A 1,153,433-nucleotide genomic window follows, 5' to 3' on the forward strand; every position below is an offset into this window, starting at 1 on the left:
CTTGTACTTTAAAGTGAGAAATGTCTTCAAACACTGGTTCCCATAAGAGCCTTATGACTCCACACCGTTTTCCAAATCATGTTCCTGCATTTGGGGAACTACTGTCCAAGGGATGCTTGGCAAATGAGGGAAAGATGGAAATTACCTTGACCTACCTTTAGCCTCTCCCCTTTAGAGCAGCTGGACAGAGAGGCCTGAGCACATGGAGAGCAATTGTGCAGAACCCGGGTATAACCCAGGGCATGGACTGAATTTAATTGCTAGCAAGGGATGGTGACTTAGGTGACTGAAGAATGTGAGACTGGATATAGCAAGAATCAGAATAAACAAATAAAATTTGCAGTGATCCAATGAGCTACGGAGGTTTGGTGTTAAGGAAGGAGAGAAAGGGTCTTAGCTGCACTTCAGAGAGATTGAGCCTGAGATATCCAAAAGACAGTCCTTGAAAGTGCACGTGAGCCTGGGGTTAAACTCTAAAAGCTGGAGCAGAGATTTTCTCAAATACGACCTCCAGGCTGTGTTTGAATTTGTACCATCTGTGGGGGAGAGAGCACAGCCTGGTTAGTTAGAAACCTCCTTTTTCACTGTTACTAAATTTATGAAATTGTGTGCTAATTAGTGTATGATTTATAAATTTACATAACTACATGCTACATAAGACAACACAGAATATTGAATGAGGTGATTTAAACCAGCAGAAGCAAGGAAGTCTGCTCTGACTGGGTGGCTTTCCTCTGGAAAATGCCTCTCCCGATCTAGAGCTGCTCTCTGCATCATTTGAAGGCTTGTCTGCTCACAGCAACAATAAGTGTTTTAAAATATTGTGGCTTCATGTAGCTGAGAGACAACTACCATGAGCATCTCTGGCGTGGCTATGTAGCAGAGCTTCATGGTGATCCCTGACAAGGGTGTTTGAAAGCAGAATTCATCTCAAAAAGAGCAAGAAACCCAACTTGGCCTGGGCAATGTTGATGCTTGAAGACTCCCACGTTTGTTAACAGGTGGAAGAGCATCCCAATTGCAGGAAAAGGATGGGTTGGGGGGGAACTGAATTTGTTTCCCAGCTCTGGGGAAGCCGCTTTGCTTCCCTCCACAGCATGCTGTGGATTCTGTGCTGAACTGTGTTTAGTGCCACATCTCAGAGGGGCTGTGACTTATATTAGTGCCCACAGCAGAAGGCGCTGGAGGTATCCACCACCAATTTGTGAATGGTAATCTGTAAGAGCAGAAGCATATGGGCCAGACATTCCTACTGAACAGAAGCTGAAGCTCTCAGACTTCATGTATTTTGAGGCTTGAAGGAGTCATTTCAGGCATTGGGGAGCTAAACTGGATACACTCAGATGTCACTGAGAGGTGAAGTCCTGACATACATGAGGTGAGAGATGCCCAGGTGGTCCTAGGAGACAAACTAATCCATGGGCTGCAGTGGGAGCCTAGTTTCCTTAATTCAAGAGTCATTCTGAGTATGCAAAACAAAATAATTTTCACTCAGAACATTGAATAACCAGTCTGAGTTCATTCATTCTGGTCTCCTGTCTACAGACAAGAGGAAAGTGAAAAGCTGAAGAAAGTTATTTTTCTTGGTTGCTTACTGGCAACTACGGTAAAACCTTGAAGCATGAGTTTGATTAAAGCACTTGCCCAAACACAAGGTGTTGAGCATTGCGAGCATTAAGAACAGTGTGGGAACTCCTCTCTTCTGCTAGGCCTGATAATGAAGGAAAGGACAAGATGGATTCACAGACACAAAATCTAGTTCATTCTTGAATTAGAGTTGGCTGTGAGGAAGTTGCAGTGAAATTTTAAAAGTGTCTTGTCAAAATCTTTCAGCATGCAATTATTCTTGCTGCTACAAAACTGCCTTATTTTGAGGCTGAGGTTATCTACCTTGAATTTCCAGCCACTGGACTTTGTTGTGCCTCTGGAAACAGGATTACAAAATTGCCATATTGCCAGACTGTGAGTACTCCAAAGGCAGTGATAAACTCCTGGTCCAGCCTTCTCTTTGTTGAGATGGCATCCTTTATGCCTTGTGTCCTAATGTCTTTTCTAGCCCCTGGATGATTTGGAGGGCCTGTTTCTGAACTTTCTCTAGCATTTATGCATCTTGAAGGGTTTACAGTAGAGCAGGATACCCAGTTCCAGTGCTGCTGATGTGAAATGGTGACAGTGTGGCCTCATTTCTGCACAGCGTTTCCTTTCTGCCACTTTCAGAAGCCTTTTTTATTTTGAGGGGCTGGGTACCTGATCTGGTTGCACTTCAGATCATGGTTCTGTTTCTTGAAGCAGAAATTCTGTAAGAAGTGAAACCAGGAGACCCTGCTGAATTTAGAAGAGTTGATGAGGAAAGAATAATGGTAGGAATACCAAGCACGAAAGAAAAGGATTGTGTGACTCAATTTGGGATGGAGCATGAACTTGTGGGTGCAGTACCTGTGAACTCAAACACCTTGAAAACAATCTGCCAGACACATTCTTGATGGGATGGGGGAGACCCAGACAACACAAACTCTCAGAAGGGGAAGAGTGAACAAAGCACAAGGCGGTGATAGCAACAAAAACAGACGAGAAGACTTGAGCTGCAGGTGAGGAGGCAATGACATCTCTGAATTGCAGAGGAAACGGCTCCTTGTCAGTGGAGCTGGTGCCCCTCTATTTGCACTCATGCCTTTAGCACAGGAATCTCATTACCAGAGAGTTTACTGGCAGATTGGAGAGATCTCAGTGAGGAGTAATAAAAATGATCAGGGACTGCTATAATTGACATAATGAGGAAACAAGATGAGAAGTCAGATATTTATAGCATGGGTGAGAGAGACAATTAAAAGGTGGGGTGGGAGATGGACTGGATGACCTGAAAGCCTTGTCTGCTTCTAATAACTCTGTGTCGTCTGCTGAACAGAGGACTTGAATTTACCGAGGCTGTCAATCTGACTCTTAACAGCCCTAACTTCCCGTGTTGAAATGCTCAGGTGGGTGTACTCTGGCTGTATTGACACTGTCAGAATGTCACCAGTACTGTACTTTGTTTAAAAAAGTAGTCATCACCCATGTTGTGGAAAAAAATTGACATGCTGACAGTAAAAGGAAAAAAATTAGGCTTTCATAAAGTAAAAAGCCATAGAAGACCTTGCTGAGTGAAGGGCTGCCTGGGAAGGGCTGCCTCATTGTTCAGCTGATGATGCCGAGCTCTTCCTGCTGCAGGGTGGCCTGTGGAGAAGGAAGGTCCATGGGGAGGGAGAAAATGTGAGAATTTTTCTCTGTGAGCTGGCACCCAGCTGTGCACACAGCTGAGCAAACCCACTACTCCCCAGGACACACAGATGTGCTCTTGCTGTTGTCTCCAACAGCTGCTGAGCTCCACAGACAGCTCTTAGGGCAAGTTCTGGGCCAGGCAAAAACCTGCCAGTCCCACTTATGGCTATGGCCACATGTGGGGTTTCACTTCCCTTCCTACCTCATGCACGCGTATTCCTGTACGGGGGCCAGGGTGAGAGTCCAGGCAGTTTTTTAGAGCCCCAGGCTGGCTTTAGACTTGGGAGACTGCAGCAGGATTGGAGGCAGCCAAGCTGGAGACATCTCAGCTCCTGGGTTGCAATCAAATTAAAACACTGCTATGGAAAGCAACGGGGCTGTGTGCGTTGGAGGCACTTTGGGGAAATATCAGAGCGGTGCTTGTTGAGTCTGGTGGTGGAGTAGCCGCTCTGTTTTAATGATACCTGTGTGCAAAGGCCACAGCTGCTGTCATCTGTTTCACATTAGTCTGACTTTCACAGAGCAGACATAGCCTAGGGTGGTGGAAAGGAGAGAAGGGTGACCAAAAAAAAGGAAGAAAAAAAAGCCATTCATTTTTCACCACTTTTTCCATCCTTCTGAGCTGCGATACCAGTCTCTGGCTGAGCAACAGTAATCTTATCCAGCGTACTGTTGATTTAAGCCTCTTGGATTTATATAACTTTGGAAATGGTAAACTATATTAATTTGCTGTGTTTTCAAGGGAAAGTTATTTATTGAGAGACATTTTTAACTCAAGTGCCAGGAGCCTTAAATCATTATAATAAATTCATGCTATTCAGGGTTTCTTACATTGTAATAAATTTGTTTTAAACATGAATGAGGAGATCCATGATTTCTTTAATATACTGTTATGTATTTCCTTTCAAAATGACACAGCTCACTATATCAAGTGGGAGAATAATAGTGAGAGATTTACAGCACTTAAGAATAACACAGCCTGGGAATGTGACATGTGAACCAACATGGGGCAGGGGGGCTGGAAGGTGCAGGGAACCCACCACTGCTCCTTGTGGCCCTGCTGAGGGTTAAACAGCAGCAACGGGTCAAGATCAGTGACTGAAACCCGCAGCTTCTTGGGAGGCTCCCTGCAGGGTGGGAATCACAGCATGGCCTTGTATTTGCTTCCCATTTTAATGTGCAATGTGCCATCAAAGCACCTGAAAGGTGACAAGGACCGTCTGACCTGGAAGGGTGATTGCCCAGGAGCTGCCGGACTGGGATGTGACCTGAGCCAGAGGTTTGCTTGCTCTGTATTCCCAGGGACCCATCCCCTCTGGCTGTGCTGGCATGTGGGGAGCAGACCCCTCAGCGGTGGCCAGTGGCCCTGGAGTGCAGCAAGGAAGCGCCGGGTAAGCACTCAGATAAATTTCAGTCTCTGTTCTTAATCCCTGACCCTCCACTAAACCCCCGCTGACCCTTTTGCTCACTCTTACACACATGGACAGCTGTGAGCACAGGACAATAAAACTTGCAGCTGGCTTTACATCAAGTCCTCCCAGCTTCACAGGGAGGAGGAGCTGGCACAGACACAGCCTCGGTGGCGTCAGCATCCGAGGGCTGAGACAAACCCACTTTGGCAGTGCAGTTCTGGCTTTTTTGGGGAGCAGAGCCCCTGTGCCCCACATAACATCTGCTGAACTTGTGTCCCAGCTTCATCTCATCATGGAGTGCTGCAGGGACGAGGTCTCATGTTTGTGATGACCTTGGGATCGGGGTTGATTGGGGCAAAGCATCACAGTGCCCAAAACTACAAAGGCCAGTTGGTTTTCTAGTATCTAATGAGAGCAATTACCCCCCAAGATACCTAAAAACCTTCCAGCTCCTCAAGGCACAGGCTTGCTGTAGGGAAGTGAGGAGTTGACCTGTCATGATGTGAAAATCTGCCCCTCTGGATGCCTGTGCTGGGAGGGAAGAGCATTTCCCTGGCTATGAAGGGTTAAAGGGTCTTTGGTGGGTGTGGCTGTAGCAGAGGTTATTAAATGCTTCTAGTTCCCGGGGGTGGCCCTGCTGCTGATCCTCACCTGGCTGCAGGTGAGATGTAGGACACTGCGGACTTCAGCTGCCTGGGGAGGGCTGATGGTGCACTGAGGATGTCTGTGGGCTGCTGGCATCACGGAGTTGGACGTCTCGGGAAAGGGGAGGAGGGGAAGGGAGAGGGCCTCTTGTGCTCAGAGAAGTGATGGCAGGACCTCATCTGTCAGTGCAGAAAAATGTCTGGCCAATAAACTTGCCAAACGTCCCTAATAAAGGGCTGGATGTGTTATCATGTAGAATGGTTTTATAGGGGACAGCCATAAAACGTGCACATTGCCCTTTAAAATGCCAGGACAAGGATTGATTCCAGCAGGGCGGAGGGAGAGGAGGAGGGGAAATGAGGCTAATTGGAAAAGGGGGATAAATCCAGGGGCTCATTTCTCTGCTGTGGGTCCCCAGGGCAAGGAGCAGTAACAAAGTGGGATTCACTGCCTTATGGGCTGTGCGAGAGCCTGGGCTTCTCGGCTGTGTCCCTTCCACCCCAGTGCTCTGGTGTCCTTTCTGGCATCTGTTCTGCTGCAGGACTCTTGCTCCTCCTGATACCCAGCCCAGGGAAAGCTGTGGAGATACCTCCATCAGCCTCCTCCTCATCTGTGCTTCTCCTTTTAATCCCAGGAGTCCAACACCCGTTGCTTTCTCCTGCCAGTTCCAGTAGCTGTGTCCTGCCTGCCCAGTGGTCCCTTCACCAGCTTGCCTCTCCATCTCCTTCCTGGTGATTTCAACTCCCCTGTGTGTGTGAGTGCACCACTGCTGAGAGGTGAAACACAGAGGCTGGGGCAGCAGTTTTGGGTCCCCTGTTCCATAGACAGGGCACAGCCTGTCCTGGGGATGCAGGTGTGTGTGTGTGCTTTGAGCTCTGCTTGAATAAACAGGAGAGAGGAAGCTGGAGGGAGGCCCAGGGTGTGTTTAGTAGAGATCAATAAATATATTGTACTCCAGCTCACTTTTAATGCTGCAGAAAACAGGCAGTGATTTCACTTAATAAATGTAGACAATGTTGCAGAGCTACAAGAGCATTTATCCTGTGAGACAGAATTTCTGCACCACAGGGCTGCACATGACCAGTGCCTGGTGTTATCCACAGCTGAGGCTCATCAGCTGCCATGGGCACAGGGGCCAGCTTCTGCTTTTTCATTTTTTTCTTTCAACTTCCCTGGACAGAGACACTGGGCAGCCAAACCTCCATGAGATCTGGTGGAGGGAGAAATGAAAAAACCCCAGTCTCCTCCTCAGAGTCACTGAAAACCTTATAGACTTGACCACTGGGTGGAAGGTGGGCAGGTACTGGAAAGATGGAAAAAGAAAGAGATGGGAAAAGCCAGATTTTTTGTTGGCAAGGACTGCTTCAAAAAAGTTCATCAGTATGGATTTGTTGGTGTGTGCCAGATCTCACTTGTCTGCCCACTCTGTGCATGTGGTACTGCTGGATTTCAAATTTGCAGAGTCCCTGGCAATCCCCATTGGAGCTGGAGGAGACCCCCCTGGGAGGGAGGAAGGGAGGTGCTGCAGGCAGGGCTCCTGCATCCCCTGGCTCTGAAAATACTCTTTGGCTACCCATGGTGATTGACAGAGGTTTTGAATAACCCAAACTGAATGGTGCTCAGGTCCAGGTCTTTCATCCCTGTTCCACAGTTGTGAAGTTCAGAACAATGTCCAGGCCCCTAAGCTCTGGATTTGCTTCTTTGCTCCCTCTTGGCTCAGGCCCATCTCTACTGCACTCACCACAGTGAAATTTTCATTGAACACAGTTTTAGTTCTGGATTTGTAATTAAATTTAAGGGCTGGTAAATTTTGCTATGAACATTTTTCTGGCTCCCTTCCTAAGCATTTAGTCTGTTCAAATAGTACTTAGTGTTTTGCAGATGCTGTTGGATGTTACACTGCCAACCACAAGTATGAAAAAAATGCATGATTTGGAAAAATACTAATGCATTTGAGGTCTTGTTTTTGCTTTTATTATTACACTTCAAAGCTTTTTTTCAATGTTTTTTCAGTTATAAACTTATGTGGCACATGGGAATATCGTCCTAGCACTTGACTCCAAGAGCTGTGACCTTTCCACTTCATCAAACTTATGATCAAACCATGGGCATGGCAGCACTGCCCATAATTGCTTTCTGAATGAAAACATTTCCTCCAATCTCCAGTAATAATGAAAATGAAATCTTCAGGTGGGGTTTAGTAGTTCACCCTGAAAGAGTTCCATCTCATTCTAAACATTAAGCCACATAGTGATTTCTGGGCACCTCTCTGCTTTGAGACCTGTGGGAGAATTAACTCAAATTCATTTTTAAAAGGGATTAATTAAACTGAATCAGGACCCTGTTTCAACACTCGGAATTAAGATAAGTTGAAGTAAGACCCCTTCAATTAACCAAAAGAGATGAGAGACCTCTTTGACATTAAATGAACGTGCCTATGGAGCTGCTGGTGTGGTGTGACCAGTCCTTTTTTCATATACTTTATTCACACGGAATGACCTAGTGTAGACAAAAACTGGGAATATCCACCTTCCCGGGTGTTCTGTGAGGGGACCGAAGGTGTGTAAGATGCAGGTTGCTCTATAAAAAGAGACAATCAGTCTTGGTCTGTTCAGAGTCCAGTGACGCCGTGGAGCTTTCTTAGCAACAGACATACTCCTTAAAAAAAATCAAAATTTCAAGTCTTTCATCAATGATGGGAAATCTCAATAGAGAAGGTAAACAGGAGATAAGAGGTCCAAAAACTTTTGTTGTCTGACCGAGTTTTGTACCATATTGCTTTGACTGGGGTCTCTTCTTTGTTAATTTATGGGGAGGGGTTAAAGTTTAATCAGCTTTTGTGTACATTGGGAAAAATTTTACTTTTGAGTAAAGACTCAGACTCCTTTAGCTAATTAGACACCAAGGTGATGTGTGTACTGTGTACACTTCTGATAGTTTCTTTTTCTTATCTCTGCCATCAGTTACTTGGCTGTGAAGTCTGATGTCTGAAACTCTGCCAAGATTTCTGAATGGAGTCCTTCATGTGGGATTTCTCCACCTTTTAGTTCCCATTTCAGGGTATAAGAAGTTTTCTGTTTACTTTTATCTTTTTCTTTCCCTGCCTTCTGTTTTCTTCCAGCTGGGGATCTGACACGATTTACTCTCAGTATTTGGAGACACTCTCTAGGTATCCGTGGGCACTTCTTTTCAAGAGGAGAACTGGCCAACTCACTTTTCCGCAGCAGAGGGGTTCAGAGTGTAGTGAGAGTAGAGGAAGCTCATGAAATTGTTCCTTCAAGCTTTGTGCCAGTGTGTATTCATATGGGATTTTCTGCATATCCAAATAAAGCTGTTAAATTCTCGAGTGGGGTGTCTGGAGCATCCCATGGCTCGGAGCTCAAGATCCACCCATAGCATGAATGTTCCAGTGGGCCTCAGTGTAAAGTCCAGCAGGGGAAGGACAGATTCCCACACTGCCACGCCAAAACCCACTTGCATGTCTCCTGATCAACAACCCAACAGGCAGTGTAAGACACCAGACTTGCAGAAGAACTACCTAAGTACGTCCTAGAAAATGCCAGGAAGAGGTGTGGGCCAGCCTTTGTGGTCCTTTGGAGAGCTAGGGCAGCCAAGGTGAGACATGCCGAGGCCACTGTGGACCCATGTGGATGGTGGGGTCTGGCAGGGTCTCTGAAATCCCTGAGTGGTGTGTGCTGCACTGGCAAGTTCCTTGAGGGGCTGGGGGTGCTAAGGACAGTGTGATGTGCTGGTCATCCAGAGTGATTTGCTAGAGGTCATTTAGCAGGTGCTGGGGGAGCTTAAACAAACCCCACAGGTCGCTGCCTGCTCTCACACAGGCCTGAGGATCACACAGCCTCTCCTGGGTCAGTGCTGTTGGACTGGTGCAGTGTTCTCCCACCATAACACTGAACCTGGAGCTGAAGGACACGTGAGGATATCCTGTGGGTGAGATGAGGTGCAGGAGGAAATCTCCCAGAACAGCCTGAGAATTGGTGTTTTTGCTGGTCCCGAGCAGGGAGGCAGGGGACCTTCCTATCCCTTCACTAAAGGAACAGCGCAGAGTTTTCTGAGCTGGAAAATTAAACTCTTTACATCAGAGAAATCCAAAACCAGGAATTAATTTTGGAAGAAGAGCTCCCTATTTTACAAATTCCAGCTGCATCTGAGCAGGTTCAGTGTGGCTTTGCTAAATGCTTCTCTGAGCCCTGACAATCTTTGGAAAGGAACATGGTCCTCCCCGCCAGCTCCCCAAGAAGGTGAGCATCAGCATGGGATGTGATTTCTACAACTTCTGCACAAAGCAGCTTAGCAATGGGCTCACTGGCTGGTGCAAAAGCTGCTGGTGCTCCACTTCATTGCTCTTTCCTGAATGTCAGCCACAGCTCTGCAGAGAATTGTTTGCAAAAAAAGGCAAATGAGTCCAAAGGGAACATGGTAAATGTAGCCTTGCATTAAACTGGGGATTTTTAGGGTGAATGTACTCCTCTCCTTCTAATATTAGCACTGTCCTGGGTAGGGTGTGCTCTGGGCCAAATACTTCAGGGGCAAACTTACACTTTTCCTGCTTCCCATTGCCTACCCCTGGATGGGGTACAAGAGGCTGTACCAAGATAAAGCATGAAACCCGATGCATGAATCCAATGTTCTCACAAATAAAACCGGAGCCAAAGTCTGTGTTTTTATTTTTAAAAGCTGATATTTTCCTTCCTTGCAGAAGCAGTTGATTGACCAAAGGCTGCTCACTTGGAGTTTGCTTTGACATGAGGTTAGAAAAAGAGAAAGCCTGGACAGGGTAAGGAGTTGGGAAGCAAGAAGAAATTTTCTGAGGTTTGCAGAATGAGAATTGCTAAAGATTTAAGGGGACTTGCAGTCAAGGGCCTTAGCTGAAAATGTTTCATTTTGACACAGAGCACACAGACTCATTATGGCCTGCTTCCCAATTCTGGTTGTCGCAGAAAATTCCTCAGAGGAAAGAGCCATTCCCAGGAGTATCAGGATGCTGGAGTAGGCAGAGATATGCTCACTGAACAAGGATGGTGAAGCTGGCTGTGTGACCAGAGAGCAGAGACATAGGTGTCTGATTTCGGTTACAAGATAATTCAGGTTGGCAGGGACCTCAGGAGGTCTCTGGTGCATCCTCCTAAAGGCAGGGCCAGCTCTGAGATTGGACCAGATTGCTGAGGGCTTTTTTCTGATGGTTCTTGTAAACCTCTAGGAATGGGCATGCCATAGGCTCTGGGATGGATAAGCTGTCTGGGCAGCTTTGACAGTGCTTGACTGTCTTCATGGGGAAGAATCTTTTTCTTATATCCATCCCAGACCTCTCTTTGAGCATAGCTCAGAGCAGTCCCTTAATTCTGGCACCACTTGCAAAGTCTCATCCTTTCTCCAAGCTGTTGTTGAAGAAGTTGTTCCAGACTGATCCCAGAGCAGACCACTCCCGTACTCCTTTTGCCTCTACTTTAGAGATCTGCTGGAGAAACGGATCTTTTCCCTCCCTCTGTGTCACGTGCCATCGGCTGTGGGGGCACCCCAGATGTTCATCACATGGGCTTGGCTCATCCAGCCAAAGCTATAAAGATCCCTTTTTTGAAGTAGTTAACATCCATAAGAGCCAGCTAAAGGTGATGGCTATTTTCACCAAGTATTTGCCTCTCCTCCCCCACCCTCATTCCCTCTGCTCTCCCACCAGCAAATAAAGGGAGAAGAAACCACCACTGGAGTCCAGCTGGGGAAAGCTAGACTGAGCCATTACTAGGTGAGGCAGTCTTTATTGGGATCAGAGGGTTATGGAAAACAGAGTGCAGAAATGCTAAGAGGAAATAACAATTGCTCCCTTTTAATTTTTTTTTCCTCCCTCTCCTGTCACTGGTTTTTCCTCCTAGGTGTTGGGGTCTTTCCAGAGGCAATCGTTACTGTTAATGATTTTAGCTTGTTGGCTATTATCACATTTGTGCCTGGGGACTGCAGCTGGCTATCTGGGCTCTGGCAGGCCTTGACAGCAATCAGCTCCTTCCAGCTTCACACTAATTTTCTCGGGGGAGCTCAGAAGAAAATACTTTTTCGTTCATTTTCCCCTCTCTTTCTGCGTGTCCCTCCTTTCCTGCCTCCCATCTCTGGGAGCTCTGCCCCAGGACAGGGGCACACAGGGGAGTCTGGTGGAGAAATGTGCAGTGAGGTGCGGGGCATTTGGATGTATCCAGGGGGGAAACATCTCCAGGGAGGAAGCACCCCAGGTTTTGCTCCCCAGGCTGTGTTTGGGCCCAGGTTTGCATGGCTGCTGATCCCCTAGCTGTTACAGAGACAAGGGGGGATCACTGTGGTTATTTCATGAAAAGTGTACGCGGATCTTTTTCAGTGGCTCAGCCTGAGTACAGAGCTTTTACAGCCTTGAGTTTAATATTCTCTTTTTTCCCTCCATCATCATTTTATATTATTCAAAGCAAATCAGACAGCCTTTGAAGAACGGCTCAAAGCCTTTTTTCTTACTTTCTTTTCTTCTTCTTCCTTTTTTTTTTTTAAAGGTGGGAAAGAGTGGGAGCCACCTGGTACATTTCCTTTCTCAATTCAGTGATTTTATTCATTGGGGAAGAGATCGCTTTGCATCTTGTTCTTTAAAGGAGTGTAGAAGGCAGGTAAGATCTGTATTTCTAAAAGCCCCAAAAGAGAGTGCTTTTCTGTAAGGGTGACCAGCGCCTTCCTAGCTCTGAAAGCAGCCTGGCTGGTGAAAATGTGACTACTCATGTGGGGACGTGCTCTGGTCTGGAACCACTGTTACACTTGGAGCTGCTTAGCAAAATCATTGCTCTGAGGCATTCCACTGACTGTCCAGACTAATCTGGCAGGCTGAGAATCTCCAAAGACCACCGAAGCAGGTGAAGTGACCATCAGGAAATGTGTTGCCCAGGTGTAAGTTACCTTTTGGAGGGTTTTTGGTGGTGGGCGCTCTGCTGGCAAGGGGACCTTTTCCGAGGGCAAGTGTTTTTCCCACTGGAGAAGGGGAAACAGAGATCTGAGGCTGCAGCTTGTCAGGGGTCAAGGCAGGTGTCTGCTTTCACAGTTGTCCTGGGATCCACCAGGTGCCTGGTAAAACCCTCCCCACCACAGTGTGTATGTGGCAGCTTTTGGCCCTGCTGAAACTTGGGCTCGTAAAGGCTGAGAGAGGGTCTGCAAAGGGATTTTACCCAATACCCCACTGAGACCGCTGAGACACTGGTGCTCAGTGGGTATTTCCTCAAAAGAACCATTTCCACCTCAGTCAGAGTTAAAACATGCTCTGAAATGTGGCATTTTAATGTGTTTAGAAACACCATGGTGTCACATCATCCCCCACCCCTTACAGGTGGTAAGGACACTGTGTGGCATTGCCAGAGAATGTCCTGCATGCTTTTGTTTAGTTGCCACCCTCCCTTTCCTTCAGTTTCGTGTAGCAGAAAAATCCTTGACAAAGAGCCATGTTCCCTACCAACTCTCTACTTCATGTCTTCTTGCTCCCACTCAAAAGGTCCCTGCTTGGGGCTGTCCCAGGGCACATGGTGGTTCCACATGGTGGTGGGGGGAAAGCAGAGATCACTAGAATACTGGAAACGTGGAGATGTGGAGCTTCCTCTGGATCTTCCCTGTGCTGCTCAGGACCTTCCAGACCTGCCCAGCTTTGCTTCTCTCACCACTCTGAGAGGTGCATAAAACAAGTCATCAACCCCAAAGGTAATGGCCTCTCTGGGCATGCTGCCAGTCTTTTAATGTCTTCGCTAATCATCTAGAAGTGGGAATAAACAACATGTTAATGAAATGTGTGGGTGAAGCTAAACTGGGAGGAGCTAGAGGGGCTGGTTTGGACAGTGGAAGTAAAACAAAAAGATTTGGGGAGGCTGGAAAGACAAGCAGGGAACTATAGCTTGATGTTTGGCTTGGGAATAATGTGAATACAAGTGGGCAGGGAAGCAGAGATAAAAGGCCACGTGAGGACATTAGGCACCTGGGGGTGCAGAGCAAATGCAGCTTCTATCTGTCACACAGCTCTGCTGCACACTCCTGCAAATGGGGATGCAGCAGTCTGTGTCCATAGAGGGATGGGCACAGGAGCACACCTCTGGAGCAGTGTGTGATGCCTTTGGCCAGGAAGGTGCAGGGAAGACAGGCAGCAAGGTGGAGAGAGAGCGAAATCATAAGGAATGCCTGAAACACTACAAAAAAGTCTGTGCCCCACATGAGTGGCCTTTGATGGAAGGCCTTTGAGTAAAAAACACTATCAAACCTGTCTGAAATAGCAGCACATCAGGGAGAGGGAGGTCCGTGAACAGAAAGGAGGCTTTTTACTCAAATTCACTATGTCAGTTCCCAATGGCAGGATCTGCTGACTATGGGTTAGAAGAAGAGTCACTTCACTTCAGGCAGAGAGGGCCTAAAGGGTTTGGTTTCCTTAGCCCAGCTAACTGGGGGCCAAGAGAGGACCCAGTGATTCCCCAAAGATTCCCCTGTGGTCAGAGTGGAGGAAAATGCTTTGTGGAAGTGCTGGAACAGGAACAAACTGGTATAAACGTGCCTTGTGTGAGGAATCTAGAGGCAGTTTTCCAGGCTTTTGTGATGATGGCTGGCAACAGCCTGATCTGGACAAAAGAAGGAGCAAAAAAGGAGCAAAGAAGGAGCATGTTCTGAGGATGTCCCTGTACCAGCAGTGGAAATTGTTACAGTGCTGACAGGGGCTGAGTGGGTTCAACAGTGGGTCCCTGCAAGTCCTGTGTGGACAGGGGAGTCTAGGTGTCCAAAGAGGAGATGGCCAACAGCCCAAGGGGCCACTGTGGAGGCACTGGAAATAAGATCAGAGATCGGTCAAAATTGTCTGAATTAGAATTTTCAAGTGACATTTCTGTTGACATTTTTGCCAGATATTGGAAGATTTTGTATGTGCCAAATCCCTTTCACACTTCCTTCCCTTCAGCTTTCCCTGGAAAGAAAAAAAAAAATCATATTAAAGAGAAAATGGATGAATATTTAATGAAAATATGCAGCCAGTTCTCTGCTCTGTTCACTACAGAATAGCTGTTGCAAGGAACCAAAGCCCCTTTGCCCTGGTCTCAGCTTCCTCCTGGCTTCATAGATTGCTTTGGACTCATTTCATACCTGGTCTGGGTTACTAAAAAGATTTTCTGTGTTCCTGAGTTGGATGTAAACTTTTCCCACATATCTGAGAAGTTCCTTAGAAGAATTTTATGAGGGATGCACACAAGAACCTCAAGAGTCTGAGTCGTGGAGGTGAGTTCTCCTGTAAGGAGTTAAATGTCTGTGCCAGAGCAGGTAAGATGACAGGCTGAAATTAGTCAGTAAGTTTGTTGTCTCCTCTTTCAGTAGGAAAACAGAAGGAATTTGTGATATAAGGGGCCTGAAAGGAGATTGATCTAAAATTCAGTCCCAGATGTGGACTCATTGATTCCAAACCAAGGGATTTTAAGGGGAGGAAGGATGGCAAAGGCTCATTTCAAGAAAATGGTCCATATAAAGGTATCAGAAGCATGCCCATGAAAGAAGGACCTCCATATGTGAGGAATTTAAAGGCAAAGCAGAGTGGAAGATTTACCAGGAAAGGCAAGACGGCCGCCTCTCTCATCTCTGCTCCTGGCTCAGGTCTTTCCATGTCCACCCAACTCCGATGCTTTTGCAGCTCTCTCAGGGAGGGAAAATAAAACAAGTCATCAACCCCGGAGATCACAGCCTCCTGGGCAGGCTGCCAGTTGTTTAATATTGCTGCTAATGATCTACAAGCAGAAGTAAACAGCATGTTAATGAAATAAGTGAAGGAGGCTGAGCTGGGGGAAGCTGCAAGGGCTGGTTTAGAGAAGAAATTAAACACAAAGGTTTGGGGAGGGCAGAAACTCACCAGGGAGAATCAGGAGAGAATTGGTTTAGGGGTGGTTCAAGGGGATATAACAGTGGGAAAGGTGAAGAAAAGAAGGATAGAACAGCGCTAGGAATTTTCTTATAGCAAGTGGCTGGCAAAGGCCCCTCAGTAGGTATGAGGAGACAGCTCTGGATAAGAGAGGTCAGGAGCTGAGATTGCCCATCAGAAGTGCAGCCCAGCTTGTTGTCTCCTCTCCACCATGGCGACTGCCCATGGATTTACCTCTCATGGGAGAGACCCTGACCTGGAGCAGAGTATAGCATTGCTCTTGCCCAAAGCTCCTTTCCATAATAACCAACCAAGAGGAAATGTACTTGCCCAGCATGGTTGCCTGGAATTGAACCAGGGAGTCTTGAACATAGCTCAGTGAGCCAGAAGTGAGGATTGTAAATTTTACATTAACATAGCAGATCTGGAACTCACTGGATTTATGGATCCTGCTTGTCTTGAGTACAGGTAGTGGGAGATAGAAGCTCTCACCAGTGCCACTACCCAGAGACAGCAGTGGGATGAGTTTGTTAGCATCCAGTCCTTGTATGGCCTGCAGGGAGGGGGAAGTCACTTTGAATAAGTGGTCCCCCCAAACGTTTCTTTTCTGCTGCTTTTTTTACCCCTCCCTCCCCCTCATTTGAAATTCATTGGCTCTAATTGCAGAGGTAGTCAAACTTTGGCTGCTTCTGAACTGCAGGTCTTCGAGGGGACCTGCATGCTAGACAGCGAGATGAATGATTTATTATTATATTATTATTTATTCATTTAAATTCATGAATGCTTATCCAAATCCAAAATTGCCCAATTTCATCCAGATCTGAATTTATAGATTTTCAGGCCAGATGGGACCGCTCTGATCAGCAGCCTGACCTCCGGCATTGTGCAGGCCAGGGAACGCCACCCAGCAATTCCCACGGTGAGGGGAAGCTGCACCACTATGTAAATCAGCATTATCAAGCTCAGTGGCTTCTCTGAAATGGTCTCTAGTGGAATCTGTGAAACTGCCAGGTGGTTTGCAGCTCTGCTTCCCAGGATGTGGCTGTGCATCCCAGAAAAGGCAGTTTCTGCTCTGCTCCTCTGTCTGGGAGACAGCTGTGGAGAGGGATACCAGCAGCAGGTAAGGGCCAGGGGGTCAGGCACACTTCCCTACAGCCGTGGGATGGAGAAAAAGTGCACAAAACAAATAAAAGTCCCTGTAGTGCTAATGTGAAAAAAAGTTGCTTTGGCTACAGAGGCTTCCAGGAGCCCAAGGGAAGTGAACACCCCAAGCCAAGCATGGTGTTTTCTGGCTCAGGGGAAGTCTGCATGGACATCTGAGCACAGAGAGCTGTGGCCTTTACTGTTCCCATTGCTTCTCTCTTCAGGTATATCCTTCTCAATTTCCTGACTTTTTTCACTGCCAGTGTTGAAGTCCCTGAACAGTAATACACCACTGAAACCTCAAAAGCCAGGTGGCATTTTCTGTGGATTGCCAAGAGTTTGGGGTTTGGAATGTGTTTGGGAAAGAAATTGGAAAGTCTCACAGGAAACAAGTGAGTCATTAAAGGCAGATAAACTTGATAGGAGGCAAGCTCAGAATGAGATCCAGCCTACATCAAAGAGTGGGATAAGTACCCCATCTCCCAGAAGTTCATTAAAATGTGTGTGTCCATACCCCAAGGAAGTGCTAGAAATCCAGCAGCAAAAACAAGATAAAGGAAACCCCAGAGAGATTATCTTATTTGGTTTCCAAAGACTTTGTGGTTTTGCTGTAAACCAGTTACTTGGAAGAATTTCTCCCCTCTCCAGACACTGAAACGTTGATTCCATTCTCTTCTTTGCAAAAGGGTCTGGGAAGACACCATGTCTGCTCACCTCTAGTGCCACAGATCCTGCAACCCTGGATAGCAAGTTCAGGCTGTGGAGTGGGTAGGCAGGCTGAGCAGAGAGACCTGTTTTGCCTTCAGGCAATGGTCCAATCCTGCCAGAATCCTGGCTTATTGGAGTTTTAATGAGAGGAAATCCCAAGCTGGAGAGCTGGATTTGCACACCTAAGTCGTCTTCTGTAAGACCATATTTATCTTCCCAAGTCCATTAGATCTTCCTGAGCCACCCAACTTGTGTTCTTATAAAGCACAAACTGGAAAGAGGTTTGTGCTATGCAGGTTTTTAGGTGGTTCTTATGTCTCCTTCTTGGCTGAGATTTGTTACCTGCTGCATGGCAATAATGATTCTGGTGGTTTGCTCTCTCTGGTCTCATGGAGATCAGAGCTGGCTTGGTGGGCTCAGCAAGAAAGGTGCACCAGCCTTGCAAAATGAATAATTGTTTTGAATATTTTAGCACACATGAAACACAAGTCAGATAGAAAGAAGAGACCCTAGTGGTTTGTGCTGCAGTTGTATCTCATGTGGCCCTTCAAAGGAGCTCCAAAGACTTCATACACTCTAACTTTCAGAAATTCAAAGATCACCTTATCCAGGATCAAAAGACAGAACTATTTCAGTGGTCCACAGCAGCAATTAAAGATTAGAAGCATTGTGGCTTTCTTTTGCAATTCAGACTGGTGAAATTGAAAGGAGGAGGGTGCAATCATTGCCTGGATGTTGTCCAGGTCTCTGAGGCTGCATCTATACCTGTAAATTAACTGTAGCTAGGTCTGCTCTCTTGTGCAGAGGCCAGCTGGCACAGGATATCCTGCATCTGTACTATTGAATTCTCTCACCCTCCAAAAAAGGGGGATTGCATCCAAATTGACTACTGAGAATGGGCACTAGTCTGTGCTAATTCCCAGGCTGTGTCTAGGCATCATTTGGGAGCATCCTAGCTGGATTGTGCCAAAAACATGCCAGGTAGTGTTTTAACAACTTACAATACAGAAGATCAAGTTCTAATGTCCAGGGACATCTTCACAATTGTCCGTTCAGGTGGTAAAGATGTAGTATAGGAGTTTATTTTAATGCTTTACCTAGAATATCTTTGGGTTCTGTGAGTTTTGCTGCTTGGTGTCCTGTCCTCATGTCCCCTCTGAAGGTCAGTGCACTGCTGGGATCTTCTTTGCCCACAGGTTTCCTCTGATCTCCTGGTTGTGGTGCCACACATGCTTTTGCCATGCTGTGGGTAAAATAGAGGCAAAGGGGACTCAGGAGAGAATCTGGCATTGCAAAGTACTTCAGAACAGCATCGAGGCCACAGCAGTTATCAGACATTGGTCTTTCAGATTTTCAGTGTCTTTCCAGACCTCTTTATAGAGAGACCTGGGGAGTGCTGAAAGTAGTCCTGGGGCACAGAGGCTTTGTGAAGGAAATTAAATAGAAACTGTGACTGCTGTGGACAAAGTTCATACTATAAAGCCATCCACTCCACAGATTTTGTGACTGCACTCTTATGTGCTATCTCAGAAGTCTCCCTACCAGGAGTGTTTCCCATCTTGTAGGAGAAGCTGGCATTTGGTGCAGGATCTGGACTGCAGTGTGCTGTAAGCTGATGGCATCTCTCTGGCCCAAACCTGGGGTTAAACGAGGGAAGGGTCACAAGTTTGGCTGTGAAAGCTGTGACGGTGGCTGTCAAAGGCTTTTTGGGAAGGAGTGGGGGTGAGCCGACCCCTCTCACCCTCGCTGACACCCTGCACCCTGCTAATGGCAGCCAGGATGACTTTCTGCTAATGCAAATGTTCACAGCTGTATGCTGGATGTTGCTGAGTGGATAATGGCTGATGAGTTTGCCTGTAGACAGTCACTCCACTACCAGTGTGTAATTAATTGCTATGTAAAGTGCTCGGAGATGCGGTGCTGCTGAAACGCCGGGTGTATAAATGCCATCCCCACACAAAAGGGAACAACATGCAAATTCTCTCAATATATTTTTAAATACGAGCATTTTTCAGCTGTTTGCTCTTTTGTAAAATTTATTAGGCCCCCTCCTGGGAACGGGGAGGCAGCAAGGGCAGTGCGCATGGATGAGCTGGCTTCCAGGGGCTCCGACTGCTCATGCTGCTCAGCCCCAGACTCCGGGGGGTCATCTGTTTTTCTTCTCCTATTCCCTTAACCTCTGCTTAATTTTTGTTTCCTCTTTTGCTTGCTTGCTTGCATGGTGAGCTGCTGCCTGCCTGCCTGCCTGCCTGCCTCCCTGCCTGGGGAGGACAGCAGAGAAGGAGAATGCTTTTTGTGCAAAGGGCAGAAGCTTGTAAAGGCTCCAGCCTCTGTTTCCTTGTGAATCAGAGAGGTTTTTGTCCTGCTTCCTAAGAAAATGTGTTGTCCCAACTGGATGCAACCTGGACAGGGGTGGTTTCAGGCCATCGGGAGCTGCAAAGGCAGTGTGGTGTGATGGCAGCAAAGGACAAAACCCCACCTGGCTGTTGCAGAGATCTAGCACGAGTTCCAAGAAAGGAGTTGGAATGATAGAATGTCTTCCCTGGAAATATGTCACACAACGAGGCTGACAAGTCTCAGCAAGGTGGCCTGAATGGAAGGCTGCGAAATCTTGAGTGCTACTGATCACATGAAGAAGGCAAAATGACTCACTGCTTCCCATGGGGCAGAGAGGAGAGAACATCCAGTGAAAATATCACATAAAAGTTTAAAACAAAAAAGGGGAAGTTGTTTTTCTTGGGGCATACAATCCTGTTAGGGAATTCATTGTGACAGTGAACAACTAACAAGCAAACAACTTAAAAAGAAGTAGAGTAATTGAGGTCCACTGCTGACTGGAGGACCCAGTAGTTTGGTTGCTATTGCTGCTCCTAAACATCCAGCTGCCAGAAGTGTGGAGAATTTGTAGGGGTGTGAATGTGTTGCAGTTCTTGCAGTCATTTCCTAGCTCTCTGTTGCTGTTAAATGGAGAGAAATAGGATATAAAGACTATATGGACCGGAAATCTGTTTCTTTTATGTGCTGATATTTGATAGATTGAGCAATGGGTGGTTGACAGATCTTGGACAGAAATTATGAGCAGGAAATCTGTTTAATGAGCACCTTCCTATGGCATTCCTGAGAAGGCAGTCATAACTTAGATGCAAATTAATGTTTCCATCAATGGTCTGGAAATACATAAAAACAACGCTGCTGGCTAAATTGTACAGATAACCTAAAGTTTGGAGGAGTGATTAATATGGCTTGAGGATGTGTGAAAGGACATCATCAGTCCAGGCATGTAGGACATACATTTTCACAGCATCCAACTGGGAGAGAGAATAGGAAGCAGGAGGACAGATGGAAGTATGGACTGGTGAACATCAGCATCACAGAGCAGCTGAGGTTGGAAGGCACGTCTGGGGATCATCTACTCCAACCCCTTCTGCTCAGAGTAGGGGCAGCCAGAGCAGGTTGCTCAGGACCACATCCAGTTGTGTTTTGAATATGTCCAAAGATGGAGACTCTACAACCTCTCTAGAAATTTGTTGCAGTGTTTTAGCATGATCACAGTTAAAAGAGCTTTTTCTTGCATTTAAATGGAATTTCTGTATTTCCGTTTGTGCTTCTTGACCTTTCCCTGGCACCACTGAGAAGACTCTGGATCTATCTTCTTTACTTGCACCCACCAGATATTTATACTTACTGATAAGATCCTCTTAAGATCCCCTTCTCTTCAACACACTGGCCAGTGCAGCTCTCAGTCTTTCCTCGCACATCAGATGCCCCAATTCATTCATTGTTTTTGTGGCTCTTTGTGGGACTTGCTCCAATACATTGTTCACTGTCTGGTACTGGGGGCCCAGAGCTGGACACAGCACTCCAGGCCTGTCTCACCTGTGCTGGGTAGAGGAGAAGGATCCTCCATCTGCTGGCAGTGATCAGCCTAATGCAGCCCTGTTGGCCTTGTTTGTGACAGGGGCACATTGATGGCTCGTAGCAGCTTGGTGTTCAGCAGGACCCCCAGGTCCTTCTCTGCCAAGCTGATTTCCAGCTGTCCAGTCCCAGTCTGCAGAGTGCCTCTGGAAGGCAATGACTCTGAAGGAGATTAAGAGGTCCTAAAGGGAGGTCCTTCATCTGGACCTGTATTTTCAGTAGGGTGGTGGGACCAGCTGATATCAGCTTGAAGGGGACTGGTGAAAGGACGGGACTAGTTTTACCTTTGGAAGGGGTCGGACAACAGAAGCCCATCTCCAGTCTGGGGACATGTGCTCTGTTAATGAAAACAAGAAATTGGAGAGGATGCAGAAACCCACACAAATCTGGGCTGGAGAAAATGCTTCCAAGAGAGCAATTTGTTCAGCTCATCAGCAAGCTTGAGTGGCAGCCTGCTGTGTGTGTGCACCTGCTGCAGAGGACTCTTAAACCTCAGAGAGAAAGAAAGGCACAAGACAGAGCGGTGCCCACAAGCCAAACACAAATACATGTGAGCAGGGATCCAGGCACTTGTTGTGTTGGTCATTATCTCTAGGAGCAAATTGCCAAAGGTCTTGGAAGACATTTCACCTGCGGAGGCCTTTGAAGCAAGGCTGTGTAGCTGAAGTTGAACCCAGTCTATCAGGTGGCTCACTGGGGTGCTGTGAAGCCTGAGATAGAGGGCTGTCCTCCCCTTGCTGTGGTCTTTGGCTCTGACTTGAATGTCCCCTGAGGGGGTCATGAGCACAACACGTGATGTATGGCCTTTGCCTACTCTCCACATATCTTCCAGGCCATGTTTAGCCCCTCTTGATGCATTTTACCCTGCACAGGCTGGGATTTCAGGTGGTTTAGGGGGAGGAATAGCAGGTGAGTTTGGTACAGAGGGTGGATTTTACGTGGGGATTTAAGAGATGCCATCACTCACAGAACAGCAAGAACCCTACAGAAGGCTTCTAGAGCACCCAAGGGGGCAGCTGGCTGTAGTCCTTCAGTCTCAGAGGACAGGAGAGACCAGTAGCAAGAGGCTGTCATTATCTTAGGCATTGATTGGGCTACTGAACTTGAAAGGAAGAAGCTGTGGCATCTTCACATGGCATAAGTGTCACTATATTGCGATCCTGGTGGGTTTCTCAATTCTGTCATGCCTCTTTTCTTGGGTTTTCCTTGGGATCTCTGTTGCTGCTGACAATAGCAGTGTCTATGGCTAGTAGTGGGTGTCCTGTGTGTGGAAGACCATTTACTCAATGATAAGCAGACCCAAAATTTTCAGCCAAGTGCCTCTTTAAGCCAACAAGGGCCACTGCCCATAGGTACTGCTGTAGCTTCCTGCAAACAAAGCAGAAATAGAGTTGCAGGACTATGATGGGGAGAAATCTATAGGCACAAATATATTTCACTTTTTCTGTGCTTTTACTCATCACCCACAACAGCTTCTATTTCTTACCCTGTGTTTAAAAAAACCCAAAACAAACCCCTGAAAGTCAATATTTATTTTTCAGTCTCCCTCTCCCCTGCTGTTCGTCTCTGAATTTAATGCTTTTGAAAGGTGAATGATTGACGATTTACTGAAAATGAAGTTAAAATATAAATAATTCCACGATTTCACTGCTGTATTAAGCAGGCATATGAGAAAAGCCCAGAAGACCAAGGTTGGCTTTTATTATTAACAAGGAAAGAAATTAAATTTAAATAAATGTAATATTTATTAAAATTTCCTTTCACGCTGTTACCTGAGGTTCATAAAACTTTTGAGCTGTGTCAGCTTTGCACTCCCCAGTACATTGAACTCCAGGGAAAACTATAAGCAAATTCTTAAGATCAATGCAAACTACTTCTCCATTACTCAAAAAAGGGAATTTTAACTATTTTTGAAGGCCCCAGGACTCCACTAATCTAGATATAAAGACTTTTTTCACCTTCAAACTTCACACTTCCAACTACCCTTTCACCTTCTCCCATCCCTACCCCAACACACACAGCCCTTTATGCACTGAGGAGAGTGACTACATATCCTTTAACTCAGTTTCTATCTTTCCCATGGCCAGTTACCAAATGAAATTTTCCAAAAGGTGGAGAAAACCTCTCTGAAGCTGCCCCTGTCCCCAGCCTGCCCCCATGGCATTGCCACTGCTGAGGAGAAGAGATGTAAGGCTCTGCTAGGTGGGGATTACCAGCTGATCCAGGTTTGGATTTTAAAGATCCTGTGGGATTTGCCTTGGTGTTTTTAATGAAAGCAGACCTGTATGAGGTAGTCTTGCCTGGAACACAGCTGCAGACCAGTCTGGGCCTTGAAAACTTTCCTACCTATGCCATGCAGATACACTCATGCTTCTAGAACTTGATAGAACATGGCTGAGCTCTTCCTTAAAATGGAAGAAATCAGGGAGTAGTTTTAACAGCTTTGAGGGTGTGGGGCTAGAGGCTTAGACCTAGTCTTGGGTCCAAATTTTCCTTCACATCAGCTGTGTAGATACCTATTCCTAGAGTATCTGTCACCTGAGGGGACCTGGGGGCTACATGGGGAGCAAACCCCACGTTGCAGCACCTTCAGCACTGCCCTGTCATGTGGACAGGCTGGCTGAGCTGTGCCCAGGCAACTGGTCTGAAAGGACTTGACAATTAATTGCCTGAGCCCAGGCTGCCTGCAGCACGGTGTGGTGGCCACAGGACCAAGCCTTCAGCATCTCTCTGGTGACACCAGCAGAGCAAAGCACTTGTTTGTCTGGGCTGAACATCCTGAATGCAGCCTCTGAATATAATGCAGCATCCACCTCTGGTTTGGCTTGGGAGGTAGGAGAAATTCAGAGATGAGGTAGCCGTCAAAATTTAGCTTAGGCACAGTGGAGTCTGCAGGAGTATCAAATACAAATGCTCTGTCTCAGAGAAATTCACCTATGAGTAAGAGATCTCAGTCCCTGTGTTAGTATGTCAATACTGCCCAGACTTTGAAAAAGATTTTGTGCACAGAGGCAAGTTTTGGTCCTGGTGAAGTTACTGGATGTGGAGAGAAATAGTAGTTTAGAGTTTGCAGGAGTGGATTCAGAAGAAAAAAAACTACTACTGAGCTGTAGGAGAATGTGCTTTGATGTTGATAAACATGCCTTGTGAAGGCGCTAAAAAAAAGAAAAAGCAAGAGAAAGAAGGATGTTGAAAAGGATGATAAAGCAAGAAAAAGATCCATGGGATTTGGAAGCATTTGAAGAAACCTTTTTATAAAGCTGTGCTAGGCACGTCCTGTCAAATCTCTCCTGCTGTGAGGAATTTTCATGTTACTTTGCAGATAAACTTGTTGAGAGCATGCTGTCTGCCTCCATGGTGACAGAACGGCATCTCGAAGTGAACGGCCCTGCATCATCATTTCTCCTTCAGTTCCAGGCAGCATCTGTCACTGCAGAGCTGGGCTGGGAGCTGTGAATTAGACCCATGTCCTCCCTGGGCTGCAGAAGCTAAGCAAACCTGCACTTGCTCCATTTAACCTGACTTTGTCAGGGTTTCCTTTGGGCTTGGTTGGGCAAAGCATCACTTGTTCATGAGGGACTTGTTCCTTAGGTCTCTGTTCCAAAAACCAGCTCCTGATAATCTTTTTAAATGCTGTTTTCTGTCTCAGGTTTTGGAGGGAGGAAGGGAGAAAGAGGTGAAGCTGACACAGGATATAAGAGAACCCAGGACTGGAGTCGATCAGGCAGCATGCATGAACTATCAGGCAGAGGGAGGACGGGATGTGTGTCACCAAGGTCTGGCTTCTTAAAGGTGGAAGCGTTAATGGGATTGTACTTCATGTGCCATTCAGCTGATTGGTGCCCCTCTAATGCTAACTTTTAACTCCTTTGAAGAAGGTTTAGGTAGAGGAGAAAGAAATCTCGAAGTTCTTAAGCTCCTGCATGTTTTGTGAAGAAAGGTATGGAGGAAGGGTGTCCTCTGAACTGCCCCTGATGTTCATGAGTATTATCCCTTCATAGGCCCTGGTAGGCCCAGGATTCTCATAACACAAAGAGAGACAAACACACACACACACACACACACACACACACACACAAAGGGACTTGGCCCTGAGTCAAGGGAAATCAATCTTGATGCTTCAGCTCACAGAAACTTTGGGTGGCTCAATTGAAAATGAGGAGGAGAAAAAGGAGTAGCAGAAAATGAAAGCAAGAAGAAAGAAATATACAACAGCAGAAACTGATCCAAGTGAGTAGAATATTTTGGATATCAGAATAGGTAAGGTGTTTTTCATTGCAAGGGACTGGCAGCTCTGGGCTTTTCCTGTGTGTTCTCAGCTCACACCTTTTCCCTTGAGACCAGCAATCATGCCAGTTCTCCATGGTCTGGCATTGCAGGGGATAAGGATGCTTGTCTTTACCACAGATCTGTGTAAGTCAGCTGGACAAGTGTCTTTGAGGAGGAGGCAGTTCATACCCTATCTGCCTCTTTCCTGCTCCATCCTTACCTACGTCACTGTCACTGCACTACCTTGAGAGGTCTGAGGCTCTTTCTCAGATAAATGTTTTCTTAAGGTCTGGTAGAAGAGACTGTGTTGGACATCTCTGAGTTCCTGCATGGAGCCAGGCAGGGCATATTTGGCTGGGAGGCAGCTGTTTTCACACATGCTCTGCCCTAGGGCTGTTCTCTTGTGGTGACTGTTGTATCTGTGTGATCTCGTTATTGCACCTTCACCCCACTACTTGTTACACTCAGCTCTTCCCGAAATGAGACCCCAGCTCTGTAAGCCAAGGATTGCTTTGGTTTAGTCAGTGATTGAAAGGCAAGTAACAGCTGACAGCCACAACTGAAATGTATCCCCTGAAAATATTTCTCATCAGAAAAATGGCTTTTTTCCATTAAATGGAATCGTTATATAAATCAGTACCAGTTCTGCAGAATTTTTCTACTTTTTTCTTTAACAAAAAGTTTTTCAGCATTTTGGTTTTCTTTCCCCTTTTGGTAATTTGAAAATTCTCTATGTTGTTCAGTTTAAAACAGGGAAAGTCCTACAGAAATGTCTTCTGGACAGAACTTCTTCACTTTTTTATTACTTTGGGTTGTAGAACAGTGAGTAGGTCACAGCTGCTCCCAGTGTAACACTGGCCACTCAAAAACGAACTCACCTTCGCTTAGCCAGTCATATGCTCCAAGTAAATGAATGAGGTCAGTAGTTTAATAGAGCTCTGTGTGATTTTGAGGGGATTGTTTTTGAGTTTGTGGGCTCAAATTGTCCTTTGGACTGCAAGACATTTGAGTTTTGCATTTCTTCTGAGTTTAAACCAGTACCCTGGAAAGGAGAAAGGCAAAGCGGGAACGGAAGGGATATGGCAGAGGATGGGAAGAGAGGGGACAAGAAGGAGAAGGTGAGCATGTGTAGGAACTCCAATGACAGTTTCATGATCCCTCCAGCTTGACTTTTAAGGGATCAAGTCTTCCAATTCTTACAGGATGGTCCCTGAGGCCATGTTAAGTCACCCTTGCAATTATTGTCTTTAAACAGAAAATTTGGAGCGCTTTAAGAGCGTATTCCCTCATATTAAGAGACAGTACAGATATGAAGCAGTGTGCTCCAGTGAGCTGGAGTTAACTCCCCATTTTTCCACCTCTGTGACTCTGGTACCAATCTCTGGTAATTTTGCTTTAGCAGCTCGGCTGTGGCGCGTTAACTTCTGCTCTGTGAGGTGAGAATACGGGTATTGCTGCGGACCACAGCTCTCCTGCAGCTGTGCTGAGCTGGGAGGGGCTGCAGCTCTCCCCACATGTCAGACAGAAGTGTTTCAGGCTAAGCCTTTATGATAAATTAGGGAATGTGGTCAGCCAGAAACAGCCGGAGCGCTCTTTTATTAATCTGCGGGTGGATAACAATAAAAATGATGAAAGATCTAATCAGCTGCATTATTACCTGGAGGTTGGTGGGGCCAGGAGAGAAAAGGGGTGTGTGGGTGATGTTGGTGCTGGGGAGAGTTCAAAGACAGGGAGAGGCAAGAGCATTGTCTTCAAGGACTGTCAGACAGTAAAATGGAGGGGTGAAAAACCTTGCTAGAGATGATCCCTTCAAAATTTTAGCCTTCAGCACCCCTTTCTCATTTGCCATTTTACGGCTTTTTAAATCTGGGATACATTTAGCAGACAAGTTGCCCTTTAGTGCCTGATGCTCCCTGTCTTGGTTGCACCTTCCACCAGTTCCCTTGGGCAAGGCCATGCAAGGACACCAAAAAGACATTCCCTTCCTCTCTGGCAGAAGGTGGGGAGATGCCCCTTTTCTGTACTGCATTTGTCTGGTGTGCCTTTAAATTTTTCTTCAATACTTAGGGGACTTTGGTGATAGAAATTAGAGAGGTGGGCAACTCAGTTCCCTTTGTCATTCATTATTAGCTGGAGGGGTGTTGTACACAGTGAGTGGGATGCTTATGGTGGTGGATAAAGCCTTTTGTGTATTCTCTGTGTCCCTTTTCAAATTCGGTACTTTTCTCTTTCTTTTGGTGTAGTCAGGTAAACACAATACAGGAGAGTCCTGTCTAAGTACCTGGATATGGAAGAACTGGAAGGCTCCAACTCTCCATTAAAGCTTTGATTTGGCAGCATCACAAAGTCTTGCAGTCAACACATCTGTATGCAAATGCATTATGGACAGATAAAGAGACTCTGTTCTTCTCTCTCTGTCATATTTTGCGTATTATTTGCTTACAATTCATGTCTCTCTCATAGTCTCTGTGGTAAAAGCATATTGAGGAAAGTCATCTCCTTTCCCAGCAATTTTCTCAGCTTCTCTTGATCATTAACATGCTGGAAACCACTTGAAAGAAACACTGCAATTTTTTAAGGGATTTTATTCATTTATTCATCAAGGTTAAGGACCCTGAAAAACTGCTGTCTACATCTTTTAGCACTTACTTCTTTCAAATCTCATATACATTATAGTCCTCAATCTGGAGTTCTCTTTCGCTGTGAGGTTTTCTCTGCCCGTATCTTCTGTTGCAGTCTGAATATACAATAAACCCCTTTAAAATTAGTTATACTGCTACAGTTGTCAGGAGAACTCACGTAATCTGATGAATTTAGTAAGAATTCCAGGCTGTGAAACAGACACAATGAAATTCTCTCCTTCAGCCTTCTTGCCTCATTATTAAACCTTCAGTTTATAGTGTGCAGACAGTCGTGCACTATAATTGAGGTTGAATTGCCATTCTCATTATAAATCCCCTTTTCTCGCGTGCTCATAACTTCAACCAACACATGAGCTGAAACTATGCTCTCACTTTCAGCCCACACTAGAATATTTAACTCCATGATCTATGGGCTTTAGCTCTGCTGCCATGGTCTGCTGCCCCATATATTTCACCATAACAGGAGCTTCTCTTGAGGTTAAAATACAGAAGTTGAGCATTAGCAGGTGTGCCTGGCTTAGGCACCAGACTTGCATCTGTATTTTAGGTGGCTGGTGCCCTGGAGGGGGCAGTGGCGTTTGCTAGCCAGACATCAGAGAGGGTTTTTTTCAAGACCCTATCTGACAGTTTCAGTAGAAGTTGTTTCTCTGAAGCCTTGAAATGGAGCTGTTCTGCCCCACTGGCTGGACAGGAATTTAGGTGTTTCCTTCATTCACTGCCTAGAACTTAGGTACGGGTGAGATCCAGCAAAACTATCCCCCTGCTTCCTTCTTCTGTGAGGGTGAGGTCTATAAGCCTGGTCTGAACCTCAGCAGGGGATCCAAAACTGTTGGCTGGATCCACTTGAACTCTCAGCAACTCTGGTAAGTCCCCAGTGCCAGGAGCAAAGACCTCCTTTCCTCTCTGTACACTTACGTGTTCTGACTCCCCTCTGCTTTTCTGCCAACTCTGGCATGTGGAGGGTAGCACTTGGATGCAGTTTCACACACCTTGGTATCAAATCCTCTGGGAAAGGCTCAGGTCAGGTGGACAGTTCAATGTTGCATCTCGGTCTGCAGCCAAGAAGAGCAGAAAGGAGCAGCCTCATGGCTGCAGCACTCAAGGAGGAAGCGAAGGTTTGGGGTTTGGACCTTGGTTCTGGTCTTTGTCACAGATTTTGTGCATGCAATCTGATGATGTAGTCAGTTCTGATGACTACAGCTCTGCTGACCCACAGTGATGATCTCAAGCTCAGATGGTGGTATTGGCAGCTAGATGGGATAATTTCCACTATAACAATGCTTGAAGTGATGCCTGCAATGAAATAAAACAGAGTATCTACAGACAGACCATGCTGCAGTGTCCTGGGCATATGCCCACTCCATGTCTTATCCACTCTCCACAGCCAGAGGAAGAGTTCCCCTGCCCAGCTTCAACACAGTGACTTCTCTCAGGGTGCTTCATGGAGAAGACCCAAGAGCTGAGCTTTGATAGAAACTCTTACTCAGAGTTATTGGAGTGAAATGTGAAGGATAAAGAAACACTAGTATTTGTCAAAAAACCTGAGCCAAAAGGATTTATGCCAAGGCTTGGTTGTATGGTTGCTGGTTTTTTTTTTGTTTTGTTTTGTTTTCTTTTTTGGTAGTTCTTGGTGTTGTTGTTGTTGGTTTTTTCCCTCTTATATTTATAATGGGGAGGAGGAGGTGGAGGAAAGACTTTTGCTTGAAAAGGAATTTGTTGGGTTGGGAAGTATGAGGTAGATAAACAAATGACATCTTGCAGCCAGGGAAACCATGGACCAAGACCAGTCCTGTCTGAAGACAGCTGGTGTAGGGGAGTGTTTTTGATGCCTGCTGTCACAGAGGCTGTGGCTGTTCACTAAATCCCTTCCTCTGCCCTCCCTGCCATGGTCCAACACCTGCTCAGAGAGCAGACACGAGCAGTGAGGGAAGGTGCTGCCATTTATCCCCACAGTTTATTACCAACCTTTCATTCCTGCCTGTCTCTGGGAGTCTAGCATCTCATCAATTTTCCTTGGTCAGGGCTCCAGACTCCCCTCCATCCCCCCCAATGTGTGAGGGTGCCTGTGGCAAGGGCTGAGGATGCAGGAGCACGTGGCAGGACCTGAGGACACCATGGCAGTATTTGTAGAGCTCATCTGCCAGTGCCTGAATCCCTGTTCTCCTCCAGGCGAACAGCTCAGCTTTCTCACACCTCTCCCCCACTTTCTTTGCTCTCCAAGCGCTACTTGTGGGAGTTGAAAGTGAAGTGACAGAGCCCGAGGGAAAGGGGAAAATACAGTCTGTGTCTCTGAAAATGTAAAAGGGACCCTTCTGTGTGTTTTGTTCCTCTCCTGATACTCATCCCTGTCCCCAGCTGAACCACTGTGACCAACTGCACTGAGAATTTTGCTCCAAAATTGCAGTGGAGATGAGAAAACAGCTAAGGGTAGGGGGGAAGGAAAGTGACTCCTATGCTGTTGGTACAGGGGATTTTCTTTGATGTAAACTTTATTTTGGGTGACAAGGCTTAACATTTTCCTTCATGCTGTTTCCTGCATTTCAGGTCCCCTCACTCTCTGGAAGCTGGTGGTGTTCCCTTGTGCACTACGTGCGTGTTTTGTCAGACATCCTGGCATTTAGGCAAAGCACTTTCTAGCACTTTTTCCCTCCCTCACGGTGGCAGGAGGGGCTGGGCAGGAGCTCTCCAGGCTGCCCTGTATCACGGGGCTTAACAGCTCCTTTCAAATCCTTTCCCTAAGAAGTACTTCTGGCAATCACTGTCCACATAGGCCCGGGCTGGACAGAGTTTTAAGAAGTAGGTTGTGTGGAATAAGGTACCTCTGAGCTTTGCTGACAGTTATCCCTAGGAACCATATGAAGGTTTTCTGCAGCCACCAGAGTTCTTCTGAATTTTTAATGAATTCAAAAATCATGCCTCAAACTGGGTCTGTTCCAGAGACAACGTGTAACAAAGAATCACCTCCAGTGAACGCCCAGCCCAGAAAATGAATATAGGGTGTTTTGGGTAAATCCAAGTTTCTCTCTGTTCAAACACTGCTGCTAAGAAAATTCTGCTGCTCTCCAGTTTTGACCATCTTATGATGGCTTACATGCAAGACAACTAAGGACACCTTCTAGGCTGAGTGGCTGGCTGGATTTGTGTATAAATTTACAGGTGTGGGGATATAAGAAATATATGAAGATATGTGTCAACATAAAAGACTAAAATTCCTGTGGAATTTGGCTCACCCATCTCCACCCCATTGTTACATTCCTCTGATTGAGCCTTCCTCTAATGAACTAACCATCCTCTGTAGAACTGTGGTAGCGAACAGGAGGGCAAAATATTGTGTGCATTGTCTGTCAGGCACCATCACTGGGTTGACCCAAATAGTTGGAATGCATTGGTTTTGTTTCTGTTGTTGCTCCTCAGTGTTGTTTTTAAGCTTTGTGTGCAACATCATTTTGTCTGTGTTCCTGCAGTGAAGGGTTTTAGGCACACAGAGAGAGTGTGACAAGTCATATTATGACCACTGGAGAAGGACAAATCTTTCCTGGTGAAATATTTTTCACAGAGGTCCATCTTGAGTCCTTCTCTATCCTTCAACTCCTTTGTAATCACTAGTAAGAAAAGATATTTAATTTTGAGCTTGCTGGACTTAAAGGACTTCATTATTGGTTGTACAGGTCAAGGTCCATGTGAAGTGCTGCAATACCTGACAAGACTCAGTTTGTGTAAGCCATTCTTCCATCCTCCCATCCTCTGCCATTTGTTCTTTTCCTTCACCAAGGGCCATTTCCCATGAAATACTGGAATATCTTGCTAGCTAGCAACTTTTCTGTCAAGTTTTGCTGTTTTTGATTGAGCAGTTTTCTTCATTAAAGGTTCATATGTTTTCAATATTTTGGCCCCATCTGGGCTGAAAAATGTAGATTTTGCAGGCTGGAATTTTTTTTTTTTCCAGTGTGGTCTGCTATGGAGATGTGTGGGAGAGTTGGCTCCTTCCTTCTTTCCTGGCAAAGTTCAAGTTGGTCAAATGCTACCATCAACGTTCTAACTTTATCTTTACTCCTTCAAATCCCCACCATCCTCCTGGACTTGACTTTACAAGTCCTTTCATGTCACTTCAGACTGTCGTAGGAGGAAGTGAAAATTACGGACCACAGGCAGGGTTCCAAAAAGTGCTCTCTCTCTCTCAGAAAGGGGCTGGCATCTTTCCACGGGCCTTCATTGTCTTTTATAGCCATACTACAGTATTTAACAGCATAATTTAGTAAGTGTCGGTACTCTGTCGTGGAGTGTGGAGAAACTGTCTTATTCAACCCCTGGCAACGTGTGCCGATTCAAATAATGCACCATGAGGTTTTCTGGAAATGGAACTGGAGTCAGAAATGTCCTTTTTGGCCATCAGCATAAATACTGTTGTCATGCTGATCAGCGAGAAGAATTCAAAACCTTTTGCCCTTAAAAGGTGACTCTCTCTCATGTTTTAATTAATACCCCACCAATATATGAAATAATTAAAGAAAATCAAAGTCCTTGCCATGGATTAAAAGTATATCCTAAAAGTATCTGAAGACCTACTGCAACACAAAATCTTAGTGAAACTGTTTCTCACCCTTTTGACTACCGTGTCTTTTCATTCCTTGTCTGCTTTTAATGCTTGGGGGAAGATAGGTCTGGCTGGGATCCTAGATTGCCATCTGATTTAGGGACGGGAAAACAATGACTCTTCTGGGCTGTCACAGAGACCATTTCATGTTTACCTCAGCTGTGCAGCTGCCATCTGTGTCTTACTTTGATTATCAGGGAGGTCAGCTGTCATGGAGTAGGAGGAGGCAACAGTTGCATAAGAAGCTGGTCAGATATCATCTCCTGAAGAGATTTTAATACATTCTCCAGACCAGAAATCTGCAACAGCCCATCATAATTTCTATCTGCCTTACCAGAGCCTTACCAGACTCTGTACTCAGATAAAAAAAAAACCCAAACAACCCAAACATCAAATCCATGTAAAATCATTCATCACACTTTTGGTCACAATGTCAGGCCCTTCCTGCAGAACTGGTGCAGTTTGGTTTATAGTGTATTGATTTCTGACTTGTAGCCAGGTTTAAGCTGAAGTTTGCTCTGCTTGTCAGCCAAGGAGCAGTGGAAGTTCCCTTAGCTTAGAGCTGAGCTGTACTTGGGATTGTGCCTGGAAAGTGTAAGTAGCTCGCAGATGGTACAGGTGGACTTGGCCTGGCGAGGACAGCCAGTGATGGGTTATCCATGGTACCTCTGGGAACCACCTATTCTCCACTGGGTGGAACTGGAGCTGCTGTGTGGGGGCAGAGTAGTTCCTCATAAGGTGCATGGAAGTCCTGGTCCCTCTGCATACCCCAATATTTCTTTGGGTGCTTGTTTTTGTGCTCACCACTCACCCTACCCACACTGGTTTTCCTGGAAGAGAAACCCAGTCCAGAAAGGAGATGCAACAAACCCTGGTTCATCTGTCAGGCTGGAAAATGGTGAGGAGAGGGGCTGCATTGGGTGCCTGTCCCACAGCATAGGTATGACTGTGGTCATACAAATTTACCTGTGTAGCCTTTAATAGCTTTAGCTTTATTTTGTGAGAATAACAAGGGACATACTCAGAAGGCCCAACCTAATTTCAGGAGGAGTCTGGATGAGAAAACCACAGAGGTCCTTCCCATCAGCACTGCCATGATTTGGGGTCTATACCTGCTCTTCTGGGGAGGTTCAGAGGGTTGGTGTCTATCATGGTAACATATGCATCTGTGCACACCTACAGCAACCACAGGACCACAGAATCATGTAACATCCCATGTTGGAAGGGACCTAGAAAGCTCATGTGGTCCAAATTTTCATGGGAAAGGGATCTTAGATGAGGTTACCTAGAACTCAGTGCAATACAAGGGCATCTTGAAAACCTCCAATGATGGGCACTCTACCACATCCCTGGGGAGGTTGTTCCAGTGGTTGATAGTTTTCACTGTAAAAAATGTCTTTCTTATGTTGAGAAGAAACTTTTCCCAGTGCAACGTGTACTTGTTCTGCTTTATCTTCTCCTGAGGTTCCTTGTGAAGAGTGTCTGTCCTCTTTGTAGCCACTTTAAATTAATAGTGTAATTCCTCTCTAGCCTTCATCTGAAATTGTCAAAGCAGGCAGGGTTGTATTGTAACAAGAATGAGCTAGATGGGCAATGGCCTCTGCATTTTTAGAAGTGTCCTTTGTAAATCTCAAAACCAGTATGAGGCAAAGGCATATGTCATTTCACAAATGGGTAAAGTGAATTGATGCAACCCAGAAACGGTGTTGAGCAGCACTGCCACAGGCTAAGCACTGGTCCATAACCTCCTCTCAAGATGGCATGTGGCTTGGTAACTGTCCAGCTTCACCATCTGCAGAGACTGAAACTCAATTGCTGTTAACGAGAATGAAATTATGGCGATATTAGCATAATTAAAATGAGAAGAATCCTAGTTCAGGGATGATTGATACCCATGGAAAGCTTTGGATGAAGGCAGAAAAGGCAGGTCCAAGGCTGTTGGCTCAGATGTTATTTACCTGCATGATTTCTCCAGGTACAAGGGGAAATGTCCTCAAAAAAAAAAAAAAAAAAAGGCAAAGAAAAAAAGCTTAATGTTGCTAGTGACTGGTATTAAATAAATGATGCATGTAGGCAGAGCAATAGATGAGAATAGTGGAAAACACATTGTGAAAGGAACCAGAAGAATTGCTGTCATAAATCTCCCCAAACTATTCCAGTCTGAGAGAGGCTTGAAACTAAGCAGGTTAGTAGGAGCATAAGGAAGGGGGCTTTAGTAGAAACCCACGGCCCTGTAGGTTCATTGACACAAGTTTTGCTAATGTGTCCACCCACTTGGAAGAGAAGGGATGGATGGCCAGGGAAAGGAAAGGGTTGTGGAAGTGTGACATTGCCACTTGGGTTGTCTCTTGGGTTTTATTTTTTATTTGAGGCAGGTTAAAGGAGCTCCAGGTGTTCTCTCTAGAAAGAAAGAGATTAGAAGGCAACATTAATCAAGTTTACAACATATTCAAACAAGTAGATAAAGAGGAAAGAAAAAAATACCCTGAAATGCTTTTGTAATGAATGCATATTTTAGCTGAAGAATTCACAGGGGTCGACATGTATATATGCAAAACTAGGGTTAGAAGACAAAGTGGGATTATTTTCAAAGCTCATAAATAATTTAACTGTTGGAAGAAAAATGCAGAGGTTTCTGTTGATCTTATTGCCAAAGAAATGACTTTAGGTCTGATAAGGCAAGGGGCTAAAGGTGTTTTCACACAGAAGAATGACAGATCATAGCTGTTCGTCTATTACAGCTTGTCACACCAATCGTGGATTTTATTGGGTAAAAGATGGGCATGTTGGGACAGGATATTCTGACTCCTTTGACACACTAATATTGCAGTTTCTTGTTGACTTTTGTAAGGTGTTCACTGAAAACAGTTGTAAATGTTCCTATTAACTTATTTTGCTGCAGAAAGAGGCCATTGCTGAATGCTTCTGACAACCCTACTTGGAAAGACATGGGAGGAGCTTTACAAAGGACCAGCCACAGGAAAAATTTGTGGAGCAGTGGTCCCTCTTCATTTGTATTTCCAGTTACCATGAAAATTGTGCCACTTCACAGTGACCAAGGCAGGTCATATAAGACCCTTGTGATCTGCTTAGCACGTGCAGTGCTGCATGCCACCCTCACACCCACTCAGTCTCCATACCAGCCACACTGTACAGTTTAGTCATGAAGTGAAACAGCTGAAGATCTCAAAGTCTCTGTTCCATATAATTTCTGTTCTTGCCATGTGATGCTGACCAATACCTGTCCCCTGGCTTGAATTCCAGTTTTGTCCCTGTTCTATATTTATCTTTGCATTTACATTTCCAGAGAGTGGGAGAAGCTGGATTGATGCCCCATGAATCCTGCTTTCCTGTGAACCTGTGGTCTCTTGGCCTTAACACACCTCAAGCCTGTTGACTGGGAGTTGCTGCTGCTCAGCTCAGGGTGCACAGAAACACCAGCACTTCTCTCCTGCAGGCAGAGCCTGACCACATGTGCACTCTCTGAGGCTGTTTCAAATGGTGAGGCTAATCTGTTTCACTTCCCGCTTCACTTGGCTTCTCTCAGCCACTACCTCCCAGATGAGATTTACTGGTTTCCATCTGCACAGAAGCTGTTTCCTAATTTAGGCAGGTGGAATGCTTGGCCATGACCATCCACCCGTCACCTGTGGGACAGGCGAGGAGGCTCTGCGTGCTCAGGCCCTCGAGGACCAACCACTGGGAAGTGACATCTCATGCATTTCCTGAGTCTCCAGCTGAAAGTGCAAGAAAAAAGCACCATCTGGGCTCATGAGCAGTGATAGGGACCCCTCTGATCCAGGACCACCAAAGATTTCACATGACCTGGGAAGAGGCCACTCAGGCCAAGTTTGTCCTCTCACCCCAGCTGCAGAGCTCTGCCTGCTGTTATTCACCATTTCTGATTTGTGGGGGGGGAATGTTCCTTTAAATCTGATGCATGAAAACCTGTCCTAAAATTTAGCATTTGGTTGTATCCATCCCTCCATGGAAGGAAAAATTCCCCAGTCTCTGATTAAACTGGATTTGAACTGTAAGTATTTCAGGTAAATGTGTTGCTTTATGTGGATTCCTTACTTCTAGAAAAAATAAAACACCTTAAATGTCCAGTATTTCACTCAAACTCAGCTACCTCCCAGCACTGCAAAAGCTTGGTAATCAAGCAGAGAAAATATTTACTTAGTAAAGCTTTAAGGTCAAGCTTTTGGGCTGGAAACTGAAGGTGTAAACTAAGCCAGATACAGGACAGCTCCTGCTTAAACTACAGAGCTTAATCTGCAGAGCCACGTAGCTCTCTAGCTCTTTATCCAGTTTGGGCTTGGGTTGTTCTGTACAACCCAGAACAGAACAGGATTTTTGACTGAGTGGGATGCTTAGACTGGGCAGAGGAGCCTGATAACTGTTCCCACACATAGGGCCAGCCTGCTCTCCTCAGTCTTCTGTGTGTCTCAGTCTAAATCTTATGTTTCTTCTCTTATCCTATACTTGGCTGCTTGCTGCTTATCAGCTATCAGAGTTGTGAACAGGGACTCAGGACCTTCCTTGGTATTTGGGTTCTGGAGCACAATTAGAGGTGTTCTGGTTAGCTGTCCCTTGGGGGTAGGAGAGCTGGGTCTAGAGGGGAAAGTGTCTCATATCAGTCTCCTGGTTGCCAGTCCTCAAACCAAACCAGCCTGCACCCCAGAGCAAACTCTGCTGCACTTGTCTGAAATGTGGTGCAAAGTGCAGTTTGATGGTTATTGTGAGAAGTCTGTGTGGTCCTGCATGCTCTGGGGTTGCTACAGGAAGCAGCAGTAAGAAAACAGACCAAGTGGAAGGAGTTAAAACACGTATAAGTTGGGCTGACACTTTTCATCTGTGCTTGTGTGCCATTGTAACAGTGTCTGGGGGCTTCTATTGGCTTGGCTTAAAAAAGACATTGCTAATGTCTAACACTTGATGACAGATGGTTCACCAATGCTGCTAGGCCCATTGTCTCACTTAATAGCTCTTTGTTCTAGCTGAAAGAAGGTAATCTTTTCTTGTAGGAGGTGGTAGGAGGATCTGTGTACAATATGCCTTCCGACAACGACAACCGTTCCAGTTTGGGAGAGTGTTCTGTAGCTCGCTGAAGCGGAATCGTCTCTCTTACCCTCTGTAGGAGGGACTCACAAAGGAGGCATCACAGTCATGATGGCTGATTTGTGGGTGTTTTGCTATCTGGTAGGACTCACCAAATGGAATTAGGGAATTGCATTCTCTGTGCTGTGTATGGAAGAAAATAAAATATGTGATCCGATCTGCCTCAAAGGGTGAGGAGAAGTTTAGGGCCTCTCCCTCTCCGGGGGGGGAACATGCACCCATTTTTGGGATGTCATGCTGTGGTTCCCCACTGGGGAGAGTTAACCCACCCACTCACCAGCTGACTGCAAACCAGCATGTTTGTATCTCTTCTTTCTGAGCGCTGAAAGCAGTATCTGCAGCCCAGCAGCCCAGCAGCCCAGCAGCCCAGCAGCCCAGCAGCCCAGCAGCCCAGCAATGATTGCACCCCAAGAAAATGCCACAAGGAGCAGACTAAGGAGTACCAAGGTGAGAGCTGGTGTCCTGTATGATGTATATCATATTCAGGAGTGGTGTTAGGACCCTGGGTCTCCTAGGAGAGGTTATGGAGTCACTCACTCCCTGATTCCATTTCTCTTTCCACCTTTCTAAACAAGACAAGGCAGATCAACAAGAGGAGTTGTGAATACCTCCCTGGACTGACCTACCGTTTTATAATCAGGGCTATCTTCTGTGTCACAGGAGTCTCAGGGGGCAAACTTCATCTGGATGGGAAGGAATCTGAACCTGCTCTTCTTGTGTCTCATGTGGATGCACGGCACCCTGCAAGGCTGCTATTTACAGGTAGAGGGCATGTGCTTACCTGTACCTGTGCAAACAAACACTTTCCCCCATCTGTGCTTGCTTGAAGTGGTCCATGCCAAGTTCAGAACTCACCAGATTGAGACCCAGAATTCAGGATGACTGATGAGTGCCATGGTGAGAGGGTGTTTGCTTTCAGGGTATTTCTTCCTACCAGAATTTGTTGTGTGTTTACCAGCGCTGATGTTACACAGGTTCCTTAGTGGCTCTGTAGGGACGGTTTCAGGTTGTGCGGGCTTTCACAGAAGCTTTCACAATGGTGAAGACAAGTGTGCAAAGGCGTGAGGTTCTGAGCAACCTGATCCAGCTGGAGATATCCCTGCTCACTGCAAGGAGGGTTGGACTAGAGGACCTTTAAAGGTTCCTCTCAACTCAAACAATTCCATGGTTCTATGAGACACCAGAGTGACCTCACACCCTTAATAAATGAAACACAAGGGCTCTGATTTGGAACCTTCTGAGTGTTTTTGGGGATGTGTTTACTTTAAAGTGGGTGTTTACTGTAGTGAGAGAGAAGCTGTGGTATTGAAACCTGTTTTAAGAACTGATTTCCTCAACAAGTAATAGACAGCAGTGCTATTCCAAAAGACATTTTCAGACTCAACAGTTGGCTGCCTTGAGTTTGCAGCCTGTCCCCATTTCATTGTCTCTGGAGTTGCAGGACAAGTCAGGCCATTTCAAACCAGCTTTGCTAAGGAGCATTACTAAGGACGAGCATCAGCAGCTTTCTTCTCCAAGTGGTACAGAGCACAGTCTTCCAGAGTGTTGCACTGAAGCACCCGGTGATGAGTATCCCCACCTGCCAATCCCCATGTGATGTGTGAGGTATTCCTGGGACCACAAAGACCTTGCATGGTTCTAGGCCTATAGGACAGTCATTGCCCCCAGGTCATATTTGGGACAGGGAGAAATGTGCTATTGGAAACTGAAATATTGGAGGTGGAAAAGTCCTCACCTTGCTTTGCAAGGACATTTCCAAATGTTATTTTAATATTTGTTATACAGAGGGAAAACAGGCATAGCTCTGCAGCCTTGTTCAAAGTCCGTATCATCTTTTAATAAAAGAACATTTTCTAATGGACATCTGCCTGGAGTGGGGATGGGATGGAGGTGGGGAGAGGAATCATTTCACCCTGTTGCGTGCAAGGGGAGAGTGGCTCAGTAGCTATGTCAAGAAATGCTGATATGGAAAAGAGATTCCAGAAGGGAATTAATTGCTTTCTTAGGGGTATGAAAATGTGATTTTTGGTTGAGGTGTCTCCATGGGACTCCACAAACAATGACAGCAAACCGTACCCTGTTCTTGTACCAGATGTTGCCTTCAACTTTCAACTACTCATGGGGATGGGATTGCAATTTATTATAATCACGGTGGTACCAAGGAGAACATTGGTGAAAGATGAATATTTGACCTTTAAAAAACCCTTTAGTTTCATGTAATGTGATTTAGCAGCTACAGATTAGAGAGAGGAGCCAGCATCAAACATGCAATGGCTTTCGAACCTCTGTAATACAGTGTTCTGTGTGCTAATGCACACACACATGCAGCTACAGGCTTTCAGGTAGACCTGGGCTCTCTCTTAATTTTCATTGTTTCACATGGGATGTTTCCTTGGTTAATTGCCTGCCCCAGCAACACAGTCCCATGCTGAGCAGGCTTGTGCTGCAATTTGTTTTGCTTTGCAGCACCTGCAGTGGAAATGGATGAACTTCTTCTGGAGAGAAGCATGGAGTCTCTCTGATACCAGCACTTAAATCAGGGCTGACGTGTCTGTACACCTTGGAGAAGGGTGTTTTAACCAGCCATAAGTTCATGTCTACATTTGTGCTTCAGCCCATTCTGTTCTAGTCTGTGCCTCTACCACAACCAGAGAGCTGAGTATGGCAAGTATCCATCCCTTGGTTTAGCCAGCAGTGTGGTGACAGCAGTGCTTTTTTTCCCCAGCACACCAGTGTAAATGAACCTCCAGTGTAAACGGAGGCCCCTTGTGGGGCCTCTCTGTTCACTGGGGGCTGAACTCAGAGATTTGACCACTTTTTGAGCTCGCAGTGTAATGCATGGGGATGTAATGGGAGAAAGGTCAGGACCAGGCATAGTCTCTCTTTTGTCACTGGTTGTCCCTGCTTATCCTCACATCCAGATTCCCCAATCCAGTTACCCCAAAGGCGTTTCTGTAAAGTGAAACATTTTTAGGGGTATTGATCTAAGCCATAGAGTCATCTTTAACAGTGTTTTCTGCTCTCCCCTTGGGAGCTGGTTGCCCTCCAACACTGGATATTTTATTTGCTGTGTATTGCAGGGTACCTGAAACAAGACAAATCTTGTCTCACAATCATCAGTCAACAGCCCCCAGCTGTATCTCATTGGCCAGAAGTGTTCCCAGCTGGATGCCCCAGGGGTGCAGCCCATCCTGCTTGGATGAAATAGATGTGTTCTTGCAGATACATCAGGATGTGACTCACACCACAGAGACAGAGCATCTACCTCGAGGAGGATAGGGAAGAGCTCTGGGGAGATTGAAGGTCACAGGGGAGGGTGGGGAAGGTGGCCTGGGAAGTGGGGAGACAATCAGGCAGCACGTTTTAGTTCTCCCTTTGCTATTCCACTTTGGGAAATTGCGTCTTCCCTGTTTGTTGTGGTGTTTTCCTCCTTCAAGTAGTGATTTTCATCAGCCCTCCCCCACACTTAATTCTCAGCCTGGCCAAGGTAAGAGGTTGTGCTTTTTGTCTGTTCATCCCTGCAGCTCAGGATGGGATGCTGAATAACCTTTGGAATAGAAACCTCTTCTTGCTGGAGATCTAGTCCTCATTTTCCCTCTCAGAGATATCTGAGACAAGCTCCCACATTTTTAGCCTACTCTGTCCTCTGCAGAACATCTTTGCTGAAAAGCAGGGATGGGTTTGGTACGTGTGCCCTTCTGTATTTGCCTTTACATTTGGAAGAAAAGCAAATACTGACCATGTTCATTGATGAATACAATACTCATTGTATTCATCATCTTGTTTATATTTCATTTCTTTCTACTGCCCCGAACAGACTTAACTAACTCATAGTATTAATAATAGGAGTTTCTACTAATAGAGCTCCTTCCATCTGTGGAGTTCAAATTATGGACAAACACATTAGACTCATTTAGAGGTGGATTTAGCCTGTGCAACGTGTCCAAATGCAGATGTGGCTGCAAGAATCAGGGAGAAAATGCAAAGGCTCCTGATCTCAGCCCTAGCCTCAGCTCAGCTGATCTGGTACAGCCATTTCAGGGGAAAGAAAAATAACCATTCTAAAGACAAGATGTGAGGGATGCTCAGGAAGAAATTGAGCCTCATCTCTGGAGACTGCTGAATTTCACAGGGTTTTCCCAAAGCAGCAAAAGGAGCAATGTCCCGAGCTTTGGCCTCTATAGTTATCAGCATGAAAAAACCATGAGCGTGAAATCAAACAACAGGCTTCAAATGGGAGCTACAATGACACTAATTTGTATGTACCATTATTTGATCTTCTAACCTACTAGGTTTAAGGTAAACCACACTGGAATATCAAGCAGACATTAAATGAAACAGTGTCATTAATTCAATCCAATGAGATACGTTTTATATAACAAAGGGATTTGTTCTGATACTCAAACAATGTATATTAATGAAAGAGTCGAAATGGATTCATTTTGTTCTCAAAGCAAACACATTAAGGAAAGCCATCAAGAAGTAAAGAACACGGCTATTTTTTTTTTTTTTTTTAAACTGTGCTTTATTTAGGGCTAAGCTGGAAAGCGTCATTCAATAATTACAGAAGATTACAAGGAGTTTTAGGGAATTGAGAGTGAAAGAGCAGTTGTATGGAACTGCAGCTGCGTTACACATCTGTACTTCCTAGCTGTGGGCTCAGTTTGCTTCAGTCCTTACTCTGGCAAAATGCTCGTTATATCCCCATGAGAGTTTTGGAAGAGTAAGGACTGCACGGTCAGGCCCAGTATGTAATCAAAATTAACACTAGAAAAAAAAAAAAGGAAAAAAAAAGAAAAAGGAAAAAGAATAAAGAAAAAATGTTCGAGATCGAGATAAAAAATACTGAGAAAAACAAGCAAGAGCATAAACTGAAATACAACAGAAGTATAACCAAATAAATAATCAAAAACAATTATCACACTGCTCAATCGATGCAAACAAGTGTGAGAATGATGTAAATCAAGTTTTAAGACTGTGAAAATAAATTATAATAAATATGATATACTTTAAAATATATGTGTTCTTAAATAATTCATTGTTTTTTCTGAGTCAGATTTTTTAAAGCAATGTCTTATTTTTAACTGCTCTAAAGTCATTTACCAAAGATAAATATCGTGCTTTCATTAAATAGTTTTCCTTGTTTTTTCTCTATCATTACAATTAAAAGTCCTACAAAATATGCAAATTTATTTACAGAAAACAGAGCCAGCATCTTTTTTTTTTAAACATCCCCCTGTTTTTCAAAATTCCTTGTAAACAGTTTCAGAAATTCTTCAAAGAGATTGTTTCTTTAGTTTACTTTTTATGGTTTTTTTTTTTTAGGTTTTTAAAGTTTTTTTTAGTTTTTTTTTTTTTTTTTTTTTTCTTTTTTAAGATTAAGGTACTAGGCTAATCCCTTGCCCTGAAGGTTTCTAGAGCAAATGTGGAAGCTACTGAAGCATAGGATGATGGGATTTTTGCGGACAGCAGATCATGAAGACATGAAGCGTTTAGCTGTGTTTTGTTGTTCAAGTTAGAACTAACGTCTGATAAAAAGACAGCTGTTTTTTTCCCATTTGCATTGTCTACAGAATTGAGTCTTGTCTTGTTTATTTTTTAATAGCTGGAATGCTTGCAGTTAAAAAAGCTGCCAAAATAGCCATTTTTCTCCTTTTTCTCCTCGATAAATAACAGCATCCAACAGCAATTGGCAGAGAGTAGGAATTTATGCTCAATCTAAACTCTACAAAAATTACAGTTCTACAACATCTTTGTTTTTAGCATTAACGCTAACTTCTATGTAGTATTTTTTTTTTGCTTTTTTGTTTTTTTTTATTTTTATGTTGTCTAATTTTTTCTATTATATAGGTATTTTAAACTTTCTTTTTTTAAATTCTGTACAACTATTAGGATTTTAAATGGGGAGAGTTAGAAGCATTTACAAACCTTTTTGTTTTCCATTTAATATCAACCATCTTTCCTTTCTCTTTTCTATGCCTTTTTATGTACTTAATTATGTATTTATTTATTTACTTTTTTTTTGCTTTTCATAGATATCCATCTTACCTGCCTTTAACAACGCAATCTTTGCGTAGTATACAGAAAACCATATGAAAGCTTCATAGACTCTAATTAATGTATAACCAAAGAACCTCCCAAAGTATCAAAGAACTATTATCTTGCCGTTTTAAAAGCATTTAAGCATTTGTAATTTTTTTGTGGCTTTTTTTTTGTTTTTTTTGTGGCTTTTTTTTTGGTTTTTTTTTGTTTTTTTTAAGTTTTTTTTTTTTTTTTAGGTTTTACATATTTCATATAATCGCTCTCAAAAACTGTTTTAGGAACAGCTCAGAGAAAAGGAAAGAACTTCCATATTTTACATACAGCTACAAGTCTGCGGTAAAAAGTTTTGTCCTTTGGTCCCTATATAGCTAAGGAATGACAGATAAAGATGCTCAGTGGCTGTTACCATGGGTCTCGCATGGTAACTGCATCCTCGGTGGCAAACAGGCACTCCTTTGCCAGTATCCAGGTTTGCATCTCCTGTTTGAAGAAAAGCCGCTGTGGTGATATCAGTGTCTCTTCAGAAATCCCGGTTGATCTTCCTCCTGCTCTGATTTTACTTTATGTGTTTGTTTGTTTTCAAGCGCATGTCCTTCGAAGTCAGCAGATGTGATACTTTTCTTGAAGAAATGTTACAGTCTAAACAATCAAAGAGAGAATAGGTCTGAAGTCTTCAGCTTGACTGATATTTGCTGATATGTCAAAGGTGTAATCCAACAGTTCACTTTTTTTTTTAATATATATATACTTTTTTTTTTTCTAAATGTGGCCCATTCAGCTGCTGCCCTAAAAAATGAAGAAGATCATTGCAAATTAAATCAAAAAGGGGAGGGGGAAGTAGGGAAGGTGTGGGGGGAATATTAGAGACAGGGGGGAAAAAAAGACCTAAAAATGAAAATGAAATTAAAATCAAGCCTGTTCTTTTTGGCCCAATCCTGCTCCTGTTGAAAGTAATGGATGTTTTCTTCTCCCTTCAATTGGGACAGGATGGGGCTTCTGCTTTGGTGTTTTGCTTTTGAAGGCCTTGGCTCTGATTCTGCTCCCACTTAACATCAACAGAAGGATTCCCCTTGACTTCAGTGGGAACCGGATCAAACCCAAAGTAAGCAAGGTAGTCACGATCATGATAAAGAAAAACACAATTGTTCCTATTAGTAATAATAATAAATCAAAATAATATTAGGGCGTGTCTATGTAAATCTGTATCACTACGTATGTGAAGACAGCGGCATTTTAATTATTTTTAAGTGCCACTTTACAACGCCAGATCACAATCTTGCTTGGCAGGCTTTTGTAGGGTGAAAGGCATCAGAAAAGGGTAGATCTGTATTTTAATGGGGTGCCATCTCTGACAGTGTATGAGCTTTCTGTGGAGACGTAGCTGCCAATAACATCTACTCCTTTGTGAATGTCAGAAAGTAAGACTTTGAACAGGCAATTTATAGGAGGTTAAATAAAAAAGACTGTTAGAATAAACTTTTTTTTTGAAAAAAATTAAAAAAATAAAGCTAACATTTCTTAAATAAAAAAAAAAATTAAAAAAAATAATCATGATCCGACTAGGCTTGACATTTAAGTAGGATGCTTAATCATTAAGGATTAGCTCTTATCTCCTTCTAGCAAGCAGGTTCTTCTTATACACTCGGTGATTTATTACATCAAGAAACTTAGAAACTGCAAAAGGTCCACTCTGGTGGAAAAGTGTCATGCGGAATATCAATCCATGCTGGCAGGTTTTCACACTGTTGGTTCAACAAACAGCAAACCGTACACAGCAGTCTAAACAATTACAACACCAAAAATAATAATATAATAAAAAAATAAAAAACACTCGTCAAGGACCCTTTTTCAGTTGTAAACAAAAAGATGCATTTTGCTTTTTGATCTGGATGGGTTTTTTTCCCACTCAATCCCTCCCTCCCTCTAAGCAATTAATTTTTGCTGGAGTTGCTGTAATACGGCACCTTAGAATTAGGAATTCTTGAAAAGACATACAATGAGGCTTTTCTTGGGGTTGCTTTTTTTGATTACTATAGTTTGAAAACTACCATTACTATCATTAGTCTTTTTAGTTTTGATTTGGTTTTTCCGTTTTTTTTTTTTTGGTTTTTTTTTTTTTTTTTAATTTTTAGAAAGTGATTTGAAATATCCTAAGGGGAAAAAAAAAGGTGTCAATTGAAAAAGGCCCCAATTCTCCGGAAAAAAAAAAAAATCACAAGATTTTCAGTGCAAAAAATTAACCACACATTTTTCTCTCTATATTTTTTTCCAAATTATCTGTAGTTATAACAATCCCATTTTTTTTCTAAAGAATTAGGAATCCATCTTTTTTTTTTCCTTCTATGTGACATCTAAAGAAGCATAAAACGCTGACGAGAAATCAAACGACAAATAAAGAAACCACTGCAAGCACCAAAAACGAAACGAAAATGAGCACAGCAAAAAATTGTGGCAGCACAAAGTCAAAAAAGGCACATGTGATCATGACTGGCCAATCATCAACTGATACAACATCCAAGAAAAATGCTTCAATCACGGCACCTGCACGAAACTTGACGGCATGTCATGCAACCAATTCTTAGCTTGTTACATGACGCCATCATGTCACACTTTCAACTTCGAGTTGATTTGAACTTACGGCCTGGGGAACTGTATTCTCCACTTTCATGTCATTACGAGAACTTTTTTCCTAGCTCAGCGCGAGACTGTGGTGGATTTGACTGGCTCTTGGTTGGAATTTGATTGAATGACAAAAGAAGAAAAGATTTTTTATATATATATATTTATATATAGTGTGGAAAAGGGGAAAGGTGGGGAAAGAAGATATATATAAAAATAATAATTAAAAAAAAAGTTACAAACACAGCATCAATCAAAAAATTCTAATGAAAATACTTGCCATTAAACTATAGAAAACGAAACAAGAATGAGAGCAAAACAAACTAACTGAACAGAAAAAAAGAAAGGAAAAGAAGAAAAGAAAATAAGGAAGAATGAAAAAAAAAAAAAAGGATGGAGGAGGCCTAGCCAGAGACACACACATAAAACACACACTTAAATGTGGACACACGGTCAACAGCGAACAGGAACAGAGCGTGATGCAGTGGCTGTTGAGGAGAGCATGCACTGAATGGATGAGCGCAGACACAGATCGGTTTGCGGAGTCTGGAAAATAAACACATTCACTGCCAACCAGAATGCTTTCGTTAGCACCGGCCTTCCCCACACCACCCCCAGCCACCTGGGCTTCACTGGATGGCTGGTCAGAGTCCTCTGGGAGCCTCTCCATTGCCTTGGATGGACTCCGGAGCAGGTACCGCTCGGATTTGGTTTACATCGCAAGTTTAAAATTGTGGGGGAGTAATAGGCCAAGAGCTGCTGTGGCTACTGAGAATAAATAAATAAATAAATAAAAAACCAAACCAAAACAACAACAACAAAAAAGAAAAACAAAAAGGAAAGCAGCTACTGCTGGTTGCTGCATGTCCATTTAGCAGTTCACAGGACGGCGGGCTCTGAAACAGCAATGCTGGTATGGTGTGGGAAGCAGACTTGTAGGAGGACTCGGATGATACAATGGTCCCTAAATCAGCGTCATTAAAAGAAGGACATTTACTCCTTTGGAATTTAGCTCTGGCCTGAATTGAAAAGTTAATGGAAAACAAAAGGAATAAGAGAAAGAGAAGAGAAAAGGAGAGGAGAGGAGAAGAGGAAGAGGAAGAGGAAGAGGAGAGGAGAGAAGAGAAGAGAAGAGAAGAGAAGAGAAGAGAAGAGAAGAGAAGAGAAGAGAAGAGAAGAGAAGAGAAGAGAAGAGAAGAGAAGAGAAGAGAAGAGAAGAGAAGGAGATAAAGCAGAAATGAAAGAAAAAAAAAGAAAAAACAAAAGGAGAAAGGAAAGGAAAAAGCAAAGGACAAAGAAAAAGGAAAAGGAATAAAACCTGCCAGGGGCTGGTTGCTACAATCTGTAGAAACACCCTGTTCCTTTCCTATGAAGGAAAATGTCCCTTTACTGGGCCATGGAGTTTTGCCTCAGTACACCAAAAATCACTGCACAGAACAATACACTTGTCTCAGTCAGCAGCTATGCACTCCGTTCCTCAGGTATTGCCTTTCTGTCCCTTGGCAGGGCTCATATCTCTCCTCGCAGCCTATTTCTGAAAAGTCACTGCACACGGATGAAATTTCACCTCCTGTCGGGGTGTCACAAGAATATTGTTGGCAGTTCTTATCCTGAAGTCATGCACACTGGCTAGCGAAAATTCTTTCCCTAGCTTTTTGTTTGTTTGTCTGGGGTTTCTTTACTGTTTCTGTGAACTGAAACATGCTTTCTTGGCTACAGCAGCTATGCTCAGCTGACAAGAGATGATGCTGAACTAAACCCCTCATCTGAGCTCTGGCTTCAGCTACACACTTTTCCCAGTGTTGGCTGCTGTCTTGGTTGAAGCTGACTCCTTCTTGATGGCCTGGCCCCAAAGTCTTGCCCTTTGGTGATCTGAAAGTGTCAACCTGAGCTTCCTGGGGTTTGACATAGACAAACCTTGCATCTGCCTGGTACCCCCAAGGCAGATGCAAAATCTGTGTCTACAGTTATTTCACAAGCCCAGATGGGGAAAACTGTCCTTTTGAAGATGGCCCAGGATAGAATTGTTGTCATTTGTGTTCCTAGGTACCCAAGAGCAAATAGTGTCAGCTGTACAGCTTCCAGAAGAGGAAAAGATCTCTGGCATCCCTCTTACCCCTCTGGGCTTTCTGGCCATGTCATAACACAGGAAAAACAAGCAGCTGGGAAAGGAAGGAGAGCTGTCAGCACCATCACAGCAAGACCTGTCTCTTTCCTTACCTCAGCTGTGCCAGTAGGAAAAGGAAGGGTTAACAAGCCTTGATTCAATGGATGGATGAAGGCGGCAACAGGAATGGGAGAGATCTGGTGGAGCAAACAATATCCTGCTCTATTCCTGGGGAGTAGCAACAACACGTCTCCTCTCTGGGGTTGTAGTGTGGGATAGCACCCGCTGCAGGGTCAGGAGTGCAGCTTAGTGGGCAGTGGGTTTACACATGGATGCTAGATCCAGGCAACTGTGCTGAGGAGCTGCTGGGGAGAGGTCCTTTGCTGTAATTTTACTGAGGAAAAGATTTAATGTGCAGAGTGGGAAGGACCGGGCTGGTGTGTCAGTGACCACTGCTTTGGAGGTGGTACTACCATCCCTCTGCCTGTCCTCCACAGACACCCTCAGACAGTGCAGATGAAACACATGCGTGCACGCGCACACACACACACACACACACACACACACACAAACATTTATATGTACAGATGAAGGATTAGGACTTGCTGAGGCTAAAGAAACAGAAAAAAAAAGAAAAAAGCCACCTGAAAATATTCTTTCACACAAGAGTTACATGTGGTCATCCTGTCTGCATAACTTGGGTCTGTGTTTCAAGCACCAGATGAAAAGCGGGGGTCTGCAGCAGCTACCTTGTTAGTGGACAGGAGAAGATCCTTTGATAGTCTCAAGGGACATGTCCAAGATCTTGCTCCACTGAACAAACTATAGACAAATAAATCTGGTAAACGCCCAACTTCTTCTTGGAAGCACATAAGTCCCTAACAGCCTGGGACTGTTCTCCATGAACACTGGAGAGAGATAAGGGCATGAAGTCCTAATGATGGGATTCAAGACATCTTCATCTGAACAGATCACTCTAGGACAGTATTAGTAGAGACATACAGGGACTGTAGGTCCCAAATCACTCCTGCTTAGGAACTGTTTCAGATAAGACTGTGAGTCATGGCCAAAAGGACCCAGTATCTCTCTCGTGGTTATAATGAGGACCCTGACTGACTTGCTGTGAAGGGGGTAGTTACAGTGTAGGTCTATACCATCAGGGAAAATGAATCTCAGTTAAAGCCACGGTTAGACAAACATAAATCTAGTCATATCCTTGCAACCTGTGCTGTCAGCACCGTAGTCCTAATGCTACAAACACCTTTGTTGCAGTAAAGCTTTTAACAGCAGTTCCTGGCTGGACTGTGAGGATAAGCTCTGCACTGTGGGAGGCACTCACTGCCCACGAGTGTGGTACTGGGTGCTGAGGGAGCTGGCAGAGGCCCTCACTAAGCAACTCTGTTGCTTATCAGCAGTCCTGTTAACCAGAGAAGTGCCAGTTGATGTAGGTTAGCCAGTGTGATGCCCATCCACAAGAAGGGCTGGAAGGAGGATCTAGAGAGCTACACATCTGTCAGCCTGACCTCAGTGCTGGGGAAGCTCATGAAGCAGATCATCCTCAGTGCCATCCTGCAGCACATGCAGGACAACCAGGGGATCAGGTCCAGTCAGCATGAGTTCGTGAAAGACAGGTCCTGCTTGACCAACATGATCCCCTTCTGTGACAAGGTGATCTGTTTAGTTGATGAGTGAAATGCTGGGAATGTGTCTATGTGGACTTCAGTAAAGCCTTTGACAGCATTTCCCACAGCATTTTCCAGAAGAAACTGACTGCTTGTGGCTTGGATGGGTGCACTGTTGCCTGGGTAAAGATCTGGATGATGCTTGGGCCCAAAGAGTGTGAGTGAATGGAATGACATCCAGCTGGGGCTGGTCAGTAGTGGTGTTCACCTGGGCTCAGCACAGTAGGAGACTGAGGGGGAGACCTTATCACTCTCCCTCTGAAAGGAGGTTGCAGACAGGTGGGGGTCAGTCTCTTCCCCCAGGTAACCAGTGACAAAGCAAGAGAAAACAGCCTTGGGTTGCAATAGGGGTGGTTTAAATTGGATATTAGGAAAAACTTCTTCACTGAAAGGCTTGTTGGGCACTGGAATTGGCTGCCTTGTGGTGTCACCATTCCTGAAGATATTTAGAAAAGGTGTAGCTGTGCTGCTTAGAGCCACAGTTTAGTGGTGGACTTGTCAGTGCTGGGTTAATGATTGAATTCAATACTTTTAGAGTTTTTTTACAGCCTAGTCTATACTATGATTCCATGATACCCTTAAAGCAGGTAGGTGACCTGAGAGAGGTGTGCAAGTTGCTGCATAAGCCTAACAGTCCCTGACTATCTGGTGAGTGCCACAGCAGCAGTCACTGTATATCTCCTAAGCTGCAAAGGCAGCCAGAAGCAGGTACAAGCTTGCTCTGTGCCTTCACAGGACCACAAATTTGTCCCAACTCTGCCACCATCGTGGTGGGCTACCAGGTTGAGTTCTTCCCCTGCAGAAATCTACTGCCTCCAGTTCCACATCGTTTCTACCATGTCTCTCCCCTGAGTCCTTATTAGTTAAGTCTCCACTGATCATCTCTATCCCTCTTTTCTTGTCTTGGAGGTAAGAAACCTCCCCCTGAAGAAACTCAAAGGCTGTCACTTCTTACAGCAGCAAAGTGGCAGCATCCTGTGCTCACACGGAAGCCTCTGATCGTGGCATATACTGACTTCTTCACCTTTATACAATATATAATAATCTCCATTTACACACACATGTGTGCCTTTGTACCCAAAACTGCAGTCAGAATCCTGTCCTTCTGTCTGCTGGAGCCTGTGGCCATGCACACCTACTGGAAGGAACTGGACATGTTTTTGCTGCTGGTGATAGATCTTCACAGCTATTGCCTCTGAAGCTGATCAATATTATTAAAATTCCAGCCAATGTTTTTCTCCCCTGCCTTTTGTACTGTTTCTGTAGCAATTTCCCTCTCTGTTTTTGCCTCCAATGCTGGATGGCTCTGCTTTCCTTATGCCTCAGTCCTCCTCTTCACTGTACCCCAATACCAACCCACACAGATTCTCCCCCTCCGCCCCCCCCCCCAGCTCCTCCCCGGAGTGTCTGGCAGAGGTGGAAAAAGGAGGCAGGGCTCTCCAAAACAGAATCCGTCCCTTGACAACCACTGCTAAGGCTGTGTGGTGAGCCTAAGATTAGGAGCCCAAATGTGTTAGAGTGGGAAGGGCAGTGCAGTGAAGGGGACTTTGCAGCCATGCTAGGATTAAAAGAAGCCTGATCATTTATACCAGACATCAACACATTTACCTGGTCTCTTGGGGTGCTCTTTTCAGTGGGGGGCGGGGGGGGGAAGAATGTTTTTGTCAGATGCTTCAGTTCTAACATCTGAATGTTAAAAAGGAGGCAGATTGTATCTATGAGTCTTTATATACATGAAAATGCACAGCAACAGACCCACATGTATATGTACAGAGGTATTACATATACATACATATCAACAGAGACAATTGCACACACACAACAGAGAAGCCAGTGTGGTCCAACAGGGAGATGGAAGTCCCGCATTTTAAATGCTAATGTTTTCTCTGTTTTGGTTTTTTTTTTTTAATATGCTCGATGACCCTGCCTCATTTTTCCCATTTATAAATTTAAGGTGATGATAAAAATTAGGTCTTAAATTGCAATGCCCTTCTTTCAAATAATTGTATGACTTACTTGCTGTGCAGTGCTGTTACTAGGATTGCTCTCATTTAACTATGTTACATTAAGAGCTAGTTGAAAAATGACAATTATTTTCCGGAGGAAAATTGTCATTATTTTGGCTTTCTTTCATGTGAATATTTTAGTTAATAAACAAAACAAATCTGGGGTGGGGGAGGTGGCCAGAGAAATAGATTAATTTTGCCTTTTTTTAATCAGTCTGAAAACCAGTCCATTTTTAAGAGGAATTTAGTGTTTTGAAGGCCAACATTTTTAATCAAGACAGTTATGCTTTTTGTGCTGTTTGCATTTCTTTTTTAATCTACTGGAATGAAAATTTGCTGAGGAAACATCCAGTTTGGTCAAAATGTCACTTTTTGGTCATCCCCTCCTCCCCCAGCTTGTTTGATGAAAAATTGTGAAGCAGCAATAGCTGTGCCACCTCTGATTTATCTATTTTTCTAGAGCCATTAGTCTCAAGCAGCAGATGAAAATGCACCACAACAGAGCAGCTGCTCCTGGAGAAGCCAGCTTGGACAGCCAGAAAATGTCACTGGCTCCCTGAGCAGTGTTGCCTTTTCTCACTCTCCCCCGAGCAGTGGCAGAAGAGGTGGCCACAGGGTGGTGGGGGTCACAAGGGTGGTGGAGGAGTCCCAAAAAAGATGTGGAGGTGTGTGGTGGGAGGAAGGGCTGGGCTGGGCAGAGTGGGATTTAGGGTGGGCTGGTGCAGGAGGGAGCTCTGCCCACTGCCAGGGCTGCAGCTGGGAGCAACTAAGGGCTTGGTAAGGTCTGAGTGGTCACAGCCCTGTCCACCCTCCTCAGCAACACGCAGAATTTACGTGCTCATGCAGATGTAGCTATGGCTCTATTCCTCTCTCAGCTCTGTTTTGCCAACCAAGAGCTTTGCAGGCAAAGTTCAGTGCAATGAACTCAGGTCATTTTGAGAAGCAGTGATGCGAAAGGTCAAATGACTGTTATATGGCTACTTTTCCAGCAAAGGATGCCACCTCTTTCCCTCCCAATGGCCAAGCCAGTGGGTCCTGTGCCCTGAGGAGCATTTATCCTGCCTCATACCAAGTGCTCACCCCTACTTTCGCTGCAGGTGAATATTAGGTGAGAGAGGAAATTAAGCTTCCTTTCTGCATACAATGAAAGGTTCTTTATTACAAGGGGGCCTCAAGGAGTTTTCTATCTCCTGAGCATTGTACCAACAGTTTAATTAAAAAAATGTACATGGTTGAGAACGAAGTCTAATTGGGAAGCTGTAAGAAAGCCTCTGTGTCCAGTCTCCACCGTTTCTGCTTTTTCCCTTTATAGATTGAGTAGACCTTATCAAAATGATGATGAAACCAGTGCTACACTCTCCTGTTTTAGTTGCTGACCATTAGATAGGGATGCCTGCTACCCTTTTCCTTTCCTCAGCAGACCCCTAGGATTACCTCCTGATCGAGTCCAGCTCGTAGATCTCAGGAGGGTCAATTAGGTTGCCTGTGCCCTCCCAGTAGGTTGCCTGATATACCCCACCAGTGGCTGCAGTACCTGCCACAAGACATGAGAGCCCCCAGCTCCTGCCAGGCTGGGGGGGGTAATAATTTGGTCTGTAGTTGCTCACCAGGTACAGGAAGGGTGTGTTGGAGTGGTGCTTGTGGGGGTTGCAAAGGGAGGAGACCCCAGCTCTTCTCCCAGCCTGACATCCCTGTCAGAAACATGTTCTCCCTCTCAAAGCTGGTCCTGTGTGACTTCACTCTCCTTCTGCCAAGGCTGTTCAGCTCCATTCCTGGTCTCTGTACCCCTTTAAATCAGAATGCAGCCAGGAACACATACTCCCAGCTTGCAACACTCAATTACTCCTTCTGATATTTTATTTTTTTGCCTGCAGCTTCAAATTACCTTCAAGGTGCACAGTGCAATTAGCTAAAAATATTTCCTGCTTCATTTTAATTGCACTAAAACTCTGATGTACCTCCAGTGAGGTGCTGTAAGGTAGAAATTGGTGCCCCAAATATTTCAAATTGATTAAAGTCCAGGATGACTCAATAAGCTTACATAGTTCTATTAATTATTAAATACTAATAATTTTTTGTTTAAAACCCCACAAACAGTTTTGAAGCCAAATTCTGTATGAAGTTTCTAAAAGAAGATACTTTTACTAAGGAGATGGTTACTCTTTCTGAGTTGGAGAAAGATAAGACAAGAATTCCACCATATAGTTGGAGTGGTTTCCATCTGAAGAATTCACGTCCCCTGGCAAATTTTAGTATCTCAGAATTTGATTCTGAAAACACTTATGCATGTGACTTATGTCTGTGACTCATTTCACTGCTATAGCTGAGGTATTTATATGATTCTAATTTAGAATTGGATCACATTTTTGTTTAAAGCCTTTCTTGGTGGAAAATGCAGGTGATCAGTCAAACATTATCACTGCTTAAAAATAGTCAAAACTTTCTGTCTGAGAATTTAAAAAGAAATCCAAAACAAAACATTTTTTTTTCTGAAAGCACTGAAAACCAATGTGCTGATTCCGATGATGTCTGGTTCATAAGACTAATTCAATATACGTTGAAAAGAGTATTGAAAATAAATCCCAAATTCTATTTGCATCCAGTTGAGTCTGATCAGTCTCAGTTCTTTAGGTTTCTTTTAACCTCAGATAGCCTGTGCTTATGAAGCATGTCCCCTTGTGCCTGCAGCTGTGCTGGCTTGGGAGTGCTATCATTCCCTGATCCACAGAGCTGAACCAAGCAAATTCAGCAAGTTTCTCACCAGTCTCATACAAATGACAGGATCAAGTTAACCTAAGCCTTTTATGCTCCTCCCTCTGCCTACAAATTTGGATTAACCAAATTGAGGAATGGTAGTGGGCAAGAGGTGGGATTCAGTGCTTGGCTTACCCACTTCCATGGCTGTGAAGGAAGCCTGATAGCCATGGTGGAGTCCAGGGTAAATATCAGAAAAATGCTGCCCACCCTGCAACTCTCCCTCCCTCTTTCGTGCTCACCAGGGCAAGAAAAACCTCTGACCATCGCCAGAGCAGCTCGTGTCTGCAACTGATTCTTACACAATTTTGAGGGAAATTGAAGGCGTTCAGCCTCTTGCCAAAGGGCACAACGAGAAGGTGGATCTTGGAAAAAACCCAAACCCACCAGCCCCTTGCTGTTGGTGTGCAAGTCCATGCACTTTCTTCCTCTGAAACAGAACTCCAGGAAGGCAGGTATTGGCTCCTCCTTCCCCTTGGGAATACAGGAGATGGATTAAAGAGTAGGGGAAAAAAAGTTATTTCATCGTTAGCCTGCCCCGAACAAGAAGAGGTTCCTGACACCAACAAACTAATCAACGGTGAAAGCTCATGAGGTCAAGCTTTCCCTTCTCCTCCATTATTCTTTTGATTTTTTTCTAACTGGCTGGGACTCGATAGCTCTGGCAAGTCTATAAATATAAAATCCTTTCTTGTCTTCCCCTGGAGCACACCAAGGACCATTTGAATACCCATAGGGACAAGTTAAAACTAAACAAAACCAAAGCAACTTGCAAGGAACAAGTCGTCCAGCCAATCTTCAAATGCTGACCATTCTGTAAGTCAGTCCCAAGAAACTTGTCTCTTCTCAAAAGGAATTGGGAAAGGCAGCTCTCCCTCTTAAGAGCACTCCCTCTGGGTTCAGTGTTTTGTGTGGAGATTTATGGTCAGGAATGTTAATGCCTAATAACTGAGCTGGCTGAGCTGGAACAGGGTGAGAGCTAGGCCTGAAGGAGGCAGCCCCAGACCACCAGGGCTAAGCTCTGGCAGTGTGGGCTGCCTCCAGCACCTCAATGCCTGTGCCTGTGCCTCCTCACCTATGCTGCCTTGGACAGCCACCAGTGCACGGCTGTAAGAGTTTCCCTGACCCGACCACCAAGAAGAACTCAACCTTAGTATAATCTGAAAAGAGGGGAACATTTGCCTGTGGAAACACTGGCCCCTACCCTATAGAATGTAAAATGGTCCTGAAGTCAAATGAGAATTGTTTGTACACCATCTTGGTATGGAGGGGAAATGGTAGAGGAACAGGGAAGATTTATGGCTTGTACTGCATTGGAAATACCCAAAGTTCCTGTCCCAAAGCACTGCCCATGTTCTCTCCATTGCAGCACAGGGAACTTCACTCGGCAGTCTTCTCATGGCAGAGGAAAGGCTGCTCCTTGCATCTTTCCTGTCCTTGGGCTCTCTGCTGAGATCTGTGCTCCTTCAGAGCTCTGTCTGGTAGAAAAAGGAGGAAAGAAAAATGCCCCTTTCCCTACCAACAGCTGACATACAGGAATCATAGCTGCAGCATAAGCTTCTCTGATGGATTCTGCCTCAGCAAAATGAAATTAAGATTTCAGCAAACAAGCTCCAATTCCATGGTACCAGTAGAACAAATGACATCTGATAATTGCTAACTCCTTTTGCTTATTCTTTGCTCTGTTCACCCCATCAGTCTCTCCAGATTATATTTTCAGCTGAGTTTAATGAACGCCATTTATTAAACTAACACCAGGGTTCTGCTTTGGCCTCAGACAGATGTGCCTGCTAATATGAATCATTTTGTTCAATTGGATTATTCTGATGGAGAGCAGATCCCTGCCACTCCGAGGAGCACAAACAAATGGGGAACAGCTCGCCTCCAGTTGTGACCAGCCGCTTGCCTTCATTAGGAGGCAGCTCCAGGCTCCGCAGGCAACTTGGCAGGATGGTGTCCCTACTGCTCCCATCAGCCAGCATTTCTGCTCCTTTCCATTTACCTCGCATGTGCAGGGAGAGCTCAGAACTCAGTGTGGCCCTGAGCCTGGCTTGTCAGGGGGACATGAACATTGCTGCCACCTTCCCTGAGTTCACCAGAGGCGTGGGCAACAGGATTCACCTCTTCCTTTTTATGACGAACATTCCTTATCTGAACACATACCAGACTCCCCTAACTGTGTATCCTTCCCTTCCCAGTATGGAGTGTCTGACCTCCTTTACACTGGCACCTGAGAAAATGTAGACTACTTATTTGCTATTGATCCTTCTTTACTCTGATCTTCTCCAATTATTTGGGCAAAGGGACAGGGATGATATGGTTTTAAAGGCTTGTATTAATCAGAAAAAAAGGAGATAAAATCCATCTGAAATCTCCCAGACAGAGATTCCCTCAGTCTATCGTTTGGGATTTTAGTGTTGAAAATTTTGGGTCAATCTCTGTAATACATTGTGTTCAGGCACCAGACATCCATCTATCTGTCTATCTCAATACAAATCCTGCCTTCTGTGAACCATAAAACTCCTATCAGAGTGACATTACCACTTCTCACTTCGACAGAACACACTGAGCACACACAACTTGGGGAAAAAATTACAGAGGCAATTTGAAAGATTAGAAGAGAAAAAGCAGAAGATTTCTGCTCCCTGAGCACAAGTGGCCAAATCCCGTGGCAAGTGTTTAGTTGGCACAAATCATCATCACTCCCTTAAAGCCTACATTTTTTCCCCAGCTGAAGGACAGGCCCAGCACTTCTTCAGATACCTGTGAACCTCAGGACAACTCATTTATTCTAGAGCATTTCGGAAGAAAAAAATTATTTCCATTTTAATCCTAAGCAGCATCCTGGGGTTACTTCCAGGAATCCCTGGTGAGTCCCAGAAGTCAGACTCTCAGGAAGTGGGTCTGTGCTGAAAGAGGAAAGACCCCAGAGACAACCATGGTGCCAGTCTGTGTGCCTTTACTGATTACTCACAGCACATTAGCATGCTCCTCAACAAAGCCATCTAAGGACATAAATTCCTTCATTCAGGTTTAAGTGTAGGAATACCTCTCCAGGAGTGAGCTATTCTTTTACTCCTGATGAGGATCTGTACACCTTCATCTAAATTGCATTACACTGGTCTTCTTGGGTAATGGGAACAAGGCCAGTAGGAATTCCTGTTGGGATTTTGTGTAACAAGGTCTGTATGGTCTGTACTAAACAATGCCCTTGTAACCTAAGAGCAGAAGACAGAAACCCCCCAAATAAACCCCTGTCTGAAAGCACCAAGTCTCTTAAAACTGACATGGGAGAGCCCAATTTCCCACAGTTGGCATTGGGCTGCCTGCCTGGTTTCCTTTCCCAGTGTCCCATCTGCCATGATGGAGAAATATGTACCATGCAAGGAGAATGCACAGAGAAAAATAAAGAGCATGGAAAGCATTCATGTGTCATACATCACGGCAAATGGGATGCAACCTCTGCTCATGAGTGGAGATGCTTCAAGAGATTAGAGAAAAATAGAGAACCTTAGCCATCAAAGACACATTTTTAGCTGACTGTACAGCCCATGGGTTTAATGTCCCAGTTTTTTCCAAATCCTTAGAAATCAAGGTAGTGAAAACCTATTTTCTTTTGGAACAACCTGCTTTTAAGAGTCTACCATAACAACCATGGTCTACAGCACATCCAAATCAACCAAAAGATATCTTTGGCTTCAAGGACTGGACATCATAGAGCCAGAAATCTCAAAGGTAGGCATCTTGTCACTGTGAGGATTTTAGAGTGTTATTGCTCTGCATAGAACAGATGCTTCAGGCAGCCCAGCTGCTGGATCTGTTTTACACAGGAAAAAGGGATATCTGAAGAGCTGGGGAGGGAGGATGTATCTCTCAATAACGGCAAAAATCTGCTTTCTAAAGAGGATTACTTGAGTGTGGAACTGCAGCTTTCCATGGGTGCAAGAGATTTTCTTCTGTTTGCAAGTCATTATCATAAAAAGGCATTTTTAAAATGAGCATGGTGATATTTGGAGATAGGCATGATCATTCCCTAGTCTCTCTGCTCCAAGAAGATTTGAGCAGCCAGAATGGTGACATTGCATCTCCCTCTATAATTGCGAATAATTGAAACATCTCTGCTAGGAGAACATTTAGAGTTAAGTAAGTAATAGTGGGCCTGAATCCTTGGCTACCATAAATCAGTGTCACTTCACTGGCTTCAGAGCAGCTGGTGATTGGCGCTGCTCAAGAACTTATCCTGATCATGGTTGTGGTTAGTACTTTTCCAGACAGAGCACTGAGTTTTCATTTACTCTGCTTCTTGCTTGGGAAATGACTTGACTGCTGTTCTCCCTTCCCCTCCAGCTCAGCCTTCTACCCAATATTTCAAAAAGGTTGGATGAAGCTCAGCTAAGTGGAAAAATGAACCGTTTGAAATAAAAACTCTCCTTTTTTTCATAACTGCAGTCACAGGGCAGGATGAAAGACACCTAAGAAGCAGGGTTTGTACCGTAAACCTTCAATTCTCTGCTACAGCTGAATCAAACACTTCAGAGACCAGAGTTTTGATATTCACTTGTAGCTGGCCAAAGTTACCGTACCTATGAATTATTCAAATATGCAATTATTGCATTTGATATATCACTGGGTATAACTGTGGAAACAAGAAACAGTGTTCTAGTGCAGCTGATTGTATATGCCTTCCAAACCATAAGGACATCAATTTAAGGTGCTCACATTGATGGAGTACTCTGCAACCCCTTATTAAGATTCTTGCCAACTCCTGTAGCAGTTTTCCCCTGCAGAGTAAATTTCATGGAGTTTTTTAGCCTCCCTTTTCTTTATCTCTACAGCGTAAGTGCCAAACACTACCCCACAGAGCTTCAATTCATGGTTCTGCAGTAGCTCTCAAAGGTCAGTGACAAAAAGATCAGGTCATGTTCAGCTTACTGATCAGTGCTGCCCAAGTGACCCGAGTCCTGTGAATCACATGTTGGGGCTGACTTGTAACTCTGATTTCATTGGGAATTTCCAGTTTCCCTGGAAGAAGGTCTTCTTAGACCTAGAGGGCTGTGCCCTGCCTTTGGCCTACACTGTTCACATTGTCTTTACCTGGACAAAAAAGCATGTTCGTGGTGCTGATGTTTGTATTAACTGAACACACCAAAGACAGCTCTATCTGCCTTCAAATATGGGGCCATCTGAGAAGAATGTCTCTGAAGTTCTAGACCTTTCTTTGCTCTTTCCCTGAGTAGCATTTGCAAATTGATAGCATGCCCATTTCCTGTTTGCTCACTAGTGAGTACTGGTCTCTCTAGTGCTCCAGTATCAATGGATTTTGCTGAGTTGTAATTTATTTGAAGGTCCTGCAGAAAAATGACTATGCTTGTTTTCTAGGACTCATCCTGTATTTTCACAATCCTCTTTCATTGTGGGTCTTTGCCTTCTCTCATTCATTTTGTACATATTTTATTTAGCAGGGGATTCATTCTGTCAGTGTTTGCTGCTCTGCTTGAACAAAAAATTTGGCTATGGATGTCTCCTGTGTTTTTCCATCTCTTTGGCTCTCATTTCAAATCACGGCTGTTTCAAACACCTACTCTTTCATTTTCTTATATTTTCCAGTTTTTCGTCAAGTTGCAGTTCCCTCATGCACTGGCCCGGCAAATCTCTGCTGAACGAACCTTCTAAAAATGTTCCTTCAAAGGCCGCTCTTTTCAGGTTACTGCAGCTGCCCAGTAACTGATGCAATTGAAACTCACACTGAGCTCAGAGAGGCTCTAAAATCTGACTTACTCAGGTAATTTGTGTGACATTGTCCATATGAACTCCCACACTAATCTTGGTCAAGTGGCTGAATATGACATTACCACCCTCCAGTCAACCCTGCAGCTCTGGGGGTTTTGCTGTTGGAAGCCTTTGAAGAGGGCACAACCCTAACAAGCTCCTGGTCTTTTCACAGTAGGAACAACTCAGAAGGCTCTTTGCTGGCTGAGTCTTTGGCAAAAGTTCTCACAATTCTCCAGAAGTTTACTTCAGAGTGCCAGGGCCAAGAGCATCACAGCAGGATGAGAAGTGGGACGCTGCTTTAATATCTGTTATTTAATTCTGAAGTATTTATATTATCTAACATCTTTTTAAAAGTGGGGATATGGGTTTAGTGAAGAATTCCTGCTCCAAACTGAGGGGAAGTGTTGTGGTATTGCTTTGTGCTGCTCTATCACTCCCATGACAAATGGCGCGTATCCGTTAGTGACCTACATGGACTCATTTAGATGCAAACACAGCAATACTCCTGAAAAGCTGCCCTGCTTTGAGGAAGAACAAGTTCCAAATATTGCTGAATGGAATTCAGTCTCAGAGCAGTAATTACTGATTGTAATTTTGGAGTAAATGCAGTAATTAATTATTGTCGTTTTCCATCAGTGCATTATATTGAGTGCCAATCTTAGAATAAAATAATTAGCAAATGGGATTTTGCATGCTCTGGTATTGAAACTGTGGTTTGTAGAACAGACATGAGAATTTTGCCATAATAAAGTTATCAGTAATTTACATGGACAGACAGGTTAAAAATTATCAGACAGAAGAAAACGATTTCCTTGTCAGTCTTGCAAACGCCTTCAAGAGTCCTGTTTTAGCCTCCCCCAGTACAATTCACTTCCATTCTCTGAGTACAAGAACAACAGCACAAAGTTTGGGTTGCAAACACAGTGAGGGATGCTTAATTTAATCACGGGTGTCAGTGGAAATGAAAAACAAAAGTAATCCAAAGAACAGAAAAAAATACTGGCTGAGGTGATGTTTTTCCAGTACCTGAACAGACTTTCCAAAATTAAGCTGTGCTGATTTTTTTTCTCTCTTTATTCACTCATATTAAAGTTTGTGCTGGAGTACTGTTTTGATGCAATTATACTAGTGCAAATTTCCATAATGTAAGCAAGTCCTAAGCAATCTAAGTGATGACTAAAAGAGGGAAACAACAATAATCTGTGCAGGTGGAAGAGGAGCTGGTTAGCATGATTGTAGGAGGCACAACTACAAGAAATGGGATTTTATCTTGAAAAAGGATATTTGGGATGAATCTCAAGATGAACAGCCTAATAGAAAACAGTGAGATCAATGCAACTGCAGAATAGCCTCTCACTAGTGGTAATAGAGAGCTATCTGAGAGGCATAAGCAACAAAAATTTCAGTAAAAAATACACTTTCACTGGACTTTGCACTGAAGCCATCTGAAATGATGAGAGAAGCCAGAAATTTTCCACTCACATATTTTTGTTCATGGCTATTTGGCATTTTGTTTGTTTGTTTATATTTGGCTGATAGTATATGCTTACTTTAAAAGAAAGTTTGGGTTGCTTTTATTTTTTTCTCTTATTAGGGAAAAAAAAGAGAAAAATGCAAAGTTTTCCAGTCTGGTAAACTATACATTCCAATAAAAAAAAAAAAAAAAAAAAAAAAAAAAAAAAAAAAAGAAAAGAAAAAAAAAGGAAGAAAAAGGAAGAAAGACATTTATTCAGAGTAAAAATACCACCTATTCGAGACAGCTGCAAAAACATGCATTTCACACATTTTACAATAAACCACACATCAGTCTGTGCTTAAGAAGCAGTGAAGGAGGACCTGAAAATGTCTTTTTTTTTTTTTGTATTTGAGCTTTGGCCTATGTTATTTCCCCTGGTGTTTTGGAGAAGCAGGTTGCTTGGACAGCGCATTAATTTAATGTTTTGTCGCTACTCAGGAACACAGCTAAAAAAATCTAGTTGAACTTTTCTCCTTTTTTTTTTTTACTCTTCTGTTTCCCTTTTGCCTCACTCAATTTGTCTTGCTCTCACTAACTTTGTCTCACTCAGTTTCATGCCAGTCAGTGCTCTGGGTTAGTCTCACCCAAATGTCTCTGCATCTTTAGCCTTAAATAAAACTTCAGCAGCAGAGTGTCAGTCCGAGGTGGAAAACATCACTTTGCCAATGAGCAGTCACTGCAATGAAGCCACAGAAGGAGAATGGGCAGGATTTTCACGGCTCTTGTGTGCAGTGCCTTTTTTGATCTTTGGATGCTCCTGGGCTGCTCTGCATTCTGTCCTGAGCTCTGGAAGAGCTGTGTGCCGTGCAGTTTTTCAGGCAGTGTTGTCCTTACATGCCTGCCTGTCCCACGTGGGCCCAGGGCTCACGCACAGCCCCAGGCACTGCAGGCTGCACCTGCAACTTTGTCATAGCACAGGCCACTGAAGGACTCCTAGGAATGGCCACCTCAGGGAGCTGTGGATTTCAGGTTGGCTTTTTCTTAATTATTTTGTGCATTCACTATCTGAAAGACACATGGAGTGTCTCTGAGTCCTTGCTTCCTAGTCCTAAGGGGGGATTGGTAATAGAATATATTGATTTTGGCAAAGTTGCCTCAAATGATCCTCCTCTCTTTTGCTTTCTCCCAGCCCATCCTTCCTCCCCTTTTTTTTTTTTTTTTTTTTTACTACAACCACCTCTTTAATTATAAAGAAAAAAGAGAATGGGACAGCCATTTTGCCATCTAAATTCTTCAGGGCTTTCCTTGCTGGAGCTTTGGGCTTATCTGCCACATCACAGAGACCCTTTCAGTGTTCGACAGCAAGTTTAGAGCACTTGCAAAGAAAACAAAGGACTTCAAATCACTGTGGCCTAGACTGCTTGTGTCCCAAAAGGGAGAGTTATAAGTTAAAAAAAAAAAATCGTGCATCCAGAATTAAAATTTAGTGAAGCTCTTTCTTTCTCAGTTAGGAAAAAAGCACCTTGGTGGATTATATCAAACCATGTGCTGCTTTTTTTTTTTTGTTGTTGTTGTTGTTGGCAACTTCTTATTTTTTGAAAGCAATTCAATAGAAAAAAGCCCTTCCTTGGAAAAATCCCAATTAAAAAGTTTCTTGAGCATCCTCTTGAAGCACGAGTAATTGCCCTGATGTCAATATGGTTATGCACATGCTTCAAATTGGAATTGAAGACACTGAAGAGCTGCATCCAAAGTAAAGATAGATAAAACTCACAGCGGAGTTGTTGTGTTTTGATCAGTTAAAGGAAGCTGCAAATCAAGCCAGCAGTGGAGGTACAATAGTACTGTGCTGAGCCAAGAGCAGATGACCTGTCTCTGAGTCAGGCTTATTCCTGAGGGCTTAGCCCTGTGCTGGCCACTATTGCCCAGCCCTGGAGGGAAGCTGTCCTATGGCCACCGTGACTGAGAATCCTGCCTGCTTCTGTGGTGCTGGTATTGATGCTCCCAAGCACTGGGAGGCAGATGAGCTAAAGAAAGACCTGGGTTCAAGCCCTGCTGACATTCTGGGTATCCTTGCTGTCACCGAGTGTCCTCTACAGTCTACTGTAGCATGGTTTGCCCTGTGCTAACCCAAATCCTCCCCTGGGGAATGTTCCTGCAGTGTCCTCTGGGGCCACACACACTCAGGCAATTCCTTCTGTTAGGTGGAAAAAGACATGTATAAAACTTTTTTCCTGGAGAACTCCTTTCTGCTAAAAGTCAGGTACAGCTCCTTCAGTGGGCTCAACAAGGTGCGAGTATGCAAGTGAATAAGGACCTCTGAGATACATTTTGATAGGGTCTCTAAACAAGGCTCCTCTAAGCCAAGGGTGGAAGTGATCTGGTGGTAACAACTGAATGATTTTTCTGGACAGCAGAGCACTAAAGCCAAAGTAAAAGCCAGAAAGGCTAAAGGGCTTCCTACCTAGAGGCAACACTTCAAGAGTGTTCTGCTTACTACAGGCAAAGGAAAGGAAAAAATGCTCTAAGAGAAATGTGTGGGATTTTAGTACTATTTTACCTGCTGACTCCTTTTAATATAATTTACTGGGGGGGAAAAAATACCCAAACAACAAATCTTAGTCCTACTAGTGAGTAAACTTTTTGTAGGAAACAAGCTGAGACCTCAGAGCACTTCCTGATGAGCCACAATAATAAAAAACACTGCGGACTCATACTAGTGAATCTTTAACAACACAGATATCCACAGCCCTCCATCTTCTTACACCACCATGAGAAACAAGCATAACCTCAGTGAGCACAGCTATGCTAGGACATACAGCTTGGTGCCTAACTAGGGAGACCTTTGTGTTCCTTGATCCCTTTGCAGGTGTCATGGAAAACCCCCCTGACCAATGCAGCCCCTGCTTTAACACAATTGCATGCATGCACGCCCCGCCCTCCCCCGGCAAAGCCTGCAGAAAAAAGCCAGTGTGATGAAGCAAAAAGCATTTGGATATGGCAACATGTTTTGGTTTCAAGCTTCCAAGAGGCCTTTTCATAAGCAAGGAAAAGAAAAGAGGTTTTTGAAGGGGGAAAATGCTTTTACAGTTATCTCCATATAGTCACATATAAAGGAGATTCTACACTATGGAAGCTGTTTCTTGCATATGCACCTAATACATTTACTGAAAAGTTTCTTAATCTCCTTTATGTTGTCTTCAGTGCAGCACCTCTTTCAAAGACATTTTGATCCCATTCCTGAATTCTCACTGGAAAGGATACTGCTCTGAAGACTGGAAAAAATACATTTTTCAAAGATATTTGAGATGCCAGTGAAAAATTAAAACACTCTGTTTTTCTTTGGGAAAGTTGAAGATAGGGATTTCCTGCCTGTCTTAGATGAGTCAAAAGAGGCCTGAATAAAAATCACAGAATCTTAGACATTACAGCTAAAACGACATAGAAAGGTCACCTAACCGAACTCTTTATCACTAATTCAGGAGTACAAATTGCTTAGGGCCTCCCTAGGTGCTGAGTTTATTGGGGAATCTCTGGTGTGGAACAGTTTTAACAATAGGGAGACTTCCTGTCTCTGTAAACAAGCACACAGGGGTTTATATTTCTGTTTCTCAAAGATTACCTAGTGGAAGACCCAGCCAGTGGTGGAAAATATTTCCGTTTTTGGAAACATCTTCATTTTTGTTTTTGGTGATACATTGGGATTCCAATGAAACCAACTGCTGCTTTCTGATATTTTTGGTGTTGTCACATGTACTAGAAGTTCCCTTGGAACATCCAGCTAGCTTCTTTCCAGCAATACGTGGCACATGAGTCTAAAAACAAGACCCCAGGTCCTCACTCCAGCTAAGCTTCCTTGGCTTTGGTTGGGTTTTATCTACACACAGGAGTTTAAAACAACTGACCGAGAAGTGAACATGGATCCTTCTATTAATTTCTTGGGTTTGTGAAGAAATAAATCAGGGATTATTTAGTTGTCAGGGAGACATATTTACATTAAGTTATTATGCTGAGATGGAATTGGATACAGACTGTACCGCATGAAGAATGAAGAATGCTTTGAAACGTTTGCAACACAGAGCTATTGAGACAGACACTGTCCCAGTCCAGTCACCTGGGATTAAACTGCAGCCCAGTCCCACCTCTTAATTGCAGATTTTCTTCAAGCACCAGAAATGCTCTCTTTCACTGAGCAAGTGGAATCAGGACAGCTGCTGACTCTCCTCTAGTGACCAGAAACACTTTCTAGAGATGCAGGATGCCCCTGGGATGAGGAAGTTGTCTTATCCCTTGGTAAACATCCTTCCACCTCTTTTTCTAAAGAGACACACACAAACAGTTCCTGGTTTATGTGTGAATGTGTGTCTGAGCAGAGTGGCTCTAGCCGGAGTCAAAAAGGCAGAAGATAGAGAGTCACAGAGCTCAATCTCCTTGAGGGTCTAAAACACAGAGAGACGCTACGAGTGTAGCTGACACCCCCTTCCCCATGCAGTTACCTGTGCTAGTGCTGTGTATCCAGTGGTTCCCACAACCCTTCAGTAGGGACGATTAGCATCCTTTGGCCTCTTCAGCTGCACCTTCAGCCTCTTCATGCCAATCTGGAATCCATTCATGGCCTGGATAGCAGCTTGGGCACTGGCAGGATTGTCAAAACTCACAAAACCTGTCAAAACATGAGGCAAGGCAGGGGACTTAACGAGCTGAAGGGTGCCAAGGCATGTACATGCAACGACCACTGAGAATGAACATGGGGAAGGGGGTGAGGGCGCTGAGAGGGGGAAGTGAGCAGGTAGGAGGGTGGGCAGGTGGGCAGGAGAGTGAGGAGAGGATGGCTGCCAATGTGGGACAAAGGATAGGAGGGGTTGTTACAGATCAGTGTCCCAGGACACTGCCTGGGCTGAGTGCCAGTCTGAACACTAGACTATGTGGAGCACAGGGATCCAAATGTTGATACCACAAGATTTGGGTCACCTTTGAGCTGCAAGTCAGCAGATGTGGTGCACGGTCTCAAGGCATTCTCTCTTCCTCCATTTCCCTCCATAGTGACTGGGGTAAACCTCTAGGCCTTCCTTAACTTGCCAGCATAACCTTTTCTTTGCCTTCCAATACTGATGATGAGGGGAACACGATACACCTACTGCTACTTCCTTATTATGGCAATATAAGTAAAATGTGAATTTAATAAATTCTCCATTATCATATTAATTGGGATGAATAGTTTGATTGTTGGCCAGCCAGGCAATATAAAGAGCTTTAATCACTGGCAATTTCTGCAGACTCCATGTTGATTCTGCAGTTGAGAGATGAACACAAGTGCTTTCCTAACATGGTTTCCCTATGGAATTTCATACTTTGCCAGCAAATCTTCCAATCAACAATGGAGCACATCCAGCACTAGAAACAACTATAGTGACTCAATATTTTATTACAGGTCACCTAAGATGTTTTTTGTCTCAGTTTGTTCTCTAACTGTCTGATGAAATAAAATAGGTCAGAACCACACAGGATGCAATGCAACTAATGCATTCAGCTTCAGGAAGGGCTTTTGGCATGGATTTACTTTTTTTTAAAAAAGTATTTTAAAAACTTTTTTCTTATGTTAGATCCAAAAAAAGGCCTCATTTGCCCAGACTGTATGTGGCTGTAGCTGGAGCAACCATGGGTCTGAGGTACTAGTGAGGCAGGGGGCCATCACACTGTACAAGCATTGCCTCTGCTACTTTTGCCAGAAATGTCCCTGCATGCCAACAACATTTCTGAGCACAAACCTTGGGTGAGACTAGCCTGGACCAGCCTGCTCTCCAGAGAAAGCCATCTGTTTACCCACCCCTGCAAGGCTCTGGCAGCACAAATCAATCCTAGGAGCCTGGTGTTGCTCAACAGACAGGCTGAAATGGAGAGATGGTTTTTGTGAGCCCCTCAAAAAGTTAATGCTGAGTGCTTGCTGCCAGCTATACACCTGCTCCTGACAACAGCACCAGGCCTGGCTTACAGCCTTGGGCTGTGCTGTGGATGCATTCAGCAGCCCTTCCTCCCTGGTCTAGTTCCTCCTCAGAAGAAAGTCTCACAGGTGACACAGGGTGGCTTGCATCTGAAAAAGACACAGAGCCGTGCATGCAGAGGCACCTTCTCACTCCTGCATTAAACTGTGCTCCCTGACCTTGGCTAATAATGTAACTTCATGACAGGACATAAAACTTATGGTCTTAGTCTCTCAAAGTGATACAACAGGGTTTACTGAGTATACAGCACATGGGGTTTTAACAGGGAGGCCCATGGACTAAACAGGGAATCTTCTTTGTTCTCCCCTTTTGAAGCCAAGGCTCCGAGTAAACTGGCTGTCCATGCAGTTTTCCTGCCAACCACCTGGATGAGGAGGTACCAACACTGCAGCTCTGAAGATGAACAGACAAAAAGTACTCTAAGCCCCACAGCAATAATCAATTTCTATGGAGAAAACTGGAGAGCTATAGTGAGTAATGAGCTGTGGTTTTATTCAATAGCAATGGATCTGCTCTTGCCATCACTTTTTAGCCAGTAAGCACCTGGTGATGTTACCAGTTAACATCTGACTACTTGAATAATCTATCAACAAAGTCCTATGATTCCATCTCAGCAAAGGAATAAACTAAACACTTCCTGGTTTCACCCAAATGCATTCAGACTTAAAATACTTCTGGAAACTCCCTTGGGAATGCCTTGCTTGAGCTTTGACCTTAAATATGTTGTCTATATACTTCACATCTTTGAATATAGGATGTGGTGAAACCTATTTCTTTTTAAAAATCACATCTGGAGTGCTGATAGTCCCGGCCAACACACAGCAGTCACACCTAAAAAGTAGACTAAAGTTGTGCCAGGGAAGTTCAGAGAAACTGAAACCTAATAATCTGTACTGCTGGGTTTTTTTGACTTGTGTTTAACACCAAACAATTCTTGAGCAAAGTCTGAGTATTAGCACAGAAGACAGGCTGTATTCAGTGGTTAACTTGGATGGGCCATGATGTTCTGGAAAGTGAGAGGATTTGATAATTTGGGTGTAGGCCATTTTGTGCCAGTAGTCCCTAGTGCTAGGGAGAAGTGCCAGGTATGCTTTTCTAATATATGCACAGCGATCAAAACTGAGTTGGCTGCAGCTGGATGGTTGCTTAGCTCGTGTCTTTAGAGAACATACCTTGCCTGGGAACTTTGATTTCTACTCTTGCAACAGGTCGTGTTGGGATGTCCCTCCTGCTGACTAAATGTGCACACCTAGATTGCGCCTGCACATTCATCCATTTGTGAACAAGACACCTTAGGACCCTACAGTAATCAGTGGAGGTCCAGCCAATGCAGTCAACAGAGTGTAGGGCAGGATTTCTCTCTTTTATCAGGACACCCTTAGCTGTGCTCAAATCACAGGTCAGGCACCAGTGCTGGCTGCCAGTGAATGCAGGCACCCAACTTAAATCAAGGCACCTCTCTTGCAGGATCTACCTGGTTCCATAGTTAGGAGTGACATCTTAAGGTAAAATGTTAACTGTCTAGTGCCTGGGTGGGTCACACCCCAAAGAGATGTTAGTTGCTGAATCAAACCTCTCCAGAAATTCTGCCCACTATGACAGAAGACTGTTATTTCTCTACTTTTGCCAAGACTAGAACTTCGAGGGATAAGCCCTTGTGGTGGGGTGCTAATATAGTCGTACCTCTGCAAGAACCTTGCTGTGAGATAAGCTCACAAAGCTATACTAGTTTTTATAATCATTTTGCTTTTGAGATGAAATTCTAAGCCAGTTTCTTCATTCTGTGCAAAGCTGTAAATAATACAACATTTTAACAAATGGGACTAATAAGAGAGATCAGAAGAGCATTTGCTCACTATATTTCATTTAGACCAGATAATGAAGCTGGGAGTTGTACTCTGATTTTGGTATTAGTTGCCTACAGATTTGGACCAGTTTTTTTTCTCCTTAGTTGTTCTGATATTCACTGATGCAATATAAAAATCTTGACTGGCTGGATGCTGAGGGTAGAGGAACTGAGCATCGAAAGCTGTGGAAAGAGACAGGCAAATGCCAATAACTGTATTTTCTTTGTGAGAACATTCTAGGGACAGAGCATCTAATTACTCTAGATTCATTTCACTGTTTTAGTTTTCAGGGGCCTTGATATGCTCAGAATTTGCTGGTGCATTCAGTTCTCCTGCTCTCCTGAGTTATTTATGTGTAGGTGTGTTTCACATTGTTGAAGGTATTTGGATGAACTCCAAAGAGAAGAAAAGCTATGGCTTATCCTGAGATTTGAGACATTACAGTGGATAAAGGATAGGCAGTAGACAGGCACGTTGGGCTAACAACAGCATGTTCCTTTCTCTTCGCAGGTCAAATACCTACTGGCAGGTTTGACTTTTGTTGTTGTTGTTACATGTAGTATTGGCAGTTAACCATCTTTGTTTCTCCTCACCTCTGTCAGCAGGATTCATGTTCCTATGACAGATTTAAATATGTTTGACGAGGAACAGAATGTATGTACTGGGAAAATAGCTTAAATACTTGGCTCCTAAATGGCTTTAATATTTGAGCCCATGGGCTCAAAACATGATGGCAGTACTGCAGTTGCTATCTGTGTTTTGAACACCACCCCCACATTGTCATCTACACGCTTGAAGGACAAAAGAGAAAGGGAGAGGTTAAAAAGCTTGAAGCTCTTTCTGTTCATCAGGTAATTAATAATCAGAGAAATATATGTTCTGATCTGAAGACAGTTGGTAGGAGGACAGCATTTTGTGATAAATCTACTTTATGGGGGGGATATTGGTGGTTTTTTTCTTTTTTTCCTTTTTTTTCCCCCCCCAGGGATTATGTAAAAATGCTGTTCTAATAAATGATTTATCAAAAGCAACAGAGAATGGAGAAAGCTGCTAGGACAGCAGCCGAGGGCATCTAATCTTTCTGATTCTGCACAGCATCTTCCAGGAAAGGTACTGTTGTTGGAGTTCACTACTTCTTCTGGCCTGCTCTTTTCCCGCAGGACTGTATAAACTACTAGCAGACAGAAGCTGGGGTAGAATTTTGGAATTGCTTTATTTTCTCCCCCTTTCTTCCACAGAAAGTCCCTGTAGTGTGGTGTGTGGAGGGAGCTTTGTGCCTTTCTCATGACATGATCACCGTTGGCTTTATGTAACAGATACAACCTAAGGGCTGTTTTTCTGTTTTAATCAGCCAGGATGATAAAGAAGGGAATTCACAATCTATCTCAGAGTACATCTGAAGACTGTTTTGCAACTGTAAACTTTTTGTTTAGAGTGCGTGTTGTCTCTGCATGTCCATGAATTAGTTTGTGCACTAAGAGCAGTACTGAATGAGCACATTGTTATGTTTTCATGGATCGTTAATTGGTCTGAGTTTTCTGTTTCTCTTTGCATCCCGCAAGGAGAATTAGTGTTTAATGTGCAAAACAGCCTCTTGATAATCTGCTACCAGGTTGGAACAACATGTTGTCTCTCTTGGGCAGGAACTTTCCTCTGGATGGAGCCCAGTGCATGGTAATGATGCTGAACTTCCCTTAAATCAGGAGTCAAGACCACAAATGAGGTCCAGATGCAAGTTTTTCATCCAGACTCCTGAACTGGGGGCAGGTGATCCTACAGCAGGTCCACTCATGTAACTAGGTTGCCCTCAGGCAGAGGAAATGAAAAGAGGGACTTCAAAGAAACGAGTATTATACTTGTCTTAAAACTAAGAAGAGTATTTTTAGCTATATTCCAGACACTTGCTGCCATCTCAGAGATAGGCTTTGCAAGAGATTGCAACAGAAACAAGTAGAAATTGCTGCTTATTGGCTCTTTTTAGGCCACATATTTTTTTACTAGTTCTGGCTATCAGAGTATTTGTCTGACTGCCATAAGGGATCTTTCTTGGTGCTTCTTGTTCCTTCAGTTAAAAAAGTCACTAGCTAAGGAGAGCATCTCTGAACTTTTTCCTTTTGACATTCAACCCATACTGATTTTACTAGAGGGAAATGAGAATAACAGAAGACCAAGGATCTGTAGCTCAGCCTGTGGGAGAGAAAGAGAAGAAATGCCACGCACATGGCCTAGGCATTAGCAAAGGAGAAGTCCGTGCCTCTTGCTTCTGTTCTGTCCAAAGTGCTTCTACCCAGGCCATAACTAGGGAGCTTGACCAGACTAGAACCAGGGAATCATAGAATATCCTGAGCTGGAAAGGACCCACAAGGTTCATTGGGTTCAGCTCCTGGCCCTACACAGGATAGTCGCAAGAGTCACACCATGTGTCCGGGAATATTAAAATGGAGGGACCTGCGGAAAGCACTGGTAATTGGTTAGACCAGAGACCTTACTTTCCTGTCCTTCCTCCAAGAATCTGAGTCAATAATTAAGGAATTAGTTATTGATACAATTGGTTATTAATATAACTGTCCCCTTAGTGCATGGTTTCCTTGCTTTTGTTACTGACCAGTGAAAGGTGAGATCTAGAGAGGCATTCTTTGCTCTGAAGGCAGCAATAAGGTGCTCACATCAAAGCAGTCTTCCTGTGGGAAGGATGTAGTTCAGTGGCTGCTGTCCATCTCTCCCATCAGGACCTGGCCACGTACTTCTCAGACCTTCCCTGCTACTTCATTCTATTTAATTCCTACAACTGCTCAGTTTCTTTTTCTCCGTGTTTATTAGTCTTATCAGAGAATGGAGGTTTTCCTTTAATTGCTTTGCAAGGTCTTTACCTTGCTGTGTTCTTTACACAATGTACTAGCTGCTGCCTCGCAATTTTTTAGTGCTGTAAAGAATTTCAGGATACAATCTGTATGTAAGTAGCTCCATAATGTATATGTGCATTGGAAGGTATTGTACTGTAAGGTGATTTATGGGTACTGGAATACTCAATAAAGGAGTGTGTCTGCAGATCAAGGGCATAGCACTTCAGCTGTTTTCTGGTGTCTAATAGGGTTGGATGACTTTTTGGATTATTTAACCTTCCACTGCTGTTTAATCATGTCCAAGAGAGATCTGTCTACCCAGCTATCCATCCCATCCATCCATCCATTTATTTTTTTAATGTATGAACAGTCAGTAACTGACGACTGTGCTAAACAACTACTACTAAATATTTCCCATCTGTGGGATGAGATAATTGGAAACTCAGAATATTCAAATAATTGGCTCAGAAATTTGCAGAACCATTAATGTTCATTTTAGAAATTTATGGAATATTAGAAAACCTTCAAAATATTTCAGGAAAATAAAAAATCTATTATTAATTTTTAAGGGTGTAAACTAGGTGACCTGATAAACTTAGTTAAACTTTCATAAGTGTCAGAAAAATTATAAGAATTTTGATATGAGATAATATGACAAAGAATTTAAAGACACAGAATTAGTACCAATCATCCTGGTTTCATGGAACATAGGATCTATCAAATGAAACTGATTGCATGAAATTGCAAGTTTGATGAATAAAGTAAGTTATCATAAAATGTATTTAAACTTTGCTGGAGTATTTGAGACAGCACTTCTTTACAGAAAATGAAATCAGCTCAGAAATGACATCACCAAAAAACCTGTCAATTGTGACAAATAAAATTGCAGAGATTCTAGTAGGCTCCTTCAGCAGTGTGCTGAAAGCTCTGTGCTATTCACTTTCTCTAGCATTACCTGAAAGACATTTGAAGTAATTACTGGTAAAATTGGCCAATCATACAAAAATGGTGAAATAATGACAGAAGTAAGTGACCTGGGTCACTGCGTAGTCTGGACTCAGTTAAAGGGTGTTCATTTTAATCCAGTCAAATGCAAAATTAAGTATCTGCAGGAAAAAGCAAGTGGGTCACTCATAAAAAGAGGAAATCCTCGTTAGAAAACAGTGCTTGTTAAGAAGAAGATGGGTGTCATAATAACAGCCAAATATATGAGCTCTCAGGACTGTGTTGAAATTCTCAAAGTCCCAAGAGTTAGCACAGTTTTGGGATGAAGTTGAACTCTGCTGAACAGCCTCTAGAAGTAACAAGGTAATGTTACCTCTGAGTATGGCTCAGGACAGATTCTTACTGGAGTTTGCTCTAGATTGCTCTACAAAACAAGTAAGTTTTAATACTTATTCAGAAATAGAAGAGTAATTCTAGGTCTGAAAGAGTAATGAGAGTGACTACAGTTTACTGAAGTAAAGGTTAAACATACTTCTGGCTATAGCCTATAAATAATACCTACTAAAACATGTGGTCCCTTAGAATAGGGGGCAAAAAGAAGAACTTACTGATTTCTTCTATCTGGAAGCAGGCATTTGATGAATTTAAAATGGAAATAAGACACTAAGTCTGCATTTTTTTAAAGAGTGAAGGTAATTAACTATTTTGGAAACATCTTGTTTAGCAATAGGGGTGGAGAACCTATCACATGAAACCTTGATTAAGAGATTTTCTAAAAGGGATGCTATGACTCAAGCAGAAGGTTTTAACCTGTCACATGAGCTGAAGCATCTGGCATATGTTATTTCAGAGTTCAGGCCAAAGAATCAGAACAGTCTCTTCTGATACTGCATATCTGTCTGATCATTTTGCATTTCAGATATTTAGAAAATCAGTTCTTGCCTACTAATCTGGGATGGATTGAAGTAACAATCATGATAGAGGTGACAATTGATGTTAATGCCTTATAATAAATGGCCCCAAAGTGTGGGCTGCAGACCACTGAGAGGGCTGACTGGTACTCGTTCTTCATCTTGCTTCCAGCTGAGAGAAACCGAACAGATGGGAAGGGGAGATTAAATGAAGAGTGAAAGTAGATGGCATGATTAACTTTCTCTAAAGGTCAGAACACCCAGTGCAGAAGGTAGCTTGAAATACACAAGTATCTTCCTTATGTCACCTTCCTGTCTTCCTGTGCACGAAACTACCTCTCCACATTGCATCGGTATGAGCTGGAGCATGCAGAGAAGTTGGTCCCTGTTTTCTTGCATTGCCTGTTGGATGCTCATCAGATAGAGAGATTACAGTTAGAAGAAGCAATGTCTTCTCTGAAAGCAGAGGGCTATAGATGCTGAACCTGAATATGGTAATTGAGATCAAGAAGGACTTTTCCACCTAAGAGTCTTCTCTTTCACAGTCTGTATGGTGTTTGATTGTTTTTCATAGGAAAATTGTTGTCTTGACTCATGTTGAAAGCACAAGGGTAAGACTCAAGATTAGACTAGAATTTTGACAATTTCAAGTACTGCATGGTCAGATCTGATTTGGGTTTGAACTAAAAGAAGGGAAATTTAGATTAGATGTATGAAAGAAATTCTTTACTGTGAGAGGGATGAGACACTGGCACAGGTTGCGCAGAGAAGTTGTGGATGCCCCATCCCTGGAAGTGTTCAGGGCCAGGCTGGATGGGGCTGGGAGCAACCTGGTCTAGTGGTAGGTGAATGAGATGATCTTTAAGGTCCCGTCCAACCCAAACAATTCCATGATTCTGTGATCCAAGGTTTTGGCTCACATATACATCTGGGCACATGATCAGGACCAAATTTTTCTAAAAAGGTAGTAAAATATTTGATACAGAAAACCACAACAGATCTCTCATCATAAGAATGGAGTGAAGATTAAAACTTCTCTTTTTTCCTGTAAATGGAGATTTTCTAAAGGATGATCAATTTCTTGTCTGATGCTATGGACTACCCATTCTTAGGAGCTGAAGCCATCCAATGAATTGGTGGAAGAAGTGAAGGATTGAGGCTTCAACCATTTTTTGGAGAGCCCATGAATCACATACTGGACCAGTATACATACGTGTCTGATGTGGCCAAAAAGCACTGTGGTTCTTCTATAAGAAACATAATGTTCCAGTCCAGGTGATGATGGTGATCTTCCTCACAAGGAAAAAACAGCCAGTGATGAATCACCCACAGATGAGTAATAGTATTTGTTCTCTTTCTGAATGATGAGTAGGACTGAAGCTATTTCCTAACTGCTCTCAGGAATGGATGGAACTCTTCCTGACTTGTTTTCGGATCCTTCCTTGAAAACATCTGATGTCATCATGTGCCAGTATAAGGTTTATGGGGGAAAGCAGATAAGGTTTATGGTTGAAAAAAGCAGGTGAACTTTTGAGGATACATGTTCTTCTCCAATGTGAAACTGGAAATAAAGAATGAGTATAATGCACGGTTTACACAAGTTCTAAGTAGATGCTGATGCTCAGTTAAGGATGCACTGAGATTGTTACTGAATCAAAATGAATGCTATTTTTACATTTGTCTTGTTGAAGTTTCCAATATAAACCAGATGAAAATAATTATTGAAGCTCCCCCCCAGCCATGTCACAATCTATTTCTCATCTAAATCTAATTTCTTTACTCCCAGATTCTCTCTTGGACCCTGCTTCATTTGTGACTTTTTGATAAAGAAACCATGTAAGAATGAGGCAACTACTGAAACCACCAGGGATCCTTCTTGGTCTACAAGAAACAAGCATCATAAAAAGTGACCTTCTTCTTGGAAATATCTCATTGTGGGTAAGGAAATTCCTTCCTGGACTAGTCAAGAAAAAAATTCCAAAATCCAAAAACCAAAACACCCAAACAAACCATGAAATCCTGTCAGGAAGGTGCACTGTGAACTGTACTGGTCACTATTTTTTGGCACTCCTCTCATGTCCCAGGGAGCCTCTGAAATAGATCCATTCTTGGTGCAGCAAGGCACAGAATCTTCCCATCTTGCTCTTGCTGACCATTACTTAGATGGACAACTACGCACCCTTTCCCTTCCAGTTGCTGAACACCTGATATCTTATTGTGGGTAGTTTGGGACAACCCAACAGAGATAGAAAGGCCTGAAGCTTCTCTTGTGTGGAAGTTCCTGTTCAGAAGCCAGAAGTGGTGATGAACAGTTTTTGGCCATGACTTTTGAAGGAATATTTTACTTTCTATGGAGGCGACTGTGTGAAAAACAGCTAACCAAACAAAAAGTGAACTCAACAGGAAAACAAACCTCCTCACATTCAGTGAGTCATTGGGAAAGGAAAAGAGAAAATCTCTCAATATCTAGGCCAGGAGGTTGTGAACTGGCACTGGCCTATGATGGATAGAAAGGAGAGAAAGTAAAGAGTTGTACATGTGCATTTTAAGCTGGAAGATAGTAACATTTCCAGATCCAACCAGCTATTACATTTGTGGTACTTCCATTGTCATTGTAAGACCTCCATGTTTTCAACCACCCCTAAAGGACAAGGAAATGATTGTCTGGCTTCTTTTTTCAACAACATCAATGGGAATGAAACACCATCATATTATAGCAGAGACGCTGATAGATTCCTGTGGGTCTTCCAGCAGAACATTCACCATTAGTGGCCTTCAAAGGCCTGAATCTTGGAGATCTCAGTGAAGAACCATCTGCAGTTCATCAGAAGAGTGACATTCAGTCTGTGGGACCTGAATCATATCACAGATTGACTACCTCTTGATCTAGTACTGGCTCTTGGGTCTCTGCCCAATGACCCATCTGAGCTCTTGATCCACACTTGGACAGAAGATTAGAAAATAAGCTTGTGGTTTAATTACTGAAATAAGAGGAGTAGAATTATATACTGAAAACATGGTTTTGAAAATGCCTTTGAACAGAAAAATTAAAGACCTGGGAAATTCATGATGTTTACTGATAGTTTGGAGAGGGATCTTAATTTGAAGAGATGGGGCAAAAAGCCACCCCTAAAAAAAACCAAAACAAACCAGTAGCAAAAATTGTTCTTTCCTTAGAATTTTTAAAAAGCTAGCAACACAATTATCCTTCTGGAACTTCTTCAGCCATGTCAGAAGATGCACAAAGACCTGGTAAAGGGTTTACAATTTCTGAAAACCCTTCCAGAGAAGGATTTTGAAGGGTCAGTAGAGACCTATCTGTAGAATATTTAATTTCACCTTTAAATGGTCAGAACACAATCAGATTTTTAGGTCATGTTGTCCAAAACAGAGAAAATCTGTTTCCTGTCAGAGTTCACGGAGCATCTGGATGAGGCTCTTAATCATATGGATTAGTTTTAGATAGTCCTGGGAGGAGCAGGGAGTTGGACTCTGTGATCTTTATTGAGTCCTTTCCAACTTGAGATATGATTCATAGTGGTGCATGGTGGGAGAATGAGAGACAGGGGACATAAATTGAAACAACAGAGGTTCAGACTGAATACAAGGAAAAGCTCTTCCCCTTGAAGGCCAACAAGCATTGGAGCAGATTGCTAAAATCCAAACAATTGTTCGGCAATTTTCATTGCTTTCAATAACCTGCGTCTGCAAGTTTTTATATTCGTTATTGAATAAATGTATGTCTGGTACTTGTATAATGTACATACCTATGCAAATCTTATATTTTATATATATATAATGTAAATACTTATATATGTGTGATATGACAGATCAACACTAGGGAGAGCAGAGCTGATGCTGAATTGTTTTTGGGGATTTGGTATAGATGAAACCAGAAATGGTTAAGAATGATATACCTGTTTGTATGGGGATCTTCAAGTTGTTACCCTGATGACAGCTTTCGAATATGTCAATATATACTATTTGAGGGTGCTAATCTTATCTGGGGATATTTTGATTTAGGTTTACTTACTTGAAAAGGGAAGACATCATATACAACCATAAATTGAAACAATGATAATGTTGCAAAATGAAGCACTCAAGTTAGAAATGCAAGAAATTATGTTACCTATACAATTTTAATTCTGTATTGCTTTGTAGATGCATAAAGGCATTGCTTCTAACCACACATTTCTGTGTTTTTCTCTTTCATGGCATCCTTGTTTTAATTACTGTAGAGAATGAATAACATAACAGGGCAAGGAAAATGGCAATGTATCAGACTTGTTACTGCAAGTGTTGGAATTTAGACAGTAAATAAGGCAGAGAAAGGATGGTTTTGTAGTTGTACAACCAGATGTTGCCTTGGAAAACTGGAATTTGTCCCTATTTCTGCCATGACATCCCAGTTACACTAAGTACATAATGTATCACAGAATTTCTTTAGTAAGACCTCTAGGCTGTTTTTTAACAGTTAAATAAAATAGAGCAGGTTCTGAGTGCCAATGGTACACCATGGCTCGAATCTATGCCATTAAATTCCCTTATCTCTCAAAAGTGTGTGTCCCTGTCCCTTGTCATTGCTGAGTCATGCCCAAGCAAGGTCCAGCCATGGCTTAATTGTCATGGCCCAAATTGAGATAATGGCACACAAACATTAAAAATATATGTTAAATGGTGGCAGAGTGTTTTTTGAAGATGTGTAAGGCCTCTCTAGTTTTCAGTGAAGATGAAGCTTTACTGGGTGTTCCTCTTCCCTTGGTGCATGACCTGAGATTTCACTGGCAGAAAAGCTGCTGCCTGTACCTGCATCTGAAGCAGACAAAAACACAGCATGCCCTGCATTATGCTGAATTCTTAGAGAAAGCAGGCAAACAGACTGATCAGGCTTGTGGCAACTCAGATCAGGAATCCAAGACCAATAAAGTGTTTTGGATATCTTTCTCTGCCTCATCATCCCCTTGGTGAAATGAGGACACCTTGAGCACCATCAAAATGCTGTTACTTAGCTCTGTGAATGTCTCAAATGCTCTGCTGGGAAGGGCCTTAGGAAAACAGATGAGGAAATAAAAATAAATTTGTATTCATGGCAGAGCTTGAATATGGTGTGGAAGGAAGGCTTAGGGCCAAGCATGAAGATGTGAGGATCTATTGAACAGTTGCTCAGTAACTAACTAGCCAACAGACTTCAAGATGCTGAAGGGCAGACCTGTGCAGTGAATGAGACTGAATGGGTGGTACAGATACCAGAAAAAGAAGTTGAAGATAGATATATGGGTGGATGGATGGCTGGATGGACTGATAGAGACTCATCCATTGTACAACTTGAATTGTCCTTGCATCAGAGATCCTGGGAAAACAAATATAAATGCAGATGCCAAGGACAGACAAAATGCTGTAGTGGATCTGCTGTCTCACAAGAGTAGAAAGTGTTAAGTCTACACTCCCCAAATCCATCACTTTGAGTTCAGAAATGGGCCTGCCCATTGGAGGGGTCATTATTCTGATTTCTGAACAGAAGCTTCTGACTGGAATAAAAGTAGCACTAAAAGTCCTCCTCTGGTGTTAACTCTTAACACTGGTTATTTCTATTAGTCCGATAGTGACCACTTCCCCTTTAAACATCACTAAAGGAGTAGCAGTAATGAGTTCCTCCATCTAATTACCCCAGGAGTAAGAACATTTAAAATGATGGTGTAAGTGTGCATGTGAGTAGGTATGTACACACATACCCATAACAAAAATTCTGGGCAGACTTTATCACTTGTGGGGAGAGATGGATAGAATAGTGATAGACATATGGGCAGCCAGATAAATAGAAGACAGATTCTGCTAACATATTCTTGTCTAATAAATTGTTGAGCTACAAAAGAAAGCAGAAGTCCCTATGTACAATGTATAGATTTTCTTTAATGTGAGTTATTGGGAAAAGACAGAGCTGTCCCTTTAACTAGAGAGCTGCAAACAGCTGTTCCTTATGCATACATGCTTGCTTGGTCTGAAAGTTTTGGTAAGTCAGTGCATAACTGACAGTTAGATTTATCTCCCCAATAAGCAATCAACATTATAATAAAGGAAAAATGCTTTCAGTGCACCTTTGAGAGTGCATCAGAAATTAATCTAAACATCAAATTAATTATAGTTTGTAAATGAATAGTGGCTCACAGCCCTAATACTTCTCCCACTCCTCCTCCTCCCCCTAAAGCCTCCCCCAACCAGCTGCAATGGCTGGAGATGCTATACAGTGAGTTTGATGAACAGCTCCTTCTCTTTCTTACTCACACAACTCTTTCCTTATCAGCTGGAAGAGTTCCATCCTCACTCTGCAGACCTGAAATCTCAGAGCCTGGCTGCTTTGGAATATGACAGGGAGTAGCTAGCAAGTATTAAACTTCTATGCCTCCTTCCCCTTCTCTCTGAGAGCTCAAAGCACCCCTCTGAGGGTGTCCTACTCCCCTTGAATTAGTTTCCAGCTGAGCTGGACACACCTTATGGATCTCTCCGTGGCTCTGTGCCTGTGCCGGGTCCTTCAGAGTGGAGAGGACCACAACAAACCAGTGCTGATCTGAACTGAAACATACCAGGGGGTCAGGCATGCTTAATGTGTCTGGAAAATCAGTTTTGTTTTGTCTAAACTCAGGCACTCAAATGAGTGGCTTCTTCCATTGCTCTTTGATCTTTGATCTCTAGGCTGTAGCCATATGGAAATGACAAACCGATTTTCCAGGGCCCTGAAACAAAATGAATTGCCACTAGATCATGCAAAATAAAGGACAGGCCCCAAGTCCATGGGCTACAGGGAGAAAGGATCAGGTAGAGACTTTCTTTAGGAAATTTGAAATCAGGTTAATAGTAAAAAGAAAAAAAAAAATCAAACTTAATCATAGTACTGGTAACAGCAACAAAGAGAGATACATACCTCAAGTCCTTTCTAATAATGCATCTATCTGCTGAGAATTTCCTGTTTTCCTAAAGAAGAGTCAGAAGAGAAACCCCCAAACCTTTTGATCTGATAAATAACTCTCCTCAACCATGAATCCTAAAGTCCTTTGCAGAGGAGTCAGTGTACGGCACCAAGAAGGGGAACCCAAGCTGCACAGCTAGGTTGACCCATGATCACCCATATGGGCTATGAACATGCAACTGGAATTTCCTTCCCTTACAATGCCTTACTTCTGCACCTGCTCATTTCCCTGGATGAACCCGAGGAGAGTTGTTGCCTTTTTTTTTAAAATATTTTTTTATTAAATGAGAAACTGCCATATTTGGCAGGGCATATTGGAGGCACACTTTCAGCAGGTGCTGAACAATGTTTTCCTAATGTACCTCAGGGTCCCTTGTTCCACTCCTATGTCTTGTGGAGTGCTGCCAATGCACTTTAGACCTAATATGCAATGCCCCTGGTCCCAGTGCCCTGTACAGCTTTGCCAGTGTCCTATTCTCTTGGTGCATCTTTTCTCTTTCTATTTCAGCTTCCAGATTGAAACTCTGTAGATCATCACAACCTGCCTGCTGCCTTGCATCTCCCACTCCACCTTTTTTGCCACCACACTGCAGCATTTAACTGCCACAGCATGTTTTTAATAACAGGATACAAGGTCTACCCATTCCTCAGCCCTTCTCCCAAGCTTCACCCCCTCCTGTGTTCAGTTCTCATTCCTCACTGCTTTTCTCACTTTTAATCTCTCTCCTTTGTCTCCCCAATTTCTTTTCATAAGCTAGGAGGAGTTTAGTAGGGAATATAATTATTTAACAGCAAACTTAATTAACTATTATGACCCTCATCAAGTGATGCTATTTTCTCTATTTTGGCATCTTCAGAGAAGAATGGATGTTTTTCCAAATGAGGTGGCCCATTAGCAACTTTCAAATGCACTCCCTGCAGGAATCTGGAATGAAATTCAATGTTCACGTTGTACTAGGAGTCAAACAAGACTTTAGGACACATAAACCTATGGTCCTACCTAAGCAGCCCTTGCAGTTTGTAAGCTAGAATGCTCCTTGTTTTGTTTAATGTGGGTCATTTCAAAAAGGGGTGGGACACTTTGCGATGTGAAAGTGCATCTGGAATGTGCAGAAAAGGAGGAAAACATCTGGCACTCATGGGTTGCTCACACCTGGGGTGTCAGAGTGTGTCAAGCTGAGTGGAGGGAAACCACAGTGTCTCTCTGGGAATAAGACAGGTTGTTCACAGCCTTCTGGAGTCACTGTCCCATGGGGAGAAACTGAAGCTGCTAAACCAGTGGGTATGGAGAACAGGCACATGCCAAGGAGACACGTAGGGAACAAAGCAGGGACACGGAGCAGAACTGGCCTGACCGTGTCTGCTGCTCAATGGTGTGCAAAAAGTTGGCAGATCCAGGTGCTTATTGCTCTCAGAAAGAGGTGACCGGAGCAAACCAAGTGTTCCAGTAAAGCAGTTCCTTCAGCTTTAATTTATCTACATCTTATTTGACACTTTGGAATAACCATTTGACCTCTGCTTCTCCATCCGTGTTCTCATTTTTCTAATTTCTGACATGTCTTCCTAATTAATACTGCCCAAACATGTCTTGCTCTCTCTCCTCTGTTAAAATGTTTCTCTAGAATATGTCTGTCTCTGTATTTCACTAACTTAATGTCTTCAAATGCTTTCTTTAAATGTGTCTTATGAGTGAGTGTTCCTGGGCTGTGTTGTAGCGTCACCCTATGACTGAGGTAGAGTTAGCCATGTGTGGGCAGGGTGAAGAGCTGCCCTTCTCACATTGCCTACTTGCCTTAACAGCCTTAATAGTGTTATTTTACTGGAGCTCTCTTTTAGCCTTGTACACAAACTATTCACATTTAAACTGTCTACATAACTGAGAGGGAATTATCACCAGAACCATTGAGACCAGCACAAAGATGTAATCCATGTCCTGTGACATTTAGCACACCTACACACAGAACAACTTGCACACACATAGAGGGAAGGTGAGAGACCCAGTGTAAACCCTGCCTTGTGCAGACACAAGCTCTGGGTTCCTGCAGATGTTGACATTCAGGCTGTGGCACACTTTACCTCTGTGCAAGTCTTCCTAGACCAGCCCACTGTCTTCAAGGAGTGTCCATCTAAGTGTTATTTTTCCCTGAGTGAGACAGTGAATCCTGCTGCGGCCCTTCCATTTCTCTGGGAAGTGATGTGCATGGCCCAGTTGGAGAAACATGCTGGCTGCAAAAGGAGTGTGTGGGCAGAGGCTACAGGTGTGAGCTGGGCATTGAGTGAAGAACAAGTGAGAGAGGAGAGAAAAGGGCAGAACGGTGAAGAGCTGTGAAGGTGAAATCACTAAGTCTGAATATAAGAATGGGGATAAGACAGTGCCTGAGGAGAAACCCAAGGGGGTGCAGATACGGTCAGTGATGGAGGCTCAGGCCATGGGGATAGACAGGGTGTTGGTGAATGGGAAGGAGAAGGATGGTCTGCATTTGGCTATGTTACAGCTGTATCAGTACAGGGACAGGGGAGAAAAAAAAGCCACAGGTTTGAAAAATTATAAGAGAAAATGAAGGATTTGGGTCTAGCCTGGATGTGTGCAGCAGAAGGAAAGTCATAGGCAAAGAAGCCTCCCAGACTAAATTACTTTTTTCAGTGAGAAGTCAGGGTTGTTTCTCAGGCAGTCTTACACAGTAGAGCAGGCAGTCCTGCTAGGGAAAACAACAGACATACTCTAAGCACTTCACATTTTGTATCTGATATTGGTGTTTGCTGTAGCTGGCATTCCTTGCTGCCCCTTGCCAGCCAGGAGGCAGTGGCCTCTAAACTGGAAACGCCAAAGGCTTTCTGACCACAGCATGGTTTCTTTAGCATGTGCAGGTGCCAGTGGTTCTCTGCAGGCTCATGGACTCCAGAAACCAGGAGAAAGGCTTGTTTCTGCTCTCATTTTCTTCCTAATACTCCTGTACCTGCCCCAACACTATCCTGCCAGTAGTGGCCAAAGGAGATAAATTTGTGTTCAAAATGCAGGCAAGAATTCATAGTCAAACAGTAAGAATAAAACTATAGAATGGTTTGGATTGGAAGGCACCTTCAAGTTCATCAAGTTCCAACCACCCTTGCCCTGTGCAGGGGCGCCTTCCACTAGGCCAGGTTGCTCCCAGCTTCATCCAACCTGGCCTTGGACCTTCCAGGGATGGGGACATCCACAGCTTCTCTGGGCAACCTGTGCCAGATCCTCATCACCCTCACAGTCAAGAATTTTTTCTTGATAGCTAAGCTAATTCTCCCCTTTCACTTTAAAGCCTTGTCCTATCTGAATACGGTTTTCTAAAAAGTCCATCTCAGCTCTCTTGCAGCCACTTTAAATACTGAAAGGTGCTATCAGGTTTCCCTGGAGCCTTCTCCAGGCTGAACAACCCCAATTCTCTCAGCCCATCCTCATAGGAATGGTGATCCAGCTCCCGATCATCCTCGTGGCCCTCCACAATTCTATTTTGACATGCTGTTGTACTCGTTCAGTTTGTGCCAGCTACTTACAGGTTGTTCAATAGTGACACAAAGGTGACAAATAAAGTTTTTTCTGTTCCCGTGGAAAAAAACATGGTGACATTTTTCTCCATAGAATTTTTAAAGTTTGTCTAAAGCAGGACTTCCTGACAATTTCTCGACAACCTGGGGCTAAACTCTGTTACAGCAATTTATTTGGGATCTGCATAGCAGATATATTTTAAAAGGTCATATAATAGTGGAATATCTTTCTGGGGCCAGACAGAATTGTCCCCCCAGGCTAGCACTTGGAGAGCTCTAGCTGCACTAAAAAAAAGTGAAATAGAATGCAAATGCTATGTTCTTACATGTTGAGTTTAGGGAAATGTTTAAGGAGAAAGAAGGAATTTTCTAACTTTCAAAGTTAATAAAATCCCTTCTTTTCCTTTAGGAAAAGTAATTTTTTTTAAAATTTAAATTTATTTCCTGAACAAAAATGTCAGCTTCAGTAGACTTAGCAAAACAAATGAAAGGCCTCATTTCCTCTAATACCTTTTACATTTTTACATTGCTTTAAATCTGAAGGTCAGGAGGGTGGGGAGGGTTTGAAAAGCAGCGTAACCTACCTGTGACAGTTGGCTACCTGTGCTTCTGCTATTTCTATCCTTTTGGAGGTGGTGGACGTGGAAGCACAGTCAACATATTTGTCTGAGACCAGCTGTCACAGCAGGCACTCAGCTCTGGGAAACTAGGTGAAATCCAGAGAAAACTGGGACTTGACACCTGGGACCCCAAACTAACTGGATTTGGGTATTTGTGTCTCAGAAGCTAATATAAGGTGACTAAGATCCACCAGCAATCTCTAATTCTTTCTTTTACTTGTCTATGTGCCTGAGTCGACACTTCCAAAGGGCACCTTCCTATTTCAGCCTTCGATATCCCACAGTAAGTTTTGGAGTTCACTTCATCCATCAAGCTGATGTTTAGTTTCTACCAGTAACTCAGTGCTAAGAAAGATTTTTGCTAAGACCTCTCAATTCTTGCTTAACTCTCAGCCTCGATCTCACAGTACCTCAGAAGCAGCCCCAAAACCCTGTCCACAAATAGGGTATGTGTCATGTCCTCACGAGGCCATTGTAGCCATGAGCCTTTGAACTGAGTGGGGATAAGGCTCATAGATGTTCAGAAGACATTCTTCCTTGCTGGGCTTGTCTCTCACCTCATTTCTCCATTTACTTCTCAGTATGTGGAGAACCAGGCCCAGAATTCCTCTAAATATCAATGACAATTTCACTGCCAAACGTCCATTTCTAATTCATGGATCTCTTTGGAGCATTTGTTTCACTGTCACCTAGAACTCTGCTGGTCTGCTCAACTTGTTATGAGATTTTATATATCTATATAATTATGTAGATACATAATTTATATATAAAAAGAAGGTGGGCTCTGGATTCATTGGGGCTAATTCACAGCTTTGAGTTCTAATTTGAATTTGCCAACTGCCCCTGTGTGCCAGACTCTTTGTCCTTCATTCCTCTTGTGCTGGAAACTGTAACAACCCAGTGACTCCTGGTGACTGGGAGGGCTGTGTCCCTCTCATCAGGGGTCAGGGTTCCTTCAAACAAAGGGGAAAATAGCCTGTTCAGGCCCTCTGTGGATGGGCAGGAGAAACTGTGCATAGAGAACGGGCACAAAACTCTTGAAGAACTCTCTGACATGCACCATGGGCAGCAAGGGATGAGGTAAGAGATTTGGGAGGTGGGCTGTTCAGGAGGGGAAAGGGGAAGGCAGCATGGAAAGAAAGCATAGTGTGGAGATTGAGAGTGGTTTTAAAATCAAATGAAAACTCCAACGAGTCTTAACTCTGGAAGTTTGCCTGAGAGACAGAGTCCAGATTAGCTGCAAGTAACAGGAAAAGAAAAGCAATAGTTTGTTCTGTTGCACTTCCCAGGGAGGGTCTGCAAGAGGCACAGGACAGCAGATAATCAAAAATTACAGGTCCTGGTGGTGGGCACATGGCTGTGGGAGATCCCCTGTCCACCAGGTGTGATGGGATCAGATGTGGCAGGGTCCCCATGCTGCCACACTGCCAGAAGGGACCCTTAACAGCCCCAGCTTTGCAAATGGTGGTATCCCAGTGAGAGCCCATACATACATCACCCCATGGCTGTTGGCTGGCTGAGCCCTCCCGTTGTGGGTGCAGCTCAGGGTGTCCCTGCCTGGGGCTCACAGGCAGCTCAGGCTGTGCTCCTTCTCCGCCCCAGCTGGTGAGGCTGAACCAGCAGTGAGGCCAGAGCTATGTGATTTGGGTGAAGCTTTCAAACCCAGCCTCTTAGCATAGACTGTCAGCTGAGGCACAGGGCTACCTCAGCCTATCTGTATCTGCTGGGGTGCTGCCTCAGGTCCAGTGGGCTCAGAGCATGTCTGAATGGTATCCACCAAGCAGCCATCACCCCCAGAAGACCAGGCTCTCAGCAGATGCTCAGCCCTTATCTGCTGGCAGTCTAAAGCATCACAGATGCAGGAAAGCTGCCCTCACAACTCTGTCTTCCCTTCAACCCCAGGACCTGTTTCTCCTTTTCCTTAGGTACAGAAATGCCCCTTCTGCAACATGATCCCTCTGCTGATTTCATCATTTCACCTATGCCCAGCCCCCTCCATTTTGCTCCAGGTGCTTTAATCTTTTCTGCACCCTCCCCACCTCCCCTTATATGGGGCGATATTTTCTGACCCCGCCGGTGTCTGCAGCACCTTGCTGCTTGTGAGATGCCAAACCTTCACCTCTAAGGAGCGCACACAACTCTGAGCATGAGACAATCAGGAGAGAAAGAGGGAAGGGGAAAGTATTGACAGGAGTAAATTGAGAGAAATCATAAAGCTTAAGCAGAAAGAAAGCAGTTTGAAAGGTAAAGTATTCAGAGAAAGCCCTTTCCTGGATGAATCTAATTGTTTTGTTATCTTTACCCACCAAAGCATTTACTTTGGTTTGTCGCCCGATCCACAAACACTTTCGAGGAGATGACATTACCGAAAGGCAGGAACATCTGCATCAGCTCAGCATCCCCAAACTCCTGGGGCAGATGGTAGATAAACAGGTTACAGCCCTCTGGTCCTATCAAGAGAAAAAGAAGACCCATGAATGAAGAGAAATAGGATACAAGAAAGCACATGGTGGAGGTTTACTTTGGCATCTTCTCTCTCTGACTGGTGAGTGGTCACGTTAGGAAGCAGCCTGTAGATTCTCGGAGGAATGGACAAAGTAGAAGACCAGGAACTCAAAAAGTCACCTAGATGCTATGGTAACTTCAATAGCTTTCCCAGGACACCAGGACAAAATCTAGAGAGAGAGGAATGCACCAGCACATGTGGCCATGGAAAGCACAGAGTGGAGGAATAAGAACACAAAGAATGAAAGAATATGGTCCATAGATTTTCTTTGTTCCTCATAATCTTATATAATCTGTAGAATTTTGGGTGACCCACACTATCTCTTGCCTCTTCCCAGCATCTGCATGCACAAGTTCCGTTATCCTTCTTGAATCTGTGTGATGGCAATAACATCACACAGATGATGATAATAAGCAGAAAGGTACGCACAAACCCACAGGCTCATCTTTGTAGAATTCATTCCCCCAGCCTGACTCAGCCCAAAGACACCCCCAGATCTAGACAGTTAGGCCATGTCCTCCATTCTAGAGGGCTCTGCAGGAGAGATTTTAGGTGGATTTAAATCCAAATTATGAGACAAGAGGGATTGGCTTTTTTGCCTCAATTCTGTAACATATAATCTTACCGATTTCAGAGGGTGTTTTAGAAAACATCCAGAGAGGAGTCTTTAGCTGGAATGTGAAGTTAAAGTAGGGACCCTCAAAAAATATTCTGTTGAAATTGTATTTTGGGGCAGAAGGGGGCAAACCTGCCTCTGGTCAAATAGCCTAGAATGCAACTTTTCAATTTGACTTTTATTTTTATGTATGCTATCCTTGAGCAACAGTCAAAAAGGGGCAGGTGTGTCCAAGTGGTTTTGTTAAAAAAATTCAACATTTAAAACCTTTGCAGTGTTCTACAGCAGAAAACAGTATAGTTTGATGAGACAGGGATTGTTTTTTTCATTGTTTTATTTCTAAAGGTACTTCCAGCTGCTGCCCAGCTCTGCACTGACCTCGACAGGTAACTCCAGGTCTGCTTGACTCAGAGGAGTCGAGATGAAGGGGATACATTGTGTGCCCTTTGCCAAAAGGGTTAGAGGTGAGAGAGAAGGAGGGTTTCCTCCTTTCCCCTAGCCCATGTGTCTACAACCCTGTGACCTGACTCAGTCAGCTTTCCCCTTTTTACGTCTGGGGCACAGTGTGGGGAAGGAAAGGGTTTTTTAATACTCTAGTTTTCTTCATCAGGGCATAATTACAGTGTCATAACACAGCAAATTACAACTTTGCCTTTCCTGTTAGGGAGAGGAGTTCGCCTAGATGCTCCCACCTTTTATTACCCATTACTCATCCCCCCGGCTGGCAAGAGAAGTACGGCAAAGTCAGGATTCTGGCAGATGCCCATTTAAAGCTCATTAAAATTCCTGGGCCTCAGCATGATTGAAGTCACAGGCTCTCCACATTTCCTTTTGGATTAATGGAAAATGAAGCCCTAATGAATATTTGCTAAGCACAATTTTCCCCACTAATTTGCTAAAAGGACTGTCATGAAGGAACAGCTGATCCTTTGCATCTTGTGCATTTCCTAAAGGTCATGAGGATGGTAACAGGGTTTCTTCCAAATGGGGGGGATAGTAGTATGGTGGGATAATTAACTAATTAGGCACCCGGTCATCTGCTTAGCTAAATTACTTTTGAACCTCAGTGGCCCATAATCAGGCTCCCCTATTTCATGCCAAGCTTTTCCAGCTTCTCCCCACCTCCCGTCTGCCTCTTCTTTAATCTTCTCACTGAGCAACTATCCCTTTTCCAATCCTTGCTGCCATCCATTTCCACACAATATAGAGTTATTGGCATAATAAGCTAGATATGAAACAGTCTGAAAGTGTTAAACAAACACTAACCCCCTTAGGTGTCTGTTAAAATTGAGAAAATTCTGCCCAGGAGCAGACCACGGTCCAGAATAACAGGGAAAAATTTCATTCCTTCATCTGAACGTGCCCCAGAGCACTTCTGCTGTGGGATTTGAGATTCACATTATAATAAAATGGGTAAAATTTTGGCTTTGCTGCAGTTGGTAGCAAAATTCCCACTGACATCACCAGAGCCAGCAGTTTGCACTGTAAAACTGGCCAATTCTTTCAAAAATACCAGCTGCATTTCCTGGGGTCTTGGATGTGTTGTGCATGAGTAGGGATTCTGCCTGTGTGTGCTGAGAAACACCTACCAAGGCATAAGGCAGACCAGGAGGCACAGAACTTTAACTGCACCACCTTTAGGCTGGGCTCAAGGAGAGAACAACCCTTAGTTCACCCTGAAAACAACTTTTCCTCACACAACTAAGAGAGCAAGAGGAAGATACCAGGGAGGGTGTGAAAAAGCAGGGACCATTCTCAAAGACCAACTCAGGTCTAAAATGTGCCTGGGAAACCTGTGCAGTGGCTTCCCCTACTGACTCAGGCATTCAAGGCCAAACTCACTTTGTTCCCAACTACAGAGGAGTTTTTCCTAACTACCAATGCTGAAAACTCCACTTGCTTCTGAGAAAAAAAAAAAAAAATTGGGATAGTTTGATTTGTTTTGTCACCTTCACATATGCAATTTCTGCCATTAGAATTTAACAAGTGATTTTTTGTTAAATTCTTCTGTAAGTTACCTGTCACAGTCAGAGCCCTTGGTAAAGAACTCACAAAACATGATCTGTTTGCCTCAGCCCTCATAGCTTTTATTTATTTATTTATTTATTTATTTTTGCCTGATTCAAGTTACTTTGGGCACTCCATGGAAGGCTGTGTGTTTGTGTGTACGGCTGTCTTGTTGTATACTGATGTATATTTTTAAGAAACCAAAGACAAGATCATAAGGAAGAAATTCTTTACTATGGAAGTGATGAGACACTGGCACAGCTTGCCCAGAGAAGTTGTGGATGCCCCATCCCTGGCAGTGTTCAAGGCCAGGGGGGGTGGAGCTCTGAGAAAACTGGTCTAGTGGAAGGTGTCCCTGTCCATGGCAGGGAGCTGGAACTGGAGGGTCTTTAATGCCCCTTCCAACCCAAAATATTTTATGGTTCCATTTGTTGTTCATCTCAGAATGCTTTAAAGATCTTAGTTGGTTCTCAGTGCACAAATGCAATGAGTTCTAAGGGACTTGCTCAGGATACTGCAACAACAGAAAAACCACAGCTACTATGGAAAAACCTTATTGAAGACTCCAATTCTCTTTTTGGGGAAAAGGTTCTTGTTTTGGACAGTTTTTAATGGGTTATTGGGGATTATCATACTTGGCAGTTCAGGACCGAATACAGTAATAAAATTATTTACGACAGGCTTTATTTTTGTTTTCAAATGTAGTGCAGCTTGAAATCTAACCCCCATGACACACCATCAGAAAAAATGAAGTTTCATTTCAACACTGATGTCTGCCACGGCTCTTGGTTTTACGACATGTATACATATTATGACATATATGCATTTCTGTTCATTTATATACAAGAAGCACAGTTAGCCTTGATTTGGACAAAAAGGCAAGGAGAACTTTAAGGACTGCACAGTTTATGGATGTTCTGTAGATTACAGGCAAACTATGCTGGATAATGGAAAAACCTGTGACCGAGGGCACAGAACCACATGGTTGGTTCAGCTTGGTTGGACCTGAGCTACGCCATTAATAAGCCATTGCTCTGCCCGTGCTCCTCACACTTGAGCTCATTGCCAGTTTTTTAGCACAGGGACAGCTGCAGACTCAACCTCTCCCTGCGTGCCCATCAACGTAAGTGAACTCCATACACCTGTTCTGACATCAGCTGTCCATCATTGCACCCCACCACCAGGAGGCAATGTCATGAGGAAAGGCTATGATGAGGCTTGATTTCCAACAGTAATTAAAACTGGGCTGTCCCATGAAGTCAGGCTGCAGCACTATGGTCAGCTGCACACCTCACCTCTACAGCAAACACTCAGAGGTTGGAATTTCATTGCCTCTTCTGCATCTGCTTGCCCAGTGTGTTTGAGCACAGCACAGATAAGAGTTGCAAACTTGTACCACAAAGTTGTACTTCCGAGTTTCAGAAACTACATCAAGATGAGTGATACCATACAAACTTAAAATCGCCTCCAAGTTTTGTGTGGTTGACATAGCCTGAATCAAGATTTTTATCTCAAGCTTTGATAGTTTTGGATCTGTTCCACCCTATGTGCCCTGTCAGCTGCAGTAGTCTCAGCGCTCATGTGGAAGTGATGACTCATCTCTACAGGAATGTTGCAGCAGCAAAACTTCCCAGGCTTGTTATCCAGTGGGGATCTAGGAGTGGAGAGCTAAGATTGTTATTAACAATGTGATCACTGGTGTTATGGTGGTGCTAGGGCTGGTTCACTAATGAATCAGTGTTTGTGCACATCCTTGCAAGTCTAAAGTACTCTCCTCAGCACTGAGCATTGTTATTACTATTGTTAGACTTCCCTCTGGCTGTGCTTTCCTGTTAAATGTTAGAGACGCTTAAAGGTCTTGACCCTCTGCTAAAGGGGAGTGTTGTGCTTTAGAGAATTTCTCTCTAGCAAGAAGCAGAGAAAGCCACAGCCTCTCAACGGTGCAGGAAAATGAGGGACACTGGGAATGGCAACCTGCATTGGACTGGTGGTTCATTTCATGCTGCTGGTCCCCCATCCATGCTCATTCTCAATGCCTGCTGCTTACAGGAAGGAGCAGAGTTATAACTTGTCCACTGGGTGACACTCACTCCTAACCCACAGAGACAGACTACGCCCTGTGAACCCAGGGGTCTTCAGGCAGAGGGTCTTCAAAGTGTGCACCACAGCTTTCCCCTGCTTCTGGTGGTTCCTGGCACAGCGCTTTGCTGAGCAATGATCTGCTCGCCATTTTGTCCTGTGCTTAATCTAGCCCCAGTAAGTAACAAAAAGCAAAGTCCTTCAGCATGGGGGAAACATCTCTGTAATGATACGATAGGTCTGTGCATCTGTTCTCACAGCAGGCACATGTACTAGAGCTAATCAGGAGCTGGAAGTTGTGTTCCCCAGGAAATTCTGACATAGGAAAAAAATAATTCCAAATTAGATGGAAATGACAACATTTCTAATTTTCTTACAAAATGAGATTTCTCCCCCAAAGTAGTTTTGGATCATCAGAACGCTTTAGTTTGATAGTGTAATCTAGATTAATTTCATTCTGACTCTTACACAGTATTAAAATATTAAATGTAATTACATACATATAATAACACATATAATATAGAATATGTCTGAATTAGTGATCTAATAGAGGATAAAATTTAAAATGTAACTATTTAAAATGAGAGTTGCTACACTGGAGCACCTGACTTTAATGTCTCACTTAGGCAAGCAGTCCCCTCCTTCTTGTCCAAAGGGAGCAGTGGACTCCTTGGAGGACAGCTGGAATGGAACCACCCAAGTGGGTTTCCTGTGAGGATTCCACTGCTCCCCACTGACTGTAAAGGAAATATTACATGGCACAGTTTTCTCCCAAGGCATTTACATGCAAAAATGCTAGATTCACCTCTCCTTACTCTTCATGTCTTCTGTGAAGCCATCCAGTCCTGTGGAGTAGATTACCCAGGCAACTCTCATAGTCATTGCAAAGAAATAGGAACTTTTACTGTATGATTTTTCTCATCCTGATAGGGATTGTGCTCTACAAGGTCTGATTGCTGTTTCCAGATTATCAATGGAGGCTGAAAGGCTGCAAGGACTAGATCAGCTACTCTAAATAGCAAGGCCTTGTTCTCCAAATAGAAGGTGTCTGAAATGACATTACTGGCTTTTAATAGAGGGCCACTAGTGCTTTGTTTCCTGTAAAGCTCTTTATTCCAATACAATTGCATTTTTATCTGCATTCTTGTTGCTTGTCTCGAACAGAGGCCCCCACTGGACGTTAATGGCTATGTTGCTAGGCGGTCTTTCCATGTCCCATGCACACCAGCATGCTCTCCTCCCTGGAGACTGAAGAGATCTCATCAGCAATTCCCCACATGGATGTTCCTCCACAGTACCGTTGGTGACAGTGGCACCATGCCACGTGTAGAAATGCAGAAAAACCAGTGGACCAGGGATTCAAAGCAATTGGGTGTTTAATGGACACTCTCGGTGCATGAGGAGGGAAACCAATGAAGTGGGACGGCTTGCTGGGGTCACAAAGGAGGATATCACTTTTACTCACCTTCTCTCTGTTGCTGTGGGATCATGGGAGGTGGCTGTGGGAACGCTTGGCTAATCTGGCCATAAGCAGCAGGATAAGCAGCTACAGGGGAGAGAAAGGGAAAGAAGAAAGAAGGACAGATTTCAGTGTTGGGAAGCAAGGAGCTTTCTCTCCAAACCACCACACCAAGCTAGATGTGGGCTTTGCCCGTGTGTTTTGGGTCTGTGAAGGGCCATCTTGTGCAGCCTGAGGTGTGGCGTAAGAGACACGGTCATGCTTCAGGAGGTGCCGCAGGGCCCTGAGCGTCCTCCCTCCCTCCAGCTCTGTCAGCAGTGGCACCCAGGGCAGCCATGCAGTGTAAAAGGGTACTCTGCTGAGACCACTCCCAGCAGAGATATGCAACCATTCCAGCTGGTGAGACAAACACCTTCAGGCACGAGCTCAGTGCAGAGATGCCCATGCTGACAGCCATGCGCAGAGCATGCGCACACCTTTCCCCCACGTCATCTCTGGCACCCTGATTAACTCCCATGCTCATAAAAACAGCGCACACGTGTGTTTCCCACTTCATGTGCCCACAGGCTGCATAGACACAGTTGCACGTACACTCTCGGATATACATTTTCTTTCACGCCCATAGAGACTTCCTTTCTCTCACACAAACACAGGAGAAACAGTGAGCTGCAATTAAACAATTTTCTCCATCTCAGCTCCCCCACCAAGCAAACAAGGGGAGCCATTCACTACCACAGATGGTAGATGATGTGCCTTGCTGCTAAAAATACAGAGTATGGGTCGCCTGCAAGACCAGAGCGAAGAGGATAGGGGCCATGTGTGTGCTGAGGGGTTAATTAACAGCTCAAAGGGTTGAGTTGCTTCCCATCTATCAAACCTCACAAGCAATAAATGACAATAACTAAAACACCGGCAAATGAAGCCCTACATGGAGAATTAAATTAAGTTTCCAGATACAGTGCTGACACGAGATAATAGCCATTCCTCAGCGGGAACCCATGATTGCTCCAGTTACCACAGGAAATAATGACTTTGGGGTGGCAGCTTCCTCGCAACGTTGGCCATGGACACCTCGTGAGGGGAGGCTGAACACGGCAGGGTCGTGGTCTGCACCAGGTCACTTTGGCTGGTGTCAGTCCATCAACTGCAAAGAAGCTGCTCGGCATACAGGACACACAACTGGAGGCTGGCCCATGGGGAGCTGTGGTGAAATCTGCTGAGAAGCAGGGGAATGTCTGGATAGCTCTTAAGCAAGGCTCAGACTGACTAACTGGGGCAAGGCCAGCAGACACACCCTAAGAAAAAGGGTGTGGTGCAGGCATTCCATACCCTTCCAGGCACAGCAGCAGTGGGTCTGTGGGGTGTGGCTGCCCATCTTCCCTCTTTGCTGCAGCACTCAGGAGACCTGTTTTAGAAAGCGGCCTCCAAAGCAGTGGCCTGATTTTGCACTTGTGCACTGTGCTAAGGCAGACCAGACATGGTCATGCTGATGAAGCTTCACTGAGGTGCAGGTCAGTGGGAGCCTTTCCCTGGGAAATGGAGGAAGTTGTCTCCTCAGTGAGAGAAGACCCTGGGTATCTCGATGTTGTTGCAAATTGAATCTGGGAGTCTGTGGCCTCCAGCTTGTTCCTGTATCAGTAAAAACCTCCCTTCCCTCAGCCCCCTGAGGTGTGTTCAGAGGGTAATGGCTTTAGAGAAGAGAAAGGTTTATTGGGAGAAAGTGTTAATACTAACGACCTGCGTACTGCTGCACTCCAGCGTAGGCTTGCTGCAAGGGGTCTGCTGCAGTGGGGCTCTGTGCTGTGGAGACACAAGAGAGACAAGGAATTAAGGGGTTAAAACATAAGGCACTCTCCCCTTATATTTTATCATCAATATGTGTTATGAAACAGGCAGACCCAGGGACTGAGGGTTGAAGAGGAGCAGCTCACTCACCCTATGGACAGGAATGTGGAGAACCCCCCAGGATGGCTAAGAGGGGTCTGTCCCCCAGCCATCACCCTGTGAGACCTTGGAGCAGAGGACAAATAAACCTCTCTCCTCATTTCCCAAGCTTTAATTATGGATCTGCACTGATCATGCAGATTTTTGGCACTAATCAACCCCAAAGAACCCTCATCTTAATCCAGGACTAACACTGTGCTAGGTGCTGTGCAAACTCAGATCTCAGTGACAGCTACAGTCACATGAAACTTTCAATCAGAGCAGAAAACAACAGGGGCATAGCAGGAGGAAGGAGAAGAGAACAAAGCAATGGCTCCTGTCATCCCCACATCCCTTCAAGGGGCTGTGTTGCTGCCAGGCAGCCCCCAGTGAGAGAGAAGAAGCTGCATAGAGGGGAGGGGGACACCACTTCTCTGCTCCAGGGAGGATGCTGTGAATCTCTGCATAAGGTATGCAGTCTCTTGCTGGCTTCAAAGTGTATTTTCTCTCTTTACAAGTGTGCATTCCTCCCCACTAAAACTGTTTATTTTTGTGAAACTTTGAAGTCTTGCTCAAATACAACCAAAGCTAGTTAAGAATTTTTTTTTTTTCTCCTTTGGTTGATAGGGAGAAAAAAAAGAGAGAAACGTGTTGGATAAGCTCTTTCTTTATCTGCATCAATAAAAAATTTAAAGCAAAGCTTGGCTAAACCTCCAGTCCAAATGTCACCTTGGCCCTAATATTTCACTTCTTGCTATGAGTTTAATTTGTATTTATTGGTACTGCACAGTTCTACATTTATGCAGTCCCTCCAACCTATTCCTTGTAGGATGATCCCTTAGGGAACTGCCACTTTCCCACATCCATCCCACCTTTTTTCCTTCTTACCCGCACAGAGGTGTGGCTGGAGGCAAGGCTTGGAGGATGCAAAGGTGGGGGCCTCTTGGAAGGAAATCTGGTGCCATACACCTATCCAAGGAAAGACACTGACTGTATGGCAAAGTGTGGGGGAGGTTGTCATACGTGAGTATTACATACCCAAGGAACATGGATAAAGTGTTTTCTTACAAATAGAAATACCAGCTTGAAACTTAACTTTAAAGATCACCATTGGTCATGACGGAACCTTGCAAGGTCTTGCACTTTTCTCCCAAAATACAAGGAGGAATGGTGAAACGACCAAATTTGAGGTGGCAAACCCAATTAGCTGGCTAAGGCTTGGAAGCTCCTGTTCGTTATGGGTATTACTGGATCATGTGGACTTTGAGGCTGGGGTAGTCACAGGAAGAAATAAGTGGGATTGCAGTCTTAGGCTGGAATGGTTTCCTAGCTGACTTTTGGCAAGTCCCTCAATATGTGTATGTGTGAAATGGGAAAGCGCTGTCTTACTGTAAGGATTTTCATTTCTTACAAAAGGGTGTGAGGAGAATACATTAAAACCTGTGGGAGGTCAGTGGAAGGCAGAGTAGAGATTCTACACTACATTTTTTAAAGAGTAGCTTTTCCAGGAAAATAATGGAGGTAATGTTCAGAAAGTATAAAAAATGTTTTTACTTACTCCATTCTTCTTGAAGAAGAAACCAACTAAAGTCTATTCTTTTTAACCTCTGCTCAAAACTGTTTTCCTCGAAGAACAGAATATTGGTCGTATCGTTCCACAAGAAAATTGACTATCTATGGAAAGTTGAGTAATACATCAGTTCCCTCACCCCTTTAGGAGAATGGATCATAATAACTTAGACCCTTCAAGTCCTGTCAGGTAGAAGATATCTCCTGAGAAAGGTGAGGGAACCTGTGGTGAGTGAAGCAAATCTTTGTAACTATGGTTTTGCAGACTGCAGTGAAGCAGAGGATCTGCCATCTCTGACCCAAAGGCAATTGTCCTTCCTTCATTGCATAGTGGAAGCAGTTGTCTGCTGCTCAGGAAATGCAGTTACAGTATTTCATTCCTCCCCAGATGAGGCTGATTCGGGCATGCTTGTTCTCCCCCTGACCTTCTGATAATTAGCAGTGGCTGACACTTCACTGATACAGGAGAAGTCACTAGGCAGGACCTGTCTGACTGTGGTCCTTTCCTTTATTCCTTGCCTTATCTGGGCACATGTGGGAACTGCCCAACCTCCCCGCTACAGCTGAGTCTATCTCCTGGATACGACCACCTGTCTCACTGCAGAGCTGCTCTGCTTATCCCACCTCTGGATATCTCACCTGCCTTTGGAACCATATTTTGACCATCAGAACTAAGACATTCTGCTTAAGAAAATTACGCTGATAATCATGGCCCACCTTTAAATATTAGAACTGGGCAAATACTTTATTTGAAGTGTTTGGGATAACAGGCTGTGAAATGCAGCCTTTCTGCCTTCCACACTAAAGCTTTCAGAGTTCATTATTTTCCCAACTATTAATGACTTTCTACCAAGGGTAATATCTGAGTATTTCTCACGAGGCTGCCTTGTGACCCAGGTCATGCATGGGGTTTCCTCTTGGCTCATAGCGCATGTAAGCCAGTGGGAAGGCTCTGCCCTGGTTTCAGTCAGCTTTGCTCCAATCTGGAAATCACTTCCTCATGAGAAAAGAATACACAAAGTAGCTGTTCTAACACACAGGGCCCTAACATTGACCCAGCCATCCCTGGATGCTCTTGAAAAGCAGAGTTCAAAGCACCTCTGGGGAGGCAGCAACTCCTTACTTGGGGCTCTGTTTTACTTGTAGTCTCACACCCTGCCTTGGCCATTTGGGAAAAGCAAAAGTTGTGGTGAGTCACAAGCAGCAGGAATTTAACTTGGCACCTCTTAAAAGTGATGACCTCTGCTCACTGAAGAACTCGCCTTCCTTAGCTTGAAGACTGTGTTTACTCAGCAAATGAAGATGTGACTTCAGCACAGTAGATGTGTCCGTGCTGGCCAACACGGCCTATGAAGATGCAGGGACACAGACTTCATAGACACAGGGACACCCTGGCAGGAAGCCAAGGCATCTTGGGCAGCCATGAGCACATCTTCATGCTGCTGCTCACCCTGTAAATGAATCAGACCTAGTGAAGGGCATAACTGCCTGTGCTCCCAGACGTAGCATGGATGAAACCAACAGCTGGTATTGATCCAGAAATCTCAAGACACAGATTAGACATTTGAGGAAGTTGTGGCCATGCTGTGTTCTGTAAAGTGACAGTCCTCTTACATGTTAATGACCTATGAGGAGTTCATTATGGGCTCAGATACACAAGGAGCTCACAATTCAGAGTCAACCTACCACAGGGGTTAGGTTTGGCTGTAGCCCACCACGTGCTAAAATTCAAAGTGATTGGGAGATAGGAGTAATTTCTCTGTCTCAGCACCAGGAGAACATCAGGTAAGGTTGCTTTATGCCTCCATAAGATACACATAACTTCATAGGGTGGCCTTCACATAGATCATTAGTGAGAGAGTTACCCTGCCTCAGTCACCCTTTTTCCCCATCCAGCTTGCCAGTCTTCTTTGATACTGAAAATATTAGTTGAACACAAACATTCAGGGCTGGGAAAACACCTCAGCTCCTCTGGGTGCTGTTTGTGCCAGGGTGCAAGCCCACAGTGGCACACAAGGTAAATGGGTGTATAAGGGCTGGTAAGCGCTATTGATGAGAGACGTGGATATCACAGAGCACCTTAAAGCAGCTTTTGGACCAGAATCAGCATGTATCTAAGTTGTAACATCATCCAAAGACCTTGGATGTGCTGACTCTGTGCAATTGTGCCTAGGGAGAACATCTGAAACAGCTTTCCTTGTGACCAGACCCATGGAGGTGTCATGTCCAACATACAGACGTTTCTGAGATTAAAGGTGGTGTAATGTAAATGCTGAGAATCAGCTGGTGAAGGAAAAAAAAAAAAAACAGAGAGGGTCCTGAGAGGACAACCATCAATCATGTCAGCCCCACTGAAGTCCCTGTGGCCTTGCTGCTTTCCAGGAGCTGAGGATCTGGCCTGGCCAGGGCAAACTAAAGGTGTACTGTGAAAACAGATGCTAATAGTAACTTCATTTGGCAGCTCAGGGCAAGAGCCTTATCCCCAGACATCTCCTCTATATTAATTTGATCATTTCCATATCTCCACGGGAAAAATCTTGCTCAAATACAGTTGTCTCTTTGCAAGACAATCCTGGCCAAGATGCCACAAGGTGACCATGGCAGATAACCTTCCATAAACCTGGAGACATAAAACAAGCCAATGACCTACTATATGGCCATAAATATAAATTTAACGAAGGCAGCACTTATTCATTAGGCAGAAGTCAAGAAATGACTCCCAAGTCCTTCAAAGAAAGTAGATCCGTTAATGTCACTTTCCAAATCCTCTGCCTGATGCCAAAAAGCGAGGATGATTTCCCAAGTCAGCATGAAAAACCAGTGCTTTAAAATTAACACCAGGAAACTTTCTTACTCCTGATATATCTCTAGATTGAAATCCAACTTTTTAAAGGGGCTTTCAGTTAGTGTTGGGTCTGACATTTAGCTTCTGTCAGAGAATGAATGGATGGAGGTGGCAGAATGAAGCCTGTTGTTAAAAATAAATAAAATTGGTTTAAGTGATATTCTATAAAAAATCCTTCCTGAGGTGTCAGTAGCCCGGCTCCAGTGTCTGTCCAAGACAAGCAGTTATATGGGTGTCCCAAGTGAAAATGGTTGTAGGGGACAGAGAGCTGGAGTCTGCTGTGGTATTCAGGGGTGTAAATCAGGAGGATCTGCACTGAAGTGAGTGGGCTGGTGAGGAAAAAGGATGACAGTTACTGCCTGAGCCATCAAAAGGGGCCTTCCAATGCTCTCAGTGGACTATGGGACAGCCTCCCTGTCCCAGCTCAGGTAGGAGAAAGCCAAAGTGGTCTGTTCTCTGAAACCAGAGGAGTCCAGTGCTCCTGAAAGACAAAAGCAGAGCCTGGCACATTTTTCAGCCCCTAAGGTGCCTTGTGATTTCTCTTTGGTGGAAGTAGTCTTACTCCCATGTGATATTCTCTCCACTCCTTGCTTCTGATTATCTGTGCATTTTGTGACTAACATGCTCAATTCCATCTATTTCACTCTATTTTGCAGAGATGCTTCCTGTATAGGTTTGAAACAGCATATTATGAGCTCTGCCCCATCTATCCATTCCTCTCACTGTCCTGGAGGTATTCCACACCTCTCCCAGGAGCTGCAGCTTGGCCACTATCACCCTTGGGAAGGTGGGTGAGGGAGGAGGGCAATCAAAGAGAGGCAGTGCTGTTCAGTCAGTGTGGGGGGGTAATAACATAATGATAGGAAAAAAAAAATCTATGTGAAGGCCAAGATTAAAATAAATAAATAACTGAGTGGGAGGGCTCTATTCACCTTCTCCTTAAATCCAATTTAAATCACTCTCTACAGCCCTAATCTATATCCATAATTATATCATTTCGTACAACAAGCTTGCGAGAGGTCTTAAGAAATTTATGTAGATTAAAATTCATGGGTGCCATAGTACAGATTCCATATTATTAAGATTGATTAGGACAGCTGATGCTGTGATTAAAGAAGCCAGCGCTTACTGTTGTAATTAATTAGGTATTCAGACACAACAATAACTGCAATAACAGAAAGAATGTGCTGATCTGGCAGAAAACAGAGGCTGATCCTGTGTTTTATAGTCTCATTTTGCCATTTAGGGGTGGACACCACTCAGTTAAAGACATGCTGTCCCTCTGTCTCTTCCCCTACGCATCAAAAGAACAAGGAAATCCAGGGCTTTTATGTCCTCTGCTTCATCCTGTTAGTAGGAAAAAGCCCTCTTGGTAGCATCCCCAGCTACTGTAGGTGTTTGTTTGGGACAGCATATGGACCTACTATAACATTCATCTAGTTCAGTCATGGAAACCAGGATTATCTTTATTATTTTCTTTAAAGTCCCACCTCCAAGCCCCATGCCTAATCAGGTTGCTTCTGAGATGGATGCTGAGCAAAACCATGATAGGAGACATGTCTGGCAATGAAGAGCTTCCAGATAACACAGCAAGAAAGACACAGACAACTCAGAAATGCAGACAGGTGGACATGGCTAGTCAAGGTGACAACCATTCAACAGCAAAGTCAGGACCAGACTTCCCTCTCTTTGTTGTAGGCCATAATCACATATGTCAGGGTCAGGTTTTGAAAGTTTTTAAGGCACTCTAAATCCATATTTTGGGGGAGCTTAGTTTAAGTCATCTTTAAAAATAAAGCTCAAAGTCTTAACTCACATGGATGCTACTGAAAACATCAGCACAGAGCCTGATTTGTGTTTACACCTTCCTCCAGATCAGAGGAGAAAACCCTTTTGCTCTGGAAAGGCTCACACAACCGTCTTAAACAACCTCATTCATTACAGCTGCAGCATGGTCTCTGGAAGTACATGGCATCATTAAAGTGGCTTAGACTGCAACTGAAGATGGCAACTTGTTATCAAGTTTTTAATGAGTTCATTCCTCCACTTGTTTATTTTACCAGTAAAGCATAGTTTATGGCACATGGCAGATTGTTACAAATGGGTCAAATGAATGCTTCTGACATAATGATGTGTCTCAGGTGCTCACTGCTGCATTTTTGGGACTGCTGATACAAAATATGAACAGGAAAGCTCTCACTTGGAGATTTAGGGTGGGCAAACAGTACAGAGCCAGAGATTTCCTGCAGTGAGGAACTTAGCCTCAGGGCAGCTGAGCCAGGCACATTTCTAGGCTATAGTGTATGTCTGGACCAAATGCTGTGGAGTTTGGTTTTCATCCTGGACCTTCTACATGTGCAGGCAAGTCACTATTTTTCTGTTCTCCTGATTTACCTTCTCTCTAAACTCTTCTTGTCTGACACCCTTCAGGCCTGAAATATCAGGATAGACACTGGGGTGGGGGAAGCCAGTCTTTTCCTCTCCCTGCACTAGTGAAGAAGCCCTGCTCCTGCCCAGTGTCACTGGATGGTGCCTGCCATGATCAGGAATGACACTGGACTCATTGGTCTGGAGCAGCAGCCTGTCCATCAGCAGTGCTGCTAATTGACAAGCTGATGGACAAGGCTGTCCTGACTGCATGCTAGCAACTCCTCCACTGCAAAATTAACTTGGGTAATGATAATAATTACAGATGGAGTCTGAATGCTGTCTCTGCTGGCAGTGGGTGAAATTGGTACCTCCTTGTTGAGCCAAGGAAAATGAACTGATGGTCATAGTTCAGTTACAAAGACATGAGTTGCTACAAAACAGGAATTCCCCTGTGAAGTACACCTTTACTGCCTGTCTCAGTGGTGACTTGGAAAAATGTGGGCATGAAGGCTTGGCTGCCCATTTGTACTGACAGCTAGTCCTCACCAGAGAGGGCTGGACCCTGAAGAGGATATGAGGTGGAGGTTGCTGTCTTGCTAGCCCAGATGTACCCACTGTGTGCTAAAGGGAGTGGTGGTGGAGAAACTTGTGCTGGGTCTGCAGAGTGGAGAGATAGAGCCAGTCCTGGAAGGGGTGAGCAGTCAGAAACAGAACCACTGTGTGCCTGAAAATAGTAAATGAGGTGACACACTTTTAATGGATTACAAGGAACTGAGGGGAATTAGCTTTTGTTTCCTCAGCAATCTAAATCCAGACCAAATGCACTGAATTGGAATCCCAGAATATCCTGAGTAGGAAGGGATCCATATGGATCATCAAAATCCTGCTCAGGGGAACCCCAAGAGTCACACCATGTGCCTGAGAGCATTTTCCAAGTGCTTCCTGAACCTGTCATGCTTGGTGCATTGTCCTAGGGAGCCTGTTCCACTGCCCAACCACCCTCTGGGTGAAAAACTTTCTCCTGATATCAAACCCTCCCCTGACAAAACTTCAGGCCTTTCCATCAGGTCCTGTTACTGGTCACCAGAGGAGAGATCAGTGCCTGACCCTGTGCTTCCCCTTGTCAGGAAGCTGAAGAACTCGGCACCTGTGAAAGCATTCCCCATCTAAGGCTCCACAAAGCTGCCATACTACTGGCCCATCCCTGGCTCTGGACATCCTTTGGCCCAGGAGGAATAAGGGGGATGTAAGATGCTATGTGATGTATTTCCACTTCTTTCTGGGCACATCACTGGATGGAAGATTATGGAGCAGTCCTCACTTTTCTGGGAGCTCTGCTTTGTTCCTTCTTCCAGTTCTCTCATTTCACTGATAGGCTGACAGGCAAGCCCTTCTCTCTCTTGTTTGCTGCCCTTTAGTCTCATGATTTTCTCATGTCTCCATCCCCTTCTCTTACCAAAGAGGCTTTATCTTTGGAGTGAGAATTTTGTCTAGTCCCTCACAATGCAATTCAGCAGGGCAGGACCTGTTACCAGAGAGCAGAATTCTGATGATCTGAGACACAGCAGAAGCCAGTGCAGATGGTCTCTACTGTTACTGTACATCACACAGGGTTACAAGAGAGGCTCTGGGCTCTGGGTGGCTAAGAAGCTTTGGCAGAAGAGTGTAATCCCTGCTACTATGACAAATGTGGAAATGGCAAACGCTCTTGTGCTGCTGCAAAGTGACTCACAAGATCATGGCACAACAGCTCTTTGTCCCCACTATATATTGTGACACTTTGCCACGTTCAATAGCTCTGCAAACTGAAAGATTAAAGGGCAGGAATTAATACACAAAAAGGTCAAATCTCCAAAGGGGCTTAGACTAGTGGAAGGGGAAATACTTATTGCCTTGTTATTCACTCTGTGGCAAAAAGTGCACTGAGGCATTATGTACTGTCTGATCTTGGAGAAGGTGAGACCCTGGCTTGCAAAGGTTATGCCTGCAAGGAATGGTTTTCTAGTGCCACTGCATGGATCCATAGCCTGACCAGATTAACAGAGAAAGCTAATTCCTGCAGGGACAGGGGCTGTGATCAAAGCCCTGGTGAGTAGGGATGTTCAAAGTACTCTGGCCTTTGCCACAAATCCATGGATAGTTTGGTAATCGGACTGAAATGATACCATGTACATCCCTTTACCAATCTAAGGGAATCTTAAAAAAAGAGCACAGGGGAAGACAGAAGAAAAAAAGAGTGAAATTACAGACTAAATACAATTATTCAATATGGACCTGTTTTTATAAAGACTGTGGTATTCTGGAGTCCTTTGGATGCAGCATCAAAAATACTATGGCTGGTCAGAAGAGTGAACATGTAGACAAACTGCACAATTAATGGAATTTATTAGGGTCTGAATGATATGGATGCCATGCCTCTAGAGATGTTCATTGTCCTGTTTTGCTGTTTTCAGGCAACAAAGAACATTCTGCTACAGGCCGTAATGGTGTGAACCCACATTTGAAGATTTTTTGTGGAGTATGAAAGAGTATCTGAGAGCAATATTCAGGATTTAAACAATATGTGGCGAGTCATAATCATAGCAAGACTATGATTATGTACATAATACTGCCGCAGTCTTAGCCACTTTCAGAATGAGAGATACGCCATAAAAGAAAGTTGTTTGGAAGATGCTGCCTTTGGATGGGGACTGTCATGATCTTCCCTTCTCTATAGTGTTAGTGCAATTGCCTGCTCAGCTGTAATATTTTATTTCTACCCTTGCATTTAGAGACAGAGCCATGCAGAACCACAGGGCAGTAAGAGATGCAATAGAGGAGAGTGAGAAAAATCCCATAATGATGGAACAAGCTGCTCAGTGATGAAAATTTCTTTCTAACCCCAAGCAATTAGTGGCTGGCTTATATCATAAAGCATGAAGTTTTGTGTCCTATCTACATTTTTATCCAGTCTAATATGGCTGTGGATGTTCTCATTACCCATATAAATGTCTAATCCTTTTATTTTTTATGCTGCTAAGCTCCAGGACTGAGTAAAGCCTGTGGCAAGCAGGAGAGGTTTGGAGAGTGCATAAATGCTCATGAGAAGGAACATGATTAGATGGAGCAAATGCATGATGTAAGCTACGTGGACTTGCTTTCAGCGTTTCAGGGACAGATAGAAGCATAATGAGAGGTGAGTGTTTGACCTGCCACTGTTCCCTTTACACCTCTGCCATAACTTAAGGTGTCACTATGTTTTGGGGAAGCTGAGCAATGAGAAAGACAAATATATTGCTGAAGTTACCCCAAGATAAAGCCAAACTTTACACAGCTCAGACTGTTTGGATGTCAGCTTTACTGGCAGAAGGGAGTCTCTGCCCACAGCGAAGAGGGGCAAGGATGACTGTCAGCTTTCAGTGTGTCAGCCTGTTGGTGTTTGTGCAGGGACTTACTGTGAATTGCTGCCTGAGCAAGTCTCTCCGAAACTCAGAGGGAATCAGATTAAGGCCATTGACTTTTACAAAACCATGGATGAAATACCTAACTGAAAGGCTTCTTTGATTATGGGGATAGTTGGGGATAGTAACAAAAGCTCAAGCCATTAAGATTCACCTAGAAAGAACATCTTTTCTCTGGTACCCACAGTAATGGATCATCAAAATTAACTAAATAAACCAGAAAAGAGGAACAGACATGCATATAAATGGATGAATAAGCAGAGAGTTGATTGACTGGAAAACAGGTAGATACTGAAATAAATGGACAGAAGAACAGATGGCCATGTTTATGTAACCTTAAAGACAGAATGCTTTCTCAGTGCTGTGGTTGAGCTCACTGAGCATACTAAGGGCTCCCTGCAATCTTCTGATGCTTTCATAAGACTCCAAAAGCTCCCCAGCCCTTCAGCTGCTCAAACACTTATACACATGCCTAAGTTTGAGTGCAGTAAGTCACTTGATTTTCATTCTGCTTAGAGCTGAACTCAAACGACCTGTTTGCAAAGTGTTTGTTGGGAGGAGGATAATTATTTGTCAATACCTAGGAAAGATTCTGGTATTTCTATGTTATGTGATATTTTTCCATGTAGCTCAGAAAGTCTCCTATGATGATGAATCTTCTGAGTTTACAGGACTGGCTAAGATTGAAAGAATTATTTTTTCTCAGAGTTTTTTTGGGCTTTTTGGCTGGAGCATCTAACTCAGTATTTGATTTCCTAACAGACTAGATCAATCTATCAATTCCCCAGGGTAAAATATTCCTTTGCCAGCTGGTGATTAGGATCAATTAGTAACATTACTTAATTTTTTGTTGCTATGATATTACCATTAGTATGTATACAACAATGGTAAAAAATGTCTTTCTAGAGGAAGTGTATTGGAGGAGAGAGCTATCTCAAATCTCAAGGACACTGAAAAAATGTAGGTGCACATTAAGGAATGGTAAACTCCTGAGTTCTTGGTAATTACAGTTTTAGACTGTATGTATATTTGTAAATACAGGTACAGGGGCAGGTATGTATCCTTGAATCTTCCTCATTCACCTCTGACTGCCAGAGCTTGCAAAATCACTTCTTTAGTGCTGGCATCTTCAAGCTGGACACAGTGTGAATCCCAGCAGCAGTTCTCCTGCACCCACCAAAGGGTGACCCTGAGCCCATTCACAGGCTGTATTGATGGAGCTTCACTCTCCAGGCCTGCTAAGGCAGCAGGATTTGTGTGCTGTGAGCATTTTGGAGATCAACACCTGCTCCCTTCACACAGGAAGCCGTTTGGGTCAGCAGACATGTAGACCCTTTGGATCATCCTCCCAGAGCCATCTGGCTGCAGGAGAATTCCAGCAGGAGATACCAATGCTGCGTGCAAACAGGCTTAGCACAGCTCCTTCAAGGCTAACCAGAAGCAAGACCCTTGGGAGTACTGTGAGGGGATCTGCCAGCATGAACTGCTCAGGAGTCATGTCCATTTTCAGCTGAAGCAAAACATGCTGGTTGTCCTGACTGTATTCACCAGACATGCTATCCAGCAGATGAGCACTCAAATATTCAGTACACAGTTTTTCCACCTCCAACATGCCCTTGATGTTTATCATCCAGATTGAACCGTTTAACACTGTAGCTGCGTAAGACACAATACACCAATGCTATAATGAGCCCTGGTGGTGTGGGGTATAATCTTGCTGAACGTATGCCACAGGCTCCTGTTGGGCAAAGCCTGTGGGTGTGGACAGTATCCCTAGGACTGAGGGAGCAGGCTGTGGGCACAGGATTGGTCTGGCTTACCTGGATAAGGGTGAATGCCATTAGCAAAGACGGCTTCAGCAGCTGGCTGCCCATTAGCCTGCGGCGGGAGGCCAGTGAAACCATTCACCCCAATTGGAGATGGGATGCTAGGCACAGCTGGTGCAGTTATGCCAGGAGGCGTGCTTCCACCTGCAAATGGGGAGGACACAAGAGCAGAGCTGGTGAGTACTGCAAACAACAACTTCATGGAGAAAACTGCCAACACAACAGCTGTGACCACCACCCGCAAAAAAAACAAGACATGAGAAAACTCCCAAGCTGTTAAGCAAATAAAGGGACTGCTTGCCACTGCTCCTGTGTTCAGAAAGCACTCAAGAAAAGCTTGAAAAACCTCCAAAAACTGTCAGCCCCAGCTTTCTACAGCAGTTCCTACAAGATTCCCTTTGGATCTCTGTGGGTGTACTGATTTCCAGGACTGCTCTGTCTGCACTCTCTCATGAAGACACCTTTCATGTGCAAACTCATTCTGAACTTTCTCAGCACTAGGGATCCTTAAAAGACTTGTCAAGTTTATTTGTAGCTTAAAGGTAGCCAGTGATACATTTTTTTAATGTCACTGTTTGGCCCAAACTTGACTTCATACAGTTTTAACAGATATCTCCCAATGAATGGGGGCAAAATTTGGACTAGATTTGTTACTTTCATGGCATCATACTTCTTTCCTTCTTCCCAGATGCATCCTGTGGGGGACTGTAATCCTGCTAGTTCAGAAGAACAAATTAGTCTTTATGTTCTGAGTGGGATCTTGTCACCCATTGGCAGAGAATTCTTAAATTTCTGGGGAGAGAATTAAATCCCTCTGCTACCTCACTGTCTCCTCCTATGTATGTGTAAAATGACTGGACTGTCTGTTCTTCTTGCAACATGTTCAGGATGATTTCAGGAACCAAAAATGAGTTTTCAATGAGCCTGAAATCATATTTTTCTCTTGCTAGGTATGCATGGGAAGTTAAACTGTCTTATCTTCAACATTATCTTTCTGTGTCAGGGTATACTACTGATTGAAAGCACCAGTTTTGCAGTAACCTCTGTTTTAAACCAATTGAAGATACTTTCTTCACCACAGCAGCATTCCGTGATGGATTAGTCCAGTAACATTTTTAACAACTGCTTAAATCTGTGTTGGTGCTTTAAGAAAGCCACTATGGATACATGAGATGTTTTAATATGTTCAGATTTGAGTAGCCCAAAAAAAAAGGCACTGTTTGAGCTCATTTCTTATACCCTGGACAGACAAGCTGCTGCTTCCCCTTTTCTTATTTAAATCGTGTTGGCCTTTAAAAATGTCCTCTGTGGAGGTACAGGGAGCCAGCAGTGGCAACTGAAGTCCAAAGGCAATGCTCTTAGCATATGCCATCAGCTTGCAAATCACAAAGGCTACTTAAAATTTCAGTTGCTTTTCTGGATCTCTCCTTTATTTGCATAGAAAATGTAAATATTTTTTTTTTCTAAAATTACAGCAAGGGATTTGTGCTTGCTATTTTGTGCGTGTCTAAGGAAGTTTAGGCATATTTACTGGAATTCTTTAATTTTCTTCTTATAAAGAACCTCCCTGGAGAGGTCAGGTCTGTAGCTGGAGTAAAACTGGCATAATGCCACTGTGGAAAACAAATGGTGGTGGTGCATGCCAGTTGTGGATTTCATCCCTTGTTTGAGGTCTCTTGCTGTAGCTACACCAGGTGCAGATTTACAACATGGAGAGAGAAGGAGGGAGGGAGGGAGGGAGACGATGAAGAAGGAAGGAAGCCCAAATAAAATTTCATTTCCAGCCGCTCTCTGCAGGTAACAGGACAGCAGACCCACTGCCAGACCCACTTTTCACCCAGATTGTAGCAGTAAATGTAAAAGAAGAAAGGAGGAATGTAAAACCTGAACCAAGCTCTCAGAAATGTCAAATTAATTGCCTCACAGTTACAGACTGTTGTGTGAGATAAACCTGACTCTTGATGGAAGACTGTTAAAATGACAACAAACAGCATTAAAGTTTTCTTGGTCTGAATTACCCACAAGGAGTGCTTATTGCACTCCATTGACTGCATTTCAAATTAGATGTCTAAGTTTTGTATGGTTAAAGCCAGGTGAGATGGATACTCTCTCTCATCTGTTAGATTTGCCTGGATCCAAAACTCTGAGCTCCTAGTTCCCATGGGGAATGAATGAATTTATGGTCATATTCCCAAGAATCCACTCTCTTAGAGGTGAGATGCGCAGGAAACCAGCTGGATTAGGGGGCCTGAAGACGCCTGAAGCATGGAGGCACTGTGCTGAGCCAATAGCTCCAAAGCCTCTAGGACTTCTGGGTTACCAGAATCTTTTTTTCTGGCACAATTTTTCTTTTGCTTTGGAAAGATCAAAATGCTTCTTTTTTTTTTTTTTTTTTTTTTTTTCAACGTTCCAAACACTTTTTCTAGTGCCTGGATTTTTTTTTTTTCCTGAGAACTTTGAAATATTTCATTTTCCTTCCAAGGCAGAACAAAGATATACTTCAATGACTAGAAATCCTGCTATGAAGCAGAATGATCATTTTCCATTTGGCTTTCTGAATGCTAACAAAAGCCAGCAGGAGAATTAATGTTAGGCTTCAGATATCTCCTGGCTACTCAGAAATCGCTGCTAGTGTGGTAGGCTTGCTTGCTCAGACATTATGTGAAACATTTTCTATGCATCTTATCACATGCTTTGTGAGTGTTGTAGTAATACAAGGAGTAATTTCAAAGTCTAAACATTTCTCCTTAGGAATAATTGTCAATGGACATTTCCACAACCCACCACAGAGATTTTTCATGAAGGAAGCTACTCATTCAAGGTAAATCTGCAATAACACCAAAGTGAATAGGCTCTGTGATTGAAAATATGTCATTAGGAGAGTTCAAAATTGGCTGCCATGAAGACATCAAGGGATCATCTAAACCAGCATCTTATTTTCAGTAATGACCAGTCACGGGTGATCTGGAAAGAGTGTAAAAAACATGAGTTTCCTCTCCTGTATTCTGACAGTGAGAGTTTAACAGTCCCCTCATCCTGTCAAACACTGGAATAGGCTGCCCAGGGAAGTGGTGGAGTTGTCACCCCTGAAGGTATTTTAAAGGCACATGGACGTGGTGTTGAAGGATATGGTTTAGTGGTGGGCTTGGCAGTGCTTTTAATGGTTAGACTTGATGATCTTAAAGGTCTTTTACAACCTAAATTGTTTAATGATTTTATGACTCTGGAAGAGGAAAAGTTTACACCAAAAAAGAGCTGGGATACTTTTCATAGCTGGATATCATGGTAGGCACAGAATCTGGCTGTTGTACAGGTGTTTTCATGCCCATGACACAGAACCGATCATTTTCAAGAATATACTTATGTGTAAGAGCTTGTGCTCTTTTGTGGTGGGTCCATGGCAAAACACTGCCTGGATTCAGCTTTCCAGGCCCTGACAATATTTGAATTCCAGGCAGTCTTTGTTTGATGTTCTCTCTGCTCCCACCAACACAAAACAAATCTAGCTAATGCAAATATGATAATCTTGCCAGCAGCGGGTTTAAAGGGTGCACATATAATTAAGCCACTTTTTTATTTGGGTTTGCAGTAGCTCCATCGACTTTTTGTTTATACATTTATCATTGTGTAAACATATATTTTGAAATGTGCAGTATAAGGTTTTTGAGTCAAGTGCTTTTCCTTGGGTCTCCATAAAGTCTTGTGGAGTGAGATCTGACTTTCTTACTCTCCCTTCTCCCCCCAGTCCCTCGTGATATTCTATTACAAATGGTCCTTTCAAGATGTACCTTTGAGTCCTCTTCATCCCTACCAGACTCTAGTATATTGCAAAGCTTTCCAAATCCTCACTTCTTTAAAGGTTTGGCCCCAGTTTTCCTGCTTCCCTACTTCCCTGCTGTTAGGCCATATGTCAGTTCAGGACTACCAGAGCTGGTGATTCCTTGACCTGTTCCTGACCAAATGGTAATCTTGTGCTTCAAGGCCCAAGAAAAGACAGTCCTGTTTCTGTCTCAGCTTATTTCTCTGCCTGCTGAACCATATACTGCAGCTCCTAGAGTGGGCTTCTTACAGCCTAACCAGATCCTGACAGCCCTTCACTAGCTATCTGTCTCTGTTCCAGCAGCCAGAAACCCCCTCACCAACCACCCTCATTCCAGGTAGCACCAGATGTCTTCCTTGAGTACCTTCTGTCCTATTTCACAAGAGGGGGAAAGGCTTATGTGTCCCAAAGGCAAAATTTATCTTGTTAATGACACTGCATCTCACCAGAAACCATGTTTTGTTTATCTTTGGGCCAGCCTGGTTGTGACAGCACCAGCACTGACGCCTTGGACACATATATGCACCAATAAACCAGTGTAGGTCACCGTGGGATGTTCTGTGACGTTTGGAGGGTTCTCAGAGCTAAAGAGAAGTTGTGTATGGGATTAGATTGAGAAAGAAGTGTCACAGAATCACAGTATAGTTAAGGTTCTAAAAGACCTCTAAAATCATCGAGTCCAAACATTAACCCACCGCTGCCAAGTCCACCACTAAGCCATGTTCCTAAGTCCCACATCTACGTGCCTTTTAAATAATTCCAGGGATGGACACTCATTCACTGCCCTGGGCACTGTGTTACAATATTACACCCCTTTCAGGAAAGAAACTTTTTCTAATATCCAATCCAAACCTCCCCTGATGCCATTTGGGAGGGCAGACTGATCCTCACCTGGCTATGGAGAGCTAACTAGTCCTGCCAGGCGTCCTGTGGGATGTGGCCAAATTTCCCTGCCCCTTGCCCTCTCCAGCCCGCTGTCCCCTTACCTGAGGTTGGTGTCATGGGGGCGGCTGCCAGGCCGTTCATGTTCAGAGCCGCCATCTGCTGCATCTGGGCCGCAGCAAAGGCTGCCATGGGGTTCAGGTATCCACCCTGCGCCACCGACGCCATGATCGCCGCTTGCTGCTGCATCAGCTGGAACAAAGAGAGCAGGGAAAAAATATCACGCGGTCACTGGCAGGGCAGCCTGTGGCACCGGCACCAGGAGGGCACCCGGTGAGGGTGGGATGCATCCCAATGTTTTGGGGTGTCAGCACACCACGCCTGTGGTACCCCCCAGGCTTGGCCGTTCTTCTCACTACAGGCACTGGAGGCAAAGGGCATCTTTGCAACTTGGGGTGTTTATGGTCCCCACCCCATCACGTGTTCCCCAGTGTGGAGGTCTCCTGTGGCCTGGACTCAGCTCACCAGCTCCTTGGTACTTCTCTGGTCAGAAAGGCAGAGAAAAGGCTTTATACAGACAAAACACTATATACCTGAGCAGAGTGGTTTCATGGCTTACACTGCTTATATCAAAATTCTGGCAAAGCCTGGGCGTTACTGATGAGAGACCAGTGTGTGTAGGAAAAGGGGATTCCTTCTCCAGAGCAGGAAGTTTGACTAGTTCTCTAGGGACAGCCTGACTTTTTTCCATCTGTCAGTGACAAAAATTACTTTTTCTTGTGCTGCTAGGAGGCTTCTGCTGGGTACTGAGCAAAACCATGACCAAAACTTCTAACTAGATTATACCACCTATTTCCAACACTGCCAAACAGAGACCCCTGTAAGTGCTGTACAAGAGAAGGGAGCTCCCCTGCTTTAGTAAGATTAATATCGTCTAATGGGAAAACCCCTTCCCTGTAGTATTGAGCTGGGTTGACTTTCTCAATTAATTTTTTTCTAGAAAGTGGTCAAAATGCTGCTTCTTTCAGGGCACCTACAAAAGTCAGAAATAAGGAACCTAGGCTACATTTTCAGGCATTTGGGGCTAAAAAAATTTTGGAGCAGAAGGCTGGTAAATGGTTATGAATCCTGGAAATGCTTCTTTCATTAAAACTAGACTTTGTCATCATTATGTTACACTCAGAACCCAGCACACAGCGGGTGCAGTTCATGTACAGTATGGCTGCAGAGAGATTTTAAAATGGTCCTGGTGTGAAGGATAAGACAGTTTGGTTGAAGCTGCCTCTTGTGTCCTTCCCTGGAGCTGTACAAAGAGCCAGACAGGGTGGGTATGTTTGCCACTCATCAGTGACCAGTGATGGATGCTTAGAGAAAGTGTGGGGGAAAGAAGATGTGCAGAAAGTGAAACCTCACTCTGTACATTTCCCAGCCTCTGGTAAGCTGTGACTTGATGATAATAGTGGAGAAGAGAAATGTTTTCTGTGGTGATTTTTGAAGTGAGTCATGTCTGTGCTGTCTCCAGTATTGGAGTAACTCTGTTTTGCTTCTCTCTGTGATTTCACTCTCTCTCCCACCAGGAAATCACCCTCTGATGCTGTTCTTTAAGCACATGCTTCTCAGAATTAAACAGACCTCAGAAGTCATGGCAAGGAACAGACTGTTCCCTTCTGTTCGCTTTAATATTGAAATATCAGCTAAATTAGCTGTTCATACACATACACAATGAAACAAACCCTTGAAATCACTGTACCCATTCAAATGCTGAAACTTTCCCTGTCACCATCCATAAACAGTCCAAAGTAAAGGGTGCTCTGACAATGACTTGCTGAATAACCATGCACAAGTTATGTAAACTTGCCTTGATTTCTCCAGATATAAAATGTAAAACAGGATACCTGACTCCACACATCATCAGATCTACAGGTGAAATGTGTTGTACTGGATTTGAGTGTTATTGGTTTTTGAAGCCTAATGCAGATTGGTCGCAAAATGGTGGCTTTCCCTTTGATTGTTAATTACCCTTTTTTTATTATACCATGCATAAGGTACTTTTACAATTTAATTAGTGATATTTTGCTCTTTGCAATTACTGATGGAGTGATTAGACAATCTTTTCTATTATACACTATGTTGATTCTCCTTTAAGGAGTACATTTGAACCTAGGCATCATTTAAGTTTATTCTCCAGAGGAGGTACTGAGCAGGCGATATTAGGAAGTATGCCAAGGAAGTGAAGGAGGAAGGAGAATCCATCCATCTTTAACACTGTATTGACTCCAACACTAGCTGTGCTGACTCACATTTCATTTTCTGTTCTGGGTGTTTTTACCTGGATGATGCCTAAAGAATTTTTTTTTTTTATAATAGATTTTTCATATATTTGTAGCTTTGTAGATTTTTAATACATAGTTTTATAGTCTCTAGCACCTTCTTACCCTTTCTCAGACTTTTGAACAGTAACTATGTCACATTCTTGAAATCCTTTTTAGTCTTACTTTCAAGAAAATAATTTCTAACAAGGACACTGTTTTGCACGAGAACTTAAGAGACATAACAAGATGCAGGGCAAAGAAGCCCCTGGAGCAACCCCAAGGAGCTTACCCAAGGGTGGGTAGCTGGGGCAACTGGTCTCTTATTGGATGTACCTGCTAGATACACTAATTAATTAACCTCATAAAAATTGTAGAAATCCTGTATCACATATGTGCACAGCCATATTTGTGCACCTGAAAGCTCTCACTTAAGAATTGCTTGCCACTTTAACGTTGTTTGGAAAAGATTTTTTCTTTTGATTCTAGGCAACATAGGGACAGGTGAGGATGTAACTGGCTTGTTGCAGAAATGACGGCCAAGATATGTGACTACAGAATTTCTGGAGACCAAAGAAACACCTCTCTGAGATGTTTGGTGCAGTTTCAAGGGCTGGGGACAGTTCCAGTCTGGCCCTTGATGACTTTTCCCAGTGCTTCTCCAAAGATGACCAGACCTGCATGCATAAACCCACCTCAAAACAGAGAGTGATGTATGGCTGTTCATGTGGGTGCCATGGTCAGTCCTGCTGGCAGATATCAACCTGGTACTGGAGACAGACACCTTCCAGGGCAGGCTGGGGACTATATTTTTGGCATTTCCCATTGTCAGGTTCAGTGAAATAAATACAGATGGAATTTCATGAGAGCTGGTCACTTACTATGGCTGAAGTGATAACAGGCAGAGAAATCTAGGTCAAGATTCATGTTTCTGTACCCAAATGCTTCTGGGCAGACAAATTGCAGCTTTGTTTCTCCTTATTGTCTCTATGTGTAGTTTCAGGTGATTGGTTCAGCTGTACCTACCAATAATCAGAGGAAGTATTTCCCACTGCTTACCTGGCTCTCAGCAGATATTTTTGGATCTTAGTTCACATCCATTTAAAAGAGAGGTGTTTATCTTATTTTTTGTGTTTCTCCTGTGTTTCTGCTTCTCAGAAACAGGGCTCTATCCAAAAAGTTGCTGCATTATCAATGGTAGTGCAAATGATTGTACTGCTCCAAAGACAACCTCCGCTTTGCACTCAGCAGAGCTGGACAGCCAGTTGTGACATTAATTACAGCTTATGCAACTTCTCCTGTTTATGGATGTCTCTGAGCTGTTCAGAGTTAGCAGTGGCAGGTGTTCCTCCTGGTTTGGAAATCAGGCAACCTCAGTGTGTCACTTCCTGTGCCTTTGGAGGGATTATAAATTTGCACTGGAAGGTGCATGATTGCAGAATATGCCTTAGCTACATGCATGTTCCTTTTTGCAGTGTAATGTCATTCATGCCCTTCCGTTACAGGTCTTCAGAAAGAAGAAGGTGTTTTCGGTCTCCTTGTGAGAAGAACTAGATTATCCTGATCTACTGATCTGTGCTGAAGGTGCAGAGTCTGCATATTTCTGTGGAACAGTCATTTAAAACTGGCCATACTCCCATAGAGACTGAATTAGGACCTTGAGGAGCAAAGAGGTTAAAAAGTCAATGCAGTAAAAATAAGGTCCTAACCTGTGATTTGGGAAACTAGATCAGGTGCTTCTGCTGCAACAGGCAGAGAACAGTCATCCAATTTCTTTTATCTCAGTGCTCTGTGGATGTACTGTCCAAGATGTCCTAGAGACCTTGGGAACCCCTCTGGCATATTGAAATGAGCCCTTCACACCATGACCCAGAGGACACAGACCTCTCTGCAGCCTTCAGAGCTAGTCCATTAGGTAAAAGTGGGATTGCCCGGAGCTGGAAGGAATAGAGCATTCCACACCTGACCCCCAACTAATGGCTTTGCTTCCTTGGCTGGAGAGGTGACCTCAACCATGTCCCAGTAATGTCTGGAAATTTCAACCCTTGACAACCCTCCTGCCACAATTCTGAGGTCACAGATCCCATTCATGCCCTTCCCACTCTGGTTGAAGTCGCTCAGGGGCAAAGTTTAAGGGGGAAGAAGAGGGGACTTATACCCAGCCCAGTGGCTGATGGTCAGAGCTTGGCTGAGTGCAACAGCACCACGAGGGTGGGAGGACGGGATCTCAGTCACCTTGAAAGAAGCTGACAGCATCAGACCTACCTCCTTCCCTGCAGGGCAGCTCTAGGGAAATTTACAGAACAAGTCCTGTAAGGGTCACCAGTCTTCCTTCTAAAACTTCCAAGGCATTCCCAATGAAAGTCACCCCACTCCTTCCCCAGCTCCTCCTGAAGACAAATGTCCCATCCACTCTCCTTTCACTTTCAAAGAGACCCAGTGTATGGTCCCAGTTAATAAAGCTGTAGAAAGTGAGGCAGTGACCCCACCAGCGGCAAATCAATAGCAGCAGGGCCCCTGGGTATTGTGTACTTTAAAATATGCCATTTGAAATGCAGATTTTCCCTGCCTGGGCTGGGGCTACAGAGCACTAATCAGGAAGGCAGCAGCCTTATTATCTCAGACTGATCCAAGGGGACGGAGAGGAGCTTTTCCCTCCCTTAGCTGAAAGGACGTATTTCCTTTTGCTTCTCTTACTTCCTTGGCATGACCTTTGCCTCAGTATTTAAAGCTTTTTCCCATCCATTTTAAAGATTCATTCCTTCTTTCCTGCTATCTTTTCTGTCGCTCAAATATTTATCTTCTGAGGAGACCAGGAGATGCTACCAGACTGGTTCCTGCCCTTGGACAGCACCCCAAGAGACAAGAGCCTGCAGTCACCATCCCGATGCTTGAAACAGGTGGAGAGGCACTGGAAAAGCCATCCAAAGCATGGGAAGGGGTGGCAGTGTTGGCTGATCGATAGAGACACATGTAAGGATTTGTCTCACACATCTTTTTCCCACTTCAAGTTGCAATGGTACTCAAGGGCAGGAAATACTGTCCTTTTCTTACAGGAGGAACAATTGTATGGAGAGATGAAGGAACTTTCTCAGAGCAAAAAAAATCCTGCTAGAAATAGGACAAGCATGCACAACCTGCCTTCCCCACTCCCCAAAAGAAATGTGTGTGAAACTGAAGAAGGGGAAGAGGAGAAAGGGGGATTATTTCTGATGAGCTCTTTCTGAAATAGCGTGATCATTGCCCTTCAGCCTTACTCTGAAATGATGTGATGACCTTCTCCTTTTTTTCCAGTGTTATATTCTATCTTTGTCTCTGAACCACACAACGTTTTGTTTGACTTTTCATATTCGTCATTCAGTAATAATAATAATAATATTAATAATAATAATTATAATAATAAAAGTAATAACAGCATCCCACACTTCCCACTCCTAATGATCTATATAAAGACTTAGCTAATGAATCCTCATGGTATCCCTGTGATAGAAAGAGGTAAGTAAAGTAATCAATCAAGCAGTAATAGGACTCATATTTGGTAAAATGATGTAATTGACAAATTCATGTCTGCTATCCCTAACTGGCCATTGGGATTTAAAACTAAAAAATACTTTCCAAGACTTGAAACAAACACAAGATAATTGGTAGATCAGAATTGTCCTTCATACTTCTTATGTTTTCTTGGATATAGACATTTCTGCTTTGAAAATAAAATTGAAATATAATTTAGATTTTAAAAAAACCTAAACAAATATGCAGCAACTGGATTAATGTGTCTTAGTGCCTTTCCAAAATCTGACACAGAATAGCTTGGGCTCCTAACTTCCTGAGAACTGTGAACCCCCCCCCGCAAAAGACCTAAAATTTTTTTTATGTAGAGCCCAAATCTGAGTGTTCATTATTTCTGAATTACCAGGGAGCTGGTGGTCAGAAATAAGGTATTAGCCATGTTACAAAGTATTATGGCCTCAAAATAGCTTCCTCTTCTGGAACAGATCAGCACAAATAATTTGCATAACAGGCAGTATTTACCAAATATACTGTCCCATTTTGGTAATTTAAATGTAATAACTATTATATCTGGAAGGTAGCCTATAGTCAGTATTTTTTCCTGATTTGATAGAGCTCGCTGATTTTTTTTTTTAAGTATCTCTCCAAAATAATTTCACAGTACAAATTGAAGAAATATTGGAAAAGCGATTCTTCCTGTCAGCATTACCTCAGATCTTTTAGCAGAAATATCCTTTCATCTCCACTGGAGCTGGACAGGGAGGCAGAAGGGGGTGCCCAGGGGTTTGTGGTCAGCATGGTAGTCACTGCTGCCCTAACTTCCCAAGGAGACCACTTAAGATGATGTCTGAGAGCTCTGCTGTGCTGGACATTCCCAGATTTGTTGCAGTTATTGTCTGCAGTTCAGGAGCAGGAGCCATTTGTACTTTTTCAGAGTGAGGAGAGCTGGGATTTACTGAGAAAGGACTTGTTCCAGGCCAGAGAAGAAATGTTAGCATTGTCTGTGTTGTCTCTGTCCCAGCCTGTTTTTACACACCCACTCTATGCCTATCCCCTGCTGCAGGATGCAATCAGTCCCATAGCTGGAGTTTGGCCAGAAGACTGTGGCTAACATTCCCACCCCATTTTTTATGCAAACTTGATTTATGACTTTGATCTTATCTTAAATAATTTAAAAATTAAATAATTTATACTGTATCTGTCACTTTCCAAGGCTCCTTCCTTTGTTCTTGCTTTGCTCTTCTGCATTTTCCCATCTCCCTAAACCTTTTTTGATCTGCGTACATTTCCTTTCTGCATGGTGAGACATGGCTGACATGAGACAGGCACTAAACACTCCTTGCCCCTTTCTTCACAGAAAGAAGACCTGCAGGAACTGTAACTTATTTGGGCCAGGACTAAACTGCCACCATTGACAGACTGTTTTGATTTTCACTGCTTGTGATTTTGGGCTTGGCCACCCTAAGAATGTGTGCTGTGCTGCTCTGAGGTGGAGAGTGTGCCTGCAGGTTCTTCCTAGACTGGCAGCAAATCAAAGGTGGTGCCAGGTAACATCACTCTCCTTCTCTCCAGGCTGAGTCTGGATCTATACCTCAACCTGGCCTCAGACTGCAGAAACAGCTGTCAGTACCCAGCTGATGTAGATCCACAGTAACCTGACAACAAAAAGGGCTGGTGCCCTGTACGTGTGTGAAATAAAATAAATAAATGCTCCATAAAAGGGTAAGTTAAATGATTATGGGAAGATATTGCTGCAGAGAAAAAACCAAAACAATCAAAAACCCACCCTGAAGCAAATTAGAGTAGGGGCTCTGGGAGCTTTAGGAAACCATGAAATCTGACTTGCCTTGAGCTGCATACAAAAGAGGTGAGGTAGGTCTGATGTGACTTTCTGTGTCACTGAAAGAGCACACAGAGTTGGTGCCAAGCTTTGTCTGGTCTGCTTGAATGTGGCACTTGAGGAGGGGGTAGAAAACCACACAGAGTGGAGAGCTCCCTTTGCTTCCTCATTTTTTTACCTCTGTGTCTGAGGCCAGATGGCTGCTGAACCCCAGGACTGGTTGCCTGGCTGATATGAAACCGTCGCTGCTATCAAGGTTAAAGTTGTTTAAGTTGAGGCTGAGGGGGGTGGCAATGTGCAGCAGCAGGGAGAGCTGTGGCATGGCCATTTGCTGAGCTGTAAGGGAGGTAATTTGGAGAGGAGCTGGGGCCCAGATCTGTCCTGATGGCAACACTAAAGCTTATCTGTCAAATTTCGATGGACTCGCCTCCTCTCCTCAGTGGTTTTGCTGGGTTGGCAAATCCATGGCTGGCCACCACTCTATCAAACAGCCACACTGGAGATTTCTGCTGCACTGGCCACCTTGGTACATCGAGACATTTTTGGAAGCTAATCCAGCCACAGTGATGTGCAAGATACTTCTCTGGGGGAAATTCAGCAAGAAACTGCAGCGACAGGGTGTTGAGCAACCTTCCCCATGGGGACAGACCATTACAGACTATTGAAAAACCACTATCATGGGATTGCTTGGGAATTCTTACGCAGAGACATCAGTCAGGTTTGGACTGCTGGGGGGATAGCTGGGAGGACAGGCTACAAGTACGAATCAGAGAGCCTGATGTCTCATGCTTGTGCTATTACTATTAAGCACTGAGGCAGTTCTTACACTTATGTTACTGCCATACCACTCTGAGAAAGCTCATGGAGAGACAGTACAAGACAGAGCTGTGTCCCTGAGGGAGAAGAGAAAATAAATAAATAAATCTGATCATCAGGTTTATTTGTCCATGGGGAAACAAGATCAGGGGGTCAAACAATTCAACCAATGTCACAAGAGTTGCTGGTGGCAGTGGCATCACCCATCATGACAGTCTTGCCCCTGATATTTCACCTTCCCTCCTCTTGACTTGCCTTAGCTCTTCGACTTCAGGCTGAATAAAACTGCTCTCTCCCTTTCCCTCTCCCCTATCGATTCCTCCATCTCCTGCTGGCATTTGTGAGGTGCCAATCACCCTGATATCTGAGAGCTAGCAGTCCGAGGTGGATTAATCAGGACCGAGGGAACGTCACAGAGCCTTGACGCTCCCTTCCTTCTCTTTTATGTGCGACTGTGAGATGGAGCAGATAGGGACGCTGATTGAGAGACAGCATCTGAACACGCTCTGGGTGTACAGGCGCCACACAGAAATGTGATCCCATCATTTAGACAGCTCTGAAGTCCCTAGGGTAATTGGTGTCACCAGCTTGTCATATCCAATGGGTCAAGATCTAAAACTTATTCTTTCCCCCTTATTAGCATATTTATCAGAAAAATAGAAAAAGAGTATGGGTCCAATTCTGCTTTCACAGAAATCAACATGAAAAATATCCATTTGTTTCAAGTGGATGGAAGAAGACCAGAAATTGTTTTTACTCTTCCTTCTGCCCTAATTCCTCACCTATCCTCATAATGCACCTGTATTATCTGGTGAGAAACAGAGGAAACATTGGTGGTGTAAAGGTGCAGACTGCATCCTCTCATATCAGTGTAAACCTTATCTGGAAATTAGAACAGTTACTCTAGATTAAAAATAATGCAAGAAGAGTTGTTGGACCAGAACATCAGGACAGTGGTGTCTTTACCATCTCTCCAGCTGCCTGACCAATGTCTGTAGAGTAACAATGTCTGTAGAAGCTGCTTCTCCTGCCTGACAATCTCAGCAAATGTTTGTTCCAAGCTGTCTGTGGGTTGCCTCCTGTTAATTCCTCTGGTGCATGGGGGAAAGTGTGCTACATCCCCCTGAGAGGCTGCTGGCCACTGACCTGGGCTCATTTGGGATTTACTGTCTCTTTTCCTCTTCCTGTAGCCTTCCCTGGCCAGGGGGAATGTTGAACACAGGTGGGCTGAGGATGGAACAGCTCTTCTATAACATGAGGATGGAAGCAGAGGACAAAAGAAGAGACAAAGACTGACTTTGACTAGGAATAAAAATGAAGACAGCAAAATGGAAGTGAAAATAGAATTTTCCTGGAGGAGAGAGAATAAAAACTCCAGAATAGCACCAAGGAGTACAGCTGGAAGGAGAGGAGGAACTTCTGTGGAGCTCTACAGCACATCTTCACAACTCTGCATGGTTCACACAAGGAGTAGGCTGGGTTGTACCAAGTGTTCAGTGAGACACAGGACCATCAGAGAACAACAGAAATTTCCAGACCTTCAAATTAAAAAAAGAACATGGGGATGTGGTGGGAAATACATGGTGCCAACGTGAGAAAGAAAGTCAGGGAAGAAAGAAAACCTTGTGGTCAGTGCACTGGAAGGAGCATTCTCACACCAGAGGGTGATTCCTGAGCTGGCTCTGCATATCTAGGCAAAGTTTGGGTCTCCCATTCAGGAAGATACTTCTCTGGAACATGTATTCAATAGTACTTCTGTCCTGTGCACGAATCTATCCTGTGCAGAATACAAGAGGGCCACGTTTCACCATCAAATAGATGAAGCACCTATATACACTGTCACTGCCTGAAAATCTGCTCCAGAGAAGGCAGCCAAAGTCACTGGGCAGCATTGTGCCTGCCTGCTGCAGACATCACCTCTACCTTCCTCCGAAATATCTGGCAGAGAATCCAAGTTACCTGAGCCTGATCTTGTCTTCCAGATCCTTGTTAATTGTAGCCCAGGGAAAACAAGTAATGCTAGAGGCATCAGTTTCAGAGGATCATCAAGAGCCCAGGTCCCTGTACAGTCACATTTTCTCAGGGTCCAGGTTTGGTATGTGCACAGGATACCTGAAGTTAGCACAACAGGATTTTTTCCCAGTGTGCTTCAATCATACTGTCCGGGGCAGCAGGACTCTGTGTGGGCATATGTCTGTGTGTACATTTTATTGCTATCTACCATGCTTTGTGAACCTAAAAGCTTTTCTCTCAACAGCTGCTGTTTTATCCTGTAGTCACTCCAGAGGTATCCATGGCATTGCAAGGTGCAGCAGGGGAATGGTGACATGGGGCAGAGAACTGGGATAAACTGAGAAGGCTTGTTTTTTTCCAAATCCTCAAAGGGTAGTTATGCTTTTATTTGACAGCAATGGCTTAGGCCCCGTAGGAAGCGTTTTCATGGGTCTACACATGACCACAAGTTACTGCTACAGCACTTTTGAGACCTCTTAGAGATTCCCAGAGTCTACCCTGGATGTCATGGCTAATTTTTACTCCCATCATGTAACCAGTTTAACAGATAAGCCACCGCTTCCTCTTCTGCTGCGGTTTTTTGTCCACTCTCATGTGTTTTTGTGCATTTCTAGGTGATAGTCCCCCTCCCATGAACATGCAGAGAGACGGTGTCTATACTTACTGCCTGTGCATAGGCGCCGTAAGCTCCAAACTGGATGGCCATGGGGTTGAACATGCCCATTTGTCCTGCCATTTGTTGCATGCGCCTCATTGTACGCTCCTTGTCCGTGTCCGCAAATTTCACCACCAGGCTTGAAGAGGCTCCCTGCAGCACAAGAGACAAAAGGAGACACACAGGGAATGAGCCTGATGCACACCAGCTCATCAATCCATGCATCTAACACAGATTTAGTAGACCAGGATCCAGGTGCTTATTTTTTCCATGCAACCTGTCAGGTTGTTGATTTTGACCCTTGCATGAGGGTGAGAGCATCAGGAAATAAAGGACTGTGGAGGGTGAATGCCAGCAGCCTGGTTCCTAGTTTCCTCCAAAATTCAAGCTTCTAGGCTGTCATTTATGTTTTCTCGGCAAAAATTGTTGCCTTTTTCTCCTTGCTCTTTCAACCTTCAGGCCGAGGATGTTGTCCTCATCAGAGGACAAAGATCTGGGCACAGTCCAGCAAAATGTAGGAGGCTTTGCTGGAGGAATGTGGTAGGATTTGCGGACCAATTTGTTTTGGTGGAATGCGTGAGCTCTCTGCATTCCAGACCCCTGAACTGGATCACCTTTTCACAATGCTGTGTCTTGTAAACCCCCAAGTCCATTGAGAACTTCCTGCCCAGCCTTGGAGATGGGAATCAGTATGCTGGGCAGGGTGTATATGTCATCATGAAACAGCATGTCTTCAGCACTGCTAAATTAAGGCAGCAAAATAGTACTGCATGGACCTGAGCTTCCTCTCCATGAACAGTGGGAAATAGAGGCTACCACAAAAGAGCCGACACATTTCCAGGGAAGATTTACAATATGAGGATTATGTCTGCAGTCAACACCAGTGCAGAACTATGGATGATCATCAGAGCTGTCTCCAGAAATCTGTGAAAAATGTAGTGCTTTTGGGATTGAAAGAAATCCCTCTCCTTCCCAAAACCAGATGAAAGGCCAGTAGCTGCAATCCTTGTATTCTGATAGGAGGCAGAGATGGGAGGAAGTAGATCTACTTAATAAGGAAGGCACTGGTGTTTTTTGGTCTGTCTCCAAGGAAGTCCAAACTTCATGGATTGGTTGATTCGCCACAGGGTGGCCTCCCCAGGGGTAGAGGAGGTGTAGGGGAGGGACAGTCTGGCTGCAGCCCTGACAGCAGTGGACAGCTGCCTCAGGAACAGGGCTGCACCCAGCCTGGGGAGATGGGCAGGTGAGCTGTCAGGAGACTGACAAGGGGCAGCCGAAATCCTTGTGCTCCCATGGCTTCTGTTTTGATAAACTGGTATTCACTGGTGGGAGTACTGTCAGTGAGGAAATCACCAGCTCAGCCTCTGGCTGTGGCAGTACAGGAAGAACAGCTCCATGCCAGAGGAACTGGACTGTTGCAGGACCCTCATCTTCCTGTCAGAGGTGGAATTTCCTGGGATTGCACAAGGAGAATTTTATTAACCGGCTTACATACTCTCCTACATACGTAACCAGAAAAAATAGCCTTGGTGAAAGCAGAATTGCTCTGCTACAAATTGGAAAGAGTGCAGTAAACCACAGCTATAGATGTACATATATGTAAGTCTAAGCTATACATATTCAATAGCCTCTTCAGACCCTCAGTTATGAATAAAGACTTGAGGAATTAACCTGCTAAAAAAAGACCCCAACAATCTAACACCACACAATGAGCGATGTTCCCTTGGATTAGCAGTCTGTTCTAGGGAAAGAGATTTTCATCGGCAAAGAATCTTTCTTTTTGACCTGTTAGTCTCTCTCTAATAAATCTATAACCTGCTCACACAATGTGGTGAAGAGCAAGGGTTTGAGAGAAGTGCTTCAGGAAAACAAAGGGATGCAGAGATGAATGCTCCATTCAAAGATGGAGAGCAATCTTCAGCAGTTATTATAAAACCAAAACAGAAGGGGGAGTGGAGGAGAGGAGAGAAAAAAAACTGTAGCCAAAATTCCCCTGCATTTCTGTTGAAGGCTGGGTGGCTTTTAATTTTTCGTTAGATCACATGATGCAGATATTGATCCTTCCCCAAATCACACTCTTAATTGCAGCTCATCGACAAATGAATATTTTAATGCATACATTTCCTGCTAATTATCACCTGGACCAGTTCTTAATTAGATTTCAACACTCATTTAATTAACCCTGATCCAAGAGACTGTTTGGTAACTTGAATCTAATGATTTAAACCTATTTGCAGCTGTATTGGAGGGAGGCACTGGTCCACAGCAGATTAGGCTGTTCAGAGCTGCTGTTGTGATTTGCAGAGCAGGGGCTGCATCATGACGGACACAATGCAGGATGGAGGATTTTGAAACTGAGTAAGGTGGATACATATTCATCTCTGCAAAATGGGTTTTGAAGATGTGACCTGCTCTTGTTAGCACAACAGAGAAGTGTAAGTAAGTTGGTGTCTTCTTCCTTCTCCTTTTCTTTTGATCTCTATTTGCCCTGGAAGTCTCAGGGCCAGAGAATTGCCTCAGGCAGTTGCTGATGCCTCACACTGTTAAAAACCAAGCTATTGTTGTAGATGGCATCATGAAAACATGGGTAACTTCCACATGAAGTGCTTGCCCCTGGAGTGTTCTTGCCTTCTGATGTGAATCATAGTGACTGCACAGCAGCTGTTTGACCCAACGGGATCTCATATTGCCTCCTAAGAGATGTTTTTCTGGGTTGCCTGTTGCAGCAGGACTTCAGGCCTCTTTGAACATTGCTATCATATACACAGGGCAGAAAGGCCATGGGCAAATAGATGCAAGCTAGAACACACACTACAAAGAAAAAAGAGAAAAAGAAGAGATTTTTTTTAGGAGTGCCCTGCAATGAGATGTGCATGTAAGCGGTTAAAGATGTGTAGCCAGTAGAGATGCTGCACTGCTCTTGAATTTGAAGACTGACCTTGGGATTGATGCTTTCAGTATGTGGTTCCTCATGTGCAGCTCTTTCATGTGGCCCAAAGGAAATCAGGCAGTAAACTGTATCAGATCAGCCAGTGCAGGACTTGTAGCAGTGGAGCCAGATACTGCTTTTCATATACAGCAGGACAAGGCTACTTTCTACTCCAGTGACTTCTACTAATCCACTGGAAAACAACAGAAATGCTCCAGAATGGGCCAGATTTTCCACAGGGTAAAAATGCTGCAGCCCTTCACCTGGGCTATTTATTGCTTCCGTGAGGAGTTAAACTGTGGTGTAAATCAGCTGTTGTCTGCTGACAAAGGCAATAGGTCCTGTCTGCTCTGTCATTTACTAGTAATACATAATCTCCTTGCTCTCTCTGGTTGTTGGACTGGACCCCATATTTTGCCAAACCTCAAGAGAGTTACACTGGGTAAGTCAATAAAGTTTGAGATGTACTTCTGCATTTTACCGAGGAAAGGACCTGTTTATTTCTCTACCCTGCAGACCCACAGGCAGAAGAGACTATCATGAAAGTGAGTATTCCTTCTGGTGCCTCTGCAATAGGCTGCTTGGAGTCAGAATTTATCTCTTTTCCCATCAAATCAACCTCCTCTTTCAAGGTCCTTTGATATCTACTGATGAAAAGAATGATAAGGGCTAAGTATTATTATGCTTTCCCTATTCTCTCTTGGGCCAGCAAGTCTACTTAATATGACTATCTTGCTTCCCATCCCCCTCCCACACATGGTAATGAATTGCTCCCCTTAGTCAGCAGAGTCAGGTACTCTCTAGGCTGGCGGGGTGAGGGAAAAGATGGAGGAAAAATCACTCTGTGCCACACTCACTTTGTAATCCCTAATCAGAGTCCTCTGTGGGAAAAACTAATTTCCCAGTCTGTCTTGACGTGTGAAATAAAGTCATTCTTGAAAACAGTAGCTTGACAGGTCGCTTGTGAAATTTCATATTCAGCTAAAAATAAAATATCCATCCATTGATATTTCATTTAAAGGCAAAGGAAAACAAATCTATTGCCTGGTTGTTGGAACTGTTTCCCATTCGATATAGTCTTCGAAATGGAGTGTATACACAAATTAAGTAAAAGCCTTTCAGGAGCCCAAACATTACTGCCCAGCATCAGGGAAAGTTCACAGAATCACAGAATCAGCTAGGATGGAAAAGATCTTTGAGATCATTGAGTCCAACCTGTGACCAAACACCACCGTGTCAACCACACACATCCAGTCTTTTCTTAAACACTTTCAGGAACTGTGACTCCACCACCTCCCTGGACAGCCCATTCCAATGCCCAATCACCCTTTCTGTGAAGAAATTCCTCCTAATGTCGAACCTTAACCTCTCCTGGAGCACCTTGAGACTGTGTCCTCTTATCCTATTGCCTGGGAGTAGAAATTGACCCTCATGTGGCTACAGTGTCCTGTCAGGCTGTTGTAGAGAGTGATGTAGAGGTTTCCCCTCAGTCTCCTCCAGGCTAAACAACCCTAGCTCCCTCAGATATTCCTCACAGGACTTATGCTACCCTTCACCAGCTTCATTGGCCCTTTCTGGACACAATCCATCATCTCAATGTCCTTCCTAAACTGGGGGGCCCAGAACTGGACACAGTACTCAAGGTGTGGCCTAAGCAGTGCCAAGTACAGAGGAAGAATGAATTCCTTGGTTCTGCTGGCCACACTGTTCCTGGTACAGGCCAGGATGCCATTGGCCTTCTTGGCCACCTGGGCACACTGCTGGTTCATGTTCAGTCGGCTGTAGACCAGCACCCTCAGGTCCATTTCTGCCTGGCTGCTGTCCAGCCACTCTGTGCCCAGCCTGTAGCACTCCAGGGGGATATTGTGGCCAAAGTGCAGGACCCAGGATCCCATCTATTGTTGGATTCAGCCCATCAGCCTATCCAGGTCCCTCTACAGAGCACTCCTACCTTTCAACACTCCCCCACAACTTGGAGACACCTGCAAATTTGCTGATGGTGGACTCAGTCCCCTCATCCAGATCATCAATAAAACAGGACTGGACCAACACAGATCCCTGGGGAACACCACTAGGGACTGGCTGCCAACTGGATGTGGTACCATTTACCACCACGCTCTGGGCCTGGCCATCCAGACAGTTCTTAACCAATAAAAGAGAGTGCACCTGTCCAAGCCGTGGGTTGAAGCTTTTCCATGAGAAAGTTTTGGGAGATGGTGTTGAAGGCTTTGCTGAAGTCCAGGCAGACACATCCACAGCCTTCCCCACATCCACCAGATGGGTCATCTGGTCATAAAAGGAGATTAGGTTGGTCAGGAAGGACCTGCCCCTCCTAAATCCATGCTGGCTGGGCCTGATCTGCTGGCCATCCTGTAGGTGCCATGTGACCTCACTCAAGATGATCTGTTCCATAATCTTGCTGGGGACTGAGGTCAGGCTGAGAGGCCTGTGGTTTTCTAGACCCTTCTTTCAGCCCTTCTTGCGGATGCGTGTCACATTGCCACCTCCAGTCACCTGGGATCTCTCCAGTGAGCCAGGACTGATGATAAATGATGGAGAGTGTCTTCACGAGCTCACCCACCAGCTCCCTCCTCACTTTAGGGTGGATCCCATCTGGTCCCATAGACTTGTGAGCATCTAAGTGGCTCAGCAGGTCTCTAACTGCTTCTGTTTGGATTACAGGGGAGCTGTTCTGCTTCCTGCCCGTTTACTGTCTCAGGTGTCCAATTGCTTCTCCATAGAACATTATTCCTAGGAAAAGTTCTGTGAAGGTCTAGCCTTGCAGAATATATGCCTGAATTTCCTTTTCCTTTCAGCCGTATAAATCTGCTCTGATTCAGTAGGTTACTAGTCCCCACAGATGATTAGATACCTTTTTCCTTCAAAACTGATTAATCTGGGCCTAATTTTACAAAGTCATTAAATTGTGTTTCACCTTTAGCTTAGTGAATCTCCTGCTGGAGGCAAACATACATTTAAGTACTTTAACACAAGGGTCTCTCATATAGGTGGACTTTTACATCTTTGTTAGCTCAAATGGAGCCAGGTACAAGTTCTGGGCCAAAAATATTTTTAAAAAGTTTGTTGCATTAAAGTTCCAGTGACTAAAGCTCTGGAGTATAAGAGATCTGAATGTTCAGGTCCTATAAAATACCTTCCAAAATGTCAGCCATGAACATGAAGATGCTTAAATGAGTAGGTGCTGCTGGATGCTTCGTTTTTGGGCAATGGGTGTGTTCCTAAGTGTCACCACAGAAATGGGTTTGCTTGTGGTAGAAATTTTGCCTTAGCACTTCCTTTGTGGCTACAAAGCAGAGCTGGGAGGATGTTGACCTTCAGCAAGACAATCAGGGTAATATTTCCACACAAGGATCCTTGATGTTAAGGTCCAAAAGCCAAAGGAGGATTTCTTTGCTTTGGGCTCTGTTATCTCAGGGCATTTGGTATGATGTCCCTTAAGTCCGAAAACAAATTTGGATTTTTTTGGAAATGCCTATGCAGCTCTACTGAAAAGAGGGCTGCTGAATTAGACAGTGGGGTTTGACCCCAACCTGGGATTTTAGTCAAGGAAAAAAGAAACTACTGTCCAATTAAACTGTAGAGCAGTGGGAATTTCAGCTAGGCAGAAATGTAATTACCCAGGCTGGAAGGTGACCAAAAGACCAGGACTAACATCCCTCCCATCTTGTGAAATATGTTGTTTTTCTGCACTCAGGGCTTCAATTTCATGTCTCATCTGAAAGATGAGTAGGACAGCAGTCACTAGGAGCTATTTCCACTGTATAGTCCTGAGAGCTGGTTTAGACACACTTGAGAGTGACAGAGATGGAGAGGGGAAAGGAAGCATTCATCCAGGACTGTAGTGATGGACCCTTTGATAATACTGCTCCCTCAGTAGAGGAGATTCTTCATGCAATGTCTAAGCAGAGAGAGTTGCTGCAGGTACTTCCCTTCACAGGTCTCCAGAGCCGTTAATTTATTTGGAGTGGAAGCTTGATTTAGGTTTTATTTGCCCATACACTACTTACCAGGTATCTCTCAGAGCTAAAGTTATTGCTTTCCACAGGGCAACAGAATCATTGCGTCCTGGTGTCAGTGTACCCAGTTCTAATTAGGAAGAACTCAATATATAACCCAGGTGTTTGTAGGCCTCTCGAATCAAATCCAGATATCTGAAAAACCTAAACTTAAAAGCTGAGTTCTTCAAGCACTTCTGCATTTTTCAGCTCAGTCTATGAATGATAAAAGTCCTCACAAAATCATTCACTTTCCTTAATGCGTTATGAAACGGAAGGCGTGGCGGCCTGTTAATCCCCTGATTCTGTATGTTCCCCCTGTTCCCTCCCTAGCCTTGGCCACTGCCTCGGTTTCTCCCTATTTGCTCCTGTACCCCAACCCCGCCCAGGGACCGCCCCTGGGCCCCTGACAAACCACTCCGCACCCAGACCACGCTGTCTCTCTGCCTCCGAACATTTTGGGGACGAGGTGTGATTAAAGCCATCTCAAACCTTCATGGGAGACCATTCTCTACCTTCTTTGCCATCCACTGCGTTGTAACGCTGCTGGCTGCCAGAGCCAGATCACAGGGCTGTCCGAAATGGACTCTGGGATGTGATTAATGGCATGGCCCTAGGAAACCCTCGCTGAGCTCTCAGGCCGCAGCAGCCTGCTAGGCAGAGTCCAGCGGTTACAACAGGAAGGTATTGTTGTACCAACAGACTCGAAATTCTTTCCTGCTATTTAGGACTATGAAATAAATAAATAATTCTTCTTTTGTCTATTTGAAGAAAAACTTAAAATCCAGAATCCAAAAGAAAATGTTGTAAATTTCCCCTTTCCAATAAGAGTAGTTTGGAAGATTAGGTATGTTTAGCTCCATATTAACTAAATAATATACTTCCCCTGAATATATCCTTACACCAAAAAAAAAGCATAATTTTTAAAATAAATATTATTACTATTCAGGAAGTCCTTGGTAGCTGCAGCATAGAGCCCCATGAATGATCTTTCCATTCAGTTAAACACGCATGAAAATAAGAGAAGTGGAATTATTCCAGAGTCATAAAGTGAATTGACTATTGTCAAAGTGCAGTAGCATTTCAACCAGGAATGGAGCTCCTGATGCTTCAGGACTCTGCTCACAAGAGCTCCACACCTCTTTGGCAGGTCAGGATGAGGACATGAACAGCCCCCGATGACTGGGGAAAAAAAAGAGATGTTGAGGAAGGGCTGGGAAGCTGGGCAGATACATTTCAGCTGTTCATGTGACACAGAACATTTCCGTGGCACTGTGTTGCCAACAGCCTGCACATGACTGTGCATCCCAGATCCCTGTCATGCTGCAAGACTCCAGGCTATTGTGGTGTAAAGCATGTTGCTCAACTGAGATAGTAAAAGATTTGAATTTCTGCAGCATATTTAAACAGAAGATCCCCAAGCACTGTCCAGCCATGGCTTGGACCAGATGAGCTTTAAAGTTCGCTTCTAACCCAAACTTTTCTACGATTCCATAGTTAATTGAGAAAATATTCTGCTTTCAGGGAGGTATCACCCATGCTTTCATATAGAGAAACAAATGGTCAAGTGAAGATGTGAAATGGTGTAAATTCAGTGAAGCTCTCCTGGCTTTTGGTGAAACAAGAAGTTGGTTTATGTTGAAGGATCTGCCCTTGCTGCGTTCCACCCCACTAAGACTGAAACCTGTGACCTTCACAAACACTGTTCCTGTGAGCACCAACCAGACAGACATTTTGGGATGGCAAGTTCAGCATGTTCTTCTACATGATTTCACTTGCCAGTGGACATCTGAGGTGGAGACATTGGTGTCTGGTAGGATGCTTTACATTCATGAATTTGTGTGAGCTTCAATTGAGAGTCTTATTTGAAAGTCATTGTTTTGATCTAAATACATCTTTGTCTTCTAAAGATTCATTTTGAGCTTTGGAAAACCCATTTGGGTAACAACTCCTGCACCACCTAATGCTATGTTTTGGATAGGGATAGCAATCTATCAGTTCCTAAGATCTTTCTGTTTTCCTCACAAGAATGTGTGTTATCAATCCAGACCACACACCTGAGCAAGGCTGGGAAGGAGCGAATTAATGGGAAAAAATGAGAAGCATCCAGCGTGACTTAATGCTGATCCAGAGCCTACTTAACTATGTAGGAAGTTCCCATGGATATAAATGAAGCTTAGATCAAAAGATACATGAAGAGAAAAGGAGGAAGAGAGATATACCCCCAAATCAAGCAGAGAGGTAAAGACAATGCTGACATCTTTAATCCTTATTAGAGGAAGGTGGTGATGCCCAGCGGAGCTACCTCCAGTAGGCCAAGAGCTCCCTTGGCAGGCAGGGACTGTTTTATGTCTCCCAGGCTGGAGGCTTATCAATGTCTCTGCTATCCCAGAAATGTCATTGTTTATGAATTATTTTAGCCCCCACATGTCCTAATCTCACCCAGAGTAGACAGAGTGGAGCAAGAATTGCAGGGGCTGCTGTTATCACCAAGATCTGGGCAACTCTCAGCAGTTGCCTGATCCTGTTCCTGCTTTCCCATGGCCACCTCCACACCTGCTGATTTAATGTCCATCTCCCACTGGACCCATGAAGGGATGGGTGGGTGCCAATTAAATCTTTTTTTCTCGAATGAAGTAGTGTCACTCACAAGCAGTTATTGCTTGTGTCCCATTTGGAGGCGGTGAATGCTGTGGGTCAGAGGGAGCAGAGAAGCCCAGGGAAGATGTCCAGTGATGCCTGTCATGTCCCACAAGTCATGTCAATGTCCTGGGGGATGACTGTGTGGTTTTGGAGATGTAACCAGAGAAGTGAAGGCCATCTTTGGTGCCAGCATGATTCACACACCCTGTCAGGCTGCCTGGATTTCTACTCTGGGACCCAGAAACATGATAATGAGTTAATTTATGAAACTATGGGAGAGGCAGGTAATACAGTCTTACAATTTTATTTTTTATAGGAAGAATTAAGGGAAATGATGGCAACACTGGGAAGCTGCTGTCCCAAAGCTTGTAGAATCAACAGTGTTGATGGAGGTGATGGGATGGGGTCTGTGAGGTTTATTCCCCCTCCATCAGAGCCCACTGCCCAAAGGAAAGCAAAGATGGGCTATCAAGAGTCACTGGACTTCGGTGGTAGAAGTGGCTGCAAACTAACATGTAGGTATTACATATCCACTGCTTTTTTCATCCTTAAGGACAGCATACTTTATAGATGGTGTTTAAGTAGCATATTCAAAAAATCATTCATTACTGGAAAGAGGGCCAGGCCTGCTGCTGGTGAGTTATGAACAGGTTCCTAAGGTATTACTATTTTTTCATAGAAGGAATGGGTGTGCCATGCTTTGCCCTGAGTTAAACAAGCCAGCCTCTGTGTTACACAAAGGCATTGCAAGGAGTGTGTGTTCTTTAGGGAGTGCAAGATCAACAGAAAAGAGGGAAAAAAAGGGTCAGAGTCAACATCTCCAGTTTCATCCATCAACTTCTCTAACATCAATAGTGTAAAACCAGGCCTCAGCCTTCTGCATTAATCTGGACAGGAGGACTGGCTGTGATGGTACCTCACTCTGCCCTAGACTTTGTGACTTTGGGCAATTAACTTTCAGGCAAAATCAGGTATGAATCATGACGGACACTTAGATGCTGGAATGTCATCGACCTTCAGCCTGGATTACCTTTGAAAATCTCTTTATGTTTCTGTGGTCATGTAAAAGAAAAGTCTAATGCATTTTCCATTTCCTATTTTAGTTTCAAGAAGAGGGGGCTCAAGGGGAGACCTCGTGGCCCTCTACAACTGCCTGAAAGGAGGTTATAGAGGGGTGGGGACTGGTCTTTTCTACTATGCTTGCAGTGGAAGACCAGAGGAAATGGCCTTAAGCAGAGACAGGGGAGATTCAGATTAAATATTAGAAAACTATCACTGTTAGGGTAGTCAGGAATTGGAATAAGTTGCTCTGGTGGAGTCAGCATCCCTGGAGGTATTTAGGGGGCATCTGAGTCTGGCACTGGGTAATGTGGTTTAGGAGTTATAATGGTGGTGCTGGGTTGATAGTTGGACTTAAAGATCTCTTCCAACTTTGATGCTTCTATGATTCTGTGATTCTATTTACCCTGACAGCCTGAGGGGCTCAGTGACTCTCTACTGTCTCTCACATGGCTTTTATTAATTGAGGACTTGAGCCCATGCTGGAATCTCAATGAGAGTAAATTTTGTTGGTTAATTAATACTCTGAATCGTGGTCTGGTTAATTGTTATCTGTTTATACTATGGCTTTGTCTATGGTTCTCTTCAAAACTAGGATATTTTGAAGACATTTCTGGGAAGTGAGGTGGTGAACTGAAGGCTTCAGTTTTGATGTTCTTAATTCTGTATTTTCCAGATGTCAATAAATATTAAGATTTAGATTGTCAAGTGTTCACCGGTTATTACTTTTCTCCTGGAACCAGGAAAAGGAACTGCTGTCACTTGGCTAAGAACAGGCTAAACATATAGATTAATTATGTAAAAGACTAGTTTACTCCCAGACATTGTAGTATTGCTTCTTTTGCTTCTCTCATGTGTGTTGTGTATTATAGAGACATTCACATGATCTAATTGCAGCTATTTTGGGCACCAATTCTAAATCCTCAGCTACTCAAGACAGTCTCTCTCAGGTCCTAGTCCCTCTCCATCAACTGTAACAAAAGTGTAGGTGACCTTGAAGTTTTATACTTTGACTGACACTTTGAAGTAATTCATCCAGCCAGGTTAACCCCGGCCTGTAGTTAGTAAACTGCTGAGTGTAGGAACTGTCCTGTCAGAGGTTTTTATGGTGTTTAGCACACAGCAATTTCCTCTAGGAACAACAGTAATCACATTTCCAACAGTAGTAGTCTGAGAGCATGTCTACTAGAGTTTCTAGGAGGGTGAAAAGAACGTTCTAGTTGATGTGAGACCTGCAAACATGAAGCTGTGGCTCCACACACCCAGCTCACAGATTTGGATGTCTTCCTGAAGAATGTATCTTGCTGGAAATGGAATGCGCTGCAAGTTTTAAACAGCAGCCTAACTACCCCAACTTTGTGGAAATGACAAACCCTTCTGAGCACTAAAGGCTGCCATGAGCCTGAGGGGAGAAGGGGAGTGTGCAGCTGGATGTGTGTGCGTATTTGTGAAGAAGGGAGGAGCGATGAGGAAAGTTTCTCCTATGAAAGAAATGATCTAATTTGAAGCAAGTCCCTCATGGGAAGAGCTGTGACAGAGGCTGCTCTGTTCCTGTTAATTTTCACAGTGCAGCTGTCAGCGGGTCTGTAAATAGTACTCTGCGAAGCCAACACTTCCTATCCACACATCAACCATTCAATTAACAGAAGAACAGAAGAAGGAAATAAAGTGCACCACAGCCTTCTATCACGGCTTTGATGTTTTCCAGCAATTTATGAAAGTGTACACAAATCTAATTACAAGCCCCACTGCTTCCCATTTACATGGAGCTCCTCAAGTTCAGAGCTGTTTATATCAAAATAATTGTTAAAAATACCTCAGCTGATCTACGGCGTTGTGGCCCCCCACTCACCGGAGCCACCAGGCTGCTCCTCCCAGGGACTTCCTGCCAAGTCAGCGGTTTGGTGCAGCCTGCTCCTGCAAAATCAGTTTCCCCACCACTCTGTGAGCACAGCACCCGGACTGCAGCTTCATTGTGCCCACAAAGGCCCATTTTCCTCCTTTTCTCCACCTGCTCAGAGCTGCTTCTGCAGACTCTGTGCTGCTTTCCCCTCCACTCCTAATTCACCTAAATATTCCTCTGCTGTGTTGGTGGGGGGTGAGCACAGCTGCTCAGCCAGTTTCCACAGTGGGGCTGTGTCTGAAGGCAACTTCACAGAGCTTTGCAAAGTCGTAGCTGCACCACGGGAATGCACAGCAGTAACAGCAGCCATGATTAGTGTGAGCTTGGGGTGGTTTCCTTGGTGGGGTGCCAGACGGAAGATGAGAACCCCCATTTGCCATTAGTTTGAAAGAGGCCACTGCACAGGACGAAGACACTTGTAAGTCCTGGTTTAGTGCCAGGCATCTCTGCCCATGCCAGAGTGGTGGAACTAGATGATCTTTAGGGTCTCTTCCTACCCAAACCATTCTGTGATTCTATGATTCTAGGGGCAGTGATAATCTCATAATAACATCACTCTTACTTGATAAGCCAAATAGGTGACAAATTCCTTTATCTTAATAATGGCAAAAAAAATCTCTTACCCTATGAGGGGATAGATTCTACATTGTCTAAGGAAAGAAAGCAATTCTTTCACCTATGTTTGGCTGGGAATTTTTGTGCTATGGGTGGATTTCCAGGAAACATGATAGGCAGAGGCTCAAAATCAACCTCATTCAAGGTGTTATGCCATTCATGTTTTCTTGATTAATAAAAAGTGTAAAATACAAAACTAGAGAGCTAATCCATATGTCATCTAACAAAACTGAGCAATAATTGCATAATTTAATGTAGGTGGTTCCTGAACAGAGATTTGAAGTTGTTTTTGTCATTTGTATTGATAAGAGCTGCGCAGAAAAATATTGAAATGAAAGCCCCCAAGTTAACAAAGTTGTGCATTGCAACACTTCTGTTTCTACAAAGTTTGACTAAGATGAATCTTTCTCTGAAAGGCAGATGTCTGCTCAGTTCTTGTATCCAAGTCTCACATTTTCCCTTTTCACAAAACCAAGGATTCCATCTGAAAAATAGTTTTCATGGAAGATGTTCAGCCAGCTGTACATAGACTTGGGATGCTATTGCCTGGATGCAGAAGAAATACAGTGTTTTGCCCAAGCTGCTGCAGGCTTCAATAGTAAAAAGAAGACAGGATTTGGCCTGTGTGGTGGGGGAAACCACCTTACAGAAGTCTGGAGGTCCTAATGGCCTTAAACATCATTAATTAAAGAAAGATATAGAATTAACATAGTGCTGACAATTCGTGTGTTATGCAAGTTCACAGCACATCTAATGGAACAGGAGTCAGGGGACTGTGCTGCAGGATGGCTGGTTTCTGAATCCCAAATTGCTTTATCTGGGCAACAAACATCCAGGACATTTTTCAGATCTCCCTGTATTGCATGTAAAGTTAAGTATTCACTCTAAGCTGCACTGGTTTTAGCTTTAGTTTTTAAGCAGTACTGGTCCTTTTTTCACTCTAAGTTGCACTCTGGATGAAGAATCACTATTTTGGAGCTGGAGGACCATAATAAACTGATGCCTGAAATTAGCTAAAAAGCATACTTCTATTTGGGCTTGCTTATTAGTTTGACAGGTTTCAAAATCTATTTCTGTAAAATAAAATTTCTCCAGAGGTATCTATTTCCCTCTATTGATTATAATAGAAACTTAGATGACAAACTTAGATGACAACCTCTGACATAAGTTTCTTAACTTCTGGATGTCTCATATGAGGTTAGATGAGTCCCACCTTGGGTATTTAATCTAAGTCTGTTATTGAATTATCCAGTATAAAGGGACAGGCATGCCCAGAAGGTGATATTTCCCATCTCAGCACAGAAAAAAGGGAAGAATGCACAAATCTCTGGAAATGTGTTTCTCTCCTTTCTGCAGGAATCTTAGAAGATATTTAGAATAGATCACAAGCTTTCAGACTATTAAACATAAGTCAAACAAATCACACTCTTCCCTTCTTCTCACCCCTGTGCAGGAAATGTATACAGTAACAGTACCATTCTACCCCTTCCAGGAATGAATTCATAATCAAAGAAATTTTGAGTTGCCACAGTGGGTGAGATGGTGAAAAGGGTGCAACAATACTCTATTTCTTAACCCTGTGTAGTTTCTGGGTAGAATAATGGCTCCTGTGACTTAAGTGTGCATGATTCTGCCCCTCTACTCCACTCTCATGAGACCCCTCCTGCAGTCCTGCATCCAGTTTTGGGGCCCTAAACATAAGAAGGACAGGGACCTCTTGGATTGAATCCAGAGATCACAAAGATGCTCAGAGGACTGAAGCACCTCTCCTGTGAAGACAGGCTGAGAGAGTTGGTGTTCAGGCTGGAGAAGAGAAGGCTCCAGGGAGACCTTATAGCAACTTTGTGTAAAGGGCCTGAAGGGGGGCTTTTGACAAAGGTCTGTAGTGACAGCACAAGGGTGAATGGCTTCAGACTGAAAAAGGGCAGGCTTAGGTCAGCTATTAGGAAAAAATTTTTTACTGTGAGGGTGGTGAGGCAGTGGAACAGGTGGCCCAGAGAAGCTGCAGATGCTCCGTCCCTGGCATTGACCAAGGCATGGCTGGACAAGGCCTTGAGCAACCTGGTCCAGTTCAAAGTGTCTCTACTCATGCTAGTGGACATGTAGATGATCTTTAAGGTCCCTTTCAACCCAAACCATTCTATGATAGTTCTATGAATTGTGGAGAAGAGTTTGTTCTGTGCGGTTGGTTGGACAAGGCCATGTCTTAGATTTGTAGGATGTGTTCTGCAGAACGACTCTTCGACATTTGGCTGTTGCCCAGATACGAAGACACGGGGAGAAGGAGAAAACCAAGCTGAAGATGATGCCTATGAAGGAGCATGACTGGTAGGTAAGATGATAATATTGTCCACAGTGATTGAGAATGGAGGTGGAGGAGAGAAAAGACAGGTTTTGGGTAGAAAAGTTCAAGAGCTCTGTTTTATACATCTTGAGCTTGTTCTGACACCTAAACATCCACCAGAAGATGCTGGAAAGACAGACCAAGATTTTGGTTTGGACAGGAGTCAGTCCTGAAGCAGATAAGTTAGATCTGCAAGCTGTCACTACAGCAATAGCAGCTGAATTTGTGTTGGTGGATAAGGCTGTTAGGGACAAGGCTTGGATGAGGAAGGGAAGAGAATGATACAAGGAGACCTGTTTGCATCCCCATATGGATGGGAAACGGAGACAGGAGGGGATGGAGTAATCAAAGCTAAAAGTACAGGACATATAATTGTTATAAATATATTATGAATACAAGCAAAAGTACATAAAAATTACAATATCTTATAAAAGATGATATAGAGATCCAGTAAAACACTCTCATAAAGCTGATGATCTGGTAGAAAATATGATCTAAAAAGACGAAAAGGAAGCTCTCTTGACAGGTAGGTATAGAAGGAACTTTGTGCCTGCTCAAAATAGGGGATTTTGAGTAGCTTATTTCTAAAGGAAATGGATTGTGTAAAAATTGGAAAGCTTTAGGCTTGGTGGACCCTTAGGAGAAACAACTGCCTTGCACAGAGAAATGGGCTTGTAATGGCTGGTCAGGCACTTGTCCAAGGTAAGGTTAATTAAAAAAAAAAAAAGAAAGAAGAGAACTTTCATAAAAGAAAGTTTCCTATTGGAACTATTAGGCAACATATGTTGTGTGAACAGGAAGTCACAGTAGAGCAATAATCCTGACAGCTGTGGAGAAACAGGAGTCTGCCGCAGGAACGAACGGCTTGAGACCTGACGAGAATGGTGATGGATACCCTGTTGGTGGTACAAGAGGACAAACCAAGAGATGCTGAAATTGGCTGAACCACAGGAACAATGTAGAGTTGGCACTGCAACCGGACAAATGAGGCCAGTCCTAGTGGCGAGAGGAGTGGAAGGGGGCCGAAGGAAGATGGCAGCAATGCCCCCCTCCTTCCCAAGGACGATGGGCTGCACCTGCATCTCACCACGAGGTGGCTGCATTTCCCTGTGAACATCCAAGTAAGTCCTGAACGACGCCGCACACCCTGAAGTACCATGAAAACGAGAATGGGCACAGAGATCCGGGCAGGATTTGGCCTATCTCATTTGAAGAGCCTTAGAAATTTTGAGCCACTGTGGGAAAAACCTGTTGTGCTCCCTGCCTTACTGAGTGTTGGTCATTCTGCAGGTCCTCACGGGTCTGCAAAGATGTGGTAGCAGGGTTGCACCTCATGGGAGACACAAGGGGATGCCATGGAACTTAGCTCATACTGAAGAGGAGGAAATTAATTTAATCCTTGCTTTTCCTGTGAACTAAGAGTATGTACTGAGGTTCAGCCAATCCATGGAAACTTGTGAAGCTGTGGAAGCTTGATTCTGACTCTGGGATGGGCATCTACTATAGGTAAAATTGTGGTGCTTTTTCAGATGCCCATGTCTGGTTATTAAAGAATATTTCTTAATGAGTGTTTGAGTCAGATAAGGCAAGAGGACAAATGGTCCCACAAAACTGACCCATGAAATGGCCAAATTCTTGGGTGTTTTTTATATCCTAAGCTCAGGTGGTACTGCCAGGATGGAGACACAAGTTTTTTCCAGGTGGTTGTGAGATGAGTACGTTTTTGTTATCCACGGGGTTCTGAAAGTAGGAAGGGAAGGGGTTGGGGAAGAATGGTGATATTTTGGGTATACTAGATCTAGATAAAATCTTCAACTCTCCTTGGGTTTTTTCTGTTCTCTCATGTCTTCCTCTCACCTTTGTCACAGGAGTTTGCAGGATTTTTGGGATGAGCACTGACTTTTTATTAAACCTTTCTGTGGTACCACAATCCCTATTGAATTGAAATTCCTGATGTCAGCTTATAGACACTATCGTTTTGGGTCAAAGTTTGAAAGAAAGTCATTAGAAGTATCTCTTTAACCAGTCTCAGGAAAGACGTTCATAATACATCAGTATAGGATGTCAGCATCAAGCCCAACATCTGGTTTTATCAGAAGGAGCTTTTTAGGAAGAGACTCTTGAAAGTATTTAAGTACTTAAAAAAATGGAGACCCCATCTCTGAGGAGACTTTTTTTGGGTAGCGTCACGGGTAAACATATACCATTTTAAACTGATTTGTCTAAGATGCGGTTCCAAAAAAGGAGATCTTGATGGTTTGCTAGATTTAGAAACCGTTTTGCTTGTAAAGAATTTTCCATTTTCATCCCTGCAAAGATCTAGAGAAAATCTGTCGGGCCCACTTTAAACTTATTTGGATAAATTCATGAATTTACATTAGAGTCTCTTACTGAAAGGGAGATTTTACACTCTCAAATATTTTTAATTGAGCTTTCTTGTATCCTTTCCAAGTTGTCAGCATGCTTCTTAGCCTTCCATGATTTACACTGTGAATAATTAGTAATAAAAATAATACACTATTATAATAAACCAAAACAAGTTGTATCAGATCTTCTACTGACAGTGGAATGCCTTACATTCTTCTCTGTCTCATGATGGTGTACAAATATCTATCTGCATAGAAAATACAACCCCATTTCTGTTTTCTTGAACAATCAGTCTTGAAACCCCATATGAGTAGAAATTTTTGCCAGTGAAATGATCCCTCAGATGTTTCCTGGAAGATCCAGTAATTGGTCTGACACACTTTCAAAGGGCAGATATAGGGGACCACACTTATGCCTAGGTTGGTGGTTTTGCAGTAACAGTGAAAGGTGCCCATCACTGTGTGATTTATCTCTAGCTCCTGCTACCACTACATGAACATGCTTCCCTCTGCTGAATGCTGGCAAAAAGTTCCTTAACCTTTGCCTAGGGGCAGGGATTCTTTGAGGAGAGAAAATGAAGAAACTCTTAGACACAAGTTTCTACTTGATTTATCCCTCTGAAACTTGAAAGGTTGTGCTAATGGCGAGTCTGACCCAAAGTTTTTGGCATGTGTGAACCATACGTCTTTTTTTCAGGGCATCAAAACTGCTGGTGACAAAACACAGCACCCATTGGGGTTCTGTGCCTGTGAGGAATGACAGTGTCATCCCAGCCTTTTCACTGATGAGTTAAGCACACCCAAAGCTCTGGGCCTTCCTGGATGATGAGTTTCAGAGCACAGATAAATCATTTCTCCCCCTCAATCAGGCCACAGGGCAGCCAGAGCTGGCCCAATCCTCACTTGCCCATGTTACAGAGCTAGCTACTCACCGGCATTGTCTGGCTGCCATGCAAGGCATTGATGGCAGCTTGGGCCTCTGCATGTGAAGAGTATTTCACAAATGCACACCCTGGAAGAGGAAAAAGAAGAGCGTAAGAAAGTTTGCATGGATACCATGAAAGTCTATCTAGTTTAGTATCCTGTCCTCAGAACTGGCCAATAAATATGGTTTTGAAAAAAGTATAACAAAAAAACGTGTCCTGGTCCTTTCGAGAGTCCAGTCATCAGCAGACTGAGGACCTCTTAAGGCAAAGCTGCTTCCAGAATTCCCACACTGCTTGTAATAAGCACTGACAGACAAAAACTTAGCAAGTACATCTTGAATCTACCCATGTTTTGACCTCCACAGCTTTCCTTGGCAGAATCTTGCACAAATTTTACAATTTATTGGGTGGAACATCTGTTTCTTGTAATTGTATTAGACTTAATGCTGAGTGTTCCTCCCTCTGTGGTTATGAGAAACGGTATGGAAGCAAGTGTAAGTTGTTGGAAAGCTACGCATACTTGATAAAAGCAACCACACAACAATTGTACAGTAGACATTCAAGTTACTCCAAATCCACGAGGTACCTTTTCGTATCACTGCCTGGTAGAGCTCCATGACAGACTGCCCAGAGCTTGTCTTGGTTCCAAGCCACTTTGGTCTGGCAAAGCATGAGACACCTTCTGGTGAAGTAGCAGGGGTGGGAGAGGTACCCATGTGTTGATTATCATCTGCTACCACTAAAACTTGAATCTTAGTTTTTCATAGCTGCAAAGTCAGTGCTTGCGTAGGTGTTCTCTTCTGGACATTAGAGAAATGTGGGCAGTGTTACTCTGGCCTGTATTGCTGTGTGGGGAATCTCACACCGAACTCTTACGTAAGGTTTTAGGGCAGAAAGGTGCATTTATGGATATGTGCTGGAGTGCAAAACTGATCAACACTTCAAAGGGTTGCATGTACTTCTAGGGTGGGGGAAATTATTGCCAACACTCCCAGCTACAAGCAAACTGACTCAGAGAGAGGAAGGATAATTTCCATATGCTAAGGCGGTTTTTGGAACAGATTTGGAGAGATCTGAGAAGTTTTGGCTTCCATCCCCTTCTATTACTACCAAAGACTTTTGAGCTTTTAATCAATTTGCAAGGCCCTCTCAGTTTCCCTGAAGGAGTGCACGTCGCAGCTCTGGGGATGCCAGTCCTGACAGTGGGATGGCTCTTCTTCAGCCCCTTTACAGCATCTTTAGAAGGTCTTCACACCCTTCTGGATCCCTACAGTGAAGGGTGAAAAATGGAGCAATACAACTCGCAAACTAGAAGAACGAACCCCAAAGGTCCCTGCAAGCATCACTGCAGGCTGATAGAAGTGCGATTGAAGAAAGGCATGATACCCCCTTCTAAAAATAATATACATATAAAAAATATCTTACACTTAAGAGCTGTTCATTTTGCATCGCCCTCTCAGCACTCTGCTCAGGATGTATTTCAGGAAAGGCCCAATGGTTATTGCTAATAGTTGGATCTAATTTATAAGGAGCTGAGAGGAGACAATCACAAGAAAATGAGCTAGATAAACTTCGGCTGGAAACAACAGGGATCAATTATGACATAATCCCAGCCCAGCATTCCCGGGCTCCTGAGATACCACGTCTTCCTCTTCATTAATCAGCTATAATCCAGAATTAGGGTGTTTAATTATTTGCAGGGATTCTTTTGTACTTTCTGCCTCTAAAAAGAAGATGTTGATTAGCAAATATACAAAAGCTTTCCAGTTCCAGTCACCAATTTCATTTAGAGTAGGATTTTTGGCTGCAGCGTTGTTGTCATGTTAAAGGCTTCACTCTTTTCAGGTGAAATTCACCCCTGTGCTGAGGATCCTGATGGATCAGTGGAGCTGGATAAAGGTGGGAATGGAGGGAATAGCAGGCATTTATCTCGTTTAATGCCCAGGATGCTAATGGGATCCCTCCTGCTGCTTCTTATTAACTGCTTCCCGTAGGTTTTGAGGTAGCAGGACAAGTGAAAACTCAGCTTTTGCTGGTGTACATGGCAAGGCAATAGTAGAGATCCCAACATTTTGTCCTTTTTGTTTGTGCATTCAATGGGATGGCTTCTGCACACAACACCAAAAGTGCACATAATCTCCCTTCCCATTGTCTCCAGAACTGCCTCTAGGAGCTGATGAGCCGAGGACATGAGTCATGTCACTCTTCTCAGAACAATTTCAACAGGAGAAACTCTGGAGTGTGAAGGGATTTTGATACACACTGAGATATAAACTCTGCTGAGTAACAGGGTGATACGTGTGCTTAAGTTTTTCTTGTTCCTTTGCTTCCAGACTGGAGCTGGAAGGGCTGCCCTGACTGTTTTGTCAGCTTGGAGGAGATTGCAGAATGAGGCCCTAGGATTAAAATTGCAGAGCGTGGTAAGGGCCCTCTTGCAGAGGATGCTGTTGGAAATTTTTACTTTCTGAGTTATTGAGGCAGACTGCTGAATGGGAAAAAAATAAAAAAGGGAAAAAGAATAGCTGCACAGAGAGCAGCAGCAATGAAGACTCTGTGGGTCCTTCTGGATCCACTTCAGCTCCCTCACCTGAGAACTCCTACACTCCTGGTTGAGCACTGGTGAGCTTTACCTGGAGGGATGCAGAATCACTCCATCCTCTCCCAGGAAAGCCTGGTGCTGCATTCCCATTCAGGCCGAGACATTCCTCAGTCCCAGCTCTTCTGCCACTTGATTACGTGCTCCAGCCACTGTTCCTAGTGCTGTGACTCATGCAGGAGGTATTTTTGCAGACCCTGAAGGCCATGCTCCGTGGGTCAGAAGAGCAACCACGGCTTCAGAAAAGTCTCAGGCAGCTTTTTGGCTATGACTGGACTGTGATGGGATAAAACTGGGAAGCTGCAACCCAGCTTCTGAGAGCAGTGCTTGCACTGAGCTACTGGAAGGGTATAGAGGCTCACCACAGGGATACCTGGTGGGCTGGGTAGGATTTAAGTGTATGGGATCTGACTGCTATCTGGAATTTAGACAATCTGCTTAAATCTCAACTTACATAGAATTTAAGCCTTATGAGTTTTACCCAAAATAAGTAGCTCACAAGCAATGTGTGTCACATATGGGTTTCTAGCAGATGGAAACCATTACAGACTGGCAATAACTTTGTGGGAGTTGTGGCTTGCCTGACTGTCTCCTAAGATAAGGGCACTAGCCTTAAGTTTTCCATTGGATTGACTGCTCTGTGTGCGTGTGTGCATGCACGAAACCGTGTGTGTGTAAATTAGGAGCTTCACATTCTCAGTAAATAGCACCAGCAAATGGAAGCTGGTAATATTAACTCTGTCAAGGCTCAGTATTGATCCTGAACAACTCAGTGAAACGTCAGCCTGAGACTGCAGCCTGCTAGCGCTAATAATTAAACTGGTTAGCAATATGGAGCTGCCACTCAGACTCTGTCTCATAATGAAATCGTTTTAGAACGAAAAAAAAAAAGAGATAGAGCAAGTATGAAGACAGGTCTGTGGGTTGGATCTCCTCTGGAATTTGCTTCTTACAGAACTCAGACTTTATTGCCTTTATTATTACTCTATTTAACTCCTTTGTCATTAGATTTCATTCCAGGTGGAAGCAGACAGACTTTTTTTTTTTTGCTTTTCCCCAATTTGCTGATTTGTTCAGTGAATGATGTGCTTAACTGTCTGCTGTTATGATGATTGCAGCTCCTCTAGGACATCCTAGCCTACTGCTTCTCTGTGGGGCAGCCCCTGTCTTTGGGTGTTATGGAAATAAAGTAACTGCACAATTGAAGAAAGGTGCCCACAGCCTTTTTTCAGCCATTTATATCAGGAAGGCTGAGTTGTGCTGATGTGTATTGAACAGCTATGAGGCTGGTGTGAAGTATTTTTTTTGGCCACCAGTGATTTTATGGAATAGCAATATTTTTCTCCAGTGCATCACTGTGATTTAGATTTTTTGCCTCCCCGTTGCAAAAATGCGCTGGTTGATGTTGTCACTTGTCAAAATATCCAGTGAGATAAGAACTGTGTCAGCAGGACTGGCCTCTTCTCTGGTGTTGCACATGCCAACACAGTTTATGCTATATTATATGCAGATTAATATTTAAAGGACACATTATACTGCCAAGAGGAGAGGGTTTCCTATTCAGACTGAAGTTACTTTGTCTAGAGACTGATGGAGAAAAAATGACCTTCCTGCACAAGAGAGAAGCGTCATTCTCATGCCTGGGCTGTAGCAGAAGATCTTTTGTGCTATTCAGGTAACAAAAAGCGGCAGAAGGGGGAAAGACACCCAGTTTTGCAATGAAGCATTTGCGTGTTTCAAACAGTAAATGTGTAATGAGTATGATATTTAAACTGGCACCTGTACCCTTGCAGCTGTGATCACTGGCTGGTAGGACTCCATGCAGAAATCAGGTGAAGAAGGGAAAGACCTGGGGCTGGTGGGTGAGAGATAATCAGAGTTGATGATGGAGCCAGTGAGTCAAGATGTGAAGTACCAATCTTGGCTTTTTTCAAAGAAAGAATTGTCCTGTTCAGTGGGGCGAGGAGAGCACATCTTGAGTGAATGTAAAGGCCCTGTTCAGAGAGGAGGCTCTGCCCAAGCAGTAACAGGTGTCGGTGAGACATAGCCCATTGGAGACGTGTGTTTTAAAATGCAATCAGCTTTTTCCTCTCATGCGCAAGCAGAGAGTGACCAGCAGAGCAAAAATGTGACCCCTCCTAAAGTAAGAGATGCTGTTCTGGGGGCTATGTGATACTTTTGTCACACCAGAAAGTGATATACACACGAAGACTGGGGTCTAGCTCAACAGAAGCCATCCCTTACCTTTGCTGTTGCCATCGGGTCCCCGAAGGATTGTGCACTCCTCAATGTTGCCAAACGCCTCGAATAGCCTGCGCACATCGTCTTCCGATTGCTGCTTATTGAGCATGCCCACAAAGAGTTTTCTGTCTTCTGGAACAAAATAAAGAGATGCTTACCATATTTCAGGAGGGATGTGAAAGCCAAGACAGCTCAGTATCACATGCAAAACAAACGGTGACTTCACCGAGGTGACACATCTCAGAAGCTGTTAGTCTTTTCAGGTGGCTGGCTCAAAAACCTTAACAGCCTCTGACTTCCCATAAGTACTTGAAAATAATCCAGCAAATTTTTAAAAAACCCAAACCACCAAACAACAAACAAAAATGGTTTGGTTATATATAAAATCTTTGTCTGCCTCTTAAAATCTAGGCACCAAAGTCTTCCAAATCAGCTCCTTCTGAGCAGTTTTTGCAGTCAGTTTTCAGTAACTGAAATGACAACATTGCTCAGACTGCAATCCAGGAGGAATGTGTATAAATATAGCATGTAGGAACCAAGTCCAAATGAAAAATAACGTAAGTTAGTAGCCCTCGCAATACTAAATAAGTTGCAGGAAAAAAGTTTAATGTAAGCTTTTTAAAATCAGGATATAATGGAAGTCACAGCCTGTAAACTGGAGATTTGTCATTCATGCCCACTCAGAGACACATATCTACAAGTTTGGATGAGATTTTTAATATATTTATAAGGTTCATTTGAAATAAGCCCAAAGTTTTTGAAACGTGTTTTTTGAAACATAAAGTTAACTTATATGTTTGCTAATATCTAAGATAGCTCCGGCAGGTGGTATTTCATGCCAAAGCAGGATGTTTTTTGCTAGTAGATAATTGTATTTTGAACAAGGATGCTCAGTGGGACCCAGCACTGTGTACTCACAGCCCAGACAACCAAACATGTCCTGGGCTGCATCCAGAGCCCTGTGGGTACCAGGGGAGGGAGGGGATTCTACTCCTCTGCTCCACTCTGCTGAGACCCACCTGGAGCACTGCATCCAGCTCTGGGGTCCCAGCACAGGAAGGACATGGGCTTCTTGGAGTGAGAGCAGAGCAGGGGTTGGAACTAGATAATCTTCAGGGCCCCTTCCGACCCAAATGATTCTATGATTTATACATGGACTTATACCAAGTTTGGGGATCTTCATGAGACACCTTCAGAAAATATTGGTGAAAACAAACTAGTGATTGTCAGAAAGATCTCAGAGGGGGCTGAGTGATGCCTCTCCATCAGGTTTCTGTTCAGACACTACTACCATTACACCAAGAAAAAAAAGAAATTTACATAGTTTACATCGTGTATGTAAACAGGCCATTTACACATGATTCATAAATGTCTTATTTATGATTCATTAAACACTATGTAAATGTGTGAACCAAGAGGGTTTTTTCAGAGCACGTTACAGAGCAGATGTAACTAATTTGAATAAATATATGTAAATATCTAAATAATTTTATTTTTTATTTAATTTATTTTTTTAACGTACAGGTTAACCTAAAGCTGAACAAAACATGGGTTTGCAATAACCCTTTTCTGGCTGACTAATTGGGCAATTCATGTCACTTTTGTTCACCGAGAAATCGCTGGTGTAGGCAATCTGTTCTGCTTCAACCAGTGTTTGATCAAAATTCCCCCCTCCAAGATGCACCTGCACATTGGCAAATTACTTTACAGCCTTGGATGTGAATAATTTTTCATGGAGTGGCTATTGAATGAGGATATTAGGAGCTTTCAACCCTGCAGTCGAGCTATCCACGACAACAAAAAGTGTACGGCCCACAGAAAAGCAGGAGTTATGTTGCCTTCAGCTAGGCTGCTGAACTGGTAGGAAAAATAGGTTTAGGGAGATACAGATGCACTTCTGTTAAGTGAGAAGAACAGAAATAGCCTTTTGATAGACCTGTTAAAGCAAGAAATATTCCTGCTTTATGTTGGAATTGATTAAGCAGAGAGGTGTTTCGAGGTGTTTGCTGGCAACACAAAGTTCAGATTGTAGTGGTGCACAAAGCCCTACCTAACACTGTGTAGCTTGTAGGTTAGGTTGTCCCCACCTCACGAGAGGGTGATTTGGACATGTGAAAGGTTTGTTTCCCAATGGCCAAAGTGTCCTGCGAAAGAGACTCCAAGATGTGAGGTACAAGCCTTAAAGAGGCAGCTACTGGAGTTCACTGTGTGGTCTCTGGGGTATCTTTCAGTCTAGAGCGTGACAGAGCCTTAGGAAAAGAGTCCAGTCCAAAGTCCAGAGGTTTTCCAGATATTGGAAGAAAATGGGACCCACCTAGCAAATGGGACCAGCTGTCCTGCAAGATATTTTAGGAAGGGGGCAGATCAGCCAGAAAGAACTAGGAACATGGATGGCAAAAGGTTTTGCCTAGAAACTCTGTGTCTGGTAAATTATTCCAGCACAACAGAGGAGTGTTATATTCTACTTTATACAGCTTCCCCTGTTTCAAATAAGCTGCATCGGCCAAAGCACTTCTATAGCTGTGTAACTGTTTTCACCAGACTTTTTGCTAATATAAATGCATGACTAAAAAAAAAATATCACATCCCTCCTCTGTCAGCAAAACTCTCTAGTGTGGAACTGGCCTGAAACTGCCTTGTCTGGTCTAGTTTTCGCAAAGCTAAAAGCAGGTGTTTTAGGAACCACTCAAATTATTATTTTTACTTCCCCCCACCCTGCATCTTTGCAGTACACTGGGACTGTACTGGTGGGCATATGATGTGGTGCTTTGGTGAGCTGCCCACGAGATGGTCATCAGACCATCAGGGACAGGCTCTGTCAAAGGTGAGCATCACCTTCCCCAGGAGCTGCTGGTCCAGGGGAGATAGAACCCCATGGACAGCCACTGCTTGGACATTACCACCAACCCCATCTAAATCAGCATCCTGTCTCTCTCCTGAAAAACAGCACCCTGTGTAGTCAGGGGAATCATTTGTTATATCTGCCATCTCAGAACTCTACACAATCACACACTAGACTGATAAAAAATGAGTCGATTTAACAGGTATTTTTACTTTCAGTAGTTTCTATAACAAAGTGCTGCATTTGCCTCTCACATCGCAGCTCTTTCAGGGAACTCAACACTGTATTTTAACAACACCCCTCACAAATCTTGAGTAGAAAGAGAGAGGGAAGAGTCCAGCAGAAGGGACCATTCAATGTGTTCCAGGCCTTGGCTAAGGAGTTTATCCTCTGATGGTCTTTTATGAGCCTCTTCTGGGCATCATCATACACTGCTCTTCCACATCCTAGACTTGCCATGGACCAAGACAACTACTTCTGATTTGTAAATATATCTAAATAAGGCCAAGAGGTTGCAAGAATAAAATGAAGAGGGGATGCGCTGGTATCATCAAGGTGTCTCTTGAGCGTGTGTGCACACCACTGGTGCTGCTCACCAGATGTTTCCAGGGTCCTCTAGGGAGACTTGAGGACACTACATCCTACAAAGATCAGAGTTTTAGGCTGCAAACAAACCTGGAGCAGTCCTAGATGGTGCTGTCCCTAAACTCTGCCTGCCTGTAGGGTCCGTCTCTACCAACCACAGTCCACTCATATCACCATCCTGAGTCCCATGCTTCCTCCTCTTTCAGTGAGACATTGTTCCAACTCTATGTGTCTCAGGAACCACACCTGAATTTCAAAGCACTGGGCAGACTCAGTCCCCCATCTCCACCATCGTTCAGTGCTCACTGCCATTTCAGACTGTGGGATTATGCGGTGAAAAACCTTCAGACAAGGCTTCCTAAAAACCTTCCAGCTTTGGGTCCCAGGGCAAAGTGAATACACAGTCAAGGAGAGCAGAAATACCACTGTCCAGGGCAGAAGAGAAGGACAAAAAGAGGCCAGGCATGAGCCCACGATCTGGGACATCCCCAACATGAGCTGTGGCGTGACCTTGTGCTCCAGCCTAAACTGGCCTGTTCCCATGGAGAGGGAGTTGTACCTCGCAGTACCACACAGCCTTGCTCAATGGAGATGGGCAGCCAGGAGGAGCGTCCTCCATCTCCTCCCCGTGGGGAGAATGAGGACAGTCAGCTTATTCAGCCTGTCTAAGAACAGGTGTGATTCCATGTATCCTCCTTAAGGCCACACTTGGCCGTGCATCAAGTATTGGTTCACATCTGAGTGTCTTCCCGTTGCTTTTGTGAGGAACAACCTGTCCAAATTTCTGTCTATTACACTGTCCCAAGTGACAATTTCAGTTTCTATCTCACCTGAATACTGAATGTTAGTGAGGACACCCCACTAACCTTGCTGCAGGGACAGCCTTAAAACCAGCAGCACCATGAGCAGTGAAACTGCCTGAAGTGTTGCAACGGAACATAGCATCTATGTGAGCCTCTTCTCCTCACATTTTTGTCTTCCTTCATTATTGTACCCCCATTATCAGTCTTTTTCCACAAGCTGAGTCCGTCATGCCCGCTTTGCCATGGAAATATCCAACCAACAGGTGGATATCCAACCAATGGGTGGATATCTTTTTGTGTGGTGGCACACAGGAGCCAAGGAGTTTTTTGCTAGTGCACTCTGATAATATTGAAAATTAAGGTCCTCATAGGTCTATCCCATTTTGCCATAAAAAAATCACAATGACAGAAGGTAACACCCTGAGATCCTCACAGGAGGACAGGAAGGGAGAGAAGGACTACAGCACTGGCAAATCAGAGTTCCCAGAGGTGTCCCCTTGGTGACATTTCCAATATCCCCGTGGAACCAGGCTTCTCTCTTCCTGACCACTCTGCCAGTGATGGAGGCTTGTTCCTGTCAGCAAAAGCTGGCTGCAAGGCAGCGTGGTGAAGAAATGCAACTTGTCAGATAAATACACAGCATCTATAGACCTCCCTGCAGTGTTTATACACAGCCTCGGCACTTTCCCCAGTGCAAATAGGGGTTAAATTATTCCCTGTCCTATTTGTATTTAAATGTTATATTTCCATGATAAGTGTAAGGCAGAGGTGTCAGATGGGCCCGGGCGAAGGAGACGGCACACATGAAAGGTGAAATAATAGAGCGCTGCGAACCAAGTGCTGAGAGGAGATGGGAAGGGGGAACACTGGAGTGAGGGGGAGAAGGGGGAGGACGGGCACTAATTAAAGAGACAGAAGGGACAATGAGATGCAGGATGTTTGACCCTCTGTGGAGCAAGAGGACAAGAACAAGAATCACAGCAATTGTGGAGGGACTGGGGGAAAATTAGGGTCACTCGCAGGGAGACATGACACAAGACTGTGTTTATCTGGATAGCACTCGCTAATGTATGTGTGTGCGTGGGGGTACATTTAGATAAGAGTATATAAATACACTTGTGTTCTCCTATTCCTCATGCAAAACAAAGAGGTTGAATCCTTGTACTGGGAAAGCGCAAACCGGCTTTACCGTCTAGAACATGGCTTCCAAGGCCTTGGAAATAAAGAGGGACAGATTTACCATCTCTGTCTCCCAGGCTAATTTACGTAGCTAATAATTACTTGTCCCTGCTGCTCTTCCCCTCCTTCCCAAATGTGGCTTGCACACACAGAGCGGGAGCAGCTGCAATACCTTGGTCCTGGCATTGGGAAGGCCTTTAAGCTTATCTCCTTGGCACCACAACAAACAAGCAGCCTAGAGTTTTCCATGCAGGTGTGGGTAAGAACAGCCAGTGCATAGGACCAAGTGGCACATTTACCAGAGAGGATGCAAGAGGCAGAGCTGATCTTCCTTGCCCACCCTCTTGATTCATCCTTGGCAGAGAAGGAAGAGGAGATAGCACTGAGATGCTCACATACTCACATGGAATCACAGAAGGGTTTGGGTTGCAAGGGACCTTTAAAGGTCATTTGCTCCAAGCCCCTGGCAATGAGCAGGCACATCCTCAACTAGAGCAGGTTGCTCAGAGCCTTGTCCAACAGGATCTTGAAAGTTTCCAGGAATGAAGAATCTACCACCCCCCTGGGCAACCTATTTCAGTGTTTTCTTGGTAAAAAAAGTATTCCTTTTATCTGGTGTGAATCTGCTCTCTTTTGTTTGAAAAAACAGGAGCCCTTATCCTGTTGGTTATATTCAGAAGTCTGTCCCCACCTCTCTTATTAGTACCCTAAAGTATTGAAAGGCCCCAGTAAAGTCTGCCTGGAGTTTTCTCCAGGCTGAACAATCCCAATTCTCTCAGCCTGTCTTCATAGCAGAAGCGCTCCAGCCTCCTGATCATCTCTGTGGCCTCCTCTGGATACTCTACAACAGGTCCATACCCTTCGTATGGTGAGGGCCCCAGAGCTGGATGTAGCACTCCATGGGGAGCCTCACGAAAACAGAACAGAGGGGCAGAATCACCTCCCTCAAATTTCTTTTGATGCAGTCCAGGACAGGGCTGGTTTCTGGGCTGCAAGAGCCCATTGGTTCTCGTGTCCGGCCTTTCAACCACCAAAACTCCCAAGCCCAAGAAAGGGGATCAGGAATATGCCAAAGTCACAGTGGTGAAAAAGAGCTATAAACCTGGGTTTCTTTCAGACAGTCATGACCAAGGAATCCTCTACAGGTCAAAGACGAAAGGAGCTAGAGAGCAGAAGGGTGAGCTGCAGATGCCCTGAACATTATGAAAGTTTGGTTTGAGCTGTGAACTCAAATCTGCAAGGGCAAACCTGTTGCTGAGCCAGAGTGCTCCACCACTCCCCTTAACCTCTGCTAATCAGGTGATCAATAGGCTAAAAGCAGGGCATTTCCCAGGGCCTGGGCTTCACACTCCTATTGCCATTTTCACAGCAGTCCTACAGCTACGTGATGATGATTACCACCCTTTCCACAGGGGAAGTGATTATGAATTCTGTTGTAGCTAATTGTAAATTAGCTAATTATCTTCTCCATGGTACCTTGCTGGAAAATACATGAATCTTGTAAAATAGGGGTGTTTCAAAAATTAGGATGGGGGGAAAAAACCAACAGATTCAAAAGCCCAATCCTCTCTTGAAATGACAGAAACACACTGCTACCTAACTCCAAACAATAGCAAATAAACTCTCCTTCCACTTGCAGCAGCTCCTATTTGGCCCCTTCCCCTCCTCCTCTCCATATCAAACAACACCCTCAAGGGGCTAATTCTGCTGCAGGCTTTAAAATGTTTGCTGAGTTCACCTCTTCCTTGCAGCTGGGTGTTGTGGGGCATCCCTAATCACATCTTTACAGGACTGATTTCTTTGTACTTATCTCTCCCCCTCTGCTCTCCCTGGTTTGGTTTTACTTAACAGATCCTTTATATCCCGTATGTTAGCAGATATGATTGCACAGCTGCTGGTCTCCAACTGCTGGAGACGGAGGCTTTGAGACACCCGGGCTAGAGAGAATAACAGCTAATCTGAACAGCTGTGTGATGGGGACAAGCACAAATGAATATAAGCCCAGGTGTGGGAGCATAATTCTCCTGCACAGAGAAGGAAGCTTCATCCCACAGGTGCGTTACTCTCCACTGTTGCATGTCAAAAACTTAGTTTGAAGAATTTCTCTTACTTAATTGCTTGGCTGCACTCTGAGCCTTGACTTGGACATGGATCCTGTAAACAGAGTGAAAGAACAGCTGAACAAGAGACAGAGGGTCTGACTCTGTTTGCTGTCTCTGGCAACAGCCAGTTGTGGATGTCTAGGGAAGAGTAAAAGAACAGGGAATTCTGTTAATCCCCCCAAACATTCTCCTAGAATTAAGTGCTCTACAATTCAGGGAATTCTGGAGTCTGCAGTGTTTTTGTTGGGTTTTTTTTTTCATATGTAGTAGTTTCTGAAGTGTCTTTCTTTGATGTAATTGTTCAGTGGACTTTTGAACCCATGTGCTCTTGCAAACATCCAGCACATCCTGCAGCAAGACATTCTGCAGCTTAAGGACACACTGAGTTAGGAACCTCTTCCTTCTGCTTATTTTGAACATGCCACAAACTATTTTCAATAGATAGAACCTATATCTTGCCTTGGGAAAGAGTGAAAATCATTCCTGATCTAGTTATGGAAGAGTGGACCCATGAGGATGTTCAAGAGATCGTCTGAAGCTGTTTTCTGTACATTTCAGACTGTTTTTTGGGACTCCTGGGTCCCATCTCAAGCTGTGCTTTGGAAATTGTGGAAAACAAAACCACTTTTCTCCTAGAGTGATTTGCTATTCCTGATACCAAAGAGATGGATGACTGTGCAGTTACTGTTATTAAATACTTACGAGATATCTCTGCCAAGGACAGCGGCCTCAGTGGAAATATGGGCTACATAAATTACCCTGTGAAAAAGGCAGCCTCAGTTTCCCCACCAGCAAAAAGACTAATTGGTGTTTCCAACAAAACTGGGCATTGGTGAGGTTTGCCACACTCCAGGAGCACAAGCAAGTCTGGCAGTAGTAATGAAAGGTTCCTGGCAGGCTGGGGATCCAATCTGTGGCTGAACCCTACAATGGTTTCTATCAGATTTAAGTGGCTGGAGCTTTCCCAACTCCTTTTCATGCAAGACAGCAGGGGTAAGTCAAGGTAGGGTTTAGTCCTCAATAAAGGATTACTTTTGTAAATTACAATGACTGAATTTTGGAGTTATCTTGCAGGGAGAGATTTTCATGTCCTGCAGTGGCGTGACTCCTAAAGACAGTGTCATGGTGATCAAGGTGCATGTGTCCAAGAGAACACAGATGTTGGCTGCTGTTTGCCCTATGAGAAACTGGAAAGAAAATTAACTTGTTGCCAGATGTTGAACCCAATGTCTTAGATTGTGTTTTTTAATTAAACACAACTGGGTTTATTCTCTACTTTCAGTGTCCTAGTCTATATTACAGTTCTACCCTCCTGAGCAAAGACCTACTTTAGGGGGAAGAGATCCTTGATGTACATCAGTTGCTAAACCACGTGCAGAAATTGTCTGGGAAAGCAAGTGTATGAGCAAGATGGAAAAAAATGCAGAGCTATGATGAAAAATGGAAGGAGATGGAGAAGAGGGTTCAGAGCAGAAGGGTGGGTGCTGTTTGGGTTTGACTGGCCTGTGGTGCTGTGGGAACACCAGCTGTGTACCTGCACTGAAGTGAAACCCAGCCATAAACCGAGAGCCTCATCTGGGCAGTTCAGATGAAAACACACTCAGGCTTCCTCTGTGCACGTAGGGTAAGGACAAAACTTTGGCCACAGGCCAAGCAAACCCTGCCATGAAGACACAGCCTGAATGATTCTAACAGCAGACTCTTCTTGTACAGCTGTGAATATTATAACCCCAAGACAAATATCTGTAGTTCTGACTTGCTGAACAGCCCTATCACAACTGTCCATTGCCAAGAGATTCTATTCCCTGTGCAGATCTTAAATGACAGGTTTTATGGTGTTTGATATTGAGTCGGGAAAACAACTTGCAAAGATCCATTTTATTTGTAGCCCTGGCTTAGGAAAGCTGTTGGTGAGAGAAGTCTAAAACCCCATGCCAGGCAAAGCACAAAGCCTCTGCTTCTGAACTGTGCCTTGCAGCTCATAATTCTTCCAAGTTTAGTCTTTATCTGAAACACACAACTGGAATATTTTTGAGAATTGCTCCTGAGACAATATTTTTTAGGAAAAGACTTGGGAGTAAAAATCTGGTCTTTCTAAACTCAACCTATAGCCCAAACCCACACTTTCTTTTCACAATCCTGACACGGCAGAAAGAATATCTGAATTCAGATCAACCTACCAATCATGAAAAAAAGTAAAAATCAGACTTCTTTCTGTAGATATTAGCAGCCTGTTCTTAGAGTTCCCACTTCCCAGGAACAGCCCTGGAAATGTTCATGGAAGAAGGTACCTAAGGCGACCCAGCATGGAAGAGCAAATGTGTGCAGTGGTGCTATGACTAAGCTTTGCAGGAATTTGCATGACTCTTTAGGCTCCTTCCTCCTGTGAATTCACAAATATTATCCTGGCCCAGTTTGACAGATTTCCTGAGGAAGATGAAGGAGAAGACTGTCTTGTACTATCAAATGACACCTCAAATGAACACTGAATCATGCTTTTGCACTCACCTTTCAGAGGCAGCTCAGATTTGAATACAACTCCTGCTGCCTTTGGTTCTGGGGAATTTAACAGATGTTAATTCCTATGTGTAACATCCCATTTTCACTCTGTGGCCACACAAGGTTGAGGCTGAGCCTGAAGGGCCTTTTGGTTTTCACACTCATTCAGAGCAAAGCTTAGAAGCTTCTTGACGAATTCTGCAGGGTCAGTGGTGTCAAGACTAGTATGTCAGGAAAATAAGTTTCAGTTCCTAAACCCATCTCACTGGTGACCATTTGAGGCTTTGAAACCCTTTCCAGAAGCCTAGAAGGCCAAGACATTAACCTGTGGTAGTACTCCAGCCTTGAGCACTGAGAACTATTGAAACAGCATAGGCATGGGCAGGAAGGGGGGTGGGAAGGACATATTTTCTCTTGCAGGAGCTGGGACGACATTTCAGATCAAATTAAACTTCAGTTTTTAAAGACTTCAGTGGAGGTAATTGAAACACTTCCTCACAATTGCCTGAACCTAAGTGTTATCTCTCTTTTCCTCTGTATATCATCCCTTTTCCCCCAAGCCTGAGACAGCCCTGCACGGCCACAGCCTCCTTAATATTAAAGACGGTGATTAAATGGGATTCGCCAAAAGACAAAGGGCTGAAAACCTGCCAATTGTTAATCCCTCCTTTGCTGTGCTTAAAAATTCCATTTTCTTCATTTGAAGAAAGGAGGGGGGGAAGAAAAGAGAATTATACGCCTATGTCTAATTTAAATTCTGGTGTCGCAGGTCCTGTTCCCTTCTCCCTCTCTTGACGTCTGAATATATTCCTTTATTACCATTATTACAGCTTTCTGATTGCATTAAAATTCATCCACACGCTTCTCTCCACATTCCACTTTTCTTTTGCCAGTTTTTTTGCTAATTCCCTTTTTCTCTCCCCCCTTTTCTCCCCACTTTCAAATTATACAGAATGTCATTAAAGATCTCCACAAAATGCCTTAACTCCCTTCTCTATTGCTTTTATAAACTTGCTGGCTTTTTTTCCTCTCCATCCCCTCATCTACAAACAAAGAAAATGAAGAAAACGCAAAAGAAAACAATAATAATAAAGGAATCCAAGCAGCACGTCTCATAGGTCTCAATAACACCTTTCCTACTTTATACAGCTCTTAGCCTAATGTTCGCTTCAGTTATGAAGCTGTATTTCACCCAGAAGTTTTGTGCAGTATTTGTTTGATGCTGTACCTGGAATCCTTAGTTAAAATCAAAAGTGGAGTTTGCCAGGCTGTGTATATGAGCATGTAAAGAGATAGTCTTGCCTATAACTGTAAGCAGAAAAATAAGAAGATTGGGGGGAAAAAACTAATTTCACCCTGCTTTATGGAGCAAGAGGTGAAATCCTGTAAGGATCTGCTTATGGATGTGAGCAGTGGAGGTGGGCATGCAGTGCATATGGCCAGTTGAAGGTGAATGGTACAAGATCTGAACCCCAAAAGGATCCACCCAGTTAATCCTTCAGACATCCCACTGACTGCTAGCGCACCCTGATAGTGACTTTTTCCCCACAAGGCAGATAACCTAAAAGGATGGCATAACTTTTGTTAAACCAGCTGTTAAACCAGCTTCACTCTCTGTAGGTGGAAGTGCCATTTGGAGGATTTTACTGATAAAAATGAAGGTGAGAACTGGACTCTGCTTCTATATAGAACACACCTGTCTGATGGGCAGCTGAACAACAAGGAGGCACATGACGTGGTGCCAGCGTGATTAGGCTGGGGTGTCTGATCCTCCCAACCTGTCCTTGTTACTCTCCTAGTCCAGCTGGCAGGAAGAAGCTGCTATTGTGAAACTTTAATTCATTCTTGCCAGTTCTTCCCAGGGTGCCCAAGTAGGCTTTTTGTTATTGTTGGTAGGTATTTATTTGATTTTTTTGTTGTTGCTATTATTATTTTTTCTGCTGTCACCCTCAGTTACACTGATATAATGAAATGACTGAAACTGGATGAAAAATGGATTTTTTTTTAATGTAAAAAATACTGATGTCTCAAAAAATGTGCTTCCACTTTGAATTGGAGAGGCCAAAGTTCTTGTGAAATGGAAATTCTTCAGTTGTGAAATGTTACAGGGTATTGTCTCAGAGGAATAAAAAGCCTTTGTCTTAATAACCTCAAAACATAAAATGTATAAAGCAGAATGTCTGTGGTTTTCAGCCAGACAAAAGAAAGTATATTTTCACACACCATATGAATAAATAAAAGACATTTCTGTCATGAGATGTTGCTGAACGCAAAAGTCATAAATTAGCTCCAAGGCAAATGAGACAGATTAGTGGTGGTTATGTCCACTCAGTGCTATAAAACATGAATATCCAGATGCAAAATCTATCTTAGTCACTAAACCTCTGTCTGCTGGAAGCCAGAGGGTATTAGGGGGAGGATCACTCTTTATAAAAGCCCTGTTCCTACAGTTTCTAATGGGCACTGTTGGAACAGAGGATGCTGGACTAGACAAACCTTTGGTCTAACTCAAAACGGAAGCTAGCGGTTCAATACAATACAGACTTGAAACAAAATTAAATCAAAAAGATCCTGTTAAAATGATAGATTTGTACCTCCTGAAAAGAGAACTCAATGCATTAATTTAAAAAAAAAAGATGTCCCCTGGCAAAAATCTCATTGAAATGAACCTGTTCCAGGGGAATGCTTTTCCTGTTGTAAAACTATACGTTGGGCTAGACAACTTTTCCTTTGAAATGCTTTGGACAGCTCGACAAATGACCCAGGAAATGAATGGGTCTTCTTTAGGATGCCACCCAGCAGCAGGATCTGGCTTGACTTATGCCATACTCTTTTAGACTGTTACCCTAAGGTGCGTCTGAGGAGGAACATTATATTTCAGTGATGTTACGCCAGTGCTTGAAATAAACATCGGGGATTCAGGGTTAGAGCTGAAGCTTATTGGAGTTAACGAAAAAGAGTGCCACGGAGCCTTGCAGGCTTTGGATCAGACTCTTGATTTGCTGAAACACTGCTCAGATGTCCCTGCCACTGCTGGGTTCTGCAGATTCTCCCTCATGCAGAATGATGTATTACACCCATGCCAGGAGAGATCTGGTGAGGACAGAGCAGAAGGACAGCAAGAGCCTGGATGATGCCCATCACACCTTTTCTGTGCCAGGGTTTGGTAGTCTGTGTGTATTTCCCAGATTCAGCCTGCTTTCTCACTCCTTTCACCATTCTGTTGCAATAAGGAAAAGAAAACAAACCTCCTGTGAAATCTCCTGCACAGGCAAAACTCACCCTTCCTCTGACTAGGAGTCTTTCCTGCAGGTCTCACCCCAGGTTTTGAAACAGCACTGCAGAGCAGTGAGGGAATGCAGTAAAATTGGGATCAGACAGGGTGGCCTGAGATGCCAGGCAGGGCTTGCAGTAGAATTTATAATCAACACACTCATAGAGGAACTTTCCTTCAGTGACAATAATATTCAGCACACACTTGTCACTAAGCAAGGCCAGCTGGACCCGGAAAGAAGTTATCCATAGAGGTGGGATGTCCAGAACCCTTTCTGGAGTCCTCCAGTCACTTTGTCTCCCTGCATTTGGGCTGGTTTCAAACTCAGGGAGACCCATCCCAATGAGCACATTGAGCCAAAGATTTCTCCTCTTGGGGAAAGCAAGGCTCCTTTGATGTCACTTAGCATCTCCCTACAAACATTTTATTGAAGATTATTTCTTCCACCCACCTTCCCACCCCCCCAGCTCTCAACTCCGACTGGCTTTAAATGCCACTGTCATTTCCATCCGCTGACAGAGCTCTTTAACTGCTGTGCCGAATGGCATTCGCTAAAACCAACTAATAGAAGGAAATGAGGTTAACCTTTAAGAAAGGTGAGAACGAGCCGGGTGCTATGCCAGCAGTAAAAAATTAGTTCATAAACAGCCTCCCGCTGCAGAGGCAGTTTAGTGCAGGCACTGGTGCTGCTGGCAGTGCTGTGGACAGGCAGGTCTCAGGAGTGAGCTTGGTCAGGAAAAGGCACAGCACCTCTCCATTCACACTTTAGACAGCCCTTGCCTGGGGAGCCTGTGGGGACAGTCCCACAGCTCTGATCTTGGCTGCTGTGGTCTGAAATCACAGCAAACAGGTGTTGGTTGTAGTGGATGCCTATGACATACTAGTAGCTTGCACCTGCAAATCTTTTCTCCACCATCTTCTCTAGCACACAGGAAGGTGGGAGTGCTCAGGACCAAATCCTGCCTTGTCTGTCTCCTTACTGAGTTTCTCCTTTCCATCAGGCTTTTTAAATCCTTCTCAGCTCACCCCAACACTACCTAGTAACTCTAACTGACTGAATGAGGGCTCTGCTTTTGTAAAAGTAGCATAGCTGTGTGGTCTTGAACTACCTGAAGGACCATTATTGTCCTTATGTTTTGCTTCAGGATTAATGAGTTTGTTGCCTTGCTCATCAGGAGTTAGATAAAATCCTGGATTTAAACCACACCTTGATCTTACATGTGCCACTCCTGAGCTCATACCTGAGACCCTGTGCTGTGGAACTCATGAAGCAGAGCAAAAGGGAAGAGCTGGGGACAATACACCTGCAAGAGAAGGGGCATCTCTCTGTCTACACAGAGGACTCAGGTGTTCAAGCCCAGGTTGGATTGGGCTTTAAACAACTTCGTCTGGTTGAAGAGGTCCCTGCCTGTGGCAAGGGGGTTGAACTGGATGATGTTTTTCTTAACAGCAGGTGAGTCTTACCAGGATGGGCATCAGAAGTAGGAGATGCAGCACAGTGCCATGATGGGAACAAGACAAATATTTGTCAAGTAATTTTCTATTGACAGTGCTCTGCTTCATCTAATTTTAATTAGACTGGAGAGCCTGAAGGATGCATATACTACCAACTATATCAACAACAACTGGCAGTATAGGACTGAGTCCATATGAAGTTTGTCTCCTGTTTTCAGTCAATTTTCTCCACTCACTTTGTATAGATGCATCTCTGTTTTTCCACAGAAGTGCACTTCTGAAAGACAAGTTGGTCTTACCCCTGCACAGCGCTGCCCATACTATTGTCTTTCTCTTGCCATGGCATATTATCCATGTCAAAAGTGTTTGAAGCAGAAAATTATACACCTGGACCAAACAATTAGTAAGCATAAATCTAGAAAGCTTCCTGAAACAAGATCTTAAGTAGGTATAAATCAACATTACAGACATATACCACACAATGACAGGATTATTTGTCCCACCAACACAGCTAAGGCAAGATCAGCAAATATGAAAAACGGTTATCCCGTTCCTACTCAATGTCAGTAACAGAAGAAATTAATTGACTAATTCAGGGTAAAGTCCAAGTCTCAGAAAGGTGTTTCTAGCCACTACAGCTTTACTGTCCATATAGTCAAAAATGACCCTCTGCAGGTTCTCTCCACCTCAGATTCCATCATTGCTAATAACGCTTTTTGGCTAACAATGCTTTTTGGGGTCTGTGGAGAAAGCAGGGCAGTGCAAGCCAGATCTGAACCTGGCTCTGGTCCCTATTACTGCAACAGTACTGTAACTGTGCTAAGGGGAGTCATCTCTTCCCTTCATCAGTAGCCAGAACTCAGAGAAACAGAGAGAGGCAGAGAGCGAAGGTGCTGTTTTATAGCAAGCCTTTTCTGAGCTTGAGAGCTCACTGTGCTATTATTTTCCCTTTTTCCCTCATTTCAGGCCTTTTTTGTGTTTCATGTTTGGCCCTCGGCAGGCTGAGAGACGTGCTGACAAGTTGTAACTCTCACTCGGCTTGGTGAGGGCTTTGTTCTCTGTGTGCATGGCGCAGACTCGCTTCCTCTTTCGAAATGTGACAGCGAGCGATAACACTGACACAGAGAGCCAGTGCCTGGGCTCAGCACACTCCCCATGCTAAAGACCCTCTTCAGTGATCTGCAGCATCAGTCAGGAAGCAAAGATGGGCATTGCACAGGGAAAAATACAGTAGAGGGAAACTCCTCCTTTCTCCCCAAACCCCCTTAACCCCAGGCTAGTCAGAGGCTCACACACCTGATTGTTGAAAAGGGATTTGTAGGGGTCTGGTCTCTCCCTCTCCATACCAGAGATGCCCACAGAGCTGCCCCAGCGGGCTGAACCACTGTGCTGAAGCCATCCTGCTGCTGCCCGGCAGCCATCCCCACAGGCTGTGTTTTGGCTAAAATGTGTGCCCTGGTGAGAGGCCAACTCTTGCTACAAGGACAACAGGCAGAGCTACCGACAGCATCATAGTTTGCTTTGATGTGCATCCTCTTGTGACAAGAGCCTGTCTCTGACTTCTCGCTTTAATGTGTTTGGCATCGTGCTCAAATTAGAAAAGTTTTGGAGAAAAGTGCAGCCTCTCTCCAGGTGATTAAAGTACTCTTTAGTATATAGGCTATTTTCCCAGAAAAGATACTTCCATAAAGGCCCAAGTCTCTTAGAGCTCTCTCAGGCAAGGATGAGCACAACTTTTCAAACCTGGCACTTAGAGGCACGTGTTTCATTTAGACAGGTTTTTTAAAAAACTATTGCAGTTTTAAAAAGATGAATGCCAAGCTCGGATGAGTTTTCTGGAGTACTATCTCCACCAGCGCCACCTACTAAAAAATCATCTTTGTTCTCCAGGTTCCTTGTTTATATAGCAAGAGGTCCCACTAGATGGTTTTTCCCATCACCATGCTGGGAGATAACATGGTCTTCCTCAGCCATGCTAACCACTTTTCTAGGTCATTGCCTAGGTACTTTCTAGGTTGCTGTCTTATGAAATATAACCCCTCATTCTTTAAGCCTATTTTGTAGCCTTATTCCTCCCTGAGTCAACTTAGGTTTGGTTCTGCAGGAACACGCACATAATGTCTTAGCCAGCCGAAGCTCATTCAGAGTGACCTAAGTGACTTAGATGACTGTATCAGAGCTCTGTCCTAACAATTTTCCATTTTGTGTTATCCCCAGATTTTATCAGCCGGGATATTTAATTCCACATCATTCATGACAATGCTGACTAGCGTCAGAGCTGGCTACTGATCCGTGTAGAACCCTGCTACAAATACCCTCACTCTATCATTCTTTCTCTTTGACAACTGCATTTTGAGATTTGTCCATTACCCACTTCTTAATCCATTTAATGTCCACCCTCTTGAACACTGTGCTCAGCAAGAACTACAAGGAAGTTCCAATTCTAGAGAACCTTTGCAGCTCAAGATAACTTATACTGATACGGAAAACTCAATCAGTCAGTTTTGCCATGGGGAAGATAGGATCTCAAAGACACATAGCTCCTCTCTTTCCTTCCCTTGCCTCTGGCATTGTTCCTTCTCCCAGCATGAGCAGCAGGACTTCACCTCTGCTGCAGCACCATTCTCTAACAATAGTATTTAAGGAATACTGTATTTTCCTTTCTCCAGATATTGCTATAAAAGTTGGGCACAGACCTCAGTTATTTCTGTTCTTCCCTCTTGGTAATTGCAGCTTATTTTAAATGGCTGGTTCACGGTCAGGTTGTGTTTGCTATGTGGGTGTAGATGTTATCTTTGCAAATACAGTGACTGAACTATCCTAAGAAGGACCCTGTTCTTCTTCATTGTATTCTTGCCACTATTATGTCTGCAGGACCCTGGGATTAAATACCTGCTACAAGCTACTCCCATAGAGACTGTGAGAGCTGGAGAGACCATCAAATGAAGGAAACCAAAGTCATAATTCCTATGAGTGTTTCATGCAAAGGGAGACACAGGACAGTTTTTTCTTTTTCCCACCTCAACGTCTTTTTTCCTGGGAGCAAAAGCAATTGTATTGTATGCACTCAGAGACTTCCCTGCACAGTGAAGCAATGTAAAGGCAATAGGGTTCTTATCATTCAGCTTCCCTGAACACTTCTCTGAGCTGGAAACAAAGCCAGGTCCCAGCAGGGATGACATTTATTTAGCATATGTAATGTTAACCAAAAGATGTCAGGGAACATGCATTGAACCCTGCTTTGTCTCCTTCACCGTTTAACTATTGGCTTGCCCTGTCTCATTTTTGACCTGTTCCAGCCACGTTGTCCCAGACTGACGAAGATCTAGCCCTGGGTGGTTTGGTGGTCCTTGGTCTTACAGATAGCTACTGGGCCTGTCTTTTTTTTTCAGGTAGTAGCTCACACCTTGTTTAAGTGGAAGCTAGGACCCAGAGACGAGTAGCTTGAAGAATTTGATGCAGGCTTTCCTGAATTTTAACAAAAACACTGAAAGTTTGCCCATCAATAACCCGCTCATGAGTAAGAGACAACAGTTTGTCCCCAGCTCCCTAAGGATTCACCTTACATTCAAGAGACAGCCTTTTATCTCCCTGTTTTTGCTGTTAGATGTGAGAGTAGTTCTGGGCAAACCTCTTTTTTTTTCATTTTTTTTCATCTCTCTGTAGAGGGATTCCTTGTGGAATACAGGATACCCCAGCAGGGCTTGGGCATCCCAGGGCTGTTGCAGAAGTAACCCTGATGGGGCCTCAGGCTGAAAACAGGCTTGCAAGGCACCTGCTAGCTGGCAGCCTTGAACAGCCTTGGGAAAAGGTATACACTGGTCAGCTCCCTCACTGCTTAGAGGCTTTCTCATGGGAAAGGGGTGTGAACTTTGGGAAAAAGTGTAACTTGGTGTAACCGAATAATAAAACTGGAGCACGATGCTCAAATCGTATCGGTGTTCGTATCGTGACTCTGGCTGGATTCCCCTGCTCTCGGTACCCCCCCCCCCCCCCCCCCCCGCTACACCTCTCTACCTGCAATTCAGGAGAATTTTGGCCTTGGTTGTTTTGATACTCAATTCTGAAAGAACATGCTACCACAGCAATGATAGCAGAGACTTAACAAGGGTCTCACACAATCATTCAAACACTGCCCAAGTAATAGTAGGTGGTGGGGTTGGCCCTGATTCAGGCTTGGGGTGACTGAGACCCAGTGAAGTTAAATGACACACAACCTGGAATAGACTCTGGGAATTGTGAGCACTTCCCTTGCAGCACAACCCTGCAGAAAGCATGGTCCTTTTCTCTGGACTTTTCTACAGCATTTTTCAGAAGACTAGTCCATAATCCTGACTTCAGAGAGCTTTGCACAGGCTGCCTAAATTATATTAAAGCACAAGATTTGTAGTTCAGTTCACCCAGAAAAATCATATGTCTGTGTGTTTGCATATGGCTGCGTGCAGCGTGTGGGAGTGATTCTCTAAATAGGAGGCAAAGTGCCTATCACAGAGAATAGACCTTAAAAGGGTTTTCTGAGCTGCAAGTGAGAAACCAAAGCTGGGAAGAAAAAAATAAAGCAAAAAGACAACCTTACCGCTACCACCAGCAACTCAAATTAAAAAGCAATTGTGTGTATAAGGGAAAGGAAGATTTGAAAATACAGGGATAAATGACATTTGTTGTGAAAGCCTCCCCCACTCCTGTCCCCAAGTGATAAGGAAATGAGCTGGATGCCAAGGGAACTTCACGTTGGATTCGGGAGAAAGAAATATTTTCAGGTCAAGCTTCATTTGGTGTTAGCTTGAGTTCCTCCATCAACTGACATTGGGCAAAGGTGTTACTGTCATCACCTTCCAAACCTGTATGTCCCCAAAACTTGATGAAGATGTGGACAAATGCGCATGGACAGGTGGCTCTTTCAAGCCTTATCCTCCAGGAGACACTACCACCAAAATGCCACCCCACCCTCTGGTTCTTGTGCGGTCCAGGGGTGTGATGGCATGCCCATCCCAAGATCCTAGCACTTCCTTCCAAGAAGCAAACCTCAGGAGGGCTTGGAAAGGAGGAGAAACTGCTCTTCTCCAGGGGAACATGTGTGACCCAGGATCCTGGCAGGACCCTACACTGTCCAGGTTCACTTTATGGAGAAGCAGGGATCCAGGCAGTCAGTGCTGTCAACTTCTGGGCATCTGAGGAATCTGGCACTTGTCAGTCGATGCTGATACAAGTGAGAGGGACACAACCAAAAGGAGTGCCAGCAAGAGCGGTGGGTGCCTAGCACGGGCAGAGGGAAACCAGCTGAAGTGTTTGAAATGCCAGAGGGAGTGTGAGAGAGTATATTTGCCTTGTTTGTGGCGGAGTTGTGGTCACTGCCTCATCTCCACTCCCATCACCCTGTGAGTCCTCAGAAATCTCTGCATGGTGCCGGATCCAGCTCAGCACTGAGGTGTTGAAGGGCTGGCAGGATGGGGACTGCTGCTGATTTGCTTCCTCGCTGCTGTTTGGGCAAACAAAAAGGTAGGAAAGGGGGGATGATTGAAAGGAGTGGGGAGAGACAATGAAAGGGGGAAGAAAAGATAATAAGAAAGCCCCCACTGCCCTCTGCCATTGTGCTGTTCACTAGAAGACTTCCTACAGAATTACGCTGTCGTCTTGCAGGAAAGCATGTAATAACTGAAAATACAGTGTCAAAAGGAATTTTTCAGGCTTTGACAGCTCATAAATTACAGTTCGTTGACTTCTTCCTGTGTCTAGATTTAAATTAATAGGCAAGCAGATATATATTTCTTTTGCTCCTTTCTCCTGAGCAGTAGCAGTTGTGGAAGTGACGCGGTTTCTCATGTCTCTATCTCCCCTTTTCTTCCATTCCTTCCTTACAATCGGTCTCACCCTGATGCAGGCCAGACCCTGCTCTCAAACCCCAGGGTATGGCACAGCAGTCCTCCCAACACTGCCTCTCCCCAGGACACAAGTGGGAATGTGAAGGCAAAGAAATTCACGGTTCCCTATGGCAAATGGTCTCTTTTTAAAATCAAACCCTTTCAGAGGAGGTATTTGGTGGGAAATGGTCACAGGCAGTAAAGGTCAGAGATGCTTAAGTAAGTCAGCCATGGCTGTGGCATCCAAAGTGAAAGCAAGCAAAAAAAAATAGGCCTGCCTTCTAAATAAATCAAAGTGAGATGAGACAACCATTGATGAACAAATGTGCATTGCCCTTTCCATGGAAATGTAGGTGCTCATCTATAGTGAGAATAATGGTGACTGTGTGGATGGATGGATGGATGGATGGATGGACAGCTGAATGTAATAACAAACAGACTGGACAGGAGGTCATTGCTCCAGAAGCTACTCATGCTCTTAAAGGGATTACACTCTGGCTTCCTTGAATCTTTGGATGCAGTGTTAGCCTGCATAGTAAGCCTGCTGGTCTGAGCTGAGCAGCTCCAGTATTTTGCTTCTGGGAGAAATGATCCAGGAAGATGGAAGCCTGCACACCACTCATGGTGCCCTGGTGAACAGGAATGCTCAGAAGTGGAGTTGTTTGGTGGTACATCAAAGCACGGTGGGGAGCTGTTATGCTGCAGAGGGCCCCTTGTTCTTTTGTATGGTGACGCATTTATGAGATTGGGGCAGGACAGCCTGAGGTCTGTCTGTGATGTTGCTCTGCAGGTGCAAGGAGCTCAGCCTGCATCAGTGATGGCTGTGAAATTCCTAGGAGGGTGTGGATTTGCAACACGTAGGTAGTGAAATGCGTCAAGTGCTTTTGGGTCCTGCAGTTTGAAAAGGTCTCATGTTAAAAAGGGGTTATTAATAGTATTAATGATTCCTGCTACAAGCTGTAGTCTGTAGCCACCTAAGAAGCTGGGGTGAATACTGCGATGTGCTTGGCAGCTCTTGGGAAAGAGCAGCTCAGGACATGACTGTTTTTTGAGAGGGCGGCAATGACTCAGAGCTGGGAGCTGAACATTTTCCTCACTTGCCATAGTAACACAAAGAAAGGGAGTGAAAAGCGCAGAGCCAGAAGGAACATGGGTCCTGGCTGCCCTGACAGCAGTGTGTGAAGGGACACGTGTGACAATCACACATTTGAATCATCTGAAAGGTCTTGGAGCTCTCACCACTGGCTGCGTTTGCGCGGGTGCTGAGGGGTGGTCACGTCCCTGTGAGGAGGCAGCTCCTTGTGAAGTGCTGTGGGTTCAATCACCTCTCGGCTCAGCGTTCCCTGTGGGATGCCCTTTGCAGTGGGGCTTGGGGGGCTCAGAAGCTGGAAAGGGCACTGAGGGGCTCTGGGGCCTCTAGCTGAGCACAGGAATGGAACAGTAGGAGACCCAGCAGTCCCAGGTGTTTGCCCTGCAGGGAGTTCTCCTGTGCAATGGCACAGGGATGTTTCTTATTGACCAACTCCACCATGAAGGGACCACTCAGGGTGGTATTAGGAGAGACCTCCAGGTGCTCCCGGTATCAGCTCAAGTGCAATGACTGCAATGATGCAGGAGGGACAGAAACCCAATTTCAGCTCATGCAGGAGAGAAATAGCTATTTTGTGCCTAAGGTTTCTCATTCTGCAGTTACTTAAGGCCTGAGTTTGCCTCTTTGAGGGGGGCTGCTCTTTGAGTATGCTGGTATCTTGAATGGGGAAAGTTCTGGCACTAGGTGCTTATTAGGTGTGACTCAATTCAAAAAAAGCTGTTCTGAGGAAGTCACTTATTTGCATGCCTCATTCAGAGAGGTATGGAATACCCCAGCAATGGTGATCCTGCTTAGGGAGGTGTGGGGTGGGTGGGTGAGACAAGTGTTGCCATTTGCAGTTTAGGTGACAATTTGTGCAGCAATGGATAACTATCAGTCTCTCTCACAGTCTGACACATACCTGTATCAGCACTATTTCAACTGGAGTTATATAAAAAGAGTGTAAATTCATCCCAAATAGGAAAATGAATTCTTCAACAGATTTTCACAAACCCACTGAAGACCCTTCTTTTCCATGGCTCCCAGACCGTCACAGACCACAGCAGTGTAAAACTGGTTTCAGCCCATGGATACCACCACCAAAGAGATGACAGAGACAGCCAGCCTATGCCAGTTTGTCCTAATTTCAACTCCTGTTTCCCACCAGCTCCTGCTTCTAGTCCCTCACTAGGTCTATCTAATCTGTTCTGCCCCTGCGGCCTTCCCTGCCATACTCTGATGAATACTTGTTGCAATCCCCAGCTTTATGATTTGCAAAACAGCATTTTGCAGAGGATGCAAAGGCAGAAGTGACAGAGAAATAAGGCAACCTTTCAATCCATTTATCAAAGTCCTTGAATTTCCCATTTCAAGGAAACAATCAGAAATAGGGAGCATAAAAATTGAATATGAAATCCAGGGCATTTTAAATAAATGGAAAGGTTAACAACAAAGCCAGTTCTCCTTGATGATAATAAAATAAAATCAGTCCTGAGACCTGTTGATCATGCATGGATCTTGTTTATTAGGAAGAAGTAATTGAATGTACTGATAGAAGAAAAGCACAGAAATATAATGTTTATTAATTTCCTGTTTTTGCTGTACTAACTGGATGTTTGGTTTTGCTAAGTGAAAAAAAATGGGTCTAATATGCTGCAGTCAAGAGAGACCCATTTAAACACACTCAGTGGGTCAGTCTACATTAGGCCATGTGCTGTTGGGCTGCATTCCTCTGGAAAAGACTTCATTAGCCCCAAATTAACCACCTCAGCCTCACCTGGAGATGGGAACAGGTAATGTAACCACCAGGCAGGAACCTCACAACTAGGCTTGAAATCTAAGAAGTCATGGTCACTGATTTACTCCTGCCCATTTGACTGTCTCCTGGCTAAGGAGTTGTTTTTGTGATAGTTGTCTGGCATAATTATTTTCAGGCATAGAAATATTTAAAGAATGAAGCTCAGAGGTGTGATTTTTGAGCTGAGATCTCATCTATTTAGGTGTTTACAGTGCAAGTGTCACGATCACGTCTCATCTTCAAGTTCAATGAACCAGAGACCTTTGAGAGGTCATATTCTCTCATGTCTGTGAAATCTGTGAGGTTTGCTGTGTCTTAGTCTAGATAAAGTTTGATGCAATCTCTTTGAAGGAAAATGGTGCTGGACAATAAGACCATGGGTCCTATCTCCTGCTCATTAAATAAAGATAAAACGAGGAATAGATGGAGCAAGCCCAGACCTCTATGGGAGAGGGAACTGGTTAAATGCAAGGCAGACAATTAATTTCCCACTAGGGAATTTGTAAAGCAGCCTATGAAGAATGTGGTCTATTTCAGGAATAGTTGAGTAACAAACTTTCTTGGGCAGCAAGTCTCAGGTGCTTTTTATTATTGTTTTTCTGTAATTTTGATCACTCAGAGCCAAGTGTCACTGCTTTTTTCACTGTCTCAAGTGTCACCACTTTTTTCACTCTCTCCAACAATGACCTTCAGGGGCATCACATTGGTCTTTCTTTTCATTTGCATACCCTCCCCTAATTTCCCTTGATAACCTGCACTGTTAACATATTTTCCCTCCTTGCTGCCAGTGTTGGAGGTGGTGGTGTCTGTGCTCTGTTCCTTACGAGAGCGGATGATGATGCCTTCAGTGTCACAACTGACCATGTCACCTGTGACAGCCTCAGACAGGCAGCTGGAAGATTCAAAAGTGGAGGAGCCCATACTCCTGACTACCCTTTGGTTTCAGGTCCTCTGGGTCAGGCCTGCAGGAGACTGTGGGGTAGCTTACCCTGCCTGTCTCGTGACTAAGCAGAGAACTGCTATGCCCAGGATGCACAGTCTGACATCTCTCACCATCATGAAATGTACTAATTGGGATTTTTTGTGTACATTTTTTTATTTAATGGTACTCTAGGACACTGAACCTGCATTACGATCAGAGGCTGATGAGTTAAGGATATGGGGAATTAGGCTCAGCCGGGCTTCTCTGCCATGGGCTACAATAGCTTTTTATAGTCTGTACAGTATTTCCAGCAAAATGCTTTGAAATCACAGAGCACCTTCTGTGTGAGGGACAGTGAACTCTTTACCATCAAGGAGGCAATGTGGGAAAGAAAGCAGGAAGCTTTTAACCCCTGTCAGTCATCTGTCTGCTTCTCAAACCAAGGCCCAGAAAATCTCCCCCTCTAGCTGATGGAATGCCTTTGCCATGACATCGTCCTGACAGCTCCACTCTCCCGCCCCCTCCCCTGCCCCCACACTGAAACACCCGTTTTCATGTGCTTGAGAGTGTGTACTTGTGTGTGTGTGCATTTAAACGCAAGCAATTTGAGTAAAATCTGGCACCACCTACTCAGCACCCCTTGGATAATCAAATTAAAAAAACCCAAACCAACAACGACCCAAAAAATCTCCCCCTATTGAGGTCCTAACTTTAATGCCTAACCTAATTCCGACCCCCTACTTTCCCTGCCCTGCGTTGCAGAACAAGTTGTTTGCCTTGGCACGAAGTGCAAAGGAGTTTTCAGTGCTAGATTTTGTTCCACAAGGACTGGCTGTTTCTGGGACTTGGGAAGAGACAAAATATCTATCACACAGGATGAAAGCCAATGTCTAATTCAGGAAAACTGGCAAGGAACTGGTTTGGTGTAAGGCTATCTTAAAACTGCCTTCTGCTTCTACTAGAGCACCTGGTGCTTCTGAAAGCTTGATTGAAAACAGGCTACCAAATTCAATTTCTGTTTTCTTTATCCAGTGTTGCTCTAACTATTTCACATAATTGCACACATTTATTTCCCCTCTGAGATGCTTCTGCAACCTAACTAAGCACACATGATCTGAAAAGGGATCTGTCATCTGATTCTTTGGAGGTGATGACTCCAGGGTTCATGCCCAGCAAAGGCAATATCTGCATGCCAGGGAAATGTAAAGCCACAAACCTGTAGACGTCATTTGGCAGGAGATGCACAAAAGCAGAGAAGGTAGTAAGGTGTGATTAAAGCAGGAGAAGGAGTACTAGTAAGAAAGAGAGCAAGAAAGGGAAAAAGAAAAGAATGAATGTGATGGGGGAATGATTGCACCTCTCAGTCCTACATTTCTCTTTTGGTACAGTGACAAGAGAAATGAAGAATTGTGTGTCTGATGATGTTGACATACAGAGCCAGGTCAGAGAACAGCTGGCTCTTTCATCCTCCTTTTTTGTGTGCTGGTCCACTGACTCAGGGTAGGGCTCTGCAGGGCTGAAGGCAAGTCCTGGGCAACAGAAGGAACTCCTGGGTCTCCCTAAATCTAGTACTCAGTTGGCTGTGCAAAATAGGTGTCACCTTCTATTAAGAAAGTATTAGGAAGAAATTCTCTGCTGTGAGGATGTTGAGACACTGGCACAGGTGGCCCAGAGATCTTGTGGATGTCCCACCCTTGGCAGTGCCCAAGGCCAGGTTGGACGGGGCTTAGAGCAACCTGGTGTAGTGGAAGCTGTCCCTGCTCAGGGCAGTGGAGTGGCACTAGAGAATCTTTAAGGCCCATTCCAACCTAAAACATTCTATGATTCTAATAAACTAGAAAACCTCCCTTTTTTCAAGAAAGTAAAGAATGGGCAGGGTATTTTGAAATGTACTGATTTTCTGTGTTTTTCCTTAATTTCATAGACAGCCCCCTTGTTTCCTAGGATGCCTGCAGAGAGAACCCAGGGCTTTTCGGTGGGTTCTTGAAGGGCACTGAAGCAACACCTATGCAGCAGGGTCCAAGCACATGTTTTTATAACCCCACAGCCAGGCTGGAAAGTACGTGAATGCTGTGAATGGGAAGACCCTCCCATATTTATTGGAAATAGTTTCAGGTGAGCTGCTCATGTAACTGTTGTGCCACATCATCTCACCACAGGCACATGGGCAAAGGCTTCTGCCATCTTGTACAGGCACCGGAGGGCTTTGCGCACGCTGCAGCAACGTGGTTTCAATTGAACAGATCTGTCCGGTTGCTGCACCGGGTGAAGGCGATTTCCCCCCGTGATCTTGGAGGGTCAGAACCAATTAGCATAGTCCTTCCCACCTCCCCTGGGGGCAGGATTGGGTGTAATGTAGCCCACGACTGATCTTGCTGCGCAGTATCATCGGGGGTGACACAGCTGAGCCCCTGATGAGATGTTTGCTGACATGTGTCAGGAAGGATCACAGCATGCTTCCCTAGGTACCCAGGTGGATTGTGGGTATCACAAAGGAGGCAGGGAGCTTGTAAACATTTTCTAATATGGCATTTAAGACAAAAAAGAGTGAGCTGAGGCAGAGCAAAACAAATTAATGTAGAATGACAACTGCCTTAAGGAAGATCACATGTCCAGAGAAAATCAAAAGAAGTCTTCTCTCAAGACCCCAGTGTAAATCTATATATCTCTATCTATCTAAACATACATATGTAGGTCTGTGTGTGCATGTGTATATTAAGGCAGATGGTCAGCTGGTGCTAAATAGTAAAAGTCCACTGAATTAGGGAAAGTATGTGAAGATGCTTAAACAGTCATTACCTGTTTGCTTCCTTGGTTGAATTCTCTAACTTTTCTGTATATAGGTGAGCATGTGCAAATATCCTTTTCACTCTCTTATGGATCTGGGATACAAAATTTTTTCAAAGATTACTAGAATGGGCAAAAATTAGGAAGAAAACGCATGTGTATTTTGGATGTGGCAGCTATCTGGAGACATATATATAAGCATGGAGAGGTGGAAGAATTGAATTTTGTGATTCATGGGGCTTTGACTGCATGTCAGAGAGAGAAATTAAGGAAGAAATCTTCCACTGAATAGCTTCTTGGCTTTGAATTCCTAAAACTGAAAAATTGCTTTAAAATAAAGGAGGTGGAAATACCACAGTTTGAGAACCTTAGACACAATATGACTAACAGGCATGATGCTGGAACAGCTGAAATAGGCAGAGATAAGAACTGGTGAGTGCATGTGAGTTTCATGTTATCAAAACCTGCTGTTCTTTTAAGTTGATTTACAAACACTGGGATGCTTACAGACTACTCAGCACTGCAGAAGCCATCGTTGTTTAACTGTAAGACATGTGGCACTCTCAGCATATCTATCTACATCAAACAGTTCAGTATTCATCCTCTTAATGAAGCCATACTTCTGAGGTGAGATTTAAATTGCAGGTTAAAATATCCACATTTTTTACCTAAAGATAATCTGGCCTTTTCGGTTGCCAGATCCAGTGGAGGGATGGTTGTACAGCCAGGGGAACTCAGTGCACTGCTCCATTTACCCTGGAGTGGACGCCTACATTCGGTCAGCTGCACTGATTTTTGTTACCTAAGAAGGGTCAGGCAAGGTGCTCTGAGCCAGTGCCCACCTCTTTCCAATGAAGCAACTTCAAACAACTACTTTAGACTTAACCATTAATATTCAGATGGCTAAATTTAGGAGAGAACAGTCCTGAGCCTAGCACATAAAATAAACATACATAAACCTCAGTCCCTCACTGTGTCTCTATGTATCTTCTTTCTGGATCATGTGCATTGTAGCTTATCTGACTGATCACAAACAACCAACACAGCTGGAATGGCCAGTATCAAATAAATACAGGGATTTTCTTTGTGATGCGATCTACAGAGGTGTTAAAAAAAAAAAAAAAGAATCAAAATATGTTTCCTAATAATGACCTAAAATTACTGTTTGATGAACCCATAATCTGCTTGCACATGGTGCATGATAGAAGAACAAGTCAAAAGGAATGGGAAAAAACTGTTATTTTCAAAGTATCACACCATTAACACAATATATTACTGCTACCTGGAAAACAACTTCCTTAGACAACGAACAAAAGCACTATAAAATGTAGTGATATCTGGCAAGACACTGCAGCTCCTGAGGTTTCAAGGTATTTTAGAGAATTAATATTTTGCACATATGCAGCAGGTTTCACCTGAAGACCTCAAAGCACTTTGTAAATATATATGCATTAATTAATCTTCACAGCATCTCTATGAAATAAGCACTGTAAATATAATTATCTTGATTTTACAGATGGTTAACTTGAGACTCAGAGCACTAAAATAACTCCCCCAAGTTCACACCATGAATCAGCAGCACCATAGTGACTGGAATCCAGTGGTTCCACTGCCACTTTTCTATGCTAACCCAGATGACAAAAGTCCATTTGCTTAGGGTAGCAATAGGCTCCACACAGAGAAAAGAGCTGCTCTGAGACTTCACACTGTCTAGCTGGTAAAGCATTTCCCACCCTTTGAATCAGGGACATGATAAATGCACACAGTGTTATTTATTATTAATACGCTCATTAGCATCTGCATCATTACCACGGGAGGAATGTTATCGATGGTGTTGGTGAGCAAGTCAGATCCTGCCCTAGTATTGAACATGGCCAGTTCTGGCGGCTCTTTGCTGCTTAAAAGGACGATTTCCTTAATAAGCAGTTCCTAAGAAGGCACAGGCAGCAATCACGCTTCCTGCACATCTTTCGTCTTCATTTAGTGTGACATTCCTGTTGTATCTTGTAAATAAACTGTGGTTATCCCCACCGGGGAGAGGCACAGTTTGATGTAATGTCAGCCTGAGCTAAAACTGAGGAAGCTGAGCCTGCCATGAAGGGGAGGGTCTCTCAAGTGCCCACATCTGAAATCTTCAGCCTACTCTTACCTTGTTAAAAAGTCAACCTGCCAGCATGTAAATGGCAGTGAACAAAAAAGGGACGACATATGGCAAGCACAGGCAGTAGTCAGGGGTAACGCCTGTGCATGGAGGAGGCACTCAGGCTGTCAGAGCTGAGGGGCATCTGCAGGGGCACCTGGTAGTCTTCTTTCTCCTTAAAGTAATGAAGGTCTTTCACAGGGTGAGTCATGCATTTTGAAAGCATTTAAAGTGGAAATTATTTACTGTTTTCATCTAAACTAGATTCCTTAGTGTCATTCCACTCAATTTTGTTCTGTTTGGATTTGTTTTTTACATGGAGCCCGTCTCTGTGTGGTACCTTTTTTTATGGCAGTCTGCTTCAACAGTGTGTCTTGATTTTTATTTTTGGTGAAAGTGATCTATATTTATATATTATAACATTTTGTCCTACTGCCCTGGGATTTTGAAAGGTATTTTTACCCAGTAAGATCCCAGTTTGTCCTTTCAAAAATGTGCTGGGTCTGGGTGCCTGTCTGGGAATCCTGTAGGTTCATACTCTTTCAGAGTCTTCCCAGTATATTCATGTCAAATGGTATTAGACCTCACCAGTTTCGCCTAGTAATGGTAGCTCAGCCTCCATTAGAATGTTTTAATATTCTCTTTTCTGATGTGACAGAGAACAAGATAAAAAAAGCATCCCCCCCAAGCTATGGAGACAGTAATTTGATCTGGTGAGGGTCATCACAGGAGCATTTTAGGCTGATGTCAAAGGCCACAGACAGTTCCCACTTCAATCCAGGAAGGCATCTCCCCTGCAGCTTAGAGACAGCTGGCTGTCAGATGTTCCCCAAGGTCACTTGTGCAGGGGTCTGTGGTCACCCTTGTCCCCATACAGACACTTGACCCTACTTGGGTGAGTCAGTGGAGTAGAACCTCTCTGCCTACATTTCCTCCTGGGCATCTAAGCCTGACTGAGAAGACACTCAGCTTTACTGTGAAGGTTAGGATATGTCCTCCTTTCTTGCAAAATCTTGGCTGAGGAAATCAGCTATGTGGGCGGCAAGCCCAGAGGACACAGGATTGTGAGTGTCGTTCAAAGCCAAATCCTGCCTTGGGTCTGCATCATGCCGCACTCTTACTGTTTGCAGTCCCAGGCTCTCTGTTTTCCAAAGATGTCATGTTTTCTATTTTATTTTAGTAGAGGCTTAGTTTCAAATCCACTGCTCAGCTGTGCCTGCAGGGAGCTCCCAGCTGAGGCCAGCAGCAGGTGTGCGGAGACATCTGAAAGCAGGACATGTGCCTGAGCTTCCCCTCACACACGACACCTCTGGGGATGGACCTCGAGTACTGGGCATCACAAAGGATCCCTGAAGACAGCTCATACCAGTTATACTCACTTATCTTTATGAAAGTACATTGAGGTGAGAGGGTAAGACAGAAGAGAGAGAGAGAAAAGTGAGAGGAGCCTCCAAAGACAGAGAGCAATGTCCACAAACTGTCTGAAGCATCATGTGATTTGTTCCCCGACATTTTTTTCCCCAAGTTTGAAAGATACCCTGAGGTAGATTGCCATATCTGCATAGATTTATTTATAAAGGGGAGATTGTTCCACTGTGCATATCCCTATTAATTGCCACCTTGTTATAGGCACCTGGGGAGTCCATAAAGGAATCAAAGAATAAAAAAAAGTATAATGTAAAAAAATTTACAAACAACAAAAGCCATATTGCATTTCCTGTGAAGTCCTGAAATAAAGATTTCTCAGAAAGGAGGCTCAGAGCAAAGCTAACACTCAAACATAGCTCTTGGTGTAACAGACAACCCCAGACCTGCATCCTAATCTGATTACCATCTTTGTTTACGTGTGATCCTTCCAACTACCTTACATCATTCCATTTTATTGCAAATACTGATTGTGTAGAGAAGCCTGAAAACTGAACAAGGGAAGAGAAACAGGGCTGAAAACCCACCTCATCTCCCCAAAAAGCCGTGACGACTATGCACCTTTTCTTAAGAGCAGAAGGATTACCTCACTGTGAGCTGGAATGCTGTTTGGGTGACATAGGCACAGCCTGCCATCCCTAACTGGCATTTCTTGCCAGCTGTTAAAAACGAGTTGTTTCTGGACTGCTTGGCATATGGCAAAGGTGCTACAGGACCTTCTGAAAACCTGGTGCTCTTTGTCTCATGGCTCTCACTTATGACTGGAGATGGCTTTAACTCTGGAAGGTGGAACCAGTTCGCCTGTGCCTCCACCCAAACTGGCCTTGGAGGTATTTCCCTGCTGCAGGGCTGTACAACAGCGGCTGAACTCCTGCAGTTTGCAGCTCTCCTACAAAGCACCACAGGTTTGGGATTCTACCTTTAGTGATGACATCTGGTAAACTTCATCACCCTGTGCAGCCAGGGTTTTCTCTCTGAAACTGCCATGCTAGCTACATCTATCCTTTGGCTGACAGCATTTGGGGAAGTGAAAAGAGACTCCAGTGCTTTGTTTCATGATTGTACAAGTTGTCATTCTTGAGGTTCTTCGACTAACTTCTGCCTTCTCCAGGGACAAACGGTCCTGCTCAAACAATGAGAAATGCCACTGATGCAAAACCAGAGTCTAAACATCCATGTGAACTCAAAAACAGTAGGACAACTCATGGAAGAAAAATCCATTGAAAACTACTGATACAAAGAATGTACCCCTGACTCCGGAAATCCCTGAGCTGCCAATTGCAGGAAACCAGGAAAGAATATTGCTTTTGCAATTTTCCCTCTTCTTTATGACTGACTAGGCTAGGAGATGGGATATGTGTCAGAATAACTGTTGGTCTGGCTGACTATAGTTGTTCTATACTTTTTCCTGTTTTCCTTGGAAAAAGTGAATCCACACTGCTGGGATTCAAGCAAGACTGGTTCCCAGGATGGCACTACTGTTTATTGAGACAGGGGTGAGAATTGGAAGAAAAGAAGGTTTTCTTTTTTCTCCCAGCAGTTGCTTTAAATGTTTCCATGAAGAATAGTTGCAGATAAAATGCCCAGCATTCAGAATACACAAAAATCATAGAAATATGGGCTTCCAAAAAAAATCTGGGGGTTATTCATTTTCTTAAAATATAAACCCAAAAGTCAAAGCACTTTCCAGCTGGAAGTGGAAAACAAATAACTAGATTTAAAGGGATTCTTTTGTTGTGTAAGAACAAAGTGCTCTGTTTTACAAGTGGGTCTATTTGCAGCATGTGCCTATGAAAAGGAAAGGTTACTGCAGGTTTGAAAAAAAATTGTTGAACCATTACAGTGTCAACATGCTCATCTGGATTTGTAACAAAACGTACTTAAAAGACCATCAGACAGACAGAAATTTCTCTTTGTGAAGAGAGTCACTAAACTCTATGATTCTTTTAATAAACAGAAATTTCACTACAGCTAGGTAACAACTCCCTCCAAAAACAGATCTCTAGAAAAACCTTTCTTGCTTTAAAAGCCCTCAAAATATTCACTAAGCACCAGCTCTCAATGACTTTTTTTAGATACACAAGGATGCTGCCAGAACCAGGGAACTAAGCTATTCACTTCTCTACCCCCACACTCTGGTCTTGATTGATTACAGAAAGCTGAGAAGTAGCTATTGCAAAAAGAAAGGTGGTTTAACACAGGAAGGTGAGCTAAAAGATGAGCAGATAGAGCTCGGGGTGGTTGGACTGATGTTGGATCAGGGAACTGCACAGACAAAACCTGACTTTTGAAGTCAATAACTAGGTACAGCCTTAGCACTGTAGACAATTACTAAGATAAGATGCAGTTTTACCAATTGTACATCTGTATGTCAAGCAGAACAAATGGAATCCTTGACAGTCTCTTATAGGATACCAATCCAATTTAAAGTGCATGGTACAGGGATGAGGGCAATAGACACAGGTTAAGATAAATCTTTCTGTTTTGCTGTACTTTTCCAGATAATTTATTCAGTCGTTTTATTTATTTTTTCACAGTACGGAAATTTCTGTGCATGCTCCTTCCATAATAAATTTGGGCAAGCATTGCCATAAGAATGGGGATTGACAGATTTAGTCTGCCTTTTGTGATGATTTTTTTTTTCTACTCTAAGGAGTAACATGCAGTTCACTTGTAGTCCAAAGCTTTGCTGGTTTGGTATTAATTCATATTAATTTGGTATTAATTTACACTGAGGATATACTCCCTTGAAAGATGCAACTATAAGAGCAAAAGGTTAACATTGCTGCACAGGCTCACAGCACAGATAAGGTCCATGGCTGAAATGCATGGGAATATTAGAGACAATGAGTTTGTTTCAATACTTTTTAGTTTCAAACTTTGCTTTTCTGCTGACTTCAAGTGGAGAGAGCTGGGAAAAAAACCTGCTAGGCTTAGTATCAATAAAATCACTACAGATTTCATGTGGGAGAAAGTTGTTTCCTGGCTCTGAGTTTACTGTAGCACAAGATATGGTCTAAAAGCAATACCCTAACTGCTAGCCATCACTCCAAGGTCTTCATTAGACACAAACTTCGACAGTGCTGTCAAAACCTTAAATTAATCAGCTGGGATCATGACTCCACTGGTATAAAGCAACATACTATTTTTTGAAATCTGTAGCTCTGCAACAGTTACTGCCACTACAGAAAAGGCTGTGCATTACCGGTGTGTAAAAGCTGCTGTGCTCTACCCCAAAGGAACAGTATTTAGAGAGCAACAAGGTGTTATTTTGCATTTTTGCCTCCTATGACCATTATGTACATCTGAGAACTTGCTTTTTCACAGTGTCGTTTTCTACTTCTGTTTCACTAGTGCTTTAAAAAAACCTCTGTAACCTCTCTTCTCCCTGTTCTCTTCAGGAAAAAGTTAAAAGTCCAAAATACTTCAGTAGGAACACAACTGCCTTCCACTTGGATGAAAAACAAGTCCCATTTAGCTTTTTCCAGATGAAAGGACTTTTCTTTTGCAATTTCCACTTCCCCCTCAACAACCATTAAGTGTTACTGTCATGGAAAGCATAATAGATGCAAGGGGAAACTGGAACAATCAACTCAAAATCAGCCACCCTGCACCAGCTGTGGTCATTTGAGTGACACCAAAGTCTTCTTCTACCGTCTTTCTCAAGGAGCTGCGCTAAGCAGAGGTAAGGGGTAGACCCTTCTGATTGCAACCATCAGCTGTGGGTTGGAAGTGGTGTCCCAAGTGCCCAATGTTGAAACCTCACTTAAATGTTTAATTTCGTGTTTAATTTTTAAAATTTGATTTGATCATTATCATAAACATTAAACAATATTTCCTGTTTAAATATGAATAGGCTGCATTATTTGATTGAAATGAGTGTTCAGATGGCTAATGCGTTTTATTATGGCCATAGAATTTTACTGTTATTTCCCCTCCAGCTGCTGCTGTTCCAGGGAACTCAAAGGGATTCAGTTTTCAATAAGATGGGCTCTATCGGATGGCATGGTGTGGTGCACAAGCTTGCCAAGAAGAGTCTTTCCCAGCCTGGGGATACTCCTCCTGGTAGTTTTATAATGCTGATGAGTGCCTGTTATGGTTCAATGTCCATAGAGGGACCTCTGAAAGGCTCCTCACCACCTATTGCCCCCCTACCTCACATCTCTAATTTGCTTTTGGAATGCCAGCTCTCATCTTTGGTTATCCTGTGATAACATCCTCTATCAGCCAGTAATTGAATTTTGCAGACAAGTGTCTCACTGGTTTTTCCCATGCTGGCCCTTTATTCATGGTAGGAACTCCTTAAAGAGAGCTGCAATCCCATCTCAGTTCCCTGAAATTTCTCCAAAACTGGTCCGCCTGTGCTCATGTTTGACTTTGACAACACTGCAACCATGTGTGCGTTGAAAGCACTTCTCCTCTTCCTGTGAAACTTGCAGTTTTCTCAACTCTGTTTTCTGGTTTTGTTTTTTCATCTCCTTTACTAATCTTGCATTGTAAAATGTTTGGACTTGAGCGTGCCTCTAGATGGTCTTTGTAAAATGCAGAGTCCCTCCCCATGACAAGCATTTCTCAGAGCTATCTTAATTAGGGTGAGGTGGGAAACAAGAATTCCATTTAGCAGAAAATGTCAAGTTTTCATGCATAATTTTTGTTCTGCATCAATGACCTTTAAAATATGGTTGGACTGACATCATCACTCTTCCTCCTTGAACACCCATGAGCACAAACATCAGGATAACTCAGCAGCACAGGTGACCTGTGCCATCAGTGTGGATTACATACTGGAGCACTTGCTACTGCACAAAGCCCATCCTGGAACTCAAAAACCTCTCCAATAAAAGATTTACTGAATCCTCTACTTTTGTCTCCAGAGTAGGAACCGTGGAAAATTAGCATTTTTGCCTGAAAAATTACCTCAGTCAGGACTAATTATCATGTGGATAATAAGTATTTAGGAAAGTTGCTTTCTAGCACAATGTTTCAATATATCCAGGCCAAATGTTGCTGGCAAAGCACAGTGGGTAATAGAACTGGAAATTGGTAACAGTTCTCTTTGATTAAGAAAAGAAGCATTTACAACCTTGTTAAGATGAAGGTTTAGTCCAGTTAACCCTTCAGAACCATTATAATGAAGAAACAAGTCCTTACTACAAGATCATTATGAAACTCCACCAGAAGAGATGAATCCACTCCTTGTGTTAGGGTGCAAAATTCTAAACATTTACAGATAGGAAAGAACCAGTTATAGGTCTTCAAATCCAACATTTCTGTTGAGTGGAATTTCTCCAACTTGGAGAGGAATAGGTATTTAAGAGAGGTATTCTTCTCTGAGTTTTGCCATCTAAGAATTTACTTAAAGATGAGCCGGCCTCACTCTACAGAAAATATGGGTGGATAGAAATGAACTTCCATAAAGTGATTCATCCTCCCCAGTTTTAGAAGTGAATGAATGACAGTATTGGAAAGCATCTTTTCTTATTTATCGATTGCTGAATGTATCTCAAATGAACAGCTGAGAATAAACACCTAAACTTCCTAAGATGGAAGGTGCTGTAGATTAACATACTCCACTCCCAAAAGACTTGCCCCAAATATTACAGCAAGAATGAGACCAATAGGAATAAGCCCTTCTTATTTCCAGACCTGTGTTCTGCTGTCTGACAAATGGTGACCTCTGCACCAGCAATACTGAGAAAAATCTACAATCTATAACATTTCCAGCCAAGGATTTTGCAGTATCTTCTCCTCAACACAATCACCATTTCTGACTGCTTTGAGGCCTTATAAAATGTATGTATTTTGGTACATCTGAATTTGTTTCATTCAAAGACAGAAGCAAATTCAAAATGTGCAGAATGAGGGCAGTAGTGTCAGACAACACTGTGGAGATGACTTAGAGTAATCAGGGTTTGTGGGCCTCTGACAACATGGCACATCTCCCCTCTGAACATTCACAAATATATTTCCTATCCTCATTTTAAGTGATCTAAATAACAAGTTACATCTCTTCTCCTTGGGGCCCTCACCCACAGTCTGAGGAAATTCACAATGAGGACTTTTCTTCATTGAACTTTTTACACATTTTGTAAATATTGCTGGACCTGATGATCTTAAAGTTTTGTTCCAACCTAAATGATTCTACTATTCTACAAAATTCCCTTTTACTTGAATTTTGCACAAAAATAGGCTTCTCCTGCTTCCTTGGAGAGTTTAATTACAGACCTCTAAACGGTCTTTTGCAGAAATTCAAGCGCGCACACACATGTGTTTGCCAGCCATGGAAACTACACACATCCTTATGCAACAGAAGATACTTGCAGCACAAAGGACATATCCTGCTGAGTCTCTGAAGGTACCAGATAGAATTAGTAAATAGATATGATCTATCACACAAAGGCAGATACCTGAAAACCCAGAGCTGCGAGCCTCTAAAAGTTTAAAGTGGGTATCCACCCATGAAACTGTGTGCTACCTGAACAAGATGTGGTCCCTTCAACAGTTGTTACAGCACTGAGATGGATTCCTTACTGCAGCAGACTGAACCAGAGAAAATCACTGCAAGTCCTCTCCAGCAGCAAGACAGATTGTGTAGTGCACATAATTGTGGTGTTCCTGTCTTCTATACAGATATTTACAATATGCACTTACATGGTGCTCCACATGGACAAAACCAGGCCTTAATTGTATTTGATAATCAAATCTGCTTCTCCACTCAGGTATTGCACAGCTGGCAATTCAGAATGAATATAACAAATAGGTTCAATTTTTATATCTATATATGTATATTTTTAGTGCTTTCCTTGATTTTCCTCTAAACCCAATGCAAAATACAGCAGGTATAAATGATCCAGGAGGCATTCCCAGAGCCTTTTATATTAATAAAAAATACTGGAAATGGGATTATGTTAATGGAAATCAGTCCCACTTGTATTCTGAAAATATCTTGTGCTCCATCGTATGAGTAATATTTGAAAAAGAACTGCTTTCTCTCTCCCTCTTTCTCTCTCCCTCTTTCTCTCTCCCTCCTCCCTGCTTTCTCCCTGTGTCTATTACAAGGATTTTAATAGAAAGACATTCAAATTGTAACACTCAGCAGCCCATGAGAATCAATTTTTTTTTTTTTTGGTTGCTGGTTACCATATTATTTTGTATAATTGTTGATGTCTGTCATCTGTATTATCTCACCCAAAAAGCGATCTGTCTCTCTCTCTCTCTCTCACTTGCACACACCCACCCCAAAAAAATAAGAATAGCAATAATAATAAAAAAAATCTAAACCCCCTTCATGAGTCAGATACAACCTTGAGGGAAGAAAAACACAAAACAAAAGAGAAAATAATAATAATAATAATAATAATAATAATAATAATAATAGTAATAATAATAGAACAGCCTATCTAGCTAATTCATCTGCCCAGTAACTGCATGTGTGTGGTGGATCAGATAGGTTTGATAGCAGGTGATGGGAGTCGGGGCTTTGCACACACTCTGAAAGGATTTTGATGGTTGCAATTACTCTCCCACGGTTTGACGCAGCACACAATGAAAGACTACAATTAGACAACTATTATTCCTAACTGCTGATACCAATGATGTCCACACAAAGGCAGCTCACTTTGTCACTGCATTGTTCACACTGGAGGTACATTTGTGTATGTGAATTTGTGAAGGGTGCCCGTTGCTGTTTGTATTTGTAGCACCGTATAAATTATCTAGATTTATGCACACTGTCTCTGTAAATCTCTGTTTGAGCACACAGTCATGCAGATTGCTCCTCTGCCCCTATCTGCAGACTTGCACACACGGAGAGGCAGCAGTTCTGTGGTCTGCATTCAGAGCCCACAGGAGGACTTAAATCTACATTCCTGGGGTTTGGACGAAGCCCTGGATGGGCATGTGGGAGACAGGGATACAATTTTTGTTTTGAGCTTGTGCCTTTTCAGTCTCTCTGGTTCTTTGCACTACATCTCCCTTGCAGCACTCTGTGCTGAATGGTGGCTTCTGGATATGGTCTTCCTACCAAGAGGTTTACTTTACTGCCGAAAATTAAGACAGAAGATTTCTAAACTGATTTTAAAACAGAAACTATAACCTCTGCTCAGCAGACACAACCCAGTGCTCTTGGCAAATGTTTTAAACAGGGAGTGTGGGGACTTCTGCTCAAGTCAGAGCACACTGGCCATCATATGCCACTGGAGATTTTGGGATATAACTAAATGAGGGGAGTTATTCCAGAATCATCAGTTTCTAAGAACTAATATTAATAATGCTTAATAAGAGAAAGTTATTGTTAGCAAGAATATCCAAAGTCGATTAATCTAATTTGGGCTACAGTAGTCTGACTGAAAAAAAAGCAGCTAGACAGGGAATTAATTAAGAAAAGCGATTCTTTGCTAAATGTACACTATACCATAATCTGAATGAACGTATCAGTGTAGAGAGCCCTTTCAAGAGCCCTTTCGATTTATTTTATCCTCTGGTAAAGGGAATTCTAGTCAAATGTTGCCAAAAGGAGTTAAATCACCAGTGGGACAAGGCTCTGTGCTCTGTGTAGGAGTAGAGCTGCAGGATATGCCAGGGCCAGGTTTGGCCCTTGCTCTTGCCTTATCTGTGTGCACAGCAGTTCTCACTGTAGATACCAGCAAGATGATCACTGCATGAGTAATACATTGTTAGATTTATACTGACTAACTTAGGTCATGTGAAATCCCAAAGCAAAAGCAACTTAGCCACAATTTTACAATCAATCCTGTTTTTAATTGATTTACTGCTACACCATCAGGATGAAAACATCCATTGAGCCCTGCAACACACTCATATCTCCTGACAGTAAACATTTATTCATGGAGGTTCTTGGACTGCACTGAGGATTCCTCACAGGAAAGTCAGTCACAGTGTACTGCAAGTGTACCCATTAATGACCAAATCATAAGGCACAAAATAATAAAAAACAAGAGTAATAAACTTCTCCAGGGAATAGCATCATTGTTAACAAAGCAAGTAATCAATAGACCATTGTTTGAAAGTGATGCTTGTTGCATGACTGCTTAGATGGAGACTTGAATAACAGCAGCATCCTGAAAAATGCATCTTGAAAGTAGATGCTCTGTCAGAATCGTTTGGGAATCACAAAATCTAGGAAATTTAGGAGGTTTTTTGCTGATGGCAAAGATTTCCAAATCTACAGATTTTGTCTCCTCTGAAAGGCAGTACCCAACTTTTTTAGCCCTTAAAATCCAGGTTGTGATTTACCATCAGGAAACAGCAATTTGGGTACCAAAAGCAATGAAGCTTCAGGAAACTGAGATGTCAGGAAGGTGCTCAGATGATCCTCTTGTGCTGGTATCTGTGCTTCTATCAGTCTTGGCTGTGGTTAGGAGACTGACCAGGGAAAAAGCATGAAAATCAGTGAGCAGGGAGTCATGGACAGGGGTGCTGCAAGGAATTGCAGCATCTCATGTCACTCCCAGAGCTGAGGATCTTACAGCCAGGGGTTTCTCCTCTCATAGGAAGAGAAGGGACAAGGAGGCGAGCTGGGGTGAAATATCAGCACCCTGTCTCTCCCTTTGTCTGCTTGCCTTGCTAGTGTCCTTTCATCGGGGCTGTTCCACCCAGAGAGCAAGCTGTGGAGGTTTCCTAACATAAGCGCATTTGGCCTGAGTCAAGGCAGTTCCTTGTCGTTATTCTCTGGGGCTTTCCGTGGGGAAGCTGGAGTTGTTAACACCACGTCTGGCTTTCCCAGCTTTCGGAATGGTTGCATCAGGTAGCAGGTGACAGGGCTTGTCACTGTTTGTACCTGTCAAGTGGGGAGCAAGGGAGACCATGCATCAGAGTTCAGGACCAGGTAGATGTACTTTGCCTCCTGCCATCTCGTAAACTGTCCAGGCTTCCTTCATCTCCCCAGCGGGGTTTCCAGCCGCAGACATCCTTAGACCTGACAGAGTGGTGACAGCCCTGCTGCTGGGCCCGTGGATACACAGCAGAGTGGGAAGGGGATTTGCAGGGACTCTTTTGCAGAAGGACATAATGCAAACAGAGCTCTGGGGGTGCTTGCTTTGACAAAGCACGTGGCACCCCATAGGGTAGCACCCCACACTGGAGTCCTGCTTCCTACACTGGGCGTTTTCCAACAGCTCCCTGCTTTTACTGTGCTAGGAGCAGAGCTCTGTAAAATGCCTGTCTATCCAACTAAAAAGTAGAGCACCATGTTTTCAGTGCTGCTGCCTAAGTACATGTGAAATGCTTTCTGCGAGTGCCTGATCCATACGAAGGAAGCTTTCCAGCTAAAATTCCCAACACTGAAGTAATGAGCCTCTGCTGGGTGGAACTTCACTAGCAAAAACACTCATCCTAAGCGCACAGATCCTGGCTTGGATTCACATCTGGGAGCAATGTGTCAGCAAGGGCACCCATTCCTCAATCTGATTGTCCAGGACATGTGTTTTCCTGCCTTGGGGAAACCTTTTGGCTTTCCAAGACCTGAGCACAGAAGCTTTGCATAGAAAAAAAAGGAACTCCCACAGCTGGTTGTACCGTAGACCCAGAGCAGCTTATGGGCATCACAGCCTGTACCCCAGCATTACACATATTCTTTTAGAGATTATGTCCCAGAACTTAAGGCAGGTTAGTCTTAAATACAAGAGCAGCTCCACTGGCTTTGGTGAGACGGCACAGGATTTAAACTATGGATGTGTTTAAGCACCTGGCATATGAGCCTTTTTCTCTAGTGCACTTCTCTCTCCCCTGGGCTTAATTTCAGCCCCTTCCACTTTATAGTCTGTGGCCTCTGCTGTAAATTTAGACAGCCAGGGAACTAATTTTTACAAAATATTTTCTGCTTGAAATATTGCAAGTAAAGAGCAGATGAGAATATATATCAGTTAAATGCTTTTTTAAAGGCATATATGACACGACATGACACGACACTGGATTTTAAAATGAAGTACAGTAACAAGGAACCCCCAGCTGGAATTTCCTAAAATATGGCTTTCCTCCTCTGGAACCACTTTTAATTTTAAGTGCTGACTTTCCTGACCCAGAATAAAGTTACAGGCAATGTTTACTAGCTGGCATAGAAGGGAATTGCTCCCTTATTGCATTCCAAGCATTCAAGCCACTGAAAATCAATATAACGAAGTAGGAAAGAAAGAATAAGAGCATACCCCTCCTCTCCCCCCTCCACACACACCGACAGACACATCCGTAGAGCTGTCTCTCTCCTCCCCACTATGACAGGTAGTGGCCCTCTCTAACCTTAGAGGCTGGCAGTGAAGAAAGATGAAGTTTGTCACATTGTTCCTGAGCAGTAAGTTGTACAGCTAGGTCACCTCCAATTTTTAGCTAGTCAGTCAAGGCTACCTTTCCATGAGCAGTGCACAGCTGCCATTCCTCAACAAATAGTGAAATGATGAGTCCATGTCACAGGGGAGGACACCATCGAAACTCCTGGTATCCCCTTCAGTTTGGTAACATGATGGGAGATGACAGGGACATGAGGTGGGGCTGATGCGAGGCAGGAATCTCCAAAACAGGTCTCCTTGTGGAGGCAGCGAGGGGCTGACCTCTGGACATTTCAGAGACACAGGGAGCTGTGAAGGGGTGGAAGGTCACGTCTGAAAACTGCTACTTCAGGGCTGGAGGAAAGAGGCTGATCACCACTTGACACCAGAGCCTGAAGGCAGACAAGATGCTCGAGGAGCAGCAATGATCCAGAAGACATCTTCCTGACGTCTTGTTTTCTTAGTGCACTTCGGTGCCAAGGTGGGAGGAAGAGGAAAAAAAGATGGAAGGAGGAATGACTCACTTGTCGATTCTGCATCAATTGCTAAAGTTTCTGCAGAAAGGCTGCACTGCTCTGAAAAGAGGTTGGATCTTTGGTAACATGGATACTTTTGATTTCTCTGTGGTATGCAGACTTCTTTGCGGCAGAAACAAACCACCCTGTCTGCAGCTTTGCATTTTATCTAAATGCTGCTCTTTCAACACCAGGGCAGAGGTCCAGTGCAGTAGTGATACTCCCTCCTGTCTCCCCATGGCACAGTCTGACTGTGTGCTGTGCTCTTTAAGAGAGATTTTGTTTCAGGCTCGTGGGGGCCTGAAAGTGCTTTTGACCCTGGTGGCAGTCAGGACAGGTGTTTTGTGAGCCACAGGATTAGCAACACTCACCAAGTGCTGAAATTTGTCACCTGTGGGAAGATAATGTAAGAGGCTTTGCCATCTCAGGTGTTTTTGTGCCACATTTTCTTCCCCTGGTATTGAAGGTAAAGAAGAAGAAAAAGTCACAGCCCTGGTTTTCTGGCACTGTTAACTGAAGGCTGACCAAAGATGAAGCCTGTGCAAGTTCAGCAAACCCACCCTTATCCTGAGCATCTCCAATCTACTCTTAAAACACATCCCAGGTTGTATCTCTGAACGACACAGTCCCTGCCAGTCCTTAGAGGCCAGAGCCTTGCCTACAGCCTGACAACTTTATCACCTTCCTCCCTCCTGCTCACTTTCACTCGTCTTTTGGTGCATGGGGTATTCAGGGTGATGGCTAGTGCCAGTGTTAATGGGAATAACACTTGGAGGCTGCTGGAAGGAATCAAGGCCTCTGTCTTCCCAGGCCATCACTGCTTTGCAAACTCTGGCTCTCACCTTTAATGTGGAGTCAGCTTTCTTGGCACATGGAGGATTCACCCTGTGGGATATTTTGCTGACTTTTCTCTTCACCTTGACTCAGACATGCACAATAGAAATAGCAGCTGTGGACTCCTATGGTTTCAGACCCTGCCCTGTTTCAATTAGAGAGACATGTGGGTTTGCAGAGGAGGTTTTCAAAAAGGACGCGTGGGTTTCCTTTTGAGTCTTAACACAGAAAAAAAGAGTTGCACTGAGCTGCCTGTTTCTCCTGAGTCTCCCCAAGTACCAGCAGTCAGTGTCCTGCTACCCTCCTCATCTGATGGGGAGGAGCACAGAGTGTGCCCAAAGTGCACTACCACCTTGTCACACTGGCCATACTGACACAAGGCACACCTAGCCTCAGTTTTCGTCCCCTCATGACCAGAAAGACACTGAGTTGGAGGGGTGTATTCAGAGAAAGGAACAGAGTTTGTGAGGGGTCTAGAGCACCAGTCTGATGAGGAGCATCTAAAGGAAGCTGGAGGGGCTCAGTGTGGAGAAAAGGAGGCTCAGGGGGGACCTTCTCACTCTCTACAACTACCTGACAGGATGGTGCAACCCAGTGAGCATCAGCCTCTTATCCCAGATTACAAGTGACAGGGCAAGAGAAAATCAGGCTCAAGCTGCACCAGGAGAAGTTTAGACTGGGTATTGGAAAAATTCTTGACTGAAATGGTGGTCAGGCATTGAAACAGGCTGCCCAGGGCAGTGGTGGAATCACCATCTCTAGAAGTGTTCAAAAGGCGTGTGGATGTGGCATTTGGGGACATGGTTTAAAGGTGAACACAGTGGTGCTGGGTTAGTGGTCTAAGAGGTTTTTTCCAACCTTAATGATTCTGTGATTCTGTAAAGAGTTATATACTCACAAACTCCTGTTCTCAGGCAGAAGGACATGAGGATGACACCAAGGAGTGAAGGGCACTGTTGAGAGAAAGAGAGCTCGGGGAGGCAGAGTGCTTCTCAATTCCATGTCACCTTACCCTGGCAATCTGGGTAACACAGTGCAGGTAGGAGCATGGCTGTTGTGGTCCTAAGGTCAGCTCTGTGAGCAGTTTAGTCCTGGGGCTGGGGAGGAGGTGACCCCACAGCAGTGGAAGGCAGTCTCCCAAGGCTGCAGGAAAGTAGCATCTCCCAGTTACCCTTTCCCAGCCCAGGTACATCAGATCTCTTGGTGTGGAACTGGGCAGAAGCTGATTTGGCTCCCAGGCACCTCCTGCTGCTGTAGGAGGTGGGAAATAGGAGAGAGAGCAAAAGATGATGCCCGAACACCCCATGGTGGTCATGCTCACACCTGGAATATTCAGCTTTAGGGTATCCTTGCGTCCTGGACAGTCTCGCAGAAGCACCCAGCACAACCTGAGAAGCACTCTGTGACCTAAGGAATGAAACCACTTTGACAGCTTTTCAGAGGTGCTCTTGTTACTGAACAAGAGTCTTCTCCTGGCCCTGCTCCTCCATCTCCCTCTCTAGGCTGGAGGGAAACAGGATGGATCTTCTTCAACATTAAACACCATCCTAGCCCAGAAGAGAGAGGAAGAGAAAGAGATGCTAACTACAGAGTTGAGGAGGAAGGGTAAGCTCAAAAATAATTCGAAAAATAAAGAGAATTACTTTTACATTTAGCTATTCTCCTATTTCTTTTTGTCTTTGAAGAATTCATATGAAATTGTTCTAAAAAAAGTCAAGCTAACATCTTGCCTGAGACACTCACCTCTTTGCCCTGGGGAAAGGCTGTGTGCTCTGCAGCTTCCCACGAGGAACGTAACTGGCTACAAGGAGTAGTGCCTGCTAGAGACTTGTGACAATGATAGGGCTTAGAAACCCATCAGGATTTTTACAGCAATCTCAAGCTGTTTGAGGCCTTGCCCTCTGCTGTCATGTGCACACTTGAGATTTTTTTTCTTTCTTGTTCAATAAATCCCTGGTTTTCTAGACCTCAGGAGTGTACCAAAGTTTGAAAGTGACCCAAGTTCAAGCTAAAGGCTCAGCAGGAGACAAATAAAGGAACCTAAACTCTATTATTAAACAAGTAAAACCTCATGACATCTTTAGGTCTGACTTATATTTTCTGAGTCCTTGAAATTGCTAATAAACACCAAGAAAATGTCTGGAGCTTTGATCCTCTGATAATATTTGGGAATGTATTCAGAAATATACTTGTCAACATTTGAAGACTTTAGAAAACTCTCCACATTTTCAAGTTTGGGCAGTTTTTATACAGGAAGGGTTTTGCAAAGTCAGGCTGTATTTGGTTTGAGTAACAAGGTTTTGGTAGTGGGGGGCTGCAGGGCTACTTTCTGTGATAAGGTGCCAGAAGAGCCCTTGCCAGAGCCAATGTCAGCCAGCTCCAAGATGGACCTGCCAGTGGTCAACACTGGGCCCCTGTGGTAACACCTCTGGCATAAAGTGTTTAAGAGGAAAGGGGGGAAAACTGCTGCACAACAGTAGTTGGAGGAAAAGAGTGAGAATATGTGCGAGGAGCAGCCCTGCAGACACCCAGGGCAGTGCAGAAGGAGGGGCAGGAGCTGCTCCAGGCTCTGGAGCTCAGATTCCCCTGCAGCCCCTGGAGCAGCCCATGGCGAGGCAGCTGTGCCCCTGCAGCCCAGGGAGGGCACAGGGGAGCAGAGATCCACCTGCAGCCCCTGGAGGAGCCCAGGCTGGAGCAGGGGGAAGTCCAAAGGAGGCTGTGACTCCGTGGGAAGCCCATGCTGGAGCAGGATCCTGGCAGGACCGGGCTCCCACAGCGGAGCAGCCTGTTCCTGAAGGAATGACCCCATGGGAGACATCCATGGTGGGACAGTCTGTTCTTGAAGGACTGACCCTGGGGAGGGGATCCACACTGGAGCAGTTCATGGAGAACTGCCTCCTGTGCCTATGACCCCACAATGGAGCAGGGGAAGAGTGAGAGGAGTTCAATCCCCACAGTGGAAGAAGCAGCAGAGACAACATGCAATGCACTGACCACAGTTGGAAATAGGGAGCGAAGTTAAGCCGAGGATGAAAGGAGGGGTGGGGTGAAGTTGTTTTAAGATTTGACTTTCATTTATCACTACCTTCTTGTGATTTGATTGTTAATAAATTAAAATAAATTTCCCTGAGTTTAGTCTGTTTTGCCTGTGTTGGTAATTGATCAGTTATCTCCACCCATCCTTATTCAACCAGGAGCCTGTTGTCATATTTTTTCTCTCTCCTGCCCAGCTGAGGACTGGAATGGTAGAGTGGCTTTGTTAGCACCTGCTGTCTATCCAGGGTCAAACCATGACACAGACTTTTAGATGCATGCATTGTTTTTCATATCTCTAACATGGAGTTAGTAAGAATGAAAAACAGAGGGGTCTCAGGCAGAAAGGTAGCATTGAAGTAAGTTTCCCCCAAGGCAAAGGTCTCCTTATTGTTATTATTTCATCTGCTGACCAGTGATTAAAAAAGAAAATAATTCTACCACATAGCCTTCAACCCATTTTGCCTTACAATCCATTTTTTGAAATGGCCTAAATAAAATGCATAGTCATGGTCATGCATAACCTTGACCTACAGATATTCAAAATATAGCTCCTACTCAGAATTTGCTCCCTGAAGCGTAGGATAAATTTAACCAAACAGTCCTTCTGACTGAATCTCAGCAAAGACCAGCACCCATTTCACTAAAGATATCATAAGGACCATGTTGCAAAATAAGCATGGCCAAACACAAACTCTGAAAATCCATGAAATGACTTTCAGCCTGTAGAAGTATTTTGCACGTATTAATTACACTTTAAATCACCTGGCTTAAATAGGAACAGCAGAACTACTTCAAAACTAACTTTGAAGTTTTCCTGCTGTGAGCAGGAGGCTAGAATCCTGAATGTTCTCCAGACTTCTATTCCAACCAAAATTACACAATTTCGTGAAAACTGTACAAAGCTGCTGAAACCCGGAAAGCTGATTGATGAGACACTGGAATTTTACAACCATGGGCCATGTTATTGGCTGAGTGTCACAGTCCAGCCTTACTGCTGGCCATCCCCACCCTCCAAATGACACCCAGTGTCCCCAGGATGAGCCCAGGGATGCAAGCTTTGTCTCTGCTGAACAACTGCATCACTTTCAGAGGAAGTAAAGCATGAGATGTTTGAAGGTGTCTCTGTCTGAGCAGATTTGCATGACCAGGTCCATCGGCAATCACTGTCTCTGGCATGCCTGGGTAGTCAGATGCTCTTCAAAGACTTGTGGTGGGCAGTTTTAGTCATGCATCTTTTCATCTTTTATAGCCACACTCCTTATGTTGGGGCCATTAGCAATACCTCTAAACTCCCTTTCAATCATGTTTTACAGTGCCTGTTCAGAGCATTGAGGTACCTTTTATGGCTGAGATGACACTTTCATTATAAGCTGCTGTTTTCAGTGGTTTATAACTTTCCCCCAAAATTACCCTTGAGGGTTGAAGTTTTCTTATGCTTTCTTATTAACAGGCCAGCAGTGAATTTATTTAGAAAGTTGGAGGATAATCTCCACAGCTCTTTTGGAGCTATCAAAACTTCAGGGAGAAAAACCCAAACCAACCAAACCAACTCTTTTGATCATTAAAAAGAAAATGTAGGCATGCACTTTGAACATCCTGTAACACAAAAAAATGAGGTGACCACAGGGTCCAAGAGACACCACTTTATTATCATTAAATTTAGGCAAAAAAAATAAAGACAATGAGAAATTGTAAACCACTTAGACACAGTGCAAGCCTAATAGTAAGAGATGGAAAAATGTACTTATGGTTATTGGAGGTTGAAGGACTTTTTTTTTCTGGCTTCAGCATTTTGAGCTTCCTGAGCTTTGTGCAGTGGGCCCTTACTACAGCATCAATAAATGCCTTTTGAATTCATAAGCCGAACGGTCTTTTCCATACAACAAATACATGAGAAATGCAACTAAGGTATTTATCCACTGCTCTGAAGGTATTTGCTCACTTTTCGGTACATGTGTGTTCCAGATGGTCCTTGATAATGCTTATTGATGCCAATTATTTTCAGACTTTATTTTGGCTGAAGAGCAGGAGTCACATTCTGGGCATATGCTGCTTCCAATTATGTCTACTTTTCTTTTCAGGGAAAGAAAACAAGTATTGTCTTCTTTCCTTCTCAATGCTTAAATCTGTTATCTGGGATATATTTGCTTGTTTGTGTGACAGAGGCTTTCAGCTGAAGACCTGAACAACAACAGCATGAGGCTGCTGGAGGAGACGGACACCTGCTTTGATGTAAAAAGTGAAATAATCTTCACAACAAACAGGTATATATTAAGGCTGCTGCAAATCTACCTGGGCTTCTTTTAGGTATATATCAAGAGGAAAAGAAATATGAAGACAGATTTGGTTTAGACTATTCTCTGTGGATCTTCTCCAGTGTTGGCTCCAGCCAGTGAGTCCCTTTCCATTGGCTTAAATGGCTTTCCAATCAGGCTCTAGGGTCTTATTTTATGTTCAATGACCCAGTAGTTCATCATGAGGTTTCAGCAAATTCAAAGTTACTGGTGTTAGATATAAATGGTTCACTTTCCTCATAAATTTTACCAAAGCAGCTTCACATACAAGATCCACCAAATTAATGAGAGTTAAGCAACTCCTGCAAAACGGGTTGCAAAATCTTGCTTGAAATTTTTAAATTTGCATTAGCCTTCTGTTGCATTTTAACTTGGGCAGGTCTTAAACAGCATCTCCTTCAGACTTGCAAAAGCCTCTCTCTTATATGGCTAAATGACGAAATCACCACTGAGTCTAAAATTCTAATTCAGGGAACACTTAACTGTAGCCCTTTTGAGTAAAGAACTTAACTACTTTATTTTAATTTCCAAAACAAGGAAACCTGAACAAGCTCTCAAGGAAACACTCACTTAAACATTAGGTAGTGCTGAATGGTCTCAGCATGCCTGATCCAAACTGAATGAAGCAAAAACCCTTGCCCCCTCATCAGAGGTCACAAAGAAGATGATGTTTTCTCCTTAAAAGGTGAGTTACTTCATCCTGCAGTATGATATGCTGTATTTAGCACTGCATTTTAAGCTGCATTGAGCTCAAATGAATATAAATACCCAATAGTCATTCTCTTTATTAAACTGGAGATACACAAAGGACTAATAATCTGGTTGCCTTGTTGTTCAGTCTAATTATAGTAGGGAGTGTGAGGTATCCTATGTGACTCCTAACTTTGGATGAAAACAATTAATCTGCAGCCTTCCTTTTTTGGCTTTTATTATTATTATTATTATATCAGTTAATAAACTTCATATTCCACTGCCACAGTCTACTGAAGTGCACGCTGCAGACCAGAAGAGAAAGGGAAAATGAGATATTCTGCTTTTTCACATGATTTCTGCCTTGCTTTTTGGGTAAAATTTGTTTTGTATGTCAGGGCAGTGAGCTCAAAAGCTGGATCCTAGAGAAGGATATTAGAACAAAATGCTCAAAAATATTTTTGGTAATGGAGGCTGCTGTCAACATTTCTCAAGAATAGGCCAAGCACAAACCTTGACGAGGGGCCCTAGGGAATGATTTATAGTATGGACTGATACAGTAAATGCAATTTGTTTTAATTAAAGTGATGGCTTATTGCATAATTCACATTGTGCTGGCTGAAATGACCGCACCAGGTAGTTTCGGAGAATCACAAGCTGTTCTCATAAATTCCATTAACTGTAATGCAGCAAAATGTTGCAGGAAAAAGAGTTTCATCAAGAAACATAAATGCAATATTCCTACTTCTCACAAGTTTACACCAAAATTAATTCTGCAGAATGTCCTCAGGTTGTAGCACCTATATATTTTGAAGTATAATTTTTCATTTTCATTCCCTGATACACTTAACAAAGCTGTAAATATGGTCAGCATTCAAAACACCCAGCCAAAGCAGCAAAGGACAGCCTCGTGCAAAGGAGGCAAACATAACCCAGAGTTCATGCAGCTGATCATGGTCCCCAGAACAGCAGAGGTTGCTGTTTTAAAGAGTAATTTCTGTTTTATTTGGGAAAGGGTGTCCATCATGACCTAAGATGCCTGTGCTCTTGAGTGGACACACCAAGTCTATTCACTCCAGCTTTGGCTTTTGCACTCTCAGTTTTAGTAGCTCTCAAAAAACTCAATGTAATTGTCAGATCAAGAAGTGAGTAGTGAAATAATGAAATAGAAATACAATTGAGAAGAATTAAATTTGCCTGGGTTGGCCTAATATTGGTATTGTCTAACATTTTCAGAGACAATTTTGTAATTATCTTCTTTTAACGTCATTTTGTACTTCCAAGACGAATATCATTGAATTGTTAGGGTTGGAAAAGACCTGTAAGATCACGAAGTCCACCCATTAACCCAGCACAGCAAAGTCACCACAAAACCATGTTTCTAAGAACCATATCCACATTTCTTTTTAACATTTCCAGGGATGATGATTCCACCATGTCTTTCACAGCCTGTTCCAATGCCTGACCACCCTTTTTTCCCCCTAATATCCAATCTAAACCTCCCTTGGAGCAACTTGAGCCCATTTCCTCTCATCCTGTCCCTTGTTGCCTAGAAGAAGAGACCAACCCCCACCTGGCTACACCCTCCTTTCACGGTGTTCTCAATGTCCCCCTTGAGCCTCCTTTTCTCCAGACTAAACACCCCCAGAGTGCTCAGCTGCTCCTTATCAGACTTGTGTTTCAGACCCTTCACCAGCTTCATTGCCCTCCTTCGGATAAACTCCAGCTCCTAAGTATATTTAAATAAATATAGCAAGAAAGATAACATATATAAATATAAATGAATATACTGACCAGCATATATAAGGTATAACATAGAGACAGTATAGTATTACATATAGTATGACTAGAGCTGGAAAGAACATGGGGATCTAGAAAAAAAGGTGCCATTTAGTAGTTAAATATTTACTCTTTCAAATGAATTACATTGCACTTCAGTTACTCCAGTCCCAGAAAACCACAAAAAAAATCAAATACTTGAAATAAAAAAACCACCAACAACAAACATCTTAGCACATCAGTGAGTTAATTAAAGAGAGAAGGGAAGGAAGGAAAGAGAAAATATCTCAGATCAGCACTGGAATTCATGATTAGATATAACCACTTTAAGTATTTCCTCAGTGAAACAATGATAATTTAAGTAGATGTAAAAAGCTGATTCTTAATACTCTGTCATGGATTTAGCTTACTTAATACCTGCTACCTAAAGCGTATGTGTCTATTCTGTCTGGGCAACAGCTGTAGGATTCCAGAAATCTATTTATGGCCTGGGGATAGGGTTTACAAACAAACAGGGTGAGCCAACAAGGAAGTGAATTTAGATGGGACCTGCTTCCAGTCTACTACATGGGGTTTGTGGCAGAAAACCAGTGTGGTACACATTGTACTATCTGAATAACTCTTGGTGAAACAGACCCTGCTGAAACTAAAATTTCCACCTTGTCAGGGATCCAGTGGCACTGCCAGCCCAACACCCTCTGGCCGTGGTGCTCTGTGGGCACACTGGCAAATGTATTCTGCCAGGGGTCGATGCTTCAGGTTTTAACTTTTACATTTTTTAAATCTTGTACTGCGTATTGAGTAACTCTGAAGTTTTGTGTGGCCTGTTAGCTGCTGTTCTCTCATTCTGGTTAGATATAACCCTCTCTAGGTTTGCTCTTCAAGGACATCAGGCCCCAAAATATGTAAACTAAAGCCTAGAGAAGGGGGGGCAAACTTGGGGTAATGACATCATTAACTGAAGTTATAATTGGAGAATTAACCCTGACATGCAAATGAACCAAACTCATAAAAGTGTGAAGAACCCGTGACCCAGGGTCCATCTTGGGTGTAGGCTTTTGGCTGCCCAGGGTGTACCTTTGAAGGACCTTCAAATAAATACCTCCTTTTATTCTCTTATTCTTGTCTAATCTCTCTTTTAGGTGGCCACCTCAAGGCATCAGGGTAACTGGGCAACGGCGGAGCCAGCCTGGGACGCTCCGGCAGACTGACAGCACTGACAGATGGACGGCTTGACTTGGACACCCCTTTGTGTCTGTGGAAACAAAAGTGATAGGCTTGCAATTCTTGTGTTCAGCTTCAGTTTCCTCTTACAACTGGCTAATGGAATGACCCTCCTCGTGGTGTTGCTTCTTCCTTCCTTTGGTGCTTGCCTTGTCTATTTTGTTCTCTGTGTCTGGGCAGTGCTGCAATCTCAAGTTGAGAAGGGAGAAGAATCAGGTTCAGCTGCTGCCCAGCTACAGATGTATGTCAGTTTATCACAAGCTGGTGGCTGTGCTCTTTCCTTCCCGTCCCACTCGGCTGCCTCTGACATGGTGTTATCTGTTTGCCTCCTCATCTTTTTTGTGGAGCATCGTAAATATAACAGCAAGCCAAAGCTTAGCTTTGAGCAAAGTTCCTCACTGCATTATACATGAGTTTGGAAACAAGAGGAGTTTGTTCTGAATCCCACTTAGCCTCATGAACTTTCACAGGTGAATTTCAGACCTATTTGGCTGCCTAAGCTGAAGTTTGAATTATTGAAACAACAGGGGTCCGCGTTGGATCTTGTCTGCCAGGAAGGCTGAGGGAGACAGCATTTTATTTTCAGCCTTATTAGAACTTCTCTATAGAGAGGAAGTCGATCTTTTCAATTGCTCTTAATCTCCAGAGAAATCTCCCACTGATCCCTAAAATGCCGAACTTGCAATCTTGGAGCAGTTTTTAACCTGCAGTGCTGGAATGTTTCTAATGTTTCCAATACTGTTTAAATACATCTCCCTTTTCCCACTAGCCTGCTGTGGCTGGATGCTGCCAGAGCCTACCATGGCGGTAATTTGCACAAGGACAGTACTTGTTGTCCACAGACGTGTGGGACCACCTGTGACAAGCTACACTAAGTGCTAGACCCTGAGATCCCAGGTCCTGGGCTAGGGATGATGAAGTACCAGTCTTCAGCACAGTTCCAGGTCTCTGGCTGTCAGAAATAAGTGTCTCACCTAACTCTGGGAATGGGATTCAGCTCCAGGCTGTGCACATCTACTTTGGACAAATGTCTTTGTTTTTGTGCGGCTGTCTCTGGGTTTTGACAGACAGATTAGCCACGTCCTACATCAAGGTGTCATGTTTGTCTGCAAAATGCTGTCTGGGCAGGACCCCCGAGTCCAGGCAGGCAAAGGGGCAGAGGGACAAAGAAACCGCACTCCTGGGGGAGGCTGGGAACTGTGAGAAAACTTTCCGTGATGTGGATAGGATTTCTCTCCTGCCTGTGAGCCGAGGAGTGGAGCTGAGGCTCCACTGGGATGAGATGTTCCGCCTGAGGGGATGGAAGTGGGGGAGGAAAGTAAAGGGGGGAGAATTGTCAGCAGCTAGATCAAAATGAGGTTTGCCAAGACAAAAGACAGCATCCCATCCAGTAATCTGAAGGCATCGGCTGAGCCTTACCTGCTCCTTTAACGTGCCCTGTTTAAAGATGATGAGCATGAGATTAACATCCTTTGTTTTCAGATTTTAGCTGCCTCCCTTCCTTAGCCTGGAGTGATTCTTTATCTCAATTGCCAGCTTTGCATGTCATTCAGTTCAACTTAATCGCAAGGATCCACAAATCAAGTGATTTCAGGCTGGGGGCTCTGCCTTACAAAGCCTTTGCACGTCAGCAAATAGGATTTTCGTGCACTTCCTCCTGGACTTAACAAAGACACTTGCTCTCAGTTTGCAGAATTTACAGAGAGCAATTTGGACATTTCACAGTGCTGTTTGCATGAGGAGCCTTTTGAAGTCAGCGATCTCGGGTGGCCTATATGAGTGAATAGGCATTAGTACTGCATATACAATCGCATCGCGGTTGGAAAGCTCCTAATTTAATGACCAAGCAGTTAAACCAGATTCAGGCTCAAGATCTTCAGCTGATTTGAATAGGTGGAAATTTTTCACACTTAAAGGCTATGCGAAGAATTACACCAGCTGAAAATTACACCCTAATATTGGGTTATTAAAGTGAGTTATTGCGAAGAATTCACCACGATTGCTGCATATATAGCCTCACACCTTCATGGGAAATAGCCAGCACACCTCAGTGGACATGGTTTACCAGAATGTTCAAATGTGGGAGAAAATCTGTGTCTGAGAACATCGTGAAGTTGGACCCGACTGCCTCTCACTAATCATCCTACAGCAAGAGTAAGATATGCAAGATATGCAAATTAGTGAGATAAGCAAACCCGAGGACATATGGCACATGGCTGGCTGAGAATTTGTGTGGTTATTTTTGGTCCATTACTACATTCAATGGAGAGGAGAATTTTGTGTCAAAATTTAAATCATGTGTGATTTTGGAACAAGGAACACTTAAAAATCGTAACCAAAAATATTGCCCTTCTTGGAGCAAATATTTGATCCTGTATCAAAGCACAACTGTTGGCGACTTCTTGTTTCAAAGTAATATTTAATAAAATTTGACCTGAATTCCATAAGAGCACAAATTGGTTAAATAGCCACCACATTAACCACAAATGTATATTTTATGCAAAATTACGTTTTGAGTTGGTCTGAAATGAAAATAGTTTTTAAAAAATTTTAAAAAAGAGAAGACTTACTCTAGAGAACACTCTCTAATGTTCAGGGGATTCATATCATTTTAGCAGAAATAAGGAGATGTAAAAAAAAGCCACAAAGACTTTCAGGCTTTCTGATCCAGTATTATTATATATCCAGCAGAGATCAATGCCTCAAAGAAAAGTGTAAAATCCCTTGAAATGCCCCATTAAAAGATAGACATTTGATAACAATTAGTATATGGATATCTGAGGTTCCACCTCCTCTCCTTGGTAGGAAAGTCAGCCCATCCTTGTTAGGAAAGGTAGCTCCATCTCATGTGATGTTCCCCATCTGGGCACCTGGGATCACATGAATTTGTGCATAACTGCATTGGAGGAAAGTGAAGAAGCAGAGAAGGTGTCTCTATCCCCAAAAGCTGTAGGTTGCTTTTCTGTCTATGCAGTGGATGCCCTGTTCTCTCAGGATTAATCACTCTGGCCTCAAAACTCATCTCCTTCTGCAGGAGTTGTGGCAATACTCTGCCCCACCATCACCAAGTGTTTAGGGAAGGATGCAAGGTAAGATTTTGTAGCCAGTTGCTGTGGTTGTGTGAGGCTGAATGGATGTGCAGATAGGCATAATGGACCTTTCAAATTGGAATTTGGCTCTGGAAAATGCATAAACTATTGCAGCTTTCCCAGAAGTGCCATGTTATCTGTAACAGCCACATGCTTACGGTTATAGGCTGTGGGTTCTGCCAAGGAATTAGGCACTGAGCTGTTTCACTGGAGCTATGAAAACTGCTTTCTACCAAGTTGGAAGCTTCATTGTTTGTAATCATCTGAGATCAAAGACAGAGAAGTTGCATTTGTTGTTGCTTTGTCATGTCTTGCAGAGTAATGCCATTTGATTCAGACAGTCTGATTTGTCTGTCTCTGCTGACATGTTAATAGCGCATCAGACCCAGAGCTACACGCTGTAAAAGGAATGAAGGGACGATACAGGGAACTTCTGTCAGCATGAGAAAGGCCAGCATGTCTCAATATCACTATTCCAACTTCAGCACCTCTTTTACAAGTAGTGGATTGGGAATGGCAGAAGAGAAAAAACACTTGTTTATGTAGATCTGTGGGATCAAAATCTCTCTGCTCCATTCAGAGTTTTAAAAACCCAGCTGGTCCCAGATCCATAAGGAAGAACTTATTTGTTGTGAGAGCTATAAGGCTTTCAGGACTCCTTTCTCGAGGACCTAAACAAACATGAGGAAGGCAATCCCAGCCCAGGCTGACTAACCCTCCAAAACAGAAGCAGACATGGGGAAAGGTGGGAATAGAGATGCTTTGCCATGGCCTCATTTTTGAATGCACACCCCATGTTCCCAGGGAGAAGGATGTCAATCCTTTTTTTTCCCACTTTTTCCCTTGCTGAGTAATAATTTCCCTCCTAGTGCAATAAATGTGGATGCAATCACCTTTCATAACCAATCAAGGCTACAGGCTCAGTTTCATGGCTGCTGAAGTGAAAACAGTGGCATTGCTCTGCCTTGCCCTCCCCACAGAGACAGCTGAAGCCTCAGTGGTCCCATCACATCCTCAGGCTTGTCAGCATAAACCCACATCCCTCAGAGGTTTCTGCTCACTCTCTGGATGAAGTGAACTGAGAAAAACTCATGCTTTCCAGTTCAGAGTGGGTTTGACACACAGTCTGAGCATATTTGGGGTGAACTGTCCCAAAACCTCTGCTTTAAGGACGCAGGTACATTAATGGACATTACAGGAGAAGCTGCTGGCAGCTTTATCGAAGCTGTTGCCATAAGAGAAACATCCCACTCTCCGAGCCACAGAGGAGCCAGTCACGCCACTTGCTGTGTGTTTGCTTTTCAATATCAGCTTTCAGGAAAGACAGAATTAAACATTACACAAGATGCAAACATACACACGTTGTGTGCAAGGTTAGCTACACACACATACACGCACACAATCCACCTTGCCAAGGCTGGTAGCAAAGAGCATTTACTGGAGAGTGTGAACACTCCTAGTGAGAAGCCTGTTCTGTCTTTGAGAAAAGTTGCTTTGCTTTTACAGATAGGGACTATTCTTTTAAGCTTTTTTTTTTCTTTTTTTTGAGGTGCCAAACATGAAAATGAGACGAGATGTCAATCAGGGCCCAGGGGGCTGGGGAGGGGGAGAGAGCCTGAAAAATGCTTCCAATGCAGGCAGCTTGTTTAAACACAGAGGGTGTTGCAGCCAGCTGGATCTTTGAAGAAAAAGATGAATTTCTACCCATTTAAGCACGAATAAGGGGAGATGAAGGGGGGGGGGGGGGGATCCATGAAGGTGAAAAGACTTTTTTTTCCTTTTCCCTGGTTGTGATGGATGATTTCAGCCTAAAGTACTGAGCCTCCCAGTGAAGATAATATCTACAGTGATTTTGATAAATAAATGCTTAGACCTTGCATTTGCCACCTTGATGCTGGAAAGAAAGAAGTTTAAGCTTCATAGTGTTTGTTTTTCCATAGTACTCAGAAGGCTGGGACAATCCTCCTGCCACTCCTGCATTCGGAAGAGGAACTTAACTCTTGGGCATTATTTCCCACTGTTTGTTTGGTTTTTTTTAACTATGAAGGAAAAACTGGAACACTCACAGAGGCTGATCTGAGGATTACAACAGGCAAATTGAGGATGGCATAGATGAGAATGCCAAGAGCTTGGAAAAGGGAAGGAATGGCCACTCTGTCCTCCTGCAGACCTCAAGTGCTGGCTTCTCCCTTTCCCCATGTTTTTAGCATTATGCTCTGTCCTGGGTGGCATGCAGGCTGCCTGCATGGATGTGTTACCAACTACTTTTGGAGCAGGAATAAACTCCCAAACCTCAAAATGTTTTTTAGTGGAGACAGATGCACATATTCTTTACATGGATCAAGCTTGCAGGGTTTCTGAGGTGCAGGACTTCTTCACATTTGTGTTCACAAACTACATGGGTTGAGGCAGTCCCTTTCTTTTCTTTCCTTCAGGCTGTGGCTCCTTACTCAGAGGAGCTGTTTTACCACCTCTTGCAAAATGAGGTGCTTCTATGGCAGGGCATCAGGGGATACACAAAGAGGCATTATAGTTCTCTATGTTTTTGCAGGAAAATAAAGAAAAGTATTGAATAGCATTGCACATACAATTGGCAAAACACAATAGCCGAAGCTGGAGTACAGCTCATAAAAAATATGAAAAAAAGGAGTTTTTAAAGCTCTACCCAGGACTTCTATTTTACAACCCAGAAATGTTCTGGAGAAGGGTGCTGGGGAAGTGCTGTACAGTCATTGACCAACTCTGATTTCTACAGCAGCAATATTTCTCCCCCTGGAGCACTCCCTGTTCTGCCTTGGCCAGATTTAACACCGCTCTGCTGATGAGATGTAAACAGATCAGAAGTGTCAGGCTATGTCTTGGAGAAACTAGACTCTGGCACTTCTGTTGGGCCCTGAATTAGAAACAAACATTGCTGTGTTTCCAACCCAACCTTCCTTTCAAAAAAACCAAAACAAAACAAAAAAACCAAACCAAACCAAACCAAACCAACAAAAAACCCCCCAAAAAACCTGAAAAAAAGAGGCATTCCTTAGCTTTTGGCATACATCTACTTGTAACACTTGTCCCCTAACTCCAACTTCCAAAGCCCATGGAGAGAGAATCCCATGAGAAAGAGCACAGGAGGGCAAAGTCATATTCAAGTGGAGCATATACCCAGTCCTTTCATTCACAACCCCAGCATGGGGATTCCTGATGAGGACAGCCGTGTTCCTACAAAAGGCAGTTGTAATTTCTCCCCCTCATTCCTGCCCAGCAATGAGGAGTTTGAGCCTGCTCAGCATGAGTGTGGAGATACAGAGAACCTGATAAAAAAGACAGAGCTAAATGGAGAGCACAAACACATCTCAGAGCTACACTAATGAGAACATAACTAATATGTTGCATATTCCCAGCAGCACGAAGGAAACCTAAGGCAAGCGCAGGCATTCAGAAGTATTATTTCATTAGCTGTAAGCTAGTTTTATTCACGCAAGGGTCTACCTTTCTGTGTATTTAAGTTCCTCTACTGGTTTCTCATACCCTCCAAAACGCTCAAATTTTGAATCTGAGACTAAACGGCTTGGTTGTCTGGGCAAAGCTACATCAAAACCCGGGATCCAAGGTACAGTGGGAGGGGTGAGCTTTCTTTCAGTTAAGGTGTGGAGAGGCTCCTGAAATCCTGCACGACCCTTTTTATTCCCTCTAAAGTTTGCTCAGTTCAGTTAGTAACCACAGAGCTTCTGAGAGGCTCCAGATTCGCCCAAGCTCCAGGATGAAAGGAGGGCTATAAGAAGGGCTATAAACAAGAGATCTGTGGGGTTTTTTTCCTCTGCAGGAAACTGTGGCAGTGGTGGCAGCAGACAAGAATGCAGATGTCCATATCAGTTGCTCCCCAGTATATCACGGGAATGACAGGTCAGCACTTGGGTTTGCAGTGATTTGCATTTCTGAGATGAGGAGGGTGACAATTTGAGGTGACATGACAGCAGGAAGTGTTTGTAGCTGTATTGGCCCTTAAGAAACCAGGAGCAGGACAGACAAAGTGACATTTCTTATTTGGCTGATGGACAAGGCCTTTCGGGGGGATTTTTCCAGAAGAGGATGCCCATCCTAACATCTGAAAAAAATGTGGGGATGCTTTTCTATTGGACCTGTCACAGGGTTTCCTTTTCTGTGAGAGTGAGGATAACCAGAGGAAGACAAGAAACTGAATTTAATTTTGTTCTTCCACCCATGGTGTCACATCCTTGCCAGTTCACTGTGCAGATGTGGATAAAGTACAGCCTGCCCTTCTTTCCAATTTGGCGCAGGCCCTGAGTGTGACAGGAATGCACCAAAAAAGCAACTGTCCTGGGGACTTGCTAAAATGCACTGTGTAAGATTACCCTTTTGAGGCTTTTATTTTTTCATTCCTTTTCCACCCCAGTGAAGCTGATTTGCATGCTGGGGTCAACTAACTGTTTTTATCAGTGGTTTCTGCAGGAGCAATTAATTTGTGTTAAAAAAGGGGTTTTAGTGAGAGGTGAGTGAAAGCAGGAGGTAGAGGTGTGAGACATTGGAGACAGATAGGGAACAGGTGTCTTTTGGCACTGCTCTTGCCCATTCCCCCTTGCAGAGCCTATTGATGCCCGACAATGCTCTGCAAACAGCCAAGTGCTGCTCATCAGTCTTCCTGGGCTTTGCACTCTCTCCTCAAAGGACACTTGCCCTTAAACAAAAGGTCCTAAGCTGGCTGAGGGAGAGGGAAATACTGACACTGTTTCTCAGGCTGTGTGCAGGATGATCAAAAAACAAGACAAGCTTGCCATTTCAAGAACTTCTGCAAGAATATTTCTGCAATGTCTAATTGGAAGACGAGCTTTTGAGAGAGGAAAAAATTAATCAAAACTGTGAAAGTTTTCCTACCAACTCAAGCCAAGGTGGAAGATACTGTCCAAATTGAATTACATAAATCCCCCTCAGGCCTTTTGGCAGGTCTGCTAGGCAGGTGGCTTGTTGGCCAGGAGAAAAAAAGTGACACTTTACAGCCCTTACTATGCAGGCTGTAAAGGCTTCCCTGCCTTGTTTCTAGCATAGTGTTGAAGGGATTCCTTTTCTGCCCAGTGGAGCATCTCTATTGACTTACAGCAGCTGGACAGCAGACCCCTGGGCAGATATGTGGCTTTCCCTTGCTGGAGCAGCTGATATATTCCATCCCACAGGAAATTGCCTCTGAGTACCATATAAAGCAAAACTAGAGTGTACATAGGAGCATAGCTTGAAGTCTTAACTCAAGCAAAAGCTAATGGCAGAGAAGAAAGATTTATCTGAATATGAATAAAAAATCTGTGCTTTGGGGGTTGACGAGACACTTGGCATGTGCTATGGGGAATACTGGAGTGGAAAGGACTAGGCAAATATAGGATATCATAATCATTATTTGAAAAAATCTGTATCTAGAAACCCCAGCTCTGTCATTAACTAAGACATTGGCTCAGCTGAGTTTCACAGACTTTATCCCTGTCAGAGATTGGGAAGACATGGTCTTTCTTAAGCAGCACTCAGCACATTTATTTAGTTATTTTAAATGACACTAGAAATGAATCTAATTTACCAAGCTCCCAGATAATTCAAAACATCTATTACACAAAATAACATTAAAGACAGAGGGAAAGGAAGCCAGATTAAAGAGCCCAACTGAAGCAGGGTTTGCCTATTAATCTCCCTTAGGGAAAACAGGTCTGCACCTGAAGGACTACTCTGTTGGGCAGTGGGGTGCAATTAATTAGTGCAAAGCTCTGTCAGAGAGAAGTGTTTCTCTTTTGGGTCCACAGAAACCCATATCAGTGGGGAGGGGAGGAAAAAATCTTTTTGGGCATTTCATATTTAGGTGAGTGAGAAGTCTCACTTTGTGCTGAAAAGAAAGACTGTGAGGTGAACCACTGCCTGCATAGTGAAGCACTGGGCAATTTTGCAGCCTTCACGGTGGTTTCATGTGGGTTTTTCACTATGTGATTTTTGGAGAAAGAAAAACAGAAGTATATTGCCAAAGCTAGTCTCCTGTAGGATAGAGAGTGGCTGCAGCAGAGGTCATGTCTTGCAAGCTGGGCAGAAATATTGTTTGTAGGAGGGAACCATACACTAGTCTCACCATGCAAATCTGTATCAGACCTCTGCTCCAAGCTTTTACACCTCTCCAAAGTCGCTTGTCTCCCTCACCTTTACTCATAAATACATAGAAGTGTCCAGCTCCTGTCAGGGAATTGCAGATTCCCTCTGAAATAAATTTGTTGTCCAGGTATTACAGGTAAGCAGTCACAGACAAATCTGTCAATCTGACCAAATCCATCCTTTCTATGCACTTCCTGCACTGCCCATACACTATTTAAATTTCATTTCCCATGACACGCCCATGTGCTGCTGATGTGTAAAGCTGGAGCACCACTGTTGATTTCAGGATAGCTGGGCTGGATCTACACCAGCCCGACCAAACTCTGCAAGGAAGAATGTATCTTTCAGAGGCAGTTTTATAGTCTCTAAAAGAATATTTTCCATCACATTTCTAGTTAATTAGACAAATGTAACAGTTAAGGATACAAGGATCTCCCAGGTTCTCAGGCTGCCTCAGTGCAGGGAAGCTCAGGGTACGGGTAAACCGGTGGAAAATGGTGTAGAGCAGACACTCTCTTAGTGCTCATCAGATATGTTGGTGGAGGACACCAGTGTGCTGGGGCTGGGTGTTCTCAGCCTTCCCCACAACAGGGAAGGGAAATTTGGAGCCTGTTTGTTTCTGCTTTGGAGAATTAAATGGCACCTGTGCATACATGCACGTGTTTATGCTTGTTCTCTTTGCACACACACACACACACAAACAGCCCCAGTGTTTAGCTTGGCAGAGCCCAAAGGTGTGTCTTTGTTTCTTCATGTCTTTTTCTTCCACAATGGTGGCTTTTGCTGTGCATATCCAAGAGATATATTTTGGTGGTTTCCAGCTGGAATGAAACTTACAGTCCAAAAGAAATAAAGAGAGATGGGAAGAGTAAGTGAGAGAAATATGAAGAGTTGGGTGCCAGAGGCTGCCATCCAGAATTTTTTTTTGCTCTCCTTTTCTAAGAAAATCAGAGTGACGTAGTGCTGGGCATCAGATTCTCCTGGTATGGAAGGGATGGCTGTTTCGGAGAGACGTCTAGGAATGCCATGAACATCTACAACTTCCATCTCATTTTCAGGGAAAGGGATTGATTGAGAGTGAGCAGGACTTTCTTCCTCCTCCTTCCCCCTATGCTATCACAGACTGGGATTTTTGGACATAGTCAGTATTGGTCACAGTCAAACAGCATGGCCCTTTCCTGTAGCATTACATGTGTTTCCCAGCAGTTATGGCAATATTTGGGATTTGGGAAGTTTGGAATTAGCTCTGGCTCTGACACAAATTTCTGTGGCCTGGGGCACATCACTTTTTGCTTTTTGTTACCAGCTTTGCTTACTATTCCTTGGAAATCCACAGGATTTACTCTAGCCCTGAAGTGAAGCATGTGCGTACAGACTTGGCTAGGCCCAGGAAGATTTGCTCAATAGCCTGAGCCTTGAAGCTGAGCTGGAAGCACAATGAATAGAAGTAAGCTCCATTTGGGTATTTTCAGATGGAAGTTGTGCTGAAGCAGGTGCACAAAAGCACTTCCTTCACACCTCACCACACTTTTGTAACCCATCTTGGTATCACTAAAGAGGCCAAGATAGCAAAATTGTTTCCTAAAGACCAAAAAACCTTGGGCCCAATGGGTGGTGATCTTCACAGATACACAAAATCTATATGAAAGTTGCTTTTTACTGTAAAGTCAGGTAAGAGTGGTGTGCTTCATCACTCTTCCTTAGATATGCATCCAGTGAGAACTCCTAAACTGGAGAGGAAATGTTTCTCTGTCCGTACTTTCCTCTTCCCCAAATAGATGAAAGAAAGAACAGAAGAAAACTCCATTTTTGAAGAGGGCAAGCACAAAGGGGAACTGGGCTTGTGAATCAAATGATAGTGATAACAACCAAGCAGGGCTTGCAGCATTGATGTGGACAGCTACTAAGGGTTAAACTAGGGCTGTTGGTAGATTTGGACTCAGAGTGCCTTACAGACATCATTAACCACTGAAGAAGTCATTGCTTGGGAACCAAGAGGTAAAGGTGCTGCTTCACCATATTTCGTTCCAACTCCATAAACTTTGCTTTTTATAAGGTTTAAAAAAGATCTTGAACAGTCAGATTAACAGACAAATAAAACCTTCTGCATGACTTGATTTTTTAGGTCACCTTTTACAAATATTCAGTGGGCCGATTCATTTATACACATCTGTGTACATATGTGTAAACACATATACAAAGTGCACAATGATGTTTGTGCATCTTACGTATATATATTTTATATATGTACATGTGCAGACACAAAAACATGTCTGTCTATCTATCCATCTGAAACACTTCTATTACAAGCATAATTTTCTTCCTCACCCCTGATGTCAGTCCTTTTTTTAACCTCCTCTGAAAACACCTCCAGTGCCTCATTCTGGCACCTAATTGGCCTTATCATTAAGATTTTTTTTTTAACTAATGTCTAAGCTAAATGTTTCCTTTTTAGGATTCAAGTCATTGCTCCTTGTTATGCCTGTTTCAATAATGTCTACATAATATGGATTGATATGCTAGTCAGGGATGGTTTCAAAAGAAGCAAATAGCATCCATTAAGGAATGGCAATATAGGAATGACTCATATAAAATATCCAGGTATCTGTATATACGTTTCTCTCTGTGTGCAGATGGACACACAAACCATTTCAAGTACATGCACACAAATCAGACTGCTGCATTTCAAGGATTTACAACACTTAAAGACCCGTAACAGCATATTATCTCAGTCCCTGGATATCCTTAACCCACGTGCTTATTTCCTTGCAGAAGCCCAGTAAGTTGTGGCTGGCAGAAACACAGCTTGTCTGCTGCTAACTAGGACACTCATGCTCATTTTTCAACCTTGTGATCCCTGCGTTTAGATAGTAAAAGGTGAGATAAATCCCACCCAAACCCCGTAAAGCTATAGGTCTGAAACTAATCACTGTTTTAAGGATATATGTTTGTGAGATGTAGTGAAAGAGGCCTCCAGGCCCTGATTAAGATCTCTATTTGTTGCTCTAATGCAAAACAGTATTATTAATAGTGTTAGTAATAAGCAGTCCAGAATTCAAGTCCTGAGAACACAGGTTATCAAAGCCCGTGCAACTTTAATGATTGAATGTTTATAATGTGCATTTTGATCAGAAAATCATGATCTGTAAGGGAAGTGACTTCTTCTTCCTACTGCTACTACTACTATTACTACTACTACTACCATCACCTCTACTCCACTAGCCATGTGTTCTTCCCCTCACTTTCCTCCTTATTTGAACATTAAGTGTTGGGCTGGTAGTGGCACCAGACTTTCCTCGGACAGGATGTGATTATGTTAGGGCTGAGACTGAGCGAGGAGGGCTATTTGCAAATGGATCATGTAGGTACCGAGATCAAAGTTCACTTTCCACTGTAGATGGCTGGGGTGAAAAATGTGAAGGACAAAGCTAGGCTAATGCTGCTAAAAGGAATTTTTCTTATTGGTGCTCAGAAATGTTTTACGTATAATAATTAGACAGAAGTAGTGACTGTTTTAATGAACAATTTGCTGCACAGCGGTGCCCAAACTAGAACTCTTTGATCATCACAGTAGACTCTTCCCTCCTTCTGTTCCCAAAGCCCACTAGAATAACTTCCCTCACCTAAGTTTCAGCACAGTTTGTTGTTACTGGAAATTAGCTACTTTGTCCAATCCAATTTCAAATTAGGCAACATAATCAGAAGAGCCTCTGCCACTTCACTGGAAGGATCATAATTCCTCCATCAAAAGAGAATCTCATAGCTATCATGCTCTCTAAGGTTTTCTTTATTTTCAGCCTTCTCTTAATTGCAATTTATTTGATGCTCACAAGAGTGCCACATATTTGCCCCCTCACATTGATATAAAGTTGTCATGACTTTACTGCTTGAAGTGATAAATACCTTTCCTTGAAAACTTTTGCTATGCCTTTATCTGTCTTGTGTGTTCAGTTATGCTCCTTTTATTTTGGCCCTCAAGAGGACAATCTACACAGTCAATAATACCACAGCTGCACCTTTGTTCTGCATATGCCACATATTTACCACGGAGATGCTAAAATCTGGGGGCAGCTTTTTCAAAATCTTTTCACTGCTGTGTTGTTCACTGCTGATGTGTTTATGGAATGATAGAAGACAAACTGACCTCGAAGCCTGGACCAAATAAAAATGAAATAGAAATATGAGCAGTATCTTTTCCTTCTAATCTTAGGCTCTTACAGAAGTGGTTGCAAGGTGCTCCATCTCCTTCTTGCATCTGACATAAGAGGGATACAAACTGAACGTTCAGCAAATTTCATTTCTGAAGATTACCTCCTACAAATTGGAATATGAGATCTTAACTTTGCTGCTGTGAATTAATAAAAAAGCTCTGTAAGAGCAAATCATATGTGTTATAGTCCTCCAGTTAACACAGCTGTACCATGAAAAAAACCCCAACAAAGCAAAACCAAAAAAGGAAAAAAAAAACCAAGTGAGAAATGTCACAAAGGGTCGGAATTCCAGGGTGAACCCATCTCAGTTTGGGCCAGAGAGATACAAACATCGCCACGACAATGAGGACCTTTATGGGTGTCTGGAAAAGCACGCAGAGCTGAGATACTGAAAAACAGCGTTGCTTTCATAAGACTTTCTCACACCATTGGTCAGACATCTATTAAATATTGCATTTGAATCTTATTGTTTATATTGTGTGGTTTCTTTTGTTTCTTTGTGTCTGGATGGAGACTTAGTTATCTGATATTGGAAAAAGGGGAAAGAAAAAGAACCTGTTTCTACAGTAGATCATATCGACATATTGGGATTTCATCTTGCATAGCTGAATCATTTGTATCTGACAGGTACAACTACATTGAAGATGTTAGACTTCACAGATAAATTAATTCTAAGAAATGTTTATAAATCTAGAGAGCTGCACCCGTTGACTTCTGTTCCAAGCTGAGGCAGAGTAACCGCGTTTTCAGAAAATGGCTTTCCTGTTGCTGTGACAGAAGAGTTTTTGGTGGAAGTCATTAATTTTTTATTGCTTGAAAAAGACAGTGCCAGGGTGAAAAATTTCACAGTAATGTTCATGATGTTAATGAACATAAATCACAGGTTGATTTCACCAGCAGCAGTGGCTCTGGGAAGGCTTTCATTAGCTAAAGGGGTTCGTGGTGGTGTGGGTATCATTTGGTTCAGAGGACATAGAAACAAGAATCAACTTTCTCCCTTACTGGTGTGCTGAAAGGCAGATGCCTCTGGCTTTGGCCAAAGTGGATGTGTGAGTGAAGAGTGTTGGAGGTAACAGGGATGCCAAACTGGGAATGTCAGTAATGGGCAACTACCTAAAAAGTGCCTCACTGAGCCGTTCACTAATTGAAGGGATAAAGATTCCCCTGGGCTTAATGCTATGGTATACAGTAGGTAACAATGGAAGTGTAATCCTTGAAATCTTACCTTTGCTCACCAGTTTGGGGATCAAGTGTTAACCACTTCTTAAAAGAAATGATAGGTACAAGAAAAAGGAAGGAATGGGAGATAGAGACAGTAAACCATACTATACATATATCATATAAAATATATCATATATCATGTATCATATATCATATATTATATGTATATATAATATATATACTATATAATTTGTATATTTTAAAAAATAACATAAAATTATGCTTCTTCCTGGTAGGCTGGAGCTGCAGCAGGATGCTTCTGATGCTTTTATTTCCATCTGAGTTGTGTCTGCTTCATTAGTACATATATGCACACACACATAGCTCCTTTAGTCTAAAACCAGCCATTCCTTCATTGAGTCAATAATCACTTCTGTTCTACTTCTACAAAATTTTCATGGGCTGAAAACAGTCAAAGGAAAGTTTTTGTCTAATTAAAACCTGTGGCTGAGAGAATCAAGCTGAGTATGAAGAAAGAGAATGAAAGAATTGCTAAGTACTTTTTACGGTCTACTAGCTAAACTACACAGACCCTCCAGCATTCTGGCAAAACCAATGCACAAATCGGCTCTTTTCTTATTTAATTTGCTGGTGAATGTGGGGGTGCTACTGTGGTCACTGGCAGCTCTCCCAGAACTGAACTCTTTGAATAAGTTCTGTAGATGCAAAGAACTACATAAGCATGCTTGTATTTTTGAGCACAGTCATAAGTAACTGCAGAGGTAATGTGTACCTTTACCTGACAGACAAATGCTTGAGAAGTTTCCCTTTTTTCCTGTGGTAACTCTTTACATAACTGGATAGAGTTACATAAAGTAGAGGGATTGTTTCCCAGCGGGAGAAGCAGAACACTGTAATATTTTCCTATTCTTAATCCCGTGCTCTCCAGTCAGCACAGAAGATCTTACTCTCAGCCTATATTCTCCACAAAGAAAAACAGGTATCAGAACCCTGCTAGGAGGTTTTCATGAGGTAAAGAGTAGGTGAAGGAGGGATGAAAAGTGAAAAATAGGTAAAAAAAAAAAAATCTTACAAGTTGTTCAACTACCTTCTCAGAAAAGAGTGCAGAGAGTAGTATTCAGGAAATGTGGCTGCAAGTGCCTCAGGTGCCTCTCGAGTAGGTGGGCTTTACTGAGTGCCAAGTTCCCTCTCTGGCTAGACAGTCACCTACAGGATGCTTTTGGCTTCGACAGCATTTCTGCTGGGCAGACAGAAATCAGCAATGCTGAGAGGATGGTCCCACAGACTGGTAATGAAATGTCTTGCTAATGAGAGATGAGTTGGGCTGGGTACAAAGATCATTGCAAGGTGCTGCTGCATATGAGGACATCTGTCAAGTGCAGCTGACCTGCCAGAAATAAGCCATTTTAATTGGATGTGACTCAAACTTCCTCTGTCTCTACATGATATTTGTATGCTTTACAGAATAAATGCTTCTTGCTACCTTCGTTAGCATGTATCATTGAATATATAATGTCCTGTCACTTTTACTAGTATGTTCTATTGACTATATTGCTCCTGCAATGCTCATGTTGAGTTAATGTACCCGATTTATTTATACAATTCATTTTGCGTTATTTCCAGAGACATGCTGTGACCATACTGTGATGCAGATCCTGTGAGAGTGACTGTAATAAATAAACCCAGTGAACAATTATCTCCCAAACACAGCTTCACTGACACAAATCAGTGGAGTATAGTTCTTCACTTACATTTAAGAGCTGGTGGTCGCATATCAAATGTGGAGTGTAACCAACGGGGAGTACAAGCAATGCATTTGTGATCAGAAATGGAGGTGCAGGAGGAAAAAAACTGCCAAACAGCTTCACTAGTAATATTTTGGAAGGCGAAAAAAGTTTTGTGGTGTGGGTGCACTGGAAAAAGTAATCCTTTTGATTGTCTGTATTTTTTTCCAAGTTTTCTGATAGCTAGTTAGCTAGCTAAATAGATAGAGTGTTTTTTTTTTTTTTAATGAGTTTTTTGTCTTATGATGCTTGCACTTGGAATTAAAAAGCATTTTGTCCTTTGGCAAGGGAACAACATTCTTTTTTTCTTCTGTCTTCAAATCTTTTCTTTTTGACTGGATAGCATTTACTCCTCTGCACATTTTTATTTGACTCCTCTTGTAGAAAAACTGGTCTATATAACAGCTGAGAAGGCATCAATCTATTGTTGATGAAAAGTAGTAAGTTCTCTGGAAACTGGAAGAAAGTTCCAAGAGCAGGGTGCTGCAGAAACAAAGGGATCCCACAATCACTGACTTGCCCTCTCTGTATTATTAGGTAACTCTGGGAGTGTTTAAAACTAGATGCTTCAGACCTGGAACAATAATGAAATGGATCCCAGCTAACAGCAGGTTTTATAGCGTAGGTGTGAATATTTGAGACATTGTCCAAATGGTGTCCAGATGCCCTGACAGAAACTGAGATCTCATCAATACAGTCAGTACTATGCAGGATAAAATTCTTGTGACTGAATGATGGTGACTTACTTTGAGCTGAAATAAATCTTAATCAAACTCCACTGACCATGTTGCCTAACTCCCTGTTGACATCAGAGACAGCCAAGAGAGGTTTGCTCTGGTACAGATGTATACCCTGCAGATACACATACTCAGTCAAAGGAATCACTGCCTTGATTTTGAAGTAAACAAAACAGAAGAAGATGAAGCCCAGCACTGTGCAGGTGGTTATTATTACTATTGTTATTGTTATTATTATTATACAACAATAATAATAGTAATAAGTAATCAGCATATTGGAGAGTGCTCCTTTTTCCATGACTGAGCAGTTGGTTTATGTTATCTGCATTGATGTTTGCAGTTCCTCAAGGCTTCATGGTGACAACACGGCATCAATGAGAAGACAGCAGTTTTGATTGCAAGATTGCTCCAAAGCCCTGAAAAGCTAACAAATGTCTTATCCACTGTCATTCTTGTCACTTTGAGCTTTGAGCTCTGCAGTATTTAACTCGCACTATGCTGCTCTGCCTTTGAGGAAGATCTGCTGAGAGAATGACAATATCTGCACGTGGGCAGCATCTGCCACCCACGTGAGCCCCATGCTACTCTTTCAAAAGGAATGCATTTCCTCTCTCCAGGTGTGGCTCTGTTCATTAAGTCATGTCATATTAGAGAAAAACTAGAAAAGTAGGATTAAGTCCTGTGAGAGGTGCAGGACCATCGTAGTAGGAGGAGTTTCTTCCTGCTGACACTTCTTTGGGAGATGGGAGATAAACCCAGCCACTGAGAGCTATGGCTTCTCCCTCCACCCTCTGACTTCACACACCCAGTGGGTGGGTCATAGCCTGTCCATCAGCATCACAGTATTCAGGGCCATGGTGTTAAAGGCCGTGGAACACCCTCACGATCACCTTAGGTGGGTCCTGGCCTTATTCAGCCTGGAAAGAATGGATATTGAATATCAGCCAAAGGACTCCAAAGGTCTGTCCCTCAGGCTCCTGTTAGCAGCCATGGCATGGTTTGCTGATACTGGAGCTCCTGGCAGGAGCAAAAAGACTGCTTTGCCACGGCAGTCATGCACAGCCTGTCTCCTGAAAAACCAGTGCATGGCAGGGCAGAGGGAAGGTAGGATTTCAACCTTCTCTCCAAACTGCCTTGCTTTCCTGGGTTTATGTCAGGCCCTTACCGTTATTTGAACATAGTTTTTCTGGTTTAATTTGCATAATTGATGAGATGGAAAATTATCTCAATGATTGATGGATGTTCTGCATGCACCAGAGTTTGTCACAAAATATAACACATCTGTAGGATGAGCCTGCTGCTCCTGCCATGTTATTTCCCAACTGGGCTATAAAATTCTAACTTAACCCTGCAGGTTTTTAGGTTTCTTTTCTTTTTAATCTTTTACAATACAATGTGCAACATGGTAAACAAACACAAAGACACAGCATCAACCAAAGTTACCATCTTTCTTCATTGTACTCCAAGGAGGTGGAGTAATGAAAGGGAAAAAGCTGCATCACACTTGTGGAGTTGATCCAAGACTTTCCTACGTGAGGTGTTCTCACTCTTAGCAGACTTGGTCTATAGCTCTATCTATACATTTCCACTTGCTTTGGGGATGGTTTATCTCTTTCAGACATTTACATTGACAAAATTCTCTTTTAATTTGCAATGGGTCAACAGTGTGTATACCACAATTCATGTGATGAGTGGACTTTGTTTTCATAATTGCTTTAGATATTTTTGTAATCAAAAGATGATGCCAACTGCAGAAGTACTCTTTGGGAATTAGCAATGCTTCTTCCATAGAGAAGCCTGGCTTGATGCATTCCTGTCCAGCAAAGCATTGACACACATAGGTGACTTGAAGCCTGTCCTACGGCTGTGAGTGAGGTTACATACATGGTAAGTCCAGCATGTGTCACAGTTCCCTGCAGAGCAGAGAGCTGCATGGACACATGTAACTTCTTTGCTGAACAGTGAATTTGGAGAGATGAAGCCTCCCTTGTCCTGTCTGCAAAAGACACACAGGCACAGCACGTGTTTTTGTTGTGTTCTTGTTCATGGAATGATTTCGGAATGATGTGGTGGGTGGGGTGTGCCCTGTATTACCTATCTCGGCTATCAGGACAAGTATCTAATGAGCTCCTACCCACACTAAATGGTAAACCAGTCCCTCTGGGCAGTCTGAGATGCCAGTCTTGAGACTGGGCCTGACATCTCAGGAATCATTCCTTTAGGGAATCAGAAAGTGAGGCACCTTTTAGTCCTACAGGGGCTATGGTCAGGGAGGGTTTATAAGGAGGGAAAGAAGGAGGATGAGAAGAGAGTTTTGATCCTTAAACTGATCATGCACAAAGACTATTAACAAGATTTCCAGGGCACTTTCAAATTATTTCAGCAGACTAAAAGCATAGGTTAAGTCTAAGATTTTCACAGCACTTGAAAGACAATTTTGCAGTGTCAGATCAGTTTTTTAAACAGCTCTAGTTTTGGTATAAGTAGGACATAACTGCAGTGAGGCCAGTGAGGCTGGAAAGATGAACAACACTGGCAGTCCTCCAAGCACTTAAGAAAAGGTACCAGAATAAAGTATTTACCCCAAGAACTCATTACTGTGACAACTCATTGCACTGAATGAAAATTTGCTTCAATGGGAATTTGTTCTCCAAGCTACATATGGATTCCTCCAAACTGTGAATAGGTCTAATCTGCTTTTCTCAGTGATTTGATTTAATACACTTTAGTTCACATTAACAAGAGGATAAAAACATGTTTCCAGTATTAAGCTTGTATGTGGTACTGTGCATTTTTTCCATCATCCAGAATACTTCATTAATGTTCCCTGCAGAAAAAGGATAAATCAGACCAAGAAAGTGGGGGGGAACAAAAAAAAAAGAACTAGAGGAAGGCATTGGCAATATTGTGTCTATGTCCCTAGAAAATGACTCCAAACCTGAAACTACCCAGCTTCTAAGCACTGAGGCAGAAAAATCATATGGCAATGGCCACGGTTCTTTTCCAACAAGGAACTTTTCTACCAAGGAAAATGAAAGACATTCTCCCCGTCCCTGATCCATGCATGACGCTGCTCCAGTCTGAAGTGACAAAGGGTTGATTAGTTATGATCGGCTGCTACAGCTGAGGCAATACAAAACTCCAATCAATTCCCCAGCAATCAATTCGTTACACTGAACTCTCTTTCTCTCCATCTGCAGCTGCCTGACATCCATCAGGGCCCCCTTCTCCTGCCTGCAAGTTGTGGTGAGCATATGAAGATAGCTCAGTGGGCTGAAATGGAGATCAGTGGCTCGCAGTGCTATTGGGCAGGGGGGCGGGCGGCGCTAACCCTCTGGAGCTGAGCAGCTCAGCTGTGCACTTCAAGTTTCCACTGTGATATTATATTTGACATTCAATTTGAAACCCTAAACTCCTTTAATGCAATATCTCAGCACAATGATAGTAATAAGGCAGTACCACTTGCTTTTGATTTAACTACGAAAGGCAAAGTGGAGAGAGGGAGAAAACAGCCCCAATTATGTTAACCCCTTTGCTACTAACTCAGTAGGAGACTTGTTTTATAAGTACAAAATTCTGTATTAAAATAAAGAGGAGAAGAAAAAAGGCAGAGGACTGCTTTTTCAGCTAGCAGTTAAAACGCTTTATTTTGTTGTGTTTTGCTCCCTGAAAGTGCCAGAGGCTACAATTTGCTCTGAAAATTTCAACAAAACTGCATGTAGATGGGATTGCTATCTGGTAGACCTGTCACCTTGCATATATGGCAGGAGATAAACAGTACAAATCATAACTTTTTTAAGTGCATGGCCACAGTTTTCCCTCACCAAGGTCTCTCTGATTCTTCAGAATTCTTCTTGCATGGTATGGTCACCATGCCACACCAGTCAAGAAGATAGCAGTGGTTTAAAGTACTCTGAGTTCTTGTCCATCCGCAGGAATATGTGGAAAACAGTGCACCAGAGCTCAATATGTCTATTCTACAAAAGGGAAAATTGAGGTCCAGTTTTGATGGGAAATTTTGAAGGAAACTTTGTTCACTGTTCAAACTGAAATACTGACTCTAGGGGTTTTCAAGGCCCAGATATAGGGCTGTCAGTTCTGGAGAACTTTGGAACACCATTTCTAGCCCAAATTTACCTCTAATCCTAAGGCACAGTAGGACTGTCATCCAGATTTTTGTCAGCCTTCCAGGATGAGAAAATACAAAGTCTGGCTGTGTTTCACCAAATTTTGCTCAGCTCTTCTATGGATATTCACCATCCCTTAGACTCAATGGATCCGAACCATCATTAGTCAAAGCAGGGGTCTGTGTGGGAGAAAGGGGATACAGACCTAATGAATCAAAGCTAAAGGCAGCTAATAGTCATACTATGCATAGTTTCTAGGATAAGGATTATTTCTTCTGGTAACTTAATTTCCTTCTCTTCCAGTCTTTTCTCACCTGTCTTTCCCTTTGCTTCTAGACAGTGTACAGACTGCTCTGTACTGTGGAGGATGGTATGAAACTTCCTGTCTGCCTCTTCCCAGCTCGTCCTTAGACACCAAGTGAATGTCAGAGATCTAGTCTCAAACTATTTAAAAACATTTAGCCAGCTTTACACAGCAACTCTTTGGTCAAACTTTCTCTGCTTTAGGAAAGGACATGTCGCCCCTCTTGGCAAATCAATTATTCAGACGCTGTGATAGTCCGAGGCATCGTATCAGTAATAAAGTAGTGAATTATTAATCACGTCTTGTGCCATTTCGATTAGATTTGGGAAATTCAGGATTAAATTTCTGGCACCCTGTGTCTCGGATTGAGCTCAGCCCAGCTGGCCTGACAGGCATGAGCTGGCTTTGTACTTCAGAGGAGGCTGGTGGATAAAAATTACTTGAAAAGCCTCAGAACTTCAATTATTATTATTAGTATTTTGGAAAGAACTGGAATGACTGAAAATAGATTTCCAATCTGCAGGGCAGTTTTGGTTTCACACAAAACTTCTGCTGTAATAGTTCAGGCTTTTTTTTTTCCATTCCTCTGAGCTCATCTGCTTGCTGCAAGAAAGGCTAACTCGGCTTAAAAGATGAGGCAGTCTTGTGAGTCTGTGTGTCTCTGTACAGTATTTACACTTTCTACGTTTTATCTGGGCTCTGAGGACACTCTGAGAGATCGAAATCATATTAATTAGAAGAACAGGACCAGCATTCCTACTGCTCTGGCACTAGCTGTTGAGGGAGGGAGAGCCTTAATGCAGGAATGTGAGCCTTGGCAACCTGAGAAGTTGCTTGCAGCCTGCTTAAGGCTAGTGTAAAAAGAGTTTTGGCTTTATCTGCCCTGTGCCCAGCAGACAGCCATCCCCTGCAGTGCCCTGCCACATATATTCACCTGACTTCACTCAACTGGTATTGTTTAGCTCTTGCCTGTGCTTGGTGCCTGCTGTGGAGAGCCTGCTCTGAAGTGCTGGTGAGCGCTCCTTTCACTGGAGAAGTGCTTTTTGAAAATGTGTCTGCTACAGAAAGAGGAATGGGATAGGCACCTGGGAGAGTTGAGGCTGTTGGAAGCATATGGGGAGTGTCAGCTGCCCCACATGTGGCCAGGTGACCTGTGAACTGCTGGGGTGCAATGCCAGGGTGTCAAGGTTCAGGTGGTACATCTGAGCATGGCACAGGGCAATGATGTGTGTGGCAGCTTGGTACTGCAGGATGCTGAAGGGACACCAGACCTCAAACCACCTGGGAGAACTAAGAGGAGATGTTCTGGTGTGCCTTTAACCAGAGTGAAAAAAGTGCCATAGAGCATTTCCTCTCTGGTGGCTCTCATCCACGGGTGAAATTTAATCTTTCCTTGTTGCCTGTAGGCATTGCAGATTTGCAGAATTTAGTAATTTCTTCAGTAGTTAGGCTGAAAACTTAAGTAACTTTGCCCAGGCCTCAATGAAATCAAAGGGAAAACTCAGGTGACCTGACCCTACACTCACATCCTTGTCGATGTGAACTGATAGCACAGGTCTGAAATGAAGCCTGCCGGATTTCTCTCTGTGAAGTTGGCCTTTTGCTAGATATACAACTGAGGGAACAGCTTTTGCCACAAATGTAGTCCAATTCAAACCCTGAACAAGACTCAAAAGTGACCGAGTTGAAAACCCTTGACATGAAGGAAATAACATTTTACTCAGTGCAGTTTTAATTTCATCCCTCTGCCCTGGAGTCAGAGGTTTCTGAACAGAACAGGGACTGTGGAGTGCATGTGCATTGTGGGGAGGAAAGTGTGTGGGGAGATGCTTCAAGTAGCTAGTTTCTTGGTCTTAGAAGCCTCCATGACTTTCGGGGAAAGGAAAAGAAAAAAAAAAGGTTTTAAAAGAGTTTTTTTGAAAGAGGAGCTGAAAAAGACATCAAAACAGATCAAAGAAACTCATGGAAGTGGGAAAAAAAATGGAGAGAGGGAGAAAAAAAAAGAAGGAAAAGCTCCTGCAGTAACATTGGATGAAAATTAAGCTTCTCAGATCTGTTTAAAAGATATTCTGTTTGATCTTTTATATCTTCTGCTCTGATTATCCAGGTTCCTTTTGATGTTGCTGAGCCCTATAGAACTGATATGTAAAAATACACATACATATGTATTAATGCAGTGGGTACACATGCACATGCAGGGACCCCTCACACTGTCACTGCTGCCTATGAATGGGATGTGCAGAGCTAGCAGAGGTGATACCACAGAGGAGCAAGATCCAGTGCTCTGACCCTGTGATGTATGTCCCATGCCACAGTGCCCCTGGGGACAGAAAAACCTTCCTGGCTCCTCTCCTCGGCGGGAATCACTAGAAGAAACTGAGCTCTGAGGCACACGGATTAAAGGTAGGAAGCTGCAACTGCGTGGTGACACACCATGTCCTACTCCGTGCACCTCCCAAACCCTTGGAAAGTCGTGGGGTGATGGTTGTGATGATGTACAACCATGGAAAAATATCTCTCAGAGACCGTGCAAAAAGACACCCTCAGCCAACAGGGACACATCTACTCACTGGGATCTTGGAGCAGTTTGTGCCACCACACAGTTCCCAGCAGAGAAGCCCCACTTTGTTCCCTCCTGCCTCCTAACTGATCCCCTTGCCTTCCCACCAAGGCCAGCTCCAGACTCCTCAGCGCTTTAGGAAAAACTGACTTTTTTTCTGCTCTCCCCTTAACATAAGGGAGCATGGCCAGCCCTAGGATTGGTCACTGATGCTGTCAGGAGGATGGGGAGGGATTTTGCACAAAGCAGCGGAGACCCCCATCGTGCTAAGCCCACTGCTGTTGCTGGGGCAAGAGGAGGGAGGTGGATAGAAGCTGCATTAAAATCCCTTGTTGACCAGGCAATGAGCCTACTTTGCCTTAGTGCCACCACCTGCAATGGCTTCTCACACTTGTGTGACACAGAAAGGCAGCAGGACCCAATCCTGGTGGCTGCAATCAACTCTGCATGCCCCCGAGCCCCGGCTGTGCCATGCTGGCCTCTGCTCCCCACTGCTGTGGTGCCCACACGCTTCCAAACCTTTAATCTGCTTACCCTCAGGAAGCCCTGGGAGGCAGGCAAAGTGGTCTTAAGCTCATTTTACAGCGGGAAACATGAGTGATTTCCATACAAATACTGCTCAAGTTGGCAGCAGAGGCAAACACTGCATCCACCAAGGCTCTCTACCTGGGAAGGAGGGCAGCTCTCTGCCGCCCAAATCCATCTTCACATGTTTGGCTTTGCACTGCTAAGTGCCATCTCTGGCAATGAAAACTATCCTCCATGTCCCACTTCCACATGGACCAGCATTTCCCACACTGCCTTGTCCTCATCGCTCAGTTGTCCTCTGAGAGTGAGCACAAGGAAGCATTCCAGTTAAATTTGGGCCCAAAAGCATGCTTTTCTTCAATTGTAATATGCCAACATGCTTCTAATTGTTATGTTTGCAGAGGGGAGCAGGTAGCTTGGAGCAGCAGGCACAGTATTTTCAGTTTTCTGAGCTTAAGCTGGTACAGTTAGTTGTTTCAGCCCCTGGGCTCTGGCAATCTGATCCCTCCTTGCTAGATGCTGCTTTGTGTATTTATTCTCATTTCTCCTCTCTTTGCTCTCTCCCCCACCCTCATTCAGAGGTTTCCCAAGTAGATCTGTCTATTGCCACTCCCCTCTTTAAGCTCCCAATTTAAGGGAAAAAAAAATGAGGAAAATACACAGGAAAATTATTTTTTTACAGACAGCAGTAAAATGATCAAAGGCTTATTTGTAGCTAACAGTGGACGTACACCACTCATTGAACTAAGATGGAGTGGAAGCATTTTCTTCATATCCCTACAAATGTGTTCTTTTAAAAAAAAATCAATGAAGGCAGATTTTTAATTAAAGCAGATGCTGATCCTTCCTGCCCCTGATGCTGCTACATGTTTTGTTGTTGTTGTGGCTGTTGTTATCTTATCTGGGCCTTTATTTATTTATGTATTAGCCCCTGACAACAGGAGATTGCAGCTCTGATTTCTTCCCTGGAGTTGGGGGAACAAAAAAAGAGGTGGGCCTGTTGGAGGAAATGTTTTTGTCTCCAATCTCTTTGCTACCCAGGTGAGGGTCAAACATCTCCTTCCTTGGGCTTTCCCCTCCTCCAGCTCTGGTGCGGGATACAAAGGCTAAGCCTTGCTGTCTCCTTCTCTCCGTCCTTTTTACAGATGCAAATCCCCTCTGCTCAAGCTCAAGAGTGTCTCTGGGAATAAAATGCGCTCTGTGGTAATGCCTTCATTTGAAAGTGTTATGGAGATCTGGAACTGAACTGCTGAATGGCAAGCTTTCCTTTTTTATTTTTTTTAAATACCTTTTAAAATTTTTTCAGAAAACTCCACTGATTTAAGTCTCTGATAAAATGACCAGGAAAGCATTTCCTAATATACTCATCCTTCTTCCGCACCTAGCAGATCTGAATCTCCAATCTCCTTCCTCTGTCCTGTGCAGGGAGAGAAGTTGGACTCCATGATCCTTGTGGGTCCCTTCCAACTCAGGAGATTTCATGATTCTCTCTTCTTCAAACCCTCCCCTGGCTGTTCCCATTCCTCACAAGATTCAGGGGTTCCTAACAAGGCTTTCATAATGAATATCCAAGACAAATGTGTGCTCCCAGCCTGCCACAGCTGGGCCTAGTACTGGGTTCTGAGGGTCTGGGCAGGACTGAGCACATGGTCCATCTCCTTTCCGTCTCCCGTGCTCTGTCTGATGTCTGCAGGGGTCCCTGGACTTTTTCTCTTCAGAATCAGGTAAGTGCATCGAGGGAGGATTCCAGAAAACAACTGGAAGTGCCCAGGTATGTCAATCATCCTAAAATCTAAAGCAGAGAGATGGTGCCTTAGACAATCTAAATCAAGGTTAGGCTCATCCTCCATGTCAAGCTCTCCTTCTATGAACAACGATCAGGCCATGGTGGAGGGAGATGTCCTGGGCCTGGGCTGTCCTCTGCTGCAGGCCTTTCCTGCAGGCCACATTTCAGTCCCCACAGATGCCTTTTGTCCCTGGAACTCCCTGACTTAATGCGTGTGTTGTGCCCAGACATAACCCAGGGGGCTGTCTTGACTCTTCAGGTGCAAAGCTGACCTGCAACGGCCCAAGATTTGGATAGAGCATTTGTCTTTGTGTGTGTCAGTAGTACACCAGGTCAGTGCTACAGGGCCTGAGGAGGAATTTGTCCTTTCTGTCCAGTACCATGCATGTGGCCAGGTGCTGCCAGGAGGGAGGGCTTCAGATGCACCAGGACAGACCACTGCTGGAGGCACTGTACCTGACAGGATCGACCACTGGTCCCATCTGCTGTGGCAAACTGCATCTTCCTATGGGAAGGAAACTGATAGCTAAAACTGCCCAGGGAGTGACTTTTCCTTTCATTGATATCTATATAAATGAACATAGGATCCGTACAGGATCGTAGAATTATTTAGGTTGGAAAAGACCTCCCAGATCATCCAGCCTAGCTGTTAACCCAGCACCATGAAGCTGTGTCCCCCAAGGGCCACATCCACACCCCTTTTGAACACTTCCAAGGATAGTATTATACCACTGCCCTGGTTTTTCCAATGACTGATCACTCTTTCAACGAAGACATTTTTCCTAATATCCAATCTAAATATAATATCTATTATATCTGTTTGATGCTGACTTCCCAGACCCCGCAGACCCTTGACCTTCACTATCCTTAAAGGCTGCCCTAGGCAGCTGTTCCCCAGGTCTGTGGGTAGGTGCTGGCAGCCATACACATGGACTGAGATGTGTCTAAATACTGTTTACTTCACTGTCCAAAATGCATATCAACAAAATAATTTAAAAAATATATTTCCAGTTTACAAGAGTGTCTCTCCTGACCCAAAATGTTACAACTTTTCATTTTGTTATGTTTTGTTCCCTTTTCATTAAAAGCAAGCAGATCAATAAAGGAAATTGAGAAAAAGGAAAAGAAATAGCTTTGTTTAAAAAAACACCTCATCAGCAAATTTTTTCACATTTTCAATCAAGTAAACGGATTGTGGTATCTTATTATTTGATAGGAGCATGCATATATTTCTGTTCAGTGCTTAACTATTTTTTTCCCCAGTGAATAAAGTACTAGTCCAAAATCCTTCCTCACTTGCAATCTGGAATAGCATTTTCACTGTGTCTGAAAAGAAAACGAAATATTAACTTCAGTGATATGCAGACTAATTGCTTTTGAAAGGGTGGGATCCATTTGGAGAAATTTAAGTGTTTACTACAAGACTTGCCTCTATTTGAGATAATCATCCTTGTCTGTCTTTGGTAGTTAACAGGGATCTGCTCTGCAAAGTCGAGGGCACAACTCTGCTCATAATACGGTAATCTGCTTTCAGCCAAATCACACTTCCCTAAAAAAGCACTTTTCTCTCCATTTTCAGTATTGCAAGTCTTGACTGACTTGGGAGGATCCTTGGAAGGACCTGCATTTTAATTAGATGTCTTAGATGTGGGTAAATTTAGGGAACATTAAACCTGACCAACTAGTTTAAAAGTGAGTTTGTTCCTTAAAGCTGTTCAGGATGCTAACAGGATTATGCAGAACCTAACAGGGCCATGGTTTCCCTAAAGCTGGCTGTGCAACAGCACATGAAAGTAAATACTTCTAATTTCAGATTGAATGCCTATGGGCAGAGTCACCAAATGTGCACAATAGTGCACAATTTATTTGCAATTGCAGATACTCACTCTGTAGAGGAAACACTATTAGCTGCATCCCATCTCTGCTGAACTCATCTTCATTCCTTTAATATTATCAAGACTTGAAAATGCATAGAAAATTGACAAGTGAGATATAAACAGCTTCTCTTCTTCCTACCACCCGCACTTACATAAGAAAACACACTCAAAAGAGGTAAACTACATATATATATACATATGTATATGTATATGTATATGTATATATGTACATATACAAAAGATAAATTCCACTTAAAAATGCAATCTATAATCATGACCCAGCTTTTGTTTTCATCAGGTGGCAAATTAAGACTTTCATACCAATGGAGTATAAATTCTTTTAGTAAATTCTGCTGGTAAATACCTTTAAAAGTGTGAGCTGATAAGATACTACACCGGAAAATTAACTTATATCCACCTCAACAGAGCAGGAGTGAAAACTTTTGGAGTATCTTGGTTAGGGAAAGGGGTTTTTAGGCATTTCTCTGTACTTTTCACAGTGATCTGCAGTAGGACACTTCAATCACAGTGCCTTGGTATAGATGTGTCTTTCACTGCAGCCTCGTATAACTATCCATGTTTGGGTGTTATCATGGGAGTAGCTGCCTCACTATATCCATCTTTTCCCAATTGCATGGTATCGATTGATGGTGAAGCAAAGTTTTTGAGTGATAGCTCAACAATGAAGAAGTTTCAGACACCCTCTCTCTTTCCTCTGCTAGTGGAAGGGAAAATGCCTTATCCTCAGCATTAATTAAACTATGTGAAACCTGATCCTGGCTATGGAAGACCTGTGTGTAGATTCATACCCTCTGACAACATCTTAAATTCACTGACTGGCATTTACTTGGTAAATAAATAAGAGGATCAGACCAGCACTTCTTTAGAGAGGTCAAGCAAGATCTTTTGTCTGTCTGTGAAATGCATGGGCCAAATAATTTGCTCCTGAAATCACCAAAGCTGTCCTGAAACTTACTGATTTACGCCATGAAAGGATAAGCTTCCGTAACAAATTTGCAGGTAAGGGAAAGTCTGAGCCTAAGAGTGACAGAGACTGAGATAACCAGAGGAACCTTCTGCCTGGAAATGAGAAGCTCTGGTTTATGCCTTGCCTTGGAAAACAGAGTGATCCCTAAAACTCCTGGGTCTTTTTCTGCACGTTTTTCTTTATATGTTCTGCCTCCCTGTGTTTGAAATGCACTGATTAGTGTACAATGCTGCATGCCTAAATCTGCTTTCAAATCAGACGTGCAGATACTTTATCCTCAAATTTCCAGTTTTGGTCTGTGTCCATGGTTCTGCTCAAAGGTCTGTTTGTGCTGTGGGATTTTTGGAAGGGTGAGGATGGAATTCTCAGGACACCTAAAAGGAGGACTAACTATAACATTATTTAGGTTATCTCTGCAGTAAATTGGGTGAGAAAAGTGGGTTGAAGCAATAGCCTGTGATTATCAAAAATCTTTTTTTCTTTGTTGCCCTTACAGATAAAGCATTCCTGAGTTATTTCTTCCAGCACTCCCACCCCCATATATACATTCCTGCTTAATCAGTCGCTTCCAACAACTGCATTTCTCTCTCTTGAAAATCAAGGATTACTTTCAGCTCTCAGCATGATTGGGAAAAAAGTCTGGCAGAGATTAAAGAAAAGAGTTGCTTTTCTCTACCAGAATCTGTGTGGGATGACGATATTGGCAAAAGCTGTTGGCCAAAATATCACTTAAGAGAGTCAAAGCTCTTCCTAGGACGATCTTTTTCACATCCCACTTACAATAACAACAATAGCCTTGGTATCATTTTAAAAGAGAGAGCAGAGAAGGTGTGGGGGTGGGAAGGACAGGAATTACAGCCCTTATACTAATCAGCTAGAAAAGCTCTGTCTCCCACAATTCTTTCATTAGCTGGCGAGACAGGTGCCCTCTGACCTCCAGCATCACTTACTTCCTTGGTAACAACTACTGCTGGCAGATGATCCCTCTTGTAGACTTCATCCATATTCAAAGAGTTGTCACGGCCAACTGATGCTAAGAAGCTAATCAAGTAGAATTTTCTTTTCCTTTGCTGTCTCTTTTTATTCCCCCCTTTACTCCTTCTCTCATGCTAGAAAGATATTTCCCCACCATGCACTCAAATTCTTTTGAACACTGAGAAAGGACCAGATACATGGGGAAAGGGAGGAGAAATTCCTTTTCACACATGATGCCTCTGGTGATTTTTGCACTTTTACACAGGCAAGCATAGGACTGTTTTGCATTGCCATTAACAGCTTTTAAGTATTACCAAGTACAACCAGGGGCTTGACTGGGACAGCTGTCTCACCACACGCTGTTTCGGAGCAGGATGAAAATTCCCCATCAAAACTACTTCGATATAGGCAATTTAATTTCCAGTGCTGACTAGGTTTTGGAACAATGTGGCCTTATTAAAGGAGTTGATTTTACAACAGGTAGAAGATGTGTTAAAATTACATTTTCTACAGGCAAGGGTAACATTTTCACTGATGTTTTCATTTTGTTTCCCTTTTCCCCCACGGTAAGCCCATCAGCTACACTATGCTTCTTTCCTCTGTTCAGAAATAAACTTGCCAGCATGGTTCTAAAGAAGCTAGCAAGAGTTGGTATGAGGATATTTTATTTGCATTTGTTGCATTTTGTACAAAAATATTTTCTAACAGAAATGATCATCTCTTCTAACCACTGGCAAAGACCAACATGAAGGAATTTCAAACTTTGAGGATGAGAATGTTGAATCTGAAACAGCAACTACATATGAAAAACTGACTCTTATATCCTTGATGAGAAAAAAGAACCAGAAGAATAATGAAGATGCCATTTCTGCACTTTTCTGTTCTGAGATTTATAGATTTCTGATCATCTGAATAACATGAATTATCTAGGGGAAAGTCTGAGGCCATTGAGTTCAGATAGACAGCAACTCTTCATTCACAACTGTATGTCAATGGTTGTCAGTCAAACATGAGGGAAAGGGAATCAAAGTCAGGAATTTCTGCTCCAGAAAACATGGAGATTTATTTCAGCGTGAAAATCCAAAACACCTGGCAGATTTTATTTCCAGCTTTTGAAAATGATGTATCGTTAGATGAGAGAGAATTCCTAAAATGGTCCCCAATATTTCTGAAAAACATTTGTCAGCAACTGACCTTAAGAATCTCTAATAAAAAAAATCTATAAACAATGGCCCTGTTACAATGCCACTGATTTGTACAATTCAGAGGAAATGCTGACATCCTCCATTCAAGCACTAGTTTCAAGCCACTGAAAATGCTGTTTTCAATCCTGATGGCATCTGTTCCTCTTCCATGAGTTAATTCAAGAGGAATAAATGTGCAAAACAAAGGAAAGAAGGAAGTCAAAGGCACACTGGTCCGTCAAACATCGATCCCACAAATCTTCCTTATTTCCACCATCTGCTGCCAGGTTTTTTGTTGGAATGTGAAATGAATAATATGCTCCTCATGTTTTTCCTTCCATCATCCTGTGAGTACAGATTCTTCCTTAGGCATCCTTAGTGCCACTGCCATTCCTGTCGAGGGTGCAAACTGAAGCTGGCCAGTGGATTTACTCCCAGGAATCTGCGCTCTGCGGGATTGCTGCTGCAAATTTTTAGCAGCCTCTGTCTTCATGACACTATTTTTGGACCTCCTTCTCACTCTCTCTTGTCTAGTAATGTCTCATCTTGTGGAGACTGGAGAGCTAAGTTCATTAAAATGGAATTTGGTGGGTTATTGCACAAAATTACCTCTATTTACATCTGCTGCCTGTCACTTTCAATGCTCTATGTCTTCTATCACTTAATACTTCCACTACCCGTCCATGCCAACTTTCAGTGGGCAGCAGTTGTAAACTCAGGTTAGCATTGTTTGCTGCGTGCACTTCTTCCTACAGAAGCCCTTTACAGGGCTGTGAGAGCCCGTGTCTTGGCCAAGAATATTTGTTCAGGGGTGAGACAGTGCTACAGCTGTGCTGATATCCAGAAATGCCAAGAAAATCCGTAAGTTATTTTCCTAGGCTGAATTATATTTCCTGTACTGTTATTAACTCTTTGTCTACTGCAGAATGTCTTCGTTGAGATCAGCTGAGAAAAAAAGAGTTAAAATGAAAGTGAGCTTTTGTCTGGAGTGAACAGTGAACCTGACTCTTTCATATCTCAGTGGGGCTGTGCTGCAATATTTTAGCTAAAAGAGAGCTGCTGAATTTTTGCCTGTGGAAGACAGCTTAACTGTGAGTTCAATGAATGACTGAATAACAAAATTTGTGCCCAGGAGACATTCATGAGGTGGAGACTCATCTGAAACTCCAATGCCTTGAATTAAAAGGCCATACCTGGTACCTGGTCAGGCACAAGGCAGACTGTGCTGTCCAATGGTTGAATCACAGCCTACAGAGCAGTGTGTTGCTTGAGTCTAGTGTGCACTCCTGATTGTGCAGCACCACCCTAGGTACTAGAAAGTCTTGAACACCAACCCATTTTCTTGTCTAACACTCCACATCCATCACCTTCACCTCTGTTTACTTGTGTGAGCAATTCAGCAGAGGCATTGAAAGGTTGAAGAGCAGCAGAATGCGTTATTTCCACAGACCTCAGCAGGCACTGGCTAATGTCCACTTCTGCAGAAGCTCAAGCAGTTACATTTTTCTTCTTGCTTGCTGGTAGTGTGACACTCAAACACCTACATGACTACCAGAGCAAAGCCAGGAAATCTGCCCCCATGAAAATTAGGCACGTACTAGCACGGCACAGCTCAGATCTGGATCAGAAATGACGGCTTTAAAGTCTTCCTAGCTCACATTTTCTTCCTGCCCTTTTGTCAGTGAGTTAACACAGCATCAAAGTGTCTGCCACCCTGATCTCTGACCATGAGCCCATTAAAATTGCATTGGAAGTTAACAATAAGGATGGAAAACAAAGATCAAATGAATAATGCATAAACAAAGAACTTCAATTAGATATTGAAGAAAATAATATAAATATATTAGATAGCAAAATATCTTGAATTATAAATTAGATGGGGAATTTGTTTTTTTTCCCCCCAATGTGAGGAAAAAATGAAAGGTAATAAAGAGATACATAGTCTTTTATTGGTTGATGGGAATAAAATGTAGGGATATTTATACTTCTTTGCTGTTCAAGCTTAGTAATTTCATGTGTTTTTGCAAGATAACACTAGGGTCATGTGATTTCATCAACCAATCGAGCTGCCAGGCTCTTTGCTGACACTTGGTAATGAAGTGATATGGTAGGGTAGGACAAAGTCACCTTATCTTTTTATAAATGCATTGAGTGGCATTTGGGATGCCTTCCTACCTTTCTGGCTCATTTGCATCACACAAGAACCCTCTAAATGCTAAAGCTTCCTCTTGCAGGGAAAGTTTGACACTTCCAGCGGCATTCAAGGATATCTGTCTTGGAGTGGCATAAAAATAATGATGTGCAGCTGTGTGTGTGGGGACAGGGCTGTGTACGCGTGTGTGCAACAGCCGGCAGAGAGGCTCTGGAGCTGTCTCTGGCACCAAAGCAACGCGTGTCGTCCATCCAAGTTGACAGGCCTACCCAACCTGAAATCATCTGAGTGCAGTTTCTGAAATCGTTTGAAAGTGGAGTGTCAGGAAGATGTTTGCATGGCGGCTGACATCTCCTCCCGGCGTGGTTTAATGACATCCCTCCCTTGTCATAACTCTCCTCACGCTTCACAAATAATAACAGCGCTGGAAGAACTTGGCAAGACAGAGTTGGGAGCGGGAATGGGAATGTGCGGAAGGGGTGGGAGGCAGGAAAGTGCAAATCGCTGGAGACAAAACCACTTGAAAGGGCTTGAAGCAGCCTGAGCGTTTGTACCTGGGAGGGCTGTGGGCGTTTCTTGCCTTCCATCATTTTCCCATCTTGTTAAACAAAGGGTAGGGATTTATCCACCTTTGCCAATCAGCCCAATCTAGGCAGCAGGCAAGGATGAAATCTCTCTTGGTATGGAGGCCTGTCTATAAAGGTGCTGATTTTGTCTGTCTATTCAGTGCAATACGTTCTCCAGGTGCAAGCAGGGAGACGGGAGCAAATATACCGCTGCCTGGAGAGCTTCCTCCCACCCCAGCTGTGCTTCTAGCTTTGGTGGGACTGGCAGACAGATCAGAGACTGAAAGAAACCTGTGAGAGCTTAGGGAACCAAAGTGCTGGACCGAGTTTGAACTCCTGACTTTTAAAACTGGCTCAGCCACCTTCCTGCTGCCTCAGCTTGGGCACGTTGCCCACTCTTCTGTGCCTCAGTCACCTGCTTTGTGCTAGGGTTGAGGAATGAAGATTAATCCCAGAGCACACCAAACACAGCAAGATGACATGAAACATGTTACAACATTGTCAATAGGGGGTTAACATGGTTCTTTCAAAATGTCCCACGGGCACTTCATACCCTCAGTTAAATATGATTACAGCCAGGAAAAATGATCAAGAGCTAACCAACTATTTAGCTATCAGTCTATACTGATTTCCAAAGAAAGAAGCACATTTTCCAAGTGTTTACTTGTCAAAGAATGGGAAACCAGACTTCTAGCTCCATTTTTGGTTGGTGCAGTGTGTGTGTGTAAGATCCTGTCTCTGGATTTCTGGTGGGGAATGTACCCAGCAGAATAAGCCACGTCACCCATGAAGTCTGTGTGCTGCCAGGCAGAGGAAAGACTTGTTTCTGTCAGGCATGAAGACAGTGAGAGAGCTGAGGAGCTAGAGAACCAGGTACACTGCTTCCCGAGTCTCCAGATGGCTGTCTCAGCTGTCTTCTCAGCCGTACGATGGTGTTCAGGAACTGAAAGCCTGCACCTGCTGCTGAAAGAAACATGATTTTGTAGGTGCTCAGTGCCCGAGGATTCAATGTGCAATAAAAAGATAATTTATAGTAATCATAACAATCATGCGTGAAACCTTGAGGCCTCTAACAGTCTGCTGCGGGGCAGAACGACCACATCAGCTGTGGTGACAAGTTTGCGGTCTCAAGGACTCTGTAAATGACTGAGCTGAAGTCCAAGGACTATCTCAAGTAATAATATGGCAAAGGGATTGCAACGACCCTCCTTGCTTTAGCTAATACATCTGAGTAAGTGCTGATGTACTCCCAAATTTTGTCTTTTCCCTTCTCTCATGTTTAGTGATCTTTAGCATGAAAGTTAATAAGAACAGAAGGGTGGGATTTTTTCTTACTTTTGTCTAAAAGACGGATATGACTGTACTTCGTAGAAAACATAACAGCTTGTTGGGCCAAATACATCTGGCATCACACATTTGAGGAGGTGTCTGTTATCCTCTGTGTCCAGCTATGCAGGGGGCATCTGAGGCATGTCTACAGTTCCCCACCTCCCCTTGACCACCTCCACACACTAGGTATGTGCAGAAATCACCCAAACCCGTTTTTAAACATCTTTCCAGCTGATGTACAGTGAGCAGGCTCCTGCGAGGGTGGAAGGCACGTCCTGTGAGGGCAGGAGCCTGCATACCTTGCCTTTGGAAGCAAGGACTGACACATGCGCTCTGCCAGCCCTTTGGGAGTATATTTACGAATTAAATGAAAGGGATAGCAGATGCTTTCACATTGTTTCACAAGGAACTGAATGATAAAGTCAAGGAAGAGAGAAGGGAGAAAAGAGCTCTGTCAAAAGGAGTGTGTACCTCAATGGCCAATGTGAGCTTAAATGGTCCCACACCCATGGCACTGGAGTGGTCCCTGTGCACTGAGGAAGCTTTCCTTTGGATAAGTTGTTCAGCTAGCATCCTTTCCCATGCTTCTCTTGAATTCTATGGCAGAGTTAGGACCCTAACGTGTTTTACTCGTCCAGAGTACTTAGTCCTACCACTGTGCCACCATTCCCTAGCTCTGCACAGCAGACTCCTCCCTCCAAGGCCGTGTGTCAGCAGCTGTGTGGCACGCAGGGATTAGTGTTTGTCCCAACCTACACACTGCTCTGCCAGGTTTCAGACTTTGCAAGAAACACAATGAGCAGAGCTGCAGACCAAGGGATGGATCCTCTCTTCTCTTGGAGCAGGTGCCTGTGCTTGCTGCTGGTACAAATGCATCCCCTGAAAGTCCTGGGGGTGGATATGGCTCCTGGTTCCTTAGCTGTGCCATGATCATGGTTAAGGCTTGAGGACATGTTTGTGTAAGTGATGGACAACTTGGAGAAGGACACTGAAGCTTGATTTTGCTGAGGGTTTAGATGTAGACCCTAAAGGGGGTTTTTCCCTCATCCTAATTGGTTTTAAAGAGAAATCCAAACTCTTTGGATTTCAGAGAACCTCTGAAATTCATTTCACCTGGCAGCAAATACCTGAAAATTTGGAATGAAGCTAAATTCAACCATGCAAACTGTATCTATTACCAGTGGAAAGATCTAGACTCCTTGCCCCTGAGTGTGATTTCAACTGCAGATATTGAGGTATAGCATGAACTTCATATGAGAAATTTATTCAGGTTACTGGAGCAAATATACACAAACAAGAACAGCACTGTGAGTCAACCAGTAACAGCAGACACTGGAATTTTAGTTAAATCTTGAGGTGAGCTGCACAGGCACAGTGTACAAATTGTAAGTATTTCTGTTAAGTGCAGAATGAATTTAAGGCTGAAGTGGAGATGCCTGTGATTTTCTTACATGTCTTGGTTTCCCCAAGTATCTACATGACCTCAGCTAATGCTTTCTCTGCTGTTCACCTTACAATAGCAATGGGAAGAGTACAGTTTACCTATTATCTCCAGGGGGCATTTAAAGTAAATACCATACAATTCCCTGTATTTAACTAAGTCACTGAGAAGGGATAGCACATCTATCTTTAGCAATATCTTTAACAGAGAGGATACCTAATTGCATTAGAGATATTTAGGATGAAGTGCTTAGGTGCTTTAAGTAGGTGAGTATTATGTGAATTTTGGTGGGTTGTGTGCTCTATCTCTCTTCCTTGCTTGGTTTCTTTATTGAGTAAAATCCACATATCTAAAGGGGGATTGCAAACATGAGGATAGAGCAGCTCTGCATCAGAGGCACTGCACATGGGTGAGAAGGACAGCTCATGTGGAGGTGTGCTCTACGCCTCATTCCCCCATACCCAGAGCACACTGCAGTCAATATTTTGCATGACCACACAAAATCTCAGCTTTACCTAGACCTTCATTCTTACCAGAGAAAATTCTGCTGTTTTTTTAAACAACCCTGCTTGTCTGATGGAGGACTTTGGGAAGCACTAACCAATGATTCTTCCTTCTGCAGCTAGAACTGCAGCAGTCCAGGCATGCTAAGGCTTCTTGTGGGCTCATTTAATCTGCACCACATTCCAGGCAAGGGAGTGAACCTCCCCACTATTGCCCCTAAAGTGTGAATTATCAGATAGTTCTTTTCTCTCTTTTTTTTTTTTTTTTCAGTTTTCCTCACCCTCTGCCCTGCCACCTCTGAAATTTTGAAAACTTTTTTTCATTTATGAGGAAAATTAAATAAACAAATCAAAAAAAACCCCAGAACTCAAAGATTTCTTGTTAAAGTTCTGAACATATGCTACTTATGAAAAAAAAAATTAAGTGAAATTGGCTGATAAAGTAAGAATCCCACAAAGGGCTGTTCTTCCAATCATCCGGTATTTCTCCTGTAATTTCCTCAGAGATTGTGGAATGATTTTCCAGATGTCTCTGTTCCTTCCAGGTGGCGTGTTCAACATGATTTGGAACAAGGCCAATCTTAAGCTTCTTCCTATTCAGGGGAGATGATACTGTGCAAGGTACATACATGTACATACTTCCATGTTTTTGGAAACATAAATAGCATGTTTCTTTCAGTGTGCAAGTAAGGGACAACCCAGAGGAAGGGTGGCTTTCTTGTGAGGCTGACAAAACTGCTCTGTCTGAGAAAAGCACTTTTTCTGATCAGTAAGAAGAAAACCAAGGGCAGTTTTGGCTATGGGAACATTTTTAAGGGGTCAGTATGTGGTAGAGTTTCCTGCTGCTCTTTACGTGGGCTCACATATATCCTGCTTAGCCTCAAAGCTGCTTTGGTTCCCTCCCAAATGCTATGGGTCCTTGCTTGCCTGTTGAACATGGGCTGGTTGCAGAAATGGGCAGCCCTGGAATTAGGGCTGCAGGGAGTGGGGTTTCCTCTGGGGCAAATTAAACAGTGGGTTTGGGTCAGTACATTGGATAAGGCCAAAAACCTTCATCACCTGCAAAAGAACAGACAGCCTATGACAACCTGGATGATTCCTCAATGGCCAGGTCTGCTCTGCTTTTCAGCCCGTATTCTTCTCACCCTGCAAATTTAACTGCTACACTGTCAGTGAGAACCATCTTTATTTTTGGAACTGGCTCATGTCTCTGCTCTGCATTGTCAGAGAGGTTAAGCAGATCAGTACTATCAATGACTGATCCCTGCCACGGTTGGCTATGGCAGTGTAAATGCCATGGATAGATTAAAAAAGCTGTGATTTTTACATGACAAGGAGGATCCTTTCTGAGAGGACAGACAGAGCTGGATTTTGGCTGTGGCAGAGAGAGCTGGGCATTGCCCTTGAATACGGTTTTCATTTTGCCTTCTCCCAGCGTTGATGTCAGAATGAGCAGTAACGACCTATTAGGTTTTAAGATGAAAGAAGAATCTCTGTGATATATTTAAATATATCACAGAAGCCTCTGTGATATATTTAAATGCGTCCAGCACGTCAGCATGACAAGCTCAGCGTAAGTGAGGGACCTTGGGTCTACACTGCTTCAGCTCTGCAGTTTGCTGCTGCAAGCCCCTCAGCTCAGACTCTGTGTGCAGGTTTTTGCCATTTTCACTCATGTTTTTTCAATCAAAATCCAGCCTTTTAATGGAGAAGTTTATTTCCGGCAAAGTGCCTAAATGCTGTTAGAGAGACATTTCCCTTCCTCCAGAAAATAAATGTGATATTGAGAAAAACATCTTAATCTTATGCTGTCAAAAAAGACCCTGCTTTAATTGAAAATTTGTATCACTAGTAGAAGGCATAGTACACATCATCTGTCTGTGCTCACCTCAGCTCTTTATCCAGAAATGTCCTATAAGTCAGTTTTTCTGCTTCCATGTGTGAACACAGGTAATTTTCAAAGAAAATCAGGAAAATTAGGAACGAGGTAAGCTCTAGAAATTTCAATTTTTTTTTTTTCCTTTTCTGAATTGGGGTCAAGGTGGAGTGTTTTTTCCTAAACTTCTCTTCTAAGAACAAATCTGAGAAACAAGAAAGAACTGTTTCTTAGCTCAGGCTCATGAGTCTAATCTTCCTAACCATGTGAACACCACAATGCTTTGCTACGATATTAACATTTTACTTATTTTGCCCTTTCTATGATAACCCTTTCTTCTCTGCTTCCCTACAGCTTTGCCTGCATTTCACACATTTCTAGCACATTTCTAGCACATTTCTAGCACATTTCTAGTGCAGGAGTCTATGCTTCCTTCAACAACCGAAGCCAATTCAAACATTATATATATATATATATATATTTCAGTTGTTAAAAAAGAAATTGGCATAATTTCCTCTTAGTATCCTTTGCACTGGGAAAGATGTTGAAAGCAACGTTTTGCCTTGAATTGCTTTTATTTGGACAACTAAGCTTCCCAGTAGAGTGTGGGATCCATCTTCTCCAGCTAAGGATGTCTAAAATTTGGAAGTCTAACCTGGTCATCATAAGGTTCCTTTATTTTTATTTTGGATATATAAATGCCTCTTGAGGGCAATGCATCTGGCATTTCTTATGCATTTGTTTTTGGCTGCCATGAAATTACCTCTGGAGACAGCTGTTCTTCTGTATTTATTATAAGAAAAGCCTGGAATGACTAACCCAAATTAGATATCTGTCTTTTAGGACACCTAAGTCAAGGAAGATGAACCTTGCCCAAACTGAACTGGCAGAAAATGCCCTTGAGTCCTGTTACAGACATATGATCATATCTGTGTGTGTGATACCCCTGGTATCTGCTGGCTCCTGGACATCGTTCATGGGCCAATGGGACCATGTCTTTAATCTGAGCGCAGTGGGGGGAAAACCATAGGATGTCACTTGCAATGTATAACTCGCTTAGAAGTGCTGCTGAAGGGCCAGAAAGTTTGGAGACTGCTTTCTAGCAAGCCATCAAAGTGAGCACTGGAAACTGAACTATATTTGTCACTAAACACCTCTCTTTCATTTGCACCTCAGGTTTATTTCCCCAGAGCTTGCAACAGCCGGGTTCTAATTTTGGATATGTGACTATCTTTTACTGCGACGGTCACCAAGAACACGAGATTGACAATAAGTTTTTGGATGTGGGAATCAGCGACAAATTACTTTTTGAAAGTAATTTGAGCGACTCTGAGTAGCTGATAGATTCAGGGTGCAAACACTTTCACCTGAATCAAGACAACCTCCAAAACAAATACATCAACCTGGAAGAAAAGCACCTTCTTGTTCTGGAGGGATGATTGTGTCACTGAGCATAGCTGTACTCCTTACAGACAGAAATACATAAGAAGAAGGATAAGCAGGGAGACCTGATATGGTCCAGGGAGAAGAAGGGTGTAAAGGGAGGTGCTGAGAGTGCCTGAGGTACTCTAACCTGTTGAGATCTTAAAAGAAAGCTAAATGGGATTCCAGAAAGATGAGGGAAGACAGAAGAAAGCACAGTGAGTTTGGCATCTGTGATGTCAGCTGAGCCTGCTGTGAGTCTGGAAGCAAGACTCAGACTGGAGAACTTCAGCTGTGGCTGCGGTGCAGAGAGTCTCCCATGTTGTCAGCAGAGAAGGGACAGAAAGCAATGGCCAGTACTTCCACCCTGCCATTTACTCCTCAAGAACCCCCCAGGCCTTCTGTCCCAAGATAGGAATAAAATCTGCTATTTCCCTCCTCCGTCCACTGAAGGGAGGATCAGCATAGTGAAAACAGATTGCTAAATGAGAGGATTTCATGCTTTGAGGGCTGTGGGGCCATTTTCTCTCCCAAGAGCAGCCTGTGCTGCCCTGATCCTGCTCCCGGGGAGAGGGTTCATAGCAAGTCCTCCCAAATGGAGCAAAGGCAGAGTGGGCAGCGCAGAAGCTCTTTGGAAGGCGCTGCTGATCTCATGTACAGCTGCCCAGCAGGTGAGGGCTGTCTCTTGGCAGGACCTCAGTGGCTACATCTACATTACTCTGAAAGGGCACAATCTGGAGCAGCAGGAAACATGGCACACTCCATCTCCCGTGGACTGCCTGCCTGTGGAGAGTCTGTTTGGGCCTGCCTGGTAGCACATTGGCCCTCCAGGAGTCCCTGGGCATGTGAAGTCTTGTGCAGAGGGAGTGGAGTACACTTGACATACCTCGGGCCATTCTTGCAGGCTCATTATCTGCACAGAGGGTGATTTCCTGGTCTTGAGCTCTCAGGGCCACCCTGAACAGCCAGCGTAGATGTGTAACATCAAGTGTTATTCAGTCCCACCTGTTCACAAGCAGTTCTTTCTGTCTCTTGGACAAGAAAGCATTTTACATCTCTGTCCACCTGGGTCATTCCTTCCACCTTCCCTCCACCCAACTATGCAAAACAGCACACAACATCAGAGAAGGAAAAGCTGATTTACCATAACTGAGCATAGTGTGGGTACATTGCATAAAATATGCTGTTTGTGACAGAGGGAGCCATCCAGCCAATTTGATAGATCTGCTCCCAGGAGATTAAAATACCTCCTTCATCTCAGCAGAGAGTCTGTGTATGGAAAGAACCTGAATTAAAATCTACCTTTTGCTTCAGTGCCTTCAAAACACCGCTGCCTCTCATGGGCAAAGCCAGACATAATCCTGGATTCAGTTCCCTCCCAGCATTGTTCAGTTTGTTATCTCGCCTGGCTTGTTTGTTCCACTTACTTGTTGTGTACCCCTGACACAAGGATAATCAAAATCTCTGGAGGAGGGGAGCATCTTCCCTGTTGTAATAGTGGAGCTCTGCAGGCACCCTGATGCTCCCAGACAGTCACCAACCACTCTCAAGGGTTTGTGGTGGCCCCCTAACCACAGCACATGAACACATCCCCATCTTTAGCTATCAGGGTAGCTCACAGGGTACTCATTAGTACTCGTGAGAATACTCATCAGGGTAGTTTTCTTTTAAACAGATAGTGTTAGTTAAGTTAAATGAATCTCATCTTAATTGACTGGATCAAGGTGACCCAGATAGTCTGTGAGAAAATAAGACACAGTTTACACCAGCAACCTATGTCCTCCCCAGCCTCGTGTTTATGCCCCTAATGTGAAACAAAAATACATCGAGGGCTACCAAACAGAAAAACATCACCTTTGCCTCAGCGATCTTTTGAACTACAAATTGAGGGAGGTGGGATAAATGCTTTAAGGAGGAATCACACCCTGCTTGCCCTGATTTTACATTTTTTCTTAGACACGTAGTCTTGGCCATAGTCAAAGATAAAATGTCAGGCAAGACAGATGTGCTGCACTGGTCTGGCCATTCTTGTGTTCCTCTGTCTCCCTTGGATTAGTCACTTAGGGACAGCCTTTTAGTAGCAACATTGTTCCCAACTTTCTACCTCAAGGTCACTTTGGAAGTCTGTGAAAGGTCTGAGAATTAAATCAGAGTTTCTCAAGTGAAATTTCTACACTTTGGACTGTCCACTCCCTGATTCATGGCTGCTACAACTACTTTCAACTGCAGACTATCAAACTTTTTCAGGAGCTGTCTCTGATTACTTGATAGTGTTTTTGGAAAAAAAAAAGAAAAAAGGGGAACATGTCAAATAAATTCAAACAATAAATAAGCCAGCTGAAATCGAGGTCTGCTCATGGATATTCAGTAAGCTGCAAAAGAATCAAAATCTGTTGGATAAATTATTCATTGCAAATTATTTGTTCATCTTGACAGTCATAAAATTATACAATCCATTAAAAAATAAAATAAAAAAACGTCCAGTCACAGTATTTGACTCCAGTCCTGTGCTACAGAGAAAAACCCACTATGTTGGTATTTTGGATAAATGATGTGCCTGTGCCCCCACTGATGGGATCTGTGGGTGTCCAGCACCTCTTAATTCAGCCTGGGAGGTGGAGAGCCATACAGATAGCCACCGACTGCCTCTGGGAGGGGGGGTTTCGTTTGCTCTTAGAGGATCTGAGGAAATTCCTTCATATTTCCCTCCCTACTTTAGCAGAAAAGAGAAGGTGTGGAGATCACTCCTCTCACATAGCTCCAATCCAAAAGTCATAGAAATCCATCTCCCTTTGTGCCAATGGACTATGTTCAAAGTAGGCTGTGTTGCCACACCTGCTGCTTTGACCTCACTGTGTCCCTTTATGCTGTTGGGCATTCCTGTCACCTCACAGTGGTCCTGTTTTATGGGGGATCCTTGGATGTCTGTTCCAACAGACGAAAGGAAGAGCAGAATTGTGCTGCTAGACCTCCCCCTGTTTCCATCCTCCTCTCTCAAATACACACCTGGGACCTTTTCTCTGCACAAAACAATAAATCTGTCTCCACACAAGGGAGGGGCACTGAGCTATTCTGATAACTCATGGCTGGGCACTCTCTTTGTGCCCACTCTGCACTGCCAGGTGTAGAAGGATTGGACTCAGTTTGATAAGCACAGAGGCCATGTCAGCTGTCACTTGGCTGCAATTCATCCTACTTCTTATGGCCCAAATCACTGAAAATACCCTTTATTTTCAAAATAAGGAATACGCAGAGCCCTTATCAACATACACCAAGGTGTACCAGAGGAGTACAGGGTCCAGTGCAGCCAGTCCCACATGGCTCTTATAGCCCACACATGGACTGAAACAAGTGGAGATGCCTTTGGTTACTTCTGCACACACAAGCACACACAAACAGGAATGTGTATATATGTGTGTGTGTGTGCATGTGTACAAAGACCAGTGTGATCTGATTAGTATTAGAAACAGTTGCAGACCTCAGAGAGTAAAAAACCCTGGTTCAAAGGCAGAGAGAAAATAAGTTCTTCTATTCTGTTCTATCCAGCATCTTACACACCACCTTCATCACCATGGTATTTATTTTTCCCTCTGAATTTTTCTTCTTTTCAAGGTTTGATCTGAGGCCAGGTTTTCTAATGAGTTTAGTGAAGGGATCAAAGGATCTAACCATCTGCCTAAAGAAAACAATAGTATTTCCAATTGAATGATGGTATCTGGCAGGGAAGGCAGATTGCTGGGCTACTTAGCTACACCATAGAAGAGAGATGGGAAGCATAACAGAGAAGGAAACCTTATCTAACCAGATGCCAGAGAAATTTCAAAGCTTCCCAAAGCCTACCAATTACTTTATTTTGGCAGCAAAAAGGGAGGAGTGAGAGGAGAGGAGAGGAAAGGAGAGGAGGAGAAGAAAAAAGAAAAAAAGAGAAAAGAGAAAAGAGAAAAAAGAAAAAAGAAAAAAGGAAAAAGGAAAAAGGAAAAAGGAAAAAGGAAAGGAAAGGAAAAAGGAAAAAGGAAAAAGGAAAAGGGAAAAAAGAAAAAAGAAAAAAGGAAAAAGAAAAAAAGAAAAAAGAAGAAAAAAGAAAAGAAAAGAAAAAAAGAAAAGAAAAGAAAAGAAAAAAGAAAAGAAAAGAAAAGAAAAGAAAAGAAAAGAAAAGAAAAGAAAAGAAAAGAAAAAAGAAAAAAGAAAAGAAAAGAAAAAAGAAAAGAAAAGAAAAGAAAAGAGAAAAGAAAAAAGAAAAGAAAAGAAAAGACCACTGACATGTGAGAAAGAAGAAATAGATGTATTTATCCTCTCCTGGAATGAGCCCCAGCAGTGCAGGAGGATAGACAGGCACTAGTCAGGAACACCAAGATTATTGGGATGAACTTGTGTGTGTCCAAGGCAGATTCTCTCCTGCCCCATTTGTTTCAACTGTTGACAGATCCCCTTAAATGAACAGTGAGCTAACTGGTTTGCAGAGCCCTGTTGCAAGGGAGTGGATGCTTACAAAGCTCTGCTTTCCAATGGGCCCTTCTGGGGTGGGGGCTGTTGTTGGAACAATTTAGTGTTTGCTTGGACTTACCAATTGGATACTTAAAGGAAGAAGAAAAATTTCAGATTTGCAACTTAAGACGCTGGCAATGGTTTGGACTTCCAAAAGTCATAAGACACACTCTTCTAATAGTGATGCCACTTTAATAGGCCTGAGAATAAAAAGAAGAACTAAAAAATTACCAGTCTATTTTATTAGTCTTGGCATGTAAATGCATGTCCTCTAAACCATCAGTCCTAAGATAGGAAGAAGGATTTAAAATAGATTTAGACTGCTAAACAGATGGCCATTCCTTTGTCATGGACTGCTGTACAGCTGTGGTGGAGCTTTGCTGTTCACCTCAGCATTGATCCACAATTGGTGTGACCATGCCACAGACCAAGTCCAAAAAAAAAGCGCCCAGAAATCTCAGACAAATGTACAGCAGCCTCAGATTCTCTTCCTACACAGAAACAAATAAAATCTGTAGCAGAAAATGTGGATGTGTGGTGATTCTTCCTAAAGAGAGATGATGGTGTTTCTGCTGTCTCCTTTCTGGCTGCTCTTGAAAAGACCACCAGTCCCAGATTCATCCAAGCCCTTTCTCCATAAGACACTGAGATAGAGGAGGTTGTGTCCCAATCCAAGATATTAGAGATGCCACCTTTGCAACCGCTTCTTTTTAAAAGGAGAATATTCCATGTTAGCAGAGTATTTGTGTTTTTTAATGTTGGCATTGTCCTCTTCCTCCCAGGCAATTTACAGGTATAAAAGGGCATATGGACTAAGCAGGGATTGAGGGAAGGGGGACACTCCAAATCCACAGCCCTAGAGAACAAGCTAAGCAAAGAGGGACTTCTCAGAGGTTTAATGCAGCATCCTCTTCCTGACTAGCTACTTGGAATTCCAGCAGGGTGGGTTAATCCTTTGCCTTTGATGAATCTTTAATCTTGGCACCTTGTGGCTGAAGCCAGCACTAACTAGGAGATCCTGGTGATCAAAGTCATGCACTTAAATATTTCATTTATAAATAAAAAGTAATAAAATAAAAAATAAAGACTTGTCTTCATAATAGCAATAAAGCAACTCCAGAGGGGTTGTTAGCGCCAATTAATCACACTCTTGGGACTGAAGTGTAGCTCCACTGCTCCTTGTAACTCTAATTGCCCTACGGGTGCAATTATCCATACCCCCCTCTTCCTCTCCCTGTCCAGTCAGACCTTATGGCTTAATTCCAGTGTAGGCATTCTATTTTTTAACCTCTGTTGCTCTAATCCACCCTCCCCATGATCCAGGCTGGGAATGGAGAGTGATAAGAGTAATTCTTCTCCTCTTGTGCATGTTCACTCTGGCCAACTGCAATGCAGGTGTACTCACACCTGCTTCCCAGTGCACAGATCCTGGCTGCCTGTGGGGATCCTCATGGGCAGCCTTGTGCTGTAGAAGAAAATTCATGAGCATTATCTTTGTGGACAGGCTCTGCAGCTCATGTCCATGAAGGCACATAATTCTCACTTCCTACTCAGTACCTCAAACTTCCCACTGATGCTGGAACCTCTGCTCAGATCTTGGGGGCTGGACCCGAGCCATGAAATTTTGACCATGGAAAGGAGCCTCTCTCCATTGCTATTTGTACTACTTTGAACACTTGGAAAATGCTAGAACTAATCCTGTTAAAGATACTTACCTTTTTTTTTTTCATTATCTATTATTAAAGCATTTCCCAATTTGAGGCTTGGACCTGACCCACAACTCATCTAAATCTACGGATAAATGGAGGCACGTGCAGCACTGATGTGGGACTGGCAGGAACAGATGTATGGGGCAAGGGAAGAAAACGGGGCAAGGGGAACACATCTAATGACTTTTTGGGACTATTTCTATGTTCTGGGAAAAAAAGTTACACCACCTGACTGAGTCCCATTAAAAATGAATTTCCCTGGATCCATTTTAAGCATGCTGGCTGATAATTCTTTTCGATGTCCCCCAGCTGTTACACTGGGAGAAGCAGTGAATGACTATTCTCTGTTCATCTTCCCTGAGACACTCAGTTTTACATACATCTGTCATAATCTGGTTTTATCTGGAGAGACTAAAGGCGCCAGTTAGCTCCACAAAATGAAAATTAAGCATTTATTTAATCACTTTCTGTGGAACAGAAATATGGGAATAGGGGGGCCGTTATTTTAGCAGTTGGGGAGGTAGAAAAAGCCAAATCCTAGAAGACAAAGTCTGACACGTAAAGAAGAAAGAAGTTACCCCTTTTTAGAGTAATTAACTCTTAGAAGCCTTTACCAAGGACAATAGAAGATAACTTGTCACTATCTACTTTAAAATGGGATTGGGTATTTTTCTAAATTACACATTTTACTTTGACAATAGAGCTTGGACTTGAAATGGGAAAATATTTCAGAGAAGTCTGAAGGCCTGTTTCATGTAGCAGTCTAGCTTAGATTGTCACACCTTTTTCTACTGGGTTTAAAATGCATGAATTACTGAGGTCTGATACTGAGTCTCTAAAAAAAGGGTTGCTTTTGCTAAAAGGCTGAAGCATTTTAAAAGTTTGCTTGTAGATTCTTGTGATGTTCATCACCTGCCATAGTGTAAGACCAAAGCTTTGAATTCAGGTTTTACAGAAAAAATTAAAAATCAAGGACTGGATTCAGACGGTGCATGTTTTGTGACTGACCTGAAGTTGGTCACCCTGCTATGGCTAACCATGTGAACTGAGCAGTGAAAAAGAGCTGTCATACTGCAAGTCCAGAGCTCTCTAATTCCTTAAAGAAACCTGGTCTGTAACAATAAAGATTTCCTCATATTTTTGTTCTCTAATATATACTCAACTAGTAAAAAGGAGCACAGCTCCCTTTACTTCATCTGAGCTGTAGCAATTTTCCTCATCTGAGGATGTGTCTCATTTCACCACTCCATTCACTGACACTGATGGCATCACCTCTTGAGAGAATAAGAAGGCAAATTTAATGCCCATCACCGATTCATTCCTTGCTTTCACTGCTAAGGCAACTAAAAATTACTGCTGACCACACACACATACACAGAGAGATTCACAGAGAATTGCTGCAGTTCTGCAGTGAAAATGCTCTAACTTCCATAAGAATCAGAGATCAAACTCTTCCTATGTCTTGTACTTCCCTCCAGCATTTAAGGCCTGGAAAACTTGCTGCTTGTGTTGTAATCTTACCCAGCTACAGGGTATGTAACTGTGTTGCTTATTCCTCCCCTGTGGAATGTAGACCTCCATGTCTCACATCAGCCAGAGCCTTGTATGAGTTATACAGCTATTATGTTATAAGTAGGACTGATGTATTACAGAATGCTGCCATACATCCTATGAATGGCACTCAGGCTCCATTTTTTCTCTCCTTGTAGTGAATTCTGCACTTTTTTTTTGGAAATGGACACCTTCACAAGGATGCAAAGATCCAGCACCTGGGAGTGGCTCGGGCAGAATCCCGGATTGCAGGGTCAGGTGCTACTCACCTGAGCACCTCACCTCCCCGCAGTGGCAGGATTTGTGTTGACATGATGACCAGCTGCCAGCTGAGAATCTACTGTCTTGTGCAGCCAAGATCTTCCATTCCATTCCCTCACACATTAGTCCTCTGCCTGAACTGCTTTTACCAGAATAATATTTTCCCTTGTTCTGAATTTACTCTTACCTCAGCCCCTCACTACCATTCATTCTTTTCTGCCCATTGACAGATTTGCAGGCATCTGCCCTTTTTCTAACACTCTCCTGCACAGGAGCAAGACACAGCGTGATGTTCACATACACTGGCTTTTTTTTTACAGGGTGATTGTTATAAAAGAGACATTTTTCAGGATCAAAAATCTCTAATCTTCACTAGATATGCATATTTCTGGGCTGCAATCCCATTCTGCTCTCAATTCTTTGTAACAGGAAGAAACATAAAGCCCAGGATACCCGTAGGTGGGGATTTAAAATCTCTATCTGGATATGAATTAGGCTCTTCTCTTCTTTTAATAATCAAAATTGAAGTACAACACGAATCCTTTCCTTCCATGACAATTTCATCCTCTTGGAACTGTTCTCATATGAAGTTTGGGGTTTTCTTGAGTTTACAGCTAGATACCGGGATAGGAGTTGGAATGGAGTTTGCCAACGTGAAAAGTAGTTGAATGTGCTTTTTCTTCTTTCCCAAGTCTTGAAATGGGCACAAAGGCTTAGTCTTGGAATTTGTGTCTATCTATCAGCTAAACCAAAAGAAGGCATAGACCCAGGCACTGTGCTGGGGCCATGCAGATTGTTATGAGACAGGCATCCTTTCCAGGAGGTAATCTTGTTTCACTCACTCTGTTCTGGGTGGAAGAGATTTTCGACAACTGGATAAAAGCTGTGCTATATCTCTTGTCCTGTGGGCCAGAAAATGGACCTTGGCTGGTTTAACTTTCTAGAGTAGATATATGTTTTAAGATTGCATCATGTGGTAATGATAACAGGACAGCGAGACATGAAAGTTTAAAGATAACCATATCTTCCCTGCTAACAGCCCGCTGTGACTCCCCTGTATCTTGCAGTCCACTTTCCTATTTCTTTACTGTATCTTCTCCCCTTCCCAAAACCCGGTTAACATGCACTATATAGTTTCTTACTGGATGCCTGGAAATGGCTTTGGAAAAAGCTGGGTTCTTTGCTTAGAGGAACTGTGGGGTTTGGGTGTATTTGGCACTGCCTCTGCTCCAGCCCAACTAAACATCCAGCAGCACAAAGAGTGAGCAAATGAGGAGTTGTAAAACCATGATGCAGTCCCTACCTGTCACATCTGATCTAGAAAATGAAGTCAGATGGCCTTAAAAAAAAGAAAAAAATAAAATAAAATAGAATAACCTGTACTTCTGTGTTGGAACAGAAACATTAACAATCAGAGGAGAATATTGAAGAAGTGCAGCCAGCACATCCATCTCACGCACGTCAGACCAAATGGAAATCCATGTCTAATATATACAAGGAGCCTAAATACCTTGATGTCAGTAAGATAGACTCAGCCTGGTTACAGGGAGGTTGGTGAGGTGCAGCAATGGGGTCATAGAACTGGTGTGCAGAGTGTTACGAAGGCAGCTCTGACCAGGGGCTGGGATCTGAGCCTGTCTTAGTTGTGTGAGGCACAAGGGATTAGGGATTGCAGGTCTTGGAGATATACTGAATTTGCCTCTAAATAAATTAAGATTGTTGTTGTTGTTGTTGTTGGTTTGGTTTGGTTTTTTTTCCCCAGAACTCCAATGTATCTCTTATTGCTAATGAAATAAACCGTAATAACATGTGGGGAGGACTCACTAGAAGGAAAGGAAGGAGAGGGAAATTATATTGAAAAGTATTTGCTTTTATCTGTCTCAAATCTTTCCATTTGACTTCTTTATTGGCTTTATTGGCTTTATTGACATATTTGACCTTATTGACTGGTAGTTGGGATAAAGCAGCACTCGTACTCCACAGTGAGTGTTACAAATGTGGCCTGAATCAGGGATAGGCAAAGGAGCACTGGCCTGTTTATTTTCATCCACTTGCCCTGCATCCCGTAAAAATATCACAAAACCTGATTTTGGGAAGTTTCTATCACTTTGAAGACACATTTATAAGATTTTGGCAAAACTTCTCAGAAGTAAATTTGCTAAGTTCTGTCTCAGCTTTGACCCTGAGTTCTCCTGAATCTGGATAGAGTTTAATTTCTAGCTATAGATTTTATCTATGTTTTACTACAACAAAGCCCTCCTTTTAATAAAGGGAGGAAAAGAGAGATGTAACAGGGGACTTGATACTTTTGTGTTTGTCCCATTGGGTTCAGAAGCAGAAAATGAGAGATGGAATAAAGAGAAGGTAGAAAAGAGAGAGGAAATCACAGCCATCTTGTCACACTAGCCTATTTCTCCATCCTTTTAAGATTTATCTTTTTCTTCCTTTGTTGCTATGGCCCTGAAGATGAAGGCAGTGTCCTTTCTGGGTTGTACTCCCATGGCTCCTGCTTGTGGAGCATCTCTGAACCTCTTGCTGATTCAACCTCGTGAAGCTTCACAGCACCTTGTGAGAGGGCTCAATATCATTAAGGACGATTGTACCTCACGATACATTTCCTAATGCCCCATCTATGCCACAATTAATCTCCAGTTCCAATCCAGTATTTGGCCTTCCAAGGTACACATTTACTTTCCAAAGCATGTAGTAATGATTTTCTGTCCCTGGCTCTGACTTTCTGGTGGTGTAAATCTATACAGAGCCTGCTCTGGCTCATTTTACACCAGCCCATCATCTCAGACTCTCTCTCTGATATTTGTTGTCTGGTGGTGTTGCGGGTCATTAAGATAGATGCTTGTGGCTACCTCGGGACGGACGGATGTCAGTGTTGGGAAGATGTGTTTCCTCATATATGGTTTGCTGCACTCAGTGGGATATTTCAAGGTGGGAAGAACTATCTGAATACAAAGTGGAATTGAGTTCACAGACTGTCACAACTGTTGGGCTTGAAGGCACCCAGAAAGAGCTCATTTTTCTTGTGAGAAGACAGGATCAGCCATATATCTACATGGTTACAGACAAAAGTTTGTTTATCCTGCTCTTCTGGGTCTGTAGTACTGGAGCAGCTGTGTGAACAAAGGATTTCAGATTTCTTGGACTTTGCCATTTTACAGTGTGTTGTTGGCATGAGTATATTTTACCTTATCATAAATGTTATCTTTTTTAGCCATTTTTTTTACACTGGCACCTCAATCCTGTCATAAAGAGAGCATTATATACTTATTTTTGCATTACGTTTTGAAGCACCCAAGTCACTAGATCTGCCTCTCACCCCACCTCTCAGCTCTTGAGGGAATGAAAAAAATGAACATATAAGGCCAGACATGATCCAAAGTCCAAGAATGCCTCACGTGTCTGTTAGAAAGCATCTCAAGAATTTAAGCAATTTTTGTGCTTCACTAAAGCTTGATTCCTGATTTTGAGTGTGTAGGATCAGGAATTCTACAGTGGGAGCCAGCAAGGAAAATCATGGGCCAATTTACGTGCTTCATGCATGTGAGCACTGAGTGTTACCCTGCCCAAACTGGAAGTGGAAAAGCTGAACAAAGCATCAGTGACAAGAGATGAATGCAGCTGTCATTCAGGTTCATGGGCACAAACTGGGAAGAGGATACAAATGTTCTCCAGCTTTTGGCTAAGTTTGTGATTCGAACCCATCTGGAGTCACACCTTCACCCTCTGAAAGAGCATCCATAGCTCACATTGAGATGCTGGGGAGCTCTTTGCCTGTGTCTGAGGGGCTAATTGGGATGTTAATTGCCTAGCATGTCTGCATGAGAAAGGTGTATGGTAATAATAATGCAGCAAATGAGAACACTGGCTATTTGAATATCACTTCCTTTGTCAGCTTTATTTCACTTAAAATTGTGACATGGCTTGGGGAGGGAAAAAAATTATTGACCTTGCCATTTTTAGGCCTGAATTACTAGCAGTTTTTCTGCTGAAATTCATGTCCTTAACTTTCTTTGATATCTAAGAAATTCTTAGTTTAATCTCCATGGAAGACTGTTTCAGGAGGAATAAGAGCCAAGTATTTTTGGGGGGGAAGGAGGAGAACACAGAGCAAGCCATGATTTCGGAATTGTGTGTAAAGTAGCCTGGCATTGTTAAAAGAAAGTGGGAGGGGAAATGTAGTGAAAATGAGTGAAAGAACGGTATTGTAATCTGCTTTATTGCATCCCGAGATGCTTGACTTAGCCTCATTGTCATAGCAAGATGATGTGTACCCTACGAGTGTATAAAAATATATGAACTCCTGGGACAATATAGTTCAATCTGCTCTGCTATTACCCATCATGCTCATCTGAGCACACTACAGCTATTAGGTCTGTTTGTGAAACAGCTGAGCCCATGGATGGATCTCCTGCCACGGAGCTTGAATGCACAGTTGAGACAGGGTCTGAATGTACAATACATGGAAGGAGAAACAATGGAAAATAATGTACAATGGGGATGACTGCACAATGGGAGGTGCAAGAGGAATGAATCTGCTCCTACTGTGGGTATGTAATGGTAAAATAGACAGATTGCCATCTATAATTCATGGTGTTTGCTTCCCCCTTCCCCTTGTCAGATAGCCCTCAATCAGTTTGACTTGCAGAAGCTATCCTTCACAACTGAAAGTTGTTAAAATGCTGTCGTGTTTAACCCCAGAGGTAGCTGCATTTTAAACACAGGAACGGAGCTATGCATGTATAGAAAACCATCTCCTGTCCTCCTTCCTTTTCCAGAGGGACCAAAGAAGGGCTACCCCTGGATGAGGAACAACGATACCAAAGCCAAGATCCCTACTGAAATTATTTTAAAGGTTAAGAGTATATGCACCAGAATATATGCTGTATATGTTCTTGTATGAAACTTTACATTAATATTCTTAAAGGGGTGCCATCAAAATCCTGGTAGCAATTAATTTTTAAGGCCCCTGAAGATAAGTACTGTGCTATACCCACTACTAACACTGCTAACACTGATGCTTGGTTATCAGTGGCACCATGGAGTAATTGAGTCATGTTCTTCTAATTCCACATTGTGACAGTTTTTACAGATACACAAGTTTTTATAATAATACTATTTCTGAACAGAGTGAAAAATACTATGTTTCCACACATCTGCATCTTTGTATTTCTGTCTGTAAGTAAATTTCTTGCCTTCAGCTTAGAAGAATTATAAATGTTCAAAATGCATTTTTTTCACTATTCCTGCAATAGTACTCTTCACCAGGAGAGGAAAGAAGAGGGGAAAAAAAAGGGCAAATAAATAAAAGCTTGTCTTGTTATTTCCTTCTCTGGGTAATTGCATTTTCCATACCTCCCCCTTCAGAGGCATTTACAGTGAGTTCTGCCTTCCATTGCTTCTATTGATTTGTAGCTCTGCAGGGTGAAAGCCAGACCTTGGCAAAGCCAAAGGGAGTTTTGACTTCATTCTTTAAGAACAAATCCACCGGTGTGCTGAATCAATGCAAAGAGTCAGAGCACTGGCCTGTTAAACTGGATTTGTAACTGCTGCTCAGAGCTACAGCCATGCAAGGAGCCAAACTGTACTGCTGAATTTAGCATTTACTTTTTGGATGCCCTTTTAATGGCCGGGTAACATGTGTTAGAGGGGGGTGAAGGCCTGGGACATTCCTTTTCACTCACACAGTTTGTTTATGGGTTGGGAGTCACCTGCTTGGTTTAGTTCTGCGAGCGAGAACCTGTTTCAGAGCTGCCCAGAGGGGCTTTGGGATACCCTGCTGTGGGATACCCTGCTGTGGGATACCCTGCTGTGGGATACCCTGCTGTGGGCAGAGTTAAGGAGGTGAAGCAGTGCTGCCTAGTGAGGTGCAAAGCCATATAAATTGTCTCAAGCACAGCTGCCCAGCCTGGCATGTTTTGTATGACAGAAGATAGATTTAATCCCCCCAAAAATTCCTAACTCCCAGTACAGCCAGCAGAACCCCAGCAAACAAATCCATGACAGAGGAAGGAATGGAGCATCATCTTGGAGAACACATCAAGCTGAAGAGCTGAATAAGCTGTTGACCTTGGCCTGTTTGTTGGCTATATCATCAGATCAATTCTATACAATGGTTAATAGCATAGCCTAATTACTTCCTAATTTCTTCAAGAGTACCCCAAGCATAAGAATTCAATTAACTGCAACTATACAGAAAGTTTGAAGTCTGAGCTATTCTCTTATTGACATCATTTGGATGAAGAGAGTGTGAGCACAGATGATACATATCTTATAAAATCCAATTTTAATTAATTTTAACTTATAATCTAATGAACAGGTTTCTCTTCTAAATTCTCTGAAAATTTCTTTCCTCCTCCAAAAGTAAGAATGCTAAGTTTCAGAAGAATAAGCTGCTGTTTGCTTGCAAAACAATAAGACAGAATCCCTTCATTGTAATGCAGAAAATTAATTTTTAAATAACCAGACCAAGGCTATATTCCTGCTTTTATTAGACTTCCTTATGCTGTATGCCTTCTCACCAAATTAAAAATATAAAGTGGTTAGATGCTTCTAGAAAAATATATGAGATTATAGTATCTGGTAATGTTTTGCCAGATTTTCATTCTTTTCCTCTAAGTTTTACTCTGCTTGACAATGACTTGGTAATGCAGTTCAGAGTGCATAATCTCTAAAACACTTTGATGGCTGCTGAAATTCACAGCACTGTCCTAAGATACCAGGGAAGAGATTTCATCCAATGTGTCCACCGCAATTTACTTCTAGCGATCAAGATTCCTGGGTTTTCAGGAAATCTGTGATGGAGAGCAAAATGCACCGGTCACAGAAGCCCAGGTGGTGTAATCCGAGACCCAACACAGGTAACATCATCCCCTGGTGTCACTGCTTGGGGAAACTGCTCACTGAATGCTCACTGAAGGTGCTGACAAAGAGCACATGGGTGGCCCTGCCCTTGTGTGATCACTTGGATGAAAATCCCATTGAAGTCCTTCTCTCCTGGACACTGCACTGGGGTACACACACAGAGAGCTGAACTCAGGGGAGACAGTTTGTAAATAATGGTCACTTTGGTTAAGTCTGAGCCAGAGGTGCTACTTCACCCCCTGTTTGGGTAAATGTGCCAACACACTGAGGCTGCATACTGTAGGAACTGCTGCCATGAGGATCAAAAGTGTATTATTGCCTCCCTTTAGGCCTTGGGATGCTGAGAAACAGCGAGGTCCTCCTCCTCTTGCAGTTTCATATGTGCGCAGCAATTTGGGGAGGGTTCTGCTTTGGTTTGCACTGCAACAACCATGGTACCACACAGATTTTTATTAAGCCGTGGGAGCTAATGCCCACGGTACTGGCTTAAAAGCCTCTTGTACTCTTTCCCCACGTGCTTGTTTTGGCTGGTGTGGAGTTACCTTTCCTCACCATGGCTGTGTTTCGTATTTGTGCTGGAAATAACATTGACAATACAGGGATGTTTTAGTCACTGCTGTGTGAGCACTGCAGAGCATGGAGCCCCTTTCTGCTTCTCACCCCACGCCACTAGCAAGGATGGGGTGGGGTGAGGTTGCACAAGAAGTTGGGAGGAGACACAGCCAGAACTGCTGATCCCAAATGACCACAGGGATAATTCCTAAAAAGCTGGGGGAAGAAGCAGGAAGGGTGGCACATTTGGAATGATGGTGTTTGTCTCCCCAAGCCAATGTTCTGCATGAGGGAGCCTTCCTCTTGGGGAGATGATGGAACACCTGTCTACCCATAGGAGTGCTGGATGAATTCCTTGCTTTGCTTTATTTCTGTGTGCAGCTTTTGCTTTACTTTTTAAACTATCCAAACCCTTGAGTTTTCTCACTTTTACTTTTCTGATTCTCTCCTCCATCCCACTGGCAGGGAGTGAGTGAGCAGCTGTATGGGGATGAGTTGCTGGCTGGGCTTAAGCCACAACATCCCAGCAGGAGGTTGAACTACTTGGGTGTGCTGGAAAATGAAGCCAAAACAACTTTAATGCAAAGAGAATGCCCCAGGACTATAGGAAACATTACCATAGGTCATAAATAAAAATTTAAATCATAAATAAGAGTCTACGTAGAAGGCCTAACTGTAAGTTTCCCAGGCTGGGCATTAGCTGTTTATTTGCAGCAGCACGAATGACAGTGGAAGGTTGCAAAAAAATCCCACTGAACTGCTGAAGATGTCACCAGGTTTTAGGATGTCCTCTCAGTAGATCTCAGCACCTGGCTCAACTGAGCTTCATACTTGAAGGTTAACATCCAAATTTATCTATTTTCTCCTGTTTTGCTGAAGTTTGACCATAATACTGTCAACCATTTTTTTTTTTTTATTCTTGTAAAGAGTGACAAAAGAACATTTTTCCTGTCTGGAAAACTGTGAAATGTGTTTGCTTTTAAGTTTTGCTACAGAAAGAGAAACCCAGATGGCCTTTGAACCCTGACACAGAGGCAATTCTCACTGAAGATAGGTTGATTTCTTCACTAGATTGCAGAAAAAGGAGGAGGCGAGGGCAGAGACAAGCATATCAAGATGTGGTAATGAAAATGCCTACAGGAAATATGTTAGATCAGTAAATACCCTCTAATGGCATTTGCACTTATTTAACATCTCTTTTACACATCCAGTATGGCTTAGGGAAGCCTTAATACGAATGTGAATTGGGGTCACAGCAAGAGAAGTAGATACAAGGAAATGGGCACAAACCCACGACGATGTTCTCAAGTGGGATGCATTGGCACAGCTCCTAATGTGTGGTGGGTAAAGTTTTGGCCATGCAGTGTATTCCCACACACCGATGAAGACACACACAGATGCACGTACTTTTCCTTAAAAATAGCAAGCTTTCACTGGGCCCCACTTCCCATTAAAGAGGACTTACATCCTATGAAAATTCATAAACTCTGCAGGCGTTTCTACGGCGATTTGACGGAGTAATCTCCCGTCATCTCAGCTTCTTGGTGACAATGACAAGAGGAAGATGGATTTATCAAATACACAGTGACATGTTTATGACCCTGTTTTGCATAAGCAGGAACCTGAGCCAAAGGCTGTGCAGCTTGAGATAGCAAGAGGGTTTTTATAAATATTGTGACAAGCAGAAGTGATATTTGGAAGAACATGAAAAAAAAATCTTACAGGTTTTTTTTTTTTTTTTTGAGACAGACCGCATTGTGGTGGGGCGAGGGAAGAAAGCCTTTTCCCACACTTCTCCACAGTTCAATTTCTCGAGAGCATGAAGGCTTAGCTTTCCGTCTCACCTTGAAAAGTTTTTCTGTTAACCCTTCTTCTCCCCCTGTGCAGAACACCCTTTTAATAAAAGTGTTGTTAGGAAGGGGGTGGGGGGAAATTCTCTCCATCTTTCAGCCATAGGAAAGTAACATGGAGAAGCTACAGGAACACAGATGGCAACAAGAATTCCGTGTATGACATGCACGCGAACATGCCAGTCTCAGCTCCAGATGCACTGCTGCCTTCCCCAGCACGGCTCTCAGATGGGGAGCACCACTAGAGGGCCCACACACCAGCGGAAGGGTTTTTGCCCTGTTCTTGCCCACAAAAACCTTTCTGTTGTGGCATTACTGCAGTTCCTAACCAGTGGTCTAGGCAGCTCACAGGGTACCCCCTCAGGTTGCTTGAGTCTGTATAAAGTTTTTGTCTCTTGGAAGCAGCACTGGACCTACAGAGTTGTGAAAAGGCTTTAATGGCCATGTTAAACAGGGTCTTCTCCAGACACCAGGTCTTTGCCACCAAACTCACCCGTTCAGTGCCTTAGGCTGAGCACTGAGAGATGAGCATGGGATCGCCTCTCAAATCTAGGGATGGATGAACCCTTTTTCTGCATTGCCCCCTCAGCAGCTCTGCTGAGAAATAGACCTGTCAAGGGCTGTCGGAACAGCTTCAGCCTGAGGTGTGTCCACCAGAGGCCGTGGAGGTGCTCCCAGAGTGGGAGTCTGTGGAGTGCTGAGGTTTGCACAGCTGTGCCATGCCCAGGAGGATGAAAAGCGAAGGCAGGAGCAGGGAATGAGTGATGTTGCAGAGCCGAGGACTGAGCCCCACAGTTTTACATTCACAAGTCCCACTGCAGGGGATATCCTGAACACTGCCAGATACTCTTCTGGAGGCTGGCAGGGAGATAATAAAATGCTTGAGCTGTCTTTCAACTTCTCATAAAACCAGGAGGGCTGGTTGAAAGTGCAGTAAATGAATCACAAACAGCTAAAGAAGGGAAACATGAGTAAGAAATGTGCTTGGATGTGTTTTTCCTCTCTGGATTCCATCATTTTTGTGATAATTTATACACCAAATTAAAGGCTGAAGCTAAGAGAGCAACCATGTGGAAGAAAGGGTTGTGGGTACCCAGAGAGCTCATGTGCTAGACAAACTCAAACAAAACCTGCAATTCTTAATGTGAAGTACAGTCTTTGTTTTAAGTTTGTTTTCCTCCCTCCTCCTTACTCTACTTTTTTTCTTCCTTCAGATAAATATATTAATTAAATGACCCTTCCTTAGAATTACACAGAAAAGGGAGTTCAGGAACCTTTATTGAACCAACCTGTAAAACTAGAGCAAACTCAGCTTCTCTGTTGTTTCCCCTAAATGATTTTTCCATTGCATTTCACATCTTATCAGGGACTTGTTTGGGCTTGAAACTCTGAAGCTTTTTCTGTAGGTCAGTTCAATAAGGCACTCAAAGCTGCTTTTCTCTCCATTGATTGGGGTGTTTGGTATGGTTTTAATTTTCTTTTTTTTTTTAAGTAAAATAATAATCCATGGTTTTCGGTTCTTTTTTTTTCCCCTCCCTTTTTTGTCATTTATTCCTTTTACCCTTAAAGAAAAATAGACATTTCTTACTCTTGGTCCATAATAAAAATATCCCCTTTCTTACAATAAACCTGTCCTCTTTCTTTACCTGATATCCAGACTCTAGTTTCTTCACTAAAACTGCAATGTTATAAAATTTGACTGATAGTTTCGATTCAAGCCGTTATTTTAACCAGACATGAGATAGGAACAAAACAACAGCTTCACCAGCCATTCTACCCCAGGGTAAACTGTCCCCTCTGTTTTTATTACCTGCAGCCTGTTGCACAAAGCAGTTCGTTTGTCCCAACTTCTATTTTTGGTGCCATCATATCTAAGGAAGAGATGGACACAGGCTGAGATTCAGGGGAATGGGCAGCATGTGAAGATTTTTAGGAATTAAATAATAATCAGGGGACAGGCAGTACATGGGGAGATGAGGATGACTCCACAGATCCCTGGGATCTTCTCAGGTGCTGGGTAGTGGTGAGTGTTAAGACAAGAATGTACCCACAAGTGCGGAATCACCCGTCTCCTGCTCCCCTCCAGCCACCTGACTCCAGGAACAATAGTTCACCACAAGGTCAGAGATGGGCTCCCGACTCTCATCTCTCCTTGCTGCCATTTTTCTTCAAGAGCCCTTCTTAATTTCACCCCTGGTTAATCCTGTTCTCAGAGAAGAACCATGGTGTGGTTTCAGACAGACCCTGGCACATCCTCAGACAGCTTCTGGGCCTGCAGTGATGAGCAGGGATACCTGAAAACCTAAGGAACCTTTGTGACTTCCACAGGGATTGTCTGGGAGAATAAAATCCTAGAGCCCCTCAGATAACAGCACTACACACAACACAGCTCCTCCCCACAGCCTCTGTTCCAGCTTGAGGCAGCATCCCAAAATTGCAGGTGGCCAGATTTGAAATTTCTATAGGTCTTTAAGAAAGTCACCTTTCTTTTTCGGGCATTAGTAAAAAAATTCCTACTTCCAGTTGACTGATTATATATTTTATGTTTTATATTGTATTTCTTCTTCCTCCCCCCTCCAGCCTCTCTCCCTTCACAGCACAGAGTTTCATGTAAACTTTCTAAGATTTCTGTGGGGAGTGGTAGGCAATAGAACTCTGTTGTCTAATGGGACTTCCACCAGCATTTGGCATCCTTCCTGGCATTTCACCCTTCATATTATAATTTATAGTGTAATGTAATTTTTTTCATATCACGCTATAACATAAATTATTGCCAGTTTGTCCTTAACACTCAAGGAGACAGTCTAGGGCTTTTTGAACCAGGAAAAAGAATGAGAGAAAGAGGCAGAGGGAGAAAGAGAGATGGAAGGATGGAGAGGGTGGGAGAGAAGGGGGGAGAAGAACAAAGAAAGGGATGGGAGAGAGGGATGAGGAATGGAAGGAGGGAGAGAGGGAGGAAGGACATTTATTTTTTAGAAGCAAAACTCCCAAAGCTAAACCAGCTTTTCTAAAGGCAAACTTAGTAAATAAAATTAAAGAGGAAAACTTTTTGTCCCAATAACTTATTATAATGCTCTGCTTCAGCCTAGAATATGTCAATGAGTCCTCAGTGGATCAGACAGGAGAGAGTCTGAGGAGGAGAGCATCAGCCTGAAAAATACTATATTTTTAAGTTTCCTTATCTTTCTCACTAGTATGTCCCTTAAATTATTAAAAGTGAAAGACATTTTAATATCATTTGGAGGCTGTTTGTTCATTTCTGGCATCTCATTTCACCTGGAGAATAACATTACAGAAGACAGCTTTACTGTCTATTTACTTTATTATTGTAAGTTATTTCCATTACGTGCGCCGTTAGGAGCCCCACTTGGGTAGGTGCTGCACAGAAACGTCCCAAGGCCTGAGCAGCCCATTTAGCTAAGGAGACTGCAGGGATGTGCTCATGTCCCCTCCTCTCTGAGCTGGCACAACTCCACTGGCACAGCCATGCTCTGCATGCGGCAATGCTGGCAGAAGACTGCTTCTGCGTTCTTCATTTGCATCACTTGAAGAAATCATCACACTCCACTGACTAAAATGCCCTCCCTCTGCTCACATATCCCCTGCCTTCCTCTGGAAGCTCTGCCAGAGCAGGCAGAGAGAGCAGCAGAAGTGCCCTTGTGTGGTCAAGCCATTGGGGACACTCTGTGAGCAAGTCCCAAAGATTGCCACATTCTTCCATAATTAATGGATCTCAATAAAGAAAAAAAGAAAGAAGAATGGAAACAAAATGTTTTTAAACATACACATGATTGAGGCTTGAAACTATCAGGCTAGAAAGAACCGTTTGACTCCTGACTGTGGTTTCCTGTGTCTGACAGGCTGGTCTGTCTCCCTGCATGGCAAGGCACAAGCTGGTCTCAGCCTGGGCTGTCTCTGCCGTGCTGCAGGCAAATGTGCTGCTGTGTGCCAGGTGGGCATGCTTGTGAGCTGGGACAGCTGGAGATAAATGCTGCAGCCAGCTCCTGCTGACAGCAACCTGGGCTGTTATACCAGCATTTGGTGCTGGAGCACATCACACTTCATTTTCCTACACACCCAGTACAGGGGACATCATGAGAGAAGAGGAGTTTTGGAGGAAGCACAGAATTACAGAATGGTTTGGGTTGGAAGCGACCTTGAAGATCATCTCGTTACACCCCCTGCCAGGGGAGGGACACCTTCCACTAGACCAGGTTGCACAAAGCCCGGTCCAGCCTGGCCTTGAACATTTCCAGGGACGGGGCATCCACAGCTTCTATGGGCAACCTGTGCGCAATGCCTCACCATCCTCACAGTAAAGAATTTCTTCTTAATCTCTAATCTAAACCTGTTGTCTTTTAGTTTAAAGACATCACCTCTTGTCCTGTCAGTACATGCTCTTGTAAAAAGTCCCTCTCCTGTTTCTTTCTAGACCCTTCAGTTACCAGAAGGTGCTAGAAGGTCACCTTGGATCCTTCTCTTCTCCTCATTGAACAACCCCAACTGTCTCAGCCTCTCTCCATAGCAGAGGTGCCTCAGCACTCTGATCATCTTTGTGGCCATTCTCTGGACCTGTTTAAACAGGTCTTTCCTATGTTGAGGGTCCCAGAGCTGGATTCAGCACACTTCAAGTGGAGTCTCACAAGAGCAGAGAGGGAGAATCGTCTCTCCCTACCTATTCATCACACTGCTTTTGATGCAGCCCATAAGCCAGTGCTTGTTTCCCCTTTTTGGACAGCATTCATGAGGCATTAAGTGCTGGGAAAATAGCTGGGCTTTTGGATGCTGGAGCCCAGCTCTCCTCCTTCCTCTTGCTTTCCTCCCTTTGCTCCCCTTCCCTCCTGGTTTTCAGCAGTGGAAGCGGAGTAGAGGGGTTACAAAACCACCCAGAGCCTCCAGCTGCAATAATCACTCAGGCCTGTGTAGGATTTGTGCTCTGCAGTTGTAGAATTATGTCTATAAACAGCTCTGAGAAAGAAAATAAAAAGAAAAAATACTTTGCAACATCCTTATCCCTCTCCTTTCTCCATGCCCTGCATTCCACACCTCCCTGGCCCAGGACCTGTGAACACCCATCTTTGATGGAGTCTCAGTGATTTTAAGTCTTCTTTCCACCCTGTTCTCCTCTCACAGCCTTGCTCAGTTACTTGAGCACAGTATTTTAGGGCAGCACCTCACGTATGACTGCTCTTGGTATATGGTGTGTATTTGCCTTTTTGCCCACAGATTGTGCAGGATGCCTGTGGTTTAGTAAAGCCAAACACTTCATCACATGACAATCAGCCAGATGCAGAGTTTGACACCTTTCTTTCTAATGGGCTGCTCCAAGAGCCATACAACTTTTGCAGGGTCTGTTTTGTAAATATCCTTGCAAATATGAGCAGCTGTGTTAGAAAGGTACATCCAGTTTGCCTCCAAAGAGGAAGCAGTAGCAATGGGTGCAGAAGGGTCCTGTCACATCAGCCTCAAATTGCCTGGTGGAAGAACCCAAAATAGTGACAGCACTGCGGGAAGACTCTCTGCTTCCTGGAAGTCCCAGGAGTCTCTTACCAACTTATGCATAAAATCTGCCTCCCGCTTTTTCCAAATGTAATTTTCCCAGACACATCTGGTCATCAAGCTTTGCTTGTGGCAGATCCAAGCCCTTATCCTGTTTCACGACCAGGAGGGAATTCAGGTCCTGTTCTTGTTCTGCTTAATCTAAGGATTTATCTGGGTTTCACTTTCTGCCTGATTGTAAATGAAGTTTGTCCATCCTAATCTTCTCTGGAGGCAGATCATGAGGACCACATATGTTCAGATGGTTTCTGAGCCTGTAGAGACTCTCAGAGGAAGGATTGCAAGGTGGAGTTGCAGTCTTGAGAGGGTCTATAGTAATAGACACACCTGTATTAATTAATTACTCTGGTGAAACATCACACATGCCTCAACTGATGCTCGCTGAATGGACCCAAACTGCATTCTTTTACTTCTTTCATCTCCTCATTTCTTAGCAATACTTTTTCACTCTCCAAACCCAAGTTCATGTCCAGACTTGTTTCCTTTTTTTCCTTTGTCTTCATACCCTGAGCAGAATTTAACTTAATATGTTTACTTAGACATTTTTGTCAGCCAGCTGAGCAGAACCACTACACAATAGGAACATATGTCAGCCTCTCATGGACTTATCCCTGTGTTTTTGACATGATGAATTCAATCGATTGGTAAATGGATAAATAGTGAGAGAAATTGCTTTCTCTCATTACTCTGCATGGCTGTGTCATTACCCTTTAATATTACATCATTATTGACTGATGCAGCCTGTCAAGATATGGCCAGCAGGATGTAATGCAGTGGTAGGAGATGTGCAAAATATTACATCCAAAGTTTACCTGTGTATGTATGGGTGAGAGAGAGTGAAAGAGGGAGAGGAAGTGAGATGTGAAACCCCAGCAACCAAAATGGACAAGCCTGCTCCTCACTTTGTCTTGGACTCCAATCTGTGATGAACACTTTGGGGGAAAGTTGCCCCACACTTTATCAAAAGGACCAGATCTCATTTAAGCCATGCCAGCAAGACTGGATATCCCCTATCTCGTCCTGCCTCTGACATTCCTATTCCCTATTGTAAGAACTCCATGACTTTTCCCTTTAAATACTATTATGGCTTGATCTAACCAGTTAGATGTGATCCAAGAGATATAACCCAGAAAACCAAGATAGGTTCCTGTTCTTGCTGAACTTCCTAGCTCTGAGAAATTTAAAAAAGGAAGGAAGGAAGGAATTCGGAAGGAAGGAATTCGGAAGGAAGGAAGGAAAGAAGGAATTCGGAAGGAATTCGGAAGGAATTCGGAAGGAAGGAAGGAATTCAGAAGGAAGGAATTCGGAAGGAAGGAAGGAATTCGGAAGGAATTCGGAAGGAATTCGGAAGGAATTCGGAAGGAAGGAAGGAATTCAGAAGGAAGGAATTCGGAAGGAAGGAAGGAATTCGGAAGGAATTCGGAAGGAATTCGGAAGGAAGGAATTCGGAAGGAAGGAATTCGGAAGGAATTCGGAAGGAATTTGGAAGGAAGGAATTCGGAAGGAATTCGGAAGGAATTCGGAAGGAAGGAAGGAAGGAAGGAAGGGAGGGAGGGAGGGAGGGAGGGAGGAAAGAAGGAAGGAAGGAAGGATTTATTTTTCTCCTAAATTTTGGACACTGTATCAAACCTTTGCAATCTGCTGTCTTAATTTCTTTATTTCATTTGATATTTCCAAAACCAAATTTCTGCTAAATACATTAGTAAAAGGACAGAGAAATATATTAGAAAGACATTTTAGCTATCAGTTAAGAGAGAAAGAAACATATAAAAAAGAAATATTGTCAAAGATTTCACTCTCTGCCTTGCTGTTGTATTTCCCCTTTCTCTTGCTCTCTTAGCTCTCCTTTGGGAAACAAGACACGTCAAATTAAAGATGAATAAAAACTCATTAAGAAACAACAGGCCTAGATGAAATTGCTACTGAGATTACACTGATGGGGTGGTCTTCCCCTACCTTTACTTCTGTTCAAAGATTGCAAACCCTTTTCCTCCTCCAGGGCTCTTACCTCCATCCTGGTCCTGGCTAACTCCACTCCTGCATGAAACCCTGGGCTTGAAGGGTCCGTGTGGGGAGACAGTAGGAGAGAGAGGGAATTGCTTGTTATGCTTCCTTTTGTTTTTAATTAACCTCTGGTGTTTTCTTTGCCTAGAGACCAAATCCTCTCACCCCAATTTTTTACACATGCCTGCATTCAGACTGCAGAAAAGTGAGATCAAGAGAGAGAAAAATGGAAAAAGTTGGAGGGGAAAAGAAGCTACTCCGTCAAAAGGAGGAGCATTGTATAGAGAGGGAATTGCAATCTGTGTAAGATGTACAGGCCAATCTTTGCTTATTAATCCTGGTATAAAGCAAGCTCAAGAAGAGAAGACACATTCACAGATAGATAGGGAGCTACTAGGCTTCTGCAGCTCAGGATTCCTGCAGCAAACTCTCATTCCAGGGGCTTGCACAGGAACACCTGTGTTGGTCTTTAACACAGAGATGTGCAACACAACCCTCCCTCTGCAAGGCTTTTCTTGCTCTTTAGTCCACCAACCTCTTAAAGATGGTGATAGTTCAGTAAATAACAACCCTGAAATGCCTGAACTTGTCTGGATATCTGAATGTCTGAATCCAGCAGATCTAAGATTATGTCTGAAGCACATAGGGATACTTTTATCCCCCTTTGTGGATGGACCAATTAGCGGTCAAAGCAAGCTATGAAATATCAAGCATGCCAGTTTAACAGGAAGACAATCAACATGCCTAAATTCTGGTCTGATTGTGTTTAGAGAAGAAAAAGGAATATCTTAGATATGTATTGACACAGAAATAAAGGTGGGTGGCAGGACAGGGAGATTTTTGCTAAGCAGATTAACCCAGGCGAAACCAAAGGCTGGAGTAATAATTTACACTTAAACCTTTGTTCCACACAAATGTAGATTGAAGATATCTGCAGAAACTGAAGAGCAGATTTTGATAAAATCCTCATTCTGTGGACTTGTTTGACAACAACTCAGCATTGCGCTGTGGAGAGGCTGGTCACTTCAGCACCCTGAGTCTTTCCATGAGTATTAGTGTCCTCGCCTCATGTTTTTTGGTCTCTCTACTTTGCCAGCAGCGCTGTTACATAAGAGGACACACCAAATAACAGCTTTCCTGTGAAAAGCGTTATCTTTCCCAGGGAGAGACAGACCAGCAAAAAGCTTTCTGTCACTTTCAATAGGAACTTTGGGCTAAAGTCTCAGCTCGTGTAAATCAGTGTAGCTTCACTGAACTTCAAGTTGAAAAATCAGATTGAAACCACTTGACGATCATTGTGGAGAATCCACAGCAAATGGTGGTGCACTAGTCATGTATTAAAATAATAATGGTAATAATGACAGTAACATAAATGGAATTTGCTGGGGGGCCTCTGGAACACCACCAGCAAGCTGAAAACATGGACAGCGTAAAGAGTTGAGTATGAGTTTCCTATTTTGTAGACTAGAGTCGCAAGCTCTACACTTTGTGTATCTTCTCTTGGTATGTAATCATTCTGCTACTGTCTTGAAAATAGTGAAATTTGGAAGTAAGATGAGGGATATGATACAGTAAAAATAAAACTATTCCAAATATTGTGTAATTGAGTCCCTAACTCATTCACCATGTGTGCTAGGACAAATTCAAGTAGGGAGTCGCATATGTTCATTATCACTCATGCATATATAAATATATATATGTATATATATATATGTATAAAAAATACTTGATGCCCATAGAAAAAGTAATGAAATGGTTAGATTTTCACTTCCACAGACCCAGACTTCTTTCCCTTGCTCTAACAGAGAAATCCAGTCAGAGTTAATGATAGCAGGATCCTTACTGTGACAGAAAAACAGCCACCACAAAAAAAAGTTATTCATGCACAAGGCAATATTATACAGGTGGGCTGCGTGAAGCATGGAGATGCTTATGGAAGCCTTAGATCTTGTGAAATTTAGCACACTTCCCATTCTTATGATGCACTTATAAACTTTTCCTCCTATTCCACACTTAAGGACAGTTCCATGCCATCCCAATTTCTTTGCTCTTTGGGTACCAAACAAACCCTGAGGGCTGTGAGGGTTTTCAGAAAGCCTTGGGTCTGCTGCCCATGAAAGAAGGGCCAGAACCAGAGCAAAGGTTTGGCAGGAACCTGGAGAAGCTCCCTGCTCAACTGGCACAATGCAGAACCACCTTAAAGTGTGTTATTACTGACAGATACATTTCTCCCATTTTTAACTGGCCTCCAGCAACAGAGAGCCTCAGACTCCCCAGACCACCAGTTCTACCTATATAGCTTCTTTCCTCCTCATTAGAAAGGATTTCTCTTACTCAAAATCCTTCTCCATTCAATCCTCTGCCTCTTTCCAGTGGCAATAAGGAAGTGAATAGATCTTCAGACAGGTAACAGAAAACCTGTTATTTCATTAAAGATGTCTGTTGTAACACCCATTAAATGGCTGGTGCCACAAGATGCAGACATTGATACAGTGCAGTGAGTTATCCTGACAGGGACAAGGGGAAGGACATGTCCTTCCATTTTCTTTTTCCAAACGTTATCAGAGCCAGTCTTTGAAAATTCAATATTCATTCTAAGCTCCTGCTTAATAAACTTGGCAAACATGACATTTTTAAAACAAAACAAAACCATGCTGTTCACTTTCCCTTTTCATTCTTAATTGGCCCATCTAAAAGCAATCAAGTGAACATTTAGCTGTGGTAGAAAGAACTGCAGGACACCTCTCCTCCAAATGCCATTATTCAGGATGAGCAGGAGTGTGGATATATTTATGGAGAGTGGGAGGCACTCTGAAAATTCTCTCTCAACAGTGACAGAGGAGCAGGAGCATAGCCAGGGTTGGGACCAAGGGGAAAACAGACACACAGTGCCTGGTGTTGGCAACTAGCTGTCCAGGGGAAGTCACAGCCTGCTCTGCCTGTGGCTTAGGCTTCTTTGATGGTGTAAGGGGAAATTAGGCATTAAAGAACAAACTATACAAACAGCACACTGAACAGGGAGCTGCCTAAACTTGGCTAAAGAAAACACCATGGAGAAAGGGATCTCTTTCAGCGGGTCTCAGCACCCTTGCCTAGGGGATTGGCTTGCTGGGATTTAGATGTGTTACCCTCCTCTGGCACAACACATCCACCCAGAGGAGGGTCCTCTCTCAATCAGCTGCTCCGTGAAAGGAAAGGTGAATTCCAGGCTCTACAGCAAGAGAGAGTGAGGCACATGTAAAGCATGGCTGTCAGCCTGTCTCCCCCACAGCTGAAATGCAGACCTGCTGAAGCACTTAATCTGTTTCACCTGTTAATGGGTTTGGGGGTATGAAATCCTGTCTCAGCTGCTTGGGGTGTGTGATGAAAGACATCAGTTGTAGATCAAACTAACTTTGCACAGCAGGTAATACAATTTCTAGAAATACATACACAAGTGTGTCTAGGGCAGGAATCAGATTTCAACAGTGGAGCCATACAGAACGTATAATTATATTTTGCATTTTTAATAGACTTATTAGCATAATAATACATTAGTCTAATAGAATATTAATGTGATGCAGAAATATTAGCATATTATTGATCCTTATTCATTAATATATTAGACCCTTATTGTATTAGTGGCACAATCTACTAGAGAAAATGTTGCTTTGTGTCTGATATTGCAATCTCAGAAAAAATTGAGATTGACAAATAAAGAGCCTCTCTGTGTCACAGGCATGCATGAATCTAAGAGCTGAAATGCTTTTGCAGGCAGAAAGCCGTTGATATTTGAGTAGTTTTCCCACATCTTCTGAATTCAACCTAAAAACTTTTTAAGCTGTTTCCATGAAAAAGAAAAAAAAGCCCTCTAAATCCTAAACTCTTAAAAATCTCAGGGCAGGAAGAAATAAATTCCATTTTCTGGCTTTCAGATGGCCTCCTAAAATGTAGGGAAATGGGCTCAGATCACTGGTCTCCCACTGTTTTAGACTTTGGGGAAAGTCTGCTCTGGGGACCTGGTGGCTTTCCTGGTGACCAGACTCCATTTCAGAATCTCCTTGTGTCAGACTCTTCCAAAAAGATTATCTCTGCAGCTCATACCCTGATACCCCACAGAACTGATGAGCAACCTGACTACCTGTTTGTCTGACTTTCTTGCATTGGCCCCCTTCTCTAAGCCACCCACCAGGATGGAGAAGACTGTCCTGAAAAGCACTTAATTGAAAACAGTAGCATCCCATGAAAAGACCTGGCAAATCCTATCAAATTAAGGCCCCCAAAATTCCTCTGTATCTTTGTTAGGATGCTGTCAGGCTGACAGCAGCCCTGGAGTCCCATCACTTATTGCTCTCCCCATCCACCCCGCAACAGGAGGAAGGCCTTTTTGAGCACGTGTTGCTGTGCATGCCTTTGTACTGGGGAAACACTCCAAGGGCATCTTTAACGCAGGCCCCTCAGACAGCCAGAATGTCAAGCCAGGGCTGCTTTCCCTGATAGGGACTCGACTCCCCTATGAAAGGGGCTGAACACTGCGGTTGCCTGCTCGAGCTGCATATCAGGCTGCATGACCCCGGTGTCCTTATGGCAACTGAATAAACATTCTCTATAAGCTACAGAAAACAAATATCATCTAGCGACTTAATCCCACATCTCTCATTCACAGACAGACTGACAAACAGGACTAATTCCTCTTATTAATACTTTGGGTATAGGCAGCAGCACTGACCAAGATGACTCATAGGTTAGATTACGTGCTTTTAGCAGAAGAGGAAAATGTGTGAAACAGAAAAATGAGGAGTGTCAGGAGGGATGCAGAGTTTTGAAGTCTGTTGTTTCTTTTCTTCTTTTGAGGAAACGCAGTGCAGCTCTTTCTAGAAGCAGATATTCTCCAAGCTCCAGGTAACCCTCCCAACTAAGGACAGCAAAGAGAAGGTGAAAATCATAACGCTTACCCTCCAGAAAGCATTTGCTTCAACCTGGCATCTCTGTGGCACAGGCTTGTTTGAAATTCCTTCTAAGGAGCTCAGCAAAGTAGGAATTTTAAATTTAAAAATAATATACTAGATCCCCAATAAACAAAGCTCTTGAATTGAACCGACCCTAGTGCATTTTTTTCTGTCTTACATTAGACCCAAGAGGCTGTTTTCCTAGGCTTTTTTTTTTCCTTGATGCATTTAAACAGCAGCTTTCCTCTTCTCCTTGTGATCATGTTAAATGTTTAATTGCTCTTTGCATTTGCTGACGGCACAACATAAGCCCCTGCAGTAAAAGAGATTTGTGCTAAAACTCAAGTGCTTAAGAAATAAGGAAAGGGGTTATATTTTGGGTCAGTTCAATTATCTCTATTTTTTTGGAATTATATATTAATTTTAATATAAATTGCAGCACAGAAGTGCAATTAGCATTCAGACAATGTGAGAAAGTCTTGCCTGAAGTTAAGTGATGTGTAGAATCCATGCAGGGAATTCAGGGAGGTTAGGCAGTGCAGCTCACTGCCATAACACAGCTAAGCCAGGTCCTCAGATGGTGTAAATCAGCACAATCAGTGCCATCCTGATTTACACCACGTAATTATGTCCCCCCACTGCTATTTGAGATGGGCTCAAGATGACAGCACTGGGATCACTGCTGGAATAAAGACTTTTTCTAAGTTCCAAATTACATTAAAGCCACCCAGTTAGACTGAGATCAAACCTTTTATTAGCAGCTATCCACCACTCAGAACCAATGCCAGACACTCCCAAAACCCCCTGATTTAAGCAATAAGGAGAAAACCTTGCCTCCCACTTTCACATCTGTCCAAAGAATATGCTTTTACACCCTCTGTTTTAAGTTAAACCACTGCACTCTCTGCCTGGCCTAAAAGGAATGCTGAGCACGGGAGGGCCAAACTACTCTGGAGGGACACATCTCCTTCTAAATTAATGCTTTGGGCAGCAATAGGCAGATGCGTATCCTCCTACCATATCTGTCTCGTCACACCTAAATCTATTGTAACGCCTTAGCGGGGCTGACCTGAGAATTTTGCCAAGTTGGGACCTTTGTGTGGTGAACAACCCAAGCAGACCAACTTCCTGTGTTTTCAGTCTCAAAACTCCCAAGCAGTTGAAGTTGGAAGGTTTGTTCAGCGGTTTTGAAAAGAGTCCTTTCTGACAGAATCTGTCTAAGCTCAAAGAATTAATGAGCTTGTATTCTGCAACAGGCTGTGAAAGGAAACCATCCAGAGAGACCCTTGATAGGACCCTTAATGCTGCTTTGTTACTGTCCTTTGTTCAGCCCCCCAGCAGACTCCGGCTCTGCTGCCTGGTGGAGAGGGGGCCCAGCTGATCCTGAAATGCAATTAATGCATAACAGCTTCAACCAATCCGTCTAATTTAATGCCTGCATTTCTTCTGTGCTTGCTTTTCCCTTTATTTTTACCTCTCATCATGAAGAATAGCTACTCCTCTTAAAAAAAAAAAAAAGAAAAAGAAAGAATAAAGAAAAATAATGTGGTGGGGTTTTTATGCTTTGTTTCGTGAGGGGGTTTTATAGTTTTTTTTTCATTTGTTTGTTTTCCCTGGATTCACCCTGCCTGAATGCTGTTTTGGGTCTCTTTTTTTATTTAACAAAACAAGGTCAGCCCATCAGCAAAAAAGCTGAGAGTTTCACGGGGTCCAAGACTGCTTCCATCTACAGAATTACTTTTTAACACATTCTGAGTAAAAATTATCCCCTATGAGCCAAATGCAGATTGACAGCCAAACATAAAACAAACACATTTTGTTAATTCATTTACAGAGGTGCAAATTCCTAATCCAACACCACTTTGCTCTGACACCACAGCAGCGTTTTTGGGCTGTCTTGTTTTTTTTTTTTTTTTTTTTTTAGATTTTTGGGAGTGAGACTCTTGTTACTGTTAAGGGAGAAGACAGGATTCCTGTGAATCCCTGGGGCTGTGGGATTGCTCACCAACATCTCAAGTCTGTTTTGCTTGTTTATAGTTCAGAATGCAGCTTTTGTGTCAAAAACTGAAGCCTTTAACATTTTCAAAGCCTGTCTTCCTCTCAGTTGTGGTGCACATGCTGATGGAGCAAAACAAGGGCACCCAGAGTTCAGTAGCTCTTATAATTGGACCTAAACTGATTTCAGTCTAAGGACAATTCAAAGAGGAGGCTTCAGGTGCCATTCAGAAATGACAGGAGAGCCCAATGTAAGCCCTAATATTGCAGGAATAATGCAGCACTGATCAGTTGGAAATCACGGCTGGAAAGTTGCTGTTGGGATTGTCTTGCTTGCCTATAACCTATGGATCTAGATTATTTAGAGAGACAGGTAGTCAGACAGACAGATATGGGTAAGGAGATGAAATTCCTTCCTTGTCACTTGGTGATCCAATTTAACCTGATTTTCCTCTATTTAATTTTGTGTGCGTTTCTACAAAGGTGTCTGTAACCTCATTATCTAAGCATGGGAAATGTGAAATTAGACTAATAGGTAATAGAGATAAATAGTTATACCATTCAGCAGCTGTGTATTTTCCCTTACCTATCATTCTACTCATGCATGCATCTTTCAGTTTTCAGAGGTGTTGAAAAGGGAAACATTCAAGGCTTAATATTTGTCCGCATTTTTTTGAATTGGTCGATACAAACACTGATACACTCACAGCTCTGCAGCAATCTCAGTCCTCTCGAAAATGGTTCATTGAGCGCCTCTGAAACATCAGTGTGAAGGCATTAGATCACACAAGAGACACTCGAAAGCTGTGCCCAGTGTTGAAAATTCACCTTCCTTATTTGCTTATGCCTCGTACTGCATGTAGAAAAGCCACCACTCCATGACCTGACCATTAGAAAATATCTGATTCTCACTGCAGTTTTAAGATACGGGGCCATGGGGTGGGCTATTGTTTTTGAGCATAGACAGCAGCAAATACAGAGGAAATTTATATGGCATGGCCCTTTTCCAAACTAACAGGTGACTTGTTTGACATCAGGCAGGGTTACAGTGGTGGAGCTGAAAACTGTGCCACCTCCTAAGCAGAAGAACAAATTCCCACCTTCCACTTCATCTATCTGTAAAGGAAGAAAGGCTCACAGGGATCTGCTGCCCACCCACTGTCCTAAGGACTTGGGGGCTGAGTTAATCCCATCACACTAACAGAACATAACAATGCGTTGGGAGTACTTACCACATTCCTTGAAATTGAAGAAAGTTGCCATGGTTATTAGTAGCTCCTAATGATATTTGCATAGATTAACAGACTTTAATGCAATCATGAATGCTACAATCCCGGGGAAAATAATGAAGAAATCCATTATGAGGTAATAAAATAACTAAGTCAATACAGTAATAATTTGATCCCATATTAGTAATAATTTCATCTCCTGCTGCAAGGCAATTTTAATGCACATAGCATTTCTGGACAGTTTTATAAATATCACCTTTGTTTGAGATAATTAATTAGCAAAACCAAAAAATATATTGCTGGTATTTTATACGATAAATTAGTCATTAGGTTTAAACTGGCAGGCTGTAATAAAACTTATTAAGATAAATATGCTGGATTCTTAACACTTCAGAGAAGCTGTTCTCTGTCTTAAGGCTCTTCTGGTGCAAAGCTATCATCGCTGCTGGATGGTTTCTATGTATGTTAAAACCCAATAATGAAAATCATGTTTATAACCCCGACTTGCTTAGCAATAGGAGCCGAATGCATTAGCCCATATGTGCCCATGGACAAGGCTAAGGTGAGGGTGAGCTGCTGAGGGCCCTATTATCTCACTTTCCTCATCACTCAGAGCCCAGAGCCTCCTGCAAGACTAAAGCAAACTAACTTCACTTCACAGGAACCCAGGTCCAGGTCATTCTGCCAATAGAGAGGGAGGTTTGCAGTGAGAGGTAGGGGAGAGGGAGAATATTAATCATTAGGTGGGTGCTTACCAATTTTAGTGTTCCACTTCTGCTCTAATTTTGTGATTACTGAATAATTTTGTGCCTTCCAGAAGTGCCCGGAAATTACAACAGACCTCAGCAACATCTGTGACAAAGTGGCCACTAGGGCCAAAAGCTACTGCACTTGACAGTGACCCCTCTTCCAGCTCTCTGAAATATTGCCTCTGTGTGGCTGGAGCTCTGAGAAGGGCTTTTCTGTGTGTTTGGGGAGCTGTCCCAGACAGATGGCACAGGTTGGCTGAGACTGTCAAAACTGGATGGCGACCAGCTTCTTGCAAGGAGCACAGATCTTGCAGTCTAATGAGCTGATCTTGGCTCCCTGGAAGACTGTGCTGTGTGGCCAAAGCAAGGATTGCCATCCTGGGCTTGATGACTACACTCTCCAGGAACAGGGGTATTAAATCATTAGATTGCCTTTGCATAGGGCATCCTTTGGGCTTTGCCTAAGCTTCCCCTGAACCAGTTTACTGTCCCCTTCTCAAGGCATTACAAATTTCCCACTCTCGCCAAACTCGGCCGTTTTGCCACAGTTCTGCATCTAGCGAGGTTTCCAAATCCTTGTCACTTTGAATTTGGAATGGTAGTAAGTGACACAAATTGATGATACATCAAACTCTGGTCCTCGTTGTGGGCCAATTCTTAATGCAAAATAAAATGTCCCCAAAACTTCATTCTCATTTATAAAAAACAAGAGTTCAAAGTTTAGCTGGGAGTAGGCCATGAGTGCTGTTGGAAATTACTATTAAGCCAATATTGTAGTAAGTAAAGAGTCAAAAGACAGAGGAAGTGTCCAAAACCATTGCTCCTCCCATTCAGAAAACCACATCAGTTATAATACCATTAGGACAGAAAGACACATTATAGAGCTAAGAAACTCACTCTACTGTGGAAGCACTCCCTTTCCTAATACACCACGGGCATCACTCTTGAAATAAAATTATAGAATCAATACTTTGTCATACTTTTTACTTCTTTGGGGAGAACATATGTTTTTCCCCACCATGGAGTAAATGCCTTCATTTTGTGGATACTTTCTCATTGAAAAGTGCTTTATGTACAAGTTTGATTTAGGAATCCCATAAGCTCTGGAGTGCAAAACTCTTCCTCTGGAGGAAGAGTAAGTGGGGCAAAAATGATTGTAGCAAGCACCCTGCCCTCAGTTTTGTTTTTAAAGCATGCTTTGCTGGCCAGTGTCGGGGAAGGTTGTTGGACTACAAGGACCTTCGATGTGACACAGAATGGCTGCTATTATATAATCATATCACATCCTAGTGCCAATTGGCATGGTCCATGGAATTCAGCTGGTGGGCTGTATGACTTGCTTTTTAATGAGACCTTGTTAGACCTGAATTTCCAGTCCTGATATTGTGTATATTAATTGGAAAGCTATTTAAAAGTGCTGTGACATGAAGAGGACTGCAAGTCTAGGCAAGACCTTAGAGATTATTCAATTTGCTGTTATTTGTGGATGCATGTCAACCCCACTGCACTCTCTGTTCTATCATCTCTGATTTGGTGCCTTACAATACTCAACATTTGCTTTGACTGCTCCAAGAGGAAGGCAGATTTTTTGAGGACCAGATTTTTTGAGTGTAGGTTTCCTCAGAGTGGTCTGAGATTTCTAATTATCCTTTGGAGCTATTTCTTTGGCTGATCTCCATTGTGCCAGGCACACCTCACCCAAATTCTGCTCAGTGTCTGTGACCCACAGGTGTTCTAGTGCCTCCAAAATTATGTTTCAGTGATTCTGTTAGGTGGGTCCTCTTTTGGCTATTATACTTCTCTCCTGTGTGTGAAATGCAAGCACAGTATGAAAAATAGGACCATTTTTGTAATTATCACATGAAACCACTGCACTTGTGACTGATTTGTCCCTCATTAAGACCTTGTGGCTCCACAGGATGTGGTGAAAAAGCATCTAAAGACACCTGGGCCAGCCCTGTGGGGTTTACCCCATTTTGGTCAAGTTGGAAAAGTCCCTGCATAGTTGGTCATTTTGGGATTAGCTGGATAATGAGACGTTTGGGGAGCCTTGCAGCTCAGTTGTCTTTGGCACCAGGGATCCTCAGCTTCACAGACTTCCCAGTACCACTAAATCAAATGCCCTCAGGGGTGAGGGCAGTGAGGAAAAGGCCTTCAGCACCTCCTGTGGAAAAGTGACTTAAGCGACAGGCGTCTCACAACTGCCATTCCCACAATCGTTCCCCTTGTCAATACCATGACCTTTCTGAGGCGGAAGCTCCTTTTTATTACTCTGTGCACTGGGGTAAACCAGGCCACGTTGTGTTATCTACCCAATTTATCAACACTATTTACAGCAGGTCCATTCCACTGTCTGGCTTAACTCAGTGCCCAGAGACTCTGCATTGAGAGAGGAGGCTGCTGCTGAAGAGAAAGAAATGTCAATTCCAGCCTAGTCCCCTAAAGTGAAATAAAAGAACCAAAGTAAATAAGTAAAGGGAAGTAAATACAGTATCTCCAGGGTGATTTCATCTTTCTACTCCAATACAGGCAAGCATGAAACCAATAGAAACACCATCTTATCCTCTTAGTTATCACCACACACAGAATGTCATCTCTTGGTGGCCTAAAAAGAAAGACGTGTGCCACATCCATCTTTAATGAATACGACATATCTCTCACCTGCTTGTATTTCAGCAACCCCAAACTGCTGAAAAATGAGATGGGAGAGTATGTTCTTCTTGCTTGCCCTGAATCATGAGGATAGATTAAAATGGTTCTTGTTCTGCTTTGTTTTTCAGTGATTTCTCTGGGTAATTTTGTTTTCTTTTTGCTTTCTGGGCTCTAGGGTTCAGGTTTGACATCAGTTCTCCAGAACTTGTGATCAAGATGTAATCTTTTACTCTTTTTACATCAAAGAAAATCAGGCTGTTATGTGCACAAATACTTGTGAGAGCTGTGGGTAATTGGAAAGCACTGAGTATCGTGAGAGTCACTGTCAAGTCACAAGGGTGGCAGTGTGTTCTCCATCACACTCATATCATTTGAGCCTTGAGCCTGCCTTTCTAGCAGGTCCAAATTCTCTGATATGGCAAAAAGGTCATACCCTTACTCTGTGGCTTTGCTGCCTGGTCTGTAGGGATGCTCAAGCTGTGCCAAGAAGGGGATGCTGCTCTGATACTTCATCACATGTCTCAGCAGATAGCTCTTTACATCATGTCCCACTCCTGTATGATCTGTACTGCCCTCTTCCTTTCAACAAGGATCGTGCCATGCCCATCCTTACATCCTTCAAATGATTTATATATTTATTATAAGTTTATCTGTCTTACTCCTCCCCAGCCTGGATTGATATCAGTCCTTGATAGCTACACTAACTCAAGACTAAACAGGTAGTCATCAATATCTTGGATTTTGTCTTCTATTATTTAGGCCTGTATTGAACCATCCCATGGATGCTCCATGGGGACTGTGATGAGCAAAAGAATTTATTTGTTTCCCTACAGCTGAAATATGGCCCCCACAAACCCCACAGCTGTGATGTATCACAATGTCTGGACACACTCAGAAATCTAACTCAACCATGTCCTCGCAGATTTACAAATCAATCAGAGCAAAATCAGGGGACATGGTGGAGGCTGCTTTCTTAATTCATGTTTGAAATGTGGAATTAAGAAAATAGCAAGAACAAAACAGGAAAGAAAAGACCTGTGTATAATGAGCAATTGAAACAGAGTCCACTGAAACTAAGGGCTCTGTTCATGTTTCCCATTATAATTACACTTGCTTGCTGCCTCTCCCTGATGGCTGCCTACAAACCAGCCCTTGACAGCCCTCCCTCTGAAGCAGTCTCTACAGTTTATTGCCCTCCTGGAGCTGGGAGCTGTACCTGTCTATGTGAAACACCTAAAGAGAGGACTGGCTGAGGCCCTAAAGAAACATCAGCTTGCACATGCCTTCAAGTCAGAGCTTCCTGCTAGCCACTGTGGACTTTGGCCATGAAGGTAATACAGCAGATGACAGGAAAGGAGGTGACCGAAGAGATCAAGACCACAATACTTTGATGCTCGTAAGAATTTCACAAGGGATAAGGGATCCAGGTCAAGATAATGATTCATAAGGGTGAAAGCCCTTAACACTGCACTAGGTTTGCTCACAGCATGGCTGTTGATAACCTCAGGTTCCCCATGGCAGGAGCAACAAGGCCTGGACACACCCAAAGGCAAAGCAGAAAGAATTTAACAGGACTAGATTGTACCTATTCCAGAACAACCATCCCTCCTGTGATTCCTTTTGTAACTCCCTCCTTGTTTACACTGGCGAGCAGAATGCTGCCCATCACTGGGTGGGTTGTTCCAGGGTCGCTATCATTCAGCTTTTGCTCGGTGCCTCCTAAGAGGCTCATGGTCATTTAGGCACTGCCAATATTATGAGATACCTTTAACACTCCTATCTGATTGGCGGTGAAGTGTGACACCACTAGCACTGAACTTCTGCAGTGCCTGTTAAAGATAAGGGGGGGAAAGAAACTTGAATAATTTATGTAGTTAGTTTAATTTAAATAATTTATATGCTAAGCATTGCAAACAGAGCTGAAGTTGATAATGAGTCCAAGAAGCACATTTTGAACTCAGTTGCAGATTCTACTGCATTGTAATTCTTGCAGGATACAGGATTTCCTAGCACTATAAAGGCCTGGGAGTGTAAACAAGAGAGTTGCTTGAAAAAGAGTCTATATAGATTCCTTCCTTGCCAATTACCACCAGATCATCTTATGTTCTCTACAGTTTGTTCAGTTTGAACCTTCTAAAACTATCAAAAGATTCATGAGTTTTCCTGAGCTGCAGAGAGAAGCCTGGCTCCGGTGTTTGACAAATAACAGTTTGTAACTGGTGTAATCTGTAATCAGGAATCAATTAAAGAGATATCAACAGGAAAGGAAAGATAAGGGAAAACCAGGAGAAAATCAATGAACAACATAAGGGAATTGATCATTCAAAGGGTCTTTCTTGAACCACTGGGTCTTCTCAGAGGCATCCTTGCTGCACATTGCTCAGGTTTTGTCTTATCTTCCTCAGCTTCTTTGGTCCCTTTTACACGAGGAAACCCTTCTCTTTTGCAGTAAAAGGTAAAAAAAAATATATATCCAAGACCCCCACCTTCCAGGTTCACTGAGTGGCCACTGCCTTTTATACTTAGAATGCAAGAGAAATACATCTGAGAGGTTGCTTAGAGCTAAAGAAAATTGATGCTAAACTTTGTGAATTCTTGCATGAATTCACAGGGAATATCTCCAGGACCACTTTAGAAGATGTACATATTCTCCTCAGGGATGCAAGCATCAAAGAGATCACTAGCACACACCTCATGAAAAATAATTTCCCACAAACCCTTACACAGTTTAAGAAGCATCTTTGTCATAGCAGACCAGCTATTTGCTACTGGCTTCTTTTATCAAGATTTTTTTTTCTTCTTGAATTTCTAACGTCCTTAAAACCATACTTACTAGTTTCAAAGAAGCCACTACATCAGTGGTAATGAATCCATATTACCAACTCCAGCACCTGCTTTGAGTGCCAGAGTATTTTGCATTGATCCATGACTCCTCTCAGAGTTCTGCCGTTATGTGTACAAATCACAGGTTTTCAGTTAAAAAATAAATACCTTTCCAGACATGAATTGCTGTGAACAACAAAGGCTTGAAAATACGAACCAAGTCCTGAGCCCTGAAGACTTGAAAATTACAAGAGAAGTGATAAGAAGCCACAAATGTAACCACTAAGAAAAAAAAAATGTTTTTAAGCTGATCAGTGTTATGATTTTTTGGGGGTCTTATTCATCACTTTTGAACATTTGTACGTTGGCACAGCTGTGAAACCATGAAATGTTTTGGAGCTTTTTCCTGTAAAATGACAAGATTTTTGTCATTTCCTCTTGTTGATTGTACCATAGTTAGGGAATTCATATGCCCAGTGAAAACAACACTGATGGGGAAGCATAGAACTGGTTTCAGGGTCTTTTCAGGATCCCAAGGGTGTCAAAGACAAAAGTTAATATGAGGAAGTCTAGGGGACACCATCAGACTGCCGAGGAAGACAAAGGGAGTCCAGGATCTCTTTGAGCCCTACAGGTAGGTTTGGGAAAGATCATACAAGTTCAGAAGACATGGTTATGGTAACAGCTGCCTCCAGTGAAGGACCTAGCTGCATTCCTAAAAGTAGGAAAGGTTTGGGAAGCTGGGGTCACCATCTCTGGGAGCAGATTTTACTAACTACTAAAATGTGCATCTTCTTCTATCTCAGCCAATGCCAAAATGAGGACTGAGCATTCAGATAAGAGCTCCTGCACACCATACCTAAACTTTCTCTCTGAGCCCTCTACCCTTTGTTTGAAAAATCATATACTTCAGTATCTGAAGAAATATTCCATTGCTGTCTGCCACCGGCTTTTAGGATCCCACGTTTAACAGGAGCCAGAAACTTTTTGGTAAAGCCAGTGCTTTACTTTTCTAAATGAAGTGTGGGATAAATGACAAGGAAACCTGCTCTTTACTAGCCAAAAATAAAAGCAGCAGAGTGTAGCTAGCTCCTCTTTGTTCTGGCAGTTTATCTCATAAATCAAAAATACCTCCAACCCCTCCTGGTGCTGACCTAGACGAACTCCAGAGATCATTTCCAACCCCAACTATTCTGTAATAAACTGAACCTAGTTGAACTATCTTTAGAAAACAGGGGTGGAGAGGGGGGAGACAAGGAACTAGACAGCTCGGTATGTTTCACAGCACTTCAGCATATAAAAGTGCCTAGAAATTAAACTTATCTGTTCAGTTAATTTCTTGTCCAATTTGTCAGCAAGTGTTCTGAAGAAAAGGAATTTGGATTTACACCACTGCTCAGATTTCATTCTAGCCAAGGATGAGATAAACCATGGCAAAGAGCAGTAGACTTATCTACTTTAGCATTAAACATTTTGGGTTTTGGTGGATGTCTCTCCAGGTGAAATACTGTGACAACAGAATTTGCTGCACTGGACTTTATAGTGTTGGTCCTTGTCTTCTGCCAGGTAGTGCTTGCTGCCTTGGAAGATGGTGTTCTCCCCATTTCACCCTCATAATTCACGGGGTCAATTATGCAAAACTAAACAGAGAGAGTCGGAAAATTATTTCCTGACTCCATGCACCGTCAGTTGAAAGATTCCTTTATCTTTAGCTGGTGATGTCTTGATACCAGCAGAAAGATATTGCAAATGCTGGTAAATAAAGGCATTTAAAATCCATTATAGCAAGGTAAGTAGTAAGTTTTCTTTCCATCAAGATCTCTTTGTGTTGTTCAAAACACAAGCAGGGATGAGCCTTTCTCCCAGTGGTGGGTGGTAACAGCCAGAGCTCCTCTGACCTCTTTGCATCTGACAGCCCTTTCCCTCCGCCCTTTAGGGAGGGAAAGGCTGAAGGTCACCTCTGCCTTTCTTGCTTCCTTCCCTGATCCTCTCTGAGAAGAAAAGGCCTGAAATTCATAATGGTGATATCAACTACAGGGTCTGCTGTGCACTTTTAAATTAACAAAACATCCAAGATTGTCTCTCCTCCTCTCTCTGCTTCTTGGCTTCTCTCTTCCTCATTCAAAGCTAAGCTGACCAAGCATTTCCTCTGCCTGATTCCCACCTAGGACTGAGCATCCCTGCTCTGCCCTCCACACAACAGGCTCATCTTTCTCCATTCCTCACTGATGATGGGACCTCAGCAGAGCAGTGTGAGAAGAAGATGGAGAAAAAACTGATCTCATGCGTCTGTCTCTCTCAAAACACCCAGTACACCTCTCAGTGTCTTTCACAAATCTGCATTTCCACACATCTGTGTTCCTAAAAATGTTTTCCATCTCACCCAGCTTTTTGCCATTTCCTTTTCCATTTCCTCAAAACCCCTTAATAGTCTTTTTTTTTATTCTCCTTCTCCAAGGGACTAGAGGAATGAGGTAGAGTTCACTAAATGAAATATTTCACCATCTTTCTTCCTTCTCACAAAACTTCCTATCACCACTAGCACCACCATCACCACCATCACCACCAACCTGGATGTATGGTGGTGTAAACCTGGCCGACCCAAGAAGGAGAAAGTAGAAGAGGAGAATGCACAGCTAAAAGTCACCATGGCAGGTTTTCTAACCACTTCCACTTATTGGAAATAGCAAATGAAAAAGAAATAGGGAAGGAATTAAAAGAAGCATGGACAACATTTCTCTACAAAGAAATGAGAGAGCTGCTGTAATTCATTTGCAACTACTGCTCTTTTGCTAGAATCAGGAGCCTCACAGACATGACATAACTCTTTCCCTTCTCCTGAACTAATGCATTCAGGACACGTAATTGTGCATGATGTACATCTACAGCTCTGAAGCCTCTCACTTTGTAAAGAATATTCATAATTCCTTTTTTTTTTGTTGGTTTTGTTTTGTTTTGTTTTGTTTTTGTTTTTGTTTTTGAGAAAATCCTACTTAAAAAAGCAACCTGAATTGCTCAAGTCACTGAGTTTCCTCAAGCCTGAGGACTGCATTCATTACTATTACTGCATTTAATTAGTAATAATCATAAATTATGCAACAGAAAATAAGTCGTGATCCCTGCCATAAATGTCTCAAAATCCAGTAGACTAGTAGATTCTTAATGAAGAACACTGGTCAAACTCACTGACATCACAAACATCACATCAAATAAACCATTTGTGTGTGCTGGTGGGGGGAGAGGAGAGGGATGTGTTTTTGTTTTGGATTCTTTTGTAGTTTCTTTCCTTCCCCTTCAAAATTAATGCACAGAACATTAATTCTACCTTTCAAGAATGTGTTTTAGGTCAAATGTCCCCTTTTCTCTGCTAAACCCACGTATCATTTTCTCCTTTAAATGGGGATAATTATCTGTTGTTTGAAAAAAGGTAATTGAAGGACTTCTGATGAAAGTGGGATCTTCCCACAATTCAAATAATAGTGCTGAAAGCCATTTCTTGTGAGAGCAATAGTTTAGCTGTCTTACATCCCCATCCTTCACAGGGCTGGGCTCCCCTGCCATGCTACAAATCCCACGGTGCCCCCCATCCACAGCATTTGCCTGAGGCTCCACGACAGCTCAGGTCTGGCCGCTTGGAAATTGAATTTCAATTTGAGGAAAGTCTAAATGTTTTTCTTCAATCAAAGATGTCAGACTAAAAAAGTTTCAGTGTTTCCAGAACTCCTGGTGCCAAGATGGGTTTTGATATTCTGCCTCTTCATTCCAGTCCAGAACAAAACCAAATGTTGACAAAACTGTAATTGCTTAAGTCAGCTTTCCTATTTGGGTTCATTTTGTTAGAGAAAGGCAGAAGGCTGTGAGGATATTTCCACTTTTGCTTAGTTCACTCAGAAGTTTTAAAATAAGGTGGAATCTGTTGCCCTCTTAAAGGAATATTAGTGTTTGGTTTAACTATTTTAAGTAAGGCCGTGGTTAAACGTTATGCAGGTACATGGCACCAGCTAAAGGATCACAAAAGCTTCAGGCACATGAAATAAAGTGCTGATCTTAGATACTGTTACTTCAAATGTCTTTGATGTTTTTGATGCTTTAACTGTGTTTCAAAACGTTTCAGACTCAACCTAGGGTTCAGAAAGATTCTGGGATTAATGCCCAGTTGCAGAAAATCTATTTTCTATTCTTCTACATAAAACTAATGTTAAAACTTGAAGACTGTAGCAGAGCTAGCTGTTTCACTGATGTAATTTGACTGTGTGCTCACACCTCATCTGGACATATTAACACCACAGTGTTTAATGCACAGCTCCTATATTAGAGATTTTCATGCCATACATATTTAATTGTCCTCTTTCAGTTGACCTGATGTAACTCATCAAATAGGTGTCCTTAGATCTGCCACCCATGCAGGCAGAAGAAGCCACAAGGAGCCTAAAAGGTGGATGGCAACTCATAAGCTTTGATAGCTGGATAACTTCAGACCATGTGCCCACACTTCCATCCAGTGTGATTACACTAGTACAAGGCTGCTGCAGGTTCTTTCCTGATTTTAGAGCCACAGACAAAAGTAACTGAAATATCAGATACCTGTGAGATGGCACCAGTAATATTTAGTCACCTCCAAGTTAAATATAGATTTTCTTAACTGCTAACCCTGCCCAATTAAATTGTGATCTGAGCACTAAAGAACCTGTCTCAGTTTTTGACATAAATGTGAAGAAATAAACATGCCATACTTTATAGCCTGCAAATGGCTGCACAGGGAGAGCCTGTGGATCCAGGCAGCATGTCCTATCTCTGACAAAGGCCAGCAGTAGATGTGTGGAAACACTCCATAAAAGCAGGTGCTGATGCTACCTGGGGATGTCTTCCTAGCCTTGAAACTTAATTAATAAATTTATTGACAAGGTGCATGATGCCGGGTACCATCATCACACACTTTTTCTTACAGGGAGACTGACAAAGTGAAACTATCACCCTTCCACCAGGGATGGACTTTGCAACACTCCCTCGGTGACTGACAGTCCGTCATTGGGCTTTCACATTGCAGCAAGGGAAGGAAAGGCATTTCAAAACATGTTTGTGAGACAACAGAAATCAGCAAAGGATACTCAAGGGCAAACACAGCACCTGAAACTACTTGTAATTCACATTTTGTTCCTGAGGAGGTAGAGCATGTTGGCAGTGTCCCTTTAACTGTATTGACACCGCAGAGCCAGCAGCAACAGACTCTCCCTGCCAGTAACCAAGTCAGCAGTGACTCAAAGACACACTGGATTAGGGAAAAGGCAAGCATGTTGCTCCCAGAGCCTGCACTGAAATAGCTCACTCTTTAATAATATTGCTCTTCAGTACCCTGTTTCTCAGAGTACTTTGTAACTGGACTTCCTCTGCTCCCAAAATACCCCTCACAAAATATAACCCATTTCCAGTGAAAACAGAAGATCAAATACCTGTCCTGAATTCACCTGAGATGCAGCAGCAGGAGGTGTGCACCTCCAGGATAACATGGGCTTGGATGACAGACATCCCTTTCTTTTAAATGCTTAAGAATAGCTCCATGTAAAATTGAAATATTTCTGCCAAACATTTTCATCCCTCAGTTGATCCTGACATATGACAGCTGCTAACTCAACAAGTAACATGGACAATAGCACAAATAATGTTTTTTAAAACCAATCTAGGAACTGAACAGCTGAAGCAAGGCCTCGTTGTATTGATGATTATGCTGAGAGAGAGTGAAAAGCTGCCTGAACTGTACAGAGTTCAGCTGACCTGTGGTCTCAATCAAAACTCCTCAGAGAATCTTTTAAATACCTAAAGTTGATGAGGTTAAAGTGCACTTAGAGATACACTTCTGACTCGTTTGGAGGAACTAGCTTGTGTTCCCAGTTTGTAACAAAAAGCAGGGCAGGGAGAATAAATCTTCGCATTTACTCTAGTGATTTTGGAAGATGCTCTTGCAGAACAGAAGTGACCTTTGCAGAGCTGCACAAAGTGACTGCCTGATAGTTCTATTTTCGCACCTTAAGGGAGGCTGTTCTTGAGTCTGTGTGGCATGCATCCTCTGCTCTCTGCAGACCACCACTGAAATCACCTGAACCCATGCACAGAGAAGACAATGCCACCTCCAGTCATCTGTTCAGCACAGAGGGCAACAAAAGAAGACAATCTTCTGTCCTCAGCACAGGGATAGCTGTGGTCTGAACTCTAGCAAAGACGTCTCCAGGATGAGCATTAAAGATGGAGGGTTTGGCTATGTGTTAGCACCCAGGAGATTTTAGGGCAATTTACCTGTCTGTGCAGACAATTTCTTCTTAGAAATGCCAAGGACTGTATCACTTCACTACTGCTAAAAATATCTGTTAAAGGAAAGGATGGAGACTGATGGAGAAATGAAAAATGGTTATGAGCCATGTTCTGGCCATTTATTGACCATTAACACCAGTCTAAAAGAAGTCATGCTCTATTTGGGTGACATTTACCCTCTTTCCTTCAACAGTCAGAACCCAAATGCATCACAGCCCAACAAAGCTAAATGTACTTATGGGCAACAGTGACAGTCAGCCTGAACCAGTCATGGGCACTTTGGGTGCTGAACAGCCAAGCAAAGCTTGCAGGAACAGTAGCCCACCTTACTGAGACCAAAATAGCTGCCTTAATGAAGGCAGGAGTGTTGTTTGAGAGCATCTTCAGCAAGGCACACCTATCAGGATGGGCAAACAGCCAGGGTGACATGGCCCTCAGTGGAGAAGGGGACCTTCACAGTCCAATCTAGACAACTGAGGTGGCAAGGAAAGATATTAACCCCAAATTAAATTGTTGTGGTCACCACAAGTGCCAAACTTCTTTCCACTCTCTCTTAAAGTACAGGGTCACTTGTGAGCACTGTACTGCTTTCAGTGGGAAAATCAGTTTTCTGACTGCATGCGAGAAAAAAAAATCTGAAACCAACCAACCGGAAAAAACCCCCAGGGAGGCAGTAGGGGAAGAAAGGGGTGAAGGGGTCCAAGCGTGATGGTAAAATGTATATCTGTCTCCCTATACAGAAAAACACCCTACCCTATCTTCTGAACCAAAATCCTGATGTTGGAAGGCTTGCAGGCTCAGAGGAAAATAACTGTAATTTGTGTGAAGAAGGCATTTGCAGCAATTCATTATAATTCCTTGCTTGCTGTCACCTGTCTCTAAAGTCACTGGCAATGCAGTACTTGTGTGAAGTTATTGAGGCCAAACTCTCTTTAGATTCATGGCAAGTGCCGAATGACAAGGCGAGAGCCTAGGCAGTGATAAAGTGAAGTGACATGCCATACCCCCTTCCTCTCCCCCACCCCATCACCACCATGCCAAGGATGAAAACACTGCAGATTTTGCAAATGAGAGCCACCTCTCCTCTCCCTGCCCTGGGCTGAGTTCTGCCTGACACGCACACATCTCCTTGAAGCATGCATCCAGAGGAGGGAGCAGGAGGGAGTGGAGAAAGGCAAAGGAAAATGTGCTTTTCCTCACTTTCCTTCCACAAAGATCACACAGGTTTCTCTCAGAGGTTCCCAGACAGATGGCATATATGTGAGATAGGCAAGCTGTGCAGAGAGGAGAGATCCAGGTGGGAACTTTTCAGCTATATGAGATAAAGGCACCTCTTAAAAAAAAAAATTATACATCTATATATATAAATTGATTGCCAACTTCTCTATATCTAGGTTTATCCCTCTATCTGTGTTTCACTGCCCATTTTAGTAACCCCCAGACTACACAGGGAATAGACGAATTTCTTACAGTTGTACGGACTTCCAGCAAATAAAATGTGTAAGGAAAAGGTGATCACTCTGGAGATCAAGGCTCCTTTCAAACTGCTTTTCTTTGTCCCCTCCTGTTTTTTTTCTTGCATCCTTGGCCTCTATGGTTTTTCCTTCCTCTGCCTGTCCCTTCTTTTCCTAAGCTAGGCAGAAAAATCAGCTTAAAGGATGATACCGCTCAGCTTTCAGTAGGATAACACAGCCAGCCCACGGGGAAGAGAAAACCTCAAACCCAACCAGAATGATGAAAACAAGCAGGTTATTAAAGGTCCTCCTAAAGCAACAGCTAAACCCGTGTTTGCAGATACTCACAGGCTGTTGCTCAGCAGTGAGGATCTCTGGTTCAAATCCGAATGCTTGCCAACAGCAGAGTTGTAGTGGGAAAATATCCTCTCCTCTCTCCTAGTCCCTTACTCTGGAAAAGCCATATGCTATTTTAGCAGCATAGGGAGGCTCTGAGCACAGTCTGTCAGAAGCGAAAGAGGAATCACCTTGCCCAAAAGAGTTCTAAAAGTTAAATTAACCTGCCTATGTTAGGATTTAAAACTGCAGCAAAACCTATATTGCCAAAACTTTAAACAGATGAGCAAAGCCATCAAGAGGCATCTGATGGGACTGGATGTATAACTACAGTTCACCACGTACTGAGTCACGGTCATCCTTAAGATGTCCTTCACACTGTTGTTCTGATGACCCATCTCACCTTCCCTGAGGCTGGGGAGAACATGTAGACCTTTTGAAGTATGTTTGAAAATTCAACCATTCAAAATCTTGGGAAAGCAGGCTTGCAAAAGCCTTCCATAATCAGTGCCTGCAGCCAGGGAAAGGTCTATCAGCAGCTGCCCCTCACTGTTCTCCTAGCAGGAAACACCAATGCTGTTGGCTCTTCTGATCTTAGCAGGGAGAGAGGTTTTGTCCCTCAAACACCTGAGGTTTCACATGAAGTCACCTGCTTGGACCAGATAAGTATGCGAGGCATGGATGTTCCATGACAAGAAAGAAGAGGGGCCCTGACTCCCCAGGGAATCAGGGAACTCTTACTCCACTGAATTCAACCGGAGCTGGGTCTTGAAATGTACTGGGGAACCTAGAAGTGAGTTAACTCTGAACCAAGATTTAAGGCTAGGGCACAACATAAATGTGCCCACTTGTTTAAATTAAAATTGCCCATAACCCTTTTATTTCCTTGCATCTGATTCTTCCCTGGCAGATGACAAGAAATTGCCGGTCGTTTGCGGTTTTTCTTGCAGTGAAAAGCTACAATCAATCACGCTTTCTTCTGACCCTGCAGTTATAGGGAAACAGAATGAATTTGAGCTATATTTTCAGACTCCACAGGTTGCTCTGACTCTGTATTTGGTGCTGCATCCTCCCTCTCTGCTTCCATGTTATAAAAGATCAGGACTCTCTTTTATAAAATAGTTCTGGCATTTCCATTATCACACATGCCTGAGAACAGAGATGCGATTGCACTGAATAGTGTGAAAAAAAGAAAGGAGAAGGAAAAAAAAGAAGAAAAATCAAAGCACAGCTGAGTTGATTATTTAAAGAGCTGGGTGAAATTTGCCATCCTTTTAAAGCATCCTGAGCTCTGGAATATCACTGTGTCACTTAATGTTTGCAGTTAAGTATTTACAGATCTGTTTCCATGGCAACCAATTCTTCAAAGTTACTTTTACAATTCTGTTTTCCAAAATGTGTTTCTTTGGTTGATTGCACAGGGATATTTGGAAAGCAGCCAGGTCTAATTCATGATTTTTTTCCCATTAAGGAGAGGTCCTTTCTAATCATGTTTAGTTAGTTCTTCGATGGCTTTATCTTGATTCGAAAATGTATTTTGTTTTTTTGTTAGCAGGTGGGAGAGGGAAAGGGGAAAAGCACGAACAAGCATCGTGGGACCTTAGCAGAAAAAGAAAAAAATAGTGTTGGAAATTAGGAATGTGAAATAACCTTGTCTGAGTTGATTTTATTTATCCTTTCCTTGTTTAGGAGAGTAGGCCTTTAACCACAACAAAATAAATAAATAAATGTCCCACTGACAGCTTGAATGCATTTTGAGGCCACAGGAGAAGATGACTCACTTATTAATTAGTCAGGGAGATGGCAGCATGGGGCAGGATGATGAACACTAGAAACAGTGCAGAGACTGAGACAGGTGGATTCTGTACGTGCGAGGATTGGCTGCCCCCAGCTGTACCCAATACCTGAATAGGGCAGGTGAAGGTTGGTCCCATCAGTAATGAGACACATCGAGAAACAGTAGCAGGGAAACAGTCACGAACTCTGCTTCAGCTTCCTTTGCAGCTGTGGGCAAGGTAATTTGAAATGTGTCTTTGTGGAGATGTGAAGACTATCTTGAGTCCATGGACATGGGCTCTTCCCATCATGGCAGCAGCATCTCCCCATCCCTCTGTCTGGGCCCCCAGTCCTTCCCAAGTACACAAAAGGGAGTACAAGAGCTCAATCTAGAAAGCAAAATCTGGAGTGGGATAGATGGGGAAGGGATGTATATATTTCTTGTCTTAACATATTGTCCCTACCTGAAGTCAGAGACAAATTTAAACTTGTCAGGATGAATGATAAAAGAGAATGCTTAGCAGTGGTTAAGGAAAGGTGCAAACTTTGGGCACATGTTGGGGGAAAAATCAGCCCAGATGTGCTTGTAAACCCCACCACAAGTAAAAAGTCCTGCAATGCTCAGCAAGCCACCTCCTAGGAAACGTGCAATGTCAGGTTGGACTAGGCTCTGAACAACCAGATCTAGCTGAAGATGTCCCTGGTCATTGCAGGGGTGTTGGACTAGATGATTTTAAAGGTCCCTTTCCACCCAAATTATTCTGTGATTCCATGATTATATGATTCTATGTCCCTGCTGATGGAGAAAGGAAAAGTATTAAGTTCTTTGGCTGGACTTACTGGTTGAGGTAGCTGGAGGTGATCCTTCAATATCATTAATAACCACTCTGGTGCTACAGCAGGTGAGGAGGAAAATCTCAAGGGAAAGGTTAGGACCAGAAGACAGAGTATTACAGAGTAATCAGAGTATCACAGAGCATTACCCAGAGCAGATTGGTGCGGTATCTGGCATTGATAAAGTTGATTAAATATGGACAAGTAATTAGAATAAGATGAAGAGGGATGGGGACGGAGATAATCTGATCCATATTTTCCTGTACTTTGTGTGAGACAACATCAGATGGTCAAATCAAGGAATGAGGAGTCAGGACTCTCGGGCTCCCTTCCTCTCTCTGCTACTAATTAAGCATCTGAACACTCAGGCACTCTGTGCCTCCAATCACCTAAACTTTCAGAATTGTTGTCAGATTCAGTTAATTACTGTCTGCAAAGAGCTTAGAAACATACAGGAGAGATGTTAGACAGGTATCCTGGTTTTAATGTTAAAGTTCAAAATATTATAATTGGAGAACTGAACAGGGGTGTGTGTCTGAAACTGAAGCAACAGAACTGAAGGAAAGCTTAAAAAGTGAAAGAAAGCAAAGGAAGAAAAATCCGGAAGAATAAAGAAAATAAAATGAAGACTTCTAGGTAGGTGACAGGCCAGGTGAATTTTGGCTGACTGAGATAATAAGCCACTCTTTTTAAACTTTTTCACTTTTTCCTCTTGCTGCATAAATGCTCCATTAACTCTCAGGAAGATGATTGACCATTTGCCCTTTCTAGACAGAGCTGAAATAGTGGAAACATCATAGCAAAACATACGACCCAGCTTTTGGCACACCCTGTGGCTCCAGACCTTTAATGCATAACAGTCTTGGAATCTGAAGGGAGATGACAAAGAGACACTGCCTTGCTACGATGTTTATTAAGCGGACAATAGCAATGAAGAGGACCAGCAGAAGTTTCAGGAGGATGTTCCTTGAGGAGGATAGAGGAACTTGATTTCTCCTGATTTATTTACCCTTCAGTGCATTGAGTGAAAAGAAATCTTCATAGTGCATGACTTTGAGAACAAGGAAGAAACAAGAAGTGGGTACAGTCACTTCAGTGAAAACACAGAAAGGAGGGAGGAGGAAGGAGAAGAGGAAAGGAAAGTCAAAATTAAATGTAATAATAATGGAGTTTGGTAGTTACCCACTATATTTTTAATTTTAGCTGGCTGGTAGGTGTTCGCAGCCTCATAAAAGGGTACCCAAATCATGAAAACAAGCGGTGATAATAACAGGCCTTACATCTCCTCTTTCTTTCCCATGTCATTTGTTGGCTGGTCCAGTGAGTAAATGCTGGTGTATGAAAAGGGAAAGACCTGACCAGCTCTCAGTAACCGGCTCTTGAGCCTCCAAGCTCAAGACCACCGTTGGAGAAGGAACAGAAAAGCGTATCAATGATCAAAGATATGGATTTTCTGCTGCTGGAAACTGTCCCTTCCCTCCTAAAAGCAGCAGAGGCATGTCTTCATGTCTAAATAAAACAGGTCCAGGGATGATTCTCTAGCGCTATGGCCAGCTGATGTATTCCGACCACACCCACAGTAAACAGACCTGTTAATTTGTGTGGGTTCTGCTCAGAGTCACAGGAAAGAAACCCCACATAACAGAGCAGTGTTTGCAAAGCCTGGAAATGAGTGGATGTGCTAAAGCCCTGAGGTGTGGCAGGAGGATGTATCAGCACCCATAAGCATGCAGAGCCTGTGGAAACACAGTGGAGGGCAGATCAGGATGGAAGGAAACAAACCTGCCAGAAATTAATTCACATGGCTTTTGGGAATGGTCCTTGGAATGACGTGTGCCTTCATGTAGGGACCCGTGGTCAGCTTGGACACAAGCCAAAGCTGTCAAGAGATGTGCTAATGGTTCATCAGTGTGGGAAACTGTAGGGCAGGGTGGATGCCAGCATCCTGTTCTATTCACAGGTAGAGATGTAGGCATTGTTGACCAGATGACAGCAACCTGTTAGCCTTCAGATGGTCCTTGCTTTACACACCGTGGAGAAACTCAAAGACAACAGATACCAGTGTGTAGGTTTTCTGGGGCTCTCTTTAAAACTGTACGCTATTATTTCATTAGGATACAAGTATGTATTTTTTTCTCCTTGTTTATATGGGAAATATGTCAGAGAGGAGTCAAGACAAACTAGGCTTTCTCTCATAAGCTATGCTTTATAACACATTCATTATTTTTATGAAGACATCTTGGAAAGAAACTTTTCTAAGCCAGCGACTCTTTAAGACTTTCATATACAGTGTAATAAGTCTTTGTCCAGTCCTTCTGGAATGAAACAAGTTGACTTCACTAATAGTCTATTGAGTTCTCACATCTCTATTATAAATAATTTTAGTTGCAGACATTTAATTAATGTTGTAAATATACTATTTATGATGTGCTTTGGGAAATGACTAGTTCTCTCATTATACATCATGTTCTGTTTTATTGTTTTACTTTGCCTTGCTGCAGTGGCCAGGTGCCTCACAGTTTCCACAGCAATCACAGCCCTTGCTGTGGGGGCTCTGCCTTCATATTCACTCGGTCACTGGAGAGATGGGAGTTTACTGTCTTCCTGGGGTCTTTAGGCACCTAATTTAAATGCAAATGGAGTGAATAGATGAGGTTCATCTAAGGATTAAGTGCCTAAGCGTTAGATGCCTACCCTGAGCTTGTCACTTAGCCTCCCTATGCAGTGAAAGGAGAGCAGCAAAAACCTGGATATCCACCTAGAACACCTAGAACCCACCCAGCTTGGTTGGGTACACATTCATTGCCTGCCAATTTTTCTTTACTGGTCCTAAAAGAAAACCAGCTCAGACCTCTTCTCCTGACTTTTAAATGCTTAAAAATAAAAGGAATAGGAATCCTAGTCCTATACAATGAATAGATACAAAGAGGCCTCTATATTTCACAGGATTTTCTTCACATAGCTACAGCTAAACAGCATGAACACTCCCTTCTGTGTTCAGGCTTTAATACACCCCTTTAGCTCATCTCAGAAATGTGCTGTCAGGCTTGGATTTCCAAAGAGAAGCCAGAGGACTGAAAAACTTTGTTGGGATGAAAGTGCCAATCCGGAGCAGTGAAAAGCCAGGACTGAGTTTTCAGGATAATGCCATTCCTGGGGTGGTAGGATTGCATCCAGCAGAGAGGAGTTTGTAACAAATAAGTTTGTTGGCTACATTGACTAAGTCCTCACCATGTTTTATGAAGCAATTTCAATCAGAGGATCTGAAACTTCTTACAAAACTCACTCTAGTAGAGCTGAAAACTCATGTGATGTTTGGCATTGTCATGACTCAGAGGTTTCTTTTTTTGATTGAGTACACTAAGGCACATTAGGTTATGAGGCAACAAGGAGCACACAATGAGCCAATAGAGCACCTGACAAAATATAAAGCTGCATAGATGATCATGCAGTTAAAGCACCCACCTGAGATTTACATACACACACACTGTAAACCAGAATATTTAATTTTATCTAATTAAATTGCTAATTCCTCGCTGTACAAATTGTGGTGGTGTTCCTTGTGCTTGGGAAAGCTGCCCTGGTGTGTTGGTGGAGCCTGTAAGGCTCAACACGTGCGACGTGCACACACGTACTCACACACACACACTCACAAGATAGAGTCTTCTGCCACTTTTTATCTGGCAACATATTAATCTTGCGTTTCGCATTCTCTAAAAGCTTCACCATTATAACATAATTACTGCTGAAATTGACCTTTAAAATATATTCCAAATTTCAAATGTCTCTAAACCCCTCAGTGAGCACCATTTTTCAATTTCACATATTGTTTTCTTTTTTAGGAGAAGTGGGACAAAAGATGGGAAAGAGCATTAGAAAATGAATGTCAGCATGTGACATATGCACGTAGTGATAAAGCAAAATCTTGCAAAAATTTACCTGGGCATTCTAATATCCAATCTTCAAGCAGTTACAATTTCCCTTAAGCTAAATTAAAATGTAATAAGACTAACTAAAATGTTGCATTTGTGTCTCACCCTTCCCTAAAGTAATTCAATCAATCAGTTTAGCTTCACTAATATTCAAATGTTATCTGAAACAGGCAATATTAAAGTTCAAGCACTCCTCAGCCTCTAAATACATTTAAACTACCTTTATTAGCACATGCACTTTCCTAAATTAGTATTACTACCTAAAATTGGTTGTGTTTCTAACTACCCTTAAAGGAAAACATAACCTTGCCTGAAAATGAGATGCTGAACTGTGTGTGGAGGCAGATTTCTGTAACACAACATCTAAGACTGAAAATGTGCATATAATAATGCACTGATGAACTTATGTGCTCACATTACTGTGCAAATAAGAAAATATAAAAGCACATGGTGCAACTTCCACCCAGCAGCATTTGCATCCAGCTTTGTTCTTTCGGTCTCCTTGCCCCAGGAAAGGGAGGGGACCTGGACGAGAGGGGAGAAAATCCCCATCTCCCATGGGGTGGGTATCCAGGGGAAGGACTGCTGAGGAAAGGCATTGTCCCTTTGGCCAAAGGAAATCTGACATAGGTTTATTAACATGCTTGTCAGTTGTGGGGTAACCTGAGGAAAACCTGTCTGGAAAAGATGGCTCGTGAACCTCTCACCCTGTCTTCTCCCACGCAGACAAGTGTATGGTCTTCACACAGGACCCCTTATGCAGATACGGCTCTGCTCACCCTTGGAAGTGTACACTCAAAGAATGCTTCACAATCTGAAGCTAACAAAGGCCACTTAGACTGGGGTGGGAGGGAGGGATAAAAAGCAAGAGGCAATTGTACCCTCTGAGGGCCCCGGTCTGTGAAGAGCTTGCTGCTCTTCAGAGGTGGTTTCGAGCACACACCAGGGCCAAGTATCTGAAGACAAGTGTAGCTCTGGCTTTACACTCAGCTCTCAGGACCCTTGTGGGGTCTCTGCTCTGTCCTATTGACAGAACTTTCTGCAATTCTGAGCAAACCCTGGGCCTGAGTCACACCTGGCAGAGGAGACAAGGTACCACCTACACGCTCTGCAAACATTCATAGAATCGGAGAATGCTTTGGGTACTGATGTCTTTCCTAAGGCATCAGTAGGAACGGATCATAAAAATCATCTTGTTTCAACCTATCTGCCATGGTCAGGGACACCTTCCACTATCCCGTGTTGCTTCAAGCCCCATCCAACCCATCCTTGAGCACTTCCAAGGATGAAGCAGCCACAGCTTCTCTGGACAACCTGTTCAAGTGCCTCATCACTGTCAAGTTTTGTGCACACCTTTTCCTACCTGACCAAGAAGGTGCTGACATGCCAAAGGGATGCAACTTCAGGGGACCAGCTCCAACCTTGGGAGCCATGTGGGCAATGACAGGCGGAGAGTCACACACGGGTCATGCAGCTCCATGACAGACATGAAAGAGGACAGCCTCACTGAAAAACACTGGGTTTGTGTCCATTTACCCCAGCTGAGGATCCAGTCCATTATTTCCAATTAGGTTTGATGGAGGATTAATCCAATCTCAAGTGTCAGTGTTCTGCCCCCTGACAGCTGCTTACGGTGTGATGCGCGTGCTATAACCTGCTGGCCCACCTTACCTCTCGCTTTATGAAAAAAATGCCATGCAGAGTCAACCTTGGTAGAAATGAAGGCAAATGAAAATCATTGGAAATCTCATTAGTGACCATCCAACAGCTTAGGTGAAAGGTAGAAAGTTTTTGCTTTCCCTTGCACACACCTGGTTAGGTTGTGCGGTTTTGTTTGCATGTCCCACACTCACACAGACGCACCCCTCCTCTTTCATCCCTTCTACGGGGTGGTGAGATAATGCAAATAGATTGCTCTGCCTACTTTGCACAAAGGTTTACATATTGTTCTGTTGATAACGTTTTTGGGATGCCTAATAGATGTAAGGGGGAAATATCTGTCTGTAGCACTTCTAAAGTTTGTGTGTTATCTAACTAGCTCATACTGCTTTAGAGGCTTTAAGCCCTCCATAAGAAGTCCTTTTGCCTGTGAATCTTTTATGTTACACCTAGGTGTCCTCATTATAAGGGCTCTACTATTTGACAAGCAATGCTTGTCTCTACAGTCGGTGATGAACACAGCATGACAGCCAATGTGTGCCTCTGTCCAAAGCACTGAATCACAATAAAATGGTAAATTACTGTCTGTCATAGCTAGAAACTGCAGTGAGTAATATTCAATTCCCTATTCTACATAAGATGAGGTGGTGGCGGGGGAAGGGTGCACTCATTTGGTGGTGGTGGGAAAAGCTTTTTTTTTTTGAATCTTTGCAGTTGAAGATATACCTGGACACTGAGAAAGAAAGCTAAAGCGGGGTTGTAGCAGGAGGAAAAGGCTGAATTACTGGCAAATGGAGTTATCATTAAAATATTTTTGGACAGCATAGAATTTGTTATTGTTTAGAGATCATCAGGACAGAGATATTTGCAAATGGGATTCACTCTTCTCACTCTCTGGCAGACATACGGAATTCAGTTTCGATTAAAATGCAATAATAATTGTGAGTTGGACTGTGTGTCACTGCTCCTCTGAAAGGCCCCCATTAGAGGAGCCTCTATTTTAAAACAAGCCATTCATCATCGGAGTATAATTTCCAGTAAATATATTGTTTGTTCAACTGTATTGCTAGAGATAATGTTTAAAATTCTCTCCTCATATCTCATTATGAAATAATTGATAGCAACATGGCCATTTCTTTTCATTCGTGAGGCTTTTTTTGTTGTTGTTTTTCTCCCCCTCTTCCTTTAAGGCAAACTCTTGAAACAATCAATATCAGTAGTTTCAAAAGTGTGATACAATAAATAAATCTCTCAGACAATGACAGAGAACATCCTTATTATAATAAATTTACCATAAATAAAACTGTGTGTGAAATTCTTAAGAGCCATTTTACATGAATGCCTTCAAATTTTGTGCAAGGAGAGAGAGGAAAAGGAGGGGGAGAGGACAAAGATGTGTATTCAACAAATTGCTTCATTCTCAAAATATCTTACATTTGGCTGGCTGTATGGTGCATGAAAAGAAAACTCCTTCCCCCCTGCAGAAACACACTGCAGTGTTTGGAGTTGTTTAATTAATACTGGCATTGGTTGCCATATATGAACTTTTTTTAAATAAGACACATTGCTACAGCAGAGTTTGTAACTTAATTGCTGTCCCACAAAACACAATTGGAATCTTTATTTTGAAACATTGTAATAGACTAAAATCAATAATGACCTTCTGCTTTTGCCACCGAGGCCCAGTTTTTAAGTGACCCAGCAATAACATACCAAACAGGTTTAAATACCAGCACAAGTCTGAAATGTAGTTTATATCCTGCTTGGTACATACAAAATTTCCTATTTTGCAATCTTTTTTTCTCATTTCATACGCCACAATCTGGAATTTCATGTGAAGTTGAATTTTCAGAGAAAATTTCTCCACTCCCTCTCCTTCCCATTCCCTCTGGCTCTCAGTAAAACTGGGGCTTCACCAAGAATCTGGCACCCAGCTTTCTCAAGCCTAAAACCCGTGCTTTAATTTAAGTAGGTATGTAAGAGATGTAAGAGAGGAGGAATTGACTGTATTGTAAATCTTACAGAGATGTTTTCCTCAAATTTGAACACAGTGCTTCAGATGTCTGCACAAAACACCAGAATAAGGAAGGGCAGATTTTTGTGCAGGACTTGTGATCTGTTAGGATTTCATATTGGCACTGGGATAGCACAGTATAGAGGCGGTAATACAGGCAGAACCTAAGAAAATGAGCTCCTCTGAATTTTGGATTGCTTAGATTGAAATACTTTGCTGAAAATCTTATGCTTTCCTTCTGGCTTTTGCTGGTGTAATCTGAACTTCAGAACTATATCTTTTATGGGGAAAAGAAGAAATAATACCTGGTAGGTGGTATATGTTTTGTTATTAATAGTAATACTTGGCACTCAGATGTCACTTTTCATCTCCAAAGCACTTTACATAATTAACTAATTCATCTTCACCATCCCTGCATGAGATGGAGCTTTTCACTGAGGCAGCACAGCAGCTCATGTGTTCAGGACTGACTCTGCTCACAGGGACCAATTTTGGGTGAAAAACAGCTGACTTGTCCTAAGGACAGGGTTGTCTTAGGAGCTTGTGCATGGATAAGTACAAGTTTGAGACCATCTAAGGAACCTGATGGTGCACAAGTCCATGGAACCTGATGAGGTGCATCCGTGGGTCCTGAGAGAACCAGCAGGCAAAGTAGCTAAGACACCATGCATCATTTTTGAGAAGTTGTGGCAGCCTGGTAAAATTCCCAGTGACTGGAATAAGAAGGTAAAAAAAGGAAGGCTGATCTCTTTGTCCAGAAAGATCATGGAGCAGATACTCCTGGAAACTATGCTAAGGCACATGGAAAATAATGAGGTGATAGGTGACAGCCACCATGGGTTCACTAAAGGTAAATTGTGCCTGACGTATTTCATGGCCTTCTACAGCTGGATGAGAACCCTGGTGGATAAGGGAAGAGTGACTGACATAATCTACCTGGATTTGTGCAAAGCATTTGACAATGACCCACAGAACCTCATTGTCTAGACTTCAGAGCCATGGGTTTGACAGATGGACCACTAAGTGAATTAGGAATTGGCTGTATGGTTGCCCTAAACGACTTGAGTCTTTTCGGTGCCCAGTTGAAAAGCAGTGTTGGGTAGCATTCCTCAGGGGTGGGTTTTGGGACCACCACTGTTTGGCTAAAGGAGCATTTTACATGAAAATATTGGCATGTGGAATCCCAAGAGACACCCCAAAGCTCTGCCTACCAGTGTAGAGAGGGATACTGTGCAGAGTCTGCCCTAGTGACTCCCCTCTCCAGGACTGTGCCTGTGTCCTGATGACTCCCTGGCCCTCTGGGTACTTGGGGATGCGTTGCCAGTCTCATCAGTTTATCCACATCTGTAGGACCTACACAACCATTCAGAGTCATTCTCTGCTGTCAGTGGGATCTGTTGGAAACAGGGTGCTGCTTGATTCAGGTCTGTTTTCAGAACCCACACGTGAGGAAGACTCCTGTGAAATCTGCCTTTCCTTGTGTTTGGGTTAACACCAGCCTTTTTAGGCAAATCACAGTGACAAAGGGCAACCTGTGGAGTTCTCTGGAGGCTCCATGTATTTGCTGACATGATTATATTCTCTTCTATATTTTTCTTTTTCTTATATGATAACTTTTGCATTAGGACTTAATCCAAAGCACCTTGAAGTCTGCTTTTCTGCCCTTTTTGCAATGGGCATATCTATGGGCCAAATATCTCCATCCTCTCTGCAGATAGTTTGGGAGAATTGGTTTAATCCTGCCAAGAGCTCAGACATGCAATGATGACTTCAGTGGCACACTACCTGAACCGTAGTGCAGGTCCTGACTCTGCACTACGGCTCATAACAGCCATCTCCCAGTGCTAAACTCTGGGGAACAAAGAGAGCAAAGCAGTAGAAGCTAGTTCTAGGGGACAGCAGAGGGCAGAGATTCCATGCAGGTACCCTGCTGGATTCTCCTTCGTCCCCACCGACAAAGAAGACTCACAGACAAATGACTTTTGCCACAGGCTCCACAGAGTGGCACCAAAAATTAGGCTGCATGGTCTCCCCATGGGTTTAGTGCTTTGCTGACTGTGGGAAGTGATGAGTTTTTTCCTGGTGCGTGGCCATCCGCATGTGCATGGGAGGACCTCTCCGCCAGAAGGCGATTTTTCAGAACTTGCAATGAAAGTCAAACCCTGCAATTATAAGGAGTGGCTGTACTTAAAAGAGAGATGTAGAACACCCAAGCACGCGCTTGGATTTATCATATTGAAGGAACATAGTCCTTCTATGCAGTTGCACTTTTTGATAAACGGCCTACATTAGAGTACCTCAAAGGTGCTCTGCATCATTAATTACCAGGGTATATGCTGAAGAGGAAGTTAATAAAACTCATCTCTTGCATGGAAGTGAGAAATCTTACTACCTGATGATTCCTGATGGAAGAAGATGTTTCTGAAACCACATGTCCAGCCTTGTACAGGTAATAATAACAAAACACTCAAGGGAGTCTTTTGTATCTGAGGATGTCATTTTTCTTTTTGATTTATAGGATATTAATGGCTTTTCTCCTTTTCTTCCCTTTTTTTTTGAGCCAAGCTCTATGGTAAAAATCAACTGATGACTCTCAGATTCAGAGAGTAAAAGAGAAAAGAAAAGAAAACAGAACAGAATAAAATGGGACAAATAAGAGTCCCTCTGGGAGGAATGCCAGCCACTAGTTTTGCTATTATTATACTGGAGAATCTTACAAAACTCTAGCCATTAATAACGGGCTCTGCCAGATATTGATAATTTATTCAAATTGTAGGTCTGGATTTGAGGGAGCAGATGTTCCTCATGCAGACACTTTCAGAAAATGAATTCCAAAGAAACAAAATAACATTCGGTGCTATCAGTAGAGAGGAAAGGCAGTATTTTAGTGTGCAGTCAACATCTGGACTGCCTTCTATTTTTATTGCCTCTCTCGCCCCTGTTCTTTCCTACCCATCTACCCTTACCGCTGGATGATTCTGTTGCTCTTCTTCTTTGATGTCAAATAAATAAATAAATACTATGCTTAGCCTCCTGCCTGCGTTAGAATAGATCATAATAGATTTCACTAGGAGTAATGGGACCTGACCAACTTCAAATCACTTTGAGCAGGAGCAAAACCTCCAAACAAGCCACCTATTAGGAAGAGTAAAAAATAATTTTGATTGAGAACAATTTTTTTTCCTGGTCATTTCAGTGTTTATGATGATGCTCTACCCAATAGGCAGCTTGGTTTTACCCTCCAGCAAATTCACAGATGTTCCCACTTTCTTTCTCTCTCTCACTCTGCCTTGCTAGGTTGGAGGAAGGCTGAGTATTCATAACCCCAAAATCTCACTGTCACAGATGGTCCAAATTGGAGCAAGCTGTTCTATCACCTTCTCCAGTTGTTGGCTGCTCCATTTGAAACCACCCTCGACATGATGCAACAGAGTGTGCTGTGTGTCCAAAAACTGTTAAACATATTTCCTTGGGCACAGTGACAACTGTTGATGAACACTAAACTGCAATGCTTGCTACCAGTAGACCTGTTCTCTCCAAAAGAGAAGCTAATCTCTAGATCCAAATCCAGAGGTCGTAGTGAGATCATGTTGGCCAGATCTTATCCCTGGGAGATCACTTTGCTTTCTGCAGATCTGTGTGGTTCTGCACTGTTTGGAAACATAAGTACGTCCAAGACTGCCAGGGGAGCTAGGACGGTGGTCTAATTTTCAGCTCTTTGCAAATGACTGTACAGAATTACACTCCCAACCAGTCCCATTTTACAATTCCCATCCATTTCCAGTTAATCTCATGCAATAACTTGTCTTCCAACTGGTCACACGTTGCCATCTGTCTCTGCTCCTGACTGATCCCAAGTTGCCATCTGCCCCTGGCTGGCCTTTTTTTAGCTCTACCCCATTTGGAGAGGTACATAAATGATGATGCTGAAGGATGTCAGTCCTTCAGGCTGCCCAGTCCAACCCCCTGATGGACTCCTGGCTTTCACAGCCTGCAGACACCAAGGCACAGCCCTCCCCATCACACAGGCAGCCTCCCTCTTTGCAGTAACTGCTACACAGAAGTGTTTGCCAACAAAAAGAACAAAAGAAGGCTTAGTACAGGGATCTACACAACAGGATGTGGGAAGTACCGGGGAAGGGAAGGAACAGTCACAAGCAATTTAGTTGCAAAGGATGAGCAGATGTGGTTGTGGGTCACTGCACATGGCAAATAACCCCAAAACTAGTTAAGAGTCCCTCTGCTTTCTCCCCAGTTTCTGTGCCCATTGTCTGCAGTGACAGGCATCCACGGAAGGCTCTTGCATGGTAGGAGCCTAAAAGTGATCATATCTAATTTCCCTTCAAAGCTTGAGTTACGGCTTTTGAGACCTTTCCATGAAGAACTCGCACTGCTTCTGAGGCTGTCACTCTTGGAAGTATTTTCCTTTTGTGAGAGAAACAGAGCGTAGCTGTTGCAACATTCCTCTGGGGTAAATTGTCTCCTTTTTGTCTTCCCTGTGTTTAGGTGACAGCAAAAACCTCCAAGTTTCACTCTGATGGTGACAGCACTTCACAGTTCAATAGTAGAAGGGGAATGGAGTCATCAGTTCATTTCCCATCCTTTGCAATGCTGCCTTGGCCTCTAATGCTGCACTTCCCATGCATGACGTATGGGAACGAGTGGAAGAATCAGAGCCTAAAAAGTGTCTCCTAATTTTTCCTATGCCCAGTTACCAGCTGCTTCTAACTTTGCAAACTTTATTGACTACTGCTGTGTCTGGTGCTAAGTATCTTCAGACTTCATTCCAAGTAATAGGAAAAAAAAAACCGAGGGGCAATCAGCTAGTTCCATGATGAATGAAGCCCATGTCACTCAGAGAAAATGAATATTTCTTTGCAATAATGACCAGATGGTAGCAAGACTCAGATCCAAATTAAAACATGCATGATAAATGCCAAGAAAACACAGAAAGACAAAAACCCAACCTGGAGTGAAATCTCTCTATAAATCTTTCCCCCTTACAACACAGGCACTTCTAATGGGAATTAAATTATTAAGAGATGTTGCAAGGAGAATACAAATGTGAGACTCTTCCTCCTTCTTGGAACTTTTTGAAAGAGTATTTCAGCACAGCCAGCTGGCTTTTCTTCTCCGTATGAGACAGCACTGGGCTGAATAGGATCTTTTCATGTAGAAGCACAGGCAAAATACTAATCCAGAAAATAAATTATACATTGGAGTTGGCATAGAAATAGCATATATTTTGTCTTCTCTAGAGTTGACCTATGGAACTCCTTGCTGCAAGAAATTATTGCAGCTGAAGGTCTTTGAGGACTTAGAAAGGGGGTACTATTCATAACTAGATGATCTTTAAGGTCCGTTCCAACCCAAACAATTTTATGATTCTCTGATTCTCTGATTCTCTGATTTTCAGATAGTAATAGCTTTCAAAATTATACTAAATAGAGGAAAATGTGGGGAGTGGTTTTACAATATCTTATTTCCAGGTGGGCAGTAAAAGTAAATTACTGGTGTTAGAAAGAAATGCTGTTATGAAAAATGTAGAGTCTGCAATTTTTTCTGGTATTTTTTCATGAGGTGTGTGATATTTGAAAGTGCTATGATCATGACAAAGGACAACAAGTAGTGCTGGACCTGAACTAATATGGCATTTGCAGAGATATTTGAAGGAAGTCTGTGTTTTGGCATCCTCCTGAATGTCTTCTAGGTGAGCCAAACCAAGCCCTTCCTTGTTCAAAAAAGCAATACCCTCAGAAACTTTATTTTTTAACCTCCTGTTTCTGATCCTACATGATCCCTTCTATGCCCCCTTCCTTCTATTTGCAGATCTCATGGTGACACAAAATAGATGGTCTCTCATGGGGATGTCTGGCCTCTTCCTGTCGGCATTGACTTTTCCCAGCATTAAGTTAATGAGAAATATTAAATTACAGAGGCACACACACACTTTGGAAAGAAACATGGTGTTTGATCCCGCCAAACTGCCAAGCTCTACTTAAAACCGATAACAAATGTTCTTCCCCAGCAAGATGTGATTAGCTTTTATACCTGTGCAGATTGTACAAACACACAGGAGGGAGCTTTTAAATATCATTGATTTGCCTATTTGAAATTATTAATTTCAAATTCGGCTGGAACAACCTTTGCTAAATTACACTGTGCCAGTGGGAGTTAGAGGACCCACAAGTCTAAACTTAACTTTAGAATGGGAGGAGGGAGGGCTAAAGAAGAAGGAAAAAAAAAAGCCTGAAACAACTAAAAGTCCATTTAAACTCAGTAGGTTTCCAGTTAATTACATTTTCACACCTATCTCAGTAGTTACAGATGTATTTATAATGTATGGCTGCCTCTGTGGTTACTGAACACTGCATTCTCCACGGACTCTAAGAGCCAGGATTTCTTTTCTACATCTAAAAGACCTTCCATTTTAGTTGCAGTCACATCCAAATACCGTCTGGGTTCAATTGTAATGGCTCAAAATAATTTTCCTCACTTCCCATTTCCCCCCTTTTCCTCCCTCTCCTCTTCTCATATAAAAGGAGCAGCTGGATATCCTGTGGGGCGACATCACTGGTGTCTGGAGAAGGACACAACCATTGTTTGACTGTGCAGTGGGATAGATGGACTCAACTACTCACCACAACAGTCCCTCCCCATCCTCAAACGTACCTGAGCTCTTTTGGATAGGGATACACTAATTCATCCTCTCCACAGCTCCTTCCAGGATGAGGATGCACCCCTTTCCTCCCTACAGAATTTCTCTTCTTAAACCTCGCCCGAGGTACAACCATGGGTTCTGCTCTCCAGGTTGTAGATCCCACAAAAGGGGCCACAGCTGAGATTCAGCCCTTCATCTCCAAGCCACAGCTTGTGTCCCACAGCTCTGTAGAGTAACACAGGTTCCTCCAGAAGTCAGTTACCCTGTCTTTTTTTCAAGGAGATGAACTACCACCTGGAATAACTTTTCCTCTCTGCTGACTTTTAAAGGAGCCATGGGCGACTATCTCAGTCCCAAATAAACTTCCACAATTCACAAATTCTGGCAGAACTTAAGAGACTTGTCAGGGCTATTTGATGAGGCTGTTGGTGAGGGAAGAACTCAGTGTTAGCACACTTCAGTTTTACTGAGCCAACGCTGTTCCTGCAAAGTGTTCCTACACCTTTGGAGTGAAGGAACAAGGAGTGGAGATAGAGATGCATATTGTCTCCACTCCATTTTCTCTTCCTGTGGAATGATCAACTTTTTGTGAGCCTGACCCCTTGGGCCAGAAGTCCCCAATTCTTCTGTGGAGCTCTGGAGGAGAGGCCCATTATGGCGTTCCTCAGCCTGTATTAATTTCACTTCTCCAAATATCCTGCATATTCACCTGGAGCTATATGAAGAACAACTTCCCACTGGACTAAGAGACACTGAATGACAGTGTCAGATCGGAAACAGCCCAAAAGTTTCTCAGGGGCTTTGCAGAAGCAGGTCTCACAAAAAAATGCATCCATCATAGACTGCAGATATCTTTTAGTTGTAGAACTAGGGACACTTTCTCATCTTGCCTTCTCTACTGTACGCCCCAGGAGCAGACATTGAGACAGACTTCAAAAATAAAACCAACGGAACAAAAGTGATCGTGTACCTAAATTTGTCCCCCTAAGAAGAAAATGTTGGAAGAGGCTCTTTGGAGAGAAACTGGTCATATTGCTTAATGTGTGACTGGAAGGCTCTCTAGCATGCTGGTGCTGAGGATGGGATGAAAAACTATTTGGAACAGAACCACACTCAGGAGATTATTCACAGCTGCAGGATAAACAGTGAAAATTTACTAAAGTATATAGACCACCCAAGTATGCAGTAAATGAGCTTCACAGTAATGGAATTGCCATATCCCCCTGAATTGTACATCCGTAAGGCTACCCTGCTGTTTCAAAAGCAAATTCAGACTGGATGTAGGTGCCCAGGTGATTAGAATACAAGCCATGGTGAGAAGATAAACCATCTAACTTGATAAGGATAGCGTAGACTGCTCTGACACAGCAAAACCAGTGTGAGCATTCAAGGAGACAAATGGGTTGTAGAGCATGGCAACAGCTAAGGTTTGCAGAAACACTCACCTGAAGTGATATCATACTATCTGGAAAACCAGCCTGTGATTGCTGTAAAAGGCAGCTGTTCATCTGGTGTCAGTCTGCACAGATCCATTGATGTCAGCTTATTTTCTCAGTACTGTAATGTGCTGTTTCTTTGCTAGAATAACACAATATAATTTCAGACTTTTTAAAACTTCAGTGGAGTTACTCGACTTCTACCAAGTGAGGGTTAGGCTGACAGCCTTATGCTGCACATTCAGGAGAAGGCAGTGTTAAGATGACAGAAGCCACCTTAACCTCCTTCCCTGACATCTGAATGTTTGACTGCAGAGCCACAACATTACTGCAGTGAGGTATTCTCCCAAAACACATTGGCCCCTCCCAACTATTTCCATTTACAGTCCTCTCCCTGCATATCTTGAAGAGCCTTGTTGACACAACTGAATGCAGCCTTCCTGCCCAACTATCACAGCTGATCAGCAGGTGGCAAAACTGATGCAGTAAGATGTTGGCTGGTTCACAGACATCACACAGGTTAACCTCTTTTTCTTACCAATTTTTCACTTTCTCCCTGATTACACTTTTATCAGCAGCAGTCAGCATGAAGCCAGAGCCAGCAGCTTGTTTTTTGTAAGCTGAGGGAGGTCAAAGCACCATGGTCATCGCATTGTCCAAGGAGGCAGTTTGGGCTCAGGTGTTTTTCCCTTGTCGTCCCTATTGTTTTGTTACTGATGTGGACTGGCACACTGCCAGCCCTGACCAGCTAGCACTCACAGTTAATACCTGGGCATGGTTTGGGGTATACCACGGGCCAGGAACCATTCCCAGTAGAAAAAATGGATGATGCCATCTAGCTTTAGGGAGAAGAATATTTCTAGAAGTGTGGGCATGAGTTATGCTGGTTCACCTGCCTGCAGAGGAAGTCTGTGGCTAGAGCAGGGGTAGCTGCTCAGCCATCCCTCTCCTGGCATCAATGTCATTGTAGTGGCTTCACCTTTTTTTTAGCCAGAGCTGTTTAAGTGAAGTACCTCTGATGCCATGATGATTTTTTGCTGTTTCTTTTATACCCCTTTTATAACTTTTTGTAACTTCTGCATCCTTAGTGGTTTTTTTGCCTACATTCTTGGACTTGTTTGTTTAGCTAGGAGACTAAACATTTTAGAAGCTTCGTAGTTAGGGATCAAAATGCCCCAGACCCCAAGGTCCTCTCCAGAGCACATTCTGTAAACTAAGATAGAACCATCCAGGGGAAGGCTCCTTGGGGAAGGGGGCTCATTTGAGCCTCTCACTGGGAATCTTTGATAGATATGCTAATTAGTAAGACCTATTATGTTATACCAGATCTTCTGTGGGGTGTGCATTGGGGTGTGCATTTCAGTGCATTCAACCTGGACGTGGTGCACCAAAGGATCCTTAAAATAAATACCAAGGTAAAATCCCTTTTTCCCTTCTAACCGTGTTAGTTTCTTGATTTTAAGACCAGGAAAAGGCATCACCTCTACTAAGACATAGCGAAAAAGTCCTACACAGAGGGATTTGCAACGGGAAGGTGCCTCTTGATGCTGAGAACATCCTGCTTCTGAGATGCTGCTCAACCAAGGGGGTGGATTTTGGTGTCCCTGCTGCCAGCTCTCAGCTCCTAGATGGTGAGGCCAGGAGTGGCTGAGCAGGACGGGCTCCCCCTTGGGGGACAGGGCTTAGCTACTGTCCTTGGCTTTGAGTGCTTACTCATCAGAGGAGGGGAATGTGAGGTGGGCAAAGACAGCAAGGAGGGAAAGCAAAAATAAACCCTACCAAACCAAACAAAAATGTTTTCAGTTCCAGTCAGGAAAAGAAAGATTGAAAATGACATCAAGTCAGCACTCATTGATTCTCTTTTGTTATAACCATTATATAGAGCCTTCCAATCCCTTATATTCTCCTGACTGGCAAAAGCTGTCTGAGCATCTTAACCCAGAGTCTCTGGGCCACCCTCTCCATCTTCTCTTTTAAAATTATTATTATTACTCTTATAATTTTTTTCTCATTGTTTTTAAATCACTCTCTATATAACAGTTGTTTTTCACATTAAATAACATCAGATGAGAGCTCACCATAGTCAGAAGAATGAAACTGTCATCTCTAATTTGCCTGGTAGAAGCCGCGTTGACAAGAAGTTGTCTGTGGTTATTTAGAAATAAAATAATGCTCTGAGGAGAAGTGCAGAAACTTAATAGGACTTTAAAAACAACAGGAGCCATGGGGACTGCAGATGGTTCCTAGGCCTAAGGACTAAATAAACAATGATTTTATAGGCAAGAATGTAGCCTAGGGGAGATGGCCTCTAAAGAGATGTTCACACATATTGTGTCCAACATCATTAGACTGCCCGGTGGGAGCAAACGTTCGGCAGTTAAAGACATTTTGAAAAGGAAAAATCAGCCTCAAAAGATGCTTTAAATGAACAGGAGGTGGAAGAGCAAGCCGTCTAAAGAACTTCGTGCAGCTAAATGACTCACCAAACATCTGTCTCAGGGACCAATAATTTGAAACTGATTGACTTACTGGGTATAAAATATATAGATAAATGTAGAGGAAAAAAGAAAAGTAAAAAACATCCAAAGGGGAAGGTGGGATTTGCTGTGGGAAAACAAGAGATGGAGGTTGGTGATGAAGGGGGGATTGGGAGGGGGAGATGAGAGATTCATAAATAAATAGCAGTAAAGGCAGCAGGGATGAGATCTTTCAAAGGTCCAGAACACAGCTCGTATTCTCTCTCTTTCTGAGGTTTCATTTAAGCCTGGCACGTCTGAGTGCAAAGAATAAAAAAAAAAAAAAAAAAAAAAGACAACCTGATATTCACTGATTGAAAAAGCAAACACAGGGACCAGCTTTGAAAGGGATCCAGTGCTGTGATTTTGAAAATAAGGGCCTTGAAACAGCAAGTGCAATCTTCTACCCAGGGCTGCTAAACCCTTTCTGTCAAACCATTTACATTCATAAGGCCTTCAATCATGTAGTGGTTTTATTTTTTTCCCCTTTCCCCACTTCCCGCCTCCCACCCCACCTCCTCTCTCCCTCTCTTTTCTGCAGAACATTCATTTCAGACTCACTCTTTTGTTACACCTGTTTGCAAGTGGGTATTTTGCAGTTAACTTCAGCTGGCCTCTTCATATTTATGGCTTTCAAGAAAGGCAGAAGGTGGGGTGAGGGAGAGAGCCAAGAAAGGCTTTTTGTAAAGAATGTGGTAAATTTTGCATCTAGCATTTTTTGGCTGGAGGGTTTGCTGCAAAGAAAGGAATGTTGATGTTGCAGCTGCTGCTGGAGAGACCTTTTTCTGCTATGGATTGAGAAGAACAGCGAAATCCCTATTGTGTTAAAGCCAAATCCTTATTTTTTGTATCTTGACAGCTGTATATACAAATCTGTTAGATTCTACACATTTTCTTGTATTAATTACCTGGGAATAAGATTACTTTTCTAAAATAACAAATTCTATTGTAATGGGAAAGAGCACATTTTTTTTTATTTGGCAGCAATGTCAAAATACAACATTTTGACAATTTTCTGAGATTTTTCTCTGGATTTTTTTTTCCCCCAGATGAAAGACACTGTTTTCAATGATCTGGCATTTCCTAGCAAACTTAGTAACAACAGAAGCCAACTCAAGCCAAGCAAAATTCAATTTAATGGAAAATTACCAATCCTCTTGCTGGACAAGGTCTGCTTTTGTTATCCAATTTTACTTTTCAGCCTTCCCTTGGAGTTGGCAGTTTAATTGATGTGAACCAGGCTGACCTGTTTTTTTTGCTCATCTGAGGGTACTTGGATCATATTCTGTGTCCCTTGAAGCAGTAGAAAAATAGCACCAGTGCTCTTGAAACTAACAGGATGCTCATCACCTTGGGTTTGTAAGACGAACACCAGATAAAGAGAATCAATAATCTATCTCAGAGCAGCAAAAACATCGGAGCAAGCCCTTCCACACAGCCCTCAAAGGCTCACAGTGAGTCACCATCAGCAAATGCGGATCTTGTTTATGCCTCTCACGCTATCAGGATAACACGCTAGAAATAACACTGCTATTTAGATCTTGCGTAGCATTTGTAGGAGGGAAACAAGCCTCTCAAAGCTCTTGGCAAAGGTGGTTGAAGCATCACTATTCCCATTTTGCAGACTGGGCAAAAGTGTGACCCTCAAAAAGGGTCTGTGAGCCAAGCTGGAGACTCCCATGAGCAGCTCAGCGCCCCACCACCCCTACACCCCCTTGTCACCGCAGCCATCGATGAGGATGCCAGCTTTGGCTGAGGACACTTAGGGTGGACAGCCACTGCAAACCCTCACCTCACTCATTTCCACAAATACTCCATTCGCAGGAGTCAGCTTTAGCCATGCCAAGACAGAAAGGGCGATTCCTAACACCAAAGGTCCAAAACACCTCTAGAGAGGAAGCAAGTGGTTGCTCCTGATTGAAATGGGTGTTGAGGAGCAAGCTCGGCTCTGCCCTTACTGCTCAGCCTCCATCTCTGCATGTGACTTTCATCCTCTCACCTATACCAGTGTTCTCAAATGTGGGTCCCTGAAATTACATGTCTGAATCCTTACTCAGACATCAAAATAGTTGGCCATCAGCTCAAAGTTGCCAAGCAACCATTGCTCATGTTGGAGCTGACTGGACGTGCAAAGATGCAGAGGTACCATCTCCAAACATGAAGTGATACCACCTCTGGCAAGCAGGTCATCCCTCTGTTCCCTAAATACTGAAGAAATTTACTGCCTTTAAGCACCTGAGGATGAACTTTCTGACCTTAAATTCTTTGTGCCTTGGTCCTCCCTACTATGAAATAGTGTTGCACCTCACTGAGCATGGGCAGCTCAACTGCAGAGAGTCTGCAAAATGACCCAGACTGGTCGCGTGAAAGAAACCACAGCAGGAAAGAGGCAAAACAGGACAACAAAGCAGGCAAGAGCAAGTGAAAACCTTGATGCACAACAATGCAACACTGGGCAGTGCAGGGCATAAGCAGCTTCTTTTCTTTCTGTGGCTGTGATATATAATTAAATCCTTGTATTAAGAGCTAATACCTCACAGACAAAACCCTGATAACTTCATATGCTGATGCAGAGTCCTATAATAGGTGTTTGGAAAGCCATGTATAGGGGCTAGGGTGGGGAGGTGGGGGCTCACAAGCAGCTATGAAATTCAAAGAGATTCCAAAAAACATCTAGTGTGGGGGTGACCAGTCTGGGATCTAGCTAAAAAGTTTATTTGCATCTGGGCAGGCAGACTGACCAAAATGCAGTGTGCTAAGACAGTTGGTGTCTGAGGGACAGAGCATGGCCCCCAGCCTGCTTTTAGGGATGTATGAGGGTGTGTAAACAAGCATGCATTGGTCTGCCACCCTAAATACCTGTTTTAGGATTAAAGTGGTCATGGTTTAGACTTCAGTGACACGAGGTCCTCCATGTTGGTTGGCCTCAGTGATTGAGAGAGATCCCAGCAACATTAACAGCCACCAGAAAGTCAAGAATCTGGGCATTTTTCATCTAGTACGATCTCCTGAATGAAACAAAACTGAATATTTTACCCATCAGCTTCTGTGTGCAACTGGTTTGCCTCTCTTTAGGAGAACATTCAATGGCAAAGTTTGTTCGTGGTTTCTTCTGTTGTCTCCAGGGCTTCCATAGATATCAATCAAGAGGATCTCACTAAAACAGCTATGAGGCCATCTCCTGTCTTTGTAAGTAGGGTTAGGAGAGGGAAAATGCTCCATGGTTCAGATCAAGAAGAACCTCAGGTGAACAGGGGGCAATGATGAGCAGCAGGGATTTAGAGTCTGCTCCACGTCTGCTGGGTGAAGCTCAGTCCTGTGTGGATGAGGAGAGTGGCGTCTGGTATGAAGAAGCAGCACGGGATACAGTACATAGCGTGGTGCACTGTGGTCAGTAGCAAGTAAGAAGACAAATGAGTGTGGCAAGAAATGAAATGGGATGAGGGACATGATTAGGGATATTATTATGGCCCAAAGAAGAATCAAAACACTTGAATTTGGTCCATCCCAGATTGCCTGGCCATTTCAGTGAGATTCTTGTTTCCTTGCTCATCCAGGACTTTTTCCTAAACTCATAAATTCCTTCATTGTTATTACAATTTTCTGTCTGCCTTTGCCATGTCGAACCAAAACTGAGCTTAAGAAGTACAGGAATCTCAAATAAATGAATATACCCCTATTTTAAAAGCACCAGATGTAAAGAAAAACTGAGGTTGGTGGCAGAAATTTGGGTACATTCTTACTGTTGGCAGACTCCAAGGCAAGAACGTTCAGTTGCTTTTTGTCTGTAGCTCCAGCTCTCTGGCCTGAACCCACTCTTCCCCTCCCCTCTCTTCTGGAAAATAAATTAAGAGAGATTCTGACGAGCAGGAACAGGAGGAAGCTGTGACATGTAAAATGGCAGTCTCTGCCAGGCTGTGCTTGCACAAACAACCCCCCCAGTGCTTGTGAAGGGGACAAAAGTGGGAAGAGAGAAAGCAGGAGCTATAAGCAGCCTGGCTATTTTCAGGTTCTGTTCCAGACGAAACTGGTACTAAATTATTTACCAACCAATTGTGTGAAAGACTCAAATCCAGTGGCATCCACATGCGGCACTCATAACCTACTAACTGCATTAACGCAGCTGAGGATTAAGGGAGATTTGAATCAAAGTAATGGGAAAGAAATCATGTGCTGAAGTATTTAGATGTAGTCACTTTTCATGCTGCCTTGATGCCTAGGGACTCATCTTTCCCCTTCCCTGGCAAGTGGCTGCAGCCAGCTACTAACCATCGGTGCTGACAGCTTCCAGCTCAGCCAAGCTTCCATTTTGGAGATCGAATTTGCAGAGATGCAGCTGGGTCCAGGAGGAAAAAAAGAAAAATAAAACCAAAAAACGCACACCACCAACAAAACCAAGAAAACAGACGAACAGAAAGGAAACTAAAATAAACCCCCAGTGCTTTGGGGACTTTTTGAATTAGTAGCAGGAAGCTGGCAATGGGAAGGGGAAGTCTGTTAAGGGTCTCCCAACTTTTCCCAGATGATTCTGCTAACCAGCTGACATCTTTTACTGGATTACTGCCTGATGGGATGGGGAAACGAATATGAATAGTAATAAGGCAGAGAGCTGGAGCCGTTAATCTGTGAATGAACAGCCAACTGCTGCGGTTCACCCTTCCCCTTGACTGAGGGAGGAGGAGGAGGAGGAGGAGGGAGGGGATATTAGAATTTGGGAAAGAATAGGGGAATCAGTGACTACCTTTAAGATTCCCTCCTGCAGTTTACCAGTAGTAGAGAGCTGCTACACCAAAGCAGGACTATAAAGGTGCAAATTTAATAGTGATATCTCCAGTAGTGATAGGCAATACCAGTGCTGCATGGTGAAGGAGAGAAATGAGCTTGGGATCTCCCTTATCTTTTCTTTCTGCTCCAGAGTTCAGCCATGCTGAGGAAGAGCTATGTGAGTGAAACAGTGAGAAAAATAGGATGGAACAAATGCAGCACACAGAAGTCACAGAGGTAAGGGTTAGGGTTCAGGCCAATGCTGAGTTACCTGGTAAATATCCCCAGCACACCTTTTTTTTTATTGTTCATGGGGACAAGTCCAGACTTTGTAATCAGGCAACATCTCAACGCAGAGGATACTCAAATGGGTGTCAGAGAGCCCCTGGCTTTCAGAGTGAGTTTCATCTCATGGATCACCACTCAGACACTGCATGCAGCGGTGTTTGGTGACAGTGGTCGTGAGGAGGAGGCTTGTTCCTGCAGAGTCAGTAAACCAAGGACACAATCTGCCCCGGCACAGATAAACCCTGGAAGTCATAAGCTCAGCTCACATCTGGGCCTTGTGTTAGCACGAGAGGGGAGTTTTGGCAAAGACATTGAGGTGACATCTCCTCTGGGAAAGTTACACTGGGATCTTTTTAAGCTCTTATTGAGCAGCAGCCAGCAGAGACAGGTAGGACAAGTGAGCTCTGGTCAACACTTTATCTGAAGGACACCAGTGCTGAGGATGCAGACCTGCACTATGGGGCAGTCAGGGGTTCAGGGATGGGAGCAGACACCTCTCACTGAGCCATCTTTACTGCAGCCTTTGTAAAGCTGAGCCTGAAATCTTTATTCACTCCCAATACTCTATGTAACGTGGAGTTTTTACATGTCAATCATTGTGACAGTTTCAAAGGGCAGTGTTTACTCTTGCTAGTAAAAAGTGTCAGGATCAGACCTTAATGATGGAAGAGGAAGGAGTCAAGAGTTTCATGCTGGGATTGAAAGCTCTGAACATAACAACTGGTCTGGACTTCCCACATACCCAATAGTAAATGAAATCCAATGAGACTTTTTATTAATTTTAGCCTTCAAATATTTCTTTTCCTCTCTCTTGTGACAACTCTACCAGACAGATCAATATGTGTCTCTTGTACTTTGCATAGTTCAGGAAGCTGAGGCATGGGCAGGAAGAAGAGGGGCGCGACTTGCTCTGGAGAGCCTGGATTCAGACTGGTATTTTAACCCTGGCACAGGAAGTTGCCAGGACTGACTGAAGTCCCAGGAGCTGGTCAGTCTCAGCTGCAAACAGGGCTGCCTGAGGGGTGAGAGAGATGCACTGTAGGTATAGGGTGTAGGGAGAGCCATACCTGCACCTTTACCTCAATATATGCAGCACCAGCTACAACAACACATCTTCCAAACTGCCCAACAACCCTCAGCAAATCTTGTTTGAAAACTACAGACTGTTCCTGTCTGTGTGCATGACTAGTGCTATGGACTTGCACGTACAGACAAGGGCTCATCAATATCTTTAAATGGTGATGGTTCTCGAATGCTTCACCTAATTTCAATGAATTTGCAAACACCATTTCATTTTACTTGAGCCTGTCCCTCAAGGGCTTACGTTGTGCAGTTTCTCTGAAAATGTGTATTGCTTTAGATCTGTGCTTTGGAGCTGGTTAACCACCTACTTAGCCTGTCACTTGGGAAATCTGGGTAGTTTCTTTAAAATAGTCTTAAATCTTATCAAAACATGAGTCCTAAATAAAATTCCTTCTGCTAACTACCAGTCATGGAGTCATTATTGGAAAGGGCAGCTGGTGGAGGATAGCAAAACTGAGCTCAATGTTCCTATTTGGAGTGGACAGCTTTGGACTTCGTAATAAGAAAAGTCACTGAGTGTTTAAATTGTGTTTTCCTACATCTCAGCATTCAGCCTAATCAGAGTTTGACTTTCCTGTAGAGTGAAACAGTTGATTCAAAACCAAACTGACCTTCTTTGGTTAATAATAATAATAATAATAATAATAATACTAGTAATAAATAGTAATAATAATAATAATAATAACAACAATGAAAAAAAGCAGTGTTCATGGGCATCTCTTAAAAAAAAGGAAACATTTAAATTCATGCTGGTGCCATTGCATTCCTTTAAGCCAAAACCTTGTGAAAACAGAGTTGAAACAAAAAATCCCAGAACTTTTAAGCAGAATAGACTCCTCATATATTTTAACTTTTAATCATCCTATCAAGCTGATTAAATAAACAAAGAAAGTGGTGATTTATTTGGCTGAGGGAGGAAGGTGACAGGGAAACTTTAATCACATTCAAGGATTGCATGTGATGAAAAACCAAAAATCAGGTAGAGAAGGAGGTACAGCTCTAAGTCAGTCCTTCCTTTGGACTACCTTGTTTCTATCTGACCTGTAGTGCCTTACTGTGAACAGATCCCAAATCTGCAAATGAAACACGGTTTAACTCACAGCGGAATTGAACTGTCTGCCTCTTCTCATTATTTGGGGTACTGGAGAGTGTGCAGAGGAGAGCAACAGAGCTGGGGAAGGGGAGGTTCAGTTGGACATCAGGAAGAATTTTTTTCACATAAAAGATTGTCACGCGTGCTTTCCCAGGAAAGCCCAGGAAAGTTCTGGAGTCACCATACCTGGAGGTATTTAAAAGATGTGTAAGTGTGGTGCTCAGGGACATGGTGTAGTGGTGGAATTGGCAGTGCTGGGTTAACAGTTGGACTCAATGATTTTAATTTTTTCTGACCTAAACCAGTTCTGTGATTCACTGAATCTATTCCAGCACAATACCTGAAATCCTGGATATAAAGCCAGCAAAAAAACGTTCAGATCTGAGTTCTCATTTCAATGTTTTTGTTATTTTTGGTCCAAGTAACCATCTTCAACTCTGGTACAACTTGGAACAAGATCCAGGAAAAACCTTTACTCTTCATATTATCAAATCTCCATCTGCTGTCAGATATCACTCTTTAATTTTGTTTTTACCCCTTGCACTTGAGAGTTACAGTTTGAGAAACAAAAGCCATAGAAAACACAGATGAATCATGCAGGCAGGTTAGGGTGAACAGCTCTTGTATTAGTCACAAAAGCCTGAAAAACGAGATGAATTATGTGCATGCCAGTCGTTGGGAGAAGATTCATGAGACGGCTGGGCCTTGAGCTTGGTTAAAATCTCACCCTTTTAAATCACCCTGGAGAGGTTTTCTGGAGCTGGAGATAACTCACTAGAGAGTGACTGAGAGCATTGGGGTCTAGGCAGGCTCTGACATGGTCAGCAATATGACCTTGGAAAAGTCATTTCCACCTCTGTGCCTTTGTTTCTCCTCTCATCTTCTCTAACCTGGCAGAATCTGCAGATCAAGAACTAGTGCACCTTATCAGGTTGAATTGCTTGGGACCTGCAAACCGCTTGCAGAAAGCACCTGGAATTGCCACCAGAAGGCAAATGGTGGTGCTGACCTCACACATGCACAAAAAGGCAGAGAAACCACAGTACCAAGGCATGATCCCCAATGCAAAAATCTTTCAGAGTGACAATGTAGTGAGGGAATTGCACTGGTCTTGCGAATTAAACTGGGGTTTAATTAATCATCCCAACACAAACTGAAGAGAGGGAGGAAAAGGGGAGCTAAGCCCTTACCTGCCATACAGAAATGGAGGCTGGCCCAAAAGCTGCAGAAATTTTACAAAACTTTCAAAGACCAACAAATACACAAGCCAGAGGCTGCATGTAACCAGCAGGCAAGATGCAAAGAGCTTATTTAATGTTAAGTATAAACAAATACAAAAAATGAAATTAAAAAGAGAAAAGATCTGAGATCAATACTCTCTCAAATACCTATCTTATCAAGCCTGGCAAGTTGATTGCAGTCCAGCCAAAATGACCTGCTGTGAATGATTCCCAATCATCTTCTCCTTCATTTTTATTTTTTCATTCCCAAACTCAGATAATCTTTTATTGATATGATACATGCTTGTAAGAACAATGCTGCAGAGACAGTGGGCTTGCATCATTTCACATGCAATGTCATGTTCAGGACTTTTGCATCCTGCCCACCAAAAGTACAGTGACACAGGCAGGATTTTCAAAGGACTCTAACCCCAAACCAAACAGATTTAAATAAGAGTTGTAAAGTCCAGGAAGGCAATTAAATTCACACTGCAAGGGCTGTTTGGAAACAGGTAGGAAAGGTGTTTTTGTGCTCAGTGCTGTTAATTTACATCAGGGGATGATCTGACTCTTCGTTTATTACTTCCAATTTAACAAAGGTGAGGCTCAGAGAAACTAAATTCAGTAGGAAAAAAACCCTATAGCCACCTTGTTGTCACTGAAGAGAATTAGTGAGCATAATTAACCAGTGAGGATAATTAACTATTGAGACTAGGGACTGGGAAACCTCTCCCTTGCTATGAGACTTTTCAAGGCAATTAGATGCCTCTAGCTGAGCCATACGCTATGGGACAGATGCAAGAGTCACTATCTGAAATTCAGCACTGTGTGTGAGGCCAGGCAGAAGTGTCAAAGGCTACTCTGGCCTTCAAACCTCCAAGGAAGAAGTGCAAAAGTTGGAAGTGTTGTTGCTACTTGTGTCAGCCCTTTGCTTTATACTCCCAGTACAAGAGACCAGAGCTTATCCATACAATTGCAGCTCCATCTCTTTTCTGACTAAGGAGTTGCAGCTTCTACATAGATCTGGATTTTCTGAGTTTTCCATCCAAATTTTCGCCCTTGAAATAGAAGACAAAACAAATAATTCCTCCCTGCCTCAGGGACTCCTTTGACTCTCCATCTCAAAGGAATTGGGGAAGGAATGTCAAAGAAACCTATTTAAATGGCATTATTTGGACACAGTAACCAATATGATTCAAAGTAAATGAATACATGAATGCTTTGCATGTGTTCAACAACTCATGGGCCATTATACCTCTAATTGTGTGAGTTTGATATGCTGGATGTTATGAGGCAACATCATGGAAAACTTATGGAGCTGAACAAGGCAGAACCTGAGGTCTGAAATACTTCAGATCTAGAGGATGTTTTGATTTGATTCAAAATCATGCATAGCAGTCATGGTCATGGAAAGCCTTGGTCATCCCTTGGTCACTTGGATGAAGGACGTTTAGGCAGAGATGGCTTTTATGTCCTTGGAGCAGCAGCCTACATTCATTAGTGTTAATATCTTCCTCAGCTGCCCTTTGTGATAAAGAAGTTCTTCCTCATATTGTCATCTTCATCAAATTCACCATTGTTCAAAATCTTCACCATCTTGTCAGCCCCTTATGCAATCTCTTTTTACCCCTCCAACTATCACCACTTATTCACCTTTAACTTCACTCATTTAGCAAGACATTACTTGCCAAATGGAAAGTGTTGGCTCGTACACACGATTTGCCATCCCTAAAGGGTGCATCTTGGGCCTGCAGCTCTAACATTTCATTCATAATTTGCCCAAAGCATGCTGAGATGAGACAAAGGACGAAAGAGTTGTCCTTCCTGAGAGAGCTACTGGACTAAGGGCACCAGACTTCTCTTTTCAGTCCTCTCCTCTTTCTAAATCCTCCTATCCTCTTTCACTTAGGATGAAAGAAGGAAGTGAGAAAGTCCACAAAAGCATCACAGAAGCTTGGAAAATAAAAGAAGCTCTAAGAAGAACCTGATAAAGATGATGAGGTTATTCTAGGAACAAGCCTTACCCGAAAAGAGGCCTGAATTTAACCAAGACACAGAGGGATGAGCTCCAAAAAAGATACCAAGTGGCATCAGTGCATGTTTTTGTAAGAAAGGCAAATGCAGAGTGGAAAGAGCAGCGCAGCACCCCCCTTCCCCATTCGCCATGCCCCCTGGACCAAAAGCAGCAAGTAGCAACCAAAAAGATGCCATCCAAGCAGCCCCAGCAGAAGAAGCTACTAAAGCAACTGCTGCGTGAGAACCCAGCCAGCATCGATCTCCAAAGACAACAACCAGTTGCATCACCATTTTTAATGCAATTATTTTGCAATATTTTTCCATTTTTATACTGTATAAAAATGAAGTCCTTCCCTTTTCAATTTAAATTGAAAAAGGGTGAGATGTAGCAGCCTGTTAACCCCCTGATTCTGGGATACCATGTTCCCCCTCTTCCCTGCCCCAGCCTTGGCCACTCCCTCTGTTTCTCTCTATTGGCTCCTGTGCCCCAACCCCGCCCAGGGACCGCCCTTGGGCCTCTGACAAAACTACGCTGCACCCAAATCTTAAGGTCTCCCTCTCTGCTTCCGAGGGCGCTGGGACAAGGTGTGAGTAAAGCCATCTTACCAACCTCATGGGAGACCCTTCTCTACCTTCTTTGCCGTCCACTGCATTGTAATGCTGCTGGCTGTGGGAGCCAGATCTCGAGGCTGTCCGAAATGGACTCCGGGATGCGACTGATCGCACGGCCCAGGGAAACCCCCGCTGTGCTCACAGGGAGCTGCAGCCTGGTAGGCAGAGTTAAGCGGTTAACAGGCTACCACAGCAGAGAGCTTGGGATCACACCTGATTCTATTGTAGAGAGTTATAAACATCCCTGTCACCGAATAGAGTTAAGATGGTATTACAGTTTACACTATCACTGTTGCCCAGTGGATTGGATAAGCTACCCAAGAGCAGGTCAACTTCAAACGAATGTGGCAGGGCCCAGGACCACCACCCAGCTCTCAAATGCGTGCAGAAAGGGTAGGACACAGGACCAGTCTTTGAATCAGTGCAGACTAAGATTGTATCACCCTGCAGTTGTCATCCTTCCAAATATAGAAGGGAATTCACTGACAAGCTCAACTTCTTATCTCTGCTGCTGACCTTTACTGAGTTACACAATTGGTTTCCTGAACTGAAGAGGACTCAGATTCACAGTTTACTATGCACCAGCTGTCTCCACTTTTATGGTTTGCACTTTTACTTTATTATCTTTAATTTTCTTCTTCCAACTCTTGAGTGGGTATTAGAAAGTCAATACAAAACCTATTCCGGCCTTTTATTCTAAAATAACAGCACTAAGCTTGTTTATTTACACTGAGACAAGATGATATTTGTGACAGCCTTGTCAATAGTTCAATGGCATGACGCTAACTTTTTTCTTTAAACTCAAATGCACTTTATTTATGTGTGCTTGTCTGTCTCTCCAGATTAACTCCTGTTTTCTACAATCAATATCAATATTCTCCAAAGAGCTGAATAACTTCTCAGACAACATCTGGTGAGCAAGGCATTTGGCCTTTGAACGCTCACCCTAGAGTAGGGATGTGCTGATTCCCATGAATGAAGGGTCAGCTACCCCGCATTTGCAGTTTTCAACTTAGTTGAACAGGACCCTTTGGCAGCTCTTACCAGCCATCAGAGACTCTTCTCTTTTGGTGCTACACCTTAAGTCTAAGTCCTATATGCCTTTCTGTGCCTCAGTTTCCCACTTGTAAAAATGGATGGGTGCAAAACAACGCATTGGCTGTTTATAGCTATTAGATGATAACACCATCCATATTTTCAAATGTTAACAGTTTGATTTTCAGTGGACCTGCACAGACACATTTCCCACAAAATCAATGGAAAATGTCTTCTAGCAGTGGCAAAACCCCAAAGCATTAATAGTGTATGCAATAGTTTCCCTACAAAACTTAGTGTTGGGGCTAAAGCCAGCAGCAGGGTTGCTCATCTGAGCTATGCAAGGCCCTCAAGCCTGAGGAATGGGTGACTGAATAGAGAATGCCCGGCTAACTCTGGTCTTCCTGGCTGATATAAAGAAAATCCCCAGCATATTTTGTCTTCAGAGCCCCAGGCAGCTGTGATGAATACTGGGACACTTTCTTTTGCTTTCTTTGTGCTTTCATAGGTGCAGGTTATCCATGCCTTGCAAATCCCAGAGAAACTCTTGGTTTTTGGTTCAAACCTGGCAACTAGGTAGTCACCAGCCATGGCTCTGCATTTTATTTGAGCACCTTGTAAATAAAATTAGAGTATTGCTTAAATCCAGTCCATTTTCATTCCACATGAAGTTTGGGGGGAAAACAAACCCCTTAAGATAACATTCACGCTTAATCATCTAACATTTGGGACATATAACCCCCATGTCCAGTTCAAACATAAGCTATACCTTCCTAATCTCACTTGTTCCTGTGCACTTTTTCATGTTGTACCCATCACGCACAAGGATTTTTGTCCCATCTGCTAGTCCAAGGCATCATTTTGTCTGAAGTTTGTCTTAGACCAGGGACCTGCTTTCAAAACTTATTGGGTTTCTGTCCTGCAGGAAGAGTTTCCCATCCTTGTTATACCCTGCTCCAGAAGCAGCTGCCTTCTGGTGCCAGCTCCAAACAGCTTTTTGCCAGCTTCTGTATGGACACTGTGGAGAGAAGGTGTGCAACAAGGGCAGAGGTAGGTTGTGAATTATTTTCGAACTCTGATTAGTGGTAAAGTGGTGCCTGGGAATAAGCACTAACTGTGGAACTCAGATGTGACTGAATGATTATTTCTCATCTCCTGTTGACTCTAAAAGTCAATAAAGCTCCTGTACTGCCCTTCTTTGAGAGTCCTCTTTACAGCAGTGTGATTAAAATTCCCTAGTTCAGGTCCAGCCTATTTGGATGGTGCCATGTGCCTCTTCCCCATGGATTTCTTCAACCTGGCTGCCGGCCAATCAAGGCTTCAGCAATCTGATCAGCTGCATGATTTAGTGAACCCTGCTTTCGTGGGGAAGGGCACATTCCTTTATAAAAACTGGTGAGCTATCACATTTCACAGAATGACCTCTACTTTCATAAGATGATGGGAGAAAATTGGTTTTGGAAATCGAGGAAGATTGCATCTTGTGGAACAGAATCCAGAGAGTGACACAGAGACCACCTTTCCATTCCAGTCCATTTAATTTTCAGGTTTTGGTTTTGATGGGGAGCTAAATATAGTTTGGGTCACTAGACCAGAAGCACAAATAATTAACAATGAAAGAAACCCCTCTCCAACTCCACTTTTTTACTCTGTGAAACTCTCAGAGCAGATGTACTATGCTCAAAGGTGAATACAGAAAAGAGCTTGTCCTCCATGCTCCTGCAAGAGCAATCTTTGAGGGGAGAAGTGTACTTCTATTAACAATATCCTGCAATGTTGTCCTGTGGCTATTGGTCTTCCCAAAGGGCAGATTTGAAGTGGCAGAATGCAATGATCCAGGCATTAAGACTTGGACACAGAGATTATGTCTGTGGTCCAAAGTTTGGGACCCATGTAATTTTCAGGGTGTTATCCTTAATTCTTGGGGGAAACGGCAAAAAATAGTTAATTATTAGAACAAGTAGAGATTAACTTTGAGAGTTGTTTAGAGAACTTAAGAAAGATTCTCTTTCATGAGGTCATAAACTTGATGCTCTAGGCTAAATAGAGTCTGACAGGCGTGTTTGTTCAGGATATATTTATTACTGAGCTATCCGGGGACATCCACAATTACTGTCAGAAGTCGTCTGATGATTAAAGAGCAGAATGAGCAAAACGGAAGATTAAAGGCACAGAACAAGGAGCAGTGATGTCTGTCTTCACTGAGAGTACCCAACTGACAGGAAATTTTGAGTCATTCAGGAATCTGTATGTGTGTGGGTGTGTGTAAACTGAAATTTGTTGTACATTTCTTAGACAGTAACTGCCCTGCTTCCATAACATTTTACAGGTGCAACAGACCACCAAAGGGCACAGATCCTGTGGTCTGCACCCTTGGTTCTTCACAGATCCCATTGTGAAGAATTTGGACATTAGGAGGGACATAGTAGCACTGCTGCTCAAGTGTTAGCTTTTCTGTGATGCCTTCTGTAATTCCTACAAAATTTCATGCTCTTTTCACCGTCAGGATTCCCAGAAGAAAACTGGAACTGGCAGGAGTACTGTTATTTTCTGCTACTTCGTGTCTTTCTCCAATATTTTCTGGCTTCCAGTTTACTCTAACCCTTTTACAGTGATAGAGGGTGAACCCTTTTGCAGGGGTGTTGCAGTCATACTTTCCTTATGGTGGAAGTGCAGTGGCTGGAGTGGGGAGAACATGCCAGATGCCATTTGAAATGAAGGAAGAAAGGTTTTCCTTGTGTGTGTTCATTCACTGCCCATGTGGAGCCAGACCTACCAGGACTTTCTTCTCCTGGGGAACTCCCTGGAGATGTCTTAACAGTGATAAAACCTCAACATTTAAAATGGGATTTGCTTGAAATGTGTACGAGAGCCTGAAAGTATGCCAACCCCTATAAAATCATGAGGATCCATTCTGAACAGCCAAAAAGAGAGGAAAAATTAAAGAAATAATGTTCAATCTGTAAACTGTGGAGGGGAAAGAGGTGTCCCAAAAGTTTTACCTCTGGAAATGATGAGATGACAATGGAAGAGGGATGTTTTCTAGTACAGCCTGCAGCTGAGACAACTCAGTACATGTTCACCTATTCCTTTAGACATCCTTCTCTATCTCAATAGAGAGATTGGTGTGGGGAAAAGTGTGGGGAAACTCATTAAATGGCCTTTTATGGACATAGCATGTGGAGGGCTAGATTATTTAATTGTCTGCTAATATCTACCTGTCAATTCTTCATTCCTCAAGGAATATTTTCACTTTGTCCTTACCTAGAATGAGCCTGGAAGGCACCCTGCCTGCAAATGGGTTTGAAACAAATAGAAGAATAAAGAAAAAAGAAAATCCATGTCCCCAGAGTCTCTTCACCTGTGAACACTTTTCTTTCTGTGTGTGCATGGCTACATATACTACAACTTTATGGCTGCACTGGGTTCCCCTGGGGAGCTTCAGACTCTCTTAATGCTTATGACCGCCAGTCAATTTCCATCCAGAAATACCCTCCATAGAAAAGATGAGAAATAGGCAAGGAAAAAACAAATACTCATTACTTGAGGAGTTAAAGTAACATCCATTTGGATTACACATCTGTAAAAGTCCAATAAATTGAAGGCAATGCACATAATTATATTACAGGCCAATCTGAAAAAAATGATGTATTCCTCCAGAGCAATTTGCTGTTGCTGGGGTTTAGAAAAATTCTCCCTTCCTGCTGCTTCCAAAAGAAAAAAAGAAAAACAGAGAGAGAAAAAAGATACTTCTTTTTTTGGATGTTGATGATTAAATAAAAGAACGCTGAATGGCAATAGTCATTAGACCGACAGGAGGAATAAATAAGGAACATCACTGGTAGTAGTAAATAATGGATGCCGTTTTGAGCACAAAGCAACACATCTGGTAATTATTCTCAATTCCACTCCAATTGCTTTGATTTGGCGGTGCAAGGTGCCACAATGAATTCTGCCTTTATTTATTTATTTATTTATTTGCAAATCAGCATTTAATTGTGAATTGTCTCAGAGGAATCAATAGGATTTATTGCTTCTGCCTTGTGAGGTGTGAAATGTTTGCTATTACTGAACAATGGACTATTTTTTAATAATCTCTGCCTAATGTCCTTTTTGTTTGTAATAGGGTTGTTTTAGCATGGGCAGAAACTGCTTTTGATCCTCCCCTTTCTCTCATACTTACACTTTTTGTCTTGCTACTAGCATGTGTTTATGACTGCTCACTTGATATGTTATTAACATTATTTCCTTTATTAAAATAGACTTTAAGCAAGGCTTCTCTGCTAAAGCCTCTTTATGTAACCTTTTGCAAATTACTTTTAGGCAGAGGTTTTAGAGGGGCATGTTTGGACCTAACCAAGGCATGTATTTCATTAGCCAAAAAAATATGATTTTGGGGGTCTGTTCTTAGCCCTGATTTTTTCTTTTTCCATTAAGATTTGTGTTTGTGTTTAGAAAAAAACCTTTCTATTCTTTCTTCTGAAATTCAAGATAAAATTCCTTCTCTCCAAAACAAAGGAGTAATGAAGAAGGAAGAGCTTTTCTTATCCTTTTGAGTCATTATTAGGAAACTTGAAAGAAAAAGTAATTTGGAAGAAATTTTGATTTTTAAATGAAAATGACTTTGACTCCTAACATTTGTGGATGTCTCTTTCCCCTGTCAAGAATTTCAATTTAGTCTTGCACATAGTATAGCCAAAATGACACCAGGGGTGATGATGACTTGGTGACTATAATATCTTTAAAATGTCTCTGGGCCTTGGTTTCTTATCTATGACACAGTAATAAAGGACTTCTTTTTTTTTTTTTTTTTTTTTTTTTGAATTGTCTGCTGAGATTATAACCATGCCAGGACTTCTCTTCTATTACAGTGCTTACAGTACTTAGCAGAACAGGGACACAGTCACAGTTGCTTTCTCCAGATGATACTGTAATTACCACATTAATTTGTATAACAACCTTCAATCCTCTGGCTGGGACACTCCTTCCCTTGAGCCACACTTATTCCTGTACTAAGCTGACACATCCTCCCTCCTTAGGATAGGACTCAGTTCGGTTGAACCTGAAATACTTTATTTTTTCTTTTTTGAAAAAGAGTGTTGGGAAAAAAAGATATTTTGTTTTTATTTTAATAAGGAAGCATTGATTTTCATGACATTAGCTTTACCTTAAAACTAAACAAAGAAACAATCCCCTCCCTCCAGGCCTGTAGCATATCAGTCTGAAGCTGATCTCTCGGGAATCAGAGCCCAGGTGGTTGCAGGGACAAATTCTGAGACTGGACTGCAGCTCCCCAGGCTCCAGTGGAGACCAGCAAGCCCCAGGAAGAGTCTCAGAAAACCAGAGGGAAGGGGAGGACCCTCCTGTTTGCCAGATGTACAGACTCTGCTCCCCTGGGGATGACTGGAAAACTGCCTTGTTGAAAGCCACTCTTGTGCAGAACAGCAAAGTCGCTGGTGCTGGGCACAGAATCCCCTCTCCCTCCGGTGGCAATCACTGCACGTTTAGCTCCGCTGTGGAACGGAGCAGGCGAGCTAATTAACACAATAAGTCATAAAGAGATGGTGCCAGTGGGGAAAATGGATTTGGGTGAGCTGTCTGTGTTTGTGCCCGGCGCAGTCCTCTGTCACAAGGCTGTAAGTATATGATTAAGAATGACAAGTGTTAACCCCTCCTGTCCTGGGGTCTCTTGGCTCTCCTGCTGCAGTGCTGTCACCCCATTTTCTTTCTCAGAATTACAGCAATTACTGACAGAAAACACTTATTAATTCTTCTATCCCACACACTTACTCAGCTCCCTGGACGGAGCAAAATGAATCCCTGTATTCAAGCAGTTCATTGTCCAGCCAATTTTTAAATGTCTTGAACAATGAGGATTTCTTCAGAAAGCTGTTTCATTGACTAATGCGTCTCTCTCAGACTGATTAACTCCCATACTTGAAAAAGTAAAATTTATTTGGGGAGGGGCTGAAACAAACATTCTCCTTGTAGAGCATTCACCAGACGGCTCCTTGGGGCATGGGTTAATCCTCTGCTCAGCAATCATATGTTTTGCCCATGAGTTTTGTTTTTGTGTCCAGTTGACATTTCCAGATCTGGCACGCAACTTCTGATGAACCACAGAGGCAAAACTGGAATTCACACTGCTGTAAAACAGTTCTCTGGTAGCTGTTTTGTTTCAAACAAAAATAAATTGGCTGTGGGGGTGTAGAGGGAGGAAAACCTCCAGAGAATGGAAATACACAGACCTGATGATATTCCCTCAGCATGATTAAGCTGGGTTCAGGAATGAGTGTGGCCAGAATCCCAGAGTCACATTTTCAATGGGTTTTTGTTATGTATTGCAGTAGCTGAGTGTGTGGGAAGGGAAGAAGGGAAATGAGCATAGGAGAATGGAAGGAGAAAGCATTCAATCTGTTGATCCAGATTCATCCAAACTCAGATGGGCTCTCAGACACTTTTTTCCCCCTTGGAGGAAATGAGGATAAAGACATTTCTTATGAGCAGCAGAGTGAAAGAATCATCTTTGATATTATTTTTCTTGGAACAAATGTCCCTGTTTAAATTCTACAAAATAATAATAATTGAAGACACACAGAAGAGCTAGGTAAATTCCTTGCACAGCAACCCATTGGGAGTGAATGCTGTTTTCAAGTAATATTTGGTTTTACATTTGCTTTACTTCTTTTTAGCTAACATATTTAAATATCCCCTGAAGGGAAGAAAATATTAAAACCTACAGCTGACATAAAGGAAAGGATTGAAAAGAACACCTGGCTAAAGTGGTTATTATTATTCACCTTCATACACACTCACACACACACATAGATATTAATTCTTAGCAAGCTCTGTAATAGCAACTTCTCTGACAGTTGAGAGGGTTCTACCTCAGTAATAATAGTTTACTGCGTTTTATCAATAACAAGATCAAAATTGCCCAGGATTGTCCTTTCAACTCCAACAGGCATGTGTGCACCCAGACATTCTGTAAAATTTTGCAGGCTCACTGATAGTCACAGTAGTGTTAACATGATCTGTACTGGGTGTCAGGTGAGACCTTCAGGTTTGTTTTCCATCCTTGCCCATGAGAAAAATTAAAAAGAATATTAAAATGAAAGCCTGATCCTGGCAAGAGAGACAAATCCTCAGCCCACACAAATGGAACATTTTTCTAGTGGATTATAGAAATTGAACAATTTGGAGGAGGGAGAGAACTGGGCATTTTACCTTCAAAAATAAGGAAATAAAGTTTTTCACTAGGATAGCTCACTCCTAGAAATTTCCTAAAGAAATTTCTTTATCTGTCTAACTCATTGCTTACATCACCAGAAGACAAAAAGTTGTCCAAATCAGGGAATGTTGCCCACCCCAGATAGAAAGTGCTCACTGATTCCATGCCTTATGAGTAAGTCTGAGCAAACACAACAAAAGCCAAGTGAGTAAAACAATTTTTTCCAAGGCCCAACTGAATTTCATCCTTAATGAAACCAGAGACCTACAAATGAGTATAACATTCACCTGCAAAGATAACTGTTATAGGTTACCATGGAGGAGTATGTAGGGTCTGGGGCTTCAAGCCAGGACTTCAGCACTTGAGTTAGAGAACAAACTACTTCTGCAGGTCTTCTGCCAGGAGTGAAAAATAAGAACTATTAGAAGTTGTTCAGGCAATCTGAATAAAATTTATTGAGGGCTAAGACTGTACTAAAGCATGACCTGTAGAAATCTAGTCCCCAAACCAACAAGGATAATTTAGGCTTGGGAAATAAGTATTCCCACTAAAAAAAAATTATTCTCAATCCGACATCAGACCAGGTACGGCCAAGCATGGCCTGAGGGAATGCGGTCACCGTGGTATTGCCCCTGGTTTCCTGGCTCAGTGGTGTGTTCAAAGACTCACTGTAAGATTGGGAACTGGGAAGAGGAACTTGCATGAAATATGCAAAGGAGGTCTACAAAACTTTCCCAAGGCCCCAGGCTTTTTTTTTCTCTCTTTTATTCCAGAGAGCCCTTCCAGGTACTGGATGGCGTAGGGACTTCATCTGCTGTATGGACCCGGATACATTTATGTCCCTTTACCACAGAGTGTCTCACAGGGGTGGACATTAATGGTCGTGGACAGTCACAGTGGTGGACATTACCCTCATGGTGTATCAGAGACAAGTAATATTACTGTTTTAACATCAGCTGAGTGCACAGGTGATTTCCCCTTGTGTTGGCTGTGCTGCTACGTGGCAATGGCTAAAATCTGATCCTGCTTGGCTGGGACATTGCTCCCAGGTCATCCTCCCCACAGTGAGGCTAAGCTAAAAGTAATATTCAAAAAGTTTAGATAACTGGAAGTAACTCTGCCAGCCTGTGTCCTCCTCTTGACTTGTTTCTTCAGGAAGTACTAGAGACACCTGAGACAGGCATTCCTCATGTGATTCCTAGCTTGATGTTTCACGTGAGGAAAACAACATTACTAGGGCCAAATAATTAAATTGTAAAGGCTGGGGTGAATAATGGTCACAGAAAGGGGCCTCCCTTCAGAAAATAAATCTCAGCTTCTGCATTGTTACCACGTTGGCAACATCTCCTGCTGCCAGGCTGCTCTCTCTAGCCTGGTTCATCACTTGGCACACATCCAGCTATAAAGAGGGTGGTTCACATCAGGACAGAGCACTGGGCAGAATCTTTGCAAGCAGAAATGCCCTCCTGGTGGAACTGTCTCCTCCTCACTCCTCGTCTCCTTTCTTCTCCTGTTTTCTGCTTCGATTCATTCTGAAGGGACAGAAACCAGCTTTATTTCAGCTTCATCCTATTGGTCTTCCATACATATAAACAACTTCTCTGGCAGGATAATGTATACCAGAGCCTGCTCTAATGTACCCCACAGTAAATCAAACTGACTTTTAAGAACTTATGTAGAGTTACTGCTTAGTCACCACCATTTAAAAAGAAGAAAGGCTGGTCCTATTCTTTTGCCTGCTTGTTATAGCTTCTAGAAATTATGGTGATATTACCTAAGAGAGAGGCAGGCAGGCAGGTGAAAGAAGGGAAGAAAGGATGAAAGCCAAAACCAAAAGAAATAAAGAAGGTAAGAAAGAAAGAAAATAAGATATTTTACTTCCATCAATAAGAATATGTAAATGAAGTCTAAGGAAAAAAAAATCCAATACTTTGACAAATTGAAAATAAACCCAATATTTTTTCTGTAAAATTGCCACTGACTTTTAAAACATCTAAAAAGATATAGGACCTGAACAATGCATGTGCACACACAGCCCACAGAGTACCTAGTTATGTGCAATCCACATATTCAAATTAGTGTGATTTTCTTTGAAAGGAGGAATTAAACTGACTTTTCTTTTATCCAGAATGCTACAGTGAGAACAAATAGTGTAAGTACACACGTAAAAAATCTTGATCTACAGAAATAATAGGACAGAGCATTTTCTGTTGCTCATACAAAGCAGTAACTCTGACATGACATTAATTTTGAGTTATCTTTCTTTGAAACATAGGTTTCCATATGACTGGTACCAGCTGGGGGTATATTCCAGTTATCATTAAAAGCTGTTCTTGCAAAAAAAGTTTATATATACATATATATACATATACATATATATGTATATGTTTTTTAAATGTCAAATCCACTCCAAAAATCTTTGTTAGAGACAAAGACCCATAGTTTGGCTGTAGTACATTACACTGTATACTGTGAGCACTTCCATCCACATACCTCTGTCCACAGGTATGCTTGGGTAATGGCCAGAGATTTGACATCCACCCAGGAAAGCACAGGGATTTCAGAACTAAAGCTGAAGAACCATCTCTCCTGTTGCTGCATGCACTGCCACACATCTAGAGCTTTTGAGGTCTGCTTCAGAGTGTGCTTTCCTGTTTTAAACCTAGATGCTTTGAGCAACAGCTCAGATTTCTTTGTTCCACAGAACAAAGAAAAAAAAATCAACACTACTAATGCAAAAGGGTTTGAAAGAGGAATTGAGACAGTCTGGAGAATGTTAAATGAGATTAAGGTTTGTTCTCACACCTTTCTTAATCCTGAAGTCTGTTCTGGATAACCTGAAGATATGATTGAGTAACAGATACCTGTTTAAGTTTGAGTATGACTTTTTATGACGATAGACAGAAAAATTTCAAAAGACTGTGCTGTTTTTCGTGTTTCCTTCAGGTGCTCCTCACTGAAAAGCAGCCACCTCTGATGTTGTGCTACTTGTTAAACATTGTGCAGAAACTCTCCCCAGTGGCTTTGGCTGAGGAGAGAAGGGAAATGCAACCAGCAGGCTGACTTTTCTGCTGTGTGAAGCATTGTTGAAATCAGCAGAAAGGAGCTAAGAAATCTGTCTGACATCCTGTTAAAACCAAGAAGCTGTTACTACAGGAGGCCTCTTGACAGGGTATCAGAGCTCACACACTGAAACAAGTTGCTTCATGGGCAGCCAAATGTGTAAACCTTCTTCCAGTGTCCCTACCCCCATGAGTTCATTGATGTCTAATAAAAGATGGGCTTATGAACACTAATGAGAACCCTCTGCTCTGCTTGGCTGCCTATTTTCATGAAATTTATAGGAACACAGTAGCTTTGGGACCTCTTCCACCCCATCAACGATAGGTTAAATTACCCAGTGGGTTCAAAGCTCAGAGAAGGAACCCTTGACAGATTGACTGATAGATGGACCCAGACATGCACATACAAACAGCTTGACTGTACAAGTCTGACTTCCTTTGGCAAGAAGGAGCAGGGATTTTATTGGTCCTCGCCAATAGACTGGATAACTTACAGCAAATTGCTTCATATTGCCTTCTGAAGATATTGCTTTAATATCAACTCAATGGCAAAACACTTTCTGAAATTTTAAGACATCACTTTAATATCTCCCTGGGCTGAGTGTCCTTGCTGAACTTGAGAAGCTATGATACCATCACTGGCAAAGGTGGTACAGCTGCAAACGTGTGGAAAACAAAGGTCTGGAAAAGAAGGAGAGCTTTTCAGAAGCATGTCCTTCATTTTAAAGGGCAAGATTGTGGCTTTGAGAAGCTGAAAAATTTCTCTGAAGCACGATTTTTGTTTGTGCTGCAGGGGTATTTACTGTTCTAAGACTTCCTGGCATTTGGGTGGTGTAGGTAGAACAGATTTACATAAAAGGGGGGAAAAAATTCAAACCTTCAAAGGAGATTTAAAAGGACAATATCTAAACTCACTCTCTGTTTGGGGGATTTTATTTGGTCAGAGCTGTTGCTGAGCCTTTTGTGACCAGATATTTGTACATGTTATGCTGCATGTTTGCACGGCTGCACGCAGGAGATAATATAACTGACAGGAGAGTGATGATTAATTCCTACAGCACAGAGGATGCAGGGAGGTCAGGAATGGGGCTACATCCTCCCCAGCATTATAGCACCACCTTTTCTTTTTTTTTCCTGCAATGCCAGCAGCAAGGTGCTCCCCATCCACAGGAAGATGCACACGGGTAGGTGCTATGTTGCTGACAAGCTGGGCCCACAGGGAACTCCCCTGCAAACTCCCTGCCCTTATGCACTGCTATGCCCTCTGATTCACTTTCCAGCACATTTACAAGAAGCAGAAGACTCATGCAAACTGAGGCAAAGAAGGAGGACAAAATGAATGAAGAAGACCAGATATAAGTAGGGCACTGAACAGGATTTAGAAGACATGAGTTCAGCTCCAAGCTGTGTAGTGATGTGCTGTTCCCAACCACATTAGTCACAGTTCCTCAGTTTCCTTATTCATACACTGAGCAAGGTGAAGAAGCTGATTACATCTGAAGGAGGCTTTGAGAGTCACTGACAGAGATGCAGAAGTGCTAATATTATCTGCATCATCCAGAAGAGCAGCATCCATTTTAAATCCATCTTTCTGCCCTTCTTCACTCTCTGGATAAAGATGAGTTGCTTTATGCTACTGCTACAGCAATGGGGGTGGGAAGGAACTGCAATTTCACTTTGCATCCAACTCTCTTTTGGTCTAAGGTTAGCAGTGGGTGTGTTCACAACTGGTATAGTATTTAAGAAATGTCCATAGGAAGCAATGTCTAACTGTGGGAAGCTACAGGAAATGCAGGACAGAAAAAAAGAAAAGAAGAAATAATCCAACCAGTTGGAAGCATGCACACAGAGGGAGAAACCCTTCTGCAAAATTTCTATGCCAGTTTCCACTACCCTCAACTTATTCTTTTTAACACCAATTTGCCAAAATAAACTATAGTTTGCATTTTCAGTGGTTGCTTTTTTGGCTCTAACTTTTCCTATGCTCAATTTCAGCTCTAAATACATTTGCAGGAAGGGAAATGAATGTGTGCCCTTCCTGGTAGCAAATCCACTAACTGTCTCTGCACTTCATCAGGCTGTGAAAGGCAGACTTCACACTGTGAGAAACAGTCCAGGATAAATCAGCCCATTCACTCTCTTCATTCATCTTTTAATGTCTTTTGCATGTGTTCAGATTGTATCATGGTGTAGATAATGCTGAAAGTCTCTTCAAGATTCGCTTTTAATTATTGGCTGTTACAGTGCTCAGCTTTCAGTGAGGGAACATGGTAGCTGTTGAAAATTCAAATAAGCAAACACCAAAATGATGGTGAGAGGATACCTAAGGCTCAGGTCCTCAGACTGTTCTAGAGGAACACTTCCATAGTGGTGTTGGTTCAAAGCCTAGTCAGACTCCAGAAGTCTGATTCTGAGTGGGTTTTGAACCAAATCCTAAATAGTTTCATGAGTACATCCTGGTTTCAAAACTTGTCTTTGTACCTCTGTAGACTTAGGAATTTTCCCAGAGTAGAGACAAAACTTTACCTCCATTCGTGACCAGACTGCTTGCCTTGGTTGCAGAATGTCCTGCTGACAGAGAAAGCAGTTGCTTACATGTAGAAAACACTGTTGGGAGACTAGTTCATACATCTAACTTGTCCTTTAATGTGTGGAAAAAGAGCCAGAAACAGTCACAAGAGAGAGTGTGCATCACAGCTTGTCAAGAAACTCTACCAAATCTAAGCATTTATGACATGCTTCTGCAGGAGTAACTGATCATTTAGATTATGGATACCCAAATTGCAATTTTTCAAGGGTACCAACTGGTGAATGTGAGGGTTCCCTGGATTCCCATCTTTACTCTGAAGGCAAAACATATATGATCTTTTGGCTCTGCTGGTTCATGCAACCAAAATGGGTCCAACCAAAGGCCACGCATTTGTTTATGAGGTGGTCAAGAGCTACTTCCTGATATAAAACCAGCAGAAGTGTGTCCTGCACCACCACGACTTTCTCTTTTTAAAGGTGCAGGAGAGGACAGTTTTGTAGCAATCTGCTTGTCCCATGCCTAATGTGTGACAGAGCAGCCCACGGCATCCCCCTGAGGTGGGATCAGGAAGAGTCCTGCAACCATTTGTTGTTTTTCCTGCATTTAGTAGCAGGATCTTGAAAACAGCTGCTAGGAGTAATGGAAACCTTAGGGCTGGATTGGCTTCAGAACTTTCCTTTGAACATTTTGTAGGCAGGAGGACAAGTTTATCAAACAAGAATCGTGTCACGTATAGTATTCTACCCTGGCACTGCTAAATAACAATACTTGTGATAACTCTTTCCCATTCTGCTGACTGAAACAGCAGCAGCAGGTACCTATATGCCCACTAATGTAATTCTTTCTCCTGTAGGCAAAGGGAAAGGTCTCACACAGCATACTGCCTTGCATGCTTAATCTTCGCTGCACACTGAGCTACAGGGAGGTACAGATGTAAAAAGCAAGCAGTGACGTCCCAAAGGAGCCCAGAGATATGGCCAAGGTAACTCAGGCTGTTAGAGACAGAGCAGGCAGTTGAACAAAATGTTCAGGTTGAATCTTTAACTTCTTGGCTGTCCTTTCCTGCTGATAACAGAAGCGAGTGACAGAAGGAGCCCAGCAACATCTACCAGCTTAATAACAATCATTACTATGCTGGGAGACCGGATGGATAATGCAGTCCCAGAGCATGGACGTGAACTAATGTCATCAGCATTGGTATAAATAGGGTGTCTGCATTTAATTAATAAATAATAGGCTGCAATGCTAATCTCCTTCTGCTAACTTTTTCTAAAGGTGCAATCTATTAATCACATGTCACTGCCAGCCTGGTCACTTCTTTTTTTAGATTCGAGACAGAATTAAAAAAACCCAACAAAACAAACTAGCCAGAAATAAATGGATCCTAAATACAGCAGGGCAATTGAATAGCACAGCCAGCATTATGATCCACTTCTGATTTCAATCCTTAGCTACAAGTTTTTCTCCCTAAGGACGGATATAATACTTTAAAGAGCGAGTGAAAGCTTGCGATGTTGTTAAAGGTCATCATGTTACTAGTGTCTGCAAAATGGAGGGTTTCTCTCTCCTGATTAGTTGCCCATGGAAATTCTGTCACTCCATGATGTCTGTGGACATCCAGTAACAACAATTTGCGTGGTCACTGGCTAAGGCAGATGAGATATTTCCGTTGAGTTGGGGGCAGCATAACTTTCTGAAAAGCACTGGACATATCTCAGCTCTTTGGCACATGGTCAGACTAGAAAGATAGAAACTGAAGAAGGAGAAACATTCGTGTTTGTATGGAAATGTGGCAAGAAGGAAATGACAGCACTGGGACCACGTAGGAGGAGTAATGCAGATTGCTTCCTCTGCATGGGAATATCTGCTTTCCAGGAGACTTCCCTTTTATTATTCTGAATGAACTCCATTGTCCATAGACATGAATATTTCCACTCATTCAGTTTTAGGAGAATTACCCTGTTGTGTCTTTTCAAGGGTCTCTTTAGAAAAATCTGGAAAATTTTACCCCAGGAAAAGATTACCCCTTGTTTTTTTGTGGGGGAAACTGGGGAAGGCATATGTATTTAGGTATTTGATGGAAAAATATATTCTAGTGTCTCTACTTGTTACATGTAATTGATCACCAAAATGTATCCTTACTAATTGAACTGATTTGAAAAACTATTAAAAGCTTTTTAGAAGGTTCATCTCTGCAATTCCAACCTGTTTGATATGAAAGTTGTACTGAAGGCTCAAAAGAGTAATTCTCTGGCTAAATTTCTTTATTCTTCAGTCGAATACAAGCCAGAAGTCTCAGCACAGACCATCTGGGTGAAATTTTACGGTCAGTTTATGCAAGAGGTTAAATGAGATGTAATGATTCCATCTAGATCTAAACCCTGTTCATTTCCCTTTTATCTAGACAGAAACACCAGAAGAATGGCTACTGCTCCAGTGTTTTGGCCTTTCCTCTCAAAGTCCAAACTTCAAAAAGGGAACATTAGAGGCTCTAATAAAAATCCCATTGCCTGTAATAGCAGGGAAGAGTGTGGGATCACACACTGAGATCAAGGAGAGACAGGGGTAAATTCAGTTCATTGCAGACACTGGATTTGAATTTCTGTTGTGAGACATTATTTTTGACCTCCGTTTTGTTTTAAGTGGCCTTGGTCCCTTTGAAGGGCTCTCTCTAAAGATACAGTTGGTATTTAGGGACATCTATATCCTTGCTCCCTTGTTCCTACCATGATACCCACAGACCTGTGTCCTCTGTAGGGAGTGGCATGGTGACATAACAGGCTCCTTGTTATGTCTCTCAGATATCTGCTAAATCTCAGTTTTTTATTCCTAGCTGACTTGTACACCAAAGGCAGCTGTTTGGCCTTAGGTGTGATCATATTCACCAACCCTGAGGTGTGGGAGTGTAGGAGAATGGTTCTTGTCAAGAAAGAGGCCATGATACTGGCTTAAACTCTTGTGTATGTCATTCAGGATGCCCCTTGTTTGCATCAGAAGGTGTGTCACCCAAACAAGCCTTGCTTGAAGGCCATCCTACTGCTTTCTTGCCCCGGGCAGACTCTCTACAGCCTCTGACCTTCACACCCAGCTGTGCAACCCAACACAATGTTTTTTTCACACCTGGGAAGACACTATATGACGGCTCTGTATCCAGACACTGCCTCTGGTCATCTTTAGAGACTAATCTTTCAAGGAAAAGATGACCTCTGTCTGTTTTGTGTTGTACAGTGAACCTGGTGTGATGGTTCCTGGCTGCTCTTCCAGGCACTGCTGCAAGAAAGATAATAAATAATTAGATTTCTGATCTAGGGAGAGGAGAGACTGTGTTGGTTTAGCCCAATCTCTAAAGTCAATAAACACACACAATCTTCATTCCCCCTTGCCTGTGATTCTGTGCCATTCTTCCACATCTCTTTTTCATTAGCTATTCATAACAATAATAATAGTCATAGTCATTTTGGGAAAAAAAAAACCCCAACAAGAAAGCAACACATCCAATGTACCTTACATTGTGGCAATATAATTTCACGTTAATTGGCTGTCTGCTTGGAAGTGTTAGTATTTTGTGGTTTATAATCAATGGGTCTGGCCATTCATCAGTGACTCCAGAGATGGATAAAATAAAGATTTTTGGGAATTAATTACCATTCAAATGGCAGTTCATGGGCAGGAAGTATTTTACTATCATTCCAGGTTCCTTCATTCCAGGTTTGATGCTACATTCCCTAAGGCCAGTCCTAAGATATTTAAGTTACTTTTCCCTTATTTTTAACACTCTTCCAGTCCTGTCCATTGGGCAGCTTGTTTTATGAAACAAACCTCCCCTGGCACAGAATGTGTCCTCCTCACTTTCCACAAGCATTCGTAGGCAGCTTCTCCTATGGGAAAAAGATCAAGCTGATTCCACTGTAAAAATGTAAGGAATCAGCCCCACAAAGCTGGCTCCAACTATTTGGAAGAACATCATTATTTGGGGAGATTTTCAAAGGGAATATTTAGACACCCAAGGCCCATTGACTTTATGTGAGATTTGAGCAGTGAAACACATTTGACACTTTTGAACACCTCTATTTATCTAACCAAGTTATTTCTGTGGAACTAATGATTAGAGAACCTGAGCACCTAATAATCTTTAATGCATGTATCCTTGCAGCACCAATATTATTTTATAGAAGGAAGCTGGAGTCAGAGCAAGATGTTCGGCCAATTTTACGTGTATATTCAGACAGTCAAAGGTAATAATAGTCACCAGATAGAAATGGAGTGAAAATAATAGCCTGATCCTAAGTAACCTCCTGAAGGTCGAGGAGAATATCTGTGGCAAGGCAAGAATTTAAGCCTCAGTCTTCCAAGCTGCAGTCTATTGCCCTGTGTAGAGCTTTCTCTTCCTCTGTGCAGGATCAGGCTGCAAGACTGTCCTTAAAATTGAAAAGAAAGGAAACAGTCCCTCACTAATTGAAGCCAACTGTTTATCCTCCCTGGGGGAAAATGTTTCAGTGCAGTGCTGCCTTGAAAATTACCTCTCTACAAATGATATTACAAGGGGCCATATTCATTTTCTATCACAGATTCCAAAGCAAGCTGGTTTTAAAGATAAAAATATTTTTTTAATTATGAAAAGACATTTTAAAGACACTGATGCTACACACTACTTTTAATTTTAAGTTTTTGGGAGTTTTTTTGGTTCCCTTTCTGTCCTGAGAATGTGAGTGGTAGCAAACCAAAATACATAAATGAAAATGGAAATTGACTTTAAAGAGGAATTAAAACTGATCAGATTACCTCTATTGCTCAGGCTGCTAGGGATGCAACCCCTCCTACTATTCCCCTGATATTGTGAAGGAAACACTTTAATGGAGAAAGATAACTTTTATTTTTAGGACAAACCCCCAACTTCTACAATCCATAGTTTTTATATAGCAATTTTTATTCATAGATCTTGCCTAGGGTTTCAGAAAAATCAAGTATCATCCTTCATATGATACAGATAGAAAACTGTAGCCTGAAAAGGTGAAAGTTGTGATTCATCTTACCTCTCTTTAGGTGTCTAAAAGTGAGATATCTAAATCTAAGTTAATTGCCATGGGTTCGTTCCTGATTCAGTAAAGAGAGAGAGAAGGGAAACTTGGAAGTACCATTTATCCCACCTGTCTTAGGACAGGATGAATCATAGTTTGGAAGCACCACTCTCTCTCCACTGTCCATAGGAGGAGACTAGATGACTTAGACTATATGCTTAATACTTTTGTGACAAAGGTAGAAAAAGTGAATTCTGCCTGAAATAACATTCTAAGAACAGTGGCGTAGTATCCCTATTTAAAATTTCTTCTGTCCCTAAATCTCAGGCTCCTAAGAGGTCCAGATTCTGGGTAAAAGCATTAAATACAGTTTACTCAGAGAGCTAAATTATTTACATAGAGTGATTTTCTGCCTCCCAAGCTGATTTCATGTACATACTGCAAAATATATATAGCAATTGGAAAATGCTGTGTATGTCACGAAGAAAAGTTTTCTTGACCTACAGTATTTCCGGAGTCTTGAAACTTCTTGCAAGCTGTGATACTCTAATCTGGGATCTCAGCAGGCAAGAGACAAAACCCTCCTCACTGAAACTCGCACTCAAAGAGGGTTCAGTCTGCATCAAAACTGGGTTGAGCCAGTCTGTGTGCCAACAGCTGAGGGTACTGCCCATGGTGCAGACATTTCCTAGCTCCTGCTTTCCAGAAAGACCCTAAATTACTCTAGAGTCAAGGGTATTTGCAAGTCTACAATAAACAAGTGACAGTTGAGAAGAAGCAGGCACATATCACATATCAGAATAACAGAATGTTCTGAGTTGGAAGGGACCTAAAAGTCTAACTCTTAAGTGGATGGCCTATATGGGGATAAAACCCACAACCTTGGCATTCTTAGCACCACCCTCCAATCAACTGATTTAATCCAAAAAGCCACCACTCACCATCTTTATGTGCTGAGCACTGGATTCAGTTTATACCATGGACAGCAGTATAACCATACCAGGTCTGAAAACAACAATCTTGTTTACCCAGATTCAGGATTTCAGAAGTGTTTAGGTACTTGACTGACATTGATCACACTTGGGGATATTTGGATAAACAAATGCACATTAATTACATGTCTATGCCAGATTCATGCCACTCTAAGTTCCCAGAAAGATCTGAAATTCAGACCTAGGGTAATGGTGGCAGGCAGGAAAAAAGCTCTGGGTACCTTCTTAGATTTTTTGTTGCTAACTCTAAAACACGCCTCTTTAAAATAACGGAAAAGAACCCATATGACAGGAGTTAGGACAACACAAACCCCTCATATCTAACGTGTTGGTGACTGCATAGGGGTTGTTAGAACAGCACTTCTCCAAGAGCTGGATTTGGACTCAGTGTAAAAACATTTTGATTCTTTGTGAATGTCAGACCAAATACTCAAGGAAGAAGCTTGGAAAATTTCAACAAGCAAATGAAATCTCTAAGGTATGAGCATCAGTCACCCTCACTTTATTCAACATGGGCAGAAAAATGGCCCATACATTTATTTTCCCCCAAATGTTTCTTCTAAAGAACAGCAAAACAGGCCTTACTTATTTTAAAGAAATGTCTGTGTAACCGTAACTAGAAATTCATCAGTGGAAAAAAATACATAATAAATGACTTGTTATTTCGACTCTTTTGTGAGACAGGTCATTAGAAACTTCATTTGTCTACACAGATTGCACTTATTCAGCTGTATTCTAATAAAATGCACGTTGCTTCCAATAAAGGGAATGCATTTGCTATTGATGTGCTATAAACTACTATACAGAGAGGTGTTATTATATTCCTGTGTAATAACAAGCCAATTACAGTGATCAGCAAAACCTTTACAATAAAGTCAATGCACGAGGAGTGATTATCATAATGCATTCTAACTGTTCAGTGCCATAAATGCTTTGCAATTAATTGTGGAGCGTATATATAAATGTATTATTAATGCCGTATAAAACCCCATTGACAAGCAACCTTTACATTAAGAAAAAGATACTGGGATTGTTATGTGTCCCCACGTTCACCTAGGAGGCTGAACTGCATTTACAAAGGTAGGATTTTTTATAGGATTATATTTTTTATTTCCTCCACTCTTCTCCTCCCACTGCTTTTCCCATTTTTTCCCTGTAATGGAAGAAAGCTCCAAATATCACTCTGCAGTATGAGGACCCTCCATCACCCACTGCAGCTGATTTTTGGCCCTGTACACTTCCTCCTGTGTACAGCTACAGGCTTTCATTGGTGCCTCAACCCTTTGACACTGACAGCCTGTGCATGAATGCCAAAGGAGCTATCTACAAGAAATAAGCAAAAAAAAGCATATCACAGCCTAAGCAGACAATAAAGGAAGGGTGTGAAGGAGAATGCAATCAAAGCTACATAATTGATCAAAGGTAGCAAGAAACAGAACCAATATCAAAACCTCGAGGAGATAAGCTCCCCAGCCTCTCTCTCCTCCTTGTCAGTACATTGTTAGGTTACAGATGCTTTATGAAAAATGTGCAATGTGGCTTTTGGTTTTTGTTTTTTTTTTTCCCTTTTATTCTCCTAATACTTGATTTTAAAAGGTTGTCCTTAGGACATGTGCTAGAACACAATGTCCTGTGGATCTTTTCCAGTTTCTATTGATGGGCACACTTCCATCGATTTCAATCACCATGGGAAGGGCAGATGTGAACAAAAGTTTGATGTCCCTTATATTCTTTCAGCATTTGACTATGGAATGGAGCACATCAGCCTTCAGCAGAGTCATCAAATATAAAACACTACACATGAAGATCTGCTGAAGCCCTTTTTCTCACCCAGAATTAAGTTTTACCAGAGAGTGGAGAGCATGAATGGGGTCATCCAGGGCCACTTTGATTTAACTGATCCATTTGCATGCTGGTACATTCTCTCTGCTTGAAAATACAGCTTTCTGACAACAGAGGACAACAGAGTGTCAGCTGTCAGGAGGGTCACATAGTGCTGAAAGTCCACAATAAACCAAGAGATTTTGAATTCCCATTGATTGTAATCAGTCCTACAACCAGCTACAGCTAGAAAGACAAGATTTCCCTGACTACTAAAATGCTGTTTCTAGATCAGGTTTATCTTAGGGCTGAAGGAAAAACATTACAAATTTGAAGAGATGTTCAGACCTGAAATAAAATCCAATGGACAGGTTCCCAGACTGGTGCTCAAGATTGTGAAATATCTTAAGTGACTCTCGTGGTCCTGGGCCCTGCTCTTTCCCCAACCCTTGACAAGACAGGCAAACAGGCTTCAAGGCATTGACATCTCTCCCAGTACTGCAGCATCTCCTACAGCCATTCCTCAGGAACATCTGACAATGATACCAAGGTTTGTTGCTGGTCCTGACACTTCCCCAGCCTCAGAGGCAAGCAAGATGCCTCCCACTTTAATATTAAGATCTTTGCCTAAGTTCTTGCTTTTTCCTTTTCTTTTTTTCCCCTGTTGATTCATGAGCTCATCTCCACTCCTGATAGACTTTTTAACAGAGTATTAGTTTATTTTTAACCAGTCATTTCTTCTCTTTACCCTCCACACAGATATACTGCAATTCAGCACCAGTGGGTAATATTTGATATATAATTAATAGAGAAAAAATATTTAGATTTGGATGTGGGAGTATTTTTTTTTAAATGCCTCCTGAAAGAAAAGTCAAAACCAGCTGATCAGGTTTGGGACAAATCTCTGGAAGAGGAGATGTATGAGACTTAGGAAGAGGATTTGGCATGGAGCTGGAAATCTCCTTTCAAACTTCAAGAGTTGACAAGAGTTGACAAGAGGGCAGAGAGATGCTCTTAACACTGTTGTGAACACTGAGGGAAAGAAAGGGGAAAGTGATACCCTGGGTGTGGAAAATTATTTTTCTTGAGTCCAGATTTCATGCAGTTTGGAAATGTTGCTGTACAACTAGTAGTCTGCATCTCCAGTGAAACATTTTCAGCAAAGACTGGGATTCGTGTGTGGTGTGACCTTTGCAAGTCCTTGTCTGTGCCGTTCTCTACCTGAGCTGTAAAAGATCAATGTGGGCCATACTGCACTCATTGTGAGGTTGAAAGAGTTAATGGAAATGTGTTCATTGAGATCTTTCCCTCAGCTCTGAGAAGGGAGGATGTTATCTCTTCCCTAAATATCTGGGCAGAGCCACCTGCTTACTCCTGCTGAATGGATGTGTAGAACATAAAAGAAAAAAACCATGAGGAGTTGAAGAAAAAGCTGTGGCAGGCCACATAAAGGCAGGTTGTATGGATTACCACCTTGGAAGAGGACATTCCCTCAGCCTGCTCTCCAACCTCTTGGGTGGGAAGTCTTTTAAGGCAAGAGATTGGAAACAGCTAGTAAAGTGTCTTCCAAAGGGCTTGACGTTACAGGCAACAGATGCAGGTCAGAAATAAGGAAGAGATGAGAGCTGCAAAGGTACAACTCTGACACATGCATAGCCCCAGACTTCAGGACTTCTTGCACACAGGCACAGTCAAACCTTCAGCAGGGCAGAAGAGAAGACGCTGAGCTCTGTCAAGATTGCCCTCTTCTTTCTTATCCTTAAATTTCTTCAAACTTCTCTGGTCTAAAGGTCTGAGCAACTAACCTACCCTTTACAAAGGGCTCCAAGGAGGAAGGAAATCATTCCATGTGGCATTGTTATACTAGTGTGAAGCCAAACTTAGATGAAGATAACAAGTCTTGCTTGCCTGCAGCACCTAAATAGACCTAGATCTGGCTTGTACCTGGATGGAAAGCTTCCTGAGAGGTTTTGGCCATCTGCACAACCTGTGTAATTCCGATCAGTTAAGTGGAAAACAACTAAATAACAAATAGTTACTGGGACCTTGGACAGATTACCCTGCCATCTGCAGCAGAGAGTTAGCAAGTTAGAAATTACCTGGATTAAGTAAGAATCAGACCCAGGCTTTTGTCCCAAATGAAAATGGGGCTTAGAATATGTGGAGAGGCCATTCTGACCCTATCATCATTACTAAGCCAATGGAAGGGTATAAAAAGAAGCAGATCATTGTGCATGAGCAAGGCACACTGTTTTGCTATTAACTGTAATTCAGTTCTTGAACATTTTGCTCTGAATCTGGAATAAACCATGACCAAACAGATAGTTTCAGACTCTGCACATCAAGTAACAGGCAGAAAAATGCTGTAAGTTAGTTGAAATATGAAGTCCAAGCCTTCCATCTGCCAAAAAAGCAGAAAATGGCACAGCACATGCCGCCCTCAGACAGGCACAAAAAGATAATGTGCTTGAAAGCATAGACAGAAACTTTAGCAGATTTCTTGCTTGCAGAAAACACTGCAATACAATGCACCACAGCCTCTCCTGTAAACCTCTTTGCACCCTCTCTTCAGGACACTGCACCCTTTCAACTCTAAACCACCTTCTACTTTTCCTTTCTTTAGTCTGGGAGCCTTCTGTTTCTCTTCCATAAAATGCTGGAGGACCCCAAAACCACTGTGAAACACTTTTTGGTAGTGACATTTACACTGAGCTGGGGTAGCACACCGTGTACATCTTTGCATGTGTTCCTTCACGGACCTTCCCCTGTCCTTTGAGAGGAATGTGGGAGTAGTGGAGCATCTAAGCATCACTAACGGACTGCAACTGGAGCAGCAGGAGAGTCCTTTCCTTTTAAAAAATATTACTGCCTGTACAATGCAGTGGGACCTCGGGGCTGCGTTTATCATAGGTTAACCCTGCCAGCTGCAGTGAGAGTTGCCTAGTGAGAGCTGGAGATATTGTGGATGAAATAAGAAATGGCTCCAAACTTTTGCCCCAAACCACAAAACAGATTTGAAATCTTCCTCCAAGTTCGAGAAACTTTAAGTGATGGATATCTATAGGATATTTTTAGAGCTTAATATCAGACCAGGAACCAAGGAAAATCACCTCCACCAAGATGAAAATAATAGCAAATTCTAACAGTTTAATTGGGATTTTTTATGTTCAAAATTTTGATGTGGAGTTATAACTTACCTCCCTAAAACTATATTGGACTAACTAATCTCTGGCAAAGTAATTTCCATATAGTCAAGGTAAAATCTGGCCAAAACAAAACCAGTTTAAGAGTTTTTAAGAAATTCTTTATAGAGCTGGACTTACTCTGGTTTTTCAGAACCAAACACTGACTTGTTCCCTTTCTATCATATTCTATCCCATTAGTGTTAAAGTCTCTATAAAATCTCAAAGGACTCTGACCTTCTGATCAGGTATTTGAAGCTTCATGAAGCATTTTGTAGAAGGAGTACTCCTATAGAACATTTTGTACCTTGACTATACGCATACATGCAACAAACAGGCAGGAATGTAAAATGCAAAATTTTTCGATTAATTTAGACTATTTCCCTAGAGAAATATGTCGAGGACACATTCATTTCTATTTCCCATGAGATTAGGCAAATGTAAATAATGCCAGTTTTTGCTGAAAAGGTTTTCATGCTTTGTCTTGCACCTAGTCCAATATGGAGATTAACAAACAAAATAATAAACCCAGCAAAACTAATAAGGGGCACTCAGCATATCCATTTTGATGGGTTGAGTGTAATTTGTGCCAAACAATATATTGAACACTTTCCCAAACTTAGATGGTCTAAATTCTTGTTCATGCACACTAAATGCTAACACCCACTTTCAGTTCAACTGAGAATTAGGACACAGGGAGGGTTAAAGACCAAAAAAATCCAGTCCAGAACAACTGGAAAAGCTGAGCTGAATCTGGTTGAGGGGGAGAATAAATTTGTGACTCTCATCACCTTTCAGTTGTGGAAGAAGCTGCTGGAAGATTCAAAGATTCACGTTTTAGCAAAATGCAAGTATTTGTCCCTAAAGAAAACACAGTCTCCCCTCCTCAAGAATACTGCTCATCTTTTTCAGTCACAACCTCCTTGCAAACTGCAGTTTCAGAGAGCCCTGCATTTTTTCATTAACACTGTGGCCTAGCACCAGAATTCCCCATGATCCAGGATGTGTATTCAGAGTGTGGACTTTGGTGGGCCAAAGACTTGTGCTGTGTGGAAGAGCTGCCTCATCTTCCAAGCCCTCCTCCTCCCCCATGTCCCATCCCAGTATATGGACAGGGTATAATAAGCTACAACTTAAGTTTCTTTGTTGTTGAAGTTGACCTTTATTTTGCAGCCCTAATGAAGTCTTTAGATGTCCTCCTCAGGTACATGGCCTCCTTTTTAGCATTCTGTTTGTTGTGCCTGCTCTAGCTGGTGGGCTCTTGAAGAACGTAACTTTTCATACAATGCCTCCCTTGGGTGCCAATTGTTCTTTTCTCCCATGGTTGCCCTTGAGTCATGCCGTCCTGAAACATCACCAGCCCAGAAGCAGCTCGTCAGTGGGGAATTAGGACAACGTGTCTTTCACACCAAGGATGAGCGCACCCGCTTGGCCTCTGCATTATGATCAGCACTGACAGAAGAAATATGGGAGCAGACTGGATGGGAAAAGATGAGGTTTGTGCGAGATGGGGAGATAATTAGCTAAAATACAATGGGGAGGGGGCCACTGGTGTGACGGATAATATGGAATCAAACTGCCACTGGAGCCCTTTGCAGTTCAAACCACCGCTCCTGAAAGCAGCTGCTCCTAGCAAAGGAGTTTGAAAATCCTTCCCAGAAAGCCAGGCATGTGTTCTCTATTACTGATTTGCATTGAAAAAAAAAAAAAGAATGATTGGGAGCTACATACCCTGTAGGCGCACTAAGCAAATTGGCCAGCCTAATTATTATTTTTTGGTATGTCTAATTAAATAGACAAAAGGCCCTCCCTTCACTCTCGCTGTCGGCACGAACTCCACTGGAATGTGCATAATGTCCCCTCATTTGCCCAGGCAGCTGAGCCTTTCTGTTTTCCCCTAGGAGATCGGCATTGACAACTGCCCATGGCTTACCCAATCCTACTCAGACACGGAGCCAGATCATCAGACAGGGAGGGAAAGGGGAGGAAATTGACCTGGTTCTGTTAAAAAACACCGGACAATACTGTAGGATGTGACATGCTTTTGTTGCAAGTCAGGAGTGTGCCCTGGCCCTTGATAGCAGAATTTGCCAGATCCCATCAGAAAATTTCTGCCCAGTATTAACCAAATTCCCCCAAATTTTCTTTTTCGAGGCTCTGAAAGTGCAATATTTATCCCTGAGATTTCTGGTGTTTTTCCAGCACTCAGCTCTCCTGTTCTGCAGTTACAGGGTACCACAGCCATTCCTTACAGAGCCTCTCTCAACCTGTGGTTTCAGCGCCCCATAACACCAACTCTTTAACTACAAGCTACGTACAAAGTCTTCCAATGACTTGAGTCACTGGAGAGTTTCAGCCTCATACTGATGCAGCCATAGTCCCTGAAACCCACAGCTTTCAAGTGAAAGGAGAACATGGTGCCTTTTGTCTGTGAGGCATTTTTCTCCTTTTAAGTAGTTGGTGCTGGAGATTTCCACTAATGCCAATACAAATGAAGAGTTTATATTTATGTTGGAAATTGAAGAGTTTTCAGACATCTAAGAGCCACATCATTACTAAATGACAAAATCTACTCCCACATTTATCTGATACATAAGTACTAGAGGTTTTTACTGAAAAGATGAGGAAAAAACTCTCTATTCTTTTCCCAGAGAGATAGGGATAGAGAGGAAGAGAACATGTCATTATATATATGAGTGTGTATATATATAAATGCACAGATACAAGAAAAAAAATAGCAGGATGGTAATTTATCCAGCATAACAGACCATCTCACACTCTCTCAGTGAGCTGTGTGTTTGATCTGACAAACAGGCTCCTATTAGAAGAGTACGGTGAAGTATCACCACATCAGTTCAGGTAAAAAACCTTTTACAGGAAACACCTCATCACTGGTGATTTATTGAACAATCACTTAACAAAGCCTTCCAAATCCACTGTGTGGAATGGAAAAGCAAAAGACCAGCTCCTGATTTCAGCTACACCTGTGCAAATCCTGAATATCTCCCCAGGTCTGAGAGAAGTCTTCAGTTTCCCCAACAGGTTTATCCAGATAAGCTGATACAGGTGCAGAAAACTGCCAGCTCAGAATTTGCTTTTTCCAAAAGCAGAGTTGCTTCAGTGCAAGCAGAAACAACTTGGTTAGAGAAACCATAAAATATTTGCTTTATCCTAACCAAATTAAACACCTCTACAGCTCAGCCTGACATAGGTCTGAAAAAACCCCCATTGCTGTCCACTGCTGTTAAACTTTGTTAAGTCAGTGCCTGATGCTTCACTTCTTAACGAGGCAGTTATTTGTTTCTCAGGCAATCGCTGGCACCTGCCTGCCTTTTAAAATCAAATAATAATTGAATATGAGGAAAGTGAGACGAAGTAAAGGAGATTTAATAAAGAAAATCTTTGCTGCGGAGGGAATTTCTTTGGCAGTGATTACGTTACTAATTGATCAGCACATTGCCTGAGAGAAGCAAGAGACAACAATTATATTTAGCACTGTGGCTGAAAGCAATGCAGTCAACTACCTCCTCGGCTTTCGCTGTCCGCTGGCTTCACCTGGATCGGTCTGTTCATCTGTAAGGAAGAACAAAGACAAGTAATTAATGGGGGAGTCAGACATTCATATACAGAGGTTTGCTTTGCTTCTTTACTGCGTGTCATAATTAGCACCAGATTTTACTCCACAAGGGGGGAAAAAAGCAATTAGTAAACAAAGAACTAACCATGGAGTGCAGGCTGCTGCTTGGTCTGAGGTAAATAAATCAGTGTCACTCCTCTTACCTGACAGTGGCTTTGTTGAATCACATTGGGAGAGGGATCTGACTCATGTCACACAGGTCATGAAATTTTAAACATAACTTCTAAAATTTCTAATAGTTTCCTTCGGAAACACTGGTGCATGAGAGCAAAAATGCTTTGTCAGAACATCAGGATTGCTGAAAATTAAATTGTAAAAATTTCTTGAGATTGGCATGATGAAAAGGAGGTAGAAAAGCTAATTCCACTTCTACTGCTAGCTCAGTAGGATAGCCATGTGTAACATAGCAGCCTCCATTTCAAACTTGGGAGAGGGATTTGGATCTAATTTGTCCACATGCTGCAGGAGTATTGGATACTGAGAATTTCCTGGGAGTAGAGGACTGGATGTTCCTTCTGTTCCTTTTTCAGATATCTTTTTCCTTTCTCACAATATAAGTAAGGATAAAAACCTTGCTGCTGTGCTGTGAATTGGTATTCTGTTATTCGAATTATCCCTCCCTCACTCAACAAAATCATTGGGGACCATCACTGTCCCCAGAGCTGCTCACTCCCAGGAGAGAGGGCAACAGATGCTCACAATATTCTTCACTGGCAGTGCCTAACGTGATGTGGGTGTCTGAAGAACAGGGATGAGGATATTCCCCTCCTGTCAATAGCCAGAGAGGCAGATTTGATCAGAACCAAGGACTTGATCTGAAAGCACTTCCCTGCCTCATACTCCTTGTCACATAAAGAAATCAATACACTGTGCAGATGGACTACTCAAAATATCTTTCTATGTGTGACCACCTCTGAGCAGAATGAAAATATCTTTTTGATTTGTCAACCAACAAAGAAAGTACAAGTTCAAACAAGCATCACAAGGAGCAGGAGGTCAGGAGGCAATAGGAATCTCCCAACATATGTCTTTGCAATAAAGTCAGACCACAAATTGGCTGATGAATGTCACAGGATGCCTTCAGGGAATACTATCCATCCCTTATTTGTAGCTAATCTCAGTTGGGCAGTAAGGCCATTAGTTTTATTTTTCTTTTTTTTCCTAATTTCTCCCCCCTTTTTTTGTTTTTTTTTGAAAGTGGTTCATAATAACTTAGATTTATTCTAATTGCTCTGCACACATATTTAGTAATAACAAGTTATCAAGCTGGCTGACAAGAAGGTTAAGATGATGAAGAGCCTAGCAGATCATGCTGTATTGTTGTCTCTAGAGGAAAATGTATTTATCCATAAACTGACTGCAGTTAGACTTACACTCTGGAAGAGAAGGATCAATGGCTACAGATGCTATTTCTGTTCTCCTCTATGCCTGTATCATCCAAAAAAATCCAGACACCTGAAGTGCTAAAACCAACAAAGAACCTAGGTAAACCTTGTATCAGCCCTTGCTTCTGCCACTGCAAAGACCTGGTCCTCAAATTCTACAAGATATTAGCAGGGCAGAACCGTATATGAAGCAGCAGCAGGACAGACATCCTGCCACAGGGCTCCCACATGAGAGCAGCTAGCTGTTACACACATTCAAAGATCTGACATCACACAGGTGAGGAGAGTAACTTATGTCATATAACTCCAAATGTATAGAAAGTGTAACTTCGAGCCACTCTTAAGCTTGGTGTTTCCGATGAAAACACGTTCTTTTGCAGTGCCTGTTCCTCTCTACTGATCATGAGGGTCGTCTATGCATTTAGACTTAGGTGAGATGAACCCCATCTTGCTTCTCATGTGCAGGACAATGAAACCAAATTACCCAGTTACTTCCCTCAGCTGCTCAATCGCTGTGACTGTGTTTGCAGCAGGTTGGTGTTGGCACCAGCCATGTACCAGTGTCTGACTTGAGACCTGGTTACTTTTAACACTTGCACTCTTGTGACATATTATGCATTCCTAATGTGGACCCTATGGCTGATCTAACTCCTATGGTCAGAGGAGGGTGGTCAGAGGTGCCTGGTGCTCATTACACAACAGCCAGAACCTGCATCCTAAGCAGTAGGTAAGAGAGAAAATCACAGTAGCTAGGAATTTATAGGAGGTGTGCCGAATACAGCCTTGAGAGGCAAAGTCTGGAGTCCAAAAGGACACAGCCTTGAGGTGCAGAATATCCCATAAATCTACCAACACAGGCACTGATCTGAAGCATGCTAAAATGAAAAATGAAAATTTCCGCTGAACTCAAGTAACTTTTGGGTCCAGACTTTAGAAAAACTAGACAGAGCTCTTCCTTCTTTTTGAGCTGGATGAAGTCAGTTTGCACAAGGCAGAGGACATTATCAGACCCTTTGGCAAAAGTGAAAGGAGACAAATATTTGTTTGGGCTTCGGTTGTTTTTTTTTTTTTTGTTTTGTTTTGTTTTGATTTGTTTTGGTTTTATTTGGTTTGGTTTGAGTTTTTTTTTTTTTTGAGATTGAGGAGTGAGAAAAGGAAGTCAGTGCCTAAAAAAAAGAGTGAGGGAATGAGCATCCAACAGAGGAAGAAAAAACTGGGGAAATTAATAAGTAAAAGGCTAGTATAATTTAATGTACACTATGATTTATACACTTGACAATTTCTTTATAGACCAAAGAGAAAGTGCTGCCTGAACGGAGCCCATAATACAAATTGAGATCATCTTGACATGAAAGACACCAATTATAGGGAGAAACGCTGAGAGGAAAATAATTAAGTTTTCTTTCTCTGTCTATGGATTTTTTTTTTTTTTTTTACACAGACACTCTGGGAGCAAGGACCTGTCATGGGGACCAGAAGAAGGCTAAGTGGAGAAATTAAATGGGAGAACAATGTAGCTTCCCCAGTCTGGGGAAATACCTTCTTGGGGAGAAGGGAATTCAGAGATTCAAATTCCCTGTTTATTCTTTATCTGGAAATTACCATCAAGTTAAGTGGAATGAAACCAAAGTTTATACTCCAAAATGCATCCTTCTGAAAAGTGTTTGGGGAAATGCTGATGTGGACATCTTTAATATCTGTCCTGTCTTGGTGGACCTGTGGTGGAGAGTGTGACAGGAGAAAGAGTATTTGCCAGATAGCAAATCTGATTAATGCCATCAGGAAATCCACCTGGGATCATCAGAACTACAAGTGTGGCTGCAAGGTGCTATTGAACCCTATCACTAGAAGGCTTCAAAAGGGATTTGGCAACATGGGAAAAGACCTAGGCATGCTGACCCAGCATTTGAACTGACAGATGGAGTGAGTGTACTATTAGGCTTTCCTCTAGGACGTGCTACACTCCTGCCCATTCAGTGGTCCTTTCTTCTGCCCATGAATGCTGTTTGTGCTCTCCTTTGAAATAAGATCATGCTTCCTTGTTCTATGTTATCCCTGTTGAGGTGCCACTGGGAAAGCAGTAAACTGTTTTACCATTAGTTAGTCCCAAAAGTGTTTATCTCCTCTTTAGCTTCTCTACCATCCTTTCGGTCCTGACTAAAATTTTTTATTCTCTGCATAATGTGAAGATGTCTGACTTTATGGTACCAGAGTGCTCTATAGTTTTAAAACCATTATAAATCAGGAAAATGTTTTTCCTCATTCATGACTCAGAGTCCCATTTGGCCAAAAAATTTACTTTGAAGTGCATCACTCAGCAGCAATTTTGTAGCAAAGATATGCTGAGGACCACTGAGGCACAAAGATTTATGCAAGAGCCAAGTAATTGAATTTGGATTTCTGGATACATATATAAGCACAGTTTTCAAAGAGGTGGCAAGGGAGTGGGACACCAGGGTTTTATTCACATCTTTGTCCCAGTGTGGAGTCAGGAAAAGCCTGTGGCTCAGGTTGCCCATCTGTACTGGGAAGAAGTACCACTGCAGCTGTGAATAGGCCTATTTCAGTAAGAGAGGTTGTGTGTCCTTTTCTTACAAATGCCATAAATATTTATGTTGATGATAGAGTTAGAACTTTATGTGCATCACACTTCTCATTTTCCTGTGATTCTTTGCATGTTCTTCTCTGCTGAATACCACCTTTACTATCACTGTTGCACAACTTAGTCAAGGTGATCGTACTTGTTACCTTTCATATCCTTCATTTTGGGCTGTCCTTCCCTTTTTTTGCCTAAAACCAACGCATCCAAATTATGCCAGATGTCACCATGTCACACCAAATTGCCACTGCCCCACCTACCCCCACCCCAATTCTCCCAGCAAGTAGAAACACAACATCATTTTTCATGTCCAATTACAGCCATGGTGGTGCCACCGTTAAAAGACAGCGCAGGTACCCCTGTCAAAAAGGGTTTGAGTTACAAGAAGCGATGAATTATAGCAAGCCCTTTTTCAATTCTCCACAGAAATGAAATGTCAGAGCTTGCTGCTGTATTTTTCTCAGCACCATCAGCTGCAGGCCACTGCAGGAATTAGACAGGGGACAGACACTTTTCTGCATCATGATTTTTCTTTTCCTAAGGCTGTCGTTTTTTCCCCCCACCAACCCTTTTCTGCTCCCTCTGGCTTTGATATTAATTTAGAGCAGGTAGAAGGATCACCTGGGAAAGAAGAGTAGGAAGCAGAGACAGCTGATTTCTCACTGTCTCCATCTTTCTTCCTCTCACTGTTCCTACTACCCTTTTCCTTTTTGCCTCGCCACTTTTTCATTGATCATCAATATACCTTGTGCTTCTAAGTAGATCTAAAACTCTACTTGAGAATGGAAAAATACAGAGATAAAAAAAAAAGAAGACATGGAAAAAACCCCCCATGAATATGGCGATTATCCTGAATAGTTTAAAATGTGCTCTGAGACAGGAAGAAAAAGGGAAAAGATGAGGAGATTACTGAAGATGAATTAAATGCCACTAATAGTTAGGAAGATCATGACCAAGCAGAAGAGAACAGTGTTGGAGATAATCTGCTGGTTGTGCTTAAGGATGACGTCACTTCAGGAGACAAAAGGTTATTCTGGAGCTTGTATGTTCTGTAGGACTCTTGAAGATCATCCTGGTGATCATCTAAATAAAAATAATACTCTTTCTTCCCTCCTTAGAGATCTTAAAAAAATGGAATACTCCTGGAGGACGTACTAGGGGCTTTGGTTTGTATCAAAAACCATGCTGCACATGTTTCTGGAAGTTCCCAAAGAGTGTAAAAAAGTAGAGGTGCTAACGTCTGGCAAGGTCTGTTTCCAGCTCTACTCTGGCTTTCTGGATAATTTTGGACACATCATTACATTTGCCTCTTTCTCAGCTTTTTCTTCTATATAATAAAGATGAAGATATCATAATGTACTATGAAGGTGGCCAATGAAAAAAAGTATCTAAATTCTGGTGTTAAACAAACAAACAAACAAACAAACACCCAGTCATTTCTATGCCTAAATTATGTGGACAGATACAATGGCAAATAACGAACTCTTCTTGTGCACTGATGTTCTGTTGTGTTTGGTATGGTTCAGGCATCAGCCCCCTAAATCAATGATGAAAAACAGCTGTGACATAATCATGAAGGATGTGAGCTGGGAGGTCTCAGCAAATGCTTATTGGGCACTCCTGCATCTTTGTAGTTGCTGGTTAGCCTCATGGAAAAAAAAAATCCCATCCCAGAACAACTTCCTCCCTAAAAATAATATGCAGTTCTTGATGAACTCATGACATAGCTCAGATGTTAATTGGAGGTAGGAATATTTTAATAACTGCTATGAAATTTTCAGAAAATAGTTTTTTTTTCTGTTTAAAATCTCTTCCCAAAACACTAAGAGGAATTTCATTTTACCACTTCTGCCAACTGAATCTGCCATGAGTCTTTTTTTGAATCTGCCATGTGCACAATAGTAATTTCTCTGAATTCAATACAGCTATTCATGTGAGCAAAGGTATTGGCAGGAATGTGTTTGTAGGAGTGGGTCATAATTTTTAAAGCATTGAACAAAATCTGCCCTGATAGAGGGCCCTAAGGAAATGCAAAGTATATTAGTGTCAAAGTTGGAAAAGCCAAGAAAATCACCTACAATTGAATTGTGTCTGTGTAATTGCAAAGTTCAAGTAAATCACTCTGTACCTGATTCTGAGTGACGTAATTTAATTACAGTGATCTAAACTAGATAGCCATAAGTGTGAATCCAAAGCAATCTCCTTTCTCTGAAGCAAAAAAACCAAAGTTAGGGTGCAGGTTCTCAGGGAAATTTCTCCAAATGCTGCAGAATCAGGAAGGTTTCTCACCACAGGTTAGCTACACAAGCAACCTCCTGTATTTGTCTATTTGAGCTGTAATGCATAGAGCAAAAACCTGTTCCCATGGGACTAGAGGTAAGTGCTGTGTTTGCATGGGTTGATGGTAATTACACATTAACCACATTTACTGTGGGCACTATGAATTGATACAATGTTGGATTAATGAAAGAGTAAGGAGAGGAAGTATTTTAGAAATTTTGTTAAAAAAACCCCCCCCGATAACATTGGTTTACCTCACTAGTAATGCATTCCCTCTGAAATGACTATCCTAAACCTCATCTGGCTAAAGGACTCTTAATTCCTCCCCACCACCATCTTCCCTGCCCTTCCCATGGACACATGTCCATAGATATGTACACAAACAGAGGAGAAGACCTGAAATGGCAATGTGTGAAACATAAAGAAAACCCATTGAAGGTTCTGACCTTTACAAATCAGTCAATGCTCTGGTGTCTACCCCTGAGAGTGATTGCTACCAGCCATCCCTGCTCTCTGAGAGTATTTTCTATATATCATATAAAACATATTATAATCCATCTGTCTAACTATTGATTCACCTTTCTCCTTTTCCCCTGTGCACAGATGAACCTAGAGGGTTCATCTGAAGCCCCTAGAGGGGCTTCAGTTCAGTTCACACTCAAGTACACCAGCCTATGGCTTCAAATATAGAACTTCCTCACAGAACAGTTTGGGCTTGAGTTTGAAGAAACTGCTAATCTTGTCGATAGGCAAATAGAGCCTTTCCAATACAACAAATCATTTGGTTTGTTCCTAGGGTAGCTGAGAATGTAGTGTTCAACCTTATGGTGTCTCTGGTTTTAAATGAAGTGGGGTAGGGTAAAGGGAGAACTTAGTCTTCAGAAGGTTTGAGGACAAAACACAGGATGCTTGTAACAAAGCCTCATTTCCAAAATGAGAGAGACAGGACTTTTTTTTTTTTTTTTTTTAGTATTTATATCTTAGAAATATTGTTTTATATGAAATTCTGCATGTGAAAGAGACAGCAGGAGACTCCCTTAAAGTTTTGGGCAGTCACACTGTAGAAGTGGTGTTCAATAGGTCAATTTTCACTTACTAGGCTGTGCTTCCACACTGCCTTGGTGACTAAGGACAGGAGATGATGCTCTGATCACCCAGATGGGAATTTATTGCACTCATGGATCTTACTTTGGTCCTGCACTTTACCTTTCTTTCCTGGAAAAGAAGGGTGTCTTGTGGATGATGACTTTTGAAAATGTGTCTGCAGCCCCAGACCCATTACATGAATGAGAAGTCTCTGAACATGTAGTGAGTGTACTTGAGCATGTAAAGAGTCCCAGGACTGGCCCTCTGGTCAGGCTAAGCTATATAAAAGGGTCTATTTTTATGTGTATCCTGACAGCAGAGGTATAACTCCTGAACGGACATGCTGCTCATTAAATCTCATTCCCTGCTGATACCATGATACAGTGTGAAATTCTGTTCATAAACACACCAAATTCTAATATAAAACTAAGTCAGTCTTTTTCTGTCCTTTCCTGCCTTCTTCCCTAGTATCAGTAGGCAAACGTTCTTCCACAAAAGTTCTTCCATCTTTCTTCTCATTTCCCTCTTGAGTTTATTTCAAGATAATTTACATGCAATTTTAAAATGTGCCCATACACCTTTTATAGAAAATCATTCTTCTCTATCCCTGACTTTTTCTATTAGCCAGCTTAGCATGCATTGAGTAGAAACAGACTACTACATCCTCTACTACTACTCTATTACTACTACATTCTCTTTCAGCCTAGACACTGTGATTCCAAACTCCTTCAAGGCAGAACAGCATAGTCATAGAATGATAGAGTTATTAATGTTGGAGAAGATGTCTAGGATCACCAAGTCCAGCTGTTAATAATATGCTGACAAGTCCACCACTAAACCATGACTCCAAAAGTTCCATCTACAAGTTTTTTGAATGCTTGCGGGGATGACTACTCCATCACTTCCCTTGGCAGCCTGGTGCAGTGATTGACCATCCTTTTGGTGTAGAAATGTTTCCTAATAATCAACTTCAACCTCAGCATAACTTAGACCATTTCCTCTTGTCCTGTCACTCATTATCTGGAAGAAGACACCCCCACCTGGCAATGACCTCCTCCCAGGTAGTTTGAGAGACTTACAAGGTCTCCCCTGAGCCTCCTTTCTTCCAGGCTGAGCATTCCAGTTCCCCCAGCTTATGAAGGTAGTCCATATAGACACAACAGACAGCCTTACACTAACAAGCACTGATCCCCACCCTGCTGATGGCTAAATGCATGTACAAGGTGCTGCAGTATTTAAATGAGTGATGAGAACATGTGCTGAGCATCCTGGATCAGTTTCGATGTGTGTGCTCAGCTCAGGTGTTTTTGGTTATGCATCTCTCTCTTCCTGCACTGCCCAGCTCAGACCTCACATCTCAGCAGTCCCATAGGTGCTCTTAGTGCTTTTCTGCTGCTGTCTGTTGGGCGAGTTGGGTGTTCTCTGCATGTGGGGCACATCACGGTCACACAGAGCCCAGGGACAGCACCGACATGAGCAGGGCAGCAGTCAGGTCAGAGACAGATGTATCCCTGAAGGCAATGTAGACATAACCCTTGTTCCCTCACTAGGAGATGAACATCTGCTCTTGTCTCTCCCTTATCCTGAGCCCATGACCTCTGGCTATTGGATCTTTCCTGCTGTGCTCTTCACTCTCTGGGCTTTATCTCTTCTTCTGAAGCAAGACCCAAACGTTGCCTTTGCCACTAATGGTTGCTTGGCTTTACTCTACAGACTTTAGGCAAGGCCAAGCTCCATTGACTTCAGTGCTTTGAATGCAAAAAGACCTTGGCCACTGTCCATCCAAGAAGATTAGACCTTCTGTGCTTGTAGCTTTGTATGCCTGGCCACAAAGATAAGAACCACAGCCAGCCCTTTTGCCTATGGAGAAATGCTTGCCACAGCACTGCCGTTTAACAAACAACTGAGTAAACTGTGTAAATTAACTAGCTGCTTTCACCCACTGCCAGGACCATGAAATACAGGCTCTCTCACCGATCTAAATGTGCAGGTAGCTTCAGAGCATGACTTTAAACACAGCCTCCCCAGGAAGTGAAAGAGGCTGTCATTGGGTAAAGATTGCAAGCAGGGTTTTCCTGGGTACTGGGCTAGATCCATCCTGAGCCAGAAAGAGTTGTTCCCCCACCACTGGTCCTGCTTTCAAGGTTAGTGTGTTCACTTACTTCCTCCTACACTAATTTCCCTTTTTCGAAAGGTTGAAGTCTCCTGCTTGCTGCAGCATAACAGAGGGCAGTCCCTTACCTCAGTTCTGAATGCCAGGAGGCCCAGACCTACACCTATTCCAAATGGAATGCTCTGGCATTTCTGAAGCACAAGAGCCTCCTTCCCAAGGTGTATCCTCGTCGTATGCAGGTGTTATGATTGTGCTCTCCCTACAGTTGTATTAACAAACAAAGTCTAATTTTTTTAGGCAACCTGAAACAAGTTCCATTTGAGCATAAGAACGCCCAGTGGCCATGCCACCTTATCCACTGGTTTGCCTAAGCTGGTTTGAAATCACACCTCAAATTAGATGTGTGAGCACTTTGCTCTGATGATAAGCCCCCTTAGCTGTGCACTGGATCAGGGCTGCAGCTCCCAAGCTGGCAAAAAGGAAATAAAAAATAATTTTACAAAAAAGAAAACAAACAAGGAAAGATTCAGAGAAAGAATAAGATTATCTTAATCTTGATAGTACCCCTTTAGAGAGAATCTTCTGTGAAGGGACTTAGAATATTAACTTTTTCTTCTGCCCTTCTTCACAGCTATGAAATGTATACAGGGTGTGATTTTAAGCCCATCCAGCTGCTCAAGTTAGTCCTCAGTTTTTAACAGTAAATGAATAAGCACAAGCTGGAACCTTCCAAATTTTAGTAGAGGCTTCAAAATATAAAAAACAAAGATCTATAGATTCCCAAACATTTCTTGAATTGGGAAAAGGATGGAAGGCTTGAAAAAACCCCAAAAACAATCAATGAAATTAAACCCCCCAGTCATTCCAGATTTCAGACCCTCACTGTCAGTGCAATTCTCTGTACCAGTTTCAGCCTATATCAGGCTCTCCAGTGCAAAAGGAGTTACCTCTCACTCTCATCTATGTATAACTGGTATCATCTGGTCCTATGTTTAGACAATTATCTGTAACGTAATTACCAGACTGATGAGTCTTGCTGATTAATTATGCCATCCTTCAAAGTTGATCTGGGTACTTAAAATAAACAAACACCCTGGTTGGGTAACAAAGGTGATTTTCTCTGTCTGTTCCAGCCAACAAAGGCTAGCAAGCTCATTCCACTACGTATGGATGTGGTCAGAGACTCTCAGGGATTCGTTTCTGATCTGTTATTCATGTGGAGCTGCTTCACTTCTGGTCCCTGACTGCACCCTGACCTCCCCCCTCCTTAATGATAAATATTGCCCCTCTGCTGAGAGCTATCCAACAAAACTGGTGTCTGATACTAATGCATCACTGATGCTTTCCTGTCTAATTATGACTAAACATTGCCTTTCTTTCTTTTCTGCCTTGAACGACCACTTTTTTCTTTTTCTTTTTTTTTTTTTTTCCTGCATCAACATGTACCAAAGCATTAAACAAGACATTCCATTAATTTCTTCATCATCATAACTTAAGCCTGGGACATACCCTTTAAATATTCATTCAGCTATGAAAACTGGGCATTAAAATTTTAATAATGTCAAGCTCATTTGAACTGAGCTCCTGGGGGACTATTACGATACAATTAGAATAAATATGATGATTGATTTTGTGTAAAGGTTCACCTGTCCACATGTGTTAGTGGCCGGAGGCAGCATGCCACCTCTGGCATCACAGCCGATAGCTCCAAGTTATTTAAAGTTATTTTCTCCCTTCCTCATCACCCCAGTTTTCTTCCCACTTGCTTGCAAGCTTGACCCCCTCACTTGCTCACATAGAATGTTCATCTTGGATTAAATTGGAAGAGGCAAAGCAGAGAGGCCTCACTGGGAACAGCATCAAGCTGCACCCTCCTCCTTCCTTCCCCTGCTTGTGCTGTGGCCCTTGACTGAAGAGGGAGAGTTGGTCAAACACACAAGAAGTTCAGCTATAAACTTTCTGGCGGCTGTGGCCATTAACCTTTTGCTGCGTGTGTGTCTGAGCTCCCAGGCTTTGATGCTCCTGGGTACATGGGTAGCAAGCCTAAGCAACACTGACATGTCTGAATCACCTCAGAGGAGGACAAGCCTTGCTGCTTCCTAGCAGGATCTGTCCGAAATCACAGCACAGAGATAGTCTGGAGACGTGACGCTGAGAGTAAAAAAAAAATGCAGAGGGGGAAACCGAGCAAGAAATCACACTACTTAAGGAGCCTTCTGTTTCAAAAGCAGGATGTTCTCAAATGCAGAGACAGATAATTAAAAGATTTTGGTCCACTGGGTGCTGAGCATATTTGAAAATTTGGGCCAGATTGTACTTTCTCTCTCTGCAGTGTGAGTTGGGTGCTACATGGTGTAAATAAGAAAGGAGATAAAATGGAGCCATCACCACTGAGAACAATCATAGGGTTTTTTTTTTAATAATCTACTTTAAATAAACTACTCATTAATTCTTTGAGTAAGGGTATAATGAAAACCTCTCTACATTTAAAGGTAACCCTGATCTAGCCCTGCTTACAAGCAGTGCCAGAGCTTCTAGCTTTTGGGGCTTTACCATCAGTCTCCTGACATATGGTGCTTTCCTTAAATCCTCAACTTCTGGACCTGAGCAACTTTTTAACAAAAATTTTAATTCCAGAATAAAAGAAAATCCTTAATGCTCAAGGTATAGCTTAAAGAAAACAAATATGTGAAAATGAAAATTCTCTTATTTATAATACCACACAGGATTGCTTGAGATAATGTATGACTGATGAATCTTTACAGTTGGCAATGTTAATTATTAGAAACATTGTTTGATTTTCACTGTTTTAAGCTGTTCCTTTCCTCTCAGAATTTTGCTAAAAGCAGATCTGATCCTAGATCTGTCACTTTCTTTTTCAAATTCAAATCAAGTCCAGTTCCTTTTCCTATTCATCATCTCAATTTCTATATGATTTACTTTTAATAATAGTATTAGCTTTTAGTAATACGTTGGTGTTATTTACTTTTACACTACTACCCCTACGCCTTCCAAAATAAAACCCCATATTTTTTAAAATTAACCCAGCCCATTACACATTACAATATGGAGACAAGAAAGGGAGATAATGGTCACTTGGTGTTGATTTGCTCAGAAGGAAAGCAGCAATTTGGGGAGCCTTCTGTGAATGCAGACTGTGGAAAGATATGGCCTTTTACTCTTTTCTAAAGTCTATTACATATCATCTCCTTCCCCACTAAGTTTCCTCCACAGAAAAAGGGGTTAGACAGTAATCTTTGCCTTCAGGGCCCATTGTGAGGATTAATTAGATATTATTCCTACAAAATTGTAAAGTTTTAAGATGCTATATGAGCTCTCACTGTTATTATAACATGCCTTACCTGCATAACGTCTACCACTGCAATATTACCCCTTGGTTGTTCAAGACTACAGAACTGCTGCTTCTAATTGAGTTAATGGCTTCATAGGTTGGTAATTTAATAAAACAGACTGCTTAAACCAGCAAGGTTTTGATTAAATGGGGTGTGTGCTAAGGGGAATTTATATTTGTGAGAAGCTCCATGAATCCAAGGTATCAGGGCATGGATAATGCTGGTATAACAGTCTGTTATACAGAGAGGAAGGAAGGACAGAGCTGAAAGCCATGGAATCATGGAAAATCCCGAGTTGTAAGGGACCTGTGATGATCATTGTAGTGTACCTAACACTCATCTGTATGATTTGGAGCATTTTTTTGGATGCTCCATTAACTATGAGAGGCTTGGTGCTCTTTTGAGCCTGTCCCAGTGACCAGACACTCACTCAGTGAAGAACATTTTTGCAATGTTCAGGCTGAACTTCCCCTGACACAGCTTCATTCCATGAAGGAATGAGGAGGTCAGCACCCCTGTCCTCTGCCCCCCTTGAAAGAGTTGTGGGCTGGTGTTGCATCCTGCTACAGTCAGGTATTCTGGGCTGGTCTCAGGTGTGTGCACAAGTGTGTGATGGTGTGCACATACAGATAAGGCACTGCGCTTCTGCCACTGCTCTCGGTGACGAGGAGACCTACCCTAGGATATCATGTGCCTTGCCTGACTTCAGGGAGAAATTCGGTTGTTTCTTCCCAGCTGGTCTTGCCCCCTAGCTTAGCTCTAGTGCTGGAAGAAAAATTGGAAAATCTGGGGGAGAGCCTGGATGGAAAGGCTTAGCTTGTGCTGAAATCACAGATACATCTTGAAAGTGCCTTTCTGAAGCAAGTGGCTGGCCGTGCCCATTCAGAGGAACGGGCTGCTTGGAGACCTCCAGAGGGAGCTCTTGGCTGCCTAAATTTAAACAACTAAATTATGCAAACCCAATTTCCTAGATGGAGAAATTAAGGATTTACTCTGGGAAGCCTGCTTCATTAGGTACTTAAAATGTACTCAAAAGTTAGTTACTTCGGTACACAGACTGGATCGCACCTCTGACTCCAGTGATTGCCTGTCTGCAGTGATTTTGGACTGCAGGAGCGACTGCAGGTGCTTCCACTGCCGGCTGGAGTCAGTAGGAAAAATTGTCTTGATCTTGGAAAAGCAAGGGAAAGAATCCCTGCATCCTGACACTTTTCTGTGCTGTAAATGCCAGTTTATAGCTGCTTCTGTATCATGGGTCAGTGCCATCGAGAGTTAAAATTTTGTTCTTGCATCAAGAGCATCAGTCAGGCAAATCTGAAACCAAAGCAATCCTTTCTTTCATCCGTCTGACCCTGAGAAAACAAGGAATCCAGGCACAGCGAGCATGGCTATTTTGTGTATAAAAAAACAACACTCACACAGCTTTATGGCTGTTTGTAGAGCACTGATAGATTATCAGGGACAGGTCCAAGCTGCAAAGTTTCACCTGCCAAAAGCTGGGCAAAAACTTTCCATAATAAGGCCCGGGCACAAAATTCAGATGCTGACACAAATGCAGACATCTTAGGAGGGCATATGGCAATTGTGACAGTAGCTGGAGTTATACCTCGTTCAGAAATCTGGTTCAGCTATGCAGGTACTCGCTCACAGCTTTATGTGACCCAGCCAAGCTCAGCAGCTCAGATAGCTGCCCTTCCACAGGCCTCCATTCAGGCACAGCAAGGTGTTGGGGTTTCATCAGGGCAGGTGGGGGGTGGTGCCTGACATTTTGGATCCAGGGGGGCACCTGAGGCCAGCCATGAGCCCTGAGCATGCTTTCCAGAAGGGCGACCGACACTTTGTGACTCCAAAGGACCTGATGTCAGCACTTCAGAGGGGAACAGCTGGCTCAGCAGAAAGAAAAAATAATAGGAAATTGGGAAGTCTGACATCAAAAGTGGGTGTTTTTCCTTTTCCCTAAATGTTGTGCTCTGGTTCGGTGGCAGGTTATTGGTCCGGGTAGTTGTTAGTCTCTAGACTGCCTTATGGCAGGGGTCAAGCTGCTTGATGAAAATTGTCCTCTTCAGCCTTAAAATCTGTGAACTCTGCTGAAGCTCATGAAAGGTTTGTGCTCTCATGGAGCCTCAAGTAAGACTTGGGACAACCTGCTTTTGGATCCGGGTATTGTGCTTGTTCCCCACAAGAATCTTATTCAGAGGATCCTGAGAGATGTTTTGATTAACATTAATTTCATGCCAGGCCAAAATGCCCCTGTGACAAGCTCCATTGAGCCAGTGCTGAACAAAGGAAATTCAAAATTCAGCTCCTTCACGTGAGATGGTGTGTGCGTGTGTGTGTGTGCTTTAACTAAATCATTTATGGTCAATAATGCCAGGTTATTATAGGTCAATAACTTTCCATTATTCACTAGCCTTGCTGTGCTCCCACTGTCAGGCAGCACAATGGCATGTTGGCTCTTGTGAAGCAAAAAGCTCCTGATGGGAGCTTTGGAAAAGCAAGCACGAACACAGCTTGAGCAGAGAAAAAGAAAACAGGGGAGGGAGAGAGTGTGAAAAGTTCTAGTTGCTCTCAGGAATGTCTTGGGGAATGCGTGTGTGACATACTCTCTATTTCTCATACAGGCATGCACACTCAGCCCCTAAATTCATTATTCCTCTGCTCCCAGCTGGTCGGATGTGAGGCAACTCAGATCCCAAGGCTGCATGACCACAGAGCTGGTCCTGAGCAAACATTATCTCTCATTAAGGTCTACAAGCTCAGGCTTAATGCCACAGTAGCCTGCAGGTTGTCTAAGCTGTGTGTGTGGACAGTTAACACTCACAGCTGCCTGCTTTGTACTGGGTACCCAGGAGAAGGAGAGTATCAGGTTTTTTTTTCAAGTCAGGGTGCAAATGTCAACAAAGAAACAAAAATGAAGAAATCAAAAATTTCAGGACAACATGAAAATTATATTTGCCCCTGTCGCTACTGAACTGGTACGGATGCTCTGCCCTGTGTCTCATGAGAAAGATGGGCAGGAGCCTGGAACTGCAGGCATATGTAAGTAATAGTCTGACTCCGTGGAAACTGCAGGAGGCAAAAGCCAGCCCTGTGGTTTGGCAGAGACTCCTTGGTGCTCCTGCCGAGGGTCTGAGATGCTGCTCCCAACCAACCATTTTGGGATGACAAGCCAGGACATGGGAGCTGTGGGATGGACTCATCCCTTGTAAAGGGCAACCAGTGGAAAATGAACTTCTGTGTGGACAGTTGAAGGGGTCAATAAGTAAAAGCCTGTGAGAGGAGACAAGGAAGAATAATGCTGCTTTTTCACTGAAAACAGGTTATCTAAGATTTTTTGCCTAGAAGCCTTTTTGGCCCTTTGCTGAGCAGTACATTGACCCTACTTCCATCTAGCTCTGAGATGGTGCCTCCTTCATGAGACATCTTGGCACTGATCACCCTGCACATGTGAGAGACTCAGCTTGGGGGAAGAGTGTTGCCTTTTCCTGATGTTCCAGGTAATGGCCACTGCTGGAGATAACATCCCTGGCAGCCTTGGCTGTTTTAACTCCCATGTCTGCACAGCCGCCATGGGCAAGGAGGAGTTAACAGGAGCTCTGAAGAGCTGGTCCATTTTGAATGTGAATAATGGGAATACTCTCCTTCAATCGGTATTCAGCACAGGGATGTACAGAGGTATAAAGTTAATCACTAGCTGGGCCACCCCTATTTCCAGAAAAAGAACTTTAATACCTTCTTTATCCAATGAAGTACCATTGTTATACCTGCATATTATGAAGGGTTTATTAAACCGGTGATAATCTATTCAAGATAAAGTGATCTGTATGGCCAACTGAGCACAGATCAGACAGAATGATGGGAGGTTATTGTTAAAATATGCAAATTCACATCCTATTGAAATGCAAACCCTCCAGATAAGATTTTTTAATAAATCTGGTCTTTTTTCACTGCATGAAGGTAACCTAATGTTTATTGACTTCAAGACCATATAATGGAACGTAATATCTATTAGTCAGATCCTTGCCTCTCTTTCGATTACTGGAGGTACATGTTCTGGCTCCCGAAGAATTTTTGTTTTATAGTTTGGTACAAAAGAAAAGAGATTAAAACCCCTGAAATTAATTAACTTCTTTTTACACAAAGCCCCCCTTCCTCCTCAACTGCTGTCATTAGTTACTCAAGTAAAAGGAAGCCTTACCCATCAGCTGAAAAACTGTCCACTATTTTCAGCATTAGAAAAAACAACCAAAAGGAGAAATGCTATTTGAGAACACCTTTTTACAGCAAAAAACGTAAATTAAGACTTTTGGATGCCTTCCTTGGGTGTACTATTACCACATCAGAGAAATTTGAGTGAAGTTTCATTTCACTCTTCTGTAAAATAGGACTATGAAACAGCCTGACCTGAATTCTGTATGTGTGTTTCTGTGTATAAGACTTGTTTAAGGCATATATTCAGTGTATATTTATGATTTGGGGGAGGGGCAGGTGGTTACAGAATCAGACACAGTTTCAGATACCAAAGTGCCAGATGAAATAAAGGCTTTTATTTTAGTGAAATGCCAGCGCTGTGATAGCAAAAGTTGAGAACCCATTTCTGCTAAAAGGTCACTTCTCCTCAAACCTTGTAAAATTTACATGCTGATGTAGATTGATCTGAAATTTGGTGTGTCTGGTGAAGGTGGAAGGTTTGTTTCTGATTCCAAAATGAAGGTCAACAAAGTAAAACTAACCTGAAATAGGAGCTTCCTAGCTCCTTGGAAAAGCTCTGCCCATCTCAAGGAGACTTTGTAATGTTTCTGTTAGGCTCTGCCAGCTTTTTGTGGTCAAATCAGGACTGTGATCGTGTCTAAAATGGTCTCATCCACTCAACATTTTACTCCAGCTGTTTCTTGGTGGTCACAGAATGGAAGCAGTGAGACAGGTAGGGTCTGGGCAGGTGTCACCGCAGGGGACGGGGCAGGCAGCTCAGCTGTGGGCACAGTCAGGAAGAGCCCAGTAGGCAACCAGAGATGCGTAAGCCAGGGTGTGTGAACAGCTGCCTGCACTTGGAAGCATCTCCAGCTGTTCTGACCTGTGCTGTTCTGCCTACACAGAGCTATACAACAGCTCAGGGATAAGTATGGCCAAAAACCTTTGTAGGACTGGTCCTGTCTCCCACTGCAGACCTCTGGCTTCCATCACAGCTGAAGAATAACCCAAGCTAAACACTTCTGGACACTTTGCCTATGAGGCTGATGGGGATGTGCATAAAATGTGCTGCCTGCCCGAGTGTCTGCAGTGGGAGCAGCAGTTTCCATCCCCAGTCTGCGCTGCTGCCAAAACACAGACTCTCAACCCAGGCACCCTTCTCATCAGTCACTTCATTGGGTATACCACCAGTTACAAATTAGCACTTAATCAAGATAAATCCCATAGGAAGGATATGGATAATATGCAATGCATTAAGCCTGCAAATTAAGATGGTCTGATTTAGCCCTGGCTTTAAAACTCCCAAGCTTGCATTAGGACTAATGATGAATGGATGTACGTCCCTGGTTGGACAGGAGCTCTGTCAGGACAAGGCTGCCCAGCAGCGACAAAGCCAGTGCAGAACAAGTGCTCTGCTTAATGTTCATTAGGCCTTCCACACTGTCCCTGCTTGGGAATGTGCTTTCCCTTGTCGTGGATGGTTGTAATACTGACACTTCTCCAGGATCTATTGACTTATTGGTCCTGGAGTTCATTAATAAAACCTAGCTGAGGGCAGTGGCTGCTGGCATAATTTGCACACTGATCAGAGAGAGGAAACTGAGGCACACAGCATCATATTTGGAAAGGCTGACCCGCACTGTGCCCAGGGCTTTGCATTCACTTGCTCTAAACCAGACCCTGCACGTCACCTTGCTCAGGCAGTCTCAATCATGCTTGGAAGTCTCTTGTTCTTTCACTAACTAGCTGCAGGGATATAGGTGGCATTTCAGCTCTGAAAGTGTGGCCCAAGGTAGTTAAAGCTCAGTGACCTGAATTGTCCTAGCAGATTAGTGGAGTAGCACAGCAAGGAAACTCTGTCCCACTCCATCTTGTGGGCTGCAGCATGGGTGATGCAGCAGGATTGTACCTCCATGTACAAATACAGCAGTAGCTAATGAGTGCCCTGCTCTGGGGTGCAGCACACTTTGCAAATATAAAGTTGAAGGCTGTTTCTGTCCCTCTGTGACTGGGAATTCTGGTTATCCTCTCCTGCCTCAGCTCCTGCAAGGCCTGTTATTGGGCCTCACATCTACTATATATAGTCCAGAAATTAATCTCTGCGTGAGATCAGGGAAGAAGAAAACTCTTTATCAGCTTGTTCACCCATCAAGGTCAGGGTCCACATGGGCTGGAGTATACCAAAATATGAGTCCTGCAAAATGCAGGGAAGCTGCTATTTTAAGGGTGGATGGCTGTGATGCAAACTTCAAGAGGAATCAATGTTAAGATTCACAGCTGGGGAGCATCAGGAAATGGTTATGGTCTGCCAAGGGTTAAAGGGCTTTGTTCTGGCTGCAGGAGTAATTTAGGGAAGGAAAACCCTTTAAAATAACAAACATGGCAACATCTGTGGTTTTAAATTTACTTTTCTCCAGATTTGCACTAGTGTTCAGACTTGTCACAATAGGGTATCTTTCCTGGATGTCATACTGCACTTATTACTGGGAACGACTACTTTCTACAGTGCGTCTCTACTTTATGGCTTTTTAAGATATGGATGCTGTCATCATATTCCCCAGAGATGTGTTCTGGTTCATGGAGAGGCTGTTTTATATAATCTCCCGTGAAAGATTAAAACAACAGCAGCAGGAACAACAATAATGCAACACACTACCTCCTGAGAAAAACTACGGAGTTGTGGCACAGGCGACAAAATCTCCTCACCCACTGCAAAGCAGCAAGTTTAATTCACGTGGTCCAACTTCACTTTCCACAGGAAGATTGCATCACATTCATTCCCAAGAGGACATGCTGTCACCCTATCCTGGGAAGAGCCTTCACCAAAGCTGCCATTTCTCCACTGCTCTCATACCCTACAGCATCAGCTCTCTGCTTTGTACTGACATCCTCCCTGGTGTCTCTCCATCCAGCAGCTCGGACCAGGTACCAGTGAGTGGAGCTCTGCCAGTGAGCACAGCTCCTGAAATGTCCTTTCTTCCTTGGCTAGGAAATGTCAAATCTCACATTTTATGCTTCTCTCTGCTCTTGGCAGAGCAAACCCAGTCAAAACAAAACCCAGAAGTGATGGCAGGAGAAAAACTTGAGGAGAAGGCCCAATATCAATTAATAAAACACTACTAGTGAGTAGTACAAAGGATTACCCTGGGGTACCTCACTCTGTGATCCAGGGTGTCAGCTTGCCCCAGTCTAAGCCAAAAGTAAGAGGAACTGTGTCCAGTCAGGGATGCACAGTAATTTGGCCAGGAATTTCCAAGGCCAGAGGTTATCTTATCAGTGTGACTTTTCATTTCCAAACAGCACTTTAAGCCACTTATCAGTAACAAGAAGGTTGGTCTGAAGCTTATGCAAGAGTAGAAAGGTGTCTTTTTTTTTTTCCTTTGCCTTTCTTTTACTTACTTCACCTCCAAGATAAGAAGCGAATAGCTGTGGATCCAGATCTGCAGGAACAAGAGGGCTTTGTGATGAGTGAGCAGGATTAACGTGGCTACTTGTTAATTTTGATAATGCTGAAGATAGAGCTGAAGGAACAGGATATGGCTGTGCCCTGGGGGTGTGTGCATTTGTGTTTGTGTGTCTCCAGCTCGCTGGCTGGAGAAAAAGAGGCCAAGCAGCAGAGATCTGTGTGTACTCACACTGGACTGTAACATGCTTGTGGTTTTACTCCAAATCCAGATTAACCCCATGGCTTTGAAAGTTTGACCACAAGCATGTGAGTTAAATCCTGAAGGAAAACTGGTGAACCCATAAAAACATTGAAATGCAAGACCTCTGATGAAGGATAAGGGAAATGATGTCAAATGAAAGCTAAGAACCAAAGACTTGTGGTATAAAGGAGCTGAAAGAGAGAGGTTGAAAAACTCTCATAAAAAAAGTATAACAAGTGCTGTCATGGATGATTTTAAGGGTTTGAACCTGTCACCCACAGCAACAAGAGCACTGGCCTTTCTCACTTGACCTGAGGCGATAATGCTGTTAGCTGGGGTTAGAGAGGGCAGGTGATGTGTCGCTGTTCAAATACAAAGCAAAGATGTCCTTTCACTCCAGATAATTAAACCAAAACATAAGCAAACAAGGCCTGAAGTTGTGGAATTGCCTGGCAAAGACCCTGAAATCCCTTAGAAAATGTTGCTAGACCTTCTCATCTTGACAGCCTCCACCCATCCTTATGAAATACTATTATCTTGAAGATATTCTATTCCCTGGTGTCTGTTTAAAAAATACCACTCTAGACAGAACCAAACTGCACCCACAATGACATCCCAAAATGTCCTGTGGTACTTTACAGTAAACTGAATTCATAAGAAATTTGTGTGAAGCATTGCTGAAATGCAGTCATTTCTAGAAGGTAACATATCAAGAGCCATGTGAGAAGGTAAATTCCCTTTTCAGAGGACAGGACTGAACTGCTTATAACATTTTGTTTACCTATTTTGTGCACTTTCTGTGAACAGTCAAATGGTTGTTCTCTATAGCAATGAATTCAAGAATACCCCAAATTTCCAAGACATATATTCAAATATTAAAGGAAGATGAGTACTCCATTTTCAAACAGAGATGTGTTCGCTTATTGAATTGGGGAAATGAAAGACATTCACCATATGATTTTGCTGATCAATCACAACTCACCAAAACAGCCTGGGGAGTGAATATGCATAGATAACAATTCAAATATGCAAAAAGGGAGAGAAAATGCAACTTATAGTTAAGAATAATTACAAAGAATAATTGAATTAACAATTAGCCAGTCATTACTATAAATTCTTTGGGATGAGGAAACAGACCAACCAGCTATGAATATATTTAGCCTAGAAGTAAGGAAGAGGATTATCTCTCATCAACAATAAACAATCCTAGCCTAGCCCAAAAAGTGAGGAGCAAGATACAAGATCATGTTCAAGATGAACCTTGACAAGTCCATGCAGTGGTAAGGGATCAAAGTTGCTGATCCAGGAAGGTTTTTCACTATCATGTGTTTCTGCTCTTTTTATACTACTTTTGATTTTATGCCAGTGCTTTCAGAGCAAGGGTGGCTCCTGCAATACTGTTGTCAGCACTGAAGCTTGGCTTAGAAATAGCTCGGATTCTGAATTCTTCTTGATTTGAAAGTAAATGTTGTTCAAGCTTTCCTACAAATATGGGTTGATAGAAACATAAGTTACGTTTAATCATTATTAAGGTGAATCAGCACCAATTCCCATGCCTCCAAAGGCAGGAGATTTAGGAAACCGATTAGCAAATGTTGTTGTTGTTGTTGTTTTAATGATAAAAATATTGTGAGAACTGGCAGAATGGCTCAGGAGTTTCAGTTTTCAAAACCAGTTTCCAAAAACCTGAACAAAGATGTTTTGATTATCTCTTCATCTGTTCACGATACTTAGTTTTCTCATTTGAAAGTCAAATAAGCCCATGTAATTTGAAATGAGAGACACTGCCTGACGCATATGAATAGGAGTCAAGGATTTCAGAGCACAGTGGTTCAGAAAACTGCCAATTTGTGTGCACGCAAAAGTAGTCACCGCCCTCTTGACAAAGCCACTGAGTTTGAATCAGGGACCTCTGGAGTGGTGGGCTCCAGATCCACAGCTTGTCTTGAAAGGCTGGTAGATGCCAGCTGGAGGCTTTAAAAACTCACATGTCCTCAGAATTGGAAGGGACGGGGCTCATAACACACCAAATTCTGATGCTTTTAATTTCTCACACATATTTTGGGAAGGGACAAGGAGGAGGCTTGGAAGAGAAAGATTCAACAAAAAACCTAAAACGAGCAAACTATTTTTTCCAGTTTCTGGCAAATATCTAGATTATTATTACTATCCATAAAGAATGATAAAATTAGTAAATGCAAAGCCATTATTCTTTTAGTTAAAAGCTGATTTTCTTTCCTGAACTCACCTCCCCTGGTATTTCATCAATTCCCAGACACTTCAACTTAAATAAAACAGCAGCAATAAAGGCATGTATTTTATAGAGTTTATTGCATATGAAAAGCTATGTTTCATACTCATACATGCCAAATTTCAATCAACACTTTTTCTAGTGCTGATGCTGTGTTTATATCTCAATCCCAGTATTATCTTTTATACCTGTTTGTCTGCAATGAACATCTTAATCACTTTCCCCTTTCACGGGTATTCAGTTAATCACAAACTGTTTCAAAGATGAAGAACAGAGAAGCAATCTTGAACCCTAAGTATTTGCTTTGGTGTCTGGATATCAGTTTTGAAGTGTGGGAATTACATCAAATGTTGTAACATTTAAAATCCAGGGATGGGGATTTGTGGTGGAGAAATAACTTAATGATCAATACAGCACAAAAAATATAGATGGATTGAGAGATAATTCCTAGACTAAGAATTCGTAACACCTTAAAAAATAGGGGGAAAAAAAAGGAGGAGAGGAAAAAAGGAAAAGAGTTAAAAAGGAAAAAAAGAAATACCACTGAGATGCGTAAGAGAGCTGCCCCCAAGCAGAAGGCTGCTTTAAGACTTCTCTGTAGGCATGATTATTCCTGGCTGGGAGAAAAGCCCCATTAAAAAGCTTTTCTGCTCCCTCCCCTGGTTATGGGATACCATCCTGAAGAGAAATCATTGACAAGCCTGTCTTTTTCTGAAAGGGTTAGTCAAACAAATTGTCTTTCTCTCCAGAGCTCCTCTCCCTGCTTCTGCCCTTTTGTCTTTCTCTTTTCTTGTTATAGTTAGAAGTGAACATTTTGGCACGTTAATTAAAAATAGTAATAGTTGCAACAGAGGAAAGAAAAGGAGGGTAAGGTGGGGGAAACAGAAGGGGGATGGTATCTGCAGCCCTAATTAATAGAATTACTCTCAGTTGAAAACCAGTCTGTTGAGGACTCTTGTCCTTGAGTAAACAACTCCCTGTGTCTGCGTATGTATGTGCATATATATAGATAAATGTACATGTAAACACAGCTATTCTGTTGCTTAGCAGCCAGTAGTGTCCTTTCATGAAAAAACAAAATATATGACAAAAAGTCTCAAAAACATGAAGTTCCGTGAGCATATTTCTTTTCTCATAGCTATTCAGACAAGGTGGAGAGTGGCCCTGAAATTAATGTCTCATCCAACGGACAAAGGCAGAACTAAGCTAATTGGATTCCCATCTGTTCCAAACATAGTCTCAACATCACACAATAACCATAAATAATATGGTAATCATGGCTAACAATTAATCTTTTAGTTTAGATTTTTTACAGGGTGCTGGATGGATCCTCATTTCACACAAATGTAGATTGTTGTCTGAACATATCCTCTGGACTAAAAGAAAAAAGATATCATAGCCTAATCAGTCACGATCATGTTGGATCTTTGGGTATATTTCAGGAGAGCAGAGGCCGTCTGATCTAAATGCCTCCTATAGCCAAATGCAAGCTGGAATTTAACAGAATCTAATTTTGATCTAAACCCCAACCAAATGTGAACAGAACTGTCAAAGGGCTGTGTAAAGAGACATACGTGCTCCTTATTTAAAAAATTTCTGGGAAGAGGAAGCACTGCGTAAAACTTTCCCATTTCACCTGGGGAGGGGAGCAGTCCCCTGGGGCTCACAGGGGCTCTCAGCACACCCCTCACTGCCTTCTTCTCTCTTTATAGTGGCTTTACCTTCACTATCCCCTGGTTAAGTATTTTAACTGCAAACTGGTAGCCCCAAATACCGAATTCCATTTCTGTCTTGGTGGTGCAATTGTAGCTTTAACTCAGGACTTCAGAGAAATACAGATAGTAAAGAGCAATAAAAATCTGAGCAAATTTCTTTCAATAAGCCCGTGAAAGATTACAGAGCCAACATCCCCTGATGATGTCCAGTTGAGCCTGTCCCAGCTTTTGGGTCATCTGTGTGGGCATTGTTATAGGAAGACTTACACAGACACCCCAAGCTCAGCTGTGGCATAAGGGGGGTCTAAGTCTGCTGACAGTAATGTCCCCAGAGCCATTGCATATCTCTGTGGCAGAGGTGGATGTGGAATCAAGATTTTCCATGAACCTGTGAGCTTCCCCAAACATCTGTGTAAACTTTTCACATCTAAGCAGCTGCTGGCGATGAGGTGGCTTACTCTGCTTTACTATGCGAAAATCACCTCATCTCTTTTTGACCTGATTCCTGAGCAGCTTCATATTCTGCTCCCTAGTTTTAATTCGTGCTGAAGTCAACAGAGCTATGGAAGAGAAGCAGGGGTAAGCCATGGAGTTGTTATTCCACACTGATGTGAGCTCTTAAACATCGGCTACACCCTTTAGTGGTGAGAGAAGTGCTCTGTGTAAGGCTATATCTGTGAACAGATGGATAGATATAAGGTGATGTGTGGAGCTGGAGCAACCAGTTAGTAAAGTTTATAAAGTACTTTGGGAGCCTATCTGGATGGATGGTACTTTATAAATGTAAGGCCATTATCAGTGCCTCTTAACAGCACCCGACCATCACTCAGCACTTTTTGGATGGACAGTTAAAGAAAACACATAAAATATATTCCTCGGCAGATATTTCACCCAGACTATTTTACTTGTAATAGTGGAGAGATCTGGGCTTTTATTTGTACAGACCGTTCCCATTTGCAGTCACAGGGAAAAATCCACAATAGTTCAACTCATGAAGCTGTTGGATTTGTTATGTTTGAAGAATGAGGCTTCACAGCACGGCCCTGAAAATAAATGAGTGGCTTGGGAATTTGCTAACGGCAGGTCTCTTGCAGAAGTAGGGGATAGGATAACTAAAGGGATAGTAAAGGGAGAGGCATAGGTTATTTTTGTGGTGGGTTTTGGGTTTTTTCCTCCCCTCAGGGGCACTAACCAGAATTAAATTCGTGTTTAATTTCCTGAACAGAATAGATGACCATTCCTGACAGAATAGATGACCATTCTGGTGACAAGGGGTGCCATGTATGAATATTGGACACCAGCAGCAGTTATACAAAATGCTCATTTTCCTTGTGGTCTCCCTGACTGTCCTTGGCAGTGTGGCTATGAAAGAAACTGGAAGGTATTGCTCCTGCATATGACTTGGAGCCAAGCAGGATGATCACAAGGATCTCATCGAGACTCCTCCACAAGGTTGTGACGATCTTATTCCTCATAGCACTTCTTTGGCTAGAGAAATCTGGGGGCCAAGTGGGTGGCTGCATTCTGGAGAAAGCCTCTCCTCTTGGGTCTTAATCACTACTTAGTGTGAAATCAAGGTGTTTCTTCAGAGAAATTTAGTGTTTGAGCTCTACGTTTTTTTCATGGAACAAATGAGGTGTCTATGGAGAATCTTTTTTTTTTCCCCCTTCATATCCCAAACACCCCAAAGATTTCAGTCTGGAGATTCTGCCAGAGGAAGTGTATTTTCATCTCCTATGCTGCCATCGTACTCTGCTGTGAGATGGCTTCCCCAGGTGTACTAAGCCTCTCAGGATACTTTGTAGGCAAAAGTTCCCATGATGAACTCTCTTTTTCCACTGAGACTAGAGACTATTACATGTACCATATCCATGGAGTCTAATTTAGGATTATGGCGTATGGAAGAAGATATAAGCACCAGTTACCCAAATTGCTATTCACAGCATGGTGGCCCTTTAAAGTATAAATAAATATTTATGCATTCACTTATTATTTGTCCATGGAATCAAAATATTCCATGGATAAATTTTAAGGACCTCATATAATTGTTTTTGTCAACTTATTTTTTTTTTTATGAGGAAAGGGAGCATAAATGAAATTGTTTATATTTTTACTGCAGACCTAGTTTCTCTCTATTTGTGTTGCTTCTGATGTGGCGTTTAAACCCTTGTTAAGAGATAATGTTGCAATAAGCTGTTTCTATGCTTAAACTCAATTTCCAGCTGCAGTATCTTGCAGGACTGGTAACAGAATTGGCCGCTACTTATAAAACCATCTTTTGGGGCTTGGGGATCAGTGCACTCAAATCTTCATTTCATTTTCAGAACTTAGACACTCTCATTAACTGTCAAGATGATGTCAGCTGAGATGAAGACAGTAACTTCTCAGGGAGGTCTGCCACGAGAGACCAGCATGAACTTGTCTTTTGACTTCTAAAAACCTGTCCATCTGCCTTTCATTAGCCTGGCTTAGGGATGGAATGGGGAAAAGTAGACCTATTCTGATAATAAGGGAGATGCACAGGTGGTCTAGCTTTTACATTTTGGAATGTTTTTGCATTTGACAACTAGGGGACTTTATTGCACGCAAGTAGATGGGAGAGCAGACAGACTCTAAATTTTAACAAAGACATATATAGTCAGAGTAGTAAAGTATGAAGAAGGTAACACACATGGTGGTCCAGTTCTCACAGGTTTAGAGCCATGGTAGGAAATATCAGCATGAGAACATTTATAAAGGACCCACAGAAATATCAGTACTTAGGTGCTGAGTAAAGTTAGTGCAGTATAAACTAGCTTGAACACCCAGAAAAGCTACTGTGATCTCACAAGAACTGCAGGAGGAAGACTGACAGACTATATACAAGATATATACTGTATGAATGATTGCCTCCAAAGAGGACAAAGAGAAGGACAAGGATGTCAAGGTCAAATTATTATTATTTTTTTTACTACAGCAGCCAGACAGCTCTCAAATGGTTGATTTGAACAGCTCTAATAGAACAATGTAATTAAAACCCAACAGTCAGTGCTCAGGGAACAACACTGCTGAGTTGCTACCAATGTCTTGGCAGGTGAATATGAAGGTTCACACCATTAATGACTAGCATTTGTAATGATTGCTTTATTTCTTTTCAGCAAATGTTCCGTTTCCTAAGGAACTGCAGGATAGAGATGGGAAATTGAATCAATGTGCATTTCAGGCTCATGTAACGCAGCAGCCTTTAGCCTGGTCAGAGGAAGATCAAGCAGAGACCTCTTTCTGCATTGATGGTCAGCACTGGACATTGCTGTTTCAATGACTTTCACACCTGTGTCTATTAGACTCATTAATACTCAGCATTTGCATTGTGAAATGGATTCTGGTCCCCCTCTGTAAAGACACAATTGCCTGCTCACCATCAGTGTCATGACCTAGGTCTCAGATTCAGCAGAGGGCTTCAGCTTTTGCCTAATTTCAAACACGGGTATCCAACTTATTCAACTCAGCATGATGAGAACATGTATTGGACGTGCAGCGTGGGGCAAGGAGGCAGCAGATGGGGAAACTGGCACAGCAGAGACTGACACAGCATAGCTATGTCACAGACATAGCTACGTGTATTTTGGGTTATTTATACCTGTAGGGATGAGTGGGGAGGGAATGAGGGAGATAGGAGGAAGCAGGCACAGCAATGACAGGAGGAGGAAAGGAATGAAATCAATACACTACATGACCAGGCAGAAGGATTGAGAAAAGTTCTCTAAAGATTCCCCGGTCAGATTTGGGTATTTTTTTCTAAGTTTTTTTTCTTTTATTATAGTGTCATTCAAGTAATACAATGGGATGCTGAGGCTGTTTGCTAATAGGCATGCAGAAGTTTAGTCATCGGAAGAAGACGCCAAGGAATAGGAAGGATGGAGAGAATGTCTTTTGGGGATGACAATGTTCTATCAAAACTAACTATAATGTGTGGAAAAATTCCTATTTCATAACAAGCACCTGCTAGAGAGAAGTGAGATACTTGAACTAGTATGTGAATGTCTCCCAGAAAGCTGAGTGCATACTACTGTGCACAAAACAGGTAGCGCCACACTCACCACCACCGGTGCTATCTGATTAAAGCATATTTGTTAGCAAAACACGACAGGAGCTGCAATCATCTGCCTCATGATTCCACTCTCATCCCCACTGTGCACAGCTTCCCTAGGTCTAGGTGACAAAGCCTTCAGTGTTCTGTCTTTCCAAGACTAAGTGCTCTCTTCAAGTTACTTGAGAATGGATTCTGACCTTGTGCCATGTAAAAATGTGGTCCCTACTCAAGCCAGTGAAAGCAGAATGTTGATACCGTCATTGGTAGTTCACCTAGTCATGGAATCGAAAGTTACTTCCTGCTCACCCAAGGTAGAAAGTGAAGGATTAACTGGGACAAGTAGGAAGCAGGTTAAGATGGCAATGAATATCCCACTGTTCATTTTAGAAGCACAGAATTGTAGAATGGTTTGGGCTGGAGGGAACATTAAAGATCATTTTGTTCCAACATCCTTGCTGTGGGCAAGGACGCCTACCAGAAGACTGTGTTGCTCAGAGCCTCCAACCAGGCCGTGAACACTTCCAGGGATGGGCCATCCTCAGCTTCTCTGGGCAGCCTGTGCAAGTGCCTCACCACCCTCCAGCTCTTCTAGCTCCTGGCACATGCTGAGCACTCTCTTCTGCAGGGTTCTTCTGATGGTTGACTGATGCTGGGGGTAAGAGTGATTTAGTTCTGATTTGCTCTTTTGCCCCAGAAACAAATTCCCACCAAGGTCATACCTTCCCCTTGCCAAGAGAAAAGTGTCAAATACAAGAAACAAATATTGATGCAAAAAATGAAATACCCTACATAGGTGATAGCAGGAGAAGAGTGGGGAACAAACAGAGCCCTGCAGATTAATGTCCCTCACAGGGGTGAAGAAAGGAATTGAACCAAGTGCAGCAATCCACAATTTAACACTCTCCCTGCTAGATCAGGAGGGGCCTCTTTGAGAAACACCTGCCAGGAGCTTGTTTGCAGGTACTTCATCACTGACCCCAAAAGCCCCTGGGAGTGAGCTGGGTACACTTTGGAGAGCCCTGCTGATGCCTGATCTCTGTGTGGAACCAGCTCTGATAAAGACTAACTCTGGTGGCCAAAAATGATGCAATGATTTTCAAGCAGACTACAAGCTAATCCCCAGGATCATGATTAACATGTTTATTTTTCTCAGTTAAACAGATTCTAATGTCCAGGGCTGGCTGTAAGCGTTGCTAAGAACACAGTCAGTAAGCTGCCAACTTTGGCTTGCCTTTGGTGATCTAGATGGCCACACCTAACTCTCTAAAAACACTGGGATTCTGGAGAGTGAGGAAGTGGGGTTTTTTCCTTTTACTTTATGTATTTATTTGTTTATTTATTTGATTTTCTAGAACTAAACTCTGCTCTGGTCCGCCATTGAGCAGTCTTCCTAAATATAAGACCATTGTTCTTTTTAACTAGTCAGCTATTGTCCTAGATTTAGGCAGCATATTTTTCCTCTCATTGCTCATCTTAACAAAATTTTACAGGCTAGAAAAAAAGCTTTCTTCTCAGTAAGAAGAAAATAAATAGTGAAAGATGCAGAAAATAGCTTCTGTCTTCTTACCCAGTTGCTGCCAGGTTCTGTAGTAAAGGTTCCCCATAAGATAGGAAGTAAAATGAGCTTGGTCTATAGGACATTTGTTTGCTTTTTGCTTTCACATGAACAATTAAGCCACCTGACTTTTAAATAATAAACAGTTCACTTAACAGCCACTAATAGGAAACCACCCTTACCATCCTCACCAGGTATTTCTTGGCTGAGAGATGGGGTATTTGCTCTTTTATGACTTGTTTTACATGACCTACATGTCAGTGTACATGACTAGTGGGGGTGGCGGGGGTGTCCTTTGTGCCCCCAGGCATGTAGTGAGAGAAGAGGGAATAAAGACTGAATCAGCTTTCAGGGAAGGCACAAAGTAGAGCGATATCAGGACAATCAGACCTCATCTAGGGGTCATGATGTGCAGAACAGGAAATGTTCTCTTGTACTTTCTGCAAAACACCATCCTGCTTCTGACATAGTCCAGATACCTCTGAAGCTTTCCGTGTCCTTTGGATACCTTCCCACTACCAACCATTAGAGTGTGCTGCACACAAACAGTCACTAATTACATAGAGGAAATCTGAGCTTAATTTGAATTGCACATGCAATGGCAGGACCTCTCTTCTCATCTTTGTAGATCTGGGCAAAACAAGACCTCTGCCTTCTCATGGCATCTGGTAGCCACTGACATCCTCCATGGTCCCTGATGCTCTGCACTGTCCTCTTCTGTGCTCCACGTTCCTCACCATCCATTTCCCATTCTCTTCCAGGCTTTATGTGCTTATCCAGCCCCATCACCACAATAGCCAAATGACTCAAGGGTTACAGGCTCAAGGAACAGCACAGGCAAAACTACTCCTGATTTGGGGCCTTAAGGTAAAACAACCTTTGTGTAGCTCCACATTTCATTTCATGCCTTATCTTCCCAAACAGAAATTAAGAAATATGCTCCAAATAAACAGAAAAGTCAATTGAAAGTTAAGTTTTAGGGAGATCTGAATAAGTCAGAAATTTGGTCAACAACCAGAATACTTTCTAGAAAAAAAAAAAAAAAAAAAAAAAAAAAGAGAAAAGAGCTTTGGAAATAAAAAAGAAGTGATGAGATTTATCCTTGTTTCAAAATAGCATAAAATAGCATGTTTTTTCTTTTAAACTGTAAGGGAAGGACTGGACTAACCCCTGAAGAACATTTCCCTGAAAATCAGGAAAATCTGTCAGTACTTTTACTTTTTCCTTGATATAGCTTTTTTTTTTTGTCTTTCATTTCCTCTCTTTTCTCAGACCATCATCTCTCTTTACATGACAGCATTTCTGGAGTGGGGAGTACACCACATGTTCACACCATCCTCCACATTTTCAAACCTAGGAGTCACTGAAATATCTCTTTAAGGGTTAAGACCCCGAGTTGATGTAAACACAGAAACTGCAGAAGAAGATGGGTCCAAAGAAATGCTAGGCTTCAGCCCCTGCTCTTCACGGACTTTTTTGTGTGATCACAGGCAGAAACTGGGCTTTAGTCTATAAGAGCACAGTACCATGACTTTTCAGCACAGCCAGGAATGTCCATGCTGTCCCCCTGTTATCCTTTTCATTGGGTATGATATGAGGCAGGACAAATGTCTTTGTGGCAGAGAAATTCCTGCATGGACCAGCAGACTGGTCCATAACTGTGGTCCACTTACCCGAATACAACAGGCTGAAGCCTGTACACTGAAATTTTGAGCCCAAACTCAAGTGGTTTAAGTGCCCTAGCTCAGCAAGGGCAACAGTCCAGTGGAAGGCAATGTCACACTCAAACCACAGTGTGTTGACCCCATGGTAATAAGTCATTTAAATGAATATCTGGCTAGATAGGTTTTCATTTATCAAGCGTATGACTTGGAGAACAAACAGCCATTGAAAACATCTAGAAAAGCCTGGAAGAGTGCAGCTGTTAGCATTGCACACTACATTATCACCATATATTTAGATTGTTATTAAGTGAACTTGAAGTAAGGCATTCTCCATTTGTCATCTTCCCCCTGGTGAATTCAGCTACCAACATTGATTCTTTTCTTTTTTTTTTCTTTAATCTGAAAATTTGTCTATTAACTTTTCAAAACTTATTAATTGGTTTTCACTTCATTGGTAGTAGCTTCCCCCCACCCTCTACTTAGCTTGTTAAAACTCAGAGTTGATTAAATATGACACAACAGTAAAAAATTACATAGGCTCACAAGAAAATTTTTATTTCATTATCAGCACAAAGTGAGTCATCTTGAATATGACACTGGCTTTGGCTCCATTTTCTCTCAGTTTTTTGCTCTGGTTTTATATTTAATCACAGCTTTTTTTCTCCCTCTCTTTGCACTTACGATTTTGTTTTTCAAATCCACAGCAGAATGATCCAACTTTGTTCTTACACTATTAATTAACACCACGCTCTAGTTTCCCACATACTTAAATGATGAATAAGGTTAAATTCCAGACAATGTTCTGTACATTGCCATCAATTAACAATTTTCGAGGCAGCACTTCATTAATAAACACTGATCAGCAGAGCCCTTGTGTGGAGTGCATTGGAGCTGAGAAACTGTACCAGAGCTTCCTTAATATGTGAGCTGGTATGTGTGGTGTGGCTGAGCGTGTGCACAAGTGCGTATGTGTGCATGTGTGAAAAAAAATCAATGCAATATCCTAGGAAACTCATCAGCACATCATCTCCTTAAAGGTTAATTAAGAATTTGAGGAAGAACAGAGGGGCTGAAGCAGAGGTGATGGACATCCGTGTCTCTCCAGATCATTAAGTACTAATTAGGTTTGGAAAGTCTATTGAGCTTCTTTGGTCTCATCAAGCCATGTGATGGTCCCTGGATACCTCAGTGTGAAATGCCATCAGCACTATATCTCTCTTTATGAACAGGATGCACTTTAGTCTCAGGTGTGCCTGCTGTCTCTCACTCTGTGTGTGTGTCTGTATGCTCCTTTTGGTGTGGTGTCTGATTAAGCTGTTTTATATACTGCATAAAAAGTGCATGGAGGATACAGACCCTTTCACAATCCTGTAACACAGCATTTTTGCTAGAAGGCTAATGAGGCAAAAAAAAGGGGGTTAAAAAAAAGGGCACGAAGAGTTCCTGTTAGCTGCAAACTCAGAATGAGCAGAGGAAAAACTTCCAAGTTTATGTAAACCCTTTTTCTCTGCTAGAATCTCATTTAGGGGGGAATTCCAAACTGGATTCCCTTTACTTAGGTTTCCTGAGTTTAAGATGGAGGTGGGTCTAGACAGGAGCTCTGCAGCTAAAGTTATTAGAGCGAGACCCCACCCTGCAGCTTCAAAGAGACCGTAATACGTATTTTGTTAATTACCTCTTTTAAAACTCTGAGCAAGAAGTTCTGCACAGCTAAATCCCAGAAGTGGTGACAGGTTTTTTAGAAATGGTTTCCATGGAATGTGAGACGCTGTTTTTAATCTTAATTTCCTGTCTTTTCAGTATTTTCCAGTCTAGGGGTCTTACAGGGACAGATTTTTCTCTGGATGCTTCCTTTAAATTGGATTGGAAATACAAATTTAGATGCTCAGCTGTGGACAAGGATCTAGCAAGCAAACCAATCTGTGCCTGAAAGAGACCTTTGAGGTGCCCAGAGACTGAGGCAGCTCTCAGTGCTAATGTACAAAGTAATTCAAACCAGATGCCAGTGATCAGATAGATTCTTCTGGAAACCAGCCTTGATGGTGTTATTAGTAAAGCAACACAGCTGGCTCTGTTATGAGGGTTCCCTCATGGTAACTAAATAAAATTTGTTAATTCTAGGTTTTAGGCAGTCTTAAGATAGCAGGATGGCATAAAGCTGCTGAAAAGTAGAGGAAGAATAGGCCTGGTAGTACTTCAACCCTGTCAGTCCAAAGAGATCCTTATTCAGGAATACGCAAGAGGTGTCTTCTTCATATATAAAGAGCTAACTCATGCTCCTACTCCCTTTTTCAGCGTGGAGAGAAGAAAAATATGCCTTAGATATTAGCACCCATTTAATAAAATCATACCAGAAAAGGTTGTCCTCTGGGCTGGCATTTTCGAGGGACACCTGGTATAAGTGACGATGGTGACACTGGGGCTAGTTGCCATTGCCTTTTTGAGCCCCAGCGAACCCTGACTTTGATTGCACACAATGGGATGGAAGTTAATGGTTCACTGGCTCAAACTGTTGCCCTGCCAATACCGTGCTTTTGACATTTTAGTTATTAAGAGCAAGTCTAGTTGCATTAGCAACATCACTGGGGGGAAGGCAGCAGTCTGGGAACTACTGGGATGTGGGTTCTTTAGGATGCATCTGGAATTAAAAACAACTGCCTCCCACTCCCACCACTACTGCCACCCAGTTTTCAGCAGGAGATGGCTGAATTGAAAAGCTACTGTTAATGTTGCAGCCTGCACGTCTGCTCCAGAATATCAAGGACCCCTTGATAAGCCCACTGCAATGCCTGGAGCACTTCATCTGCAGGCAACTTGCTCTCTTCAATATGGAGAGGATTGCCACTAATCCTGGTGCATTACTGTTCACTTGACAGAAGTCGCCTGAAACAACTTGCGTCTGTTCTTGTCCTGATTTGCTGTCGGTATTTATTAAGAGCAGTGTGTTTAAAATGGCACACATTGTAGCCTGCAGATAACATCTTAAGCTTCCTGCCTATACCAACAAAAATCCAAATACCCTTTCCTGAGAAAGTCTTCTCCGAACACTGCCACGCCCCTCTTTGCTCAGCCATGTTGACGCTGTTTCTTCCTCCCCAGGAGATCCCTGTGAGAGTAGTGGTGGTAGCAAGAAGCACCTTACTGATCACCACACCTGACCTGCTCTGAAATTATTTTATATGTAACTGAAGTGATGGAAAACCATGGATGTTAACCATTCAAATCTCTATTTCCATGACTTCAGTAGAGAAAAATGTTGAACTGACAAAGTCTCGGGTTCTCGATTAACCAATGAGGCCTTCATGTTCCTCCCCTTTCTGCCATGACTGAACATCAATTTCCAAGGATGTAAAGATGTAACAGCTTCTCTGAACCTTCAGTCTTAACCACGGTGCTTAGAAGTAAACAAGATTCACACTTAAATGCTGAACATAGTGATGGTTGTGTGATGTGGGCATTTATTTACTAAGGATGTGGTTTGACTCAATGCCACTGACTTGTCAAATTGACTGGATCTACATAGTTTGACTTTTTACATGGCAAAGATGGTGAAACTTCCCCACTTACTCCTACTCTGATTCTGATGGATGTGTGGACAAGATTGTAGAAGTACAGTAAGTCCTCGGAAGAAAGAAACAATGACTACTAGTAAATTTTGGTTTGCAACATGCCTTTTCTAGTTTACAGCAAAGGCCCTACTGTATTTGCAGATGACTTGGTGACAGCCATTTCTCCTGGTTTTTGAGATCTCTTGGTTTCAATATCATCACAGACAAGGAAAAATTATTAGCTCAAGTAGCAGAAGACAGTTCTCAAGCGCACGAGCAAATAGAATCTGTTTTTCTGTCTCGTACACAAAAACTGTGGTTCTTCTGCCAATTCAACTGACATACAGAAAAATAAGTCTGGGAGGAGATGGATAATCAGTTTGCCTTTAAATTAGGAATATACTAGAAAATGAAAATTATGTCCTCCCTCTGTTCTTCCTCTAAAGGCCCTTCAAGATTTTCTCTTGCTAAACTGATTTTGTTAGAGGATAAAATGTTCAGACCTATCAGGTCCTTAAAAACCTATTTCTTCTATTCTTGGATGGACAGTATGCTCAAGAATTTAGCATCAAACAAGCTTTTTCCTGATCTTTTGTGGTCCCAGCACAATGGTCTGAAGAAAAATTTCATTACTTATGCATGTGAAGCATGTGTGTGCATGTGTGAGGGTATGCATATGCATAAGTCTAGCATATTTTAAATCATTTTATATGTCGATATATATGTGTCTATATCTGTATTTGTGAAGAGGAAATACTCTTGTACCTGGTCTGGGTGTTTCTGTACTTGAGGCAGTGTGCAGATAGAAAGTGGTATGAGTTAAAAAAGAAGGTTTGTTTTGAGGTAGCATTCCTGAACAGCAAAAGGAGTTAATGTATAGTAATGTGACTCTTCTGATCTCAGTAACGTACCAGAAGACAAAGTAGAAGATATTTCTGTCTTTAAAATAAAGGACAGATTTGCAAAGCAAAGCCCTGTACATCAACTTAGTCCATGCAGCATCCTAACATTTGTCTGGGACAAGCAACATTAGGTATGGCAGACAGTAACGGTGCTCTCAAATGAGGGACAGATGGCTGTCCAACACTGACACTGCAGGTGTTCAAGACTTTTAATTCGGTTTCATTCAGTGGACCTTTTGCTCTCCAATCCCTTGCTACTGCTGTCAAACTTTTCCAGAAGCAAGAAAGAGTGTGGGGACAATGTGATAGAATTACAGAAGGTGGTAGAGTCATTTGCTAATCCATAGGGGAAATTAGGCCATCAGACAACAACCTGCTTCACAAACAGATCTCTGGGAAACAGGTGTGTGTACTCTGTGTGCGTGGTTGTGTGGGTAGTGGTGGAAAGCTATGGATGCAGGGGAGGCGAAAAGGAAGAGGACTAGCTAGTGTGCTGGGGGCTGGGGGGTGACAGACGTGACAGCCAGATACTGATGGGATGTAACAGGGTATCCAAAAGAGTAAGACATAATGTTTGCTAAAAACCAGCCTCCTCTTGGTTTCATTTGAAAAGCTCAGATCAGAGAGGGACACAAGTTCTCTGGCACCACAGAGACTCTGTCAATGTCCTTGTGGAAGTGGATGAGATGGAGGAGAGTAGACTAAAGGCTCCTTTGTACTTTTCTTTCTTTATCCATTCCTGCAAAGAGCACAGTGCTTGAAAGCTTTAAGCATTTAAAGTTACAGATGGAGATGCCCCTGTCAGCATAAGGCAAATTCCTTGGTAACCCTAGCTCTGGCCCTGGAAGTGGAAGGTGAACTGTATTACTTTTGTGCAGTGATGGTCTTTTCATTGTGATGATCCTTCTGGGAATGCAAACCTGTCTGCAACTGCATATTTCTGGAGCCCCCTGTGACACCAGGTACTCCTCAGCATGGCTCATGAAAGTCCAGGTCTGGAGACACCCTAAGCAGCATTTCCTCTCAATTTTCTCTTGCCTGTACAAGCTGGTTCAATGCTGTTGGCCACTGTGTAACTCCAATGAAGTTACTGAGAGCTGGAAAGGGACAGGGAGACTGCCTTGGCTGGCTACAGCATTTACAAAAAAACTGCCTGTGACCTCTGAAGACAAGGAAACCTGTCTTCCTAATGGTTTATACTGTGAGACCCGACCTTGTCTGGATTTTCTGGTGTGCAGTGAGTGGTGTGCTCCAGCATGTCCCCTCTTTCTGCATAAGTGTGGTGCTCACAACTCCACATTGCAATGTATTCCTCAGTAGAGGCTATAGATCTAAATCACTGTATGCATCTACTCTGCCTGAGGAGAGTGAGAGGAAGAGATCATAAATTGATATGTGGAAGTTTTGATTATTTTTAAGGAAGAATCCCCCATTTTTTTTTTTTCAACTTTTAGAGACAGCTTTTTCGAGTTTTCAGGAAATATCAAAAGAATTTCAAGAGCACCTTACTAATGACAGGTTTGTTTGGAAATATATTTTCCACTGAAAAAGAATAATGCAAGTGCCCTCTTTTGACCATCTTTTGGACAGAGTTTGCTTTGAATTGCCCATCCTAGATACCATGTATTTCACCTTTGATGAAATTATATAAATAGATGAACATTTTTCTTTGCATTCCTTAAGAATAACTGTATTCCCTTGTTCTGGCTGCTGGGGATGCTAAGCTGTCCTGCTTCTGCAGGGACAGGCAATGCTGCAAGGGTATATTCCCACCCTTATAACCAAAGTGCAGAACCTCCTTCAAGAATTGCTCAGAGAAATTGCATATAGCATTTTGAAAACTCATGTTCTTTACACTACATATGAGCTAACCCAACTTTACATCAGCAATTTGTTGTGATCTCTGCAACTTTTATTTTATTTATGGGATGAAAGGAGTCATGATTTGATCAAATTTGAAAGTTCAGATGCTTTTTAGTTTTCTGCTTTAGAAACAGACCTCCCAGACTTCATCACTTTTGTCTGTCTTTAGCTGAGGTGAACAGCCTGATTCAAATTTTTGTAAATATACTTCAGCTGGTCTCTTAGAGGTACTCCGCACTGCAGAGGAATGAGTCACGTTGTTGCTTTCACTTTTACACTGGGGATACTGCTCCTGCCAGATCTTGCCATTTACTTGGAAAACTAGTCAGCGTTCCTTTCATATTCCAGATTGTCATCCTTCCCTTCCCTTTTCCCCTTCCTCCATCCTCTGGGAGCTGCAGGACAGCATCTCTCTATTGTCCTGTGAAGATAGACCTCAGCTGAGTGAAACTGCCTGATCCCTGGAGAAGGAAGGAGGGAAAACAAACCCCCAGCAAAACAAAACCTGTTCCCATTCACACCCCAAACCTTGAATATTATCCCTTTGTGCCAGCTGTACCATCATACTACTGCATTCTATCTTGCCATGAGTTTTTTGGTGGAGAGCTGCCTATACAATCTGTGAGCACTGTTGGCACAGCCCAATTTTACAAGCATAAAGTATTATGATTGCATTGATTTCCATCATAAATCATATTTTCCATCCTCTGTCTCTCTTTCCTTGCACTGACTGAATTAAGCCTTGGTGTTTTCTTTAGCTGCTGCCAGAGCTGAGGCTTGAGATGATATTAGGGTAATGATGATAAATTTTAGCCTCAAGCCAAACCATTTCCACATTACAGATAATGTTTTTTTCCAAATAAGTTCTGTTATTGGAATCCAGGACCCACCACATCTGCAGGCTCAGAGGCTGCCTCAACGAAGTCTCTTTGCTGTAATGGGTTTATAGATTGAAAATTTGCTCTAAACAATTAAATGAGAGAAGAGAGGGAAAAACGAATGAAGGAATGGAGGAGAATCAACCAAAAGGAGGAGAAAAAGGAGAGAAGGTAAGAAGGAAAAAAGGGAGAAAGGAAGAAGACAAGAATGAGGAAAAGAAGAAATGGAACCATGAGGGGAAAAGGAAATAAGAAGAATTACATAATGCACACAGAAAAGTGCTAGCCAGCCTGCCACCAGCTGTGGGTATTTAGGAGCAGAGCTAGTCCCACAGACAAGCACAAGTGCCTTGTACCAGCACCAAGTTCTGCAAGCATGCAGACCCACAGCTCTGTGTTTCAGATTTCACCCCTGCCTTCTTACAAGATCACTCCCTGTCATCTCATTTCATCTCATCTCGTCTCAAAAAGGCCTCAGACAAACTATTGTAATATTCCTGCAGAATTTCTGTTGTCTCCACAATGGACCAGGATGAAACTGAGCTCAGCCTGACCCAATATTAGTATCTCTGCTAAGGCTTCAGTCTCAGGTGGTGTCTTTGGTATAAAATGATTCCCATTTTTTGAGGCTGCTACAAAGCAGGTCACCTTCTCACTTTTGTCTGAGGGGAATTCAGTCTGTGTAATCAGGCCTGAAGGAGAGTGTCCCATGCTTGGGAGAGTATGGATTGTGGGCACAGTGACCTTCAGGAGAGAAGCTGAGGGAGGCCAAATCCATTACTTGCTTGTTCTTCAGCCACTGTAAAAGGAGGCAGTTCACCATTTCACTGTGGTACTTTACAGGGTACACCTGTACAACCCTGTATAACCCTGGATCCTGTGTCCCTCACTAGTGCTCTGTCCCTGATTTGGAGCATGGATCAATAAATCTCGTGCTCCCTCTGTGGCTTGTAAGCACATAAGTGTCTCCCTGCTCTGGTCCTCCCATTAACCTGCTGGAGAGGTTTTTGTTTGTTAGTCTACTGAGTGAGTGAAGTCCCCCACAGAGGAGCCCAGGCAGGGACGTCTGCTTCAGCAGCAGGCGGCCGGTGGAAATCATTCTGGCTCAAAGCAGTGCAGAAGTTTTGAGGAGTTCTGGTTTGGGAAATCACCTACAGACAGAGACACTCCAGAGGAAAAAAGCACACCTTGGTTCCTTACTCTATTTTTCTCATGGTTTGCCCTGACGGGTGAGATTCTTACAGAGCTGCTTAGCACCTGCCACCATTTGTACATGCAGGCAAACAACAGTTCCAGATTCTTCGTTCATCTTGAGCTGTAAAATTGCACCTCATTAGCTCACACTGTGAAGGTGGGATTCATCTGAAAGAAAGCAGGTATCTTTCTTCACGCCCCAAGTTCCAGAAAAGCAGAGGAATAACTAATATCCTGATTCATGTTCCTTCCTCTGGAGCTCAGCTGTTATTGTTCTTCTCAGCCCTAAGTCAGAAGCCCTTGCTGCAAAAAGCCCGGGCAATGCTGAAATACAGCCTGATGCAGATGGTAGGGGCCAGCTCTGGTTCTGACCAACATATTTACAGCCAGGAGAAGGGAAAAAAATGGACCTGCAGATAGGTAGGCAGGTGGCAGGCAGTTTATTTCGCTGGCAGTGCTGGAGTGCCTACTTCACGGGATGCTAAATGCAGTAAGTGGGGAGGAGAACAAATTTAAGAGGGAAGAAGGAGGCAGTGAAGCAGTCAGTGCTCTTCAGGGTATGAAGGGAACATCCTGCACTTCTAGAGGAGTCTCAAAAATAAAAACACCATCAGGATAGACCCTTTGCAGGGTGTCTTTATTATTCATATCAGTCCCTAAAGAGGTTTCTCTTTTCTCTTAGGACATCCAGCAACCCTGCCACATCCCTGCTGCAAGCGTGGGTTTGCAAAGACAATGTGTCCTGTGCTAAGAGTGACAAAAGATATGTCCTTAAAATTGGGCTAAACCATTCTACTTGCTCACTTTGTTTGGGTGAACCAAACCATGATCAGTTCCACTTCACCAGACTAACTGGTGATCCTGCCAGCAGCCTACCATGAAAATGTACCTGGTACCCTGCTGCTGCAGCCAGACCCACCCAAAATATGTGCTGTCCTCTGTCACTCCTCAAGGCTGACTGCTGACTACCCAGATTGGACCTCTAAGCTGAACCTATACTCCTACTCCCAAGTCCAAAACTCTCTGAGAATGCAGCAGGATGCCAACACATAGGGCAGGGCTCAGCAATACACTTTCCTCTCTGCATTTCTTATCCCACAGTGGAAAAATTCAGCAAAAATTCTTTACACATGTTGTTTCACCCATGGATTCCCTCCCTTTTCACTCTACTCACTGCAGAAAAGAAGGGATCACAGCTGAAACGTGGAATTTCAGTGCAGTAATGCACAGCTTACAATGCAGGACTCGTTTCAGTGAATGGATTGACCACAGGGGAGGTCAGCAAGGTGGGCAATGACAGCTGATGCTGGAGCTGCGAAAACTGAAGTAGACATAAAAGCAAGCAGCATGTAGGCTAAAAAAATAAAACCTATGCACCTGTAGGTAGGTAGCAGGACCAACCACCCTAAGACAGGCAAGAAAAGTGTGGAACAAAATTTCCAGAAATGTCATGTCCCAAGCAGTGCTTCTACACAGTTCTCCCTTCTCTGACTACAAAAACTGGCCAGAAACAAAGGTACATTTTTTGCCTGGTAAGTTTGCAGCAGCAAAGGCTGCTGTTTGATTGCCTTTACTAGGACCTCATGGACGAGGTACATAAGAGGACAAAATCACTCTCACATTTACTAACAACGAGTGTTGCTGCTGGCAGGCACACCGCAGGGAGAAGGATTAGATAAAGCACAGAGAGCTGCCCCATCTTCCACCTTGTAAAGGAGCATTTAAAAGTCGGTGCACTGGAGCATTTATAGTTACTGTGGTTGCACCAGGCAGCTCCAGTCTGTTGGGCTGTGATACTGGGCCTGGTTTGGAATGAAAAGAAATACTAAAATATAGTCAGACTATTTCATGGGTAGTATTTTATTTTATTCCATTTGAACAGTGTTTTGGTTTATCTTGCGTTTAATTTGAAGGATTGAGCAGGTTCCCAATAAATCCCATAGTAAGGTCTACATGAGAAAAACACTTTAAAAAAACCCCAACCCAACAACAACAAAACCCTTTCTTCTGCTGCTGCTGATAACAAGGCCTATTACTTCCCAGCCTGTGTTTGGTTTCAACACTGTATAATCTCTCAGTTGCAAACAAGAGACCAAGACAGCTCTGACTAGAGCTACCCTATAAATGATTTTGTCCTCAATGTTTGTTCTCACTGGAGAGATGCCAAACTCCCTGCTCATGTGGTTAGGTACAGGTGGTGAATAGGCTTTTTGGCTGGTTCATAGGTAATTCACTGGGAGTTTGCTAGGGAAAGACAGGTTTGCACCCAATGAGAAAACAAAACTCTCTAAAAAACCTGTGTGCTGAGGTTAACGTTTCAGTTCATCATACTTTATCCCTGTTTAGACCGAGCAGATGGTGTCCCCAACCTTGTTGGGATTTTTTTTTAGCAAAACACCTAATCTGAGCAATAAAGATTCCATGAGGTTATATGGACATGTAGCATACAGGGAATTACATCTGTCCTTGGCCATTGCCTCTCCTAAGCTCTTGATAACATTTCTCCCTTGGTGTGACCCAAGGCTGACAAAGGCTGACAGCAAACTGGAGCTCCTTGGATGCCCAAAGTGAGGGAGTCTCTGTTTAAACTAATGGGGTTGGATTGTCTGTGAGTAAATTTAGTCTAGAAATGAAGAGGAGACGGAGATGTGGAAGAGCCTTCCAAACCAGAACAAAGAATGGGAGTGATCTGAACAAATGCAGATGCCTATAACAGAGCCAGGCTCCTTCTATTCAATGGAGAGAATGAAGCATCGCTTATGAATCATCTACCCTAATGAGGCATCCAAAATAAACCAGATGAATCACAATCCAGAAGCACCTATTTTTCTCCCTGTGCTGTGAGAGGCCAAGGTAACTGAGACAGAGACATTTATACTGTAGGTGGTTAAAGTTAACTGAGATGAATTAAAAAAAAAAAAAGAGTAAAGAAAAAATAATCAACAACAGAACCCTAAGAGTTTTAGATGCCACAGAACACTTGCATGAAGGTTACCTGACACAAAAGGATATAATTGAATGAGATGATACAAGGAGTCCACTGCAGGTCAAATGGGACAAGTCTTACAACAATCTGGTAAAAAAACCCCAAACTTCCTTGATAGAAACTGCTTGCAACTACTGCTATAAAATACAGCTACTTCCCTTTGAAACCAAAACAGCAATTCTCAGTTCACACTGGGGTAGTGAAGAACTGCATCTTCCCTGTTAATTTGAATTTAAAGCCTAAAGTTGACAGCATTTCTCTTCTGTCTTAATTAATCTATTTTTATCCAATATTTCTGTAATGAACAGAGGTGAGTCAAGGGTTTTGTTTAAATAAGGAAGAAGCAGACACTTATTCAAGAGTGACGGTTCTCTTTATACTCTTTTCCTCTAATTTGTCTCAAATATCACCTTCCAAAACTCCTTTCCCCATGAGTAAAGCCAACTTTCCACATGGTGATTGCTGCTACCATCACGGCCTCAAATCTCATAAAAAAACCACTATTGCTTATGAGAGGCTTCACTTGCCAAAACTAATAGGAAACAGTGGTAGGTGATGCACAAGAAAGATTAAGAACCTTTTGTGTTCTGAGTGGCTCTTTTTAGCAAAACCACTGTGACTGTTTTTACAAAAAAGCACCAGGACCTCTGGTACAGTTTGGATCCCGAGTGCAGACAGCAGTGGATCCCATCGCAGCACAGATACCAGTTAACTGAGCCATAAAGGGAGCCAGCACACACAATCACAAAGGTATTGGTACCTTCTCCTACCCAGGATGAAGTCCTGCTTGCCTGCTTTCACTGGGATTTGGCAGAATTAAATCCCACTTATGAAAGTAGTGTTTGGGTTTTTTATTTTCAGGGTGAGGCAGCATCTCAGATCTGGCCCATGTATTCTGCTCTTGGTGTCTCTGTGTTGAACCAGATTCTAGTTCTGAAGGGCGAATTTTTCAAACAGCTTGAGAACTGTATTTTTGAGGAATCTTTACCTCAATTCAGAAAACACCACAATCACACATGGAGGACCCCTGGTACAAAAATTCCAGTTACTCTAAGCTTGAACCTACAGCTGAGTGCTTTTGTTCAGAGTTTGGCATCATCACTTGGGTGAACAGATCCTGAAACCAACGACTAAGTGATGTAATTTCTAATTGTATTTTCTTCCTTACTCACATTTTTTCCTCATTCTGCTGTGTATCTAGCTTTAACAAGGGAATCTGTGTGAGCTGCCTGGCTTGTCCAGCATTTCAGATTTCCTGCAGATTCCCCTACACCTCTTTCATCTTTCACAATAGTGACCAGCATGCTCTGATCATGGTTACTTTCTGACTCCACCTGTTCTGAAAGCCCCATGCTAGCATCATTCCTGCCACAAATGAGATAATTTAAACACCAGGTTTTCATAGGAAATGGGATCTCTCTACACTTCCATCAAATTAAGAACCTGAATTATCTGAGCTTGGCCTTCTACTAAATAATAATAATAATGTATTTTTTCACATATTACCTGGTACTCCAAGTGCTGGGAAAACTGTTTAGAGGAAGTCTGTCGAGGTTTACTGGATGCAGGTGATTTCAGAGTATCAGCTGAGTCCATTCAAAATTAAAATTATAATATCACCCGTAGCCATTCATGCCCCTGACACACGGGTAGATTCTCATAAGTTGCTCCTTTTTCTTTTCCCTCTTTCCCTGTCTATCCCGGTCTTTACAGGGTAATCACCTCGTTTGGGGGAAATGTAACAAAAAACCGGCTTCGTGAGTGAAGAAGCCACAAGATGGCATTATAGAGCAATTAAACGAGAAATCTGCACTGGAATCTGCTTTCCCCCTCGCCGGCGGAGGAAGGATGAGGAGCAGGGAACAGTGCTCGTTGTAAGAGGGGACAGGTGTTTCTAGCAGCCTCCAACACAGCCACTATCCCTTCTGTTGACGGTCTCACCTGGTTAACTCTTATTAACATTTCCAAGATTTCAAATGAAAGCCCTTCAGGAAGGAAAGGAGAGCACATGCCTCTTCAGCTAGCCTTTACTAGTGTTATTTTCCTATTAGTGTGCTGCTTTTTTTAGCCCTTCCCCCCCCCCCCCCCCCCCCCTTTATTCACAGGTCTATGTGCTCATATTTGTGCTGTTCTTTTTGAGGGGTGTGTGGCAGATCAGCCTGCTGTCCCTTGGCTCTGTGGGTGTGACATAAGCTCCCTGTTTGACCACAGTGTGCACTAAAGGTGTAAGTATGTGAAGACAGGTTGTGGGCCTGATGGGCTGAAGGAGCAGGGAAGCGACGCAGTGCGTGGGATGGGTGTGCTGTGTGAGCAGCGTGCACACACAGAGCTTACACCAACACCCAGAGGTTACGTGGCTGAAACACACATGTGCAGGGTGAGGTACTGTGGCTTTACTGTGGCTGCCTCTCTGCAAAACAGCAAAAAACTCCAGAGGGAAATGATCCTGGGGAATGGTTGTAGGTGCAGAGTGTACCATTTTTGTTGTGCTGTGGAAAGCTCTGTAGCTCTCACAGCGTGCTGCGAGCCTCTCTGGTTGCTTGCGGGCCCGGTGGCAAGAAGCTGAGTGTGCCTGTGCTGTGGTGGGTGTTAATCATTAAGGCAAACTGTGCCTGTGTGGCCATCCTGGACACAGCCATGCTGGCTGGGCTCTGCGGAGTAGCAGGGAGTGTGTGTGCAGCAGCACTCCCGTGTTTCGTGTTTCTGTGAAGCGTGTGATTTATGCGTGCAGGGACATGGTGGAGGGCACATACAGCTGGTTTTGGGCAGTCACAGCCCACTGCAGCACGGAGAGTGGGGAGGGGGAACCCGTAACATTCAGCCTGATCCTGCAGCACTTGCCGGTGTTGAGGGGGAAAAACAGGGATAAAAAGAAATCAAACCCCTTTGCTGACTTTCCTTGCAGCTCAGCAGAGAGTGCAGCACCTGCAGGAACAGCTGCTCACCAATACCTGACACGGACTAGCTTGTTTTGTAAATAATAAAAAGTCCCCTTTATTTCAGATCGTGCATTGTTATGGGCCAGGTCACTGAATGCATTAGGGCTGATTCCTCTGAGTATCCTGCAAATGAGACAGAGCTCAGGCTGCACATGCTTGAGAAATCAGCTATTCAAAATAAAAGCTGTAATCGACAGACCACTCCAGTGTTTCCTTTCTTTTTCTTATGGTCAGTGAGGGCAGGTACTTCACTTGGTGGCAGCTGGTGAACAAAGAGATGCAGTGGTACAAATGTTGCTGTTTTACAAGCAGTACTATTTGAAGGAGCATGTAAAGAAGCGGTTTTCCTTTTTCTTAGAAGTCATCTTAGTATTATTATTTTTATTACTCCTACCATTATGTTTATAATTGTTACTATTATTAAATTACTTCGTAGTCAAATTGGCTAAGGGAATCTTAGATTTTTTTCCCTTTTCTTTTCATTTTTTTCCCCCCAGCTATAAAAGAGCTAATAAATTGCCGCATTGGGGCTCCAAGGAATTGATGAGAGATTATTCCCTTATGGATTACTCTCTCAGTGCTTTGTCCAGCTTAATTTTAATGTTACTCATCATTGTTTCGTATTTGCATTGTGCTCCAGTCAGGGCTCATTTCAGCTCTACATTTCCTTAAACATAAAGCTCCCAAAAGCTTAAAGGCAGAAAAGTGCACAAGAGTGAGGCTTTTGGTGTACTGAGGTGCTATTTTTCATTGCAGTCTGTGCCATGGAGTTGTTCCTTTGATTTGTTTTTCATGCCTGAACCCCTCTGTTTTGGAGTGCACCTGCGCAGGGTAGCTGCTCCTGGGTTTCAAGTTCCTGCCTTGGTAAGGCCAGTCCCTGTCCCTCACCAAGCTGCTCCCTTGGGATCCTGCTGCCCTCATCTAAACCAGTTTTGGTGTTTGTAAGACACAAATATGATTCAACCTGTTAGCCCTGTAAAAAGCTAACACCTCTTTTTAGTTTTCCCCCCACTGGTCGTGGTAATTTCTGTCAGTTCAGTGAGCTGATTTTGCCTGGATGAGAGAGGTAGAGTGGAACTAGCTTCCAAGAGACTGGTTTTTGGAAAGGTTCATGAGAGCTGACATTGAGCCCTTGGAGTTCGTCCATGTCCTTTAAGGGAAAGACACAGAGATCTCCCGCCATGGGCACAAGGACACAAAGAAACCAGAGGGTTAACACAGGATGGACAAGGGAAAACCAGTACTCAAACGCAGGGAAAACACAGCGCAAGACAGTAGAAGAACAAACTACAATGCAAAGAGCTGTAGGGAACTACTGCAAATGAAGTGAATTGTTTACTTTGTGACACACTCAACCCAAATGTGGGAGGATCCAGGTTCTTATGTGGAATCCCAGCCCCTGTGGTGCTACTGCTATGGCTAGAGTGTTGCTGCTGCTGCAAAACACAGATGTGATGTAGAGAAACAGAGCACAAGGGAGATGTCTGGGGAGCTGAGGTTCCAGTGAAATGATTCCTCGGCATAACTAAAAGAGGAAGGTATCTCTAGCACTAAGAGCCCAACATCCTGGTTATTCATGTGATACGAAGAGACAGCTCTGCACAACGCCTTAGAGAAGAAATCCCCTCCCAGGAACACTCTGAGGTCCTGATTTAGCACAGACTTAAAAATGCATTTGAGTCTCACTAGCTTGAGTGACGCTCACTTGTGTGCGTACACCATGGCTTTCAGATGCTGCACCAGAGCACAGCGTACACCCGAGGAGAGAGCAGACATAGGCACAACACAATTATTGAGACTGCAGATGCAGGCTGCCTGAGAGCCTTCCCTTTAGTGTCTATCTCTTTGCTATACACAGTATGGGGAGACCTTTCTGGTAGGGTATCATCTGCTTCATGCTGAAAGAGCTGAGACATTTACAAGAATGAGATGATCACCCTCATATGGGAGATATCTGCTGAGTCTCTTCCTTGGCTCTACTCTTGGGAAAAGTTCCTTTCCACCAGGCTATCAGCTACACCGTGAGAGAGGAGAGAGAGCTGAACCCTCTGCCTCCTAATACTGTGGAATTGGTGAGAAAAGACAGAAAGAATATATAGAGCAGAAGAAAGGGGAATGACAAGGGTATATCTCCACAGCTCAGAGATTAGAGAGCACACCTTTGAGTGGGAAAGTTAATGCATTTGCCTTTTATCCAATGCTGATTTCATGCAAAATACATTCAGAGATTTATTTTTAAGAGAAGAGTGAGGGAGAGGTTGGGCTATTCTTCAAGAACATAGCCTATGTATATGGTTACAAAATAAGGAAGAAATATTTTATGAAATTATTATAGAAGAGAGTATGATTAGACAGGCAGAGAAAGAAAGAGGCAGACAGGCAGAAATATAAAAGAAAAAGCCAGGGAGCTTGCTAGCTCTTAGGAAAGCTGAGTATTATGAGAAATTATTGTGTAAAGTAGTAGTCATGTAGAACAATAGATTAGGGAGAAAGAACCCTTAGCCTTTCACTGGGAAGGAAAAGCAGCACAAGTTCAGGATGCAGCGAAGCATCTAAAGGATGGTTGAGTGGGTTAATAATGTCACAGTGACATAATCAAATTAGTAATGCTATCTTGGCGATGTGGTCTAGTCTATCAAGGCATTTACCTGGTTACATTGTTCAAAACAATAACATTCTAGAGGCAGAGGAGTCCAGATGTCCTGCCCATCCTACCCGGGCACACACCATGCCCTCTTATGTAAACCCTCACTGCAGGGAGAGGGGAGTTAATGGGGCATAAATCACTGCCCAGCTCTCTCCTCTCTCCCTGCCTCCAAGCGCTGTGCCCTGGATGCCAGCTTCCAGCAGCCTCACTGGGGCAGAGGTTCGGGGCCCTGCTGACACAGCAGCATGATGCTCTCCCTTAGACAGCCCTGCAAAACGGGGCTGGCAGCAGGGAAGCGGCATCAGCTTCCAGGCACGGGTAAAGCCAAGGTGAGGGGGATGAATGTCCCTGAAGTCCCTCCTAGACAAAAAAAGATCTACCTGGGGAAGGATTATAAGTATTATTAATTACCTCCTCCCCTCTGACTCGTACCAAGCAGCGCAGCCTCACCAGGGCTGCTCTCCTCGCTTTTCTTTCCCCATCATCTTCTGTGATCCTCTGACTAACAACTGCTCTGTGGCTTCCAGCCTGAAAGTAAGGTAGCCTGGTGGAGCTAAGATGAATCTAACTAGTCAGGGGAATGAGATAAGAATAAGGGGATAAGGACTGATCTTAAGTGGTGTGTCACTATTGCGACACCCAAAAGATGAAGCAGAAGAAAAGGTCTGTGGATGGATGGGAGGGATAAATTTATTTCACAAGAATGGGTATGACCAAGCTAGAAATTTATATAGGGAAGGGAGAAGTAAAGACAGATTTTAAAAGGACAGTGACTGGTGAGAGGAGGAGTATTTTTACAGTTTCAAAGAACTCATTTGGACTTCTGCATTATAAGAAGAAATTCCCATGTCTCACTTTGTCAGACTGAGATTAAAATGTATTTATAGGTACATAGTTATCTTTCATAGATGTGTTTCATTTAAATACATATATGTGGTGTATATATATGTATGTACAAGTATATAGAAAAAAGAATCAATAGGTGTGAGGGTCTTTTCTTCAAATTTCCACAAACTAGAAAGGACCATAAAGCCACTGATATCTGTGTGAGAAAAGGTCGGCCCCAGCCCCCTCCATCTGCTCTTCTCTTCCAGGGCAGCAGGAGGAAAAGCAAAGAAATGCAATTCTCCCTGTTCCACTTCAGTGAGGAAGAAACAGCACAAAGAGTCCCTGTGTCTGTCAGCAGGATTCAGAGGTGGGCGCAGGGCTCTTGGAGAAGGAAGTAGAAAATAAAATCAAATGAGGCTTAATCCAAAAAGCAAACGTTTGCTGGGACAAAGCCACCGCAGGGATTGTCATTTCACAAATTGTATTAATCTGGGCAAATAGTGCTTCAGAAACAGTAACCGTGGTATTTATGTTTAGTTCCCCTTCCTGACCTTATCTTGCCTCCCTTGCTCTCCCTTAATATGGGACAAACTCTTATCACTTTGCACCAAAGACCTCTTCCTCAACAGGGCAATCACACAAACATGGAATTTGTGCACGAATCTGATAAGGAAAAGAGATGACTGAAATGTGCCTTTTTTTTCCCCCTTTAATTTAGCAAGTAGGGGTAGAGATTAGTGTGACAAGATGACAAAACTGGGCACCCAAATCCCCATGGAGCAGTTCCTGCAGTTTGTAGAGGCCGTGTGTTGGTAAGTAGGATTGTGTTATCACACTCTGCATCCTAGGTCCAAATAAATGTACAAGGCTGAGCAGGTAGAGGAAGGCTTGGAAAACTAGACCATACGTAAGTGAAACACTGTAAGCAGGAAAGAGCAAGGAAATAATTATAACCAGGCTTGCAACACTTCCTACGCTCCTTTTTGGTCCAGCCAACACATTGGCCACCTGTTTGCCTTGCAAGATGCTTTGCTATAGCTGTAGTCTTTCATTTCAGAAGGGAAATGAGAGGACAGTTTCTTGGGTTTTTTCTGGAAGCTGATGGAATCTCTCTCCATTTGCCTGCCTTGTTATCTCTCCTTTGGCAACCAGACACCTACAGATCCAAGTTTCTCTATACAGCTTTTACATGAGGAAGAACATAATGGGAGCTTCAGTTCTATGGGTGAGACAGAACAGAAACAATAAAAGAAAATCAGCATTTTTTTCCTAGTAAATAGTCACAAAATGATGCTGGGAAAAAAAATTTTTGGCTTGTTATGATATGGAAATCTACCAGACCAGCTAATGAGTTGGAGAGGTGGGGACAATTTTTTTATTTATTCTGAAGCCACTAAATATCATGGTTTTAACATTTCAATTCGATCTCTAAAGCTATTGAGTTCATGTTCTGATTAAGAGAAGCAGTGAACAAAAGAGCAGAGAGTGTGTGGGGGAAGAAGGTAAAAGAATAAGAACTAGCACAGTGAAAAATCAGGCAGAGTGAAAAATATATTGAAACTGTGAAAAAAAAAGCTGCAGAAGTGTGGAAAGAGCAAAAAGTTACAGCAGCGAAAAAAGCTATCGACTATGTCTACCCAACAGTTCCCCCTAATCTTATCTGTCATGCTAATTACCAGATTTAGGTGCTTGTACCAGAGAGGAGGATGTGTGTGAATTGTGAGCTCTTGTGCTTGGCTTCTGACAACTCACACACACAACCTGCTGATTCCCCCCTTTAGCTAGAGGAAAGATTTCTTTTTCCTTTTTTTTTTTTTTTTCAATTGAATCACCATCACAATGAGCTGAATTACAGGAAAGACAAGGTTAGGCAGCTTTTGAGAAATCCAATAAAAAAAAAATCCAAAGGAATCCCCAAACCCCAGAACTGCAGGAAATGTGCTAGTTCCTGTGTATTACATGGTTTCCTTCCCAACATATTAATGTCCAATACCCAGAAAAATGCAATGGCATGTGCTGCTTTACCTTTTCTTCCTAAGGATTTCACTCAGCCCGCAGTTCTGTACAGTCTTCTGCACCCCTCTGGAGTTGCACCGAGTTTTGCACCCACATTTACCCCTTCTGCACCCCAGAAATTACTAGTCTTGCTTAAACTGTGCTTTAGGATGTAAATGGAGCTTAAACCAGGGAAGGTGTGAAGAGGGCAGCTGATGCTGGTTTAGTAATGCGGTGAGGTAGCATCAGCTCGAGTGACAACTACTCATTAGCCGCTAATCCAATCGCTCCTGCTAATCCAATCGACTGGAGGAGCTGGAGTCATTGTTTTCCAAGAGTGGTCATCTTGCTTATTCAAAAATCCCGGGAAGTTAAGGGAGGACTGAAGGCACACCGAGCTGGCTGTGTGCACCCAGCAAGTCCCGTCCCCGCACCGGGGGTATCTCCTAGAAACCGGCCTTGAGTCGGTGTGGCAAAAGAGAGACAAGCCAAAAGTCAAGGCGTCCCTTACAGTCTCCGTGAAATATCACAAACAGGCTTCTCACTAGCTTACTCTGACTGCTAGGGGCTGGAGTCTGGCTGGGAGGAGGAGGACGATGAGATGGAAAGGGTTAACATACCGTTGTCCCCTCCCCGGGGCCCCCACTCCAGCAAATTGCAATCCAGCCCTGAAAATTTTCAGCAGCCGCATCGATATCATTCCACTGTGCCTTCATTACCTCCTGATCTCTAAATAAGGGCCAGCTGGGCTCAGAAAACATTATGTGGTGCTGTTACGACTGACATAAACCACCAAAATGGCATTTTGCAGATGAGAAGAACGAGCAAAAGCCCCGCAAAATCCTCTGCAGTTGGGTTTAAACGAGGGCTGTAACTTCTTACACATGTCCTGCTCCCAGTCTACAGGAAGAGGCTGATTAATCCTGCATGTGTTAGGCTGGAATATTGCATTACTGGAAGCAAAGAAACCCCTTAATCATATTGCTGGTTATGCCAGAGGTCTGTTTTCTCTCAAATGCATCACATTAAGAGCCATCCCTGGGCTACAGCACCATCCCAGTCTATTTTTCAGGTTGCAGCACTACATACAGGCTTTTTCATTCTGGCTGTGTTTTAGGGGGTGGCTGGTTGGGTTGTGGTTGACCTTGAGATAACCAAGAGTGGCGAGGAAGTTTTTGAGAGAAGACAAAAATGATATTTTATGACTTCCCATCTCCAAGAGAAATACAAAGAATCTGTGAAGAAGAGCATTGCTCCCAGTCTTCCTTTGCTGCTTGCTCTAAAAGCACTGGTGTGGAAGAGCTAACACCACACACAGGATGGGAAGCAGTGCTCTGTCTCTCTCCTCTTCTGCTCTGCTTTTCCACCCAGATATGAAGAAAGAATTTCACAGGGAGGATTGCTGTCTGCACCTTCAGGCCCTTTTTGAGGGCACAGTTCAATACTAGCTCACATGGCATCCCCACAGCCTCATTCTTTCCCAGTGTTAAGGCTGGTCATTAACGAGAAGAAAACAAACTCTCCGAGACCATATTCACTTGGGAGATCTGGAGCTTTGGGCATCTGCATCTCTTCCCTAGGGCCATTGTGGGAGTGTACAGGGAAACAAGGAAACTGTCTTGTTGACACAGCCCATCCCTAGGAAGCCCAGGGGCGCACATGAGAAATACACACGTCTTCTGGGATGGCACACAATGCACCTGATCTCAGTCCCCTCTCCCAAAACAGCTGTGGGAAGGACACTTCTCTGTGCCAAGGAAGAAAGGTACTGCTTCTGATAGTACAGGAAAGTTCTTGTTCTTTGTTTACACCACAGTTGAGGTTCATGCATCTATGACTGGTCTCCTGTAAAAGCAGGATGTGCCCACATCCCCCCAAATAATCCTGTCCTTTCCCAGCTAGGTCAGTTTCAGAGATCCAACAACCAAATTGAAAACAAACAAACAAACAAAAAACTTCTCCAGCATGGGAAGTTCTGGCAGCAGCTTCAACCATTACAAACACAGAGACAAGATCCGTGACAATAAATGATGTCCTGCAAAGCATGAAACTAAGCAGAAATATCTTTGGGGATGGCTGGTTTTTGCACTCAACCCTGGGGGGGAGGAGGAGGCGACAGAAGGAGAAGAGCCTCTGTTTGTACAAGCCACTTTGGACTTTCCCTTTGAACAGGGCACAGGGGCACTGAGTCTTACAGCCTTTTTAATAGGAGCATCTGCTCCTGTTCCCATCCCAGCTGGATGGCATCTATGAGTGTTTGCTGTTAGCGAGTTGTGCCATGTGTCACGAGGAGGGGTGTATCCTGGGCAGGGATCACATGCACATCTTGGAGGCCTTTGCACCATGGCAGCAGGTCCATTTGTTTGGCCTGGGCACTTGCTTGGGGGCAGCAGCTGCATTCTCCATCTACTGTGGAATTTCCAAATGGTAAAGCCCCCAGGGGTGGTTTTCATTAACAGGATAATGTGTGTGCAAGCAAGGGTGTGGAGGGAAAGGGCTTCATCGGTGGCTTACACTTTATCTTATTTTATTTTACTTTACTTTATTTTATTTCTTCCAGTGACATCTGGAAATGAGAGCTATCTCACTCCCACAGACCCTCTGAACTCAGGCCATCTGTGGGACCATCTTTTCCTCCCCCTCAGTGATGACCTGCCCTGCAGGAGGTTGATGGTGATGGAGAGGGAGTATAGGAAAAGTCACAGGGATGTCCACATGGTCAGTAGCAAATTTGCCAAAATGGGATTTCTGTCTGTTTCAGAGGCTTGTTACACAGCTCTTAACACTTTGGTAGGTGTTCACAGGGACAGAAATGCCAAAACAACCCTATTTATTTTCACCTTGTTCTCCTTATTCCATGCATGCATTTTTCCTGTAGAAATGTCTGCTAGCAATTTGTAAAATGCTCACATTTATAGGGCGAGTGGAGGCAGATGAAGTAATTCACCCTATCCTACCACTTATAAAGTATTCAGGAGCCCCATGGAGACCTGCAGCAGTCTCCTCTGCCCATCAGCAGCAAATTTAACTGCCCCATCTGCCACCCCAGCCCTCCAACAGAACAGAAAGTGGGCCAGCCCTTACAGCTGAAGGACAGATCATACACAAACTACCATATGCAGGGGCTATTGCAGGGTTTAGTCCAAATGACTGGCATGCAAGAGCAGCCCCAGCATTGTCAGTCCCCAAATTTGAAGTAAGAGCTTGCACAGCATGGGGAAGAGTTTCTGCTTAGTAAAGAAACCTGTGCCTGAGAAAGCTTACTATAAGGTTTGTAAAAGGAGCCTGCATTGATTCAAGCTGGGTGTTAATAATAAATCCGGAGAGTTACAGCACTGGCTTCCCGCCACCCACCTTGGCGAACCCGGCTGAACCAAGCAGACGCACATACAAGACAAACTCTGTGGGCTGGATACACAACAAGGTACTGTTGTCCCATCTGTAGCAGTGTACATGCCAGTGGATATCAGCCTAACACAAGGCGAGGAGATACATGGGGAAGCAGTTGCTTTTCTCCTTCCTTCCCACCTTTTTTCTGCTCTGAGCTGGGAAGGGAGTCTGGAAGTCAGTGCCGTGTCCACGGTGTTCCCAATAGACTGGCTTTGATACAGCAAACAGAAGAGGATGCTCAACATATGCTCTGTTTGTGCTACGACACAGGGGCAGACGTTGTGGGACTGATGTAAGCACTACCTGTGATGCGACACCCCAAATTGCCCTCGGTGCCTCAGGACACTGGCAAACTGGGCTCCCGCTGCTTAAACACTGGGAGTGTGCTTCCATGGGGAGCCACCAGCACCCACACGAGAGCCAACACCCCTGCAAGGGCCGGTGTGAAATTTGCTGGACATGACCTGGTTAGTGTCTCCGAGGCCTAATTGGCATCCTCTGCAATCGGTCTGGCTCCAGCTGCCAGGAGAGAGTAAAGCGTCTCCTCTTTTCACAGATGGGATGGGGGAAGGGGTGACCACCGCGTGTCTGTGTGTTGGTGTCAGGGGATGGCAACAAAGGATGTCAGGAACGTGGTGCTGCCAAGGGGCTTGCATATTTGGCTTATAACCTGATGAGTACAAGGCAGGTGGCAGAGTCTATGTCATGCCCTGTGGGGGGTGGAGAGGGAAGGGAAAGAAAGGAGGAAAAAATAAGACTGGTGCAGATGGGAAGTGCCAGCTCTTCTTGCTGAAACAGAGCTGTTCGATTGGGAAACCCAGCCAGAGAAACTTAAAAGGACCAGGACGGGAGAAAACAGAACTGGTCAGCGTCAGCAAGCGCCTCCTGATCCTTTCCTACAACCTACCTCATTGCTATTTTAAAAAGCTCATTTTGATAGAAAATTAAATTAAAACCACCGCAATTTAAAAAAATGGAGAATAAGCTACATCTCAGAGATTTCAGGTAAGTAAGTGACATGGGTGTGTGTGAAGGAAGGAAGGGAGAAGGAGAGAGAGAGAGAGATTAAAAAAAAAAAAACCACAACCTAGAAAAAACTTCTTGGAACAAAACACACACGAGGTAATGCCAAAAACTTGAGAAGGAGAGTGGTTACACACTAATTTAATTCTCTAATCCCCCTACTCCTGTCACTGTTTACTCACTGATAAATGTGCAGTAGCTTCAGCAAGACAGCCACATTTGCAGAAACTGACAGCCTGACTCAGAGACTATTTACCTAAAGACCATGAATATTAAAACAGGTTTCCAAAAGGCCCCCCGTCTTGAAGGAGAAGATTAGCATGGGGCCTCTTGCTGACAGACTCTTCCCTCTCCACCCCTCCTTCCCCCATTCCGTGATGCATCTCTTGTTCAAACACTCGAGAAGTATCACCTAGCTGAAGAACTGAAATATTGGAACAATGCCCTGGAGCTGTGCATTCAGCCTTTATCCTAACAGCAAAAACACCCATCCATCCAAGACAGAAGTTAGGGTTAGATTTTTGGGGTGGCTTTCGCTTTTGGTTGTTTTTATTTTTTTATTTTTTTCCTTTTAAATAACTGATTGAAAACAAAAATAAAACCCATATAATTTTTTGCCATTTCCCCCCCTCCTTTTGGAAGGTGAACTACGAGCGCAGAGTCCTTTAACAGAATTAGAAAGGCAACAAAATTATATTCTAAAGTCATGATCCTTAAATGAGTTTGACTCTGTCTCCTATAATAGTGCACAGAATTCACCAGAAAGATAGAAAAAGAGTAAAGTAGAACTCGAAAGGGCAGAGAAAAAGATGGCTTTAAAGATCAGAGGGAAAGCATAGTTTCTATGGGATGGGGAAGATGAAATGGTCTAGATAGCCCAGCAGAAATGACAAAACAGAGTGGAAGCCAAATCGATTTATATAAAAAACATAAATGAAATGTCAAAAGGATTTTTAAACAGACAGTTAAGAGTCACTTATTGTAATATAGAAGAAGTTAAACTATATTTGAAATCAAAGAATTATTGCTTATTTACGCCATGTATATTTTACTGGAGGAACTCTTTGCCACAGAGCCTTCCGGGGGCCAAAGTTAAAACTAGATCCAAGAAAACCTTAAGAAATTTCTGAAAACAGTGCAAAAATTTCTTCTAAAGGCAGTGAATCACAGTCTGTTAGGAGAAAGGCAAATTATGCCTGCCCTACTTGGCAATGGAAGTAGAAGCACAATTGATTTACATGGACTTATATTTCTTTCTCTCCTTATTACTCCTCCTCTAGAGGGATACTCCCTTTCTGGGGAGAAACACTGAAACAGAGGTGTGCATGTACAGGCTGGGTGGGCACTGAGTGTGACTCCCACAATGTACTAACACATCTCTGAGTGCCTGACACACCCTAGTGAAAGCAGGGACACCACACCTCTTACAGTGGGTGACAACACTACACTGTGATGCACTGTCCTGACACAAACAGCACGGCTTATCCCTGGAAATGGGTAAATATCCTGACTCCGGAGACAATGACATCCAGTCACCCTCTCAGGTTGGTGAACTATTCAGACAGAATTAAGAATTTGTGATTTCCCATCCTCTCAAGTGACTCTAAGATCTCCTGATGTAGTTGCTCATCTGGCATGGAATGACACAGCCCTCTTGAAATCAGTGGAATTACTCTGTTGGGGTTGTTTATCCCCACCTGAGGATCAGGTGTTTCACTGCAAGCCTTTGGGAGCACTACTGCCAACTGCATAATGGACAATGCTAGCACAAGGACGAGCACATTTGGCTTTGAGGGAAAAGGGCAGCCAGCATCCCTGGATACCTTCCTAAGTGCAACCAGGCAGTCCATGCCTGGAAAACTACTGCCAGTGAGGCTGCCCCTCAGCTTTGCCTTTAGCAAATAAACAGACTTCAGTAGAGCAGTGCCAGAGGCTGCTTGGTCAGAAAGGCTTTGCAGACACCTTGTGACTGAGCATGTGAAAGGGTTAATCCATGAGGCCACCTGGCACACAGCCCTTCTCTGACCATCATCAGGCTTCTGCCTCCACAGCAGTCCCAGAAACAAGCACAGCCCCTTCCATATTCATGGTTCTCAGCTGCCATGAGGCTAAAATTACATCTACCCAGGAAGATGAAGACTCCCTGTGAGCATACTGAAGGCTTCCCAAAGACGTGTTTATAGGGGGTGGGGTGAGGCAGGAGACAAGTGAATGGAAATCTTTGCTAACACAGATGGAAATTGTTGATGAACAGTTTTCGCAGGCTGGATTTGGTATCTTGTTGAAAAGAAGAGTTTAATTATAACCAGAGCTACTATAATGAACAGGCAAAGGTGGAATATTAGGAAAGCTTCCTGGAATCAGAAATACAAGATAAGAGTGCAGATGAAATTCATGTCATTCCAGTCTCAGAATATGGCCCCAGGACAGAGCAGCTTCTTCAGCACCCCTTTAGATCTGCAAAACCTCTTCCTGTCACCTGAATTCACACCACTTTCTTTAGCAATCACAGGCTTTTAGTAGAAGCTGAGAAGCTCTATCATGATTCTAAGCATATACTTGCACAGGCGAATCAAGCCTACTATAAAAACAAATTTTAGTCCATGCTCAAAGGTTAAACAACAAATGCTATGAAGATTAGAAGGTATGAGTAGTGTTTCTTGATGACCTCGCAAGAAAACATTTTACTTTCTGGTATACCTTAACCAGAAGAGGTTTTGGACACACAGTGGTTTTGTGTTTGCCAGAACCTTGGAGTGGGTTAATGCAGGGAGGCGTCACTCCATGCTACATTTGTTTCTTAAATGCTTCTTCCAAGCATTCACTTTTAGATCATTGAACAGATGGGTCTTGGGTATGTCTCTCCCAAGGAGGCTGAACAGGTATGATTTTCTGTATTGATTGATAGCTTATTGTGGACTTAATTATTTGGGAAGACCTTGTCTGTATGTTGTTTTCTCTCCATTCGATACACATGTGGGTATCTACACACGTGGAATTACAGCATCTCAGAAGTATAGGCAACATCCCCTTGATTCGGGAGTGGCCTGCAGTTTTTATGAAGTAGACATATGCCTTGATCCCCAAAGGCTGGACAAATCCGCTCTCAGTCCCTGCCCAGGTGACTCATCCGTCTCACTTGCAGTGGGTGCTCTCCTGTTGCATACCACATTTTGCCTGTACACTGAAGTGCCCCAAGCCCTTTCCTGCTCAGTGTATCTGTGTGTTCTGTCACAGACAGACCTACTGTGGACTTTGGGCTGTGTCTCTGTCTGCGTGAGATGCCACAGACATCTCACATCAGCCTGCAAGCTGATGTATCTCCTAGCCCAGCTCCTGTCTTGGAGGAGCTCCTGTGTTGGCCAGTAATGATGCTGTGCACAGGCTGTTGCTCTTGTGATATGCCTCAGCAGAACAATCACACGTCCTTTTATACATTTGTGTGCTCCTCAGGCAGTTATGTACCCCTGATCCATGATAAGACCCCCTGCATAAAAATTAACATGATGGGAAGGGAGAAACTTGAGTGATCTGAAAAGACATAAAGGTCCCTAACTTCCATTTAGATATTTTATGCCCGATATAAGGAAAGAAGATTAGGGTCCTAAAGAAGAATTTAAACACATAAACATTTTCATGGGTGTAGGAGGCTGTCAAAGAACATACCACCAAGACTCTGAGGAAATAGTTTCTGCTTTAACACCTGCAACCACGCACTCATCACCCAGTAGACATGCAGACAGTCCTTCTCTTCCCTCTCCCTTCCCTCATCTACGGCAAAGCCACACTATTCAAACTTTTCCACTATCAGTGAGAGAAGCTGCCATTTACACATTTACTGAGCAGCAGACACAACACCAGTTTAATGATATAAGGAGGGAAAGAAGTAAGGAGCAATCTGTATATAATGTATACACATATATTTTAAATACTCAGCAGGAGAGACTCTGCTGTGAATTTAGTTTATTGAGAAATAGCTAAATATTAAAGAGAGATGGGGCTGATGGAATTGGATGGAAAGTTATATCTCTGAATCTATTTGTAATCACCTGTGTCTCTGCTTCTTTTCTCATAATATCTGCAAAGACATGACATACTGCTAGCTACCCCCAGAGCATCTTATAAAGAATGCAAGGGTTTTTCCAGCGTCGGGCACTCAGGCGATGTTGGACTGGAGCACATGTCAGCCCTGATAAAGAGGAGGGAGTTCAGACCAGGCACTTCCAGTGTTTGCCCAGAGTGGGAATAAGTGATGGCTACTCTACGGGAGGGCTCATGTTGTCAGCAGCAGTGGTCTGACTGACCTGTGTGACTACCAGAGGCATTTAAATCTCTCCCTCTTTCCTGATGATCCACTCTTGCTTCTTGCAGCTCCTGCACTGAGACAAATCCCAGACTCCTGTGCCTCCCAAGCTCCCCACGTGTATGCACCACGTGCATTTCCTTATCTGTGTGCACCCGCCCTTCCCTCATCCTTTCATAACAGCTCCAGATGGGTGTGATTAAAACAACATAGGCCTTACACACCTTCTGTGGGAAGTAGTTTTCAGCAAATTTCCCCAAATTACTTTAATTTTACAGGTAGGCAGAGGGAAAGTGAATAACACAAGCCATGCAGCACCCCCAATGGAAAAAAAAAATGGGAACAGAATGCAGATTTGCCTCTTCTTATATTTTTCCTCTACCTTCCAGGCAACACAGTGTCCTTTAATACTGGTGTTATAGGTATTACTGATATTTTAGAAATCAGCCACAGCAGAGGAGTTGAGAAAAGGACTGAGAGACTTTCTGAGATTTATTTTTTTTGTCTCATACATATGCCCTCTTGGAATTATTTTCTGAGTATGTACTGACTATTTTTTTTTTAAGAGCTATTCACAAGGGTGCATGGGAGGGACATTTCTTGGACTACAGACAAGTGGAAGACATTTGTCATCAAGGCAAAATGTTCAATACCCTGCTGTAGTGGATGATTTTGATCAGAGAAGGAGTTTAGTTGCCAGGATGGGTACTAGGTTTTACACCTTAGTTCAATTCCTAGCTCCACCTAGTCCACTTGTCCTGTCCCTAATTCCCCACAACTGGCCACCAAGTTAGTAATTTTCTGATTTTCCGAAGTTTTTGAGACAGTAGGTCAAGTAATGATCAAGAGGCACTCCACAGCCTGGCACAGGGAATATGAGAACCTAGGCAGGCAGATAAATTGTTTGTGTTCTCTGCCTGGAAGAGCATAACTTTTGCAGTTGTGTGTTTCCAGTAGGAGCATTGGTAATTATGAATTCAGCAAGTCACTGCACTGTGCATATTCCACAGTGGCTCATGGAGAAATCATTGTCTGTGAAAAATGATTCTTCTATGCAACAGGCATAAAAATTGAGTGCAAACTGGCCATGAACAGGCAGAACAAATTCAATTCGGGAGTCACAGGGCTATTGTGTCCTGCACAATGGTCTGTTGTCACAGAGCTGTGCTTAGGCACCAGGGACAGACACTGGAAACTTTGACTTAATTTTCAAATTATTTTTAGTTTGGTTTCCTAAAGAAATGAGGGATTTTGTGATTATTCTATATCTTAATGTCTATTTACATCTCTCTCTCTTTTCCCTCAATAACTTTGAACCAGTTGGTGCAGGAGGTTTCATTTGCAGCTTGACAGACATGAGAGAAAGTAATCACAAGAAACTGCAAGGAAATAGGTTCTGCTGTTTTTTCATTTTCCAAGGAATGCGTGTTTCTGAAAAAATCTTTTTTGGAAAAGTGAAAGTGTTTTTGAATATTGACTTCTCTCACCATTAAATGCATAGTGAATAAATTGAGATCTTTATTTGAAGAAAGTTCTAAGCTAAGACAGCTTCTATTAGTGATTTACCTGGTCCATGTAGGACAGAGCAGAGATTCTCCAGCCCTTTGCTGATTGGAAGATCAAGGTATGGTGCCAATATTGTCTCCAGTACTTGGTCTTAACAAGCTACTCCTTTAGTCTCCCATCTCTGTGTTGGGTTGACCCTGAGTTGATGGACAGTCTTTAAGACCAATTACGCTTCTCACAATTTACATATTTAAACGGCATGGAAAGGCGGGACTTCCCTTTTTTTGGTCGGAGCTCGCCTGCTGGAAGGTGGGGGGGCTCCGAGCCTCCCGGCCCCGCCGGGCCGGGCCGGGCCGGAGCCACTGCCCCTTTCCCCCTTTCCCATCGCTGCGGCACGGACCCTGGGTCACTGAGGGGGACTGTCCCAGAGCCGCAGGCAGCTAAAACCAGCCATAGACTGCTCACAGCTAAACCCATCCAGCGCGGCTTCTGGGGACAGGCGGGTCCCTCTCCTCTCCATGCGGAGCCGGCGGAGCCAGCGGGAGCCGGCAGAGCCTCCTGTCTGCAGCCAGCACACTCCGTGCTGAACTGAAGAGGACACCACGCAGCCAGCAGCACAGAGGGAGCGAGGCTTTCCCCACCGTAAAGCCCGAACAAGAACACCCTTCAACATGGTGGCGTCAGAGTCAGAGAGAAAGAGAAGTGAGTCCCGTGGGACGGAGCTGAGCATGGCGACGGGAGAAAAGAGGGCGGTGCCGCGATTCTGGCGCGCAGCTTAAAAGAAACCTTCTTGCATGCCGTGGTAAGAAACTGTAATACCACAAACTGTTTGTCTCTTTAATCCATTTGAAGAACATGGGGGGGGGGGGGGGGGTGGAGAATCAACGTGTGCCTATGAAGTTTGTGAAGAGTGCCTATGCCAGGCTATATAGAAGCAGTGAGAGGCTGTTAGAGACTTGTGGCGAAGAAAAGCCTCTGTGTGCAGGCCAAAATAACTTATCCTTAAAAAGATAAATAACCCCATGTGATGGCCCATGTTCTGTAGTATGAAAGAACTATGAAATTCTTCATGGGAGAGATGTTCTACACATAGCAGACTGTTTGTTTCCGGGCGGGTCTGCTATTGGTGGCAGTTTGGGAACCACGTGCAACTGAAGGAAAACCCTTTTTTCCTTAAGCATAAGAGAGAGACTTTTCAAGAACTGCAACACTGACTAACATCCCATGTTCTGTTATCCCTTGTGTGAGCTGGATAAAAGGAGAGAAGTGCTGGAAAGAAGGGGGGGGGGGGGGGAGGAATTTACTTTAATTTTGTTTTGTTGTTTTCTCTTTACTTTTAATTCTGTTAGTAATAAAGCTCTTTCATTGTACTGCAACTGTTTAAGGTTTGTGGCCTGCTTTGCTTTTCTCCTAATTCTTATCTCACAGAAGGAAAATAAGTAAATAATGAATATTTTGAATCAAAACCACTGCAATCTCTCAGGCTGATATTGAGGGGTCTAAAAGGCAAGGGGCTCTGAGCTCAGGCTAAGAAACATTGGCTTAAACTCATCAAAAAATCATTGGTTAGGTAGTCCTGTCTACTGCTCTATTGCTAGTTAGTGAAATAATCAGTCTGGCTCTGGAAACTCATTGAGTGATTTAAGGATAATTTTACAGTCATCCCCACAACTGACTTAGGTATCCCCATGTCGTTTCAGTCCTTAAGGCTGGTATAAATAACAGTAGCCTTCATGCTGCTCTAACTTTTATGGAGGAACAGGTTCAGTCAAAGCCCGATGTAAAGAATTTACACAGCCCATCTCCCTCTTTCTGTACACACTTCACTGACAGACCGGTCCTGACCTTGCAGCAGAACAACCCAGTAGGTGAAGAACCAGCATGGGACTGAGCTGCAGATAAGTCATTAGCCATTTTCAGCTCCAAGCTCATTAATTTCCATAGGTGCCTAAAAAACTTCCGAGATCTGTATTTCTGTGCATCTGTGCTTTGGTTTGCCACCCACCAGACAGGAGGAAAACACACTGGTCTGTGCACAGGAGGTTGGATTTCAGCAATGAGTTCCCATCCTGTAATGCCCAGACACCACAGAGACGGCAGTGCTGTTTAGCACTGGTAGCCATGCCCATGCATCCTTGTAGATTCTCCCCTTGCTCCTCAGGGAAAAATAAAGGAAGGGCAGAGCAGCCTAGACTCAGTCCTTAGCTGGAGTAAGCTGAGGTGGTCTCATGAACTATCATTTTATACCTGCCTGGCTCTGGATATGTGATGAGCTGTGCAAGCTGGGTGTTCCTCCACACTTCTAGGAAAACCAGTCAAGCAAGAATTCAGATTAAGAGAAGTGTGCACAAATGTTTTCTTAATAATAATTAATACATGATTAATAGGAACAAATTTTGAAAATAAATGATTATAAGATGTCTCTATAGCATGCCACCAGGATGATGGGGATAAATGATGCCGAGACACGTGAAAGTTGAGAGCCCATTACTAAGCATTTATAAATGAGAATGCATAAAAATATTTATCCGCGTCTTTCTGAAACATGCTCTAATGTGTCTTCAAGCAATTTATCAGCTAAAAAGTAATTTTCATTAATCACTTATTAATTATTAATAAAGTGTTTGTAAGTGTCACCTTAATTTAAAGTGCTTCTGAGTCAAGGTGCACTTCCTGACTTTCCTTGTCAAAGGAGATCTTTTCTCCCAGACCAGAGTCCTTCATACTCAAGTGACCTTGGTGCATCCTTCTTCATCCAGACCACTCTTGGCCTCTGCAACTGTTAGGCTTGCAAATGGGACTAAGTCATGTTTCTGGAAACCACAATTTGTCATTTCAGAAGGAAAGTTGATCAGATCCTCTCTCCCCACTCTCAAAGCTGGATGCCCAGACCTGGGAACGCAGCATTCAAATGTTTCAATTTATCATTACAGTGGAACCCTGAAGAGATCACATCTGCTAAGACCGTAAATTGGACAAGATCCCACTTCAGAAGGAGCAGGCTCAGCTCTATATTCCCATTCTTGAACAAGGGACCAATTAGGCAGGCTTATTTACCTACCATAAAATGAGATGTTAGCCAGTGGGAGAAGTCACTTAAGGACAACAACAACAACAAAAAGTCTTTCTGATCTCTCTCTTGGAAATGGCCAGCTTAAAAACCTGCATCTCTCTACCTTCTCACTTCAGCCTGTATGTCCTCTGTTCCTCCTGTTTCTTCATTCTTCCTTTCACGTCTGTCCCTGCCCCTCTCTGCATTTTCCCTTTTGTCTTACACATCTTATCTTTTTCCATCCCTTCTGTCTCTTTCTCTTCACTCTTCTTTTACTTAATTTTTCCTCCTCCTCCTCCTTTTCTCTCTTTTTTTTTTTTTCACATGCACACATCCAGATAAGATTTAATTTTGAGCTTTTCTACTGAACTAGCAATCAAAAAGGTCTTACATCTTGGAAAAGAACCTGGGTTACAAAATGAGCAAATTGCTCACACCTCTTCCCCTTCATAAGATTTTACAGTGAGGATTGGATCTTCCTATTGCCAAAAAGTGGATTCAGGCCCCAAGAGACACTAAGGGGGAAATCTTCAGGCTTAAAAAGTGATATTTTTTGCTTCTCCTCATAACTTTAAATCTTCTTCTTCTCTAGATGGATAATGGTGTGCAAGCATCCAGAGTGGAAGCAGAGAGAAGCAGACACACATCTGTCAGGGATGGTCTGTGCACATTTATCCTGCCTCCGTGCTGGGGGATGGATGAGATGACCTCTTGAGGTCCCTTCCAGATGTACTCGTCCATGAGTCCATGATTAATTGCCATCATGATCTGCAGTTTATCTATCCAAAGAAATAAGCCTCAAAATCTCCTGCAAATACATATCTGTGGGCTAGCTGAGGATATTGCCCCTCCATGCTTGGAGTGTTGCACTCTAATTTAGACTCCACAGATGAGATGTTTCCCTGCTGTTCCCTTCAGGAAGGTATATCCTTTCACACCCAGTGAAGGAATTAAGAATAAAGCTGATTTACCTCAACAAAGAAAAGAAAGAAAATGTAGGCTTTAAATGAGAAAGAAAATTTCTGTACTCCACTTCCTCAGAAGACAAAGACAGGGAACAGGTAACTGGATCTTGGTGAGGACTGCTGATGCCTTATTCTGGTTTCCCAGAACTGCTTCCCCACCAGTATATGCAGGATTAATCAGTGTCTGCCTTTCTGGGGCAATGGTATGGCAGAGAGCACCACCATCCCTGCCAGAGGGGAGCCACAGCAGAAATGACTTTGACCCCTTATATTTTTTCAGTCAGAGGTTGTCCTGTGGTCACACTGAAGCAATGTTCATCCACGTGAGGATGACTCTCTTTAACACGTTCATCCATATAAGGATGGACATGGAAAAAGGCAGACATATTTTGCCAAAGTGGGCGAAATGAAGAAGCAATGAAAATAGTGAAAAGGAAAGGAATGATAACAAGGAAGGCGGGGATTGGAGAGAAAGCTGACGTAAGTGTCTTATGAAAGACAGATATGAAGGTGGGAACTTTTGTCTATCTGGAGATAAAATCTTGAACACCTCTACCTGAACTACCAGACAGCTCCATCTGATTTATCTCAGGTATTTATTTAACACTGAGAGTTATTTAACCCCAAAATCATCTTTTTCTCTTCACAGTCTGTTGCAGAGACTACTGTAACACTGACCTTTGTTCAGGTATAACCTTCCCAAAAAGAATTTAAGATGTCTTCACTATGGCAGGGGGGGTTTGTAAGTAGAAGAGTGAGTCTTTCTGGAGAAGCTGTTCATGCAACACTAATTTACTGAAAAGGTTTCTGGTTAATGAATATAGTGTATAATAAAGATATTCAAGACTTAATGTGGCATTTTTACGTTGGTCAGATCTAGGATATGAGGAGTTTATATTATCCTACCTTTTCAAGAGTCATGACAAAAATAATAGAGGAAGTTGGTTTGGTATGACCCTTTCTGTCTCTTCTGAATCATCAGAAATCAAACTGAGTTAAAAATCAATAGGGATGAGCTTCAACTCAGTAAACATAGATACCTACAGTACCCGTATATATCTCACCTAATCACTCTCAACTCCCTTGCTAGACTAACAAGAGAATTAGACATTTCCATGCACTTCAGCAATTTATTTCTTCCTAACATACGTATCTAATACAGAGATCGGGGAATTGTATTAAAAATATCTTATTTCCATACCTTGACTGTAATGGGAACTTATAGCAAGCAGTTCAGATAGAGATTTTTAAGCTAGATCAGATTTCAAATTTGTAAGTTACAAATAAAGAAAAAAAGTATAGAAATGATTCTCCCTTTCTACCCAGTTTATCAGGAAAATAGTGTTATCTTTATGGTTCACTTTCTTTAAGAGCTAGAGAGCAGAGGTATGTTTTTAAACTGCGTAGTTCCTGGTCATATGCAAAAACCTCACAATTTTAGCTTTCTATTTTTAAACTCATCTCTCCTGACCAATTTTTCATTACCTTTCTTATTTCTCTCGTTCTCCCTGTCTCCTTCCAGCAATCTCACCACTTGTTTCTCCACTTCCTTTTAATCTTCAATACAAAGAGCAGGCTGATCCCAGCTCTGGCCCTGGAAATGTCAGGCTGAAAATGTTACTCTTGGAGTGATTTGCATGCATTACAAAGTGACAGGTGACAGGAGCACACAACCTCAGCTAATAGATGATTAATGATGTGATGTTGGCCAGCACTGTTGACTCGTTTTCCTGCTCTTCGGGAAACTTCAAAGGCAGCTGACATTTCTGTTGCCTTGTGACAGGCTCATAGGTGAGTGTAATTGTTTAGTCCATATGTGCATAGCGTAGAAGGAACCGTGGGCATGTTCATGGAGCGCATTTGTCTGCGTGTGTGTGTGCATGAGGCAATTTGCAGGGCCATATGCATGAGCTCCCGTGTGCTTCTGTGTGCATACGAGCTCCTCATATACAAACTGCCTGGTTTCGGTGAGTTGCTGAGAGCATCATTATCCAGCTACTATATTCTGAATAAAATACCATGGCCCATTTGGGGTTACAGTCTAAAGGAATGAGGGAAACTCACTGGAATTTTAATCTGGATGGAGAAAAATCAGCCCTAAAGTAAACAGTATGTTTGGAAAGGAGCCCAGTAAATAGCAATCAGAACAGGATTAGAAATAGGTCAAGGCTGTAAAGTTGGATCTTTTTTCACACCCTTTTTTTTTCTTTTTTCTCAGCAAAATTTGGGAGGGGTGAGGTCATTAATGAGATTAAGGCTACTTCAGATTTCAAGCCCACCCAGATTTCAAGGCATAGCCTGACTTCTGATGCATACATTATAAGTCTAGATTTCAGTTGAAGAAGTATTTGGAGTTTTCTAGAAGATTATTCTTAGGCAGTATCCTCTCAACACGTATAGATGCCAATGTTTGGATTTAAAATCCTTATACTCGGTAAAGGTGAAGGAAATCTCATTTCCTACTCCACACATGAGCACCTCTGCCTTCTGCCCTGGGTTTCCTATTCCCCAGACCACTGTATTCACGAATCTCTTTCAAAGTTGCTCAGCATTAGTGGAAAAGCAAGGAAACAAACTGTAGAGGATGGTCAGGGTTTGCAGTTGTGAACAAGAATCAGCCAAATAGACTCTTTTTTTTAAACAAAAATTAGTGGTTCTCTGAATCAAAATCCTGCATCAAAATGTGTGTGTTTTCTTCTTTAGATGGAAAAGAAAAAGTCTGAAATTTGAGCACTCTTTAAACCAACAAATTTCTGGATAACCAATAAAACAGGAAGCTGCCATAGCATAGAGCAAGGATGTAAGCAGAGATTAAAACAAACAGGTTTTTACCTTCCTTCTTCCAATAGCTGTCATTTGGGAAAGCACAATGCAGATGTCAAAAGCTAAAAATGTATGTTCCTAAAACCAGAGACAAATGGCCAGAGGAGGCCTTGAAAGATTTGTATCTTCTGTTGATTAAAAGGGGGATGTTGAAGAGTCCCTGACTGAGATAAATCTTCCTGCACAGAATCATGTAAAATTGGATTTGAAAGGTCCTCAAGAAATCAGCTGGGTTCTGGGCAAGAAACCTGTCCTAAGCAATTGAAGGCCATGCCTGAGCTCTGAATGAGCTAAAGCACAGGATATACTCAACGAATCAGCTGGACCCAGGACAGATTTTGAGCCTGTATCTAAGTGCCTGCAAGAGACCCATCCTACAGTGGTTTCTCATCTCTTTAACTTTGACACAGAGGGGAAAGGAGCAAGCTGGTCTCAGCTTGAGGCAAAGGCTTCAGTGCTTCTGAAACCATCACTTTTTTTTTGATTTCCCTTACCTCACAGATCGTTCCGTTTGTTAACTCAATCTGAAGACTTGCCATGTCCACTTCACATTTCTCAGCCCTCACTAACCCTTCAATTCACAGGGCATCACCCACTCCAATCAGACGGTGCTCCAGACAGGGCAAGACACTAAATGCCAGAACACCAGAAAGCAGAGAGAAAGGAAAGAGCTCATAGGCTTTGATCTATTTCAGACCTGTCAGATTAAGTAGGTCTGGAGGTTTGGGTGATGAGGCTTGTGCTTCATGCTTACTTAAGCTGAATTGCCTTGGAGAAAGCTGAACATTCTCTCATGGTGAGGTCTGTGTCACCCTACCTCTATCTACAAGCAGCAGCAAAAACCATCTCAACACTCTGGGCTTGTGAAAACTGCAGTTCCTAATTTGTGGCATTTGTGACATCTATTTCACTGGATTACAGGTCAGCCTGGGAAGATGCTAAAGATGGGTGTTGTTTCTATTGCTCCTGGAAATGCAGTTCATTGTATCTTAGTCAAAGTCTGTCGAATAACATGCATGCATGCGTGTGTGAATGTGTTCAAGGGGAATGCCAGAGTGACAGAAAAATGGCAACAGCCAACCCACAGAAATAATTTCTTTAGCTTTTCAATATTGCTATGGCACATAATAGTATAGGTACTGTCAAGGTAGAGGCATAGGGGCATATACACCCGTAGACTAAAAGACAGAGAGACCTGACCATTCTACAGTATTGCTGACATTTTTTGTGATACATTAACTAGTTTCTTGTTGCTTAGTACTGTGAAAAGCTGCTTTGAATACTTTTCCTTTGGTTACTGATACGTATTAACTTCAGGTACCTGTACCATACAGTTAACTTTAAAAGCCTGAAAATTTAAAACTACGAAAATCAATTTTCTTCCAAATGCGCTTTGTGAACTCTAGTAATTTCCGAGAACAGTTATAAAACCAGAAAGAAATCGAGATTGAAGTTTCTGTCTTGCACTTGCTTCTAACAGAAATTAAGACCAGTAGCAATGGAAATGCTTTTTTTCCTCAACACATTCAAGAGTTTGCCTTTATTTTATCATATTATTTTAAGGAAAATTTGAGCAGCAACATTTAAGATGACTGGCTGTCTAGGTTATTTTATTTTCCTTGCAATGCTTGTGCTGAGCAAACGAGACAGCTCTGATTCCACACAACCTTGATGGTTGTCATTAAGAACAGAAATTTGCAATTAAAGGTAAATTGTCTTCACTACTTTTTCAGCAAGCATAAAAGAGAGAGTTTTAGTGGTAAGTTGGTTAACTGGTGATTGCTACTGACACTTGCTACAGTGCCAGAGTCACAGTTCATCTGCTACAGAATTGTGGCCACCTCAGGGTGGGATGTACTAACAGCTGTAAGTCCCAGTCCTGTTGTTTAAGGCAACAGGGGTTCTGGCATACCCTCAGTGGAATCAAGATTTAACTATTTATCCCATGCAGCAGCTGGGTGCATAAGGAACAGCAATTTCTTTCAAAGTATTTCTACATCAGTTAGAATTAGAAAGTTTCTGTTGTGCTCTAAGACTGAAACACTTATTTTCCAAAGCCTTCTGCTGCTGTGGCTTCCTCAACTTCAAGAGTGATAGTGGCAGCACTGAAAAACAATGGAGGAGATTACAAACTCTGGAAACTATCACAGAAAGAGAGATGAAACATTTTGAAGTTTCTCCTGTGCTCTCAGTTGCAACTTCATGCGGTTACATCCTCTACAGCCCGGCTCCAAAGGGCTGCCAAAATGCTGCTCATGCCTTCTAGACTGTGTGTGTATCTGATCAATCCATTTGATTTGTAGGTTAGGACTAAGCCTTGCAGTCAGACCCAATGATCTCATTGCTGCCAGCATGAATGCAAAATACTTTGAGCGAAAAAAAGGGGATTGATCTAAAAGGACACAGGTAATTTAGAGCAGAAGTTGGGCTTTTGTGTATTAATTAAAAAGTTCTCTGTAACCTATGGGACACATCAGCTCTCTTGCAAAGGTTGTCATCTCTGCACAGCCAGCCATTTGTTTTGTTTGCTTCCGAGAGAAACTTGATTTTTGTGACGGGCTATGCTTTTTGCTACTATATCCTCTGGGAGAGAGGTCTGGTCAGATGATTAACATTATCTTCTCTCTTAAACATTACATTATTAAAATTGGGCAGGCTTTTTTTTTTTTTTTGAATAGCAACTGACTAATTAGCCCCACGTCTCATCTCAGCTGTCAAAAATCTCTGTTCATTGACAGTTTACTTTAAGTGGTTCAATTAACATAACAAATGACTCACCAAAAGTTCTGTAGGCATCCTATTGATTAATGTCATTTATCTTGCAAACCAGCAGTAGATGCGTGAGTTGCTCCTAACAATTATTATATACATTTATATAGGTATATAATAAGTGCCTCAGAGAAGCAATGCAATTTAGGTGTTATTTGCAGACATTTAATAGCAATAAAGGGCTTTAATCAGCAGCAATAAGATGGATAATTTCCCAGTTAAGAACCAGGTAGAAGACAGGGCCATATTTCCCTGCACATCACACTGCATGCATCCAAGTGATATAAAGAATAGAAATTTCTATGAGCATGTGATCAGACTGAGGAGGATAGAGACTGATCAAGAGCCAGTCTCTTCAGTACACTGGTGAGCAGTATATTATATAATATTTTGTTCACGCTTTATGTATTCTATGGGTGATGCACAGAAAAGAGAAGAGCTGGGTTCCTCATTTTCGGCTTTGAAGACATGCCTTAGAACTTTTGCTCCTAGAACTCTTACGTGGTTTTGAAGGCCCAGTGTCCTTAGTCCCTATGGCCAGAACTCATAGCAGATCAAGGGGCACAGTACAGCAACAGGACAGACAATTTCCTATTTGAAAAGGATCTTTAGCCAGTAACAGTACAGCAGTACTGGGCAAGTGGGGGAGAGGAAGGGTTTTTCCCTCAACTCTGCCCCTCCTTTGGCACTCACTTTGGCCTCACTTAATCCCCTCTCTCCATTGTTTTCCATCCACTTTGATTTTATCCATGCTGCTCATGAGGTCTATGCACTCCTTGCCACCAGGACAGTCCCTCACTGAATGTTCATGCAGTGCCTTAACCTACATAAGGTCAGAGCCTCAGAAACCCCCATGATATAAAAATGCAACATTTTGCCACAGAACAAATTCCAGGTATTCACCACTGGGAGGGAAAATGGTCTCCCATCAGTTAGGGATTTTGATCAGATGACAATGTTCTGAAATTTCTGCAGAAGGAGGTTTTCTACCAATGAAATCAGAGATGTCCATATAGTACACTGAAAGGCATTAATATGGGTGCCTCTGTAATCATAGTGAAAAAGTATGTGTGTGTTTCAGTTGTTTCAAAGCGCTTCTAGAGGAAGAAGCTTTTATGACTGAACTCTTTAGTAAGGGCTCTTCCCACCAGTCTCAGGAGGGGCAGTGCAAGCTTTAAAGAAAGTACAGCAAGTGCTCTTACTACTGAAGCCACTAGGAATATATTTTATAAAGCAATATTAAAGAAATACTGAAAGCAGAATAATTTAATCAGATTCATGAAATCAAATACCCCCAAGGCAGCGATGAAGATGCAGCTCAACAGGTACTGGCATTTCATTCCACAGGAAGAGGGAAATTCATCAGCTCTACCTTTTTTATTTTCTTTTTTTTTTTCCCCTCTTTTCTCTTTATAGAAGTAAAACTTGACACTAAATAAAACTAAAGCCAAATAACCCTAGGACATAAGGATTAGTGCAAAGGCACCTTGGGCCTATGTTCAGTTACACTCTGTCTGTTCTTGTTTGGGAACTGGAAACTATTCATTACTAGGGAGTTGGAGGAATGCTGTCAAGTGTTTCTTTAAGTGGCATTTTTTTTTCCTGATCACACGACCAGTAACTGACAAAATATTTCATCTTTTCTTTCTTTATTTGCATTATATTGCCATGACTGCATTCTCTTCTGATAAAGGGCAGCACAGCAGACCTTTATTTCAGCCTGGAGTCTCCTCATGCAGCAGAGAAGCATTAACAATAATATGTGAAAATCATCTCGAAAAATCAGCACTGGAAGAACCCTCTAAAACTTGAAATTTAGGGTTCCCATGCATCCTAATTTTCAAAAATCTCCTGCAGGGAAAGTGACTATAGTTTTTGTTCTTTTATGCTGTTACTTCTGCACACAGCTGATGGCTGGTGGCTTTCTTAGAGTTGCTGTAGGAGCAGTGTTTCTGTAATTATATCAGTGTAGGCTATGAAAGTGAGGAGTAAACTGACTTTGATGCAACTTGTAATATTAACTAGGAGATCTTGGGAAAAGCTCTTGGAGGACAAAAAGGTACAAATCCTCAGTATCTACTGTGGCCTCACTGAAATACCAACTGAGCAACAACTTGGAGTGCACATATCCTTCAAGCATCTCCGGAGAAGTCAGACCATTCTCATCTGTCAGGTACGCAACTGAGTGATAGATTCAGCTCACCAAAATCTAACCAGAAAAACTCAGACACCAGGTTTGTTCTAGGCATCTCCACTTGCAGAATCATCAACAGGGAGTCAGGTGCCCCATGCAGTGAATCATTCTGTGGTGCAAGAGGCGTCATCCAAAGGCTTACAAAGGTGCCTGTGACTCCCTATTGATGATAGAGAGCTATGAATAGTAACCTCGATTGAGAACCTTCCCTTTTACTAGCACTAAAATTAGCTGAGAAGATTCCTATCCAGCTGTCTTCTCCAAACTAACACAGGAGAAAGTGGATAGTAGAGAAAATGATGCCTTCAGTTCACCAGGCAGATGTGCTGTGCAGGGGATCACCCTTCTTTTTCATGTGGACATCAAACTGACTCTGCAGTGAGGGGATGGAGTTGAAACATCCGATCTGTGTGCCCGAGGTCTGGATGAATGCAGACCACAAGGACTGAAGTAATTTGGAGGAGCTGAGCAAGTACAGAGGAATGAAACATTTAGGTAGTGCACGATCCTGACAAGAGGCAACAATATCCCTGAGACAGATTTTTGAAGAGTATGGAGAGAAGAGCATTCAGTTTATGATGCATATTTAACAGCTAAAATATAGCAGCAGTACTGTCCTGTCCTGCCTCATGGCTTCTTTCTCCAATGAGGCCATCATAAATTGTGCCTCGGGCAAAGCACAACTGATTGGACTCAATTTATTCTTCTTTAAAACACACACACAAACACATTCACTAGGGAAGGATATAGAAGTTCCAGGAAAGAGCCGTAACTCAATTGCCATTATAGAACAGAAAGATAATTAAGTAAATGTTGGCAGGGGATAGCATTGAATAACTTTAGCAGAATGAGTTCTTCCTTGCTTTGCCCTTTGCAGAAAGTATACTGCATTCTCCAGAGACCCCACCCTAAATTGCTTTGGAGAGCTTCCTTTTCCCTGAAGGAAATCAGAGACAACAGGGCTGGAAGGGAGCTCCAAAGCTCGGTAGAAGGCAGGATCAACTCAAGCTGAGCTGGTAAAGATGCATGTTTGCCCTGCTGAGGGGCAGGAGGTCAGTCCTGTATGGGTATGCAGCTAACCCTTCCCATATTGCTACCTGGAATTTAGGAGGATCCAGATAACATCTGAATCACTTTGATCTACAGTTTGGAGCAATGAGAAATGTCTTAGAGAGAAATTAATAATAAGTGAGACATAAGTAGACACCCTGAAATGTAACCATCTTCTGCTCATGTCTGAATATCCAGAGTATAAGGGAGATATGAGCTGCAGTTACTAATTAGCTCCAAGGGCAGACAAATAGCAGCTCTGCTTTTTATTCATCCCATGTGGTGATCCACTGGGTTTGTAGACTTTGGCACATTTTAGGTCTGAAATTTATCATGAGTTTATAGCCAGACAATAAGTTAACAGAAGAAGAAAAACAAAAAAATCCATCATTGTAAATCTTATAAGACTGTACTTTTTAAACTAGAATATGAGAGAGAAAGATCACATGTGATAAAGAAAGGAAGAAAACAGAACAGTAAAATGTTAAATTAGCATGTCTGAGTTCATTCTTGTTGAGGCAGGTAAGTTTCAAGTCAGAGAGCTTCTCTTTAATGTCAGCGGCTTTTGGACAATGCATTTCTTCTTTTTGAGTTCATTGAAAGAATTGTGTGCAAAATTCTATGTGTATAATATATAGGCAGCCACCTCTAAAATCTAATTATTTTAAAACAAAATCTTTGAAATATTTTATCTTACTGTCTATCATGGAAGGTTACTCAAGCTTCTTGGTAATGAATCTTTGTCTAAAACATATTTGGCAATCTTTGCATAATCATGTCACTGTATGTCATAGACTACACCTTCAAGAATCACCACATGATGTGTGAAATGAAGCAAAAATAGCAGATATCCTTAGAGTGACTTTGGTAAAACGTGCTAATTTCTCAACCTTCAGAAAGATCAATGTAATCTCAAAGTTTCAAACATGTCAACAAAAATATCTTTGAGGGGGAAACAGAGATGCGTAAGTGGGCTGTTTTCATTTAATAGGAAAGTTAGCACAGAGAAATTTTGGGCTGTCACCAAAACTGAAATGTATGGTAAACTCGGGATGAGAAGAAATGTTTCATGATTGCACAATAACAGGCATTTCCAGCCTTACATGACACCTTTAGAGCTGCATTTTGTGTCTTAGGGTCTGCTACGACAGCACCTGTTTAAAAAATGATACTTCCAACAATGCTGTCCCGTGCTTGTAAAGGAAAGAAAAGACGATCAATAAGAAAAATGGGTCTGAATCAGAAAATATAGAAGCAGAAATGTCATGCTTATCCAGGGCACTGGATAAAACAGACACAGTAAGAAGTATGTGTATTTAGCATATGATTCATTTAATCTCAGTCAATTGGAATTTTAACAGTGCAGTATTTAGTTTAACCTAATCATTCCAACTCCTTCCATGAACAAATAAAGAGATGCACATATCTCCAAAGAAAGCTTTCTTTTGTTCTTAGTCATAGTTTCATAATATACAAGAAAAACTCTATTCTGTGATGGTCCTTTTCCTTCATTGTCTATAGAAATATCTAGATGACCAGATTAACCTTAGCACCTTACTTGCAGACACCTAAAGTTTATGTGTGTTGAATGTAATCCAGTAAGAGCTCTCATTTTAGCCTGAAAAGGGTAAGATAACAATGGTTGAAAATCAGCTGAAAAACCATATATGTTTTGTTTAAATACAATATTGGAGAGGAGAGATGACCTTAATATAATTTATGATTTATATTTTAGTGCTACCAGGAAGCTTAAGCTGCCTAAAGACTCCACAGTGTAAGCAGAGATGATGGATAGGAAAGGAGGGAAAGTTACAGGAACTCTAGCACTGAGATTAAGTGACTACATGAAGGTCACAATAGATGAACACTTTTTTCACCTGAGTATTATGAAGGTACAGATAGAGACAGTACAAAAATGGGCAGCTGGAGAGGGAATGGAGAGTGTTGGACACAGCCTTATGTTTCCTGAAGGATTTGAATTTAACCACAGTTTTCTTTAGGCAAGACACCTAAATTAGTTGTATTAGGCTTCTTCTGGTGGTTCCTCACAAAATAATGGCACTTCTTGAGAATAAGTCAAATTGCCAAGGGACTGAATTGCAACCTGAGTTAAACTTAATACTGACCCCAGTTAGAAATACTGAATAAAGTTTGATGAGAAGAAAGTCTCTATGAAGATGGGATGAATTGAAAAATAAATGATTCAATGGGAATCTCCATAATTTGAGAATCATCATGTGGATGAACAGGGTTTGGGCACAAAGTGTTGCCAGAGCTTTGCCACTGATTTCAGCAGAACCTGGATTTTACCAGTATTGGAGAATCCCAGAGGAAGTGCTCTGGAGTTTACAGATAGGGTTGCCACAAGTTGTCTGATCTTGGGACAGGTGTCCAAAGGATGAATAGGACATCTACAGGTGGTCTAGGTTTAAAATAATCCTCTAGGAGAATCTAGCAGATGATATCTGTAGCTGAGGCTTATCTGTCATAATTTCTTAGTAAAGAAGGAATGAGGGAAAAGATCTGCCAAAAATACATAAGATGGATCAGCCAAATTGTTTCTAAATGGTACCTTAGTCAGAAATCTCCACAGGGGGCCAGCAGCCAGCTGCACTACACTATAGAGTAAATGTTTCTGTTTTGGAAAAGAGTCAGTGGCAAGTGATTTGCATTAAACATTTTTTTTTTTGTTGTTGTTGTTATTGTTGGTTTCGTTGCTATTTTTGGCTAACACAGAAATGCATCAGCATTTGAAATTTACAGAGCAAGTACCCAGTTGCTGATTTCCAGTACAATTTTTGTCTCCATGCTTAGAGATTTTGCTCCCAAAAGGCAGGGAGGAGGGGGAGACTACCAGGGTAGAAGTGGTGATAGGGAATCCAAAAAAATCAATCAAACAGAGAGACATCCAGAACCACAAATGATTTCCATTTTCCAACAATTTCTTTTTAACTCAAGAATACACAGAAATCTGTGAATTCAGAGTGCCTGCAGTTCTCTTGCCTTGGAAAGGAGAACAGAAGATGGAACAAAACCTATGTTGAAAGCCGCTGAACTCATGAATATGAACAGGGGGCTGGAAGAAAATGAAGCCCAGGGATTCATGGATCTCGTCATGGTCTAGAGATGCTTTCAGCATATGTCTAGCGTGCAGCAGGGTCTGGCAATTTTCCTGGTATTTAGGCTGCTTTTGGGACTGCTGCTCTCCTGCACATGTTTGTCCTGGAGGATGGTTTTCACTGATATGGTGTCATGAAATTCCTATCTAAACACTTGCAGGTGTATGTAGGGATGGCTCTGGCCAGAAACCTGGTCGCTTGCCCAGAGAAGAACATTGCTAGGGGCAGCTAAATGGCTCTGCCCCTCCACCTGCCTCCTCTCATCTAGGGACAATTTGGGTGTGCTGGAAAAATGATCCACTAGTTCTGCATCCATCACTCTTCGAGGACTGCAAAGGTAAAGAGGAAGATCAGTTTTTTCAAGGATCTGCCCCCAGTTCCATTCCTTCCCTCCTGTAACAGAAACTGCCAGGCCAAACCCAGCCCCTAATCCTTGGAATGGAAAACACTTGGGTGCTTCCGAGTGTTGTCTCTATGGATGTTTTTCACACACCCAGACACACATGGATTTTTGTGTAAGCGCAACCACAAAAACAAGTGTAATGATTGCTATAAGGATAATTGTACAGGTAGTTATCTACATTAACATTCATCACACACATGGATGCATATGAATGGATTAGAAACACAAGCAAATACAACAGAAGATTCAAAAAAGTTAGGGCCAGAAGAGACCACAGGAATGATCCAAGAGTTTTTCTGCCTTACATTAGCCAGTCATTATTATCTAAAGCAACTTCTTCTAGGTGGCACAAGATGCTGAAATTGTACAGTGTGATGAGAAAAGAAACAAGAACAAACCATGAAATATTTAATATCCTCTAGTGGCACTGATGCAGTCTTTAAGCACAGGGCAGTGCATTAACACTGTTCACTATGCCTCCTAACTCAACTGGCTAAAACTAGACTATGGCAGAAAAAATATGAACAGTTTTTACTCCCTTTTGTACTGAAAAAGCCCCAGCTGAACCAAGGTTTGGCAGTCTCCTTGAAGAAATGTGTGGATTGATCAGTGAATTCAGAAGATCATGAGTTAGAGGCTGAGAAAACACTGTCCACAAGAAACAGCTGAAAGAATTGTTCCTTCTTAGAGTGCAGAAGAAAAAAATTAATAAAGGTATGACAACAGTATTAAAGCAGTTCACTCAGAAAAAAAATTAGCTCAGTTATGAGGAAGTTTCAGTTAAAGCATCAGATGATTTTGGCCAGGAAAAGTTACATGTCTTAGGGTAAGATAGTTCCTGTCTTCCTGAGATGTCACTTTCTCTCTGCTGCTTGTGGAACAAGTTTAGTCAATACTCCTAATTTTTGTGTGGGATGATGAGGATACTTTACAGGCGTGGCAGCACTGCCCAAAATACAGGTGTTTAATGAAACAGTGCCATCACTGTCAGGCTACTTTCTTTTTGGTACCTTTTCCCCAAGTGTGTGTCACTTGCCACAGTCAGACATTCTGCTAGTCTGTCAATCTGCTAGTCTGTCAATCTCTAATTTGATTCAACAGGATTCTACACTTGTTGTTACATAAAAAGCCCTACCAGACTACCATGGAATTTACTGTAGACTGATGTATGCAGCATGAACACGGAATTGTATTCTATTTGACACCCCTTGCCCCACAGATAGACCGTAAGGATGGAATTCATAGCCAAGAATCAAGAGCCGCATTTTAAATATCCTGAAAATTCCAAGGATTCCTGCACTCTTTTACCAAATTAATGAAATTTTGACTTCTTGAATAAGATGATGGTCACCAAGTTTTACATGGATTCATTTCCTACCTTTAAAATGTTCCTGCAATCATCCATAGGTTTTGATGCCTTACAGGGGAAATGCTGCTGGAAGGATTTGGTTGCCCTTTAAATTGGTTTGTTTGGGTTTGTTTTGGTTTGGTTTTTTTTTTGAAGTTCCAAAACCCCATCTCTCCTCAATGAAATTTTGTTTTTTGTTTACTTCTTTTTCCTTGCTGTAGGAGAAACATGTTTACAAATCACTAAAACCAATTAAAGCTCTAGTAATGTGCAGGCTTCCTTGACCTGCCTGAAACACAGTGCTTGTGTGCATGAAAAGGATGCGTGCACAGTGGTTACCAGATCTGATGTTCAAGCAGACCTTTTCTTTCTGGGTCTACTGGTCCCAGGTGACCACTCAAGACAGACTCAGAAGAGTATGGCATTCACTGTAGCAGAAGGATCAACTTAAAATTCAAACACCTTAGTCTCAGCTGACTAAAAACTCTTCCCCCCTGAACACCCTTTTGACCATCTAGCCACATCTCCAAGGTGTGTACCTCAAAGGCAGGCAGGAGCTTGCAGACACTCAGAGCAGATTTGGTAAATGAGATCCAGTGCTCAGACTGCAGGTGAGCTAATTCAGTGCCATTAGCTGCCGCCAGGACTTCATCTCCTCATTAGGAAAGAGATAAATTATGCAAAGTGTACTCTCAGCACAAGCAGCAAGAGCAGGCAAAGCCACAGAAAAGATAAATGGAAGGAAAAATAGTCTGCAAAGCAGGGCAGAGCAAATGCAACACTGCCCTGGAAAGGGTGGGAGGGAACCCTCATCTTGGGTCAGCCCCTGGATGGAAGCAAAAGGCTTCACCTTCTTTGACCTCCTGCCAGCTGCAGTGACAGTCAAGCTGGAGCAAGGTCTCTCCCTTCTGTGCTTGCCCATGCTCCAAAGGGCCCTCGCTAGTTACTCCTATTGTACCTTAAACTTTCATAAGAAATCGATTTACATGAAACTGCAGAGCCCAAGAAGGAAAATATTTATCTCTTATACCCCAAGCAGATCCTCCACAAGGGATTCTCTTCCCTGACAACACTTTGCAGAGTCTGATTTTTTTCCGGATGGCTGTTGCCTGGAAGCATGGCATCAATGAAAGCTCTTCTTTGGTATAGTGCTTATTTTATTTCCAAAAAAAAACCACAGCAAGGAAGAAAGTGACTGTGTGAAATATCCTGCAACCACCTGAGCAAGATAAAATATCCCAGGTATGGGCAGGAAAAAATAGTTGACATTAGCTTAGATACCAGACCCCTCTCAATCCTGGTCCCTGCAGGACTGTCAACATGGTGACCAACCATTCTGACACCCTTCTGTGTGAGGGAAATCCTGCCAGGAATTGGGCTGGACTCACATTAATTTTCTCCTGGCCAACAAAGACTGACCAGATTGCAAAGACTGTGAACTCATGACCTTGATTTTTTTCCTCTCCAACAGCTTCCAGAAACGTTTGGTTTCTCAGCCTCCTCTCTGCCTCCTCCTTCTCTTTGCTCAGGAGCCATTACAGGGGCAGATACAGCCCTGAGAATGCACCCTGGGTGTGAACCAGCCCTGCGGGGTGCAGGAGGAGCAGTGGATGCCAGTGAGGCTGGAGTCCCTCTGTCACCCCTTCAGCATGGGTAGAACCAGGCTGGAAGGACAGCACAACAAAGACAGACTACATTTAGCTGGATACTATCCCTCAATCACTGCATTAGCTTTTCCTGATCCTATAGTTAAAAACAGCTATTTATTCTGTCACTACACGCTGGCAAAGATATATTGCACCAAGTCAGCGCCTACAATTATTATAGTACAGAAAACCTTTGCTGTAGCACGTTTAGTGCTGCTATTTATCAGGCACAGCTATTACATCCTGGCTCCCAACAAGGCTATACAATTCTGGCACCCAGGAAGACAGCAGGTGCTCTGAATTAAACCAGGGCCCAAAGACGTTCCCTTCACCTTCCTCTGGCTTTCCTTAATAGCCTAGCAAGGGCTGGGGGCTATCAGGAAGGAAAAGGGTTGCAAGAAAGCACTCTGCTTATCTGACACTATGTCTTAGTGTCACAAAATACCATGTGTAGGGGGGAAGACATTGCTGTTTTGTGAGGGAGGTGACAGGATCTCTAGAAATTAAAAGAAATTAGAATCCAAGTAGGTCATATAGTTCTTCAAGGTGCCAAAACCACAGTATTTAATTGTAACAAATATTTCTTTGTGAAATGTTTATCCTATACTAACTGATAGCCAAAGATATTGCACATCATGGTCCACCTGCCTATCCAGCCATCAGAAAATGTACTGTTACCACTGTTACTGATACCTCTAGTGCTCCATTCATATACAGTCTTAGGGCTCTGGGTATATTTTTCATATCTTTGGTATATCATCAAAACCTTGTTCTATTATTACCAGCAAAACTGTCTTGCCAATGGTCTGCACTTAAGATTGATTTGAAATCATGTCTTCCAACAGAATGGTATTTTAAAAAGATGTTTCTTATACAATCCTCTCAAATTTTCTCGCTTGTTGTTAGCAAACTGAAAATTTGACTCACAAAGTACACAGATTTATTGTAATGATTGAAAAAAAAAAGAGAAGGAAATGCTAGAGAATAACAGACTGATCAGCAAAAAAGGAATTTTTTTGGATAACTTCCTGAAAGCCTGCTATTCCAGAGTTCTCTCTCTCCCACTGTCACTAATTTTCAAAAGAAATTCAAGCCTGAATCTAGGAGACTTCTCTGATGATTTCTCTTGGGGGAAAAAAAAAAAAGGCATTTTTTTTAAAAACCATGATTTTTCAGTAGAAAAACGCTGTCTAAATTACTTTGATCAGGCCTCTCCAGCATCTTTGCAGCCCAGAGTTGCCAGCAGCTACATCGAGTACTGTGGGTGTGTCTCGGTGGAGCTGCAGAGAGCACTGTCACTGGCTATCGTGCATGTTCAGGGTGCCAAGGCACTCGGTGTCTGTCAAGGATAAATGTTTGTAGGGGCAGAACCAAAGCTGGAGAACTTCTAAGTTCCATATGAGGGCCCAAAAGCAGAGAAGACTATACAGGAATAGCTGAATGGGGATCAACACTCAGCCGAGTACTCAAGACTGAGTAATAATGCAGAATATTTTGAGTCACTGCTTTCAAGGATATTTTCCTTAAGAGGTTTTTGGGGTACTTTGGATACACAGATTTAGCTTTATTCCCACCAGCTCCCACCCAAAGGCATCTTTTTGAATCTGCTTTTGAAAGTCTTAAGCTCACGAGCCTCCTGTTGGGAGTAAGAACATTGTCATCACATTATGGAGCTGCTACTGACCACAGCTGCCTGATTACTTTGCCTTTGCAACATGGGTAGAGGTGGTTCATGGGATTTGGTGTGATTTATTTGTTTGGGTTTAATGTTCCAAGACAACAGGCTCATTTTTTTAGAAGGAATAAACACAATAATCAGATTGTGTGAGAGAGGATCAAAGAGAAAAGGAAATTAAAATATTCTCAATAATAATAGTAATATTAATCACTAATGCAAAAGGAACATTTTGCTTCTGGCCATTGTTGCTGATGTACAGGACATCCACACTGAGTGGATCTATTGACCTGATATTCCTGCTTACTGTGCAAGTGGTACTAATGTTAGGAGGACTATATTTAAGAGACAGCAGCCCTTAAGAGGCATCTACTGATGGAGCTGCAGACACCACCAAAGATTCATGCTACAAACTAGGAGAGGGACTCAGACAGTGGAAATAATTTGCTTAAAAGCATGTTGATTTGGACATCACTAATCTCAGCATTGATCTTTGCCGGCATTAACTTTGCTGTTAATGCAAATAACTGAAAAGGATGCCATTAATTGTATTGATATAATGGAAGGCATTGCCCTTGACTTCAAGGCCCCCTTCTTTGATTTAGTGCTTGCCAACGACTCATCATTTTTGTCTCCTCTCCCCTTTTCTGCTTGTCCAAAATGATGTTTCTTTCCTTTTTATATCCCTGTTATGCTTGGAACATCCTGTCTCCATGTTCCCCTCCTTCAAATGCTCCTTTCTTCCTGAAGGTCCTGCATTCACCTTCCCTCCTTTCCCCAAACGCGGTCTCACAACTATAACAGGAAGAAAGCAAGAGTGTGTATATGTATATATATATCTCTATATATACATCTATATATATATATATCTATATCTATATATATATATCTATATATCCAGAACACAACAGCAACAACACACATGAAGAATTCAGGCTGTACTGCCAGCATGGCAAATTCCCTCTGTGATTTCCTGGACCAAAAGGATTGTGAGTTCCAGGAGCAAAGGCTTAATGAGGAAAAGGAGACAAATGTGACTTATCCATAGGGCTTTAGTGAGGGTGTTAAATCAAAACAATGCTTTTTCCAACTGCCCATTTTACAAACTGAGTAGTGATAAAATGTGAAGGCTCTGGAAGAGTTAAAAAAAAAGAGTGGAGGCCGTGAAACTTTTTTCAGAAATAGATTTAGGGATGCTATATAGGTAACTTCTGCAAAGGAAAGTTAGGAATTTTTTTTGCCCTTTATTTTTATCTACTAGAAGAAAAATTGTCTGATGGCAGGGGGCATTTTAGTCTAGGAAGTAAAGACAACACAGAATATTACATTAGACAAACTAAGTCTAAAATTACAGTATGGTTTATTTTGATTGAGTCAACTCTCTGAGTCTTAAAATCTTTAAATCAACTTTAATTTTCTACATGGCATGTTCAAGATATGAAGAAAAAAAATAATTATACATTTGGGAGAAAATTCTTGTTTTCCCAACAGAAGTGTTAATTTAGACCAGAAACTTAACAAATACGTATGAGAATCACTTTCTCTGACCCGAAGACTTAGCAGCGCCAAAAGGGAAGACACAGGAAGAGAAATACTATTGCAGATCTATCATGGGCAACCACAATTTTCATTGAATAATAGAACAAGCATCAATTAACTTTGCATTTTTCTCAGCCATTATTAATTTTTTGATTTCCCAAGGGCACTATCATGGTAGAAACTGGTATTGAGTGGATCTGAAGAAGTAAGGGTATGGGGAAGATGTCATATGTGTAAGTGGCTTCCTGGATCAGGAGGCCTTCAGGCTGTCTTTTTCAACCAATCACCACAGCTTCGTTTAAAACAAGGTTGCTGACTGTTTGAAATGCTGTCAGCTTTGAGATAATCAGAGGCATAGCCTCTGGAAACTAGCACATTGTGGGACTGCAAAAGGAAGCCCCTGCAGGGGAGAGTAGGAATAGTGTACGTAGCAGCATTAAATTGGCATCTATTTGTCAAAAACATCCTTTGCCACCTCATTTCTCCAGCAAAAATATTCCACTGCAAAAAAAACCCCACACTCATCCTCCAGTTCCTCAATTAACATCTGAATTGTAATCAACAACTTAGCAGTCAAGGAATCTTTGAAGAGATGAGAAATCAGATGCTGTTTTTCAAGCTGAATGTGAAAACACTGTGATGATAGTGGGATTATTTTGGAAATACATGGCCAACAGAAACCTTGGAGGGACTTGATCCATTCCAAATCCAAATCCCTTTTGGTCCCTTAATCCATAAACCTTACTAGAGAAGTATGCTAGTGCTAAATAGTTGTGCTTAAGATTTGCAACTGGATTCTCCTGACCAGTTGTCTGTCATCATACATCTATAAATGTGTGTTCAATAATTACTTTGCACTTGCAAAGGTTTTTCTCTGTAAATCAGTTGAAAAAATGTTAATTTTGAATAGAATAGCAGTTCTGTGAGTGGGACATATTTATTAGCTCTATCATACGGGTTGGAAAATTAAGGGACAGAGGGTTAATTGAGCCTAGTTTTTAAAAAAAATCTAAATTATTTTAATCAAAAAAGAACACATAAAGAGGCAGATGTGAATCAAAACCCACTTATAATCAGGACCATAAAGAAAACAAAGAAAAGAGAATTTCTGTCTCAAGTGTCTTTCACCCTAATTACAAGACAATAATAGTGTGGACAGGTGGATTATCACAAAAATAACGTGAATAATGGTTGCTTTGTTCTTTCCTTTTCTTCTGACTGTACGGTATCCATATGGGTCTTAATGTCTCCTGATTTGGTGAAAGTGACAGGAATTTCCTGGTAAACTGAGGAAATGGGTGTATGCCATCAATTTAGACTTGATTTACTACCATGTGGCTCATGCCGCAGGTCTCATTTACCCTAAATTGTCATCCTGTAGTGTAGGCTATGAGGAACGTAGTCTGGGATGCTCCTGCCCAGCAAAGCAGCAGGATATTTGTAGCATGTAGCTTTTCATTATTACATAGAATATAACATGAGCTGTCTGTCCTTTAAACTAAGAAGCAAGCCAAGCCACTCAGAAGGGCCAAATTTCATGCTGCTTCACTCCACCTCCACTTCAGCTCACTTCATGCTGCTTTAGCTCCACTTCAAAATCCAAGACTTAACTGGGGACCCCAAATATGCCACAGATCAGTCAAATTTCAGTGGTTGCACAGTTCCTGAGGAGGAGGAACAGATGGACAGGAACACAAAGAGGCTGATTGCATAAATTCTGTTTCTTAAGAAACTAGACTAAAATTAAGTGTTTTAAAATCCAGATTGAGGGTTACTTTTGTTCAGAAGTAGGTGCCTGAATACTAACACATATGGTTAGGACAGTAGCTGTTTCTGTTGGTGTTGTCAAAGCTGCATTCTCATATACCAGATTCAGTTCTGGTAATACCATTAGGGACTGTTACATCATGAGATATACTTTATGGCCCTTTCCACTTCAGCCGTGTAACCTGCTAACAGTAACTTCTGCTTTCAGTCAATTACTTTATAATTATGCTTTAAAATGTCATGTCTGATTTGAGCCAAACACTTGGCTTCTAGCCTTCCCAAGAAAAAATAAAGACAGTGATATGAAATTGCAATATTAAAAGCAGAACCTGTGCCATCTATAGATGTACTCACAATCCAGGGCTATATTTCTGTACATAACTTGGGGCATGGTTCCTCAACAGATATCCTTCCACTGCAGAATGCTCGGAAATGTCTCAATTTAAATGTTTGATAAATGATCAATTGGCAAAATAATAAGTATCAAAACAAACAAAAAATATTGAACCCTCAAAAATCCACACCACTAAGCCCCCCAATCTTAAGTAGGAATGTCCCCAGAAACAGTTTTAATTTAAAGTTCATCCAAACAAGAATTTTTGTTTTTAGAGATGAGAAGAGCAATAACCTCTAGGAGAACAGTGGTGAGGACAGGAGATGCTAACACAGAAATTAGTAATATATGGTGGTTATGTATATAACCTCTTTCTGAAAGCCCAGAAAACAGTTGCCTCTTCTGCCGTGTATTCCAGCTCTCAAAATGCCAGAGAGACTCCTTCTTGGTTTCCTTTTCTCACCTATCTAGATGAAAAGTTTTGTCCCAAGATGAATTTGCACAGAGTTACGGAGAAGGTGAGCCTCTCTACCACTGCTCTGAAATAAGCATAGCATGCTACAGAGTCAGAAGCTGCTCCAAACCCCGCCGCAGCTGCCACCTTACAGGGCTCCCACAAATCTTCCTCCCATCAATTCCCCCAACATTCCCCACTACATGTCCCAATAAGAATCATGTTTCACATCAGGAAAGAAGGTGAAATTCCCTGGCGTTACCTAGTTGTGTTGCTTTAAGGACTTGTAGGAGTTGTAGCTCTGAAAATACCCTTCCTTTCACAAGTCCAAAGCTCTCCTTGCTGGGTAATCCATTAGAACTGCCGTTAACTATGCATTCATGGCTCTCACACCCAGCTCAAATCTCCATTGTGGCTTTGAAAAATCTACCCCCAGTGTTATTCTGATGCGGCTGTTTGTCTCCTTGTGAACTTATAATGATAATAATGATACTAATGATAGTAATAATGACTGACACTTATATAGTACCCTTCATCCAGAGGATCCCAAAGTGCTTTGCAAACTGATTTGCAAACAACCGCACACCCATATTAAACACCCCATCCCTGTGTTAATGCAATGTTAATGTTGCAAATGTGAAGTGGCAAAAATATGGGAAGTGCAGAGATTGCAGCTTCAGGAGCAACATCCATACACCGCGCGCCTTGCCTATGAGGGTCTATCATTTACAGCATCACCTGGAAAATGCTGTACAGCAAATAATGCTTCCCAAACTGAAGGAAAGGTGATCAAAACCTTGTGCATCTGGCCATGAAGGTAATTGGCTGGAAATTTCGCTCAGTCCCCTTCCTCAGGTGCTGATATGGAAAGCTGAGTTCTCTAATTTTCTATTTTTATTTGCTGCAATTGAGAGGGCAACATTAGATGTAGATGCACAACAGTTAGAAGTAATGTGGCTAACGATGCTGCAATTGGACAAGGGAGGGAATGGAAAGAATCCTGCTGACTTCAGTGAATGTTGCATCAAACATTTGTTGAATTATCTGAATGTTAGCAAAATTCCACTCTACGTTTTTTTCTACTTGTTATTGACATTGTGGGTTGCTTTGTGTTTTTGCAAAGGGGGAAAAATGTTCTTTTCTTTTTCACACCTTTTTTCTCCAGAACTCTGGGTAATGTCTTTTGGAATCAGATCTCACATGACAAGTTTCAGCTGCAAGGCATTTTGCAGCCATTTGGGCTGTGTTTCTCTGCTGATAGAATAGATCAGCCCCATGTTAATGGTGTAAACGGTGCTGTTTTCAATGCACAATTAACCAAGTCAACACCGTGATGAATAAAAATTAAAGGTGGCATCAGGGAAGACCCCATAGAAGTTAAAATCAGTTGTTCACGTGCCTATGACTCTGAAAACATCCTTATCTTTCAACAGACATTTTTGTCCCCCATGTAAGGTCAAATTACCTGCATCAAAGGACTGAAATATAAGAGTTTGAAGGAGAAGAATCTCTGTTTGAGAGTGAATGGATTAACAAAATCAACAGCCTTAACCTTTTTGACTCCAACCACCTGTGAGTTGCTATTTTGGACCATCTGGACAGAAAGGAATTTTTTTATTTTTCTTTTTTTCTCTATTGGAGCATGACCTGCTTAAGAGGGTGAAACTGCACACCAAAACACAATAGAAACTGACTGTATGCACAGGGCAAACACCCACCAACTCATTGCTACAACTCATTGAAAGTAAATATTAAAACTAAGTCATCTGTTAGGGCAGTCATTTCTCACATACTGGAGAGTGGATTCTGACCATGCAGATCATTCAGTGGTTCTGGCAGGAGTTTGGCATTAGTCTGGACTTGTCTGTCTGAGCTTCTGCCATAACTTTTATTGCAGGATAAATCTCTCAACAGAGTGGAGAAATATAAGTGCAATTTTATCTATCAAGTTCCTTAAGGCTTTTTTTTCTCTGTTTTGAGAGGATATTTCCTGCCAGCTCTGTTTATCTTCACACTGAGATGGCACCCAGAAAAAAAAAAAAAGAAGGCACCAGCAATATATAGAATATAAATGATTTACTTTGAGAAGAATTTCAACCTGTGTTTGCCTCAACATCTGCTTCAGCCCAGAAGGGTTAAAATTCCTTCCCCTGTAACTGTTGCTGTCAAGGCAGGTGGCAGACTGGCTTCCCAAATATATTGAAGTTACCCTGGGGGTGAATTGAGCTTATAATTTTTGCACCGTGAAGGCTTTCACCCCACCTCAATGAGACAGTGTAGTGGCTGGCTTTGATCAGCTCTGGGAGAACAGTAGTTAATAGTGTCATTTTGGAATTTCTTATTATCAGGCCAGCAAAGCTGCAAGGTTGACAGCACTATTAAATATGACAAAGTCTTCTTCAAAACACTGACTGTTTGACTGGTGGGAGAAAAAAAAAAGTCATGGCATGATTTATATCCAGGTGCACAAGTCACAGACAATCCTCTACATCTTGTGTCCATGGAATGAATGCTCATCTATAGTCAGCAGTGTCCTCACACAGCTCATCACAGACGGCTCATCTTGACTCTGAAACTTGTTTGTGTGTCACCCTGCACCTTTCCTGGGCAAATCAACCCCTTATGGCCCCCAGCTCCCAGGATGGTTTCCTCTGAAATCAAAGTGTTTACAACTGATCCTTATGCTGGACAGCTGTTTGTTCTGGATGAAAATGTTGTACCAGTGAAGGACATCACTGTTTGGGGTGAAGATTTCATAGCAGGATTGATAAGGTGGGAGGCTATCTCAAACCAGAAGGCCACTTTCAATTGGAATTGAAGAGCTTATTAAAAAAGATTTTATGTGTATACCTGGGAGGTTTTGAGACACACAAGAAAAATGCATTAGGATTAGATTAGATGAGATTAGATTAAAAAAGCACAGAATTAGAGGACCAGACCAACAGTCAGTCTTAGTTCAATAGCCTGTCTCAGACAGTGGTCAATACCATCTGCTTCTCTGCAACAGACAGGGCACCCTTCAGTGGGCAGCTATGGGGATAACATACTCATAAGGACAATGTCTTCCTAAACCCCATTAATTAGAAGTTGGTTTAGGCACTGATGCAAGAAAGCTTTTATCCACTCTGAAGCTCTGGGTTTTTTTTTTTTTTAATCCTCACAATACTAAATCTGGATGTTCTTGCTACCTAATATAAGTCTAATCCCATTCTCGCCTTCCCCTCCTCCTCCTCCTAAACTGTCAAAATTTTGGTCTCAAACAGTAATTTGTTTGTTTGTTTCTTTTTTTATTTTTAACTGAATTGTAGGTTTTTCTTGGACAGGACTGAGAAATTTGTCTAAAAGCTCACGGCAGCTCTCCCTGTCTTAAAACAAAAAAGGGAGAAGAATTACCTCAGAAGAATTACTGAAGCCAGAGATGACCAGTTTTTTGTTATCTGGCTGTGATCAGTAACGCTGCCTGAAAAATGCCCTTCCATGTATTTTCACTTTTCACACTTAACACCCATTTCCTTTATGAAACAAGTCTTGTAACTAAACCAGCTTGGAAGGGATCCAGGGGACATGTTTAGCATTCTGTGTTTCAGACATCTTAAGTGCATGTTTCTTGGCTGGTCCACTGTCTTTACACCCCATTTGAATAATACAAGGCTTTACTGAGAGGAAGAAGAGGTGTTATCCAAGAGAAAAAGGAGATACATCAGCTCTGACTCATTCCAAATGCCAGTCCACTGTCTCATTTTGCTGGATGAGTTGCATAAGGTCAAGAACACAACAACAGGACACAGAGGAAGGAAATATTTGTAGTATTTCTCCACAGGAAGGTTCAAAAAGTTTAAAAACACAATGAAATACTTTTTAGGCAATATCTTATAATGGCCATGCAGTTGAGGTTTGGTTATTTTGGCCAATGTTCACATTTCACAGAACCTTGAAGTGTTTGTGGAGGTTTTAGTATTGGTCTGGGGACCCCTAAAGAATTAAGAGTGTGAGGTACTCTTCTTTGACGCAATACTTTTTTGGTTGGTTCACTTTTTTCTAGTCTTATGCAACTGTTAATTTGGTCACCTGTAAAACCTTTCCAACAGCAATTTGCTTCCTGAGGAAAACGGGTTTTTTTTTTGCCTTGCAGAATTTTTACAGAAGAGCCCAAATATTGTGATAAAAGTTTGTTCCAATGAGCTAAGGAGTAGTTGCCAGATCTCCTTTTTCCTCTCTGAATAGTGATCCCCAGGCAGACTTCATGTCTGGCAATGAATTGCCCCTTTTAAAGCAGAGGAGACAAGCAATGCAACGTAGAGATAGAGTTAAACCTACAGAGATAAATAAGAATATGAGTCATTCGAACTTCCACCTGGTGTTGCTCTGACATTCTTTAATAAAAAATTAGAACTTTCAAATGAAATACCTTATTTAAAAAAATGTACTTGTACATGAAATGTTTGGGGTTTTTTCTTTTCTAGTGAAAGGGGAACATATTTTGAGCAGATGAATTCTTGGTATTTGCCTGCTGAGCTCCAGCTTCTGGAAGACAGGGCTTCCCATCCTGCCATTTAATCATGAGGAGGTAGACAGGATTTAACAGTTCAGATCCAGAGTGGTATAGAGGTCCTGGGAGATACCTGAAAATCTGTACCCGGAACGCATCTGAAGAACATGTCTCTGCTTATCTATGGTTGCATGTATATGTGGGGTTTTGTTTTATTTTATAACAAGATATATTGGCTAACTGGGAGCATTTTATTAAAGAGAAAAGTCTGGGTAAAGCGAGCAAACTATTCACTGCCAAAATTTACCCAGAAGTACCTGTGTAATTGAATTTGGCCAGCACTAGCAAGATATTTGATTTTCTATAATTGGATTGGCTAATGGGGGGAAGAGGGTGGGGAGAGGGAGGAACTGGAAAGTTATCTATCTCTCTTGACAAAATGATCCAGTGAGTTGGGAAATTTCTCTTCCCTCAGGGGAAGAAGGGCCAGATAAAAACAAGAAAACAAAGCAAGTGATAGACTGAAGCAAGAGGTAGGGCTGGAAAAGAGGGGTTAGTCCATGGCTCTGCTACAGACTCCTGAGATGCTTGTGGGCAAGTCATTTAGTCTTCCTGTGTTTAAATTCTCTACTCTGTGCCTGTCTTATTTCATATTTTGAGTTCTTTGGGTTGCAAGTGCCTCGTGTGCTACATCACATAGCAAAAAATAAACCAAAAGCCAGTAAGCGAATGAGGATGTAAAAAAGAGTTTTTGAAGGGCTATCATGTCTCCAGCATACATCTGTTTCTACCATATTATTGCAACACATTGGATTAGAGGACTTAGGCAATTTATTTTGGGCATTCAGCCATCCTGGATGTACGTGAGTGTGCAGCTCTGCTCTTTGTGTGTATTTGACACGAGGTGTCCTGAGGTTTCCCTTCGGCTCATTTCCTGTGGTGATGGATGCCATGCTCCTATCACAGGAGAGCCATGATACTAAATATTTTCAAGGAATAAGGCCACTTCTGTTGGGTCATACAATAGGTCCACCCAGCTAAAATTCCTCTCATCAGAGTTGGAGCATAGGGCAAAAATAGGTAAGAAAGATTATATTTACCCTGAATAACCTCCTAAACTCCAATCATTTTCAGTTCAGAGGGTTCTTGAGATGCAGCATGTGTATAGTCAGCAGTCTTCACTGCATTGCCACATTCATCCTGCATGCTGGGCCGGTGATAAACAGGGAAAGCAAGACAACCTCACCTTATCATACAGCCATGCGACTGCCAGAAACATGACTTTTAATAACATGGAGCCCCAACTTGTCACCACAGCAAGATCAGATGGGATGGGAGCAAGAATTCAACCAAGAGGATAGAGACTGACATCTTACCTAAACCCTCCCCACCTGTGTATACAAGTAGCACTTTTATACTGGAGTTATGAATAGATTATTTTGGCGGTATTGTGACACTTTTGGGTAGCAATATCTAGAAATACTCTATTGCTGTCCTTATTCTTCATTAAAAATGCAACATTTTCATTTTAAGGGATTTTAAAATGTCTAATCAATCTTCTTTAAAACATGAGATAGATTTAAAGCCAGGACAGAATAAAATCTTTGGTTCTTGGACACAGCTGTAGATTTAAATGATTGCTAGAGTCCTTTTTAGTAAGTAGAGCTAGGTTTTCTAAAAAAATGAAGTTAATGTGATCAAGTTTTGTGTGTGTTAGCCTATGACTCTTTCCTGATTACATTATTGCATGATTCAGCTGAACAGAATAAATTCTATTTGTTTTGCAGATAGGTGAGCTATTACACTGAGGATTGTAAAAGTTTTTGAAATTAAAATAGATAGAGGAGGAAGAAAGAAGAAGAACACATACCTAAATCTTTCCTTAAGATTTAATGACAGTCTACTTCTAAGAACAACCTGTTGGGAGGGCTGGTTTTATAGCCCTACAAAACTGCATCCTGGGTTACCCTCCGTATACCAAGCCTTGCCTACCTGCACTTTGTAGGAAATTGTACCCTCCAGTATCTATATACATGAAGTCAACTTCCTTAATCAGTTTAAAAGCCTTTTGAAAATGTATTTTGTGGGTGTCTCGCTAGCTGAATCTTTTATTTATGGGCTTGTACTGGGATGGTCATTTGAATTTTTGTTGTGAGTCCGTATTTTATTATGCATTTTATTTGTTTTTTATTGAAAGCTTTCTGAAGCACTAGGAAAGATCCTGGGCAAGTGATTGAATAAAAGCAAACTCATTTCAAAACCCCTCCCTGATTTTTCATCCTCTTCCCATTGCAGATATGTGCACACCCAGATTTCTGCCCTCTATTTCACAGCATACACTACTTTATTTTCATCTTCTATGAAAACCTAGCAATTTCTGTTATTTCTAAAAACAGGCAGCCATCACAATGCTAATAGATGTGATAGGAACTGTAGTATGTTTATTTATTTTTTATTAAACCTGAGGAAACACAGGAGCCTCCTTATTTTCTTGAAAGTTTAGGATTCTTTTTCCCATCAGGTTTCTCTCTGTGAAAGAAACTTCATAAAAATGAATTAAACATAACTTAAAGATTTTTTAGAAACTTTACAGTTACAGAGAAGGTAATATTGATATCATGCTTTCTCCAGTTTTTGAAAAGGAATTCTTAACAAAACTACCAAAATTTTGTGGGCAAAAAATACATTTTTCTTGAAAAGAGAGTGAAAGAACAGTATGTTCTGTTTTCTGATTTGCTTTGTGTTTTCTTCTGCTGTTCCCCATATACCAGCAATTCTTCAAAATGGGCTATTCCACTGACAAATGAAGTTACAGTGTCCAAGTGCATAAAGATACTTCCCACTCAGACTTCTGGCCTACTCTCACTTTCCTTCGGAAACTGATGAAAGGTAAAATCTTAAAGGAAGCCAGTGATCTGTTCCAGAGCTTTTTACTACTGGCTGACCAAGCTACAGGAGAAAATGCTGTCCTGGGTTCCAAAATGCCATCAGTTTTGAACAGGTAATCTGCTGATAGAGTTACACACAAATACAGGAGGAAAAATGAAAGACATAGATGCCAAGGAGAATTTTCGTAAATGAAAGTATATTAGGTTGTAATCACCCTGGGAAATAAAGAAAGCCCTTTTATTTAGGATCTTGAATACTCACTCAGACAGATCTAGAGGAAATACATAACAGAAAACAATTTGCAAAATTGCATTCTGCATCACCTGATCCATCCTCCCAGCTCTTTTTTTACTGGAGTGTTGAGATTGTTGGTATCTTCTGAATATGGCTGTCCACAGCCAGGTTATAGGATATTTATATGCCATAAGCCTCACCATGCAATTCCCCCTTTATTCCAAATCATCCCACTTAGAGAGCCCTTTATATTTGTATTTATATTTTACTTAAAAGACTGAGTCAATATCCTTTAGCACAGTAATCTATACTATGTATATCCAGCTTATAAAAACCCAGCTTTATAGGAACACCTTTCGTAAATTCTGTTACCCACATTTTGTGGGTCTATAGCACCAATGGCATGGCATGCATGATTTCAATGGTTTTAGAGCAGTGATCTTATAAATTACACAACCTCGTGATGAAGAGCAGAACAGGCGATTAACTGCATTAACCACACACCTTTGACCAGGTCACCTGCCCTCTGTGCACTGATTTATCACCCCTGTGTCAGACAAACAAGCCTAAGATTTCAAGAAAACAGTAGAAATGCTGACAGATCTATCCCCAAAGTGCTCAAATATCAGCATTTACTTCAGCACTTGCAACTAAGAGTAATTCATATACTGAAAACAGGCAGACGAACTCTAACTGTACTTTAACATCACATGGTCCAGCAGGACACAGATCGATATATAGTTCATGTTTTCTTTTTTTATTACTATTTTTTTAACATGGGAAGAAAAATATAATCTTGAAAGCCTGAACACCTGTGAAGTTGTGGTACACTATTTGTACACAAATAAATGTTTCAATCTGACTGAGCTAAAAGTCTTGTAAGAACATATTTCTCCTAAACCTTTTGCATAACACTTAGGTCAGGAGGAGCTTTTCATCACAATACTACTTAAAGCCATGAATAAGATAGCTGGAGATTAAATATTCTTTGGAAAAAAGCATCCTTGAACTGGCAGGGGGTGGGTACTTGAATGCTAAAATGAAGATCGTGTTGTCACCACACAAGCTGATTGATATCTTTACAAGATGAGGGCAAGCTCAAGCAAACCATCTCCATCCCATTTTGGTAAAGGAGAAGCCAGGGTAGTACCTAGGAAATGTCTGCATGTTTTTTTTTTTTCACATATGGATGCAATTCCACCTTCACTAATTTCCAAGCACACAGGAATCTTTGACATCATGGATATCACAGCTCTGTAATGAGTGCTGCTGAGGAGTAGGAGATGATATTTTAGGTTTGGTTCCTCAAGAACATTTCTCCTCCAGGAGGATGGAGTGAATTTAAGCTTATCCAGGCAGATGTGGTCACTGAACACAGATTACTTCATCTGAGTGAGTCAAATTTGATATTCTCTATAATCAACAAAGAGAAATGTGTGCTTTTGGGACACAATTCATTTGACTGACTTTAGATTTCAACATTAGGATGAGAGGAATCACATCATAACAGAGTGCACTTCTCTCTACCGACCACAACAGAAGACCATGCTGATTAGCTCAAGCGTAGGTTAAAAAAAATAAATCTCTGTAGCTAGAGATGATGTGTAGCATGTGTGTATAGACAGACTGTAATGGGAGTTCTAGTAAGAAAAAGTGTGACAAGGGAGTAATTAAATAAAATCTCATCTTTTCTTATTCAAAATTTAAATATAGAATATGGCAAAGTGGTTGAACAAGAATTAACTGACAGAGTTAATGAGATGAGGGGAAAAACACTCGAAACAGAATGAGCGCTAGGCTTGGTGTATCAGGATTCCTGTGTGTACCTTGCAAATTTACAATGTCAAATTGACATAATTTGAAGGAGATGGCGGGCATTATCCTAGGAAAAAAAAAAAAAGAAAAAGCAGCCCATTTCTAATTTGCATATGCATATTTATTTATCTGATATAGCAGCAAATTCTGCTGTTCTCTGAGCGGCACCTTTGCATCTTACAAATTTTTCCCCATTTGCACAATTAGTGCTGGCAGATAAATGTGCTGGCTGGTGAAGCATTCCCTTCTATACTTTCCCCTGCCAACAGCAGAGGCCTCAGATATTTTGCTGAAATGCAAAACAGGAGCACATCCCTGATAGGCTAATCTGCAAATTTGGTGTGAAACTTTTTTGTGGGTGATGTAGGATGGGGGGACCTCTAATGTGTACTCACCAAGAAGTTGTACATATTGGATAACTTGGAACAGGCTCATCAGAAAAGTCATAGGGTGACCATCCCTGGGAGTGTTCAAAAAATGAGTAGACATGGCACTTCATGATATGGTTTAGTGGGAGCTGTGGTACCTTGGTCAAAGTTTGGACTTTATAGTCTTTGGGAGTATTTTCAAACCCTAGTAGTTCTGTGATTCTATTTAGACTCTAACCTGCATGGGCTACAAAGAGATGTGTGAGATCCAACAAACACAGATGAGCTGAGCATGTGGTGTGAATAGTGGTTAGGGCTGCTAGGTGTTCATCTAAAACATCAACACCCTAACTGCTCGATAATCCAAACCCCAGAGCTTCTGAGTTTGGCTTCCAGCTTTGATATTTTTTGTTCATTTGCTTGAAAAACTTGGATTTCTCAATAGTCTTCTTTCTTCTTTGGTACAGCAGTTCAGTGCTGTACTATGGGATGTAAAGCTGAATGGTGGTAAGTTGTTCCTTATTGCTCATTCCCAGAACAATCAAACACAAAACATACATTTCCTCATACAAGACAACTTTTCCCCGTTTTCCTCTTTGTCCCACTGCAGAGCATGCTCAGAAGCTAATGGAGATATCATCTGTAGGGGCCGAAACTACCCCATGTCTTTTTCTCCTAGGCCACATAGACCTCTCCAGAACAAGGAAGGGATTTTCAATTAGACATCAAATTAATAAGACACTTCTGATGCTCCTTTCCTGCAGGAAGACATTAGTAATTTGTTTGTTCCAAAGGCGCTACTCATATTCACACAAAATGGCATTTAAATGTTAATCGAGTCAGGGGATGGGGAGTGCTTGCCAATCACTACGCAACTTAAGGTCAAGGTTTTTGTCTTAAAGGAGGACTCAATGTTAATTTTAAATTTAAAATTCTTGACAGATAGCAGGTTTTCAAATGCCTGCTACAATCTGGCTTGTTTGATTCATTTTAATGAGTAAGTAACTCCTGGCAAAATGAAGGTTTTCCCATGTCTTCAAGGAAATGGAAGGGCAAAGAGGCACAGTGGACTAATCCTGCAACCACTACAGGGAACAGGAAGCAAAACCAATTTAGACTCCCATTCATCTCCTTGCTTCCCACATAGAGACCAAAAAGAGTAATTTACATTCCTAGGAACACTAGGCAATTATTGGAGGTTTCAGTTTAAGAGGAAAAGAAAAAAAATTCTCAATATTAAATTCAGCTTTGACTCTGTGCTGGAGAAACATCTTATGCGCGTGCCTGCGGTTTTGTTGCTTCTGTGCTTTCTTTTCTTTGATGGCTTTGGATTTTTTGGATTTGCTTTGTTTTTTTTTAACTTTCAGAATGTAATGGCCAAATGGTATAAGGAACCTGTGATCTATTCCTCCCTTTTTTTATCCCAGTGTGCCAGTCCCAGAAAAGAGGCAGACGGCTTGGCTGTATTTACACCTGGCTGTTGAAAGCTGGATTTAGGACTGACATGTCTCTAAGGCAGTTCTCACCACCGCTGCATAGATGTGTGACAGACTGACAGACCTCCCAGGCAGCCTTGCAGGAGGTGATGTATTCAGATTGCCACTAGCTCAAACTTGTGACCTCAGTCATGTAAGAAGGTATAAGGACTGCTTCTGATTAGAGATTGGAATAGAATGAGAAGGGCTGTGAGTGACCAGTGCAATCACTGAGATAACAAAAGCTGAGCCGTTCAGCAACCTGGTGTAGTGGGTAACACCCCTGCCTGTGGCAGGGGGGTTGGAACGACATGATCTTTAAGATCCTTTCCAACCCAAATCATTCTATGATTCTGTGCTTATAGATGGGGGTTAAATAAAACTCTGTATAATTTCAGGACAGAAATAGTCTTTCTAGCATACAGTGCCTGCAGTGGTAGATGAAGGAGAACACATGGATCTCATCAGTGAAAGAGGCCTTAGGAATGTCACAAGACCGTTTCTCTCTGTTGATGACCTCTTCCATACATCTAACCCACGGGCTGTCAAGTTAGCTGAAATGAACTTCATATTGACTGTTGAAAGTAACATTGTAAAAGAATTTATTTTGTTATCTTCTTACATCAATGAAGCTGAATTCTATGCTTTGCTGTGTTTAAACTGGAGACCCATGTCTGCCCCACTGGTGCGTTTTGCTGGTGTACAGACACGGATGCGCAAAACTCATGGTACTGGATGCTTGGCACTGTCTCAACATTTGTGGTCCAATCCCTCCCTATTCCATTGCCATCTCCCCCCCCCACCCAACTCTATAAATTAGAGGAATAGCATTTCCATGACTAACCAGAACACTTAATGGTGTGGACATGTTCAGACGCCCAGCAATGACACCATTGTGTTAGGCAGAGGGTATTTGAAAAATGAAGAGGTTTGACTGGTTTTCCACCTTTTGACTTCATCAAAAATGGAGAGAGATGGTGAGATTTAGGCCTCTCCAGGTAGCTTTGCAGTCCAGAATCTGAGGCAACCTCCAAGAATATCAGACTCCTCTGTCAAGTGGAATGAATCTGGACATTAAAAACTGAAGGGTGCTGGAGCTATCTGTCCATTATATAAACATGTAATCCTTGATAAAGAGGCCTTCAAACTGTCATCTTGCCCTCTACATGTTTAGACAACATTTCACAACCCCATAACACACGTCTGTCTTGTTCATATGCCAGCACCATAGGATGTGTCCTTTCTGTGGTTACATGGAAAACATACTTTCTCTCACAGAGTTGACATGCAACCATATTGAACTGAGTTGTTGAAAATCTCGCAGGCCTCTTAAAATATGAGGGTCAGGGAAGTGGTAAACCCCCATAAAACTAATCAAAATCAAACACACAGAATTGGAAGTAATCCCAGCAAAAATAAACAGATCCATTTTACGAAGTCACATAGTCCAACCTTCAGCTAATGCAGAACTGTACCCCAAAAATATACTGCTGTAATTTCAAAGCAACCAAAATTCTTGAAGTTCCAGCTTTGACAGTCTCTGATCTGTGTGATGGTGCTCAGTGAGAGCTTTCTATGGATATATAGTCCCCATCTATTGGCTTTTATCTGTTTATTTATTTATTGCTATTTGTTTTATTTTCCCTTACTGTGCAACACACTCTAACTTTTTGTGCAATTTTACCTTCTTATACTGCCACATCTCTTTATGGAGTTACCTAAGTTCTTAACATTTGTTCATAGAATGTGTAAGTTCAAAAACATAAAAATAAATTCTTGGTCTTGAATACTTTAATTTATAAATGACAGGTCACTTACTTCTTCTGCAGAGTAAGTACCGGTAAGACAGTAGGATACAGAAATATGGCACTAGTAAGTGTCACCACTGCTATCTGTGCTTCATTTCTCATTTAAGGAAACTAAAGGAATATCCCAGGAGGCCTAACTGACAAATAAAGATATAAAACTCATTGTTTAAGGCACTAGTAGAACAACTGCTTTGAATAAAATGAGATCAGTCTATGATTTTTCATTCCAAGGAAAAGGAAATCTATAGGCTCCATCAGATTTGGTTAGTTGCAGAAGCAGTTAAATCATGTCAAGCTCTTAATGTAATTTGAAACCTAACTACTGCGAGTTACCTACAAGAATTTCTAATCGGCACCTTCCCCACGTAAGTTTTACATCATATTAATGTCTTTGAATAAGCCTATGTTAAGACTAGAACTAGACCGGAAATCAGGACAAAAAAGTTCCCTTCCAGCTTGTCACTTACCAACCGTAATCCTGGGAAACAACTTTCTCCCCCTTTCCTCATTTATTCCCTGTCTTAATCCTAGTTACATTTACTTGGAATTGGACTGTTTTTCAGTGGGGACTGTACTTGATCAAATACACACAGATCACTTGGCAAAGTGGGATCTTCATCTTGATGGTGACCACTGGATGCCACTGAGATTCAGATCAATAGTAACAGCCAGAGAAACTCTCCTGCCTCCCTCATTCCATCTTCTCCTGCTTCAGAAACAAGTAAACCAATGAACACTAAACCAGGCTAAATAAGTGCATAAGTTAAAAACATAATCTGTTCCTTTTTCAGATTTTTCTACCATGAAAAGAATAAAAAAAAGAAAAATGGGAGATTTTCAGATATTAAGGTTGGAAAATTTAAAATTCAAAGAGAAGTGACCCCATCAAATTACCCTAAAATAAGAAATTTTTGCATCTGATTACTTACATTCCTTGTTAGACTTTGGTTTCCCAACTTCTTTCTGATGTCCATATCATATTTAGATGTTTTTCCATGGCCAAAAAACGCCCTGTTTTTTTTTTTTTTTTTAAATCTTAATATATGTAGTGTCCTGTAGCCTGAAATACTATCACTTCTTGAGAAAAGGAAAATCTAGGGCATCTTAGTCAGTATGGGAAAAAAATTATTTTTGCTTTATCTGGGGAAGCAAGAACTGAACACTTGAATGCACTGTGCCCACTGGGGTCTGGCTGTACATTCATTATACAAGGTCAGGGTCTCACTTCCATTCCTCCTAGTGTAATTTAGGTAAAGGCACCACACAATGCCTGACCTTTCCATGGGACAAGCTCCCTGTCTCCCTCCTGACATGCTGCAGTAAATTTGTGTGTAATTAAACACAGTGTTCCGACATGCTGGGTCTCTGTGGCCATCTGGCCTCCCCTCTCCGGCTGACCTTTCAGATTGAATCCAGCACAGACCACCAAGGCCGGGAAGTGGCTAGTCTTGGAGAGTGGCACAGCAAAGCAAAAAATGTCTGCTCAGATTAAAACATGCTCCCTGCTGATCCATGTGGAATCAGGAGCAGGAGTCATGGCAGAAGAGTAGGAATCCAGCTTTGCTTCTCAGTGATGTTTCAGCTACACCTTGGGCACCTGCATCCAGGTCCCAGATATGATGAGAATCCAACTGGCAGAAGAGTAAGTAGGGAAGATCAGGTTCTCCTCTAAGGAGTTTGTGATCTGAAAAACCAACTTTGGAAGGACTGAAGGCTCTCCGCAGCAGGGCCCTCTCAAGGTTGCATGTGTCATTGGTGGCCTGTACTGATCTAGTTATCTACCAGACAGCATAACAACTCTGGGTCATGAAGATGGAAGGAGACAGGGAACAGCCAGACTGAGAATCCAACTACAAGAACTTCCTTTATCCTACAGAACAATACCTAAAACCAGAACTCTGTCTAAAGGAAGCTGTGAAAAAATATAATGGTATGGTGTGATATGCCATGTTTAGAAATACAGTTGCCTTGAAAAAAAGCCCCATGACAAAACTAAATGGTAATACTGGGCATTTAAAGGCATTCTCTGAAGGTTGTAGATATTGTTTTGGAAGAACTAAAAAAGCAAGCAGATGATTCACAGGACTTGGTTACAAGACTGCAAGTCAATTCACCTATCTTCATTCCTCTATGTATTTGAACTAATCTTCTATTTTATAGTCAAAGAAAAAAACCTGAAAATTCCACCCATCCGACCAGTCTGGACAGCTGTGCTGGGTACAGGTTTCAACCATTCAGATTTGTAATGAACAGTCAGAGAAATCCCACCTGGACTTCTTTATTTACCCACATACCAGTGAGCACCATTGTAATGATATAAGGGGATCTTGAAAGTCCTTTAGGGCCCTGAAAGTCAGACTGTCTGTTCTCAGCTATAACAACCTCAGTATATTTAAGAGAAATGACCTCTTTGTGCATCAATTTTTTCTAATAGAAAAAAAAAAAAGACCACAAAATAATAATATGAAAAACTGTGTTCCTCTAAATTACAGAAGGATATTACCACCATCTCTGACTAGCGTTGTCTAGAATAATTCAAAGTGTGAGAAGCCTAAAGATGAACAATTTTGAAATACCATTCCCTCAAACAAATAGTACTGCAAATCTGGATACATCCGTTGGAAACATTTCTCTGCCATGACAGGCATTTAGGACTAAGATTAACTTCCAGTCAGTAAGAAGCATCATTATCTTGCTGGTTCTTTTCTGCATCAGGAATGAAGACACCACAAGGGAAAAGGCATGGCAATGTACTTTCAGACCAGTCTCCATCATTAGAAACTCTACTGTTTATCATCGCCTTCTCCCACAGACAGTCCTAACAAGGAAGAGGTGGTATCTTAGGCATCTAAATGACCTTTTGGGTTCAAGATTTTCAGATGTACTCTATCAGACTTATTACTAAAATCTTATCACATAACCTTCCCTCTACTTTGTCTTTACACTGATGTTATTAATTCTCAACCCCATCTTCCTTACGGCTCACGATCCCATTGTCCTCTAGAAGTTTCATGATATTTTCTCTGTCTGCATATTCCATTATTTTAATGGGGAGAAAAGTTAGATTTATAGGACAGTAATTGCCAGGACCAGGAGTAAGAAAAAGACCTATTTTTTTGTAGGTCATCCAGCCATTTCTATTGCCAGTGTCTGAATGTTCCTGCATATGTTTCCCTGTTTTCTCAATATGCCTTGAGGTCTTGTCAACTTTGGATTTTCTACCCTTTCCTTTGGGAGACCATGGCTTGATATACTTCACTGACAGTAAGTATTTTATTCTTTATTGCGAGTTTTTCTTTGCCTAATTGTATCCCATTATTCTTAGTTATATCCCCGTGGACCATCTTAAATAATTCCTTCCTTCATTGGCAACTTTCCCCTTCAAGTTTGTGTATTTATTTCTTGTCCTTTTAATCACCCCTTAAGAAAAACACAGTCTTTCAGTACCTTCATCCATGAGATATAGAGGAGATGTCTCCACCTCTACCAGTTAGGGTAATTCTTCCTGTACTGAAAACCACAGAGATTATCAAGGTAATTTCTTTTTCCTATAACCACAAAATACTTAAAATGGAAAAGCTTTACCATACAGTGGAAGGGTAAGAGTGTTAGAAGGAAAAGCTGAAAGAAAAGGTTTTACACTAAAGTGACCTAATGCATTTAGTAAGTTAAAACCATAACTAGGGGAGTTCTCTGCAGGATCTTTGGAAAAGTGACCCCCGTTGAACTGACCTCCTTAGTAAACTTTACTTGATCCTACATGGTGAATGATATGCTGCAACACTCCTCTAAAAGATAGAATAAAACCAAGGTCCCGAAAAGAAAATTAAGCACTTCAGGACTATTAAAGCAAAATAGCCACACTGAATCAAGCACTTGGGTTCTTTCTGTGCTGTCTCCTTCCTGCAAATTAGCTGTTTCGAAGTTTCTCTTATCTAGGCTCAGAGAGAAGCAAAGTTCTCGCTGGATGAAAAATCTGTTTCCTGCCCACTTTGAGTTTTAAGTCAATATTTTGCAATTTATAAGGACCAAAAATATAGGATTTCAACTCAATTATAGGGTGCCGATTTGGTCGCACTTTGCAACTGAATCTTCAGTATCAGTACCATCATCATATTTCTTATTATGTCACCAGGGTGCAGTGAGGATTTCGTAGTTAATGCCTGTAAAGGACCAAGAAATGCTGTTTAAATGTTATTCTTATGAGCTCTTTGGTTTTTGGGACTAGTTTAATTTCTGTTCAAACTGTCACTAATACTTCGTTGACCTTTTGATTCAGCTGCAGCACCTCTGGCAAGAGAGCTCACTTTCGAGGATGATGATATTTCATCCATCTGATTTACCCCTGAGCCTGAAGCACAGTTATTTATAATCAGAATTAAAGCATTGGAAAAAAGGGCTGTGGAGTTAGTTCTTCAGCCCTGGTCAAAAATCTACAGCATGAAAATTGTCAAAAGAAGAGGCAGAAAACAGAGACAAAGTGTGTTGGTGTCGAGTCCTTCTTGTCAACATGCTCCTTTTGCAGCTTTTGATGTGGGAGGAAGAGATGTAAATCAAATCCAACGGAGTGTTAGATAGAGTAGAACTGACATTTGAAGCTGCAATACCTTAAAGTCAATATCATTATCTCTGATATTTACTGTAGCACACAATGCTTGGATGAAATGGTAAAGTTCACCCATTCTTCCTGTACACACCTCATTGTCATATGTGCTATCACAGACGTACACACACACACACACAGAGAGAGAAATTAGAAATAGCTTCACCTAAATGTCCAGTGTAAACTTCCATCTAAGGACATCTGCTGCTCAGGCTCCTCAGAAATACTGTGTTGGTGGGTGAGACACTTTTTGAATATGATTTGTCTTACATATATATATAGGTTATCTCACTTAAATGCCATTTTGAAACATAAATGCTGGTACTATTTGGGATGAGTGGTTGGTGGAGAAGACTAAAATGACTAAAAACATAGTATCTGAAGGGGTCAGGTTTTGGGGACTTCTCAGGTGGGTGCAAGATCACAGGAATTTCACTTTCACTTGGACATCTGCATTCAGACTGTCAGGACTTTATGTTGGTAGTCAATGGAAAAAAACAAGCCAGCCCTGGAAACACACAGTTGAGTTAATTGAGATGTGTATCTCAGGATGTGATGAAACACTCTCAGGAGAGGACTATTTCTCTCTACTGTCCATAAAGGGAGTCTAGTATAACTAGTCCAGATGTTGATGTCTCTCTTTTGGCCTTCAAGTTTGGGACAGATGGGTCTAATCCCAGGTGGTATTTTTTCTTTAGTGTGGAAAGATTAAAGATCTTTAATATGGGGGAAAGGGAGAGTATGGGACCAAGAACTCCTGCAGTTTCTTCCTAGCTCTGTAATGAAACTCTGGAGTGGTCTTTTGCAAACTTAGGCACTGAAGTCATTGAGTTATTTCTAAATATATCCATCAACTTTCTACTTTACCAATGAGGTCTGCTGAGTGACACTAAAGACTTCCAGAGGAAAAGCTTCATTCATTTAACCGCTGGACCAGTACTGCTCATGTCACAAAACTGTGTTTGAGTCCTCCTTTCAGTGATTACTTCCTTCTGCTTACTTTTTATGTCTTTAAACAACATACTCTACACTGTTATCTCTCATACTGAATGCTTTCTCTTTTAATGCAAATCTCACCTTGACACCACTTGTGCCAAGCTGAACTAAAACCTTCCTTCTGCAGCCATGCAGGCCACAGACCAAGATTTCAGGAAGTCTCTGGTGTCTCAGACACTCACATCATACTACTGCCACAATTTTTTTCTCAGAAAATACCCAAGAATTTGGAATAGTCCCACACTTTTGATATATGGGTACTGCTGCTGTCAGTGGGTAAAGGCTATGTGGAAACTTGTGGACCATAGTAGGGTTTCAATCTCCTGAATGATGACCTGAGAGGCAAGAGTGATGTAGGCTGAGAGCAAATTATCTTGGTGATTAGACGAAACGACTGTGAGAAGAATTTATTTGAGCAGATACGAATTTTATGGCTATTTCAAGGGATGCCAGTGTTTCTAGGTGCCAGAATACTCCATACTCCAAGTGTTTTAGGTTGTTTCTTCCAAGAAATGAAAAAAATTAAAAGAAAAAAGCCACCCAAAAAAAGAGCTTTCCCTAGGTTCTCAGCTTCATTATTAATAAACTCAGTTGCCTCCCTGAGAAATGACCACCAAGATGACTTAAACTGTCTTGACTTCAAAAGGACTCATGCTCATTTTCATGCCTTTGTAATTTTACATGAATTAAACACTTTAATGTGATCAAGAGATGCATTCATCATGTATGGCATTATCTTGGGAGATGAAGGTGTTTCCTTTTTCCTGTTTTCTTGACAGAAATGTTTCCCCTACTTTGCTGTTGTCTGAAGGTTTGGCCTTCAAGAATAATCGTTCCTATTACTATAGCACCATCCAAAGTGGAAATAGTAAAATACACACAGAGTAACAGAAGACAACACCGGAATGAACAAAAAAATCCTGCAAAGCACCTTCAATTTTTTAGAGGGGATTTGAAAAGCTGTCAATTTTCTGCTGCTAGATGACTAGTTCTCTCTACCTCTAGCCACAACAAGCAATAATAATGAAGCTTTCCGCTTCCTATTTCTTTACCTGAGCTTCTCAAAAGTCTTGACTAAATCTGAACCTGGAAGCCTGGCATCTGGGAAAGCTAGATAGGCTTTGTTATGAATTCTTGGCTGTTTTCAGGATTCATTATTCAAAGACATGCTCTTGGATGACAGGAGTTGACTTTTTACAGGACAGAGGGCCGGTGCTGGAGTTGACTTGTATTTCATGACAGGGAGCAAAACAAAATGTATTGGAAAATGGTGTTACCTGCCTCAGACACATCAATTCCAATGAAAAGAAAATGGTCAGAGCTTCTTTTCATTTTTGGTGATACCAGTGCTTATACAGGTACTCTTTCCCCACAGCCCCTGGATCTCAGTTTTTAATTTAAAGAACTTTCTTTGCTTTAAGCATGTTCTAAAGGCTGGGCACCAGTTTACTCTGTCCTTGTTTTCTCTTGTCTATTTACAAAACACTGACTGGTATTCTCTGCTGGTGAGGGTGCCTTCTAACTTCGACTCATTCTCTAAACAGCAGAGGTTCTCTTATATTCTGCATCGCAGATTGCCTTCAAATCAAGCTTGAATTTTAATTTTCCCTGCAAAAATGGGACTACGCCTGGAGATTCTGAAACTCAATTTATGTTTAATCTGTTAAAGATGCTCCACTTTCTCACTGCCCCCATCTTTAGGGAGCTGATATTTCATTCACCTGACGTGTGACAATTTTTAGCTATTCTGGGACACCCATTGCTTGGAAATTGCTCTGCAAACTGTTTTGTATTTTAAAGTTCAGATTAATGTATTCCTTGTAAGAGTATCAGGCCCTTTACATGATATCATTCTACTTGTAAGGAATGCAGTCTTGTTTTACTGAGGTTAGTCCATCACGTCCAACTGCTGTCAATCCTATCGACCCACTCTAGAAGTCTGAAATAGTTTTACAAAGGGTGGAAATTCCTGACTAAGAAATACATCACACCTCCAATAGTAGGAGAAATGTAGTGTGGTCATGCAGCTCCTCATACACCTCCTGATGGAGGTATGGAAAACAGAACCAAAGCTGCAAGCAAATAATGTTTCTCTAGACTTGCCGAGGCATCCTCCGGCCTAATCCCAGCACTATACTCCTGCTTCTTCAGGGTCACTTTCCTAAATATGGGAATATGGAAACAAACAAGAACCAGGGCCTTCAATTTTTGTGCTGAGACTAAAGCCCACACATAATACCAAACTTTTTGGAATCACTTGTCTGAAACTCTGCTTTCCTCAGAAAACTGTTTTCTTCAAAACTCCCCCAAATCCCTGTGTGTGCTCCAAATCAGGAAGGAGAGTGAATGGGTGAACATTCCAATAATCTCTGTTAGTTCATCCTGTAGCCCTTACTGGTTAAGTTAAAGGTTTGAGAAAGCTCTTCCCGTTTCTTTTTCTTGGACAACATGTGTTACTTTGCCAGAGAAGAATGAGGCACAACAAAAGAGACCCACAGGAGGGCTCATTACTTTCTAACGCCAGCGAAAAACTGAAGAGAGAGACTGAGCAGGCCAGCTGGCTGATGTTTGCAGACAGGAGAGGGCAAGGAGTGCTAAGAGACTCACTAGTGAACAAAGATCTAGTTCACCAGGACATGTGGTTTCCTTAATAGAATTTTAGGTGACCTTTGCATTCTGTGACTTGGTTGCCCTATCTAAGAAAAAAATCAAAGCTAAGGTATTTACTGGGCAATATAACTGCCTCAAAACAGATCCTAGCCTTGAGGAGCATATTAGCAGCTTGATAGCTCCCAATACTATGAGGCCTTGATTCCAATTAAACCCATATCCTATGGAATTTAGTGGGAATATCATTGGCATGCCTTTTATGGAATTCAATCAGGTTTATAGTTAATAAATCTATGTGCAAGGGGGCTAATAAATAAATTACTGAAAGAAAAATCTGGCTTTCACAGCCAGAAAAGGGCCCCAAAACAATCCAGAATTTTAGTTATGAGAACTGCAAAAAAGGATTTTGTAGATAAAATACAAAAATACACCTTTGGCAGCATTTTATTTACCCATTTAATTGATATTCACTCTCTAAGCTGATGCATTTTCGTATCAGAGTGGGATGATCTATTGCTTAGCAAACAAAAATGATCTAAAGTAGAGATGGAAGAGATCTACAGGGACAGATTTTCAAGCAATTTATATGCACTCTTATATATACAAAATATGAGCACCGTTGCACACATAACTATACGTGCAAGCCTGTATCAATGCATATGCAAATAAGGCTATTGTGCAGGGTATTATGCCCAATCAGCGATTCAATTGGTGCAATTAACCAATTTCTACACAGAACTCTTGTAACTGGGCAGGCAAATTAATGCAACTGCATGCAAAGCTTACACCAGCACTTGTGTACCTAAACGTTCTTTGTCTCTAGCCCATTAAATAAGGGTCTGTTTTAATTAGACTGTGTAATTCAAGCCAGACCAGATCACACTGTACTTGGGACTCCAGTAAATAGAAGCAGAAACATATTTTCTGCTATGCTTTGTCATTCAGATACACCATGGAGCCCCCACTCTTTCCCTTGGATTATGAAATTGCAGTCAGAGCCTCTCAGGCCTTAATACTGGAAAAATATTTCTCCTGATGTTCAGTCTTAATTTTCCCTTGCTTAACTTAATCTTATATCCTCTAGTCATCCTCCCACTCTAAACACCATCTCCCACAGAACCACAAAGTGGCTGCTGTGTTTGCTTAACTCAATACAGTATTTCTAGGAAATGAATTTTTCCTGTGTGAAGAAAACAGAAGATATAGAAGGGGGTCCTCTTCCTTGGGTCTTTTTGGTGACAAGAGTCCTATTTTGACAAGTTTTGACAGGGTCCAGTTCAAGCAAAGTTAACCTTGAGTGGCCCCATTGAAATAATTATACCCTAAACTTTTCCTCAGTTCATCTCAAAGCCAGGCTCTGTGGATGGAAAAAGTAAAGCAGAGAAGAGGAAGTCTCTTCCATGGGGTTTCACTGTAAATCAGTAACCAAGAAAGAATAGAGTCTAAATCTCCTGAGACCAAGGACAACAACAAAACCCAGTGACTGAAAGGATTTTCCAAGAAATTGTATCCAAAGCCCTTGTTCTTCAATTGTACCTACACTGGTAGGTCATGGCAAGCTTAGACTGTGTGAATAAACAATGGACTGATCCCTGAATTCATCATAGGAGTCCTTAAAATGGTACAGTTCAGCCCTAAGGGCTGCAAAATTCCAGAGGCACTTTATTTGGAAAGGGGTGATTTGGTCCAAGCTCCATTTGAGCAGCGCCAGCTAGGATCAGGGTCCCTTCCTTAACATACATATATATATTAAGATGATTTTCTAAGTTTCAATCCTCTGATAAATGTGTTTTTTACAAGTATGGAATGCTTATTTTGTTAATGCAACCATGCCATGATAAAAGGGAAAAAAAAATAAAACCTTCAAAGGTAAAAAACTTGTCCAGCTGCAAAGATGAGGTTTATCTATGGATTTTCCTTATATGGGTGATGGTGTTAAACCAGTATAAACTCAGTGGTACACCACTGAGTTAAACCCTTGTCACCACAAAACCTGCTTTGGCTAATGGCTTAAAAACATTCTGCTTTATCAGGCTTATGTAATATTATGCTTTGCAGATCACATATCTTACAGCTGTACTAGAAGCACTTATTCTATGTTCAAGGTCGCCTTTCCTATATATCAAACAACACAATAATGAAGAATTATACTGAGTTGCTAAAATATTAGAGGGCGAGAAGGAGGGAGAAACACATTTTTTGCCATGTTTTGAACCTAGTGTCAGTGGGATTTTTTTAATGCCTAAGAGGCAGAGTAATTTTGCTCCAGTTCCACATTAATTCCTGCACAATATGCATTGGGGATATTATTTTTTTACAGGACATTTTAAAACCAGGCCTGAAAACAAGCAAAATCCATTACTGACTTACAGTAAATTCCTAAAGGATTCTCTGTACTTCTGTTCCTACTTCAAAATGGCTATACACACACACACACACACAAACAGATTCAGCAAACGTGGCAGTATATTTTAAGATTAACTACCCTGAAGAAAATAAGACAAGAAACAGTAGACCCCATTCAGTAAATTTATTGTACTTCCTTAATTTCCAAACCTCAAAAGCACAATGGGCATTTACAGTGCATGATCATTTTTAATTCCTAGAAAGTGATTTAAGATGGGAACATTCCTAATCATGACTTCCAACAAACCATTCAAACATGGCCCTGTTCCTAGATTTGAAGACTCTGGTAAGACTTGCAGCTTTGTTGAGGCTCCATATTTAATGTGAAGTAGAATTAAACTTTTAAAACTGTTCTTTGCCAATAAGCCAGTAGAAGTTAGTAGCTGAATTATATATCTGTGACAATACACATATATAGGCATATATATATATATAAATACATGCAGGAAAATATTCAAAACATGTATAAGTATATATATACATATATAAAAATATGTATACATACATTGTGTAATACTGCAGTAATGGCAAAGATAAGCGATGAAAAAAGTTTCTCTTAAATAAAAAAAGAAAAGGAAAAAGTGAAAGAAGAGATACAATGTTATATTTCCCAGTGTTATACAGGTAAGGAAGAAAAACTGGAGAACTTTTTTAGATGCCTGCACGGAGAGTACAAGCCATGCCTATTGAGGCTTTTCCTTGGGATTAAAGGGATTTGGATCAGATCCTAAGGAAAGCTGTGGCTGCGGAACTGGGAAACAATTGGAAGGCTGGTGAATGAACCTCAGACCTTCAAAAGTTTGAGAATGAGGAGAGGACTTTGCATACCTGATGGCCTGAATGCTAAAGAACCCCCCAACAAAACAACAAAGAAAGCAAGCTGCAAATATCACAAAATTTTTTATTATCTAGCAAGAACAGTTTTGCCCATGATATTTGGAAGTGCTGTAAATTCTGCAAAGATACATGCAGGTGAGAACAAAATGGCACAAATATTTAAGGTCAGTACTGTCTAATTCTTATCCCATGTGATTTGGCTTAGGTTGAGGATTACCCAGGCAGCTAAATTTGCAGTCAGACTTCCATGGTTCTTTGCTAGCCATCAGGAGTTAGAATAGTGAGCAGCAATTTTACCAACACTGCTCATGCCCACAGAATGAAAGGCATGGTAGATAACTGCGTTACAGAAGCCTGCTTCTGAGATTGCAGATGGGAAGATGAGGCCAAGAGAGTTGGTTTTTGAGGTTTTGATTGCGACTTTGGACACCCAATATGAGTGTTCTAAAGTCACTGATTGTCCTGACTTCTCTCTTGGCTCAGATTCCTGTTGCTTCTCAGAATCTCACGTTCTCTTTTCTCTGCGGTGGTTTATGTTTTCTCCTTTCACCTCAAGCGTCCCTCTTTAAAGCATGCAAAATCAGAACCCAACCTGACAGATATTGCTCAAATTTGTGAGTCTGCCATAAACACAAGGAAAATCTCCAGGGCTGGGATTTTAATTAGGAACCTGCCACCTTTTTTTGCTCTAATGTCCACAGATGTGGCAAGAGGAGAACTTTTACAAGCAAAAGCTCTCTTGGATCCTTGGTCACACCACTCAGTGTGCATCCAAGGCATTGGGAGACACAACACCTCCAAAAATATATGCACATATATAACCTCTCTCTATGTGCACATTTCACACTAAGCCATAGTTTTGGAGATTAGAAGAAGCGGCAGTGAATTCAAGTGGCAACAGCAGAATAGAAAGGCATTTTGATGTCACAGGAAAGATTTTTGCTCTCTCTCCTACTACTTCCCTGTAATGTTTTATTAATGTACAAGCAAAATCTAAACAGCCACTGAGATTTCCCCATCAAAAGCAGGGGAGGAGGAAGACTTCATCTCAGTTCTATTTTTAAAGCAAGAGAAGGAGGGGGGAAGTGACTTTATATTTAGACTTTCAGACAAAGAAAGGGAAGATGGAGTGAGTAAAATGGTACCTTCAGAGTACATCAGGTTAACGTGATGCTGATTGTGCTTCCCCTCAGTCTTACAAAAATAAAAGACCCGTGGCTCATTCTGTAAATTGCTGAGTCGTTTACATATAAATGACTCCTCTCTATTTAGCTACCTCCTCTTTTTTTTTTTTTTTTTTAAACTTTGGACTTTGTATCATCTCTATCTATTCTGCCAGACAATAAAACAGCTGAACTCATCATCAGAATTTATAGGCTAAGGATTTGCTCTGGTCACCAGCCTAGGGCAAAGCAACTCAAAGAGATTCAGTCAGGTCTAAAAAGAAGGTACATGAGTGTGTGATGGGGCAAAATTAAAGAGAATTATTTCCAGTGATAATTCTTCTATACTTACTACCAGATAGATGCCTTATATGAGCATGGCCTTGTATAAACAGTTGAAGCTGGCTTTGTTGGGCAGGAGATCCCTTGGTGTCCTATATTCAACTATACTGGGAAGTAGTGAATGTGCTGCTAGGTAGAAGCCAAGTTTAAGTCTACAAACAGCATGGAGTTCCTGTGGGAGGTGTGTTCCTGTGCTGCTCTGTCCAGCAACATGCAGGAGGGTAGGAGGTTATATTCTGGTGTCTGGGATGTGTGTTACAGCCACACATCTACCAGCACTCTCTGGCTCACCAAAAGGTCTTTGAGTACAAAGCCTACATGCTTGTCAGAAAGTTTGTATGATCACTGGCGTGTGTGTGTCTGTGTGTTCAGGCACGTAGGGATACACACTGACTTGCATATGGTTATGTCACATTGTTCGAGTGCGTTTTGCCTTGTTCGAAAGTCTCGGTGAGAGTGTATATATCTGCCTTTAAAAATTGCATTGCCGCAGCATATAAATATTTATATATGTAACTGTCATAAATCTGTCAGCTTGGCAAATGTATGAGTCGCCAAGGTAACTTTGGGAGATTTTTATTGAAGAACTCATAAGCTGGAGTTGAGGAATAGCTGAAGGAAATGAGAATTAATGGCTACTCAACATCACTATCATAAAGTTAGTTATCCCAAGTTCCAGAAAATGAAACAGAGAGCATGTTGGTAACCACAGGCACAGTTTAAGTACACTGGACTTGCAAAAAAGCTTAATATTTTGACTAAAACTAAATCAGGGTACTAGGTCAGTGTACAGTGTACTGCTGGGGAACCCTGGGCAGCCACACTTGAAAACCAAAGGCTGTTGTAATCCTGCACTACACTAGGAATGCTTCTGGAAGGGCTAGCAGAATTTTCAGTAGGTTTTTGAATGTGTGGCAACTTACCAAAAAATCCATCAAACAGAAAATATCTCCTAATTGAAAGCTTACTTGCATGTAGACAAGCAATCTTTTGTGATTGTACTGTTTTTTAGAGGCAGTTGGTGATGAATTTAGCTTTGCTAAGTTTTGGTTAAAGGCAATGCAGTGATATTGCAGAGATGCTACCAGAAACTGAAAATACTTTTTCCTTAGGGCTTGTCTACACAGGAAGGTCTTTCCAGAGAAAGCTGGTGTCTTGCTCTCAGCTGGGGTAGAGTTAATTTTCTTCCTTGTGGTTGATATAGAGTTTCCTCTTGGATTTAGTATGAAAATAATGTTGATAACACACCGATGTTTCAGCTGTTTCTCACTAGTGCTCACTCTGATCAAGGACCTTTCAGTGTCCCAAACTCTGCCAGCAAGCAGGTGCACGAGAAAGTGGGAGGGAGCATGGCCAGGAGAGCTGACCCCAACTGGCCACAAGGTTTATCCATACCACAGGTTGTCATGCCCAGTATATAAACTGTGGGGAAGGCGGGATGGGGGACTTGTATGGCTGGACATCAAAAGGCTAGTGGTGAGAAATAACAGAAATTATTTTTATTATTATTATTATTATTTTTATTTTATTTTTATTTTTATTTTTATTTTTATTTTTATTTTTATTTATATTTTTATTATTGGGGGCATTGTTTGTTTTGGGGTTTTTTGTTTGTTTTGCTTTGTTTTGTTTTTGTTTGTTTGATTAAATTTTCTTTATCTCAAACCACAAGTTTTCTCACTTTTATTCTTTTGATCCTCTCCCCCACCCTGCTGGGTTTTGTGAATGTATAAGTGGCTGTATAGAGCTTATTGCTGACAGGTGTTATCCATGAGAGCTGGTCAGTGTTTTTTTCACCTGTGGCCCACTGGCCTCTTCTGCCTCACATAAAAACTGTTTCTTAAGGCTTAGTGTTCCTGAAAACTGACTTGATAAATAATAATAATAACAATAATAATTATAATATCAAAAATCCTTGTAGATTCCATAGGAGGAAATAAGAGACTTTTATAAACTAAAAAAAACCTTAAAAAATTAAAATATGTGCTTACACTTCCAGTGCACTATCCCAAGAAGCACACCTTTAAAATCTGCCAACACAGCTGGTGTTGGGTTGTTCTACAGCACTGAATACAACAGCAAGCACACAGAACCATGGGCCTTGTTTGCATAGGAGATGGGTTGGTGAAAATTTGGACCAAATCCTCTAGGATTTGTAATTAGCACAGTGATATGCAAGAATGACTATGTGCACCCTGAGAGACTGTGCAGGGATTCACCTCTCCAAAAACACTTCTACATCTGGGGGAGACCTCTGCAGTGGTGCAGATACAGCTCCATGTAGTCAACTAATTTCCCTTCCATTATAATTATTATTATAATTATTATTATCATTATTATTACTACTATCATTACTTTTATAAGACATTCACTAGGACTCCTGTTTTCTGTCTCAAGATGAATTACTGTCTCACAGACATCCTTCATTTTTCATTTCAAGAACTACCTTAATTTGTTCATTTTAAGTACATATTCCTCTTGATGTCTTGACTTTGGGTAGTAAAACAGAAATCACGAAACTACATTGTTACCTCCCTATATATATATATTTATATGTATGTGTGTGTGTGTGCATTTGTAAGGACTTTAAGAGTACAACTGCCTGTCTCAAATACTGACAAGGCCACAGAATGAAGTTGCCATAAGACAGCCACAGGGGGAACTTGAGGTGAGCACAGGAGGGGGGAATTTGTGACAGGAAGGTGTTAATTCCAGGCCTGGTGGACGCAAGATCTGCTTAGTACGTGATGGTTAACACACTGGACAATGATTCCCTCTGTGGCAAACTGTAGGAAAGGAAGCAGTGGTTCATTCCCATATCACCCCCAGTTATGGGAACAGCATCTGCGACCACCCTAAGGATACTTGGAATTTGGACTTTGTAAAGGTGGTATCCCCAGAAAAACAACTCCAAGATCCTCACCACCAAGAAGTTCATGGTGAAGAAGGACCAGGGGGATGTTGATCAGTCCATGGGTGGTGACTATTTTCTGCCTTCTCTCTCTCTCTCCCTCCACCCCCTCCTCTCTTCTATTTCCTTCTATCTCTCTACCTCAGACTTATTGTTAAATAAAATCCGTAAAATTTACTTTGGCATGTGGTCTCATTTGCACCTTAATTTGGGCAGGGGCATCTTTCACTAATTGGATCATGGCAGCATTTGTATGTACAAGTGTACAGAGTTGTGACTGCGTGTACATCCACATTCATCCACTAGTATGTGTACACACCCACACACAGAAAGAAGCATACTTCTACAAGTTTGAATCTAAGGAAAAAGCTTTGATGGGCTGGAGAGTTGTTTGTAGCTGGTGAGAACCTTCCCTGTGGTCAGGAGCAGGTAAGAAATCCAAGGATGCAGGAAATTGCCATTGTTTTCTCCCAGTAGTTTCCTGAGCTGTGGACAGGTCCACACCCCAGGCAGTAAGTTTGCCTGTGGTGGCTGCTAAACAAAAACACAGCCATCAGGGACAGACAGCAGAGGAATGCCAGAAGTCTCTGGGATCATGATGCTGCTCTCCACCTGTGCTTGCAGGGAACAGACACCTTTCCTGCCGGCCTGGTCTGTCTGGCTGAGCAGAGCCTGCCTGCGTGGCACTGCTGTACAGGGCCTCACATGGGAATGGCTGGTCAGCAGAAGAGAAGAAATTCTAAGTTTGAAAGCAGCTTTCATCTTGATTTCCATGAAGTTAGGCTTGCTTACTATTTGTCAAACCTCTATCCTGTGCTTGCCTTCCTCATCAGTGACTGGCCTATCATAATCTGCATGTAACAGAGATTATCTTGCTAACTGGGGAGCACAGTAGAGTGGGGGGAAGGAAAGAGAAGATGTTTCTCGCCTGCCTTCTTCCCATCTCACATGCAAAGTTCTCCTGTTTCTCTGTGATGAAAACAAAACCAAACCCCAGGCCCCACCACTGAAAAATCCAAGGATTCAAGTTTTCAGATGGCAGCTGAGCAGTGCAGCATTATATCAAGTTCGATTTACAGCATTCCAGAGTACAGGACAATTCCTTAAAACACACTCACAGTCAGGAAAAGTGACTGTAATGCCATCTGGGCTTTCCATATTTTATTCTCTCTCTCTCTCTCTCATAAAATTGCCAGTTTGAGTTTGTTAAGTCAAAAATAATTTTTTTTCATTTCCAACTCAGCTCTGGCACACTCCCCTTAAGGATGGGTCATGCATTATCTAACTCTTACACCACCTTAGAAGAGAAAGATTCTGCCAAAAAAAAATGCAGTTTGATAGTTTTCATCCTTACACATTGTCTGTCACCTTGCAAACCTATGGAATTTCTTTCAGAAAGCAGTGTGAGGCTACATAAAATACTGCTTTGAATCTACTTCACCCAGAGAAAATTATTTTTACTAAAAGGCATACAAAAAGTAGAAGAATTGGAATTTCTTTTGCAGAAGTTTTAAAGTTAAGTTGCATAACCCTGCTATTTTAAATTTTTTTATATTATAAACAGCTCTCTACTGACTAGCTAAAAATGTTTAAACCTGAAAACTGTAAGACTATATCAAAGGTACACTGAAATATTTATTTTAATGTGCTGAAACAACATACAGCTGTTATACTAGCAGGGCTATGCATTGGGTCAATGCAAAGATTTTAACATATTTGCCTAATCACAAAAAATTAAAACCAAGAAAAAATAACTCATTATTCCTTGCGTCTTGTAATGCTCCAGTGTGGAACCATGAGAGGAATGAGAAGGAATCAATGTTGCAGCCCAGTAGGGGAAAAAAAAAAAGTAATTTCTTAATTAAAAATTATGAATGTAACTTTTGTTGTCTAGAATTCCCCACAGAATAGCTCAGATCTTCCTAACTGTGTCTTCCAATAGCTACTTAGAAAGCTGGCCTCGACATCAGTACAATTATGATCTTGCTGGCTAGCTAAAGTGAAGCAAGAGGCGTCTCTTTGTGCATTGAGCCTTTAATTAAGCAATAATAAATGAGATCTACCCATAGTTCTGTGTGTCAGGCTTTGGCTTAGGAAATACAAAGACTGAGGAGCTGTGATTCATGTTCAAATATAATGCATGGTTAGGTAACATCCAAAGTGATCAGAGAGGGGAGCCAAGGTCCTGATATAACCCAACCATTCATCACTTATCAGCTCTAACCTCTTGACAATCAGAGCACCCCTCCCTCCTTTGGTAATAGGTTAATTAATTACCAATTTAGAACTAATCTTACAAATCAGCTGTTGCCCTTGATAAGAATTAATTGCAAATACTTTTTGGGGAGGAACATATTAAATGGACCTTTCTTTAAAAGAAAATATCATCAGGAAGCAGATGAGGAGCAGGACTCCTTGAGTGGTTTCAGAGATAGGAGGATCTGAATCCTCTTCAGTGGGGATGTGGATGACAACAGAACTCATTAATTTTATTTATTGAGGAATTACCAAGATAGCGATAAAACCGTTCTAAGCTCATTTACAAGCCTCCATAGCCCACCCAAGTTCAAATCCCTCTGAAACAGACAGTTCACCCACCCCTCCTTCTGGTGAGGGATTTAAGTGCAACCTAGCTCCCTTTCTGCTGAAATTAGCCAAGATTTTTAATTACCAGAGGATGTGAACCTGATGGAGCGAGTCCAGAGAAAGCTACAAAGATGATCAGGATGGAACATCTCTCCTGTGAAGACTGATTGAGATTTGGGATTGGTCACCCCGGAGACCAGAAGGTTTACAGGGAGAACCTACAGAACCTTCCAGTACCTAAAGGGAACCTACAAGAGACCTGGAGAGGGGTTTTGACAAGGCCTTGATTGACAGGACAAGGTGGAATGGCTTCAAACTGATAGAGAGCAGGTTTAGATTAGATATTAGGAAGAAATTTTTCACTATTAGAGTAATGGGACACTGGAACAGGTTGCCCAGAGAAGTTGCGGATGTGCCATCTCTGGAAGCAATCAAGACCAGGCTGGATGAACAACCTGGTCTAGAAGAAGGTGTCCCTGCCCATGGCAAGGGGGTTGGAATGAGATGATCTTTAAGTTTCCTTCCAATCTAAATCACTCTATGAGTCTGTGATCTTGGGTAGGATTCCTGTCACTCAAGTTTACGTACCTGGAAGATGTGTAGGCTTCTCCTTTAATCAGTGGAAATCTCTTCAGCTTGTTCACATGATGAAATGTGAGTGTCCACTGCGGAGTGAGATGAACTGTGGTGTAAAATTCAGTCACTGGCCTGTTTACCTACCCACAGAATCTAAATCAGCCTTGGGTCACATGAAGATAAATTGTAGGTAGACCACTCTTTTTGGACAGCATTCAACTTGACCTTTTTACCATGTGTTAACTTTTTTTGCTGTGCTGGTGACATTAGAGGAAATAGAGGAAAACAGGCGCCTTCCAGGATGTCTGCTTTAGTATGGAAATCATCTTGCAAGTGCTAATTCTCCCTGTGGAACACAGAGGTTGTTTAGACATGTAGGTAATGTGGTGTCTACACTTGCTAAGATGAATCCCAGCCTAGATTGGCCCAATGCCAAATGTCTTTAAATAAATAACTTGGACATCTAATGTGCTTGAAAAAATACTTCTATTAGTCTGTTCCACTGTGTTGAGACTGAAGTCTCATCATTAACGACCACAGGCTTAGACTGATATTAGCACAAACTGTGAAATACAACGTAATCAAGACAGTAGCTGATGTCAGACTGTATTACTGAGTTCCAGAGCCAGGTCTTAAAACTGCCAGCTTCTTCTAGCTTTCAGAGGCTTTGAAACTGGAGACCCAACCCATTTAAAAAACAGGTACCACCTATACAGATTTCAGTGATCTAGGTCTAAATTGTTCCAGAGTTGGAAGGGCTTTTCACAAGTAGAGTAGTCTTCTCTAATAAGAATTCAAACTCCCTGGACCTCCTGATGTTTATCCATTACTAGAAAAATATATGCTTCATTTCCCATTCCCATTAACATGGATAGCTGTGGCAAAGGTGCCTGAGAACCAGCAGGTTTATAGATCTGTAGCCATATGAATTATCAGCAAGATGCTTCAAAGCCACTGGAGTCCGATATTTACATCTCCTGCACAGAGCCATCATGAAGTCTATGCATCACTTGAGTCCTACCTAAGCACTCAGCCGGGCTCTGCTCCCTCCTATCCTGTGCTGCAATGAGATCAACCCAAACTGTTGTAACCATCAGCAATGTCTGGTTCAAATTTTCAGAAAGAAAAAAAAAAAATTGAAGATTGGTTCTTTTTTTATGGTTGAGAGTTTGAGTATTTCTTAGGACAACTAACTAAATAAAAAGAGTGGCATATAGCAAAGTCTTATACCTCAATATTATATTCTCTTATTGGGTAATTATGTTCTGATTTTTCCTTCCATCACATTTTGGTGTTTTGTTGGTCAGAAAGAACTGAAAATACTTGCAAGAAAAATCTGCCTAAAAAGAAAATCCCTCAACTTTTGCAGAGAAAATTGAAAAGAAAGTAAAAATGTCAACTAAATAATACCCCTCTCTTCTATAATTTGAAATTAATAATTATTCAATAATTGTAAAACAGGACATATTGGGTGATTGTCACTAGAAAATTACTTTTTGTTTTGAAATTGTTGTTCATAACTAAACTACAATTTAGTTCATAGTATGAACTCAAATTCATTTATAGTATGATGAAAAGAAAACTAAACAGTTTAAACTCATGGTTTTAAAATATATTCACCTGATCCTGTCTGATTTTTGAAAATGTTTATTTGCCACATTTTCCCAATTTCACTTTTTATCACAATTGGAACAAAAATATTAAATAAAAGGAATATCAAAAACTCTTCTCCAGGGGAAAAAAACCCCATTTCCCTCCCAACTCTGATGTGCCATTTCCCAGTTTCAGATATATGATTAGAACAATATTATTTATCCATTCTGCTGCTAATGAAGATTCTCCTTTATGTCAGTGGTAGGGGATGGTGTTTGTGCTGCAGGAAACCTATTTTTTGAGGCTCCCTGTAACCATGAATCTAAGTAGCCACAGCAAGAAGAGTAAGAAACACCAGGAAGTCACAGACACCAACAGGTCTGTTGCAAGAGCATTTGCTGCTACGAATATGAATAGCACTGTTTCCATTACTAACTGCAGCATGGCTCCCAAAATGTTTTCCCTGGAGCCATGCAAACCTGTTGTTGCAAGCAAAATGAATGTAAACTACGTTTCTCTAGGTAGTGGTGTTTGCTTTTTTTTTTTTTTAACTTGATCAACTCATGGGGCTGAAATTTGGCTGCTATATGTTTAGAGATTTCTGAGATTTTTGATATATATATACACGTAAAAAAAAAGTAGGTCTCTGATCTAAGAAAACCTTCTATTAGTTCTTGGGCAAGATTCAGAGTTTTGTTTCATATTGGGAAAACTCTGCTGGTGAAAGCCAACATCTTTATGAGTCTCAGAGCAAACGGATGTGAAATTAAAAAAAGAGATTTTTTTTATTTTTATCTATGAACCTGTCCAAAACTGGAACATAGCCTTCTCTGAGTAGAATCCCTAGAGATTCACAGTCCCTACTAACCCTTCAGCCCTGCATTCCTCACCAAATAGATGTCATACATCATTTCTGAAACTCATACTGCAAATGGGAGCATTTCCTAGAGGCAGGAGTAAATGATTCCCCTGATATCTCTTTCACATATATGGCATTCCACCACCTATTGTCCACTCCGTATGCTTCCTTCTCCCTGGTAATACCCCCAAGAGATGGCTGATGTCCCCCAAAATAACCAGAGAATGCATCTTTAATTGGGTCCAGAAGAAACTTTATTACCCTGTAGCTAGCTTCTTTGGTTTTTTCTATAACAAATTATCCTAATGATCTGACCCAGGACCAGATGTTAATTGCAATGGAAAGTAATCAATTTCCTTTACTGAGCATGAACTCATTTGCAAGGTTAGTCAGTGAGCAGATATGGAGTTCTTAATGAGGCAAGAACCTAGCAGACCTTCTGGGTTCCTTGTGTCAATTCCAGGTTTACTGCATTGCACCCATTTTCACTCAACCCTTCTTTAGCCAGGGCACCCTATAAAAAAAAAAAACAAAAATCCCCTGCAATCTGTCTCTGATCACTTGGTAAGGGATGGAAAAAAAATAATAATGCAACAACCACAGCCATCTGAGAGCAGTAGATTCTGAGAGACAAAATCACCCTCTGTATATATAAAAATAAAAATAATAAATATGTAAATCACACGGGAAATTATGGCTAACGGCATGTTGTTTAATAGAGGGTATTATTATAAATATGGGAGATGCTCAAACAACAAATTAAGCCTGCAGTATTCCGCAAAGGAGCTCAGAGGACGCAACCTAAATTCTAACTTGGCTGCTGTCTTTGGTGCTTCTGTGCTTTTGTCTGGGTTTTATATTACCACTGAGCAAAGCTTTAAGAGGGAAAGGTTGGGCCATCAGAGTGATAAAAATATAAAGAGGGGAAGGCGATAGTAGAAGGAGGTATTTAATCTTCCAGTGAACTTCTCAGAACATGGTTTAGCAAGAAAAAGAGCTTTTGGTGGGATTGGATGGGAAGAGTATTTTCCATCCTGGGGAGGATAAGAGGTTGTATGTTCAGCAGCCACCAGGATAGCTGCAACAGTGCAACCTCTGGTGTATTTGCACCAGTGGAGCTGAAAATTGGCGTAAACACCATTGTTGTGAAGAGCAATTTAGGCTGTCTACCTAGGGGTTGTCTACCTAGTGGGGCAACTGCTGCTACTGCTGCTTATAGTGAGTCTCTAGGCTGCCCCTGCTCTGTGAAGCAATGTTCTTAAGTTTTTATTTATTTTTTTTTAATTTAAGAGAGGATAGCCTTCCTGTCCAGCTCTCTCTAAATTTCTAATTCTAAAGCAAACCCTCCTGCTTTTCAGCCCGATTTTTGGTGTTAAAATCCCATATCCACCATTTTATGTGTGAAAGTGGGCCATAAATTTAAATCAAGGCCTCTTACAAGCAAACTTGGTTTTAAAATATTTAAGAATTAGCCCCACTGCACCAAGACTGAACCTCATATTTCTGTTAATCAGTAAACCTTAGCTACGAAATCAAATAGTTTTTTCTCACGGGGTAATGTTCTACAAAATCCTCCAAGGTATACCAGCTATCAGAACAGTCTCTATCCCAAGGATATATGTGAACAAGAAGAAGAAAAGGATGCTACCAGGTGAGTGGTAACAATGCCTGGGACAATCATTCACTTGCAGAAGAAAGTGTCTCACACCTACAGTGCCAGTCCAAATGATTCTTGGAATTCACATTTTTGGGACTGGCAGCACCACTCCTGGGAGATGACCAAGTGAAAGCAGACATGAGGGCAATGTGCTATGGAGGCAGTGGAGGCAGGAGAGCAAGAGAAATCTAAGGGAAGAATGATTAATCAAAGAGAAGGAAGGGGAAAAAAACCAACTCCATAATATATTTTTATACATATCTGTTATAGCATCTAATTGCAAAACTGAAATCTCAGTGGCCCCCAGTGGAGTTACATGAAGCACTAGTAATTTTCAGTGCATTCAGCTAGAAAGGGGTATTGAAAGGTACATTCTGCACCTGTCTACATCAATAAATAGTGATTCAGTAAGAGATTTTCTCAATGATGAGGTCACCCCCATGTTGTGCCTATATTAGACACCCCTTCAAAGTGCACACTTCAGGTTGTTCTGCTGCATCAAGAACAGGGTTCAACAAAGCCTGTATCTTCCCAATTTGTTTGAGGTGAACACAGATCCTGGAGGTGAGGGGGTGAGCCATGAGAGAGGAGGAAAACCTGCTTTTCACTGCTGTCTCACGTGTACTTTCGGGGACAAAATCTGAGCAAGGTATTTAACATGGGGTGTCTGTCCCACCAAATTGAGTAAATTGGGAAGGATGCTTATAGAGGAAAATGTATCACCACTCTGACTGAGAAGAACAAGTGTACATCAGCTCTGCTCACAGCTCTGTGTATGCCCTGGAGTCATCTGAACTCTTGCAGCAGGAGAAAACTTACTTTAGTAAAGTCCTTTCCTAGCAGCCTTTCAAGTGTTCATCTGGCCTGTTTGAAGTTGAAGTGGAAATCAGAGGATCAAGTGACTGTCACTGAATTTTTGAGAAGATGGGCCTGACAGCTACTTGTGGTGTTGGGCAGCTGAAGAATTTGGACCATCATGCTGAAGAGGCAGCTTTGGATGCAGGCAGATCCAGCCCTTGATTCCCCCTCTCTGGCTGCAACAGGGGAGAGAAAATTGCCCCTGGGGCTATCAGGTACAGAGCTGCTTTCGCCAAATTAATAACTGCAGTGAACACCTCAAACCTCTTCACCTGGAGTCTGACCTCCTCTGCTCACAACTCTGCAAGCCCAGAGCCCGTTCATCTGCCTGTCAGACGCCAGCACAGATATCTGCATGAGTAATCACTGCAGATCCAAAACACTGCATGTGACTTAAATGACACTTTCTCCCTTGCTTCTCCTCTCCCCATCTCACCCAAAATAAAAATGACATGACTATTTTCATCTGCCCCCTAGAAGAGATATCCAAAAGCACTTTCCTGTCTACTTATCACCTCTCCTTTCTCCTCAGACTCGGTCTGTGCACCAAGGAAGAGATGCTTTTTTTCTGGACATTCAGAAAAACATGCTGTCACTTTTGTCAGGTTGCTTACAAAAAACTTTTCAGCAGAGAATGTTGAGTGTTACCAGGGAATGCACTAAGTCATTAAAATAAATCTGCAAAGAAACTGCAGGAAGTATCACAGGTTCATAACCTGTACCATGAGCCCCAGACCCCACACAAACATATTTTCTTGTTCCACAGAGGGTCAGCTTTGGACAGGGTCAGACAAATTGAGCCAGGCTTATTAGCCTGGGCTCCCAGCCAGCGTGCTGGAGCTCGTGGCAGGGTGCAGAGGCAAGGTGTGGGTGGTGCAGGAGGTGGGAAAGTGCAGATAGCATGGGAAGAGGGAGTGAGAGGCAGTGAGAGGAACCTGGGGCACAGAGTGAGAACACAGAGGGTGCTCAGGCAGTGAGGAGGAGAAGCACACCAGGAGATGGGGTCAGAACCAAAGCGGAGGGAGCACATGGAGGAAGAAGAGATGGCAGCAAAGCGTGGATGGGGAGAGTGCCATGATGCTGGCTTTAGTCACCCACTCCACTGACAGCCAGCGTGCTGGTGTCCCCCCTAGACACAGCACTTAGCCAATTGTGCAGTGCTGCATGTGGGGAAAAAGAAACTTCTTCCTGACCCCTGCAGGCAATCAGTTTATGCCCTGAAGCATGAGATTTGATTAGCCTCATTATCTCAGCTTACATAACTGTAAATGTTATTAATGGTAATAAAATTATCTAGCCTGTTTTAATAATACAGCCACAGTATTTGTCTCGATGACCTCCTGTGGCTGTAAATCCCACAGGGGACTGGCACATAGCATAGTGGTTCTTTTTATTTATTCTAAATTTACCAGCCATTAATTTCACCAAGTCACCCCTTGTTCTCCCATTATGGGACAGAGTGAGAAGAAGCTGATTATGTCTCAGTGCACCTTTCCTAATGCCAAGAACAAGTAACTCCAAGTCTGACTAATAAATTTGGAAGTAGACACCACCAGGCCTTCAAGACTTGGGATTAATCCTCTGTCCCTCGCTGTCAACTAACGTATTCCCATGATATCATGGGACTTGGCCTAAACTCCTTAAAACTCACCACGCAATTAAGGAGATTTAGTATCCTGAATGTGAACTCATCAATTACCTGAAGACTAAGATAGAAGTTTGGCTTCTAAGTGTCCCACAGCAGCAAAACTTCCCTGATCTCTGCAGAGAGCCCTTCCCAAGGGAGAAGCAGCAGCACAACTTTAGATTTCAGCCATAGTATCTTATTCCAGCTCTGATGTTCTGCTTTCTGCTTTGCAGGAGCAACCAAACCACAGTGCAAATCTCCCTCTCCCAGTGGGTGATGTTTCCCCCAGAACTCTTCCCCCAACAGGTTCTTAGGGAGTGCTCAAGAGAGGAAAAGCTGGAGATGGCTACAAACTCTTCCTTATTTGACGTATGCTTGCTTACTATGAGAGATGAAGGAAACTCCTGCCTTGTCTCATCTCATGCTGAGAAATAGCTGGACAAATCAAATAAAGAACTAGAGAATAACATGTTCCTTGTCTTGCCTGCAGCAGATTGTACCTGTCTATATAATTTTTACGGAAATGCTGAGAATCTGTTCCTGTACTCACACTTTTAAATATAAAGGATGGTATTATGGGACAAAGTTAGGGATAATTTTGAGAAGAGAGGAGTAATAAAGAGTTACTATTCTATTGTGCTTCCCTGTACAGTGTTGCAGTGTTCTCACACATGATGTGGGGGGAAATCATAACTTCAGAGTCTTCTTTTGGGAGCAAAGATACAATGAGATAATTCAGATTATTCAGGTTGTTTTTTTTTTTAAACTAGGTTCTGCCAGCTTGATAAAAATACCCAATGTAAACATTTGCTCATTGTCACAAATGAGGCTGTCCCTAAGTGACTAAATCAAAATGAGCCTGGATGAAAACAAACAGTAAGGTCAACAGGGAGGCTGTGCGGTAGGTTGGCCCAACATAATTCACATCTTAGCTTAAACCCTTCCATTTCTTGCTTCTCCATTTGGAGAAACCATTTGTAGAGCCCTGCTGATTCAAATGAGAAACCAGGGTGAGGTATTGCTGCAGTTTGTAGGAAATTCTTCAGAAACAATGCCAGGGGCAGGGGAGCAGCAGTGGGGTGAAGGATGAATTTACTCTGCACACCGTGACTGCAGCATTTGCACAGAGGGTGCCATCCCATGGGCTGTTGTGTGCTATTTTCTCCTGAGGACACTACTGGTTTTCATCAACAAATGGTGTGCAAGAGCCAGACCTGTTGTAACGAAATGACACCTGAGACTACTACACGCTCTTTGTAGTTTTGGGAGGAGGGAGTTTAGGCTCCTGCTGAGGCCATGGCTGCTAATATTGCCAAAGGGCTGCCTCCCTTTCACCTGTTCAGCCAACAACTCTTTAATGCCAGAGCTGAGTCCAGCCAGTGTCCTCAGACCAGGCAGAAGGGGGGTCCCAGTTCCTCAGTAAAAGCAGCGAGGGACAGGACAGGTCCCACAGACCCCATCAGCTTTCAGAGCAAAGGTGGGTCTGGGTTAGCCTTTTGGAGAGCCAGCATCCTCCAGGCCTTCCTTGTGCAAATGCTGCTCCTCAGTACCACCACGGCAGTTCAGATCTGTGTAGATAAGCTCTCCACACTGAAGGCAGAGCTGAATTCCCAGTCCACAGCATTGACCTACTAGTTAAGCACTGCAGTGCCGTTTGCTGGATTCCCAGTGCAAACATATGCTTTCAAACACAAATTGGGATTTTTCTAACAAATTAAAGCTGTTTTCCTTCCCTGGAAAACAGCCTGTGAGGAAGGGAGCTAAAGGCTCGGCTGCCTCACCATGGTCCCTGGCTCAAGAGGATTTAATATTCAAGTCGCCAGCCTTCCATCCCCCCTTCCCCTCTGCCCGCCCCTTCCCCCCCCACCCCCTCCTGCAGACCAACTCCACGTCTGGTGCCTTCCGCCTACCGATTTCCCTCAGGTCAGAAGAACTCTGTCATCAATCCCCCACTGAGACTTATTTCCAAAGATCAGCACTGACCCAGAAGTCACTTGGCACTGCACCATCAGAACAGCATGTGCCGGCGCTGCTGAGAGGAGAATCTCACAGAGACCGGATTCAGGATGTCGGGCCGTCTGCTAAGCACTTGTCAGGTTCCCATAATTCAGAAAGAAGTCTTTATGTGGCTGACCTGGTGACTGGAGGATGTATTTATAAAACAACACGCAAGGGTCAGGCTGGTTGACCCCGTCGTAACACTCTGCATTGCTGAGCAGGAGGGACTGGGCTGATTCCCAGTGCTCACTGTTCTCACCCAGAGGCAGGAGCAGGGCAGGAGATGGATGCTCAGAGCTTGGAGATGGGGATTGGAAGGCAAAGACAGTCAGTGTTGGGGATGTGCTGTGGGATGAATGGCTATAAGGAGACTGGAGAGAGATGCATGTGAGATACCAGATGACTTCTTCACCTGCTTGTGGATGGGGCGCCCTGGGGCTATGTGGAGAGGAAGGACCTACATGTCAGTGTTGATATGAGGTAGGGACTAGGTAAAAAGGATTACTCAGCCTAAGCGCTGTCACTAGAAGCCCTACACAGCACAAGGTCATCTTTCCTGCTCTGGGACTTCCACTGCCACTCAGTGGACTACATCAGACACCTCCATCTGATAGCAGAAAGCCCAAGGAAAAGGGAGAAGCAACAACACTGTGCTGTAAATTTACTTGGTCCAGGAAGCAGTAGGGCAGTGCCCACATGAAGGACAGTTTTGAGCATAAGTCAAAAAGTAGCTTAGATTTTGTGAAAGGAAGAAGAATAGAGCTCTATGCTACAGCTTAAAGAGGACTTTCCTAAAAGAGTAGACATTGCACAGGGATACCTTGGCATGGAGAAACCAGTCCTTCTACCTATCCCTTAGAAAGGGATGGCTGCACCCAGCTCATAATCTCCCAAGGCAATGTAATCCTTGCAAAGGAGGAAGTCTTCTCCACATAAACATCAAGTACAATCAGCAGACATCACTCATACAACCTCTGCGGTCAGAGCCTGGACAAAGTGAAATATTTTTCATCACAGACCAGATACATCCCTTGGTGCCTGCCCGCTTAGAAAACACAGAGCTTTCCCAAATCTGGGCCACTGGATTGCATCCTGCATGGAGGTGTGGGACAGCTGATCCCACAATCAGAGCAGGGCAGATAGAGAAAAGTGCTCAGCTTTGGACACATAGATGCCAGCCATAAAGGAAACTTGTGACACGATGTGACCACTCTGACTGTGCTATCTGAGAGTGCTCCTTTTCACTGCATACAGGGAATCCATGACACAGAGCATCAGTGCTGACTTCATCAGTGTTTGCTGGTGTCCCTAAGCAGTCAAGCACCAAACAAAAGTGTTTATTCAACCATTATCGTGGGTGCAGATCTGAAATTTGAATCACAGCTTTTCTCTGCGGTTGGTCAGAGAATGACACACGCTGTTATGGCCCTGTCTTCCAGGGTGAACTAAACACATTTTAGTGGTGATATTTCCAGTTGTCATGCTCACAACTCTGAATTTTGAATCCTCTGAATGCTGTTAAATCCTCAAGGGCTTAAACGTTCAGAAGAAGGGAAAAGGCCACTAATGGGAGATGGAGAAAGAATTAAAAGGAGACACAACATAATGCATAGATAAACACAAGCGCACACAGACATTGGCAATCAACTGAGTCCTACTTTGAATGAAATCACTCTGGGAAGAACAATTCCTTTCACTCCAGGAAATACTGGGTGAATTTCTCCAGCCCATGTTATGTAGGTCAAAGCAGATTATCGCAGTAGTCCTCAGGGCTTTAACATCTATGAATATACTCAGCTGATTGCTGAGCAGGCCTGTGGAGTGGCTTGGTGTAATGTGTGCTGATACTGTTCAGACACAGAGGATGGGTACACGCCTGAGCTAAGAGACTGCATTTTTTCAGGCGTAACCCACAATTTTCCGTGCTGAGATGCTGCATTCTCATGACAGCCTTTGCTTACCTTCCCAGCCTTCACTCTGGCTTCTGTACAGTCTGGGAAAGGGATACAAGACTTCAGTGTCAATGTAGATCCATGAGACAGCACTTCTTGGCAGCAGCAGCCAAACATTTTTCCTACCCTTTTCTCAGGGTGGCACTGGTGCTTGTCTGACACCACCCGGGTCCCACACCAGACCTGGTCAGCTGCATGAGCTGGTTCACCTCAGGAACTCTTCAGGAGCTGGAATCAATGAACCTTGTGGGTCCCTTCCAGCTCCGGATATTCTCTGATTCTATGATTGTGATAAAACCCTCAAGCGTGATGAGTGCTACGCTGGTGCAGCAGAGAGAGCATAAACATGCAGATGAGGGCAGGGGATGACATTGCCCCTCCCTGTGGCAGCTCGCCATTGGAGCTATTTACTGATATTACCAAAACATGTCCTTCGCTGTCCTGTCTTTGGAGCTGTGGTGATTGATATGGGGCTGACTTCAGACACCGCTCCCCTCTAACCCAGCAAAGTGCCTCACCAGTGACGGCAGAAGGGCTGAAGATGCTTCCTTTCCCAATGTCTTGACAGAGGATGGCTCCAGCAGGAACCAGACCTGGCATCTGTTGCATGTTGCGTTAGGACCCCGGGCTGTGAGCTGTAGCAGCATGGAGCAGACATGCCTTCTGCTCCACTGCCTTGTCTGTGGGGAGCAGCAGACGCCGGGGAGAGGGGGAGAGAGGCACTGGTACGGATTCGTTATCATAAAACACCAGGAGCCTGGAGTCAGGGCATGGGCCAGGTCTGGAGGCATTTTAATCTGCACTATCCTAAGCATGCTTCCAGCTAATTTTCAGTGTCTTCTTCCCCCTCTTCCCCCTGCACATAAGGGCTGAGTTATCAGATCCTCAGTATTCATCCCACGGTACAGGTAAAACCAACATTAATTCTTTGCTCTCCCATCTCACAATTTCTATTTCAGCACCTCTCACTATCTTGGGAGACAGCACTTATACTCTGAGCTTAGCCCACAGCTAAATCCTCAGAGATGGCTGTTTCCACTCTTCCTATGCCCATTGCTCTAAGAAAATATAATAAGAAAAAATAAAAAGATGCCCACATTAGTATACAGAGAGAGGCAACTTATACAGGGTATTAGGCATGCAGAACAAATGAGAGTACAGGAAGAGAAGAGTGAATGGTGAATGTTTATGGAATAAGTTAACAACTGGGAATGATGTTGCATTTTCCATGCAAGCAGACAGACAGATATAACATGGTCCCGATAGGGAAGAATAAATCCCTGTAGTTTGTGGCCTACTTTCAGCTTCATTAATGGAATAAAGGCCAGGAGGCATGATGTCATGAAATTAGCTTCCTAATTAAACATTGCCTTTGCCTCTCTTCCCCTTCCCTCTCTGGATGAAGTCAGTGGCTTTTCTGGCTCAAAGTGCTTGCTATTTGTCAAAGATTGAAGCTCCTTCTGGGCAGGGTCTCATCTCTTTACATGTCTTTACCAACAGCTCACAACAGCATGACCTACAGTTTGAAGCCCAGAGACTGGAACCCTGGCTTCTCAGGACTCCTAGAAAGCCCAAGGACTCCTCAGACATACCCAAGTTCTTTCACACACCTGCCCATGCAACTTTCTCCAAGAACCTCTGAAGGAATGTGCTATGCATAGCTATTAAGGATCTTAAAGCAAATTTGCTGGCTGGAACCATTCAATGAACAAGTTCTTGCTCTGAATTTGCTCTTGCATCTCAACTTTTCACATAAAGAAAGGTCAGAGCACTCACTGTAACTTTGGACTGTTCAACCCAACTGAGTGATGAGCCTGCCTTGCTAGGTAGCAGGAGATTGGGTCTTTGTTGTCCTGTCCTCCCCTTACTACCCCATGTCCATCGTTGGTGAAGAACCAGCCTGATGGTGTGATATAGAAATAGATTAAAAATCCTTCCTTCCTTCCTTCCTAGACATGTACAAAGATATTGGGAAGCTGAGTCTCTGCCTCATAAAAAGTCACCAGAATCAGGTTGTACACATCATCTCCAACCCTGTCTGAGAGCAGTGAAAAAGTAAACCCAGAAGAGGTTCTGCTAAGAAGGAGGGAAAGATTTTACCTTTCCTAATTTTGCAATCTGTTAATTAGTAAAACCATCTCCACAGTTTGTTCTTAAGGTAGGCAACTCATACACAGAAGAAAAAATAATATTTCCCCCAATTCTATAATAAAATAGTTTACAATAGTAACTCCAGAAAAAGACCAAAGTTCATTGCTATCATAAAAAAATTGGACAGAGGCTTCCAAACTAATCCAAAATTTGTGGCAGACTTGTAGGTCCTTGTAATGTAATATCTTTAGACTAAATCCTTGTAATAGTTATAACCACAAGCAAACCATACCTCTCCTAAGTTTCCGTGCATCCACCACTGGCCTGAACAAGTTTTTTACTCTTTTCTGAATCTACAGTATGGGGAGTGCACTGACCTTTCTCCCACAAAATGTCCATAGCCTTACTTTGTCCATTCAGCTAAAAATGCTGCAAATACAGTATGGCCATGAATAATAGAGAGCCCAAAAGTAGATGTTGCCAAGAATGGGTGACTCAGGAAGTGGTTCAGACATATGCATGAGAACATTTAGCCCTGCAATTCATCAAATGTGGATGTGTTGCTCATATTTATCATTTTTATTCCAACACCAAAGCAGAATCTACTATGTTTATTTAAGAAGTTACAGCTTCTGCATTTCTAGCTTCTTGAAGATGAGCACACCCCAGCGTGAGGTCACTATCCCATTCTCCTTTCTTTCTTCACTCAGGTGGTGTGATGGAAGGTGTACTGATACATCTCTGTGTTATGGCTCGTGGTGTGGGGCAGGAGTGGAGTGGAGTTTCAGGTGGGACAAGGCTCTAGTTTGCTCATCTTAATCCCCATATATAGACCCCACAGGCACTGGAACCACCCCATCTTCTAATTTATCACCTATGGGCTGCCTACTACCCTTTAAATTCCACGTGTAAAAATGTGGCGATTCAGAGATTAACTGAACTGCCCTGAAAAGGTACATCATTAGAGTGTGGCTGATATTCAGGCACTCAAATTCCCTCAGCCCCAGCTGTCCACCCCCACTTCATGAACCGCACTAGTACTGACAAAGTGAGACACCAAGCAAGAGGGATGCACAAAAGGTCATGAAAGGAAGGGGTGATGGGGCTGTGTGCCAGTGATATAAAACATGATCTATACTGTTAACCCCAAAGCAAACATCCTCTCTACCCTGCACCTCTCCTCCTCTCTCCCCTTTTCTGCTCTGCCATACAAGTCCCAGTGTGATACTACTACAGGGCATCCCTGTAATGTATGTTAAGTAAGTGTGTGTCTCCGGGTGCGCTTGTCTGCCATCGAGATGGAGTTATTTTCTCTCACTCGGCATCTTTTGTGCAGGTGTATGCTTTACAAACAGAAAAATCAGCACTCTGCAAAAGTGTTTCTGTTAACATTTATCACCCCTTCCCTTAGTCATCACCACAGCAGCCCTCTCGGGGGAATGGGAATGCTAATTCAAGGGAAGATGTAATGCCAGGCCATTGGGAGCCCTGGATTAGAACAAAAACATGAAAGAGAGAAGGAGGAAAAAAGAGACAGGAAGGAAGAAAGAGTCCTAAAGACAGAGGCAGAGAAGGAGTTGAAGTCTCATTCCCTTTTATTGCAGCCCCATGCTTTTTAATTGTTCCGCCTGAGTAAATCCTTCCTCTGTGATCCTGTTGTTAATGAAAAAGTCCATTGCGGTCACTCTGATGGCTTTAAGCTTATGCTTGTACAATGGTTTCTTGAATCCCAGAGCTGTTAATATATCTGGAGTGGAGCAGCTGCAGGGCAATCTATTTCTATGATAATGTGTATATAGAGGTTTCTATCTTTTTTTTTTTTTCTTTTTTTGGGATAGGGGGGAAGGGAAGACGAGAGTGATTCCTAACTGTTATCCTCCTTTGCCTCCTTCACCTCTGATCTTTCCTCTAAATATTTCTAGATGGTTTACCCAGAGCCCCAGGTATTACTATACAACTTCAGTTGTGATAGGCCACTGTTAAGGGCTGAGACATTATCTATAACTGGGTGGTATAAAGCTCACTGTTGCCAGTGTGAAATCATAAGTGTACAATGGTTAATCTGTATTAAGGACTATGCTGGTAAAATGAAAATCCCAAGATATCTCAAAGTGCTTTCGAACTGCAGCAAAACCTCTGGTTCTGAATTCCAGGAGCAAAATGATTTCACCCTCTGAGTGTTCCCATGGTACATAGGGATTGAAATTGAAATCTGGAGTTTCACCCTATAAAATTGTAAAATGTTACTAATATGAAACCAAATAATTTTGCAGACTCTGTCCAAAACTGACAGCACTTAGGTATCTCTGTTACAATACCACATGGAAACCTATTATAATTTATGCCTATGTAGTTAAATTTAGTGCTTATTTCCCTGCCACACAGGTTGATCAAAAATTATGTTCTCTTTTTCCCTCCATTCCTCTTTCTAATGAAAGTTTTGAAAATTGACATGAAATAAGTAGCTGAAATCTCCTAAAATGTGTCAGCTGCTCCTGAAAAGGCAACAAACCTTCAGCTCCATCCATCAACTTCTCCCTTTAAAAAGTCAAACACATTTTTGATGGAAAAAAAATTAGCTACAGTTTTCTAGTACACAATATTCCTATTTTTAGCAAGAAGTGTAGTAGAGTGAGGATTGCCCTACAAAGCTAAGCATGACGTGTAAAAAAAATCAGCACATTGAGACACAGAACTTTGCTGTATTATTTGTAGAGATCTGTTTGATCTAATTTGTATTAAAAAGCAGAGACTCTCTTCAATTATATTCAGCAAAAGCGCATTCAACTTGCAGACACACAATATCTTAAAATTCTGTTGAAAACAGAGAGCCCTTTGCAGGCAGTGAAGATGTCAACTCATCCTCTTTTTACTTTTTAATATTGTCCAAATCCAAATTATCCAAACCTCAAACCTTATAAGTGTTGGCCTCACAATCTTAACCTCGGTGAAGGGTGTGGCCAAAATACAGCAAAAAATCAAGCTGTTTCCTTTTTTGTTCTTTGGCATACTATGAAATGGATGATTGCTCTAACTTTCCCCTACCCCCTGTAATTATTTAGAAGATACTGTCACAGAAAGGTCAGATAGCAGAAAGCTTGACTCAGTCTCTCATAGACATACGTTTGGGGCTAAAAAGGGCAATGGCACTTCACATATGTTCACTGAAGAAAAGAACATTTGGAGATCTTACTCAAAGGGTTTTGTGATACAAAAAAAAGTTGTATTCACTATTAAAAAAACCCCATGTAGCAATATATATTTTTATTTTCTTCCCCTCTACTTACATATGATGAGGCAAATATTCTTCTAGTAAAGCAAGGAAAATGAAAAATTCAATGACCAGCTTCCTGCAACTATGCATTTTTTCAACCTAAAGACAACACTGTGTCAGTGAAAGGTCTTGTTTGAGCAGCTGGAGACTTGAAGATTTACATTTTTAGGCAGTGTAAAATAGATGGCTGATAAGAACCACTTAGAAAATGAAGGGAAAATTTAATCTGAAGCTTATTCAAACACTCGACCTCTATTTAATCGCAGCCCAGCTGAGATCCTTAAGAGTGCTCTACCTGTCCGGTTGTTGCAGGTTATACTCTGCTAATCATTCCCCATATTGAATTAAGTTGACACTGTATCTGCAATTTTAAAAAAAGTGACGTTGCAAGGAAGCAAGAGGCTCTTATTCAACAAAAACAAGCAGTGATTCATTTGTAATCTTTTGTATCAGGCACACCACCTTTACTGTAGTGAGATGTGCTTCTCAGTCAAGCTTCTGTTGACATGTTTTGACAAAATTCCTTTCTTCAGGTTGTTTGCTTGATCCTAGAGAACAAAAGATAGAGCCCTGCTGTTTTATACATTGTATGAGCTCCTAATAAGGAACGTGGTCTTTTCCCTGGAGGACTTAAACTAAAAGAGACATGACAGAGAATAGGAACAGCAAAAAAAGCAAAGACAAAAGTTGAAGGGCATAATTTTCAGAGAAGGCTTGGATACTAGAAACTTTCAAGGCCAGTTTTTTGATTGTCTGGAAGAGGACAGAGGAATCTGGTGCAAATGCCAGTTCTGGATAAGGGGACAGGACAGCTGGGTTTGCTGCTGTGTGGACATATCTCCTGGCTCCAAATGAGCTCAGCCATTTGTACCTCGGAGCCCCCTCTGGTGCAGACATTGCTTGGAAATCACTCCCAACCTCTGGAGTCACTTTGCACCTTTTGGAAATCTTTTTTAAAAACTAATGCACAAAGCTGGGTATGAATTTTTGCAAATGAAACCAGGGATGGTGAATGGTGTTGGATAGGACTGAGCTGCCACACACACTGCAGGCTTGGGGCTCTATTTGCAGCTCAGGTAGCTTTCTCCAGAGGTCAGGTTTTCTGTTCTCTAACAAAGGTACAAAAATTCACTTCTAGAGTCACCACTGGAGACCATAGAGTTTTGATTTCAATGACATCAAAACAAAAATGATAAAATGATCATGGATCAACTAAGACTAATATATCTGGCTAGTTTAAGGGCCAAGTCTTGGCACCCTAGCTGGATCAGATGGTTTGGAAAAAATATCTGTATTGTTAACCTACTTCTGTATGGGCCTTGAGTTGAAATGGTGATGCTTCCAGGAAATATGCAGCTGTGTACAAGGAGAACAACCACTAACTCAAGCCCAGATAGTGGTATCCAGCCAACTGAGCCAGTCTGTTTCCTCTTCCAGAAAAAAAAATACAAAATGTGTTGACTTGATGTCTTGGGGAGAAGAGAAAAACAAAAAAGATATTTACCAAAAAAAACCAAAACAAAAAAAAAAACAAAAAAAAACCAAAAAAAACCCAAAAAAACAAAAAACCAAAAAAAACCCCAAAAACAACTGAACCAAAAAAAGCCCCCAAAAAAGGCAAAAGGAAGCTGGACTCACACCAACTGAGCCTTTACAAAGACCAGGCTTGGCCTCAGCCTTGCTGCAAGACAGAGATGAATGGAACAACTCTCTCTCCAGAGAGCCCTACCAGCACATATCACAATGGTACCAGCTGAACTGCAGATGCTTTGTAGCAGGTAGCCTTTAAGGACATGGGAAAACAGCCCACTGCCTTATTGAGCTATTACCTCCTATACAAACATTACATTTACTATCCACATCCCTACCAGAGGCACTGCAGTTTCATTCTGGCTGCCAGGTACAATGGCTGCTGTTCCCCTCTCGAGCCTTTTCGATTTCTCTGCTCCCCTGTCTCCTCGTCCCTGCTGTCCTCAGGAAAGATGGAATCATGCTGCTTCAAAACCCACGGCTGTCTACAGATCAGTGCAAAACTGTAGGCATATGCTTCCATTTGGCCATTATTGTCTGCTCTAGATGAGTAAAACCAGATTAGCTTTGCTCCTACCAGAAATTTTAGACTTTGAGAAAGCAAAAGCATTCCTGCCTTTAGTCTAAAATTACAGCGAATATAACTTTATACACCCATTGCAAAGCTACACTAAAGCATCTTGTCTCTTTAGCTGCTGCAAGAGCAGCAAATAATAATGCAGCTTGCATGTTATAATTTTCAATACAGTAGTTGCTGGCTCAGGCAAAGCAAGCAAAGGAGAAGGGGGGGCAGAAAACCCTATAGGATTCTGGGTATTTTTTTTCCTTTTACCTCATTAAGCTTTGCTTCCAATTACATTTTAATGATGCTTGATGTCTTCTGTATGCTAGCATTTACTGCAGTCTCTTTAAATTTAATCGTCTTGATAATGGGTTACTCTGACACTGCAAATTAGGGGCTGAAAGAAACCTTTTGCCACATCCAGAGAAAACTGTATGTCCACTCTGCAGCCTGTTGCTACTCAGCAAGAAATAGCAGGCTGGCATTGTAGTGTTCCTTCTGCCTCATGGCTTCCTGCTTCCTAAATGGTGAATTAGGATGAACAAAACACACGTGGGGGGTAGGGGGGAAGAAAAAAAAGGAGGTTTATTTCTGGAAACTTGTTTTCTACCAGCACGTTTGAAGCCACTTTGGGGGATGGGGCATCTTTTTGAACAGTTTGTTTTCTCCAATTTTCTCCACCTTCTTTGGGAGCCCTAATGGTTGCTTTCTTGCTGTAACTGGTAGCTAAGGGGAGTTTATGGATTTATTTTTGAAGACAGTCTTACCTTTTTCCAGTACCTCTCATTCTCATACAACAGGCATCTAGATAGTATCCACGCAAGCTGTAAACTCACAGCCTCATGTGGAGAGATGAAGAGGGTAAAATTAGAGGCTCATCACCCACATATTTTCACACTTGCTTGTGCTGTATTTTTGATACTGCTTTTGCTATCGGTTTATATGACTATCCATCATCAAAACATCTAATCACCTAGCAACCACTGGGTCAAAACCCTTCCTAGGAGTTGAAAACTTTCAGATCCCTTCTCATTCTAGGAGCACAATAAATAGGAAAAAGTCTGGAGAAAAAGAAAAGAACAGAGACAACAAGAAAGAACACTTGGAAAGAAGTAAAAAAACAACTGCAACAAGTCATAAGTAAATGTAGTGGCGTATTGGAATTTAGGTCAGGCCTAGGTTCTGCCGAGATCTAGAGTCTCCCCTACCTTAATGTTTAAAATATTTATTTAAAAAGCAGCTCTGAGGAAAAAAAAGTGTTTCAAAGGTGCTTTATGGATTTGGCTATTAATTCAGAAATTGGTTATATTTCCCTGCTTTCTTTTGGTAATTGTTCACCCTGACTAACTATTATTTCAGTAGAAAATAACAGAATCTCCAAACCACATGGTATCCTTGACTATACCAGTGGAATAGGTGCCTCTTCAGCCACAGACACAAGCAGGGAAATAGTGCTTCGTTAACACAACTTGTTTGCCACTGGAAAAATGAACCCACAGTTTTAGCTTAATCCCTACCTTCTGAGTGTTCCTCAACACAGAACTCACAAATTGCACTGACAATGGTGCAATAGACTCAAAAAAGAGAAAATTAGGGCAAAGACACCAGTTTCTCTCCAGCTGTTATCTTCCACTGCTAATGGAGCTCAGTAGTGGAACAGATAGAATGGTGAAATCGTTCCCATTCTCCATCTCATAACAACATCTCCTCTGGTAAGAGTGGAATGTCACTGAGATGAGTACACAATTTTGGTTCAGAAGGTGTCAGACTGGTGCAAAAAATGCAGATACTTCTCATTATGTTTACAGAAAGTAACTAGTTCGCTTAATGGCTGTCCCATTAAAGACAATAATTAAATAGATTATGGAAGCTGAACTAATCTAACAGCCTCTATGACAAAGACAAACATTTATGCTATAAGTCTGATGGATCTCTTTTTTTTTTTTTTTTTGTTACTACTCCTTCCTGTCTTTTTTTCCTGAAGGAACTGTTCTAGTATATCAAAGGCTGTAATTTCAGTCATCTCTGAAGCTCATGGTGGAAGACATTACTCCAGATGTCCCTGTGGACACCCTGTAAAGGACTAGGTAGCTTATATTTACAATATAGTTCTCCATTGATAGCTGATTTTTCTAATTGTGACTTTCATAAACTCTAATCTCTATAAAATTGACCAAACTGCTTACCTTATTTTTCTCAAACTGAGGGAAGGTCTCTACTCTGATCTATTATCCTCACACCCCCACCTTGCCCTGCTTTCTTGTAGAAACATGAAAGCACAATGAGATGGCTGTGAATAAAAATACATTTGTCAAAGTGTTTGAAATTTCTAAAATTAGTATGAATTTGTCTCTGTAAGTTGGCAATTTTTCAAGTGGCTCCATCTCTAGTTTTTTCCAGTGCGTAATTTTTACCTCCATTGTTTTCCTTCCAACTCAACTCTTTTATGCTGAAATAAATTTAGAAAAGAGAAAAAAAATCCATCCAAAACTCACAAACCTTCTGATTTTAACCTTATGAATGAACTTGAAAGAAAATAATATACATTACTGCCAAGATGTCTCTCTTACAAGCAAGCACTACTATTTTAGGGAAGCAGAATGTGCGGAAGGAAAATCCTGGCCCTTCTTCTCAGTCCTAAAATAACCCTTTATATATATTTTGTTGTTGTTGTTGTTGTTGTTGTTGTTCATTGGTTTTATTTTTTTTTTCATTAGCAGTTGCTTTTGTTTGTTTTTAAGGATCTGATTTAGGTTAAGAACGGCATAAAAACCCAATCAATATCTCAAGGAAAATGTCTCACTTCAAACAATGCTCAGCCTAACACATCTCCATTTGTTCACCTTCCTTTCCATTTCAGTGCTATTTTAATGGGGTCTCCTCCCTTTTGCTCTAAAACAATCCCCTTACATCTTTAGAATCAATTTCTCAAAGGCCCCAAATGCCATCCTGTTACTTCTCCAAAACCCTCGGAAATGGACTGGAAACCAGAGAGAGTCAGGCTCTCTCTCCAGAGGTTTCAAACGCCCACAGATTCGAGCAGGCATTTGCGTTATTGAGGAAGGCTATTCTGCTCAGCATGTTTGTATTTCTGTGTAAGTGCTATGCCAAGAACTTGCATGAAGGCATAAAATATAAAATAAAATAAATGGAGTATTTTGTCCAGTGCTGGGGCCCCCAACCTGATAAAGATGTTGATCTGTTGGAGCAAGTCCAGAGGAGAGTCACTAAGTTGACCAGAGGGCTCAAGCATCTGTCCTGTGAAGACAGGCTGAGAGAGTTCAGGTTGTTCAGCCTGGAGAAGAGAAGACTCCAGGGAGACCTTATAGCATCTTCCAATACCTAAAGGGACTACAAGAAAAATGGAGAGAGACTTTTCACAAGGACTTGTAGAGATAGCATGAAGAGCAATGGCTTTAAGTTGAAGGAGGGTAGATTTAAATTAGATATTAGGAATAAATCCTCTGTGGTGGGGGTGGTGAGACACTGGCACAAGTTGCCCAGAGAAGCTATGAATGCATTCTGTAACACTTCTCTTCCGCTTCCAAAGCCAAAAGTTACCTCTGGGTTACTCTTCTGGCTTTGGATGACCATGACTTTAATGAATGCAGCTTTCACCTGGGCTCAGGATCAACATTGATATATGCAAGAAAAGTCACCCTGAATCCATGAAAGTTTTGCTTCTTCATCAGCTACAGAATTTGTGCTTACTTGTGCTATCCATTTCTATTTTGCAAAAACAACCATCTCCTCCTATTTGCAAGTGGGGAAGTTAAGGGATTTGGCAAAGTGCATTAAATAAATCTGTTGCAAAATTATGACTAAACCTCCATCCTCTGTTCTGGTCTTTTTCCTCTGATCTTTGCTAGGTGATAAACTGATCTCCTATCACCTGTTGATGTAGGGCCCACATTCTCTTAATTATCATCTGGGCTGCTATTCCGGTCTAAAATAAATAAATAACTAATGAGGAAAAAGGAGTCTTTCTACAGATTCCCACTACCTTGAGTCTCCTTTTTCCTCTCCGCCAGCCCATTTATCATTCAGGGAACATAAATAATTGAAAAGAATAGTACATAAAATTAATTGTAGAAAACACAGGCTTTTAAATTCTCATCTGCATTAAAAAATAAAACAGGGTTGCTTGAACACTCCATTTTGTAAAGCCACTTCCAGCAGACTTTCTGCATCTGCATAGAATTAGCCGCCAGACTTAGCAGCACCATTCATCCTGTGAAGATGTTCTTATCTGGCACCCATAGATCTATATCATAGAAAAGCATTAATTGAATATTTATTGACGAACACCAGAGAGGGGCGAGAAAGAGGCTGACTGAGGATGGAAGAAGACAGAAAGAGGGGGAAGTGATGTAGGAAAAGTGGGAAGAGAAAGCTTATGCAGCTTTCCAGGACATACTGAAATACTGTATGTTTCAGGACGTAGAGGTATATATTTCAGGGCATCTGAAATGTTATGACTTTATAAAAGGGCCTGAAGAGAAAGGCTGCAGTACCTTGTGCTGTTGCGCTCCGCACATTCAGACAGAATGAACCAGCCCAGCACACCCAGTTACAATGATTGCTTCCAAGGGAAAGCTCAGACACTTGCTCTCCACACAAGGAATCAGTAGAGGCAGTGATCAAGCCCACCACAGGACCAGGCTGAATCCCGGACGTCCTGTTTTACCCAATTTTCCTAAGGAAACAGGATTTACAGAACTGTGCTATGTTTATTACTGATCCTTGTCCCATTCTTTCTCTGCCAATATATCTTATAGCAGCTGAGCAATTTTAACCAAATTTGACAGAGTGAGAGAAAGAAAATTCTTCAAGACAAAAAAAAAAGACATTACTTTTCATGGATGTTTATGAGACTAGACAGATGAGTGAAGGAAAGCTTTGTAAACCTCTTTTGAGAGAAAACTGAAGTATATTCACTTCTTTATACTAGACATAGGGGAATCTACAAAAAGGATGTGATGAGAGAAGGGAGGGAGATTTGCTAATATGGAAAACTGGGCCCCACTCCTTCTGCTGCACAAAGATGTTACTTACATCATCAACCCTTAGCTGCCTTCCAGCCGTAAATAAAGCAACATAACTGATGTCTGTCAGAGGTGTTTTGTGCCTTCTCTTTTCTACCTTCCCCACCCAAGGCAAAAGACTGTGTGAAGACTAAAGACTTTGCTCTGAAAATTTTGTGGTGTTAAGGGCTGCTGTAGATGATGGGCTGATGAAGGGCAGCTGGAACAAAATGCCTCAGGATACTGTGGAAAGGGGAAAAACTAGAAAGGGAGGTAGAAACTGGGATAAAGTAAAAACCAGGAAATAAGGAAGGGATAAGTTGCTAAGGTTAATGTGTGAATTCTGTTTGGGTCAATGGCTGTCATTGGCTGTCATCTGAACCTGCAGTTGTGTCACAGGCTTAGTACGGATGCATGGTATACAATTTTCTCATCTCTCAGGAGCTGGGTACATGTAACTGGTTTTCAGATAGGTGTAGAGGCATGTTGGGCTGGAGGAGAACAGAACTAGGATGACTGAGAACCACCACAAAAATGCCATTCAGTACCAGACCCAGATCCAGAACCAGTACCAGATCCAGAACCAGTACCAGAACCAGAACCAGGATGTTCTGAAGTAATTTACACCAATGACGGTGTATTGCAAGGAGTAATGGTGTGACACCACGAGAGGGTAAAATGCAGGAAGACTCATGGAAACAAGATGATGCACTAGGCTCCTGAGAGAAGCAGTGAAGGCTACTTGAGATGTTAAAAACAAAGCCAAATAAAATACTAGAAAAAACACATTGAGAGATACTCTCACGTTGTCTTGACTTCACTATAACTCTCCTAGTGACTTTCTAACTGTTGGTGTAGAAACCTAGCTTCCTTCCCTACACATCTTTTCATTTTTTTTTTTTTTTCTGGAAGATCTCCCAAACTTTCTTTCAGAAGACATTGAGATTCTCACCTCACACGCTGCTATTGACAGAAGACCTCAGGTTTGTTTGCATCTTGACTGGGAGTCAGATAATCCTGACAAAAACATTGCAGAGACACGGCAGATTTGCTCTTGCCAGCAAACTCACTGATGTGTGGCCCAAGGGTGTGTGTGCCATTGTTATGCTTCTCTTAAATCTTTGTTTTTATAGTGAAGGCATAGCAAAAAGACAGATGATGCCAGCTCCAGCACAGGGGGTGCGTGCCTACCCCTCTCCTGTCCACAAATCGCTTGGGGTCGTCTCTGCTCATGAGCCTCTAATAAAGGGACGTGTCCCTCTCCATGTTGTTGTCCATGGGCTCACTTTTGCTCAAAAATTCCTAAGGGTTGCTAGGAGGGAAGATGCTCCAGTGGTTAAGGGCTAACCAAAAGCTCAAGAGATGTGGTCTTAATTCCCTCTGTGGTTTCAGGCAAGACACTTAGCCCGACATCCACATAGCAAAATGTCAAAACACTGCATTTCAATGCAGTCAGAGACAAAGTGCTTCATGGTGGAAATGCCAAAGGAAAAAAACAAAACCTTTGTGTTTGGAAATTGGGCTTTTCTTTTCAAAATATGTTTGAAAAAAAATTTCCCAAAATAGGGGCAATTAAGAAAAAAAACCCCCAAACAATAATTACATAACTTTCCAACAGCTGCCTTGTATGAAGCAAGGCAAGAACAAAGCATTTCACATCTATCCTGAAAGAGCTTACATTTTTTCCTTTGTTTCATACAGAAATTTTACATTTTGATTCATCTCACTCTGAAGTTGGGTTTCTCCTCACTCCAAACTGTAATCCTGCCTTGACCAACTAGCACAGAATTCAAGCTCCAACTAGGAAAGGATAAAGAAAGTTCAGGAGAACAAAGAAAAGAGTTGACAATGAGATAATTTCAAGTTGTTTCTTGTTTTGATAAACATGCCATAGATAAACAAAAATAAGCCAGGAAGACAAATCTAATAGGGATGAGAGTCTCTTTGAACATATGTTCTTAACACAGAGATTTCTGAAAAAAAAAAAAAAAATAGTCTGGCTATCAGCCAGTTTCTCTGCTTAAGACTGATGTGACAACTAATTAGCTGAAATTGGGAAATATATCTTTAATGCACCAGTTATGTACGTGTAACTTGCTCTGTTTATTTATCTGTTCGTTTTCTCCCCCTCTTATTCTGACCCCCAGACTACTCTCAGGAGACACTTTAAAGGCCCATTGCTTGGTAAGATTTTGATCACAACTTTCCTGTGGCGGTGGAAGAACTCTGGGAGGACATTCAACATTTCATCCACAAAGCATTTAAAGGAAGAGAGAGCGAAAGACAGAAAGGAGGACAGAAAGAGAGAACTAAGGAATTCAGAGGGATGCATTATTCAGCACGCTTGGAAATAACCCTTTTCACTGGCTCCACTAAGCCCAAATGCCCTGGAGGTTTTCGTTATCTATCTTTTTCCAATGCAGCTCAGAAAAAAAGCTCACATCTGTCAAGATCACAGTTTCAAGAGTCCCAATTTATTCAGCTGAATGGGATAAAAATGCCTGTTGGAAAAAGATTTGAAAGGGGGGTGGGGGAGGGAGACTGTCCAGTTCTTACATCTATCTTTCTAACTCTGTGTGCATGTATATAAAACACACTCATTCAAATACACACAGAGGCAAAGCTGCCTGCTCTCCTTCCAGCACAGAACTGTTTCTCCAACTTCACGCAGGGCAGTTCTGCAAATCTCCCATCTGTCAAGAGCTGGGCAGATTTACATGCATTGACCTATAGATATGCAACCTAAGCACATATGGATATGGTATAAGGAGATATAGATATATACAGGAGGCTGCAAGTGTGAGGAGAAGGGAATATAAAGGAAAAGCTTAAAAATCTTGTTGACTTTTTTAAATCTCTGCCCTTCTTTATCTGGTAAATGCTGTCACAAAAACATTTATTAATATGCAAATTCTAAGTAGCAATCTGGAGCCAGTCAGGTTGTGCTAATTTGCACATTAATATCCCTCTTCTGGTTTGCCTTTGCTCTCCAGCGGAGGAGAGGAGACAGAGGAATCTCGTGCTGTATCCTTTTAAAAGGCTGCCACGGCGGTGGTCCAAAGTTTCATTTGAAATGCTGATGCACATTTGAAGAGAGAAACACAAACACCATCTAACTCAGATGCGGAGAACAGTCAGAGAGAGAATGGAGAGTGTATAACAGAACCCATTGCCAGATGCTTTTCCCCGAATCCCATAGCTGCAAAGAAGGCAGCACTATAATAAAATTGCTCTCAGAAAGTGGCTTTGGAGTTCTGATTGTTCTCTTCTGTGGGCTGATTTGTGTTTTCTGTGGCCTGGTTTTCTTCTGAGTCTGGTTTTCCTGTAGTTCATACCTTGAGGGGTGGGAAGGGAAGGGAAGGGAAGGGAAGGAAAGGGAAAGGAAGACCACTTCTCTAAGGAGGAAAAGAAAGAAGAGAAGGAAGACCTTCCTTAAAAAATTAGTGCCTGAAATTTGTTTGTAGCAGAATTAGCATGCAGTAGGCTCAAAAATATAGAAAGGGAGTTGATTGTATAGTACTTAGACTTATGAATCAACTTGCTCCTAGGTACAGGTATGAAATACCTACATAAATCCAAAAGCCATGGAGAATTCAAGGAAAAAAAATAATCCACCCAATCTTCCTAACTACAAAGGGCTCTCCTCAGAAAATGCCTGAGCCTGAACTTGCTGCAAGGGTGCTGACAGTATTTTGTAAAATGTTTTTGCCTTCCTCTTTATCTGAACATATACTTACAGTCAGTGGAGGAGAAGCTGCTGGACAAAGTGGAGTTTTGGTCGGAGTCAGTAAAGCTCTTAGGAAAGGTGGGGTTTTGCTTAGGTGAGTAAATATGTGAAAAAGCCTATGAGTAATCATACGAGCTGTACACTAGAGTAATAAAGTGGTTGACCCAGTACTTATGGGCACATTCCTGCAACTTGCTTAGGTAATCCTGCTCCTATGTGTGGTGTATTTCTTCTTGGAGAAGGCGAGGCTGGGGAATAGAGTCTTGAATTAGTTATTACACTTTATTAAGGTAGCTGAAAGTTTTAGACTGCCAGTGTTGGGAAATGTTTAGTTTAAAAAAAATTGCTTTTATGGGGAAACTGAAATGATGAAGCAATAGACTGGCAGATTCTCTAATGGTCTTTCAGACCTCCTTCCAATCTTATGCCAAACTGGAAGATTAAATAACTGTGTTCTCTTGCATTCAGTCTTAAAACCAAGAGAAGACTGGTTTTGTGATGTGAACCTAGTCAGTCATCCCTAGTATAACTTAAATTGATTGAAATCTCCATTCCCTGGACTTATTTCTCTGGAGACTACGCTGTGACCTTCAGCTTGCTCCTATCATTTGATAACAGCCACTTTTGCTCTTGACTGCCCTAAGTCAAATGTAGTCCAGAGACCCTGAGGTGAAAAGATCCCTTCCAGCCAACTTGATCAATAGCCTGAGTCTGTTTTGTGAAATTGTCAGGCAGATTTGCCAGTGAGGTCACCAAGTATATTTACCCAGACTTTCATTCATGGTGTTGATTGTAAAGCTCACAGTATTTTATTCACATACTGTAAAATAAGAGTTCTGTTATGGGCTGAAGCCATGAGGTCTGTGTTGGTACAAGTTCTTCAGTCCCCATTAACAACTGTAATTTTCTGGTAAACTCTTGTAACATTGTATGCCTTTACTTTACACTTATGCTTAAAGATATAAATGAGAGGTGAAGAAATGGATCTACTCATCTCATTTATAAGTACAAGGCAGAGATAATGAGGATGAAACACATCTTGCCTAATTTTAGCTACCTTGAACACAAAATATCTACCTTAACCTCTATAGTTCTCCTAGCCTAAATGAGGAAAACACCTCTCTTGGAAGAGATTTATCCTATTCTGAGATAGTTACCTACAGTGGGTGTGAGAGTAGAGGTACCTTTCTCATCACTGGCTGCAGAAGAACAAGAAAATCTAGTTTGGATTGCATGCATTATTTTGAGCAGTCTGAAATCTATCGATATGATCATCCCTCCTTCCAGGAAGTAAAATGCCTGTTTTCTTAATCCTACCCTTTGGCTCATGAGGACCTGCACCTTGTGCCAATGTTTATCCTAGTGCAAAGTCAATGCCAAAATGCCAGCAAAAAAGAAGGTTGTTGCTTTCTTTTCCTTAGGACTATGAAAATAAGCAAGGGGAGGAAAGCACAGGATTAACTATTGCTACCATGGGGGCTGATGCAGAGATGGTTAGAGAGGGAGGCGTCTTTGGTGAGAGCTGGACTTCCTGACAACAATCACAGACAGGCAGGGGAAGGTGCAAGGTCAACCTGTAGATCACTGGAAACTAAGCACTTCCAATCCATTAATTAATTACACAGATGGAAAGAGGGGACTGTAAAAAAAAAAGGTGAACACAATGACATTGCTGACAACAGGAGCCCTCTATTTATCAGTCATAATGAGCTTCTTCCGCCCCCCTGCATCCTCCCTCCCCCAGTGCTACAGCTGCACTGATGTGACTGAGCACTTGGGCTCCCCTCTCACTCTCCAGCCAGTCCCCTCCTTGCCAAAGTGAAGGTGACTCAGTTATTCATATCAGTGAGGCCTGGGGTATCTCAGTCTGTACCAGGCTTCTTGGAGAGTAAACACCGCTCCACCGATGCAACACATGTGCCTGCTCTTTTCTTGGGATCCTTTGCCCAACAACTCCTTCCCTCCACTCTTGACATCTTGTGGAATAAGCCCCTGCCTGGAATTGAAGGGGTAAAGACAAAAGTGCTACCGCCTGCTCTGAATACTTGAAGCTAATGAAGTGAGCAGACAAGCACGCTGAAAGTAAAAGCTATTTTTTTCTCCCTGAAGTGTTATAGAATTAAATCACTTGTTGCAGGAGATGCTGAGGCAACCAACAAAGTTCAGAGAAGTTCAGAAAGACAAACCAAACAGATTCACAGGCCAGTTAGTATCTACTGAGCCAAATCACTTCAGAACAGGATGTCTTTACAACATCCATTTCAGTGGAAATGTTATTGCCTACTCTTGTGTTATGTCCCCAGTCACTGTAACTGTTTTATAAACAGGACAGTAGGATAGACGTCTTCTCACCTTCATCAGACCTATCTTTAAGCTAGCGTGCCACAAACCAACACCCATAGCATGTGAGACACAACTTAAACACAACTCCAGCATTTGTTTGGACACAGATTTTTCCTTCTGGACTTGCCTAGCAGAATACCCCACGGTGTCCTGTTGCTGGGGGACAGCCTTATTATACATAGGGAAACTGAGGCAGAGCCAAATGATGCATGATGGTAGGAAGACCTACTTTTTTCAAGACAGTGCTTAGAACAAGCTGCTTTCTGAAAAGTATACACCTTTTGGTTAACACAATCTCTCTCTTCCAGTCTCAACTTCATTAGGTAGCTTGGAGTTCACGCTGGAGAGGAGAAACATATAACAGATCAAATAAAATGGGATATTTCCCAGAAGGGAGCTCCAAACTCACGAGTGTCACCCCTTAAGAACAGAAGAGTGGAAAGGTGTGGACTTGTCATTTAGGAGAGTGGAGCTGGGGTACAGATGGTACAATTTTAATAATATCCTCTCATTTGCAAAGGCTATGAAAAAGAACAATGCCTACTACTGTCTCCTGCTTTACTCCACACTAATGGATGCCTCTGAACTAGCAGAAGTAGTTCCCATTAAATTCCTGCATTATCAGGCCATTACTTGACAGGGCAAAGATTAATCGCAAACTTTCCGGGGACCATTTATTCCATTTGCCAATCTATCTCTCCCCGTTACGCTGCTTTGGTTGTGTTGTCAATTTTTCAAGTGCCAAGGAGTTTGGACCGATCCAGTTTTCTGTCCATCCATCTGTCACACACCTGTCAATCTGGTTCGATCTGAATGCTCTGTTTGCTCTGGGAAAGTCAGAGGGGGAGGGGAGGTGGGCGGGATGCTGAATGGTGTAGGAGGCAGAAAGCCTGCTTTTAAAAAATAAACAGAAAACAGATTAGCAGGCTGTATTAAATAGAGAATGGAGGATTCAGAGAAACCATAGAGGTAAGAGTGAAAATTTAACAACGTAAATTTAACATCTCCCCCAGTGCTGCAGGCTGACTCATATTGTTAGTCTGAGAAACTATGAATGGGCTACCTCAAAACACCCGTGGATTTATGATTGTAGCTCATTTTATTGTTCTGCTTGGTGGAGGGCAATGTGTGAAATGGATTGAATGGGAGAACAGATCTTTTAAGAAAATAAACTTTTAACTCAGTGGTCTAAGTCATTATTCAACGTCTTCAGAGCTTAGCACCAGGAGTGCTCAGGAAATGCAGCAGAGGGAAAGTGAATTGTACAAACACTTGAGAGAGGAGTTAATTACCCATCCTGATTTCCTTTTAATCGGTATGCATTAAGGCAGTGAGTTTGTTCGCCATTAGTTTGGTTTTGAAGAAGACCACCTTTCCTTCCTGAGCTGTTCTACTTCACCACCAGTGAATTTGTCCCATGACTAAAAGGTATTCTCACCTCACTGGTGGATACCACAGAAGATCCTGCTGCTCAGCTCAGCTCAGAAATTACACCTTATGCATTGCCATGCAGTTTGTACAGGTTTGTGATTTGGAAATGGTCTTGGTTCTGAATTACAATCAGGGTAAAATCCATCTAGGTTCAAGAGTGATTTGGTGGGACACAGTGGCCCAGACCCTTCCATGTATTTAACTAATATACTAAAGCTTAGAGTGCGGCTATCATGAGCAATTACTGTAGTCAGTGGAGAAAAAATTAACAATTCAAATATTAAGTGGCTGTATTCCATCTGGAAAATAGCCCCTTCCCACCTTTAACAGACTTTGGTTATTAGGAAACCAGTATAAGTTTCTCTAGTCATTGTCAAAGCTAGATAAATTGAGACTAAGCCACAAGTCCCTCTGGGATCCACCTCTAGCTCAAATTATCCTGATCTCCAGAAAACAGGAAAGCCTAGACTTCAAAGTCTGCAGCAGCAGTTTTAATATCTGGAACTCTTTTGGCACCTTTTTTCATTCACTCTTCTTTCACATCAAACTTTTAGGAAGCACGTGGCAGTGATTATCTTGTTCCTACTATGATAATTAACCAGGCTTTGCAAACATTCCAGTCATGTCTTCCTTCAAGTAGTTGTCCCAGAAAACTGGGGACAGGTCCCTCAACAGGGTCATGGAACAGCTATTGGTTTAGGATTGTTTCTTAGCATGACAAAAAAGTAAGACCTAAGTTTTGCAGAAGCATCAAATAACTAACAAATTAAGGAAAGATGACAAAACTTTGCTACTCATAGAATCCTGGTTCAAAAAGTTTTTCAGCAAGCTGCCAGGAATTATGCCTGGAAACAAAGATGACGGTAAATTCATGCCCCTTTACAGAGACACAGAGTGGTATCTTTCAAAAGCATTGGGGTGGGGGAGAATAAATTTTTTTTAAATTTTATTTTTTTAAGTTTTCCTCCTTTATCTGCCCACAACAGCATAGACGAAAAATTCTGATTTTTAAAATGCCTGACAGTGAATGACCTCTATAGAGGTTGTGCTTGGGAAGATCACTGTTCAGTATCAGCCCTTCAGAATCTTTACCCTTTCCTTTTTGCTTTTTCCCCATCTTTGAAACTGAAGGTTAAAAATGAGACAAAGTGGAATGATGTTCTCATTCCAAGTTTGAAAAATCAGACCTGCCAGCTTTATCCCATTGCTGTGGAGTGCCAGCTCCACTTTCACCAACCCACATTAGCGGTTTCTCACCCTTAGTCCATTTAATCCAGGGAAACCAATGCAGGCAGGTGGAATAGGACACTTGATCTAGCATCTACAGGAGAAGATTGGGACAATCCTTCCAGCAAGGACTTGGTGGAGATAGAAAATAAAATAAATAAATAAAAAATAGTTCCTTTTTCATTCCTGCTGATAACCATTCCTCTCAGCTTTCACTACTATTTTGCGTGAAGTATCAGAGAACAGTGTCTCCATTTCTGCCTTCTTGCATGAAAAAGCTCTTTTGTAAAATGAAAGAAAGTTCAAGGAACCTTGGGATATTTCACACTTTTAGGAAACTTGCAATCATGCATTACTTGTTTGAATCCAGATTAATGTGACTAGCAGGGTCTATGGGAATATTGAGGCAGCCTGGCTGGAGTAAAGTGGGCAGGAAGGTTCTAATGGAGAGCTCTGGAGCTGCCTCTACTCCTAACAATGCACACCACATTGCAGTCTTGACAAAGCTCCAGGAGGACTGTGGGAGAGAAGACAACTAGCTAATCACAGTGTTAAACATAAGTCCTTCAGGATGGGGCTGAGATAACCTGAATGTGTCTGTCTGGAGAAAAGCAGCCTGTTTCGAACACCAGTCTCCAAAACTAATGACCTCAAACCATTCATCAAAAAAGTACATGCTTGGGTAGGATATTTAGGAAAGAAAAAGTTGGGACAGCAGCAAAATCTTCTTCAGAAATTTGTCCAAAAATTGTCTTGGTGTCAAGTGAAGGCTGTACAGATGTACAGCTGCCTCCTGTTGGGTCCTCCTCCTGTGCCTCGAGGCTGGCACCATGAAAGATCCCGAAAGAGACTTTCTGAACATATCAGAGCTACCTGTCACTGTTTCCTTTCAGCTCTTTCCATAACTGCAGGTCCCCTCCTCTCTGCTCCCTTTAAGGGGCTGTTTTTTTGGTTTTTGTGGGGATTTGTTTGTTTGTTTGGGTGTGTGTTTCCAATTATACTTCTGATCTTAACAGTTCTTAACAGTCCTTAACAGTCCCTTCTCCCTTCCATTCAAAACTGACATTTCGTGCCTCTCAGGTTTCTTTCTAAGCATTCATTTCAGTTCCAAGCTGATTGCTACCTTTGTTTCTAAAGCAGACTCCTTTACCCATTGATGAGTCCAAGTTTGTAGTTATTAAGTGTTTTTTCATCAGAAATGACAGAACTTTAAGGCAATGCAATGGTGAAAGTTTCACATTTCTTCATGATGAATAAGGGAAAAGACTAAGAGAGGTATGTAACGTTCATCAACAATTTAGAACAGGAGAGGACTTTGATTCCTCGATGCCAGTATTAACAAAAGAATAGGATGTGAAAGCCTGCCACACAGCTGAAACAGCAAATGGTGCACTAGTATTGCACACACAGGAACAGTAAGGGGCAAAAGGTGTCTAGTTCCCTACTCTCATACCAAAGCTGACTTATAGCACATTTATATTGTTCTAGTCAATATAACACCAAGAGTAAACTTGATTTCTGAGTCACTAGATACCCACACAACAAATGTCCTAGTATGCAGCAACACCATATTTGCCCAGAACAGTTAGAAAAAGTGATGCAAACTCAAGCCCTCTGTACAGCTCCATGATTTAGACTGTCCATGTGCAGCATTTCAGGCAGTAAGAAACAGCATCATAAAATGTCTCTCAGTTGTACCTCACCATGTCTCTGGCTTTATTTCAGTGCCAAGCCACCGTCATTGAAAACAGAGGTCAACAACTGATTGTGCAGGTGCCAAAGACAGCACAGAATAAGCCAGAAGACTGGGGAGACGTGGCTTTTTGAAAGACACATTTGTGAGAGACAGGTGCCTCACACGGAACAAGATACTGATGATCAGCTGCCTGTGTCTTTCACTAGCTGTCTCTTGGATCCCGTTGGGTTTCTACCTGTACATGTAACCTCCAATCTTGGAAATAAAATGCCTTACACTGAAAAAAAAAAAAAAAAAAAATCAACATGTCGCTATTTAATGGTTGCTGATTCCATAGTTTAATTCATTGTTGAAGTTTCACCTTGCTCTGAAACAATTAGGAGCGCTCATATGATCAGTTACCAAGTCTCAGTTGGGAAGTAACAATTTATGGTTGAGAAGCTGGAGGTGACAACTTCTGAAAGTGCCTTTCAATTGCATCTCCCCTCAGTTGTGATAAATGTAAATAACAACGCAAATACATAGTTAGGGAAGAGAAAGTTAAGGAAGAGTGATGCTTCACAAGAATCACCACCGATGGTGCATGTTGATGTACAATGTATGCATGTGTGATGTACAATGGTGTATGCTGCATCATGTGCTGCATAATAAAATACTTGTGCGTGTTCTCAGAGAAGGCAAGGGCCGATGGAGAAATCTAAATTAAGTCCAGTGCTATATTTGAAGACGTATGACATGGTATAAAGTCATTTGTAAACTGACAGTCACTGCAGGCTTGAGGTACTGAGGGAAGACACCCCATGAAGACCAAACATTGGTGAGAGAGGGGCGAGCAACTAAATTTACAAGTGCCACAACAGGAACACACACTGCCCCCACCCTTTTAGCTTGGCAGAGAGAGTTAAATTTGCTTCAGGATGGCACCAATAACCTTGCCCAGCCGTTCTTGTGTGCTGAGCTCCCACTGGAAACATTAGAATAGGTTCCAGCAGGGTGGGGATGAGCAAAGGGGGAGCAGGTTTCTCGTCTTCAGCGATACTCTGTTTATCCAGCTTAGCCATAAAGCAACGTAAATCAAGCATGTCATCCTACCTAATTGTGTGTTCATATAGGACTTAATTGGTAATATTCCTGCAACCCAACTCCTCAACCTTCATGTTGCATTGAGTTCTTCTCAGAGACTAATGAGCTTTATACAACAACAAACATTTAGGTCTGTTGTTCTAATTCGTTAACATAATGGGCAATACAATGAGCAGTTATGATAATAAACACTAATAAGAGGCACTAGTGACACTTATTTCTAGCAATGCCAAGGCTGTGTGGTGTGTTTGTATGTTGGCAATGCCATGATAGAAAGAGGGCACAGTCCTTCCAGGTCCTCTCTCAGTAACTACCCAGAGTATCAGTTCCATGTCTGCCAGTTGAAAGTGACAGTGTTATATAAATATTTACTATCATGGTGAAACAGGACTGAAAAATCACAAATAATTTTTTTGTTGTTGTTGTTTTTGCTTTATTTTTAGGGAAAGAAATTGAGAAGAGAATATGGAAGACAAGGGAAACAACTCTTTTGAGTAATTTTGTGAAATACTCCAGCCCATCATAGTAGCTGTGGACTTGGCTACTGCCTGAAGAAACTTGAGCTGTTCTCCTGTTTGTAAACGTACTTCAGTATGTGCCAGAAAACGAAACATCAACAGCATGGAAATGTCTTGTTTTTTGTCTTTTTTTTCTTGTCACTCAAGTCAGCCATCTTTGACTACAATTATTTTTCCATGAACAGCTAACACTGTAATTGACCACTGGGACCATCTGGTCCCAAAATGCACATGTATGTGCACACACAGACTTGCAAAATTTTTTTAAGACTCCATTGAACATCATATTTGTTCTCTGCAGCTTAGTCCACTCTTTACCAAATTCTTAGGGATTTTGGTTTATGTGTAGAACACCATGTTGCCATCAGAAAAGATCATTCCCTTTTTTACTTCTCAGATAAAACTATATAATAATGAGGATCTTGCTGAAAAGTGCACTACCTGATACTGATAACCTTCAGCACAAATCCATACCCACCACTCTATTCCGTTTTAAGCAATGATCTAAACAAGTTCAGATGTTACACTATCAGGTTCCTTCAAATTTTGTTAGTCTCTGTCCTCTTCCTCCTAATGGGAGAAAATGTTTACAGGTAAGACCGACCTATAGAGTCATATTTTGCTTTGTTAAACTAAACATCTTAACAATCTCGTACTTGGTGAGCAAAGAATCTTTTACCTTTTAACTGATTTCTGAAAATGTTATCTCGTTTACAAGACAGACTTCTTTTCCTACCCTTTTTCTCTTCTTTGAGAGAACCCTTTCATTTCTACAGTCATCCTCAGGTTCTCAGTGACAGACATTTCCTGAGCAAAGAAATATAAGGCTACAAAAATGTATGATTTCTGAAATTTATGGCCAGAACTTTATCACAATGGAAATATTTTTTTCTAATTGAAGTCTATGCTGCTGTTATGACACTAATTCAATTATTCCTTATATTACATTTATCATAATTTTATCTTCTTGTAAAAGGAGAATCACTTGTTTCCCTCACACTGGTAGAGTTGACTAAGGAAGAAAGGGGTGAATCTGCACTCTAATAATGTCTTTCTGCAGTTAATCATAAGGGCAGTATTAAAATGCATTCATAGAATCATTTAGGTTGGAAAAGACCTTAATATTATCCATTCTAACCATTGACAATAAAATAAAACAGAATAAATCTGTGGAGTAAATATTAAATATCCCAAAGGCTTATAACAAAAGATTATGCAAAAAGCCTTTTAACAGTTTAACATAATATTCCTGAGAATCTGGATACCTCTTTGGAACAGTTTGGGTCAGAAATATACTGGAGTTTAGAGAAGAAAAACTTTTTGCTGCAGTAAATAAGAAAACCTTTCAAACAAATCACCTTCAAAGATTTCTGAGTGATACTGAGAACCTGTGATATGCCGTGCATGGTATAAAAAATGTCTTGTGCTGGAGGAAGATCATCTATTACAACTCTGCTATCCCTCATGGTCCCTACATATGTCAGGAGTCTGTAAAATGACTCAGATTTCCACGTGCTTCCTGCCAATAAGCAGTGTTTCTATACAGGCAATGACTTTAACTATGGTGGGAGTTTATATCTGTAAGGACATGAAATGACCACTCTGTTGACAGTCTCAGATATTTATCTTCCACGCCTGTGACTCATGCATAGCACAGTTTCACCCATATGTTTGGCCATGAAATTCCCCCACTGAGTAACAAAATGCTGAAGGTACAGGTATTTTTCGCATAAAATCACCAATGACTCTCTTCCTATGAACCACCCAGGGGAAAACAAGCTGAGGAGGCTGGTTTCCTGGTTTACAAGATCCAGAGAAGATAGGGAAGAGTGTCTTATCTAAACTATCAGATTTTAAGCCTCTAAACTAGTCATATAATGCAACATTCTTATCATTAAACAGTGATCTTTAATTCAAGAACATTTGAATTAAAGCATTCAATTGAATGAATTGAAGAACATTAATTCCATCCTAAAGTTGATGATATCTTAAAAATACAGGTAATTGTTTTTATATATCTTTCTGGGCCTCTTTAGTAAGGAGAAAACCTAGCTTAGTTCCATAGGAAGATGGGAAAGGCACCCACAGCAATGCTTTCCCTGAATGTCTCTCTTCCATTCCACAGTGTATCTTGTAGGAAACAACCTCTTCCAGGCAGGAGACACCTTTTAATGTGATTTCACAATCTGCATGAAAACCCTCTAACAGCTATGGTCATCAAACCATGCCACCAGAGATACAGAGACTTATCAGTTCGTGTACCACCCATTCAAAAATCTGCTCATCTTTCTCACTTGGACTGTGATCCACAGCAGCTGAGGAGAAGTGAGATCATGCCACACCTCCCTTGGAAGGGATTTTTTCCCAGCCTTCAGTCAGTGTTTTTTACTGACCTGCAGCAGAAGCAAAGTTGTGATTCAAGGAGAGAGCTTATTTCAATTAATGGGGTACAAGCATGGGGAAAGACATGTTCATTTGTAACCTGGGAATTCTGAGGGGTACCTTTGTTTCAGGATCAATATAGCTGGAGCCACAAATGCCTCTGCCATGCTGCCCTTCCCTCAACAAAAACATGCATCATTTTTCTTCCTCTCAGGTCTACTTTCTCCTCATCTCAGAAGCTTTTACAAGTCTTACCCCTTCCCATCAAAGCAAACTACTAATGGAGTTTGGTCTTGGAGAAAGGGGAGTAGGGAGAAAAGTTGATTGTTTTAGAGAGGAAAATTATTCTCTGCTTTCTCCTATCACAACCCTTTATTTTCTACCTGGAAAAAAATACATCGCCCTTGAAGAAAATAACATTAAATAATATTATTAAACAAAAATCAGAAGATAAGGACAGAACTCATCAGTAACTTTGAATTCCATCTTTGACAATCTCACCATCCATTTATCCGCAGCTTGACTGTAAAAGATGTATTGGTGGCAGCTCACTTAATGATTTTAGAACTAGTACTGCTGGTGCCCCAAGCCAATTTGCCATTAAACAGCAGCGACTTGGAGCCTTTCCACTGTACAGTCTAATTTCTGGAGGGAGAGGAAATGGGAATTGGTTTCTCTGTGTGCAATGAAAAGTTGATTTTTATGAGTAAAGATTAGAAATCTTAACAGATCTACAGTTTTCTGATGTATATTTTAGAGACATTTGACATTATTTAGAGTGTGGATCCATGACATACAGAAATGGAAAGCTAAGCCTAGCCAAGAAGTGTTAGCTGCCATAAGAGACAATAAGCAATATTTATTTATTTATTTACTTATTTATTTGGGCAAAGTGGACCCTAGAGTTACCCCATAGTACTGGCTGAGGCTAGAAATCAATCTTTCTAGACAACCATGTAACAGAGACATAAATGCAACTTAAACCTTCAGATAGGATGTCTCTGCTGTAATTGCCAATTTGTGTGGATATATGTTTTACAAATATTGGCCTGTTGATAAAGCCTGCTGCTCTTCCCACACCCTTCCAAAAGGACCCTGACCAAAACATTGTAGTTATGTTTCCAGAAAGTAAATGTGTTCATTCAGAAATGCATTTGCTTCTGAAGACCTCTAGATCCTTGAACTGAAACTGAAAATTTTTCATGTGCCTCTTGCCAAATTTGCTTGAAACATGGCAGCACAGACCAGCTGGTGTCATTCCAGGCCTCCTTCATTGCCAGGCATAACACCAATGCCAACAGTCCTCCATCACTGTTTTTGTCTGACCCTCTACATATAACTGGGCACTGATTTTCCCAATTAGATCTTTATTAAGTGCAATGACTTTTTAAGTTGAAATTTGTCTTCCAAAAGATCTCTGTACTCCTTTTGAAGAAAGTATTTTAAAATACACCGCTTGTTTTTCAATAGGCAATTATACCCACTGCTTAAAAAAGAAAAAATCCATTTATCTAATTTCAACTTGTGGTCTTTTTTTCTTGAAATGCTTATTCCCTTAGATTGAAGAGTCTTTTATGACTGCATATTTTCTTCTTTCTGAGGGCTGGCGACAAGGTCATGAGCCAAGAAGTCAGTGCATTATGTATTGAGTCACCACCACAGGGTTGTACACGTGCCTTCAGCTCAGACCTTTTACTGCTGTGTGATAATGGTATGGCTGGCTGGCTGCTGTGTCTCACCAGGATGGTGGTGACTTCTTCAGTGGCAAAAATACTGTTTGTGATCATGTAATTGGGCTCAACTCCTTCCCCTCTGTCTTTGCTTCCCCTCCCACTCCTCATCTGTTTGTGCATTTGGACATGTTGTTCCCCACTTTTTTCTTTTTAAGATGGACCTCTCTGACACCATCTTCTCCTCCTCCTCTTTTCCCTTGCTCCATGACTTTTCGCTCCTCCAAAACCTGCTTGTCTTGCAACACCACCTCCTCAGCTCCTGCTGGTGGGGCTGGCAGTTCTGTTTCCATGAGGAGTTAATGTTAATAATGGCAGAAAATCTTATTAGCTTGGAATTTGTGATTTCATTTTAATGCCAGTGAGCTACATTTCAGTATCAGTAGCCAGTGATTTAGACTGTAAGCTCTGTGAGACAGGGTCTTTGGTATGCACAGTTATGGCATCTCCTTACCAATGATGGTTCTTATGACTTCTGGGGTTCAGTAAAATATACAATAAGTGATTAAAGTGATGATCTGTGTAAGTAATTAGGTAGTTGTCACTTCCCCTCACCTTCCCAGGGCATCTCTGCATGTGATCCCTGTAGCCTTTGATTATCAAAATTGTCAGGACTGTTTCTGACTATCATTGAACCTGGATTAATTCAGTCTGTGTCTGCCTCACTTCCTCATGGGCTGAACAATTATGATAGTTGATGCTTCAAGGCTGTGAGGGCTAAAGTTACAATATTTGCATCATGGTTTAGGATCCAGCACAAGGGATCAGGATAAATGTAGTGTTCTGTTGTTACAGAATCAGAATACTGCTCAACCTCAATATTTAAATTTCATTTATGTTTTTGACATTAGTGGAATTTTTTTCCATCTAGGAACATATTTTCAACAGCTGCAAGGAAAGACAGAAAGGTAATGGCCACTGAGTTTTACTGGAAGATGGGAAGTCCCCCAGTTTTACTCCTTTTGGAAAGCTATTAAGTATTAGACAAAGACTGGCAAATCTGATAAAAATTTCTGGCAATAAATGAGTGATTCTGCTTTCAGGTCAGAGTAGAAAAAACTCAACCAACAATAAAAGCCATAACCCTCTGTGAAATGAAAACAAAGAACTGAATTTCATAAAATTTTTGTCACTAATGTTTTAACATGACCACACTAAGAAATTCACTGGTACGTTCAGTCCTAGGGAATAGTTTATGTGTGGGAAACACTGAATCAGGAGTATGTAGAACAGTGATACTCAACCATGATCAACTTCTAGCATGTTGTGACTAGAGCTCACTCATATGCCCTGGCAAATAATTTGTTCTTAAGATCAAGTAGAAATTTCTGAAGATTTTATACTAGATATGATTAGGGTTGTGAAAATCAGGAAGTTCTGTGTGAACTTGAAAGGAAAATCCCTAGACCTGTGTTACTCTAACAGATTTTGGCTCTCAGGCTTTATTTGATTTTCAAATCTCTTAAGATCTTCCCATTCCTTTCTTTTATACATTTTAGCTTTAAGAGAAAATTAACCCTTCAAAATAAATAAAGGATTTTTAACAAGATAGACGCTTATATCGTGTACATAAGTGATGTTTGATGGGAGCCTTTGGCAGTCCTTGTCTAGTTTCTAGGATAATGAGCTGGATGCAATTTTCATATTGCTATTGCAATAATAAGAATTATCATCATAAATTTATACTCTGTTCACCTTCATCTAAACTGTTTGGCACAGATCATTCTGTCTTTCTGGTGCTGGTCTAATTTAAGATTTGGGAAATACCTCTTTCAAATCATACCCAATTTTAGGATTGACAGATAAAAATTTTTGAAATGGCAGCCATGGACCAAGAACTTAACACATACCCCCCCAGAAAGTATGGCATATACCTTCAAATGTAAATAGTACCTGAATATTAGTATTAAAGAGACAAAATACCAGAAAGAAATTTAGGATAAATATGAACAGCTATGGGAACTGATGGAGGAAGATTGGGTAATCTCCTCAATTCTAGTACCAGAGATGGAACAGCTCAGCAGTTCTTAACTCATGCAAGATACGCAAGAAATGTATAAGTTTCTTATCAGCAGCGTTACCCAGCTTGACTTTGCTATCCATATTTGAATTCAAATCTTTTAGATATTTTTCAGAGGAAGACAAACATTTATCTCCCACTTTGTCTTTCACCAAACTATGATTAAATCTTATTTTGCTTGAGTAAGTGGTGATTTCTGCTTGAGAGGCAAATGTTGGAAGGCAGAAGGCTCTGGTGTATCATTGAACAATGACAATTATATTAAATTCATTTAGTGCACCGTAAAGGTAATGTGCCTAATTGGAACATAAGGATAGAAGAAAGAAAGGAAAAAAGAAATGCTTGTATTATCCCTTCTGTTTCTTCTCCTTTTCTTTTTAAGGATAGACTATCATTACTCATCATGAAAGCTCTTGGTGGCCACTGAAACAGAAGAGGGACCTTTGACACAGCTTGATCAATCCTAATTGAATATACCAGAGGGACAGAAGCCAAAAGGAGGGGACCCATTCTTTGCATTTGACAGCCTCGTCCTTTTTAGTTTGTCAGCTGTCAGAAAACATTGGGGCACTCTCAGGGTGCATGAGAATGCTTTAAGTTGTCATAAAGCTTTTCCCACATGAAGAAGGTTGTTTTAAGCCTTGAAGGTGTCTCTGAATATCTAAAATTCTAACGCTGGGAGACACCTGGCACAGTCAGTGAAGTAAAGGGGAACTTCACTAGGTAAGGACTTACAATATTTCCTCAAATTAACAGAAAGTTTCATTCCACTCCCCATCCCTTATACTCCAACCCAAGTTGTTCATCACCACAAACCCCACCTGGTAATGCTTTCTGTATACCTCTGCCTTTCCCAGAAAAAGTTAATAGCTGAAGAGAAGACCTGAACTCTTAAAAAACCTGCATGTATTGTGCAGTATCACTGTGATTTTATGCTACAAAAGAACAACATTCTTTTGACTTCTCAGAGGCTGTCTTACATAAGCCCTAGTGCAACTATTGCTGGACCTGAATTAATACTTCTAGGAATATTGAGCTGAGGGAAGAGAGGGGATAGAAAATCTCTGCCTTTAGTCTTCCTTCCCTCTCATCCTTTTTTCCTCTCCTGTGCTGGTATGATGTTACTGCAGCCAAGGAAGTGGTTTTCCACGAGAAATTTCAAGCAGTAAGTAGGGGAGTAGAGCAAGGAGATCTAGGGTTGGATCAAAAAAGAAGAAAAAGTCTTAGATTAAAGGTGATCCGTTGAGGCCTCTCCTTCACATTCACAACAAGCACTTCCATATTCAGCTTTTTACTAGTGATCCCTTTACTTGTGATGACTTCACAACCTCCCCTCTTGCCCTCCACTGCAAGCAGTTTTTTGGGATTTTTGCCTCTTTTGTCTATGCTTTGAATCCAAGCACCAGACCACTAAAGGAATTGGAATTCACTGCTTTCACATTGCTTTCAGTTTGATGAGGAGCTCAAAATGCTGAAAATCTCCTCAGAAACTTCACCCTAAATGGGTCTCCATCTCAGTGGTGAAAAACCAAGCAACTAAAATTGCTTGGAGGTGTTACTATCTTCTCAGTCTAGGTTAGTCAAGGCTCAGACATAATTGCATCTCATTCCTTCCCTTGTATTTTGGCAAATCAGAGGGGAACCTAAGAAAGGTCCACTGTTGTCACTTCCTGATCACCTCCCTCACTGCAGTGCTTATAAACCACACTTTCTTTTTGGATGTAAGGACTGCCTCAATCATATATTTGGCAGAGAAAATGTGCATGAAGATCACAGTTCCTCTAGCCATCAGCTGCATCAAAAAGACACCTTCTTCACAAGCTGTAGGGGAAGTGAAAATTGTCACATTGACAGTTCCTCAGGGCAAAGTTTGGGATTTTGTATCTATTTCTACAACAAAGGATTTGCTCCAAACTCTTGTTCTTGTACTGTTCTCTAAAGGACCCATCTCTAGGCAATCAATGCACTGCACAACATTAATATAATTCAACCAAAGGAGCAACCACTACAGAAAACGAGGAAAAAGGAACTCTGATAGGAGGAATGAATAACTTAAAAAAGGTCAAAATGGTCATCAGCACTGTCATCACTGCAAAGGTCTTAAATAGAGCCTTCACAGCCATAGAGGGAGTTGGCAGACATCCACAGGGAATGTCGGAAGCCAGGCTGTGATGGTGGAAATTCCCGTCATATTCTAGGACGTGTCTTAACACTGAAATCCATGTGAACTCAGCTGCACTGAGAGCACCATCTGAGCTCTGAGAGGTCATACCTAACTCTTAACATAAAGAATTCACAGGGATCTGCTCTCTCACTATTCAGCTTATGCTGAGGGAGATGAATTTCACTGCGTTGCATTGGTTACTCCTGTGACAGCTGAGTGGGTTATGTGTCCAGGAACAGCAAAAACCTGTATTCTTATACTGTATTTTCACTGACAAACATCTTTCACTGTGGCAGCTTCATAGGATTTTAACTTCCGCCTACAGCAGCGCAGGTACTGACATTGGTCACCAAGTCCCTTTTAGTCCCAGAAAGGGAAGAGGCCATGAGAAAGGTAAACAATTTCCAAACACATCTCAGGCTGTAATTTAGAGTATGTGGGTCTCTGCTGAATTTAGTCCTCCAATAAATAAACAAAAATTATGTGGTTTCTTCACCTTGGTGTTTTCAACGGAAACTTTTGATTCTCCAGTTGCCCATGATTCACAAAGATGTGTTGAAAACCAATTTAAGACCCAGCAGAACTGAGTACGCCACCACATTCAGCCAACTGTGGAGATTCATGCCAGTGCTTCTGCCACAGGACAGATGATGAATGGCTGTTGGTGTTTGGGAAGATTCTGCAGCCCAGAGCACATTGCCTTGATCCTCAATGTCAACGAACAGGTCGTCATACTGCTGGAGATAATCAGAATGCCTGGTTCTTTTACCCCTTCTTTTTATCATAGGAAAGTACTTTAATATAGGGAAAAGCAGAAGGGAAGTGAAAGGTTTGAAGGTGGGTGGCTCTGAAAAACTACTAGCATACGTTGCTGGGGTTGCTGGCAATGTTTCCTTCCAGCTTAAACAGGAAATTCAAAGGTGCAAGACAACCCTGTCTATAAGTAACACATCTCACACTCTGGCTTTCAGGAGAAAACTCATTTTTCTCAGGATAGAGATACCTGATGGAGAGAGAAGAAAGTCATCTGTGAGTGTTGCCACTGATGGTCATTGTTAAATCATGAAAGAGTTCCTATATGTATAGACTATTCCATGTGGATTGTCCACCTGCTGCAGGAACTGGGACATCACTCTCTACAGCCTCTCATGCACAGAAACTTAAAAATATAATATCCATTACCTCTACTGACCTCGACAATGAATAAAGGACATGTTGAGATATTTTCATGCATGATGACATTTTCTTTCTTGGTTGTGACCATATTGGATTTTCTCCCATCTTTCCTCACATACGCATTTCTCAAGTATTTGAGTGTAAGAGTCTTGGCTGATATATAAACATCTCATGGTGCTTTGAAGCCCCTCAGCAAGGAATAAAGTTCCCAGTCCAGATTCTCAAAACGCACAAGAAAGAGAGAAACTATAGGAATAAAGTTGTGGCTGTCATACATATGGAAATATCATGACAAGGGGTTGAGGGCAGGACTAAGAGAGATTTAGAAACTGGAATGAGCTGTCTGGAGAAGGCACACGCTGAGTGACAGATGGACAGAGAGGGTCTGTCAGAAGAAACCCAAAACAGCTGCTTTACAAAGGACACAGGTTACAGGAAAACCAAAAGAAAGAACAAATATCTTTTTTTTTTTTTAAAATTTTAATAATTCATAAATAAAGTAGTTCTTATCTCATCATTCCTCTCCTTGGACCTCCCACATCCCACTACTGCTCTGTTCAAGTCCAAAGATATATGCACCACTTCTTGCTAGTTGTAGCACTCCTTCAAAATCATACATTAAAAAAAGATGAGTTAGGAAGAAAAAACTTACAAAAAAGAATGTAGATGTGTGCAGTGATTATCAGTTTACCATTGTGGGCAATTTGGATTTCATTGCCATGGATCTGTGATGTTCTAGAAACAACTATAAGAATTTGGTAGAAAGTATTACTTACTCAAGTATTCATGGAGTAATTCACCAGTTTCATAAAACTGAAAGTTTTATGAAACTGGTGAAGAATTACTGTAGACTTTTTTGTGAGGAGAACCTTTGATAATATTGAAGTTGCCATGTTTTTAAAAGACAACTGAGGAGCAGTAAAATTTGGTGTAATTGAGAAACAGTTGCTTAGCGCATTACAAAATCAGATGTGCTATTTTGCAGAAATTAATGTGAAGACAAAAGGAAAAAAAAGAGGGAAAAAAAAAGACAAGAGAATCGCTATATGGCTCATTACAAGTAAATTTGATTCTGTTCAAACAACCCTGACTACAGAGACATTTGAATCAGCAAAATGAGATACTTAACAAAGGACTGGTATATCTCTGTCTTGCTGGACTGTCCTAGCTCTTCATCCCTGTAGTAGTAATCAGTTGAAAAGACTCATTCATATTTCACATCTTCTTATTACAGAGATAGTATTTGTGTTAAGATTCTGAAAGTCCTAGGTATGCTATTTCTAAAGCAGAAACAGAATAAGAAATGACATCCTTATTCTACAAAGCCAAAAAACCACCCCGTGAGCAAATTCTTACATGATGTTCTCCTGTAGTTAGAGAAAGGACTTTTTGTATATTTTTTGTTGTGTCCCTCCCCCTACCTTTTGCATGGCACAAAGCTGCATTGGTTTCACTCTATTTTAGTGATAAAATCAGTGTTAGCTTTTAATTTCACTCATTCAAAAAAAAATTGAGGAAGAATGAAATGTCAGTTTTCTTCGAGTGGGAGCATATTTTTTCTTGCTCTGCTTCGGAGGTTAACTGTCCAAGAAAGTCTATGGGAGGAGATTCCTAACCCAGCTATCAAAACCAATACTGACAGGCTATAACTTCTAATCAAAGACTGACCTCAGAGTGTATAGGACTCCAGGGAAAATCTTGGGAACTACAGACTGGTGAGTCTGACTTCCATCCCTTGAAATATGACAGAGTCTATAATAAACAGTAAAATCATACAGTACATGAACTATATTTTCGGTTGGGCAGCATGGCTTCTGTGAAGAGAAACCCCACCTCAAGAACTTGCTGAAGTTCTAGCAAGGGGACTGTAAATGCATGGATGAAAGGCAAGGAATATTAAAGAGAAGAGACTTTTCAAGAGAGAATTCAATAGGGATTGGTCTTGGAAGCAATTTTATTCAACATCTTTGTCCATGACCTGGAGAAAAAATAATGAGACGAATATCCAAGTTTCTAGATACGATAATCACTTTTCTGTTAACAAGGAGCTGCAGACAGATCTCATAAAAGCCTACAAATGGTTGGCAAATAAACTCCAATGTGGATAAATCTAAACCAATGCAAGTAAGAAAAAAACCCCTAAACAGACACTGAAGGTTCATAAAGCTGAACATGAAACTGGCAATTATAGTTCAGGTAAGAAATCTTGGCTTCATGTTATCAGGTGTCTGAAATGTCTGAATCAAGTTGCAGTGGCAGCTGAAAAAGCCAGTGAGATGCTGGGCACCATCATGAAGGTGTTGATAGCAAGATAAGATACATATTTTTTTGTATCTAAAAGGCACTGTGAAATCACATCTTGCATTTCTGTGCTTTTTTGGCTTACACAGCTCAAGACAGACATACTGAAGTTAAGAAAGGTAAAATGAAGGGTAAATATTATGATCAGGGTGATGGGGTGGCTGACTCTTGAAGAGAAATTGAAAGGCTGGGACAGTGCAGGAATCTGAGATGTGATACCATAAATATTTACAAAAGATGAAAGCATTGGCTGAGCTGAATGTGGAAATGTTGCTCAGCACACCATGCAATAAAAAAGTAAGGAAACAATGAAAGTAGTGTTAGGTTTGTTTAAAACTGACAAAAAGAAAAGTTTTTTTATGCAGTAAGTGGTGAATCTCTGGAATCTGCTACCACAGAAGATGTGTGGAAGGACAATATCAGCCAGTTTTTTAAGAGACTAGTTGTTCACAGACAGTATGTCTGTAAAATGCAGACCAATAGTATGAGCTGTGGGAGTACAAAAGGAATAGCTTGCAGATAGGGGCTGGTTTTGTTTTCTCACCTTCAGTAGGATCTCTGGCAAAGACTCAACTCTCGGATTGATGAACAATTGGTCATTTCTTATTTTTCTTACATCTGTGTACTAGTTTAATAGTAGACATGATGTCCATGGCCTATTCTATGGCAGGCCAGTTCTGAAAAAAAACATGTAAACAATTGTTGATCAAGAGTTTACTCCGAGCTGAATAGCTGTAATGAAAATTAGGGAATATAAGGCCAAGCTCAGCACCATGCTAAAGCACCTGCTTAGTGAAGACTGATACAGAAAATATTTCATGGTTATATATCTCTAAAATATTATATCTCCAGGGTCAAAGATCTGCAATCTCCTGTGACACTGAGTGAAATCATCTGTTCCTGCAAACACATCATTATCCAAGGCAGGAGTAAGTTTAAGGGACTTACTTTTCTGGGAATTTAGAAGAAGTCAGTGTGATCCATTCTGGCTGGGGATATGTTTTGTGAAAACTTAGCTCATTATTTACCTTCTGGATATTTTATACCCCAGGTGGGCCAATAGCATGAATATTTCAAAAGAGTTTAGCCTTTAGTTTATCACTCAGAGTTTATCACTCTGAGCATAATATAAGAAAAAAAAATGGCTGTTCACAGAGGCAGCTGCTTCTTCTGCTCCAAGAGTTTGGGATGTAGATGACATTTTTATAAACCTGGTCAGCAAGAGCACTGGAGTCTAAATGATACTGACTGATACCATGGAAATAGTTTGTCCTTTGTGAAGACATTTTACCATAGCACTCAGAGTTGGAAGAGTGAGCATATAGATCCAAAGCAGAGACTCACCAGGGAAGTCCTGACTGTGCTGTTAGAAAATTCTTCTTTCTAAAAAGAGGGTAGAAGTTATGACGTATTTTTGGTACCCAGCACGTGACTGGGAACGAGAAATGGGTAAGATTCTAACCTCATCTAAGGCTTTGTGAGTCCTGGAAGGAGTGAGCCTTGTTCCATTGCAGGTATGGAGAAGAGCCTGACTGGGGTCTGCAGAGCAGTGGACAAAGTAAGTTAGGATCTGTTCAAGAAATGCTCTGAGCTTGTGCTAGCCAAATTACAGGTGGACTCCTCCTCACCATTTTTTTTTTAAGAGGAAACTTAATTTTGGGCTGCTCTTAAGGATTTAGACTGGCCACTGCGCTCCCTCTGTGCCTTGCATCTGCCTCTCCAGAAATGTAAGCCTTATTCACCTGGTATGTACACCATCACCATGCCTGAGGAAGGAGAATACCTGAAAGCCTCTTGTGGTCCACATTCACTAGAAGTTCTGCATGAAAATACATATGTAAAATGCTGAGTTCTATGTTTCTTCCCAAGAAGACAGAAAAAAAAACCAACCCAAAACCAAATCTACCTTAAACAAAGGCATCAAATTCTGTGAATAAAACAATAGGTTAATTTCACTATAGACTTTGATGGTCCCTCTTAGGAACAAAACACAAACAATATCTTGCAGTTAACTGGTAAACAGCACGAGGGAACCTGACTGGTTGCATGATATTCCACATGCAGTTTTTGAATATTTTCTTGGAATGGTCTGAAATTCAGAGGATTTAAAAGGAACTTAAGGGACTATCTTGCTACATACTTCTGCTTTTCATACTTCAGACTGGGAGACAGACCAGACTGTTATGTATGCTGACTGGATGTACCACAGTTGCATCAAGAAACCTATTTCAGCTCCGGCATAGCATGTTGCTAAATCTACAGTGAAGATAAGGCTTGCTATGCACACTACAATGCTCATCAATAGACAGCACGAATACTTATAGTAGAAGATATTTTTAAACTGGCCACGTTTTGATGCATCCTCTCTCATACTCATTCCTCAGAACCTCAATAATGATCTGTGAGAACTCCTTTAAAACCCACCAGGCATAAAATCATTTGCAACAGAGTTCATCAGCAAACGGTATTCTGTCATAAATAGATAACTTCTGAGTCCCATTTTTGATGTACGATTTCTGAGATTGCCTCTGCATGCAATGATGATAACATGAGAGCAAAAGATGTCAGGTTGTAGGAAAAATTTGGGTTAATAATTTAACCCTGAAGAGGTATGGGTTATTTTATGCATGTCTTACACACATTATAATTTTTGTTATGATAGTGGTACTTCAGAGTCATTCATTTATCTGAAGACTTTTAGATTTATTCCAGTGAGATCAAAAGGAAGACAAATTAAACTGACATGCAACAAATAGCCTTCCAAATATGTAAATCAAGAGATATGAATCTGCAGTTATTGATAGGTACAAATTACCAGTAATTGGCCAGACGAGGTAAGAGCTTTGTCCTGTTCCACTTACTCTTTCTCAAAATTCAGAGGAAAGAAATTCAATTAATCAAAAACTTGAAAACACCTAAGTACTCATCAGTCTCTTTCATTTATTCTAAGCATTATTACAGACAAGTCTTACCAGTGTTATTACTCACTTTGATTTAAAAAAAGAATTGAATACTACAACCATTAAATTTGTCTGAAAATGGGTAAGGACAGCTAGCATTAAAAAGTCTGGTTTTGACCACTTACCACCTTCGCTGCATGGACTGGTAAGTTTTGAACAATTGAGTCAGAGAAGTGTTCAACTTCTTGGTGACTTATACTTGCGAGTGAACCAGTTGATGTTTGGTTATGTGATCAAAAAAAAAAAAAAAAAAAAAAAAAAATCCTGCTTCTTGATTTCAAATATTGTTTTTCTTCCTAAAGGGTGAAATACAGGATGCATAGAGGAGTTGAACCATAATAAGTGTCAGAGACATGCAGCATCTTAAAGCCCTGGAGAAGTCCTAATTTGAATTCTATTCTGAACTTCCTGGCTTAGGCCTCTGTCTACATCCTCCTGCTTTTATTCTCTTTAGTTGTGCACTAACAACTTTAAGGCTCGTGCAGCATGTAAGCTGATTGCTTTGAATATAAATGGATAGACTATTAAAAGCAGAATTTAGGCTTCTACTCATAAATCATAAAAGGAAGCATAAATTCTGTGTTTTAGTGGAGATTTAAATTCCTAAATGGGTTTTATAGGTGCCACATAAGACCTATTGACAATGCCCCTTTATGATAAAAAGTAAATAGAAGTGACAAAGTCAGAATTCAAAATGCCACTGCTTAGCTCCCACTAGCCTGAAGAAGACCAAAAAAATGGCTGTAGGAAATCTCAGAGGGAAACAAACGATAACATGAAATTAAATGTGTAATATTCCTTTTTATGCTGTGTGGGGGAAAAAAGCACTCAGAGAATGAGCTGGTACATTTGCATAACAAAGGAAATCAACAACAACAACAAATTGCCATCGTGTTCAAAGCTGATAATTGCACAGATGACAACAAGAAAGCTCCTTTCTTCTCAGCTCTCTAGGGGACAAGCGTTGTCGAGATGAGGAAAAAAGGTGGAAAGTGACCCCACTTGCTTTCATGAAAATTAGCAACCTCAGAAAATGTCTTTGGTGCAAGGGGGGTGGCCAGTGAATGGTGTGAATGCTAATGAACACAACGAGGGCAGAGGCTCAGCCAATGTTCCCATCAGCTCCATCAGACAATCAACAACTGGCAGCAGACTCTTCTTCAAACCACCCTCATCCAGCTTACTAACGTCCAACTCACCTTGCCAAGAAAGTTTTTTTTTGAGACGTTACTTTGTAGGGGTTTCTGGTTTTTGTGTGTTTGTTTTTCCTCTGATATTTTCTTTCAAATATGAAGTGAATTTCAATTCTTTGAGCCCTGTAAAATGTGGGAATCTCCCATGTTTCTGTACAGCCCCAAGTAATGATCCTCAGTTTTCCCAGGTCAGTTATTTGGACCTTATCTCACCTTACTGGGATCAAGGGCAAGGTATTTGCAATCACTTTCTTGTCTGAGGTTCCCAAGCCCGAGCAGATTTCTCACTCTGGAGAAAGAGGTGGTACTTTAGGCACCAGCAGATCACCAATCGTAACTGGTTGTGTCAGCATGAAAATATGTATTTGCTTCCTCTGCAAGATGAAACATAATTTGATTTATCCAGTGACTTCCTAGAAGTACTGTGACTCCAGAAGTCTACTAAAAGTGCTGAATAGTGGTGGGTTGTTTTTTTTTTTTAATTATCCAGTTTTAGGGCGTCCTTGAATAGATCTCTAAAACTCTTTGAAAGTGTGTGACTGATACTGAAAGTCCTAGACAGAAAGACAGGCTGTAAGAGACCAGAACCAACTGATATGTCCCTGTTTAACTCACCAGACCTTACTCTTTTCCATCCCTGCATCAATAATGCAGCAGGCAACAAAAATGAACAAAGCCACAGAGTTTCATTCTAGTCCTTCTTATTTCGGACCAGCTCTAGTAGAACAAAAATAGCTCCCATTGACAAGTCTCCACAGACTTGAGAGGTTTAAATCCCTGAAATCTGTCCTTTAACTGTATGAGAAATATCTATAAAACTTAAAAGAGTTAACACCATTTGATTTGAGAAAAAGTCCTTTCAAACTTTGAAGAGTTTAACATAAATAAAAACAATTCTAGAGAGATAAATTATTAAAGTCAGTGTGTATTCTGTAAGGCAAAATATGTGCATGCATTTTAAAGTCTTTGCTACAGAATTCAACAACAGTTTTAATTTTCTGTCAATAGGATTGATTAAAACACAAACAGCCCCTCTTTCTACACCTCCCGCCCCCCCCCCCCCTTCCATAACACAGAGAAGAAAATGTCTAAAATCAGTCAGGTATTGTTTTGTTTTTAAATCCCCTGGGATTTTTGTATTTGATGTCTGATGTGTAGTTTGCTTTTATTCATTCCAGAATAAATGGATGGCAGTCAGGGAGACCTTGAAGAGACAGACAGTTTAGGTACTCACATGAGATCCCTGGGTTCAAGCAGACAAGACAGAAACTTTTGCCTGAGGCTTTAACATCCTATGTACCTTAACCTGTCAGTCCTTACAGTGGGAACAGTTTTATCTTTTATACATAATGAAACATTTGTGGGGAATGGGGGTGCAGGCATGAAAGCTCTGTCATTGGGGGACTCATTTAGGAAGACTGAAGGCAGAGATTCAAATCCTTCTTCAGCAAAGGAAGAAAGGAGCAGGTAAAAGGCTTTCCTACCACCTAGACAAATGCAATGAGCACTGGGCAGCACTCAATCTCTCTCAAGTGGGTGGATTTACCTACCCCACCCTTTTCCTTGTGGACAATAAATATGGGAGATCTTAATATTACTCTAAATAGTCATTAAAATATGTTAAATCCTTAAAAATCTGTAACTGGGTAGAAATCTTTCATTGCAGTCCACACTGGGCTCTTAGAAGCAAAACTGGACTGCCATAGAAACAGATGAAGAGGTGACAAGGAAGGGGAGAAACACTCATGTGGGACTGTGGTGTCCCATAGATAATTCTCATAGATCCTCTAGCTATCTTCAGACTCTGCTCATATTTTTGTCTAAACACATTCAATTGGAAAGCAGCTGAAGGAAGTTGCTGTAGGACGAAAGAAAATTTTACATCTACCTGTTCCTTTTTCAGCCTCAGATGCTTGTGACTCAGGACCATCATCATGCTACAGAGCACAAGTAGCTTTGTTTCTGTCTCTGGTTCATCTCCATCCATCAAATGGAAGAGAAGTAGCTACTAGTTTCTCATGGGGCCTAGGATGCAGTCTCAGATATTCACTGGTTGTACAGATATGACAAAATGAAAATATGAATCCGAATTTTCTGAACAGAACCCAGGTGTAAAAAGTGTGTGGAGTCAAACGCTTTCTGTGGTGTTTGTTTACTTTGTTTTGGATGAGTTACAAGAGTAAGGCATTCTTGTCTGAAGCTTGTAGAGCAGCTCATCAAGACTGAATCGGGTAAGTGGTTCCTTTCTTGGCTGACTTTCCTGCCTGAAGTGGATAAAGCAGCAACTGGCATTTCTCTGGGTGCAGGTTCCACTAGATGCATCTTTAAGGTGTTAATCCTGCCAGGTTTCAGTTGAAGAAGCAAGTCTAGGGTGTGCAGATAGATGAGTGTTTCCAACTGAGGAGAGCAAGTGCGCAGAGTGGACTGTGAGAACAAGGGAAATGGGACTGGCTTGCATTGGTCTTGGCTGAGTGCAGCAATCTGAACCATGGACAACTCTCTCTTATGGGCAGTGAGAACTGTGCTGAGAGGCATGAAGTGTAGGACAGGCAGAGGGAAGGTTGGAAATACTTTGAAGTGAGAATCAGCCTAAATCCATCACAATGCACAATCAAGTACATATGCAAAGCCAATCTTGAGGTGCTGCCTAGAGGCCCAAAAAATCAGTTGTCTATGCTGATCATTAGCAAAAGGTTGATTTGTTAATGCTGTTAATTTTCAGTAGTGTACTTCAGCTTACTGATAGAGCTGGAAGCTGCTTCCTCAATATTTTAACCTAGTTCCTAAATAGGAACAAGTTATTTCAGACTTTGTGAAATTAATGAGGACTGTTTGCAAATGGCTTGCTTGTGACTGGATACTCTGATGTCTAATAAAGGACAACATCAATTAGCTGTTTCTTCAGTGGAAGCAGTGGTAGTGCCTTTTGCTCACCATTTTACCTGTTTCCAAAATTCATATTAAAGCAGAATGCATCTGAGTCTTTTTACCTCCACTGCTTAATTTATCCAAAATCAGCTGAGTTCAAAAGTTGAAGGACAGACACAGGCTGTGTTCCTTCCCCTTGAAGCCAGATTTATAATTTTAGATTAAGCTGGAGCTGCTTAGGGATCTCCATGGCAGTACTATATAATTTCTTCAGTGAACAGGTTGAGATAACAAAATTATCATGACCACTCTTCTGCTGAGCTGATTAGCCCATGCCTCACCAACAATGCCCCTCTCTGAGGGTCTGATCCCATCATTTAGTTAGACCCTGCCTATGTGTATAAAAACATACTCCGCTATAATATTTGGAAATGTCTGGCAAATGCTAAGAAATATCAGTCTCACAAGGGAAGGAACTGGGGTTTAACTCCAAGGGACAGATAGTGATATGAGGAAAAAAGGAAAAAGAGGTTACATGAATAGTCCAAGGAATGAAGAAAGATTGTGGCATAAACCCACTTTTAGCTCCCACATATTAGCTTAGCACATTCAATAATATCCCACCTTTAAACACTGATGATTTGGTATTTGGGACAATCCTGCAGTACTTGGAGGGTTGTGTCTAGGGTTTCATTGGGTTTTGTTTCCCTTAATCCAAACTCAGATCTTCCAAGTAATAGTTTACAGCAGGATCAGGGTTATTACTTTTCTCTCATTAATTCATCCACATAACCAGACCAGACCATTTCCACTGTTCAAGAAGAATTTAAACTCCTGCCATGTGCCCTCCAGGCAAAAATCTAACCCTGTGCCATCACTAGGTCAATTTCTAGCAGAACGGTGAAGACAACCATATCCATGTGCCTGTTCCTCCTTAACACTGGATTTCTCTGTCCTTTGTTTATTTCATTTCCTGTGCTCACCATGCAATGAACCTCTCCAAGTTCATTCATTCATTTCATCTTGGCAGCATGTCACTATGCAGACAATCTATTGAGGATGAGATTGAAATAATATTACGCTACCGAGCTGATAATACCTGACTTTAATATCTCTTAGCAGCATCTCCATTGTGCTATGTCAGTGAAACAGATCAGACAGTCTAGTGCAAACCAAAGGGAGTGTGGGGGGAATACTTCTGCTATCAAAATTAAACTTCTTATACATCAGCAACAGAAGGTGAAAGGGCAAAAGAATTGCAAGGGAACAGATCAGTTAGCTTTCAAGTAGCAGCTCTGAGAAGGTAGGTAATAAACATCGGTATTTAACTCCAAGCACTTTTCCTCCCTCTCTTTTCTCCCATCTCCTTGTCTTGTCTGCTCCCAATAATACACCAGGTTGATCATATATAGCTCATTTTAGTGACATCATAACCATTCCTTTGGTCATTATCATGTTACTTAAACAGATTTACAGTCGGTGCATTTGAATAAAAAAAGGGACGAAGGGGAGATGTTCGAGGAGCCATGAGAAAAGATATTCAAGAAGTGTAGTTAAGACAGCCCTAAGAAGCTCTGTGAGTGGCTTTGATCTCTAAATCCAGTCAGTTAAGTCTGTCTTGTAGGTAGGAGACAGGGCAGGGAGCTGGGACAACCTTAGTATAGCTCTTGATCCTTCTGTTTTTTGGCTATGTAGCCTCCAAGAATCATTTAGCTTTTATCACTGTTTCTCCATCTCAAGTTTATGTGTGACAGAATATCTTCTGTGCTTTAACAGCTAGATGGACGGGTTCATGTTAAGAATATTCATTCCTCTGCTTCAGTTGGTATGGCAACAGGGGAGAACTCGGCTCAACAGTTGTCTCTAATAGACCCAGATCATGGGTCAGATCTGATCCTGAATGCTGATATTTCATCTGAGGAAGAGGATGAAGTTGGATAGAGGGGTATTTCAAATTCATTAAATATCCTCTGCTGCCTCAGCAAGCAGCTTATCAAGGGAATCATTAACAGCGTGAAATTTTTAAATGTCTGTTTACAAATGAATCTATAAAGAAGATGCCTGGAAGAGCCTTTCAGCTCTTCCAGGTGAATTTCAAAGGCCACATCAGCTATGGATAAAATCCAAGAAGTTGAAGAGGTCAAATGTGAAACAAATGGACCTCTGTTTAACACTCCATGTCCTGGTGATGCTGGCTGCCTTCCTTCTGCCTCTCTAGCACTGAACCTGCCTTTCTGGTATTCCTCTTTACATGCTGATATCACAGCTTATCCCTCCTGCACTTATTGCTGGCTGGTGTTACCACTGCTGTCTATATCTGAGATTGTGAGCTATAAGTGTGAAATCAGGGGCCAAAGAAGAATTAAAATCCTGCATCTCTCTTTCTGCAATTGCCTCATACCTATTTCTAGAGGAGCAGTCAGATTGAGATGATCCTGTTTGCTGTATTACAAGCCTTGTTAAAAGTGTGAATGAGAGCAGTGTTAAGGCTGAATAACTTACCAGAGAGAAAAAGCCAAAGGAAAGAAAATAAAAAATAAAGTTTTTAATGGGTTTCTGAACTTTCTGAAACGCTGCAGACACAGCATCCTAGTTTTTGAAATCTACGCACTGATGAGTTTTCCCCTTTTTCTTTTGCTGTTAAAGTTCCTCATGCAGCCAAAATACAAGTGGTCCCTCGGCACTGATTTATATTATTTTTAGATATGTGCAGGCAGCAACAGTTTTAAGCCCTCGAAGCCTAATAATATTTTTTCCTTTAAAGAAGAAAGAGAGAGAGAAAGAAGTGATCCTCCACAGCAGATCGGAGCAGGAGGAGGTGACTGATAAAAGTTGTGACTCGCAGATTGAGCACACTACCCTAATTAGGTGTGAACTTGGCATTTGCAGTGTGACTTCTGCCCTGCTAAAGTTCTTCTCTGACCAGAGGAGGGAATAAATCCAACATCTCTTAGAATCTTCATGGTCTAAAATCTGTTCAGCTCTATGAGAAACCTCAAATTTAAATGATTCTGACTTCAAACTCTGAAAATAACATGTTCTGAAAACAGTTAATTTTAAGATTAAGGTACTGGAATAAGATTGAAGATGCTTCAGCCTTATTACCAATTCTGTACTAAAATTTCAAAGTCACAGTGGGAAAGGTACATAACTTCAGTCACATTTGTCGAAAAGGGATGTTCTTTTGCTTGTCTTTTTCCTTTACAAAAAAACCCCTGGCACTGGGAGGGGGTTTTCTCCTGGCATGCAGGCCCTGATCTCAGGCTTCTCTATAGCATAAACAGCCAGAAGCATTTCAGGACTGGCATATCTTCATCAAAACACTGGTAGTAGACTCATTGGTACAGATTTAGTCATCTACAGTATTGGCATTTACATCTGAGATAGTCATCTAGGTCACCTTCACAACCCATGAGAAATAGTCAATTCTAGAGGACGATCCATTTAATTCAAATGTAGATGTCAGGAGAATCACTCTCTGGAATTGCCTATTTCTCTCCACTGACTGTGTACAGAGTTTAGGCAGTTAGGTCAGATGTGTATTCATTATACACACTTACCAATGAATCCCAAGTTCTGACACCCTGCAGAAGGCCTCCTCCTCAAAGCATCTAGACTTTCCATGGCTGGGTTCATGGTTAGTTCCTGAATGTGGGATCTTAGTGACCTGTGGAAAATCCCCTCGAGGCTCACCCCTTGCCATGATCTGCAATAGCTCAGAGGCTTAGAATAGGAATGTGTGCTGATGAAGGAAGTAGATTTACAGACCGTTTAAGCAATAACTTTTGATTTCTTACCTTGTATAAAGACAAGCTTCACCCACCCATCTCCAAAGGCGAGCAATTCTGTCTGTAAGGGAAGTAATGTACTTTGACTTGTGAAATATTTTTTCATGTGTCAGCAACGGTGGGCATTCTCCAGTCTACTAAGGCATCCCTTTCTCAAAGCTGGATAGCAAAAGAAACAACATTTCCTTCATTTTGGAACCTGATTCCCCAAAGCTGTCCATAACTTCACATTTAATTGGATCTGTCCAAAGAGTTCAAAGGTTAAAGCTGGGGACAAGGCGTGAAGGAAGACTAAAAGGCACAGAGGAAAAGATTGCTTAAGAAGATGTGCTGTAGGAAAAAAAGTAAAATGAAAGGCAAGGAACATAATAAAATGAACAATCCAGCCTGGAAACCACCTCAGTGCCCCAAAGGAAGCCATTCATTTACATTCGCAAGAAACGCAACAGCAGCTGGAGGTGTCTGGGCACTGCCATTCCACAGATGATGTCAGGCCTGCAGAAGATTTTTCAATTAATCTCTCTTGACCCTGTGTCTTGAACCCTCATTCCTATTTTTAACAACCCCATTCTGTTGAATGACCTCGGGACCTAGTGACCAATAATGCCCATTTAAGTAACTGCGGGGGTGTCAGTAAGTATGCAAGGAGAATTTGCAAAGGGCTCATTATATAAAGAGTTAGTTACCACAAAGAAGGACTCTCTCTCTCTCTCTGTCTCATCCTTGCCTGTAGGCTAGTAGTTGGGGACCTTAAACAGAGACTCGGTCACATTAAACACACAGAAAAGGCCATTCTGTGTGTAGATGGCTGTAGAACTTGGAGAGAAGAAGAAAGGTCATATGAACACATACCACTCAAACACATCAGCATCATGGAGAAACCATCAAAAACTTCATATTTCTTCTTTCCACTAAAATATTGGATATAAAAGAATTGCAACTAAAACAAGACCAATAGAAGTGCCAGATCACCTTTTACATCACAGCGTGGAACCTACACTAGTCCTGTTAAACGTTTGGAAAGACTAACAGGAAGGATCTGGCTTCGAGTTCATGTATGTACAGCAAATGGAGAGAACAATTCTGTCTGAGTCACAAGAAAATAAAATGCACTGAGCCATTTTGCCTCATCAGTGTCACAGAAAACAGTTTTATGTCCATAAGATACATACTTCAAAACATCCTGTTAGAGGTACAGCAATACATACAACAATTATTCCAATATGAAAATATGTGTGGTACTCTTGTAAGCATTGTAAGGTTATGAACATGTTCTCGTTCCTGTTTTTGGTACATGTGTTATGTGTTTGGCGGGCTGAAAAAGAATATGTTTCATTGTTTTCTAAAAAAAAAAAAAATAGAGGAAATTATCCTCTGTTAGATAGTGCTATGATGACAACATGGGAATAAAAACTCAGTGTACTGTGGTGTTATGCAAACCTCTCTGTGCTCCTCTGCTGATGGAATGACCACCATCTTGGCCCTCCCACTAGGTTTCAACCATCTATCCTTTCAGATAATGCTCTGGATCCAAGAGGGGGAATAACAGCAGATAAGGCAAGGCTTAAAGAAAAATGAATGATAAACTTGGTAGACTGGGTTGGATTTAAAGCTGGATTCTGCTGCAAGGGAAAGAAGCATTTTCTTTGTAGTGATCCCACTCGTGGGGTTCTGGTAGGTAAGAGCCAAAGAAGAGGTAAGAGGCTTTATGGGAGTTGTGGGAGATGTTGGATTAAAGCTATTAATCAGAACGTAAAAACTGTCATTCTGGGTCAGACTAGAAGTCTGTAACAAAATAACCTGTTCCTGACAGTGACCTGTAACAGATGTTTGGGGAAAGTGTATAAAAACCATAGCAATTACAGAGTGATCTTTCCCCTGGCTGTACTCTTGAGTCTGAAATCAGCAGTTTAGAAACTTCCCAGGTTTTTGTTTCTCAAACTTTCAGAAGGTTTGCAATAAAAAGTTACAGAAATCCACCAGGATGTCAGGCATTGCAGATGTGTACTGGTGAAAGATGTGTACTTCTCTCTCTTAAGAATGAACAGTTTTATAATATTACTCCAAACAGTTTTATTCCATTGACTAAAACCACCACCGGCATGTAAGTGAGAGCCTGTTTTTGTCTGGGATGCTATTTCAGCCCCACACCCATCAGCTCTTACCAAAATGCATGAAGCTACCAAGATATATGAACCTAGCGAATTACACGCTGAAGGGATGGATACAGGACTAGAGCAGGAAAATTTCAAGGCTCTCTTCTCTGCAAGTTCATTAATTATGATAAACCTGTTCATCCAGCATCTCTTGAAAAACTCCTCTCCGTGTAATGTCCTTGTACCACTCTTGCTGGGTCATTGACTAGCAAGGCGGCCAACACACCCTGCCCCAGTAGCGCTACAAAAAACTGATCCTAAGCAGTGATCAAAGAAAAGCAGAAGAGCAAAGAAACAGGAGAACAAAGAAGATAAGGACCACAGAAATCCATCAAATTTTAAAATGCAATGGATGCACTAACATCTCAGAGGAGACTCAGATAAGGACACAAGTAGCTCTTACATATTGCTTCAAGGCTGAGCTCTGACACACAGTCTTACTTACTCTCCAACAGGTTTGTTCACCTCTTTGTTCGTTCAGCCTTTCTCTTTTAGTGGAGAGGTTTAATTTTGCTGACCTCCATTGATTATTAATAAAGAAGAACTAAAAATCAAAATGCTGCTGTGTGTGCTTCTCCAGCAGTCACACGAATCTCACTTGCCTCTGTGAGCTCCTATCACCCTAGTTTCATCCAGGACAGAGATCTCTTGTGTGTGTCTTTAAAACAATCTTGTCACTGCTATGTTCAGACCTTGTTTCTGTGTTGTATATTTCCAGACATCAGGCAAACCCTCTCTTTTTTCTTGTCTGTTCCAATTAGTTTCTATTATAGCTTTTTTCTTTCTTTTCCTTATACCTTTTAATTCCCCTTTCTCTTTAATACACTGTCTCTGTACTGTTGTTGCCTAACTCTCAGGAAGTGTTTTGGGACATACTTGATTAAAAAAGATAGAAGAGATTAAATTCAAGCAGCTTTGTATTTTTACTTCGGTACTTCCACTTTCCCCTGTCAGTATAATATCTGTAATAACTGAAGTATTTGTATCTTTGGTAATTTAAAAATATTTTTTTCTGTCAAAATATTCTAAATTCATTGTTTTAAACATAAGAGGTAGAAACATATTTGATGGATCTAAAAATTATTCTAAATTTCTTCTTTTAAAACATACTGTAGTGTTTCAATTATATTATTATTTATATAACAGTCCTCACGTTTTCTGGACATTTAAAATAAATCATGTTATAGTTATAACATTTCTTTGATGCCATGTGGAATGCCTAAAGTACTTTGGGTTTGTATGTCTTTCTTTTCAAGCAGAGTTTGAGGTACTAATGGAATTGACTTATTCACAGAACTGGAAGTTTCAGGAGAAAAAAAATAGATATGAAGCTTTGGTCATTACAAGTTTAAACCTCAGATAATCCTCATCCTCCTTAACTGAAAACTCAAATTTAATAGATTTTATTTGAATTTCATTCTGTATATGGAAAGGTGGGGCATTTTTTCCCCTCCTTAAAAAGCTGTGCAGCATGGCAGGGTGTTGGAACCAGATGATCTCTAAGGTCCCTTACAACCTAAACTATTCTATCATTCTATGATAACCCTGATGGGGAAAAAAATAAAAATCAGCCTTCCACCTGGAGTTTTGACACATATTCTCTTTCCTTCGAGCCTGACTTATTTGTAAAAACTTCTAATAAACATGAGTCTGACAGCCAGCCTAATATGCTGGAATCGAAATCTATTATTGACTTTGCCATATTGATCAATGGTGGCCCAAGCCCTGTAATAGATTATGGCGTTTCTCTCTAAACACAGCTGCTCAGCTGTTCCCTCTCTGCATTAAATGAATGCTCCTCTGACAAGAGCTGTTAAAATGAACTGGTTCAGAGCCTCTTGCTCCAGGCCTTGCCCTTCCATAAATACATGGTGCACTTCCAGGACCATGCAAACACCTAAGCAGCAGCTTGCTACTTCTGTTTGGATGTGGTTTCAGGTGTGGTTCTTTGCCACCAATCCTGTTTTATCCCTTCTCATCAATGCCTCCATCCCCTTTCCCATGGCGCATCTCACCAGCATTCCCTGCACTTGTGCTTTGCTGCTCTGCTGTGTGCTGTATCCTGACTGCATAGACTGGGAACGGAGCCACAGGGAGGCTAATTGCCTTGTCACGCAGAAAGCTCATGCCTAAGAGGGAGTTTGAAGCCATTTCTTTCATGTCAGCTGCGGGTGTATGAAATGTTGACTAGCTCCTCTCTCGTTATGCTCCTCAAACCTACCTTCTACTCCCAGTTCTAAATTTCAGCCTCTAGGTGAGAATATCTTCATGTGCTTGGAGTACGGTAGGACAGCTTTTCTGTGACATCAGTCTGAGCTCATAGGAATATGGAGAAGGGTTATCTTAAGCACAGAGGTGAGTTACGCTACAGCAGACTGTGCAGTCATGGTCTTCCCTCTGCTACCTGGAGGTGATCACCCCAGTAAGTCTGGGAATGACACCAAACCCCTCCAATAAGCAACAGTAACAACCACCTGGAAGGCAGTCCCTGTGTTTTTCATGGTTCTGGATGGGTTTTGGGACCATGATCAGTCCAGCTAAGGTCCTTGTGGAAGCAAACTTTTGTGAGGCATACAAGGATTCAAAAAACACTGGAAATTTTGCTATTTCTACAGCTGCCACTTCTCTTGAAGCCAATTAAAAAAAAAAAGGGCAACAACTACACATGCTTTGTGGAAATATGCAATTCAGAAATGTTTAAATGCAGGGATGTCTAAGGAAAATTTCTTCTTCTCTTCTAAACAAAAAGATGTAATCTGTACTGAACAGCCAGTTGCAAAAAGTGTTTCAATATTATCTTTTCACAGGAAAAAATTATACATAATGCTGAAGAAAAGTGAGATGAACACATAAATGCAGTTTTCAGTGACACCTTATATTTTTCACAGATTGCTCTCCTAAATTAGAATATCTCCATTGGATTTATTCAGAAGAGAAGCCAAAGATTAAAGAAAGGCAGAGAGGTTGAGTGCTCCACTCAAGACAGGTCATGGTTTTTAAGTGAGACCCAAGAACGTCAGGAGCAAGGTGTGTACAGGAGCTAACCAGAGGAAAGCTAGCATTGGTCTTCCCTGAGAGTAGAGCCAGAATTTCCAGATCTACAAATAAACAGCCTTTCGTCAAACTGGGAGAAAACAAAACTGTGCTGTGAAACAAACAATGGACACTGGTATTGAAATGAAAAGGATATGGAGAACATGAGAGTTTTAGAGCAGGTGGCATCAAACCCTTCCTGAGCAAGTCAAGGGCTTGGTGTCCCCAAAGCAACTCGACAGAGAGATCCCCAAAGCAATCTCTTACGAAGTCTTCTGTAGTATGCAAATTTATTGAAATACAGTCCCCTTTGCCTACTGGGAGATGAGTGCGCTGTGATCCGTCCTCTCAACCCACACTGACACAGGCAGCTGACATTGTGGTTTTGAAGATTTCCCTTTTGTTTTTACTGCCAGCTCGTGGGAGGGGGAGAGAAAGAGGAAGGGGAAAGAGGAGGATGTATCGCGCCCGCGAGTGTGTGTAGGCAGGCCAAGAGAATCTGTGCCACCGAACACCCAGATGGCAGGAAAAATTCACCTTTTACTAACTGGATCCCTGGCAGATTTTTATAGCGTGTGGGTGGGAGAGAGGGCAGGGGCTGAGAGGAGGATGCAGGAAAGCAGAGCATGTAAATGCACATATGTTTGCACCAGAAAAAGGGAGAGAATGGCATGCAGTGAATTAAGAGGCTTCTATCTGCATGTACAGAGTGACAGAGCTGCACAGGGAAGAGGAGCGGAGTTATGGCGATGTCCTTCAGGAACAGAGATCCAAACACCCAATAAACCTTTCCTTTGCCCTCTTCTGCGCAGAGGCAGACAGGAGGCCTCTAGCTCCTGGTACTCTTGCAAGGTATGTCACAGCAAAATTTCTTTCTCCCAAGATTCCCTGAAATGGGCTTTGAAAACAGCAAAAAACTGCCTGTCTTGAGCTGAACTTTCTCTTCATCCCTTGAGGTGACACAGCTCATATGCAAGTCAAGGCTCACATTCTGTGACTTCATGCTCCTGACCATGAGGCTGTGCCTCTACCTACACCTCTTTTCCATCTGAATTTCTGGCTATGGGAAGAAATGAACCAGTGGAAATCTTTCCAAACTACTTTTCTGAGCTCTCAATATCTGTTAAAAAAGAAAACCAGACCATGGACTGGTTCTTTAACCTTGTGAGCATGAAAGCCTTGCTCACATGTAGTTAAATTCCCTCCTTCTCTTCAAAACTGAACGGACTGAGTTTCACTTCCAGGGGTTGGATCACACCCGTAGTTTCCATTTACCTGAGCTACCTGAGATGCTCTATGACTTGTGGTTCTTGGCACACAAACACAGCTCAGAGGGACAAGAAGTTTGGCTGGAGCAGGTGAAGTCTGCTTTGGGAAGAACATGGGATACACATAAACGGTTCCACAAAGACTCAATTAAATACTTAGAAATATCCCACATTTTTTGCATTCCTGAATCTGTGCTGATGCTCATCCTAAAGGTATCTAGAGACCCCCGAAATTCTCTCCGTGATAGGAAGTGTAATGAAATGCATGCAAGATAGCTTAAGGCCATGACCATCTCACTTTGGGGGTGTTTCTTAAAGATTTGTAATTGAGTCAGATCTGTTAAAAGACTGACAAGTATTTCCAGGGAGATTTGACCTGACTGGGGAAGATGTAAGCCTTTTGGTGACTGAAAAAAAAAAAAAAAAAAGAGAGAGAGGGAGCATTTAAAGCTCATTTGGAGAAAGGATGCAAAACCATACAAAGAAAATCTGATAAAGAATGATCTTAAGAGTCTTCGAGACTGTATGCTGTGACCTAACATCTCTAATGTCCTAAAGCTATGGGTCCTGGGTGTTGTGTTTCAAGCCAGAATGGACCATCTGGATCATCATTTTGAATTCCTGGTAGCAGAATTTAAGTCAGTAATTTCCAGAATGACTAAGTGTCCTCTGTATCCCTCACTCAGCAGAACAAACAGAACCCTGTGCAAATAGAGGTATTTTGCCCACCACTTATTGTCTGATAACCACACAGGAAAAGACTGGGCTCTTTATTCTTGATTTAGCCCCAGACACCAAAAGGATTCCCTGCATTGTGCTAACAGACCGGTAGGTAAAGACAACTGGCATGTGCCATGGGGGAAATCATTGGGAATGCCTTGACAGTGACTATCAAGGCAAACCCTTTTTCAATGCCTTCAAGAGAAACCAAAAAGCAAATGAATATGGGAAAAAAGTAATCCCCTCACACTTCCCTCTCTGAAGGCAGCATGTGCTTTAAAATTAACCACACAAGGTCTGCCTTGTAGCAGACAGTGGGGCAGAGAGGGTGGCTCTCCTCTGCTCCCCAGGCCTGCTCCCAGGGTTTGCGTCTGCCTGGGCAATTTTGGCATTTCCATATATCTGTGTGATTGTTACGTAGATATTTGGTACAGGCAGCTGCTTTTGTTCCCTGGTACTCCTGCTGTGAGGGAGGGAGCCTTGTGGGTGGCAAACAGTGTGCTGCACAGGCCATTTGTAACCTACTTAGTGGCCAGTGACCAGGAGCTGCTGCAAGCCCCGTTTCCATTTGACTCCAACACTTTGACATGCATTTCTCTGTCTAGAGATTACAAACATGGGCTTGCCTGTCCATCCTCCCGCCAGCATTCTTTCCCTGGCCTAGAGTGAGGTTATTTCCCCTGAGAGGAGACACCCAGCTCTAGAGTTTGCTGTGATAGCAGAAAGGGGTACCAGATGACCAGTGCCAGTAACCGAGAATATGAACCTCAACCCTCTTCCCAGTGATTCTCCTGCTCCTGTGAAGTCAGAGTTGGGTATTTCCAGCTCTGCTTATCATGAGCTGCACCTTAATGAGGGCCTGCTTCTAAGTACCCTGAAGTCATCTCTTTATCTTCAGGAACTTCAGATCAGGCCCATGAGACATCATCTGTGTAGGCAGTAGACTGATTATTAGATGGTACAAATCAGTGCAATGGCACTGACTTCTACAAAATTAAGCCAAATTACATTAATGAATAACTATTTCAGAAGCTTTGTTAATGAAGAAAACCAGTATTTTTGTTAAAAAATGAAAAAAAAAGCTGCAGCATCTGGACTGCAAAGTCAGTCCAGGCATTGCTGTGTCTCTCAATACTTTCCACAAAGTTCTGTGCCCAGTTTTGATCTCAAAAGGGATCACTTAACATATATGTGAACCTCACTTGTAGAGTGCTTATTTCTCTGCTTTTGGAAAAGTACAAACAAAAAAAAACCCCAACAATTTTTGTACTACTGTAACAAAATATATTACAGTTTACTTGGCTCAGATGGACTTGTATACATGTGGCAATGTGCACAATCCATACCTATAACTACTTATTTCAAAGAAATACATATAGGTACTTACCTGTCCAATCTGACCTCTTTTATAGCACTAATGAAAAGTGCTGTGAGTGTCACTTACTGGGTGAGTTACTCTTGGGCCCAGACCCAAGTGCCATAGGGTATGACAGTCCTTTATAACAGGTTACCATCCTTTCTCAACACTTATGATGTGGTCACAGACATGCTAAGTGGACCATCAAGGAAGCCATATTCTCAGCAGATCTCTTCCTTCTCAGTGTTGTCCCTGAACACTTGTTGTTTTACCAGCTCATGCTCTTATTTGAGGATGCATCACATAACACTAAATTCCGGTCATATAGAACAGATTTCATGAAAAATGTATTTTACACTTTCCACTTCATCCTGAACCAGAAGGGAAAAGTCAATTTTTGTCTTAAATACAAATATTGTGCCCTTCTGAGGTACTTTGCTCTTGACATCTAAACCTTTGATATCTGAATTTGAGATACTCATCCCATTACAGATAAATCATTTTGAATGGATTGTCACTGGACCCAAGTGCTTAGTATGATTATTTTAACGACAGAGAGGCTGTTCATTCCCTCCACTGACCACAGACGGGGTGGAGATAATAATCTCAGATGTGAATATCTGTCTTTTAGACATTTAAACAAATATCGTCCCTGAGGCTCAGCTTGAGTGGGCACATGGAAAAAGCTTGGTTTGTGCTGGAGAATTCCGTGGGCAATGCTACAAGCAGAAGATCCCTGATCCTCGCCATGATGCAAATGAAGCTACTCCAGCCAGCTTGATGTCTCACTGAGCCCATATAGGGAGTTTTTGGCTGTCTCTGTACTGTGAACAGATTTACTGTTGCATCTGTGTCTGCACCAGGAAAGCTTATCCTAGTTTCTGAGTTGTGTAAAGGCTCCTATCATGGATAAGACTGAACTGGCATTCATGGAACTAAAGAGAAGTTATCACCAGAATATTTTAATATCTCCCTGGATGCACTGATTTTGTGTCCAGGTTCAAGCCAAACTCACCAATATCTGAGCTCAGATGCACAACACAGGATAGGTTTGACAGAAAACTGCACCCAGTTTCATGCGAAATCAGCCAGAAGGAGAAAAAAAACCAAAACAAATACAAAACCAATGAACCAGGACAACAATAGCAAAAACAACAAAAACAAAACAACAAAAAAGAGCTGACTTAAAAACTAGGAAGGAAAAGTATCAAGCAAAGCAAAACAGCTGTGCTGCAAATAACACTGGTGTGTTTAGTTTCCATACAGAAAGTTCCTTTCAACAAAACAAAATTAAATTATATTTATCTGTATAATATCAGGATGAATTCCAAGATTCTCTGAGTACATGGGTAATGCTCTTCGTTTGGGGTCCAAACCACAGGAATATCTCACTGTGAAAAAGGGCCGTAAGAGATTGGGTAGTGCAGGAGTAACCTGAGTCCTGCCTTATGGGTTTGCTATCCAGATTTCCCCTGGCATTGGTGCAAACATCTGGGCATTCACGTGCATGGTGACATTTATTTCTTTATTTTTAATGCCGCGGGGAATTGAGGATTATGTTTGTTATTTCCACTAACCAGGCATTAAAATACCTCGAGCCCATTGCACCCTCACTGAGTTTTCACTGAGAAGCCCTAGGCAGAGAGAGGATGACACAGTCCTAGGAAATACTAAGAGAGATTAATGCAAACCACAGCGGCAGCACAAACAGTGCCCAGATGTAAAGCACTGAGTAAACAACTTTTCTTTTCCCTTCCTTTCACATCGTAGTAGATGAGCCACCAGAGGGAGTACAAGAGATCGCCAAGAACTGCAGGATAAACAGCTCTGCTTTTGGCAAAATAAAGGTAATTAAACATTTTCTACCAGGGGCTGCAGAATTCAAACCAGTGTGAACTTCTTTAGGTCACTGCAAGATCTGCATCACAGCAAGATTTTTCAGAAAACCTAAATTGGTATTAATTTACAGTTTAACTTCTCCAGGAAAACAAAGGGAATAAAGAAGCAAGTTGATATTTTTGTATCGTTGATGATAAAAATTTCTCCCGTGTATTTCTAATTAAATATTATTATGTGTTTCTAGATCAATTGCATAGAAGAGAAGGTCAGGTGACCGGAATCCAAAGGGCAAATGATGCCTTATCTGTGTCACTGTACTCTCGCTCACGTGTATGGAAATACACAGATATTTAAATACAAGTACATTGTACACTGCTCAGTCTTACTGTTCGGTATCAGAGGGTGAGACATGAGGTTTCACACTGCCTTGTATCTTCTATTGTGACTTAAATGGTGGAGGAGGAAAACAGCTCTCCCAGGGGCCTAGGAACGGGCAAAGCATGGCACAGGCAGCTCTTTATGGCCGTGATGGGGCTTAGGGACATGGTTTTGTGGTGGATCTGGAAGTGCTGTGCTAATGGTTGAACTCCATTTTAAAGTTCTTTTCTAACCTAAATGATCCTGCAATTCTGTGTCAGTTTAGAGAGACACTACCACACACAAATTAAATCATCACACTTCTTGTAAGACAGGGCAAAGAGTAGCACTGCTGGGCCACAAAACTGACATGCCAAACATGTTCTCTGTTATGGAGTTTCTGCGGAACCACATAAATGTAAGAAAGAGCTTCTCATTCAGATCCTACTACTCTCCTCTGGTCTAAGTTGAGACCATCAGCTTAATGCCAAAAAGCTGAGCATTTGCTTTCAACGCTGAGCTACAAAATTCTCACCCTTACATTCCTTCTAGAGCAAGTTGGCTGGAAAGCCAAAAAGTTCCTTTTTCCTTCTGTCTTTTGTCCTGCCATAATGAAATCTTACAAGACTGGTCTGAAAACAGACGGGTTTCTGCAGAATATTGACATTTTCAGCAGGAAATGCATGCATATGTGGAGGAGGAAGGGACTCCTACTATTCCTGGGTAATATGGGGCAGACTGTGTTTTCAATATCGTGATGGTAGTGGTAACTGCGCTATTCCATCCAAAAACATATAGTCAAAAGAGATGAAGCAAAGGAAAGGTGAAACAGGAGCTGAGGGATGTGACTATGGCTGTAGAGTGGATTGGGGACTGAGTACACCCTTATCCACTACACTAGAGGCTGTTCCATTGCTATCTTTGAATTTTCTCCGGTTAATACCTCACCCATGGTTGCACTGGGTAGAATATGATATTTCCACAGGCCTCTGTACAAGAGCAAAGAGATGAGATTAAAAAAAAAAAAGAAAAAAAAAGAAAAAAAAAAGTGAGATTGTCAGTGATTTGGGAGCACTTTTTCAAGGAGATCAGGCTGTGGTTGGAGCCAAACAAGTGGCTCAAGTAGCACCACCTGGACCAAAATGCATCCAAAGTCTATGAGGTGAGACTTGAAAAAGAAGCCTGACCTCTTCCTCCTGCATTTGGAGTGTGAGATAACATTTGCTGTCAACCTGTCTGTTCTCTGGATCAGCAGATTAGTTGGAATGATTAGAAGAAAAGAAAGGATGTTTTCCACTCAGTTATTTACAAATTGTACCTAATGAATTATTGATCAAGTGAGTAGCCTTCTGCACAGCCCTCTGGGAATCTGTCCTTTCCAAGTCATGCTCATGGCCCTGTGGCCCAGAAGGGCCAATGGAGATGTTTCAGCCCTTACCCTAAGGGGGTATTTGGCCACTGGGGCCACTTTTGTTTTTCTGTTGCTTTCTCAGTGAAAATTGAATCTCATTAATTTAGCCGGAAAGCAATAGTAATGGGGAAAAAAATCCAAAACTATGCATCTGTATAGGAAAAATGTAAAGGATAACCACTACTCCAGACCAGAAAAACAATTTCCCCATTATTGAAGGAGGTGAAGGATGAACACAGAATTCAAATTCAAGGGACCTGAGTTCCTTTCTTGTCTCTGCCACCGAAACACTGAGCAGGTCACTGACTGTACCAGCCAATGTAATTACCTGTCAGCAACAAGAGTGCACAGCCTGTGCAGGTCTCAGCCATGGCTCTCCTCACAGCCACTGGGGATGAAACCAAGAGCCCCACCAGTCCAGAGTGCAACTTATCCAACTAAACACAGGTATCCGCTCAAGGCCAACATGAGTCATGCCCTAAAACTTACCATCTGTCTTTCCTACCTCTCCATTAACTATGAAGGGAACTGAGAAATAGAAGCCTACACTGAATGGACCTACAGTTAGATCAAATGAACACCACCACTGATTTATCTCTATCCCAGTATTTCATGTTCTTTTCTATTTTGTGTCTGCATCTCTGTGTAAACCCTAGGCCTTATTGTCATCTCCGCACAGGTTAGGACAAGACAGTTTTATCGGCATCCTTGTGTTTCAATGCTTCTTTGAGAAAGGGATTAACTAAAAATACAGGCATCACAATCTGGACCCTGGACAGAAACGTGGTCTTGAATTCCACTGTACAAAACACATTGGGGCCCCATGGCTGTCCCTTAGCCTGCACTCTCAGACAGGAGCAACCTGAGCTGTTCCATGTTAGACCTTCCACCAGCACAAGGCAGTATCATGGTACTGAATTCAATGGCAACACTTTAAACTACATGTTTGAATATCTGTTTATAATCTACACGCAAAATTTTATGCCTCATGTAACTTCAGGCTTTTTTTTTTTTTCCAAGGGAAAATAATAAGTTTTTATTTATTATTATTATTGTTTTTTTGCATAGCTGGCAAGAAGGGTAAAGTCAGTCTCTTTCTCTCTCCTCCACTCTGAGTACCAGCTGTTCTTCATGAGGGGATATATGAGCAGTTTTATATAGTTTTAATATCCACCAGAAATTACATCTCACTGCTTTGGGGACTGAACCTTTAAAATTCAATTTCAAATAAATATAATTATAAAATAAGGCAGGGAAAAAAAAAAAAGGGCAAGAGAAGGAAGAGAGTATCAAAATTCAGCTCGTTGCTATAAGAGCTTCAGGGCACAGCCAGTAGGGCTGTGTTCTTTAGCAACAGTAAGGAAAATGGCCTAGGGCTCTGAGATTAGCATGTTAATGTTTTGGTCACCACTCTCTATATGAAGCCAGAGATGGAAAATCCCATGCTCCAAAGAAGGAAGGGGAGCAGGAGGTTTGCAGAGAAGTTTTTGTATCTTCCCCAAATTTCTCATAATTGGAGAAATACAAAAAGAGGAGAGATAGAAAAAACAACCTGAAAATGCTGGGAGGAGGAAAGGAGGACTCCTGAAGTATCATCTCAGGGTTCTTGTCCCCAAAATCAGAGCCACCTCTAAGCAAACTAGGGTCTCAGAGAGCGCTGTTGTAATTCTGGCAGGTAAAAAAACCAAACCATAAGCACTGAAAAAACAACCATTCCAAGGCCCAAAGTTCTTCAGCTTTTTAATTTCCTTCAAAAGTGATGGAATGGATGATCTTGTTGTTAAAATTTAAGACTACTGTAACAGTGTGGACATGTTAGCCCTAAGAGAGGCATTGAATCTTATGTGCATGTGCAGTGTTTCTAACAAGCAATAATTTTTAACTGGAGAAGAATTCACCTTAAATTAAGAAAGCCCTTGCTTACAGGTCTGAACAGACCTGAGCTAATAGGTGTTCCTTCTGCTTAGTGAAGCTAAGGAAAACAAAACATATTTAGTATTTTGCAGCAGTGGTCTGCTATTTATTGCTAATAATACATAAGACTGTGCTGCAACACCTGTTGGGACCCCAGTGAATACATACCCTGAGCACAGCAGCCAAGCAGGAAATGCTAGTAAGAGAAACAGATGCACAGAAAGTGCAGGTAGCTGATACAGAGATTGCAGTGTACGTGACTCTTAGGGTTTTGTTCCCTGTCTGTCAGATTGCCCTGCATCCAGGGAGCACAGACATACCAGGAAAGTAATTTGAAATCCGAGGATGGGCTGGTTACAAATATGGCTCCCTAGTCTGGTTGGAAATATAACTGGTTCTAGGGAATCTATGTGGAAATTCATGCACACCGGCAAAAGTCTTGCTTCAAATAAGTACATAGAAGAGACTTTGAGAGGTGAAGATCTGCCTGCACCCTCCACTCTGGAAACAGATGCTCAAGGCACTCAGCAATGTGCAAGACAACTTTTGCGTGTAGGTGCCCAATTCTATGCCCTGCACCTCCATTTGTGTCTCTGCCTTGCTTCTTAGGAGCGATCTGCTGTATTCAAAAGGCAACAGTAATGCTTTAGAAGTGATGCACATAGTTACAGACTGTTTGAGCCATGTGTAGGCTGGGAACCAGCAGCTCACTTCTGATTTTCTGAGCTAAATCTAAGACTCAATCTCTGCAAATCAAGGCAAAGAACACTTTTTCAGAAGAATCTTTTCCATTCATGGACAATTCTCACATTTTAGGCCAACCAAAACACATAGCTGTGGAAGACTGAGCATTCCTGAGGATTTCTGAGAACTCAAAAATCCCATAGAAGGAGGGAATCAGGTTTCATGGTCACAAGTGCAATTACTAAACAAGGAAATAAACAGAAAAGGCGAAACACTTTGGATCAGACATCTTACGAAGAGGCCCAGGTCTTGACTACAACAGATTTTGTTCTAAGAGCTGTTCTGTGATACAGTGATTCAAGAAAACCTTTCTCTTTTTCTCTACCAGTTTTGTCAGTTGCTGCTGGGACTTCAGAGGAAATCCTTGGAAGCAGATTTCCTCTACAGCCTTTCCACATCATGCTCCAGTGACCAACTTTGCTCTGTACAATCTGCCCAACCACAGCAGGACACAGTCACAAATCAGTCGGCACTTAAGGAGCCCCTTCACTTTTATCTCACCTTGCTCTCCGTCTGCTCCCTTCCCAGGCCTTGTCCTTTCTTATACAACTTGTGTATTATCAGATAACCAAGTAAATATCATTTCGGAGAGCTGCCCCCTCTTGCCATGCATCTGAATGAGCACCAGGTTTGCAGTTATTTGTTTAGCCACTGAGCTGAACAAATTAGATTAACACAACACATGCAGCGAGGGGAGGAGGACACGAGGAGGGGGGCCCTTCTTACAGAGACTGGAAAGATGCTGGGGAAGTGCTGTTGTCATGGCAATTAACCCTGTCTTGGCAACGGTGTTCTTCATTCCCCCAGAAAATCTGCTAGGTGATTCCCCTTTCTTCTCTTTTCTGTGTGCTGCAGAACTGGGACAGAGCTGCACAGGATCAAAGCTGTGCTTCAGAGCTCAGGAGGTTGTGACAGTTGCAGTTGTGTGAGGGGAGATGTGTGGGAGAAGCTTCCTTCTGCTAAATTTGGTGACACACTGTTAACAAGACAATACAACAGCAGGGTTGGTTGCTGTTTCCTCTCCCTTTCTCTATTTTTTTACAGCCCAATGAGACCTTTCATTATATTTCAAATGTGTTTCCTTTTAAGCTGTTGTGAAGATTCCCTCCTACTGCTTACACTGCTCTTCCTCTTCTCTTACTGCAGCTGATAAGCATCTCACTCTATTGGGTCCTGTTTTGTACACGAGACACACAGCATGGGGTTGAGGCAAAACAGCATGCTCTCCCCCTTTTGAGAAGGCCATTTCACAAGAACTCTGCTCTTACACAGCCAACTAGTCACCCTCACCTTTAATTTCAGGGAAACTTAGTGTGTTCTTCACCCACAGAGATGGAAAACACGTCAAAAACTTTCCAAGGCAGACTTTCTGCTGGCGTAAATCAGTACAGCTCCTCTGAAGTCAAAGAACTTACTGTCAAGAGGGACCAGATTAAAGCGTGGAAACACCGGGAATGTTGCTGCCCATGTTTTATGGATGGCATAGCAGAGTCAGAAAAGGGTGGTTCACATAGAATCACTGTCCTGGGAGCAGCCAGAAAGCTCCTGCATCATAAAGCAGCAAGTCAAACACAGAACATCTCTGGTGTGAAGCAGCAGTGACCATCTTCAAAACAGTGTACCAGAAAGTGTACCAGAAAGCCTGGAGACTGGTGCATTTTCCAAGGGGAAATTACCAAAAAGACCATAGGGAAATTGGATTTGTCAAAAGATAACTTTGACTGTGTTCTACAACTTTGACTTGGAGCTGGTATTTTTTTCAACTCTGCCCCTCTCATTGAAAGGTCTGGAAGCAGTGACCTCTCACTGTTGGAAACACAGCACTGAATTGTGATTTTCTATTTCTGAGGTAAACTCCTCTGCAAAGGGGGAAAAAGTGCACCCAGCACACAAGAACATCTCAGTGATTCCTCTTCTACCACAGAAAATACCAGGCAAGTGCTTAGGTAATTGGAAATAGGATGAATCTAATTGCAAGAAAAGCTTTACGAGATTAATCAATTTAATGTCACCTCTGATAATTCTTGAAGCAATTCCATGTAGATAATCAGGATGTATTGATAATCCAAACTAATCAAGAGGTGTGGAGTGATGGAAAAGCCTTTTCCCTCAGTGTACTATTGTTGCAAAAAGACACTTGAAAGACACAAAGAAGAATTATTTTTTTCCCCCCCTTTTAATGAAATCTGTCTCCAGGAAGTTTTAGGCTGGTGGAAAAGGATTCAAATAATTTTGTTTATCTAACTAAACTGTAACAGGCCTGTTCTTTTCCAGGACACTCACAGATTCTATACTTTTTTCCAGTGTTCTTCAAACTGAAGTAGGGACCAGCAGCCAGAAGGAATTAACCAGACTCTTGGCACCAATAATATTAGCAGCAAGAATTCTCTGTTTCTCAGTGGAAATTTCCAGGGGGGACTAGTGGAGATGGTGGCAGAAGGCTGAGCTCAGACAAAACCTGTGGGGTGTATCAGCTGGGAAGCCTGGAGTCTGCCCCTGTATGAGGCAACAATGCCAGAATGAATTTGCTCTGGGGTCAGTAGAACGAACAGTCTTGGAGAAACCTACCAGCTTTTGGCCACCGTGGCTAAGTTCATGCCAGGCTTAGGAGGGATGATGGGGTGTGAACAGTGGCAGAAGCAGCAGGGTGAAGGTGACCATTTCTCAGCACTCTGGCTGCTGCAGGTGTAGAGGAGGGTGTTAAATGGAATGCCTGAGAACACAAAGCCCAGAGTTAACTAGTTTGTCTGCTGTTTGCAGACTGAATGGTCCTCAGAGGCACTGGTATTTAAAGGGGCTTCCAGCTCCTAAATGCCACTGCAGAGGGGAGTTCCTGAACCACTGTGTTGATATATAGATTACTATGCTCCCTCCTGCCCAGAAAGATGCTGCATGGCTTCCTGCACTGGCTAGAGAAGAGAGTTGACAATGAGGGGGCAGATGCATACTATGGGGCTGACAACTCCCTGCCTTTAACATTTAACAGCTGAGATCACAGATTCCTCAGAGCAGTGGGAAGCAGAACTGATGTGGAACTTCTGGTCATGTTTTTTGTTTTTTTATTTAAAAATATTTCTGGGGCAAAGCCTTCAAATTCTCAGGTTTTTTTCCCCAACATTTAGTTTCACTCATTTTTCTATTGTCCCATCTTAATCTTCAAAGAAACAAGTTTCCCTGGGAAAAAAAAAAAAAAAAAAAGTGATTTTGTTGTTAGCAGATATCACGGTGTCTAAAATGGGGGGGGGGAAGACTGGCTTAATCTACTTGATTTCCAAGATGTAATTTCTCTTAGCCGTGTTCAGCAGAAAATCTCTGCACTTTTCCATAACCCTGTAGGCTGCATAATGATTGTACTATAGCAGAAGAGAGGGAATGCAGCTGATGTCTAAGGGAGGCATCTGGAGAGTCATATTCCTAGGTTTTGTGTCTTCTCCCATCACCAGCCTGGCAGCACCACTTTTGTCAAATCTCATAGGGCAAAACTTTCAAAACCAGACTGCTTAAACTCAAACACTTCCATAGATCTTCTGAGATCTACAATCATCAAACCTAAGGCCTTTGTGCACCCTGTGAGTGTCAAACCATACACAAAAGCGTTTATATCATGTCTCTGATATCACCTCTAGGCAGCTCTGTTGTCCCCAGTTCTAAAAGGAGGTTAAAAGTCTGTACCCCCAAAAGGCTACTGCACAGAGCTAAAAGGCTTGCAAGTGGCTTTGCAGGAAGTGCCAAGAGGTCTGAGAAGTCACCCTCCCTCCCTTCCTTTGCATTCTCTGAGAGTAAAAAATACTCCTGCAAAGAGAATGTACAAAGAAAAAAATTTGGAGTCCTTAATTTGTGCTGGATACTCCTCAGCAAATGCTATTCCAGATGCCAAAGGCCAGCTGCAAACTCCAGAGCAAGAGCTGAAATTAATTTGCAGTCAAAGTAAAAATGCCTGGATATCTGTCCCTGGTTCCTTTGCCTCCCAGCAAAGCCATGAAATGAGCTACTGCCTCTGGTTACATGGTTAATTTCAGAAATGAAAAGTCCAGTAGCAATAATGGCATCTCTGGCTACGTATTGTGGAGCTTGAGAAAGAAGATGCTGGTAGCCTTTGCAATCCAAGCTGCCATATACCCTCTTGGAAGCAATTTCCTCCCAGTTTTCAGAGAAAATAGAATAGAGCTACTTCTGGGGAAGAAATTCAATCTTTGAAACATATATTCAGGTGACTGAGGAAGGGCTGAGATAAACAATAGTCAATATTGCCAAGGGGCAAAGAAAAGGGACAGAGATTATAAAAATAATGTCAAAATTTGAGGCATCCAGAGAAGGATCTGCAAGATGAAAATATTTCCCACTATGACATAAATAAAACTGGCCTTCAGTGTATCTGGAAGACTGGCATTTTATTTTCCTCTCTCCTCAGATTTAGAACAAAACAGAAGAAGGAAACTTTGTTTTCACAGTTGACTAGAACAGTCCAAATCCTCTGACTGTGCTAAATCCAGCAAGAGCAAAGCCTGATCACCAGTACCACATCAGCCATTTGACAGAGGCTTCTCAGAGACCTCGAACACCAGGAGCCTGCTCTCCTGCTAAGTGAACTGTTACATTTCATGTTCACTGTTCCTGCCATTCCTCTGTCATTTCAGGATGAAAAAGGCTGGACTCACATACTTTAAGGAAGAAGGTGAAAATTTGAGAGATTTTTTTTAATGTGGTTGTTTTTGGTTTTGTTTTGGGTTTTTTTTGTGTTTTTTTTTTTGTTGTTTGTTTTTTTGTTTTTTGTTTTTCGTTTTTTCTATTTTGATGAACAGTAGGAGAAAAACAGGAGAAAAGAAATGAAGTGCCTGGCATCCAGGAATATGCTACACTTAGTCATCTAATGTTGCTCCAAGGGGAGTTCATTCCTGTGCTGAGCACCAGGGGAAGACATGTACACTGAGGACATTTCCCATCATTTAGGTGACGAGCAGGACACGTTTGCACCAGAGACGGGATTCTGCGCCAAGGCTGTGCCTAACCACACTACTCCTCAGGCAGGAATGAAAACACCCTCCACATCTCCCCGGCATGTTTTATATCCTGAAAATTGACTGCTGCCCAATGCCGTTATATTTCTTTAACAATAAATAAATAAAAAGAGGTTTTTTTCCCCCACACGGTCTTCCAGAGACTATAGCTTGCCCCGGTATTCCCTTCTCATGACTGTTCCTTGATGTCCCTGCAGGAAAATACACTTCAGTTGGTACTTTGTACCTCAACAGAACAGTTTGGAGACCTGTAATCCTACCTGTCCAGCATGGAGACAAGAGAAAACACAAAATAGAGAAGCTTCCTGAGTTGCTGTATGGACTTACTCTGTCGAGGGAAACCTTGCTCTTTAGGGTATTAAAATCCAAGTATGTCCATGCTGAAACATCCCCTCATTTTATAAATAGAAACCAAATACAAAGGTAAAGGAAGGACTGTGATAAAGAGGGACTAGATCTCCCAAATCTCAGGCTGGTACCTTAAACATGAAACAATTTAATCCTCAAGGGTGTTTTAGTATTTCTTTCTCAGTTCCCTCTGTGTAATTCATTAACAATTGCTTCTTCATACAAGGGGTCGATGACTGTGTATCCCATTTTGGGTTACTTCTCCTTTTCCCCACTGAAATAGTAAGTAGCTGCCCCCAGCCTAAGTCTGTGCTGGCAGCATCACAGGAAGAAAACTTATACATCAATGGAAGAGCTTAACACCTTGCATGCAAAAGATATTTCTCCAATCCAACACCATTCACCCTAATCACCATCAGCTGCCTGTTTAGAAATGTGATCAAAAATTAAACTAAGTGTGGAGGTTTGACAAAAGACCAGAAACTCAAGGGTCCCAAAGAACTGACAAAGCTTGGCTGTGATTTTCTCTGAGATCTGAAGCATTTCAGACAGCTGTGGATCATGCTGTTCACTGAGCATCTTTGGCATGACCATTTTTAAGACGGTCAGTCTCATTCATGCTGCAAGCATCGACTTGACCTGGTGTCTTGCCCATTGTGCGTCAACCCTCCACCTCAAAATGTAGTATTTCCAGACTTCCCTGTTGAATATGAAAGCTCTTTAGGGCAGTTCTCAGCTCCTCCTAGATATCTGAACCATGCTTACTGAACTGGGGCTCTGATTATTGGCATGTTGGCTCCAAAACACCACATCACAATTGTGAGGCAGGAGCTTGTCAAAAACATATACTCAAGCAAGCAGAAATAAATACTCCTTTTTGGGATGACTTTTACCATATTATGAAATAGTGAACAAATGAAATAAAATCCTGTGTTAACATTTCTGAAGTGTTTCAAAGGAAAACACAAAAGGTGGGGAAAGGAAAATGCACCCCTATTCTCTTGCATTATTAGTTTCCAGAGATACTTCTTTCCTTTTGTGTTCTTCTGGAGAAGTGGGAGTGGTGAGAGAGAGAGGGGGAAAAAGTAATATAAAGTGAGAGTTTAACTCCATCAGGACCTCTTTGTAATGCTTGCACAGCAAAGTCTGTGGAGGCAGAAATAAAAATAATGAAAATCTTTGTCCCTCTGTTAAACTGACACACCATGTTTTACAAGCGTTTCAGATATTTTCATTCAAAAATTGTGTTTCAGCAAAAGAAAAGCACAAGACACCCCAACAAGGTTTACAACACTATCCCAAAGAATTTTTTTTTTTTTAATAAAAAAAAAACTGTTAAAAAGTTGCCTTGTGGTACTTTTTCTATTCTTTCTAACAATTTTGGTGATGATTTTACTTTTTTTCAATTTTTCTTTGCTCTGACTTTTTCTGGATAAACCTTCCCATTCTGTTTCCCAACTGAGAGTAAAGGTATTACCTTTGATTCCAGCTTGGGACCAGTATTTGCAAAGCTTGAATGTTATTCAATAAATTTTCAGGTGATTTAAATTTGAGGACAGCATCTCACCTTGACTAACATTTCTGAGTTTTTTTCACTCTTCCTTACTCCCCCCTCCCTTTTCTTCTAATGCAGTTAATCTGTTCCTGGGTTTTGCTACAATAAACTCTCTAGATTGGTATTATTAATAAAACCTTACCATCCTCCCCCTCATTCAATTAATCTATGCATCCTTTTTTTGTGTGAAGGTGTCTGATGTCAACTTTGATGATTTAAAGGCCATAAAAAATAAAAATAAAATAATAAAATCACCCAATAAGCTCTTAAAAAATAAGGGTGGGGGGGAGGAGTGAGGAGAAGGATGCCCTGTGGTACAAAACTATAAAAGGTTAGATTAGACTTTAGCAGAAAAGTCTCTGTGATAATTACTGTTATCTGCTGATCCATAAACTCTTCACACAAACTGCAACAGTAAACCAAAAAACTGACACTTTAATAGCAATGTGCTTTGTAGCGCGGGGACATCTCTCCTCCTCCTTCCCACATCTCTGTGCCTCCCAATGCTTCATTTCCTCACAGCCCTGTGACAGGCGGAGCTGACAACCCGGATTCCCAGCAAGCAGTGAGCAGCTAGAAGTTGGCACTAATTATTGCTAAACTTCTGCAGACTCACAGCATGATCTAGTTGGGCAAGGAGGAGGAGGAGGACAGGGTGAGGCAGACCATCACTCTGGTAGTTTGGGATTTTTAAAATTTCTTTTGGAGGGGAGGAGGAAATAAGGGGATGCTACGAAATTCTGGGAGAAAAGAGCTGAATGCAACTCCCAAAAAGGTGCTCCACTCCCTGCTGACCCTCAACTGGTGTAAAGTGTCCCAGTCCCAGCAGCTTGAGCTGGTTTCCATCACCAGGTTGGTGCCATTCCCCAGCATCTGTGGTGCAGCCCTTTTGTGGTTCACAGCAGGAGGAGGTCTATCCGCCACACAGATGGAGAGGGAGAGTTCCAAGAAGCATCAGGAAATCTTCCTGGACTTGGCTTCTGTGACACCAAATAAAGAGCTGATTTATCAATGCCAACTTAAGGATGCAGCTCTGGACAGGAAAATTGAATGCTATGTTTCTCATGTTTGAAAATCGTTTTATGAGTGGCAACTTTGTACTGTTCCTGTAGCTTCCCACAATGCCAGCCCCTTGCAGATACCACAGCAGGAATCAGATAAAGTTAGGGAGGAGTACAGCTGAGAAAGGGCAAACTTTAAAGAGAGGGTTGGAGTCAGAGGATTGCCCTACATGTAGCCGTGAAGATAATGATTCTATAAAACAATTAAGAGGAAATTGCAAATTTGAATTATAATTGAAGACGTCAGCTGGCATAAATCACTAAGGGTAAAAAGAACTCCACTTCCTTCCACAGGCTCCATCTTTCTCTCATTTCTCAACACGTTAGAATTTGACAGGAAACTATCAGCCATCCCTAAATATTTTGAGCCATCATAACACTCAAGAGAGACTCATACCCAGTTTCTCAAGTCCTATAAGAATAGTGAAAACTCCCCCTGAAAAGATCTTACTTTCTATTTTGTGGCATCAGGTTTATTGACTCATTTCCTATAGAAAACTTAAAATCTGATAACATCCTACTCAGTTCAAGGAGAATATATTCCGAACAACATCTTCTGCAACACTTTAATTTAAAATAATGTTATATGACCAAAAAACTCTAACCAACCAAAAAATTTGCAAGCGAGTAACGACTGGGAAAAAAATGGCTCAACAACTTGGAATTAAGGTTAAATTAATTAAAAATAATAAGCAAAAATATTTTTTCTATATTAAGACACTAGGAATATAAGGAGACACTGTTGTTTTTAGTCTGACGTCATATAAAAAGCATCCTCATAGGATCTTACACTATAGTGTCTGCCTCATGTCCCTCTATTTTGTCTCATTTTAAAACACAATCCAGTGCTCATATGAACATCCGTTACTGATGGAAGATCCATCATGTTCCCAGATACACTGCCCAGCAGCATCAACCCTTTTGCATATTCTTTTAAATCCTTTTTTTTTTTCCCCTTTAACTCTGTGATTAACAGTTTAATCACCTGTAACTCTGGGATACTGTTACCTAAACTGAATGTGTAACTAAACCTAATTTTTTTTTTTAATGTGGCAAGGATATTCAGGCAAACACATGTTCCCAAAATATGAAGAAACAGGTGCCTAGAAAGAAATTTGTGACATCAGAAAGCACAATCCTCATTCTTCCAAGAAACCATTATCATGATCAGCAGTCTTTCTGTGAAAACCCTGCATAAAATATGTATGCATATATTACCAGTTTGAGGGAGTCTCAGCAAGCCGAAAGAGGGAATGAATCTGAAGCCGACAAAAGATTTTTATTTATTTTTTAACTACACTGCATAATTATCCTGTGCAACAAATTGCCACAAGTTTCCACGAAAGCCAAGACCTTACCGTAATTCCAAATAGGATTAGAAATTTATACGCATAATGAGAACACCCACAGTTGCACTGTCTCGGATAAGAAATGCTAGGGAAATAACCCTCATGCTTCCAGGAAAAAGTCAACAGCGTGGGAACAAAGTTGGGAAGAAATTTGGTTTATTCTGTACTTACCCCTTAAGTGGATTTTAGCACTTGTCCTGTAACACCGAAAATGGAGGTAGGAATAGACAGTGTGTTCGATCAAGAAGTTCTAGCAAGAGCAAACTACACAAGTGTGATTTTCAAGTAACTGATGGCACATAAAGCACCGTTCTCCCCGGACTGATTTTTGTCACTTACGTAGCTATTTTGCGTATAACAGATATCCATGCTGTCTATGGATATAGGATAGAGGAAACCTGGATGTCCACACATCTATAGAGTTGAATTGAATATGATCCTAGAAAAATCTTTAGGATGTATCGAAACATCCAGAGCTATCTATCCGTAAGATCAAAACATTATCAAATGATTATATGCCCTCCCAGAGCTGTTTCTATAAAATCCTGATGATTTCATTCCTATTGAGTGTTGTAGGGCTTTGTCATAGGAAACTGATATGTCAAGAGTACTGAAGACTTGGTCTCATTATGCCTGTAGTTTTCATCAATGGCTGAAAACTCAGTTAAAGGGCTATTTTGAAAAATTAAAGAATACATAGATTTGAAGGCTGCAATATGATAACAACCCTACAAGACTGGGCACTGGGCTTCCTTGTTGATTCAATCACGCTCTGGGCTAGAGCCCACTTCTGCTTCTGTTAAGGACATGAATCCTCCACTGCTACCAAGCAAGATTTAAGTTTTAGTGAGAGACATCTTAGGTTATGAACCACACAGACTACAAAACTACAGACAGATATGTGTCCATTGTAAGGGACAGCAGCCCACATCTATCCTTTTGTTCTAGCCTTGCTCTCTGCAAAGGGGTCAGGCAGAAGGCTTTCCAGCAGTGTCTTTTCTCTCCATCCTAAATGTCATGCTAGTCTTTGGCAAGTATTCCTGTCTTTTCTTCTTGGGTCTTAGAAGTCTGACTTGCTTTTTCTGTATGGATTTAGGCTGGACATCTGGTTTCCCTGAGCTCAGTACACATCATGAATAAGTGAACTATAACAAACAATGTGAGAGAAAGCAACACAGAGCAATTTGCTATTCGACCAGTTCAGTTTTGTGCAGACCCCAAGACTGCATTTAAAAACTCTCATTATCACTAGCTGCTTGATTGTTTCTAAATTGTGAGGCTGTAACAAAACCAGCCCTTAAAATCATCCTCCCTTGCCCAGCTGGTACCCTACAATGCACACAAGCCCTGAACACAATAGTCAGATCTATCTTTGCCCTTGCTCTGAGCTTTCCATCATACGAAAGTCTCATTAGTCCAGACTGAGATGCAAAAAACAGCACCCAGCAACCAGCAGATCCCGCTCAGCGATGAAGCAAAACAACATCAGGGGGGAGGAGTGAGGGGTTAAAAATATCTCAGAACCTCCGTCTCTCTCCCGGGCAACTTTCAATCCCATTTATTTATTTATTAATTAAAATCATTTAAGCCACAGAAAAAATCTCTGGAGACATGGAGTCTCATTTAGACTTTTTGTTTTGTTTTGGGTTTTTTTTCTGGTTTTTTCTTTTTTTTTTTTTTCCTTCCTCCTTGCTTGGAGCACCCTGGAATGATCTCTGTGTGCCTCCTGAGGGAAGACATGGCACTAGCAAACCCAGAGGCAATTTCCAGGCTCTTGTTAAGCTATGAAAGTCCCACAAGAGAGAGACTGTTTTTTCCAACTTTTCTGTCTGACCACAGTTGAGGAAATAAGCTCTGAAGTTCTGGCCCCACTGAAGTCAATCACAAAATAGCTACAGCTTTCCTGGAAAAAAAACCAACTATAGTCAAAGCTCCTCAGCTTTGAAGATGGCCTCACAAGAAAGAGATAAACTCTGTCCACCTTCTGCTACCCCTTGAAAAACAATCTTGAGGCATAACAGCATTAGAGTAGTGGAACTAGGTCTTGTCTGAGAAATAAAATAGAAAATATAACACCCAGGTTCAAAATGCAGTGTGACTTCCTGAGATAGAGTTGGCCCAGCAGCCACTGACAGCAGAAACGAAGGAGCCAATAAAAAGCCAAATACCCAAGAAGTAGCGCAGTAAATGGCTTCATACATTTAGTTTGCAGCTTCCTAATTCAAAGCTATGACCCTTCCTCATGCTAGCAAATGAGGCAGGAAAACACTGGAAGAATAGCTCTTGATTTGGATGTAATAGTCACACATCTTAAAACTGCATCTAGACCTGGCTCCAGTTACCAGCAAGTCTCCAAGTAGCTCTTTTCAGGCAAAGCATGAAGTCTGGAAGGGCTGGGGAAGGGATTGTTTCAGTTCAAAGCCCTGAGACAGGTGGGGAGTAGAAGAGGAGGAAAAGTGGCTGCTAAATCCACTCCTGATGCATGCTTAAGGGGAAACTGAGGCATGGAAATATGTGCAGGTACTGGCCTGAAATCACTGAGAAACAAGGAACACCACCAGGAATACAACCCCCTCCCTCTAACTCTTTGTTTAGTGCCAAGATGCCAACACCTTCAACATTCTTTCAATGAAGACACATCTTTATCCCTTCCTGAAAGCTACTTTGCTTCTGCTTTAGCTCTATTCAGCTACATGAAGTCCTTTTCCAAGTACAGGGATTACTATACACCTTTGACAAAAAGCTCTGCATCACCAAAGTGCTTTATAAGGCCCTTCCTCTGCCTACATCTCATTCTTGTTTTTCCTTTCTCTTCTTTTTCCTTTTTTTTTCCCTCCACAGCCCCTCACATTATTCATCATAATCATAAAACATTCATTTGTGCTTCTGACCAATTGGAAGACCCTCATGGGAGGCCATAAAGGGGGGGTGTCAGGGTTATAATGAATGTAAATGCCAGGTGTTTAAGCTGGATAATGTGCAATTTGCAACTCAAGCAATCTGCACAATAAGCAAACCTAACGTTATGGTACCTGATAGGGGCACGATGGCCATTCTGAGAGAATGAAACATTTTACGACCTCTATGTTGCCCTGATCTCATGATCTAATAATAGTCCAGACAAAATTAGTTCCTGCTATAATGTCTTTGAATGTTTGGGGGGAGGTGGATGGGGAGGAGAGATTGCAAGGAGTTGGAGAGGGGGATGAAAATTATATCAGGTGGCTGAGCTGAAGTTTCAGACGATCAAAGGGAATTGTGAGCTGGATGTGCTATTTAAGACAATAACCTTCTGCTGAAAGTGAGGAGGTCAAAGACAGGTCTTTCATAACTGTCTCGCACACACATATAGATGCGTTCACAGAACTGTTCCCCAGGATTTGGCTGCTGATGAATTAAAAATAGGTTGATCGTTGTGAAAGGACTGATTTTCTGGCAGTGTAGGGCTGGACAGCCAATTCCCCAAAGCCTAATGGAGCGTCATTGCTCAGAAATTAGCTAATCTCGGGCTGGAAATAACGGTGAAGAGGAGTTATTCCCGTCTCCCTCCCCTGATCCCAAAAGCGAGTTTCATTTTCTTTCTTCCCTGCATGACCAAGTCTGGCTCAGCAAGGGAAGGAGAAAGGCAGGTCTCCATCCATTCCTCTCAGCCCACCAAAGAAACAAGTGTAGTGTCTGCTCTGCTCTGGTGGAAGGGGCACCCTGAGAAAAGCCTCTCCTCTTTTCTCTTCAGTCTGTGCAGTGCTCTTTAAAATACTGCTCAGGTTGTGAGGAACATAGGAAGGAAAGACAAAGGGAAAAAATATCTTCCCAACAGATTGTTGAAAGCCTCAGAAAGGGCAGTTCCCTTTGGGGAATTCAATCAGGTTTGTTGCTCTAACCCCCATGATATAAACACTTTGCTCTGATGGTACAGCAACTCCAGACAGTGCTCACTGCACCTCCACAGAGCAGGAGGGGAGTGCAGAGGCTAACCTGCTGCCTAGGGAGAGCTGTGGAAACTGCAGCCTGGCTGAACACCACCAAAGAATCCTGCTTATCCTTTCCTATCTCCACTTCTTGGCTTCTCTTTGTCCTGCCCAGCCCAGCCATTGCTCCTTGGGGTGAATCTCAGGACAGGCACACGGCTTTGGGCACTGTGGCGCTCAGCCACAGCCACTTTATCTATCTAACTTCAGCAGCTGTGGAAATGCTCCCTGACCTTTGGATATCACTGTTTCTGCCCACCCCATACTGCAAATGCCACTTCATAAAGGCATCAAAAGCATTTCAGAAATGGTAACATGCATTGTTTTTTCCTCTCTAAAGTAATGTCACAGCTCAGCACAGCCTTGTGAGCACTGTCCAGCAAGCTGGATGTAGTCCAAGTGTCCACATCTATTTAAATTTCATTTCACAATGTGGCTTTTATATATATATTTTATTTGATTCTAGAAGAGAAACATTAAAGTTGTTGGTTTGGATTTGTTTCTTTATTTTTTTCTTTTCCCTAAACACTTTATGATAGATTCTTCCTCTATGTCACTCATGTTTCCTGTTGAGTAGAAACATGTGTATGTGTGGCAGGTAGATAAATATCCCACCTGTCTGACAGGGCCAGGTAGTTGGGTTTGATTATGATGTTGCAGAACTGAGTTTACCACCCCCACTCTTGAGGGAAAACTGACATTCTGCTCTCACAAGACTTCTGGTTTGCTTATCATAGGGAACTCACTTTCAGGTAATTTCTATTGGACTAATCTAATTTTAAATTTACAAGTTTTTGCACCAACCCTCATTAACATTTTTAGAGTTTTAGGAGAGAAATAATGATAATTTAGCCACAAAGTCTCCCTGAGAAGTTCCCATCAGAAATTTCACGCATACATGAATACAATAATTGCCAAACAAGCTGTGATCAAATTTGGCTTGATATAGTTTTGTGGGTGTGTTTTTTTCCCGTGAACCTCTGTAAAATCAAAGGAAGAAGCCAAATGCAAAGAAGAATTTGCCATGGGGCTGATGTGTTTACCAGCATCATGCTGCATTTTCTACTCGAGGCCTCTCAGAGTTCTCTCAACCATTTTTTCTTGCTGAATTTTTCAAAGATGTGGATCCAGGCTCCCTTCCTTGCAACTTTCTTCTCCTTCTGAAGTCTGTAGATTTAGTTCTGAATGCTATTTTATAGACTATATATCAAATTCTGCAGCCTGGCATACCTTCCTTCCATTCCCAAATCCAGCTTCCCACAGGTCTTTCCCCTGACGTTTGCCCACCCTTGTGCACTTAGCTCTCTCAAAACCTGGAGAAATCAACTGCATGCCATTGCACTCCAACTTTTACTTTAGGTGTAGAAGACAGAAGATGACCAATTTCTTGGTTATGGACTGACCCATGATGAGATCCCTGAACCTCAGGCTGTTCTAATCCCCTTTACCACTTGAAACCTCTGAATGCTGAGGTCTCAGAAACCACTCAGTGCTGCAGCTGGTCTCTATGAATTCATTAACTTCAGGTGACCTGCAAATAATAACATATATTTGCACCCAGACATATCTCTAGAGTTCTAAGAAATAAAAATCCTGAGAGGGGCAGAATTACTGAAGCTGTTTTACTAAAACTGTTGTAAATTTGAAAGAGATACCCATTCTGTGGAACACAGGATATAGGCTAAAGTTACTTCTAGTCCTTCAAGCTCCATCTAAGTCCTTGATGAAAGAGTCTCCTTCCCAGATCAGCATCAGGTATCTAACGTATGCTGGCAAAGGGATTTAGGCACTGAATAGCACAACGTGGCAAAACTAACAACTCCTTTCTTGTTGACCTGTGTTTCAATGACATAGCCCTAAGTGACTGACATTTTACCAGAACAGGGATGAAAGATAGCTTGCCTGATTTTCTCTTATAATTTCCTGGTTTGGGTTTTTAATTGCATGTGTGTGGGAAAAAATATATCAGATCTTGGCAGGGAAAAATTGCCCCTTCAGAACCTGAATTTTGCAGATTTTATTTTCTGGAGCAGATGATGGTCTTTGTTTATAAGAAAAATTAGGCCAAATCCAACATTTTCACAGATGGAGGAGCCTGAATTATTTATCAGAGGTTCATGATTTTTCTCTCTCTTTTTTTTTTTTTTTTTTTTTTTCTAACTGGTAAATAATCAAGTCCAAAAAGGCTGATATTTATTTCAAGACTGAGATCAACTCCACACCAGCAAAGCTAAAACAATTTCTCTTCATTTTATTCCCTCTCTTTTTCTCTCCCTCGCTTCTCTTGGAGATATTCCACTTGTATAAATAATTAAAGATTCATTGGCCAAGAAAGAAGGAGGAAGAGAAAAAGAGACACTGACTTTTTGGTGTTGCAGTTGAAACACAGAAAGAAAAAGGTTTTGTACAATTGAGAACAAACAAAATAGCATAATTTAGCTAGTTCCAGCTGTTTCAATCGAGGACACAAGGAACACTGAAGTAGAGACTGATGAGATAATATGTTCCCATGGAAACTTTCATCCTAATGCCTAATCACTGAAAGGTTGGTTTAATTCATGCTTTTGAAAGCTTTGCATTACCCTGTCTTAAAATGTTTCCCTTTTTTTATTTACCAGTTTCTATATGCATTTTTCTCTTCTTTTCTGTGTTTAAAGCCTATAAAAATGATTCTCATTGACTGTAATTGTATAGCAATGAGTTCCTCTGGATCAGAGTCTGGAGAGACACAAACATCCCTGGAAAAAGAATGGGAAGTATGTTTACTCTAGGAGCCAAATGAGTTGTAAAAAGTTTTTATTTTATTTTTTAAACCTGTACACTCTCCCAAAGCCAATGAAGTTGTAGAATATTTTGGGAAATTGAAAGAGGTGCTACAGTAGAAGGAACAAAGAAAGAAAACCAACTAGGAACCCTTATGAATTGAGGCTAATGTGAATTAATAAGTAATTTGTAGTGATACCTTACACTGGGGTAGAGATGCAGGTTAGGTTATATTCAGATTACTCATGAGGAATGCTGGACTAAACCCCATGGGAAAATGCAATCTGAATTAGCTGAATCTACCCATATCATACCAGTCTGGAGATTCCCAAACCATCTTCTTGGGTCTACATCTAAGTTTTTAACTCTGCTCTACCAAAAAAGAAAACAACCAACCAACTGCCTCTAACATATTACTGCAGATCTCACACTCAGAGAAGAATGGATCCAGTTAGCAAAGATCAATTTCACAGGAAGGAACCAAAAGGCGGAGTTAGCTAAAAAAATAATAAATAAATAAATAAAATAATTACTGAATGTGAAACACCTTATTTAACTCTAGAACTTACTCTTTGATGAAAGTGGATTATATATCCACAAGAAAATACTTGGAGAAAATTGTGCGATTACTGTAGGTGATGCCTTGGTGCTTGAAAAGAAATGCAGGACTTCCTTCACTTTGAAGAAAGGTTAGAACCCTTATCTTTGCCACAGGAGTGTGACATGGTAGCCCTCATTCATACATGTAAGCCCAGTCTTGGACAGTGCCTCCTGTGAAATATCCAGTAACTTATTTTTAGCACAAAGCACAAAGTAAAGGGACAGTTGTGAGAGATCATTACCTGAAATTTAGCAAAGACTTGGCACAACAACCAGAAAAAAACCCCAACTGATCAGTCTGCCCAAAGTCCTGCAGATGCACTCCTGTCAAAGCAGCTGAAACTAAATTGGTTTTCTCTTTGATGGCCATTAAACCTTAGTTATGCTCCACTGATTAGTTGATCTAATGGAGAGGTCAATTTTCATGAAAAGTGGTGGATAGGAGAGCTAAGGAGATGGGTCATTTTTCATTCAAGTATCTGGCTTTGGTTTTAAAAGAAATTGTCTTGCAAGAAAAGTGAGATAAATACAGAAAAGTTTAATGAATGTTCTAACCTCTTTCCTTATAAACTTCAACTCTATCACACCATTATGCTTTTCTTAATCTCAAAGAAATAACCTCAGAAAAAAACAGGGTGATGGCTGGACTAATCACAATCACAGTGCAACAAATAATACGCTGGCCAGTAATTTATCAAACATCCCACTTGAACTCCAGAAACTTTTTCCCAAGCTCATCTTTTTGCCGAGCTCTGCCAGCTCCCCTGGAGAGGGGGAAAGGAGTGCTTCCCAGAGATGTGTGGCAAGGGAACGTTTCCACCTAGATAATTGTGAGTTTTCTCACCCAGGGATTAGGTACAGGCTTTGCACACTGTTGCAGAACAAGGAATTTGGCTATTCAAATGGATTTGAGAACACACTAATTAAATAATTCTTCCATGCCAATTTCATCAGTTTCTTTTTTAAAGATACAAAATCAAACCAGGATATTTAATTTAGCAAAAAAGGTAGATATATTTTCTGAGATCCAAATAAATAGCAATTCCAAGTTAAAAAATGAAAAAAAAATCATAGATCTTTGAACTATCAAATAAATTAAAAGAGCATTTTGTAATTAAACATGCATTTTGCCAAGGATAGCATGACAGAACCAACTGAGTAGCACTCCTCTGCAAACATTTCTGCTCTAGCTGACTGTATCTACAAAACTAAAACTTTGTGAGATTTTTTCTTTGAAAGAAATGTCAGTGATAAACTAGGATAAAACTCAGTATGTAGCTAAAAGGCTCTTATTACATACCATTTAACTGTCATCACTCAGTAATTGCAATTACAAATTACTGTAGCTTTACAGTCACCAATCTGAGATTAAATACTTGGGAAAACTACTGAATGGACATCCCAAAGCAAATGGTGTCTGCCCTAGTTTTTTAATAATTTAGTCATTGAAATGCTGGGACAAAACAGAATGGGGTTGGTTGAGAAGTCTGGTACAGTGAAAGGAAAGGAATTTGCTAGGCAATACAAAATCACAAATTGTCGCTTAATCATCAAAGGACACGTGGTGAACACCTCAAAGGCACAGACTATTCAAGTGGAAGTGTCCTAGTGCTGTACATTATGGCCTGTATTTGACAGGCTTTGAAAGCTCGACAGACTACTCTCCATATGCGTTACTTAACCGGGAACCACAATTTTCAAGACAAATATAGTATTTCAGAACAAACACAGGAATGAAGGAGCACTCTGGACACATTAATTTCTTGTAGCAAATTTAACTTGCTCCCTCAAATGTTCACATGGAGCAGCACATGGGTTGCAGAGACAGAAACAAAAGACACCCTACCAGAACACTGCCCCACTCGCTCTGCTGGGGAGATGATGACAAAGAATATTAGCTACAGGTGACATAATAGACCTCCTGATCTGGGCACTTTTGGAAAGTGTTTGGATACAGCAATGACTAGACAAGAAAGCTGGAATCGACAAGAACAGCATGACTGGTAAAAGTATGCTTAAGGAGGAATTTGAGACAAATAAGATAGGAGATTTGGAAAAGGTGATACCAGAATAATCCAATCTGGCTCAGCATCCTTGGTGTTCAGGGGACACTCCTGCTCCAGCCTAGAGCGGATGTCACCACCTATTCGTGCTGCTCTGCTTTCCAACAAAGTGCAAAATCGGTGTTTGGGTTTGAAAGCCCTATTCCAAAGCACCTGAAATTTGTATTTGCAATTTTAATTGACTGAGAGACCCTTAAAAGGAGGGAGCTAAGCATGGCCTGCAGGTACACAATGCCCGACAGCCAGTGTTAACAAGGACATACTTAGCTTGCCTGGAGAAACAAACAAGGACAGAATTGATAACTATTTCATGAATGAGCTGTAACATGTTTCTCTAAAAAGATGCTGTCAGAAGAAAGATACAAACAAAACAACACATGTTATTGAAGGGCAGTTGCTATTATCTGGGCTATTAGCAAATGGAAAAAACTATTAAAGCAGAAACAGTGTTAGAAATCTAATTCACTTTTCAGCATTAACACTATTTACTGCTTCACTCTTCTCTTAAGTTGGAACAGAGAAAACGGACCAATCAATTTTCTGTCCTAGTGCTAACACAATTTCTTAGCAGGGCCTGAAACTGTGGTTTTGGACTGTATACTGAGAGCTTACAAAGTAGACAGACATGATCTCAGCAGAGAAAAGGGGTTGTAATGGATGGGGGAAGTTTAGAAGAATGTTGACAACAACATGGGGCTCAGTTAATGCCATCATTTCTGTGGAAATTTTAAATTTCCTGTAATTTACAGTAATTTTTTATTTTCCATTTCCATTTAGAGTGTCAAAAAATAATCAGCAATGATCAATGCTCCACACTGTTCCCAGAACAAAACATATTCTCTCTCATTCACTGTCATATATATATAGACAAGATACCTAATCAATTTGTGAAACCAAATACCACCCTTCTCCTTAACTCCTCCTTTTCATAATGTTTTCATGTTCCACTCAGGATTTCTAAAGCAACTCTGTGGTGCAGACAAAACCCATCTCCTGACTTCTGTTCCTCTAAAATCTCATTTCTTATGGTCATAGCCAACTTGATCATCAGTGGACCCTTTGACTGGTGCTGACTATAAAAAGGAAATGAAAAAAGAAGAGGTAACATGGCATTTGCGGCAAAGAGAGGAAAAAAACCCCATAAATTAAAATATGGATTTGTAATATTACTGACTTTCTATTTCTAAAGTTTGAAAATGTTTATGCTGAATTTAAGTTCGTGTAAAATCATGAGCATTTGAAGCACAGGATAAGCACTTTAAATGCAAGCCAAAGGAAAACAATATGCCCTTAGTACTATTTCCATTTAAACTGCTTAGCCATACACTTGCAGACATGAAACAATTCCACTGAGGTCCTCCTGCACTCAGGAAATTCTTCCTGGGTCACTGACCATCATTTAAAGGGCACATCTCAGCCCAGTGTCCAGCGTGAATTTTTCAAATTAGCCTACAGTTGCTGCCTCTGCAGATCACAATTGTGCTCAAAATCCCTGAGCTTTTCAGAAAGGCCCTTAAGCCCATTTAACATTCAAAAAAAAAAAAAAATACACAAATATATGCTTGCTATATTTCACATGCTGTGCAAACACGTACACAGGTCCTATAAAAGTGAGACACCATCTCCCTTCAAGGCTCTCTGTTAGGCTTGCACGCCTTTCTGAGAGAGCTGCTGTGATTCAGCCCAAGTGACTGGGGCCTGGTGCAGGAATCACTGTAATCCCATGGCCTCTACTACATCCAGAAGGTCAGGATAAATGATGTGCTCTGTCCTCAAAATCCTCTGAGTCCTTAATATTGAGGTAGGCATGGGAGAGCCTTTTGCGACGGTTGGTTCAGATAAACATCCTAACAGCATGATAGTGTTGGCTTAACCCCAAAGCTATGTCAGCTATTTCTACTGTCCAGAGACCTTTGTGTACCAGGGATGTGAAAGTCCTGCCAACATCAGAGGCATCTACTACAGAGTCCGCCTCGTCATCCCTCCTTGAAACTCACCTTTGCAGTGACACTTCCAAACCACTCAACACCCACGAGGCAGCCAGTGTGCTATCACTGCAACTTCCCAACCAAATCATAATCCGCTCTATATTACCTTGCTCTCCCTCCATCTGTTTGCTGTGGCCTCTCTCAGGCGTTCACATCTCTGAGCAGTTCAGGTCAAGGACCATCTTTTCATTTTGCATGTGGTAAGCACTTAGTAGTCCTTTTACCTTCAAACAGGACCTCCTGCGCCCATTGCAATGTATGCTATAACAAACCAACAACAGCAGCAGTCCTGAGGACTGGCCCAGCTGTGAAGTACGACAAGAGCAGCCCTTGCCAGCCTCAAATTTCTTCAGGTTATCCTCTCACTGTTGCTCACAGCACAGCAGAGACGCTGCAGTGACACCAGAGCAGTTTCAGCCCCCAACCAGAAGCATGACACACACCTCACAGAAACAGACGGAAATCCGTCCCTCCTCCTGAGCCATGCCCTTGTCCTTGGTCCCTTTGGACACCACTTCCATCAGTTCAGTGCAGTCAGGACTGGAATCCTTGGGTCTGTGCCAGGAGTGAGCAGAAAAATCCATCAAGTTACTAATGTGGATTTAAAAATATCTTTACACTAATATCCCACCTTAAAAACAACTGCAGCAATAAAAACCACTACTTTCTTATTTCACTGCCAGATATCTGAAAACCTGCACCACTAACTAAAGTCCTCATTTTTCTTCTTCCTTTAATTAAAATGAAACAAACCCCTTTGGTCATCTATGATTTTAAAAAAAAATTATAAAAAAAATAGTTGTGAAATTACATTGGAGAAGTTATTTTATCCTGTTCCAGTACACTGAAAGCTCCATTTTCTCCAGAGGAATAAATTAAATAAGATCTTATTCTTCTGTTTATTTTAGAAAGAATAAGTGATGGCTCAAATAAGCCCTTTAAGAAGAAGGTATCATGTTCCCCCAAAATTTTGCAGGTACCCTCTCCTCTGGTCTGTATCAGGCCAGCTCTGCCCACTTCAGAACAGGTAATATCTTTCTCCATACTTTCTCCATCTTTCTGCCTACTTCCATATTAACCTTTCCAGAAAAGGCTCTGACTTCTACATATTTTCACTGTATCTACTTCGGCAGGTCTACACCCATGGAAAATTTGGTGTTCCCAGATTTTTGCTGGTGTCCCATGCAGGGATTACCACCATTAAACCCAAGGCATATTCATATGTTTTTTTAAGGCTTTGTAAGATACCAAAGCAAAGGGCTGCAATGGGATCCAGTTCTACTCTCTGGGAAGCCCTGTCCACTCACTCCAGTACAGACCCCAAGAACTTGGCCTTGAATATTGTGCCCACAGAAGCCCAGGTTTAGATCAAAGTTGTACCTGAGTAAAGTTTTCTCTTTTCAGGATATGCAAGTGCATGTTTAGCAATGCATACAGCATGTGTTTCGGTGTTGTCCAAAAAAGGTTTGATTTCCCAAACTAGCGCTGCAATTTATAGGGAGGACTATGCTGTTCACGTAACTTTGATTTTCTTTTTTTCTCCTAAATCCTTTGTTTTACTACCACTGCATGTACACGGAAAGGCAACCCTAAAAAGGCAACTTTAATATTAAATAGTATTTCTCCTATATATTTTACAGTTTCAATCTGATGATTTTTAAACCAGCCTGGTGATTTTGAGCTCCCTGACACCATTCTTGCTTTCCAAGCTGGGGATTCAAGCATGCCACCTGGCAAACACAGCACCAACCCAGGTTTTGAGGCAGAGCTGCCAGCGAGTCTTTGGGTAACACTCTTAAATCAGCCCCAAACCAGCTGTCCCAGACTGTGAGGAAGCGTGCTGGGCTGCTGAAACTCTTCTCCTGAGCGGACATTAAACTGAGTCGTGTCCACTTGAGGGTAGGAATGCTGCAGGGTCTTTTGCACAAGCATGCCCCAGTGATCGGGAACAAATTCTTTCCTTTCAGTCTATCCCTCCGGATTCTATGCACAGGGTTATGACTGTATAAATATTCTAGGGACCTGGGACTTGGGGGCTGAGTTAAGGAGTAGGAAGCTAAAGAAAATACATTTTAACTAGCAAGGACAGTTGCTTCTCCTCTTTCTGTCACCTTGTGGGCTTTTGCAATAGAAGAGATATTTTATTTGTATTTAATAAAGCCCAGCAGTAGAGCTGCTTATGAATCAAGCCGCATCATGCATGGAGCTAGAAAAATATATATTGGGATTTTCTAACTCGCTAGAGTTATTAATCTGGCTCAAAGCCTGCAGTAGGATTTAATATATTAAGTGAAATTGCAGGCCTTTGCCCCTGTCTTTTCGCTAAGACAACAACATACATACGCCATATTAGATTCCATTTTTTGTACATTTCAGATAAGGAGTGGATTAAATAATGAATGAGATTCCCATTAGCTTGAAATTTTGCTTATTTCAGGCAACCTCCTCCTCCCCCCCCCCCCTTTTTTTTTAATCAAAATGACTCCACTGTGGAATATTTTTGCATTGATTTGAAAGGGTTTTTTTACGCGCTCATTAAATTTGCATTTACACATCTGACAATACCTTTTTTTTGTGTCCCAGACACTGAACACTGCACTAGGAAGAAAAAAAAAAAGAAAAAAAAGAAAGCCACTCTGCTTTTGCCTTGAATTGTGTGAAATCTTTCTCTGAAAAGGCTTGGAAGGTCTTTGGGCTTTTCCTTTGCTTGACAAAGTCAGGAGAATGACACCAGCATGGGTTTGAGGGGCATCAGATGGGGGTCACTGTAATTGATATGAAACACAGAAGATGCTGCTGCTTTCCATCCTACATGCTCTCTCCAGATTTGTATGGCACTGTCCCTTGCAAAGCACATTCTGGTATTCCTGCCTCCAGGACCTCAAGAGCTGGCTTTCCACCACCCTGCTAAGAAGATATCTTTCCTTGGGCTGGTGCTGGAAAATTCCTGTTACGTTCAGAAAGCACTAATACAGAGCTGTGAAGTGAAATGAAGTGATCACAGGCTGGAAGGCTGAGATTATTTACCAAGTAAATGGCATGTTTTCCAATGCTATTCTGAATATAAGTCCCTGACATGAGACGATAGCCACATCTTCTGCTGGAGCTACGCAGGAAAAAGTTCAACCAATCTGTTTGTCTTCAGAAATATCAGCAATAGCTGACCAACTACTGGCTAACACACCACTTGACCAGGCAAAATGATCAAGATCTCTCCAAGTTACTACTGCCAGAGTTCCAAAGCCATTTATGGTTAGACAAGGATTTTAGCCATCTCGGCTTCACATATTGGAGGGAAAACTTTTCCTTCTCTGCACTAAGGATTTTATCAAATAGCAGTACAGGGTGGAAAAAAAAAAGTGACTCTTCCCTATTGCCTTGAAACACTGGATGCAGGAATCGTTGTGCCACCATTCTCCCATTCTCACTATTAAAATGCTATATAAATATTTATCATCGTTATCATACCCTTAACAAAATTCTCCTGATATTCAGCTGAAAATTTCCTTTGCTTAATTTCCTACTACAACTTCTAATAAATCTTCTTTTGTACTATCATAAGCAGTTCATCTCCTGGCTTGGAATTTACATCCTTGTATGTACATGGAGATAAATATCACACTCCCTTCCTCCCCCGAACCCCCAGTCATCCCTTAGCCAAGCTACACGTATTTGGTTCTTTTTAATCTCTCCTCATAAGTCAACATCTCACAGGCCCTTCATCATTTTTGTGGCTCTTGTCTGAACTTCCTTCAATTTGCGCACATCTTACTGGTGAGAAGATGCCAAAATGGAAAAAAAATGGGATAAAGCCACTTTCTGTTGTACTGAAGACTTGCTACTGACACTCTGCAAGGATCTCTGCATAACCTGTGGGGCAGGTGGAGGTGTTCTGGAGGCTGGTTCCTCCATCAGGATATTCAGGTGACAGGAAATGGCACTCTGAAACTTCACGTGAAAATAAACCTCTCCTGGTCTTATACCAGTCATGGATTTTTTTTCCTCCCAGTCACCAAAACAACAACAACAACAACAAAAAAACCAAAACCCCAAAAAACCCAGCCAAACTAAACCAAAACCAAACAAAAAACACCTCCCAAAAAAAACCCCCAAAAGAAAAATGTGATCTAGTGCTAGGAATAGGAACTAAGGAGCAAGCTATCTTAGGGAACAACCACACCTGGGCTCTGTCTCTCCCTTCTCCACTTAAATACCCCTCTGGTCCAGGACTGTGCAACTCAGTGACAAAGGAAAAGGTCCTGAGTGACTGCATTTCTCTTCATTTTAGGGAGCTGCAGGCTTGGTTCACTAGAGCAGATAAAGCACTGCGATCCTCAGCCACGCGTGCAAATCCTTTCTTAGCTATTGGGATATACTGGCTTCTCTCAGGCTGCTTAAGGAACAAATGCAGTCAGCACAGTAATGACCTACCACCCAACACATAATTATGTATTTTCACCACTGCAACGTCCTCAAAATATTCTTTTTGAGTCAGAAAATCTCTGCGTTGGGTGCTACACAGGCAAGGCACAGAGCAAACAGCCAGCTGCCTCTCCACACACACAAACTGTTTCGGCTCAGTGCCAACAAATGGCAGAGATGTACAAACGGACAGTTTTGTTCAGCCTGAAAATCAGTGATTTCCACATGGTGCCGGCTGACTATGGTTACTGGAGTTTTATTTACAGCAGTATGAGAGCTTTTTAATTGTGCAGGAAATAAACTACCAAAGGGCTCCTCCTCTTTATCTCCTTTTTGCAGAAAAAAGATTTAGTTTACAAATCTAGCCTGTAACAGATCCTTTGCACTTTTATTTTTCCATCCAAAGATATACTGATTATTTACAAACACAATTAAATGTGGAGAGGAGGGACTGTAAATAGCAGGTGCTCAAGAGAAAGGTCTACCAGCCCAAATTTAAAAGCTGTATTCAGTGAGTATAAAGTGCAGCAGCTCCCACGCACTTTAGTGCACAACCACTTTGCAAAAAGGAAGAGTACAGGGTGAAAATCATAAGGAGTTGGAGAAGTCAAGTCACCTGGGTTCTTTCATGTTTCAGTCACCGTGTGATAATATTAAGCCATTTACCATCCTTGGAATTTAGCAATTTTGCACATAAACAGGCAGATCTTCCCTCCGCAGAATGTTTTAGAGGTAAATCAAATGTATTAGAGAGGGCAGGGTGAAAGTTAAATGAATAACCTGTGTTTCCATGCCTCCCTCTATTCCTACTTGGCTTACATGTGGACAGTTTAGGGGTTCAAATACATTCAGACGCATGTGCCACAGGACAAGGAGAAGGTTTGTTTCTGGAGTTAGGTTGAATTTCCCACTGATCAGGATGGCCAGGTGTCTCCTTGGGCCCATAAGCTTCTGCCCAGGTGCCACCATGGACTTGCACCCACAGTTCACACTACTCTTTAGAGCTGAAATTCCCACACATTTTCACTGCTGCCCTCCTTAGCTGCAGTCCCCAAAAATCCCATTTGGGAGCTGCATTTGTGTGGTGGTGGTGAAAAGCCTCCACTCTACAACAGCCAGAGGAGAACACACTGTGCACTGTGCTCCCTTGAGTCCCAGGCCTTGGTCCACTAATGGGTACATCCAGGTCCTCTCAGGGCTGGCCAGCTGTCAAAAACAGATGTGTCATGAATTGGAAACAAAACCCAGAGCAATAAGGTTAATGTCTATTAGCCCGAGCCAGAAAGACTGTGGGTCTGGGCGAGGCATTCCTGAGGTGGCAGCTGATGAAGCTGAAGCCAGTCCTTCTTAAGGAACTGATAAGTTCCTTCTTAAGAAGCTGATAAGCTTCAGCAGCAGCAGTTTGGAAGACCAAATAGGTTATAATTATGCATCAATTAGATACGTCTGGCCCTGCCTTGCAGCTGAACAGAGACACATTTTCCAGATCCCTAGCAACAAGTGCACTGTAGTAGGATTTTCTTGATATTGATTATCTGCAATGTGAAGCTGATATATAGAGTGAGAAGGGGATGGATAGACAGAAAAAACCTGATTTTAATTTGCATGAGTGTTGGGAAAAAGGTCAGTGAGAGCAACAAGGTGAGGGGAAGCTCTTTCCACTGCCAGATTTGAGCAAAGTCTTCCCTGTGTTTCTTCTTCCTTTCCTTGCAGAAAAGAGACCCCTCTGCAAATCTCAAAGGCAGCAGAACTCTTTTGTAAGAAATCAGGAAATGAGTAATAAATACAGCTCAAAAGCAAAGAAGCTGAGCTAGCAACTACTATCAGATTGTTCAAAAACTGCTATTCACCCAATAAAAAGGGATGGGAGGCGGGTGGGAATGCGTGAAGGGAGAATCCACTGAAATGAAGACAAATAGATAAAAGTACTGTCATTTGCTTTCATTTTGTGTTCATGATATGCTCCTGTTTCAGATTTCAGTGTCCCACACTACCAGCCCTATTTTCATTTACACACCAGAAAAAGAGCTGTTGGAAAGACCTGCTCTGTCCCAGCACCACAGTGTTTCTGGAACATCCTGCTCACCATGGACACACCATGTTTGTACTGCTCCTCTGACATGCTCTGGGGGAGCTCTGGGCAGTCCCCTCTGTGCCTGGGCCTTTCACTGTCCCTGTACACATGTCCCAGCAGCTACATCAAAGGAACGGGGGAGAGAAAGGAAAGGAAAAGAAGCTGGAAGAGGTTTATTCTCTACTGTTCTTTCCTTTTCCCCCACCACCTCTGTGGGTGGCCGTGGAAGAAAAGGTATCCTACTGACTGATCAGCCACCCTGGGGTAAAGCAGCTCTCCATATTCCAAAACCTTAGTGGGGAAAATCATCCCTCCTGCTCCTGCCTGCAAGGGCAGAGTGCACTTTTTGTCCCCCGGATGCTGAACACCAGGTTCATTGCAGTGATGCTTTTGCTCAGAACAGCAATGGAGAGGAGCCAGAGTCAATTCCTCCTATCAGGCATCTGACCAACAGACCCTCATAACAGGTACATTTATCCTGGAAATAAGGAAAAAAACCTGTTCATATAAGGTCATACAGTCAATGCTGCCTGGAACAGGTTTCATTATCCTTTCTTTATCTTTTCCAGGCAATATCTGCACTTTTCAGAGCAGTACTGTGTTCTGAAGGGTAAGATGAAGCATGCAGTGCCACAGGAACAAAAGTCATCCTGACTTTGAATGGTGCTTGGAAAAGCTTTGGGCTGGGAACACTGGATTTCAAGAGAGTTCAAAGCTTACAGGGAGCTATGACCACCATTCTGCAGAGATGACAAAATTGTTGGTACCTTTCCTGTTAGTGATGCAAAACCTCTCAGGATATTGCTGATCAGTTACTCGGTAGTTCCTCATCACTGTGCAGCAAGTTATAAGCCACTCCCACCGAGTGCTCATAAAAATAATTTTGTCTTGAATTTGAAAACAGAATTATATTTTGCCACAACACTGATATAGAAGACTCTAAACTCAGCGAAAGTGCTTTTTTTCCCCAAAAAAGTTCACCACAGATTTCTTTCAAGAGGTCTTTTCAACTCTCATTTCCTCAGTGTCCCCACTCACATGTGGGGAAGTAACAATTTCCACTCTCTCCTCAGAATCTTAGTAGCATCAAGACATTGAAGACTACAATTGCCATCAAGTTCTAAGGAAATCTGCTACTGTTCTCATCAAGTTGCCTTTCTTAAGCAAAATGCTTCACATTTTCGCAAAACATTAATATTTCAGATAACTCTGGAGTAGTGAAATATTTTATAATGTGAGAAAATTGTATTACCAGATTTTTCTTGTTTTCACAAAGAAATAACTGTGGAACCACAGACAGCCTAAATCAATGAAACTGTTGATGTCACTGTTGCAATAATCAGATTATTATACACAGGGAACACTTGGCCCCCTGGTAATCACTGCAGTCTTCTCTTAACCTGCCTCACTTTTGTTTTAAACACACCTTTACAGGTCCTACAGGGACACTGCTTGCTGGCTGCCTGGTGGAAAGTTGTCCTGCTTTTATGAAGTGTGAAAGTAGTTTCTTTCCCTGCATGCTTCTCTGCTTAGCCCCTGGGAGAATGCACAGCTCTTCAGATCAGGCCCAAAGGAAAGTGTGTCATCAGGAGGAAAAATTTTGCATACTTAAAATACCCATGACATTATTTTTAATATCTGTAAAAGGGTTAATGGCTTCCTCCTTGAATTGAAGGTTCCAATGCCTGCTTATAAAGGTCATCAAAAATCTGCCTACAATTACCAGTTCCTCATCCCACAGCAGCTTTGTCAATCTGTCCATGGCTCCTTCCCAATGAATTCTGTTTCAAACTTCAATCCTTCCCTTAATAATAGTCAGAATACCCAACAAATGAGGATGAAATAATGCATACAGTAGGGCTAGACCCAGCTAATGACTCTTCAAGTCCAGCACCTATTTCAGATAGTAATTAGGAGATATTTGAGGATGAAGAAATAGAAAGAATACAAGTCAATCACCCTTATCCTCAGGAAGTCAGCAATTACAGAAATTTCTCAAAAATGGGTTACATGGGTAACCATACCTGAGAGTCACCATAGATGCCTTCTCTGGAAATTTTGCTAAACCAAATTTGCCTAGTGCTCTTATTTATTTAGTTATGTAAACCATCCACTCCAGGAATACCTCTTGATCTTCACAATGCCCTGAAACTATAGGTTCAACATTTTGCCTATTGCGTGGGAAGGACTTCTTCTTTTCAATAGAGAAGCTTCCGCCTCATACTTAGATCTTAATGCCTCCACTCCAAGCTATCCTGATGTTGCCTAGCTAATTTCTCCTCTCTTTGTCTCTGTGCACTCAGGGCTGACTGTACATACCCTGGATCTTTCAATGATACAGGTATTTTCCAAGGACATGGCATTTTTCTAAGCTAAGCAGCACATCCTCCTTACACTGTGAAAGCTTCAGAAATAATAATTGCTTTTTCAAAGTATGAAGCCAAGCTAATGAAGCTTGGCTTGCTACAGATTTGTATCTTAGGCCTCCCGTGCCCTCCCATCTCGATAAGCCAGCCTCCTCCTTAAGTTCCACTTTGTCCAAAAGCCTGTGAGCTCTGTGGCTCATGCAGGGTGTGGCACATTCCAGCAGTACTGGCTGCAACCTGGCTGCAGACTGGAGCTTCTGCCCTGGGTGGACTCTGGCCACCACCTCCTCAGAAGGGAAATGCACTGGTATCCCTTTCCTCTGACAATTTTTACACAACCACTGAGACCACAATTATCATCAAGAGTTTCAGGATATTTTAGATGTGGTCGAAACCAGCTGACAGGTTAAAAATATCTTGGGGGAGTGTAGATGGAAACAGGGGTACACAAATTCAGGTGGACAGATGTGGGTGGGCTGTGTGAATGAACAGGCTCTGTTTTCTTTGGAAACAAGACCAAAACAAGCCCAAATCCTGGAAAAAATGAAGTTTGCTTCAATCCATTCTTCCCAACAAAGCACTCTGCATCTGGAACCAGTCTGAATGTTTACTGAATGTCCTTGCATCTGTACAGCACACTGCAGCTGGGCAAGCAGGAGTGAAAGGGGGCAGAGCTTTGCTCTAGCCTTTTCTGAAGACTGGGGTGAGCCCCTTTCTCAACAGGGAGCAAATCCTTCCTCTCTCTTTTGTGTCTGCTGTGTCAGATGTGTCCTCTCTCTGTACCCACTGATATTTCTTCTGAAGATGAAGGACAGAGATGAAACTCTGTAGCACATTTCTGTATCACAAAAGTCCTCCCAGAGTGTTTAGGGAAAGGACAGATCCACTTCCAAAGTTCCTAACTATGTGGAACTCCGTACCAGCATATTCCCATTTTTAATTCCTTGAGTGGGCAAATATTTGGGTGGGTCAATAGGAAATAGAAGAAGTATGAAGAATTTAATCCTGTGTGTTTTCCAAAACATACCACAAAATCTCCAAACAGAAACAGGAGTATTTTAAAGAAAAATGAGGGAGAAGGAAAATAAAGAAGGCTTGGGATGGATATCTTTTCATTGAAAGGACTGCAAGAAAAAAAAGAAAATCAGCATCAAGATTGAAGATTTCAAGCTAAGATAGTGAGAGGTCTCAGTTCCCACCATGCCGAGTGGTTGGATCCCATATCTTCTCCCTCTCTGAAGTTCTGCTGTTTGAGACATTTCTTCAGGGTCTAAGTATAAAAGCAATAAAAGCAGTTGATTATGATGACAGTAAAGAATCAGGAGTGTCCTTTTCCTCTAACATGGAGCCTGACTATAGTAGGGAAAACTGTATTATCCCAACAGTGACTCTGTCTGTGCCAATAAGGTTCTTGCCGCATTTCCTGCTACAGGTTTAAAGCAGCAACTTGCATCCTTCACAGGTTTCTCTCTATTTCTCCCACTTGCAAAATTACCACCTGAATCAGCATGTCCTGCTTCAGATAATCTCTGTTTCTCCCCTCCTTCCTCTTAGTCTTTCTTATCCCCTCTATCAGAAAGTGTAAAACAATGGCCCTTTAGGTCAAAATCTTTTGTTTAAATCTCTGAAAGATGAGACTCAAAATGGATTTTAAAAAGGTCAGAGATCTAAGCTTCCAATTCTCTGTGAACATGAAAAGCCTGAATCCGCTCCAAGATTCCACTGAGCAGAAAGACAGAGATGGGTAAAAATTTACATGGAACTGCTGTTCCTGAATCTGCTTTATCATTTTCCCCATCTTCCCCACCTACAGCCTCCATATAGAAGCCACAGCAGCTTCCCTCTGCAAATCACAAAAATCAATAGTGAATGGGGAAATTTGTATTCTTCCTCTCCATGCCTCACTCTTTATTCCCTTTTTCTGTAGTGGCAGTGCACAATACCCCACTGAGATACCTGCCCTTAAGGACAGCTAAAGCTAAAGAGAAGGAGAGGAAGAAAGAAAAAAAAAAAAAAACAAACCTGAAAATAAAAGATGGAGGGAAAAACCAAAAAAGCTGGAATCATCCAACAGAGAACATATTTCACAGGCTTTAAGGGGTTCAAATCACAACTGTACCTGATTACCACGAAGTACATCACTCATTTTAGAACCAAATTTACCCACACAAACTTGGTGTTCTTTCCCTGTTTATTACTGGAAGTTATTGCTCTCTGAAATGCTGACTCATGAAACTCAGCTTATGGAAAACATTCTGTATGTTAAGGCAGCAAATCCTCACACCATCTCAGCTGCTGCACTTGTCTCTCCTACTACAAGTGTCAGCCAGGACATAAAGCAAGGGATTTGGTACTCTCTGTTTCTTATTCTTGCTCCTAACACTGATGATTTGTACAATACCAGGCACAGTGCTCTAAATTAGACTTCACCTTTATGTATATAGTTCTCTATAAAATCAGAATTAAGCACCCAGGACTCTCAAAACCAAATATTAAGAGATATTGAACTGCTTCCCTCAAAATGTAAGGTCATTATAAGTTACATTTTTTCCTTAATTTGAAGAGTGTAGAGGTTAGAAATTTATTCCTAGAAAAGATGCCAAATGGAAACTCAATTTCTTATATAAACATGTGTCTAGCAGGAGAAGCCTTATGGAAGGTTCAAATATCATTATGCAAGTGAAAAATATATGCAGACTCAGAGAGGGGGAGAAGGAGAAATGGCAGATCCAAAATGCTGTCCCTCAACAGAGGAGTTGTCAGGTCTCAACAGTTAATGTTGTCAAAAGTGCTTTGGAAGACCCTCAGGAGAAAGGTGCAAAAAAGTGCACAATGGTTGTTATTTGCTTTCTGAAAGCTAAATATCACATTTTAAAGGCCAGAAATGCATGAGTCCAGAAAGGTTGAGGCACCAAGAGAGAATCTCTTCCAGCCAAGCCCAAACAGAGTAGAACTGGAGAGACCTACTATTTACATCTGCTTTGCAATTAAGCAACAGTACAAACATAATGCTACAGCTTCCCTCAGCTGAGTGCTAAAGCTCCTGGTCCCCATCCTGTGTGGGTCTCCTGCACATACTTAACTTGGGTTTCATTGAGTTCAAAAGGATTACTCATGCATGTAATGTTATTCATACGAGTGAGTGCTCACTGGATTCAGGGGGGAAGAAAGCAACCGTTTTCAAAGATTCAGAATATTCAGCAGCCTTTATTATTAATTATTACTCTGATTTACTTTTCATTTAATATCACGCTGCATTTCTCCTTCGTATTTTATAACCACAGACACACACAGATCAGCATCTGCCACGGTGGATTTCAGCAGGATCAAACCCAATAAAGTACCACAAGAAAGACAGTTCCCAGTTTTAAGTCCGGGTCAACAAAACCTAGGAAGCCCTACAAATCACACCTGACAGAAACCTCCTAAGCGATTTGAGTCAACAGGGGTCTGGATTAGGTCTGGCTGGGAAACGGACTTTTCTATATGCTCAGATAGAGAAACAGAAAGATTGAAAAAGTAGCATTTTAATTGGACTGAGTCTATGGCAAGCATCAATTTTGCATTGAAAATCAAAATTATTTATTTTTTCCAAAACTTGATTTTCTTCACTGCTTCCCCTTTTAATTTACCAATGCTAAATCATTATTTTCAGGGATGAGGAAAAAGTCTTTTCATAAAAAACTGGAAAGGTCAAATACCTAATTTCTCTCTAACACAGCTCCAATAAAACATTTGTGCTAATCCTAATTTGTAGACAACTTACAAACAATTCCTTTCTTCATTTATGACGTCCTTTGCTCACTCTTTCCAACTGATATTTTTCTGCTAGAAAGCTGGAAAAATCAGGCCTCTCTTTTTTTACATGAATTCTCACTGTATTTTCAAGCCTGCCTTGCTGTTCTGACACATATGTGGTCTTACACACCTTCAGAATATCAAAATGTGGGGCTTGGAGCTGGTTAAGAGGTTCTGTCTCTAATGGATATTCTCAAATGAGCCATCTTTCAGAAATATGGGAAAATGTCAGTTCCGGTGACAAATTTATTTGGTGACAGAGCCAGGCTGAAGACCCTGCAGTCCCTTAGCGCTCAGAACATGCTGGTAAGGTGGGCCACCTTATAACTGAGAGTAGGTTTTCCCTGTGGAAATGGGGTTAGCATTGCTGTCTCTTCCCAGAGTGCAATCCTGACAGAGACTCCCACATGTGCTTTATACAGACTGCATTGGAAAAATCATGTTCTCCACAGGAAATATCACCAAGTTTGTGCACTGGAAGCTTTTCCTTGGGAGAATGAGGTACTTTCCACTACCTGTCCATGGAAAGGAGGGACCTCCAACACCAGGATATGCAAACACTCCTTCCTGATCCTCCTTGAAAGGCAGAGTGATCCATCCCGGTCACACACTAAGCCAGTGGAAGTCTACATCTTCCGAGTCCCATCCCAGTGCCTTCTCCACAGCTCTTCCCTTTGTTTTAGCTGATGCCCTTTAAACAGACAAGCCCAACTTCCAGAGCCCTCCTGGCCCCGTCTGTCATCCCAGCTGAAAGAAACTCCATTCAGGCTGTCCAACTTGGGCCAGCATGAGCAAGCAGAGCTCACAGATGGTTAAATGCATTTGACATTTCACTGCAGGGCCTGCAGCAGAAATCCTTGCCTGCTGTAGCTGGAGCCCTGGATAGGAGCGAATCAAGGCTCGTGGCTCCAGCACTGTGTGTGCACACTCTGCTGTGAGTTAATATTATTGGCTCGCCCCTCAATCATGCCTTTTCCAGCTAGCTGCTCCTGTCAAAGCACATCTCATTAGGCCTGAAGGCTCAATGAAATGGAAATTCATGTTTAAATTTAAAAACAACATATTGACCCTGGGAGCCAGTGATGTCTACATTTTTAATAACTTACTGAGAATAAAAGGAGTGTATGTGTGTGGAGGGAGGGGGAGGGCCGGGTGGCAGGAGGAAGAGGGAATGTAGAAGTGGAGGGAGGATGAACGGACAGGGCAAACAGCCAGCCAAGGACTCTGGTCCTGTCCACTTCCCTCCAACCCCATTCTCACTTTTTTTGTCCCTCTTGCTGCGTGGAGAAGAGCCCAGGCTTCACTTAAAGGAACCTCATAGCCTCAAGGGGAGAGCATGTCCCTAATCTGATACTAAAGCAGTGAGGGAGGAGGAGAGCCCTGTCTCTCTGCACACACAGACATGCATGCCCCTCCACAGACACGTGCACACACACGTGTGAACCCTGGTCGCCGAGCCCCGAGCATCCCAGCGAGCTGCATTTCACTTGTACAGAGGAGTAGTGTGCTGCAGAGCGCGAGTAAACACGGAGCCTTTTGGAGGAGGATGTGAAGACAGCTACACTGCATGTGACTCGCCATGTGGCACAACCCCAGCCCCCCTACGCCTCTCTCTGACATCATTCCCTGAGAGGCACGTACAGCTCCTGCCACCACGACGGGTTAGGTAGCCTGGGGGGGAGGCAGAGACAGCGTGTCTTATCCTGTGTGATTACAGGAGGAGTGATGCTCGTTTCTGCTGGGCTTTATTGTTCCCTGGTAGCACCCAGGGAGCAGCGGATGGGGAGGCAGAGGTGGGAGGTCCTCTTGTTGTGTGATCACTGTGGCCCCCATGGCAGTGTTTTTTGGTTTTTTTTGAAAACAAGTGATCTGACAACGTCATCTTTGGCTGGCATCCAGCTTGGGGGATCACAGGCTGTATGGATAAACCTGCTCTGGCTGCTGCGTCTCCAGACAGAAATGGGTTGCTGTGCTGCTGCACTATAGCAAGAGTCTCCTGGTGGAAACTACATCTTAACAGGAGGTGAAAGTCAAAATTGCTAATATCTAGGGAGAGTACAGCAAGGTGAATTTGCAACAAGCTTTGTATGGAACTGCTATAGATGAGCAAAGCATGCCTATCAAACCAGGGAGAGCTGAGATCACTTTCCAAAGGGCTTGCTGATTTCTCCTGTGCTCCATTCTGTTTCTCAACTCAATATTCCAAGAGTACTCAGCAATCCTCTGGTGATGTCTCTGGTCTTTGATTCCAACATAATCTTCTGTCTGGCTCAGTGCTTGTCTGTGTACCAAGAATATGAACAGAGCAGGACTGAAGACTTCCTGACCTATATTCCCACAAAGCTGTCCACTGCAATCCAAACGAGCCCTAAATATTGTAGGCATATGAATTCCCCATGTTTTCCACACTTTTAAAATGCGATTCCCTATGTTCTACCACTTACCCCTCTGTTGTCCTGAAAATTACCTTGTCCTTACTTCTAGACTGCTTGCTGTTAGCCCTCAGTTCTGAACTGTTTTCTGTCTTTCTTACTTGCCCTCTTCAAACACGCTGATAGTTTCTCCAGCATTCTTCATATTTACACTGATGTTTTTTGTTCCATACTGTTGCCATTTTCCAGATGTATTTAAAGATTGTGTTCAAAGAGTTTAAGGCCAGATTTCTCTAATCTCACCTCGTTAACATGATGCACCACAATTTCCACTCACTTACTGAACACCTTGCCCTTGGCTAAAGCATCTTTTCTAGGAAGGAATCCAAATGCTGATTTGAAAACTTCAAGCAATGAAAATTCACCCATTTTGAGTTATGACAAAGTTCAATTACACTCACTGATTACCAAAAAGAAAAGCATACTTTACTTATCATTTTTGTCTGGCTTGCTTTCACAGGTCTTAGTCCTTGGTGTCGTTTTCCCTGATAAACTAGAGAAATTTTGTTGTTCACATCATCTAAGCTATGACACTCTTAAGCACTTTTCATCTTTTGCAAGCTTGCTCCATCTGCCTCACCTTCTCTTTAATTGCTCACTGAGTGATTCCCCGGCTGTAACGCCTTTTTCCTCATGTTGCAAATACCACTACAAGCCATTTCTTGTTTCCTGTCACCCAAGACACCCAGCTGCCCTGGTGAAGACTGGTTCATGTACATAAGGACCTGGTGGTGGTGTTTCAGACTACTGTGAATCTTCTCTGCAGGTCAAATGCCAGGTACCCTGGAGCCTCTTCAGTCAGGAGACTGCACATCTCACCAAAGGGCTACAGAAGTCGTTGGAGCTCCTTCTGCAAGCAGAAGAAGAGGGAGGGGGCAGAAAAGCTGCAGGGGTCACATGCAAAAGCTATTAAATAGCCTTTGGCCTTCTATTTTATTTATTTATTAAGCTAGACGAGGAGCACAAAAAGGCATGGAGGCACTTTGTTTCTCAATTTGTGTCTATTATCTATTGAAATTTGACATAATGTCTCCACAGTTCTCCTTAATATCCCACTGTATATAGAATGTGACTAGCTCCACCATCTAATGTGACAGCTTAGGAAGATTAAAAAGAAAAGCTAAACTAGCAGTAGTTGGAGATGAGGAAAAGTAGCACATTTATGAATAATTTCAGCTGAATTCTAACAACATTGCATTCCCTGGACAGGACACATTTATTATCTTATTCACCATGACTACTGCAACATTAGTGATTTGTTACTGAATCAATTATTAATTCATATGAGTGAATAAGGCTCTGTCACTTAACTCTTCGGCTGACCGTGCCCACTACACACTGATTGCAATTTTTAACTCTGTTTTCTCTCCTCGTATCTTTACTCTCCCTGAACACTCATATTGAAACAGAATGATGCTTTCCATTTCAGAAATTCATTTGACAAAAGCCACATGTTTTCCTTTTATGTGTGACTCTCCATTGGAAAGCTCCCCTTTTGACACACCAGCTTGGTACTCAAATTGCCAAGGAGTCAACTGGTTGGGTAATGACTTGATTTGTGAAAGAGACTGGTTAAAAAGACAGACAAATAAAGACTCTTTCCTCAAAAGCTTCTTGTGTTCCCACCATCGTGGTCTAAGGAGTGAGACTTTTAAATGGTTTGATGTGTTTGGTCACTGGGATATAAAGCTTGCTAGAATAAAACATTAAAACATGTAGAAGGCAGATTTTATCCTCCAATGGTGAGATACAGGAACAGACAAGATCATGGACCCAATCAAGGCCACAAATCAGAGCACAAGGAAAGATACAAGTAATACCCACACCATCTGATCTCACGCTTGCAGCTAATACCACTCTGTCTGTCAGCTAGCTAGAGAACCAGGCAACAAATTTGAAGAGATGGACTGTAATCAAGGCTCCATCACGGATTTACTGCCATGGGCAGTGATGGTCATATCTGAATTTCGTCATCCTACTGCCGTTGAGAAAAGGCACTATGAAGAAAAAGGACCATGCTAAAATCTTCCCAGTATCTATTACAAGCAACTGAAATGACAGTCATTAAATTACTCCTTGTCATGTGCAGAGCACGACCTACCTCTCAATGGCCATTTGCAGAAAGTAAAACCAACCATTTTAACAGTTATTGTTAATGAAATATATTGTAATTAGGCACTAAGCTGTGCTTAAACTTCATGTGTATGGTGACAGAAGAAGGCAAGATTCAGGCCAGGAGTATTTTTTATCTCAAATCCTCCTACAGTCCAGCGGCCCATTTCTGGTTGACACAGGCAAGATGCACCCTTAGCTGCATTTCTGGTCCTCCCAATCATACTGTGTCACCTCAGGGTGGCAATCGATCAGCCCTTTGTGTTGACCAAAACACTCACTGTTGTATGAGTGAAGGATGAACATGTAGCACCCTGTCCACTCCAACAAGCAGTAATGTTTTGCCCTAAGGAAAGAGAAGGTTCCAGCATCCCATGAGTGTTCTGGGATCTGTCAGAAAGCTTGAACCTATTCATGTTCATCATTCCACAGCACTGTCTTCAGAGAGTGCTATAAAATGATGTGAATGGTCACCAAGCACCAATATGTCTGCTGAAACTTGCTGGTTTTCTTAGATAGAAGAGTGCCTCTCACATCCCAACCCTTTGGAAAGGTTGAAGGGTTTTCTTTTTCTCCTTCATTCTGCCCTTCTCAGTCCCTCACCAAAAAAGTTTCAGCAGAAGTGATTAAGTTTCGAGACAATGAAAAGTGATCTGGTGTTAAACCTAAGCCAAGACCTCTCAAAGGGACTTGAGTATGTTTACTGAGAAACTGGTTTGCAGAACATAGAAAAAATGTTAGTTTCTGTATCAGACCTTTGAAGCACATTGACATAAGGCCATCCTTCAGCAGTGATGGCTGAAAATGAAGTGCCTTCCAATATCTATCACAGAGGGACTGAGTAATGACACCCTGGCATCCTCTGGATTATCAGAATTACCAGGGTATCATAGGTCAGTACATACAAAGCCAGGAAGATAACGCTGAAATCAACAGACATCTTCCAATTGACTTTCCTGCTCCCTCAAATGAAGCTTTCAGGGCATATGACTCACACCCTTACTACCAAACTGCATTTCTCTCAGTACAGTGTACATTGAGGGTCAATACAAAACCTTAATAGCCAGGTTTTCCAGGATAGCACTTACATGAAAAATTTCCTCAAATTATGCTTTGTAGTTCTTTAATGAGAGACCAGAGAAGCAAAATAACATTTTTAGAGAGGTGATTGTACACCGTGCTTACTCACAGCTAATGTCAGGCTGTTCCCCTCAGTGTTATCACCTGATGTAAAGGTTTGTACTGCCATAAAAGACTAAAGGCATCCAACTTAAGAATAAAATCTGTCTTCCTCCATCCTTCTTTGAACTTACTGTCCAAGCTGTGAGCACCACAAGAACTAAAGTAAATAGCCTAAACGATGACAGGTCAATTAGAGGATTGAAATCATGTCCAATTTCATAATCTGAGGCGTTATAAGTAACACAGAAAGGATTTGTCTACACCCACAAGAGTAAATATTTGATTTTTATCTTGACATTGTCCTTTCAAGGAAAGTCAGAGAGGGGAACAGAGAGAGATTATAGAGAGGATACTAATGCATTGAAAAGCCAGTGCTTTATGGATAATGGTGAGATAGCAGAGGGAGAATGACACCAAGTCCATCTAATTGCTAGAAAATGGGACCAGTCTTTACAAAATGACCCATTCTGTCTACTAAGAGAGGTTTAAAAAGCCTTGATTAATTACCCTGTGCAGCATCAATCTTCTGATACAGTCAAAACCAATATTTCTGCCCCACACATAGTGCAGCCACACAAGGTAGGACACGGATACAATACACATTGCATTGCTTGACTTGGTCAGAGAAAGAGTGTATTTGAGATAGTCACATGAGGAGGCCAATAGTAAAAGAAATAATGATCAACCCTCTACAGTCCTATTACAGACAAAAAAGATTGAGATCTGTTTGCTTTTTTTGTCAATTTTTTGTTGTTTTGTTCCAATTTTCCCCCCACATCTGTCTCAATATTCTTCAATATTCCAATTCTCTCTTGGTTTGACAAAGAAAAGGAGATTTAAGTCTTAAAAGTAATTTGCAAGAATTTCATTCCATGCTCCACAAACTGAAATTCATCTCTCATTTTGCCACAATACTCATTGCAATTAAGGTGGCTGTGAAAGACAGGCAAGGTCTCTGCATCAGCTGAGCTGGGTTGATGCGCACCTCAGGAAAACAAAGCTACTCATGGAAAATGTTTGTTTATAAAAGCCTAAAAGGACAAAAACAAAACAAAACAAAAAATATCCTCTATCATTTAAGCCTGTCCATAAATCCCAGTAAGACTGCAAAGTTGCAGCTTGCTTGGTATATTTTATAGACAGAGATCTTGCTGACTTGGCTGACACTAGCTAGGAGGCGGGGAAGGCAGGAAAGTTGAGATTTGGGGTGGGTAAACATTCCCATCCATCAAGTGATTGGATTTGCAACTAAAGCTGTGAAAGCCACATCAGATTAATGTTGTCAGGGCAGGAATGATGTGAAAATCATCCGTCTTTAATTCCAGTGACCGTATCAGGGAATATACACTTGGGGCCAGGGCAGTTCTGGACCCTCAGTACATTCAGGCCAAGGTGCAGGGGGGAAGACTCCCACCTGATCCACACCATGTGCATGACTGAAACATCTCAGCTCTTTGCACTTGGTGCAGAGCAGGGAGGGGAGGGTGGAGGACAGGGTCCAACAACCAGCCCTGCAATTTCCTTTCAGTTTCACATCTTTTGTTCAGAGCAAGATGCCCCAATTGTGCTGAACCGTGTGAAAAAAAAACCTAGAGGCTTTTGTTCTCTGAAATCTCTCATCGAAGGAAAGAGCTGAGACTGAGCAATTTAATTCACTTAGGACTTTTGTGTCTTAATCCACAGAGCAAGGTTTTCAATCAGCTGTGGGGTGACAGGGGAAGGCGGCTCTGTGTGGGCTCCCCAGGGTGCAGGCGGGTGGGTGAAGGGCAGAGAGGGAGGCGAGGAGCTGAGCTGTGGTCCGTCACAGAGCTCCCACCCAGCCCGAGAGGAGCCAACCAGGCATTACTCCACTCCAGCTTTCAGGAATGCAAAGCAGCTTATGCGTGTAGGTCATTTCAGGACACTAATGATAACTAAAACGAACCCTAAAATGCACTCACACACCAAGTGACGGCGGGAAGTAGAGTCTGTGGGTGAAAAGGGTCAAACTCCTTCCTAAGGGGGCAGATGGAGGATGCACAGGAAACAAATTAGCTTTAAGAAAACAACACTTACAAGGAGAATCTGCGGGAAGAAGGAAACTAGGGGAAAAAAAACCCCAACAATGAAACTAAACAATCAAACAAAATACCCAGACAACCAAACAAAAGAGGGATATCACACATTTGGACTGTGAAAACAAGGAGACAAAGAAAACTAGATGAGTGACAGCCCAGGTTGCATCACTTGGGCACTACCTCAGCATATGTAGGAGTCAGCTGCTTTCCATCCTCAGTCCTTTCATACTTATGTAGCCCTGCCAGAGCAGGGACCACGAAACACCCTGACACTGAAACGGGTGAAAGTTTACCGGGGTGTGGGAATGACCTCCACTCTCATGCAGAATAGGATGTGCTTCTCTCCCTCCTCACCTAAACCCTGACCAAGCTTGTTTCCAGCTACCAAAGTGTTGCTGCTTGTCCTCACTGTCTACAGATTGTCTCCGCAGCAAAACGACCAGAGACCAAGATTTGTACAGTGCTTTGAAATCAGAAGTCATCTGAGGAGACAGAGCAAAATTTTCTTCATATGGGTGATCCCTATATATACACATTTAAACCCATCCACACACATACAAACCTGTTCCCCTACATCCCTGGCTTTATGAAAGGTTTGCTTCTACTTTAAGGACGCAGTTAAGGAAGGGCAGCTGTTGAATCACATTTCTCCATAGAGCACGCAGCTCTGAAACTAAATGTTATCATGAAAATCCCTGTGGGCTGAAGCTGGGAAGGAAAAACAGACTCCTGACCTGCAGTTGTTAAAAATGGCTTTTTGCAGAAGGATGGTAATGTGAGGCGCTATCTCACAGCGGGTAAAAAATAACACCAGGACCTCAAATTGTGCACACTTTTGGTACCCTGAAAACCAAAATAAAACAAAAAACCCCAGCACTGCATTTAATCACTATCACAAAGTAGTTTTGGGGCAGGCCTGTTGTGTGCTGAGAGCCATGCATCTGCTCTTCAGATAATCTGACTGTGGTACCATGGTTAGAAATTGTGTATTGCTGCTCAACCCAGCTTGATCTCTACTGCACCATGCACAAGCAGGTGTGAAAGGGTGTGAAGGAGAGAAGTCCAAGTAAGACAGAGAAGGAACTTTCTACCCTGCTCTGGTGAGACTCCACCTGGACCACTGTGTCCAGCTCTGGGGTCCCCAGCATAGGGAGGGCATGGACCTGTTGTAAAGTGTTCAGAGAAGGCCACAAAGATGATAGGAGAAGTTGAGCTCTTCTCCTATGAGGAGAGTCTGAGAGAGGTGGGGATGTTTAGCCTGGGCAACAGAAGGTGACTTTATTGTGGCCCTTCAGAACCTAGAGAGGGTTTACAAGAAAGTTGGAGAGACTTTTTGAATGGGCATTTAGTGGCAGGACAAGAGCGAATGGCTTTAATCTGAAAGATAGCAAAAATATTCCTTTTTGTGTGGGTGGTGAGGCACTGGCACAGGTTGCCCAGAGAATAGATGCCCCATCTCTGAAAATATTCAAGGCCAGGCTGGATGGGTCTCTGAGCAACCTCACCTGGTGGAAGGTACCCCTGTCCACAGCAGGGGGTTTTAGAGAGATGATCTTTAATGTCCTCTCAAACCAAAACACTTCTGTGATCCCGTGGTTCTAGACCTGGTTCCTCCCAAGATCTGAGTGCTGTAGAGACACACATTTAACAAGGCTTGAGAGATCTGGGTGGGCTGTTCTGATGGTTTTGAAGCAGCTGAGCCCATGACACCAAGATTTGGTGGCAACTAGTCAGTACGTTTGAAGATTAAAGGCCTGGATGGTGACACCAACACCTTCTATCAGAGCTCTCTCTGCCTCTTTCCCCCTAAACGTGAACAACCAGCATCTTTCCTCCTTCCCACTGACCTCCTCTACCAGAAGCTAGGACCCGTGTAATATCTAGAGACAGATCCTGCTCACTCAAGATGTTGTCAGGAAACTTGGCAAGTGGTGAAAATTTCCACAGAAAGAGAAAGCCAGCTCAGTGTTACTGTAATCATTAGAAATGAGTTGAATTCAGATGTTACAGCTACATTTACAATTGTGAGGTGGAAACAGAAACGCTGCTTACATCACGTGCACTGTGCCTCTGACAGACATATCGGCTCCTTCTTGACAACTTGAGAAGTAACTGTCATCCATGGTTTTCAAAAAGAAATCAAGACCCCTGTGAGGCCAGACAGCTACTGAAAGTCTGATCTGAATTTACTGCTGCAGACGGAGGGGGAAGTAAATGGCACTTTATGAACTCCATCATTTATTGACTCACCAACATTGTTTGCTTTTGGGGAGGCTGGTGATGCTTTTAAAACCTACTTTTCTTCACACTGTAAAGGGAGTTGCATTTGTTTGACTGACTTCACTGGCCTGATGGCAGCATCACCACCTCATGTGGCTAAGCAAGCTCCTTCTCCCTCGGGTACTGAAAACGCTCCATTTCATAGCCATTCTACTTCAAGCCTTCTGACAACTGTTATAAAGATATCCCCTAGAAATCCCACGTTTCTGCTGGTCCAGGAGCAAACTGTTGTGCATTAAGCAATAATAACTGGGAACAACCAGAGCTCTTGGGAGCCTCCAGAGAGAAGACAGTGTCCCTCTGCAGCCTGTGTTGCTGAGCATGGCCACACAGAGCTGTAGCAGGCATCCACCTCAGTCCTTCCTACGTCTAACACTGGTCTAGCAGAATAGATCTGGTTTTAAGATCCTTGTATGACTTCATGAAAATTGGCTCACATGGGAATCCTGACTGCAGCCAGATAGAAGTTGGGCCATAGTGGGTTGATCCTGGCAGGGCATCAAGTGCCCACCAAAGCTCTTTCACTCCCCTCCTCAGCTGGACAGCAGAGAGAAAATATAATGAAAGGATCATGGGTCCAGATGAGGACAGGGAGAAATCACTCACCAGTTACTGTCTCAGGAAAAATGGATTTGACTTGGGGAAATTAGTTTAATTTATTACCAATCAAATCAGTGGGAAAAGGAGAAATTAAAACAAATCTTAAAACACCTTTTTCCCACCCCTCCCTCCTTCCCAGGATCAACATTAGTCCTGATTTTCTCAAACACAGTGGCACAGGAGGATGGGAAATGGGGGCTGTGGTCAGTTTGTCACATGCTGTCTTTGTTGCTCCTTCCTCCACAGGGATTGGATCCCTCACACCCTCCGCTTGCTTCAGCGTGGAGTCCCTGCCACAGGAGGCAGTCCTGAATGAAGTGCTCCAGCGTGGTCCTTCCCATGGGTTGCAGTTCTTCACAAACACTCCCAGCGTAGTCACACCTTCAGGAACAGGTTGCTCCAGCTTGAGTCCCCCAAGGGATCATGAGTCCTACCAGCAAACCTGCTCTTGCCTGTGCTCCTCTCTCCAGGGGCCACAGGTCCTGTCAGGAGCCAGGCTAACACAATGAGGGTTTGTTTCTTCTGCAGGAAGTTAACTGGTGGTCCTTCTCTCATATTAAGATGAGAAGAGTAAGAACTAAATAACTTTTAAAAGTAATAAAACAAGTGCTGTCAAATTCCTCCCAAACCCAGGAACAAGTTCAAAAGATACTTCACAGGAAAGGAAGGTGGGAAGAGATGGAAGGAGAAAAGAGGCAAATAGAGACATATATGCACCAGAGGAGGTTTAGATTGGACATTAGGAAAGATTCTTCATTGAGAATGTTGTCAAGCACTGGAGCAGGCTGCCCAGGGCAATGGTGGAGTCACCATTCTGGTATTCCTGTAGAGATTTAAAAGACATGTAGATGTGGCACCTGGGGACATGGATTAGTGGTGGGCTTCGCAGTGCTGGTTGGACTGGATGATCCTAAAGGTCTTTTCCAACTTTAACGATTCTGTGATAGGGAGAGTTGGAAAATGAGACATTTATGAAGGAGCATTTCTACACAACTGGTAAGTTACACCAGAAAGAGCCAGGGATGGGAGAATCACCGGCAATATCAGCAAGAGGGTCCATGGGCTCACAGCCCCCAGGCCAGCCCTGTTCCCCCTAGGAATGCCATGCCTCTGGGGAAGGTGTGGGAGCAGTCTTGCCAGCTCGGTGCTGAGGGACACGTCTCTGCTCCGCTCTTCATGTCCACTCTCACTTAAGCTGCCACAGAATAACCTTGTGCTCCCCACTGTGCCACTGTGCAAGGGCTGGCAGGGAAGGGGCTCGGGGATAATGAATGAAGCTCTATATTAGCCACAAAAGCACAGGACAGTCAAATGAAAGGGTAAAAGTATGGTCATGAAAGACAAGCAGTCACTCTGACTGTGTGCTGGAGGTAATTACTGCTATATAAATAAACCAGAGGGAAAAAAAATCTTTTAAAAATCTAATTACCATGCAGGACTGTGGGTTTCAACCTTGGTCAAGTACAGGCAGACCTGATTTACGCTCCATCATAAAATCCTAAGCACGAGGCTGGTCTCCCTCTCTCTTTACAATATGAGTCAGGGAATCAGCACAGGACACTTCTCGGAGAGGAGCTGCCTGATAGATAGATGTGCCCATGTCTGGGTGGGTCAGCATCTCCAACAAGACCAGGACTACACAAGTACACCACCTGCATGTCTATTTATCACAGTTTTCTCTCTGCAAGAACAACATCTCTTTTTTAAAATAAAACAAATTCTCTCAGACCTCTGTTTCACTTGACTTTTAGTATTTCTGATGATTAGTATTTCTCATGACCCTGAGTAAGGATATTTCTCTCTTGTACAGATCTGTCTTCTCTCTTTCAAGCATGCTATGAGGCATTTCTATGAAACTCCTAATTGTGTAGGAAAGGAAAACTGAGGCAGAGGCTAAACTTATCACTGACACTTTTGTCTCCTACTCAAGCAAGAGTTTTATACTCTTTCTTAAATCTCAATATGAATGTTTGCCCATCATCCCAAGACAAATAATCACCCAAACTTAGATCTTTATTTCCTATGCCTTTACTTGTTGCCAGACAGAAATCATCCAAGAGCAGTGGGCGAGTCAAGTGCAGCAGCGAACTTTAAATGCATCACCATTTTGAACTTGCAGAATTGAGGCACATTCAGTAGCAGAGCAAAGTAAATCCTAAAGCACATCTGATTCTCCTCATGTGGAACCAAGTGCTACACAGCAGCTTCTTAACTGCAGAAGCACTTCTGAGAACAATCAAGTCCAGGCTGGATTTGCAGCTCCGTATTCAGAGCTGTTGATATAAGTGGACAGGAAGTAGATTTCCCATCATGAGCAAACAAGAGATGTGTTTTTCCCTTTCAAAATTGAGGGAGAAAAATCAGAACCTATTAAGTCAATAATTTTTTTCAGTAGACAAGCGTGCATACATATACACAAATGTGTTAGGTCGCTGAAATATCTCGTACAAATTTCAAACTGCAACACTCTTTTTAAAAACCCTGCAACTTTGCTCAACAGATTTCAAATCTCAGCGTTGGTTAGATCTGAAAGCTAATCATTTTGCTTAAAGCCATATCAAAACAATATGCTTCAATAATTCCTAAACATAAACACAGATCTGAAAGTGCTAGGACACCCTAGGGAAATAATAGCTCATTGTGTCATCTAATTGTTTTCAGCACTTTTGGAAAACAAACAGTGAAACCAGAATAAGTATTAAGCAGTAACAAAACTTAGGAAACAAGCACCGTGAGAGTTCAAAAGTAAGACAATTTCCCTATCATCGTTAATGAGATTTATTACCCAGCATCTGTTATCCTACCTTTAAAAAGTCAAAGCCCACTTCTAATAATTGCCTCTTGCCTTTATACTGTATCTGGCACTTGCACAGTTTCCTTGATTAAACCTCAAAGCAGGTTAGCACTGTGATTCAGAGAAAGGAGGATTCAAAGGTAAAACAAATCATTCATAGTTTCAGAGAAATCAGTGCCAGAGCAAAGAATTAGAGGTTAAAGCTCAGATCCTGTACAATAAACCACCCTGCAGCTAAAGCCTTGGCTACTGTTGCCCACCATCAGCATGCATTTTGCAAACCTGGTGGCACTGAAACCTCTGTAGCTGTAGAAGTTACACACAAATATGAACAGCCTCATCAGAAGAGCCCCTGGATGTTTAAATGGACATGGGAAAGAAGGTGGGTACTGCTGCTTCACATGCTGGTCGTGTATGGCACCATCAGGGAAAAACCAATAGGTGCAAGCATCTTTAGACTTGAATGTTTGTGACCCGCAGAGGAAAAAAATTCTTGAAGAGCCTGAGTGAATTAATTCCCAGCTTTTCCAAGGGCGGTGCTGTGGCAGCAGTGGAGAGGAATGGGTAACTGAGATGCCTGACTTGATCTTATGTTAAAGATGTTATGGGAGGATGAGTGATGTGGGGAAATAACACCGTCTTGTACTCACTTCTAACAATCATCTTTTTTAGCTTTTTAAATTAGGATCTAACCCCATTTTGATGAATTTCTTATTGGGCAAAGCAAGCAAAAACATTTGAGATTACATTTTACTAGCTGTGAAAATCTCAGCTGTAGCGTTCCTGTAGCAACAATTCTTGAAATGTGTTTTATCAAAACTATGACCCATGCCTCTAAATTTCATCCTATCTTCCTGCAGCCCTTTCAATAAGGGAAAATGTTAGCAGAGAGTTCAAACTGTCACAGATCCACTTACACTAGATTTAAAAGTAAAAAGAAGGGGACAAATATTAAAATTCTTCCACACAAAGAGAAACACAGAGAGAGCTCTAAAAGCAACTGGAATAGCTCTTGGGAACAGCTCTTGTCTCTTGAACAAATACCTTGCAGTTTACAGCTTTCTATAAAAAAAAAGAAAAAAAGGATATTTTCTCTTTTCCACCTTTCTTCAAGCTATACACAAGCTTATGTTGTAAAAAAACAAGGTGTTTGTTAAACCCCAGAATAGGCTTCCTGCATGTGCATCTGAGTATGTGCATTTATAGACTGGGTTCAAGAAAAATGCATGTACAGGACGTGCCACACACCGAGGCTGCTGCTGCTCTAAAAACTTTGCTACATGCCCACAATTCCGGGAGTGCATGAGTGGCGTGGCTTGGAGCTTCACAGATGAAAGACAGCAGTGGAAGGCAGAACTGCAGGGACATCAAGAGAAACTCAGATGATTCTCATCAAACTGAAGTACATACTCTTCCTTCCTCTGTTCTCCACTCTCACATTCCTTTCTTCCCCATTTGGCTGTGGCCTCTAAGCTCCTCGGTATCTGCAGCATTTGTAGCGTTCACAGTTTACTGAACTTTTCCTGGATAATATTTTTTGTTTGCCAATAGGGATTTTATTTTAAAAACTAAAAATAGAAAAAAAAATCATTCATGTTAGCGGTGCAGGAAAGGTTATTACTGCTCTAAAAAAAAAAAAAAAAAAAAAAAAAAAAAAATTACAGAATCTAATTTTGAGGAAGACAGGCAGTTGTCAGCTCATAGCAGAAGAGCCCAGTGGTTGCACATGGCTAATTCTCTTATTGGGGTGATCCTCTCTCTCCAGACTAGACAAGGAAGAGTTTTGCTTACTCCTGTCTGATTCAGCTGACGTCAGGCAACCTTCCCCCAACTTGTCACAGTGTAACAGTCATCAAGCAAAGAAAACGCAGTGTGAATTTTGCGGAAGTTCAAAAGCACATCAGAGATTTTGACTTGTTCTTTTAAAGAAATAGGATGCGCCACACTTGAAAATGGTCCTTTATGTTCCTGAAGTGCCTGAAAGTTTCAAGTGTTTAGCTCCTACTTTACTATACTGAGTAAGTGACAGAAGTCTTTCAGGCAGAATATCTGAACGATAGAGGCTGCTCAGTAAGAGACAATCTCTAGAAACAAATGCACAGGGACTTTATCTAGGGCAAACAAGGCTATGCATTTAATATCCAGGCTATTACTGTTACTCTGGTATGTCATGTAACTTATCCTGTGATGCAGTTTTCCCATCCTGGAAAAAAGGGATAATATATTTACTGTTTGTTTTAATCTCGCAGTTATGTGACACAATCCAACAGAATTTGCTGTAAATTGTGGTTGAATTTATGAAAAAAAAAAACCCAAAACAAAAAAAAAACCAAAATCCAAAGCAGTCTTTAGTCTGTTTCTTAAATGTCATTAGATGTGTTAAATAAAATTAAATATGTTGACCTTTAAGATGAGTAGTATTCTTGTTTCTTTTTTTACCACAATAATGTAAGTTTTTAAAAGTAAATTGAATTTTTCATAGTTCTTCTTGGATGTCTCTAATATTACACAGGATTAATAATAGAAATTCTGACTTGCAGAAGAGAGAAATAAATTCTAAATAAAAGTATAATTTAAAATGTAAAGGGACAGAATTAGGCAATAAGAATTATACTCTGAGAGCAGGAGACGTGCGTCCAAATCTGAGATGGAAACCTGACCACTGAGTCACAAGGCAATACTCAAATTTATCAAACCCTAAAATTAATGTATTTATTCCAGTCTTTACTGACTGCACCATGGATCAGGACAACACATGCACTACTGATTCTGCAGTAATTCCCTAACCAAGGATGGGAGGAATGTTTTGAAACTGGTTCACTTGCACAGTTGCAGAGGAAAGCACTGAGCTACAACACTAACTTCATGGGGGATCTGTGCTCACAGGGTTATTGGGATTCAATGGAACCAGGTAATTTAACAGCAGTGTCTTGGAGGGACGAAAGACTTACTCACTCCTCACTCACAAAACTCACAATTTAAAACAAGCTTGCTCTTAAAACAAGCTTAGCTGGGTTACAAAGGCTTAAAATGTGCCCTTAAATTCCTTCTTTCTTTCTTGCAAGGGCCCTCCAAGCCCTGTGGTGGCATCCCAGTGTTGCACCTGCAGCGTATCCAGGTTGTCATGGGAGATTTAGAGCTGTGTCAGGCTGGCAGAGGCTGGGTGAGGGCGGCCACACAGCAGTGTATTTATTGTGCATCACTTAGGAGATGCGGAATATTGCTTGGACACTTTAATAGATGCATCAGTGTTAACTGATTTGCTCTGAGGCACCATATGCTAATCAAATGGGGTGCGATGCATAATGTCTTATTAATGTCGTAATAAAGGAAATCTTGATGTGTTCCTTAATGTCTTTATGATTACCTTTAATTTTAGATAGCTAGTGAAGGAATGTGTGTTCAATACCTGGATCTGCTGTCTAATTACCTTGGATATAACAAGAACCAAATGTACAATAAAAGGCCGCGGTTTTTACTGGAGATCGCTGGTGACAAAATAAACCATAAATAAGTCTTACAATCTGAACAAGCCTGAAACACCACATCCAGATCGGCACATGAGATTGTTTTAGGCATATTTTGATTTCTTTTCATCTTTAGTCACCAACCTGGAGAAAGGAACTGCACAGACACAGAGGTATATAGCTTCAAAGCTTCTCCCAGGAGGTTTGAATACACGGGTCCAACAGATGTTTTACATTTACTTCTACAAATAAACACACACATACTTCTGTCACTCAATTCAAGCCACCCCTTATGCTGACGACAGCTTTTCAGGTAAAGTTACCGTAAGCCTGTTCATCTTTTCATAAATGCTCTTACTACTTCCTTTCTTAACACACATACCCTGCTACTACTTTGAATTAGCTTCTGAGAGTTTGAAGCCATATGGAGAATAAGCTCTTATTAACAGCATTTGGATTTCAGGTGTTTTCTTTTATGTAATTTGCCTAATCCTCAACATATTTTGCATAGGAAAATGGTAGCTATTCCCCTTTTATAACTGGGGAAACTGAGGCACAGAGTTCCAATAACCTGTGTGACAGCACTTTGAATGTGGGATTAGGCATCAGGTCTCACAAGTTCTAAATCAGCTTCTGAGCAAACAAGCACTTGGAATGGAACTCCTCATACCAAACAGCATTGCTAGAAAATTTTGGTTTTGTTGTGTCAGGTAAGAGAACTTTCGGCAGTCTTGTACGAAAGAGGAATTGATTAAAACTGACATCTTTGCTCTATCAAGATTCTCACCCAACATCAGGTGCTTTTGCACATATGCAAATATCACCCTTTCACCTTTCTTTTATAGAACAGGTTTTTAAACACAGACCCCAGAGGAAAGATTTTGCATCTGAGGAAGGTAAATTGGAAACAGAACACACCTGAAAGTTTATGCATGACCCTTCACAACCAGAGCTGCTCAGTGGTGACATCTCACCCCTTTCATACTGATAGGCTCCAAGGTGGCTTGTCCCTAAACACATTCAACAGGTGCACACAAACAGTTATTTTTCAGGCAGGTGTTGATGAAATGAAGATCAGCATCTGGCCATTGTGAGTGAAATGGAGAAGAAGGATTGGAAAGAGTGAATTCAGGATCTCTGAGTGAACTATAGATTGCTATTTTAGCATGAATCAGAGAAAAGCCTCTGTAGGTCAGTGGAGTCACACCAGGGTAGAAGTAGTAAAAAGCTAAATGAAAACCAGGCCCAGGAATTAGAGCAGCAATGCTGCCTGGGCCCTAAGAGACAGCCAGAAACCCTTTGATAGAGTAAAATCCTCGTATGCTGCCAGAAACCACCTGCAAGAGAGTTCCCTATCGGCATCATTAATGCATTCCCCAAAGCAGAAATCAGAAGGCTCTTTCCAGAGGAGGGATGCTATAGAAAGAGGCTCCTTGTTTAATGACACCACTGAATGTTTTGCCTGATGTGGAGATAAAGAAATGAGCATTCTGATTTGATATCTGTAACACAGGCTGGTACAGGCCCAAAATTCATGATCAGAATGGGTGCTAGGGAGGTTGAGATGGGGAAAGGAGAAGTCACTTCACCAGTGGGATAACTAGAGAGTGGTTTTACCATTTATGATCCCTTCTAGCCCTTTAGCTTCCTGGAACATGGGATTCACCTTCATTATGATCTGTTTCTCCATCTTTTGGATTTATGGAAAATAGGGAATTGGTGCTCAGGATCAAGCAGAAGAAAATCAAACAGCCCTGGGGACAGCCATGGCCCCAGACAAGAAAGAGAATTGAACTGTGCAAGTAGGCTGAGAGTCACATTTTCAGCTGTTACATGATTTTAAATCTGAACTTGTGTTCCAGACCAGCTGAAAAAGTTATTACAAGGGACATAATATTTCCTTCTCTCTCTTTTTCAAAGTTCAGGTCTCAAATCAGTGTTGCTGTTTCTTAAGCTAGTGATCAGAGATGTGAGGAGTCCCAAAAGATCTGCTGATCCAGAAGGAGATATTAATATACAGTAGTTTGTGGATGCTTGTCTAATATAATCTTCACAGCTTCTGTAGACTGAGACAGCACAACAGTCCTGAAGAACCCTTGTGCTTAACATCTTTGCTGGGCAGTTCCACATCACAATAGCTTTCTGCAGCTCTTTTCCTATTTATTGAAACTTACTGTTCCCTGTGGCAGTTGTAAACTCTCTGAACAGAGGAGTTATCAACCTCCGTAGAAGCACATCTGCCTGACTTCCATAAGACAGAGGCCAAAATTGAGTTTGTCTGTCATTCTTAATTTTTTTCCTGCTCCTACCTCTAACCTTATATTTAATTATTTTGTTTTCCCTCATCTGATGAATGTTACTTTTAAAGCTTTTATGCCACAGACTATGTTTATATATAAAGTCTAATTTGTATAGAGATGCCTTGGTTCTTGACCTCTGTGTGCTGCCACAGAGCTGGATACCAAGATATCACTTTCCTCCTCTTATTCAGATTGAAGCAATTTGTCTCTCTGGTACACCTGGATTTCTCAACATTAATGCTGCCCAGGGTGACTTGGAAATAACCCAGAAATGATAGAAAGGACAGGTAGTGGAAGAAGCTAGAAACAGAAACAAACAAGGAAGAGGAATTGTAAAAATATTCGAGTGTTAGTGTTAGTTTAAATTTTTCCCCCAAAACAGCATTGAAGCACTCTGACCAATATAGATTCCACAGTTTCTGTTTATCCTATGAATATTGCCTCGCCAGAGTAAAAAAAAAAAATATAAACATAGCACTTCAGACCGACTCCAGCTGAAACTTAAGATCAACCTGAATGTCTCTGGGTTTGCCTAACCTGTATTCCTAATGCTGTTTGCTCTAAGTCAGCAAACCCTCATTTCTACAGGGAATGTTTGAACTTAAGTCCTAATCCATATGAACGATGGCAAGAACACATAAGAGTGGGAATCGTAAATCTAAAGCCTTTTATTTTATTTTTCATTCCCTGGTAGTTCCATAGCTCTAAGCACTGTGACTTCCACAGAGGGTAGCAGCACATTGCCAGCAGCATACCTAATTAATTCCTCCTCACTTGCTCCATGTGGCTTCCTTACCCCCCATCCAACTGACCTATTGCTACCCTTCAAGATAGGCTAAATTAATGATGATGAAATTAAGAAAGAAGTAAATTATTTAATTCCAGAAAGTATCAAAGCTTACGTGATCCCAGCTCTGACTAGGCCAGAAGGATCAGTCCATGCCCTGGGGATCGTTTTTCTCGCTCCACCCAGAGTTCTCATAAAAATCGATGGGAATTTAGCCTGGTCTTCAGTGGGTGACCTTTTGATTCTCAAGAGGTGCATAACACTTGGCATTTACTCTGTGCAGTGTCTTTCATGAGAAGGGCTCAAAAAATCTCTGTACACCAAGCCTCACAGTATCCTCAAGGGGAAAGTAAGCATTATCCTCATTTAATTAATGCATTGCCAAAGGCTAAAATATGTACTAAAGGAGGCTGATCCTTCAAGGTGTACAGCTTGTTCATATTCTGGTGAAGCTGGTGGGGAGATGAACACACTGAGCATCAAACTGGATTAGCCTCCAAGACCAAGGTCAGTTTTCAGATCAGATATTCTTGCCCATCATGCTTCATCCTGTGTTTATATTCAGTGCCTTCACCCACTGCTGCATCAAGATCCAAGAGATAGCAACAGCAAGAAATATTTTAAATTGATTGTAGTGGTATGTGTACATAATCTATCAAATCCAGAAGCACACCAAGCAGTGTGGCCCCTTTCTCCTGTCAGTCAGCATGGCACAAAAAGCAGAAAGTCTCACTAGGAAGCCACCAACCTTTACAGGACTTGGCTTTATTCCTGCACTAGCCAGGGCTTGGCATATGGCCCTGAGGTAAGTCACCACTCTCAGATCATCTGTTCAACTCCTATCTATTACCCTGACACTAATTATGAGTATCTTGCTATCAGCAGTGTGCTGCCTAAAAGCAAGTAAGCAGGAAGGGGAACTGAGCCATAGACAAGCTAAGTAACTTCTAAAGTCATGTAGGTTGTCTACTGCAGCCAGGGAATTCAACAGAGTTGACTCAGGTCTTTGTGGAATTAAAATTCTGTCCATTGGACCGTAAGGAAAGAACAGAGATGTAAACTTCCCTCTGCCTATCCTCATCTGCCACCCACTCTCTCTCCTCCTTTATGGTCATAAAGCTTCTTACTTTCATTACATCCTAAGTATTTCCAGTCTTTCTGTACTTTTGAAGAAGACTTGATGGCTTAATTGAGACTCATAATAAACATGTAAGCAGGCAGATCCCTAAATTAGCCTAAAAATCCTTGATAGATGCGTTGTCATAAGAAAAGAAAACAGCAGTGGGGATAAAGAAAACTACCATGATGAAAACCAACAACCAAATGCCTAGAGTTGCACTGAAACACAGCATCTTTTTTTTTTTTTTTCTTCATAGCAGCTGTAAAATAGAAATAAGATAGCATGTCACTGAAAGTAGGATCTCTCCTATGGGGGATAATGCCTACCATCATCCCAGAACAATGTGCTTCTCTATATTCAAAGAACTCCTCAGTCTCTACAATAGGCAGTCTGATTGCAAACATTTGGTGTTAATGTTTGACGACCAGAAGCACAGCAAATCCAAGGTGTATTTCAGAACAGTATGTGAGTTTTCTTTGCTTCTGGGGCTGTACAAGACATCCATTAGAAGGTGATGAGCTAACGGCAATATTCCTGGAAGGTTTTATGACTGTACAAAGATTTAAAGAGTTGTTGCTAAATGCACCTCAGATAGGCCCAGGTGTAAGACCAAGTCACATACAGATACTCTGACAAAGTCACTTTGAACTGGAGAACCAGGATTTCAGGATCTGAAGCCAAATAAAAGTGGCAATGAAGAGGAGGGACAACTTGATAAGTCAACCACCAGTTATAAAACTACTGAGCATGTGTGCTGGAGGTGATTGAGCACAGCCTTGAAAATGTTAGTAGTGGAGAAAGTGTATGAAAAAAACATCCTAAAGATGTCAGCTTGATTAATGCCAAAAGGTTTCTTCAAAACTTGATTCTCCAGGTCTGTGTTTGTGTTCTCTTTGGACACAATGTCAATTGCCAGTAAAATTCAGGTTCTGCTGCAACAAAATCTCAGCTCTAAGAACTTGCAAGTCATGCAGAATTTTAAAAAAATTAAAATCCAATGTTTCTGGAATGTTAACAGGTTATTTTTTAGGGTTATTTTGCTGTGGGTTTTTTTTTTTTTTTAATTTAAGTAATTCTCTGTAATCTTTTACACTTGATACTGAAAGATATTTAAACAAACACAAAGTATCTTTTGACAAAAGTTTTCTATACTTTTTTCCTTTCTTTAACCTAACATTCCATGAGCACGCGACTGTATTTGAACATGGTTAGTACATAGAGTTTATGAAAGAAAAGGACTCATGCAAATCTTCTGGCAGAGTATTTTCCTTGATTCTTAGTTAGGTATTCTTTAGTGCATGCTCCAACCAGGAGCACAGTTATAAGCCTATAAACAACATGACCCATAAAAATTCAACACTAGCTCCTAGTTATATATTGTTACTTACTATTTGCTTTATTATATTAGACATCTCCCATGCTCCAGGTATTTTACAGCTCTTAGGATAGTTAATGCAATTTAAATATATATAGTGACTGTACTGTGTTCTCGTTCGGGGAAGGAACTATAATCTATCAGAAAAAAAGCTAATTACAGTTTATCCCATTGATTTATATCTCCCCAAGCCTCCCCTCCCAATTTTTTTTGTAAGTATTAAAAACCCTAGGTTGTAATTTTGATATATGCTGCTAGATAGATTAAATACCAACTAATTCTCATATAAAACTGGTAGTTTGATCAATACAGTTAAAAGCTTCATTCTTCACGTATGTATTTCTCAGCTTTAGAACTATCAATTTTAATCTCACATGTTGGGATTAGATAATAATCAGATCAGAAATTCAGCTCCACAGAATTCAACAAAGCCTCCTGTACAAATTCTACAGAAAAGAACAGTTGGTCCCTCTTTGGAATAAGGAAGATATGCTGGATAACCTCGCCAGACTCTGTCCAAGGCTACACCCTGCCCTTCTATCACCAACCCCTTGCCTTCCTCTCTCTCCCTCTATTCCTTCTCTAGTAAGTAACCTCCTAAAGACAGATATGAGAGAAAACACCCAAACCAAGTTAGAAAAAGCAATTTCAAAATTATTTGCTTCCCAGGCTCAGAACACAGGAAAAGGCACTGGAAAACCACCAAGAAGGTTTGCCCTCACATTCTGCAAGCAACTGAGCAAATCTGTTTTGCCCTTCCTGTATGATACAAATGGATTTCTCACTGAGTGAGTCATTTCATTTCCCAGATAGCCACAACGTCCTTCTTATGAAGGAGGGCACAAGAGAGAAGGGAAGAAACAATAAATAAAAGTCACTTCAGTAGCGATGGGTGTGATGTGGGAACCTGATTAGAATGTCATAATGTAGCCCTGATGAAAGTAAGCATCCAACAAAGATTTTGGTTTCAAATAGCTTTTTTTGTCATACTAGGAAAAAAAAAAAAGAAGGAAAAAAGGAGGAAAGCAACAGAGCTGGTGCTGGATCTCCAAGTGGTTTTCTACAATAACTTTGAAGAAGGTCGTGTGAGGAAGAGAGGGAACTGAAGCCCTTTCCTTCTACAGAGGAAAATAAATGGGTGACACTATGCTAATGAAGACAATTCACTCCCAGAATGAGTCATTCAGCAGAACCACAGTCTCTGTCCTGCCTGTTGATTCATATTCTTTTCCCTCCAGCATCAAGAAGTTGTCTTAAAAGGGTTGTCTGTGTGACCTACCCACTAACAGGTTTGGGTTTAATTTTGTTATTTATTTGGTATTAGCATAGTGTCACCCCCAGGAGATTTTCCCTTCAGTGGCGTCTCTGTCCCTCAGTCTCTGAGGTGGGATGTGAGGTGGGATGGAGGGAAGGTTGAAGAAAGACGTGATTCCAGAAGGACTACAGAATAAGTGAGCCATGAGCAGGCAGAGTGTCTTTGGGTGGGAAGGTCAGCTTGGCCTCCACCTCACAGTACAAAAATTAAGGCAGGATTTTTTTTTTTTTTTATGCCTTGAAAGCTCGCTGTGGCTGTATGAATAATTCCTAACAGCTCTATTTCTCTCCCCTGCTTTGACACACAGCAGATTTAAACAGACCAGCCCCTCCTATGTGAGAGCTCATATCTGAACCAGCACACTGATGGAATAAATGTCCAATTATGCAAAACTTCCTTGGACAAAGTTGTTTAAAAATAAAAATAAAATGAAGATGTCCACAACATTGGTTGTAAAAGGAGTATCAGCTGCACAAGGGCTGTACATCTGACCTGATCAACTGCAGTAAAAAAATTATAAACCTTGTCCTTTAGAACTAGAGCATTTTATTTTCATTTAATGACAACCATGATGGTCTTTTTAAGAAGCAAGCAAAAATTAAAGTATTATTTTTAAGCATGTATTTTTCAAATGTATCACTTTATGGAGACATTACTAACCAGATAGCTGGTATAAACTGTCATATTTCTAGTGGCTGAAGACAGCTGAATCAATACTTCAAACTAAGCTCAATATTTGAATGCAGCTGTAAGGAAAGTGGTGTAATCCACTGTTATAGATTAGATGGCATGTCAATCTTAAATTGCACATTACAGAAGAACCAGTTAGAGAGACTTTACTCTAAATATAGCTGGTTTTTTTTCCAAATGGTAAATATTCTTTGTGATAGGTTATTTAGTCCAAGTTTTTCATGGTGTCCTACAATGCAGAATTTGTCTCCTGCATCTATCCCATTGCCAAAAACACTCAATAAAACATCAGATTAATTATCAAAAAGTATTTAAGATCAAAATCTTTGATTGTCTGTAATGAGATGTCCAATGATGTTAATTGCAGAAAAATTATCTGCTTAGAACTAACCATCAGAAACAGATTTCAGTGGGAAATAAGCAATGATCATTATGACAAGAATAATAAAAAAATGAATCAATTATATATATTGATATATTATACAATATATATATAAAGATATTATACAATATCATTCACATATATTAAGCAAGCACTCATATATTAAATATTCATTTTATGCTTCATATTCACACCTGTAACTTTGTAAATAATTTTTAATGTTTATTGGGGATTTCTTAACTTTTAGAAGTGAACTGTTGAAAGGAAAGCACAAATCTATTTAGAGAGCTCTTTGAAAAGTTGACTTGCAGTGCCGTAATTCAGACAAATACTTTTCCTCCAAGTAGTAAGTACTTTTTAACTTTGATAAAAAGAAATCCATCTTCACATTTTATTCCCTTCTGTTTAAAATATTTATTTTCTGTCGACCAGGGCCCTGATTCTGCTCTCCACAAAATTAGAGGCAAAGCTCCCATTTGCTTACACAGAAGCACAAGGCAGACTCGAATTCATGATATATTGTCTCTCTCAACCCATCACAAAATCCTGCACCATCTTTCCTGCTAGGTGGGCTGGTGCCACATTGCTTGGGCAGACAGCTGAGAGACACAGGCTTTCAGAATTACACGATCTATTTTCCCGTCTTTGACCATACCTGTGAGAGTCAAACATAATGAAGTGAAAACTGAGCTGTGCTACACCAGGTTTACCAAGTCTCAATGGCAGCAGCACTTGGCTCTGATATTACCAATGAGGCCTGAAGCCAGGAGTAGAAAGATCATTCATGATGGGCAAAGACTAGGTGCATTTTGGAAGCTTCTTTCCTCCCTCTTGTTTGAATAGCAGAGGTTGTGCTTGCCTGGAGCTGCTGCAGTGGCAACCCATAGATTGTACTCCTTTATATCATCATTAGCCTGAAAAAGCATGTGATCTGTGCTCCAATTTACCAGTAAGGATTGGATGGATGGCTCTGTTGATGGCAGGAATATCCTGGCAGCCTACTGCTGCAGCAGTGAAGGGTATCTTCCACTCAGGTCAGATCATCAGATCTGCTCTCTGTGAAGGTTTGGGGTGCAAAAGGACACAGCAGATCCTACAGAAAAGCTAATTTGTTTGGATGGGGGTAGGTTGAGAAGGACATTTTGGGTGGATGGGACATCACTGGACTGTGCTCAAGTTACATGTACAAGTTTGACCCTTTTAAGAGTCTCCAAAAGTCCCTCACCCTTGGGTGGGCTCCTGTCCTACAGCTCTGTGCAGAACTGCTGGGTGCTGCTCTCACACCTGCCACACCCCACCGCAGGGTCAGCTCCCATGGGAACCACTTCTGCAGCACTCTCGAGTCAGTGACACCAATCCCCATTTGTTTAAAAAGAAGGAAAGAATTTCATATGCAGTTCCAACAGTATTTTTCTGTGCCAGTAAATTGCTTGTCTCTGCTCTCCATCCCATGGGCCCCAGGGAGGTTTGATGAAAGGTGCAGTGATTTGCCCTAGTATAAGCGCTTACATAAAAATCCTGGTTTAGAATTGGCTTGTGATAATAGCTAAGCCAGACTGGTCATCCAGGTGAAAAGAGTGAAATTTTGTTAAAAATTAGGATACAGTTCTTATTCTTATACCTTTTTAAAATTTTTAAAAATTGTTTACTTATCTAATATTACCTTTCTGAAGGAGCAGATAGCCAGGAAATCTGCATTTAGGTGCACAAATGGTGGAATTACTGAACATTAATTTTTCCAGGCTTCCTCCCAGTTTGGATTCTCTACTGTCAAAGTAATGTTCTTAATCTCAACTAAGGCTTTTCCCTCAGTGGGAATCAGGCTTTCCCTCCTCTATCCACAGCCTTATTTTTATTAGGTTTGTAGGAAATGAATACATTTGAGAGGGCTTATTCCAGAAAAGGTGGGAGAGAGAGGAAAAGAGACAGAGAGAGAGAGAGAGAGGGACTTGGCTAGTCAGTTCAACAGACTGAAAAAGGCAAGAACGGAAGATAGAGGTACAGTAAAAATGTTTAAGACTCATGTTCTCAGAAACCCAAGCTTAAAAGAGAATCAAAAGGTATTGTGGTGATTTCAAAGATGTAGCTTCTTGACCTCTACACTATAATAATATTTACTCTCATTTTACTCACTTGTTTTAAAAAATGAAAAGTATAGAAAGCAAATAGATTAAAAATATGAGTAAGAAAAATGGATGACAATTTAAAACAAAATAACCAGTTACACTGGTCAGCTGGTTAAGCTGCATACGTTGGCAGCTCCTGAATCCTGACGCTGTAGTCTTCTGACTCCTATACACACTCTTGTGTATTTATCAACTCCTTTTGTTATTGCACACACTGATCTTCTAGGTCTGGCACACTTTCTAAACACTTCTGAAGCTCTTGAGCCTCATTTGCAACCAGTGGCAGCATTGTACATAACCATGGCTCTTCTGCCCTCGTCTGTGAAGCACCAGGAAGTAGTGTCAGGAGTGCAGGCACAGAGCAACAGGAAAAGTCATGGCATCACTAACGCAAGGAGGGCTGAGTCCTGTCTAGGATGAAAAATGTCTCTGTATGCCTGAGATGGAAATCCAGCTCCTTTCAAGGCAGAAGAGCCTCTGGCCATACACAGTGAGTTCAAAGTGCCACACTCACTGTCACATTGCCATGATGAATGGAGCTTATCTTTTGGAGGGCAGCTTCATCCCCGGTTCCAGTGGGGTCACTCTGGGGAGGGATTGAGCCTAGAGGTGTGGCACCACACTGGAAGCAAAAAGTACTGTTGCTAAGGAGCATGTGGAGAAATAAAAAATTCTGTTCCTCTCTTCTCTCTATAAAACACTTCAAGTAAGACACTGTTTCCCTGTGCAGTGTAACAAAAATGACAGCAGCCTCAAAAGTTTTGTTTTGTCACTTTTTGTGACATCTCCTGTCTGCTCAATTATTCAGTGGCCAAAGGGACCAAACTTAGTCTGTTCTAGTTCAAAAGCTCATGGTCTGCTCTGGTGACCTAGAGAAGAATCTTTTATTCACAGGTAGCTGAATGGCAAAGTTTCTCTTGAAACAGAGGCCTCCTAGGGCCAAAAAAAGTGCAGTATTCTGGAGAGATAAACATCCTAGTATCACATTTCACATCTTGTTATTCTCCAAAATGGCTATAAAATCTAACCCTAATTACTTAAGCCCACATACACTCGATAAGCTAAAAAAATTAACTAAAATGTCCAACTGTGCCCTTAAATCACTGGGACACAGGAAAATCAGGTTTGAAATCTTGGTTTCATCCCAGGTTTTCTGTAAAACCTGTAAATTATATGAGGAAATTTAATGTGCATCATACGTTAGCTTGCACACCCCCCTGGATCATTCTGGAACCCCACCATGAAAAAACACTTGCAATGCCTCAGCACCTTGAAATTTGAGTCCAAGGTGCAAAATCAGGAGATGACAAACAAGAAGGAAAAAATGAGACAATGCCAAAAAATTATATTATGTATAAAACATTCCCCTCCCCATGCTGCTGTAGATTTTGTCTACATATTTTAAAAAACACCCAAAACACCAGAATAGACATTGTCTATTATTGAATGCTTACAGCACCACAAGCACAACAGATCACAATGCCTAAGCAACACGAATAGTCTCAGCTCTTGCCAATGAGACCTTTGAAAATATGTACCTGTTTCTAGATTTTACAAATTTTGGAAAACACACAAAGCATTGTGCTTTGTAAGAGCAAACGTGCCAGTCTTCTCTGCTCTGCCATCCCTTAAATGCTGAAGAAGAGAGAAGCTCTCCTGTGTTGGACATCTAATTCTTGTGTTCTGCAGGTTCTACAGGGACCCTGCGTTCTTCATCGCAGTTCTCTGTCCCACATAAGCCATGCTCCTGCAGTAGGCAACATGAAACCCTAAAGATACACTTTAGTGTAAAAAAGACTTTCCTCTTCAAGGGGAAACTAAGCTACCTTACAGTTTGCCAGAGTGACATCCTGCTAGGTGGGGCAGAAGAGATGAAGGTCAAAACCACTTGCTCAGGGCTAGAATGGCTGATGTACTTGAGTATCTAGTCAGCAGCAGAGTAGGCCGTGGCTACCACGATGTCCATGCACAGGGTAGACACAGAACATCTAAGTTCATACGTGTGTTTTTTATATGGTAAATGACTTACCTGGAAAACTTTTCAACTCACTGCTCTCTTGTTAGTTGTGCTATACTCTTGTAAATATTTGACAGAACTGTACTCACAGTTCTTCTTAAAAGGCAGCTTTTTTTTTTCACCTATGGCTGACTTTTTGATCCATGCCACTGCTATCAGACGTGCGCAGAAAATTTCTAATCAACACATTTAATCACACTGTCTCTTCAGAGAGGCCACTGTAGTGATCATGTAATCTCCTTTGTCTGGGTTCCTGGAAATTACTTGGAAAAACAATGGCTGCAGCTGCAGAAGTGCTGCAGAGTGAATAGAGAGAAGAGGTGCTCCAGCCTCTTTCTCAGCTCCAGCAATTCTCCCTCAATTTAGAAAATGCAGAGGATCCAATTAGCAACACTGAGTATAGTTTCCAGAGCTATTGATGGGGCTCTGCATGGAGCACTTCTCCCAGCTAGAGAAATAGCATATCTAACCAAAAATACTACTAACACTTTTATATTATATTGGCTAACTGGTGTTGGAGAGACTGAAGTCATCATTACCATTGCTTAGGGTTTGTCATGCTGCCATACCAAATGCACGTTGGAGATTTCAATGGGCAGAAGTGACAGCAACTTAAAGGGGCACCAACTGTTCAATTTATCTCATTAACTTCAAGCTCTTAAGTAACCTGTCCTTCAGAAACGCTTCAAGAGATTTCATTGACTGCAGAGTGAGCTGAAGGAGATTAGCTCCTAACTTGACACCTCAGCTGGAGTGAATCAGGGACCAGCAGTCAAAGACACAAGGCTGAACCACCAGTTCTCTTCACAGTTGTACTGCTGGCTGCTGGTGAACAAGCCTTCCTCTACCCCATTTCTCTGCCACACCTCTCCACTCCTTCCCCACACTGGAAAACTCCCAAAGGCAAAGCTCATCTCTGCACATTCATGAGACACTTAACCCTGCAAGGTCCTGCCTCTCACTGAGCCCAGCAAGCAATTATTGATGCATAACTTTACAATCTGAATTACTACGTCACCAGCAGAACTCCTTTTGACAAGGCAACAGTTCACATTTAAAAAAAACCACCCTCTGAATTAGATGATTTTAATGGAAGTACAATCTTCCACATCTGAGTAGAATATTAATACAAAATTGGAAACAGCATCTTGGTATTAGGAGTCTAGTCCCTAAGTTCACTATGTATTGAATGAGCAGAGATTGGCATAGCCAGATGGCAATTCAGATCCTAGGTAGGCTGAACTGACCCCTGGAAGTGTCTGTGAATATTAACAGTTCCCTTTAATGATTTGGAAAGCACGTCTTAATTCATACTGAAGCCTCTAGCGTATTTCTTTCCTTTCCTACCCGCCTCACAAAATGTTGACATAGAAGACACCAAAGCAGAAAATCCCCCCAAAGAACTCTAAAAAATTTACTTTTATCTTCTTCTATTTGAAGCTGTCTATGCAACAGATTGTTTTCACCCACTTAGTAGCATTTTCTGAACAAAACCATCATTAAAAACTGATATTTTATAATTCTGAATTTCAAGAAATAGATCAAAAAAACCCTCTTAGGTGCCACATAGTATAACAAAAAGGATAAACTCTGCATCCATTGACACAAATGTCAAGGGTCTCATTCTTTTGCAGGTCTCAGCTTTAAGTGGTACCTGCTACCACAGCAGTATTGTTGGAACTGCTGTAAATGATGGAGGAGATGAAAAAGAACATGAAATGAAGTTGCCCTTGCACTGATATATCATTTTTCCTTGTTTCCACAGAGCATAACAGTTGAAGAGGGGAAAGCTGGACATAGGCCTATTCATATGAACAGCTGCTCCTGCTAATTACCTGTCGGTTTCTAAACTCCTCATCGGAAGATGAGGGAACAGCATTCTTACCACTGGAACTATTAAAAGATCATCTGTTTCTATCATCAGACCAGGAATGGAGACTCATCTCACCAGGACGCTAGTAAGGATATTTAAGAGGGAACTGTAGCAGACAAGGATTCATTTATCTCAAATTCTGCCACTGTGTGTCTGCCCAAGACTTCTTCTATTCCCACCTGTGGTGGGGGATTCTGTTCTCATGACCGAGCTCCCATTTAGGGACTGCAAATTCATGGGTAGCATAGGAAGGCAGTGAGACAGGAGCGTATGTGAATGGCCAGAGACACAAAAAAACAATTGTGAGTAACGTTTTTTGAGAATAACACTGTCCTCCACTGGAAACTGACCCTGAGATGTTTTTTCCCACTCTCTTTGTGTGGGTTTTAAGTTAGAAGGAAAATCTCAGGCTACTTGCTTTCATGGACCATTCACAATGGTGCTAAGGATTCCTGCTAACATCAGTGAGGTTCGGATCAGGCTAGCAGCTGCTCACCAGTCATTTGCACCAACGACTGATTAAGACCCTACTTTAGGCTACAATTTAAAATCAGAGGGGTTTTAGGGAGATACTTCAGTCATCTTCTGGCTCAGACTGAAAAATATATCCAGTCTCATCCAGTTTATGTAAAGAGCAGGCATCATGAAAAATATAATCAGCTCTGTAAAATCTTAGTATTAGCCACTGTTAAAAGCCCAGAATACTTTTGTTCATTATCAAGATGGGATATGAAATCCAACAGAGGAGAGGGTTGGTGGATACTGTATACAGTATGGATTTTTCATGCTGTCAACCATTAATTTATCCCACAAATTAAACACCTTTCATATAATTTTATTAGGGAGATACCAACTTGCCATCAGTAAGGTCTTTTGGCAATGTAATTTATACATACTTTTCACCCATCTGTTAGCACTAAGGCTTTCCATTGTTTTGGTGGTGTTTTGGTTTTTTTTCTATATCCTCTTCCAACTCTCCTTGAAAATTGAAGGGGATTAGGTTAGGATTAGGTTAGTTTTTTAAAGTAAAAAGTCACAAAGATGGAGATACTTTCCAAGAGACAATATGCTGGGGATTCCTTGCTGCTAAATGTTCCCAGGTGGAAGGATTTTTCTCTATTTTTTTTTTTTAATCTCTATATAGTTTTTGCTTCTTCTGTCAAAGTAAACTGGCCAAGGTATCACTTAGCTTCATTTCCTGAGGCCTGACCAAGGGTCAGAGATTACCTTGAACTGACGTCTGACATTAGCAAATAAACAATCTCCTCTTGTTTCCCACTTGGTGAATCAGCAGTCCCCATGCTAATCGTGTCGACAGGTTTTTGCTAAAGCAGAGGAAGGGGAATTCCAGGTTGACAAATAAGTCCCCCGAGAAATGCACCTGTCAGTTACAGGAGAGCCTGCATGGCATCTCAGAGTCAAGAGCAACAGGACGGATCTGTGCCACTGAAAGTGATATTCACAGGGTCATGGCAGGAATGAGCTACACTGGTGCACACAGGATACCAAGGCAGCACAAAAACTGTTGGTATTATCCACCACAGGCCCCAGAAACAAAAACCAAAGCAATGCATCTTTTAAAAGCACAGCAGTGCACACACAGGAGATGCTCTGGCCAACTGACCTTTTGCTTCTTGTGCTGTTTCTTGCTGTGTTGCTAAACAACATCTACACAGCATCACATGCCACTAGTTCCCTGCTGTCCATAAATTTTCCTCCACTCAGTTGTCCCAGAGAAAAAATGCTAAATCATCTGTAACTTTATGCCTTCCACAAGGTTCCTTTCAGAAATATTTCAGAAAAAATGCCCTCTGTTTCTTTTCCCCACTCTTTCTCCAAATAGGGTCATTACTTCCCCTCTCACAGTGAGCACAAATTGGTTGTTAGGCCAGATTCTAAACCAGAACCAAGCCTGTGAGGATTCAGTCATGCAAGAAGGAAACCTAGAACCACTGTATTATTCAGCGTGGAAAGAAAAGGACAGACAGAAAGAGCACTTTTGTGACCTGCTGTGGAAAATGTGATTTCAAAAAGAGCCAGATGAAGGGAAACTGGGGATAGGAAGGAAGTAGCTGTGTCATGGTTTGGTGTCTCTCTTTGCCTCTTCCTCCCTGCTCCCAGTAATCTCCTTTCTCTCTGTCACACCAAGGCAAACTGGGTACCTGGCTGGAATCCGAGGCAATTTCGCCCCACTCTAGGACCTGCAATGCTGAAACTACAAAACACCTCTCTTTACTCAGAAATCTCCATTGACTCCCCACTCCTGTGGCAGCTCTCGTTACTGCAGCACTTTACCAGGGAAAATAAGTATCACCCTGGGCTAGGGAGATCAACTGGCTGACATCTCCTCCCCACAGAACAGGAGACAAGTCTGAGCAGTCCTAAAACTACAACCTGGCAGGACAAGGCAGAGTGAAGCACAATATTAATAGCACCAATATTGCCATTATCACATTAGCACAGGCTCCAAATCCTTTTGAATTACAAGACCAGCCTGGGATCAACCTTCCCAAACAAGTAATGGAAAAGCAGGGAATAAACTTCCCCTAGCTGTCAAATTGTGCTCTTCTCTCAAGCAAAATGTAATTTTTGCTTTCAAAGAAGTGAAAAATATATTCCATGGGAGGTAAGCATTTCTGGTTTAATAATGAAATTTACATCAATCCAATTTTACTCATCAAGAACAGAGAGGCTTTGAGAGTGCCCTGAATTTCCAGTATTCAGGTGGCCACTGATGCTCAAATTAGCTCTGTTTCACAGCTGTTATTAGTAGTGCTTTGTGCCTGCTTCACAACTAACAAAACCGTTTTATATTAACACAGGGACCTATATAGATTTGTCCATTAAATGCTAGTACATTAGACCCAAGGTGTCCCTTACAAGTACCCCAGTGGAGTTTTCTAAACAATCTTGGCTAGAGCAACCTTGGGAGGCAAGTTTACTGAGAAACATCACTATTAATAATAACCCTTCCAGGGCTGAATCCAGGGTCTAACAAAGAGCTGTTTTGGAAGTGTGACTAAAGTTAGACCATCCTAGTGGGAAGAGGGTAAAATAAACTGTTAGAAGTAAGATAAAGAAAAATAAAATCTCAGCAGAGAATGATGCGATCAAATATTTAGATTCAAAATCCATTATATTACATAGAATCCTTTTCCCCTCCCCTTGTCCCCACTCTGACAATGATATTGCAAAGGCAACAAAAATATATTCCTGACAGATCTAAATAAGATTTTTATCTCTAGAGGGGAAGAGACTTGTTAATTTTTTGGTGGGCTGGGCAAAGCAATGAGATCCATATTGTTGTAATTATTAATTTCTTCAGCAAAGTGATAAATCTCCAGGTACTTTACATATTGGCTACATTCTTTTTTTGTATTTCCAGCAAAGCTATTAATTTAATACCGTCTTCTCAAAGGAAAGAAATCTGAATGGAATTAAGGATGCATGATCACAGCTAGAAAAATGAGCAGAGACAGGAAGAGGGACAGAGAGAAAAAATTAAAGCTCTGATAGTTTAGTCTGTTCAAGAATACCAGTAGAAAAGTGTTCTCTAGAATGTTAATTTGTCCTTATTTAAGTAGATTCTCTGTCCTGATCAAAGCCATTTTTCGAACTTTGGTTGTGCCAATAAGTAGATATTGGCTGTATCCGACCAAAGTTATTCTCTAGAAAGGGATATTCTTACAAGATGATATTTATCTAGAAATGTCATGCAAACATAGCCAATCTGAGTACAAATATGCATGTATATAATTTGTGCCTACAATTCTTTCCTGAAAGGCTTTGATTCCTGCTAAGGCACACTAGGATCAAGGGCTCTGTGACTGCAGATCAGTCCCCAGCCAGGGAACACAGCCTAGACAGAGAAAGGAAGGCTGGACAGAGCATCACTGTCAGGAGGTCACCGTCACCATCTCTCCCTACACTGCACCCCAGGGAACAAGCCTCATCCAGGTCCCTTTTCCCTGGCTCTCACATGCTGTGACCCCTTATGGAAGGATGGACCATTATGGGAGGTCTGGGACCAGTGGAACACCTGCTGGACAAGGGGACCACACTGCAACAACGCCCGTGCCCCACCATCTGCTGGAAGATGTGCAGGAGAAGAAAAATCAGGGAGGTAAATCCAGACTCACTCCATCCAAAGCAAGGGCCAGGCTAGAGAGGATAAAATATCACATTAGGTGATGCACTGACAGCAGTCTGACACTTCTGGTAAATGTCTGAAAAAACCTTTAAGTCCCAATTAAGGGATTTGCTCAGCCCCAAATTTTTTGTTTTGTTTTGTTTTAGTTTATTGAAACTACCAAGATGATTGTGCTGGGGGACAAGCCAAAAGGTTTTGCTTTTAATCTTTTATTTTCCTGTTTCCTTTCTTCTTTTTGCTTGCTCAGTGGTATTCATAAAGCATTACCACCTAGGGACAGGTTGCAAGGGGTTCAAATGTGATGATAGTTTCCATATCACTACCTGAGACTAGGAGAGGCCAAGGGGGAATGTGCTTCCTACTGAGCTTAATATTTTCAAGGAACAATGCCTGTTACAAACCCACAGTGCCGCTGGGCCCCAAATTCTCCTTTTATTAAGAATCAGTCAATGCAGCTCCACCTTGGGAAAATTCAGTCTCCAAGCCTCAGCCACGAGTCTTTCTCAGAAAAGGGGGTTCTTGCCATGCCTTTCTGGTTCCCTCCTTTGGCCTCACTGCAGCAGACCAGGATGTTAATTGGAAAAGCAAGGCTAATTAAAACCAGAGAGGCAAACGAAACTGTGGGGGGAGTGAAGGGAGGAGAGGGAAAAAAAGTTAAATTCAAGCACATAATAAAGAACATTTCTGCCCTGCTGTTCCTAGGAGGAATCTCATAACAGTGGTGCAACAGCCCAGAGGCTACAAGGAAAAAAATTAAGCTACTGTGTATAACAATGAAAACATCAAACCCTTTGTGTACCATCAAAATGGAAACCAAGAAATAAAGTTAAGATGCTAAACATGTGTTTGAAGAGCACTGAAGCATGCGGCATGTATTTGACTTCCACCTTCTGGGGCGTGCAGGGAGGCATGACTGAGATCTATTAAATCCAATGATGGCCAAATACTCCACAGGTGCATACGGCTCCAGTCAGGGCACAAACCTTGAAGTACATACACACAGATTTTAGAGAGTCGTGCCACCAGGCAAACAGGGTGCCTCGCTGGAGAGGAGGATCTGACATCTCTTGGGAGAAGGTGTCATCACCTTTGCTCTCTGAGGATGCTTAGAGGTGCTACTTGTACTCATCCTGTGACCCAGCACTTGCCTCTCTCACTCTGGGACCAGCCTGGGACCCACCCACCACGGCAGGAGGTGCCTTTGCAAGCAGGACAGTTTATAAGAAACCTCTCCTAACAAATGTGACATCCCACTTCCTCACAGCCACCAGGGCACTGGTGCACACAACAGCTTGCTGATGGAAAGTTGAATCAGCAAGGGCCAGAAACAGTGAGTAACAGGATTTAAAAGATCAGAGACATTGTTTTTCTCATCTCTAATTAAAGACCTTCTTTATGCTTTATGTCTCCAAGAATGATAAGACCAAGCTAAATCTCAGGTGATGCAGACACTTTTCTTTTTTGTCTGGCAAGTCAAAGGGGCTGCAGAAGGAAATGAGAGGGCTAAGGCTGATGTCCTCATTTCCCTCCTTGCACATCCCCTCCTCCCTTTCCTTCAGGAGAGTTTCATATCTTTTGCAGAGTCCCCAAGTGCCCTCAGAGTTGTTAACCCTTTTTCTGGCTGCACACAGAGCCTGTTTTCTGCAGGTCACTGGATGCTCCACATCCCAGCCTGCACAAGTGAAGGAAAAGCTTGTGGCAGCAAACATGGACAAGGTCGTATTCCTGACCATTTTCTTTTCAGCAACCCAGAGGTGACTGCTTCCTTCAGAAATACAGCTTGAGACTCATTTTAAGGCCATTCAGACACAAGGAAATTTAAACTTTCTCAAGTAAATCAAAAAGCCTGTAAGAATATAAGCAAGGTTCTCAATAAGCGGGTAGGAAAGACTGATTTTCCCCTACAAGACCACTTTCATTTCAGCTGAGAAAGAGACCTGAATATTTGAAACACACACAAAATACCAAAAGGAAAACATAGCGTACAATTCCCTTTTTTTTTCTTTTACTCTCAAGCTCACTTTTGTTATTAGCTTAAAAATTTACCTTATTAATTGGCTGTGGCGAGGAACACCATTCACAAGACATTTAGCTACTGAGAGTAGGAATAAAAAGAAGACAGATAAAACAATATATATTGAGAGATTGAACACTACTTTGCATCACAAGAGGGTACAATAACTTGAAGCATTTCTGTCCCCACACAGTGAAATTGCCCTTCCCCAACCTGCTTCATCAGCTTACAAAAAGTTCCTGTTTCTAAGGGATTTTGACCTCTCTCTCTTTGTTTCTTCACCAGGATCACAGTAAGTGTGATAGGACCTTAAGGACAAAGAGAGGAAAACAAATAAAAGAAGGCAAGGACAATTGCAGAGCGGCCAGTGTTAATGTCACCATATAAAGGGTCTGTCAGCATTTCCATTAGAAACTCCTATTTTCAAAGGTTTATAACTTGGCCATAAAAATTCACTCTGAGCAGCAGCTGGAAACTTGGCAAACAAAATCTCACTCAGCTTCAATTGATTTTTCTTTTCTTTCTTTCCCCCTGTTCCCCATCCACCTTCATCCTATATCTCCTCCACTCCCCCCTTCTTTTATCCTCCTCCTAGACAGTAACTTTGAGTTGATTTAACCAAAGGATGCAAGAACAGGCATCCTGTTTCACGTTGTCAGATGCACTAACACTGCTCACTTTTTGCCTTTTCTAGTCCCTGGTGCTTTGTTTATAAGGCCTGAAATCTTTTGGGGCTTTTGTTTTGCTTCCAATTTTTTTTAATAAAGCATTGTCCAAAATTTTCAAGACAGATCTCTACTTTGGGCTGACTGCAACTACCCTGGATCAATATGTCAACCCTCCCCCCAAACTTCTTTGAAGAGAAATAATTAATTAAGAAGAAGCTCGTCAGGAAAGTGTGGTTGCAGTCAGTCCTTTGTGGCATGTGAAGTCTGGTCAGAAATATCAGGATAGTTCAGCTAGAAATAGGAGATGCTGTGTCTCCTGGTTTGTGCTGGTTTTGACTCACCAAATCACTTCTCCTGTCATACAAAGGGCTCATCTACATGGGATGTTTAAGTGAATATGACAGCAGCCATCTTGGCTGACACTTGAGAGCAAACTGGAGACTCTAAGCATGATGCTGTGCAACTTGAATTAAATTGCCAAGGCGGACGGACCAGGCACGGAGAGGGGATGCATAACATATGCTGAACAGCAGGAAGGCAGCTCTGTAGGTGTAAGGAGTGACTGGAATTAAATGCAGTTTGCCCTGGTACAAGTCACTCCCCCAACAGCAGCTCTGAGTATTCACAGATGAAGAGAGTGAGAAGGGAAAGGAAGTAGGAGGAGTGAGGAGGAAAGGGAAAGAGGGGCACTGATGTGGTTGGATAGGGAGATTTCAAAAGAAGTCCCGTTGAAGGTAGGTTTTAATGTGATGCTAAGCAAACAAACATTGTGAAAGCAGAGCAAGGAGACTGAAAAGTGAGGTGTGAAAGGCTGAGAGTTCAGGCTCAGAAACATCCCTGTGTTTGAGATGCTTCTCTGAACTGCCTGAGTCAGCAAAAGGGAGAAGATGATGGGGAGGCACTGGCCTCTGTCATGAGATTTTCCATCCCAGTTTTCATTGGCAAGAGCAAAAACTCATACACAAAATCAAAAACAAAAGAGAGATTAAATAGGAGGAAAAAAAGGCAAAATATTGATGGTCTGAATTTTGGGACATCTAATATCTGTGTGTGTGTGTGTGTGTGTGTGGGATTACATTCATGCCTGTACACTGGCTGTTGAATTCCACTGAGCAGTGTGTTTTTTCCACCACGTGTCACAATATAATTCAAGCTGGACAAAGTGAGATGACAAGACCAAAATAGCCACAGAATGATTTATGGATCACCTGAAATATTCAGTGCACTCTTTCTATTTTTACATTATTCTAAGAAAAATAAACAATTATATTGGAAGCCTATAAGGAAATTACATCAGTGCAGAAGTAGCCTCTATACCATGATCTCATTCTTCAGACTCTGCACAAAGAATTATCTATAGAGTGAGGCATCTCCCTCTGCTTTGTTTTGTACATACTAAACTGCCTAAGAAAAAATTTAGGGCAGTGTCTCTGTCTTCCTCCAAGTGTTTTATAATCCTGCATCAGTTAAACATGAGAAGCGAGTTTAAATGTGAACAGTTGGAAATCCAAGCTTTTGTCAAAATTAATGTTCAGGGTGTTTTATCTAAATTCCATACAATCATGTTTTGTCAATGTCCTAAGGTATCAACCTACCTGCTCAGTGGCTTAGAATTTATCCAACAGAACATATGAGCTCATCTAATTCAAACTTGTGCATCTTGAATACCCCACATGCAATTGAGATAACAATACTTATCTATCCTTTGGAAGAAATGCTGAAAAAATTGGTGCTTTAAAGAAAATTTTAAAAGTCAGCTTCAAATTGAACAAGAAGAAAAATTTAGTTAAAAATCATATGCTAACATTTCTGCTAGAGTACGTAAGCTCGGTAAATGCTTGTTTTCCCCTATTAGAGTAGTGGTGTCCCCTAGCAGCAAAAGAAAGGGCAAGTAAATAAAATGTCAGAAGAGAATTGGGGCTGCAAGAAAGCTCACAGAGAAAAGAAGGAACACAGTAATTAGGAGAAGGACTTAGGGAAACAGTTGCATCATCCCACAGAGTAAGAGATCAAGTGGAAAGGAGAGGAACAAGGAGAGACTTTGTTTTTGATGTTTTTAATTGATGCAATGCATGGCTGATGCCTGAAGATTTGCTACCAGTTTTGTTATTCTAATTAGCGAAGTGTACAGACAGGCAAACCAACATCAAAACCCTGATCCAGCGCCACAGACCTCAGGCAGATTCGGCAGCAACTGAGGAGATGCGTAAAGCACTGTGACACCAAACACCTACACACTGTAAAAAAAGGGATTTATGGGCTAGCATGCAAGACTGGCAGGGAGACTGTCCCTTTTTGTGGGATGGAGGCACCTCTGGTGAGCTACAGCTTCAGCAGAAGCAAAGCCAGACTTAGCACAGGCACACCTCTACTGGCTTAATCCTGCACTTGAGGGGGAAGGGGATGTTTGCTTTTTTTTTTTTTTTGACAGAGGTTCATGAATATGTTTGATATGTAGATGTAGATTTATATCAGTTAGGGTAGGCTAAGTAAAGTTACTGGATAAGAGAGGCTAAGGAGGTGTATGGTTAGGGATTAGAGTGCTGTGATAAATGGTAATATGCTTTTGTAATTAAAGCAAATCTTATGTTAAAAAGGACTGGAGTCTGTTTGACTGGTAGATAGGGGTTTGGGTCTATTTACAGTCCAAAGGCACATTTAAACTGTTGAATCTCCCAGTTCCAAGTAGATCCTTTGACTGTGTGATAAGAGTGTTTTTCATTTTCTCACTGACTCCTCCTTATTCAGGGCACATCCTGGTTTCTGAAGGAATGAGTTTTTTCTTTGTGATTGCTATCCAGAAGCTGAGCTTGGAAAATATGACCTAGTTCTGTAAATATTTGACCTCTCCATCCCTTGCACATCCCATCCTCACCTTCCTCCATCTCTCCATACAAACTGCCAGCGAAACACTTTCCTCATGGTGTCATCTCTCGTGGGGTAGGAAAAGGGCAGCACAAACCCAAAACTGGCACACAAAAATAGTGGTGCTGATGTTTTCCCCTGACCGTATTCACTTTGCACTTCACAAAATGGCTACCCAGATATAAAACATCAGTGGGGGATTTAAGTATATCATATATATATATATATATATATATATATATATATATATATCAAGACAAAATAATCTTGGATATAACTGGGTATATCACAGTCCCAAGAAAATTACTTGAGGCATTGCAGCTCTGAAGGAAGCTAATCTTGGTATCATATTATCCCAATTACCAGTTTATTATTTCTTCCGCTTCCATTCAGAGATGGATTTTCCAGTCTGATAAAGCATATGCCAACTTGAAATTAGGTGCTGGAGCTATTAATGTGTAAGAGTTGGACCTGAAAATCATTCTTTGACATCCAGAGTTTGGAATTATTTCAGCAAAAATGAACAGTCTTTGTGGATACAAAAATGCTGCTAGCAAGGATTTTCTTGCTATTTTCTAAGTCTGTGAGAGACTTTTCTCTCACAGAGAGGTAGCAGGGAATGTAAACAACCAAGCCACCTGCAACCTTGAAAAGTCTTGTTTATGGTATAGTAGAAAAATATTTTAACAATGGATGTTTTAGGATTTTAGCCAATCACCCCAAGGGGTGGCTGATCCTTTGTCCAATCAGACTATGAAGAAAAAAGTCTATAAAAGAGTTTGTAAAATAATTAAATAATTCAATCTTGCTGCACAATTCCTGCCTGCTGGATCTTCTCTCCTCCTCCTCCCTACGGCTGCGGGACACGGTGATATACCCTAGGGCCCAGGCCTGTGGTAATAAGTCTTCATAATCAGTTTCTGTTTGGTTTGGTGGGGATTTTCTGGGGAAAGAGACTGGGTGCAGGTGGAGGGAGAATATGTTTTGATCATTCATAGAATTCTTCAAATCAAAACCAATACAAATTCCTCTAACAAAGAGCTCCCTACTCTGCAAAGGTCTCCTACTCCCTGTCACCCCAATCTTCCCACCATTCCAACTTTTTTCCACCCTTTAAATGTCTTCATGAAATTTCATTTATTTTGTTTAAAACCTTAAACTCACCCCTCTCCCTGAGCAGCACTTCCCTCACATAAATACCACAAAATGCTGAATGTATTTTTTCCTCTGAGGAATCATTTAGACCACTGCTAAAAGTACAGCCTGGCATTCAAGTTGTTCTAAATCCTCTGGATTCAGGCTAACTTGTAGCACACCACTCCCACTTTATCTTGCAGCTGTAGCTAAACCCTTACCAGTGCCCAGTGCAGGACACCTGTACCTAGGATGTGGCCATTATTGTATCCAAGCCTGAACACATTCCAAGTTGCACACACCTGTGGGCATATGGACACATGTGAAACACATTCTCGGAGGATTTTTAAGCATCTTTTAATCCAAACACCTAACTCATTCTATGCAATCACCTCCTATGGAAAAAGAAAAAAAAAATTAAATGTCCTGACAAAATCTCTTGCAGTGGAAACAGGAACACTATGATCAAAGAGACCAGAAGGGAGTGTGGGATTGAGTCAAAGAATTTCAGGCGAAGTGATGCCAGATGACTTGCCTTTCTGCAGCCGGGCACTCAAAACAGAGCTGCAAAGACTTATCTGACCTCTGAGAACTGTGCCTTTGACACAGGACCTTCTGGATATAATCACACACCGCCAGCTTCTCTGCCTGCAGCCTCCCTCTACCTTGTCCCCCGGGCAAAAAGCATTCAGGGACATAATCCCGTTCACTTACTCAGGGGAAATTCTGCATTCCCAAAATGGAGATCCCAATGAGATTCCTTCCCAAACCAGAAAGTTCACAGGATCCCTTGGCGCTTATAATTTCACACACACAAAGGCAAAGAGCAGGAGAACACAGCTGTATTCACCAGCTTAGATTATTATAATTAAAAAAAAAAAAGCAAAACAAAAACCAAAGGCCAGCCAAACACAGTCTGGACATCCACATTTGTATGGTTTACAGCAGGTGCAAACCTAGAGGACATTAAAAAAAACAAAAACAAAACATCTAGATCTTAGAAGATTATGTCCAGAGCTTGTCTTTTAAATAATATTGTTGCCTTCATTACACTGTATTCACTCTGTGAATCATCTTTCCCAAAAACAGTTCTTCATGTTTTTACCTCCTCATATTTTCTTTTTTTTTTTTTCCACAAATGGTTTACTTGGGCCCTTTACCATCAGTTCCCGCTGAAACTGGTGTCATCTCTGGCAATTTATACAGATACTAGAGAAGAACTTTATTATTTATGAAGTTTCCTATGCTTTACTGTATCCCTATGGGCTCCATGAAGAGTTAAACTCCTCTGCTGGAAAGATGTGTATCTAAACTTGTGTGGGAGTCTAATATATTCACAGCCTCAGACAAGTTACGTGTGGCATCTCACAAAACCCCACATTCTTCAAGAGCCACACTCACAGCAGACACGTTTACCTTCAACACAACCAACTGAACCACTGTTTATTAGGTGTAAATTCTGTAACCCACTGTGACACAATGAAAGGTCTTCACGTCATCCAAGTAGGCCCAATGCAGCCTCTTGCACAGGCAGGAAAAGCCAGTGAGCTCAGACGGGTGGTCTCATGGGTGACAGTGAACATACCTGCTGTAGGTAGCTCTCAAAAGGTTCTTGTCCCTGTTGGCTACTGAGGGACATCAGTCCGGCACCTATTTTTGAGTGGTCTGAGTATCCATTCCTGCTGCTCCCATTCCCTCTCCAGTGAGAGTGATGCCTTAGGCTTTAACTTCTGTATTTTTCAAATCCTGTACTGCTTAATGTGAAACTTCATACAGCCTGTTAGCTACTTCTCTCATGCTGGTTAGACATAACAGACCCTCTCTGGGTTTGAACTCAAGGACACCTTGTTATCCCAGGCACCAAAATATGTAAACTAAAGGCTGTGACAGGAGGAGTAAACTTAGGGTAATTACATCATTACCTGAAATTATAATTAGAGAATTAACCCTGACATGCAAATGGACCAAACTTATATAAGTGTGAAGAACTCGTGACCCAGGGTCTGTCTTGTGTGGAGCCCCTTGGAGGCTTTTGGCTGCCCAGCGTGGTCTTTGAAGGCCCTTCAAATAAATACCTGGTTTTAGTCTCTTAATCTTGCCTAGCCTCTGTTTTCAGGTGGCCATGTCAAGGCATCAAGGGGACTACCTGCAGCAACTCCTGACCTCTGGTGTCCACTGCCCCAAGGACGTAGTCAGAGCAGCACTGACTGCTCTGGGATGAAGAGGGTCCACACCCAGCCTGGAGACACGGCACTCCGAGGAGCACAGTGTCGAGGCACGGCACAGCACACGCTTACCATTCTGAGTGCAGAAGCAATGCACGTGAGCATGGCTTCCTGCAGGAAGACAGGAAGAGTTGCCTAAAGGTTAAGTGACTTATTTCAGAACCTGATGCATCTGCAGGAGACACTTAACTCTAGGAAACAGCTCCTATTTCCTCCTTAATAGGAACAAAAATTACAGTCTCTATCAATAACCTGAAAAGATGTTGGAAACTCTAACCCTAGAGCAGGGTTTCTTTTTCTTGGCTATGAATATCTTTTTTTCCACACTTCATTAAAGATGGGTGATTGTAAAAGGAAAGGCAATAGAGAAGCTCTGGTGCTTCAGCATCCTTAAGAACAGCAAGATCTTTTCAAATTTCTTTATTCAGCTCAATTAATATGGAAGTGCACAGGGGCAGCAATTTAGGTGTGGGTTTATGTACAGCTAGATAGATGCAGATATTCTCACAGTAAACTTGCATGTAGATATATATTTATCTATGTGTGTGTGTGTGTGTGTGTGTATATATATAAAATCTTCAAGACAGATAAAATGCACACAGCTGTTAGCAGCTGAAACGGGCCTTAATTACACTCAGGTTGTCATGGTAACATCTGACAAGCTTTGCCTTCCTGGATGGGAGCGTTTGCCCTCTTGGAGTTTCAACATACCAAGAGAGAGGTTCTAAGGAAAATTAGAATAAATCACACAACTTTCCCTGGCCTTTGTGTCTTCCTGCCGAGGCCAGAGGAGTAGGAAAGAATATTGCTCCACAGGCCTGACGCATCAGAACGAGGCAAAAAGCAAAATGGTACAGGAACTTAAAGGATAATGGCGCTTAAAATATTTTGTTTTGCTGAGAACTAGCATCCAGTTAAGATTTCCAAGCATTATCATCATTATTTTTTAACATTTGTAAGGCCTCATTAATGTCAATAAGTCTAGTACATGAAACTGTCAGTATAACATCTGAACTTTTATTTCTTTTATTCAGATAAGATGACTAATGGAGAAGGATGTTACCCATTTCACCCATCATCTTGTATCAAACCAGTGACACAGTCAGGAAGGGAACTTAGGGCAGTTCTAACTATGAGTCCATACTCTACTTAAGGGCAGCTGGTGTAATATGTATTTGTTGATGTCTCCTTGCCTCAGCTTTTGCCTTTCTCTTTGTGGGAATCAATATTTGTTTCCCTTCAAATACCTTAGAAAAATAATTATTCCTATGAATAGGGTGTTCAACTAGCTTCCCCCTCTTCATCCTTTCCATGTCTTAAAACCTAAAAAAACCAAGCCAAACAGGAGAAGGCATACTTAAATCACCACACATCAAGGCTACTTTAATCCATCTGGCCCACACACATGTTTTCCTCAATAGCTGGCAAAATAGCAGTCCTATGGTGCACAACTTCAACAGAAAGCATCCATCTGGTGAGAGTGGTTCCAGCAAGTTCAGGAATCACAGAGTGGGATTCAGTGATCTGAACTCCGAGTTATTCAACCTAGACTTCCTTTATGGGCAATGCAGACCAACAGACAGAGGTCAATGTGTCTCTGAAGGTTCCTGTCCCTTTCCTGGCTATAAAACGGGTCTAAGACAGCCCAATCATGCATGGACAGTTGACTTTCAAGTGCTGTAGACTGGGCAAGATGAATCTCCTTTAACAGCTCTGCAAATGCCAAGATACAACAAGTGGCAGCTCTGCTTAAATCACGGAGATGTGGCTCAACAGCTCTTGCACAAAGGGATGTTAACAATGCAGAATTCATGTGTTTGTACAGCAGGCCTCCAAACACTGCTGTAATACATCTAAGAAAGAAGAACTGAAAATCCTAATGAAAACAAATTTGCATACAAATGAAAGTTATTTTTGCACGCACTATTCCCCCACCTCCAGTTTCATTCTTTTCTCAGAACCTCAAAGATGCATAAGACACGAGGAATTACTGCTGGACAGAAACCTTGTTTCCCACAAAGAGAAGAAACAGCAGAATTTCTCACAAAATGTGCTTGGCTATGTCTATGCACTGATGTGTTTAAGGAAAAAGAAGAGGGGGACAAAAAGATTTATCTTTTTTCTGTAACTTAAAAAGGTGGAAGAATAGCATTTGAAAGTGGAAAGTCAAAACGCTTCAGTTCAGAAAACTGAAGCAGAAATGAGAAAAGGGATAAACCCTCTGGGCCGTCCCCGGAATTTCAGAGGGCACAATGCTCTAAATGGTTTTATTGCAAAATGGCATTTTTACACTAAAACCTATCTTTAAAACCAAATTATATTTAAAAAAAAAATTATTATTCTTTATGCAGAGCACTGGATGTGTGTTATTTTGTCTCTGAAGGATTCTCACATATTAACTTAGAGCTTTTTGCATCAACCTTTCTGAGGAACCTGTGTTTCTATCTTTCATTCCTCTCTTTCTCCACCTCCCCCACTTTAATTTTATTATTATTTTTTTCTTTCATTTCATAAGCTCTTAGCTTTTTAATATGAGAGCCTTTTATTTCTATAAAACTGCAGCTGCTTTCATTTAGTTTTATGGATTTAATGTATTTAGAGGTTCCAAGAGAAGCTTGGAGCTGGTGGTATTATCCAGACATTTGCTGCTTAGTGCCTTTTCTAATGACAAGACTTATCTGATTCAGAACATTTCATATCTGTAGAAAAATTAATTCTCTCTCCCTTTGTCTTTAGGCCTCAAGATTTAATTTGTTCAGGGGATTCTTTCAAGCACTTTTTTTTTTTCCCCCTTTGCAGATACCCTGATGACTTACTTCCAATGCTGATGTTCTTCCTGCTGGCATTTTAGTCTGAACCATTTGCAACTTGGTGCTTGTGTGCCTTCCCATCACCACAGCGTTTGAGCTGCTCTCAGTATTAAATTAAACTCCTGCTCTGTGAGGTAGAGGCTGTCATTCTCTCTATTTTACATACATGGCAACGAAGTAAAGAGAGAACCGGAGCTGGTATCTCCAATGGATGCATGTTGATTTCAATATGAGTCACCTATCCCAAATACTCTTTTGAGTGTAATTCAAAGTGCTTTAGTCTAGGCTGAACAGGAAATTTTCTGAAGGAGTGTAAGTGAACTTGGGCATGATATTAAGGTCACCATCCTTTCAATGGGTACCCCACACCAATCTGTGGTATGATGTCCCTGGAAACATTGTTTATGTCAAGACAAAGAAACATATCCATCAGAGAAAATCAGTCAATGAATGGTTGAAATTTTTTTAGACATCAACTTTCATAGTGAGAAACACAGTACAGCAAATTGTGTCATTTAAGACGGCTCCAGAGGCAAAACTAAGTGAGCTACAGCTGTCCTGTGCGGGTTGCAGGTGAACAGCATGTGAGGCGGCCTATCAGCATTCTAAAAACACCATGTTCTTTTTGTGGGTTGGATCATTAGACAAGTATATTCAATTAAGACTACTTTGTCCTCTCATCAGAGTAACCCAAGGACAGCAGCAGGATGCTAAGGCATGGACCAAGACTTTGCAATTACTGAAACACCAATTTAGTTATCACTTGCTATTACTCTGTCACCTCTGTTGCACAGGAGAAAACTGCACCTGTTCAGAAGCACAGTTATTATCCATATCTACTTTCTCTATTTCATCTCTCTGCTTTTTGTCCTCTGCAATAACTCCTGAGGACCTTTAGAAGGCCTCATACTAGCCTTCTTCTTCACCCCATCTATTAACCTGATCAGCAATGAAAAAGTTCATTGCAATATTCATCCATCATTTTTAGGCTTTATGGTTAATATCCTTTAATACTTTTATGGGGAATTTACGCCTTACAGAAGCACCACTTCTAATCACTTAGGACAGTTCACTGTCTTTCTTAGAGTTAAACTCTTCCTGCATTTTTCTTGCAATATTAAGAACCAGACCACTGATCCCTTATGTACCATTTTCACATATTTATTTTGTCCACCCTATTAAAACAAAAAACCAAACAAAACCAAAACGCCATACATATATTTAAACATTGGTTTTGAAATCTACACCTGAAAATGTGTATTTTAAAAATTGACAATGGTAATTAGATCTGAATTTAAATTTCTGAAGTTGTGAAATGATTGCAAGAGCAATACTGAAGAAACAAGAAACAAACCTTAGGATCAGATGACAAAATTTCTCCAAAGTCATCAAAACTTTTATGTGTGTCTTTCAAGTCCTTTTCATAAAAATAGTAACCGTATAGAGATCTGAATTTGAGGTGACTAGGAATGGGATGGGGTTTAGAGATCAGAACACAGAAAATAGTAGCAACAGCAAAATAAAAGTTAGTGCCTTCCCCACCCTCACTAAGACTTCTGGAAACTTAAAATTTAAAATATTGAGAACACAAGACCGACTGAGAAGGAAATATATTCTCATGTTTTTGCTTCCATTTCTTCAAAGATCTGGGAGGGAAAAAATTAAACTCCCTATATGTCAAAAACCAGCCATCCCTATCCCTTTAAAAGCTCATGTTTATGAGGCATTTCAGTAAAATGAAGAGGAAAAGATTTGCTGCTTTGCTAAAGAACAAAGCCACAAAAAATACCTTCATGTTTACATACCATAAGGCAGCTAAAGGGCACCCCTCAAACCCTACTAAATGCATTCCCATGTACCTACTTTCAAGACTTTTGATGGGAAAGCTCATAAAAAGCTTGTGTTTTATCAATTGATGGGGCAGGCTAATTGTAACTGCATGTGCCGCCACCCCTGAAACAGAGGAAAAGACAAGGGGTAGGTATGAGACTGGCTCTGTATTTCCCATCTGAGTCCCACAAGACTATTAAATATTAAGTATGTGTGTTAGATGCCTCACTGACCACTGAAGAAAGATTGTGCTAGGCACTGCTCAGGGATAGACAGTATCTTGAAGAGCTTACAACCCAAAAAAGTGAGACAGCAAATGGAGGTGACAGCAAAAGGAGGTGACAACAGGCTGCTTTTCAAGGATCGCTTCAAACAGATTAAGCAAAAGATGAAGTGGAAGCAAAACCCGAGTTTTCAGCCCAAAGTTGGGTAAGTTGTATAGAGAGATAGTGCCTGTCTAGCTGCTACCTCTACATACAGGCACCTTCCCTGCACACACAAGTTTGGGGAGATCTCGTGGAGGGAGGCGCTTCTCCAAGGATTCTGGAGAAATGGGCAGCAGAGGACAGATCAAGATGAGACACACAGGAGTTCTCCCTGGGAACCTGCAGCTCAGACTGAACCATGTCTCTCCAGGCCAGTTTTTCACAGTTTCCATGCAGGGTTCAGAGGATGGGGAGTTTGTTGTCTTGGGGAGGAGGCAACACTGCAACACAAGGTAGAGGGGTCACAGCAGTGGGTGTTTGAACACATCACTGACCCCCAGCTCTTCTAGAAACACATTCTCCCTGGTTTAACTCCCCAGCAGAGCCACAGACAGCTGAACTCCATACGCTCCATTTCATATCCCTTCCCTTATAAACCTTTATTAAGGCTTTATGTTACACAACTATCACCGATACAAAACTATTGCATTTAGGCTTCCAGGAGACCGAGTGCATTAAAACTCCTTGCGTGGAATGGCAGGAACCAATTCCTCATTTTTACTGGCTGGGAACTGAACCTTAATAGGCCACAGTGCACAAAACTCATAAACCATTGGAGTAAGGGGAGGAGGAGAGAGGGGGAATAAGGAGGGAGGAGGAGGAGAAGTTTGTTGCTGAGGTTATGAAATTATTACAGAACAAAACAAAAGACGTGAAGCAGGGCACAGCGAAGAATTCTCCCCACCCATGGCAGAGTTAAGCTTGCCACTGATGCCCAGCAGCTGGAGGAGAAACAAAAAAAGCAGGACCATGCTCTTAACAAAAGAAAGTGTTGTTCCTTGCACTGGAACAGCAGCAACCTTCGTCTCCAGCTCTGGTGCTCCTCAGGAGAGGTTGGGGATTGCTGGCTCAGGCAGGAGTTGCCTTTGCCTAGCAACCAGCACAAAGTCCGTCTGTCAGCCTGGTCTACAGTCGCTTCATCCTGCCTTCCCCCTGCTCCAAGCACAGAGCAGGGTCTCTGAGCTCATTTGTCAGACTTCAGCTCCATCCACCTCTAAGTCCATCTAAAGAGAGTGTTCTCCTGTACCAACTGCAGGTAGCAAGATGGTTTGGACCTTTGTGTATTTCACCCCGTTCCCCTTCATGTTATTCTGCTGTTGCAGCCCCTCATTGGGAAGCTCTCAGAGGAGGGACCACCTGCTCTGAGGAGATAGTTAACCCAACATATTCACCTAGGGGAAAGGATTAGGCAGTTCTGCAGCCACACATCTCTCTCTCTGCCTGGCTGTGATGTTAAAATACCTGTTTCTGCTGATGGGAACATTCTAGGTGCAAGGATGCTTTTAAAGTAGGATGTGGAACAAAGCAAAAAAACCACCAAAAAACAGAACACCAAACTCAACCAAAATCCCACAACAGCTGGAATTTGATTTCTAAGGGTTGCTTTCCCTAGCATACATCAGGTTCTTTAAATGCAGAAACAATTCTGCAGATTGCAGAAGAAAAGTCAAATCTACAGCTCAGAACACTTCCCAGCTGAATTAAATTCAGCAGCCATTTATTTTGCTGCAGAAAGTTGCTGCCGGGATCCCCCCCATGTTGTGTCACTCTGACCTGAACCACCTGAGCCAGGGATGATTGAACTTCCTAGAAGAGTGAGAACAGATTTCACTCCCCTGCCCAAGAAGAAGAACTTATTAGGAAATTAAACAAGCTGAAATGTGCAAGACAAGCCTGGTAAATGCAATTATTCTCCAGTCAAAGAAGAAGTGGCTGCCCTCCAAAAGTTGGAGCAAGTTAGTCCCTGCATCAGGGTTTCTTCAAGTCAGAACAGAAGATAATCACCCATTCTGGGCACGAGAGGGATATTTACTTAATGTGTTCTGACTTTGGAAATGGAAAATTATGAGATACATGGCAACAGTTACCTTCCAGAGCTCAAAGTTATCATAATGTCATTCTTCTAATTACAAGTCGGACTCTTAATACCAAAGGGCCAAAATGAACCTGATTCTAGAGGTAGGAGCAGTATCAGCTAATATTACTTTGGAAGCTGACTGGTATCAAATCACAGCCCACCATCAGGAATCTTCTCCCCTCACCAATGGGCACCTCTTTTAAAGTATTTTTAAAACTCATAGGAAGTAAGTTTCAGCTACAAAATCTGTATGAACAGGGGAAGAACATCTGAAATCAAGGAGGGATTTTTTTTTCCCCTCTCTTTTCTAGAAATATTTTACATTTGAAAATAAAATACTTTTTTCTTCTGGGAAGGAAAATTGAGCAGTACTGGGAAGCTGCTGCACAAGTCAGTACTTGGGATGTACCAGGTCCTGGGAAATTGCAGCCACAGCCCAGTCTAAGCACAGTGGTACAAGATGCTGGATTCAGCCGTGATAATCCTAGACAAGCATTGGCAAGGCTGAGACAGATGGTTGGTTATTCTCACTCTGTTGGGTTACTAGGACAGCACCAAAGTTTCTCATTGAAAAGCTTTTCTCTAAAAAAAGGTGGAAGAGACAATAGTTTTTTTTAACATTTTTAATGATATCAAATTCAATTGAAACGAGCTACTTTGTCATCACGGCTTGTTATCGATTGCAAGCTGAACATTCTTGGCAAAACTGAGACAAGCAAGAGTAAATCTTACATAAAAAGCACAGTTCTATTGATCACAGCAGCCGCCACTGGCTCTCCACTGAAGCAACAACCAGCTACTTTAATAAAAGTGTAATTCTCCAGTAGAGAGGAACCCATCTGCCTTCCAATCCACTCTGCATCATACTCTTCCAAACATTCTTGAGAGAGAAAGCAGACCAGTTCATCCCCCTGATAAAACACTATTACTATGCAGTGACACCATCACACTTGATTTAAGTACATCTGGCATTTTCAGGTGTAATGCCTGAAGCAATAATACTAAAAAACCTGAACAACCCTAGTTACACCCTCAGGGAGTTGCACGTGTGTGAACTAAGTAACTTATAGAGTTCCTATTTCCATAGTATCAATCTCTTTACATTCTGAAATGTATTTATCCTCCTCCTACTCAGGGGAAGGAGAGATCATTGCTGCTCCTTTTGCTTTCCCAGTGCTTTCTCAGATCTTCATTTCCTGTGGCATGGGAGTTGGAGACCTGAATCTTGGTGTGGGCTTGAGGCTTGGCTGTGGTCATGCAGGAAGGGGGTGCTGTGTCAGAAATCTGGCTTTGACACCAGTCACAGGTCAGACCCCCGGGCTCTGCTGGGAGCCATTTGGTCAAACTGACTGTGATAATTACAGCAGATGTCCCTGAAGATGTACCGGGACTTATATCTCCATTTATACCACTAGGAAATCACATCCGGTTCTGAAGAGGCTGGTATGCATATTTCCCTTACCACCACCCACAAAAATATGCACTTTTAGGATAAGAATGGGGAAAAGGAGGCCCAGAGCCCCCATTCTTTTACTGAGCCCTATGAAAAGTCCCTCCCCTCTGTTACAAGCTGGATCCTTGCACAATAAAGGACACATAGCTCCTGCGCCGCGGTGTGATTCTGGTGACTACAGGGCCTCTGCTCAGCAAGCTGAGGAGTTAATAGAAGCAAAACAAATCCCCCTTATTTGCCTCAGGGTTAAGGGTCAGTGTAAGTAAATCATTAATTAACAGGCTGGCACCTCAGTGCTATTGACAGGGTTTTGTGTACACAGTGGGACTGTGGCACCCCCTGCAATTAAGCAGGCAGTGAACTTTTCTCCTCCTGCTGCCTCCCACTTGGCTTGAACAGGCTCACTCTCCCCTGTCCTCAACAGAGGCTCCTCTTTATTCTTCCTCTTAACACAGGTTTCCAGCTGCCCCCGTGCTTTTCCTTTTCTCCTGCCCAGCCCAGCTGCCTTCAGAAACCAAGCCCCCTTATTTTGTTGCTTTCCAGCTTCATGCAACACCTGCTCCTTTAAAAAAACTCACTGGCTATGCATCCATTAACTTAGGTGTTTATTTTAGCCCCCTGCTCAGGTAAAATGCACCTACAGGCTCGAAAGTGTTCATATGTATGTGGTGATAACTTTTTAGCCTTAAGACACTACAGTATCTCAGAGGGAAAAAATATTCTTCACCTCTCAGCCTCTAGATTTAAACCAAAATTTGGGATCCTAATGCCTTACTAATGACACCTGGATTTCTTCTTTTTTTTTATTGTTCTAATCAAAACAGGTCTGTTGACAGCCTGATTTCTATACCAGATGGGAAATTGCCATAAAAAGAGCAGTCATTTCAGAGACTGCAGTCACAGACCCTCTTAAGAATCAGGCCTATAATGTCAGAGGAACTCCTAAGAAACTTGTTATACCATTTTCTTTGCAGAGTAGTCAGCTTTCTTTTGGTTGCTTTGGGTTTCAGAAAGGTCTTGGCCTGCAGTCTGAAGGTCTGAAGTTGATAACAAAGACCAGCTGCCTCAGAGCTACATCATGCTGAGATCAACACTGACTTTGGAGCTGAGCTTAGAGTCCCAGGGAACTTCAGCTGGAAACCCAAGATCAATGTTTCATCATTCTCAAACTCAAAGTTAAACATCCCATCAGTGTGACCTGATGGGACAACCTGCAGTCTGCCGGTTCCTGCACTACAAATCAGAGACTGCCCTGGCAGAAACTTAATGTATATTTATGTGGCTCATAATCCAAACTAGTTACAGATGCTCTGATCTACTCAAACTTTTGAAGCAGAAACATCCGAACAACCAACTTTCTCCACTCCTGAAGCATTGTATTAGTTCAACATTGTCTTAAGATCTTTGGCATAATGTTTCACTTCAGATAGAAATGAGATGAGAAACATGATTGTAACACAGTAGGAGTTCAGACCATCCCCCTCCCCAAACACCTACAAATTGCTGTCATATTAATCTGATTCCCACAATGGCTTGCCTCCCCCACTTTTTTTTTTTTTAATTTATGCAATTTTGTAAGTGCCCTGTCATTGCTTCATTATACCATTGAGAAACTACTTTGGGAACACAGTGCAGTAAAGGTCCTGTGGTACAAAGTTGATTAGCTTTCCACAGCACTTTCTAGAGGCAGAACAAATAGCACAGTCCGCTTTTCTCTCTTTCAGTTGCAGGCACTGGAAGAGCTGATGAAAACTAGAAGGTTGAAAAATAGGGCTGAACATTTCCAGAAATTGTGCAACGGCTTTGCTCAAATTTTGAGACACCTTTAGCTGTGACAGACTAGCATGTCCTCAAGAATTTAGATAACTCACAAGTCTGTCTTATTTCAAAGCTTGAATGCCAAGATACTACTAAGTTTAAAGATGCCTCCAATGCAGTAGAGACAACTGGTATTTTAAGTATGCTGATGGAACTAGCCTGTACTAATCTACAACTCCCTGCCCTGCCATTGTAACCTAAGTTCTTTCTTCTTGCTCTTGAACGTAGTTATGAAAAATGTTAATGTTCCTATCTACATGAAAAGTGTATATATATACCAGCAAAATTTGTCTGTGCAGTGTACTTGTGGATCATGCATCTTAGCATTTCTGGACACCAGGACAAAGGAATCAGGACTTTCCTCCTCTTTCTGAGGGCTCCACAAGTATATGCTGCCTTTGTCTTTCAGCATCCAGTTCACAGCCCTTGCACTAGTTACATGTAAATTCTACCCTGTAAGGTTCCCAAATCAAATGGATGTTAAAAGCAGAAAGCTGCTAGCAGCCAAATTAACAGCACATAATTAGTCTCGTGCATAAAGCACTTTAAAAAGTACAGGGCACTTGGTGTCAAGATTAGACAATTAACTTTGTCAGAGCACAGGAGAATGCACTGAAACGCTTACATTTGCACCGATGTATAAAGTCTGCAATTCTCACTGGGACTCGTGTGAGTAAATACTCTAGGTCAAAGCCTTGACAGCCTTATTTAGATTTTGCTCACTTAGTGCAGGCTCTGCTCAAGTAAAGACCATGTATAATCCAAGGAAAGTCTTGGCTCTGTGTTTTGACAGCCTATAAAAGACCGGCTGGAGCATAAGCAGGATCAGCAAAAGTAAGACCTTCATACAAAACTCTGTCTGAAACCAGTGCTGTTTTACATGCTAGCCAAAACATGACTGTTCACTGCAGCACGTTCTGCAGTGCCCCAGCCAGCTAAGATTTAAAAATATCCAAAATCGAGAAAGGGCTTCAGCCAATTCCATTTATGGTGAGATGTGCCATCAGTAGAATGATCCATCAGCAATTCATGTCTAGGACCAAATGGGCTCTTTCCCTGGGGAGTGGCAGGCCCAGGGAGATTAGCACCTGTCTCTCCTCTGTTTATCACTGGCAGGTGCTTAACTGAAGCAAGATATCGGCTCTGCTATAGTGAACAAAGCTCCCAAAAGATAAGATGGATGTGCTGGGCCACTAAGCTAATGCTTGGTCAGGAAAGAGAGCAAATGAGTCTGTTTATCAAAGGTGGCTTTGTGAGCTGATAGGAGGAACATGGTAATTCATTAATATGGGAGTATTCAGAGTCAATGAACAGTTACTAGGAGAAAGCCTTCTGCAGCACAAACAAAAGAAATCTACTGGTCCTGCAAAACCTGGGGACCTTGGTGACTGTACAACATAAGGAGCAGGCTGGCACAGGGTGGCTCTGTTCAAGGTAATCCCTGATTAAGGAATGCCAGGGCAGAGCCCTCTCTGGTTTGGAGGCAGTCTGGCCACATTCATGCAGCACCTCTGCTGACAAGCCTCCCCAGATGGCACTGTTTGTAGCTTAACTCCATCAGCTAGATAAAGCAAATAGTAAATCAGCATTTGGGAGTAGAACACCTAGGTTTCAGGTGGCCATGTGGCTAGAAGAGGATATGGCTATGAGCATAAGGAATGCAAGAGGAAAAAATATTCCCCTCGTTTAAATTTTGCTGAGATATTATATAGACATCTGTAGGAGCATGTTTCTTCTCTTTAAATTACTGAGCATATAGGTTGCACTCATTCAACCTGAAGCAGAGGTTTAGAACTCTGGTGCTGCTTTCTGCACCACTGAAGTCTCCAAATCTTCAGGATTCAAAGACTTTGCAAACACATTGACTCACAAACACTGAAAGACTTGCCTGATATGAGAATGGAAATGTCTGCCAAAGGCCTCACCCAAAATACTGATACCCAATATCTTTGTCGAAAATGTACAATCCTTTAATGTAGGAAAAGAAGTAGGTGTCATTTTTTCTTCCCAGTTGAGAAAAAACTAGTTCCTTGTGAATTTGTTTAATGTAAATAAGCCTTCTATTTGTCTTTAATAAATTCATACATTATTAGAAAATCCTTTATACAAGAAGACCCACTGAGCTATATCATCTCATTTTAAAAGATTTCCTGTTAGTGGAAAACAAAACAGCCACCTGCAAGGGCCTAGTGCTCAAAAGGATTTAAATAAACACACACAGATAATTAGATCAGTTAACCTTGCAAATTAAAACAAGCACATTGCATTATCTCCAGTTTATCTTAAAAGAAAATATGAAGTTACCTCAGATAAATTGTTTAATAAAGACAGTGAAGAGCTTATAACAAGCTGCATAATGCTAAATCTTCTAAGCATGTGGGTTAATAGGATGAAAACCACTTTCTGACTAGCTTCATTTTGGAGACCTGTCTACTGATTTGCCTGGGACCAGGGGATTAATTAATGAACCATGCTGTCAGAGCAGTTTCACCTAACATCACTCGGGCAGCCTTAGCCTTCAGGTCACTCTCCATTAAGGCAAAAGAAAAGATGGGATGACTGGCCACACTCAACTACTACTCTGCAATGGCTGTAAGAAGAAAACCAAATATTTTACCTTCATTAGGCTGAAGTTAGGAAGGGTGAAATATAACCATGATCACAAAGTACCACCTTGGTTGGCCAGAAAAACATTACTACATTTAATGCACACTTCAAGGCTATAGAATTTATTTCTCTCCTGTGAAGAGAGAACTGATATTTTAAGAAGAGAAATGTCACTGCATATTATCCAGTGATTAGATGCAATTTAGAGGAGAATTTTCTACCAGTTTCAGAGTAGATTTACTTACTGGTTTGTAACCCCACGTGTCATCAAAACAGGATAAAGGGAAGTTGTTGGTCAAACTACTGTTCTGAATCTGAGATACCATCCCAGTAAGAAATATGCCAAAAGCAATATTGTTTCAGAAAACATTTCAGTGCTTTCCAGGAGAATAACTTTTGTCTGCTAATTTTTCCATCATCTCTGCTCATTAAATTTGTCAGTGTCTTGTGTTTTAAACAAGCAAGGATGCAGCCTACATTTTAACAGTGAACTTAACTGCACTTCAGATCCTGCACACAGGTAGCTCCTCATCACAGGCCAGTTGCTCCTCTCTGCTGGTAGATGATAGGTGTTGGTCCTGCAGCCAGGAGCTGCTGTTATTCTGGCAGTTCTGTCACTGCAGTGGATGGCACCCATTTTACATGACCAAAACTGCTAAATTCTCAAAAATGTTTGGTGAAAACCTGATTTCCATGACAGTTTTAAGGCTTTTCTGGTTTTGGTTTTTGTTTATAGACACACGCACACACACACACACACACACATATATATCTAATAGAAAGAGTTGCAGTGAATACCATTCAAGCACCAGGAACAAACAGGTCTTCTGGCTACAACAATGCCATTTTTTTTGCCTCAGTATTGACACCAAATCAGGACTGTTGAAGATTCAGAAACAAGACCCTACGTGAGGCTAATTCAGAGAGCTACAGAGATATAAGGTGGTGCCCCAAACAAAATAAATTAAGTTTAGACTGAGCACTTGCTGCTGTATCACCTAATCTGATGTGCTGTGTCACGTAGGTCACATAGGTTTTTTAAAGATATTGCAAGCCCTAGCAGAAATTGGTACCTACAAAAGTAGACTTTACAGAAGTAAACTGTGAACTGAATGGACACGGGGCTAAACTGATTTTTTTGTTGTTGTTCACAGTGCATTTGGGTTGCACACCAAGAGTAAGCCAGACTCTCAGTTTTTTCTTCAGTCTTGTTTCTGTACACATAATGAAATTTCTAACTCAAGTCTTGATTACCCACTGCCCTTGGTTACCGAATTGTTCTGGTTAGCCTAGAAAACAAGCCCAAATTTGCATCTGCTGCTCTGCAGATAAATCCCCTGGGCTAGCACAGGAGAAGGTCATGGCATTGGGAGTGCATCCCTTAATGCCACAGGCTGTACTATGAAGCCCTGTAAATAAACCCTGTAAATAAATACAAGGTTTGGTTAGCAAGACTACCTCTTTTGCATTTTGCACCGTAACTTGAACATTAAGAAGAATAATATAGAACAAAGTAAAAACAAAGAAAACTCAACCTCAAAATAAAACAAAACAAAACAAAAAACAAAACAAAACAAAAACAAAAAAGCTGGAAAGTAATCTGGCTGCTTCAATGCTACGGAACAGCTCTTCCCTCGTCTATTTTACATCCCCGGCTTTCTGCTGCAGATCCAACACACTTAAGTTTCATTTCAGAAAGTGAAGCTGCTAAGCAGCTACCAAATGACCTTTGGCTCTTGGATGAGTATTTATGGCAGGCAACACATACATCAACAACAACAAAAAGTTTCCCCAGTAACGAAAATGTTTCTGCCAGCAATGAATCTTTTACAAGCTTGCAAGATGTATCGAGAGTCTAATAATCAGATTAAAATTACATCAAACTATGTTGGGAAGTCAAGGTGAAAGCCTTTGGATTGTTCTCATGAATAGCCCTATCCAGACCCACCAGGTGATGATAAATTCAGGTTTTTGCTTGGTTGGTGTTTTTCAAATTTATTTTAAGGGCTTACAGTTTTTAAAAGCCAAGAGGTGGGAAAACAGTTGGTGTTTTAGCAGTTCTTGCCAGCATCTGACAACAGTGAAATGGTTAAGGAAAAAAAGAGATTTCTCCTGTGCAGGGGGAGCAGGTGACTGGGCAATAAAAATGTGATCTTTTTATACCATTTTGCAAAAGGGTTCAAGAGCTTTGTCTTCATTTTATAGGTGAAAGCCCAAGTCTCAGAGAGGCAAAGTAATTTGCCCAATATAATCTATATTTCTAATAGTTAATTTGGGAACAAATTTGAAACCTCAGGTCCAAGCCTGTGGTTGGCATTTCCTCCCAGGATCGCTGGGAACCAAATTAGTGTATAGGTTTTCCATTTCTATTTACTTCAGAACAAGAATGGTCAGCTTTATGTTGCCAAGCACCAGAAGAAATGCTGAAGTCCCAGTGCTTTATTTCTATCTCCCATGGATTGCTTTCCTGAAAGTCTGGCTTGAATCTTTCCTCTCCAGATATACACCATCCTATGTATAGGTGCTTGAAATAAATACTATGTCCATGTTGCTCCCTGCTTTTCCCTCCCCACAGAAGGCCCCCTGGGACTTACAGATGACCATTGACAAAAGAAACCATGTCATCTGTCAAGGTGAGCTATTAGGTGTGAGAACTGGAGTTCAAAGTGTTAATGACTGCTCTGGAGATGTAAAGAATAGTGAAAGTTTATCTTGGTATATGTGGTACCTAAGGTGAGTAGCTTCTAGCCAGTTAGGCTACAGATGAGCTACAAAGACCTACCCAGCTCATGAGAGCAGTGCCACAGTCACCTGGGCATCTCTCTGCACTACAGGGAGGCAGTAATCTTAGTTTCAGGCTCAGATTAATCAGGTTTGTACAAATCAGGAATTCAAATAACTTCAGCCACCCAGCTGCTTGTGCAGAAAGACACTTTGGGAATATTCAGGTGAGACTGCAAATGGGCGATAATCTCCTTCACCCTGTCCACTCTGCTTTCCTTGAGGACAGATTCCCACACCATGTAGGACTGTGCATCAGGTCTCTCTACATTATAAATAGGTCAATGAACCATGGGAAAAAGACTGTAAGAATACACTTAGGAAACTGCAGGATGGCCTTGAATGTCTGTAAGGATGCCTACAGCTAACCCAAAATACCAAATCCCAGGGAGAGAGTTTTTGAGGTAGGGAAGGGTTAATATCTGGATAAAGAGGCTGAGATCAGTGAGCTCACACAAAAACACTGAGATACCAGAATATTGCTCCCACTTTAGTTTAATCTGAAAGTCAAATCACATGACTGCATTTTCCAGTTTAACTTGCACGTCTGCCACTACCAAGCCAGCCTCTGAGAATGGTATTCACCTACTCACTGCACAACTCCCACCAGCTTCCCAGTATAAGAAAAACAACATCCTTGGAAATAAAAGAGCTCTATCATCAGCTTACTAAGCCCTGTTCCACCTCCTCCCACACATACTGGGAATGGACATAATGGATAGCTCACATGAAAAGAGGGGTTTATGGTGTCCTTGACTTAGCTCTACTTTCTGGGAATCCGGATGAAGATTTTTCACTGGTTCCAACTGAGAGCAGAACAAAACAGATACTGAATACATATATAAGAAAAATCTACCCACATACTGACAGTAAATCCAATCGACTTCATCCCTTCCCCCAGTACTAACTTGGGTTCTCTGCACTGAGTCATTTGTAATTGACTAATTCGCAGAGAGAGATCAAAACCAGCAACAGACAAAGCCTGAAGAGCCTCCTCATTGCCTTCCCTTTGGAATAGTAAAACTGTGCTTTAATTCCAACTTCAGAAAGCCTCTAGTTTTCCCACACAACTGCTTAAAACTGTGGACTCCCAAGATGACATCAAATAAACACCAGTGGGTCTTCACCACACAGAGAGGCAACCTCTTGCAGACACGTGAGCGCGGGTTGCGGAGGCACCGGTGAGTCAGCAGCAAGCAGGAATGTGACGTGCACACACGGGCCATATGCTACTGGATGTCTCATCCTTCTGTAGTAGATCCCACAGGCTCCAACACGTGCCTGCTGCTCCCCGCCTACCCCAGAGAGAAGCAGTCCCTCAGATCACAGCGTTTGTACCCAATGTGGGCATCGATATTGTAGCCCTGGATCACCTGAAGGCCTGGCTGAATGCCCAAAGAGCCAAACATTATGGAATAGTTCACCCAGCCCAGCACCCTGAGCTTCAGAAAGGAAATTGGCAACTGGTAAGAAAGATTCAGTGGTGCAGAGCAGGTCTCGGCCTGGAAAGACTTGCCTGTGGTAATGAATAAAGGTGTAGAGAAACGTTGTCAATGCCTCCTGCTTTAGCCCTTTGAGGACTGTGCTGAGCTGGTCCACACAGTCTGGGTCCTCATCTAGAGAGCTTAATGTAATAGGGTGTTACCAATCTCTTCCTGTTAATGTCTTCCCCTTCCTCACTGAGAGTTGTTTCAGCCCCTCCTGGTGTTTTCCAGTTTAGGAAGGGTCCTATTTTCTTTTAAATCACTTTAAGATCATTCTTTTGGTTATTTTTCATAAATTGAAATCTTAATGAGAATTACATCAGTATTTTCATTTAAATGAAGCTGTTTTCTTTGCATGAAATTGCTTCAGTGTACTTTTGAAGGAGGTTTCTATAACGCTCATTTTCATAGAGAATCCGAAAAACTATGAATGCATTCCTTTCAAAAAAGGTAAGATTTTAAATCCATTTAACCATACCATATTTTCCATAAAACTGTTTTCCTAGGTTTCTTTCTGAATTTATTTCTTTGAGGGTAGGCAAGGAGGTGAAATTATAATCCAGATGTGGAGAGCCACATTTGGAATGGATTTGAAAATTTTTTTAGATTTTCAATGAACTTGTTGGAGTCCACATCAATTTTCTCTATGCTTCCCATGTATTACTCACATTTCCTCATATTAAAGTGCATACGTACACACTATGATTTGTTGTGTAACCATTTCATTCCTTGTGGAGGTTTGAACTGTCACTCCAATTTGTGAATTCATAATTATTTTGCTGACTTTTTTTTAGTCTGTGATGCTGCACATGCATCTGAATTACTCTTGAGTTACCACATCAGCTGTCTGTAATGACCCACAGGGATATTTCTTAGGAAAGAAACTTGGACATTACTTTACTTTGTGAGGAAAGAATTTGAAGGAGTTGATGGTGGGAGAGAAAGGCACACTGCATCTCCCTTGTGGTGATAGAGGACTTTCTTTCCTGATTGTCTCATCCAAACCAATAAACAAAGAAACTCTTCAGGGGGAAACCAGCACCTCCTCTCTTCAGACAAGACAGAAAATGCTCTCTATGTAGCAAGGAAATTAACAGCTATTTACCCTGCATGCACTCCAGAAGAGAGGCCATTGAGGCAAGCTAGTTAGTGTGTGATCCCATAATGGGTAATCACAAGCTGATGTGGGTTCGTGTTCTTGCTTCCTGACAAACAGTTTTTCGGAGCCTATCATCTACATTTTTCACATCTTCTGAGGACCCGTGAGCCAGCTACTTGTACCCTAAGAAGAGTGGATGTTCAAAATTAGAGAAGAAATACCAGCTAGGAATGAAACTAAGACTCTACCAGCAAATAAACAGACCCTGATGAAGTGGGCATCAAGGGAGGAGTTCTAATTTTCTTCTTGAAGGCAATATGTTTCATCATGCCACTTATAAATAAGTGCTTTTTTCCATCTCTGTGATTCAGGATGAACCAGAACAGTTCCAAACCCAGTAAAACTATGAGTAAACAGTAACATTCCTGAACTTAATTATTAAAAAGAGCTTTATACTGATTGATTATTTAATAATAGAACGTGAATTATGGAGTATGAGGATTATTTGTTCAGAAATATTAATCAGCAATTATTTACCCTAGCAAAAATATAGATTTTTCTTCCATTAATGTGGAGAGGGGTATTACTTACTGTTTACATTCCTTACTTTTCCATTTTTCTGACTGTATAGAAAGTGGCAAAGAAAATACGTTGTTGGGATTTTTTTCCAAGGTCCAAGCAAAATTGTCTTTTGAAAATAATTTAAAAGGGATTTTTATCAAATGGTCCGAAAAATAAAACACACCAAAACCTGAGTTGTGCAGCAAAGAGTGTTCTCGGAGTACTGGAGACTAAAGTGAACCTCTGCAAATGGGATTTACAAAATTAGTATTTGCATTCAATTTACAGCATCTACATCACTTAAATTTTTAGAAAGCTTTTCAGAAGCCCCAAGAGATAGAATACAAAAGATACAAGCTAGTCAGAAAATTGTACATTAATACTTATATTTTCACTTCATCCCCTTTGAAGGTTTTCTTGAAGCTGTACAAAGACGGGACTCATAGGAAATATTTGCCCACAGTAACTAGTATCCTGTATTGAAAGCCATTTGTCCAACTTTCAAAACATGCTCTGGACCCACCTGTCACTTCAAACATCAGAGGTTGTATTGAAGGGATATTTGAACAGGAAAAACCTTATTGGGAAGTGAGGACCACAAGATATTAAAAAATACCATCAGAATGATGTAAGAAACACTCAGGCAAGTGTCTCAGTCCTCTCTCTTTCTTGCTTTTTACATTAGATACATTCATCCTTCATTAAAGGTCTCTGTCTGCTACTTGATACAACAAATAAAGCATACAGCACTGGAATATTAAATCTCTCTCCAAAGTTTTAAGAAAGCCCATGTCCCTTTTCTTCTAGGTAAAATGAGTGGGTTTTTTACCCTCCCCCTCTGTCTGAAGAACTGGGGGGAAGAGCAGTGGAGGTTTCCTTGTGAAATCAAAAGCTACCCTTGAATCAAGTCTGATAGGCTGCTGAAAATTCAGCACAGAAACGTGTTTCTGTCAGTGAAAGACCTTGTTTGTAACTGTAAGGATTGTATGCAGCACATTGTTTGATCCTGAGAGGACTTTGATCTATGCTAGCATCTAAAATATAGCAAAGGATGTCACTAGGCTTTGGAAAAAGAAGGTGAAGAAGAGACAGAAAGTGAGGGAAAGTGCACTTGTGAGGTGCCAAAACAGGTAACACTGAGTTATTGAGGTACTGGTCAAGTGAAAGTGGGTTTGTACAGAGGAGAGCTGGGTGTTGCACTTCTGGGCAAAATTAGATTTCACTGTTTACTCCAGAAAACCCTATTCAGGAACAGAAAAGGTCCAGCCAAAGCACAGCAGAGCAACTTTGGGCATTAAATTCAGAGCAAATAATTCCTTTACCTACATGACTTGTCTTCTAAGCCTTTTATGAGGTATGAGTGAAATGAAATCAGTCTCCCCTCCTCCTTGTTTCACATTGTCTCACTAGAATTGGAACAGGTTTGACTGAGGCTCAGCGTTGAAAATATTCTTGACCACCACAAACGTGCTGATAAACAAAAAGATGGTTATACAAAGGTACTCCTGAGCCACCACAGTGCTGTGGGTGCTGATCCAGAACTATTAGGGCAAGATGTATGAAGCACTTAAGGCCAAGGGCCATCTCCGGATGTGAACAGGTCAAAGGTGGGCGCAGGTCTGTGATCGAACATGAATTTTTCTGGTGTTGGTGGACAGTGTAGAGTTGTAGCAAGAAATCTCATTGCTAAGACAAAGCAGATAGAACATTTTTTACATACAAGTGCCTGAAGTTTGTGCACATGTAAACAGCATGGGACACCTTAAGCAAAAAACACTGAAGGGAAGTTGCCTAGGATCATTTCTTTCATGTGCCAATGTGTGGTTCCCTCATCTGTCCACAGCATACTGTTCATTCACACAAAAAAGAAACAACCCAACATACACCCTCTGCTTAAGAATAACAAGAAGAACCTGAAATTCCCCTTGACAAAAGCACCTTTTCCCTGCAATTCTCACCCACAAAAGTGGAGAGGAGACATATGATCACACAAGACAGTGGATGCTCCACTTTTCCCTGTGCTCATTGATGCTGGAGCAACTTGGAGGAGTTTTGCTGCCTGCTAGCCATCTCCCCTTTCCATGCCCTTTGGTGAGATGTGGTGGAACATGATAGGCATCTTGTATTATGTCTTGGAGAGAAGCAGAGAGGAGAGAAGTGAGGAATACTTAATATGATGCAGAGGTTCGCTGCAGTGACAATAGTCTCTATTATTCTTGACATGACCCTAATGCAAGCACAGGGCTGTTTGTAAGATGCCTCTTTTTATCGACAACTGTATCTGACCCAAATTTTATTAAAGATGTCAAATACAGTATGAAAAAGTACAGCATGAGTCTAAGGGAAATTCTCCTTTCTTTAAAAAAAAATATAAAAATAATGCAATAGCAAGAATGTCATTCCTTCCTTATTTATTTTCAGGTCAATCATGAGAAATGGAAGAGAAAGAGAAGGACAACTCCCTTCTGAAAGGCAAGAATCATACGAGCCATTGACTTATATTGGAAGAAAGCTTTTCCCTCCCAACAGTCATCATCCTTTGTCAGCATCACAGGAGTGTCTAGGACACTGTAGTCAAAAGCAGGAGCTGTCACTGCTAAGCACTGAACACAAATACAGATGCATATGAAAGGAAAAATCCTTATTTGGAGGACTCTAAATGTCTACTAATCAAAGAGATAACACTGGGGGAGGGTTAATTAGCTCCATTTTGTAGGTAGGATATCAAGGCAAAGGTGCGTTCGTTGACTTCTGTTACATAGGCAGGTATTGAATCTAGAGTTTGGAAACCCTGGTGCTGGTTCAGCCCTCAGAACTTCTCTTTATCATAGGTATTTTCTCTCTTCACTTTCTCACAGCTTCACTTTCCCAACTCTTGGAGGACAAAGGAGACCAGAGACAACTGAGGAGTTGCTGACGTCTTAATGAAACCTGAGGTCATGTGCAGCAAACCTCGTCTGTGTGCCTGGTCCCCTCTCATCACTGCAAGTCAATAACCTATATATTCATCTTAAAATCAGCCAGGTCTGGTGTTGTCCCTCAACGACCATTACCAAAATATTCATCCACTCAAAAACATCCTTAGCATTTCTAGAAAATTACTTAGCAATTTCTGTAAAAATAGAGGGCAAAGAGGAGAAAATAAAGGAAGCACCTATGCAAATATCTTCAAATAGCCAAGGATCAAACGTGTAGGAAATTTAGCTGAGGAGGGCAGAGAAAAGCCAGAGTCTGTTCACTTCTTAGTTTGAATTAGGTAATGCAGGGATTTGTATCAGGGAATCTACGTATGTCAAGCAAATGTCATGCCTGCCTGTTTGGGTTGATTTCTGCTTTTCTGGCCTTTTCATTTAAGCAAGAATTTTCTATCAGATCCAAAACTCAGTCTCACATAAATGCATGACCAAATCCACTGTGATCCCTCAAATGAAAAGGTCTCGAATTGACATTTTCTAGAGAAAATACTTTCATTAAAAAAAATCAACATATCTATATAATAATAAAAAAATCCACCCCACAAACAAACAAGCCTCTCCCCAAACTCTAAGCCAACCAGAAAAAAAAAAAACCCATAAGGCCCTAGCAAGGGTCTTATGCATTATCAAGCACAAGGTCTAGGTGAAGACAAAACTAAAAAGAAAAAAAAAAAGGGAAAAAAGGAGAAGCCAGATCATGAGATGACAGAGGCTAGTGGACCTCTAAGTCAATACAGCAGTGCTGATTTCCTCTAGATATGCAAAATTGGTATATAAGCAGAGCATTTGAGGAAGAGATACACTTCTTAAGGAGAAATAAAGGTTTGGAGTTTTATATCCTTCAGTCAAAGGAGAAAGGTTATGAAGTGTTCATTCTGGAAATTAGCCTTTCCTCACAGGTTGAGAAATAATTTTAGGATGGAAAAACATATATGCAACTCACACTCCAGGTTCAAAGAGCAAGTGGACAAATGGGTGATTTTAAATTTGCATGATTAATACTATGGTCTCCCTGCTTTAGGATTTCTGTGTGTCACGGGCATGGCTACTGCTTCAGAAACTAAGCCCACTCACAGAAAAACAGTTTTCTTTAAGTGGAACAAGAAAAAAATTGGAGGACAGCTTCTGTAAAACTGGTAGGGGTCACAAAGGAAAGAAATAGGTGTGCAAGCAGTTGGAAGTATTTGTACATTGATGTGATCCATGACTGGATGGTTGTGCAGGCTCTAAATGCTGAATGGTGTTAATTGTTAACTGTTGTCTTAACTTTAATTTTATTGAAGCAAGTGCTTCATGAGTAGAGTCATTGGAGAAAATGCTCCAACCACTTGGGTTTTAAACAAGTTTTTCTGGGGAGTTGTTTTGTGTGTGTATGTGAGTATGTGTGCATGTGCGCACAGGATATCAGAAAGAGAGTGATAAAAACCCAAACGTATTTCTAAAGGAAAAAAAATTCTGCGATGGAGTAATAGCTTTCATTTTCAAACTTTTTTTTTCTCCTTTTTAACAATGTTGAGTCTGCTTGGTACAGCTCTGATTTTATCCGAGTTGATTTAAGTGCTTAAAAATGAAGTAGGGGAAAAGGATCATTCACTTCGATTAAAAGGGCATTAGGCTAGATTTCAAAAAGCCACAAGGTAGCATATCATCTTAGTCAAAGTTCAAGGTTAGAGATGGTATTAAAGAGCAAAGCAAGTGAAATCAAGAGGGTTGCTGTTAAACTTGGCTCTTATAATGGTGTCGGCTTCTGTTCAGAATTCTCTTGGCCTCTGGACAAGATACTGCAATTCAATAACAGCTAGCAGAGACTTTCTAGGACTCTCAAGGATGTTTTCCGAGTTTCAAATGGAGAGACCTCCAGTGGCTCTGATCTGTATCATCAGGCCACCATGGATAGGTGCAAGACTTCAAGCAACAGCTCAGGAGCAGTTCTGGCTGACTGGATGGGCTATGAATAACCATAATAACAACGATTATAAAGAGCGTTTGCACATCAGTGCGAAAGAATGAGGAGCAAAGAGGATAAATGTGACTCTTAATCTTCAGCTATCTGCATAGGAAAGTATGATTAATAACTACAGAGGCTTAACATAACCTCCTCAGATAACGAGTGAGGTGGCCTTCTCCAAGCCCTGATTATCCTCTTCTAATGGGCTTCATTTATTGTGTAAACTAATAACCAAGGCCTAAGCATTGCACACTCCAGGGTCTGCAGGAAAAACACTGGGCCCAAATGTGATTAAGTTGGTGAAAATTGCCCAGCAACACAGTGTGCTCTGCTTGAGCAGAGGGGGGGACCGGGAGGAGGGAATGAGAAGCAATGTATCCTGCAAAGAAATGAAGCAGAAAGTAGCGGCAATCTCCCTTTTAGTATAGATATGCTGGTATAAATCCCTTGCCTTTCGACTGGGATTGTTATGAGTTTTCAGCTGGAATTAGTGGAAAGGCAGGGCACAGCCACAAGGTGTTAATACAAGGAGGAGAGGCACTGGTAATGAGGAGATCTGATTGCAGTGCTATTCAGAAAGTCAGCAGCAATGCCAGATCTGGACAGTAACTCAAGTTTTCAGTCAGTATTTCAGTGGTGGAAGGGAAGAGATGCTCAGAAAAAGCTGAATTCCCTAAAGTGAGAGTTCAACAATACAATCCCAGCCCAGGGAAAAAAAAAAGGGAAAAGAAAGACCTTCCAGCTCTCCTGGCTGTATTTCTAAAACACAAGTGCAGCTGAAGGGACTCAGCTTTATAGGGCATGTATGGAAAGAGGACGAGATTCTCATTTGAGCTTCACTGATGTAAAGAAGCTTAAACTCTGCAAGAGCTCATGGAGTTACTCTGAATTTACATCTAGCCAACAAGAGTACTAGATGACAGCTCCTCCTCACTGGAAACATATTTCTTAGCTGAACAATGAATATCACATTAGATTATCCAAACTGAAATAATTGTAAATATTCGATTTATCTGGACCCATTTGTCTGCTTAATTGTTGCACTTTGCTCAACAAGGACAATGAAATTAGTTTGGACAAGCTCACTTTAGAGGCATTATCATTGTGCTGTTGCAGGTTGGGTTCAGAGTACTGGTGGAAAAGGTTTAAGGCTTAATAGACTAAAAATGAAAGAGAAACACATATCAATATTCATAAATTTGGGACCTCTACTGGGACATGAGACGCTGTCTTTGAAGGGTGTCACATCTGTACTCTTTGTAGTGTACCCACATTTGTAGAGCCTGTACTTCCAAAAAAAACCATACAAAGACTTCAAATATCAGCATTTTCTCAGGCTCCTCTCAGAGTTCTGTGCTTGTTGAATGCTAGCAACACATGCCCAACTTTCCCAGGAGTGTCTTAGCCTCTACCATCCCAGGTGAAAGCGTGAGTCATGTCAAGCAGTGTGAAAATACAGTGGTAGAAAAAATAACAAGGTGGGAGCAGCAGGCTGCTACCAACAAAACAGGCACCCTGAAAGGTTCGAACGGTTCACCCCCTGTACGTTCTACCCCCTTTCCCTGTGCAGGACAAGCACAGACATGGAAATCAATCCCCAGGCACTCCCCAGTTGCTCTGAGGAAGAACAGACAAGAAAACACAGCATGTACAACTCTCTCCTGGCTGCCTTGTTTCTCTTGGGCAACATGAATATACACTGAAAAACCCATACACACTAAGCCTCATAATTTCAAGAGACATCAGATTTAGGACAAGCCAACTCTGCAATCTATATACGTGTGGTGTCAAAAAATGTGGAAACATTCACTAAGCTGAGTCTCTCCCTTTGTCTGGAGAAAATATGTGCTCTCCCAGGCAGAAGTAGTTGGGAAGCACAGTGTTCCTCCTCAGCAGCTGTAATCTCAACTCATTTCACCAAGCAGGCATTACGGGAACACAGGGTAATGTTTCCAGCAAATCTACAAAGGAGATAAGAGATGGCAAGGACAGACATGCAGGATGAGAAGGGATGTAGGAGAAAAGGAGAAAATGATGCTCGGCCAGACAGGAGACATTAGTGTGACTTCATTGAGAAAGGACACTACAAAATGACCTGAAACACAGAAGCAACATCTCAAATGTTTACCAGGGAAGATCTTGACAGAAAGCTAGCCATAAATAAAAAGACCAAGAAAAACTGATTCCAGTTTTACCACCTTGAAAACAAAGTGCTCTTCCACTGATCAAAGCTGTAAATGAAATCAGAAACTCACGCCAGCATGTCTTATCAGTTACATATTTACCGTGCAAAGTCGACATAGTAGCATAGAAATTATGAGCCATTATAAGAACAAGAGAAAAATAAAATTTCTCCATCTGTTTGAAGGAACAAACTGAGCTTGGAATGGTTTAGTTATAGCTGGACAAAACTTGCTCTGCCAAAACCTGCCTACAAAGCCAGTGATCAAAACACTCATTTTTTGCAATATGTCAAAGAAAATATGCACTAGAAAGTGGCAGAGGATTTTAGGATTGTAGTTTACCATACCTAAGGGGAAAGTAAGAGAACAACTTCGTTCTAGCACCATAGGATTCGTTTGGTGCTGAAAATGAATGCATATCAAGGTTAAAAATGTTACAGAAACCAAAGAAATTTGAAGGCACATGTTTTTACAAGAAATTGTATTTTAACAAGCTTTTCTTTTTAAAGGAGTGACATGGTGGGAAGGGGAGGGGAGAAAAAGTGTGGACACAAGATATAAGAAGTTCCCATTAAAGAGAAAAATGGGAAATGCACATTTCTTCTTTGAAAAATAGGTTAAGCTTAATTTTGTCCTTGTACTTACAGAAACTAATCAGAGAGATTTGACATTGCTGGGAACCTGCCAAGTGCAGCAATTCATACATGTGGTGCCACTGTAAGTCTCTCACTGCAGCTACTCAACAGAGCAAAGTCACTTCAGATACCTGCTCGCCTGAACTGATAGTGCAATCTCATGGTCAGTCACTCCTCACCACTTTCTCCCTGCCAGAGACAGAGCGCAGCAGAAGGGAAACATGGGAGCTAAATGGGTTACATCATGTCAAGTTCTATCAGAAGTTATCCGTAAATGGAGAGACGGGACAATTTCTGTCACTCCCAAAAGCATTCCAGCTCAGATAGTTCTTTAAAAGGTGCTCTTAACTTAAAGAGCAGTTTTAAGTCTAATGCACGAATCATGCTCTTAGACTATTTAATGCAGGAAACACAGCTTTTGTTAAAAGATCTGCAGCCAGTGGATGGATTTCACATGGTAAGGCTGGCAGTCTGTCTACTCTGCAACTGAAATGTTTTCAACAAGCATAGATGTTGAACCTACATAGCATAAGTAGCGCTACCAGAAATAATGTTTCAGGCAAGATTCAAGTCCTTACTGTAGGATTGCCCACCACGAATTACAGGCATGGAATGCAGCTGCTCCACAACATCCAAGTCCATGGTTTTATGTTTTCATTGTTGTTATTATATAGACTATTCAAATTAAATTAGATCAAGACACAGGTCTGTGAGTTTCAAAGATAATGATTTTGGAGGCAGACATACATATCTGAGCCATCACTCTTATGCATGGTCTTCAACCTTTGGATTTAAAAAAAAAAAAATCATTGTCACTGAGCATCTGAAGGGTTTTAAGGGATGTATAGACAGCATGAAAAACATTGGGCAGACAGCTTGCACCAGGGTAGGCTATGGGTAGTACAGCTGGTAAAGCTATAGTATAGGTGGGCGTATCACCCCAGGGAGAAATCCAAATCACATAACTATACAGGATCTTCTACCAAATGCTTTACTAGGAACTTACACTGGCCTCACAAATCACAACCACCACATTCTTTGTAGTGCAAATATGGGAAGTGGGTGTTTATGGAAAGGTGATGACTCCTGGGCTATGTAATGTCATGCACTATCATCCACGTGACTGAAAAAATGAAAAGGTAAAGGGTGCCTGTTCTCTTCCTCTGTCTCTCTGTGACTGGGAACATGGGGTGAGGAATGAAGGTTTACTGCTTTCAAGTTATTCCTGGGTGTATCCCATCACTGCTGAATCAGTAGGGTGATGCAACTGGCAATCCAAATGCTTAGGATTGATCATTATCTAACAGTTAACACTGTTGAAACACCAAGACACCAACCATCTTTAATTCCTACAGTTTGGAGCTGGGACCTCTCTCTACCAAAAAGGCCATGGGAGCTATGGAATGGCCCAGCAGGTGTCAGGGATGCTCAGTGTTTTGTGAGATCACGTATTCCCATGTAAAAATATGTTTCCCCATTTAGAGCTATGGTACTTTTCACGATGACATCATTTCAGCAGTGACAAATATAGCTGAGTCTGCTCTTTCCTACGCCATATAAATCCCTTGACCTCAATCAGATCATTGCTGATTTACACTTGTGTAAATGAAGTCAGAATCCAGCCCATGGTATTCACAAATGTAGGCCAGAGTAAGCATTACTCACAGACAAGAGACAACCCTTCAGAGGAAGGAAAAAAGATCATTTTCATGCAAATATCCTTAATAATAAGGAACAAGAGTTAGAAATAAGAGTATGAATGAAATGCAATCAAGAACTGCTCTGAGATCAGATTTGCTTCTAACTTTATGATGCTGCATCAGCTGCTCTTAAAGCAGCTTAAGCCCAAAATTTGACCTACCTGAAACTTGTTATGTGTAATTTTTCATCAGGGATCTGTGAGCTAACTCAATCCCTAGGCTTGGCTTTGAAGGTAGCTGGAGGTGCTCAGCTACTTGCAGGATTTAAAAAAATTTGATTGCCATGTTCTATGAAAATGGAAACTTTTTTTTCCCCGATATCCAGCTTTGCCCTCAAATCATTACACATTATCTATTTATTTATGCATAAACAGTGGCATTATGGTTTGGAGAACAGGGGTCCTTTGATGGGAGGGAAGCTTGACTAGCCTATGGGAGTTTACTGCTATGCATGTAAATGAGGACGTACATACAAATATGCAGAACAGACAAGCGAAAATATACAGCATCTCTTTAAAATGAAATACTTTGATTGCTCCAATCACAAGAAGTTGTAAAACTACCCTGAAGAATTAACAGCCTCAGTACATGCTAACTACATCCATCATAAATTTGTCTTTAGTTTCTGTTATCATATCACTGTCTCTTGGGACCCCCAGTCCTGTCATCATTTGCCCTTTATAATTTATTCAGCTTGTACTTGCCTGAATCCTTTCTACTTATCATTCATCTTTACAGTTGTACATAAAATTAGATTGATCCTCCTATGGCAGACACGTCAGAGAGAAAAGTTGTCATTGAATAACACATAAAGCAAATGAAGGTCCAGCTAAAGCTTTTGTTGAATAACTTGGAAATCATCCTTTGAGATCCAGAAGGTGTCAAATTAAAAAGGCAAGACAACTGTACCTTTATAATTTAATTTTTTGCACATCATTTTTCAATAGCCACCAAATCTCAGGCGCTACTGAGAAGCCTTTTTGCCATTTTACATCTCAGGCTGAGCTTGGTTAGCCACCACAAAGGTGATGAATACACCAGTCTCAGCTGAGATAACAGTATGCATCCAACACACTGGTTCTGTCAGGATGCTGGCAGTGTGTTCTTTCTCTGCAAAGCTCTCTGGACTGGGTAGCAGAGAGGGAGTTTACTTTGTATTCTAGAGGCTGCCTTATAGGGATACAGAAGCCAATCTTTAACTAGTGAAATGGAACTTTAATGTTTACCAAGCAGATAGGACCCAGGTGTTTCATCTCATCTGGTGAACAGAACAGCACTGTCAAACTACAGGGGTTTTTAGCAAATGGAAAGTGCATATAGCTTCCTCTTTCTCTCCTCTCCCCTGCTTTACCCAAAGCAAGATCCAAAAGTCCTTTTACTGGCTGGTCACTCTGAAGGAAGAAACAAGGAGTAAAAAAAAAAAAAAAAAAAAATCTCTTTAAGCATGACATTGACATCAAAAGATTTAAACAGAGAATTTCTGGAGAATTTCTGAAGGACTGGGTTTTTTTCTTTGTTGTTTTTCTTTATTGTTTTTTTCCAAGTCTCTTACCTCAAATCTGGTTTTATTCCTTTTCATCTTCATTTTTAACTTCAGAAAACAGACATGTTTCTCCTAAGGGAACAATTAAATGTGTTTTCTTTCAAAATCTAAAGGGCATGGTGAGCAGGCTGTGTGTTCAGCAGGCTACTTTAATCAATGGAACCCATCCAGCCTACCACTGCTGACCAAATTGCAATTTACATCAGTAGAGAAAAAGTTTTGAAATGGGAAGTTGTGGGAATATAATACCATTTTTGGCACAACACAGCATGCAGGGTGATATGTGGTTTAATGGTTTTCTAACAAGCTTTTGGAAAAAGCTTTGAAACACAAGAAAGAAAAAGATAACAAGACAGTAAAATTTCAAGGTCTGCTTAAACAGTGAAATCAATGCTATATGTGCAGGACTTCTGAAGTCCACATGACACTTATGTCTCATTTAAGCCTTATTACAAGGATTTAAGAGAGGCAAGACTTTGCAAGATACCCACCCTCTTCTCTCCTGTGCTCAAATATCTTTCCTTACATATACGTACGAATTTAAGTCAGGTATGACCGATAATGTTGGAAAAAACTTTTTTTTTTTTTTTAACTGTGGGCAAATGTAGTTAGATAGGGGTTTTTTGCTTCTTTAAAAAATGGGTTTAATATGAGTTTTATGAGCTCACCTGTCTTCTAATGTTAAAGATGCATATTTTTGCATATGATGAATAAAACAGAATGCATTTTTTCTAGATGGCAAGAAGAGACAAAGAATATCAGAACAGTTAGGGAGAAAACTAATTATGTTACGCACTAAGAAATTTAGCATACCAGTAGTACCACTGTCTCTTTCAAGAGGAAGAGATACAGTAAGAAAACCCAGCCTATTTCCCAGACTGAACAGGCCCTGCAGATTGCTGAGGTTAACAGCTTCGTACATACTTAATTTCATAGTTATTCTTTGCAAGTCTTACAGGAAGGTTTTAACTATGCAAAGAGACAGTGCCTCCAACCAAGAATACATGGACTGTTCACTCTCGTTGCCTGAGAGAGACACAAAGAACTAGGGGAAGAAAAATGCTGCTGTGCTTATCATACAAGAGCTCAGTTTATTTGTGCTATAAATAAAAGTAGATCTTGATAGCGTAATTACATTTCTCAGCATTATCCTCTGCCATTCACTTCAGAAAGAAAAAAGAAAGGGGAGAAAATGTTCGCTTCACTATAATTTGTAATCAAAATGACTACACTTAAAACATAATTTTATTTCCCCTATTTCATTTCCTGTGGAGCTTTGTGGGGCAAATAGATAATATTATACAAAATCTACAGGCAGATAATTCTCCCATATGTTGCACTGTCATTGTCTAGATCACTTTTTCCCCCTTGCCTTGCTTTCCTCAGGATCATGGCCTGTATTTTTGATATTGCATTTTATCATTGCGGGGTATATCAGCATCAGATATATCAGGGGTGAATCAACTTTTACTTTCTCTACTTTCTCTCTCCTGCTCCCCCAAATTACTCTTCCTTGCCTTAATTCACTTTTTATAATGCTATGTAAAAAAAAAAAAGGAAAAAAAAAAGGTGGTTTCCCACTATGAAGGATTAGCACAGATTATGGTGAACAGTGTTAATTATAGGTGAGGAAAAAGAATAGTGCATCTCTCCAATCTATTCTTGATTTCCCCCGTGTCTGTCTGTCTGGTAATAAGCCTCCTTTAATCTGGCAGTCCCCTTGGTGAAATCAGCGCCATGGACAGCAATATTGATTGCTTCTGAGAAACCATCACAGCTGCTCAACCAAATTACCTTTGATATGTGACCTTTAATGTAATTACTGCAACATCAAAGCATTTCTATAAATTATTAAAGAACTAATATACTTCATCATCCAGCCACTCTATTATATGTAAAATAAACAATCACAAGTAAACACTAGAATTTGAATTGTCCAACAATCACAAAGTGCTCTTTACACATACATATACACTCTGCTACATTAACCTTCCATTTCACGCAAAACAATTCCAAACTCTCCAAAAGAACCTAATTTACTCATTCAGATGAAGAAGATCCAACTGATAGTTTTATGTTTTACATTCCATTCTACTTGCTTCAAAATATCTATCATGATTCCTTCCCACCCAAAAACAAAGTGCCGTAAAGATTTTATTAATCAACACATACCTGCTTGGAAGTCTTTTGATTATTCCACAAGATGAGTTTATGTCCTACATATAACATAGAAATATGTGAAACATATTTCTGTCATCTTACAAAGCACATCCAGAAAGTAATTACTGTAAAATATGTGCATGTAGCCACTCCACTAAAAACAAAGTGATACATAGCTGAGAGGCAAGGCATCTGAATCTGGACAAAACCTCTGCATGCCTCACCATTTCCATACATTAACATGCATGTGCATATTATTAAAAATTAGGCAGTTCTGTGCTTTATAATAAAAAGAACATAAACAGCAATATTGCGAGAGCAGGAAAATGTGCAGTTTACTGGGAAATGGGAAAGAATGGCTTAGTCTAGTACTATTTATTTTTTCCTGTACCATGCCTGTTAATTGCTTTTGATACCTCCTCAGTCATGCTGTTTGTGTCACAGACAGTGGATTGTCAAGAGAAGATGTTATATATGTGTCATTTGTGAAATTATGTGAATGAGGACTTAGACCCCTGACCCTAAAAATGCTTCTTATTTTATGGTGATGAACTATGGTTGATATTTTTGGTGCATGTTATCAAGAACAGTCAGGTAAGTCATAAATAATTCCCTTCTACTCAGATAGGAACCATAAAACAGTATCCAGGCATGATAGTTTATCAAGAGACAAGACTGGTTTCCTTAAATAAACTACAGTGACATCATTCAGAGGATGAGTTCAGAAACTTGGCAGAAAGCTGCCTGCAGAGGGTTTGCTGGTGGAAAGTAAACCTTTGTCCTGAGACAAATAGAACAGGAAAGGAAAGGAATGGGAAAATCAGTGTTCAGAACTCTAAGAAACCTGGCTGCTCTTTTAGAAAGAGGACTCACTGTTCCCAGTTCAATCAGATCCTGATATGTCTCCCAAAATTGTAAAAGGGCAAAAAAAAAAGGCTTCTAGAGCTTCTAGAGCCAGTGTGTCCAGTTTGGAGTATATGTAACAGAAATTACACAAAGCAAAGAAGAAATTGTTTCCCTGTAGTCTAGAATGAGTCAGTGCAGCCTTTGAAGGAAGTCTTGATCCTAGACCAAATGCTGGTTGAATTTTGCCACTGTCCAAGAAAACAGTTTTGACTTTAAGAGTTTCGTGATTTGAAGTCTCTAAAACAGAAGTTGAGATTCAGAATGGTGGACTTGGAAAGAACTTGGAAAAAAAATAAAATCCTAAATCATCACTTGCCCTCCCTCTCCAACTCTGAGTCCTAAACTTCACTGACCCACTGTCTTCTTGAAGATAGCACCATCATACAATTTCAGGATGAGATTTTAACCTCATAGAGAAGATAGAATTCCATGCGCAAGTGAATGGTCTGGCTCCCAAAGAGAAGAGTAAACAGTCTGAGTGGAAAATCTGGAATTTCAATTAGTCTTTTTTAAATACGAAACACCCTATTCATCACATCTCTAGTTTTGATAAACAGATGTTTTATTTCTAGCATATTTCAGAAAAGAATAAGTTAAAATGTTACCTGAAACACCCTTATTCAACATATCCTCATTCTTTTTACATCCAGTTTTATCATTCAGGAAAGAGAAAAGCAAAAAGAAAACACTGGAAGGGGGAGGGGGCAGAAAAAGTTAAACCCCCCACAAGACTGAAGTTACTTTCAATCTGCTGCTAAGGAGTTTCTAGAAAAAAAAATAATTCAGAGGGAGTTGTCAGCTGACAGAAATATTTTTAGGGAATGAAGTATGTATATATTTGCATAAGGTATGGCCTTTTAAGCAAAGATAGATGTAGATGAGCAAGTGCGTGGGCATCTCCATACTGGCAAGGTGGCTTAGAGATAGGTAAATAGACCCAGGATGATGGAAACAGGCAGAGCAGAATCAACACTCTCCTCAGAACACAGAGCAAGGGATGCGTCTTAGATCTGTGGAAAGGTAGGTTAAGCAACACAGGAATCAATCACCCAACACCAGCTAATAAAGACACATTTTTAGATAGATTTCCTCTCAGTTTCGATGCAACCTGGAACCCTCAGAAGCCCGGTCTTAGTTAAGTGATCACTGACTCCTGGTCATTGTAAAACTAGCCCCATTCCAGCTACAGGAGCACTTCGCTGTTCCCAATCCACCTTACTCTGGCTGAATCTAAATAGTGTCTCCCCCTCCTCTGGGTAACGGCTTAACTAGAAACCCATCCAGCAGGGCAGGTCTTCCCCACATAATGCTGATTCTATTTTTAGTTCTGCTTGTGTTGTCTGAACCTTAGATCTTGCTCATGTGAATAATTTTCCTCATTATCTCATGTGCATCTTTCCTCTCTCTCTTTTCTCCTTGTCTCACCGCCTTTCCAATCTGCTACAGCTGCTTGAATACTAAAGTAACTGAGTCAAACCACTTTGTCATCAGGAATATGTTTTCATTCTGTGATAACTCAATAATGTGATCTGTTTCTTGATTTCTTGCTGCCAAAACTTGCTTCAGAGAAGAAAAACAGTGAGAGGAAGCACGTGGTGAGGACTTCTAACATTTCATTGTTGTGGTCAGAATCCTAAAGCACATCCTCAGCTAGGTAAGACTGGTAGAACCCAGTCCACAAACAGCTGATTACTGTTTTCCTGACTTCCCACAAGGGTAAAAAGCTTTTAGTTTTGTGCATGGAAACCATTTGGGTGGGTTGGTGGTGTCTTGATTTTATTAGCACAATGCAAATAGTGAATCATCCAAACAAACGGAGACTTTATACTTCCAAATCTGAGATGAGAGCACCATATGTAACCCATTTCGGATTTTAGAGGAAAAACAAAAAGTTATCAGTCTGGACTCACCCCTGGCAGTGTCTTCTGTTCATGCAGTGCGCTCTGGGCCTTTAGAGCAGACTCCCTTTCGCAGTATGTTAGGAAGGCACAGCCTGCAAAGAAAAAGAAAAACCTCAGTAACAGTGGTACTTCAGAGAAGATCCTCCTGAAATTGAGATATAGAGCAAACCACTTTCCTGTCATCATCCCGTTCCCAGTAAATCAATCATAAAATTCTCTCCTTAGTATGTCACTAGTAAAGAGTCGAGAAATGAAGCTATCATAGCTTCCTCTGAGCCCTGGTGGAAAGTGAGCAATAGTGTACCTGTGAGTACTTATTTTTCCTTCAACACATGCTTAAGTGTCAGATACAGAAGGCTGCACAGGATTAAGGATCTGAAAGGTTCCACATGGTGTCAAGGTGGGGCATGAGCTCCCAGTCCTGCTCCAGCAGCAGCACTGGGAACAAGTGCTGCCATATGCTGAAAGGTCTCATGTCTTTCTTTTGTACCAAGTACTTTAAGAAAAGGGCATACAAGGACTTGGAACTTCCTACTGCAGAGGAATATTTCTATTGTTTAGCCTGACCTGCACCAAAAACTCGCTGCTCTTTTTGCATCACACCAGAAAGGCACCACCCTGCACCAGCTGCTGCAAGGACTCACATGCTTCCAGTCATATATCATGCCACACGCAATCATGCCAAAGCCCAAACAATCACTCCAAAACATCCCTGACCCACAAATCATTTGAACTTCAGGGATACACCAATGGGTTATATCTTTGATTGTTTCAAAAAGTTGTCTTATCCACTACAAAGGCTAAAGCCCTGTCAAGGTAGAGCCCTGCTTTTCTTTCTTTCCCCACCTCCATGCTTCCCTTCTGGTAAAACTGGTTGATGTTGCAATATCAGTTATGTGTCTGATGTGATCAAATTATTTCTTCTTACTGCAGTATACTGAAAACCTGCCAGTTCCTGCAGCAAAAAAAAAGGTGCTTGTTATGCAGAAGACATTTCCTCTGAAATTACTACAGAATGTCTCCAGCTCCTTGAAATGGAGGTATCATAGATTTCAAGGTTCAGGCAGCATGTGCCTCAAACTGAGAGTGTCTTTCAAGAGCAGCACAAGTGCAGAGAGACTACCAAAGAAACAAACATGTTACATGACCTCATCTTGACCCACCCGCCCTCTCCCCAAGCATATATAAAGTACGTAACAGGTGAGTAAACAGTAGGCTGTAAACTTTTTTTCAACTTTGATTGCCACTGTGAGCATTTTGTCCATGCAACGTTCACTGTTTTTTCCAAATTATTTCCTTAGATAATATTACCGAAGAAATACACACTTTTATTTTTACATGCTTTTAATAGATTAATATATACAATAAAATAGATTTTTTTTTTCTATAAATATGCATTTTTTTCTCAAGGATTGTCTTGTGAAAGTCACTTTACTCCTCTCACAATGAAACTATGATATGGCATGAAAAAGAAGAAAAAGAGCAATTTTTTTCACTATCTCTTATCCTGTGTTGCTTTCTGGAGGTCTTATTACTTTCAGTTTATTCAAGCCAATTTATTATGTCTCCATAATTGAGACTCAGAAGCAGAAGGTGACAGTCAAAAAAGGAGACTGAACATCATCAAAAGTTTGCATACTTGGAATTATTTTGATTTGTTCCCCTCTAACTTTAAATGGATGAGTTTCAGTTAGTCTGTATCTACCAAAGAAGAGGAAGAAATCGTGGCAGAGAGTTTACAGCTAGCAGAAGTAATGGATTGAAAAGGATCCTTAAAAGTCACCCATAGCCTGATAATCAAATGGGAAACTATGCTTAAATTTAATTTCAGTGCTAAATCACAGGCTGAGAGCTCTCTGTTTACTAGACACAATAAGAAAGTCTTCCTTTAGTAGCAGACATGGAGCAGCTGATACAGTCTAATTAGGCATATCATAGCACACTGTTATAGAGATAAACTATGCAGTGTAAAGCTCTCATAATGATAGCTATATCTTTCTCCTCATTGTGATTGCCATGATGACAGTTCAGGGTAACAATGTCCTGCAGCTCCTACTGTACTATGACTGTAATTCAGACAGAGTAGGCAGAAGACGACTCTTCTCTGAAGGTGCAAATTTTCCATCCAAGATCCACAGTAAATGTGTGTGTGGAGGCAAGTTCTCACCAGGGAGAAACCTCCATTAAGTTCTCTCCAAACCTGTTGTAAAAAATGGTAGAAGTGCCAAACTCCCCAAAACAGTACTTAGAATGAATCGAATTATCACTGACATACCAAACACAGTGTTACGGACAAAAAGATTTTGAAGTGGAAAATAAAACTACTCTCTCATACGATCAGACAAAAAAAACCCTCCTGTTTTCCAGGGACAAAAAAAATGCTCTGTGGAAGTGTTTCTTTTTCCCTTTTCATTCATATATCATGCACACGAATTACAATCTAGCCCACATGTGTTGGGCAAAAAGTAATATCTTTATGAAAAAAAAATCTCATTTATTTTAAGTAAGACTTAGTTGCTTAGAGACACTAAGAAGTTCCATCCCAGCAGCGGCCAAATGAAATAGATTCCTGTTCATAGCAGGCCTCAAACCTGAACTTGAAAAGGACAGTTCAGGGTTTTTTGTGTTCCCTTTCCTTACCACAAGATTGCTCTGTAAGGCACATATGCAGCATTAGCCATCAGCTAAAATAGTATTTTTCAAAAACATGTGGCCTCTTATAAGATGATACGTATCCATTATTCCATCCTGCAAGAATTTCTATATTTCATCTCCTTGTGCATTAGGATAAAAGGCAGTGCTCTTTCTTGCACCACCCCTCCTGCCTCCCTGAAACATCAAAATTGATCTCTACTTTGTACTATGGTGTTTAATGGAGGAAAACTGTAAAACCTCTTTCAGGTGTTACTTTTCCAAGGCTACCTCTTTCCATGTGCCTCCTTATGACCCCTCCAAAGGTCTCTTCCTTCCTGGAGAACACAGCATTGAACACTCAGGTTAACACTGTGGAGTACAGCACCCTAAGCCACTGAATCTTGAAATAATGTCATATGATTAGCTATGTTGGTTTTTTTGCAGAGAAAAGAAAATGGCAAAAAAAATTGTGTTTTGGTTTGCTTGTTTTTTTTTTTTTTTTTCATTTCGATTTGCCAGATGGAACTCAATTTCAGAACAAGCAATTTTCCCTGCTGAACCTTTTGATTGTGTACAGAACCACTTATTTCACTGGAAAAAAACCAGAAGTTTTTCATAGCAAACTCTTAAGTAGCTCCGCTTAACTGCTCACTTGCCATCAACTGTTTGCTCCAGATGTGAGCAGGATTTCTGGGTGAAAGGCTTCATATTCCATTACAAATCATTTGCACCATCCATCCCCTTTTAATTGCCCAATCTCAGCAGTATAATGAACATTTCTCAACACATCTCTTAAGTAAAGATAGTGTGAGGGCAATGCATTATTTCTGTCCTCCACTTCTACGGGTGGTAATGACTGAGTCAGTACAGTGCTTGTGAATTATATCTGAATTGGAACAAAAATTCTAATTGACTAATTATTGATAATGAAGGACTCACTCCAAACTGTTCCTAATTTCAATTCCAGTTCTCTCAAACATGCTATGCATTCCAGACATATGTCAATCAACTTAAAGATGCTTTGTTTGGATTGCTTCTTTCCAGCTGTTCACTTACTACCAGTGGACAGCTTTTTGGGCAAGCACGTAAACATCTGGAAACTCCCACCTGCCAATTAACTCTAACCTATTGAACTACAGTCTCTTGGAAGCATGAGGACATATCAAGTTGTCTCCTGGGAAACAGGATTGTTAAAAGAGATGGCAGGAAACAAAAACAAAAGTTTGAGATGGAAAAAAAATTACAAAAGATCTATTTTAATTTTATCTCCAGAGAATTCAATAGTGTAAATAATAATTGTATGAGATACAGATGGATAATGATTGTGGTTACGGCAACTTCAACTCCACAGTAAGTCTCCAGAAGATTTTGCACAAGTCTAGGAGGCAAAACTATCAGGAGACACACTGTGAACTGAACACAATAGTTCTGAAAACTCAGAGCCAGTCACACAGCCTGAGTTGAAGAAGACAAAGGCAGGGACTGGCAGAATGAAGAACAACCCACTTTAGCAGAAGATCAGGTTTGAGACCATCTAAGGAACCTGAAGATGCACAAGTCCATGGAACCTGATGAGATGAATCCATGGGTCCAGAGGGAACGGGCAGGTGAAGTGGTTAAGCCACTGTCTTTCATATTTGGAATTGACAGACTGGCAAAGTACCTACTGTCTGGAAAAGAGGAAAAAATCCCTATTTTAAAAACAGAAAGCCTCAGGGAACTGCAGGCCATGTTGGGCAAGATCATGGAGCAGACCCTCCTGGACAACATGCTACCTGGAAAATCAGGATGTGCTGGGTGACAGTCAACACAGCTTCAAAAATGGCAAATGGTGCCTGACAAACTTGTGGTCTTCTACAACAGGGTTGCAGCACTGGTGGAAAAGGAAAAAGCAACTGGCACCATCTACCCGGATTTGCGCAAAGCACTGCCTCACACAACATCCTTTTCTCTAAAATGGATTTCAGGGATGGGTCAGTGGAATTGGCTGGAGGGCCACACTCAAAGGGTTGCTGCCAATGGCTCAATGTCCAAGTGGAGAACAATGACAAGTGGTGTTCCTGTTCCCCACGGTCTGGTATTTGGATTGTTGCTGCTAAACGTCTTTGCTGGCAACATGGATACTGGGTTTGAGTGCACCTTCAACAGGTTTACCAACAAGAAACTTGGTTTGTGTTACAGCTGACATTCTGGAGGGAAGAGATTACATCCAGGGGAATCTTGACAGGCTGAGAGGTGGCCCTGTGCAAAACTTGTGAAGTCCAACCAGACCAAGTACAAAGTCTTTCATCCATTTTGGGACTAACCTAAGCACAAATACAGACTGGGCAGAGAATGCACTGAGAGAAGCCCTGCCGAGAAGGACTTGGAAATGTTGTTTGATGCCAGCAATGCACACTGACAGCCCAGAAAGCCAACTGTGTCCTGGGCTGCAGAAAAAGGACTGTGGTCAGCAGGTTGAGGGAGGTGATTTTCCCCTCTAGATCACTCTTGCGAGAGCCCACTTGGAGTACTGCTTTCTTCTCTGGAGTCATGAAACTAAGAAGGATAGGGAGCTGTTGGAGAGAGTCCAGAGGAGAACATAAAGATGATTAGAGGGCTTGGGGCACCTCTCCTGTGGAGACAAGTTGAGAGAGTTGAGCTCGTTCATCTTGGAGAAAAGATAACTCTGGGGACATCTAACCTAAGGAGCTGCAAGAAGATTGGAGAGGAACTTTTTACATGGCCATGAAATTATAGAACAAGGGGGAAGATGGCTTAAAACTTGAAGAGGGTAGACTTGGATCAGATATTAGGAAGAAATTTTTTAGTGTGAAGATGATGAGGCACTGTAACAGGTTGCCCAAAGAAGTTGTCGATGCCTTATATTTGGAAACGTTCAAGGCCAGGTTGGACAAGGCTTGGCACCTTGGTCTGACAGACCCTGTCCATGGCAGGGGGGTTGGAACAAAGTGGTGAAATTACACTGATGATTTGAATCATAATCCATTGCCTCTCTTGGAAGAATCCTTAGCTCAGTTGCTCATCTCAGCCACAATATTCCAGAACACTTGGGATAACCCTAGGCATTGAGAAGGCTGGCTCGAGTGATCTAAGCCAATTTTTGATTCACAAACTTTTGTGACTGTAGCGTATGCGCTCAACGAGTTATCACAGCTCGGCTGACAGGTGATAACTTCTGAAACTACAGCCCTTCCAATACTTGTGAGTGTAACTAAAATCAGAATCATTGCCCAAAAAAAGATAAAACTTTCACAAGGCTGTCAGGTTTTTGTTGGTTTTTCTTCTTGGAGTCAAATACCTTCTTGCTTTTGGTTACAAATATATTAGCTAGCAGTAAGGATTTCCTTAACTAGCCTTCCTGTGCTGTTTTATGTTAGAATTCTGCACAGCACATGAACTAGTGAACAAGATGGTCTTCTGTAACAGAAGAAAGAACATGGATCAGCTCATAGTGTCTACTACTGTGGGACGTTTTCCACTACCATCTTTAGAGTACCTCACACCCTAAAACCCCAAAGCAGAGAAATCAAGCGCTTTACTCCAGCAGACCACTATGGGCTTTCAGCAAGCAAGCTGCAATCCAAGCCCAGCTCTACAAGAGCTTCAGGCTGTATACTGAAAATGGAGGAGGCTCTAGTAATGCTGCATACCTTGGGTCACAGGCTAGTGGTCATGCTCCAACTTAAGAAGATCCACAGTCTTCTAGAGGAGCTGGTTTGACAGCAAAAAGCTCACATCACTGCTAAAAAAATAGGAGCTCTCAACTGGTCACAGGTCTAAGCATCACATTTAGTGATGCCTCAGTTTCTCTGTGCCCTAATTACCTTTGAAAAAATTAGACTAAGATATATGAGTTGTCTGTGGTGGACCAGAGATCTGTGCCCCATTTTCCAGTCTCCTGGTTTGTGTTTTAAGAGAGCTCCTTCTCTGGAAATAAAAAAGTTCATTGCTTCAAAATTCTGAGATCTGTTATATAGAGAAAGATCATGGTTCTTAAGAAAACTCTTGCCTTAAAATCAACGTCTCAGGTTACGTCTCCCAGCTACGATTTCAAAGTGAAAAAGAAATCTTTTTTCGCTTTAAGTATCTTAGCTCTACATGTCTGGTTTTGAAACAATTCTCATTTGCTCTGTCTACAGTGGACTGCCCAAGGTTTAATCACTTGAGGGTTTCAAAGATTGAGCTGAATTTTCTTGAGGGAGACACAATCAATAAAGACTTTTGGAACTGGAAATGTTTTATCCAATTTCTTCATCTGTTTCTCTCTCAGTGATTAACTACTTTCTGACAAAAGTTAACATCTTTGCTGGTAAAGAACATTCACTTGGCTAGAACTTTCTTTTTCTCCTTCTCCCCTGCTGCACAACAACTGAACACTAACTGTTTAGAGAAAAAGATAGGAATAAAAATCTTCCCAGATATCAGCTTCCCTGTCAATTATATTGCAAGGCAGATTAACATCCGAAATGCCCTGCTGTGTGGAATGCTAATTTTCTTTTTCCTCTTATGCTATTTTCCATTAACTATTATGATGCTGTAATATTCCTGCTATAGATAACTTGATAAGGTTCTGTGTGTTAAAAGCATACAGAAGACCCACTCATAGACACCCATGAACCAATAGTAAAAAATAAATTGAGGCCAAATATGCAAATGCAGAAGTTAACCATATTTACAGAATATTAGCTTGCTTAAAATGCATTTATGATAGTTCAAAATGAGACATTGATATTCACAGTCCAAATCAGAGTCAGTCCTCGTCAGTGTTTAACTATATTTAGCAGTGTCCAGGCAGACCGCAGAGACTTGAGCATCTGTTGGCATATGTAAGCATTTCAACAACACAGGCAATGGTTTCATCCTGATTTTTGATAACTAGTAGTTTTTTAATGAGGGCATCAGTTTTTAAAAGTCAGAATTTCTCATAGAAATTTTTAATGAAGTAGTTCACCAAGTTTCCCAGCCCCATGATACCATTTCTGACAAGAGCCTACAGCAAGAGTAATTTATTCCAGGACTGCTAGTAGTCTGGACTGTAATCTGGATCAGGCAAACAGGGTCTTGAGTGCAGAGATTTGACACAGGAGAGCACATTGTCACTGGCAGACCCCCAAGGCTTCATGCCTATTTTTTGAGTAACACCACAGTTACCTCGCTCCACACCACTGCAAAACTGGAAAGCTTTTGATATGTCAAACTTTCTTCCCCAGGATGGAGGAACAGTTTCTGGCTCTGATTCACACATAGATGTTTTTTTTTTCCTGGGATCCTGAAAGTTCCTTGCAAAGTTTCTTTGAACAATCCTTTGCTGACTGGTACACTCAAGGTGCAGAATGAACCATTGATTCGACATACCATGTACCAGGTCTTGTTCTCTCACAACTGCCAATGTTTCAGCTTTAAATTTCATCCTGAAACTTCTGAGATAATTTTGATCATCCCAGTCCAAGTCAACAGAAGACTCACTGCTCAAGTTTCTGCAATTCTAACTATCCAGAGCATTTTCTCCCCAGAACAGGTGTCTAATTTCCATACACACAAGAAATGGCCAATGAATAGACTCCCCATTAAAGAAATCAGAATTTAGATTACTGGTTAAGATAGTTGTCTACCACAGAAAGTGCTGGTGTGCGTAATAAAGCCTGCAAATATTTAATGCTTTGAGTTACAGTAGAAAACTTACATTTAAACAGACCAGCCTCCCTTCAATTTCTCATTTGTTGCCTAATACCTTTGGACTTCATGTTGTAAGGAGAGGTGTATGCCTTCAGGCCATATTCATCAAACAATTAAGGCACACTTTTGATTTTAAAATATAAAAAGAAAAACATTAAAGTGAAAATAATAATCAGGTGGTTTTCTGGACCAAGCAAGTATTCCCAGTGTTTCAGAACTCTGTCACTGATGAGAAAACCATGAACAAACTCTAGAGATCACTCAAGTGAGAATGAGAATAAGTAGGTTCCAGCTTCTACTCCATAAGGATACATCAAGTTTGAGTTAAAATCCTGATAATCTCTAAGCTTGACTCACTTCAACCTACCTATTACTTCAAAGAAAAATCCAACAAAATTATGTTACCAATTTTACTTTGCAGCCTCAGGAAAAAAAAAAAGCTTGAAATCTTCAAGATTTCTTGTTTGCAAGAAAAAATATAGAAGTTGGGATTTTTTTGTGTCTTGTGATTCACTAGTGAAAGTCAGGTATATAGCTGGAAACAATCCTGCTGTTGAAACAGTACCACTTACATTCAGAATATTATGGGTTAAACCTCCTTAGAGTACGTGCATTAATTAGACTCTGTACCTGCTGTTCTGGGTCCTGCCTTTTGAGTTCTTTCTATTGTTAGCAGCATATGAATAACTCAGTGGATTTTCTAAAACATTCCCTATTTCAGAAACTTTTCCTCTTTTTCATTTTGTTTTGATTTTTGGATTCACTTCTTTTGGGGAGACTTCTTCAAGAATGCTCAACTAGTCTCCAGAGGTTATGCTACTGTTAAACAACAATCACTTTGAATACCTTGAATCTTAGCAAAATAAATCTAAAGCAAAACCATCTCTAAACTAATTAGACTGCTCTGCTACTTACAGCTTTGTCCAAGCCTTTCTTTTCTACATCTATATACAGTGAGTTTGGGTTGTTTTCTTCTTTTCTTTTTTTTTCTTTTACTGCTCATTATATTTCACAAGGGCTAGGAACAGACATTTCTTGGAAAATAACATCAAGTCTATGTGCGGGAAATGTGTTTGTACTTTTGCATAAGAAAAGTTGGTATTTTCACCCTTAAAAAAATGTCAGGGCCATGCAGAAAACATCTTGTTGATAGCATCATCAAATGATTAGTTATTTATGCTTTTGTCTCAGAAACATGTAAGTAGCTTGTTCTAAATACAGACTCGTATGCTCTCTAAACAACCTCATATTCTTTATTCTCTCTGACAGGGCACAAGTGTCAATATAGATTTCTGACATTTCCAGCTCAAGGTTGAAAGCAAAAGGCACTAAAACAACTGCAGAAAAGAGCTATTATTAGATAATTCCTAGCCCATTCAGAAACAAACTCTTGCAATTATCTCTCTAGAGTTATTGCTTTTACTGACTTTTCCAGCCCACATTTTTCTGATTAAGGAAATTCAGATTCAAAATGGAACCTCAGAACACCTCTCAAAATCAACCTTACTACTCATAGTTACCAAATTTTTCTCCACACCATGTACACAAGAACTATAAACAGGACAACATTAGAACCTCTTTACTAAGTTCCACAAGGTTTTGTTGAGTTGGAATTCAGGGAAGAGCATCCAAAGCCACCTTAGGTTTTTTATGTTACAAAAGCAAATCCAAACCCACAAAGAATGTATTTCCTGATTCCAGCTGATATAGAAATGAAAATCTTTAGGCAGTAGCTGCTCCTACAAGATGATCACCCTGAGACTAGAAGTCTCCAGAAACTTGTAAGAGTCACAATATGAGCCAGAGAAAACTCTACAATACCAGCTGGCTTCGTGAGATTTCTGGAAACAAATTTCAGCTGTCAGAACAATTAACATCCAAGCTCCCATAACCAGATGCTGTTTTCCATATGTTTTGACTTTGAATAGCTTCTTCTATCCTCTAAGAGATGTTGGGAGCAAATAAGTGTTGTCTCTTATCACCTATATCTTTCTCCTTATTCTTCTTTATCAATTTAACTTGCTCTTTAAGTATAGGTAGCGGAATGGTATGGAGTAGGATCAAGTTCTTCTGCAAGATGCCAGTGATGAAGTAATCTTCTTAATCAACAGACCTCTATCTACTCAGGGCTGAGAACCACGAGGCATAATCCGTGTGTGTGCATGAGAGAGAAAGGAAGGTGAAATGAGGTGCTCTGGGAGCATGGCAGGAGAAAGATGGAAAGGGCTTCTTAAAGGCCCTATCAATCAATTATAACATAAAGGAAGCGAGGTTTGTGCCAAGGGCAAGGGCCTCCACTGCCTCTCTGGTAAAAACTTCTAAGATAAGCCGTCACTGCATGGTACAATCTTCCTTTAAGAGCCTGGCTCATGCATAAGGTACTTAGGAACTAGACAAGGCAAGCAGAGACTGAAAGAAGATTTAACCACCTGTTCAAAGCCACAAAAAGAGTTTGTAGTAAAAGTCAAACTTGAACCCAAAAATCTCCCAAGACTCTACCTAGAGCTATGAAGGCCTATCAGTCTGTTTTTCTTGAGCATGGACACATTCCTATGCAGACTCACAAATACATTACATTCCCAGTACATTATCTCAAAACAGCAAACTGGGAAAACCTTACTGTCCCTTGTATCCAGGTGTATTTTCCCATCTGCTACTGTGGGACTAAGTTCCTGGGTAACAAGTTTAAAACAAACTGAGTGAATTTAAGCCTAAAACTTCAGATTTTTACAAAAGGTATAAGGATGTAATCTTTGAACTGAAAAAGAAACAGTGAATTTACTTAAAACAAGATCTGTGCAATTTACAAAGCTTCAGTGCACTGGGTTTTAAAACGGTTCTTGTCAGGCTGAAGTAAAGGAGGTACAATTTCCTGACAGGTACAATTTCTGTAGAGAACAGAAGGAAAAGTGTGTAGTAATCAACCATCAGAGACATATTTTGATCACATTTTTTGTTGATCAACTTAAAAATTAGTGAACGCTGAATATATAGTAAATTGTTTCAGTCAAACATTTGAAACAGCTTATAGCAGAAATTTTTTTGCTTTGAGAACTGAACTCCTATTAGATGATGAACAGTGTAGACCACAAAACACTGAGGGCTGCCAGGAGGAACGTGCATGATAAATGTCAGTTGTAGAAGAACTATCTAGGAAAGCAGGAATTCTGATATTAAATTTAAACAGCACAGCGAAGAAGACTTCACACATCAAGAAGAATGGGGAATAAGTTGCAACAGATCCTAGAGGGTGCTGAGCCCCTTAATACTGTGGTTGGTCATCTGAATCCCTGCTGGACAGGATTAGCCATGCCTAGAACCTTGCATGGTTCAGCTCTAGAAATGCAGGTAACGAATAGCCACAGAGGCAAGTGCTCAACAGGAAAATGAAGCTGAAAGGCAGTGCTGTCAAAAGACATTTTCAGATGACAGTGGACAATATCACATATAATAGTGTGTATTCCTCCTCCAGATCAAAGACACCTCCTTCCTTTGGTGTCAGTAGAAAACCCACATCTAAAATGATCCTGTCAGCTCTAATCACCTAAAAGTGTTCAGAAACACATGGAAGGAAAAAAAAAACCCAGAAAAGAAAAGATGAATTTCAGAGGTGAGTTACAAAAATTTGTAATGGACTGGGAGGACTGACTTAGGAGAGAAGATTAACTAAATGTGTATAATTTGGGTAAATGATGACTCAGGGGGATATGTGATAACTGGCTGCAAGTTTTGAAGGTATAAGCACAAAGATTGGAGAAAAGTTGTTCGTGGTGATACCAGGGAGCAATAACTGGTAGTAACAACAGGAAATTCAACACCAGAACATTTAGCCTGAGCTTTAGGAATGTTTCCTAATTGTTTGTTCCTCCTGCACAGCCTCAGAGTGGCTTTTGCATATAAACAATTTGCTAGTTGGAAATATACTTAATTTAATTTTTATTGGCATTTATTTGCATGAGTTTAGTGCATGACCACATAACCTAGGGTTTTCCAGATCATACAAGTTCAAGGGAAATAGTGGAATAATCTCTTAAATGTGATTGAAAAGTGTCTATGTCTGTGTGTGTTGGAGGCGGAGATGGAGAAAAAGCAGGGAGGCAAAAAGCAGAAGTGTTAAATAAACATGGAAGGGCAGAGGGTGCTTCTCAATGCAAACTTTTAACTCAGTAATTTTCCAACACCGTTCTTTGTCACTGCTCCATCTGACTATTCTGTAAGGTTTTTGTCTCCTTAATCTGCTAAAAGGCATAAGGAGAGAGAAATTCTTGCATCCCTGGAACAGAATCACTACCACAGATTCTTATGCCATTTAGGACAATTGCAAGCTATAAGATGGAAGTTTATGACCCTACAGAAGGTAAAAGTAAACATTGCTAACTGTCTCTCCCAGCCATTAGAGCAAATCAGTCCTTCATGGAACTTTTATTACTTAAGTGACTTGAAACTATAAACAAAAGCTAATACTGATCCAAGAGCAAATGCATTCAGAGAGCCTCGATTTCCCCCCTTCTCCCTATTTCTATCTTTAATGATTCTATCCAAAAGTTTAACATATTTTCTAACCCAAGAAAAAGCCCATTTTTTAAGAAAACAGTTTCAATAGCCTTTCTTGGTAAAAACAAAAAAGAATGTGAACTGACTGTGATAAAATTTGCATTAAAACACAATTCCATCCATGGTCAGCTGGGCAATTGCAAGTAATTTTCAATGGGTTGGACAGAGCTGAGCAGCCAGCCAGTCACCAAGTTTTTCTGAGTGGTATAATGAGGGGAAAAAACTGAGAATAAATCTCTCTCTCTCTCTCTCACACACACACACAATCTTTTATAATTTTACCAGATATTGTTTTTAAATAAAAGTTTAATATGACATCTTTCTTGGTATTTATTTAGCCACCGATTTAATATAGATTGAGAAGTTCGAAGGCAGAAATGAACAGAAAGGCATGTCTGTACCAACACAGTACCAGCAAATAGTTCACAGTGGGGAATTATTCAGACTGCAGAGCAGTCTCCTCAAAAGAGACTGTTGGAAGCCATTTTGACCAAGACATTAAAAGATGGATGAAAGAAACTTTCTAGGCTACCTCATGAATACAGTGACCTACCAAAACTTTCCCTGTTACCAGTCAATGAATCAGTGGATAGTGGATGCCTGAAAGCAGACACACATCAAAGACATGCTTACATTTTACTATTTTTTTTCCATCAGGAAAGCTAAAAATAGTGAGCCAGCTGCTGAGCATCTCTGGGAGGCTAAAACTCACTGGAGAATCCCTGCTGATGTCAGAAAGTAGGAGAGTAGAGTTTAATGAGTTTAAAAATCCCAAACAACTACTTTTGCCTTCAAAAGTAGTGGACTAGAACATTATATAAGGATGATGGTACTAGATCAGACAAAGTCCACCTCAGTCAATATCCCCTCTCCAATGGTGGCCAGAAGCAGATACCCTGAAAAGATTATAGGCAGAGGATGTGCATCATGCTTCCTCTGGGTATTCTCAGATTTCAGCCTTGTGGCTCAGGGACTTCTGGTCCAAATGTGATCTCTGCATATTCAGTAATCACTTGATGAAACCGAATCTCTCATTTTCCACAGCCTTTTGCTGTGTTTTAGTATTTCCATTTGTGTTGTTTTTTTTGTTTTGTTTTGTTTTTCTTTTTCCTTGTAAACAGATTTAAGGGTGCTTGCTTGTTTGTTTTGCAGGTTTTCTTATCATTTATAATGCGTAAGTTTTCCAGGAAAAGTAGTAGACTCCTGCCTAGTAACCTTCCATCTTAAAAACATTCATTATAAAAGCCTACTTCCACCAATAATCTGATTTTATTGAGCAGTCCAAAAGGTGAATCAAGAAGTTATAGACTTAGAATTGTCCTACAGGGTTCCCAGTATCTTACCAACCCATTTACAGACCCAAGTATTCAAGATCCAAGCACATCAGCTGGCAGAAACTTTGAAGTGAAGCATTTCTCAAATATTTTGGTTCCTGTAAAACAACATTGCTCAATAGGGAACTAATTTAGCACAGAATTTCTTCTCTAATCTACCTCTGCTGATAAACCAAATTTCTCATGATAATACATTCTGCATGATAATGGGATAATACCCACAGGAATGCTATTCGAATTTCTCTGACCCCAGAAAAAAAGAAAGCTTACATACACTCCTTTCACCTCATCCCAGCCTCCACTGGCCAAGGACTATAAAATCACTATAAGGTTCTTACATTTTCAAAATACAAGATTTTGAGGTAATTTTTTATAAATGGAAATTAGAAGCCAGGAAACAGCAGAATTTAAATTGTGTCTATAGCAAAACTATATTAATAGATGTATGCTTTATAGAAGATGTCAGTTATATGATTGCACTCTATTTTTCCTTTCCTTTAGCTTCTCTCACTGGACTGTCTTTGTCCCGCTCTTGAACAGATCCCAACAGATCAGCATCCTCATCAAAATAAATCCATGCATGCACTTTCTCCAATATAACTGGAGTAATTCTCCATCTGAATTGAAATGTGTGATACCATCACCATATGATTTAATTGCAACAGATTAGGTTTATCAGGATATGCAGAATGTTATGTTACAGCTAAGGCAGCAGGAATTCTTACCTTGGGAAAGGGACAAAAGCGGCAAAACCAGAAATTTTTTATCCAGCTATTTATTATTAGGTAGCCCAGGTGCTGGATGGCTCTGAGAGGCACACATCTTCCTCCCAACCCCTGACAGGCATACAACCCTTCCTCACACCACTCAGACTCTAATTGTTCAGTACTTTTTTCCTTCTCATCTCTCTACAAAAAGATTTCAGAATTGCTTCTCACCAGGATTCATGCTGCAAGAATTTCAGCACCAAAGATGATGAGGACATGTTTTGTGGATGCATGCTGCAGCTTGAAGTTGCCTTACTAAGCTTAAGAGCTAAACAGATAAAATGTAGCATCAACCGCTCACGCGATTTAACGTCGCAGTGTGTTAACACGACCTTTGATGACTCATGGTCACGTCCGTCCGACAGAAAAACCCTCCTTAGCAACAACCCGCTGACACGCTGGACTAGCTAATGGCTGTGTTACCTTACCTCTTGTCTTTGCCCTCTGTGGAGTACAGCCAGGTATCCACAAAGTCTTTCATCCACTCTGCATTTCCATGTCTAAGACTTTCACAGTTTTTGAGCGGATGCCCTGCAGCCATATCACTGCCCCTTTGGCTATGATTCCTGCAAACTCATGGAACTTTGTGTCCCCAGAAGAACTCCACTTGTGAAGGCTTTACTTGCAGCTCACATCCCACACCAGGAAGGACTACATGACACTGGTCTTTCTCCTTACACATGGTTTTGTACTGTGTACTGCTTTGTGAATAGAAGGGCAAAGACAGAGCTGCTTGCAGCTACTGTTTGTCCTGGTTTTGGTCAGCATTCAAGATTCATGTGCAGGTCTTTGCAAATTTGGAGAGCGCTTGGAAAGGTGGTGGAGGAGGCAAGCCTTGTGTGACGGGAGGTTGTGACACTTTGAAATGCACAACCGGGGGTGTCTGTGTTCCAAACTGTTTGCTTAGGTATGATTACGTCCCTTTCTTCAGGTGCGAAAAGGAAAGGAGAGTGTCTTAATCTCAGTGTGTTTCTCTAATGCTGTTTCCAGTAGTAAGAAACAAGGCATGTGTCAAGAAGGGTGTTCAAAAATCAGGAAAAAGGGTACCACTGCCATTAACGAGGCTGTTGGGAAGGCTCAGCATGAAGTGGGGTGTACCATTCTCTACACATGTATTTCAAGAGGTGGAATACAAAACCTGGAGCCAGAGATGTTACCAAATTCCTGTATTATGCAAGAAATAAGAGCTTGCTCTGTCTGGCTGGAAAAATGGAAAAAAACTCCACATAGATAGGATTGCTAGCTACATCCCCACAGTAAATATCAAGGAGAAAAGTAGCATTTAAAATAAAGGACAATGTTGCACAAGGACAAATAAGTATAAATTGACCATGAATAAATTTGATCTGGGAATTAGAAAAAGGTTTCTAACCATCAGAGGAGCGATGCTCTGGAACTGCTTTCCAACAAGGATAGAGAGAGCAAACGACCTAATTAGTTTAAAGATGAGGCTCGATAAACTTATGAAAGGGATTATGTGATGTGGTTGTCTGCAGTAGTAGGGAACAGATCCTGATGAGCCAGGATTTCCCCCCAGTCCTGTGTTCCAGGCTGCATCCTGTCAACCTAAATCCTCCTCTGCAGTGCAGTGATTTACCAGCCATCTCAGAGACCACCCGATTCTAAAACAGGACTGGCATCCTTTTTTCCAAAGATCATACATTTCAACTTACATTGAAAGGGAACATCTACGACTGGAAATGCAAGAAAAAAAGAGAGAAAAAAAAAGAACAGGAAAAAGCCCCTAGAAATCTTTATAGATGGTGGGAAATGAGGAACTTAGACATTTGTAATTGAAATAAAGGTGGGGGGAAGAAAGGAAAGATTGTTTCTATTGGAAACTTGGGCAAAGTACTCCATTACTTTGATAAATAAACATATACACAGGAAACCATTTTGATATTTAATAAAAATCAGTCCATGCATTTGGAAGTTTTGTTGCAAAAGGTCTAGATAAGAATATTAGTCATGCAAACCATATTTTCTATTCAACTCTGAATAGTGAGAGCAGCGCTCTTGGCTACCTAGCAGTTTCAGGTGAATCACAGAACTGTCAATTCACACCAATTACTATGAAATGGAACCTGTGAGGTCAGCTCATCCAACCAGCTACCAAAATGCATGGCATATGTAAAGCATTTAACATTTTTTGTCCAATCCTTTCCTAGAAACCTCCAGAAAAAAAAAAGAATCTACATTTTGGAATCATAGTGCAATATAAATTGCCTCAGTCTGAATCCTATTAAATATTAGGGTGGCAGGTGAAGAAGATTTAGAATATAACTACTCCTCCTTTTTCAATAAAGAAGCCTTATGCTACATTTCTGCAAAGTTAAAGCTGTCCTAGGATTACCCCAACAGCAGTCCTGATATTAGCCATTATTTTTTCCTTAAGATAACTGATAAAGTTCCCAGGAAAGATCAGTCTTGATATGCAAAGCAGTTTCACACTGCAAAGGAAATTATTTTCTGATAAGAATATAGAGCAAGTACCGCTAGGGTCTTGAGAGATCTTAAGGGTGTCATAGACTCACCACACAGTTCACAGTCGGTTTATGGCTGACCACTCCAACAGTGTTTCCCATCCATGTTTCTCAAATCAGATCACTTCAATCATGGCTGTTAAAGCCATAGGGAAAAACCTCCCTATGTCTACCATTTCTAAAAGAAAAACAGGCTGCACAGATACAGTCCAGGGTGTCAGATCTCATCTCAGCCTTCACCTAATGAAACTGTACGATATACAGAAGCACAATAGCTGATGAGTACAGTGTATTAAACTTCCTAAGATGTAAGGTTTTCTACCCATGTTGCATGATTCCTCTTCTGTATCAGTGCCACCGAAAAGAGAGAAATTGTTATCCCTATTTCATAGACGTTGGAAGAATGTCTGGAAAAAAGCAGAACTCTGACTACCTTTCTCATCTATACATACAGAGTAGGTCAGGACTGTTTATCCTAGATACCAAGTTAAATCCAGTATTTTGCCTCTTTCAGCTTTTCCCAACTTGTCCATAGTGCATTTTACCTTCTCTCAACTGAGTCCATAAAGAGATTTGGGATTTTTTCTGAAATGGAAGATGTTCTACAGCTACAAGCTGTTATAGCAACCAGCCTGCCTACTGCTCTCCTGGGCACCTGCATTATGCAGAGCTTGGTGTTCTCACTCTTCGCTTCAGGATTTGGTGTGACACTTCTGAAACACAGCAGACTAGAGATAGGATATTTAAAAGAGATAAAAATCCTTAAGATTAGCTTCAAAAACTTAACTTTTTCTGAAGTTGCCTGGAAGAGAAGATTTGAGACCTAAAGGGATACAGATATGTTGGAGAGAAGTGCAGAGAGTACGATGGATGTAAAGGAGTCAGGATGATCCTGCAGCAAACATTAATGTCTGCACACCTTGTCCCTCCTGCTTTGGTTTTACATGTTAAGAAACAGAAATGGGTTCCTCTGTAAAACCTGTCCTCCAGCTCACTTCCAGTATGCACGACCAGCTCTCAGTCAACAGATTAACCACATCTCCCTGATTTTGGTCTGTTGAACAGGACTGATATTTTCAAATGCCTAAACAGTTCTTGAACCTTTGCACTCCTTCACAAAGAGCAAACAGCTCCTTCCTTCCCTCCCACTACAATGTCAACTCTTTTCCTAACTCCCTCTTACTTCTGCCACATGACATTCCCGAGTTTTACTTTAAAGATGAGCCTGTTCTGGAATCACACACACACCCTCCCCATTCTTGCAGGAACAGAATAACATATATTCTGAAGCACACTTAAAGATGTTTAAATGTATGTGTAATGGCTCATCATTCTGTATCTTTATGAGACAAAAAATGAATGTCAGAATCTTCTTTAAATTCTCAAACTCACTTAGGAATCGCTTTCTCAAATCACTCTGGAAACTTCACCCAATGTTTTATGCCTTTACTTATGCCCTTTTAAAAGCTGCCAAGCTGCATCTTTAAAGCTTGGGCTTTATTCCACCAATTTTGTGAACACAAGCCATTTGTGACTCAATTCCCTTAGGCATGCAAGAGTCCAAGAATAAAAACATACACTAACCCAGATGATTTCAAGGAGGTTACTTGGGAATAGGGAAAGAGAGGGAAGAAGTTGCAAGGCCAAAACAGTGGCATTATTCCTGAAAGAAAAGTCACAAATTTGGTGTTTGTAAGGAGCTTTGTTCTAAATCAAAAGACTGTGATGAATCTTTCTGTCCAAGGAAGGAGGCAAAGGGACCAAAAAATCTCAAAACAAAGCTTCATTTTTGTGCAAGTTGTTTCTCTGTCTGTGTCAGTAACCTACTGCTGCATCTGTAAATTCACATTGTAGACAAAGAATAATTTCTATTTTCACCTCTGAACTTGATTTGTTCTGAAATCTTAGTGTTAAGTTTTGAGCAGCTGAAGGACCATTCTAAGAAATCTCTGGAAAAGGAATAAGTGGAGTCCAATCCACCCCCAATCTTGCAATTTTATGTCAATGACATTAAACACCAAGTAAAGACTTACAAAATATGGAAGTCACTGCAAAGCGGCATTCTACTTAGCTCAATACTATTTCTGAGAAAGGAGTTCATGCACTTAAGTTCAGGCATTTCAGACTAACTACTGCTGAAATTAGTGGAGATGCAAGGATGCTCTGCCACTGAAACTATGTACTTGCTCTTATGATGCTTAGGTCAGCAAAAAGGTTGATGGGCAATTCCTTTCCTGCCCGCTATCCACCCTTCCATGTTCTGGCTTGAGGCTTTGATTCCTGATGTCTACTGACAGAGAGTTGATTTAGGACAGGTTGCTTACAGATCCCATCTGCTTTGCAGCAGCAGATGTCGGGCTCTTTCAAGAAGGATTTGGCAGCATCTTCTCCACTATTTGGTGTGGATCTACCACCATGGCTGCAAGAAACATTAAATAACAGAAAGAGAGCATGAACACAGCAGACTGGTCTGTCCATGACACTCATAAATACACACTTTGAGCAAAAAGCCTTTTTTCCCTCTCTTTTCCCTCTGTCCCTTAAATCAAGCACACCATGGGATTGCACATGCCTTGCATTGATGGCCAGCAGGTTGGAACTCGAATGCAGGCTTAGATCCAGGTTCCTTACACAGTGCAGAGGTACCCTGAGGCATTTGGGGAAAAGCTACAGTGAGAAAAATCCACTTGTTTTCAGCACAGAATATAGACAAAGCGACAGATTATCTGGATGGGGAGCAGTTGGCCCTGTTATAGAGTGTGGGGAGTGAGAACAAAACTAAGCTCTGGGACTGACCAAAGTTTGGCTCTAGTCCTCCATGGCTTTATTCCTGCTGCAGCTACAAATGTGTGAGTCAACAATTTAGTAATAATACACTTCTTGACTGACCTTTTCTGGCAAGTTAATGACAGGAGGGAGTAATAAGGACATGCTTTTTAATCTAACGTCAGTCAATAATAGTATACAACTAATAGACTTAGACATCATACATTCAATAATTGTTTTTACTTAAAGCCCTTACAGTTTGCCCACTGAGACACAGCATGTCAGCAGCAGTTGCTGCCTATTGATAGGCACTGGTGAGACATTTATTCATACCTCTCTGGCTACTTTATCCTCTCCCAAAGCATCCATCACTCAAGGACCTAAGCACTGAGATATACATTCATTTATATACACACACATTTTGGCTCAGATGCCTCAGAAGCTGGGATCATTATACATTTCTCAATAGAAAGCTAGCTCCCCTACAAGTATACCCATTTATTTCACTTCATTTCAAGAGGAGATTATTTATACCTTCTAATACCTAGAAATCTCAACCAGAATCAGTACTTCCTTCATGTTAAGAGGCACACGCATACCTGGGACCACATTCAGATAGGTTGAACACAAATCTTTTTCTTAAATCAATGTGTCTTGATTGCTATTCAGAGGACTAAATAAAATACTGAAGAGGGAGAGAGTGAATAAGAAGCACTCAGAACTCCAGAAGGAATGAATCAAGCAGGGTATGACCTCAGTCAACGGCCAAAGAGTTGAGGGATCCCTGCACCAAGTCCCATAATGCTATGACAGAAACATTTCCTCACCCAAAATCACCCATCTGGGAGCAGGATCAGAATTTTTTTGTCACCCAGAACTGGTCCAGAGTACCCATCAGATATAATTGCCACTCAAGCATCAGTAATTTTAGAGAACAAGGAACATATTACCAGGGGTTCAGTTAGAGCTGAGATACCTAGCATGACTACAATTAACTATTTTCTATTTTCATATGAGCATTATTCTTTTTATTCCTTTTGATAGGGGGCAGGAGAGGCACATTAATAGTTAGTTATTTAGATAGTAGCTGCCCTGGGGTTAAACTGCTAAAAACACCCGTCTTGCTTGTTATCTTTATTTTGTTGGAAAGATTAGGTTCACCTCATTTTGCATGGGAAAGATGAATGACCCAGTTCACCAGCAAGGTCTAAATTGCAGCCTTTTGGATGCTGAAGTCTTCCACCACTTACTCTTGTCACAAACAGCACCCTGAAATCCATTTAGTTTCATTTACAGCAGATTAATTTCTCTCTGACCTTTGCCTCTGATGCCAAATAGGCCTGAGACAGACAAGAGCTTTGGAACAGTAAGTGCATTTGATGATGTCAATCACTGGACCTCTGGGATATTCTTAACTTCTTATGTGCCATAACGCCACATAGAAAACTTTTCTCCTGTTCTGGATGTCATTGTCCACACCAAACATGTTGTTGCCAAACAAGCCCAACACAGGCCCCACAACTGCCTATAAATGAAGATGGAATGCAAATATTTTACTTATTTTAAACTTATTTTCAAATCTCACTCCATACCTCTGACAATTATGTTTATTTTATTTAGATTTAATTTTGTAGGCAAATTCTCTATGACAAGGGTCATACTGCTCAAATTGCTACTACAGCAATTTTACTGCCTTATTGCCATTTGCCTGCCGTTACCCAGTGGGCCTTGAAGCATCATTAGTTTGCTTTGAAGTCTCCATCTCTCAGGAAAAGAGCAAGTTATAGTCATTCCTCATAAGGACAAGGACGGCCAAATTCAACGACTGCCTGTCATATTCCATACTATAAAGGTCTTCCATTCACTTACACCAAGAGTGAAATCATCTGAATTGGATTCACACTGAATGAACGGATTTCAATTCACTAAGTTCACACTGAATGAACTGAACTGAATCCAGAACAGAGATTTTGCCCAGAAGAGAAGCAAGACAGTTTTCTTTCCCAGGCACAAGGACTGTGTGTGTTTGGAGGCTAGGAACTACTTTGGTACATATTCCTTCCAAAGGGAGAAGAAGCTATTCACATCCACTGCCAGAGTTCTACTCATGGCTGGACTTCCCCAAGACAGAAAGCAAGGCTAAAAGAGAGGGAAGGCAGTTAAATTACAAGGTGTGGTTGGGTTCATCTGCAGTACTTCTCTCCCAGCTCAGCGGTGCTCATGAGCATGATGGGAGTTGGACTCCTCACTATTTCCAGGGCACCACCTGGCAGAGCCGCAGGACTTCTCATGTCACCTAGCCTCAGTGCCAGCCTCTTCCTGCAGCACTATGCAAGTCCTTCAGCTTTTTTTCTCTCCTCCATGAATTTTTCATGGGGACTTCAAGGTTTACTGCAGCAAGTTAGACATTTCCATTAAAGAGAACACCCTGAGTGGAATCAGAAGCGTCTTTTCAGTCTCTGTTCAGGAAATTCTTTTGCAGAGTTGGAAATTGCTTGTGGAAAATTATTTTCCAGAGCACATTCAGACCCTCTTCCTCTAGCCATATGCTAAGACATCACACTTCATAGTCTGAAAGGCCCAAAACGATTTGAAGGTCTGTCATTTCTCCTTTCTCACAGCTGTAAAAATTCTTTAAGTAAGACCTTGATTACCAAAAGAACATATATTATTAAAAACAAACAAACAAACAAACAAACTGAAAATAAGAAAATAAAGGCAAATTTGCACAACTGAGTAATTTCTTTCAGAATGTCTCTTGAAATTAATAATGTTCCTCCTCCAGAAGATCCAATTCCTCTTCTTGGAAAAAAGTGCATTCATGTAGATAATTCTCACCTTCATTTTTAACTGCTGCTTGTTACAGTTGGGACTAAACTCAAACATGCAGCAATGGGAGCAGTTTTTGCTATTTATCTGTTTCAATAAGTACTCTCACATCACTTTACACTTTGAGCAATGTCTCTGACTAGTTCTTCACTGTCTCTTCTGTTTACCAATATTTCAGAATTCATTTTGTTTAGTAACTAGTACAATATGTCCACTGATTTCAGGTGGTCCTCCACCACTTCAAAATGGTAGGTTAAAACGTTAATGAAATCTGAACATAAAAGTGCATTTTCTCAAATACTCCACTATATTTTGTTGTGTATAGAACACCTGATTGCAGTGAGTTTCAAGAAACATTATTAGCCTTCACTGGAGATGATTCCTTTAACTTAAAAGAAACCTTGCCAGAGATGGAATAGAGTTGTTTCAAAACTCTGTCAACACTTTTCTAACTTCCTATATCAGGTTTTTAAGTACATGAGAGAAGCTCTAAGTGTATTGTTCTCCTTTACAAAAGGCCCTGAACAAATCTGCATAAATATTATTGACAGTACCATGTAATATTGTGTGCCTGTGGATGTATATGCAAGACACTCCAGGCATAGAAATTCATGGAGAAACAAGGATATGCAATATTGTACCAAAATAGTAATACTTAGAACTAAAGTAGTGCCTTTTAATAATAATTAAAAAAAAAATTAAAAACTTCCCATAGCTGATGGAAGATTCGGATCATAATTATGACAGAAAGAGGAGCCAGAAGTTCCATGCTCGGTGCCAGCTGCTAGGTCATACTGAGCCATCTGATGAGGTATGATTGTGTTGACTCCACCTTCTCCTCTAACCGGGAGTTTGTGTTTCTCACGCACACATGTGAAAAAGAGATCAGACAAGGCTGAGTTTGTTTAGAGTTCACCAAATACCTACCCATTTTGTACTCTTCTGACTAACTGCTCTGGGAAAGTTGTTTTATTTTCAAGTGGCTAGATACATTCAAGGGTAAAATCTTGCCTGCACCACCAATACATGCCTGTCTCTCACTTTTATCTGGAGGTTTCTACAGCCTAGTTTATAGAAGCAGTTCTGTTTTCACATGTGAATTGGAGTTTTGTTGGTTTCCCCTTTGGGGCTGCTTTCCAGATATGGACAGTCCTTCATGGTGCAGAGCCTACAGAGCAATTGTGGAAGTAGAACTGAGAAACGGAAAAAAAATTAAAGTGTCTTGATAGAAAAGAGTTTAGAGCTTTCTCAATCTGATTGCTTGAGAGGTTGTCCCTCTTCTCTACCCATCTCCAGCTGAAGAAATTTGCCACAGACCTACTACTCATGTCAAAATTACAAAAACTATCATATCTATCACATGTTAGACACAATGCATATCCACAACAAGAGAAGACTTCCAAGTTCCTCCACCGTTATCATCTACAAGTAAGAACTGGACATTTATCAAGAAGTTCTACTTTTCCCTGGAATGAATAACCTAGAAACCAGTGCCAAGTCTCTTGAATCCCTTCCCACCCCAAAGAAATCCAACATACAAGGGTAGAAACAAGTATCTTGTTTCCACCTTGGAGCTGCATGATTCACTTCTAAGCTCTGAGGTGGCCAAGGACAGCTGACTTGCAAGAGACAGTTGACATGCAGGAGATTTGCAGGGAGCAAGGTAAGGATGAATCTTTCATTTCTCATGGGGAAATCTGAAACCTCACTGCAGTCTGTAAAAACTGTTTCCTGAAGCCTCTGCACTCACTGTTGCTTTCATAGGTATACTCTGTGCCATAATAAAACTATTTCAGGCCCAGAAAAACACTGATCCCTCAGCCTCACTGCATTGCTACGGCTGTTCAGGAGACTGTGCTTCAAGTCTTAAGTAATGCTACCCCACCTTGCTTCTAGATCTCTTCTGACTTATTTTCAAAGGACAGATCTTGGTTTCTGAACAGTGGCCGATTCTGTAATTATGTACATTTAAATATGAAGGGGGGAATCAAGAGCAATTTTAAGGGCATGTGGATTTGGTCTTCTGCCAAAGTGCTTTATTCTATAATGAACTCTTCCTTTTAAGCCACTTTGCAGACACTTTGGTCTGAACCCAATATCAATAATATAGGTTAAATTTCACATGCTTAACAATATTTAACCCTGGGGCCTCTTCTTGGGCTGTTAAACACCAGACAGTACACCAGCCTGGGCTACCGGGACAGCAGGTGAAAGCCAGGAAGGCAGGCCACTGATGGGTAACTAAAAAGAGGAAGGAACACCTTCACCTGTGCCGTATGAATTCAGCATTACAAATGGTAAAGCAGACCTTCTCTTTCAGACTCTTTGTAGTCACATTTAAATAGTCAATAATTCATCACTTACAGCTAGAATGTTAAATGCAGAAAGCAGCAGAATGTAAATTGAAATGCCTAATCCTTTTTAGCATGATCCATTAACACCAAAATATTAAAGGTGAATGAGAAGAGACTTCATAGGTGAGTGCATTGGCCTTATGCCTCTGAGGAAAGGTCTGTACTCAAAGCTTCATTAGGTTACATGCATAAGTGGATCACGCTGGTCTAACAGACATTTGTCCATATCACAAAGCCAGTGATGGTCTGCAAGTACAACCTAGAGCCTCCTACAAAGCCAAGGTTACAAGAGGACCCTGTTCAAGTCTGTGCATCCCCCAAGCTGTGTGTGGATCTGAGCACACTGCTTTGTTTCTTTAGCTCTGCCTCCCATCTGCAAGGGGATAGTAACTGCTGTGCATCTCCATAGTGCTCGAAGAGTTAGAAAGTTAAACCAAGTGCTTAGGGATTGTCATCATAGGGGAAGGGAGAGGATATTAAAAGTGGAATTGGCACTATCTAGAATAATGATGTCACTCTATATGAAAACTGGGATGTAGCAGCTGAGCTGGAGAGTAAAGCAGCAAGAGAGGATGGAGCTTAGGATGCAGTTTTACACTTTTACTGTTTTTGTTTAAAATCCTACAGAAAAGATTAAAACCCTAACAGAATAGTGTGAAGTCAGAGACAAAGCAGCTTAACAAGTACTCCCTGTTGATTTGGCATGACAATCTCCAAACCCTTAAAGCAAATCAAAAGATCAACTGTCCCATTTTAACCAGGATGCTGAAAGACTAAAGGACCAGCTCTGAATGTAGGCGTTATAAACTTTCAGAGCTTGAGCTTAACCTATTCAAATTGAACACTGACATAACCTCAGATGTTCTCTGCACAGCCAGAGGTTTGGTGTCAAAATAATGTTTTCAATTGTTTGTTGAGATATTAGACTTCTAAAGAAACATTCTAAAAAAAATGTTACAAGACCAATATTTCAGAATGAAGCCCAAGTTGGCTTTTGTGGACTTTGGGTGTACTCATCTGGGACTGTGCTCATTCATCTTCTCTTCAAGACAACTTGCTTACTCCAAGATTTTTTTGGGTGTTCAAGATGTGGGAACCTCCCACCGCACCACCACTTTTGCTTGTGAAATCTGTGCTCTGAAGCCATTTCTAGGCAGTGCTCCAGAACACAGCATTTCTGCTGGGAAATGACGACTACAAACAAACATAGCATCTACTTAGCAACAGAGAGAAAAAGAAAGAGAAGTGGGTTTTCTTTTACTTTTTATAAAAGGTGCAATAATCTCTCTCCTGAAGAGTAGTATAAGTGCTTCTCATAAAACATCATAAAACAATACAGTCCTGTAAAACCAAACAACATGTCAATGCCCTATTTATTCCTTTCATTAACCTGATCTAATCCCAAGAAGTTTCTAATGGAACATGCATTGAATTGATGAGTCTTCCTCTAGATCCTCAACTTACCCAAAAGAGATGGAACAAATATAAATATATCTACACTTTACACTCAGTCTTAATTTGTTCAAAGCTTGGAAGAGCCTAAAAACCCACTAGTGTCTCATGGAAAGCTAACAAATATTCCATTTAGAGAGGTTTTGGCTGCTTACACCCTTGTTTTTCCAGTGGCATTCCCTTCCCCCATAGCAAGGACTCATTCACATTGAGGATATGAAAATTTTAGTGATATTTGCAGTGGAAGGGCCCTGCCACCTAGCCCAGACCACTCTCTGCTAATGGACAACTGTTGTCCATAGCCTTCAGTTGTGGAATAAGTAATTAGGTAAATGATGCTTCCCATTTTCAAGACCTCCCCACTCACCATACAAAAAGAAAAAAACCAAACCAAGCCAACAAACAAAGAAAACCCCAACAACAAATAAACAAAAACCAACCAACAACAGGAACAAAAAATCCCCAACCAACAAACTGCCATGCTTTTTTTTCCCCATGAGAAACATATTTATCAGATTTGATTAGTATGTTCTCCCTGACCTCTATAATATTCCCCACAGTGTTTCCTGCTGTTTAGTTTCATCCCCATCTCTTCATGAGCCCCAGTTCAGAACACACCTCCCATTTAACTACATTTTTTCAAAGGTCTTGCTGCATTAGATTAGGCTGGAGGAAGGTAGGATGTGATAACTGGAAGGGAAGGGTCCTTTGAGGAAAGAACCCCTCAAATTTTAAGCAGGGAACTTTGTGTTGGAAAATAAATGGATGTGTTTGCTCTAGTTCAACCTGGGAAGAACAGGCAAACATGCTTCATCTCTACCAGAAAGCAAACGTTAGCAGGGGTGTTGCTCTGTGGAAGGCAGCAAAAGTATATAAGCAGATGGTGTTTGAGCATTTAACCACCGCAATCCAAGCATGACTTGGCAGTGAGCGTACTCGAGGCCCTGTTTACCCTAGAGCTTTGGACAGCGCAGCTGCTACTCCAGTTCTGGTTGAAATTTTCAAACACAGGTATGCTTTGTGAGGGACATGGATCACTATCCTGGACAGGGAAGAGGCACTGTCTCCAAGTCAGCAGCACACTCTGTACACAATCTCTTCAGGCTCTCTCCATTGCTGGTCTACATTCTAATCCTAACTGAGATAGCTGTTTAATTGATATTTAAGAAATAAGTGGTATTTGGCCTGTACACACTCAGTCAACCAGTATTTAAGGAGCTGGCTGCTTTCTCAGCAATCAGAAATGTAAATGTGTTTTAACTGCCCAGCTGTAAACTTCATTCTACTCACACCCTTCTCACCCATTTCTTCTCCACTATCTGCATGAAACTGAGAAGACAATCTTCAACAGAATCCTGTCTTCTGCCCATGATGTAAATAGTTATGGATGTTTGGAGATGCTACTTAAATGTATCTAAGGATGGGAAGAAAGAAGGATTGTCTATAAAGGAATAGAAATCAGGGAAATAACCAATAACTCCACATGTTCAGGCAAGAACACTATTCTCTGAATGAATTGACAATGATTTAGTCTATTTCAGCAAACATTCTACTTGGGCATAAAGGCCAACCTGATAGACCACTTTTCCTCTACTGGAAAGTCGCACCCTAACCTCCAAAGTCAGATCCCAAATACCCCCTATTTCTTAAGCAGCCAAACATAAACAAGTACAAAAACAAATCCAAATTGCCTTAACGTCACATTGCCTGCAGTGCAATGGCGAGGTGATCCCTTGCCTCCCATTACCCACCCCAATAATTCTTTTATATGGAGTGTGAAATAATTAGGAACAGCAAAAATAATTTAGGAAACAAGAAGAAACTAATTGTATAAGCTTGTTTTGGGAAAACACAAAGGACAAAAGCAAGCCTGGTAGAGATGCTGACAGATACAGTACCAGTATATTAAAGCCCACACATGTATTAATAATAAGCTAACTAATGGTCCCTTGCACAATACACAATGAATTTACTACACAGCAGCCTGCTGCTGTGCTGCGCTGTGACTACACACCACAGAGAAGATCACGGTTTGTGAAGCAGGAAAGTTTAATATTGTGTCCAGTCCAATGACTTTACACTGTGGTTTGGGAGAGACCAAGGTTTCAGAGTGCAGCTCTGGGAACCCACAATCTCCAAGCCGGAAATGCTGCTGATTACATCCTCTAAATCTGGGCAAGTTGCAATCTACCTCAATGCCCACTGCCCCTAAGTTATATTCACACACCAAGATGCAACATTACTCCTCAGCAGCACTGCTCAGGCTTTTAACTAATGCTGTGGCTAAAACTCCAGGGGTTAAATTCATCTTCCTGCCTCCCCATCTGAACTAAAGAATACTCTCCATCAATAACACAAGTCAGTGGAAACATATCTAAGGTCCTCTTCCTTTCCTCAGAGCATGCTGGTGCTCTGTGCTTGCTGGTAGAAGCATTTCACTTGCTAAATGGGGAAACCGAGGTACGGTGGTGACTGGAAAACTCATTGAAAATCATACAAGTGGTTGAGGTTGTGGGCATATGAATCAATAGTTAGTGCACCCATGTCCTACCTTGACAGATCAAAGGTCTTCAAAAACCGGGGAGAAAGACAGACAGCTCGAGGTCAGCATTTGTCCCTGACTGCTAAGCATGACACCTACTTGACTGGACTAGCAAGCTCTGACCTTAGGCAACAAAACTTAATAGAAGGTTACCAGTAGGCCAGACCACATTATCACTTTAAGACAGACATTTGCATTCTCTTTCACACTGTATTGCACCATCTGCTTGTGAGCAGAACATATAGATACAACGTGTGGCTTTGCAGATGCGGACAGGGGTATGACCTGCTCACAACCATTCTGAAAGTCCCTGTGTTCCAGGGCAAACAGTCCCACAATGAGGAAGCTAAAAGAGACAGCAAATCTGGCACTTGTCTCACTGTAAAAACCAGTCTACTTAAACAGATATCCTTTTGGGGGTCCAGTCCTGTACATTTTATACTCAACCAATGCTAAAGTTGCTGTCTATACAGTCCAGCTTTGATCTGCTTGCAGGATGTTGTTTTCTCCATCAGCTCAACTTCACTGGCTGAGCTTAGCCTGTATCCTGAGTTTTAGCTGTTAAAAAAAGCCCTCCATTCTTTGAGTCCCTCTCTCAAAGAAAATTGCCAAGTACACTTGATCCTCCAGAATTAATTTCCCCCATTGCAAGCTTCCTAGCTCAACACATTGGTTTAGAAACAATGCACTAACATACTTTGAAAGCTCCTTCAGTTTTTTTTTTTGAGCTAATGGCATTCACTGAGGCCTGTTCTCAACCTCACCCAAGTTGCCTACCCAAAACTCCTCAACCACTTCAGTGCATTACTCCTTCTTTCTCCAGCACCCACTGCAGCTGCAGCTGCTGTTTGTTTACCCACCTGCTGCAAATCACCCCAGCAGTGGCTGATTGTCTGTGCCAAAGCTAAAGGTCTCCTCTGTATGCATGCAGAGTTTTGCAAAGCACTTCAGGATCAAAGGTGTCAGTGAAACACAAGGATATTATAAAAGCCCAGAGTTTCCTCACAGCCAGCTTGTCAACTAATTACAGTTGTGTGCTTTGCTGAGAAGCTCAGAAAGGTATCAAGAGCAAAACCCCATGGCATCCTCTGACACTGACAATGCTGTAGCTGGGAGTGCTGCCATTTTTTATGCTTTTGGGACTGTCTTTGAACTGAACGTGAACTTGCATAGATATGTGCCTGATGCACAAGTCAAGTGCACCAGTGCAGTGATCCACCACACTTTCCATCACTTTACACTTAACTGCATGCCAAACCTCCATAAATTACACTTGCTGCTTTCCAGTCTGCCTCTGACAAGAGCACAGTTGACCTCCGTGTCACTTGTGCCAGCAGCGCAGAGCACAGGCACAGCTTGGATGGAGGACTGCACAGCAGAGCTACTCCTTCTGGAGGAGCCATCACAAACACTCTTCTTCCTGCCTTGGCCTCTCTGGAAAGCTGCAAGTGATCTGCAGCATGGATGGACCGACAGTGAAGACCTTGTAAAGGAAATTGTTTGTCTGGGGTTGCTTAGGAAGACTCCAGGACAAAGACAGAAGCAGAATTCAGTCACATGAATCTCAGTGCAGCATCTGAAACTGCTACACTGTCCTTCTCTTCAGAGAGGACTAGTGTATCAGCACCATCGTTTCACTGGTCCTGTCTGGTCTGACACACATGGGTAACACCTCCAAGCAGATGACTGCATAGGTTAATTGGGGAAAAGAAACCAAGAGAGCCACATCTTCCTGCTTCTTATTCTAAGTGCTCTAACAACACGTCTCCATTTCTTTGCCCTCTATGCAAGAAACATCAGGGGATGAGGGTTTTTTTCCCTCCCCGACCTCCCTCACAGTCACTTAAAAAGGGATTATTCTGGCCTTTAACAGGTAGTTTATGAAAGGAATTAAATTATGTGGTTGCCTGCTGCAATAGCAGGGGGGCAGACTCAGTGACCCAGGGGATCCTTTCTAGGACTGTGTCAGCTTATGACTAACGTCAATAAAAATGATTTCATCCCAGCTTTTACGTGTAGGCAGGAGAGCAAACAACAAATTAATGAGAACAAGAAGCTCAGAAAAGCTGGAAGGAGGGGGATGGAAGGGAATGGCAAAGCACATGTGCAATATTAGGCAAGGAAAAATCAAGCATTCAACTTGGACTAAAATATGAATTATGAGGCTGTTGATTTCCACCCATACTCCCATGTACCTGATGGGAATAGAATTTAAGTGTCCCAGCTCTGGCTTTGTAAGTGATTTGACAAACTGTTTTCTGTGCTGCTGCCACAGTCACCCAAAATAGGTAAAATATTTCATTTTGGAAAGGAAAACATTTACATGAGGACTTGACCTTTAACTCAATGTCAGAAGCTCCCCAGGTGGGAGGTGAGACTGATGGGAGCTTCAGTAGAGTCTAGAAATCTCCTGGAGTAATCACTGTCTCCATGGCAACAAAACACTGACATGGGAAGAGAAGGAAGAGGAAGGAGGGGGTTATGAACCTGAAAACCGCATGGGTTCCCTTCTCCATACGACTTCCAGCCATTAAAGGAGGCCTGTTCACTCTTCTGGAGCAGAAAGGGCTTAGGCAGCCTGGTTGGGTTTCCCACTTGGTTGAGGGAAGGATCTAACATGGATGGACCTTCCAAGTGCCGGGTCCCAGGAGAGAAACAGCTTCCACCCTTGCTCATATCTCAGCTTTCTGCTGAGACCCTCACACAAATGTTGAAGAAAGACAAATTCAGAGAAGATTCTACCAGCTCTAGGAACCTCAGTTCATCCAGAAGTGGAGGTACAAAGCAGCCAAAAAGCCTGGCGACAAATTACAAGTTTTTAATCAGAAGAACTGAAAAGCATTCAATTCAGAGAAAAAAAAAACCAAACAAAAACCAAACCAACCATCCAAACAAACATACAAAAACTACAAAAAACCCAAAACCAAACAGAAGAAAAAGGTAGCAAAACATTCTTTCAGAGTACTTTTGTCCTGTTCTCATCATTGCTTAACAAGCCAACCGGACTAACTGAGTTTTAAATGCTTTACCATGACATTAGAGTTTCTGGCAGAGAATTTCCACAGGCCAAGTCACCAGGACAGAAATCAAAACTACACCCTCTCAAAACCAAGAAATTGTGAGTCAGAGACTGAAATATTATAGTCTATGACTTAAACATTTTCTTGAAGGACTTTTAAAACTGTATTACAAAAGCTGTAGAGAAGACGACTGCACCCTGGATGGGGCCCTGATCGAGGCCTTACACAGCTTGCTGATGAAGGTAAGATAAAGTAACAGCTCAGGACTGGAGACATTCACAAAGCACAGGCTTGACACCTCCAAGATGAGGACCACAGCCCCAGGACTATCAGCTGCCAGGCTCACACAGACCCTCAAACCAAAGGGCGGGAGGGAAGAGAGTCTTTGGGTATCTTGGAAAAGCCTCTGGTCAGAGGCGCAGTGACTGCCCATCCTCCACTGTGCAGAGGAGCCCAGCTGAGGGGTCCTCACCAGGAGAGGGAAGCTTATCCACAGCAGAAGGGGTGACATGGCCCATCACAGGGGCCCCCAAAAGGGGTCCCCAGACCCTTCATCAGAGATGAGGCAGCAGACCCTGAGAGTTGCAAGGGACAGTGTCAAGCAAGCCCCTGCAAGGGGAGGCACGTGGGCGTTCCCACCTGGCCCAAAGTGTCTATTAATCCACGGGATTCTGCACTCTTCGGTGTGTGGTGTGGTGGCGCGTGGTGGTGCGTGGTGGAGTGGCGTGGTATGTGGTGGTGGTCATGGCGGTGACAGGGGACCCTCACCACCAGCAGACCAGATGAAGGGGAGCAACAAGACGTTGTCGGGACCCTCAGATGGGTGATCTGCTTCCACCTAACCCCGTCACCTCTCCCTGTCCCCACACCCCCCATGCACACTTCTTCTTTCTTTCTTTTCCTTCCTTCCTTCCTTCCTTCTGAATTCCTTCCGAATTCCTTCCGAATTCCTTCCTTCCGAATTCCTTCCTTCTGAATTCCTTCCTTCCTTCCTTCCTTCTCTTTCCTTTTGTCCTTTCTTTCTTCCTTCTCTTTCTTTCTTTCTTCTTTTCTCTTTCCTTCTCTTTGCCTCTTTTACTATTAAATAAAATACATCAATTTTGTGGCATCAACATCTAACCTAATTTGGTTTAAATCTTGTTTCTGGGAATATTTTGAACCTTCTAAGTTCCTTCCGGTTTACTCACAGAGACGTAGCTTGCTTTGCTTTTTATGGGTTTAAACTGTATCGTAACAGTATGCACGTTGATGACCATCTTGACTGATAGAATTGCTGATGCTGGGAGGGGATTCTGGAGATCTTGTTGTCCAAGATGACCAAGCTCTTCCCTCTCCTTGGATTGTATAAACTCATTCAAAACCTGCAGAGGTGATGTAGGGTCTGTTCTGACTCTAAAGACATTCTCTGTTTAGGAAATGCCATCTGCCACAGGAGCAATGCTATGTCCAGGTCCTATGTGACCCTGTGTCCTCAAGTCTCTCAATCCATATTCCTTGCAAGTGGCTGGAAGTTCTTTAAGGGAGAAAGGAAGATGGAGGGGGAGGAATAAGAATTTTGCTTCCTGATGTTTTAAGATATTTTTCATCTTGGTGCTAAGCAACAAATGTTTTATCTTCTTCCATTCAAGGTTTGTGTTTTAAGCCTTTTTGTTCTTTTTACTCCCTTCTCTTCCTCCCCCTCTCTCCATTTACTTACAAAAGCTGTTCCATTCAGTCTAATTGGAACAGATGGAAAGATAGAAAGTTCCTTTTAAAAATATAAATAAATTATATACACATGCACTACTTATATTATGATCTGGAGAGGGGAAAAAAACATCAAAATTTGAGAGCAAAGAATATGAAGAGCTAGTACTCATTGTTCTGATGCTGAACTCTAATTTTAGATGTGTTTACAAATGTGTGCCTCAAAAAAAATTTGCAGAAAGTGCTGCTCCATGATGTATGGTTTTGCTTCTCCTGCAGCTAATGCTTTTTTGCTAGAAACTAGCAGTTGGAACCTTCACGCAATGCGATTCCATCCTTCAGAAGATGTGGTCTATGAAGTTCAGCAAACACTTCCCCCCACACTCATACCTTCCCTCTCCACCTAAACAACTTATCTCGTTTTCCCACCACCCCCTTCTTTTGACCTTGGTACATTTAACTTTGTCTGTAATTATACATTTTGCATCTGAATTTAGTGCTTCTGACAAGTGACAGCTACTGGATTGACAGCCTGAGAGAACTGCATCCTATTTACCCAGAAAAGGGTAAAGCTCTCAACCTACCATGTTAATCCCACCATGGTCTTAGAAATTATCTTACCTGAGTAGGTCTCAAAGCACATAAGGTCAGCATCTTTATTCCATTTGCTAATGAGAAGACAGATAGTTGGAGAAATATGAAGTGACTTGGCCCAACTTAACCAGGAGAGGGGTAACAAAGCTGTGTAAGAAATCCACCTTCCTCAGGGTCAGCTCCCTGTCCAGCTGCTCCCTCCCACAATCCCTCCTTTGCAGAAGGCAACACATTACCTTCATCTCTTGCCCCAGCCAAAGTGCATTTTGAGGTCAGATAAACACACTATGGACAACACGAACCGCAGAAACCACTGGAGCTGTCAAAGGCTTCTTCATGGTGTCCCTCTGCTCACCATAAATAGTAAGAGACATACTCCCACTCATTTCCTGCAGGCTATTAGGCAGCAGTTAATGGTATTACTGCCATAATGAATAACCCTGATTTTATATATTACCTCTTTTTCAGGCACGAGGAGGGTCAAATGTGCAGGCAAAAGAGAAGTCTGAAAAGTCTACTTGCATATCTCCTCCCAGCACCACTGAAGACCTCTGAATAAGAACATATCATCAGGGAGATGTTACCGGTCTGCTGAGAGACACTTTCATTTTTTTTGGGAAGCAACTTTTTCTTGTTTGCCTTCCAACTGTTTGCTGAAGGATAAAATTCAGCTTGGACGATGATTTTATGAGAAATTGTGTTCTTTAATGTAAAAGTTAAATATTGTCTTTTTTGGGAAGTTCGGATGTGAAGAATTTGTTTCACTATTTAATTCAATGGTAAAAGCTTTACAAGTAGCAGTGTCCTCTATTTATGAGTCCTGTTGACTACCAAAGCTCTTTGTTCCTATCATAACCACAACTAAAACCTCACAATACAGTCCAAAAAGCAGAAATATGAAAAATTAAGGGGGTGAGGGAGGGGAAATTAAGTCTAAATCTAGTCTCGTTTGATATGTTTTGTTCACCTGAAGTCACTTGATATCTTTCTATCTGCACTGTACTGCAAAAAATGTTAGATTTCCCAGGATCTGCAACTGTGAGTCAGAAGTTGCTAGGGGTACACACTTAATACTGGTTAAGAAATTAAAAAAGCTGATCTTTCTTTTTTTACTAGCCCTTTTTCAGCAAAATTTTTCCAACTACAAATCTCCCAAAGGAGCAGAAAACCTGAGGTCTAAGCTAGCTAAGAGACATTCCACCAGCTGAGGCTAGTGAGACTCATATGTTGATCCTTGAGTCTTCTGCAGAAGACCCAGAGATTGTCCAGAAGGATCTCTGACTCACACTTGAATCTGGTATTGAGACAGACACAGGAGACCAAGACTTGTACTAGAATTTTGTTGAAGAAGGTTCAGAAGTGATCTGGATGAGAAGTGAAGCAGAGGTACTTGGATCTTCTGAGAGTTCAAGTGGGAGAAAGAAAGGCAGTGGACAAGTACATGTTAGATGTAGACAGGCAGAAAGATCAGACTCCATTGTTCCCCCACACATGAACCCCTGATTCAGAAAAAAGAGTTTTCTCCCTCTGCCTCTCAAGCAGTATGTTTCAACCACCGCTATGGAAAACAGTACAAACAAGACAAAATGCAATGGGACTGGTGTCTCACCACCCTTCCTGTTCTTTATATAAAATTTTGAAACAGTTGTATCATTTCCATACCTTTCTCTTGGGTTTTCTGTGACTTTCTGCAAGTTTGCATCATTAAGCAGTTTCCTGGCTCAGGGAGATGAGAGGAATGAATGTGGGTTTGCATTCCCTTGACACCACCCTAAACTAACCCACTTCCTCCTTGAAGTTGTGCCAATCATTTGTGACATCAACGCCAGCCGCCTGCTGATGTGAAAAGTGTGGCTTCAGTTCCCTCTTCAACAAAATCTTTCTAGGTGGCAGGTGGGTTTTCCTCTCCCCTCTGTAAAACAAGGATTTAATTTCACTTCCCCACTGGGAACTCAAGAGCATAGAACCCCAGTGATGCTTCAGCAGCTCCAGTTCAAAGCTGGTGGAAATCTTCTATTAGAAATACTTTGGAACTGGGTGATGGGAACTATTTACCTGCCATGCTAGTAAAAAAAATCTCTACCACCTCATTTCTAAGTTTTCTGTAAAAATGAAGAAATTCCAGCAAAAGTTGCAGGCAAAGAAACTTCACCTATGCATGTCCCCAGGGCCAATTTATTCAACAAAAATACTTAGAGCCATTTGAAGATAATTTTTTTAATAAAATTCTTGTCCCTTTTTAGAAAACCAGTACATTCTGGTCATTCCCTAAGACAGGTAAGAGCCTTTCTCTCTTTAAGATATGTCAAGACAAGCATTCTTTTTTCTCTATGCTGACAAACAGCAATGTGGAACTAATGGGGGAAGAACAGAGAACTTTTCCTCTGAGCATCCAGGGCCCACAAAATCAGGAGTTACAAGGTACCAGTTGAACACCTAGATGAGACAGAAAGGAATGTAATTCCATACATAGATAATCTTAATCAGACAATTTAAAGATGCATTTTGTCTCTTCTTCTTAATTGGGGATGAACATAAATAACAAAGGTAACAAAATCATCAGTGGTCCCTGTCTCCCCAATTACCTGCCCATGAGCTCTAAGAGAAGAGAAAGCATGAAAGAAATGTTGGCATGTTTTATTTTGGACCATCAGGCAGCAGTTTGTACTGATAGATGTATTTTTGAGAGCATACAGCTGCCTTATTCACTAATTAAGGCTTCTGAGAGTGTAAAGAAAAACTGTGTGATTTCACTGCATGGCAAACAGCCAGCACAATTTGTTTCAGATCTACAGAAGATATTTGAGTTGCAGATTATCTGGGTTCTGGTAGGGTAAGTTTTATGCAGGTGTGCAGCAAAGGCAAGGGAAAGGGGGCTGGCCCTACATTCCCAGCACATTTGCAGATCCTGCCATTGGAATTTCTTCCAGAGGAAAAAAAATCACAAAGCACTAGGTTCCAGTGTAACAGCCCTTATCTGAGCAGTGAACATATGTACCTGATGGTAGCGTACATAGGGAACGTACAAAAGGAGGAGGAAGAGCAGTTATGGTAAATTTTCAAGCTAGCCTAAATTTTGGAGTATGTAAAAAAAATATATTCAAGGAAAGGGCAGGATTATGGCTTTCCAAACTTTATTATGGTCTTTCAGTACTTGAAGGGGGCCTATAAGAAAGATGGGGATAAACTGCTTAGTAGGGTCTATTGCAGTAGGGCAAGGGGTCATGGTTTCAAAGTAAACAAAGGAAGATTTAGATGAGGCACAAGGAAAAAGTTTTTTAAAATGTTTTTTAAAGAGGTGGAGGGTCCCTCCTCCCTGCAAACATACAAGATGGGGCTGGACAGGTCTCTGAGCAAACTGATCCAGTTGAAGAAGTCCCTACTCATTGCAGAGCTACTAGAATAGATGAACTTTAAATGTTCCTCCCAACTCAAAATATTCCGTTATTCCATGATTCCTTCTCTTTCTCTGTATCTGGTATGAAGGTGCCGAAACATCAAACATTTTGTGTTCTTCCAACCAAAGGGAGGAGAAAAACCTCTTTCATATTGTGAGAAGGGACACCTATAAAACTATTCAGGCTTGCTCAAAATTGAGCAGCCCTCAAACAACGCAGTTCTGACAAAACAGTCTCCAGACAATGGATGGTGTAGGCACACATCTCTGAACAAAGTTAATATTTTTACAGTAAAAAAGACAGAACTTAGTCAAGATGCCAAGACCAGGAACTCCAAGAATTGCTGACAGGTTAGAAAAGTACTAATTCCACAATAGCATCTATCCTAGAGCATCATGTCAGTCTGTCACCCTGACCACCCTGGCAGAAGCCATGGGCAAGCAGAGAGTGTGAAAGATGCACACTATCAAATTTACATACATCAAGAAGACAACAATATGACCAAAATTAAAAAGATACTAATGTGTAGCAATCTGCTAAATTGAAATTCTGGACTCTTTGGGTATCCAAATCCATGTCTGTATCTGTTATATTATGAACATATTCTCTGTGACTACCAGCAGCTGGAATATAATAGGTTTGTTTTCCTTGGTATTTGGAAGACAGCCTCACTCTTTATCCCAGTGCTCCATAAACAACACTTTTCCCACCATACTGTCTTCCTATAATCAAGATTATATCCCAAACCTTCAGTCAGAAGCCACTGGCTTTTAGATATTAAGGAGATTACTGATCCATGGAGAGAAAACCTACCAGAGAACCAGATTCCTCTCACTGATGAATGTATTTTTGGAGATAAACCTCAGCTTTGGACACATTTTTGACAATCTGATCAGTATAAGGCAAAGTTGCTACTAAAACCACTCAGGATCTTTAAGGGAAGGCATTCCTAGAAGGAGAGGCAATAGGCAACTTCTTGCAGGTTCGTTTCAGTTTAGGAGAGATGGCAGCCACTATCTGCATCTTTAGCTACGCAGTTTTAGAAGTCATTAGGAGTCACTGGAGTTTTTAGAAAGGCTGTTGTACTTAAACTTGCTGACAATTCATTTTTGGGAGGGAGCTTGGAAAACAAAAACAGTGTTAAGTACTGGACACCCCTGTTTTAGCAGGTGCTTAAAGGCACCTTTCACCATTAACATAGCTGCAGGGAACAGATGCGCTTCTTTGGTAAGTTTGTTTATTATTTCCAAAACATAACAGACTTTTGTTTGAGTTTCAAAATGTTTCTTTTGTTTAGATGCTTTTCAAAGTGATTATTTACTACACAGAGACAATTTCATTAGAACTTGCAACGAATTTGTTTTCTACTTTTTTCTGACCTCAGAATAAAATCTATTTTTCTGCCTGCCCTTGCTAACAGTGATATCAGTCAACTGTTCCATGTCTCAACAAACCACAGCAATTAGCAACAAACATCACCACAGCACAAACATTTCTAAAGACTGTCCACAAAACATGTCCAGAGGCAATATTCAGAACACATGAATCAAGAAGCTCTTAACACACCAGTCATGGGAAACCTAATTAATCTGATTCAAAACAAACACTGCAGCCAAACATTAAGTGACATTAACCAGGCTGGAAAAGACTTCTGCAGGAGCAAAGTGAACCTTTGACATGGTCAGTGAAGCAGTACTGCGATTTAGAGAGGGAGGAGGGTTTGAGGGATGGATTGGTGCAAGCCACAGCATGGTGAGAGTAAATCAAACAAGACAGAAGCTCCTGTTCAAAACACTGAGCTCCATATGATCCTGGTCTAGGTATATCTTGCCATAACGTATTATGGGAGGAAACATTAGCACTCTCTCTGAAGGTATTATTTGAGAGCTTCTGAGCACAAAGACGCCACCACTGATTTTTGGTGGGATCTTCTGTGTGTTTGGTATCTCTGAAAGCCAGGCTGCATGCTTTGGTTCCTATATAGAGCACTGCAAGTCTAACTTTCAGAACATATTTAAAAATAAGCTACAGAGATTTGAACGTCTCTTCCCTCCTTTGAGAAAAGATTTGGAACCCACTGGGGGCCAGCACTTTCACTGTCTTTACAAATCCTATTGCCGCCCTCAAAAAAGTAACATTCTGTTGCTGCTCCTGTACAGACTGTAGGAAGGCACCATGGGCTTGCCTTGGTTTAGGCTAAACAAATGCATCATGGTTATGAATGAATGAGGAAACAAAGGCACCCACCTCTATTACTGAGAAATATGTCAATATTGGGATCATGGTCACCACCAAAGTCTTCAGCTCTTTATTGTGGTGAGGCCACATGTCCTTAGCTACTACCTAAGGAACAGTGCCCCAGCACGGTTTAAAAGCTGTTACCCACTACCCCAGAGTGGATGCATTTCCCTTCTTAAATAAAAAATAAATTAAAAGTCTAGTTTATAGTGAGAATGGCAGGTCACCTTGAACACATCAGGAAAGAATACGGCACTTCCAGCTTTATGTGATTTAGAGATGTTAACTAGTGACTTTACCAGCCTGCACAGCTTCTGTAGTATGTTAGGTGCTTCAAAAAGTTTATGACATTGCCTGTTTTTAAGCATGATAATATATGAGGGTATTACCTCTGAACAACCATTGTACTTCATTTGACAGAACAGGTCATAACGAGCCTTCACTTTACACCTTTGAAGCTTTGAATCAAGGGTAGGATTTTTGTCTATTTTTGTACTAAAGCTGTTAAAATTGAGGTCCTTTTACTCCCCTTACTACAGAGCTTGTGTTTTTTTCTACAGTTCTAAAAAAAGTGAATACTCTCAAAACAGGGACATATGTTGTTCTAAACCCTAATATTAAGCTGTTACAACAGTGAAGTATGAAAGGATCAAATATATTGTTGCAGTTGCCCCACCGATGAACTAAGGGTTTATAGTCATTCAGTTTTCTTCAGTAAACAGTTTTGCATCACCGAAAGGGGGCAAAGCAAATATACTGCCTTGCCCAACATCACTTCTGGGGTTTGGAGAGCATTTGTCATTCACAATTATGTTTTTAGTTTTTACTCAACAAGAGTAGACCCGGAGACAGAGATTCCTTCTACTTCACTTTAGATACATGGCTTAGGCTCTCAGAACAGACTGTTATGGTTCAAAGTTATTTATGCAGCCAGTGAATGCTGAGAGAAGGGTCTCAGGAGGGCTGTTTGTAACCACAGCCTGCTGGGTCGGGCCCAATTCCTATTTATCCCAGTACCCCGTCTCTGGCAGTGGTCAGTAATGGCTATTAAGTGAAAAAGCACAAGAACAGGACAAATATGTATGCTCTCTTCCTAGTATACTCTCTTAACCTCTGCTATCCGCATCTCAAAGATATGCTGACTCCAAAGCAGCAACCTTAGATTAAAAAAAAAAGCAAAACACTCAAGTGGAGTTATCTGAACGTTTGCCTAGTCACTTTGAGATAGGAAACTTCTTCCAACTACATCATGCTGCAAAGATAGGCAGTGATGTAGAAACCAGTGCATAGGCAATGATGTAGAAACTACTGCCATAATATCATTGCTTCAAAATCTTAGCAGGGTGCTCATATCAGATGGCAGGATATGAGTAGGTATAAGTAAAAAACCTCCAGGGACACTCCAGCCTCTGGGAGCAGAGGTAAAAAGGCCACAGAGCCAAGATCAAACTACTTTTTGAGCATCCAAGTAAAATGCAGAAGCACTATGGGCACTTCTGATAAGACAAGCCAACAGCATTCATCATGTTTTGCTTGTGAGGGGCTGACAGGGTGTCTTGCTTCAAGGTGCAAAGAGTTAGAAAACAGTGAGACCCTCAGCTCAGCTGTGTAATCCCCAGTCCAGGGACTGGGATGCAGTCCAGACATCTCCTCTCAGATCTACAGCAACTCCTTAACAGGAGCAAAACCACTGCTGCATGCTAGAGAGGTTTCTGTGGGGCTTCCTGGGAAACTGAGATACTGAAATGCTATTTTCAAAGATGGTTTCTAAGCAATATATTTAGCTTTATCAAACTCAGTTTAAAGCCCCAAATTTATTATAGGGTTAAAAAAGAAGACTGAAAATAGACAGAAAGTCTATTGTTTGACAAATTTTTTACATCTTTTTTTTTTAAGCTAGGTGCATACACACAGTTGTAGCATGCGTCAAAAGGCATGTAAATCACTTTCAGGTTCTACTGCTTTTTACTCCCAAACTGATCCAGTAATCAGGTATCATGTTATCTGTTTAGTCTGTCCAGTCAATACATTGCTATTTAAGTTGCATTATCACTGAGATATATTTGGTACAACATCTGCAGAGATTGCATTACAGAACACTTAATAGGTTGCATAGCCAAATGCAGGGCTATTCAATCGGCCCTATGCTAGTCAACAAGAGACCTCAAAACATGACCCTGTCTCACCCATACCTGCATTGCTTTCCCAGACTGCTGTAGGGGCAGGACCTGATCTATGTCTTCTGGACTCCACTGCTGGTTGCCACTGCAGTGGACTGCAGAAAACGTAGTACTTGTACACACAGACCTCTCTGCACTGCACTGGAAATTATCACAGAGCTGCTTCATGCTCTCGCCCTCCATTAAAACATAGGCTGTGTTGAAAATGAGCCTGTGGTGTCCAGTGTGATTCATAAGCAGTGCTTTAGGCCAGAGGAAAGGAGGAGAGCAGAGCACCTCTGCTCTCACCTCTGGTACAGGGCTAAAGTTCAAAAGGCAGAATTCAAAGGGGTGTGGGGGGGAGCAGTGTTTTAAATTAGCTCTAAATTAGCAGTGTCCAGCTGGAAAAAAAAAGGAAAAACACCCAGAGACACAGGACAGAGTACCTCTAGCTGGATCTGCTAGACAGGCCATGACATAAGGGAAAAATATATTACTTTCTGCTTTGCATGAGTTGATTATTGTCACATTCCTCCAAAGTCTCCCATACAGGGGAAAACATCTCCCACTGTTGGGAGTGACACACATGCTGGGACACTCACAGTTGCAGGTACCTGCTACAGAGACGTAAAAAGACAAATCCATTCTGCACCTGTGACCAAGGCTTGTGGCTCAGCCACTTCCAGCTTGCTGCTGGCAGCCTGGATATTACCTCTAAGATAAATGAATAAGAGTTTAAGGTCTTATTGGATTACTGTTTATTGAACTTTATAAATTCCAATTAACAGACCCCTGAGCAATATGAGACATGTAGTGTACTCTTCATTTTATAGTGCAATTATTACTGAGTTTATCCTCAGCTGAACAAGAGGTATTAATGGATAAAACATGGGAAAGAAGACATACTAATAGATAAAAGCAGATATTGGAGACACGGAGATAAACAGATACAACCAGGAGAAAATGCACAAGGCAAGAAAGAGCACACGTGTTCAGCTGATTAGGTTATTTCATTGCTTATACTACTACGCAGGAGGCCTACAGGAAATAGATGAGACAGTTGCACAGATGAGTAAGTGTCCTAAATATGCAAGCAGAAGAAGAGAGTTGGGGAGGGGGGCAGGGGGGAAAAAGAAGAAGAAGAAGAAGAAAAAAAAAAAAAGAGATAAAAAGCAGTCAAAATAGGACAGATTTTGGAATTTATCATTTTCACAGTTGCTCTAGAGGCATAAACATGTTGAGAAAGATCTCCCAATTCAGCATTTTGCCAGCATGCAGAGAAAGTTGTACTAGTGAATCTTTGGTACTATTTAAGATAAGAAAACATGTGCAGGGTGTTCACCCATTAATTTATACAATCAAGATGCAATGTAATCTCTCCTTCCCCACCCGAATATGGGACAGAAACCAAGTTGCTAACACAAGATCTGTAGGAGCTCAGCTGCATTAAAAACCATGATGAAAGAAAGTGTTTTTAAAGCTGCTACAGATATTTCAGGCTTTTTTTGTCCCCCTTCTCATTCCCACATGCCTTTTTTTTTTTTTTTTTTTAATTTATTGAGCCTGTGCATACTGTCCTTTTCAGAGATAAGAGGAGCATGTATGTGTATAAACCCCAGCAGTGACTAACTACATTGATCCAGTCCGTGTTGCCAGTGCTCCGTGGTACTTTCACATGCCAAATATAAGAGCTCCCCTACCTGTTTTCTGCAGGTATTATGAAGTGGATAAAGGAAACAGGTTCATGTTGGCTTCATTTCATGCTTGAACTTTCACATTATGATTCTCTGTTGGTGGGAATATTATTAGCAAGGTGGTTTCCAGTTCCTTCTCCCCCATCCCACCACGGTGTCAGAGCCCAGGTGCTCCCCACAAATTTAAGTGTCCCTCAGAACTCACAGCTTAGGAGATAACACAAAAGGTGAGTTTTGCTTCCTAAAGTCAGCTACTTAATTCAAAACAGGACTGAAACAAAACAGGTGATTTCTAAAGTTGGATGACTTCTTCTTGGCCCATAGAAAAATTGACCCAGAAACACCACAGCAAGCTGAAGGCATGGTTTCATCAGCAATCTTAACACTCTCCTCCCTGGGAACCAATGTCAAGGGAGATGAAGGTTGGGGAGATAATTAGACATGCTACAGCATCACTAGCAATTTAAAATAAGGCTACACCCATGTGTTGTGTGTACTTGTGATGAAAGCCCTGAACCAGCAACACAAGGCTTGCAAAGGAAGGACAGGACAGCAGAGCTGCACACAAGGAGGATCACCATTGTTATGGTATTTAGATTTTTCCCCACCTGTGACTGAGCTTGATCCTAATTCTGTTCACCCAAAAAATATTTCATCTTGTCATACAAGAGTTGTTAGGGAGAGCTGGCAATGGTCTTGTTCAGTCCCTGATCCTCGAAGGAAAACAGGTTTAGTTGTTGCAGCCTGGTCCAAGTTTTGTCTTCTCTTAAGGGTCCTGCATGTGAGTGCGACTGGAGCTCAGTAGGTAACGAACCACGGCAGCAGATACTGCGGTAAAAGATCAAAACCTCCAAATTCCTCTCTGAATTCTATCTGCAAGCTACTGCCCATGAAATGAAGGGGCAAAAATGTTGATTTAGTATTGCCTTAAATGAATGAATCTTTTCTAGCAGGAGAAAGAAGATACCAAAAATAACCTCAACCAAGGCTTGTAACTGTTTTTCAAAGCCATTCTCTAAATATCAGGGTGATTTTACCGGAATATTGGTACAATCAAGTTTAAGAAACCTGTCAACCTCAACACTCTTCTTATAGCTCCCATCCAGGGACATCAATCATAGGAGTAGCTTACCTTCTCGACTCCTTTCCTGTGTTCCCTTCCCCTTTAGATTCTTGGAAGCTGTAATACCCATCCCCTTTAAAGCTATTAAGTAGAGAGTGGAAGTGAAATATTTCTCCAAGAGCACCTCTTGCTGATGAAATACAACCTCCTTATGCAGGCACTGACCCAACACGGGGCCATCAGCAGAGCTGCAAACTCTCCCTCAGGTTACAGGTTGCACAGCTCCTCAACAGCACTCAAAAAGAAAGACAGCAATCGAGTCCCAGGTCAGGCAGAGTTAATCTACTCAAAGGGCTGAACATACCCAAGAAAGTAATGCAAACTCAGAATGGCCACCCCCCCGCCTACCCCTCTTACCACCCCCTGAGCCCCCCACCCTGCAATAGATCATACAGAATGGATCACATTAATTTTCTATAAACTCTATCAACTTGAGTGGCATGTCCTTAAGGGTTAGGTGATTGATATCCACAATGAAGTCTTATAATCTAAAATCATATTAATATTAATATTAAAGATTTTCTGTCCTTTATGTGCATCATTAAATTCTGAGTATAAGGTGAAATTGACAACATACATTTTGACAGCTTATCTATAATAAATATGCAAATCTTGATACCAGCATGTCATCACAGACTTTGCTGCTCCTTGAAATATCAGAGAGATCCTTTCTTTATATGACATTTACAGTGAAAGATCAGATATAAAGCATTTTGTATAACTGAGATTTTCATTGGCTTGGTCCTCAAGTACAATGATAGGGGCTTCATATTCCATTGGCACCAGCATTATCCCTCCTTCCTGTCTCCTCTTCATGACACCAAAGTGGGGAAAAATTTCAAGTGTTTCTACTCTTTCTCTGCACTCCTTACAGAAAACGAATTTAAAAAAATGTGCTCTCTTAAAGAATCTTAGAAATGTCTTCCCTTAGGCTCACAGACACTACCAGAAAGGTGATGATTCAACACAGGAGGGTTGTATTTAGCCCAGAAGAAGGATTAAATGACTTAATAGACAGGATGCCAGCTGTCCTTAACCCTGTGAGTCTACTTCAGACTGTGCAGTGCCACCCCACTCCCACAGAGGATTTAGAAGCCCAGACTTGATGAAGGCAGTACTTCGGAGTAGCACCCTGCCTGTTCCAGTCCAATATTCACGCAACCCCAACCCACGGATGCGCGCTCCATCCTATCACCTGGTACGTGCACCTCATGCTCCTGTGTTCTCAGGAGTCCAGAAGGCTGGCAGCAAGATCTGAGTTTTCAGCCTGTCGCTTGGTGGGACTCTGCACATGCAGTGTGAGGCGATGTCACTCCTGGGCCACAGCACTGGCAGGGAAAGAGATCCAAACCAACTGCCCTATGATGACTTTTATGCATTTTGGAGCCCTCAGCCTTCTCCTACCTCCATCAATCCTTATCAGAGGCTGCTGCCAGACAACAGTGTCAGGAATGTTGGGAGAAGAGGGGTGGGTGTTTTGAAATTGGTGTGACTAGCAAAGAAACCATCTATTTTTGATTGGGAATTTGAAGCATAACTAATCTAAACAAATAATCACAAATTTTACACTACCTTTAGAGAGAGTGTGTACATGTCCATGTACACATGCAACAGATCTCATCCTCTCCTTCCAAATTAGTCCTTGCATATTCTTGTAGAAAAAGAATTGAAAGGAAATATAAGGAGATTTTCAATGAGGACAATAATTCATAAGAAACCAACCCAAGGCTATGAAATTTATTGTTTCGAGGTCTGTTATAACCATTTATTTCTGTCAAGGGCAGGGCACAGGTAGAACAGGAACAAAAAGATCAAAGAACACTGAGCCATTTTTACTTCTTTTGTCTTCTGGTCACAGCCTAGTGCTGGCCATGAAATGTGGAATATGAGCAGGGCAACAGATAAGCCAGAAGCCTGTGATAAAGGCTTCACTGCATAGTCCATATGTGTGTATGGACAGTTGTGCTGAATGAGAATAATAATGGAAGGTAGTTTACCCTACAGTCATTGAAGGATTCAATGCTGAGCCATTACCATATGGCTAAAGCACAAACCCCAGCAGTTTGGAAAGAATAGGACCCCTGACCTTCAGGGAAGACAGAAGTTTTATAATTTGTTCAGGTCCTGAAACCTTCAGGGTCTTTTATTTTCAAAAAAGAAATAAGGAATGGCCAGGGAAGACCAGCCCCTTTTTCCACGGACTTTTCAATGTTGCCAAGTCACCCCTCACCTTTCACCAAAGTCACAGGACCCTGTATTTAATAGCAGATAGCTTTACTCAGCAGCATTCTCCCTCCCACAGCAGGTTTGCATGCAGAGTTTTAATGCTTCAGAAATTTCCACTTCCCAGTATGGTTAAGTTGTTTGGAGCCTGCAAGGGAAATCCTTCTGCCAGAGAATGAAATCTGTGTCAAAGCAGGCATCTCCCAATTCATCCTGTCAGCAGCCAGCCTCTGCTCACAGCCACATCACACAGCAGCTGCAAGCCACGAGATGTGGCTGAGGGCTGCCACCCTGCCTGCTGTGTAGGAGGCCAAGCAGGAACTTCCTACTCTAAGAGGTGCAACTCCAAAACCTGGGCTATAAAGAAAACGAGTTCCACAGGAAGGGGATGCAACCTCTGCGAACTAGAGTCATGTCAACACGATGTCAATACTGACCCCAAGACAGGCTGTGTCTGCAGAGAAGTAGGGGATAAATAAAGGAGGTTTTATTTATTCTTTTCCTGCACCGTTCCCACAATTAACACTCAGCTCCCGTGTTGCATTCATCTCTGACTAATCCTCCCCTGCATTATTTTTTATTTGTGTTGACTTGACACACCTTAATCCCTGAGTCAGCTCCTATTTCTTGCTAAACCAAAGGTAAATTATACCAAGTCTACCCAGCAATGTTAAAGCCAGCAGGATTTATAATGCAAAGTACCTGCTAAAAATACCCAGGCAAGCACACCAACTGCAAGAGCTTTCCACAGCACCAGAGACAAACATGTCACACCCAGAAGACGCGGAGCAAGACAGGGGTAAAGCAGTGAAGCTTATGAGAGACCAGGTCTCTGTCCTGCACCCAGGATCCAATGAGGTATCAAAGGCAGGAGAATTTCCCTCTTTGCCCCTGCTAGTGCAGCGATTTCTCACACTCCCATCCTCTGAAATCATGGCTGTGTCACGAGTATCACCCATGTCACTCACTACACCACGCCTTCAGAGCAGGCAGAGTGCTCTCTTTCCATCACACACGTATTTCTGCTCACTCTCAGGGGACTCCTCACCCAGGGCACTGCCTGTGTGTACTCCCTCAGCTCACTTCACATACATTCCACCAGCACCATGCTGCTGTGCTTTATTTTTGCCTTTCTCCCCATTCTTATTACCCTGCCCAGCTCAGCCTCTCCCACTTGTCCCACTCTCTCTGCATCCATGTCCCAGGCACTGAGTGTCACTTGTGCTTCCTCTCCCTTCCTCCTGCCTTCTCCCTCCAGTCTCCCTTTCAAGCTTGCAGAAGCCCATGTGCCAGGTGGGAAGACAGTTTTTTGATTCATCCACATTATCAGCAAAGTGCATCCAGATCTGAACAGCCCTGTCAGCTCTTGAGAAATGAAACAATAGCAAATATCTGGTGAATTTCATGGTTATCAACACTCCTAATCAGGCAGATGAACTGTAAAAAAGAGCATTCATTACTTTGAATTAATGATTCCTTAACATCTTTGCTTTTTGAGACTTGACTCTCTTCCGGCTCCTATATTTATTTTTAAATGAATTGGAAATCCAGCCCTTTTTGCCCAGGAATTTCTGCAAAATCCTGGAGCCTGAAGTCTCATTCCCTCCTCCCCCTCCTCCAGCTTCTGCTTGCAGAGCATCATTATCATTATGTAATGATGTTTCTGTTGAGCTAGCAGAACTGCATAGTAAAGCGCATTAACCTGGCGATAACTGATCACTTACATTTTTTATCATGATCTATTGCCGAGTTAGCACACCAGGCCACTTCCAATGGCACTGCGCACTCGATAAATTAGTGTGCTGGCCTAGAACCTGTGAGGAATATTGTTTGGATTTCTGGTGTCTCTGCAACTAATTGTATTTTTCCCCATCTGTTTGCTTTGCCTTGACTCAGGGCTGTCGAGGGAGGAAAGTGTAGGGGATGAGTGAATAAGAGAATCGTCTGTGTAAGATTTATCCCTTGGCACTAATTGTCTCACCCTCTGCTTCATTAGGACCTCTCCCATCAACTTATCCCCTGTTGGTAGCCTCCAGTTCTGCCTGATCCAGGCCAGGTGCTGATCCTCTCCTTACTCTTTGTAGGGAGACAATGTTTTCTCAAGGCTGTGTTTCCTCAAGGCTACCAGCAGTGTCTGTATCCAGATCAGCTCAAAAGCCCTGCATCTCTGAAATTTTCTCAGAAAAATCTGGAATAGAATTGGGCACTCAAAAGTTTTGACTTAATACAGTATTGGTCTCATTTACAAACCCACATGCCTCAGGAAAAAAAAAAAAATCCAACTTCCAAAGCATGCATCAAGCCAAGGGAGAACTCAAACTGCTTAAGTGACCAACAGCAAAGCCCATACAACTTCTAGGACTTCACCCAAAGAAGAAATTATAATGTTTTTTGAAGTCAGTAGTTTTTTGTGAGGTTAACACTGGAGATTCTTCCCAGGTTCAGTCAAGACAAGGTCCCCGTACAATGATGACAGGAGCAAGAGATGGATACCTGCAGCTCACCTGACAGCCCAGAGAAAGGAGACACATATTGCTATACCCTCTTTGCTCATAGCTTCTGCAGTGCACACCCCTGATACAGAAGGGCTTTTTTGTTCTTTTTCTTGAAACCCTCATTTGTTTTCCTTGAACTTCAGCAATCAAGGCCAAAAATAAATCATATTGCCACTACTTACATTGGACCTACAAAGTCAGATTATGGCACCGGGTATCTCTGTGCATAGTCCTTTGAGAGCTGCCCTGTTATTACTGCAAGCTAAGCAGGTCACTAGAGAGACCTAGAGGTCCCAATTCTGGAAACTTATGCATGTAATCCTTGTGCCACTGCTGACCACAACAAGTTTATTTGTGTACTTAAAGTTAAAAAACTTCATGAAGTGCTTGCAGGATCAGAGTCGTATTTCCCTGGATGGTAGTTCTGCTGCTGGTAAATAAGTGCCAGGAAATAGAGCAGAGACATGCTGGTTTGTGCATCCCCAGGCACACAGAAGACAGAAGCAAACTCTAATATTTACCAACCTGAAAAAACTGTAAAAACCTGGAGTTTCCAGCTTCCCTGACAGTACTAGCAGCAGAAGAGTGAAATAAATTAAATAATCATGCCATAAATACTAATTAATTGCCATTAAAAAGTACTCAAATCGTTTAAAAGAAAAATGCAGCCATTAATCAGAATAGCTCAGGTACCTAAATAAATATTTACTATTATGCGTGCATATTTAATCTACCTACCCATCAAAGACTAATGCTTTCTTCCTTGCCAGTGAGGTTTATTAACATCCTAGAGGGATAAAACAGTGTCCCAGAACAGTGCAGGAATGTGGCATAGGGATTTAGGAGTAAGACAGTTGCACAGGGAAACACATAAGCTGGCCCAGGTGGTGCTATATATAGCCGTACATCCAGGAATAGCCTCATCTTATTACTTGTGTTTAAACTAACAGCTCTAGGCCCTAATGCACAAACTCATTGTCCCAGGCAAGCCCTTCTTAATGGACAGATCCCATTCTGAGCATCTCCTAAGCCTACACATCAAAGTCTTCTTGAGACTGGGATTAAACATATTGTATTAACAAGAATTACTTCCAAGGAACTGTGCAAGAGTGGGTCTATCCATGGCTTTCAGAAAACAACAACCAAAAAAAAAAAAAAACCAACCCTCCATGTTTGAAGTCTGCTTAGAGATGATTTTTTAGGGGGACAGGTTGGAACAATTTTCAGGAGAACAATGATCATCTAGGGAAGAAAAACATAAGTACTAGCCTTTAAGTGGGGGGTGAAGGCATAACTAGGTTTGTTTGAGGACACACAATCCAACTCAAAGCTCACAAACAAGAAATAAGGATACTCTCAATATGAAACAAAGCAATTTAGCGGTCTGCTACCTACTGGAAAATAGACTCTTTAGGGCTTTTGCTATGCTTCTACCCCTTGTGTTAAGAAGTCATCCCTCCAAAAGGTAGGCTGGAAAGTGCTCTCATAGAGGGGAAACCTTGACAAGATACAGCATGTGGGAAGGAAATGATAAAAAGAGAGGACATTGGGACTTGTTTAGATGCTATTATGTGATGCTTCTGGTGCTGTCCTGAACTTGTATCCTCCTACTTTTTGAGTAAATTGCTTTTCCAAGTGTCTTCAGGGGAAATTAAACAATTAATAAGTATTGGAAAGACTATTTTTAAGTGTTCTCAGGAGCATTTGCTATGATTGCTGTTATTTTTAATAAAATAACTGAATGAAAAGGTTTTGAGGTTTCTCCTGGTTTTGTTTCATTTTGGTTTTTTTTTCCTAATTGGGTTTTGATAACTCTGCCCATGAAATACAAATAGATACTTCAGTAGTGACAAAACTAAGAAAGACTCAAAGGGCAAGCAAGTCAGTTAAGCTTTTAAGGAGGGCTTGCTGAAAAATTTTTTTTGGTACAGTTGTATAAAACCCCTCCTAACTTCTTATGCAGAGAGAAATGTAAAGGGTTATGTAAAGGGTTGTGGACAGGAAGGGGGTACCTCAGGAGCTAAGCTTTTTTAAACACAACTGCCTGTAGAACAGCAAATACTTCTCCCGCTTCCTAACTTCTCTGATGTGATGTTTGCTTCTGTTGAAAGTGAATTTCAGAGCTTATACATTCCTTAGCAGTGAAGGAGTTACTACCCTATAGCTCCAACTTACCAAGTTCCATTCCTATTCTTCCTGAAGGAAGAGTTAGACTACCACATCCTAGGTGGGCAGCATATGAACTTATGCCCATAAATGAAGAAACAAGGAAGTACTTCCTTTTTAGTGACTAAGGAGCTCAATTCAAAACTAGAGTCAGGTGTATACCTTCAAAGGGATTTCAACAAATCTGCTATGTAAACATTTTAGATGCAGCTCTACATCACCCTCTCTGTGGATGGACCATTAATTCACACAGAATAGCTCTAAAAAGGAAAAAGTTAAAGAAACAAGAAAATGGCTTTACAGCTAACACTTGGGCTGCCGCTTTATTGACTTTGCAAAGTAATGTGAGTTTGTAGCAGCTGGGAACCTGCATGACAAATATAGTGAGTGGGAACCAGGTCTGATCTTACAAGGAGCTCCTGCCTCCATGTGAAATCACTTCAGCCTGGAGAGCTGTCAGGAACAGGAGCAGAGCTTTGCAGAGGAGCCTGCCAAAGTCCATCTTCCTTTCTGAGAAAAAAAAAATTGTATCCCCTCTCCAAACTATGCAAAAGAACCCCTTTTTGTCCTAATCCTGTATTGTTGCACATTCTCTAGATAATCCTAAGAACAAGAAGAGCAATTTTCAGGAACTAATTTGGTGGGCTTTAGGGGAAGCAATAGAAAGGGCTAAGACATCAATTGCCTGTCTGGTACTTTCCCAGAAATGAAGTGGGGTTGCCAGAAGAATAAGAAACAGTAAGAGAGAAAAAAAAAAATAAGCAAGCAAGCAAAAAGAAAACCATTGACTCAAAGGTTTGGGTACACCTGCACTAGAGGAATTATGTAATGGAAAGGCCTATGAAGGTGTTAAGGAGCACAGACATGAAATATCTGTTGACAGCATGTGGACAGTGTCTTCTAAACCTGCTGTTTATTCTGTGACTGCATAAAATTGATATTCCCTGTTCACAGGTTGCTGTGGTGGCAGCTGAGAGAACCAGTGTTGTCGTGGTGCTTTCAAAAAAAGAAGACTCTCTTGTCACTCACCTTTCAGCAGTGCTGAAGAATCTCCTGCTTTCACTGATGACATTGTGTGTTTGTTGGTTTGTTTTCCGAACAGCATATATGCTGCTCTGCCCTGTGTTGTGGCTCTGTGCAGCCAAACAGGGGAGCAGAAAATGGAAGCAATTCCACATTGTTCAGATGCAGTCTGGGACTTGCATATGCAAAGCTGGAGCAGGTGTGACTGTCACTGTAACTGCGTGGGGTCTCTTGCATGAGCAGTCCAGCGTGTATGTCTGTCTCAAATCTACGTCAGCCTTCCAGCTGTGATACTTTCCAAAGATGTTTGCAGGAGGGGGATAAGCTAACCTTGGTGACTCTGGCATCCCCTTGAGGAGAAAAGTCCTCCTAGGATGTTTCAGCAGGAAGACTTTAATGTGAGCAGTTTAGATTTACTATAGAACTCCGTAAGTTTTGATATCTTGTGGGTTTTTTGCTGATTCTTTCTTAGGATTTATTGTCTTTCTCTTTTGCTTTAAGTGTAAGGCAGGTTCAAATCAATGTTTTAGAAAACAGCAACTTGATTCTTTGTCCTTGGCCCCAGCTGGTTTTCCTCTGCAAAAAAGCAATGTTGTTTTATTTCTGTCGACTGTTAGAGAAACTAGAAGCTTTGTGTTTCCGTGACCTAGCCTGGTTTTTAGTGCCAAGGAGATTTTAACAGAAAATCCTCAGAAAACCCAGTGCCCTAAACATTTCAGATAAATATTTGTCTTGTATATTTGTGTGGAGAGAGAGAGAGGTTTTGGTTGGGGATCTCAGGCAGCTGATCTGGGTGTGCTGAGCACTGCTGGGGGATGTTGGTGCTGGAGGTGGCTCTCTGGACCAGTGCAGGTGAGTGAGTGCCCCACCAAGTACATGGCAGGGATTTGATGTGACAGCTACTACTGTTCCCAAAACAAACAGTGTGCACTGAAAAGAATCAAGGTGGTGCTTTGGATGCTGCAATAGGAGGAGATAAAAATGTTTTGCTGCTTCTTCTGTCTTAATTCTGGACCAGAGATTTGAGAAAATGATGCTCTGGTAAGGGCATTTATGTGACTCAGAGGAGACCTCAGATCTGGGCCCTGTTCCAAGGTATGGATTCGTTAGAGAAGCAGTATTTATGCTGATGGAATAGGTGCTTTTGGGGTTGAGTAGAAACTGAGCAGGGCCTTTGAGGTTGGGACATAAGCACCACAAATTATGGTCTAGACGTGTTTATTTATTTATTTATTTATTTATGGCTGTAGCTCCAGCTTTTTCCTATATCTCAATTTCTCTTATGTAACTGGGAACAGAAGTAGCTTTTACCTTCTAGGGGCAAAATAAGGATATAGTCTTTAAGGGGCTCTTGCATGATGATGGTGTAAAGTGCGTAAATATAAAACTCTCTCTGACCTCACTGATGGCACAGAGAATGGTGCAGCATAAGGAACACTGGGCTGGTGGTCAAAAAACTTAAGTTCATTTTTTCCCTTGGCTGCTGAGTTGCTGCACGGCCTTGAGTGTATGACTTCCTCTCTTCTGTTTCTTTTGGCTTGTGTTTTTGTTAAAGAATGAACAGCACCTTGCACTGTGGGGCACTGATTGCAGCTGAGCTTTCCAAACGCAACCATATTGCATAAGGCAAACTTATGAATTATTTCTGTTGGTTGTCTGATAGAAAACAAATTTATTCTTACTCTTGTAGTAGAATGTCATTACTATTGCAAGGAAATGGAGTTTCTCCCAGCTGTGCAAAGCTGGTGACAGAACTAGGCAGCTTTGAACTTCCCGTGAATTTGCTAATGCATGAATCGTCACTGACTGGCAAGTAGAATTTTTCTTCATGTTGTTTGTGGGTGAAATTCATTCCTGTTTAGGCTTATACAGTCATTTAAGGCTGAGGCTGACATAGAGGGCTTAAGGATTTCATAGGTGTGAGATTGCTCTCTGCAGAGGAGTTCAAGCTTTTCATCTCCTATCTGTCCTTAGTTTTCTGTTAAGATGGATTATGTGCTGTTAATGTTAATTTGGAGCTAGAATCAGAGTTGCTGTGAAGAGTCAAAGAGTTGGTGGGGAGAGTTAAACAATGATTTCAGTGGAGCGTCATCTATTTACAGTCGTGTTCTGAATCAGACACTGGGAATTTAGTTCAATGACTCGTGGCTTTGCATCGGTTGACTGGAAGTTACATAAACTGTCTCTTGCCTGATGTAAGGCCAGAAAGAACAAAAGAGCTGCTTCCTGTTGCATCAGCTTCTTTTCTAATGCTAGACAGAGACACTCATTCAAACCTGGACCTCATGAATCATTTCTTAAACACAAAGGCTAGATAAAGTCTGTGCTAGTGGAAAACTGAAAAAGGTTTCTGGATTGCTCACAAGAAATTCAGGGTGTCCTTGCAGATTACCAGGAACTCATCTGTGGAGAAGGATAAAGACAGCTTGAGGGGCAACCTTCTTGCCAGCTAATGTTACTTACCTATCTTCTCTCCTTGAAAAGAGGGTGTATTTTTAGATTAGTTTTCAGAAGACAAGGCTACTGATGGTGCTGTTACTGTCTCTGACTCTCCCCTACTTCACTCCAATGACTTCTGAAAATCTATTCAACCTCAGAAAACTTGACTAGGTCAAAAATCTGACTGACTGAACGGGAAGAATTGCTATGAAAATGAGTATCTGAGCAGAAAGGAGAGATTTAAATTAAAGGTGCCTTAGTGAGACACCACAGAGATGGCTCAACTATGTTAGCTGAAATAGTTCAAGTTCTATTTTGGCCACATGAAGCTCCGTGTCTGTGGCAGAACACTTCATCCTGCTGGACTAACTAACTTTTTATTAAAAAAATAAAGGCAGCAGCTGGAGTAGTGTACTTCTGCTCTGAGGTTGCTAAAATCATTGTACCTAACTTGGTCTAGGCTCATGAAGTTTCCCTGAGTGCTTGATGATTCAACAGCCTGTGTACCCTGCTATGAAACACACACAGAACTCATTAGGAAAATGTGCAGGAGCTGGAGTGTGCCTTCCTCATCAGGGATGCATCTGTATGAGAACACGCAAAAGATGACTGGCAGCATTTATGTCAGTGGTACTTTTAAGCTGATTTCTTAGTGAAATGTGTTTTTTTCAAGCACTCTGCTGTCTGCCTACCTAGGCCTGGCTCTGTCTTTCAGTCTGTCCTTCCAGTGTAACCCTGAAAATCACTGGGCAAATTCAACATGATATGATAGAGAGGAGAGGTCTCAGTGACTGTTATAAACTTCATTAATGGGATGACTGATAGTGAAATCACTGAAGAAAAGGCTACTAAGCTCACCCTTTAGTAGACATTAAGGAACCTGCATGAAGAGAAAGGCATCAAAAGTGAAAATCACCAGCTTTCTCTGCTCTCCAAACAACTTGTTTCTAGCTGTGCTGGACCAGAGTGAGACAGGGGAAGGACGGATTTAATTCCCCCTCCCTGGCTAGGGAATATGCTTAGCCCCTGACATCATTACAGACGAATCCCTCCAGGGATATTAAAGATGGAGAGCATAGTTCAATCTTGGTGGCGTCATGTCCAGAGGGCCAGTGGGAGAAATCCTCCTTGCCTAGTTAGGCTTAAAGGGAAACTTAACATGAGGAGGATGACTAAAGTGCATTTACAGCGAGTGATTTATGTAAAACTATAACCTTTATAAAATAGGATTAAGTGCCAATGTGCTTGCATTTGGATGGGGAACGCTTGTTATTTGCCCTGCAAGAGTTATGGCCAATAGGTCTCTGGAACAGAGACCGAGCAAGAGACAGAGAGTCTCAGTCATTTTTTCTTTTTCCCTTTCCTCCTGCCTGCCCCCCTCCTTGTTTCATTAAAGCTACACATCATGCGAAGTGGCACCAGCCTCAGAGAGTCTCTGACAAAACCATTGCACGGAGCCTCAGGACAGAACTTGCTGCAGTTCATGTTCTCTCCCCCTGCCCTCACTCTCTGCCTTTTGCTTTCCAAGTGTACATCCAATAAGTCAGATGAAACTTAATCTTGTTTGCTCTGTCTCTAATTCTCTCTTGCGTTCTCTGTTCTCCCTTTCTCTTGCTGCTCTTCTTCCTTGTCTCTCCTCTGCCCTCCAGCCTCTAGAAGAACAGCAGCACTTTTTGGGCTTGCCTTTATCCTTTACTGTTTCTGGCCTTCTCCCTTAGTTGCAGATCAATAAGTGCAAATAGTGGGCAAGGGAACATCAATGGAATAAAAATGAATTGATACCATTCATTCCTTATTTTCTCCCTCTTAAATTGTTGAGCAGACTGATTTTACAGCAGAGGTGTGCTTGGAGCAGAGGGGGCAGCTTGCTTTTTTGCTCTGAGACCCACAGAAATTGCATACCTCTGCTCAGAGACCCTAACACCCTTTTCAAGATGAATCCCTTGCCCAAGAGGTACAGGATGTCAAGTGAAATGATGCTCTGACCTGTGATTACTAGGGAGTTAATATCCACTTGCCACCATCTCTCTTTTCCTATCGCACAACCCTGGGTGCTCTGGGATCTGCTTTGTTTGGGTTTTTTTTTCCTGTTTTGTCAATTTCTGGGTATCTGTACAAATTTACCAACAGGCGATATGCTCCTGCAGAATGAACTCAGCTCTCTAAGAAGATGAGCAACCATTATCTTGCATTTTTAATTGCTTCTTCTTTGGTTTTGTTTTATGCTTTTATTTTTTAAATTTTAACCCCATTATTTAATTAGCAGACAAGGTGTCCAATAATCACTGAAGTGTGAACTCAGCTTGTATCTTTATTTCTGTGTAAAAACTTGCTCCTTTTTAATGTCTTCCTCTATGGATAATGGGATATATCACCCACCTGAAATGATGGAAGTGGGTAGCTCAAACCACTTAAGAATAACCGCTGTCCAATGAATCTGACTCCAGTAATTTCTTGAGTTTAGGAAAATCTTTCCCTTCTCATGCCGGGAGAACAGAATTATTGGTACTCTTTGCTTTTCACATCCACTGCTGCTATCTCAGAAGGAAATTGTGAGTATAAATCAGTTGTGGGCTCTGATCCAGTGATTCTCTTCTCTTTTTGAGTGCAGATTGCTATGTTTTCCTCCCTATGAAATGGGAATTAGACTCATGGAAATGCAAGGCCTGTAAAGCTGATTTTTATCATGCTCCAGTTTTCTGCTGATATTATTGCAGTGACTTCCATGTTCTTTGCTCTTGGTATATATCAGGATTTATGAAGATAAGGGTTGGTGCAATAAAGTTTCTTAATATTAGTGAGAAAATTAATTTCTATCTGTGCCCTAACATGACATGTGCCAGTTATTGATGGATGAATAGTAAAAGGGGCAGAGGCTTTGCTCATTTTGAATTCTTGCTCCTCCAAACCTTTCCAATATACTTTCAGCTTTAGCCAGGAGCTGTAATGTTGCATTTCTGCAATAAGTCCTTTCTCAAATTTTTCATCTTGACTTAATACGACCTCTCTCTCAAATGGTTACTTGCAGCTGTCAGGATTAGGAGCACTGATCTGTTCTCGAGACAAAACATGAAGATCCTTTCAGGACCTGATTTTCTCAGATTTTCTCATTCTCATGGCTAAGCTGGCCATGGTCAAACAACAACTTTTCTTCCAGTGACTCTGCTTTGGTACTGGACCTCTAAGCCCTGCATTGAGCAGGGAGCCAGGAGAGCACCGAGGTAACTGAACCTCCCCCCTCTCAAAACCCAAGACATCCCAAATCAGTTTGATTACAGCTTTGCTTGAAAGGTGCTGGGTCCCTTAGAGCCTAAACGGTTGTCATGTTTTACAGATGGATTTTTCCAAATCCTTAGGGAAGGGACAAAAATTAACAAGGAGGATGAAGGAGAAAACCACTGCTGCAACCATCTCACCAGCTCCAGCCACCCGATGGCCTCCGCTGTGTAACGTGATCCCCGTATGCGGTGCATTACTGATTTCCAATATGTGGTAATATTTGCATTAACATTAGGACACCATCAAACCTTTACTTATCCACATAGTTAAAATTGTTATCTGTATATGAACCCCAGAGATGATATATCTAATTGTCAGCAGTGACCTGATGATAATAGCAGTACAATTTAGTTACACTATACAATATCATTAATCATCCAAATGTAGCATAAACAGAATGGACCATTTGCTAAGGTCTTTCCAGGGGTGGGAGGAAGATCCCTCACTTTTAACAGCTGTATGTGCCGGAGGCTTCCCTAAGGAAAGAGGCTGGCAGGATGGGGGGGAAGATTTCTCTATTGAAATCAGAATCACCTTCAAGGGTGGTACATGCCTCTATTTATTAGCGTTATGCTACATATGCTAATGGCAGACTGTACACTATTTCTGAGCATTAACATCTGCTCAAAGCAACAGACTTTCACTTACAGAAACTGATTTAAACTCAGTGAAGCAGATAAACACAGAAATCTAAGCAGGTGGCTGCAACTGAAGGAAGAATTCTCAATTCCTGCACTCAACCGATGAACTTCACTAAAACCATAATTAATATTCAGATAACTGTATTCCAACACAGAGAATAAACAAGATCATTTAAAGGATGCAAATGTGTACCTGGGATGAGGGGAGGCCAAGGCTTGGGTTTGGAATACAGAGTGGTTTGAATAGAAATCCAAAGCACTCCTTATTTTTTGTACTGCTGACTTCAATGTTGGCCTGGGCCAGAAAACACAAAAAGCAAGAGGATGTTATTGTATTGTTCAGAGGCACAAAGTGGGAACTAAACTTTTAAATGAGCATTTTGTGTAAGGTGATGATAGAAATTAATTTTTCCTTGTAGGATGTTGAATGGTCTAAGGATTTTGTTACAGAAGTGCTGGTAAATTTGGTCGCCATTTTTATTACCCCAACCTTTCATTTGGGAAATGTTGTAAAGGCATGATAAAAGTATGAACAGAATATAACCTTTTCTGTTCTCTCAAGTCACACTTTTTCAAGTTTTTTTGAGCACCGATAGCTGGTTCCAAGTGAAAAGCTCACCAGTGTTTCATCTACAGGTTACTGTTACAAAAACAAAAGTCCTTCCTGTTTCTCTCAAACTTCAGGCTCATCCAAAAGATTGGATGGACTTTAATTCTAGTCTAGCTGACCCTGAAGCTTGGAGTGAAACATTAAATGGGAGTGAATTTTACATGTATTCAGCTTTTTTGCAGACATTTGATCTGGCTCCAGACGTACTGTTTCTCCAAGGAATTATATGATCGCTCTTTTTCTTATATTAGTGGTATATATTCCTAAAATGCCAGCCCTAAAAGGCAAGCCTTGCCTACTCCAGGCAGGTTTCTGGACTGGTATTTCCTCTTGGGTTCTTCCAGAAGACTCTGCTCAAGGTTTTATTGTGCCCTCTGAATTACTTTTCTTCTCTCTACTGACCAGATGCACAGATATAGATGGAATATTTCATTCACCTATGGTACAAGGCCTTCAAGAGTAGTGGGTTGGAGCTGCATGATGATGAAATAGCTCATTATGGCTCACTGCAGAAGGAAGTGAGCAGCTTCAGGCTTTGGAAATCCCTTGGGCTGAAAATGGTGAGAGCCTGGGAGAATGTCTAAGGGAGGTGTTGCATACACTTGCCCTGTTCTTCGTTTTCTCTGGGCTCGTGTTTATGGCCCCTGCTGGTGGCAGAATGGCGTTGTGAGCTCCATATGTCTTAGTCGGGGGGCTGTACTTACATTCTTAAGGAAGCAATGTCTTTCTTTTCTTTTTATTTATTTTTCCCATTATACCCTTAATGCTGAAATGGTTTTCTAAGCAACCCTCAAAGGTGTCAACTTTGTTTATAAATGTGATATCCGTGTTCACTGGACTCCAGGAGAAGATGAATGGAAATGAATAGCAAGCAAAGCAAAATTTAAAGGATAATTTTGAGATCTGACCCTGAAAATAACTAAATGCACCATGTGCATACTCAAAGAAAAATATTCCTGTTCTTTTTTTGGTTTTGCTCTCTCTTCTAGTTCCTCCAAGTCTGATGTGCTTTGCTCTGCTTCCTCACAATCAGCTCCAGAATGTGTGAGAATATATGAGAATCTCAACTTTTTTTTTTTTAATGTACATTTTTCAGCCTGTGTGTTAACTGAGAAAATCTGAATCTTATAGATTGAAATACTGCAAAACAACAATTATGAACCTCAGAATGTACTGTTTTGAGCTAAAATGATTGAATGCATTTTGTCTAGAGATTTTCAGTCCAGCATTATAATTTTGGATGATCTCTTCCATATTTCTGAATGCATCAGAGCTGAAAATAAAGCCCTATTAACCTTAAAACTTCAGTTTGTTTTCTTTGAAATCAAAAGTAACAACTTTGTGGCCTTCCATACTCTAATAGTAACTCCCTCTTCTGTGTACACTGGGAATCACAGGGTATAACTGTGTTGCTCTGATCTTTTGGGAGGAGGCCTAGGATTGTTATGGATACCTAAGATACCTATATTACTTTGAAGATTTGAGATTTATTCCTGCTGATCCAGCTTCTTACACTGTCACTCCCCAGATACAGGTCCCCCTGTTGCCCCTCTCTGATTTCTGGGTATTGGATTGTGTTAAGTGGGGGGTTTTATGTTACACATTATCAGAAATGTGGGGGCAAATTCTGCTACACCTGTGCAGTCCATTTGACTTGAGGAAGGCTGCACCACATCATCTACTTCATCATATGCTCAACAAAGTCAGTAATAAAGCTCCCACCATCATCAACTGTGCACGGGCAAATTGGGGGCAAAACGTACGGCATTACTCTAGCTTTGAAATTACTAGCTTTCATATGTTCCCAGATTTGTTGGTATGCAAAATGATTGTAAGAGGCATGCATAATTTTTTTAAATTCTGCTCAAAAGCACTTGTTGCTTTACAATATTATATGTCTGGAGGATTTTTTCAGATGAAATTATTAGGCTGTTGTAGCTGTAGCTTTTTCCTGCTTCCCCCACCCCTCCCTTGTGCTTAATTGTATGCATGTAAATGGTTTCATTGACTGCTTTGGAGGGGTGCAAAAAGATCTGCCTGAAAAAGTGTTCTGTATAAAATCACAAGGGGGAAATTAAAAGAATGCCTACCAATCTGTTAAAAAAAATAAAATCGCCCAAGTGTGTGGTATCAATTTCCAGGGTGTTTTCAAGAGGCCCTAATGCAGTCCTAAGTAAGTCTTCACTGCCAGTTTAAAAGAAGAATTTGTCTGAGGAAAAACAAAGCAAGAGCAACCACCAAAAATGGAGCATGCCTGAAAAACCAAACTTTCTTTGAAAAGTGTCCTTGCAGCTTTTGTCAGACCATGCTGCAGAATGTGACGCAGTTGCAGCCATCTTTTCCCTCCTGAGTGCCCCTGCCTTTTTCCGTGTCTGTATTAAATGCCTGGCTATTGACCACTCAGCATTGCAGGGTCACCAAAGATCGGGTGATATTCTTCTAGTCTGCCATGAGTGAGCGAAATCCAGCGTCTGCATTTAGAGATGGAACCCTGGTTGTGCTCCATCAGGAGGCACGGATTCCTCAAACAGGAACAGGAACAACCATGGCGTTAAAGTAAAAGGTGTGGAGATGTTTTCAGGACATGGGCTGCTGCTACAGAGGGCAGGAAATCGTGTGTAAGGTGGGCTGACTGCAGCTAAGCTGCCCTGCTGCCCTGAATATGTGAGTTGCTCTGTGCCAGGGTACCCCTTTGGGTAATGGGAATGCCATCGTTTTCCCCCTCTCTGCAAGTGAAGGAGAGGCATAAGGTTTGCCAGGCAGTCAGAAATCTCCGTTTCAGCAGTAGGACAGCTGTACGAAGATGTATAGTTATTATAGACATATATATAGCAAATAAACCCGACTGGAATCAGGACATCAAAAGACTGATGCTCTCTCCCAAGTATTCATCCTTTAAGTACTGTGTCTTTCTTTCTTTCTTGTTTTGTTGACTGCCTATTAGTGTGCTAATCTCTTGGGGGAGATTACTGAACAAATAGCTGTTGGACAAAAATAATGACAGGGAAGGAAAGCATAAAAAAAAGGGTAAGAAATGGAGGAGGGGCCAGTGATTGCAGAAGCAGAGATGTATGAAATCACACACCAGTTTCAGAGTGAAGGAGGGCAAAGAGAATAATTTCCCTATAGGTCAAAGAGAAAGAGAAATCAGCTCTGTACAGAGAGAACTCAGCACCCTAGCAGGAACTGTCCATGTCTTCCCCAAAACCATGTAAAATCACATCCTATGTGAGAACAGCAGCTGTCACAGTCCAATTCCCCTCTTCACTGTTCCTGCAAGGGTGAGGGTTGCTGTCCCTGTGAATGCTCCAGATTAAAGCAAAGACTTCCCGAGCTAAAAAGCCTGAGTGTGAGCAGGGACAGAATCGCATCCTCCATGGGTCTGGTGTGGATGGAATGCAGGCAGCATGCCCCAACCCATGGGTGGTTCTGGTTACCCTGTGGACCTTCACCAGCCCCGAGCACAGCATCCACAGCCCCCAGCCCTGGCCTCAGTGGAGGCACAGCTCAATGTGAGGCAGAGCCCTAACTGATTTTCCATCTAACTCATTCAGAAAACAAATCTATTGTCCACATTATGTGCCGCACAAATATTGTCGCTTCCTGGGAGAGGCTGTTTATCTATATTTGCCTAGGATTGCTTTTGAACCGGACATTGAACCCGTTTCCATGCAATGATTAACACTGGTGGTGGAGCAAACAAAGAGAACTAGCTTGGAGTGAGCTGGGTTTAAAAGAAAATAAAAAGAAGCAAAAAAATCCCTGTGGACTGAAAATGCTACAGTCAAGGGAAGGCATTCTGTAATCTGGGAATAGTCCTATATATAGCAATATGCCTGAGTGCCTCTGGGGAGCTGAAGCACTTATAAATCTCACGTATTAGATGGAGGCAGAGTACAGCACTCTCTCTGTTCATATGGAGGTGGCTGTTTCTAGTGGTTCTTGTGCGTCTTGGAGTAATATCCCCATACTCCAGGCTGATGCTTTAAGAGAATAAATCCTTTTTGCTTTTGTTCTGGTCTCTTTGGCTCTTTCCTAATTTCTTTTCTATTTTGTATACTGTTTGCTTAGTTTGAAGAGACTGAGAGCAGACTGTTAGCTTGATGACTAGACTTGCACAGTTTTTTTTGTCAGCTGATATTTGTAGAGGAAAAATAGCTTAGCAAGAAGGAAATCTGTTCACAGATTTGGAGGAAATTTGGCAAGTTGTTTCAAGCAGGACATAAAAAGGATAAATTCAAAACTTTTTTTTAATACCTAAAAAAAGTTTATCTGTGGGAATAATTTTATTTTTCTTAAATGGGTGTGACCTGGTTTTGTTATTATATTTTATGAAAAGTATAAAAGATGTCCCAACAGAGACATGTTAAAAAATAAAATACCTGAGGGGTTTGGGTTTTTTTTTTCATAGAAAAATAGCAAATTAACTTTCAAGTTTAACCCAAACTTCTTTTCTCTTCTTTTTAAATTTTTTTTTTATCCCCACAGGTGAAATATATCCCAAACCTTCCAAGCAAGACTTGATTAAGTGTGTGCAGTTCTGATTTCTCCCTGGAGCTGCAGTCCCTGGCTTTCACTGCAACCTCCGTCACTAATGTGCCCTACGTCCTTGGTCAAGTCACCAAATCTCTCACTAAAGATTTCTTTCTCATCACATGTGTGTGCAGTGCCTTGCACAGAGGGGACTGGTTTTGGTAGTAACCTGAAGGTGTCACTACTACACAATGAATACTGGTACCCACCATGTCCTGCTCTTTAGCAGCAGGATGGCTGCACTGCAGCTACAATGAATATGCAAAAAAAAAAAAAAAAAATTGCAATAGGTATCTCAAAGTACAATTTTAGCACTTAAAAGGCACCAATATATTGACCCACTCGTGTCAATATTTACTCCTTAGCAGCTGCATTACCTCGGCTTGTAAGCCCCTATCTAACTTCCATTAAAATCAGTGACAAACTCCCATTGACTTAAATGGTGCAGGATAGAGCCCTAAATCTTTAATGTAGTCATGTGCATGTTCCCTGTTTTTTCTAGATAATGTAACCACTACAATGTAAAAATATATCGATTATATGCACTTTGCTCAATTATGTGTAAATGTGACAGTAATCACGCTTTCAAATTATACGCTGTATATCAACAAGTTATTTCTATTTAGTAATAAAGAAAAAAAAGTTCATAAAAAGTTCTTTTCCAAGAATGCAAATGTACCTCTGTGTAGAAATTCCCAGCTAAGATGGTCTATAAATATTAATTCTTCATAACATCTACCAAGTCTGTCTCACACTAGAAATTTCACTCCGAAAGATTCAATCCTTGCGCAGTCACTGCATGCAAATTTTCCTCGGTGCCTTTACATCCGCTCATTAACAGCATCAACTGGGTTAAAATAAGGCTGGCACTTACATCGAATGCTGTCACCGAGGATGGCAGGTCCTTTTCAACCTCCCTGCAGCCCAGTCCTGCAGTTGGGATCAGGTTATGGACAGTTTTACTCGCCGTAATCTCCAGCTGCTCCTGAAGAACTTTCCCCACTGCCGCCCCGCAGTGTTATTCCCACCCGGTGGCAGGGAGGGCATCTTCTGGACTGCCACGGCTTCCACAGGCTTGGTGGGCAAAAGATGTCACACTGGTCCCTAAAAGTCCCCCCTGGCTATCCTCACAAGTCTCACCCTCCCCAGTGGGCGAAAGATCAAGAGATTGACCCTTATAGCTGCTGAGGGTTTGGTCATCTCAAAGGAAAGAAATGGAGGAGAACATTTTCCCTAGATGTACTTGCAGCCTTTCTCAAACACTGCCAGCTCCCCCTTATTCCCTGCCCACATCTGCAACTCCTGATTCCTTAAAAGAAGGGTGAAGGGCTGCAGAGGTTTCTACTAAGTGAAGATACAACAGCAAAGGAGACCTTTTCAGGCCAGGAATCACCCCAGTGCTGCTGTCAGAGCAGGCAAGACCCAAGGACATACCTCCCTCCTGGCATTTCTCAAGTTGCGGTAAAGAAGAGCAGGAAGGGCAAGAAGGGACCTGGTGGGTGACATCCCAGGATGGCTGTCACATTTTCTGGGTGAATTAGCCAAGACCAAAACTCCCTCGGTTGCTGCTGAGCCCCTTCTCACCCCTGGCTCTTGCCTGGGAACCCAAAGCTGCAGGGTGGGTGGGATGGTTGCCAGCCATGTTGCTGAAAATCATCTCAGCACCTACTCACACTTCCCCTGTCTGCCGGTATCCATCTCCTGTCTCCTGTCCCCTGCATGGCATCCCAGCACCTTGAGGCTGGAGGTTCTCTTTGTCCCCCCCTGTGCAGCACCCAGCAGTGGGGCTCTCAGCCCCAGCAGAGGTGACAGACTCATGCCCAGAGTCAAGGCAACCCCAAGGTGCGACCATGCCACATGAAGCAGGTGGGTGCATTTAATGCAGAGAGGAGGCTTAACTGCCCTGCATCTCTTTCCTCTCTATACAGCATCCTGTGGATTTTATTACACCCTAAGAGGAAAGACAGGCTCATCCTGTGTGCACCCCAAAAGCTGTCTCACTGCACCCTCTGAGGAAGAAACACCCGCACAGAAGTGGAGACAGTTCGGCCAGCAGTAGTGTCTTTAGGCCTGGTCTGCAGTTGGATTTGAAAGATGGGAATTAATATGCATTAATCCTGCAGCCTTCTTGAAGCAATGTCTAAATAGCTTATACGTATTAAACGCTTGCAGCCCTGACTGCCTGAGCCTGTTACTGCCTTTCAGCTAATGCCTCTAGAGAAAGTCCTAACCAGGCACCAAGACAGAACACAAAATAAAGCTTCAGACAGCCTGATCTTAAGCAAGGATTTTTGGAGAGGGAGAATTAGGGACACAGATTGCGTCTCAAGTGATCCTGATGCTCTTTTAACCGGCAGGTCTCCTGTTGTCCTGGCAGGTAAGTGCACAGAAAAGCATAGCCACAGTGTAGTGACTCATGGTCCTCTAGAAAACTCTCCCTGCATGCTCCAAATCCTCACTTCAACCCTGCAGTATTAGAGCCAGCAGGCTGGTAGGAGATAACTGAACTTAAATCAACACCTTCAGCATAATTTTTTGGGTAGGCTTTGAACCTGTTCTGTGAATCAAAGGAACTGTATCGGCATAAGGACTGCCCCACCCCACTCCTCTATATAATTGCATCCATGCCAGTAATCCATCAGGGCTGTGATCTTTTTGGAGAGTGTAACACGCACATTCAGCCTGTGCAACATCTTCTGGTCCCAGTGACTTTGCAGTGGCTGTCAGAAGGTTTGTACCTGGCCCCTCATGTTGTTCTGTATCTGCCTCTCTAGTTATGTGAATTTTAGTGTCTAGGGAAGGGAGATGGAAATGGTCCCCATCTGTCCTGGTTCTGAGAAACTCGAGCCTGATCCTTCTCTGAGTAGCATTGCCCTGCCAGCCCATCCCAGGCAACAGGGAATTATTTGCGGGGAGTAAAGGTGGAAAAGGAGAATGTCAGACAGCCCCTCCTGGAAAGATTTATAAATGCATCATAACCGAATTCACAGGCTTAGTGCCTTGGAGAGTAATTGAAAGAGATGTTCCATATTGATCTTTTCAGAAAGTTCAGTTTGTCTCATCTATCCCCTCCCTAGAGCCGGGTGAAAAATGTTTGAACTTGTAGTGCTGGGGTTGGATTCTGCTCTCTGTCACCTGGGTGTAAACCTAGGGAGGAAACTCTGAAGACCATGGAAGTTTCTATGGTGTAAAGAAGAGCAGAAGCCAACCCCAAGCACGGGAGAAGTGTACTGGTGTGTGTCTGTAGCTGGGCTCGGTTTGAGGAAAACCATTTTTGTCATTGCAGGTTTCCAGTGATTTGATGGGGTGGAGATTGTGTATCCATGTTGTGATGTTAATGCTGGGGATTTATTGCACAAAATATGGAGAGGAAAGATGATTTTGTGATTAAGAAATCAGACTGGGACTTGTATAATCTGTGTTTAATTCCCAACCCAGCTGTAGATTGCTGCTCTGCCCTTGGATAAGTTATTTATGCTCAGATCCATAAAGCTATTTATGTATCTAACACCCATTTATTTCAATGGGAGTTGGGCTCTAAGTGTCTTTAAGGATCTGAGTCTTAATCTCAGCGCAACTCAGGGTTAGGAACCAAACATATTTGATCACGATCTGGTGCTTCTTGTCCCCTACTGGATGTGTGCTTGTTTGTGTCCATTTGGAATATGGCAGGTCTGTAAATGCCTGTACACTGTCTAGCACAGTGCGCTCTTTATCTCAGCTGTTGCTGAAAAAGTATTATACAAATGTGATTACAATTGCTAAAAAAAACCAACCCAAACCCCCAACACATGCTAAGAGCTAAACTGAAAGAAAAACATCTAAGGACCTTAATATTACAGTCTCTTTGTTAATGTTCTCTTGTGCTTTGAAAATTATCAGCAAATACCATGTATTTTGCTGTGCATTGATCTCCTGTGGCCTTTTCAATTATTCAGCCCTTCCACTGACCCTTCCTCAAAACATCTCAATTATTTTACAGGTGTAAACTAGGCTTTGCATCCTGCTCTCCTGGACATGGGGTTATTACCTTGCTTACTTTTCAGTCCAGGAAACTGAGTCACAGAACTTTGCCCCAGACAAAGGATGCACAAATAAGCACTTAGGTCTTGAAACAGCAAAACACCCCCATAAATGCGGTCCTGGTGCCTCTTGTTTCAGTCAGATTTACAAGTATCCCAGTTTTAAAAAAGGTGCCCTGAGATGAGAGTCATGTTCCACTCCTCTGGCTACTAAACCACTCCTTTATACCACCTCTGTCTGCTCCTCACCAGGTTTGTTTCTCTAATAACAGCGCTCTGCACCCTAAAGCTGTTCCTCTCCCCTGGTAAGAGCAGGTCCTTCATGTCAGTAGGAACACAGAATGAAGCAACCACAGAGAACACAGTGTTTTCTGGGTTTGTAGGGTGTGTGAATAAGAAACAGTTTAAACCTTGTGGCAGATACACCGTCGGGTGTGTGGCAGAGGACTGCAGGTGTATCCTTTGATAACAGCCGCCAGGGACAGACGGGGCAGGAGAGTTTTCTCTGTTCTCATTCCCTTGGGCTACTCTGCCCTGCGCAGGAGGTGTGGGGAAATTCCCAGCCTGCAGTTGAAGGGTGGGGTTTGCTGGGACTCTGTCACAGCTGTTTCTTATCACACTTGAACATGTTTCCGGGAAGTGTAAGCCACTTCCATGGATAAGCACTGGCATCTTCCTGTCTGGGGCACATCTTCCTCAGAAATAGCAACTATTTTTGATATACTTCCATTTTTTTGAAGTGCAAATTTCTGAACTTGTGGCAGTTCCCTCCTGCTCTTTGGATTTCAGTATCTCCAAGGGGCAGATCCTCTCTGAGGATGCACTGCGTGGAGGCAAACCATGGTGTCTGTGGAGCACTGAGGATGAACAGGGAGCCAGAGACATCCAGTGCTTTCTGGCTGTAATGTTCATATCTTCCTAAAAGAGCAAGAGAGATTTGAAGGAACTACTATGGCCTTATTTTGAAACAACCTTTCGGTACAAAGCAATGGATTAATTTGCTAAATTAAAATGAGCCTTGGAATGCCTAAGTGGTGTCGCAATACAGCTAAGACTTGCTTAACCAGGATGACGTGGGGAGAATCTTGCCAGGAGGAAGCCATTATCCTTATCATATCCAGGAAAATGGGAGCAGTTCCACCTGGTGTTTCATTCATGTGAGTGTTGCTGGTGAGCTTAAAGCTCTTTTAGTTTTCTTATGTGTATAGGGAAAAGGCAACAGCCAATGTCTGAACTCTCCAAATAAATTAAAGGACTTTCTTTCCTCTACTTAGTCACCCTCCTTGTCACATCTTTTTGCTCTCTCTCTTTCCTTTCTCCCCTATAAAAAATAATCAGTGCAAAACAAACGAGTGAAAAGACAGCATCTTACCAAATCATCTTTGTGCAAAGATTTAATTTCCTGTCCTGCTGTGTTTTTTGTGTATATGTTCTTTTTTTCCTCAAAGGAAGGAAGGAAATAAGAAAAAAGGAATGGTAGAAAAAATAAAGAGGATCAAGAACCTGACAGACAAAAAAGAGAAAAGATTTTTAGGAAAAGAGTGGCCTAAGTGCATTTTTCTTGCACCAAAATCATCACCCACCTCTGTAAGGATCTGGAGAGGAGAGTAAAACAGGTGGTGTCTGTCTGAGGAATTAAGTTTGGCATCCCTACACCCTCCCTTCCAGCTCAGAGGGTCTTGGCTAGAAGCACTAGCTGCCATGCAAGAGAAGCTATGGGAGTGCACAAGGGGCTTGTAATAGATGACCACTGTCAGAGGGGTCTTTTTTTTAGTCTCAGGCTATTGTGGAGGCCGGTGGGGCTGGATGGCATCCTCGACCAGGCAGTGTGAAAGTTGGAGTGTCACTAGTCCTCCCTGGAGAGAAAGCTGGGATGCTCTCTGGCAGGATGAGAGTGCTGGGTGAGTGTGTGCAGCAGAACAGATAGGAAGGAACCACAAAGTGGCAGCATTGTATCTGGTGTGTGGAAGAGACAGCCAGAGTCAAGCGAGCCTGACCTTGGTCCTGCCTGTATCAAATTCGACCTGACTTGTTGGGAGAGGGTCAGTGTTGAAGGCGGCATATGAGGAGTAAACTTTGTTCTCGGGTACTGGTGCCTCAGAACTGCCCCTCTCTGGAGAAGAGGGGGAAAAAAAAAAGAAAAAAAAAAAAAGAAATTGGGGTGGCTTGATTATTATGCACCAAAACAAGCTGGATTCACTTAAGCAAGAATCTGGCAAAGTATTCCTGTTAGGAAATATCTGTTTACACAGTATGTGCAAGTCCAACAAGGTCTGATTCCTGATACTTCAAGTGACTGTCAATTGCTAACTTTTTGGAAAATCTCAAAGTTTTTATAGGGAAATTTTATTTATCCATTTTTGTAAAGCAAGAATCAGAAAGGCAATGCCAACAAGTTAAGTATCTTGAGATTTTTAAACCGATCTCAAATTTACAGTGTCCAGCTTGAAACACCAATAGTGCTAGGGACCCCCCTTCCCCAAAGCATGTACGTAACAAGCATACAAAACAAGTAGGCACTAAAAAAAGTGACAGACAGTTTTAATATTTCTCTAGAAATTACTAGCTCAGCGTCTACAGAGTAAACCAACAGCTGAGCTAGGAAAAAAAAACAAAACAACTATGTCTCCTAACTCTCAGCTCTCAACAACACCGTGTGTTAAAAGTCTAGAAAGGGCTGTGAAACACAGGCCATGCCTGTGGAAAGACCTGGGTGAGGTGGGTGGCTTTTCTGGGTTCACTCCAGCAGCTCACCTGGAACAGAGGGGGAATGAGCCACCGAAATAGCCCGTTTGCTCATGAGTGTCATTTAGACTGCAGCTCCTCAGAAGGACTCCTGTGCCTCTCTTTCTCCACCCCTTAGAGAGAGAATGTGTCCCATTGGGGCGGGGGGGGGGAAGGAAAATGCATTTCGGTTGTATAATTTGAGCACGAAGCTGACATAAAAATAAGGGCTTCATCATTTGGGCTTGGTGAGGGAGGGGAAGAGGGAAGAATTGGAGGAGGGGTAAGGAAATAACAATTTGCTGTCTCCTGAAGTATTGTTTAATGCTTTACTTAAAAACGCTGACAGCTTCTGCACAGCTGTATCCACGATAGAAGCAGCTTGATGGCACATTGATAAAGTATTAAGACGAGCACAGATCTGGGCACGATACAAAGAGATGAGAGCTCCTTGCAGCTGAATTAAGGCAGCGCGCACAAAGTAACCATTACCTGGCAAAGGATCGTTTTGATGCCGGCGTCTTTTGTTTTGATTCCAGATCAAAGGGAGGAGGATAGGTGGTTTAGGGCTGGCACTCCGAGTTGCATGGCTAACTTATCTGTGCCATTAAAGCAGGCATCACATTACCTGCTTGTAAGCAGAGAAAGATCTGAAACACATGAGGGAGGGTTGGGAGACAAGGGGGAAGAGCAACACCAGTGCCATCCTGGGAAGATGTGCTGTCTGGAGTCCTGCAGAAGAGTGCTTAAATTCCTGCCTTTCTTCTTTAAAAAAGTCTGGGTGCAAAGTCCTCCTGCTGTTCTCAGTCTGGAAAGTCTCACTCCAAATCCAGATCTAAGGTTTTCTCTGCTCTTAGGAAGCCCTGGTTCCTGTACTGGGACATCCTCTGGATCTGCAGAGCCAGTGTAACACCAAGTGGTCACAGAAAATATTATCCCAGTGGAGTGGCCACGGTCATATTGGTTTAAAAATACCTAATGCCAGCCTGCTTTTACTTTCCTTTCACATTTTCTTTATTTGTGTGTATGTCTGTGTACTTATATGCAAGTGTAACCATTTCTATGTAGATACTACAATGTCTCTAACAGAGAAGTTTTGTCATCCTGATCTTGCTGCTGCAGTTAAAACAGTGCTGTTTTCTCCTTCCACAGACCTAAACACAATCCTGTAAGATGTCAAGCCCTGTCAGTTCCTGCTGGCTTCAAGGGAACCACAAAGCCTCTTTCCTGAGGGTCTCAGCAATTCTCTCTGCACCCCAAAGGAGAACTGGTTAATAAAAACCAGGTTAATAAAAAATAAGGCAGCCTTATCCTATCAGCTGTCTGAGAGGGTGCCTGGCATTTTGAGGAAGAGCGACAGAGAAAATTCAAGTTACCAAGGCAATGGGAAACCTCAACATAGTGAAGATAGATGTAAAAAATATGTGCTGGATCCGCACAGCTGCTCTGAAACAAATGCACTGCATGCCTTGCCTCGGTTTCCCTTAGGAAAAAGCTTCCTTTAAACCCGCTCTCTCTAAAGTGTGAATGGGTATCTGGTTTGCATTGCATCGAAGTCAAATAGATTGTTTTTTCTGCTGCCTCTGCTGGAGCTTCCATGGAAATGAATTGTGCAGTGAGATCCCAGCCCAGCCCATACACTCTTGGAAAGGAGAAAGTGAACACCGACTCTTTCCCTTCTTTCTTTCTCCCACCAGACTGGGCCAAATCTCAGTCTCATTTATATCACAGTAATCCCAGAAGAAATTTACGAGAGTCAGCTCCTCTAGATTTGCATGGGTATAACCAAGAGGAGAATTCATCACCAAGTCTTCATCAATGGTTCATAAGCAAGGAAAATACTAAGGCCTCCTTTATCTTGACAGCACAAGATGGCTCAATAAATGTAAAGCACATGTTACATAACAGTAAAATAATCTATGGTATTGAGGGCTCACAGATTCTGAAAGTCTTTTCCACTTGTAATGGGGGGGGGGGGCAGGAATTAAATAAGGAGAAAAAAATATATTGAATAAAGTGCTTGTTGCAGAATATTTTTTTTTTTTAAATACAGAGCTGTGAAACCTAAAGTAGGGCAATACCCTCCCTTTCAACAATACTTCGACTTCCTACAGTCAGCAGATGCAATATGCATAGGATTCAGAAAGATCCCATTAAAATTCATTAAACCGTGTTTCCAGCTATTTAGTAAATTTTAAAGAAAATAAACCTATTGCCTCTTCTGCTCCATACGATGGCCTCTTTGAATGCAATTAACCCTTCATTCATGGGTCCTTCTATCCAACTAATCTCCCACCCCGTGCCTTCCGATGCATTTTTAATACCGCAGCTAATACCGCCACCTAAAATCCTCCAGAAGACACCATGCAATAGAGCTCTTTGCACAGGCAAGGAACTGTAAATCTCCATAAACAGTGCTTGGATGAACAGCAAATTCAGATAAGTGATGTGTTCTTTTTCACGGCTTCCAACTCCAAATGGGGGATGCTCTTCATCCTTCAAGGTAGATTTTTATCCAGGAATTATTGTGGTTTCATACCTGCCCAAGGGATTTAGCCACTGGGTTTGGGGAAGCTGGGCAAGAAAGAGTGTAAAAAGGTGGAAGGAAGCATAAGTAAATAGTGAAACAATAAAGAGAGACCTAGTAGTACACATTCAAATAAATATTTGAAATTTTAAAAAAAGGAAAAAAATTGAAAAGAATAAAAGATCCAGAAAAATCAGAAGACATTACATGAAGTGTCAGATTTATCTGTCTGAAGTGTAAAACTCTGTTTTCTTTATTACATGGTTGACAGAGACTCAGGACCCAATCTGGTCTCATCCTGAGTTCGATAAACTGTGACCAATTTCAGATTGGAGCTCCTATTTACGGAGGTGCTAAGTGGAGAGGGGGATTATATCATGCAAAACAGAAGCAACCAAAAATATTCCTATTCCCCCCATCCTCTTTTCCCATCTGATAAATGAGCTGGTTTGTCAAAACAGGGAGTGGAACTGGAGGGGCCAGGGAAAAAGATTTGCTATAAAAAAAGAAAACAGAAGATGAGAACTGAAAATATTCTGTGTTTCTGTTTGCTCGAAGCAAATCCCATTCCCAAGCCAAATCTAATCAGAATCTGTCCATGAAGAAAGAATTCAAAAAGGAAATATTTTGAAATATAGAGGTGGTCTCAGCCTGATCCACCCTGCAAGGTGTTCAAGGTACACAGTGTTTCTTTCATTATTTCACTGTTCTGTCACAGCTATGAAGGAGTGTTATTTCTGAGTCACAGAATTATGCTTTTCACTTGGCTTCTGTAACACCCCTACGCTTAATTATTTCATCTGAACTACAGATTTCCACAGATCCAGCAAAGCATTTAAGCACCTGCTCAACTTTAAGAACCTATTGCGTTCTGGGAGGCTTTCCACAATGTGAATTAAGCACACACTTTGCTGGATGGACAGCTCTATACCATAACTACATTACATCTGGAAGAGAGCCATACTCTTTCCCAAAGGGTTCGCTGCTGTTCAATGTATCAGTCTAAATTTTTTCCATAAATGTATGTGCCTTTTTTAATTGAAGATTTTGTCATATTTAATCGAACCCTCGCACGGTGCTTGTGATGATTCTTGGACAACTTGGAAAGGACTGATTCTGGCACTTCAGAACGGGACAGAAGCATTACAGTTTGTGTATCGGACGCGAGTATCACCCTAAGCCACTGGGAAGCCAATCTGAAATCTGCCTGCTTAACAGAGAGGCACTGCCACTGCCTTGCTCTGCCAAATCAGGGTATTTTAAAGAGAAAGCAGAGTGATTCTGTTTAAAATTCACAATGCATCTGTACAGGGGATGAGAATTTCAAAGTACAGCAGAAGTCTTACTTTATGGGGAGGTATTATTCTCATTGTTCTTCCAGAGCTGGGAAGAGAGGAGAAGAAAATGTATAGGAGCTCAACTCTGCAAAATTTGTGGACCTGAGTGGCAGGCTAAGAGCTACACAGCAAGCTGTGGAAAAATATCAGCAATCAAAAGCCAGAAATCTGGTCTCCAAGCTTCCTGTTCAAAGACATGTGATGTACTATCCTCCTACCCAAGAAAGAGTGGCAAGTGTGCACTAAAAATTTAGAGGTTAAATACCCAGGTAGGGGGATATGTTGACTACCTTACACTCCGCTGGCACTGGGCATGTTGCCTGCAATGCCATGGAAATGTGTATACAATGAACAGCAAAGTTCAGTTGCTGCGAGAAGATGCGTATGGATTCATCCACTTTAATTGTTTCCATGATTTAAGCATTAGGCACCAGGAAATTAATCTGGGCAATAGTCAAGACAATCTGCAGAAAGCTGGGTCCAATGTTGCTAAAACAAGCTGGCTGAAATGAAAAAGTGCAGCTGTGACTCTCTTCCTGATACCAACACACAAACACACGCACGCACACAAAAACCGGCCCTTATTCTTATTATTTATGGACACAGATGAAAAGCCAAAGGGGGCATGGTAATGCACACAGATGCTGATTAGCTGGAGATTATATTGATGATGCAATAAAAATTCACTTTGTCTCTTAAGCTGCACCAGGACAATCAAAGAGAGATTAGATAAAAATCAGAGAGAATGAATAATAGAAGGGAGAGGTAACATTGTAAACCATAACTCCCTGCAAAATGTTCTACCTTTGACTGTCCTCAGTCAGAATAAATAAGAGCTGGAGGGTGTAAATACAGCCCAAATGTACAGAAGAAGGAGGCAGATGTGGCTTTGTAAGTGTATTATTTATCAATAAGCAGCCAGATACGCACATTTACCTGAATGGGTTTGCAAATACACACATACACATATCTACATGCACGTACCTTTCTAACTCTGTTGAAGAGATGATGAGAGGGAGTGCAAGAGAGAAAACATTGTGTTTGGAGGGGGACAGATGGACAGAGAAATGGATGGGATGAACAGTTAACAGCATACAGGAAATTATCTGAGTGAGAAAGATATGAACTTGTGGGGGAAAATCAAGTCAGTGTCTACTTGATAGGGTAAGAGACACGCATTCGAAGATCCACATGCACATCTATTTATCCAGACATACACCCATGTGGATCCCTCTCTGAAAAAAGAATCCCTCCAGCCGCAAAAGGTCTCCATCAGAGAGAGACAGGAGAGAACTTTCCCCTCTCAGAGTGCTTACTTGAAAAGGAACAGAACTCCTGCACATCTAACGTTGGTTTAATTTTACTGACCATGTTTAATATTTGATTAAACCTTTGGCGTAGCTGACTATCCTGATCTGAATAGATGATCCGACGCTTTCCCTGGTAGTAAAGCCAAGCACAAGTAATAGCTGTCCTCTGACTACTGCTGCCTTATGCGTACGAGTCAGATTTTGCTGTGTCTGAAAACCTGCTATCTGCTTCTGGATTCTTTTCTGCTGCTCAGTATTTTCAGATATACTTTACGAAATCAAACAAAAAACCAAGCAAACAAAAAAAAAGAAACCCACCTAAATGCTTCTCCCAGCCATGGAGGGGGCTGCAATTTATTTACAGGTATGGAAAAAAACCCTTCCTTCCAAAGTCTTCCCTGGCTTAAGCATTTTACCTGTTCTCCTTGTCGTACTTTTTGCCTGTGGTTTGCATTATTACTTGCTAAATACATTAGAAAATGCTCATCAGCTTGCTTGGCAGCTTGGGGATGTTTGTGTGGTTGCCCACACACATACGCACACACACATACACGCAGCAATTTTATAAATAAATCACAGTCACAGGGGTGAGGAGAGGGCATGTGGTGCTTTGGAAGGGAGCAGAACAGTAAAAAAGGAAGGACATCTCCAGGATCAGAAAACAGGGGCTGTCAGAGCTTCTCTGCACCTCTCAATGCCTGTGAGATGACCACTGCCGCTGATCACAGAAAGTGAGAGACAGGGACACCAACCTGGGGTGCTTTTACCCTATCCACCTAGGTGAGGAAAAGTCTAATCCCTCAACACACACAAAAACCAGGCCTAAGTTACCAGCCTACATGCTTTACACCTCAAATGAGACAAGCCTTGCTGGGAGAGGTAATATCTTTTATTAGACCAAGTGATACAGTTGGAAAAAAATAGACAAGCTTTCAGGCACACAAGGAAGTCTGTCTTTTTTTTCCCAGCTGTATCAGCTGGACTAATAAAAGATATTACCTCTCCTTACAAATGTGGTCTCATTTATAACCTTAGACCATCACTGCTAAAGCTACAGCATGACTTCTGCCTTAAATACACACAAAGCTCTTTGCAAAGCTGGATATCATAAATTCCTCTTTACACATAGCAAACTAAGGAAGAACAGGTCTAGGAACAGGATCAGGTATGATAAAGAAGGTTAGTAAGAGGACTGGGCTAGAAATAGGCTCCTTCCTACCTAACTCTGAATGAAGAAGACTCTGATGCAACACCACATCAAATGCTTATTTTGCCTTCTCGCAATTATTTGGGATTGCTACAGAGAGGTTCTGGAAGTGAAGGGTAGCTATGTTTCAAAACAGCAGGGAAAAATATTTTTGCAAGAAGCTGAAGTATAGTCCTAGAATGCACTGCCAGGGATAATTAAGAATAAGATCACAATTTTAAGAATTCAAAGGGAAACGTATGCAGGATCTTTGTTCAGGTGTGAGAAACAAGCTGCTGATTTAATGAAAAAAGAAATGTTAAAAAATAAAAAGGTGCAATTGCCTTGGTGAAATTACAGGTTTACTGCATTATTTCTTTTTTTTTTAATGTCTAAATTTAAAGAGGACACTGAATTTTGAACCTCAATAGGAAAAAAAAACAACAACTTTTTATGTCTGCTCTCTCAGTAGTTTATGTACAGAAATGCGTCTGTTGGTGTATCTGTGTTTGTGCTTACTTCGTGAGTGCAGGTCTTTCTGCTACTACCCATGGCTGTTTTGCTTTCTGAAAATATGGCCAGCATGGCTTTCATTTCCCAAAACTTGCTAGGGAAGGAGATGAGAAAGGAGAGGAGAGACAGCTAGAGTGGTCTGAGAGGATCCAAGTGGTGACTCGCAGCATGAACCGGTGAAGTGCTTTCTGCAAGGGACAGCGTGAGGGCAGAATGTCTGCGCAGAGCTGAACCAAGGGAAGAGGAATGTGAACAGCAATGGTGAGAGCTGGGGAAACAGATCTGTAGCCTGTCTATGGAAAATAAACAACTCATGGGCACGGTAAGCTGACAAGTGGGAATGGGCAGCAAGCCTGGAGTGGCACCTGGGGAAGGATCCTGATCCCAGAGTGGATCTAAAGCCTGTGGTCTACACATCCACACCTGTACCTGCAACCAGGCAAGGAAGGCTGGGAAGCCAGGATGAAGAGCTGGTCTTGGATGCAAGCCCAGCCAGTGAAAGCCTGGGTGCTGCACTTAAAGAGCAAAAGCAGAAGCCAAGGATAGAGGCCCGAGCTGGGGAAGTGAGCTGATAGCCCAGCAGTCGGACCTGTATCTTTTGTCACAGCAGAGTCATCTAGTTTGCCGGTGGCTCAGCTATTTCTTCTTGAATTAAGAAGCTGCTGCCAGAAGTCCTGTCCCTGGATCGGCGCAGAGGAAAAGACAGGGGAATGACACACCTATTGTGCAACTCATTTTATGAATAAACTCGTGAAATCTAATTCTACCAGCACCTTTTTGGCCTTTTTCAATGAGCCGGTCAGTAACAAATGATCAATGAGCAGAAATCAGCCATTATATGGGAGAACAGATTGAGGCTAATATAACGCATGCTCCCCTCCAAAGAAGAACCCAACATTCCTTCTTCAATTTTTTTTCCCCATCTGCAAACACTGTCAGTAAAGCTGAGTAAATATATAAATAATTAAACAAACAAATACTTTCTCTGCTGCCTCCAGGCCTTTGAAACTGAGACTTAGTTGGATTTCAGGCAATCAAACAGCATTGCGTTCACGCACTTACACTGCACGCACGCTTCCTCTCCACCTTTGACAGAATATCATTGACTTGAGTGCACTGTGATGATTTCAAATAGACTAGGGGTTAGATAATCGACTCTACACACACACATAACTGCATGCACACTCCAGATCCTTCATTTATTTCATAAAAGACATGAGCAGAGATGGGATGGGGACACCAGAAAAGATCCCAAACAAACAAAAGAATCCCACGTACATTGCTATTGATGAACGAACTAAAACTACAACAGAAATAATTTAAAAAAAAGCAAGAAGCCTGATTCATTTATCTGTCAGATTTTTCCTATAGGAGATCACCTGAAACTGTCCTCTCTGATGAAAACATTACTAAATTAAATTTTTTGTGGCCGGATAACTAAGGACACTGGGATGTTGTTTATCCTCCACAACCTACACCTTGGGTATCAGCAATGAAAACTCCCTTCCGGGCTACCTTGCTCTGACAAAGTCAGGGATATTCACATCCCTGTTTAAAGATTCTCACAGTGTCTGTCTGTTGTTTGTGAGGCTGGGTCAGAGTCTAACTATTGACTTCAGAGAATGTTGGGTCAGTGCTAGGCAAATGAGTGACGACTGCCAATTCCATCTGCCTGTACTGAGGGCAGGAGTACACTTGTCTAGAGGGAACTTGCTCTTTTTACTGACCCTGTGAAGGCAGATACCTTCAGTTTGATCCAAACCATGTTGCAAACATTAGGTTTGGATCAGGCCCTTAAAGGAGAAAGGTGGGATGCAGCCCTTCATCAAATCCTTGCTTTGCAGCTCCCTCAGTTGCCATAACAATGAAGAGTATGTATGTGATTCACTAAAAGAAGGAAAAAAAAATATAAATCAAGATCCTGAATCAGTGAATGATGACATTCCTGTAGACAGAGAAATTACAAAGGCTGAATCCTACTCACACAAAGAAAACTGGCAAAATTGCCATTGACCCTTTCCTAGCAAAGCAGGGACAAATATGCATTTACAAGTGAAATCAGCAAAGCTAATTTTCCATGCCCCCACTGAGTGTTTTTTGAAAGCATGTTTTCCATATCTACGCTGAAAAGGGCTCTGATGTAATACATTTACCATCAGAGATACACCAAAACCTTTACACAGAAATAAGTAAATGCCAAATTTATCCATTACCTTCTCCCTCAAAAAAAAAAAAGAATAAAAAAAATAAATTCCAGCTAGCCTAATATTGCAGTTGGGGAAATGAAAGATCAATAGCTCACTAGAGCCAATGGGAATCTTTCCATTGATTCAACAGGTTTCAGTTCAGGCCTGAAGGCACCGAGCTTAAGTGACTCCATCAGGGAGTGTTGGTGAGTAATTATCCACGCTGTGATTAGAACCTAGGCATCCTCACCGCCCGCCCTCACCCACCAGATAATGCCCTTCCTTTGAATGAAGCTGCAGGCACAGGCAGCAATTTAAACGGAGCAGCTCTGAGGTGTATTAGCTATTACAAATAATTCAGAAGGAATGGCAGTGCTTGCGTTTCTTGTTTACTTATTTGTTTGTTTAATTTGCTGTTAACTTTTCCAAATCCCTAGCAGAATGTAGAAACCAACACCACTCTAGTAACCTTGTCTGCTGTGAGATCTTTAGGTGCATTTTCTGCCAGTGTTCCTGCGGGTTGACTCACTTCTTTTTTTTCCTTTCTCTGTCAATGACTAAACTTGGAGTTAAATAATTTCTAAGATACCCTTTTTTTTTTTTTTTGGTATCAAAATTGGCTGTATCCCCTCTTGCAAATAAACATGAAGCAATGGTATGCTTTTAAAGGCTTTGCCAAAGGATTTTTGTTGGTTGTCTTGCCCATTCCTCACTTCCACTCCTACTTTTCTCATTTATTGCCAGTATCTTGAATGAGATTTCTTTTTCTAAAAAGAAAAAAAAAATCCATATAAATAATAATAAAAGAAGATAGGAAGAAGGAAAACAAAGTAAAAAAATGAGCAAGCTCCCTCTGAATGCACAGAACAGAACAAATCCCACAGAATAGCATAATTGAGTAACAATATATCTTTATAAAAGAGGGTGAAAAATTGCATCCTCATCCATGTATTATTGAAGGTGGAATATGATCAAATAAATCACGTTTAAAACCAATTAAATGCTCACAAAAGAAAAACACTTGCCCTGTAAACTGAAAAAAAAAAAAGGCGTAATGAAATGCAAACCTTCTTGAAACCACCATACGGACACTGGAATGAGATGGTTGAAGCTGAATAGTATAGCAGAAGGAGTGAACTAGCTTACCTAGATAAGGCAGCCTATTGTTGCAGAAGGACTAGTTAAGAAATTCGGATGGAGCCAGGTCTGTGTGTCTGGGTTTAGGTGAGTAACCATCTTAAGTCAGTCACATCGCATGTTATCGGCCGCTCCTGCTTCAACCAGCGGCATCTCACAGAACTGCCCGTAACTTCAGGCCCAATCCAAACACTGCTGCAGGCAAGGTAGAGTTTTTCTGGACTTCAGCAGCCTTTGGAGCAGGTGTGTGGCTGCTCTGCAAAGTCCTTTCTTGTCAATTATAGATTTTACACAATGTAGAACATACGTTATTTCCACCATGTTTTTCCCCCCATCTCTTAAATGCTGATAAAGGTGTGGGCAAAAAAAAAGAAGAAATACTTTCATTGCAATTCTATGTTGAAAAAGAGCTCTCTAGGATTAATCCTATTTTGAGGAGGGCTGAAGTTGTAGACCAAAATGCTCCTTGCTGAAAGAAGTTTCTCAGGTCCCTGGCTTTTGTGCACCTGCCGGGCCAAGACCCAATCATAGAGAAAAACAAATCTTGTTTCTGTCTGCAGTGGGTGAAAAAATGGGCAAGAAAGAGAGCATAGGCAAGAAAACAGAATTTTCTCTATGTTAACTTTCAGAGAGAGGTGCAAACCAATTCAATCTGCTCGGCAAATGTATCTCACTCTCGCTCTGCTTCCATGCACTATTTCAAAGAAATGTGTCTTTACCTTATTATATTATTAGAATCAATCAATATTATTAATATTACATGTGGGCAATTCTGTAAATTCTTCATAGTTCTCCTCCTCGCCTGTTAACAGCAGGTACATTACACAGTCTCTGGTTAGATTGGTCAACTAAGCTATCGATAGTCTTAAGCAATACCTGCATTGTGACCTTTGCTCACAGAACTGAATCTCTCATATAGGGCTGTCAGATTCCTTAAAGAAGTATTGATAAGCTTATTACTGTATTGCTACATATAATTTTAGGTGTGATTTTCACTCACCCTGAAGCATCTAGTAACCTAATACTTTTTTTTCTCTCCTAAAGCATTGGCCCTTTTACAATTGATCAAATAGTGAATTAGAGCATTATAGAGAGGAAACATAATCAGGGGATTTCTACAAGCACACTGTGGTATATCTTTTGATCTGCTGACAACCTTCATCCCTCTCGATCCTAGGAAGGAAGCGCTGTTTTATAGGGATATTATTAGGCTGATGCTGCTTTATACTCTACCTGCAAGAAGCTACCGAGTCCGACAAAGATATTTGTGTGTGTTTGCAGTGAGTGATGCATATTATGTGATGCGAATCTATCCTTAGGGACTGGGAAGGAGAGGAACTATGTGCAAATGTAAGTCTGCCCTTTCCATACATGCAGGCATACACAGTCCCTGTGTAGTATATACACAGGCATTTGAATTAGAAACAGGCCAAATAGACAGTCAGATCTTATCAGACCAACTCTGACTGCAAAGCTCCGTTTTTATTCTGTTTGAAGAAGCTTCATGTCCAGAGTTATCTGCCCCGATGCATAGGGAAGGCGGCCTGGTAGCCTCTAAAGTATTTTGGAGACTCAGACACAATGTAGAAATAAACCAGAGATTAATTAATTGTGACTGTATCATTAAAATAGGATAATGAGCAAATGGTTACGTATCATATTAAACTCTGCATAAAATTCCAGGAATACCCTGTTAAGTCACCTGCCACTTTCACATAAGAGTGTGTTCTCTGTACTGTCTTTCAGAAAGGAATTATTTAGAGACCTATATTATCCTGTCTGTACTGAATGTATGTTTTCATTAACATGCACATAAAATAAACAGTTGCATGCGTGTGATATACAAACATGTCAGGTACACTTGTATCTCACTGCATACGCAGTTTTCATATAAAAGTTCGTTCTCAACTACACTTTTTTGTATGCTTTTTTAAGGTTCTTACATTCTTTTCATGTTTTCTGGGGTTTAAATAAGGAAATTAAACACCTCAGATACATAAAGGGGTAAGAATACTCTGCACTGCAAATTGAGTCTGCACTACACCTTGGTCTACCAAACCATATGCAACTTTCTGTTGGCAAAATACTTTGAAAGACCTTACAGTGAAGGTCCTCATCACCACAACCATATGCCCCTGGAGGCATCAAAATTGCCAACAAAGTCATCTACTAAATAGTTAATGTTAAACAATGACTTTCCGTGTTCAACAAAGGAGGGAGAAATAAACAGATAAGGGTGAGGTAGATCGAAATCTGCATGCCTCATTGGCTGAGCTGTCGGATATTTCTAATGCATCTGAAGGGTTTGTTACTAAGAACCTGTTAAGTATCTTTAAACCTTTGATCTGTAGCCAGTCTTAACAAAGGTGACAATTAATTACAGGAGAGTGCATTGCAATAAAGTTACATCGTGGTCAGTTTATATATACTGTCCAAAGCTGGTTCATAGAAGTCACTGTCAATTAAAGTCTTCTTGGAGTCCAGTTCATTATCAATTTTTCCCCCTTGCCTTGATCAATATTTTTGGCTGCTTCTGCTTGACAAACTTAACACAATGTCTATATCTATATGTCTTGCCATTCATTTACATGGAATAGATGGCCGTATATGATTTATTTTTAGCTACTACATATGGTCAGGCACTTTATTTGAGAGGTTTAGAGCTCTCATCCATCTTTATTTTAAGGAGCGACAATAATAAGCCCTCTCTTCCTTCAAGGGGATGTCAGTTGGATATAATGAATGCACATTAAAAGCTGCATTCACCTGTATGTGCATTCAGGCTGTGGCTCACTGTGAAAAAAGCAAACAAATGCAATCTCTGTGGTGACATCCTGACTCCAGACCACACCAAGAGATGCAGCGCAGACAAAGTGACTCAGTAGATCCTGAGATCCCCAAAATGTGATGATGGCTCTCCCGGAGGTAGAGGGAAAGAGAGACCATTGTAATATATACCCCAACTCAGTAAATGGAGCAATGGTGATAGAAAACCATAACTTTTACTCACCATGGTTTATACTTTTCCCTTTTTCTACAGTAGATTTTAATGCATAAGGGTCAGTCCACCATGACAAACCCTGGCAACAGTCATACAAGCATCAGTGGAATGTTTAAGTGAGTGAGAAATGTGGCAAAGATCAGGCTTTTGTCAGTTCCTCACATTTGTTTTAGTTTTAGTTTCACTTACAGAAGTAAAGCTAAGTTAAGGCACAAGCCAGCAAGTGCAGAAATTAGTAGCATTAGCTGCAAGTGTTGAGGTTTGCTACGTAAACCCATAATCCAGAATTTTAAAGGGAATCTGAAACACTCAGTAAGTGCAAACCTGCAGCAGGATTTCCAAATGTGAAGCGACCGAAGTGATGGCAGAAACCTCACTGAGTTCTGCCCAGCAAGGAGGCAACAGGCCTTTGCTCCCGAAGTAAAGGTGACGCAGGGATTAATGATTCAGCTTAGTTCGCTTAACACCTCACCTGCTTAGTGCAAACTCTTATGGGGCAGGAACCACACAGTACTTGATGGACAGGTCACATTGAGCTCTGCAGCCCCCTGCTTTTTTGGAATATTACTTTGAGGCTATAGCCAACACCTACATGGGTCTTTGGGCTTCTGATGCTTTCTCTCTATTTTAAATGCAGGTAAGCGGTCCAACAGCCTAGATCATCTTCCCCACTTTTTCTCCCTTGGAACCATTACTGCCTGTCGCATAAACCCGCCTCGGTTCACACTTGATTGACAGGAGGGACAGTAACAGCTCCTTTAGTGTTGTTATGGTCTGTTGGGTCAGTGCGGCTGGTATGCATGCACACAGGGTATGCATGATAAAAAAACACCCTGATGTCTTGCTGAAAAATGTGGCTGCATACTTCCAGCTCTTAGGGCTGGAGGAGACCCTCCTTGATCATTCAACCCCATCCGTCCCTTGCTCTTGACCACCATGAACAGAGACTTCTCTGCCTGTCCTCCCTGACTGGTACAATACGCTTTTTGGTTGAGCACAAGACACTTTCCGCAATCTCGCTCACTCTTTATCAATTTCCAGGTAGTTTCTGACAATCTCCTTCAAAAGACTACTCCATCAGCTGTCTGGCTTTTATTATGCTGTGCAATTTGAATCCTCTGCTAAAGAAAGCCCTGTCGGTGGCACTGGCCACTAGCCGATGTGGGATCCAGGACCAGATGAACCACGCTTTTCATGCAAGGTGACAAGGATCCTCAATTTTTCCCTCTACTTCAGTGCTGAAATTTCGGATCTTTTCTGGCTCAATACAGGAAAAAAAATACTTAAAACTAAACCAAACCATCCCCTGTTCCTATTGTTTTTTTGCAGAAATTAGTGAGTTTCTGATACACCCCTTAATTAAAACCTTGGTAGGGACAAGTAAATACTATGAAATTTGGTTGTTGTTGCTAATTAGTTTTTTTTAAAGAAAATAATAAGTACCCGTTTTTATCTCATGAAATGCCCAAAGGCACCAGTATATATAGATATTGAGAGACAGAAGTAATCGTAACCTGTAAAAGTGTAGGAAATGTAAGTCTAACCTGGAGAAACGTAAAAGAAGAAACAAAAGCTGTGGACACACAGACTTTAATTTCTTTCTATTTTCCGCATTAATGTAACTTTTAAACAAATCCATCTTGTAAGGATGATTAGTTCATATAGTAGTGGGACTAGCTGAGGAACAGCTTTCAGTGCAAAACTTGACAGGCAAGCAAGAGATCCCAGAAAACTGGAATTTGTATTGGAAATGCTGACACAACCGTAACAACAGCATCATAACTGGCTGCAGCTGCTTTTAGAAACCAGAATCCATGCCCAGACCCCTGAAAAAAAAAGAGTTAACATATACCCTTCTAATTTATGAAGCAATCTGGGCTATCTGTTTGACATTACCAAAACACATAGACGCTCATCTGTACAGGAGATTTTAATGTACAAGGGGTTGCTTTTTTCCTCTCTTCCATCAAGCTATCCAATTGCATTGTGATTGTTTTAAGGGGTTGTTCTTTAGACCTAAGGCATAAAGTCTCCTCTGTTTTATTCCAGTTTATTTGCGCATTTACCTCCCTAAAACTTGTTTGGTTTACTACCATACTAAATGCTGTATGTGTTGCTTTCAGCCAGGCAAGTCTTATGTTTCAATTATGGAGGAGTTTATTCAGCACCTGTATTGCGTTGTGCTTCAACTAAATTTCCATTTCCCAAAGGCTATACACATGAATGTGTATACATCTCTTTTTCTGTATGTATACACACACACAAACCTATACATTTCTACATATAAATAAATACATCATCTTAATTGAATGCTCATTTTCATCATGCCTTTGAATTTCTGACATATCCACAACCTTCATAAACATCCTTAAACTTAACAAGGTTCTAATTTTTCTATCATCTATCTTTGTAATCAAACAGAACAGAATACAACGAATGGAAGCCTTGTTTCCCTACCCCAGAGATGTCTTAAATTTTAAAATTATTTATACTTTTCAGAAAGTAAAGCTGTGAAAGAACTAAACTATTCTCTTCATACTGCGTTTTTCTATCTGCTTTGAATGCTTATAGAGTGAGGTTCGGGTCAGGTAGGAAAAACACCCTAATCATGGGATTGCAGCGGTGGATTTCAAGGAGGTTTTGGGGGGTTTCTGCTTTTTCCACCCCTAAATAAGGGTTTGAAGAGTGTTGTTGGTCTCAAGTCTATACAAGACTCCTGCTTTCCCAGTGCACACTATCTCCACACTTTAAGTGCATTTGCCCGCATGTGTTTCAGTAAATCTCAGTTAAGTGTGGAATGCTGATTTCTTCTGACTTCCTAAATAGAATATTATGGAGACCTGGGTGTTTTAAATTAAAACATTTCCCAGGCCTTGGGCACAAGCAAGCTTCAGTAGAAAAGGCTGTTTAAACCTATGGGGACAGTCCTATATTTAGATTACATTAATTCATAAATATTATACTAAATACCACTTAAATTGGCCTTAAATGACTTCAAAGATAATGCATTATAATATGGCTGTCCTGAGAGCACTAACCTTTATATCTCCCAGTAACTCAGCCTTTAAGCATACTCCACTGCTAGATAAGATGGGGGGAAGTTATGAATGAATATCTTGCTAAATTGTTAAAGTGTGATTAGTTAACTCCGTGCATGTGTGTGAGTGTATATGTGAGTGTGTGGGTGGGTCAGCTCAGCCCCGGTAGATTTCTACCCGTGGATCTCAGCACACAGCCTCTTCCCAACCCTACAGCAAAGTACCAGAGCAGGAGCCTGTTCCTGCCCCGTGTGGAGAGAAGTGAGGATGGGGGAAATATGCAGCAGCTACGCTCGTGCCATGAAAGCCTATTTTCTCGGGGATCTGGCAAGCCTTTCCCGCCTTCCCCCACATGCTGCTTCCCCCGTACCCTTTCTCTCTTTGCGTATCTGTAAGAGAATCATAATCCCCTGCCTCTTTGCTGGTATCTGTACTGGTATCAACCAGAGATGCTGGTGAGAACCTGGGACTTCACTCTCCTTTTGTGATAGTTTTTCTCGGAGGAGGGCATAGTAATGTACTTTAACTTTAGGTTCTTAATTTTCAATTTCCTCCTTCTATGCAGGGGCACCGCAATTGGATGTCTTCATAACATTTTCAAGAATACACATCCTTTGATCTCATTTCAATGGATTTACACCTGAAATTACTCTGGTTGCTGGTTTTTTACTTTAAGCTAATTCCTGTCTCTTCCCTCCTCCCAGAACAATCCCACCTTCTCCCCTCCACACCCAAGGTTTGCTCTCCATACACTTAAATAAACTACAGCCTACTATTAACCCTTCAGGGTATACCCCTGCCACAGCCTCATCCTCTGAATTAGGAATGAAATCAACTGAGAGTGATGGATCAATTAATGTATAAGCATTATGCATCTCTTATGGAAAGCATCTTGGGGTTTTGTATTGCCAACCTACCCCTGTGAGCCAAGTTGGACTATCTTTATGCAATTCTTCACCTATGCCTGCAAAGCAAAGCCAAAATAAGGACATCTGAGTGAATACAATGCTTCACATGACTGCATTTAGAGAAGGGAAAAGAGAAAAAATAGATTAAAAATGAAATAAAATGAATAAAATAATAAAAAAAAAGGCAAACACAACCCTCATCCTTCAAAGCCCCATCACCCTTTTTGACTTAATAGTAATTAATCACTACTGGCAAGAAAGTAATTTTTTTCCAGGTAGCCAGAGGCATATTTTTATCAGGATTAGCTAATAAATCAGCGGCATCGCTAGAAAGGAGTTCAAACTCTTCTCGGATGTACTAAATAAAACCGATCTCTAAAATTCTGGCAACTCGGTGTCTACTGAAGCTTCGCTCAAACCCTAGCCTGCAAAATAACAATCATCATCATAAATTTTCTTTCAAAGTCCAAAACTTATAGCAGGTTAAAAATGACTGTTTTGAGATGAACTCATGCAATTTGGTTTGATGAGGCGACAAGATTCCCCACCTGGCTTTTTTCCTAGGTTGCAGCTTTACAACAGAAATGAAATGAAGGGAAATGAAGTTAGTATCTTGCTTAATTCAGGGATATGTGTTAAACACATCCAAGCAAGATAAATGATCCCTCTCTCTCTCTTCTCTCTGTCTCTCTCTCCCCCCCTCTCTCTCTCTCTCTCTCTCTCTCTCTCTCTCTCTCCCCCTTCCTGAGTTTGTCTCTGTGAATACAGGCATACAGTAAAAGCAAAACTGAACTTAAAGAGGGAGAACTCAAATCTCTGAAATAGAAATTGAAGTTAACGCATAGATTGACTAATTTCCGGTTTAAGATAAAATATAACAAAAGAATAAAATCTCATCAACAAATCACAGTAAACTCCCAGTACAAAAAAAATACTTTATCGAAGTGTTAGCTCAAAGATTTCCTCTACACTATGTTGAGTGATTCTCTTCAGTGTAGCTTTTACTGCTGTTATTTTTCTTTTACAGAAACCTTAGGTAATTTTTTGCAAACACATGCACACACATGAGCTCAGTGTCTACTCTCACTATTAGATGAAATCTCCCAGGACCTTTCCTTCCCTGCACTTCTTACTATTATTTTTATTGCTATTATTAATAATTATTATAGTACAGATGTCATGTTTAAGTGATGCCAATCAGACCTTGATGTGGCTTCTAGGAAGCCAGTCTGAAAAGAAAGCAAGGTTCGAAAGAGCTACACTGATCATTTTAAAAATGAGAAGGGTGTTTGAAGCGACCGGCAAGAAAGGATGGATGAAATATCCTATAACTTGGACTGAGTCCCTAGTCCCCGAGCCCTGAACATTTTCTCCAGCCTGTGTAAAACTGGCACTTTGCACTGTCAGGGTATATTTTCATTCGCGTTTCCTGAGTGGAAGCAAGGAGGGGAGTGAGTGGGAAGGGGTAAGAGATGCCTGCTAAACATGCCGTTAAGTTCAAGATTTACAACTCGCCAAGGCACCTGGAAAGCTGGGAAGCCAGTAATGCCATTACCGGTGACTGTCACTGCCAGGAGTCCACCAAACCGGACTAGACACTGGTACTGAAGCTGTCCTGTAAAAGATACAACTTCCACTCTCCCCGTGGCCCCATGCAAAACGCTTTCTCCTCCTGCACTAAATCTGGAGTCACACCCCAATCACTTCCAACCGAGTCTTTTTCTTTTCCCTTTTCTTTTTTAAAAATAAATATAAACACACACATACACACACACACACGTATACAGAATCTGAGTTAATAAGGTGGCTCATATCTCTCCTGGTTCTCTCCTACTCCTAAGCGGGGCTACCATGCAAATTATCTTCAACTTCTCCCTGCGAGTCCTACTTTCCTACCCGAGGAGCTGAGCATCTCTCCCCCACTACACACACCCTCCCCCACCCCCAAAACGGAGCACCATCTAATCTGAGAGGCACCTCCAGACAGCCTAAGCTGAGCAGGGAAATGAGCGGGCAGAGATGGAGCAAGTGAGGCACTGTGTGAGGAGTACATCTCCACTACCTTTAGAGAAAACCTAAAAAGTTCCCGGCATGGACTTTGGGCACATTAAAGTAGTGCTTGGAATCTGCCTGGTCAGGGACTTCTTCCCTCTGGAACTAAGCTGCCACCTGTCCCTTCTGTCTTGCCTTCTCCCACATACTCACACATAATCGTGATTTTGTGCACACACCCCTGCCCCGCTTGAGATGGGCTTCTTTATTGTTGTTGATATCCCTGTTCCCGTGTTGAATAGAACTAAAATGAAATAGCCCCCCGGAGCAACTCACTCTCCTCCACTTCTTGTTTTGTAGAGGACTACAAATAATAATTGTGACAGCAGTAAAAATAAAAATTGTCAAAAAAAGATTATTAAAAAAAAAAAGAAAAAAAATAAAGAAAAGAAAAAGAAAAAGAAAGCCGCCGGTGCCAGATACAGAGCAGTTGTAAAATAGGGGGTTGCCAGCAAGCCCAGGGACAGACAGGCGGACACACACACCCCTGGGCTGACGATGAGCGGCTCCTGAAGGTAAATACAGAGCACCCGCTCCCGCTTCAGCACCGCGGACAGCTGCCGCCGGCCCCGCGCCCGCGCCGCCGCTCGCCCGGCGCTCCCCGGGAGCTGTCTCTCACCCCTCAAAAAAGCGGGGAAAGAAATAAAAATACTAATAAATAAGCCAAACGGAGCTGACTCCCTGCCCTGACTCTCGCTCTTCTCTTCCCAGGATGGGTCTATTATTTCTTTCCCTGCCCCCCCAGCCTGCCGCCTCCGCCCCCGGGCCAACCAAAAATGAAATAAAATGAAATGAAATCGAAAGGAAAGAGAGAGAGAAAGAGAGAGCCACGGAGGGAGAAGGAGCCTGCCTTTCTCTCCCGATCTCTCCCGGGAAAGTTCAGGAGGTAACTCACCTTTGTGCATGCCAGTGAACCTGTCCTTCAGCACCGTCAGTTCATAGATCTTCCCGAACTCCTCGAAGAGCGGTTTGAGGTCTTTCTCGTCCAGGTTACGGGGGATCTGCCCAATAAAGAGCTTAATGGCATCGTGGTCCTTCATTGGGATGGTGGATGGGTTTCCGGGACTATGGTTTAATCCGTTCATATGCCCGTTGGTGCTGGGGTTGCTGTGATTGCTACTCAGGCTGGTATTGTCTGGTTGTCCGTTTGCTAACGTGGCCATCTTTATATACATAGAGAAAATCTTCTTTCCTTTTTTTCCCCCTCTTCTTTTCTCTCTCCCTCCCTCTCTCTCCCTCTCTCTCTCCCTCTCTCTCCCTCTCTCTCTCCCTCTCTCTCGCTCTCTCGCTCCCTCTCCCTCTTTCACACACACACACACACACACTCTCACACACACACACTCCTCCCTCTCTGTCTCTCTCTCTCTCTCTCTCTCTCTCTCTCTGGGTCTGATCTGATTTTTTTTTTACATTGAAGATCTGTGTCCTTTCCGTTTAAACAGGCTGGATCGGTTCAAATTCCCAGCCAGACTAGGGGGTGGGGTGTGAGTGTGTGGATGTGTGTGTGTACGGGGAAGGGAGGCTAGGGGTGGGGGATTGCTTTTGCCTCTACTCTGGCTAAACCCCCTCCTCCCATCCAACCACCCCCCTGTCTGTCTGCCCGGCAGAAGCTTAATGGTATCTTCCAACACAGCCCCTGGCTATAAATAGCACTAGGCGCATGGCTCTTTGAGAGACAGTCAATTTCTATTGTGCCAAGTGAGCAAAGGGGAACGGTTGCGTTTTTAGGACCAATGATGATGATTTTTTTTCCTTTTCCTTTGCAAGCCCTCCGATCAATCGCTGTCGTTATAATTTCAGTGATCATCGGGAAATCTACCTTTTTATTTGAGAGGGAAAAAACCCCAAACCCAAGGTGTTCTGACTTCTTTCTCTTATGATGATGTCTCTTACTTATTATTTACTCTTATTATAATTTCGCAAATGATAATAAAAAGCAGTTCAGATACGGATGAACCCCCCGGCTCAGAGGTTGCTTTTGCTGTTGTTGTGATTGTGATGTTACAAGCTCTCTTTACTATATCTGTTCATGTTGCATCTAAAAAAAAAAAAAATGCATGCTCTTTAAGCTCTTTTTCTTAATATATATATAAATTATGTTACTGATGACATCAAACTAGGAAAGCGCAAACTATATTATTATTGAGCTTTGGAGAGAGACAAAAAATATCGAAATGACTGTCGTTAATTTTCGTGCTGCCGATATTTATTTTATGTACAGTCAGCGCGGGCGTTATCTCCTATACCGGCTGTGCGTGTGTGTGTGTGTGTGTGTGTGTGTGTATGCGAGTGTGTCTATTGGAAAGGGATTGATTAGGTAAGATTTTCTTGCCCGACTTCCAAGCCATCAGGATATTCTGTCTGTCTCTGATGGAAACATAAATCGTATTTTGTAGTCATCAGTGATCGGGAGTTGCTTGTCCGAACAATGCTCTCTAGACAAAGTGTACTGTATGGTGGAGACGAAATCAGCTCTTCTTTCATAGCATCTGGGGGTGAGGAGGGCAGGGAGCCTCGGATTAAGGACACAACTCCCCCTTGTCCCCCAAATAATAATAACAGTAATCCGGACAGTAACAAAACAAGGCTCTGCGTGCGCTCAGAGCAATTTTTCCCTTGTTGTTTTTTTCTCCCCTTTCCCTTTTCTCGTGTTCTCCCGCTTCCCGTGCAAGCTGTGCGGGAATGAAGCTCGGAGAAACACCACCAGGCGAGCTCGAAGCAGCCCGCGAGTTACCTGGCCTGAACCCCCGCTCGCCTCCCGGCCGGGTTGCAGCCGCCCGGCGCCCGGCCCTCCCCCCTTGCCCCGGGGGTGTCCGCGGCCCCCGCCGCGCCCCCGCCGCCCCCGGCCCCACGGGGCCCCCGGCCATTGTTCCCGGCGCCGCCGGCTGATCCCCGCGGCGGAGGCGGCGGCGGCCCCGGGGAGTTGGGGAAGGGGGGGAGCGCTGGGAGCGGGACCCCCCCCCCGGCCGCCCGTCCCCCGGGAGCGCAGGTAACACGTGTGACTGCCGACGGAAGGGGCAGCCGCGGAGAAAAGAGGTTATTAGTTTAAAATTTCAACCTTCCTGCCTGCTTTACTGACCGGGATTTGGTTTTTATTTCTGTTTTAAAAACAAACAAACAAGCAAACAAACAGAAGAAAGGAACAAGCTTAACCGCCTTTCCACTTTATTTGGCTTTTGTTTTAATAACAGAGAAGGAAGGCAGTGTCCTGCCAAATCCACCCCCCCCCCCACCCCGCCCCCGTCCTCCGTCCCCTCCGCCTCCCTTTAAAAAAAAAAAAAAAAAAAAGCGTAAAAAAAGAAAATCACCCCATTGCAGGTGGCTCGGCTATTCCAACTACTCCTGTGTCTGAAAGTGCTCCCGTGTCCTGCCAGCAGAGGAGCGGGGGTGGATCGGGGGGGAGCAGGACTGCGCCCCTCCCCGGGGCCACCGCGGATCCCGGCGAGGGGAGCGCTGCGGGCGGGGGCGGGACGGGGCCGGCCCCGAGGAGCCTCCCTATCCCACCCTCCGGGGGCCCGCACCTGGGGGCGACACCCGTGCGAAGCCCCCGGCAGCCTGCGCTGCCTTTTACGGCTCTTTAAATATCTCTGGGCGCTGATGGGTAGCAGCGGCTGTCAGCCGCCTGGTGCCGGGCTGGTGGCAGGCGGCGCGCATTGTCTGCCGTCTGACCAGGCGTGCCATGTGCTGGGGTCCAAGCCGGGGGGGTGTGGGGGTGGTCTGCCCGTCTTCCCTTCCTGGGCACACTCCTACAACATTTAAAGGCTACAGACACGGAGATCTGACAGCCCAGGAGCTGCGGGGAGGGTAAAACCCTCAGACAGCCCCACTCCCAAATTCCCAGCCCCGTGACTCACCTGTTTTCAAATCCTGCCTTGTGCCTTGGACTGTGATAAAAGAATGACAACAACAACAAAACCTGCATGAAACAAAATCTTTCAGCCCTCCCCCCGCCCCTTACAAATCCTAATATCCGCTCTTTCTGATCCCTAAAACCACACCCGTGATAGAACTAGGAGGACTCACTGAAAGAAGACCTATTTTTTTTTTAAGAAGGAATGTCCACCATCCGGCACTGATCCATCCCAGGGATAGCTCTGTTAACACCTTGTCCACTATCAGGCCACTCTGCCTGCAGTCACGGCTTATCCCAAATGAAAGCCAATTAAAAAGAACAGGGCAGTAAAAAGAGTCATTTTGCTGCTCAGTGCGGGTGTCTCTTTTATAACAATCTCTATTTTTTAAAACTTTGAGCTGGTCCACGCCCCGTTTTCACAGAGCCGTAAGTATAGTCATTTAGAAATGGATGCTGTTCAAGTACAGCCCCCTGGTGCACAGGCACAGCTGTGAGGGGTGGCAGGATGAAATAATACGGACACAAATATTGCTACAAGGGCTCCAAGATGAACACAGCTGCTGCTGTGGGTGGAAATAAGCTATACCCCATAAGCACCTTTACACATGTACAAGGGGCTATAGCAGATTTTAAACAGATACAGGCAAAGCAGGAGTGAAATTGTTATCTATAAACCAGCTTTTGCTGAACAGCTCCCCAGCGAGAAATGTTCCCAGTGTAATCACAGTGGGTCCAGTTCAGCAATCCAGAAGAAGTCCACAGGAATTTTGTAAGGATAAGGTCTTTTGTAACAGGCTTCAGTTTCTCCAGGAGAGTAAAAATTATTTATCTGCTTGGGACCAAAATTAAGCACTTCGCTTTTTTTTTTTTTTTTTTTTTCCTTGTACTTGCAGGGGAAAAGCAGCCCCCTTCCACAACTACTTGCAGCCCTATTTTCTCCTGCTTCTCACTCTGGTTAGTGTGTCTCTTTTTTTTTTTTTTTTTTAAGAACACAAACCTAATTTATTTTGGGTGTAGATGGCCATCAATTTTTACCTCCTCAGAAGAAATGTTACCCCAAATCAGCACGGATGGAAAAAGGCACCGAAACGGGCAGGCCGGGAGCAGAAGGATGCAGCAGAACTAGCCACAGGTATATATACACCTCCTGTGAGAAAGGCCTTGCTGACCAGGCTTTGGCTTTTAATGTGCCTTTCAAAGGGCTTGATTGATTGCTGCTAATCCTGTGAACAACTTCGGTGTTGTTAACAGGACTGGCCGCATTAGTAAAGGTACTTGCATGCATTAGTATGCTCCTCATCCCCATGACGTCAATAGACAACTTTCCAATGACTTCCAAGAGGGCTGGATCAGGCCCTTGCTAGCAGCAAGTTTTTAATGAACACCGTGTGGTGCAGGCAAGGGGGACACAGCGATACATCAGTCCTGACTGTCTTCATTCTCCAGGAAACGAGCAAGTAAAGAAGAAAGGCAGGAATAGGCCGAAAGGTTGCTGGAGGGGGATTCTTCTGCTGAACTTCAAACCCCTGGACCCATAGCACACAAAACCGTCAGTCACTGTATGATGTAAAAAGAATTGCAGGCAAGTTTTGTTCCAAATAAATAGGCAATATATGTGAATTTTATTTTTAAATAGATAAGCTAAGTAGCAGGAAACTTTTGCTCCAAAGAAATAAAGATACATGTGACTTTTGTTTTTAAATAGCAATTTCTCCTTCTTTAGATCTAGTTAGCTATATCAGCTCATATACTCACAGATTTTCTGCTCTCTTTTTTTATTCAGACTATTTCTAAATGAAACATGAGACTGTTAATAGCAAAGACATTCTGATCACAAATCAGACACAGCTCACAGCTGCTATTAAAGGGCCCAATCCTGCCAAGTCTTCTAGCTCAGCTGGAATTGTTTACTTCAGCTTGTTAGGCTTTGCGGGGAGTGCTGACAGGATCAGGGCATATTAACTACGTAATCAAATGAAATAATTGAGAGCTGCATGTGGGCCTCTAATAATATCTAACAAAAGAAGAGGGACCATTATCCACTAAACTTTGGGGGAGAACCCAAGCATCAGGGCATGGGCCCGATCCTGAAAACCTTAATCTGCATTGTTGTTAATCACTCTGCTGTGGTCAGAGGGATTATTCATCTGAAGAAGGATTACCCATGTGAACATTTGCAAAATTGGTCCCTGAATTAATGCATAACTCAGTGTGGGTTGGTGGGATTTTTTTTGGTTTTGTTTTGGTTTGTTTTTTATTTCCTCTGCCTTAGTTAGAATCAAGAAGGTTGATTGAGAAGAGAAATGAAAAATTATTTGTATCCAAAGAAGCTTAGCACAGGATTGTAGGCAAAAAAAGGTATCACTGTTATAAAATAAAAGTGTTTGTTTATGGAGGCATTTTGTTATTAAAGGAGCACTCGTGAGTTTGAGGCAGCAGAGGGAGGGCTGCAAAGAAATCCATGGTTAACAGAGGACAGAAAAGTAGAAGAGAGCGTGCATGCACATGTTTGCACGTATGTTTAGACACAGGATTTGTGCAGACACATACATGCACATCATTACATTCCACACAATGGATTCTGCCATTTAAACAGAGCTCTCCAGAATATTCCTATTGCCTGTGCTGCGCACGCTGTAAACATGTTGGATTAGTCCTTTGAAAAGAGTATCAAGTTTATTATCTTCACATCCCTTTTCATGATAGGTATGTCCCTGTACCTAATGAGTAATGAAAGCAGGCAAGACTATATTGTAGGGACAATAATGCTTCATGTTAATATGGTTCTTTCCATCATCAAGTCATTGTGCAGTCATTAACAAATTAATGCTTACAGCGCCCCTGTGAGGAAGGGAGATTTCACTTTAATAGGATCTGGTAGCACCACCAATTACAAAGGTCGCCTCAGCCTACTAAAATCCTGTTCAGCTTTGATAAACTGCACGTGTTTGGGCTGAAACTCTAAGTTGGGCACCAGCATTCAGTTCAGATTCTTTAATTATTTCTCAAAAAATTTGTCTGGAGATATTTGTCAGTCCCTGAGAACAACCCATAGGAGAACTGGGTTGGTTTGATTTGAGTAAAACGAGATGCTTTGTAAAGCATCTCCTATCATGCTTTACAGCATGATACTAAAAGCTGTCAGGAGGTGAAGCTCTTTCTCAAGTTTTTTTGCCATCTCTGGGAAAATCTGCCCCAAAGTGGCCAATTAAAAGCCTGGGGAGAATGGCATTTCTCGGACACTCACTGGAGATGCAGATTTCCAAAACCAGATTCCCCAGTGACTCGGCTCTCACCGGGTTTGCTACAGTAGACAAGAGTTATTCCTATCGTTGCAGCTCGGGGCCAGGACAGGCCAGGAAAAAATGGAGTCTGGATATGCGAAACAAAAGCAGGGAGCGTGTCTTTCCTTTGCTTTCAGGGGCTGACAGAGTGAGACTGGAGCACTAAACTAAGGAGAAACAGCTGTGGGGAAATTCAGGTAATTTGGAAAGACAAGGAGGTTGGAGTATCATTGGGTTGGATTCAGAAAGGACTCAAATGGGGAATAGACTGAGATTCAGATTCAAAGATAGTATGTGTAACAGGAAATGAATGACCAAGTTCAGAGTACAAGTTTAAGAAAAGTATTAATTTCCTCAATCTTAGCACAGTCTTAGACAGGTTTAGTCCTTACCAGCCTCCCAGGTACCTTCTGGGTGCAGCTTGGAGGTCATCACAGACTAATGTAGTGTTTTCAATAGGTGCTACAGATAAGGATAACATGGGGTTTTTGTAATGTAAAAGAGCATTTAGCCATATGGATAGTTGGTGCCATGCCACTTGGACCCAGGGTTAAAGAATTCTCCTGTTATTTATTTGTATTGACCCAGTTAGCCACAGAGACCTTTGGAGGAAGGGTTGTGCTGAGACACAGCAGTCTGCTTCTCAGTAGGAAGAATATGGGAAAATGGAGAGAAATGGGAGGGGAGATAATTCTAAGGGCAACCATCTGTGGCACAAAAATAGGGAGAGAGGTTAATATACAATATGTGATACAAGAAAACATCAGAAAAAAACCCCTCTGGTAAAGCACAGAGGATCTGAAATATCTGGGACTGGTAAACTAAGGGGTAAGGCACTGAAAGACTGAGGCAAGATAAAAGAGACAAATTGAGAAAGAGCCAAAAAGTGAAATTGGATACAGGACTGGAACAGGGAAAAAGAATACAGAGTGAGACGGGGTGGATGGGAGATGGGGATGACTTAAAGAACAGGAGGTCTTGCCCGAAAGAATATTTCCCCCTAAGAGCCCACTCTTCTGTGTACTTGAAATATGAGGCAGAGTCCCTCAGTCCTCTACAGTCAACAAACAGCACTACACATGCCATCTACTCTGTGCATGATCATGTAATTAAAGTCTGAATTAGAATGCATCTGTGCAACAAAGGAAAATCCAGGTTGCGCAAGTAACCTCAATTCTTGGAGCTCTTAATATTTAAGTGCTTGTCTTTGCAACCAGAATAATTTTCTTTAATTAGGGCTTGTGTGCAAGAAAAAAAAACAAAACAACAAAACTCTTTTTTTTTTTTTTTTTTTATATCCAGTTTGGGATTTGGGGACTTTAACTCAATTTAACAAGGTTAAAGATGGATTTTAAGCCAGCTTTTGGAGAGTGTTGTCCTCCCAGTGTTGTAGTCACAGCCAGTGTGTATTCTTGAAAATCAGGCCTAACTCTGAAAAAAGACTTTAAGCAGCTAATTCATATTTGGGCACCCAGCTGCTTGCTGAACTTTAGAGAGAATGAAGCGTGGAGATTAGGTGTGTGACGTTAGTATCCCAAATCACTGGTTCCTTTTCACACGGACCTTTACAGCCTCAGGGGAAAAAAATGGCAAAGTCAGAGCTCAGATTCAGAACACCCTGACATCCTGTGGCACGTTTTACTTCTGAAGCTATGCCCAGCCTTGCTTTGAACAACACATGTTGTAGGCACAGTCTCAATGCTGTATTTGTTTGCATGAGTGAATACTTGTTTTATAAAACCCATTCCTGCTCCTATTTTATTCTCCAAGCGCCCAGAGGGAATGACAGTCAGGGTCCAGCATTAATGCTGCTGATTTCATGTGCCTCATTCTAACACAGATGCATGGCAGATGACGAAGTGCTGACAGCATGTGTGTGTGTGTGTGTGTGTGTGTCTCTGTGTGTGTGTGTTTTTTGGGGGGGCTGTGAGCCCATATAGGAGTGCATCCACACATGGACACGTGTGGAAATACTGCAGACAGAGAAATGTGCAAAAATACTCCTCATCAGTTTTCTTCTAGAATTTCACAGAGCCCTTAAAGATTTGTTTTCCTCTCTCTGCCAGTCTTTCTGCCTATTTCACTCCCTTTGTGTTTGTCTACATACCTACAAATATATCAGTTGTTTGCTCTCTGATAGATGGTATCTCTACCTGCATTATTTGTTACTGGTGTTGCAAATATGCTCAGTTTCCTTAATGGTCGAATTTATAAATCTGTCCTAGAATTTATGAATGTAATAAAATGTAGATCTGTTCTTACATCTTTTTAAACTCCTATTGATTATTTCTTTTTTGTCTTTTTCTGTCCAGAATAGTAAATCACCTGTACAGTGAGCTTTCTTTTGAAGGCCAGACATGCAGGTGGAGACAGTAAAGGAAATAAGCAGGGTATTCAAACTGTCCATGGCTTCAACAGCAGTGGAGAGAATACTCATGGTTCTGGTTAACTGTGGGGCTAAGCCCACATTGATAAGCTTGTGGAACAAATACAAGAGGTCTTCTGTCTGCTGTGTGTGCACTCAAGTGATCATCCTCTAGAAAAGTGTAGGGTCTTGGTCACTTCAAATTGACTTTTCCACCTGGACGCTGGTTTTCTCTCAGACAGCCTTCCAGCATCTCAGGAAAACTGCATGTTTCATGTACCTCCCCGTGATCTGAAAGTAATAGTTGTAGTACAAGTGACAGCATAATACAAAGATTCAGACTCTGTTTGTTCCATTGACTGAAATAAGAGGGTGAAGAGGTCTTTTCCTGTATTTCCAGCTGGTGGGTTGCTCTGGGCCTGAAATTAGAACAGACAATTTTTCATCCTTTGTGCTTTCCGCATGTATCCATTTAATTTAGGAGCCCCAGTTACATCTGCAGTTCATGCTAAAAGATAGGTGTTATTGAGGGCTGTTCATCTCTCCAGACCTTCAGCTGAAGAGGAAATGGTAGATTATAATTCAGAAAGCAGAAGTGCCAGATCTCTAGGAGGCAGCAGATGAGAAAAATGCTTAAAGAAGGTCAAAAGAGGGACTGGGAAAGGGAGGTAGAGAGTGGAAATTGAGAGGAAATGCAGGGGGGAAGCCACAGTGCAGGCAGAAGAAGGTAAAAGAACTACATTTCCTGGAAAAACTAGCAAAGTCTTGGTGAGGATATTTATTGGGATAAAAAAATGCAGAGTTTATCAAAAAAGAACTGGGTAGGTGAGGCTACTGAGGTCTTTTGAGGAATGTCTGAACAAACACTTAAGGAAACTAGATGCAAGAGCCTGGAGGGGTAAATGCATAAAGTCAAAGAGGTCATGCATGGGGAGAAATGGCAAAAAACACATAGGCACTTCCAGAGTCTGTAATGGAGTAACAGGCCTCTGAACCTCGCCATAATTCCATAGCTCTGAATTAATCTAAGAGTCTGAACAAAATGTTCCAGCTCCATCTACAGCGGCTCCTCATGGAAACCTTCTATCACTATTACGTTGTGACGGGAAATGATGGAATGAGTGTAAAGATATCATGACCTTTGTGAATTTATGTACAACAAAAAAGGGCATAAGATGAGCAGAGAAGTTTGTACATGTATTTCCATGTGTATTTTGACATTAAAACTTTGGATACACCAGCACCAGCTTCACACACAGTTGAAAGCCAGCTTTTTTTGTGTGAAATAAGGGGGAAAGCTTAAATATTAGTTTCAACTTCCACCCACTGGACTGGTTGGAAGGTCTGTTATCAGAATAAACAGCAAGTCATCTCAAGCACATAGAACAAGTCAAATGAAACACAGGTATCCAAAGTAGGATCAGCTGGAGACTCAGAGGCAAAATGGGAGAGTTTCTGTCCAGGAGTTCTGCTTCTATGTGCTGGCAAACAGCCAGAGAAGCACTAAGAAGAGACTGAAGAGAGCCCTGCTAGGTCCCAGACTGTCAGAATCAGCCCTTGCTTTCCAGGGGCAATTGATTTTGGATAGAAAAGGCCTGGTCTTCTTCCCAGTCTGTGCAGAGGAAAGCAAATACTGTATTTCTTCTTGGTTTTAACTGTAGGAAGTGTCCAACTAACTGGCCAAAGGAGAGCATGGTGTCTCCTTTCTTGCCGTGCAATTTGAACAGAACCAAGACACCACAGAATGGGACATAAGGGCGAGGTTATACCAGGCTTTTATCAGAGATATACAGCAAATGCCAGCCACGTGTATTATTACTCTTGCCTATGAAATCAGTGGGGAGAGAGGCTTTCTTAGTAATGCCTGTGAGAGAGAATTCTGATCCCTTGATCAGAATGCCAGGATCAGGCTATGGGAGAAATTGGCTACTTTCAATAATTTTACATGGCTGATAAACATGTAATGAGCTTACAACCCTGCACATAATAACACATTCAGTGTCTTTGGGGTTCAGTTGTTCTGAAATGGAACATTTTCAGCAAAGGGATTATCTATCTCTAGGTGATCTTTTTTTTGCATCCACACAGCTGAATCAGTTGAATTTCTGTAACTCCATATAGCCTGTGAGCCTCAGGACCTCAGGACTGGGGAAGCTTGTCCTACTGATATGTAGTCAAATCAGGCGGTTGGAGCCTGAAAGCTTGGTTGTCTTCCACAGTCACCTCAAGGGGTCAAATTATGACAAAAGCCCTGCTGGTAGCTTGTGAGTTTCCATTACATAAAGTGGGCTGGTCTGGATTTCAGAACCCACAGTATTTTGTGTTTAACTGAAGATGTAGGATATAGATTTGGTGTCTGTGTTCTAAAGGAAATTTGCTTCCCAAGGGAGCAAGTGTGGCTGCCCAAAGGACAACAGTTTCCTCTATATCTACGCCTCCCAAACTTTACAGAAAATTTAGATCAGATTTCACAGCCCATCCCAGAAAAAACACAGCTTTTCCATCTAAAAGGAAGAGCTCTCTTATGCAAATGTGAGTTCTGTTTAAATGATCGGTATAAAATGTCTTAGTCCATATCAGGTAAGGATCTGCTCTTTCATGCCAAACAATTAAATAAGAAACCTTGCTGCTGTTCAAATCCTCTGTTCTACTTTTTAAAATGAAAATAAGAACTGTGGGGTCGAAACCTCTGCCTAAGCACATAAGACTCAAAGACACTGTACGGACCCCCACCATGCCCCTCAATTTCAAAGCACTAAAACTCATCTCAAGTGTTTCTTAGGGTTGAAAGCTGCAAAAAATTCTTTATCATTACCTCTCAAAAATGTACATCAAATGTATAAGTATGCATTTCAAAGAACTCTTTTGGCTGCCATATCCCCTTTCCTTTATTTCAAAGCAGTCATCTTGGTCAGCAGCAGATTAAATACCAAATCATCCCCAGTCATCATACCTCATTGATTTTGCTATACTTGCCATAGAATGTATTGAAGGTTTGAAAATCACGGATTCTAATATAGAACTCAATAATGTCAGGTGGGCTTGGGAGAGAAATGTGCCTTCTGATAAATCAATACATCAGCTGAACAATCTGTGCACCCTAATACTGACCTTAGTATTCTGGCACATTTCTCCACATACAGCTTTCAGTGGTTTTAAGTACTGTTGTGACATTAGTAGGACCATGTTCTTCTTGCACTTAAGCTTGTGTAAACTGGAAGACACTGTTATGAACTGATTTAGATGTGAGCTGGAGTCAGGCTGAGCAGTATTCGTTCCCAAACTTAACTGAGCACAGAACAGCTTGTAGACCCAACAGTGTTTTTGTGTCCCTGAGCTCATATAAGGATGAATTTCAGGACTGAATCAAGGCTCCCGTGCCATGGTTTCCATGCAAAGAAATGTGAGACACGCAGTCTGGATGGGAATTGTATGGTTTTTCAGAGCCCCCTGGTTTGAGCAATCAGGGAGTTAGAACAATGGTGATTTAATAAAATGAAGAAAATTAATAAGTATTTGGTCATCAGTTTGGATACAGTCTTTAAATATGTTGGCTTAAACTGAACTCTAAAGCACTCAGCAGACTTTCCAAAGTTCTGACACAAAGCTTGCATTGTGCTAGAAGCGAAGGATGTGAATGATAAGGATGGAATCTCACTCCTGACTTTAATGCTGCTCACAGTAGGAACATCATCTATCTATGCTGACCTCCAGCTTCCCATTTGATCTGAGTAACAGACAGTAATAGACACTCTGTTTTTTCAAAAGTGAGGAATTTAGATTTTTGCCCACACAAGACCCCAGACAACAGGAGGTGAACATCCAACTGAATCTCCAGATGCCATTTTATTCCTGACTAATCAAAATTGGCTGGTGGAGATGCTTTTATCGATTCAATAAACACAGAGTGTGACACAGAAAGACTCACAACTAGTCACTAGCTTGAGTGAATTCCTGAAAGTAGGTGGGAAAATTTCAGTTCCAAGTTCGTAAGTGGTCCATGAATGCACATAAGAATGGTGATTATGGTACATAAATACCATATGACAAATAGCAGTTCCCTTGGACACAATAATTTCCTGGGAGGTAATTTGCATGATGGTGGACTGAGATTCCTGGGAATCTTAGCAATGATGAAACACTCTTTTGCAACATGACTCAATGCATGCAATGAATGGAAAGGGCTGAGTATAATTCTGTTGTCGGCCCTTATCCAGTCTTCTGATTGAATAACAGTCTGATATCCAGCACACACTCAATCAGACAAGGTCCAAGATGGAAGAAAATAAAGAAAAGACCAGTTCAGTCATAACTGTACTGTGAAATGTGAGTACTTGGAAGTGATAATACCAGGGGTTTTTAAAGAGAATGGAAACTGTGATGCTCTTGAAGCCATCCTCTCAGAGGCTGTCCAAGGAGAAGTTCAACATTCCTTGGCAATAAGGAAACAGAAGAATATAGAGTTAATAATGTTCCCAAGACCATTCTCCTGCTGAAACAGATTCTAATATAGAAGGCTACATGTGAGCTATTTTTGTGCCTACAATGACTTCTGTGTTTGCCTCTACTCCTGGCATCACCCTCATTGTACTGTATGTAAAGCACTTTAGGACACATTAGCTATGAAAGGAAGTTCAATTTGTAAAACCAAATTCTATTTTACCCTCAGTCACTGCACACTGAGCCAGGTCAGCTCTGCATTCATTTCACTTTTTTTTTTTCCAGAATTTCCAGCTCCTGCCTGCCTTCAGAGCTACCAAGGAAGCACACACATGATTTTATATAAGTCATACAGATATTACGGTTTTATGTGTAAAAATATATACACACTTACACAAACACAGAGAGACTCTGTAGAGATGACTCATAATGACAAGCAAGAGACAGGGAAAAATATCAGTTCATGCCTTCCTTTGCTTGAAATTTTCTGTTGCTTTTCTGCTGAATGATGTTCCTTTACTATCTACATAATGAATACCCTCTTTCTTCAGATAATTAAAGAGATGCTGCCCATATCCAGCCAAAATTATATATTTACACATGGCGACCTTCTATTAATAAACATGTGAGATTGCTGCAACTGAACAAAACATCACAAGTCTTCATTATTTCCCTCCACTTAGAGTCTTTGTTATTCTTCTCCTCATGTGTTTAGCACTGGTGAGAGAAGCCAGAGAAACAGTCTCAATAAAAGGACAAGGCAATATTGTCTGCTTTCTCACACCTGGAGTCTGATGATTTGGACTGACTCCTTGGTTCTGATCTCTGAGGTGGCTGTGGGCCACTTTGTTTTATGTTTCATGAGCTCTAAAACGGAAATAGCTTTATTTCTCCCTTACCTCACTTCCCCCTCACATAGTCTTTCAAGGAAACAATATAAAACCATTGTCTTTTTTAAGGTCAAATACTCACACTTGGAATATCACTGTTTATCTCCTGACTGTGATCCTACGCCCACCACCCCCAGCCTATGAAAAACATCCCTCTAAATGTAGGTGGTGACCCATTTTGGATTCCGGTTTTGTGGTCTTCCCTGTAACACTAGAAGCGGAGGAAGTTATATTAGACCAACAGGTGAAACAGGAAAAAACCACACAGGTCAGCCACCAAAGCCCAAACCCCAAAAAACTCAGTTACAAGAGCTTGAAGAAGACCTTGGAGAAATCTGATGGGTAAGGAAGTATTTATTGTTAGGTTTTTGTTTTGTTTACCTTAACAATATGGCTGGATTAATAAAATTAATCTAATTCACCTTATTCTTATGCTTAATTAATTCTCACTACAAAACAAATCACATATTGCACCTCTGGAAGAAAAAACCTAGCCACACTCACCTGTGTAAAATAGTCTACAAGGGAACAGACTTTTCTCCACCTAAAAAAAAGGCAAGCATACAAAGCACATGTTGCAGCCTGCCATCTTCCGTGCTGAGGAACCTGAAAACAACGGTTCTTGCTCTGTAATGGATGGACTCAGGTGACCTGCAGGATGCAGAGAAGGAAACTAGATTTTATTCTTTGTGTTTCTCATTAAACAAATACATGAACAATATTCTCATACATGTCTCTTACTTTTAGCATGACTGAGGTCGACTGAGGTCAAGAAAAAATGCAGATAATCAATCATGGCTAGTTCACGTTTAAACAGTATGTTATTTACCTGTTTCCCACAGCCTGGCCTCAAACCCAAGCAAGAGGATTTGCTCCACTCCCTCTCCTGCTCAGCATTCATCATTTCATCTCATCCTCCTGCTCTCCTGCTAAGGTGTGAGTTGGTTTTTGTATGATTGCTTTCTTTTTTCTCTGTTAACAATCATTTATTCTCTTTCTCCTCTCTTCCATTATACTGGTCCCAGGAGTTTGATTTTCTTAAGGTCTAGTTTGGTGTCCCTTGTTTTATTGTTTTAACTCATTTGGTAGCCAAAAAACATTTCAATTCACATTTGATTTCCCCAATAAATCCTATTATCTTTGCCTAGTTGCCAGCCTTCTCACTCACTGTCATTATCAGTTATATCTTATTTGCCCTGATCTAGTTATCTAGTCTTTTTATCAGCTTATTTTATCAGCCCACACATAAGCAAAACTCCTTTGAATGCAGTAGAAGGCAAAGGCAAAGGTGCTCCTGTCCTCTTTGGAGTGGATAATTCAAAAACTCACAGCATGTGACAATGCAGTTCTGAAGGAAGACTTGGAATCAACATCCATGCAAAATATCTCAGTGATTCTCCTCAGAGGCCAGGTAGGCTAAATGATTCCACCCAAGCCAAGCGGCAAGCAATCATGTGGGAGCAAGACCTCCAATATTTTGCTTTATAACATCATATATAACATAGCCAACAAACCCCTCCACTTCTCCCACAGCTGGCAGCAGTGCATTTCTATAGTTGCCCACTTTCTAGCCTCTCACAGAATCTTCCAGGTACTCACTGATGAAAAGCACTTTCCTGGCAAAGAACATTTCGGCAATCCACACAGTGTATCCTTATTTCCTGCAAATAACAGTATTTCTCATCTGCTCTTATGTGTATTTGAGTCTGGGCTAATTTTTTTTTTACTAAACTATTACTTCTGACTGTCTAAAAGACACGTCTTGAAATGTTTGAATTTTGTATGTAAAACACCAACTTTCACATTTCAGATCCCTTGGAAAATCTGCCCCATAGTTCTCTGTGTTGAACCAATAGCCCAGAAGTGTACTGCAATGGCTTTCACAGGTGAGATGCAAAATTGTGGTCCTAAGAGGACAGAGATTGTAAAGAACAGTGCATGTTTAACAGCAGCTAGCAACCAGGCAAAGTTTTAGATCTGGGAGTCAAGGAAAAACTTCTTGACTGATAATGCAGGATCAGTACATGGAGAGTAACTGTGATTATTGCTTTTGATCTTTGGATAGGACAGGCTCTGTATCAGTGGCCAGGACTTTATTTGATATCTCATTTGAAGGAAGGCATCTTCAAGATCACAGTATCCTTCATGGCCTCAGCAAAGCCCTCCTTGGTAACTGGAATGAAGTGGAAAAGGAAAGAGGTCTTATATTGACTCATTCAATTTCCTGAGCAGAGTCACAGCTAACTATTATTCTAAGCTTGCAGTTAAAAATGAGTTGTGATATCTTACAATGCAAATTTCTCCTGCATTACACTTCAGTGATTTAATTCTTTCTCCAATCTTTGACTGAAATTAATCAAGAAAAGTATATTTTCCAACATTTATTTTCTCTTTGACATGAAGACACACTGATGCCTTTACTGACTTAGAAAACCTTTAAAGACAACTTCTCTAGAAATGTGAATACCTTTCTTTGGTTTGGTTTGGTCGTTTTTTTTTTTTTTTTTTTTGTTTTGCTTTTTAGTGGGGTTTTTTTCCGGTATTTTTTAAGCACATCCATTAATTTAAAACAATCTCTCCACACTTCCTATTTCACCCTCTGACTCATCTTTAGGATTTCTCAGTCATCTGCTGTGTAGTGGGAGTTGAAATAATCAGCAGAAAAGTTGGGCTCTTGTCTCCCTTTTCTTTTTTCCTAATGCCATAACTGAATTGAGATATGTCAAAGAAAAATGAAGGACTTAACAAAGGTGCATTAAAAAAAAAAGCTATAAATAATCTAGTGTTAAACTAAATGAATGCAGCAGAATCTAATTAATAGTAATATTGTTTTTAAACCTTTGCCTGTTGGGCAGGCAATCAGTTCTAAAAACATAAGAGGGAACAATTCAACAGCTACAACCTAGGAGCTGGAGACTCAATTTCCTTCTTGAGCACAAACTCTCTGCGTGACTGTTTCTGTTGCCCATATGTCAGGGAGGAATTATAGCATCTCTTTCCTTCACAGGAATGTTGGTAGGATAAATACATTGAGGACTGGGAGGCACTCAGGTCCAGACTCATCCCACTTTGCTGTGACACCTTTCTGAGTAAACCAAGAAGTTTGGTGATTCAAGGATATATAAATTAGAGGGAGAAGGAAGGACACCTTCAGGTGGATCAAGAGCTGTTTATCATTTTCCATTGGATTCACAACACCATGTACCTGGGGAGGGGTTGCAGTTGTCTGAACACTGGTATCCAGTAATCTCTCAAATGCCCTACAAAAGCTAAGACACGTGCTTGGGGCAGATAGATATGACACAGGACTCCCAGGACAGAGTGGATGTCCCACTGCTCTTCCTGTGACAGTGGATGTCTATGTTGAAAAAGTGAATTTTGACCAAGTGTTTAACATAGGTAAATAAATGCCTACAGCCTTAATAAATGGCTGAATTCCTTTCCTGAGGTGCTATCTCCATCAGCCTAGGACACCTCTGCACCCAGCCTAGGAAACCCAGCTAAACTACAGCTTTGTAGGCCACAGTGGTTTAAAAAATCATATTTAGAAGCTCTGACAAATTCCTTCCTCAGCAGTGGAGATGCAACCCTGGTGCATCACAACGCTGGTTTCTTTTCCCATCTCTCAGCTCTGGAGACTTGCCTCTGACTTGCTGAATGCGAAAGATTATAAACTCTCTTCTCCATCCTCTTGATTATTCCTTCCAAACTTGCTAATAGCTGACCAGCTTTCCACTGTACTGTAGCACAGTATATAATAACCTGCAATTATTGTCCATTTAGGCTTTCCCCTGGGTCTGCTTTATTCCTGCCATCAGTGGACCCATACACTGTTTTTCTGCTGATTTTACTACCAGATTCATTGCTGCTGAGAAGGAAAAAAACCCCACAGATGATCTACAACCTGTTATATAATTTTTCCGTCTGTTGTTCTTATCCCTTTTTATTTTGCAACTGCGTACTGTAGAGACTTTATGAAAATTGCTTTATAATAGGCCTTGCTCAGCTGTTGCATCATGTTTTGTACTGGATCATTCCTAAAGATTTTTGCTGCTGTGTTTTGCATTTCTGTACAGCAGTTAAAGTTTACAGGATACCTGGAGGTCATTATACACAACAGCTGTGTTTTCACTCTCTTTGACTTGGCTACTTCACCCTCTTTTCTGATCTGGACAGCCAAGGTGCACAGAATCCTAGATTGATAATGCATTTTATTGCTTTTAATTTTCATTAGGAGGGAGAAAATTTTTACACCAGGTCTGACCTGTTTCTTAGTATCTCCACATGACATTTACTCCCTCTCCAGAGCTTCTGTCTCCCGTCTTTCTTCTCAGTCTTGGGCTGTGCTTCAGGCTTGGGGTATGTAGGCTAGTAAACCTTTCATCCTGTGAAAACTTTGGTTTGAAATATAAAAAATTTCTCAAGGCAAAGTCAGGAGGTTGTGATGAGACTTATAAGTCAAAGGGTTATTTGTGGGAGCAAAATTTCTAAACAATTCAGAGAATCCAGCCTACTGTACACGTGAATTTACAGAGGCATGTTATTTCTATTCTCACTTCTTTAATGTCTTTTGATTACTTTTTTTTTTTTTCCAATATTGCACTCATTAATTCTACCATTGTTGAGTTTATCCAGTTTGTTCCTGTAAACATCACAATTAGTGTCTTGTGCACCCTCAGTCAGATCCATATGAATGCTGCCCAAAGGGTTAAACACAAACAGATTCTCACTAAAACAAAACCAACCTCTCCCTCAAATCATTAACATGTATGCATAAATACCCTTCTTTATCTCTCCAAAACCACACCTAGGCTTGGTTAATGGGAATGTTCATCCATGTCTAGATCCAGCTGGTCCAGGGGTGACTTCAATGCTGAGTTAAGCAGAGGCAAGGAGCTCTGTCCACAGCCCCTTGCTGCTGCTTCACCACCCCGCTCCACCTCTCCTGTCCCCCGTGGTCTTCCTGGGGGTCCTTGGACCTTCGCTCCAGGAGGCTGTTTGTGCTACCCTCTAGTGGCCAAAGCACAGAGAAAACAGCCAAACTAGGAGCACAGACAAAATTTTATGTGAAGGTGATCACAGATTTTATTTTTAACAACATGAAATCAAAGCCAGCAATTTTGGAAAGTGGAGAAAAAAAAACCCACCAAACCACCCAACAAATAAATCTGTTTAAAGTTGAAGGTTGGGAACGAATCGGAACTTCTAAAATATGAGTGTCTTCTCACATTTGCATAATACAAAACCTTGATGAAATGGAAGGTGATTTTGTAGTCTAGGCAGGGAAGCAGAGTATTTTAAAACATCAGAGATTTCTTGTGTGAACAGAAGGCAATAGTTTGATGTTCCCACTCAACCTCAGAAAAATATGACAAAAATACTGTGTTTCCTTCACTATTTGTCTCTTTTGACTATAAATTTTTCAGCAACAGAATCTCTCCTACATTGCTCATACACCTCAGTGAAGTTCTTCTCGAGGCCTAACCCTACCACAACAGTGAAATGAATAAATAATGTTTGATGTGTTACAAGGCTGTAGAATAAGATGAGATGGAACTCAATGGTGGAGAACTGTTGGCCAAAGACAGATGTCTGAGAGCAGTGGGGGAGAAGGAGACAGGGTTTCCAAAGTACCTGATCCATCTGAAGTTCTGGATTCTATGGCAGGACTCACATAGGGCAAGGGAAAAAATTCCGGTAAAGATAAGGAAGGTTAAAGGGGCAATTCAGCTAAGTGATCTCTGAAGAAGAATATGGCAAAGACATGAGGCTAAGTGCTGTAGCATCACAACTGGCACTGAGATTTAGCATGTACAACAAAGCAACTAAACATCCCCCATTATTCCCTTCCTTTCTAGCCCTTACCAAGAATTATTTGAAACACTCTAATAGGTGCATTTTTTGCCTATTCTGACTCTTAGAAAGTCACAGATTTTTGTAGAGAAAATAGGCTCAATAAAAAATATGTGAAATGCTAGAGGACAGGACCAGCAGAAATCATGTTCTTCCAGCCTTGCTTTTCAAATCAGTAGAAACAACATTTGACGGAAGACCTGTTTCAATCCAGACTTGAAACAGGGACTTTATGGCTATTTGTAAAGTTGCTGGGAGCTATAGTAGAGGTGCTCACACATATTACTGCTGGCCTTATGTTCTTCCAAAAAGCTGAAGGCCTTTTAACAAAGTTTCAGACTTCTCAGAGGTTCTGTCTGTTCATTTACACTGAAGAAATTTAACTTCTAGTTATCTGAATATTCAGATGGTTCCAGTTGTTTTCAAAACACCTGGCAGTGACTTCCAGAGACATGTGTTCTCACTTGGGATACTACCAAATTACAGTACAGGTGACAGAGAAGCCACTTAGGTGGAAGTTCAGACCAGTAGTTTAAGGTAAAAAAAAACCAAAACAAGCTTTTTAAACTGGTTTAGGTAGAGTGAGGCATCATCTAATTGTATTTCCTGGTAGTTCATAATTATCTTACAGTGATAATTGCCCAGGCAACTTTATTTCTACTATTAAGCAAGTGGAAGAGAGTTATCATTTTGTTTGTGCTGTGCTACTGGAGACATAGGCCCTGTGAGGCTATTTCAGTCTCATGAAATAGTAACCCTTAATTTGAGGGGCTTGATGCAGCAGGCAAAAATCAAAGTAAGACTTACATTTATAAAAAACTTATGAGTTGTCAAATAGAGGATAAGACAGCAGCTGAGAGTTTTGAACGGTTGCTTAGTGTTTGTCTTGAAACACTCCCAGGAAGGAGGGCAGGCAACCTAGATATAAATTGGAAGAACAGATTAACCCTGACATTTCTAGGTCAAGGGAATAACCGAGGTCATGTCTTTCCCAGGCCTACCAAAGTCACATCTGCGCTGATCAGGAGAGCTCATGGAAGTACTGATACAAAATTCAGGAGGGCAAATGGTGCCGCTACTCTTCAAAATGCAACATGTTAACAATTACTTCTGTTTTCACTCACTACATCACTGTGCATGTTCTACCCTGTCTCTCTAAAGCAATCTTATAAATCATTGAAGAGAATGGTTCTATTTTTGCCTCAAATATCCTAGCCTCAAAATCTCATGAATATTTTCCAAATTAGGTCTTCAGTTTACTAGATCATATGCTTGTCTCCTGGTTCTGTATGTTACAGAGAGTTTCTGTTTAAGAAGAAACGAGAGTCGACTCTAGTTAGTAAGACATGGAAGATAACAGTCACGTCGCATGCTAGCTCAAAGAGAAGACTGGAGGTCTAGCTGTGACTCGACTGGTTTACAGTGGCTTCAGACAAAAAGGCCAGAAAGGAATGAGCTACTCACCTGAGGGAGCTGTCTCTGAGTAGGGTGCGAGGGCATGCCGGTGGAGACGAGGAAGCAGAGAGAAGGGGCTCCTGGTATAGGTTCGACACAGAAGGTTTATTCAGGTGAAAGTGTAGGGATGAAGAGCCAAGGGTGTGAGGGTCTGAGGCTGTGGGCAGCCGGAGCAGCTCTGCTCCCCCTCTCCAGTAAGGCCAAGATTCAGCTGAAGCTGCACCACTGTCTGGCAAGAGATCATATGACCAACAGAGATAAGCGAAATTCCAGCTGCAAGGCCTAGGTGAGATTAACCCTTTTAGTGCTGTGAAGAGCTGAAAACCTGAGGGAAGAGAAAGAGGAGATGCTTAAAGCTGAAATTCTGTTGTAAAGCTATGATGTATCAGAGTACCCATTGTAATTTCATGAAGGCATGGGGGGTAGACTGTTCAACTTTTACTTGTGAGCAAAAGCACCTGCGCTGAGATAAGCAGATACTGAAGCAGCTGTTATTTCATGAGAGGTTTGAACAGGAAGAGATGGAAGCGATGAGGACTTTTGCTTCAAATGGAAAAGGAGAAAACCTCAGTTCCTAGAGATGCTGCCAGAGATAGTCCTAGAGATGAAGGTGAGGAGGACCCTTTGCTCCCAGGGAAGGAGGAGAGCCTCTGTTCTTAGAGATGAAATGCTCCCAGAGATGGGTGAAGAGAACTTTTGTTTCTGAACGGCTCAACCTTAAAATTGTACCCCAGTAATTCAAGAGCAGACCCTTGAAAGCAGTTGTGGGAAAAGCTGCAAGTCGGGGAAGGGACTCACATGTGAGCAGAGAACCAACCCGGGCGGCTGTCTTGTTGTGATGTTTTCATAGCATGGGCAAGAGAGACTCCTCTTCCTAAATGGACTGAACAAGGTTATTATGGAAGTGGTAAACAGAGTGAACATCTTAAGGGTTGTCTTTTTACATTGCCACTGGGAGAAGGGAGAAAGGTGGGGGGGAGGAGAAGTGTTCTGAAGGTGTGGTATGATTTTTTTTTCTTCTTTTAGGTCTGTTAATAAACTTCTTTATAGTCTTTCAAGTTTGGTGCCTGCTTTGCGTTTCTCCTAATTCTTATCTCACAGAAGATAAATAGTAATGAATATTTTAGACCAAACCACTACAGCATCCCACACTCGCCAACAGGACAGGGGATCATCGAGAGGACTAACCAGACACTAAAAGGACTCCTTGAGAAGCAGAAGGAAGGCTTTGAGGTGAGCACACCCCTCATAAGACTGAACCAAGCCCTTTTCACCACGAACTTCCTCAACGGTTCATTCGAGGAGCCCGATCTGCCTGTCCTGAGGCACTTCTCCAATGAAACCCAAGCCAAACTAAAGGAGAAGGCACTTGTGCTCATCTGGGACCCAGAAACTAAAGAGGTACAGGGACCTTTTGACTTACTTACTTGGGGATGGGGATATGCCTGCGTCATCACCCCAGCAGGGCTCTGCTGGATCCCCAAGAAGTGGGTAAAACCATACGTACCAGCCAAGGCAGTCGAAGCCAGCCCCAGGAAACATCAAAGCCCTTCAGCCAACAGCGAGCCCAAAAATGTCACCATGGCTGCATGGAGAAGGAAAAGATGCCCCGTTGATGATGATGTCACAGATCCGCAAGTTTCTGCATTTCCCTGGTCCCTTCTACCCTACCCTATTTTTTAGTTGAACATTTTATATAAAGGGGGGAACCTATGGGAGGTTTTTGGAAAGTCAGGTTTTTCTGGTTTTATGGGTTTCTTGATTTTCCTCTGTTACGCACTTTAGAAATGTTAAGCTTATATGTTTCTCCAGAGAAGCTCCCCCAAACACCTTTTGCCCGCCATGTCCAGCCTGTCCTGTTACTTTCTGCTCCTGCCACTCTTGAACTTCGTGATCTCCTGGATGCTGATACCAGCTTTGGTGTGGATGGCCCTGTGGCCCTGAAGAAACATCTGGGTCACCCCGGCCAAAGCGTCGAAATCGGACTATCTGTGCCTCCCGATGGTGGACATGGACGACCGCCTTTTGGCCTGTCTGGTTGGGATTCCTCTTGCCCCATCCATCTAGCCTGCTCCTAAGAGGAAGCCACCCCCACCTAGCCCACTGGACCAGTGGGATGTGTGGACAAGGACTTGTCCACATGCACCAGAGGAGCCCCAGGAACTGGTACTGCTGGGATTCTCTCCAGCCCCCTATTGCATTAATTTCTATTACCAGGGGGCTAGACGAGTCAATATCGTTATTAGACCATCTTGTATTGAATATCACTCTGAACACTGGTGCAATCATACCACCAGAACACTGTCTGCGTCCATGGATAAATCCATTAGGCTTCAGCTGGGTGATTTCCTCATTTGTGGGGACCAAGTTTGGGCAGGAATCCCCTCTCATATTCAAGGAGAGGCAGGCACACTGGGTCGTGTGTCCGTGCTTGTACCCAACAAATCTCAAATTTTCAACTGGCAGAATGAAACAGAACTGACCACCCAACAATCCGATCTAAACTGTGATCTTGAAATCATTAGTTGGCTACACAAAAAGGAAACAACAAACTCCCTCTCCCTGCCTTGGGTGGTTATTACAGCTGGTGGTGGGGTCCGAGGCTGTGACCCAGGAAGAGGTGACCGGTCCGGGGAGATGCTCCCGAAAGGAATCGCCTGCCCGAGGTCCGGTGTCTTCCTCTCAGCTGCTGGCAGAGGGGCCCTTGCAGAAGCTGTCAGCTCTTTAGTGATTATCAGCTCGTGATTTCAGCTCAGCTCTGCAGGGCTGCCTCTAGGCCAAACCAGACCAGAGAGAGAGAGACGAGAAGACCCGTATGGCTGGTTCCGCACGAAGGTAACTTTATTGTGGGTTCCCTCCGGCGAAGGGAGTGCCAGGGACGAGTTCTCTCTCTACAGAGGCGAGCTGGTCTTCTTTTATAGGGATACAGGGGATCAGCAAGGGGACCAATGGATTACAGAGAGTCTGGGATAGACCAATGGGTTACAGAACGATCTGCATAGGGTCTCCCAAAGGATTGTGGGTCTACTTTTCCTCATCATGACTCAAAAGTCCTTTCCAGGGAGTCCTGCTGGGCGGTTGCGAAATCTCTTATCTCAGCAGACATCCCTCCAGGGCAGTGGCTGGGCATATCCCACAGGTGGTGGCAGTGAAAGTAATTGGGAGTATTGAAAATACCGGGTGCTGGCTTGAGAGGCACGTCCATTCAACATCCCAAACATTGGCTGGCCTCCTTGAAGATGAAGATATTGCCAGACATACCACCTTACAAACCGCCGCCATCGACCTCCGTTTATCGGCACATGGCCATGGGTGCCAAGACCATGAGGGGCTGTGCTGCTTTGATTTGTCATCAAATGGACAGTCGATCCACGCCTCCCTCCAGGAGATCTGAGACCAGTTTCATAAGATCCAACAGGAGACAAAGGACTGGATGGACAGTTTATTTTCAAACTTTGGGTTATCAGGGTGGGGGGCTTCTATTATTAAATCCATTATTTGGTTTATATTAATTTTCTTCCTTATCATATTTGTTTTAAGTTGCTTTAAAAACTTTCTTATTTCTGCAGTGACCTAGTCAGTTTTAAAACAAAAAAAGGGGGAGATGTGGTGGTGCAAGTGGCTGCGGCCACCCTGACCCCTGAGGATCAGCCGACACCAAGCTGTGGTGGTCAGACACTGAAGCTTAATGCCTTGCTCTTGGTTAGGGTGAGAGCCCATAATCCTCCAGTTCCACAGCTTACATATTTTTGTATGATTGGTCCATGTTTTCCCCTCCCTGTTTTAGGTATAAGTGTATGTATATTCAATTCCCTCAAGTTAATATGTATAAGTTCTAGAAAGTTCTGAAATACTCGACACCCCATTGGCTCCTTCCCTTAGTCCCGCCTATGTGTCAATCTCATTGGTTCCCTTTCTCTCAACCCCGCCTCCTATCCTGTATCCTATTGGCTGTATCCCTTATCCCTGCATTTCCTATCCCCACTATAAAGACCCTGGAAACCCTCAGACCGTTGGCTCTTTGTCCCTACCCTTTCACTTGAATAAGTTGTCTGTGTGGAACCTGTTCCAGGAGTCCCTTCTCTCTGCTTCCTCGTCTCCACCTGCATGCCCTCACACCCTACTCAGAGACAGCTCCCTTGGGTGAGGAGCTCGTTCTTTTCTGGCCTTCTTGTGAGAAGCCACTGTAAACCAGTTGGGTTGCAGTTAGACCTCCAGTCTTCTCTTTGAGCTAGCACGTGACATGATAAATGGCACCCAAACAGGGATAGAGACTCTTCTAGGAGGATTCCCTGACCTACCTGCGCCAGTTCTGAAACACCCAGGACACGTGCCTCGGGAAAGCCACTTCCCTCCTGTCGCAGCACACTGCTTTTTGGTCAGTGGTGCTCCAGGAGGCAACAGTCTCACCTCGAGACCTTCAGTGGAGGACTTGGGCAGCAGTTTTTTGTTTCCAGGACATATTTTTGTGTGGTGAGTCTCAAATTTTTTTGTGGGGTTCCCGGGGTGGTATATTTTAAGTTTTTCATTTTCCTGCTGCCAGGGGTGAAGTAGGGTGAAGAGCAGCCCTCTTAAACTCTCACTGCACCAGAGAGAAGTGTATGTCCAAGTTGGGGATTCCCTAAAGGCGGGTGGGATTCTATATGAGGAGTCCCTTCTCTCTTCTTCTTCGCCTCCACCTGCGTGCCCTCACACACTGCTCAGAAATAGCTCCCTCAGGTGAGGAGCTCATTCCCTTTTGACCATTTTGTGTGAAGCTGCCCTAAACCAGTCGGGTCGCAGCTAAACCTCCAGGCTTCTCTTTGAGATAGTGCACGACATGACAGATAACTCGGGGTTCGAATGTAGAATCATGAAGTAATATATTCCTTTGTCCTTCTAAGGCTGATTTTATGCCTCTTTGAGGCCTGACATTATGTTTTAAAGAACCTCCAGAAATGGAGATGTTACAAGCTTCCCAAACAGTTTACTCAGATACTTAACTATTCCATATCAGGAGAATATATTACTGGTGTCTACTTTAAATCTTTGCTGTAATTTAAGTCCATGCCTTCTTTTCCTGGTCGTGGTGCCTCTGAAAAATAATTCATCACACTTGCCTTGGCAGCTCTTGAAACTGAAGAACCATTATTTTGCCTCCCGTGTTTTCGGACAAAGTACCCCAGTTCTTCAACTTTTTGTTTGGCGGACAGGTGTAGCTTATCCATGTAACACCATATTTATGTCCATAGTATTCCATTCTGTTCTTTTTGCTTTAGGTTTTTTATTGTTGGTGTTAATTCTTGTCTCACACAACAATGTAAATAGAAATTATTTTATATTTGGCCCTGGTTACCTGTAACTCTGCATCTCACCCTTTGCCCTCTGACAGCAGTTTAGAGAAGGTGCTATGGCACTGTAGCTCTGGTACGACCAGGTGCAAGGATTTCAGGAGCTGTGCTTTAGTCTGTGTAATAAATAACTGTAGGTTTCAGCACAGTGACTGCAGTTTTTCCATCTAAGACTCCATGCTATGCCACCCAGTAAGTGAGGATTATCCTGAAAAATGGTGAGCCCTGCCAGTGGGCTAATACTTTATTTCTAGGACTTATGGAGTGCGAGCAAGTATTGTCCTCACTGCAGATTACGCAGAAAACCCTGTTCAGCTGCCTTTTTGCTACCTGTATGACTGTGGGTAAATCATTAAGCTTTCTCTTGACTAAGCTTTCTCTCACTTTAAGATGGAGAAGGAGATTTCCAGACCTCATAGGGAGAAAAGAATTTAAAACTGCATAACGGTACTAAACAAATGATAAGATGCATAAGCACTATTATGGAAAGAACAACTGCTCTGTAACAAACTCTGAAGAACTGACACTCTTCAGATGATGCACAAAGATCTGGGTACACAAAAGCCTTTTACTGTTTAACTCATAAACAAATGCATTTGCTCCAGGTGCAAATCATAATATGTATAAAAAATACATGCCAGTTTACCTCAAATGAGATTTCCCATACATATTAATTTTACCAAGAATTTATACTGTAGGCATTTCTTATTTTACAGGGTATACTTAGGTACCAAAATCAGGATGAGAAATAAATACAAAAATTGGTTTCTTAGCACAGCACCACTTTAAATGTCCATTTCTTGATAGCTTATATGACTTGTGAATTTGTCTATTTTGTGGGCAATGTGGAAGACTCAGTGCTTTCAATAGGTAAGATTTTTAAACTGTGTGATTTGTAAACTATGCAAACGATGGCAATTTGCAACTGTAATTATTCCTTAAGTGGAGAGTTTGGCATTTTGTAAAGCAGATAATAGTTCAGATAATGGATTCATTAGATGTCGTTGGGTCTTGTCACCTCAAAAAAATAGGCCATATTCTCTCAGATAAGCAGCTGTGGTTTTCCCGTTTCTTCCTAAGGTTCATGACACATTATTTGGCCCTAAATCCAGTTCCTTACAGCTCTGACATCTTGGGTATTTGCTTGTCCAAAAAAAAAAATAAGCAACTAAGCAAAAGAAAAACAAAAACCAATGAAAACCAACCATCAACCTCGGCTTCCGCCACCCAAAAAAAATACCCCAAACAAAAGCAAAACCAAAAAAATTAAACCAATCCAACCCTCAAAAAGTCCAAAATCACTAGGTTTTTTTTCAGATAAAAAGACTAGAGAAAAATATATTGCATATCCTAACTACCGATTTCTGGTAATATTTTGTTAATTAAGCTCTAAAGCTCTCATAAGCTGCAGTAAAGATTCAAGATGTCAGTGGGTCACTTGTTGTGACCAGGACTTGACTGATGTACAGGCCTCTAAAACCGACAAGCTCATTGAGCTCTTTGAGATATTTTAAATTTCAGCTGCTAAATTCAATTTCATCTCCAATTGCAGTTCGTGTGGTGTGCTGTGAAACTCAGCATTTCAGTACCTGAATGCAATGACTCTCCTGTGCTTTCCTTGGTATACATCCTTTCTCCTCTTCTTGAGTGAGTCTTGCAGGAGAAGATCAGGAAATTGCTTGCTGCACATATGAAAAAGAGAAATCTGTCATGAGAATGTTGGAAACAGCTCAGGACAAGAAATATATATGGCAGGAAAAAGGAGGAGAAGTAATGAAAAATAAATTGGAATTAGGTCCTGATGAGAAGGAGAGGAGGGAAAATGGACAAGACAGTTGATGTATCTAACTAAGAATTATTGGGATGTGGGACAAAAAGGCAAGAAGGGTCTGAGGATGGATGCTATGCTGGGTGCAGAAACCACTGTAGGCAGACAATATATGCAAGAAGGGCAGTTATCTTAATTGATGAAAATGCTGAGTCTTCAGTGACAGGTGAATTCACCACAACTGAATTTTGAACGTGCAGAAGGGAGTACAAAGTGAACCACACTGTAAGGTCAGGTACTGGCCATTTTCATAGAGTATCTGTGATTTTAAACTTTTAATATCTCAGTGCCTCAGTTTCCCACTATGTAGGATATGCTATCAAAGCAAGAACTGTAAAGTAATCTCTGATCTATCCATACACTGAAAAGGAAGGCAATTTTTTTTAAAAAGCTTTTTAAAATAAATAAAAGGACCCTTTTAGTGCTTTTCCTCCTTCCCCCCTCCCCCAGCCCCCTGCAATTAAGGTGTATTATGAAAATAATTACCCTTTCACTATGTTAATAAAACAACTTTTTAATATAATGGTTTTTTTTAAATTCCCCGGGAGCAAAATATCTGAGTAAGTTAAAAATACACCTCTGTCCTTCACATGAGTATTTTATTACATAAAAGACTTCAGTTTTCAGTTCTACTCATCTATGCTGCCTGTTTTCCTCAGAGTTATGTGAGAGGAGCTCAAAATAAAACATAAGTCTGTGAATCTTTCCTGTTGCAAGCCAGGAAGCTGCCAGCACAGTGCTCCTTGATGCAACCGGGAGTGGTGGTTTTTCCGAGACGAACGTTTGCAGCATCAAAACTCACTTCCCCAAGCAACCATCAGATGGTAGCAATGCTTGTTTGCTATCTACCATGGGCTAGATTCAAAATGGGATGCAGAAGCCCAGGCATTACCTCCAGCCCCAGCAGCCACCCAGTTGCCTTTTGAGAGTGCCCTGGTGTTTGCATTTCGGAGGACACGGAAAGCTGCAGAGCTGAGTGCTAATGCTGAGGTAGACACTATGCAAAGCAATCTGATCTTATATGCACAGAGTTGTAGCCAATAGCCCCATGCATGAGGGAACAGATGAAACCCAAGGGAAATGCAGATGTCCTGTCCCTGGGTTTGTTCCCTGGGTTTTCGTTTGCTGCAAAGGAGGACTCCAAGGGGTGTGGAAATGAAAATAGCAAGAAAATTAACTTGGGACCTTGAAACTAACTGTAGTAGAGACTCTCAGGAAAATCGATCCAGTGTTGCAAAAGGGTGATAGAGCAGACTCCTGTAGCATGTAGGAGTCCTTGGTGAAGTGATAAAAAGCTTTCTTATTGAAGGCCTGGCCTAAGGTCACTGAAAAGGTCATGGAAAACAGCTGTCTACTAGGGATACTGTTAGTAAAGCATCATCCTTGAGGCTGAGGACAGGATTCAGTGCCCCTGATTCTAAATGTCACACAGTAAGACACTTAAGCCTGACTTTCCATCTGTGTTCCCTGTATAGTTCATGGGGAGACAGAGGAACAGAGAGAGAAAAAAACCTTTCCCAGTTTAGATTCCTGTCTTGAGGTGTGGAAAAGCATCCTATGAAGGTGTCTGTTTTTCTCCATGAGAGAGAAATGGATCTTGTTTTACTCGCTTAGATTTTGATTCTGATGTTAAGTGTCTAAGGTGGTATAAATCAATGCCTGTGTTTGCCATTGAAAGTTGCAGTTCTCAACATTTGTTCTGCTTTACTGTCCTAGGCAAAAGGAAAAAAACAAACAAAACCTACTTTATCATATGTAGGCAAATGACATCCTGTCACATATATCTGTAACCATCACATTTTCTTTGTTTTTAAATTAAAATTTTAAATTTAAAATTAATTTAGGCCTCTCTAGTTGCTTAAATTACTGAGTTTCTCCTGAGATATCAGTGGTATTGGGACTTTCATCAGTACTTAGAATCTGTGCTTGTTCACTCCTGTGATTTTTGCCAGGACTGACTCCTTTAACCAGTGCCATTGCTGCCCTGAAGTACCAGATCCAGCTGTCCTGGGACAGCTATCTTTTTGGGTTTTCCTTGCTTTGCTCTTTGGTGCTTGTTTGATGGTTTCTTTGGCAAAATGTCCCTTTTATTTTGCCTCTGTGCCCTGTCCACTTTGTCTGCACATGTCTCCTGCTCAGTCTTCCCGAGGTTGCTGAGGTGAGCAGCTCTGGTCCTGGCAGGATTGGCAGCAGAGTACCCTGGTCAGTGCACAACAGAGCTTCCAGAACTGGGAGAAGCTCAGGAGGAGCTGGGACAGCTGCTGGAAGCCCACAGATCACCTGATTTTGGATGACAGGACCCAGGTGGGGCCAGTGGCAGTGGTAGCCAAGCCTCTGCACCTATGAAATAAGACCTTAGAAGCACTTGCAGCCAGAAGTGACACCAGCAAGGTGGGAAAACAGGGCAAGACAGAGCCGTCAGGGCATGGCTTGGCAGTTTGGGTGGCAGTTCCTGGAGAATGGCATGCAAGAAGGGCACTGAAGCCCTGCCAGCTCTACCAGGGAGCAGTGGTGTCCACAGGGCAGAAAGCCATGACCTCTGTGAGCTCCATACCCACCGTGACTGAGGCAGTCACCCAGGCAGAGCTCTGGGGGAACACCCAGGGCCAGCTGCAGGGTAAGTCCTGCTCTCATGCCAGTGGGAGGTCATCCAGGCAGAGAAGCTCCTGTGTTTAGTGACAATGCTCCAGGATGAGAGGAGTAGTTTGAGGAGTGCTAGGGAATGTGAGACAGACTAGAACTGAGCTCTGCCTTCCCTGAGACAGGCCTGACAGACATGACAGACATGACAGACATCCCTATCCTCTCTGCACCTGACTGAACACAGTGACTGAAGGGGGGATGGGGCTGAATTCCTGCCCAGCAGAGCTGGTGTGTCCATGACTGCAGACCAGGCCCATTCTGTAGGGAACGCTGCTGCTGCCCTTGGGCCCAGTTAACACAAAGAGAAAGCCCTGCTCTGGTAGGGCCCTTAGATCAATATTCACTATTGATTTTCCCAGTGGGCACTCATAAAATTACAACAGGAAATCCGACGGCCACCAGGAGAGACTTCAGGGCCTTGGTATGAGTGGCTAAGGGAACAGGAGCACAAACAGTGTGCTTCTCTATCCTTCCTGCAGGGAATAGTGAGGGAATAAACAAGAAGACACATGGTTTGGCTTCTTGAACCACTGGCGTGCTGCAATGGATGGCTTTAAGCTCTTCTGAAGGCAAGGAAGGAGAGGTGGTGGGGCAGCCATGTATGTTTAGGGAGTGTTTTAAGTGTCTAGAGCTTAATGATAGCTGATAATTTATGGGTAAGGATCAAGGGGAAGGCCAAGGCAGATAACAGCTAGGACTGGTGGGTGATAATGGGGTCACGGAATGGACTGGTTTGGAAGGGATGTTAAAAACCCCCCAGTTTCAACCTCCTTGCCATGAGCAGGGACACCTCCCACTTGCTCAGCTTGGCCAGAGCTGGAGGCAGTACTCCAGGTGGGGTGTCACCAGAGCAGAGTAGAGGGACACCTTGCACCTGGCCTTGTTAAACCTCCTGAGGATCCCACGGACATCGTCCTGGCTGGGCAGCCTGTAGCAGACTCCCACTATGGCATCTGCATTACCTGTTTGTCCCTGGCCATTTACCCAGAGGCTTTCAACTGTGCTGTGGCCAGCTGTGAGCTCCTTCTATTCCGCACAGTACCACCCCTCCACCTCTCCTGCCCCATCCCCCTGGAAGTGCCTGTAACCACCCAACAGGGCAGTCCAATCTTACCGGGTTTCACTTAAACTGACAATGTCAAATCTCTGGGACTGAGCCAAAGCTTTGAGCTCATCTTGGGGCAATGGGACAACCATTCAACCAATTCCATATCCATCTAGCAGTTCACTTGTTGAATCCATCTCAATTTGGAGAGAAAGATGTTGAGGGCCACCATGTCAAAGGCTTTAAAGAAGTCCAAATGAATGACATCTATATCCCTTCCCTTGTCCACTGATGTAGTCACCCATCATCAAAGGCCACTGGGTTGGTCAGGCAGCTACAGCTGGTCAGTGATGTGATGGTCAGAGGCTGCGCCAGTCATAGCAATCATGGAATAATAGAGGTTTTGATTCTTGCAGAAGTAAGGAGGATGGGGTTAGCAACACTGACACTTGGGGCTTCTGGAGGGAAGAATGTCCTGCTTAAGAGGCTTGGCTCCTCACAAAAAGAAAGATATTGAGGTGCTGGAGAGTCTCCAGAGAAAGGCTGGGAAAGGATCTGGAGCATAAATCTGATGTGGGGCAGTGGAGAGACCTGGGGTTGTTTAGTCTGGAGAAAAGGAGAACTTACTGCTCTCTGAAAGTACCTAAAAAGAAGTGGTGCTTATTCTTTCCTACCAAGTCACAGCAACAAGACAAGAGGAAACAGCTTCAATCCGTGCCAGGGGAAGTTTAGATTGGATATTAGGAAAAATTTCTTAATGGAAAGGGTGGTCAAGATTTGGAATAGGCTGCCCAGGCATGTGGTTGTGTCATCATACTTGTAACTATTTAAAAGGCATGTAGATGTGGCTGTTAGGAACATGGTTTTGTGGTGGACATGACTGTGACTCCATGTTCTTACAGGTGTTTTTTCAATATAAACAATTATATGATTTTATGGTTCTAAGGAGACAACTTCATTAAACCACAGGATGGATGCTTGAGGCCTCTTTACTGCTTGATATATCTAATTCCCATCAGTAAATTACAAAACTGTAGCCCACTGTCAGACTTTCTGATCGCAGGTGTACTATATTTAGCAAAAATAGATTTGGCATATCTGATTACCTGTTTAGCCGTAATGTCTCCTAGTAAGCTCTCAGGGAAGTTAGAATAATATTCTAGAACAAGTGCTTTATTTTCCTCTGTCAGCATAATCAGACCTATGTCAGCTTTGCTCCAGAGAGCCTTTTTGTTTTTTCTCCCATTGCAGTGGGGAGTCCTGCAACATGCATTAGACAGTGAGGCCCATGGAGAGAAATAGGGGCCGATTCTTGTTAGCTATTTCAGAGATGTTTATTTTCCAGCCACATGGCTGGGGGACTGCCGAAGAACTGAGCAATCAAGGGACCACCGGGCAGGGGAACACAAAACAACCAATGGGGAATGGGATTGACCAGGGAGTAGGGAAACCCCCTAGGCCCTGCCTCTACTCCAGGGTCCCCTCCCCCCGGACCCCATGCCAGGGGTGAGGAACCCCAACATTCTCCCTCAGTCATTGACATTGGATTTTTTTTGACTTGGACTGGACTTATATTTGTGGCATGTATAGCAAGTCTTGACAACTTCTTAAATGTCAATTTATATTTGTCTAGCTGTTTGTTGTTTTGTTTGTTTTTAATACATCTTTTAACTTTTTGTTAGGCTTTTCAATTCTTAACTGGCCCTAGTGGATTCCCAGAATTAGTTGCAATGTCTGGGTGCAGCCATAATGTGGGACAAATGGAGATGGTCTGGACAAGTTACTTTTACCCTACATGCTCATCACCAGGCAGCACAGTCAGCTTCGTCACCCTGGTGTTGTCTCACCAGGGCTGGGATATTATGTTTTACCTCCCAACATCTGCAGTTTCTCTTTCAGAGTTGTTGTTTAGCAAGTACAGTATGATTTTTTTCAGGCATTTGTTAGTCTTAAAGAATAAGCTGAGAGGAAACCTCTGCGCTGTGTTCCTTCACACTTCTAGCAGATGTTCCAGAGACAGGGACTGAAGTTTTAGCTGTCTGCAGAGTTTAGCTTTACTTCGCAAATCATATCAGAACCAAAAATATGTATTTCCAGCATGACGGTAGGAAGTCATGAGATGGGTACATGTGGTTTATGGTCAAAGTGGAAAGTAGTTGCCTCTTACTAAATAAGTACATGCTGCCTTTCATACTTCGAGCAACTTATGGCTGGGCTGTTGTAAATGAATGTGTTCTGTCAGCAGTTCTTTACTGAGACTTGATCACATTAACATCCAGGTGGCTTCTCTGCCTGTCACTGGTTTGGATAGTTAGACTGGTGGTCAGTTTTCTAGATTGGTCAACTGTGCAATTTCCCTTTTTTTTGCAGCAGAATGACTAGTGATGACTTACGCAATTGGCTTAAACACATCAGATTAAATTGTGTATTTGTTTTCATGCTCTCAATTGTTTGAGGCTGCCCAAAGCCATCAGTTTTGGAGTTCTAGTGTCCCATGACAGAACCATCACAACTAGGTCTGCAGACCTCTCTGCTGTCCACAGTGTGGCTTGTTTGTAGGGAGCTGGGTCAGGGGTTGAAACCAATCGAAACATCAGAGTGGGGAAATGATGCCTCATGGATATGCAGAGATATATGGCATTTGTAGAAGCACATGCCAAAGTTCTAACTCATTAAACAGAAAATATTTTGCATGAACCCTAACCTTTCTTTTCTCTGTTTTCAGTCTTACTTTTCTCTTTAAGGATGACAGGACACATTTCATTTTTGTGCAGTTTGGAAACACCTATAAGTGGGAGGTATTTCCTTCTTCCCACTATCCCCATTTGTCCTTTACTCACTTGAGCAGTGTCATGGCAATTAGACTACATAATCTTTTCTTTTTAGCCTCCTTTTTAACAAGAAGCTTTGCTTGCTGATAGTTGCAATGGCCACAAAGTTCACCTGTGTCCTGAGAACTTCTCTTTCTCTCTTCATGGATTTCCAAAATTGTTCCAGTCCTCTAGGTTGTTTTTTTTATCTTTTCTTTTCCCCAAGGATGTGACAATTGCCACATAGCAAGCATTTCTGATAAATGAAAAATCTTTTGCTTGTGTGACATTGTGGAAAGCAGAAAACTTGGAAGAGAGGATGATGCAATGCTTTGGTGACCTTACTGCATAGCCTGAAGGTGGAGAGTTCCTCCCCACAACTTCTCTCTGTCCCAAACACCTATGACTGAGCCACAGCACTTTCTGAAAGCTAAACCTGTTTTGATCTCGTTGATGTCGTCAAAGGGAAGGAAGTGGGTATACATAATGCAGGTGCTGACGATTCGAGCAATGTTTCTCCTCTTGTGGCAATGACAGGGCTTGTGCTGTGATGTGGCTTTGAAAGCCCCAGCTGTATCTCTGAGCATGATACTTTATGAGTCTAAGAAAATTGTGGAAATTGTATTCTTTTGACTTCCAACAAGAATAAAAGCAGCTGATATAGATCAGACCTCTATTTTAGCCAATTTTTTTCTGTTGTTGTCAGAGTGATGACTAACGTTTCTTTCTTGATGGACAACAAAATAGGGTGGATAGAACAGTGAAAAATTAAATCAAAGGCATCTGTGGTTACTAAAAAGCACCATTTGACAGAAGGAAAAGAGATTGAAAATCTGGGATCTCTTAGATTTTTGCCTTTGGTTTAAATGTCAGTCATCAACATGGTATTTTTCTGAGTCTATAGAATTTAGATTCTGAGTCTTTAAAATAAGGTAAATTAAATTAAAATAAATTAAAATGAAATATAATTTCTGAACCTTTCTGTTCACTGACCCTGACCCTGTCAAGAGTCTCATTTAGCCCTCACTCAGTTATCCAGTGTAAGTGGAGAATGTTCAATGACCTCAGTGTAGGGTCAACTCATGCATGAAGAGCAAGGCTTCTTCTCCCTTGAGGCAATGTCCAAGGAAACTGCCGAGATGTTGAAAGAGGTGATTCATGGTTTGAAGAAGCTGTAAGCTGTTCAGACTTTTTTTCCAAATAATAATGGAAAGATTATAATGTACAAATTGAAAACCATACATAAATGACAGCCATCTGTTTGTCTTACAATTTAGAAACTCCCAGAACATTACCCCTCAAGTAAAATAACTCAGCTATGTGCCAAGAAACACAGAAAGAGATTGCTGCTTCTTCACTGTTGGTAAGACTTATACCCAATTTCAAAAGATAATGTATTTGGAGGGAGAACGGGAACAGGGAAGCCTTAAGAGGGGAAAATGTGGTGGGCAAAGAATATCCACTGTCATCAGTCAAACCAGGGCAGTTTGCTGTCTGTCCCACAAGCCTGTGAGTTGTATCAAGTCAAATTTCTCCATTATATTGGATATACTTTATTTTAACCAAAGAAAATTCTCAGATGCCTTGAACTGATTTTGTGGTAAACACAAGCAAACCTAAATAGCTGTTTTATTATAGCTTATTGTGCAAGTGTTGGTTCATAATAAATCATTGTACTCTTTAGAAACAAGCTTGAAACAAGTGCATAAATATTAAATGGCCCCAGGAATAAAGACATTTTTAGCAAAATTATTGAGTGTGGTTTGCCAAATCCATTGGGTAATCCAAACTCCCCATAGTCACTTAAGGACCAACATGTACTACCATTTATAGTAGTGTAAATCCAGTGTAACTCTGTTGAAGTCAATAGAGTTATTCGAAATTAACATAAAAAAATAGTTTGGTCTCTAAAATATAAACAACATAATTGCCTGAAATTCCATCCATTAGGATAAAAGAATAAAAATTCTATACCTCTGCAGAAATGGGAACTAAAGTTATCTGTATTATGTGTATAAATTTAGGCAAAAAAGATTATACTGATTTCATTCATGTAATAAAGCTCTTATACCCTAATCAGAGACATTGAAGCAGAAGTTATTAATTTAAAAAATAAAATGCTATTCTACATTTTAATAATTCCAGCAGAAAAAGAAGAGGATGAGATCTGTGGCTTTTGCAGAGCAGAGATATTCAGACCAAAATTACTGCTTTTAGAAGGAAATAATAGAAAAAAAGGCACAGTTTCTGATAGTCCATAAATCTCCTACATCACTAGGGATTGGCCCCTTGGCAATTGCCCCATGTTGTGCCTCGGTTATCCAAATCTTAAATCACAGCTGCTCAGATTGTCCTTGTCTCTTCTCTTACACAGGCTTACAAGATAAAGTTTGCCTATGTGATGGGTAGGCAGAAATGGGAGACAGCTGAGTCCATGAGAGACATGAAACTTCAAGGTATCCATCTACAGCAACACCAATTATGGTACAGTTCTGATAGCACAAAAGAAGGACCAAAGACCTGGGGCTCCCCAGTGTAGCACATGGCAGTGCCTTGGGGGACTTCCTAAAATGCAAACTATTGCCTCAGAATGGCACTGACACCGAGAGTGAGCAGAGACCAGGTAGTGTTCCTGACCCAGCATGGAACTACTGGTCAGGGACTGTCAGAATGGAGAGAACATCCTGGGGTTGAACATCCTCCCATTTACTCCTGGGCAGCAAATGGAAGTTCATTAGTGCTCTTCTGCCAGGGGATGCTCTTTTTGTGGAGGTGGTGTGAGAAGCAACACAATGGTGAAAGAAAGCACTTACTCAGTGGTGGAATTACAATTCCTGTTGGAAGGTAGAGTGGAAGGAACACTGAGCAGTATCATGTTCCCCTCAACCATATTTACTTGTATATTCATAAGCAGTTACAGCTCATTTCAGCCCAGCAGGTCTGTACTACAGACAGTGTGCATCTTGGATGCTTCTACAAAAAATGCACACTAAAGCTTCTGGGGTGCTTCTACCCAGGATCATCACTTGAGGTCCAAGCAGGGCTCCAAGGTGCTGTGGGCAGCACAGCAGACACCACTGCTGAAACCTCCCCTGCTAGGACACGACTGCTGACTTACTCCCTACCCTGCTATCCATCAGGAACAGACTCAGTCGCAACTACAGGGGACAGGGGACGACTTCAGGACATTGTGTCGTATATTTGAGTGCTTGATTTATGAAACATAGCAAAGGCAAAACAAAGCTGGAATGACTTGTCTATAGGAAATCTCCCTGTGCTTCAGCTAGGAGACGTGCCTTTTAATGCAAAACATTAACCTCAAAACATTTATTATAAAATGGAACAATTTGTATCGTATTCAATAATGTTTTCAAAGGACTGTCAACCTCTGTCTGCAGGTGCCTTTTCTTACAACATATAATCTATAACACTCATTCCCCCCCCCCCCCCAAATAATCATATTACGGAGATATGCATTACAGAAAATGTGTATAGGTTTGCTTCTATTATAGTCATGATCAAAAGGCTGTGATATATTGAAATATTTGCTTTGTACAAATACATCTGTTATCAGAGGGTTTCTTAACATAAATGGTGTATTTTCTATAATGTGTTCCTTCTAATGAATGGTTCAGCAAAGGCATGAGAACCGAGCTATGTGGGGAGAATGCAGTAATTTCTCTTTAGCGTGCAGGAATTCTGAATACAAGTAAATGCATGCCAAATTTTATTGCTTCTAAATCTGAATAATTGTATTTCTGAGCTGTGCATCTGGGTAGATAATAAAGCCACAAAACAATTTAATGAAACATATAAAAAATCAAATGACATTACTAAATATTATAATATGCAGAAAATATATTTTGCATATTGTCACCTAATCTTTCATCCACATACTAACAAATAATGCAACAATAATTGAAAGTCTTATTATCCATCTACGTAAATTGAGACCAAATTTACCTTGTTTCCTTTTCTTTGTGTGTGTGTGTGTGGACATAAAAGTGAGATTGATATTATTGCTTTATGTTTACTACATTTTTTCCATAATAACTAAGGTGACCAACATAAGTCTTTTCTCCATTCAAATCAGTCCTCAACTCATATTGTGATTATGTTACCTATCCAAGTACTTATAAGAGGCAAGACTTGAATATGTGGACTTCATAGTTTCCTGTGTTTGATTCTGCAGGAATGAAATCTGGAATACCCTAAAGAAAGTGTGAGTCCTCATACATAAATGCAGCGTCTGAAGTTTACAGGTGTGGACTGCCCTCACCATCCGTTATAGTCAGAGGACAGATATGGGTAATGCAGAGGGCAGGACTGCTGACTCATTCCCAAGGGCTATTTTAGGATGAGGTGAATTGCCCTTTTGGAGGTTTGTGTTTCTTTCAGTTGACTCTTAAGGAATCATAAATGGCTACCTTAGACTTAGATGTCTAACTTTCAGAGGATCATGTGAGGTAACAAGAATCTCATCTAAAGAGGTTAAGATACAGGCTCCAGGAGGGAGGGATCTCTTTTGTTCTTGCAATGATTCTAGCACTTTGTCACTGATTTATTCTGCTCTGCCATGGAAGAGGTCATTGCAGACTTCCAGCTGGTTGTAATGTCTGGATTTAAAGGACAGCGATCTGAACTGTCTGCCGCAAAATGTCTTTTGCAAAGGTGAACCTGTATCATCAAAGGCCACACAAACAGTAGGAAAAGGACTGAATTTCCTGAAGACCAGAGCTTGGTAATGTTGTTCTGGCTTTACTCAAGACAGCTGTCTCCCCTTTCTTTCCTTGTGATGTGTTGGCCCAGATTCTGACGTGCTTGAACGGGGAGCTTTCCCCTAAGAGGTCCTGTACCATTGGAGGCTCAGTGGAGGCCAGTGCAGGAAATTGTACAAGGTTAAAAGTGGGTAAGACTTTGCCTTGTTTCAAGAATATATAACCAACTGCTTTTTGGTAATTATCATCTATATATACCTATCTGTGCTCCTGAAGAAAGGTTACCGCCACCATCCCATCTATCCTTTGCTCCCAGAAGGAAAACATTTATGTCCTCTCTTCCTTACTCTGTTTTCATACATCAAGCTCAGAGTCTTGAACCTCAATTTATAGATTATGGAAAGGCAAACCTGTGACTGATAAACACCCTGAGCCTATTAGTGCAAAGACTCCTTGTGAAAGAAGGAACTGTCCTCAGTTTTTCTGAAATAAGAAAGAGCCATTGTATAAATCATAAAGCTTTCCACTCTGGGTGTCAAGTGCACTTCTGCATTCCTTCTGCTGGTCCTAGAGACAACTCACACTGCCTTGATATAAAAGAGTAATTTAAAAAATTACAATTTTCTTACCAGAAGAGGGAGTAAGAAAGACCAGGACCTAACTAACCCTGGTGGCCACATTCCTTGAGGTGTTACTGGAATGAGCAAAAATGCTTTTTTAAGTATATAAGATTAAATATGCTGAAAACAGAGATTAGGAATTGTCATATAGAGATTTCCTACAGTGAAATGCTGAGCAGAATAATCAATGCATACAAAAATATTCTGCTTCCTTGATCTAAGAATCAAATGCCTGTAGATGGGTTTTCGTCTCACTTATAGCAGTCTAATTTATTGTGCTTCACAGAATGCAGAAGAAAACTTGGCCCTTAATCTGTGAAAGTAAGTTTTCAGGATGAGGAATTTGATTTGACTTCAAAGAATATGAATCGGTTCTTTCTGTTCTGTAGTCAATTATTCCCTCTCAGTGCAACTCCCTTTGGGAATAAAGCTTTCTCTGATGAGGTTTAGCCTTATAGTCCACTGCAATCCCCCTGGATTCAGCCTGGACTCTGAGATTCTTTCTTTGCCTGCCTTCCTTCCCTTCCTTCCCTTCCTTCTGCCCGTTCTCCCTCCCTCCTTTTTTCTTTCACTATTCCTCCTCTTCTTTCCCTGTTTTTCTACCTCCTTCAAACTAAGATTTTCCCAACAATTTATGGGAGATTTATTTATCTTTTTTATTTATTTATTTATCTTATTTATTTATCAGCCACTACCTAAATCAGAACTAAAATTCAGGTAAAGAGTCATGATTAAATCTTTGAAGCTTAAATGAGGGAAATTACATTGTCTAGTATGTCTAATGGGAGATTTATGCTTCAGATATTTGCTTTATATATGATTTATGGTGTCATATAATGTTGAAAAAATAAAAATCCAACAGGTCAAGATCTGGGGTTGAATAGCTGTCTGCTTCCTAAAATTAAAAAAAAAAAGAAAAAAACCTAAAAATAAAATAAACAGGTAAAACCACCATAACTCATTAATTCTAAATAGAATTCTTTATTTGAAAGAGTAGTAATGATCTTTATTTTTTTTCGTATTTTAAAATACAAAATGTCATTATGTAAATAATATATTTTTCAGCCAGCATAATCATGGAGAATGTGTGTCTAAAATAAATCTCCCTGCAGTTACCCTTTGTGATGGTATTGATGTGGTGACTACTTTTTGTTTGGTTTTTATTTTTTTTAGGATTAATATGAATTAGTGTAAGTTTTTTAATGTGGACTAAATTACAGGATTTTATGGATAAAGTACATTTTCAAGTGAACATAATCATAAAGTTCAATCCTAGATTCAAATTTGATTGTTTTTTGGAAGGTTTGAAAGATAAGATTTTTCAGCTAAATTTTCAAATAACTTATTAATTACTGAGCTCCCCTCCCCTACTTTGCTCTGGCCAGATGTGACCACTTTTAGGAATTTAAATGGAAAGAGAACTATTTAGGAAACATTTCCCATAGTTGTAAACACAGAGTTCATAGCTCAGTTAAATGGACACTGTAAATTTAGTTGAGGATTAATATGTAGGTTTGATACACTTCTATTTTCTGTAATTTAGCTATATCTACTCCATCTTTCTCTCAGCCATAAAATTTCAGAAATATACTCTAGAGGAAATTAAACATGGGCTATCAAAATGATCAGAACTTGTAAAGGAGATGTCATTTCTCTGTTTCAAAGTGATGCATAAGTGGTGTATGGTGCAGAAAAGTAGAAAAAAATGGAGTTATTTTTTCCTGGTTTTTATGTATTTCTAAACTTTCCTAACAGTCCGTTAAAACTGTCACTTAACCTACTAGATAGGAAGTGTTAAATATCTCCATATGATGCCTTAAATGCAAACAACAAAATATTCCAGAATTGTAATTGGAAATGAGGAAGTGAAATAGATTGTAAACCTGAACTTAAACTGATTTTTCAATTTCAGTGTCCCATTATGTGGAAGCGTAAAACACAACAAAAAGAAAAAAGGAGATCAGATTCTTCATTAAAAAATTGAGAACTAAATTACTCACTCTGGAATCACTGTCTGGAAAGGGGGAGGGTTGCAGACAATTTGGGGGATTCCTATGGTTGCAGACAATTTGGGGGATTCCTATGGGTAGAAGCTATGTCTCTTTTTTCCTTTTTTATAGGTGAGAGAGAAGGCTTGGTACTTTTTGTTCTTGCTATATACCTTCAAGATATTGAAAAATGGGTGATATTCTGTGATCGAAGGTGGAATTTATCCAGACAGGGAAACATCTCTTTTTAAGATGCTCAGCTTTTCTTTCATATTTTTACCCGTTAATGTTAAATGGGTCACAGGACTTACACTCTACCCACCTTTTAAAACTATCCATGCTTCCTTCTCTTGTCTGACTTAACCAGCAGTGATTAGAATTGCTTGATATTTCAGGCAGAGGTGTGGGGTGGAAATGCTCTAGCTTATTGGTAAGCAAAGTAAGCTGCGCTGGTCTCACTGGTAGCAGGAAGATAAGTGGTTTAGCATCAGACATTATATACTTGGAAGAAATAAAAAAAATCAGGAAAAATATAAATAAAAAAGAGTGCAAAGTTTTATTGTCAAGTGCGGCTGTCACTTCATGAAACCAGAGTCATATATAAGATATATGTGACATACTAATAGGAAGTAATTTACCCAAGGATGTTTTTGTGCCTTGAAGTGCCTTCAACATTTCTGCTTTGAAAACTTTGCAAGTGTGTATGCATCAGAGCAGTTACCGAGGCGCTGAAGTTCCCAATTTGTGCACAATGTGACTTTTATAATGCTATTAAACTCATCTCATGGAAAGCGGTGTGCACAAAACAATGATACATGAGATCTCAAGGAGGCTGCTGAGTGGGGGAGAAGACTGGAATGAGGAGAAAGCTTTTATAAAGTCACTTTGAGAATGCACCTCTGCTCCAGAGACCCTCTGTTTATTCTCCTTGGGAATTGTCTCCTGTGCTTTGGGTGGAGATTCATGCATGTGCTGGTTTTGTCTGGAGTAGAGTTAATTTCCTTCACAAGGCTCTACCATGGGGCTGTGTTTTGGATTTTTGCTGAAACAGTGTTGATAATTCAGAGATGCTGTCATTATTGCTGAGCAGGGCTTGCAGAGAATCGAGCACTTTCCTTCTTCTCATCTCATCTCATCTCAGCAGTGAGTGGGTGCACAGGGAATTGGGAGGGGACAGAGGCAAGACAGCTGACCCCAGATGATCACAGGGATATTATTGTAGTCATCATTCTCAGCATACAAAACTGAGAGAAGAAGAAAGTGTGTGTGGGGAGTTTGGAGTGATAGCACTTGTCCTCCCAAGTCACTGTTGTGTGTGATGGATCCCCTGTTTTTCTGGGGTTGTTCAGCACCTGCCTGCTGATGGGAAGTGCTGGAAACATTCCTTGTTTAGCTTTGCTTGTGAGCATGGATTTCTTTCACCCGTTAAACTGTCTTCATGAAAAACCGATGTGTTCCTTCACTTCTGATTCTCTCCCCATCCCACCACGGTCAGGTAGTGAATGAGTGGCTGTGTGGGGCTGAATTGTGTTTAAACCACGGCAGTGCTGCTTGCATTCCTCATCCCTCAGTATAATAAATTGCATGCATCTGTTTCTCTCATTAAAGTAAATTGATTGTGGTACTCATCTATTTACCTCTAGCATGGGGCAGAGACAGCCCAAGATTCTCTCTGTCCCATGAGGTCTAACTTGAAGGGATGGCCTCAGATAAGTATGTAGGATGTGTAACTCTACTGGTCATGCAATCAGAAATAAAAGCTCACCATTTTCCAGCTGAAGCGTGACTCTTCTCTCGTACCCTTGCTCCTGCCTTGCCTACCTGCCCTGCTCTTTTCTCATCTGTCTTGTTCTGTATCCTGACCGTAAATTCAGGAGAATTTTTGTCACCTGTGTGAGCAATAGCATGCCCAGTTCTGGGCAGTGGTTTTCAAGGAGTGTATTGGAACACAAATTATGCCCACAGTTTTACAGCTGAAAATGCCCTCCCTCCTCCTTTTTGTGTGCTGGGACAGTTCTGAGCATTACTTTTGCCCCATGGGAGACAAACTGAGGGCACAGATTAATTTTCTACTGAAAAGTGGTGAGATGGTGGTAGACCTGGGGAGAGAGGACACAGAGATTTCCCTGTATGATGGGAAAGTCTAACCCCATGATTTTCATTTGTTCATTCATAAAATACAAAAAACTCCTTGACAACAAACATACAGACATTTTGCTTCAAAATAAAATTCCCTGGAGGGAAAAAAGGGAGGTGAAGGTCAGTCCAAATACCTTGCTGTACTAAATTCAGAGCATTTAATTCACAGTAAAACTATATGATTTTTTTAATGCACTAAACCAATGATTTTTTTCTAAGCTATTTTGAAATTTTAAAAGAAATATTCCATGTGGAAGCTTTTGCCACAGTACAGTTTGTCACCGTCACTGTGTTTCATTTGTTTTCCTCCTCACATGAAATTTTCTTGAAAACAATACTTTTTTAGGCATTTTGAAAAATAAAATTTTCCTCACCAGGCAGGCATTCTGACAGCAGTGTTTCGAACAGCTTTAAATGGCAGTGACTGTGGCTCTGAAATGCTCTGCCCAGCTTAAGGCATCTAAGGTAGGAGTGCAGAGAGAGACTCCAAACTACTGAGGCAGTGTGGCTGTTTTACTCATGAAGACTTAGGCTAGATAGTCCTTAGTCATAGACTTAAATATGTTGGATGTACCCAGGCTTGGATTCAACAGCAAGGAACAAATAAAACCCAATACAGCTGGGTTTAGGTGTAGGAATATCTGTTTAGTTAGGAAAAGAAATAGGCTTGGCTCTGTCCTCTTTCTCCAGTGGCCTTCAGAGCTGACGTAGCTCTGCAGCAAATAAATGGCCTTGCATTAAAGCAAGGAAAAAGCAGTGGAAGAAGATGAGCCATGATAAATTAAGACCTGGTCCCGAGGTGGTCCAATTAATACATTTTCTTTTATCCATTCCTCTTTCCACCTGAAGACACAGCTTTAATCTTTGTCTGGAGTGTGAATGTGAAAATATCTATATGTGAGCTTGTGCCCCTGTTTCTCTTCCCTCCCCTTCAATTTTCTTAATGGTATTCGGGGAGAGTCATACTTTTATTTTTCAAATTACACCAAGGCATTGCATTAAATACAGGATTTGGGACTTGGCAAATCAACAAGCACATTGTACTCCTATGGAGACAAAAGGTGACTGAACAGTTTAGCCAGCTGACATACAGGCAAAAGTAATGCTCCACAGTAAGAGGATTGCTGGCTGTATTGTTGGGCCCACAACAGGAACCAACTTATTGCAACATTAATTTCCCATCTCACATGGAAGTTATTTAAGGGAGAAGACTAACAAGCAAGCAGTGCCCACAGTTTAATCCTATTGTCACCCTGATGGATTTATATTTGCTGCTGGGCTGTAGAGGTGGAATGAGGCTGCTTTGTTATTATTGCAACTGCATTTGTTGGGGGAAAAAAACAACCCCAGGATTAGGAAAACATGGCTTCTGCTACCTTTAGATAGTCAGGAACTGCTGTTCTGTTAGTGTAGGTATAAGATGACTAAAATTATATCTTAGTGATGCAGAAATTCTTCACTCAGGAAGGACAGAAATATTTTTAACTGCAATTAAGGCTTGCGAAATGTCTTTTTTTTTTTTTTTTTTTTTTGCTACATCTGTTCGTATGACTTCATTTCTCATTCGCCTTTTTTAAGTTTGTATAGCAGCAGTCACAGCAGTACATGGGGCCAAGTGTAGTAGTTATTGCATGTTTCCTGCTCTCTGCATCTTGGGAATATTCGTAGACGTTCATCTATAGATGTGTATTTCCTCTGTAACCCAAAGGTGAGCCTTTAGTTGGTTTTGCAGTTACAGGCAACTACTTTACTGATGTTGAACAGCAGCAACAGACGTCTCCAGTAGACCAGGCATTCAAATATTTAGTTCTCCAGATTTGGACTAGGTGTCAGAGCCTCTGGTGATCCTTTTTAGCACAAAGCTGCTTGACCTTACATGCACAGAAAGACAGTCACAACGTTGGATTACCAGACAGAAATACTTCAGATCCAGTTTAGCCAAATCTTCTGCTGATGTTGATCGTCATAATTACACTAAAGTCAGAAAGTGTCACAGTGCTTTACATGAGAAAGACAGCTACACCTGTAGTTTTTGTGGCTTTCTTGAAAGAGATAGCTCCTTTTCAAGGTATTCACAGTCAGAGTGCGTAATACAGGAGGAAGTCAGGAGTACTCATTGTTTCTGTTGAAATCACAAATCTGGGTCATTTACAAGTAGTCACCATTTCTTGTGCTTAGGAATTTCAGGAAAGTTTTATTTGAGAACATGAACGAAACCCCACATCTTTTGGAATGAAAATGACCCCCAATTTTTATTTTTGGTTTTCCAGAAATGCTCATTATTTTATTGTTTTTCGGGATTTTTGTTGGTGTTTTTTTGTTTTTGTTGTTTGATTGGATTTTTTTGGGTTTTTTTTTGTGGTTTGTTTTTTTAATTGGGCTTTTTCTTTTGTGGTGTTTTTTTTTTAATTTTCAATTTGCTGAAACCCATACCTGCAAGTGTACATTGAACTCTTTTTTATCTTGATTAGGCTTACAGGCAAACTATAGAAAATAAACCCACTCCCAACTTTTTAAATTGATTGTGAACAGTGTTTACTTATTTTTTTCATCCCGTATTAACTGAAAATATATTTTTGCTGACAGGCAACTGGCCTAAAGCAGAATCTTTCTTCCTTGACGCACATACAAATGCTGTCTTCCTCTCCACTTCATTTGATAGCATCAGTCTAGCATTCAGAATGGCACCATGGCTCTTCTTAATGCTCCTCATTATGTCATTTAGTCATGTACGTTTTTTTCCTTGCGTATGCATATTATATTTTTTGCTGCTAAATACTCTATTCCATACGGATGGAACACATTCAAGGGCCTGTCAGCCTGACAGTCTCTCTCAGTCTTCTTTAAAAATAATCTCTTTCGGTATTTCTTGATCTAGATCTCTGCCTTATGCTCTTTGGTGCAGGGAACATATCTGATTTTTAAGTACAAAGAGTTCTTTCTACAATTAGTAAACCATTTTCAAGGGTGAAATGTGATACACAGTTCTCAAAAAAGACAGAAGTATGCAAAATATCAACTAGTCCTCTTCTCATAATCCTGGTGCTAGCATTTTTATACTCCCCAAATACCTTCCTTCAGATAGATTTGAGGCAAGTCTATTGGAAGTGTCTGTCTAGCACCATTTTAAGTCCTGTGTGAGGTCCCCAGTTTCCTCTTATAGCTTGTTCCTGAACTTCAGCAGCCATCATCTTTCAGCCCAACTCCGGAATCTTTGATCAGAAATTACTGCAGATCCCTGCTCAGTGGCTCATTTGCATTTAATATAACTATAGCTATTTAAAAATTATGAATTTGGGATTCATTTCACCTAATTTTAGTTAACTGCAGGGTAAGTGTCTACATAAGAGCTAGTTTTCTGAGCTCCAGTTGCTAAAATTGTGTGACTCCTCAGAGGGACTCCTCTGATTAAATGCCGTGCCTACTTCAGGCAGAGCTTGATTATTCACCAGAATACATTGGCTCTCTCTGGAAAAGGATCCTAAGCACGAGGTTCATATTGCAGGACAGGAGGCACCTGGAAGGTTCTGCGTGCTGTCCACCAGCCCAACCTGGATGCCTTGGATCATCAGATGTCAGTACCTGCAAGTGAGCTCATGAATGTCTGGGAATTTCTGAGCTGTCGTGGTTCCCTCTGGAGTCAGCAAGGAGAGAGAGCTGGGAGGACTTTGTTTTGGGAGGTGGGTATTCCTCACCCTTTTCTGTACAGGAAAATTATGTGCCTAAATTTTAAGTCAGCTGAGGTGGCCCACAGTGAAGCTCACCCTTGGATAGTCATGGCAGATGATGTCAATCCTTTAATAGTGCTTTTAGAGAAACATGTCATTTTGTCATGCCTTGAAAGTGAATCTTAGTCTACTTTGGTTTGGAAGGTTGTTTCTGCCCTTGATTTGATAGGAGCCTAGGGCAGTTTCCTACTTATTTCAGTGTTTCTTTACCTGAGCAATGAATAACAATCTTAGAGGGATTTTATTATTTATTATTAACACTGATACAGCACTGATTATATACAGATGTATTTAGTATCACATTTTGTTAGATGTTGTAAAAATAAATCAAATGACACAATTTCTATTCCACAGAATTTGGAGCCTGAAAAAAAAAATACAACAAAAGTGTCCTAATAAAGATGTGAGGTCGGTAAGAAGGAATAAAATTAATCATACAAAATCCATAGTCCATCAGAAGTAGCAATTATAACTCATTACCTGATATTTTTCAGTGCTTTTACATGTTTGGATGAAAGTCTCTAGACAGGCTAATGCCAGTGTAAGTGAATCATATGGGGGATGAGAGTTTGTAAGCAGACTTGCTATATTTGGGAGAATAATTGTTTGTGTTATGCCAAAAAACCCCAGAAAAAAACTCCAAAAAACAACTCAAAAAAACCCTCATATTTGCTTTGAAATACTTGGAATAGAATTCCATTTACATTTAGTAAAATTCATTGTTATGGAAATGAATTGCTTTACATTTAATGTGCAACAGTTCAGCAAAAGATTATGAAACTATTTTGATTTTTTTTTTTCTACAAGACACATATTTTTTCAGTGCCTATAGTAAGTGTAGTCTAGTGGATTTGATTGGAGAAAAAATATACCATGACAGGAGAAACAGATTAGCTGTACAGGAGAGGGAATGTATATTGGGCTAAAGCAAACAAGCCAAAGGCACACAGAAGTCCAGACCAATTTAACACACAACCTTCTCTCTAGAACAGTGCCATGCTGTCATGCACTAGGTGCTAAGGCACCCATGTGCAGTTATCCTAGGCAACATCCACAGCTATCAGAGAACACATATATTGAGAATTTTTTGCAGCCTAGATGAATCTCAGCCCTAAGATTTAATGCTAAAAAGACCAGGTTTTGTGCATCAGAAGCTGATGTAGCTTATTTAATTGGACAATATGCTTTAATTTACTAAGTTGAATGCACACATACGCACTCACCTATGCTGAACTGGGACCTAAAGCTACAACATAAGCAAGCATGATAGATTGCAGCACCTGTTTAAGAACAGGTTCCTACTCACATACTGTCTTAACTGTTGAAGGGTCATCTTCACTGTACAAACTTCAGTTTGTATCTGGTAGTCTGTAAGTGAAGTATCCAGATAAGTGAAAAAAAATATATGACTGATCTGAAAAAAAACCAGGGTATGTTATGAGGAAAGGCTGAGAGAGTTGGGATTGTTCAGCCTGGAATAGAAAAGACTTCAGAGTGACCTAATTGCAGCCTTCCATCTTCCAAGAAAGTCTACAAGAAAGATGGAGAGGAATTTTTTACAAGGGTATGTACTGATAGGCTGAGGGGGAATGGCTTCAGACTGAAAGAGAGGAGGTTTAGTTTATATATTAGAAAGAAATTCTTCCCTGTGACGGTGATGAAGCAGTGGGACAGGTTGCCCAGAGAAGTTGTGGATGCCCCGCCCCTCGAACTGTTCAAGGACAGGCTGGATGGGGCTCTGAGCAACCTGATTGGAAAGAACACTGGTAAGGTTGGAACAAGATGATCTTTAAGGTCAATTCTAACCCTGGCTATTCTATGATTTTGACATCTATGATCAGTGTAGAGAGCACAGCTTTACTTTTCCAGTTAGGATTGCTGAGTGGGTTCTTTCTTCCTGTTGCATAAAGATGCAGCCATTCCTTGTCCTGGCTCACTGTGCAAAGACAACTGCACAACTGCCAACCTAGTGCATGGATTGAAAATCTAACTTTTACCATTTGCTAATTTTTCCTTCCATAAGTACTCAATCTCCTTAGAAAATTGCTGGAAAGCAGCTATTCCTCAAAGTTGCCTGAAATTGTAAGAATAATTTGAAGATTACAAATCAAAATATTACTTTCTTAACTTGTGTCTTATGTGTATTCTTCTCTCTTGCCCCTAAAAGTGTTCCCTGCTTTACTCATTAAAAATGAATCATTTAAATAGGCAAAGTTGGGAATGGGTAGTGTCTCAGTCTTGCCTATCACAACGGAACACCTCTGTTGGTTATTCTTCGGGTGTTAACATACTGTATCTAATAAATAGTAGTGACAAACTGCAAACACCATGGAAAGTTGCATTGATTATAATATTAATTCAAGAGCAAACAAGACAGATTTTTTTCTTTAATTCAGGGGGAACAAAACAGCATAGAAATTGAACATAAACAGAGTTTGGATCTGCAATTCATTTTTCTTGTTTACTGGGAAATTGGGCCTAGTTAAGTTTCAAAAATGCTAATGAGGAAATAAATTAGGTAGCAATTTTCCAAGGCAATATCTCATTGGATTTGTATTTGTTTACTTTTATCTATATTTGTCCTTGTTAACCCCTTTTTTCCCAGCCATTCAATTTCATTCACTATGTTTTCTTCCTCTTTCTATATTTGCATATTTGTTTGTTATGATAGCATTTATATGTTTCCAAGAAATTAATATCCACACTTCGTAGAAAAGAGAGAGAGAATCCACTTCGAGGGTCCTGTACTCTACTCTTGTCTCGCTGTCAAGTGAATGACACATCAGTCATACTGGATTTCCAAAAAGCTCCTGACATTTGACTACCTCTATTCACAATAAAGTTAACGGTAGTTCATTGAAACCAGTGAGATCAGACTTAGGCCAGCAGTAATTATTTTTGAAAATTCCATCCTTAATCCCAATAGTTTCTACTGACCTTTGTGAGATGCTTTTCTGGAAGGAAACTTTAACTGTAATGAACCTTAAAAACAAGAGGCAAATTAAGATACTTTTTTCTTAAGGCTAAACTATATACTCAAATTTAAATATAACTCTCCTGTAAGTATGTTTGGGTTTTTTTTTAAAGTGAGAACCATTTCACCCTCATAAGAAAAAGTTTAAGATTAATTATTGCATGACATTAAAGGTATATGGCTCAGTGTAATGCCATTGCTCTGTAATTCCCTTAAGTTTTGCTCTGGGCAACATACTTTTTGCATGGGCATCAATCTGGATAGAGAAAAGACAATGCACTTGCATCAGAAAATTCATCTGCAATGCAATTCCTTTCTGTTTCACAGGACTGTCACCATTAAGAAGTCAATTTTCAAACCCCATATAGTGACTTTGAGAATGGCACTCGAGGACCTGCTGATATAAAACCTATCATTATCAGGTCAATCATTTCCCAAAGCAGTGACAGATATTCAACATTATTTTCAGAGATAAATGAATAGTCTTCATCGCAGCTCCTCTCCTTGTTGGCAATTTCAGTAAAGAGGCCAAGAGGTGAATAGCCTGCAGAACTGGTTCTCTTTTTTTCATGCCTTGGGTTGACTTTTTTAAGTTAAAGACCTTTTGGAGAAAGTTTGCCCTCTCACAGCCTTTTTTTGCAAAAAGTGGCCATGTATGTGAATTTCGAGCAACCAGCAACACCCATGGCTAAAGGGCAGGAGCTAACCAGGGAAAGGTCATTCCAATTCACAAAGGGCTTTGATATTTCAGAATAACTGACTTTGTTATGAACTGAAGGAGAACCTCACATTTCAAATTCTTTGTGTAAAATAAAAAATGTCATGGTCTTCAGGAAACCCACCAGAAGAGCCATCCTGAAGGTATGAACACTGCAAGCTCCTGGGAGGGTGGCTGTACAGAGGCTCCACAAGTTTTGTGTTTTTCTTATCCTACACATTTAAAATGGGAAGCCACTTCGATATGTAGCAAGGTGAGGAGGGGCCAAGTATTCAGGAACTGAAGATCCAATAGCTCCCAAGTTTTCATCTTCCCTTCCATGTGAAGAGGCACAGTGGGATCCTGGCAATCCCCATAACCAACGGATGGAAAAAATGGAGAGAAACAATGACCAAAGAGAAAACAACCTTTTCTAATGGAACCCAGTCTTAGATTCCAACACAGCTCTATCAGCATTCAACAGCTGTCATAAAACATTCATATTTTATGAATTTTTATTTTATAAATTATCACCTCCTGAGGGAATAGTAGTATTATTCAGGAACTTTCTACTAAACAATAATGAGGATAAAGCGCTTCTAGAAGTTTTGTTGTTGTTCGTTTGTTTGTTTTTAAATTTTACTGTTATTCTATGTTAACTGCTTATACATAAATTTAGGGGCCACAGACCCAGCTTCAATAATATTTTCCACACTTACTCATTCTTTAGTTTGTTTTCCAATATGTGGAAGGTATCTTTTCAGCTTTATACCGGCTAGCGCTTGTATTTCAATGCCTTAGAAAGCCTCGAGCAGCCTTGAGAGCTGGCAAGGGCAATCTAGCACTTTAGTAGCTCTAAAATCGGTACCTGAATCAGCTGCAGAGCAAAATACCATCAGCAGAAGCAAAGAGGGAGAAATATAGCTCCCTGCTCGCTCAATTCCCTGCGGTTAGAAGCCTTCAAATGAGACAGACGACCAGAGATGTTTACAGGAAGGTAGCTGAGCTGAGAGAGAGCGTTTGCCTCCCCTCGACCATCTTTTATTCGGAGAAGGGGAAAGGGGATGACTGGGGGTGGACCCGGGGTGAGCGGCCAATCAGACACTGCTGAAGAGTCTGAGTTACATTTGGCTTTGCCCGCGCTTGGAACAAAAGAGCTCAGAGCACATGTCTTTGGGAGGGAGGAGGGGAAGCTCGGAACAGGCAGCAACAATTCCCTATTTTTTTTTCTTTAAAGCTGGGTTGTAACTCTTAGTAACTTAAAAGTGCATAGAACAGTAACAAAACAATAGTGCAAAATATAATTGTAATCTATCGTCCCTACAACTCGACAGTACCTAGGATGCCTTTAAACTAGTTCCCCAGTCAAAACTCAGGGGTTTAGTCAGGACATCTATGGTATGGAGTATCAGGACAAAGATTTACAAAATACAGTGCAAAAACCTGAGTGCAAAACAGTGCAACTTAACTTAAGGGATTAACATAAAGATCTGCAGTAGGGGGTTTACATGAAGGTGCAAAATCAGGATTCTTTTTACGGCGTCTCTTCCAGGAGGCAGTTTTAACCTCCTTAACTTTTGAGGAAGTGACATAAGGTTTTACCCACTTCCCTGGGATCCATCTCAGTCCTTGAGGGGTAGATACACTGGCATACCCACGTCCCCAAGTTACAAGTTTGTACGGTCCTTGGATTTTTTGAGTCTCTGGGTCCCGGATCAGGACTTCTGGATTTTCCTGCAGTTTCTGTCTCCTGGTGTTCTGGAAATGACGATAGATGGGAGGGTTTGGATCCTCAAAGGTGCCATTCAGGAAGTTTATGGTAAACAGTGCTTTGCTGAGTCTGAGGACAGGTGAGTTGAGTTTGGTGGTCCCTGATTGTTGTAGCAGCATTCGCTTGAGGGTTTGATGGGCACGTTCAACAATGCCTTGTCCAGTTGGGGAGTGAGGAATACCTGTAACATGTCGAAATCCCCACTGCTGATGAAAGTTTTTAAACTCCTGGGAGGTGTAGGCAGGTCCATTATCAGTTTTTATCTCCTCAGGTATACCGAGCACAGCAAAAGCTTGGACAAGATGTTTTTCAACGTCCTTAGCCTTTTCACCTGCATGTGCAGAGGCATACATAGCACCAGAGAAGGTATCAATAGAAACATGAACGTATTTTAATCTCCCAAATTCAGGGAAATGTGTGATGTCCATTTGCCACACTTCACCGCTATTAATACCTCTGGGATTGACCCCCATGCCCAGTGATGGAAGCTGTAGCTTCTGGCAGTTGGGACATGTTGCCACTATTGCTTTTGCCTGTGTCCGCAACAGATGGAACATGCGGATAAGAGCGGGAATATTTTGATGGTACATGGCATGGCTCAATTTTGCTTGTTCAAAAACTTGGGGGAGCTTTGGTAAGTCGGCTGATAGAACTATGTCTGCTGGTATAGCCAGAGCATCAGCTCTACGATTACCTTCTGCAATAAATCCTGGCAGGTTTGTATGTGACCTCACATGCATGACAAAATAGGGATGCTCTCTGTGGGAAACCAGATAAATTAATTTTGAGAGTAAATCATAAATTTTCTTGTTTGAGATTTCTTTTAGGAGAGCATGCTCAGCTCTAACAGTTACTCCAGCTACATATGCTGAGTCTGTGACCAAATTAAAGGGCTCTTTGAACCTCTCAAATGCTCTAACAACAGCTGCTAATTCAGCTACTTGTGGTGATCCCTGGATTACCTCGATGTCAGATTCCCACTTTTGCGTCTTTGGATTTTTCCATGTGACCACGGACTTTTTACTTTTTCCTGAGGCATCAGTAAAAACGGTAATCGCATCGAGGGGTTTTCTACTTTGAATCTCTCGAGGGATGAAAGAGAATGGCAGATTAAACATGTCATGTTTTGGGTAATGATTTGAGATTTGGCCTGAGTAACTATCTAATGCAAATTGTAAATTTATATTATTTTGGAGCAGGTGATCTAATGCGTCAGTTGTTACAGGTAAATAGATGCATGCAAAGTCACATCCTGCCAGGGTGCGGAGCCTTGCTCTACCCTTCATGATAATTTTTGCCATTAGTTCTTGTGGCTGTGTGATGGTTTTAGGAGGTTGGAGTGGAAGGAACACCCATTCGATTATGATGAGGGGTTCCTTCTGCTCTTTGTCCCACTGAAATATGAGGCCATGAAAGCGTGGTACCTTCCCTAGAATGACAAGCTTAAAGGGTAGGGAGGGCTGATACCTGTGTGCTTGTCTGGTGGAAATGAGCTCTTGTATCTTTTTGAGAGACTGCCTTGCCTCTTCTGTCAGGGATCTAGGGGATGCTGGACCGCCTTCCCCTTTTACTAGGTTTGCAATAGGAGCTACATCCTCTGTGGTGAGTCCTAACCAGGACCTTAAATACTTCAGTGTCCCACAGATCTGTTGCACTTCCTCTAATGTTTTTGGGTTATTATTAATGGTGACAGGTGTTGGGGTGATAGAGGTTTCTGTGATTTTGAGTCCGAGGTATTTCCAAGGGCTTGTTCTCTGCATTTTTTCAGGTTGTAATTCAAAGCCCTTGGCCTCTAGGGCCTCAACCACCATGTTAAGTGTCTGCTCGAGATACTGATTATTGGGAGCACACACCAGCACATCATCCATGTAATGCAGGATGATGGCTTTCTCTGCTTTGGCACGGATGGGAGATAGAATTTTAGCAATATACTCTTGACAGAGAGTTGGGGAATTTTTCATACCTTGGGGAAGCACAAGCCAATGATAACGTTCCATGGGAGTTTCATGATTAAGAGATGGTACAGAAAATGCAAATCGAGGGGCATCTGCAGGGTGGAGTGGAATATGAAAGAAGCAATCTTTGATGTCAAGAACAGCTAAATGCCAATGTTGTGGGAGCATTGAAGGTGATGGCATACCTGGTTGAAGGGGTCCCATGTCTTCAATAACCTTATTAACTTCTCTAAGATCTTGGAGTAGCCTATATTTGTTCTTTCCCGGTTTTTGTATTACAAACACGGGTGTGTTCCATGGGCTGTTAGTTGGAACTATATTTCCTTTAGCCAATTGTTCAGCCACTAATGTTTTGAGTGCCTCTAAGTTTTCTTTTTTTAACGACCACTGGTTAACCCACACGGGTTCATCTGTTTTCCAAGTTAATTTATGTGGATGGCACTCTGCTTCAGTGGCCTGCAAGGGAAAATTTTGATGTCTACGGGTGATATCAATTTTTGTTCCCCACTGAGACATGGCATCCCTTCCCCACAGGGTGAATTTGGTGTCTAGGACATACGGACGAAGTGTCGCTATTTGTCCTTCAGGACCTTCAATTTGGATGGTGTGTTTGGACTGCTTTGCAATTTGGGTACCTCCAATCCCTTGTATGATGCCCTGAGATTGCAATTCCCATTGCGTAGGCCACTTATCAAATGGAATGACAGACACATCAGCACCTGTGTCTAACATTCCCATTATACTGATTTTATGTGATTTGTAATGGAGCTTACATTCTATTACAGGTTTGTCGTTTCCCAAAACCTCAGTCCAACAGATGGCTGGGATATGACCATCTGTGGGCAGGTATTTGGGCAGTGGAAAGGCCTGTGCAATGACTTGACCCTTTGGCACAAAGTATGGTGGATATATACATTGTACCATTAGGTTAGAACACCCGTTCTGATCCATTTTCATGAGTGTGGGTGTAACCTCTATCCCAGCAGGTGTTTCCCGAGTATCCCCAATAACAAAAAGGTATGTAAACTCTGGCATGTGGTCCACATTCTGGAATGAAATGGGTATTACAGTCTGTTTGTTGTTGTTGAAATGGTGTGCTTTATCACAGGTTACCTTAAACCTGAGTCCAGAAGTCCAAGTTGCTTTGTCTGCAGCCCTATTTATGTCTGAACGCGGAGCTGTTAGGACGCGTTGAGTCGCTAGTTTCCCTGCTGTTGACCTGGGGAAACAGTCTTTGGAGAGTTTTTATCAGCAGTTATAATTGCTCTGCAATTGCGAGCTACATGTCCCTTTTTCTGACAACGATAGCATACAAAGTTACCGCGCGATTGAGTTTCTCCTGTACCTGTAACATTCTCCACAACCTCCCCAACCATCCCCACTTTTTTCAAAAAGGGAGCAGCTGTGTTCAGCTGCACCTTCTTCGTACAGACTTCGAGGATGGATTCAACAGTAGGAGGAGGATACAGCGGGAGAGTGAGAATGACTTGTTTGCAAGCATCATTTGTATTAACTTGGAGAAGTTCGAGTAGGAGCGCTTGTTGGAGGTCAGGATTAGGGACCTGGGAAGAGACAGCTTCGTACAAACGGTTATAAAAGTGAATAATATTTTCATTTGGCGATTGCTTGATGGTGGTATAATGAGAATTAGGAGTTTGAGATGGTAATAATGTTAAGGCCTTTTCAGCAGCACGTGTGATTTCAGTAAGAACTGGACGAGGGATAAGCATTGCTTGTTTTTGAGGATTTGCCATATTATTGTCACCAGATAAAAGGTCTAATGTGATATAATTGTTTTCAAAATCCAGGTAATTATCTGGAGTTTGCCACAAAATTTTCAATAAATCAGATAAAATTATTTTCCATTGCTTTTTCCACACCATAAAATCACCAGGTGTGAGAAGAGTTTGCATTAATGTAAGTAAATCATGAGGTACAAGTAAGTGAGTTGCAAAAGTAGCACTTAAAAGGCTCTTAAAATAATTACTATGCATTCCAAACTCCTTAATTGCCTTGCACAAATCCTTAATATCAGAATAAGAAAGGGGTTTCCAGTCGGGGTTTGCTCCATTGCTAGTACAAGAGAGTGTAGTAGAAGCAGTTGGAGTTACTTCCTGGTAGCCATGGCTTCCCAGATTCAGAGGGGCAGTCACAGGATTGTGGGGACTTGGGGCGGGACAATGGGAAGCAGGGGCGGGGAGTGGAGGGGCAGGGGCGGGGAGTGGAGGCGGGGACACGGCCGGCGGAGGGGAGGGGTCGGGGGCGGGGTTGTGGGAGGCAGGGGCGGTACTTGAGCCGTGGGCGGGAACAGAGGGAGGGGTGAAACACGACGCTGTGGGGGCAGGGTCGGAGGCGGGGCCAGGTTGTGACGCAGGAGTGGGAGGGGATGGGGACAAGAAGGGATTTGTGGGATGGGGGAGAAAGGGATTGTGGGAGGTGTAGTTTGGAGAGGAAGGACCATTGCGTCCGCCATTACTGGAGACAAACAAACTCGGAGAAAAGCGGTTGGGGGGAGGGGTTTTTTCCCGGGCTGCGAGCACGTGGCAATGGCTGACCCTGGGAACAAAGAGATCAGGGGAGAAGGGGTTTTTACGCGCGCTTGAAACATGAGGGCTAGAAACTGGGGAAAAGGGAGTGGAGAAAAGGGGTTGGGAAGGTCCTGGGATGGGCTCCGGATTCCCATCCAAGGCAGGGTGCTGAGGAAACACGGGTGAGCCAGGAGGACGATAGCTCTCCTGTGCTGAGAAGCAGTCTGCTCTAGCTGTGTTTTCCAGCGTAGGGGAAGAGGGGTCTGGGACACAGGGGTTGGAAGAGGGTATGAGGGAATTAACAGGGGGGTTTTGCAGTGGCTTTTCATGTACTGCCTTTTTCTCCGGCAAAGCATAACTTAGTAACAGGAGAGGAAAGAATTTTGAAACTGTTTCATCTCCTGCACGCCTCAGAGAGGAGAGTTTTCTCCCCACCTTATCCCAAAATTCAGCAGATCTTATGTCTTCGGAGGTCAGATTAGGAAAGTACTGAAAAAGCCATTGTACAAAAGATTGAACTAGATTTTTAGGGTATTTATGCCCAGTTAAAGAAAGGTAACTTTGAACTTGGTGGTATAGTTCTCTATGGTGTGCAGAAACTTCAGATCCCATTATGAATGCACACGAAACCTCAACCCCTTACTCACGAAAAAGGAGGAAAAAAAAAGAGAAAGTTTACACCGGCACCAGCTTAAGACAGGAGCCCCTAAACCAGCAGGGAAATACTCACCAGAATTCTGGATTTATCACAGGAAAGCAGGTCCGGAGAAAAAAAAAACGCGAGAAGGGTCTTCTGCTCACCAGCCGTTCCCTCGCCACGTGGTGTGGGGGAGGGCACAGGCTGAGGCTCTGGGCTCGATGTTACACAAAAAGTAACACCTCGCCACACAGAGCTGGCACAGCAGGACGTGCAGAGCTAACTCCAGCAGACACAGCTGCCGGGACACCCTAAAGTCTCTCAGAACCGGAGTTCAGAGATAGCACGCTGGGCGCCAAATGTGGAAGGTATCTTTTCAGCTTTATACCGGCTAGCGCTTGTATTTCAATGCCTTAGAAAGCCTCGAGCAGCCTTGAGAGGTAGCACGGGCGATCTAGCACTTTAGTAGCTCTAAAATCGGTACCTGAATCAGCTGCAGAGCAAAATACCATCAGCAGAAGCAAAGAGGGAGAAATATAGCTCCCTGCTCGCTCAATTCCCTGCGGTTAGAAGCCTTCAAATGAGACAGACGACCAGAGATGTTTACAGGAAGGTAGCTGAGCTGAGAGAGAGCGTTTGCCTCCCCTCGACCATCTTTTATTCGGAGAAGGGGAAAGGGGATGACTGGGGGCGGACCCGACACTGCTGAAGAGTCTGAGTTACATTTGGTTTTGCCCGCGCTTGGAACAAAGGAACTCGGAGCACATGTCTTTGGGAGGGGGGATGGGAAGCTCAAAACAGGCAGCAACACCAATACACTTTGCTATCATGTACTTGTATTAGCATATTTGTTCAATGTCAAATATAAGGTAAATTCAAAAATGTTTTGCTGTTTGAGTTATTTTGGGGTTTTTTTTGTTTTTCAGAACAGGGAAGTGAGTGTGACTCCCTTCTGTGCTAGAGGTATAACTGGGAATAGACAGAAAAAGCTTTCTAAAAATAAGACTTAATAATGTTTTCTTCAACAGAGTTACAGACCTCTAAGATATGGGAAGAAAGAAAAAAAAATGACAGCTACATGAGAAAACATAGGGTTTGGTTAATATTATATTTCTGTTTTGATTGTTGCCTCTTGCATGTTCATCATCCCATACATAATTAGTTTTTAAGCAGGCTTTTATTTCACCTTTTGTAAACCCTCATTCCTCTGAAATGAAATAGGTCAATGTAAGTTTCACATGTAAACATCCATTGCCTGCCTGAAACCTCCAGTAGAGGCCTTTTTGCGTCTGTCATATTCCTCTGACAAAGTCCAGATTGTCACAAACTGAGGATGGCCCTTTTTTATCCTCTGCTGGGGTTTTCCCCTACAAGCCCATGCATTCCTGCCTTCCTTTCTCTACTCTCTAAATGCCTGCACCAAGACCTCGTTCCTTGAAAGAAGACGCCCGTTCCCTGCTAAGCACCTCTTTAACAAGCCTTGTTCTAAATAAACATCATCCATCACATAACTGTGTGATTTATACTTTTCATCTACGAAGGTGTGCTGATCCAGGCACCAAATGCAGACTAAGCTCCCTTAGGGAATGAATTCATCCTTATGAAACTTCCTCTTCAAACTCCATTTCTCATTAGAATGAGTGTTTTCTTTTTCTTCTTCATTTTCTCCCACATTTTACTGTCTCCCTTCTTCCTCCCATGCATCAAATAGTTCTACATTACTCTTCCTACATTAAAAAAGTGCTTTGTTACAGGCAACCTTTCAATTAAATTTCTAAGTAAAATGACTGTATTAGGCAAAAGTTTGTGTAGTAGCCAATAAAATGTCAGATAATATTGAACACAGGCTCGGACTAACCTTGGAACCAGTAAGTTATTATGTGTAAATGTTACAACTTGATTTTGAAGAGAATACACATGTATGATGAAGCCATTTTATGGCTAAGTTGAGTGATTGATTACAGCATTCTGATCCATCTCGACAAGATAAACTCAGATAAAAGAATCTGGTGATATTTCAGACTTGACAATTTATTATCCAAAGACTCCTGTAAAAATGATTTTATAATTCCCTTCATTTAAGTGGGGTTTTTTGAAAGTAATAAAATATATTTTTCAGAGTAACTGACTATGATCAGAAACTCTTTTTGCTCACTAGCAGCAAATTCCTCTAAGAAATAAAAATGAGATGAGACAAAAACAAACATAACTGTTTGTCCTAGCTGCTTCTTGAAGCTGCTTTATGAAAGCTAGTCAAATGGGAACGTGTTTGTCTGTTAAAACTTTAAGCTTTTTATTACACTTAAAATCTTGTTATGTGCTAAAGGGAAATGCAGTGAATACATGAAGTCAAGAACTTATTATTAATAAAAATGAAATCTTAATGGCAAAGCCAGACAAGTGTTACTGGTTCAGATTTATTTATTACAGGAAAAGAAAATAAAGAATGTCTGTACCCAGAAAAAGGTCTCAGCACTGTAACAAAGCAGTTATCATTGTTACACACACAATAGTACCTATCCCTTTCATGAACATTATGGTCACCCTTCCGCTGTCCCTCTGTATCCTCTACCACACATCTTGCTCAAGCAAGGGAACATTTGGATCCGGCCATTAGTGTTCCAAGTTCACAAATGGGAAAAATGAGATGTTAATTGATTTTCTTCATTATTACTCCTTTTTGGGGAAATTGGCATGGGCTATTTTTATATTTTCTAACATCCTTATACTCCTTGCTTGCTCTTCCTTGTTTGCACCCCCATATTACATCCCAGTTTACTACACCTAGTGTGTTCTATATATGTTAGATATCTGGTCTTTGATGTCTTTGTTGCCTTAAACCTAATTTCACCCAGCTCCAAGACTTCATTTCTTTTACCACTGGTGACCTGACCAGAACTAACCTGTAGAGCAGGATTCTTTTCCCCTAACTTAACCTTTTAAGTTAGACCCAGTCTTCCATTAAGGAGAATGATAGAGCACTTTCAAATGACCAAAAAGGAGCCTAAAATGTATGGAATTAATTACATACTGGAGGCACTTGTCTTCCTTACGCTCTGAGAGTTATATGCCCTTCTTTTGGCACCAGTTACATGTACTCCTTACTTCAGTGCAACATTTAACATATAATGGCAAGATCAGTCCATCAATCCACTGTGCTTTCATTGTGGGAATGTGGATTCCAGATTATTATGAAAATATGAGAAGATTTTCTGAAAACTATTGCAGGTTACACAGTCTTTCCCTCATCTTCAATACTGGCAAGTCTCTTTCATTACCCTCAGAGTAACAATTTCAGTTTAGTTGAAGAGAAACAAACCCACCAAACCTCCAACCCAAAATAATTTTTTGGAAAGCTCCTGTTGACTTGTCTGAGAACTGGATATTCTGCATTTATGGATGCATTCAGCCTTCCCGGATTTCAGACAAATGTTTTCTAAACTGACTCTGTTGATGTGAAAATCAATCCATTTTGGTGATACGGCTGCAGAAGTAAGCCAGATACCTACCACTGGTACTTTTTTCATCTATCGCTTTTAGTTCTGTTTGGTCTCAATAATACAGTGAAACATATTGTTCTAGAAGCAATTAAAACCAGAAGACTGTGAGTCCCTGCTCCAACTCATTTTCTCTCCTTAACCGCGGGCAAGATTTTTAATTATTATTTCCTTCCATCTCTAATATATAAAATGGGGAAACTGTTATAGCCTGGTATCAAAGATCACAAATGTCAAGAGTGTGGAACTGTCTAACTACCATATGAATAATACTCTGCATATATTCCCTACACATATTAATAATCATAATAAATGTCATAATAGGTAATAATGCATTTGCTAGCTGTGCCTATTCTTTCAAATAGAGTACAACCAGAAGAACAGCAGTAATTGGTATGAGTAATCAACCATTGCAACAATGAAAGTTTCAACTGAAAATAAATACCAGATGTTGAATGAAGAACAGTGTAATAAATAACCCAGAGGTGTGAAAAAGAAGCAAATTTCATTTCATCAACAATTTCTGAATTGATTAAGTTATTTTTTTTCTGAACTGTATAAAATACACCAAAAAATTGCATTAGCAAAAAATAATATCAAAGATATTTAACAAAATAATGAAGTTCTACCTCTAGTTAAGTCACTAAAATCCTGTCAGCATCTAAGACAAAATGTTATCATATTATGAAAATCATATTGGAACACAAATACCAAGTTTTTGTTCTACCAATACTGAAAAGGGATGTTACAATGCCCTAAGAATTCTTCCTATATTACTTTAAATTAAACTGTAAGTTAAATCAATCTTCTTCACTAAAACTTAAGTTTATGCAATTTGTCAGTTTATAACCCCAGCATAGGAAGGACATGGACATACTGGAGCGGGTTCAGAGGAGACCGCACAGATGATTGGAGGGTGGGAGCACCTGTCATAAGAGTAAAGACTGATTGAGTTGGGATTGGTCAGCCTGGAAAAGAGAAGGTTCTGGGTTGAGCAGCCTTATGGTACTCAAAAGAAGCTTATAAAAAAGGTGGGGACAGACTTATCAGCAGGACCTACAGCAAAAGGGCAAAAGGGTCATGGTTTTAAACTAAGAAGGTAAGATTTAGTTTAGTTAAAAGAAAGAAGATTTTTACCACGAGCAGTAAAACACTGCCATGAGTTACCCAAACCTGGTCGATGCCTCAACCGTGGAAACATTCAAGGTCAAGCTGGAGATGGCTCTGAACAAAATGATCCAGATGAAGATGTCCCTGCTCACTGCAGGGTTTTGGATAAGATGACCTTTACAGGTCCCTCCCAACCCAAACCATTCTATGATTCTTTATTTATGACCAGATGCAGTCATAACACATATTAAATATGTCCTGTTTCTGCCAGCAACAGGAGAGAAGATTGTTCTTCGGCTGATATTACTGCATGTGAATGACATGTCTTAATTACAGGCTCTGTCACCCACTCTTGCCATCGCACTGGACATACTGTGACTATCATTCAGCAATTCACATGATATCCCTCTGGAGAGGGTCACATCCCTTTTGTTGACTCTAGGTGGAGATTAGACAATCTTGTCTCCTAGTTTAAAACCTTATTTAGACTATAAGCTTTGGCAAGAAGCATATAAGATCCCTATCTCATGTTTTAAAGATTTCCAGTGATTCATTTCGGTTTTGTATCAGTACTGGAAGTCACCTGTTCGGTTGCAGGAAGTGTTATCATGTAACTTCTGGGTTACTTGAAAATTAGCAAGATCATGCCCACATTCACTAATCATTAAATCGATAAAACCTGCCTTTGGAATTATTAGTCAGCAATATTTAACTGCCCACTAGTGAAGCTTTATTCTTCTACCCGTTGAGGAGATCTGAGGTTTTTGTGAGTTTGGGACAAACAAGCAGACACACTCACTGTCTTGAGCAATTTCTAATAGTTTAAAAACAATTGCTATGTGATACATCTGTTTAGTTCAACTATATAATTGCATCTCATTACCATCTGGAAATGCCCAACTGTTTTGACCCATTTTCAGTTTATTTTGAGACAATTCATTCTCACAATCTCAGTTCAATGAATCTCTGTCTCTACCATTGTGAGTGAAGCTTGATATTAAAACTTTGAATTCTTATGAAGAAAACTGTTCATTTCACTCTAAAGCAGCTGTACCTTGAAGGAATACACTATCCACTGCTTTGTCTTGGCATGTGCATTGCTGTCATGATTTAGCATAGCCACGGAAGTGATTCTCTTGCAAAGAGGTGCTTACAGCTTCCTCTGTGACCTAACAGAACCTATCAACTGGCTAGTTTGAATATTGGCAACTTTTAAAGCCACTTAAGAAGCTTGACATGCCTCTGTGATCCACATTTAAGAACAAACAGAGCCTGGGAAAGCTCTCTTGTTTTCTGGCTTTCGGACAGGTGGTGGGGTGGGGCGGGCGGCCTGTAGGCGACCCAGCGTGGCTGGGCCGGGCCTTGCTCAGCCCGGCTGGGTCGGCTGTGGCACGTCCCTGTTCCATCCGCGGCTCCCCCACAGCCCTGCTCTGTGCAGGTGGGGTGGCCTGGCTCCCCATCCCTCCCTCCAGTGCGGCCAAAGATTCATCTGAAGCTGCCCTGTCTGGCAAAGATCATGTGGCCAACAGCGATAAGTGAACTCCAGCTGCAAGGCCTGGGTGAGATTAACCCTTTTTTAGTGATTTAAGTTTCCTCCAGAACAGATGAAGCCTGCAGACATCAATCCTCTCCTGAGTCAGAGGAAGAGGGAAGGTGAAGGCATGTGAAAAAAAAGAGACACCAAAGTCAGTAAAGAAGGAAGAGCTGAAACCCTGAGGGAGGAGAAAGAGGAGATGCTTCAAGCTTAGAAGCTGAAATTCTGTTGTAAAGCTATGGTGGTGATGGACTGTGATATATCAGAGTACCTGTTGTAATTTCATGAAAGCACGGGGGGTGGAGCGTTCAAATTGCAATTGTAAGCAAAAGTACTTGTGCTGAAATAAGCAAGTGACAGTAGCTGTAATTTGATGAGGACCCTTGCTCCCAGGGAGGAGAAGACCTCTGTTCCTAGAGATGAAAGGGATGAGGACCCTTGCTCCCAGGTGAGGAGGAGGGCCTCTATTCCTAGAGATGAAGATGCTCCCAGAGATAAGCGAAGAGAACCTTTTCTTCTGAATGGCTCGTCCTTCAAATGGTACCCCAGTAGCTACAGATTGGACCCTTGAAAACATTTGTGGGAAAAGCTGTAAGTCGAGGGAAGGGACTCTCACATGTGAGAAGAGAACCAACCCAGGCGGCTGTCTCGTTGTGATACTGAAGCCATGAGAGAACGGTTTCTCGTGGAGATGTCTCCATAGCATGAGCAAGAGAGACTCCTCTCCCTAAGTGAACTGAAAAAAAGATTATTATAGAAGTGGTAAACTGAAAATCTCAAGGGTTGTCTTTTTACATTGTCAGTGGGAGAAGGGAGAAAGGTGGGGGGAGGAGAAGTCTTCTGAAGGTTTAGTCTGATTTTTTTTCCCTTCTTTTAGGTCTGTTAATAAACTTCTTTATATTCTTTTAAGTTTTGTGCCTGCTTTGCTTTCTCCTAATTCTTACCTCACAGAAGCAAAATAAGTAAGTGATGTATATTTTGAGCCAAACCACTACAATTGCTCATCAGGCTGAAAGAGGTACAGCCATTTCCTTTGCAGGGTGTTTCTGGGCTGTGCTGTGTGGGGCCACTGAATGTGGTCAAGACTGGAGTTGTTTTATGCTGGTCAAGAGCTTCTGCCCTGTCCCCCCAGCTGGCCTTGGAAACAGCTGTGCAGAAAAGAACTTGGGGGGCCCTGGTGGACACTGAGTTGAACGTGAGCCACAATGCATCCTTGCAGAGGTAATGGCTAACCACAGACTGGGACACATTAGCGAGACCATTGATGGAAGGCTGAAGGAAGTGATTATTACGTTCCATTCGGCACTAGTGAAACTAAACCTGGAGTACTACATCTCCCCTGCATCTTCAAGATACTCAAGCTTCTCTGACAGGCAGCTGAATGGTGCGAGATGTCCAGACTGTAAGAAATACAAAAAAGTAATTGAGAGAGCTGGGCTTACTCAGTCTTCAGAAAAGCAGAATAAGTAAATGTCATTAAATATGAGTTAGGCTGTTAAAGAGGAAGTGAGCCGGGCTCTTTTGGAAGGTAGACATATAAAGGACAGGAGGCAATGGACACAGGTTACAGAGAGTGGAATTATGGTTAGAAATTAGGGAAAAAAACCACCATACAATCAGGGTGGTCAAACATTAAAGCAGAAGTCCAGACAAGAGGTGAAATACCCATTCCTGGGTATTTATTAAATATTAGCTTATTTCACTCAAAACTTGGCTGAACAAGGGCCTATGTCAAATGATATAACTTTTAAATTGGCCCAGCTTTGAGCCATCCTGACCCTTCAGGTGCTCCTTACAACTGAAATTACTCTATGATTCCTTGATCTCAGATATGTGAAGCTGGAGCTCAGAAATCAGGTTATCTGGCCTCATGGGTACTGACTCAAAGGTCTAACTGTATATGTTTACTGAAAACCGTAATAACTGTAGAAATAAGCATAAACTCATATGTTTGAAATCTGTCCATATCAAAATAAAATTAAAGTCCTAGTCAAATAAATAAGATGAAAAAACCCCAAACTTTTAACCTAAAAAACTGCAAAATAAATGCAATAAATCTGGCCCTCAGGAAGCTTCAAAATATTGCATTAAATAAATAAAAAACAAGTGAATTACAGTTTTATCCTTAAATGAGCTAATTTGTAAATAACCTAGTTGAGCCTTAAAAAAGAAAAAAATCTAGAAAACTCAAGTGTAAAAAGACTTGGAAGGCAAACATTTTTTTGAAATATCTAGATGACATACGAAAAGAGCAAAAGCGAGCCCAAATCACTAATGTTTCTCATTTCCATAGCAGCAACCCTAGGAAGAAAAACTATGTTTCTTGTCTGATTACATTCCCATTTCTTGTCCAACATTTCAGCTTTTCTGAAATGTCTAGCTTTACAAAAGTTCAGGACAAGTCTCTCTACTCTTTGATAGCCATGAAGTCTGTAAAGGATGTTTCAACTGATCATTTATCTCTCAAGGCAGACTGTAAAAGAAAAAAGGGACACAAATCAGAAGGCAATTTATTTTTAAATTTTTGATGTGGAAAGGGGGAACCTCTAGGATTTATGGGGCCATGACCAGGAAAGAGCATAAAGTATTTTGTCTCAGAAATACTTGACTTCTGTCAGATGACTTTGAGCTGGTTTTGTACCTTCTAGTGAGCAGTGGGTTCAGTGGGATACACAACTATCAAGCTCTACTGCTTGTATAACATTTGCTGACATGAACACACATTTCAGCAGTTCAAAAATGTTCTGAGGTAGCTGCACATATTCATGATAACAACCTGTATCTGATAAAACAGCATGATGTATGGTAAGTAAGAAATATTACCCCTCTGTGACCAGTATTTCCTAGATCTCACTGTCCAGTTTCCATTTAAGACTTGTGATGTGTCTCATTTTGTCTCTCGTTACCCCATTATAAGTCTTCCTGCTCTCTTCTGGGGTATGAATTTGTGGTGAAGTTTTATGCAGGAAGTGCAGTAGATCTCAACAACTGAGTCCTGCTTATCTTCTCAGCTGTTCTTCTGTGGAATACCCCATAACCAAAAGAACATATAAGAGTACATACTAAAAAAAGCCTCCTTCTAAGGAATTCAGAGCACCCAGTTGTGTGAACAGATGTGAAGGTCAGTGCCTTGTGACGTGCTCTGGGTTTTATATGCAGATGAATTAGGAACTAATATTTACCCTACCATATTCCAGCCTAGACTGAGAGACTCAAACTGGCAGGTAGTCTTTGACCTCATGCAAAACTTCAACCCTATTCAATTCAATTAACCTTTTCCCTGGGATAAGGACAGCTTTTTTAACAGTTTCAGGAAATCTGGTAAATCTCTTGGAGAGTCAGGCTCTCCTTTGTGTTGCAGGTGCTTTTCCCTCCTTCTAGGGCCCAGAAAACCCCAGAATTGCACCTCCCCTGCTGTGCATCCACAGCCAGGAAACTTGCTTTGAGATGTAGTTTCCAGCCAATCAGTTCTATCAGAACCCTATTGGACATTTCTAATCTGATGTGCAGAATCCCTTGGCTCCGCTCAGATTCTCATTAGAAAAGAGTGAACCTGTCATATAACTTCACGGACATTCACCACATCCATACTTCAACTAATATTGTCTTCCCCATGAATGGTACCACTTCATCATGGCTGTCTGAAGATAGAACTTTTCACTTCCCAGGGAAGCAGTTAGAAAGACAGGCTCTTAGTCTTTTCTGGCCTGCAAGGGGAAGGACCAAAAAATGCTGCATTTACTAGGAATATGAGACAGAATTTCTTCAAGGCAGTAAAGGCATTTAACATGCTCATCTGTCACTAGAATTTGACTGTCACAACAGGGGCAAATTTTTAAGTCTAGGGACTGTAGGAAAGCCGTGACTGTGGAGAGGTTTAATAAATGTCTCAGACTGGGTAAAGAAAGATGTGTCATGTTATTTGTTCTGATCAAAAGAAAACAAAAAAAAGCCCCTGAATATACTAATTCTATCCTGTAGCCCACATTTCCCTGGGAAAGGGAAATGTAAGCTACAAAGAGGGAGCAAATGGATCCAGTGCAATCAGATATCCTGTGGCAAAGAATACAGGGTGTAAAAAGTGAACGTCTCTAAGAGTGTGTCATAACAGAAATACTTTTCACAGCAGTTGTGAGCATTTATAGTATTAAGCAACACAGTGAATAGGAGTCACAAGGATCAACCAATGGGTAAGCATCTTTGTTCAAACCTATCACATTTGACTTCTTTTATAATTAAGTGAAAGTACTAGTATATGCAAAAGGATGGTTTATTTAATCCAAAACCAGGTAGCTAAATTAGATCAGCTGGGTTACCAGCTGGACATGCCACCTTTTCTTCAATGACTGTGAGAGCCTAAATTGACCTGTACATCTAAGTTCAGGTCCCTAAATATAAGTGATAAAAATCCCACCAATGTGACTTTCACAATAACACCAGTCATTTAATTTAATGATGGAGTGAAACAGTCTAAGAGTGTAGTAGAACAGCCATAATGCTGGTCATTTCATGAAATAACTGAAATTTTCAGATATTTCATGAAATGACTGCTTTCACCATCTGACTGTAACATACAGCTAGGATTAGAAATGAACAAGCTACAACCATGTTCCTAGTTACTGCATTTGTATCTGAGCACAGTCTCTCACTGTGGCTAAATCCTTATGTAGGTTCTTATCAGGAAATTTTGCTATTACAGTTCCTTTTTAGCAGATAACAATTTTTGCTGTTCTGTTCTTTTTTTCCCCCTATTGTTACCAAAATAAAAATGATTATAAGCATCACTTTAAAAGCATGCCATGCTAGGGATGGCTGTGCTGCAATATATCATTCTGAACTCTACCGTATTCGCTTATGGTGAAGCATTTTATATTAATGTTTCCATTGCTTATCACAGACACTGGCATTATAAGTGCTTGAGTCAACTCAGCCTGGTTATTTATTAGGATAGGTTTCACTGCCATTTTCTTGAATAAAATCCTCCCAGTCCCCATTCAGTGAAACTGGTTTATTCCTGCCAGTCACTGCTTCTTGACTGTCTTTACCCATTACACAATTCAGTCCATCAGCATTAAATAAATTAATAATACATTGGGTTTCTGGTAACTAATAACTGTGTTGTTGCAGTGGGGATCCTGCAACACGCATATATCAAACCAGGAGTCCCGTGGAAAGGAAATATATATATACGGACAGACAGATTCTTGATAGCTGTTTCAGAGAGATGTTTATTTCTCCAGCCGCATGGCCGGAGCTCTGCTGAGGAACTGTCCCAGTCACGGGACCAAGGGTCCTTCTGCCCGCGCAGGGAACACAAACCAACCAACGGGAACGAGGCTGAGCAGGGGCAGGAAACCCCGTGTCTGTGCCCTCAGGGCCCCTCTCCCAGGGCTACACGGCAGGGGAGGGACCCCAACACCTCACCCGTTTTATTTTAATAAAAGGAGAATGAAAACAACTGGATAAACATAACAAGAACAGTTTCAAAACAAAACAAGCCACCCTCCTGAGTCTTTAAATGTCCAAACAGATTCTCTGGAACATCTTAGGGCTGACAGAAGGGAGACAGAATTCTCTGAGCATGCTTTGTGGGGAAACTGAGGCAGGAGAGGGTTTAACTTCTTCCCTCCCCCTTTTTCATCCCCCACTCGGCATTGGAAAGGGATTTTTGGGGAAACAATTGGCAAAAGCATGGCTTTGTGAGGGAAACCATGGATGAAAAAACGGATTGGGAATACACTGGGGGTAATAGGATATAGGGTAAAAGGGAAAGGTGGGATTAGGAAAGGGAAACTGTAGGGGGGGCTTACAATGGAGATACTGTCTAACATGACTACGAATTTTTGCATATATACTGCCTTTTACAGGAACACCATCAGGCCCAGTGACCTGCGACGCTTGTAACCCTTTTCTCCCTAGTACAATATTAAATTCCACCACCTCTCCATCTCCCAAGCTTGGGATGCATTTTTCAGGGTTATTCTTTTTAATAGCAGTTCTATGCACGAATATGTCTTGCTGGTTGTCACACCTTGTTATAAAACCATAATTTTGCTTAACATTATACCATTTTACTATCCCTAAGGTCTTAGTTGCTACGATCTTTTCCTTTTTCCGAGTGGCTGCTGTTTTCTGTCTCGCTGCGTCTTTGCTGTCTCTTTCGGTCGCTCCCGTGTTGGAATTGTCGGGGCTGCTCGTGCCTGCGCGCTCTTCCCGGGGTCGCGTTCGGGGCTGCGCGGGCCGGGCCGGGCCACGCCGCTCAGTTCTCCGTGCATCGCCTCCTCTGGTCGCAGCTTCGCTGCCGCTGCCGGGCGCTGCACCCACGTCTCGGCCAGGCCCCCGAGCGAGGACTCCCCCGCGCCCTGCTCCAGCGCGCGTCTCGGCTGGGCACGGCTCCGTTCCACCGCCATCGCCGCCAGCCGCCGCCCGCGTGCCGCCCCTCTCGGTCGGGCGTTCACGGGGCTCGCTCCACCACGCGCTGTGCTGCGCCGTGCGGGTCCCGCCGGGTCCCGCCGCTCCCCGCTCCGCCGCCGACACTGCGGCTCGCGTGGCTCCGCCCGCGCGCGGGAACTGCCTCGCTGCTGCTCTCAGAGCGCTCGGTGCACGTGGCCTGGGCCGCACGGTCCCTGCGCCACGCTTCCCTTCACCAGGACACAGCTGACATTGCTCAACAGTCTCGGTAACTAAATAATATTCACGAAAATATTCTTCCATCGGCATGTATTTTGACTCTAGTATTAACTGTGTCCAAACGGTTTTCCAAAAGCCCTTGGTAAGAATTAAATCCCAAGAAACATAGAAAAAGTTCTTAAACAACCATGCCAGGAAGTGTTTCAGTTCTTTTTGAGCTTGAATCAAGCTAAAATTCACAAATCGTTGTTCAAGAATCATTTTAAGTTTAAGATAAATGTCCATATGCGGCTCTGAGAGCCAAGAGTCTTCCCACGGTTCCTCCATAGTTTAGATATGGAATAGCAAAGCAAAACCAAGAAAAGGAATCCAAAGTTTCCAGGGTTTACTCACACAAATCAGTCGCTTAGGGATCGGGGATCGTTCTGCTCACAAATCTCCACCATTTGTTGCAGTGGGGATCCTGCAACACGCATATATCAAACCAGGAGTCCCGTGGAAAGGAAATATATATATACGGACAGACAGATTCTTGATAGCTGTTTCAGAGAGATGTTTATTTCTCCAGCCGCATGGCCGGAGCTCTGCTGAGGAACTGTCCCAGTCACGGGACCAAGGGTCCTTCTGCCCGCGCAGGGAACACAAACCAACCAACGGGAACGAGGCTGAGCAGGGGCAGGAAACCCCGTGTCTGTGCCCTCAGGGCCCCTCTCCCAGGGCTACACGGCAGGGGAGGGACCCCAACACTGTGTTTTTCAGAAATGCAGATTATATGCACAGCTTAAAAACCTCACAAGATTTATAGTAATTAGAAAACAATCCAGCATCTGAACATCCAGTCACATGTGAAATTTCAGGAAACCTCGACCCTTGAATTCCAAGTTCAGCACTTCTGGGCTGTACTGATTCTTGTTATTCCATACAATTACCTGAAATAACCTTTCTGTTTAAGGCCTTGACCTTTGCTGATGAATATTAACTGGTCCAAGGCAGCACACAAGAAGCTGTGCTTCCTCGTATTCCTTGGCAACTTCCCTGTGCATCAGTTGTTATTCTTCCATAGTGAACAGCTCAGGTGGCAGCAGAGAGATGACTTTCTAAAATTTTTTTTTTATCTGATCCTTTGCCTGTAAGCTGCCTTCCTTAGTCTACTCTTAAATGTGCATTTCATTCTCAGGTATCTGTTACCGAGTGCCTCCCAGCTGAGAAGATTTTGTACCGAGGTCTTCTCTGTTACAACAAGAAATTCTTATGCCGAACTCAGCGGAGCTGGACTACTTCATAGCAGCTGATGTTTTGCCCCCATGTTATTACCTCTTCACCTGGCAAACTCATGTACTTAACCGGGATTAATTACGTGTTTTGTGGTTATTTGAGCATATTGACACTAAGATGCTTAATAGGTTGCAATGTAGAAATATTCCAGGACAAAAATAGGTTTTGAGAAGGAATTTGTAGCTACTGGAAAAAGAGGGACAGAGAAAGATCATACAGAATGTTCGTGCAAGTCCAGTCTGAAGTCGGTAGGATATTCTTTAGCCTCTAAATATCTTCTTATCAGGGAAAAACAAACAAAATAAGTCCAACTAAGGTGTGAGAAGTTGAATTTGATGGTGGCCAAGCAGACTCTCACTAAATGAGGAGGTCAAATGGAGTTTCACTTGGAGATTTCATGTAAAAAGAATGAGTGTTGAACCTTCTAGGATTATCTTTAAATCACTTATTTTTTTTCCCCAAAAGCTATACATACCTTTTTAAATACAGACGGAGTTGCTTCTCCTTCTTCTCTTTTATTACATTTTTTTTGTCTGCACCTTGAAGAATGGTGCTGAAAATGCTACTTTGTCAGTGAAGATGTAAACAAAAATTCAGTGGTATTGTGTTCCATGATATGTCCTACTGTGGGGAAAAAATAACAAAAAGCATGCATTGTCTGATAGCTAATCCTAACAAATAGCCAGACCCGTGTAACTAATTGATTTTTCACTTGGCTGATAGACCCAAAAAGATTTTTTTTCTTTTTGTCACTGAAAAAAACTCCCAAAAAACCTTGGAGAGAAACAGAAGACCAATTTGGTTTGTTTTCCTATCCCTTAACTTCTTTGAAATGAGCAAAGCAGTTTTTTAAAAAAAATTAAGTTGTATTTTGGTTTGAAAATACAGAAAGGAAATAACGTAACTTGTCCCTTTCTGGAGGCAGGGAATTAATTTCCTTCATTATGACTCAGTGTGTAAATAGTTCTTGTACTGCAACATCTCAGGCCACGGGCTGAGGTCCCATCCTGTCCCCAGGGTCCTGCCTGGTAATGCATTTATATGATTTAAGTTAAGAAGGTGCTCAAGATCTTTGCTTGGGGATGAATTTTAGGGGAACTAATTTACAAATTTTGTAAAAATTAAAAGCATCTATTGGCATAATCTACTAATAATGGGCACAATCTGATAGAAAGTAATACTGGAAGTTCAGCAGAAGAAATTTCTGGTATATCAAGAGGCATAGTAGTTAAGTCTTCTATTTTCTGGAGAAAGAAGTATTAAAAGAACAAATAAACACCTTTTCTTCATGAAGGACTGCTTTCAGAGCACAGAAAGGGCTACTAGTTCGTAGGGCATGTGTCATTATTTGTCAAGATCAGCAGTAATTGGTTTAATTTTATCCAAGAAAAATACTTTGGAAAAGTAATTGAAAATCTGGAGAGGTAACAGAAAGGGTGGAAAATGACTATAGTATTGATTTTTTGAAATAAAAAAGAAAAAGAACGATCATGGTAGTTACCACCTTCTAGGCCCAGCTGAAAACTGCACTGAAATAATGGATTTAGTACTGCAAAATAAAAATTACAGAATTTCTGAATAATTTTGTGAGCACAATTAGCACAATTAGTGAGTTTATTAAATTAAAATGCTTGAGACTCATAACTTGACTCATCACTGCATCACACCTAATATAGTTTCCAATATCTATGCAAAGACAGAGAAAAACAGATTGTCCCACTAGTAAGCAAAGAGTTTTCCCTGAAACGCTTATAGAGCCATTCACAGAAGGTGTCCTGAAGCTGTGGGAAGAACCTACGTCAAAATTCCTCTGCTATGCATTTTGATAAAGCTGTTGAAACATGTATTTTTTTGAAACAGAGAAGTGTATCACAATTTCTGAGTTTTATCATTGTTCAGATGTTAAAGAATAAAGTGTTGGCTTCCTGTTATGAAAATGAAGACCTTCTGAAATACTGAATATAGCCAGGAGATGGTAAGAATCTTTCTTAGACTTCTAATTTCTGCCATTTTTTCCCTCACCAGTAAATTGATTTGGAGTGCATCCTTTGTTTTGGGCACTGTCATATCTCTTGTAACAATCTTGGATGCCACTGCAATAAAGAATGAGTCATTTTGCATGTGTATAACTGTATAGCAGCTAGATTTTGGAAAGAGTTTTGCTGTCTACCTTAGATGGGAATATCATCAGTCAACTTGATCCTTTGTCTGAAGGTGTAAACCCATGCTGGCAAAAATTACACATAGACAACAAGTTCTTCTCCACCCCACCTCCAAATAAAAAATACCTAAACTGTAGCCAAGTGGCATCAAACTATCACAGCTCTTCCATCATCAAAAAGGGTGCTAAATTATCTGGGTTGTCATAAGGCCTGATGGGCTAAAAAAAGACCTTCATAAAGAAAAAACAATTTTCACTTAAATGCCACATTAAACTTCAAAAATTGAAAAAAGTTGACAGATATTAAACAAGTCATACTTATTCATGTAAACTTCTCAGCTGAGCAGTTTCTACTGAGGTTCATAAAACCATTCTCAGGAGTAAGTGCTACCTGATGAAGTAAAAGTTGTCAGGACTGGGCCTTCACTTTCATCACTCTATTCTGAACTGCAGAAATTGTATTAAGGGTCATTATTAATCAAAATCTAACCAGTGGGAAAACTGACACATCAAGAATTGATTTATTAAAGGTCATAGAATAAATCCTGGTTGCAGAAGCTAGATTAAAAGCTTTCCAGCTCTTTTCTTTAATATAAAATTAACATTTCCCATCATATGAAATTCATGTGCATGCAAAGATTCTTAGAAATACAATAATAAATAAGTAAATAAATAAATGACTGCATGTATAGGTATGTGAGATCTTAGGGTTTCCAAAATAGAAACTTCTCTCTTGCTTTAACTCCATCCACACTAACTGGCTCCCAGTAGGAATGCACTTGGCTGTTAAGAATTACCAGCTCAAATGTACTCTGCGCCTATGTGTTTTTGGCTAAGAAGGAGGAAGGTAATAATCTACTTTTCAGTTAATTTCCAAGGTCACAAGAAACTCCACTTGGATAATTATCTGCATTTCAGTGTGTGATGGGCCTGTGGGGTTGTCCCATCTGAAACCAGGTTATCCCAGACAAAACCAGGATACAGAAAATGCATTACGAGCTGCAAGGAAAATGAACAAATGACGATAAATTCTTTGGTCTGAGACAGATTGAAAGCAAAACATAAATAGCCATTTAGCTAAAAGATATGTCCACAAAGGTCTCAAAAGGAGGAGTTTACAAAGAGTAGGAGACATTATAGTTGTGAGTTTCCAAACTTCTATCAAAATCGATAGGAATGGGAAGGACTACAAAGAAATCCCCTAAAAATCTCATTCCTCATTCCAGGTGAGAGTCAGGTATGATTTCTGCAAAGTATTTGAGATATTTATAGTTGCGGAGAAAAATAAATAAGAACAGATATGCTTCAGAAGACTTTGACCAGAGGTGTGTTATATAATATTTTTAGCTACAAAGCCATCTATTCTTGAGGAAAAAGAAAAGCAAAGAATGAAGAGAATTTCATCAAACAACCAACCGATGAACCTGTATCTCCCTCCATGCAAAACGGGGAGAAAAGAAAGCTTGGAAAAGTTTAACAAAGGACCAATTTTTGGTGTAAGTTGCTAACTCTGCTGAATTCACTAGTTGAAAGGTGCAGTTCAATGTAAAGAAGAAGGAAAAAAATATCACTATAATGAGTTTTTACATAGATCTCAAAGCTACTTCCTAAGCTTTGTTCTTTGGGAAGCACCTGGCACAGGCTGGGGTCTGCAATAACCTAAAAAGAAATAGGAAAGGATGAGTTCTATGGAGGTACAGTGACTTGGAAGGATAGAGGAACCTTAGCCAAGATGCTGATTACTGGATGGTTAGGAAAGAAAATCAATAACATATCCCTAAGTCATATTACAATGTGCAAATGCTGATATTATTGCGAATCAACACGTAATACTGCAGCATTAAGTTTTAGCTTGTAGTCTTCTTAAGGAGGCTTTACTTTGTAAGCTCTTTTGGGACTTAAGGGTAAGTTCCTTCTCTGTTCCAAGCACAAGACAGTGCTCCAGAGTTTGCCAAAGGCCTGGGGTTTTTCAGCAATAACATAGCACAAACAGTTTTGTGGTGGTATCTTTAGCCTCATCCAAGACAATTACAAGTTTTGGGTGAGTCAGATTCCATTGTCTGCTCCACTGATGCAGTCCCTCAGAATATAATAATAAAATGCAATCAGTGACTACAATATTATCTCTGTTCTTGCAAGCAGAAATCCTGGGAGATACTAGATAAGCTGCCAAGAATCTCAGAGGATGGAAAAGTTCCTCTGGACTTTGCACAATTCTGATTTCTAACTGAACTCTTACACTGACTTTAACTTTCGCTTTAAGGTTTTTTCCTTCCATTTTTTTTTTTTCCTTCCACTGATTTTGCCTTTGTCAGAGCAGCTGGATAAAACTAAGGATGCTGAAGAGGCTCCATGGTCTTCCACTGAGGCAGACTAAGAATGCTCTCCCTACCCTTATTTAAAAATATGATTAGACTAAACTCTGAGTTGTTACAAGGTGACATTCAATGAAAGGTCAGCCTGTTCCCTGAATTCTGCATAAACTGTGTCATGACAGAGTAAAACTACATGTGATAATGTCCTAACATCATGTCTTTCTCCTATTTGGCTTACCCAAAAGAGAGCAGAATTGTTTTTTCCACACTACCACCCTCCTCTGTACAAATATATTTGAATAGGAAAACAACCTTGCAAAAAACTCTTTTTACTTGGGTCCAGTGGTTTCTTCTTCCTCTGAAGGATGCTCAAATTTGACTTTGGGTATCAAATACATCATTGTTAACTGGGAAAGAGACACCAAGAAAAAGAGGGGATTTGTGGAATCAGAATTGCCTCTTTTGTAAGTGTAAAAGTGAATAAAAATGTGTCTGACAGTGAAAGACACAAAATTTGAAATTCAACTGCATACCCAGTGATCTTGGAAGCATCTCTTGGAGCCATAGGAATTTAGAGATGCCCCACAAATGCGGGCCCATGCTGCCTCCCTGCAAAGAATCACCAAATGTCAGGACAATACCTAAATTATTATTTTTACTCTGTCCATATGTAAGATCAGAATTACTAGGGAAGCACTTGCTAGTTATTGCTGATTCAGAAAGAAAAGCAAGTGTGACATGATGTAAAACTACGTGTTGAAATCAGGGTGTACATGGATTTGCTTTTAAGCTCGGCCTGCTTAGGGACTGTGTAGTTAGGGCAGAGTAAAATCCCCTGGGAATTATTAGCCACCATCACATCAGCCCAGATTTTCTTGATTGACTGGCTTTCTAAAGCTGAAGCAGAGCAAACAGAAGCATTTTCCTGTATTCTGATTTCCCCTTGCTGTTACAATTGGATATATGGGGTTGAGGACATGCATCCCAGTGAAACCTCTTGGTGCCTGGTAACAGATGTTTCTATATACAGGCAAGTGGTACCATATTATTCTCTACATCCTCTGTGCAGGGAGAGGATAAAGATAGACTATCTGGAAAAAAAGGTTGTATTCATTATTCCTTGGCCTTAAGAAAATGTGCCTATCAATCCATCAAAAACAAATTTTATGCTGTAGTATTAATGTTTAAGGCTATGCTCTTCTGGCGTATTGATTCTCCATAGGCAGAAGAACTCTGAAATGGAAACAATTTTAGAAATGTAGTTTTCGGTTTCCTTAATGTCGTATGTTCCTGTTGCGAAAGAAAATGGCTTTTCCTTCCCCTTTCTCTCTTTCTGTGCTGTATATATTAGTCACAGGAAAGTGGGCCAAGTTTATCTCTTGCACAAGTCCAAGGACCTTACATCTCTGTGAAATTTCCACAACCAGTTTGTTTCTTAAATAATTAAATACCACTGTGTCTTTATTTATAAATATTTCAATAAAATCCTGGCCCAAAGTCAGGATTACAATTAGGATTTCTTTTTTTATTTTTCACTGAGCCCCCACATGCAGGACTACAACTGAGTCAGGATGCTGGTTAAACATATGCTTAAGTTGGTCTGTGCCCTTTAGGAATTTGAACATTTACTGCTTCTAAAAGATGGAGTTAAACATTTGCTGAAAGTTTTACTTAACTTGTATAATTGGGGAATGTTTGGGCAATGAAAAGTAGAATCTTCAACCACTTTGGAACCAAAATCTTGTATTTGAATGAGCGCTGGGGTAAGCGTTGGAGAGTGTTGTGGAAATAAAAGGTGCAGTATTGGACAAAGTTCTGGGGAACTAAATTCTAGATCTCTAAAGCTGAGACTGGAATTGAGATGGCAACTAAAATCTCACGTCTCTACATCTGGTGCCTCTATATCGTGGCTAACATACATGAATGCTTCCATTGCCAGTGCTTCTAGTATGTGACGTGGTTCGAAATCTGTTTTTCGCTGTAGGGGAACAGAAGGTTTAGGTCTCCAGTTCTGTCAGTTTGACACCTCTTGACAGCACAGACCTCCCACTTTGGCACTGTGTTTTTTAGCTTTTCTGTCAAACATCTCCTGCTTTTTGAGGAAAGAAATCACTTAATTCATCATGGCTGAAATGCAGTCCTCTACAGATAGCCAGCATATTATCTGTTCAACCCTGGGGTATTGTCTGCCAGCATCTAACACAGGGCCTGTTAAGACTTTGGAGACATTTCAGAGGTGAATGGATCTGGTTCTGGGCCACTGCCTACAAGAGAACTTCAGTGTAAGGGAAGAAAATGCACATGAAATAATATCACAGATTTCATCCAATATGCTGTTATTTATATAACAGCTACTGATAACCCACAGAAGGTCTCTAAGCATGGCTTACCAAAGGAGATCATGTAAACAGGAATGCTTGATAGACAGCTGTTCTCTTGAGCCAATAAAAAGAACAAATGTAGCTTGTTTATAAACTCTGCTAAAAATGAGATCTAAATGGCATTAAAAGAAAAAAGAGAAGTCCTATTTATAAACTCTGCTTCCACACTCAATAAAAGTCTGCAGGCTAAAAGTGTGAAAAGCCTTCCACCATACGGGTTTGCAAAACACTTGGAAAAATAAAGATGTGTGTGTTTACAAAAAATATCCCAAACTCTCAGCGCCCTGGTGATGATCACAGTTGACAAGTTCCATGGTGTCGCTGTATGACTCATTAAGTCAAGCATCCATCTTGGCTCAAAGATTTCCTACATTCCTGATCCCATATCGCTGCTGAAATTAATTCTGCACTTCACAGGAGGAAGAAGTGCCGTGCAGAGAAGGCAACAAAAGTTAGGTGGAAGGAAAACTGGTTCCAGCCCTACTTCTGCAGTGCTGTGGGGAAACAGGATTCCTGACACCTATCTATTATTATTTGTGGCCAGCACCAAATAGGTATCTGTGAACAATTACTCCAAGGTGCAATTGCACAGTTTTGAAACGTCACACAGTCTCACACAGCTTCCCAGTTTGTCCAGCTTAGTCACCAGATGGATCCTAGTACAAAGAAGCTCCCTAAAGTTTAGGCTTTTAGTTATGTGAGCGTGATAAAACACTGAATTACTCACAGTCCATTCCTGTATCCTTGCTCTGGAGCTTGCAACACAGTTTAGGGTGGCATCTGTTCCAAGGATGACACATATTTTCATGTAATTTTTTTTTAGCATCTATAGTATGTACACTTGGCAATATTTTAGAAGGTGGATTGACCACATCTAAATTAGAGATACGTTTGGGAAAAGGCAGCAATGCCTGATGTTTAATCAGGAGAGTGTTACAGGGAGAAAACCATTGCTGCAGAGATGTGTCTTTAACTTATGCCAAATGATTAAGTGGTGATTAACCAGGGGTTGAAATTCTGAGCTCTGGACTTTTAATAAAGTGTCAAATAAAGATTAAAAGGAAGAAGAAAGAATAGTCATAGAAGAAACTCAGTAAGCTTCTATTTTATTACTGTCTTTTTATTCAGTGTAGATTTTTTAAAGTCCTATATATTTGTACTTTCACGTAAAATCCTGTAATAGTGATGGACATTTAGGATGCAATATTCAAACACACTTAATGGATTTGAAAGCCTGACTGTTATCAGGTAGTTTATCATGTTACCTAACTTTGATGCATTAAATGGAATCCTAACTATTTACAGTATCACTTTTAAATATAAATAGATATCTTTGTTACATCATTTGCCTTAGCTATATTAAAACTCCACTGCAAAGCACTTAGTAGCTCCACAAACCACTGATCACACTCTTCAGGTTTTACTCAGCTTGGATAACAATTACTTGGGAAAGCAGTGTTGCTGAAGTCAATGGACGGAGACATTGGTGCTGCTGTGCTATGAATGTGGGTCATGGAATCAAAACCTGTGGTAGCCAAACTACCTTACAGACTCCAGGAGACTTATTAACATGCATTGGAAGCTCTCAAGGTGGTTCTACTCTCTAGAGCCAGTGATTCATGCTAGCTATTATCATCATGTTTTGAGGGCTGTTCGACTGCAGTCCATCTAATCACATACAAAGAATTTAAATCCTGGATTGCACCATAAAAGTTTTAACTCCTCTTTTGGACAGGCAGATGTTGTAAGTACCTAAAACCTAAAAGTTCCCCTTCAAGAAAAAGCAAGAAATGAAAAGTAAGAAATTACCTGCATATTTTTTTCCCAACCTCAGGACTGAGCCATCATGGGAGCTTGAAAAACCAGGCTCCAGTTACTCCTGTTTCTGCATGGTGTAAAGGTGTCAAATTACTTCTTAACAGCCCATGTGCAGCTGCTTTATGGTGGTTCCCAAATGTTTCACTGCCAAGGGAGAGGAGGACTATTAAGCATTTTCTACTAAGTGAGGACTTCTAGCATGGGAACTGCTGTGGTAATGTTGTGAGTTTACCAGGAACTTACCATGCCAAGTGAAATCTGAAAGACCATCCAAAAAGTAAAATATCAGTTACAGCCACACTGACTAAGAGACTAAAGTAGGAAGGCATCCTGTCTGGAAAATCTATGGCTTTCATGACTGAAACTTCCGTGAATCTTGTTAATTTTCATGAGTGTAAAGAATGAGTGAGTACAAACACTCTTACCATGCAGTGAAATAGGTACTTCTTGAAAGTGTGATGTGGAATCTCTACTTTCCTTGCTTCAGATGTCTGGGAAAAAAAAAAAAAAGATGCTTTACTGAACATGGAGACCCTTATATTTGTTTTACTTCTAACACTAAATTTACCTGTTGGGTTGAAGAAGGGTTCAACCTGCCCTGTGTTTGAAAAGTGGAAAACCTACCCCTACAACTAACGAAAAGAAATGCCACAGTGAGGCTCTGACAGCTGCGGTTCAAGTCAAGCATAAGATTTTGTGTAGCAAGAGTGTTAAGTGAAAAGTAACATTTATCATGATCTTGATGGAATCTTTTCCACTTTTGATCATCCACACCTCTCTATATCTCTTTTTGGTCACCATCTGGATTAAGAAAATTCTAGCATCTGGTTACTGGAACTCACAGAAGTCACTCACTTAAAGGGTTGACTCTAATAAATCTGCTTTGCCTCTATTCCAAGTTCAGATGCAAAACCGATTAACACAGACATTGTCACTAAGAAAATGGTAACTGACTATCCATAAACTCTGCAAAAAATGTGCTTTTCTCTCATTGTAGTAGTTAGATCAATTTTTCTTTCCTTTGCACTGCAGTCCTGCAAACTTTCTTTTGATGAAAACTTGCTTGGCTTGTCTTCTACTGCTGGGAATATACACATAACACTGCAGTGAAGAAGTGCTGAAGTCAAAGAAAAAAGTTTCTTCTACATAACAAAGATATGAAGAATGTTTGCTACCTTTGCCTACATGCATTGCTGATTCCTGTTTCTTCTAGTTTCCAGCACATTGTGCTCACAGGAACGTGACTTTTAACAGAAACAACCATTGCCTCCCTGATCTTAATTTCTGGATAGCTTGGGGGATTGTGTTCATGCTCTCCTGTTGGAAATAGCTTTTTGAAAACAACTCTTTTGTGTTGAATTGCTTATTGCACTCATGTAATATCAGCCCGAGGTTAAACCTGTGGCCACTGTCAGAGACATACCTTTTGTTTCATCTCCCACTGCCACTTCCTGGCCTGCATTGCTGGGCACCATTATCAGGAAAGACTTGTTTGGATAAGCAGATGTTATAGAGTAAGAGTCACAGCCCATTTACAAATCCAACACAGTTGGCTTAACATAATAATAATAATGAAAAAAAATCAAACATAAAATAATGGGAAAATATGTGTATTGTTTGCTTTGTTTGACATCATGAAAAAGGTGCACACTTGGGATGCTTATGCCCCAGATTGTTATTTTCTGATAATGTACATGGTTAAAGTAAAGTTTTCCCTCTGGATGCATATATAACGCTTAGATAAGAACAATTCACAAAATCCTATTATAGTGCTGGTGTACACAAACACATTTTCAAATGCTTCAGATAACATCAGGTACACATATACAAGAGGAAAAGGTATTTCTAGGAATATCATTATTGGTGGCATATCTGTTTAAGTTCCCATATGTACTGGTGGCTCTATTTTTGAGTCAGACATTAAAAACATTAAAAAAAAAAAAGCATTTGACTTTTTGAAATAGCAGTCTTCTTTATACATACAAACAAAGAAACACAAAGTTTTAGTATTCTTCCTCTCCTCTAGCTACTCTATTCCATCTTTATACCCAGGAAAAAAATCATCACCTTTAGATCTCCAAGATATTCTATTCCTTTTACTATATGTTTAATTCCATCCAAAGGGAGAATGCATGAAAATTTTCAACTGTCAGAAAACAAAAAATGTAATTTTTTCCTTGTTTTTGAATAGATATCTAAATAAGTAAAATGACTAGATCTTGTACTCTGGGAGACATTGGTTTATTTCTGTAGCACTTCCCCAAAGGAGAGCAGAATTCTAAAAGGGGTGTGCAATCACTGCTGATCCTTGAGTACCTGTAGATAACACTGGAACATATTATTAGCAGAATTTACTCTGAGTGGTTAGTAGCTTGCCAGAAAATTTTAAGATAGCTTTGTAATTGTTTTGAATCTCGTATGTTTAAAATAGGTTTAAAAGTATCTGGGTGTGTATTTTACTAAAATATTTAGGCTATTCAAATATTCAGGCTAATTAAAAATAGTCCATTCTGATCCTATTTCTTTCATCCAGGAATCAGCTGTACATGTTAAAGGAGGATAATACCACAGGCTATAGAACAGCCAGTATTATATGAAGTCTGAAAATCAACTTGTATAATTATAACATGTTTTAGCTTTCACTGTCTTCAGCTATTCTTGGCAATATATTTATAAACATTGAATATTTTATAGCACTTATGGAAAAAAAAACACTTTCAAAAAGAAAATCATTAACATCTTTTTAGTAGATTTAAACTAGAGCTTAAACTCGAATTGATATAAGCATTATATTTTTTACTTTGTATGGAATATTAAATAAAAGCCCATAATTATGAAGTTGCAAATGCAATGCAGTTATAAAACCAGGAGCCATTTGGTCAAGAATCAAGCTACTAACATGAATGTCTCCTCAAAGAACAAGACTCCTTGTACTAGACATCCAGCTGGTAGAGACATTATCATAATCTCGCAAAAACAGATTTTTATAAAATATGCTTTAGAAAGAATCCTGACTTTCAAAAACGTAAAGAGCAAAGAGTAATGTAGGGATATGTTAACAGAATATATCATAAACAACTCTCATTCCACAGTCTAAAAAAAACTTCTTGTTGAAATAAAATCAACTCTTCCTGATGATTTCTTATTGAACATGTTTTCTTCTAAAAATGCTCTAAACTTTTGAACCTTCAGAAGCATATATTTTTAACTCAAAAATGCTTTAGAGGAGAAGGCAATTACTTCTATAGTAAATGTATTTTCTCTTATTCTTATAGATGCTTCTTTGTTTTGATCACCCGATAACCATGAAATAGTAAAATTCTTCCAAGACATATGTCTATAAATATTACCTTTTAGTTTGTACATGATATGAGCCTAACCTTTAACAGTAACTGAGGCAGTTATTGTAAAATAAAATTGTGATTAATTTTACCTAAGAGAAAGAAGTCTAATCTAAACTAGCCTCACAGGCTCCCCCTGTAGTGAATACAGGATGTGTTCATCCCTTGTGACATATGTCATTTCTTTGACACATGACATGAAGCCACCCAAAGCACAATCTCCTGCAGCTGCCTATCTGACACAGGGGACATCTTAACTGACCAATCCAGTGAGATGCTAAATCCACACTGTTGAAGACAAGTGAGATGAACTTTCCTGCAGGTCAATAAGAAAAGGTGTGTATCTTCATAGGGTTCTTTCCAAGGGGAGATTGGGACCAGATACCTTAAACACCTAAACTTGCATAGACTTTGTCTTTATTTAACGGCTTTTAAAGGCTTATTTATTTCTCCCAGGGAAATGAGAGACTGTTCAGTGTGTGGTTTTGGGAAGCAAACAACTTAGGACCATAAAAACTTGCCTTACCTTTGCTTACAAAGCTTACAGAAACCTTACCTGGCCTCATGGACAGAGAAGAACTGCACTTGTGAAGCGACTGGTTATTATCAGGAAACCTTTCAAATATAAGACTGTGTCCTGTTCTGTAGTGTGTACAATACAAGATTAATATTTCAGTAATTGTATCTTGTTTAGCACTGGATGTACTAATCAAGGTATATCTATGCTGAAGATTAGGCTGAAAAAGGAGAGAGCTTGTTATGCCCATTGTTCGGGCAGAGCAGAAGTCTGCTCTACTGAAGAGAACGTAGTGTTCCTTCCTAGTTCTGCTTATTCATTTAGGCTTAGTGTGTTTTACACAAATCCTTACATGTTCTAACCAACTTAGCAGAAAAGTTGAACCATTGTTCTTGCCTGCAACTGATGATATAGCTATAGCCTTCCTTACCAAATGGGAAATCAAAAGACAAAAAAAGAACTCAAGCTTGTCCACACAGGTTAATAAGGTAAACAGCAATGTTTTTTCATGGTCATTCAATTTGGAAAGCCCTCTTGAAAACCAAGTCTTAAAAGACTTTTATGAGAAGTGTTAGACTGTTCTCTTATTCTTTTATAAAAGGGAAGTTAACTGCAATTTACTTGAAACAGAATTTCAGCTTGTACTGAGCCTCATGTAACTAAGTGCTCAAAAAATGCAAAAAATTTAAAACCTTGCCTCAAAAGGAACTCTGAGTCATCCTTTCCAGATACACATACATACAAAAGCGAGTTAGAAGTGTCCTACATACGTATTAAATTGACTACATAGTCCTGAGCTATGTTTCTAAAGCCATGGAGGTGTTAAGGAGCAGATGAAAAGAGCTGATTTTGAATCCAGTGAAACCTGAAAGAGATGCACATTTTTCCCTGCCTAAAGTAAGAGAGAAGGTTATAAAATCCTCTGAAATAAAGAGGCAGCTCTCCTACTGCTCAGCTTTATAGTATGGCCAAGAGCTTTTCCAGTTCACTCCTGGGAGTTTTCAGCAACCAGAGGCCTAAGAAGAAGGACTGAGAACAAAAGATAGTACAACTCAAAATAAAACAGCAATATTCAATAACTCAGCATTATTCCTACCATGTGATGACATCACTGAGGTGACATTTGAAGAGGTGATGTGCAGCTGGAAAGTTTCGCCACAGAACTTAATTTAGATTCTTTTTGAACAGGATGTGGAAGTGCTATTGCCATGCCAGGCTGAGGGCTTTTTACTTCTTTTTTGGAATATATATTCCTGGAGAGGGCACTGAGGCTAAAATTTGGTAAACAAAGATAAGTAATGGGATTTAATACAGATTTAAGGTTCTTGATATTCATTGATTCACCTACCTCAAGACAACTGCTTGACTGGCTTCTTTTGATTAACTGACTTAAAGGCTTTCTTTGGTTTCATAGGATTTATTTAAGATTAGTTACATTTGCCCATTTATAAATTGTTTAGGTTCTCCATGATACACCAAATAGGATTCACCAACCCTTTAATGCATTTTGCCCATCTATAAATTATTTTAATTACCTGTGATACAGTATTACTTGCTTGCTACTAATTTTTATAATAGAGTACTTGGTTCCATCAAGAATCAGCTGACCCTTCAAGGTGTAATATCTTTCAAAAACCCTTTATAAAGAAATAGGCAAGAGACTGAGGTAATCACTGTTTGTGTACTGTTCTCCTTTTAATGTAATTCCCTTTTTCTGAGAATGAAATGATCATAGCAAAAAATCATCAATTTTTCCTTTTTTTTCTTTAATTATGACATGATAAACAACCCAGTTCAAGAGACTAAATGAAGGGAATCAACCCTGATTCACCATCCAGAGAGACATATATTAAGATTTAGTTTCTACCTTTAATGATTTCTTCAGATTATAAATAGCCTGAAAAATTTTAAATAAAATGAAGTTACGCTCAGTAACTTGAAATAACTCCTCCTTCTAAACTCACAAGTGTTATTAGCAATCAAGAGTACTCCATGGTCATCTTTAATTTGATTATTACTTCTTGCTAAAGAGGAAACATTTTTATCAGGGATTTTTTTTTTTTTTTCAGTTTAAGAAATGGGGAGCTGCAAACCAGCAAGTGTGCCACAGTATCAAGCTAATTGGAAGGAACTGTAATCAAGAACAGAACTGGCAGGCAAGTAGATGGATATAATGTAATGTGAAAGAGGCAACACAACTTTTATAGGAGGTAGTTATCCCTTACAAAATTTATTACAGTGCTTTTAAAGAGTCAGTAAGCATATGGATGGATAAAAGCACACTTGGATTTTTGAAAAGTCCCTTACCAAAGGCTTGTAAAGAAACCAGGGTACTGCAGGAAGAAATAGGAAATGCTTTTCTTGGTTTAATAACTGCTTAAAGAAGTAGGCATGAAGTGCAGTAATAAATGGTCAAATTTTATTGGAGGCAGGTGACCAAAGGAGTCCCACAGGGATCCTTTCTGTTGCAGCAGGGACAAAAAATCTATTGATGGGATTGAGATAGCCACGGAACCTAAAATAAATCTGACAGCTAGAAGCACAGATCTTATGATGCTGAATGATAGGGAAAAAAAAATGGCAGGTGAAATTCAATGCTGATAAATGCAAAGTAATTAAAAAGGGGGAGAAAATCCCTAATTATAGAGACACTGTGCTGGGATGTGCTTGGCAGTGCTGGATTTTCAGTTGGGATTGTTCTGAAAGGTCTTTTCCAGCCCAAATGGATCTATGATTCTACAAAGGCAACAAATGACAGTACTGGACATAGTAAGTCCAGTATCCATAGCAAGATATTATATGATCAGGAAAGAGATTCAAACTTTTACTAAGTATCACAATGACAATTAAGGAGTTGTTAGATACTGTAACAGGTATCCCCAGAGCACTTGTGTGCATTTAACTCATGCAAACAGACATGTGCCTGTAGATAAAAAGTATGAGGATGACTTATTTTCCTTTCCGCACAAAAGTTTGTAGTACATAGATAAGAAAAATATATATCTATGAAATGTTCACCTGCTGTGTTTCTCTTTATACATGCCTATATTTATATGGGCTAACAAGGAAAGCTTCAGCTCCTGACCTTCTGAGGTACTCAAAGCAAGGATTTCAGTGGGTTGAGGACTCCAGTTTCTGCTAGAGGGAGAGAAGGGCTCTTTTTTGTTCTCCTTTAGTTTTGAATGATATGCAGGAGAAAGATGCAATGGGCCAGACAGCAACCTCCCTCCCACCGAGCAAGCCGAGAGCAGCCATACCAAAGGCAGCCACATCATTCCCAGTGTGCAGCAGCTGAGCTGAGAGTACACCCTTGCCACACAAAGTTTGATGAGAGCTTGCCACCACAGAGCTTCTGGAATAAGAGATTACAGTCATGTGGCTTAAACTCTGAAAGTTTCTGACATTTAATATCAGTAATTAAGAGTTCAGATTGGTGGCTGGATCAATAACCCCTTGCAGTTATTGATCAGAAGCTGCCGCCCTGCCAATCACGGAGCAGCGCTGACCTTATGAAAGCTGGTGTCTGCTTCTAGCGCTGTCCCCGTACCACCTCCTTATGGCCTGTGTGCCTCAGAAGTGCTTAAAAGACGTGAGGATGTGGTCATCAACATGTGCTCTGATAGGAGGCTTTTTGGGACACCCAGCAGCGGCTGCCTGCTGCAGCTCGCTCAGGTATGGAAAAATCTACAAAGGCACGGAAGGCAGGACTACTGGAGATGGGCTCCTTCCCCCAACTGCCTCCCAATCTGCCCCTCACCTGCTGCCAGCCCAGAGCAGCTGTCCCCCCTCCCCAGACTGAGGCAGGACCATCCTTTCTCTCCCACATGTAAACACAGAAGTGTCCAAGGCACCCTCCGCAGCCTGGAAAAGTTCACAAACTGTAGGGTGAAGCCTCCCTGCCATCCCTCCTTGCTGATTGCTGCTGCTGAGGCACCCCTGGGCTCCTCATGACAGTACCACATTCCAGCCTGTGGATAAGGACACTTTGGCAAGAAAAAGGCACTTAGGTGGAGAAAACACCCACAGAAAAGTTTAGATGGGCAGCCGAGTAATTTTTTTCACCATTAGATCTCTATTGTCTTCCATAAGATCTCCCACCTGAGATGCAGGAGCAGCAGAAAACTGCTGTTTGCCAATGGTTTACAAAAAGTAGTATACATATAAAGATACACATATGTAATACATATATATACATAATAATAATAATAATAATAATAAACCGCATTATTAATGCAGTATCACAATGTAATATTTTGCAAAAAAAGTCTTTTTTGTAAACATTAAATTTTCTTTCCCTAATAATAATAATTTTGTGGAACAACTGTGCCTCCCCCTCTCCTTCCTCCCAGTTATATGAGCAAACACAAATATCTTAATTCATAGATCTGGCTCTTGGACTGTCTGCCTGGTTAGCTGTGTTCAGGGACTCTTTTGCCTTAGTATCTACCCTCATAGCATGTAGAAGCTCTGAGGTGCAATGGGAAATGTAGTTTAACCAGACAATTCAGCCAATTAAGGGGAATGAACACACTAAAAATCTCACAAAACCTGTGGAACCTGTGACTTCTATGAAACACCTAGGTGACATTCTGAATAAAACTTTTCAGATCTTTATTTTCAAAAATTTGTAAAAAAAAAAATCAGAAAAAAAAGAAATCTACAAAGCAAAACCACAAAGTCCAACATGTAATCTATTTTTCTTACCAGCTTCAGTAGTACTAAGCAGATCCTGTCATCCTTGCCATTTCTTCCACTGTAGCCTGCCAAATGGGTCCTAGCCAATTAGCTTGGAGTTCTAAAAAATTCACAAGCCAGTGTTCAGATTCTTCCAACTACTAAATAGTACACTTTATCTTCCTGCCTTGTGCTGTGCCATGAGTGGTACGAGATAGTGTTTCGCATCCTCCTTCACACAGGGCATCTCTACAGCCTGGTTTAATACCTGGCCCTGAAGGGGAATTAATAGTTATTTAACATTTTGGACTAACAGTGGATAAGTATTTTTAGACTTGGAGATATCTGTAGATCTGGATTTTAGTCTTTAGAGATATTAATGTCACATAAGGGCTTAGATGTTAAAAGAAAAATTGATTAAACTTTAAATTAAGAAATATCTGAAGAAGCAGGTATCTGTGGAAAGCAGGAGGGGAAGGCATGGAAAAGGAACAACACTGGTTATCTTTCCTCTCTTGAGACAGCTCCCCCTGAGCTGACCTTTCTGAGATGGGACCTGCACTCAGTGCACCTCCTTCAGCAGGCAGCTGGGAGCAGTAGGAGCTGGAGAATGCTGTGAGTCTGCCCAATTAGCTAATGAAAATTAGCTCTGCTGATCAGGTTCAGCATGTTAGTGGCTGAGTGCAGTGAGACTTAGTTATGGATGAGGAAAAGTCACTGTGTTTGTCTCCACTGTATGCTGCCCAATTAAGCCCAGTCATTATGTTTATCCTCATTGAGCACTGAGCTTCACCTTCCCTTGGCAAAGAGGAGGACACGCAGCAGCAGCATGGAGGAGAAAGGACAGGCTGAAAATGCTTTGAAAGGTTGCTTCATAGGCAACATCTTGCTGGCATGTGGTTGGACTACATGACGTTTTTAAGGGTCCTTCCAACACAAACCTCTTGGTGATTCTATGAGCTCAACAGTCTAAACCAGAACCTCAGTGCTCACTGTCAGATACAGTCAATCACAGAGGGGCTCTGCTTCACCATAATGTGTTTCAAATGAGAAAAAGACTCAAGATCTGAGACCCGGGCCCAGCCAGACAAACATAATTATTTGGTTGTTTCTGTGTACCACAATACGCAAATATTGAGATAAAATCCCTGCCCCCACAACAACTTAATAAACAGGGGCAGAATCTACAGTGTAGTGAAAGGTTTCCATTTTTCTCAATGATTTTCTCAGTCTTTAGGGTACAGAATATTTCCACCATGGACACCAGGCATCCTACCTATCTCCAGTTACCTTAGTCCAGACTTCAGGAAAGGAAAAGATTTTGCTTCAAATCACTTCAAAAAGACTGAGGATTGAAAAGTTACTGTATTCCTGTGTGAACATTTTCTTTTCTGTACTTCTGGATAAAAGAGAGCTTTTTCTAGCAGAAGAATTTGTCAAATGCTTTAGGATGTTTATTGAACATGACTTAGATGTGAAACAGGCACTCAATGGTTTAGCATCCCCAGGACCTCGTCAAGTCTAGGAATACATGTGGACATCCTGTGGCACTTTATATTAGCAAACAGGATTCTACCAAGAGCTCCAAAAGCTCTGTACAGAGAGATGTGTGTCCAAAGTTAAATGTTCTCCATTTTCTGCCAAAAATAGTTGTAGGTACTAACATCATCTGCGTTTGTTACACTCCTTTTTGTGCAGTGGCCCATCTGGGACAAGGGATGAATGTCATCTCCTGGAGATGACACTTGCCTGGGAATAAGCGTGCTTTTGTCTTAGGTGGTAGCTGAGGGCTTGAGTCTACCATGGATGATGAAAATTTGGTCTTTCCCATGTCTGTGTGAATCCACCAAAAAAAAGGTTTTTTACAGCATACTTTAAAAGCTTTCTTATCAAGCAAGGAAACGGTACAAGAAAGATATCATGAAGTCATGCCTTTTTTGGTTTTGGTCTTGGAATTAGACATTTAAATTACTGGTTAACTCCTATGGGGCACGCACAACCTCATTATTGGTGCTGGCTATTAATTCCTTAGAAGCCTCCTGTCTCACAATGCTGTCTGTGTTCTTTGGTAAGGTCTCTCAACCAAATCGGGCTGTTCTCACAGTTTCCCTTGCAAAGAAATTAGAAAGGATTCCCAAACAGGAGGAGCCTTCACCAAAACTCACTGAACAGGAGGCAAGTCTCAGGAGCCAAAGGATGATCCAGACTGTGAGTGGGCCATAAATACTTGTTGTCCATGATAACCCTTCCGTTGTCATATGCTCCTTGTTTCCATTACCTGTGATAAGGAAACACAGCCAGCATGCGTGTGCCTTTCCTTATGCTGTGAATATACCTTAATTTTGTGCAAACACACACTCAGCTGTTCTGCTCCTCAGCACCCCATCTGCAGAGAAGGAGATGACAACACTTTCCCACCTCAGAGATCCTCATAGTGGAGGCTGTCGTGATTTCAACAGATGGTGCCTTTGAATTTAGGGGAGGAAATCAGCTGGTAATCTGGATTTAGAGAGCTACATACACTTCATTTCATGCATCACATTGGGACAAACCTCCTGGAGCCTATTCCTCAGGTTGGGAGCTTGCCCAGGGGAGGGCTGTGTAGATATTCCATTTCCTACAGTGGCTATTTCAATTTTAGCCCCTTTTCTGAGCAGGGACAAATGTCTTAATTTTACAAATAATGGCAGAATGTGTCTAAGGCAAGACAATTTAGATGGATGGATTTTGGCTGATATTTAAGAACTGTAATAAATAATCTCCTCCTCACCCACGCCTCTCCTAGAAATCTACATACCTTTGTGCATATATTATAACAAACCCTAATAAAGAAATAATCCAAAATGGCACCTGTTAAAAAAAAAAAAAAAGAATAACCCCAAAATGTAGGTTATTGAAATATGAGTGTAATATAGAAAAGATAGCAGTGCTGATATTAATGACCTATCTGTCTCCTGGTGCACTTAAAAAGTCTCTCATGTATTTTATTTTATTTTTTATTAGAAACTGTATCATTAGCTCTAAAGATCTTCCTGGGAAGGGCGAAGAGAAAGATCTGACTTTTTAAAAGCCAAATTCAGCTAGACTTTTTTTCTCACTTAAAAAAAAAAAAAAAGAAGATTTTTTCATAAATATTTTTTCCCCTCTGGCTGGAATATTAGGACAGTATATTAAATTCCTGCCCCCAATTCCACAAAAGGAAGACCCAACTACATTTACATAATAATGTCCCTACTGTGCTTTTGACAGATGGGTTTCATCGACACAGACATACTGTTAGGGGCCTAGCAATAGATTAAAAAAACAACAACAATAGATTGTAACATAATAAAAGTGTATTGTAATGTACATCATAACTTTTGGCCAAAGTTAAATATCCAGTTGGTGTATGAAAGTCGTATTCCATTAGACAAAATAGATGTCACGCAGCAAAGCATTAAAGATGAATTGACTGAGCCATTTGTTTTTATTTATATTACATTATATTTTCCTTGATTCTATTTATGCAGTAAGTTAGGGGAAAAAAAAGATCCTCTCGTCCCCCTTTCTCACCTACACCACTGCACCACGATGTTATTGACAGTGAGTGCCTCCATGTGAGGCTGCCCATGGTGCAGGGTGCTGCACAAACCCACAAGATCCACCTGCTGAAGTGCCAGAACTTCTGTGTGGATACACTTGAAAAGCCTGAGAGCTCTTACATGGATAGCAAGCCAGACACAGCACCACCAAGCTCACCAAGTATCAGCCTCTGCTTATGATTTCAGAGTCCATGTTGAAAGTCACTTGCTGAGCTGCCATGAGGTCCCTGCTGCCCTCACTCCTTGCTGTCTGCCAGAATAAGTCTGACAGAATATTAACTGATTTGTAACATAGGGACTCTTAGAGGTATTATCCAGGCAAATTCACTGGGGTGCCATGTGTAATGCTACTCCAGGAGTCCTGTCCACTGCAGTGCTCACACTGTGTCAAATTACAGGTGGGTTGTGGTGTGCACTGTTCCCTCCTTACGACGTCTCTGCAGCTGCCTCTAGTCCTCAGGAGATTCTCCCAAAGCCTCTGAAAAGAGAGCAGCATGTGTCTTATTTTTATTGTTGTTGGTTCTTTCCCCTTTCCTCCCCCCTACCAGCTCCAGCAAATTTGTGCCTTTCTTAGTAATGGCTTTGTGCAGCTTCACGATAAAAGTCATCCACCAAAGAGACAGAGCAGTTTTCTCTGCATGTCTCCCTGAAAGGTGCTCTTGGTTGTGAGAGCTTCACAGCCTCTCTTTAATGTCAAGTTATATGGTTTTGGGGGCTTTCCCAACTCCATCAATCCCCCTGACGGCATAGACACTTTGAGTGGAGTGGTGAGGACAGAACTGATAAACTGCTGCCTCCTCTGGTACTGGACTCTCTCCAAGGAGACAATAATGCTCTCCCCAGGAAGCGGTTTTTGCTCCATATAAAAACACTTTCCCACCAGGAGGTGGTAGCCAAGATGCACATGGGGACGAGTGCCACCAGGCATCAAGTGAGGCTGACCTCACTGGTGACACCATCCTTCCCTTAGCAGCTGGGGCAGGGGCAATGGCCTCCTCGAGTTGTTTCTCACATTGTCATGACCAAACATAACCAGAAGGTCTCAGCCTGCCTTGGAGAAGCTGTTGTGCTGCCCAGAGCAGCCCAAGAACAGAGAACTGTTGTGGAGCTCACTGACAGATGCCATTCACCAGAAAGGAGGGATGAAGAGAAGGAAATGCAACCTCTAACAAATTAGGAATTGACAATTCTGTCACTCCAGGTTTTCGGTGGTATGTACCTACTGGGGCTACAGAGAGTATGGCACAGGTAGAGGGAGTTCTCATGGAAAGCAGCTCACAGCCTAAGGGAATGGACCTGTGATAGAAGACAGGAAATGCATTTTGTTGCTCTGCATGAAGGAGGCAGAGATAGACTCAGCCCACTGAACAGTTTACACTTTGTGTCTGCAGAAGATCAAGGAAATTAATTCCAGATCATCTGTAAAGACACTAAATATATTCTTGCTTTTATTCACTTCCAATGAACTCCAGAAGTGATCCCTGGAAGAGTAAGAGGTTACCTGGACAGGCAGATGTTCCTTTTCTGGTCCTAACAGTCAGACAGAGAGACTGTAGGTACCTGTCCACTAAAACAAGTCCTTGGGATGGATATGCACCACACAGAGATGTAGAGGCAGTAGGTTTTATTTTCCCTTCCTTACCTGGTGCTGTAAAGTAAAAGAGGTCGCACAACATTTTGCCTATTTTCAGACTCCAACTCTATGCTGTCAGAACACCAGGATCATGTCAGAACTGCCATATCCTGAATTACTTCCCATCCTGGAAAGAGACACTTTTCCTGTCATCACATTGCAGAACTTGATTTCTAACATTAAAAATTAAATATGGAGAGATCCATGTTTTGCAGTGGGTTAACATAGCACTAATCCAAACTACTCTTTATTCATAAGTATATTACATATACCAGAAGGAAGATTTTTGTTTGTTTGTTTTTATTTCTTAATCACATTCTGAAGAGGTCATATGTGAAACACAGCTGCAAGAAATTTTATTTTTCTTTGTTTTTTTATCAGTCTTCCTCCTCATTTATTCTTATAAGATTATACGGCTATCTGCTTTAATTTCCTATTTAAAGCATGTCTCCAACTTGTAAATAAATAGGCTTTTTCTAGTTCAGGTCAAATTTTAGTCTCCAGTTAATGAGGAAAATGCATTAGACATCAATGCCCTCTTCTAGGGTTGTTGGTAAAGTAAAATCTAATTATATTCTGGTCTTTGCACTTGCTGGAGATATTCAGAATTTGTTTATACTTAGAGTGTTGACTAAAGGTAAACTGACACATCATGTTTGTGTTTTGAGAACCTACATCTACTTTCACTGACTGAAGAATATTTTTGTGGTCTAGCATCTGTCTACACAGGGATGCAGGTAGGGAAGAAGAGGGAGGAAGCCATTTTTGCGATGTGTTCAGTTTAACCAGGGAAAACTATGACCAGCCATTTGAGATCAGTGGAAAACTTCCACATAAATCCATGTTCATAGATCCATGACACTGGGATAAGCAGCAGTGAAGGATCCAGCCATTCTGATTAATGTGTGGTTCAAACTGGCAAGTAAATCTCTGATGAAGTTACGGCTAGTTCTTTCCAACAAGAGAAGGGAGGAAATTCAGCAAGGTCTAGGAAGTACTTACTGTTGCCCCAGGACAGAAAACAGCTTTTGTTTCTGTACCTAAATTCTGATATGCAGTGGGTAAAAAGAGAGGCATCCATGCAGATAAGATCCTCAGATGCTGCTGCAGGGCTAACTCAATTGCTTTCCTCCTGTGTTTGCTAAAATTGGTACCTCCTGTGCAAAAGCCATGATAAACAAATAGCAGTATCATTCCAAATATACTGTCATCATCATCATCACAGGCCTCCTCCTGACCACTACACGACGAAGACCTGACCTTAAAAATGGCACCCCTGGCTCGGACCAAATGTGACCACTTTTGTCTGTGCCATCTGTCTATTCATCTTGGTGACAGGCAGCCCTGGCTCTGCTCTCTACCCAACCACTATGAATAGGCAAGTGACTGCAAATGAGCTTCACTTAAACGGAGAGAGTTGATACCAGCCTCGGGAAAGTATTTCACACATCACAGTAGGAAAGGGCCATTGTTTTTGTTCAGATATGGGTTTTATTTCTTGCTGAGCTTATAAGGAAGGAAATTTTGTTCCTTGGGGGTAATGCAGATGTTTGTATGGGTAGTTAGTTAAGGGACAATAGAATAGTTTCAGGGATGTGGTCCAAGCAGAAGGGGCAGCATGGGGCAAGAACTGAAGAGACCGGTGAGAGGAGCAAATGAGTGGATTTTTTTTCCTGTGGTAAATACTCAGAAGTAAGACCATAGGGAAGGTAATAAGTCTCTGGAAAGCATTTGGGATTTGTTTTGAAAATCATTTGATTAAACCATGTTCCTCACACAGCCAGTAAAGACACAGCTCTTTTTTTTTTCTCACAAAAAATCTTACCTCCTAGGAATTAATGAAAATTTAGAGACTGGAAATCACAGTGAGAGAGGAAATAAAGAGCAGTGATCAAGATGCAAAAAGAACTGAATTAATGTTTCTGTTCTGTCATAAAGCGTCTTTTATAAATCTGGACAAAATAACCTTTCTAAACTGAAGTTTCACAGGTAAAATAGACATAGCAACACTTATTTACCTTTCCACAGCTTGGAAAGGGCACACAAATGTGAATAATCTAATATATGGGCATCGTTTTTGGTGACATCATTATCTTACTATGCTGGGTCACAGATTTTGCCATAAGCTCACACTGGTTTCTATTTCACAGAATCACAGAAGTGTTGGGGTTGGAAGGGACCTCTGGACATCACCCAGTTCAACTCCCTGCCAAGGCAGAGTCACCTGGAGCAGGTGATACATCCAGGAACACATCCAGGTGGGGTGTGAATGTCTCCAGAGAGAGAGACTCCATGACCGCCCTGGGCAGCTGTTTCAGTGCTCTGCCACCCTCAATGGAAAGAAGATTTTCCTCATGCTGAGGTGAAACCTTTTGTGTCTTAGTTTATGACCACTGCTCCTCGCCCTGTCACTGGGCACCACTGAAAAGAGTCTGGCACCATCCTCTGACACCTGCCTTTGAGATACTTATATGCACTAATGAGATCCCCTCCCAGTGTTCTCTTCTCTGGACTAAACTGGCCCAGCTCTCCCATCTCTTCTCGTAAGAGTGAGGCTCCGTATTCCTTATGCTCCAGATCTTTATGGCCTCTGCTGGACCCTCTCCAGTAACTCCTTGTGCTGAGGAACCCAGAACCAGACACAGCTTTTCTTCCAGGACTGCAGCTGGGCATGATGTGTTCCTTGACCATATCATACTGATTCTGTAGATCCCTTTTGTTCTAGATGCACAGTGCAGTGCATTATCCGATGGAAGACGGATGAGAAAATGGGATAGGTTTTAGGAAGGATGTGCATGGAATATTTTGGGAGGGGTATGAGGCAACCAGGGGAATACCACTAGTGGAATAGGAATGGGGGAGGAGAGAAGGCTGGATTAGACAGTAGACTGGCTGAGTGGTAAAGTGAGCTGTGGCTCCTGGGCGGGAGTGAGGAGGGTGGCTCAGACAGCAGTGTCATTGTGTGCTGCTTGGCTGCTTCTCCAGATGGAGACTTTTGGAGCCAGGCATCACTGACATTTTGCCCATAAATGGTGTGCCAGTGCCTGAGATATTTATTAAGCCAGGACTACTAATTCCTCACACAAGCACTTAAGTTCACTGACAATTGTTTAAAAGTCATTGATAACATTTAATGGTGGTAAGATGATTAGCTTTTTGTTTCACCACTAAGCATCATTAATGTAGGGGACAAAGCCAGAGGAATCCAAAACAGCCCTCTCATTGCTACAAAAATGTTGGTATTTTGTTTTCAGAGTGATTATTGTGAAAGCGTGAGAAAGTGACAAGGAACAATATAAAAATCCCCTGTTTACTAAAGTTCTGTTTAATCTACATCCATAGACTTCTGCACCAGTATGCAACATGCCTGTCTGGTGTACTAGAGCCAAAACACATGGCATCATGGGATGAAGAGACACTTCCTTGATTGCATTGTGCAGCTCTGCTCAGACAGTTGGTCAGATTATTCAGGAAAGATTATTCAGGAAAGTCCTCCCTGTTTTTTTTCCAGATCCCACCATGACGTCTTTGTACAACAACACAGTCAAGGAATCTTTCTTGTAGCAGTAATCTGTTGGGACAGACCTGGCTACTATGTACAGAGGAGAGGAAGGACACCCATGTTGGTGTTTAATAGCTCAAGCTACCTCTGTGTTGGCCTGAGAGTCTCTGTGTGGTGACTGGATCTAGAGGTCTGGATTATGCATAATATTCCCAGATAACATTTGTGTGCCTCTACTGCCCATTTGAGGCTTCAGAAGTGCGTGGGCAGGGAGCTACACATTTTAAAATGTGTATCAAGGAATATACAGGCCACAAGGGTGGTAAATCCAGGCCTGGAATTCAGAAAGAAAAGGAAACATCACCTTAGCAAGGAACTGAGATCTTGCTGCAAGCCAGAGTACAGCATTTTAGCATGGCACATTACCTAGATTTAGGTGGCAGTTTGTCACTGTGGGACCTTGTGCTGCCTCTCTGTTATGACTAATGAGCGTGTATAGCCAAGTGGGCTCCTTGCACGGCTACCAGAGAGGAAAGAGAAAGGTGATCTTAGAGTTTATGGGGTTTAATAAAGCCCTTGAGCACACAGCCTCTCTCCTTCCTCCTGTTGCTGTTCCAGATTCCATTTTACCTTATAAGCAGAGAAAAGAAATGCAAAGAGGGGAAAGTCATTACTGTTTCTGGGTTACACATATGGAATAATGGTGGAAATTGGACAGATTGGCCCAGAGGTGAGCAAGCATGGAAATCTCATGGCCTTGGCAGAGGCAGGAAGTTCCATGAGTGAAGTCTGGTCTTGGACCCATAACCTAAACAAGTTACTCGGAGGACCAGCTTCCCCCTGCGTGACTACACATCCGATGTCTCTGCTGATGAAGTAGAAAGGAAGGGCTTCAAATCAAACTGGTCTCTAGGATTGTATGTGCTTGGCCTAGGGATCATCTCTGTAGCTGGGGGTTATACTTTGAGACCTCGATGCAAACAAGTAGAAAACATCCATTTTAGTGAGGGAGATACTCATTTCAGATGGGGTTTTTGTAGTATTGTAGAAATTTGCTGCCAAACCCTTTTTTTTCTTTCTGCCTGTATAAAAAATGACTCTGAATGCAATAAGAACAAGGTGTTCTAATTAAATAGATTTGTTTACATCTTGTAGCATGAAAAACTAATTCAGTCTGATATACTGTAGGTTCTTGCACTATCTTTCTCCCACTTCATATAAAATTACCCATTTTAAGTAGTATTTTATTTAAGAATATTTAAAAAGTAGACTTGATTAAACAAAAACTGATTTAAGTTCCAAAGTGTTTATTTCTAAAACAAAAATTTCACTTCAGAGTGCAAGAAGATGGGAGGGGGAGAGCAGAACTTGTGCTATATCTCACAATATTTTCTCCCTGTTTTATTACATTGCAAAGGTCCCTACCTTTGCTAGTCATGAGAACTCATAGCCTGTGGCTAGAACACATTTTTATTAAGTGAAGGTTAAAGTCAGGGCCCAAACAGATCCACTGTAATATGGTTACAAACATAATATCCTGACCCAGACCTGTGCCACAGTATCAGCTCCAGATCAGAAGCAAAGGCAAAAGCTTCCTGACCTCAACTGTGTTCCTACCAGTGTAAAGAATTCTGCATGTTCTCTACCCACACAGAGCTGGATCACCCTTAAAGGTACCACCACATGAATTATGTGGAAGATAAAGGCTGCAAGCTGAAAAACCATGTAAGAACAAATCTCAGCAACTCAGACCTGCTCATCAAGCAATTTTTGTAGGTTTATACAGTAAGGCTGGATTAAACTGTTGCAAGTAAGAATAATATCCCAATTAATTTTATTTCTCAGGTTGTCGAAGCAAGATAAACAGGAAACTTTACTGCCACTTAGAGAAATTTCACTTCTGGAACAGGGAGCTGAGAGGAGAAGAACACAAACACCCAGTCCATCCTTGACCCAGAAAGACAGCAATGTCTTCAGGCAGCACCTATCAAGCAACAGCCTTCTGTACGTTATATTTCCATCTATGTGATCTACAAGTGGTGAGGTACTGGCCTGCTTAAGAAGTAGGGCAAGTACCAGATTGGCCAGTATTCTTTAAGAGAAATTCCCCCTGTAGAAAGACAAGAATAGGACCACTTCCTGAGACCACCAAGTGCCATAGTAGGAAGATAAGGAGGCTCAGAACCCCAAATAAGTAATTGCTGCACTATCCTTTCATTCCTGGTACTGAATATGGCCCCTGTAGGCAGCTGTGTTCATCCTGAAACAGAGCTTGGGAGCTGGTGGCTGCAGAGAGACTTGGTCAGCTCTCAGCCACAGGAAGAGGACTGTCTCACTGTGTAACCCCAGCTGACAAAGGTGCAGTTCTTAGGACATCAAAGTCACTTTTAATATAATAAATTCATTAATATGTATCAAAGGAAAATAAAGTTTTGAAACACCTCTTTTTTTGTTTTTTGTTAAATCCTTTTACCTAAATGATAAAAACTATGCTAACTTGCAAAGTTCTTTTTTTGAGGGGTAAGAAAATTGCTTTTGCAAGTTCTCACTCTGCTCCAGCTCTCTGGCAGCCAGTTTCAGGAGATGTGGGGATGCTAAGCAACTTGGGTTTGTGCCTCTCTGGCAGCTGGAGCTGTAGGGAGACTGGGATCCAAGCAGGAGCTGGGTGCTCAGCCCCTGGCCCCCTGCCTGCCGCAAGGCTCCTGCTTTCATTAGTTGTCTGTCTGTGCACAGAAAGCTAAAGTGACGAAAAATTTCTAGGGGGGAGGATAAAGGGAACAGCCAGGCAAAATCACAGCCATCTCTCCAAAATCAAAAGAGAATTATAAGAAAAAAGAGAAAAGCCTCAAAATTTTCACTGATTTGAAATTTTCCACGGGAACATCACTTGGTTGGAGAGGGAACGTTCTACCAGGAAATCATTCCAATGGGCAAGGGAAGAAGTTGAATTATGCAAAACTGTCCCAGCCTTGTGATGGTCTCACTGAAATGTGCCCACCACCTTTCAGGAAAATGATCAGCACTTTCTAAGAGACACTCTGCACCTGCTGAGAGTTTTGCCTTAAATTTGGTGTAACTTGGAGATAAGGCACACGGAGAGTAAGAGCTCTGGGGAAGAGTAATTTTCACCTTTCCGGTGCTTACAGCATAATAAAAAACTTTCCTCCGTGCTTTTGAATTAATTCCTCAAAAGTTCCAATGCCTGCACACCCATTTGTTTCCTCATTGTTTTTATTAAACAAGAAAGGCGAGCTTTATTACTGTGCAAATGAAAGCATCACCAGAAGATAGATACTTCCCAGATTCTTATTAATCTCTAAGACTTATGAGGCTGCCTAAGTTCCACAGAAATTAACATACTCTACAGATTTCTTCCTGCAAGTCACTGAGTCCTTGCTACCCTCTATGTGGAGTGAAGGGAAGCCAAAAAAGCAAATCCAGAGGAGAATAAATCTGTATTATTAGGAGGTTGTTCCAAGTCAAAATGTGCATGTGCATGCATGTCTTTGTCTCCAGATACAGGGCAAGGCTCTGTGCTATGGTGCATCATCTACAGCACCATAATAGTAATTTACCATAGACTGTGGCTGTACAGTTTGAACTGTATGCCACAAAGTAGAGGTCATAATCATAATTAAAGCCCAATTGGATTTGCAATTCAAAATAATTTAAGACTAATCTCTAAAACTGTGACTGTGGAAATTAAAAAGGCAAGGCATTGAATTTATTCTTTTTCCCCGGTTTCCACTGTAAGACTACCTGTGTCTAACTGCAGGCACACTTAATGCCTGTGTGGTAGCAACATTTAATATCCCTAGCAGAGACCAAGGTCCCACAGCAGCATCAGTTATACACAATATCAGTTATACAGACCCTACCCTGAACGTAACAGTCAAGGAAGAACTCAGAGGCATAGCAGACAGGAAACTGACTTAATCATCCAGGTCAGTGCCTGAACATCCAGTTATATACCAAAACCAGAACATTCTACCTCTAATGACTCAAAAAACAGAGTGAGAAGTAAAGAGAGAGAAGTACAAACAGTACAGGAAGCCCTGTTCAAGCCCAGCAATAAGGCACATGCAATTAGGGCAGAAGAGACTTACAGCACTGGTAATATTCTTTGTATCTTTGGCTCTTTTGTAGTGACAAATTCCATGTTTTGTATCTTTTGGTTTCTTGTGGTGTGGGGATGCATTCAGCTAGATAAAGATGTGCAATGCTGGGAAGGTTTTTATACCTTTTTTTTCTATTTGCAGTAGATTTTTTTTTTTTTTTTTTAAATTCTTGTCATGTAAGTGGCTAAAAAAATTTTTCTGAGAGAAGACTGAAGTATATGTTCCTCTTGGTCTTCATGTGACCTGTGCTGCCCAGTTATTTTGTTCTCTTTGACACTTCAATTTCCGTAAAATCTCACCCATTCTTCCAGGTTTAATCTATGCATCACATATTTTCTACAAGTCAATACTGGTCAGCCAGTGAGTGCAAAACAGAGAATGGGTGTGGTGGTTTTGGCTGGCCTAAGAAGAATTTTCTTCCCAGTGGCTGGTATGGGGCTGTGTTTTGGATTTGTCATGAACACAGAGTGGATAATACATAGATGTTTTTGTTATTGCTGAGTAGGAGTTGCACAGAGCCAAGGGCTTTCCTCTCCTACTGCCAGGCTGGAGAGGCTGGGGGTGCTTGGGAGGCTGGGAGGAGACACAGCCAGGAGAGGTGACCTCAAATGACCAGTGGGACATTCCAGGCCATGTGACATGGTGCTCAGTGTGTAAAGTAGGGGGAAGAAGGAGGAAGAAAGGGGATGTTTTGGAGTTTGTCTGCCCAAGTCACAGTGGAACATAATGGGGCCCTGCTCTCATGGAGATGGCTGAACACCTGCCTGACCATGGGTGGCAGTGAATTAATTCTTGCTTTCCTTGCCTGTGTGTGTGGCTTTTTGCTTTCCCTATTAAACTGTCTTTATCTCAACCCATGAGGCTTCCAGCTTTTACTCTTCCAGTCCTTTCCCCAGTCCTGCTGGTGTGGGAGTGAGTGAGTGGCTGTGTGGGGCTTGGTGGTCACAGCTGATGTACACAAAGGTCAGCTGCCCTCTATTTGCCCCAGGACATAGAATTACAAAGATGACCTGAACTGCAGTGACTTAGAATCAGCTAAACCTACATTTTCAGGGCTAAACTGATCTCTTTCAGCTGAAAATCTGAATCCTTGGTAACTAATTTAAACTTCTTCCCGAAGAAACAAGACACCAAGACACAATTGTTTGTTGTATATTGTCTTGTGTGTTTCTTTGGGGATTATTTTTTGGGTGGAAATTGTTTTTTTGGTTTTTTTTTTTTTTTCTTTCCTCCCCTTCCTCTCTGCTCTCTTTGATTTTGGGCTGCTGAGGTTAGCATTTGCAGTGTTCCTTCTTTAACAAAAAATTCCAATGTATACGCATTGTGTTCCTCATTTATGCTTCCCCACTACCCAATTAATGTCACACTAAATTACATACCTGCAACAGATTTAATTCCAGACCACTGAGCTGTCGCTTTTTAACCCTCTGCATGTATCTCTACAATATTTATGAGAAAGCTGTAGTTACTTTAACAAGTAATGAGAGATTTCGATAGGTATTTAGCAATTCAATTTGTTATAAGAAAGAATATATTCCTCCACTGAAATCTGTGGGATGGTTCCAAATACATACAGAAGGATTTTCATATCTATTCAGTTCTCAAGGTTTTAGAGTAGTTTTCCAAATCCCTATTATGCTGTTATGGAATGAAAATGGATGGATCTATGGCTAGAGTTAAGCAGAGATCTGGGCTCATTTCCAAGATCCATTGAACTCCTCTCAGATGACCTTGAACAAAGCACTTGAGATGCGGTCCAGAGTGTTTATTTCAGTGTCCAAATGGGGCTTTGAATGAACTTAAAACCTTAAATTCCAGGAAGCTGTTTTCAAGGGATTGTCTAAGCTTAGAGCCTCACAAATCTCACTGCAGATTTCCATGATGCCTGACCTCAGAAAGAACAGGACAATCATGAGTTGCCTGGCCTGAGTCATTAGACTGCAGTCAGGCCCGTCACATACCTGGACTTCCTTGAAAAATTCCTGAACATGAAATGCCTCCCACTACTCTGTTATTCAAAGAACAACTTGAATAACAGAGGGAAACAAAAACACAACTTGAATAACAAGGGAAAACAAAAACAACCCCCCAAAAAATCCAGCAATATCAAGCCCTCAGCTGATTGGTGTGCACTGATTTGTGCCTGTATTTTCTGTAGAGGTTTGGCAGTGGCCATTACGTGAATAACTTGGAATGGAGTCTGTCATCATTCTGCTTTTAAGAACTGAGCCTGTGAGTGGACCATCCTGTCAATAGCATTTTTGATGTACTGGAAAGAGATATTTCTTTCCATGTAGTACCAAGCTATTGTATACTCAGCGTGATGAAAGCAGGTTTAGTTTGTGGAAGACCCTGGAAGTGTTCAAGGCCAGGTTGGATGGGGCCTTGAGTAACCTGGTCTAGTGGAAGGTGTCCCTACCCTTGGTGGGGGGTTGGAACAAGATGATCTTAACCACCCAAATGATTCAATGAATGAGGGGCTAGGTTCCAAATCAAGGAGTGAGCTATTTTTACAAGAAAGGTGTATCCCTAAAAAGTCTACAGGTTGTAGGTGACCCTTGAACAGTTCCCACAGAGCCTCTGACATGAGAATCAGGTGCTCTCCCTGCTCAACAGCCAGCATAGGATCAATGAAATTGATTTTTGGCCATTATGATGTGAAAGTGAGTACTCTGAATATTGCTTTTAAAGTTTATAGCTACATCTCCAAAGATATTGCTATATGATGATTTCAAAAGGAAGTAGGAGGTTAAATACCTTTTTGGTTTGGCCCTCTCTGTCTCTGTTTCTTTCATGTAAAATTGAAACAAATGTACTCACTACCTTCCATAGCTGTTGAAATGGAAAATATGTGTCACTTCAAAGAAATGAAATCACATGAATGCTATTTCTGAGAAAAAAAAGCAATTTATGTACATAAACACTGTTTGGTTTTGACACAACTAGTTTTCAGAGGACATTTTCTGTAGGGAGGCACAAATAACCTCTAATTAGGTAAGAATGAGCACTTTCGATTCTTGTACAATCTTTTGAATAGTTTTTGACACTTCTGTCCTATCCTGTCCCGTGCATGTTCTGCTTTCTGCAAATTTTTAGTATTCTTGTTGTAGTTACAGTCTTTCAACTTCACCAGACTTATCTGAAGCTGGTAATCAAAACCTTGTTTGTCCTTTATTTAACAAGAAAACAAATTGTCTCCTGATATTGCTTAAAAACAACAACAAAACCACCCAACAACAAACCAAAAAAACCAACAGCAAACAAAAACAAATCCCCCAACAACAACTGCAAAAATTAAACACAAAACCCAATAAAAACAACACCCGTAAAAATGCCAAAGCTTGAGTAAACACTTTCAACAAGGTAAAGTCTACACATGCAACTGCATAGAGCTGAATGTTACTTTACTCACCTCTCATGCCAAAGCAGCCTAGAACAGATCTGATTCAGATCCTTGTGCTCAAGCTTAACAAGACTTTTAAGTGTTGACACAAAGCTCTAGTAGTAAGGTTACCCAAATCTTCAGTCAGGTCTGGCCAGTACTGCTTTCCAGGTGGAGAAAAGAAGCCACTTCTGTAGCTGTCTCTTAATAGAATCACAGAATCATGGAATATCCTGAGTTGGAAGGGACCCACAAGGATCACTGAGTCCCACTCCTGGCCCTGCACAAGGCACTGTCCAAGCATTCCTTGAACTCTGTCAGGTTTGGTGCTGTGACCACTGTCCTGGGGACCCTGTTCCAGTGCCCAACCACCCTCTGGGGGAAGAACCTTCTCCTGAAATTCAACCTAAACCACCCCTGACACACTTAGCTTGATGACAAAATAGAGCAATCCATCTTTTGAAGTTTTGATTGATATTCCATTATTCAGAGTGAAGAAGCAAATCGCCACATACATGAAGCTTCTGGGTTTTTTTTCTTCAAAAGCCCAGTTTCTGATTTTTTAATAATTTTGTTGTTTTGTTTTTTTTAATTCCTGCAATTCATCAAAGGAGAAAGTAGTATGGTCATCTACTCTTTCCAACTAAGCATAGATGAAAGCTCAAAGAAGGCTCGAAAATGATGCAAAGGTCCTGTAGTTTTCAATTAATTTACCTTAATTAGGAATCTAAAAGTTAGTGGTGTGATTAGGCTCAGGGATTAAGACATCTAATTTTAGATGTCCACATGCAAGATAAATGGCCAGGTAGCCATTAAAGAGAGTAGAGGTCTAGTCAATACAATTAGTGGTTTAGAAAGAGATGAAGCAAATGTCTATATCTGGTCAACCAATAGCTCTCCAAGCTTAGACACCTAGCTCATATGCAAACACCTAAATTTAGATATATAGTGGCTTGAGTCAGTTGCCTGAAAATAGAAGTCTGACAACACTTGAAGTGTCCTTGCATTTTGGAGGCACCCACACAGAGCTAGCCCACGTGGAACAGGACTTTAGGGAGATGTCTAGAACCACCTGCCACTGGGAGCCAGGTGTCATGCCCTACCACCTGTTTGTGGTCTACTGAAAAGGTCCCCCAGCACTGAGCTTAACCTGGGACTTTTCAGCTGATCATGTAAAAAGTAGTAACACTTGAAATGTTCTAGGCTAAGACAGCAAGAAGGGCTGGCAGATACCACATATTATCAAAAGGATGTTTCTCCCAGAAAATAGAGGTTGATCAGAGTAGGCAGGGCCTAAGTTTAAGAAATTGCGTTGAGCTGCAGTTGTTAAGCTCATCATGTGGCTCTTGTTTTCATAGTCAGTGGAAAGAAATACAGAAAGAAGCTCATCTCATTCTAAGATGAAGGTCAAAGGCAGGTCAGATGAATTGCCCTCTAGATTTCACTCCACTGACAGTAAAGAGAGACCAGCATGGCTTGTCTTTATTTCCAGTCTGGGAGACAGAGTTGGTAAAGATGCAGGTTGCATGGGAGTCCATGTAGCATCCTAAGCAGCCAGGACCCATCATCCTACTAACAAAATATTCAGATAAACCATATGCATTTATACTGTCACTATATGCCTTTCAAACTCTATTCCTGACAACTGACTGAAGAGACTGACACACGATGTGTATTACAAACATCTATATTGGGATGGAATCCCTGGCAACAGTGCCCATCAGTATAAAACAAACCACCACATCTTGCAGTCCTGAATAAGATCCAGTGTAGAGATAGCATATGACAAATTTGCAGACAGCTTTTTTATGACCAACAGGCCATTTTTTTCTGTTTGCTTTACAAGCTAGTGTGGTTATACTGCATGGACCTTTTCTCCCAGAATGATCCCAAAGCATTTCATAAATTGAAAAGATGCAAAGGAGCTGGGGGGAGAAGGTGGAGGAGGAGGAGGAGGAGGAGGAGGAGGAGGAAGTAAAAAAAGTTTCATCTCTGCTTGGAAAATGAATTCCTTTTTTCCAGTGGAGGAGTCTGGCAGTTAAAATTGGTAATGGACATTGGCAGCAGATATCATCTGTGAGCAACATCAAAAGGTTGGTTCTTCTAAGATATAAGGTTGGATCTCTTAGTTATATGGTATGGCACAGACTGGAGGGGTAGGGCCAGAGGCATTTCCTGGGTTTGAATTCCCCTTTGATTTCCCCCTAAGCAAAAGGTCTGATTCTTGTTGTACCTTTGAACAAGTTCAGTTAGGGAAGGGAAGTATAGTCCCAGCAAACCTTACATGCTTACAGCTAAAGCCATATGCAGAGGGAATCATATGCCTTATACAGTTGACCAGAGGTTGGTGTGTGTTATTTCTCATTTATATTTAGTGTACAATGCAATACAGTTTATGTTTCTCTATGCAAATTCCTGTCTTCAGCCTAAAAATCTCTGTGTACATCCTACTTTCTCATACTGACTGAACTGTCTTTCCTAAGGTTGTGGCTGAGCATGTGTCAGTGCATGTCATAGATGGGTAACTAAATTTCACCTGCCTTGTTACTGGCTTTTACAGGTACTGAGCTTCATGATTGCTTGGAATTGGCAGATTCCCTTTTTCTTTTTGGTCTGAGTGTTCTGTTCACTCGTATTACTGCACCAAGAGCTGTTATAGCTGCTCTCAGAACAGAGATAATCACTGAGTTCATTAAAGCCAGATACTGTGTTAGGCATGATCTTTCCAATTCAACAAATGAAGCAAGAAGACCTCTTCCTGCAACAAAAATAACAAGGGATTAGAGCTCTAGCATCCCAAGAGATGGATGCATGAGAGGCAAAATGGGGAAGGTCTCTGGCCCAGAGTGTGGTTCTTCAAACCCAGGACTAAAGGTTTGTGTGTGTAGCCCATGTGGTGGGAGGCTGGGCAAAATCAAACTGGATCCAGAGAAAAATCAAAACCACAGTTTAAAGTTTATTGGGAGATGGAAGCAAAGATTTAGAAAGAAAGAAAATTCTGCAGATAGACTTGCTGCCTGGGGGAAAATGAGGAAAATTCCTCCATATTTTGTGTCTAAGGTTTCTTGTAGGACATCTGAGTTCTGCCACAGTGGTCTCCTATCTATATTGTATGTGATCACCTCACCCAGAAGACAGAGGCTGGTGAACTTCTGGTACGTCCGGTCTCCTTTGATTGACACTGCCATGTCAACTGTTGCAGAAACAGGAATACATCTGATGGAGGAAAAGCTCTTCTGTTTCCAGGGAAGACTATGTAGTGTACGAGTTAAAATAAATAATACTAAAACAGGGCATCGATGTCAAACTGATGCAGCAGCCTCATTCCAGGGGTCTAGCCCAGAGTCTCCACTTTGGCTCAGCCTGACAGTTCTGATCACCCACCTGGCAGCTCCTCCTGCTTTGCCCAGTGGGCAGACAGCTCTGTGTGTCCCCAGCCTCTCACCACGCACACTACTCACAGAGCACCAGCTCCTCTCTCTGCTCCGCTCCCAATCAGCACCCTGTGCTGCAGCAGGAAATCTTATTGCACTGGTGACATTTCCTTGTGCAGGCTGACATTTCCCTTTGGAAGAAGCTACTCACTTTACAGTCCCTTTTATTTATTGTTGCTTTGGCTCATGGGCCACTACAGAGGTTACTTTAACATAGCTGTAATTAAGGTTCTATGATGATAAGGTCCTTTAAGTAGGGGTCTGCCATTTTTATTCTACTGTAAAAATTACATACAGCCAAAGGGATTGTGAAAACCATAAATATAGACATGGTTGTGATTCAGAGCTCAGCAACAGTGGTGTAAATCACAATAAAAGCAGTGTATTTAGGAGAGTCATACTGCTTTAAATTAGAAATAACTCCATATAGTATTAAGCATTCTAAATGTATAAATTTTGAAAGACTGTGGTGGAAAAGTACCATCTTTTTTTTTTTTAAAGGTGGATACAGAAGCTCTAGGGTCACATTCCAAGTCAGTCTGATAAAGAAATTAATTTTTTTAGTATTTAGGATAAGAATTTGTATTTTGGATTAGTGGAATAAGTAACTGATCGGTAAAAGTGCTAGAATACCAGTTGTTTTTCATTTTTGCACTTGAAGGTTGAAACAGAAAACTACAGAGTTGGAAAGAAGGAAAGCGTATCAATATGAAACTGTTCTCTTTATTTTAATTTATTTTCTTTCAAATATGAATACACAAAATGAAAAGTACCACAAATGGATCACTGAAGAAAATATTCAAATAAAAAAGTTAAACTTTTTCTTTTATTTGGAGATGCAGCAGGAAGGAGAGGATTAATCTTTCAAGGGAATAACAGAAATGATATTTTGGAAATTGAAAGCTATAATGTTTCATTCTAAAATATGTCAAAATATGGTATCATAACAAAATTGGCACTAAAAGTTTATTTTTATTCAGATGATTTTTTTTTTCATAAAACCAAAATAAAATAAAACAAACACATTTAAAAGTAACAAGTAATAGGACAAGAGGAAATAGCCGCAAGTTGAGTCAGGGGAGGTTTAGATTGGATATTAGGGAAATAGTTCTTCATCTAAAGGGTTGACAGGCATTGGAACAGTGTGTTCAGGTTTGAGTCATTGTCCAGTTGTGGGGCCTAGGGACATGTGGGCTTGGCAGAGCTGAGTCTACTGCTGGACTTGATGGTCCTAAAGATCATTTCCAACCTAAATTACTCTATGATTCTGTAAAAAATCTTTTGTCGGTGTCTTAGAAATTCCTTCTATATCCAGATTATTTAGTAATTGTTCATAAAAAATACTTTTTGCTTTCTATAGAGCAACATAAGATGTGAAATACTGAATTAAAAGAGCTTAGAATCTTTAGTACACAAATTATTGTGTCCTTATGACTCATTTCAGATTACTTTTAAGGCCTTGATTAATAAATTTAGTTTAAAAGAAGAAGTGATCCAATACATGTTGCAATTATTTAGCTACCTACAAAATATATTGGTTGGGAGACATCTTTTGAAGCCTCTAGTCCAGCTGTCTATTTGAAGTAAGAAAGTATTGTGTTAGGCAAGGCACAATTTTACCTATCTGGTCTTGAAACCACCTAGGGATAGAAACTCCTTCAATTTCTTATGTGATTATCTCCAGGGCTGCACAATCCCTAATAGCAGACATTTTCCCACTGTCCAGCCTGGATTGCTCAAGTTGCACTTCCAGTGGATCTGTTAGCTATAATTTCTTTAATATTTTCTAATATTTTCAAAATAAAACTTAAGGTTAATAGAAGAAATTCCACATCCCCCTGTATAGACTGTTCTTTGTTGCTCATGTGCTCTGTACAGTGAATGATGTGTCAAAATAAAATAATATAAAAATAAAATAAAATAAAATAATATCCTAGTACTAAAACTGTCTCTTATTTGATTAGAAAACATGTAAAATAGAGAATTCTAGACAAATTTTTACTGCGTAAGGTTTCATCAGTTTCTCTTCGGGTCATTTCAGAAGGTTTTACATCAGGTTGGTGCATGACTTGTAATCTCAGGCAGAAGTTCTCAGGCTTAAACCAGTTCATTTTTAAGGAATATACGGAGTTTTCCTGAATCCTTGGAAAATTGACTCCTTGAGGACTTATAAAATGAAACAGGCTAGGAACAAGGAGAATTGATACAAGAGTTTTCTAGTGTTACTGAAAATTGTGAGACATTTGAACAAAACCAAATGAAAAAAATGTTGGTTACATCTATCACCCTTTACATGTTTTTCATCTCTTCAGTCTAAGCTTCATTATTTTGAAAATACATTCTCCACATGGCACAAAAGTAAGTTGGTAATTGTAAATTCTTATTGAAATCCTAATCCATACACTCTTGAGTCAAAGATTTATTCCTGTAGAAGTTGCTGGCCTTTGGAAAAGCTCTAGCAATAGCTAGTTCTACCTCAGCTGTAAAGTCTTTGGTGTCACCATTGCATTGTGTGTCTTTGGTGTGGGTATACCTCAGAGGAGACTGAGACCTAACTGGGGACTCCAGGCCATAATGATATTCCTGTCATGATCTGATGTTTACTGTTTCTTTATAACCTTGACATCAATTGTTTCAAATGACTTAACATGAATTCTAGTAAAAAAATAGGGAAAATGCGTTATTTATCTTAAAAGGCTGTTCTGAAATCAGAATCCTCTCTAATGTAGTGAGAAGGCAAAGAAGAGGCCACACTTTAATAACATTTTTCCTGTCCACAAATTTGAAGTGTAATAAATACTACCTTTCATTGAAATGGCAACCATAAACAGTGAACACTTAAAAAAATAATTAAACAGCTGGACTAAATCTCTTAGATACTGAACGAATTTTTAAGCAATTCTTGAACAGGAATGTAGTCCCTTTTTAGAACTGCACAAAGAAATGAATGTAAAGTTGAAGCTTTTTTTTTTTTTTTAATCTTCACTTTTTTATATTGTTCTTTGGAAAAGAAAAAATCAGTTCTGCTGGATAGTGACCACTCTGAAAATATCAAATCCAGATACTAAGAAGGGACTTGTGCTTAATCACAGAATCACAGAATGGGCTAGGTTGGAGGAATTTAGAACTGCACAAAGAAATGAATGTAAAGTTGAAGCTTTTTTTTTTTTTTTTAGAACTGCACAAAGAAATGAATGTAAAGTTGAAGCTTTTTTTTTTTTTTTAATCTTCACTTTTTTATATTGTTCTTTGGAAAAGAAAAAATCAGTTCTGCTGGATAGTGACCACTCTGAAAATATCAAATCCAGATACTAAGAAGGGACTTGTGCTTAATCACAGAATCACAGAATGGGCTAGGTTGGAGGGATCATAGTGGGTCATGCAGAGCACATGGCACAGGGTTTCGTCCAGACTTTTCTGGGGTATTTCCAGTGAGGGACACTCCACACCCTCTCTGCTAGTAAAGAAGTTCTTCCTCATGTTCAGGTGGAACTTCCTGGGCATTAGTTTGTGCCCACTACCCCTTGTGCCATTGCTAGGCACCACCAAGCAGAGCCTGCTCCATCCTCTGTCACCTCCCTGTAGGTGCTGACAGAAATGGATGAGGTCCCCTCTCAGTCGTGTCCTCTTGAGGCTGAACAGCCGCAGCTCCCTCAGCCTTTCTTCATGACAGAGACGCTCCAGTGCCCTGATCATCCTTGTAAGCTCTCCACTGGAATTTCTCCAAGAGCTCCACATCTCCCCTGTCCTGAGGAGCTGAGAACTGGACACAGTGCTCCATGTGACACCTCAACAGGGCTCAGCAGAGGGTCAGGATCACCTCCCTGACCTGCTGGCAATGCTTATCCTAATGCAACCCAGGGCACCATTGGCCTTCCTGGCCCACAGGGAACACTGCTGACTCGGGGGCAGGTTGTTGTCTGCCAGGACCCCCAGCTCCTTTTCCACAAAGCTGCTTCTCAGCAGGGAGGCCCCCAGACTGTACTGGGGCATGGAGTGCATGGGGTTATTCTTCCCCAGAACTGCACAGCACTCTGGGGTATCAGCAAATAAATAAGAAAAAGGAAAAAGTAAAAAGTAAAAAAAAAAAAAAAAAGTGAAGAAATAAAAAAGAAGAAAGAGAACATTGTGCGATGGCATTAAAATCACAACAAAACAGAGCCATCTGGAAATAATAGAAGGAGACATAGTCTGTATGATCCTCATCCCTGGTATCTGTTTTTCTGCTTGTAATGAGAAAAGTAGCAAGTGTCTAGCAGCATGTTAAAACTCATGCCACACTCGTGCATGGTACATCGGTTTCCTGGAATAACTGGCTGAGAAAATGGCAGCAGTCCCTTTATTCAAGACATTGCAGCTAACAAATTCAAACTTCTAGCAGCACAGCTCACATTTTATCAATCTATTTGAGTTTAATTTTCTAGTTCTTTTGTGTTGTGTCTTCCATTTCTTCTCTGCATTTCACTAAAAACCAAAGAAACAAAAAGAAAAACCAAAAAAAAAAGCCCCACAAAACAGCCAAAGCAAACAAAAAGACTCAGAAAGGAGATCTAGAGCTCAATTACTTAATGTTATTCACACCCATATATATATATTTAAAGTAGAATATTGATCCTTAAAATTGGAAGGCTGAGCTCTGTGAACTGTAAACCCTGAAACTAAAGTTCTGATGTTGTATCTGACCAAAGTTATGTTAATATCCCATCTCTTTAGGGATATAAAACATATCATTATTTAAAAGAAAGGATGTTTCCGTACAGTACTGCACATAAAAAAAAGACAAGCTGCATTTCCTGGTGCCAACTGGAAAGCATAAAAGGCTCTTGAGACTGGAGCTTTAATATATGAGCCAGATTAGTTAGCTCAGGCTCATCCCTGTGCTAACTACATTCACTTAGCTTTTTGTCATCTCAGTGGACATCAAGAGACCTCTCCCACCTACCTGTACCATATCAAACCTGCACAAACCTGGGCTGAGCTATGCCCTTTTATTAAGAAATAAAACTTCAGCCAAAACAGATCTGAAAAAAAACCCCCACCCCAAAACTGTCTTTTCTGATTTGGAAGATACCAAGCAACAGAGAAAACACTGTTTCCCTCAGTAGTTTGTGACTCTGGTTAATCATCTCCTCCGTTGTGCCTAATTTCTAATTTGAATTTGTCTGGCTTCAGCTCCCAGCCATTAGTTCTTGATGTGCCTTTCCCCACTAGATTAAAGAGCCCATTAATACCCAGCGTTCTTCCCCTGTGAAGGTACTGATATGCTGTACTGCAGTCACCTCTCAGTCTTCATTTTAATAGGCTGAACAGATTGAGCTCTTTAAGTCTCTCTCTGTGAAGCAGTTTCTCTGGACCTGAAATCACTTCCATGGCTCTTTTCTGCACCCAGCTCATTTTTTTTAATAAACTCTTTATTTTTATTCATGCAGATGCCACAATTGTCTCAGTCCTGTGAATGCTGAATGCTGAAATGGAATATTTTCTCCACTCTTTCCTATTTCTTCTCTTTTTATGCAGCCTAGCATCACACAAGCTTCTCTTCTATCAGTGCCTCTCTTAAAATCATCATTTACACTTAACCTTTTCAAAGTCTTCAGTTTCCAGCATCCTGTGTCTGGGGTGCATTTCTTGTTCCCAAATATATGATTACATTTAAAGAACCCACATGCCTTTGTATGGCTGCTTGGATATTGTTAATATTTATCCCTCAATCAGCTAAAGGAAGGACAAATATTGTGTCATCTGCACATTTCACCAGTAATGACGTTATATTTCCTTCCAGTTCCCTGTTTAAAATGTGGATGAGCACAAAACCATTTTTTAAACTTCTCTTATTCACTGGTGATTCTTTATCAATAACAATTTTTTTTCACAGCTGCCAGTTAATCAGCAGGGAGGATAGCACAGAGAAGTGTGTGTGTGTTGTTGATACTCTGAAGTACATATTTTTAATCAAAATGGTGTGCTGAAATAAGGAATACTTTAAAGTATAGCATAGCAGCAGAATTATTCTTATTAAGCAACCTGTAAGCGCCTCCAAACACTAAACCAGGTTTGTTTTATGGAACCTATTTTCAATAAAACGTTATTAGCATTATTATTATTATTGTTGTTGTTGTTATTGTTAGTTATTGATCATAATCTACCAATTTTCTACCGATTATATATATTATTCAATTTTCTATTTTCTGAGTGTCTTGTAAAATTTTCCATTGTCTTACCCAGAACTGATATCTAATTTTTTTTAATATAATGGAACAATAGTGCTATCTTTTTTATAATCCTATGGTGGTTTTGTGTTATTTTGGGGTTTTTTTTCTAAAAAAATAATACAAATTTACATTAACAGGAAGATGGGCACTTAGGACACACACTGACATTCATGAGATGAGAATTACAGATCAGTCCCATGATCTGTAAATGTCTATGTCTAGAAATAATATTTCTCTATCTTTACTGGTTACTACTGGACTGAAAAGTGCTTAATTGACCTCATCTGCTACAAGTACTTCATATTGCCTCTTTCAAATATGAAAGCTAACTTTTCATATAAAATATATCATTTTTTCCATACTTGTTGTCATTTTTTTATTACTACTTAATAATGGAAATATTTCACTCTTCAAATCTTTTTTACTCCTACTACACCTGAAAATTTTTTTTGTTTGTTTTTTTTATTGTTCTGAGCCCTGCAAGAAACATAATTTTACTTGAGACCTTTATAAATATTCTTTATATTTTAGTTTCTGTTCCAAACAAACCAGGATACTCATAACTGGGATATTTTGTTAGCACACTGTTAGTGTTGGCTGTACCAGGTTCAGATGAACTTCAGTTTAGTACAAGCACTGGGAATGTCTCCAGGATTGAGTCACCCCAGATACTAATTTTTCAAGCTTTTCAATTGCTAATTGAATACTGGAACATGCAAAAGAGTAGTGTTTTTGACTGTGATGGCTCTGTAGTGGAAAACACATTCTAAAATTTAAAAAGCAAATGGATATCCATGGTGAGCAACCCTTTTTTTTAATTTATATTTTTGACCAACCTTTTATCTTACATTTGGCAATTTTTTCCTACTTAGAACAAAAAAGACAAGAGACTTAGGAAATTAACATCTGCCCGAGGAGTCTGTGTGCGCTTGGGTTGCTGGACACACACATTGGTAAGGCTATCTGGAAACCTAAAATTGACCTACTCATGGCATTTTGGAGAAAGCAGCCTCAGCTTCTGTTCCAGATGTTAAGTCAGTTTGGTTAAATAGGGAACACCTCCAGATTCCAGAGAAGCCGTGGATACCCCATCACTGGAAGTGTTCAAGCCCACGCTGGATGGAGCTCTGAGCATCCTAGTCTAGTGGAAGGTGTCCTTGTCCATGGCAGGGGGTTGGAACTGCATGACCTCTAAGATCCCTTCCAACTTAATTCTATTATTCTGTGATCTCCATGATCCTTACTCATTTGCAACCCTGATTCCCATGAGGGTCATGTATAAATATTTAAAAAAGGAAATATTTGCATTAGCTAGCAGCTAAAAATCAGAAAGAACTCTGAACATCTCCTGAGGTTGTATTGATAAACATGTTGAAGACATGGCCATTTTCACAAGGATTTGATGCTTATTGTCATCATCATGATATCTTTCCCTTAAATTTCAGTGTGGCAATATCCTGTGATACCAGTTCTTGGGCCTGGGCACTTTAGTTTAGGATAGCTTTGCTTTGCTGTGATAATTGCTTATATTTTTACTTTGTCCCGACATAGCTTTCATCTCTTTGATAGACAGGAGAGAGGTGAAATATGAAAGTATTGAAAAACCCTATCCTAATGCTCAAAAATACACAAACCCATGTAATAGTAGGAATTTATTATAGCCCTTTGACATATTTACCTGGCATATCTCTTCTTTTCCTATGTTTATACATGTGCATATCTACATGTATCTGCATGTATTTGTAGATATACATATGAAAAAAATATGTACATGCACATAAATAATTTCAGATTGAATATGCATCAACCTGATATCTCTCCCCTTCTCTCACTTCTTCAGATAAGAGTAGAAACACATCTGTTTTCCTGAAGTTGTGCTTCCCAGATTGCTCAGGGAAGACTATAAGACCTGAATTTCCTTCAAATTGTCCAAATGAAGGGATGTCTGAGGGACTGCAAGAACACAGTCCACACTGACAAAGTAACGTGAAAGAGAGTGAAATGAGTGGTGAGAGAACAGGTACAGGAGGTATCTGTCATTTTATCTTACAGAGTCTCTCTTGATATTTTTGCTCTTTATATTCTCAGCCTTAGCATGGCTTGAACTTTTGTGGAAAAACCTATGCAAAGTGGGATATTGCAGCACACATGTGATAAATGGGATGCCTCTCAGGAACATAAATCTGTGCTGGTGCATCCTGATGCAGAATTGGTGTTGATGCTAACGTGTCATTTTCCCAAATGCTTCAGAGTCCTTTGGGCCTGCCATGAAGGTAAGGATTTATCTTCTAATCTCAAAACCCTTTTCTCTGTCTGGATTAGCCATGAGCAGGAAAGTCATTAACATTTATGAACTGGGATTAATAACACTCCAGAGCATATTATGTGGTCTCTTTATCCCCTGGCCAGCCCCTTAACCTATGTCAGAGATAGGCAGGAAAAAAATGGTAACACAAACCCCTACTCACTTGGAAACTTAACTCAAACACAAAATAGCTGAGGTTGACGCGGTCTCTAGAGATTGCCCAGTCCAACTCCCTGATCAAATTAGGGTCAGATTAGGTCCAGAGGGATTTTGAGTATGTCTGAGAATAGAGAGTATGCAACTTCTTTAAACAATTTATTGCAATGTTTGATCACACTCACAGTTAAGAAGGTTTTTTTTGTGTTTTAATGGAGTTTCCTGTATATTGATTTGTGCCCATTGCTTATAATGCAAACTTGCTGAGGGTTCATTTTTCCACCATTCAATTTGTTAATACAGATTTTTAAACAGTATTGGCCCTCATTTTAGACCCTTGGGACATACCACTAGGAAGTGGCCTCCATGGATTTTGCTGATCACCAACTCTTTAAGAACAGAAGTTAAGCAGATTTCAGACTACCTCACTGTCTAGTTAACTGGCCCGAATTTCATCAGTTTGTTAGTGGAAGAGTTTTGTCATAAATTTTGACATAATCATGAGAAACCAAGATTCACAGCTTTTCCCTTGTTCACCAAACAGTTCTTTTCATCTTAGATGGTTATCAGGTTTGTCAGGCATGATTTCCCCTTTTCTAGGTCTGTACTGACTACTCCAAATCACCTTGTCTTTTGTGTGTTTGGTTCCCTGATTACTTTCTCCATCATCTCACCAGGGATCGACATAACACCAAGCATCCTACAGTTCCTCAAATTCCCCTGGTTGCCTTTCTTGACAGCAAGGGTAATGTTTGCTTCCTTAGCAACCTCCTCCAAATGCCACGACATTTCAAAGATTATTTAAAAATGGCTTCACAATGGCATTGACCAGGACCTCAACATTTGCAGGTTCTTCCCATCAGGTCCCAAGTTCTTATGTAAGTTCAGACTCTTAGAAGAAAAGAAAGGGGAGACAGAAAGGGTGGAATAGAGTAGAAAAGATAAGATGATCCTCCTCCACCAAGAGTAAATCTTCCTTGCTCAGACTTTTCTACTGCTCCTGGGGTTGCCTCAAGACCCTTGGAATTCCCAAAGAAAAATCTCACCAGTAAAAAACCAAACCAAATAAAGTGTTGAGTACCTCAGCCTTCACCACATTGCAAATCCCCTACTCCATTCAGAAGCAGACTTAAACTTTCCATAAATTCTCCTTTTGTTGATTAAAAACTCGTTCTTTTTGTCCTTCATTTCTCTTGCCAGAGTCAAATCCACTGAGTGGCCTTTTCTAACATCATCAATATGAACTCAGTCTGTATATTCCTCCCAGGTCACCAGACTGTGCATCAACTTTTTCTACACTTACTTTCATATCTTGAGTTTTGCCAGGTTACTGTCAACCCATGCAGACCTTTTGATGCCTTTTCTTGGTTTCCTACTAGTCGAGATGAACTGTTTTAGTGGCTGGAGGAGGTGGCCTTTGCAAAATCAACCGGCTGTCCTGGACCTATTTTCACTTCAGGACTGTATTTCATGGGATTCCTTCAAGCAGATCCCCAAACAGATCAGTGTTTACCAACTTGAAGTCCAGGCTTTCAATCCTGCTGTTAGTTTTTTTTTTACTTCCTCTTTTGGTCCAGGAGTCCATCATCTCATAGTCAGTCTCTAATTGAAGACTCAGTCTTAGAAAAAAAATGAATGAGAAGTATTGAGCTTTCTGTTGTATATTAGCGCTGGACCTCTTCTGAGATATTCTAGCAGAAATTATTATGAGCCCAATCCAAAGGACATGGAGGTCATTAAGAAGATTTTCAGACTTTATGCTCTACAGATTACATTTCATGACCTTTTTTTCAACACAGAAAATAGAGGACATCAAATTCAATCATTAAAAAGCAAACACAAATCTAACAAATCAAGAGTGTTCTGACTGTAAAGACTAAAAGCCTGATGAGTTGTTGAACTCCCTGCTGCAGGAACATTTGAAGATTAAATATCTATATAGGTTCATAAAAAGCCCTTCATGAAAGAAAAAGCCATCAAGGCTAACATAAAAAGGCCATCCCTTATCTTAGAAATCTCTGCACTGCAAATTGCAGTTAGCATTGGAGACTGAAAGAGTATACTGACAAAATGCAACTATATGTTTATCTTACCTGGGCAACCACCAATTGTCAGTATTAGAGGGGCCACATAGTTTGATCGATTAGAATATTTAAAAATATTGTCACAGAGTCCTGGCGTAAGCTTCTGAGGTGCTTGGGGCGAAACATTTGAAATGACTGGGACATTTGCCACTGTTTTCAATTGAGTTGAGATTCAGCTCTCAACAATTCATTTTAGGAAATCTCTCATATTTTGATATAATTGGCAAAAGACCTGTGGATCAATCCATTATGGCACTGTGGGCCAAATTTGCAAATTGTTTTTTATCTATTAAAATTTCTTAAAGAATGACATTTCTGGTGCTTTTTGGACACCTGTCCCATCATTAAAATCTGGATTTCTAAACAAAATGGAAAGATTAAAAGTGCTACTCCTCACAGCATACATCAAGAGTAAATATAATGCAAGTTCTTTAATCCTTGTGTTTATGTATGTATAAAATAAAGAAATAATCCCATTCTGAAGTGGTTTGCTGGTTTTCTTTTTAGTGCTTCTTTTATACAAGTAATTTTGTTGGTCCAGATTAATTTCTGGTGCAAGTCTACGAAAAGCTCTGCATCAACAGAAGGGATAGATTTGTTGGGTAATCTTTTTCCATTCCAGTCAATGATAAGCCCAGCACTTTACTCACTGTTTCTTCTTGTGAGTTAATACACTGTATTGAATTTCCTCTTTGTATTCTCATTCTTCCTTTGTGTAGGCATTTGTTTTTTTCTTTTCTTTTTTTGCTAGTTTCCTTGGGGGATGAGGCAAAGGCATCATTACCAAGAATGCTTTCAAAAAACAGCTTAGAAAAAAAGCAAAAAAGTCTGTTTGTCCTTGTTTTGAGCAACATCTTATAGGTAATAATTACTGTTGTATGGATGGATTGGATATTGGAATTATTAGTAGTCAGAAGACAACATATAATTATAATGCAGTAAATCACAACTGGATTGAAGAAAAGAAAGGGGAGACAGAAAGGGTGGAATAGAGTAGAAAAGAGAATAAAGGACACAGACAAAAAGAGCAATGGACCGTATCTTTCACTGTTGTGAATCATACATATGCTTTTATTAACAAACTAATTAGCAAGTTTCTGGTCCTACTTACTATTGTGTGACTCCAAAATCCTTACAGAGCTGCTCTATTACAACCAAGATCAGAATCAGGATCACGTGGGAGCAGTCAATGACACGTGTCCTGTTGTACACTGAGACACTGTCCTGTTCTCTCTGCTTTGTTGGCTGAGGATAGCATTGTCATTTTCAGTTTTGTTTAACATGTGCAAAAAGGTAAAACTGAATCTAGCTGAGGTTTCTTAAACTGACCTGAGAATTCAAACAGTTTTCACCTGGCATTGCATGCTTTTAGTGACAGGGTAACAATGGTCAGACTTCTGTTATATTGCACAAAGAAGAGTGTGGGGTTTGGTCCAGAACAGCAGAACGAGGTGCTAAGGAATACAAATAAACATTCTTGAGTTTTGAGACAAGTTATAACAACAAAAAGACCAAAATAAGATACTCATAACCCTTCCTGCCCTGTGTTCTTATTAAAACAAGGTCGTTCTCACTGTAGTATTTTCTTTGCATTTCTTTGCTGAAGAAACAGAATATATAACTATATATCTGCCACAAGAACTTCACACCATTCTAAGACACATGAGATAAATCCTGTGGTGACACCTATTTTCCTCCATGGATCCCAGAGATAGTCTAGATACTTTCTTAGAACTATTCATGTCTAACAGTAGATGACATAAACCCCACTTCATGTATCTAAAAAATTGCTCACTCACGGTTTGACCAATTTGCTTTTAAAAGTAGAACCTGGCTGCAAATGTATTTTCTGTTTCACAGAAAATTACATTATCCCCATAATTTTCACTCTTTTTAGCTGGATAAAAATAATAGCAGAAATATGAAATTTACTCCGGAATATGAGCCTGAAATAAAATAATGATGATTTTTATTTGAAACCTGCTTTTTCAAAGAAAGTGAAATGATTCATTTTAATGCTCATGTTTGATTTTATACACTATGAACAGGTTTAAAATGATATACACAAAAGGCTGTACTGAAATGGAAACATCTGAACATTCTGTTCCATTACAAGCTCATCAGAACAATCGTCTCAGATATCTTCATAATGAAATTTTATTAGAATTGATAGATTTTCACACACGCATGCAGTTTTGACAAGCATTTTCTGCAAGAAAGAAAGAAAGGTTGGTAGAGGACATTCTGGCAGTTTTATTTAAAAATCTCTGTATTATATTAAAAGAAAAAAAAAGGAACCCCACCAAAAAATAGCTAATCAGTTCATTTGAGTTCTCTCTAGACACTTATCTACTATAGCTCTTCTACAGAAAGATTTAATTACTTTGTACCTAAAAATATTTTTCAATTTAAGGAACTTTACCTCATGTACATTTTATTCTCAAAACAGCTCCAAAGGGTAGTCTAATATACTTGCACTTATCTTCCCACTAACATGCTAAGATATGGAGATTCTAAATTATTTGCAAAAATGAAATGAGTTTGATGCAGAATCTGGATTGAGGCATCAAATAAGGCACCATTATCCACCCCTGCCTCTCTTTTTCGAAATAAAAGAAAATTCATCTTTTTTGGATAAATGTTACAGTTCAGGCATGTGCAGTATAAAGGGAAAGATATCATGCTAAAGAATTGAAGAAACACTTATGAGGAAAAAAATATAGTGGAACATCCCATTTTTGCTTCTCCTGCATAAATAATGCAACCCAAGGGCAATTAGCATCTGGAGAGTGGTTTCTTGTCATATCAAGCACCACTTCAGCAACCAAATGATACAGACAAGTCCCCATTACAATGGAAAACACAGTGGGACAAAAGAAAATATTTCACTTCACTGGGTAAAATCCTTTATATAAAGGCCAGCTACAAAAGAGACAATGATCTTTGCTCCTGGACACCTACTAGCTCTTAATGGAAAAGTTCTTCTGAAAACATACACATGCACTTACCACTCGGGCTCTAATGAGGACTTTGCTGTTTGATGACGACACATCTGGCATGCTTTCAGAACTCTGCAGTCCCAATTATAAAGATGTCCAGCAGGAAGACCCATTACAGATCTGAGCTGTCAGACCTCTGAAATGAGGTTGAAGAAAAAAAAAAAGAAAGAGGCAAAGGAAAGGGGTTAAAGATGTAGGGAAAAAAAAAAAAAGAAAGGAAAAAAAGGAAGAAAAGCAAGGAAGCTAAAGCTCGATTTGGTGGGGGGAAAAAAAAAAAAAAAGAAGAAAATAGTGAAGAGTAAAATGCCTTTAAAGAAAACTTGTTCCTAGAGCCCCCATAATGTTACAGAGCTAATTTGTGCTTTTAAAGATCTAAAGAGCCTGCTAGCTGCAGGTACAAAAGAGGTTACTTCTGGCCTGGACTGTGGGCATCAGATAACATAACACAGAAAACTTCTGTCCCCCATGGAAAAGTTAATGAGATCAACTCTTTTAGGATCCCCTAAAAGAGTTCCTTCAAGCTCACCCCATCCACATCTCATTCTTGCAGGCAAACAAAAAGTGTCTGGTTGAGTTTAATTGGCCAGCCGATACTTTGATATCTGGGGTTTTTTCCTTGTCCTTGGGATTACTCAGTGTAGCAGAATTAGGCCAACTTGCTGAAATATGAAGACCACTTTTCAGCCTTTTTTGTTTGTTTGTTTGTGTGAATTTTCACTGCTATTGAAAATCTAGATTTGGTAGTAAATTTTAATAAATAGAAAACCTTTTAAATCTGTTAGCTTTTTTGGTGTGAAGTCTCATAATTTCATCATTCCTAGTGAGGTCCAAAGATTCTCCAAGGCATGTCTAAGCAAGGAAGACATGTCTAAGCATTAGAAGAAGAAATGGTGCATATGTTTAATGATGTGATATAATCTATTTCATATCTGTAAGAGATATAATATTATGCAACTCAACTATTATGTCCAAAGTGCATTAAACATGCAAGTTATGGAGTCACAACTTGGGGATGACTCCATCACATGGAGTTGTTGCAAGATGTCCTGTTTGTTGTACATTCATAAAACAAACGTCACCGCACAGAAAAACTGAACAAAACAATTATTTGGCAAACTTATTCCACATTCCAGAAGCCACAATATCGGTCTCTGTCACAGAACAAGAGATCAGATATATGAAGCAAGGAGAAGTCTATATAACCTTAAATAGTGGTCTCACTTAGAACTGCTGTCTCAGTGGTGTCCTTTAGCACACTGATCACTGGAACAGTTTTTCTTCCCACTATCAGTTTGTTTCAATAAGTCAAAGCATATAAACCGACTGAAAAGGTCTGAACTCAGAACATGCGCGGAAAGGATGGACTGCAGGGCATTTAGTCCTGACTGTATATTTTCTGTTCAGCCAGTGTGTCTTCTAAGAGCTTGGTTTGAGACAACAAAACATTCTTGGATGCTCCCCAGAAGGAGAACTACAGATCTTGGCCCCCATCCATGCCTGCCTGGAGTCCGTGTATAAAACAGAAAGTCTGGGTTAGAACCCAGCCTTTCCCAGCAGAGGACTATAGATATCTTTTTGTCAGTCTCAGGAAGTGTAGCAAGTTCTCTGATGTACCAGCCTCATGATGATATTCTTGTTCAGTCTTGCTTGTCCAGGTAATCGCTACAGCTCAGCTGTCTAGTTCCTCTGTAGCTCCCTTCACAAACTCTGCTTTCCTCTGGCCTTCAAGCACCCTTCCACTCCTGTTCTGTACATCCTTCAGATAGAAAAGATGATGGTACCCCTTTACCCACCCCTACTGTCATTTATCCAGGCCATTCTCCCCTCTGTCAAAGGTACTAAGGGAAATCACCCCTCAGTGTAAGAGTCCTGGCAGTTTAATCTCTCTTCTTTTTCACCTCTTAGGATAATGTGAAAACATTTTCCTTCAGAAAACATGTTTATGCAGCATCAGCATCAAAAAGCCATTTTCTTGTTTTCCCTAATGACTTTATCAGACACACAGAAACACAATGAAAGATGTTGTTATTCCTTTTCCTTTCCTTGATCTTTATATTTTCATGGAAGCATCATTAGTGAGGATAATATTTGCACCAGAATATATTCAACACATGGGCCTGTCACTCTCGCTCTAATGTATCACCAAGACTTGGATTTTTTCTTGACTAAGCTCCCCAGCATTCATCAAAAGCCATTTCAGAAACAAGCCCTGTGCTGCCACCATTTTGAGGGGTGGATGACAGGATTTATAAAGAGCTTACAGAATTCATGTAGTGGGATTGGTATATGCAAAGGCTGGTAACATCTGAATTATCAGACTTGAACTCAAACTTGAACTTTCTCTCTGGAGAAGGAGGGAAGTTGATCTTCACCATCTATGTTGACTACCAGTATGATGACATATGATCTCACTCCAAGTGCTGACAGAAAGCTCTACATAATTAAAATTACATAAACAAACAAAAATTTAAAAACAAACAAACTCTCACAAAACCTAAATTCCATTCTGGTTTTTTTTTTTCCCTTTTTAGCCTGGTCATTTTATTAGCAAAGGTTTTTGCACTCAGGAGTGGCTGTTACAGGATGCCAGTCTATGTCCCAGCTTTTCTAAAGTATTGAAACCTATCACTAGGATGACTTTGCTGAGAGGTGCCACTGCCTTTCCTTTGCTACTTAGCAGCTGCTGGAGAAAGCATGACTTGAGTCTCACTGAGCAGTCATTTTTCTGGGAATTATATACTAGTTTTAACCTTCTGCATCTCCATTTCTCTGTGAGATGTTAGCAAGATATGCCTTCAGAAAAATCAATATCCAAAGAAGAAAACAGAGCTCAGCTGTAAGGCAGAGGTAGCTCATGTCCTCAAGAGTTCAGAGACCTGTTAGAGAGTGGAGACAGAGAGTAAATAAGGACATAGTGTTACACACACAGCAGTCTCAGGGAGAATTCACTTCTCCAGCTCCCAACACAACACTGGTTTCGTGCACTTAGGACATGTCTTTGGAGAATAAACTTCCAGTAGTTTATATTCAGAAACTATGTTACCTAAACTTTGTATGGAAGAGTCCAAATAGATGAGCTTTACTTTTCAGGGCTTGCTAGCTTGCAATCGGTGGGTTTATTCCTTTTTGGATTGCCACACAGGAAGGAAGCAGGTCCATGTCTCTGCCATCAACTGATTTATCATCTTCCCCTCCACAGGCTCCCTCTGATCTCCGATGGCACCTGCTCATCCATAATCCTTGGTTTTATGCTGGTGAGTGTGTATATACGGAATAGTAACGGCTAACTGCCATTTGAGTTTGCTGCAGGAGGTCTCTGTTTCCTTAACTTTGCAGGCTAGTTTGCAGAGAATTATGGTGGGAGTTTGTTTTGGGGGGTGTTATTTCCTCAAAGGAAAAGGGTAGAAATGCACATTTTATTTTTGAGCACTTTCTTGGCTGGTCTCTTAAGAAGAGGCTCCTTCAAGTCTTCCCCTCAGCAGTAAGCCTTTCTCTCTGTATATCACTGAGTCCCCTGCTCACAGTTCATCTAGAAGAGAGCAAACTGCTCAGCCTCACTTCATAGGTCTCAGGTCCCAACTGAGATCTATTCATGAGAAACTCTACAGTACAGATCAAGGGACCCTTAGGGCGCTATATAAATTCATAACAAGGAATAATCCGTCCTCAGCATTGCATGCAATAACACTTTAAACAAACCTCAACAAAACACTGTAGAAAACATTGGAGGAAGGCAGAACAGCAGGAGAATTGCAGAATGGTGTCACAGAAACACCAAATCATCCTACCCCCAGTGTTGTCAGGGTCCCTGAGCACCAGGCAGCACAGGCAGGAGCTGGGCAGTCTCCTTCAGAGAGGGGAATGCAGGTGCTGTGGAACAGCAGTTGGTATCAATCCACTTTGAGAAATGGGATTTTCCTTGGTGTTCTTCAGAGATAATGCTGGGACTTGAGACTCCCGTCCAGATCTGGACAATGTTCCAGAGAATTCTCTCTGTTAGGTTTCTTGGGGGGACAAATAGGGTAGTTAATCATCTAAAGAAGATAAACCTAAAAAATTAAACAGCATTACATGGCCCCAAGACCGTTATCCAAAATTAAAAGGAAAAATTATGATAGCACTGAAATTATGCTCCAGTTTACCAGGCTCCTGAGCAGACTGTAATTCATTTTTCAGTTAGAGCCATTTGCCTCATCCTGCCTTTCTTGTCCTCTCTGTTGTAACACAGAAATAAAACCCTGTAATGTAACACGATCTTGGGACACAACAAGGTGACTGGAAAGTTCTATGCTGTAAAAGAATCCTGGAGCAGCTTAAGGAAGAGCTAGGTTTATGCCTTTTACAGAGACTTGTCTCAGATACTTGGAAGAAACAGATTTTCACTGATGAGTAGTTAAGAAATGCTGCTTCTTCCACTGTGTGGGGCTCATTAAACAGTCCTTGTATGCTGAGTTTGCCTAGAATAAACAGGACTAGCTCAGAGGGGCTTCTAACCTGGCCAAAGCCAAAAGACTTTTGTGATGGCCGCACAACAGCTGAATCTCTCTGAGACAGAAAGCTTTCAGGTTCTTGCTCTTTCACTAAGCGTAGTACGTTCAACGTGTGCACTGTTAATTCATACATCTCTGAGCACAGCAGGCAGGAAAGCTGGTCATGGACTGACTGTGCACTACCAAGTGCTATTCAGTATTTCAAAATATGGAAGATTTTTGTGTATGTGCTTAAAATGTCTCCTAGCTTGGGTTTATTAAGCATTCTATTCAAACTTGCTCAACTGTCTTTATCCAAACTCAGTACTGACAGTTTAATGGCAGCACTACCTCATGAGACTTCCAAGAGTTTTGAAATTTATCTAGGAATGTAAACTCTAAGTTTTGGGGGTAAAAAAATAATGAAAATTTGACCAAACATTTTAAACTATTAAAAAAATCCCCAAACTAGTTGGATTCATAAGAGAAAAAAACCCCAAAAACCACAAGTAAATATTACCAGGGAGTAATTTTCAAATTATGAAGTTGAGTTAAAAACAATGCACTTTTTGTTCTGTTAAACAAGAGAAATCCATAGAGCTTTTACTTTTTGCACAAGTTCATAATAAAAACATAAAGAGATTTTGTCCATATTCCATGAGTTGTAAATTCCTCAAGAACTAAAAAAAGTGACAACAGGGAACAACAATGAGGAACAGGCTTCATTACCACTTTAAAAGGTGTTGTAGCTCCTAGGAGTTAAGGAGCTCCAATTATAAGCAAACAGTTATAGTGTTTTCTGGGAAAATAGTTGGTGGTATCACAGAAACATAGAATGTCCTGGGTTGGAAGGGACCTTAAAGGTTAACTAGTCCCAACTCCCCTGCTGTTGACAGGGACACCTTGCACTAGACCAGGTTGCTCAGAGCCCCATCCAGCCTTGAACACTTCCAGGTATAGGGTATCCACAACTTCTCTGGTCAACCTGTGCTAGTGCCTTACCATCTCATATTAAAAAAATTCTTCCTAATATCTAATCTAGACCTGCTTTTTTTTTTTTTTTTTTAATTGAAGCCATTTCCTCTTGTCCTGTCACTGCATGCTCTTGTATATAGTCCTTCTCCACCTTTCCTGTAGGCTCCCTTCAGGTACTGGAAAGCCTTATCTTTTCCAGGTTGAAGAATCTCAATTCTCTCAGAATTTCCACGTGGGAGAGATGCTCTATCACTTTGATCATCTTGGTAGCCTCCCCTCTGGACTGGCTCCAGCAGGTCCCTGTCCCTCCTGTGCTGGGACCCCAGAGCTGGATGCAGTGCTCCAGGTGGGTCTCAGCAGAGCGGAGAAGAGGGGCAGAATCCCCTCCCTCCCCTGCTGCCCACGGGGCTCTGGATGCAGCCCAGGACACGTTTGGCTCTCTGGGCTGTGAGTGCCATGGCCGGGGCATGTCCAGCCTCTCACCCACAGCACCCCCAAGTCCTTCTGGGCAGGGCTACTCCATCTGTTCATCCCCAGCCTGGGGTGACACTGAGTGTGCAGATTCATCACCTTGCACTTGGTCCTGTCAAACCTGATGAGATTCCCATGGGCGCCCTCCTTGAGCTTGTCCCCATTCCTCTGAATCAGCACTAAAGACCTCATCAAAAGTCCTCTTAAGTCAATGGAAGAGCTGCTTTTAGATTTACTAGGCTTCAGTTGGCTTTGAACTAGGCTTTGAGTTCAACTGCTTTGACAGGGATGAAGGGAAAGGATGAAAAAGTCCAGAATAATAAAGAATGGAGCAGTAGTGTAGTGGAAGATGTAGTCTCCAATAGCAAGACACAGGAAGGAAGTTGGGCTGGTGAGGGGACTGCTGAGCTGTGTGCGTGAATTTACACAACATCCATTCACAACCATTTCTCAGATGCTCACTTTTCCAAGCAGTAAATTCAGTCAGCATTTTTTAAAAAAATATATATTAATTTATTTCTAGGAAAAGAAAAGCATGATGTTGAATATTGGTGACTCCAGGATGCTGAGTGGGAAGGTAGTGATTTATAATACATTATAGGAGTGGGCATGATAAAAGTCTGAAAAAAGATTCTATTGCTCTGCAGCCTCTGGTCTCTGCATAACTTAAGCAACAAGGTGCCTCTTGCAGACTGCATGGTTTTAACCTGAAGCTATTACCAGCATTTGAGATAACATATTGTTTAATCCTTCTAACTTCAACATGAATCACTCAGAGGAATGAGGGGAGGAGGGGAAACCTGAAGGGAGGGAAAGAGAAGAGCTCTTATAGGAATTATTAGAAGTGTGAGGTGCAGGATCTGATGATGAGGCAGCCAGGGCTGCTGAGCTGTCTGAGTAGGGAAAGTAGAATGCTACGTGACAGCTCTTGGGGATCTGCAAGCACATCTACCAGGCTGGGAAATGAGAAGCACACAGTGGCTTTCCCATAGGATTTGCTCTCTGTCAGGGGGTATTTGAATCCCTGGCCAGTGATGTCTCTTTTGAAGCCATTTATTTTCATTCAGCAGTGACCACTGCTGGTGTCACTGCAGCACTGGAGTCTTTTCCCCATGGTGGGTACGCCTCCCATGGTGAACGTCTCAGTACTGCCAGTCAGGGCCACATCAGAGTTGAGCATGCACCCCCCATCTCATACCATTCCTGTGGGGTTAGGCAGCCTTTGGGCTGTCCAGGGCTGAGCTGAGGCATCAGGGTTCACAGCCAGGTAAAATCTTGGAGAAGACTATTTGCATGCAATTACCAGCAGGTTATCCTAAAACATTTTTGACTGAAAATAAAGTGAGTTACCTTATTCAAGTCTATATGTCCATCTCACTGGGACATTCTCCGCCTTTTCTTTGGCCCACTCTCACAGCCAATTGGCTTATTTATTTCTGCCTTAAGAGGATTATAGAATGCAACTTCTGGTACTTTCTTTACCTACGAGAAGCCTCCATTTTACTCGTCCCCAGCCTGTCAAGTACTTTCTTTTCAGATCTTTGACACAATCCAGCTGTTATACTGCAAAGAACAGCTTGTTTCCTGTTTTTGCTGAGCCTGAAGGATATTTTTTGGCCAAAACATTAGCTTTAATACATCAATACATTTAATGAGATTTGTATCTGCATCCAAAATTCACCCATTTGGGTGGCCTTTCAGCCTTTCAGTCAGCTGTTGGCAGCCTTGTGGTCTTGACTATTTGTTTGAAATTCAAGCTTGCAAAGAGTGTTTCTACCCATTAAGGTGACATGAATTAAATATTCCCTTGGAGTTTACTTATGCATAACCAAGAAAATGCATTTTTTTCTCAACACAGGACAAACAAGCCACAGCAAGTAGTTGGGTATTAGTCTTATACATTCCCCTTTCTCAGTCCTATTTGTGGCTTCAGAATAGAAAAAGACCAGCATTTTTATTTTTCACCCTGAATCAAGGTGATTTTACTAAATTGACCCATTGATTTTAAATTGCAATGAAGAAGAATCCTTGAAACCAAGAGATTTTCTAAGTGACTTATGTGCAGATAAAACTTGCATATATGATGTTTCTGTTCATTGTGTAATGCCTGAGTCCGTGTGTCTGAATACTAACTCCTATGCTCTCTTGTACTGAACAAAATATTACTTTGGGTAGCCAATCTCATGGAGATCTATTTTTTTTTTTTTTTTTTGGCATTAGTAGAATGAACTACATCTTCCTTTCTGTCATTTTTTCCCTTCCATTTCAGTAATGATATTTTCAAGGAAAAAAAAAAAATCAAAGTTTGGAACACAGGCTCATTTTAGCTCCATTATGATCATTATTATTACTACCAGTAGTACTACTTAGCTCTTTATAGCTTTTTCTTGTATATATCTTAGAGAACTTCATAAAACAGGGAAATGTTCTTATCCTGGCTTTCCTGAGGCACCGAAAAAAATGAAATAATTTGCCAACAGTTAAAATGGAGGTTAGTGGAGTGGCTGGAAATAAACCATAGCTCAGACAAAGTTCAAGGGTCAACAGGGTAGAATAGCAGTTTCCAGTGTATGTTCGTCAAATGTCTGGCAAAGTGCCCTGGTTTATATTGGGATTTGTTTTTTAAGACAGAAAACTCTGTTTCAAATGAGAAGCAAGAATATGGGGCAATGGGTGAAGGGAAAGTGTCATAATAACATGTAGGAAGAGAAAAGACTCTGGACCTACAAGGAAGACAAATGTGATTGGAGAAAGTAAGTCAGATATAAGCAAAAAAATATGAGCAGGCCCATTCTAGATGATGTTATCTCTTACCAGAAAGGGGAATTTAGCCCCTTTTTATGGAGGATGGAAAAACATTCACACATGACTCTTCAGCCCCTTTATAAACATATAAACACTCTTTATGCTGAAACCAGAATTTTCTCTAAGCATATTTTAATCCTCGAATATCTGGTTCCTTTCTCAATCCCAGATATATTTAACAAAAAAATAAAAAGGGGGAAAAAGCAGAAAAAAAAGCCTCTACACGCTGCCAACTCCACTGGTATCAGTCACAAATGCTTACAAGGATTACAGTGCGGTAATGAGCTTTTGTACTAATGGTACATCTTTTAATAACTGCTATCTGCACTTCCAGTTGTAAGCGATAAGTGAGGCTATATTGTTAATGACAAAATGCCTCACCTTTCCCCTACCCCCTCCTGATACTTCATCTCTCTCTGAATTCCTCAGCTGAAGGTTGGAGAGAAATTAGAGTTGATCCTGAAGCTGTTGTATGTGGCTGATGTAGTCCAGCTGATCACAGGGCTGAGTTCCTGCTCTGCTGCTCCCTCTGGGCTGAGGTACTAGGCACCTGCACAGGAGCCTTGGGAGGATGGCCAAGTGGAAAACAGTGAAATGCTTCCAGCCATGGCAGGGACCGAAAAAAGCATAATAATAATAGTCATGTTTCAGAGGCAGAGAGAGCTGTGAAAGAACAGGAGGATCAGAGCGTGGCACTCAGGCAACGGCTTCAGCTTTCTGCTCTGCCTTCCTGTGTGATGTTGGCCAAAACATTTATTTTTTCACTGTCTCTTCCAAAGCAAGGCTAACAGCATTTCCCCATCTCACATGAAGGATTGGAAAGGAGAGGGAATGGGGATACAATCATTCAGTGAATGTCAGGTCATTACTTCTTGTGATGGAGACACAATGTTGTGAAACTTTGTTGCTTGGGAGCTTTTTAAGAAGAGATTAGACAGTGTCAGTGCCAGACTGGATTGCTCATCCTCCCTTGGGTGCAGATGGGCCTGTGTCCTGTGATTCTGTAGCTGCAGCTACATCTTTGTTCAGGCTTTACCTTCCCTGTCTCTGCTCGTGTGGAGGCATTCCTCTCAGTGCTAAGCCAGGCACTCTGGGGTCTCAGTCTATAACTGCATCCCCTCTCCCAGCACAGTTTGCAGTCTGTACCCATGTAATCTGTGATACCCTTGTCCCTGAACAAGTTGTATTCTCTAAGAAGGAGTCTATGAAGCAGTGGGGGAAGATGTTGGAAAATTCTTTCAACTTTAGCACATACTGAATGATCCCTATATTCGTGGCTGATGCTTAGGTTTGTACATGGAGTGCTTAGTGCAAATGCCAGAGATTAATGTGGCCTTGTGTTAACTCCCTACATCGTGACTAATAAGTCTTGTTCCAGCTAATGCTTCCTTGTTTACTTATATCAGTGACTAATATGTACTAGTAGATATCTTAGTTTTGAGAACAAGGATTGTATGTCAGAACAAAGAATGATAAGGAAAGTACATTATGATCTGACCTCCTGCTTGAAATACTCTCAAGGAGAAAAGAATAATCAGAAGATCCAGAACCATATCCAAATAAGTCCTCTGGAAAAAATTAGCATATATGCATGTATTCAGAAATGTGATGAATATGTATTAATTTCAGGAATATAACCTGGTCTCTTAGGTTACTGGGCATGAATGCTTTGATGAGAATTCGCCATGCATCTGATGCTGCTAATAAAGTAATTTTGGCTCTCTAACCTAGCAAATTGTTTGGAGAGTTTATTTCCCAGTATTCGGTGACACCCTTGTTTTTTTTTTTTCATGGTCTCTCTTGAGTACATGAACATTTCTACTCAAGTCTCAGAAGTCAAAGAGATGCTAGACTTCTGTCTGAGAACCTATCTGAGCAATATCCTGTAACTTGGCACTCTGGTCTGGCTCATCAGTTCCAGCAAACTTGGTCCACACCATGGAAAACTGTAAGAGAGGCAGAGCTGGAATGGACTCACTTAGAAACAATAAGAACAAAACTAATAAATACAAATAATAAAGGATTTGGCTTCTTTACAGGGTTGGTAATGATAAGGAGAATGAAACCTTTCACAAAGGACTTTTCATGAGTGGAGTTGCTACCCAAACTTGTAACAGTTTGGGTAGATCATCTTCTCATTATGGTTTATAATAAAAGAAAATGAAAGCATTAATAAATGTACTTTGTTCTTTAAGTGATGCATAGAATTCACCAGAAAATGGATTTTTCAGAAAGATTTCAACTCTTAAACACTTTTTTTTTTTTTAAATTTGATTTTAATTTAGAACAAAATGTAGTCTGGAATTTCATGTGAAAGAGAATATTTACAGAGGGAAATGTCAGAATCACAGCAAACACAGCTATCACTACCACCTGGAACTGTTTAAAAAAATTTTCCATGGAGAATTTTATCAAACTTAGCACATTCTGGAAACATTTTGTTTTTGCTTAAATGGCATTTTCAAGCAGAAAAGAAAAAAAAAAAGTTCTGTAAAAAATAGTTTGAGCAGTTTTATGGGTTATTTTTTTTCCCAGTAAACTCATTTGCTTGGATTTTTAAAACTAGAGATAGAAGAAAATCACTAGACAATGTAAGTGCGGATAATAATCCTACCCTGGGAGAGAAATGGAATATTTTAATAATGTGAGGTCCTTATGATCTCTGCCTGCTAAGATTATATGGTAATAATATCTTTTTGATGCAGAAACAAGTGTAAATTCTTTCCTGTACAAAATGACATTGCGGAGAAACAGTGCCATATAATATCAACACAAATCTGAAAAAAATCTTTTAAAGAATTCCCTTCTAGAAATATACATAAACATACTTGCTTCAAGTTTGTCAAAACATTTCAAAAAATGTATAATTCTGATTATCTGTGCATTTATGTATTCCATACTAAATAAGGCAATTTTCTTTGTTCAACTGTATTTTGGGATATTAAATTTAAATGTTCCATTAAGATGTTCAAAAAGAGAATGTACTACTCAAAGTTTCTCCTAAGATACTTGAAGCAAAAATATTCATCAGTGTTTCATTTCACAGATGTACATACATACACACATGTACACACAGAGAATAGTCCTATTGAAATAACATTTCTGATGGAATTCAGTTTTAAAAATCTTTTTCTGACCAGTTCCACTGAAGAGCTATAGGGTGAGAAATGTTGCATGAGAAGAGGGGAGTTCTGTTTTTCCTAAATATCCTCCAAGGATTTCTTGTTTCAGAAACATTTCTTGTTCCTGTTCCAACAGGCAGTATCTTTGGGAATAATAACTATCAACAATTTTTCTACTCATTCTGTCTGTTTTTCAAAGCCATAGGAATTTTAGCATACCCAACAACCTGTGCTAAGGAGTTCCAAGAAGTGCTTCCTTTTGTTCATTTCTAAATTCCCATCTGCCAGTTTCATTTCATGCCTTAGCTTTTATTTTGAAAGATCCCATAAACATTGTTTTCACAGACCCTTAGCATATTGTCTTTCAGTCATCTCTTTATTTAGGCCTCAGAGTTTCATGCGTGGATGCTATTTCATACCTATGATCTGTCTTGTTGCCTTTCTTCTATATCTTCTCTAGTTTTCTTACTTTCTGTAAGAGATGAGAAAAAGTAGAACTGCACACAGCATCGTGTTAAGGGATGCTGCAGACTTGCAGTGCTTTTCTCTCTCTTGCATTCCTAAATTTAACTATTGGTGAGATGATACTTTCTTAGCACTATCTTTTATCATCCCAAGACCTCATTTCCAAATAGCTCTGAACCCATCATGGCACAAATAAAGTGAAGATTTCTGTTCCCTTGTTCATCAGCAAAACCTGGGACTGAGTTCTTTGTGTGAGGAAAAGGAAAGTAAGGGACAAGAAGTTCTAGATACAGTAACACCTTTAGATAATGATTCTAGGCAAGATGTTCAGAGTGAAAACCCTCACAGAAAGCTGTTATCTACAAGAAAGGCTGAGTGAGCTGAAAGATGATGAAGAGCCTGATGCCAAAGGTATAATTTGTTGGAGAATAAAAGATGGGGAAAGGTTAAAAAATGAATTAAAGAAAGATTAGCATTGTTTGGAAACTATGTATAGAAAGTAGTCTGCTAAAGGAGAGCACTATGGTGAAAAAACATTCAATGTAAAGTCTGCTTATCCAGGAAAAAGGAAGAAACTGAGGAATAAAGTGCCCAGAGCTAGACACTATCATCTCTGCTGCAGCACTGGCAGTTCATTTAATAACTTTCAATCCTATGTCTTGGTATTACAAGCTTTAAAAGCTCCAGCTGAAAACAATCGCTATTAATAACCACCCTGCTTTGCAATATGAAAGCAGCAGGTACAACAGAGAGAAACCTATAATCCCCCCATGTTAGACAGCAGCAGAACAGCACTCAGCCAACCATGGAGGAGAATCCTATAAAAATACCCAAATCCATCTCTCCATGATGGATGGTCTTTGTACAAGCACTAAAGTGTATTCCCTTTAGTACCACTGTCTATTGATGCTGAGCTACTAAGTAATCTGAGGGAAACTAGGAAGCGATCGCCATGATAAAAAATAAAATGGATTGGGGATAAAGATGGAATTTCGTCAAAACCATCATGATCAGAACAATATTGCCTGAGAAATGGGGAGCTTTATATCTGTCAACATGTCAGTGTTTGGACAGGAAGCCAAAGCCTTGGAGATTGGTGTCAGAAGAGCGATCTTTTTCTTCGATAAGCACCATGCATGTACCAACATGAAATACAAATGCAATCTTTCTGACTAGAATCCATGACAAGTAGCTCCTGTGAGAACAGTCTGAAACCATAAGACTGCTCAGATATTCCTGGATGGCTTCTCATGTTCACTAAGCATTTACTCAGCCTTTACTCAAGAAATACATCCTACTAATTCCTAGGACTTTTCTGAACCATTCAGGATTTATTTCTGATTTTTGAGTTGAGCCAAATCTTATATACTTTATCTGGACTAATGAGAAGGAATCGTTAATGCTGACAAAATGACTTGCAGGATTAAAGGTAACAGGTAGGATCAAGTTCTACACAAGTACTAGGACTAAAATGCTAGTAGCATTAGTGGGATTGAAAGCTAACTTAAAGAATTAACAAAAAAATTAGGAAAGATGTGTTGACACCACAATTTTGAGAAAGAAAAACTGTGAGAAAAGTCCCACAGAGAAAAGTTAACTAGTTGGGATTTGACAGCTGGGGGCCACAGTATTTCTGAACAGTATCAGCACAGAGACGAATGATTTCCAAGGACAGAAGCAACTGTTCAGAAGGAATAATAGCATGATGCCAGGAAAGAAAAGCAGACTGAAACCTATTTCCCCTCTGCATGTGTTAGGTACTCACAGCCACGAACAATCATAAAGTCACAGAAAATGGGAGAATGGAAGGAGGTTCTGAAGTTCCTCTAGTCTTACCCCCAGCTCAGCAGGGTCCCCTTAAACAAGTTGCTCAGGACCATGCTCATTTGGGATTCCATCATTTTCAAGAATGGAGATTCTCTAACCTCTCTGGATAATTTGTTGCAGTATTGGACCACCCTTTTAGTTAGAAAGTTTCTTCTTGTGTTTGTTTGACTAGAATGTCCTGTGTTTTCATTCATGCCCGCTGCCTCTTGTCCTGTTTACTGTGACTTCTTTACTTCTCTCCTGAAGTATTTATACAGATTGATATAAGATCTCCCTGAGTCTTCTGCCTTCTAGGATGAACAGTTTCAGCCCTCTCAGCTTCTCTTCGTATGCCAAATGCTCCACATCCCTCATCATCGTTGTGGCCCTTTGCAGGACGTGCTCTGGTATATCCATGTCTCCATTTTAGGGAGCCCAGAATTTGACTTAGTACTCCAAGTGTGAGCCTGATTCCTTTTTTCTGCACTAGAACCACTTTATGTCACTGAACAAGAGGGGAAAAACCAAACAACAACCAACCTGTGGAATGAGTTTTCATAGCCTTTTATCAGGAGGATTTAAAATAATTCAATAGAACCACAGGGAAGAGATTGACAGCGAAGAAGAAAGGGAAAGCTGTGTAAGCAACTCTTACACCAACAAGGGAAAATATTGTCCAATTTCAGTTAAAATGCTTTTGGAAAGAAATTGATTGAAAACACATGGTTTCTGAGACTTCCAGGCTTTTGAAGTCTGCAGAGGGACATTCATGAGTTGTAAGGCTAGAAATGTTCAGCTGCTCTGAACTTGATCATTTGCTGCAGAGTTCCAGTGCCTCTCATGAGAGTATTGTCTGGTTAAACTCTGACTAAGACCCTTACAGTGTAGCCTTAGCACCTTTACCAGTTTGAAAAACTTCTGGCATGGGAAAAATTTCTCTAGGCTGAAATGTGTCTCACTTTCTGAGCTGAATAGTTTGGTATTTATTTTTTTGTTCACAAAATGCTTTAAAATCTCATGGTTTGAGTTATCTGTGGCGGGGGAATTGCAAGCGCTTTTCGTTCCTGAAGACCATTTCAGATGCTTTGCTTGTGCACAAGTAATTCAATGGTTGGGAAAACACAGTCTGTGCATGTTGATCATCTGCAGCAAGTAACAAGACTGTAGCTTCTTAATAAGAGGACAAGAAATTAAAAAAAAAAAAAAAAAAGAAAATATTAAGGCCATGGGGCTGGATAACCTGTTTCTCCTAGAAGATGTTATGACTCAAAGGCTGGGACAGATACTCAGATAGGATGAATACCAACAATTATAATAAGTATTTACCAACTATCATCTTTCTGTGTTTAAGAAAGAATTTTCCTGGGGGCAGGTTAATCATTAACCCATAACAGCCTTTTTAAATCTGGATTTTTTTTATTTATGATTATTTTCTGTCTGGTGTTGATGCCTGTGATTTTTTTTTGTTTGTTTTTTTTTTTTTTTTTTGAGTCAGGCAAGTCTCTTTTATGGGAGACAGGACACTGAATCCATTAGCTCTTTTTCTGAGCCAGTAGAATGGGCCCTGTGTTCATCTATTATGCATTATCTGCTTTTCTTCATATGGATCTTCCAAATAAAGCCAAAACATGGCAAAGGATGCACACTCACCTGTGGCCTGCAGGGAAAACAGGTCAGATTTTTGCCAAGGCTTTTCACACTTAAATGCCTTATCTAAGATGGCTCACCTAGGTTCTCCCAGGATTCAGCAGCGGGATGTATGCAGTGATCTACAGGTCCTATCTTGGACAATGATGTCAATCTCTGTTGAATCCTCTATTACTCTTGATGTTTTTTCCATTGATATCATCGCTGCTTGAGCAATTTGCACAGATTAAACCACTAGTGATATGAAATCCATTCCAAAACTTGCATGAGTGTATAACCAACACTGACATCATATTAGAGGATGATAAGAAATGTGGATGCTTTATGGAATGCCTGCGAGAGAGGGGAAAGGGAAATAAACATCAGGGACAAAGAAGAAACTATTAGGTTAAAAGGCATTCTTGGCACAAGGGTATCTGGAGGTAAATTGGCAATGAATAAATGTGGGATGGAAAAGGAAAGAACATTCCTGACCAAAGAAAAAAGCTAATTTATGTGCATAACATGGATCTCCCAGCCTTGTAATATGAAGGTTGGGAAAAGGAAACCTAATTCTCTTTTAATTCAATAAATAATGAAAGCAATTTTAAGATGTAGTACCTGCATTTTGTGAACAGAGAGTCTGTACATTCTTGTGGTAGTGATTTTGTAAGAAGAATTTAGTTCATATAAATTTATTTCAATGTATTTCACAAATTTTATGGGTACTAATATTTTTTCTTCATTAATGTGAATATTCATTGCAGATTTATTTTATTTCACTGTTTAGATGTTAATAGAATTGCAACAAACTCAAACAAACAGCAGAGTACCATATTACGTTAACAGAAGTAAAATTTTTGACTGAATTTTTAAAGTGTTTAAATTAAGCTAGTGAGAACTTTAAAATTCAAAATCAGGAGCTGGTGTATGCCCAAGCCATCGAGGCTGTCAAGCCAGCTGGAAGCTCCAACTTTCCTAATGGAAAGGAAGGATATGGATTGTTGTCATATTTTATGGCATTTGACTATTGCCCCTCAGGGTCTCCAGGCCTGCAGGGAGAAGAGCTAATGAAAATAAGAAAATTGTGTTTCAGATTAATTTCTAGGAAAGATTTGGGTTTTTAAGACTCAAAGGATCATGGGTTGTGTTGTAATGACACTCCTGAGAAATAAGATCTGTCAGCAAATCTTTGCATTGAACTGGAAGGTACAATGGAGATAAGGTGAGGAGCTTCACATGCCTCAAACTGGTTAAGAATAAATTTAGGCTGGGTTCTACATATCAGTGTAGAGATCTTGCAAGATACAACATGAAGAAATGAGATCAGCACAGTAAACCTGAGCAAAAATTTTTGCTTTGAGATATACATGTAAAAATTACTGAGAAAAGCAAAATTCTTAATTCTGTGACTTTTATGCATAACAATTTTGCAGCTCTATAGTTTCATTGCTTTGAATTCATTATAATTTGGAGGTTGATTTTTTATAATGTTTTCAGTTGCTTTTGTTTTTTGAACCAAGTTTGGATGCTCGGTGTACAATCTCTTTTCACTGCAGAAACCATAGCAAGATCAATCTGTGTAACTAACATGTACAGGAAATTAAGATAGATTTTTCATAATTCGTGGGCTTGCATACAAATCTCCAATTTCTGAAACACAGACAGCACTTCCCTCCCTCAGAGCTGAGGATAAAAGCCTGTGAGTGATTCTGAGGTGCTAAAATATGATGGAGACAAGGAACAGATAAGAATCTTGGTAGATAGGATAGACAGATATAAACACTAACCCTGGATAAGATTTCAAGCAAAAATCTAATCAATAAACATATGGGCAAATGAAAATGCAAATGAGCCACAGAGGTATAAATGTTCAGGAGGAAAAAAAGATTTCTGTAATACTTACCCGTATTGCATTGACTTCAAGTAGCCCTTAAGTGGAACTGACGGTATTACAAACACAATAAGCACTTCTAGACAAACTGGAATAACAATCACTTCAGGAGCCTGGAAGCATTCACAATTCTGCTGTTGTCAACTCTTTCAGCGGCTTTAATTTTCAATGGTAAGCACAACTCCTATATAGTGTTGTCAAAACCGCAATGAAGTTATGTCATTGAATATTAAAGCGCTGGCCTGTGGAATGCCAAACACAGAGATTTGAATTTCATGCTTTCTACTAAACATCAAGACAAATATGTCTAATTTCATAAAAACCTCACCAGCCCAGAAAGGCTGACAATCAGGCCCAGTGTTGCCACTTTTCCAGCTGAAATCAGGAGTTTCTACTGTAAAAACCTCTTCCCATGAGATCAGGAGAGGGAAGAAGCAGCATAGAGTTAGGATTCATGGATGTAGCATGAGATCAAGAATGAAGAGGCTGGGGTGCTAAAGGGTACTGTTCATCACTGGAAATTCACCCAGAAAATTCACATATGAAAAGATTTTCCTTATGTTGTTCAGAAAAGTTTGGGAGACAATACAAGAATTGCATAAGAAAATTGAATTATATACGAAAAAATGTAGGAGATTCATTTGCTGTGGTGTTTTCCCAGTTCCAGCCTTGATTTGTAACCCTTGTGGTGGCTTGTTTGACAGGAGGAGCAACACACCTCTGCCCCTCACCAAAATCCAGTAGGTTATTGCCTCCCTTGTTCTTCCTGCCAATGTTACCTTATGCTTGTAAGAGACGGTCCGAAGATCCCTCATCTGCCTCACGATCATCGCTGAGGACAGAGACTGAACACAGGAGTCCTGGCCTGGCTGAGGTGGGATGTCTGCCAAGTGTTGCCTACGGGTGTGCCCACTGGGAACTGGTACGCATTCCTGAGGAAAATTAGTGCAGGTCGCAATGTACTGCACCGTTCTTGCTGCCCAGGCGGGAAGGACTGCGCTGAAGTGGAAAGGAATTGCCTGTCCTGTACACCTCTCCTGTACACCTGTCCTGTATGTCTGTCCTGTACCTGTTTCCCAAAGCAACGGACCCCATAACAACGGCTGTAGATTTCCCAACCTCTTGGCCAGTTGCCCCTCGCTTCTGAAAAGGACTATAAAAGGACTTTCTGAAATAACCGAGTCCGAGATCTGCCCACGGAAAGAAGACGAATCTATTGGCGGAAGACCATGAGGACTTCGTCTCATCCGTTGGTAGCTATTGCCCCTCTTTTTCCCCCTCTTTACTTTGTTTTTCTCTCTCTCTCTCTCTCTCTCTCTCACTCTCTTCTATTGCATTACTGTGTTGTGGGCACTTAATAAAGGTGCACTGTTTTGATTAAAACTGAAATCTCTTGTGTCCTTCTACTCTCTGAGATCGATAAACTAACCATCACGACCCCCGCTTGCATTAGCGGATCGTGACAATGCTCCAAGACATACCCAGGGCTTCTGTCTTTCCCTGTCTTTCTCTGTCTTTCCCTGTCTTTCCCTGTCTTTCCATGTCTTCATAAGACCTGAGGTAATGTGGTAGTCCTTTGGAAGTTTGTAGCCTCTCTGTTAAACGTACTCATGTCGGAAATGAGCTTTTCCCTTTGGGGTAGGTTTTATTCTGTCTTACAAACAGTAGTGGAGGGCTCTGACCACTGGAAAGACCTGTGAAGCCATATGAACATGAAATTCCTGATAACCTCCAGACTATAAAGGGAATTTTCTTCTGGAATGTTTTCCAAAAGTTCTTGATTTGACCTTGAAAGTAAAATTTTGTACCTGTTTTTACTGGATGAAATAGGTCTATTCATGGAATAGAGACCCAAAGCTTACCAGTTATACTCAGATGCTCAAAATAGTCTGGACACCAATATTCTGGACAGAATGAGTTCCACACTGAAGTATTTCTGGCAGGCAACAAAAAAGAGAAAATTAATTGCTCAGTCTTATTTGGCCTACAGTTTATAGATAGCACTGTGAAAAGAAGTGTTCACTATTCTGTATTTGTGCTTTGTGACCTCTCCAGCATGAGACTGAATGAAATCCACCAAACTCTTTTCACTAAAGTATCCTGAAGCCTTGAAAATTAAAAATCATTCATTACCCTGACTGTATTTTTAGTGCCTAACAAATAATCAACAATTATAATAATTTATGGAGTATTTTTGTTGCTCCATAGAGAACCAAAAGCATATTAGAAACAACACATTTCTCCCAAAGTTACATTGGTTTCAAGATATTTCCCTCTGACTACTTTATTTCCTTGGGGGGGCATTTCTGTGCTCACAGAAATCTTTTGGATGCTCTGTTTTACCAGTGCTTATGCCCTCTGAGATCCTGCATTATTAATAGTACTAATTATTGCAATTATTTATTATTAGATTAAGGATAAGAGAGTTTCCAGAAATTCAAAAAGCACAGAAGAGGATGTAAGCCTTATCCTGTAAAGGCTGTGGTTGAACTTTCAGACCTCTGTGCAGTGAGAAGCCCCTGAGAACGAGGACTTGTACTTAGCAAGAGCATCTGCTAAATGAACATGGAAAATAAATAAAGACCTCGTACATCGCTGGACTTCAGACTCAAAAGGTCCCACTGGGGGGTGCTGATAAAAAAAAAAAGTATCCAAGATTTTGTAATAATCCAGAGTACAGATCACTATCTGAAGAGGTCGATTAACATATGATAATTTCATGAGTTACACTTCAAATTTCTGTCTATGACCTTTATCTGTTCTGGAGGACAGAGAAATGCCTGGTCACAAAGAGGAAGGTGTTCTGAATGTTTAACCGTAGCTCCTAGTGTGCACTGTTATGCAAGTTTTCTGAGCTAGAGCAAAGATAAGAGAGATGCTTTATCTGCAGATGCAGAATCAGAGCTCCCAAGCCAGTCAGAGACACCAAGTTCAGATACCAAATAGCTTAGAGTAATGACCCAGGATGGCACAAGGTCATCACACAGTCTGATCAGCACAGCGCACAGCCCTAGTCAAAAAGAAAAGTTCACATCTCGAACTTGCAAAAAATACTTTAGTTGTTATGTATAGGCCATGGCGAGGCCTTACTTGGAGTGCTGTGTCCAGTTCTGGGCTCCTAAGGACAAGAGAGATATGCAGCTCCTGAGGTAGATCCAGTGGGGGGCTACAAGGATGATTAAGGGGCTAGAGCACCTCTCTTATGAGGGAAGGATGAGGGAGCTGTGCCTGTTTATCCTGGAGGAGAGAGAACTGAGAGAGGACGTTACCAATGTCTGTCAGTATCTGCAGGGAGATGTCTGAGGATGGACCAGGATGGCTCTGCTTAGTGGTGAAACAAGAGCTTAAGCAGATCTAGACAAACTTTTAAGTTTTTATGTTTCATCTTCTAATACTCCCTTCTATTTGTTAAGCGGATATCTGTTCATCACTGCATAATTCTGATTAGATAAATTAAAAGAAAATGACTTGCTCTTCATCCGGAACTGGAAAGCCAAAGATGGTTGCTGTAGATCAAACGTTGTGTCTTCAGCTAGAGAAATGCCACCTGCAGTACCCCATAGCAAATCACATGAAGAGACCAGTGACAGAACACAGACAGAATCATCTCTGCAACTGTGGCAGTGGCATTTGCAACCTACAGAAGCTTTTAGGTATTGCTTCTCCCTTCAAAAGATGGGCATGCTTCCCCTTTCTGACAGATGCCTTCTTATTCAAGCTCAGAGCAAGTGATTTTTATATCTGAAACATGCTCAGTAGAATAAAGAACAATAGATGTACAATTGGAAAAAGATCCAATCCAGTAATCCAAAAGGCTGCTTTTGAACAATATCTGAATTGGGAACTTTTAAAAAAATATTATTTACTTATTAAACCAATTCAGAAACAAAGATCTGTTTTGTTTTAGTTTGTTTTGTTTTTCAGATGGACTTACTCCCACTTCCCTTTATGTTAAAGGAGGAGCCCTGTTTTAGATTCCAAATGCCTTAATGGCAGTGGAGTATGTATTAGATGCAATCACAGAAAAATAGCATTGCAAGGGGTCTTAAGAGGGTGTGTAATCCATGTAGTTCTTTCCCCAAGGCAGGATCAACTACTCTAAGCCATTTGCAAGAGAAGATTGTCTATCTCTTGTTCTCAGTAATGACCAGTGATGTATTGCAAACCATGTACTTAGATCTATTACACCAGAATTTGGAGAATACAGGCCAGATTAAAGTCTTACCAGCTGACACTGTGCAAACTCATAGGAAGAAGCAATTCCAGTTCCAAACAACCTTCGGTCTCAGCAGAAAAAGCAGCCAAGGGAAAGAGAAATAATGTGTCATCGTGGTTATTTTATATGGAATTTCTAACTTTTTAGCATTAGCCTAATCCATCTTTTTTTTTTTATAGCTAATAGCAAACCTCCAGCTGACCACAACTTGTGTTAACAAAAACCACTACGTATTGCACAAATAATATGTTGAAAAGAAAATCTCCCTATGGGACTCCTGTATAACCCATCTCTCTCACACATTCCAAATGGCAACAAAGACTTGTATACCCAGCAGGACGGTTTTTTTTCTGACTGCACATTTGCAAAAGAAAAGATTGCCTTTAAAAATAAGTAATAATTAGAAAAGCATAGCACATAATGGAGTTTTCCCAACACAGAAAACAGCTGTGGAGCCAAACAAGCTTATCCACATTCCCTGAGTGATGGTTTATGTTTTGACATTGACTAACTCATCCATGCTCAGGGCACAAGCACTCAGACAATCTCCATCACCAGTCTCCCATTAGAAATCTTGATCTCTGCTGAAACAAGCTCAATTCCCTTCATTATTTCCCGGCTGACAGACGGCTTGAGAGGGAGGATATTACAAGTGTCAGTCTCTTTGCCTCCGGACAGGCCATGGATGACACAAGAAGGAGAGAAACAAACAAATAAAAAATATCTCTGTTTGTGTGGTAACTTTTAATGTGTTTGCTGTACCGCTATGCTTCATTCATTCTCTCAAAACTAGTTTAGCTGGATTCTTTTCTTGGAAATCCTTCAGTGAAGGTGTTCTCTATACCCTTTTTCTCTGAATTTTTGTCAGGCTCTTTTCACAGAAAGAAAGAGGCAGCAATCCATCTTGAAGAGCTATTTTGTTATTAGAAGGAGTTATAAAGCTCTTCAAATTAGTAATTTAATAAAATATAGGAAATATTTTTGAGAAGGATGGTGTTTTTGTAGTAAGAAAGACAAAGAAAGAGAAGAGGACCATTAATGTAGGCTTTTCCATAAATATCTTCAGAAGGATCATTTTATCTGTATTAATAATGGCATTGTTTTAGCAATGAGAGTTCAAGATCAAGATCCATAGGTTAACAAGAATCGTCATAACTTCTTTAGCCACGACAGAGGTATGATGTTTTTTGCTAAGAGTTAGTCATAAGCATAGTGAAAAATAGTCCCCGACCGGGAAATTGTACTGTTTGAAGGCAGAAAATAGGCAAAATGGAGAAAAAGCATGAAGAGCAAAATGAAAGTGTGTTTTCCATTCAGTATCAGTCATTTGAGAATACAAACTGGTCCTAAACATGCATGTAACTGTTCTCTCATTCTCTGGTCTCACCTCAGTGCGTTTGTGGGTTTATCCCATGGTTTTCTGTGTGGAAGTGCTCAAGCACTGTTCTTAGACAATACCATTAGATGTTAATTGAACATTTGTTGGTCTATTTCTTTATGACTGAATGTCATGAAATGGGTCTCATCCACATTGCAGCTATTTCTTAGCTTTTAAAACATGACTTTAACTGCCTACTAAGAACAGTCCCTAACCCATACTGGTTACATGCCAAGGAATAGCTCTGGAGGCTGATAATTGTCATAATCCAAACCCATATCTGGAGCTGTTCTGTTTAGTAGTATCAGTAATCATCTTCTGGTGTCCATGAATGTTGCCAGGCAGTGTTTTGCTTGTTAAGGTAACCATTCCCTATCTGTCCCCTCAGGGGAGCTGTGTGATGGCCACAGAAAGAGCATCACGGCACATGTGAGTTTTATTAAATGGATATGAGTAATACCATCTAAGAGGAAAGATAATAAAAGATTGGTAATGTAGGGATGTCACAAGGGTAGTTATTGCCAAAGAGGATCTTCAGCCTCTGGAATATGAAAATATGGATCACATTAAAAATTAAAAAACCTTCCCTTAGATGTTAACATTAACCATTTTGAGGAAAATTTCCATTAGAAAGCTAATATATTTTTTTTTCAATATAGAATAAAAGGCTCTAGTCACAAGGACCAGAAACAAAATATCAATATTCTGTCATTAAAAGATGAGAAAAAAAGAAATGCAAAAAATAAGGTAAACAATGCAAAATAAAATAAGTCATGGAAAATGAAGGGAGGATGAGTGTAATGTCTCAAGAAATCTAGTAATGACCTGCTAGAGGATGGAGGAGAAGGAGGTGAACTTTGCTTTATTGTGTATTTCTGTAGAGTGCAGTAAAAGAAAATTCTACCATCTGTCATCTTCAAGAATTTGGCATGCTATGACATTGGACAGGTTTGTTCATACTTCCAATCTGCTGCTCGCTCATTTCTGCTGAACAGTTTTGTTCTCCACTTCTCCCACATAGTTTTTATTTTTATCATTATTGTTATTATTTGGAAGTTGGATTATGTTCCGTTATTCTTCTATAGCTTGAATTCAGCAAGCTAAAATAAAATAAAATTATAGTAATAAAAAAAGAACAACCTACCAAAAAAAAAAAAAAAAAAATTTCTACTCTGCCTCCATTACCTGGCTCAATCTTCCGTTTTGATTTTTCCAGATGTCATTTAGGTATAATTTTTATGGTGATTAGGCTTTTCCAACTCACTGTTTGGGATACAATAGTAAATTAAATGTGTCATAATGAACTTTAATGTAACACTAATTTTTACTGACATTAAAGTCCATAAGTAATATATAAGAAATTTATGTAAGTGGGTTATATTTCCTATTAGAGAAAGTATATTTCTTCAGGATATAGCAGGAAAATTTCTCTGTCAGAAGTTCAATTGCAAATCCAAAAGACAGAATTTCCTTGCTGTATGTCATGGAAAACCCTGGATGTGGGATTTATTTAACCCATCTGGCCCAGCTGGGTGATAATGTGGATATCAATTCTCAACTGATCTCCCATCTGGAGAGATCCCTGCCACCACTGTATGCTCCAAACAGAGGCCACCAACAGAGAAGAGCTTATCGTTTCTCACTGACAACCAGGAGGACTTAGACAACCATTTCAGGGTTGACCTTTTCTGTAAATACTAGAGTAGACACATTCATTCCTAACTCACGTCAGGAGAGCCATGTTCCTAAATCTGCTAGATTGGAGCTTTGAAAGGGAAAAATTTGTGGCCTCATAGTCCAGGATACAGATAAAATTTCCTTGATTTCCTCATGTCCCAAAAGAAAAAAAAAGAAAAGGTGTTTAATTACTGCAGCCACTTAAGCTTTTGTTAGAATTTATCTCCTACTTCATATTCCAGATAGCCAAGATTCATGCATCTTCCTATTTCAGTCACAATTTAACTAAAAAGCAAACTTTAGGATTGTCCACATGGCTTTCAGGAGAAATTTTAGAATCAATATGTAGCTTCAAGAAGAAAGAGGTTGTTTTGTAGGAAAAGTAGAAAAAGATTTTTTTGTGAATTGCAGAATGAAGAATGTCAAAATGCAATACATTTGAAGTAGATTACTAAAAGACCACTTCACGGGTGTTTCAGTAAAATATGTTTTCAAAATTTTAAAATTTATTTATGGGTAAGATTTCTTACTGGTATAAATTAGGACAGTTAAAGCGACTTTGGTGAACTGAAATTATAATTATATAATTAGATGAGGATCTAAGTTTGAGGGAAACAGATATTTGTTCAGATTAAGGAATACCTTGTATGGTTTGATTTTAATTGAAGAGAAAGGATGAGGATTTGGGATTATCAGGAGAGGCAAAGAAAAGCAAGAAAAGGATTCATTAGGCTAAGAAGCATATAGACCTGCAGGGAAGCACTTGAGACTTGAAATATTGAGAGTGGTGATGACTCAGGGGAGTTATACTAGACTTGGAGCAGTGAGTTTCATAGCACAGTTTGGCCCACGGCCTGGAAAGAGTCTTCTTGCTGTCTGTCAATGTTCAAACGAATATTCTTCAAATTTAGCACTCTCTTTATAGTGTCTTCCATCTGGGGATCTGTAACATCAAGGTGTAAGAGAGATCAAAATTCGGCCAAGTAGTTTATAATTCAGGGGAACGTGCTTCTAGCCTGGTGACACATGCTATGTAATCAATAAATAACAGTATTTACAACATCTGTGTGAAGAATTGTCTTGGTAATTAAGATGTAAGTAGACATCTTTCTCATAAGTCAGGTTTAACAGATCAATTGTATGAGCAATAATGATGGAATGTAGATTTTATTTGGTTGGTTGGTTACACTTTGTATTTTTTGCTCTGTTGTGTGCCTTGGTTTCTTGGTGGATTTTTTTGTTGTTGTTGGTTGGTTGGTTTTTTTTGTTTGTTTGTTTGGCTTTTTACGGGGGGATTGGAGGGCGTAGGTTGACTTGAAATTGAAGTTAGAAAATGCCATTTGTGGAATTTTCAGGAAAAATAACTGACTTCTAGAAATTTCATCCAGTGAAAATTGATAAAAGCAAAGCAGAGAAATTAAGAAAAAACACAGAATAAGGAAAGATGAGGGTAAACACCTTGATTTGCCATAATCTCCCCTGTAAAGAGTCTGTCTCAACATCCTTTGCATGCCATGGTGCAATATTTGACCCACCACTGGAAGTACAGAGGTTCTCCCCATTGTATGTATGAAACTCTATAATCTCAAATAATCTGATCCGCAAGTCATTGTGTATGAGCCACTCCAAGGACTTCTAAAACTCACCTCTTGTTCTGTTCCCTTCCTCTAATCAGCCAAAAATCCAGTGAAGACAAGTAGCCTAAGAGAAAAAAAACCCAAAGAGTACTTTTTGTTCCCCTGGTGACCTTCCTAGGGAAACATGCCTGTCTCCAGGTCCAGCACTGAGTATGACATAAGAGTTAACCAATCAGGAGGTGCTTCAGCACCATTCTCAGGTTTTATACAAATGCTCTCATTTGTGATTGGTAGATGAAGTTCAGAGAAGTGAACAAAGTAAATTATTCATTAAATACAGGTGGAGAAAACGGTGAAGAGAAAAAATCTTTCCTTGTCCATTCAGGTAGTGAGAAGAAGTCATGAAGCATGGGATTAGCATATACCAGGAGACAACTGTCATGCTTCATACCAGCATCATTTTTCTCATTAAAAAACCCCTTGTTGTTCTGACTGTGACAATACTTGGTTGGCCTTTTGTTATGTTCTCATCTGCTTCTGGTTATCTAATCATTACCCATCAAACTCCGCTGTCATGAGCCACTACTATGCAATTTTTTTTTTTCACTGTGGGTCAAGGATAACAAATATTTTTGATTGCATCTTATTTTCTTGGTGGCTTGGAGGGGGGAAAAACAAAGAGTTAATCCATTTCATTTTACTGATCACCATGAGGAGTTCTGGATGGGTAATTTTGTGTCGTTACTCTGTCCCCATCTCATAAAGTTTCATTTACTGCCTTTTTAAACAAATGATGACTCCAAATCTATTTGTCACACAATAGCTCTCAAATATGCCAAACAATAACTATTACTATTCTTGGCTTGTTTGATCCAAATGGCATTTGCAGACATTATTCGTCCCTTCTTCTTGATATGACTTGAATAGAAACCTTTAAATAAATAAAACAAAACCCAGAGCAAGCCTCGAAAACAATAAACCAACATACAAGCCCTGGAAAATAATCACAAAGCAGTGGCTGTTACCTTATAAGTGGGGAAATCCAATTATGAGATGTCAATATTGTTCTCCTTTCAATTGCTTCAAAAAGACTCATATGTGTATAATTTTTAGGGTGATTTCATCGGCTTTGTCAAAAGAAACAGAAATTATGTAGCTGAAAGAAGAGTTAACCCCCAAAATTCTTCTTGTACCTAAACATGCAAATACACACACACATATACAAACACACACACACAGAGTGGTCGATACCAATTTTCAAATGTACTATTGATTTCAGTAGCCCTTAATTTCAAGACAAACAATAGTTTCTTTTGTAATTTCCGTGGTGCTGATATAACTGCCATCATTGCTGACCTGTATGTTGTCAAATAATATTGATTGGGCATGAAATGGAGCAAGAAGGGGCTGGCAGCAAGGTGTGTGGTGGGAGGAGTGAAGACTGTGGGTGCCTTTTCATTAGCTAAAGGAATAAATGACAGGGATGCAACAACTTTATAGTCAAGCAGCTGAGAGCTCGGGGTCCTCAGGCTGGACTTGGATCTCCATTCTGAATTTGGCACTCTTCTCTGTGCCTCTGTCCCCACCCTCTCCCATGTTGGATTCTCCTATCTGTTCAAACTACAGATTCATGAGAGGTTTTTCAGCTTGAATTCATTAAACATATTTCTTAATTAAGCCAGGGAAGGATGCTTTTTATGAGCAAACCACTGGGGACTCCAGAGCCACAGGTTTTCTCTCTGCTCTACCAGTGGCTGGTGAATCCAAAATCTTACTTCCAAATTGCTGACCGCTCTGCATGGTCCTTTTGCACCATCTTCATTCTCCAATGTGTGGTTTCAATTTCTTTGTCTGCATTGTCCTTTAAATTGTACAGTTTTTATGATAAGTGATTGAGTCACTTCAAACAGCTCTTATAGGGCCATGTCCTTGAGCTTCTGGAGGCTGTTGGGCTACAAATACCTTTCTGGAAGGGCTGCAGCTGTGTCAAACGCCATAACTGAAGTTGCACAGCCTACAAAGAGGGAAGCTTCAGGACTAGACTTCAGAACTCATTCAGGTGACTAGAGCCTTTACTGGGACTGTCAGTCCTAAGATTTACTTTGCAGGGCTCTATCCAGTATCTTGTGCTCTCTAAATCAATATTAAATCCAAAGTATCCTCATAATCATGTCTAAACTTGGAGTTATGGATATTTGAAAGAAGCCTCTGGCTCTCATGCAGAAAGGAGAATATTCATTCACTTGCCTAGACAACATGCTGACTGGTGTAATTATATTCTACCAGCTCAGATTTCTCCTGCAGTATCTGCTGGCTTTGAAATCATTCTTAACTTCCTGTCCTGAGCTGCTTTGTAGTATGGCTGTGTGTTTTAAATCATCTGAATCAGCCATGTGTCTGCAGTGATGATACCACATCTGACTCATGCATTAGTGTACATACCTCAGCCCAATTAATCTTCCTCCAAGGAAACTGCATAAATAACGTCTTATGACTACATGTTATCCAGGATCTTTCATCTTAAAACATTTTGGTATGTCTTACTAGGCTATATGTACACACACTTATATACATTTATGTATATGGACACGAAGTGAGAAAGGAAAGGCCAGTAGTGCAGTGTCAGGATCCAAACTTGGGTCATAGCTGAAAAAAATCCAGCTCTGGGGTATTCTGGTAGTCTGTGCACTTATTTACTCTAACATTTCACTTAACCGACTCCATTAGGATTCAGGAGAATTTAGATGAAATATACCAGGTTAATCTGTAACATAGATATGAGCCTATGGGTAAAATCCCAGGCCCCTTTGGAATCATTGTAGGAATTCCCAAAGGATTGAAAACTTCTTTCCGTCTAGGAATCATTCCCTTCGGCACGACAGTGCACCCCTCACTCGAGTGGGAAGCAGCTGCAAAGCTTTAATGAATGAAAAAGAATATAATATCCAGCTAAAACTAGAGTGGGAATTATAAGTAGGCAAATCAACCAGCAGTTACTCAAATTTAAATCTATTGAGGATGCTGGGGTTAATGACTAGTTTATGCACTACATTTCCTTCCTTTAATATTATTTTAATATTGTTGTATTTTATTTTAATTACATTCAATCTTAGCTTTTCTGTTACTTTATAGAGGAAGCACATTTGTGCTCGCTAGCTTGGAAAAAAGCAAGAAGCAAATGTCAAACTTACACCACCACATGGGATCTAAAGCTTGGTTTAATTCTGGTTAAGACAGTTCTAAATTAAAAGTACTTTCCTTTCCCTGTGGACCCCTTATTTAAAGATGACAGGTCCCCAAGTGTGTGTGTTTGTGAGACTAAATGTTTTACTGAGGGATCACAAGCAGAGCCCAAGAGAAAAGTAGATAAAAGAAACAAATAGATGTAATGAATGATTTCAGATACTAAGACTTGTTTGAGTTTCCCACCCTCTTGAAATGCATCTGTTCCTCTTGTTCTTCGTGAGGAGGTCTTTTACCTTTCAGTGTGAGGACAGCAAACTAACTATAAGAATCACAGGGTACATGGAGAATTGCAACATGCATGGAGAGAATCTGTTGTGGAAGTAACTGGTCACAAGACTTTAAATTGTGTATTTAAATGTATGAGAAAGGAAATCTTGCATAATCTAAAAAAATCAGTACTGTATTCTCTAGGGATTCACTTACTTAGTGATAGGGAAATTGCAAAGTATTCTGGAGTCCCACCAAGATAAAACTCTCAAATATTAGATCTTGGTAGCTAACTGCTGAAAGAGACTGTTCAAATTTTGCTGCATTTATACAAATGTGTGCCAGTAAGGACAAAATGGTTAAACAAATAAAATAGATGTGAACACAAATGTGAGCACGAGGCTGTTCAAATCTCCAGAGACATCTGACAGCTTGGTAAAGAAAGCTCTGTGGACAAATTCATTTTCCCCAATCCCTTAACTTCATGTGGTGGATGAATGGCATTCCTTCACAGTTTTATCAATAGAATGTAATTCTGGCCAGATCAGTCTGTCAACAGGAACAACATCAAACCATTTTGTCTGTATAAATAAATCACTTGCTCTTTACTATTTTTCTTTCTTTGTGGATGAAACAGGGCTATTAAAATGCCTTCTGCATCCCTACATAAGAATGAGGGAATATGCTTCATTATAGACAAAGCACATAGTGAAGACAAAATTGCCATCATACAAAGAACTAGAGGATGCAGAAGATGTAATAAAATGAATACAAAGAAATCTTTGATTGTCCGGTGCCTGATTTATAAAATAGATCTGTGCTAAAAGTGATGTTTTGTGGCTCAAACATTGAGCTCCCTGATATAAACACAGTAAACACACACAATAAAATCACAATAATTGTTTTATTCAAGGGCTTGAGAGACTATTATCACCCCTGACTGATATGTAAGAAAGCTATGAATATTCACTTCAGTGGATATTCTTAGTTAAATGCTGTCTGCTTCTCACAGAATTTCTATATTTCTAATTTCTCATGAAAGAAAAATTCTTAGGAATGTTCAGACGTATAAGAGAATGTTGATTGATCAAACATCTTTTCTGCATTGTTTCCTCAAACTCAGCACTATAGGAGGACACTCCTTTTTCCCCACTCACAGATTGCTAATTCCTGCCCCTTTCCATCTACTTCTCAACAACCTGTGGCCCCATCAAAAGAATCACAGAAGTCAGAGAACTTTTGCTAGTACTGACAAAGCAAAGAAATGTGGTAGAAGATTAAAACTTGGGATTTTTCCAAATGACATTGTTTCTATCCAGAACCTACACTATTCTGGTTGATCCAGGTTTGTGTACTTTCATATGCCAATGGGAACATCTTTGTCATGATCTGGAATTCTACACAAACTATAACTGTCTTTACATCCTTGTAGGTCCACAGAATTGGGTCAGATAACATTTTACAAGCTGTGTCTTACGTCAAACAAGGACAGGAATATTGGGAACCTATTTTGCTAAACAATAAGCTATATGCAATCACAAAAAACCAAAACAAACCCAAACCACGCTAAATCAAAACCAACCAGTAGATTCATAAGGGCAATGACTTTCACATCATTAGATAAGCCAGGACAAGGACTCACCAGGATACTTGGTAAATCACACAAGAAGAAGAAATAGAGCTAGCTGTCTGTAAGTCAGGGTGAGCACAGGTCTTTGAACAATACTTGTTCTCAGTACCAGGAGATCTCAGGTACTGGGACTCTGTGAAATTAATTTTAACTCTCTACAGGGCTCTAAAACTTCAAAGGGTACAATGGCTGGAGTGATGAACACAGCAGGACCAGGTTTTACATCAAACTGCAGCATGCATCGAGGGTACAGGGCCTAATAAGAAAAAAAGATAAATATTTGAGTTCATGTTCTCAGAGCACTATGCATGCAAACTAGTCAGTTGACTTAAAGTTGCTTTTCTCAGGAAAACAGGTGCCTAATTCTGGATTGCCTGAATGATTTCCACCTTCTTCCATTCACAGCCACAAATGCTCTTTCAAGTTTAGCCAAGCTGATAGCTGTAAGCTTGCTGTAATCTCAGTAGCTGGATCACAGTCTAGCTTCCCTCTGTGTTTATAGTGATTTAAATTCAGACCTCCTCAGTTGTGGATGACTGTACTAGCTTCAAGACAATGCATTGTTTCAGGCATGGAAATATTATATTTGGGCTCAGAATTTCTCAGAGATGTTCATGAATGGACTGAGAAAGTCAAATGATCTGAGAAAGCTTCAGGCCAGTCTTTTCATTTTAGCTAGGCTGCCAAAGAAGAGGTTTTAATGACATTCCCTAGGTAAAACATGCTTTTTGGTACCTTCTTAATCCTTTCAATATTTAAAAAATCTGTACGAAATGAAACAATTTCTAGCAGCGGACTTGAGCTCAAGCCTGTCCAGTGTCCATGCTGTTGGGCTATAGTGGCAGGAGATTGGTGTAGGAAAGATTCTTATGGGCCTAAATGTTGTTATGATGGAGAATTTGGACCCAGACACTTTAGTGATAACGGGCAAACACTAACCACAGACTACTTCCATTAATCTAACTCTGCACCAAGCAGCTGACCACTAAACGCTGGAGGCTCTTAGCCTGAACCAGCTGTCCCTTAGACAAGAGTAAATATATCAGTTGCCTGCAACCTGGTTGCTGCTCTGGAAAAGAGCCAGAGTGGGGTGGGGGAAGAGCAAATGATCCAGCCAGTAAGTCAGGCAGAGGGCCTTTCACTGTGGATGATTGGAAGGCTGTGCTCTCAGGGCAGAGACCCTAGGGAAGGATAATGGTTCCCTGTACCCCAGTCTTCCTGCCTCTGGATTTCCGGGTAATATTTCTTTTTCTCATTTTCCACACTCCCCCATGTTTGTTGGCAGGTGTAGTTAATGTGAATACAAACTATAAATTCCTTAGAGTTGTTTTTTTTTTGTTTGTTTTTTTTTTCCTTTTTTGTTGTTATTGTTTTGCTTTGTTTTGTTGTTGCTTTTCTTTCTCACATCCCCAAAGAAGCATCAAAGTACAAAGGAAAGAAAGCAATACTGAGAATAAGAGTGAAAGCCAAACAAAAAGGCAGAGAGAAAAAAAAATAGAAGAATCTAGTGGTGGCCCTGCAGAACTTTTTTCAAGGGGGTTAGGTTTCCTTCAAAGAAAGTTTAGATATATGTTTGTTTGTTTGCATTTTCAAATTGGGGCTGTTGGTGCACGTTCAGAGGAGAAGAACAAAAGCAATGCAAATTTCAGGGGAGGTGATCAGTGCAGCAGGCTGCTGACAGGGCCACCTGGCTACTGCAAGCAGCCCATAGCCTGCTGTGCTCACCTGCTTAAATATTAACAACGAGGGGGAAGGCGGAAATGTATCAATTAAACATCAGGACTGTCTGAGCAGGAAGATGGATGGTTTTCAGGACACAATGCAGGCAGTCGCATCCCCTGACTTCTGATCCTGCCTGCCAAACCCTCTGAATGTTAACCTATGCTAACGTGTTTTATCTCCCTCTTCACCCTTCCCTACCAGAACGTGATCGTGACACATAAAGGGAACGGCATTAATTTTCCAAAGGTGAGGAGCAGAGATTCAGTATTAGCCCAGAAGCAGACCTGCACTGACTGCAGCTCCAGACCAGAACCTTGCACCTTTCTTCTACACATATTCCTATTACCACAAACACCTGGGTTTGAAACATCTGCTTATGGGAAGTGTCTCCAAATTGTGGCACATTTGGTGAATTGGCTTTAAAAGAAGTTAATCTGAAAAGTCTAAAGAAAAGGAATCTCCTGTACAGTGACCTGGATGGGTGATGGCTTGCAGTTGTGTGCAATGCTACTCAGGCAGTGGGAAACATGCTATCTCCGACACAAATTCACCCTCAAGCTTGGTAGGCATTATGGCAGATGGCCTGAAATAAGCTGAATCCTTCCAGCTCTTACTAGCACCTTAATTTCATACTGGCCTCATTTTGGTTTGAATTTCAAGAGATTTAAAACAGAACATTTTTACCTCTTCAGCTGGGCCATATAAAATACTTGCTGACAGTTCAAATCTGCAGATAATTTACTCTACCCGTATTTCTAAGAACTAATTACCTGTGTGTATAAAATGATGAAATCTCATTATATTTTCTTAAAAAAAAAAAAAAGCAAACTGCCATGCATTTCATTACATTATCCAATTACTGCTGCACTTGTACAGTATTATGTTACTGCCCGATCACAGGCTATTTACTGTACAGATGTGTTACTTTAATTAAACAAATGTAACTAGTCATACAAAGCAACAATAATTCAGAATGAAATTCTCAAGTACTAGCCATTGATCCTGACTTTAGTTTAACCAGTGAAGGGTGAATTCAGGGTTTTGTCTTGCAGAAAGATTGGTCTTTTGGTTTCCATAAACTTTTAACTGCAGTGTTTCCTTAGAGTTCCTCCAAATTAAAGCTGACAGTCTAATGCTGGATAAAAGGCTTTTGTGCTCAATCAAAACCTAGAATAACGTATTTTAAATTACCATGATTATATTTTCTATTTGCTGTGGTGAAATCAGATAAAGAAAGGATGAGTGAAAACATGAAGCAGAGATATCTGAACAGAGAAGATGAAAAACTGTTGGAAAGGAGAAGGGGGGCAAAGAATGACAAAATCAGTTGGCCAAGGACCCTCACTAAGTCAGTTACACAGGAGATGAACCTCAGGTCTCCAGAGGCCCAGAGTATTGTTGTATCCTCTTGACACAGCTACAAACTTACAATCATCCCATACCACCAGCACATCAACTGGGAAAAAAAATACTGATGACTTCCAAGAAGATTCTCTATTTTAAAACAGATGAGAAATTGGACAATAATAAGCATTTGCAAAGAAAACATACAAGAGGGTTTTTTTAAGAGATTGAGTTACATTGAACAGTGCTACTTCTCATTTCAAGCTGATATCTTGGTCTTGCACATATCTTGGTCTTGCAGCCGAAGGAGGAACTCATGCCTCTATATAAGGGTTCAGCTTGATAACGTATTGATATTATATATGTTACTTATTTAACAGAACTTAGCAAATCAGAGTTTGGACCATCTGGCTTTCAGGGACTCCAAACCACTTCCCAAAGTGCAATTCTGTGTTAAGTCAGAAATGCTATGACAAGAAAAACCCCTTCCTGAGCTGTTTGCCACAGCTTCCCACAAAGGAACTGCAGCAAAGATCTAAGAATGATGCAGCATTTCTAAAAAGAGAAACTTGCCACTACTCCAGTGGCACTGGCACCTCCTGAGGCTGTGTGTGAGTGCCACCTGCTGACCCCTGCCATGGGGAAATGAAGCAGAACTCTTTGGTCACCTCACTGCTCCTTTGGGTCTGCAGAAGCTCCCCACTCCATTAAGAGCAAACCTGTTACCCTTCCCTGTCATGTAACATATTATCTAAGGGAGATGCTTTCCCAGTTATTCCCATTCCTGAAGATCTCACAACTCTACAATTACTCATCCACTCTAAGATGCAATGATTTTTAAGCTAAAAGCCTTTTCCAACACCCAACCTTTACTTACAGTCTTGACATAAGCCCAAAGGTTTCCTTAGGTCCTATGAACACAATGTCTGCTAGAGCTTCCTGCAGCTAGGGCATGCCTTCACAGCATAGCGCCTTCATAGTGCCACCTCCTTTCTGTTATGTCATATGGGAAAAAATTAGCACAGTGGGACACCAAAATCTATGCATCCTATAATTTTTGCTTATATAATACATGAAAGATGTTGCAGTAATAAATCATCAAACTGAAGTTGAGTCTGACATTGGACTTGTCACTGAATCATTCAGTCACTCAGGTCTCTCTTTGTGAAAAGGGGAATGGGACGATTTCCTCTGTTTTCCCGATCTGGGTAGATTGTGAGCTTGTTAAAGCAGGCACTTTTTATTCATTTCTTACAGAATCTGCCACAGCATGTTCCCTCTGGCATTGTGAGGACTGCACAGCTGCAGTACATACAAAAATATGGTAACATTAATTTAAAACTCTTTTGAGGACTCACATAATGCAGTTTTTGGAATTTCTTCTTTTTCTTTTTTTTTCAAAAAGTCTTCTTCGCAAGGGAAATTTCACTCAGAAAGAACAATAGATACTAAATTAAGCTGTGAGACCACTGAGAGAGATTCAACCATTTCCAGTAACTGTATTGGTATCTATATGCGTGATCTAGCTACTGTGGTCTAGGATTGACAAATCAGCAAAAATAGAAAAATTGTCTTAACTTACAGAAGCAGCAGCATTCCACCTTGCTCACAGTCCTTACTTGTCAGAGTAAATATTCCTCACTCAGATTACCTCACTTTTTGGATCATCCAGAGCCTTCCCCACACAGCATAGGGTCTAAACAAGAGCAGGGATTTGCTATCCTTTTCCCACATGCAGGAGCTGAAGGCCAAAGAGCTGAACGCACATGCCCAAGTCTTCAAATAGGGCCAGGCTGCCAAGAACGGGAATTGAACAGAGACCTTGCCCAGATTACACTGCATAGAGACACACACGCACCCTGAACCAGCAGTATTTACATCTGTTGGTCCTCTAATACCGTGTGATTGTGTTTGCACAGAGCTGAGCCCAGGTGAGCAGGCTTGGCCTTTTGGCTGGGCTCAAAGTCTGGGGCATGATGACTCATGACGTGTATTTGTGCAGGTTTTAGTTGGCCCAGAACACATGCAGAGAGTGTGCTGGCTGCAGCCCTCAGTGTACAGCATCAGCACATCCCAGCTATTAAACTTTGGACACAAGATCCGATTTTAAGTATTTGCTTCTTTAAGGCAGAAGAACAAGTCAAATAATAAATTTCTTCCTAAAAAGCCACAGAACAAAGTGAGAAAGAAAAAAACTAACCCTCCCTCCCTCCCAGCTCCAAACAGCAACAAATTCCTGCCCCTGTAGGCACCACATTTCCAGCCTTTAAATAAATAACAACAGCGAGGCCAACCTTTCCATCTCCCCTATGTAAGAGGAGAAACATTCCGGCTTTGCCACATGTCCTGTAATTATGGGTCAAACCCCTGTTCACAGGGGTATCGATCTGCTGCTAGCTGAGTCTAACTCATTAGGTATTCCTTCATTGTTTCCTATGCAAATTAAGTTAATGAGAATTAGGAACATAATGGAGCCCATTCACCGTTCTAGTTGGTGGAAAATGGGTTTGACTACCAATTTTCCATTACAGCTGTTTTGTAATTACTCTGGAGCACTCTGCATTCTAATGGAGATCCTGAGCTGATCTGACAGTCGCTTAGCTTTCTTTTTTCTCCTCCTCTCTCCCATCTTCTTCTTCTCAGAAAAAAAAAAAAAAAAAAAGAAAAAAAAAAGTGAGATTTTTTTCCATTAAAGCTCTGGAGTTTGATTTCTACTGCAGTTAAAAAGGGGAAAAAAAATCGAACAAAATCCTCTTTCCTTGATTTTTCCCCCCTGGAATAGCTTGCCCCTTTCTTTTTCCCTGAAGTCTGACGTCAGGGTTGCTCTGCTTTTAGTGCTGGGGTTAGTTTGCCCTGGGAAAAAAAAAAATAAAACAACAAAAACCAAAATTAAACCAAAAGCATCATGGATTTTATTCTTTTCACCCAGGTTTCTGAAGGAAATGAGGCTTACCATGGTCAAAGAGCACACTCATCTCTGCCTATTTGTCTGTCTGTCTCACTTTACAGACTGATTAGCTCATTTCAATCAAATTTAGCTGAGGGTTGGAGGTGTCAAGGCTATTAAATTACTATGAGCTTCAGTAAAGAGGCATCTGAGTAGCGGAGAAACACTCTATGAGCACAGCCACTAAAGACAGGCTGCAGCATGAGCCCACTCTCATTAGACTCTAAAGAGCCCACACAGAAGGAATGTGGTTTTGAACATCTCAGCCCCAGGATCAGGGTTTGCATCTTCCCTGACACAGCACGGTCTAGCCATGAGACACAATGCCAGCGAAAATCAGGCTTCATTAGTTCTACTGAACACAGAATGAGTAGTTTTTAAGCCATCAAATCTAAAGCTACATTTAAAGCTGCAAAAGAAGTTCAAGGCTTCAAGGCTTCAAGCCTTGGAAACTACTCTCAGCTATTTCTCTGCAGAACATATATTATTAATCATCTTAATTACAACAGTGTGTATGGGCCCATCAGATAGGGGATTCCACTCTGCAATTAGGAACTGAATAAAAATCGAAGAATAGCTGGCCCTTTTAGCCAAGTCACACATGAGGCTGGGGAGATTTTGGAAAGTGTAGACATAGATATGGCAGTCATGGTGCCCCATCAAAGCCATATCTCATTTCTGTAGAGGGTGGAAACAGCTGCCTTCAACTCTTTCTCTTCATCATGAACTCCATTGGCATGCTGGAAATATTCTAAATACTAATGGTAAACTTCCTTATATTTTTCTACTTCAAAAGAGAATGGCTGGCATGTGATCCTGAAATAAAATTAATATAATTCTGAAGGATGATATAGTAAAGAGCTTTCCTATTGTTTTCACACAGAAAAGAGAAAGTTACTAACACCAAAAATATTTTTGCTATTAATAACAAATTTATGTGGACAAAGATCATAAGAGACTTGGGCATGTTCTGGCAAGCTGCTGTGCTTAGAAAAACAGAGGTGGTTCCTCTACATAGTTCTTACAAATTTTCTCTTTGGGCTTCACCTCAACTCTAGGGCTCTCTGGGTGTTCAATAAGGAAACTCGAAGGAGGAACACCTCCAGATTCAGGGTCCACAGGCCACCTAGGAAAGAACAAGCCCAGGTTGTTTTGAGTGTTTACCAACCCTTACTTCAAAAGCTGGGCACATCCAATCCCACATGGTTTCATTTCCAGGTACTGCAAGATGCATACAAGACTTGTCTGAGTAAGTAGAAAAATCCTGATCTTTCTTCATGGGAGTAAGTTGAGACCGAGATTTAAGAAAGGGCGACGGCTACAGGGAAGAAGGCACCAGGAACACAGCTGGATACCCTTTCTACAGGACCAAATGAACACAAAGTATGTTCTACCATTTGGATTACAAGAGAGGTTTAATTGAAATGCACAAACCAAAAGGGCAAATTCATGTAAAGTTTAAAGCACATTTTTATTATTTCACATGGACCAAATTGTAACTTTATATTGCCTTTAGATGCAATTTTGTTCAATGAAATTATATTAAGCTAAAATAAAACACGCCCTTTAAACTGTTAAGATGAAATATTAGGACTTATTATGGGTGGAAAGAGATTTTGATTTCTCTAATAAATACTGAGGAAAATATTTGGTGGAAAGTACAGCCACCTAATTTGAATTAATACAAATAAGAACTATTAAGTTTAGCTGATTAGCATATTCATATGTACTGTAGGCACCACATTTTCAAAATAGTCTCTGATTACTAACCTAAAGTACTACATTTAAAAGCAGAACTTGTGAACCTCAGAATTCACAGGTCATTATATTTGGAACGTGATGCAAGAGCAAGGATTTTGCAAAGAAAATAAAGTGGAACACTTAAATTTAAAAATGTCGAAAGAAACATATATGAGGTAATGCTGATTGTTTTGGAGATCTTTCACTTTAAATGGAATAACAAAATGAAAGAGAACACTGTCAGGTGAAAAGAAAATCACAAAGACAATATAGATTTGGTATCTTGTCAACACGGCATCTGGACTTTAAGAGATTTTATTCTGATAATATTTTAAGATAATGGAAAAATTATTACCCTTATTTTCACATTAGAGGCTGGGTAAATGAACATACACCACTCATTCTAGCAAACTGCTGTGGTACATATTTTCAACTATCTGAACCAGCGGGATTATCTTAATAGTTCTGTCAACTTCACTAAATCTAGTTATATTTAATGATCTCATACATCCTAAATACTTTGATATATCATGATATAAAATACTTGCAATTTCAATCCTTCAGTTACCATTCTAAACTGCTCTTTTGTAAGTGTAATATAAAAACAAACATCTTTTGGCTTAGGTTGCTTTAATTTATCTCGATTCATTATCTCCTTTTCTTCCAGAATCAGGATGGTTTAAAGAGCCCTTGCCCTATCATGAAGAAATAGAGGGGGTAAGTCACTCCTGTGATCTATCCAGACCTTTAAGGAAACGAACAGTGAAAAAAAATACTTTTTTTTTCTTTCTTTTTTCCCCTCCAATCATATTTAATGACAGTGCTGATCTGGGATGGCTATTTCAGAAAACTGACATGAAAATTCCTTGAAAAGTATGGGATGCTGACACTCTGTTCTCTGCTTTAAGTTTTCCTTTGAAAGAACTGAATAACTACTGGACTTCCATTACTGAAAATATTTTATAAATTAAGAAGAGGCTTCAGGTTCCGTGCTGGACCTTTTTAATTGAATGTGTAGAACTTAGGAATAGTGAGTTCCATTTAATCGTGAGCTTCTCACATTAGCATATCAGCAAAAACTGGACTTTCAGATCTGGTTGCCCTGATGAAATCCTAGTATTGTTTTAAACCTGTGATTTTAATAGGAGCTTGGGAGATTTTCCCCTTCCTTTTTTATTATTATTTTATAAGGCAATCATTTCAGCCTTCAATTCCCCATCATCACTGTTTTTTGTCTGTTTGTTTTTTGATTAACAAGGAAAGTGAAACAATTTTCACAGGGCTACTATGGGTGCATTCAGCCACTGAGATAAGATGCACCATCAGAGATTTAACCCTCAGATTTGTATTTTCATCTCCCTCTTTACAATAGTTATATTCAAATCTGGCAGTTTCTATCCGAAAGATTAGACCTCCAGCTGTCATAGCAAATTTAACTCTAATAGAATCTTAGGCAAAAATAACAACAGCAACAACAACAAATTGTCCACGAGGTAATTTTCATGGTTCCACTTCTCTGCCCAACATTTCTGGAAACTGGATAAACTGCTGATGGAGAATGTGAGAGTGAATCACTGAAAAGTACTTCAGAGAAGTCCTTCTTGGCAAATCCTATCCCAGATAAGGGAATAAGAATTCACAGTAAGAGAATTTCAATGAAATCCGTAATACCAAAATGTATCCAACACTACCGTTGATGCTAAATCTCCCAATGGGGAAAAAAGCCCCAAAACCAAAACTATTGGTAAGTGCATATTACACCGGATGTAGCCAAAAACCTACAAATATGCATATGATAAACAAATTAGACACACTAAAGGGATCTGAGTGTATACTGATCACATTTTCATAACATTTGTACACCGTTACACCCATCCTCACATCTCACAGTTATTATCATTCTTGCTTTGCATGCACCGAGTCACAAAAAAGCATCTCTCATTCAGTCCTCAAAGCTTAAACAGTACCTTCCTTCCTTTCAGTAGAATTCAAGCCAGCATGACCAACACAGATTTCTCTAGAAAGAAAGGTCCAAATCCTGAAAAGTAGAAGAAACTAAGCATTTAGTAGGGTAACTTTTCTGCTGTGGAGACGTCAATGGGAGTCGTAGGTTGCAGCATCTTTGAGGATTTAACCTGTCACTTTCGAAACAGGCAGTGTGAAGCTTATTTTCTCCTGTCCTCACTCACCCAGACTCTGCTTTGTTGAGGACTCTATATTCAGAGCAAAGGATAGTTTTGGATTTTATACTCAAAAGCTGTAACTTGAATTCCTGAGTTAATTGAACCAGATGAATGGTTTTCCCCTGTACCTTACTGGACCTTTCTGGGATCAAAACTAGTCATTTTTCATTTCCATTAATGAGATACCACAGATATACACTGGCAGCAATTCTGGCAAGAATGAAAGTGGAAAGGAGAGCATATGGTCAGACCATCCTTTTTAAACTTAAACTCTGAAGGCTGTTAGGGAACTTTTCGTTCCCTGCCTTACTACTGTGGATTTTTTTGACACCTCCTCTAAATAATCTACCATTCATCAGAGAAGAAAGAGTTCAGATGGAAAAACACAGATCTATTAGGGTATCTTTTACAAAAGCTTCTACACTTCCTGTTTTCCAATTCTTTCTTTCACAGAACAAGACAGACCTAGGTGTCACCATATTTAGCAAAACTGAGCTTAGAATTCCTCATTAAGTTTCAGCACTTTTCCCAGCACAGCAGAAAGTTTGGACAATCTAAAGAGGGCTAGAGCTTCACATCAAAGTCAATAAAACCTATTTTTGTTGAGGTTGATGGGGAAGTGAGAAAAAAAGTATCCCTAGGAAAGAAAACAGGTTGGGGTATTTATGTTGTGTTTGTTTGTTTGTGGACTTTTGTGTTTTATTTGTTTGTGAGGTTTTTTGTTGTTTCTGTGGGAGGGGTTGTTTGTTTGTTTGTTTTTAACTTTTTAGGGTTTTTTAAAGAGAAAATTAATTATAATAGAGGGCTTGTAGTAATTATTTGGTGTATAGCCCAAGGATATGCTGAAAGGACAGTTTGATTGTAAGAAATAAACTGGCCATTTGAAGTTAATTTACACTAGACCAAGGATCTAGGAGTGTTTTTGCCTTACATTTTGCACTAGCACAGACTCTGATCAGGAGAAGTACTTTGAATTGCCTTTAAAAGCCATGCTTGGAGGAATGCAATTTCCTGTTGTAGCAGAAGTGATACCAGTGGACAAAATCATATGATTCTTCAACAGGAAGCTCTCTAGACTGAACTCATTGAAATGTCTCAGTGGTTAAACAGGGTCAGGCAGGATTATAAGACATTTGTTTTCTGAAGTTCTGTCTCACATGAGGGAAAAGGCAAAGTGAAGTTACTTGGCATTTCCACCAAGATCTCACTGCTGTTTTCTACAAGAATTGCCCATGAAGGATGACAATGTATTTCAAGTACTGTTAAAGATTTGGCTTCCCCTCCTCTATTAAAATCGGAGACAGTAAAGTACTCCTCTTGCCACCAATACTGCTTCCATTCCATGTTCCTCCGAGCTGAGTAATTGTTCCTCCAACCATGATTAGTACTGCCTTGCGATTAGAAATGTAAGACTGGAGCTTCTGTGGGAATTAGTCTTTAACTTAGAACTTAATCTAGTTGATAGCAATATTGCCCGTTATTATCCATTTGATGGGAACCACCTCTAGGTCATGAGAGACAGTTCTCCCTGTCTCTTTCACCCACTGTCAGATGTTCCAACCATACAAAGTCAGGACGTGTCTATTACCAGTGGCATGACCCAATTCTGCTAGAGCTTTTATTTTTCTATGGCCAGAAGCTTTCAAAGAAGTCTCGAGCATTAATTTGTTTGTGGAACACCCTTAAGCAATGATAATTTTTGGACTTTGGGCTGAAATGAGTAACCTTCTTTCTATAAAAAACTCTAGAGACAAGATTAAGAGTGGGACTGTAAAACTACAATGTGTAGCTACAGGGCAGGTTAGTGCCCCTCTTTTAGACTAAGGCTTATTCCCTGTCACATTCCAGAGTGCAAGTATATATTAAATGAAGCCAACCAGAAAGTGGTGTAAATTGGTACTGTGTAGTCCTCTGTGTGCAGTAGTCAAATGACAGCTGGGGACTGAATAGTCTGTCCCTAGGTCCATGGGATTCATGACTTTGAGAAATAACATGTAAAATATATCACAAAATGTCCTCCAGGGAAACATTTAAGTGCCAAACTCTATTTTCTGCCCAGGGCTGCTTGGAAGCATTAAATAACATTCCTTCAGTTTTGGGGGCTTTGAAGAACTTCCAGGTTTTTATTTCTAAAACTCATCAAGACAGATGTACCAAACAGTTTTTTCATAACGGTATCCAACTCTCTTAGTCCTTTGGCAAGAAAATTCCTTCTTTCCATCATCTCAAGCTAGTATTGACTACAATATCTCCCATCCAGAAGTTGCACTGTTTGTAGTCAGTAATCTTTCCAATACCAGTGAGAGTTGGTTTTACTATACTCAGTATGAACTTATCTTTAAGTGAAACAGGTAAGACAAGCTTCGGCAAAAGAGAAAGAAAAATTATCTCATTCACTGGGAGGCTGCCACTTAGTTTTGGATCTTGTCAGCAATTATAAATGGAGGTGCGTCAGCATAACTGCGGAAATATTGATTCACTTGATATGTCTGTGGTACTTAAAAAAAGAAGACATATAGCACAAACCAGGCCACATCTTCAGTTAGGAGAAACTGTCATAAATGTACAGAAGAAAATAGAATTACCCTTGTTTACATTAGTGAAGTATCTGGTTTATTATAAATGCAGAGAAAAATCTAAACAAAAATTTAAAATATTTGCATTATTTACATACACATATACGTATAGCTAGATGCTACTTATGGAATTTAAAAGGTCAAACACTCAGGCATTGGTAAGCATCAGAAATAAGGTTGCTAGTGATATTTGCCTTTTCTCTCATTGTGTCTGTCAATTATGAAGGCACTTTTAATTACATGAAGACATGTTGTTCACTCCATGGGTGTCCTGCCTCATTCAACACTCAGGTTGAATAGGTCTCATTTTGTACATAATGATCCTATATGTGCTTTCCCACTGTTGATTAGCAACCACGGGATTCACCTCACCTCCTTACAGAGATCCCACACGTATATGTTTATATCTCAGCTAGCTGCTCCAGGCTCCCCCTCTAAACAGGGGGAAGAAAGAGGTGTTTTAAGAGGTGACCCATTTTAAATGTGTGTTTCAGAGTGAAATGAATTACCCCCTAAGGAGAAGTACTTTTCTCTCTTGACTATAAAGAGACTTTGACTAGTTTAGGTAGAGCCCACTGCACTGTGGGTGCATCCCAATCCCTGTGACCCCACTCTTATCTAGCACTTAGTCTTTAAACCCTACTTCAAGCAGAGAGATATTATCAGCCCTGTGGGTAGTCTGGTGGTCCCTGTAACAAGAGCTGAATCATTCCTGCAGCACATCCACACTGTAAGCAAGAGGGTGCCAGTCACCCAGCCGCCTGCACTAGAGCTTGGTCACAGAGCTATCAAGCCCATGTATCCCCATCCCATCAATAATCAATGGAAGGAGAGAGTCTTCTCCAGAGAACAATTTTGCACCAGCTCATGAGAGGGCACAGGGATGTATTCAGTGTTTAAAGCTGAGTGAACTGAATAACTCTCTCACCCAGAACTTTCTTTTTTTGTGTAACATTTCACATGCTGAGTGCACAGTCCCTCTCTCCTCTCATTACTGCTCTGACCCAGCACACACTATCACAAATCAGACCCCAGGGCCTGAATCCAGGCACCAGAAAATGAGGAAGAAGCCATTAGTGACCACACCTGAGAAGTTCAAATCTTCATTGACAGCACACACAAGGTATAATCCTGATCTCCAAAACAGGTCAGTATCTTGCCTTTTAGCTCCACATGTGCTTTTACAACAGATGAGAAAGAGATTTTATTTGAGGTTCACAGTGCAGTCTAAACACCAGGATATATCCACCATTTTGGACAAAATGAAGCGGAGATTCTTAAGGCCTTGAACCATAGTTAATTTCTCACCCTTTGCCTTCTTGTGACATCCATGTAGGGTTATTAAACTGAAAAAAAACCCCCCAAAATCAACAGGAATAATGCCAACTTCCTTCTTTGTCAGGTATGGCATGAGAATAAGTAGACAGCTGAGGGTGAGAAAATATACATGAAGAATAGACCCACAGTGAATCCACCACAAATTCAGACACAAGTAGAAATGACAGTATATTCATATGCTCCATGTCCCTGAAGCTTTTTTCCTTATATGTGTATATTTTTTGGGGGGGTGGGCTCTCTTTTATTTCTTCTCCACCCTTGTAACTTTTTATAGCTTTGAGCATATGCAGATGCCGTGTATGGCCCAACACACGCAAGAATCGCAGCTATGGAAAAACGTGTACAGAAATTGGAAGATAAAATATGGAAGAATCACCAGGAACTTAAGAAGGAGATCAAAGAGAGCCTTCTCCAAATCTCGGCAGTACCGATCAGAGATTCTGCTATCAAATGCGGATGTTCCCCAGAGGGAAGGTACATCCCACGAAGTGAGCTGTGGAAATTCCTGTGTGACAAGTGGGGAAAACATGAGGAGGTGGGGTGGACAACACACTTCTGCTCCGGCAGCACGAGTGCGTGAACTGAAGGAGCACAAGTCTCAGAAAGGAAGTTCTACCAAAAAGGAAGTAGCTCCAGTTACCTGTAGCCAAACTGCCGGAAATGATGGAAAAGACGATGATGTGTCCGATTCCCATTAAGGAACCTCTAAGATGCCCAGGGAAATAAGGATAACCAGGTATAGAGGGGCCCTGCCTCTAGCCAGGTAGAGGTCAGGGAAAACCGTGTTTTTTGGACTGTGTGGATTCGTTGGCCTGGTACATCAGAACCATAAAAATATGATGCCTTGGTTGACACTGGTGCGTAGTGCACAATAATCCCATCACAACATGTGGGGGTAGAATCTGTTTCTATTTCTGGTGTAACATGTAGATCACAAGATTTGACCCTGGTGGAAGCTGAGATGAGCCTGACTGGAAATGAGTGGAAGAAACATCTCATTGTGACTGGCCCAGAGGCCCTGTGCATTTTGGGCACAGACTTCCTCCGAAGCGGGTATTTCAGAGACCCAAAGGGACTCAAGTGGGCTTTTGGAATAGCTGCTGTGGAGACAGAGGGCATTAAGCAATTGAACACCTTGCCTGGATTATCAGAGAACCCATCTGCAGTAGGTCTTCTGAAGGGGGAAGAACAAAGAGTTCAAATTGCCACCTCGACAATGCATCACTGACAGTACTGGACAACTGCCGCGAAGAGCTCGTCTCTGTCAGCCTTGAACAAAGAGTTTTTTAAATTTAGGGTTAGGGTTAGGGTTAAGTTAGGGTTAAGGTTAAGTTAGGGTTAAGGTTATGGTTAGGGTTAGGGTTAAGGGTTAGGGTTAGGTTTAAGGTCATAATAGGGCAACCTATAATTAGGGTTAGGGGAAATAATCCTCATCTTTCTATTTAAAGAAAGCACAAAATATCTTTGTGCCTCATCATTAATTGAAATATAAACAAAAGTGGGAAAATACAAAAATATTCTTAAAAATTCATTTAAAAATTGAAATTTGAGAGGAAGTCTTTTCCCAAGAGAAATTTCCAGAAACATGAAATTTAATCAAATATTAATTTTTTTTTTCATTATTTGTTTTGTTTTCGTCTAGTAGTGTAGCTTTGCCAGTTGATCAAACTAAGAGCAATGTTTGGGTGACTTTAGCTAATGATTCATGGTTGGATACTCTATGTTTGTCTACCACAACTCCAGAAAATCCATTTTCAACTTGTTTTCAATGTTCCAATAGAGAACTGGCCAATCCCAGAGAAGATTGATAGAGCCTTGTGAGGCTTTGATTTTTTGCGGGATCAAAAGTTTGGGAACACTGTACCCCAGTAAATACATGGGAATAGTGGATTCCCTATCTTCCTAAAGTCTCTGATGACCCCAAGAATTAGAAATCCTTGGTTCTGTAAAAGTAAAATTCTGTGTTGAATTCAATTCTACAAACACTAATCAATCAATGATGAGAGATGTTTTTCCACATAACCCTGTATACAAGAACAACTTCTTTTGGTGTAATAGTACTTTTGTAGTTTCATCTGCACCTAGCTCTATTCCTCTGCAATTACCAATAGGAATGTTTTTTGTATGTGGAGATGGAGAATGGCCAGCTATCCCTTCAAACATTAAAGGAGGTCCATGTAAGTTGTGAGAGCTTACACTATTTACTCCTAGTATGAAGACAATTGCCAACATGAGACACAGATAAAAAAGATATGTTCCCCATTAATATGGAGCAGAATGCAGAGATGATTTCACGCCATGGGGCTATGGAAAAAGCCTTGAAGCATCTCTTCTTATGCCACCAATTGCCTCAGTAGTTGCGTTAAAGCAGTTAGACCAACTGGGATGTTGGCTGAGTAAAAAATCTAATGCCACGTCCCTTGCATTAAGCGGCCTTTTAAGTACCGGAGTAACCTAACCCTAAACCCAGCCCTAACCCTAACCCCTAACCCTAACCCTGTAAATAGTGTCATTTGTTTTTTTCATTCATGCACTAAGTCTAGTGATCTTCATCTACTGAATTCCTGGTCCCTACCTATCTCAAGAGGTGCTGTGCCCTATTAGTTTCAACACTCTATCCACTTGGTATTCAAAAGTTGGCTCAGGTTTATTCCATCCATTCTGTTGGACAAAATGTATCACCCAGTTCTGGGTCCAGTTCACCCTGAATTCAACCAGAGACTTTCTACTTCTCTACAGTGCTTTAACAGAGTAGAGTGAAGACAGACCATTTCCCTGTTTGGAGAATATATCCAAAACGAACTTCTTTATAGTTCAGATAACAAAAATGAACGTATCCTAGGTCCAGACTAGATCATGCCCAACAGAAAATGATCAAGGTATTTAGCAGCAAGAATATAGTCCCACATAACCTGTACAAACTGAAATTTTCAAATATATTTGATTTTGCCATATTGGGGAAGTCTTTGCTGTCTAGAAAAAGATACATCACAGTGAAGGGAATGTTCTGTTATCACCAAATTTTGGCCACAGTTTTACCAAAGCATGGAGACTTTTAATCTTTTTCAAAACAGATCAACTTTTCATTCAGGAGAAACACCAAACCAAATCAAACCAAAACCCAAACAAACAAACAAACCAACCAAAAAGAAACCAGCCCCAAAATGGTGGTTTTGTTTCCTGCTTTATCCCTGGAATAATGAACCTTGTTGCCTGAGTTCAAAAATTAGAAGGAAAAAAATCAGATCTTACCCACACCTGGAGGTAAACTCAGTGCTGGGACAAATTCAGTTACAGAAACTTAAGTTTAGCAATTATTGTTAGGTTTTACAAAAGCTCATTTTCAGACCACCACACAGTAGCAGATAGAGAACACAGCAGGTGGGGGAGCTCAAATAGTGCACTGCCAGGCTACTTCCATGCCTGTCACAGAGTCCATAAACCCATTAAACACCCATGCCCACAAGCCCAGAGTACCACAAGGGTGCAATGCCAGACAGGGACCCAAATCAAGGACTTCCTACAAATAAATTCCCTATCTGCCCCTCTGACCCAAGCTGTTCAATAAAGCCTTTGCCCCCCTACACAGTTATGACACCCATCACCACAAGGCATCAGGAGCAGCTCTTGGGATCACCTTCCAGATGAAAGAGGAAGCTTCTGACGAAAAGTGTGGGACATGGTAAAGAGTGGAGAAGAAAAGTGCTTTGGGATTGCACCACACCTGTTATGATATATTACTGTCTCTGCCTGGCTCTGTGGGGTCAGTAATATAGTTGGTAGCAAAGAGTCGAGAAGAGCATTTGTGTGTGCTCTGCCAGGAGCATTTATTGCATCTACACTGTCAAAGGTTGCAGACGCAAATATGAACATGATCCCAAAGCTCAGAGTTTTATCCGGGGGCAGGGAAAAGGCGGGACTAGGGAACGGGGACCAATGGGGAAGCTCTGGGGGAGTGATGAGGGATAGAGGCCAACAGCCAACCAGAGAATCCAAACTGGGACAGCTTAACATAACAGAACAAGCATCCTGGGAGAAGCGTCTTTCTCTCACCTTGACCGGTAAGTCTCTGGCACCAGAGACTGTCTTACCAAGAGCTCTCTCTGTCCCTTGTGCCACAGGCCAATTGGCCACCACAAGGATATATCTAGGAATTAGGTGATTTAGGAAGGAAAAAAAATTAGGATTTAGGAAGGAAAAAGTTCAGAAAAATAGAGGAATTAAAGGTTAAGAAATAGTCAGTCATATGTAAATTATTTGCTGATCAACACACTTGTCTGACTGTTCCCCCCACCCCCGCTTTGGTCCCGTGCTGCCTAGCACAATGTCCTGGGCACTGAGCAATCTTCTGCCTGCCCCTAGCAGGGACAGATGGAGTCCGATCGAAGCACGCGGGAGAACGGGCGAATCCCCAGCTCGGGTTTGCCTCGCATCCCGATGGCTAGTGTGTGCGAAGGAGGTAGGATAAAGCAGAGGGACTCCTTTGTGGGGAAGGGGTTTATTCCAGGGTAGAAATCCATGGAGAAAGACCAAGCCACGTGCCTGGCAGGACAGTTTTGTACCCTGACAAGCAGGCGTGGAAAGCACATGGTAACCAATGATACTTTAACTAGGGGGTATTACAGGGGCAGAGAGAAGGGATTAGAGCCAGTGGGGGAAGGGGTAGGTGGGGAGGAGTAACAGAGACCAATTAGCTGCTGAAGAACCTAGATCACTCTGGAAAGGCAGCCAGATGTGAGAAAAATGGGGAAGGGAGACTTGCTGCTAAAGGTAAGGCACGGATCACGGCCTCTGGGGTGCTCTCTGCAATTTCAGGGGTTTTGGACTGTGGAAGGATCAAACCAGTGGACTCTCTGGTCCCCTTTATCTGGCTGACCCTGGCTTTGGCCATGGTTCACTGCAACACCTGCCTGAAGCACAATCTGTCCTGTCTTCTTAGAATTACAGAATCACAGAATCACTTAGGTTAGAAAAGACCATTAAGATCATTGAGTCAAACCTTTAACCTAGCACTTTCAAGTCCACAAGAATAATTCCTGGATTAATTTAGGGCAGAATGCACTCCTAGAGAGATACTTGTCTGAAGTCTGAAGGCAGAAAGAGCAATCAACATAAATTAAAAAAAGAGCTATAAGACAACCATGTAAATACAAGCAGATGATATGCACAAATTCTTCGCCAGTATTACTAGGACAGAAAACTGCATCTAGAAATCCAAAAGGATCAGTAATTCATATTTCGTACCTTCTGTGAGCCACAACCAAGTTGCAACTTTGGGTGATAGCCAGAGAGGCACGCTGATAACCCCTGGGAACACAGACTGCCTCTGCAAGACCTTTGCATATGCAATGTGGACCCTTATCTCTAAAGAGACCACTGATGCCTGCATTTACTCTTGTTAAATTCTTTTCTCTCTCCTGAGCGAGGTCTGCTGTGCTGTGTGTCCATGTGTTGGCAAAGGCATAGAGTAGTTTGTTTCATATTTCATTCTCACACAGTCCAGATATGATCAGTGAAGCTTCTTTTTACAGACATCACTCTTGAGTCAGCTAAGGAGGTCTTGGGATATTGGAATAAAATGGTACAAGCCACTAGACTGAAGCTGGAGTAAACTAGAAATTAAAAAAATATATAAATTTGTCACTACTCATTGACAGGAAGTGAAAGAGCAAAAATTGGTATCCATGTTATGGAGGCTGTTTGTTTAAAGATAAAGTGATACTGTTTTTTGTCTGGAGGTGTCAGACTCTCCAACTGATCTGAGTCAGGAGGGAGATGATTAAATTATTAATAATATCTTAGCTAAATATACTTGGGAAGCTTTTTAAAGAAAACAATTTTTCATTATTTATCAAATTGTTTTGTTTAACCTGTTTGTTTCCTCAAAGACTGGCTTTGAACTGTGACATTTGCTAGGATTTCCCGTTGTGCAGCAGGTATTCTGTAGCCCTCATCAAATCAAGTGGCAGCTTGTTTTTCTCCATCTGATGAAGACACCTCCATCTCAGGCTGGAGGGTAGCTGGATCTTTGGTGTTGAAATCTGTAAGAATTACCCCACCCCGTTACAAATGTCTCTGGTTAGAGTGCTTGGAGAGCATAGTCACACCGTGGTTTGGCGTTCTTTAGGTCATGTGCATTGTGATGCTTTTTCTGTTTGCAAGTACTTTTTTAGAGATAGATGAATAGTAAAAGCTCCCTTGTGTGGCAGGAGGACAAGGATGAACCATAGGCAGAAAATATTGAATCATAGTCAGCCTGGTAAACTAAGAGGGAAAAAAAAAAGAAAAAAAACCATCCAGGCCTGTCATGTCAGGGCTGCAGCTTTAACCAGGGCTGACTGATGGTCCCTGAGGTCATGTTGTTCTTCTCCATCTCAGATACCAGCAGGGAATCAAGGAAATGAAGGCTTTCCAGGCAAGAGTTGTCAAGTACGAGGGAAGAAGAGGACATGGAGAACGTTTGAAACGGTTCTTAACTCCAGTGCAGGAAATATGGATTTAACTGACCCAGGAAATCTGTAAAAGAAAATTCTAGCCCACCATAAGGAGTAGTCAATAAGGGCAAAAGAGAAATAGACAAAGACACTTCAGTAAGACATAAGTGCTACCTTATCACTAACCTGAATTTATATAACAAGGACTGCAGATTATACTTATATATGTTCTCATCATTCATAAGGACAGAACATATTCTTTGTCTTTAGAAAACAAGATAAGCACCTTTCTTTTCTCTTTCTACCAGTTGTGTAGGAAGGCAAAGACTAACTCAAAGAAATGTAGCAAACATTTGAGGAATCTTGAAAAGACTTTTAAGTTCTCCATGAATTTCAATTTTCTCTATTAACTCTTCATTGTCACTACCAACAAGAATGTGGAGGTTAGATGAGCAATTTTCCCCTTCCAGTGCATTTCACAGAGATTCATCATTATGAATGGCTTTCAGAAATGAATGGCTATTCTCAGGAGACTTTATTCACCTTTTTTTTTTTTTTTGCTGGTTAAGACCCTACTCCATTTGTTATGTCTGTGGCACAAATACAAAAACAGGATAAACAGGAAGATTTCTAATGAAACATTTCACAACTTGAAATAGTTAACTTGAAAAAAGAATCAACATTTAGTGTGGGGATCTGAGTACTTTCATTTAGCACACAGACTTCTTTTCCCATCTGCTTTCCCACAAGTTGCAAACTTAACTTTTTCATTCTCCCTTAAAACAATTTTTGAGACATTCCGGAAATCACTGTTATCCCTTTTGTTAATTCTATATTTAATGGTATTTTTGATCATTTAAGGGCCTACAGTCTAAGAAACTCATTATTGCTAGCAGTGACTGGATGTTACATACTGATGTGGACGTAGGTATTTGTATCTCTAAAGCAAAATGAGTTTAGTGTTTCCAGGCATTTCTCAAGATCTTGCATGTACCATGGAAAAGAGAAACAAAAGGATATAAAGCGACCAATCTGTTCTCCGGTCCAGGTGGACAGGGCAGGTCTCTGTCCACTACTGCTGACACTCACTGACTATCACCTCCCTGTATATTCATCAGATTTCCTTTTAGATCTCTTGGGCTTCTTGACCTTCCTGTTCTGGTTGAATAATGTTTGGATAAATAGATATATACATAAATGGACTGTCAGAGAGTTGAAAATAATCTGGGCTGATTTCCTTTGCTGATGATCTATTGAATATACCTGATGCATTCTATGTGTTCATTGACTTTTCTATTTGTTTCATACTTGTACTCATTTTTACTGATCACCATCCTGCCTTCTGTAATGTCAAGATATAATGAAAAATATTCCACCAACAAAGGTGTCCTTTGATATTTCTTATAGCTTATATATCTTTTCCCTTTTGCCCCCCCATCCCCCCCCCAGATCTGTGCCTGTTGCTTTTTGATGAAGTTTCAAATGCAGAGCACACAGTCATAGCTCGAGACTTGGTAGCAGCTGGGGTATTTTGTCCTTCCTTTAATTTTTTTTTCTTTGCTGTTTTATTCAGAACTGACATCACTGTGTGGAATATTTATTAAGGTTATTCATGATATTGTTATTATCTAAGAGGAAACTAACAACTGGTCGGGTAACTGCACTATGGAAAATATAAATCTGGATGTTGGTCAGTTATTTTGTTACTCAAATAATTGTCAAGTGGTATAATATTGACCAGAGCAATTTATCTACTTAAGAAAGGTGGGAAGATTTCTCTTTAAAAGGTATCAGTGACTTTGCAGTGCATTTGTGTCAAAACAGCTTATCTGAAACAGAAGCTCCTCATACAATTTAAAGGCTTTTTAGAAACTGTTTTCTAAGTGCACCGGTTTGTTTGTTTTGTTGGGTTTTTCTTCTTATTCGTCTTTGCTTTTCCTCTTTTTTTCTTCTCCTTCTGTATTTTTATTGTTTGAACATGGAGGACAAAAGGACCCTGGAGGGCAGACTTAAAAGTGGTGTTTTGTCACCTTCACGCACACTGCTCTGTAGTGGAGGAAAAGACTTAGAGCAGCTCTCCAGGGAGGAGGAGAAGAAGAGTTTATAAATGGATTTTCTCTAATATTTTACATCCTTCTTATCCAAGGGAAAAAAAAAAAAAAGCCTGATTCAAACATCTGCAAATTAATATGCAAGATATATAAAACAGAGCTACCTTGCTGGGAAATTTCCTCTTTAAAAGCTGCACTAACCTGAAAAGCAGCTGCGTGTGTCTATCCTTCTAGAGGGGAAGGCATCCCAAACAGAAACAAAACTCTAACTTTTGTGGACTGGCACCCTCAGTAACAGTCCCAGTAGCTGTGAAAAATGGCAGTGATCTGGAAGGTCTGACACTCCCAGCCCACATGGATGTGAATCAGGGCTACAGGTTCCTGTGGATTTATCTGTGGGCAAACGTGCTGTTCAGTCAGGATAAGGCATTTGTCTTAGGAGGCATGTTTATTGGGTGCTGTACATGAATTACTGGGTGAAGTTCCTGTAGCTGTACTCTGCAAATTGACTGTGAACTCCCATGGTTTCATTTCATTTCTCATTATAATTTTTTCTCTTTAAACACCTGCTTTCTGAAGGTATGTGTTTTGGAAAATGTCTGGTTATATGCCTGTCTTTTCCCAAGTAATTTGTGTGTCTGTGGCTACAGAATTAGGTCTATGAACATGGCATGAGAAGATTCCTCAAGAAAAATAAGAATAAATCACCCAGAGAAAACTAGGAACGTGTGTGTCAGCACAGTCTCACAATTTTCAACGTGTTTCATGATTTGTTAGGAGGAGGAGCTGAATTTAGGTATTCATATTCTTGAATCTTGGAGCAGTGTGGGTGAGCATTATAATATCTGGTGGCCTCAAAATTCATATATATAAAATATATATTTATACACAAACTTCTAAAGGTAATGTTCTAAAGAACATTGAAGAAAAAAAGAACACCTGGGTGATAAAATTTGTTTTGCTTGCACTCTGACTGTTCAATGAATAGAGGAAGAGTAACAGTCTCTGTGGTGTCAATCTAGTAACTTTTTTTTTTTTTAGCTAGCACTAATTAATTTTGAACACAGAGGAAAATGATTGAAGTAAAAAAAAAAAAAAATCTTGGGAGAGCCTGCCTAAATGTGATTAACTTTCTTTTGTAATTAAATTGCTAAGAAGTGACCTTAAGTGCAGTTATGTAGGCATATACTTAATTAATACATGATAAATAAATATCCTGAGTCATAATCTGACTTCTTGCTAGAGGAATAGCAGATCTTGGTAGACAAAGTGGTTGAAACAATGAGGGATAGGGGAGAGTGTTGCTTGTCTCTGTCTGTTCTTTACATTTGAATAGAAAAGTCATAGGCCATAACTTCACTATTTGTTGTTAAATTGTTGTCATCACAGCATCTCTCTGCTAGTCAAGCAGGGTCAACTCTTGATACAGCATCTGGGTACACATCAGAGCGGGTCTGCACCTCTTCTCAGGGAAGCTGTGATGGGAGGTCCACTGGTTTTGTTCTCTCCCTTTCCTGCGGCTGATAGAAACTAAAGAAACACATCCTTCAGGCACCTCCAGACACTGGGAAAGCAAGTGTTTCCACCATGGTGATTACAGACCAGGACTGCAAGGTTATGCTGTCACTCACCATCACAGTTGTCAGAGAAGAACTGTGAGACTCAGAGCTGTCCTATGTGCTCAGAACAATGGAGGCTTGGTAGCCTCCAATGTAGTATTAAAGAACAAGATGTGTATGCTGCAAGGACAAAATGGTAATACATATAGTCATTAGGAGTGGAGCAATTTGCCATAAATGGAAGGAATAAAAGGAGTTGACTGACCCACAGATTTTTTTTTTTTTTTTTTAGATTTGTATTACTATTGTAGGTTTTCAGAAAAGAAAATTAACTTTTTTTTTGTTTTGAAACCATGTCCGATTGTTTATTGAACACTTCCAGGGATGGTGACTGCACCACCTTCCTTGGCATCCTTCTCTAATGCCTGACCACAATGTCAGTGCAGAGATCCTTCCTGTGTCCAACCTGAACCTGCCCTGGCAGCTTGAGGCTATGTCCTCGTTCCCTGTTGAACAAACAGAATTTTTTTTTTGAAACACAAAAATTTTGAATTGTGTCATCTTCTAGGGAACAGATAACTTAGTCCCTTTTCTAGTTGCAAATACAGTTGCTAAAGTGCTGGTAAAATTCTTATTCTTTAAGTCAGTGCACTGCTTTCATGAGTATGATTCTTGTATGATCTTGGTAGTTCAAAAGGTACTTGCTCAGGTTTTGTTGCTTTAACTCAGATTGATTAAATGTTTGAAGGAGTGTATCTCCTTTAGCTTCACAGGACTGAGTTGGAAGTTGTCTTCACATTTTGAATGAAGCTTCGAAGAAGGTAAAAGGCATTGTGAGTTCACTCCAGCCTGCAATTATACTGCTGATAAGATGTTAATGAAGAGAAATACTGAATAGTCTGCAAAGTAGTTATAATCAAGTCTTCTTGTAATTAAAATTGTCAACAAATTGACAAAGACTCTTAGTGACTTTTACTAAAACCGTTACAAAAGTGAAGCTGGGAGCATCTGTGCATACACTGAGGTCACTTGTGGACACATTGCTTTTTTTCAGGATGACCTTTTCCTTAGATCTTCCATATACAGAGTCAAACAGAAAGTCCTGTCAGCCTAAAGCATCAAGTCTACCTCAGGCCAACCACATCTGTTTTGTGAAAGTATATAAAAATGTCAGCCAAGCACAGAGTGAAGCTTTGCCTCCTTCCTCTCCTGACAATGCAGTGTTAGGACTTTATAATCAACACTTTGTACATGATCAAGACTTGTGCCCAAACTTCTGGATACTTACAGACCAACAAAGGAACTGAACTTTCTGTGAGCTGAAATAGCTGTGTGCGTGTTCGTGTGCATATCTACACCTCTGTATTTCAGTCTACTTGTAAAAAGCTTGCTGTGTACATGGCTCACTTTAACAAACACAAGTCCGGATGTGTAACATCAACGTTATGTGCATATAAGATAAAAATCACATTCGTGCAGAAGGGATCTCAAAGTCTTTTAGAGTCTCTGTAGAAAAGCGCAATTCAAGTAAAAATATCTATGGTGATTTATTGGCAGCAAAGGCCCAACCCAGAGAAAATGGAATTAGAATATTTCACAAGGAATTGGACTGGAATTGTTTAGTATAAATGGCCAGGCTACAGATGACTGTAGATTTGGTTGTCTGGCTGCAGTTTGTGTGAGAGAGGTCATCTCTTCTTAGTATAATACTATATTTTTTCCCTTCTATCATTACATCAAAAGTTAATGGAAAATCATTAACAGCTCTTTCACAACCTTCAAAAGGTATCGCCACTTTTATTCCTCTGTAGAGGGAAATACACTATGTAACTCTCAGCCTTTCATCCTCAAGTACTTGCCACTTAAAAACAAGTTTGAAAGCAACTTAAATGTACAACACATTATATAGTTATAAGACAGGAGTAGAAATCCAACAGCCTGGGCTTGAGGGAAGGCTGGAAATAGCTCACATCTATTTCTAGACATAGATCCTTTAGCATATGGCACATAACCTCTGAGTCAAAAAGATTCTAGCGGGAGGTGTGAAACAACTCCATGCTTCTGAATAGGGCAAATGCAATGTGATGTGATTAAAAGGATGATTGTAATATTGTATGTCCCAAAGCATTAATAAGCTGGTATTACAAATACTCCCTCATAACTGGTTTTGACATCAGCATTATTAAGTCTTAATCAAGGATGAGGAATCACTAGATAAACATTAAGCAATAGTGATCATAGATTGTTAGTAAACGTGAAGGAATGAAGGAAGCATGTTCTTACACATGGCTAGAGATGGAATCTACACTTTATTTCTTTATTATTGTTACTGCTTGTCTGCTTTTTTGACTGGCTTGAGACACTGGGCATTTTGGTTGTGGGAAGTGGAAGTGAGAATTCGTTTTTCTGCTTAAATTTTGCTTTGTTTTGGAGCAAAGTAAAAACCTTACTAGGAAGATTTGTGAAGCTTTGAAGTTTCTAATTACTGCTTGCAAAATTTTTAACACTTTCTTTAAAGACATCACACATCAGTCTTCCTAGAAGTTAAAAGTGAAAAGGGATGGAAGAAAGTTCTGACTAAGGATATTTTCCTATTTTTTCATGTTATTATTTTTGAAACTCAATCTGAACTTGGAAAGAATGTTTTCAAAGTCTGAGTTCTGCAAACGGAGTTATTAAAAAAAAATCAACCAAACCAAGAAAACCAGACCAAACAAACAAATGAATGAAAAAAAAACCCAAACCTTTTTCGTACACCTAGTGAAAACAGCATTATGTTTTTTCAGGATTAAAGGTAGCCAAGTAAAAGACAAAAGGAGGAAAAAATAAAGAAAAAAGTGGGATGGTTCCTCTTGGAGTGGGACAGAAGGGTGACTTTACAGCAGAATTCCTCCCCTGCTCTGCTAGTGGCTTCTCGAGGCTTAAACATTCTGAAGGCTGTAAAGGAGCAGCTGCACAGTTTCTCTAACATACACTGATTGAACATTTCTGTCAGCCTGAATTCAGCTGAGAGATATCGCAGTCCTGCTCGACTTCCTCCTCCTTTCTACACCACGGACATGGCCCCCAGCCTGGGGGGCCTTTGTATCAGCTATGGATCCTCCCCTGATGGGGAAATTCTAAATTAAGGCAGCTGGAGCTGTCCTTTAAAGCACTGTGGCAATTGAAAGAGGATAGTTAGTCAAGACTGTCTAAATTTTACTTAGGAAACTTGATTTATTTGCTTGGACTTTAGGGACAGAACAAATGAGACAAGGAATGGACTTTCTTCCAAACATGAACTGTGTTTTTTCATGGTGTTTCTTTTTAAGATGTTTTTTTGACAGTGAAATCACAGTTCCTCCTCTATCAGTGGGTAGCTGTTTTGTGCATATTTGTCAATAGCTGTCAAGACCCATAGGACAGGTGCATTTTCCAACACTCCCTCGTACAGATAAAGGTACGTATTTCTGGTTGCCACTTTCCTCTATGTTATGAGGTGCACAGCTTACAGTGTTGCAGTGGAATGAGTGTTGAGTTCTCCCAGACAAAGGCTTGAATCAACAGCCAACAAAACAAAAAATATTTATTTTGCATTTCAGAGTACATAATTGAATAATGCAAACCCATTCAATTTAGGGTACATAATCTGGACCTGCTACAGTAAAGGGGTGGCCAAGTCTTCCATGCACAGTCTCCACTTCATTTTTCAGTGCTGTCTATTTCTTGCAGCCAGGCAACTGGAGATTTTGTCTGTCTCTTATTTAAAGCAAGTGACTCAGGTTCTGTACCTAAGCCCTCTGAGGCTGCACTCTAGGCAAGGACCATATCCATGCTTAGGCACGAGGGAAAAGTTATCTTGATGCAGTCAATGCCATGAACACAGGGAATTGATGACTTGGCATTCAAGTGCCGAGTCATCAATCATAAAGAATCAATCTTCACTCCCTGAGGAGCTGGCCCCAGGCAAACATAATTCTCTCTCACTGCCACAGACCTGATAGCTCTTGTCCCATTTGTAGGGATTGTATTTGTTCTTATTTCAACATTGATTCTCTTGGCATTCAGAAGTATTTTCCAGATTCCCAGAAAATGTCACCTAATTCATCCTCTCTAAAAAGGGTTGTGATGGCTGTATATTAGAGGACCTTAATACTTGTTTTTTTCCTGGTGGTACTTTAAGAACTGAATGGAAAACAAGATCCTGTAGGTTCCTCTATTGCCTTTTGTGCATGTGATTTGAGGAAGGGGAATGGTAGACACACAAGGAGGGCTGTTAAAAGCTTTTGAGTGCTTTTAACTCAGTCAGGCTTTTTATGCCTGTCAGCAGGTAGGTTAATCAGTAAGCCTTATTATTTGTATTCCAATGACAACTCAGAGGCATTGGTCTGGACTACAACACCATTGTGAGCCAGGACCTATACTTACCATAGAATGAAAGCTGGGCCCTAAATGCTTAAAGCTTATGCACTAGCATTAAGATTTGACTTTTTTTTTACTTTCCCTAGGGCACAGTGTCCTGAAAAATATCAAAATAAGTAAGCACACTGAATTCCAAGAATTTGGAGCACTGCTCAGGAACATAGTTGCTGTACTCATAGGACAAGGGAAAAAAGTGGGTTTGTTTACTTCTTCCTTTATTTTCCTTTATATTATTCTTAGTCCTAGACAGGGACTAGAAAAAAGCCAGCTTCCAAGCACCAGTATATGCAATTAGCTAATTATATGTGAAAGAGTGCAGTGCATTTATAGTGTTCTCTTCTGTATAGGTTCTTATTGTAATTTGGGACTTGAAGTCTTGAAAGCTGGTATTTGGAGCTTAGAAATCTGCATCAAATTTTACTTATTAGAAGCAGAGCTGGTACTAAAAATCTGCTGGGGAGAGCACTTTTCCAGAAAATGCACAACTTTTTACAGTGTTCCTGCCATGCTGAGGGGAGTAGGAGAATAAACTCAAAAGCCAGTCCCAGTCACCGATGCACAGAGATTCAGGAGGTTACATTTCTCTTTCCACTTGGCCTGACCTGATCTAACATTGTGCTACAGGCTAAAAGGGTGATCTCAACCATCCCCAGCTCCTGACTGTGATCTTCTGCTATTACCTTACGTGAGTTCCAGAAATCATGCAACCATGGAGTGATGCAGTGCAATGTCCTGGCTGAAAATGATGTGGGGGAAAAAAAAAGAAAAACCCTAAATGTTTGATTTTTGGTCAGAGAAGCAAACTGATGAGATTCACTCTGTGACCACCAATGTGCTGAACCTGGAACGAGGTCAGGAAAGGGATGTAGAGGATGGATGGATGGATGGATGACTTCTCTCAGGCACAGCTGGCATTAGGTCATGAAATGACAGTGCCCATATTTGAGGTATTGTGTAACCAAGGCTGGCAAACTCATGGCTTTATAAGTGGGTTCTGTAAGGGGATGCTCAGGGGATCAGAGGTCTTGAAATTTCCAACACTGCTGCAAGCACTAAGCAAGGTAAACCTTCCTTAAAAAGGCAGTCATCCAAAACGTTCTTTCCTCTCCTGACTGGATTAGTTGGCCAGCTGTCTAATCCTGTTCCTTATTTCCTACATTTTTTTTTTTTTTATTTTCCACAAAATAGAAAATATTTAAATATTTTAAATTTATTTTTTAACATTTTTTATTTATTCTTTAAAGGAATTATGGGTAATGACTGAAATCAGTAACACTCAATTGGAGCATTTAAGCGCTTGAAAGAGCCCAGACTTTGTTGTAATTTCTCAGAGTAAGATACACTGAAGAGGAGATAGATTTTTTTTTTTTTTTAGGGGGGAAGGATAGAAAACTAGAGATTGTATTCACGCTAGATGAAATTCATCTGAGGAGTATAATGGCAGCAACTTAACATTCAAAATTTAGCTCAAGAGGGACTTTCATAGCTTGGGAAAATTATGTGGACTGTGGATGTAGGTCTGAAATTCCCTTCTCACAGATAAACTGGGGTAATGATAGTGAATTTGCACCTTGTTACTCCAGCACTAAATTCCTGATCTACAGGGAACTTGATGATCATATTTAACTTGGCTAGAAGAATTTTTCATCCAACTGCTTTGCTTACCTGGAATAAATAATTAGTAATACCAGAATTTAATGAAAATCTAATTTATTTTACAGACATAAGAGTTCTAAAATATGTTTTTGTAAAGTTTGGGCAAATCTCTTAACCGAACCTTCGAACCATCCGAGTTTTGTTCATTCTAAGCTTTAATGCTTGGGAAAGTGACCAATGAGGCATAAAGCAAATCTTATTGCTTCATCAGATGGTGAGTGCAATTTATGATCTACTGACAAACCCAGAAGAGAATGTTGAAATATTGTGGTCACACCTAATAAAATAGCAGGTACAGCCTGCAGATAGGGCAAAGACTAATCCCAGCTTCATGCACTAATCTCTGTTGAAGCCAATGGGAGTAACCTTGGCCTCAGTTCAACAAAATATTTAAGCACATTTTTAAGTCTAGAACTGTGGCTGAAGTGATTGTAGGCTACAAATGATAGAAAGAAGAAGCAAACTCTCAGTGAAACTGGCCCACTTCACTCCTTTGACTAAGCTCCATAGGAAGAGCTCTTAAACACTGTTTAAGTTTCCTTTGTAATATTTTTTTTTCAGATTTGAAATGCTCTCAAGTAAATGCTTTATGCTGAGGTTTTCCTTTTAGTTAAATTAAGGTTTGAATAAAAAATTTGTTCCAGAGAACTGGGGCACCGATGATTCTGCTGGCCGAAGAAACTCACATTAGATTTGTAAAAAGTGGGTTAATTAGCCAGAAAGTCTTCAGGAAACCCAGGCAGACATTCACAGTCCTTGCAAAAACAGAGATGCAGAGCCTTGCTGAGACAATAAGGGACCTCCTTGCATGATGAATCCATGATTATCTTTCTCTCCACACATTTTTGCTTGTCCTTCTCACCTAGCTTAGGAGAGCTCTTTTCAGAGAGAATTTCAAGGGCTGCTTTATTTGTTAGGAGACAAGGAGGCACTAATAAATTCCTCTGTGTGAGGTATTTAATTACATAATAATGTGTACACTAATCAAGGTAAATGTGTTTGTGAAAACACCTTGATATGGGAACAGTTAATCACCCAAGGCATTGCTTCTTAACACACCTTGGAAGTTAACTTAATTAAATTAATTAGAACAATGAAAAAATGAACTGTTTATTGGTCTACAATGGCCTGAAGCAAGTGCTTTCCCACCAATGCTAGGAAATCTCCCAGACTGCAAAATCTATTTTTTTTTTATTCTGCACCTCTAGTTCTTGCTCTTACGGCAACTTGTGAAGAACCTGAAATGGGTGGTATTTTCCTCTACGGCCCTGGCATGTGATCTCCTCATCTGCAGGAACCAGATGATTCGTACCCAGAAGTGCTGTACTTGCAGCCAAGATCCAGAAAATGAACACATCTGTGAGCTGATCTGTGCAGCTATGTGCTAGTTGGAAAAGAGCAGTTAATGCGCAGGGGATGTGCTTGTTCACAGTCAAAAGCCAGCAGAGATGTGTGGAAAGGCACCTTCTTACCTCTAGTATGCTTTGCACTGTCTCTCATTATCCATTATTGCTTTCTACTTCCAAATATTGCATCCAATGCAGCCATTTGCTGTCCTGTTTTTCTGGGGACCTAGCTGACAAATATGATTATGTTTTCCCCCATGCCTTCAGCAAAATTTTTGTTGACCACAGCTCTGACAGATGCACAGCTGGCCTGTAAGAACATGGTTCTGTGTTTGGTCACACATGATTCTGCTGTTCACTGTGTGGACACCAGGGCTGGCTTAAGCTGCAGATTCGTGTATAATTTATCCTTCTGTCAGGACAATATTGATGTGGAAAAAAAGCAGACACACTCTTCAAAGCCTTTCTTTCCTTCTTCCTTGTCTCCCCCTCTTTAGCACTGAAGAAAAAAATTCTTATATCTCTATGGACAGACAGATCTGTTAGATGAAATATATGTATTTTGTTTGCATACCCTGGACCAAAAAATCACCTTGACTCAATTCCCAGTGTGGCCACACCAACGTTTGTTTTAGCAGAGTCTGGGGAGGATATGCCACAGGAGGTTGAAGAAAAGGTTGGATGAGGATGTGGTGAGTCTTCTGAGGGAAAACAGTACCTCTGCTGACCTAAATCCTGCATGAAATCAGTGTAGCAGGTCACAATGAGTGATGTAAGCAGTAGGGTTGGAAACTCAGGAGGCAAGTGGTTGTTCATGGCTTTTGTCGTGCACTGACCTTTTAGAAGTGACATGGATTGCTCTCTTTATGGCACCCAGGGAGGCTGGTCAGGGACAGTAAGGATGGCTCAGGACCCTGACACCTGTGTGTCATTTGCTCTCCGATGAAGCAGGGAAGAGAGAGTTTCTTCACTGCGATGGAAGTTGGTCTTTCAAGCAAAAGACTAGCCCTTCTTTCTTTATCATGGTCACCTGTTTGCTCTGCAAAAGAGAAGACATAGTTTCTGAGTAGACTGGTTTAAAGAGATGTATGTAAGTTATCACCAGTGGTCAAGGAATGGGGCAGGACTGCCTTGCTCTAGGCATTTCACCAACATTAAACAAAACAAAAGGCTTTGCTCCAAATTGGAGCAAAGTCCAGCTGAGATACTAGCTGGATTTTAAGCACCCTTCCAACCCAAGGCAGGCTGCTTCATAAACATGGGGCTGGTTTTGTGTTTGCCAGTCTGAAGACTAGAGTAGTACTGTGCACTTAGAGGTCCAGCTCCTGGTCTTTCAAATTTGATTGCACTTCTTGATAGGACATAAATGGCAGCTTCCACCTCTCTATGACAACTCAGTTTTTTTAATTCCCAAGAGTCTAGTAGCTGGTGCTACTGTTCATTCAGAGTAAAACCAGTATGCTCCCCCAGATGGATTTCTGTACATTGTGCATCCTGGGAATTTGCGCAGATGCGCAACTGAATCCAGGAACAAGATAGCTCTGTCAGTGTGGTTTTGAATCCCAATCCACATGTTCTACTGCTCAGTTTTGCAGTTTGAATGCAGACATATGTTCATACATCCAGATTAGTCCCAACTCTGGAGCTGACACAACCAACAGCAGCCCAAGGCTCTCCTCATCACGCTGTTTTGGTGGGTGCTGATGAGGCTTGTGGTATGGAGAGCCTGATTTACTGACTTGAGTCTTTTAGTGGCTAAGTCAAGGAAGAAAAAAAAACAAGCAAAAAAACCAACTGTGAAAACAGTGCTGGTATTTTCAAAAGCAATTAGGTATTTGGATAGATATTTACTTCCTACATAGCAATAATTTCTGCCATTTTCTTTGCTTATCAGGACAACTGAAACCATCTTCAATGAGGTTAAGAAGTGAGGACTGTGAAGAAATGAGTTGCCGGCATACTTCTGGCCTTCATTTTTTCAGCCATGTAAAAGTGTTCCATGTGTCACTGCAGTACCTCCCTGTTACTCCTTACTCACCTGTATGGGCCAGTCTGTCTTATCATCACAACTGGAACACAGCATGTGGAAAGAAGCGAAAAGAACACATTCTGTGAGTATGTGGGACTAGTGTTTTCTGCTTGTATTTCCTAATTGTGCTGATTGTGAAATCTCTATTTTCTCCTGTTTCCAGGTTTTATATGCACTGGTTTTCTACGCAGGTGCCAGTTGTTATGACTTTGCTTACTTGTTCTTTTTTCCCCCCTTTCTTTATGTATGTTTTATTATCTTAGAATGTTTTTGTTACTTTGTGTACATGTGCAAACATGTTAATAATTTTCTTGGGACTCTTTCATCAGAACCTATTATCACAAACCTATGTTGTTGCTATGTAACAAAGCTGCAGGGCTGTTTCAACACTTTTTTTTTTTTAATCTCTGTGCTTCTTTCAATTCTTAATTCTTTCTTTCTTCCAGACATTTCTCTCTTCCTTCCTCTCCCCTGAAGAAATCCAAAACGCCTACACACACACACCCCTATGCGCACACAAACAGAAGGAAACACTGGGGGAAAAATACCCTTCAATTCCTCCCATACTGTTTGGTGACTTATTTATTTAATTTCAAGGTCTCTTCTGAAGATGAGAAATAAGACACGACAAGGCATGTGTTATACTGAGATAACATATACCTTTGGGGAAGTGTGAAACACAAGGCAAAGAGGAGTGCCTTCAATGACCCAAGATGAGAGTTATCTTGTGGTAACACACACCTAGATGTGTCCCATTATGGCTGTGAAGGATGGGGATGCAGAAAGTGGAAATAAAAGAAATACTAGGACTTAAATTCCTTTTATCGTTATTATTATTTTTAAGTTAGTCTGCAGTATGTCCTTCTATCATAAAAAAGAGAGTAGGATTCCAGCCAACAATCCTGTGGGACATCCATTATAATACAAAATAATACATGCGGAGATGATAAAGCCAGAAGGGACACTCACATTCACTCTTACTGTGGATAGTTCCATATCGCAATTTATTAAATGTCACAGAGTTATTCAGTATTGAATTCAAAGTATTTGATTACATTCCTTCCCAAAAGGCATCCATGCTACTTCTGAAGACATCAAAACACAGGGAATCTATTACTTATTGGGTAATTTTTTCCAATCGTTTGTGACCCCTGCTATTAAAAAGTTGTGCCTTCCTAAGAATTTGATTGTCTGCCAGTTTGAATGTGTCCAATCATTCTTGCTTGTTCTGTCATATTGCATAAGATTACACTACATATCCTACCTTGTCCTACCTGTGTTGTAATCCAGTCAACTCCTTTCTTTACAGAAAATTAAGCAAATTGATTTATTTTAATCCTTCATTAAGAATGTGTTTGAAACATTATGATTATTTTTAAGACTTCTTTGCCCATTGCTTTATGTCAGCAGCTTCTGTGCTGGTTTTGCTGGGGTGAAGTTAATTTTCTTCATAGCACCTGAAGTGGCTGCATTTTGAATTTGTGCAGAAAACAGTGTTGATAATATAGAGTTGTTGACTGTGCAACAAGTCCAGTTTCACTAATACTTTGTTTCTGTTTTGCAAAGTGTTCAGGGCCTTCTTTCTAAAGAAGACAAAGACATTTTTTACCTTCTTTTTCTAGGTATAATCATGTTACAGTGAATCTTCTATTTCTATGGCTGCCATTTTATGAGACAGCCAGATGGTTTTTCCTGTTCCCATCCTTACTTACCAGCCTGTCAATCTCTGTGCCAACTGCAGATTTTAGCTGTAGTGATTTCTTATTTACTTATTGATGAAAATATTGAATAATGCTGCACCAATTACTAAGCCACATTAGAAACAGCTCCCTCCTAAATCCTGGGATCATACAACATTAAGTACTGCATTTTGAGACCTTATAGTTAGACAGTTCTTAATCCAATTAGCATATGTTTTATTCATATTGTATGGGGATAATTTTAAAATTCAACTCTTTTTCAGTACTAAATTCAATGTAGCCAAATGTATTGTGAAAAAATAATGGGATGAAAGGAGTCTTACCTTTTATCAGACCTTTCATCAATGCGGAAGTAAAAAACAAAACAACAAAAGCCAAACAAAAACAAAACAAAAGGAAACAAAACAACCTGAGAGGTTCAATTTACATTTATTTGCTTAACAAGTGACTCTTCTTTTTAAAACATCAAGCCTTTGAAGTCACTAGAATTTCTCAGAGATTTAAAAAGTGTGCTGATCCAAGCAAAAGGTGATAAAAGATTGCTGTGGTCCTTTCTTTAGTACATGAACTTAGCTGATACCACGTGCAAATTCTTTCTAAGTGTAATCTTAAAAACAACTGTTTTCCTGTGTGACCTGGGTGAATTGAATTCAGTATTTGTTGTAGCAAATTGTGCACAATACCCAGTAGAATGAAATCCTTAGATTAATAGATTTTATGGCTGGAAGGGAACATTATGATTATGTGCTCTGACCTCTTGCATAGCGCCTGTCATGGAATTTTAGCCAGTAATTCTCGCCTCAGGCTCCATATCTTGTGATGCATAACAGTCTATTACTACAGCAAGTGTTGGGCTTCTTTGGTGCTGCCTGCATGAGAGTCAGCCCTTTTCAGTATCAGTTTGGCAGTAACGTGAGGGTGGCTGTGGAAAGGGATATAAAGTAGCATATATATTAATGTTTCTTTTTTAAGGGAAGGTAATGTATGTCATATCCATATTCACATATGTATACATGCATGCACATAGAATCATAGAATCATGGAAGCACAGAGCTGCCCAGGTTGGAAGGGACCTCCAGAGATGATCCAATTCCATCTTCAGTGTGAAAGGGAGCCTAGATAAGATTATTTAGCATTCTGTCCTATTGCAGCTTGAAAGCCTTCAGTGATGAGAGGGTTGTTCTGAATGGTTTACTGTGAAAAACTTATGTGAAGGTGAAACTATACCAAGGTGAACTTGTTCCCATTGCTGCTTGTCTTCTCCATGTGACTCCTCATGAAGAGTGTCCTCTTTGTAGCTATTCTTTAGGTTAAGTAACACAGTGATGAAGTTGCCCCTGAGCCTGCTCTTTTCCAGGCTGAAAAGACCTAACTCTTTCACTCTTTTCTCACAGGGCAGCTTGTCCAGTCATTTTGATCATCTTTGTGGCTCTCCTTTGGACTCTCTCTTGTCTGTCCACAACTTTTTTGAGCTGTAACAACCAAAGCTGGATCAGGTGCAGCCTTAAAGGGTCAGAGTGGAATGGGATGATACCTCTCTGTCTCTTTTAGTAACAGACCTGCAGATGCAACCAAGGATTTTATCTGCCTTTTTTTGCTGCAGTGGCACACTGCTGACGCATATTTAGCTTGTTTTCCACCAGATCCCCCAGACCTCTTTCAACAAGATTGCTCCCCAGCCATGGGGAACAGAGCTTGTACTGGTCTCCTTGAATATGTCAGCCCAGGACATTTATATTTTGGAAACTTGCAGAATTATGGAGAGAAATGCTCTAGCTGACTGAAAAGCCTGAGGACCTGACTTGGGTCAGGGTATTGTCTACCCTGACAATTCAGTTTGGATCAGGACTGTATTTCTGAAGTGACCTTCTGGACCTTTCTCAATTATTACATCCTGCACAAAGTGAATTTGGAGTGTCTGAACAGGATCTTGTATGGAAAAAACTGATGTCAGTGATGAACTTTAATCAAATATCTGATGTTCTCCTGCATCTTGGGTTTATGGGACCACTCTAAGGCTACTATAAACTAAAAAAAGCCCTAAAAGATATATAGTGTGAATGCTGGGCCCTCAACAGCAGCTGATTCTGTATATCTACTGAAGTTGCATCACCCTGCTTGACTGTGTGAAGCTGTTCTGCCAGATTAAGACCTGATGGCACTGACTAGCAGTTTCCTGGGGTACTCAGAAACTTATTTAGAGTACCTACTTTTTACATTAAAAAGAGAAAGAGGAAATGGTAGGGGTCTTAGAAACCTAGAAAAGAATGAGATTTTCAATCTCATGGTATGTTAAAACCATGATTGCAGTGGTCAGTGACTGGCCCATGTGGAATGAATTTCCAGACTCTCTGTTTCTTAGGATTTTCGGGCAGACATCCAAGTTGACATCTATGTAGGTAGTCCCAACAGTTCATCTCCAGTTCATATGGGAGTATATTCTGAACAAACTATGTACACTAGAGGCTGGATGGAAATTTTCATGCTGTGACAAATGTGCTTTGTGAGCCAGACAAGGCTTTGAGCATTCAGTGGGACCGATGCACCTTGTGTAACATACAGATAACTGCTAGCAATTTTTCTGAGTGCCCTTTCCTCAAGGACGATAAACTTGTTATTTCTTCACAGAGAAAAGAATAGACCTCATATATGCCTTTTTTTAGTTCTTCACTTGTTTCTCAGGGTGCTAGTCAAGATGGCAGCCTTTGCAAATATGAACAGAGTTAAGACACAGTAGGGATGTAATGAAGTGAATTCTTCAGCGTGTAATAGTAGCAGATTTTTATACCAGTCCTGCCAACAGCTCTCACCATGACTGACGTGCTCAACATTAACTTGTATTCCCAGGTACATAATACTTAAATTCTTTTGAACACGCTACTGGAAACAGGCATGCTAAGGAGTTGTCATTCTACTGACTAATAATGCCATATCCATTATTATCTTAAAATGCCCCCTTTTAGAACTTTGCTGATCCCGTTGAATATTCTGGGTAGCTGAGTTTTCAAAACATATTCATTCCCAGTAGAGCTCTATGCTCTGTTGATTGGCTGCCTCCTTTCCTGATCACGCTGTGAACTTTAGTGGATGAAATTTTATACATAATCACGCTGCATTCTTTGCTGATTGAGCCATCTATTATCACTGTTTATATAGCTATTACATTCTGCATTTGCCAGTCCAGTTTCAAGCTTGTTTTTCCCCCAATATATTATGCAAAATAAACTGAACAGGAATTACAGTATTTCCAACCTGCTGTGTCTTCAGAATCTAAGATAGCAAAATGCTTAGGTTTTCTTTCAAATAGTAGGATAAATGCTTCCCCAAAGATTGAAGCTGCTGGTTATGGAAAGCTTGTGCCACTTACTATATGCAAAACAGGAAGATTTACAAAGAAACTGATTGCATCTTTATTTGCTTTATCAAAGAATCTAAAACCATAGCTGAAACTATAGAAAATGCACTTTAGTGATCTTAAAACAAATGATATCCCCAACAGATTTGTCAACAGCTTAGCATATAAGCCCTGGCTGCTGAAGCAAAAAGCATCTGGAATTTCTGCTGCTAGAATATGCACCTTAATAAGGAAAAGATTCAAAAGTTCAGTTCCTGAATTGTAGAGCTTGGTCAGCGGAGCTTTGCAGCTGAACAAGTGTTGTCTGTGCAGCTGGTTTTGCCAAAAATAAATAAATAAGGGGAATGAATAAACCAGCGCTCAAAACTGTGAATCTTCCCTAATAATAAAATATGCAAAAATGATAGTAAACTCTCTCCATTTATTAAATTAAATTATGCATCTCAATCAGCAAAGTGTGCAACAACTGCACTCAAGAAGGGCGTCACTAAATCAGGGGAAGACACAGCCCAATCAGGAAAATTTAACAACTCCATCATTAAATTAGGCAACATTATCAGAACCAAGGTAAATAAAATGGAGATAAACTCTGCAGGCTGATCTTTGCTGGCCAGAAAACTGAAAGGGAGACTGAAAGACACCGTTTGATAATAAACAGGGCAGTCTCCCTGGGGGCAACAGACCTTTAGGAGATGTAAATGATAATTGCTTTAATGAAGTCACTGGAGCTGAATCTATTCTTTTAAAGTAAATACCTGGTACAACAATTGTGTTGTGACTCTTTCTTTATAGAATGCTAGCTCCTTTGTACTCTGATGAACAGTATCCCATAAGGACCCTACTCCAATAGGTAAGCAAGGAATTGCAGTTTAGTTTTTATTTGTGTAGGAGTCCTCTTTTTGCACCTTTCCCCAAATAATTTTCTGTTAAGGGGGGAAAAAAAAATTAAAATAATCAGTGAATATACAAAATTCAATGTAAAAATCTTCCCCCAGTGATAAGAAAAAAAGATTGTACTTCATACTCATGTTTTCTGCCAGCCTTGCAACAGATAACTCTGCAGGGCAGTTTGGAGTAGGTGTTAAAATTGGCTACAGGTGACTAAAAGGTATACGGTGGAAGATCTGAATACAAAGAAAAGGGCAGTGACTCTAAAATAGTAACTCCTGGAAATGAACAAAAAGTTTGATGTTGGTTTGAATGTGAGAAGAGACATTTCAGGCAAGATCTGCTGATTATTTTTAGCCCCTAGTCAGACCTATTGTGGGATAGTATACCTGGATGATTCAAGGGTCGTTGGATATCGCAAAGAAAAGAAAATAATACAAATAGATAACATGGTAGCAGCCCTTGTGTAGCAAAAAAGGCTTATAGACTGTATTGGCAATAAATATATCAGCCTTTACCATTAACTTCTAAGTTAAATCTGACCTATTAATGATTGCTGTGAAGGGGATATGACTCTGCACCAAGAGGCAGCCACTGCCCTGGGGTGCCTGCAGTCCACAAAATAGGTCAGATGAAAGAAAGAGGAAATATGAAGTGATCAAATGGGTAAACTGAGGAACAAGGGGAAGTCAGTGTCAAAGCTGCTGAATCACTCTGTCCTGACTCAGTCTGTAGTTCTGTAACCAGGACTTCCTAGACTGCTTTTCCCTAACCTGTGTCAGTTGTGAGCTGTCAGTCCTTGCTGATTGGCATCCTGTCCATTTGTGAGGATTGGGAGCCTGGATATTTACTCAGGGGCTTTGGTGGGTGCATATGAGTTTTCCCAGCCTGTGTCAACGTGCCATTGCTATTATCTTTACCTGTATCAAGCAGGCTAAAGGCAATCTGTTCTGAAATCGTCTCCATTTTGCTGGGTAGACATATGCTTAGTCAAATCCTTAAGGAAAGCTGCCACTAATGCAGTGTACGAAGGAGCTGAAGTTACTGAGCATTACAGGTGTTTGTTTAACCTTGGCATACATGGGAAAACTATAATGATTTGTTTTGTATCTGAAGGCCCAGAGAGGATTATGCTGCCTGTTACTGTCTGCATGTGAGGTGTGTGAGCAAGGCAACTTTAAAGACACAGCCAATTTCTGTGCTTCATCAGGATCAAACATTTCCATTAAAGTACTAACTTTTAAACACTAATATTAGTCTGAAATAATTACTGAGGATTTCTCCCTGTGGCCATTATATCCTTAAGTGAGACGAGGTAATTTCTGCTGTTAGTGTTCTGAGCATTATTTTTCCAGCTTTCTTCTTCAGCAATTCTTTTCAATAAATTCAGTGCACTTGAAAATCAGATACTAATTTAAAAAGCCTGAGAAGGAAGGTACTAGAGAACACTGAAACACAGACATACATAAAAATGTGCTCACACATATACACAGGCAATAAATGCCCATAGTACACACAGGCATGCAGAATCTCCTGAGGCTTTGTGTTCTTGATGGTTCCATCACATATATTTTACAGGTCACGGGACCATGAGAAAAATGCATACACAGTCTAAATTCAGTTGCCACAAACTGGCAGATGTCTGAAGGAACAATAGTTTCAGAGGGTGACAGAGTTATGATTCACAGGGGTTTAACAGGCCTCTGAAAAGTAGAACATCCTTTTCAACATCTTCATGCAGAAAGGTAGATTACCATTCTGCTCCCACTTGGATCTATAGGAGGTGAAATATCCAGCACCTCTGGGGCAGGGCTGGGTGCCCACAAGTCATTGATTCGCCAAACACACAGGTATGTGCTTCAGAGCCTCCTACTTCAATAAGAACTCAGCTCTTATTGATGCCAATGGCTCTGAAGCACATGCCTGACACTGATTCGGATACAAGCACGTAGACATCTTGAATTGACTTAAAAATCCCACAAAATATAGACACGCACATTTTGCCACTTTATCATGCCCTGAAAATCAAGGCATTAGGAAAGAGAAGAGCTTCTCTATAATGCTGGATAATGGAGGAAAAGGTAAAATACATATGATATGACACAGTTTTACCTGAAATTATTCCTTAAGAAGCATTTGGCCTTTATGTAATGGTGCAACCACTTGTTATAATAAGATTTGGAAATTTGTTTATCCATTCACTTACTTATTGGAGAGTATCATTATTTAACTTCTGAAGTGCCATGCTAGGGACATATAGGATTGGGAAAAATTTGCCCATTTTCTAGATGAGATAGGAGGGAAATTTATGTGTATGACTGGGGAAGGATACTTAAAAAAATGTAAAATGTTTCATTAAACAGAAACTTACCCCAGCTGTTCATTTCATTTTTATACCTCACAGAAAGGAAGCTTCTGCTGATAGCTGTTCAAGGCATCTGGTGTCTTATTTGAAGTAGTTAGTTGCGAATGGACAATCAAACATGTCCATGTATTGGGGAGAGTTTGTAAACCTTCCTCTGACTGGCTCTCAGCACTGGAAGCATCTGCAGACTTTTATAACCCTCAGTTCACTGCAGTGACTTAGTCCTTTGGTACCATTAATGAACCATCCGAATATCATTAGTGCCAGGAGAGAGAGTTCGATTCATCTCGCAAAACACTGAGGTTTATATATGAGGTGGCCAGTTCAGGACTTCCATACACTCAGTGGGCGGAAACACATTTAGATCATGTAGATATATAAATTGGTGTAGTAGACTTATGCTTTTTATTTTAAATCAATGCAAAAACTCCTCCATGACAGACACTTAAGAAGGAAAGGGTCAGAGTTAATGTTTCAATGACAGCTCTTTGAGAGGAGTACAAACCCATTATCTTTTCCTTCAGCCTCTTCTTCCTCCTACTCTTCCCCTATATACACTCTAAATCCTTCTTATTATAAGGGAGTAGTTCTTCTATTAAGAGAAGATGTGATGAACATTTTGACTTTTAACTGTGTTATTACCTGATGGATCAGTTTATGTACTGATGTAACAGGTACAAACTCTGCCATTCAGGACTGAGTGTTTTTTTTAATTAGAAAATTATTTAGGTTATGTTAAGCTTTTTCAAATTAAAAAAAAAAAAAAAAAAGTACTAATTTTTGAGTACTTAAGTTTGTGACTTGGTAATATTCTCTTGGCATGAAGTGTAATTTGAATATCTTGTGCATTCATGTATTGTACATTTAGAAGGCCTTTTTTAAAACAGACACTGCTCTGAAGAGTAATTTATTATCACAATACTTCAGAAGCTGTTTCTCAGAAATAGAGAGTAATTTTTAAAAGGAATAATTTTTCATAGAAAGTCTTACTTGACCATGTCTCTTCCAGTATGAAAAAGTGTAATTACTTTATTTTTTCGTGTGACTTAACTTCAAACTGTCTTTTGAAAGTATTACTTTTACAAAGTACGTATGCAATTTCTTTAAAATATATTGTTAAGATGTTTCTTTAATGAGAATCTGCATGCAAAATTTATAATGTATGTTGCTGTCATTATATATCTAATTGGCTAAGTGCAAGGAAATGGAAAATGGAATTTTTTTGATGACAAATATGTTTCCAGGTGTAAAGTATTTAACCATAATAATCTATAGCTGTGTAATTGTATTGCTGAGTCAAACAAAGTCTTGTAGTCATTGACAATTCATCTTGCCATTTAATTCCAAATCTCTGCATTAACTGTTCCATTTTCCCTATTATTAAATGTTAGCTTTCCTTTTGAAGACAGTCCCTATATAAGAAATCCTTTTCACGTAAGTACTCTCTGTAAAGCATAATATGCATTATAAGATGCTGAGGACAGGATTTATTTCACTTACTGTTATTGTATAAAAATTACATACTTGGTCTAAGGCAGATAACTGGACCCTTTTTATATTCAGTAGAGAGGAATGGGTACCTCAGAGACTGATTTGTCCTGTCTGTGTCAGACATCTGGCTTAAGTTGGGACAAATCACTACTTGGAGTTGTCTGTTTTTCTCTGCTGACTGCAGAGAGACCCTAGGTGATTATTTTAGGCCATTCACCTTTCAGACAGTGAAGGTTAGTTGAGATGAATCCCATCTCTAATTGTAGAAACCCAGATGGCAGGGAAGAAAAAAAAAAAAGAAAAGAAGATGAAGCAAGAGAAACAAACCAACAACATCTAAAATATGTTTCTTGCATTTAGTTGTGAAAGAGCAGGGCAGTCACACACTGTACCTAAAACCAGATCATAATGTTGTATGTTCATCATGTAAAAGCCACAGCAAGGAAATCCATGTTCTTCATGTGTGTGGATGTGTGTAAAGGGATTAAGCAGTTTAACACATGCTTATGCTTCCAAAATATCTTTTGGATTGGACCAAATTAAATTTACCCAAGCCCAAACACGTGTTTAAGGCTGTGATGACACTGCCATATGATGGGTCAGTTGCTGCGCACATGCAGTCATGATCAGGTTTATTTGGTCAGTTCAAGTAATAATACCCCAGACACTCACCCTGGCCCTAGAGCGTGGTTTTGGTACATGAGATCCATAAGATTCACATCTAGGCTTCCCTGATAGCCTAAGCTATCTAGGGCTACCTGCCTTTGGTACGGTAACATCTTGTTTTGTGGAGTTCCCTGAGGTCTGACTTACGCTGCCACAAATTTTTTGGCAACACAGGGTGAAAAAGCCTTATCTTCTACACATTCTGCCTCACCTCTGCCTCCTTCTCCATGCTTTACCAATATCAGTGTGGTACTCAGTGTAGTCTCACCTGCATGTTTGTAAAACCTGAAAAGTAACAATAAATACATTCACAATTTCCAAGCTTTGGGGTTTCCTTTGTACTATTTTTGGTCTTTTATCAAGCACAAAGGAGACAGAATGTGATGTCACACACCCACCCTGGATGGCTATGTCAGGCACTGTAGTGTGATTTGAAAAAAAAAAAAGGGAAGATCAAAGCAATTGGCATTTACAGAAAAAGAGTGGTTTCAGCAATGTTTTTAAGAAAAATAGTATAATTAGAAATCTTGTTCCTCTTGGACCATAATTAAATGCAAGCACAATTATAAAACTACTTAAAAATAGGGGAAATTATTTTAAATCAGTTAATTCAGGATTTGGAAGTAATTTGCATTTCACAGAATCAAAAAAGCCCCAAAGACAAACCTAAGCCAGGGTATATTTCTATTGATATTTTCATTAAACTCTAAAAAAAGTTGGTTTTCACGGAAAATTAAGCTGTAGTGCAATGCATTTACAATATATTGATTACATTTTTTTTTTCCTGAAAAGTATGGACATCAGAGCAATCTAATAAAAACCCTGATGTTTGTTGAGGGTTTTTTGTTGTTTGTTTTTGTTTGTTTGTTTGTTTGTGGGTTTTTTGGTTTTGCTTAGTTTTTTTTTTTTAAGGAACAAAACCATTTTAAAGTAGATTTTTGGCAGGTATTCCACCTGTAAAATGCCTGGCTTTATGAACTGCTGTGAGTGGATCCAAATGAGTGTGTAAAAACCCTTGAGACTGTTGTTGTAGGTTCATTTGAAGTCACATTGACTGCAGTGTGTGACTATGATACCACAATGATGTGGAATGACAGCATTTTACTCTTACTTTCTGTGTTAATTTTAGTAGTAAAACATGAGTTCCTTTAAAGTCAAAAGAAGATTTGCCACTGACTGTTTCAGCTTTCAGTCTTTCAACTGGACACTTACCTGTCTGGCTTCTCAATTTAGGGTTCCCTTTCTTTCACCAGAAGATGACAATCCTTGTGGCTTTTTTCTGCTTTGCTAATGATCAGACAATTTGGACATCATTCATGGGGGTTAAACATGAGATTTCCATCAGTGCAGGTCGCCTATACTCCCTCATGGAAAGAAAGAGAAATTATTTGGTTGCAGTCCATTTCATATCCTAAAATTGCTTATTTCTCTACTTGACTGTACAAAAGTCTAAGACAATTGGATTAGTGTTTGTTTATCAGATTGAAATAACTATAATTACACTCAGTGAGTCCTACCTCTTCTCTTGTCTCATCCCCTGCACTCCAAGATGAAAAGTATCTTTTCCCAGCCTCGCTTGCTCTGTGCCAGTCATCAGAATTGAGTGAAACTTGATAAATGGGCACAGGGATGACATATGGTATAAGAAAGCTGTGGTTGCAACAGGTTGGTTTGGACTCAGTTTGACTCCATAGCCCTATACTAAAAGGCTGAGATTTCAAAATGAACATCTACTGGGGAGAGTTACTAGAAAATCATAAATCAGCTCCTTGATGAGATATTATCTTTATCTATGATGTCTTGTAAGGTGAATGAAAGAAATCTGTGTAGGCAAAACAGATGGTGTTTAGAACCTGATGGCCACAGCACAGACACTTCAAGAGTGTTTGCTCTGAGTCAGTTGTAGTTGTAGTCTGAACCCACAGACTGCAGGAGTAATGCCTCTGAAGATCTCCAGGAATATATCCTCTGGTCTAATTTAACCTAAAAGGAATAGTATCCATGCTCCAGGACTGCCACAGAAGGCAAACAAATGCATGGTAAATAAAGACAATTGGGAAATTTGCTTTAGAAGCACACTTCTGGCCCAAAGCAAAAGACTGATGCTTATAAGTGTGATTAGGGCTTATTACTATACAAGCTGTGTGCATTTACCTGCACTAACGTGTAAGTCAACAATGTAAAGGCAATAACTTTATTGATGAAATATTTTCTGATTAATTTCTCTAACCATAGGAATGAGTTTATTTTTGTAATCTCAATTGTTTACCCATTGAAGTTATTATATTTTCAGGAAGCAAATCCTTTTTGTTAAGAAATCTGATTATACGTTTGAGTTATTGACCTTTTTTTTTTGGAACACTTTTTTTTTAGAGATGCTCATTAAGATCTTTTGTCTACAAAACAAGTGTGTTTTCCTATGCCATAGAGCAGCCAAATTCTAATTGCTGGCTTCATTATACAGAAAAGTAGAAGTGTAACAATCAAGAGCCTTATTACACATACATAATTGAGTTTCATTACAACTTATGAAAACATAAACTGTCTTAAACACACTTGCAGAAAGTGTTGCATCATCAAATCAACACTTTTATTATACAAAAGTAATTGTGTTTAAAGACACCAAACATATGTTACATATACAAGAGAAAAAACACAACAAACAGAACTCTAATACGACTCAGAATTTTTAGCAATTCTCAGATCTTCAAGAGTTGTTTTTATTTTGTCTTTTAAATTAGTATCACACAAAATGAAGGTAGGCGGAACTCTCACCAATGAAACAGAATTCAGATGCTTTTGGACCAAGGCATTTGAAAAAAGTCTCATTTGATACAGCATACAGGATTCATTTAGAGGTTTGCAAGGTAGTTATCTGCAGCTGAGTTTATTGTTTAACCTTACGGACTATCTTATACTGGAAGATAAACTTTTACTAAGTATGTTTCGTTTCATACCCATTTCTTTTTTTGCAGACAAATGTAGATATTTGTTTTGTATGTCTTTAGCTAGATGAGATCAATCCACCTTTTATCACTCTTCAACATGGCTTATTAATATGGTTTGAAATGAGACGTTCAGCCCAAATCAGAGGTGAACTTTTGTTGCTAGACTTTCTTATAAAGAGCAGGCATTAGGTGTGTTTTGAGGCATTGTTAGTTCATCTTCTAGTGTTAAATTTGTGCTTTGATATCCTGGTTTCTGCCAGGACAGGGTTAACTTTTTGCAGTAGTCAGGAGGGGACATGGCCAGGCCACCACTGTTACTTGATACCACCACTTGTCCTTGCCAGGAGAGGGGGAATGGGAATGGTAATCTCACTTCCAAGGAGAGTAGTGTTCCTTCCAGTCAGGAGGAATTGTGGCAGGGAAGATCCAAGTTGCATTTTCTAATTGTCATGGGCTTTCCGTGTAAATCAGTTCTTTGTCTTACACCTCTTGTTATTAATATTGTTTCTGTTACTGTTGGTTTTCTTATCTCATTGCTGTTTCCAGTAAATTCTTCTTACCTCTGCCCATGATCTTTGCCATATCTGCTTCCAAGTGGAGGAGGAGAGGGAGTGTGTGGCAGCGTGATTTTAGTGGGAGTATTAAATTGGAGAACACCATTCCTAAACCATGACAGTCTACACTGACACCCCATGAGGGGCACAAAAGTTTGAGATAACAACTGATGTGCCCAGAGCAGAAAGAAATTTGATCTGAGTATTTGTTGTGTTAGGTACAAAACCACTGGTCACAGAGTTGCTTGCTCTGTTTGTGTGGTGAGGTACCTATCCCTGGATATAGTCCCATACATGGAATATGTGCTCCTGAGATGACCTTCCTGAGAGCAGGAAGAGGGATCAGGATTGCTTTGTTGCTGTACCATGGAATATCAGCTTATGACATGATAAAACCAAGTGCAATGAGGGTCATTTAGGATGTGTATTCTGTGCTGTTCTCCTGCCCTTGCCTCTGAGAGTCCATTAATAATCATACCCAGCCTGTGGGTAAAACAGGGAAGGATGAGTTTCCCCAGATTTTCACTCCCTTTTCCTTCTTCAGGCCTGTTGAAAGAGCTTTTGAGGATTTGGAATTTCCCCCAGATATTAAGAAAAACATGTTCTTACTGCTAGGTCTGCCAGGCCTTCACAGTGCGGTTCGCAGCACATTCAATGTTAGAAAAGAGATTTTTAGGAGGGCATTTCAGAGATCTTCTCCCTGAAAGTCAGCCACTTTTCCAGCTAAGATGGTAGCCTTCAAGCATCCCTTTTCCACTTCAAGTCTCAGTGTAAGAACAGTGTCTGGTTGTTTATCACAGAATCCCATGGCAGGCCTTGTTAACACAAACATATTACTTGAGCCCAAGCTTGCTCTTTGGGTTCCCTTCTGGAACTCGTGAGTGAAACAGGTAGGAAATCTTTTCCGAGACATTTTTCTTCTTGCTAGGGTGTTTCTTCATGACAGCAATGTGATTTACATGGGATGAGCCTTCAGCTGTGAGATAGACACAGATAATTTAGAATGGAACAGTGCAAAACCCCAGGCAAATGTACATCATGCTATAGACCAGTGCATGATTAGAGGAGCTAGATACCTAAATTTCAGTGGGTTGCAGTATTTTCTCCACCTTAAGCATATACTGGAATATATGTATTTATGATGTTATTGTTGAATCACAAATAATTGAGGTTGGAAATCTCTAACATCATTTAGTCAAACCACTATCTTCTTTTCCACTGTCCTACATCTTAAAATTTCAATTAACCTAATTTTATTCTGAAATTTTCAATTACCTGTTAAAGAAACACTTATAAATCTGTATTTGGATTTCACCAGTTGCTCTGATTGCTACTAGTGATACTTACTACTGATTTGAGTGTTATTTTAAGTTACTGGCCTTGTTTGAGATGTTGCTGTGTTTTGGATAAACACATGGAAAGAGTCAACTCTCTAAAAGGAGAGATTAGACTCTGAGGACGACATCATAAATCGGGATGAATGAACTTAGACAACAGTTCATAATATACCCATAGCATTCAAAAAATTTCCTGGTTCCTATTTCAGAGATTTATCCCAGAGAATATTCTATTCAATTCTAATTCAATCTCATCTCAGTTAATCTAACAATTGTGTAGTAAGTTCCAAATTACACTTTTTCCTGATCTTTGGCAATAAGTAATTAGCTCAGTGTAAGCATTTAACATTTTCTCCTGACCATTAATAAATACCACTACATTTATTCACTCCAGTCAGCAGCACCTTGACCATCTTCCCCTACAAATAAATGGTGACAGCAGGAAATAACATAAAGCTTTTTTTTTTTTTCCTTGGCACTCACAGTTTCTCCTTTGCCTTATCCATCAACACTTTTGCTGGTACTTGTAGTGTGCCTTATTGTGACATCTTTGCTTGGTTCCACATGTTTAATACATCAGTTCCTCTAACATTTGAGCAGACTTTATAGAGATCTATTCGGAGACTGATATATGTGCACTATTAATTGTATATATTATATATAGTATATGAAGCGAGAGAGAGAAAGAGAGAATCTGATTACTCTAGGGCATCGGCTGCTTTCAACCAATAATAATTTAACATCTCTATTAACTACCTTTTGATGTTCTCTGTAGAGGGTACATACTGTTTTATATACAGGATGCATAATAAATTCCTATGAGATTATGCTGCAATTGAGTAGAAAGTCTATAATGCATAAGTGATGGAGCTGAAAAGCAGCTAGGAAGGATTTTCCTTTCAAAATAAGGTCACATATTTACATCTCATAGAGCAATATGATGGGTGCTGAAGACCAAGAGGCACCGAGTTGCACTTTTTGGTGTGCTAAGCCTTTCTGTGCATTTACTGCTGCTGGAAAATGAGGTGATACGTGACAAGAGGAAGATGAAGAAGAAAAAATCCACAGCCTTCTGAACCTCCAGAAAGGATTTTGTGTCACTTTCTTCAGAATATAGAAAGTCAAGGATAAAATTAATCTGAGCTATCATTAGCTAAATGAGGCATCTCTTCTCAAGTAAGCTAGCACTTTCAGTCAGCTTTTTTAGGTGGCACTGCTGAACGCTTAGGAGTGCTTGCTTTTGTTGCAGGTGATGCCAGAAGGAGACAAGGGGACTAGCATAGACTGGATGCCTACTTCTTGCGAGCCATAGTTTGGCAGTGGGTTATCCAGCTTACTGCCTGGGAAAAAGATATTCAAACCCTAGCTCTAGCTCTGATCCTCTGAGACTTTCAAATATATATTTTAAGTTATTGTGGCAAAGAGACTTAATACAAAATAGCATGTCTGCCCCAGAAAAAGGGAGCTATTCTCCACAGTGGTGCAGCACCACTTTGAATATAGTGTACATTTTTGGTCACTGCCATACAGGTGTCTCGGTTTGAGACAAGTTTAGGGGGAAATGCTCTAGAACGAATATCTCCTCCACAGAAGGCAAGTTTCAGCACTCCCTTCCCCACTGATATGAAAGGAATTTCTTGAAGGAAAGTGAAAAAAACCTATTTATTTAACAAACAAAGTGCGTGCAGGGCACGCAGAAAAAATGAATAACTTAAAATATTGTTAAAAATGAATAACTGTTAAAATATTAAACCTCCTCGCTGCAGAGAAAGCTGGTGGGTTTAGAGTTCCCTCTGTAGCTGGCTTGGCCCCTCCTGAAGTGCGAGGCCAAGATGCAGCGTCCCTGCAGCCTCCCTGCTGGTCCATGGGATTCAGTGATCTGGTTCTCAGATCACAGCTAGGCAGAACAGCTCCAGAAGAAGAAGCAGTTCCAGAGGATTTCAGTATGCAGTCCTGGGAAAATTTCTTGCCTCAGCTAACAGGCTAGCTAAAAGCAGGAAGGTGCTCCCTCAGCTCTGCAGTGGTGAGACCGCGGGGGAGTGTGTGTGAGTCCTTGAACACAAACCACGCTGAAGAATTCGCATGGCTTTTCTCCCCTGCTCGCCTGGATGCAGCTTAAAGCTATGGGACCCATTTCTGGGCATAAAGCAGATGATAGGGAAATACAGAATAGTCATAAAATCACCTCAAGACAATAGAAAAGACATTAAATTATTAGAAAACTATTATTCTTAGAAAGCTTTCAAAGGAGGGAAAGAAGATGGTGAAGGGTCTGGGGTGGAAGCAGTATGAGGAGCGGCTGAGGTCACTTGGTCTGTTCAGCCTGGAGGAGACTGAGGGGAGACCTCACTGCAGATACAACTTCCTTGTGAGGGGGAGAGAAGGGGCAGGCACTGATCTTTTCTCTGTGGTGACCAGTGACAGGACCTGAGGGAATGGCCTGAAGTTGTGTCAGGAGAGGTTTAAGTTGGATATCAGGAAAAGGTTCTTTACCCAGAGGGCACTGGAACAGGCTCCCCAGGTCTCAGCAGCAACCTGACAGAGTTCAAGGAGTGCTTGCTTGGACAATGGTTACAGGCACAGAGTGTGGCTCTTGGGGTGTCCTTTGCAGGGTCAAGAGTTGGACTCAATGATCCTTGTGGGTCCCTTCCAACTCAGCTTATTCCGTGATTCTGTGACATGACAGAGCAGGGACTTGAGATGGATTTTATCAGCTCCAGAAAGGTGATACACTGAATCATGTATGTGGAGAACTGTCACTCACTGTTGCAGATCCCATCCTGGGCCAGCCTGAAGTTCTGCTAAAGTCATATGTTTTCATAATAAGTTGTGATTTGGAAAAATCAGTGTTTTCCACTTCAGCAGAACAGACTAAAAGAAATTCCAGCTATTTCAGCTGGCTAATTTTGCCCTGGAGTTCTTTGCTTGACTTCTATCAGTCTGAAAATGATCTTGTTTATCCATTTGCATTGCTTAAATTTGGAAATGTGGTCACAAAGTATTTGTTTTCCAAGAGTAGCTTTATATTAGAAAACAAATATTCTGATATTCCTAGCTACAAATATAAATAAAAAAAGTTATTTAACTTTATTCACAGAGTCCTAAAAGTTGTTGGTTATAAGTAAGGCTTGGAGAACTGTCAATCTTAAAGCATTGTTTTCTGAAAATATCAGTTGGTCATGAATAGAGTCATCCATAAGAAAGGATGAATTCCAAACATAGAAAAAACAGTCTGAAAGCCCAAATTGGGAAAAATGCATAATAGCTAAAGCATTATATGCTGATTTTTAAGCAAAAAAACAAACAAAGAAACAAAAGGCAAAACAAAACAAAAATCTGAAGCTGGGGCAGATGGTTTAAACAGTTTTCTGGGTTTAAGTTAATGCATTAGAATGTATCTTAAAAAATAATTGCAGTTACACTCAGTCAATTTTTGGAACATCAGTTTTTAAAAAATGATGTTTCTCGTATCTGGGGTAAGATTGCCTTTTCATGTATTCATAGCTGTCACTCATTAAATAATAATTAAATTCTGGTTTGGTTTCACCTAGAACCATTGTCACATCCTGTATGCCACAGTATTTTTATATATTGTCTGCGTGTTTACCAAAGAAACCACACATGAGTCTGTGCATGTTTGTGCTCACAGTTAGGCATACAAATACAGCATGGATACAAATGATGTGCATTTGGGAGCAGGAAAAAGGAATAACAGTATCTTAAGGATCACACTTTTTCATCTTTGTATTCTACTCTTTATTGATTCTCTTATTAGGTTTATGTAAGTTCTGTAGATTTTGGACTTAGGTAATCTATCTTTTTTTCCTTGTCTTTACTCTAAAACTTCTGACTTTGAGTCAGTTTTATTCCTGCTCCTCATGCTTCCACTTCCCTGTCTTTCAAAGGAATGAAAGTCAGAGTCATTTGCAAATGAAGTTTGATAAAGGCTAGAAAACTTAAGTGCATGTGTTGCTAAAATACAGCTTGGAGGTTCTCCTAGCTGTCACATATTCCTTTATGTGAGTTGCTGGATAGTAATTATGAACTCATGCTTCACATCATGAATGTGATTGTTATGATTATTTGGAGAAAAAGAAGAACGTGAACAATTCCCTGAAGTGGCTGCCTGTGCAGGTGTGGTCCTGCTTTTCCACTGCATGTTTATTTCCTTCTTCTGGTTCAGTTCCTTCATCTTCTACACCTCAGAACATCTTTCTGAGGAAGAAAATATGCCTCTTTTTAATGGCTGTATCTTGCTGCTTTCAATGACTTTTTTCCTTTCTTTTGGGTACTTGCAGCTAAATCTATCTCACTTCAGCTTCTCTTACACTTGTAAAATTGTGTCATTCTTCTGCTAGTATGGATGCTGCCTGCTCTTTACCACTTTCTACTATAATGTTACAGCTCTTCTATCCCTGGTATCCTTTCAGGTCTTAGGTTACACCACCATTGCTCTTCCTCTCTGCCTTCAGGACTATTTTTGTAGTATCTGCTTCAATTGATGGTCTCTCTTCTACTGCTGCTGTTTTCTTTTTTATTTCAGAATGAGAAGTGAATCTCACCTGAGCAAGGAGGGTTTTTCCTGTGCTCCTGGGGATACTGCTTAATAACTGGCATTTTCTCTCCTAAGGTTTGTCTCTGAGATTGCTTGTAGTGGTGTTTCTTCAGCATGAGAAAGCACATCCTAGCAAGTGAAATTTGCCTTTAACCTTTTATGACCCCTCTGCCTATTGCACCATATTCAGGATAAGGCAAGCTCACAGTTTTCATGCTGCCTCTGTGTTATGTTTAGATGATTACAGTGGCTGACCATTCATCCGTTTGGAGAGGTCCAAAGGACCATTGCTTTGAAAGAGCTCAATGCAACCAGGTGTCATTTCAGTCTTTGGAGCTGGGTGGAGTGAGAACCTGTTGTGTTGAGCAAGAATGTTGTACTGGTTTATCCAGAAGGGAGATGCCATTTTCTCAGGCAAAATATTCTTCAAAGCTACAAATTAATATGAGGAATTGGAACCTGTTTACTAAAAGGGTTCTGTAAAACGACTGGGAATTGGCTTTGATGCCTGGGGATAACCCCTCTAATCATGTGTGAAATTCAGCAAGTGGGCTCATGGATTATGTTTTTCTTTAGATGACAGCTTTCATGTTAAGCTAGCTCAGTTCTTCTCAAACTGTGATCCATGAAGTATTAGAAATCAAGACACAATCCAGGGAATGATTGCAGGAGATCTTCATAGCTTCTGATTTACTTTGCCTATTTAGAAGGTCAGATCTCCAAGTCAGATATCTTCATTCCTTATCTGCATGATGACTTGCTTGAAGGATATGGAACTTTCTACTAAGACAAGTCAGATTCATCTGCCTTGCTAAATTTATGTCTGAGAGGTCCCTGATAGAGCTGGGACCAAAGTGGTCAGTCTATAAAGCACACTGTGATTAGCTTGGCTGATGCACTGGATGGATATGTGTAGACAGTTTCCATTTTGGCATTTACTTACTCTGAGCTAATCTCTCCAGAACATCTGAAACACTGCTCAAATACCAAGAGTGAAGTAATAGATGGTGATTGATAGTCTTCACTTTGCTTGCACGGTGCATCCAGCTCCCCTCATTCACTGCCCATTTAGCTAAGTTGCCTTTCACATTTTAACAATTCAGCAGAGACTAAGGTTGAGTTCACACCATTACCAAGCTTGCAACAAAAAAATATCTTTGTTCTGAATTGTCAGAGGTTCTTTTCTATCTCCTATTCCTTTCTCACAATATCAGAGATGAGTTCAAATCTGTCAGCCTTGTTTTATTTTGAGAGTAAATTTAAGATGCCTAAGGAATTTAAGAAAAGCCATGTAAAAAGGTATGAGAAAAACTATAGCAAATTTGTACAGAGGCCATAAGGGGAACTGTTTAGGCACTTTGACTCCCTCAGTATAGGTATTCATGATCTCTTGGAAATAGAAGGGAGAAAGGAAAATGCTTTAGTTAGATTAGGATATTCAAGACATTACCAATATCTCAGGCTAGCAGAGTAAGAGGCAGAACTGTACATGTTTATGTGTAGCAAAGAAGCCTGAGGAAAAAGAAAAAAAGGCAGAAAAACCCACAAAACTGATCATGGGCAAATTTGTAATTATGCTGGCACTGTTAGTGATTACTGCCATGCAGTCTTTTGGAATGGCTGCATCCCTTAGCAGAGAATAGCATATTAGCACTGTTAAGGTAAGTCCTTCCGACAAGTGCTTTTGCAGAAATATCTGAATAAACAAATAGTGCATTAGTTGGAACTGCTTTATTCAGTCTTACTATGCATCTCATATACACATATCTTGACAGGCCCAAGCAAATTCACAAAAATCACCTTTATTTTTTTTTTTTTCTCTTGCAGCTGGCATTACAGCCCTGTGTATCTATGCCAGTCCCATGTCTAACAGATCCCATAAAGGAAACTCCTTATTCCTTTCTAAAGCCTGCTTTTTCAACCACATCCATGCCCACCATGTCAGACTGGGCATTTTTTAGTGCAGTAATGAGAAAATGATGGAAACCTTTCTCCTAATATTGCCAATGGTATGAGTTAAATATAAGTCAATTTTTAAAGTGGATCATTTAAAAAGCAATTAGCAAAACAAGAAATTCAACAGATAAACAGTGTCTTCTGCAGAAAGCCTAGTTTAAATCAAAACAGTGCAGTCACAGTTTAAATAACCCTTAAACACTTGGCTCTATACACAGAAGTCAGATAATGGTTTTCTGGATATGAGTCTGGACCATAGGATCATAGAATCCCAGCATGTTTTGGGTTGGAAGGGACCTTGAAGTTCATCTAGTTCCAACTCCCTGCCATGGGCAGGGACACCTTGCTCTAGACCAGGTTCCTCAGAGCCCCGTCCGACCCTTGAACACTTCCAGGGAAGAAGCATCCACAGCTTCTCTGGGCAACCTGTGCCAGTGCCTCACCACCCTCACAGTAAAGAATTTCTTCCTAATGTCTAATCTAGACCTCCTTTCCACAGAAGAGTTGTTTGGTTTCCATACAGAACAATCTTTTTCTCTTCCTCTTGCATCTTCTTGTTTATGAAGAAATGGGGAGAACTTCATACAAATAATTTTTGCATTGTTTTCTGTTTTTTGGTCATAGCCCCTGACACAACTGAGCTCAGGATTCAGCAGAGGTCTCTAGTTTGTAGAAGTATACAAAAGGCAGCAGTTATGCAGGGAATCCAACTGAAACAACTGAAACACTTCTTGAAAGTGTCTACTTTTCCTAAGTGATTGGCATTTTTTGCTACCAAACACAAGAAGCAAATTTACTTTTTTTTTTTCCCCCTAGGGAGCTCCTTTCCATTTAAAATATTATCTGGATTAACAACTCACCTCTGCCACATGCACAGTCACCTCCCCCCATGCCTTTATGACAGCTTTGCTCCCAGGTTTCACCTTTAAATGCTTACTTGCAGCAAAGCTTCTGAATGACCTGTGAACCATGCCGAAAGTCTCTGAAGCCCTGGGGCAAAAGGGTTAACTACAGATGACAAAGTGCAACCGCCACTGCTATAACTAACCCTTCATGCCATTTTTTCTAATAGGCTTTTGCACTTTCAAATTGCTCCAGTCTCAACCTGAAAGAAACAGCTACTGATCCTGGGGCAAGAGCAAGTCAAAAATAAATGACAACTTGATTTAGCTGGGATGACCTGTCACAAACAGACTGGTGATTTGTTGCTTTCTGCAGTTGTTTAGTATACTGCAGCCCAGCCAGGTACAGTCATTTGTATGGGAATGGCTAACAGCATTTGCTTCCCTTTCTGATGAGGCTCTTCAGAAAGGTTTCTGAGTTTGCAATCTGTATTTATAGCATCCTCTGCACTGCTGCGAGAGCTGGCTTTTCCACCTGGCGAGAGGTCTGTGCCATAGGTTTTGAGACAGGAAATACCTCTGTGTTATTCCTTCATGCTGAGCATAGCAGTGCACCTATTTCCATCTCCTTACTAGCACCTCTCAGTAAAAGAGTTTGTTTGTACCCAGTGCGCATCCAGCTTTCTTCTGCTCCACTCATTCATCCCACACAACCCCAGGCCACAGAAACATGGAGATAAGAGGACTGGATTGAGCCAATATTCAGCTTGGCCAGTGACTTGTCTCCGCAAGTCACCAAAAATACTCTAGCAACTTGTATAAAACTTATTCAAAAGTCCCTTAATCTCCAACATGTGGCCTTTAGTTGAAAGCTTTTAGTGAATACTTTTTATCATTAGCCTAACTCTTTAAATCTGTGTTATCTTTTTTGCCTTTGTACCAGCTGCAGTGATGGAAACCACAAGCTCATCAGATGTGATTAAAAGGACACAACTTGCTAACGTGCCCATGTCTTGCCACCTATCTGTCACTCATCAATTCATCCTAATGTGGTGTTGGCTCTCCATTTTTTAAACAGTTCAGAATAAGGCAAAAAAAAAAAAAGGGGTTCCTTGTAATTTCAATAAATGTCAAGTACACAAGTCTTGCATTCAAAATATTTTTCATCCCAAGGCATAACGTCTTTCATCATCTGAAAATTTATTAGCTAGTTGTCCATTTTCCTATCATCATTACCCATCTCAAAATTTACTATCTAGCCGTCCCATTTCCCTATTTATTTGTCTCAATGTTTTCTGGTTACACTGATCTCCACATTCATAACAGAGGTCCATACTTAAGATGCAACTTTTTCGGTTGAATCAAGGGAAAACTGAGTTTCCAGGTGAGAAACTTTGAGTTTTTAGTTGCAACTAAAATGGGCTGAACTACATTATTAAGGGACACAAACAACATTTAGCTTTTTGACCAACCCTTATAAATTCCATTAATCTTTAATATGAAGGATGATTTTGATATGAATGTCTGATGTTTTTCTGTGTTTACATCTAAGTGAAAGAACGTGAGAATGTTACATTCTCCTTTAATGTTGAATCACTCACGTTTAGAAAAGACCTAGCAGTTCATGGACACTCCTCAAGGTTGATTCATCACCTGTGGTAACCAGGCTTTTAAATTAAAGTCCTTGACTGTCTAAATGTAACCATGATGAAACCATGTTTGCATCATTAACTAGAGACCTCCCAGGTGCAATTTCTTTACTTTGTTGTTAAGTGTAAAAATGCCCCAAGCCCAACTTTCTTGCTATGATTATTTTCAACAGACATTTACAAATATGTGGAAGACATGTAATAGGTAAACATGGCTAGAAACAAGGGCTTGTAGTATATTTAAATGTTATATAATTTTCTTAAATTGAAACATCTGTGTCAGGAACTGGCTTTAACTTCCCTTTACTGTAATTCCTGGTGCACTGCACCCTTAACCTGTGACTATAGTTTCTATTCATTACTATGCTACAGATAATAATTTGTAATAAAAGTAAACAATATATTTTTAGGCAGGAGACAAATATAACCAGCAGCAGAATTGTGCAATGCCAAAGTGGCATTAGGAACCAGTCATCTGAAAAATAAATCTGTTTGAAGAGATCATATTATGATGCTGTGACTTTACTGATTAGAAATTCTATAGTCCAGAAACATAATTTTGTTCAAGCTACCAATAATAATTAGTGATATAGAAGTCTAATTATTTGTTGCTCTTTCCTTCGGAAATTCCATTTCAATCATTCAGAAAGTCTTTGTTTATTTATTGCTAACTAGCGTAAAAACCCCAATTTATACCATGAAATTAAAAAGTGGTTTTGGTAGGAGCTGCCTTCATGCTGCAACTCATATCAAGGAGGGGAAAAGAAAGAAGGAACATAGGGCTGCTGTTTGTTAATTAATAATAAAGCAACCAAGCATTGCAGAACACTAAACCCACTCCACTACAGCTGAGATGTAAGTCTCCTTTTTTTTCTTACTATCTATATTTCAGTCATTTCTAAAAGCCCATGGCTGGTTTCAGGGTGGCATTGTGCAGATACAGAATTGATGCATGTCCTTGAAGAATGCCAGTCTGAATATAATCAACCAGAGAGACAACTGAGCCAGTGAAGCAGCTTGTCCATTAACACACAACAATAAAAGTAAGGAAATAAATCTGTCTCCTTTCTTTTAGTCTAGTATGCAAGTCAGTGGATCCCATGCCTGCCACCTATGTAAAAATCTGAATTAATTTTTTGACTCACATAATTCCTCTGCTTCTCAAATGCTACTGATTGTGCTAGAATTCCTTCTTAAAGGAATTCACAACTTTATTATTGATTTAGTTTTTCCTTCTAAGCCCCTTACTCTTAGTAATATTCAGTTTTTCAATATTAGAAAATATTAAAACTGTCTGAAGCCAACAATTAGCAGAACTACAGGCAGGGTATGGCCTGCTTGGTTTTAGCCATAATAATCTAAAATAAGGTGACTGCTTTTCAAGATGGGGAGATTTGTCCGAACTGAGAAATGGGTTACAAAATACCTGTGGGCTATCGTCAGAAAGCATGCTTAAAGACAAACCATCTTTTGCCTCCTGTTCAATAAGATAATCTTGTACTAGCAACTGTTACATACCTTTTAAGATTGCTAGAGATTTTTGTTAAGACAGCTGATAATGAGTTAAAAAAATGGCCAAAACCAGACCTATTCTTTCTTCATGCTAATAATTTTTTAAATTTTCTGTCTTGAAATTGTGTTTATTTGACACTGAAACTCTATTCTCACTGTGGTTCATGTAGGTAGATGTCCTGAAAGCTTCCTTGAAATGTAATTATTAAGTGTACATAAACGAAGTAAGATTTTTTCTTCTGTAATAGGTTGTCCATTTCTGAGTAATATTCAAGGAAAAGCTTAAGTTTTGAATCCAATCAGTTTTCTTTGTCATTAATTATCCATATAATCACTCACTTCACAAAAGTCATGAAGCTGTGGCATATGCATTTTAAATCTCTTAATTGTGCTACACTGTTCTTTAATTAACCCTCAGAAATTTGTTTAAGTTATTAAGAGAGTCTTTTGCTTTGGTTGATTTAGTTTCTCTCTTCATCTGAAAATCCCATGCCTCTTTACCAGGTTTCCTGAATTTTATGACTATTTTTGGAAATTCTTTTGGGTTTGATTTGACCCTTTACAAACCTCTGAATTTTTTCAAGGTTCTGAAACACTTTTTTTTCCCCTCAGGAAAGAAACCAAAAAAAACCCCCTCCGAAAAAAGAAACAAAATTCTCTGATGAAAAATTCAAGTCATTCTTATTCCTCTATGCTTCTAATACAAAGTTTCAGATACATGTGGACTTTTTCTAAATTTCAGTTTTGCGGGAAATTGTTATTGAAATGTCTTTATTAATTTATAAGATTCTGAGGGTTTTTTTTTTTGCTCTTAAACATTAGACATACCTATATATGACACTTCTTTAAAAAGAATATTTCCTGAAAAACCCCAAAAGTAAACAAGAAAACAAAGTATGCTTCGGTTTCTTCTTCACCTTACTTTAGGTGGTCAAATAAAAAGAATAGGTGCCATTGTTTCCTGTTCTGGTCAAACTGGAAAAAAAATCCAGTGGTTGCAGGTCTCTCAAATTTCAAGTGTGCTAAGTGAGTCTGTGGAGCATCTTTTCCTCTTCCATTGACCCCAGAGAAAACCTAACCTGATGAAGTTCCTAATTTAGAACCTCCTAATTTGACACCTCTTTTAAATATCTCTAAATAGGCATCATAATTCTTTGTCAGTTGTGTGACTAGCTTAAACTCACTGTTTTAATAATCTGGACACAGCTCAAGACAGATTTCTTCCAAGCGAGAACTACACCGACTAATTTATTTCTGAGTCTGTGTTGGGATCCGTCAAATATTTGAGATACACCTATTCATTCTTATTTTCTTCTTTTTGGTTCTGGCTACCAAACATTCTAACTTTGTCTATTTACTGAAGAGCTGTTCACATTTTCATGTGCTTTACTTTTCACCTAGCACCTACAAATCTGGATATAATTTTTGGACATACTTCTAATATTTTATGGACTACAGAAAAAAAAAATGTTTGGCAACTAACTTAGCTTCATAACATATAATTGAAAGTACAGATGCTGAATATCCCAGTGCCAAATATCATTTGACTTAACCAGACAAGCAATCTAGCAGAGAATGAAGTGACACACGACCAGAGTTGTGATTTATAAACCTCATGTTCTACCACAACTTTATAATTTTTTTAGACAATATGGGAACAGAGTTTAGGGTGAGGTTTTTGTTTGTTTGTTTGTTTGTTTTCTGTCCTGTGTATATTTTTATGTATTTATCTACCTTTCCGTAGGTAAATATCAACTAACTGTTATGGCTGAGCAAAATTTGAAACTCCTAGATAAACAAAATATCTATTACCTTTGCTTAGAAAAAACAATTTAAGAAAAAAAAAAAATTGATCCACTGAACACAGATGTTTTTAATCTGCCTATAATATACTCTAACAACAAGAAAAGAAATATACTTGAATAGTATAATGATAACAGAAGAAATTATTTTGAAAAATGGACTAATTTCAAATTGAGACATAGTAGCTATGAGTGAACAGGATTTGTCAGTTCAGATATCCTTTCTTACATCTGTATTCTCCTGTTATTCCCTCAATGCTTTAAACAAAGCTCTTTTTATCAGAGATCATAAGCAGGAAATTGAAGCAAGTCCACCTATTTGGACCATCTGCATATACCATAATTTCTGGCTATATATCATGATTTTTAGCGTGCCTGCTTCTCTACTATCTTGAGCCACCTGCCACATATTTTTGCAAATGAAACTTTATGGCAGGTATTAGCTACTTGCATTCGATATGCTACCATTTTACTGCTGCATTTTCCAGGCAGAACTCAGTATTGAATCAGATCCAAAAATGTTGTAGACTACAGGATTCCTGGCAACTAACAACTGTAGTACAGTTATGGACAGAGTTTTATTTATGGATCATTTTTTGTAGAGTTCTGTTTCAGCTCATTTCATAAGAAGATTACACCTAGTAAACATAGTAATCAAAAATTTATTGAGGTAAACTTAGTGAGGTCTTTACAAGAAAGTTTCTGTCTTACAAAACACCTAAGGAAATGATAAAAAAAGTGTAAGAGATAAGGAAATAATGAAATATGACCAACAATAGATATTGACTAATTTTGATCAACAAAATGTAGAGTCAAAATATATCAAAACCAGTAATGTACATCTTATTCATTGCTTGACCAGAAAGACCTTAACTAACATGAGCAGTCAGACAAAATGAGTCAGGAAAGATGTAAAACTGCCCTTTTCTTTTCCTTTCCTTCCCCTTCCCCTTTCCTTTTTTTCTTTTCTTTTCCTTTCCTTTCTCTTCTCTTCTCTTCTCTTCTCTTCTCTTCTCTTCTCTTCTCTTCTCTTCTCTTCTCTTCTCTCTTCTCTTCTCTTCTCTTCTCTTCTCTTCTCTTCTCTTCTCTTCTCTTCTCTTCTCTTCTCTTCTCTTCTCTCCTCTCCTCTCCTCTCCTCTCCTCTCCTCTCCTCTCCTCTCCTCTCCTCTCCTCTCCTCTCCTCTCCTCTCCTCTCCTCTCCTCTCCTCTCCTCTCCTCTCCTCTCCTCTCCTCTCCTCTCCTCTCCTCTCCTCTCCTCTCCTCTCCTCTCCTCTCCTCTCCTCTCCTCTCCTCTCCTCTCCTCTCCTCTCCTCTCCTCTCCTCTCCTCTCCTCTCCTCTCCTCTCCTCTCCTCTCCTCTCCTCTCCTCTCCTCTCCTCTCCTCTCCTCTCCTCTCCTCTCCTCTCCTCTCCTCTCCTCTCCTCTCCTCTCCTCTCCTCTCCTCTCCTCTCCTCTCCTCTCTTTCTTCTCCTTCTCTCTTCTCTTTCTTCTCCTTCTCTTTCTTTTTTCTTCTCCTTCTCTTTCTTTTTTCTTTCTTTCCCTCTTGAAATTATTTTTATCATTCTGCCTCCATTATCTTACTCTATACCTTTATGGAGATACAAAAATGGCTCTTCCAATCTCTGGACATTACCAGGTCAACCTGCCTGTCACTTCAGTGGACTCTTTAAAGTGCTATTGTCAACTCAGAAGGCTGAGTCAGATGAGCTGAGTGCAGGTGATGGCTCTACAGGTGATAATAAATGCCTTTCCCCATTCCCCTCCCATCTTCAGTCTACAATGAACCCGAGGAACCACAGGAGCAAGCCATGGATCCGTAAATTGGCAGAGCTCAGAGATCAGCCAGTCAGTCAATCTTAACAGCAATTCATTCTTGGATTTGTGGATGCTGTGCAAAAGGATTCTTAGAAAAATCTAGGATAGGGTAGTTATTAAAGGAGATTAAAGGGTATTATCGAGTCCTTCTGCAAGTTATAATTAAAAAAAAAAAAGCAGAGAGAGGAAAAGAGAGGGAGAGTGAGCAAGAGGGAGAGTAGGCTAAATTTTCCAGTCAGTGAAGTTTCAAGGATGAGAAGCCTAGTTTTGCTTTGTTATTGGCTTCAATATTAATTATACAGTATTTTTTCCACTTAACAAAAAGAATCAGCTCCTTCAGTCCAAATTCCCTAGCTAATTTCTTTAAGGTAATAATGCATACATAAGACACAGTCTCAATGTTTTTGGCAATTAGAGGTGCACCAAAGTAGCACATTTGCTACAAATTCAGCCTCGTCTGAAAAGAGAGTGACTTATGACACACAGAAAAAAACAGGTATAAATCCTGTCTCCCTAAATGGAAAAGATGATTCAGCATTGGTTTCAGTCATGCAAAGTGATCCTACATGGAAATATTTTTGTTTCTTCATCTGCAGATAGAATGGAGTAAATTTTATGGTATTACACAGAACACCAGGATACAAAACTTGATGGTCACATATACCCTTAAAAAACAGTCTTTCTCTAAAATGACCTATTATTTTTCACATTTCCATCCCTACAGCAGCTGATCACCCTCATAAAAGATATTTAAAGCCAAAAGGCATTCTTATAAAGTCATACATACATCCCAAAGAAAGCAAAATAAATTAGAAACTTTACAAACTCCTAAGGAATTGAGTAATTTTTTTATTTTTATTTTTTTGTTTAAATTTATTTTATTTTATTTTTTAAAACTTGGGTCTATATTATATTTCCTTGGGGTTTAGTACTTTTACCTTGGTCAAGAATCTAAATGGCTAGATGGAATTTCTCTTCAGCTGGAACCTGTGAGTGTTTTGTTCCTCTAGAAAAGATATATTTTTCCAAACAGCAAAATCCAAACTTGAAGGAAGAGCCTTTTTGATTCTTCATCCTGGTTCTGTCTTCAGAGGCTGTTTTAGTTTCCAAATACGTGTTGAAGCATGATCTGCTTTGGAGATCCTTGGATTTCTGGACTGTGCCCTAGGATCACATTTAATCTAAAAGTGCGGGTATTCCTTTCCCACAGACATTCTCAACAGTGCAGCACCCCTTCATTTTTCATGTGCAATGTCAAGGAATGGCATGCAGCAGATTAACACTTGTTCACCATGCTGAAATCTGGTAGCCATAGCTATTTCTCCCCCTTGTATTCGGACCACATTCAAGATTCAATTAAAATCTTCTCATCATGATATCAATGGTCCATTATACTGTGTGCTTTTTGCTTCCCAGAGCTGTGCTACATGGAACCCAACACAGCCAGAGCTGTAAAGACCCGTTACGTCCTTAGATTCCAGACCTGCAAGGTCACTTGATCAAACCAAAGCTCATTGAAAAGAAGGAAGAAAGGTGATCTACCATTCTGTCCTTGGACATTGTAGCTGAAAAAGCCCTTTGCCATTTATATTTCAACTTTCAATGAGTATATGACTCAGTACTGGAAGGATTTGTAGCTGACACTCAATAGAAGCTGCTCTCGAATTTTGACAAATCCCATCTTGAGCCGAGAAGAGAAACAGATATTGATCCTAAGTGTACCTAATTCATCTCTGCACTTGTAATCCCAAAAGAAAATGGCTTCTATGACCAGAGGGCGTTCAATATTTTTTCCATCTTGTAAAATAAACAGCAGTTATTTTGGTGTGTCTTCATGCGTCGGGAGCAACACTGTAAGTAAACAAAGCACTGATTTTTTCCTTTCCTCTTTCTTGAGCAGAGTTACAAGAACTGCTGAGCCTTTTGATTAGACTAATTAAACTGTATCAAATAATTTAGGCTGATGAAAATATGGAGGCCACAGCAGCACAACTGAGATCTGTAGCTCTGAAAGGAAGCTCCATGCCTTTATCAGAGAAATATATTTCATCAGGGATCATATAATAAATCGTGAGGAAATTCATTCCACCCTGATGATCTGGCAGTGTGGTGGCACGAGTGCTTGGGGAGTTCTGAGTGATGATACATGGAGAGATAAAAGGCTGTCTTCTGTTGTCAATTACATTTGTGTAAGTTTGGAGAAATTAAATTGATTTTTTCTGGTGCTGTTAAAGATAGAGCCTGAGGTCAGGACCTAACCCACTATTTTCCTTATTGTTCCTTTTTTCAGCATGTCATATCAGAACAACTGACTGCCAAATGTAAAGGGTTTAGAAGTTCTGTCCTGAGAGTCACGCATGACAAGAACTGGATAGCAAAAAAACCCAAGCATTCTAGCTGATAAATATTTTCAGTTCTTAAAGTACAATCACCTAGAAGGACTAATGCTGCAGGTATACAGTGTCTGAAGCCCTCCTGTGATGTGGGAGAAACAGTCTGTCATTGGAAATAAGCAGACCAGACATTTGAACTTCAGTCTCCTATCATTATTGAAATATTGAATTTTGTGGGGCAGCTGTGACTCTTTCCTGACATAGCTAAGATTCACTAAATATGCTGAGTTTCTGAGAAAAGTTTTTGTTTCAATGAATCAGTCTTTTCTGACAGCAATGTCAACAAATCTTGAAAAATTTCCTACCAGCTCCAATAATCATACAAGGGAGCATCTGACTACAAAAAAATGGTGAGAAGGGAGGAGTATTTATAGACAGGTGAGACACATTAAGTGCAGCTCAGCAGGGACTTGTCATTTTTAAGCAAGAGACACTTCAGATTTTTAATATCACTTAAGATCTTTCAGGTCTTTGAAACAAGGGTAACGTGGTGCAACTTTGTATAGATGGATGGTTGTCGAGAATCAATATCACACATATAAGCACAGAGGTTTTTTCCTTGTGCCAGATCTGATTTGTTTGTTCTTTTTTTTTTAATTTTCACAGAATCACAGAATTTAGGTTGGAAAAGACATCTAAGATCATCTAGTCCAACCTTTGACTCCACTTTTTATATCTGTGAACGGGTGAGTGAGCCGTTCCTTAAAAGAAGGCAGTTGGAAAGTGCGTATCTTAATTATTGTCGTAATTGTCAAATAATCGACTTATTTATTGCTTCTTTTCTCCCTATAATTTCTTAATTCAGTGCTGCTATGAGTCTGATGGTGTATAAAAATCATCTCATGATGACGTTGAGTACTTTTTTCTGGACTGAAGTCTCAATCTTGTGGTGAAACTAAAAAGCCCTAAGTCAAACAAGTGCTGTAAAAGTGAATGTCCAGCAAGACCTTCCAAAATGTCTGATAATGTTGAAATCAATGGAGTCCTCCCTCTGTAAGGCAGAGGTACATCTCAGTAAGATCACAACCATGGCCCGAGCAAACTGTTCTCAAAGAGGTTGCCTGTTAGTAGTGAGATAGTCAAAGTGGACAGATGACAAGTAGCTAGCAAGATTTGTGCTCCACTAAATGCTCCAGGCATCCTTCTCTTGAAGTAGCTGTAGGGATCTGGCCTGTGGGACTCAGAGGGATTGCTAGGTCATGGCTAAAAGTGTGTGTGGTTGTCCAACTCTGCCTCCCCATCAAGTTTCAGCTAAGAGGAAAGGGAGGGGAAGTCCTGGATGTCTATGTATAGGCAAATGAGGATTTGTCTTCAAGCACAAGTCCATAACTTCTTTCAGAAATATCAAATAACTTTTGAATTTTCAGGTGCAAGGGCACCAAGGGCAGATTGTCAGCTAAATTATATCAGAACAGGAAAAGTTCCTTCTGTGAATTCAGTAATATTTCAGATCCAAGAGGAAAGATTTAGTTCCATAAAATCATAGAAGCTTAAAATCGTAGAAGGGTTTAGGTTGGAAGGGACCTTAAAGGTCATCTAGTTCCACCTCCACTTCCACTACAGGAGATTGGTCAAAGCCCCATCCAACCTGGACTTGAACACTTCCAGGGATGGAATATCCACAGCTTCTCTGTGCAACCTGTGCCAGTTCCTCACCATGCTCAGGGAAGAATTCCTTCATAATATCCAATCTAAACCTACTCTTTTTCAGTTTGAATTTGTTCTCTCTTGTCCTGTCTCTTCATACTCTTGTAAAAAGTCATTTTCCGTCTTCCTGGTAGGCTCCCTTCAGGTACTGAAAAGCTGCAATTAGGTTGCCCTAAAGCCTTCTCTTCCAGGCTGAGCAAACCCATTACTCTCTGCTTTTCCACATTGGAGGGTTGCTCCATCCTTGTCATAATTTTGGTGGCCTCCTCAGGACTTACTCCAGCAGGTCAACATCATTGTGATCAGAAAGATACAAATAAGGAATTTATTTGTTGCCATTTTTATTTGGCAATATCTTGCTGTTACAGAAAACCTCTAAAATGTAAAGAGCAGGGAAATCTCTCTGTTTTTCCATAATGAAAGAAAAAAACCTATAAAATGTGCAGCAAAATGGATGTTGTGGGGAGGACAAAAAAGGTAAAAAATAAAAGCAGCACTGGATTTTCTTTTAAAGAAGGTTCACATGTAATTTTTTGTTCTTCAGTTATCATAGTTTCAAATATTTTTAGTCTTTTATTGCTTATGGTAAGGTTGGTGATGATGATGCATAAGTAAGCAAGAAATAGGACTTGAATTTCTGTGAGTACTCATGAGTAGCTGATAGAAACACCCAGTTACTTCCTAGCCAGAGTAACACACAACTCTGCTGAAGTTATCAAAGCTCTGCTGAAGAACAGGTTATAAATAATCTGGAATTAATACTGGACAATAAAGAAGGGATACTACTCAGCCATGTTTGCAGGCATCTGGTACAGAGGTAGAAGAATCCAGGTTTAGGTGAGGCTGTAAAGATGATTTTTGGGAAACAGCCATCATAAGGACAGTGTGTAATGGCCCGGTCATTTAGGTATTCTGGTCATCAGGTGAAACAATGTGGAATCTGTTACATATAGAAATGGCCATAATGTCAGCATTTATTTACTTCCTTTGCTATGACTAATTCCCTATAAAAACAAATAAATGAAAAAATAAATAAAGCCATCTGTCAAGGTTGCAAAGCATTGAGCATAAACATTAATGGCAGTGCTTTTTCACTTGCATATCACTTTTAATCTAAGGTTCTTAAAATGATTCACATTAATTAAGCCTTATGATTCTTTATTGACATGCACAAGAAAAGGCAGATAATACTTCCTGATACTCTATAAATTAGAGAAACTTCAATCAATGACACTAAGATTCTCAGATATTTTTTAAAAGGTGGGTTGATTCAGATTGTATTCACTTGAAGGTTTGCATCAAAATTCTAGCAAACAAATGTATCTATGAATGTCCCTCTTTTTTTTTAATTTTAAATTATTGATTCCAGATTTTCTGCTACCTAATTTCTGTGATTACTTTCTTTATCAGACAAAAGATGATAGAAAAGTAAAGATGAGCTGCCTGAAATCATGGAGGATTCTTAATTTTGAACACAAGAAAATTCAATTTTTGATGTCGATATGATTGAAAAAATAAAAAATTACAAACAAAGGTCCTGTCCAGACTGTCTAACCAAACTCTTTGGAGCACACTCAAAAAGGCCTAGATTCATTGTTCCCTAGCACCTGACTGGCTATAATCATACAAAATACTCTGTGACATTAAAAGTAGGAGCTTAATTTCTCTAGAGGTTCATTCAGCCTTCCTCTGATCTCAGTTAACTGGTGAAGGGACTTATCTCTCTCCATTGACTAGACAGGGAGCTGAAGGGAACTGTATTCCAACTTAAAAGCCCTCAGATGCTTCACAAATTAGCAGGATTAATCCAAGTCTTAAGTGTTTATGTTGGCTGAATCCTTCATATAATATTTCCGTCAGAATACCAGCCTAAGAATGCATTTATTTAACTGCAAACAATTTGAGTAATGGTCAAAATAAGAATTTCTTTTTACAAACTCAGTTTGATTGAGAAGAATTCATCTAGAAAGATGACAGTAGCCTTGAAAACCCAAGATGTTATCCTTGTTCCTCTGTTTCCAGTAGGAAATTATATCAATTTTTGTAGAGACAAGTTTTCTCCCCATTTGCTAGTAGAGACCCCATTTGAGACAGTTCTGGGTCACCTCAGCTTTTCAGCCCATGTCAAATTCTCTCTCATTCTTACTAACAACGTTGTTTTTTTGACTTTTGACTCCTTTTTCTCTACATGCAGGGACACACCATGCTTGGACACTATATGTAAATACATATAAAGTGTTTTATCCTACATAGAGACTGATTAATATAAATTATATTATTCATTGCTGTATCTTCCAGATGAATGCAAGAGTATCAAGAGTATTATTCCCTGTAATAGGAACAATAATATGTTGTCAATAGACAGATACCTTAATAAGATGAAAAATCAGTTCAGTGACAGAAACAATAGATTTCATAGGAAATTATATGACAGAGAAGAGGCACAACACCTGTGATTAATTATCATAGCTGAATACATTAAATTCAGTTTCCAACCTCATATATCTTCATAGACTGTTTGGCGATATTAAACGATAAAGGCTTAATAATCAAAAGTACTGAGTTAGCAAATGTTTTCTAATTTTAATAACTTCTTGTTGTAATTACCAAGTCTTGGAGTGAAATGATTTAATTAGAAAGTAATCAAGAAGTGTCTACTGTTAATTGAAGAAATTATAAAAGATCTACATTTTTAATATATTTCTTGGGTAATAAAATTAAAGTCTATGATAATTATTTTATAAACCACGCTGATAAGAAAAGTTTGATACCAAAATGAGATATTGTGTCTATTAATTCCCATAGCTACATTTGCCTTTGGCAGGTATAACCCCAAGAAAAGATACTTTGGACATATCCATTATCTGTCACTTCACATCTTGTCATACTTAAGAATGTCCATTCATGCTCACTGCTCCTATGAGAATAGCAATAATCATCATTATACCTATTTTCTCAACTAATAAAGTGAGGTTAAATGCATCAGTGTAAATCATGGCTATTTATGAGTTAGAATAAAAAATTTCTATCTAATATCCTTTTGATAGGAAACTGGATTTATAATTAAGCTGTTTTTTTAAAAGAAATTGAGATGATTATCTTTTCATAAATATTTTAAATAAGATTTTAAAAAGATTTCATAAATCTTTTCAGAAATAAAATAGATGCATTTCAAGTCAAAACAAAAAAAAGGGCAAAAATCAGTGGTTTAAAAATGTTCAGCTAAACCTGAAAGAATTTGAATTTAGAAAAATTCAGCAAAGCACTTAGTAGAGTTTATAGTTCTTATTCCCCACCTTTTCATTATTCTCTGTCAGGCAAGTACTGATAGTAAATGGTGTTTCCCAAAATCCTCCATGGTTATGCATTTCCATGCTGAACCATGCTCAGCAAGTGGGGTGCCAAAAATGCTGAATGTGTCATAGGGATAAAACCTTTTTTTCCTGACTGCTGCTATTTCTGTTAAACATTTCAAGACACTGATCATCCAATTTAAAACTTCTGTGGTGAACTGCTATTCCCTCTTGGGTGTCTGTTAAAGTTAATTTGTCAATGCACAAGAAGCACAGGATAAAGATCTTCTAACACAGGTTTGTCAGAATAGACATGGTGTATGTAGGTTTCTGAAATTGTACATGCTCTTAGGTCCACAGCTTGCATGAAAATCTTGTACTCTAATAAATAAATGCTATTAAAAAATATGTTTTCCATGAAAGGGAAAAATGACCTGCTTGCAGGAAAAGTGACAGAACTAAAACCACACACAGAAACCTGCAATAGAAACAACCTGAGAAAAGAAATACATTCTAAAAATGAGAAACGAGCTCATTTTTTTCATGAAAATGTCATTATTGGTTTACACCTTTTAGCTATTTCTCTTGAAAAACACATCTAGTTAATAACCAAACCAACATCACTATTCTTTTGCTTGCTGTTCTTAATCCTGAAAGACTTTTAGGACTGTCAACAAATGATGTCATATGACACGCATGGTGAACGGGCAGTAGTGGGATCGAAAGTGGCATCTCAATCGCTGAACAAAATTCAAATGATTCGTTTGGCTAACAAGACTGCACAATGTTGGAGTCGTGATTGACAAACTGTCAGACACTTCAGACCAGATTCACAAATGCATGTACATTTTCAGACCTAATTTACAGACACTGTTAATGAAATTGTAGGTGTAAAAAATACCCTCACATGCTACAAAAATCTACTATGTGCTGTAAACACCTGATTCATGTGTGTGTGAGGATTCTCTTGTCAATTAAATTGGCTTCTCTGCACCCATATCTTTTCTTAGTTTAGGAAAGCCTTCAAAACCCAACCAAGCCAAAAATGCAGAAAATATTTTACTTCTCTAGAAATTTTCAGATCAAATTAAATGTAAATTATTTGACCATAAATTTCATTTCTGTTCTGCCTGAGTCAGATACATCACCTGGACACAAGGCATATATTAGGGATTAGCAAATGGTTGGTGGTAGTCATCTCTAGGTGCTCTCTGGGCCAACAGCTCCTGTGAGCTCTTTATAAACCCCAGGAGTTACCTTTGGCCTTGAACATTACTGCTTAAAACAAATTCAACTTGCAAACTTAGGAGGTTACTTTTCATTTACTTGCCGTCAAAATTCATTCTTCAGAGACACTCTGTCAGCAAAGGAGATATGAGTCAGTGTCTTCACTGTAAGAGAAAAAAAAGAAAAACCTCACACTATGTCATGTTTTATATGTAGAAGAGAAAGAATAATTATATGTTACCTCTTTTGGTTACCTTGCAACACGGAATTTTCTGGATGACTTCTTTGACAAAATGAGAAAGTCTATTTTACAAAAAAAGGGGGGAAAAAATTGCGGGAAAGGAGACACTGGGGAACTTGTGCATCCTTTAGGATAACACAAAGGGAAGTATTACAAAGACTGTTCCCAACTGGGCATGGATTTATAAGTTACACAGAACACCCTTATCTACTGAAATGCAGAACTATATGCATGAGAAATTCCCAGCTGCTGACATTTTGTGAGCTTTTAATAGTACCATTAGTCAATATATCAGTATGCAGCATATCATATTGACTAGAGCTGATGTTTATAGTGGAAAGCTATTGACTTATGGGATGAAAAAGTGGATATAATTCAGCTTCAGGCATTATTGCCCACTGGAGGTTACTTTTTCATTTACAGGGACAATAATTTGCCCTGTAAACTGAAAACTCTTGGCTCACTATATATTTTACTATGCACTTTAATAAGACTTTTTTTTGCCCTAAATGTGTTTTACATAGAAGCTGGAACTTCAGCAGTAGTATATCCTCTGTTAACATAGCCAATACTGAAAAAAGCACCCCACAACTAAAAAAAAAAAAAAAAAAAAAAAAAAAAAAAAAAAAAAAAAAATATATATATATATATATATATATATATATATATATATATATATAAAATGCCAAAACCAACAAAACTTGAGTTGTTCACTTAAATGTCTTATTTTTGGAAATGGTCAATTACACATTTAGATATAAATGTCAAGAGATACCTCTTGCATTATCTATCATACACTGTGACATTGACAGCAGACTCAAAGTTGAGAGGAGATTTGGTTTTGTAAAGAGGTTGTGCAATCCTCACCAAAGATTTCCATGGAAGCCCTAAGAAACCTGATCTGACTCTTCTTGAACAAGAATTCAAACAGAATGGCCACTTGAGGTCCCTCCAAACATGAGTCCTCCTATGATCACTCTAAAACTTTTAAACAGGCACTTTCTGCATTCATTGGAGAGACATGGACTGTCACAGAAAATTAGATCACATCAGCAAAAGACAAATGTCTGTTACAAATGGGAAGAAATGCTCTCTGGAGATACTGTGGAGGGAACCCAGAAGATTAGCCTGGATTAGGCAGTGAACACATGGCTGAAAATGGTGATATGGCATGGCTTGATTTCCCTTTGACTATATAGACTAGTGAGTAGTTGAAGATGGCATGATTATTCCAAGATGTTTTCTTTGCATCAGGCTCACTCATCCTTGATCACAACTGATGGCTTAGAATGCTAACATAGTGCATAATTGCGCAGAATAAAAAGTGCCATATGCATTGACTGATGAACTAATGGTCTGGATCCTACAGTTTTAGTAAAAGATCAGCTTGCTAACCACAAGACACATACATTTCAGCTGACAATACATCTTGATAAGCTAAAAAAAATTCAGAATTAGCTTGTCAATAGCAGAAATGAATCAATAGCAGAACAACTGCTATCCACATCTAATCATAGTAATGGCACAATAGACAATATTCATTATCCACCTGTCAAATCTTGGTGTGAAAAAAGGCAGTAATAGATCAAGGATAGTATAACAATAACAGTAACAATAATAGTAAAAACAAGAGCAGCAGCAAAACCAAAAAACATCATGTCCTAAAATTAGTGTCATAAATCAATGAGTGTTTTCTTGTGTCAATTCACATTAAGATGCACTGTACAAGACATACCACAGTATCCAAACACAACATGACTTCCTAGTTTTACTTCATGAATTATAATTTAAGATGTAATTTTTTTCACCCATTGGATAGTTACTTGCTATAACATAATACATTCAGGGAATTTCTCCAGGTTTTGTGGTGAGATACTCACTTACGTGGTAGGAGAAAAAGTGGTTCTTTCTTCTTGCCTTGTTTTCGTAGCGTTCATCCCAACAGTGCTACTGTGTAACAGGACTATACCACTTCAATCACAGTTTGACAGCTTAATGCTGACTTTGTCTCACAGAAAGTCTTTTTAACTAGAACAGAAGATGGAATCGTTTTGAGAGCGAGGTAGAGATCTGGTCTTGTTTTCTTTCTATGAAAACTACCTCTTCCACTACCTGTTTGGCCCTTGATTAGTAGTGACAGCATTACTGGTGGTGTTGTGTTAGCCACATAGAGGATTATGGTCAATATTGATACCTTTCTCTAGAATAGACAGCCAAATTATTTATTTATTTATTTATTAACATATTTTTTTCCCCAAGATTTTTCAGTGCATTGACTGAATTTTCATTGACTACAACAAGAACCAATGTACCATCGGTGCCATATGTGTGCTTCTCAATCTGGAGCTGTAACCTACCATTATTACTCAGTCTAGTTGCCTAAACGTGTGTAATATCATTGGAGATGCTCTGGGGTTGGCACCCCTATGACACCCATCTATGGGTAGGTAAAATCCTTCTGTTCTTTTGAAATGGCAACCAAAAGGGACACCCAAGGGCATCTCAAATGACAGTAGATAATTATGTCTAGGCAATTTTCCTTTATTCTTAGCATCTAATTTATGACAATCATTAAGAATATATCTATACTGAGAAATTAAATGGGACCAGGAATATTTCTGGTCATTAGGGTCAAGCAGCAAAATATATTTGTGTCTGTGCTGGGGAATTCACTGAGCTTCTAAAAAGGGTAAGCACACCTGGGGTAGTTACTGGGAGTGGGCAGTTCTAACAGCTAAAATACTTCCTGGTTTTGGCAGAGTGTTTGTTAGTTGTTATGAACTAAGACTGGGCCAGAGACAGTCCTAATACCTCTCTAATCAGGTCAGTTGAGAGTCATTTTGGGCATTATTAACTTTAACAATCATAGCTGAAGTACCTAAGAATCCAGCCATGTGTAGGCACTAACAGATAAACATTCCTCATTTAGATAATAAGTGAGGAATAAGAAATGGTAAAAATAATAAGAAATGGTAAAAATTCTCATCTTCCAATCTGTCCACTTCTTGGTCCACCCTTGTTCACCCAAAATAATTCCAGACCTTTGAGGTAGCATATTTCTGGATATTTCACATTCTACCAGATTTATTTTTCTCTCTTTCTTTGGATGTAACTGTCATTCAGTCCTAGAGTTGAGGTATTGCAATAGGTTTCTATAGGTTTGGTTTTACACATTCCTTTCTCTGTCTCTGTTTTTCTCTTTCTGTTCAGACACAGAGAATAATAGAATTGCCACTGCCAAAACCCTCACTCCACTGGAGTGAAAACCATTCGTTTGTTGTCTCAGTTTTAAGATTCCAGACTCCAAATGCAAGGATATTCTCCATGGACGTAATGGGACATTTAGCAATTCACTCATTTTCTTCACATGCTACTTATTTAGACACTCAGCAGTTGGCAGCTTTGATGTGAGTGGTAAAAATTATAAAGACATTATGTATCATAAAAATATAAATGAAAGAAAACATGGGCCCTGTTTTATATCAGACTAAATTGGCTACTGTCATACTCAGGATTTTTGTCTTATAAATTATAATTGTTAGAGGAGGTGTTCCCTTGAGTGAAACACTACCTGTCTCTTTCATATATAACATCAGCTCTTCACTATTTCCTCCTTAAAGATATTGCTGTGCAAAACTTAGGCACAAAGAAACAAATTTATAAACTCAAATAGTATAGATATGAATAGAAAAATGTATCACTCTGAGATCCTTAGCATAATTAAAGTGTCTGTCAAAAAATGAAAATAAATAATATTATATGGAGGAAGTGGTAAAAGCTGAACAAGTAGGGCTATGATTGTTCAGAACTATTCATATAGAAGGGGAAGAGGGAAAAAAATGACATTTTTTTCATGCTGCTGTTCTCTCTTGTTTTCTGGCCATTTGTGGAGGATTCTAAGAGAACCTAAGCACCGACACAGCTGCTCATGCAGTCCTACACCTGTGCTGGGACAGGAGAGAACACAGGAAGAACAAGAGTGAGAAAATTCATTGTTTGAGCTAAAGATACTTTAATAAGTGAAGAAAAGAGGGGAATAAAACTCAAGCAGCTCTGATGCGAAGGTGATCAATCATCACCTTCCACTATCTCCGAGCAACAGTGACCTTGGAAAACACTTCCCTCCATGCTTCAGCTTTGGATTGTGGAGCATGGTATTGAATGAAATATTCTTTTGACCAGTTCAAGTCAACTGTCCTGCCTGTTTCCCCCTCCAACTTCATGCCTATCTCTAGGCTACCTTCTGTAGGGGGGCAGAAAAGAAACCCTTCAAGAAAGCCTTGAAGCTGTGCAGGTGATGCCTTTTCCTGGTCTTAAAATCAAGAGTCATACACAGTTAGAAGGGGAAAAGGGATTTTAGAAGGGGAAAAGGATTAGCATATCTATCAAAGATTCCCCAATGAGAGGCTCAAATGAGCCCCCCTCCCCAAGGACCCTTCCCCAGGATGGTTCTATCTTAGTTTACAGAATGTGTTCTGGAGAGGACCTTGGGGTCCGGGGCTTTTTGATCCCTAGCTACAAAGCTTCTAAAATGTTTAGTCTCTTAGCTTGACAAACAAGTCCAAGAATGTAGGCAAAAGCACTAGGAATACAGAAGTTGTAAAACAGTATAACAGGGATATAAAAGAAAAGGCAAAAAATCTTCAATCTGGTCACAAATATTAGTCACCACAATCTGGTCACCACATGTATTGGTTTTGCACGGCCTGGTTTTAAGTAGCAGGGGGGCCACAAAGACGGCTCCTGTGAGGAAGCTGCTGGAAGCTTCCCACCATGGCCAGCAGAGCCAATGGCTCTTGGCTCTGAAGATGGACATGCTGCTGGCCAAACCTGGGCCAATGAGAGAGGATGGTAATGCCTCTGTGATGACATATTTAAGGAGAAAATCAAAGTCACAAGATTTTGGATTCCAGTCAGAGAAGAGGAGGAGGTGAGAACATGTGAGTGAAAACAACCTGGCAGCACCAAGGTCAGTGAAGAAGGAGGGGCAGGAGGTGCTCCAGGCACCAGAGCCAAGATTACTCTGCAGGCTGTGGTGCAGACCATGGTGCAGTAGCTGTGCCCCTGCAGCCCATGGGGATCCACGGGGGACGCAGAGATCCACCCGCAGCCCCTGGGGATCCACGGGGGACGCAGAGATCCACCCGCAGCCCCTGGGGATCCACGGGGGATGCAGAGATCCACCCGCAGCCCCTGGGGATCCACGGGGGATGCAGAGATCCACCTGCAGCCCCCGGGGATCCATAGGGGGATGCAGAGATCCACCCGCAGCCCCCGGGGATCCACGGGGGATGCAGAGATCCACCCGCAGCCCCTGGGGATCCACGGGGGATGCAGAGATCCACCCACAGCCCGCGGGGGAGGGGCCCGTGCCGGAGCGGGTGGATGCCTGGAGGAGGCTGTGATCCAGTGGGAGACCCAGTGGAGAGACAGGGTCCTGCTCCCAGGCTGGATCAGCCTGTCCTTGGAGGACTGCACCCCATGGAAAGAGAGAGCCATGGCACAGCAGTTTTGGGGGGCTGTGTGCCCGTGGGAGGGGCTCAGGCTGCAGCAGGGGCGGTGTGGCTGCTGCTCCTGAGAGCGGACCCACGGCCTCACAGGGGAAGACTCCTCTCCTGGAGCAGAGGAAGGAAATCTCGGGGATGGACTGACCAAACCCCCGTGCCCTGTCCCCCTGCACTGTCGGTGGGAGGGAGGCAGGGGCTGGGGGGGAAGGTGTTCTAAGGGCTCATTTTACTTCTCATAATCCTCCTCTGACTCTGTTAGTAATAAATTCACTTCACAACTTAAGTTGAGCCTGTTTTGCCCTTGAAGTGTTTCTCCTGGTCCTTATCTCACTCCTGAAGCGTTTGTTAATTTTTTTGCTTTTCCCTCCTCTGCCCAGCTGTGGTGGGGAGAGTAAATGAGTTGCTGTTGTGGGCGCCTGGCATTGGGCCAGTGTCAAATCACGACACCACATTAGTGGGTTATCTGGTCACAAATTCACAACATATCATTATATGGACTCCTATGGTGAAAATTATGCTCCATATGCTCCATTCCTGCCAGACTAGGCACAACATCATAAGTTCTGGTGTTTAAACAGTGATGGTTTTCTCTACAGAGCACACATATAGTGAGAGAAAACTTGGTGGATATACTCTGGGGAGTGAAACTCTGGGCAGGTTCTTGCATATTTAAAAAAAAATGCCATGTTATACCAAGAATCATAGTGGGATGAAGATCTACTATAAAGAGAGTAAGAATTCTAATGGTCTTCCTCTTCCCTATGAATTTTTGTCTGTTAATGTTCTTCTAAATTTTTTTCCCTCATAGCTTCTCAGTGAAAGCTCAACAAGATTTTGGAATCCCATCCTTATAGATATTCAAATATTTGCTGGACAAGATGTTGAGAAACGTGATCTAAGTTGTTTTGGCTTTGAGCAGAGAGGTGGAACAAGGGACTATCAGAGGTTCTTCCCAATGGACACGTACTTCCGCTCTGTGCTTCCACACCAGTCTGCTCCGACTAGTGCCAGCAATCCTGTACACACCTACCAGAGTTTCATCCACATTATTTTGTGCTATTAATAAATATCCTGACTGCCATCCTGTCTGTGTTGTTGTTCTCACTGCCATCTCAGTTCTGTGACTCTGATCTAGTGGCAATTACTGGTGGAAAACAGAGACAAACTGTGTTAAAACTCTCACAGATGGCTGACTTTTCTGGTGTAGGGAACAGTAGCACTAAGACTGTCTTCAGATGCGGATTTTGGGAAGTCTTTCCTTTTGTCTCTCTTTATGGTTTCAATGGATATTTAATTTTAAATTTTAAAAGTTTACTCAGAGATTTACTGCTGGTGATCATACATCGGAGGGGTATTCAGCTCAACTGTCTTTGCCATTTTGGAGACGCACACCAGTCCTCTAGACTTTCTAGTTTAGATGATGACTGAAATGCACATTTTGAGACATGACTTGTCTTATCAGGCATCTTGTTTAGGGGAATGAGCTTTCTTTTCCCTTTCCACATCCAAAATAATATTGGTTTCTTGTTTGAAAAAAGAACAACAAACTGCACCACTGGAAAATTTTCCTTTCAAATATCTTGATTATAAAATTTTTTGATGAATGAATACTATAAGTTAAAAATGTCATCTATTCATTGAGATATTTTTAACTTTAAACCATAAATAATCCAAGTCTGTAATGTTATTTTCACTCCTTCAGGCACCGTTGTTTGTGTATCGCATGCTCTCATTCTTTGCTGGTCTGTCCCCATCTTGAAGATGTTCTTGTGATCACATGAATGCCATGATGCACTGGTTCTTAACAAAGAAAGGGCACTCTGTGATAGGTCTTCTTTACTTTTTCCAGTGAGGAATAATGGATTACGGAGTTTAGATCGGTTGATTAACTGATGTATATTGCATTGATCAAGGCAGTTCTAACTTTGTTATTTAGTCAGTATTCAACACATGCAAAAGGTTAAAAAGAATCCTGTGTAGATTATTGCCTCTTGTCAAACAGTGTAGAAGTTGAAGCTACCTAGGATTAGTTGTTAAAGAACTTTTCTATTTAAAAAAGTTTTGGTTTTTGTCTTTTTAGATAAAGTTCTCTTAAAAGGAATTATATGGCAAATATAAAGTTGAAGAAAGATGGCTGGCAGACCTCAAGAAAAGATGTAAGTATTACAAGTTCTTTTATGGGTTTTCACTGGAAAGCAAACCTGTCATATTAAAATTTCTTATGTCAGGCTTCATGATAATCATAAATCAAACACAAATCCATCATAAGATTTTGAAGATTCAGATACATACAGTTGAATGTTGTCTTTCCTGCAAGCTTTTGTTCTGATGTGATTTATAGAAGTGGGGGTTTTGTGTTTGTTAGGTTGATTTTTACCCTGTGCCATTTAATTATTTTTGAAATCGGGAAATACTCTCTCCACAGAGTTAGGCTGAATTAGTAAAATGTGTGGCTGAAATATATTTAAACAGTTATGATTTTATATTTGTTCTACTTCTTTTCTTTAATGCTGCTTGAATATTTTAATTTCCCTTGACAACTAAAGTATATATTCATTATTGAAGCATAATAATTTTTTGCCTTAATCTTTATCTCTTTCATTTTGTATATATTGTTTTCTTGCTAATGAGTCCTGAATAAATTCAAGAATATTGGCCTTTGGATGTCCAAAACAATTTTGTAATGTCTATAAATGTTTTTGGCTTCCATTGCTTATTAGTATTTCTTTTTCTTTACTGATTATTCTGTTACAATTTTTCATTCGGTACAGCCTAGTTACATTTTATTCAAGTGTAATTCTTGCTTGTGGTAGAAATTCTCAGTAGTTTTCCTATGTTGGAAAAAGAAAATATACAGACCTTCTTTATATTCATGCTCTGGATCTGTTCCACCCAGCTGATTTTTCTGCCTAATTTCCTTTTGTCCTTTACCACTGAAAACCTTAGTTACAGACCTGCTTTCATCCTTTCATTTAATTTGAATAGAATCAACTTAAAATCATTCTATCCAGGGCTAATTTTCATGCCTGGCTTATCTTCTTGACTTATCACTACCGAATCTTCCACTGGGATCAGAAATCTTTTAACTCTGGCATGTGAAAAACCTGTAGATGGCAAGGACTGATACTCTATCACAGTGAAATTGTTCTGAAGAAAAGGTATGGCTGGTACAATTTTGATTTTCCATGGTATGAGGAATGTCTCCACAAGTGTAAAAAAGAATAAGCTGCTCTAACCAGGATTAGTATGGGAGAAGGCTAATTGGTCTTTCACCTTATTTTTGCTGTCATTCCTTCAGGGATTAGGTTAAGCCTCAGCGTATGTTTCATCAGGGAATTACAGAGCTTAGACTTTGTCTCTCTGTCTATCATTCAGACACTTCCTCTAATGTTGACTAGATTTTTCTAAGTCTCACAACTCATCGTGTACTTCCTTTCAGTCAAAAATAGGTATATAATTCATAAATTGTACCAAAGGCTGCTCCTAGGGTAGTAGAATGAAAAGTGTGAGACAATGATATGATTGCCAAATCTTTATTAAGTTTCTTGATTTCCCACCTTTCATCCACTCCAAGTCTCACCTTACCTATGGGGTTTTTGGATCTTTAAATTAAGAAGATGCTAATGAGGTGTCTACAAGTCTGACCTCAGACACATAAAGTATTCTGGGTAGAACTGAGATTGCCTACTATAAAGTAATATAACCCAAAGTCATGACCTGGTCCTTTAAAATAAAGCTCCCCTCAATGACAAAATAGAACTGCTGTAGGAAAATGTCAGTTGCTCAGCAAAATTTAAATGAGGCAGAGAGACCAACCCTGTTTCTTCAAGTTCCAGCTAGTAAAGAAATCATCACGAATATTGTAAAATTGACTATCATTGTTATATCTGAATGCTTAATTATTCACAGGATTTCTTTTTAGCCTAAAGGCCAAGAGAAATTGTATTAACTAAGGGTGGGATTCATCTAGTATAACTGTAACTGTAAAAGACTACAGGATCTGCAATGGGAACAATAACACTTTCAATATAGTACAATAAATAGGCACTTTTAGGGAACAGATCCTTGTCTCTGCTTGGCTCATCCTTTGGATGAGCTGAGTTATGCACTAGAAATTCCATTTCAGGTTTTGACTTGAAGGTGGACCAATGCTAAGACCAAGTGTAGATGCCTATGTTTGTTCAGACAACGCTTACCCATAGCCTCCCTGTACAACCCGCAGAAAGAGGTACATTTTGAGGGTGATTCATCTAACCAAAGATCCCTGTGTAGAGAAAGTGAACCATATAAAGCCATATGAAGGTCTTAGTCTTTATCCACTGGATATGGAGAAAACTCTTTTTGCATATCTATCTTAGATAAAACATCCAATTCCCATTTGATATTAAAATAAGTGAATTAGACTTGAAATTTTAACTGTGCTTCTGGTAAAGACATTACTTCCATGAAGAAATTCCAGTTTTATTTCTGTGACCTATACTTGTACAGTACATTCTGCAAGCAAACAAAAACTATATTTCCTTATTTGAAAGTGCTAGGTGATGAAAAACCTACTATAGCTCTTTGCCAGTCATTATACTGTTTTTCATAATTTTTATCAGAAATGGATATTTCTTTGCAGATTCAGGTTGCCAAGTTTTAATCCCCAGCCACTGGATCTTTTCAAGTTTTTCCTTCTAAGACTGGAGAAACTTCTATTATCACATTTTTATTCTTTCAGGATATTTATAGACCATGTCTAGTCACGCCTTTATCTTCCTTTTGAAAAATTAAATAGAGCATGCAGTACTTCATTGCACAGTGTTTCCAAACCTCTAATAATTCCTGTGGAACTTTTCTGAACCCTTTCCAATCTCTTTTCAATATATTTTCTCAGTTGCAGGTACAAAGACTGGACAGTTTTCCTGTAATGGCCATATCAATGCCAAGTACAAACTAATAAAAAGATTCCTTTCTCCCATCTGATATATTTTCATTTATGTGTTTAAGGATCATATTGGTCCTGTGCAACATAACATCTCATTGGATCCCATATTCTGCTGATGAGCTATGACTGATTCTCATTTTCTCTTTCAAGTCTTTTACAAGATCACAGTTCTCAAGATAGAATTTTCCTTCCAGTAAATGCAACTTTGATTTTCTAATCTTGGGGCAGAAATGCAGCTGACTGAGATAAGAGTAATTCTGTTCTATGGCATTTTCTGCTAGATCAGGTTCTGACCAAGGATTTTATTTCAAGAACTTTCTATATGAACTTGATAAAGTCCTTTGCTTAATTTTACACCAGGAATTAAAACTAACCTTAATGTGGTCCTAAAATCATTCCTCCTGAACATCTGAACTATATTTTCAACTTTTATGGTCAGGAGCCATCCATGATAATCTTGGAAACTCTGCTTCAATTCTGACCATGTTGGTCCTATTCCCTTATTTATTCTAATTCCTCCCTGTCCGAACTGTGCATGCGACCTTCATACTTACAACAACCTTTGAAAGCAGACAGCCCTTCATCAACAAAAAGATTTTCTTACTACTCATTTCCTTTCTTCTTATATCCCTCCTTTGCTTTACAATTTGTCTATCAAAAAAAAAAAAAGTTAAAAAAAAAATTAAAAAAACAGCCACCTAATGAATAGTTTCTGGAAATGTTCCACTCCACAAATAAAAATCAGACTTACAGTAAGACTGGTTTGATTGTAAATTGGCTGAGGAATCATAAGTCCTGACTACAGGACTGGGAAGAATAGTTCATGTGGTTTCAATCTTATGGAGGCCACCAAAGATTCTGTGTTACATATACATGTTGACTCTCATGATATCTCTCAAGCTTCAATATTTAATGATGATACCTTCCCATTTCACAGCTTGATTGTTGAGCTAAATCAGTTAGGAGATAGTGACTAAGAACTCATAGTGATCCAAGCCAGGAATTACCTCCGAGTACTGGCCTGCCTTGTACGGCTGCTTTAAAAGATTGACATCTTTCTGAAAAGGATATGTACAGTTCTTCCTCCGTTTTGAACTTAAAGGAGATATTATGGTTCCCAGAGATGTGGATGCTAATTCACATCTTATTGGCAGCTTCTTAATGTGATCAGGTGTACTACGTGAATCTTAATAAGGGAATAATGAAGACAGCATGTTTCTTCCTGCTTTTATTATTGCTCCATTAGACTTCCAGCGCATCACTTTTTTTTTTTTTTTTTTCTGAAGCCTCCCTGCAGCCCCTGAACAAGCTACACTCATCCAGAACCAAGAATGTCAAAATGATATTTTCCTACCCATTCCCGGAAAAGTATTTTTTTTCTCTTGTCACGCAGAAATCCCACTCTTTCTCTTAACTTGTTAGTGATTCTCAGAAAGTCCTCATCCAGGCATGGATGAACCATGGCAGTCAAACCTGGTGGGTGTATAATAGTTTTCCAAATATAAAATGTTGTTAAGTTCATCCCAAAAGCAATACACATTTTGCAAGTGTACCTGGGCCACTGCTGTAAGAGCCAAAATGAGTTCTGAAATGGCTAGTACTTTTAAAGCAATTTTTCGCACTTTGTTCATGCCTTCAGAAAGTACAAATTGACTGGTAAAAAAAGGTTTTGTAATCTTTTAAATAAGCTGTTAAAGCAACATAATATACATCATTTGTTACCATTTGTTACTGTTAAGATCTTCCCATATCCATCTGACCTCTTCTGCTACAGAATTACAGAAATATTTAGGCTGGAAAAGACCATCAAGAGTGCAACCATTAAGCAGTGCTGTGTCCACCAATGAACCATTGTGCCACACCTACACATCTTTTAAACACCTCTGGAGCTGATGACTCCACCACTTCCATGGGCAGCCTGTTCCAGTGTTTGACAACACTTTTGATGAAGAAACTTTTCCTGATCCAATCTGAAACTTCCCTGCTGCAACTTCAGCTCATTTTTCCCTTTTTCTGTCTCTAGTTACTTGTCACTAGTTACTTGGGACACAAAATGCCACTATGTGACAACTGCAGCCCATTCAAGACCCATCACTCCTTGTACTGCGTACATTTTTCTAATTATCTTATCTACAGAAAACTGTCCTTTGAGACCATTTCTGCAACTGCAGGAACAGTTTATAGAACCTGTTTGTGGGTTTTTCACATGCAGCTCCTTCAGAGCTGGCCAGGCTGTCAGATCTGAGCAGATATCAGGCCAGAGTTGACAAGAGAGCTAAAGCATAGCTCAGGATGGGGTTTGCAGGTGGTGCTTGGAGAAGGAGTTAACAGCCACAGAACTCTTGGGATGTGATTTTCCACAGGAGCCAGTGTCAGGACCCTATACCCTGACACTGCCAGACTGGGCTGAGTTCCAGCATGAAGCTATAGGCAGAGGCAGGGAATCTCACCAGGCAAATTTTATGGGTACAGACAGTCGTCCTGTCTTTTCTGTCTGTAAATACTTGGGTCCTGCCTGGTGACATAGTACACTCACTAGAAAGGGGCAAGAAAGTGGCACAAACACTAAGCATCTTTATGAGACCTGGGAAAGTACTCCTGAGGGATTCCCCCAAAAGAACTAACTTTGTCTTGCTGTGTAACTGGCAGGGCTCGAGCTGTGGAAAGAGCACTTGGTGGCTCTAAAGAGGAAGGAGGCCCTGAGGAAATATGTCTCACAAGAGCCATAGATATCTGTGATCCAGGCACCTGCATGAGAGGCAGAAGGTGGGAGAGGCTTGGGTCAATGCCTTCATGGCCCACCCTCTGTGCCCCACATCATGTTCTTTCTGCCCCTGCCCTGATGTTCTCCCTGTGCTGATTCCTGCCCCTTGCTCCTAAATGACCCCAAATTCTGGCCCCAAGGACTCATTTCTTACCCCTTGGTGATTTGCTGTGAATATCTGTTTAGTTTCTAGTAGTTTAGGTCAGGGAGATGAGAGGTGTGCATGAAAAGCTGTCCTTGCTGAAGTAAATGTCAGTGTTGCTGATTTATGGACAGCACAGATCTCTTCAGGAGCCTATATCTCATCCCAAAGCTTCTGTTCAGGCACTGGCATTGACTTCATTTTCTGCCAATCCACAGACCCCAGTTGTTAATGTTTATTTTTCAGTGATCTCTCGGGACATTTTATTAATCACTGTGGAGGATATTCACCTCCCTCAGCTTTAGGCATCTGGCCTCTTCATTTTTTTGTTTGTTTGCTTATTTATTGGTTGATTCTTTCATAGACATTGAGAATAAATGACAAAAATGTGGCCCATTTCATTTTAGGCACTTATCTGGCTTAGGATGGGTTGGATCACCTTGTAGTGAGATTACCATATTGGCCATGGAAATTTAGATTTAGTTTAAAGGTAAATTTGGACCTACATGAATGTCTGAGATATCATCATGGATTCCTTTACTTATCTGAAGGAATAACACCATCCACCCAGTATTAAAGTTTTATTTATGATTCCTACCTAAAAGCAACACAGGATTTTTCACCCCTAAGGTGATGACAGAGCTTTCTTTTCTCCCCAGAGATTACACTCGATCATTTGGTTTATATGAAAGATGGGTGTCTGTGGACAAGTGATAAGAATAACATTTTGAAATGCTGTAAGTAATACTTAACAGAAATTCCTATCTGGTAACTATAATGTTTATAGTTAGGTTATATAATGTTATATATTAGGTTTTTGGAAACTAAATAATACATCTGGTCTGACCCAGGAGATCACTTGTCACAGCAAAGGAACCTCTGCTGTGAGCTTCAAAGACATCTTGACATTTAATGAAGAGATTTCTTTTATATTTTGACTGAATATCTTGTGTCAAATGATGCATCACTACTTTCCCCAACAAAGCTCTCAGCGTGAACTTGGTGTTGTTACCAAAACTCCGCAGATTGCTGGTCTGCTTTTTGAGGCTCCTGTTTCTTGATATCAGGCTTCCACGTTGCCCAAAGCTTGCCTGCCTGGATCCCATCTCTGGCACGCTGTGTAGCACAATTCAGCCACATGGGCTCTCCAAATAATACGGCATCAGTCACTCACTGGCCTCCCACCGCAGTTCAGCTCTCATCGTCGGCTTCAAAAAAGCACACAGCATGACATGCCTTTCTGAATGTGCATACACTGCAGTGGTCAAGCTGAACAGTCAAAAGTCTGTGCCAGTTCTTTCCTGGCATTTAGATCTTGTTGACTACCAGACCCTGTAAAAGAAATAATCTCCCAACTGAAGACAGTTTGTGGTGGAATATGGTGATGGGGTGATTGTTGAAATAGCTTCATTTGTCTTTCAGAGATGGAATTCTTCACTGTCAAAGTCATTGATTATCAGCTTAGCCAGTGTAGGAGGCATTTTTCCCCCCTCTGAGCTACAGGACATTAAGTTCCATAATTGTTTACAGTCAAATGCCTATGCAATACTTAATTGCCTTCTGTAAGCTGCTTGGCGATGGAGCAAGAGCACTGGTTTGACGAGTAGAGCTGGAGTCCAAAACACTGTGGAGCTTGCAGCAATAGGATCCCTGCTGATAAGAAACAAACACGTCTGCTTCTGTGTCATTGTTTTTTTGGCTGCATCAGGCAAGTTTTGGGAAAGTTATTGTCTCCTAGCAGGCGGTGTAATGGGCAGGCACAATGTGCTAGTTCACCAGCCTTTCCTCTCCAAAACTAAGCTCAAATTTTGGCTCTAGTCACTCTTCAGAAATACTTTAGTACATTCTCACCCATACTCATTTCAGTGCCATGGTGGCTGGCACAGGCAGGTGAAGTTTGCTTCATGTTGCTTCCAAGGTACCCAAAACGTGTCTCACAATAACTTAATACTGAAAGCCTGAGCAGTAGTGTTTTAAGAGCACAGTGTGTGTGTGTGAAGAGGCAAGAACTTAAAACAGAGTCCAACAGACAAGTTTTGGGTGTAAACCCCAATATATATATATGCCATCCTGGCATAGCTGAGAGCTATAAACCGGAACTGAAGTTGTATTATTCTTCCAATATGATTTTCAGAATGAGCAGAATGTATTACAGCTTGGATGGAAACAAAAGTCTTTCTTAATTACAAACAAACAAATAAACAAAAGAATTCTCTCTTCTTTATTTTCTTTAATACAGATCTGTGTTCAAAATTCCTGCAGGGATTGTTTTTGAAGATCAGGGGGTCTCCTGTATCCTGAAACCTGAACTTTTTGGAGTGGTTTTGTCATGCTTGCTTCTTTTGAGGAATTTTGTGATTTACAAAGAGATCATGGAAGACCATGGAAGAAAAACAAATTAAAGAAAACTTAGTTGCAAAATAAATCCTAAGGCATTTTTTAATGGCAAGTCAATGTAGAGATATAGTTAATATGGTGATATTATTTCTAGAGTAAAAGATATTTAAAGAGATTTTATCTCTTGCTGGCGCTTAGCTGGATAATAGGAGCACATTTTTAATTGTACATGTTCTTAGCTTTAAGTAGTCAGGTAGTTCCATTATTTTTATAAATATATCATTATTTAGTTCCATCGCTTTAAGCATATTACTGGTTTCATTACAGTGTTAACTAAATTCAATGTAGTAAGGGATGTAAGTAAAGCAAGATACTATGTCTTTTCAGGAGCCAAATTTTACCATTGTCATGCTCATTGTACAAAAATCTAATCTTAGATAACTTGGGTAAATCAATAATTCAGTTAGTGGAAGTTAAAAATAAAAACTAAAAGATGGTTATGGATTTTTAGAAACTACTATTTTGCTCCACTTATTTTTGCAGAGGACATATTATTTAAGATTTTTTAAAATTTATTGTCTAAAAATTAAAACAAAAATATGACCTTTGGTGTACATTTAATTATATAAATTAAATGTTTGACTTTGGTAGGTAGTGGTAAAGAATTTTGGAGGACATAAAGATACTGAAAAAAACCCAAGTACTTTAAAATATCAACAACCCTTTTGAGTGGTCTGGATTGCAAAATAAAAAACCAGATGGTTCTGAAACTCTGACAAGCTTGGTGATATGACCACTTCCTTGGGAACCTGTTCCAGTGACTGACCACCCTTTTAGTGAAGAAACCGAGCTTCCTATACTGATGGAGAGTTTAGAACATCTGTTATTGTGCAATTGCAAGTGTTTTTATTTTTGTTAATATTGGGGAATTATGAAATTCCAGTAGAGGGGGAAACATTATTTGGAAACTCACAACAAAATTACTTTGACTTCTCTTTTGGCTACTTGCCGTCCTTAATGATTTAATTTATGATATGGAATTTCTCTGTTCAAATTATTATCTTTCTGAAGTAGTGTCTCAGAATGGTTATACTTGCAAAAGACTCTTTTGGCCAAATAATGCATTGCGCATTCTACTTGTTGAAGAAAAAATTGATAGTGACAATTAAACAAACAAAACCCCACTTTTTTTTGGCAGCTTCTGTCATTCTGGATGATAGGAAAAAGTAAGTGCTGAATAAAGTTCTGAAAATCAGTGGAAATTACTTCAGGCAAAAATCAGTTTCCTGAATATGTATGTCTAATGCCCTTAATCCATTTTCCAGCAGTAGCTCAATGGGGGTGGGATAATTTATGATATCTAATGCAAGAGATCAGTGTTTGGGCAACTGAATCACAGTCTGAAGATTTGTGACTTTGAAGTGATTTAGGCACCAAATGTCTGCATTGAAACCAAAGGGAACAAAGCACTTCAAGGGTTTTAAAGATTAGGCTAAGAATCCTACATTTAATAATTTTCACTGATATTTAAGCCATCCATTTTTAAGTTATATAAACACAATGAAAATCGACAGGTTTTTCCATGTTAAAGACTAAATCCCCCCTCTCCCTCCCAGAGAACAAAACCTAAATGATTCCATATACATTACATACACTTTTTTTCTTATTTTCATTTTTTAATCTGGGACATATCTATTTTGTAGACCGCAGAAACAGTGTGTGGGTTAATTTTTTATCTACTTAAGCATTGTGAGCTGAAAGTCATTATTGTAGTGATTTATGTCAGCTACTCTATTGCCAACCTTAACACAGTATTTTTCTTATTACTTAATTTTTCTAGTAAGGCTTCAGCTATTAGTTTCTTAGTTCTGAAAATAGGAAACAGGAGTTTTCTATTACAGATGCTTGGTTAATTAGTTTGGAGGCTGTCTAATGGGGACAATTAAAAATGCAAATAAGGAATGATCAAATAGTGCAAAGTTTTGTCCTGACAGAGTATACTAATAAGTTTCCGCCAAAGTAAATACATAAAATGATGGAAGAGAATCAGGCTTTAGATGGCACCCTTAACTATAAATGGGATAGCACAAAGATGACATGGATGAAAGCCAAATACCTCATGACATTTAAATTTGAATTTGGATATAAGAACATACCTTGGGGGAAAAAAGAGGGTGATGAATCCTGTGCTGACTTTAGAATAAAAGTTAAACAGTAAGTGGGTGTTTCTCAGTCTATGATCTGATCTCATTCATAGAACTTCAATGGGCCATGAAAACCTCACGTTCTTTATCATTGCATTTTATAAACCTGTACATGCAGGTAAGCAAGAGAACAAACAAGGTGTTTGGAGGGAGCCATAATCAAACATACCCAATTTAACCTATTTTTTATTTCCTTGTAAGATGAAAACCATTGTCAGAACTCTATATCTCACGTATTTTTTACAATGTTATTTGAATTTACAAAAGATTGAAAAAGCTAAAGGTCTAAAGGACTAACAAAAGGAGCTATAACTTCCATGATGCAGTGAGTATACCTTTCTTTGGTATCTCAAGAAACCAGAAAAAAGGAGCAGAAGTTAACTGGATGGGGGTAAAATCTTATTTGCAATTCAAAATAACAAATTTTAGTGTAGTTTTATTCACTTTAGACAAAGTAATAGACGGGTGGACCTTTGTGAACTGCAATGTGCTAAACAACTTAAACAATGGACTTGGTACTCCTTATACATTTTGAATTGTCCAGAGAAAAAAATGGGACATGTCAGATGTCTGCACAGAGATTACATGGCTATATGTTTAATGGTTCCTACTTCTTACAGTGAAAATATTTTTAAGGAAGAAGCAAATCACTGAAGAAGGAGTGAGTGTCTAGAAATGGAAAATGGTCAAATGCTCTAGACTGGTCTGGAAGGAAAACTCAAGGGAAGAGGTAGAGCTGCTAATGGATAGATAGAATGGACCTTAGCAATAATTTGGGCTTATCTTTTTGCTTTGGTGAGCTTTATCTCACCTTTGGCGACAACTTCATTGTCCTCTTCTTGCTCTTATTCCGTTACTGATATGCCTTTTTATTGACTTCCATGCTATTTTTAGGAAATAAATTTTGACATATTTCCCTTCTCTTCTTTTCTGCTCTGCTTCAGATAAATCCCAGTCTAATGTTTTGCTCCACAGTGGTCTTTTATTTGTTCCCTATTATTGTTCCCACTGATAGGGCAGTGTTATTGATTTTCTCTTCCCATTGCTACAGTGGGATTGTCATTTACATGACTGTCATACGATGGAACCTCAGGGCCAAATTCCTGCCCATTAGCAAGCTGCCTTGCCCTATTTAAAAGGCGCATTTGGTGTCCTGTCTGTCTTCCAAATAGGCCTCTTGCTGGCTGTAGCTCCTGTTGGAAGTGTCTCTCTCTCTCCATGCTGATTAGAGTCTAGACTGAACATTTGCTAAGGAGGTCCAAGACAAACTTCTTTATGCACAGGGTAAGTCATGCATAAGATTGGATCCCAAAGGCAGCAATACAATCAGCAATAGTTTATATACAAGCTAAACAAACACTCAGAGGAGAAAAGTCTTTACGGGGTATAAACATGAGCAGATAACTAGGCTCATGACCTCCTTTCATTGTAAAATGTTACTCCTCAGCTGTGGTCATGAGCTAAGTGACTTTGCCTTCAAGACTTTTCCTTGAGCATTAGTCCCTCTGGATTATTTTGGTAATTTCTACTGAAACAAAAAGGAACAGGATCTGGTGGGTTTGGGAAGAAGGGTCCGTAATGAGCAAGCTGTTCCCTCTGAAGATCTCAAATGCTTTTCTGATTCAAAAAAAGGCATATGGTGGCTTTAATAGGGGACGTGATCTGCATTGACTTAACAGTGTTCAGCAGACCATCATCTTTCCCTCAATTTTGCTTGTTAAAACTCTAATACTCTGTTTATGTTTCTTTATGTATACACATATATATAAGGAAATGTGCTGAATAATTTGATGGTAAAGGAGCTAACACACTTCAGAAAATAAACAGTTCAGAAAAATCAGAAGAGAAATTCAAAACCTCAGTGCCCACACATCCTATCTTGTGGGCTACCCCAAGATGAGAAGCTTTTGCTTTCTCTGGTTTTAATCACAAGTCCCAGTGGAGAGCTGAGAAAACTTCTGTGAGAAAAGTTTCCTCTGCACTGCCATATCTTCATGAAAAGTTCAGTTTTGATGATTCATCATTTTCACACACTCACAAAAACACATTTTGTTGAAAGATTTCTGACCAGCCCTAGTAATGAATCCATCTGCTGCAGTCAGCGAACACAATTACGAGACAAATCACCCATCTTGAACAGTAAAGCTGAGAATAGAACCCCCTCTTTTTTTTGCTTAAAAAAAAAAAATAGGGAGAGAGGGAGAAAGAAAAGGCATAGACTGTTATCTTTTGATCTTAAGGAGATTTTTACTATCCTCTATTAGCAGATGACTTATTCTACTCTCCTAGGCATGGCCCAACTGCAAGAGACAGACGTGATCTTATACCCACACACAGATTGCACACAGAGAAAAAGAGAGAGGGAATCTGTGTATGTCCTTTGCCTGCTCTGTGATCATTAAAAATCTGATAACACTTCTGTTCAAGAATGAAGGTTAGACCCCACCTGCTAGTCATTCTACCCAGGTATCTGCTAAACACTGTCTTCTTTATTCTCTGTAGTATGGCTAGGTAGCTGTTATATACCCGCTGTGCTCTGCACAAGAGATGGCTGCATATGAATGGGCAGTGAATTGCTCTTCCTTTGTGCCTGGTCTACCTTACAATGCATCAGTGTGAAAGCCCATTGCTTCTGAAAATGATAAGAAAGTAAAGAATGTTATTGAAAGATCAAACCCGAGGCCAGATTTTGCCTGAAGACTAAACTGCTTTATGAGCAAAACACTGAGGTTCAGGTAATCGATGTTCAGTGTCCATTTCTACCTCAGATTTCTTTCAGCCCACTGGGGACACCATTTAATTTAGCTGTTTGCTGTAAAACAAAGATTGTGCTCATTCTGCCTTTACCCTCCAGCCTCTCCCTGGTCTTCTTTACTTACACTGTAAGATCTTCCAGTCAGGGAATTTAATGTGTTTGTACAGCACCTCGCACATGGGGACCCATTTCCCACCTGGAGCCTCTACACATCACAAAACCCACACAAGCCTGCATTTGGAAACGAAAATTTAAACGTCAAAGTTGGCATTGTTTACACCGGCTTAGATAGAGTTAACCCATTCCAATTCCCTTCTCTTTCCCTCCCAAAATTCCTTTGTACCACATCTGACATTTGGGGATGTTGAAGAAACCAGGTGAAAAAAAAAGAAGAGAAATAATCACAGAGCGGATACCACCTGCCTGGACTTCTCCATGGGGATGAGTGATCTGACAATTATAGACTTCAGGTGCCATGAGGAATCATCTTTCCAAACTGCTGCCAGGGGGGAAAAGACTACTTCTGATGTGACACCTAGACAGTCTAAGAGTTATTTTTGTCCTTGAAGCCTAATAGTGGGTTATTGGTAATTATAGGAAAAAAAAAAAACCTAGCAAAGAGGTGGCATGTCTTTTTAATTTCTTCCCCATCTATTCAGTTCCAGAGAAATCTTGAGGGGTTCTTATTCCATAAAGCAACACTTTAAGGAGACTGTAGCCCTATTATTATTTCAAATTAAAATATGCCTATTCTGTGAGATACTCTTTTTAGTTTTTAACCTGTTTATATTATTGTTGTAATTTCTCTTTAAACTGCAGCAAAAAGCTGCTACAACACTGTCCAGAGAAACAAACCCCATTTTGCACAACAGTGCATTGCTCTTGGAGTGGGTGGGGAGATATCTGTATTGCCAGAGAAGGGGGAAACAAAAAATGAAAGCCAGGAGCAGATGGCAAAAGAAGAGAAACTGAAAAGAAAGAAAGGGGGGCTGAGGGGGCAGAAAGGAGGTTGTGAGTCAGGAGGAAGAAAAAGGAAATAAAAATAATAGAGACAAGAGTGGGAGAAAAAGGATCACAGGTTTCCTGTATGAACTTGGCATTCCTTTGAATGAAAGAGAAAACTTTCCATATAATATTTCAAAATTTTATTTAACTTTATTTAGGGATGGGGCTGAGAGCAGCCTAGAGGGAGCCTTTTTTAAGAGCCCCAAAGGCTCCCACTGGCGATTCGAGCTAACTGGAACAGGCAGCAGCCATCTGTGTCCGTCACTGGGCAGCAAGGGGGAGGAGGACACTGCCAAAAGCAAAAAAAAAAAAAATAAAAAAAAGGCACTAGTTCCATCTCTTTATTAGGCTTTCAGGACAGATCACTAAAAGTCGCAAGTATCCTAAATCCATTGGTACCTCTGCAAATACTAGGGCAGAGGGAGGGAAGGGTAGGCACAGGTCTGAGAGAGGAGGTGTAGGCCTTCATGGCAACACTTGTGGGAGAGTCTGCACCAACATCCTTCATTTCAATGAAAAAAACAAGCTAATTTGTCGTTACATTAGACCCTTTACACTGAATGTTTCTATGAAAGAGTAGGAAGTAGTAGGATTCTGGAAAGGAATGTGGAGGAAGGCTGGAGAGGATACACAGAAGGTTATGGAAATTGAAAGCAGGGGAGAACCTGGATTTGAAGCAGACAGCAGTAGGCTTCATCAAGCAAACCTGGTCTCCAGCCTGATTCAGTTGCAGAGATGTTGTAGTTATGTGCTGAACTGCCTGGAATTTTTTGAACTATCTGAGAAACCAGTGGCATTCAGGGCAAATTACATCTAATTTTCTGTACAAATTGTGGAACTATTGGACCCAGCAAATGTGTTTATTAAAAATCAGAGGCATAGGCATGGGTCACATATTTGTGGCACTAGATAATCAGAAAGAGACTAAGCCCACTAATCTGTACAAATTGCATTTGATTTTTCATGCTGGAAAGGCAGCCAATAAAAGCTCCTTCATCCTTACTTTCACTGTCCTGAAGTATCTGTGGCCCTGAAAAGGGTGCTTGCCTATTCCAGAACTATTGATTTATTTGGGGACCTTAGTCATTGACCCACACTCATGATTAGGACTGAGTAAACATTTCTCTCAGTTTGGAACTCATGATGTTTCCTAGCAATGAAGAAGTAACTACAGAGAACTAAGATCAAGCTGTAAGACCTGTGTGAATAACTGAGTTTTGTGAAAAATCTCTTCTTCCACTTTATTGTGGATATTCAGGAGCCCTTAATGTGACAGAAGTATGAGAATAGATGATGAAAGAGAGGCCTTTTGGAATTATTTAGGGTGTTTAACGTAGGGGCTGATGTTCAAACACAAAGTTGATGACAGCAGATCTCCTATTCTCCAGCTAACGTGCAAAAAGAAATAGGAAAGATATTTGTTCATCTACTGGTTTAGGTCATCAAAAAAATAAACAAATCTTCTTCCACTAGCAAACAATTACTGTTGAACTTTGGATCATTTCAGTTTAAAGAGTGCACAGGGTCTGTACAGAATTTTCTTTCCCACAAAGAGGAGGACAATAGTTTCAGGGGCATTCCTCAGGACTCGATGTTGGGACCAGTGATACATCTCTGTCAGAGACAAGGACAATGAGATTGAGCACCCTCTCAGCAGGTTTGCAAATGACATCAAGCAGTGAGGCTGGTTGCTGCTCTAGAGGGATGGGACTTCAACATAAGAATGGTGTGAACCTCTGAAAGTGAGCCCAGAGGAGGCCACAAAGATACTCAGAGGGCTTGAGCACCTCTGCTGTGGAGACAGGCTGAAAGAGAATTTTCAGCCTGGAGAAGAGAAGGCTCTGGTGAGACCTTTTCACCATCCAATTTCTAGAGGGGGCTACAGTAGAGCTGGAGAGGGACTTTCTACAAGGGCATTGAGTGAAAGAACAGTGGCTTTAAGCTGAAAAAGAGTAGGTTAAGATGAGATGTGAAGAAAACCTTTACTGTGAGGGTGAGGCACCAATGCGTTGCCTGGAAGTGTTGTTCATGCTCCATCACTGGCAGTGTTCAAGGCCAGGCTGGATGGAGCTCTGAGCAATCTGGTCTAGTGGAAGATGTCCCTGCCGATGTCAGGGTGTTGGAATGAGGTGATCTTTAAGGACTCTTCCAACCCAATCTGTTCTATGCACCTATGATCTCTCTTGATTTGTCTATATATGTACGGAAATTAGAGTTAGATCTAAACATAATATTATGCAGGGAAAAAAGCCCCACATATATGGATTGTGATGGTACCTAAAATGTCTCCCTGTGATAGAGACTATACCAAATAATTTTTAAAAAAGTAAATAATTTTTACATCTGAAAGAAAACTGGGTGACTTATTCAGCCCAACACTTCCTCTCCTAAATATATGGAGAACCAGGTTAGAAGTGCTCACATACACAAAATAAATGAATTAATTGAACCTTGTTACAAATTGAGACAGAGATTTGTAATTTGATTGGAAATTAATCAGTCTGCATAGGCGTATGTTGCTCTGTTAACACCTAGCTTAAATGGATCATCTCATCTAGAGCCCTGTTCTATTGAGAACTGATCTCTTTTGTGCAAGAGACTTATCCCAGTGCAAGCTTCCATTAATTTAATGTTATATTTCTAACATTAGAAAATACATCTGAGTTGTTTTTCATGAGTAAAATTCATTAAGTGCTAGACAATGACATTTGGAATGGAATATACATAGCTAAAATTTTCCATATTGGAAAGGAAGGCTATTTTATGAAAATACTGAGAATTCTCTAGGGATAATTTGTAGAAATAGTGGGGACACATATCCAAGGTCGATCATAAAATGATGATGTAATGAAGAAAAGGAAAAGAGTAGAGAATTTTTACAAAGTTTCATCTCTACCTTGTTATAAAGGGACAGACATGCAATTGGGAATGCAATTCTCCCCTCCAGCATGTTGCCAAATAATTATATGGATCACTGTATAATTACGTACATTCAAGGTTCTCCAAAAAGGTTGATTTATTCAGCACTGCAAAGACTATGCTTTTGATTCTAAAAGGTCTTTGTTTCAATCCCCACTTATGTAATAGCTGCCATCTTGGCTGACATTTAAGGCTTGAACTAGATATAGTCAAGCTAAAATTGTAAACTGTTATAGCTTGAGCTCAAGTTCCAGGGTTATTTTGTTGGGGCTGAAATAAGCTCAGAGCATCTGCAAGCTGAGCACACAAGGAGGTCTGTAGCACACAGTCTCAAAAGTACTGTGAGTCCTCTGAACATAAATTTTTGCTTGAGCACAGTTAAACATACTATGATCAGTCACAGCTCCTATTGGTTTACACAAATATAAGGTCGAAAATTGTTTCAGAAAATCATGACGACTGTCATCAACTCTGGTTTTCCTTTCTTTACAGCCATTGCTCATAGGTCAAATTCATCTCCCAGATAATGTTCCCAAAACTTAAATAACTGGTGCAAAATATTAAACTAAAAGTCAACGATGAATGGAGGTGTGAAATTTGTCCATGATTGTGATGCAAATGATAGATAATCAACAAAACTGCTGCTTTTTCGAAAATGTGTATCATCTTTGCAATGTTTTGTGAACAACTCTTTAAAGCAACAATGATCACTTATGTGCTTGTGTGCTCTGATGAGATTCAAAAGCTTGAGTACTCAGTAATTCTGTGGGGTTTGCTGCGAACTCGTGACCTGTATATTGAAAACACAGCAGGTGCTAGTCTGCAAATGAGTAATATTTCCAAATTTACATCTCATGCAATTTCTGAAATTTCTGCATAGCAAAAAGTATATTTATTGAGATTTCCACAAACCCTTCTCCACCAGATAAATCAAGGACAATATTTCTTTGTCAGCAAGTGTTCCAGTTTGAACTCCTCAGGAAACATCGCTTGCATCACCAGTGCAGAGAATGGTTGAAAATCTATAGGGAAAATGAAGATGGGTACAAAATTAATCAATATAAAACCTAAACAAAATGAAGATTTTCAGTGAGGTTTGTCTGCATCAGAATAATTTTCCTATGATATATTTTCACAGAAGAGATGGTAGAATGAATTACATCCAAATGTAAATAGATTAAAAACTTGAAACAATAAATTGTTTCAAATAGTATCCAGATCTGACTTCTGCACATATTCTTATTGAAAGTATTTTTATTCTTATGTTAGTTTATACAAAGAAAACCTGTAAATACTTCTTTGTCATAGTATATTGTTCTCGTTCTCCATTTTGATCTCTCACATACGTTAAAGTACTGAAGAGATTTGTAAAAGCTGACTTGAGCATTTTTTCTCTACTGGAGTTCATTGTGGTCACTGTTTGAAATGCAGCTATTCTGATGACTGAAGGTTAGAACACATGTAGGTATCAGAAGCAAGTACTTTGAAGAGAGAAGTGTCCCAGGAAAGTCCCCTTTGGCAGACAGTCATGTAAGGTAAGTCAGTAGTTCAGTATTCCTGCTAGGTCCTTCACACATGCAACTGTCTGCTCTATTATGAATAATTTTATTAATATATTTGTTTGTTTAAAAAGCTCAACCCTCTTTTAGAAGTTAAAATTATTCTCTTTCTTAAATATATTTTAAGTGACAGTATTGTGTACCTGGAAATGGCAGCATCAATGCATAGAATATAATTTACCATAAACTTTGTACACATTAAGATGAGAAAAATAAGTTGACAAAATGCCTTCAGTTTTTTACTGGAAGATTCTTAGATACATCTGTGATAACAATTATATGAGAAATATAGGTGGATAGAAAAGAACCAGTGTTTTGGATTTGGTAGACTTTTGGTTTCCTATCAAATTAAAAGCCAAAGAGTTACGCCAGAATTTTGTCTCGCCTTTTTTCTATGATATATTTAATGAGATTTTACCATATATAGGATTTGAATTAAATTTTCTGGTAGAAATAAGTATTATTTCCACTGTATAACTACACATGTGGTTCTCAATGACAACAATATTATAACTAATGTACTAGCAAACTGTACAAGACCTAACCACGATGCTTTTTATTTTCCAGGTGTCTGAACTCAGATAGATTCATAAATCATGAATGTTGGACTCTGGAGAGTTTCTTGGTAATTCTTTCATGTAATGATGCTTGGCAAGGTTAATTTTCTCTTTTAAAATCCACATTTTAGATAGGAAACCCATAGCATTCAAATCCAAGTAGTACTTATATTGAGCTTGGCTACTATGAAGAGAACTGAGGCCTCATTTTTTTGTGGCTAACAGGGATAGAAACTTCACAGATTTCACAGAATATTCTGAGTTGCAAGGGACCCATAAGGATCATCAAGTCCAACTTTTAAGTGAGTGGCCCATACCGGGATTGAGGCTGTGACCTGGGTTAGAGCATGTTATCAGCACCATGCTCCCTCTCAGAAACTTGACTTTCTATAGTTTTCTGCATGTTTTCATCAGACTTAGCAGAGTTTTATTCATGCAAGGGTTTTATATATGCATAAGGCTTAAGATGAGTGAAAAAAATACACACCAAACTGTAAGTTGCGTGTGTGAGTTAAAGGACTAAAAGAAGTCCTGGTTTTCTGATGTCAACTTAGGGTAAGTTCTGCATTTTCTCTCCTTTTTTTCCCTGTCTTAACCTGGACGTACACAGCCCATGTCATAGAATATTGTTTAATGCTTTTCACTGTTATCTAAGGGTGTTATAGACAAGAATTCCCTTAATTTCATGATGACTGGGAGAGAATATGGCACATGCTTGTCCAAATCTGTAAGTGGTTGTTAGTGGAATACTCCTGTTGTGTGGTGTTTTCTGCCAGTATGCACTGCTGTTCATAACCATGCCTCATCATCCTGAGGGCTCTGCTGGGCAACAAATGGCCTGCATGGTCACAGACTGCAAGCCAGACTGCAACATTGTCCTAGCAAATTCCAGAGGTGGCAGTCTTTCAATCAGTTATATTATTATTATGGAATAATTGTCATCTCCACATAAAGTCAAGTGCCCTTCTTGCCTGGTATCTGGTCTCTGAAAATGACCAGCAGAAAAAAAGGTTAAAATAGAAAGAGTGTTAAAGACAAGGCGTGTACAGAATTAATATTTTCCTGCTATAACATTTCGGTTTCTAGCATTCTTCTGACAAACTTCCCAAGCAGACTAACTTAATAGTCAGTAATGTCTTTATCCTTCACAAATTTTTTCCATATATTTTTTGCTTTTGCTAGCACACCATAATATGGCAGTGAATTTCATAACAGAATGACATGCTTTTTAAAATTGTTTTCAGTTGGCTTCATAATTATTTCATTGGTTCATTTTTACATTGTGTGAAATACTGAATCATTATTTCCTGGTTGCCTACATGACAATATTTGCATCCTCTTTTTATCCTGTCTTATGTTCTTTCAGCTGTCAGACAAGTAACTTTTAAAATACCTATATACAAAAATATCTTTCTCCAGAAGATTTGCCAAAGAAACACTGACAAAGTCTGGACTTTTAAGAGATAAGATAGTAATTTTCAGAGAGAAATGAATTCTCTATCAATTCAGTAGGCCTGCTGTTTTTCTGAAATGGAGCATGTTCTTTGCAAGTCTGTAAAAGGCAGTTTCTCTAGCTGGATATTCTGAAGCCACTGTTTCTTGATCCATGTCCAACATTATATGATCTCACCATGCCAAAATATTTCTATTGAATAAAAATTTCTGGTACAGAGGATATTGCAATAGTGAAAGCAGTCATACTGTTCAAATTTGTTATATAGTTCTCAAAAATAATTGCATTTGTCCCTTGTCACATTCCTGTGCAGTCAAGCATTGATGAAAACTGCAACCCAAACTCTATGTATCGTCACGTCTCTTTAGGACTATTTTAGATGGAAGGAACTTGGATTAAAAAAAAAAAAAATCCTTTCTTCTGCCTATCTTGCTGACTCCCTCCTATTATGTCTATTCTAATTTTACTGATAATAGCTACCTATGACGATGGAAGTCTTGTAGACCTGTGCTTTCTCAGACTTAAGAGAAGGTTAAAGGCAGATCTCCAGGCCAAGTGATCTACAGCTATGTAGTGGGAGGCTGTAAAGAAAATGGAGCCAGACTGTTCTTGGAGTTGCACATGGGAAGGTGGAGAGGCAATGGAGAGAAGCTGGAGCATAGGGAATTCTGAGTAGATGTAAGGATAAATTCTAACCCCACCCATACCAAAAACGAATGTTCACAGTGCTACATCCTTGGAGATACTTAAAACTTTGATAAACAATTCTTGGAATACTCAGTTTTAACCAGGCTTGCACTGAGCTGAACTACTCAGGTAATTTCCAAGCTCAATGATTGTATAATTTTATGATTGTGCATGCCTCCCTGATGCAACTTCTGACCACAGCTGAGCCGTAAATGAGTTCCACATATTCTTATGTAACAGCAGGGGGTGACAGTTTCTTGTAGTTGAGGAATAATGATTTATATGATGCATAAAAGATGTTTCTTACAAAAAGAAAGTGAAAGGAATCAAGATGACCCCATCTTCTCATTACATCTGGGAGAAGAAAGGCATACACTTGGATAATTAGAATTTAACAGAGATTTCAAAGAAAGCCCTGTAAGGAATTGAGGGAAAAGCAGCTTGTTGTATTCAAATGAGTGTTTTAAGGCACATAACACTGTGTCCAGTTCCAGGCTCCCTGGGACAAGAGCGATGTGGAGCTCTTGGAGTGGGTCCAGTGGAGGGCAACAAAGATAATGAAAGGACTGAAGCATCTCTCTTACGTGGAAAGGCTGAGGGAGTTGGGACTGTTCAGTTGTTCCAATCAGCTATATGTATGTTCAATTCAAAATAGCTACTTAAGAAAAGACAAGTGTTACTTGCTGGTTGTCAAAATTTTTGGAGGAATCTGGTGAGGAAAAGGAAGAATTATATAAACAAGATTTTCCAGGCAAAATTCTGCCCCTTGCATAGGTATCTGAAGGCTGAGGCACTTGAGGAAGAAGGCGCATGTATGACTCTATCAAAAATCTGACACATGTTCCCAACCTTTCCTATATTTTGTTCCTCCCTATAACAGAGCAGTGCACACACCCCTCCTGTATATATTGCTATTAGCTTCGTAAGGTTTTGGATCTCAGAAACTTTTAATAAAGTCATGCAAGGCTCACAGTTTAAAAGAAATAACTGACAATTATCCACTTAGGGGGTTAGAAAGCTGCCTTGAGAATGTAAATTATACCACCAATCATATCTTTGTTATTTAATGGAGAGATACTGTAATTTAGTTGCTACAACTGTCATGTAATGGGCCACAGTAAATTCACTTGGGAAAAGAAGACCAAAGGCAGGATATATACCACTGCAATAGCTCTGAGGGTCCTAAATTTATATTTTGCTGTAATGCTAAAGAGGTTTTTCAACTCATTTTCCTTTCCAAAGCCTAAATTCTCCAGACTGAATAAACCATCACTCGTAAATCCACTTTAACAAACAAGGAGGCAAGTGTATGTACATGAAATATAGATTTAATAAATATTCCCCATATATAGGGAAACCGCTGGTATGTGTATAGTCTATTGGTGTTCTGTCATGGATTTTCCAAAAAAGTATGATTGGTAATGTGTCATTCATTCTGGTAAGATTCCTGACAACTGGCTCTGTTACCACATTTCAGTATTGGTTTGTTTTTGCTTTTTTTCTGGTAAACTGAAACACTCAGAGGCATGTATTCATGAAAATAGTGGGGAGACACACCTCAGAATCAAAAGATTGCTTGGAAGCTTCATTCAGTGCTGGAGGAAAGGTTGAAATATTTCTTATATTAACCAGCCTTTTTAGCTATGCCTAGTTCCAAAGTTTCCTCAGCTTATTAACTCACAGGTCCACTAGCACTTTTCAATCATTAATGCAAGAATAAAACAATGTGGCCTTTTTGTACTGCTGAAGCTCTGTCAGCTCATTCTGCATGTGTCTACCTAGCTTTGAGACCAGAACCTCAATCACTGAACACTTTATTAAAGAAAAGAGAATGCAGCTCTTACTTCTTCTCCAGACTGTAAGTGTTCAACTGAACTATTCAATAATATAGCACCTTTATTATTCACTGTGTGATTTGTGCTTATATTATTACGCATTATTATTGCACAATTAATCATAGTGACGTAAGTTAGTAATAGAGAGAATTGAAGTTCAGAGTAGACCTGTTTCAAAATATTATTCGTATGTTAGAAACTATTTTTTTATTATCATCTCATCAACATTTTTCAGTAAAAAATATCTTAAATATTTATATTTGAAAGAGCTGCAATATTATACAAGAACCCACTATATAATTACTTTTAGATTTATAATTAAAATAATGAAATTTTCAATGAAGGTGGGAATTTTTCTAAGGGCAGGAAAGGGGAAAAAAGAGGAAATCTTTCATTCTTCAAAGTGCTAAGAAAGCTTTGGCAATGTATTTCTTCTTTAATAATCTTGCCATCTTGCAACAGATGCAGGAGAGTTTAGTTTATGGAGCAATTTAATAAATAGGTCTGGAAACCAAATTTCTACCATTTTCTGCGTTTTTATTTGGCATAGATCAACATTACTCTAATGCACATACTCCATCATAAATGCAATCCTATCTCACTTTACTCTTTAGAAATGGGTTACACTTTGTATAAAAGAATGCAGTTTGCCTTATTCCTATTTTATGCTAATTTTGTTCAAATTCTACCTCAAAGGCCAGTGTCTCCCTGTAAACAACCTACCATATTCTGGGATTAATGTGCAATTCAAGATGCACCAGTGTTTGCCTGTATATTAAAGCTGGTATATTTAAAATAATATCCCGTTCTAATTAGTATGAAAGATTATTTACTTGTCTTGACTTTACAGAGCTGGGATTGCAGAAGAGGTTACCAATAATGTGAGGTACAATGAGGGCTAATCAGGAACAAGCAAAATTTATCACTTTGCAAGAGTAATGATGATTTACCATCAGGATGCTATTGAATTTCACCTTTCATCACACTTATGGTATTAAAAAAAAAAAGGTATAGAAATATGTTGTCTTATTAAGTACACCAAACACACGCCTGTAAAATAAATCTGGTTTCTGGAAAAAAGGGCACCTAGAAAAAAAGTCTTGCAACTCAATTTGTGTAGTAGGAAGGACACATCTTATTCACGAGACCATTTTTTTTTCCTCTGAATATAGACATTAAAGATATTACAATTTCCAATCTACTTGCAGTGTAATTGATTCTTTGATGTCCATTTTCTGTGTTACAAACATTAAACAACTTGTCTGCAGGTCAGTGATGATTTTTATTTTAGTGAGAGGTTATATTATGTTTTTCTGTGTAATTGATGAAAACTTTCTCTTATTTATTTATTTATTTTCTTGAAACTTCAGTGTATGACCTAAAATCCTATGTTTGCTTTAAAGGACTATGAATTTTGATGACACCTGATTTGATTAGGTTATTTTGGGTTTTTTTATATCAGAAAGGTACAGAAATTTTGTGGGACTATATTATTAAAGCCGTTGGGAAACTAAACCAACCAAATTATACAAAACAATTTTTGGAAGGAAGGATTAGTCTGGATAAATAAGAGATGATCAACATTTTTTTTATTATATAAGAATAGAAAACTGAAAAATATTGAAACATTTCCTGCCCTGAGTAATATTAAGAAGTCAGCACTTTGAGAGGTCTTTTCCGAATTTAAAATATGCTAACAAAAAGGCCTTGTGTCTATCCAGCAATTTAAACATTAACATTTTGTTTTGACCTTCAGTACTTTTCTGCAATATTTCACCTAATTTTGAATAAAAGTAATTTCTGATAGGAAATTTTAAGTTTGGCAATATCAAAATGCAATATTTGAAACATTTATTTTCAAAAATGTACTTAACAAAGAAATTTCACATTAATCCTAACTGTTCTTTACCAAAACAAAAAGAAAAACAGAACCAAAAGAACGGCAGAAAGTTTAAACACTCATTCCTCTTTTTTAGGACTCTACAAAAAGATGGTATGATAAATAACAAGCAAATCATTATTAGTGTGCATTTTCCTAAGAAGACAACCCTCTGATATTAAATGTAAAGCAAATGAAACAAGAAGATTTGATTTCTAGGACATAAAGTGTTAATATTCATTTGATATGGAAACTTTCCTCAAAGGAAAAATCACATTTATCCTTTGCTTTCAAGTTTATCAAACGAAGTGGATAGTTCCTGTAAAATTCAAAGGAGAAGAACAGCATTTTTATTGATGTCAGGAAGCTCTTGTTTTCGGTGGTATCAAGGACCACGTTTCTAAAAGCCTGGTTAGGCTTTTGTCATGACTGAAGTATTAAGTCACTGTAAACGGTTTACTTAGCCAGGCATAGTAAATAACAACAACAACAACAATAATAATAAACGCCACAAAAAAAGTGAGACAAATTATGCTATTTTAAAAAGCCTGTGATCTGAAAGTTAGTACTGTATAACAGGAGTATGTATTAATTTATTTTCTGTGTCCATTAGATTTTTTTCTTTTTATTTTAGTCTACTTGTAGCCTACTATTTCTTTGTGGATCTTGGAAATCCATGGATGCACTCGTCAGAAACTACCCCTCTGATTCCCTGGAAGTCAAATACAGTATTTTTAGAATCATCAGTTGTAGGCAAAGTTACCAACTAGTGAAAGCCAAGAAGAAGAACCTAAACTACCAAATGAATGTTACAGAATTCCTTTAATATGGTTCCACAATATAAGAAAGGAAAAGCATTCTGTTATGTAGGCTTCAGGCTCAGATGCATGTGTTGGTGGTGGTCCAAGCCTTGCAAATATCTGACAATCATCAGTAATATTCAAGTACACAACTGTTCCTAGATTTCAGCAGGGCATTTGATGGTAAGATAGTAGTGAATATTGAACTATTTTGTCTAGGTACCAGTGGTTTCTCTTAGCAGGTAGAACAGAACATGGAGTGACAATACCTGTAATATAAACACATGTGGTTCTGAGAATATCTGGTTAATGTCTCTTGAAGATCAGGATGAGAAACAGAAATAGCACATTAAACAACTTATTCTGAAGTTCTGCAGGTGTTCCTTCTGGAATTTTCCTTTTGGGCACAGCCATAAGTTCCAGACCACAGGAGGCAATAGGGTATTTCCAGCCTTCCATATGTCATGGATGCACAGTTCAAACTCCACATGAGGCTCTGTGCCTAAACCTCTTGTCCAAGGCATCAGAGCTACTGAGGAACAGGACCAATGTAACATATTGCTTGATAAATTTTATTCCTGATGGTTCCTTCTTTGGAAGTATGAAAACATGGTGAGTGGCTTTCTAAGGTTAGGAAGTAAATTGATTATGAACTGGAGTTTTGTCTACCAACAATTTTTAATATGTAATCTTGTCATGAGTGAACTAAAGTCATTAATAATACAGTAAGCAAAATGTGCTACAGTTAACCTTAAATTATAACTTACAAAGAGTGTTCTTGCAGTTTCTGCTATGATTTATGGGCTCAGTTTATTCTATGCAAATTCATGCACAGTTTCTAATAAGAGGGAGGAGGAAAGATAAAAGAGCCCTGAATATTTTATAAGCTTTTTCCACTTACCTTAATTTAGAAATATGAAGCTGAATATGTAAGTAGAGAATAATTACCTATTACTAATCTCCCACATAGTTTATCTATTTCAGACCTGAACATCCTGAGCAATGCAAAACATAACTGTTTTACTACCTGTACCACTGTAAATATGATAATTAGGTATACTTCAGTGCTAGTTTTTGCTGATACATGAGAAGATAGATGCTGTAATATAATCAGGCAGTGCTTCGCTATTGTTTTATATCCCTTTTAAAAATAATATGCCTGCTGTTCAGTATTTCATTCATTGGACACAGTAAAGTTAACTTTTAAGAGGATGATGCCCTAGATAAGTTCCTTGAGCATGCTTTTCCAGATGTGATCCTTAAATTTTAGAAATGGTGTAACAAATTTGGGATTGCCGTAGAAATCCTTGCAAACAGCTGCACCAGAACTCAGTACTTTGTGCTCTGCAGCACAAGTTCTTCAGTAGCCAGTACTCAGTTGTGGCCCTGACTCATAAAGGCACTTGGGCACCTTGGTCATGTGTTAGACAGTTGGATAAAATAGAGCAATGTGCCGCGGAATCATAGAATCACAGAATCATTTAGGCTGAAAAGGACCTTCAGGAACATCAAGTTCAACCTGTGACTGATCACTTTGTCAATTAAGTCATAGCACTGAGTGCCACATCCAGTCATTTCTTGAACAAGTTCAGGGGTGGTGACTCCACTACTTCCCTGAGCAGCCTCATTCCAAGCCCTGACCACCCCTTCAGTGAAGAAATTCTTCCTGATGTCCAATCTGAACCTCTCCTGGGGCAGTTTGAGGTTACATCCCCTTGTTCTTTGGAGAGTTGCTCTAAAAGAGCAGAATGCAAATCCCCTTCCAGTCTGTTCCTCTTGTTTCTGAAATGTAATGATGAAGAAGAAAGGAAGAAGAGGAAGAAGGACACTCCTGGTTTGTCCAAGATTGCAATGAGCCATCTTTACCCTGAATTGTGTGTTTCATTAGTTAACAAACGAGACAAAATGTTTTTCTGTTATCTCCACTCCCAGCTATCACAATAAATTTAGATCAAATCACAAAAGGCAAATAGACATCCTTCAGTCAGAGAAGAAAAAAAATCTTTTCCTGTAAATCATAATGTTGTGTTGCCTTGTCACCCCTCTTCCAAACTGTTTGCCACTGACTGTTTTTCATGCACTTGCATATCTATCTAAAGCATACAAGGAGCAATCTTCCAGGTGAACCTTAGGTATGCAGTAGTGTTTAGCTTTTAAAAGACCAGTAGCTGTCTTTTCTGATTTGAGTTTCATGGGCTTAAGTAGCATTATTTGCCACACTTAGCTGCCTCACCAAAACAAGATTATGATTTACTTTGTGACACATTCTGATATTTAGATCCTGCCTAAACCCTGATAGGGTCCTCAAGGTGGATTTTCTTTTGCTTCTTTCATCTCTGAATCTGGAGCCAGAACTGTTTGTCTGAACAGTGATGCTGATCTCTCAAAAGTCAACAAGGAATGTCTGGATCAGATCCATCTTAACTTTATTAAGGAAAAGGCAAGAACTCTCCATTTGGAACTGCACTTACTGTGACATGTCCTAAAACCAGGACCTATATCACCATCATGTGAAATGTGGTTGAGGGAGCTGGGGTTGTTCAGCCTGGAGAAAAGGGGCCTCAGAGGCAGCATAACACTGTTTTTAACCATCTGAAAGAATAACCAGAGATGAAATAAGATTAGAGGGCATAGCCTCAGGCTGCGACAGGGGAGATTCGGGCTGGACATCAGGAAGAATTTCTTCACTGAAAGGGTGGTCAGGTATTAGAATGGGCTGCCCAGGAAAGTGATGGAGACACCACCCGTGAACTTATTGGAGAAATGACTGGTCAAAGCACTCAGTGCTATGGTTTATTTGAAGAAAGTGATGTTGTATTACAGGTTGGACTTGATGGTCCTGGAGGTCTTTTCCAGTCTTGATGATTCTATGATTTTATGATCCTATCACAAGTGTTTAGATTACTAGAAGCACCAGTGTGTATGCACAGTTCAGCCAGTGAAAATGCAGAGTCATATTTTGAGCATACCATTCCCCTGGCTCTCAATGAATCTGTTATTTTGTTTCAGGGGGAAGAATATAATTCAGTTTTGAGTCTTGAATGAAATTTGAGGGGGGGAAAAATAATCAAATCAAATCCAAACTATTTCATGCTCAGAGTGCTCAGAGGTCAATGGGATTCATATTGAAGATTTTTCTTGAGTGACAGCAGTAGTTGGTCAGCAGTTGGCATTTTTTCTCTGTGGCAAATCCATGTTTCACTGGCCAGCTTACCAGTTACTGAAATTTTCCACTGATAGCAGAACCCAATCATTTATATTGGATATTTTATGTATGTCTTCACTCTGTGGTGGAAAGGGGAGGTGCAGGAAGGTGCAGGAGGGTGTGGGAAGGGAAGGTGTGGGAAGGTGTGGGAAGGGAAGAGAAGGGGAGAGGAGGGGAGGGAGAGAAGGAGAGGGGAGGGGATGAGAGGAGAGGAGAGAAGAGAAGATAGCAGAAGAGAAGAGAAGAGAAAAGAGAAGAGAAGAGAAGAGAAGAGAAGAGAAGAGAAGAGAAGAGAAGAGAAGAGAAGAGAAGAGAAGAGAAGAGAAGGAAAAGAAAAGGAAAAAGAAAAAAAAGAAAAGAGAAAAGGAAAAGAAAAGAAAAGGAAAAGAAAAGAAAAGAAAAGAAAAGAAAAGAAAAGAAAAGAAAAGAAAAGAAAAGAAAAGAAAAGAAAAGAAAAGAAAAGAAAAGAAAAGAAAAGAAAAGAAAAGAAAAGAAAAGAAAAAAAAAAGAAAAAACAAACCTCCAGTTCTGTAGTAGTTTGCAAAGGCCATTTCTCTTCTCACTGGGGAGGAAGAAACGTGGCAGGGAGTGAACAAACCCAACTCCTTGGCTTCATCTCCTTTCTGAGAACCTTTGAGAGTCATCCTGCAAGGTATTAGATAGTCTTTTCCCAGTAGACTGAAGTTACAGCTGAATAACAATTCCTTCCATCTAACTTTTGGCAGCTAACTGAGCTGCCTAAATTATCAACATATTTGCCCTCTGGCTTCTGCTATAGTTGGTGGAAAGAAGTAATCATCTCTAGATATCAGATTCCTATGCTACACTTGTAATTCCTGAAGCAAAAAGTGATACTCATTTGGTTTATAATTTTAACCTTAGTTAATAGTATAATTAACAGAATGAGAATCAATATAGAATTTGAAAATGGATTCCTAATTCTTAACTGTTCTGTAAGGTGTGTAATCACATTTGTGCAAAATGACTAATGAGTTAGTCCAGTTGAAACAGCAGCAACAAAGTGGCATGAACACTAGAACACTTTGTGAATTCAGTGAAAGACTTAAACAATAAATTTCAGATACTACGTGAGTTTCTGAAAGCTATGAATGCTTTAAATCTTTATCATTGTTTTACTCAGTGCTGTCCTAAAGACTGATATATTTTTTTTTCTATCTATTCTGCTCAAGACTGTTTGGCCAGGAGCTTTCCAGAGTTTTCACCTTTTTGTCCAAAATTAGCAGACATGTAAAAATACTTGAAGTGACTACAGAGTTCCAGAATGGATCTAACTTCTGCTTTCTGAATAACTATGGGCTGAACTTGGTAGCTTTATCTCCAAACTGCAGGGGATACTCGCTTAGAATCTTAAGCTAAAAACAGTATGCCAGGTCTGGAGTCAGGAAAACCGAATGAGAAACTGCAGATCCAAGATATCCCTTTGATGAAAAGCTATATAAAACTAATGAAGGTTCACTCTTCTAAATTTCATCTGTGCTATTTTCATTATTTAACCCAATGGCAAGTAAGTATCACTCAGTCTCTTGCTCACTCTCCTATCTGCTCCCTAGTGAGGAGAATCAGAAAAAGATGGGTTCAGATAAGAACAGCTTAATAACTGAAACAAAGAAAAATATAATGATGATGATGATAATAATAATTACAATTATAATAGCAATAGAAACATAGAAAAAGAGGAATAAAACTGAAGAAAGACAAGTGATGCCCAATAAAATTTCTCACTACCCACTGACAGATGCCAAGACTATCCCTGATTAGAGATAGACCCTTTCCAGACACCTTCCTCCATATACAGAGCATGATGTTCTGTGGTAGAACCAAAGGGATATGGAATATCCCTTTGGACAGTCCAGGTCAGATTTCCTTTTCCAAAGAATTTTAATTAAAATTTTATGACATCTTCATTTGAAGAAACTCAATTTAATTTTTTTTTTCTTCTATGGAAAAAACTGTTCGAAACCTTTTTCTGTTTTGTTTCCCTCCAAACTGAGATTTTTAGCTCAGTCTTGAGCCATAATTTACAAACGTGACTTTCTGATGTGCTGATTTTATCAATCAGAGTAAACCATTCACTAATGACAAAATAACAACCAAAGATCACGGGTTTAAGAAGTGTTAGTTTTGATTGTTCTGCTCTGCTTTTCACTGGGGTGGTCTCACCTCGAGTCCTGGGGGCAGTTTTGGGTGGCATAATATAAGAAGGATATAAAACCACTAGATAGAGTCCAAAGGAGGGACATGAGGATGGAAAAGGGTCTAGAGGGGAAGCTATGCGAGGTCAGGTCAGCCTGGAGAAGAGGAGACTGAGGGGAGACCTCATCGCAGTTAAAACTTCCTTGTGAGGGGAAGAGGAGGGGCAGTCACTGATCTCTGCTCTGTGGGGCCCAGTGGCAGCACCTGAGGGAACAGAATGAAGCTGTGTAAGGGGAGGTTTAGGTTGGATTTCAGGAAAAGGTTCTTTACCCAGAGGGTGGTTGGGCACTGGAACAGGCTCCCCAGGGCAGTGGTCACAGCGCCAAGCCTGGCAGAGTTCAAGAAGTGTTTGGACAATGCCCTCAGGCACAGGGTGTGGCTCTTGTGGTGTCCTGTGCAGGGCCAGGAGCTGGACTCAATGACCCTAGTGCATCCCTTCCACCTCAGCTTATTCCATGATTCTGTGATTCTGTTTATCTTCTGGAGCACCAAATTTTGCAGAATGAGTTTGAGCTGCTCAATTGAATTTGTGTGCATGAATGCTAATGTATACCACAAGGAGTACATTTTTTTTAATTTTACTGGCTGATTCTTATTACATCTGATCCAAAATTGGAGCTTTTGGAATGATTGAATGCACTGGAGGACTGAACATAAATGTGGCTAATGAAAAGATCTGCTAGCCATAGCAATTCCAAGCTTTGACTGAATTCAAGGGATACTTTATCTGTGGATTTTCATAGGATTTTTGAGTATTTCAGTGTAAAAGGAAGAAAAAGAAAACAGTTTTTGAAGCCAAATGGGTGCAGCACGTGGGGTTGAATTATGAATTTCTGAGGGAATGATAAACAAAGTAAACTACAATGGTTAAATTGCCACTGTCCTGTTCCCCGGACCCCAGGAGAGGCTTTTCAATTTTCTCTGATACATAAAAGGGACAAGGTGTGGGAAGAAACAAAACAAAATGAGCTCTACTCTGAATAAAGCCACTGCTAGGAGGGAAATGAGAATGCCAAGTAATTGGTGGGTATAGATGGTACCTGCCAACTAGTCAAGCTGTTTGATAGCACTCCTCTGTGGACCCAAGGGGGGCATTGGTAACACAAGGAAGAAGGGTTAGCAATAGTTTCTAGGTCTTTTATGAGGCTTACTATTGATCACAAACTGTTGCTGTCCAGGAAAAAGGTAAAAGAATATCTAGATAAATAGGAATTGACAAAGCTAGGCAACTTAGGGAGAGAAATCTCTGGAGTTGCCTGTAACCAAAGAAGAGATATTGAAAGTGATATAATCAATGTAGCCCAGGAAGACTAGGGGAAAATGAGCTTACCCATCAAGTAACCATGGAGGCATGTGGCTAGTATGTTTGTTTGCATGATAGGCTCACTGAGCCTTCTATACCTTCTACATTTCATGCTGCAGTTTCAGGATTTATTTGGGGTCTAATGGCTACCATCTTAAAGACTTACACAGTTCCACAGATCCTTTCAGTTTTAAGCAATTCAGTAGTATTTCCATCATAAGGAGAGAGGTCCTACATTTTCTGGGACAGGTGTGAAACAGAGGAGAAGAAAAATATGTTTATGCTGTGCCATTCACTTCTTTGCTTCTCCAGAGAAACAGAGATTGAGTATAGCTGCCTTCAGAAGAATCTCCTAAAAATGAAGTTAATCAAAATATGTATCTTAAAAACAGTGAAAGAAAAGGAAGACAAAATGTAAACAGAACCTGTAGTGAAACAGGCTGTTAAATTCCAGACCTCAGAGAACTAGAATAAGGAAAAAAACACTGCATTTTCCACCAGTCTTGAGTTTTATGATTTATCCATAAGTGAGGTTGATCTCCCTAGCATGCTCTGTTGTCATTGGTGAGAGACTTATTTGTTTAGACACCAGTTTACAGACAGACTTTAATCTAGATCCTTTCTGGATCTCTGGTCTCTTTAAATTGATAAATTTTCATTTGTTAAAAAAAGGTTAGATCATGAGGAATCTAACTGCAACTTAGCTGCAAAAACCAAGTGATTCTAGCTATGAGGTATTGTGCTTGAGCCATGTATGAGAGACATGATTTAAAAGGAGAAAGAAACCATTCCTCCTCTTCATGTGTGCATAGGCCATACAGAGGAGTAGGCATCTGTTACTGGTTAGGCTAAAAAAGCAGACTTTTGTGAGTTATTTGAGCTTGTGAGGGTAGATTTAGAGATCTCATGTGGAATATGAAAATAGACTTCACAGTATTTTGGTAGATGTCACAATACATACTCAGATTTGTCCTGAATTGTAAAGATAGCCCTTTTATATACAGCAGCTGTGGTTTTCAAAAGCAAATCCAGGTAGCATTCAATCTTAAGCATGAACTGAATTTAGTATGGTGTTGCTTTTAGCAGGGTATAAAAGCAATCTGAGTTTGAACTGTCAAGAACTTCAGAAAGATGTATCCAGGCATCTTCTGGGCATATTTAAATACAGACCAGAAGAGTCCCTCCTCTCCTCCTAGAAATCCTGCTATCCTGTAACTGTGGTATAAATGACTAACTAAAACGATACCCATTACTTCAGGTGAAATGCCCACAGGAAAAGATCTTCACTGTTGACTGTTGGCCAAGGAGAAGAGTGGTAAAATGTCAGTTCCTGGAATAGTCTAGGGTACAGTAAAATTTTGATGTGGGGAGAAGGGGACAAGGGATCAGGAGGGACAAGGGAATGTCTGCAAATCTTATGGAGTAATAGGACAACAAAGGAAAAGACACACTGGACAGATAGGTTGGATTCACCTCCCTTTAAGCAGTGGCCTATGGCTCCAAAGATATGAAGATGTTCAAGTCTCTCCATCAGTTACAGAGGGATTTTAGGATGTTCATTTCACTACGTTAAATACTAAATTCTACACTTCAAATCAGGTGAAAAGAATCCAAGCCTTTATTCATACAAACTTTGGTCTGTCAAAATTATCTCTCCTAAGCTCAGTTCACCTTGACACTGCTCCCAGACGCTCTGGGTTTCACATACATTAGTGAGTGCTTCCACAAAGGAATTTCTGCCAATGAAAGGACCAATAGGCAAGTTGAATATTCAGTATTCAGTATTTTTGGTGTGATTTGTTAGGGTATTTTTTTGGTTTTGTTTTTCTGTTTGGTTCGTTGGTTGTTTTGGGGTTTTTTTTCTTGTAAGGTTTGGGGGTTTTCCCTCCTCTGGGATGGGAGCAGGCAATATTATTTCAAAATTTTTCTTCAGCAATGCTATGAGAGTCAAGTCAAGACTTTTAGCACTTGCAGTAAATAGTATGCACATAGGTCTCAGGGTCCAGCTGTAGCTGTCTGTATCCTTGTAAGGATTCACCCACACCAGTCCAAAGGCAAAGATCAGGGTGCTAGGAATAGAACAATTTCAGGAGAATACACAGATCTGCATATAACTTTATGCTGAAAGGTACAAAATTACAGCTTCATTGGAAGAACTACAGTGCTGAGAGTGGCCCTTAGGGCATAAAACCCTGTTGTATCACATGGTACAGCCTCAGCATGTGAATATAAGGACCATAATATTGAAGGTTTTACATATTTAATTTCCTGGCGGAGACCAAGCTGTAGTGATTTAAGCACTTGTTTGCCTTATCCAGGGCCATTTGCCTGTGCTGCTTTTAGCACCAATGATGATATACTAAAACCTTTTGTTTGTGGGGCTACAAAATAAGAACTTATCTCCTAATAGCAGCAGTTTAGCTATGTTTATGTCAGCGTTGCACTACATGAGGACTGGCATGTCTCTGCTGATTTAAATTCTCCTGAATACAAGCCTTCCAGAGCTGTAAATAGAGAGAGGTTAAGGCCAGATCTTCCAGCTCAGATGAAGTTGCTTCATCGTTTATTATTGTTCAGTTACAATCAAATTATTGATGTTCTCAACATTGCTGGGGCTACTGCATGATGCAAGCCACATGAGTGAGATAGTGGGAAACAAAGAAGAGAAAAATAATAATGCAGAGAAGAATAGAGTTCTTAGCACTTGCATACACAATCATGTGGGAAATAAAACCCAGAATGGTGCAGCAAAACTGTGCTTCTTTTTTTTCTCTTTCCCCTTGTTCATGCATGATTTGAAAACCTTTTGCATAGGAGAAGAAAAAGAAATAAAGTTAAACATTCTCAGGGATGTTAAGATGTCAGAGTACAGCTTTTTTCCCTTAAGCATATGAAATATTAAGAATGTTCAGCTAAAGCCAATAGGGAAGCTGCTTAGATAAGAAGATGAAAAATTAATTTTAATGCACAGAGGACTAAGTAATACACTTATTTCACAACCTCAATCAATTTTAATATTTTAGTATTTAAAATTTGTGTCTCTCCAATAATATTTTAAAAGTTGCTTGCGTGTTTTTATTAGTATTTCAAGTTGTTCTGTTTCCCTTTTTGCCTCTCTTGCTCTCATTCTTTCTTTCCAATATGCATAGTAAAACACCTTAGATGAATTTTCTTCTTGGCAACTATCAGTATAGGGTGATTAATGGATTCTTCTTTTTCATGGTGTGGAATTTCTTCTCTACTTTTCTCACATTTGAGAAGAGAGGATTCTTGCAAATAAATAGAAGCCAAATTCAGTGCATAGAAAACACTCATCTTCAACAATAACAGCCCAGCTAAGTTGCAGCAGAAGATTGCAAAGGCACAGTCAAAGTACTTCTCAGTTAATTACTTTGGAAAAGTAACCCATAGGAGCCAAGGTTTCAGTGCAGACTGTAAAAATGAAACCAGGAACTCAAGTGAAGACAAATGCGTTCTGGCCAAGCATCTCCATGACTTTGTGACTGTATTATCATTACTGCCTGGATTATGTAGTTTAAACCTATCTCCTGTATTTCAGCATGTAAGAGTTGTCCCTTTTAGGATACAATACACACATATTTGGAGAGGAAATTCTTATCTTCCAGCTAAAATAAAAATAAAAGCAAAAAAGACAGTGAAGCGAAAAATAAAAAAAAAAAAAAAACACACAACCAACAAATTCTTGATTTACACATTGACAATCATGTCCAGAAGTACCTTTAGGAAGTAAATAAAGGAAAAACAATGTGAAAAATAAATTTAAAAGCTACAAGTTCTGTGCTGATTTCCAGGTGGATCCCTAAGATCAAGTAATCTTCCCTTGCTTCTAACACTGCTCCTATGAGGTGCCTGGGAAAATGTACCTATTACAGTCATTAAATGCTCGGCTATCATAGAAAGAGGTTTTCTACCTTGTACCTGCATTTGGGCATTTATCTCCACCACCATACACCTGACTCATTTTGTAACAGAGCTAGTGATGGGCAAGTCATTTCTCCTTCATTTTCCCCATAATTTTATTTGAAAGCAGCACAGATTTTAGTTGATGTGAAGGGAGAACTCTGAAACTAGGTTCCTCTTAGGCAAAGAAATACTCTATTTGTACCTAACAACGTCAGACATAACTGGATAATATATAAACAGAGCCCTACACATTAGAAAAATGGCCATGTGTGCTGTAGACAAATATATAATCCTTTACTGATTATGTTTTCCTCTTCATTATACTACATTTCCTTATTATCATACCATCATAGAACTCAGAGAAAGAAAAGATTGGCTAAATGTTATCTGTGATGTTATGGCAGAAAGGGCTGATATTTTATTGTTATATTATATTTTATTATATTTATTATATTTATTAGTTTTTATTTTATTTTATTTTGTTTTGGCGGTATTGTTGTTTTATTTTACTTTGTTTTGGTTTGGTTTACATTGATTTTTTTTTTTTTTTTTTAATTTTATTTAGTTTTATTTTATTTTTTAACCTTCATCCAAAACAGATCTGGAAATTAAAACTAGATTCAATCAGAGAGACACTTGGGAAAGCAGAAATATTTCTGCTGACATGGGTAGCTTCAAAAAAAAGAGCTGTATATCTGACTGAGACCATTTCCACAGGAAACGACTCTTACATGTTTGAAAGCATAGAGCAAATCAAAATACCTTACAATATCAACACACAGTAACTCCCAGATATGAGGCAGTCTGTCATTATTTCCTTTTCCTTCTTGACAAATGTTCATCAAAATAGGAAGAATCTGATACAAAGGACATCCAGGGTTTTGTTTAGTTAAATGTTTAGTGGGCAATGATGTTTCTGGAATTTCTCAGACTATTCTACCTGAATAATGATAACTAATGCAGACCAATAGCTAAAATGCAGACCAATTATTCCTAACTCTGTATGCAGGCTGCTGTATATTCACTTAGATTCAGCCTGATAACTTTTTTTGCATCTTGAACACTTTTGTCACCAAAGAGTCCTTTCCTTTTTACAGCATGTGAGCAATTTCTAGCATTTTCCTTGTCATAAGTTAGCAAGCATAGTCCCGGAAGGAAGAGAAGGGGAAGGAAAAAGGGGAAGGAAAAAGGGGAAGGAAAAAGGGGAAGGAAAAAGGGGAAGGAAAAAGGAAAGGAAAGGGAAAGGAAAGGAAAAATCCCCCCCCCCCCCCAAAAAAAAAACTAACAAACCAAAACCCAACAAAAACAGGCAAAAAAAAAAAAAAAAAATTAGGACTGGTCAAAGATATACAGGAAATGAAGCAGTATTCTCACACCTGCATAGAAGACCTTTGGAATCACCAAGGAGAAAATGGAGATTTCCTTCCCTTAGTACACTCTTCATGTCCAAGACCACAGATCAGTACTTAAGAAGAAATAGAAGTGAGATTTCAGGTACATTTTCTGCATTTTTAAGCCAGAGATAGACTGACCAACTTCCCAGGCCAGTTGAAGGGGGTGATGCTGAGAACCTGTTGTTGATTTTACCACTCACCTCTGCTCGTCCTATGAGCAAGTTCAGCAGTTGAGGGAAGCTCATTCCCTTCCAACCCCGGCCTGGACTGACATACAAACAGGACAAGGACCCTGGCTACCCATCTAAACTCACCCTAGGGACCTTCCTTTGCTCCACCAAACCTTTTTGCAAGTGCACCTGCAGTACAGACAATTGTTTCAGACGCTGTTCTACAAATGCAGAGAACGGTGCCACTGGGTGACAGTTAAACTCTCCAGAAAGTCCATTTGATAGAATAAATTAATATTCCTGGCCTCTTAAAACTGCATGTGACTTACAGAGACTGAGGTGAGAATAGGCTCACTACAGGTAAGTCTATTAACTGCTGGAAAGGCTCCTGCTTGGAGTAAATAGATACTTGAAGCAGTGGCAGATCTCCATTGATATCCACATGGTTTGGGTTTTGTCTTTCATTAGAAAGAAAATGCTTCTGTATCACAGCACATAAACATTAAAAATGAATGCCATTTGGTTTTCTCACACAAAACCTCAGTTGATATCTAATCAGGCAGAAGGATCTGATGCTGCAAGGTTTCAAGAAACTTAAAAAATTATATTAAAGATTTGGCTGGATTTTCAAATGCTTTTTGTTATTCACTGAAAGAGAAAAGCTAAACACAGAAGGACCCACTTTGCCTTAATCAAAACACAGCATTCAGTTTGGCTAAAGACTAAACAATTTTGAGGCCAGTTGTAGGAGAAATAAATAAAAAGGGGTTTTTATTGCTAAATTGAAACAAGAAGAAATATGTGGAAATGGTGGTATTTCTCATAAAAAACCCCCAATATCCTCATTTTACTTAGCCTTATTTTTCAGATATAAATATTTTTTCTTTTGTTGTGATTTCAGGACAGTGTCTCGAAGCTGTTTCTTTACTGTATAAAGCAACTACTGAAATAATTCCAGGAAGATTTTATACAAGTTACATACATTAATCGTTCTGCTTCTCATACTTTACTGTTCTTTTTAGTCCTCTAACTACCTCTGTTTAATTTGCTGTCTTTGTAACTTCTTATGAAACCTGCCAAATGCCAATTTTTAGTAAGCGGTTCCCTAAATTAATCACATACAAGTATTTGGCTCTCTTACCCCTAGAATTTCAGTAAAGGAAAAAGAAAATAGTTAAAAGAGATAGTTTCATACTATATTTTGTTTTCCTATTTTTGTTCTTTTCCCTTCCTTTTTTTCATCCAGCTTATTTTTCCTGGCAGGACAGAAACGTTCTCCAATTACTGTATTCTTTAAATGAAGACTGTTCTATTTTAACTGATATAATTTTCAGTTTGTTCCTAAAGTCAAAATGGAAGGATTATGTATTTATTTTGTGTTTTATTTATTTTATAGAAAGAGGCTCGAGAAGGTCAGAACATTCAATTACAGGAAAGGCTGGTAAAGCTTCCATGGACAGGGCATCATTACCGGAGTTTTTACTGCAATCCAACTGACAGCTCCTGAGCACAATTTCCTCCTTTCTGCTGCATGCAGAGAATTCTTGGAGATAGAGGCACATTTTAAAAAGCTTTATCTTCCTTATTCTATGCTCCAGAAATCAATCTCTGCAGCTTTCTCCCGCTCACCAGTGAGGGAGGAGCTGAGCTCTCTCTTTCTGCCCCATGCAGCGTACAATGGGGCAAGCCCCACTGCGTGCCACCTGACCGACATGGGGTGCCACAGTGGACTGGATTAAATCACATACAATAATCTCTGACTTCAGCACTGCCTCTGTTTGCTTCTGATGATATTTATTTAGCACATGAGGTAAAGCAAGAAGAAGCTTTTGCACTGTTGTTCTGGCCTTCTAAATAATGCAACACTTGGAAGGAATGATTAAAATTTGTTTCTCAAATAAGATTTATCTTTCATTGGGAAAAAAACATGCCTCCATGTCTTCTTCAGAGCGAGACTGGGTTTCCAGACTGAGTTTTGCAAGCTCAGTTTTCTACAGGAACAGCAGAGCAGGTGTCTAAGCTTCTGTTACAGTCTCTGGAAGGTCTAGTCAATCTTGGATTCATCATAGAATCATAGAATAGTTTGGACTGGAACCTTAAAGATCATCTTATTTCATGGGCAGGAACATCTTCCACTAGACCAGTTTTCTCAGAGCCCCATCCAGCTTGGCCTTTAACAATTCCAGGGAGCCAGTTTCAATTTCAATGCAGGCAAAAATTTCATTTAACCACAAAAGTGTACCCAGTAGCATCTGAGATGTGTTAGGGTGTAAGAGTTATCTGCATGGGACTGATAGATATAATGTGAGACTATGGGATGCTCTTAGCTGGAGACCAGATAAAGATCTCTTAGGGCATCATGGTTATTTCAATGATCTGTGTTTTATAAGCTGAAGCAAGCTCTTCTAAATGTAATATTTACAGCTCCTCTGAAAATGTTAGTTTACATGTAGGAAATTATGCAGTGACTTAATTTGTTTTATGCTGTTTATAATCACTGAAGAATATACATAACTTTCAATGGTGAATCAAAACTTAGATTAAGGAATCATTCCCTGGAGGTGATGCTCTCTAGGACACTTAGCAAGCTTGAGAGATGCTTACATTTTGGAAGGATGAACACAGGTGGTAGTGGCTATGAAAAACTCAACAACTAAACAGAAAATGGTTAGTTCAGAGATGGTTTCCATTGCCATCTGAATGTAGCTGACTGAAAAGTGCGTGCCAAGACCAGTGAGTACAGCAGCTAAAGGCTCTGAAATGATGCTGAGGCCATTTTTGGCCAGCTGCCCAATTGAATCAAGCTGAGCTGAACTGGAACCTAGAATAACCTAGCATCTGGTAGTGGTTTATGGCAGTAGGTCTCACACAGCTTGCAGATCTCCAAAGTACAGGGAGGCTATGCATTGGGTTGAAGGGATTAAGCACAAAAATAGAGTGTCCCACCAGCTAAATCTCTGTTGCTAAGGAGATCTTTCTGTGTTGATCTCTACAAGTGTGCCAGTGGTCCTATTCTCTCCAGTGCCATCTTATTTTTAAAAGTTTTTGGTACTGAAGTCTTTCACCTTTGTGTCTTAATTTCATCTTTATCAGAGACACTACCAGAAAATGACACAACCTGTGTGGCTGTTCTTACTGTTTGTTACACAGAGTTACAGCCTTGGGTTTGAGAATTAGCTTTGTCCTAAGCATTCTTCTATTATTTCCCATTCCTTACGCTTCCTGTTTTTTTGGTATGACACAAGTTAATTGATGGTCAATAGTCTGGAGAACTCATGACATGGATTATGGATGCTGTACATTGGATAAGACAAAAGAATTAATTACTGCTCCACCGTCACCAACTCCTTTCATTTATAGTGTTGGTAATCCAACATTATGCTGGACATGAGTACACTTCCTACCTTCTCCAACCAACCTATCTGAAAGAAATAATTAAACATGTAAGAGACATGTTAAATCACTGAATTTCCACTAGACACTAATGTAGTACAAACTATCCATGCAAATAGATATTTGGGCAAATTGTCTGCTCGTCCAGCTTCATTGGCTTTAATCAGTAAAGAACTCAGCTGAGGTTTCCCGAGGGAAGATGTTGGATTTCAAGCTGATGCTGTGTTTGAGTTTGGCCAAGAAGACATGATAAATTGAATCTATACTCAAACATTCTGAAGAATTTCTCAGTTCTTCAAATGACATTTCAGGCCATTTCACTTAAAAAAAAAATTATTGCACAATGCTTTTACTTCCCTGAATCCACACCCTGAATTCATGTAAATGTTCATTTGTTAACGCTTATATAGAATTATTTGAGGCGGAATTGTCCAGAAAGGGGAAAAATATTAAGTTGTGATGAAGGAATGTGAAATATAAAAACATCTTCTTTTTCTCCATGAATGGATAAAAAGCCTTATTCTTCCTCTCACTTCATTCTCCATGCCCCACGAAAGGAAAACAACACAAAACAAAACAAAACAAAACAAAAAGTCCTAATAATATATAGGGAGAATTTTCCTTCACTAATGATATTCAATTGTTCTAAGAAGGAAAAAATGGTACTAAGTATAATGAGATGCCGAATACAAAAAAGCCATGCTGCTCATCTCTGAGCCCTTCTGTTCCTTGAAGTGAAAACTCATTTTAAGAAGATTATGCTGCATATATTAGAAGATGGGCTGATATTCTGCATTCATACTCTACTGGGGCTTTGGCAGTAAAATAAAGAGAGGAAGAGAAGGAAAACAACCCAGCTAAAAAACAACATTTGTTCCCATTTACCTGATAGACTAATACGAGACATAAGTCTCTTTTCATTCATTTATCCTTGAATACATATATATTATATATATATATAAATGTATATCTATATATTTAATCTGATGGATTCTTCAGCTGAAAAGGAGTCATATAGGGTTTTTTTTAATTAGCAAGGAGGCTGCAGAGAGGAAGAAGGTAGTATTTGAATTAATTCCAAATTTAACATGAGTTACAAAATTTTTCTGATTTCAGGGAAAAAAAAATTGCTTTGACTAGAGAAGAAGGGCTCAAATTCCCCAAAAAACCCTTCCAGAGTTTTAAAACTGTAAGAAGTTTTAATTCCTTTACTTCATGAGGGGCAGGGACTACATCTCCAAAGAATGAATGTCTGAATGCAAATTTCTTAATGAATTTGTAATGAACAAAACCTTTTCAATTCATACCCAAGGAAGATATTGTTGGAGTTGGTGATGAAATTTTAAATAAGAAATTCTGTGTCTGCTCCTCACTTTAATTATCCCTTAACAATATTTTTTCTGTGGGAATTGGCTATACGTTTTTAATCTAATTATTTGTTTAAGAAAAGAAAAATGTACAAGTCAGATTTTACGTTAACTTTTGAACGTTTCGTATGCTAGTTTAGGGCTAAGTTTGTCTCTCTATGGTTGGAAATGCAAGACCTGGACTGTCCCTATCTCTTTCCTAGACCCATCTAATTTATTTTTCTAGAAGAATTAATGCAAAACTGTGTTACTGACCTCATGTCCTACTGAACTCATATTGTGTTAAGGTCCTGCTGTGAGTGAAGAGTTGGGCCAGATGACCTCCCACTCCTTTAACATAAATTATTCTGCTTGTTTGGCAGTTATTTCATCTAAAGATTTGTCACCTATTGTATTTCCTTTTATTATTTCTTTTCCTTTCATTTCATTAATGTCAGTAATAGTATTCTGGGAAGAAATTAGGGCCTGATCCTGAATCATTACACTTTGAATGATTTTTGCATTGTGCATGAGAGGAATTGAGTTGCAACTAGACAAAAATAAATTGGAGAGTTTTTCTCTATTACATTTTCCCCCTTCTGTAAAATTGAAGTGGAATTTACATTTTTTTCCTCATAAAAACAAAAAAAAAATGAAAAATATTTTCACTATAATAAATTTATACGTACACACATCCCCTTAAATTTACTTGTCTTACATATATACCCATACAAATAAATACATATGTGCACATGGTATGACAGAAAGCAAACATTTTATCTGCAAAGAAGCTATATGTTTAAAAAACCCCAAGTGCTTAAAGGCATTAGGGGACAATTTAACTTTCATTTGAGTCTTTCATACTTAAAAGTCTCATATTATTTGAAATACAAGGGATTTAGAATTCTGAATGCCGGGTTACCACTGAAAATTGAATTTAGCTTTCTAAAATAATGAATTTTGAAAAAACAAAACAAAACCTTTCAGACACTTAAACTGTGTATAGGTTTATTCAAGTTAAAAATATTTAAAATTAAAGTCTTCCATTACTAAATTTAAGTGTTCTGATTGTACCTATTTAATGAAATGAAGAGGGAAGAAAATTATATTTTAAACTCATCAATATACAATTTTTTTTTAGTGACAAGTTTTTAAATTCAGTTTTCTGACTGCCACCTAGGAAATTATTGAAATAACTATTCAGTTTATAATGTGAAGAGATAATATATAATTTTGTTGAGTTTTGTTGAGTTATTTCTGCCCAGGTTACTCCTCTACCCACTCCAAACTTATGGTGTCAGAGCTGAGGCACCTGATCAAAGTAACTTGAAATGCAGTTCATGGAAGTTGAGCAGTCCGGAAAACATACTATCCATCTAATGTTTTATGCATACCTATAGGTCGATAATGTTATTTATCATTACAGCACACTGGCATGTAGACAGAGCCTGAGAGAGAGCCACAGGGCTGTAAGCTGAAGGGAAGTACTAACAAATGACCGCCCAGCACTGCAGTGCATCTATTTGGTAGCAATTATCAGTTTGTGAGTAACTACTAAAAAAGCTGCGGAGAAAAATGACCTAATGACCATGGGTGGTGTTCAGAGACCTCTGCAACTTGTGTGGAATAATACTGAAACAAACTTGCTAGCTATGGGACAAAGTAAGTTATTTTTTAACTAAGCAGTAATAAAAAAACCCCAAAGCTCTACTTGCGGAGACATTACACAATGTCAAGGAATGCTTTAAAATTAACAAAAGAAACAAGTGTCACAATTAATGAGACTTTATTGAGTATTTTGTTTATTTATTGCTGCCACCTCAAATTTTAATCAGATAAATCAGTTAATGTTTTCCCATGGAAGTAATAATAAAAGTACTCAGGCTATATTACCCAACGCGTCACACATATGAAGGAAAGAATCACTGCAAATGCCCCTGCAGGAAAATAGGGTATTCACCTCTTGAAAATATTACTGCACACAAAGGCTCAATTTAGCCATGCTGATCACAATCCAGGGCTGGAATCAGGCTTTCCTTGCTGAAAGCTTCAGAGAAGAAGAAATATATTCCAATGCCTTGCCCACTCCTTGACTACTGATATAAGAAAAATTGTGTTCTCCAAACTGAGCTCCAGGGAATTAGGAAGAGAAGAGGGAAGCCATGAAGTGAACCCAAGATTGGAGGACGAGTTACTGGAGGTCACACAATCAGTTGTCTTTGGAGCTCAATGGTTTAATAAATGCTTTCCTTTGTGCATTCCTCCGAAACATGGCTTTGTTAGCCCACAGAGTACCCATAGGTGTTCTCCAGAGAGCTTCCTCCCAAATGGCAAACTCAGTCTTACATTTCTCAAGCTGACATTCCTTTCTTATTGTAGCCCAGTCTGTTACCCCTGAAGAGCAGAATGGGATGTTATTCTGTATTTCTTTTGGTGAGCTGTTTCAGTACCAGGATTGTGACTGCAATTTCTGATGCAGAAGGCTTCACAGTTGGAAGGGCAGTCTACAAAAGAATTGCTGGAGAAATTAAAGGTTCAAGCAGCTAGAATTCTTTTCTTCAGGAAAGTCCAGCCCAATGTAAATAGGAGATTATAGTTAGAAAATTCCATTAATATTCTTAGAAAAGGTTCATTTTGTTAAAATTACTTTGGCCATGAAACCTTTGTCACACACAAGGTAAAAGAACAAGCTCTCACCTGTCTTGGAAAACACAGTAAGGTTTTAATTCCAGATGTGACTAAGGTTCATATGCATCTGAGATTTCCCTCCGGCTTTTTTAAATGACTTGCAATGACCACAGAGAAAGCCTAATTTAGGTGTTTCAGTTAAGTGCCTAAACTTGGCAGGCAAGAGCCGAGTCTTTAGAGATTGTGATTGTTCTTTGAAGAGTGACTAGCACAATGAAAAGGCTGAGTAAAATTCTAAAATACAAAATAATATATAGGAATAAGGTGCATAACGATAAGTGAAGTTGTTTATTACAAATCAAACCAAGTGGCATCTCTCAGCCACGAACCTTGATTTATTTCCTTTTTCCTGGCATGGCTTATGGCATGTGTTAGCACTGTTATCCATGCATTATAAATATTTATTTATGTATTTATGTTTTATGCTTTTACAGGCCAGTAAAAACAAATAACTGAACAAGTTTACAGGCAGTTAATTTGGTGTTTAATGGAAATAATAGTCTGAAAATGTCCTGCTTTGTGAAAGCACTGAGCTGAGTTTCTCCAGGGAGCTGTTTACAGCACCAGGGATTTTTCCCTCTAGGTGCTGGGAACCCAGTCTTTAAGTCCTATTTTCTTACTTTGCAAAACATTGAAAACAACAGAATTCTGTCAGTGCTGTTGAAAGTTCTCAGCAATTCTTCATTTCAAGGACATAATTGCTGTATCTGGATAAGAAAAATAAACAACAGCATTTTGCAATCATGATCTGAGAACAAGTAATTCAGACTCTGTCCAGACTGATAAATAATATTGATGAAAATCCCAGTTCTTACTTTTTTTTTAATAAGGTTTTTAATTTTTGAAAAAATATTATTAAGACATTTAAAAAATAGACATTTGCCTTCCGTTGTTTTTTTTGTTTTTTTGGTTTTTTTTTTAATAAAAAATGGTACAGAAAAATGAAGGGAAGAAGTGGCAAGATCTGGAAAGGAAAAAAAAGGGAATGTAAACACAGCAAAAGAGAGTACTTCCAAAAAACGTTAATTGAAGTAATTTCAGTGGCCCTGTTTTTATTAGTTTCTTTGAAGTTTTTAGTTGTGTTTTGCTGAAAATGAGAACATTTAGGGAATAATTTTTTTATGGGAAACACATTTTTCTACAAAAAAATAATCGAGCCTTATTACTCCAAAACATTTATGCACAACAAATTTTATTTTTTTTTGTCCCCTGAGTCTTACATGGTCCAGCTGTCTCCTTATTGCAATTTTACCCTACAAAAGGCCTTTACTTCTCTGAAAGATCATATCATATAGGATGATGTCCTGTTCAGCTTAGAGTCAAATTCAACTCCTCAGCGTGGCAGGAGAGGCACAGAGAGGGAATGGCTGGGATCAGCATTGTGGGTTCAAGCCTGTGCTGGAGGCCAAGTGCCTTGTTTAAACCTTGACAAGCTCAATACACCAAGACAGCAAAAAAAAATGATGAAAAGACCAATCTCATCCTCATTTCTGTTTGGATGAGTATAAATGATTATCAAGTCTCTTACGAGGCAAATAATGTGTAACAAGTTTCTTGCCGCTGTGGTTATCTGCTTCTTCCAGAGTAATTTCCTTGAATAAGCATTTTGGTTTTGTTGTTTTCCTTGTCTTTGGTTTGCTTTGTTGGATTTTGAATTTTGATTTTTAAATTTTTTGTGTTTGTTACTGTTAGTATTATTACTTTAAAGATAGAACCTATTTGGACTTATTTTCACTAGTCCTAAAAGAGAAAGGAAAAACCTACTGAATAGTCTGTTACTTTCTCCCACCTCCTCTAAAAGTTCAGAATTCAGCTTTCATTTTGATGGTTCTTTAACAACACTTGGTTAAAAAAAGTAAACTAATTACAATGGAAATGCAGCTCTGAAAACTTTTAGAAAAACACATTATTTTGTTTTAGGGTTCAGTTAATATACATTCATTTATCATCTTTATAAGAGATGTACAGGGCAATGATGAATAATCCCTGGCTTCCAATCAGGAAATGCAAATTATTCTTCTCTCTTTTTTTTTCTGTCCTTTTTTTTCCTCTTTTTTTTTTCCTTTCCAATGAATAATGCATAATAGTAAAACTGAAGGGAAAAAAAAAAAAAAAAGTGGTGCCAGAAAGCTGGCAGGATGTAATGACAAGCAAGAAATGTAATGTGGTGTGTTACCAAAAAAGCTTTTAAAGAGAAGCCAAACACTGCATTTCCTTTAGTCACAATGACATCATCAACCTTGAACTTAGGGGAAAGTCTGCAAAGTATAAAGGCCAGAAAGAATGGGGAGGGAAAATGTTATCCATGGGAAATTAAGTAAATAAAAAATAACTCCTAGATTCAGGGGCTTTCTTTTAGTTTATACCCAAGCCCAAATCATGTTCCCTAACCTGAGACTCCACCTACCTACCGGAAACTCTTTAATCAAAGGTGTCAGCAATCTTGGCTTTCCTTACAGAGAAACAAACCTGCACTCTCACTAGATCACAGAGATTTTAGGTTGATTGAACTGGTTGAGCCCCCAAACTTGCATCACTATAGCTTGAAGGAGTTTTTAGTTGTTTGGGCAGTTACTTTAGTCTATGACTTTAAAAGCTTTAACTTGCATGGGTTGAATTTGGGTTGCACTTTCATCCTGCTGTCACAGACAAGTGTCAACTATAATGAAACCAGTTGAATAATCACAGTTTAAGCATAACACAAGAAGGTCTCAGTGGAAGATATACAGCTTTGCATGTAACAAAAAAGAGCTACAAAGCAAGGTCTCAAGCATTTCTCTGAAATGTTGAAACTCAGTGAAGGCTTATTGCTCTTAAGAGCTTGCCACTTTTAACTGAGATCTTGACTTTAAAACACTGCATTGTCATATCTGAATCATAAATTCATAGAGAAAGTACAGCAAAATATCTTTTTTCTCTCTCTTTTTCTTTTTTTTTTTTTTTTTTTTTTTGCCTTGCTTTAGTTTGGTTTCTTTTGAGTTAGTTCATTTCAATTTGGTTTATTTTGATTTAATTTCTTTTGGCCTGGTTTCCTGTGTTTTTTCTCACCAGTTCCTAAAAACCTTAAGGATGGAGAGTTATAAAAACTTCGGACTGCAGTGCCCATACCTGTCAGAAATGTAATTACACGGTTTGAATTCCACCACACGTATTGAATTATAGTTTCTATAATGAAAATGAAATACATTATCTCTGAGTTTAATGACAAACTTTCTGAACTGAAGGCTATCTTCTTTGCTCTCTAAATGTTGGACTCCTCTGCTAAATAACAAATGATAGAATGAGAGGAAATGGCCTCAAATTCTGCCAGGGGAGGTTTAGACTGGATAACAGGAAGAAGATTTTCACTAAGGTGGTTGTCAAGCATTAGAACAGTGTGACTCACTGCAGGGAAGTTGAGTCACCATCCCTGAACATTTAAAAGATGTACAGATGTGATGCTTATTAAACAGAAATGTTTTGTGGTGGACTTGGCAGTGCTGTCTTAATGGTTGGACTTGATGTTCTTAGAGAGCTTTTCTAATGTAAATGATTCTATGATTCCATGGATTTCAAAAGCATCTGGATCACTAAACTCCCTCAGATTTATTTAAATGTCTCAGCTCTCATTGCAGATCTATGAACATGTCACACTAGTGAATAAGCACTTGAAGCACTCCTCCTACAAGACTGTTCCTGATCCAGACCTAGGGAGTGGCCATATTTCACCCCCTATTCTACCTTCTGATAGTCACCAGCATTTTTAGAAGAGATATCACAGTTTATGAGTTTCTTACAGTTTACAGGAATAATTTCTGGTTCTACTGCTAAAGGATTATTCTTTCAGTAATGAACATATGGCTTGAGTCCTTCCTGTTGTTCAAATTACACCCTCTTTCTTACTCACATGTGTCCATTCAGGGCATAAACACTGTGATATCTGCTGAGGAACACATGCTGTTTCCAAAACTAAGTTTTCTTCTCTTTTTTAACAAGATAGAAATAATAATTTTTATTCTTTTGACTTGTAAGTTCTGTTGCTGCTGCTGTTTATTTCTTCCCATCTCTCTCCTTTGTGTCCCTAAGATAACCAAAAATTCCTGGCATCAATAGCCTATGTAAAAACATATTTCATGGATGGAAAAGGGCCAAAATCAAGTTATTTCATTAAGACACAGCAAAATGTCTTCTGGCATACCTTTAAAAAATCAATAAATTGAGGTAGGATGGGACCTCTCATTGTGTTAGAAGCCAAAATATATTTATTGTCCAGATGTAATTTCAGTTTTATTGTCCAGATCACAGGTCATTGGTTAGCAGATGCTGGGCAGGGAATCTAGCCGGTCAGCTAATAGCCTCCCCACTGCTGAAATTAACTAACAGTCAAAAGGTTTAATAACCAAAGGTCACAATAGGCTGTTTGAAGAGTCGGTAGGAATCCATCTGATAAATTATCTTCTTCTGTTCTGGGGCAAATGCTGTCTCACCTCCCTCCGTGATATAAAATGAGAATTAGAAAAGTAAACTCTTACTCCAGGCCAAAAAAGTTGATTTTCACAGCTTGCTAACATCTTCCAGGGAAAGCATGTCCTGTCCTAAACTCTTGCCCCTGTTGTTGCTGATTCTGAAAACAAAATTGATAAAATTTGGAAGGAGAGCAAAAGCACTCACTAATGGATTGGGAGTGAATGTAGATTTGGTGTTTATTTTTTAAAATGTATTTGATATGTCAAGCAAAAGTTACCATGCAATAATGAAAATCCTTGTAACATTCAATTTAATATTTGAATTTCAGTTATTTGCCCAATCTGTCATGATAGGGTTAACAAAACCTACTTGAGTTAGGACTGGAGTCCTCAAATAGGTGACAATATAAGAATTTAACATCAAATTATACCAGCCCAGAAGTCTTGAATCTAATTGCTGGAGGCACATAGAAGTATATTTTGTCACTTCCCTTGTTAACTTCATCATTCTCTTCTAAAACACTAAGAAAATGACAGTCTGCAGCCTTGATAAGTTGCTGGTGTTTTCAGTAAAAAATGACCATTAGTGAATAATGAATGTTTCCTGCTTATTAAAACTACTTTCTTTTTTTTTTTTTTTCCCTACCTTTAACTTCTCCCTGAAGCAGGCAGAAGTTTGTTTTGCACATCCCAGACCTTGGCCTTTCATTGAGGCCTGAAGTAAGCATTACCATGACAGAGAAATTGTGAGTGAGCAGTGAGGAAAGGGGAAAACTTTTCTCTACTTTTTCTTTATTAACCTCTTCCTTATGGGATGCCTTATTCATATGACAGAATATTTTTCAGGTCGCTTCAAGCTGCCATTGTGGAAATTTGTTCATGCTTTATAGAAAAGATCCAAGGTGCAAAAGGATTAAAGCCATGACATTAATGTTGGTGGAGAGAGGCACCAGGTTCCACTATTCTCACCCTACTGTGATGATAGACTTAAGCTTGAGCTTGGTCTGCACTCCAACTCAGCTCTCATCAGTCAAATCCATGCTTCCAACAGCAGGAAGAGCTTGCATCCAGATACTCGACATCTGGATTGATTCCTGTGCCTGAATTATCCTGTCTGGCTGACCTCTCAGCTCATTCTAGGTGGAAATCAAGTCATCATCAGCTTGAATAAGTGGTGAACATGATCTGGAGGCTGAGCCTGTGTACCACAAAAACATAAATGTAGACCTGCAGTCTGAGCATGAGAACAGGACTAAGTAATAGGAGTGGACTTGCACAGGCATAAATTAATGATGGCCCAAACGCAGTCACTGAGATTTGATTTTAAAGAACAAAAAAACCTCCCTTTCATGGAGAAATTTCATTCACAGCCTCTAGGATCAGCTTATTTTGTGCTTTTCTACAGTTTTTCATATCCCTGTGCTGCACTCAGGCTAAACTAATCATCTCCTTTTCATTTCAAATTCATGCCCTGGTTCAAGGGGTCTGAGGGAAATGAAATAACATGTGAATCTCCAGATCAGTGCTGCAGACACATGTAAAGGAGAGCATGGCCATCACTGCAAACAAGTATAAAATGCTACCGTAAACACACAAGCCCTTAGCAAAACAGAATGAGCTCAGCTCCTCCATGTGAGCATGAGAAAATTGATGTAGTGAACACTGGACTAAGAAATAAGTGAAGAACAGCTACAGGACAGGGCTTGTGATACTGTAGGAAAGTATTTTCAGCAATCTGAAATTTTCAACATGGCAAGAAATGTGAGAGAGTTCGAAAAGACAGTATAGTCATGGATCCTTATGAGCTGTGGCCCAGACTAGGAAAATAAGTCCTTTTTTCTTACATTTTAGGTGATACTCACTGCTTCATGTTTTCAGTCCAGGGGAATCATGGCACTGAAATTCACCTGACACGTACATATTAGAAGAAAAATGACAATTTGCTGTGAATGAAGGCTGGGAAAGAAGAAAGAGAAGGGATATAAAAAGAAACAATTAAAAAGCTATGTTTCTGACGGAACAGTTTGGATTACTAGGTGGGACTCATCTGCCTGAACATAGATGAACTGATCAATAAATCCTACCAGGAGTGATTGGCTCACTTTAAGATCTATATCAAACCTAGATTAATACAAATCAATCTCTGGAAATGTCTGTTTCTCTCTATTCTGGACTGTCATGAAGGAATTCTTAGGTAATGAATTCAGACTTAGGCCTCTAAATTTTAGACAACTGAAGTTAGAGAAGATGAATCACATCCTTACTTATTTGTGATAAACTAGTCCTCAGGTAATCCAGCTCAAAGGGACACACACAACCCATTCAGATAATAGTACAGTCAGGAATATGGGGTTTACTCTATCAAAAAAGGACTGAGCAGCTTTGTTGTTCAGCAAAGTACTAATAATTAATAACCACTGTGGATGTTGATTTGATAAACACAGATCCCACAAATAGCAGTAGTGTTTGGGTTGCGAGTGACTGAAGTTACTTATTGCACACATTCAGTGAGATTTTATAAGACTGGGTGATGTGCCCTCAGTTTCCCATTTAGACAACAGCTTTACCAGTGAAATGCTGTGAAATACTTCAGAAGCAGGAAGTATGTAAAACCTCAAGTTAGGTAAAGAGCAATTCAACATTCAAAGACTTTCCCTGTACTTGAACAGAGATTTTGGTGTCGGCCCTGATAAAAATATTATATCAGCATCCCTTTAAACCCTTCCTTTTCCTACTCAGCAGTTTTGCTCTTTTAGTTCCACACTTCCCTTGACCAATTACATTAATGTGTATTTGTCAATACCGAATTTCATTTGCTGCGTAACAGCCCAGAGCCCAGCAAATCTTGTTGAATTTTCCTTGCCTCTTAAGCCTGAGTTCCTGCGTCTTCCCAGCTTTGTGTTGTCAGCAAAACTTAACACATTTACAATAGGTCTCTTGATCTAGGGCAATTACAGAGGGAAGCAATAGCAGGTGCAGGAAGCTTAACAAGAGATGGATGTTGTACTATCATTGTGGTCTCTGATCCTGTGTTAGTATAAGGGTTGTCAAATAGGTTCAAATTAAATTGACATCGCGGTGGAGCAGGTATCACACAGTTGTAAATCTCAGACTTTCTTGGCTCCAATGCCTTGAGAGGAGACAAGGAGAGGGAGATAAGGAGGAGGGGACAAGCATGTGCAAAGGCAGCAGCAGAAGGTGAGAGCGAATGCAGAAATAAAACAGCCAGAAAAGGCTTTAGCAGGCTACCTACTGCATCTGTGTGTTGTCATAAGGAAACAGTCAACGAGGACTTGCATAGTTCATGACTCACACACTGTTATGCAATAATTTTTGAATGAGTGAACAGGCTAAAGTTTATAAAGGATGAAATTCTCTGTAACTTGATGTCATATCACCCAGATTTTCCCCATCAGGCCACCTGTGGAATGCAGGGCCTTGAAATGAGAGCACCTGGAGCACTTTCCTGGAAAGAGAGAGCTTCTACGTGAACAAGAAATTTCAGGAAGGTCTGCCACAATTTGAGTGATTTTTCTGGGTCATTATACTGCTAAAAAAGTTGGCACTCTTTAGCTGTAATTAAATGCCTTGAGAGGTTTGTTTCTTCAAAGGACTTATGGAAGGGATATACCTTCTGTGAAGTAAGAAAAAGGTGAAGAGACTTTCAGATTGGTGCATTTCTGGGCACATGCAGGGAGAGAACTTTGTTCTCCCAAATAAGCCTGATGAAGTGTAGAATGTTCACAAATAAATTCAAGTTAGGAAGATAGTAACCTTGAAGTCCAGACAAATAAATATTTCCAGAATAAGAAGGCCTAAAGAGACAGCAAAAGTAGTTCAACACTGTTGGGGCCCTCCCCCCTGCCATGTAATCCTGGGAGAGGGGCCCTGGGGGGGAGACACGGAGTTTCCCTGCCCCTGGTCAGCCTCGTTCCCCATTGGTTGTTTTGTGTTCCCCTGCGCGGGCAAGGACCCTCGGGTCCCGGGATTGCCGCAGTACCTCAGCAGAGCCCCGGCCATGTGGCTGGAGAAATAAACATCTCTCTGAAACATCTATCAAGAATCGGTCCATATATATTTCTTTTCCACGGGCCTCCTCGTCTGATACGCGTGTTGCAGTATCCCCACTGTAACACAACACAAGAAAATGTAAAGTCTTGAACTTGGAGAAAAATAACTCCAAGTACCAAGATGAGCTGGGAGCCAACTGTCTGGAAAGCAGCACTGGCAGGAAGGATGTAGGGGGCTCTGGGTGGGAAAGAAACTGACTAAACGATCTGACTTTGTAGCAAAGAAAACCAAAAACTTTCTGGGCTATACTACCAAGAATATTACCAGAAGGTTAAGGGAGGTGATCCTTCCCCTCTGCTCAGCACTGGTGAGACATCTCAAGCTCAGTGTCTGTTTCTGGTCCCTGTAGTGCAAGACAGATATGGGTACACTGGGTGATGGTATAGTGATGGTCCAGACAAAGACATTGGTGTTAAGCTGTCTACATACAAAGGATATATTTAAGTTTGCATAGTAGTCCACAGGTGTTAATTAAAATACAGACTGTCCAAAAACCTATATACTTAGTCCTAAAACACACATCTAAACTTCATAAGCTGAATAGCTCTGTAGGCTTTATTGTGTTTATAAACTATGAATTTGCTTCAACTGACTGAAGTAAAACATCTACTGTCATTTGAGATTATGAGAAAGTATGAAACATCCACATGGGTCTGTCAGGACTGCAAAATGCTTACAGCCCTCTGGACTGGAATTATGAAGTCAGAAGCAATTATTTAGAGCATTGAATGCATTAGACACCTCTTTTTAACAATAAAACCTCTGAGTTTTCTTGATGGTAACAGGAGTTGAGAAAGCTAGTTCAGAGGTAGACCTTTGCATCTAAATATTTATATGCATTTCTGCTAAAATAAGAACAGTAAAGGAAATAAAAACCTTACCCCATGCACAAGAGAATTCTGTCTTCTGTTCTATCACTTGGTTAGTCAGAAAGAAATTTAGTTACTTCTATTTTTCTAAGACCTTTTGCAGAATCAAGTGGTCCTTGAGTCAACCATCAGTTAAGATCCTGACTCTGCATATGGCATTCATTTTCTGAACTCTAGCCAGTCTCCCTGTTCACTAACTGGAAACAAGTGGCCTGCTCAGGAACAAAGGTATTTGATGCTGCATCTACATTTTTGGGTAGAAATGAAGCTGTGGTTCCCCATCTAGACCACTGTGTTGGTAAATCTCCCAAGCCCCATGTTTTGAAGAAACTTTATGTGAGGGGCCCTGCTTTTGAGAGGAGTGCTGTGTGCAGACTGGCTTAATTATTTGAGGAAAGAATTAAAGAAAAGAGCTTGACAGCTTAAGAGAATATTTAACCATTAAGGTCAGTATGATGAGATGGACTTTTTTTTCATCTTCATCTGTCTCCTTCAAAAAGCAAGTCTTTTCCATAAGGACTCATGGAAGTTACTATAGCTTGAGTGCCAACTATTCAGTATTTATCCTTTTGATAGTTTTAGTCAAGTTTTGTTCATTTTTCCAGATGTTTCCCATTTAATTGATTATTTCACCACCATCACTGACCTGTTTTTTCACCTCCAAGTTTGACCTTCTCATCTTCTCTGCCTTATAGTTACCATTATTTTATCTAGAGGTTTGCATGAAATTGAGATTATAGTCCTCTTTATTAATCACCTGTCCAGACAATTTAAGAAGGTGATGCACATAAAACCACACACAGAGCATATTCTTTCCCTCTTCATGGTACCTGCCTTTTGGTACTCTACAAAAAAAACCCCTATTACCTAAATAAAGGTGAATCCACTACTCAAGTATGACCTTTAGAAGTTATGAGCTGTTTTTCCACCAGATTCCTGAATTCTGACACCAGCCACTAACTGGTTGTACCAAAACGAACCCACATTTGTGTTTGCCTTCATGAAAGCACACCTATAATTAGAATTATTCAAAATGATCACAATAAATCCTGACTCTAGGTCATTTGATCTTGCTTGCTCTTTTACTAAAGTCTGCAAAACCAGTCTTTGTATAGTCTATGAGTGTGATGAAGGTTTCTGAAACCTTTTTAGTAGTGTTTTGTTTAGAGCAATTTTTTTTTAGAAACAATAAATTGTAGAAAATTCAAATTTTTTTATGCAATTCAAAACCAGAAGGATGCCTTTAGAGAAAATACTCTACCATACTACTGAAGAACAAATTTTTTTGGCAAATAAAGGCAATGTAAATAAATTAAAAACAAAAAAAATAATTAAGGTGGATAAAGGAGTTCAGTAATGATGAAAGGCATGTAGCAAATGATCAACTGAAAAGGATACTGTGGAAATGTTTGGTTGGCTTGTATGATTCTCCCAGGGAATGTTGGGATATTCTCCAGCAGATGTTTCATTGTTCAGACATTTAAAACTAGATTAGGAAAAGCAATAGGAAGCAAGTGCAGTGAATAATAATTCAAAAAATGGATGAGATTGCCATTGGAACAGATGAACTGATTCAATCTGCCTTATTAAATATTATATTGTGAAGATCCTAACATCCTCTCTAATTCTTTGTAACTTATTTTCATGTTTTTAAGACATTATGAAATGGTATAAATAGTAGGAATGTAGATTTGATTAAAATCTATCAGGAGATGATACATTTTAGACATTTAACTAAGAATTATTAGACCAAAATTATGATTAATTCAATGTTAAGGTTATGACATAGTTCACTAGTGTCAATCACTTTCATACTGATTGTTTTATAAAAATATATACATACAATTTGCAATAGAGGAATTATGTCACCTGTCCTCTTCACATTTTCTTCCTCCATATATCATATCCTTACACTATAAACCACAGGAAATGTCTTGGTTCTTCTTGTACCCAGCCCATCCCTAGGGTTCTGGATGCCATTATAATCCCTATCCCCCAAAAAATAAACATATACCAGGTACCAACAAATGGAAACAACTCAAGACAGAGCACTGAAGCATAAATGATTCCTTCCAGTCAGGGCTCTGTGATTTGTGTGCCTGTGTGGGTGCGCGGACTGTGCACAGTGGTATGGGAAAGCTGAAGACTAAGGAGAAGAAATGACTGCACTTGAAAATTAAAATTACAACCCCACAAAATGCAAAACAGAAAGAGAACAGAATTTTAAACAGGTTGGTAGATAACATCAGCTCATTAGCAGTTCTATTACAGCTTACACTGGTTTGTTTTCTCTAAGCATAAAAAACACCCAAGTGATATGTTTGTGTCTATGTGTCTGTGTATGGAAGGAAGTAAATTAGACAGACATAGCACAAGTTATGTCTGAAAATTTAAATGCACCTTTCAAGACAACAGGAGGTGTGAAGGGGAAGATTGCTGAAGCTGATTTTTCAAAGTGCTGATATATTTTGGGTAGACCCATGTCTTGTGCAGGACTTCCATTGCCTCACTTTGACTGTAATTTCTTCCTGCTTTAAAAACATGATGTTCAAAGTCAAGAATGCTTTCAGACCAATGGAAACCAGCTTGTGTCACAGCAATCAAGGTCAAGAGGGTAAGTCAAAGGAAAGCAAAGGAAATAATATGGACTCTAATTATTTGCATTTATAAACAAAGGTACACCACAACAAAAATTTAGTTGGGATTTTCTTCCATAATTTCCTTAGAAGAAATGAAGAAGCTTCAAGGACAAATTAGAGATGTTACTGCACCAGTGAGGAAAAAAAAAAAAAACAAACCCTTCCTACTTGAAGACTAAAACTTTCAGTTTGCTAAAAGATGCTGTCATGACATGTCCAAGAATTCTGCTTGCTTAAGATCTTATTGCTATTGTCTCTGTGATAGCAAGCCAATATGTATCAGCTTAGTAAAATGAAGGCTGAACAACAGCTGCATGCAAATATTAAAATAAGATCACTGGGAGGCAGAGAATTGATTGTGGACAACAGAACTGTGAAGTGGGCTGGGAAGATTTTAATGGGATACAAAAAGAAAGAAGCAGTAAGGTTTCAATTATAGACTCCAACAAGATGGAAAACAAAATAATATGTATCTTTTGACTATTTATTTGTTTTCAGGTCTTATGGATATTTGTTTACAAACTCTGAAATACATTTTTTCTTCCAATGTTGTCCCGATTTTGAATTTTAAAAATATTTATAATTGGTTGAAGTCTAATCACAAGAACCACATATTGATTGATGCATCTCAAAGTAGCAAAAGTAATTTTGCAATTTTTTTAAAATTTCAATTTTGTTTGTATAAGGAATACTTCCTTTTTTTTGGGAAAAAAATATAGTTAAAGACATGACCTTTTTACTATATATATCCATTTTTCAAAAAGAGTTTTGCTACCTTGTTCACACTCAGTCAACAGAACTTGAAGGTAAATTCAGTTCACTGACTGGTTCATAAAAACAATATGTAATCAAGGTGGGAAAGTCAAACAACCTAGAATTTTAGATACAGATGTTTTAATTGGATTGAATATATCCCATCATCCATTTACCAACAATGCAGTCTGGGCCACTATATTCTTTCTAGAGAATATTGACACCAGAATGAATTTCTGTGATCAGACAAATGTTCTTAATTACTTTTGAAGGTTTGTTCTGTAGTGTTTAATCTCTGGAAATATTGCGAAATAAAACATTGTGAAAAAAACCACTAGGAAATAAAACACTGACTGCTTCACACTGTGGAGAATTCTTGTAGATTTTCACCTCCTGGATCCTGAGACTGTCTCCTGATCAGAACACAGCTGAATCCTCAGTAAGTATAAAATTACATAGCTGTGCTGGTTTTGGTGGAATGATACTATCCAAAATTGCCATAAAAGCATTAGCTAATAAGTGCTTTCTACCTAAAAGGAACTATTGGGACATTGTATAATCTTGTTTCACGTTTCTAAGAAAAATTAGGTGTTGCAGTGGCTAAGTCCACTTTACGCCCCCCAAGTCGCCCTAAAGTGGTCTCTCCTTACAGCACTGTGCTAGAAAGTTCTCCCTTTGTCTAGATCCTGCTGGTCACTGGCCCTCTCCCCCCTCCCATCCCTTTTCCCATTGGCCCCTGTTATGTCATTCAACCTTGCCTCTGCCCCCTAGCCCTCAGACCATTGGTTTTGGATGCTCTGCCCTCCTCTGGGATTTTTCGGGATAAAAGGGGCGTGGGCGTTTGGTTGTGGTTCTTTCTTGCCTGTGTTCCCTTTGGGGTGTTGCCATTAAACGCCTCAGAATTGCACGCAGAGAACCCCTCTCACCTCTCTGTCTCCGGTTCGTGCATGGACTGTGTGTGTGAGCGGCTGTTCGTGACACCTGCGCAGGTGAGATTGTGTGCGGGTGCTGCAGAGCGCCGCCTCAGCAGCCCACGAGGGACCCGGCAGGGACAAACGCAGCATCGATCCACTGAAGCCTGCATTCAATAATTAGGTACCTTAGAGACAAAGAGACATTAGATAATGTCATCCAGTGTAGGTGGAGTGGTCCACCTGGGTATGTGCCTTCCATTCGGTCTAAAATTACATCTAAACAAACTAGAGCAGCTGTAGTTCATGCCACAGAGGCAAAGAATAAGGACTTTAGATGATGGTCTCAGTGTCTGCAACTCATGACTGTCCTTTCTGGATGATTGAAACTGAATTGAGTTAATGGGAAAGACTGAACAGGTTTATGTAAAAGGAAAATAATGAAAAAAAGAAAAAAAAAAAGAAAAGACAAAAGAGGCAGGAGAAATAAAACAGTGAATAGAAAAGAGAGAAATTACGAAAGGAAAAAAAGGAGAATAAAGAAAAGAAAGTAAAGAGAAAAACAGCAAGGAAAATTAATAAAAAAAAAGGAAAAAAAGACTAAGAAAAGGAAGTATGAGTTTACCATTCTTACTTGCATTACTTACCATAAAGAAGTCTATAGCATCAAATATGCCATAGTGAAGACCCTACTCATCTGTTTTTTTATTGTGTTGGATGGAGGATTATGGACAAACTGAAAATTAGTTCTTACAAAGTATTTTCTTTCAGGTCTCATGTCCATAATTGTTATCCAAAAATAGGCAATTTATCTAGGTCTAGCTTATCTCAAAGTAAAACTCCTTATTTTCTCTATGAGTTACAAGGAGGGTATAGATAATTCAGAACCAGGTCTGGTGAACTAATTACTATTACTCAATAATTACTGAATGTTACTAAAACAGGGAATATTTGGGACATTTCATAACAACTATACTCAGGAATCTAATTTAGATCCCAGTTCCAATAGAATCAATATGGAACATCTCCCCATCTGGGGTTTACATCTTCAGAATTGTCCATTATCCAGTGATGGTGAAAGGCACTACCCTGGAGCATTTTACAAGGCAGAAAAAACCAAACAGACACTGGGAAGAAGTCAAGTCCAACCACAAAGACTTCACTCCTGTCACACTTAAATGAAGCCTTCTATTCTGTAATTTACCACTAACTGTATTACACAACATGCACACCATAACTCCCTCCCTCACCAGTGCACTCAATACAGAAAGACAAAAGCAAATTAAAAGAAAACTTAAGATGGTTTGTATTGAGTCAAACACCCATTAAGCAAACAAGAAAAAAAACCCTGGAACATTTGGAAACCCTAATGAAAATCAGTATTTCTTCTGCTTGATAGAAGCTACTTTAAAATCTTTCAATCAAAAGCAAATCTAAATATTAAGAAACATAATGACAGGAGAAAGGGAGACAGTATGGGTAAAGGTACCAGGACATTGTCTTTCCTTCTGTGTTCAGAGAAAGGTATTTTCCTAAAAACAGTTAGAATAGTCTGAATACTTTGGGATGTTCCACAATGAACTCTAATTCTAGGATTTCTGGTGCCAAGGTAGTATTTTTGTTTCAAAGAACTGTTCTGAGTTAGTAGGGAAACATTCAACATTCCTCAGCAAAAGAACTATCTTTACAAATATAAAACTTCATTATTAAAAAAAAAAAAAAAAAAAAAGAAAAAAACCCAAGATATATAGATGACCTTGCAAAAAAAGCAAGGCAGGGAGGTTGAAATCAGGAGAAGCTGGGATTTATGGAAACAAGACTCTGTGGATGGGGGGGGAATCAAAGACAAGGAAGTAATGGTGGAAGAAAGAATATGGGGTAAATCTTCCTTTGTATTGCTGTTATGTACATACCTGCTGTTTTGTGGCTGAAACACAGCTATCTATTTGATTTTTTTTTTTCCCAGAGAGAAAGGGGGATAGCCATGGAATTATGGATAGGTACTTTGCATGAATTGCATTACATGCAATCTTAATGTTTCATTTCTGCAGAAACATGACATTGAATGTATCCCTGAGGATCCAGTAGTTCTAGTTTCCCAGTACTCTGAACACACTGAAATCCTCTTCATAAATCCAATTCCTTACCACTCCAGTGAAATATTCTCCCACAGAATTATTTGCAATTTGTTATATAAAATTGGCTTCTAGATTAATCTAATTTTGAACACTGATGAAAGAAATCTTACTCAGAGGTAGCCAGAGAAGGCTCTTCTCTGATTTCAGCGGATTTTCATGGATTTTTCTTGTCCCAAACTCTGACTCTTGAGCCCTCAGTGTCAAAGAGGATCATTTTTCTGTCCTAATATTGTACAAAACCAAATCCAGACCCCTTAATCTTAGTGGTCTTGAAGATTCACTAGTGATATTGACAGTGAAACCTTAAGGCAGCATTCAGGTATTATTTTTCCATTGAATACCTGCAATTGACAATAATCCCTGAACATGAATTTTTCCTCCTTTTTTTCCCTGCCTACATTCTATTCTGTTTGTGAATCCCTATGTGTGTAACTACCCTTGAACGTATTTTTTGCGATGTAGAAACAGTTTTAAATTTAATCAAAAATCCATTTTTCCCAACTGAGTATTAACTGAAATATTGTCTGTATTTTTTCACAGTTAGTTTAATTCTCTAGTATAAAACTGTGGCAATAAAATAGTCCAACTCACCAGCTTTGAACCAGTGTAATTGAGAGGAGAAACTAGTGAGATGGAATTAGACCAATTTTACATCAGGATAACTGAATTTAATCTCCTGATTAAGATTTGAAGCTAGCATATGTATAACTCTTATACAAGCAACCACATTATTTGCTTGATATTTTTGCAGTGTCAAAATTCGGGTAGACATGGAAATTCTGTATGTTTCCAGAATTATAGCCTTTTTAAAAAGACAAAGAGGCTCAAAAAGTCTGGAGATGTTCTCTACAGACTTCAGAGACAATAGTCATGTTTACCAGTGCTTACACGCAAATACAACCTGTGACCTGAATACTTATGAACATCAGGGTAGCTAAAATAAAGCAGACCAGAGGTCTGCACAGCCCAGCCTCCTGTTTCTGACAGAGGTGTAAAGCAAATGTCTCATGAAGGATAAAAGATCAGGGCCAGTAGACGAAATAAAGGAAAGTGTCTTTCAGTCCTTTCTGAGACCCTTACGACTTGGGGATCAAAAAATTCCTAAACTGGGGCAATGTCTCAGTATCCAGTTGTCTGAGAAGGATTTCCCTGCCAGACACTTTCCCAGTCTCTCTTGAAAATATGTGCCTTGTTTTGTTGGTATCTAGCATTTAAAACAACAGCAACAAACAATAGTGTGGTTTTGTGTCAGGTTGAAAGGACTCCACAAGGACCATCAATTCCAGGTCCTGGCCCTGCCAAGGACAACCCCAAGAATCCAGCCATGGGCCTGAGAACAGTCTCCAAATGCTTCTTGAGCTCTGTCAGGCCTGGTGATGTGACCAGGGAAGTCACAGGGAAGAAGAAAATGCTCCCGACACAACTTCAGGCCATTCCCTCAGGCCCTGTCACTGGTCACCAGAGAGAAGATATCAGTGCTTGCCCTCCCTGCTTCCCTTTGTGAGAAGTTATAGATGCTATGAGATCAAACCATCAAAACCATTTCAAACCATATCTATTGTTAAAATAAGAGAAGTGGAAAAGCAAAACCAGTAATTGAGAAAAAGGGGAGAAATTCTCCTCTGCTAAAAATCAGTGTCATTCACTGAAGTTTGAGCAGTACAGTTTTCCCCAGTGGGAGTCTTGAACCAGTAGTAAAATCACAGAATCACAGAATGGTTGTCTTGGAAGTGACCTTAAAGATTATGTAGTTCCAATCCCTCTACCATGGGCTGGGACACCTCTCTTTGGACTTGTTTTCTCAAAGCCCCATCCAATCTGGCCTTGATGCTTCTTCAAACTACTTTAGGCTGGTGTAGATGCTACAAAGAGCACAGCATAGGCAGTGGCCTGTTCATGGCATCACATCTCTTATCTAAAGACAGCAGTGTAAATAAGTAGCATTTCATGTCAAAACTCTTTTGAGCAATTTCAGACACCTAATGCAAATTCAGCCAATCATCTGCCAGAAGTGATTATTTCCCTCCACTGAATGAAACAGAATGTTGAGTGATGAGCTCAGTGACAAAAAAGATTCACTCAATACTGGATGTTTTTTACTTTCTTTTGGTGATGACAAAAATGAAACACAGTAAAGTTTAATGAAGCAGGCACACAAGTGGCACACAACACAGCTTGGCACAGCAGCTCCACTTAGTCCCTCATGCTGGACAGCTCTGGTCTGTCTTCCGCAAGTATGATACTACCCTGAGAGAAGATGGATCTGAAAAGAGTCTGCCTAAGTACAGGTTTTCTGGGTTTTTTTGTATTTTTTTTTTCCTTTTTTAAAAAACAGTACTGTGAGTGGCTCTTTCCACTAACTTTGGAAAACAAACATCAGTTTTAATAGAGCTTGACATGTTTAACAGCCAATGTAAACTAAGCTTTCACATTGATTATGTGCACTTTGGACAATTTTCTTTCAGTGAGGACTTTTTGGGAGGAATAACACTCTTCTCACAATTTTCAGTGTGATTCAGTTACATCCTGTAGGGCTTTGTATAGCATGTGCACATCAAAACACATTTGGCTTCCTTGACAGTAATATATTTTGGGTTGGAAGAAAAATGAACCACTGCATGACTCATTTTAAATTTGTACAATGGGTTTATTTCAACCTTTGTAAACTGCATATAGCTAAGCCCAGAATTAGCTGTGAAATGCCAGCCTGATGGGTTTTTTTCTGTAATTTACAGTAATTTGTACTCTGAGTAGGTCCAAAACTTATTGGCTGGAAGCAACTGGTCTGCCTTCTAGCATAATAGATCCTCACATTGATTCAGAAGCTCCAGTTTCTGTATTTGAGAATTTCCCTCCCTGGAATGAAAAATACTCATGTGCTTGCACACACAGCTCTCAGCATGTCACTAGAGCAGAGGAGTTTCCAAGAGCATGTAAGACAGAATACCTACTTTGACTTAAATCTACTTTCAAAGCCAGGGCATTCAGATCAGCAAGTGGAACAGCTTCTAGGACGTGCTTTGCACTTTGCTGGGTCTCTACACCAAAATCTTGATTGTAAAGGATCAAGTCCATCATGTGTAAACAGCAAATCTCAGTAAATGAAAAAGGAAGAGACCTCATGGGAAGTTTTAAGTTGTGCTCAAATTGTTCATGTTGCTGCCTTCCTCTGATGCAGAACTTTTAAGAATTCAGTTATGATCCAAGAGGTAATGAGAGAGAGAGCAGGAGGGCAATCATATGGCTTCTGAGGCATGCAAATACTGCAGAATTTTAAAGGAATTTTTTCCTATTATTTGAAATTATTTGAAATGTAAAATAGTTATAACATGTGTTAATAGTTACCTGAGTTTATATGAAGGCTGAAGAACTTCTCCAAGAGATAAAGTGCTTTCCTGTTGTTTTGTCACCAAACAAATCTATCTCTCCCTACAGAATTTTATAGAACTATAAAAGATAGAAGCTTATTCAGCTACAATTCAGATGCCAAATGATTCAGCTGCATGACCATGTTGAAATTGTACTGAACAGACCCAGTGTCCGCAGTTCAGAGTGCTGAGTAACTCTAAAGCTGCAGAATACAGAGAGACTTGAATGATAGCTAGTGCAAGAAGTTGGACTGCTCTTAATGATTTATGTAGCATGGGGCACAGTGGACATTGAAGGAAGAGTTAAATGGAAATCCATCAAGTGTAAAGAAATGTCTTTTCTTTTGGAAGTGGATGGACCTTCGTTGATTGTAATCTGCATATGAGGCCAAGGTAGGGGGAAAAGGGACTAACAATCAACATTAGAGTAATTTGCCTGATAATAGAAAATTAAAGAACTGGAGACGCAGGCAGCAGCCTGCAAAATTCATGCAGATTTGGATCTGCTGTATAATTAGCCACAATAGTTAAACTGAAAAAAAAAAATTAAAAATGAATGACATCAAATTAAAGAAAGATTTCTGTAATATACAATGAAATTGCAGAGTTTACATAAAAAAAGGAGACTTAGATAATGGGGAGAAATTTAAAAAGCTAGCAAAGTACTCATAATCTGAACAGTTAAAAGTTTTGATATGATTAGGCAAGCATCTGTGAGTTTACAATCAGTACAGGTTGTAGTGAGATAATGAAATAAAATTGATGTACAATATGCTTGCACAGAACAAAACCACCATACAAACATATACTTCAGGGATGAGTTTGAATGACACTCAAAAGAATGTATTGTAAGGAAAGGATTTGGAGTTTTGTACCCTGCATGAATCTTTAATTACATTCTAAAGATGAACTGTACCAACATCTTAGCCTGTTTGGGGCAGTGCATATGAAAGCTAAACTACTCTAAAAATGAAGTCAAGATAAGGTTCTGCTGTTGGCTTTGTGTGACTTTTAGCCAGGTTCTTACCATGGGGTGAACTCAAGTTGTGCTGTGAAAAATCCTTTCCAGAGGAAATGATGAAATTCTTTTTCTTATGCTGTCACACAAATTTCCTTCCAAAGAGGAAGGACAACACTCTTTAATAGAAGCAGAACTTGGTCAGGATCGGATCCAGGAATCAGGACCGTACGAGGAACTGAAATCTAATCTGTCCTGAAATGTAAAGTAAGAAATATATACTTACATCTTTGTTGAAGTAGCAGATAATTAGTGTCCTCACTGTATACTTCCAGCATTGGTTACCAAGGACCTTTTACACCGTTAGTAATTTTTACTGTACACAAGCATGTAAGTTTCATTCAGGTGAACATTCAATTTAGAATGTACTTAAGGACACTCTTGTGCTATGTAGTGACCAAAGATTCCTGACCATAGTTCTTGGACTGTCAAAAGCTGACTGCAGTTTGGGGAGTGGTGAATTAGGGGAAAATAAACTGGTTTTCTTAAGGCTGTAAAAGTCATAATTGAATGAAAGACAAAATCGTAATAATCAGCCCTTCATTCTAACAAGTGTGCCACTTTTCCCTTTTCTTCTGTTTTTGTACTTTTTACTTTTCAGCTGAACAAACTGAGCATATCTATCTGATTCTGCTAATTTCTATATTGTTTCTGCTGTGCTTACAGAAAAAAATAATATTCCAAGTGTTCTTTGAGCTAATATATGTGTGTAAGGAGCTGATTCATAGACAAGACAATCAGAAATATGACGAAGAATATCTGGGTTTTGTGAAATGTTGTATTTTCGTGTTCTCTTGTGATCATCTGAGTCCTTGAGTAATCTCACACCAACAGCTGGTCTCACACTTAGGTAGGATATGGATACACTCTCAGCCACTCTTTATTTTAACAAATAATAATTTACTGCTCATCCTTATTGGTACTTTGGAGCTGGAGTGAATGAGGACTGAATGCATGCATACTCTCACCAACTATTAAAAAGAACAGGCTGAAACATAAGCCTATATTCTCAGGCTATATGTATCTATTTTTTGATGATGAGTATAATTCCTTTTTTCCTGATCAACTTTCTACATAATCAGAAGCACAGTGCAGAGTTGGAAGTGAAAAATTTACCCAAGCAAAGAGAAATAAGAACAGATCTAACCTTTGAAATATCTTCTTATTTAGTCTCCTTTTTTTCTTTCTCACAGTCATCATGATAAGTATCCATTTTATTATTAATAGATAAAGGATAAACAGGAAACAAATAGCAGAATTCTGAACATTACCCAACTGTCCAATTGGAAGTACTGCAAGAACGTGTGTGGCATGACCAACAGCAGTTTGTGCAAGGCAGAATAATGTTGGTAAGAGAAATGAAATCTCATTTCCTTCCCTCCCTTTCTTTTCTTCTTTCCTCCCTCAATATTTTTAACTACATATTAAGATGAAAGCCAAAAAAAAGGGTTGAGGGACACTTGAAACTGAAGGACAGGTGTCTCAAGTCAACACAAATAAATAGTAATTGAAGTCTCATGCTTATTATAGTAACTTATAAAAGTTGCAAACTAAATAGTGCTTAGAAACTTGTTTGACTTTTCCACTGTCATTTATACATGCATACATTTTAAACCAGAAGTAATTGTACTCTGTTTTGTGTGTGGATATGACAGCTGCTGACCATCAGTCCTGCTGTGCTGCAGGGACTGGGTGTGGTCTTGAGATCCTTTATAATTAACAGTGGTCAGAAAGAACAGCTTCATTTCTTGTGAATTAGAAACAGAAAAGAATATTGGGATTTTAAATAGTGCAAGGAGTAACTGTGGTAGAAAATAAAATAAAAATTTCTCTAGCCTTTACTTCTGGAGAAAATAAAACCAGTTCATATTATGATCCAAATCATATCTCAATTCAAAAATGAGAGTTATTTAGTAGGAATAAAGACTGACAAATTTTCACTATGAGAGAAAGTTCCTGGTTATACCTCTCATGTGAAAGTGATAAGTTATCTTGTAGACATGGCTCTTTTTCCGCTGCATTTCCTTTCCTGCACTCCCTATTTCCTATCCCCTAGAGGCAAATATTCTTTTTACATTTAGCAGCACTATTATACTTTAGTCCCAATAAAGAGCTGATTCTGTTTTCTTTAAGAACACCATGATAATCAGAATTGTGATAAGAGTGTTTAACAGTTTTTATTAATTTTGATGTAATTCTTAGAAAAGTACTTTTTACAGCGTTGGCTACTACCAGCTGAAAGTCAGAAGACAATTTTTAATTTCTCTGCAAGCTGTTTCCCATGAAGAGTATTTTTGTTAAATATTTAATCAAATCCAAGACTTTTTTCACTTCGGACTGTGGTAAGCCTTTCCTTTCCCATTATAATATTTTGTAGAGTTCTGCATTATAATTAAGGAGTTGTCTCTCTCCTTTTCTGTATTGATCTTATATATTTTTACTCCTGATATTTAGCAGAATTTCACTTATCATCAATAAAATATTTAACAGATCTTAAAAAAGACAAATATATTATTTAAACTTTTTTTTTTTTAATATTTTAATCCATCTATATATAATGTTCATTTAGTATTCAGCCCATCCCTCAGATTTTATATCTACATTAACTTTGGCTGTAGAATAGATGAGGCAGTCTGAGACAATACACCCTGTCAAAATTGAAAGTCCGGTCAGAAACTTTAGATAAAAACCTAGATTTTTCCATGTATGCAAATAGTCATTTTAAGTTGAGTAAGATATATTTCCATTGTAAAACATCAGCGAAAGAGTTTGGATATTGTCAAAGTTAAGAAGCCAGACTTCAGCCTCAAGAGATCTATTCACCTACTTTCAAGCAAAGGCCTTCATTTCACATTCAGGATGGTATTTAAATAGAAAAAAAAAAAAAAAAAAAGCAGTAGAGATTTTTTCTTTCTGTTTTAGGTGTGTGTGATGTAGTTACTAAAAGTAACAAAGTTCTTATTTTCACATAAAAATGGAAGAAATAATTTATGCACAATTCCATATCGTGGACATTCCCTAAATTATAATCAAGAAGAATAAAATCAAGAAGTTTCATGCAATTTATTTAATTCAATTTCCATCTCTTGCTAGTTGTGACTTTTTGTTAGATTCTTTTTATTTTTTCTCTCTATTATATTTTCTTTCAGATATTTTTGGCTTGGCTTGAAGTTTCATATTGATCAGCCTGTGGACTTATCTGATTGTCTTTCAGGCTGAAGTCCTCTATTTAATTCATAGTGCAAGTAGAGAAAAAGAAAGGGTACTTTCATCTGTGCTGCGTGCTCCAATTCCAAACAATGGACTCAACTTTCCCTGGGGGAAAAAAAAAAAAAAAAAGGATGTTTAAGGCAGGAATAGAAGCAAAGACATAACATATAGACTGATACAGTCTCATAGTTTCCCTCTGTCCATGTGTAGATCCCTCATGAACCTCAAGTTGCACGAAACCTCATTCAGTGATTGCACCTAGCAACCAATAAGTGACATCTGATTAGTTGTTTATGATTTTGGGTGGACCATGGTATTTTCACAATGAGTTTCACAACAAAGTACCTTTTGTAAGAAAGTTTTTTGTGATGGCTATTTTACTGAGTGCCCTTTATTATTTTTCATGTGGGGAATGACATTCCTGATTTCAGTTTGTTTACCATTCATGATTATAGATGAATCATAGAAAACCAGTGTATACCCTTCCATTTGTCCACTCTTTAGCCTGAAGATTACCACATGGTTTCCTGTCTTCTCATCTGAAAAGTCCTACCAGGCATTCTACTGTCTTCATCTCCCATTTTAGCTTCTCAATCTCTCCTAAAAGTGGCTTATTCACTATCCTTATTTGCTTATAGCAATGAAAAATATCCTTACTTGGCAATGACAGCTTGGCAATGTTGACTTGTAGACAAGATAGTGAAAATTATCCAAACATGGTCCTTACATCTTACTCTGCTACTCACTTTAATCCCTCTCTGGTCTTCTAATTGTAGGGAAGTCAGTCCTGCTTGTAACACTTTTCCCCTACATACAGTTAAATGATTAATTTTATCAGGAGGAAGTTTGAAACTTTGAAAACAGGACATAAACTCAGTCTGTGCAAGCCTAATCTGTATGTACAGTCAGAAATTACAATTTTCAGTTTAACTTGGTCTTGTAGAAAGATGAATATATATATATATTCACGTGTAGAGAAAACATTCTTTATTGCCAAAAGTTAAGTGGATGATTCTGAATATTTTATTTTTCAAATCTTTTGCTTATTCTTGTCTATATCCAGATCACTTTATTCTAAGATCAAAATAATTATTTCAGCAAAGAGTGACCTGTAAAAATTGTCCACCTCTTTTGTGAGTGAAAGACCAGAAACACATATGTATTCTGTTCTTTTTACTATTTCCTTTCCCTTTAAGTCCTCCTCTACTCTACCTAATTTAAAGCAAGCAGAGCAAAAGACCCACAGAGTGTTACTGAAGGATTTTTCAGGACACTTAAAGCCACTCTCCTTTGGCTAATTTGCAAAAACAGTTTTTGATTTAAAATAGGAGGATGGCATATCCCTCCCTGGGAGAAAACTCACATCCACTAATGTTCCTCCAGGAGTGAGTTATGAGAAGAAGCCTCAGATGGATTAGAGAGGAAGGTTACATTCCAAGGAACTAATTTGTTGAAAAGGTGAAGGTAGCTAACATAAAAAAAAAATTAAGCTGATACACCAGGTCTGCAATATCTTTCCTCCTCACTGAATATTGCTGGGTAATGTATAGATCTCAAGAAGAACAATTGCCTTAACATAAAACAAGGTTGTTTCCCTTAGGAATTGTTGGTGCAGAGTTAAGGTAAAAGCAAGTACACACCTTTTTGACATGTTAAGATCTTTCTACATGTCATATACATTTTAATTCATTAACTCAACAAGATAAATAATACAGAGATACCATAAAAGCTAGATAACTTCTTTTGGCTATTTTATCATTCCTTTGCCTCCCTAACACTTTTTCAGAGATTTAATGGTCCGTTCTCTTGTGTAAATCAAAATAGCTTCAATTATGTCAACTACATAAAGTAGATAATATTGGCCCAGTATTTTAATTATAAGTGTACATGAAATCAAATTTACTTGGGAAGTGAAAGTCATTGCACAAAATTTTAACAGACGACAGAAAAGATGTGGCGGGTATGACAAAGTCCACGCTAGGCAGTGAAATTTGATGGTTAAATATGTTAAACTTATTCCTTTTCTCATACAGCTATTTGAACATTGCTCTGATCACATAATCTGACCATGGGATCATAGAATATCCCCAGCTGGAAGAAACCCACAATGATCACCTAAATCCAACTCCTGGCCCAGGACAACCACAAGAGTCACACCCTGTGCCTGAGAGGATTGTGCAAATGCTCCTTGAACTCTGCCAGGCTTGGTGCTGTGACCACTCCCCGGGGAGCCTGTTCCAGTGCCCAGCCACCCTCTGGGTGAAGAATCTTTTCCTGATACCCAACCTAAACCTCCCCTGACACAACTTTATGTTGTTCTCTTGGGTTCTGTTACCAGTCACCAGAGAAGAGATCAGTGGTTACACCTTTGCTTTCCTCCTGCCCCCTGTGAGGAAGTTATAGCTGCAGTGAGGTGTCCTCTCAGTCTCCTCTTGTCCAGGCTAAACAGACCAAGTGATCTCAACTGAAAGTCCCAACAGAAGAAGCAAATAATGAGCCCTCAAACATGAAAACTCTTCTTTACTGCTTCACAAAAAGGACTTCTCTGTAAGTACAACAGCGGTAAGCTCGCTCTGTCCTAAGATACCCTGCGGAAATCGGACAGTATAAGTTAAATGGCTGAGTCATACCCTTTCAGCTTCTTTTAAAGTTAAGAAGGAGGCCTAGCTGAGACTTACTGTGGCAATTCTGCTCTCAGAAAATGGTCTCATGATTTCCTCTCTTTTTCCTCAGTCTCCTCAAAACCTCTTTGCCTTCTCTTTTATTCCTATCTTGCCTAAAGAAGTTGTCTGCTGTTACTTGGTTTCCTTTTCCTTTCCTTTTCCTTTCCTTTCCTTTTCCTTTCCTTTCCTTTTCCTTTTCCTTCCCTTCCCTTCCCACACCTTCCCACACCTTCCACACCTTCCCACACCTTCCCTTCCCACACCTTCCCTTCCCACACCTTCCCACACCTTCCCACACCTTCCCTTCCCACACCTTCCCTTCCCACACCTTCCCTTCCCTTCCCACACCTTCCCTTCCCTTCCCACACCTTCCCTTCCCACACCTTCCCTTCCCACACCTTCCCTTCCCACACCTTCCCTTCCCTTCCCTTCCCTTCCCTTCCCTTCCCTTCCCTTCCCTTCCCTTCCCTTCCCTTCCCTTCCCTTCCCTTCCCTTCCCTTCCCTTCCCTTCCCTTCCCTTCCCTTCCCTTCCCTTCCCTTCCCTTCCCTTCCCACACCTTCCCACACCTTCCCACACCTTCCCACACCTTCCCTTCCCTTCCCTTCCCTTCCCACACCTTCCCTTCCCACACCTTCCCACACCTTCCCACACCTTCCCACACCTTCCCACACCTTCCCACACCTTCCCTTCCCTTCCCACACCTTCCCTTCCCACACCTTCCCTTCCCTTCCCACACCTTCCCTTCCCACACCTTCCCTTCCCTTCCCACACCTTCCCTTCCCTTCCCACATCTTCCCTTCCCTTCCCACATCTTCCCTTCCCTTTTTTCTTTTTTCTTTTTTCTTTTCTTTTCTTTTCTTTTCTTTTCTTTTCTTTTCTTTTCTTTTCTTTTCTTTTCTTTTCTTTTCTTTTCTTTTCTTTTCTTTTCTTTTCTTTTCTTTTTTCTTTTCTTTCTCTCTCTTCTCTTCTCTTTTCTCTTCTCTTCTCTTCTCTTCTCTTCTCTTCTCTTCTCTTCTCTTCTCTTCTCTTCTCTTCTCTTCTCTTCTCTTCTCTTCTCTTCTCTTCTCTTCTCTTCTCTTCTCTTCTCCTTTCTTCTCTTTCCTTTTTCCTTTTTCGTTTTCTCTTTCTTTTTTCCTTTTGTTTTCCTTTCTTTTTTTTTTTCTTTTTTCCCCCTTTTCTTTGTTTTTTCTTTTCCTTGGAATATCCTTTGTTCATTCCCTCCCTATTGAAGAATCACCCATTAAGACTCCAGAAGAAAAAAGCTCCCCCTGCCTTTCCCTGTACCACCAATACTGAAGTCTCCTGAATTCTAGGCAGTGATTCTTAATTGAAAGGATCAAGGCTTCTTCTGTTTGTCACTTTCTAAAGAAGAGCAGGTCTGTGTGTGTATTTTCAGAATTACTTGAACAACAACCGGGAGATTTTTCCATGTTCAGTAAAAAACTGTTGTTTGTTTTGGTTCCTCTTCCCTATTTCCTATTCTAGTGGCTCTGGCCCATCAAAGCAGGAGAAATTTCTGAAGATCCTAAAATACCATGACTGCAATTTAGAGAGATGATGGACCATTTTTTCAGTTAATAATAACAGCAACACTGCAGCTTTTAAGTCTTCAAAACTCCTGGAATATAGTCATGCATAAAGAAGTATCTAAAAACATAGAAGTTCAGTGCTAATTTCAAAGGAAGTTGGACAATTTATCTATCACATTGCTGTGTAAACTCAACCTCTTTAATTGGCAAAATTACTTTTAGAAATATGTCTTTAACTCTGCTCAGACTCTCTATCTTTTCAGATTTGGATAGCTAAGAGTTTATCAGCCTTTCAAGCAGCTTCCTCGAGCAGAGGAATAAAAACAATGGCATTCAGCCTTGTTTCTTGTTCAGATGTACAACAGTCAGTCGATCTCTATTTCAGACAGGGTAAGACCACAACCTGTTTATGACCTGAGTAAAATCTCATGCATGAAGGTATTTTAAGCCTGTATCAGTCAATTATTTGTACACCTTTCTATACTTGAAGATGTTTTGTCTGCAAGCATGGTGTATATATGCGGGATGGGTACACTCTTAGGCTCAGACCAATATTGAAACTACCAAAGTTTAGCACGTTAATACATATTGTGTCTCTGCTTATGTAAGTCCTTAGTGAAGGTGAGATAATGAGAGGGCTTTCAGATAACTTGCATTATGATTCATCTGTTACACACTCATAATGTGCACATCGAGCACAGCTGAATCTCAGCTGATGCTCAGTTATCTGATGAGCTGCAGGGACTTGACTGTGTTTACATCTTGAGAATGGCAAATATGCCAAGGTTTGATCAAGGCAGGTTCTTATGCAACTGAAAAAGAAGGAGAGTCAGAGAACAAGACTTGATCAGAAGTACTTAGTGGTCCTCATGTAAGATAGATATAATAATGTTAAAAATGTAAAGCAAGATACCAGTGAAAACCTTGTCAAGAAGGTTGAAAAACAAGAAAAAAATCCCTTTTCTTTAAACTTTCCTCACACTCCTGTCACAGCATTCCTTTTTATTACTATATACTTAATGCAGTAGAAGAGTTTAACTAATACAAATACAGAATAGTAGTTCTATGCTACTTTGATTTCAGGTCATCAGTTATGATAATACAATATAGAAAACCAAAGTTTTCAGTAAATAGAAGTCTTAGGCTCTAAAATATGGCTAAGCTTATTGATTACACTAGTTTATGTGATAATAAAAGTACAAACATATGCACACACCTTTTGCAAATAATAAAAATTATTTGTCTTCAGTAATCTCCTTCTTTGTGCTTTCACAGCAATTCAAAAGTCATAATAGATAATGGGAAAACAAAGTGTTTGCATTTCATAGATGACCTTGGAAAAGCTGCTGGATTTCTTTGTATTGTAGTTCTATCTTTGGGTAGGAAACATTCTCTTGTTGTAAACACTTGTGAGGTCCTACAATTCTTGATGAGATGAAAGAAAAAATAATTTATTAATTTTGCTTCGGTTTTAACTGTTACAAAGTAGTAAATAGAAATATTGCTGCTTATCTAAAAACAAGATACATTTTAAGTCCCAGTATTTCTTGCCAAATTAAAAAAACTGTTCACTTTTTAGTTTAATGCTATCATTTAATTCTAAAGTTAAAATGAATATAGTTATATTATATATAGGTACAACTTTTTTTGGAATGAAACATAATGTAAGCAGACTTCTTACATTAAAATTTTAAATTTCAGAATCTGAGTAGTTTTTTTCTGACAAATTGGGAAATTATTTTTGAAAAGAGGTTCTGGCCTACTCACTACTTGTAAATTAGGTTGTTTTAACTGCATGCTGCTCTTGTTTCTTTGTTTTTTTTTTTTTTTTTTTGAGTTTTTCCATGTGAGCTTTGATACATCAGAGAAGTAGGAATGCTTTTTTTTTTTGATGTGTAAGAAGGCCTTATGTCATATTTGGAGATGAGTGTGGCGTTTGCCATATGTTTCTGTTACTGGGACGTTATAAGCTAACTACAGACTAAAGCATGAAAGATAATGACAATTGAAAAAAAGAAAAAAGGTTGATTTGCATGAGAAATAAGGCAATCCTAGGTATTTATTTTGTACCCATAGCTGGGGAAATTTAACACAAAATGTGTGCAGCAGCCTTAGCTGATATCCTGAGTGTTAGCATTCATCCTCAGATACCTGCACAGTCCTGATCGGGTTCATGGTTGGGTGGTTCATGGTTTCACCCTGACTGGGTGGATCATGGTTTCAGCACTGGTCTATCTCAGTGGGGATCTCTTGCTCTTGATGTAACTGATGAGGGATTTTTTACTCTTTCCATCCAACTCTGTTGTCTTTTCGAAAAGGCTCATGAATATCTGTTATCTGTCCTCAGTGGGTTCCATTCATTTGCCAGACATTGGATGCACCAGAGTCGAAGGACAGATGGGTGGCCAGCTCAGGCTGTGAGCGCAGGTGCAAGTACAATTGTACCTAAGCTGGGGTGCAGTCAGTGCACCTCAAGGCCTGCAAGGTGCTCCTGTGCCTACCTGTGTGGCGCAGAACTGCCTGGGATGGAGCCACACACACCCTCTTCCTCTCACCCCAGCCAGACTTAGCTCATCCCGCTGTTGCCTGAGCCCAGCACCTTTTATGCACCTCCAGTTATGACTTATGAACTTCTGCAGGAGAGTGAAGCGCTGGAATGCCTCAGGGCAAGTGATGATTTCTATTTGTGTGTGGGGGTTATTTTATTTTATTATCTTATAAAATAGCTTAATCAATGAACTCAAGCAGGTAGTAGAAACTGAGACTTCTGTTTATGGGGAAACTTTTGAGATTTATTTTGGCCATTTGTAAGTAGTGTCAACAACTGAGCTCTGGAGGAGGAAGAAATGGAGAATGGCCTGATGTACTTTTTTTGGTGTGCATTGAGTCAGTTTCCTTTCATTTCCAAGGGTGTTACAAAGCAGAAAAGTGGCAGGACTGTCCTATTTATGATGGGATTTTTGTGCATCTGTGTGAAAATAAATAGATTATTCCATATGAATTCCAAATAAAATTTATGACTAAAGTAAATTTTTCTTATGGATATTGATTGCATTGACTGAAACCTCCTTCTTACAAATTCCCTTGTTTGTATAACATAAGTGATATAACTTGGCTGAAAAAAAAGATGTGTATAATGAATTTTGGTATTGCATATTTTACTTAACAGCAAACTGAAAAGCTTTTATTTTTTAGAGATTTGTGTTCTGATTTCCAATAAGGTGGTGGCAAAGGGGGATTATTTGGGGTTTTTTTGGTAAAACTTTGGCTAATTCTGGGGTGTTTTTTTCTTTTTTTAGTAGACTGTCTCTACAATCCTGCCTGTATTTTTGCACTCAAATAAATTTAAATATGAAAGGTAGAACTAGAACAATTGCTAAAGCCTGTTCCTGTTCTCAGGAGTCTCCAGACATGGTATTTCTGGTTTCATCTATGCCTAAGCTAGAAAAGAAATCCTCTCTTTCTCACCTCCTCCCTCCTTTTAGTTGGCTTTTTTTTTGTTGTTGTTACCATAATTTAGCTAAATAATGAGTGTTTTCTGCTGATATATATTTGCTAATAATGGAAGGGCAAAATGACATGCAAAAGAAACTAAATCCCAAAATGCATTAGCCTGCATTCTCATGTGAGTAAAGTTAAATTGTTCCCATACTACTCAGCGGAGGTGATGGCATATTGTGTATTCCTTGTCTCCTGCTGCAATCACCTGTGTTCATCACATACAAGGTTATATATATATATCTCCTCGCAGGAGAGCTTCACTACAAGCATAATCATAATAAGACAGTGATGGCCACTTAAAATCTTTAGCACCAGACAGGCTGCCTGCCTTCCTCTCAGTCAGCTCCACAGTGCAGGCATTCCTAAATCAGACCCTTAGGTAGTCAGATGAAGACAAGTGGAAAGAATTTGGACCAGTGTTCCCAGAAAATATTCAGGGAGAGGCTTAGTCCAAAAAACTGGTCCCTAGTCCAGAGAGGGAAGCAGCAAATTGACACTGGGTTCATTATATAAGGTTCAACATGAAGTAACAGATTATTCTCACTAGGTGCAGCATTAATGATAATAGCGCAACAGGTACAACATCTGGTTCACCACAAGGCTCTGCAAGTAGTAAGTCAGATTTTTAGTTTATGTAGACCTGGAAATCATGTGCAGATCATGGCAAAACCAAAACACAATAAATCGCCTAACAGAGCACTTCAAAGTCAATTTCATTTAGTGGCAAGTCAATTTATGTTGACAATAATTAAATATATTTGGTTCAGCATCAGCATAGATTTGAGGTGGTGTGGGGGCTTTGATCTAAAAGTTTTAATCTAGTTTGCTTATAATTCTCCATTTTTTAACTTCTACGTTTAGAAGGGAAATTATGAAATAAGAGTGGCCAAACCATGACATATCCCATCACACGAATAGCCAGGTTCAAGCTGCCCTCTATTTCAATCCTTTCCTTCTGTCTGCAGTTTACAGCATGCAATAGATCCCAGTGTTCAGAACACCTCTGTCTCTTTTTCTGCTGTAAATATACAGAATAAAATACTTTTTTTCACATTATAAAGTCCACAGAGATGGCAGGCAGAGGGTGCAAAGAGTTGACAGTCTCTACTCTGTGGCTGGTGGTGGGTGTAGGAGCAGTTTTACACACAAACCCCTCCCATCTCCCAGTCACATGGCAGGCTCATAATCTTCAGGCTGGATGCCGGGGCAGGCATGAATGGGACACAATTTGTTGAACTAACTCAAGCATGTAAATTTGCATATATTCCAGTTCTCTCTGAAGCCATACAAATATGTATATACATACGTATGTGAACATGCATATAAATGGCATTCTGCTCATTTTTTTCTTGAAGAAACAGTCTTCAGCGAAGAGTTAAGGAGATCTACTCTTATATCCTGCTGCATACTGAGAGTCTAAAGCACCTGTCAAGTAACTGAGTACATCAGGATCAAAAATCTTTGGCAGAATCAACAAAGTAAAGTCAGCCTTCTTCAGTCAATATTTTTTTTTCTTGCCACAAAGTGATTTATTTTACCTTTGCACATATCAGGTTGGCAACATTCATTTTAGGGCTGGCATTTGAAACCCAAGATTTGACATCCTGGACCGTTCATCCTTATGCCACGAGCAGGTATCTGTGCCTATCCATAATCATTCTGTGCCTTAGTTTACTGATCCGAAAAATAGGAATAGGCTGAATCTGGCCCTAACTCCAGGAGAAATTCTGTCAACTACATTGACTGCATAAAAACGTAAGGATTTGGCCCTGTGCTGACAGTCAGTAAGCTGGAGTGCAAATGTTCTACATGTGCTATTTGACCTCTACAGTTGAGGATTTAAAACTTTAATTATAGGAACGAGAAGATGAGAACAGATTCTGAGTTAGCTACTTTTTTTGAATAGATATTCAGACTCCCGGGGGAATAGTGATTTGCAGGCTCATTGAGGGAGAAAAAGGATGTCCTTTCTTTCCTAGGTGTACGGGGGGAGGAACAAAAGGGGGCCTTGATACTATTCCATTAAAATAAATCACTTCTCAATCCAGGCGAGAATTTGTATCAGAATATTTGATATTTGAAACTTTACCAACAAGAGAAAATCAGAGAGGGCATTTGATTATGCAGGGCCAGATCCTGCTAAACCTCCCTGAGAGGTGTCTTACTGAACTCAGGAGCCGATCAGTATGCAGGAAGTTACCTGGATAAGGCTTTTAGACAGTGGAGTCTATGAAAGAGAGAGCTGTGGTGTCTTTTTGTTCTGGGGAGAGTGGGCAGTGGACAAATTACAGGAGTACTAATCATGCAGCTCGACCTCCAGCTGCCATTGAAATCAGTGAAAAAAATTTTCCTTTGGCTCCAGCTGAGACAAAACAGGATGGTTAAGGTTAATTAATTAATTACTTTCCAGAAAATGCTTTGAGATCCTCTGATATAAAGATCTTATGTAATGGCAAAGTGGCACTGTAATCCAGAGAGATGTTTAGAGAGCTGTCATTCATCGATAACATTATACAGAATACAATCATTATAATTTAGTAAATCTGTTCATTTCCTTTCATTAGGGCAGAGAGATATTTTTAGGTTTTAAATTTTCTAACAACAGAAGCACTCTGGGAACAGGCAAGGGAAGGAAACCAGTAAAAACTTGGTTGATGGGCTTGTCTAGAAACAAAATATGACATAAATATGCCAGAACAGTCAAACACTTTGCTGAGACATTCTCTTCAAAAAGGCTATGTGTGTCTGTGTGTGTGGAATATCATTCCTTGATCAGTAGGTTATTTTTGCAATTGAGTTATACATAATACAGATTTCAAAAGGCAAAAAAATAAAAAAAAATTCTCCAAAAGGTGACATAATTTCTTCCTTCTTTTGCTGGTTTGGTTTTTTTTGTTTGTTTTTGGTTTTGTGGGTTTTTTGTTTGTTTGTTTGTCTGTTTGGGTTTTTTGTTTTGTTTGGTTGTTTTTTTGGTTTGGTTTTTTTTCTTCTTACCCCACCCACATTTTTAAAGGTTATCCCCTAGTATTTGTTTGTATGTTCTCAAAACTTTACTTTCTGTGCCATTTGCAGGCTCTTAGAGAGAAATTACTCCAAAGCACCCCTAAAAATAAACTTGTAAGCCTGAATATATATATTTTTAGAAGACATGAGAAAGTTAAAGTTCCTGCCCCAAATGATTATTCGCAGTAACAAATGGCCTGTCTGTGTTCTCTTTCAGCTATAGATTGCAGTACATCTTACCAGCAGTCATTTAGTTTTGTAACACCCTGACAACGTAGTACAGTATTACCATTCCCATTTTATAGATGAGAAGAACCAAGGCAGAACGATTAAACAAGTCACCCAAAGTTATACAAGGTCTGGGGCAGAGCTAGGAATAGAATCAAAGTCTCTTGAGTCCCCGACCTTCATATTAAACACAAGATCATTCTCCCTCTGTTTCTAGTTAGAGCATTCAATTCACCCCATCTGGTGTGCATGTGTAATTTGTACCGGAGGGGTAATTCATCCCTAGAGGAGGGCAGGCGGGGCTTGCAAGGGGTGTCAGCTGTGAGCTCAAGATTTGCATAGCCTGAACATTCATCGAAATGAGAATTTCTCCCAAGGAGCATGTCTGGAAAACACATATAAAGGGGCAAAGCAAAATTCTGTTCAGAGGTCTCCAAGCTTTCAGAAGGTGATTTTCTTCAACTGTTTTCTTCCTTTGATTGCAAAGCTAAGAATCAAGTTTATCTGTCAATAACCTCAGGCTTCATTTGCTACCTTGAAACTGTCATTTAGTGTTTGGGACAGGTGATCATTTAATGTCTTCTTCTTAACCCTGCAGGGGACAGGCTGTTGATGGTGAGTGTGTGCTGATAGAACCAATCCTTTACGTGGCCTTCATATGCTTAATTAGCTACTGCAAAACGAATGCCTCTCAGCTATCAGTGTCATCATTTGAGCTCAGTGGCATTCTTTCCACGGCAGTGCTGAAGATTGGAGGGAAATAATTGCAATAACATTAAGGATACCTTTAAATTATACATGTGTGTGTGTGCGCATGTGCATACATATGTGTACACAGAAATTTAAATATTGTCTGGAGATTACAGAAAAGTTCCCACTTCATATTGCAGGAAAACCTTACTGGACATTGAAGAATTGTTTGTTTGTTAATTGACAACTTAATTGATTACTGTTTTTCTTCGTGGTACCAATTAGGACATGAAACTGATCTAATGTGGTGGTAGCTTGTCCTGGGAAGATTCCAAGACAAATAGTTCTAACTTAGGAGCTTCAAATTAGGATAAGAATCCTAATATTTCGATGATTAATTAAAATGAAATATTAAACTGTTCAGATTCATCTAGGGCTAAAAATTAAAAGCATATATTATCAGAAGACAGAGACCTGTCCAATGTGAATCTGAAACTTTAGAACTTCAGCAATTTCAAAATATCAGTCATAGACAAATGGGACTGGTTCTGCTCTCTCATCAGTTTGCTCATGATCTAATCCTGTTGTCATCAAGATTTTTCCTCCAGAATGATGTCACTGTATGAAAGTGGGAAGAGAATCAAGCTTAGTATCTGTGCTTAGAGCAGAAAGGAAGATAATTTGATTTGTTGTTTGGCATTAGAACAAGCAAAGTGTCACTCACTTAAGTTCATAACTTTTACAGTCATATTGGGCTGTTTCCTGTTGAGGGTGAAGTCAATGACTGTTTTCCACATGACTTCAGTAGTCAATAGACTCATATATACTTTAGTAATTTCCTTTCCCTGGGGATAAAACTAGTTCTGGTGACTTCCCCTAAGGGGTCTAATCAAGCAAACTGTTATTGACAATGTGCTTTCCTGAGTTTGGCCCTCAGCAGCACTGAGCAGGAGCTGAGAGTGGTCGGAGGGTAGAGGAATCTTCTGTCTACATGGAGCTGCTGAGTCCTCACACTTCTTGCAAGCCTCTGACACTGTCCACCCGTTTCAGATGTGTGGAAATGGGTCAAAAAAAGTCTTCAGTGTCCTTTAATACCTTGTCACAGGTTCAGTCTGTTATTTTACCCCCTGCTTCTAAAAAAAGACTTCTTGGAGACATATTAATTTTGGAGGCCAATGCCTAAATGTGTGGAAATTATATACTCATCCTTATTTCTTCTCCACTCCCTGCTTTTCCCCAGAACAGTAGGGGATCTCCAGTAACCCTTGCAGAGGGATCTCCAGTAACCCTTGCTCAGGCACAGATTTCTTCAGAGGAGACAAAGCTACTCACATGAGTAAAGCTGAGCTGGATCAGGCCCAAATTTAGTATTAAATCCTGGCAGTTCCAGAACTGTAGCTTTAACAAGGCTTATTTGAGATGAAGGCACATTTTTCAGTGCTCATAACAGCAGCAAGATTCTTATTATACAACATTTAAAAGCAATAATTTCTGCAGATTTAACCTCATAGATTTCCTAATACAATAAAATTAAATTTAAAAACCCTGAATGCAGCAGATATAACCCCTTCATGTGCAATTAGCAAATTTTAAATAGAAACTTTAATATTAACATTATTCTTTATGCCTTGATGAGTGGAATATTATTTAAATTGATATGACATAAGAGGATATAAATAATTCCTAAGTGTAGATCTAAACTAGAATTTCAGACCACATTGAAATGGCAAAACATTATCAATTCCCTATTTCCCAATCTATCATTCATTACAAGCCTGATGACACATTTTTTTCAAAGAGATTAAATTAGCATTAGAGTGCTGATAAACATTATAAATAAATACATAAAGATATTCTGAAAATCTGGTATAATATAAAAATAAATGCTTATGCTCCACCAAATTTCATCTTATTTCTGGTGGCTGAGAAAATGTTGCAAGCAGACACATAAGTTGAGAGCGAACTGCTGCTCTCTTCCCTGCAATAAAAATGTAAACATATTAAACCCTAGAAATGTAATTTAATTAAGGACTATTCTTTATTCCAAATAAACCTATAGTTCATAAAAGAGAGAATTCCAAGTGACATTTTTACTAAGGAAAATGAACTAAAAATATTCTCTGTACTGCTTTATACAAGTTAGAAGAAATAGTTGTTTTCTCTTCCACAAGGTATAAGACTAAACCTATGAAAACATGGCAATCTATGACTAGAAAAAAAACCCCAAAAAACTATGATCCTTATACAGTTTTTATCAAAGTATTAAGGTCAGTCCAAGAAGGTCAGATATACTGTGATCTGAGTAGTTACCTTTCATTCACTTCTCTGCATAATTTCATGATTTTCTTTTTTTCTTGACAGGGGAGGGTTGTTAGGTTTTGGTTTAGTTTGTTTGGTTTTTTGTTTGTTTTCTTACTGGCTAATTCATCAAGAAATATGTAGCTAATTAATATTATTTTAGTTGTGTGTGATGATAACACATCCAGCATGTACCAGACTTCTGTAATTATTATAGGAAGTCCCTTTTGGCTGCAGGTCATTTAGATGCTTTGAGTAGTGTAGGGTACGTTTCCGAAAATCCCTTGACCAAAATTCCCTGTCAGTTCAGTCAGATTTGGCGTTTTCAAGGAGAAATTCAATTGCTGCTTTTGTTAGACAGATAGAAAGCAAATGACAAGGATCAGGTATTATGCAAACTTTCTTTCTTCAAGATGCTTAATAAGGAACTTTATCTGAGGTAGGAAAAAAAATATCTTGCCTAAAGGTTCTGCTGTTATGTCCCACAGAGGTCTTCAGAAGCCAAAATATGTTTGCCTTCCCAAGACTACCAGGACAGAATAATTAATCCTTAGCACATCTCAAGATTGCTTGATATCTAAAGCCATGAAATACACACAGCCTGATTTCCTCTCTGACAAATGAACCACACTTTTCCCATACCCTCAATTTGATGTTAGAGTTTTGCCCGCTTCATTTTTAAGGTTATGTAACAATCCAGTCTTCTGTTTCACATAATTTTTTTAGTGAAAAATCCACTTTGCAAAATCATTCAAAACCTGCATCACCTGAAATAGGCTGGACCCAGGTCACAGCATGAGAAGGAGAGTGGAAGAAGTGCTCTCAACAGATCGTGCCTTGCCAATGGTGCTTTTTGATGTGATGGATAGCTCAGGTACCTGCTTCACCCCTGTGACAGTCGGTGAGGCCAGGCATGCACACAGGTGCTTAAATCCCTAATAATTACATTGCAAATTATCTGCACCTTAAACTCTCATGAAATTATAAACGCCTGTAATTACATGACCTTGACATCATAAATTCTTACAGGCCCCATGGCCAACTCTTCACCAAGAGTAAATTGCCAGAGCGGTAATGAAGTTGATAGAGGTGTACTGAATGGACAGAGCTCTTCAAATCTGCAAGTCAAAATAACTAAAAAAAAAAAAAAAAAAAAAAAAAAAAGAACTGAATGCCAAAATTAATAGGTAGGTTGACACAGGACTTTGAAGATTAACAGGATGAAGAGGATCTCATATGGAAATGAGCACGAGAGAGAGAAGGAAGGAGAGTACTGAGATTTCATGAGATTTCATTCTGGACATTCTTACTTAACCATGAAGGTTAAAAACCAAAACAAAACAAATCAAAAACCACAACACTAGCCTCCATTTAGTCTATGATTTAAGTCACAATTCAAAGATAGGTTGCAGGAGGGAGAAGACTTCTCTACCTCAAGGGTTCATAGAAGTATAATTCTTTCTCAGATGTAAAGCTCCGTAAGAAGGAGGCACTTCACAGTAATAAGGGCAAAATAATTTTGTTTTCTAATACATATCAAAGCTTGCAGGCTTCCTAATCTCCCTGTCAAAATAGAGCTGTTCTGCACAGGGCACTTCTCAGTACAACCAGTAGTTTTCTAAGTTTCTTTGGCAAGTGAATGAGGGAAAAAATGACAAAAAATATTCTAGAACTAACATGAACTTTGCTCTTTCTGCAGCTAGGAGTAGAATGGCAAATAAGGGGAAGTACTTCCAGACACAAGCTAATCAGCCATATACTCTGAAGCATAAGATTTGATTAACCTTAGTGTGTGCAGGTACAAAAGCTGCTCTGAAGGTAACTTTATTTTCCTTTTCTTCTTTCCTTTGAAGTTATAGGGCCAGAGTTTCAGTTTAGCTCTGGTCACTACTTCCTATTTTGTATGATCAAGAATACAGTCTATGTAATGACGTTCACAATGCACACAGCTCCTTGAAAGCATAAAATAACTCACCAAACCAGTCCAGCCCTGCTAAGGACAGGCACAGTTCTTCCTTTTGACATGGATGAGATTAGGAGAAATGAACAATTAGGGATTCTAAAATGTATATTATAGCCAAACACTAGCCCCATAGTATTTCTGACATTGTACTTCCCTCAAATATCAGGAAATCCATGAGATGAACTATTTGGTGTCTGAAGGCAGGTAATTGGAATGTGTTGGGCCTCATACAGGATTTAGAAAACTGAGACATGTGGTCCCTCTTGATTGTCTGTAGACATGACCACACCAAAACACAACAGCAGCACAGTAAGCTGTCAACAGAACAGCAAAAAAATTAATATGGGGAAACAAAAATGGTTCCAGATTCCTCTCTGCTATTTCTCCTTTCTGTGGATTAGCAACAGCATGGCTCAAAACTGTGCCAGACCCAAAAGCCAGCAGCTTTATCCTTCAACTGTGCTAAAGCAGAAAGGTTAGCTTTGTTTTCACTCCAAGGCTGGTATAACATAAGTGGCTCATGACTGGTTATGCACTTTCGTGGTTAGACTTTGTCCTAAAGAAAGAAATGAAGCCTCCCATGGTTTTGCCTCTCCAGGTCTTGAAGGAGCCACATAGCTGGATCCTGTTATACTGAGTGGATAATATGAGTGGTAATTTAATAAAATATTGAAATGTAAATACTTAGGCACAGTTATTCACTCAGATTTTCTGAATAATCACCACCATGGAGGGAATGAACACAGCTCTACACATAAAGCATTCAAAGAAAAAAACATCAGAAAAGATTTCTCTTTTTCAACATCATGCAAATTAGTTTCTTAGCTCTGTAGGGAGGAAGCAGAACCAGCCCCGCAGTTTGCAGGAGAAGAATAATTCCCCTAAATCCTAAACAATACCTCCCTGTGATATTGGCTGGGCTGGTAGATCTAGTTCAGAATTTGAAAAAATTCTGAAAAAAAATAGATGAAAGTGTTATCTAAAAAAGCTTCTAGACTGGTGGAAAAAGAGCAGGTCATTTTTTCCAGAGCTTTTTGGGGGAGATCTGCATTACTGGCTGGCCCCAGTTCTGTAGTACATTTCACTATCAGTACCAGTGCCTCCAAAATGAAGACCTAACAGCTTATTTACACACACACATTTTGAAATGGGTTAGCTGGGATGTCAGAGCGCTCTAAAATACTTTGGAAACATGCAGTGGTGCAAAACAAAGAGAATTTCCACAGGCTTTCCTATGGTTAAGATTCCCTTTCTCTTTTCATGGTTCATAGCACTTACTCTTGCCCACTGGGATGCTTCTGCCACCGGACCCATTGCACCTGGCATGGCTCCTGCCAGGTTAGTCCATTGCCCTGCACCACAGCCTCCTACTCTTTTAGTCATAGAACTCTTGCTTCCTTGCATCAGGCTCTCTGTGTCCCTCTTTATTACCTGCTCTCATTCTCTTCTGTTTTGCCCCTCAAGCAGGGGAATACACTCGGTGCATGCCCCTCTGATGACTTCAAATCCCTTTTCCCTTATTCATGCTTTCCTCCCTTGTTCTTCTTCCCAGGGAAAATGTACATATCAGTCATGTCCTTTTCACCTCCCTAGGGATAGCAAATATTTCTTTCTGTCAAGTTTCTCAATTCTCATGCTACCTATCCATATTGCTCATAAAGTGCTCCATGTTTGCAGGACCATTTTTGTTTTAGTCCCCACCAAAATTTTTATTTATTTTCCAAGTCCATAGGAAATAATTAATTACATTAGACTATGCTGGGAAGAAGATTAAAACAGAGACTGTAAGTGTTCAAAGGAAAAATAGAAATAGATTATTCTTCTATCTAACAAACAGAGGACTGGCAGTATTCAGTGGATAGCACTTGAACAGTAAACTGCCCTCCCCCAAAAAAAAAAAAAAACAACCAACCAACCAAAAACCCCACAACAACACCAAAGAACAAAAAATCTCCATCAAAACTCCACAAACCAAAAACATTAAAATAAAAATTATATTTGCACTAGTAAACTCTGTAGTGCTGGCAGTTTCTTCACTGTTTCCTTTCCTCCACCTCCCTCTTCTCCTCCTCCACTGTCTCCTTATCCTTCTTATTTGTTTAACACCTATTCTAATTCCATGAAGAGTTAACTCAAAGCCTCATGAACTAATTCTTTGTTCCACAGAAAATTGTGCTGCATGACTACAAAGACTGTTTACATTATAAACCATTTAAAGGTTTATAACAGAGTGTGATTTTAATGGCTGCAGTAATGGTTTCTTTGACTATTAATAGGCATTTGAGGCTGGAGGGCTACTGAAGTGATGTGAGGTTCTTTGTGTCCCCCACCCAAAATAGTGCTTTTCCCCAAAACCCATTGACAGGCCTAGTCAAGTGGGAAAAAACCTCAAACCAACAAACGAAACCAAACCACACCAACCAAATGAACGAATAAAAAAGGCAAACAAACAAACAAACAAAAATAAAATGAGGCAAATTTATTCCCTTTCCCTTTTCTACTGATAATGGTATCTTGATTTTTGGGACAACCCACTTAAAGTTAGGGAACCAATATCTAAACTTCCATTCACTTCTGTATTTATGAATGCTTTATTAATTTTAATAGATTAAAGGTATGTATCAATATTGCTTGAGGACCTCAGCTGTGTGTCAGGATCATATGAATGTACATATAGAAGACAGTACACTGTTCAATCCAACTCTTGCTTTCTGCATGCTACTCCCCCTGAAGCAAGGGAAGCCACATTCATAATTATAAGCAATGCGAGAAATAAATGGAAGAAAATATTTTAATTTAGAGTAAGAAGGGTAATTACTTGATAGTATGCTCTGTTAGGATTAAAAATATTTGGACAAACAACATTATAAAATTACCCCTAACAAGGGAACTCAAAACTGAGATGGAACCTGCCCAGCAGGGGAGGTTAGAGGAAGAACTCCACCCTGATGAGGGATTGAGATCAACAAGGCAAATACTCCTTTCCTCTTGCCTGTGTGGTTAAGGATTGTCAGGGATAACAGAAAATTGTCTGTTTTGCAAGCAGTGAATTAAAAAAAAAAAATAGAAGTTTTACTTTTCTTCATTTGATTGTCATTCCTACTCAATAAGGAATATTATCTTTCAAACTTTGCCAGTGTTACAGCACTCCTGCTAAGCTCTCTGCCCCTGCCTACAAATGTCCTCTTCAGTTTTATCATTGTAGCTGCTGCTTTTCCTTCAAAATGCCTTCAGTGACTTGTTTTCAGTGACTAAGTATATTTATAACTGTAACATATTTATTTCGTTGCAGTCAGACAGGGATTTCCCTAGCTCCCAAAGCCACAGACCAAAGGCATCCATTTCTGGGTGGTTATGGTAGGTCTAGGTTTTGTACAATGCTCAGAAATGGATACTGTCTTTGTTTCAGATATGAATGATAACTGCTCAATTTATTAAGGCTTCTTGGACATTGTAGTCTTTTGTATTTCTCTAGTGTGGATATATGGAAGTTTGTCTGGAACACAGGATATGAGACAAAGCAAGAAATTCCAGGTTTTAAATGAACCAAATGAAATTTGGTCTTTATTTCAAGTTTCTTTTGAAACCAATGACTCAAACATCATGATTTCTTGTGTCTCACAGTATTAAGGACTTTGATTGAAGCTTAAAGTTCGAAACTATGCCAGTTATCAAAAATATATGGAGATATATATTTGTGAATGCTGGAAACACAGCTGGCACTTATGTTGAGAAACTGAGTAGTCCTTTGTCAAAATCTCAAGCGTACTTCCTCAAAAAAAGATCAGTTCTATCCAAATCATTCCTGATAGTAGTTGATAAGTTCTTGAAAACCTCCAGTGATGAAAAGCCTTCAACTTTCCTTTACTAATACTCCCAAAACTTTGTTATCATTATCAAAGGGATTTACTTTCTTTTCTTTTTCATAAAGTGTCTCTTCCCTTTTATTCTCTGTGATAAACAAATAGTTTCCATCCTTTTTAGAGTTTAACATTACAGCTAAGTGTTTACTACTTCTGAGTGTCTTCTCTAGCTGCTTGTATGTTCATACAAAGTGAAGCCAAAAAGGCTGCAAACAAGAATCATATCTGAAAGAGTTTTCTAATTCAAATGAATATTCAGTGTTCTCTCCTGCCTCAACCAGATTTTTCTGCAAAAATTAGTTTTGTTTATGAAAGATGTATTATAAAACCCAGTACATTTAGCTATTTCTTCTCCCTTTCCAGATTTTTTGTGTAATAAACAAAAGGTCCCAAATAAATAATTAACAAAAAATGACTTATTTATAATCAGAAATGTTTGGCCACCAGATGGTCCAGAGTATATCTTCATATAATGGGATCTCGGAACGGTTTTAACTCTGCAGGAACAAACAGCAGAGTATTAATAAAATGTCAATTAGTTTAATTTAGTCTCGTATCTATTGAATATATATATTGGCACCTACATGGTTTTAATTTCATTTTAGGATTCCAGCTGCTATTGAACGCAGAAAACTTTTAAACAAGTAAATTAAAAAAAATTGCAAAGACAAATAAATATGTCAAAGGATAGAAAGAAATAATTTTAAATGAAGCTGACAAGAATCTTCACTGCACACAAAACTTTATGCATCTGCATTGTTAATGTCCTTGATTGTTTTGTCTCTGACATTAAAATTAAAGTGTTATACTAATCAAAAATAAATTTCATTATCAATATGATCTTCAAATTTTCCTAAAGTCAGTTTTTCTCTCCCTCTCCACTCCCTGCTTTCAGACTCCTAAAATTTTTTGATGCCTGGGCAGCTTTTTGTATACCTCATACTTAGCTGACTCCTCTGAAATACACTATTAAATCCTAGATTGAAAATCACTGGTTTACATAGTGTCCTGAATGACACTTTTCTTAAAGGAATCCCAAGGAAATTCAACAGTTTTAATAAACTCACTTTGAATTTATCCCAGGATTGTATTTGACCCTCTTTCAAACACAAGGTATCTGAAGGGTCAGGCTGAGAATGGGTGATGAGGGCAAATATATCAAACTGAAATTGACTTCCTCTGTTGTACTGGATCTGTCTGGAGTGAAATAACTTTCTTCCCACCAGCCTGTATATTGCTGTGTTTTGGATTTCTGACTAAAACAATGTTGGTAAGACACCAGTGTTTTAGCTCTTGTTGAACAGTGTTTGCTGTGTCAAGGTTTTTCCTGTTTCTTACTCTACCCCCTTGCAATGACCAGCCTGGGAGTGGGCCAGAAGTTGGGAGGGACACAGCTGGGACAGCTGAGCCAAACTTACCAGAGGGATATTCCTTACCACATATCCCATCAGCAACAAAAACTGGAGAGGGTGTGTGGGCTGTCTTCCAAGCCAGCTCTTCCTTGGAGACTGACAGGGCATCTTTCTGGTTGTGGGAGGTGGCAATTGCCTTTGTGTCACTTGGATTCTCCCCTCTTGCCTTCTCTAGAGCCCTGAATGAGTTTTCTTGCTTTTACCACTCCTATTTTCTCCCCCATCCTGCTAGGGACAGGTGTGAGTGAGAATCTGAGTGGGTGCTTAGTTGCTGGCTGTGGTTCACCCACCACAGATGTTCATCAGTTGCAGCAAGGGCTGCAAAATCCCCCTGGGAAGGGAGTCAGTGTTTGATGATTAGTCAGGGCTGAGCTCAAAGCTACTGCAAGTGTGATATAACTACCTGAGTCCACTGGGCTATATGGACCTGCAGCATTAATGTTAAGTTATACATATTGAGTTGCAAGGCCCTTTTGTTATCTGATACGTGCTGGCTGTCACAATCTGCAGACAGGGCTTGATAAAGCTACTAGGAAGGGCTAATATGTTTTGATGTAGGACTAAGCTGTTGTATGTTGTGCTCTGTGCATGCCTCTTTTGATCAGAGTTCATGGTGCATGGGTCTCATTTCAGGGTTTGAGATAACCTAGGACTCATTCCACTGAAGGTCCAAAATTTTCATTGTGCCCTAGTCCCATTGAGGTGTGAAAAATGACTATGTCAATGGTGATTGAACTCTGAGTAAAGAGTAAACTGGTCTTAACCTTTTACTTAAAATTAGGAATGCCTACACAGGTAGATGTCAGAAATGACCACATTAAAGAAAAAACATTAAGATAGTATTTCAGGATTACTTAACTTTTCGTCCATGCTGCCGCATGAAGTTCAAGCCCTGAACACTTCTCCAAAATTTAAGCAAAGAACATCCACAGCTGTGTCCTATGCAGGAAAGCTCCACATTTCAACTTAACATTCTGTGCCAGAAGAATCTAACCTCCTGTCCTTGTCGTGGACGTTAGAGTTATGTAGATAACCCTCTCTTGCCAGGCTCCATCTTTTTTTGTTTTAATACTTTTCTGTGAGGACAAAATACACAATTTCACACTCTCTGGCTATAATAATTTCCTTTAGGGAAGGATGAAGTACTAGGGCGAGCACAGCTTCTGCTGCATTATCTGAGGCAAAGCATGCACAGTACATAGGGAGGTGTTAACAGAAGGGACTTTGGTCCCCTTATTCCCTCCAACTCTTTTCCAAGAAGAAAATCATTCCTCTCTTTCAGACATACTGTGCTTTTTGAAACCAAGCCACTCCATTTAATTTTTTTCTTGCAACTCATGTACTTTAGATGAAAGACCATGTGCTTGTACTCTTATTAAACCCTATATTGACATTTTTTCAGAACCCAGATTTTTTGTAGTGGGACATTGCACTGGCATTGCTGACACCACTAATTTCTTGTGTTTATTCCTGGGATAGTTTTGTTTCTTTCTATGATCTGGATACTGCATACTACCAAGAACTGTCTGCAGCCAGACTGGCTGCAGAAAGGTAGATTAACATTTTCACTGACAAGTGGATCATGGGAGCTTACTTCAATTACTATTTGTAGGATGTTCCGATGCTGAACAGAGGTCCCTTGCAGTTGGGGTTGTAGAAACATGCAGCAAATGACAGTGCTTGCTCTGAAGTGTTTACAATATAAATAGACAACAGAGTGGTGAGGGAAAGCTTGCTCAGAGACTTGCCTAAAGTCACACTGCAGGGAAGAGCTGGGAATAGTATCTAGGTCTCCTGATTCCCCCAAGTCTGTTACTTTATTTACTAGGCCAGTTGTCTGCCTCCATTTAATTCCCTTCTCCTTTTCTTTATTCTACTGGATAAAATTTGTCAGTACAGGTTCCCATATGCAAATAAACACTCATTTAAGTGGGAAAAAGACCCCACAAAATCAACCTCCTGGAAAAACACCTCTTCTAAAGATTCTTTACAGTGCTCTTTGAATACAGCAAACATTCAAAAGGGAAGCAGTATTCATGACTTTGTCTTTAGCATATTTGTATAGGGAATTTGAATGTATTTTTGCTCATCTTCTTTGGAGGAGTGGCAAGTTTAAGTTGACATGCAGCTTGACCTGTATGGGATGTGTGTACGTGTATGTTTACTAGGTAGTTGTCATCTCTGGGATAAAGGAAAAGACTTGCACTGGGCTGAAGGGAGGAGAAAAATAGATGTCTTTCAATATTTTTTGCTATTCCTTTTAATTTCAAGGCATGACCAACATCAGTGTGAAGAATTTTCCTTAAGTGCAAACCTAATTGCTGTAGTATCTCCAGATGTCTCTGGGAATTGCTCTTAATCACTACTCTAAGACTACATTTATTTATTTATTTATTTATTTATTTATTTCAAAACTAGATGAGATCTAAACAGCATTAAGTAAAATTGCTAGGTCGTAAAACACATGCTTAACTACTGGGCATTCCACATATTTCCCATGCCTTTTCTGCTTGTTTAGTGATCTACAGTAGTGCAAATAAATACAATGTTCATGCCCAGCTTGTTCTATAAACTGTGGATCTTGTAAAGTAGTGGGTACACCAGGCTGCAAACCAGGCTTCTTGGATTCTCTTCACTGGAAAAAGTTTTGTTGGTGACTTTTGCAGAGCATGTTTAGGGTGGCACTTTTAATGCCTACAATAAACCCACGATCCTTTTGTGATATTTTCATTGATTTCTTCTGAATTTTGGGTAAGCAGAAGCCTGAATGCAACAAAAGCAACTTCAGTGTGTTGTTCTTAAGTCACTTTCCTAGCAGGTGCTGAGAGCAGCTGTAAAGAGGGTTGTGCCAGCAATGATCTTTCTTCCCGTTTGACACAAGTCCATGATTTGCAAGAGAGGGTCCATAAACCCAACTGAATGCCTTATCCCTATAATCTCCTATCCCTATATAATATTATTTGAATTACGCATCTGAGAGAGGACTCATGTGAGCCGCCAGGAGTGAAATATTTTTCGGGCTCAGATACTTTTCTTAAATACTCAGATATTTCTCTCATTTTTCTCATGTATTTGTGAGAGAAAAACAGGGAGTTACTCTGGTAGGAAAGCCTACTGATCAGAAAGACGATTTCACAGCTATCTCATTAGATACCTGAGTTCAGTCTCGTGTCTTCTCTCAGATTAGTAGTGCTACCTAGGCCAAGTCAGCTTTCCAGTCATATGTCTGTTCCCCCTGTTGCAAAATAGGGAATAACAACCACCCTTTGCCTTGTTTGATTAAAAAGCAAGTTCTACAGGCAAGATAGGATTCTTTATTATGCATATGAACAACATCTGGCCTAGTTTGCCAGGTGCACAAATCATTTATTTATGTAATTAGTTAAAAACGTGAGCTAAACTGTGATAACAAATCCATGTAGACACTCTTAGTCCTGGATGAATATAAGGTAAGTAGGGTAAATTCTTTCTTTTAAAAGCTTAGTGCATATTACCTCACATTTGCTACAGGGTAAATACACGTGAGTTGTCCCAGCTGAGCTTACACAGGACCATTTGTTACTCCTTCATATTCACATGCTTGAGCCTTTACACACATGAATTTTAATGCTTTCTAATAAAGTAAGGGATATTAGTTGTACAGGACCAGCTTTGGAGGATAACTCAAACCTCTTGCTTAGGCAATGTCTGTTATTGCTCCTGGAATACTCCACAGGTAAAGAAATTGCACGAAACTCAGTTCTCCAGAGGAGCTTTTGCTCCCTAATCAATTAAATATCAACTGAATAGACAGAAATTTGGGAAAGTAAGAACTGACAATCAGTACAATGATTGCTCTCTGTGAACTGGTAAATAGATATTTGTTCATTTATCTTCTGGTGCAGAGTATGGTCAAACAGGTTATTTCAGACCATCTGTGCTTTGCATTAACTTGTTTGTCTTCAAATTAGAATGGAACTGGAGAGATGAGCTTTCACATCCAGCTATGGTACTCAACTGGGATCTAGCAAGCAACGACATCATTTTCCAGAGATTACGGTGCCTGCTAGATTGCAGCTCAGAGACAGATACCTGTGCTGCAGGTAAAGAACATAACAAAACTGGTTAGACCAAGGGCCAGGCAAGCTCAGGAGAAAAAAACCAAACGCATGCAGAATTGTTGTGATTTTCCAGATAAGTAACCATATCATGTAAGATATCCATCTGCATCAAATTCTTCTTTAAGTTACATGATCTAAATCTAGAATAAAACACTAATTTTTACTGGATTCACAAAATGGTTGACTTGTAACATCAACCACAAGGACAAAGCAGGAGCAGTAAATACTTGCTCTCATTCTAGAAATACAGTGATAGCAGATACTTGCTACATGTAACATTTCTCCCACTTTATATTCTCTACTTCAGGTTAAGTACACCTTTAATGAAATGGAATCATTATTTTTCACTTGCACTTCTTTCTCCCCCAGTGCATTAATCTGTAAGTTGGTAGCAGTTTTTAATTTTGTTTTTTCCTTGTTTTTTTTTTCCTTTTAGTTGTTTTGACTTGTCAGCCAACATTAAGTGGGACTGGCTTTTCTTTGTATCTTTACTGACAAATCTATATTAGTAACAACATCAATACTGTATTAAACCTGAACTATGGGAATAATTTGTCATCACACTAAAATTAGTAATGTCGCATATCACATGGCAAGACACAGAGTAGAGAAGTAGAACTACCATTAGCTTGGGTTATTATTACCTTATTAAGGCCATTTAAATAGGCTGTAATTCTGGGAATTTAAAGGTCATTTTGATTTATTCAGTTCAGTTTCTTATGTGTTTAGAAAACTAATTAAAGAACAAACAATATGGCTATATCATTCTTAATGGTGAATATGTGCGAAGGGGCTGCCCATTCTGAAATCCAAAAGAATAATGAACTTTGTTATTATTTTCAACATTGAACATTGCTTCCTCTTAAAAATTATTATTTTTCCATTGCATTAAAATGGTTTAATCCAATTTTGCTCTTAATATTTTGAAAGGGATTTCCTACAAATGTTTCTCCCTAGGCTTGAAAGACTCAACCATCTCTAGTTTGTTTGAGATTTCAGAAAAATTATCAAAATAAATAAATACAGGGAAAAATAACAATCTCTGAAATATCTTTTAATCCCCATGAATGACCTACAATTTGGTCACAAAGTAATGGTTGTCCACTGTTTAATTTTTCCACTAAGCCTTGCACTGTGATGGCAATTTTTCTTCATGGCCTACTAAATGATGTGCTTAAGCCTTAAAAAAATGCTGGTGTACCTTCAGCTTCAAGAGTTTTGAGCACCTTAAAAAATGTAAGGCAGCTTTAAAGACTTTGTTGAACAGGGATGTTTATCCTTTCTTGAGTATTTTGCAGAACTGGACCACAGCTGTTTAATCCAGCTCTGATTTGAACCCTTCTGTAAGATGGATGGTGACAAATTTTGATCCACAGAGCCCAGGGTATGGCTATGTAGTGTGATCGTGTGCAGGTGGGGGAAGAGCATTGCAGACAAGTGATATTTCTATCAAATATAAACAGAATTCTAAAAGAAATAAGTGTTGCCATGACAAGAAAATTAACATTGTGATTTTACATGAAACCCTGTAATTTTTGTTTTGACCAGCAATCGCAAAATGTGCCTGTTGCTCCAGATCAAGCCTTATACTACAGTGTACAACAAACCCCTAGATATTTTACAGCCTCAAGAGTCAAAGTCACATGAATCCTACTTTCTTTACCACATAGACATTAATATGAAGTCTTCCTCTCTAAAGGATCCAAGTGACAAATAAACAGTTTATGAATGCTGTAGTTTCCTAACAAGGAGAATCTCTGACTACATCAAACAACATTTTTATTCTGTGATTTTGGTTTAAAACTAAATTTATACTTTTAGAAATGTTCCCCAAAGCGTGTGGGGCTCTGTGGTATTTAAAGGTCATGCATCTTTTTCAAAAAAGAAGAAAAAAATAATTCAAAATCCAATTTTTCAATAAACAATGAAAATAAAAGAATAATTATAGATTTTGGGGGTTATCCCATTGTTGAGTTAATTCACCTTCCACTTAACCATAAGGGTCTTCTAGAATCATAGTTATTAAGGGTGGAAATGATGGCTCTTGTCAATCCAATCCACTTCTCTGGAAATGTATACTCAATATCCTATAGGAGCCTATTCATGCAAACTTGGTCAAATACTCATTCCATTTCCTTCTGGAAAGGGAAAAACAAAGGCACTCTCCATGCTGGGAGATTATGGAGTGTGTGCTAAAGATCTCAAGATCTTCTCGTCCTGATGGCATTCCAAGAGGCTGGTTTAGCACATGACTCCATTCTACTTTTGTCAGAGACAGAAGACCTGTTACTAAAACTAGTCATTATTCAGTGTCTTATCTAGAACATGGTGTTCCTTCAAAATTCAATATTCTGGCACTGGTGCCAGACATAACCGGCAGGGGAGAAGTGGATGCCACTTGTGCATCACCAGCAGCATTTCCCACAAAGTTGGGGGATGTCACTTGAAACTTGATGTTTCAAGAGTTATTCAGAAAACAAGTCTTCCAGCTTGTCCAGGGACAACTGACAAGGTTATCACCAGAGGCGGGTTGCTAGAGGCTGCAGCTGACAACAAAAATGAGGGTATGTATACATTAATGTCCAAAGAGACAGCTACCTGCTGGAAGCACTTGCCTGGAAGAGGTGCAGGGACTGTATAAATATAACCCTCTCTTCGTCTCATCCAAGGAAGTTTTGAGGCCAACACAAATCTGCAAAAGCTGGGATCTAAGAGGCAACAACAGGGATTGTCCTTTTGTGATTGTGCTCTTAATAAATTCTCCACGTGGAAACTTTTTAACTCAGGCTGTGACTTCCATGTCTGCTTATATGCAAGACCTCCACCAGCAAATCAATCCTTATATTGTAATGGCACTCACTTGACAAGGTGTGTTTGGCTTAGTGCACTGCTGCTATTTGTTCTGTGTGCAGCGTCACAGAGGGATGTGATGTGTGAGAAAACCAGGCAGAGGAGCTGGCTGATATGCACAAGTGGCAAATTTGTTTATAAAACAATAAAAATAGAGATGGTCACTTCTGAGTGTATCTCTTGTAAAAACTATTCGTTATTATGCTCTTTGATGATGTGCCTCTGATTCATTTGCTCAGTCATCTGGTTTTCCCAATTAATGGGTTAAGGAACAGATTACAGTCTTGGAGGACTATGGGCACACAGACTTGGCTGCTGTCTCTGTAACATCTTAGAGCACCACCCTGAAAAATACTGTGTGCAGAAGCTTTCCTGACCCAGCAGGCATGACACTAGGTTATGTTTCCCTGAAGCATTGTCTCTCTAATGCTTCTTGCTTGAGCTGACATGGGGAGGAGCAAACAGAAGAGGAGAAAATTCTTGTTTGAAAAAGGGAAGTCCGACACCCAACTGTTTCAGCCCCAAACTGGCAGTGCAGATGAATACTCCTACTTCTGCTCCCTCAGTTTGATTGCTGCCTCTGGATTACCCAGTGAGGAACAGGAAAGGTTTTGCAGCAGCCTGGGGACAAAGGTTGGGAGAGTTCCTGGTCTCTCTGAAAATCCGGAATAAAAACATTCAGAGGGGAACATTTAAGCAGAATTTAATTTAATTTGATTTTTATTAATTTTTAACCCACTTTTAAAATTTTTAATTTATTTATTTTTAAATTACCCATAGCATGAAGCTGAACTCCATTGCTTGACCTTGGAGCTTTCTGTACTCTAAGTGAGGAAGTGCAGAGATTCAGAAATGCCTGCCCTGGCCTTGGGCTAGTTCATGCAAAAAAAGATATTGAAGTAACAGAGAAAAATTAGGTGAGATATGGACAGTAATGGCTCAATGCTCATTTTGCCTACAAATATTGTCTAAAATAAAAGGGGAGAGGCAAAGTATACACCTTAAGAGTCTTTTCTGTCAAAAATTTTAGGCCAGCTTCTCTGCCTAGTCACAAGGAATTCTGAGCCTTTCTTGCTTCTGTTTACATCCTGGTACAACATCAGTGTCATTCCTTCTTGCAGAGTCAGATTCATCTGCATATGCACGGTGTAAATCTTCCTAACATGAGAAATTAAAACTGAGCTAGCTCTCACCTGGCACCTGTAAGAAACCTCAAGCACAGGTATAATGCTTTTTCTTTATGAGGTGACCTTCTAAGAAATAGACCTTTTTTATTTTCTTTTTGCCCAAGTTTCAAAATAAAAGAAAAAAGAGGAAAAAAACCCGAAAAATAAACAAGCAAAAAATAAAAAATAAAAGAGGAGAAAGAAAGAAAGAAAGAAAGAAAGAAAGAAAGAAAGAAAGAAAAAGAAAGAAAGAAAATAAAGAAAGAAAGAAAGAAAGAAAAGAAAGAAAAGAAAAGAAAACAAAACCAATCTAGAACCAAGACTAGAATCAGTGGACCAAGACCACCTTCAGGTAGTGATGTCAAAGCACAAATGAGAAGTGTTTTCACACAGCAGAATCCCTTCTCCAGTCCTCTCTGACCATATTCCTTTCCTGATGTGAAACTATGGAGTATATTGGTTGCCTCTGCCCTTTCAGTATCTAGGCTTGGTTACTTTCCTGCATCAGAACCAGGCTTCAAGCCAACTCTGACCACAGCTGATTGGAACCAGGTGACATCTGATCATATAGGACACCAGTGCTGTTTCTCCGAGGGTTTAAGAGACACCTCCAGATATACTTACAATTTTCAGGGTTTTTCTTTGTGGGTAGAGTTGAAAAAAAAAACCCAAACCAGTGCCTTTCAGTATAAGTTGACCAAGCCAGCTTCAAACAATGGGTTGCTTGGCTTGTCTTACAGTGGTATTAGACTTAAAGCAACACTGCAGAACAGCTAATAAGCTGTGTTAATGCATTTTCACTTCATCCAGGGAACTCAGAGGACAGAGAGGGTAAGCACCCATCTGTCTGCAAAAGACTGTATAGACTTCCACTGCATCATGAGCTGGACTTTTTAATGTGTAATGAAATTAATTAAAACCTCTCCCTTCCCTCAATATTGGTTAAATATTATGACTCACCTGGTTGCCTTCTGAGCATTATAAAACTAGACAGGATTGGAGGAGGGGGGAGACGTGGAGGAAGGAGGGAATGTGAGATGTTTCTTCCTCTTTGTGTCTATCTGGCTTTTCAGTGCAAAGTCACATTCTGTCATGTTACACACGCACCAAAATATTTAGAAATACACAGGGCAAAGATCAGCTTGCAAGCATGAGTTCATGAACTCTGCCAGCGCACAGATTTCTCTGCCAGAGCAGCACAGCATCCTAGAGGCAAGTCAAATGAAAACAGTCAGAATAATACACTCAGGTAACAGAAAAGGCAATTGTACCGCCAGGACCAATCCTGAACAAAATATATTTTGGCATATATTGAGACCTTGACAAAAGGAAGCCTCCAAGGTTACCACCAGAGTTGACTTATTTTTTTTATTTACCTTTCTATTATTTTTTTTTTTTAAAGGAGAAGGAGTGTTTAATTATCAGTTCTCAAGCAAACAGTGGTTCGGCAAAATGTCAGATCTCCAGCTGAGATGCCACCAGTTTGTGCTTGGGATTGTGTGCCAGGCGGCTGTATGGACAGGCGAAGACCTCCGACTGTTCATTGAATGAATTTCCACTTGTGCCTCATGACATTGATTGAAAGTGAAGGCTGCTGTTGGAGCCCTCAGGCTGTCATAAGAAATCCATCCCTCCCCATGCTAGATCCTTGATGAGTGTAACTCCAGCTTCAGGAGAGACTGGGTGAAGTGGAAGGAATTTAACCTCTCTGGCCCTGGAAGCAAAGTGCTGTCAATGGTTTGGGCTGATACTTAAAGCAAAAGAAGAGAAAGGAAAGAGAATAATGAAATAAGAAGAGGCCAAGAATTTTTTTTTCCTTTATTTCCCTCACCTTTCTTCTTTTGTAAGAAATAAGACATCAGCACAGAATGCATTTTAAGACATTCTTCTGTTTTCTAAGCTTAGCTTCTCTGAATCCATTTTAATATCCAAACCAGAAAGAAGGGTAAGAACAAACCCATGAATTTGGCATGAAGTGTTAACTACAGTCTTCTCCAAAGGAAGGCAAGTTGAACTAGATTTACTTTGGTGTAAATATATCTTGGACCTCTCTATGATAGTACTGCCTGAACTGTTTGTACTCTCTGAGATTAGAATTTGTGTGATCCTCTGGCCATGCAATTCCATTTGCCAAACACCAAATTTGAGTTACATACAGTGCCACAGGGCTAATCTATCTGACTGAAGAGGTATAAGTGGGTGCTGTCCCATTAGTGCCACCATTCCATTCTTTGCAGGGATGTAGCTCATGAAATGCAACAAAAGTTTGTTAGTCACAATAAGCATTTTGATTCACTTTTTATCAGGCTGTGCATCATTTCTCCTGGAACATTGGCATTATATTTTTAATACTGGGAATGAATTGCTATGAAGCCAAAAGAGACTGCAGCCTACATCAACCAATTAAAGTTATATGTTGTCCTTTTTGTCTTGGTTTTGTCTGTTTTCTTTCTTTCTTTTTCTTTCTTTCTTTCTTTCTTTCTTTCTTTCTTTCTTTCTTTCTTTCTTTCTTTCTTTCTTTCTTTCTTTTTCTTTCTTTCTTTCTTTCTTTCTTTCTTTTTTCTTTCTTTTCTTTCTTTTCTTTCTTTTTCTTTCTCTGTATCCTCCTGCCTCATACTTCAGGGGCCATATTTTGACTCAGTAGTTGTATATCATGTACCACAGTGAGGTTCTGATACATCACTTGGGAGTATTACATTATCCGCAGTAAAACCTGCAAACAAACCAAGGAAATCACTGCCATTGCAGACCCCAGACACATTAGCTAGAAAAAAAAGAAGTGAAACATTAAGCAAAAACTCCCCTATGTAGTAAAGACAAAAACCACAGTTCATTATCAAATCACATAAAATAAATAATAAATCTACACATCTGTCTCATTGCTAAGGGTAATCAAAACCAGCAGTGATTATCTTGGGATTTTATTTAAATTTTTCTTCTAAATTCCTGACGTAAGCATACCTTTCTAAACCAAGATGCATAAAGACCTTTTCCTTTGTGCCTTTCCTTTGGATTTTTGTAAAAATGTTTCACATAATAAAATTCCATTTTACTTCAATCTAAACCTAAAATAAAAATAATACACAGTTTTAAAAAGAAAAAAAAAAAATATTTGGAATAGCAAAGCAAGTGAGTAAATTTGTTGTGTATTACTTTTGGGTTTAAATTTCATTAAATTTCAAAAACAATTTCTTATTTTTTGAAAGTGTATTTATTATTTGTCTCTCCTCTCCCAGACAGGAAAACCAGGAAAGTGACATCAAAGTTAACCTTTTCAGTCAAATGGAAAGTTTTCAGTGCAAATAGCCTTTCAGTATATTACTAAACCAACCCCATTTGCTTCATTGTTTGATGCATCTAAATAATGTTCTTGCAATATTTGGAGCTTAAATACTCCCTATTGAAATTAATGAAACCCCTGTTATTGGCTTTCTTGCTGGATTGGTCCCTTGAACAGGATGAAGAAGAGAAGAGGGACTCTAGACTTGGTTTCTGTCCCTGACATCCATGAAATAGCTGGAAATTCTGATGTTACCCTCAGCCTCTGGGTCTGCAGTTTCTGGTCATACATTAAAGCCAAGAAGCTTCTTAAAAATAGAGAAACTTGTGCAGTTGGGATGGAGAAGTCCTGGTGCTGTTATCCAGTGGTGAAAGATGGTCTTCAACTGCATAAAATCACTGAGCCTTCCTCTCTTACCAGAAGGCTCACCCACCCTGTGCTCTCCTCTGCTCAAAGAGACATATCCAAGACATTAGACACACAGATTGTTCATCATCCTGAAGCAATGTTTGAAATAAATTACTCCCCTCCTGCATCCCAGTCTCCTGCACAGGACATGACGGTAGTGCTGCTCCTCCCCTGGGGTGCTCACCTTGCATAAATCCATGCAGTGGTTTCTGGCTGTGGTATCTACCCCAGAATTGTCTAAGTTTCTTATTCAAATTGCAAAATATGTGTGCAGCCCCTCCCATCGGAGCTCTCCCCCTGGGTAGTATCCCATGCTCCCCATGTGCACTTGGGGAGAACACAGGGAGTGTGGAATCTCCCACCTGGGGACCCTCTCAGTCCCCTCAGCACAGCCCGAGGAGCAGGGAAGTTGCACTCTGTCAGGGTACAGGAACGGAGATTTTGGGCTCGTGCAAAATGTCGTAGCCAGTGAGAGATCAGGAGAGAGGTGTGTGGTAGAACACCTCTCTCCTCCCTTAAAAGAAGTGAGCCATATGCATTTAATTCAAAGAAGAGATGTATGAGACTGCCCCTGATGCGGGGTCCTGGCTATCAGACACCAGATGATTGAAGCAGCTACCTGCAGTCTTGATCAGGAGACGGAGTTTGACATATGGCCAAGATTTTCTGACAAACCTCAGTATTCAGCGTAGGGTTTTTTTCTCCTTTCTCATCCCCTGACTTTTCTTTGTGAAAACACTCTTTGAGGTGCCTTATACTTTTATTTCATCGTACAGAACAGCTGAGGTGCCCTAGAGGTCCAATAGTCTATTCTTTAAGGCAAGGACTGTTAAGTTACCTTTCTTTTTTTCCAGCACCTTCCACATTACATGATTTAAATGACAGGTAAAAGGCCAGTGTTATCAGACTAATACCTGAAAGTAATTAGTACACACAAGTCATCTGAATTTGTTTAAAGAATTAATATTCATCATAACTGCAACTCACACATTCTACTGGTTTTCCCCTCTGTAGCTGGCAAATATCAAAGGCTTGCTCTTGCATAAAGCATACAGAATACATATTTCAAAAAATTTCTTACATATTTTTTGTTGGAGAAATTCATTTATCTGTTAAAAAAAAGAACAAGAAGTAACTTGTAAATTCATTGCTGATATTCTTTTGGACTGTGAGGGAAATGGACTATCTGCATTGCAATGTGACCCTGTGTATTTGTTGTCTGTGACCACCCAGGACACATAAAGGAAGCTCTCATTCAGACAGGTATTTTACCTCATACACAAAATTTAGCTTATGAATTTTTGCCCACTGAAAACGGGCTTTTGCAATGTTGAACTAAAAAAAAGAAACAAACCATTCAGGAAGAGTCTGCTTCAATTCCAGATGCTAAAGTGAAGCACCTTGTCCAGTTGGATTGAGACATTAATGAGCCACTAGTTTATTCACACAATTGTCTTCTGGAAGTTACTGAAAAGCAAGGAGAGACAGGAGGAGGCTGTATAAGCAGGCACACTTCTGAGCTCAGGTTTATAAGGCCTTTATAGGAATGCAACAGCTAAGATGTTTTTTTTTCTTCTGGTTTAGAAATGACTTGAGCCTTCTGGCTCGAGTACGATTTCCAAAGTGTAATGAAGAAATATCTGTAGAGGTAGTCCTGTAAACGCAAACTCCTATTATATGTTTACTCACATCAGCAACATTATTCCTCCAAATAGCTTTAGATGAGACAAGTATGGCCTAACTCCAGTATAAAAGCTCTGTGAATGTTCCCTTAATTTAGTTCTGTTACAGCACAGATTTTCAGATGCTTGTAAAAAAGGTTGGAAAACCCCTGAAATTTGGAAAACAGCCACATAGATTCTCAGATGGGGCTTGGAGCAACCTGGTCTAGTGGAAGGTGACCCAGCCCATGGGAGGGGGTTGGAATGAGATGATCTATAAGGTACCTTCCAAACCATTCTATAATTCTGTGATTCCTCAGCCTTAGTAGCTGACCCTACAGTGCTCATTTTGGAAAAGGGTTTTAAAAACTGAAGTAGAAATTTGGGACTGTAATGCATTAAGTAAATTGGAGCCCTGTCCTGCCTGCATCTTAAAGGACTATAGGAACATTTCAGATAACTGAAAAGGGTTTTTGATGCAAGGGTTTTTGAATCTTCCATTGTAAATAAGTGGTACTGTTGTATATGGCATGCTGTTAAAAAGTGAAGCCTATTACATCTACTACAGAAGCTCTCATTGTTAGCATTGTGCATGACAATTTTTTTATCAGAATCATAGAATAATTAAAGTTGGGAAAGACCTCTAAGACCATTGAGTTCAATCAATTACCCAGCAGTGCCAGGTTCACCGCCAGTTGTGACTCTCAGCACCACATCCACAATTTTTTTGAACACTTTCAGGGGGTGATGATTCCACCACTTCCCTGGGAAGCCTGTTCCGATGCCTGTCAGCCCTTTCAGTGAAGTTTTTCCCAATATCCAATCTAATTCTTCCTTGGTGCAACTTGAGAAGATCTCCTCTTGTCCTATTAATTGTTATGTGGGCAAAGAGATTTACTCCCACCTGTCTACTACATCCTTTTAGGTAATTGTAGAGAGCAGGGATGTCTCTCTTAAGCTAAGTCTGAAACTAAAGATGAATAGTCTACCTTACCCTGATGAAGAAATTGAGAGAACAATACTTATCTTCTGCATGTTATCTCTCATTTTTTCATTGGTCATCTCCAGGAATAATCTGATTTCATATTTTTTGTCTGTGAAGTAATCAAAGGCATAATAAAATGCCAAACCCCTCATTTGTCTTCTCTCCAGGGTGAACAGACATCATCTCCATCAGTCTCTCTGTGTTCATGCTGTTCTGTAGATCCTTGACCATTTGAATGGTGTTTTGCTACACTCTGATATACCCATGTCTCTCGTGTCCTGGGGAGCAGAGCGCTCTAGAGATGTCTCACCAGTGCTGAGCAGAGAAGGATCTCCTTCCTCAATCCAGTGGCGGTGCTCTGTCTAATGTAACCCAGGATAGTGTTGACCTTCTTTGCTTCAAGAGCCCATTTTTGTCTCATGGTCAACCAGCTGATCATACCCACCCCACATCCTATTTTTCCAAGCTATTTCCTACCCCCAACTGCCCAATAAAATATAATTACACAATGGAACCAATAATAAGAAAAGCATACAGACAAGTCTAATTAGCAAAACTATATCAATATTTTCTTTCCCTGTCAGGAAACCACAGACAGAACAATACACCATGGGAGAAACATGGTCTTCCTTCCTCTGGGGAATTGGGGTCCAGGGCTGCCAGCCCAGGCAGCGCAGTTGCCTCCCATGTTTGTTTTCCATAAGGGGAAGGAAGTGTTTGCTGATCTGCTGTGCCTGTGTTTAAACTAACTTTAGGAGTCTAATTGCTTGGTGTTTTCCATTGTGTATTTGCTTGCTGTCTTGACTTGGTTTGGACTGCAGTGTGTCTGTTCTGAGTGATTTTGGAATTTGTTTGCTTTAAGGGAAGGCAAGGATTTAACTAGATGGAAACTTATGGTGTGACTGTGCCAGCTGCTTCAAACAAGGAGTGTCTCTTCTCTCCAGACACCACTTTCTCTGGAGCTTTGCCTGTTTTTTTCCTCTATAGAGGCAGGAGTATCTCATGCAGAAAGGGGTCACCACTTATTTCCCCGTTACAGGTCCATTGCCTAATAATTCATCAGGAAGAAAGAAGAAAATTCCCTGTAAGAGAGTGTCTAAACAATTCCTCTAGGTGTTTTTGGGTTTTTTTTGTTTGTTTGGTTGTTTGTTTGTTTTTTGTTTGTTTTTTTGTGGGGTTTTTTTTTGGTTTTTGGTTTTTGGTTTTTGGTTTTTGTTTTTTTCCCAAACAACAAACTGGTTCAATTAATCTATTATTTTTCAACATAAGCACCTGTAAAACTAAACAAACAGACACAAATTTATTTTCTGTGAGAAATGTGGAAATTAGAATTGACAAATGTGATATTTAGGGTTAGTTATTTACAATCTAAAGGTTTCTATCAGCATCTGGCCTGTCAGGGTAGGGAATACTGCAGTTTTTAAAAAGAAAATTTCCTTAGTAAAGCCTCCAAGCAAAAAAGTATAGACAAATAAACAACAACAATAAACCCCTCAGAACCCAACGAAACCTGGGCAAAAAATTTGGCCAGTTTTCCATAGAGGTTGGGGAGAGGGCAGTGCAAGAAAGAAGAGAAGAAAAAGTAGGAGAAATCTCGGTTTTTATTTGCTCTTCTCATGAGCACTATTAAGTCATGGAAGTTTCAAAGTAAAACAAAATTGGAATGAGATATTTTTATTGTTCTGGAAGTAACCTTAGCCCTATAATTTCTACACAGTGTATACTCCCACTGTTTGTTTTTTTTTTTTTTTCTGAGTCAGATAAAATAAGCATCCACTGCTTCAGTGTAGCCCTTTTCATTTTTAATTGTTTGTTTGCAGAAGTGCATTGTAAGTGATTAGACAGGAATACATTAAGCAAAGCACAGACTAAGGAGGTGAAAGAGCATCCCTAAACATTTTCACTGGAGAGAACTTTAGGAAGGGAAGCATAAACTCTTGTTCCATCAGTGGGGAAATGGTATGAATCCCTAGTGTCCCATTTGAAAGGACTGGGAAAAGGGATCCTTAAAACACGAGGACAGCTACGGCTGTTTGTGAGTTTGAAGGCTTGTGAGGAGAGGGATGTGATGATGTTTATTTGCAGTCTATCAGGCAGCCACTAGATGTCTCTGATTATTGCATACAGTTCCATCACAATTCAGTCTCTGGTAAACAAAGGAGACAAAAGTGGATCTAAAGAGGTGTGGAAGTAATTTGATGTAGATCCTGACTTATATTTGTTGGTTTAGATAAGCATCCTCCTTTTAAAATGATCCTGCATATTACAGAAATATAGTTTTTTCGTATATGCAAACTTCCTTTGGTCAGAAAATATCCAGATGTTTCTTCTACTTGTGAATTCCAGATTGTATAAATAAGTAATTTTTTATATATATATATATATATATATTACAGTAAATGAATACATGGATAAGAATCCACATGGTCTCTATTATTTCAGTTTGATAGAATACAGCACTGTATACAGCACATTATTTTTTTGCAAATATGCCAGATAATGAATGGAATGTCTTTAATAAATACTAGCTGTTTTCACTAAAAAGGTCTATATAGTTTTCATGCATGTGCAATAGAGAGTTGAGAATGATATGCTGTCCAAATTCAGGTGAGTATACATCACCTATTGAAAATCTCCTGCAGCTGGAGATTTTGACTGAAAAGACAATATATAACATATTTTTACTAAATGGAGTAAAAGGCATTATAAACCAAGGCAAAGCGAAGCCTTTCAGCCCAGAGCACTGATTAAGATACACTTATATAGACATGCATGCAGATCTATAAATATTTTTTTTGTGTGAGTGTACAAATAAAAGGAACAGCTCTTTGCTGCCTTTTTTCTTACAAAAAAAATTATAGTGAGTTTCAGAAGGTGTGTAAAACAGAACTACTTTGTAACTGAGGTAGATACAGCCATATCATTTAAAAGAAGGAAACACAAACAAAGTACTGAATATAATGGCATGTTAAATTCCTGAGCTATTCAATCTGTAGCTGTCTTTTTGTGTCCCCTATTGTCTCAAACAGAAAGTGATACCTGGAAAAGGAAGGAGACAGGTTCAGCACTTCATAGAAATCTTCAGGTTTAGCTATTTACTTTTCTAAAAAGAAATTCCCTCCAGAGCAGCTAGAACCTGAGTCTGACAACCCAGGTGCCACCTTCAACTTCACCAATTCCCTAATAATATTCTGAAGTGGGTTAAAACCTCTGGGATGTGCTAAATGTGTCATCCCATCATTATAATGATCATTGGAATGGTTTACTCATTGCCCATGTTGGCCACAAACTTTTCTCTGTGCTGTGCCAACCACACTGAAGGAAGGCATCTCTGTAGCCCATGTTGTGATTAAGTGTGCTGGGATGTCACTCTAGAAAAGGACTTCTTAGTAAAGACCAAAAGTTATAGAAATAGGAAGTGAGATTCTCAGGGAGATAAATGAGTAGGAGAGATTTATTGATGAAGCATAGATAGTGCTAAGAGTAGAAGTTAAAATAGCAGAAAATGAGGTTCAAGGGAGCAAATTGAGGGAACAGATTTTTACTACAGGGAAAATCAGCAAATGGAAAGTGCATAGTCCTGAGGAAATAGCATGAAAAACATGGGCAAGAAACAGAGACGTGAAGCTATAATCATCTCCTGGTCCTCCCATGTGGGCGACCCATTTTAGCAATGTACCTGCAGTGTCATTACTGGAAACGAAATTTGGTATTTACATGATGGATCTGAAAGGTGGTGGGCCGCATGTATTGCTGCTGTAATTCCACTGGTGTCACCATAGACTGTGGACTTCCTCTAGGGACAACACACTTGAATGTTACACCTGCAGTTAATAAACCTCATCACATCTCAGCACATCTCAGTCCCTCTTCTCTGATCAAAGGCAGTGGTTCATGATAAACCAGATGGAACAGCTGGCTAGGAACCACACTTATTGTCAAGATTTGCTACACTATTTAGCTAGTGTAAGTCTTACTCTCTTCCTCAATTTACACCTACAACAGACTTGACCCAGAGATGTAAAAACTTATGTTGCACAGCCTTTGCTCTAGTTACTTAGCACAATCATAATTATTTATAGTGGTTTCAAATTCAGAGTGCTAGGAGCACAAATGATTACATTTGCTTAGATGTGTCTGCAGATGAGGTTTGTAATACAATTGTAATGAACTTTGACGGACAGAGTCTGAGCTAATACTGCTCCATTGAAAGACAATAATTCAGTGCAGAACAAAAGTCATCCGAAGGTAAGGATGTCATCTAAACTGTAAATGTAAAGAGGATTGAATCTTATAAGAGTAAAGTTAGATGGAGAGACTGCAGTTTAGTTTACAAGAGCATAAACTTGACGTAACTATTTTTGCACTGGTGAAGCTTGAATCAGAGCTCATTGTTGCTCAACCAGATGCTAGATTTCATTCAAGACCAAGATATGATTCTTACCACTCCCTCAGTTTAATACTGATCACAGAGAGGTTCTTCAGGTATTGTAATTAAAAACAAATTACTTAAGGTACCTAGGTCAGAGTTTTGAAGCTGGTGCAGTATGCAGTAGCTGGCAGGGCAAAATATTTTATCCTAGCTGATCCACTGGCATTATGATTAGGTGTCTACCCTCTGCAGTGGAAGCACAGCCCAGAGCTATGATCCCAGGGGTTATATCTGACAAAGAAAACTAAGTACCTGGAAGAATAAAACACATTAACTTCCTGAAATCTGCTAAGGACAGGGGTCCATCCACACAGGAATTAAATGCCTTAGTCTTTGATATAGGCAGGCAGATAAGGGACCAACACTTTTATTTCAAACTCTGAACATGGAAAACTTTTTTTATTCAGAAGTCAAACAGAGTAGGCTGTGATCCCTTCTATTTCAGGGGTTACATCTGCATGGCTCCAACCATATATTCCTCTCCAGATGATACTTACAAGCAAATCCTACCTATATGAAGAAGTTCACTGTAACAGTTGATTGTTCCTAGTTAAACCAAGACAAATGGGACAGACATTAAACCTAATTATGAATATTCAACCTGGTAACCACATCATCCACCCAGGAAAATAAATCTCATCAGCAACTGAAAGCAATAGATTGCTTCTGGTCTCCATGATTCCCAGGCATCTGGGTTATGTAGAAATAATTAAGATAAGGAGTTGGCCTTTCATCCATCAGTCATTGCAATAATAATGTGAAAGTTCCCTCTATTTCTATCTTGTCTGACCAGTGAGTTCCTTCAAAATGTGCTCTTTTCTAGCCTGATCATGCTTTCAGAGAAGCGACATTCAAATCCAAGTGCAAAACTCAACTCTACCTCAATAATTTCTTCACGTAAGTACCTGTAGAGAAACAGACATAGACGCAGCTCAGCAAATAAAGCAATTTCCCTCCTCTGGGGAAGAAGAAAAAGAAAAAGATTATAGCTGTCCTGTCTAATCTGAAATATTTGAGACACGCTGAATTACTGCACTGATGAGACCTATGATTTCCACGAGAAAATGAGACATGTAGGCTCCCTCTGGGAAGGTGTTTGACTTTAGCAGAAACATGCATGTTCCCCCAGGCTGGGATGCAACTGGAAATATAGCATCGATCCATAAACTGACTGATTTCTTATTCTGCTTGCCATGCACAGTGTTATCACCGAAGAAGCTGTTCCGCATTTAAAGCAAGAAGCAACTGCAGACCAGCTCTGGTGGGGGGTCATGAGTGTATCTGTTATCCTAGATGCCATATTTCAGGAAAGGAGAGAAGATTAATGCCTTTCAGAACCTTCCAGCTGCTTATGCTGTACTCATTTCAAGATATTTGTTGGGTCCATTAATCCTATGCCCTCTCCCAGCTTTTAATTGGTCATGACGATAAGTCAGAGATCCCAGATTCAACCCTCCATCCCGTCTACTCTGTAGACTCCAAATAGAAGAAGAAAAAACATTTTCACTACTCAGTTTAAACAGTAAAGTCCAAGAAGATGTCCAGGTGAAGCATCAGGGACAGCCTGAGAACCCTCTGCATTAAGAAGACACAAAGAGCAGGAAAGTAAAACCTACAAGAGACTATGAATTATTGCACAGTGACACATACCTCACACCTGGGCTGATCCTTCAGTGGTTTAGGCTCTTCCTTAGTCCTCTGCTGCGACAGGCACATCTCAGAGATCAAACCTGAAAGGAGGTTGTAACTGGGTGAGGATCACTCTCTTCTCCCAGGTAACAAGAGACAGGATGAGAGGAAACAACCCCAAGTTTTGCCAGGGGAAATTTAGATTGTATATTAGAATATTTTTCTTCCCTGAAGGGTAGTCAGGTAATGGAATAGGCTGCTCAGGGAAGTGGTGGTCACCACCCCTGTAAATTTTTTTAGAAAGTGTGGCTACATCATTTGGGAACATGGTTTAGTGGTGACTTGGTGGTGTTGGGTTAACTCAATGACTGAGGTCTTTTCCAAGCTAAATAATCCTATGATTCTATGATCCTTAGTCACGTCCTTTCGTCCTCAAGCAGTGTAACCCTCATCAGTCTTTAACGATCTATCACTGGACAGGTTGTTCAGGGATTTGGGATGAAATGAACGAATCTGGAACTGGAAAAAAATGAAAAGAAAAGAAGAGAGTATTTAAAAGCAGTGTCCTTAAAAGCATGCAGTGAAACCATACTACTAACATAAATGGTTTGCTGTATGTTGATACACTGTGCCGCAAAGCCCAGACTTGGGATACAGCAGTTCCTGTTTGACTGTTATTTCACCATTTAACACCTGTCAATAGATTCCATGTCTTTCTTCGTCAGATGTCCTGTCAAAAAAAAAAAAAAAAATCAAACCCTCAAAACAAGACACGCCTTAAATCTCAAATCCCGTTATTAGAATTACTTGTAAAATGCCCTAACAACTATTGGCAAGGTTTTATTTAGTGAAAGTCCAGGTATGACTGCTTGTTTTCAACTGAAAACATGATGACAACAGGTTTGAGTCGGAGAGAACAATACAGTAGAGCATTGAATGAAAGAATGGTGAGAGAGATAATGGAAGAATAAGTAGAAGTAGCTTATTTTCGTCATTTGTAGTAGCGTTCCCTTTAACTTCAGGCCAAGAAAAATGGTTGTGTATGGGTTAAAATAAGACATAAATCATGAAATGTAGGAACTTGTCTTCCAGCCTGTTGTTCAGGTTGACTTTGTAAATGTCACACAACTTTTCCCTGCCATACGAAAAAAGAGAGAATCTGATCAATTCCTCCCTGCTCCCCCCTGCTTCCCCAGGCATCTTCTGCAACCGATGCAAAGCATAGCATTCAGTGTCAAAGCCTGTTACATGCTGCTATCTCCTAATAATATTAAAATGAAAATGAAAGTAGCTCCCAAACAATCTTTAAATCAATCCTAATGTGATAAAAATGAATATCCCCTCTTTCTTTCCTCCTCCCCTGTCCCTTCACTGTCTTTTGAACATTTACAACAGCATTTTGTCTGCAGCAATGGATTAAATTGTCACATTGATGATTGGTGTCCAGTCTCTCAATTTTGGCATAATCGTTCTGTTCAAAGTGTTGCTGTACCTACATTTTTACGACCTGGAGCTGCAGCTTTTTTTTTGATGTAACTGAACTAATTGTAAGAATCACAGAATCACAGAATACAGATAAAGTTGGGAGGGAGTTTCTGGAACTCATCTGCTCCAGCCTCCCTGCTCCTGCAGGGTCCCCTACAGCACATTGCTCAGGATTGTGACCAGATGGCTTTGGAGTATCTACAGGGAAGGGGACTCCACAGCATTTCTGGGCAATCTGTTCCAGTGCTCAGTCATCCGCACATTAAAGAAATTCCTTCTCAAGTTCACATGGAACTTCTTATCTGCCAGTTTCTGCCATCCCATTGCTTGGCACTATTGAGTAGAGCCTGGATCCACTTGACACTCTCCCTTCAGACACACACAGTGGTAACATCCCCTTTCCATCTCCTCTGTTCCAGGCTAGAAAGTAAAAAAGAACTTTTACAATGACAGGGAAGGAAGTAACTTCTCCCTATCCTGGTCTAAGGATAGGTGACATAAATGGGTCGATATTTTCCACACCTTGTCTTTATATGGTCTTGCCTTGGTGCATACCAAAATTGTTGTTTCTGGTTACTCCCTCCTTAGCTTTTACTGCTGCTGTGAAACAGCCAGGATAAAAGTGTCCTTTGACACTTTTCATGCTTCCCATGTGCACTTAACTTGTTCTGGGAAATTAGTCATTTGAAGAATGCTGAAAAAAGGTATTTGTCACATAACTTCCCCCCATAAAAAAACCAAAACAAACCAAACCAAAACCCCTAGTAACTGATTTTTTTCTGACCAAAAAAAGTAGACTAAAGTAGACTAAATTCATTTTTAATGCATTAGTCATTATAACTTGGAAAGACTGATACTCAGACAAAAGCTTCAAAATCCCAGACAAGAGTTGGCTGATTATAAGAACATTTTTGCAAGCATAAGTTAGAACACTTCTAAGAATAAGTGGAAGAGGTAGTTGGTACTCTTGGCTTGAATAATTAATATAGATTACTTTGCACAGATGAAAAAAATACTGAGTATTTGATCCCAAAATACCACATAAAATGTGCAATCAGCCCTCAAAAACTCCTTTTGCTGGAATTCCAGTGAGGTCATGGTTCATACCTATCGTGATTAAACAGTTTTAACAAGGACCTGGGGAAAAAAAAGTAAACAGAAAATCATTTAGTGAGAATATTTTCAGATGACATAAATTTGGGTGCAGCAGTAAATAACAAGCAGAATGGATGACTGACTTGGAGCTCTTTGGATTGCTTGGTAAGCTGGGTGTAAGCAAGCAGTTGGGACCAAATGTGCCATTACAAATCCAGGGAAGCACAAGAATAGAAGCTGACTATACAAACAAAAGGTTAATGCAAGGAGTTAGTAATTTTTAAACATGACAATAACTGCTGCTCATTCATGTTCCCTTTGTACAATCTTTTCCCATCAGGGTTCAGACAATCTTTTCTTACTCATCCCCATACAAATTTGGTATTTCATTTGATTTGACTGGGCAGAGGTAAAGCACATGTGGAGATTTGATTAGTCTGTAAATACCTACATAAAGAACATTGTGGACAAGGTTGCAGCAGTGTTTAATGGCTAGTTGTTAAAGCTACAGAAATTCAAACTGAAAATAAAGTACAGATTTAAACAGTAAAACCATTAACAATGGGAGCTATTTACCAAAGGTGATGATAGATTTTCCATCTCTGGGTGTTCTTTAAATGGGTTTGCTGTTCTTTTCCTACTTCAAACAGAGATTTTGGACTCAATGTGGGAATTAATATAAGGAACTCCCAGGGCTTTCTTTGTGGAAAGAGGTTTTCCTTTGTCCAGAGAACTAAAGAAATTACACTGTCAGCAATGCTTTGTTTGGCCCAAGATTTAACCAAGTAGAAAAGTGACCATGAGGCATTCACCCACATGGATTTTTGCTCCAAGTCCAATTCAGTTAGCTCTCAGGACATGGCCCAGAGGATCAAGGGTGCACTATTAATTGTCTATCTGCCTTTAAAGTAGCACCTATTTTCTCTGATACACTCAACCTTTTCAACTCAATCCTGAATTTGGCATAGCTTCAAGCTATTTATTATGATTTAGAAATAAATCCTCAATTCTCATGACACAGCTGCTTTTGTCACAATAACCACCTGGGCACAACATGTTCCTGTGGTGAAGCTTGATAGGTTAATTGAGCTTCACATAGCTTGCAACGAGGTTTGAGAGGCTTGGATAAAAATAACAAATATCGGTTGGAATCACTGTTAATATTCTTTAAAATATCTTATGTACAGTGGCACTCAGACATGCTAGGAACATTAGCAAAGTATTAATCAATATATACATAATCAGCTTTCTGTCCTAAAACTTCTTTTCTATAGGAGCAGAGAATTATTTTTGTTTTGCATAGATTCAGCACTGAAATATTAGGGTTGGAATAGGGACCCTAGTGAGTGGCATATCTTGTGCTTGTGCTTCACAGCAAGAGTGAATTAATTTTCCTTAAGACATTACTGTGAGACTGATTATAAGTCTGTCCTTGAATGCTTCTCAGTGAAAGTGATGTGACCTCCCTTGGCAGTTTGTTCCACGGATCTAGCTATCCTAATAGTTATAAAGTTTGTCTTAATCATTAACTAAAATTTCCCCTTTGTTGCAGCTTCATCCCATTACTTCTTGTTCTGACCTTGGTGACTAATTATAATAATTGGCCCCTGACCTCCTTCTATTATTTTTTATGTATTTGGAAGAGAGATGGGTGTAGACCAGAAAACGTGGAACCGTATCCTAATGCCCTGACAGCCTCAGGAAAACATACAGCTTTGGGATTTTCTTTGACCTACAGTAAGATTAAAAGCCATGTGTAAAATGAGAACAGTATTCTGTCAAGGGCAACAAGAAAAGCTTCTCTATAGGGTATGTTGGTGATAAAAGAAAGACCAGGGAAAATGTGGGCCGTTTCTGGAAGGAAATTGGAGACCTGCTGGCCTGGGACTGGGTAGGTTGAGGTGCTCAACAATTTTTTTTTGCCTCAGTCTTCACTAGAGAGTGTTCCACCATACGAGAGACATAGTCTCCCTGGAATGAGTGCAGAGAAGGCCACCAAGATGATCTGTGAGCTAGAGAACCTCTGCCATGAGGACAGGCTGAGAGCATTTTTTTGTTCAGCCTGGAGAAGTCTCTATGAAGAACTTCTAGAACCTTCCAGTACCTAGAAGGGTTATAGGAGTGATGGAGAGGAACATTTTACAAGGACATGAAGTAACAGGACAAGGGGGAATGGCTTCAAACTCAAAGAGAGTGGTTTAGATCAGATATTAGGGAAAAATTCTTTCCTGCGAGGTGAGCCCTGGCCTTGGCTGCCCAGAGAAACGGTGAATGCCAAATGCCTGGAAGTGTCCAAGGCCAGGTTGGAGGGGACTAGGAACAACCTGGTCTAGTGGAAGGAGACCCTGCCCATGACAGGGGCATTGCAACCAGATGATCTTTAAGGTGCCTTCCAACCCAGAGTTTTCCATGATTTCTGAGAAGATCCCTTATACTAGAGTTGCTGCTTAGGTTGGCCAAATTTTCCATATTAACCACAGGAAAAGAGTTTGCTGAGCTGAACTGAGCTTACCAGAGAAACTTTGGTAATCTTTTAATAAAGAGCATTAGTATGTCATGTACCTGCAGTCCTCTCATCCATCAAATATGATTTTCCAGGAATAGGAGCCTCTGCATTCCTTTTATTGCATTAGCACCTAATGGCTGGATCAGCCATTGGCATTACCTAAAGTTGACTTGAAATGCTATCAAAATTAGGTCTTGCTAATAGGACTTACAAAAATATTCATCAAAAATTTAGCTTTATAACAAATGCTTTTTTTGGAAATGAATATAATTACTTTGTAGGTAAAGTATATATATACTTTTGTTTTCTATTACAGGCTGTGCCAAAGAGTTACATGAGATTGGAAAAAAATAAATACATATTTACTCAAGTGCCTAATAATGACACTGTTTGCTTCATAGGTCTTGTATTGAGAGGAAGAACAATACTTTATTTATTAACCCTTAGTAACAGTTTTGTTTTAAAGACCTGTGCTGCTTCTTCACCATTACACTTGGCTTTACCTCTCTGCCATGTTGACAATCTTGGTGTCAGTGAAATCTGTAACTCATTGGTTTCAAGAGGAGTATATGAGAGCTGACCGTTTTTTGCTCTGATAAATGGATTTTTCCTCTAAATGGTGTAGGGAAAGGATCTAGTGCATACAACGGCACACACTAGTTCAGTGGCCAAACTCACAGGTGATGTGTGTAGAAACTGAAAAAACCTTTTCCTTAACTCCTTCTTCATTAACACACTTCTCTGGGGTAGTACAGGAATGTTGAAGTGTTGGTCCTAAATTAGGTAGGTAGATAAGTAAATTTTCCTGAAGGGACCAGATTTCATGTCCTGCTTGACAGCTGTGACAGAAGGCAACTTCTGGGTTACAGCGCCTCCTCATTCTTGACATGTCACAAAATATTAACACCCTTGAGTATGATTAAGTGACACATCATAATAACTTATCATATATCTCAAAGTAAGTCAGAAGTCAGTGCTGGCCTCATGGTATGACCTCGACTCGAAACAAACGTGAACAAAAAACAAAACAGTTTTTGCAAGCTGAGACCCAACAGCTGACTAAGACATCCTGAGAAAGGCTTCTTCAGTAGTAACTAAAATGAAATGAAAATAATCCTTTCAAACACAAGGAAGAACTATGTAGCCATCTACATAATTCTTGTTTATGCAGTACACATTGCTCTGAAATCATAGGTTTTTCATAAATGTAATTTATATTGGGGATGAAAGAGGCCAACACACGGTCAAAAGGTCTGAATTCCAATGGCTCCTGGTCATTGCCTTATCATGGGACAGATATTGCTAAATTAATTTCTGATTATGCAAATTTTTTGCTATGATTTGAAATAGACATAAAAAAAGATAGAAACTGGTGTTTTATCTTTATTAAAAATATTTCTTAGGGTTATATATAATAATACGATGTATTTATTGAAGAAAGATCTCTCCCTGTCATAAATATTTTATATAAAATATAAAATTTTGAAATGTTACTTAGAAATTCAATACTTATTAAGAGGACACTAGTTGTTTTTTTTTTTTTTTTTTTAAATCAGTATAATGGTTTATGACTGCTAAAACCCCAGTTAATTTTACCTGTTTAGTTCCTGACTGCAGGTTTATGGATTTTTAATTTTTTTTTAACATACTGCAGACAACAATTCTGAAGAGGACTTTTGATGAAGAGTATAATAAAATAGCTACTTTTTCAAAATCAGTCATACTGAAAAGCAGACTTTCCCAACAAGCTTTTATCTCTATTCATTTGAAACCTTCAAAGGGAGGTATCAAACAGTCTTAAGAGTGTATTTTTTATAATTTACATTAGTTACTTTGCCGTTCCATATTTCATTATTCTATGCAGCTTGTATCAGGTGTCCTGAGATTCTTTCTCTTTGTATTATAGAGTGTCATGATCACAGTTCTTCTATGGTAGAGGATCACTTAGCTTTTCTTCACAGGACTGCAGCTGAGATCCATATCTCCCAGGAGACCATCTGTGATACAAGGTAAGTGACTCTCAGGAGGATATCACACAAATTTACTTCAATTAGTAGGTTCAGAAACCAGAAATATCTGGTAGCTTGTGAAGAGGAGTTTAAAAAGAAAAAGAAAAAAAGCAGGATAACCCCTCCTCAAGATTCATAAATGTCCTCTCTGAATTACCCAGCAGGACTATAAAGGAACCATGGCCATGGAAAAGGCAGTGCTGAGTGTCTCTGAGTGTCTCTGATGCCACACTGGTATATTTCCATAAATTTGGTTCAAGGTTCAAATATTTAGATAGAGTGCATAGATATGTTCTTATTTCTCCATGGCAAACAATCCACCCAAGATTTAAATACTCATAGATTCTGTTTCACAGTTTAACAGCATGACACATTTTAAGCTGAAGACTTTGCAGGCAGTCAGAGGCGGCATAGACAGAGACAGAGATAGAGATAGCCACACATGGAAAGCCCTCCAGGAGGAATTTCTGTCATTCCTCAGTAGGGGAGAACCAGAAATTTCATGCTGCATGGCTTGAAATGTCCCCAGCATCAATCTAAAGTGGGTAAGAGTGTAAAATTTTAAGACAGGGAGTGTAGTACCTCAAGGTGGTACAAAAATAATAGTTTGCTATTTTCATGAGAATCTTCCATTATTGTATTCAGTCTTCACATAAATGACTCAAGTGTTATTAATTATATAATGCAATATGGGTTAGAGATGTCCACTCTGAATACTGCAGGAAAGAAGGAGAAAGGCAAAGTCTGCCAGAGGAATATCAAACTACACCCATTATTTAGAAGTGCAGTGGTCATTGCTGGTTCTATAAAACAACCTTAAGTCAAGGGTCCCTGTGGTACATTTGCACTTCTAGGCTATTTTCATACTTCTGCCCTAGAAGGGAGCAAAGTACCATGATATTTGTGATAAAAAGAAACTCAGACCAGAGAGAGTAAGTGGCATAGCTATGACCATGCAGAAGACATGTGGCAAATTAGGAACTTGAGTGATATTTGGAAACATTTCTTCACTGAAAAGATGATCAGGCATCGGAACAGGCTGCGCATGGAAGTGGTGGAATCACCATCCCTGGAAGTGTTTAGAAAATGTGTGGATACGGCACTTGGAGACATGGTTTAACCCAGGGCAGGGCCAGGTTAATGGCTGGACTCAATGATCGTGGAGGTCTTTTCCAGCCTTAACACTTGTGTGATTACAGCACTGCTAATCTAACTGCCTCTACTTCCTGAAACAGGAGATAGACAGGTATCAAACAAGTAAACTAGAGATACAATGTATTAAGAGGAGCCTGTATGGCCTCAAGCTGACGAAATCAATTACTTAAACTGTTGAAAGCAGATGCATAAGTATAGTTAAAATATTCACATTAATTATTTACTCCTTTCAGCTTTTTATTTTATCAGCAGAATGGAGGGAAAGGGATTTTTAAAAAAAAAAGAAAGAAAAAAGATGTGTCTGTATTAGAAGTGATCAAAAAGACCTTTTTCCTAAGAAAAGCTGTAACAAGACTTTGTCAATTATAAACAAAGAAGGACAGGGGCAAGAAGATTGTGTGGCAAGTTGGTTTTCTGTGGTTTTGTTTTTTCCTTTTTCCTCCCTTCATTCTTCCTTTGCTCTCTTTGCTCTTGTGCTCCTTCCTCAACCAGAAGCAGTTCTTCCACAGCAAATGCACACCTGAGTCCAGCAATGGTTTTGACAGCTACAGTGGGCAGGAATTTTGGGCTTTGAGGGGAAGGATGGAAGGGGGGTGTTCAGGCTTTGTGTGGGTGTAGGACATTGTGGTTCTTCAGCATTTTGCTTCTGAGCATGGGGTCTTCTGTCCAGCCTGGAACCATCAAAGACATTTGCAAACAGACCATCCAGTGTGGAGGTTTAACGACATGTATTTATACTACTCAGTCAAATGGGAGGGAGGAAAAAAGTCTTTAAAAATCTGATAAGTTCTCTTCCTTCTGTCTGCACCATGACTGCTTTCAATTCCGATGAATAACTGGTTTGCTCTTTCTCATTCCAAACATCCCTTTTCTTCTCTTTTCTTCTCTTTCCCCCTTTCTTTCTTTTCTTTTCCTTTTAGGTTCTCAATTTTTCTTTTTTATCTTCTGTTGGGGCCCTCCCCCTGCCATGTGGTCCTGGGAGAGGGGCCCCCGGGGGGAGACACAGGGTTTCCCTGCCCCTGGTCAGCCTCATTCCCCATTGGTTGTTTTGTGTTCCCCTGCGCGGGCAAGGACCCTCGGGTCCCTTGATTGCCTCAGTTCCTTGGCAGAGCCCCGGCCATGCAGCTGGAGAAATAAGCATCTCTCTGAAATATCTATCAAGAATCAGTCCATATATATTTCTTTTCCACGGGCCTCGTTGACTGATACAGCGTGTTGCAGTTTCCCCACTGTAACAAATGGTGAGAGAATGTGAGCAGAACGATCCCTGATCCCTAAGGACAGTGACTGATTTGTGAGTAAACTCTGGATTCCTCTTCTTGTTTTTGTTTTCCTGTTCCATCTCTGTACTATGGAGCAACTGTGGAAAGACTCTTGGCTCTCCAACCCACATATGGACATTTATCTTAAAAAGATTCTTGAATAAGTGATTTGTAAATTTTAGCTTAATTCAAGCTCAAAAGGAACTGAAACATTTCCTTTCATGGTTGTTCAAGAACTTTTTCTACCTTTCTTGGGATTTAATTCTTACCAAAGACTTTTGGAAGATCGTTTGGACACAGTTAATTTCTGAGTCAAAATACGTGCTGGTGGAAGAATATTTTCGTGAATATTATTTAATTACCGAGTCTGTTGAGCAATGTCAGCTGTGTCTTGGCGAAGGGAAGCGTGTCTCAGAGTCCGTGCAACCCAGGCCACGTGGACCGAGCGCTCTGTGAGCAGCAGGGAGGCAATTCCTGTGCACGGGCAGAACGGTGCGAGCTGCAGTGTCGGCAGCAGAGTGAGGTGTGGCAGGAGCAGGGCGACCTGGTGGGCCTGCCCGGCCTCATGCAGCATGTGGTGAACGCCCAACCGAAAGGGGCGGCGTGCGGGCGGTGGCTGGCAGCGGTGGAATGGAGCCGCACCTAGCCGAGATGTGTGCTGGAGCAGGGTGTGGGGGGGTGGTCGCTTGGGGGTCCAGCTGAGACGTGGACATGGTCCCAGGCAGAAGCAGCGCAGCTGAGAGCAGAGGCGGCAGCGCACAGGGAGCTGAGCGGCGCGGCCCAGCCCAGCCTGCGCAGCACCGAATGTGACCCCGAGAAGTGCACGCAGGCATGAGCAGCCTCGACAGCCCCGGCAGCCCTGGCAGTTCCAACACGGGAGCAAGCGAAAGTGAAAGAGAAAGAAAAAACGCAGCGAGACAGAAAACAGCAACCACTCGAAAAAAGGAAAAAATCATCGTAGCTAAGGTTTTAGGAACAGTAAAATGGTATAATGCTAAACAAAATTATGGTTTTATAATGAGATGTGACAACCAAGAAGACATATTCGTTCATAGAACTGCTATTAAAAAGAATAACCCTGTGTTGGGGTTTCAGTTTAGTCTTAGTTTTTTTCCTGTTAAAGGAATTTTCTCCCATATGCATGTTGCTAGGGGACAAATAGCTGTACTTAAGAAAGACAAAAAGGGGAGTGGGGCGGGCCTGGCTACTCCTTTGTCTACACCTGGGTGTGGGGTCAGTTCGCTCTGAGCGTCCGGAGAGAGAAGCTGCAGAGAAAGGAGCTGCTGCTTCTTTCTTTTTGGCCGTTCTTTCTTCCTGCTGGAAACAACGCCGGGACCCCAAAAGCCGCTTTCCCTGCCCTGCTGGAGACCGGGCTGTGGCTGCCCTGCCCCGCTGCTGCTTCGAGCTTTCGCTATGCTGTAGCCCTGCTCACCCTGCCTGCCTGGGCCTCCGTGGGGTTCTCCCATCTGGATACATCTCGCCTGCCACCCGGGATTTGTGTTCGTCCCTGCCGCTCCAGCCTGCCGTTCCAGCCTGCTGTTCCTGAGAGTCCGGGATCGGCTGCCCAGGGGTTTGTGAAGCCTTTGTCCCATCCCTTCCCGGGATCCCAGGGCACCGGTGCCGCGGGTTTCCCGAGCTCGCTCCGGAGCGCCCCCTGCAGCCGCGGGGGAACCATCGCACCTGCCCTGCTCACCGGGAGCCGCCAGCGCCCCTGCCGGCTGCGAGCGGAACTGCACCCGAGGGGAAATGGCCCAACAGCCGAGAAGGCTGGGACTGGGTTTGTGATTGCTGTTACTGCCATAGTTGTTGTTGTTTTGTTTGACTGGTTACATACATATATATATACATATATATATATATATATATATATAGTAAAGAACTGTTATTCCTATTTCCCACATCTTCGCCTAAAGGCCCTTGATTTCAAAATATAATAACTTAGAGGGAAAAGGGGTTCTATCTGCCACTTCAAGGGGGGGCTTCTGCCTTCCTTAGCAGACACCTGTCTTTCAAAACCGAGACACCCTGAAAAATGTATCCCAAGCTTGGGAGATGGAGAGGTAGTGGAATTCAAAATTGTGCAAGGTAGAAAAGGGTAACAAGCAGCAGAGGTCACTGGGCCTGATGGTGTTACTGTAAAAGGCAGTATATATGCTAAAAATCGTAGTCATGTTAGAAAATATCTCCATTGTAAGGCCCCCCAAAGTCTCCCTTTCCTAATCCCACCTTTCCCTTTTACCCTATGTCCTATTACCCCCAGTGTATTCCCAATCCATTTTTTCACCCATGTTTTCCCTCACAAAACCATGCCTTTGCCAATTGTTTCCCCAAAAATCCCTTTCCAATGCTGAGTGGGGGATGAAGAGGGGGAGGGAAGAAATTAACTATTGTTGTTTAGAGTTCCAACAGGTACAAATGGAAGAAACCCTCTCCTGCCTCAGTTTCCCCATAAAGCATGCTCAGAGAGTCCTGTCTCCCTTCTGTCAGCCTTAAGATGTTCCAGAGAATCTGTTTGGACATTTAAAGACTCAGGAGGGTGGCTTGTTTTGTTTTGAAACTGTCCTTGTTATCTCATGTTTATCCAGTTGTTTTCAATGTTAAGTTTTAAATCTCCTTCTGTTAAAAATGAACAGGTGAAATGTCGGGGTCCCTTCCCCCCTGCCATGTGGGTCCAGGGAGAGGGGCCCTGGGGGGGAGACACGGAGTTTTCCTAGCCCCTGGTCAGCCTCATTCCCCATTGGTCGTTTTGTGTTCCCCTGTGCAGGCAAGGACCCTCGGGTCCCGTGATTGAGCAGTTCCTCGGCCAATCCTCAGCTATGTGGCTGGGAAAATAAACATCTCTCTGAAACATCTATCAAGAATCAGTCCATATATATTTCTTTTGCACAGGCCTCGTTGATTGATACGCGTGTTGCAGTTTTCCCACTGTAACAATCTTCTACCTCTTTGTTCCTCTTCTCTGTAGACCTGTCTGCTGAGATCAGATTTCTTTTGTTTTTGTCAGTGTCATTTTCACTTTCTAAAACTCATTATTTCTTTTGATGACCAGCATTCATACTTCTATTAATTCAGATATAAAGAAAGGCAGTATGTAAAGAGAATTGCTAATAACTTCCCCTGTTAATGTTTCAGTCTGCAACAGCAACTGACATCCTCAGGAGGACATGGTAACAAGTTTTGGAGAAACTTGAGAGGGACCTGCCATGGAAATTAACAGGAGAGACCCTAGTCACAAAGAAAGAATAGCAAATTCTTCCCTGGGCTGGTTGACAGCCCCTTAACTCATTTGCGTTTTCTTCTCAGAAACATGACAGAGAAAGCCCACGGATGGGAAAAGGAGATGCAAGGATTGATGTTCAAATATCATGAAAATGGACCAGATCCTCAACTGTCATAAATCAAGGCAGGCCCACAGGAATCAATGCAGCAATGCCAATTTACACCAGATTAAGACCTGGCTCAATAAATCTATCACTCTCTTGATAAAGGGATGAGTGGGGAGGGGGAATAGACTATGAATTAGAGTCTGTTCAAACAGTGATGAAATAGAAACACATCTCCTTCTTGTTGCAGAGGGATAGATGTGGAAAAAGCTTCATTTGAAGCAAAAGCCTATCCCTAGGGACTCCTTACACACCTTGCTCCTTTTCCTGTGAGGGAGATGATGTCCAAAGCATCAAAACCAGTGCTCATCCAAAGGTTCAAAGATGATGGAGACATTGATTCTACATTACACAGAGGGGGCTACTAACAAATAGCTTTTTAAATGTAGAGGAAACCCTTCTGTAAGGGTTTTGTGCTGAAAACCCCAGCCAGAGTGTCTTGAGCTGGTGTTCAGTGTGTGATGTCTCTTCGTATCATCCGTGCAGCTGTTAACATATAGCTTTCCAGCATTTGGGCATTCGTGGTGATTAAATGAAATACTGTATTTTCTTTTTTTTCACTTTTGATGTGTCTTTTGTGGTTAAAATAATGGTCTTGGGCTTGCTTCTGGTTTTGAGCTAAGTGATGTGAAGAGTGTGATATCTCCAAGGTGTTGCTGAAAGATGAAGTAATGAGATTATGAGTGACTTTCTATTTTCCTTCCACTGGTGCTCTCCTAATATTTACTCTTCCACACTTTCCATCCCAAATATCAATACAGATAAGAAGGAAGTGAGAAACAGGAAGAAAAATAATCCTGAAAGAAAAAAACCTCAAAGAAAGCACTGAGATTTTTTTCCATTTGACGAGTAAAAAATCTCAATTAAAAATATCAAAGAAAAAACCAAACAAAAGTAGAAGGTTGGATGAATAGGAACTTTTGCTTAGTTCTTAATATTTTAGGTTGACTTTCCCTTTTTGAGAGGAAAACCTAATGGCTTAAGAAACTACAAATAACTTTCATATACTGTCATTGATACCATGTAATATTATTTGCTGGAAATAATTATTTTTATTTGCTGGAAAGCAAATAACTTTATTATTTGCTGGAAAGTTTTTGGGTTTTTTTGATCTGTTTGATTTTTTTTCTTTTCTCCTAGTTTCTAATGTATTTTGAATTTCAGTATAGCCAAAGAAATATAGTGCATATCAGCCAAAACTAAATACCAGCTAGTTGTCAGAAATTAACACAGGGACTGCTACTTTCCCAGTGACAAAATTGAGCGATTTCTCATTTAACATAACAAAGAAGGAAAAAGAAGCTACCCGATCTTAGGACAGAAAAATGAAATGCAATATACATAAAATGGCAAAATTACATTCGCACTCAAAATGAAAATTTCTGTTTCTGTTCATCTCTGGAAAATTCATGGGGAGAAAAAACCAGGCAATGCTTCCATTCGGTTTATTGATAAAACTTGAAAAACTAGCAAGATCCAAGACTGAACAGTTCCAAACCATCAAAGCAGAGAAATTCTGTCACAACCAGACCAGGGCAGCTAACAAGCACAGACAAAAATATTCAGTAGTTCATGAGGACTTTTATCAATTTGATTATGAAAACAACCAAGGAAATTAAGGAACTGACCTTAGTGGCCAAGAAGGTCCTCTCTAACTTACGTCTCTAATAAATAGAAACCTTGCATTTTTTAAAAGTAATTTGTGTCAAATCTTTCAATGTCCATTGTTAACAGGCAAACTCAGAAAGACCTACCCAGGATGAGAATGTCACCATGTGAATTCTGATGCTTGGTTTTCCTTCCTCTCATCTCAGGGATGAGAGACCAACCTGTCCACACAGAATATGTCTCTGTGAAGTATTGAACTGCACTACAGCTAGAAACCCATACATCCATCCTCTACAAAGATATGAAGATTATAAGTTCTCTCACCCAAATGTGTCATAGGATAGGCATGGAAAGCAACAGAGCAGGTCTGAGCCTTGCTTAACTCCAAAGAATATAGGGAATAAGATGTTAGTTTTACCCCTGTGATTTAACTTGAACATATGCAGAAGCTTGGCTTCTGAACACAGAAAGACCTGAGTCACAGGAAAAATCTTCAATAGTTCTTCTCTCTTACCAGGGCATGGTTGTATTCTTTCTCCCTCTTTTCTGCCTTTGTTTCCCTTTTATTCTTAGCCATGTATCCAGGCCTTTTCTTGCTGACTGGCTCTTTTCTATTACTTCTATTTCTGCTTCTGCCCTTTCAACCTTTTATTCCCACCCCCTTTCTGAACAGCTGCAGAAAAATTCACCCTTCCTCCTTCCCCACCACTGATGTATTCTGATTCAGACCACAATGAACTTTTCCACCCACATGGTCCACATCTCTGATTTATTTTGCGTGTGACCTGTTGTAGCTCCAATTGTTTCAGCTGCTTCCAAGCAAAGGGCCATTTAATTGTTCCCTCATTATCTCCAAGGGGAGGTGGCTGCTAGTCACAGCCACTTCCCCACCATAATAAAGCTATGTGGTTATTTTTTTCAAATTAAAAATGCAAGAGCACAACAGGCAGATGTAATTCCATGGAGGGGATGAAACCTCAAGAATTAAGAAAAGGAGAAAGAAAGCAAGAGAAAGTGATTATTGAATAGAAGCAAACATGTAAAGATAAATGCAGATTTTAAGTTACAAAGCTGTTCTAAAAGGTGCCCAAGGATGAATGCAGGACTTTATTTAGAAAAAAGTCTTATCCGGGGTTACAATATATAAATATTGAAAAGCTCCCTAACAGGTTAGCCACACTGCTAGGTGTCAGAGCATTCTTTGCAAGATCCAACTTGCAGCAAATTGACTGTGAAAGGAAGGCAGAAAAAAAAGAAGAAAGAAAAAGAAAGGAAGGAGAACTGCTTGACAGAAGGGCTTCAACCACCTTTTTTTTCTTTCTCATTCAGCCATACTGCATATAAATGCATTTAAACATCTCTGAAATTCCTTGCTTATACAACCCCTTACAACTGCCTTGGACTATGATTTTCTCAAAAACTTACCTCTCACTTCTGGATGAGAGAAAAAAAAAAAGTTCTTCATGCCAATAACACCTCTGTGAAATGTCCTCAAAGGACAGTGTTTCTTGCACCTATGTTTTTTTCTCCACGAGCAGCCATCTGCTGTAATGCATCTCTATTTTAAGCTTTAGGGCCACGTGGTTTAAATCCACATAAGTGTTGATTGTACATGATTGCCTTTATTGATTCTTCCTGGGACAAAACTTGCCTGTATCCAATTTCACATATAGTTTTAGTCTGGACTTTTCTTTCACTCTTTAATACTTTCTTTTCCCATCCTTCCATTTTTATAGTTTTCTTTTTGCTGTGGTAGTGCCTGGGAATTGCAGGCAGTTAGAAAAAGTCCTGTTAAGCTATATGTGCAACAAATGCTTCTGCATGAATATAAAGAATATCTCTTTCTTTCTCTGAAAGGCACCTTACATTGTAATAACAGCCAGTAAATCCAATAAAAATAAACAGCCTGAGTAATCTAAAATTAGGGGGGAAATAGAAATTATTCTAGTGAGGAAAAGTGAATGTATTAGAGGGTATTTTGAAACAAGTATTGCTGTGCTTTCTTGGTAGGAATAAGTAAGTGTCATAGCCTGGTTATTTTCAGATCATTAGGCTGCAGTACCAAGTAGATATTGATGCTGTTTCTAACCCTCTTTTACCAGACTACTTCCAGGATAACAGGTCTTTTGGCTACCTCTCACGGCACTTAAGTGAGACATTTAGGTGGGTGATTTGGGGCTTTTCTCCAGTTTCTTTTCCTGATCAGTGGAATTTGCCAACAATAAGGTTATTTTTTTTGATTTTCTTTTTTCCTTCCTTCTCTCTGACAAACTCATAGATGGTGCTGCTTTCAGCTTTAGTGGTTTTTTTTGAGTATTCCTATACAGACCTGAATTTTAATAGATAATCTCATGTTTAGCTTCCTTCAAATCTTAAAATTAAAAACTGACTAGTGCTTCCTCCACTGTTTATAATTTACATCCTTTTCCATGCAGGGATTGAACAGGTATCCCATAAGCCAGAGCAATTCTGATTAAATCAACGTGTTACTCATATGCTTAGAGTAAGGCACCTGGTTACAATGTTTGCCTAGTGAGCAGCTGAGTGAGTGAAATGTCTCGTGAACATCCTGAGAACAAATCTCCAGATTTATCTCCAAAACCAGTTACTAATGCTTAAATGATATAATTTCTCTCTATTCAGGCAGGAGGGAATGTGACTCCTCTTGAGTAGGATTTGACTTTAGGAAATAAATAGGCACTTGAGAGGAAAGATCCAGAATTTTCCCTCCTTTTATTTGATATTATTTTGATCCCTTTTTTCATTCTTTATTTTTTTTTTCCTTTTCTTTTCTTTAAAAGATGGACTTGAGCTCAGATCATTTGCAAGACTTTTGGATACAGATCAGCAACTATACACAGGGAGGATGAATTTTGAATCTTCCATTTCACACTCAGTCTGAACAGGGTAATAGCTTGAGGTGCTGTCAGGACCTTCATCTGCAAGGAATGATGAGGGTAGCAAACTTTTTGTGATTACACAGCTGGGAAACAGGCCATAGGATCTTCGGATGACTGAACCAGAGAGAACTAAAAAAGCATTTGATTTTTGCTCTTTTTTACATGTGTGGACACAGGAGCTGATGAATTAAAGGAAGAAGGACTCTGTATGCCTTCTCTAGACAGAGAAAGATGAGACGATAAAAGTACAGGGCTGAAACTCAGCTCATTAGGTGTGTGGCATTGCTCTAAGCTGCTTAGAAGTGTTGTTTGAGGATGGGATAATCAGTGACCCTAGCCGTGGTTGTGTGTGGATGGGAAGAAGGAAAGAAAAGGGAGTGTCGACAACAGACGACTCCTGGGTTTTTCAGATAGATTCTGTCTTGGAGGAGTGACCAGGACCTGGGAGGAAACATGTTTCAGATTCCCACTCCATCTAAGAACCCCTTAAAATCTTGTGAGTCTGTATATTTTGTCTTTTATACTGAAGGATTTGGTAGAGACTTTTGCTCTCTATTTCATTATGAATTAGGTTTAAATACAATCAGAGATAATTTGGAGTTTAATTCAGAAAACTACTGATGGACAGAGCTCAAAAGGAGAGAGATTCTCTTTCCAGAAAGACACTTTTCCCCCAGATTTTTTTCAACCAACATTACTGAAATATATTTAGTATGTAGTGTAGCATGCAATCATATATCAAAACTAGCTAAAGAGAAAAAAAAAAGGCTATTTTAAGGAATATTCAGTTCAACATGTCTGCTGAAGCAACTAGAAATAGAATTTTTATTTTATCTTTAAAGTGGGAGAGGCATGAACATTTAAGCAAGTTGGTTTCAAGAGGAGCCTCTGAATCACATGTCTTTGGCTCATCATTACACATAAAGTATGGGGTTGCAGAAAGCAGTCTCAGATACCAGGCCCAGCAGAGCACTTGTGAGCTCATTCATTATGGGTGTTTTTTCCTTTTTTTTTTTTTTTTTTGGTTATAATTTAGAAGAATGCAATTAAAACTGAACTTGATAATTAATTCTGAACTGGTGAGAACCAGTTCCAGAGATTATGACTATAATGCTATGTAGCCATTGATATAAATATTCATGAGCTTTCATTGTTTTATGCTTTTTTATGAAGCACAGAGCTTATCTGAAGAAGTAAAATTAAAGTACTATTATTTAACATTACAGTGTAAATAAGACTCAATAGAGGGAGACAAAAATATATGCACTGTAAAATGTAACATACATATTATATAAATATGTTTATGGGTATTTGTGCATTTAAATTTGTGTGCTCTGTGCTGGGATATGTACTCCTCTATATTGTGAGCAGACTTGAGGGGTCAGAACTAGATGATTTTTAGGGTCTCTTCCAACTCAAACCATTCTATGATTATATCTATGACTGTATAGTTTGATTATTACACATTCTTTTACAAGCATAAACAGTCAAAACGTATTGTTGCACTCAAAAACATATGTGCACATATTCTCAGAATCTCCCTTACCCATAAATAAAACAGAGAAAAGACTAAACAAGTTTGAATCTCAATATGGGCACTACCTGGTGACTGAAATTTATAAAAAATTTACTTATTCTACCACCAAAAGTCGGTCAATATGTAAAACTAGACACATGCAGCTAATGACACAGTAAGAAAATGACCTGTCTTATTCCATCCTCAGCTCAAGACGTTCATAATAGCTGCCTCCAGAGCAAAATTCCTTTTAAACACAAAGCCTTCAAATGTCCTACTTAAAAAAAAAAAAAAAAGCCTGAAGAGTGCCTAAAGGAAACAATACAGCTAGAGGAAAGCTCAATACCTGGCTAGATTCAAACAAGCAAGGAAGTAACAGAAACAAAAATAATCTGCAAAGAATTTCAACATTCTTTGAGAGTGTACTCTCTGAGGCTTTTTTTCTTTTTTTTTTCCTTTTTTTTTTAAATTAGAATAGAGATACAGCGACTTAGACAGAAGTGTTCTGTGTAATGTTGGACACCTGGGGAAGCTGACTGTAGCTTAGACCCTCCAGTCAGCAAACATGATATTCAAATTGGAACAAGATTTAAATCTCCTGCACTGGTATGTTCAGTTCATTTATTGTGAGGCACTGAAAAGTCAAATTCAGTATTATGTGATTAAGCTACATCTGTCTCAGCACAAGCAGTAACCATATTTCTTTAAGTTCAGCAGGTGTTTTGCAAAGATTCTAAAGGATTTTGCACAAAATTAGTACCTATAATAAAACACCAGTGATGAAGAAACAGCTCTTTATATCACTGATATATTATAGTTTTGTTCTAATAAATGTCATTGCCAAATATTTCAAAACCTAAAACAGGTTTGCTGACTGAACTGTTTTGCAAGCATATTTGCTATGCCTTATTGCAAAGATGTTCTTTTATAGACATACAGTTTAGAAATTTTATTTGACACTGCTAACTACTAAATTAGCAGCTTTTCAACTTTGCCAGACTCGTGCAACACAATTGAGATAAAAGGTAAAAAGCATAACTTCTGCATTAATTTTTGTTGGCAGTGTCATAAGAATCCTCAAGATGTGTTAATTGAGCCTAGGATATGTGAAACAAATGATAAAGCCTCCCCGTTTCCACCTTTAGATCTTCTCTCTTCCTTCACTTTCCTTTTTCTGTTCAGCCTGCACTAAGCTATCCTTACGACATCATTACGATACAGGAACGCAGCTCAGGCACAGTGTGGTTTGCACAGAGACACGGATCTCCACAAAGAAATCAGGTATTTGGAATGCTCTGCTTCTTGTCAGAGTGTTTGAGAGAAAAGAATTAACCTTTCCAGCTTTCTGGTTCTTGTTTCTTGCATTTACTGATGGGGAGTGACTATTCAGGCTATAATTTTGCGCATGTTTATCTACAATTTCCCAATGTATCAGAGTCAAGTAGAAAATCCTGTTGAATTTCCACTACAATATACTCACAAAGCATCCAAAGAAGTTTGAAAAAGTTTCAAGACACAGAATTCTGCAGTGGTTTGTCATTATTTAAAGCCAGACTTGCAATAGGAGCAAATATTTTTCATTATGGATTTTTATATGGGGCCCAAAAATCTCTTAAAACATAATTTCAACGAGGTTTTTTTTTTTTTTTTTTATCCTTACAATAAAAAGAAGGAACAAGCAAAAAACCACAATGAATATTCTCCAAATTTTATAAAACTATTAAATGGTGGGAAGGACAAATAAAGGATATGTTTTGTCAGGGTTTTTTTTCAGTTGTTCTTTTCCTCCATAGAATTCAGAAGAAAAGTTTTATGACAGCTTTTTTCAGAAATTTGTGACAGTTTTCCAGCAATATTCAAAAGCCTGAAGAATACTGGGACTGCATGATGATGAGCATAAAACTAAAATAGTAAAACATTAAGTGGGAGGTTCTGGTTTCAACATGTGCTTGGCCAGAAAAGACCCAAGGAGAGCACTTGGAGTTTTGAAAATCCACATTGAAAATTAAAAACTTGGTTTCATTTGCTTTGGGTGTCTAAGTGGGTAGGGTGGATGCAGGGAGCTTCTTTGAAACTCATTTTTCTCCTAAAAAGTGCTGGAGTGGGCCACTCAAGCCCAGCAGGCTGAAGAAGGTGGCCATGTTGGTTCTACAGCCTTTAATTTCATTTGACATACAAATATAGTTTAACAAGTTGTCCAAACTTTTATTAAAACTATAAGGCAACAGCAAAATATTTATCATGTCCAGGAGAAAAATGCAACATGCAGACAAATAAACAAAAAAATAAAACAGAAACTGCAGCTCAAAACTCTGCATTTCTGTGTTAAATATGCTTCTAATTTCTTCTGGAGTCTTGTTTAATTCATCAACATTTTGCTGTCTGAGTAAGTGGCATATCAAGACCCATATTGCACTCCACTGATATAACAAAAAAATCTGCAATATATACAATTATTTTAGGTTTTTCCCACTGTCATGGGAAAGACATAAATGCTTCCCAGTGTGAGACAGCCCACCCTTGAGAGGCATCTATTTCTTTCCATGAATTAGGGAGGAAGCCTACTGTGGCTGGACTTTTAACTTTGGGATCTGTTGGGTTCCCTTGGCTAGCTAGGATGAATCCAAGCCCAAATCCATGGCAATAGCAATATCTATGTCAGAATTCTTGGAAGAAAAGGATCCCAGTCTCTCCCTCTCTCCTGCCCTCACCTGATAAACACAAAACTGGGAGCCTTCCTCCAGTGTGCACTTTCTCTGGAGCACTCCAGCTGTTCTTTGTGGAGAATGATGAAAACAATGAGAAAATGCAGAGCATAGCTCCCAAAATGACCTCTATGATTTGTCCCCAGAGTGCAGCTCCCTCTGCAGAGAGCCTTCCTGGATTCAACTGACCAGCTCTGCAATGAAATGGTGACTGACAGACAAGGCTAAGAAGTCTTGTGTACATTTTACAGTGTTTCCATGAATGGATGACTGGGATTTAATTCCAAATTAATTGGTCTGCTGTGACCCCAAACAACTGCAAAGAAGTTTCTCGAATACACACTTGGCTGCCAGGGTTTGGTTAAAGATCATAAAAATGAACATCAGAAAACCTTGTATTTGTTGGTGGTTTTTTTGGTTTTGGTTTTGTTGTTTTTTTTCTTTTTTTGGCTGTTTGGGTTTTGTTTGTTTGTTTGTTTGTTTTTGTTTTGTTTTGTGTGGTTTTTTTGGGGGGTTTGTTGTTGTTTTTTTTTGGTTTGGATTTTTGGTTTTTTTTTAGTTGGTTGGTTTTGTTTTGTTTTTCCTCTTAAGACCAGAAATAAAAAGGGTCAAGTAGAATGTAAAAAAAGAAAAACCTGTTTGTAAGTTCTGTTCTCAGACATCTCCATCTTTAAAAAAGTGTTTTCATCACATTCTCAAATATAATTTGAAGTGATAAACTTTTTCACCTAGAGGAAACATTTATGGAAAGGCAAAATACTGTAAATATTAAAAAACTGAAGGCTGTTTTTAAGCATTTTGTCTATTATGAAGTAGGTATTCTATGGTTTAGATTTGCAATAATATTTTTAGTCAAATACACCTGTTAGCAGGAAAAAAAAAGAAAAACAAATGAAAGAAAAAGTCAGGGAGGTTTCCATGTTTTCCATGTATATTTTTTCTTTATGTTAATTTAATATTAAAAGTTAAAATAGTTGCTGAAGCTTTCTGTAGGAAAATACACCCAATTTGTAGTTAGTATTTCGGCAAGAAATCGCCTGAAATATGAAAAATGAAGCTATAAAAAATAGGAAATATATTAGAAGTTTGTGTCAATGATGTGAAAAAAGAAATATATGAATGTCATGATTTCCACACCTGCTCATAATGCAATGTGTCAAGAAAACATCAGAAAGGTAGGTGATTTTCTCTCTGTAACATAAAAGTTTGCAGTTTAGCTGAATCTTTCACCTTGTTTTCAGTAACATACTTCAAGAAATAGATCCACCATCTGTAGAGATTTTGGAAGAAGAAATTATTGGAGAGCTTAGAAATCTGTCTTTGGGGTGCGATAACACTGTCAAGTCCTACAGAAGCTGGAAATAATCCTTTCCTGTTATGACAGACAGAACAAGAAGTTGCTCATTTAAATTACTGCAGGGGAGATACCAGCTTTGAGATCAGGAGCTTTTCCAATGGTGAGCCTAGTTAGGGGTCAGAGTACAGTTTCACAAAAAAATCTTGGGGTTTCCAACTTTGAAAGACTTTCTGAATAGTTTAGATTTGGCACATGCATGGGCCATAGAGTTAGCCTGTCTGACCTCTTGAAATCTCTGGACCATATTATTCTGTGATCTAATGAAGAATCATTTGGGGGGATAGAAGAACAAAAGTGGCCAAGAACAAGGAGGATTCCATTTCAAGATTTTCCCGAACTTTCTGTATCCTTCATCAGGTTTCTTTCATCTTTTCATGCCTCAGCTTCTTAAAATAATACAAATTCCCTGTTTTTTCAGACTATAAAATCCTGAAAAATGATGAAATAGTATCTGAGAAGATGTCCAGTGTAGTTGTGAGTGAAGATGTAGAAGAGCCAGGAGGGATTAAATAGTGACAAATATTTTAACTACCTACACAGCCTGAAAATAGGCTGGTTTTATGTATTCATAATTACATCTAGCTGTGCAAAGCAGGATTATCAATACTGGTTTACAGATAAGAAATTATAGGTCCTTTAAATAGGGACAAAAGCCAAATTGGAAGCGGGATTTTGAAAAAATAGGGTCAACTCAAATTAACTGTTTACTTCTGTAGGTACAAAAATGCTGTTAGCGAGGATTTTCTTGTTATTTTCTAAGTCTGTGAGAGACTTTTCTCTCACACAGAAGAGGTAGCAGGGAATGTAAACAACCAAGCCACCTGCAACCTTGAAAAGTCTTGTTTATGGTATAGTAGAAAAATATTTTGACAATGTATGTTTTAGGATTTTAGCCAATCACCCCAAGGGGTGGCTGATCCTTTGTCCAATTACACTATGAAGAAAAAAGTCTATAAAAGAGTTTGTAAAATAATTAAATAAATCAATCTTGCTGCACAATTCCTGCCTGTTGGATCTCTCCTCCTCCTCCTCCCTATGGCTGCGGGACATGGAGATATACCGTAGGAACCAAGCCTACAGTAATATACTTCTATGAAACAAATAGGATCATAGAATCTCAGAATGGGTTGGATGTGAAGGGACCTTAAAGATCATCTTGTTTCAAACCCCTGCCATAGGCAGGGACACTTTCGACTATCCCAGGTTGCTCCAAGTCTTGTCCCATCTGGCCTTGTACACTTCCAGGGATGGAACATCCACAGCTTCTCTGGAAAACCTATGGGACAGTGCCTCACCACCCTCACTAAACTCAATAGACTAGATAAAAAAGAATGCTTATCTTTCACTTATTTCAATGGACAAATAACTGTAACTGTACAATTATCTCTCTCTTTGACCAAGAACTTAATTAAAATTCCTAGACTCCTCCATTAGACTCTTTTCTAAGAGGTGGACATTACTGACAAGACATCTGAACTACTAATAGGCAATGTTACCTGTGCTTTATTCCTGTCAAGGATGTGTTTACATACCTTTAATTTTCTCATTGGGTGAGTAAGAGGCATCCATCACTGAATTTCAGAGCTTGCATGTGTCCTGCTCTGAGCCTTAGTGACAATCCAAAAGTGGATTTAAATTGTTATTTAAGAATGGGGCAAGGGGGTGTGTGTTTGATTTGTTTTGGTTTGGGTTTTATTTTCTTGTGTTGGATTTTTGTTGGGTTTTTTTTGGATATGAATTCTCTGTTATTTATGGAATCCCACCTACATAAAGGGCATATAAAAATTTAATGAATTGGACTTCCAATACCAGAAAAAAAATCCCAAACAAATGGAAATCGAAGACTTTCCATGTTATCATAGATACAGGCATATTCATTATTTAACAGCAAATAGTGCAACCCAGACATTGAGTCACCACATTAGGATGGAGATGAAGTGGTGACTCCACTACCAAAGGGCAACTAGTGGCTCATTATAAATCTAATTCTAATCACTTCTTCCATCCCTTCTCCTCAAATTCATATAGGAAATGACTTGCATAGAGCTAGCTTTTGCTTTAATGCTGTTTTACAAGTTTTGATCCTGGGGAGGTTTTATTTATTTTGCCAGCATTGAATTTAATTAAACACGTTCACTCAGAGATATAAGAAAGGAACCTGAGATATTTTTCGCTTTAGGAAAGATGCCTCCTCATGTTTATGGAGAGAATATCAAGGATCAAAAATGACCCAATTCTAGGTCAGCAAACTGATTACACTCATGTCTAGAATCCTGCAAGAAAAATGAAAGAGTGATTTGGACTCTTTTCAAGAAAAGAGACTCAAATTGTCTGCATTTCTTGTGGAAGAACCAATCTTTAGAACATTCTGAAATTGCTATCTACTAGCAAGCTCTTAAACTTGAGTCTGCACTCACCTATCATTTTCTCGCACAATTTCAGTTAACTCTGTTTAATCTCAGAATGGATGCATAACTGTGGTTCATCCCAAAAAAAAATGGACATAAGACCTACCAAGTCAGACCATCCAATTATGCCATCTCCAGCACAGTCCACAGTAGATATCTGATAAAAAGCACATCAGTCATTGAGTGGCACTTGACCCCAGTACTCTTCTGGCCTCCAAAACTTTGCAACTAAGGGATTTTTTTTGGGAGAGGTGATATATTTGTACATATTACCTTGAAAAACTATTACTCTAATAATTTCTTTCTCTTTTGAAACCATTTTAGCATTCATAAACATGCATATTATGTAACGAAAAATCATCCATTTCTTTTTTGCGTAAAATATAATTAAGATTTAATTTAAGATGTGATAAGTTGGAAAAAACTATGAGAATTATTCACCTTCTCCATGCCACCCACGGTTATGTTTAATCTGTCTTGCATGTTCTGGCATTACAGCAGCAACTTACTTGATCTGGCCAACATATGCAAGCTTGGCTGCCTACAATAATAGAGCTTAATTTACAGTTTATCAGTCAGGCTATAAAAAAAAAAAATTTTCTTTGACATTTAAGAGATCCTTGACACTTGCCTGCCTTAAACACCATTGTAAATGTCATCCCTAAGGATAATACTAATCCCAAAGATAACATTAATCCAATGGTCAGACAATTGAAGCCCCTGAGAGACCTAAGTTTGCAAAGTCCGTTAAAAGCAGACTTAAAGAGCAGCAGGACATAGCAATCACATAAGTCCTCAGGACCTAAAACTGGTTAAAAAAAGCCAGAAACATTCTTAAACATGTCCAGCAGATAAATTGTAGAAAGAGGTAAACACAAACACGTTTCATTTATGAGTGCATATACCCTTTTCAAAGCAATCCTTCAGTTTTAAGTTTAAATATATAGATATTTCAGCATCATGTTTTTGTTTTAATTTACTTGTAACTGAACCTGTGGCTTTCTAGGTATTATAACCAATTACAAACATCTGTTAAATGGGGGCATCAACATGAGGCACTGAGTAGGGTTTCATAAACGGAAGTTGCAGACATTTAATTAAGAATATTTGCACTGGTTTGAACAAAAGCTACCTTGTCTCTGGCTGTGGTTGGTTCTGAGGCAGCATTTTTCAGAATCCGAATGGGCAGATAGAAATGCACACACATTCAGAGAAGGATAGAGGTATGGATGTGTATGTTTGTGTACCGTGGTCATTAACCTGAGACTCTTGCTGCTGACAAACAGATAACTTGAATGAGAGGCTGTATCCAGAGGCTGTTGTTTGCTTAATGTTGCTAAATTATCCTTAAGTGCTGTTTAATAAATAATTGGAATCACTTCCTTATTAATCCTCTCCTTCCTTTTTCTGATGTGATACAAAAATGGATTTTTTTCAGATTTAGGTTTTAGCTTTATGTTCCTTTATGTTTTCTTTTCTAATCTTCTTTTCAAGCACTGCAGGCCACCCGTTGTCTCCAGCTGCACTATGTACTGCACCTAGCACCATGGAGTTGTGGTATTATCAGAGGATTCTAGACATCACTGAAATGCAAATTATTATAATTAAAATATTGCAGCTGCTCAGCTGGTATTTTAGTTTTGAGCCAGAAAAGCTCCATTCTCTTTTCCTCACACACTACTTCCACCTTTATAGATTTTGGGATGTAAAAAACAAAAGAAAGTAACAATAAAAAGCCCCTGTATGTGTCTTCTGGAAAGGACAATATTTTCATAAATTCCCCTTGAAGCAGACTTTGATTTCATAAGTTTTTCTTTCTCTGGCTTCTTGGAAGGGGTTGCATATTTTTTAAGGAGTGGGGGAAGAGTTTGCAGCAGAGAGTGGAAGAGGAAGACAGAGAAAGGCAGATTCATAGCTTTGTAACTAAAAATTATGTTCTCTAATTCTTTAAAAAAAATATCTTCCGTGCTCTTAAGCACCCATTGAAGGTCAGGCATTTGCAGCATTGAGTACCAAACCATCTTCTTTTGCAGCACAAACCATTTGGGAGTCTCCACGGATGTCAGTGATTTCAACATGGTTCACGTAAGGAGGAAGAATTAAATTCCTCAATTCCTGGCAGAGAACGGAGGAGGATGGAGTTTACCTACTGTTGTTCAAGCATAGGGTGATAGCAAGGCTGCAGCTGCTTGGCTCCCTCTTAAACAAAGCTCTTAACCATCCACCATGGAGCATCTTTCATTCTGTTCCCATGGCAACACCTCTATCCTCTTGTGCCCATGGTGTCTCTAATGCTTTTGACTCGTTGGATTCCTTGGCACCTGCCTCCAGTGCCAGGTCTTGTCAAACCTTATTAGACTGAGAATCTGTTTCACCTGTGTTAGTGGGAAAAGAAAGCAGACAAATTTAGTTCACCTGAGATCTCTTTCAAATTCCAGTAAAGTCAATTTCTCAAGTTTCTAACTAAGAGCTGAACATGCCTAGGGCAAAGTGTGTGTCTGTGTACACATGTATGCATAGAATCTCCTTCTGTCACATGTGCTGTTTCTTCCTGTGCACCATCTCACTCTCGAGTGCTCACAGAGTAATACAGATAAAAAGTGGGGTTTGTGCACAAGCAAACTGTCATACACAAACAAGTTACCTCCTCAGGTTTTACCCAAAAACTCATCACAGACTTCCTCGCACACACAAAACTACCTGTCTCTCTCCTACGCTGACACACAGAAACTTTCTCTGTTGCACAAGCATTGATGTGGTTGACATGGGCAGGCTTACAATGCAACATAGTTACTTTGTCTTTTCACACGCTCTTCTGAACTGATTACAGCTCCTAGAAAGACATTATATTGTCTAAATACAGAAAAAAAGATTATAAATTTAGTGGAGAATCGAAAGGTGCATTTCTGACCAGTAAGTATGCTCACGATCTAGGAGGAGGAATAGTCTTATAAGTGCAGCTGAGTAAGATTATATCCTATCCTCATAACCCTCATACCTAAGAACCTATACTTGTATAAGCAGATTAATATGCAGGAATGACCTATGTGCTGGAACCTGCACTGCATTTTTGATGAGCATGTTTTACCAGTTAGGGGATATCTGTTTTTACCTTGTTCCCCAAGCTGACTTTTTCAATCAACATAAAGTTCAGGGTTTGAATTTAAGTGTTTAACAGAGACACGTTGTTCCTCTTGCATCCATCTGTGTTTAATGCTGTAGACTGATGACTTTGTTTCATCAGGTTTGAATGAGATCTATCTAGTGATGTCTAATTGAAATAAGTCATCTAAGCTTTTTCAACAGAGACTGAAAGGAAAAGAACTTTAGAACACCATTCTGAACAATAAACTTTCCCTTAAATATCTCTTTTTTTAAAGGAACTTGAATGATTGCATTTTTCTAAACATAAGTTATAAGCCTAAAAATGGATCTAGACAAAATGGGTATGCATTTGAATCCTCTTTCAGAGGAAGGGCTAAGATTATTTTCTCAAGTTAATTTCTGATGTGCAGGATTCCTACATTAAAAATGCAAGACTTTCCTCTGTTAATACCTTCCCCTAAACTGTAGCCCTGTGTCCTCACCATATTAGCTAAATTTTTCTTTTTTGTTTAGCCAAGCAGTTCTGGATCTCTCTGAACAAATCCATTTTGTTGAGAACCTTATTTTTTGAAGTTGTCTATGTTACTGCAGGTTTGTGAGATGCTTCAGAGTAAAGCTGGTCTGTATAATCTCCAGCTTCTAGAGAATATTTAAAGCTAAAGTCTTAGCTCTATCCATATGCTGGGCACCAGTTTCTGTAATCAAAGAATTCTAGAATGCTTTTTCAGGGGAATATCTCTCTTCAGCAAACTTTAACTACATGTATATCTGTTTTGTTGACTACGATCATAAGTAGGGTTCCCAGGAGCAAAGAGCAGGGGTATGAGAAGAAAAAAATAGTTTTTATTTATAGGTCACTTCATATTCTTGGTGTACACTCAAAGGTGTGATAGATGATTCAGTCATGAAGATCAGTCTGTCCAGATATTCTTGTGTGACTACTCCCCCAAAAATTATCATGACATCTGAAATACCTGCCTAGTCCTGAAGAGCTTTGCTGCGTGGAAAGGATGAATGAAGGCTATCAGAGTATCTAATACTTAATTTTTATCACTTGCCAGTTTTGTATAAGTTCGTGTTTAACACTGGACATGGTAAAAAACTAATTAATTCATTTTATTCTGCCTTTAGTAAAGTTTAAAGGAATATTTTAATGTTTAATGAGATAGCTGCAAAAATAAATCTGATAATTACACTGATTCCACAACATGAGGCCTGTTGTCACCAACGTCTTTGAAACCCCTGTCACTGAGGAATGACTCAATCACCTGCATAATGCAGCTTGTTCAGTGGGCTGACGCCCAGCACAGGGCAAAAGCTCTGTTCACAAAGCCTCCCCAAATGCCACTGCTGTGCTGCAGAGCACAGACTTGTGTTGGGAGGCTCACAGCTGAGCCTGAGTCTTAAAAGTCTGTCTCATCCATTAAATTTGAGAACAATGCTAACATCTACAGCCAGAAGCATGCTTTCCTAAATTGCATATTATTCACTACACCCTTCAGAGCTCTGCTTTTATGTATCAAAACTCTAAGTAGGACTTTCTAACATACAGCTTTCTTTCCTTTCAAGACTAAGCAACCAAAGAATGACCCTCTACTTTCTATTCCACTCATAACTTTAGTGAAACTCGCAACATATGGATTTCAAACTCCATTAATTAAAGACAGTCATTAAAGAAATCCAAGGGACCTGCCACCCACAGAATTCAGTGCACCTGCAGATACTGTAGTTTGGGCTATTTTTTTGACTCTTAGCCTATAATCCAAAGGCTAAGTTTGTCCTCCCTCTCTGGTGCATCCTTAGACAATCCATGGTTCAGCTCGTCTAATCACACCAACTATGTTCTTTAAAGACAATTACATAAAATTACAGTACAATCACTCTATTAAATTTCTCCTTTGCAATTCATAACACAAAAATATAAGAGGAAACTAAATTAAGTGTAGGATATTGCAAATGTTTCTCACTGCCAATTTAGGATAGCTTTTCAGTTTTTCAAGACTTTCCATAGGGTAACTGTGTCTGGGAGCCCCCAACTTAAACTGGAGTTCTAAAAACTTTAGGCACCTGGTTTTAAGCTATCTTGCTTAGAAGGGCATTGATTGCTGAAGTAGGACAGTCCTTTCTGCAGGAAGTGATGAAATGCTATGCCTTCAAACCAACATATACAGTGTTTCTTGTGTGTATTTTCTTTCTTTTTCATATTTTCTTCCCAAATTGAGTTGTGAGTTCCAGACAGCATTAGTTTATTCCTTGTGGTTATGTACAACCATAAAAAGAGGTTTTCTTCATCATATTCTGTTTTGTAATCTCAGACTCATCTGTGCATCAAGATAACCTGAGATCACGGCATTCTCATGTTAGTTGAATTTAGAGGTAATGTCTCTTTCATCAGAAAAGTTTAAATCCCTGGAGAATAGGAGCTCTATATCTCCCTCACAAATAGTCTAGGCAGAAGGATGGATAATCTTGATAACTGAAAATCCAACCTTGCAAAACTTCATCTGCTGAAAAACAAGATGTAATTTGTACATTCACTTGTTAATTCCATTCAAAGTTCTGTCAAGGATGTTTTGGAGGCTTCGCTGCATTTAACTAACCTAAATTGTACATTTCCCATTCTAGACTTGAATGAAAACAATAAGGTATCTAACTAAAATTTAGAATCCCAAAATATTAACAGAAAAACAAAGATTGTCTAACAAAATTATTTTATCTTATAATTTTTTGTGTGGAAACAATTGTTTGTTAAACAATTTATCCATTGTTTGTTAAACCCAGCTAGTATAGGTATAAATGGACAGCATTTATTGACTAAGCCTTTCATATTTTGGAAACTCTTAAGACACAAAGAAATTATTATTCCTTCTCCTTTGCCCATTTTGCAACTTTTTATCTTTCTCCTTGCATATTTTCCTCTAATGTATTCTAGAAGGGCTGAGGCTGAAATGACACCTAGGGCAAAATTCTGCCTCCATTACAAGTACAGACTTCTTGACTCTCTGGGAAAAAGTGATTTCTATTGTGACATTAAAAACCCCAAACTTAAGCACGTGTAATAAGAGAAACAGGAGATTGAATGCTGGTAGGGTGGTTGGTATGTGTTGGTTCATATTGGTGTTCCTGGTAGGATAGGTTCAAACCTGCACTGTACTTCAAAACTGCAAATTGAGGTACAGTTGTTCCTTAACATAAAATTAGGTATAGTTATTAACCAAATTAATTTGGAAAGAAGGCTGCAGCATCAAATGAAAATGGCAGGTTTGCATCTGCATCCAGATGGATGAAAATCGATGGATCAAGAGACTTGAGAGTCTGAGTTCTATCTCAACAATTTCTGTTCAATTTCACCTTGCCTGTGTATCAATGTGCACCTAGAAAATTTATTTTAGAGGAGTTCTTACCTTGATCACACCCTCTCAGATCAAATGTTACAACATCTGAAATGTTCTTATTCTTTGAACTGAGGTCACATTGCTAGATTTTCTGGTCCTTTCTGCTCTCAGATGTAGGGTAGTGCAGTACTTCAATAGAAAAAATAAAGGACCAAGGTGGTATAGGAGATGGATATTTCAGATGGTAATTACCCTGAGAGGTCTCTTCCTTTGTGACTTTATTGACTTTAACTGAAACCCTTCATTCCATTGCCTCAATCCCATAAAGTACCTGAGACCCCGAGACACAAGCAACACCAAACTTTTCGTATTAATTTGACTCTAGATAGTTAACCAAAAAATGGGATAAAAAATGAGAATTATACAGACACACTAGCTAAATCCCCTTGAAAGCACATAATCACTCAGGACAAGACTTTCAAGTTGTTTTCTATAACTTCTGCAGAGCTGAGTGGTGTGTACTTAGTCTCTGCCATTAGCAAATCAGTAGAGCAAGAAGTCTTCAGAGACTCTTCAGCTCACAAAGAGCTTTCTTAGGAAGGGATGTTTCCATGACAAATAGTGAGAGCCTCTATGACCAACTTGGACTACACATCTAGTATTTACAAAGCTGAGTAGATGAGGCGAAACACAAAATTGACTAATTTTGTTCACCTACAGAAAGCATATTCCACCTTGCTTATAAATTTAATTCCTTTTCTTTTCCAAATATAATTGATAATTTGCATTATTAAAGAATAGTATCACAAAGTTGAATTTGAGGAGAGTTTGTCACTGGCATTTGAAAACATACTATGTTATTGCCCAAATCTGGTTATTTCTTATCATAAGCTGAAGGTATGCCTACTTCTCGGATTGCTAGGAACCCTTATTGAAAGAGACTGTATTAGAATTCTGTAATGAACTATGTTCCTCTGTAGAACATCATTATTATTTTGATTATATTTCATGTTGCGTAAGTTTTATAAAAATTTTAATTTTCACATTCACACTGCAGAAACAAGAATTAAAGCACTAAGTTTAATAAGAGCAATATTCATTGCCAAATTAATAACAATGATCATTGTATATCATAGTAGCAAAGCTGTGAATAACCACTGACAGTAGTAATTAAAATAGTCATACTGTATTAAAAATAAAAGCTGAACCAAGGTGGTACTTACCAAACTGTCTCTTCTCCAATCCTAGGTGATTTGGATGTTAAATGTTTTTAAGTATTCATGTTCCTCAGGGGAAATATTTGACAGAAGAAGACAAACAAGTAAGCCTTGACAAGAAGTTTTTTTGGGTAAAAGTCAGCAAAGCTAGGGATGTTTTCTCAATTCTTTGCCAGCTATGAACACAATTTATTATCCAAGGTCTAGGTCAATCATTGAAAGAAAGAGATCACCAAGATTTGAGAGCACTTTGGTTCATCAGGATGGATGTCATTGTACAGAAAAATGTATCATTACTATTATTATTGCTGCACATAATAAAGAATGTTTGTCTAGAATGTTTTCTGGGAGAGAATGACACTGGTACAATCATGGCTGTTCTCTGTAATGGGAAAAACAATTAGTTTTTAGTCATTTGCCTTCCTGGGAGTGCTACATTCTAAATTATATCTCTTGTTCTTCAACAAAGAGATTCTGTAAGAATACCTCTATTGAAAGACTTTCAGATAATAAGGGTGGATCTGCTCCCCTTGCTTGCTGTCTGCATCACTGTTTTTGGAACCTGTAATCATACTGCAAGCATCTAGGTTTGAAAGCACTCTCTGATAATTTTCCAAAGCCCCTGCTGATGTTGTGGGGGGTCAGATACGTGAAAATCACTGAGGAGCCTCAGGGAAGGCTGGTGTCAATGTGACCTGGATGTCTTTCCAAACGAGTCCCTCTAGCACATCCAGGATAAGGCCTCATGCAAGAATTGCTTGGTAAAATTTGTTGGCTTGTGTTACATAGGAGATCACCGTGTGATTATGGGCTTTCAGAGCCTTACCAAAATACCTCTCTAACTCCATGTTTGTGCTTCCTCCCAGCAAGAAATTCTGGCAGGATGCTTGAAAGACAAATTAGAAGCACACTTGTGGTGGAAAAAACATGTACTTATTTCCAATAAGCACAAAAAAATTTACCTACTTTACCTGAGGTATGTCGGAATCCAAACCTTGCCAAAGGTCACAAACTTTCTGTGCTCTGGTGGAAACATTCTTCCTGATCTCTAGAGCTGATACCATGGTCTGGGCCTGTTTATGGATGAAGTGGTTTTCCTTGCCCCTTAATTCCAACTGAGAACCAGGAGAGGACTCTGTCTTCAGTTTGAGTTCCTTTCATCTAAATGTTGACATGTAAAGCCACATGTTGGCATGAGCTAACCATCCTTGACTCTCCTTGTAAAATACAATGACTGGCATGATATAAAATACATTACTTGGTCCAGATTACGGAATGTGAAGATGGATTTGGAGGATTGCGTGGAACTTCCTTTACATGAATAAAAATATTACAGCTGTTTTCAGAGCAATAACAATATTTATTATTTAAAAGTTCAGTATTCAGAGAGAAAAATGACAAGACATTTTCTTTAGAAATGTACTGTTGTTTCTTCATTTGCTCTTTAAACACGGTCTGTGTCCTGAAGGCATTTTCTGGATATGATAGATGTTGACATAAAGGTGCCTTATAGATAAAAAGCAGACATTTAGATTCATATTCAGATGTTACCTGAACCAAGGGCAGGTCTTTACAGGTCTCTGATGAATCTCACAGTAAAAATAAAATTGGAGGTAGGGTGGAGAGGGGAACTAAACTCACTGTAAGATCTTGCAATTATATCAAGTGTCAGTACTTCTGGATGTTACTTTCTAAATTTTCTCAGATTTTTCAGGTAAATAGTCCAGTGATTAGCTATGTCAAAATCACAGTTTTGATTATAGCAACACTTTCAGTTAACCTAAAGAAAAAGTGAACACAAAAAAGATCATACCTTCTTTATATTCATCTCCTATAAATCCAAGAATTTATTGTTAGTGTAATTGAAAACTTATCAGTCTTATAATTATTAGTTCAGATCTAATTATTGCAGAGAAAAAAATATTTCTTGTTCAAAAAATTTCAACAATAATGATAATTAAGTTATAATGTTGCAAACCACTTAGGTTTTACTTCTTTTCACTGTGCAGTGTTGACCCACCCATTTTTCCTAATGGTCTCCTGTTTACTGGCTTCATTCTGTTCTAGTGGGGTATTTTGGTGAGTTGTCAAGATCAGGAATCTTTTATTCCTTAATACTGTCATCTGTATAAAACTATGGTTTTATAGAAAAAAAAATAGTTAAAACACAACTCAGTATAAAAAACCTAAAACTTAGTACATTCTACTGACTACTGGATTTTTTTCTGATTTATTGGTAAGAGGGAGCAGATTTTTTAATAAAAATCTAATCATAGATAGTTAATTTCTTTATAGTGTCTTGGGCACTCTACAGCTGCCCGTCCTACTTGTAGATTAAGCTGGCTATTTAGTGTTCAGACAAATATTTAGGCCTGGTTTCTGCTTCAAAGACCTTACTGTCTAAGTTTAGATACCTGACATGGAAATGAGAAGTGACAACTGAGGAAAAGAAACAGCAGGGGAGAGAGGGAGCACAAAAGGATATGGTTTGCAGAATTATCATGGAGTTTCTTGAAGGCATGTTTCATCTCACCTAAATTTAGTCATCAAAGTTATATATCTAGCATTGGCAAAGAGAGGACTATTCCTACATGTGGTCAATGGAGCTGATTGGATACATTCAGAAAATTATTTAATTTAGAAATTTATTTAAAAGTGGATGAATAACTTTATGGATGCTGCTATTTCTTTCCTCCAACAACTGAAAGACCCTTAGGTTGTCCTGTTCACTTGACTTTCATTTTGTTATGTTTTATACTACAAGTCTTTGTAAGAAGACCACATAGCTAAGAAAAGATGATAAAGTAACAAAGCAATCATGAGGAATTACCTCAGTGAAAGATCATGGAGCTTCATCTCCTCCTTTACATCATTTAACATGTGTTTTAAAGAATGACACATATTGATTCCATTCTCCTCTTTTAATGCACTTAAATTTAGGACCCTGTTAGCAGTATCTTTTCTATGGTGAGACCTTTCTTGCCTCAGCACAGAACAGAGTTCATTGAGGGAAGTCCTACCCCAGCTCAGCCTTTTTCTTTGACAAGATTGCATAGGCAGAGTGTCTCACGCTCCTGAGTAGCAGCACAGCAATTTACAAATCATTTTGTAAAAAGGTAAAGCAATTGCTTTCTCCTAAAAATCTTACTATCCAGTGGTCGAGTGGTAAACAGACTCAGAGACATGGCACAGTGTGGGTTTTCAGACTCCAGAGGAGTTAACTACTCAAATTTTTGTGTTCTAATTTTTTTATATTATTCAGGTCTTATAAGCTAGACAGAGTAGAGGTGGCATTGCAAGAAACCTTGGGAATTAAGTCACTGTGTGAAATCATATCTGAATCCAGGGGCTAAGCAGAAGAGAGAAAAAAAATGTGAGAGATGATAAAAATGAAATTTCAATTGTACTCCTAGACCATGTGTTAAAAGTAAATACAGGCTTAATAAATGGGATGAATTTACTTTGTATACACATTTTGACATGAAAAATAATCTTATATTTGTCAGGGAGTCTGCAAAATAAGTTATGGTTAGGAGGAAAAGATATGAATAGCGTATTCAGACCTTTGCAAGCCTCCAAATGCTGGCATCATACCAGTAATTCAGAACTCTTGGCTGAGATATTCACTTCTTTCCATTGGCTATCAAAGGAGAGCAGGGACATCCAGATTTCTGAATTCTGCATAGAAAGATGTTGAAGGCCTGGGAGTATCTGGGAGCCAGATGGTGAGTTAAGTCTTCCCTATGAGCACCACTACCTTTTCAGTATTCAAAAGTCTACACCTGTTTTCAAGCTTGTATACCTGTTGTACAGAAGAGGATTGCGACTGAAATGGAATTTAGGTAGTCTCGATATGATCTGTAGGGAGCTCAGAATGGAAGAATGTCTTCCAACATAAAGGTTTGATCTGTGGGTAAAATGTCTTTCTTTCATAAATGTCACCACTCTTTAGACTGTAAATATCACCTGCATCACGTGTAAAGACAGGATTTAAAATTGACAGATTTAATGCTTCTTTCTAACACAGGCAGCCTATTATCACCTAAAGGACAAAACCTATTTTTTTTTTCCTTTTCCTTTGTGCAGCAATGAAAATGTAGGTGTAAAGCAATACCCTTCCAACATCTTTTACACAGCACATGCAGATGAATTAAAAATAATTGCTGGAAAACCCTTTACTGGAATACGCAGAATTCAAAATTAAATCTGTCCCCTCACACCTCAGATACAGATCCACAAAATGTGGTATGTTCACAAGAAATTACACATGCTGAGGCTCTACTCCATAACCTCTCAGAGGTGTTTTTCCACACACTGTGTAAGCAGCCCCCACTTTATAAACCACATCTATGTAACTACTGGACAAAGCAACATCAGATTAACATCTGAACCTTTACGCAGACTTCACACACAGTAAACATAGTCTACATGTCAGAGACATGCAGTAAAACATTAATATAAACTGCACTGCATGCATCCAGCATAGATTCTTATTCCAGAAACACCCTTAAAGAGTATAGGTTATACATAATTTAAAATTAAAGAAGTGATGGATTTGCTCCTCTTCAGTTTAGACATTCTAGAGGACATGTAAGACCAGAAAGATGGAAAGAACAATTGGGAAAAAAAAAGAATGGAAATAATGGACTTTTGTTTAATCATATTTATGCAAAAGTTATGAATGAAAGAAAATATATGTAGTGAGCCAGGTATAGCTCTTGCTTGAAAATTTTGACAAAGTGAAATGTTAAAAGCTTCTTTTTAATTGGATTAAATGTGGCTTTTTATCCTGCTATTCAATATTTTTCAAGAAAAAATTTGAAACAGAAATGTTCAAAATACATTTTTTTTTTTGCATAGGTATTTCAAAGACAAAATCTAATTTTTTTCTTTTAAAAAATCATGGCAAATGTCTTTTTTAAAATAATGAAACAACAAAACAAGGACGCCTAAGTGAAATGATGGCCATACAGTATACTGCTGAAAATCTGAATCCTTTTATTAGCGTATGAGCTCAAAAACTTTCTCCAAGATTTAAGCAGCTGTCTTAGCTACACTTCTTGAACGTTGAAGACCCCTCTTTATTGTTCTTGATTTACTCTCCTGGACTTTCACAGAATCACAGAATTGTTACTATTGGAAGGGATCTCTGGAGATCACCCAATCCAAGTCCCTGTCAAGGCAGAGTCTCTTGGAGCAGGTGACACAGGAACATGTCCAGGTGGTCTTTGGATGTCTCCAGAGAGTAAGACTCCATGCCCTCCTGGGCAGCTGTTCCAGTGCTCTGCCACCTTCAACATAAAGATGTTATTCCTTGTGTTGAGGTGGAACTTCTTGTGTTTTAGTTTATGAACACTGCTCCTCATCCTGTCACCAAGCACAACTGAAAAGAGTCTGGCACCATCCCCTTGGGACCCATTTTTGAGATATTTTTATGCATGGATGAGGTCTCCTATCAGTTATCTCTTTACCAGACTGAACAGGCCCAGTTCCCACAGTCTCTCCTCATAAAAGAGATCTCCTGTTGTAATGCTAGATTTATCTTAGCAGGCTGTAGCTCCCTAAGAGCTGAGAGGGGCTTCCTAGGACAATGCAACCAGTCGCATCCCGTAGTCCATGTCAGATGGCCCCACGATCTTGCTCTGGCCAGCTATCAGCGTTACAATGCAGCAGTGACAAAAGAGGTAGAGAAGGGTCTCCCTGTGTGGGTTAAAAGGATTTTAATCTCACATCTTTTCCCAGCAATCTCCAGAGGTAGAGAGACCTGGTAGTCTGCATGTGGGGTGGTTTTGTCAGGGGCCCGGGGGGGGGTGAGTCCCTGAGCGGCATTGGGGTACAGGAGCCAATAGGGAGAAGCTGAGGGAGTGGCCAAGGCTAGGGCAGGTAACAGGGGGAACACGTGAAATACGAAAAGCAATGGATTAACAAATCACCACAATCCCCAGGATCCCACCGGCCTTCTTGGCTACAAGGGCACATCACCGATTCATGGTCAGACTGTCACCCACCAAGACTACCAGATTCTTTTCTGCAGTTTTCTTAAAATGTGATAAGCTTAAAATATAAGATCAGTGTATGTCAGAATTTTGCTATTGCAATTTCCAGATCACCCTCAAATCCTACTGCACGTTTCAATCGATAATCTTATTTACTTCCTCAAGATAGAGAATTATGATTTAAAATCCTGCAGGAAACAGAGCACTAAGACTTAGGAACATAGCTAGAAATATTCAGATTAAATTGGTTTTCACTTAAAAATGCTCATACATCAATTTGAAAACCTTGTAGTTCTCTTAGTTTCTTTTGTGGAAATTCTCTTTGTTCAAGACAGAATTTATCCAGACTTTCATTCTTTGACATATTAGATCCATATTTCAAACTTTTGGCTGCTGGAGATTCTGGATTTCATCCGTTTAGTGAGGCATTGAGTAAAAAATATATAGATAGATGAATAAATATTGATTTTATTGTTATGGGTTGAAGGAAAAATATTTGAAATCTGGACAAAAAAAGCCTTTTTAAAGAGATAACCCCTGGATGTTTAGCTCTATTCAGAACTAGAATTTCTGCCTCCAGATCTGTCAACATTTATTTTCTGAGCTTTAGTTCTTTTCTTCTTCATGACTCAAATTTCTCATTTCTAAAACAAGAATAAGTACACTTGCTCTGGTTATACAGAAGATGTAATTACAACTTAATGAAAGCTGACAGAATTGCCAATTTCAGCTGTATATGGTTTGAGAGGAGAATTGAAATTGTTAATTTCTCATCAAGAAAAAAACCTGGTTTATATCATTACAACACATTTGAAACATTTCAATTGACATTTCATCATTTGTATTGTGATGTGGGATGTTATGGAATGGTATTGTATGGTGTGTTATGTAATACTAAAACACAGAAATGGAAAGTAATTTCAGAAGAAAGATCAAAAAAAGAAAGAAATAGCTTATTTCAAACAATGTCAAAATGTAGTGTGTTGAATTGTGTGAGCTTTTATCCCATTTTTCTTCTGTACAATATTATATTGAATCTGACCCAATTTTGTAAAATGTTTAATTTTTGAGTGTACTGTTCATTGCTGATGGGAATGTGGTTTTGTCAAAGATTCTTCTATTTGCTTGAAAAGTGCTGTGAAATCTAAGAATGAGAAGTGCTATATAAAAACCAAAAATTGCTATAATGTCTGATCCCAAGCAGGCTAAAGAAAGATGACAGCTCACATAACTTTCTCCTCTCCCTTTACACAGCTATGTAACTACCAACCACATTCCTGTTTCCTGATCTCTGAGGGAAGGATGCCAAGATCTGGGCTTGCATCCTGTGTCAGTCAATACAGAAGAATCGTGGGCAGCATAAATAACTTGGCTTTATGTTAGATGGGTGAACTTTATGAAGTCTTGTAGAGTAAAAACATCCATTGCAGTATTTCCTGTTTCTGGAGTTTATTGCTATAGGTTGCAAGAAAACTATCTGGACTTTGGACCAAAGTCTCATAGTTCCTCTTTTCAGTGTGTGTTCTTGTGGGACTATTAAGAAAGATGCCACGATCTTTCCCCTCAGATGATCATATGAGCTAATAAGGCGTCTGCTTTGGGGTATTTTTAATTATTTTCATGGAACATATTAAAACTTAATAGTTGTAAATATCTTATCTATTAGTTGTGCACAAAACTGAGTAACAGGTTTAAAAGCTGATGAAGAAGGAGTGCTGACACAGAAACAAAAAAAAAGTGCACTCATTGACATAAATAAAGAATTTTATTTTATCATGTTTATTTACTTAGAAAACCGGTCTGGAATATACACAAAGAAACAATTATACATGCAGATCTAGTCTGATAGAAAAGAATGCGTGAATTTTCCAAGATCTAATATTCAAGCTGAGCCAAGCCCAGACCACAGTAACACTCAGAGTAAGGTTGAAAGAGTAAAACTTTCTCAGTTTAAGTTGCATGAGAAACGTTTGGGTGTGTTTGGATCAATACTTGACTAAGAGCCTGGGTCATCATTGCCTGAGAGCTCAAACACTTGACTCTGCCAGGACAGGATGTGTGTTTTAGGAAGTCAAAGTGCAATCTCACTGGGTGAAGCATCATGAAAAATCCAGTAGCTATGAATTAGTGACACCAGCGAGGATAAAGCAACAGGGGACCTCAACCTTCCTGCTTCAGGGCATGGAATTTTTAAGAAAGATGAAAGGCATTTTCACCCCTTTTACCCCTGAAGTATGATACTGAGCAATTGGTTCTTCTGGCTGCATGTCAGAGTCAATTGCTCCGAAGTACCAAACACTGACCATCACTGACGAGAGGCCAGTAGAAGAGTGGGACTCTTGGGTGCTAATTCTTGTTTGCACACAAAAACAAGGCATGTAGGCAGATAAATACCTCAAAGCTGGAAAAAAAAACCTGTGTGGCTTCTGAGAGTTAGAGGTTGAGACACACAGATCCCTGTGCCTCTAGGTTAAATAAACTTTTGTCATCCTCAGCCTCTGAAGTGATTAAATTTGTCCCAGTATCATTAGAAAATGGAATTAGCAGTAATTTGTGGAGCCACAGTAGCCTGGGGGTGGTTTCAGTTGATACAGCGACACCACTCTAATAACAAGGGCTGAGAATGACATGTCACAATTATTGTTGGTGCTGCTGTTGATTTATGTCAATGCAACAGGCATCCATCATTCAGCTTTATGCTGATCTCCTGAAAAGCATTTCTGTGTTTGTAAAAGTTACCAAGGCTTTGGCAACTTTGGGATGTGCTCGTGGGTCATCAAGAGGCATGCAACATTTTGTGAATAATGCACTGAAATTGAACATTAGAAGAAGATTTTTGACAATCAGCCTTCAAATAGGAGAAGCAAAAATAGAAAAGAATGGCATAATACCTAAACACTTTAAAAAGAATAGTAAACCTATTTTCGAAGGATTGTGTAATGCTATATTTATAGTGGGAAAAGATAGTACTTGATGATTCTATGAGTCTTCTTCAAGTCTCTGTGCTTCGGAGAAGAAAGGCAAGCCACACTTTCATTTCTGCTTTGTTGAAGCTGGTCAGTCATAAACTGACCCTCTTCATTCTTTATTTCCTCTTTCTTTGATGATGGGAAGTATTGGGATGATTCTCTATGTCCTTTTTTTTTTTTGATGTCCCAAACAATAATATCCATCAAATTTATAGAAAGTCACAGCAAAATACTTTTTTGATGCAATTCAAGGCCAAGCTCATAGTGAACCTGAAGTAAACTTTACCTAATCTTTTGGTTTAGATAGAAACAGTACAAACACGAATTTCATTTCCCCAACACTAGGTACACACCCATCCAGTCATTGCAGCAGCTAAGGAAGATGTAAAGGTTGTGTTGCTAAAGTCTGTGGCTGGTATCCATGTCAACGGACAGTGGGATCCCAAAGTATCAATTAAAATGTATTTAATGCCAACAAATAGGCAAAAAAAAAAAAAAAAAGAAGAGCATGAAAACTAAAAGACATGATTTCCTAATTTTCAACAAAACTTAAATTATAACCAAGAATTACCTCCAATTCTTCCTACCTGTCTTCTGTTCTGTTTCTTCACTGACTCGAAAGTAGATGCTTCTGTTAATTTCCAGATTCACTGTATCAATGCAGCATACAGGAGAGTGGAAAAATCTCTTTGATATTTCAGGCCTTTTATGCTATGCTCTGAAGAACAGAATCAAATGTGTCTTTTGAAATGTTTGGAGAATTCTTTGTGTAGAAGACATTTCTGTTCCTATGAAATAAGTTGAAAAATTTATCTCTCTCACAGGAAGTAAAATCTTGCTGAACAAAATTAAGGTAAATGATCCTTCTTTTACCAAAACAAATGTAGTTCCAGATTGGCCACGTAACAGACTTGAGAATTAAAATTGTTCCTTAGCATAGAACACCAAACTAGAGTATTTAATTTAGTTTTATTTATTTTAAATTTATAATCCAATCTGTACTACTTAACACCCTCCCTACTGCTTCCCTACCTCAGCTCTGAACTTAAACTTAGTTAGGAAAAGTGTTGCAAAACCACAGGAGCTTAAGATTCTTCCTAAGACCCCGTGTAACCTCTCAAGCCCAATGTTATAATTGTCTGAGCACTTATAGATTTATTTTTTCTTTGCAGCTTTCTTGAGCTGACATAAAGGTTGACAAGCCTGGTGACATAATGGCTATTATTTCAAGTAGTTTCTAAACAATATCATTTTTGTGCCCTTCTGCTTTCAATAAAATTATAGGTTTCTTTATTTTTTATGAAACAGCTCTCAGCCCCATGATATCTTTCCTGGACAAAATACCGATGAGATTGCCATGTCTCGCTATTAATGCAATTATTGCTGCTGACGTCAATGCAAGCACTGGCTCTGCTGAGGTCTCCATCCACAGTGCCACTAGTGAGGACACAGTTATAAACAATATCTTGTTATTTATCCTGCCTGTGTAAACCAAATAAATACAAATACTACAAAAAAACCAAACCAAAACAAAAAAATACACAAATAAATAAAAATGCTACAAATAAACATGAATGGTGTGAGATACAATAAACTGCCAGTTCAAAATAAATCCAGATAAATAAAAGTAATATATATGGAGATGCACTGGTGAGAGACCAGGTGGGAATGTGAAGAGTTGATGAATTTTTATTACCTGCTTGGGGCTGGAAACTGAAATGGCTTGGTAGGCATCTGCTGGAAATTCAATCAGGTACCTTCACCATTCAAGCAGGCATTCCTTGCAAAAAACCAACATGTGTAGGGTTTCACTTAGTGTTTGTGTGTTCCACCCCTGTGCAGTCAGGAGTGGAGGAAGCCTGTCAAGATCCCAAGCTTGTCTAAGGCATGAGAAAACTTTAAAGGGCTTGCTACATCCCTTTTCCTCTGTACATCATCCCCCTCTGAGGTGTGCTTCTAATAAGGGAATCAAAACTTACTTTCTTTTTCTTTTTCTTTTTCTTTTTCTTTTTCTTTTTCTTTTTCTTTTTCTTTTTCTTTTTCTTTTTCTTTTTCATTCTTTTTTCTTTTTCTTTTTCTTTCTTTTTTCTTTTTCTTCTTCTTCTTCTTCTTTTTCTTCTTCTTTTTCTTCTTCTTCTTCTTTTTTTTCTACTACTTTTTCTTTTTCTCTTTTCTCTTTTTTCTTCCTTAACAAAAAAAAATTTAATGTCCTTTAGAATCAGCCAAAAAGAGCAGGGCAGAAGGATATTGGCTCCACCCACATGATGTTGTCTCTACTTGCATGAGGCTGCAAGCACTTAAACTGAAGGAGAAAGAGACAACCATGTTGGTGAAAGACATGAAAATTTAGGGAGCCTCAAGAACTTTTTACTTACTCCACCAACACTGGAAGAACTGCCTGTCCAGACGCAAATCTCTAACACTCAACTCACATTCTGAAAACCCACAAACCCTATTGCTGAAACTCATTAATATCTTTCTGACCAGTCCTAAAATTTGACCCCATATTCCCAATAAACTTACTTTCTTCGCTGGTATCTCAAAGCTTTTCTTTTATTGGATTGCATCACATATAGTCTAAACCAGATTTCTTTTAGGGACAAAGGGCAGACTGATGCTCTCTAGAGCTGTATCCACTGAGGTTAAATCAAAGTAAAGAGAGCATTAGTGCAACTCATAAAGCATTTGGTAGTAGTGCCCATAAATGTGACCGCACTTGTCCAAAAATATAAATGCCAAATCGGATTAAGTTATTTAAAAGCTCCAGGAATGATCTAGGAAAGGAATACTTATTTTATTAAATTAATTTTGGTTTAGATCAGCAAAACAAAGGCAGAGAAGGTATTAACTGTTCCCTGTTAAAGAAATAAACACTAACATAGTAGTTCATTCAGTTTTACTAATGTCCTGGTAAATGGAGGTACTGTACTTAACACAAATTACTATCCAAATGTAATTCTGCTAAAAGTTAAAGAAATTGCCAACCACCAAAGAAGTTTTATGCTGGAAGAGCCTTCCAGCAGGAACAATGAGTGCAAATGACTTAGGTAATCTGAGGTTTCTTTGCTGGTTTTGCTGGCTGTTTATTTTTTTAAGAATTATTGTGACCACTCTGTTGATGGCATTATATACCTTAGTTATGATAACAGGTGACTGAATTCCGTGACAGAGATGCCTTTCCATCCATGTATGGTTTTATTCATTATAGGGATACAGACCAGTGCAACAGACAAACAAGAAACCCAAATAATATATTTACATATTCTGAAGTAGCTGATACACTCAGAAATTTTGCAGGTGAGACAAATCCAAATGTACACAATTAACATCCTGCAGTACCTTCCACCTGATTAAGCTAGCTATATATAGCAGAACCCTGAGTTCATTCAGGCAAGCAAAATGGTGTTTATGAATTTTATTTGAATTTTATGCTCCAGATCCTTACTCTTGAACATATCTTAATAATTTAGTTGAACAACAGATTTGTCTGCGTAAGACTGTTTGGTAATGCATTCTATTCTACTAAGTAGTCATTAGGCTGCCTGCCCTAATGACTATGATACAGATGTGGAATTCAAGGAACCTGGGTTTTATTTTGTCATTAATACAATGCATGACTTTTTAGCAAGTCACTCTCTTACAATAACAACTTGCATAACTTTGAGTTATTCTGTGAAGCAGGAGCAGCCAGACAGTTTACCTTTGAAAAATGCTGGTTTCTCTCCACTGGATATAACAGGAGCATAACCTGCTGCTGAGACCTACATATCTAACTTTTAAACACTTAAATTAGATCAATAATTCTGGCTGTATCTTTCAAAAAGGAAATTGCATTGAGACAATAATTCATAGCTTTTTTTTTTTTTTTTTTTTAGATTTCAGTGTGACTAGTATCTTATTTCAAAAACAAAGCAAAACAAAAGAAAACACAAAACCACAGGAATTAACCAAGAAAAAAATCTTCTATGATAGTCCAAAAAAAAAGCAAGAGTAATGCTAAGGTTAAGGAGTCTATCTGGAATAACATCCATCAGATAAAATGAATAATCCATAACATTAACAACAGGTATGGAGAGATTTTGATCTTCCATAGTTACATATAGTGGTTTGTTGAAAGAGACATTAAAGACCATCTCATTTCAAAATCCTGCCATGGGCTGGGACACTTCCCACTAGAACAGGTTGTTTAGGACTCTGTCCAACCAGGCCTTGAGCTGTTCTTGGCACAGAGCATACACAAGTTCTCTGATATCTCTTTACTACCTTTTGAGTAAAGAATTTTTTCCTAATATGTAACCCAAATCTGACCTCCTTCAGTTTAAAACTATTCTCCCTTGTAGTGTCACTACCTGTCTGTATAAAAAAATTCTTCTCCCTCCTTTTTTTAAGGCCCCTTAAAGTACTAGAAATCCACACCAAGGTCTCCCTGGAGCCTTCTCTTCTCCAGGGTGAACAACAGAGGATCTCTCAGCCTTTCCTCTTGAAATGTTCCATCCCTCATCCTTCTCGTTGTACAATAGACAGGGAGATCCGTATATAATTTAAAATCACAATCACAGTACATGCTGAGTTGGAAGGGACCCACAAGTACAATTGAGTCCAACTCCTGGGCCAACACCATCCCCAAGAGTCACACCCTGTGCCTGAGAGCATTGTCTAAATGCTTCTTGAACAGGGATGGTGTTGGGACCACTTCCCTGGGGAGCCTGTTCCAGTTTCCAACCACCTTCTGGGTGGCAAATATTTTTCAACATATTTTGCCTTTAAGTTGCTGTGTCTACTCCAACACATTTTAATATTCCCCCTTTCAGACCTTTTTTTCCCCAACATCCTTTTCCAGGCTGAACAAAATTTACTGTGGTATTACATCCTTGCCATCCTAAGGAATGATCCAACCATGCTCCAGGAGGAAATATTAACAGTGGAATAATCCATGACTCATTGTTTCCCTACCTTAGCATCCCCATTGGTTATCTATAATCAGGATTATCCTCTGATCATGATTTTGATGGATTTTTTTTTTTTTTTTTTTTAATGCATAAAACAGGGCTCTCTGGGAGGGGTTAACAGTCATGAGAGCAACTGCTTCTTCTCAGGTAGCCCACCTTGTAGACAAAATGAAGACTGTCCAAATTGCTACCACCATCAATCTTCCTTGTCTTTAACTTTGCACTGCAAGGTTATTTCACAAATTAGTAGAAAACAAAAAGAACAGACCCAAAAACATGGAACAAGCTGGGATCCATTCAGTTTTGTTCTTCTCCAGACTTAGTGCCTACATAAATGAAATACCTAAAAATTTTCACTGAGGGAAATGAAAAAAGTGTAAGGGGGGGCACAAAACATAATTCCTTTAGGAGAGCTTTCCTATGGAGAGTCCCAGTCTTTGCCTGCACACAATCTTGTCTCACATGAAGACAAAAAAGAGATAAAACCCCAAAGAGCAACAATAAAAAAGTCCTCAACACCCTCTGCGATCACTAAAGTCACATGAGTTATATCAACAACTTGTCAGAAGTTTGCGCAAGTGAAATGCTTTCTAAGAATTCCCCTAACTCCAGAAAGAAAGGACATTTTTCTAGCTCAGACTGTGACAGAAATGTGACAGCAAATTTGAGATCCTAAAAGCCTGAACAGAAAAACAAGAATACCTGTTTCAGTTCCCACAGCAAAAAAAGGAAGAGAAATTGTAATATCAAGAGATGACATACCTGAAGGTTGTATTTTTCTCAGTTCATTTCGATTATGTTGGACTTGCCCTTCCTGACAAGGTCTGAAGAAGATGTAGTTTATGAGGGTGGTTGAAGTGTGATAAAGAAGCTGCAAGTTGAGGACGTGAAGGGTTAGGTGCCCTTGAGGAGTGAATGGGCTCAAGTGCTCTGCAAGGATTGATGTTATTAAATTGAATTATTATTATTAGCACTTGTAAAACATGGGGAATGGATGAGCAAAAGAGAAAAAAGTGCACATGAACAAAATTGAAATTAAAATGCAGTGCAGAAAACATCACAAGTAAACTACCAACATTTCATATTTGTAAATATATATCTAAAAAATGCTAAATTAAATTTAAAAAACTGAAGAAAACACAAGCATGTCAGATCAACTAGATACCTGTTTCAGACTCTGCCTTAAAATCTGATAAAAATCAATTCTGGTCCACCAAGCTATGCAGTAATCTGCCTTCCCACAAAACACTCCTTGACCCCTTGTAGCTGGGAGCTACATTATGTGTGCCATTGAGCAGTATTTAATTGGAGTCAACAGGCACTTGCTGATACAGGACAATTGTGGTAGCCAGTTCCTGGACACGGATAATGATACATCTAGATTTTTATGGAGAGTTGCATATTTCTGCATCTCCTACATGTGTCTCTGAGTGAATATATGGATAAAATATATGTGTTTGCTTGTGAGGACATAGGAGGAAATATATATATATATATATATATATATATATATATACACACGTATATATATGTGAAAGAACAGCTCTGCTTGGATTTCCTAAAGGATAAATAAACTCTATTAAATAGCAAGCCCACTGCTTTTATCAGAACGAGAGTCATGCAATAACTTTAAGATAATACATTATTACTTGACATTTCCCACTGCTTTTTTACTCTGCAATTTGAGCTGTTTGGCTGATGGTTCATGTACTTTTGATTCTTTTTATCGCTTATGTTTTAGATGAAGAAGAGGCAGATGGTGGGATCTGTCATTCACAATGGCTTTGAAGAACCTTGCTAGCATATATACCAGAAGACAGTATCCAAATTACACATCAGGGAAGTGGAACAGTGGAGAGCATTTGTGGGGTAGCAATGAGATGAGAAATCTGTGCAATCATTATGCAAGATTACAACATATCTAATACTGGAATGTGTCTAATTCTCCAAACTTGTCCACCCTTAGTCTTTTTCAGACTCTTCTTAACTAACCTCAGGGTTTAGTTTGGACTTAAAGTCATACTCAACATAGTTCCTATCTTCCTTTCTGGAACTGGCTCACATTTTGCAAAATATGTCCTTTCCTGACTCCCTGTGCACCCTGAGCCTCCATGTTGGTGGGGCTGTGAGAGAAGCAGAAAAGGCCTTGGCTCTGTGTAAGCCCTGCTCGGCAGTAATAAAAACATCCCTGTATTATCATCACAGTTTCCAGCACAAATCCAAAACACAGCCCCATAATGTCTCCTGTGGAGAAAGTTTCCTCTGCCCCAGCCAAAACCAGCACATGGTATCACTCCTGGAATGTAAGAAACTTTTGAGTGATGAACAAATACTGACACCGATGATGTACTAAGTACAATTATGTCAGGTATCTCTTGTCTAGTCTAGGTATCTATATGGCAAGCATTTCCATGATTTTGACCAGCTTTCTCTTTACCAACCCTCGTAATGACTATTTAGTAAGAACATACCTTCCAGACTAATATCGCATCTATGTCACAGCTCATGTTCCCACCATGTCTTTTGTTACGGTTTTCCCTACAAATATTGGTGCTTTATCTTTCCAAAACTTGTGTGGCAAAGAGCCAAAGGCATGACTGGAAGAATGTGCATTCATAGTGACTCCCATGGATTCCTCATTCTGGACTTACCAACAAGTGGGGAAAACCTAAGGATTGTTCCCCACACCCAGTCATTCCACACCAACAACAGAGCTGACAGCCCTGCATGCATCAGGCCCTCTGTGCCATAATAAGGCCTGACAGTTTTAGAACAGCGTTCATTTCTGCTGGCTAAATATGTCAGAAACCTAAAAGGAAATTGCCACCAAAAAAAAAAAAATCAGGGAAGCACTTAAAAAAAAAAAAAAAGAAAAAAATATTAATAAAAATAAACTGGTTGAACTGACAATGCTGGACAGATTGAAAATCAGGGCAAGGGACAGACAGTGAACAGAACAAAAGGAGGGTGTGGGTAAATGAGACTGATAAAACTCTCATTAAGGTTAATTGGATACTAGTCCATGTTGTGTTTATCTTACTTAGTCCAAAGTAAAACTCTTCTGCAGGAAAAGTTTACACTGAGGAAAATCAATGCCAGAAGACCAACTGTCCCCATTCGTAACCTAAAGTTTGAGAGTCTGTTTATGACGGATAACTCTTTGTGCATAGTCATGCCTTCATGAATTAATGCAGGTCTACATATGAAAATCAATGTTTCTTACACATATAAACACCACAGATCTGTATCAATCTCTCAAAGCCAAAGAGGGTTAAATATTTAAACAAGCTATGTATTGAAATGCATTTTTAATACCGTGAAGTCATGACGATGAAAGATTACTCAAGACCCTTCATTACTGAGTTTAGAGAGTAATGTGGTATTATTGGAGCAGATGGCACAGCTGTGTGCAGCCTCAGCCCCCGCCTGGCCCCCCCCAGGGTTAATCCAAGTGCCACTCGTGTGCAAAGTCATCTGTTGTCAGCCAATGGACTGAATGGATGGATGGCTGCATCCAGCTGCCACATCCATGCATGACAGCCAGGATGGCTAAAGTCTTTAAGAACAAGGTCTTTAAAGAGAATGGTGGCTTCTGTGATCCCTTGTTTCCTACACACAGAGTAAGGTGGGGAGGGGAAGAGTGAAGCAGCGCCCCGAGCTGTGTGCTCTGTCACTTAATTGCCCCGTTGTGCTGCTCTGTCACTTAATTGCTAGGATCATGTGGTATCATTATGTCAACTGTAATTGTCTCAGTTAATTTCAAGCTGGCATCTCCCCCACCCCCTACCCCCATCTTGCCTTTCTTTCTTCCCTCTCCCTTGCTGAGTGAGTGAGTGTGGGTGTTGTGACAGTGGCAAAGAGAGGAAAGAACCAATCGGACAACATTTGATAGTGATTAATTAAAAAAGACGAAGAAACAGGCAAGTGTGAAGTAAGGATCTGTGCTGTGGCAGTCCATGAAAGAGTTAGCTACATGGCTATTAACACTGTCACAGCTGTGGGGAAAAGGAGCCCTGCACCTCAGGAGATACTTCTGAAGCTTTTCCTTGCACTGAGTTTTCTGTTGGATACTAGTACAAAGAATATCACTCTATGACAGAGGCCCTGGCTTCCAGATTTATACAACAAGATCAGATGCAGCACATTCCCTTTAGTCTATATTTGCAATACTGCATACAATATTGAGTGTGTATACATTGAGTGTATAAGATACAAAGAGTATGCACAAATACAAAGAGTGTGCACAAAGCCTCAGAAAGCCTCTTTCCTATTTTGTGCTGATGTAATTTAGGTGGTTTCTGTGGAAAAAATATCTAGTTTATTTGTGCATCTCTTTATCCAGCTAGTGAATAATCTAAGATTTCTTAAAGGTTTCTTAAACTGCTCAATAACATACGGCTATGCCGCATGATATTGTGGAACAGAAGCTAGAATCCAGATTAAAGGAGAGGTATTTTTGGGCAGCATCTGCTGGACAATCGTCAACTTAGCAGACTCCATCAGAGAATACTCATGTGGATTTAAGTGCTTCTGTGAGCTGAAGTACCTACCTGTGTGTTGAATACCCAGGATAGATTTGACTTGTTAAATTACAATTCCAGAAACAATAAATAAAGCTGCGGAACATTTAGTGATGCCCATTATGTTCTGTGTGTCCTCCAGAAGTCTCCTTTCTGATCTCAAAAATATCTCTCTCCTTAATTGAACAGTCTTTCTATTGGACAGGTGATCCTCTTTCTGAGTCCAAGTGAGTTTTTTTCTGGGTAAAAGTCACAAAGATGGAATTCAATATTCCTGGAAAGATCACATAAATGACTTGTGTAACAACACTAGGTCTTCCTTACCACTACTACAGAAGATTCATTCCACATATGTTAGGACTGCATTTACTTCTTCCATAGCCATGTGGATGCTTCAAAGTCAAGCTGTAATCAAGTAAGACAAGGAAGTCTTGCTCTTCCTTTGGACTTTACCAAATATGTAAAGTTTTTTTTTCTAATCCTTCATCATGCAATCTCTGATCCTGTGTAATGAGTATAACCTTAGTTTCTGAGGTCAGCTCTCTTTATGGATGGTAAGTAGTGACTTTTCTGCTTTTTCATTCCCTATTAATTGTGAGTTACTTTGAAATTTCTTCTCCTTGCAAATGATTTGAAACATTATCAAATGAAGCAGCAAACACAAAAACAATCCTTGCTGTGTTAAAATTCTTAAATTAAGATTTCAATATTATCAGACAAGTAAATAAAGCATCAAATGAAGTCCACAGAGAGGATAATACATTAGAATAGGAAAAAGGATTTGCCTAATTTACATTCTTTTCTTGTCTAAGTGGTTGTAAATACTAGCAGATTTAGGAATCCAATATAGGTATATTTATACCAGCAGCGTGGGTTGCTATATGAAAAGTTACATGGATATTTCTGATAAGTACCTAAAAATTACCCTCAAATTTTTAGGTAATGTCTTCTAATTTTTTTTTCTTCTCCAAAGAAAGTTATGTTAACTCGTCTCTCATTTGGAGCAGGCTAAGAATATATGAGCAGTTACTTGGCTCAACTGGCAAGCAATAACTCCTCAAACCACCACAGCTCTATTGATCCCTAAACATTACTAGATGGCAGTGATTTTTAGGCAGGTAGAGTTTTAAGTGGGGATTTATAAATTATAAATTTATAAATTATAAATTTATGAAAGGGCACAGAGGTGGCAATGTAGATTTTGATATTGAGGATTCTGCAGCTGTTAATATTTGATCTCAGGAAGAATAGAAAATAGAAATTATTTATCTAAGGAATTTTTCAAACTCTTCAGAATGTGGGAATCTGCAAACTGGATTAGACAAAAGAGCTGTCTAGTCCTGCCCTGGTCAAAATCTAGCAGCTTCTATTCCGATAAGTTTTCAGCCCTGTTCTGGGAGTTGCCCAAAGAGATGCAAACATGAGAAATGTTGCAGGTAAATTTAAAATAAGAACCATTACAGAAGTGTACTTTAACTTTTCCACTTGTTTTATTTAGTTTTAAATCAATAGCATTTCCTAGAAATCAAAATGCTATAAAGGAAGTTAAAGAAAATGAAAGGATTCAAGCTAAGATACAACACTCAGTGGAAATGATCATCAGACATTTTAATGGTCTTAAGAATTGCTGCGATTTGTGTTAAACTGAACGGCCAGACAGGCATGGAAACCAGTCCAGAAAGTTCTGCTTTCCTAGAAGAACTAACCATAAGATAAGTCTCTAAATGGATGCTTAATGTGGGTTGAAACATCTTTGAAAAGCCAAGCAGCTCTCTACCATGATTTACATGTTTTACCCTCAAACATATTGCTAGTTTTTCTTATTACTCCTGCATATTCTCATCAAAACAAATAAGCACAAAAGATCATGGCTCCATGGCTTGCTGGATAAAGTTTTGCACAGTAGCCGACTGGCTCTGAGCCAAATCTGACCCTAAAGCTCCCCAATGTAGTGGCTTGATCCTAGAAAATTACATAATATCTTGGTTACTGCAGTGAGTTAATGTGTTTACACAGATTCTCTACCTGTGGTGGTTTATGTCTTTTAAGTTTTGAGTATGAGCCCATGAAGACCTACCCCCATATTTATAGAACTGCTTCAAACCACCCTTAATTTCCAGAAGTGCTCTCTTCAGTTTTCCACTTTATTTATGTGGCTTCCATTCCATTTACAGGGCTTAAAGCATTAGTATAAAGAAACTGGCAAGCAGAAAACCTTTTTGGCTGAAAAGGTAATGGAATTCTGTTCAGTTATTTTGCCAGGAGTAGAGGATGATTAGCACTAATTACAGCTTGTGACACTGAGAGAAATTTGGAGTAAAAATGCAAAATGTCCTTTAAAAATAACTATTGCAGTAATAATGCTGTATGTCTGGTAGCAAACAAACAAAAAAAGGCTTTCCATTTGCTGGATTGGATTTTTTGTTTAGTTTTATTTCATAATGTACTTGAACTTCATGGAAACTGTTTCATATTTGACAGTGTTCTGTCAGCAGAATATTCACTTTTTTCTTTTTCCTGTTTTGTTCCCACTTTCAGAAGGAATTGGACAGCATTAGGCAGACAGAGAGAAAAACACAAAAGTTCTAAACCCTGTGACCATTTATATTTAGCTATTTAAGAAAGAACTAAAAGAAACAAACTAATTTTCCTGTTTACCAAGGGAGGTAGTCAGACATGTTTCTGCTCCCCAGACAACACAGTGCTTTACAGTAAGATACCTTATTGCATTACTTCTATATGTGATATTGGCAGTATTCTACTAAACTGAAAAATATTTAACCTGCAGTTAGAGGAGCAGACACCAGCCTTTAAAACAGCCATGGCATCCCTGCCCACAGAATGGGCATCTGAGCATCTCCAGGTGTGCAATAGAGTTAACTCTGAGTCTAAAATTGCTCCAGATGTGCTACAACAGAAGTTATGTTTAACACTTGAGAGGAAGTTCTGACTGCGCTCCCAAAAATTCTGTGAACAGCAGCCATCAAGGACAGATATTTGAACTTCATTAAGACAGAGATGTTAAACAGGGAGTGCCCTAGTGGACTGAAGCTGAAGCTGTGCTTCTCTGGAGTGAACAGAACTGTCTCACAAAGGCTAGTAATTTCTCATTCAGAAGGATCTTTATAGTTAAAATTCATACACTTTGAAATCAGTGCTTTAGAAATACATGCATAATTTTTTCTAATATGCCATTAAGACTTTTTAAAACACTGTGATCAGATCAGGTGTCTTCATTTCATTGGAAGCTGATGACAAAACTCATCCTTTCCCATTCATCTTCAACTTGATTCATATTAAAATTTCAATTTTTTCACCAGCTATGTGTTTTTTCCTGCTATAGCCGCCCCCCCATCTCATTTTCTTTCCTTCTTTGCTCCTGTAATAGAATATCAGCTATTCAAGGCTGTTTTGTTTTTTTTTTCTCCTAATCAATGATTCTCAGGTGCTAGGATCCTGAAGCAATACTTTTAGTACATGGAGCAAACAGATGTTTTTGCAAGGGAGGCCTTGAGTAATTCCAAGAAAACATTCCTGCAGGTGAAACTGAAAAGTGTCACTTGCACTAGAAAGAGAATATCTACAGCAGTGACTCTCAACCTTGGAGAACTGGAGTGCTGCTTCATCACTGAATAGAGCCATATGGTAATTATCCCTCCACTGAATTACGCTGTTAGTCATTGTTGGGGTTTTAGTTTAGTCTTAGGTTTTCCTGTTAAGGGAATTTTCTCCCATATGCATGTTGCTAGGGGACAAATAGCTGTACTTAAGAAAGACAAAAAGGGGAGTGGGGCGGGCCTGGCTACGCCTTTGTCTACACCTGGGTGTGGGGACAGTTCGCTCTGAGCGTCCGGAGAGAGAAGCTGCAGAGAAAGGAGCTGCTGCTGCTTTCTTTTTGGCCGCTCTTTCTTCCTGCTGGAAGCAACGCCGGGACCCCAAAAGCCGCTTTCCCTGCCCTGCTGGAGACCGAGCTGTGGCTGTCCTGCCCCGCTGCTGCTTCGAGCTTTTCGCTACGCTGTAGCCCTGCTCGCCCTGCCTGCCTGGGCCTCCGTGGTTTTTCCCATCTGGATACATCTCGCCTGCCACCCGGGATTCACGTTCGTCCCTGCCATTCCAGCCTGCTGTTCCTGAGAGCCCGGGATCAGCTGCCCAGGGGTTTGTGAAGCCTTTGTTCCATCCCTTCCCGGGATCCCAGGGCACCGGTGCCGCGGGTTTCCCGAGCTCGCTCCGGAGCGCCCCCTGCAGCCGCGGGGGAACCATCGCACCTGCCCTGCTCACCGGGAGCCGCCAGCGCCCCTGCCGGCTGCGAGCGGAACTGCACCCGAGGGGAAAAGGGCCTGACAGCCGAGAAGGCTGGCACTGGGTTTGTGATTGCTGTTACTGCCAGAGTTGTTGTTGTTTTGTTTGACTGGTTATATACATATATATATAGAGTAAAGAACTGTTATTCCTATTTCCCACATCTTTGCCTAAAGACCCTTGATTTCAAAATATAATAACTTGGAGGGAAAAGGGGTTATATCTGCCACCTCAAGGGGGGCCTCTGCCTTCCTTAGCAGACACCTGTCTTTCAAAACCGAGACAGATCTTGGCGCCCAACGTGGGGCCTAAGGGCATTAAGAGATAGAGGTGAAAAAGGAATAACAGTTCCTCGATAACTTTATTTTGTGTGCTGGATATTGGAACCTTGTTAGGCAGCACTATGTGGTCTAGTTTACCCTGGTTTGGGTGGCATGTAGCCGTGGCTATATTCTTCCCCTTTGCAGCTCCTTACTTGAATATGGGTCCTCTGACTAAGGCTACCATTGCTGTTATCCAGCTTGCGTTATGGGTCGAGAAGGTGAGGAATTCATGGGTTTTTAACTTCCTCCGGAATGTGGGCACATGGATAAACAGCTATCACACACTGAGCACATGTTTTTGGGGTTATGTTAACAATGGTACCTTCTGTGAGGAAATGACACCAGGGGAAGTTTTCTCCCAACCCCTCAACCAGTTCTTTGGGCCCACCCCATCAATTTTCGAAGGGTTTAAATTCCCTCTGAATACTAACCATCTGCTGCTGATAGGCCTACTCTATTTAGCATTCAAGGATAAGTTGAGATTGGCTTGGATATCTACCCGGACACCAGCCCCAGAGACTAGAGATCCTGCCCCAGAACCTGACATGGCCCCAGAGAGTAGAGTTCCTACCCCAGAGCCTGATCCTGCTCCAGAGCCTGACACGGCCCCAGACACTAGAGATCCTACCCCAGAGCCAGAGCCTGCCACAGCCCCAGACACTAGAGATCCCGCCCCACAGACTGATACTGCCCAACAGTCCACCTCAGAAATGGACTACCCAAACTGGGTGGGGGTACTGGCAAAAGGGATGCAGGAGATGTGCCAAGAGATGGGTCAGGTGCGCCAGGGGATATGCCAGGAGATGGGTCAGGTGCGCCAGGGGATATGCCAGGAGATGGGCCAGGTGCGCAAGGAGATGTGCCAGGAGATGGGCCAGGTGCGCAAGGAGATGTGCCAGGAGATGGGCCAGGTGCGCCAGGAGATATGCCAATTGCTAAGGGAATACACCTCCTCAGCTAGTGAAAAACCCTCTCCCTGCCCCAAAGAGGGTGAGTCCGATGGTGCAGCAGTGGAACCCACGGATGTTACAACCGTCCAGGCCTCAGCTGAACCACAAGGACAACCACAGCCAGCAGCAGTCGCCCCTGTGCAAAGGAGGAAGTATAAGACCAAATCAGTACGACCAGTTAATGATGATGGGCAACCAGGGCCCTCACAACCAGCAGGAGAGCCAGAGCCAGAAGTCATCACTGAGTCCCTGTCGCACGACAGTCTCCGGGCTATGCGAAACGACATTGTGCGAAGGGGGCGTGAGCCTTATACCACCTGGCTGCTTCGGGTTTGGGACCTTATGGGCACAAGTGTGCAACTGGATAGTGGTGAGGCAAGGTATCTGGGATCGTTGACCCAGGACCCAGGTGTGGACCAGATATTTGTGAGGGAGCCAGGGCCTCTCTCTCTCTGGGAGCGGCTCTTAATGAGTGTGAGAGAAAGGTTCATCCACAAAGAAAGAATGCAGGAGTATCATCATAGAATGCAGTGGAAGACACTCGAGCAAGGGATCCAACAGCTAAGAGAGGTGGCAATATTAGAGGTACTCTTTGGGAAGGATGGACAGCATGATAATGACCCCGATAAGGTCAGGTGCACAGGACAGATGATGTGGAACCTGGCAAGGCTAGGGCCATCGCAATACACCACCTTCATTGCAACGATTGATGCTGACAATACCCGAGAAACAGTGGGCTCTGTTGCCAACAGGCTCAGGCATTATGACAGCATGATCAATGGCCCGCTGAAAGCTCATGTCTCTGCTGTGGTCCAGGACCTCAAAGAGGAGATGAAGGAGATGAGGAAGGAAATGAGGGAGGAGATGAGGGAGGAGATGAGGAGGGTCAGTGTGGCACCAGTGCGAGTCACAGGCCCCCAAGTCAGAGCCCGTCGTCCCCCTGCTAGAGAGAGAGGGTACACCCCACGAGCTGAGCTGTGGTTTTTCCTGTGTGAGCATGGGGAAGACATGAGAAGGTGGGATGGGAAACCCACCTCTGCCCTGGCAGCGCGGGTGCGCGAACTCAAGGAGGGAGGCACTAACCGAGGGGGTTCCGCTAAGGTGAAGGTAGCCTCAGCCTCCCGTGACCGAGCTGCCAGGTATTACAGAAGGGAGGATGATATGTCGGATCCCCTTGAAGGTACCTCGAGCATGTACGCCCAGGGAAAGAATGATAACCAGGGCTAGAGGGGCCCTGCCTCTAGCCAGGAAGAGGCACGGGAGAACCGAGTTTTCTGGACGGTGTGGATCCGATGGCCTGGCACATCAGAGCCACAAAAATATGATGCATTGGTTGATACTGGGGCACAGTGTACTTTAATGCCATCGGGACATGTGGGGGCAGAACCTGTATCCATCGCTGGGGTGACCGGGGGATCACAGCAGTTGACCCTTTTGGAAGCTGAGGTGAGCCTGACTGGGAAGGAGTGGCAAAAGCATCCGATTGTGACCGGCCCAGAGGCCCCGTGTATTCTGGGCATAGACTTCCTCCGGAATGGCTACTACAAAGACCCAAAAGGACTCAGGTGGGCATTTGGGATTGCTGCTGTGGAGGCAGAGGGCATTAGGCAATTGAACACCCTGCCCGGACTATCTGAGAATCCTTCTGCAGTTGGGCTCCTGAAAGTGGAAGAGCAACGAGTGCCAATTGCCACCTCGACAGTGCACCGCCGGCAGTATCGGACAAATCGAGATGCTGTGATCCCCATCCACAAGATGATCCGCGAGCTGGAGAGTCAAGGGGTGGTCAACAAGACCCACTCACCCTTCAACAGCCCCATCTGGCCTGTGCGCAAGTCTGACGGGGAATGGAGATTGACTGTGGACTATCGTGCCCTGAATGAAGTGACTCCACCGTTGAGCGCTGCCGTGCCAGACATGTTGGAGCTCCAGTACGAGCTGGAGTCCAAAGCAGCAAAGTGGTACGCCACTATTGACATTGCCAATGCATTCTTCTCCATTCCTCTGGCAGCAGAGTGCAGGCCTCAGTTTGCCTTCACCTGGAGGGGTGTGCAGTACACCTGGAACCGACTGCCCCAGGGGTGGAAGCACAGTCCCACCATCTGTCATGGACTGATCCAGACTGCACTAGAAAAGAGTGAGGCTCCAGAACATCTGCAGTACATTGATGACATCATTGTGTGGGGGAACACTGCAACCGAAGTGTTTGAGAAAGGAGAGAGAATAATTCAAATTCTCCTGCAAGCTGGTTTTGCCATCAAGAAGAGCAAGGTCAAGGGACCTGCCCGAGAGATCCAGTTCCTGGGAGTAAAGTGGCAAGATGGACGACGTCAGATTCCCACTGAGGTCATCAATAAGATCACAGCAATGTCTCCGCCGACCAACAAGAAGGAAACACAAGCTTTCCTAGGTGCTATAGGTTTCTGGAGGATGCACATTCCCGAGTACAGCCAGATCGTGAGTCCTCTCTACCTGGTTACCCGCAAGAAGAATGATTTCCACTGGGGCCCTGAACAGCAGCAAGCCTTCGCCCAGATCAAACAGGAAATTGCTCACGCCGTAGCCCTTGGCCCAGTCAGGACAGGACCAGAGGTGAAGAACGTGCTCTACTCTGCAGCCGGGAACAATGGTCTGTCCTGGAGCCTCTGGCAGAAGGTGCCTGGTGAGACTCGGGGCCGACCACTGGGATTCTGGAGCCGAAGCTACAGAGGATCTGAAGCCAACTACACTCCCACCGAGAAGGAAATCCTGGCAGCTTATGAAGGAGTCCAGGCTGCCTCAGAAGTAATCGGCACAGAGGCACAACTCCTCCTGGCACCCCGACTACCGGTGCTGGGGTGGATGTTCAAAGGAAAGGTTCCCTCCACGCATCACGCCACCGACGCTACTTGGAGCAAATGGATCGCCCTCATCACGCAGCGCGCCCGAATTGGAAACCCAAGGCGCCCTGGGATCTTGGAAATAATTACGAACTGGCCGGAAGGTGAGACTTTTGGGTTATCTTCTGAAGAAGAAGAGGAGCAGGTGACACGTGCCGAAGAAGCCCCACCATATAACGAGCTACCAGAGAGTGAAAGACAATACGCCCTCTTCACTGATGGTTCCTGCCGAATTGTAGGCGCTAGCCGGAAATGGAAAGCCGCTGTATGGAGCCCCACACGACAAGTTGCACAGGCCACTGAAGGAGAAGGTGGATCGAGCCAATTTGCTGAGCTCAAAGCTGTCCAATTAGCTCTGGACATAGCTGAAAGAGAGAAGTGGCCAAAGCTCTACCTCTACACCGATTCATGGATGGTAGCCAATGCTCTGTGGGGTTGGCTGGAAAGGTGGAAGAAGGCAAACTGGCAGCGCAGAGGAAAACCAATCTGGGCTGCTGAAGAGTGGAAAGACATTGCCACTCGGGTAGAGAAGCTATCCGTGAAGGTCCGTCATGTAGATGCTCACATCCCCAAGAGCCGGGCTAATGAAGAGCATCGTAACAACAAACAGGTAGATCAGGCTGCGAAAATAGAGGTGTCCCAGATAGACTTGGATTGGCAACATAAAGGAGAACTGTTCCTAGCTCGATGGGCCCATGATGCCTCAGGCCATCAGGGCAGAGATGCCACCTATAAGTGGGCACGAGACCGAGGGGTGGATCTAACCATGGATAGTATCTCCCAGGTTATCCATGATTGTGAGACATGCGCTGCGATCAAGCAGGCCAAGCGGGTGAAGCCTCTGTGGTATGGCGGGCGATGGTCCAAATACAAGTATGGGGAGGCCTGGCAGATTGATTACACCACACTGCCTCAAACCCGCCAAGGCAAGCGCTATGTGCTCACAATGGTAGAAGCCACCACTGGGTGGCTGGAGACCTACCCTGTGCCTCACGCTACTGCCCGGAACACCATCCTGGGCCTGGAAAAGCAAGTCCTTTGGAGGCATGGCACCCCTGAGAGAATCGAGTCTGACAATGGGACTCATTTCAAGAACAGCCTTATAAACACCTGGGCTAGAGAACATGGCATAGAGTGGGTGTACCACATCCCTTACCATGCACCAGCAGCTGGGAAGGTTGAGCGGTGTAATGGACTGCTTAAAACCACCTTGAAGGCACTGGGTGGGGGGACTTTCAAAAACTAGGAGATGCATTTAGCAAGAGCCACCTGGTTAGTTAACACTCGAGGTTCCACCAGCCGAGCAGGCCCTGCCCAATCTGAACCCCTACAAACAACAGATGGAGATAAGGTTCCAGTGGTGCACATGAGAGGTATGCTTGGAAAAACTGTTTGGGTAAAGTCTGCCTTGAGCAAAGACAAACCCATCCGTGGGGTTGTTTTTGCTCAGGGACCAGGTTGCACCTGGTGGGTGATGCAAAAGGATGGAGAGACCCGATGCTTACCTCAAGAGGACCTTGTTTTAGGGTGAACTACCCATGGCTCCGTACTTGTATCAATATCAGCATGTATATTTGTATATAATTTGGGTAATGCATAGATTTATATGGTTAAAAAAAAAAAAAGTTAAGTTTCATGTAACATGTTAGTATGGGAAAAAATTCGGGGTGGATAATGTTGGGGTTTTAGTTTAGTCTTAGGTTTTCCTGTTAAGGGAATTTTCTCCCATATGCATGTTGCTAGGGGACAAATAGCTGTACTTAAGAAAGACAAAAAGGGGAGTGGGGCGGGCCTGGCTACGCCTTTGTCTACACCTGGGTGTGGGGACAGTTCGCTCTGAGCGTCCGGAGAGAGAAGCTGCAGAGAAAGGAGCTGCTGCTGCTTTCTTTTTGGCCGCTCTTTCTTCCTGCTGGAAGCAACGCCGGGACCCCAAAAGCCGCTTTCCCTGCCCTGCTGGAGACCGGGCTGTGGCTGCCCTGCCCTGCTGCTGCTTCGAGCTTTTCGCTACGCTGTAGCCCTGCTTGCCCTGCCTGCCTGGGCCTCCGTGGTTTTTCCCATCTGGATACATCTCGCCTGCCACCCGGGATTCGCGTTCGTCCCTGCCATTCCAGCCTGCTGTTCCTGAGAGCCCGGGATCAGCTGCCCAGGGGTTTGTGAAGCCTTTGTTCCATCCTTCCCGGGATCCCAGGGCACCGGTGCCGCGGGTTTCCCGAGCTCGCTCCGGAGCGCCCCCTGCAGCCGCGGGGGAACCATCGCACCTGCCCTGCTCACCGGGAGCCGCCAGCGCCCCTGCCGGCTGCGAGCGGAACTGCACCCGAGGGGAAAAGGGCCTGACAGCCGAGAAGGCTGGCACTGGGTTTGTGATTGCTGTTACTGCCAGAGTTGTTGTTGTTTTGTTTGACTGGTTATATACATATATATATAGAGTAAAGAACTGTTATTCCTATTTCCCACATCTTTGCCTAAAGACCCTTGATTTCAAAATATAATAACTTGGAGGGAAAAGGGGTTATATCTGCCACCTCAAGGGGGGCCTCTGCCTTCCTTAGCAGACACCTGTCTTTCAAAACCAAGACAGTCATTTTTGACTTACTATCAGAAAACATTGTATGATGATTTAACAACTTGTAAGGTCCAGGAAAAAAATCTGTAGTAGTAAAAATAAGAACGTGATGGGTTAACCCTGGGTATTTATTCAGCATGTGCAGTCAGTCAACATCATTACATTTTGCAGTTTGAATTTCCAAGCCATTCACTTCCTTTTGTTAGAAGACCTCTTCAAACTCCTTTCAAGTCAGTGGAAAGTTCCTGCTGATATGCACAAATTTTGGAACAGACACTAAAAGAGTTAAAAGAGCATAAAAGATTGTGAACCTTAGTCTGAATATCTAATTACTATTTTGTTTTTAGCCCAATGATTTTCCTCATGCTGTGTCAGATAAATGCCTTTCTTGCTTTTTTTCCTAAGGCACTGCTGCTTCCATGGTCACGCTCTCTTGTGTGATACTGGGTGGGTTCATGTCTCATATCACTGAAGCCCTCTGGAAGATTTCAATCAAATCTGATAGAAAGTGCAGAAGTCTGAGGCATAATCCAGATCCTACCAATGCCATGAAGAAAGACAACAAGCATTTTTTTTTCTTATTAGTTACTGAAAGAAGGACATAATATGAATTCACTCCATATAAATCTGAGAGACAAGGAAGGAGAAGCCTTCCATTAGACCTGAAACAAAAAAACAAAACTTCATTTCAACATTACCCCTCATCTAATACCCATAAACACATTTATGGTATAGAAAATCATATATAGCTGACCATCTGTCAAACTTTTGCTCACAGAATGTGGTTTTTGTGCACCAATTTGCACAAAGGATAATTTTGACCACCCATCATAAAAAAGAAATATAAATTTAGTAGATGAGACAGTTCTTATGGATCAGATGGTGGAAGTAATTTTTGTTTGGATGGAACATGAAAGGCCCACCAAGTCAGTTACATAGCCCAAAGAGAGGAAAAAGTAAGTCTGTGTGATAGGTCTGCTGGTCTTTCCTACTGGAGAGAAGCAAGATTAGGAGGTTGAGAAGTGCCTCTAATGGGTTTGGGCCTGGCACTGCGATCAAATTCACCTCATGGGCTTTTAGTATTAAATTGAGATATACTGATGAGGATACAGGTTTTTACACAGAGAATAAAAGAGTCCCCCTAAAAGGCAAAGGTGTATTTTCTGTTCTTTTGTGGGAGAGGTCTTCCACTCAGGGCAGCTAGTAGTATCCCTTGGGACAGAAGGGTGGTGCAGTCCATGGGTTGAAGTAAAGGAACTGCGAAGATTTCCAGATTGACCTTAATTCCCTGCTCTAACCACATAGAGATTTTAAGGCAGTTAGTATGTTACAATTCACAGGATATAACTGAAACAATGAGGGATTATCGGTGTGATCTCATCTAATGAGCCCTATGAAGATTAAAATATAATTGTACTTTTTAATTGTAATTGTAATTGTTTTGTAATTGTACTGATGTGATCATTCTGTACCTGAGCTAAAGCTAAAGGTTGGCCACTGCCAAGGAGAAAAGAAGATCGCTGGTACTGAGCTGTGTGGACATAACAGGCCTGAACACCACAGTATCAGATACTGTTGTGTCATATTCCACTGCCTGGTACATGCATTCAGATACAGTCTCAAGAAGAGCTCTGAAACCGGGTGGGAACATCGTAGTAAGATTTAGTGAAAAACACAAGCAGTAGGAAGCGCATAGGAAGGAAGCACAAATTACAGAGCACTATAAATTTTTAGAATTACAGCTGAATACTACTTCTATAGATGAAAGATAAATTAAAAAAAAAAAAAAAAAAATTAACTCCTAGTCTATAAAGTTTAAAGTAGTCTGATCTAACTTCAAGTACCAACATGAAATACGTCAAGGTGTAATCACCTCAGTTTTCCCCAGGAGCTGGAGGAGAAATGCAGAGACTTAACAAGAATGGTTAAGGTGGATGGAAAACGTTTGCTCAACATTCAGCATCTGGATTTCATACATCTGCTAAATAAGCTGATGAGCCTTCTTTTAACAAACTTCTTCTCTTTCTAAGGACATTTAAAGCAGGATTCATCTCAATTAACTCCTAAGTGTTTTTTTAGCCAAAGCCTATTTACTCAGCTCCCTTTGCAGTCAGTGTGGTCAGAAAAAGATTCTCAACCACTGTGATGAAGTTCTTTTCAGAATCAATCATTCTAGAAGTTGAGTTTCCCTGCTCTCTAATAATAGCTTAAATTCATGATTTCTGTAAGTACAGTTTTATATTCCATAATGTATAATGAGTATTGATAGATATACGTACATTCAGATACATATAGATGTACATATTTATGTGTGTGTGCTGTTCGCTTGTCAATTGACCAGTCCCAAAGGCTTTGCCTGGTTTTTTTCGTACTCTATGCTAAGAAAACATACTCAAGCATGATGTTCTTTCTCAAAAGCATTCTTGTTTTAAGGTGATGTCTCAATTTCATTTAATTTTGAGATTTAACATATTTTGAAGATAACTTGTTGACTTTATAGTGCTCTTATTTCTTGAAAAAAAAGATTTCTGAGATCAGATTGAA

The 1,153,433-nt window shown here is 41.1% G+C and overlaps 1 protein-coding gene and 1 long non-coding RNA gene across 17 annotated transcripts; one reads left to right on the top strand and one right to left on the bottom strand.

Annotated features, from left to right (window-relative positions):
• Positions 1 to 42,673: 42,673 nt before the first annotated feature.
• Positions 42,674 to 744,265, bottom strand: CELF4 (CUGBP Elav-like family member 4). Of its 16 annotated transcripts, none has more exons than XR_007200839.1 (15): positions 743,904 to 744,265; positions 652,362 to 652,444; positions 348,575 to 348,623; positions 147,812 to 147,940; positions 142,978 to 143,057; positions 124,180 to 124,323; positions 113,132 to 113,279; positions 108,320 to 108,469; positions 97,164 to 97,244; positions 96,087 to 96,152; positions 94,359 to 94,439; positions 87,992 to 88,135; positions 66,531 to 66,697; positions 46,277 to 46,364; positions 42,674 to 44,277 (listed from the first exon to the last, which is right to left on the bottom strand). XR_007200839.1 is itself a non-coding variant. In XM_048290982.1 (14 exons), the coding sequence occupies exons 1-13, from the start codon at positions 744,181 to 744,183 to the stop codon at positions 66,570 to 66,572; spliced, it is 1,560 nt and encodes a 519-aa protein (XP_048146939.1). In that variant the 5' UTR covers positions 744,184 to 744,265; the 3' UTR covers positions 42,674 to 44,424; positions 66,531 to 66,569. The 16 variants fall into 16 exon arrangements, 14 of the variants coding, with proteins under 14 accessions (XP_048146939.1, XP_048146940.1, XP_048146941.1 ...); XR_007200838.1 differs by having other exon boundaries at positions 42,674 to 44,424; XM_048290982.1 differs by lacking the exon at positions 46,277 to 46,364 and having other exon boundaries at positions 42,674 to 44,424; positions 147,812 to 147,937.
• On the top strand, positions 743,839 to 759,718 carry LOC125319634. The gene is made up of 3 exons (XR_007200840.1): positions 743,839 to 743,894; positions 758,683 to 758,774; positions 759,651 to 759,718. It is a non-coding gene; the product is annotated as an uncharacterized LOC125319634 (long non-coding RNA).
• Positions 759,719 to 1,153,433: the final 393,715 nt, after the last annotated feature.

The sequence above is a fragment of the Corvus hawaiiensis genome, chromosome Z (assembly GCF_020740725.1).
Source record: "Corvus hawaiiensis isolate bCorHaw1 chromosome Z, bCorHaw1.pri.cur, whole genome shotgun sequence".
NCBI classification, from domain to species: domain Eukaryota; kingdom Metazoa; phylum Chordata; class Aves; order Passeriformes; family Corvidae; genus Corvus; species Corvus hawaiiensis.

Excerpts from the sequence above, each read along its gene's own strand:
- CELF4 (XM_048290981.1), bottom strand. The coding sequence starts at position 744,183 with ATGTATATAAAGATGGCCACGTTAGCAAACGGACAACCAGACAATACC. Across the intron at positions 88,136-94,358 it reads CCCACAGCAACAGAGAGAAG|GACCAGAGGGCTGTAACCTG; the intron begins GTGAGTAAAAGT and ends TTCTCTTGATAG. Across the intron at positions 66,698-87,991 it reads AAACCAAAGTAAATGCTTTG|GTTTTGTGAGTTTTGACAAT; the intron begins GTGGGTAAAGAT and ends ATGTTTTGACAG.